Source organism: Chroicocephalus ridibundus, chromosome 14, assembly GCF_963924245.1.
Source record: "Chroicocephalus ridibundus chromosome 14, bChrRid1.1, whole genome shotgun sequence".
Taxonomy (NCBI): Eukaryota; Metazoa; Chordata; class Aves; order Charadriiformes; family Laridae; genus Chroicocephalus; species Chroicocephalus ridibundus.
The window spans coordinates 14,214,423-15,344,851 of NC_086297.1; the positions used below are offsets into that span (position 1 = coordinate 14,214,423).

Consider the following 1,130,429-nt stretch of genomic DNA (forward strand, 5'->3'; position numbering starts at 1 on the left):
GTTGAGATAAAGACAGTTCAATAGGTAGAGCAAAAGCCACGTGCAAAAGAAGGAATTCATTCCCTGCTTCCCATGGGCAGGAGGGTTTCAGCCATCCCCAGGAAAGCTGGGCTCCATCACGCGTGACAGTGACTTGGGAAGACAAATGCCATCACTCCGAACGTCCCCCGCTTCCTTCTTCTTCCTCCAGCTTTTATTGCTGAGCACGACATCATATGGTATGGAATAGCCCTTGGGTCAGTTGGGGTCAGCTGTCCAGGCTGTGTCCCCTCCCAGCTCCCTGAGCACCCCATCGCTGGTGGGACAGTGTGAGAAGCAGAAAAGCCCTTCGCATGATACAGGCACTATTCAGCAGTAACTAAAACATGTTTGTACTATCAACAGTTTCCACCACAAACCCAAAACCATACAAACTACTATGAAGAAAACTAACTCTGTTCCAGCGAGAATCAGTACAGCTCTACACATCTATCTCTTCAAGGCTCTAATCACATTCTTAACTACAGCAAGACCTTCAAGAGTGGCAGGATGCAAGTGAGAAGGGTTAAAGGTGATCAAAACATGGATCCGCTCCTCGGCAACAAGTTGGATCAACCTTTTCTTTGTCTCCAAGCCTCAGGCTCTCCCTAAGTCTCAGTTTAATCTGCATGAGTCTTTGTGACCATCCCCTTTGCCCAGAAGTGAATGGCACCCAGGGCTGTGCAGAGCTGCCCCCAACACAGGAGCATTTCCCGGGGAACGGGTGGTGGTGTATAGTATATGCTGGTATGGTATGGTATGGTATGGTATGGTATGGTATGGTATGGTATATAGAAAAGGAGTGACTGTGGTGCCTGCTGGAAGTTTCTTGGGGCATGGCATGCAACACACCCGTGCTTCCAGGCACTGCAATGCCTGGAGCAGAGTAGATCACAGTGGGGGACATCAGCACTGTTGCTCCCTGGGTTTTGGCCTTCTGTTTGTTAGGGGACTTTATACTTACCTGCCTCTCTCGGATGCTCTGGCTGAGGAGCAAACAGTCCGTTGAAACCTCTGATTTATAGGCCTCTCTGGAAAGCTTTCTCTGTAGAGCTTTCAGGTGATGCCGGTGGGCTCCTGTTCATTGAGACACAGAAATGGGCTTGGCTCAGGTTTTGGAGGAATCTTTCATGGCATTGCCAAAATGCTTTTCCGAGTGCGCTTGGTGACACATGGCAGGTCAGAATGGGCTCAGTACGATACAGCAAGTAATCCCCAGATACCCTCTGTGGTTTGTACACGAGCATCTTACCCACGTTCCTTCCAAGATCTGCTCCACCATCCCGAGCACTGCACAAGCACCACAGCTGCATTTCAGGCCAACAGGCCACCGCTGCTGCTTGTTCCAGGTGCAAATACATTCCTGGGTGACCTAGAAGACATGGCACATGGGATGCACTGCCCTTGCCAACCCACTGCTCTTTCCTGCCTACTGCTGCACAAGGACTCCTGTGATGCTGAGCTCCAAACTCAGCTGGGAAGCATAATTTCTAACCTGGAGGTAGATCCTTCTCCCACGGTTGCAGTGGCCATACCACAGGCTGGTCAAACCCAGCTCACCTCATTTAAGAAGTCTAGAAGTTAAACACCTTGGTCCCGGCCACTCTTTCCATTTCTTAACAGTGAGCACAGAAAAATGAGAGCCAGATGTGATCCCCCCTTTGATAACCAGGGCAGGAAGAGGTGGGAGGACCACGTCCCTCATGGCGTACGAGGGCAGCTCGAGGTGGCTCACTCAGACCTGTGGTCTCACCAGGCTGCAGACTCCCACCCTATGAATCCCACAGCTGCCTGGAAACGTGATCTGGGAACTCTCAGTGCCCCCATGCAGGCACTGGGAACAGAGTTTGCTGCTGATCCTTCTCTTTCCCCAGTTGGTGCTAAACACCTGAGACCATTCAGGGCCAACTCTGGCAAGTGGGGACCTCTCAAGATGAGGCAGTGTTTGTTGAGGTCGTCACTGACTTTGGGGGCTCATCTGAGTTTTACGGGGTTTGTTGTGATCCCAAAGGAGGGTCACAGTCCCGGCTGGAGACCTGAGTCTGGCCGTAAGGTTGTAACCTGGCATTGGGTTTGGGTGCGAAGGTTTGGGGGTGCTCATCAGTGCTAACTCCACTGAGACCCCGCTGAGACACGGGCTGATGCCTGCAGCGAGTTCAGAGATGGCCGTGACACCCCTCAGATGACAACCCCAGGGCTGCCTGCCCCGTGAGCGGCGGGAGGACACTGTGCACCGTATGAGGAAGAGAAACAGCAAATCTTAGACAGAGGCAAGGTCTGGCGCCGTGCATTCGGCCCGGAGAGCGCGGCACAGCTGCATTTCCCCAGGCACCCCAACTTCTCGCACCTCCCCAGGGCCCAGCTTCTGCAGTCCAGAGCAATGCTCGGTGTGCCTGCCTCATCCAGATAACGCACACCCCAGCCCCTCTCTGTGCCTTCTGCTCCAGAAACGCATCGGTTCTCACCCACTGCATCCGTAATTGTAAGCGCAACTCTCCAAACGGCTGCGCCTGTCCCACCTGGCCCTGGCATGCACTCGCCATACAGTGAGGAAACATGTGATACAGGCCTCCGGGCAATTTCTAGAGACTAGTCGAGGAATAATGATTTTTATTAGTAAAATTCTATCGTTACAAAACATTCTTCTTAAATAATCCCTGCGCTGTATTTTTACTGTTGATTACATCAAGCGCATTGGATATTAAAACTATTTTTACTGTTTCTAAAATTTACAGGAATATTAGCAAGCAACAGTTCATATCCACACCACCTGCCGATCCCCCAACATTACACGTATGACAAAGAAACACTCGTGTATAGAAAAGAACCAGTTCTAAAGAGTTTCACAGGTCACTGGACTATCTAAGGACACTGACTTTAAAACTACTTTGAATCACAAAAGAGAAATAAACGTGAAATTCAGATTTGAGCATAGCACTCTCTGGGAGGGGAAGATCTGGCTGTGGGTTGGGATCTTCCAGTGCTGCAGTGTAGGAATTACAGGACATGGATTTGCAGCAGCCAAGAATCTGGTCCATGTGTCCCTCTGCTCCTCTGTCACCTCCCTGCAGGCTCTATCTAGGCTAAGTGCCCGGTGCTCCGGGAGATGGAGCCTGGCTTCAGTCTCAGGATATTATTTTTTTAATCATTAGGGATTTGCACATGAGGTGCTCTGCTGGTCAGCCTAGGTCTGTAGCAGCAATGCCACACCAGCGAGCACCCACTTGGAAGGATTTTCTCTAGTTTTAAGGTTAAAAGTCCACACATAAGTTGGCCCTCTGTGGCGTGTTTTGTAGACAGGACATGGGTACACACTACGGGTATCTTGTTTGTCAGCAGGAATGGCTTTGATGAAAATGACAGGCATGGCGGGGGTTAGTTCCTTGAGCCTGGCATCCGTGATTATCCCGGTCTACAAAGGAAAGAAGACAAAGTCTTCATTAGATTTCCAAGATATCCATCAGCTGTACCCCAATACGCATGATCCTCTGTAACGTTTATACAAACCGGACTCATTGGCAAGTGGAAGCATCTTTCCCGAGATAAAGGGGTGGATGAGGCTACTTGAGGTAAGAAGGGCCTGGATCAAACACCTGCCCTCTCTCATCAGAAGCCTCCCTCAAGCCCACCTTATTCCAAAGGGCGCGTAGAAGACGCCTGCTCTCAGTGGATGCCCAAACCCACACACACCTGAGCTGGGCTTTGCAAGGAAACAACATTTCCTGGCTACGTCCAGCCACACCATCCTCGTGCTGCTCTTACTCACGGTTTTGCCAGAGCAGAACCACCAGTTGCTTGTGTTGCTGGTGCCAGGACCAATCGTGGACACCTGAAGAGGGCTCAGGCTGGAGAACGACGCTCACTTGAGAAGAGCCTAAAAGGCACCAAGTAAGTGTCCCACCACACCCCCACAATTTGAGCACGACCTGGGATACACTTGGCCGTGCAATGTTTTGTGTGGCCCCCAAAGGCACCACAGGCTTGTTTCCACTCTCACAGGTGCTCACACCAACACGGGGGATTCAGAAAGACGATTCCTGAGGGATTATTATTGTTAAATAACAAGTCCACATTATCCTCTTCAAAGCAGTGCTCTGGCTCAGCAGGCTGCCCGACTCAGGAGAAGGATGGTCCGCTGTCGGGGCATCAAACCAGCGGCTTGTTTCTTTAACTTGGGTCTCTCGGGCAACTTCTGTTTCTCTTTCTGACAATAAAATGCCCTACATATCAATCAATTTCCAGGAAAGCCTGCAAAATTGCTTAATGGAAGCTAGAGAGACCAAATGAAAACAAATAGAGAAAGGGAAATAAAACTTCTCAGTGCTAAAGAGAGTGCCTCTCCCTGCAGCTTAGCTTCACATATCATTATTATTTCAAATGCTCTTAGATCAGACTTGCGGGATGAGTTTCAGCCTCTCTAGTAGTTTATTTAGTTCTGCAAATGAGTGAAGAAAAATAATCCCTCTTGTGACAGACCTCGGTTTAATTGCACTAATGCCATCTGTTATACTAAGCTGTGATAAATCCAACTGTGATTTAGAATTTTATAATTCCAACGTCCTGAACAAACATTAAATAATTCTTGTAATACCTTGCAAAGAAGCTATTTATCAAGCATTATTATGCACTTTTTTTAAATCCACATCTTTCATTTCTGAGGCTGGATTTTGATCAGATCTCTTTTTTTCACTGCTGCCAATTCTTCAAATCAAATTTTCAAGATACATTCTACCTATTTCTGGGTTAACAAGAGTTGAAATCTTCCTGAGGTATCATCTCTGTGGAACATATCATTGTGTTATGTCTGGGCTGATTTGCGTTTGTATTTTTTATAGCTCTTATCATCAGAAATTAATTCTCCTCCGAAAGCAATTTTCCCTAACTACTGGCACGGGCCACCTGGTAAAAAGCCACTGTTCCATGCTTGGAGAGCTCAGGCCTCAAATACTTGCAGAAGTCTTCACTTCTGCTTGTCCTGGCTTCTCAACAGGCAATTTGAAGAGTGGACGTGTTTCCCTGCCACGTATCGATGGGTCCGAAGACACGAAGCGGCTGTCACAAGCCAGGGATGGTAATCGATGAGCCCAAACACAAACGCAGTGACCCAGCATCCCCTCCCACCCTTTTGAGGTGTTCTAGCACAGGCACGCCTGCACCGCAGCTAAGTTAGGGGCGGTTGGCTTAAAGACCTTCACCACGGCTTGGTTGTCTTACGATAGAGTTGCCTCTGTCTGCAGGGCAGGGGGGCTGGCGGTCTGACCAGCAGCGTAGCCAGCAGGGAACATGGCTCCATGGTGGTCCAGAGATTGCTGGAGTTGGTGGCTTCAACTGGACACGGGGAACGAGAAAAAGAGCCATCGAGAAAAGAGCACGCAGTGAAGAAGACCTAATGATGTGCTGTCCCGTACAGCCAGATAAGCGAGGAATTTTTATCACTGGGTAGCTTAAGAGTTGAGATACAGATGGAAAAGGGTTTGCCAAGTTATCCATTTTTCAAAACAACCATAACTAAGAGACTGGCTGTTCACAGCACAATTTGCAAGTGTCCCCTCCATGGCTGCACTGTAAGTTTATCGCTGGAGGCCTCAGCTTGAGCCACGTCTGACTGTGGCTCTCATAGCTCATAAATACATGGGCATTACTGACAGTTGACATCTGCAGAAAAAGGCTTCCCATGATGTCCCAGCTCACCCCTCCGGGAAAAATTTCAGTCTCTGATGCGTGCGATTGGATGTACCTGGTGCCTCTGCAGAAGAACGTGGCGAGCTGTGAAGTCTGGGGCTGTAGCAGCAGAACAGTGGGCTGTGCCAGGGCTGGGTTGCACACTGATGTTTTCATCTGCGTCCGCTGCTGGGAGTATCTCAGATAAAAACGGTGCTGTGCAACTGTCCCCAGAGATATCGAGCTACTTGAACCAGCAAATAAACGTGACTGTTCCTTGCCACACAGATCTGCCCTTCTGAGCCTCTCTGCTGCTTTAAGACTGGTTGTTTTACATAGGACTGGCTTTAAAAAATACACATCATGGCTGCTGTGGCTTGAAGGACGCACGATACTCTCGGTGTTAAGCCACTGCTCAGCACGCTGTGCACTGACTGTGCATCTCTTCCAAGGACAAGGTGACGTGCTGTCTCCTCCAGGCAAAGCTTCGTGCGGCACATGGTGCAAACCCACCTCTCCGCTTGCCCAAGCATGCCCCAGTACCCTTGTGAGGAGCAGGGCACACGCTTGGCATCAGACTCGCCATTGCTGGGAGCAAGAAAGCCAGGAATCAGCCAGCAAACTCCCGTGACATGAGATGAAATGTCTCTTGAGACAAAATGTCACCAGCCGAACTATCTCTTGCTGAGTCCCGGTGACTTTAACAGTGCTACAGGAACAGATCATTTGGACCCAAAATAACTTGCTTGGTTTCATTTCATCTAATAGCTGCCTGCTGTTTTGTAATGAATGTTTTATAAATTTAAGACACCCAAGGGCAAACATAAATGTTTAAATAAATAGAAAAATGGGAGCAGCAGAACACAGAGGGACTTTTTCCTTTTTTGGAGGCACAATCTAAATGTGAAATATTCTTTTAAAAGTGTAGGCGTTCCCCAGAGGAGTTCTCCTAAACATGACCTGCCATTCTTATCAGAGGATTAATTTGGAAGGAGCACACAACCCAAAAGAACTGTGCACCTGTTTTAAAAATGCTGCATCCATTAATGTATACCGGTGCTCACTGGATTACAGGTATAATGAATAGTTCCACTAGGTGGAAATGATATTTCAGTGTGAGCAGCAACATATGAAAATATTCTTTCCCTTTCTGAAATAAATTGAAGCATGATACCCAGAGATTATGAATGGTTCTATAAAGGTAATTGCTCAGTATCTTCCAATCACAAGGAAAATGTAACCAGAAAAAACACATTTACTGAAGTCTGGATGGTTTCCGAAGCCAAACCTCATTGCTGAATGCAATCGCCCATACGAGTTATCGGAGGGCGGCAGAGGGGAGAAGCCACGTGCTTCTCAGAAGATTTCTGGCTTTGCACCATCAAAACTTCTCACTCTTCACTTCCATTACTGCGTGGGGATGGGTAAAACTTACACAGAACTCAGCCGGTTTGCCCATTATATTTGGCGGTAACGACGGCAAAGGAAGACATAACAGCAGTCAGTGGAATCTATTTTTAACACAGTATTCGATATTCAAGACCAGGAACTTCTCTAAACTTTCTCTGTACCGTTGTGCCCAGGTGATTTGTATCACCTTAAAAAGTCCGGTTTTGAGGGTAACTGAAATCGAATGCTCCCAGTAGCAGGGGGCTGTGATCTCCGAGCTGTGGGTTTTGTGTGGCAGCCACACCAGAGGCTTAGAGAAGGGAATAGGTGGGACCTGTAGGAGCAGGGCTTGGGACACGGACTGGGCTGGTCTCTGTTCTGCTACTGTGGCTTCTGCTATCAGCAGAGCCAAAACCAGCGAGGCAGGAGATCTGACCTTACACCCACGTGAGATCTTTACTGCAACCTTCTGACAGAGCCTTTGCCAATGTTCCTGACCGCCTGTGGCTCTCCAGACCCAATGTGCACGTCAACCCATTTCCAGAGAGAAAATGGAGCCTTGACCTTCCCAAGGATTTGTGATAAACAGCGCTGGACGCCATCAGTCGGTGAGTTCAAAGCTTTGCCTGATTTCCTATCCTCCATGGAAAACTATCTCAGAGAGGGAGCAGAAAAAAAGGTGAAGAGTGTAAGATCTGTATTGCAAGGTCAGGTTGGGATACGGTATATAACAGCAGTCCTCAGTCTCCTACCACCCAGGCCCACGACAGATCAAGGGGGATCTTCAAGGTCAACACTCTAAAGAGCTGCCTCTGAAATAAAACTCTCTTCCTGCGAGGGGGTAAACTTGACACAGATAAGTAAGTTCTGGGTGACCCACTTTGATCAGCCCTCGCTCTCTCACAGATCACTGGCAGCAGAGCATCGCGCTGGCTGCCCAGAGTAAGAGCCGCATGAATCACTGTCAGTTAATTCTCACACGCAGCACAAATTGGGAGTCACGGTACCACAGGCCAGGCAACGCCGAGCACCGAGCCCCGTGGGGATTTGTCAGCCTAATGGCTCTGGCTCGGCAGACTGCACTCCTAACAGCTGACAACTGTCAGAAGGAATGACAGGGACAATTGTGCTCCTCTGGGACGCTGCTCTGAGAGGGTCGCAGCAAGAGGAGCGCTGACAGCTACAGGGCAGGAAATAGCAAGTGGGCACGTCTCCTTCAGCTGCCCGGCTGGAGGGTATGGCTCCCACCTTGGCTGCCCTCAGGCCGGCTGCGCTACCACTGGAAGGTATTGGGCCACATCCTGAAGGGGAAAGAAGAAGAGCAAGGGCCACCCACACTCTCTGTTTGTCCCCACCATGATGAGTCATCTCCCTGAGTCTGGGTTGACCATGCAGGTTAGACCTTTGTGCAAGCTTCATTTGCCACCATAAAGGGACGGCTACAGGTTGTAATCAATTTTTGGCCACAAGCGCTATCTATGCAGATGACGTGCTGCAGCACCCAACAGTGGAAGGACAGTGGTCTGGGTTTGGTACATCCCACCCATTCAGCTGCGGGTACATGTAGGATCCTCTCCTTTCTCACCGCTGCGGCTAAACAGGTGACAGAGCAATGACAATGCCAGTCTGCCACGTCACTTCTGGAGGCAGCAGAGAAATCAGAACCACGCGGAGGTGCAGGGACAACACAGCCCTGAGGGGACCCCGTGCTTTCTGTCTGTAGAAACAGCATGAGCACCGACCACGGTTTAGCCAACGGACACTGAGGTTGAGAGTCTCCTTGTAAAAAATTGATGTATCAGTGCAAGTTGGCCACCCTGAACGCCCTTGAAACAGAAGCCACAAAACTAACAAGTCCAAGGGGTGATTCAGCCAACCACCTTGGATACCCACTCTAGGCTGCAGAGAAGCCCATCTTTCACATGTTTCCCCCTCCCGAAGACACAGTTCTAATGACTATTTTAGATGAGCACTTGTCTGAGCAGTTCCCCAGAGTTCAGTACCAAGCAATAAGGGCATAACATCCATGGCTTCTCTCTCAACACCAGAGCCTTGGTGAACTCACCTGTGCATCCCAGCGCGCACCCTCCATGAACAAACCGTGGACATACGCCCCTTCCCGAGGAGGACTGGCAAAATCTTCTCTGCTCTTTTTTGTCACATCGCACTGCAAGGTCATCTTGTCCAAAGGCCACTCGTTCTTTCGGGCTGTGGACTGCATGATGGCTGTCAGGAAAGACTGGGGATTGAAGAACCCAGCAAGCCACACCACAGAGGGCAAGGAAAAGTCTCCTGTCCAGGCTTCCAGTTCCTTGATGCGAGCGAGGAGGTCAGCAAACCATGTGCCCAGGCTGGCTGTGGAAGGGTAAGCCCTCTTTATCCAGGACTCAGGCACCATGTCCAAGAAAAGGGCATTCTGCAAGTTCTCCATGTCGCTTGTCATGGTCAGTTCTCCCTGAGTGAGAAAAGGTATAATTAGGACTGACGGCTGTTTAACCTGAACAAAGCCCGCTCCAAAGCAGAGGCTGAGCTAGGAAGCGTGTAAGAGCACGGCACCCTACACAAGCATTCACACACTGTGAATTTCTTCATGAGTTTTGGATTTTCATAAACGCTTTCTGTTGCATATTCCTGCATCCTCATCTTCCCTACTGTAAAAACGCTACTTGGAGGAAAAGGTGTGTAACAGAGTGACGGCGAGCATGTGTCCCTCAGTTGTCCCAGTGTTGTTTGTTTTCTCTCATTGACTGAAGATCTTTACAGCGTAGATTTTTAGAGGTGTAAAGCTGTTCACACTCACACTGCCAGGGCAGGATACTGGAGTCCTTGATGGTCTACTCCAAAACTGTCCAAATATTTGTCACGTCAAGTCCTATCCCCCTCCTCTCCTCCCCCTCCTCACTCCCCTCCTCCTTTATTACTTTTCAGTGCAAGTTTTTCTTTTTTACTTCACGTGGTGTCTGCAAATGTAATCACAGTTACTTTCACAGCAGGGAAACACACAACGAATTAAGATATGATTCAGCCAAGTGAGATATATAGAGAGATTTGGCTTTTGTTTACCCAGGAATTAATTATTTTTAAAGCTTTTGGAAACCTGTATCAATTTCACCCAGGCAGGAGAAGAGCTGGGGCATCGCTGCCTGGCCAAAAAGGGCTTCTGCACAGCAACAGCATCCCTCTCGAACTTCTGCAGAGATTCCCTGGTGTCTGACAGTCTAAAATTAAGAAAAATCCCACTGTATCCATATGAAATTACATTAAATCTAAGCAAAAGATGCCTGGATGGTATCTTAACAGACAAGAGAAGCCATTGAGAGATGCAGCAGTTTGTGCAGCAGGTTGTGCAGGGGGCGCACAGCCGGGGCTCACAAACCCTGCCCAGGGCAGCGTACACTTGCTTAGCAATGGTGGTGACATGCCATGGGGCATTGGTGGTGACATGCCACGGGGCATTGGTGGTGACATCGTCTGAAGAAACTGTCCCTGGCACAGCAGAAGCCCCAGCTCGGACCACGTTCCTGATGCAGGAGCTGCTCCTGCAGCTCACATCTGGGACGGCAGGCAGCGCCTGGGGCCTCTCGCCGGGGCTGGAGACTGTCTCTGCCACCATTTAAAGGATCTGCAAGAGGAGGCCAGCAAACTGTTTAGCATCAGAGATGATGAGAAAGAGACCAACTGGATCTTCTCTGAGACCCTGCATACACAAGAGGAGCCTCAGCTCCCAACAGCACCGAAGGCAGGCAGAGTCTGTGCCTGTCTCCTTGGGAAAGGGGAGACTCCCATGATGGCGAAGGCTGGAAGCTTGTGACTGCCAGCAACAGGACCAAGGCTTCAGTTCCCCCTACAGATCTGCAGCTACAGAATAGGTTCAGTGCCCACGTAGGGACGAGGGGTTGGGACCTCTGTCCATCAAAGCATCCAGGCCAACGGAGCCTGAGCCATGCGGCAGCACAGGAGAGATCAGTGATGGTAGTAGGTGACTTCCTGCTGCAGGAAGATGCCTCATCTGCCAGCTTGTCTTGCTGTCTGGGGACATTTACTGCATGCTGGGAGCTGGGATCCAGGACACTGCGTAAAGACTGCTGAGGTCTGTCCAGCCTTCAGACTATTACCCCCTTACACTCTTCCACAGGACCACCAATGATACCCAAAGATAGGGGTGCTGCTATTCAGAGCGACCCGGAGAACTGAGCTGAGAGGAACCTCACAAAGTTCAACAGAGAGAAACGCTGAGTCTTACACCTGAGGAGGAATAACCCCATGCACCAGTACATGCTGGGGACCAACTGCCTAGAAAGCAGTTGCAGGGAAGGACCTAGGAGTCCTGGTGGACAACAAGCTGACCGTGAGTCAGGAATGTGCCCCTGCAGCAATGGTGGCCACCAGCATCCTGGGCTGCATTAGGAGGCGCATTGCCAGCAGGTTAATGGCAGCGCTCTGCTCAGCACTGCTGAGGCCACATCTGGTGGTGCTGGGATTGTTCAGCCTCAAGAAGAGATGACTCAGGGAGGATCATTTCAATACCTATAAATATCTGATGGTAGAAAGTAAAGAAGATGGAGCCAGACTCTTCTCAGTGGTGTCCAGTGACTGGACAAGAGGCAATGGGAACAACTTAAAATACAGGACACTCCACTGACACACAAGTACAAACTTTTTTACTGTGAGGGTGGTTGAGCACTGGAACAGGTTACCCAGGGAGGCTGCGGAGTCTCCATCCTTGGACATTTTCAAAACCAGGCAGGTCGTGGTCCTGGGCAACCTGCTCTGCCTGACCCTGCTTTGAGCACGGGGTTGGACTAGTCGATCTCCAGAACAACGGATCTGTGGTTCTGCGAGACTCAAGCCAAGCCGTATGGAAAAGCAAAAACTTGCAAGCGCAGGCTCAGCTTCTGCAGGCAGTAACGCCCTTTGCAACCCAAACCTTTGCATGCCCCATGCTGAGCTGGAGGGGTACAACACACCACAGCAGTTTGGAGACTTACAGTTAATGTTGATCACTGGTTTTCATTATAAATACTTACATTTGTCGCCTTATCATTTTGACAAAATTTATCTGACTTACAATTTCTCTTTGCCTCAGGCTGAGTGTTTTTGGAAAGATTAACTGAAATCAGTGGAGCCGTTGCTGAGAACGAGGGCGAGGGAATTGGGTCAGTCTATTCACATTAAAAAATTCCAACTGTTCTTTCGACAGACTTCAGTGCCTCCAGCCATGAGGTCAGCAGAGGTGCCCTTTACTGGGGCCACAAAAATCTATGAAGTTTTAGCAAAAGTTGAAACCTGCTTAAAGCAACCCCAAGACACGTTTAGAAATGCTTGTCAGAGCCCAGCATTTGAAAGTCTTTGGCGTTTATTCCTGTGCTGACCATGCCCCGCAGAGCTCTAATCCGCAGACCACAGTGACGGCTACAGGAGGACAAGATCACAGCTGGACACCCAACCAGACCGTGGGAGAGCAGCGACGAGTGCCCTGGGGATGGCCCGTGCTGCCTCTGGCACTAACGAGTGGACGCAGGCTCAACGCTGAGCGATCATGGCTTAGGGCAAACAGGCATCCCGGCACCCTTGGGTCAGCAAGCACTTTCTCAAAGAAGTACACCACAAAGCGACCAGAGACTCCCGAGCTCGGAAGACAACTTGTCATTGGAACAGGAATCCTCTGAGCTACCGACACCATTGCAAATTCAACACTCAGAGCTGCTGGACGACAGCTAGAACAACGGGCTTGAGCACACATCTACCCGACACACGGTGTCCTGTCAAAGGCAGAAAGGGTGTCAGCAGAACCCAGGCACTGGAAATGTCTGCTCAAGCTCTTCTGGCTTTTTAGCAACACTTACCTTTTTTTTTTTCCCCCTTTTTTTTTCTTCCCCTCAAGCGAAAGTTTCTGAACATCCACAATAAAATTCATTTTGTCTGGCAATAAGCAAGGGCAGTACTTCAAGGGGACGTGTCTCCCCGGCACCCACCAATTCAAATCAGAGCCGAGGGCACATTTGTACTGGCCCCATGCCTGGAAGCCACTGCAGCCCTGGGATCCCCATTCAGCGTTGCCCCCCAGAGATCTCTGGTTTACCCTCCGAAATGTTCATCTCTCCACAGGACAGACTGGCACAAGGCATTATTAAACCTCACCTCCAAAGATGACTCATTAAAAGTAGTAAACTTTTAAAGGCAGCAAGGATCTGAACCTGCTGGGTTTCTCCATGGAGAACAGATTTCTGGCGGACAGAGAAAATCACATGTACAAAGGTTTTTAGATGGTTTTTGGTTTAACACTCTTGAAGCTAAAAGCGACAAATAGGGTTGAATGAAAAGGTGGAAGCAGGACTATTTGTAATTAGACCTACAACACAAGGAACAACTGTAACCACCTTTCAAAATACACATCACCTTCTGTCACTTCATGTGAGCAGGGACCAAGTCAGTCTGTGCCAGTAAATCATCTCATTATTTCTATTTAATGATTTTACATTTGTGGGGAATCTCAAAATGATGGGCTACCTGGTAAAAGGTCTTTGAAGTCCCACGTAATTCCAAGCAGAAGGGTCATACACAAATCAAAGATTTATCATTTTGGTATTTGCCATGAAGTGACAAAGAAATACACGGCAGTGCTTGCCCCGTGCACTTCCTCTGAGGCACCTGAGCTGTTTCACTTTATCTATAACACCCTTTATGACAATTTATTGACCCACAATTAAAGCTCACACAGCAGAAAAGCATGGCCGTGTCTAATCAGAGGGTCTGGTAATGAGCTTCACAAGGCTGTCAAAATTATTTGACCTCCTTGGGGGCACCTGCCGTGGCTTTTATTTAAGTATCATCGTGGTTCCTTCTTCATTCGTATCACACGGGTTATCATCTCCCATCCCAGGAGAACGTAGACCCTGAGAGGACCTATTCAATAGGCTGGTCTCTGGCTAAAGCCATGGCAAGTCCATGCAGGAAGCAAAAAAAGTCAGATGGGGCAAAATACTGCCCTGGTCACAGCAGGACACTGAGAACCACGAGGCTCTCTCATAGCCACAGGCAGTATTTTGCACTCTGGGAAAGCTTTTAAAGCAGGTTAAAAAAAAAAATAAATTGCAAAACGTGTGCAAGCAGTCAAACTGATTTAAAAACAAAACCCTCACGATCATATATCCTATCTAGTTTTATTTTCAGGAAACAAATGAATTAGCAAATGTGATTCTCAGGAAGGCTTATGAAAAGCAATTTTTAAAGCCAGCGCACTCGAGCGTACTTGTTGGAATCTCCTGTGAGGGTTCAAAGCATCTATAGCAGCTATCTCATATAGCTGCCCAAACGCAATTATGCATGAATTTGCATTTCAGATGCTGAATACTGAAGTGCATCCAGAATGATTCCGGTTACTTTTTATTTTCCAAAATGTTGGGAGTAGTTTTCATTAAAGACACCCTTGAAGGAAATCCTAATCAGCCTGCAGACATTCCCTCAAGATGAGCAGACTATTGTCACAAATTGTTTTCTCAGTTAAGGTTATTTTCACTTGATGCAGTGCAATACCTAGCTAACCTTACAAAATTTGGTCTTACTTTATCCTTTTATAATATTTATTATACTCATTTTGGAGGCTTATCCTTCACTGAAGTTGCGAAATAGAAAACCTGCTTGCAAAAACGACACTGGGTACAACATTAACATGCAAGTGTTTCAGCCGAGCCCCTGGTCTCACCGAAGTCATCCAGAACAAGGGGCTTTGAAATGCGACATCATGCCAGTTATTTTTGATGGCTACCAGTCTATTGCAATTTCTCTTCCTCTTAATGGGATGTCTCCTATTTTTGGACCAAACAATCACTTTCCGCTACACAGACACAATGAATTATTCAAAAATTCAAATTAGGCATGACATTTCCAAATCGCCTTCTTTTAGCAGATAGTCAGTTAAAAACAATAAGACTTGCTTCATCTGTGTTTGAGTTATTCTCCTCGGAGATCTGTGGTTCCTGTTACGTAAACTCTCCTCCTCCGAGTGCTGTCAGTAAAGATCCCCAATCCCAGAGATTAACGAGCGTTAACAGCTCTCACAGGAGCCGCTCTCAGAAGGAACACTTAAAGAATGATTTCTCCTCCGAACTGAGTGTGAGACCCGACTGTCAAGTTAGGACAGCAGCACTGCCCACAGAACGAGACAACAGCAGGGCCAACCATCGCCAACAGCGGGGCCAACCATTGCCAGGCCATTACCTGGTCCCCAAGGCCTGGGAAGGGCCCCATGGGGGGATGCTGGGCAGCGGCATGGGTCAGGCACGACGTCCAACTCAGCTCCGCAGGGACCCACATGCAAGCCTTGCTTGCAGGCAAAGAGGAACTGCCCACTGGCGGTATCTCAGACCCTTCAAATTTGTCTCTTCAGCATACACAAGATGAAGAAACGCCAACACAAATAGATACTGCTGCTCATCTGCTCCTCAGTCATCATAGAATCATAGAATCGTAGGGTTGGAAGGGACCTCTGGAGATCACCCAGTCCAACCCCCTGCCAGAGCAGGGTCACCCAGAGCAGGTTGCACAGGAACGCGTCCAGGCGGGTTTGGGATGTCTCCAGAGACGGAGACTTAAGTCCTTAAGTCCTGGCCCTGTGGTGTCCCTGAGCCACGCCGTAGGCTCTGAGGCTGTTGGGACCAACCCGTGTAGTCATCAGAGGTGCTTTTTCTGCAGGTACCATCTCACTTCCCTGCCATGATTTGTGGCAGGGTTTTGGGGAGAAATTTGCACCCTCTATTATTGCTTGATTTCTGTTGTTTATTTTGTCTGTGGTTTATTTAAGCCCATGCATCCACTCATTCCCTCTACCAGTATTAAATAGCTTATTCTTCTCCACATTAAATCTAATTGCTACACATTGTCCCAGTTACAATTATATTTTGTTTGGTGCTCCAGGACTGAAACATTAAATCACTTCTGTTTACCTGTCTCGGGAAAGAGAATTTTCAATTCCACTGCCTTATGCTAAAAAATAAAGGAAATCTGTTTATAATAATTGACTACATAAATATCGGCCTATTTTAAAATGGATTGCACATATTGGGGCATGACAAAGTATGTATGGTATATCTCTCTCTTTAATCAAGACAATAAGCATCACCAGCAGATGCAGTGCAGAAATGTCTGAGCCAGCACGGACCCAAGCTGCTGGGTTCCCGGTGTGCAGCGCAACACAGCCGGGATTTAGAAGCAGCCTGGTCCCATCCCTGCAGAGACACAAGTACCTAAAATCCCAGGGCCAACCCTAGCACCGCTGCATGCATGCTGCCGGTATGTCCATTGAAGATCTCTCTTCAACGCTGCCCTCAGGAGAGGGCTGGGGTTGTCATTCAGCCTCGAGACAGGTCCTCCTTGCTCACCTGTCAGCTCTTTCTGCTAATGGGGTCATAAAAAGTAGTTGCCGCTCCTTCAAGTGTAACGGTTCCCATGCTATGTAAAGTATTTTTGCGTTTTGGCGAAATGGGATGACAGCCTGTCGTTCAGGAAAGGATGGAGCAGGGAATGCCTAGCGGCTGATGTCCTTAATTGCTGCCTCACACCATAGAATAGAATCATAGGATCGTTAGGGTTGGAAGAGACCTTTCAGATCATCAAGTGAAATCATCCAGGGAGCAACTTTGGGTCGACGATGCAGGGAAGGCATCGGGGTAGTGTTGAAGCCACCAGCTTTGTGCTGCAAGCTCCAGGCAGCATTCCTCTGCTAAGCTTAGGCTGGTGTCCAAGGGGTGCAGAGCACTTGGCTGGGGTGAGGAGTCTTTTGGGATAACAAGGTGAAGGGGACTGGGGCTGGCCAGGCAGGTCCTCGCTCACTTGCCTTGCAGCCTGATCTCTGCTGGTTTATGCCCTAGTGGGCAGTCAGTAGCCCATTATATTTTGTCCCACCAGCTGCCTGGGTGGGGATTCAGCAGATGACTTCCCCCACCAGTGGATGCAGCCTCAAAGCACAGCCCTCTTGCATATCCTGCCGAAGCCAGGCATTTGCATCCTACCAGGGGTGTCCTGCCAGCCCCAGAGCTCCTCACTGCTCTCCATAAGCCAAAGCCACCACCCAGAGGGACACAGATATCACCTTCCCGGAGCAGAGTCTAATTTCTTACCAGGGTGGAGAAGGAACTGTGGGTGGAGCAATCATGGACAGTATCTCCATAGGGAAGGTCGGCTCCTGAGCCTCCTCCATTAGCAAATGACTCACACCCAGCAAGGGGAGTTGTATCTCTTCCAAAACTGTTGAGTTTTCAGGCTTTTTCTCTTATAGCTCTGGACATTAGACGTTACACATGAGTAATCTTTCACTTGATTTCAGCTCAGCTTGTGCCCTTGGTGACACACACTTACCAGTTCCCCCCGGTACCTGGGCATTTTGTGAAAAGGTGTGATTCTTTGCCTCACCTTTAAATAGGTCATGTGTCAATTGTCGAGTGACCTATTGTTGCTGCACTACAATATCGGGTGGACAGAGGTGCCTGGTCTCTGTTCCCAGAAAGCAGTCATTGCTGTGTGTGTCTTTAACCCCTCCCACTGCCCGAGCTCACGGCCTGCGGACACTGTGCCGTTTGAAATCCGTCTGCAAACCCTTCCCCATGGAGTCAAGTTGGTTTTGCAGGCAGCGGTGCTGAATACAGCGTGACCCCTTTTATTCCCCCAGCCCCTCTTCCATTCATCGAGATTTTACGACGCTGCAGTCGCAAGCACGCAGAGGTCCTACCTTCAGCCCCAGATCCAGTTCCTTGAGGGAGCGCTTTATTTCACCGGTGAGGACGTTCATGCGCTCGCATTCCTGGAAGGCAACCACAACGTACGGCGTCCTCTCCTCCACCTTTGCCATCAGTTCCGCAATGTTAAACTCATCCGTCAGTTTCTCTAACATCTCTTCCAGCAGAGCTTTCACCTGTGAGCCGAAGGGAAAAAAGCGGGATGTTAGTGAGTGACCCACTGGGCTTCCTCAGCTGCCGGCTGCCGGAGCGCCGGATGAAAACTCCATCTGCCAGTTAGTGTCTCTGAAAACAATCAGTGTCAACCGTGCTGGGCATGGCACCTTTCAAAGAGCTTGCCCCATCCCATTAAAATTCAAACGCTTACAAAAGTTCATGTCAGCTGAGAAGCTTTCAAAATGATGGTTTGAAAATGTCACCGTGACAAGTAGCAGTCTGCTCGCTTCTTGGGTCTTAAGCCTGTCTTCTTACTTCTCCTAAGGTCAGATTCAACGCAGGAAGACGGATGGGGCTACAGCCTCAGCTCAGCCTCAGGACAACTGAGCTTATGAGCTGTTTCTCTGTGGTATATTGATAGAGAGAGGTGATTATATAAAATTGAATTTTAAGCTGAATTTGGCATTCTGAACTAATAGCGCCGTGGAAGAAAAGCGTAACGAAACAAAATTATCTCCTGGTCAACATTACAGCTTGATTTGGAAACAGTGCTTTATATTTCTACATAGTAAACAGGAAAAGATCCAATGCAACAGGATGTTTCTAGTGCCCAAAAAATAAATGGACAACAACTTTTCTGATTGACAATGAGTTTGAAGACCCTAATCTTCGAGGGATCAGCTGTATCTCTGAGGTTTACGTGGACCGTTAGGCAACTTGGTATGGGAATCTCTCACACAAGGCTTTGCTTCACTTCTGCGCTGGAACCTGCGCAAGACTTCTCTTGCTGGGGAGTTTTCAGGAATGCACAGCTACAATTCTGCGATCTGATGTGCAAATCCTGGTGCACGGGTGCCAGTGACAGCTGCCAGCCAGTGACAGAGGCAGCCCCAGGTCATTTTATTGCCATGGCCACTGACATTCATGTTTGGAACTCTGTACTCCAATTTCCTCCCATCGCTGCTCTTCCAAACCCTCCTGACTCGTGTCAGACGTTGCGAAGAGGCGATGATGTGGCGGCTGTTATTGCAACCCGCGAGGGGGATAAAGCTAAAGCTCGGCTGGAAAAGCCCTTCAGCTTCTGTACTGCACCTCAAGCGCAGCGCAGAAATATCCTCTAATTTGAAATTCCCCCGCGAATCCCCTTGGCTCTGATTTTTTCACAACAATTACAGCTCATTTTCTGTAATGTGGCCTCAGAAACCTGTGGGAGTAACTGGACTTGTCAGAGCCTCAGGAAAAGGACAGGCTCGCAGTTTCCCTGCAAACTCCCAAAAACCACCTCAGCCAAACCAGGGGCTGGAAATCCTCAAATGGAGGAGCTAGGAGGCAACTCCCTCTGATTTGAGGACCAAGTAAAAGGGATACAAGCGGTGCCAGTTATAGCTCAGATAATGAGCGAGACCATCTCCGGGAGAAAATGAGCTGTGGGAGCATCCCCCCAGGCACCACACAGTGCCACATCCAGATGGCTTTCAGGCAGCTTTTCTTCTCAGAGAGATCACGAAAGCCACAAGGACTTCTGTGCTCCCCTGACAGTCTTCTGGACTTTCACCAGGAGTTTGCAGGGTGGCCATGCCCTGTGATACCACTGCTGGATCACTCCCTGATAGTTTTGCTTCTCTGGCCAAAGAGTTGAACTGTATTTCAATAGCAAAAGGACTGGGAAGGAAGAGGTAGTCACGTTTGCTATCTTTGAGCATCTCCTTTGGCTTTGCTACCTCTGGATTATTCCCCTCACCTCAAATTCCCGCATAAACTGAAAACTGAACAAGCCTAGCACTTCTAAGACCCCCATAGGCAAAGGCAGTAAGTTCCCCAGCTCCAAGCCAAAGGAAGCATGTGTGAAACCACAGACTTGATATGAACTTTCTATGAGCCATTCATTAATTTTCAAAGCTTGAAACACCAAGCTGGGATCTTAAGACTGCAGAAATAAAAACCTGAGCAAGTGCTGGCTGGTTTCAGATGCCGTTATGAAGGCTTGGGCCAGATTCTAATCATAAAATCACAGAATCAGAGAATGTGTTGGGTTGGAAGGGACCTCTCAAGGACATCTAGTCCAACCCCCTGCAGTCAGCAGGGACATCTTCAACTGGATCAGGTTGCTCAGAGCCTCATCCAGCCTGGCCTTGAATGTCTTCAGGGATGGGGCCTCCCCCACCTCTCTGGGCAACCTGGGCCAGTGTCTCACCACCCTCAGTGGAAAGAACTTCTTCCTAATGTCTCATCTAAACCTGCCCTGCTCTAGTTTAAACCATTGCCCCTCGTCCTGTCACTACATGCCCTTGCAAACATCCATCCCCAGCTCTCCTTCAGGGACTGGAAGGGTCTTGAAGGTCTCCCTGGAGCCTCTTCTTCTCCAAGCTGAATCCCCCCAGCTCTCCCAGCCTGTCTAAGGGGCCTAATGAGCTGTGAGTTTTGAGAGGAAGGGCTGACAGCAGCCCGGAACATGGGCAAAGTGAAGGAGTTCAGCTGGAAATAAGGAATGACAAGGCCCCTGGGAGCCGGGTGGGACCTGGTGGCAGCAGTAAGAGGAGGGCTGAGCTCGGGGTGGCACATCGTACCTGGGAGCCCGTCGGTGTGACGGTCACAGCAAGGTGCACAGGGACCGGTGTCTCTGAGACAGGGGAGGCCACAGAAGGTTTATTCGCAACACCTTCACAGGATGATAATGAAGGCTCTGCAGTCCAGGGGGTAATTAAAAACCACTGGCCTAGTACTGACAGGGCTCCTGTCACATCCCACCATGGTGATGTTCTGCATAATATGAGGCTGGTGTTTTTAGACACTCGGTTTGTATCCAGCAAAGGCAGTTGACATTATAATAAGCGGTGGTGAGACGAACCTGAGCTAGACAGACCTACTTATGAACGAGATAGGTATCAAAATTCAACACCTCCTTCCTCTACCACTCTCACCGTTTCTTCCCTGGTCACCACTCCTCCTTCGCCCATGCTGGTGTCCCGGGGCTGCATCTCCAACATGATGCGGAAGAGCTTCTCCGATGTCTGGGTAAGGAAGCCAATCTCAGCATTGGGATGGAGGCCATACAGGTAAGGAGACTCCGGAGGCAAGGCATCGTCTATGTACTGCTCAGAGAAATTCAGGGTCAGGTTAGACACGGAGTCCAGGGCACTCTGCCTGCAGAGTTCACGGTGCTGATTATCCCCCATCCGAGTAACTAAGCCCAGGCTGATATAACTCTGCCTGTGGCTGAAACACTGGCGAACTGATGGGAGAAAGGGGCGTACGATTGTTTACAGAACTGCTTCTGCTCCTGCTGTGAAAATGTAGTAATTGCTGAAGTTTGGCTTGGCTACATATCTCAGGCCTGGACCTTCTCTAGCAATTATCTGCTGTGCATTTCGGCATCAATAGCCTGAAATCTCTAGTGGGAATTTAGCTTCCAGTAGTTAAGTTTTATGAACAAAACCAGCCTAATATGCCTAGCTCTGCTACCGCATTTGTGTACGGAGAACAGATGAGATCAGTAAGTAGATCAACAAGACCCTTCAGTGTTTCTCATCAAAACTGATGATAAAAGGAGCTTGAAAGGGCCATTTTAGCAAACAGTATGTGGATGTAATTTTGCAGGAGCCGCGCTCAAGTCTCAAGCACCAATACAGTTGTTCTATTCATGCATGAACAGAATGAGCTCATGATGAAGTAGCAAATTACCATTAGACTTGGTTCATCCAAGGGAATGCTGAAACGTCTACAGAAACAGAACGTAATGGGAAATAACAGGAGGTGTGTTGAAACACTGCAGTCCTATTCACTGCCTCCTAAGACAGATTACAGGGCAGTTATGGAAGACATTAGATTTATGTGTATGAAGAATGCCAGAAAACAAAGAGTTTACCTGATGATAGCCATTATAGTCCATGTTCCCCGGGAGGGGGAATCCTGGAGCAAGGAGGAGTTCTCCCTCCAGCATTTCTGGCTTAATAAATTCTTCCAAATAGGTTTTGCAAAGCCGCCTGTCCCAGTCATCCGTGATGTGACCTCCGTACATAATCTCACCAAAGAGGTAGCGTAAATCATCGTATGGGACCTGAAGAAGGAAGCAGGAGGGCATGAAGGAGCCAGAGCTCCGCCAGGCGCGTGGTTGAGCCGCAGGCTACAGCACTACAACTGATCTGCACAGCGAGAGCTTCCACTTCACTATTGCAGTTTTCCAAGTAAACAAACATTAGGTAGTGGTTAAATCCTGCCCAAGGAAAACCGGATCACAGCACAGATTTCCTGCAGTTTCCCACTGAAATGAAAAATTATTCTAAGCTCTGTTAAACCAAGGATCGCTCTGTAGTTTCAATGAATAAAAGCCATAGGCACTATGTGCTATGATTTGTACGCTGCTACAGATGCGAGTGGCACTGAAGCTTCCCATCTCACCGCACAGGTATACCAAACTGTGAAGTTATAAAACCAAAGATAGCAAGGAAATGGCGTTTAAGGCGACTTCCCAGGAGTTTCAACACAAGCCAGTCCTGTGGTTAACAGCCACCAAACAGCCCACCTTTGGGTCACCCACCTTTGAGCTGGCCTCCAGGTAATTATACAGCACATTCACAGAGATAGTGAGGTCTCCAGTGTTAAAGGGGTAGGGACGGTTCCAGCCTTGGGGGCCAAACTTGCGCCTTTCTGCCACCACGGCATGGAAATAGCAGAGGGCGAAGAGGATGCTCTTGAACTCGTTCTCGCGGGTGCACATCTCCAGGGTATCCTGCGGTACAGGAGAGACGCAGGGCTGCGTAAGTCCCCACTGCCCTCAGTCTCAGCGACCCCCAGGGCTTCCCAAACACAACAAACTTTGGACAGGGGTGAACTGATTTGCCCGGTCAGTTCATTTCTGCATAACATACCCGTTCACTGATTTTTCTGCGTTAGTGGCTTTGCATTGCAAATTTATAGGCAAATTCCAATGCATGTTCTCCGAATTAATATTTTCTTTTCCAACTCAAAGGGGCTTTGCACAGGAATACATACTGACAGCCAAGAAGGGCAGGACATGTGCAAGCACCCAGTGCCCCATCGCTGGCACGTGGCCCCCATCCCACACCGGAGAGATGGAGAGAGGCACCGCACGTGGTGAGGGCCAGCGTGCCAGCAGCGGCCCTAAGTCCTGCTGAGGAAGACCAGACCTAGAAGAACTGAAGTCCCTCCTGCCCTGTGGGTACAAAAGGTTTCCTTGGGGCAGCGTTTCCTTGAGCTGCAGGGCTGAAGCAGCAGGGATTTAGCCCAGAAAGGCTGCTCCCACTGCCGTCACCCTCGGCACAAAGCCAGCCCGGCCGCCTGCTGCAGCAGTGCGTTCGCCGACATCACGACCTTGCACAGCACACCAAAGCAGGGATGCGCGACGCTGCTAAAAATCCAAGCAGGGGAGATCAAACACTTGTGAAAAAAATCTAATGCAGCCCTTTAAAGCCAGCATGGCAATGGGCGCTTCCTTTCCCAACTTCCAGGTGAGGCTTGAAGTTTGAATATCTCCAAAGGCATGGGCAGAACTGTGATGTCGGAGGTGGAGGGGTGGGTGCCTGAGTCATTTAATCAATGAAAATGAAGAAAGGGAACCGGTCTCCAAAGAACCCTGATCGGTGCTGGGAGTGAGGTCTCAGTGGGCGGGCGCCACGGGGAAGTCGGGGTAGCCCTGCCGGCTCCCGGCAGCGTAAGCATCAGTGTTAGGGATGCAGCGCAGCAGAAGGTAGGATGGGCTGGAGCTCTGTGCACGGCGCAAGGCTGAAGCGCAGCCCTCACGGGGGAAGCTGAACCCCCTTTTCCGTGGCTGAAGCCAGGGGGGCTTGCACAGCTCTGGCAAGAGCAGCGTGGCTGGGCAGCGGATGACCTGCCCCACGGCAGGAACCTGATGGGATCTCCCACGGCCAACCGCACCCGTCTCCCCAGGCCTGGGAGATGAATATGGTGGGAAGGGCTTGTCTGCACCTTCACCCACGTCTCTGCAAACCCTCCTCCGGGAATATCCTGCACATCCAGGGTACGCTGGCTCTGACCAGCACAGCTGAGTAAGGAGTAGCTACAGCAGCCCCTCCATCCTCCCTCCCCAGGGACAGCCCCTTTAAGTCCACTCTGCTACGTGACAACGACTACAAAGGGCACCCCTGTGACTTCCTTTCATTATCTTTTTTTTTTTTAAAATACAATGTTAGACCTCTAATCAGCGGGTGAGCATAACAGAGCCCCGGGTCTGTGCTGAAAAGGAGCAATCCATTACTCTGAAGTGTGGAAGATGTTGAGTAACTGCATAAGATGATCAAAAACATCCCAACCCCTGTTTTCCCCACGATTAGACAGCACTGTAAGCTCCCTTCATTATCAGGAACCTGATGGAGAGCTGGTTCAAATATGTGCTGAGCACCTTTCCCATTTCAGAAAACGCCCCTGGACTCCGAGGGCAGCTTGTCTGCATGAACACTGAGTAAGAATCCAGCTCAGTCTCATTTGGCCTCTCTAGTTGTGCATTTTTCTTCAGCTACAAAGCAGAACAATATTCCCCGCACAGAATAATGGGCCTTCTTTGTAGCTTTCAGCTGAAAGCTAAATTTGAACATCCATTCTGTATAAAGCAGGGAAATGAGGTGTAAAGGGGCCCCACCCACTCGCTCCAGGATTTCTGATAAGAGACGTTTTATAAAACTCCAGCAATTTAGAAAATGCTAATTACTATCTGATTGAAATGAGCAGAGGCAGGATGAAAATGTTACTTGGGGTGAAGGTTCTCCCCTCCCTTGCTCTCCAGGACGTTTTCGTGGAGTTCAAGATGATGAACGACAGTAGATAAAAATGGAATAATCTCCCCTGACCACTGGCATTAATCCTGGCGTGGTGCCTCCCCGCCTCACCTGCTCAGCACCGCGAGCTCCTGCGCTGGAGACTGCCCCCGTCCCCGTGTCTAACTGCGAAACTTCTTGTGAGCTGCCCCCATTTCTCTGCCCCGCGGACCGGCGCTTGGGGTCCACAATGGGCTGGGGTTGCTCCTGCCTGGTCCCAAGTGACAAGAGGCTGTACGGAGAGAAACGGAAGCAATCCTGCAAGGTTTGCACTGTGTCTTCCCGGCACAGCCATCGGCAGAATGGAGAGGCCGTAGGGCTAGTGACCCAAAAAGGGCGGTCCGAGGGGTGAAAGTACCTTCAGGCCCTTCTGGTTGATCGAGGTTTAAACGCCAGGTCTTGCTGTGAGAGCTCGGCATGCCAAGGTAATGGCGACGTGTGGATGTGATGAGGGTAATGAGCGTTCAGGGCCGCAGAAGGCAACGATCTGTGTCTCTAGGACAGCTATCATCATAAACGCGAGCGGTTAGCCCTTAGCCTTTTGTGTCATGCGGAAAAGGGGGTCAGCAGGAGTATGGCTGCCTACAGCAGTGAGACAGACCAGGCTCCGGCACATCCCGACATGGGGCTGCTCCCTGGGAGCCGCCGGCACTCCACCCCTGCCCCAAGCCGCCGGCACCTGCCTGCCCTGCTGTGCCCAGGGCTGCGGAGGGAGGCCACGAAGCAGGCTCGTCTAATCACCGCGTCACAATGGCTCTAATGTTGAGCCATACCCTCTGCCGCACTAAGAAAAGAATATTCCCTGTCATTTCCACGCGCTTTGCTTTTGTGTCCCCCGCAGAAGAGCCTCGGCTGCGGTTCCAAGGGCAAGAGCGGGCACAGCGGCTGCTGTAATGGGACCGTGTGTGTGTGTGTGTGGTCACTGTGCAATAAAAGCAAGGAGCAACATGCCATCGGCTATTCTTCTTGTGGGCCAGCAATTCTCAAGATGGCCTACTTTACCCTCGTCTGGCAAAGCAAGTCCTCCCTGCAGGGAGACTTCAGCTCTAATTTACAGCACTTCTGATGCCAGCAAGGTTTTGAGCTGAACGGCTTTTGGGCACAAAACACCGAGTCCCCCTGCGCTGCTCTGAGGAGTGACATGGGATGTGACCGTATCAGCAGTTCTGAACCTCTAACCCTGGTTAAACAGCAGGGCAACAAGACGAGGTTTATAACCTGCTCGCTTCTCCGTGTCTTTGGGTGTTTGATGGAATATGTCACTCACCCGCCCAAAAAGGAGGGACACAGACACAGAAATCAAGTTGAAACATGACAAAAGTCTCCCAAATGCTGCGTCCACACGTTGGATTCTGTAACAAAATAGCCTTTCTAAGGATCATACGTTGGTGAGAAAATGATTAAACTGGGCAGAAGTCTGTTATCCTGCGACCTTCTGCAAGAAAGAGGCCATTCAGGATTACCTGAGTCCTCTCTTGGGAAAGGATCATAGAATTGCCTGCGTTGGAAGGGACCTTTCAGATCATTGAGTCCAACCATCAATCTAACTCTGACAAAAACCACCACTAAACCATGTCCCTCAGCGCTACGTCTACCTGGCTTTTCAATACCTCCAGGGATGGTGACCCCACCACCTCCCTGCACAGCCTGTTCCAATGCTTGACAACCCTTTCGGTGAAGAAAACAGAATCATAGACTCGAGAGATCTGTGCCCAGCTCTTGGAGAAGATCCGGGGGGGCGGGTTGCTGGAGCCAGAGCCTACCCGGTGCCAAGGGACTCGCGCATCCAGGAGCAGCAATGCCCACACACATCACACCTACGTGGGGATCCAGCAGCCCCAAGCCGACCTGTTGGCCAGTCACTGGCGCAAGCCCCACTGCCCTCCTACCTGGCTGAAGTTGTCGAGGGCTTTGTGCAGGCTGGCATGCATCCCAGTCGGGGCCTCGTTGGTGATTTTGATGGAGTTCTCCAGGATGCCCTGGGGAATGATGTGGCTGTCAGGGGAGGGTGCTGGCTCCGCGCTAATGAAGACACGGAAATCCTGGTGGCTGCCCTCACCGTGCTGCTCCAGCTTCTTCTCCAGAGAACTCAGCCACTTGGCCACCAGGTGGATGTTCTGGCAGGGACAAAAGGGACAAAGCTTTATCAGTCTCCCCCCATTTAAACCCGCGCTGAGCAGGCACCGAATCCATCACACCAACGAATGGCACCCACCAAGGCTACGCTCTACGAGCTGGTACTTGCCCCTGTAGTCCTCGCGTGTAATTCACAGCCCCAAATACTCTATCACATCAAGTACACTTTTAAACTCAAAATAATCAATATAAATCACCAGCAATGAAGCCACTATTGGGTTGTTTGGGTTCTCGGTGACGATAACTCTCCTTCGTGTTACAGTAATGCCTGGCTGATGATGGAGAGTTATTTCCCCAGATCTACCAAGCTCAAATGAAAATGTTTGTTCATTTTTAAACAGAATAACAGTGAGAACCATCAATATCAGTTACCGGGGAAAAAAATGAAGCAGGTGGTTTTATAAAGACCTTTAACATAAAATATTTATTTATTCATGCAACTAATTCAAAATATCTTTCAGAAAATTAAGCAGTATTATGCAGATATGGTGAAATGGATGAAGACATGCCTCAAGTTTTTCAGTTAGAGTCCTATACAATGTTGGAGTTTCCAGGAAAGAAAACAGCTTTTTTTTAAATGTTAGGAACTGGGCAGGTCACACACAGCAGGGATTCGTGGGCTAAAACTACTCTCATTTTAAAGCTAGGGGTGCAGTCCAAGCTGACTGTGTGAGCAGGCACTCTGCGCAGTGATTTATTCCATCCAAAGACAGGACAAGGAACTCGCTAAACTTAAATTAAATGCAGCCGCCAAAAAGATAAACTGCTTGGAGGTGGCAAGGAAATTGCATAAAGGAACCATATTAGAGGCTTAGAATAAATATATATCACCTATAAAAAGGACCAGAAAGGAGCTCTCGTGGTTAAATAGCAGAGTAATGGAGACTATTAGGAGTAAAATGACGTTCTTCACAAAGTGGAAATTGTGTCCAAATGAGAAAAACAGAAAACAGCACAAAATCCAGTCATGGTAAGGCCAAAAAAGGTTTTAAGAACCAATATTCTGAAAACCATAAAAACTATTAATAAAGCCTTTTCCAGGAGCCAGAAACCTACCAGAGAGCCTATAAAACTACAGGATGATCAAGGTGTACAGGGAGTGCCACGAAAGGCAAGGCCACCACAAACCGGCTTGTATTTGCAGGAATATTCACTGCAGAGCTTTGGGAGGGTCTCACTGTCACAGCCTGGGTTACGTGGCAGCATCACTCGTGTGCTGAGGCTGGAGACACCTCTGGAGATCATCCATCCAACCCTCCTTCCATCCAACCCTCCTGCTCAAAGCAGGGCCCGCTAGAGCAGGCTGCTAATTGCATCCCGTTGGGCTTTTTGGTATCTCCAAGGATGAAGCCTCCACAACCTGTCGGGGCAACCTGTGCCAGGGCTTAACCACTCTCACAGTGAAGAATGGAATGGAATGGAAATAGAAATAGAAATAGAAATGGAATAGAATAGAATAGAATAGAATAGAATAGAATAGAATAGAATAGAATAGAATAGAATAGAATAGAATAGATAAAATAACTACGTTTAAGGGAAACCTGGATTTCAGTTTGTGCCCATTACCTCTTGCTCTTTCACTGGGCACCAGCATGAAGAGTCCGGCTCCATATTCTGTACTCCCCCTGCCATGAGTGATTTAAACCCACTGATAACCCGCCCTAAGCCATTGCTTTTTGAAGTTAAATAATGCCGACTCTCTCAGCCTCTCCTCAAAGGACAGATGCTCCAGTCCCTTAATCACCAGAAAGACTCTTAAACTGAAGAAGCAGATGAAGAGTTTTTCTGAAAAATTGATAAACTAATAATAACAATTTACTAGGACCAGATGGCATCCACCCTAAAGAAACTCAGATATGGAAGTGCTGCGTTACTCCTCGGCATGCACCAGGCAAACTGGCAGGGCTCTAGCAGACCATGAATTAACACACAAACAGCGTGAGTTAGAGAAAACCAGGAATCTGAAATTTCTAACCCATTTTAGATTGCTAACAGGGGGATACCCAAATCTGAGCTTGTCACCATAAACTCCTTTTCCAGTTGCTAGAAAGGTGAGCTCCAGCAGGCATCGCCCCGGAGTTGCCTCCACAGCACCAATGTATCCCTGGTGCCCGGATTTTCATCGGTATCAGCTATTTATCTTTCACTTCTCAGTGTTATTGCGGGCTACAAACCAGTTAAGACACAGGGAACAGGGGGTGGGAAGCTACTGATGGAGTTTGAGCTGCTCACCATATTCAAAAACCACCTGAAGGAGCAAATGATTAGTGAGATGACAAAATTAGTCATAAGACAAAGTAATTTCAAGTACTGAAAATAAAACCTGGTGGAAAAGAACTGCAAAAGTCTGCCATCATTCTAAGTGACTGGCAATGAGATGGCAGAAGAAATTCGGTGTTGATGGATGCAAAGTAATGCACACGGAAAAACAACCCTAGCTATAGATATAAACAATGATGGGTTCAGAATTGGCTATTACCACTCAGGGAAGAGATCTTGGAGTCCACGCGGTTATTTCCTGCAAATAACAGTTCAATGCTTAACAATGTGAAAGCAATCAAATGTCAGCAAAGGAACAGAGAATAAAACTGCAAACATTATTATGCCACTCCATAAATCCATGGTGGGCCTTCCCCTGGAAAACTATATCCAGTTCTCACTTCTCTACCCCCAAAAGGATACAGCTGGGAGACACTGAATTGCTATGGACTCCCCAGTCTGGAGACAGGAGATCGGGGTGGAGGGGGTGAGTGAAGAACAAGAATGGAGGCATGAACAGAGCAGGCTGCAAAAAGTGCAAATACATTTTCATATGGCACGTAACTAAACTGTGAGTTTGTTGGCTCAGGGGTTTGTGGCAGATGAGAGAATCACGGAATGAAACTGAGCTTAGCTCCATGGAGAGAAACATCCCTGCACACGTGCACTATCGATAGCAGCCGGGAGCCGGGCTGGCAGCGCTTGGGGCTGCCCCGGTTCTGCGCCCTCACAGACTGGTGCCACACGGGAACACCGAGGGAGCTCCCTCACGAGACCACGGAAACCCTCTGCTGGCTTTTCAGTGGGAGGTTTCAGGTGCCTCTCGTGAGCTACTTATGGAGACATCCCGGCCAGGGCTGGAGAAGAGGGTAAACAACTGCAGAAAAGGAAAAGCCGAGGTCCCATCCTGGTTTCAGCTGGGAAAGAGTTAATTTCTCTTTCTAGTGATTGCTGTAAAGAAACGTCCATAATGCCTATTGGGTTTAGTTCTTGCCAAGTGATGTTTACATTATTCAAGGCCTTTTTTTTCCAGCTTCCCACAGAAGAATAGACAGAAGGATGGAATCGCCAATGAAATATTCATAGGGTCACAGAATTGCCTGGGTTGGAAGGGACCTTTCAGATCGTTAAGTCCAACCATCAACCTAACCTAAGAGACTACAACCACCAACCTAACCTAACCCATCACTAAACCATGTTGTCAAGCACCACATCTACCCGTCTTTTAAATACCTCCAGGGATGATGACTCCACCACTCCCCTGGGCAGCCTGTTCCAGCATAGACCTCAGGCTCAGGATATAACTGGGGGTAAACCAGGGGGAGGGAACCCGCTGTCACTGCTTGGGATGGTGCCACTTCACTGGGTGATGAGTGTGACCTGTGTCATTACTGCTGTTCTTATCGTTGTTATTATTAGTGTTATTTTCCCTTTTCTGATACTGTTCCATTAAAGTGTCTTTATCTCAGCCCTCGAGTTTTTTTCCTTTCCCCTCTTTTTCTCCCTCTTCTCCCTGGTGGGGGAAGGGGGGAGAGCGAGCAGCTGCGTGGTGGGGGTTAAACCCCGACAGATCTTTCAGGGGTGGGGTGGGACAGCACGGGGGCTGCTGGAGGGACAGGTTGGCACGCAGAGATGGACCAAGAGCAGGAAGGACGGGATGGTGACACGTCTCTCCAGAGGAGCTGGGGTGCCTCAGGAGAGAAGAGACGACAAACTCAGTCACATCCAGGAACAGCCCCCTTTGCACATCAGTGACCGACCGTGCACATTGCTGTGTCCTTGCAAGTCCTGGGTGGAAAAATCAGTGTCACTTCTGTAGAGGGATCCTGTTAAGAATTGGTATGTTTACCTTTGGTATCTCAACTATACCTTTTTTTTTCCCCTGTTTATCTATGCAGTTATCATGGTGAAGGCTGACTTCTAGATTCCTAACAGTGACAGCAACGTATGTAGATCTGAGTCTTGGCTCTGCAAGCAATGCCATCCAGGTCTACAGGCAGCTGGACTAGCAGGCACGCTTACCTCCGTCAGAGAAACTCCCCTCTCAAGTGTCACAAAGCAAGAGCTCTAGTCCCTTCTGGGTTGCACAAGCACGGCTTCAGTACAAGTTGCCTTCACAAGGGCTTCATGCCTCTGGACCTGTATCAGTTTTCAAGGATACGGGATGCGGGCACGACCCAGCAGAGATGTCTGCGGCTGAACTAGTCATCCCACCGGAGAGTCATGGAGAAGGTAGGTGATCTTATCCTAAAAGAGACGTGTGCAGTACAACTGATAGATCGCTCTGGTGACAGTGCCCAGCTCTCCCCTGGACTGGAAAAGGGGCAGCGGTGACTGGGCCAGATGGAGCTGTTTCTATTGCAGGCACCAGAAGTCCAAGGGGACTAGTAATGCAGGAGATGCATTACGCTCACGGGCTTCAGGGGTATCAGAAACTAACACAGCAAGTGCAACTGTGTTTTTAAGACTGTAACGTCTTTTAAAAATGTGCACTTAACTACTTCCATTTTCTTACCCTCCATGGGGCTGGGTACAAAGTGTAGCAAGAACTCAGGAAAAGCTCCTGCGCTTCTGTCTCCTTGCCCAAGACCTCTGTATTTTAGATGGAAATACCATCTTTTCTGCTGCTTGGTAACTTCAATATTGCCCTCTTCTACACAATATTTTATGGGGCTGCCTTCAAGCTCAAAGTCAAACAAATTGCTAGACGACTCCTGCCAGAGGTTGAGCCTCCATCTCTGAGACGGCAGCTGCTTCAGAAACATGACTTATGAGAATTATTCTTTGGGGAAGCCACGGACACCTTGCACCCTCCAGTCCCATTGCCCCAAATCTGATTCACGTGGCTGGGAACAACATTTCTTATTTAGAACTGCATAAATTCAGTCTCCTTCCCTGAAAGGATTTAGGGTTGTGCCCACATTACATGGGCGAAATGCAGTTCAGGGGGTGGGGGAGGCAAGGAGGAGACTCCTGAGCAAAGGACTCATGTTCTGGAGAAGAGTTGCTGTCATAAACAATGACCGTGTGAAGAGCAGCAGGCAAAATGCAATTATAGCCGACTGCTAATGCACCGGTGCTTGCCTGATGCATTTTGGGTTTCAAGAGACGAGGTAATCCCCAGGGTCCAGGCAACCAGCTCTCTCTAAAAACACAAGTCTGATAATAAAGTAGGAGTGGACTGAAACCTGTAACCCAAGTGTTTCATACAGCCCCAGAGATTTAGCAACAGCAGGGGAAGAGCTCAACAGAACAGCAAAAGAAAAATGGTGCATTAAGTACCAGTTTCATCGTAGACTACACACCTGACCTTAAGTATTTTCGTCTGTAATTGGTAGTTTCTTCCTACATCTGCTTTTGTGGTGTTAGAGGGCTGAAAAATAATTGCTTTCACTTGTGTTGACGTGACACCTATGATCATCATTTGTCAGTATCACTGCCCCCTAACAGCCGACTTAGGGAATATTTCTAATCTAATGTTAATTGAGTGCATTTATATACTATCCTTTTCTGATAGAAGGGATGGAAAAGAGGAACACATGCAGCAAAACATGGGTTGGTACTAAGAATTCATGGCTTGATCAAATGAATACATCTGCAACAACCAGAGGGAGGCGGTGTGGAGGGGACTCACCGGTTTGAAGGAAACTTTGCAAATTAATTCTCAGCAGTCAAATAACACAACTTGACAGAACACGACTAATGGCTACATAGGCGGCCATAATAATTGAATGTTATGTCAATTATCACTAATGACATAACACAGACAATGCTGCTTTAACACCAACGACAGCTGAGCTACACGTTCGTCGAAGAACCGCCTCCTCTTGCTTGTTTTGAAACCAATTTTACGGGCTACCTCTAGACCTTATTCAGGAGAAAGAGTGGATAATCCAGCCTGCCCACCTTCCTTTGGCTCAGGGCTTCATGCGCTCCCAGTACTATCTCCCTGCGCCACACCAGACAGTTCCACTGCACCAGTTTTATGTCCTCCTCATTCTGTAAGACCCCCTGAAGACACAGCAAGGCAATTCATTGCTTTATTACATTTTTTCTTAGCCAGATTCTGAAGTCGGTGAAAGAGCTGCCGTGCAAGGGTAAAAGACAACCCCCGGCATCTCTGCTGTTTTCACAGCTCACGCCTAGGTCTGTGCTGCAGGCAGAAACAGGCAACGGTCTCAGATTCATTACTTTGCTTTATGAATGGAGGGTGGGAGGCCAAATCCTGCTGAAAAGCAAACTGCTGAAAAGGAGGCAAAAAAGAAACCTGAAACATCTTCCCATGCACACTGCCCCTTACCACAGCACCTTGCCCTGTGCTATTTCCCCACTTTGCGGAACGGAGTAGGAGTGACAGAGGATGAGGGTCTGCGGCAAGCGCTGGGCTGGGGCCTACGGGCCGGAACGTGGGAGCACCAGAGGCTTTTCTTTGGGAATTCACTTCCAAGCACCTCTGTGTGTTTGTACTTCGCAAGGCAGAACATATATCACAGGACGCAAGTGTTGCTATGGTAACCATCAGAAATAGCACCACATATATATAAACCAGCACACACTCCACAACGCACTCCCTTTGCTGATAGCAACTGGAGACCCTTCACATTTCTGAAAGTGGCTCTCTCCTTCACGCCTTATCACAAATCACCTCTCGGAGCAATGAGAATTAGTTGTTTTTACAAAGTCTCATTCTCTTGTGAGACACTCTCAGAAAACAGTCTCGGCTTTTACAGTAAATCTGAAAGCTAGGCTTCACGGTCCAGAGACAGCCCGACGCTTTAATACTGCGTCGTGTTGGGGTATAAAAAGGGAGAGGGAGGGGGCACTGCAGAGAGTCTCTTCCCTTGGCCAGGCTTACTGTCGATGGGAGTGTGAGGTTTCATCACAGGAGAAGATGCCACAAACACACTCAGGAACAGCTCCACAGAATCACAGTCTGGCAGGGGTTGGAAGGGACCTCTGGAGATCACCCAGTCCAACCCCCTGCCAGAGCAGGGTCACCCAGAGCAGGTGGCACAGGAACGCCTCCAGGCGGGTTTGGGATGTCTCCAGAGACGGAGACTCCACCACCTCTCGGGGCAGCCTGTGCCAGGGCTCTGCCACCCTCACAGCAAAGAAGTTCCTCCTCATGTTGATATGGAACTTCCTATGGTCAAGTTTGTGCCCGTTACCCCTTGTCCTGTTGCTGGGCACCACTGAAAAGAGCCTGGCCCCATCCTCCTGACACCCACCCTTCAGCTATTGCTGAGCATTGATGAGGTCCCCTCTCAGCCTGCTCTTCCCCAGGCTGAACAGCCCCAGGGCTCTCAGCCTTTCCTCAGCAGAGAGGTGCTCCAGCCCCTTGACCACCCTTCCACAGCCAGCCCTGTGACCGCGTGAACACTACAGGACTCAGAGACCAAAAGGGATAAGCACAGACCCTGCCACCAATGCCTGCTCGTACATCTAAGAGACCGAGCTACTTCTGAGCGACAAGCTTGCTGTTGCTCAATGTGCAGAGAGGCAATCGCAGCGCTCTGGAAGCACCAGGGAGGTTTTACCCCGTCTCTGGCCTGTGCTTTTCCCCTGGAGGAGAAATTACAGCAGCCAGCCTACCAAGGGTGCCCCACTTGGCAGGCCGTGAGGGCTGCATCCCATTCCCACCTGTGTGAAGTGCTTGGATTTCAGCAGTAGCACCCTGAGGCTTTTTCAGACCTCACTCCATGGTCACACCTGACAAGGAAGAACAGTTTGATCCTTGCGGAGTCAGCACTATCTGACCCCTCCCTGAAGCCCTTAACCCCCACTGAGCCTCTCCACACACAGTCGGGGGAAAGACCACAGCACGTAAGAGCGAGTGTGATTCGTTTGCTGTCCTTCGGCCTCACCTCTGAACATGCTGCCTGTTCCTCTTGTGTTGCTGGGACCTGTGAACTTCCCCATCACGTCACTCGAGCAGGGCCAAACTAAGTAGCTCTGTCATCTACAAGCAGTGTCACTTCTCTGCTCGCCACCTTAGCCACTAAGAACATGATGGCACCACTGCCTTTTGCTGCATTAAAAGCTACGCATCTGCTCCTATCCTCTGTAGATGTGTCTCCTCCACAATTTGCCGTGTGATTTCACCAATACAGACACAGAAGCAGCGCTGGTCTAGTCATATAGGGACTGGCAGCGCTGGTCTAGTCATATAGGGACTGGCAGTGCTGAGTCAAGTCACTACAAGCACCAGAGGGGGCTTTACACCTCTACGAGCACTCAGGATCTTGGCTGGCCACAACTGGCCCCATACTAAAGCTGTGCTGTACCAACTTCACTGCTCTCAGGAGTTGTATATACCCACATTTGCTGCAGTCCCTTCTCCACTGAGAACCTAGCCCTCTTCTACTTGGCACAGAAAGACAACCGCATCCTGGACTGCATCAGAAGAAGCGTGGCCAGCAGGTCAAGGGAGGTGATTCTCCCCCTCTACTCTGCTCTGGTGAGACCCCACCTGGAACACTGCCTCCAGCTCTGGAGCCCTCAGCACAAGAAGGACATGGACCTGCTGGAGCAGGGCCAGAGAAGGCCACAAAGATGGTCCGAGGGCTGGAGCACCTCTGCTGTGAGAACAAGCTGAGAGAGTTGGCGGTGTTCAACCTGGAGAAGAGAAGGCTCTGGGGAGACCTTAGAGCACTTTCCAGTATCTGAAGTTAATGGCTTCAAACTGGAAGAAGGCATATTTAGATATCAGGAAGAAATTTTTCACTGTGAGGGTGGTGAGCCCCTGGCCCAGGTTGCCCAGAGAAGCTGTGGCTGCCCCATCCCTGGAGGGGTTCAAGGCCAGGCTGGACGGGGCTTCCTCAAGGTTATTTGTCTCGGATCTGCAAGGCCAGCTGTTCCCTACCTCCTCAGAGTTATTTGTCTCAGATCTGCAAGGTCGGCATGCCCTTGAGTTTCTTGCATACTTGTACTTTTCCGCTGGCAGACCCGACATTGGAGCAACCTGTTCTGGTGGGAGGTGTCCCTGCCCAGGGCAGGGGGTGGCACTGGGTGGGCTTTAAGGTCCCTTCCAACCCGAACCATTCTATGATTCTAAGTTGAGCAAAAATAGGTTGTTCTACGACCCTTTCACTGGTCAAGGCACACACAGAAGGCAGATGAAAGTGGAGAAAGAGCACAGAAGACAAAACCCAAAGAGGGCTGGTCTGAAATCTTCACAGCACTTCCAGGATATCAGCAAGCATCTGGTTGTTTGTAAGACATTTTTTGGAATTAAGTACAATGTATTTCGCGTGTTCTTTTAGCACAGACATGCCTTAATGTTGACGACAGTAAATGAAACATGCTTAGGACTATTCCTGGGCTAATTTGTTCACAATTTCCCCTTCCTACACTAGTGACCTGTTTTACGCTCCAAAATATGATGGGTAATATATGAGATATCTATTGGAATGATCCTTGGCCTATCCTCACTCCTGAACTGTCAAGGAGAGAGCCAGACCTCTTCATCCAACACCAGGGGCAGAATCTGTGCTGACAATGAGACAGGACCAACAGCTGAGGTCCAGCCCCCCAGATGTCTCCTGGCACTGTTTAACTGACAAGTACGGACATTGCCTCGGGATGATGGCAGAGAGGAAGGAAAAAATCAGGTACAAAGACAAACACAAGAAAAAAGTAAATGGGGATGAATGAGCGAACAGAGAATGATGAGGGTCTAATGAGAGGCTGGTAGGACCCAGGAGAAACAGAAGGTCAGCTGGACTCAGCAGTTCCTGGTCAGACAGGAGAGGGCATTCAGGGGAAAGATGATGGCATGATATTGCCTCTTCTGAAGAGACGCATTGAAACCTTTTCTGCAACGGCAACTGCTAGCTTAGGTCTCTCTCTGGCCTCTTTCTTTTGACCCAATATGGCAACAGAAATACCAGCATCACACGCATCCACTTGTATTTGTACAGAATCTGACACAATTTAAGGCTTAGGAAGGCATTTGAGTTTGTCCTCATTTCTTCTCCAACTAATCCAGCACTTCATCCTTTGCTCGAACCCCACAGTCCAGAGTTGAGATCTGGACCTCAGCCCAAATGCAGCCACCAGTGGTATGGGAAACCGCTGGGATTTGCCAGGCCAGAGAGCAAATGAGCATGGACTACAGAAAATCTGGACTGACCTGAACTCCCCAAAGTTTTAAAGACAATGATGGAGCTTACCTTATCAAGTTTCACTACATAAGATATAAAGATACAAAGGTAGGTAGTGATGAGCAGGCGAAATGCACAGCAAAGGACAATTGCTTGATTAATCTCAAGAAACAGAGGAAAATAATCTCTATTTTCAGGAGGATTCTATTACGTTTGTGTTTTAACCCAAAATATATTCTGAGACAGAGGTTTCCAGGACAGTTGTATAACAAAACTGGGATTGCAGTAGTTACAAAGGTACTGAAAGCCCAACAGAAACTCAATTCCATCCCAGATCAATATTTGGATTACTTGCTGGTTTGTAAGTGGATTTGCAATTGGAAAAACTTGGGAATGGCTGTTGTGACATGAGGCAGGAAGGAAAACACCTGTCTGAAATCCAATACCTTTCTCCATCAGAGAATTTGTCTAAATATCATGAAAGAGAACTGGAGGTGGAGTGGGTATTTCTCCTTTTATATATATCTAGGAACGAAAAGATACTGTGGCTGGAAGGAAAATTAGTCTCTTCTTTACTGAAGCAGAGGCTTAGTGCCAAATGCTTATGTGTGCCTTGAACGGACAATATATCTCATACAGGACAATAGATCTCTTTTGCTTGCAGCTAGGACCAGTTGTGGAGTGTACAGAAAAAGGCTCCCTTGTATTTATGACACAGTACGAAGGGCTCTGCCAATGCCCAAATCTCATACAATTTTGCTCTAGGAGCTCACTCTTATTCAATTTAGTACCTGAACCTGACTCAGTGAAGCAACAACCTATGAAAATGGAAAGACGCTCAAGAATTAAATTAACTTGATCGCAAAGAGAGGGAAGTGACATTTTGGCTAATGGATGAAGACTACAATTAAATCGGGAATATCTAATGTCTGAACTTTTCCCTGCATCAGTTCGCTCAGACGTGCATCTGTAAACATGTAAACAAATTTCCCTGTTGCTTTGCTATTAGGCTGATAAACATCATTTGGTGATTGTGATGGTCACTGTTTTAGCAAAAAGCTTTCAAGTAGGCCCAGAGAGGGAAACCGAGCAGACACAGGTTATGCTAGCTCATAGCTTAGTGCTCCCTGACGTGCAAAGCTCTTTCCTCCCTACACGAGGGAGACTACAGGCACCAGAGAAACCATATTCACGGCTAACTCGGTAGTGGGAAAGCGGAGACCACAGAATCACTGAGGGTGGAGACACCTCTGGGGATTTTCTAAGCTCAAAGCAGGGTCAGGTAGAGCAGGTTGCTCAGGACAGTGCTCAGCTGGGTTTGGGATATCTCCAAAGATCAATGGAGACTCCATAAACTCTCTGGGAAACTTCTTCCAGTGTTTGACCACCCACACAGTAGAACTCATTGTACTTATATTTAAATGCAGTTTCCTGAATTTCAAGTTGTCCCCATCTCCCTTTCTCCTGTCACTAGACACCACTGAAAAAAGTCTAGTCTTACTCCCTACCATCAAGTGTTGATGATTGATAAACCCCCCAAGTCATCTCTTCTTGAGGCTGAACAATCCCCGGCACTGGACCCAGCACGCCAGATGTGTCTCAGCAGAGCTGAGCAGAGTGAAGGTCCACCTCCCTGACCTGCCAGCAATGCTCTCCCTAATGCAACCCAGGACACCGGTGACCTCCCTTGCTGCGAGGGCACACTGCTGGCTCATGTTCAGCTTGCTGTGCACTGGGAGTCCCGAGTCTTTTTCCTGCAAATCTGCTTTCCAAGCAGTTGGTTCCTGGCATGTACTCATGCATGGGGTTATTCCTCCTCGTGTGCAGGACTTGACTTTTCTTTTTATTGGATATCATGAAGTTCCTGCCAGACAAATTCTCCAGCTTGTCCATGTCCCTCTCAATGGCAGGACACCCATCTAGCCTATCAATCACTTCTCAGCACTTTTACGCTACCTGCAAACTTGCTGAGGGTGCGCTCTGTCCCGTCATCCAGGTCATTAACGAAGGTGTTTAACAGTATAGGACCCAGTACCAGCTCCTGGGGTATACCACCAGTGAATGGCCTGCAGCTGGTCTTCATGCTGATGATGAACCATTCTTGATCTTAGAGGAAGTGATCCCTGAATATCAACGAGCTCTCCTGGACCCCTCTTATTTCCAGGACAATGTCCCACAGGATTCTTCCAAGCAGATCCCTGAAATGTTCGAAGTCTGCTCTCCCGAAATCCAGGCTTGTGATCCTCCTTTTTGCTTTGTTTCCTCCTCTCAGGATCCTAAACTCCTTCATCTCATGGTCACTGCAGCCAAGCTGCTCCTGACCTACATATCACCAACCGGTTTTCCTTGTTTGTGCACATCGGGTCCAGCAAAGAACCTCCCCTCACCAGCTCCTCAATCACCTGTGCCAGGACTTTATCATCAATGTGCTCCAGCAACCTTCTGGATTGCCTGTGCCCTGCTGTGTTATCCCACCAGCAGATATTAGGGTGGTTGAAGCCCCACCATGGCCTGTGAAAGTGAGACTTCCTTCAGTTTTCTGAATGCAGACTCATCTGCTTCCTCTTCCCGATCAGTGGTGTGTAGCAGAAACCCTCTACAACATCAGCCAGACTGATGTGCCAACTAATCCTGACCCACAAGCTCTCAGCTGGCTCCTCACCCATGCCCAAGCAGAGTCCCAGGCATTTCTGCTGCTCTACGTGCATGGAACACTCAGTCAGGTGAGCTACCCCAGCACATCTCTGGGATCGCAATGAGACTGCAGTCCTACAACACACGCGGATCTGTAATTCCTCCTGTCTGCTCCCCATGCTGCGTGTGAAATGCTGAAGCTGCCCTCGGTGCAGTTGGATGTGACCCCTACTAAGGCAAACGGGAATGTGTGAGAAGACAGGCTGTCCACATGGATGGCAGGAGGTTTTTTCCCCCAGGCTTCATCTGTCAGAACATTTATAGACTCAGTTGGTCACCTCTGCTTCCTATAGCGTGCCTGGAGAGAAGAACAGAAGATCCTTCAGCAGAGACCCTTCCTCCCTAGGACTAGAGGTGAGATTAATCATTCTTTCAGTGCCCACAATTATTCACAGGAACCCAGTTTACAACAGGCACACCTTATCAACTGGGTTTATTCTGTTCTCACCTCACTTAACGTTTGCATGATCTCCCATGAATTCCCACGCTGGTATTACCTGTTTTCATTCAGTTAAAGCAGCAGACACTATGATGTGAAGTGCCTACAAAATCAGGACAGGAGGAAAGACGGGAAATAATAAATAGCATCCAAGCCCTCACCCATAAATTTGCTAAACACCCTCTTGATAACATTTAGGGCTTTGCCACCACACCTTGGGGAGGCTGTGCTGGACCTACACTGCTCAGACAGCCGAAGTTCAGACCTGCTGTTTTCATTGCAGGAATGTCTCCTACCTGAAACAGCTCTTTTTCTCTTCGCTGTTCGTCCTGAGCACATGTGCTTGCACTGTTCTATTAAATTGCATCCCATTTCAACCACTCCAGACCTACAGGCTGTTCAGTCTTCCCGTATCACATTTTGATCTTCTTCCCTATCAATGACACCTCTCAGTAATGTGTCTGTGCAAACCCATTAACACATACTCGTTTTTTTAAGCCTAAGCCATGTCTAAAGGAAGACCGGCCCCATGACTGTTCCTCAGGAGTTCCACGAGCAACATTCAACTTTCCAGCTTCCCTAATACATTCCTGTGTGGCACCATCTCTGCAGCTCTACTGCAGTCCACATCAACTAGAGCTGCTGCATTTCCTCTAAAACTTCAGTTACCTTCACAGTGCAAATTATCCAATAGACTTGATCCAGCTTTAGTAAATTCTTATTACATTTGATGTGTTTACCTACAATTCTTTACTTGTCCTTCAAAGTTTGTTCTGAAACTTTGCATGCTGTTGAGTTTGCTCCAATAATTTTCCACTGTTTTAAATACAGACGCTAAGGAATCTGTTAATTGCTAGTCAGATGGCACCCTCTGATTTGACAGATTCATTACAAAGACTTGCAATGGACTTGAAGATTCTTCTACCAGAATTTTAATATTCTGGGATACAGATTATCCGGCCCTCTGAGCTGAGCACATCATGCTCTTTGATCTGATTTTCCTCCTATTTTTAATAAATCTTGTTCTCAAGAAAAGTTGTTTTGTGTGGGTGTTTCAAACAGCCAGCCCTCAAGGACAACATGTCTTTCAACCTTGGAACAGAGCTGGCACCAAGACTCTCATAGCCAAAATATTCCAGGAAGGGACCAGGAAATCACAATGAGCAATTTGGGAAGATGCTGTTCCTGGAATGGTGCAGCCCTGTCTGCTGGGCCTGCTGGCAGAAGGGTTCATCTCCCAACACAGCTGTGCAATGGAAGGTGAGAGATTATTCAACTATATTTGGGGGTTTTACACAAGGTGGAAAGATCTTCATCACGGGAAGCTTCTGTCCAATGTCAGCTGCAGAGGGCAGAGCCCTGCTGCACCCTCAGACCATCTCCTAGCTGTGGGACCTGCCTGTTTCCTACCTCCGAGGCTACAGAACTTGCCATGACTGGCAAAGTGGCAATTAGCTCTATCTCCACTTTAAAATTGAGTGCTACCCCTTCAAATGGATGCAAGGCTATGGAGAGGAAGGTGGTGCCTTGGGTCTGTGTGAAACCTTGTGGGTGTGCAACACCGAGCTGCTACAGCCCTGTGATCCCCTGCCATCCTGTCCTAAGATAACGTCCAAAGGTAACTGGATTGAGACCAGCCCTGAGGAGAAGGACTTGGGTGGATGAGAAGCTGGACATGAGCCAGCAATGTGCACTTGGTCCAGAAAGCCTCCCACATCCTGAGCTGCATGGCAGCAGTGTGGCCAGCAGGGCGAGAGGGGGGATTCTGCCCCTCTGCTCCGCCCTGGTGAGACCCCACCTACAGTACTGCATCCAGCTCTGGAGTCCTCTGCACAAGAAGGACATGGACCTGTTGGAGCAGGGCCAGAGGAGGCCACAAAGATGGTCCGAGGGCTGGAGCCCCTCTGCTGTGAGGACAGGCTGAGAGAGCTGGGGGGCTTCAGCCTGGAGAAGAGAAGGCTCCAGGGAGACCTTCGAGCTCCTTCCAGTCCCTGAAGGGGGCCTACAGGAAAGCTGGAGAGAGGCTTTTTACAAGGGCATGTACTGGTGAGACGAGGGGTAATGGCTTCAAACTGGAAGAAGGGAGATTTAGATGAGATCTCAGGAAGAAATTTTTCACTCTGAGGGCGGTGAGCCCCTGGCCCAGGTTGCCCAGAGAAGCTGTGGCTGCCCCATCCCTGGGGGGGTTCAAGGCCAGGTTGGACGGGGCTTGGAGCAACCTGGGCTGGTGGGAGGTGTCCCTGCCCAGGGCAGGGGGTTGGAACTAGATGATCTTTAAGGTCCCTTCCAACCCAAAGCATTCTATGGTTCTACGATTCTATAAACGTCTCCATCAATACAGCCCCAAGGAGACAGCTGGGGAGGTGGGCAACCCAGAGGAATGAACAGAAGTCCCAAGAGGTGACGGCCCTCCACCCTGGGGAGCCCCAGGAGGTGCTGCTGCAGCACTGAGGTGTTGGCATCACACGACAGCATGATTTAGTTGGGATCTGCACAGAGCTTCTATCAGGGCGTCACACTGCTGCAGCTGCTGGGCACCCCTCACCTATTTCTGAGAAACCCAAGAGAGAGAACAGGCTTTAAATAAACGTTCAGCCCAGCTGCCACATCTCCTTCTGCTGGAACGTGCCTTTTGTGCAGTGCCCAGGATCCCCAGGTTTCTGCACCTGAACTGCTGGAGATGCTGGTGTAAGGATGGCACCTTACACCACGCTCTGCCCACCCACCTCCAAGAAAATTGCCCCCATGAACCTACAGCCCAGGAGGTGCTTTTCATCCCCCGCCAGAGCTGGTTCTTCCCTTCCAAAGGAGATACAACAAGCCTTTGTGAAACAATCTACTTTCCATCAGCCAAATGTAACTCCGTCTCACATCTTGGGGGAGGAAGGGAAAGAAGAAAGTTTTGTTTGCTCAGGGCAAAAGGAACATGCAGCATTTGAAACCTCCTGAAAAGGAAATCTGTATTCTGAGTTAAAGACCCACAGAGTATCCCATGGCCTGATCTTGACAGAACCTGCATTTCTCCCAACTGTATCAATGAGAATACAAAAACTAATAAAATTTTTCTTTTAACACAAGAAAAACACCAAGGTGTGTGGGGGGATGAGCTACTAATAGGTGCCTTTGTTCCCATTTGCATTTTTTCTCATGTTTTTTTGTGGATTTTCAGAGCGCCGAAGCAGCGGGAGTGCGTATTTGATAAAACCTGCCTACGAAAGAAACTTCTGGTTTTTCTCTTTGTCTCAATTTCTTTCTCACAGAAATGAAGCCCCTTTGAACTGTTGTTACCAGCCCCTGGGCAGCCTTTGCAGGGTCCTGCCTGCTGGGGACCAGAGCAAGCTATGGCCCGTGCAGAGCACACCGAAGCTGGCCAAGAGGTTTCTGGCACATCTCTTTTTTAGGCAGAAGATGTCATTTTGTCAAAGCTGAAACCTACATGCCAAGGGCTGTCTCCTGAAACTTCCTTTTTTTCTGTTTCCATTTTCCTTTCCTTAAGACAGCCTGGGATAGTCAAACACTCTGCACTGATATTAGCAGCATTAAAAAAAAAAAAAACTAAAAAAAATTTGCTGTTTTCTCCCCCAAAAAACCTATTTGCTAAGAAGTCAAATTCAACGAGGGCAAAAATATAGGTTCAAAAAATAAAAATGAAAAAGCACCAAAATACAAGAAACACTGGCTGGTGCAGAAGATGGCAACTGGTCACGTAGGAGCTGCGAGTCCTGGAGATGTTCCGTGCACCCAACTCTACCCATGGGACCTGAACACTTCCAGGACTGGGGACTGTCAACAGCCACGCACCTTCCTCAGGTTCCCTCGCATCTCTCAGCCCTCCCAGCCCGTTGGTACAGACACGACTGCTGTCACCCAGGCTCAATAGACTTAAAAACTGCCCTCACAGCTTCAGTATCCACTTTTTCTGCTGCTTCCGTCTTGTAATGATCAGTCAATGTGTTAACCAGGTACGGGGCAGCAGCTTCACAGCCCCCATGATCGGTTCTATAGGGAAACGTGCTGCTGAGGGTCACCAAAAGAATGAGCCTTGGTTTGACCAGCTCTGTAAGCTGCATGACAGCTACCGCCAAGCATTTGCACAGCCTTTTCCTTAAATCTTCTCCTAGAGGCTGTGGACGACACAGTTACAAAAAGGACTTACCTAAAAGGCAGGTCCAAATCCACCTGGCAACAAAAAGGGTCTTGAGAAAAGTGTGATTTTGTGATAATACAAAAATCTAAATCTATGCAAAACTTTCTTCAGTCTTTAAAGATGTTGTTTCTTTGTTGCCCCACCTCCACAGCAGACCCCCTTCCACCAGTCGTTACTAATACTTCAAACTACGTGTGACAGATGACGTTGGAAGCTCAATGCCAAGTGGTTAGATGGTGCACCCACCTAACGAGAAAGTATCAGATCCAAATTCTGTGCCCTTATTACAGCCAGAAAAACCTGGTTTAAAACCCTCCAAACTTATGAACTGTCTCTAAGGAGACCCAGAGGCTGAACCTGCTATCAAATGTATTTTTGTGGAGCTCAAAGGTCGGCCTCAGTTCTTCAATGCCAACAATTTAGAAAAGAGCAGCTGCTGGGCTCGTGCTGAGGTTTGTCTCTGCAGCCCTCAACTAAGAAGTTCTCCTTCAGACAACTGCGCTTTTGCCATAAGGGGGCTCCCATTTTGCAGTTGGACCACCTGTATTTGTAGAGAATAATTTTATCTGTGGACTTCATTCTCTCATGACCTGTGTCACCAAACAGTACCGGTGTGGGTGCCGTGACGGCAAGGGGCAGGAGCTCAGCCAAGCTGAAGCTACAAGACAGGTACAAGCTGATGCTGGAGGAACAGGAGGCTGCACTGGTCAGGTTCTGCCACTGTGGGAGTGATTTGCTTTCACGGGAATGAATGATTGGGTGGCTTTCTGTTCTTGTCTCTTATAAAATTAGTCATTCCTGAAATTCTCAGTTTTCAGAGTGAGTTGAAAAACTTTCAAGTTGCCAGGGGAGCCATGGATGCTGTTCTCTGTGGTTTGCCTTAGGAGGCAACGTCAGAAGGCCACACTGGCTGGCCCGCACAATTGAATCATAGAATCATAGAATGTGTTGGGTTGGAAGGGACCTCTCAAGGACATCTAGTCCAACTCCCCTGCAGTCAGCAGGGACATCTTCAACTAGATCACGTTGCTCAGAGCCTCATCCAGCCTGGCCTTGAATGTCTCCAGGGATGGGGCCTCCACCACCTCTCCGGGCAACCTGGGCCACTGTCTCACCACCCTCGGTGGAAAGAACTTCTTCCTAATGTCTCATCTAAACCTGCCCTGCTCTAGTTTAAACCATTGCCCCTCGTCCTGTCGCTACATGCCCTTGCAAACAGCCCCTCCCCAGCTTTCCTGTAGGCCCCCTTCAGGGACTGGAAGGGGCTCGAAGGTCTCCCTGGAGCCTTCTCTTCTCCACGCTGAACTCCCCCAACTCTCTCAGCCTGTCCTCACAGCAGAGGGGCTCCAGCCCTTGGATCATCTCTATGGCCTCCTCTGGCCCCGCTCCAACAGGTCCATGTCCTTCTTGTGCTGAGGGCTCCAGAGCTGGACACAGTGCTCCAGCTGGGGTCTCACCAGAGCAGAGCAGAGGGGCAGAATCCCCTCTCTGGATCTGCTGGCCACGCTTCTTCTGATGCAGCCCAGGATGCGATTGGCCTTCTGGGCTGCAAGTGCACATTGTTGGCTCATGTCCAGCTTTTCATCCACCAGGACCCCCAAGTCCTTTTCCGCGGGGCTGCTCTCTATCACCTCATCCCCCAGCCTGTATTGATAATGATTGGATTGGATTGTCCCGACCCAAGTGTAGGACCTTGCATTTGGTCTCGTTGAACTTCATGAGGTTTGCTCGGGCCCATCTCTGCAGCTCGTCCAGGTGCCTCTGAGAAGGAATTGGTCCCAGGACAGCAGCCCTTCCCAACACAACAGTGATCCTGCTTCTGCAATCCAGTAAGGACTTCCCAACTGTTTCAGTAGCCCTTAACAACCAATTCCCACAAATCTAATTCCCCAACTCATTATTGCTTAAAGTACTTGACTATCATTATTTCTGCTTCCCATCAAGGACCAGTAATGAACTACATGCATAAAAGCCACCTACGTGGTCATATCAAGTGTTTGCCTTGGAGAATGCGTGTATGAGTTGATATCAGGCAGCAAATTCAGTGGCTGGGAGGGGAGCTCTGCTCCACGTGAGCTGAGGCGTTGTTCAGTAAATAGCAAAATACAGAAACGAACCTTACAGTTGCTTTTTGTTTGCTCAAAAGCAAACGGGAAGTCTGAGTATAACTGTCCTCTGGGTGAGATACAGCCTCCAAACAACGAGTTTGATTACCCTGGGTAAAATTACCCTGACTGCCCCTTGGGATCTGCTCTCTCCTCTCCTTTATTATTAATGCAACGATCCACAAATCCTGGGACGCTTTCATAAATTGTCTGTGTCCTTCCAGATCCTGTGCAACTGATCTACAAACACCCCAGAAACCAATTGCAAGGTATTTGTCATCAAAAGCCTTGCAGGAAAGATCTTACCAAATAAACTACCATATGGCAAATATCTGCTATGATCCACCTACGACTGAAACGACAGCAGAACCCTCTGTGGGACTCTTACCCACTGAGGACTGCTGTGATGAGTTTGGATACCGATTTCACCAGTATCTGGAGAGGTCAGAGTTTCAGCCTTGTGAAAAATAGTTTGTCCAGGGGGTGATTTCATTTCACGTGAACGTTGGCTGTCCACGAAAGGGTTTTGTTTGATTCGGGGAGTCCTGTCTGCCAATGCAGGGGACAGATGTCTAGCCCCTCAGGCTGCTCTCCCTCTTTCTCATTTTACATGAAGTTGCAGCTCTTGGAAGGAGATGGAAACACAACGTGAGATACAGAGACAGGTTCTGGAGCCGAGCAGCTTGGCCAATCTGGGTGACAATTGCTTTGTTGTCACTCCACCTGCGTAACCAAGACACCAAATGCAAAAACTGGAGAGAAATGGCACTGCCTCAAACACCCGCTGGATGTTTCCAAGTCTGTCCCAAGAGTGAAGTGCCACCAAGGCACGATTCCAGCTCCTAGTGGGGCCTTCACTGCCTGGATTGCTCAGAAGGTCCACAACTACGAAAACCAAGGAAGAAGGAGCTCTGATCTCTGTGCTGGATCAGTCTTGCCTATGTTGCTTTATTCCAAACCAAGCACAACGCAGAACTAGAATATTTACACGTTCAGAGTTTTATCAGTTTCGTGACCACACCAGGGAAAATCCCAGATGACTGACGCTAAGGAGACCCAACACTGGCACCGGGCAGCCTGTCCTCGTGGCCACTACTGTGACTCCTGAGTTTGCCCCACACAGTTTGCATCAAAACCTGTTAGTGGCCAGCTGGATTAAGCTGCTCTCCAAGCTCACATGGGAGCCCGTCTGCTCTGTGCCACCAGAGATAGTCACACTTGGCAGGTGTTGCTGGAAAACCGATTAGCCCAACGATCAAAATCATTCTTTCATAGAAACCTAATTTCTGCAGCTCTTCTGATTCAACCTTCAGTGTCTGCTGAGACCTCTTACTGATTGCTCTGACCACCAGAGAAGATGTGAATCGATCAAATAAAAATATTTCAGGCCCACGGTACTCGTCTGCTAGCACCGCAGCAACAGAGATGGAAGCTGACATTGCCAACAGGTCCTTTACAGGATGTTCCAAAGAGCTGCATATTTTCTTCTTCGCCATCTCAAAGGCAGATGCCGGTATTGCAGCCACCTGTATTAAAAGCTCTTGAAAAGCTCGGCATTGTCTACTTTAGAGGGAGCTTGCAAAAAATGCAAAAATTAAGATCAAAATATCAATGGCATTTAATTTAAATCCAAAATCAGGCCTGTCAGCTCAGATTGGGACTCAAAGCTTTGTCTTAATCTAATTCTTATCCAAACAATTCAGTGATAATAAACGTTTATAAAATCCACATCAAGGAAATCCAAGGGGTTCCCAAGACCTGCAAGGAGAGCTGGCACCACCGACTCTTGTGTATTCGCAAACCCAAGCACTCACTCGGTAAGTGGCTCCAGGGAGCACTTGACAAAGACAGAGCTCCCTTCGCACCCTAAAAGGCTCTGAAACGTTTCGCTGAGTTGTGATAAGAGCTTCAAACATTTCCCTCTTTGCGGATGCATAAAGGAATCGGCACGGCTGCAGCCAGCCGCTGCCTTTCCTACAGCAGCGTGCACCTTCTCATTGCTCATTTAAATACACGGTAAGGATTGAGCGGTAGTAAGAGGACTGGTCTAACAGCTCTTAAGAACAAAGCTCTTTATTTATTCATGAAGCAAATAAAAGCACGGCAAAGTGTAGCACAACCTTCCCTCAGAGGACTCCCTACAACTACACACCCTATCAAAGGCTCAAAGAGCAAGAAAACCAAAATGACGACGCCCAACAAATGCAATAGATAAGTTAGAAGGTGGCTGCTTTGGACACACAGGTGACACCTTGTCCCGTCTCCCAGCAGATAAGGATGACAGATGGCCCTCACTACGGTGACCAGCAGCGGGTGACCTGGAGGAGAGCAGGAGTGTTCCCAAAGACACCGTACCTGAAGGATGACCCAGTGACCCTCCTTGGCAGCCAGGTCGAGAGCTTGTTCAGCAACTACCTCTTGACCTTGTCCAAGGGAAACATTGTGGAGATTCCTGTTGTTAAATGTATAACCAAGTTTCTTCCCTAAAAGAACAAAAAAAAGAGCGATGTTCAGCACTTTTCCCGGGAGCGGCGCGCAGCACAGCGGAGCTCACACAGCAGCAGTGAGGCAGAGTTCAGTCTTATCAAAAAGCCCTCACAGAAGAGCTATCGCACTTCTTATAATCGTTATCTTGTCTCTCATGCACTCCTTGCCAAAGCACTGAAAACAGCAGTGGCTTCCTCCAAACTACTTTTAATTACAGAGCGGCATCAACACAAAGGTACATTATTACAAAGTGCCTCTTGTTTAAAGAACATTATTCCCCTGCAACCTTCTGTAAAAACATATTTTACAGGGATAGGAAATTAAAATCATTTCCTGCTGATTAAATAGGTTTTGAACAAGACATCGTTCAGTGGGGAAACGCACCCTGTGGTGCACGCTAGCACCAGCGGTAAGGTTGGGAACCCATTCCATTTTGAGAAGGTGTGACGGGGTGCTCCCCCGCAGCCCACCCTGAGCTTTATCTCCTGATACAGCCCTGCCCAAGCGGTAACCACCTGTAGGGATCTTAATGGGTGCGTCTGGTCATGATGGTGGCATCCAGCTCAAAAGTGGTTTTGGGGAGACTGATAACACTGTTATCTGTTAGCCAAAGGCTAACTGGACCGATGATCCCGCCTCACCACAATACTGGTACTGAGGTCCATATGCAAATATGACCATAGGTCAATTATCTCACCCCCATAAATAGTGAACATCCCAAGAGCCCGTTGAGCCCTCCTGCACAGCAGGGGCTGCACACTGGGATCTCCCCTCGAATAGGGACACCTCTCCAGGTTACTCCTCAAGCTTAAGAGATTCTTTGCCGCAACAGATCCTTGGTACGTGACTAATAGAATGCTAAACTTTGAAATCTTAGCTAAGTGACATGAAGGATTGATTGCGCATATATAATCCTTTAGACGTACACTCTTGACCAAGTCTGGGACCAGGATTGGATCCAGTTGCACCCAGATTCCTCTCTGAGAAGGAGTTTAGAACGCAAGGGGGTCCTTTATGAGCCTCATGGCTCAACTCAGGGTCTCCCTGACAGTTCTGTCTGACCCTGTCCTCTACGCAGTAAATAACCCAGTGTGCCTTGCCATCTCCAATCTTGTTAAAACACTATCACGTTTACTGTCAAACTTTGTTAAATCTCTGTTTTATATCAGTAAATGTATCGCTGCTGCTCTCCACGAGTGAAGTGCGTCTCTCCACCTGCGACAGAAGGCAGCTGCAGTGAAATCTGTGTGAGCTCTCTGTGTCCTCAGCGAAGGCCTCCCAGGTTTCTTGGATGGAGATATCACTCAGCCATCCAGATTTCTCATCACGGGCTTTGGCGGGTGTGCAGTTGCCTCTGGGAGCACCACAACGCGTGTGGGAAGGCCCACGGCCGGTGGGCTGCAGCAGAGCCCATGGGAAGGGGTGCTCCAGGAGCCACCACAGCCACCTCCTGCGGTCCCTTCTACGTCCCCCTCTGCACGGTGCAGGGTGGGAACCCCAAACCCCATGTCATTTACTGTCCTGACAGCTCTGGAGGAAGGATGGCAGCCACTCAGTGTTTCTTCGTTTAATCTGTGATACTGCTTCGGGCTTCCCTGACTTCTCTTTAGCATCCCAGTGCCTCAGATCCCTTAAGTGATCATGGCTGAAGATCTCCTGTTCTGTTTTCTGAATGTCTGTCACCCAAAGACGGAGGATACCAGTTTCTCCTCATTTCAGAGAAGTAACGGCTCGCAGCAAGTTCGCTCTGCTGTGTGCTCCTCAGAAGATGAGCGCCAATTTGTGCTGCTGAAGGGCAGGAGCCCCACAAACATCCGCACTGGCTCCATGCATCATAGAAGGCTGCATTCGGCTCAGCTGGGGAGTCAGGACACGTGTCCCCATGTGCTGATCCCTTGGGATTGCCTACACATATCTCTGCAGGCACAGCTGCCTTCATGCAGATGGCACACCCTTAATTCCTGATTTCTGCTAAAAGCAGGCAAGTTTTATGGTAAAACAAGGATGAGATCTGTCTTGCAAGACTTAGGATTCAGCTCTTAGTACAAGATTGGAAACAGATGGCCATAAGTAAAACAAGCATCCAAAACTTCTCCAGCTGCTCCAGCCCTCTGCTTAGCCTTCCTACAGCAACCCCCTGGGATACAGCTCTCCCCATACTGGGATGTTTCCAGTTTCCTTTCTCCTCACCTCTGCTGGCTGCCAGCGTTGGCAGCTGCAAAACTCCTCCTTGGCCTTCATGAGCCACCCTCTCAAGAAGGGATGGGGGCACATTTACCGAAGGCAGGGCGCCACCCCAAACCAGGTGATTAATAGTAAAATTAATATCAGTTGTTATTTCCGCTTCACAGATGGGACCAGGACGCAGAGGATACACAGCGAGTCTGCGCCGGCCGCCTCACCAGAGATGATGCCAGTCCTCCTCCTTCCTTGGAGAGGAGAAGGGACCCCAGGGACGGGGGGGAAGCTTTCCCAGCCCAACAGTGTTTGCTGCAGGGTCCCCTCCGTGCTGCCAAGGAAAGGTCCCACAAGTGGGCAGCATCTGGAAGAAGCTGTCTTCGATTCACAGAAATTATCTATTGCACTTTAATAAAATCTAATGAAGGGCAGAGAAAATATCGAGTAACGAATCCAATCCAAACCCCAGCGAGACAGGCTTTAAGGCCAGCGCAGTTGCACTGAAGCAATGGGTTTATTTCATTAGATTTTTTTCACTTTTACTTGCTGTAACTTTTCTGGCTGACTAACCCCAGGTGCTCAACTACACTCATCTTTACAGTTCCAATTAAACCATTCATGGTTGGATTTTAGTGCTTCATTTTCCATACAAGAAAAAAACCCAGTGAGAGACAGGCTCCAAAGGGAAGCCAGGCACAGGATGGGACCTTCCTCAGAGGGGTCACCTTCAATTCACAATAACGAGACCTGGTATCAGGGCAGAAAGAGCATGAAACACAACTCCCCATGACTGAGAACTGGATCTGGCCTGTGGCTCAGGCTGCGCACTGGGCTTTAACATCCCTGAAACCTGCTCGTGGGTAAAGACTGACTCAAACATTACTTTGGGATGACCCAGAGGGCACATCATAGAAAGGAAAAGAGATCCACAGGTCTGCGTTCTTCCAGCACTTGCCTGGACGATAGCTTAGCTCAGTGCTACTGGTTTCTCTGCTGGGGCTGCCAGCCTTGCTGATGTTCAGTCTGGAGCCCTGCCTGCTAAAAACCAGCCAGCAGTAGTCTGACACGGAAGTCATACAGTTTAAATATACCACACTGCCCACTGTCGGGAGCACTGGGGCTTGGTCACAAGCCATGGCCTTGGAGATATGTGGAGTGTGTTGCTGGAGATGGAGAAAAGACATCTGATGAGCAGAACGGCAACCTGGAGCAGCCCTAAGGCCATACCCGAAGGCATCCGACCCCTCTGCTGTACCGGGCTCGAAAGAAGTGACAGCAGTTACCGCGGTTCAACAGTCACACGTGACCCCATTTCCAGACCTACTGTAATTGCCACGTTCAGGCTGAAAATGGAAATTCTTCCACAGTGGAGCTGAGACCCAGAGCAAACTCTGCAGCTTCAGAGCACAGGCACCGACTACAGCTGCCAGTGACAACAGAAATCACTGCCTGCTCAAACATGGTGCCTTAGAGAAGACCCTTTGGCTTTGAAGCCAGCCAACAGCACTACATCCGACCATCCACACCAAAATCAACTCAGGAAGGGTGGGATTAAAAACTGCAAACTCTGCCACTAACCAGCAGACTGGTATAGGGAGCTATTGCTTATTTTTAGTTATCTGACAGAATATTAGATATCTCTGACGTAAATTATAGGTTGCGTACAAGACCAACTCAGAAATTGTTGCAACGTGAACCACACTGGGAATCCAGGCAGTGCAGAAAGAGACAAGTTTAATTTAAACTTTAGATGAAAATTCAAAAACCTTTAAGAAAAGAAGAAAAAAAAAAACAACGAGAAAACAATCAGATCGTCTCACAATTATCTATTTTTAACAGATTACTCCATTATCTACAAAGAGATGAGGGGGAAAAAAAAAAAAAACCAGAACAAGAATGTCATGCCAAGATAATTATGCAGAAGATAAAAAGCAATGCTGTGGTATGCCTAGAGACATGACTTATTTACCTTGTTTCTCCACATCCTTCAGTGGGTCGACTCCCGGGGACAGGATAAAAAACATTGGGGTCGCAGGTCCCGATTCCTCAAAGGTTGTTGCAAAATCCAGGGATCTCCCCACCACGTACTTACTGCCAAGCTTTTCTTCTACAAAATCTCTGCCAGAAAGAAAAGAAAGTTTTGCCAGTCTACTATTGTTCAGCAAAGACAGATCCCCCTGCAAATAATCAATGAATTAGTTTTGATTTTGCCGATTCGAACAAATTAGAAACGGAAAGAATGGGCATGAAATAATTTTAGAGAGGATCTGCAGGCTGGGCTTCTGGAGTTATCACTCAGTAGCAATTTTTGGCACTTTTTACAGGGACAAAACGCTATATTCAGAAGTTCAATACAAGTATTGGCTTGATTCTGACAAAGGCATCTCAGGAGAGAAGAAACAGTTAAGTTAATGTATAGAAAACTGCCGTGTACTTTGTAATCCATACAGAGGAAACAGCATTCCTTTAGATTTATCACCAAGAGTCACAAAAAGTCCAGATGATTTACAAAATGACTTTGTTCTGGAAAGATAAAAGGGAAGAGCTCTAAGAATATCCAGCGCGTGTAGCTTAGCCTCTGCCTGAGAGTCACAAGGAAAAATACAACTGAGGGAACAGGAAAAAGCTCCCCAGCAGCTGCCCGGACAGAATACAGCACGTGGAGAACGTCCAGCCTGAACTTCCCCAGGGTGAACTTCCAAAAACACTGCTTTAGGAAAAGAGGATACAGTGAACATTGATTCAAAGGTAACATTCCTACGTCACATTCAACCCCCAGGAACGCGCAGTTACTCTTCCAGCGCAGATGCATGACTCGGGCCTTTTGAAAACCTCAGTACCACGGGGAAGAAAACCACGGGCCAGTTTTCACCTGGTAGGTGATACCAGAATAAGGCAGCCAAATTCTTTCTAAGAGAGCTGAGAGTCTCCTTTAAGGACTAGGGAAAGGCAGTTGGAATAGAAATGCCTAAGGGATTGCTAAAGAAAAAGCTTCCACTTTGGTATCTCTTTCAAGTAGATTTTTCTGGTTTGGGTCAAGATTTTCTAAAGAGCTGCTGGAAAGCTTCAGTCCACAAAATTTAACAAAGTCCATCGATACAAGGTCACAACATTCTTGTTTAACACCAAGTCTTGTCTCTATGAAATGATGCCTTGGAGACTCAGAAACATGATGACTGCAACTTGGAGACTTTGGAATGGACCACAGGGGCAGGAAAGGAAGGCCTGTCCTCAGAGGCAGACTGGAAGAGTGCCTGCACTTGGTGTCTTTCAAACAAGGCATTCATAGGGGTGGCCCACAGTAAAAGCAGCAGGATTTGAGAAATGGTGCCAGAATAAAAAGCAAAAATACCCTGCAAGACAAATGACTGGCTTACAGCTTTTCTAGGTTATATGAAGCCACAGCTGACTAAGATCCTTTATCTGAAGAGTCCATATAAGTGTCATAACCATGGCTGGAGTGCCAGCTACCAGAGCCCTTAGTCCTTCTGCATCGTTTCAGAGGTCTATATCTCAAGGCAGAAGTACCGCTGCTTTTGGAAGGACTTCATCATGAGCAAGTTCTACCTTGCCAGCGGCTGCTGGACCGATCTGACCTCACCGTGGCTGTGGAAGCATGGGAGCACGAGGTGTTGCAAGAAGCTCCCTGCTGAAGTTCCTCAATAAGACTGAAGAATGAAATAGGTGGAATGAATAGAGTGCAAAATCCCTCTTGAAGAAATTATGGTTCTTGGTGATGGACAACAGAGCACTGCCCGCAGCTAAGCTCTAAGGAGTGAGTCAGGGTAAGAGTGGTTTCTCCTGATGGCCCCTTAGGCCTAGGGAATAAAACAGCCTGTACAAATATCCCCGGGGATCTGCTATGAAGAGTGGCTGAAAAACCTAACTTCCAGGACAGGAAAATGCAAGAAGCCTGTACAGGGGTGGATCATTTTGGATACCAAAGAGGTTCCTAGACCATCTTCATGGAGCTGGCACATATGACATGGGACATAAAGGGTCTTGCACCTTTATGAACAGCAGCTGGAAATGAGGTAGGGAGATTCTAGGGCATGTAAAATACCCCCAGTCACCTGTGTTTAGGCTACCAAGTTACTCCTTGACTCCTAAAATGCAGTCCAGTATTTGTCACGACTCTCAGAGAGACAGGAAGGGCAGGACTGGTAGTGATGTCCATGGATCAGCAGTAAGATATTTAATGTTAGATTTATCTGCTATACAGAAGGAAGAGGTCTGCAAGTTGAGAACTGCAAAACAACCTGTAGGGTCCAACGCCATTACAGGTATCTGAAACTGGATGCATTGATTAACACACACACATGATCTGGAAACCCCGCTGGCTACAGGAGGGATCCTGAGGCTGAACTCCTCATGGTCGGAGCATGCAGCTCCCCAGTGCTCTACAAGATCCCCCACTTTTTGAAGGGTCACAGACACAACACAACTTTGACAGTACTTAGGAAAACAAGACGCCAGATGACCATTAGCCTTCTGTGTGGCGGCGATCAGGAATGCTAACTGCATTAAGCTCAGTCCAAAGACAGCTCTTCCTTCCTACGTCAGAGCACTAGACTTCACTGACTGACATGAGAAGGACAGCTGAAGAGTCTCGTGTCTTTTCCAGAGAGGTGGATCTCTTAGGAACGGCAAATTTGTCTCTAAGGGAACGACATCTGCCTCAGCCAGACTGCTGGCTGAAGAAAGGTTTGAGGACTATGATACTCTGAGGAGGAACCAGGAAGTCAAACACATTATGACTGTCATTACTACCACTAATAATTTCACATTTGCTTTTGGGGTATGAGATTTCCCTAAATAAAAGCTCTTCTTAAGCCTTCTGGGCATAGTCTCTGACTATGCTGCATTTCCAGAAGAATTTTAGTCACAAACATCTACAACCAAAGTCTTGGGGGAGGCGCTGTGAACTGTTCGCTGTGAACATGTTGCTGTTTGCACACGTTTACGTTCTAACCTACTTCTAGATAAGAAACAAAACAAAAGGACATTTCAATACTCTTGTGCAAATGGAAATGCTTGACTTGCCCAGATCCTAAAAATATCCAGCCAAGCTTTTGAACTTGGATTCCCTTACCTTTGCATAAAAGAGAAATACGAAAGGTGTTGAAACTTTATGTTCTACTTATTTTTGAGCTATATGAGTACTGTCATTGTGATTGAAAGAAACAGATTAAACCAGCTTAAATGAAACATGCACTTAAAAGTTCCAAAAGACAAGAGCTTATCTTACTCAAACTAAGCAACAACAGGAAAACCAATCTTTTCAGCTGACAGAACACGTGGAGAATCCAGCCCTTAAAAGAGTAAGAAATGAAAAAGAAGATGGTTTAGAATGGTATGATTATGATAAATTATAGTATTTGTTTTAATAAAACATAGTAACATTGACCATAGGGAGACTTCACTCAGTCTTGTCTGCATTTTTCTGTGAATTTTAAAGCGCAAACAGAAATCTAGTTCATACACTGCGTAATACAATCTGCTACATGCACCCATATACACGCACATGCCAGATGGTGGAGCAATATAAACTATTTGAGAGGCAGTAGCACGAGAGACACTGCAGAAATGTCAAATTAAAGACTACTAGGACAGAGAAGGAAAAAAACAAGTCCTAATGGAGTGAAAGACCTTTAGTTTCTCCTGGAACAAGCATATTGCTTTTGCATACCTTCATAAAGTTTAGACTTGCCTAGTTACCTTCACTACATAATTTACAACTACAACTTTCAGAACTAGCATCACATAAATTTTGCATTTTACAGGAAAAAAAAAAAAAAAGCGAAGACCGCTGTAAGACTTTCCTACTTCTACACTTTATTCTTGTGCCTAAGGAACAACCATAAAGGACCTAGTAACTAAAATTGACCTCGCTGAACTCCAGAAGTTGTATTGATCATTGAAGGAGCCTCGCAGATGTGTAACACTGTGTGATGCTGCTCATTTCTGACGTGGTGCGTCTGCTCCTCACCCAGTGCTAGTTCTCCTGCTCCAGCACTACTGCCGATACGGGGCTTACATCTCCCTTAGCAAGAAATTCCAGTTAAATGGAATGTGTCAACTGTCTTGCAGAGTTCACAGATGATTCCCTCAACAGACTCCTTATAGGAAACCATTTTGCAGAAATCACATTCCATAACAAATAAATTGAAACATGGTCCTGAATTCCTCCTCTTCCCTAGAAAACACAGACCCCAAGCTGCCTGCGAAGCAAGAGCATCCCAGAGACGGCAAAGAAGTGCCCCTACCTGAGAGCGTAGGTCATGCGGTCGGGTCGGATGGCTCTCATTATGCACAGGCGCTGCAGAGCTGACTTGTTCTTCCACTCCTGGGGGAACTTCTCCTTTTCAGGACACTCAGATTCAACAAATTTCTTCCACCGTTTTGCAGACCCCTCAATATCCCGATCCAGGTTTCTGAACTCCTCCATGGATGAGAGAGCCTGGAAAAATTCAAGGAAGGTCTTCAGAAGAACAATCCCACATGCCTCTGAACTGGTTTGCAAACATTACTGACTGCTCATGCTTTGCTCCACCAGAAAGGTCATAGCTGGAGCCTGGGAACCACCGCCAGAAACCCGCCAGGATCAGACTTTGTCCATTCTCCTTTTCCCCAGCCCATTGTCAGCACGTTGTCACAGGAACAGGAATCAACACGGCCCATTTACAAGGCCACAGGAAAGTACGATTGAGGGCAGTTTCTCACTTGTGGAAGGTCTTCTGAACTGAAACATGTCTCGAGGCCACGCACAGAACATCAGCTCTAAAATCACGCTGCACTTACTTAACGCAGCCTTCCCTGATGCTCTCAGCCACATCCCTTCCCCAGACAGTGCAGCCGCACAGGGCACCCAGGCCTCTCCTCAGCAGCTGCTGAGACATGGGAGTTTGGAAGTGAACAAGAGGAAAGGATGCAAGAATTTGATGTGATAGAGAGCAGCCCTGCGGAAAAGGACTTGGGGGTCCTGGTGGGTGAAAAGCTGGACATGAGCCAACAATGCGCACTTGCAGCCCAGAAGGCCAATCGCATCCTGGGCTGCATCAGAAGAAGCGTGGCCAGCAGATCCAGAGAGGGGATTCTGCCCCTCTGCTCTGCTCTGGTGAGACCCCACCTGGAGCACTGTGTCCAGCTCTGGAACCCTCAGCACAAGAAGGACATGGACCTGTTGAAGCGGGGCCAGAGGAGGCCACGAAGATGATCCAAGGGCTGGAGCCCCTCTGCTGTGAGGACAGGCTGAGAGAGTTGGGGGAGTTCAGCCTGGAGAAGGGAAGGCTCCAGGGAGACCTTCGAGCCCCTTCCAGTCCCTGAAGGGGGCCTACAGGAAAGCTGGGGAGGGGCTGTTTGCAAGGGCATGTAGCGACAGGACGAGGGGCAATGGCTTAAACTAGAGCAGGGCGGGTTTAGATGAGACATTAGGCAGAAGTTCTTTCCACCGAGGGTGGTGAGACACTGGCCCAGGTTGCCCAGAGAGGTGGGGGAGGCCCCATCCCTGGAGACCTTCAAGGCCAGGCTGGATGAGGCTCTGAGCAACCTGATCCAGTTGAAGATGTCCCTGCTGACTGCAGGGGGTTGGACTAGATGGCCTTGAGAGGTCCCTTCCAACCCAACACGTTCTACGATTCTATGAATTTGGCATCATCCACGGTGCAGTTCTCCATAAGCCAAAGTAAGAAGAAATCTGCTCTCCTGTTTTGAAATCAGAACTAAAAACTCTCAGGTGACAAGCACTTGCTACTGTCAGTTATCCCAGAAATGCCTGATTTGGATGGGAGCTGGAAATTTTGAGCCCATGTCTGACGGGAGCGCACACTGCTAGCATTCCCGTGGGGTGCAAGTCTGCAAACAGTCTCCTTTCTGCTTCAACAGACACAAAGAGAACTGTGCTGCAAAAATCACAACAACCGATGGAAAAATGTGCTTTTCTATCCAGGGTGCTCCATATCCAAAGCTAAACAGAGACTCAGGCATGCCATGCTCACCAAAACTCGTTTTTTTTAAGGGATTTCACAGTTGGAATATTTATTACCTTCATCTTTATACACATGCAGTTATTTTTCTCTCCCTGTTCCCACGCGCACACACCTCTCTGCCTGCACAGTCTGGTGCACACACTCCGTGAAACCACAACGCTGAGACTCCAGTTGCAGTGACCACAGAGCCAGAAATCCCAATAAAACCCAGTGCAGACTGTAAACGGGTGGGTGCTTTCTTTGCACAAGCACGCACAGCATACTGCGCCGTTGTAAAAATCAAATCACTGAGATTTATACTCGCCAAACGCACACAAAGATTAACGTCTCGGTGCTACAAGTCTGTAGCAGAAACAGGTAGCTGAAGAATGTCCCAGAGAACAGCTGAGCAAAGCAGTAAATAAATAATCGCAATCAAAATGTAGCTAGATTTTGTAGCTAGAAAGTGGCAAGTATAACTGTTATGCAGAGAAGTAAAGACTCCAAATTATCTTTCCTACAAGTGGTGCCAAAATGCATGGCACAGCTTGTAAGGTTCTTCTGGATTTCAAGCAAAATTCTCGCTGAAACAAACAACTTCGGAGCGTTTTGCATAATCTGAAGCTCTAAGCAGTTGAACATGAAGTGGAAAACACAAGTGAAGTATAAAAGACAGTGAATGAGCTATTTTCTCTAGAAAGAGAAGGACACACTCGGAGGGAAGCAGAAGCTGCTTGACGGGCAGAGGTGTTCCGCACCATTAAAGCTCCAGCTCACATCCCACTGTGGAAAGCACCGGAGAAAGCTCCTTGAAAAGTGCTGGTGTCACACCTTGCGCAGATCAACTGAAAAAATACGCGCTCGCCAAAGGGCTTTGAAAGTCATGCAAACACCCCGAGAGAAGTGCTGAGAGATTGCCCGGGACATGGTGCTGTTGCAAATGAGGCAGAAGACACCGAGGGCCACTCCGCTCTGAGAACTGCAGGAGATGCACTTTCCCTAGGGAAAGGTTTCCCAAGGAGGGGACCAGAGCAGTGTAAAACTTTGGTCTTTCTAATTGAATTTAGGTAGAAGCTGTACCTCAACATAGAGAGTGAACAAAGGGAAGGAAGGAGTCAGAAAAAGGGGCTTCTTATAAAAAACGAGTTCACTTTTTTAGCAGCGGGAACGCCTGTAGAGGACAGAGAGAACGAGGTTATAAAGCTCTTCCTAGTGGGTGCCACTGATTCGGGACATTTGTTGAATAGAGACTCACAGCATCACAGACGCAATGGTTGGAAGAAACCTCTGGAGGTGTCTAGTCCAACCTGGTGCTCTGGCTGGGACTATGGCCTGCACCGGACCAGGTCAGCCATGGCTTTGTCTACCAAAACCCTGAGCTCTAGAATGAAGCGCTCTCAGCCTCTCTTGTGGAGCTGCACTATCCGTCTGGCAAAGGAAATGATAATTTTTTTTTTAAGAAGATGCTCAAGCTGAAGCTCCCTACCTGCAGTTTGTCGTGGTTGATCCTTATTACACTTACTGCCAATAACAAGGAGAGTTTGGCTCTGTCATCTCGTAACTGGACACATCCCTCCACCCTTCCTCCCAGGTCGTGTGCTCCATGGCCAGAAGTAGAGCTACAGGCAGAGAAGTCCTTGTCGATGTTACTGTAAATGCTACTGCAACACATCAAGCCGTGCCCGGAGTCACAATTTCCTCACTACCTCCCCAAAAGGCACGGGTAAGAGCAGAGTGTTTGCAATAGCACTGGAGAGCTGCAGCATGGACTGACTCGATTCAGCGCTGACCGTCTCCAGGCCAACCTCCCGGGGAGCCTGAGTACACCGTGAAGAAGAGCGTGAGCAAAGCGGTGATTCAACAGACGTTGTTCCCACGTGTGGATTAGCACTGACACGGAGAAATGTCAGCGACAGAGGAACTTCCTCCAAATTCAGTGCCGTATCCCGCTTTCTGTGGCAAACTCGAAACCAGAGCACAGAACACGCGAAACTGAAATTCTCAGGACCAACGTCACGTATCTCAGGACCGGTGCCATATATTCTGATCGGCCAAAACCTCCTTCCTTGCAGCAATGACATGTATTTGATGCACCTCTCACAGCTGAACACAATACAATGGCAAATGTTGAATGCAGCGGATTCATCAGTGCAAGTGCTTATATAAAACACCTTAACACTGCTGTCTTTTGAAGCGGCTTCCTTAAAATACCACTTTTTGGCTGCTGCTGCTTCGAGAAGTCTCTTGGTTGCTGTTAACAAGGGAGACTGAAAAATTGCTTTCTTCTTACTAAATGACAGACACGTAACCAGAGATGATAGTCTCTCTCTCCCTGAACAACATGTTGCAGAATCAAGAAAGCTCTAATTGCACGTATAAAGTCTGTATTATATAAATCAACACTAAAATTTTCATTAGTCAACAATTTTAATTGCATTTATTAGGAGTGATGGTATTAATAAGAGAAGCTGCTATTTAAAAGCCAGTGCAGTGAAAGCTATCTCAATCAGTAATCTTTCTGTGAATATTAATTGCTTTTCAATACCTCTGCTGTGAAATTTTCCAAGAAACTTAGACCAACGATAATACATCACTGTTTCCAAGCAGCAGGAGTAAAAGCAGGAATGGTACGTAGGGACAGCAGATGGGTGCCACACATCAACCTGGGTAGCGTGGCTATTTTTGTCAACGTAATGAAGAATACATTTGTCAATTAGAGTTGTCATGGAAATTGAGAGAGACAAAAAACATTGATCAAAATAAAATATGATCAAAAGGGCTGGAGGACTCCAGTTCCTGCCTCTGCAACCCACACGACAATCGTCTCTGAGGGCTGGAAACAGGAGGGTCTTGAGTTTGTATCTCAAAATGAGACTTTGCCAGCAAAACAGGTCTCTTCACACCATGTCAAGGCGAGGATCATTGTTTTCTCAGAGAAAATGATTTTCCTTTCACTGAATCACAGACAACTTGCTTTATCACTTTGGTTTTCTTTGACAGCTTCTCGTCCAAGTCAGAACCAGCTCGAAACTGGAAGCCGGTATGTCAGCAGATCTGCGAATTTCACACATTCGCAAAGGCAAAGCATTCGCTCTCCCCCCACAGCTGCAGGAAACATGCCGTGTATCAGCCACTGCCTCGGAGAAAGAAATCCTCATCGCCGCTGCCGAGCACCCGCTGGTGGGCTCACAGGGTGTCCCCGACACGCGGCCCTCCGGAGCCAACGAAGGCCAGGCGGGGAAGGGGGCGCGTGTCTGGGGGACAGGGACAAGCCCCAGCAGATGGGCACAACCAGGAGAGGACACACTCAGCCTCTCCCCGCTGCCGGCTGCCTCTGGAGGACGGGCTGAGCCTTTAGTGAGAAGAGCAACTTCAAAGGTCTGGTGTCATGGCTACTGCGTGCAATTTACCTCCCAGTGCCAGATACGCTACGAGAGGCTTTTGTAAATTTATTAGAGAAAACTTGTGCTTTTATCACTAAAGGCGGTTATTCGAAGGATACCATCCAGGCAAAACTGGCCCCAAGTTTTGGCATTGCTTCATAAGTTTTTATAAAATCTAAAAAAAATTAAAAAAAATAATTATAAATAATATTATCTCCATGTTTTCTTCCCCTCAGCTATAAACGAAATTATTGTTTAAAAAACAGATTTTTTTTTTTTTTTGTATTTTAAACTATTTCCATAATTTCAAATACCCCGCCCCAGAGCAAGCTGACTCGAGAACAGCTCTGGGGCAAGGGAAGTCAAAACAGCTCCTCATTACCCTGCTCCGCTGACAAAAATAGTGTGGAAAATAATACAGTGCCAGTAAAACCAGTGTTGCCAGACTGAGCTTCTAAAAACCTATTTACCAAGTTCCCCAGCAGCCATGGGACTGGTTTCTAAAAAGACATAATAAAGTCATAATAAAAAAAAAAGTGAGTTTTTTTTTAAGCTACCCTTACTTTTTGAGTCTTCAGGTTATACCTGATTCATACTTTCAGTCTTAGCTCCTTGTATAGCTTGCTTTTTAAAAAAAAACGTCTATAAGGAACATACTGAACATCAAATGTCTCTATAAAAATTATACAACTTGACAACAGTGGAAAGAAATGATATTTAATATTCTCACAGTTTAAATAATCTGTGAGATGATTAAATCCTAACAATTAGTCATGATTTCACTCACAAAATTAAGGAGATGTGCTTTTATGAATTGCGTTATACAGTTTTTAAGACTCCAGCAAAAAGGCTGACGGTGCTCGGCAGTCGTGTGATCCACCCTGGGACTCTGCTTTTGGAGAGGCACCACCTGACAACGTCGTTAGCAGAAGCTGTCAGGGTTTCAGTGGGCAGGGGTGTCCCCAGCAGCGATGGGCACGTTTTTAGCAAGCTAAGCCCGCAGGCTAATCATAGAATCACAGAATGGTTCAGGTTAGAAGGGACCTTAAAGCTCATCCAGTGCCACCCCCTGCCCTGGGCAGGGACACCTCCCACCAGCCCAGGTTGCTCCAAGCCCCGTCCAACCTGGCCTTGAACCCCTCCAGGGATGGGGCAGCCAAAACGCTAATGACAGTTGAAGGGGAATGGTTTTCAGACGTCCGGTGAGGCATGCAGCAAAGCTATCCATGTTCAACTGAACGTTTGCAACAGTGGCACTGGGATTAGATCCAAGGTCTGGAAACATTCCAGTAATTCAAAGCATTTGAGCTGTGCTGCTGTCGCCATGGCTTGGCTGCGCGTTTTGGAGCTGGGTTTCACCAACCTGAGGGACGCGGGTTCCCAGGGAGGTGTGGGAAAGTCCCACCACCACTCAGCGTCCCAGTTGTCTCTCTGTAGAGCGTGAATCAGCTCCTGCGTGAACTCTTGCGATGGAGTTAAAGCAGCGCAGCTGTACGAACACCTGGTCCTCGGGAACAACCTCACACGTTTTCAAAACACCTTCTACAGGCCTCACAGTGTCTATGTGCACTGCAAGTTCTGCCTATATAGGTTTCTGCAAATATTCATAATTTCTTTCCTTCACTTTCTGCAGGTGGCCCAAATCTCGTTAGGAAAACCAGCGTCCCCACAGTTGGAGAAAGACAGCTCCTCGAAGAATGGCAAAACCTGCATCTGGCTTGAATTGACAGATTGGATCATTCAGGAAACAGACGTATAAGCAGATGAATTACTCCATTTGAATACTACTGTTAACTGGAGGGATTAATGTAGAAAATGATGGATTATTTGCCGTCTTTCCCATACTAGGTTTTGGGTTGTATTATTCATTCACTGAAGGTGTTATTTTCTGTTTAGCTGCACTACCTGAATTATTCAGCTCATAAGAAAAATCTCTACCGAAGGTAAAAATAAAGACATGATGGGTTTGCCAAACTTCAATCACCTCTCAACACGAAAATGTTATTTTAATCCTCATTTCTTTCATAAAAGCTGACTGACAAGCTCACTGCACTGTATGCCCCTGTCTTCATTCAAATCCCTCCTCGCGTTTTGCCCACATCTAAATTATACTGGGGTTAAAGAGTATGTAGTGCCATGACATGACAGTACACAAAAACATCCTTCTGTTTATCTGCAGCATCCTTCCTAGAGCATCACAAAATGCAGACACCTTGCGGCTGTATGACAGAAGTGGTCTGAGGGGTGATGGGTTGGGTCTCGCTACGTTTTCTTGGAAAATTCCCAGTGAAACTGTACCACGAATCAGGAAGCAATGGTTCAGCACTCAAGTCCTACCTACTAGTACATTCTTATAGACATCTCCACTGGATCAGTCCAGTCCTGTTCAATATACTCATCAGTGACCTGGACGAGGGGACAGAGTGCACCCTCAGCAAGTTTTCTGATGACACAAAGCTGGGGGGGGTGGCAGACACACCAGAAGGCTGTGCCACCATCCAGAGAGACCTGGACAGGCTGGAGAGTTGGGCGGAGAGAAACCTTATGAAGTTTAACAAGGGCAAGTGTAGGGTGCTGCACCTGGGGAGGAATAACCCCCTGCACCAGCACAGGTTGGGGGTGACCTGCTGGAGAGCAGCTCGGTGGAAAGAGACCTGGGAGTCCTGGTGGACAACAGGATGACCACGAGCCAGCAATGTGCCCTTGTGGCCAAGAAGGCCAATGGCATCCTGGGGGGCATCAAGAAGAGTGTGGCCAGCAGGTGGAGGGAGGTCATCCTCCCCCTCTGCTCTGCCCTGGGGATGCCACATCTGGAGTGCTGTGTCCAGTTCTGGGCTCCCCGGTTCCAGAAGGACAGGGAACTGCTGGAGAGGGGACAGCAAAGGGCTACCAAGAGGATGAGGGGACTGGAACACCTCTCTTGTGAAGAAAGGCTGAGGGATTTGGGTCTCTTCAGGCTGGAAAAAAGATGCCTGAGGGGGGATCTTATCAACACCTATAAATACTGAAAGGGGGGGTGTCAGGAGGATGGGGCCAGGCTCTTTTCAGGCACTTTTCCCCACCAGTCTGTGATTCTTTGAAAGGTCAGCAACAGAAATGAGATTTAGTTATAATCTTTGTATTCTAATTGCTCATAACCACTCACCAAATTTTCACAATTTTGCTTGCGATGTTTCACAGATAGGTTCACATTGGCATTTTTCCTGCATTTTCTGCAAAGGTTGTTGAGGTTGTTTTGAGAATGGGCCTTACAGAGTCAGGCTGTTCTGCCAAGTCACAGTCTCCACCTTTCCTCTTCACTCTTTGATGCTCTCCAGAAAATCAGAGATGCACAGCCAGAACCAGAAGCTGCCCCTGGGTCTCTGGTGACAGCTGTGGCATCTTGTGCATTTCTGAGAAGTTCCCTCGATTCAGCTGTTATAAACCACAGATGGACCATCACCATGCGCGAATGCACAGCAAAACCTAAAGAAAAAATGTGTCTCATGGGCTGGAAGCGCTCAGCTAAAGCATCTGTCACCTGCTGGAAGGCTCTCGAAGTCCATGGTTCTGTGTCCTGATATACATATAGATAGACATATGTATGGACCCATCCCTTGCTGAGGATTCTCACAGCTCTTTTCACAGCAATAGTCTTATCCAAGGTTTTCTGGTGGCACCACAGCAGAGCTGGCCTTGAGAACAGGCAACCAAAGTAAAGAAGCTGCAGAGTCCCTTGGTGCCCTCAGGCCCCTGACATAATCCTCATACATGTGTCACATGACCTGCTCGAGCAACCTCAGTAACGGGAACTGCAAGCAATCTATGCCAGTCTCTGTCACAAAGATTTTCCCAATGTCTGGTGCTGTTCCTCATCTTCATCAATGACATAGACAGTGGGATTGAGTACACCCTCAGCAAGTTTGCTGATGACACCAAGCTGGGTGGTGCGGTCGATGTGCCAGAGGGACGGGATGTCATCCAGAGGAACCTGAACGAGCTGGAGAGGTGGGCCCGAGCAAACCTGATGAAGTTCAACAAGGCCAACTGCAAGGTCCTACACTTGGGTCGGGACAACCCTCGTTATCAATACAGGCTGGGGGATGAGGTGATAGAGAGCAGCCCTGCGGAAAAGGACTTGGGGGTTCTGGTGGGTGAAAAGCTGGACATGAGCCAACAATGTGCACTTGCAGCCCAGGCGGCCAATCGCATCCTGGGCTGCATCAGAAGAAGCGTGGCCAGCAGATCCAGAGAGGGGATTCTGCCCCTCTGCTCTGCTCTGGTGAGACCCCACCTGGAGCACTGTGTCCAGCTCTGGAGCCCTCAGCACAAGAAGGACATGGACCTGTTGGAGCGGGGCCAGAGGAGGCCATAGAGATGATCCAAGGGCTGGAGCCCCTCTGCTGTGAGGACAGGCTGAGAGAGTTGGGGGAGTTCAGCCTGGAGAAGAGAAGGCTCCAGGGAGACCTTCGAGCCCCTTCCAGTCCCTGAAGGGGGCCTACAGGAAAGCTGGGGAGGGGCTGTTTGCAAGGGCATGTAGCAACAGGACGAGGGGCAATGGTTTAAAGTAGAGCAGGGCAGGTTTAGATGAGACATTAGGAAGAAGTTCTTTCCACTGAGGATGGTGAGACACTGGCCCAGGTTGCCCAGAGAGGTGGTGGAGGCCTCATCCCTGGAGACATTCAAGGCCAGGCTGGATGAGGCTCTGAGCAACCTGATCCAGTTGAAGATGTCCCTGCTGACTGCAGGGGGGTTGGACCAGATGGCCTTGAGAGGTCCCTTCCAACCCAACACATTCTGTGATTCTATGATTCTAATCTCTCTGTCAGTACTTTGAGATGCACCTTGCTTTACCCTTTACTGATACAGAAAAACAATTGCTCTTTCCCTGATGGAGGACGCTTTTTGCGGACCGTACCCTCCTGTTCCCTCAATCTTGAGGCCCTAATCCTTCCCCTTCTCCCTTATGAGGCTCTAATCCTTCCCCCTCTCCCTCTCCTCAATCTCTTCCCACAGTCATGTTTTCAGGTGTCTGACGCTTCTCACTGTTCTCCTCTACCCTGTCTGCAGAAGGTCCACATCTTTCTTAAAATGCAACGCTCAAAGATTAAACCAGACTCCAGCAGAGGCTTGGCCAACTCCGAGTGAAGTGAAAAGTTTGTCCCCATGGCTCTGTCAGATTCTGTTCATTGCACAAGGATGCTCCTGTTCAGGTACTGGCGATATTGTGGTCCCTTGATGCCCTGTGGTCACACGGTGGGGATGATACACAGGCCACAAGTGCCTCCACTGAGGCCATCTCATGTGCCTCAACATAGGTAAAGCCTTGGTGTTACCATCAGGGCTCCAGAGATTGTACCCAGTCAAAATTTAGCCAAGCACTTAATCTGCAGTCTTCACAGCTGCTCACGTGAGCCAACCCTGCCATGCAAAAGAAACACCGATGGGCTCTACTGTGTTACACAAACAAGGAGCTCCAACAGGTCCTTTATGGCAGATCTGGGCTTAAAAGGAAGAACTAATAAAGAGGAGCCAAATCCAAGCCATCTGCCTTCATTGCCTTTCCAAAAGCATTTGAGACGTCTAGGTACAGTACCTCATGCACTCAATGGGATGAGTGCTTGCACGCCCTTGGTTGCTAGCAGAGCTCAGCCACCAGACCTCTCTGCGGTCACTCCTGGGACCACAGGCCACTCACATATTTTCAGGAGCCCACTGCAATTGGGTTTTTTTCTTTTTTCTGTTTTTTAAGCAAAGCAATAGGACTTCAAAAGATATACAATGCCTAAAAAAGATACATTTGATATCCAAAAGGTATCTCCGATGAAGCAATTACTCCCTTTCCTTCCATTCAGAGGCTGAAAGAACTTTTACCATCAAACTGACCAGCTGACAACAGGCTTTGTGTCACGGGTGGATTGAGAGTGAAAGACGCAGGCTGATGCTGCTGTAGAGGCATCCAGAAAAATTCAATTTCCACTCTGCAATCAAACCAACAAAGTATGTCTTTAAATATTTGATGTGATCAAAATCTCTGCTGTATTTCAGATAAACATCAGATCGTTAGCCAGCAGGTTGAAAAAGAAAAGGGGGAAAAAAACCCAGTAAAACGTCCTCAAGCAGTATTTCTGTGAGACCTTGGGAACATTTCTCTGACACTTGATAGTTGGTGAGGGCAGATGAATGTCCTTAGGAAACTTCTAGATGAGAGCAGATAAACGCACATCGAAGTGTCATAATCAATGTTTTCTATCAAAGATGCGCTAAAAGGCTCTACATCTGAAGAACGGAGTTAATGGAAGAGATTTAATTAAGACTATGATTTTCTGGCATAATAATAATTCTGAATGTGCATGGAAAGCTGTGAGCTGCAAGCCTTTCATATCTGACCAGCCTGATCAAAGGACCTCGCTTATGCACAAAGAACACAATATAGGCAGCAGATTGTGTCACAATGAATCTTTGACAAGAATGAAAAATTTCAGTGTCTAAAGAGTACAAAAAAGTGAAAGTTGGAAGAGAGATTTTGTTCTTTTGTCAAAAAAAATCCAGTTTTTTTTAAATGTAAAATATATGATTTGGTATTTTATCTCATAAGCCACACATGCCATCTTATCATCTGCATTCTGCAAAATTATAAATATGGAGTTAATATACTACTTTGTCTACTGCTGTTCTCCTCCTCGAAAGCTGAATTCGGTATTTAGAGCTCATTATTCAACATCACATTTATTAAACAATGCCCTTTCAGTAGCGTTTTCATATCTACATAATGAAAATTCTTCCTCTTCAGAAAAAGATGAGGGAAATGATTGGGATGAAGAAGTAATCCAAGCTGTCCAGGTGTATTCGTGCTGTATATTAACTAGCTTCACTTATCCTACGGGACACATCTGCATTCAGCAGTGAAGAGGCACTGCAGAAAATATCACAAAGAAAATCAGGCTCAGAAAACGCGTATCTGCGCAAAGCAGACCCAGAGCTGCCTGTGGGAACAGGCTGCCGCGGTGAGAGCTGGATCCACGCAGGGTTGATCGGGGACCGCAGCTCCGCGGGAGGCACAGGGCCACGAGGCACCACGGACACGGCTCCCCCAGGAAGGGCACTGCATGGAGGGAGTCAGAGCACGGGAGAATTTCATGGCAGAGATCACCAGGGTCACAGGGAAATCCATTCGCCCAACCTTCAGCTAGTTTCAGTGGCCCGAGAACCACCTCGCCTTCTAAAAAGGGCTGGTTTTGACACAGGCAACTGTGAAAACGAATCCCATAAGGGCATGACCTTCATTAGCAGTGGTGAAGCTCCGGAAGAGCCCAGCTTGACTGTTGCTACGTTCATACGATCTTTTCTAGGCAAATACAAACTGCTCTGCTGAGCCCCTAAGAAACAGGAGCACGGTCTTTTGGCACCAGGCACTGCCCAGAAGATACGTAACTATGCCTCCTGTGAGGCTCTGCCCAAGCTAATAAGCTACTGATGGGCAGATTGCATCAGCTCAGGACTAAAACCTCACTCACGCATCTGTAAGGCTGTTCTGGAGCAAGACTGTCTCAGACTATGGGGAGAAGGAGTTTCTATCTGCCTGCCTCAGACCCCAGCAGACCTGTGCAGTGAGGAGAAGACACACACTTTTTTCTGGCCTGCTGATCTGCTCCTGAACCTGTGGCTACAGAAGAGGTCCCGGCACAAGCTCACCATGAGGCACACAGCTTGCTAGTATGTTGCTGGCTCATGTTTGATTTTGGCCAACTTGTTTGCTCTCAGAAAACGGCCAGCCGTAGCCCGGGGGATAGGACACTCCAGGGACTGTCCATAGTCAACAATATACAAGGTCTCTCTGGTCTGGGAGGCGAGGAGAGTTTCGCTGTATGGTTTCACACTGTGCTGTGTGGCCCATTTCAGTTGTTGATCTAGACATAATCTGGAAGACCCAGAAACCATAAAACCCAACTCAATTCAGACATTACTCATCTCCCATCCAGGTATCAACACCTTCATCTTATGGCACTGGAGACCTTCCAGTGAAGGAAAGAAAAAAATGGTGGGAAAACCCTACAGAGGAAAACCTCTACACTGATTCCATGCTAAATTCAATCCTGCAACAAGAATACCAAAGTGGTCACTTGCACATGGCAGCGCCCTGACGTCCTGTGCAGTTCAAGCAGTAGCATCGTTGTACCTTTGTGGTGTAAGGTGTCTCCACACATTTGTTGGTAAGGTAACCAACAGCCAAGCCAGGAGAAATGGACAATCTTGCATGCATGCAAAGAACTTTTTCAGAAGTACCAAGCGAAATAAAAACTTAGAAGCTAAGTACTGGCAACACAGCGGTGAGGAAGGTATAACATACTGTAATAAAGGAAATTGAAAAAAAGACAGAAAACGTCATCAAGAGTAAAATAATACTCTTGGCTTCTCAAGAGATCACTATTAAGTACCTGCAAAAGACGGGCCTTAGAACCCAAACGACCAACTCTATTGAACACCAGAGCCAGGGACTCAGCAAAGGCACCACTTTCATTAAATGACACAATTTTCTCCCTTTCCTGCTCTTAACTAACCCTTCAATGAGCCGGAGGCAGCATTTGCACTGGGGCTAATGACCGTGTCCTTTGCTAATGTCTCCCCTTGCTCCACCAACGTGCCTCCACTGGTGCTGCTTTCCCCCCATATAGGCTGAAAGATGAACAGAATCAAATTAAGCTCAGAGCAGTTTTTCTTTACCCGTACTTAGTTTGAATCCAGTTCCTGTTTCAAACTTGAAGAAGCACTAAAAAGCCCGAAACTTAGCTATTTTTTCCAAGTCTATCAGCAGATCTCATAAAAGATATTACCCCTTCCCCACAAACGGTGCTCTTCTGGGCAGGTACGGGGTTTTCTTCGTTCACTGGTAAATATTGAGTTTCCCTGACACACACATTGCAGCAAAAACCTCTGGGAAACTTTGTACCGAACTTTTTACTGAAAGAAGCTGGAAAACTAAATCATAAACATGCGTCAGACACCCCAGCATCATGAGCTGCACCACGGCAATGGACTGTTAGCCTATATATATTATTAATCAAACAACAACAATAAATAACAAGCCGAGGCACGCAAGGCTATTTACATGCCCAGAGTCCTCAACATTTAATGAGATTTCCCTTGAAGTTAATGTGCCCAAAATGGGAGGCACAGAATGGGCCACAAATATCAATATTGATTTCTTTTGGCATTACTGTCTTGGCCTGAAACCCCTGGCAGGAGGAGGACTTTGTACAGGAGCATTTTCCACGTTTCTGTGAAAAATTAGCAGAATGCTAAATTCCACTTCCAATTTGAAATATGAATCTGAAACGTACTTTGCTCAAGCTTTGTTGAAGAAACAATTTATTACAGTACTTAATCTTCCTGATGAAAGAAAAGGAGATTTTAGCCTGCTAATAAGCTGTATAGAAGCCATGACTAATTAACCTAATTATAGCAGTCTGTGACAAAATGTGATTGTACTAAAACCATGCCTCAAGTAACTGGAGTTGCCAAAAACGCAAAGGCTAATAAACCAACACACATTAATAGAATGTAAACACTAATAAAGTTGACACCAGCCATATTATTTATAGTAAAATCAATACTACAATCACCACAAAAGACAATCTGAAGAACATTCAGTATCTGATAATATAGAATTCACTATCTGAAAATCCTGAAATACATCAAATCAGGGCAGATCAGTGCAGACCAGTGACTGCAGCTCTTTGAGACGTGCAGTTCATGGGGACAGTGGATGCACGCTGAGGCTGAAGACACCTGACACGCGCAGCGCACTCAGACACACTCACGTCCTGCCATCTCACAGCTCAGCAGAAGGGTAGACGCTGAGCAGCGTCTTCTTGGCATCACGTAGTTTCCATCTCAACCACAAACCCTAAGGGACTCAGTGGGAGAGAGGAAGCTGGGTGGGAAGGGCGCATCTCAAAGAGAATCAGTGATTGCAAAGCACCGCAGGAGACAGTCTGCTCTCAATTCCTGCCTACCTCCGGACAAGTCTCCAGCTACTCCACGCACACAATGGCTACACGATAAATACCCAGCCCTGCATCAGTTTGGGATGGCGGAGGGATGACGGAGCACAGGCTGCTGGTGGGGACAAAGCCAGGGCACATAGTTAGCAGTGAAGGTGAAGATCTTGTTCAATGATGCCGCTGACAGTGTTTGAGCTCTGATGAGTGGAAGTTCTTTACTGCTGGTCTCATAGCAGGCTCTGACACAGTACTTTGACACGGAAATGTCTGTTCTCCTGCACAGGTCAAATAGTGATGCAAGAATAAAGTCTGAAGAATCAATAACTGGGAGGTGATGCACCTTCTGGTGTTTATGACCCTGAGCTGGCAACCGTACCAACTTCATCCCAGTAGCGAGGCAGTTGCAACAATCACGATGAAGCACATGGGGACCATGAAAGGCCATTTCCCCCACACTGAATGGAACTGGCCAGGACAGGGGGGATTATCTCGCAAAGAAAACTCACTGCAAACTCAGGCGTCTGCTTGGAGAACGTGCCACCTGCAGGCAGGACCACTGAAAGCATCCTTGGGCACTACAAGAGTCATATGTTTCCTAAGATGCACAAAAGCATCTCCAAAATTAGAATCAGAGCCCAAAACCTCTGAAAGGTTTTCGGAGGAAACTTAGAGGACTGAAGCAGAAAGAAGCTTTGGGGTGCAGAACTCTCCCAAGCAGTGGGACGCCAACCCAGAAGGACTCCAGAGGAACTGAAATGCACCTTTCACCCTGTATATCCCCACGCTGAACAAAGGCAGGGACCCAGCAGGGTTGAGAAATCCTGAGATTTCAAGCAATAATATGTACATACATCTCCAATCTATACAGACTGCAGAGCTCAAAGACAAAATCTGCTGTTGCAAAGCATGTATTTCATGGGCTTGATGGATGAGTTCCCCTGATTATGTGCGTTGACCTGAAATGTCCCTTTAATTTGTCTTCAAAGGAGAAACAAAAATAAAACTGCTGCTGTCTGAACAGCAAAACGCCACCACTGAACAAAACATGATTAAATAAAGGGTGTAGATTTTTTTTTTTAATTCCTCCATTATTATGGAAATATGCCTTTTAGAGGATGAACAGGGCTGGTCTTAGCGAGAAGTTCCAAGCTTATTTTATGGCTGAAAATGTGATTGTGACATTTTCAACATGAGCTAGGTCGTGTGCGTGCACAGAATGAGGCAGAGGCCCCGTCCTCACTGCTCCCTCCTCCCTCCCCTCCTCCCAAACACAGGGAAGATCTCCATGTCCCTTAGAACCCATAACCACAAAAACCAGAGGAAATTCTCATTTCTGTCTTACAGGGAGAGACGCCTCAATCTCAGAGGGAAAATGTCACCTTCTCCGGAACACACAGATCATCAGAGGTACAGTCACAAGGAGCCCACAAGGTTGGTCTTTTACTTAAAGAACTCCATTTCTCTGACATTTTCGTGCCATTTCTCATGTATGGACAGTACTTTGTGCATCAAAGGCCATAAGGACCAACCTGAAGGCTGCTGAAAGGCCTTTAGAGGAGATAAGGGATGCTGATTTCACACCGCTCAGGTGAAACAAGTACCTTGATTCCTCCCCAGGAGTGATCAGACAGGAAGTCCACAGGGCTCGTGACTCTGGTCTGTGCTGGGTATCTCAGTAGGAAATCCAGTTCTACTGCGTTGATTTCTTTACTCATCAGAAGTATCTGTAATTTCAACCAAACAAGATATCCTTGAGCAACCAGGACACAGAGCGGCAACATACTCTAGCAGATTAATTATTCAACTCACGTAGCTCACAAAAGTGTGGCTAAAAAGTACAGAGTGTGCCATGTTGGAGGGGTGTGATGAAACATACCATGGAGGTGCTCTGCGTCTCCCCAGAAAAGGACCAGGAACAAGTATGGAGATTGCCAACATAAGAGGACCAAAGTTGGGATAAAGCATGTAGCAAGGGCTGTGATCCAGGTTCACAGATAGCACCCTGAGGAGAAGTCCCTGCCAGCAGAGCCCCAGGCTGAGGGATGTGCCGCAGGTCCCCGAGCTTCACATCTGCAGCTAAAAGAGGTAACTTTCTGGAAAGGAGCCAGAGCATGCATCCCCAGGGCATGCTACCAGGGTCCTGTCCATCTCTCACTGTCTTGCTCCATTTTGAAGGTCAGCGGAGAATGTTTAAAACAAACAAACCAAAACAAAACAAAATGAAAAAAAAAAAAAACAAACCACAAAAAACTCGCGGTAAGTACACCAAGAGAATAAGCAGGTCCCTGAGGCCTCAAACACTGGAGAGCACCTGGGCCATTCAGCTGCTACTGATGTTTTTGCCACCTATGCTGGCTTTCAGGAACACATGGAGCAAGACTGCCAGAGCAACGTTCCAGGTAATTCTGGAAAGCCGTAGGCGCTCAGGAGCCCAGCTGGAGCCACTGCTCCAAGTGCCCAGCCAGACTTCTGAAATCTCAGAGACAAACTCCAAAAACCTGAACTTCAATTCCAGGTGGAAAAAGAGCAGTGCTGGAGTGGCGGGTTTGTTAATTCCTTGTCACAGATCCTAGACTGCATCTCATTATGGCCTGCTGGGCAATGGCAGCTGAAGTGTGCCTGGCATCTCTTCCCCCGGGGACGGGAATGAGGTGCTCAGTTCCAGAGCCAACTGCTTTTTCCTGTAGGAGAATCCTGTGCCTCATCACCCAACCACCTCCACACACTGAAATTGGGGGTGCTGGTTTTCCTTAAAGTGACCCATTTTTAATGCTTAATGTCATTACAAGCACAATGTGTGCTACTTAAACACGTTATTTAGAGACATATACTAGAAAATTTAGGTACCCTTTAGGTCAGAATTCAGGCTGCAAAATACCAGCTGACTTTTTACACACAGACAATTTATTAACTAAATGTATTGTTTAAGTCCATTTTTTAATATATGTATATATATCATAGAATCATAGAATGTGTTGGGTTGGAAGGGACCTCTCAAGGCCATCTAGTCCAACCCCCTGCAGTCAGCAGGGACATCTTCAACTGGATCAGGTTGCTCAGAGCCTCATCCAGCCTGGCCTTGAATGTCTCCAGGGGTGGGGCCTCCACCACCTCTCTGGGCAACCTGGGCCACTGTCTCACCACCCTCAGTGGAAACAACTTCTTCCTGATGTCTAATCTAAACCTGCCCTGCTCTAGGGTAGCTGTGTGTGTATATATGTGTGTGTACACATATATATAGTAACTTGCCTTTTTACATATAGTATTTTCTTGTGTAGAATTAATAAAAAATTGTGGCAATCACTGGATCAAGGCTGACTAGACCTGCACACTTTGAGCAGTTCAAACTTGGTTCATGTCTGCATTCTACATGGCAGGGCATTTACACAGTCATTCACTGCACAAGCTTAATAACAACTTCGCAACATCATGCCAAGCACTGTTTATTGATTGACTGTGATTTCAGCATAGGGATATACAAAGGTCTCCTTGCTCAGACTGTAGATCAAAATTTACACTAACATACTAGACAAAGACAGCAGCGATATAGCACGCGGTTCTTTTGGACAAAACCAATAACCCTTCAGGACCAGCTTGCTTTGCCCTTTTTTTTTTCAGGTCCTGCAAGCAGGTATTACTCTCTCAAACAACCATTTGTCAGCATAATGCAAATCAAACACAGCATCTGTGACTGTTATCAGCAAGAGGGGAAGAGAAGAAAATCAGTTCCCCAGCCCTTGTATTTGCTGCTCTGATGCTGAAGGCCACAGCTGTGCCAGTTTGAGCTTTCTCTGCATGCCAATATCTTTGCCTGTAAAATAAATCATCGCATACAAATTGCACGAAATGGTGACGTTTACCTGGAAGGTAACCTGAGCAGTGTAGGTCAATTTATCACACTCGAACAGCCCCCGGCTTGTGTACTGGAAGACAGAGAAGGTGATGCTGTCGATGAGGTTCAGCACCCGTGCTGCCAGGCTCTCCTCTGGAGCTGCCCTCTCGATGGCTTTCTGAAACACGATGCTGAACGCCTGGGTGGGGAGACACAGAAGGACACCAGTGGTTTCTAGATGCTCTTTGCATGCTCCTGGCTATCACCTGAAGTATTGCAGTAAGTGAAGCCAACTCAGACACTTTATCTCTAGAGCTACAACCAAAGCATCCTCACCTGCCCAGCAGTGTGGCCCACCAGCTCCAGGAGGCAGGGGAACATGAGAGAGAGACCAGACCCTCTGTCTGTCTTTAGCTGCTTTTTCAGGAACAGACAGCCAGGGAATAATCATAGAATCATTTAGGTTGGAAAAAACCCTTGGGATCATCGAGTCCAACCCTCAACCCCACTCTACAAAGTTCTCCCCTACATCATATCCCCCAACACCACATCTAAACGACTCCTGAACACATTCAGGGATGGAGACTCCACCACCTCCCTGGGCAGCTTATTCCAGTGTCTGACCACTCTTTCTGGGAAGAATTTTTTCCTAATGTTCAGTCTAAACCTACCCTGCTGCAGCTTAAAGCCATTCCCTCTTGTTCTATCGCCAATTACCGGTGAGAAGAGACCAGCCCCAACCTCTCTACAATGTCCTTTCAAGATGAGGTCTCCCCTCAGCCTCCTCTTCCTCAAACTAAACAGTCCCAGCTCCTTCAATCGCTCCTCATAAGATTTATTCTCCAGGCCCTTCACCAGCTTTGTTGCCCTCCTCTGCCCTCGCTCCAGCACCTCAATATCTGTCTCGTATTGAGATGCCCAAAACTGGACACAATACTCAAGGTGTTGAGTACAGGGGGACCATCACCTCCCTACTTCTGCTGCTCACACTATTTCTAATATCAGCCAGGATGCCATTGGCCTTCTTGGCCACCTGGGCACACTGCTGCCTCATATTCAGCTGCTTGTCAATTAGAACCCCCAGGTCCTTAATGACATTCCCTGTGACATCGCGCTCTTGGGCTTGAGAAAGTAGCGTAGAGACAGGCTGACTGAATTAAGACACAGCGGATACAGGAAACCTTTCTCTGACCAAATGTGTTCTCCCATAGGGATTACAGAGTCTGCTTCCTCTGCCAATGCTGAGGCACAAGATAGTGGTGTTCCCCGAGGAAAGCAGAGCTCCCATTTCACAAGTATTTCAACAATTCCCCTAAATACAAAAAAAAAGTCATAGAATCATAGAACGGTTTGGGTTGGAAGGGACCTTAAAGATCACCTAGTTCCAACCCCCTGCCCTGGGCAGGGACACCTCCCACCAGCCCAGGTTGCTCCAAGCCCCGTCCAACCTGGCCTTGAACCCCTCCAGGGATGGGGCAGACACAGCTTCTCTGGGCAACCTGGGCCAGGGGCTCACCACCCTCACAGCCAACAATTTCTTCCTCAGATCTCATCTAAATCTCCCCTCTTCCAGTCTGAAGCCATAACCCCTCGTCCTATCACTACACGTCTTTGTAAAAACTCCCTCCCCAGCTTTCCTGTAGGCCCCCTTCAGGTACTGGAAGGCTGCAATAAGGTCTCCCCGGAGCCTTCTCTTCTCCAGGCTGAACCCCCCCAGCTCTCTCAGCCTGTCCTCACAGCAGAGGGGCTCCAGCCCTCCCAGCATCTCCGTGGCCTCCTCTGACCCCGCTCCAACAGCTCCGTGTCCTTCTGCTGTTGGGGACCCCAGAGCTGGAGGCAGCACTGCAGGGGGCTCTCCCCAGAGCGGAGTCCCATGAGTACTTTACTGTCTGGATTCAGCAAAGGACTACACGAGAAGGGCAGGTAGGACTTCATCTTGTGGAAGTGGGATTAACCAGTCCGTAAAGTCCCCTCGGGGATGGGTGCCTGCATCGACAATGGCACTCTTACATAAGACAGTAAGGAGTCTTGTAACAACATTTCTGATCTAAATGAGAAAAGACAAAAAACTTTCAGAGCCACCCAAAGAAAACTCATTAGCAAATTATCAAATGCAAGTGGAAAAAGAAAAAGAAAAAAAAAAGCCTAAGTTCTGATTAGCAATGCAAAGGCTTCATGCACCGTGCCCAGCTAATAGGAAATAACCAGGCCAATACAAATTGATAGCACCAACTGGATGAGGCACCACTGTGTTGGCAGCATTATCTTTAGGGTTCTACAAAAGAAAAAAAACGATGCCTCAACAAATTAAAGTGCCATTGATACCTACTGCATTATTAAATAATTGCAGAATGCATTTTCCTGCTTAACATTACTTTAAATTGTGTTAAAACATGCTGCGGAGTAGCATACAAATCTTGTGTGCTCTAATATATACTGGAGCTTCTAGCTGTGTGTATTTTAAAAACATCTCTGTGCATCTTTACACAATGTTTTATGATCTGTCATCAAAATTTATTAGATAAAAACATTTCATCCAATAATTTTCTATGTATTTATACACATTGCTAATGTTAACTGGAAAACATAAAACAAACAAAATACAGAAGATGAAGATTAAAGGTGAAACCTCAGAAACTCCTGTGTCTATTATGTATGTAAGGAACGAATCTTTCAAAGGGCACCCTTGCAACAAAAGACATTCTCTACATTTTCCTGGTAAACTTATTTCAACACATGAGTTGTAGATATCAAAAAATAAAAGCTTTTTTGTGGATGAGGCTCAAAATATTATATTCTCAATTACTTTTTCCAGGTCACTTGTCAAGGTAAGAAGTCATTTGGAAGAAGTCCTAGACCAGGATGCCATCTCATTTAACCCTCTATCCCCTGAAATACCTTTCTCCTGTGACAAAAAAAGGTCTTCCATTTATTAAAACATTAAGTCCGGAACTCTTCAATAAATACCCTAAAAGGCCCTTGGGTTTCTACTGGTCAGACCTATTGAGACCACTCTGCCAAGGCAAGGGACTCATTTTACTGCAGCAGGTTCTCAGAAGCTGCTTGGGCACCAAGACTTCCCCAGTGTCTTGGGCAGCACGTGTAGAGCAGAGAAAGAGGGGACCCTGCTTCCAAGTGGCTTCAAAGATAGAGGGGATGGCTTGAACGAAACCCCACTTCCTACCAGTGAAGGAATAGAAAGCAACTGATTAAGTGATGCCCAAACGTCAAGCAAAGACATGAACTATGAAGTCACCACTGGTCGTATATTTAATTCTAAAGATCTAGCTCCTCCGTCGTCTCAGTCTGTTGACACCTGCCATAAAGAGAAGCAGTGGTATATCAAAGACAGTCAAGAAACTTGGAAAACCTGGCCATGCTCTCATTCCCACAAAAGCTACTGGCTTCCCACTGGGCTCTGCTGCCACATGGTAAGTGGGACGGTGCAGCCCCATCACTATGAGCAGTAATAATTACATTGAAATCAACCTGCCATGTTGGAAATGTTCTACAGGTGTTCTGGGGAGAACAGCTCCAGGTGGGAATGCTCCCCAAAGGAGGGACATCATTCCTAGTTCTCTATGTACCATGTCCGTGTACTACAGAGCCACACTTGCTACGCAGGGAAGGGTAGTCTATTTAGACAAGACAGAAAAGTAGCAAGGCCTTTGGAGCACAGACCCTTTGGCTGTGTCTCTTACACATTTATTTTAGGAGCACAGGGCAAGAAGTGGTCTCTCTCCCAGCATGGGCCCCATTGGGGTGTTCATACCGCCCTCATGAGCATGCCTGCAGCTGAGACTGCCAGCTACAGGACATTTTAGGCTGTAATCTTGCTTGTCCGTCTGATGGCAAAAGACAGCGTGAGAAGCGCAAAGACACAGCCCTTCAGATGATTCCTCCGGCCTGCAGATAAGTGTGGGTGCGGGTCCATACCAAAAGGTGGTGAACATTCAAGTCACGCACGTGCTACTTATTCCTGCACACCCACCATGCACAGACACCAACCCGAAGTTAGACTTCACACCACACAGCTGACTACCTGAAAGGCTTTTGGAACTGTAACGTCAGAAGCATCCAAGCTCCTGAAAGCCCAGCTCTTGGGACCCGTCCTGCACTGCAGAGATGGAAGAAGGAATGACTCACCTTTTGTTCAGAAGGTGGCAATAAATCCCTGGTGATGTGGTCTCAGTGGGACAGGGCTGTGTTTAGAGACTGATGGGATGTTTTAATCCTGTGCTGTTTGGGGAGTCAGGACTGCTTCAGCGTCAAGGTCTGGGATAATTGTTAAGGGCTGCGGCAGTTCCTGTTAGCTTACAAAATATCTGCACAGGCATCATGACTCGGATGACATCTCAGATACAGAACCGATGTAAATATAAAGAAAAGATTAACTGACCAAGCAAGTGACTCCAAATGCTGTGCCAAATCTCTGCATGTCTCTGTATTTCATATATGAAATACACAGAAAAAAGTACTTTGTTGGCTTTTCCCCCATATGAGATTTTTTAAATGCATTGCTCATCTTGTTCTGCCAGGCCATTTGTGAAGACGGAAGAAAGAAATGGCTTGTAAGGTTCTGCTTTGCAAAGAAACTTCCTGGATTTTTAGTGATAAAGGATGTTAATGCATCGCTAAGTCAGACCATGGCTTTCCACCAGACTTCATCTGCTTAGAAAGAAAGCAAGAAAACGAAGGAAAAGCTAATTAAGGCTCATCTAACCTGATCCCAATCTGGCCACCTGTGGTGGGCTGGACTGGCAAATTCAGAGCCGAGCAGGGCCCCTGGCCCACACTCAGTACTTGACATGGAGGGACCTTTTCTTCCGGCATCCCGACCTCCCCTCCCTGGGTCTCTGCAGGTGCCGCTGAAGCTCTGCTCCTTCCACCGAGGGCAGCGATGAGCAGCGATGACCCGTGCTCTGCAGCGGGTTTGGGACAAATCTTTCCCAATGTGCACTAAACACTATCGCAACATTACTTAAGAGTAATATATATTAAGTAGCCATATAAAGCACTAAATAACCGGAAACTTGTCCATAAAAACAGATCAGCAGAATGGTTTAGGTCAGATCATCTTTTTGTCTGGGAGTTCAAATATCCCCAAGAGGCCCAAGAGGATGACTTTGAACCTCGGTAAGAGAGACGCAGCGGCACTGTCTCCCACAGCTCACAGGGACAATACCTTCAGAGAGAACTGGTACATGGGATGGATGGCATGGAGGTCGTTCATGGTGAAGTACAGCAGAGAGGCCCGCGTGGCAGCGGGCCTGTAGTGCTCTCTGGCCTCGTTAATTTTGGTTTCTGTCACTTTAGACTCCTGCACCTGGGAGGAAAACAGAGAACAAAGTTATGGTGAAAACATCTTTGTGAATCGAGCCCAGGGGAGGGCTGACGTAGAATCACAGAATGGTTCGGGTTGGAAGGGACCTTAAAGATCACCTAGTTCCACCCCCCTGCCCTGGGCAGGGACACCTCCCACCAGACCAGGTTGCTCCAAGCCCCATCCAGCCTGGCCTTGAACCCCTCCAGGGACGGGGCAGCCACAGCTTCTCTGGGCAACCTGGGCCAGGGGCTCACCCCCCTCACAGTGAAAAACTTCTTCCGCGTATCTAATCTAAATCTTCCCACTTCCAGTTTAAAACCGTTCCCCCTCATCCTATCACTACCTGCCCTTGTAAAAACTTGCTCCCCAGCTTCCTGGAGCCCCTTTAGGGACTGGAAGGGGCTCGAAGGTCTCCCCGGAGCCTTCTCTTCTCCAGGCTGAACCCCCCCAGCTCTCTCAGCCTGTCCTCACAGCAGAGGGGCTCCAGCCCTCCCAGCATCTCCGTGGCCTCCTCTGGCCCCTCTCCAACAGCTCCGTGTCCTTCTGCTGTTGGGGACCCCAGAGCTGGAGGCAGCGCTGCAGGAGGGGTCTCCCCAGAGCGGAGCAGAGGGGCAGAATCACCTGCATCTGCCACAAAGACGTCAGGCCAAGCACTGGGCAACCCACATGCGACCACTGCGGGGACCAGCCTCTGCCCTCTGCCCACGGTGCCAGACTCGGGCCGCCCGCTCCCAGCATCCCCCTTCCTCTGGCATATTCTCCATTTAGCTGCATTTACCACCCTGTCGCCCAATCCTCTGTTTTGCTGAGCCCCCTCCAGGCTTCTCACCGGGATCCCTGCTCTTCACTAACTAGAATTGTTTTTTCTCATCAATGAGTTTCTCCTGCTAATTGCCCCCCTCCCGTGCAGGTCATTAATAACACAGGGCCGAACAGACTTAGCACTGCTCTCGAGGCAGCTTCCCCTAAGGCTGAAAACTGCTCATTTATAACGGCTATTGCTGCCTTTCCTCACCAACGTTTAACACACCCCTACCTTGCTGGCCAGGTGCCTGCATAGCTGCTGTGATGGACATGGTGAAAATCCTTTTGGCAGATTCATTACCCCGTTATCGTCTCAGTCCTGTTCATTCTTTCATTCAGCTTCAGCAGCATGAAGCGACATCCTCGAGCCTCTCGGGGATTATTTGAGGCTCTGGCTACGATCAGTGTTTTGCAACGCAGCCACATGCTGCCAAGCTGGTGTGAGCACGTCTGGCTGGGGCACATCAAACCTTTCCAACGAAGCACAGACTGAGCCTTAACCTGCTGCGTGCAACCAACACGTGTTGGGATGTGTGGGATTCACCTGTTTGCACACCCCTGGGAGCAACGATGAACTCTGAGTCCCCCAAAGAGCAGCTTCAACATCTACTGCAGAAACAAGCATCTGCAGGGGCCGTGAATCCCCCATCTACATCAGATGGGTCCTGCTTCTGGCAGTACCCATGTCTCTCCACTGACTGTAAAGGGAGCCCACAGTCTACCTTAGACTTAGGCAACCAGCTTTTAGATATCCCATCCCCAACAATTAATAAATCTAGTAAGATAAAAGCCAGAGGCGGGGAAGACAGTTGTTTTCCATAAAGAGAGCAGGCAGGAATTCCATAGGAAGGAAAATATTGGCTGAACATTCTTCTTTGGGTAGACAGACCAAGAACAGAGTAAGGGTTGACTTGAGAAGAGGACCTCTAACGGGGCCCTGAGACAGCTTGTGGGTACCAAACGCATAAAAACCAGGTGCAAACCCCAAAATTCATCCCTGTTGCCACAGAGCTGGCAGTCACCAGCTTTAGAACCACAACCTGTTTAGAAATCGAAGCACTTCAGGAACACCTACTTCAAGAGGGAGGTGCCAAGTTTGCCAGGTCAAAACAGGCCTTCAACATCCCCTCTGGGGGTTCAAACGAACCCTCCTTAGGGAGCTGAACGCATCTGATGCACCATGAACAGCTAGCAGAAATAATCCCAATTTTTAACGAGGAGGATCTCTTAGTTCCCTGGTCGCTGGGGTTACAGTGCTGGGAGGCGAGAGGCAGCTCCAGCCCCAGCCCAGCACGTGGGTACCTGATCCAGGCAGCGCGGGCCAGTGGGCCGGAGGAGGACAAGCGTGGGCTGTGAAGGTGGGAAGGCTGCAGATCAAAGCAGCTGAGAATGGCCCTACGGGAGCCCTGTTGCAACCCTGGCATGACAACCACACGTCTCAAGTTCCCTCCGTGGCAGGGGAAGCCACTGTGCATTTAAGCAAGCCCACGTAGCCAGCGAGGTGAACTCCGCAGGTGGCAATGCTGACACTGCACAGCTTATACAAACACCGATTTATACTCTAAGGAATGAAATACCCAAGTTCTTGCAGATTTACTCGAGATCGCAAACTCAACAACTTCCAGTCCCCGGCCAGTACTAAAATCCAGCTTAATTGAGGAAGTGTGATATATTCAGGATTACGTTGGAACAGTTTAAAGGCGCCTTGATACAGTGTGTAAATTTTATTGTTCTTACATCAGGCACTGATGTTTTCTCTTGGTCTTAAATAGACAATTTAACATACAAACGCTCCAAAGAACTAAATAGCCCGAAGCTGTCCAGAATGGAGAGCACTTCGATTTATACCACTTTCTATTCTCTACTCAGCAGAAGGGGCAGAGATGGGCAGAGTAAAGAAGTTACATTCCACCCAGAAATCCTTAAAGATAACATCAACGCACATGCTGTTCTCTAGGCTACCACTCTTTTGGTACCTTCTCTTCGATTTCTGCAGCCGTCTGTTTGGTGATCTCCAAGTTCTCCACCAACACCGTGTCTCCCAGGAAGTTCCCAGATGCTGACGACAGCCGAGAGAGCAAGTTGTCCTCTAACGTTTTCAAGGTGATTTTGAATCCATTTTGTTGCTTTGTGAGACTTGACTGAAAATAATAAATTCAGAAAGTTTTAGTCACAAAACACGGGGTAAAGTAAGGATTAACCACCTTCGCATGGGAACAGGCTTCTAAGCAACAATTGCCATAGTCCAATGTTGCTTAGTCCTGCTCTCTGAGACTCCAGGGGGTGGGCAGAGCTTTGGGGATCAGTCCGTATCCAACAAACCACCAACTCACAGAAACCTTGAACAGCACAGAAAGCACCAGGAGAACTGAGCCCTTTCACTAGGACTGTATTAAAATACTGGAAGTGAATCAGAGGGAAAAGACTTTCATCCCCCACCTGAAGCATCCTGCATCTCCGGCTTACAAGTATCGATTTTTTGGGCTCAAGTCAGCCTGGATTGTCCCGGCTCTTGGTGAACCTCTGCACTTGCCACTACACACCACCACCAGTCACACCAGCAATAAGGACCACGGGGATGAAACCTGATGGCAAACACAACAGCAAGGTCCCTTGGCTCCAGAGATGAGCACAACGTATCTCGGGATCAGAACGGAGGGCAAAGTCACAGCCTGGAGGGCAAAGTCACAGCCTCGCTTGACTGCTGCTGCCGCTTGGCCTCGAGGCGTCACTGGGACCAGTGGCTTACTGTGCTGGGAGCTGCACCTGCAAAGACAAAGTCCTCCTGGCAAAGGATTTGCAAACTCAGCACAAAGACGGCCAAGCAGATACAGGCCAGTAACAGCCACCTTGCCTCAAGGGTAGATCTCCTGAATTACAGTGCAAATTCTCCCAGTTTCTGTGAAATGCCCCCTCCTTCTCCCCAGACACTTGTTCCATTTCCCTCTCTTCTGCAGAAATACCAGTCATTGACGCTGTTCATGGTGGAAACAAAGAGGCTCATCTGCCTCCTTTTTGAACTGATCCTCCAGAATAGGCTTTCTCCCGTGAAATGTGATTGCCCTATTCTGTGTGTTTGCTCGGGGAAATGGCATCTTTCCTGGATTTCAGGTATATTGTGTTATTCCGCTACACGGTCCTACTGTGAAGGCCTATTTTTAGCGTCATCACAGAAAACATCCTGTGGGAAAGCTGAGCATCTGATTTGGATGCTGCTAAGATAAAAGCCTGGTGACTATTCTCTACATAAATGAAGTCAATCGCTAATGCCCTGGTACGTAAAACACTACTGTGTGACACACAGTTTTAAATCTTCAGACTGTATTTAAGTGACACAACCAAGAAATTCAAGTAACTTGCAGAAGAGTGTTTTATAGCCCTGCAAAAAATAGCCAGCTCCATGACGTAGCAGACGTGGTGCACGTGGAATTGAGACACGTTCTGGGCCACGATGACCGGCACGTAACAGATTCAGTGCCATAAGCCAAGTGATTTAATGCTCCAAAGGCAGTTTTTGGAAAACATACCCACTGACAGGGTCTGGAAGAGCCCCAGAAACAGGAAATGTGACCCCATGCCTCTTCCAACCCCACAGTACATAAGGGAGCTGACCGTGTTTGCTCTGTTTTCAGAGGTTCTCAAGCAGATTAACTAACTCTTCCATTAATAAGTCATCTTTCAATATTTGGGCTGAAATTTCATACACTTGCTGCACACACACTCGTTCCATGTTAATGTCAACCCAAGTATTCAGCAGTGTGCACCGACGCATGCTTTTTATTGCTATTTCAGCTAGAAATGGCTGTTTTTAAAGGCCTGTTCTGTAGGCATTACACACAGGAGCTTGCCCACGGTGCTAAATATTTTACAAGTCTTGAAACAGAACACTAACATGGCTAATTTTGTGCACTGCTGTCACTCAAGCACAGCCATGCCTTCAAAACTGACATTTTGCAAGCTATTATTCCAGACTGTAAGCCCTGCAGTTACTAATGAGGATGAGTGTGGTTTTTGCTCCAACAGCTTGTAATCACTGTGCACTTTCTGAAACGCACCCTTAGAAGGGCATGCCATGCTGTACTCCCCGCAACAGCCGGCATCTGTTGCAGCTTTATCGTGCTACCGTTTCCAGCAGTAGCAAGGTCATCATTTCTTATTTCTGCAGTGGAGCTCATTATCTGTTATTTCACAGTTGATATATAACAGCGCGACTTCTGGGAAACAGGTTACTCTCAGAGCCTTCAAAATTTTGTTCCACGAAAAAATAAAAGTTCACCAAAGCTACAGGACGGTTTTGCAGGATTCGTTGCCAGCCCCTTCCTTGCCCGGCCACAGCAGCCACCTTCCTCTCCTCGTCCCTGCTGCTGGTTTTATTGGATTATTTTAACATCACAAACCAGAGAAAAAAAAAAAATCTCTGCATTTTCAATCTGCTCCTGCACAGCACCTTCTTTCCTGAAGAACCTCAACACTGTTCGTCGCAGCCCAGATGTGCAGGGACTTTCACACAGACTTCTCCTACTGAATCAGCAAGGCAGGACCCTAACTCACGGCTTATCCACCTACAGCTTGGGACGCAGCTGCCAAAATATTCTTCCTAAGGTGCTTCTCAGCACTAACCAGACCATCAATTTGAGGCAAATGCCATTTGAGACATTTCAGCCCAAACAGTGAAGCCTGGTGAAGGTGGGAGATACCTGAAACCAGCCCTGGTAAGGCTGCATGGACCACGGGCAGCGCCACCAGCACGAGGACCCCAGCCATCCTTGCAAAAGGAAATTGCAAATGAGACTAATAAAAGGCCAGAGGGTTTGTGCTGACCTGAGAGGGAAGGGCTCAGGACTTGGCTTTGCTTGCCTTGACCTAAAGCGGTTTCAGCTTCTCTGTGCTGGCATCGTCTCACAGCCAGGCCGCTGCTGCCTCAGCCTGTTTAGCCTGGCTTTAATGTAGAGTCAGAGCAAGGAGCTGTTCTGGGCAGACTGGTCTGTCTCTGGAACCAAGATACGGCAGAGTGCAAAGGTGGTCGCAGACCCTGAACACGCGTTGTAACAGCAGCGCCGTCCTGCCAACCAGGGAGAGCTTCAAAGGTAAGAAGGAACCGAAACAATGAATAACTGGGAATCGATGAAGAAAAAGATTACAGAAACGGACTGTGTTGAGAAAACATTTAAAAATGATAGTGTTATCTTAATTGGATTAATAATAGCTCTTTGATGAATTTTAATTAGGTTATTAACAGCAAATTCTAGGCTCCACATATAAGGTGTGCCCCATCTTTGCCCGTAACAAGATTTTGAGCTCAATAACAGTTGTGTGGAGAGGACGGATTAAAACACACCTAGAGAAGCGGCCTCTCCTTTGGGGAACCCAAAGATTCAAATCTGTGTCTTCAAGGAGCTCCCCCCAGCTATCAGACAACTGCCCTCGTGGCTTTTTCCACATCAGTAACTAGACGAGGGGCAGAAGGTTGTAGGGAGCCCGGGGGCTGCAGCAGTCACTGCACCTGCGGCCATCCCAGCGCCCCTCGCCATGGCTAAGGAGACCAGTCTTTGATTTCACCCCAGCAGGGAAGTGATTTTTTTGACTGACTGTTCCCCATCCAGCAGAACACCACCGTGAGCACCCGGCCGGTCTTGTCTTGCTATCTGATATCGGGATGGAGATGAGGAGGGAGGCAGTGAGTGGGCTCTGGTATTATCTTGCTGTGGTGATATAGAGAAAAAAGGTCTTTAATTTTCTTAATGGAAAAGAAAATTACATCCCACACCGACCTGTACCTGCTGAGAGCTTTCTGAAGCCAGCCAACAGCCCCGCATCCCCCCGGCACCCAGGGACACGTGTCCCTGGTCCTGTGCCGAACCTCCTCCTCCCACGGCCCACCCGCCCTGAAGGAGCGGGGGCTTCCAAAGACGCCGTCCCTAATTCACACCATTTTCACTGGTTTCAAACACACAGCTGTGTTACAGCATGGGAGGGAAGCGCTGCTGACCACGAGCTACTAATTTTCAGAGCCTAATTGGGGATTTGGTGACTGCGCATGACATTGAATTTGTCTTTCTTATTGTGACAGCACCCATTAACAGCGATGCTGCCCAGGTGAAGAGTCCTTCACCTAACGGCAGCTACCGACACCGCTCTGCTAATGCTGCTCCCCCCAGAGCCCCCCTTGAGTGAAATTCCCCGCAGATAAGGGGCTGTTTGAGGTGTTTGTGACCCGGAGCTGAGGCTGTGCCGGGGCTGGGGGGGGGCTGATCCAAGGTCTCTCCCAGTCCCAGCCAGAACGCCATGGCTTACACCTTAAATCAGTTCATTATGTATTTTAGATGCCATATTTTGGCTCGTTAGCACATGAGCCTGGTTAAAACTAAACGCATCATTAACGCTGCACAGCTAACGTACTTGAGAACCTCATTAAATGAGAAGATTATTACAAAACTGGCCTGGCCTGACTGAACGTGTGCAGTAAATTTGTTCCCACTCTCAGTAAATATTTAGTATTATACATATTCATCACATTGTGAAATGTGCCATTAGAACAAAGTATTTTCTTTTAAAAATTATCTTGAAACTGAAGCCATGCTTATTAAAAAAGAGAGAGACAGAGAACATTTTGGCCTGTTACAAACAAGTGGGAGGAAAAACCAGAACAGAAACATTTCATTACCAGCCTCACGATATTTACAGTGGGAATCTTATACCATAAATGCCTAAAATCAAGTGAGATTAATCCTACCTCCAAAATTAAATCTGTGAAGTCCAGAAACACCCGATATAATGAGAATCTCAGTTTCCATTTCCAAGAAGAGTAGAAAGAGATTCTTACCCAAATTTTTGGAGAAGAAAACTGACTTAAAATAGCAGTTTAAGTGTTCCCAAAATACCAAGAAAACAGAAGACTGAAGAAAAGGATTCCTCAGTGTTTGTCATTCAAGGGAAATCTCCCGAATTTAGGATGAGCTCAGCAATCTCTGCAACCTTGCACATGAAATGCTAGTTGTTTTAAACTACAATGATGATGACGATGATAATGATGACGATGATAATAATAATAATAACAATAATTATTATTATTGTTATTGTTGTTGTTGTTATTATCATTTATTAACGTTATTATTATTATTTATACTTGCTCCCAGTGTAAACTGCCAGCTACTGACCTTGAGCTCTTCCAAGTCAGGCCTCTCCATGTTGACCACTGCGGCGAGCAGCTGCTCCTCCAAGCCGTCTCGCGTGACGGTGAAGTTGATGAGGGTGCACTGCGCCTGCAGCTCGGGCTGGAAATGGGGGTTTGCCAGCTTCGTGTGGAGGATGAGACGGAAAGCAGGGTTGAAGTCACACTCCTTGTCCCCGATCTTAATGCACCTGAAATTACAGCAAAAGGACCGTGAGCGCACAGCTCTCCCAGGACACTTCGCCCAAAGACACACGGTGGTATCAGTCAATGGCATCTACCAGCACAGGACTTTGCACTCTTCACTCAGAAATCACTACTAAACCAAAAAGGATTTAAAATTGGACACACTTGAATCACTTCTGATTTAGGACAAAAACCCCAGACACTTGTCCCCAAATTCTGGACGCTATTTGAGAAGGCTCACCGTTTCCAGCAGCAGGATGGCCAGTTCAACCATGATCCCTCCTTTGCTTTTTACAGAGGCTGGATTCTTCCTAAAGTTGGTGTTACGTGGAGGAAAAGCCTCTCAGCGTTGAGATTTTAATCAGCCACAGCTAACGTTGCCTGGTCTGTTGGCTCAGATGAGGCCAGCTCTGTGGTCGCACTGGGCTGGAGCAGTGGGCCAGGTCTGGAGAGCGGCTGGCTGCCACTCCGGGGGGGTAACATCGCTCGGGAAAAGCCCGTTTTCCCCTGGTCTGCATTTCTGACATCAAGTCTAGAAACTTACAGGGACCCCAGGAATCAACACACTCTGAACCCAAGTTTAGCAAAGCCCATAGGAACCAGAGGAAAAGAGAAACTGGAAACGCTTTCAGGGATGCAGATGGACTGTTATGGGAACAGTGGTGTTATCCTGGGAACCGGGATACACTTTCCAGTCAAACAGCAGCTCTCCAGGTGTCCTCTTGGCCACCCCGATTGCTTTTACCGCTGTGAGGCCGAGGCAGAGCACGCTCAGGCAGCACCCAGAGCTCACGGCAGCACCCAGGAATACTGCCGAGAGCCCCGGCTTCAAACAAACCTCCTGGCTCGGGGACTACCAGCACCTGGGGGGGCTGGGCTTGTGTCCTGGAAAACACAAAACCCACGGACTTTTTATTTGATTTATGACTTATTTTCCCTTCCTTAGGAAACGCGTGATCTTACAGGGAGTTCTGAGAGCAGAGACGAACAGTCCCAAAAGGGGATGACTGAGTTTTCCACCGCAGGGGGCTCAGGAGTCACCCCACCTCTGCTCTACCCCCATTCCACTTTCAAACATTCCTGTCCCCTTCAGCCGGGAACGTCGTTCCCTCCGAAATGATCCTTCCCCTCCATCCTGCAGCGGGACCCACAGCCAGGCACCCTTCCTCAGGATGTTTGCCCCTGCAAACCTTCCAGGCAGCCTGCTTTTCCCAGCCGTTTACATCATCTTAGCATATTTTAGGCAAGTAAGGAAAGGATCCTCAAGGAACTCGGGGAGGGTGAAAGGCAGAGCTTAACGGGCTTTTTGTTACCTACTGCACAAAGCCGAAAGCAGGACGGCGCGGCGAGGCACGGAGGTCAGCCCACGCCAGGCTCCTGCGAGCGGCCAAGCTGCCGGGGGCAGAGACTTTTAAAAGCCCGAACAGCGCGCATCCTTCTAAAGGCCGAGGACCCCACTCTGCGAAAGCCAGCGAAACAACATCAAAAGAGGCCCTGGATCAAGTTCAGCGCTGAGCAGAAGGTCTTACTGGTTGCCATTATTTGAGCACACACTAAAAATGTGCTTGTTTTGCTTTACAGACGGAAAGAAGGAAAAAGCGAAGTCCCTTGCTGCCGCTCTCACTGACCTCCTCTCGGCCGGAGGGTGACCAGCAGCTGCCATGAAGAACCTGACCTCATTAAAAACACTTATATATTCTTAATGCTTAAACCTGCAGCTGCATCCCTAAGCCGTGCGCAGTGTTTGCTAAAACCCAAGGTTACTTTTTCATCACAACAGCAATAGCTATTTTGGTAATAACTCTGTGTCAGGATAGCCAATTACAGACACCCAGGTCACTCTACAAATGGAGAATTACAGGCCTCTCTTTTATATGAGGTTTGAATGACACTGTCCAACAAAATGAAAAATCTAGGTTTATTTCAAAGCCATCCCGTGACTGAATTACCTGTGATTGCCTGATTTAAAACGTCCTCGTTTCCGAAGGCGGCATGTTAGTGCTGCTCTATACGAACGCCCGCAATTTGAGGCCAGGAACAGAAAGAACAACAGCGCTGAGAACCCTTTCCCACACACCACTACAACTCCCCGAAGCTCACCTTCCTTTCTTGATCGTTTCTCGTCCCAGTAACGGCCCCAAAACTGGATCCACGGATTCCTCCAGGTTTTCAATCAAAACCAGTTCTCCGGCAGCCAGGGCCCGTTCCATCGTGTCCAAATACCTGTGGGAAACGGAGGGAACGGCATTGGTACCCACCGCAGTGAGGCGGGGTGCGATGCTTTGCAGCGAGGGGGACATGAGGGGGGCAGAGGGGAGCCCCACACTGTGATGGCAGCGACACACACGTGCCAGCAGTTGTGAGAGAGAAAGAGGGGTGAGATGGTGTCAACACACGGTGCAGAAAGCGGCACTGGCAGAGTCTTGGCTGTTCAACAAAGAAAATCAGGTCTCAGATCTCCCAAGGGCAAGCAATAACTGTGTCTTCTTTCCCCAGAAAAGACCATGAGCATCAGGGAACAAACATGGGACAGCTTGGGGTTATTTTTAGCAAATACTTCATTTGCCCCAGAACCCACTGGTGCAGTTAATCTTGCATAAAAGCAAGGGAGAAGAGCAGGTTTCATCTCCGTTCTGCCCAGGGTTCAGGGTCACGTTTAGGACAGCTTCCTTCCTCACGAGGGAATTGGGCCCCTTTGCCCAGCGCCTAACTGTGGAGCGGGGATGCTCTGCACTGGGATGCTTCGTACCGGGAAGGGCAGGGTCAGGCGCTTCTGCTCTCTCCTTCAGGGCTGCTCTGCCCTTCACACAACTCCTTTGCGGAGAGGACAGAAGGGCCCTGGGCAGGCAGTGAGGATAATCTCCAGGTGCCATCACACCATCACTGTTGCATGAATCACTTCAACTCATCCCACTGGCTAAAATTTAGGTTCCTCGTCTAAGCTAGAGAGTTTGGGACCTCAAGAGGTGATAGAAAGATCTAAGACAAGAAGTTCAGAGTGACCTCTAGGCCTGAACTTTAAAGGAATATGCTGGCACACTGCAAACCCCAACCTTGACCAGCAGCCCCCATATTTCTGAATCCAGGAATATCTAATACAAAGAAACAGCCAGAAAGAATGACAGCAGCTGGACCCAAAGCTGCTCAAATGTCCCTTACTCGGAAGAAAGAAAGGTGTGGGTTTAAACCTCCTAAAGCAGTTTGAAAGGAAAGAAGCACCGTTTCCCAGATGATGAAACGCTCCCTCGTTTGCTGTAATGGGGCAGTGAACGATGCTTTTAGCCAGCAGCCCTGAGACATCACACCAACACACTGAACTCCCCTCCTAGAGCCCCTGCCAGGCCAGGCAGGGGAAAGAGAGATGCTGTGTCTGCACGGAGAGCTGTAATGGCAGCATACGAACGTCACAGGGTCTGTTCCTCTTGTGTCAGCCTGGAGGTCTGGATTTAGGTGCCTGCTCTAGGATCCTTACTTTTCCACAGACTGCTTTGAATATCGGCAAGGCACGGTGACCAGGTTGGCCAGGAAACAGAAATCTGCTCTAATGAAAAACGAGCTCCATTCTCATCCCACACGAGATCAAGTCTAATAAATTCTTGTTATTTTGTATGAGGAAAGCAGAGGAGGCACCAGCAAAACAACCTGGGCAAGCCCAAGACATCTCCAAAACTACACGAATTTGCAAGCACCAAGCCTGGGTCACTCTTGCCTGTTGCCAACGCTTTACTCTGTATTAATAATCTCAGGGCTCGCACCCAAGCAGGGATTTGACTCTGGGTCTGCTCCATCCCAGCTGGACTCCTCACTAATGGGTCAAAATAGGTGCAAACTGAGATAGGAGAATACTAGTCTGTCGGCTGCCCAGAGATAAGGGCCAGGAGCGAAGAAGCCTTCCCATAACAGATTTAGGCGGTTCAATGCAGGGGCGCTGCAATGAGAACCTCCGAGCTGTGGCCAGCGTGGGAGCAGAGTTAGCCCGGATGGTTTTCAGGGCATTGGTGACCCTCATGGCAGCTTCACCCTCTGTGCCCAGGCCCTCCCTTCCAACCCAGGCAATTCGGCGATTTTATGATTCTAAGCCCTGCTCCCTCTCCTGGGTGAAACTGAGTCAGGACACGACACACAAGACGAGCCCGATGGATGATGCCGTAGTCCTACACGTAGCTTAGCCTCCAGCACGCAGCGCTCTCCATCCTCAGTTTCAGAAGAGTTTCTATGGTAACCCAGCCAAGCACTAAACAGACCCTCTATTTAATGAGAAATCTCTATCATTTTGGTAATGAATAAGCAGCTAATGCCCAAATACATCTGAGGGTTTTCCTCAGCATAATTGGCTCAGATGGTTGCAGTTAAATATACGCTGTTCATCAAATACGACAGGCACATAACCATTAAAAGGTATTATTATGTGATAAGGGTGATGTTTACCCCTTCTGCCCGATTCGGATCACTCGGAGGTCCTCGCCGTACTTTGTTTTGATCCATTTGATACCCTGCAGCTGGGGGTCCACCATGAGGGGCCAGCGCTCGCAGTTGGTGAGGATGGTGGCATTTTCGGTAGACATGCGGTCAGCTGGTAGGCCCTCGTTCTGCCAAGCCGCCACATCAGCATCATCCGTCAGCATGGTCAGAGGATCCAGGGATGGAGTTACAGGGATTGGCACCTGGGAGGGAAGGAGAAACGCTTCCTATAGTGTGTCGGCAAAAAGCAGCAAGTGTGACTTGTGACATAGACCAGAGATGAGCAAGGAAAACATTTCAAGAAAAGTTAGCTTAATTAAAAACTGATACGTTACATTTATCATTGTTTTCCCATTCGGCAGGACAGTTTGGATCCCCTGTTAAGTGTTTCCCAATCCTCTTGTGAATGAACACAAATTATGCGAGCATCCCAAGGATTTTTGCCTGCAGAGCACTAAGCACCAGCAACGGCCGCAGCCCAACCGAGCGGGTTCAGCTCTCGCTCTGCCGTGTACGCGCTCTCAGAGACGACAGCTTGGCAGAATATAATTAACACCCTCGTAAGCCTGCTGTTGTGTTGCAAAACAGCATTAGCAGTTCCAGAAACATTTCTCTGACATGGGAGGCCATTTCTGGGTGTGACAACCTGAAAGCAGTCTGTGCCAGTTATCTGAACAAAACGGGTCTTTAATCTTCCATTAGAAACCCAGGTACTTCCTTGAAATTTCTACACGCAGAGACAGGCCATTTTTGGAACAACATTGCCTTTCTTAACTAAATTTTTGGCTTAGTATTAAGAAATATGGAATGATATTTTTTTTTTTCCTCTCTCATCCTAAGGAACTCGCTGATTTTCTCAGCATTTCGATTTGGGCACCACTGCCCAGTTGTGACCTTATTTAAAAGCTTCTTGGCATTTCACCGGGATTTATAATGTCCAGTGACTGTACTGAGGTGTAAAAGCTGAGTCCTGCAGGAGATCAAGCACTTGCATTTACTGATGCATGAGAGGACCTGGTAAAAATTAGTGAAATATTAAACAAGTTTGAAGTACGACAGTCTCCATCTGGTCCAAACAGCAAGACACGGTTGAAACCAGCTGAGAGGCACGGCCAGCATGAGCAGACCTTGTGTCCAGCATGAAGAACCATCTGGAGTTTTTCCAAGCCTACTAGCGAGCTGGCAGGGAGCTCTGCCTCCTCCGAGCAACCTCTTCTCTGTAATACCCACCTCCTTCTAGGCCATCCCTGACTCCTGGTTAAAGCTCCACAGCATTGGCACTGGGCTCCATGCTTGGGTTGCTGCATTGGGGATTTTCCTCTGTACGTGGAAGAATCGGGTCACTTGCACAGAGCAAGGACACCACAACATCTTCCCCAGAGAGGGGTCAATCAAGGGTGGCTACGTCCTGCTCCTCAATCCAACTCGATGGGGACACCCTTCATTTGGGGGATCCCCTTACTTGGGGACATGCCCTCTGGATATCAGAATTTACGGCCATCTTAATTCCAGTAACAACGGCTTTTCAGAGAAATCAGGGCTTACTTTTAGCTGGTGCAAATATGGCTTCCAGATTCCATCCAGGAGGTCTTGACGGTATTTCTTGGTGAAGTAGCCCAGGTAGGAGACGAAGGCTGTAATCAGCAAGACATCGCCACACAAGGTGCTCTGTTGCTGTTTGAAGTCCTTCACAGCTTCCACCCATCTCACATTCTCAGAGGCGAGTCCCCCAACCTGAAATTCCCAAATCACATCGATCATTACAGCGGTTCTTGAAGCAGTATCTCAGGATCTGGCCACGTCCATACCTTGTCCCTGAACTCAATTGCCATTTTCTAAAGTTTAAAACCTGTGGAGGGGAAACAGTCGATGGTTACTTTGAGAACTCTCTCATCCCGTTCAGTGAAAGACTGGTCCTGCAGCCGAATCCCAGCTGCCTGCTCCACAACTCCTCCAAAATCATCAAGGGCAGATCCATCACTTCCCCCGCAAGAATTCACATAAAGATATCTGCATAAGGGTTTCCGAGGCAGCCCATCAGACCTTAATTGCCTTAACGCCACAGATTGACACCTCGTTACACCCTCTCTCACACAGAGCACTCCTCTCCAACAGCCACAACAGACAGCTAATTCGCAGGATTTATTATTACCCCCGGTGGGTAGATGGGATTTTGATCCCAATCCCCTTGCGTCCACATTTTTCTTTCCCTTCAGGCTCTGTCCAGAAAACACTTCCTTGTGGACATTTTTCATGAGCATCCAACGCCCCAACAATCAGACTGGGGAGTTACCAGCTTTGAAGAGGGAACAGCATCTCCTTATAAAATACCTCGACGTGCACAGACAACTTCTTTGACCACTGGTGGTTTTTAGGGTAGCACTGGTCCCTCATTCCTGAAGTCTTGTGATTACAAGAGATATCCTGACCTCGCCCACCCCCCCCTTTTTTTTTAAAAGGAGAAAACTTTAGCTCTATTAACCACGAAACACCGCTTGGGAGTATGAATGGAATGCATCCTTCAGGTTCACAAGCCAGAAAAACCCAAACCAGTTTTAAGTTGGCTCCATGGATTTGACACCGAGAATGCCAAAGTTTATGTCAAATTCACAATCACTCTCCTGTTGTTAAGGTGCTCCGGAAACACCCACGTAACGTACAGATCCCTCTACTCACGGGCTTCTCTTACAAGGGCCAACAAGCACTTTCTATTTTTCTTCTTCAGTCGTCCACATGAGCTTAGGGTTATTTCTCATTTTCTAATTTTATTAAAAATTCCTCTATATCCTTCTCTTTTGCAAACCTCCCCAAATAAGGGGTGCTGCAAATGTGACTAATACGACACGGACTCCTTCTTCCAGGTCACTGTTAAATAGGACCAGCTCTAACACAAGTCCCTGTGATAACCCTCATGAACCCCTTGAATAACTCCTTCCTCTAAACTGGGTTATTTTGCCATCTTAAACTGATAGGCAGAACGCAGGTCCTCAGGATGGGAAGGCACCACCTGCAGATCCTCACCGAATTCCCCTGTCACACATTCCAACTTGACCAAGTCTTATTTCTAAGCAGAATCTTGCCACCTTCTGAGGGTTAGGAGCCACCTTCTGGTTTCCAACACAAATTTACTCCTGCCCAGTTTATGCCTTCGGTTCTCACGCAGACACTGTCCTCCAGCTCAAACAGCTCTCCTTCCACCCACATAGGTACCTCCAGATGCTTTGATAAACAGCCAGTGGTTTCTAGGGAATGCGCTCTGCTTGGCCGAGCAAAAGAAGTCACTGCAGTTCCCCTCTGAAATACACAACCCCAGGAACGGCTCTGCTGGGCCAGACCCAAGGCCCACCTCCTTCCGCATCTTGTCTGCTGACGGCAGCCCTTAGCGGTTGACTTGGGAAGACTACACAAAAAAGCACCTGGTGATACTTCCTCACATTACCCCCCAGCCTCCCACCACTGGGGGTTTAAGGACCTTCTCAAACAGAGCTTATATCTTTATGCTTAATAGCCACTGATGTTTTTTTCCTTCATGACCGCGTCTAAGCTGCCATGGATATCAACCAACTTTTTGGCATCTACAGCATCCTGTGGCCAGGAGATACATAGTTTAGCTATGCTTTCAGTAAAAAGTAAATCCTTTTATGTGCTGCCTGACCTTTTCAATTGCTAAAACCTGTTGGCACAGTGGAAAAAGAGCAAACAATCACACTCACGTCACCTTCCCCATCCCACCCGTGATTTCAAGCCCTTGATACCCCCTCTGCTGTCTCCTTTTGAGGCTGAAGAGCTTTAGACTATTCAACAGTGCCTCACACAGAAGCAGCCTTTTGATTGTCCTTGCAATCTTTATCTTTTCTGAATGATGTAATCTTTATTATCCGGTTTCTTTTTATTGTTACCTTCTCTGCACCATTTCCCATTCTACCACGTCCTTTGAGGTGCAGCAGAGGGGGCGGAGGTACAGCTGCACATTCAAGATTTATTTAGAATGTATTTATATAGTGAGATTGTGATTTTTCTCTGGTTTGCTCTTTCTTCTTTTCCTAATAAACCCTAACACTCAATTTCGGCTTGGGTTTTTGGTTTGTTGAGGGGGTTTTTTGGCCTCTGGGAGCACAGAGCTCACATACTCACAGAACTCTTAACTCCATCATTTCATTCCTGAATGATAATAACTGGCTCAGCATCGCTTACAGGGCATGTAAAATAAAACCTATTTTTTCCAGTATGCATTACTTTGCATTTATCTACCTGGCATTTCATACCTCCATTACTTGGCACCATTTTTACAGTTCTTTACAGACAACCTCCATCATTATTGCCTTCATATTATCGAGAAACTGTGACCTGCTTACACACCATCTCAGGTCCTTTATGATTATTCTGATGAACAAAAGAACTAATGGCCACCTGCAATAATACCTCTGACTGCCTTTCTGCCTCGAGAAATCAGTGAAAACCGCATTCTGGGCAGTCTGACTCCCTCCAGGAGCAGAAAGAGAGGCCGCTGGTTTTCTTTGCCCCATTCAGTCTCAGAGCCGTCCCTAAACCTGTTCCAGCTGAGTTACTTGTTCCTGAACATGAACCGCCATCGGAAGGTTTCCCCAGGGCCTTTTGCTGATCTCGGCGCGTGCCGATATCCCGTAGCCTCACTAGCCAGCCTGCTCTTGACACGCTTAGGACCACATCTGCCTTTCTTAGGGCTACACCACGTGCAGGGCAAAGCCTGAACAAATAGATTCCACTGCTCCTCACCGGCTGCTGGCAACGTGCTCCTGGTTTAGAGACAAACCATCTGCTATCAATCCGCAGTTACACATCTGCGTCCTGTATCACTGAATTTCAACTCATCCTTATAGTGCCCATATCCAGACCATCCACTTATTTCAACCACAGTCACACTTCCTCTTCAGTTGTGGGAATTCCCGTTTTTATGTCTTACAAGTCTGTCTTATCACGTATACCCAGATCCATTAAAGAGGAGGGGTCAGGCAGCGTGAGATCATAGAATCATAGAATCATGTACCTGCCCTCTCCCTCCTCTGTTCTGGACATCTGCTGGAGTCCAGCTGAAGCTGGACAGAACCTGCTCTCAGCCCACGTATCGGCTCTTCCGTAATCCTACTTGTTGAAAAAGAAGCAAGGCACTACTTTGAAGTTATCGGTTATTTTTAAGGATCATACCTAAATTATCCTTAATGTCAACTGCAGTAACAGTGCATAGAAGTCCAATTCTCCATCTTTCCCTTGTACCTTTTATAGATGAACTACCTACAGGTCTTTCTTCCTTAAGGTCAATTCTCATACTGCTCCCATAGCCTCTAAGACCAAGAAGTCTTTATTCATCTGATTTTCCTAATACTTGTAGAATCTCTACATACTCCTAATTAATTTCTTGGGGCGATTTTTTTTTTATCCATTAGGTCCTGGGGGTCTTTCCTTCTCCTTTGCTTGGGTCACACACTACTGCCAGTTTTAGTATCTTAAAGAAATCCCAGGTGTCTTCCACCTCGGATCCTGGAAGTCATTGGAATTCTTTTTATTTAGCAAGTAGCAAATTAAAAGCCATCTCAGTTGATTACCTTTAGCTCTTTAATAATGAGAGACAGTGACCAATCATTCCCTATTCACCTTCTGCGTATTATTAATGATTTTATAGGCTTCTGTCACATCTATCCCTACACCACCGCTTTTCAAAAATGAAGAGTCTTCATCTATTTTCTCTCTTCCCATATGGAAGCTGTTGCATACGTCTCTGTACCTCTTCTAGGTTGTGTAGGGCCTTCTCAGACGGAGTAACCCGACGATGTTCAGCATGCAAGATGTAGGCACCCCATAGATCTGGACTGATACAATGATTGTTTAACTTCTGCTTCCTGACTTTTTTTCCTACCCATTCTCAATATTCAATTTGCCTTTCTTCCTCCAGCCGAGTACCACGCTGCTCGTTCTGAGAACTCTCTGCAACGACTCCAAGAGCTCTTCTGTGAGTGATAATAGTGCAATTAAGACCTATCAATGTAAATGCATGATTACAGTTCGTTTTCCCTGCATGCATTATTTTGCATTTGTCATCACTAAATTTCATCTGCTACATTACATTAGCACATATCCACTGAGAAACACCACTCATCAGCCATCCTCCCTTCTCTGGTGCACAGATCCCTAGATGTTCCCCGGTCCCTGTCCCTTGGATCCTGAAGCATCTTCCCCAGGTCGTCTAAAGCTCATGAGATGCCAAAATAAAATTAAGGCTGCCCTGGTTCATTTGTCAACCCAAATGTAAGGGACGGACTGTAAATTCCCTGCTGAGGGGCAGGAGGCCCTCCAAGCCTTCAATGGAACGCCTCAAACACTCGCAAGGAAATAAATAATGCAGGCCTGGCCTTCAAAGAACTGATAAGGCTCACACTTCTGGTGCCTGAAAGTGTGGGAGAACTGTCTCGTGAAGACAGGATAGTTCTGCCACTCGTGTGGCGAGCTTGCTAGTTCTCAGTTCTCAAGGCCATTGTGTCCGATGAGTGACCTTTGCTTCATTATCTGTGACATGCATATGAAAGCACACATCCTGCATATGCTAATGAAGATTATAGAGATCAGGCTAAACATGTATGACTATGGCACTCGTCTCTCCACCCCAATCATGGTACACGTCACCTGGGAGAAGGGAGAAACCTGAGACGAGGCTGTCCTGGGCAAGGGGGGTGGACCCTGCTGATTCAGCAAACATAAAAGGGGAAAATAAGTGCCCCTGGGGGGGAACAAAGAAGAAACAATAGAAGAAGATAGTGCCTGGGAAAATTCTTCCCAAGAAAGAAGATTATGCCTGGGAAGATTCCCTGAAAAAGATGCTGGAACTAGGACCGGTGATCCCTTTATCTCTGTCTTTTTCTCCGTCTTCTCCTTTCTCTATCCCTCAGTTTCTCTTTTCTCTCAGAATTGTTAAGTAACAGAGTTGTTAAGTAACAACCTTAAGTACGACCTTAAGCACCGCTTGCCATAAGTTGTCCTATCCCTGTTGTTCAGTGACACAATGCACACCTCACCGTTTGCCATCATTTGCTATACACCTAACCAGTTATCGTGGACTTGTTAAGACCTATACTAACCATTTTGGGAAGCTAATAAATGTTTGTATATGGACCTTGAGACTTATCTCACCTTAGTCTGCGCTGTTGAGAATTTATGAATCTGAAGTCACTTACCCCCACGCTTTCCTGGGAGTGGGACGTGACAGCAAAGCAACACGATCTGTGTTCAGTTAGGTGTATTCTTCGTACAACCTCAAACGTGTTTATTTCAAAGTCTGGGAACTTATTTCTGCCCACGGCCACACACAGGTGACACATCTTGGACATCAAATAAATTGCACATCAGGAAGGACCGTCGGGATCTATTCCTAGATCAAAGCCAGAGATGACACAGAAGACGGTGTGCATTGCACAGCAGTATGTTGGGATGCGGGTTGCTCCTTGCATACACTACAAAAGTGATCCGTTTTTGACAGCAGTAGGAGCCAGCCGGGTACTTTCTAACCAGGCCTTTAAGAACAGCCAGTGGCACTGGCACTGACGGAACCTGTTCTTGTCTGCATTTACAGCTGAGGGTGTTGGGTGCTCCCTTGGGCTAGGAGGGGGAGCAGCTCCTCTGCTCTGCAGCCATCCAGAACACGGAGTGCATCAAGGAACCCAAGGGAATCTCAACTCAAGTTTTTCCCAGGCCATGGGGTGGGGAGGAGATGTGACCGACACAGCCTGTGACGCAGTGTCCCTGCTCCTCCAGCATTTCTCTCCATGGTAAGATTTCACCTCTAAATCAAAACTCCTCGAAGTGAATAGATTCTCTGTTAAACCACAAAACAAATGCTGCAGCTTGTGTCCCAGCTGCAGGCACGGGCAGCTGATTTCTTCTCTCAACTGAGTACTTCTCTCCTCCTCTCCCAACAAGTCGCATTGAACTCTGATAATTTCCACCAGCAGAAACAACCCTGGCCTTGCCCAGTCTTTTAAATCATCCCTGATCCTAATCATACAATTCTTCCACTGTTTTCCATACGATCCACAGGAAGCTGTGTCCCCTGGTAACCGTGGATGGCCGGGTGCTACAGCACCCTGGCGGCATGAGAAGCCATAATTACCTTTCTCCCTCTGCAACTGGGCTGGCAGGAGCCACGTTCTCCCCCATTAAAGCTCCAAACAGGATCCCCAGGGGCGTTCATTCAGGGATTTTGGTTCCTTGAGCCGACAGCCTGTGCTCATCTCCATGTGAAATGAGAGAGAGAGTTGCTGGATTTAGTGTGGACGACTTTGCCCATCAGTGGCTAACGGTGCCTGCAGGCCCCGAGGCTGACTCAACCCCAGGACGGCACACGCCTGCAGTTGTCTGTGCAACACGTTTTTGCCTGCGTTGCAAAAAGTTCCATCCGAGTGGGAAGTGGGACCCCTCTGTGGCAGCAAGAGCTGAAACACTACCAGCCAACTGACCACCGCCCCGAGGCTCAGGCTGGAAAGCTGAAGGGGACAGTCCCTCCATCGACACTCCGGTCCCATGACAACAGCCATGAAGGGTCTCTGCGGGCAGCGCTGCCCAGGTGGCTCAGGCACTGCTAAGGGGGCTCCTATGACTTTCCATCTTTTCCAGTGTTTTTCTGGCACAGTTGGGTAGGGTTAAGAGGGCTGGGAGGCAGGGAGCAGCAGCAAGATAATTTATGAGCCTATTTACAGCATCAGGAGAGCTCCACGCGTCACTCAAATCTCTTTCCCAATCTTTGCATTTGGAGACGTGGCAGCAGCAGACACTGAACGGGACAGATATCTGGTTTGCTTCCCTTGTTTGCTGGTTTGCTGTTGCACTCTTTTTTAGACTGTACGGTGTTTGGAGCCACAGGAGACTCTCAACAGAGTTTTGCGTTTTTGTGTGTATGTGTATATCCATCTCTCAACAAGCCATAGACAAAACTGGAATGCAAACGCTCCCACTCCATCCTTCTTTGCTTTAGAGAAGCCCAGGGTTGACACTGGCTTCCCCAAGCTCTCAGCATCTTATCTGTTATGAACACTTGTGACTGACAGACTGAAAAATTTTCCCAGTGCAAGGGAGGCAGATGATCTTTCCCAGCTAGAGATCAATAAAAAACAAGCCTCTTTTTTCTAGCGGCATCCAGGGCACTGCCCAGCACCCATCTTCCTCACCACTGCAAAGACTGTGCCAGTCACACGATGCTGCAGTTTTGTGTGCTCCCAGAAGCTGGAAGAGAGATTTGCTTCCACCTGGCTCTGCTTTTTCTGTAATGACGAAAGGAAAGGGTGTTTCAGGGCGTCCTGGCAGCCGCCAGTGGGTAGAAGATGACAACATTGGCAGAGTATGGAGAAAACAATGTTTAACCTGTCTCATCTCTGCACATCGACAGGAGCAGCTTGGGGAAGCTCTCCATGCCTTCAAACACAGAGCAAAACCGCTTCCAGCCTCCCTGGGTATTGCCTCATGAGCACAGAAGGACGTGACTACCGTGGTCCCTGCTATGGCAATGCACTGTACTTGAGCAGGCATCCGAACTCAACCTAAGTGAATCATAGAATCATAGGGTTGGCAGGGACCTCTGGAGATCACCCAGTCCAACCCCCTGCCAGAGCAGGGTCACCCAGAGCAGGTGGCACAGGAACGCCTCCAGGCGGGTTTGGAATGTCTCCAGAGACGGAGACTCCACCACCTCTCGGGGCAGCCTGTGCCAGGGCTCTGCCACCCTCACAGCAAAGAAGTTCCTCCTCATGTTGAGGTGGAACTTCCTATGGTCAAGTTTGTGCCCGTCACCTCTTGTCCTGTCCCTGGGCACCACTGAAAAGTGAAAATGGCTTATAAACCTCAGCTAGGACTGGCAGGGCTGAATCCTATTCCAAGTAGAAAGACTAAACCCTAGTAATGTCCTTTATCTGCCCCCAAAAATCCAAGCACCCTCCTCCACCAAGTTCTCTGGATGCCCAGGTCAGGCTGCTCACTAACCCACTCGCCTTTTCCCTTTCACCAGCTTCAGTGAGAGACCTGAAACCCATTCACTGAAACATTCCCATTTTAAGTTTATATAAGAGACTGAAATAACTTCAGGAGTGGCCAGTGTTACCCACTGGTGACGTGGCAGAGCTGCGCGTGGTTTCTCCCATTCACACCTCACCAAATAAGAGTGGGGTGGGAAAAGCAGTTTATGCATAACCACTTCCTAATTGCTTTAATGGTTTCAAGATTTCACAGCTTGCTGCTGTGGTTCTTCTCAAGCCTGGACAGGGAAAGGCTTCTTTCCAGAACTGGTCTCCGGTGCCTCCAAAGCATTTCATAGAATCACAGAATTGCCTAGGTTGGAAGGGACCTTTCAGATCATCGAGTCCAATCATCAACGTAACTCTGACAAAACCATCACTAAACCACATCTCTAAGCACTATGTCTACCCGGCTTTTAAATCCCTCCAGGGATGGTGATTCCACCACTGCCCTGGGCAGCCTGTTCCAACGCTTGACAACCCTTTCAGTGAAGAAATCTTTCCTAATATCCATCTAAACCTCCCCTGGTGCAACTTGAGGTCGTTTCCTCTTGTCCCATGGCCTGTTCCTTGGGAGAAGAGACCGACCCCCCCCGGCTACCCCCTCATTTCAGGGAGCTGCAGAGAGCGAGAAGGTCTCCCCTCAGCCTCCTCTTCTCCAGGCTGAACATAACCAGCTCCCTCAGCCGCTCCTCACAGGACTTGTGCTCCAGAGCCCTCACCAGCTCCGTCGCCCTTCTCTGGACACGCTCCAGCCCCTCAGTGTCTTTTTTGTGGTGAGAGGCCCAAAACTGGGCACAGCCCTTGAGGTGGGGCCTCACCAGTGCCCAGTACAGGGGGATGATCACTGCCCCAGTCCTGCTGGCCACACTATTGCTGCTACAGGCCAGGATGCTGTTGGCCTTCTTGGCCACCTGGGCACACTGCTGGCACATATTCAGCTGCTGCCAACCAACACCCCCAGGTCCTTTTCTGCCGGGCAGCTTTCAAGCCACTCCACCCCAATCCTGTAGCGCTGCATGGGGTTGTTGTGACCCAAGTGCAGGACGCGGCACTTGGCCTTGTTGAACCTCATACCACTGACCTCAGCCCATCAGGTCCAGCCTGTCCAGATGCCTCTGCAGAGCCACCCTACCCTCCAGCAGATCGACACTCCTGCCCAGCTTGGTGTCACCTGCAAACTGACCGAGGGTGCGCTCGACCCCCTCTTCCAGATCATTGATAAGATGTTAAACAGGACCGTCCCCGATACTGAGCCCTGGGGAACACCACCCGTGACCGGCCGCCAACTGGATTTACCTCCACTCCCCACCACTCCCTGGGCCCGGCCTCCAGCCAGGCCTCTCCAGAGGAAAGAAACAGGGAGGCCTTGGAGCCAAGGCAGCTGAACTGCTATGCCAAGTAAATTATCAAGACCGTGCCTGAACAATGACAAAGACGATGAGGTATTTAACAGTTAGGGATATCGTCCAGCACCAGCAAAGGACACGACCAAGCACTGCTCTCAATAGGTGCTGACCCTGCGAGCAGTCCCAGCTCACGAGAAAGGAAAAGAACACACCTACGAGCAAATGGATTCCTGTTGCTTCACTGAGATTACACCGTCCGTGACACAGACTCGGCACTCTGGGCGCAGGGACGATGCGCGCATCGCTGCAAAAAACACAACTGCAACCAAAGAAACTGTTCCTAAAACTTGACTCCTATGTCTTACCTTGATTTCAGAATCAAAATACTTTCTTTTAAAGGAAATTATTAAACTTAAAAAATCATCTAGGAACATACATCACAAAGGACAATCTATCTTGTTAAAATATTTGCTCGCTTTGTTTTACAAGGACAATTTTGTTAATACAGCTAACCCCCCAAAAAAAAAAACCCCAAACAAAAATTCTGTAATTTTTCCTTATCAGAATATCACAGTTGTACCTGAATGAAGACTCACGTTTTAAGCCAAGAATTCACATGCTAAGCACGCACCTTTAAGAAATCATGTTCCGTTTGTTGTAGTGGTACTAATCGAGGTGAGATTAAGCTGTATTTGGTGTAACGTATACACTTACACACGCATGTATTTGTATGAAAAGACCTGAAACCATCATTTCTGTGTTTTACTTTCATGAAACGTATTCTTCTTGCATTTTGGGGTTACTGACCACTATGTGAGCCACAATCTCCCTCCACATCACATCTGAAACAGGATTTTGTCAGGCTGGGGAAAGACACAGGCAAAGACACAGGCAAATACTCATCCTGCAAAATCTCCGCAGACACGTCAACCAGCTCTTTCAAATGAAAGTGTGACTTCCCTGTCTTAATTAAAGGTTTTGGAAGCATTCAGTGAGATTTGACCTGAAGAACTTGAAAGCATAAAACTCCTTCAGCGGTCGCATAGAAGAGAATTAAATCGGTATAGCACGGGACTTATCTGCTGTTTGTCTCTGACCCCTGATATCTGAGCGTATCGCGCTCCTGACTGCATTTGCCTGCAAAGCAGCCGCCTGCGCTGCACTCCCGCTTCCAAAGGAGACACGCAGAGATTAAAGAGCAAAGATTTTTTTTCGAAGTTTCCCAGTACCAAAGCACACGGCACGTGAACTGCGCAGCTCTCGGGAGCACTTCAATGCCCCACTAAACGCCACCTTTTTGGTGTCCCCATGAAAACTCACCGCAATCTAACCAGCTCTGAAAATCCAGGCTAAAGCAATTTGCTGAAGGTCACCTAAGAAGGCTTGAGAGTACGAAATGCAGAATTGAGCACAACTCCCCATGTCCAAAGGAAAAAGCTTAACCATTGGGCTATCTTTTGATCTTTATCAAAAGGATAGATACAAATAGAGACTTTACACACAAATCACAGCCCAACACAGCCAGGAGCTGGTAAAACAAGCAGAGAAACCTGCACCCAGCACCACTTCTAGAAACACCTTTGTGTTCTGCCCTAGCTGCCGCCAGCCTCACCAGCAGAAGCAGAGACAGACTGAGACCAACTTCCACCCCGGAATACGTGCAGCCGGGTGGGACACTCTTGGAGACACAGGGACAGCCTCTTGGAAAATCGAGAGAGGTTTGAACACCATGTCCCCGCTGCTCCTGGGAGGAAGGGCAGCACAGCAGCCTTTCTCTCAGTGCTGCTGCAGAATTTGGCTGTGTGACCGTAGAGAAGGGGCCATGCCTTCCAGGGAGTTTTGCCAGGTCTCAGGCAGGAGCCGTGGGCCGAGCTGCAACACGCCCCCCGCCAAACCAGGGCATGGTGGGCACTTTACAGGCCAAGAGCTGCGGCAGAGGCCGTGCGGGAGTGCATGGCCGACGTCTGCGCCCAGGGAGAAGAGGAGGCTGAGGGGAGACCTTCTCGCTCTCTACAACTCCCTGAAAGGAGGGGGTAGGGAGATCAGTCTTTTCTCCCACGTAACAAGCAATAGGACAAGAGGAAATGGCCCTGGTTGCACCAGGGGAGGTTTAGATGGATATTAGGAGAAATTTCTTCATGGAAAGGGTTGTCAAACATTGGAACAGGCTGCCCAGGGAAATGGTGGAGTCACCATCCCTGGAGGGATTTAGATGTGGTGCTGAGGGACATGGATTAGTGGTAACTTGGCAGTGTTAGGTTGATGGTTGGACTCAGTGACCTGAAAGGTCCCTTTCAACCTAGGCGATTCTATGATTCTAAGTCTGTGCCTCTACTTGCACCTTCCTTGCAGCTCTAGCGAGTCAGATGTCTCAAAAGAATAAAAAAATTGGAGCTCTCAACCAAGACGACATCAGTGCTGCCTTTGCGTGCTTAGCGGGTGAGCTTGACTCAGCAGAGCTGCTGCTAGAACCAGCTCCAACCCCAGCACCTGCCAGGGCAGGGCTCCAGCCCGGGATGGTCCCCTGCAGCCCTGCTTCCTCACCGGGAGGAGGAAACAACTCCCTCCAAGCCACCAGCCGGTGCAGAAGCCAAAATACAAAGTGTTAAGGGCAATGGCAGCCCTGGATGCGAGCTGGGGCTCCAGCTGACAGGACAGTGTGAACAGAAACCATTATCTCCCCGTCTCTTATATGTGAAGCTGTGACAAGCGCATTGCCCCCACAGAGGAGCAGGAGGCTGCATATTTTGAAGATACAGCAGACTGCGATGCATACCGATGGACTGATAATGGGGACACGCGCTGCTTTTTTAGAGCTTTTCACTCTTTACTTTTTGTCATTTCAAAACCTGCAAAGCTACTGGCATATTCCCACCGTTGTTTTTATGATACGATTTTTGAGTCACATAGTTTTAGCCCATCAGTATTTGATCACGCATTTAAATAACAAAAAGGAGACGAGAGCTGTGAAGAGAGTATAGCCAGTCTCCTTAAATACGAGCAGCACCTACCCTGGTGTATGAAAACAGCCAGTGCAAAATCATTTTCATTGCGGAAACTTGCTGCAGTGCAGGAAATGTATTCCAAAAAAAATGAGCGGATGTAACGTACTGTGCGCACATGGTTCGCATCTCAGCAGCACCTGGTACCTCCCATTCATGCCATCAGAGCTGCATCTGCTGACACTCACCAGCCGATTTGCAAGAGCGATGGTACACGCTGTAGCTTCAGCTTCTTGCTGACATTTGAGTTTGTCTGAAGTGGCCTTCTCAAACTTGGCAGTGAGCTTTGCCAGGTTCTCGTTGAGGCGCTGCACGTGAAAAAAAAAGGAGAAAATAACAGCATAGTTTTAAGGAAAACCCTTCTCCAGAGACGGTTCTCCCCAGGCCCCACGGCCACGTGCGCTGCCCAGGGCTGGCACCAGGGCACAGCCCCTACGCAGTGTCGCGGCAGCAGGAACCAGCGTGGAGCTGCGCTATTTGATGGGCCGGTAACTCGTCCTCGGCACAGGGCAGAGGCAAAGGACGCACAGAATTAATTTATCATCTGGGGCTCTGCCCTGGTGTGAATTTAAACAGGGAAAGGGGGTCCTTATGGCCAAGCACCGACGACCGGTGCTATGGCTGAGCAACGAGCAGGGCAGCTAAGGAAACAGGATTTTCTTTTTCCTGATGCTGCAGCCCCCTCGGTCTCAGCCCTTGAGGCTCTGCGGATCCACCGAATCGTGCTCAAATCCCCAAAGGGGCTCCTTGAGCAGCTGGAGGTAATCTCCCATCTCCCAGCCGCACTTCCTGAACCCAACTTCTAGAAGGGAATATGACAAATAAACCAATAAATTGATAAAGCTCCGGAAGCCGCCTGGGTGTGTGCCATGGGCCACTCCTGCAGAGGAACCCGACCAGCGCTGGGTGGGACCATCCCAGCTGCAGGTGGGCTGCAAAGTGCTCCAGGGCTGAGAAGGGGCAGGAAGGGCCCGAACCACCTGGAGAAAAAGCAAAAGAGCCCTTTGCTTGGGCAGAGCTGCTCTGGCCCAAACCAAACCAACGGCTCCCACGAGCACTGGGAGCGTTTCAGTTCTGATAAGAGAAGTAGAAGGAATAATTGATTTTATCTGCACCCCATGCAAACTGCTTAAGGCTAAACTGCATGTAAATCACTTTAACACTGTTTGAGCTACGCACTAGAAACAAACCTGAAAATGAAAAAGGATTATATTAGGGCTATCTGCGGCTCTCTGGGATACCAGAAAACACAAAGCAGGCTCTCCTCGACCTGACTTGGAATTAATAACACAAAAAAGTTCCTGTCTCTGCGTGCGTATGGATGTAAGTGCATACATATGCTCATATGGAGCTCTGCTCTGCCATGAGGACAGGCTGAGAGAGTTGGGGGGATTCAGCCTGGAGAAGAGAAGGCTCCGGGGAGACCTCGGAGCCCCTTCCAGTCCCTGAAGGGGCTCCAGGAAAGCTGGGGAGGGACTCTGGAGCAGGGAGCGTAATGATAGGACGAGGGGTAACGGTTTCAAACTGAAAGAGGGGAGATTTAGATTGGATATCAGGAAGAACTTGTTTGCTGTGAGGGTGGTGAGCCCCTGGCCCAGGTTGCCCAGAGAAGCTGTGGCTGCCCCATCCCTGGAGGGGTTCAAGGCCAGGTTGGACGGGGCTTGGAGCAACCTGGGCTGGTGGGAGGTGTCCCTGCCCAGGGCAGGGGGGTGGAACGAGATGATCTTTAAGGTTCCTTCCAACCGGAACCATTCTGTGATTCTATGATATACATATAAAACCCTACGACACAAGCGCGATCTGATCAGTGAGTACCTGCGGTACGAGGAACCGCTCACGCCTGCAGTGTCTCACCAGACACGCTCTGCAGTAACACCCAACTGCATCTGCCTGCGACCGGCAGAATATATCTCCGTCTACGTCTGCACACCCCAGATCCATAGCAACCTTATTTCCCAGGCAGACAAAGGAGAGGGAAAGGTACTTAGGATTTCTGACAATCAGAACAGTCTCGTTTATTACTAAAAATGGGTGTGGGACAGCTCGGGGCCCCGCTGTGAGCAGGTATGAATCAGCCACACGTCAGTGAAGCTATCCAAGACAGCCCAGCTGGGTAAGCGAGGACATACCACCACTTCCACCCCCACGCTGAGCAGTGCATCCTTAGCCGTCTGCAGAGGGCAAAACTCACCTACACCAGCCAGTTTTGCAAGTGCACGCCAGTGGAGTACCAGTAATCCCCCCACAGATTGCCATTTTCTTTAACAAAATCCCACTTTAAAAAAAGAAGGAAGAAAAAAAAAATAAAAAAAGAAAAAAAGAAAAGCTCAGGCATTAAAAGCTTTGGAAACGAGCAACATAAAGGGATGAAAAAAGTTCCCCAGCACTGAATTTCACAGCTGAGAAAGGAGAACTAGAGGCTAAAGACTTCGAAATCCATCCCTGTTTCAGGTGCTGTGCCTGCCCCCCCTTCATCCTCAGCAGGAAGGGGCTACCAGAGGGCTCTGGAGACTTTTTTATATTTTTAGTTAGAAAGGGTAGTAAGCATTTTAAGAATAATAAGCCCTAGGAGGCACCAAAAGAGTTATGTATTTTTTCTAACACGAAGACGGAAAGTGGAAGAGATGAGCACTTGGAGGAGCTCAGGTGGAGGGACCGTGCTCCCCCTCTCCGGGGGCACATCTCAAAGCCACCTATTTAAAGGCAAATCTGCCAGCCCAGCTGATGGCACCCCTTGGTTTTGAAAGGGGATTTTGCATGAACTGTGGCGCCAGCACGAAGGTACACCCACAGAGCGTCCTTCGCTCATGAAGAGGGACACCAGATCCACAGAACCTTAAAAAAAGGCAGGTTTTGGAGTGCAAGGTCCAAAATAAATCAATATTTTGACCCATTTGACAATAATATTTTACTTATTTTGACTTTATTGACTTATTTGTCTTTTTTTTTTTTTCCGCCTGCAGTGCTGCCTCCAGCTTAGACCTCCAGCATCATAAGGACATGGACCTGTTGGAGCGGGGCCAGAGGAGGCCATGGAGATGCTGGGAGGGCTGGAGCCGCTCTGCTGTGAGGACAGGCTGAGAGAGTTGGGGCGGTTCAGCCTGGAGAAAAGAAGGCTCCAGGGAGACCTTCCAGCCCCTTCCAGCCCCTAAAGGAGCTCCAGGAAAACTGGTGAGGGACTCTTTGTTGGTGGTGGAGAGATAGGACATAGGGTAATGGCTTCACACTAACAGAGGGGAGATTTAGACTAGATATAAAGAAGAACTTTTTTTACGCTGAGGGTGGTGAGACACTGGCCCAGGTTGCCCAGAGAGGTGGGAGATGCCCCATCCCTGGAAACATTCTAGGCCGGGTTGGATGGGGCTCTGAGCTACCTGCTCCAGTTGTAGATGTCCCTGCTCGTGGCAGGGGATTGCACTAGATGGCCTTTAAAGGTCCTTTCCCACCCAAACCAGTCCATGATTCTAAGTGGTGGCTGGGTGACCGCCTGCAGCAGGCGGGACCTGGAGAACGGCGGGTGATGGGATGCTGCGCTGCCGTCTGAGGGTCGGGCTGGTGGGATCCCCGGCTGGTTTCTACACCTTGGATTAGCGGGTATTGGCTGGGGCGAGCCGGGGGGAGAAAAGGAGTATGTCTTTTAGCAGAGAGATAATTTTCCAAAGGAAAAAGAGAAAGCTAGAAACTACTCTCTATAGAAAGGCACTTTTAATCACACAGTAATTTCTTCTATTCAGTGATTTTTTTCTTTTTTTTTTTTTTTTTTTCTGTTAAAGTAGGAAAAATCTAAAAAAGGATACCGCAGAAGATATGCCGACAGGGAGCCACGCAACGTCAAATTATTAGACTCCTACTAGAGCAGTCTTCATCCTGGAAAACACGCCCATCGCCAGGGATCGAGCGCGGGGAGCCAGCCCAGCCCAGCTCTGCGCTACCAGAGCTCTGAATCAGCCTCCGGTTCCTCCTCCCTGCCCCTGGGCAGCACAGCGGAAACATACCGGTTTGAGATAACGAGTTTTCTGAGGACCCACGAGTAGAGCTAAATCACATTTTAAAAATTAGGTAGGAATAATAAGAATTAACAATTATCTTCCCAATTAAAGTGTAAGCAAGGCTGGAGAAGAACAGGTGAAACGTAGCAAGCAGCAATAAAAGGGATAGTAAAGACTATAATCTACTGAATATTTGAATTCTCCACCCCATCCTTAAAAATACGTGAGTGCAGAGAAGCAGCTTTCTCCAAAGAAAAGGATTTCTCCCCAGGCAGTGACTTGTGTCACTGGGTCCCACCAAAGGGCAAGCACTTACAGCAATTTTGGCCTTGATGCTGGCCAGCTTCTCCTGGGCGGCCGCCAGCTCCGCGTTGGCTTTGCTCAGAGCCTGCCGCTTGGGCTCCACGTCGCAGTACACCTCGTGGAAGCGCACGATGTTCACCACCCAGGAGCAGAGGCCGGCCGCGGCGTAGGATTTGGTGGTCACAAACTCAGGTTTAAACTTGGGATCTTCTAAATAGGGCTGAAGAGCTTTGAGGCAGTTCTCATGGATGTTCTCCTTGTTGAACTTGATCAAGGAGTCCAGGAAACCATCCACCCTGGCCATGGCGGCTTTCGCTGCTTTCCAGCTCCTGTCCTTGGGAATTTTTCCTCCAGGGGCCATCAGCACCATCACGGCTGCGGTGACATTGCTGACAGCTGAAGGCGGTGACCCAAAGGACCTCAGCTCCGTCAGATTCTTCTGAAATGGGAAAAACAAGGTTGTTAGACAAAAATGAATGGCCTTTCTTTTTACTCTGCCACTAATAGAGTCAGGCTCCCGAGCTATCAGTCTGATAAATTGGGTTTCTCTCGGCCCGAACGTTGCTGCCTTTAAATCACCGCTCTGTGTGCTTACGGCACACGTGTCCGATTCCCTGCATCCAGCCCCTTATACCCCACCTGGGACCGGCACAGCACCGTGTTCCTCCCCAGGCTATCACCCTGCCAGTCCTGCTGCCCGGTGGGGCAGGGGGTTTTCTTCCCTCTCAGAAGATTGGGATAAGGAAAAAGGAAACATTTCCAAATAATAACCTCTATAATCCTCCCCCAGCCCCTCTGAACCTGCCTTGCAGAGCTTTCCTTCATGCTCAGCTACTCCCTCTGCCAGACACCCAGGTGTTAAGGTCTTGTTGAATTATTTGCGTGCACCCATGTTTCATCGTCCAGCCCAAATTCAGGCCCCAACACCAAGCGCCCTCAGCAGGAGGAGCAGTCACTGGGGTGCACGGGCAGCCCCCCGCGAGCATCACCTAATCTCTAGGGAAACCCTTGTCGGAGGGGGAGTTCCCGTCTCCTCCGCTGCCAACGCAGGCGGGTTTAGCAAGTCCCTAATATTAAGTGGGATGAACCTTAACCCAAGGAAAAGAAGCCCAGTTGAGAAGAAAGCAGGCGTTTCCTAACACACTGGCAACTGCGACACGGCGTTGCCGAGGGTTTGATCTGCTGACACCCAAACTCCTCTCTCCACACACATGCGAGTTCGCCTCTGCACAAGAAAAACCAATGCAGGTACCTCAGCTCTTCTCAGATGACACGCTGTTGTCAAAACAAGGATAAGGGCTGTTTCAACGCCAGCTTAATAAAAATATCAATGAACTTCTGTCAGTTCCTGTTTCTATTAATTTTGAATAGTTTTTAACCTATATTCTCTGATATTTTTCGTCTATCAGTCTCTGTCAATGGCAGCAAGGTGGAATAGTCTGGTACCTTTGAGCATCCATTTTTGGGATAAAGGTATCTGCTATGAATCTGTTCCTAAATGTGCCTTTTTGCTTGCTTTTAGCTTTTGTTAATAATCAAGCTGACAGAGACAGGCTCCTGGGAGCTGGGTGCATTTCCAGTGTAAAACGTCCCTAATTAACATGCTCAATGGATGTTGATCCACACGCTCGGTGGATGTTGTCTACCTTGACTTCAGCAAGGCGTTCGACACTGTCTCCCACAGCATCCTCATAGGGAAGCTTAGGAAGTGTGGGTTGGATGAATGGACAGTGGGGTGGAGAGATAACTGGTTGAAAAGACAGAGCTCAGAGGGTCGTGATTAGGGGCACAGAGTCTAGTTGGAGGTCAGTGACGAGTGGTGTTCCCCAGGGGTCAGTACTGGGTCCAGTCCTCTTCAATATATTCATCAATGACCTGGATGAGGGGACAGAGTGCACCCTCAGCAAGTTTGCTGATGACACAAAGCTGGGGGGGTGGCTGACACACCACAAGGCTGTGCCACCATCCAGAGAGACCTGGACAGGTTGGAGAGTTGGGCGGAGAGAAACCTTATGAAGTTTAACAAGGGCAAGTGTAGGGTGCTGCACCTGGGGAGGAATAACCCCCTGCACCAGGACAGGATGGGGGTGACCTGCTGGAGAGCAGCTCGGTGGAAAGAGACCTCAGAGTCCTGGTGGACAACAGGATGACCATGAGCCAGCCGTGTGCCCTCATGGCCAAGAAGGCCAATGGCATCCTGGGGGGCATCAAGAAGAGCGTGGTCAGCAGGTGGAGGGAGGTCATCCTCCCCCTCTGCTCTGCCCTGGGGAGGGCACATCTGAAGCACTGGGTCCAGGTCTGGGCTCTGTGGTTCAAGGACAGGGAACTGCTGGAGAGGGGACAGCAAAGGGCTACCAAGATGCTGAGGGGACTGGAACACCTCTCTGATGAAGAAAGGCTGAGGGATTTGGGTCTCTTCAGGCTGGAAAAAAGATGCCTGAGGGGGGACCTTATCAACACCTATAAATACTGAAAGGGGGGGTGTCAGGAGGATGGGGCCAGGCTCTTTTCAGTGGTGCCCAGGAACAGGACAAGGGGTAACGGGCACAAACTTGACCATAGGAAGTTCCACCTCAACATGAGGAGGAACTTCTTTGCTGTGAGGGTGGCAGAGCCCTGGCACAGGCTGCCCCGAGAGGTGGTGGAGTCTCCGTCTCTGGAGACATTCCAAACCCGCCTGGAGGCGTTCCTGTGCCACCTGCTGTGGGTGACCCTGCTCTGGCAGGGGGTTGGACTGGGTGATCTCCAGAGGTCCCTTCCAACTCTACCATTCTGTGATTCTGTGATTCTGTGAATAACATGGAGCCAAGTGTGAGCCAAAGATCCTGAGGTGCCCTCCTCTCTCCCCTGGCTCAGGGGGCTGGGAGCAGCGTGGCCTCTCCCCAGCCCCAAACCGGCCAGGGGATTCTGTGCTGGGTCTACCATAACCCACGTCATTCATCACAGTCCATGTAATAGTTACCTTAATTATTTTATATACGTATTATCATATTGCATCCTATATGCATGCTATCATACGGCATCTCCTGACAGGGGCACCGTGACAGGCTGGAGAGGTGGGTTTGTGTGAACCTCATAAAGTTCAACAAGGCCAAGTGCAAGGTCCTGCACTTGGGTTGGCACAACACTAAGCACAAACACAGGCTGAGCAGAGAATGGCTGGAGAGCAGCCCTGAGGAGAGGGGCTTGGGGGTGTTGGTTGATATGAAGCTCAGCACGAGCCAGCAATGTGCGCTGGCAGCCCAGAACCCCCCTGCAGCCTGGGCTGCATCCCCAGCAGCGTGGGCAGCAGGGCGAGGTGGGGGATTCTGCCCCTCTGCTCCGCTCTGGGGAGACACCACCTGGAGTACTGCATCCAGCTTTGGAGTCCTCAGAAAAGGAAAGACATGGACCTTTTGGAGCAGGTCCAGAGGAGGGGCATGAAGATGCTGTGAGGGCTGGAGCACCTCTCCTATGAGGACAGGCTGAGAGAGCTGGGGGTGTTCAGCCTGGAGAAGAGAAGGCTCCGGGGAGACCTTATTGCAGCCTTCCAGTCCCTAAAGGGGCTCCAGGAAAGCTGAGGAGGGAGTTTTTACAAGGACATGTAGTGATAGGATGAGGGGAAGCAATTTTAAACTGAAAGAAAATGGATTTAGGTTAGATATCAGGAAGAAATTTTTCACTCTGAGGGTGGTGAGCCCCTGGCCCAGGTTGCCCAGGGAAGCTGTGGCTGCCCCATCCCTGGAGGGGTTCAAGGCCAGGTTGGACGGGGCTTGCAGCAACCTGGGCTGGTGGGAGGTGTCCCTGCCCAGGGCAGGGGGTGGCACTGGGTGGGCTTTAAGGTCCCTTCCAGCCCAAACCATTCTGTGATTCTATGATCTCCTCTCACTTCCATCTCTACATGTCCGAACGGACATGGCTGCTCTTCTTCTAAACTAGAAGCTGACGCTGGCACGGAAATGTCCATGTATCAACATAGTTACTGAGCTCCTTGGTACCTGATTATATATATTTATTACTGCGTTCTACTCACCAGATTTTCTCTGTTTTCCCTATTAATGTTGCATATAACAGTGCTGTCCAAATAAGATGACTTAGATAATTGGGGAGAAACTATATATACACACATAAATATTGCTAATTATTCATGTCAGCAAGCAGGTCAAGCTCTCTGGTGCGTTTCCAATCAGCAGGTAAAGGAGACCATGCCTTCAGTGCTCTGCTATTGCTGCTTTACAGGTCCCTAGAGAAAATCCCAGCATCTCCCTAATCTTTGCCTAATGAGATACTCTACAGCTCCAGCACAAAACCAAAACTAATGAAGAGACAAACATTTTCCCTCGGTACGGTCCTTTCCCTTCCATGAACAAAAGCCAAAGCAACACACCTCTGCAGCAAAGTCACATCTTTCCTAGCTAATCCAGCAGACAGCCCATTCCTGATGACTGGGAGTTGCTTTCCTCTCCCCTAGGTGGGCTACGACTGGGGTTTGAGGCATTGTTGAGCCCTGCCTTGCTGTGATCATGGGAATAACTCTGATTTTCCAGCTGTGCCTGGTGTACAGCCACTGCTCTGCCCTGGGTGCAGCGGGAATTTGCTGCTCCAGGATGCTGCATGAACTGCAGACCAAACTAAATTGCAGGTACATGTCTCTCGGGCACATCTCAAAGTGTTGGGCCCCAAACGGGAACCCCTGGAGTGCCCCTGAAGGAAAAACCTTCCAAGATACCAAAAGCCTTCCCTAAACCAATCAGTCAGTCTCCTGCAGTCAGAGCCGTCCTTATCTCCTGGTTATACATTTCCCCAGTGGCATCTTCCTTTGGAGTGGCTTTGCCTGCAGCAATGTACGGCTCTACCGAGAGGTCACCCCCACTCAGTACCTGCAGCCGTGTCCTGCCCAGCCCCAAGACACTGCTGAAGAACAAGTCCTCTCCACACCTGAGAAAACCCTGGTACTGGATAAACCCAAACATGGAATGAGACTCCTGTCTCTTACTGTGTCGCTTCTTATTGTGTCAAACCAAAAGCCACCCCATGCATGCACCTGTGGAGCCAAGCTGTATGTATCGGACATTGAGCATCACACTCAACAAGGCTTGAGGAATGTCTTGGACAAAGAGAGGACAAGGCAAATCCCACCCCAATACAGCTGGAGAAGGTCAATCCAAACCCTCAGGCCACCGTGGTTTGTCCCTACAACAGCAGGGAACTCCTGAGGGAAAGATGCCCCGAGGAGCCCAAGACATCACCAGCTCTCCCAACTCCCCCTCTGGATCTCTGATCCTCCTTCCCCAACCTTGTTTTCCACCTTGCCCAAGCAAGGCATTTGCCGTGGGTTGCAGGAAGACACTGCCACACTGTGCTGCAGACTCAGAGCGCGGCATGAGCCTTCCCATCACAGACCCCTTTCCAAAACAGGAGATGGGTCAAGTGGGGACTCAGAGGATGCCCACACTCGCTGCCAGCTGTGACCCACCAACATTGGCCTGCAGGGCTCACACGAGATCTGTCTGTGCAAGGATCTCAGCACCAGCTGTCCCGCTGGGGAGAAAGGCTCACGGAGTAACTGGGGGTAAAATCTGCCTTGCTGCTATTTTGGAGCGTTCTCAGCCCCCCTGTGCTGGTTGTGCGCTTGCCCAGCAATTCCCCAAGCAAACAGCATCGACAGCGTCTCTCACCGAAACGAAGGGTGCTCGGGCTTCACCCCGCCTGTCCCGCAACCCCCCCTGCACCTCTGCTGGGACCAGAGCGATGCTGTTTGCCACAGGACCCTCAGGACAGCTGACAAATAGCCATCCTGAGCGCACTGGCAGCCTCGCCTCTCTGCCCTCCTACAGCTTCATTCCCTGCAGCTGAGCCGCAGAAAAGTCTGGAGCAAGATCTGGCCTGTGCCCTTGCCCTGGAGCCCAGCCCTCCATCCTGCACATCCTCCACACCAGCACACAGGTCTGAACCAGAGGCCGTGCCCGGACAGCAAGGCAGAGGTACAGAACTGGTGATCCCTCTGAGACACTCTTCCTTGGGTCCTGAAGGAGGGTGACAGTAAGGTGACCTCCCCTTCCCTGTGGGGCAGGATGAGAAGCAGTAGAGCCAGCCAACAGTGGAGAAGAGGTGCATATGAAGCACCCACTTCCAGTTCCTCCTACTCTCCATGGCCATGAGCAAAGTGTAACTTGGTGCAGCCTTGTGGATGCTCCGAGTTACACCAGGGACCAAGTATGCACCAGCTGGGACGAAGCTGGAGGAGGGTCAATACAATGCCCAAAAACTTGGCCCATCAGATGACCCACCCACAATGCGGAGGGGAGATACTGGATTCCCAGGGGAATCTTCACCCTACCTTGTTGAGGGTGTTCAGAGCAGCCTGGGCAGCTTCCAGGGCAGGCTCAGCTTTGGCCAGGTCCTCCTCACAGTCCTTCTGTTTCCGCTCAACCTCCTGGGTGATAAGTGCCACTTTCTGCTCCTCCTCATCGGCGATTGCCTTTTCCCTGCTCACTTTCTCGGTCTCCAACCCCACCACCTGGATCAGCTTGTCAGCGTCCTCATTCTTCTGCTTCAGGTCCACTTCTTGGGCTGCCAGCTTGGCCTTCAGCTCATCCACCTAGGGGGAAGAAACAACGTGAAGGGGGGAAGAATGCGTGAGCACGCTCACCATCCTGCTCCCCACCCTGCCCAGCAGCAGGGGCTCACACTTCGGTGGGGCTGAGCAGTACCCAAATGCACGGAGGGCCTGTGGGTAAAAGCAAGCAATGCCCTGGCAGCACAGAAAAGCAGAATTTCTGGTTGTTAGCAGGATACTGCCACTCTCCTTTGCCCATGGTTGCTTGGGTCACAGCTGGAGAGCCCGTGTGCGTGGTCCATACACCGGAGCAGACTGATAGCAGCGCCGAACCCAGCAGGGGAGAGACAGCACCAGCAGGGTGAGCTGCTAAGGAGGTTGTCCCACCCCTGGTCACCGCCTCTGCGTGAAAACTGGACAGAGGTGCCAAGGCAACATGAACATGGCTTTGAGCAATGGGAAGGCGATGGAAGCTTTCATTTCAGGTATTCTTGGGATTATTTTTGTACAGCCCAGGAGCCTCCTCATGGACCAGGCATTTGCGGGAAGCTTAAAATCATAGAACGTGTTGGGTTGGAAGGGACCTCTCAAGGACATCTAGTCCAACCCCCCTGCAGTCAGCAGGGACATCTTCAACTGGATCAGGTTGCTCAGAGCCTCATCCAGCCTGGCCTTGAATGTCTCCAGGGATGGGGCCTCCCCCACCTCTCTGGGCAACCTGGGCCAGTGTCTCACCACCCTCAGTGTAAAAGATTTCTTTCTTGTATCTAGTCTAAATTTCTCCCCTGTTAGTTTTAGCCATTACCCCTTGACCTATTGCAACAGGCCCTGCTAAAAAGTCCCTCCCCATCTTTCCTGCAGGCCCCCTTTAAGTACTGAAAGGTACTGAAGGTCTCCCCGGAGCCTTCCCTTCTCCAGGCTGAACAGCCCCAACTCCCTCAGCTTCTCTCATTATAAAGCCAAATGCATCCAGCTTTGAACACGGGATCTGCTGACAGGTACAGCCCTTCTCAGAGGTCCAAGGCTCAAGGGGCATTAAAATGCGATGTGAAATGAGCTTGAGAAGGGGTCTCCCGTTCAGCCGGTAGCCAAGAGGCCGGGCAGCGGTGGCAGCTCCTCACACCCTCCTCCACCGAGCAGCTCCTCACCCCCAGCAGGGCAGGAGCCTCTCCAGCCGCAGGCTGAAGCATTCACATGGTGGGGGAGCTCGCAGTGGCTCTTGTTTGAAGACAGAAAATCTCCTTCCAAAAGCACCCGTTTCATTCAGTGTGCACAGGCTCTGTGCAGACCAGAGAGTTTTTCACTCATAAAGAACTGCTTAGAGCTCCTGGGGTACGTCTTTACCTATATAAAAAAAATTACTAGAAGGGAAGTCAGACACTTGCTTTTGTTAATAATTCCATTTTCATACCAGAAGAGAGAGAGCACAATTTGCAATCTTATAAACTGAAGCTATTGCTGTTCGCCATCAGCTTCAATTGGAGAATGGTTCCTTTGGAGTCCCTTTGTGCACTTCACCCATTGTCATCTCCTGCTGCCCGGCACCACAATGCTGTTTTCACCAGGACAAAGACGCGACTGTAAATCCCGACGACTCTGGGCTCGCAAGAGCACATAATCCCTTCAGGCGGCAGCTTCTTGCTCAGCTCCTTCAGGGATTGCAGGAAATTGAAGTGGGAGGCTTCGCCGATGGCAGATACGGCTTGTGACCGACCTTCTGTCCCAAAATCTGCAATCACGCGCTGGATACACGTACGCATGGGAGCTTTAGGGGTTTACACAACCACGACAAAACAAGCAAGGGATTAAAACCCACCGGCACTCAACAGCGCTACGGAGCGAGCAGATGTAAACACAGCCCCTGAGAACAGAAAATGCCCTGACAAAACCTGCGTTCGGCCAAGCACACGCAATAATGGCGGGGTCAATGACTTGCTATAACGTTGTCAGGATTTTGCAAGAAATTCTGTTAGGGCTTTGCCAGAAAGAACTATTGGGAAGCCCAGAAGTGTATGCTCTTGTGAAGGTCCCTGCCCAGCCGGGCTTGCGTTACATATTAAATTCCCAATGGAAATGCTGCAAGTTGGAGCTGTGACGTGTATCCTGAGGCTCTGCTGGACCCTCTGCCAACAGACCACACCACATCTAGGGGACAGACGGTGACCCCCAGCCTCCTTACCTACAGCAGGGGTTTGGAACATGAAAGGAAACAATCGTGTTTCCCCAGTGAGGTAAAGCTCCGGCACAGGTGAGCAGGGACAATTTAATAGTATTTGTGCAGTGGAAAGAGAGAAACGGGAACTACGTCTCACTAACGAAACTCACTGTCCTTAGTGATGTCCCGGGGGTGGCACAGGGAACGTACATTTATGACCTTTCCTCCTCCAGTTTCACCCCCTCAGCACAGCAAACAAGTTTCCCTTAATGAATCCACTTGCATCCACAGCAAAAACAGTCTGTCACATCCATTTCTCCTCCCTTCCCACACAGCCTAATGCCCAGGCATCAAAATGCCTGATGAGACACCAGTGAGCAGGGAGGCGTCACGCCACCGCTGTCGGGAAGGCACAGGCACAGCAGAAACCTTAAATGTGCTCCCATCGGTGGCCTGCGGAGCCGTCCCCGGCAGAGCAAGGTTAGGAATAACGGCATGAAAAGTTCTCCTCTTTCTACAAATGTCACAGCAACAGAAGGTACTCAAACTTCCCCTCTCTCACCCCAAAAAGGACCTTCCATCCAAAAAGGATGGCAGCTTGTAGACAGAGCTGTTTTCTGTTTCTTTGGAAATCCAGCCATTAAACTACACGTCCAAAACCCAGAGGTGGCCAAGCCCCACCACCGCTAACGTATTATCTCAGGGTGTGCAGCAAACCTGCCCACCACAGCTCCCATCTTCTGTTCTCTCACAGCCCAGAACTTCTCCCACAGTCACACAGTCTCCCCTCTTGCACTGACACCCCCCACACTCCTAGTCCACCCACGAATAGCAGCAGTGGTATAAACCATTTGGACCAGGAGCAGGGCCAGCCACCATCCGTTGAGTGTATTTCCAGGTTGCTCTTCCCTGGTCATTCTTGGGTCAGCTCCATGGCACTCCTGGTCAGGGCTACCAACAATATCCCAGGTAACACCATGATGCAACAACATCACATGCAGAACACCAGGACGCAAAAGGAGAACAGCATGGAAAACGTTATCGTGTGGTATAATGCCTGTTCTTGGAGCTGGTGCTCAGACAGAAAGGATGAAGACAGATGGAGACAAATAAGAAGTGATGACATTCTGGAGACTGAAGCTAGGAAGCCCTGTTGACCTGGCCTCATGTCTTGGGTTTGCATAGCAAGGTTTTGGTAGCAGGAGGCTGCAGGGTGGCTTCTCTGAGAAGATGCCAGAAGTCTCCCATGTGTTTGATAGACCCCATGTCAGCCAGCTCCAAGACAGACCCTGGCCAAGGCCGAGCCAGTCAGTGATGGTGGTAGCACCTCTGTGATAACATATTTAAGAAGGGGACAAAACTGCTGCACAACCGCAGCCAGAAGAGAAGAGTGAGAACATGCGAGAATAGGAACTCTGCAGACACCAAGGGCAGGGAAGAAGGAGGGGATGGAGGTGCTCCACGCACTGGAGCACAGATTCCCCTGCAGCCCATGGTGAAGACCATGGTGAGGCAGGCTGTGCCCCTGCAGCCCATGGAGGTCCACAGTGGAGCAGATATCCACCTGCAACCCATGGAGGACCCCACACTTGGGCAGGGGGATGCCCAAGGGAGGGTGTGACCCCAAGGAGAGCCCATGCCGGAGCAGGCTCCTGGCAGGACCCCATGGGGGACCCACACTGGAGCAGTCTGCTCCTGAAGGACTGCACCCCATGGGAGGTCCCAACGCTGGAGCAGGGGAAGAGTGTGAGGAGCCTTCCCCCTGAGGAGGAAGGAGTGGCAGAGACAACATGCGATGAACTGACCACAACCCCCATTCCCCGTCCCCCTGTGCTGCTCAGGTGGGAAGTGGAGAAAATCGGGAGTGAAGTTGAGCCCGGGAAGAAGGGAGGGGTGGGGGGAAGGTGTTTTAAGATTTGGTTTTATTTCTCATTACCCTAACTCTGACCTGATTGGCAATAAATTAAATCAATTTCCCCAAGCCTGTTTTGCCCGTGACAGTAATTGCTGAGTGTTCTCCCTGTCCTTACCTCGACCTCTGAGCTCTTTTCTACCTTATTTTCTCCCTGCCATGTCCTGCTGAGGAGGGGGATTGACAGAACAGCTTGGTGGGCACCTGCCGTCCAGCCCAGGTCAACCCACCACACCTTGGTGTGAGGGAAACCTGGAACACTCAATGTGAGGGGAGGGCTGAACCCCAGAAACCATCATTCTGCAAGGCAGAGCTCAGGATGACACAAAGTTGGGGGGGGTGGCTGACACACCACAAGGCTGTGCCGCCATCCAGAGAGACCTGGACAGGCTGGAGAGTTGGGTGGAGAGAAACCTTATGAAATTCAATAAGGGCAAGTGCAGGGTGCTGCACCTGGGGAGGAATAACCACCTGCACCAGCACAGGTTGGGGGTGACCTGCTGGAGAGCAGCTCAGTGGAAAGAGACCTGGGAGTCCTGGTGGACAACAGGGTGACCATGAGCCAGCAATGTGCCCTTGTGGCCAAAAACGCCAATGGCATCCTGAGGGGTATCAAGAAGAGTGTGGCCAGCAGGTGGAGGGAGGTCATCCTCCCCCTCTGCTCTGCCCTGGGGAGGCCGCACCTGGAGCACTGTGTCCAGTTCTGGGCTCCCCAGTTCAAGGACAGGGAACTGCTGGAGAGGGGACAGCAAAGGGCTACCAAGATGATGAGGGGACTGGAACACCTCTCTGATGAAGAAAGGCTGAGGGATTTGGGTCTCTTCAGGTTGGAAAAAAGACGGCTGAGGGGGCACCTTCTCAACGCTTATCAATACTGAAAGGGGGGGTGTCAGGAGGATGGGGCCAGGCTCTTTTCAGTGGTGCCCAGGGACAGGACAAGGGGTAATGGGCACAAACTTGACCATAGGGAGTTCCACCTAAACATGAGGAGGAAATTCTTTGCTGTGAGGGTGGCAGAGCCCTGGCACAGGCTGCCCCGAGAGGTGGTGGAGTCTCCGTCTCTGGAGACATTCCAAACCCGCCTGGAGGCGTTCCTGTGCCACCTGCTCTGGGTGACCCTGCTCTGGCAGGGGGTTGGACTGGGTGATCTCCAGAGGCCCCTTCCAACCCTATGATTCTATGATTCTAAAAGGCCCGGGGCATGTGTGCGTGCAGCAGGGGCTCCTGACAGGCGACACAGGCAGGGCCAACAGGGCCACAGGGAGCTGCTAAAAAAGGATAAAGAGGAGCAGCTGATGTGGAGGGGCAGGAAAAGACTGGTTTCTGTCTGAAAGAAGAGCACGGGACTGGGGATTCACCACTCCTCAAAGAGAGGAGCTCTCTCAGCTGACAGCGGTACCAGGGTACGCAGTGACCTGTCCTGCTCAGTTCTTGCCAGCACATTGCACCCTGCTGCCGAGCAGCCACAGACACCCGCTTTATGAACCGCCATCCCGACACACTACAGAAGAGTCATTACCACGTCCAGGGCAGGCGAGAAAAACACCACCAACTTTTCCAGGGTCTGACAACACTGGTGAAAGGAGAAGGTGCCTTTTGGGTAACACGCAGCTGGTAAGCAGAAGAAAGCAAGAGCTACAAGAGAATAGCAGTAGAAAGAGAGACTGAGGTGGCATGGAAAATCCCAGTCATAGAATCATAGAATCATAGAATCATAGGGTTGGAAGGGACCTCTGGAGATCATCTAGTCCAACCCCCCTGCCAGAGCAGGGTCACCTAGAGCAGGTTACACAGGAACATGTCCAGGCGGGTTTTGAATGTCTCCAGAGTTGGAGACTCCACCACCTCTCTGGGCAGCCTGTTCCAGTGCTCTGACACCCTCAGGGTAAAGAAGTTCCTCCTCATGTTGAGGTGGAACTTCCTATGTTCAAGTTTGTGCCCATTGCCTCTTGTCCTGAAGTTTGTGCCCATTGCCTCTTGTCTCATCCCAAAGATAAGACAGAACGCTCTTAACCTCCTTCCCATAGGCAACACCAGGTGAGAACCAGATGAAGGTGTGAGCAGATAGATCCATCAGATGCCTTAGCATATGGAATATCATTAACTGTCCACCAAAAGGGTCAGTACTTGGCCCTTAACAGTGCTAAGAATTGTGAAACACCTGTGAGCAGCTTCCTGAGCCCAGGAGGGTCTGGTAACCAATTCATAATGTGAGGTAGAAAGGGAAAGAGGAAAGGAAATGGGAGATTCAAGGATAACGTACTGTGACTCCAGGAGGGAAGGCAGAAGTGCTCGCCTACCACCAGGACAGAATAAGAAAAATTATTAAAGAATAGAAAACCTGGAGGGCAGGCTCCCAGAAGACTCATTTTATCTGATTGTCCCTGCTTTGTTTCAAGAACACAAAATACATCACAAAGGTCAGCGATTAATTGATAGAGCAAGCGAGACTTGAATCTGGAATCCAGTGATGCAATATTAACAAAAGGCAACCTAAAAATTACTCAGCAACAGGCCCTGAACAGAGCACTGACCTCTTCATAGCGAACATCACTCTGAAAAACAAATGACTCATCCCACGCACCTTCCCGAGTCCATGCTGTCCTAACAACTGGAAGCCGGCTGCTGCTTTTCTGAGTAACGAGGACAGCCACTGTCTTCAGGGAAAGACGGTTAGGCATGTAAGCTAAGGGGAAACATTTCTTTAAGAGAAAAATTGGTCAACAGAATCAAGATGTCCAAATCTCAATGGAAAAACAAAGAGCCAGTGGCGGGGGAGAAGAGTAAAAGGAGGGGGAGAGGCTACTTTGAAACTGGAATGGGTAACTCAAAAAGTCCCCTACAACTACTTGCACAACAGCCCCCTCATGCTGAGGCCACGCTAAACACTCCATAGAAATATATAAAAATCATGATTAACTTCTCGCAGCATCCACGCGGCAGGAAGCTGGAGAACCCTGATGATGGGAGCACTATTCCTCAGACCTCAGGCACGACCAGGTCACGCCCAGGTATCAAAACCCTCCTCCTTTGCTTTTAAAATAAAAAAACGCCAGTGTATCGCTTCCAAGCACCATGAACACAACCTGGCGGTGACACATCGGAGAGAGAAGACTTGTGACTTCCTCAGCACCAAACCAACCACTTCCATGGGTGAATGTAAAGTTCAGACTTTAAAATCCATATTCAAGATCGAACGTTCTGCTTTGATTTCCAATACTGCTAAATATCCACACTGTGGTTTCAAATCAACAGCAGTTTTGACTATTGCGCACATCTGATAATTTAGGTGTTTAATTTTAGGCCCCCAGTGCTAATTTTAGATTCAAATCTGACATATTTGTCCTCACCGCTCTGCATCTTAATCAACTTCACAAACAGGCACTTCTCGCCCCAGCCTCACCCCAACCTGTAATGAACTTTGCGTTCCGTTACCCTTCTCGCAATAGCAAACCCTACGTGACCCACAGCGGCTGTGGCTTCCCATCTTCTGCCCAGTCCTCCACCACTGCTCAGCACCTCTTCTGTGGCTCCTCAGAGAACCCTTGCCAACGTAACACCTGAATGAAGACACGCCTGAAGAATAAAGCAGTGAAGCGTCCCCACATTTGACCAACACTACAGGGACTTGTCTCCTCTCAAAAGATTAGTTTCCTATTAGTTGCTCCCCATAAAAAATAGACCCAACCCATCTCGTCCACCACAGGGGCATCATCGAAACCAGCAGCACCCCCCAGGTTAGCAAAATTATGTACCTCCGTAGGTAAGGTAAGCGTAAGGTCTGCTTTGCAGTGAGGGCACATCCGTATTGCTCTGGTTGGCTTCACTGGTTGTGATGGGAGCTCTCTGCTCCTGGCTCTTCAACCTCAGCTGCAGCCTCACAAAGGAGATGCGAAAACCTGCAACGGGGACGTGAAACACCCACTCCCCTCCTCCGTCCTCAAAGACCTGCCCTGCACCATGAAGAAAGCAACTGTTCGAAGTGAGATGTAGACATTCAGAGCTGAGAGGCACTAATAAAGCCCATACATCACCCTCCAGCGAGGCACGTATCCCAGTGAGCCTGACAGACATGATTTATGCCACAGGCATTATCCAGAGCGTATGTATGGAAGGGGCTGAACCTGCTGGGCCTTCATTCGCCTCAACCCCCTGCATTTCTTTGGAGCACCTTCAGGAAAGGGCCATTTGCCACAGCAGAAGCTTGTAAGTGAACATTTGTAAGAGTTAATAGAATATGAAATGGAGAGAAAAACGGGAGTTTAGCAACAGATGTAGAGAGCAAAGCTCTGCAAGGCAGTTTAAGTCGCTACAGAGAGGTTTTTGAAATACTCAGAACAACATCTAGTCACTACCACAGAAGAATGCCCGGTGCTGCTCTGTAGCAGGTGATTTTGGGACGGCTAATCTACAATTCAGACCCGCATTAGTTTTCCTTAAAGAGGGATAGCAGAATGAAAGGAAAATGAACATCAGCCTTATTTTAAAAGGATGCTCTATGTAGTTTGAAAGAGAGGATTCTTGTTGATGTTATTGTAGATTTCCTGGATGCAATTCCAAAAATCACTGATCTTCCTGTATTTTATAAGCTACTTTGTCACTAGAGATGAAATATTAATTAGAAGAAGATGTACACAACCAGGTGCCTCCCTATCTCATTTTACGTACGGTGATTTTTCATTTGGGATTAGCACCACCTAAACAGACAGACATCTCTTCCCTTCTCCTTTCCAGTATGGAATATAACTCGTGCTCCTCCAGGAACCCAGCTCAAGCCAGACTAGAAGAGTCAGGACCTAGCCCAAATTTTACACCCTGCAGAGTTTCCGTCTGTAAAGTTCTCCTTCAAACCAGGATGCAGAGATGCCCCTAACAGAGAACCATGGGAAACGGAAACTTTTAACCCCAAAGGGTTTGCTTACCTGTGCTGACGTGCTGTTGAGCTTCTCCAGGCCGTTCTCCAGTCGCTCCATTTTTGCTTTTAAATCCTTGCCCTTTTTCAACAGCAAATTCTGATAGAGTTTGATTTGCTCAAGGAACGACTTCGGAGTGGTGTAGTTATACCGTCGCTCGTTGCTCAGATACAATCGGGATATCTCGTTGACACTTGTGTGGACGTAGGCCATGAATTTGCTTATTGAATCTTTCACTGAATCCTAAAAGGAAGATGAGAAGACAAGGAGAAAATATTTTAAGCAGAGCAACTATATACGGCGCAGGCCTGTGCTGTGTATAAAGGAATTTATTAACTTTTTTTTCTGGTGCAGCAAAATCGAGGATGTAACATCTAAGTTGATCCCTTTTCATTTGTTATCTCTAAAATAACTTTGTCTGTTCGTGTACTTTATACCTCTTTTTATATCTTTTTATCTCATACTTTATGTTATTCCAAGCAATTTTTCTAGCATTCAGCTTTTTAAAATAACAGTCTTTTAAGTATGAATTTGGGCTTTTCTTCTGTACAAATGGGGAAAGCGCACACTCGTAAAAAGAAACATGGTAGACTTTATTCTTCCAAAATCCTGCCCAGAAAAGCTAAATAAACAGAACTGAATCTCTGTTAGTCCAGGAGCAGGTTGTCGTCAATGATAACTTGACATATTTTTGCCCTTGAGAATTACAGATGCTCAGACGCGCATGTGAGAAAAGCGTATGTTCTCTGCAATAATCATGAGCACTGGCTTATTTTCTGCTCTAGCTGCCTTTCTTGCTCGCAGAGCCGTCATCTCACTGGCAACACCACCTGAGCGTGGCGCCCATGGACCTTCTGCTAAGGTCTACGCTCCTCTCTGAAAAACCCGGACCGTATTTCAAGCCTGGTCCAATGCAGCTTAACGCACTACGGTGTGACCAGCAATTCCTCGCCGAGCCGTCACCCAGGCATCCTGGCTAAGTGTTGGGGAGCCATAAAGGTGAGCAAAGTCCTCTGCAATGCCGTCCTCGTCGCCTGAGGCATTGCTGGCACTGAACGGAGGGACGAGGTCACATCTGGTTGCCACCAGCATTGTGTGGCCAGTGCCTACACCCCGCGGAAGAGCTCAAACCCCGGCAGGGCTGGGGCACCCCCAGATGCCGGCGGGTGAGCCGCTCACCTCCACGGTCTCTGTTTCTCGCAGAAAGCGGAGGCTGACCGACTCGAGGGCCTCCCGTGGCCACTCCTGGAACCAGTCTATGGCCGTGCAGCTGACAATGGCGGGGAACCTCCTGCTGCGGACACGCAGCTTGTTACCGACGGGTGAAAAACACAGTGCGACCTGTGGAGTCCAAGGAAAGAGAAGGTGAGCAGGCATGGCGGGGAGCAGGCGCCGGGCTCCAGCCATGCCGCCCAGCCTGGACTCAGCCAGCCACTTCCAATGGAAGATCTCGCACCATCAGCTCAGGGTACAGCAACCACTATCCTTGAGCCCTCGCACTTCAGGCCAGCAAGCCTGGCCTGGAAAAGGCATAATCTAGCAGTAAACACTTTTTTTCCTCCGCAATGAAAACAAGCAGCGGTGTTAAGCATTGCTATGGTCAAAAGCAGAAGCCTGGCACGCTTCCAAGGCTGCAGCCGGAGTTTAATATAACCATTCTTCCCCGCTTTCGCAGTGACACAAAGCTTCGCCCAGCAGGGAACTGGCATCCAGATTCAAGTGATACAACCAGGAATTAAAGCCAATGGATCTAAATTCTCCTGGCAGGACCATGGGCCTGGATCGTTTCCCCAAGAGCCAGCACTGGAAAGGGTTGAGGTGGCTCAAACTCAAAATCTGCTTTTATCAGAATGAGAAATTTTTTAAAATAGAGAAATCTCAAAACAAAGCAGAATGGAAATAAAAGCGCTCGTGAACGTGTTTTCCCTGCTTGTTGCATGTTCACACAGCAGGCCTTTTGCTTTTCAGGCTTTTATTTCAATCTAACAGCTGCTAAAAGTTTCTGAGCAGCAGGAAATCGTGCAGAGTTCATGGGTCTCTGGGAAATGGCTCTTCACATTATCCTGGGGCCTGGTCAAGGGGCTGTTACTGCCCTGCTCAGCTTCCTCAGCCCTGCACCGATTCTCCTTCCTCCCCATCTTCAGCGCCTGTCACCCCTCCACCCGCTGTTTCCTGCGGGCTGGGACCCTCGTCCCCCTCAGCCGTCCTGCTCCGCTCCTCGCCACAAGGCACAAGCTCTCCCTTTTCCAGAAGGAAACTCCTCGCCTGTAACGTCAATACCTTTCCTCTTGGCTGCCCCACCACCAGCTTTAGCAGCAACATAACACCCAAAGACCAAAGCCTGCCACCACCATTCATCACAGCCCTTCTCCTGCAAGCCCGCTGCACCTGGATTTACGAGCTCTGCTGATCAGGCATGACGAAGGACACAGAGAAGTTGACACCATGCAATGAAGTAGCAACACCTGAGGGAGGGCCGGTTTGGGAAGCAGCGTTATCTCACCCAACGCATCACCCCTCTCCCGCTTGTCAGCCTTGGCTGGAACCTGCACAGCCTTGCCATCGGCTCGGACATCTCCACAAGGTGTCACCACCCCCACCGTGAGCTAAGATCTGTTTTTCGAAGCTGTGGAAGCCAACCTGTAACAAAACCGCTTTTGTTTCAGTTCCAGAAGAGGCAACTGGACTCAGAGCTTCTGCTCCTCTGACATGGCCGCTGTGCGCTCACGCACGCAGGGGACAGAGATGTAGAAATCCTTTCTACACCTTCAAGCATAAGCCTTGGGCACCCCTATGTTGCTCTCTCAGGGCCAGGCAAGCTTCAGGAAGCTCTCCAGGACAAAAGCCCTCTCCTGCACCTACACCACTCTCTCTCAAGACCCTGAGGCAGAAGGGGTGCTGGTGCTGGTGCTCTCTTGGGCCCAGCCCCGCTCCTGTGCTGCTCCCAGAGGTCCAGCATGCGCTGGACCAGCAATGGCTCCATCAGCTTTCTGCACAGCGCACGATGCCGTCACGAAATGCTGGAGAGCGTAAACAGCCCTTCCCGGCTGACTCCATCCATCTGCTCTAACACGCCGTTAAGGAGAGCGGCAGGCAAGGAAAAGGGAGCAGCCTCAAGTAAATCACTGCCCTTCCAGTGTACCGCAATAGCCAACAGGAATATATTTAGGGAGGGACACGAGGCAGAAGACAACCAAGGTGCTAGAATTGCTACAAAACCACCTCAGCGCCCATCAGAAATTCCCCTCCAGAGGACTGGACTCCCTCTCTTTGGGCATCTATACCATGGCATGGTACTCACATTGTCTCTCAAAACTCAGCTCGCCGGCTGTTCCCCATCCTAAACACGTACCTGCTTACATCACAAAGTGAATGGGCCACCCTACCACAGTGAACGTGTCCCACCAACACAAACCAGGCAGTGTTTTAGAAGGAGGATCTGCCTTCATTAAGGAGAGGTCAAGTCTTCCCTCACCGCCCACGCTGCCTCGCTGCTCTGGGACTGCAGCGCTATTTACCCGCAGATGGGTAAATACCTTCTGGAAGAGTCTAATCCTCCTTGCGCTGTACTTTGTCCATGTGCTGGGCATACCGGGAAAGTCCTGAAACGGTTTTGATGTCTTAGGACATATTCATAAGGCCTTTCTGTGCTAGAATATGGGCTGCAATGTTGCGTCCCACTCAGTTCCCAACACTCTGGTTTTAAGATAAAGTTGGGGTTTTTTTCCCATTCTTCTGACTATGGATTGTCAACAACGTGAAGACTGATCCCCTGTGCAGCTTTTCCAAGCAGCAAGACCTAGTGCATGGCTTTGAAAATGGAAAGGCTGAACTTGCTCAGCTCTTGAAAGAGAAAATTTTCAACCCTGATAGTTCTGTCTAAAGCACTATGAGTACGTGATGACAACAGACAGCATTTCTTAATGCGTTAGTACCGCTTGCTGAGAGAATCACAGTTTGTACCACCAACAGGAGGAAAAACCTTTCAGGCTGCAGTCTGACCTTCCTACAGCATAGCCCAAAGCACCTCCACCCTCTGCCCCTGCACCGAGGCGGATGGTGCGGACCTGAACTCCCCCAGCCCCCGCCTCACCTTCAGCTGCCGTCGAACACGCTCGATAAAAAACTTCCAGCAAGTCTCCCTGGAGTCCACCAGCCCCCGGCCTTTGACTTCATTCCTCACGCTGTTGATGATGTTTTCAACTTCGTCATCAGGGAAGAGATCAGGGATCTCACCTAAAAGAAAGGGGAGCGTTTGATTTTGTTACAGTCTTAGAGCGAAGTGAAGTGGCTGCCTTCCTCTTCAGGAGCTCGAGGAAGCCCTTTCCTCAAGAAAAATCATTGTGCCAAGTGCCCATGGGCCCCGGCAGCAGAAAGGTGGCACAGAAGGTCATTACGCTAAAAAATAAAAACTTATAAGAGCAAACTTTGTTATAAAAGCAGAAGGTAAACATAGAATAGAGACAAAGTACAGAATGTCTTTTTTTTTTCTGTTCTACAGTGCTAATTAGATTACCAAAAAAATTACATACCTAATATGCTACACACAATAACAAAATCATTTTAGTTTCACAAATGAATTAGCGACGTGTACAATTTGTACAGCTGTTCACCACCACTTCCAGCGGTGGGCAAATAACTCCCAGACCACCAAAACATTTTAGAAGTTAATAATCTTTTAAAAACTTTTAAAAGTTAATAGTTACGCAACTGATTGATTGCCAAAAATGTACCCAAGCAAATATATTTTCAGTGATTCCTTAATTTATCACCTATTCACTTCCTTACTGGCTTCTGATTTGATTGAAATCATCGTTATTGAGTGAGATACTGCCAATATGAGCACTAATCACTTCGGAAAAGACACTAATCAGGAATCTGCTGATTTATAAGAAAGACTAAAATATATATTTTGTTCTAGTTTCTTAGGTGATGATAAGATGTGAAACAAGTAAGAAAAACAAGCATGCGGGCAGCAGAGAGCAGCCAGACCCACCAGTCAGCACCAGTTGGGCAGCACTAGCTCATGTCACGGGACGTCACGGTCCCTCCACGGTCCTGTCCTCAGCCCAGATGCAAGTTCTGAGCTGCTTCCCTGCACCATGAGTGAGGAGATCTGATTTGTCCCCACTTCCCCACACAGCAACCACATGAAAAACACCTTTCAAAACCACCGTAAGGCGACCCGGACGCCCCGACGCCAGCCTGCCTGGCCTGCCCCTCGCCGCAGGACACCGCAGAGCTTCACCCTCACTCATGAGACATTTACGTCGTCTGCACCCCGTGTAAGAGGTGGCAGGAGCTACACACCGTCCTCCACAATAACCCCTGTCCTTACTCCTGGTTACAAATTCATCACAGGCAGGGCTTGTTTGCTGCTGAAACCATCTGGCCAATTTATAGCCACATATGTCAAGCCTGGAGTTAACTCACAAACTATCGCTCCCCTGTGCTGTCAACTCTCCACCCCTCACCATCCACAGAGGTCACCTGAACCAGCTGGTATCTTCCCACTCCTCACTCCTAAATAAGGGAAAAAGTGGCAGTTAGTGGCAGTGATTCTGCAGGGAGGCTGGGGCATACACCCCCTCTGGGTTACCTATGGCCGTCGCAGTGACACAGCTGCAGAGCACCCGGCACGGGGAGTGCTCCTTCACACACACTCGTGCCGTGTTCTGCAGGGAAACAGCATCTGCACGTAGACCGACTCTTCTGCAATTGTTTGGGCAAGAAACAGCTCAAAAACTTAAATGCATCTGGAAAAGCAGCGAGGAAAAGGAATGGAATGGGATCAGCAGCTAGTTGATGCGCGCAGACATGGTCAGCTGGTGGCTTTACATCATCCACCAACTCGCAGACACTCCAGTCAAATATTCCAGCCAGGAGCAACGGTACTTTATTACACAACTAGAGTGTGGATGCACGGGATCCACAGGTCAAACTCCTCCTGTCGGTACTTTCCTTTGGCTCTGTCCTCAGCTGCAGTATCACAACAGACACGTCACTGAAGGAGCATACGCAGTACACCACGAAGCATGGAAAACTGGGTATGAGACATCACAGAAAGAAAAAAATCTACCAGACGATGGAGCACATCCTCACCAAGGAGACCTTAGCACTGCTTTTACTCTGGAGCTTAACCCGTGCATCTTCTAGCAAACTTCATATACTGTCCTTCTGTATCTTCTAGAACTAGAGATGCTACTATGAGCAAAACTACGTTGAAAAGGGAGAGGAGAAATCAAAGCAACAAGAGAAGTACCTGATGCTAAGAAGTCATTCACCAGCACCAAGAACTGCTCATCTGCCACTTGCGCATCGGTCATCAGGAACACGGTGCCGATGTTCTTCACGCCAGCTTTCAGGTACTGGTTTGCCAGGTCTGCCTGGAGGTTGAGAAGCGGATGGACTTAGGGGTTGCACCTACGCTCTGCAAAGCACCACACCGACAACTGGGGTATTTCAGAATCATCTCGTTAACCAAAACCAAAGCAATTGCAATTACTTAGCATAAAACTGCACTTTGGACACTCTCCTTCTTCATGGCTGAGCCTTCCCGGTTATATGGGGAAGTCTACTGCTGTCATCATTGTAAGACATTACGAAGTAAGACGTGGCATTACGCCCAGGTCTGTATAACCCAGAAATGAGAAGCACGCCCTGCCCAGCGCTGTGAGACAGAGGGACGTGCCTGGGGCTGGAATTCTTAGAGGTCCGTGGACATGGCTGAAGACATCACGGCAATCGCTGGTTGTGGAGACTGCTGGGGGAGTCCAGAAAGTCTCGCTCTGCCCTGGGCTGTGGGTACCGTAACTCACACAGGGAGGCTAAAGCACCGCAGGGACTGGGAGAGACAGCAAGGACTGGGAATGTTGGTCCTTGGGATCCCCATGCTGTTGATTTCTCTGGTTTCACAAGTATACATGAATGATTTATTTAATTATTTTTTTCCCTGAGCTGCCGCAACACATTTGTTTTGTTGTTCGCAAGGAAGGGAGAAGGACGCTTTGTGCAAACATGGATTGTTCCAGTTGTGTATTTCTTCCTTCTTTTCCAGCGTCCAAGCAGGGACTCACCCTTCAGCGGGTGCAGCGATGCTGAGAGCTCACACGGAAAAGCTGTTTCATTTCAAAGGGGACAGTGTCCTCCGAATGAGGGACACCATCTTTTTGGAACTCAAGTTCTTCATGAGATGGGAAAAACACCATCACCCAGCACAAATTCCGCCCTTTCCTCCCTGCCCCTCCAAGCAGGATACAAGACACACAGGAGACCCTGAAGGAACGCACTGGCCAACATTACAGAAACTCTCTTTGCGATTCAGCAAACGCGCATGCTTTTTCCAAAAGAATCATTTGTTACTTTCATCACTGGAAATTTGGACTAGAGCAATTCTAACAGCGGGAGGGGCCAATGGCAGACGGGGCAATCTGTCACCATCTTGCTCTTCCATCTCTGAGAAAAAAACTGTCTCCGTATTGCATAAATTCTTTGAAAATGAATACAGAGCGAAGGGAACATCACATTATTTTCCACCTCCACAGACAGTGAAGCAAAGAGACGCCTTGAAAACAAGTTTATTAATGCTGGTATCGAGCTATACTCCTAGCTGGGAGCGCAGGCTTCCTCAATAAATAGACAGGTAGATGCTAGAAAATCCCATGAGTGGGGCTGAAAAACGCAGAGGAGAGCTGAAACCACCCAGCGGCTGGGGACCAGGCTTGTGCCACATGATGAAAACAACTTGTACACAACCAGAGGTCATCAGGTCCTGCCACTGATGGGGAGGGAACCCGGCGTTCATCGGCCGTCACGTCTCCCAGGCGGAACCGAGTGAAGCTACCGTGATTGTGATTTTTACAACGTTTTTAATAGCAATCATTTTGCCAGTGTCCTGATTAGCGGCCAGCCCAGCCCAAACCACAACAGCCAGCAGCTAAAATACTTGTAAAAAGTGATATTTTAAAATGCGGATTTATAACTCCTAAGCTCACTAACCTGTGCATAAATATAAGCACAGGCACACGTTGTGTACAGTGAATCATCCACACTGTCCCTTCCTTATACAAAACACCAAAGGAAGAATGGGATGTGATTTGGGAACTCTCCTCTCTCTCCTGCTTCTTTTCCACTTCCAAATCACTCCACAAGAGACACCTCACAGCTGAGTTAATTACCACATCTTGGTTTAATTAGAAATAGTAATCAAATAGAACTTTCCTGGTCCTTCACGGTTTCGTGAACAAGCGTGAAATGTCTGCCCGCACCGCTGGGTTCACCAGCCCAGCCCAGCGCTGGCACTTGGGCTGGGACGTTCTTGGGCCTGGCCAGCAAGAGGAGGGGCAGAGGACACCAGGTCTGTCTGCAGCCCTGTGCAGACACGCGTCAGCGAGGTATTTTGAGAGGTGTGGCTCCTCTCTGCGCTCCACCACCTCTTCTGGGGCTTTTTAATATCTTCACAACAGTGTCACTCAATATACAGCAAGTTTTCAGGGCAAGTTCTGCTTTTTATTTCCTTCCCCCCCGCAACCTGAGCCTTAAAAATCACCCACCTTCAGGTCAGGGACGCCGTACCCTTTCCTCAAAGTGACCTGGAAGACCTCCAGAGAGCTGATGAAGGCTGCCAGCCTGGTCAGGCTCTGCTTGCCGCTGCCGCCCACGCCGACCAGGAGCGCGTTTCCTCTGGGGGACTCCAGGATACGGTTGATGCGGCAGCTAAATCGAAGCACACAAAACCTCTCATTAATAAGAGTATTTTTCTATTTCTCTGCCCGGTGCTTTTCAATACATATTTTATTCACTATGAAATTGTATTCTGAATGGGATGAAAAACGTCAATCTACGAGACACGACAGCAATCAATCCCCATCTCTGCTGAGACCTATACAAAGGACGTAGCTGACGAAAAAAATAGTTTGGTGGCAAATCAGGCCGTGCCCAATCTTTTTCCCACCTGCCAAGTCTGGCTGGACAAAATTATTTTAAGGTGAAGGCCTGGACATCTTTGCAGAGAGGACAAGGGAAAAGCACGTTACACAGACATGCAAAAACTGAATACAAAATTGAAGGCTCTGATACACCTCCCCAGTAAAGGTTTGTCATCACAAAGCATTTGGGATTCGTGTTCAGTGAAGAGTCCTGCTATGCATCAAAGCATATTCGTATATGTCTAGAACGGCATAAAAACGTGTCTGGAAAACACTGTCCATGATTCTTATTTATCCAAACCACCACTACTTAAGAGTGAGATTTTCTCACTCTTGAAAATGAACTTGGAGTTATTGCCCAGGTCTGTTCACTTCTCCTGTCTGAGAGTCGATGGGGAGCTCTGCCTGCCTCCAATTTATTCTCTTTAACTGATTGCTGACATCCCCAGGTGTTAAAACCCCAAGTTGGGGGGGGGGGTTAGGGGGTTTTACATGTAAAAACCTCACTGCAAGCACCATTTGTCCCCTTTACATCATTGCCTTTATTCGTCTCACTTAACTGAGTATTTTGCTAGACTAAATAATTTTTCAAATAAGACTGCGAGAAACGCTGTACTGCTTTATTACAACTCGAGGGTCGTACCATCTACTGCATTCTCACGATCACGCTGCACACCCAAAACCTCACTTTCCTGATTATTCGCAATATTAACTGGAGGGATAGCGCCGGGTTTTGTAGCAAATCCCGACTTATGTGAAGTTCAAAAGCAGCACAAGACTGACATCGCCGTCACCTTTCTGCCAGCAACGGAAGCACAAACACCCGTGGACATCAGGCTGCGTATGGCCCAGAATACAAAGGAGTAAATGCCCGTAGTCTAAGGGAACACGCGCCCCAGCGAAGCCGGCACACCGCACTGCAGAAGTCACAGGTTGTTGAGCTCTCGGAAGAGAAACGGTTAAACTGCTAGTCGAAAGGAGCAGTACATGTATTTTTTTTAGTTTGCATGAGAGTAACGGCATTAAGCTGCCAGGTCCATCGAGAACTGAAATCACGCACACTGGTGTGCAGCAAGACAGCGGCTTCCTCCTGGCTCAGAGTCACAAATTTGCACCTCTTGCACAGTGTTTTCATAGAAAATCAGCTAAAACTACGATTTACAGGGCAGGTCCATCTTCTGACGTGACCTAAGGCCACATCTGCATTTCAGCACCTGGGATCCTGCTGGGATTCCCAACAAGCGTTTAAATCGTATTCGAAAGCCAGAGATACACCTCACTATCTGTACCACAGACGCGTACGCAGGTTCACAATTACAAACTGAAGGCTTGCTATTTTCATGTAGTCCCGCATGTCCAGTTTCCAAAGGGAATCCATCCGGACCTCCAGGCATCTAAATGCAAGCGGGATTTTCAAAGGATCAAAGCAGTTAAAATGCCTCAATCCATTTAAACTCATGCATGAATGCACATAATGTTGCTTTATATACATTCGAAACTCCCACTAAGAACCTGTGTAAACATGGCTCTAAACCAGAGCGGTTTAAGCACCAGTATATATATATATACACTATACTATACTGGCTATATATACTATACTATACTGGCTTAAGCACCAGTATAGGTTAGGGGCGGACATGCTGGGAAGCAGCTCTGAGGAGAAGGACCTGGGGGTCCTGGTAGACAGCAAATTATCCATGAGCCAGCAGTGTGCCCTTGTCGCCAAGAAGGCCAATGGCATCCTGGGCTGCATAGGGAAGACTGTGGCCAGTAGGTCGAAGGAGGTCATTCTCCCCCTCTACTCTGCACTGGTGAGGCCACAACTGGAGTACTGTGTCCAGTTTTGGGCTCCCCAGTTCAAGAGGGACAGGGAACTACTGGAGCGAGTCCAGCGAAGGGCAACCAAGATGATTATGGGACTGGAGCACCTCCCTTATGAGGAAAGGCTGAAAGAGCTGGGACTCTTTAGCCTGGAGAAGAGAAGGTTGAGGGGGGACCTGATTAATGTTTACAAGTACCTAAAGGGTGGGTTTAAGGAGGACGGAGCCAGGCTCTTTTCAATGGTACCCAGTGACAGGACAAGGGGCAATGGGCACAAGCTAGAACATAGGAAGTTCCGTTCAAATACACGGAAAAACTTCTTTACGGTGAGGGTGACAGAGCACTGGAACAGGCTGCCCAGGGAGGGTGTGGAGTCCCCTTCTCTGGAGATTTTCAAGACCCGCCTGGATGCAGCCCTGAGGGATGTGCTTTAGGCAATCCTGCTCTAGCAGGGGAGTTGGACTAGATGATCTCTAGAGGTCCCTTCCAACTCTGAAGATTCCGTGATTCCGTGAAACCAGTTGTGAAAGCAGCTGGGGAAATCCCGGTATAACTAGTTCTGGAGCTGGCCTTCAAGTGAAGACACTAAGGTGCCTGAACATTGTCACGCACAATAAACGTTCATGCCACATGCAGAGCATCAAGGGCCAAAGCTAAAACAGCACCCAGGCTTTGAAATAATCACCAGCGTGCAGCCCCTCCATCTGACGGCCCCAGGCATCCGCGCGGTTTCAGAAGCACGCTGCAAACACCAGCTAGAGAAGCAGCACGGCGTTTGTGCTGGACACGCGATGTGGGCAGGTGACGCTTCCGCACACCTCCAGCTCCGGCAGCCAAAATTACGGATAACTACATCTACCAGGAAACCCCATGGAAGCAATTTGCAAAGATAAACGCGATGATGAGACCCATAAAGCCAGAAAATCCCCTTACATGTGGCACATGGCGTCCTCAAACAGCACCAGGTTCATGGCAGCATTGACTTCATTGTAGTTGTCCAAGGCTTCCCCAAGGATCTGGTTCAGCTGCTCCCAGGTTGGGACAGGCCTATAGCTGGGTTCACCGATGCCTTTAGCAAAATGGCAATAAACATTCATTCGCTTGGTCTGCTCTAAAGTTTCCTCAATGTCCTGTCCAAGAAAAAAAAAAAATGTGTATATATATGTATGTAACAAGTACAGGAAAAACACTGCAGGAACAGTGTTTTATATATATATATTTATACACACACACATTAATATATATAAAAATATAAATACATACGCAAATATATATATATGTGTATATAACAAGTATAGGAAAAAACATCTTTCCAAGTAAAGTATGGTGTTCCGGCAAATGCCTTTTTCTGCCCATATAGTTGCCCCCGCATGTAGGAAAAGGGGGAAGAGGGACACGAGGGAAAGGAAGAAGCCACAGCACCGACTTCTTTTGCTCTGACACCTTTTTGCAAATCCCAACAGCTCAACTCATCACAGTACGAGAATGTGGCCACAAGGAAAGCCCTGCAGCAATAGCCGCGGCGTTAGGCTGTTGCAAGGACGACGATAAAATGGGGAGGAAAAAGCGTCGTCTGCACTACTTGTCACATCAGTGACACCTGCGTGACACACAGCAGCACCGCTGGGTGACGCCAGGCCAGAAGGAAAGCAGGTCCAGAGCTTTCCTTTGAAAGATATTTTGGAAAAGAGGAAAGCACTAAGGATTTGTGCCTGCATTTCACTTTGCTCCCATCTGACCCCTCTCCTGCTTTTGCCACGTGAGACTCAAAGCACTTATAAAAAGGAATTCAGTGAATTCATAGAGCCCAAATCTCCTCTCCCCAGTGCCCTTATGGAGCGCATCATTTACCCGTACCACAGCATCGGTGGCCCAGAATATGGATGACAGAGATTTTGCTCCTGGGCTCCCATCATAGAATCACAGGGTTGGAAGAGACATCTGGAGATCATCTCCTCCAACCCCCTGCTTCAAGTTTGTGCCCGTTACCCCTTGTCCTGTCCCTGGGCACCACTGAAAAGAGCCTGGCCCCATCCTCCTGACACCCCCCTTTCAGTTTATAAGTGTTGATAAGATTCCCCCTCAGTCGTCTTTTTTCCAGCCTGAAGAGACCCAAATCCCTCAGCCTTTCTTCACAAGAGAGGTGTTCCAGTCCCCTCATCCTCTTGGTAGCCCTTTGCTGTCCCCTCTCCAGCAGTTCCCTGTCCTTGAACCGGGGAGCCCAGAACTGGACCCAGTGCTCCAGGTGTGGCCTCCCCAGGGCAGAGCAGAGGGGGAGGATGACCTCCCTCCACCTGCTGGCCACACTCTTCTTGATGCATCCAGGAGCATTGCCTTCCATGCAAGTGAGAGATGGGCAGACCTTGGGTCAAACTTTGCATTCCCAAGGAACCTTTTTTCCTGTGAGCATGTCTGTTATTACCAGAGTTATGAACCTCAACACTTACCTCATAGAATTTCTTCACCATCTCCAGCTGGATTTTATCAAAGGTGCCATAATCCCTTTCTTCAACCATCTTATCCCGGTACACCCGGTTTGACTCGTGCAGGTAGAGCTTCACTAGGTCTTGGGGTTGCTTCAGACATTCAGGGGTAGAGAAGAGAAGGCCCTGTGGAGAGCAGAGACAGTCAGAAAACCCCTTCTTCACCCTAAGGGACTAACCTCACCCTGGCATCCAGGCGGTCACGCTAGAATATGGCTGAATCGCTCTAAATGCAGAGTTATTATGGCAACCTGCAATGGAACATCTGAATAGGGCCCTACTCAACAGAATCAGAGAATGTGTTGGGTTGGAAGGGACCTCTCAAGGACATCTAGTCCAACCCCCCTGCAGTCAGCAGGGACATCTTCAACTGGATCACGTTGCTCAGAGCCTCATCCAGCCTGGCCTTGAAGGTCTCCAGGGATGGGGCCTCCACCACCTCTCTGGGCAACCTGGGCCAGTGTCTCACCACCCTCGGTGGAAAGAACTTCTGCCTAATGTCTCATCTAAACCTGCCCTGCTCTACTTTAAACCATTGCCCCTCGTCCTGTCGCTACATGCCCTTGCAAACAGCCCCTCCCCAGCTTTCCTGTAGGCCTCCTTCAGGGACTGGAAGGGGCTCTACGGTCTCCCCAGAGCCTTCTCTTCTCCACGCTGAACCCCCCCAGCCCTCTCAGCCTGTCCCCACAGCAGAGGGGCTCAAGCCCTCCCAGAGTCTCCGTGGCCTCCTCTGGCCCCGCTCCAACAGGTCCATGTCCTTCTTGTGCTGAGGGCTCCAGAGCTGGACACAGTGCTCCAGGTGGGGTCTCACCAGAGCAGAGCAGAGGGGCAGAATCCCCTCTCTGGATCTGCTGGCCACGCTTCTTCTGATGCAGCCCAGGATGCGACTGGCCTTCTGGGCTGCAAGTGCACATTGTTGGCTCATGTCCAGCTTTTCACCCACCAGGACCCCCAAGTCCTTTTCCGCAGGGCTGCTCTCTATCACATCATCCCCCAGCCTGTATTGATAACGAGGGTTGTCCTGACCCAAGTGTAGGACCTGGAGAATGTGCCCTTTTTTATCTCTATATCCCCAAACACTTTATATTTGTTTTACTCATTGTGACACCCCAAAGAGCATCCCCGACGCTGGGGCTGGTGTCCTGAGCTCAGCCGCAGAGAGCACGGAGAGTCAGGCACCAGCCCAAACGTGCGGCTTTTTGCATCCCAACACCATGCCACGGGTGCTCTGTCAAAAAGAAAAAATAGTTTAGAAATTTTAGTGGCCATGCTTTTTTTTTTTTTAATTTTTTAATCAATTCATTTTAATTAGGTGCATTCTGCCTGCAGGAAATATTAGTTGCTGTCTGCTTATCACAGTATGTTTACCATGAACTCTATTAAAATGCATAAAAGAATTATATTTCAAAGAGGTGTCGCCTATAACTAAGCCTATTAACAGCACACAGGGTTTTCAATGGCATGAATTAAACAGACAGCTTTTATTCCTAACATCTAATTATTTATACATAAAATACAAAACGTATTAAAAGCAATGTAAAGCAGTCCCTCTCAGCTCACTGGCCCACGGCTCAAATCATTTGGGTTTCACATTTGTCATTACAGCTGCCAAACTGTTATTTTATTTATTTCAGAAAAAAAAAATAATAGTGAGAAGAGCTGACAACTCAAAGAAAGATGAAACCCATCAGGTCCCAAACTGATTTGTAAAAAAAACCACCATCAACCGCAAACGCCTCAGTCACTCTAAAGACTTCCCTAGCCACAAAAGCTGTTGTGCTCCTGATGGACGCACAAGTAAGGCGACCTCAGAGGGAAGAAAACCCACACTCCGCAAATCTGTAATCAGTTTATTAACCTAACATCTCCCCTTCTCTCCCTTTGCAAACCCGACCCTTGCTCCTCGCAGCAGAGCTACCGGCCTCTCCCACGAACGCAACTGGCTGCATCCCCAAAGAGCACTGGGGACACACCGTGTGCGAGGTTGAGCTTCCAGGAGATGCCATAATGCTAAGGCTGGGACGCATGAAAGATGCGTGATCGCGGGTCACTGCATCAGTGATGGATGTGGTGCCAGCATGAAAAAAAACCCTCTGAAAAATGGATTATCCCTTGCCCTTTGCCACGTCAATGCGACTTTTATCCATCTGGCTGTTGAGTCCTCAAGGTTGTATTTCAGCCAAATCCGCCAGCTTCTCCCCCTTGCCAGGAAGGCCAGAAGCTGGTTAGGAAGCCCTCTCTGCCGCAATGAGGCACCGATATCAAATATCACGACACTGGTGATAAAACAGTGAAACTCCTGGAGGGGTGTTTGCTGGGAGAAGCGGCTGTGCCCATCAGGCTGCGAGGGAAGTGGGGAGCCGGGCTGCCGGGGAACCACCGCCCTCCAGCCGACAATCATCAGATCAGGATTTACTAGCGGAAAATGCTGAGTGACAGGTTCCTCAGCAGCTTAATAATCGCCCCAGGAGATGATGCGTATTTGGCATGGAAACGGGGAATATGCTAATCATCCCAGCAAGACTTGTCTCCCGTGTTGTCGTCACGCATCGACATGCCAGCGGAGACGGGCTGTCGTGGCTCTGACAAGGCAGGACCTGACCCAGCCCATCGCTTGGGTTTTTTCCCCATGATCTCCATGAAAAGCAGGAGAGTGAAGAGCACCCACGACCCCATCCTTCTGCCAGGGAGCATGTCCCCTCCCAGTAGGACCTCACTGCTCTGCACCCACCACAGCTGTGCTGAGGGAAGTCCAGGAGATATTTGTGCTGCCCGTCAGCGCTCTGCACACAGCGACAAGTATGGGTCAGCTTGCGCCTCACAACGTCAGCTCTGAGCAGCAAGCAGCCCTGGCCTGGGGCAGGGCAATTCCCACCACGGCTCCATTAGTGAGCCCCAGCCCACAGCATTACCTCAAACACTGCGTTAGCACTGTCCTCTGACCAGGAAGGGTCTCCCAAACCCATCCAGCACAGCTACACACTCCAGCCAACTCTCTTGACTTGCATCCCCACGCACAATCATTGGTTCCCCCCGGAACCTCAGAAGCCTTCCATGCAAGACCAGCTTCCAGGCAATACCATTTGCTTCACCTAGAAGTTGAGGTGCTCTAGACTCAATTTTAATCCACTGACAAATACAAGGATCGCTCATTTTTCTGTAGTGAGGTGCAGAGCTCTGGTACCGCCCACAGTACCGAGAAGTCTACACCACACAGCTAAATGACTTTTGGTAACAGAGCAGCTCTTCCAAGAAGATCTTCCAAGTCAAATGGTCCAGTGGAGAGAGACATCTGAATTTTTCTTTCTCGTTGCACCTTAACATGCTCTCGGGGGCATACATGGAAGAGATGCAGACTTAGAATCATAGAATTGTTATGGTTGGAAGAGACCTTTAGGATCACCAAGTCCAACCATTAACCCAGCACTGCCAAGTTACCACTAACCCATGTCCCTCAGCACCATGTCTGCCCGTCTGTTCAACACCTCCAGAGATGGTGACTCCACCACTTCATCTCTAATGGAACTACATTGCACGTGGATAGCCAAAACGGAAACAGAAGAGGTCTCTGCACATACAGAACAATCTTGGAAAGTCAGAGACTTTGTTTGCATACTGCTATCTAAAACACAATAAAACCTACCTATATAGGGAAGCGAAATGATTAGGCTAAAAAAAAAAGGCAAAAAAACCCCAAACCAACCCAAGCAACCAACCAACCAACCAATAAAAAAACCCCAAACCAAACCAACAGAAACCTTCAAGCCATTCTTGCAAAACCTGGAAAACTCTAATGTGTGTCCAGAAATTAGGGTCCGAAGCAACGTAACGTGAATTCTGGGCACTAGGCTTCTAAGGTGATAATTATTTCCACACCCTGCAGGGCTCCCGCTGGCATCCTGCTCCTGCTGCGATGGGCAGCCCAGCGAGCGGCGAGAAGCAGCGGGACGCAGAGCAGAGCCTCCCCTGCCGCCGTCTGGGCAGGAAGAGACCCAGCGTGCTCCCGCGGACGGGGGATCAGAGGGTGACAGAACAGAAAGTCTCCCAGGCATAAAACAGGAAGAAAAATATATTGCTTTTTCTCTTTGCAGCCTAAACAACATTTAAAATAATAATAACTTGTGCAGCGTAGCGAGCCCTTTCCAGCTGCCCTGCACGGTTGGATGAAGCACCCTGCTCTTCTCCCTCCTGATGTCACTCCTAGGGCAGCCTCAGCACTTTGAGGCCGGTGGTGACATGAGAACAGTGACAAACACAGCATTACTATCAACAGCGTCTGGGCCATGACCCCAGAGTCCTATTTAAAAGACCAACTTCAAAATATGCTCATCAGGGAGGACTGATGAGGGGCTCCAGCCACTCCACTGGCACCGCGTCCTGCGGTGGCTGCGGCACGTGACGGAGCAGCCCAGAACCAGCCACTGCTGGGAAGAGAAATAGCAGAGAGGGTGAGAGAGAAGGAGGGGGAGACTAAAACCCGACCGGCTCTAGCAACCAGATCCCAAGGCTAAGTCCTGCCAGAGAACTGCGCCAGGCTGGAGAAGAAGCCAGGGGTGCTGCCGACCCCGCACCAGTCCCGCAGCTGCTGCTGTCCCCCTCTGTCACGCACCGGCAGGTAACGCACACTTTGGCGTTTGCAAGGCTGAGGTTCGCGGGGCTCTTTAGCAAGTCCAACCAGGGGTAACTATGGAACTCCCTCCCCCTGCCAAGGAGTGCAAAGTCTGCCGGCCGCCCAGGCCCGCGTGGAGGCGAAGCTCAGCCGGAGCCTGGAGCGGTGGAGCCTCTGCCACCGTCTTGCTGTCAGGAAGAGAGAGAGGCCCTTCTTCCTCAACTGCCACGGATCTTAATGTGACATGCTGCTCGAAAATCTTGTTAGAAATGGGAATAAAAAGCAATATACAACCCTGCTGAGTCTATGATTATTATTTTACAGAGACGACAGATATAATTTAGAGCATAATACCATGGTAACCCTTTCAAATGGAAAGAAAGACAGCAACAGGGCTTCCTCTGGTGTGAGCCAGCAGGGAATATATTTTTAAAAAGCATAATCCACCACTCTGTCACTGCAGAGACCTGTCTTCTTTAATCAAGGGGAAATTGCCTGGAGCGTACCAATCAATTTAACTCTGCAGTGCGTGGTGGGACCCAGAGGCATGCAAAGGTGCCGTAGGAATGTAAGGCAAGTAGCGTCGGACTTTAACCACGGATGGGACCTGCTGCAGGGGAAAAGTCACAGATAACACCTTCTGAAGAGCCCGAAGGATTATAAAGGACTGAAGGGTGACCGTGCCCCTTCCACATCAGCACCAGTAAGTGATGTGGACCAAGGACAAGGAGCCAGGGCTGCCATTCCCGCAGATCTGGCCTAATCCTACTCCAGCCCTTTCTTGCCCGTCATTCTGGGCTATGGTTTCCAGTCTCTCCTCGCTCTGAACATTTCCCAGCGAGACGTGACAGCAAACTTAAGCTCGTTTGTTACAGGATAGGGTTTACAGTACTCGCTGAGCCTTCTGCAACCATTCAAACCAGCCCATGAGCCCAGGGGGTGGAAGATGATCACAGATTTTGAGGCATCCTTCCATCCAGACCCAAGTGGGTTTCCAGGTCAGCAGTGACCTGAAAGTGTCTGTGTGTTCGTTGGAGAAACCCTGCCTGCTGCTGGCTTCCTTCTCCCTTTGGTTCCCCTTCTCTACCCACGGCCCTTCTGCCTGTCCCTACCTCCCAGAGACTCATGTTCCCCTTCGGGGAGCCAGCCCCCCCCCCCCATGGTGGGCATGCACACATGACCCCGGTGCCACACAGGAGAGACCAGCTTCTCCCTGTGTGAGAGCCGGAACCAAAGCTTCACCCTATGGCTCCTGGCCAGCTGATGCCAGCGGAGCGGTGGCACCACTGAGTACAGTGCTGAGGCCATGAGGGTCATCCTGCTGAAGGTGAAGTCCAGAGACAAAAATCAAGTCAGAACAGCGGATAAAATCATTGTTGCGTAGGAATACATGGGATTTCCCAGGACCTTCCCATGTCATGGTTCATCTCAGGGAACACCTACTCGACTGCCAAGGGAGCCTTGCAAGCATCGCAGCTCAAGCAGCTGAGACAAGACACCGTGGTGGGGCAGGCAGGTACAGCACAGGAAGCACTGCGCCCTTGTACAGCCGCTGGAGCCCAGCTGGGATGGCCTGCCGTGTTTCCAAAAGCACTAGACCTGTTGCCACACTTGGACAACAGAGTGAAACACCACACCTGTGTCCCTGGCAGGGGGACAGGACAGCTGTCTGCGCCCCCCAGCCTTGGATGAACCTAGACATCCTCACACGCCTGAAGCTGAGCACCTTAATCTGGGGTCACCTAATCACTTTAGACCTGCAAAGTGCCAGTGTCTGACAACAGGACAGTCACCTCGGACTCCTTTCACCTCCATTGAATGAAGTCCTTCAGAAACACAGTTCCTCTGAGCTCTTCTCCATGTTCCCATGGGGATGAGCTGAACTTGAAGCATACACAGAAATACCCATTTCTCTCTGCTGAGGAAGAGGACACGACTGGCCAGGCAAAAGGCAATCCCACTGAAGATGCTCAGATCCCCTGAGATGATCATTCCAATTAGTCAGGACAAACATGAACAGTGCTTGACAGTCAACCCACTGCTGCCAGACGAGCCTTCAACCCCTGGTTGCTCTTCTTCCCTCTGGTTTCACCGATACCTTTATTTGCCTAGACAAATCTCTGGCGTTTTGCCGTCCTTTGGAGTGAACACCTTCTGGAGTCGCCGTCAGCTGAACCTGAGCAACACAGCCATCAGCCCGAGCGGCTCAGGCGAGGCACGATGAGCATTGGGGGCAGAAGGACAAACACTAAGCTGTAAGTTGCCCTATCTGTCTGCTGGAAGGAATTACTGCTGGCTTGCTCCGGGGCAGTCTTGTTCTGTGCAACACTCGCATGCATATCGGGTCTAAACTCATTCATTCTTCATTAGCTGCAGCAATTAAGATACAGGTTCTTGGAGTATTTTGTAATGAGCCAATTAGCACAGGACGCCTCGTCATAAGAGCTGTCAGGCAGTTTTGGCAAAGGGAATCAAGCTGGGCAAAATTAGGTACAATATTAATATCTAATAGGGTAGGATAATGCCAGAGCCACTGGCCGCTCCATCGCAAATGGAGCCATTGCCAACGACCTGCGCAGAGCCGCGGTATCACCTACAGAGGCAGCAAGTCCAGGGGCTGACTCCTCCACGGCTCCAATTTGCGTATGGTTTGTGCCGTTAACAGTTATCTTTGGCTGCTTGTGTAACTACAGAATAGCTGGTAAAACAGCAATCCCCAAACACCTTTTATATATGCAGCTATTATGCGCTCGGTGTTTGACTGTTTGTCTGGAATTAAAAGGAATTTGAAAAAGACATTACGCACTGACCCACAAGCTTTACATCCACCACTTCTCTGTCTTCCCCCCTAAGGAGACTCAGATGGCCCTGCTTTTTCGGGACTTTTTGTTTTGTTTTGTTTCCCTCTTTTTTCCTTTTGTTCCTTCTTTCTTTTTCCCAGATGCCATCACATCGAGCTTCAGAAAGAACACGGACCAGAGGGGTGGACTGCATGGTGGTTAGAGAACTGGCCTGACCACCAGACTCAAAGCTCTAACTGGAGGCCAACTACCTCCCAGCGGTGTCCCTCAGGGGCTGGTGCCAGGGCAGCATTGCTTAATGCCTTCCTCCATCACCCTCGGCAGGTCTGCAGGTGACACTGACCGAGCAGAGACGTTATCACACCAAAGGGAGCGACCTTGGCAGGCTGGGGAAAAGCTGTGTGAGGCTCAATCCACTTTTGGGTCCCCCGGTACAAGAAAGACATCGACATACTGGAGCAAGTTCAGTGGAGGCCATCAAGACTGTAAAGCGGTGGAGCCCAGGACGTGCAAGGAAAGGCTGAGAGAAACAGGTTTGTTCAGCCCAGGGAAAAGGTGAAGGGGAACCTTACCACTGTCTACAACTACCTGATGGGGAGCTAGAGAGAAGATCAAGCCAAATTTTTGGTTTTAGAGGTGCCTGGCAAAAGGACAATATGCAACCAACACAAATTGCAGCAAGGGAAATTCTGATTGAAACACAGATACATAAACTTCACCATAGAGTGGATTTAGCGCTGCAACGCGGGCCAGGGAGGTGATCGGAACTCCAGCCTTGGGAACATGCAAAACATTCAAAAGCCTGACCTAGCTTTGAAGTTGGTCCTGCTTGAGCAGGGGGATGGACAAGAGAGCTTGAGCTAAATTATGAATTTATGGAGATGTAACAAATGCAACACATGGAACTGCATTCCAGGAGTCCAGAGCTTCTTTCACACCCAATTTCAGGAAAATACCTGTGTTCCAGCAGAGCTAAACAGGAAAGCAGGAAATCTCAAAAACCCAGAAGCATTTAAGGTAAGGAAATAATCAAGAATGAAGAGCAAAAAGTACAGAAGGATTTCGAGAAAAATTGAACCACAATTTAAATAAATATTTTGAGACCAAGTAGCCAGACCCCCCCCTCCACCTCGCTTCTCGTACAGCCATTTGATAAACTAAAAGCCGTCTGAGCTCCTGTCACTGCTCCTACGCCCTGGCCCAGCATCTAGATCTAGCAGGACATTTCCTAATATCCCACAACCTTAGCACCTTTCGAGCAGACTACAGTTAAAATAAAAGCTTCCCACTGAAATGCTTCTTTCCTCTCTCTCTGCCTTTCAAAGCACAGATTAACTAGAAGCCAGGATTTAACATGACCCACGTCTAACGTCAAAGGCTGCTGATGTTTAGCTGAGCACAAGTGACAGGTCTGATTCCTTTGTGACACAATGCAGTTATTAACTTTTTCAAGGTCTTGTTCTTGGATTTCCCGTGGTCTGTCATTACTTCAACTCTTGTCTGATGGATGGGACCACAGGGCACCGGACTTTGTAAAACAGACATTAATAAGGACAGCAACAAATTACAAATGGGTTTTACAACAGGTTATGGTTTTTCAAACCTCGATTTGGCTGCTGAGAACTTTCTCAAACTTTACTAATCAGCCTTAAAAACTCTGAAAGGCTCTTTGAGCAGTAATACCCGCTGCTTCACGGCATGACATTTCTGGGGAAAAAAAGAAAAAAAAAAAATCTCTCCAGCGCTGGAAGAAAACATTTCTAAAGCTGAACAACTTCCCCTTGGCACAGAACTGGCTCCAGTGGTAATTCAGTTTCAGCAATTCAGTCAAAGCTGGTTTTGATTTATTTATCAACTCTTTAAAACGCCATCCTTCATGCACATGCTGAGTACCTGACCATCGAGAAGCTAAGAGGACGCGCCAGTATAGGCCAACAAACTGTACTGGCTCTCAGCAGAGCAGCTGAACTGGTTCCTGCTCTCCTACCTTCAGGGCCAGTAGCCCCCGGGGTATCTGCCACCTGCTTCAGTGCAATAAAATCCTCTCCCCGTGCGGTGGAACGGTGCCGTTAATCCCCACATTTACACACGTGGAACTGAGGTTCACGAAGACGAACACAGCTCCCTCACACCAACAACCACTTAAATAAGTGCTGAAGTCAGGAGCCCAAAGGTCCCTTCATTTGGTCCCTTCTGCAGCCAGAGGGCATTTCAACCCACCCAAAACCTGCACCTCCTTCTGGAGAGATTCATCCCTCCCCGTTGGCCACAGGAGGCTGGAAAGTAAATAAGCTTCTAACTGATGTTCCTCAAAGCCATGGGCGATGGCTCTGAAATCCATTCAAAACCCACCAGGAAGCAGGGAATGGCCTGAGGTCACCCCCTTTACTCAGGGGACACACACGCTGTGTCACTGCTAGGTGGGAGACTGAGTTGTGCTCACCAAGGCTAGCTGGCCCAGGGGAACACATGCCCACAGCCTCCCGTGGCCTTGGAACAAACTCCAAGTGCCGCAGGACAGCAGCTGCACTTACTTGGAAGATATTGGAGAAGTCTCTCAGGTTGAAAACGTAGTGGAACTTGATAGCCGTTGGCAGGAAAGTAGCAGCTACTTTCTGATGCAGTGCCAGGGCCAGGGCAATCAGCTGCTGAGCTGATTTTTGCACAGCCCCTGAGAAATTCCCACTCGTCAGGTGCTGCATTAAAATGGTGCTGTAGATCCTGGACAAAGCATCCTGACCAGGGATGGAGAGAGCGAAGACGCAGAAGTGACGCTGAGGAAGAGAAAAGGACAAGGTCAGAGAGATGGGCAACTGCCTCTCAAGCAAAATGTCCTTGGGGACTTGAATGTGATCGGACACAGTGCTAGATAATGTCATCTGGGCTCCCTTTTCCACAAAAGGTCCCTTCCAACCCGGGATACTCGATGATTCTATGACTTGCAGTCCAGCTGAACAAGGCTATTCCCTCTTCCAATTTCCCATCAGAGGACGGCTGACAAATGACATCATTCTGCTCTCTGAACAAGGGATTTTCAACTGCCTTTCACAGCTGCTAAGTTGGAAGTTCAGTCCATTGAAGAGCTGAAGGGCTCTGAAGGCCCACCAACCTCTGATGAAGCCCCGTCACCTTCTCCGCTGGGAACAGCCCCTGGAAGGTGCTGCCTCCCAGAGAAAACCCCTTATTGATTTGGAACTTGCACAGGCAGGGGAGATGCCCGCATGTGGCCACGGGACGCTTCAGTTTAACACCCCAGCTTGCTAAAGAGGAGCCTGGGCCTGGGCTGACTCTGGTCATGACGTTTATGCATGAGGGAATGAATTTTTCTGTCCACTGTCCAGGCCCCCCAGCGCCCAGCAGGTCCCTGCCTGCAGTGCTGGGAGCAGGATCTGTCCCCACCGAGTTACGGCTGCTCTTGCATGGGCACCCGTTTCTCAGGGTATTTCTCCACCGCTGCACACCCACCAAGCTCCCTCCCACGGCATGGCAAATACCTGCCACGCAGCTGGGACAGACACCATCCCTCTGGCTGCCATTTGTCCCCCTGGGATGCTCAGGGCTCTGATCTGCAGGCAGAGGGAGCAGCCTCTGACCAGGCTCCGCCGTTCCTCATGGCTTGGAGACAAGGGTCAGAGCAGATAATAACCAGCTCTATGACCCAGGCTGAGCCTCACAGCCACCAAAAATCAAGCCCTGAGGATTAAGAACTCTTCCCAAATCGATACTTCTCTTACTATCAGCACTTGCAGAATTTTTTTTGGCTTGCTTTGTTTGGGTTCCCCACCCCCACCCCTCTTTTTAATGAGAATGTACTGCCAGCTCCATCAGGAAATTTTAGAAACCAAAAGGCTTTAATGAACTATGTTCCAGAGGTAAATATTAGCTAAATGAAGGCAAAATCCGTCTGTATGAACCAGAAGGCTGTCCCAAAAGTAGGTGTTAAGCTGGCTGGCAACTTGTGACTTCTTCTTCGACTGAGCAGCAGAACGCGAGGAAAAACAAATGAGGGAATAAGGGAGTATGTCTGCTGCTTCAGCATTAGGAATTACAGCCACTCGACAGATTCATGCCATTTCTACTGATACAATGACAGCGGGATCTGCCAGTTGTTCTCCTCTGGCCTCGTGCTTAAAAAATCCACTGAAAAAATAAAACCGGCACTGTGCTGCCATCGTGCAGGGCGTTACCTGCAGGCGAGGGTTGATGGTGAAACTCCCCGCGGTGGGGTTCATGCACGACACGTACTGCACATTGGTGATCTCCTTCAGCGACAGCCTGGTCCTGTCGTACCTTTGGGCAAAAGAAAAGCAGTGTCAGGGTGACGGCAGCTGCTGCGTCTCCCCCCAGCGCGTGCACCCAGGGGCTGCCAACGGCCCCATGTCTTCAGTGGGGTTGAGTTCTGCATCTCGCCAAGGCAGGGCCCAGCCTTGCCTGCACCCCTTTATGCAGCCCGGCACACACGAGTCCTGCTCTGGGTGGAAATTTTTCAGCTTCAACAACATGTAGCTCATATTTCCGCAAACTAGGAACAAGCACTGAGCAAACACCGTCGAGCAGCTACAGGTCGTAGCAGCCTCGTGCCTGGAAATTGTAGAAAATCGCAGGAATGTGTGTGGTTCAAGGCAGCCTGGGAGAGGACCGGCAGGCGCCTGCTGCCGACGCAGCTGCCCACGCGCTGCCTGCAGGGGAGGGACAAGGACTGCACCGACCAGCTGCCCCGGGAGCTGCGTCACCACCAGGGCCAGGGCAGCCCAAGGGCTGTGTCCTGGTTTGAGCCACACTGGACTAACTTCTCTTCTAATGCTTGGGAAAACTGCACTTTTAGAGGACTCCAGTGCCTGAATTAGTGAAAATATTTACTGTCTAGCCAGCTCTGGGGTGCGGGTTTCAAGGTCTCAGTGTTTTGAGCTCGCCAGGTGCGGGGATGAGGAGCGAGACCTGGGCACTTGACCCAAGCTGCCATCAGGATTATTTCATACCATGAACATCCCATTCAATATAAATTAGAAACTTTGCTGCGAAGTTCTCTCTCTCCCTTGATGGCTGCCATCCTGAGAACTCCTCGCCCCGGTGCCGGAGCCCTGAGCCCTTCCCTCCTCCCGCAGCCGCAGCGCTCGCAGCATCCCACGTTTGCTGTCCCGCCTGGGAGCGCACGGCTTCTGCTGATGGAATGGGCTGTTATCCCTGGATATTTGATATTGGTATTGCGATTAATACTTGTCCTTTAGTATTACTAATGTTAATTGTTTAGTCTTATTCTATTAAATCTATTTATATTTCAACCCTCAGGTTTCCTTGTTTTTCCCCGACTCCCCTTCCCAGGTGGGGAGGGGCCAGCGGGTGTGACAGTAATTGTCTGAACGGCAATAAATTGTTGTGGGTTTCCCAAACCACACCAGCTTGCAGCGATCCTTGCCCCGCTCACTGCTCGCCGTCCCTGCAGCCCCACTGGGCTGCCAGAGGGGACCCGAATCTGCAACACCCTGGCGGGCGCTGCCAGGAGCGCAGGCAGAAAGCCTGGATGTCCTGGGAGGGGACACATGGCGTGCTGTGTTCCCGTGTCCCTAATGCTCCCATGCAACCAGCAGAGCCCTCTTTCTGACCGACTTCCCCGACGTCCGCAGCCTCAGATCTCTTCCTGCCCTCCAGTGCCTCCGGTCTTGGGGAGCTTTTGGCCAAGCTCAGGCACTGAGGAGGCTGGAGATCGCTGCGGTCCCTGTCCTGTAATGCCCAGGGGAGAGCTGCAAATATTGCTGTCCCTCGCAGCGCTGCTGGCGACAGTGTAAAATGCACCAGTTCCCTTCCAAAACACTGTCACTGTTTTTCCTTCAAATTACCTCTGCCTAGAAAACGCTTGTTTGCAGCTGCCTGACTGAACACAATATCGGGTGCTCTTGGCAGGGGCGGCTCCTCTCAGCTGAGGCCGAATCCCTGGCCTTCCCCTGCGGCGCAGGGCAGCCAGGCCGAGCATCCCGCTGCCCGCGCCGGCCTTGCACGGGGGGACCACAGTCACAACCCGCAGCGAGAGCGGAGCTTTGCTCCTCTCAACCAGGCTGTGAGGAAGGGAGTTTGCGTGCGGGGGACAGAGAGAGCCCCGAGGGCACACAGCGCAGGCTTCACCCAAAGCCAGCTCCAGCCCGGCGCCGGAGGACACGGTGGCAGAGGGGGGATGGAGAGGGGGAACCACGCCTTCACCTACTCTACTCTGCTCTGGTGAGACCCCACCTGGAGCACTGTGTCCAGCTCTGGAGCCCTCAGCACAAGAAGGACATGGACCTGTTGGAATGGCCACGAAGATGATCAAAGAGATGGAGCCCCTCTGCTGTGAGGACAGGCTGAGAGAGCTGGGGGAGTTCAGCCTGGAGAAGAGAAGGCTCCAGGGAGACCTTAGAGCCCCTTCCAGTCCCTGAAGGGGGCCTACAGGAAAGCTGGGCAGGGGCTGTTTGCAAGGGCATGTAGCGACAGGACGAGGGGCAATGGTTTAAAGTAGAGCAGGGCGGGTTTAGGTCAGACATTAGGCAGAAGTTCTTTCCACTGAGGGTGCTGAGACACTGGCCCAGGTTGCCCAGAGAGGTGGTGGAGGCCCCATCCCTGGAGACATTCAAGGCCAGGCTGGATGAGGCTCTGAGCAACCTGATCCAGCTGAAGATGTCCCTGCTGACTGCAGGGGGTTGGACTAGATGGCCTTTAGAGGTCCCTTCCAACCCAACACATTCTATGACTCTATGATTCACCTCCTCTCAAACCCCGTCCCCAGCCCTGCAGCTGAGCAAAAAGGTCTGGGATGACCAAGCCCGAGCAGCCTCCTACCAGTGGCCATAGTCCAGGTGCTGCCTGATCAGCGTGTGGGGCTGCACCGTGCCGTAGGCGTCCACCTCAGGCATGTTCAGGTCGTCGATGAAGTAGATCAGCTTCTTAGTACCCGGAGGGCCATAATTTCTCCCGGCCTTTTTATCCAGAGGCTTCTCAAGCACACCTGTATGGAGGCAGAGATGCAACGCTAAGCTACTGGGGGGGTCATTGCTGCAAAACAAAAATGATTTCTCAACCCAGCTGGATGCCGTGCTGTGTGTAGCTACTGGGAGGAGCTGAGCTGTGCGCAGGACAGGCCCCTCCTGCAGCCCCCGTCCCCCTCCAGCTGCATCTGGGCTCTTTATTGCATTTTGGGGAGGAAGAGTTGGCCTCGGCACAGGATGCTGCTCCGGCAGGACAGTGGCCATCCCTGAGCTGTGGCCACAGGGCAAACAAGAGCCCTGCAGGGGGCTGGCAGGGACCCTTGGGAAGCTTTTCATTTGGACTCAACCCGAATCGGAGAGCTCTCAACACCTCATTTCAAACAAAATAAGGCAAACTAACACTCTGCTACAAAACAGGTCTACTTCAGAGGAAACGAAAGCTTTTCATACAAGATGAAGTGTTTTGAATCCCTTCTGCATAACTTTTTTAAACTAAATCTTGCTTGCTGAGGTTATTCTGATCCGCACAAGAGAGTGGTGACCGTCCCCCGCGACACGCGGGCAGGAGCGGCTGGGCACCGGGAAGGAAGGAGGGAGACGCTGTGGGCACAGAAGCCCGTGAGCAAAGCTGATTTTGTAAATTTAAGTGCCTTTTTTTACCTCTGTTAGACAAAAGATATAGGTGATTTCAGGGCCAAATTCCTGCACGCTTTCCGAACAATCAAAATGATGTTTTTTATTTAAATGCACCAAAGTTCCCTGATCCCCTCCCCAGCGTTACCCAAACCTCCGGATAATGCGACAAGACTCATTTCCAACACCAGCCGCCAAATTACCGCCTCGTTTTACGTAGCGTCACGCACGAGCAAGGCAAAGCATGGAGAGAAAAGTTTCCCATTTCAAACCTTTGCAAGATTTTCATTTGTTTCAGCAGAAGGCTGAGGTTATGTGTCGCTCTAGGTGATAAAACGCGGGGAATATTTAGAACGCTGGACTGATATTTCATAAAAATCACCCCACGTTGCTGCACACCATGTTTTATAGGTTATTGATTCCTTTGATCGCAGCCCAAGCAACCTTTAGGGACCCGGCGAGAGGCAAAGCGAACAGCAGCAGCTCTTCTCTGCCCAGGCCTGCGGTGGGTTTCTGCCCTGGGCTTACTGGGAGAGCGTCCTCAGGCTCATGCTTCCCCGGAGGCAGAATTTGTTTAATTTACGCAGTTTTTGGGTTGTCACCAGAGCTATAATATGCTGTAGAGCAGCACGGGAAATAACGATTCTTTGTAATTAGGGAAGAGCGGCAAATGTAAATGGGGCTGGGAACTTTTATAAAAATCTCCTTGTGGAAACGTACACTTAAGCCATTCATTATCATGTGCGAAAGTTATTAAGGAAGGATTTATATCCTGGGTTTTTTTTCAGACCACAAATCTTTTACAACACCGTTTCGGTTTTTTTTTACTGCTTCGGTGCACCGCAGACAGCTTGTCTTTCCCACTACTCCAAATTCAGCTGAGTTCTTGTCAGAGACAGTCGCTGCACAACGGAATGAATTGTGCTACGAAAAATGATGAATCTTTCCTCAGTGGGAGTCTCTCTCCCCCTTCAATGAAACCACAATATTTGAAATTTCTGGTAGCAAGTTAAATTAAGTGTTTCAAATAAGCATTTAATTTAAATTTAATTAGTCCTTAATTAACATATAAAATCAGCCCTTTTTGAGGTTAAACAAGTATGCAGGAGATTCATCACACTGAAACGCAATTACTGGGGATCAAGCGACGTGTTCGTGAAAGTTGCATTTTAATTCAAAGCTGCATCTCATAATAACAATAAAGGGTCGGAGTCTCTGCGATCCTCCCGTACGCAAATTAGCACCTGAAAGAAAGAGTCACCGATAACGAGACTCTGCGATAACGAGACTCTGCAAGTACGGCTCCTCTCGCCTGCTGGCTGGTGATCAAGGCGGGGGAAAAAAAACCCAAAACCAAAAAAAAACCCCAATATTTATTGCAATTCTCTCAAGGGAGATCAGGAGTGGGAAGGTGCTGAGTGACAGAAGGCAGGGCTGCAGCTGACGGAGGGGCAGGGGGCCCAGAGGGCCCGAAGCAGAGAGAGCAGCGGACCAGAGGCCCAGGGCATTGGGCTCGCAGCACAACCAATGCCACAGAAAGCGGCGTTCGGTCACAATACAGCAAAGAAAATCCGCAAACTGGCCCAGGCTTGTGCAACGTGGGTGTCTAACTCCTTTCAGCCCCTATGTACATGGCATTTCTGTAATGCCATGTTTATAAGAATATATATATATATATAAAAAATATATATATAACCACGTTTATAAGCAATATTTATAAGCATTGATAAGATCCCCCCCACAGTCGTCTTTTTTCCAGACTAAAAAGACGCAAGTCCCTCAGCCTTTCCTCGTAAGAGAGAAGGGCTGAGAGATTTGGGACTTTTTAGTCTGGAAAAAAGACGCCTGAGGGGGGATCTTATCAACGCTTATCAATACTGAAAGGGGGGGTGTCAGGAGGATGGGGCCAGGCTCTTTTCAGTGGTGCCCAGGGACAGGACAAGGGGTAACGGGCACAAACTTGACCATAGGAAGTTCCACCTAAACAGGAGGAGGAACTTCTTTGCTGTGAGGGTGGCAGAGCCCTGGCACAGGCTGCCCCGAGAGGTGGGGGAGTCTCCGACTCTGGAGACATTCCAAACCCGCCTGGAGGCGTTCCTGTGCCACCTGCTGTGGGTGACCCTGCTCTGGCAGGGGGTTGGACTGGGTGATCTCCAGAGGCCCCTTCCAGCCCACACCATTCTGTGATTCTGTAAGCCACGGGGGCTGCGAGGGTGGTTTGAACCCCATACCTGTGCTTCCCCTCAAGGGTGCACACTCTGTACCTCATAAATCTCTGCCACCAACAGGCACCTTGGCTAAGAAATTGCTGGCTTTCAAGTTAGACTCTTTTTTTAAGTAAAAAAAAAATAATAAAAAAAATAAATTCCCAAGCTGCTCTGTAGCCATGTTTTACAAATTTAAAGAGGTGCCTGCTGGGGAAAAAAAAGCAGCCAGCTGACAAACTACACAAAAAGGGACAAATTAACTCTAAAAAATGAGCAGTAGGGAACTAGGCCAAGACGTATAAATCACGCTTCCCAATGCAAATCTCACAGCCACATCTTCATCCACGCGCAAGATGACTTGCTCCTCTCTGCAGGGGAAGAAAGTCGCCGTCTCAGCCCGTAGCTCACAGCCAGAGTAAGGAGGGATGCGCTGCCAGGTCTGCCTGCGTAAATCTCAACGCCCGCACCCGCCCGCCCCATCGGCTGGAGATAAATGAGCACATTTTCCCCCAGCTGGGTGCACAGCCAGACTGACCAGCCCATTTACCAGCTCAAGAGCGTTTCACAGAGACCCCGCACGAGCGGAAAAGGAGAAGAGGCACCAGGAAGGGGAAAAGGGGGGTTATAGCCATCACACTGCTCAGGGCTGCAAGCCTGGCCAAAAGGCGAGATATTACCCGTTTTTTTGCTTGAAGGCCATGTAACCCAAATAATTTGCATTCGCGCTGTGGGGAGAGGCACAGGGCGGCGCAGGCAGCAAACCCTGGGAGGGACGGCACCTGCAGGCACAGAAACTCCTCAAACCTGCTGCAGAAAGCTCCGACATTGGCCCCGCAACACGGCCCCGGGTTACAGGGCGTGGGCTGAGCCTCTGCTGTCACCTCCCTGCCGGCAGATCAGTCCCAGAGTGCAATTTTAAGCTCCGACACCTCTCTTAAAATGTTTGCCACACTGGGAGCCTGGCAGAGCACGGAGGAAGCCATGGACTGCCTTCGGCATCGATCTGGGCTGCGAGCGCGTCCTCACCCGGCACTGTGTGTCCAGGAGCAAGCCAGGGGGTGAAGGTTAAATCCTTGGTCTCACCAGTGCTTCACAGAGAGTAGTCCCATGTCGCGGGGGGGGAGGAAGAGGATTTCAGCACATTTGGGCCAAACCAAGGAAGCATTTTGTTTTACAGTGACCCGCAGCTGTTACTCAATTCAAAACCAACCAGGTTGTTTCATTCCTGGTTAATAAATAAATGCAAAAAAGTATTTTATCTCTCTTTAGGTCAACTCACAGTGAAAATACCATTCCAAAATCAGCCACTTTTCCATAATTCCCTCCTTTCTCTTTGTCTCTGAAGAGACCACACAGCAAAACTGACCTCATCTTGGTCTCAAACTTCATTTTTCACTGATATTCTTCTGGACTTCCCCAGGGCCAGCAGTTCCCTGGGTCTCTGAGCCCTGCAGGGTCAGCAAGCCCCGTGGCCCCTGGGGAGGCTCCATGGGAGCACATGGGGCTGCGGCAGGACACGGAGGACAGCGCCAGGAACCAGCCGCCCCAGCTTACAGCCTGCACACATCCATTAGCATCAGCCTCACTGCTAATTGGGATGCAATTCCTGTCATTGCACCCCGAGGACAGTTTGGCTCCTAGCCAAGAAAGCCATCCTATTCAGCGTGGGCTTAAATTCGAGCGTACTAAAGGCGCACCTCAAGTCACGTAGGAGCTGCGTGCTGTACAGAACAGCAGCAGATTGAAGCATGTGCTTTGGCACAGCCCTGAGCCAGAGTCACGGCCTTCAGAATTCAAATCCTCATGTTGCAAAATATTATCTTCCCCAAAACCTGGGGTCTACTGACCTGAGAGCTTCACAGTGGGATCTAAGAGTCTGCGGGTGTCGGTGCAGGCCCACATGGGTCTTCCCCCAAGCGCCACAGTGCACGCCCCACTCCAAATCCCAATGGACGCCCCAGGAATTCAGAAACCCACCAGACAGAAGTCCTGTGGCTCAGCCACCACCTTACAGAACCACAGAATGGTGGGGGTTGGAAGGGACCTCTGGAGATCACCCAGTCCAGCCCCCTGCCAGAGCAGGGTCACCCACAGCAGGTGGCACAGGAACGCCTCCAGGCGGGTTTGGAATGTCTCCAGAGACGGAGACTCCACCACCTCTCGGGGCAGCCTGTGCCAGGGCTCTGCCACCCTCACAGCAAAGAAGTTCCTCCTCATGTTGAGACGGAATTTCCCGTGTTCCAGTTTGTGCCTGTTGCCCCTCGTCCTGTCACTGGGCACCACTGAAAAGAGCCTGGCCCCATCCTCCTGACACCCACCCTTCAGCTATTGCTGAGCATTGATGAGGTCTCCTCTCAGCCTGCTCTTCCCCAGGCTGAACAGCCCCAGGGCTCTCAGCCTTTCCTCAGCAGAGGGGTGCTCCAGTCCCCTGAGCATCTTTGTAGCCTCCTCTGGACTTACCTTGCAGCATGGCAGAGGTGGTGTAGTAGTTGAATGGGACCTTCTTCACCACATAAGTGTCCGTGTCCAGCGAGGAGAGCTTGTCCCCCACCAGCACAGACTTCCCTGTGCCGGCATTGCCCACCAGCATCACCGGCCGCTGGCGCTCCAGGAGCCTGTCCATGAAGTACCGCACACGGACTGTCTCAGCGGTGGGCACGAGGCAAGCCTGAGAGGGGCATAAGGAGGAGGTAACTGTCCCCATCCCTGCCACAGCCCCGCAGCCATGTGCTGGGGAGAAGCAGAATTGGGAGAGCCAGGAATGATAAGGTGATCCCAGTTTCTAGATTGCACTAGGAAGGGAACGACACGCTGCTGCCAACCATTAAAATCAAACTGTCTGCACAGATGAAACCTTGACAGCTGGATGCTGGGAGCAGCATCTGGAGCTCCCCACAAACACATTTTGCTAAAACAGTAGCAATTTTTACAAGTCATCTGCTCACTGTGGCACTCCTAAAAGGAAAGACAAGCGTAGCTGGCAAACACAATTCACTACCTGAAGAAAATCTCATTTTTTGCCCAAATCATAAAAACATCTCTATTTTCAGCCATGCAGAATGACGACATGCTGCCTCGGGGGCTTTGTCACTACATCGTCTCATATCCCGCTTCTCTCTGCAGGCCAAATCCTGCAGCCAGGGCACACCAGCTCCTGGGACACTGGGGCGGTTCTGAGCCTGTCCCTCGTGTACATCGCTCCTATTTGGGAGCCGGATGGAGGATGTGTCTCCACAGCCAAAGCACAGTAAAGAAAGATGGGTAATTAAGTTGTGCCTCATGAAAAACGCCATCCTTATTAAGTGCTTGACCTTTAACGAGACTTCACTGAAATGCCCGCGTACAGTCACTAAAATGCACGTATTCCTCCTGGACAAAAAGCACGCAAGGTTCACGTACCTGTAATGGCATTTCTGGATCAAATTCAAACTGAGGAATAAGTTTAGACCAAGGCTCAAACTTCTTCGTTTCTGGATCGATGTAAAAGTCAAAGACTGTGCCCTGAGAGGGAAACTTGATAGTCTTGAATTCTGCCACCCACCACTTGCTGAACTCCACTCTGTAGTCCACAAGCTGCAAAACAAAAAGTGGAGAAAATACGCTCATCTGGACAAATTCATTAGTGATGGAGAGTGTTATCCATCCCAGTCCACTGGTGCAGGACTGGTCCTTAAAATATATTCCACAGCATAACGATGTTACCCTTTTTCCTATTATTAAGCCTAATTTTTCATTTTCTTCATTTTCTTCATTTCTTCTCATCACTCCTATTTATTCATCTAAATAATTCATCCTCTGTGTTGATCACTCTTGCTGTGTCTGAGATGAGATAGATGGATCAATTTGAAAAAGAGAAATACGTGCCCATGACTAAACAGGCTGCTTGATTGATTCTTGGTGCCTACTTCTTCCAACAGACAAGGACACAACATCCGTCTACATCTGCGGTCATGGTTAGTCAAAGGATGCATACTAAAGCCTTTCCTTATAAATCACACCTCTCTATTAATACTTAGTTGTTGTCTTCTGGCCTCTTTTCAAGCCACAATGTTTTGGAGAAGCAGCATTGCAGACACCAGTGTATCAAAGCACCAGTGAGGGACCTGGCAGGACTGAGGCAGTGATGGTCCCCCTGTGCTGGGCACTGGTGAGGCCCCACCTCAAGGGCTGTGTCCACTTTTGGGCCCCTCACTGCAAGACACTGAGGGGCTGGAGCGTGTCCAGAGAAGGGCGACGGAGATGGTGAGGGGTCTGGAGCACAAGTCCTGTGAGGAGCGGCTGAGGGAGCTGGGGGTGTTCAGCCTGGAGAAGAGGAGGCTGAGGGGAGACCTTCTCGCTCTCTACAACCACCTGAAAGGAGGGGGTAGCCAGGGGGGGTTGGTCTCTTCTCCCAAGGAACAGGCGATGGGACAAGAGGAAACGACCTCAAGTTGTGCCAGGGGAGGTTTAGGACGGATATTAGGAAAAATTTTTACACTGAAAGGGTTATTAAGCACTGGAACAGGCTGCCCAGGGAAGCGCTTGAGTCACCATCCCTGGAGGTGTTTAAAAGCCGGGTAGACATTGTGCTTGGAGATATGGTTTAGTGGTGGACTTGGCAGTGCTAGGTTTACGGTCGGACTCGATGATCTTAAAGGTCTTTTCCAACCTAAATGATTCTATGATCCTGTGACCGTGCCCGTTTTGCTCTACTGTGTTTCTGCACTGCCGTATCGCCCTGGAAGCACCCCCTTTCTTGACGTTCCCCATTATATCTTTCTACGCACAAAGATTTTGGAGCATCTGAATTTTTTCAGGAGCTGGGGTGACAGTTTTGCTTTGGGTGCTGGGTCAGGACTTGCAAAATGTGCTTAGTCCCCTCCCCTGCCCCAGTTCTCCTGTATGACATTGGACCAGTCCCTCTGCCTGAACGCTTCCCACGCAGCCAACAGGGACTACAGGCTTCTGCCATGGGGGAGAAGTGGGCAGGGGAAGGAGGAGAAAAGTCCTGTTAAAAACACATCTGTGAAATACCAGATACATAATTTAGCCAGTCTTAACAGCATGGTTTCTTCCTTGGGCTTCTGCTGGTCTCCTCCCCTCAGCCATTCGATGTGCTTTCCCAGGCCAGAAGGGACAAACACGTTGCCCATCGGCTGCTAAGCCTCCATCAGGAACCCGGGGTTTCAAGCTGAACCGAACCGAGTGTCCTCTGTAAAGTCTCCTGAGTCACCATCCATCAAAAGACCAGAGGATTTGAAAAAAACACATCATTAGAATCCCCGATTTTGCAGTCTCGTGCTATTCAGAGAGGCAGAATAACTGTAATTCTCCGTTCTCCTGTCGGTATAACTCCTCGGTGCCGGCAGCAGAGTCGCCTGCGGTGGCGAGGGATGTGCATCGCTGCTAAAAGCTTTCTCACAAGGGTGCCCTCACCCCTGCGATGCAAACTGCCTGCAGCTGCACTGCGATGGGCTGCCAGCCCGCCCGAACCCAGCAGTTCCATGGAGCCGCTCCAGCCCTGGCTCTATTGCCAGAGCGGCGTCGAATTCAGACTGCTGCCTTAATAAAAACCCCAGATGGATTTCCGCTAATTTCAGAGCCTGGAAATGGCAAATCTATCATCTGTTTTTATACAGGGGCCCCGCTACCCACCAACAATCGCAGAGTAGCGGGAAGCCTTCCAGACTGTTTCTCCTGACATTTTGGCAGCAAAAGGTCAGCACGAAGGGCACCTTCAATGAAGAGCAATAAACAGATTTTATATTGGATCATTTTTCATCAGGCTTCCCCTCGCTCGGACTGCCGGATCCTCGCACTCCCAGCTCTGACATTTACAGAGCATCATGAGAGGCAACGCAGTCCGGCCTCAGAGTCGGCCCTCCCAGCGGGATGCTGTGGCCGGGCAGCTCCTCCTGCAGCCTGCACAGCCTGTGCCCGCTGCCCCCGGCCACCACAGCCCGCACAGCCAGCGCTCCTCGGGCAGCCAAGCCCACTACGCTGGGGACGGACTCTGCTACGGCACGGGGGATGCGGGGCCCATCTGCCACGTGACTTGCTCGAGGAGCTGTAGGCTCCTGTAATCAGACAGCGGCTTGTACTGCTGAAGCAAGGACAGGCACTGCTCCCCAGCATTTGCTGGGTTGGGTTTTTTTTAAGTCATCCTGCACTGACAACACTACGGCTGAGTATTTCCCAGCCGGCACATAGAAAATGGAAGTTAAGTTCTTCACAGAGATCAAGAGAACTAGCCTCGCGCAGGTCATGCAATGGCCACGAGGTATGACGGCACCAGATCAGCACCAAGCTGTGTTGTTTATCGCTTTCCAAAGCATCTGCTCCTTGGCGTGAAGCAAACCTGAAGAGCCCAGCGGACGTTGCTGGTCTAGCATTGAGGCACAACACGAAGAGACCTCAGAGAGCACTTGAGCAGCCTCTGAGAACAGCAGTGCCTCCACCCCGGCTGGGGAAGGACCTCTAGTGCCAGGTCCATGGAGAGACCTCTCACATACTCCAGATCACACAGAGCTTGAAACAAGCCCAATAGGGACCAGAAAAAGCCCTCGACAGCGCTGCGCTGTCTCTGGGCAGACCCACAGATCAGGACGACATGCTTTAGACCTGAGGATGAGGTACGCTCGCAGTGCTCCCTGTGCCACCTGCTGAAAACCTGGTACGCAAAATCTAGGCCTTCAGGTGCCACGCGTGCTCTTAGATCCCTCGACAAGCGCCTCAGGTTTCTCCTGCCTGCCTTCGAACCAGTCACATTAAAAATCTCCAGCTTGCACAGCCATCAATCTGGAAACGGCAATGCTGACAGAGAGTGGAACGCCGTCCTGCAAGCATGGGCATGGAACCATGGAAGGGAGCCAAGGGTGGCCCCAATGTCGGCAGCGTTGGCAGCAGGGCTGACACGCAGCCCGCTGTCTTCTTGACCATTATTACTGACAACAGTTGGAAGTTGCAAAACACCAGCAGCTTTTCCAATTACTTGGAAATCAAGAGACAGCCCTGCTGTGCCGAGCTGAGCCATGCAGACAGGAGATGGGGCAGAACTGGGGCAAAAGGGAACGTCCATTTCTTCTCTCCCGTGTCTAAGAAGTCGGGGAGAGAGACGGAGGTTGGAGGCAGCACAACCATGCTTCCCCCAGGCAAGTGTGGAGAAGATCCTTCCTAAAATCCCTGTTCATGTGCTCCAGCTCCCACCAAAGCAGCTGTTTCAGCCCAGCTGGAAATGTCTGTGCTTCTCCCGTGTTTTAAGGGCCTGGACCTTTCAGGGGGCTGAAAACGTGCAGTATCAAACGCTGACCTTGAGAAAACTGTCTGATAATAATATCACCACTCAAGAGATTACACCCACCTTGTCTATTGCGAGCTGATGGTTCAGAGGCTGACAGCTGCAATTAATCCATAGGATAGATGTATTGCGGGAAGCAGCATGGAGAGCAGTGCCCTGTCTTCCTCTGCCTCTCGGACATGAGCAAACTTTGAATGCCAGAGACACCACTAGCGAACCATGGTCTGATTAGTCCTCCTGGGCCAAGAAGACCTTCATCTCCAGATCGTGCCCTCCAGCACTACAGTCTCGGGTGTGGACATCCACCCACCGGCAGCTTGACTGGGCCCAGCAGCTCAAGCCAGAGACCTGGCTGGCTGCCCGCAGGGGAGGTGGAGCTGAGCGCCTACAACCATCAACCTCAACCTCGCCAGCAAAGAGTATTTCAAGAGCAGAACCACTGTCTTCTCCCGCTTAAGCGGAAGCGCATAGTCCCCAAAGCCCACCCTGCCCTGCTGACCACCCCTCTTTCTTCTGTACTTCTATCAGAACTGAGGACAGTCAGTTCTTGACATCCACCTATGTTTAATAAAAGCCAGGTGGGGACAAAGCACCGGCCGCTTTGTGTCTACCTGTGCAGTCAGATGGCTGAAAGGCGGCTCCACTGATGTATTTATCTGGTAAGTCAGTCTTAATTTGATCACATTATGCACATCCACAGTCCTCTATAAATTAACCTCATGTTTCTCCCCAGTGAGATGTGTCTGCATAAGCAAACATCCCTTCGCCTTTGTCACTCGACTCCTCAGCCGTTCTCCTCTGGTGTTACACCCTGGATAACGAGGTCTTTCGCAAAAGGAATTGTGGGGTTCAGGTTTGTAGTTTATTATCACCTATACGAGAGCCCCAGGAAAACAGCATTACTGATATAGCACTATGTTTTGGAAAGTATTAAAAAAAAACCCAACCCCCCCCCCAAAAAAAGCCTGTATAAAAGATGCTGAAGCAGCATCTTCCTTCTTACCTGGTCTTGAAACATCGATCCACCAAAGGCCCAGATGGCAGCAAAGACAAAGTAAAGTTCATAAAGCTCCTTGGGGCAGTCGGGAGGCGTGTTCTCCTCCGTCAGGAGGCATTCGAGGAGGTAGCACAGCATCTGAACCATACTCTGCTCAGGAATGGGAATAATCTTCTTAAACCTAAGGGATGGAAATTGAAAGCACAGGAAATATAATTGGGTCCAGCAACACAGCCACTCACAGCCCAGGAAGACAAGCCTAGAAATGCTTTTTCGGAGTATTAGCATTTTACTCGTCAGCACTGCGTGTCTTATTCCTGGGGACAGCAATAAAGAGAACACCCGTTCTCTCCCCCGGACCTGCTGGCACCGGCACATATACAAGTAATAACAGTAATCAGAAGTTTCAAGCATTTTAAAACTTTGATCCTCTTGAAAGAAGTAAAATGGAAGACTTGCTAAAGGCAATGATTTCCTGTGAACACGATGAGTTCAAAAGCGGTCAAATAGAGGAGTAATAAAATAAGCCCTTTCATCTTGCCATTTTACATTCATTTAAGCTACACTTACAGAATTCCAAACTAATATTGTAGCAGCACTGAAGTCCTCCATAAAGTAATTATAGCTATTTGAAAGGTTGGTTCTACAATTTTTGAATTAAGTAAGCTACCAAAATACTCAGCTCAGGGCTGCCTGTAGCTAATCCTGTGGATTTCACGGTCTGACACAATGTTCAGCAAACGGAGTGGGAAATGTCCAATGGACTTTGCTGCCAACAGCTGTAACCAGCTTGGTTCCCCAGGGAGCAGCTCCCTAGGAAGACGCCTAACTCCTATTTCCAAAGACCACTGCTTTCACTAATTCCACCCCTTCCGACACATCCCCATTGTCGCTGACAACTCTCATGCTTAATTGCACGCTGATTTATTTATTTATTTATTTATTTAAATGAAGGTGCAACTATAGGAAACAAGCCAAGGATGGGAGCAGCTCCCTTACTCATGTTTGTTGGGACTCTACTTTGGCCAGTCCTCACCACAGTATGAGTAAGGGATCCATCTCCCATGATGATAAGCAAGAAACATGTGGCTTCTCTGGAGGCTTTGAAGATAACTCAAGCTAAGAAGCACCATGGCTCTTCCAAATATCCAAGTTCTTCATGTTCATTGGACTGGTGTCCAACCATGAAACACGCCCAGGCTGGATGTCCGCACAGACTGACTTCATTTTGTTCAAATGCAACAGGAAAGAAATTCAAGAGAGAACTGCCTGTGAAGCAATCCCACACTCTCCCACAAACACCAACTTCCTTCTCATCACTGAGGGGTGGGAAAAGCAGTGGGGAGAAGAAAAAAGAGGATCTGCTCTCTCCACCTTCCATGCTGCATACTGAAAACTTTCCTTCAGCAGTGGTCTGAAATCTGCTCTACTGAAAGATAACTTGTGGACTGGACTCGGGTCCAGCCTGACACATCAGGACACTGAAAAGCTTCCTCTTTAGGACCTCTTGGATTTACCTTCCAAGAGATACAGAACTGGTAGAAGTAGTACAGGAACAATCAAATCAAAATCAGATGAAAACCAGATCTGACCGACGAAGGACGGGCAGGAACGTCAGCTGCCCCACCTTGCCCCATTGTTTCTCTGAGCTTAAGCCAGTGATGTTCAGGGCTCTCAGGGGCAAGGAGGAAACCAGCCACCCAAGCCACGTGCAGCACAACCCCAGCACAGCACAGCTGGTCTGGAAAGCGGCGAGTGTCCCCCTGCCCCTGCCAGCGGAGATACAAACACTCTTGAGACAGGTACCTTGTTCTGAGGGTGTCCAGGCAAATTGGCAGGTACTTATCAAACAAAATGGTCAGGTTGGCTCTTTCGGACTGGATCTCTCGCCTGTCAATCCAGCTGCTCACTGGGGGATTCCAGCCCAGATCCGACGGGTTGATGTACAGGATCCCTTTAGGCCCAGGATAAGAGAGAACATACAGTAAGGACACAGCAGAGACTATTCCTTTCCTCCAGCAGAATTTCTCATCTATTTTCACATAACTAAAACTCTGTCAAATACGCCTGGGTGCCCCACTACCTACCCCCTCCTCCTGCCCCTCTGCGGCATAGAAACATTAACAGTCAAGAGACTTAGGAAACCAGAACACCTTTCCTGACGCTGCCCCAAATTCAGAATATGGTCTGGCCTGAGTCACGTTATTGCTCTGGGCTCCATTTCCCCACGTGTAAAACTAGGGGACACCTTCATTCCTTTCTCCCATGCTTCATGCACTTCTCCAGAAGATCAGAAGCTCTGTGGGACAGGGACTATCCCTCTCCTCATCAGGTCCATACAGGGCTTTGCACAGCAGCAGCACTCTCTCAGCAATGCCAAAGCCATGAACATCCATCAACAGAGAGCTCTGGGTAAATCTCCAAGATGATGATGGCTCCATAGATGGATTTGGGGTCAGGATCCTCAGTTTGTCTATGTGTTTCGGGAACCTACCCTGTCCACCAAAGGCAGCTGTGATCCCAGGTTGGGTACCTTCAACAGGAACCAAGTTGGCCAACAGAGGACTGGTTAATGGCACTAGATCCTACTTGGTCCATGCAAAATCCCAGTATGAAGCTCAGGCCAGGACTCACCCGCTCTGGACACGGTGGCGGGGGTGGCTGTGCGCAGGTGGCTGATCTCAAAGACCAGCCGCATCGTTGGGTTCAGTGGGATTCTCTCGTTGCTTGCCAGGGTCAGCACCTGCACGCGGCAGACAGACACACAGACAGATTAACGTCTTCCCCTGGAACAGGAATGAAAAGCGTTCAGCATTTTGCACTAAAAACCTCGGTTGCTGTCAGCCCAGTGCCTCAAGGCGAAGCAGCTCATTTCTAGCAGGTAGCAGAACGATCCCTCTCTCTTCCATGACCCAGAATAAACAGCACCCGCTTACGGTGGGGAAAAGGTGTAGGACTCTGACCCCACTCTGTTTTTAACGGGCATGAAGTTATGATCAGGACATCTGAGGTTACTCATGAGCCCAACTCTCCAGAAAAGGGAATTTCCGATGAAAACATGCTTTGAGCAATTTCCCTCATGCACCATTTTCTTTATGCAATATTGTTTGGTATAGCTGAAGAAACACAACTGCATTATTCTAGGAGGTGTGATTTCAGCATCTGCATTTCTCCTAGGCGGTCAAATGCCATGCAGTCACAGAACACTTGCCCCTGTAACTTACATTCATTACCTTATTATCATCCATCACAGTATTAAGAGACTCAATCCACATCGGATCAATATCTCCATCTAGTACCATCCACTTGGGACCATCATGTGTGATGTTGGCCAGCTCTCGCATGATTGATGAAAACAGTCCTGGGAGGGTGACAGGAATATGTTGATGAACACTGAAGTTGCCACCTGCTCTACCAGTTTTCTCCAGCAACTTACTAAAAGTTACCCGAATTAAGGCTTTCTTCTTAAGCATTCAAATCCCTATGCACATGTACATAAATACTATTATATCACGATATGGGTCAAGTCTGCTTTGAAGAAAAAAAAAACATTACCAGTTAGCACCACTTAAAATGACTGCAGACCTCTACACACGCTTCAGTCCCACCGAGAATCATAAGGGATAAGAAAAGTGAAGAGCAGATACTGAGAGGCAGAAGAAGGCATGAATGACACAATGCAGAGAAAACCATCTGAATATGCTTTGGAAATTCTTATAAAGGTTTTTTTGTGGCTCGAAGTATATCAGGGAAATCAAGATGCATTAAACGCTGGGTCATGGCTTTAGTGAGATTGAGGGGAGAACAAGCACAGAATGACACTGAATGACAGAACAAAATGTCAGTAAAATCAAGGAGACAGAGAGGATACAGCGTCTCGAGGGGAGTAAATAATGAATGTTAAGAAGAGCAGGACGGCTGGGAACAGAGCAGCAGTACTGCAGAGCAAATGAAAACGCCACAAAACTATTGCTCTCCTCTACACATGAAAATACCCAGGGAGACGCTAGGCTTCATGAAAAAACATCAGGCAAACATTAAAAAAAAAGCCTCTCTTCTGGTGAATTGTGACAAGCACACTATTTTCTTGGGGTTTTTTGTTTGTTTGTTTGTTTTTGTCCAGGACAAGCTAATGCTTTGTGCTCCGGGTCAGGAAGAGCCAGCGGGATTATAAGTCTGAAGACAAAGCTTGTGCACAAAAAATGCAGAACAGCTCACCTGAAACAGGTATCCGATTCTGAGATCGGGTGAAAAAAAGTAACACCGCACTGGCTCTGCCTCACCTCGGTTCCTCACACGTTGGACACACACCTTGGAAACGGCTCCAACATCATTAGGATCAGAAACAGCTCCTGTCTCAGAGCATCAATGCTTTCCTCTACCCACCATGACAGCAGCGGAGGGAAAAGTGCCTCTCTCCTGCCCTTGTGCATCCACACCACCGAGCAGCCTTGGGATTTAAAAGAAGGGTTTGGTTCTACAACCAACACTTTTAGGACTCCCTTATGGGACCTTTTACCACCTAACACATCTAACCTTTTCAACTCCTGATAATGAAAGGAGTAAGGGATCATCTCGTTAGGCTTTGGTGAAGACTGCCTTCCCAGTCTTCGGCAACACGAAACAAAATTTTCAGGAATGGTTAATGCAGAAAATATCTGCCTTGAAACCGCTGGAAGGAGTCCTGCAAGTTCCCTTAAAACATTACAGGCCAGAAGCCACTGGACAGCCACCCGTAAGATGTCCCTCCTGCTGGTCAGTGCCACCCGCAGTCCTCGGTCTGCAGTCACTGCTGCAGCCAGGCTGCAGAGTTCAGGCTGTATCCTGCAATTCCCTCTGTCACTTTGATTTAGGGTCCCTAATTACAATTAAAAAGAAGTTAGCCCTGGCACTGGAGCAGGGCAGGGGGTCAAGGAGGGGTCTGTGGGGGGAGGCAGGGGAGGTGGAGGGCAGCTCATCTCCCAGCAGATGTCTGGCCAAGGGTGATTTATGGCAACATCTTCCCTTCCCTCCCCCACACCTCCCAAACCAGCCGCTCACGTAAATCAAAGCTGCCTTTATGTATTAGTCACAACCAAACATTTTCACTCCAGATTTCTGTAATCTTTCAGCAAGTTTTAAATGCTCGTCTTATTTTCCTCAGGAGCAATCAGGATCAACAGACTGGCAAATGCTGGTGTATTACAGAGACTGGGCAGCAATATTAAGTGGAAAAACACCACTGTAAGGCTCCCGCGTGTGTGCCACCAGCTATGGAAACCTGGGGATGGGACATTTTCGGGGGCCCCAGTGCACACCATAGGGCGGGAGGGAACTCTCTTCCATCACCCGTCCAGCCAACTCCGAAAAACTGCCTGCCCCATTTAGGAACTGGTAAAGGTTGGTATTAATGGATATGATAATTATTCTTATGGCAATAGGATAAAGCAGGTTTATGCTATACTTCTCAGCTGAGGACCTAAGAGTTAAAACATCCTATGCGTCCTTTGAACAACAAACTCTGCCACGGCTGAGCAGCAGACAAGCACCTGGGCTTTCAGACCTGCATACAAAGAACCAGTCATCCTGCTGCTGCTCAGGAAGTTCATTAACAATATCCTTCTTTACCTGCAGATTCAGTCATGAAAAGACATTTACCATCTTTCCACTCTCTTGTTGCTGGATTAATGATGCCAAAAAGCTCATCGTTGGTGACTGCCTTGGGGTTGAGGTCTGTCCAGACAGGACGCCGCTTCATTATCTGGTACGTCTTGTTCAGGGATCTCATCACCTGAGACTTGCCCGTGCCTGCGTTACCCACCACGAAAACAGAGTGCCGGACTGTCAGCAGCTCCTCCAGCTGCACCACCTGAGGAAAAACACTCCCAAATTTTAGACAAAAATGACAAACTGAAGTTCAGATCTACATTAGGCCTCTTCTTTAGAAAGATGACACCGAGTTTGGTCTAGCCACTCTAACCATGATGGGTGAAATCCTCAGCCTGCAGACAAACCTCCAGCACCATTTACATCCGGCAGCCATGAGCCGATGAGGCTCTGCTCTCCAAGGGACACACTTTCATGAGCCTACAAGAGTTGGCTCCTCTGTAAACTCAGGGGCCAAACCAGTGAAGGCTGCAGGGGCAGGTGCAACTGCATCAGAGCCAGCGTAGCTGATTCTGTCCTCCATCAAGGCCTGCCTGCAAGGGGAATATTGTGCAGAGCCCTCTTTGTAGAAGCAAAGATGGTTGAGAAAACCCAAATGATTTGACGGTGGAGTAGGTACCCAAGAAGATCGTTCGGTCTTACCTTGAGCACAAAGTTGTCCTCAGCCTGCAGACGGAGGTCCAGCACAGCCTGCCTCACAAATGACTCAAAATTCAGGTCACGCTTCCGAGGCACATCCAGTGCAGGGAAAAGATCCCCAATCAGCCCCATAAACACCGGCACATCATCGGTCACAATCTTGGGGATGTTAAAGTCACGAAGCGAGCGCATTAGAACCTGGTCTTCAGGTCGCTCTGGGTCATCTCGTTTGAGGGAGCCAGCAACAACTAGCACAGACTTGATTGCACGCAAGCCCCAGTCGTAGTGATCCTACACAGGGAAAAATAAAAAAAAAAAGGAGGGATCAGTTCATGCTTAGCTTAGACAGTACATCACCATGCAGGGGTAAGAACCAGCAGCTCCAAACTGCCAGAAAAGTCAGCAATGGAAATATATCCAAATCTATCATTTGCAGTTTGGCCAGAGACCTCCAGCAGCCTGAGTTACCCGATTTCCATTTCAGTAGGTGAGATTCCCGTCAGGGACAGGATTAAAGAGTCAAATAATTCAGCTGTTCATACCACCACGTGGGCTCAGAGCTGGCAGTAAGACAGCAGGAGGACTTGCACTCCGGGGACCTAAGCAATTTGTTTCATCTGAATCATAAAGCAGCTAAAGCAAGGCCAGCCGGACCCCGGGATCTGCAGGAGCGACCAAGGTGAAAGGTTTGTCAGTCCATTATGAGGCCCCAGATGATACCTACGTCTCTCCATCCTGCCCACCACAAAGTTACCAGGCACGTTTGGTCTCAGAGGCAGCCCACCAAGCAAGGGCCAGTAAACACATTGCTGAAAAAGAATCACAAAAAGGCATGAGAGGAACTCTCAAGCCAACAAACAAGTCTCTATATTTCTACTCTGTTAACACCCTCCAGAGCACAGCTCGACAGATGACTGCTTTGTGTGGGAGGCCACGGCTTCCAACAAGGCCTCCAAGACACACAGCACAAAGTTTCTGTGACAAGGCATCTCCCACCCAGGCTCATGCTGGCACAGCCAAGATCAGGTTTTCCATCTGGAGTCCTGATTCAGCTCTTCTCTGGGCCCAGCTTTGATCTATGCAAACGATGACAAGGAAAAATCTGACTAATTAGAGTTTTGCACTGGAAGCGACCCTACCTGGTCAACACCTGACATGACAGGGAACTGTTAGCCTGAATTTAGAGAGGGGCAGACATCATAAAGCCCCTGTAGGCAGGAGAAACAATAGGAACTCAGAGACTGAAAAGCAAAGAGTCACTGAATACTACCCCAGACGCGGTGTCATTTGAGACCATTGAAAAATCTCTCCCATTAATGTAGCTGGTCAAGTGTTTTTGTCCCTGCAGATCCTGGGGAGGGGCTGTTTGCAAGGGCATGTAGCGACAGGACGAGGGGCAATGGTTTAAAGTAGAGCAGGGCAGGTTTAGGTCAGACATTAGGAAGAAGTTCTTTCCACTGAGGGTGGTGAGACACTGGCGCAGGTTGCCCAGAGAAGGGGTGGAGGCCCCATCCCTGGAGACATTCAAGGCCAGGCTGGATGAGGCTCTGAGCAACCTGATCCAGTTGAAGATGTCCCTGCTGACTGCAGGGGGTTGGACTAGATGGCCTTTAGAGGTCCCTTCCAACCCAACACATTCTAAGATTCTATGATCCTCCAATAAAGCAGTTTGAAAATTTTATTCCTCTGATGATCATGAATCTTCTCTTCTGCTGGCAGCTAGCGCAAATGCAGTCATTAAATAAAAGCTGTGAAGCTTTAGCCATGGAGGTGAGCAGTAGAGTGCCGTGTTCCTGCTGCTTTTGGAGATAAACAGGTTTCACTGAACCCCCCAGCCAGAGAAGTGGGCTCACCTGCTTGGACAGGAGCTCTTTGCAGAGTTGGTACAGAGTGATGAACTTCCTGGCTAATGCCCGGGCCTCAATGAACCCCTCGGCCACCAACATGATTTCGCAGATCAGCTCAAAGTCTGGCACAACCATCGCACATGGCCTAAAAAGACAGGCAAGGAAAGATTGCAGAACGAGCATTTCTTTACTACAGGTCTTAGGGGCAGCGGATTTGCAGCTTTATCTCCCAAGTCTTCTGCGCCAGGTCACGCGCCGCCTTTCCCATGGCACGGGACACAGCTCCTGTGTCCTGCCTGGGCATTCCCAGGCTCCTTGCACAAGGCAGAAACTATCTGTGACTCCCCAGTGCAAGCGAATTCCCCAAGGAAAGGAAGTCAAGCCTGGACGTTCCAAAAGACGCTTTCTGCCAGTCTTACAATACAGGTCACAAACCTGGGACTCACCTGAAGAGAGCTTTTAAATTCTCAGGTAGCTCGGTTCGCCCTGCATAGCCAGGGTTCATGGTGATGAAAATGCCTACTGAGGGAACTAACTTAATGTCTTCTCCAAGGAAATTGAAGGATTTCTTCTTCTCCCGTATTGCATCCTGCACGCTCTTCACCTAGGAATCGTTATCGTATTGGTGTTCAGTTATGAAAAACACACCAGACAACAGTGCTGCCTTCCTTACACTGGGCCCCATGACAACTGGCGCTTATCACCGTTTTGTTGTGGTTTTTTACTGACCATATAAAGCTTTATACACTGTTTGGAGTAAATCCGCCTGGCAATATCAATCTCCCATCGCAATCAAACTCTGACAAAGCAGAAAAGAGATGCTGGGCAGTCAAACTGCAAAGGAGTTGCAAGAATTTGCACTGTTGCTCCCTAAGACAATGATGGAGCCAGGTGAGGAAGAGCAGCTCAGGAGAAGGAAATGCCTCCAAAACTGCCTGCGTCTTGCCTTGAGTTTTGACATCACCCGTGGGACGCTTCTCAGCACACCTCACAGCAAAAACACCACCAAAGGCTCAATCATCTCTCTCAACTTCCCAGCCCAGCAGGAGGCCAGAGGCCCGAGATGAGGTGCAGGGCTGTTTGGGCACCCACAACACACAAGACAGCACCCAAACGCAGTGCCCAGAGCGCGACACATCGGCCCCCAACGCCCTCCACCGATGGCCACCTCTCCCCACACACCACCGCTCTCCATGGCGGCCCACAACCCTCCCAGGCCTGTTCCGCTCCGTGACTAGGCCCGGACAAGAAGCAGCATTTCCCAATAAACTTGGCCTCAGCTCAATTGCAAACTGATCACTTGATACCGCTTTTAAAGATTTTGGGACATCAGATGCTTAATTCAAAACCACAACGACAAGGCAGCAGCTGTAAGGCCTCCCCCGACACCTTCACTCACTAATATTGTATTGTGTTTTATATCCGCCCGATTGCAGCTTTGTTCTTCTCGCTCCTCACCTTCCAAGTTTATTAAAGCTCGATCACCCTCTTGCAAACAGCTCCCTGAAAAATCTCTCTGTATTCACTACTCTAACCTCACTGTTGTTTGCCATCTTAAAGTTAAGCAATTAATCGAATTTTTCTCTGTAAGGAACCATATCGACATTAGCTGCATGACTAAGACAGCCAATTAAACATCGCCATGGTTACACTCCTAATAGCAGCCAGGAGACACGATGATGGAATGACAGCCGTGCTGCTTTCTCCAGCCAGGAGCGAGGGAATCATTAGCAGTTGAGTCATATCTGGGCTTCTTTTGTTCAGCTTCCCTTTTTATTTTAAGATCCTCAAAGACTTTTTTTCAATGACAACTTTAAACTAGAACCTGATGGAAGAGAAATTGAGAGGGAACGGTACATAAGCTCCTGTACCCACCTGGGGCTTCTTTGGGATGTCACATAAGGTACCAATTATGAGTGAAAGAGAGATGAGAAGAACGTGGAGTTCACGGAGGGGTTCAGAACAACGTCTTTGACCAAAACATTTAAAAAAGTGAGAGAACTTCTGGGCTCTAGACTTTTCTTTCTGCAATACCAAGCCCCAAAGGGGGTGTGGGAAGAATTCAGCACCTCAGTCAGACACTGGGATCCTAAAACCTGCACTCAGCTGACACTTGGGTCCAGAAGAACTTGGATACTTCGGCACCTCCATTTTCAGGCTGAAGTCCCCCAAGGCTCAAAACTTTCAGTTCTGCCCATGTCAGAGCTGTCTTGGTCGGGACGGTGCAGTTGAGCCCCCACCCTCCGCTCAAATCCCCCTGGTAGCTGGATTTGCCTGGCATTTTCAGAGGATACCAGTGAGATTTAGGATCTGAACAACATCCAGACACAGCTCTCCTTCAAAGCAAGGGCCAGAAGCGGTAGCAGGGCCCGCACTCATCCCGCTGTCCCGTGGCTATACCTGGGCTGCCCCAGATTCCAGCCCCTGCTGGAGGGGACCCACACCTGCAACCCTCCCCGCCTTCTCCCACCAGGCAGGGCACGGAGCACCTCTCCTCCTGCAGTCCCTTCCCCTGCGAAAAATATTTCCAGGTTTCCTCGTGGGCCAGTAAGAGGAAGGGAAGGAGGAGGCAAAGTGCCAGATTATATGTAAGCACAAGAACAGGCCTCTCTAGCACGATGGGGAGGGCAGGCTCCTTTCCAGCCCTTCTCCAAGGACGGGACTCACCAATAAAATGCACTGAACGGTGAAACTACGGAGGAGACGAGAAATCATTCCACAGGGAGAACACCATAGCTGGGCACAGCTCAAACAGCCCTCTCCTAGCTTTAACCCCGCGCTGTCAGGGTGTCCTCAGCCAGCAGATAAGCAAGGGCTGCAGATCGGTTCCAGTTACCAAGTGTCACCCAGCACCGCGCTGCACCCACAGGGCTGCACATGTTCCTCCTGGGAATTACGCCCCTCGGCCGGGAAAACCTTCCAAAGCCATTTCACAGACGCGGGAATTAAATCTACAGCCATATGAAAAGAGAAGGAAGGAGAAAAGACTGCACGGTCTCGGTGACAGGTAAGCGTTAAGAAAATTAATCTTGAATGTATTGCTATTTGTTGACTATGACACACCTCCTGTGCCTGACAGCGGGCAATAAGTAACCCCCAGAAGTCCTGCAGGCCACGGATCTGCCCCAAACACCACCCTTCCCCTCCATGAAAATCATTCCCTACATGGCAGGCTGAGTAGCCGTAAGTCAAGGCAGCTCTCCTCCATAAACGACAGCCTGCAATTATCTCACAGCACATTAATGACACGAGTGTGTTCCTCCAGAGGAATAGGTACAGAGCCGCGGCGTATACTGATCGGGGAAAAGATGCTATAATAAAGAATTGCCTCAACACAAATGCTGTAACTGGGGGAAGAAAAGAAGTGACAAAAATGTTTGCAGCACATCACTGCTACAATTTGTCAGTGCTGTGATATTCATGTGATTAATCTTGGGATATAATCCCTCACCTGCCTACACACAGAACTGAAACCAGCAACACGCGCTTTCCGTATTTACCCTCGCTCCTGAAGCTGCAGCATGGCCCTGCCTTGTTTGTATTTATTTACGAGCGTTTCTCCACTTACCTGTACAGCAACCACAGAAAGGACCTCAACTGAGATCCTGTTAAATTCATCAAAACAGCCCCAGGCTCCTGTCTGGGAAAGGCCTTTGTAAATATTCCCACAAGACTGGAAAAAAAAAAAAATTACAAGAGTAAAATCACAAATGGAATCAACACCCGCAAAAAATGGATTTTATTTCCCAGCCTGTTTATTTATAGCAATTTACAGTCTATTGTGGGTATTTAGAAAAGTGCATGGAAACAGCAGGCACAACTCAATTATAATATTTATAGCTCTGCACAGTTTGCCACTTGATTTGCTAATTGCACTTTCTCGATATATCTGTGCACTAGTTTCATTTAAAGGTCACCTGTGCTGAATTACTGACAGCCCCGCTTCCTGGGAGAGCCCATAATCTGAATAAAATATGATCCGAGGCTACCAAAATCACTGTACTGTGCCAGACCGGCAGAGAGCAAGACTCAGCCTAACGATTCAGCGTTCTGCAGCGGCTGAGGGTTCAGCACTTTTTGGCCTTATTCTGGGAGAGGATCCCGAGAAAACCAGGACAGGTCCCTTCCCATGCCACGTCCTGTCAGCCTGCGAGCACGCCAAGAAGAAACCACCAGGGTTGAAGCATCAGCACAGCCTCAGTCTCAACTGAATGGGCCAAAATTTTGGAAGCGTTTCACGTGGAATCTAACTCCAGAAGGGAAGGGAAAGGCGTAACAAGGCAGAGAGAGACAGTTCGGGCCTCTGCCTCCTGAAGCATCTTGTGCAAGTCTTAGAGGAGAAAAGGGGGGAGGAAAAAAAGGCGTTCAGCAGAAAGGAACGTAGCAGGGATTTGAGGAGAGATGGTGGATCAAAGTGATCTCAGCTGGATTACTCTCATCCTTCAGGTTTCATGGGGTCCCGAGTATCCCTAGCCCCATGTGATGGCACCGCGGCCAAGGTGGGACCAGTAGTACCTTGTAGTCCATTTGCTCGGAGCAGTTAAACACGTACACCATGATGCCCAGGGCTCGCCCCAGATCTTTCGTAGTCTCTGTCTTGCCAGTGCCTGCAGGGCCTGCAGGTGCTCCACTCATGGTCAGATGCAGCGACTGGGTCAGGGTGATGTAACACCTTTCACAGCGAAGGATGAAGGAAAAAAGGAGAGAGAAACTGAGACTTGGTCCAACAGGTCACAGAGAAATGTCACATGGGCAATGGACTCAGGAGAGCCTTTCTTCTGAAAAGCTGTACATGAGCAGGGTGCATGTCTAAGCTGAAACTCCTCTTGGGCATTAATCACCACCTCTGCCCAGCTGTGTCTTCTCCAAGAGACACTTGTGTTTCACCGGGGTCTGCCCAACCTCTTCACGTCCAGGTTGTGCTTCCTCTGAATCCCCATAACACTCATTGATATTGGGCCGCCTTCTTCCTTCCTAGTGCTCTTCCTAGTGCTTGCCTTCCTAGTGCCTAAAGGGTGCCATGCCCACGACTGACAGAAACCTGCTCAGATGGTCTATGAATGATCCCCACTCAACGCTGCAGCAAGCCCCAAAGCTTCTCTGTCACGCTGATGATGGACACCAGGGAGGTGCCCCCATGCGGGTGTCTATACTCCCTGTAGAAGCCACAGAGCTGTAGTCAATATGGTCAACAAAACCTGATAATGCATGGGGGCTTGGCTCAGCTGACTAACATGGGTGACTAGAGCCATCTGAAATGCTCCTGGCTACTCAAATGTCACAATAGGGTGGAAAGACATGACAAGGGGTCCACAGAAGACTTGCACTGGATTGTCTTCTGGATTGTCAGCTGGAAGTCAGCTGGGACAATGCAGAGCATCTCAAGTCACCCTAGTGTCCCCATTGAGACAACTGAGCCAAGTGGTAAATGTCTACTTCAAGATGGGATGAAAGCTTTCTAGCCTCACCAAATCTATGGGCTGTGGACATCTTGTGCACAGGCAGAGACCCACAAGTGAGTGTCTTCATCTGTGAGCTGAATCCCACCCTGGGATCTGAGGCACAGGTACCCCGGAAGGTACCACCACCAAATCACAAAGCAGGTGAGAGAGCTCTGCCACCAGGTTGCTGGGACACACAGAAAGAACAAGAGGGATGTGGGCATCCAAAGTGAATCCATCTTTGGTTGCCAGCTCTTTAACTGCGTGGCAAAGCCCAGCTATGGTGGTGTTTTCCAGGGACTTACCTGTCGGTCAGTGGAGTGATCACAAGCCGAGGGGTATTGCCAAGGTATTCGTAGGAGTACAGGAACTGGGCATCACAGATGTTGGCAAAGCAGTGCCGTTCCTCATCCGACCATCTGTGCCGGAGCTGTGACAGCCAAATGAATGCCTGTGCGTTGTCCACCTGCAACACACCCACAAGCACCATCACGGGGAGGCCAGGGACGCCAGGCACACACAGCTCAGCTGCCGAAACCGTGACTGCAATGAAGCTTTCATCGGGGATGGACTGGTCCTCACGGCGAAGGCAAGTGTGGTGAGGAAGGTCACCTCCCTGCAGTGTGGTGAGAAATGCCACCTCCCCATCGCCCATCAGTAGAGGGTAGGAACCAAATTAGTGGGAGAGGATAAAAGTGAATACCTGAGATAAAAAGAAGCACAAAAAGACTCCAGAAGAAGAGATTTAAGAAGCAGGAAGCAGCAAGAGGCTCTTATAATGCAAACAGACGAGAGAAGGAGCAGGGGCTGTTTAGAGAGGGAATGGGCTACAGACAGCATGAGGGAAACAGGCTGGGGACAGGGGGACAAGGACAGCCATGGCCAGCGCTCTCTGCACGACCAGCAGGCAGGCCCAGCTTCCCCACAAACTGGGCCGAGGCACCACCGAGCCCAGCTGAGCCTTGAAGACAGAGACCCCCGGAGCAGCCTGGCTGCCTCTGAGAGGGCACAGATGAGGATAAAGCTACAGCCCAGCACACTCAGGGCACCTTCCCCCCCACCTGCAAGGCTGGACACTTGGCACAGTGTCCAGGACAGGGGAGTAGCATGGGGGAGGTGTGCAGGACAAGAAGTCTCAGAGGAGCCCCCGTGGCCCCACACCAGATCAAGGAGGCTACAAAAAAAAAAGCCTCAATTCTTTTTCTTACTTTCTAAAGTCGTAACTGAGACTGCATCCAGCAGCCTCCCAACGCAACACCATCATCCACCAACACGTGCCTTGGCAACAGGACACAGGGCCACACTCTCACTCCTGGTGTGAACCTGTGGCAAGCACATCAAGCCCCTCGGGCCATGACACAGACCAGCACTGCAGGCTTACGGGGGCTTTCTGCCTCCCTGCTGCAAACACTGTAGAAGTAAATTTAGTCATGTACCTCCCACTGAGACAGGCAGCGACCGCAATGGCCTGTGGTTGGCCTGTCACTCCTGAAACCCCACTCCAACGCCCAACACAGGACCACGCTGAGCTGCGAACACAAACCTTCTGCGCTATCATCTTTGCCACCACGTCCCGAGCGTGCACGTCAATGGTGCAAATGGTCATGATTTTCTGCCGGTCACCCTTGGAGAGCTGCCCGATCAGCATGGTAACAAGGGTGTTCAGCTGCGTCACTTGCTTCTTGTGATACTCCTTCATCGCATTCTCGTAGCCTTCCTCTACCCTGGCAAAGGCAATCCCAACCTCGGTTGTCCACCAGATCTGGGTGCAGGAAAGAGCCACCTAGGGAAATAGGCTGGCTCAGTATCACGGAAAACATCAGGGCTTCCTTACGTTCAAGAGTGTCTGATCCACAGGGAGATCAAGGATGAAGTATCCGTGACATGAAATTAAGTATTTATTCATACAGTACTCACAGCAGACAGGACAACAGGGATCTGCCCCGTGACATTCATTTAAAACATCATATCAGAGGCTGACACATTTAGCAGCTACTTATTAGTAAATCAGCACCTTTCACACGCCTGACACAGCAGAGGAGGAAGAGTTGGAGACCTCGTTGGAGGTGCATCTGAGGGGCTCTTTTCTCTTGTTAGGCCTCGCCACTTTGTTTTCCTGCTGTACCTCTCGCTCCTCTGGGTGTACAGACTTCCCGGGACACGGGGTGCAGCAGGCACTGCCCAAGCCCCCGAGCTCTGCAACCCAGAGTGCATCCTCCCTGGAGCCCCAGTAAGACCATGGAGCTCAGCCTGGAAGAGACTGTCATGATAAAGGACAACTCATCCTTCCTCTCTCCTGGACAGCACAGTGGAGCCCAGAAGTGTCCCCATCCACAGCTAGAGGCTGTTATTGAAAAAAGGGAAGGGCAGGACTGAAGGGGAAGCCAAGAGCTGCCTTTCCCACGTGTCAGCCTGAGCAAAGATGAGGAGCAGTGGCAGATACCTGGGCAGGGTAGTCAAATAGCCACTGTTCCCTCGGCTTCTCTTCATAAGCCATGACGGCTTCCGTCATCTCGTCTCTCACAGTAGCCCTCATGCTGTCTAGTACGTGATTCAGCCAGATCTCAACCTGCAGAAGAGATTAAACCACAGTAACGCATGTGCTCTTCTTAAGTGCCTTTGGTAATTAGTGAAGATGGGTAATGGGACAAGCATCTCAACTCTCAGGTGAAACAAGCCTCATGGTCTCCTTCAGACTGGGTGGACTGAGCCAGTTCTGGTACTGCAGGATTAGCATCTATTGACAGATCCCAAGAATACAAGGCAGATTTTTCTTGAACTCCAGCTACAGGAGAAACCAAAACGAACTCCACCGATGAGTAATCTGGTTCGGCTCGTGGCCTCCAGGCCACGACAGAATCGCTCATAGGGCACAGTTTGTCAGCAGCAGGAGAAAGCTGCCGCCAAGCTGGGAACACAACTCCTGCTGAATTTGGTATTTCACAGGCAAAGCCCTCACTGAGAAGGTAGTTTAAACGCAGCAAGCTCCACCACTGGGGAGCTCAGCAGCTGGTACCACGTACTTTAGCTTCCTATAATAGCCCATGGAGAAAGGTGCAACTACGGGGACAGATAAGCTGAGCAGTAGTTTGATTCTTAGGTTTCATACTTTAACTGATCCTATGAAAGAACGAAGATTTGGAAAACAGGAAAAAAAGCCTTCTCTTTCAAAAGATACCCACGCAGAGGTATTATGGATTATCTTAGTCTGTTTTCAACCCGCATCCCCTCCCTGACTGAGGATATTTATAACAAGCTCTAAGACTAACCTTCAAAACATCTTAGAAAAATTCAAATAAAAAAAACCTGGTTAGAAAAAGGCCCCAGCCCTTTCTCCCGTTGTGGACTGTGACACCTATGCCCCACCTCAGTGAAGATTTATCCGGAGTGGGACCAAGGGCTGTGGTGTAAGCAGGAATTAAATTACACACCACCTCTTCCAGCCTTTCTCATGCATAAAGGAAGAGTAGCGAAGCTCTACGATGTCTTGGCAACAGAAGCCCACACAAGGGGAAGGAGAGCACACTCCACCGGACAGTTTTTCCCTCTCACCTGCCCGCTGCAGTCACAGGGTTCACTGAAGCTGACGTATTCCTCCTCTCTACTGTACATTCCCAGGGCAACCTTGGTTGGCTTTTGCTCAGAGTCCAGCTGGAATTTCATCTTGGCCAAGTTGTCGAAGAGTTTGGAAAGATGACGTTGTACCTGCCAAAGGAATTGTACTAAATAAAGCAACTGAGACAGGACAAGCGGAATGGAGATCACCATACATGTCACAGGCACAATCGTGTTTACAAAGCATGATCTTGGACATCTTGGAAGCACCACATCTTCTCATACACGGCCAGGATACTGCCAGTGCAAGCCTCTTGCTGTCTCTCTCAATACTTCCACCTATTTCTACATCATTTAAAAACCACAAATGCCTTAATAAATCATATTTCCCCACCAGGAAACCTCCCATACAGGGCAAAAGCACAGGAAACACTCAAACATCGGATGACCTCCTAGCCCAAATTTCCCTACACGTGAGGTCTGCAGCCATTGCTCCACCTCATCCTATTCTCAGCACGCTGTGGGGTTCTCTTCACTGCGAACCTTCCTGCTTTTTCACTACTACAAATCAATTTTGTGCCAATGAAAAGTCCTCAGTTCTCCTCCATGGAGAAGAAAGACCTTTATTTCTGCCGAAGACCCATGATAAACAGCTCAACAGCCCAGACCTCCTATGAAACATCTTGACCAAAAACACTCTTCCAGAAGGGAAAGAATAATTCAGTCCTTTCCTGCTCACACCCAGCTCAGTTTGAAAAGCCAACAGGGAGACGCTAGCATCGCTGCGGCAGGCTCTCAGCTTCGGCACCGGCCTGCTGCGAGCTGAGCAGGTTCCAGATCACTACGTAACACACAGCTACGTCACTGCGTGTGTCACACGCCGCCACCACCAAGGACAGACTACTCCCCGGACTGACGTCCCCATCGCGAGGGTGAGCTCCCAGAGCAGTCCCAGACAGGAGCTGCCTCTCTCAGTGACAGCCAGGGGCAGGGAGTGGACAGGCTCCCGTGGGTGAGACACGAGAACAGCCCCTGATGCCCGGTGCTCTAAGGCTTTCAGAGAAAGACGGGTGGCCTTGTCCATTTAATTCTGACTCCCTGACTCCCAAAGGGTTACGGCACTCCACCTCTCCAGCTGTCCTGCAGGTGGACATAGCTTGGTACTCTTATGCACGCTCAAGCAGGGCCAAATCCTGGAAAGTGCCAAGTACCTCCGAGAAGCAAAGGGCATTTGTCACCCCCTGCCCGGATAAGCATATCTCCTCTCAAATCTTAAGTAAACCATTGAAACCTTTTCTTATATCTAGAAGTTTCTGCTCACAAGTCCCCACTGTCCGTTCCCAGACCCTGGCCAGTCTGCAGGGCTTCAGACATACTCCAGCACTTGCTGCAATCCTGCCACCGGAGCCCTGAATACACCGGAGCCTGCACAAGCTCAATACCCAGTTCAAGAGGATAATATCATTGTGTACATAATCCTCCTTTAGGAATTATCAGACTTTGAAACTACAGTGGAAAGGCTGAGAGCGTATCCATGTATGATCCTACTTGACATTTACTTTGATTTTACTGCAAACAGTTTTGAATAACAGAAAACACCAGGAATTTCTTCTTACTCTACGGAGCGTTTCAACACAGCATCTTTTCTTTGCTTCCTGTGGGTTTTTTCTCTCCATTTTAAGTATCAATCAATGATGTATTTATGATCCTCTGCGGGCTGAAATCCCCCAGCAGCAGAAACAGATACAAGCAGTGTGAAAGGTCAGAGGCAAACAGCAGCATTTCCAAACGCACACGCAAAGCTCCTCCATTCATGTGCTCACATGAACGTTGAAAATGATAAAAAGCTTAAAAAAAGTAAGATTACTCGCTACCAAAAGAGGGAATAAGGAATTCATTCCCTATCCAACACTCTCCATTTGCTGTGAACGTTTTAATTGGTTTTACATACCACCCTCAGGATAAATGATGCATCCCAAACGCCAGCCAGAGCACTCCACTGCCAAGCAAAGCGGCCAAGGTTTCCTGACAGCAGCCCCTGCAGCAGCAATAACAGACCCTAACGCTGCCATGCTGTATGGAAAAACATCTGCAGGACCGAATCCTCCGAACTCTGCCCACCGGGGGACAGGAGGTGTCTGTGCTCCACTGGGGATTGCGGGGAAGAGCACGCTGAAGACATTTCCTAAAACAGGAAAATTACTAGTTCCTCCACAGGATGATCCAGTGATCCACCAAAGCCAGGAGGAGAAATGGAATACTTGGAGCGATTTCCCCACACCTGGCATTCCGGCCCCTTCCCCAGAAACCCAGCCTGAAGGGAAGAAGCCTCGGTCAGATGGCGCAGAAGCCCAGTGCAGGAGGTCAGATAGCCAGCGCCCCTGAGCCGCACAGGGATGGATGGCAACCCAAGAGATCTACTTGCTTGCCTTGGCCATAGCCACTGTCTGACCACCAGCCGTCTTCCCTCTTTCAGGCTGTGTTCTTCTCTCCCCCTATAATCAGGATATCCCAAACGCCTTTGCATGGGGGAAGGAAGAAGTGCCTCTCCCGCCTAAAAAAAGGGAACTCTCCAAGCCATCAGTTGTCAACAACTCCACATTTGAATGACCAGTCTGTGGCTCTTTCAATAGCAGATACTGTTTGGTGGCATCTCAGGCTGGGAATCCAAGGTCAGCAACAAGTTTTGGCAGAGATCCCAAGAAAGATGGGTTCCTCCAACCTCACTGTCTCCCAGCAGAAAAAAAAAATCACTGCTTTTATGGCATCAAAAACACAGCTCTGGTCTGTGCAGTGCTTTCAGAACCATCTGCAAGCATCACCAGGGTTAGATCAGACAACATACAGTCCACACGTTGCCTTTCAAAGATGACAGATGAAGGCCCGGTGAGGGTGGGAGAAAAAGCACTGCAGAAAGGATAAGCTACAGGAGAGTCCCAAGACAGCATCTTCCACTGTGACAGTACTGACAGCTGGGAAATGCAAAGGGGATGCAGTACGAGGCTTACCAGCTGTGGGTTGGTGCCATTGGAAAGAATATCCAATAAATCTGCAGAAGAAATGAAGTAGAATCTGGGAAAGGCCAACCTCTTCGTGTCCAAATATTCAGCCAAAGCCTTCTCACACAGAGACAACCTGGGGAGACAAAGCAGATAAACAGCGCCCAGGACAGGTGGGTAAATATCCTTTCGTGCTTCATGCTACAGTTCAGGTTATCAAAGAGATTCTCCCCTGCTACGGGGAAACGCCAGACATGAGCTGAGCCTGAAGGCTGGTCCTCCACAGCATTTTCTGAATAGATCAACAAAGCACATATTAACTCATCGATCTCTCTCTACCCCGAAGGGTCAAACAGCCTAAGAGTCAGAGAAGTAGAGGGCACAGAGTCTAGTTGGAGGTCAGTGACGAGTGGTGTTCCCCAGGGGTCAGTACTGGGTCCAGGCCTCTTCAATATATTCATCAATGACCTGGATGAAGGGACAGAGTGCACCCTCAGCAACTTCGCCGATGACACAAAGCTGGGGGGGGTGGCTGACACACCGGCAGGCTGTGCCACCATCCAGAGAGACCCGGACAGGTTGGAGAGCTGGGCAAAGAGGAACCTTATGAAATTCAACAAGGGCAAGCGTAGGGCGCTGCACCTGGGGAGGAATAACCCCCTGCACCAGGACAGGTTGGGGGTGACCTGCTCGAGAGCAGCTCGGTGGAAAGAGACCTGGGAGTCCTGGTGGACAACAGGATGACCGTGAGCCAGCCATGTGCCCTCGTGGCCAAGAAGGCCAATGGCATCCTGGGGGGTATCAAGAAGAGTGTGGCCAGCAGGTGGAGGGAGGTCATCCTCCCCCTCTGCTCTGCCCTGGGGAGGCCGCACCTGGAGCACTGGGTCCAGTTCTGGGCTCCCCGGTTCAAGAAGGACAAGGAACTCCTGGAGACGGGACAGCAAAGGGCTACCAAGATGCTGAGGGGACTGGAACACCTCTCTTGTGAAGAAAGGCTGAGGGATTTGGGTCTCTTCAGTCTGGAAAAAAGATGCCTGAGGGGGGATCTTATCAACACCTATAAATACTGAAAGGGGGGTGTCAGGAGGATGGGGCCAGGCTCTTTTCAGTGGTGCCCAGCAACAGGACAAGGGGTAACGGGCACAAACTTGACCATAGGAAGTTCCACCTCAACATGAGGAGGAACTTCTTTGCTGTGAGGGTGGCAGAGCCCTGGCACAGGCTGCCCCGAGAGGTGGTGGAGTCTCCGTCTCTGGAGACATCCCAAACCCGCCTGGAGGCGTTCCTGTGCCACCTGCTGTGGGTGACCCTGCTCTGGCAGGGGGTTGGACTGGGTGATCTCCAGAGGTCCCTTCCAACCCTATGATTCTGTGAAGCCTCATTAAAAAGGAGAAACACACGTGGAAGAAGAGGTTAGAAAGGGTTTGCAGTCTGACCTGCTGTTTTAGACAAGCTCTCAACTGCCACGGGTGATCTCACACTGGGATGAAAGTTTCCATAACTGCTTTTATTCTAATGAGCCACATTTTAAAGTCTGATTCAAACCTACTCAGCTTTTTGTGTTTGCAAAGCCTAAAAGGAAACTTGTTTGCTCCGATCTAAAATGAATCTTTCAGTGTTTACATGCTGAACCGCTGCTGAGCTTACAAAGTTCATAAATAACATGCAGCTAGTCCTCTGTGAGGAACACCGGCCTTATCAGATTAAAAAAGAAAAAAAAAAATCTTTATTTTAAATGGATAGCTATTACTGATACAACAGCTATCACATCAACTTTTAAGTGCGTTCCAGGTAGAGTAGCTCACGTGTTACGTGACAAGCGTATCCATTGCAGGACACTGAGGTCTTTCTCAGGGAAAGACCATGTGTCAAGGGTATACACGCAGAGATAATTTCGTAAATTAAAGAACATGGGCTCAGCTCTGCTGCAGATATCCCTGCTTGGACTGCTAAATAGATATTTAAGACGTTGTATTTGGAGTGGCAGTGAGGCCATTTGTTATTAAAACCAGCTCTATGCCCAGCTTTGTATGTGTGCACATCACTATTCAGGAGGAGAGTCTGCACGTACACAAAGCCAGACTCCACCTTGGGGGCTTCAGGGTGACGGATCACAAATAAAAAGATGTGAGAAAGGTCAGAAACTCTGCGACCTGTGAATGCAAAGGATGCACAGAGTAGGAAGAAAGCCTTGGAGCACAGCCTAAACAAACTTATTAGAGTTGATCCCAGTCTCTGACAAAATCCTGGGACTGAAGTTCTACCTACCTACTCTGAATGTCCTCCAGTTGATGGGACAGACCTGGTTTATTGGTGGCCTCAACTACGTTGGGAGTTTTGTGAGCTTCATAGGCCAGTTCTTTAAAATCCACATCAATCCCTTCAAAGCGTTTGGAGTCCTAAAAAGCAAAACAAAGAACATGTTCATGGTAAAACACTAATTTTGTGCTAAAAGATCCCATCTTCTGGGTGCTGTCTTTGGGTTGAGAGGAAAGACTCTCTTGCAGAGAGCCTTCTCCTCAGTGCAGAGAGGGCCAGTGTGGCACTTGCCTTCTTGTCACTGTGCCCCAAAGGGGTTGTGGATGAAATGATCCATGCAGAAACCAACGCCGAGGACCAACCGTTTTTGTGGGGACTGAATTCCCCTTTGAATATCCTCATAACGCTTCCCCTCCTGCGTCCAGATGAAATATCAGTTTCCCTGGCCACAGCAGCAGGAGATGCTCCCACATGGGGAAAGGCTACCGACTCCACCTGAGTTCACACTTCCCTGCATTCTACACCGCAGGAGTCCCAGTGCCTGTTTCTGAAATAGGGCTGATGACACTGGCAGAGGACAGCCCTTCCTTGCCTTGAGTAAGGCCACGGAAACCCCACGTTGGCAGCAGAGGAACACGTTGACAATTATGCTCTGCACCTAACGGGGACCCTGAATTTCTGAAGTTAACAGTGAAGAATAAATAAAGCTATGTACAAAATGTCTCTGCTCTTCCCTTCTTCTCAAGCCAGGCCTCCCAAGTGAGCCAGGACACGGAATAAAACCGCTCCAAGCCTTCCTGGTAACACTGACGTGTTAACCCGTGTTCAGCCCCAGCAGCAAGGCTCTGGCTGGAGGGCTGAGCCCTGCCTGCACACAACCTCCCAATGTCCATCCCACACCCTGCCCGCACATCCACCCCCAGTCCTGGATGCATTCTGAGGAGGTTCAGCCTCCAGAGGCTTTCATAGAGTCATAGAATGTGTTGGGTTGGAAGGGACCTCTCAAGGCCATCTAGTCCAACCCCCCTGCAGTCAGCAGGGACATCTTCAACTGGATCAGGTTGCTCAGAGCCTCATCCAGCCTGGCCTTGAAGGTCTCCAGGGATGGGGCCTCCACCACCTCTCTGGGCAACCTGGGCCAGTGTCTCACCATCCTCAGTGGAAAGAACTTCTGCCTAATGTCTGACCTAAACCTGCCCTGCTCTAGTTTAAACCATTGCCCCTCGTCCTGTCGCTACATGCCCTTGCAAACAGCCCCTCCCCACCTTTCCTGTAGGCCCCCTTCAGGGACTGGAAGGGGCTATAAGGTCTCCCCGGGGACCTTTGAGCCTTCTTGGGAAGGGAAGAGGCTGCTGATCCGTGCACCACCTGTCAGATGCGTGTTGAGATGCAGCCAGCTGCCCAGTAGGACGCAGGTTTAAATTATGATGGGATTCCACACATGCCATTAGACAGCTGTTGGCTATTAACAGCTTGCTGGCACCGGGTGCAGCCTTCAGGGCACTGGGTATCAGCACCTCTATATATTGCCCAGTAAGCAAGCTGTGCCCAGCGCTCTCCAGAGCAGAGGAACAGTCCAAGCAGACCAGAGTGAAGGGATGGAGACAGGTGGTGTATTGTCCAGGTGTCACCGGGCTGTGCACACCCTTCTCTTGGGTGCCAGTCCCCCAGCAGTGCTGTCAGTGACGCTGCACGCGGATGGGCATGGCAGCGCAGTCAACTGCAATTCACTCATGAGCTACTCAGTATGGCTGTGAGGGGTCCAGCAGGGCCAGGAACCAATTTGGAAGATTTTCTTAATAATAAAGGGAATCGGGAATAAGACTGGAAGCTGGAGTCGAAGACACCCCCGAGGAGGTCACCAATGACAACTCTGTTCCATTTTCTGAAGCAGGAGGGACAACAGCTGCTCTCCCCCTGCTCCAGCGCTGAAGGCAGGGAAGGGGATGCTGCCAAAACTGCCTGCTTCAGCTCTGGTTTGATGATTTGCAATGTCTGAGTAATTATCCTGGTCCTCTCCCCTCCGAAGAAAGAGGGAACAAGCCTGCAGCACTGAAGGAAGCCAGCAGCCTCGCGCTCAGCCTCCAGGAACTCTGTATTTGCTATGCAGCGCTGGAGGGGAGAAAATCAGCTTCTCAGCACGGCTCAAGCACAACCTACAGTTCGAAAACATCCTGGGGCAGCACTAGGGAAACTACTATAGCACTAAGGGAGCCTCTGAAAAAGCAATGTAGCGGGAGAAAAGCCCTGCTTTGGGGAACTTGCCATTATAGATAACCCCATTTTGTATTATGGAGGCTCTTCTTCAACGCTTTCCAAACAGGAAGAAAAGGATTTGGGGTTTCATACCTTGGGAAGCTGTGCCCGTATATCTTCTGAGCCTATGAATATGCTCTCCAAGTGAGACCATGTACGCTGCACTTCGAACCAGAGAGAAATGACGGAGTCTGCAGTGGAGAGCTTCTTCTGCCATGCAGACACTTCCTCCAAGAAGAAAGCAATATATTTGGATGTCATTAAATTCTGCAGCTGCACCTGGTTGTCTTCTAAAGTTTCAATGAGTTCCTCATCTGACTTCAGCAAAGGGACATTTGTCCGGGGGTGAGGCTCATACTGAAACTCCATGCTGCTCCAAGTCATTTTTAGCTCCTTCAGGACTTTCTCCATGCTCATTTCTCGCACTGCTTTGTCCACAATGCCACGAACCTCGTCCTCAAAGTTATGCAGGTTGAGCTTTAGGAGATCAGCCAGCATGGTGTCCGCGTCCATCACAAACCTCACACCCGTCATCTGCATCAGTTGATTCCAATGTCTCTCCCTAATGGCAGGATTTTGAAGTTCTGCCACAGCTTTCAGGGCCGTCAGCATATTCTTCACCTTGCTGTCCAGCCCGGTGAAAGCATCCCATGCCCTCGTTTCCTTATCCAAATTCCGAATCTCTCTTGCAAACTTTTTACACTCCAGATCCATGTTTTCCACATTAATACCCACCCATTTGGTGGTCTGCCAGTCGTCGAGGCTAGTGTTCACAAGGGAGATCGTATCCCAGAGCTCTTTGAGAAGACACAGCTCCTTTCTGCACTGCTTCAGTTGTTTATAATCTGGCACCATGACTTCAAACAGACCAGCTGATTCGTAAATCGAGGTCATGGCTGACTCCATTTGTTTAATCTCAATGTGCTTTGCATCCAGCAGTTGATAAGGCTTTTCGGTGTCAAACCTAGAAAGAAATGTTTACTCTTCATAAGTGATATTGTAACAACTTCTAAAGAGAACATAAAACAAACAGTGCCTCTCAGAGACAAAGCAGAGATGAAACGTCTATAGTACACATTGATGGTACAGCCACATGGCACTACTGACGCCACCTTAAAGCAATACTTTGCACTCAGCATTCAACCTCTTGCTAACACCGGACAGTGTTCCCAGAGACAAAACGCCCGAGGCATAACAGATACAACACTGCGAGAAGGTAGGAAATGTATGCAAGGGCTCGAGCATACGTCCTCAGGACACTCGGACATGATTCCATAAAGCTTTTTTTCCCCGAGGCTTCTCTGATGCTATAATTTTCCCGTACCTGAATGGTGCTTCCTTCCGAAATCGCTCTCTGAATCTGTGCTGCTCAACATCAAACGCCGCGAGGCTCTTGCGCAGAACTGTCATTTCGTTGGCTTGCAGAGGAGCCACATGCTGCTTCACAGCTATTGCCAGCTTCTTTATATTGTTCCATTTTTCTGGCAGCTCCTGCAAGCACAGTGGAAATGCTGGTAGGCACTATTTGCTATTGGATGTAAGATGCATCCGATCTGTTTATGGATAATCGCAGAACAGGAAAAGCAACAGAGCCCATCTCTAAAACTGTAAGGAAGTTTTGTTGTGATGCAAAGGCTAAACACAATTCGGGATAAAACTTATCAGTTACTCAAAATTTTGAAGACTAATGAAGACTGAGACCTTATACCTGACTATTCTGATTGTAAAAACACGTACAATAACTCCAGAAGAAGGGTCCCAGACTAGATTCTGGGCTCCCAGGATGGTTCAACGCTCGAGAGAGAACAGTGATCCAAACCCCAAGCCCAGCGGGACCCAGAGCCTGCTGGGAGCAGCTGAAGGCAGGAGGACAGGCTGCCGATGCAAGCTCATCAGATTGTCCAGCTTCCCAGAGCTAATTAAGAAACAGAGCCTGGGAAATTTCCTGCCAGATCTAGGAGCAGAAGAAGATGTTATAGCAGAAGGACTTCTAGAGTGCTCTCTGGGACAAATCCCTCCGGTCTGCGTACACAACATTAGTACTAAATAAGACTGGTTTTTTTTCTCAGCTCTGCATCCAAGCCGCAAGTGCACAGCACTGCTGACGATCCACCATCTGTACCTGGGATTTGCTTCAGAAAGGGATTTCACGTCTTCTCACTGGGCTTCTTGGGCCATATCCTCAACCCAGACACTGACATCAGCCAAGGGCTCTGCTGTCCTCAAATCCCAGTGCTCAGCTCTCAGAGGGCACACTTCCCCACGTACTGTGCAAACCTACAGGAAAGACTTTGGGTTTCTTTTCCCCCCAGTTCACATAGTTGAGGAGATTAATGGAGACCCACCAACACTACGGAAAGAAGGGAAACAACCTGGAGGCAGCAGAGATGGCCAGAGCGGGGCCAGTCCCTCCCCAGGGGTCTCTTTCTGGCACTTTATATTCCAGTCTCAATAGAAATCACTATCCATGACCACAGCAGGGCACACATGAGGCTGCTTCCTTGTCTTTCTCACGCAAACTACCAGCTCCAGCCCACCCATCTCCATGGCCATGGAGGGAGCGGTACCTAGAGGAACTTATTTCTGGTTTTTCTGCCGTGTAACAGGAGTGAATTAATCATTCAACTGCGTGTTGCTGTCACTTGCCAGAAATCACAAACCTGTTTTGTTGTCTATCTCCTGCATCTGAATGGCCGCCCTGCATCTCTCATTTCTTCTATCAGAAAAATAAATCAGTTGTTAGAACGTACCGGCACAAACAGGCACCAAACAGGCAGCCCTCGAGCAGAGGGATTAGCTGAGCCGGGTTCTCCGCAGGACTGAAGCTGCTGCAGCAGCCAAAGCGTCCATGTACTGCAGCTCTCCTGGTTTTCAGGGAGCCTGTAGGAACCTAGGCATCCTAAGGACCCTTAACTATTCCAGATTTGGTGACCTGACCGCCCATGGATCACGGCTGCACAAGCAGAAAACCAGGGGATCGCTAAACCCCACTCAGCTCCCATCCAAGCCTGCAGCAGAGGACTGGAGCAGTTGCTGCACAGGTGCATAAGGCAGGAACATCTCCCCAAAAAGTCTTCCTGTAGGCCTTGTGTCCCCCACAGAGCCCTCTGCCCGCAACACCCCCCGGCTACAGGGTACCCAGCAGCATGTAGCCTCACGCGTCTCCACTGTAAGATCTTGGCTGTTGCCAGTGTTTGTCTCCTGTTCCCCAAGGCCGGCTGGGCACCACACAGTCTTTTCTAACCTCCATCTCATGGTCCCCTTCCCAGAAACAAAAAGAATTCCCAAAATAAATCTGATTCGTAAGAGCCAGATGTGGAAAGTGGCCAAAATACTTTCATAACCTGCTCACAGGGATGTCCTCTGGGTCAAGCAGATTTGGTGTTACAGAGCCAGTGGAGGACTGAAGTCCTATGAGAAGGCAACTCCTCTGCCAACATTATCCTTCCCATCTCCACAGTTGCCAAGAACTGTCTTATTTAAAAATAATTATAATTCAACCTAATTAACAGATGTATTTGAAAATGCATTAATTTTTTTCAAGAGTAATCGCTGGGAGTTGGAGCAGGCAATTCTATGTTTTTCATACATAACAAAAGGCTTAATCTCTGCTTTAAAAGAAAAATCTCAATAAAACTCCAAAATTTAGAGCTATTAAGGCACATCCCACAATAGCAAAATACTATCCACTGAGGCCCTCTAATGACAGGGAACGGGGTATTAAATATTCCTGCAACGTTCGTAAGCTCTCACTCTCTTTGGCGTCTGCTCGGCAAATTGGTGTGTCCACCACGAGTTTTCACCCACCTCCAGTTGCCTGTAGACTTCCTCCGGCAGCTGTTGCTCGTACGTCTTCAGCAGCTCGATGGTTTGCCTCAGGGGCTCAAACATGGCATCGGTGACACTGTGCCTTTCTTTAACGGCCAGGAGATGGCCCATAATCTCCACCAAACCATCATAATCACCTTTTTCAACTTTTTTGCTCAAACCTTTATCGGCAGTTTTTATGAACTCGTCAAGGTCAGCCAAGCTACAAAACACAAAGCAGGAAAGCACAAAATGAGGGCAGTTCTTATCGAAATAACGATCAGCCTCAGGCCAGGCAGCTGGACTGGCGCGGACGGGGGAAGCCTGGCTAACCCTGCCCTTCACACGGCACCATGCCGAGGGCATCAGAACCACAACTCGAAGGCATCCATAGATGTGGTACAGCTTCCTGCAAGGAACAGATAAATAGGTTGGGATTTCTCAGGTTGGAGAAAAGGTAGCTGAGAAGGAGTACAATGGAGACCTGGGAGCTCGAGGGTGGTCTGGGGAGGGGCAGTTTGAAAGGGCGGCTTTCACCTCGTCTCTTCCAATGCAAGAATCAAGATCCTCAAAGGAACCTGGTGCGTTGCAAAGCTACAACAAACAGGGATTCTTCTTCCCCCACTGCCTCAGTTCACAGGGTAACTCCCTGCTGCAGGAGGATGCAGAAGATAAAAATTCACAGCAGTTCAGAAAAGGAACCAAATACTTGTGGAAGGAAAAAAAATCCATCCACGTCTTTAAATACAAAGGCCCTGTCTCTCAAAGTCCTTGAGCTATAAATCGTTACAGACAAGGAGAGAATCTGGGGGAAGTTTCCCTACCTGCTTACCCTGTTCTGAATCTCACCAGCTACTGGGTGCTGTTGGCAGAGGCACGATGGGCTCCCGGATCTCTGGTCCTTTCCAGCACAGCCATTCTCCACTTCTCAAAGCACTTACTTTTTAAGTGCCCACTTAAATTCTGTGGATGCTGCTAGGCCAAAAGGTATCCTAAAATACTTCACCTAATAAAGACTAACCTGCTGAGTCAGGGACTCTTAATAAGAATCCCTAAATGCCTGTTCTAAGCTACATAAAAACCTCTTTGCGCAGAAATTATCTAACAGAATTACGGTGCTGAAAAGAACACAAAAGATCATATCATCCGCCACACGCAGCAGCCTTCACTACTACGTATCTGTAAATACTTCTTTGCAAGGATCCAAGACCTATGACATCCTTCAGTTGCAGGTACTTAGATAAATCACCCGACGCATCATCCTGCACAGACCTGGCGACTGAGCAGCTATTCAGAGCAGGGAACACAGGTTAATTCAAAACTTACGTCCAAAACTCCTTCTTTTTCTAACCTTGAAACTCCCTCCCCACGACTGCTCGTGCCAGGCAACCTGAATTACCTTTTTCCTTTTTTCTTTTTTTTAAACGCAGAGTGCACTCGAAAGACCAATGCATTTAGAAAGAGAGCAAGTATCTCATGGCATTAATGCAGCTTTACTGATGGCTAATATCAAATTCAACAAAGTAAGCACAGAGCCTTCGCCGAGATTAGATCAGTTGGATCAGGATGAACAGACAAACAGACGGCCTATCTAACACCGCACAGCGGGTCCCCGGAGCGGCTCATGGGTTGTCAACGGTATCAAGTCCATATAACTGTTTCCACTTCACACACTCAGCCGTACCAGTTCCCAGCAGGGACCAAGGGATGGAAGATACAGGGTCTGTGATGGGGTTGGCGTGCAGCACGGGCCCCCTTCTCTTGCTCCTGTATTTGCCCACGGGTTATCAGTGTGAAACGATAAAGCCCAGCCAAGACAAGAGAACCCCGCTTTGGTTAGCACAGGTCCTGGGAAGAGGAGGCAGGAACAGCCTTTACCTGTGCGTGACGTGGTCCATGAGATGCTGCTTGAACACCAAGCTCCACCTTTTAATCACGTTCAGCAAGGACGCCTTGAAAGGCCGAGCATCGACTTTCATCCAGCTCTGGAAGATGCTGATGGGCTCAATGCGATTCACCTCCTCGTAGATCTTCTCATAGGAGTCGATCTGCTCTTTGAACTGCTGCAGCGTGGGAGGCGTCTCAGGGACCCCGTCCTCTGCATGGGCCTCAATTTCTGCAGCGGTGAGGATGTGCCCATAGAGGAGGAACTGGCGGCAGAACTCCTTTCTGTCGTCCCCATAGAGGTAGGAGTAATGGTCGAAGGCACTGCGGTAATCGCAGCAGGCCGTCATCACAGCCTGCACTCGTCCCATCAGGTCATGGCGCATGTCGGCCAGATCAGCCATGTCCTCCATGTCAGCCTAGGAGAGGAGAGGAGAGCACAGTGATGCAGGAGCAGCGTGGTACCTCCTCACTGCCCCGCGGCATGAGGGAGCTCCACAGCCACCGACCTGGTAGTGGGGGAAGCCACTGTGCTCAGCCAGCCTGGGCACCAACGATGAGATCCGGTAGATGTCATTGAGAAGACTTTCCATCATGTCATAGAAGCCATCATTTGTGCCGGGGTCCAAGGAGGGACGAAATATTAAATCTGGGATCACCAAGTCCAGCTGCACCTCAAACAGCGGAGGGAGCCCTGCCGTGGGATCTGGTAGGGAGGAACAGAGATGCCAGGATCTTTTTCAAAGGGAGAAAAGTGATCTTGAGCCACCAACTTCCCACCACAAGATGCACACATGCCCCACAGTGACACCAGACAGGTTTGATCACACACCCCCACTCGCTGGGTCCAGTGACATTGTGTCTGCACACAACACGGAGGAGATGCTGGCCAACTAGCTGATGTTCTGGTACCTGCAGGAGATACTGGAGAACAGATGAGACGCAAGTGATTTAAGAACCAGAAAAAATGCTGTGGAGGAAAGACTTAAAGAGACGAGGCTGTTTAGCTAATCAAAAGGGAGTCTGAGAGCTCAACAATTACAGTGCATAAGTACTTGCAGAGGAGAAAAACAACAGGAACCAAGAGGCTCTTTAATTTACTGGAGAAAGGCATGAAAAAAACCCAGCAACTGGAAACCAAAGCCAAATACAAATGTGAAATTATGTGCATGTTTTTAACAAGATGGTGACGAACTGGATGCAATTCTCCAACTCAGTGTGCCTCCACATCCAGGAGGGAAGTGCTCCTGGAGACGTGCTTTAGCTGGACACAAGCTGCTCTCAGCAGAGTGAGTGAACCCCCACAGTAGCCTTAGGCAGGAGGTCTGATTCAGTGACTCCTGAACTCATCTCCTCACTGGAGTAATGCTCAGGGACTGAGGTTTTTCTTTCACGCCTCTCATCAGCAGAATCGGCTCTCGAGACTCTCCGCAAACAAATATTGTGTCACCTCGATGCCTTGTGCATGGGAGGGTGGGAGATGGCTGATGCCCAAGCACAGACTTGGGATGACGCCTCAATTTTGTCTGTCCATTAATCCCTGCAAACAGTGTACAACTGTCTCTATCCCCGCCCCGCGCAACGCTTTGCTCCAGTGAGTGGGGGATGGAGGCACCCGCCCTGTCTGGAGGCTCCCCCAGCACCTGCTGTAGACCGTGCAAAGGGACAGCAGAAAGCCAGGAAGGAGAAAGCAACTCTTGGGCATGAGGGAGAGCACAAAACAGAAACCTCCCTTTGGTGAGACTGAAGCAGCCATCACAACCAGGGGAGAGGAACCGGCAGTCACCTGTGTTTTCCAGGAGGTACTTGAGCGAGCCCTCGATGGCAGTGAAGAATCCATCGAGGACTATCTCATCCACATAATCCACATACGCCTTCCAGACATCAGATGCTGGGTCTGCAAGTAAGAGGTTCTGGTTTTCCTGGAAGAAAAAGAAGACGCCTTCAAAAACAGCAGGGCTGAGTCTGTCCTACAAGAGAGCTGCCCACAGATAAGGACTGATGCCAGTGAGCATATGGGTACCAGCCTTGTGGAGGGGTGGGAAACCAGACAGACGGATGTTGCTGCTGGTGGCATGGCCACAATTTGCTCCTTCTGTCAAGGAGCTGCTTTGTCATCTGAAACAGCTCAAAATAATTGCAAGGTAAAAATGGAGTGCAGAAGAGGCTCAGCAGCTCTGCTAAGGGAGGACATGTTCTCCTCCCTCTTCTCCGAGGTCAGAGGGTTCCAGGCTGCTTTGCACACCCGGGGCAGGGAGCACTCAGGGGTCTCCAGGGCTCATCCCAGTGCACGAAGACCCAGCCCTGGTGGCCTGTATAATGTCACCTTGAGCGGATGGGACCTTCAAGGTGGACTGCTTACACCTCTGCCCTACAAATGGCCATCTCAAGACCAGAGAACTTTTAAATTCAATAGAGGGTTTTTAAATAAACCATGTGAAAACAAAGACTAGGATCTGAAGACAAAGGGTTAGCTAACAAGCTCCCTCCTCAACTTACTGCGTTCCCTTCCTCCAGGCAAGCTCCCAGCCAGGAAATCCGGAGTTTTCCGAGTCACAGCAGGGACCCATCCTTCCTGGGTTTCCTCTTTCCATCCCCACAAGGCCAGGCTCTGTACCCACTCCCTGCACCTCCCAGCAGCTTCCCAGGTTCTGCCGGGATCCTGTCCCCTGCCTTGCTATGCCTCTGAGGGCTCCTTCTGCTAAGCCTGCCAGCGGCTCTCAACACAGGCATGGTCTCAACAAAAAAAAAGGTCCAGCCTGCAGCGAGCACAAATCAACACCCAGCACCTCCTGCTGGGGGGTTGTCGCTGGCGGTGTTCCATGTATGGGGGCACAGGAGAGGGTGCCATTCCCAGTCCTGCCATGGGACACATGCCAGAGCGGCATTGCCATCTGGGCTTGAGCCACTCTCAAGCTGCTGCTCCCCAACGTGACACGTCAGAGCTGGGTGCTTCAACTCTCAACAGAGCAAGCCAGGGCTCTGGCCCCTTGCAGACTCACCCCGGACATGTTTTGCTGACACGAGAGAAAGGGGAACTTCATAAGGAACGAACTCTGTGGGAACATCCATCTGAAAGCACAAGCTTCTCTTCACCATTCTCTGTCCTTGTTTCTGATAATGTCCACTTGTTATTGGTGTTTCACTGAGCCTTTACTCCAGAGGCCTCAGGTTGGTGAAAGAAGGGCAATGAAAGCCAGCATCTTGCTGTCCTGCCTTTGCCTGTTGGTGCACGTACCCAGCCCTTGCTGTGCTGCTCTCAGCAGCCCCAAGACTCACCTGCCCTCAGGAAGATTTGAACAACTGAGGGAAGCCCAGCAGACCAGCTCTTGCTCCTCTGCTGCTGCTCCTCCAGGCTTGACCAGCACAGCAGGACAGAGGCATGGGGACACCCTATTTTGGGCCACGGTCTCTTTCCCTCCCCAGGACCTACGTTCTGCTCTGCAGTCCTGCCCCTGTGAGCAGCACTGGTGGTGCCACCACACCAGTGGTGCCAGCCCTCCTGCCACGACCACAGCCCACACTCTCCTTGGCCAACCTGGGAAGCGCCATGGTCTTTTGGGTGGTAGCTGGAAGTGGCTGAGCCTGTTACAGCTGTGGCAGCAGAACAACGTGGGCACGGTAAAATCCGCACCATGAGTTCAGTGTAGAGAAGGGGGTTAGATGTCCAGGGCTGGCTGCAGACAGTAGGGTAAGGTGAGCAGCAAGAGCTCAGTGTCCAGAGTCCAAGACCAGACAGTGACCCTCAGGAGAGGGCTGGATCTAAAACCCATCTCCCTTCAGGCCAAGGTGCTGTCCCCGACTTGCCTAACACCTCGCTCCAGGCAGCTTTGGGCTGTCTCCTGGCCTGCAAAGACTCCCAGCTCTGGCAAAGCCGCTGGAAAGCACCAAGGTTTCAGACAGTAGCTTTTCTCCTGTCGCTCAGCCTCTCCCTGGACCGTCAGCGTCACCTCCTGCTCCCACGGAGGGACAACAAGTCTGAAACAGAAAGGTCAGCCACAGCCAGATGCCTCTCTGTTTTCAGGTAAATATTTCGGAGGTTTTTTTTCTCTGAGCAGGATCCCAAAGTCTGATGCACGACTCCCCTCTAGTGGCTCCACAAGAGCCAGAACTGGGAGCCAGACTCCTTCACTGGGCTGCAGCGGCTCCTGTTCCTGCCCCGAACTGGGTGCCCAGCGGTGCCCAGCCAGCAGCCCGGCACCACACAGCCATGCCAGCGTGCTCATCAAAGCCATCATTAATTCACACTGGGTAAGATTTTCAAATGAATTAAAGGAGTTAATCTTAAGGTGAAACAGTTGTGGATATTTTCACCAGAGCGGAGACACACAGAGCCTGTGAAGAGCCAACAAACCCCTGGGGAAGGTCCCCCCTCACCTCCACCAGTGAATGGATCCTCTGCCCAGACTCTCTGATCAGGCTGTAACGCCTTTCCAGACGGTCCTGACAGTCCTCTAGGCTTAGCAGTGATTCCCTTTTACAATCCTTCCTCTCGAATATGGGCGGCGCCCACGATCGCACGATGGTTTGGATCTCTTCAACATTATTTTTGGCTTTCTGTATCCTCCGCTCGAGGTCATGAACACCAGCCATCACCACGGAGATGTGATCCCAGACACCTGGTAAAAAATGAGACGATTGACTACTTGTTTTGAGAGCTGATGGGCCAAGGTCTTCTGCACCCTCCTTAAAACCAGGCTTTGACTTCTTCCCCGTGGTCTCATGTATTTCTCACCCACCATTAACGCAACAGACTTACCATCTCAACCAAGAGAGCCACTTCTAGCTCCCTCCTACCCCACCATGTCCCAGTACAGAGAGCTACAGCCTCTGCTTTCTGCCAGGAGTACCACCACCGCAGGGAGGTCTGGCAGTTCCCTCTTCCCTCTACCCAGGTTTGATCTCCCACTGACTGCTACCGGAGAGAGCAGCATGGGGAGGAGGAGTACAACAGGCTGCGTGTCCCTGCCACCACCACTAGAGCAGGGACCCTACCCCTAACGCGGGCTGTGCCAGCCCCAGGCCCCAGCAAGGGCTGCATTTAGATTCAGGGAACGTAAGGTTCACCTGCAGCAAAATCCCTTCATCTTTACTGTGCAATGGAGAAAGAGTTTTTCAGCGTGAGGTGAGGACTTCTGCTTTGCATCTTCCCAAGGGAGGACACTTGTTCCTGTTCATACCACAAGCCTGATGACAGAAATATATATTCCACCTGTGAGCAGTTTGCTTTCACCAAGAGGAAAGAAACTGCCTTCCTCCTCTCCGCTTCGCAGTTAAAACTGATCAAGCAAGAACAGTGGCTGAATCATCCCAAAGTCACAGTGCACAAAGCCCACCTCTGGCTGCAGTACTTCATCCTTCTGCAAAAGATAACGAGGTGGCCCTGCTCTCACTGGGACAAGTCCATCCCAGTGCCAGATGGCTGGGCCGAGGGTTCCCACCCCCTGCACAAGTGGGTGAGAAAGGAGTGCCTCGGGGACACGGGCACGCAGCGGGTCACTTGGGCTGGCACAGGGGGGTCAGCACAGTCAGCGAGCAGATGCTTCAACCCCAGCATTGCCAGCTCTTGCCAACCCAGATCTTGCCACCTCCTTGGCAGCACTGCTTACAGGGCAGTCCCTTCTCCCAAAAAGCCCAGTATGAACCTGGCGGGAGCAGGATCCTGTCCACAGCCCCAGCAGATCAAGGGAACGTGGAAAGGAGCAGGCAAGCTGGGGGCTGCCCTTCACCTCCCCAGAGCTGGCTCTGCCAGAGGGTCCCCTGCCCTGCTGGGAACTGCAGCCGGGAACCAGGTGACGGAGGTTGGGCACACGGGGGAATCTGATGAGACCCAAGTGCACGCGCTCTTTCCCCCTAACACAGAGCCAGCTCACCCTCCATCTTCCAGTTCAGTGTTTCCTCTGCCTCTTTCAGCTTCAAGTCAATATCCCACAGCTGCCCCCGTATTAGAGGGTATTCGACCTCCAGGACTGTCTTCAGGACCTTGTTGTATCTGTTCACCATCAGCTCCAAGTTGGCCACCATCTGCCGGTATGATTCCTTGGAGGAATAGATTTCTGCTGCCGTTGGCGGGATAGAGCCCATCTGGCTGCCAGAGAGGTAGCTCACCTCCCTCAGCACTGAAACCAGCTGGAGAAACAAAGCAGAGAGCTGAACATGGGACAATCCTCCCCATTTCTCTGGCCAACACTCTCCAATCAATTCTGAGCATCTTAGGGGTTTCCTGCTGTTTCATTCACAAAGCAGAACACTCCGAAAAGGGCCTGAACACCTCCTAGTCCATATCATCTGTCTCCCATTGATCTCTGCCTCTGGTTTTCTTCCCAACCAAAGACAGACAGCTCTGTTAACTACCCAGCCAGGAAACTCTATGCAGCTTCTAAAAGCCATGATGGTGTCCGGTCCTCTCAGCTATCCACATCAATGGAGTCTTTCAGCAATACTGTGCCCGCAAGCGGAGCTTAGCAGTTACCTAAGTGAAAGATAAAATGGCTCCCGTTCTGTTGGTTTGCTGAGCTGACTGGCATTAAAAAAAATTAAAGAAATAATAATAAAAAAATAATACCATGGCCCCAAACCCAGTGAATCAAATCCTCCTATGGCCACCTTCCACCAAAGACTTCTGCTGGAGACTTCTCCCAGCCCAACCAAGAGCACTCAGTGCCAGTGCACGTTTGAGTTGCGATGGGACTGGATTGAGGGGGATTATTAAATTATAAACCCAAGTACAAATAAGTCCTTGCAACAAAGGGAGCAGCGACGTCTTCCAGTGCGATATGCCACTTCTAAGACTAAAAATCGTCACTCGGTTTAGTGGCTAGCGAGAGGTAAAATGCTCCTGGGACGGCAGGTGTTGAGGGGGTTACAGAAATTCGGCACGTTGTATGGGCAGTGGCAGGGTGAGGACCACTCCTGGCTGCGGCTGAGCTTGGGGGGCAGCTCCCTAAAAATCACCTTTCCCTTACCTTGACAGATTGTCATCCCTTCCTGTGACGACACGGGGAAGAAATCTCTCTCTGGTCCCTCTAGTCCCAGTTCCCTGCCCCTATTTTCGATAGGAAAACTGGAGAGCTGCAGGTATGAACAGAAGCAGGTGAAGCCACAAGGGCGGGGACTGCATGGCCAGGAGCCTTTGTCACTGCCCTGGGTGACAGGCAGGGGTTACCGAAACCCCTCCACCATTGCCTGACGTTAGCCAAAACCCTGTCCAGAGCCCTGGAAAGCTGGATGTTATCCAGCAGAACTGGCCAAGGCACCTGGAAAGCACACCCCCTCTGAAGGGACAGCAAAGGGGAGGAACACACACTGCAAGTCAGGAAGATAACTCGTAACACACTCAGAGATTTACAATACTAAAGTGACAATGAACACGATGACAAGAAGAGGAAAGAAGGAAGGGCTGAAGGGTGCAGAGGGCACTCTGGAAAGGTGGATGAAGAAGGATGGGGTGGGAGGAAAGGGAAAACCAGGGGACTGAGGGAGCAAGAAGGCAAGTGAGAGAGAACCAAGCTCCCCTCCCTTCTTTGCATCTGGGACATCCCCACCATGGGGTCAAGGGTGTCTTCCCCTCTTTCCCTGTCCTCCATGGAAGGTGAGCTCTGGAAGACTGTTCCATGCTGATGGGTTGCAAACAGATTGTTCCTCTAGGCCAAATGATGAGCTCCTGTGATTCTGGAGGGTGTGAAGAGGCTGCTAAAGCAGGCACCCGAGGACATCGGGCAGTCCTCAGAATGGAAAGCTGAGAAGAGCAGCACAGAAGCACTCAAAGTCTGGAGCTGAGAAGAGGCATGGTCAGCACACAACAGGCTCCAAACACTGTCACCAGGGTGAAGGGTGGAGAACATCCCTCCCCACATTAGCAAGGGAGCTTCCAAGGAGATGGACAAATCCTTTGACTGAGGGCTAAGCTTGGATGAGCTCTAAAACCTAAACTCTTTCCTTTAACAGCAGCATGCCAAGGGAACAGGGGAAGGTTTTGATGCCAACCTTTCCCAGGCCCCCGAGATTCAGCGCCTCCCCAGCAAATGGCGTTTTTACAGTTGACAGACCCTGACTCCCACCAGGCCCCAGAAGCTTTCGATCCATTTGGGCATGCTGCTGGCTTGGACCCCTGCTTCTGTTTTGGGCAAGGCGGACAGTCAGTCCTCCCTGTGCTGGAGACAGGATTTAGGGGAGCTCTAGGGGACAGAGAAAAGATCTTAAATCTATCACAAGCCTCATGCACCACAATAAAGGAAATCCAACAGCCACGATATTGGGGTAACAAAACAAACCATTCCTGGGTTTTTTGTAGCCTTTCAGGAAAGTCAGGTTTCAGATACACATAACAAACACATCTCTGTAGATGATGCCCCAACACTCCCCACACCAGTATCAAATCTGGTCTGGAGACAGCGACACCAGTTAAACATCTGGCTATTTGAGGACTTTCTGCAACTGGCTTTAACTAGAACGTGCTCTGCTTAAACTGTAATCCTGATATTTTACCAGGAGATAGAGCCCACAAAGAGGATGGTAAATTGATGTTACGGACGTCAGCAGAACAGATCTAGTACCAATCCCACCAGACCTCCCGTGCACAGTGGGACACAGCCTGGAGACATGCCCGCAGGCAGGCAGGAAAGCTAACTGGCAGCGTTTTTTACCTGGGGATCAAAATTGACCGTGATCAGTTTGGTTTCTGGATCTCGCCGGATGAGCGGTTGAGTGAGGTTGTACTGCGATTTTTCAGAGACTGTCTGGGACCAGTCTACATAGAGCTTTTCCTCATACCTGCCAGAAAAAAAGAAACATCTACCACGAAGCTACCAAGCCAGCAGACCAAGGCATGAAAGCCAAGTCCACTTCTGAGGACTGAAGAACATGAAGGAATATTAAAAACCCATCCACATCATATCCATAAACAACGTGGCTTCAAAGACAAACACCCAAAAACCAGTGACAGCATCACGTCAGGAGGGCAAAGATCTCTCTCAAGTACCATTTTTAGCAGAGGATTCAGGTTTGGAGACACCCTTGCAAAAGCATTTAGCCTAAAGTAACAGATAACCAGCTACTGGACATTTCCAAAAGTGTCTAAGCAGGATGGGTGCCTAAACCCAGACAAATGCCAGGGTGGATGTAGTTGCCCTCACTTCTCTCAGAGTCACTGCAGAGAGACCGTCAGCCTCAGGGAAATTCAGCTCTTTGAGAGCTCGGTGCCACCACTGGGGATGGAAACACAGGGGGCTGAACAGGGGTCCTGCTACCCTGCATGGCACGGACAGTCCCAACCACCCACGCAACAAAGTCCCTTCTGAATCATGTTGTCACCTTTGGGAAATGTCGCCCAGAAAACACCATCCCTGTTGAAGTCACCCGGGATCCTCTGTTGGTCTGGTCCCTTCCGAAAGGCTGTACCACAATTATTCAGAGACCAGGGCTCCCTCCAACTGCCCTGCAGCACCCAGCAGCTCAATATCTCAGCTCTCTTCGTTGCTGACGGAGAGCAGGCCCTGCAGAGACATCTCCTTCCTGGGGAGGTGGCTCTTCTCAAGGGGAAGCCCAGAATGAACAGTTCAGATTTAACATCAAATGGTAAGAAATTAAGTAAAGGGCAGTGAATCCTGCTCCGAGTTGTGGAATATGCACATTACAGCCACTGTAAATACACCCTGCGAATGGGCGTGAGTGGACTGAGACTTGTAGTCAGCCCAGGTTTTCCACCACAGCAGCTTCTGCACCCAGCAGAAGCTTGTTTCAACATTTCGGCTAGGCTGCACGGCTCCCATTCGTCCCACGCAAACTTCCCATTTCAAGACATCAGAGAAAGGCCGTGGTGTATAGCAACTGGATTCCTCCTCCTCCCTCATCAGAAAATTCAGAGGGAATTAGAAAGGGGCATTGGCAGGCCCTGGGCTGGCAAACGTGCTGGAAGGTGGCTTAGAGGAGGAGAACGGTTTTTCATACAGCTACAGCCTTGCCTGAGCCACCACTTACCTGTTGAGCAACTGGATCATTTCTTCATACTTCTGTATCACCCTTCTTCCTTCAGGAGCGTCCAGGCAGCTGGTAACACAACAGACAAGCTCAGCGTTACATTTTGCTCTGGGAGGCTGTAGTCTGTGTTTACTCCTCCCCAAGATCACCCACCAGTTTGCAGGCGGCCAATAACTGACCGGGGACCTTGGATTTCATCCCCGCTACGTCACCAAAAATCATTTCACCGCACAAAGGCTACCCAAGACCCAGGGCGCTCTTTCCCAGGTGTTTGCATGGCAACCTGCGATATGGGAACCACGTGCTGGAGGAATTTTCTCGCTCCGTATCTGCACGGAGCACAGCGACCTCTGCTTACCAGCCAGCACCTCCTAAGGTCAAGGAGGCTCAGGAGGAAGCAGCACGTGGCTCCTGCTTGATGCAGCTCCTTGCCGTGCCAAATTTGTGCCCCTCAAACCATAGGGGTTAGGGAAGAGCAAAGGCATTTCTTTACCGAGGGGGTGGTCAAACCCTGGAAGAGGCTTCCAGAGAAGCGGCCGATGCCCCAAGCCTGTCAGCGTTTAAGACGTGTGTAGACAATGCCCTTAATAAGATGATTTAACTTTTGGTCAGCCCTGAAGTGGCCAGGCAGTTGGACTAGATGATCGTTGTAGGTCTCTTACAACTGAAATATTCTATTCTAGTCTACTCTACTCTCCAAGCTTTCCTGAAAATGGTTGCTGATTTTGGAGGACATTTTGACAAAATCTGAATTAACTTAAACAAAATCTAGCAAGGGAAGCACCTGAGCAGTCAGCACTGGGCAACTGCTGATCAAACCCTATAGAAGTAAAGAAACCCCCAAGCAAATCACAGCAAAACCATCTTCGTTTTTCCTTTTTAATCCTTTTTCCCTTTCAAGTTGCACGTAGGGAACAGCATCCTGTCACCCCTGCTGCAGGGCATGTTACTAACTGTTCTAAACAGAGGAAAGAAAATCAATGCAAAATGCAGATCTGGGTCCTTCTTCATGGTTTACAAAATTGGCCATTCAGATTCCAACCAGACGTGGTAACCCGGGCTCTGTGCTGGGAGCGTTCCAAGAGCCTGTTTCATTGCGCTGATGTCTTTATTGCTGCAGAAAAACTGTGCACTTAAAGACAGTTACTTGATGGCAGTACAGCGCAAGAGAAGGCTACAAGCACTGCACAGCGATGGAGATGGCTTATTTTGGTCAAGCACATCAAAAAAGTGGATCCATTTACTCAGAATCCCGTCCAGCACAAGCAAAGCTATTCCTGCGAGACACAAGGTGCGGTCCCTGGAGCACCTTCAATTGTCCAAAGTCCAACACTGCTTTGCTCACAGGGCTCTTAAACACTGCCTCATACGGTGCCATGAGATGTGGCCGTTGCAAGCGTGGGGTCACGTTTCTCCAAGACCACCCACAATAACAAGTATTCGGGCAATAGGTATTCCAGCACCAGCTTCTTCCCTTGATCTTGGGAGACTATTCCTTTGTTTAACGCTGAGCAAGTTGTCTTCTGCCAGTGCCCAGCCAAGTCCTCATCAGTTCAGCTCCATCAATTCATCTTAGATGAGTTCAGTCCAGCCCCTTTCTGCCGTTCACAGCTGGGATGATGCCAGAACAGCTGGGATGATGCCGAGGGCTGGACTGCTCCCAGGGAGGTCCTGCAGCACAGGCTGAGTGGGATCACAGTGGGAAAAGTTTCGATACCTCTTTCAATTGCAACCTAGGGCTACGTCTGAAAGCTGAATAGCCCACGTACTATCCCGCTGTGCCTCTTAACCACCTCAAAACAAATCCAACTAATGAGTTTCTTAAAAAAAATGATCGCAGGGAAGCTGAAAAGCACTGGTGCAATCACTTCACGCCTCTTTGACTCAGGATTATTTCAGCTATAACCATGGGATAACGTTCAACACAGAAAGAAAATCAGATTGATTAGAGAAAAGATATCAAGATGGTCATAAAGCAACTTAGCTGGAACAGACACTCACAGATGTGGGATGTTCCTGAAGTGACCAAATGGCACCTGGATTCGTGCTCGCAGCTCTCGAGCCCAGCCCAGCGCTCCAGCTACTGGTGGCATGTTCTTGTGCACAGGGGGGGATCCTGCGAAGGGCACATTGAAACAGCATTTGACTGAACACTGCACTTGTAACCCCAAAGGTACACCAAAAGCAACTCAACTGCTCTGATTTCTCAGTTTCCTTCCTTCAATCCAAGCATCTGCTACGCTGACGTAGGTCTGTGACCAGGGCATGTCTCCCAGTGACTCTGGACCTTGAACAAGGACTGAGATCAAAGGAGAAGCCCAGCATGTGCTAGAACCAGAGCTGCCACAGAGGCATCCTTTGCCTGGGACGCACTCCCGGCTCCCCACAAACACTGAAGTAGGGATTTCTGACCAGGAGCTAGTTCTGACCATCTTGTCTTAACACCCACAGAACACCACCCCTCAAATTCACAGCAAGTGATGAACTTGCTCTCCATGAATCTCTCCATTCCCTTTGATAACCCGCACTGGTTCCAGCAGCACTGCCTCTTCTGGAGTTGCCTGGCTCCAGTACAGTCTTTCTGAGGCAAGTAAAAGGGTTATTGTTCAAAAAGGCACACTCTAATCCTCATAATCTGATAGGGGCCTGCCCGTTCCCTCCTGTGCCGATGTTCACGGGAAATAAAAAAACTGGAAAAGGCTTATTAACTCTTGGTTACTAAGTCCCACTCGTATATTTTGCCTTTAATGCATTAAAAGGGAAACGCAATAAATTCATATCGGGGAGCACATGAGCGGGTTTGCAAGTCCCGTGGGCTGCTTGAGGCAGCACCCAAGTGTGGAGAGAAACCCCCTGTCGCAGCCTTGCGGGGGAAAAGGCTCAGCATGTCTCTTTATTCCCAGTCACATACCACATATACATATTTTTAAAAGGCTATTTTCTCACCAACAGATTATTTGCTTAAATACCAACAGAGCTTTCCCAGGCACTTCTGTTTCCACTAGGAGCTACAGCGGCCGAAAACGTTTGCAATTCGGGAAGTTTTGGTTTCCCTAGAAGAAGCAAATTATTTTCCCCCAAAAATTAATCTAAATCCAATTTCCTGTAAAATGAGTTTTATTCAGCACGTGCCACTCACCGAGCTCCCGCTCTGCCTGGATGTGCCTGGAGTAGATCAGCCGAGCGTGGTCCAAGGCACTGTTGAACATTCTGATGAGGACAGGGTATTTGTCAGCAGCGTCTGCAGCGATTAATGGTCGCTCCAAAAGGCTCCCGAACATGTCCAGCAACTGCGGAGGCGAAAAAGGAGGGAAAGAAAGGGGAAAAAATTCACAACCCCGACTCCTGCAGAGAGACCCACTGGGATTTTCCTTAAGAGCCCAGATGTCTTCACCGATTGGCACGTTGGAATAAGGGAATTTCTCTTCTTTACCCTGCTCTTCCACATAGTCCCTCCCCTCATTACAGAGATGCTCAGACTTTCTCTGTGGTTGAACCATATTCCAACTGTCATTCTTCCAATGCTTCAGAATTTGCTATTTTCTCAAAAACCTTAGAAATATAAATACTATCACTTTCTACAGTCTTTCCTACAAACACTTACATTGAAATTTTTCAGAAAATACCATTTCCTTTTTCTGAAAGATGGATTAGTTGGTAAATAAAACAGCTTTGCTTCCTTCAGTTTCCAAAACTGAAATACATCCATGTATTAACAATATTAACAAATTGATATTAACAATAATCGCCTCGTTTTTAGCAGGGTTTTCATGAAGAAATCCTAGAAAAACCAAAATTTGCTCCAACTCCCAGAGACAAGTGAAACTCCTGCCATCCAAAAGCCTGATTTGAATAATTTCTTTGATTACTCTTTCTAAAATGGAACCAATGCCTATTCTGTTTGTGTCTTAATGGGAAGAGCGGCAATTTTCCCAGAGCTTTCAGCAAACACCCCGCTGCCAGCTCCACGGCTTGACAGTTTGTGAGGGACCCACACGCCAGAGCATCACTAACCAAGAGCAGCCCAAAAGCCACGAGTCTCAGTGTCCCGCCTCCGTTCCCATGGGCAAACACCGATGTGCCTGTACCGACGTGATTGCCTGGGCTCCTCCGGGTGATTCTCACCGAGGCAAACCGTAGGTGCCCTGATTTCCCTTCTACAGAAGAGAAGGGATGTGACAGACAAACCTTGAAGGCGTGCTCTAAGTCCGAGGCATCACTGAAAGCCTGGATGAAAACAGTGCCCAGCCGACGGTCGATGTCTTCTACTTTCTGGTGGAAATCAAAGGCGTCTTGCTCAAACTCCTACAGAAGGCAAAAGAGCGAGTCGTGAGGCTGCAAGATGGCACTGGGAAGGTACCTCAACCTCGTGATCCAGAGATCTCTCCTCTTGTTATTCACCATGAAGTGAGCCACTCCTCTGGCCAACCTTCAGCCACTGCAGCATGGCAAAGCCCCACAGAGCCTGAGGACACTTCTATACTGTCCCACAGCCAAGATCATGGCCCTCCAGGAGGGATCCTTTGGCCCCGAGGGCTTTCCACAGTAAAACAAGCACAAATTTCAGCCTAGATGAAGATGGACTGTTTCCACACCCTCTCCACCCCAACTCGGCCTGAGAACTACACCATTGTTCCGAAAACCCACAGATGGACCTGCTGAGTTCCAAATCCAACCTACTGTCAAGCCAAAACAGGCCTGTGGTTTTGATTGTGAGTTTGCTGTAAGTGGGCAACAATAAAGGCAGCTCCAAAATACTGGCACAGGCTGCCCAGAGGTTGTGGAGTCTCCACCCTTTGGACATATTCAACCTTGGAGATATTTAACCTGACTGATCACAGCCTAGGCGATCTCCAGAGGTCCTTTCCAACCTCAACAGTTTTGTCTAATTTCTGTCATCTTCTGGCACTCCTTTTTTTGCTCCAATTGTAATAAATCCTTTGAAGTTCAAGCATAAAATCTAGGTTTGTTTTCCTACAGGTAAGAGAGCCCAAATCAAAGACTGAACTTGACAAACTGGGGGCCTTCAGTGCTTCTGTCCTACCTTGGACAAAGCCACTAAAAATTAGGCCATGTTTCTCTTTTCTGAAAGGACAGAGCATAAGGCAACAGCTTTTGCTATTATCACTGCTGAGCTCCAGCAGGACCAGATGCCATGTTTTAGCTAAAAACAAGAGGCTCTAGAAAGTCACAGAGGGCACAAAACTCAAGCACCAAAGAACGAGCGTGACTCAGAGTCACACAAAAGGCCACGGGGTCACTGAAACTAAGCCAGCTCCTGCAGAGCCACCGTCACCGCTCTTTCTGTGCCCTCCCTCCTGAAGGAGGGAACAAGCACATGGAACAAGCAGCTTTCCAGCAAGATCCTCCCAGGCAGCACCGGGGACATGCCACTCACTGCAGAGATGTTCCAGGAACTACAGGAAGCAAAGCACAAGCTGCCTATCGCCACAGGTCCCAAGATCAGACAGGTCCCAAGACCAGAAGGAAGGGCACAGAAGCCCCGTCTCCCACCACCAGTCCATCCACCCTCCACCCCAGCACAGCCCTTTCTATAGGGAGCAAGGCAGGAGCCTGCTGGAGGGAGGGCTTTGTCCCAGGATTACCTTCCACTTGGGTGTCTGCCATGAACCGCTGTTCCACGAGCGGTGTGAGACAGGAGCTCCTCACCACGGAGTCTCTCCGTGGCCACTCCGGTTTCAGCGCTCCCTCACTAGATCACGGACAGGCCTAACTATGTCCTGCTAACTAGATGCAGCAAACTGACCCCAAGGCAAATAGGACAAGCAGCAGAAGAAATCAAAGATCTTGAGATCAGACACAACCATCAGAAATGCCATTCTCACCCTTCCTTCATAGCCCACCCAGGCTACGCTGCTCGGTGTCAAAGCCAAGAGCGGGAGTTTCTGAATAGACCATAAGGAGGACCATGACACCTTTGCTTTGCCCTGCTTGTACGACACTTACTGGTGTGAGCATCTGGGATCCAGACGGCCATTGAGCCATGACCCAAAGGGCTGGGAATACTCCTTTAATTAAAGCACTACTGATAATAAAATACAGCATCCTTGAATTCTGAGAGCAACACACGTCACGTGTGCAACTAGACAAAAGCAAACACATCCCCGGAGGTTACCTGAGCTGGCCCTCATCAGGCAAGCTAGGTACCAAGAGCAGGAAAGCAAAGAGACGTGGATGTTGGTACAGCTCGTACACCCCAGCAAGCACTGTGTACAGAGGAAGTTTGTGTAAAAGGCATGGAAATTCAGATTTTCCAGCTGCACCGCTCTAAGGGCCTGAACTAGCAAGACGTGCAAGAACTCCCAAATCTCTGCAGGAAAGGCCAGCAGGTCCCTCTTCCTTACAGTGACAGATCAGAAGGAGGAAGGAGCTGGGAAGAAGTCGGCAGGACTGCACACGAGCCAGGGCTCCATCACAGAGGAAACTGCTGGTTTGGAAACACGCACATGCTGCTGGCGTTTCCACAAGCTTGTTCCACTTACCATGTTGGTCAGGTCAAGACAGTCATAGGTTCGCTCTGCAAACACCTTGTACGCCTCCTGGAATTCCTCATACATGTCCAGCACCTGCTGACCCAGGGCCTTCCCTTTAATCCCACTGAACTCAATCTTTTCCAGCTTCATCAGGTCCAAGGCTGTCATCAGGAGATCCTTCAAAGTCAATGGAGGCACACGCAGGTTAAGATGTTGACAAAAGAAAATGACAACAGTTGTCACAACACGGAGCTGTGCTTCTTGCCGTGACAGAGGACCTCAAGCACACCGCTGGTGCTCACAAATGGGAAGCAGGGAGCCAGATCCTGCCTGCCATGGGCATCAATGGCTGCTTATAACACTTATAAGTGCTTGTAAGTGGGACCTGCTGCTGCCACTGGAAATACTATGCCAACTGTCAAACTGCTTTTAAGGGTATTTAGAGGACAGACCCAAAGCAACATACGAGACCCTGATATGGTTACCCACCATAGCTAAGAATCGCAGTTAATTAAAGAATGCATAAAAATATACAGTGTGTTTAAACTGGTAAAACCTTCTGCCCCACTGCAGAGAACAAGAGGAGGAGTAAAACAACCCAGACCTTCCTTTGGATAGGCAAACATCGGCAGCGTGTACACTGCACATCCGACCCTACACGCTGGGAACGTGGCAACAATAAACAAAGAGATTCACTTCGGAAGTGTGTGGATAGTAGATGAACGTGTGCCGTTCGCTGCCTGAGAGAGAACAGGTACACACAGCGCCTGTGGAACAGGTTTCCACAGTGGCTGTCAGCCTGTGGTCTCTGGGCTCTCCATGGAATAATGTCGCCTCCAGCTTGAGGAGCCCTCGGCCATGCTGGCCTGAGGGATGACACCAGATGTCCCTGCCTCAGGTGACCACCTCACAGTGACAAGCCTCGGCAAACAGGGACACCCCTGAGCCACAGCACCCCAGCTGCACAGACCATTAGGATGTGAAGGGATGACCTGATGAGGAACGTGTCCCCGCTCCTCCCCAGGCCCATGTGGCACAGCCAAGTGGTGCCCAGCCTCAAGGGAAGCATGTAGCCCCTCCAAGTCAGGCAGGACCCAGCTTGAGGGTGTCTCTGATGGCAACAGGAGTAGTATGAGATTCCATTGCTTTACTTACAGCCATGGAAACCACAGCCCCCAGTAATCCCCATTCTCTTGCCCCAGCAGGGCTCTGGGGAGCAAAAGACACACCTACAACCTGACCAGAAGGACACAACTGCGTAGCTTATACATACACTGTGCAGGACACCGTAAAACAAGGTCCTAGTCTTGCTGTAACGGGAGACCTAACAGCAAAGAGAGAGGCCCCATTCCCTGGCATCAGGTGAAGCTACAGGAAGGGAAGATGCCAGCAAGTGAGTTCATGGCTACAGAGCTCTCCTGAACATTTGCGATGTTTTTCAAGACCAGAGGCTCACCTCCACCATCTCCAGTCTCTTCAGGAAGCTGTCCAGTCTCACAAACACCATTGTGGCGTGGAAGCCCCACTCCCTCACTTCTTGGCCTGGTTCATAATACGTGTGCAGTTTTTCCCTTCTCTCTTCAAATGTCTCTTTGAACGCATTCAGGATGCCGAGCACCAGTTGCACCTTGCCCAGGCTCTCTTCCATCTCCCCTTTCAGAAGGTCTTCTGGAGACAGGTACACCAGGGCCTAGAAGAGAAAAAAAATCACACCTGAGAGATCACTTCTGCCATCACAGAAAATGGTGACTTCTTGCACTGAACATGTTTGAACCTACCTCTCAAGTTAAGAATCGCTTTGCCAGGGAAGGATGGGGGAAAGGAGGCCAGAGGAGACTTTCATTAAAAAACTTCCTTTGGCAAATGTAGGCATCATGGCCACCCACCTGCTGAATGAGAAGGTTGCAGATTTCCTGGAGCAGCACTACTATCCGCACAGGCACGTTGTAGTGCTTGGAGGTGACCCAGATCAAACACACCACGTGGAGCAGAGGGGCCAGGAAAGGCTTCACCTCGCTGAACTCAACCCTCTCTATGTCCTCCAAGTGACGCTTGAGGGGTGTCAGGTGCAGGTGAATGTCCTGAGCTTCGGTCAAAGCTGTGTTGAGAGATGGGAGAAGAGGTAAGACCCACCAAGCTTTGGTGCGCTGGGTGATGAGCTGGATGCTGGCCTCACCTTGCCGGATGGAAACGTGCCTGGGAAAACACAGTCCTGACAAGCACAAAGCTCACTCACCTGCGTGCTGAAGATTGCTCACCCTTGAACATTGCTTACCTACGGCAGTAACGAGAGCTGAAAGTAAACCGATGCAATGGCAAGGGACACGGTGCTAGGACAGGGCTTTGGGCAGAGGCTGAGTTGACAATTGCCAAACGAGCTGCGGGGATCATGCCCGGCAGCACCGAAAATACAGTGCTGCCATCGCTATAAGCAGGCTACAGGCCTGGCTATAGAGTGTGGCAGGCGATGGAGCATCGCGGGGCTTTGCCTGAGCTCATTTAACTCAGGTTTGGCTATAGCAGCCCCTTGCCCAGTGGGCAGGTGACTATGGTCCACTTGTCCTGGCCGTAACAGCAAAGTAATGAATGTCTGACCAGGTGAAAACTTTAGCTTAGCTTTGTACAGCTGTGTGGTTTTATGCTGAAAAATTATCCCAGAGCGCAAGCGTTAACAAAACCAGGTGATCGTTGTGCAACTAAACCTGTGGACCAACGAGAACAGAAGTGATGGAAGTGCTTGAATGCAAGTAAAAGTAACCCCCAAAACCCAAGACCAAAGAAGAAGAAACCCCTGTTGCGTGAAAGGGGCAAAGCGGTTTTGGCAGAAGATAAACCCCCTTGCGTTCTAACACTCCTCACCGAGGCGGGAGGCCAGGTGCGGCTGGGTTTCAATTCTGAGTGATGCCCAATCCAGCACTATCAGTCCAATCGCCTTTAATATGCATTAAACTATTACGATTTGGATACACTAATAGTGGGCTGCACCTTCAGTCTAGTCGTGCTCCTGAACTAGCACGGCCTCTCTCGAGTCTTTGGTCGCGTTCAGTGAGAAACCGAAACGACCGGCTACTTAAACAGTGCAGTTTATTTAAACAACAGATATACAGGTTCTTAGGATTGCTCGTTATAAATACACTGTCTGCAAAGCACGTGCAAATGAAAGTATACACAACGTGCGACAAAGTTATAAACGATACAGCCTGGCTATAAATGTAGGAAAGACATTCTCTAGAGAGATTTCTAAATTTCCCGAGAAGGCACTCGGTATAATCTAAGTCTTACATGGGGGGGAAGAAAGGCTCAGCCTGTCGACGGATCCCAGAAATCAGCGATGGAATCCTTCGCGATGGTGTCTTCCCTGGGTATCCCCCCTCCCTCAGGCTATTTTTATACTATTTGTTATCTTCAAGGTGGAGTTTGAGTGACTTTAGTCCTACATACTTTTATTATGCTTGGTGTAAAATTCTCTCGCTTCACAATTAAAGGTATAGTTTACAAGAAATTCAGGGCGCAGACTCAAGAAGGAGTGGTCGCACCTTGGAGGTGGGCAGGCTTTGGGATGGAGGTGTGTTTTGGTATTATAATGACATTATAATGAGCAAAGTTCGCACGAAGGACAGCATTTCATCAAAATCTGACAAAATGTTGGCTGCGAGTATCGAGCGGGCAGCTAATTGGCAGCTTATCTGTTTCATGGTATCATCCCATTCCCGTATCTGCTATACATCATAAGGTAAAGCCGCGGAACAATTGCATCCCGCCCCGTACCTCATGTAGCTTCACAAGCATCCTTATCAGGGAACCACAGGTGTTGTGTTCTTCATGCCAGCTGCGGCTGTTTTCTACCTCAGAAGCCTCTTGATTTTATACTTTTCCTTCATGTGTGAACAATGCGGTACTTTTGTATTTTTAGCCAATTTAGTAATTATCCCACAACCCCCACTATCAACATCACCCTCCCAGCAAAGACGACACGCAACAGCCACAGCAGCACGTCGGCAGGGAGGGCACAACACCAGGGAAAGGGGCAGAGACTTAAAAGCAGGCGCATACAACTCTGCACTGTGTTGTAATGGAAATTAACAATTGTAGTCCAAATTATCCAATTAGGGTTAGTATTGCTGTAATTGGATTAAAATCAAATATTTCTTGCGTTTTGATTAGACTCTTAAAGCATTAATTCGCCTGACAATGAACTCTTGGCTCCTTATGTAAGGGGTGCTTCTCTAGCCCGTATCAATTGCACAGTGTGACACAGATCCTTAACAGATGAAATGCTTCCTCACGAAGGACAGCGCTATCTGTCAGCGTGGACATAGCTAAGCAAAGCCTGAATGGCTTTGTCTTGCCAGAGAGCAGCTGGGTTGAAGATGGACACGGAGGGTTGGTCACAGGGGACGGAGCAGCAGGACTATACTGTTTTTCACTACAGAGGGGAATTTACAGTGTTTCCTTTGGCTGGACCAAACTCCCCTCAGCAAAGTTCACCAGAAGAGATGATGATGCTTGATTCAAAAGTGCCACATTTTTTAAGGTGGATTTTTGCTTCACCTACAGGCAGAAAATAATCCTTCCTCATTATTCTTCTTACGAATGAAAAAAAAAAAATCTTTAATTCCTTAAAGTGGGAAATGCAATCTCGGCATTTTTTTGCTCAAAGCTCTCTTGCCTTACTGCATTGTGCCAGACTGGCAAAATTAGGGAGAGGAGAAGGTGGATCTGCTGGCGCACGCCACCACCTGCAGGTCACCCACCCTGCCGGCTGTCAGCCTAAGGTCTCCAGCCACAGCCACCTGACCAGGAGAGCACGGAGAGCGTTGGTACGCACGGGGACATTCAGACCTGCTCTCTGCAGGTCAGGAGGGCTGGCCAGACCTTGTCACCCTGGGAGGACGTTACTGGACGAGGACAGATGTGAGACAGGAGGCCGTGCTCCTGTGCTCACGCCTCCACTGCAGCCCCTCCACAGGTAACAGAGGTCACCAGCGACTGCTGCGACACAGGGTGCCCAGCTCCGCCTCTGCCCAGCTCTGCCGGGATTTGTGCACAACTGCAGGAACCCTGCTTTCCTCTCGTGTGACACAGGTGACAATACCTGCCTGCTTTCATCAGAGGCCTTGAAATCCTCATGCTCAAAGGTCTCCATCCTAAAGTGCAACCTGCTGTTCCTTCAGCAAGGAGGTTCAGCTTGCATGGCCAAGGCCTGAGAAATAGCAGTCTAACAAAGTAGTTTCAGCTAGCTGCAAGATCTGTCCCATTATCCCGAACCCCCATTCCTGCAGACTGATACCAGAGGAGCTGGTGAAACTTGGGGTGAGTCCTGCTGGATTAATGTGAATGGCTTTATTACAGCGGAGTGAATTCCCACATCCACTCATCCTGACCTGCGGGAAGGGTCCGGCTCAACAGACCAGTGAGCAAACTTGTCCCAGCCTGGAAACAAAAGCATCACATCAAGCACAAGCAGCCCAGTTTCACTCCATGAACCAGAGAGACGGCCAGAAACAAGGCTGCAGTATTCATGGTCACAGCAAACTCCAAATGACCAGTGCCATTACAGCCACATTGGGCTTGAAACCAGCAACACCAGGCTATGAGCAAAGGCCAGAAGTCAGCACTATGGTGAAGTTGCCCCAGCATCTCACCTGCCTCAACATCCAGGAGCATAGTTTTGAAGGCTGGGACGTAGCTGCTCTCGACTCTCTCCAGCACCTCCATCATGTTCCTGACCTTCCTTGTTCTCAGCTGACTGTAAATGCATTCCAGGTCATCACACCTACAGCAACCAAGACACGTTACAAGCCCATGTTGGGGCAGCATCAGCTGTCCCCCCACACCATCCACTTCCCCTGGGCCTGATTCAGGATTCCCTCCAGCTACACACGGACTGAATCCCAACAGCGAAAGGAAACAGGAGGCATGGACAAATCCTACAGGACAGATAGTCGGTGCTAAGGTTCAGCATGACAGCAGCTCTATTACTGGCAGGACACTGCTGAAAGAAGCCATCAGGTGTTTCTGCAGGCATTAGCGACAGCTCTCCAGCAGGCAGGGCTTTGCCCCGAGTCAGCCCAAACCAACGCGGCACAAAGGTTTTCAAAGGGCAGGATGAAATTCCACTCCCTGGCTCTCGAGCATCTAAACCCCCTCTGGCATTGACAGATGAACAGCAGCCGGCTGAGGCGCACCGTTTCCAGAAGGCCCTAGAGAAGGTGTCCATCAGCTCTTACTGCTGTAGCTGGTTCCTAGTGAACAGTGACAGAAAGAACATTTCCAAAAAATTTCCTTGAGGTGTGTGGCCCCTGTGCTGGGGCTAAGTTAAAACACAGCCAGCTGCCCAGTGACATCCCAGACACTTTGCAGATCATGATTATTTCACGTGTGGGAGCAATTTTCCTTAGCTCAAGTCTTTGCATGAACCCGAGGCAGCCTGCTCTTCTCAACTCACAGAAGTAGCAGCTCTGTCTGTCACCAGCACCCTCCCTCCACCCCAAACCAGCACCAGTGACCACCATGCCCTGGCCAGGCTGCCCAGGGTACCTGTTCTTCCAGAACTCCAGTTCCACCCTCGGGTTAGGGTTGCTGCCCTGCAGGAGAGGCTCTGAAGACTCTTTCTTCAGCGCTTCCTGGATCTGGTAGCTCCAGTCTATGATGGCCGACTCAGTGGTGTGTACAAGGGATTTATCTATCAGCTGCAGGCTGCAGAAAACAGACCACACAGTTAACTTTGCTTTCCACTTGTTGATGTGCATCGCTCGGTTGGATCTACTTCAAATGACCCTGTGGGCAGCTGGATTTTACAGATTACAGAGTAGCTTCACGTTTCAAAACCACAAAACAATCAAAACCCGTAATATTTTGCCATTGTTTAAACCCATGGCAATAGTTTTAAACTAGAGCAGGGCAGGTTTAGGTCAGACATTAGGAAGAAATTCTTTATACTGGGGGTGGTGAGACACTGGCCCAGGTTGCCCAGAGAGGTGGGGGAGGCCCCATCCCTGGAGACATTCAAGGCCAGGCTGGATGAGGCTCTGAGCAACCTGATCTAGTTGAAGATGTCCCTGCTGACTGCAGGGGGTTGGACTAGATGGCCTTGAGAGGTCCCTTCCAACCCAACACATTCTATGATTCTGGGAAAATGGATGAAGCTCTGCAGGAGTGTAGGCAACAACACATTGTTCATAAAACGAATGATGGAAATGAAGAGCCAGTCGGCACCTCTCTGCACAGCCAGTCACTGTCACATCAGATCCACTAGGGTTCAGGGTCTGGCCTGGAGAGCCATATCTCCACCAAGATTATCTCTCCCCGTGCTGTTCTCCCTGAACCTATTCTATCTCCCCACAGTCATTAACTCACTTAATTCAGAGAGAAGCTACGCAAAGTAGTGGTGGACAGGTCACTCCACTGCCTTGGAAGCAGTAACTTCTCACACAATTCCACCTGCACTGTGTCCTCTCTGAGCAGTGATGAATCCCACTGCGCTCCCTAACACATCTCCTGAGGTCTCAAAGGTGCAAGCATGCAGACATGACGATGTGCAAACCCATCTGTCTCTATGGACAGTTATTTTGGACTGGGCCAGGCTCACAGCACTATGACAGTCAAACTCCTTCCACCCCTAGCCTCTGGCACCTTCTTGGGAGGACCAGGGTGGAAGTTCCCCCCAGCTGCAATGGGAGCACCCTGCCAGACGTATTGGCTAGGAAAGGATGGTGATTCCTCAGCTGCTGGAGAACTTGCAGGATAAAGACTGGCTGCACATAGGGCTCAGCCTCCCCTGGCTGCCCAGCGATTAGGATGAGGGAATCAAGGGCACCCTCAGTCAGTTTGCAGATGACACCAAGCTGGGCAGGAGTGTCGATCTGCTGGAGGGTAGGGTGGCTCTGCAGAGGCATCTGGACAGGCTGGACCCGACGGGCCGAGGCCAATGGTGTGAGGTTCAACAAGGCCAAGCGCCGGGTCCTGCCCCATGAACGCCACAGGCTTGAGGAACAGTGGCTGGAGAGCTGCCCAGTGGAAAAGGACCTGGGGGTGTTCATCACCAGCCAGCTGAGTATGAGCCAGCAGTGTGCCCAGGTGGCCAAGAAGGCCAGCAGCATCCTGTCATAGCAGTAGCAGCTCTGTCACCAGTACTCTCCCTCCACCCAAAACCAGCGCCAGGACACGACAGAAGGGTGCAGTGAGGTGGGGGTTGACCTCTTCTCCCAAGTAACAAGCAACAGGACAAAACGGAATGGCCTCAAGTTGCACAAGGGGAGGTTTAGATGAGATGTCAGGAAAAATTTCTTCACCGAAAGGGTTGTCAAGCATTGGAACAGGCTGCCCAGGCAAGCAGCTGAGTCGCCATCCCTGAAGGGATTTAAAAGACACGTAGACATGGTGCTGAGGGACGTGGTTTAGTGGTGGACTTGACAGTGTTAGGTTTACGGTTGGACTTGATGATCTTAAGGGTCTTTTCCAACCTAAATGATTCCCTGATTCAATTCTATGATTCTAACTAGCCAGAAAACCTGGGGTGGCTTTCCTGGGGACTGTCCCTCAAGGACTGTAAGTGAACTTCAGAATAACGACAGCTCCCAGGGAGGTCTAACTATGAACGGAGAGAACTGAAATTATCAAAAAGTCGTTCATTTACTTCTTGAACAGAAAGCACAAGGACACACAGTGGGTGTCTGGGAAGCCACCATAGGTCTCCAGGAGGACAGATACAACAGGTTCCAAATCTCTCTATGCGACCATGAACAGTTCAGAAACTTCAGGAAGTTGTAGCTGTTTTTTCCTGTACCTTTGCACGATAAATCTGGTTTTAAAGGGAGGCAGAATAGTCCTGACCAAGCAGTACAAATCACTAACAAGTGAGAAGAGTCGTTTAACGTTCAAACAGTGCATTTTGGGAGTAAGCTTTGGCAAACAGAAGCCAGAAAAAGACAGAATCCTGCCCTCCCATTCAGTGGCATCAGGAAAACAGGAGAGGTTTTGCCCTCAGGATTTGTGCTTTTCCCCAATGATCCAAGGGGTCCATTCCTCCTCTGTGCACCCACACCACTTTCTGAGTTTTTCCTGCCTGTACTGTCACACGGTCCCCAAAGACAGAGCTCATAAACTAGAGAGCAGGTAAAGCAAAACACATCTGGGCAGTGTGGATGAGCAGCAGATGACAGGGAGCAAGAAGAGTCACCGTGACTGGGGGGAAGGACCCCCAGAAGACACAGACCATGTGTCAACAGGAGAAAACCCGGTGGAGAGCAAGGGCTAGTACTCACAATTTCTCATCCTCCAGATCAATGTCCTCAATTCCCTCGGAGCCAGCTGGAAGAGGAAGCAAGGTCTTGCCCTGCACTTGGCCAACAACCGTGAAAACAGTACTTTTTAGGCTGTGGACGTGACGCATAAGGTCTTGTGAAACCACTTGTGGCCAGCCCTGATGGTTCTTCTGGTTCGTCAGGATGGGCACAATCACCTATAGCAGGAGCCATGAAAGAGCAATGGAAAAAAAAAGTGCTGCAGGAGATGGACAGGCCACAAGGCTCCAAGGTCCTTGCTCAGCTGAGCCTGGAGACCCATATTCATTGCTGTCCCAAGCAGTTCCCTGCCTGTGTGAAACAAGGGCAGATGACAATGAACTTTGTATACCAGTACACCTTCATCCCCGAATCCAAGCAGGTGAGAAGGGTGGAAACCAGCAAAGTGAGCAGCTCCATCCTCGTGCTCTCCCAGCCTCTCAAACCTGCCATTGGAGACAGCTCCACAGGCTTGCCCTTGCCCTCAGGACACCTCCTGGTGCTTGCTCCCCATTCCACTGCCAGCAGGCAGGGGAGGCAGGCAGGGGCATGGGCTTCAGGCAGCCTTCCAAGACCAGCAGGGCTGGGCTGAACCCACAGGCCGTCGCTTGATGGCAACTCCCTGTGTCCCGAAAGGGAAGGTCTTCTGGTACCTCCTGGGGACTACTCTTGGTGAGGGTCACCAAGGTCCCCATCCCAACTGTACTGCAGGTCTTGAGCACAGACACTTTTTAGGTTATTTCTCAAATTTGCAGCCCACTAAATACGATTTTTGTCATTATCAGTGAAAGCCTCCCAGGGTTCGTACTGACCTGATGGCATGCGGTCTTGAGGCTGATCTGGGCTTGCCTGGACCTGAGCTGCTTTTGCTTTCTTTGAGCTGCGTCTGTCACCTATCCCGGGCTGGGTCTGCTCTGGGACCAGGCTGTGGCAACAGCCTGACGAAGCCAGGTTGTCCTTGGTGACAAACAACAGCCTTTTGTGTCACCAGGCCAAGTTCACCTCCAACAGTCTTAGCTATGGTATTAGCAAGGTTTGTCTCTATTACTTAAATCACGTGGACTGCTAATGCTGGTAACGGGGTAACCAGTCAAACGATAGCCGTTCCTTTTCTTTTTGATTGTGAAAATGATAATTGGACTCAGAAGGAACCCCCAGCTCCACGGAGCGGAGGTGAGCCCCCCTCAGCCATCACAAGAGTTGGGTGCGACAAGTGGACACGGTGGCCCCAGCTGTGCCCCACAGCTCAGCCGCACGTTCTCGCTGAACACAGGCACAGTTCCATGTGCCTGTTCCTGATGTCCTAAATGACCCACAGAAAGTTTGACACAAAACTATTTCTTTCACTGGACAAATTGTTCTAAGACTGTGCTAAAAACCCCCGACAAAAGACTTTGTGAGAAGTGCTCGTGCAGCAGGCAGAGCAACGCGTGTCCCCAACCTCAGGAAATTCAAGACTTTTTCACCTTCATGCAGACCCACCCCGTCCTCCCTGACCCAGCACCACCACAATTCCTTGAACTGAAGTTTGGGAGGAAAGTGGGACGATCTGCACCCTACAGACATACTGCATCTGTCTGCGGAGGGGGAGAAAGAGCCTGCAAACCCGCAGTCGGGATGCACAACCCAACTGCCGACGGCAGGCAGAAAACAGGATCTGCTGAAGCATTCCTGCCCCAAAACCTCCCTGCGGCAGACGGTGTTTACAATGCCTGTCCTGTGCTACCTGCCATCGTTTACAAACAAAGCCGTGATGCAAAAACTGCTGTTTGTGCATTCACAAGGACCACGGGGCTCATCAAATACCTCAAAAGAAAAGTTCACCATGTACCTAACATGTTATCCCATAAAACCAAGATAACCAGTCTGGCAGCCTGCTCTTGGGAATCCAATCTATTGGTCACCATCTCAATACACCAACAGCATCACCAGAGCTTCTCAAGCAGCTCCTCTGCTTTCCCGTTACAGCCTCACTGCTGAGACTTCTGCAGGTCAGGGGCCATCAGAAATAAACCGAGACAACACCGTCTGGTTCGGGCTGCTAGCACAGGCAAGAGAAAGCACTTGAACACCTTGAAGGTCCCTTTGGGAAAACATCAGCTCACCAGAGGTAACCGGGCACTGAACTACAGGAGGTTCCTTCCAAACACCAGGAAACACTTTTTCCCTGCGAGGGTGACTGAGAACTGGTACGGCTTGCTCAGGGAGACTGTGGAGTCTCCATCCTTGGAGATACTTAAAAGCTATCTGGACACAGACCTGGGCAACCAGCTCTAGGTGGCCCTGCTTGATCTGGTCGGAGCAGATGACCTCGAGATGTCCCTTCCATCACCTACCACTCTGTGCTTCCGTAACACAATCAGCCCCACAAGGGCCCCACTACGGGACAGGCCCAGAACTGGTGCCAAACCAGGATTTAGGAGGTTTCAACGAATTCTGAAGACCCCCGGGGCCAGGAGGTGCTGCGAAGGGCAGAGTTAAGGGTAGGAGCGCACCAGCAGAGACAGGACAGAGACCAAGGAGACTGTGTGTAGGGGTGGACATCTTCCCCGCTGCCGTGGGCGAGGGGCAGGGCCTGGTCCCGTCGGTGCCAGGGGGAGCCAGGGCTCCCCCGGTGCTGAGCGCCCAGGGCCACCAGCTCCGGGACTGCCCGAGCCACCGCCTCCCAGGGCCACCGCCTCGGGGGCCGCCCGGGCCTTACCTCCTCCACGAGGGCGGCGAAGTGCCGCAGGGCGTCGGCGGGCAGGTCCCCGCAGAGCAGGTCGGCGGGACCGGCGCCGGGGGACCGGAGGAAGAAGAGGGCCTTGGGGCGGGCGGCGGCGGGCGGCGGGGGCGGCCCCAGCGCCATCTCCCCGGCCGAGCCGCGCCAGGCCAGCAGCGCCGGCCCCGCCGCGCCCCTCAGGAACTGCTGCAGCAGCGGCGGCGGCGGCCCCGCCGCCGGCCCGCGCCCCGCCGGCAGCCCCAGGCCCCGCGCCGCGCACCGCCACAGCCGCCCCGCCGCCGCCTCCTCCTCCTCCTCCATCCCGCCGCTGTTTGCGGGGAGGAGCCGCCGTTGCCCGGGGGACCCCGAGCAGCCGCCGCAGTGCCCTGCCGGGAAGGCGAGGGCGGGCCCCAGCTTGGCCGGGCCCGGAGGTCAGGACGGGCGCCCCCCCGCAGCCCGGGCTGCCTCCGGGGAGCGCAGGAGCACGGGCCTGGGCCCGGCCGGTTGTGCCACCACGCCACTCACATCGGGCACCTGGAGCTGGGGCTTGTGTGCCAGGGGCTCTTAACGCTCCTGTATTTGCATTTTATTAATACCAGGGCATTAATGGAAAAAAAAGCCCTGATTCATTGTTTTATAAAACAAAGACCCTTCTCCAGTTTTGTGAAAAGCAGCAGGGGACACTGTGCAGGCCCGGGGCTGCTTGTCTTGCCCCATCTCTAACCCTGCCCCAGCACCCCAACAAGGGCCTGTTTACAGCTGCACAAGTACTGCCATAGTCATTCCCCAGGCCCCTGCTATTCTTAAAAGCCCAGACAACCTTTTCTTTAGTACCCAGCCGCATCAATGACCCAGTTCCCTCTTTAGGCAAACAATACTAAAGCACAGCTAATAAAAAAAAAAGATGCCTTGGTACCAGTTTGTGTCTTCCTTTTCCCTTGCCTTAAAACAAAGTCTTAAATCTTTAATAGGTGCGCTGGTATGCTGCTGGGCAACATCTGAGGGCCCAGTGCCTTCCAGTTCCTTCCAACTCCCGAACTGGAACAGGCCACAGCTCCTCCTGCTTCCAAACCCACAGTCAACTGCATGGGTAAGGGAAGAAGCAAAACTGACCCACAGAAAGCCTTGAAAACACTCCTCTTAACCACAGACCTGCCCCACATCAGCTGCCATAGTCAGCTTTCCTGGCCCCATGCATCCAGGACTGGGATCTGTTTGAGGAAACTCTCAGGTGTGTCTGCTCTGGAGTCATTCAAAAGCCATCACGGTTGTTATCAGCTTGAACAGACAAAAGCGAAGCTCCTGGCTGCAGGGTAGCAGAGACAGGTATGATTTTGCTGGCATGAAACACAAGCAGAACAGACATGAGGCTCCAGCATAGGGGCAAGATCTTAGTTTTTACGCCAATGCTGTAAGGCAGAAACACGCAGCCGAGGCCATTCTATGGAACAATTCAGGTGTTTGTGCTCCCTCACTAAGTCCTCATTAGCCATCTAGCCAAAACACAGCACCCTGTAAGATGGTGAGTGGTTTATTTAGATTCTCAAGGTTTTGGAAAACTGATCTTATTAAAAATAATCAGATGAGAAAACCAAAATAAAATGGGAACACAGCAGCATTCACATCCCTACGTTAATCTAAAAATTACTTGTGTCCCATTTTATTGTGAGGTGGGTTCTCAAACCTGGTTACGTTCCTCATAACCCAGAGACCTACCCACCTTATTCTGCCGAATCCCCAGCCCCGCAAGGGCTTCTCAAACCTGATCTTTTGCAAAGGTCACAGTTGCTGCTGTTACACTATCCATAGCTTCTAGCATAAAACCAAAACCTAAAACCAGAGAGAAGAACTTTTGGCTAAAAGAAAAATGACACATGGACTGGTGAGACCCAGGAGCAGGAACTGTATGGGCAGATACTGTCACCGTAAGGACTTGCGCTGCTGACAGCGTGCGTGGTGGCTTCAGCCCATGGGGATCCGCGATGGCCAAGCAGCCCCAGACGCCGAGGCCAGCCCCTTTTTCCATGGTGCCCACGGGCAGCCCCCAGCACTACGTGCTCTCAGGGCCTGCGGAGAGCAAGGCACCTCTTACAGAGCAGAGCTTTCTCAGCCTTGCTTCTTTCAGTTCACTGTTTTAAGCTTCTTGTTTGATAGTTCCTGATGGTTCTTGGCTTGTTTCCGTTTCTGGCATGGCGCTTCCTTGTTCTCACCAGCAGCCACTTTTTCCAAGACGATAGCAGTCTCCTTCAGAAGGCGCATCTCCCGTTTTTCCTTCCGTTCCTCCATTTCTACTATATCATCTGCAAACAAAGCCTTCAGAGGTGGGATCAGCTTCGGGATGGTCGGGAAGTCACCAAAACGTACCTGAAATACATCAAACACAGGAACGCCTGCGTGAGAACTGCTTTTTGTTTTCCTTCTTCGCCCTCTGTTTGTTCCTGTTCAGGTGGCAGGACACTGCGTGGGCCTCTGCACAGCACCCAGCATAGAGCTGCCCTAACCTCGCTGACCGTCTTCAGCTGAAAACTAACAGGCAGGTCTTCATTTCCAACCCTACACAGATCCCGTATGCCAAGTTATTTACATTTTCTTTACAAGAAATGATGTGGACGCTGCACAAGTTGTGATTGATTAGCGAGCTATTCTCACTGCTACGACCGTGTTCAATCCAATGGCGGCAGCTTTTGGCTCCTGGATGTCTTTTGCATCACACCAATTGAGAAGGGAGTGAGAATGGAAGCAAAATTACGTTTTCAGCTGCGAGTAGCCTGCACAAAGTAGAGGTGACATGAGGCAAGTACCCAATGCGTTAGAAGGGCACTTCTGTTCCCAAGAGCCATCGGCCCCTGTCTCACTCTGTACCACCCATTGCCCATGCTGGCCATGTCTGCTGCCAGCAGTACAAAGAGCTGTTTCAGAGGAGGTTACTCATCAGAAGGACATGGTGTATTGATACAACATTACAAGTGGAGAATTTAATTCCTGAGCAGCCATCCCAAAGTAACACTGAAATCTGTCCCACTGTCTGGATCAAAGCTCCCAACTTACCCTCATATGATCGAATGCAATTCCAACCCTCTCGCTGAAGTCTTCACTGAACAGCGGGATCTTGGCGTATCTCTGACTGAAGTGATTGAGCATGATGAACTCTGCATTCATCTTCATCCCAGTCTGAATAGCCTGGGAGGTGGTGCTGCAAAAGGAACAGCAACATGGCACTGGTCACACGCAGGCTGGCTAGCGCTGCCTCTCCGATGGGGCCGGCCAGGCTGCTTTGCATTTGGCCACATCGCACCAAGAGCAATACTACGTACTGTCTAACACTCGCTGGGCACAAGGTGTCCCTGCTCTTTGCAGGCACCCCTTCGTCTGACACCCTGCACTGGTGGCAAATCTCTTGACTTCCAAAGAAATCCGAGTGCAGGAAAGCAGCTGTAACTACTTGGAGCTCTACAATTAAGAGCTCCACAAACTGGGGACACGGGCTTATTCAAATACTTGTCCCAGGAGCACCAGCAAGTCCAGCTCTCTCGCCCTGTAATTCACATGTAATTCCAAGAAGCTGCTCTCAGGTCTCCCTACTTTTACTGGGGGCAGTACTCAGTATCACCGGCTGCAGCGCTCAGTTTGAATTGGTGGTTAGCTGGGGGTGGGTATGACGACTCTTCTACCTCCTGAGCTTAGTCCTGAAATGTAATCAAGCAGAGGTTTCATTGCCTTTGGGCTAGTCGATTTGTAGAGTTACTCCTGACCACTTTAAAAAGCTTTCCCCATCTCTCTCTGGGGACGTTCAGAGGAGCTCTGAGTTACAGGGCTGGTGCAAAGAGCTCCACATAACACCAGAACCATCTCCAGGATTTGAGTCCCTCACCACCACCTCCAAGGACAAAGCCCAGCTCTGCATTTTCACCTTCCTAATAGTGATAAACAGCAGAACACACCCCACCTGTGTGTCTTCTCTATTGCTTCTTTTTCCATGCCATCTTCCAGCGTCGCTTCATGGATCAGCAGAGTAGCATTCTTCCCTGTGTAAATAATCATATATTCAGCCTTCGGTTGAATACAGACTACAGAATACAGGCTACAGACTAGGCAGGGAACTCTCATCTCCCTCCTTAGCCCCTCATTGTGTCACAGGCATAACACCAAGGGTTTGGGGGTACCCACTTCGGATACTGACAGTTCAAGACCTTTCTCCAAGAGATTTTTCAAGCAGAGGGTTTTCGTCACCTACCCATTTGTACTAAGGCCATGCAGGGCATCGTGTCACCAGAATAGACTACTTTCCAGCCAGATTTGTGGACCACTGAGCACGCAAAAGCATTTTTACAGTGTTGGACTTCACAAGTCTGAAACTGAACAAGGATATAAAGCATTAGACCTCGGGTCCCCTCTTGCTCCTCGTAGCAACTGACCCTGCCAGCCCCTGAGCTTACCTCAGCTAAGTCGTAGCTCTCTAACAGAGAGCCCACAAACCATTTGGCTTTAGGTTTGATGTTCTCGCAGCCTTTCACAAGGGACTGGGAAGGAATCATTCTGTAAGGGAGAAGAGAGAACTAAGGACAGGTACAAAGTAAAACCTTATCTTATCTTTAAGCAGCCTATTTCTCCTTCTCAGCTCAGCACCTCACAAACAAGACATTTTTGTGCACCCATCTGTTTTCCCCTGCTTTCACTAGCCAGTGTCCCAGTAACTCCTCCAACCACTTCTTCCCCACTGTCAAATACTCTCTCTTCCTAGAATCTTTTTTCACTTGCCCAACTCCCCTTTCCTAAGGAAAAGGAAAGCCTGCATGTAAGCCTCTACTAAGTAGCACAACCGAGTAACAAACCCTGTCCTCCCCTTTGCAAACAGCACTTCCTAATTCTACACACGGTGGAAGGAGTCGGGAGGAGCTGGCTTCAACAAAGGGGTGAGGGGAATGGATGACAGTAGTTTGCCTCAAGTAAGGACCCAGCAAGGACGTTTCTCCACATACCACACAGAACACTCACTTGATGTCGCCAAGAATCGCTTCACAGTGGTTGTGGTACTCCTGTAGCCAAGGCATGATCTGTTCAGGTGCTACCAGAAACAGAGGGCTGAAAGCCTGACCAAGGGCTGCCTGGAAAAGCAAAGGGGGGAGCGGGGAGAAAAAAAACTCAGTACTAGGTACGCACCAAACCAGAGAGAAGAAATACTTAGGGGAAATAATGGTGCTTTTCCACTACTCAGAAGTTCCCCTCACCCCAAGGCAAGTTCAGGAGCAGTGAAACAACAGTACTACTTACAAGAGCTCTCCGCCTCTCCATCAGGATGTTCACCAACCCCTGCAAAGGGAATAAACAAGACAGCAAGCTGTAGTCAGATACCTGGGGTGTGAGTGGCAACAGTGCTACCGCAGCCCAGCAAGCTGCAGTTTTTGGAAAATCTATAGTCAAAAATAGATGATTACTGCTTTTCCAGTAACTGCAGCTGGCTGGGCTGCTGTAACACTGTCACTGTTTATGCCCCCAAGCTGCTGGCCAGCAGCCCACAACACAAGCCCCTCAACCCTTCCCAGTGCTGCTGTGTCTGCTCCCAAAAGATGGGCAGAGAGCAGAAAGTCTCCACCCAACATCTCAGGTTCGGTGCAGTTTCCAGACACAAGACACCAGACCAGCAAACAGCCTGCCCTGATCAGGCCCCATCTGAAATAGACCAACTGGTCCTTCTGTCACTATTTATTGCAAAACACTGAAGGAAGCTGGGTTGGACACTGCGAAAAAATTACAATTCTGGACGGTCCCAGCAAGTCTGCAGGGACCCATAACAGGAAAGAAGAGGAGATCAGAAACACCGATTCAGTAGTGCCTGGGGAAAGCAGAGGGGAAGCGCAGCCCTAACAGCAGGGCAGCCCGCATTCAGCAGCTGCAGCTGAATCCCAAGAGCAGAGCATGCCTGCACAGAACCCCTTCTCCTTCCCACACGCTCAACCTACCGAATGATGATCAGTATGCATGTGAGACACAAACACGGCTACTATGTTACACAGCACTTGGTCAACTTGCTCTCCGTAGTGGCGACAGAGCTGCCCAAATGTTCCTTCTCCACAGTCCAAGAGCAGGGACCGGGTAGAGCTGGCAAGACAAGTGACAAAGACATTTAGCAGTCACTGTATGAGCTCTGAGCAGGGCCCGTTCAGGGAGAGGGATCCTCCGGGTTGGAAGGCAGAGAGCTCTCAGCGCTCTACTGTCCTCATAGCTCATTCTGGGCTTTTGTTGATGCCGAACACACCCTTGGGGCAGATGGCAAAATGAAGACATTAAATATTTGGCTTTACAGGTGGCTCTCAAGTCTTCCCCATCTACAGAGAGACAGGCGCCCAAAAGTGAAATCCTACAGACTCCACAACAGGGGCACTCTCCCTGCATCATCAACACAGTGGTCAAAACAGGCCTTGGGAAATATCCTCCTGAGACACTGAGCCTCTCCAAGCAGAATGTGTGACATTGGGATTTACCTGGTATTTACCAGTGTGGAACTGACGTTTCGGATTTTCATTGGAATTGCAGATCCTGTTCCCAAGAACACAATTTCAGGATAAGCACCCACATTTCCTGGAGAAAACAGAAAACAAGTATTTGTAGGTGAATGTTATCTCCATACTGCCCAGTTAGACACCATTTAGTCCGACAGCCTAGTAACTACAGAGTCTACAAGTCCAGCACATTCAGTTTTGTCTCCCTCAGCCTCTGCCTTTCCTACAGCAGCAAGGTTTACAAGGGAAGACAGAAAAAGCACCACCAGGAAAATATCACAACACATAACTGCATACCCAAAGGCAGGCAAACACGGACTCTGCTCATTGCTCATGACGGAGCTGGCAGTTCAAGAGGGACCTGACTCCTGTTCTACAGTGCCCCGACTCTCCCTGGAATCAGGATGCAGACGGTGAGCAGTGCTGTGTTGTACCATGAAAGCCTCACTGCCAACGAGACACCTGAAGTTCAGAGGAGAGCGCCCCGCAGGGAACTGGTTCTAGAGCAAGCCTTCTCCCAGACACAGGGACTCGCACTGTGGCTGCTATGACAGCACATTCAGCAGGAGCAGAGCTCTGGTCAAGTCAGAGAAATAACACGCGGGTGCTTTGTCTCTTAATTGCCCCCAACAGCACGCAATCCCCAAACCGAGCAGCTCTAGAAAACCAGAAGCACAAGACTGCGTAAATCCATCTGAAACGAGCTAACTCAGTTTGCGCGAAGCCCGTCCTCTGCACAGCTCCAGGAAGACTAAAAGCACCTCTCAGGCAGCAGGAAAACTGCATGTTCACAGCTTTGTTTGGGCTCCAAAGCAATAAGTAACCAAGACCTTCTGCTTCCCATTACACTGATGCAAGACAAGTTGTTGATCCTTACCTGGTACGGCAGCCAAGCTCTCTTTGCACTCCTTCACACGAGTCTGGAAGTCAGGGAGATCCAAGGCTTCACTTACAAATGCATCGTGATCACAGACAGTCACAGCATCTCTGAAAGAACAGGACACGTATCAGGATGGGGCAGGGTGGGAACTGAAAAGACACCACTTTTCAGAGCAAAGTGCCAAATTACTGTGCCAAAACAGCCTTACAACAAAGGGTCAAATGCTCATTCCAAGTTCCATTTTGCAGGATGGGGGAAAATACATCCATGAATGTGATGTGTGCCAAAAAAGCCCGGTTGGGCTGAGCTATGCCAGAGAAATAATCATTCCAAACCAAACTGGAGAAGCTCCTGGAAAAGCACCATGCTCCCCTGCGCTGCCCAGATCCAGAGAGCTGCCAGGCACTAGAGGGCACTGCAAGGCAGCACGGAGACTCCTGGAAGAAGCACAACCACCCAAACGGGCTCCAGGCAACCGTCAAAAGCACCAGGGACCTGTATCCTGGCCCTGCATCAGAAGCATGTGCAGTACCACAGGCCTTCAGACACCTTAAAGCAGAGAAACTTAAACCCTTCTTGGCATCTGGGTCTTCCTATTCTGCCCAACGGAGCCAGAAATTTGAGCCATGGCAGCTGGTATCCCCTCCCTTGTAGTCCCCTGTAGTCCCCCTTGTAGTCCCCTGCCCTTAAGATCCTAATTAAGCAGCTTCACTTGCTTGCACACAAAGCAAGCACCAACGGAAAAGTCTGCAACTGTTTAATCACCTGGGGCTTTCTACTCTGATACCATTTGAAGACTGAGAAAGCCTGATAGGACTTTAACCAGACTCCCCAAAAAGCCTCTCCTTGCCACAGCCATGGTTGGGTGCACAGCATATGAGGTCAAAGCAAAGGACAGAGGAGCACATGAGGCTACAAGAGTGAGGGACAGAAACAACACTCCGAACCGTTGTGCAGGTGGTGTTTTCAGTGGTTCACTCATCCATGTCCTACACCTTGTCTGAGACTTTCAGGGACAGGGACGCACAGCCCAAGACACAGCTGACAGCTTGGCAGCTACCCCACCAGTAAGAATCTACAAAAGATGCCTACACACTGTCCTCCCTCACCACAGACTCATACCGAAAAGCTGTTTCAAGACAACAGCCAAAAACCGGGAAGCCAAAGATTCCCACCAACCTCTGCCACTCCTGTTGGGGTCTGAAGTGGTATTTCAAGAGGCACTCTCCTCGCACAATGGGCACGCTACACACAGCCTCTTCTTCCTACAGAGAAGAGAGACATTGAACACATTCTTTGCTCAGGGGTGTGAGGTACGCAGGCAAGAAGGCCTTGCCTACCTTGCTCTGGTAGGTGGTGAGCAGAGGGAAGATCTCGGGGTGGATGAGGTTCAGCTGGGTTTGGATCTTGTAGCTGCGTGGGTTGTGCACCGCAGAGGAGTTCTCATTGAGCACCAAGTGCTGAGTTCCAGGTCCAAATCTGTAAGAGGGCAATAAAACACACAACAGCTTCAGCCTCATGTTAGAGTTGGGCAGATGAGCACACCTGAGCCACAGGATAATATCTCATCGGAGCCAGTACAGTGCTGCTGCCACCCAACAGCTATTTCTACTCTGGGAAAAGCATTTGCGCCATAAGAACACACTGCTGCCCAACAGTGACATGAAACCAAATAATGAGAAGATCATGTACCTTTCCAGCCATTGCTGGTAGCGGCTGTCTCGAAGCACTGACTCTGGAGTCATATGAATAACCAAGGCCACCTGGTTCTCGGGAAGTCCTTCCTGGTACCTGGGGCACATTCACATACAGAAAGAATACCTGAGCTTCAGTCCTCCGACACTTTGGCATCCCCTCCCCACTCCCGTCTTGGTACCTCCAGAAATGCCCTGCCTCAAAGCAGGCAGAACACAGATCTTAAGAGCACGGCTCAGGAGCTCTACGCTCCACATCATGCTTGGCTCCGCAAAGCTCAAGCCCACCATTTGCTTAAACGTCCACTCTTCCACCCAGGGAACTTCCTCTCCTCCAAGAGCAACATCTGCAGAGCTTTTCAGAAGCTTAGCATGCTTCTGCGCAAGCCCTACAGAGGCAGTACGTGCAGTCCAGGCTTCCACCGCACATGGAAGTGGCAGTCTCTACATTGCTCCCCAGCAAGACACCAGTGTAGGTTTCCTTCTCTGGAGGCCCCTGAGGGAAGACAGACCTGTCACTGCTACAGAACTCCACAGGTCCTGCACAGGCCTGCCTTTCCAAGAAGGCTCAAAATGCACCACCAGTCCTTTCTTGCATCTCTAGCCCCTTAATAGTGCCAAATAGCTCAGACATCAGCCACAGGAACAGACACATCCTGAACAGAACTTCTCTTTGGCAAAGCTCAGCAAAGACGTTCTTCCCCCAAACACTCCTGGTCACGCAACCCCCGCTACCTTCGGAAGGTCTCGTTTTCACAGATGGCATCCACAAAGCCCTCATGAGGACACTCCAGCACAATGAACACCGGGCCAGGATCAGCAGGGGTGCACAGTTCTTCAGGCAAGAGCTGCAGGTACACACAGATCACACCCCAGTCAAGCTACAAACACAGCCTTTCTTGCACCGTATCCAACTCTGGGCAGCTGTTCCGTCACCCAGCCCGCAGCAGGCAGCTCCGCACATGCTCTCTCAGTGCTCAGCAAACCCAGTCAGCACAGGCCTCACTCCCTTTCTGCTCACGTTACACAAGTAAACACTGCTGTGTAATAACAAATCCCAACGCTGCTCTCAGAGCAAACCACAATCCAATGTAAGGAAGGGAATTTTAGCAGCTTCTAGGCTCCCACAGCAGATTCAGACAGTAGTAAAAGTGCGTTTAAGAAAAAAACGCTTTGTGAAATTCTTATGACACAAAGGTGTGCCAATCCTATCCCCCAGGTTAGGATCCTCACTTACAGATCACCTGGGACACGGCCAGAGCTGGCTCTGCCTCTCCCCTCAGACTAGTGCGTGAGAGATTAAGACCCTGCGCACAGGAACCATCGAGCTTCTTTCGGTCTAAGAGGTGCAGAGAGAGTAAGGGGGGGGAGTGACAGCTACACAGGCATTCAAACGCCAGATTTAAAGCATGCAGGGATCAACTCCACTAGTTCACTCCTAGACCTGAATCAGCTTTGGGAAGGGGGCATGAAAAAACTCTGACAAATAGCAAACATACAGCCATATTCACAAATGAATTCATTTCAGAGCATACTTCCCTAATCACACCCAGACAGCAACAGCCCCAGACACGCTCCCCCTGAGAGCCACATTCAGCAACAATTTGGGGCTGGAACAAGGACTAGTCACTAACCAAAAGCGTAGCCACACAAAACTCAAAACCAGCAAAACCCATGCCAAGCTCTTACAAGGGATGAGAGGGAATGGGCAGACAACCATCACCCACCCTTGCCTCAAGAATGGCTGTTAGAAAAAGCCACAAGCGTCCCAACACCTATTCACAGGCAAAACATTCTGCGTAAGAAGACTGTCATCCTGGGAGCCCCGTGAAGACAGGAAGATGGCAAAGCCACAGCAGAAAGCACAGATACACCTTACCTCTCTGCCTTCAAAAGTGATGCTCTCCCCGTTTTTGAGAGCTGTAATTATGGGAAGAATGGCTGGAGTTCCCCTGAAAACAAGGCCATAGAAATATTTAGTTTGGCAACATCAACATGCCTGGTGTTGCCCCATCCCCAGGCTGGGATTCTGTACTCACACTGGCAGGCCCATCTCCTGTGCTTTAGCTGCTAGGAATTTTCCCTTCTTTGGGTGAATCTGAAAACAGTTAAATAGAACACAATTATGGGCCAAACAAAAAGGGCCAGGAAACAAGATCCACATACTTCCCCATAAGCCAAGAGATTTTTTTTTTTTCTGTTCAGTTCCACAGCCACTAGTTTAATTTACCTTCCAAAAGCTTTTACTACACTTTCTGGTTTCCAAGACCACACAGCTACTTCTTGCTTCCTTCTTTAGCCAAGTAAGCAGGATAGATTTCTCTACTGTAAGCATTAAGCAAGAATGGAACCTGTATACTCTATTGGCTGCTCTATAGAGAGCACTTCTATAAAAACGTCTTGTTTTTACACATTCCTACTCACTGTACAGTTACTCTGACCTTTGGAGAGTAGAATCACAAAATAACTTCCAAGTGCTGCTTGAAAATGCTACCTGAAGTTAAACCTATTTAGCAAGATGAAACGTCCCAATGACATCAGGAAGCATTTCTTTACAGAGCGGGTGGCCAAACCCTGGAACAGGCTTCTTCAAGAGGTGGCCGATGCCCCAAGCCCATCAGCGTTTAAGAGGTGTTTGGACAATGTCCTTAATGCTTGAACTTTTGGTCAGCCCTGCAGTGGTCAAGCAGTTGGACTAGATGATTGTTGTAGGTCCCTTCTGACTGAAATATTCTATTCTATAATGATTTAGAGATCTTTGGGACCAAACTTACTTTACAAAGGAAAGCCATCACCAGATCGGGATGCCTGCTGGCACACTTCTGTTTGTCACCTAGAACAGAAAGCAAAACCACTCAGAATCATCACTGACTATCAGTTTCCTTCAAGACAAAACTTGCCAGTGTTTGCTAAAGCATGAACAGGAAGAACAGCATCCAGCCAACCGGGAGCCCAGCAGCCAAATGTTACAAGCACCTAAGGCCAGAGAGCCCACGGTTTCAGCGACAAGAAACCAAAATACAGCCCAGGACGGGAAAATAATCAACCTCAGCATTCACTCGTAATTAAATTACAAAGGCTGGAGCACCCACTCCAGCCAGGGGCAAACTGCTACAGGGACTACTCACACCCCAAGTAGGAATCACATCAAATTTCTAGGTCTTACTAGTTCTGTATCAACTTTTGAAGTACCAGAATTCATTCTGCTCCATGTAATCCTTTAGCTAAGCTTCTCAACAGACCTCACTTCCAGACAGCAAACAGTTGGAGGACAAATGCATGCCTTTAATCTGATTTTACTTTATTAGTTAAAAAAAGATCATTCCATTTTTATCACCTGTTTTCTTTGGGCTTTCTTTTCCCTTGCCCTCCTCCAAGCTTTGTTGTGCAGTTCTTGGGGATCCAGGCCCTGTGTCCCTTTCAGGGCTGTTTCCACCTTGGCTTGATGTTCTAGGACTCTGAGGCAATGGACTTTCAGCAGCTAGTGGTTTTCCTGTCCCAAATCCAATAAAACCAGACAAAGATCACTCAGTCAAAAAGAACAGATAAGAAAAGCACGAGTAGCATTCCCTCTTCCACAACAGTCATGTTTAAACCACACCAGAACATAGAGCTCTTCTCCCCAGTCTCACTTGCACCTGCATACTCTAGCCACTTATTTCAGGAGCCATCTGTCATCCAAGTCCTTCAGATTCTCTAAAAACTGCTAAAGTCTGCCAATGCTAGGCCTGTAATTTAAGTAGCACAGTTTCCAGCAATAAGAAAACTCAGTTGGCTAAGACAGCTGAATCCAGTGATGCTTCACATGTCATTCTATACACCCACCCCTAAAGGAAGAAACCAAGGCCCTGACTCAGCATGCCTTGTTTCTTTGAAAGAGATCCTTCTCCTGAGAAAAATATGCAAATTCATAAACCTCTCCTTACTCAGCTTGCAAACAGAAGCTGCTCCTTTAACCACGATTACCGAACAAGTGCTCCTGCCCTCTGACTACAGCCTCACATGCTCACCTGTAAGAGGTATTTGGTAGACTGTCATCGTCTCGTCCTTATACTCAGGCTCTGTGTGCAATTGCACAGCTGAAAAGAGATCAGAAACCAGCATTAACAAGTTCATAAGAAGAGACTCATACTCTACAAGAATTTAAATCTTGAAAATATCTACTGAATGTTCCCCTTCCCTTTCTCTGCCCAACTGCAAAGATCAATGAATAATTAGAGCTCTTAAAAGCCCACTGTTCACAAAATTAGTCCGTGACACCACAGTAAGCAAGTTCACTGGTTGTCTCTGGATGCAAACTGCCCTTACGGTGCGCCAAAATGGAATGATGTCTACTAGTCAGACAAACCGGCAGCTGCCCACCAGAAACAGAGCTAGAAATAAAGTTTTTCTTCCTGTGATGGCTTTGAACAGTGTATCGGATCAAAACAAATGTTTAAAACTTCCTTTGCATGGCTCTGAACTAGAGGCATTTATTCTGAAGTTGTTACTGTTCAATGCAACTTTTGTCTACAGCTGAAACAAAACGAAGTTACAAGTTCACATTAGCTACACGTCACTAACCTACATACCTAAATCCATCCTTTTTAGGGGTCCAGGAAAGAGTCGAATTGCTTTCAAGTAGTTTTGCTGGAAAAAAGACAGTATATCAGGAGGTCACATCCAAGCAGTGCAGTCACAAGCACCCCTCTGAGGAGCTGCAGTTATTTTCAGTGAAGTCAAAGGCTCAACGCCCAGTCAGACAAAAACCGGGCAGCAGCCAGCCAGAAAGCACTGGGCGGATGTCCCACCTCCAGTAGGCATTGCTCATTTGGAAAGAGAAAGAAAAATAAAGAACCACTCTCCCCATCCCTTCCATGAATACTGCAGATATTGCAAGGAAATAAAACAATGCTGAGGATTGGAAATGTTCAGCCTAGACATGGCATTAGGCTGGCAAGGATCACATTAAGCAGGAGATCAGAGACCAACTTTCTATTAAAAGAAAACAGGGAGGGAGCAGACAGGAGAACAAAGGTCACCCTTTTCCCAAAACATAATTTACCAGAATATTAGCTGACAAGACAGTTTTAAGAAGTCTGATGCTGTCTTGTGTGTAACTGAAGAGATTTTCTCTTTAAAGCCAGCCCTTCCGGCACAACCTTCGGGTTGGCACTGACTCAGACCAGCATTTTAAACCCGTATGATGATTCACTCCTTTGATACCAGCTCCCCCAGCTCCAAGGTAAGCTTTAACATTTGAAGGGTTTGCTCTCCCTTCTGCAAGCTTCCCCTACTTACCAGCTTTGGTGGCCCTAGGAAAACACATCTTTGAAGCCCCATAGCCTTTAATGTGAGAATCATACCTAAAAGAAAGCAGAAAAACAGCTTTATCATGGTCCCACTAGCATCTGGTGGATCACACAAGAAAGATCCCTCTCGGTGCCCACAAATGCCATGAAAGCCAGGACTGAACTCAGATCCAAATTCAGTTTTGCCTCAGCTTTCTGGAAGTTTTAATAAATCACTTATCTCCTCCAGTAAAGAAAACATCCCAAATTTGTAGTAGGTTACCTGAACAGATTGTTAATCTCTTCTTTTCTTGAAGATTTCCAGAATTTTAACAGACAAGATCCTAAGCGATCTGTTCTAATCTCACCCTGCTTTGAGGACCAGGGTGGGCCAGAAACCTTTGTAGGTTCCTTTGACCTCAACTTAGTCTGACTCGAGAACAGCTCCCTGCTGGCAATACAACACCGGTAAAGCCACCTACTCTGGAAGACTTTGGATAGATAAAGCCATGCATGCTGGGGAGGCAGCGCCTCTCCCACCACGTGTCCGCAAGCACCGTCGCAGAGCCTACACCGCAGCTGGAAGCACCGCAGAGTCCCACGTGCAATCCAGCCGTACTGACAGTGCTCTTCCTCCTTCACCGCTACATAAAACACCACGCGTCGGGCAGCTCCCAAAGCGACACCCGTGGCCTAGACACCTGCTGCCTATGGCCAGACCCAATGCCAGGCTGCCACCGGGGCAACCAGCCGCCCTCCTCACTCACCTGGCAGCCCCCCGACGTTGGCCCAGGCCACCCGGCTGAGGAAGATGCTGTCCAGGTGTGAGATCTTCAGCCTGAAAGGCGAGACGTGGGGGCGGGGGTCAGCAGGGACCGATGCAGCCCCGGGGAGGAGAACCAGGCCGGCCCCCCAGGTCGCCCCCACTTACTTGTGTTCCTGCATGGCCCGCTGCGTGCCCTCGCCGCAGTTGAAGAGATACCTGAGGGGAAGGGGGGGGCGGGGTCAGGGCACGGGGCGCCCCGGGCCCGGCCCAGGCGGGGTGTCCCCGCGGCCTCTCACTCACCGGTTGAACTCGGAGAAGACGTAGACGGCGGCGCCCGCGTCGCGGCCCCCGGCCGCCACCACCTGCAGGTAGACGGTGTTGGGCCCCACCAGGCCCGTGCCCGCGCTCCGCCGCCTCTCGCGGGCCCACACGTGTCGCGGCATATCCTTGGGCCGCCGCGCCGGCCGCGCCGCCGAGGAGCCCTCGGCCATGGCCCAGCCCGCCGCCCGCCGCCGCGCCAGGCCGAGCACCGGCCACAGCGCCCGCGCCACGGCCCACATCCGCGCCCGACCCCGCGCGGCGGCTTCGGCGGCCCCCTCGCCATGTGATGCGGGCGAACCAATGAGGAGCCAGAAAGCGCTCCACCCGCCCCGCCCCCGAAGCGCCGCTCTCCGGCTCGGCCCGGCCACCGTCCCTTTTCACGTGACTGGGTTTACCCAATCGGAACGTCTCTGCTTGCCCTTACGCTAGGGGTGGGGCTCAGCGGCGCCTCGCGGGTGCCTAGCAACCACCGTGCCTAGCAACGCCCCCGGCCCCCGCCCGGGCCCTCCCGCCGTGCCGCCGCAGCCCCAGCGCCGTGGGGCCGGGGGGCAGCGCCGGGGCCCGGCCTCAACCCGCTGCAGCTCCCACCGCGGCGACCTGCCGTGCCGGGGGCCCGCCAGCGCCTGCGGGGCTGGGCCAGGTGGGCAGGCCGCGGGCGAGAGGGCTCGGTAGGACCTGGTGGGGGTTAGTGGGGCCCGGCGGCTCCGCAGTAACTGCAAGAAGGCGGCCATCGAAGAGCCGGAGCCGGGCTCATCACAGCGTGTCAGGAGCAGGAGAAGCAGCAAGTAAAAATGTGGGAGGTGCCAGCCGGGTGGAGGGAAAGCCTCTTCCCCATGAGGACGGTGAGGCGCTGGGTCGGGAACCCGGCAGGGCTGCGCAGCCCCTCTCCTTGGAGGTTGGCAGGACCAGGCTGGATAAAGCCCTGAGGACCCTGGTTTGACCTCAGAGCTGACCCAGCTTTGAGCAGGAGGTTGGACCTCCCAAGGTCCCTCCAAACCCTGTGATTCTCCAGTCTCCTCTTCACCATTTCCCCATTCCTCACAAGTGCCTCTTCCATATGAGCCTTGTTCAGGGCCTGTTTACAAATACTAGACAATCCAGGCCACAGCTCTGTTTATTTTTGAGCTCTCTAAACCCACTCCGAGTTCTCTGGGGCTTTCTGTTTGCTTCAAAAAGAACCACTGAATTTTACTGTAACCAGAGTACCCCAACATAAACAACCCTAATCATCACTATCCCTTTTCTTCCTTACTTCCAAAGGCAAACCTTATCTTTCTCAGTGCTTTGCTTTCCAAACACTGTCTCCCTTTATTCTCAGTGCCAATGCTCTTTCCTTTCTTTTCCAGTGATCCAAGCAAGCACTTTGAGTGGGGACCTGTCCAAACCTCCAGATCTTGCCATGGCTGTTTACATCTGTTCTGTCAGTCTTTCTTCAAACCTGTAATTCACTTACCCTTTCTCTTCCTTCTGACTCCCATCTCTCCACACAATAGCTCAAATTAGCGTGGTATTTTTTCCTGGTTTTCCCCACTTCTGGATGAAATAAAAGGGTTGTTCCTTTGAATGGCAAACTCTTTGTTCACGCACGTTTTACACATGACAGTCCTGCTGCCTAAAGCTCACTCACAGCACTTGGCTCTGCTCCCTGTAGTCACACAGGAAGGGAAACATCAGTTTAGATCTTAAATTGCTTCCCAATAAAAATTGAAGTTTCCTAAAGGTGAGTGCTCTATCTGTGCACTCCTGCCCCACTGCTGCATTGTCTCCTCCCTCTGTCAATGATTCTCTGCTCAGGTGAATAATTAGGAAGTATAAAAATACCCTTTTTAGTGTTTAATGCATGTTTTTTACACTTCTGGGAGCACAAAAGTTTTTTTACCAGCTGGCATGGGGTTTCCAGCCAGTGTTTCCTTAGTCGATGAAATAACGGTGTGTATTTTTCATCAAACGAATCCTGGAAATTTTTGTGCAACCTTGCTCGCTTGGTTTTTTGTGCACAGGCCAGTATTTAGAGCTGTGACTTCACTAAAATTTTGTGAAGTCACAAAACTGCCTGTAATATCTCAACAGTCTTAGGAAGATTTCACGGGAAGTAAATAAAGAGCTCTGAATCTGATATGAAGTTAATGCTAACAAAAGTACATGACTGTCCTTTGCCGTTTCAGCTGTAGTGTTGTCTGGGCAGCTCACATATTGGGGACAAATTTCAAAGAATGGTTCATGATTCAGGAGGAAATATCTTTTCTTTTACAGCTCTGGTCCTTGTTTTGGGTAAGAGCGGTCCTAGCCTAAGAGATTTGTTGACGGAGACATAGGGAAATCCCAGAGTTTAGTCCCTATAGTACTTACCAAGTGAATGACTCACACATTTTGCCAACTTAGTTCTTGCTGTGATTCAGATTTCCTTGGAAAAATATCTTTTGTCTTATAGATAGGGTCCTTGATTAAGCCGGGAAAGATCTTGGTTTCAAATTTTCAGCATGACCTTGTAAAAGTTTGGAATAGTTCTCTCCCTCAGAAATTCTGTGTATTAAAGCCATCCTTTGCTTCTCAAAGTCATCTGGAGTAACAGTTGTGGTCCGTCAGTGCACGTTTTGGGTGCCCAGAGGCAGTGAGCTTTGCCTGGGTCGTGATGAGGACCAGGAATCGCTCGGAGACATGAGTGCTGCAGACAACAGCTGTGTATTTCTCAAAGTCCCTTTTGTAGCGCTACAGGGACCGACTTAAAATGGCTCATGCCCTTTGAGGGCCCGCTCTGAAATGGAGCTCAGGCCCGTGCAAGGCAGGCTCTCCGACAGTGCCCGTGTGTGGCGGCTGTGGGGGTGTCAGGGGCACATCCAAGAGCACGCTGCTGTTTGACATCCATCAGAGGTGCCCAGTAACAGGCTGAGGGCTTGCTCTCTGGTCTAACTGAGGCTCCAAAGATCAAAACCTGCCTCCTCATCAGGGAAAGCCAAGTTGGTTTGCAGCCTCCTATCTATGTGTTCTTTCATCGCTCTTCGTGCCCTTGGGCTCCATATGAGGCACGTGGCCTGTCCCGGTGTCGTCCTCAGCCCCCTCCTTCTGCGTGCGGTGCCGGCGCTGATACAGGCTGCCCGCGAGCGATGGTCAGTGGTCTGGGAAGCCATGGTGAGTCTGAACTCCTGCCGGGCCAGGCCGGGTGTGAAGCCCAGCACTGCTCCTGGAGGAGGTGGCTCTCTGGAACAGGCCTCCCGACCCATCGATAATAAATGCTAAATTACAGTCTAATTTCCCCCGAATGCCTCATCTCTCCAGCTTGCGAAGATCACATGCAGTAATCAGCCCCAGCTCGGAGAGTCATTATAATCAGTGCTGCCTCCGGGTTGCGAGGAAATGCACCCCATCTGGCCCATTAATACTTTAATAACACACAGTAATGCAGAGTTTGGTTAACTAACTCAGCTGAAGCAATAACATCAGCCATGCCACAAGAGAGATTTAAAAGTAATATCCCAGCAGATATCATGAACAGACAAGGGAGGATGTTTATCTCTGAGACTTTCCCAAGATGATACTGATGCTTTGATTTGTTTGCTAAGGGAGACTCCATCTTATACTGATTATCTGTTATCCCCTATAGTCTGGAGTTTTATTAAAAGAGCAGGTTTACATGTAGATTAAAGATGGCACAGGACAATATGAAGAGTTTAGGTGGGTCAGTGGCTCACTCAGGCTTCTTGTGAAATTTGTTGCTTGTAAAGATAACCAGTCTGGCCAAGATAAGAAGCAAGATTAGTGGAAAACAGAAGACCTTGAGGGCAAAGCAATAACCACAATATACTGGTCTCAGGCAGAGGGATTCTCCCAGAGACACCAGGGAGCAGGAGAGGGCACTCTGAGGGACAGGTCTGTCCTGCATCATGAAGCTGTGACACACCAAGAGAGTGCTCATGGCTGCCCGGAGATGGAGATGTCACCCTGTGGCAGGAGGCAGTAGGAGGTGAGGGGTGCTGTTGGGCTCGCAGCTGGAAGAGTCTGTAGCCGGGGCTCAGTGCACATGGCCTCTGTACCGAGCTGGTACAGCGCTGCAGAGCATGGTCAGTCCCAGCCTGTGCCTTCAAGGTGCTTCGAGGCCTGTCCCAGCACAGGAGAGGACTCTGCCACTCAGGAGTGAAAACGGTGGTCAGGAGCATCACATCAGCAGCCTGATAGGCTTCCCTGCAGGGCCCAGCATGACCCTGGGGCATTGGTACTCCAGGACGAGGGTGTCCCAGACCTTCTTTCCTGCTGCCCTTTGGGCCAGGCACACTCCTGCCCACCCTGCCAGCACCTCAGAGGCAAGTCCAGCTCATGTAAACCGCACAAACTCGAATCCCAAACAAACTAGTGTCTGGAACATCCTGCCCAAGCTGAAGGCACAGCAGAGGTGATCTGCTCCACCGCTGAGGGGGGTCTGACACAGCGAAAAGCTGGTATAGACTGGGGTAGAGTCTCCTTGGCAGCATGTAGGGTCGGGGCCAAGAGCTGAGGCCATTCTGGGTTGCAGATGGAGCCTTTTTCACCAGTGATGCTCCGGTGAGTTTAGCTTGTGTGCTTTGTGCCATGGTCAGTGCAGAAGTCAGAGTGGGTCTGACGCTTCTGAGGTGGGTGTGGGCCAAGCAGGAAGTTTGCTCTAAACATTGCGTTTCTTCTTCCACACTGGATGTCGGAGTAATGTTAATGAGGGTTTGGGGATGGGCTGGCATTTCACAGCACCGGATTACAAACTACCGTTTTCTTCTTTCTCTGTGGAGTCAGGTTCAGATGAGCAGGAGCCTCAGCAAAAGGCATCCAGAGCTTGTTCTGCTCCTGCTGTTCCTTAGAATCATAGAATGCTTTGGGTTAGAAGGGGCCTTAAAGATCATCTAGTTACAACCCCCTGCCCTGGGCAGGGACACCTCCCACCAGCCCAGGTTGCTCCAAGCCCCGTCCAACCTGGCCTTGAACCCCTCCAGGGATGGGGCAGCCACAGCTTCTCTGGGCAACCTGGGCCAGGGGCTCGCCACCCTCACACCAAAGAATTTCTTCCTCAGATCTCATCTAAATCTCCCCTCTTTCAGTTTAAAATCATTACCCCTCATCCTATGGCTCCCCTCCCTAATCCAGAGTCCCTCCCCAGCTTTCCTGGAGCCCCTTTAGGGACTGGAAGGGGCTCGAAGGTCTACCTGGAGCCTTCTCTTCTCCAGGCTGAACCCCCCCAGCTCTCTCAGCCTGTCCTCACAGCAGAGCAGCTCCAGCTCTTTGATCATCTTCGTGGCCTCCTCCAGCCCCACTCCAACAAGTCCATGTCCTTCTTGTGCTGAGGGCTCCAGACCTGGACACAGTACTCCAAGAAGCACCACACTGCAGGGAATTCGTTTTCTGATGTTATGGTGATGCTCAGCGGGCTCTTCAGCCAACAGCAAAATCTGCCTGGGCTATAACCAGGGGCCTACAGAAGTATTTGCAAAAAAGGAAACAAATACACAGAGAAAAGGCAGCTTACAGCCATGGAGTTAATCGGAGTGGCAGCAGCAGCCTGCCATGTGTTTGCTTTCCAGAGGGAAGCCCACCCTCGTTATCCCTGGTACCATGCGATACGGGCAAGGCTGGAGCCTCCCCACAGACATGCTCTTCTCTGCCTACGTCCTGAGAAAGAGCCAATGCACCGTGAAGAGAAGAGACTTTCCATGTGACGGCGAGCAAAAGAATGATGACGCTAGAGCCAGTGTCACAAACACCACCCTCGGAGCGAGCTATCTGCCCACACAATTTTATATAGCTCCCAGAAGGGGCCAATACTATTCAGTTATCCCTAAATCTTCTCTAACATCCCTTGCCAGGCAGTTACATGTGGCAAAGGGTCCTGAGTGAACCTTGCTCCCCGTAAGACTTCTCAGACTCCCAAGTCAAAAGTGTAATAGTCCCCAAACCCCCAGGTGCACTGTGGTGACCCTGCAAAAGGGGCTGCACAGGGCAATGGGACAGCAGGGTCGCGCAGAAGGTCCCCTCATTGCAACGTGCAGGATCAAAAGGTCAAAGGATTTCTCTTAAATCCTGCTGCGTTTGGCTCTGCAGAACCACGGTGCTGGATTTTACCAACAAACCTGTTGTTTCTGAGTGATACAGTAACGGCGGTTATCAGTGACAACAAGTAATTAAGAACAGACATCCAAGGAGTCCAGGAGAAGTCAATTTGACAATGCTGATTTCATCTGATAGCTATGGTATTTGAATGGAGGTAATTGACAGGATTACCCCAGGAGGTGAACTTTCAGGTTGTTTATCCCTCAGATTAGAGGCATTTTGCTGAAAAAGCCTTGTTTCTCACCAACAAATAATGAATACTTGACAGAGAAATGGGGACATTCCCACAAAGTGGCACAGGACACCACAGGGATTACCTTAGCCAGTAAAGCCTTCAAAGAAACAGAAAATAAATAGGTAAAAATACAGGCAGTTAACGAGGAAAGAGAAACTAATTCCTTGGGCCACGAAAATACTTGAATTTAGGATGATTTCAGGGAGCGAACAGCAAGGTGTAACCCAGGGAGCTTCATTAAAAGCGAGTTTACATTTCTTATCTGCAATCTCACCCCCTGGTCCTTTATCTGCAGATGTCTGGATAGGGCTGACTCCCTGTGGAGGCAAATCTCGCTCTCCCAGCCGCCCCTGTCAGGGGGATATTACTTTCTGCTCTTTCAATAAAAGGAAGGCAAAACACCCCACGCCCAGCTGCAGGGGCTCTCGATCATTTTCGGTTCTGGCTGTCAAAGTATAAATTAAATCAATTCCTGTTGTTTTGACAAGGAATAAGGTCCCTTCTCCCTGTAATTTACTCTTTGTCCACGGCATGCGAAAGCCCAGACAGCACCATATAGCTGAATTTGTCACTGGTTTTAAGTGAGTGAAGTGAGCAGGAACACAAACAGCTTCCCCTTCTGCAGCCAGAGACAGAGCAGTTGAAACGTGTAAATTCAGGCTGCCGTGAACCACAGGGCTCAGACCTGGGAAAGGGGGACGGCATGTGGCGTTGGAAAAAACAACTCTGTCAAGGTGTCTTGTGGATCGCAGTCGTGTCCGTTAACCAGAGGTTGTGCCCCGGAAAATGCCCTCTGCTCTCTGCTTTTCCGGGTCAAAATTTCATTAAACTGGGACTGAAGTGAACACTGTAGAGCACAGTGTTGAGGGAAAGCCTTTAGAGAGGCAGATAGTAGAAATCGGGTTGAGACCAGGAAGTTTGCTGTAGAATCAAGGCTAAGGAAATCCAAACACTTGGAAATACAACAAGAATTAGGCAGGGCACGCAGGCAGCCTCAGCTTCGGCCTCAGGACCCTCCTCCTCCTCCAGCCGCTTGCTGCCCAGTCTATCACTCTTTGGCTGCCCTTGGGCTCCATGTGCCCAGGTCCAGCCTTTTCTTCGTTAGCTTTTCCCTTGACAGCTGCAGGATGTGGCAAATTGCAAGCATGCAGGAAACAGCCCTCGTCTCTGATTCAGGAAGATTTATTGCTGTGCTCTGCTTTTCTCTTCTCAAGACATGTCTGGTCTTACTACTGTACAGCCCAGGAGGTTGGTACTGTCCCGCTGGAGGTTGATCTGGTTCTGATCACACAGTGCAGAGCCAGCACTGCTGACGTGCCGATGGGCCGACGTGCCGAGCTTCCAGCCCCGTGCTCAAGCCTCACCAAACTGAAGCCAATCTGAGGGGCACTTCGGGGCTGAGTTTCCAATAGCGGGTAAGGCTCTGTCTGCTGCTGAGACCGAAGCAGAGCCAGAGGCAGCATGGAGAAACCTCCCACGCACGTGGGCTGGGAGACTGCCTGATGCGCCCAAGGATGTGCAGAAGGCTTCACAGCACAGCAAGGCGTCATAGAGCAGACTGATGTCCAATCACGGCACTGTCACCATCACCAGTGTGCTTCTGGGAAGCAGGCTACCTGCAGTTTTGGGAGACTGACTTAAGACCTGATATATGTGCCCTTAACTTAATGCCGAGAGCGAAGAAAGCCCCAGTGTGCTCCCAGGGCTTTCTGCAAGATCCACATTCCACGAGCCAGGACAAACTCTGAGCACTGGGACCTCTGCACCTGCTGCCCCATCACCCACCCAGGACTACCCCTGTGGGGACGGGACGCACCCTGAGGAGGTGGCCTCCGTCTCCTCCTGCAGACCGTACCCCCACCTCGGCCTTCCCTCCCCGGCTGTGCGTGGCTGGGGGACACTGACAGGACCAGCCCAGCGCCCCCAGCGCTGCAGTGGGCATGCACAACCAGGGTGTCCTGGCCTGTCACTGGTCACAGAGCTCAGGAACAGACCCGGAGCTGCTGCGCCCGGCGGATGTCCCCCTGCCCCTGCGGCCCCCCTCCTACTGCGGCACGGCAGCCCCCGGAGCGGGAGCACGGCCCGCGGCGGGACACGGGGCTCGGAGCCCGTCCCCTCCCGCAGCCCCCGCGGGGGAAGACCCCGGCCGGGGAGAGCCGCCTGCGGCTCCGCTGGCTGCTCCCCCCACCCCGGGGAGCGACGGGCTCCCGCTCCTCGCCGCGCTCCCGCCTTCAGCGCGAAGGGAGAAGGGCGACGCGGGGGTCGGAGCGGTGCCAAGGCACGGTCCTGCCCGGCCCCGCCGCCCCGGGACCGGCCCCGCCGCCCCGGCCCGTACCCGCTGCCCGCTGCCGAGCCCGCCCCGGCCGGCCCCTGCACAGCCCGGCCTCGGCCCTAGATGGCACCGCGCTCCCGCAGGCACCGCCGCCGCCGTCGGGGAGAAGGTGCCCGGGGCGAGGACACGCAGAATCCCAGACTGGCAGGGGTTGGAAGGGACCTCTGGAGACCATCTCCTCCAACCCCCTGCCAGAGCAGGGTCACCCAGAGCAGGTGGCACAGGAACGCCTCCAGGCGGGTTTGGGATGTCTCCAGAGACGGAGACTCCCCCACCTCTCGGGGCAGCCTGTGCCAGGGCTCTGCCACCCTCACAGCAAAGAAGTTCCTCCTCATGTTGAGGTGGAACTCCCTATGCTCAAGTTTGTGCCCGTTACCCCTTGTCCTGTTGCTGGGCACCACTGAAAAGAGCCTGGCCCCATCCTCCTGACACCCCCCCTTTCAGTATTGATAAGCGTTGGTAAGGTGCCCCCTCAGTCATGTTTTTTCCAGACTGAAGAGACCCAAATCCTTCACCCTTTCTTCAGAAGAGGCGTTTTCTTCATAAGAGGCATAAGGATGGGGCAGCCCCTACGGGTCCCGGCCGCTGCCCATGCCCCAACGCGTGCCCCACACGCCTTCCGTGCTGCCCCACTCCCCCGTCCACTGCTGCTGCCCCCTGCACTGCCCCCTCCCTGCTATCCCCCCACCCCCGGCGCTGCCCCGTGGCTCTGCCCCGCACCTGCAGCCGCTCCAGGCTCCCAGGGAACCCTGCCCCGGGCAGCAGAGCTGGCTCCAGCAGCCACAGACAGGACCTCTGCCCCGAGGGGGTGTCCTGTCCCCTTCCCCAGAGCAGACCCCCTTCATGCGGTCGTTATGCTGCAGTCCAGAGGTCCAGGAGACGGGACCCTGCCTCGCCAAGGATGGCAAGGCACCCAAGACCAGCTCCACCTCCCACCCTCACTCCTGGGCCAGCTCAGCTCCAGCCACAGCTTGGATAGCCCAGGACCCCAAGGTGCTGCTGGGTTTTTGCCACCCCAGGACCCTCTGTGGGACCTTAAGCTGGTCCTTGATGTGGGCAATCCCTGAACAAGTACATAGAACAATGGAGCATCTGTGGAAAGCATCCCTGGGGGACCAATCCCCCAGTCCCCCCAGGAGGAGCCGTGGGCCTTCCTCCACTCAGAGCCTGCCTCGCTCCAGCCCCCACTCCCCATCCTGCCTGCTTGCCCGGCTTGTGTGCTGCAGGAGCACATCCCCACAGCAGCAAATGCTCAGGACCTCTCTGGCTGTTGTAGGGACAACCCACCCATCACCCCATCACCTCCTCCAACGATCAGGCCTCGGCATTTATGCTGGGATTTCACTGGCAGCTGAAATGTGCCCGGAGAGCGGGGCAGAGCGGGTGGGACAGCCCGGAGCAGGTGCGTCCTGACCCCTCTTTTGTCCAGCCAGTGGGGCAGAACCAGCCCCTCTTCGGTCCCAGGTGGGCTCGGTGGTCCTGGACTTGTGTGTGGAGGGGACGCTGGGATCCCACCGCTCCTCAGAGCGGTCCCTACATATGAAGCTGCTTCCCCTTACTCCCTGTCGCCCCGTGAAACGCGCTGGGGAGAAGACACACTCCAGCGGGCGGTTGATGGCTCACCCCTCGGCACGGAGCTCGTTTAACTCCATCCCCCTCCTCGTTTATTTATGGGCCTTCATCAAGGCACGTCTTCGCCCTGATGGACGGCGTTTGCACATGTCCTTCTGATCCAGAACATGGGGCTTTGCAGCCACTTCTCTATTTACTGTAATTTTTAGCTCAGACACAACCAGAACTCCCACCCTGTCTGGGCGTCTCAGTGCAGAAAACAAGACTAAACTATTTTGGGATGTTTTTCCCTTTTCCTCATACTTGGGTGCTTTCCCATGTGGCTAAGTGGAGCCTTGGGGAGGGTGAACCTGTTTCGCACACCCCTGAGAGCTGCCTCTGGACCTCTCCGCATGCTTTAACCCTCCTCTGACCACGGGCACCTCCCACGCAAGGCAGCTTCGTGCTCTGCTTGGTTTTCTGAGCTAGAAAAAGTATCCAGTGTCAGGGGATGAGCTAAGAGCACAGCCGATGGGAACGAGCCTCCCAGGCTCCCTCCGCACCATCCTCCTTGACACCGTGTCCCGTCACACCTTCCTGCGGTGCCCAGAAAGCTGCATGCTGCTCCCCACGGTGGGGTGTGCACGTGGGTTTGGCCCCGTTTGTCTGGCACACGTGAAAAAGAGCCTGGAAAACGCCCCTTTGTCTCCAGCGCTCTCATTTTAGTCCTTATTGCGTGGCACCGGCTGGGGAAAGGCCGGCACAGAGCCGGCGCGACGTGCAAACCTTCCCCCCTCCTGCCTCTGTCACAGCCAAGGGTCTCTCCATTGAAGTTTACTTCAAGGTCTAATAAAATTTCCAAACTGGAAAAATCTTTCTGCGGAGGGTTCGCTTTGTTTAAAGGAAGAGGACTATAAAGATAAAGCCTCGCCTGCCCGCTGCTCCCCTCCCGCTACCAGGGCGCGGGGCCGCGGCACAGCCCTTCCCACCCAGCCCGGCTGCGGCCGGAGGAAGAGCTTGTTTTCCTAACGAGAAGTTTGAAGATTAAAAGGGGAAAAAATCAGCCATTTGGAATCCTCTACTGACGCTGCAAATACCCTCGTTAATAGATATGTCTCGTTTTGTTACCTCATTTTAATTAATCATTAAACAAAGACAGCTGCCAAATTTTGGCTCTGGCTCTGAGCCTACAACTGACTTGGAGCCCTTGAAAAATAGACTATTTATGGTGCCTGGGTTTAAAGCTTAAATTTCTTGTATAAACTTTACCCTTCCTAAGAATAGCGTGGGGAGCGCATTGCCGGCTGTGCCCGCGGTGCCCCACGCCTCGTCCCCAGCCCCGCAAGGTCTGCAGCGGCCGGGAGGGAGCACGGTCCCGCCACTGCCCCCAGCCCCATCTCCCTGCAGAGGAGCGGCTGCCCTGGGTCCAGGGGGTCACAGAACCACAGAATGGCCTGGGTTGGACGGGACCTCTGAAGATCACCCAGTCCAACCCCCTGCCAGAGCAGGGTCACCCACAGCAGGTGGCACAGGAACGCCTCCAGGCGGGTTTGGGATGTCTCCAGAGACGGAGACTCCCCCACCTCTCGGGGCAGCCTGTGCCAGGGCTCTGCCACCCTCACAGCAAAGAAGTTCCTCCTCGTGTTTAGGTGGAACTCCCTGTGGTCAAGTTTGTGCCCGTTACCCCTTGTCCTGTTCCTGGGCACCACTGAAAAGAGCCTGGCCCCATCCTCCTGACACCCCCCCTTTCAGTATTGATAAGCGTTGAGAAGGTGCCCCCTCAGGCGTCTTTTTTCCAACCTGAAGAGACCCAAATCCCTCAGCCTTTCTTCACAAGAGAGGTGTTCCAGTGCCCTCATCCTCTTGGTAGCCCTTTGGTGTCCCCTCTCCAGCAGTTCCCTGTCCTTCTGGAACCAGGGAGCCCAGACCTGGACACCCGCTGGTGCGTCCCTCGGACACGCGCCGCCCCAGCTTGCTGCCCACGCAGGGGCAGGGTCCGTGAGCGCGAGAGGTGCCCAATTCCTGTCACCAAGCCAGAGTTAGGCTTTGGGCAGAGCATCCTGATGCGGGAGAGCATCCCTGCGTCCCCTGAGCTGGCCGGGTGTCTAAGGGAAGCGTTTGTACCCCCCAGAAAAGGCAGGGTGTGGGGTGAAGAAACTACTGCATGTGTCAGGGCGTGACTGCTGCATCCCTGCCACTGCCCCCCCAGGGCTGGGGGTCCCGTCTCTGCTTCATATATATACCCGACACCCGACGGTTCCGCATCGCGGCGGCCGGAGCTGCTAAAGCTGCCCACGGCAGGGACCCAGAGCTCCCCTTGGATGGTGGCTTGGCCTCCCAGACACTGAAAGGTCACTTTTATTCCTTCATACATTTTTTTTTGGTTTTTGGTTTTTTTTTTTCCTTGTTTAGAGCATTTTGGGGACAGGCTCCGGGCTGTCCTCCCCCATCCCCTCGGATCGCAGGCAGGGAAGGAGATTTCTTGGGGGGGCCGGGGCTTGGTGTGGCTCAGCAGGAGGGCATGGCAGCACAGGAGGGGCAGCCCCAGTGCAGACTTTTGGCTGGCTGCCTCCTCCAGCCCCCCGGGGGTGGGGGTGGGTGGTATCGGTTGAAGCGGAGAGTGCGTGTGCCCTGCTGTGCTGCTGGCAGAGCATCCCGCTGCAGAGCTCCCACTGCCCTGCGCCCACGGAGTGCCCACTCCCCCACCCATGCCCACCCCCCCAGGATTCCATGCAAATCGCTCCACCTTCCATGCAAATCGCTCCACCACCTTGTGTGGTGTCATACAGGCAGCGTTGCCCCGAGACCTCCCTCTTTGCACGCGCATGTGATGTGGTTGAAATAAATGTCTAGGAACCCAGAGCTGCCTGCTCCGAAGCCGAGCCATTGCTGTCCCACACTTGGAGCATCCCGGCGGCTCTCTCTCCGCCTTGCCCTAGCACCCGTGTCCTGGTTTGGTGTAATTCCCCCTCAGCAGTGCTGGCGATCCCTGCGCTTTGTCGGGGGGGCCGCACCATGGCCCACGAGCCCTTTGTGGATCGTGACTGCCGCGAGCGCCCTGGCTGCCGGGCTGGGCTGCGGATGCGCCTGAGATTTTAGGACAAGAGAATGCGGCCTCAAGTTGCACCAGGGGAGGTTTAGATTGGATATTAGAAAAAATTTTTACACTGAAAGAAGGGTTATTAAGCATTGGAACAGGCTGCCCAGGGAAGCGGTTGAGGCAGCATCCCTGGAGGTATTAAAAAGCTGGGTAGACACAGTGCTTAGAGATATGGTTTAGTGATGGCTTTTCTCAGAGTTAGGTTGACGGTTGGACTCAATAATCTGAAACGGCCCTTCCAACCCCGGTGATTCTGTGATTCTATGATATGATGTACTGAAATGATCAATAAATGCCGGCGCACAAGGCACAGAATCAGGCTGGATTCTGGCAAGGGACATCTAACCCTCCCAGCAGCTCAGGAGCAACTGAGACGTAAGGGCTGGGAGGAAAACCACCCGGCAGGGCTGCTGGCTGCATCCCGGAGCCAGGCTGAGGGCACACGAGGGTGGTGTTTCTCACGCAGCCGGCCCAAGGCTGAGCCTGGCTGGGGCTGAGCCCCCCGGCCACGGGGCCATCCCGTCCGGCCGAGGTCCGTCTGGCTGTCCTCGGGGCGGCGTGGCTGCCCGCAGCCGGCACTGGGGTCCGCACCGGCTCCTGCTGACCTGCCCCGGAGAGGGAACGGGGCCAGGCTGCAGGACAGACTCCTCCAGCTGTGGCCAGGAACACGCAGCAGCTCATATTTCACCCCGCTCGCAGCACTCCCACTCGGGTGACACCAAACGCGTGTCACACACACTGGAGGCACGGGCTGACGGCCCCCTCCCGCCCACGCAGCCTCGGCCCTGATGCTCCAGCCGCTGTGGCTAAAGTAAACTGTCTGAGAGGCAGCCGGCATGGCGCTGGGAGGCTGGAGCGGGATGGAAACCCAGCGAGGTGCGCACAGGGCCAGACATCCCAGGTCACATCCCCAGCACCTGCCTGGATCCGGGGTGCTGCCAGATCCACCCTCTGCATCCCGTTTCCCGCCCAGCACCCCCCCAGAACACCTCTGGTCTCGTGGTCCCGAGCAAAGCCTGAGCACCCAAGAGTGAGCACGGCAGCACAGCCACACCACCGCCATGCCACCGCCATGCCACTGCCACGCCACCGCCACGCCACCGCCACGCCACCGTCATGCCACTGCCACACCACTGCCACGCCACCGCCACGCCACCATCACACCACCGCCATGCCACCATCACACCACTGCCACACCACTGCCATGCCACCATCACACCACCACCATGCCACCGTCACACCACTGCCATGCCACTGCCACGCCACCATCACGCCACTGCCACGCCACTGTCATGCCACTGCCACACCACCGCCACGCCACCGTCACACCACCGCCACGCTGCCGCACCCCGTGGAGGATTGCGGCGTCTGTGAGCAGACGGGAATGGCGGCGCGTGGCACAGGCAGCGAGTGACCCTGAGCCCCCACGCCGGCTGCTCACACGCTCCCGTGGGATTGCCAGCGGAGGTGACCCAAGCTGTCTGTGGGGAGCACGGCCACAACACCTCCACGCCACCCATCGATTGCTCCATGCCATCAGCCCGCCTGTCGCCCCGGATTGCATGGCCTGGATGCTGGAGCTGAGCTGCTGTGGGTGCTGTCAGCTCCCACAGCCCATGAGATAAACTCACCCTGTGGGGACCTGGCAGGGAAGACATTCACCCTCTGGTCCGCGGTGTCACCAGCCGCCTGCCAGGCAGCGGGCCCTGCCGCACAGCTGGCGTGCAGGTTGTCCTCCAAAAGCCCCCACCATCACCGCCCAGAGCTCCCTCTCCTCCCCTGGCCCTGGCCTGGCTGCCAGCACCGGACCACAGCTCTGGTGTCACTGCAGAAGGGTCCTGCCCCACCTGAGCTCTTGTGGCAAAACTGTCATGAGGACCTTCCAGCGTGAAGACCTTTCAGTGAAAACTGAAATGTCCCCTGTCAAGCGGTGGCAGCATGGACAGCAGATGGCTTGGAAGGAAGCTTTGAGAAGGATGTTGTAGTTGTTCCACTACCCACTGCAGACTGTTAACTCTGAACCCTAATGATGGCTGCCTAAATAACAATACTGGTGCTACACAGCCCATTAGTACAGAAACAGCACCCCACCTGAGAAATGTTGCTGTTTCCCTTTGTGTCCCTGTCCTAAAAACCTCCTGCTCCTAAAGGAAATTTTCTGGACCATTGCTCTGTCTTGTCCAAACACACTGTGAGCAGATCTCTCCTGGGCAGGGTGTCTAGATGTGATTGGAAATTACCTTCCACAGGGACCATGGTGCCTGTCGGACTATCGGTGCAGGCCCTTTTGGGTCTCTGGCTTAGGTCTCTCCTAGACCAGGAGCTGCTTCGCCAAAAGCGCTCCGTGTACAAGCTGCCATGTAAACAAACCTGCTGGGAGCCGAGGATTTATGGAGGAGCTGGGGAAGGGCTGGGGGAGATCCCCCCGCTCCATACGTCTGCCCGGGCAGCGGCTTCTGCGCAGACCAAAGAGGTGTTTGTTAGTACGAGCAGCAGGTTCGCCGGCGGGTGAGTTTACAGCAAGACGGATATAAATAAATAGAAGAAAAAAGGACTTTCCCTGCACAGGGAGCAGTGTCCTGCCCGCCCGGGGAAGGCTGCCCTTGGGCTAGACGCCGCTCAGAAGAAGGGTTTTCTTCAAGGGAGCTCCTGCTGCTCTCCAAAAAAAAAACCACAGCAATTTTTTTTTTTTTGTGGAAGGGTGAAAATTTGGGGTGGGGGGAAGGGAAACTTCCACCAGTGCCGTTCCCAGCGCACAGCACAGCGGTGGCACCCGTGGGGCACGGGCGGGTGGACGGCATTCCCCTCTTTATCAGTTAGGAGAAAGCACCAGGATGTGTAGGGCAGAAGAGGTGGGAAGAGCCCGGGCAGGGAGCCTCTGGGGTGTTAACGGGGAAAGGAGGCGCAGCCTGAGCAGAGCCATAGCCTCTCGGCCTGCTCCTGTGTTCAGAAAACACTATATTAGCCCAAGTGATGAGGTCTGCACACGGGGAAGACCCTCTCTCCATGCAGGTTCCCTTTCCAACGGCAAGAGCCCGCAAACATCCAGGCCTCAGCCAGGCGCTGAGATCCAAAGGGAAGGAGTTGGTGTGGGGGCTGGTAACAGGCTGCAGTGGCACAGCATACCCCGGCTCCGCTGGCCGGGGTGGCGCAGGCCGGCCTAAACCCCAAAAAGGGGGTTTGTAGGTGAGGAGGTGATGTTTTTAGGGCTTTGACGCATAGGGGAAGTCAGAGGGCATTTGGCAGCTGGTCATTCTTCAGTCCCGAGGACCAAGTCTGGAGAAATCAAGTCCTTTGGGACCTGCTGATGCAGTGAATGTGGTAAAGACCGGCTCCATTCCTGCGGTGAGGCTGCGTCCCTAGGACACAGGGGAACAGGGTCTGAAAGCATCCCTTCCCCTTCCCCTTCCCCTTCCCCTTCCAGTGGTGCTTCCCAAAACTGCCACTGGTACCCTTTGGCCATACCCTGGTGCTTCCATGGGTATGAGGGTCCGTGGAAGGGGGCTGTTGAGGCTGTGTGGACACGTGTCTCATACCCCGAAGGGAAGCACAGAGGGACTATCCTGGGATGTTCGGCGCAGAGGACCTGCCGACAGATCTCTGGGTGCACGGCCGTGCCGTTCTGCCGTTCCTGCCCTGGGTTTCACAGCAGGTACGTGTCACACCGGCTCCGTCACCAGCCTGTGGCCAGAGATGGCTCTGCCGGAGGTGACAGACCGCTGGAAACCCCGGTGCTGGACTCAATAAACCCCTCTAGGGCTCGGTTACCTGGGGAGCAGACCTGTGGGAGCCCCGGCCAGCCCAGGCGCTGGGACGTGAGCTGCAGCCAGCCCCAGTTCACCCAGAGCCGGCCAGTTCGGAGCGCCCGGGGGACCCGTTTCTCCGCTCCTCCAGACTGGCCTCCCTGGGCAAACGGGGACGCCCAGGGGACGTGGATGTGCGGCACCGGCTCTGGCAGGGACCGACACGGAACTCGCCCGGCTCCTGGCTGGGATCGCTGCCGGGGCAGGGCTTTTCCAGCTGCCCACGCCGGGGATACGGGAAGGGGACAAGGACGGGGGCTGGGGGTCGCGCAGGAGGCGGCAGGACCCCGGCCCGACACGGGGCAGCGCTCGGCTCGGCGCTCCGGGCTGCGGCTCCTGGCGGCCGGCGGGGTCCCCTCCCGCTGTTCCCCTCCGGGAAGGCCGCCCGGCGCCCCCGGGCCCCCCCTCCCCGGCCGGGGCAGCGCGGGCAGGTGGAGCGGGCGGCGGGGGCGGCACAGCGCTCCCGGGGCAGCCGGGCCGGGCAGGCTCCGCCTCTTCCTTAACCCTTGCGGGGCCCGGAGCCGAACCCGCCGTGCGGGGCTGCAGCCGGGGGAGCCCAGCGAGCCCCTGGCCGGGCCGGAGAAGCGCGGGGGGCGGGGGGGCACTTGGCTCCGGGCAGCCCCCGGGCTGTTCCGCCGCCGCCGGGGGGAAGCGGGGTCCGCCCGCGCCCCGGCCCCGCTCGCCGCCCGCCGGGATGCTCTGCCCACCCCTCACCTGCGGCCGGGGCCCGGCGAGGTGAGACCCCCTCTTCCTCCCCCGGCAGCCCCCCGGCCGCAGCCCCCCGGCAGCCCCCCGGCCGCCCGCCCGGCCAGCCCCCGGCCTCCCCTCCTCCCCGCCGCGGGCTGCAAGAAGTTAATTTATTTTTGGAAAAGCAGCTCTCAGAGTTTGTCTAATTCCACCCGCACCAGCTCCTTTCACTCTATTTTAAACCAGTTCTTACTGTGCTTCAAGTTTATAAAAACAATCACTGCTCCCTGATAAAAGCAGCCCTAATCCGCGGAGAAAGCAAGGAATCACAAAAGCAGCATCTCCTCCAGGACACTCTAGCTCAGCCGAAAAGTTTGCAGGTAATTTACGTTTCCTACTTCATGTCTTTCTGTCCTTCTAGCTGCTTTCTCACAAGCGTGTCTGGTTGTGTCGACACCCGGCACCTACGTGCTGCGGCACCTCTAGGGAGACGGAGCACAGTCAGGCGTTGCTGCTCCCAGCTACCTCTTCGGGCTTGTTGGTGGGGCCTTGGTGGCCGCTGGCACCCGGCAGGTCCTGGACTATGTGCAGACCTACAGGGAGTGTGGCACTTGTTGGGGAACAGGCACAAGGTGCATTGAGCAAATCTGGAGCCGGCCTTCCTGGAGGGGCCGGCAGGGAGCTGTGGAGGGGACACAGCGGCTGGCTTTGCGCAGGGAGGGTGATGATGAAGGGCCATGTGAGGTTCCCGAAGGCTCTTGCTTTGCTGCAGCCCTGTGGAGGCTGCTCCGATGGCTGCTGTAATCCCCCCACCCCAGCCGTGCAGAGGGCACCCCTCCCGGAGGGTCAGGTGTGCGGTGGCACCCTGCTTGTGTCCCTCTCGCTCCTGCTTCGCCAGGAGGACAGCGTCAAGGCTTGTTAACTGTGGAGGGTCTTTCTGGTTGCACCGAATGCTCGGCCGTTAAATGCAACTTCTCCGTGACTCACCAATGCAACCCACAAAAAATGTTTAGAAAAAGCTCCCAGCGTCGCTCATGCTCAGAAATCCAGGGCATTTATGGACCGCTTTGTTTCTTTTAAATGAATGCGTTGCAAAATGTTGCCAGTCATAAACTACTGATGTCATTTGTTGAGCACTGAAGCGCTCAGGGGAGGTTTTGTCAGGCTTTCTGGTGTTCCAGGGTTAATGCTTTCGAAAGCACCGCCTTGGCAGCCGCCAACGGGGAGGTTTCCAGCAGTTTGCCAGTGCGGGAGTGGGGCAGGCGGCAGCACCGCCAGGACGGGGCTGTGCCCGTTCCCTTTCTTCGCAGGCTGCATAACCCAGCGCTGCCCATGGGCGACCTCTCTCCTCGCTGGAGCAGCACTCAGGGCGCACAGGTGTGGTTTTGGAAAAGGGATGAGGGTTCAGGTTTTAGCACTGCGTGTAACAATCGCTGCTTTGCTACGATCCATCTTGGTCCTGGTTAACTTTTCCCTGTTGCCTGTTGGTGAAACATGCATCATCTCTGCTCTGAATGGAAAAAAAAACAACACCCCGAAAGGCAGAACAATTAAAGGTTTTTCTATTTCATTTCGTGACCTGATCTCTCCTGTAAATGTCATTTGTCCGATGGCCCAAGGGACAGCAGAAGTGAGTGACCCCACGTCCCGCTCTCCGGGGCGGCTCTCTGCGGTGCTGTCCCTGTGTTTTGGTGGCCCAGCGTGCAGGGGAAGGGAAATGCGGTTGTTGTGTGGAGCTTACAGGCTAAAAATAGTTTCCCTCTCGTGCTCCATCTGAATGGGCAGCCACATATGACTGTACATGGATTTGTCTGATAGTCCCGTTTCAGTGTAAGAGACAAAATATCTTAGTTATGGCTTTGTTCTTCAGCTAACAATGGGTAGCTAAAAATATCCAACTTTGTTCCACTCAATAAAGTTTTCTCAAGGGGAGACACTAACGTTACATTTTTGCCAGATCCGTGCAAAACGCAGCCAAAGAAAATGCACATTTTTGCCAACAGCTTTTCATAAAACATGTAACCAGCAGAAAACTCCATACTGTTCTGCGAGCAGGGCTGCGCTGTCTGCTGTGCGCGGCATCCCGGGACTCCTGGCTGCCCAGCTCCCCGGCAGCATCTGCGGAGGGCAAAGGGACGTGGCCTCCTCCCCATCCTCATCCCCATCCTCATCCTCCTCCGTGCAGCTCTGGCAGCACCGCCGGCTGCCGGTGCGTTCGGGCTGGGCAGGCGCAGGGTGATGCGCTGCCGCCCGCTCCTGCCTGGCCGGGGGATGCGGGGGGTGCCCCAGCGCTGCCAGTGGCAGCTGGTTGGTGGTCGCTGTGGTCTCGTTCCAATTCCCTTATTTCCCGTTTTATGGCAGCCGGGGCTGGAGGCCGGCCAAGCCAGCCCCGGTCCCGCTGTGCAAGCGCCGTGCTGGTGTTAAAAGCCTGGCACGGCTGCCGCAGCACGCGCAGCCCGACAGCCAAGAGGAAGCCAGCAGAGACCTCACTGGGCTGGCACGGTCCCCGCGGAGAGGAAAGAGATGGGCTCTCCTGAGCCCACCCCTATCTCCAAATAAAATCGCCGCCTCCCCACCGCTGCCACCCGTGTCCTCTCTCTGGCTGCAGCACGGCCATGGTGGTTACTGCACTCAGGAAGGGCCAGGGAGGCAGAAGACCTGTCCCATCCTTTGTGTCGATGGAGGCCAGCCTGCTCTTTGGGTGACACAGGGGTGTTACCTTTGTGCTCCCTTGCCTCGCAGCTGTGGGCAGAGCAGATCCTCTTTCCATGTCATGTTTCCATGTCAAAGCTGGTTTGGATGAGTAAGCAACCACACGGTTTGCAACAGGCGCTTTGCTTTCTCATGCAGAAGTGCCCAGGCTCAGCTGGAGCTCATTTTGATCTGGGCTAGAGAGCTTCCTTCCCACCAGGTGCTTGCTGAGTGGGACCAAGTCTTCTTTTAGCTTTGGCCAAGATCAGGAAGAGGTTGGGCTGCTTCTACCTTCTGTGGTACTGCAGTTTTCCAGGCTGCAAATCATTCTTGTCTTGTAGCTCTTCTCTGAACCTGTTCCCATTTTCCAGCATCCCTCCACTTGTGTAGGCACAACGACCAGTAATGATCTCCCTAATTCTGCATGTCCTTCTCTGTGTCATATTTTCTCTCCAAGCCACAGTTCCACCTCTGGAGCTCCTTCTCAATCAGTTTTCACTGTGCCCCTTCCTGCAACCTTGTCACATGGCTGCTTTTCTCCAGGGTCCCTCCGTTTGGCATGTGGCCACATTGGCATTCAAGTAGGGACATTTGAGAAGAAGGGAGAAGGTTTGTGGGCTGTGGTGGGAGCAGTCCCCTGTGCCAAGAGCAAAGGAGCTCTCAAGGCCCTGGTGGGATAAAGGCAGGATTGGTTTTGGAAAGGAGCACTGTGGCGGTCACTTGACAGGGGTGGGCTCACATGGCCAAAGAAGAGCTGGTGGAGCTGCTTTGACGCCAGTGAGAAGCTGAGGTGGGATGCAGCCAGAGAAACGTGCCAGGGAGCACTGTGAGGCTCTTCCATGCCAAAGCGTTCCTCTGCCTGGCAGGTTATCCTGCTCCTTCCCACCCCTGGTGTGTGGGACCTGTCTCCTGCTTGGAAGGCTGAGCTCCAAAGGTGGGCTGCCCGCCCCGGGTGGACAAGTGCGTCTTTTGGGAAGAAGACGCTGCCTGACATGATTCATGCAGTGTTTGCTGCCGCAGCATTCCCGGAATGTACCTGCTTTATTTCTTGGCCTTCTCGCCTGTTATTGGAGAGGAGCCACAATAATGGACTGGGTATTAGATGGCGAAGAGATCCAGCCCCTGCACTTGGGTTAGGGGTACCTTGGACCAGGGGTGCAAACACAGGACAGGGCTCCTTGTGCTAAAGGACAGGGACCTGCTGGGATCTTGTTCTGCCAGACGTGACATGTTTGTGACAGGGTTATTGGTCACCTTTCCGCCTGCCTTTGAGCTCCTGGCAGGATGGTTGTGTGTGTCCTCCAGCACAGGCTGGCTGTTGAGTGCAGACGGTTTGCAGATGGTCCCTTGCTCCTGGAGAAGCTCAATGATGTCCCATAGCTCATGGCTGGGGACGTCGCTCATGGCGACAGCTCAAGGCTTCCCTTGCCTGTGGACCCATCTGCACGGCTCTGCTGGAGAGTGGTTCAGGGATGCAGCACAGACCCTCGCACCCAGCGGGGCAGAAGTAAGTGGTACCGGCGCTGAGCAATCGGCTCTTCTGGCTGCCTCTTTCCACTGCTCCTCCACGAAGTGCCCCACAAAAGCACTCAGCCCTTGGGTTTCCCTGCACTTGCCTGGCTCCCGGAGGCCAGACATGGCATAGACAACAGTGTTTTTCAGAAAGTCCCCTAAAGTCCACCTCTCCTGCCAGTCTCCTTCCCAGGAGATCCTCAAGGACTTGTGCCCACACTTGTGACTCGGAGCCAGCGGATACCTTGGATTCAGGTGTCAGATATGGAGGCTGTGTCCAACCTTGAGCCCCTCCCTGTGTGGGAAATCAGGAGAGAAGCAGTGAGCTGGTAGCCGGGAAAGGGAGAAGTGCACATCAGGGGTGCCCCACATCAGGGCACATTATAGGATGAGGGGTTACGGTTTTCAACTGAAAGAGGGGGGATTTAGATGAGATCTCAGGCAAAAATCCTTGGCTGTGAGGGTGGTGAGCCCCTGGCCCAGGTTGCCCAGAGAAGCTGTGGCTGCCCCATCCCTGGAGGGGTTCAAGGCCAGGTTGGACGGGGCTTGGAGCAACCTGGGCTGGTGGGAGGTGTCCCTGCCCAGGGCAGGGGGTGGCACTGGGTGGGCTTTAAGGTCCCTTCCCACCCAAACCATTCTGTGATTCTGTGATTCTATGATCAGGTTGTGGTGTCCAGCTCCTTGCTGTTTGGGAGACTAGCGGTAGCACTGTTGTGGTGAGTTACAGGCAGGACCTTTCTGGAAGCGGACAGAAGGCAAGTTTATAATTTCTTTGGCTGAGGTGATCCAAGGACCGCAGATTTCCCTGCTGAGTCTGCAGAGCCTGAGCCTTCATCCGTACTCTGTGTCTCTTGTAGAAGCACCTCCATTTTGTTATTGCTCAAACGGTGCACGACCACCAAAGGTGGTATTAGGCACTGATGTTCAGGGGTGTGATCCTAAACACTCCTCCCAGGTCACGGTGGCTCCAGGTGCCTGCTGCCAGCCTTGCAGTCTAGAGGTAGAGCTGTTGCCATCTCTGTGATCACCCGTCATTTGTTCATTTTATAGTTCATTCATGGAACTAGATGATCTTTAAGGTCCCTTTTAACTCAAACTATTCTACGACTCTATGAGTCTATGATTCACCTGACCGTAGATGGTAGTGGGTCTCCATCTGTACCCCCTGCTTCCCAGGCCAGTTGTTTCATCTGCTGCTTGCCTCGAAGCAGGGCCATTCTGCAACCAGGAGCACTAATTTCATGAGAGAGGAAGGGAGGGGGACCCTCCGTACTTGTCCTTCCTTCTGAGCCAGCCCCTAGCTGGTTTTCAGTCCCAGAGACAACAGTGCAAGGAATGCAGTCAGAGAGGTTGTGGTCGTGTCCAAGCACTGATACGTGGTGGGGGAACAGTCTGGCAGACCCTGCCTGCTCTGCACCTCCAACCAGCTCCCAGGAGATGGGGGCTTCTGGCTTGCAGGGGTAGCTGGGGACATGGGCACCATGCATGGGAGTGGTTCGTCCAGCCATCAGAGGGTACTCCTTTGGAACCTTCTACCTACGTGTTGGTGTCAAGATGGGATCTCATGACTAAGGGTTTCTACATGTGGCCTCACCATAACCTGCTGTGTCTATCTCCTGTTCTGCCAGCTGGTGCTGCGCATCAGGTGCTAATGATTTAGTTTAAGCTACAAGGTAATTTCTGAGAAACTCGACTGGGGCCTGGAAGATCTGTGTGGCAATTCCAGGTGGTGCTGTGTGTATGATACATGTGGCTTCCTGGTCAGCATACTCTTCTCCTTGCTGTCATGGAGCACACGGGGAATGCTGCTCTCAGGATTGTCCCCTTCCACACACTGGTCCTTGGTACGTGATAAACCAGAATACCCAGTGCAGTGACCTTCACGATCCTTTGGCGACTGCACCTGGGACCTGCCTATGTCCATCCCGCTGTGTCCCAGACACACAGCAGCCACCAGTTCAGTGCCGGCAGCATTGTCGTGGAGAAGGTACCGGGGCAGGGGACATACATCTGCCTTTAGCTCCATTTTGTGACTCATGTTGATTTATGTCCCAACCTCAAGCCAAAAATACACCCTGCTAGCATGGGCACTGTTGGAACACACGCAGAGGGCTTATCAGCTGTCCCCAGGGACTTCCTGGCTCCAGACCTCATCCTGAGGGTGTGATAGCCACGAGCACCCTGGTGTGATAGCCACGAGCACCCTCAGGAATGGGGCCATGCCTTCTCTTTGAGCTTCGGGGTGTGGGGCCTGCTGCCTCTCTGGCAGGGCTGGCGGTGGGACTCTGCACCTGGAGAAAAGTTTCTCCCCTACAGACAGACCTCTGCCTAACGGAGAGCGGACAACCTCCCAGGTGGCTTGTTTTTGCTGGGGTGTCACCCATCTACCCGCACACTGTGCAGTGTGGTTCCTGGTGTCAACCGGTGGAGCGTCTCCAGTGGGCCTGCAGATGTGTGGGGAAGGACCAATAGATACCTTTGCAGAGCTGGGAAGGAATTACATGAACTTAATAACATCCAGGCTAAAATGAGCAGGCTTTGGCACCCATCCCTCATGCTGGCCAGGGACCAGCCCAGCCTGCAGCACCCCAACCCCCACGGGCTCCCCTGGGTCTGTCCCAACGTTGCCCAGTGCAGGCAGCAGTAGACCTTGGGGTGCCGAAAGCCGCTCTTCGGGAGCCACAAGGCAGATGTGGGACCTGTGACAGCTCTGCGCTGACGCCATTCGGACTGTCACTAGTGTCACCAGTGTCACCAGTGCTGAGCATGTGCCCAGGGATGTTCCTCACCGTCTGTCCCCCGAGGGCTCTGCTCGGGAGGGAGAGAGGACCTCCTGTTAGCACTGTGTATCGCAGTGAGCACCATCCAGCCCACAGGCAGGCTCTGACCTCTAATGGAGAAGCCTGCCTGTGTCTTTTTGCATGTTCGCAGCAGGAATGGTGTCCAGTCTGCCTGATAGTCTCCATTCCCAGTAAATACCTGGGACACACCTGCGAGCTCACTGTACCCCTGTACCCCTGCCTGAGTCAGGCTTCTGGCACCCTGCAACGTTCCCTTTGTGACATCCCTCTTGCCCTGTTAGAGCTTGTGCAAAGCCATTTCTGCTCTCTCTGTCGGCATCAGTGTGAGCTCAGGAATCCCTGTCTCCTCCGTGCCGCTGCCCAGCCCTGTCCCAGCCCTGCATGCAGTGGGTGCTGAGGGTCACCTGGAAGAGAGCTGGGGTGTCTCTGCCGTGGGAGAGTCGGGGAAGGGCAGGACCTGCAGAAGTCTGCAGCGTTTCACTCTGGCTCGCTCTGGTTTGGTCCTGCCAGCTTCCCCAGTGGTGTGGTGTGCCTGCAGAGCCAGCCATGCTGCCCAGGGGTCGTCCTGCAGCAACGTTGTCCCTGAGCCCTGAGCTGTCACCCAAGCGCAGCGGCTCAGACCTAGCTTCCGTGTGTCCCTGGACCGGTCCCCAAGGCTTTCTTCTCTCCATGTAGTCCCCCAATCCCATTAAATGAAGAACTGCTTTTACCCTTTACATTATTTTTCAGGCCTCCCAAGGCCAATCCATCCCCACGTGGTGCTGTAGCCAGCGGAGGGGAAGAAAACAACGTGGCTATGGCCTATTGAGGATGACAGTCTGGAGCTTCTCGGTTCTTAGGATGAGTTTGTGAGCAACAGGGTGATGCGGTTTGTGCAGCGCATTACAGTGTGTGACTCCCAAACTGAGTTTTGCAACTTCCCAGCATTTCTAGAAGCTGAAGTGCTGCTGAGGTAGGGCAAATGATCAGGAAATTGGTTTGTGCATCTCACCGTAGGAGCTGGTTTCAAGACATTCCTACAAGCACTTGCTGAAATGCAGAGGGACCCGGGGATGAAAGAGCTGAAGAGAGCACATGGACCCAGTTGGGTGCGGATCCAGATCCAGCACATGTCTGTGCGTGATGTTCCCTATCTGCACTGCAGGCTAATGCAATAAATCAAAGTGGATCACTAGGAGAAGGCCTGTCAGAGCAGGTCATTTCGCAGGGCTCTGACATCGGCCAGCCAGCTGCTGGACGGGGCATATGGAGTTTGTTTAACTACCAACAGCAGCACGTATTGCCTTGGGTCCAACAGCTTGTTTTGCAGTGCAAGTAACAATAACACGCATTTGCAGTTGACGGAGGGTTGCAATGCCATGTGGGATTTGCTCTCAGCTCAGGAAATGTTCCTGGGAAAGTCTTTTCCCTCCCAGTGTTAGAAGAAGGGGCTTGACTCCTTTCTGAAGTGGGACAATGAATAATAACTCCCCAGAGACGTGGCAAATGCTGCGAAACAGCCTCGCATAGCTGCAAGCTCCAGCTCAAAGGACCCTGCTGCGTTCTGTCCCTGGAAAACTCGCGGGGTCTTATTTCTGCTCAACAAACAGCACGTAGGCATCTCCACCAGCGGCTGTCATCACCACCCCGAGGAGCCGTCCCGGCATGCCGTACGGAGTCCCCGGGCTCCAGGCTGTCAAACTGCTCCCTCCCCGGAGATGGCCTCTCTCTGCTGCATGAGCGCGTGTCCCCGTGCCACATGGATTTCCCTCGCCCGGTGTTTCTGCGGTGGCCCGGCAAAGGGCAGAAGTGACTGCAGATAGCTGGTGGAGTACCGAGCTGCTGCCAGCACAGCCGGGCCTGCTGCTCCTCCAGCCTCACTGCTGAGTGGAGTTCGAATGACCCAAGTGATCCTTTAGGTGCTGTTTGAGCTTGAGAAATCCTTTGTGCCGTTGCTTACGCATCCCTGTGTTCTCTCTGTTTCTCTGGGGCTTTTCTGTAAGGTGGCTCCGGGCCTGTGTCCCACCAGGCTCCAACGTCAAGTCTGGCAGAGCATCCCATGGCTGCCTGCATCTCCATCCCACTGTGGGGCTTTCTTCTGGTGGTGCCCACCACCTCTTTCTAGCAGCTCACTCAAACCAGAGATGAAGAAGGTGCATAGCTCTTTTACCCCGTCAGCGCAGCAGTTTCAGGGCCCTCCTGGAAGGCCCTGTCTCATGTCCCTGTGGCATGCAGTGCTGTGGGGCCATCAGAGTCCTGCCAGGCTCCTAGAGGTTGGATAATGTTGCTGCACGGGACTCTCCACATCATCCCAGAGCTCTGTCCTGCTGTCACGCCTCATCTTCGGGGACGTGCGATAGGGAAAGGTGGACACATGGCCTTTCAGAAGGGTTTCTAAACACACTCCTTAGTTCAGTTTGAACAAGGATACTAAAAATATACATGTGTCAAGCAGCAGTGCCACCTCTGGTTTCCTCCTGAGGAAATTCTGCTACTCCAGACCTCGCTCCAGGTCTGCAGAGCAGGTCTCCAGGTCTGTCCAGGAGAACAGCAGCAGCAGAGGGCTGAGGGGCAGCAATGGCCCAGGACTGCTGCCTGAAGGGGTATCTAGTAACAGCTGTGTCCCACCTGAGACACCTCCCACCTCTTGACTTGGATGAGGCACTGGTGGGCTCCTGAGTCCAAGCCTGGCTCATGTGGGCTGAGCACAGGGAGCAGACAGGGATGAAGAGTGGAGAGACCCTGGGCACAGCATGATCAGGGCACCTGGGAAGAGGGACGGGGTTGTCATTTGGGACAGTGGCAGATGGTTTCCTCAGAGGGGAGGTGCATTCGGCTCAGCCCCAGGTGCAGGAGGTTCCTGGAACACAAGGGACTGTTCCTGGAGCCGGGAGGTGAGGAGTGCGCTGAGGAGCGGTGCTCAGAGTGGTTAACCCACAACGCACAGCCAGGCCTAGGGAAAGAGATAAGGGATGTCTAAGCCGGGAGTGGGAGGCAGCAGCTCTCTGGAGAAGAGCAGGATGTGCCAAGAGCCCTGGTTGTGTACTCTGTAGCTGTACAGCAGCCTTGACAATAAGCCGGCGCAGGCTCTTCCGTTGGGGATTTTCACCCGAGCGGTGTGTTTGGTGGTATCTGCTCCCCTGCGCTGCCTTCGCCGGGGCCATCCGACCGCAGCGCGCACGCTCTGGCTGCCCAGCTCCCCAGCCATTTGTCACTGAGAAATTTAACTTTCTGAAGTCTGCAAGCTTGCTAAGAATAAACTTAATAAATTAGTGAGCATATTTAAAGTGCACCACTGCTCGCTGATCTGGCATTTTAATCTGCTTGTGAAGCTATCCAGAGTGTTTGCTCAGCGTGTGGCCAAGTTCTGAAATATTTGCATGCTGCTATTGTCAGTACATCTTCTGACCCTTTGCAAAAGGATGGCAGGAGGAGTGAATTTATAAGAATCTTCCACTGGCGAAGGTAGCGGAGTCGTTCCTGCTAACACACTCGGTAGAATTATCTCCCTGAGATCATCTTCTCCTGTTATTCCGATCTGGTGGATGAGATACTATTAAACAACGCAGCTGTGTTTTATGTTCTCCAGGGCTACGTATCCTCTTCAGTGACACACATTCTTTGCAGGTCAGTTGTAAAATATGTTTGATGTTGGCACACAGGCAGCCGGAGCAAACCGAAGCCACTCTTTCCACTTGGGAATGACGGCAATGGTACTGCAGGTTAGACTGGCCTCTGCCCTGTTAAGGCAAGAAGTGCCCTGCCCATCCCCGTCCTGCCTTTCCCTGTGGCTGCAGGCGGGTGGCCAGGAGAAGAGGGGACTCCTGGAAGCCAGACGAGGTCCCAGCAGCTGTGTGCAGGGCTCCAGGAGCTGGTTCTCCTGCCCTCATCCTCCACCTTCTTGCAACGGTGTGGATAATAGCTCCTCCATGGGCTGACTTCTCTGCAAGACGCCTTCTTCCAGCAGTTCATGAAGGTTCACAAAGCCCTGATGAAATGGAGCAAGAAGCCCTCGGCTCTCTGTAGCCATGGTTGTGCTTCTTTCTTTGGTCTGCACAACGTGTAGGCTCTGGCTCTGCAGTCCTTACGCACCCCCTGGAGCTGCCTTCACTCGGAGCAGCACACAGATTTCCACTTGCTGGGCAGAGCCACAGTCCTCCTGGCTCCAAGGCACTGAAAAGACTTCAGAGTTTATCAGGCGGAGACATGCGGGGGACCCAGGAGTCCATGGCCACCTTTTCACTGCACAGAAGTTGTCATTTCTAGGTAGTGGATCATCCACTCTATTTTAGACACCTACTTAGTGCAAGATCGATTGCTTCCTAAGCACCGCTGACCAGAAAAGCTAAACCTGCTCATCCAGGTGTGAAGAGTGACAAAGCAGCCTGACCCCAGAAGAGGATGACTCCCATCCTTGTCAGTTTTGACAGGTCAGAGTTTCTGGAAGAGTGTTTTGCTGAACGATTCCCGACGTGTCATGAAATATGGATGACAGCAGCTCTTCCCATGCTTGGGTTCCATGAGAAGCCTTCACAGCCTGGTCAGTCTTCAGTAGATGATGTAGGTAGGAGCAGCTAGGTTGGGTACAGCTGAGAAACCAAAAATGCGATGTGAGCATCTGGGAAGGTGGCAGTGCTAAAGGGAGGGAGGGAGAAAGGAAGCGGATGGGAGAGGACGTCAAATGGCAAGTTAATATCTGGGTTTTGGCCACTGTGAGTCAGGTGTGTTCCTGCTTGGACATCTAAAGAGAATAAGGCAAACTGCTTGAGATGCAGGATTAGGGGAAGCTAGAGCTCAGGTAGCAGTACACAGAGCCAACCTTTGTTTAGGAAGCCCAGTTTTCAGTTAATTTGGGATTAAAAAACCCTAAGAATTTGAAAAGAAATCTTGTCAAGAATAAAAGCCTTATTTTGGGAGAAAATAATTAGCAAAAAGTTAATTTGGAGGAGGATGGAAAGGGGGAGTCATGAAGGAAAAATCAGAAGGATGAGAGCTGCAAAGGGCAAGGTGAGGTGGAGGCCACAAATGCCTGGTGTGACATACCAGGAGGGGCTGCCCAATGCTCAGTAACAGGTGCACCTGGCCAGCTGCCCGCCCCTTCCCAAATTCACGGCATGTCACCTTTCAGGCTCTTTGTCCCTTCTAAAATTGACCACAATGGACCTTTCATGTCGGAGGCCTGCTCAGCAACCCTGGGTCCAGCGAGTGACACAGTCCCACCATGGCGGACCATGTGTCTCACGGGGTTCAAAACACCCGTGGGTCACAGGCTGCCAGGGCAAGGAGGTCCTAAAGGGCAGGTCTTGGAAGGAGGAGAGGTTGCTTCTGCTTTTGCTCTATAAGATCCCTGCAGGTCTAAGAAATGGACATTTTTTTTGTAGAAAACTTATCACCAAGAAAAATGCCCGTGTTGAAGCTCTTGGTCTCAGTGAGGCACGGCTGAAAGGGAACAGCGGGACTCAGTCCCTGCCTGTGAGTACGAGCAGAGTCAGCAAGAATAGTGACGGCTTCGTTTTCAGAGTTCCTTTCCATCGTTGTTTGGACTAAGAGGCCTTCAGATACCTTTGTGATTATCTTGTCTGGCTACCAGGTATAATCTGAGCCCAGATTTATTCCTGCTTGAGTCGGAGCAAGCAACCAAGCATGATGTAACCTTTGCTAATGACGGAGATTCCCATACTGCCTTAGCAAATTGTTCCAGTGGTTAATTACCCTTGCTGGTATGCCAGTAAGCGTTATGCCATATTACTGGTTTCAGTTTGCCTACCTTCAACTTCTGGACATTGGATCGTAGTAAGGCTCTGTCTGCGGGGCTGGAGAGTCTTCTCTGGGGAAACAGATGTGATCTACGTACCTCAGCACCTGTTCTTTGGCAAGCAGAGTAGATTGCTCTCTGGACGTCTCTCACTGCAAGCTTAGTCCTCTTTGATCATCTTCACAGCTTTTCCCCCAGTCTCTCAACATCCCGGTGAATGAAGAGCACCAGAACCAGGTGCTGAGTGGACACGGGCACCCAGGTGCAGCGCAGTATAATTTCTCTACTGCTCCTGGAGGCTGTTGTCCCGGGAACGCGGTGGCTTTGTGGCCACCTTCACATGCGAGGAGGGTACAGCCAACTCAAGCTCTCCCAGACTCCCCAGGGTCTCAGAGTCACTGCTTCCCAGGACAGAGCACCCTGCCTTGTGTATGTGGCTGGTAGTCGGTGTTCCTGTTCCCTAGATGTATGACTATATTTGGCTATATTAACTATCTCCTTGTGCCCAGTTTAACCAGCAACACGGGCCATTCTGCAGCAGTGATCTGGCTTCTTCTCTATTTGCCGCTCTCACAATCTCAGTGTCATCAGCAAACTTTACCACAGATGATTTAATATTTTTTCAGATCATTGATAAAAACGTTGAATAGCGTAGGGCCAAGAACCGACCCCTGGGGAACTCCACTAAATCCACCCCTGCTGGGTGAGGAGTTCCCATTTACAACTGCATCTGAGACACGTCACCCAGCCAGCTTTTAATCTATTTAATATGTGCCATGTTGATTGTGTATTGTTCTAGTTTCTTAATCAAAATGTCATACAGTACCAAGTCAATTGCCTTGCAGAAGTCTAAGTATATTACACCACCAATATTATTTTTATCAATCAAACTTGTAATTTCAGGAAAAAGATGAATCCTAGTTTGACATGTTCTATTTTCCGTAAGTCTATGTGAATTAGCATTAATCATATTTCTTTTACTTAAATCTCTATCTGTGGCGTGCCGTAGCAGCCGTTGGAGGTGAGTGCCCGGAGCTGATGCCGGGCTGACAGCCCTACCGGTGTCTGGTCCGGCCAAAAACTTCTATAAACATTGGCAAACATCGGCTTTGTTCTGTTGCTGTTGATTGCTCTAGCAATCTCTAGCGCATCCATCCAGAGACAGACTAATACAACCAACAACTTCAGAAGAGCTATATTTATTCCTTTTATATCGAGAGAAATTGCTTCTCGTTAGCTTCAGGTTCGCAGCCCATACATTGTCCTCAGCGCTTGGCTTCCCTTATCAGTTTTTTACAGTTTCTCACTTCTCATTCATTATTATCAGTTTCCACTTTCTTAAGTTATATATGGTTTTCTTATTTTTCACAGTTGTCTTCACTTCCCTCTCAAGCCAGAGTCGTCTTTCTTTTTAACCAATGTTGCCTTCTTTCTCAATTGTGGGATTGTGGTTTTGGGGCAACGCGTAAAATGTTTTTCAACAATTCCCACTTAGCGTTCACATTTTTCTGATTAAATTCCTTCTCCCAATTGATTCGGTTCATAATTGTTTTCAGCTCTGTGAAACTGAGTCTTTTTAGCATTGAGTGGATATATTTTCAGAACAGAGCTTCACTTTAAATATTCACTTTATTGTCATTTTGCTTTTCAGTTAAATAAAATAAAACACTGACTCTTAGAGACATTTGGCATGCATTTTAGGGTCACAGAACTGGGAAATGGAAATTGTTCCTGAGAAAAGTTGTTTTCATGAGTCGTTTTTCGTCAAAATAGATATTAATTTGAATAAAATGAGGCTTGTCTAAAATCCAGCAGCATGAAGATGGCATTTTCCCTCTTTTGGCAACTAAAGACTGAGACATTTAGTCCAAAACTTTTTTTTGATTTTCCAAATTTCCCCAACATTTTGAGTTTGGCAGCTAAAATGAGAAGCTCTGTAATCGCTTTGGGGTTGTTCAGATTTCACTGGAAACCCAGTTTCCTTTTTTTTTTATTCTTTTATTTTTTTATTTTTTTTTTAGGAAATGTACATTTCCTTTTAAAATTGTGAATTTGATGGCCAAAATACCACATTTCATTGACAAAACATTCGAGCAAGCAGTTGTGACTCATTCCGCGGAGGATGCCTACAGCTGGAAGGCCTCTCGTTAGCTGCCCAGCTCATGGCAGGACTCTGCCCCAGAGACGGGTCCCACTATTCCCTCTCAGTCCTGGGTGATGGTGCAGCGGGTGTCTGGCTTTTTCATCGGCAGAAGAGACGGGGAAAAGCGGTTGGGCAGCGTGTACTGGTCCAGCAGCTGAACCACCCCGTGTGTGGTGGGGAGCTCAGGCATTCCTGTGGGAAGTGAGTGGGGACCAGGTGGGGAGAAGACACCAGACCTCCCTCCGCACCTTCCCTGGGTCGCTGCCAGCTGTGCGCGGCAGGCAGGCAGTGCTCACAGAGGACAGGGCAAGTCCTAAGTGGTTTCACCCCACAGCTGGTTGCTGTGCGACCAGACCACTCTATGAGGTGAAGGCGGGAGAAGGTGGGTGGCCGTGGGTACAGCTGGACAGGCCACCGCAGGCACTTCCCTGCCCGAAGCCCATGGAAAACCATGGGGAGCAGGAGAGTGGACTGGCCGCTCAAGCCATGGGGCTGGGTCTCTACTGACCCACCGGAGATTTCCAGATGACCAGGTGAGGAGGTCTCAGCACAGTCCCTGTCTGTGCACCCTCCTGATGAGGACGCCTTGGTTGTACGGAGCCTTTCCCTCACCCCTCCTCTGGCTGAGACCCCAGGGTAAGCTCAGCGCTGTCTCACAGCCTTGGCTCTGCCCGGACGTGGCACGCTGCCTCTGGAGGTAAGATTACAGGAGTTAACGTGTCTTATTCTCATGAGTCACTTTTTCATTCACACGTTAAGTATCTGCAGAACCATTTACTGGCTTTCAAGGACAGAAGGAATCATCTGCTCTGACCTCTGCATAGCAGGCCAAGGACTTTCATCTGCTGATTCTTGCATCCTGTCTGCAATGTCTGGTCAAGAAAAAGCATTTCTTTTGCAATGAGGTACCCAGTCTTGAAATAAAGCCTTCTTGCTGAAAGCAAATCCGCTGCATTCCCAGCCAAGTTGGTCCAATGGGCCAATAGTGCTCAGTGTTAAAAGTGCATTGCATATTTCTGCATAGATCCTGGGTTTTGCCTGCCAGATTAAAGAGCACTCTGCCAGAGAGGTCTCCCTCCCACGCTGGTGTTGCTGGATAACTGGAGACGCTCCTGCTTGCCTGCAGAAAAGAAAGCCCATTATTCCTATGAGAGCTCCTGGTTTTCTCCAGACCTTTCAAGCTGTATTAACACTCCCAGAGCCCAAGGCAGCCCAGGCAGGCTTCTCTCCCAGCTCCCATCCTCCCCTTCTTCTGCTTCCTACCCTGAGGAGGCCTACAAGACTGACACATGCTTCTAAGGGCAGTATTTCTTTGATGGGATGCTTGCTCATGGCTTCCCTTCCCCATGTCCCTACCTGGGAGATTTATTGTTTTTTATATTTAATGGCCATTCCTTTCTCAGCTGCTTTACCGAGCGTTTTTGCAGCTCACCGTTGTCCCTGGTCTCAGCAGCAATGGTGCTCTCAGTCCTGGTGGTGGACAGACTGGAGGGACCCTGTCATGTTGGCCAGTTCCTCCATGCCACCGGGACTCCCCACATCCTGAACGCCAGCTGTGCCGAGACACCCTGGTCACGCTGTGGGATGGCAGCAGCCTTGGGGCAGCATAAAAGCAAAGGCAGAGCTGGGGTGACATGGTCACTCTTGACTCCCTCTTGCCCCAAACTCGGGAACCTCTTGGCGGACCCTAAGAAAGGGCCAGTGCACGTGAGACACGCTCCCGGGAGATCCCCCATCCCAACATCCAGGTCTGCTCATTCTCCCCCTCTTCCCCGCAGCCCGGGGTCACGTAGCTCGTGCTCAGCGCAGGCCAGACAGACTCTCTGGCAGACTCTCTGGCATCATTTTTTCAAGCCTGATTAATGGGGCCAACTCTCCTCCAGATTGAACTCAAGAAAATACCATTATCTCCGGCGCAATGACTCAGATATTGTATTGCAACATCTTGTTGGTAATGTCAGATCGCAGGCAACGATATTAAAAATGAGCATTTTACTCTGGACAGGTTATTAACTATGAAATTAAATCTGTATTTATTGCCTTTAGCCGCGAGAATCTAGACTCTTCCAGAATAAATGTTTTTAGTTCCGTGCAGGAAGATTCTGGCATTTATGGGCCAGACGGTTCTAAGGGGAATATATACCCCATGTGCACACCCCGCCTGATACCCTGGGCTGTGGGTTACCATGCCGTGTGATGTCATGGCAGATACGATGAGCTCATGCCTCGTTAAGCTGAGCTGAAATGAAATACGCCCCGCGCCCCACAGCCGCTCCGTTCTGACTGAGCAGACGTTGTAAATACCAGCCACGTGCATTTGCTTTGGTGTCTCTGGGCTGTGCCTGGGAGATCAGGTCCCTGCAGTGAGGATGGAGGGGGCTGTCTGTGGGACGGGCTCCGTCCCCAGCAACAGGGCACCAGCCCTGGTCCCGCCATGGTGTGGGGCAGAGCTGGGACTGCTGTGACAGCACATGTCAGCAGTGGGAAAGCCACCGAGTTTCCCACATGAGGGTGTCCCGGTGTCCCTGGCGCGGGAGCGTGTGGCATCCTCTGGGGCAGGAGTGCGCATGGTTTTCCCAGCAGAGGAGAAGCCCCGCTGCAGAGCTCCAGCCTTCCCCCCGCTTCCCTGCAGGGAGGCACAGCAGCGAAGTGGTCCACAGATTTCATTTGCCCTGGGGGAGGGAGACGACCATGAGCTCGGCATTTGCCCAGGGAGAGGTGCCCGCCAGCCCCCACAACCTCATGCCGGCAGCACGCCCGGTGCCGGGACTCAGCCCTCCCCTGGGGTGGCAGCAGCCCCGCGTCCACCCACCCCACCACCCTGGGAGGGCACAGCGTGGTGGAGCCGGGGGGCCGCAGCCCAGCGCTGAGCCACGGGCAGGACGATGGAGGTCCTGCAAAGGCAGGAGCCACGGACACCTCTGGGGTGGCTGGGGCACCAGCCGTGGGATCCTCTCTGGCTGGGCTGCAGCGTTTGGTCCTCAGCCTCCTCCTCCTCCTCCTCTGCTTCTCAGGCCAGGAGCTTTCCTGCTCAACGAGAGGGTTTCCCTGAAATGGACGTTTTATACAGAAAAAGGTCTGTTCTCGGAAAAAAGAAAAAAAATAATTGGTTTTGTGAATGCAAGTATCGGAATCAAAACCAGGTGGCTTTGCTTGAATGCAAGTGGTTTATCAGTGGCATTTTTCAGCTGAAAACCAACAGAGAGGGACCTTTAAAAGGATGATAAGAAATAAGGATGTTCAGTTTGATTCAGCTTGAATCTCCCTCTGTGTAATTTCTCTTTTCTTTTTCCTTTTCCTTTTTTTTTCCTTTTTTTTCCCTTTTTTTTCCCTTTTTTTTCGAACAAATGTCTGGAATGGCTCTTAGATTGGGTTCAGCTTTTGTTCTGGATGAGTTTCTGGTGGTGCCTGGCTCTCTTGCCGGAGTTCCCCAAGGTGTGCTTCCTGGGAGGCAGGAACCAGGCACAGCCCTGCAAAAGTCTTGCCAACTACACCTGCGATTCCCAGACTGGCAGTTTCTGATGAAGTCCTGCCAAGACAGCTTTCCAGTGACGTTTCCACTGCCATGGAGTGGCTTGAAGTACAGCAAAGATGGCCAACTCCTCGCTCAGAGGACCTTAACTCGGTGGTCATAGTGAAAGGGGAAAGAAAATGAAATCCTCCAAACTGTCTTTGCAAGTCAGCGTGTGATGTAGTTTGCACTCCCTAAGCATGGCAGCACGGCTTGGGATAGCAGCACCCCAGGAATGGGTTGTGGCTGGGCCCACGCCGCTGCTCCAGGCCAAGGTGGCTGCAGCGAGGGACCCCCGTCCAGGTGCCCGCCGCGGGGTTTCGCTGCTCCCCAGGAGCCCTCTCGTGACACACGGCTCCTGCCTGTTCCCATGGTGTGGGAGGTGCCGGGCTGCCCACGGTCCCGCGGCGACAGCCCTGAGCCCCTTCACTGCCCTTGACCTGCTGGGGGTCCCTGAGGTCTGCCTCGGCTGAGGCAGCACCAGCATCCACCTCGGCCACCTCTCCTTCCCTCAGCCCTCTCCGCCTTCCTTCCCATCAATAAGCTGAAGCCACAGCTCTTGGCTTGTGTTCCCATCCTCCTTCCTCCCCTGCGGTCTGGGGTGTCTGCTGTCCCGCGGGACGTGAGCAGCTTGCCCCAGAACATCCCCCCCAGGCAGAAGCAGAGCGCAGGCAGATTGTCATTTGCACCCCTTGGGAGGGCGGGATGGGCCTGATGGATTTAAGGGCTTTTCCAAAAGGCATGGAGTCTAGAGAGCGCATACTTGTTGTTAAACGCAAGAATACTTCATTGTTGTCAAGTGTAAAAATCACTTTCTGTTGTCTTGTTCAAGCGAACTGCGCTGGCCTCACACAGAGACTGCTGGCAAGGAGCGAGCCTGAAAGACCGTCCGCATTTAACAGCCCTGCAGGGGCTGCCTGACCCCTCGGGAGATGAAAAACAAGCAAGATGCACATGCAGGCCAGCCCTTCCGACGGGGGCCAGCACGCCTTGCTCAACGCGCGGAGCTGGAACGCGTGCTTCCCAGGCCACCCTTGCTTCCTGGGGACAGCTCAAATTAGGCACAGGCCCCTCGCCGGAGGCTGCGACGGCCACCCTTGCTTCCTGGGGCCATCTGGAAACCCTCACACCCGCTGCTGCACCAGGGGCTGCCGGAGGCTGGGGCCGATCGCCCCGGGGGCAGCCAGGGACGTGGCCCATGGGTCACTCTCTAGCCATTACAAGCACCTGGGAAGAGGAGGCTGGCACCGTGGTGTCACCAGACACATACAGGTCCACCAGCCTCCTCTGAGCGGAAGTCCTGGGCTGTCTCTTGTCTGAGTCTACCCTGGCGCTTGCCAAAATGTGGCTGTTGTCCAAGTCTGCGGAGGCATGGGGACAGGGCATCCCACCCCGAGGAGACAAACTCAAAGGGGAAAATAGCCTGTAAAGGGTCCCCTACAACCCTGCTGCTGGGCTCCTTCACCTCTCATCTGCCACTGCAGGTGTGGGCACCGCAGGCTGGGCTGACCTGAGGGTCTTTTTGGACACCCAGATCCATCACCTACAAGCTGCTGTGGCCTCCAGTTTTGTGACTGGTGGCCACTGTGGAACCATTGAACGGATTGTCCTGTGGCTGCCTCTCACCTGTTCAGAAGAGACCCGTGGTTGTACACAGCCACGACCCCAGGAGATGTGCTCAAGGTGGGGCTGCTCATCCTCCTCCAGCACGAACAAGAGGTGCCCTGGTTCTCTCCCTCTTTAAGCTTCTGGGGGTGCTTGAAGACAGGGATCCCTTGGGCAAAGCCTCTGGCTTTTGTCCTCTGAGGTATCCCTGGGGCCCAGGGGATGTCACCCTCTCCCCCGTTTCATCTTCCCTGCAGGTGGGAGGCTGGAGCAGGTCTGGCCAGAGGTCCCTTTCCACCAACACTCTGATGCTACAGCCACGTGAAAACAAAATCTGAATTCTAAAGAATAAGGGGCAGAAAGATGCTATTTAGTCCTTTGAATGCTTCCTCTGCAAGGTGTCCATGGATGCTGACCCCCCTCTGGAATTTTTAGGAGTGTTTTAAGGTAGCATCAGGCTCATCTGAGTCTGTTAACTGTGCGCCTCCTTAGCGTTGGCCGGGTCTCCAAGGAGTTTAACCAGGAATTTCCTTTGCTCAACTAGCTGGCTGTGGACTTAGTACTTCTGTCTTGTAAGGTAGTTTACTCTGAGTTATTGGGATGTACTTTCAGTACGGCAGCCCAGGGTGGCTTTTGTCTGATTTTTTTACTAATTACAAAAAAATCTCATTGGAACATTAAACAAGAAATGTGAAGGGAACATTCCTCCAGCGAGGACATCTCTATGAGCTGTTCTGACTTTCTGGAGCTATGAGTACCAAGCTTACACTTAGAAAAAAAGAGTGAATGTGCAAATTTCTTTGATCTCCTTTCTTAGGGTCAGAACAGAGCAGCTTTTGCATCGCTGACCAGGTCAGGCTTGTGGTATTTTAATGTGCTCTGCCACATCCAGAAGAGATGCATCTCCTGAACCCGTGGTGTGTTCTTATGAATGTCTCCAGCACACAATTGTCTGTCCCGTCTGCTGCTGCTCTGTCCCTTCTGTAATATAACTTTTCTTCAATAGGTAGTATTTTTTAAAGACTTCTAGGGTTAATGGTCATTTTTGGTGTTACTGTTCATAATGACATGAACGAAGAGCACTGAAGTGTCAGTGGCATGAAGAGGCAACTGTGTGCTCTGGCACTTGTTGGGCAGGAGAGAATGTCAGCTCCTAAGAGAGGACTTTTTGGGAAGAGCAGTGACTCAGGGAAGGCTGAAGGTTGTGAGCATGGTGAGTTTCCCCTGTGATTTGATGCCCCGCATCTACGGAAGAACAGGATTTTGTAGACAATTGATGGTAAGCAGGCAAGAGTGTATAAAAGAAACATCTGAGTCAATTGTTAATGTTTCTGTCTAATAGTGCAAACCTATAGGACCCCAGGTCTTGACTAAGTGTGTGCGTAACACACACTGTGCGTTGATATTCTTGGTGAACTACAGTGAGATGGATGATGGGGATATTTGCAAAAAATACCCCAGGAGTGGAGAGGAGCCGTAGGAGAAGTGGACATGAGCGTTAAAGATCACTTTGGAAGTTTTCACAGAAGGCCTGTGGAAAAGATTCTGGGGCAGAAAGTCCATTTGCATGAGTGCCAGCAAGGACGACTCTGAGGAGGTGGAGATGGGCAGGACCTGGCATTTGCGGTAGACTGTCTCCTGCTGGTACAGGACATGGAGGGCTGTTCTTCTCACATGGGGTCAAAGACCATTGCCTGGAGTGAAATCTCCCCAGGAGGTGCCTCTGGCTTGGGGTAGTTACTGGTGCAATGAATGGCTGGGAAAAGCAGCTGAGAGGAGAGCTTTTAGCAATCATCTCGAGTGGACCAATCGCTGCCAAACTTATCCCCATAAAAAAGAGACTCAGTGATCCAGATCTGATACCAGCTCTTGATGTGTGGCTTAGAGCCAGGCATCTCTCTGAGCTGGCCCGAGCAGAGCTAGGAGCTGGGGGGAAAGGGAGAAGTAAGAAACCCCACCTGAACTGGCAGAGGGTCTGCAGAGACTCAAGTGACGAATGTGGCTGAGTATCGATGAAGGCTTCCAGGATAAACTTGCACTGAGCAAGCAAATAGTCACTCTGTTGGGGCTGGAGATCAGCGGAGGAGGCCAAAGGCACTCAGAGAGCCTTGGAGTTTGCCACAGATCCCAAATCTTTTCTGGCAGAGACACACCTGAAAGGGAGGGAACTGTGAGCAAGGGAGATGGACACTGGTTGAGATATGGCTCCATCTCTGTTATTAATGGCGGAAACCCGTACACGGGCCCTGGCCAGAGAGTCCTTGAGCAATTAGAAAAAGTGATATGCCCTGTCTGTAAAACAAGAGCACTGGCAAGAAGGCAAAAATTAAGAGAAGTAGTTGAGTTAGATGCTGGCACCTTCAAAACTCACTATTTAAAGACCCTTTCTGGTTTGCAGGGCTGGTCTGGAGGACTGGCTGAGCTGTCTGAGAAAGGGCCAGCCCCACCAAGGCTGGAAAAATGACTGCCGCTTGCTTCCTGGCTCCTGCTGCAGGCCCGGGACCATCAGAGCTGTCTCCAGCCTGAGCACTGCTGATGACAGGGCTGCTTTTAGTGATGTGAAGAAAACATAAACCTGATATAGTATCCGTACCCCACGAGCAAAGCCTGCAGGTCACAGCATGGGCACTCCCGAAGAGCAGCCTTGAGGACTTCTAACACTTTTCTGCCTCCACAGCCCAGGGGACATCATGCTGGGGCTTATGGTGGTTATAGGCCCCATGGTGGGGGACAATTGCTGCCTGGGCACATCTGGGCTCCCCACACAAGGTGCATCCTTGATTCCTGAGGGAGGGGATGAGGGTCTCGCTGCAGAGTTGCAGTGGTTCCCTGAGGATACCACCTTTCCAGGTGCTTCCCAACCCCACATTGCTCATCCTGGGCAGTTTTGCACCAGCATGCTGCATCTGCTCTGCATTCTTCCCAGTGTTTTTCTTGCCCTCTCCCCTCTGCAGAGGTGGAAAGGGAAGGAAGGTGTGGCGGCTGAGCCGGGGAGCAGGAGGGAAGGCAGGGAAGACATGCTGTGAGGTGTAGGAGTTTCTCTGCTTTCTCCTCTTCTCTTTGCCACTCAGGTGCTGAAGAGCAGAGGCAGAGCTCCTCCTGTGTCACCAGCACCATTTTGCTTTTGCCCAAGGCACAGGGCTATGGGAAAGCCGCCTGTTACAAAGGGTCAGGCTGGAACAGGGATCGGGGTCAGGGACTTGCTGGCTGCCACTCAGCTGCTGTACGTCTGCCACCTTTGGGTCATGCAGACCATCAGGAAGGTTTGGAGTGTTGTTTACCCTGGGATTCCCTTTGCTGCCTACAAGTTGGGAATAATCTGCGCTCTGCCTGGAGCTCTTCTGCGTTGTTTCTTGGAGGTGGAATTGTTACTTCTCGCTCTAGGATGCATTGACTTTGGCCCCAGAAGCCTCCTTGATTCTGGCATCGTGGCTCTTGTCCATCAGCCCAGCAGCCCTTAACTCCAGTGGGAATTGTGAGGTGTCGCAGGATGTGGTAGCAAGTCTGAGTCCACCGATTCGTCCATTAATCCAGGTCTTTGTCGTAGTGCAGCCTTTTCCGCTGATTCATGTGGCTGCAATAATGAGGCCTTGAATTGCCATCTCAAAGACATTTGTCAAAGTGAGTCACACCTATATTATGGTCTCTTATCTCCTCTTCACTTATTTGGTATCCCGTGTCCACCAAGTGGTGATTTACGGTGTCTCCGCTAGCTACGTAGTGCGTTGTGCACGAGCTACATTTAAGAATAGCTTTCAAGCTGTCAAGATAATCCTGCGTTCAGCTGAAATGGATCTGCATCAGCTTGAGCCAGGAACCACAAGGGACCTCCTGCGATTTCAGGGGGGTTTCAGCTTTCTCTGTTCCTCCCTCATGCTGTCCCAGAGCCGGATGTGTTGGATAGAGGAGACGGCTTTTCATGGTCTTGTCTAGGAGGTGATGCAGAAGCTACCTGAGCCTCTCTGAAATGCTTTTTTTCATCCTGCCTTCCTCGAAGCTCATGGCCAGTACTGCCTGGCATCTGGCAGAGCATCAGTGCTCTGCCTGCGGTGTGTTCTGGGACTTTGCACAGCACCTGCTTGCTGAGCCGCCATCCAGATCGCTGTGCTGCATCTCCTTCCTCGACCATCCCAGGTCTTTTTCTCAGCTAATTTTCTCAGGGCAACTTTTGCCTCTGCTCTCTGGACAGGCTGCAGCACGCGTCTGCCTGGAGGTGGCAGAGTGAAGTTGGCTCCGGCTGCAGCCTGGACTCCCCACTCCACCTCTCCCGTCTCATCCCATGCCGAAAGCCCCACTGGACCTCAGCAGTTAGTCCTCTTTGCACTTGTTTGACACATAGAGCCGTGATCCCACTGGAGATCCCTGATCTTTCCGTACTGCCTGCCTGGTGCTGTGCTTTCCTCAGCTATGTGGGAATACAGTTTCTCTTCATTAATTATCAGGGTGCTGTGGAGATAACTTTGCTCATGGCGGGGGGTATGCTGTGGTCTGGATGACTCCTTTTCTTGGGAAAGCTTTTGCTATGTCATTTTTAGCTCAAACCGTGCCGTCCAGGGGATGTGCATCACAGCCCGGGGGGCCCTGCCACATGGCCAAAGGCGGTTCATCCCTCTCCGTGTTTTCTCCCCAGCTTGTGCTAGACTCCTGCCTCCAAGGATTCAGCTGAGGCGGGTGGTCCGGAGCCAGCACTGAATAAGGGCCACAGCAGTCACAGTTTGGCAAAAAAGCCTGGCAGCTCTCCCCACAGTAAAACCGGGGCACAGTCCCCCGGGTGGGCGTGCAGAGCATCCTAAATCCCAGAGCAGCAGCCAGGGAACATCAGGGAACTTTTCCTTTGCTAGAGATGAGCACAGGTACATGGATGCTTTTCAAGCCTCTCCCCCAGCACTTGCAAACTGAACCCCGTGTTTTCCTGGGAGGATGTGCTGCACGTAGCCGGGATGAGGACCCGCAGGATAGCCCTCCTGCCTTGCTCAGGGGTGCCTCTCTCCACTCTGCTCCGGAGCGGAGGGCAGCGAGGCGCATGCTTGCCTGGCTCACCAGCCGCTGGCCCTGCTGCCAGCACAGCCGCTGCCAGAGCTGATTATTTCTCCTGTGCTGCACTGAAGGGAGCAGCTGGCAGCCGCCTCCGTAGCGATAAGGAGGAACTAAAAATAAAAGCCAAGCCAGCGTGGTACGGTCCCCAGGAGGCTGGGCTGGCTGGGAGCACCAGGCTTGGTTCTGCCACCCAGTCTGGCGCTGAGCTCTGCAGACATCCACCAAGTCGCTTCCTTCAGGGCAGCCGTATCTGGACGCAGGGGGCTGGAAATGCAGCATGCTGCGTGTTTTTGCTGTACTGTGTGTGCTTGCACCAAGCCACTCAGTTGCACTCAGCTGCACAGGCATCCCGTTAGCTGCAGGATGCCGGGCAAAGGCTGGAAGTGACTGACCAAAGCAGCAGCAGACGGATGCTGTGCTGCCCAGCTCTCCTCCCTCGCTTGGGTGGTGTCATCCTAAGGCCAGGAGAGCACCGACGCTCAGCACGGCTGAGTCTGCGCTCAGGGCACAGCTTGTGCAGGAACGTCGGCAGAGCTCTTCCTCCGGGTCAGCGTGAAAGCAGCAGCCTAGCAGGAGCAAAGCTGATGTAACCTGCAGAAGCTGCTCGCACTAATCCTCCCTCCTCGGGAACCACAGGGAGCCATGGTCCCACTCCTGCCTGGAGCTTCAGCGCGGAGGGAAGCCAAACGTGTGAGAGCTGCAGTGCGCATGGGCAGCAGAGCTCCCACGTTCCCTCTAGAGGTTTGCAAGTATGATGACTCCAAGCTGCTAGTGATGATTTCCAGGATGAGAGATGTGAGTGCTACTGAACAGCATGAGGAGTGCCGCAGGCACGGTCCTTCCACCAAACACCCATGTTGGGCTGCACTTTCTGCAGACAGTCTCTGAGTCTTCAGAGAGGAGGTGTTTGGTTCCCTCAATAGCATCCCTCCGCTCCTGACTGAAAGGGTGGCATCCAGCTGAGATCATCACTGAGAACGGGGCTCTCATACATCTTTGGCAGATCCCCGACACCAGATCTAGGTGTCCCCTGCCCTGCTGCAGCCCAACCCCAGGGAGATCATGAGGCCAGACAGCAAAGCTGAGATCTTCAAAGCTGAAGGACACACTTTTGTCTGGTCCTGAAGCTCCTGAACATCAGGTATATGGGAAGAAGCTGTGAGGGGGTGCCTTTCTTCCCATGCCCTTTTGTTCCAGCCTCAGGCTGAGGTCTCCTGCCATTTGCGTGGCACCATGACTGTCCTGCAGCTGTTGAGGTGGCCCAGTAAGGTGGAGCAACTGGTAGCAGTGGGGTGTTCCTGGGGCACAGGGGTGGAATGAGACCATCTGTGGGAAGGTTAAAGGGAGTTGCCTCCCCAGAGTAAGTGAATCCAAATCGCTAAGGCTACTGAAGGGTGCATTTATCTGAGTGGCTTTTCAGGCCCTGCCATGTGGTCAGGCTCTGCTGTCAGCCAAGCAGGCCACATCCACAGGGACTTCGCCACCAGCCCTCAAGACATATACATCGGGCTGCACATTACTAGACTGCCGTGGGCTTTCGGAGTTTCCCTTGTTCTTGAAAGGATGTACAAATTAGAGGGAACACTTGGAATTGGCACACTTTGCAAATCCTGCCACTCGTGCCAGTGCACATTTCTCAGCTTGATTTAAGGAGAGGGGTATTCTAAATAACGCCCGCTTCTCCCCTGCCTGGAGCAGCTAAAAGGCACCGATGCAAAGTTGCATAACCCAGTGCTGCTTGTGTACATGCTTGAGAAGAAACAGCCACGGAAAAATCCTGTAACATTCCTCGGCTGGTCCGTCTCCTGGTATCAAAGCATTTCCTGCTGTGCTTTCACCTTTGAATTTTAATCCAGCGGCTTTGTAGGAGTTGAGAGAGGGGGTGGGTGAGGGCTCGGGGGAGTAAAAGACCCCTTGGAGGAGAGGGTAGGTAAGAGCTGTTGTCTTCCCTGGAGGAGCGAGAGGTCGCTGGATGTGTCCCTGCCTGGAGGAAAACTGTCACCTGGGGAACGCGGAGCTGTGTCCCCGGTCCTGGTTTGCAGAGTCAGAGCTGAGGTTGCCAATGTGGCTGCTAATGTGGCCTTGGCCCCTGGGAAGGACCCACGGCTCTGACTCCCCGTGTTCCCCGTAATCCTCCTCTCATTTAGCAGCCAAAGGCAGTTTACTGGCATCTCTAGAAAGGCCGCCCTCAACAGCTGCTTTTAGATCAGAAGCACTCATTTCAGCCCTCACTTATTCATTAATAAACTACTCCCGCCTCTGTGAGCCCCCAAGCCCATGTATAGGTGGCTGGATCAGTCTGTAGTTAGAAGCAAGTCGTTTATTTTCTCATGTCCTACTCTTGTTTGACTACCGGCAAGGTTCTACAGGGAAATAACAATGCACAGAGACAAAGAGCAGGTCTTTTTCCTTTCTGGCCTGGGCTCATGGGATCCAAACTGGCAGATCTTGGGGTAGGTTGGTGTGGTGCCCTCTCCCCATGATGAGCACCTTTTGTGCACCAGTGCCTCCGGGGACAGCCTGTTTCCTGGGACGAGCTGGGCAGGGAAGCTTGAGCAGACCGGGGCTGAAAATTCCCATCCCAGGAAGAATGACTGTCCCTTGCAGAGGTGCCAATGCCGCCTTCTGATAGTGTCCAGGAGGGGAAGGAGAGCAGCATGGGTCTTCACATGGTGAGTAAGACAGTGGAGGACACCTAGTGTCAGCTCTGCATCACCCTCAGGGCAGCAGTCAACCCCCAGCAGTAAAGTCCTTCTGCCATCTCCAGGGCAGTTCAGTGCCCACCTCACAGCTTGCTCCCCACTGAGGTGCACCAGGAGGTCTGGCTGGCCAGGTTGAAGGGAGGATGGTTCCCACCGCTGTCTCCTGGCATGGTGGTCTGAGGTTTTTGGAGGGGCGGCTGGTGTCCAGCGCAGAGTGTCCTCTGCTCTGGGAAGCTGTGCTGCTTCTCTTGGTCCTGAGCCTTGCAAAGACAACCATGGGCTTGTCTGAAGGCTTGCCCATGACATGGGCTGGATGTGTCTGCCTGCCCTTGGGGAGCACAACCTGGTTAGATTAGTGCTTTGCTCTTACTCCTTTGCATGGTATGAGAGTTTTGGGGACTCACCTAAAGGAAGGCCATGTGCTGTGGTGACACTTCCCCTTGACACAGCAGGCGTGCTGTGCAGCCCTGCCCTGCTTGTGCGCTGGCATGGACCCTGCACAGTGGCAAAAGGTGGGTGCAGGGAGCCCCAGGGACAGAAAGCATTGTAATGCTTTGTGACCCTCTTCCTCCTCACCCTCAGCTGGCTCAGCAGGCTCTCCAGGACAAGGAAAAGATGGGGTGTGGCTGCTGTCCACAGGCAGGTTAGATCATGGTAGACACGGGCTATCCATGACAACACCCCGGAGCCAATGTGATGCATAGATGTCCCCGTTCCTGCCAAAAAAGGTGCACAAATATTGGACACACCGGCCACCAAGGGTGGCTCTGGACCATGAGTCTGAAGCAATCCAGGATGGAATGAGGCTTTATTTCCTACTGCTTTCTTACATTTAAGGGACATCTCTGCAGTTTATGCAGGGGTTGCCTTCCCATACGAGCAGTGCAGACCTGTGTCCTACTGTCTTCCAGACCCTGAGCTAATCTCCTGAATGTTTGACACTAAACATGGGGAGCCCAAGCATGCTTCAGATGGAAACTCTGCTTGGTCCTTGCTGATAGAGCATCATCCATAAACCCACGGCAGCTCCCACACCTGCCTACATGTCAGTGTGTGTAACGAAATCTGCGGCAGATCAATAAACTCCGCATCTCTCCTGAATTAAGTAGGTGTGAGAAAGGTTCACTCATGCGATCTGGTCCATGCCCAGCTCTCCAACAGCCTCACATGAGTGTCTCTGAAGTGACACACAACGGTTTCTTCTGCCACTTCAACCAAAGCAGACTCTGCTTGCACGGAGAGCAGAGATGCCTGTATATCGCCTTGTACCTTGAGCGTGACATTTAGACTTTGCCAGTCCCCACCAAGGCACAGCACGTTGGCTCAATTGTATAGATTCACTTTATGACTCACTCTGCAACTTGATGCATTATGTCCAGATAAAAGACACTTTACCCCTATGATAAAAACGGACAAAGATGATGTCAAAATAAAAGAATGTTTTCTCATCTGAATAAAAGTTGACGCTGCCGTTCTTGGGGTTATTTTGCTTGAAAACCTCCAGAGAAAGCAATACTTTGAGTTTTTACCATTTATAGTTAGTTTTAGAAAATTCAGTGTACGAAGTTTGCTATCTGCCTTCCTCCCCTCGTTTGGGTAGGAGTGTCTCTGTGCTGGTTGCCTGGGACCATGCTCTTACTGTTGGGGATGCAGGGGGGTTCATGACCACCCAGGATGGACCCAAACCCGTGGGACACTCCCTCTTGGGTAGAGAGGGAGTAAACTCCATGCTGGGTACTCATGACCTACTGCCAAGGCAGCTATCCCACATGTTGTGGAAGAGCTGGCACCTGGAGGACATGCGGTCACAGTCTTCAAGAGTTCACCCAGCTAATGAAGAACTGTACTTGCCCATGCCACCACCAGCAGCTTGGGCACTCCGGCAGCAGGATCACAGCCATGCATGCAGGCAGCTGGTCCGACGGAGAGCCCAAGCCCTGGGGGAGCTGTGTCTTCCTGGCTGTGTTTCATTGAGCAGGAGGAGTTTATTTTTAGTAAACAATGCCAATTAGAGAGGGATTGTTCAATGGCTGCATCTCAATGGAGAGCAACAGCTGCTGGCACAGCTCTGAAGGACCCCATCTGTGGAGGGATGCTATTGGGGCAGGGGAGGGAGCAGCTGAGCTCTGCTTTGCTGCTGGTTCAGCTTCTGGTTCTTCTGCTGCTCTGAAGTTTCCAGGTCACGATTCCTGTTCCTTGAGTAGTAGAGACAGGGTTCACCGAGTGTGACCAGGGTCCGTGGTCTGTTGGAGGATCTTGGAAGTGTCACCTTGAGGCACTGAGTCTGAACGCCCTGGTTGCCTTCACTTATTGGTCTCAAAAGAGTCTGTGCCTCTGGCCACCCGTGCTAGCTGTATCTTGGGAGGGTGCTTCTGGTGGTGGCTTTGCAGAGGTGCTGAAGGAGCAGAGAAGGATAAGCAGATCTGTGTGCGCTGAGTTGGACTGCAGCAGAAGGTCTGGGAAAGTGCAGAAGAATTAAGCACAAGTAGGAATCAGGTACATGACCAGCCTGCGTTGAATCTCAGTTCAGAGGTAAAATGATCACATCACTTCAGCTAAATCCTTCTTATTAAAATAAGGATCACCTACATCCTGAGTGTACGCATCCGTTAGTCTGCATCAAGGGAAACTGCTGCATGAGGGTGACTCAGGGTGAAAGTACCAATCTTGGGGTACACAAAACTTGTTGCTTTTGGTGTTTCTCTGGCTGTGGAGAGAGAAGTTCAAGACTGTGACCAGAATGAGGAAGCTTTTGACCTTCAGTCTCAGTCTGTCCCTCAGAGAGCACCCTGGAGACAGTGGGGAGATAAAGCTGTAGGACTGATGTTACTGATGAGCTTGCGGAGAAGATGAAGTTTTCTGAACACATCAAAACACTAAGCCCATACAGATTGCAAATGCGATGTCCTCCTTAGGAAAACAAGAAAGACACTATTGGTGGCCAGAGGAATTTATATCCCCAATGCCAGGCTGTGTGCACGGTGAAGAGAGTGCCCGGCCCTCAGTTAATTTGCCAGCAAAAAAACTTGTAAAAAAGGTGAAGAGAGACCACAAGAGGGAAAGGAACAGAATCGCAGAGATTTCGATCATCTGCCTCATTTTGGAAATGAAAGAGCCTGCTGGCAAAGGCAGATCTTCACATGCTGAGCTGGAATCGCAACCCGGGGAAAAAGGGAATGAATTAAACAGAACAAGAACTGAGGGACTCTAAATGCTGTCTTCAACATTTCAGTAGAGGCCTCATAAATCTAGACAATTAGGAGATGCGCTTAAAGAAGCCCAACACTATTATGTTGGGGCAGGAGGCTGATTTTTGGAAACGAAGCTCTCTGCAGCTCTAGCATGAGGACTTACTGGAGCAAAGTGACCTGTGTGACACTTTAGTACCTGGAAGGGAAAGGCCGGATGAATGGAGTGGGCTGGAAACACCAAGTCCGTTAAGTCATGCCACACAGGGCAAGACAAATAAACCTTGGCTTCAGCGTCTTTCCTTTTCTGTACGCTTGTCTGAATGGTGAGTAGCCAGTCCTAGAGTCACCTCGGGGTGTCGAGGTGACTTGTGTGAGGAGTCTTTCAGTCGAGCTCCTCCAGCTGAGCTCATGCAATTGGTGCTGGCTGATTCTCCACCAGGTGATACTCTGAGAGGAGACTCAGCCTGTATGGGCCCTACAGGAGAGAGAGCGACTGTCTGCCCGCCTTTACTGAGTTGTGCAGAAGACTTTAAAGAAAAAACTAGAAAAAATACATATTAACACCATCTTTGTGTGTTTTTCCACCCAGACTGTCGTAAAAAGAGCGCTGTTAGTTTATCAGAGCACTGGTGTGCTGCATGCATCTGTGGAGAGGAGTCAGTCGGGAAGAGCTAGGTGAAATGAAGGAGTGTAGATTTTCCTGTGCACGGTGGCTCCGGGCGTGTGTTGTGGGTGAGGGACAGTCTGCTGCACGTGGGGCCTCAGCAGCTGTGCTGGTGGCAGTGCTCATCATACCTGATCCTACGTCTGGGTACCAGGGAGGGGAGCGCAGTCACAGTGCGGGTGCAGGGCTTGCCCCGCTCCGTCCCGGGGGTAGCGGGGTGTGCGCCTACAGCCCCGCAGAGCCTTCTGCAGCGGACAGGCAGCACTGCCCGTGGTGTCTCCTCACTTGCGAGGCGGGAGTTTGGCATCTTCCTTTGTGTTGTCTCCCGCAGTTCCGTCTTTTCGCAGCTCAACAGCATCACTGTCCCCGAAACATGGGGAGGGGAGGGAAGGCTGTGCTGAGGAGGGAGGCACTGGACACTGGGGTACTCAGGGCCGATGTTATGGAAAGCTCTGTTTTGGGGGACTATGGTGGGATGGGCAGTAACTGGAGAGCCACCACTGCTCCCAGTGACCAGAGGTGGGGTGTGTTGCATCCTTTGCCAGCTCCTGCAGCAGCAATGTGCAGGTGATTCGAGATGCCTTTGATGTGCATGGCTGCCCAGGGGCCCAGTCATAGCCTGGCCACACGGCCAGAGGGGACGGAGCAGGAGTTCACTGGGTACTTGCTGGGAAGGGAGTATTTCCCTGTTTGCCTTACGCAGGAAGGTGAATGAGCCAGCCACAACGGAGGTCATTCATAAAGTGGATGGGGGCCAGGGGGACCTCGGCAGAGGTCGCGGTGCCCTGCCTCGCTCCGTCAGCCGTGCTGGGCATGGTGGCAGGCACAGCCTCTTGGCAAGGACCTGCTGGGGAAGGATGGGCCGTGTCTTTGCACGCGTCTTGCTCACACCCCTGCTCAAAGAGCAAATCCAGAGGTATTTTATCCTCTGTACGTTTGTTTAAGGAAGTTTAAAAGCAAATTTGGCCCCTGACTTTGAATCCTTGCTCCTATAAATTCAAACACCTTGGACAGAGCATGTCTGTGCAGTCTTACATGTGACATTTAGCTAAAACCACTTACAAACAACTTGCATTACAAGTTTATTCATTCCCTGCAGAATGTTGGCTCCGCTGAGCGTCTCGCGAGCCATCTGCTGCGGGCGAGCTGCTTATCTTTGCTATCAGAGCCCTCTTCTAAATATTATGACCAAACAGAATTCCAAGAACAACATCCATCCCGCTGCACTGCAAATGCGCAAAGCTGATAAACTGTTTATATATTATCAGCTAAATAAGTTGGGTTTATCTGGAAGGGTTTGCAAAAGAAAGCCTCTTGGGGTGCTCGGAAAGAATGCTTTTTGCCGGGGGTGCTGGGTGGGATGGGGAGCTCATGGGGTTACACCCGGCGTGCCAGCTTTGGCTGAGCCAGCCCCAGGATGCCCATCGTTCCGGTGGGATGGGGGTCCCACGAAGGTCCACAGTTCCTCCCCAGGAGTGGGCCCAGGAGCCTGATGAGTTGTGGTGCAGCAGTGGTTGAGTGTCAGCTTCTTGCGTTGTGTTCATCTGGCACCTGGGGCTGGGCTGAACCCTTTGCCCCGTCCCCATCAACGGGGTACCTTCTGCTGCTCTGGGTATCCGCGTCCGCCTGCTGCTTCTTGCTTCTCCCCTGCCCCACCCCTGACTTTTTGCAGCTTCAGCCTACCTTTGGTCTGTCGTGCTGGCTCACCCTTCAGGGCAGACTTGGCATCTGAACTGGCAAACCAAGGCGCTGTGTAACCTCCATGCCTGGGACAGCGGTGGGAGCCGGCTAACCCTGGCGCCTGGGACAGCGCCCAGAGCCACTAACCCCAGTGTCCCAGTATAAATTATCTAAAGGCTTGTGAAATCCACCCAAAGTGTCTCTGCCCTTTCTAGTGTCCAACAGCCCAAATTGGGTATCATGGACTGTGTTTATTCTCCCACACTGGGTTTTCTTGATTGCCTTTTGGTGTCAAGAAGCCTTGGGACAAGGCGGAGGTCAGTGTGGGTCGGTACAGCAGACCCCAGCCGTCCAAGCGAATCGAGAGCATTTATTCTCCCCAGGGGACTTCAGATTTAAGGACATTTTGTCTTCTGGCTGCCAGCAAGCACATGTCACAACTCGAGTGGGTTTCTGCTGGCCCCGGCCGCCCTCTCCAGGAGCACTTCAGCAGAGCCCGCGCCTGGCAGTTCAGGCAGCCATGGGGCTCTGAGTGCCTGGCTGGTGGCAGCTCCTATGATGGCCCTGTGTGGCCGAGAGTAGCCAAGGGGTGAAAGGAGAGACTGTGACATTGACCACCAGCAGGCCTAGCCAGTCCTGGCTACCGGGTGCCATTTTAGGACTTTTCCTCCCTGTCCGGGGGAGGGGATGGAGTGACTGACTGTGCCTGGGGTGGGGAGATGTTGGGCTCAATAAACGCTGGGGCAGAGGCATATCGGCTTGGGCAGGATGAAGACGAAGAGCAGGGTATTGTTGTTTGAACAGTGATCCTGAAGCAGAGCAGGTCACTGGTGCGGAGCAGTGCTGTGGATGTGTCTGCGTGGGTCACTACTCAGCCAGGGGTGCCAAGGCTTCTTCATTGACCCAGTAGTGCAGATGACCATAGCTCCTGGAGAGGTATGGAGAGGGCTGGAGGTATGGAGGTAGGAAGCTGAGCAAGGTCTTGTGGCAGATAGAGCCCATCCAGAGAAGAGTCATCATCCAGATGCTGGAAACTGTCCTCCAGGTGGGTTCAGGGACGCGTGTTGTGCCAGCCAGAGGGGAGCAGGGACTTTGGTGAGGAGGTGAAGTCAACGCAAGTGGGCTAGCTGCAGAGAAAGGGATGATGCCTAGATGGGGGTCAGTGCTCTGAGAAGGAGCCATGCTTTCTGCACAGTGCTGTGGGAATGTCCCTGTAGAGGGAATGTCATTTGCTGACCTGAGCCGGTGCTTCGCAGAGCGTCTGCAGTCGGGGGAAAAGTCTCATACTGACTTCAAGGCTGAAGAAACTGCCCCAGGATGTTGCGTGGAGTTGGTTGATCCAAGGGAGCCTTGAGATATGTCTGTGTTATGGGTTAACGACTTCTAAACAGGTGAGTGTGCAACTCGCCCTGGTGACCGGACACTGCAGGTGGAGAAGTGGAGATGTGAAGTCAGGCGCACACATTTCCCGGGTGAGGATGAGAAGTGTGTGGCAGCAAGAGACCACTGCAGCAGTGACAGGTTCTTCTCTGCCTTGGTGTTGTCCAATGGAGACTCAGTGCCTCTTTAGAAAGCAGGTACTTTGTATAAAACTCCAGTTTCATGGATCTGTGTGGCAGTAAGCAGTAAGATGTGGTGCAGCAACGATGATGGAGGGAACCCTTTGGTCACCTAACTCACCCTATTTCTGTTTTACAAAACTCCCCACAGTTTTTTCAGTGCATTCAAACCATATTTAAAGCCAGCAAGGGATCCAGCAATGGCTGCATGGCCCTTCCATCAGTCACTGTTTGCAGGCTGTTCAAATGACAGGACCGTGGCTGGGAGCTGTTTCCAGCCGAGTTCCTCAGTCATGGCAGGGCTGATCCCCCACTGGGTTGTCAGATGGTGGGGAATATGTGGTTCCTGGCACATCAGCCATATGGGGGGTACTGCCACCTCTGTGCCTTGTGGTTGCCCTCCTCAGGGTATGGCTTCTCTTCTGGCAAGCTCATAATATTGACCTTGAATGACTATGTGCAGTGGCACATATTATTCCCATGTCATTCTCATCTGAGGAACAACTCGTTACACCAATCACTACAGACTGACGGAGGGAGACACCCTGCCTCTTGATGCCTGGTAGCACTTGTGACACTTTTGGTCTCTGTGCAAAAGCTTGTGATCCCAAGGTCTTGTTCTTGTATGTCTCCAGGATGGAGACAGATGGGGCAAGCACAAACACAGCTTCCCTCCTGAGGTGCCACCAGCCTACATCTCTCCACTGCTCAGCTCTGCCCTTGGCAGTAAACATCAAAAGCATGTCACGGCCCCCTCTTATAACTGTGAAAACAGAGACAAAAAAGGGTCACAGTCATAGGAAGCCTGTCTGGAAGTGAACCCAGGTGTCCAGAATTCATCCTTCCTTTTTCTTTATACTTTCGCATGCTTCTTTTCATTCTGGAAACAAAGCCTGAAGGAGGGGGAGACAGTGCCTATTTTTTTTGTGCCAGTACCGAGCCATCATGAGAAGTGCTGTCTCTGTGGCACAGAGGAGAGGGGACTCACTAGGGAAAAAAACAGGAGGGACAATTGAGAGGAAAGCTGCACAAAGGCAGAGTGTGACAGGCCTGGGGAAAGGAAAGCTGCGGAGGAGAGCAGTTGTCTGAGCATTGCTCTTGGCCCTTCAGAAGGAGGGACTGAGCATTGCAGTAGCTGTTCTGGGATGCCCAGGCCTCTTTGCCAGCTCAGTCATTGTAGGTGACGCTTTGGGGTCACTGCTGTTTTCTACCACCATCCACCTCTGAGGGCATCTCCCCTTGAATCACTTCTCAGGATTGCAGCTCTCCAGGGACCCTCTTCACTCAGCGTCCACCCGGAGCTTCACTGAAGGCAATAAGCTATTTCCACCCCGCCTGCTGCTGAGGTGGGCTTTCCCCCTGCTGTGCCCAGACCCCTGATCACTAGTGGTCCCACGAAAAGGCTGTCCTTTTCCAGACTCCTGCCATCAGAGTGAAGAAGTTTCCCGAAGCAGACCTCCAGCATACAAAGACACTCCTTGTCCTGGAAGTTCAGGCTGGCTCTGAGCCTCATCGTTCTGCCTATCTTGTATACATGAAGCAACTCCTTTGCATAAAGATAGGGAGTTTATTAGGAGACATTAGAGTTTAGGAGCTGTCAGGAGTGGAAGTCAATTCTGTTTCTGACACGCAAAGAGCCTTTTATAGGCTGGAATGGGCATAGGACCCCAGCTGAGTCCCTCCCCCTCGGCGCTCGGCTAGCCCCTTCCCAGGCACCACCGCTCACTGGAGCCTGATACTTGGACTTCCTCCGGTTTGAGATGGGTTCCCATCCCTTGCCGTGAGAGATAACGCCACAATCTAAGGAATCTCTTGAGCTGGCCTCATTTAAACACACCCACACAGACAGACTATGCTCCCCCAGGCTCTTCTTCTCCCCAACATGCTCATTAACCCTTGTCTCCTTTCCTGGAAGCTCAATGAGGCCACAGGAACCTCGTGAGCCTGGCTGGCTGTGAAGGGCCGTGGGATGCTGACCCTGTGCCCTCTCTCACCTGTAACATGAGGGCTGCAGAAGCAGCAGCTCCTCTCCTGGGGCTCCTGTCAGCCCAGGACCCCGGGTCTTTCCCATTCCCTTCACTGTTCGATGTTCTCACAGAGCACAATAATCTTTCTTTTGCTTGGAGCCATATACCTGCGCTTTTCCAACATATCCTCTCCTCAGCCACTCAGTCACTTTCACCATAAGCAATATTTGTTTTAATGTGGCTTCTCTCCATCAGTGAGGGGTTTTCCATCTTTTAGGTCTTTTGCCCTGGCTCCTCCGTCCCTTCAGTTACAGAATGTCCTTATACAATACAGATGTCCATCCCTTTCTGTTCTCTTCCTGCTCTGGCCTTGCTACCTTGGCTCAGAAAAATTAGCAAGTGATTTTTTATTAATTTTGTGGTCACAAGATCCCTTGGACCCCTTGCAGGACTGCTATATCCAGGCATCTTCCCAGGGGATACCTGAGATTGCTCTGTTTCTCCAGAAATATCAGCCATGTCTTTCAGCGGGCAATCTCATTCAGGGACAGTTCAGGGATGGAGCTCATTCAGGCCCAGTGTCCCCAGCTCAGCTCTTCCTCCTGATCCAGCTGACCAGGCCTAAGTCACCTTCTGACTGCTGCAGATGGTGCTTCACCTCTTCCTGGCTGGTGCAGGTGGGAACAGGATTCAGGCATGTTCTCCAAGCCCTATGAAAGACTTGGAACTTTTGAAACCTGAAAGGCCAAAGGATACACCCAAAAGGAAAGTCTTGACTTGTTTTCTGAACTGTTCTGAAGGAAGTTGCCTTCTACCAGTGTTCAAAGCTTCAGCTGGAATTGCAGGTCTCTCTGCCCCAGGCTGTCTGATTGTCCCCAGTGGGCTGTAGTTTATGTTTCAGGCACATGCCATCTTCTACCCTGACTTGCTGGAAGAACACTTCCCTCTGGGATGGTTCATCCATCTGGATGGGTTTGCAGCATCCCCCGGGAGCCTGGAGGCAGAGGTCGGCAGTTGCGTATCATTCAAACCTGTACCCTGGGCAGACTTTTCTGAACAGAGGAGAGACTGTGAACCAAAACCCTCTGCCAAAACTCCAACCAGATTTCTGCTTCACGCCCGCTCCTCGGGGACAGAGCCCTCCAAGCACTGCGCCGCGGGCGGTGGGAGACTCCAGCAGAGCCGGAGGCACGTCACTGGGAATCTCACTCGTTTGTAGCTCATTCCAGTTGCACAGCTGTCTCCTTTAAACAAAGTTTACTCAACGTTACTTAATGCTTCAATCATGTCTCTGCCAGGAAGATGTTCAGCTGCAATGTGTGTGACCTTTACCCACCAAGCTAGTTTGGTCTGGGTCCTCAAGGGGGATGCCAAACCCACAAGTGTTGGGCATGGTGGTGGTTTGGAGCTGGAGCAGACTGCTGGGACTTTGGCCCAGCTCTCCCACCACTCACGCACACCAGGGACAGGGTTCACCGGACGAAGTTGTCCTGGGCTTTCCACAGAGATTCATGCTCACTCCACCTGAGCCCTTCTTTTTTTTTGGTCCTGCATGCATCCCTTTGCTCTTGCTTGCTAGCCAAGCCTGGCAAGGCTGGGTGCTGCCAGGTCAGGGGAGAGAGGGGACGGTGCTATCCTGAACCCCACAGCTGTGGCTGCAGGTGAGCCTTGCTCCAGAGTTCCCCATGTCAGCTCCCAGTGGCGGGGCACTGAGGTCTGCCCTGGCCCCCCTCTGGTCCATGGCACAAGGGGGAAGGCAAGAACAGGCTGAGACTCAAAGTCTTGCATCATCCAGAGGAAGAAATCACCCTGGGCTGTGCCTCAGTTTCCCCACTTGCAAAGGAAGAGAAGTGCTCTGAAAACTTTCAGAAAACCATGCTGGGTCCTCACATCATCTCGGGTGCACGTAGGCCCTTCTTCTGAGGTTCTAAGGTGCTCCATCGTACTCATGAAGCTTCCCAGGTGCCCAGGAGGGGAGGCTGTAGGGCATATTCCTGTAGGATCCTTCCAACTCCCTCAGTCTGTTCCTATGCCTTTTTTGACACAGCTCCCTGTCAGACTGCGCTGGCGTTGTCTGCCCCCGTCCCAGCGATGGTGGGAGTGCCGCAGAGAGCGGCAGCCAGCAGATTTACGGCCCTGGTGTCTAGACCAGCTCCGACCTGCCTGGGAGGACAGGTACATCCTGGTGAAAGGCAGGAGGCCCATCTCGGGCCGTCTGGCCCTTCATCTTACAGCCAAGCAGGGGGAATTTTGCCAAAAAGCAGGCTGCAGCACTGTCCAGGGGCATGGGAGGGTGCTGGCTGTCAGCATGGGATGTATCCTCATTAATGGCACCGGCTCCCTCTCTGCTGTGAAACCAAAGGGATGAGATCAGAACAGGATCCTGGCAATGGCTCTGCAGGGAGCCTCTGAACGGCCCCAGGGGGCTGCCCCATCCTGGCTGGGGTCTCAGCCCCATGGGAGCGGGGCTGAGCGTGGGGCTGGGGGGAGGCGCGGAAGGGCCGGGGCAGCAAAAACCCCGGCTGCTCCGGCACAGGGCGGGTGCGAGAGACCACCAAAGGAGTGATCCTCTCTGCAAATGTGTGCAAGGGAGCTTAATTGGAAAGGGCAGGGATGCGTGGCTGTGATGCTCAGTGGTGCTGGGAGCAGTGGCAGAAGCAGGGGGACATCTCTCGCCCACAGGGGAGGCGGGAGCCGAAAGTCCTGGTACCAGCAGATCTCCTCACCCCGGTGGCAGGCGGGGGCTTGTGGCACATCAGTGCTACGCTGAGGGTGTCTGTGGGGCTGGGTAAGCGGGGCAGCTGCAGGGCTGCAGGACCACACTGGTGGCAGGCCCCGAGGGGACAGGGGATTGTCCCTTGCCCCTCGGGCTGGTCGGCAGATGCAGGAGTGCCAGGGTGCGTGTCTGGGGCTGGGGGTTGTGATGGTTTTTCAGCTCGCTTCCTTGCGTTTGGCATTTTATGGGGGATTTAGTGTGGGTGGCGGCACCGGCTGCTGAGCGGAGAGGTCCAGGCACGTGTGTCACCGTGCAGATGTGTACGCGCACGTGCCTGGTGATAAGCATACAGATGTGAATGTGAGGAAAAACGTAAATATATACAATAATTTTCCACAATTAAGAGATGTTTTAGAGCAGAAAATTTCCATTTTAGGCGTAGAAACATCAATTTTATAAATAAAAGATTTAAATAAACATTAGCATGGACACATCAACACGCACACACACACACACGCTCACACACGCACTTAAAATAGGCTCCCACACTATAATTTTAAATAGTACAAAACAAATGAATTCTCCAAATATTGTTTAAACTGGCACAGGGGGTTATGATGTCATCTCTGTAGTAATCACAAACTTGTTTTCCTGTAATAAATATGATCGCTTTTCCCATTAACAGTTTATTAGGACTTTTGGTCTATGCGAGACCAATACCAAACTGTGGCTGGTTTTGATTGCTGAAGACTGCATTAGGTCTCCATCCTCTCCGCTGGCTCACTAATGCTGCTGTCAATAGTCGCTCTTTTATTTTCTCCTCCTGTTCCTCTGGGGAAATAAAGAGTGGCGCCTCGCTCAGGAGCGGGATCTCCGTTTCTGCAGCGTGTGGTGGGACCCTGCCCACGGGCCGGAGCGCTGGCTCCAGCATGGCAGGGTTGGGGCTGGTGGCAGGGAGCTCACCCGGGGCAGGGCTGCAGGGGCTGCAGGGGGCACGGTGGTACCGGGGGGTGCAGAGGGACCTGGGCTCGTGGTCCCCGTGCCCCCAGCCAGCGCCCTCCCAGCGGCTGATACTAACGAGCCCGACTGATGAGGAGGTGCCCAATCCGCAGCCCCACGGTAGTGAAGCTGCCAGGGCTGTCACCTTGTTGCATGGAGTCGGGACTGTCGTTGCCGGACTCGTCCCCGGGCGGGATGTGCACACATGCCGGGTGAGCATCCTCACCATCCTGATCCTGACACTTTGACATCTCTGCTCGGTGGACGGCCTGGCTCGTCTTCTGTTCCTGTGCGCAGCCCTGTAGGAATTGCTGCTGGAACACGGCGGCTCTGCTCCTAGAGCTCTGTTCATTCACACTTATCAGCACCAGGACACGGCGTCTCTGAATGACTTAGAATAATATTTGGAAATATCCATCTTAAGTATATTAGCCCTCTAAGCCTTTAAGTCTTCACAAGGGCCTTAATTCCAAGGACGTTGATGCGTGCCTGTGCCAAGGATTTTGCAACGCAGTGACACACAGGCGGCCGGGCTGGTTCCGCGCCCCGTCCTCCTGCCTTGAAAATGGTTAACAAATGTCTTACTGCTGGAAATCTGTTTCTGCTTAGCTGGGAAGCGGTGGGGTTCTGAACCCTGCTTTGTAGCACCCTGCTGGCAGCTTTTGTCATTCTCAGGCTTGGCATATTATTGGAACTATTAAATGATGTTGCATTGCCTCATTGTATTTAGATTTTAAACATATTTGTAAGGCTTTGAAAAAAAAAATTGTTCTCATTATTAAAGCAATGTACCAAATACCTTCTAGTAAATAATCTGTCCCAGAAGTGCTCTGCTCACCCAGAGTGGGCTGGGGAGCAATAAACCAGCAAAAGGGAAGGAAAAAAAATAGCATGGATGTTACAGGGGTATAGAGCCAGGAGAAACGAGAAGTGGGAAAGCATGGGATGATGTAGCTAAACTCCCTGCAAGCTTCTGTTCACGTGCACCGCCACCACCCGGGAGGGCGTTCGACTCCCACCCAGGAGCCGAGGGCAGATTGCCGAGAGCAGGGCAGGGGCAGGAGCCAGCTCCAGAGAGAGGGGATCGGGCCAATGGGTTTTGCCTTGTGCCACTGGCTCTGAGGTTGCTGGAAGTAGCCGGGGCCTTTGGCACACAGAGTTTGGCAGCGAGGGATGTCAGAAGGAGCTCAGAGTCTCCCTCAGGGATGCTAGGGAGCGCGGGAGCAGTTTGAGGAAAGACAGTGCTCTGCTGCCTTTGCTTCTTAGTCTCCCATGTCCGAACAGCTTCATGGCCAGAAAACAGGGTGAGAAGCCTTTGATTCTCCAGGCTCTCCCACTGCAGCTGCCAGGCTGGCTACAATCAAGAGACAGAGCCAACCTGCCTGCCCACCTGCACATCTCTCCATGGAGAGGGAGGGGGAGGCGGAGATGGAGATGGAGCTGAAGGTGGAAGTGAAGATGTCTGTGTTTGGGAAACTGTCTTGGCCAAGGCACTTTAGAAACCTTTCCCTACCACTATCACCGTCTACTTTATCCAGCCTGGCAAATGACTGGAATGCAAAGCTCTCTTGTAGATGTTTTTCCAGAGTTTGGCTGATTCCTTGGCATACCTGAACTTACATCTGCCGGCAAGTGTTTCTCCTCATCCATCTATTCAGAGCAGCTCCCTGAGGACAGAGTTTATCTTCTTCCCGTCTCTCATTCTGGTGCCAGTGGTGGTAAGGGGCTCCGGCAGTGATTCTGGGACACAGCCGAAGAGCCACAGCGTGTCCCAGCCCCAGACTCCCTCTCCAGGGAGGGATGAACTGTGCTGGAGGAGGAACAACACGGGTCGCTGCTCGCTATTTACTTGCAGCGCCATAAAGCCTCCGTGCCAGCGTCCCCAGGCTGCAGTGCTATGAAGGCACCGACGATCTCTGCCCGAGCTACCAGCCTCCCAGCACTCTAGCAGCAGAGCTAATTACTAGTGATTTGACTAACAGTACTATCCTGGGCCAAGTATACATTAGGTCAATCTTCTAGAAGCTGGGAAAGTACCAAAAAAGCAAACAAAACCAAAACAACAACAGCACAACAAAAAGCCAAGGAGAAAGGAAAATAGCTGTGATACTGTTGTGATGTCTGTACATGAGTATTTTTGCACCAAAGGAATGCAGATGCATTTTTGCTGTGTTACAGCACAGCTCTAGACAGACCAGCAATGATGCACTGTAAACAGACCATGTTAAAACACATAGTTCTCTCTAGATCTTTCTGCAGTATTTTCTCTAAATAGTTATTTTGTAATAGGCATTTTATTTGCTTTGCAGAGTCCCTAAATAGTATGATCCCGCGCTCAGGAACATGCATGTTCTGGCTTTTATTTTAAAGGCTCTTTATTTAGTAAGCGCTGCGGCAAGCAACGTCCCCGCCACGGCTGCCCCCGCCTGCAGTGCCGCGCTCGTGCGGCAAAGCCGGGGGTCACGGCTCCCCGGCCTCGGCTTTGGGGGAGGCTGGTGCCGGGGACAGCAAAGGAGCGATGGAGAGCCGAGAGCAGCTGTCCCCGCGCCCAGGCACCGGCTAATGTGGAAGTGAGCCTGGCTGAGTGCTGCGAGGGTTGGAGACCCGGTGGATCTGTGAGAATCCGATTGCTCGTTCAGTCTGCTCAGCCAGTGAGCTCTGCCTGGGTATCTGAATCCTCGCTGCGTGCTCTCCTGGTGTGCCCCAAAGAGTGAGCAAAGCCCCAGAGCAACCACCCCCCTCCCCACCAGACCATCTCTCCTCACCCACAGGAGAAGGCAGGAGCTGAGTCTGTCTCTCTGCATCCTTCATCCAGCAAAGGTTCTTCAGGTAGATTTTTCCTCCTCCAGTGAATAGAAAAGGGACAGAGGATGGCACAGACAGACACATATGAGCTCAAAACCCTTCTGATTTTTTTCATAGGCTGTTAGCCTATGTTAGGAGGTAAAGCCAAATTCTGTGCTCTGCTGACCAAAGAAGGTTGCCAAGGGAATCTCCCTCTAGACCCTGCTAGAAGAAATGGGGCTTTTCTTGGTATCTGATTTGCATCCAAATCAAGGTGATTTGGTTCCTGAGAGACTGGAGCATCCCTTGAAGTGATGGACTGATCAAATGTGATGTTCCAGAGATAGCAGTTACAGATGAAGGTGGACAGGGCACCCAGTGCCGTTGGAGAAGCTCTGTCATTTCCCTCTGAGCTCTCAGCCCCTGAGGGAGTGATGTGGGGGATATAGCCGTAGGAAGGGGGAAACAGCTCTGAAGTTTGGAGACTTAGAGTCAGCTACCCATCTGCTTCTCCATGCTGGTTGCGTGATCGTACGCCAGAGAAACTTTTTGAGGAGGGACTGGACCTTGACAGCACCATCTGTCACTTGGCTGCAAGTGGGATCGAGCCAGAAGGAGTCCCGGTGTCAGCGCCGACGCTTCCAGCGAGTTGGAGGATGCACAGAGGTTTGGACATCGCCCAAGCTCTTCTGCCTGCCTTGGGGCACAGAAAAGGTAGCCCTCTGCTGAGCATCGCCGGGTTGTTTCATCACAAAAATCAGTAGGAATTTCCCATGTCTCCCCAATATTATTTTTTTTGGTGAGGGATACAATTTAAAAACTACCTTCTTTGAGACCATTTTTTTTTTTAATCCTGTTTCTCAGTGATTGTTCTTTGATTTTCCACCCTCCAAATCTCTCTGTGTCACCAGGAGGAATTCCTTTATGTTTTGTAGAAAACAAATTGGAAACAAACTACAAAATATTTTGCTTTTGCAAAAAGGGGGAAGGGGAAACAAAAGTTAAATGCAATTTTCTATACAGGCCTCATTTATGATGCCAAGTTTTACCCATTGTGTAAAACGCAGCTCATTTACCCAAGCAACGTAGATGGAAATCCAGCACTTTGGGATGGGTGAAGCTGTTTGGGTTTGGAGATCACGCTATGTAATTGTACGCAAAAGGAGAGCTTGCCATTGTGGTTACCAGCTCCAAAGGGGAATGGTATGAATAGCCAAACTTTTCATAGGCGTTGTAAATTGTGTTTCCACAAACCAACTTCCAGGAATAACAGCATGCTTTTCTAAACGATGTTTGTTTGCTCTCTGCACCCCTTCCAGCCCTCCCCCTTCTCTGTTCTGCTTTTTATTCTTTTATTCATTCAAGTGATGAAAACTTAGGGAATATTTTGGTGACTTTCACAGACATTTGTGATTTTTCCTCCTGAACTGCCAAAGTAAAAGTTGGCCCAGACCAGCGAAGGCACTTCCATTGGGATTTGAGGATGGTAAATCAGGAAGAAGCAATAGTATAGTGAAATCTTGGTTAGAAATTACAATGCCATTTCCCCCCTTGCAATGAACGGAAAGACAGAAATAACTTCAGGAAAGACTTTCCTGCCTCCGCAAAGCCGTCTGGAATTTGCAGCAAACCCAAAGCCTTTCTCCTCTTTCCCGCTCGCACATGCTCCACATTGTGCTTGTTAGTGAGTCCTGGACACAAGTCCTTGGTACTTTATCTGATAGGAGAAGTGGAGCAGCTGCTGGACGTGAGTTACAGTAATGGCCCACCTAAGTCGTGTGAAAACTGGTTCTCTATGGGAGCGGGGGCATGACATGCAAACTGATTCTGAATCATTCTTGGAGCTGTTCCTGTGTAGGCCACACTTGCAATGGGTCTGTTTGCAGACCTGACTCCGAACGGTCTGTAGCTGAAGCCTATTGTTAGCGACAGTTCAGTTCCATGATGCTGACAAGACCCCACTATCCATCTCAGCACAAGGACAGGATCTGTCCCAGGGGCTCCTCCACCTGCTCCCAACACTAGGTGGCTGGAGATGGGTCTCCCGGTGGTGTGTGCATCCTTGTGTTTGATTTGCCTGGGAACAAATGCGGTGGTTTTCTGGCTCGTTAGTCACTGCAGTCGTAGGAGATGCTCTAGAGCAACACTGAACTCTAACATCACTGACCAGCGTGGGGCAGTTTGCGGCTGTGTCTTAATCTGTGGCAGAAGTGCTGGAGTCTGCTTCTGCTCCTGACTCCACCGGGGACTGACGGGAGCCTAGACAGGAGAGGGGTTAGTGAGTCTGGGTAGAAGAGATGGGATGGTCATGGCGTTGAAAAGAGGAGTATCATTTTGGAGAGAAGTAATTGGTAGGATTCTTCAAAGAAGCATTGAGATCTTATACTTTTAAATTACTTTAAATAATGGTTTTGCCATAAAAAGGGGGAGCATGCTGGAGAATTCCATGCTAAAAGTGCAGTTGAATAACATGAGGAATGTCACCTCCCAAGAGCTGAGGGATGGAGAGTCTGTCACCCCAGGTGGGACTTGAGGTCTTGGCTTGTTCAGGCAATCCAGAGCAAAGGCTGTGTGGGGCTGTGACTCCAGAACATGAACAGAAGGGGACAAACTCTAGGTGGAGAGAGGGCTATTGAAACTGTAGGACATCACTGTCACAAGAAAATCTAGTCATGAACGTTAAAGAGGAGAAAGTGTTTTCTAGTCATCAAAGTAGGGAGATACCAGAAAAGCTTCCAAAGGTGAGAAATGAGGAAGAAACAGAAAACTAATGCCATAGAGCTCATCACAGCAAGGACTGGGCTTGGGTGGATATCTGCCATCTCCCATGAATCCTAGGTCTGTGTTTCAGAGGAAAAGGAGCACAGGGCTGTGGCTGGGCCGTCACAGACAGAGCAGGTCACACCAGTTGTGCTGACCTTGGACAGTCCCCACTGGCAGACTACAGTGAACCAGCAGTCGCTTTGCCGTGACATGGTACCAAACACCGTTGGGTGCTTGGTACTGTGCGTCCAAGGAGACTGGGCCAGATTCTCCCTTAAAGTCAGACCCTGACAAGCTGGACTGCCCTCCTTGTTTAGTCCTATTTCAGGGACTTTATGGGTAGGATAATACCACCAGGAGCAAGGGTTTTCTGGAACCAGCCCCAATCTGGTGGCACGAAAGGTCAGGGACAGATCTCACAGAGGAGCCATGGTCCCTTTCCCAGAATTTCTTCCATGTAAGCTTGGAAACAGTGATTTGATTTTGCATCAGGCCTTGGCTTTTAAAAGAGGATCAAAAGAATGCATTCTGGGGTTCTGCTTTGGTTTGTTGTGCCCAAGCCTTTCAAAGGTGTGATTTTGAGTCATTCTTTGAAATTCAGAAAGCAAGCAACTTAGTTTTAGAGAAACTTCTATTCTCACGAATCTTTCAGGACACAGGGCTTTAAATAAAATCACCTAACACCAAACTGGGTGGTCAGAGCCTTCTCGTGAGGTGGTGAACGTGCCCGTGGCACCTGGCGCTGCCTGGGGCGGGGGGCAGAGTCCAGGAGGAGAAGCCCAGCCCCAACGGTGGCAGCAGCAGTGCGCGGCGATGGGTGAGGAGCGTGTGTGTGCTCCCTCCTGCACAATTGCCCCCCAGCAGGCCGAGCCGCGTGCAGACATGTTGCTTTCCCCTTTGCTGAACAAGTCAATACATTGTCTGGGGACTGTGGACTGGCAACTTCATATTCTCTGGTGAATTGCCCTGCTAGAAAATCCAGTCCTATGCATGTTTCCATTTCTATACCCATTGGTATAACATCAGGTCCTGGGAATGCTCCCCCCTCCTGCACTCTTTCAGGGGGTATCGATGTTTCCATTTAATGTGGGGTTTTTTGCCCTCACTGAGGAATTTTACAAATAGTTTGTTTATTGTGTCAATCTCTGCCTTTGTGAGCAGAAGCGGGAGCATCTGGAGAGCATCATGAACTCTTGGCATGGATGCTCCAGGGAGGCTGTGCTCTCCCCAGCGTGAGAGAAGCAGCCCTTCCCCACTCCCCAAAGCCCCCATCGCATCCTCACATGGGGTCCTGCCTGAGCACATCGTTCTGCTCCCAGCTGTGCGGGAGGCTATGGCAGGGTGCGGGGACAACCACGTTGGCTCCGCTGATGGAGAGTTGCTTGCCCTGCTGTGGGCCACATCTTCCTTGTGGATTCACCTGCCTGCTTCACAGAGGAAGAGGAGGGTCTCCTAACATGTCCATTCTCCTGGGAACCAGCTCCCTTGATGCAGGAGATAAAGGCCTGTCTCTCCACGTGTGCCAAAGCAGTGCAAGGCTGTTGTGCCCACCTGCCCTAGGGACTCAGCAGAACAACAGCCTACAGCTGTGGCATTGAGCCTGCTTTCGAGCAGCAGCTTCACCTCTGTGTAAGCCGGGAGTTTTCCATCACAATAGAGTTTTGTTGGGGGAAAAAATGAAAGAGTTGATTAATCAAAAGGAAAAAGTTGCATAGGAATGCACCAGTTCGAGTTAAAGTCTTATCTGAAAAGGTCACCGGAGTTTGGGAAGGAATGTCTCATTAAGACAGAGGCAGACCACCCCGCAATCGCCACTCACCTACCGGTCAGGACACAGCTGGGAGGGGGGAAGACAGCAAAGTAGATGTTTGACCCCAGTTCCTCGTGTCCCAGGAGAGTACAGCGCTCGTTACACTCCAGGACAAGCGCATGCCTTTCCTGTCTTGTTGGAGCTGCTCAATTGTGTACAGTTAATTAATATTCATTAAGTCGAAGGGAAAGTTGGATTGCAGTCTGCTCGTTAAGGTACCGACTTGGGCGCAAGTTCAAGTGATTATTCCTTTATTTATAGTGTGGAAAGTTGCAGCGGGACAGGCCGTACAAACCCCCTAGCCTGGTGATTTGAGTGCTCCGCCTGGGATCTGGGGGACTTCAGCCAAGTTCCCCCTCAGCCAGCGCTGGAGGAGACTGTGGCCCTCCTTCCCACACCCCAACTGGTTTCATGCCATGGCAATCCATTTGGGAGTGTCTTTGGTTTTTCATGGAAATCACTCGAGGTTTTGGTTTGCTCCTGGTGTGGGATGAGAACATTTTCTGATGCTTTTAGAGGTTTTGTTGGAATGGTGATGCTCTTCCTGCCCAGCTCCTGCTGTGAGTCCCGGCTTTGCAGCCAAGGTGAGGGAGCAGCTTGGTGGTGCTCGGAGACCTCAGCACATTGTGTGCCCTGTGATGTTTGCAACAAGCAATGCCACAGCCATGCAGCAATCCCCCACCCTCAGTAGGAAGGCGCGTCCCTGCCCGGGGAGCCCTGGTTACAGCTGGAGAGCTCAGCTCTGGTCAGGGTGGCAGGAGCTGCAGTCAATCAGGGTGGATGGGGACGCCCGAGTTGGCAGGTAGATGCCCATGAAGGATCACCAGGGCTCGAGGAGCAAGCACAGCCTTCCTCTGCCCTGGTGTGCCTCATGGGCAGGGATGGTCACAGCTTTGGCAGTCCTGCCCAGCAGGCTGTTGCTTCACTTGACTGGAGAGCCTGCAGAACAAAGCCACACAACTGTGCCAGATGGGGCACTGCTGCCTCCTCCGTGGTGGGTTGGAAACGGAAGCTATGGCCTTCTCCAATGCTTTGTGTGGGTGAAATCTGGGGACCCTTTGCCCCTGTCCGTGGGTGCCAGATGGTTGTCATTCAGGTAGAGCAGAGGCTGCCATCAAATGGGGGGGGGGGTGGGCATTGAAACCCACAAATACACCCATCAGTGCCCCATGTTGACTGACTCCACAGCCATGCTGGATGGAGTGTCATATCCTGGGAGGCCATCTGACCTTCTGCTCAGCTCAGACTGGAAGCACTGGTTTGGCAGGGAGTGAGCCACAAAGCCCACATGATCATTTCTGCGCCAGAAAGTGACAGCAGGGATGTCTTCCCATGGGCAGGGCCTGGTAGACATCAACAGCAGATGAACAACCTCCCCTGACATCCTGCTCCAGTTTGAAGGGATCCAGTTGAAGGTGGTTTGTGGCCCAGTGGCTCTGTATCCACCAGATTATAACAAGTACCAGGCAGATAGCTGGATGTAGAGCTCAAGTTCAGCTCCACAACAGGCATGCAGGGATTTCTAGGTGATGAATTTGAGGAACATACTGGAGAAGGCATGCGGGTGCCTGTTTGTGCTCAGAGGTGGGTTGTGTACCATTCCTCTGTGCACAAGGATGTGCATAACCCCAGAGACAGCCTGTGCCCTGCCAGGAGAGCTGGTCACACTTTTCTGCCAATTCATCTCAATGGAAACTTTCCATAGGAACTAAATTTGTTTAGAAAAACCATTGAAATGAAACATTCTGCTGATGTCAAGATGTTTGGCTTTTACATTAGCTGGTGAAACGCTCTGATTTTTTGTTTTGACTTTTTGTTTCTATATCCTACTGACTTTATTATTCTAGTATACCTCATAAAAATAAGAAGTAAAAGAAAAAAAAAATCAAAAGAAATTACTTCAATTGGCCCTAGTGCCATTCTTCTAATTACGCATGACTGGCCAGTTGAAAATGTGTTGTTTTCATCCTGATTAGAGACAAAATCAAATCTCCCAATGGCAGAATTTTCTTTGAATTGAGATTATGACCCTGCCAGCTCGAGTTGCAAACGTGCACACCTCACTTGCTGTGCCCCTGGAGCAGGGCCAGGAGGGGGCCAATGTGGGGAGCCTCCCCCTCCATGGGTCAGCGCGGATGCACTCAACAAGTCCTCCCTGCCTCCTCCTGAAACAACAGCCGGGAGGCTCAATAAGTTGCCAGCACCCTGGTGTGCCAGTGAGTAGCCTCCATCCTTGAAAGCATAGATCCCACCCAGGGTCCCCTCGCACCACCCTGTGACCCCACCTGGTCCCCATGTCCCCTGAGCTCAGAGGTGACAACTCACCGCCACCTTTTTCACCTTCAGCCCATCTTGTCTCCCTCTCCTGGGTGTCAGTCAGTGGCATGCACTGTGTCCCCAAGGGAACACCTCGCTGCGTCCTTACCCCTGCTTTGGCTCCCCTTGGGGGGGCTCCTGTGGCAAACACTCGCCTTTTGTCTGGGAGACACAGGAGTGGGGGGACAGACTGCGTCTGGCCATGCTGGAGCAGCTGTTAACATCCAGATAATGACATCTCCCTCTGCGCTGCCCCATTCCCCAGCATTTTCCAGCTCCCGTCTCCCTGATTCCCTTCGCTTCTCCTGCACTTTGCTGCCAGCTGGTGCCTGAATCCGGTGCAAGGGGTATGGGAAGCAAAACTGCTCCTACCTCTGAATCCTCCCTGCATCTGTACCTCAGGGTGCTGTGGCCACCATCACCCCTGCTCCAACCTTTCTCCTCTCCCTTTGCGCCCCCTCCCCTCCCTGCTCGGCAGTCCTGCGCACCAGGGCCAGGGGCTGGGCACCATTCCTGTGTCTCAGCTCTGCTCTGCTGCTCTGGATGGCCATGGGCATGTTCTTCTGCCACACACCAAGGAGGGTTCTTCTAAGAGGTTGGTCTGAAGGCTTTCCAGCCAGAAAACACTAGTACAGCATAATCTAAACATCCCATGGGACCATTTCCATTTAGTTGAAGAGACTGACATAATACTGCTGACGCACTTTGTTTGAGGCAGTGAGGAGCTCTTTGCTTTGGCTGCTTGCTGTGAAGCTGTGCCCGCCCTGCACCTTGCAGGCAGAGGCTCTGGCTGCCGTGGGGTGTGGGTGACTCTGCACGGCAGCATCGCGCCGCACCGGGGTGCGGAGATGTGGGAGGGCAGCAGCGTGTGCCCGCAGCTGGGCTGAGCGCAGGGCACCGCACTGAGCGGCTGTGTGCTCTGTTGGCATCCTCCGTTACCTCTGCACTGATCACTCCTGAGCAAACCCCACCGGGAAACAGCAGCAGGGACAGTCTGGGGTGGTTTATGGGAGTCCTTCCCAGGTGCTTTTTAGCTCATGGTCTGCTGCATTTGGTCAAAGCCTTTCCTTTGCTGTGAGCTGGCCTCTCTGGCACCCTGAGAAGGAGCCGCTTCTCTTGGGATGCTGGAGAACAGCTACAGCTACTGCCTCAAAAAACCTGGAGGTATTTTTAGTTGGTTGCCACACAGAGGAGCTGCCACTTAATTTACTGTTGATATTCCCTGTTCATCTTCCCCTTGCAGATCGAGGGAACAGCCCCTGCCCTGAAGGCGTTGTGACTGTTGAAGCAGGCATTTGCAGACAGCTTATTAACAGCTCTGCTGGGGAAGCTTTAGGTAGGACTGCCAGTCCCTTCCACCCAGCGAGGCTGGGTCAGCACCATCCAGAGGCAGCCCCGTGCCCTGAAAGCCTGTCGTGGGGGCAGGTCCGGCTCCTTTCAGAGCTGGTTTCTGTCCTCTGAGCAGAAATTATGTGTGGTTTCTTCCCAGGAAGGTGCAGCACCCACTGCCTGCCCTGGCCTGCATCATGCCGCTGTGGTGGGGAACCCTTCCTGCTTGTAAGAGCTGGATTTTGGACTTGCACCCTTCAGCAAAACACAGCGTCTGTTTATCCACTGGCTGTCTGGGTCTCTTGACGACCCTTGGAGACAGCTGCCTTCAAAGGGCTTGGATAAACGATTTGACAAGTCCTATACGTAAAAGCTGAAGGCTGATGACCCCTAGAGTCAGCCTAGGAAATGCATCCCTCCCTGAGCAGCTCCCGCATGCGGCCGTGCGTGTCCAGCAGGTCCCATCCTGGGTGCTCTCTGGTCACCCCTGCACTCTCGGTCCTCCCCTGCCTGCAGAGAGCACCCCGGCCCAGCCCGGCTCTCGCAACAGCGATGACTCTTCAAGCGCTGGTGCAACTCATCCATTGCTAAGAGACTGAGAAGAGCCCATGGGGACAACCCTTCCGCTGCCCGACTTTCCCTGGAAAACGGGGTGGACCCGACACAGTGCCGACTGACCAGCCCCTGGCTGCTGCAAGGAAGGAGAGGTCCAGAATGGGCTACCTCAGACAGGGCAATCTCTGTTCCCCCGACTCAGCACAGACCAGCCAGGAGGGGCCCGATCCTGCACCCACTGATTGCAGGGCACCCAGGGATTGCAGAGAGGAGCGGAGGAACTCTGCACTTGTGGCATTGCTGCAGGAGGTGCTCAGCCCCAGGCAGAAACAAATCCAGGTGCTGTAGCCTTTCCGTATTCACGGAGGGACACCTCGAGTGCCCTGGCAGCACAGGGACCTCTCAGCAGCCAAAGACCCCGGGGACACCACCTTGGTTTTACCTGGAAGGGATTTACCTGGGAGCCCCTGGGATTACCGGTGCAGAGGCAGCCCACCGAGCATTTAGGTCTCAGCAAAAAAAATCCCTTTGCTCAGAGTGCATGGAGAGTTGTCTGCTTGTTGGAAGCAGCAGACCAGATCTAGGGCTAATTTTCTCATTAGCATAATGGCACCCCCATGTCCTGCCCTCTCTCATCACCAGCTCAGAGAAAGGCCTGGAAATCCCTGTAACACACAGTGATACCGTGATGCTCTGCCAGGGAGTTACTCAGTCTCTGTGCAGCATAGGTACTGGTTTATTGTGCTACCACCTTTTATTTTCAGTAGTATTGCTCAAATGGGGTCAGAAGCAGCGTAACGTCCTATCTACAAAGTGCCTACGGTATCGTGCAGCAAGGGGTTCCCCAGCCTGATTGCCTCATGCATGTGTGTGTGTCCATGTGTGCAAGCAGACGCGTGTGTATTTTTGTGAAAATGTATTTTATCAGTACTGAAGGCACCTGTAGAGCTTATTCCGGCATGACTCACATTAAATCAAGAATCCACGGGTGTGGCGCTGCCTTGGGAAGGGCTCAGCCCGAGGCCGGTCGCTGTTTCTGGTGCAGGAGGTGTGAGCATGGCCTCTGGAGTGTGTCCCACACAAACAGGCTGGAGGGACAGGAGCGTGGTATTAGGAGGGAACTAACGGAGATCAGGACAGAAACCTTGCATGTAAAGAAAGCATGTTTTGCAGAAATAATTAGTTTTCCATTAAATCTTCCTAATTTTTGATCAAGAAGTGAATGGTCTGGAACTGGAGTTTGGCCTCTCATTGCACATCTCCTGGCAGCTGAACTGCTTGGACTTCCCCTGTCGCCATCCCCATCCTCCTCCAAAGGCTATCCCTGCCAGCCAGCCTCACCTGCGAGACTCGATGGCCAAGGACAGGCTCAGCACGGGAGCCGGAGGTTTTGGTCTTCAGTCATTTCCCAGGAATCAAAACTTTCTGGGAGAAATAAGAAAAGGGTTTTAAGCAACTTCAGTTTATTCCTGAGGGCTGGGCAGGACTCACGGAGCGTTGCAGGAGGAACCGGCCGGGCTGGGAGCTGGCTCACCACGAGGGACAAAATGGGAGGGTTTGGAAAAGGTTGAGCTTGGGACCAGGGCTCAGATGGAGCAAGATAAACCTGGAAAAGAGGTTGTTTGATGTGTGCTGCAGCTGTGGGCACTGAACTTCATGTACTCTGAGGCCTCCACCAACCTGTGATCCCAAAACTCAGGTCAGGGTTATGAGCAGATGATCCTTCCTCCCCCAGCTGGTCCTACGGGGCAGGAAGCTCTGCCTGGTGGTGGTAGACCTGAGAGGGAGCCTGGTCCCTTTTCTCTGTGAACTGCCCAAGTCACGAGTGTGCTAGAGGGCCGTGGAAGCAGTGCTTGGCTGGCTGGGCAGTGACCATGTCCCCAGGGAACATCCCTCTCTGTGGGGAGGGATGACACCACCTGCATGGGGAAGGGGCACTGCTGGCTGCTCTGGGGTCCCCCATCAGCCTCCCATGGCTGAGGCACAGGGACATCTCAGCACGAGCACTGCAGGAACAGTTTGTTGTCTCCAGTGTCATTGTTGCACGTAGGGCAGATGGAAAGCAGATTTGTCAGGGTGATGGCATCGGTGTCATTCGCTGTAGGGAAATTGTCAAATGGGGGACATGATCCCAGACATGAACTGTGTTGCGTGACACAGTTCACCTGGGGTGACCTCCCACCCAGCGCTGACAGCCACCACCACACATGTGGGCACATCCCTGGCCTGGGGGACCATGGGATCAGACCTGCCACCACTGTCCCAAACCCACCCTTGTGGGCACAGCACCCCAGGCCAGCCAATGATGGGGTGGACGGGCTCGTCCCCTTCATGCTGGGATGGCCACGGGTGGGCCAGGGTCTCGCCAAATCCGGCAGGAATTTTGCCCATGACTTCAGCGCAGTGGAGACTTTGCGTCGTTCTATTTAAAGAGATTATCTAGAGCGGCCCTTGGCAGCCCTGCAAGGGTGGGATGCCAGATTTTTTCCCAAATTAGAGGTGAAATGTGCCAGTAGAAACGAAGTGAGAGCTGGGCTTTCTGCTTCCCAACAGGCAGGGTGCTGGCAAGCTGCTTATCAATAGCCATCGCTCAGGGGAAGCAGGGAGATGCTGACACCTCGCCCACCGCCCCGCTCCTGGCCTTGCACCTACCCTGGCACCTGAGGTGTCCTCGACACCTGTGATGCCCTTGATACTGGTAACAACGTCAGCACATCAGGGCACAATGATGCTGTGCCAGTGGGGGAGCGCTTGGCTTTGTCACCTTGCCCAAGGCCTGGCTGTGTGCTCACACGGAAAACGAAGGAAAAAAAAATAATCTGAGAAACAAAGTGAAACAATAAATTTTCCCATTAAATATACCAGGAACTGGGGCTGAGATTTCCTGTGTCACTGTATTCTGCCCCTGCTTCAAGATGTGCTTGTTTCCCCCAGAAAATTTCTAGGAAAATTGGGCAAGAAAGGGTTTGTGCTGTGGGACCAGGTGCCCAGGGAGAACTGCTGAGTGCTCGGCTGCAGGGGGTCCTTGGTCCCAGGGCTCCTCACGGGGCTCCTCATGTAGGAGTTTTGGGTTGAGTGTTTTCCCTTGGGTGCTGCTGTGGAGAGCACATAGAAATGGTTTGGTTTCCACGGTCGTTATTGTCAGAAAAATGTCTAAATCCATCACTGAAGTTTTCATGCTTTATATGCACAACTAAAATTTTAGAAGCACTTGAATGTAAAAATGCTGTTTCATTAAGTAAATTTGTTTTATTATGTTTTCTTTTTTTTTTGATCTTATAGTATGCCATTGGATGCTATTATATACTAGACATCATATTACCTTTGGTATAATAATTAGACAATATGAAACTTCCTTTTTTAAGTTTTGACCCAGTCAATGTGCAGACTTTTACACATTAATTTAATGAGAATCAGAAGAAAGTTCTCAGGGTTGACATTTCTGATGGGTGGAAATTGGGTGTTCCTGTGCTTGTCTTCTTGCACTCTGATGTGCTGGTGCTCTGATTTGTCAGGATAGAAGTCATTAGTCCCCACTGTAAATTAGCGTAGGGGAAGTTTTGAATCGAGCTGTGTACTGTAACATGTAAAACCAGTGACTCTTTCAAGTGCCTGTTGTGCTAAACCCCATATTAACACTGACTTTCTCTCTGTATCAACAATAAAGCAAGGTTTATTTTGCAAGGAAAATGATAAACACTCAGCCTGGAAGAGGGACGATGCCGGTTTGTGTGACTGAGGGGAGCAAACCTCCTCCCTTACAGACGTGAGAGCATCGTCGTCCGAGTCCCGCTGAGGGTCAGCCCTTCCTAATCAAACAGCACTTTGCGCCATAAAGCTGGGGAAGGGAGACATTGCCATGGGGTTGGAAAGCGTTTGTAGGAATCCTCTGCACAGCCCTGCTGAAATCCCGTCTCTTGTGCAAAGCTAAACAAAATGATGAGATGCTGACAAGCCTAAAGGGCAGAAGAGCTAAAAGTGGGAAAAACAGCTGACCAGAAAGGTCACCACAAATAGGCAAATGCTCGAAGAACCATGGAAGTAGAGGAGATGTAACTGCCTGTGGCAGCACAGCGGAGAGCCCCACAGTGAATACAACTGGAGGAAAATGTGGGCTGGATATCAGCAAAATCCTGTCTTCCAGGCAGCAAGATCTATGGGAGCAGATTGGTTTCCCAGGGGACAGAGCAAGAGCTCTATTGCTGGAGTAATTTAAAATTGGATGGGACAGAGTGCTTGGGAACATGCTGCAGAGGCTAATTGTGGGGTTGGGACTGTGTGAAAATTTAGCGTGCATGGAAAATAAAAGTTTGCTGCGGAGGGATATATCCGTGATCAGTCGGTGGTTTGAGGATTTGAATAAATGGAGAAGGAGAGAGGCTTCGGGTCCAGGGAGATGAGCTGCACAGGGTGCTGGTCCCTGCTGAGCCCGGGGCCACCAGGAACATGGCAGTGCCCTGGGGCAGCGGCCAAGGGGCTCCACTGCTCCTCGTGGCGCCCCAGGGAGAGGGTCTCTGCTGTCCCCCCGTCCACCTCCTGGTGGGATCCTGGCCTTTCTGTGCCAGGGAGGAATTTGGAGGGGTTTTACTACCCGGGGAGATGGTGTGACCTCTACCCGCAGCTCAACACCCACCGGCACCCCCCGCCGGTGGCCACTGCAGGGCCTCTTGCTGGTCCCACGCCGTCCTACCAGGCAGTGCTGGCCCGGTGGCTGCTTGGGTCCTGAGGGACACGAGGCACTCCCGTGGGTCCTGAGGGACACAAGGCACTCCTGTGGGTCCTGAGGGACATGAGGCACTCCCGTGGGTCCTGAGGGACGTGTGGCACTCCTGTGGTCCCTGAGGGACATGTGGCACTCCCAAGGGCCCTGAGGGACACGAGGCACTCCCGAGGGTGCTGCCACAGCGGAGATGGCCGCTCCGCTTCCCCAGCTGGTGTGTGGGCTGCTCTCCTCTGGAAGAGCCTCGGCAGCGTGCCGTTCCTCTGCCGTGATTTACGGCACTCTGCCCAGCTCCACTAACCTCTGCGCTTCTCTTTCAAAACATCATAATAAACAAGCGGAGCTGGGAAGCGCCGGTGGAGCTGCAACGCTGGGCGATGGCAGCGGCTGAGCCCAGGCCCTGCGTGCTGGGAGGAGACGTGGGGGCCGCGGGCTGTGCTGGGGGGTGAGCTGGTGGACGCAGAGACCTTCCCCCTGCCCCCCGCTGGCGGCAGAGCTGTGTCCTTGCAGCTGAAGTCAGGCTCAGTAATGGGGGAACACCTCTGTACCCCACACAATGGGCTGCTGGCACCCACTGGGTCATCAGTGACGGCTTCACGCCATCATATCCCAAGTGCTGGAAGGGCCCATTACCCTCACCCACATGGGGCACCCTGCGGCACGGGGGTGAGACCCCTCATGGTCCTGCCCTGCTAGCGCTGGGCTGCACCCAAAGCTCCTGCCATGGGGTCTCCCCTCCATGGAGGCCAACGGGAGAGCACCCCACTGCCTGCCCCTGCGTCTACCCCACCGTGGAAAAGCAAAGGGTCTTCTAGTGTCAGCCAGGCACCTGCAGCCCTGGGCCAACCTCCTTCAGTGGCACGTTGCAGCATGTGGCGCTAGGGCTTGCCATTGGCAGCAATGCCCTCATGCCCCGCAGATTTGGAGATCTGGCTGGGTCAGAGCCTGCTCGTGCACGTGTGTCTGGGGGCAGGTGTTGCTAGTGAGTGTGTGCAACGGCAATCGAGTCTGCCGGTGCTGTGGGTTGTTCCTTCGAGCTGTCCTCCACATTACCGGCGTGCTGTTGCCAGCTCTCCCCCCAGTCTCTGGGGCTCCCATCCTCCCTGCGCTCTTCTCCTGGAGATGCTTCACCACCCCTCTGAGGGACTGCTTGTCTCTGCAGGCTACCTTGTCCCAGGGACAGCCCTGCTTCACGCTGTGCTGAGGCTGCTAGGCATGGGATTTACGCTGTGCTTCTCCTGCTTTCACCCCAGTTCATTCCTCCACCAGAACAGTCTCTTCTAGAGCCCTCTCCTGCACTGACCCCTCCGTGTTAGCAGGAGGCTGCCAAGCTGCAGCCCACGGGCCACCTTACCATTGCTTTCCCACTGTGCTGGCCCTTGGGGTGGCACAGCAGTGCCCAGGACAGACTGCTGGTACCAGTCCCCTGACAAGCTCAAAGCTCACTGTGCAGAGTGACTTCCTCGCGCCCCCGCAAGACAACCACTCTCCTAGGCCTTGCAGAGTTAAAAATAGAGCGTTGCTTATGGAAAGTTCATGTTGGATAAGAGACTTAGCAGGATGCTGCTGAGATCCTCATCTGAACGTAAATCAATCGCTGCACTCCCGGCGGAGCGGGCAGGCAGGAGCAGGACAAACCCCCGGAACACGACGTGTCTTCTCTAATTAAAAAGAGACTGTTTGGTGAATGGGCTCCACTTTCTCCTCATCAATGGGAGAGCAGGGCAGCTGCCAGGTTATTGCAGCCAGGCTCCAGCTGGGTCCGGCCACCAGCTTCGGTGGACACAGCTGCGAGGCCAGTGTCCTCCCCCTGGCTGCGGGCACTGCCAGGGTGAAGGGTCCTGCCCAGAGGGGGCAAGACCCCTGCTGCTGCTGGGGCCCGTGGGTGCAGTGCCAGCAGCCACATGTTTGCAAGGCAGCATCTTCGCTCCCTGCCCCTGGCCGAGCTCCGCGCTGGGTCACTGCTCCCACTGCAAGCACAGGTTAGGATTCATGCCCGTGGGTTTCATCAGGGTCCGGGGGGAGCAAAGCTTGGTGGTGCTCTCTGCCAAATGCTCCCTCCTCCCCACATGACACCGTGGGTGGCTGGGGTGCAGTGGGAGAGGGGTTAAAGCAGCCTCCGGTGTGCTGTGGGCGGGTGCTTGAGCCACTAACAAAGAATAGTAATGAATGGAAAAAGTGAAGTGTTTTTTCCCTAAAGCAAACAGCTCGGTCAGATTAGAAGCTCGGAGTGCGCTTTACCCAACTATTAATACATTCCTCGCTCATCTCAAACTAAACAGCCGCACTGAGCTCCAAGTTCATAAAAACAGCATCAAATCCATGAGAGCACAGTACATTTATAGTGTCAGCCAGTAAAACTGCCTGCTGGAGGTGATGGTACTCTGGCTCTCTGCCTGCTGGGGAGGGACAAGCTGGGCCAAGCGAGAGGAAGCCGGGCGGCCCCAGGCGAGCGGACCCCTGCCCTCCTCAGCAGACCCTGCTGGCTGGCGTGGGGGGAGCCGGGAGAAGCCCCTGCCACTGCTGTGCTGGAGTTGCCCTGCTTAGAAATACAGAAACACAGCACACTGGGGCTGTCAGGACCTGGGGCTTGTGTCTGTGTCCACCAGCATGTGCTCTGGGATTGGCAGGGATGTCGGACGGGCTCAGTCTTCCCAATAAAAATCCTGCACACGTGTACCCCCCAATGGCCATGTTCATCTCCGCTTCTACCCAAGGCAGGTCTGGAGGGGACTGTCAGCCTGGGCGAAATCCTAGTGCAGCGCTGCCAATGCAGAAATGTGGGCAGGTTCACGCGTCCCGGTCTTCCCATGCGTCCCCAGCGACTGTCCCTGTGGAGGACCCATGTCTGGGCAGCCGTGGCACGCAGCGTGCTGGGACAGGTGGCTGCTCAGAGACCCTTGGGGTGGAGGCGATCCCCGCTCGTCTCTCCTTGCTAACAAGTGCGGAAGCAGCCAGCTGCCCGCCAGAGCCCCACAGCTGTGCGATCCAGCTGCAGCACGCGCCGCCGGCCAGCTGCGGCCCCACGCCTGCACAGGAGCAGAGGGAGGCTCAAGGTAAAGCCGCGAGCGGCAGCATCCCCTTTGCCTCCTGCAGCCTGGTGGGGCCGGGTGGGTGGTAAAAGCCCTGCAGCTGCAAAGAGAAGGGGCACGATGGTCCATGGGGGCTTTGCCCCTTCCTTGGGCTAGGCAGGGTGTGTGACCTGCTGCACGAGCACCAGCACCCCTGGCCTCCCTGCCACCTGATGAAATGCAGATGCAGATGTTTTGTCTCCGAGGCATGGAGTACCAGGGGTTTGCAGGGACAAGGTGCAAAGCCTTCCCACATCTGGCAACAGGACAAGTCCCCAGAAATGGGATCTAGTGGTGCTTTGCTTCTCATGGTACCTTTCCATGGGGCTGGTCTATGCTCAGGGCTTTATCTGTTAAGCTCTGTCGGTCTGTGTTGTTAAAAGTGACAAAGCCTGGGGCAGATGCCTGGACTGGACATCACCTGGGGGCTGTGGCTAAAGAGAGACAAACAGAAGGTGTGCAAGAGCACAGGAAATCTCAGGAGGTTGTTTGTCCCATGGCTTTGCTAACTCCTTTAAAGCTGGCAGAGGCTGTGCTGGGGACCCACCATGCTTTGCCCACGAGGGACAGAGCTCTCCTGTGACAAGAGCAGCATTTTTCGCTGGGACTCCAGGTGTGATTCCTACTGGCTGCCCCTTCAGCACAAGAGTTCTGCTGGGCACTGCCCCAGATGGCAGAGCTGCCTGGCAAATTCGGGTGCAGGCTGGCATGCAGGTCTGTTGGGGTGGCACTAAAATTGCCAGGATTATCCGTAAACTCCCCTGAGCAGCACTGGGCTGTTGCTCTGGGGCGGTGGCATTGAGACATCCTCCTGTCACAGCTGGAACTGAGCAGAAGGTCGCTGTTTCGCAGGAAGCTCTTACTCTTCTTCTTTGTCCTGACTCAGTCTGAGAAAACGGAATCATATCTCAAAGAGCAAAATATTCAGAAAATAAAAAAAGAAAGCCATCCCAGAAGTGGCAAAATACTTTTTTCGTCTGGGCTGCGCATTACACAGCATCTGCCCTGGCACAGCTCTGCCCCTCGGAGCTCAGTGCCCATGCCCGGCCCGCCCTCACTGGTGAGACGCTCTCGGGTGCTCAGTGGCCATGTGGCTCCCATGAGGCTCATCCGATCTGGTCGGCGGCTTGAGCCCATCACAGGGGATAGATCTGGGCAAGGAGCCCAGCTGACTGGGTAGACTGGGAATGCCAAGGACGCAGTGCAGCGGCTGAGGCAGACGCAGGGTTAATGCCAAATGGAATTGCTGGGAAATAAAAAAAAAAAAATCCCTCAGAAAACTGTGATTTTGGTTTTGTAGACGTGCATTTTCCTGCAGGAAAAAGATGGCTGTGGCAGAAAGCAGAGCTCACTTGTCCTGCAGAGGAGCTGAGTTTAGTCTGGTTTATTTGGCATCCAGGTTCTAAGCGGGGTCCACTTCTACATGCACCTCTGCAAAACCCAGCTGACGGCCACCAAGCATTTGAGGTGGGTTTGAGCACAGTGTCCTCACCCATGTCCCATGGCTGCAGAGCTCTGCACAAACCTTTTCTGGTGGGTGAATATCCACTTGCTGTTTGAAGAACCAGCCTTTTGCTCACTAAGTGCCTGTGTTAGGGAGGCTTCTTCGATGACAATTTTATATAACTTTTCTGAGCAATAACAGTGCAGCCACTTCACCCTGCCTGGGACTAGACCCACACTCAGAAGGTTTCTTGGTAAAGCTCTTTATACCTAAGACAAGACGCTGCGCTGAAAAGATCCTATAAAATGTGCCAGGACGCAGGACTCATTCCAGAAACCGTTGCTTATTAAATCATCTGGGTGGCAGAGGAAGAAGCTGGTCAGAGATGAACTGATAAAGCATGGCTCTGGGAGCTGACTGACCTCCGTCTCATGTTCTGCCCCTTTTTTTATCTTTCCCACACATTGCAAAAAGACCGAGTCTAAAGTGGTACTATATATACGGCTTGCTGTACCATTCATCTGGGCAGCACGAAGCCCGGATTTATACGGATCTGTCTGGCATTAGAGGATCGAAAGGTTATGTTATTGGTACATTTCTGCACATCCAAACCATGAGTCATCATTTCCAGGAAGCCAAATACTTACTTAAAGAGCTGTGATGCAAATTGTGTTTCCCAAATATTTCATTCCTAGTGCAACCCTGGACATCAAATCTGGGCACACAGTTTATGCACAGCTGATCTACAGCAAAAGGTTGAGGTAATGGGTCAAAGCTGCCTCTGAGTTTAGCCTGATTTATGGACAAAGTAATTTTGTTATGAAAAATAAGCATATAAAGTACTTGGATGCTACAGTAAAACCATAAACAGTGTGCTTTGCCTTCTGCATAAAAGAACTAATGGCAAGTATGCATCAGAGCAGAAAACAGCCCGAGATGTGCTTGCTAGTATTTCGTATTGAGATATAATTGCTTGGCTTTCATATTGCTGGTTGTTGCTGTTATTATTATTATTATTATTATTATTATTATTATTATTCATGAGGGTGAAATGGTTTTTAACCAGATGTGTTTTGAAATTCCCACGGCACCGTGTTCTCCGACACCAAACCATCAACATCATCCCCCTAAAAGTCATGAGGAAAAGCTACAAACAAAACCCAAACACAACTACCCAACCACAAAAAAAAGGGCAAAAATTCTTCCAAAAACATGAAATGTCAAGAAAATATTTCCATGTTCAGGGTGGCTGTTTGCACACACTACCCATACCCGATGGCACGGCCGCTCAGCTCCGTGCTTTGCTCTCAGAGATTCACAGAATTGCTTGGGTTGGAAGGGACCTTTCAGATCATCGAGTCCAACCATCAACCTAACACTGACAAAAGCCATCACTAAACCATGTCCCTCAGTACCACGTCTACCCAGCTTTTAAACACCTCCGGGCATGGTGCCTCAACCGCTTCCCTGGGCAGCCTGTTCCAATGCTTAATAACCCTTTCAGTGTAAAAATTGTTCCTAATATCCATCTAAACCTCCCCTGGTGCAACTTGAGGCCATTTCCTCTTGTCCCATCGCCTGTTCCTTGGGAGAAGAGACCGGCCCCCCTGGCTACCCCCTCCTTTCAGGGGGCTGCAGAGAGCGAGAAGGTCTCCCCTCAGCCTCCTCTTCTCCAGGCTGAACACCCCCAGCGCCCTCAGCCGCTCCTCACAAGGCTTGTGCCCCAGACCCCTCCTGGCTGTGGCTGTCACGCTGCCCCAGGGGCTGTACCAGCAGGGAGAGGATGGAAGCCGTGGTGTCCCCTCCCATGGAGGGCACAGACTCTGCCCTGTACAGAGCAGCAGAACCGTGTCCCAGGCCAGTCAAGGGGCAGCAGCCTGGTCTCGGCGCTGGCAGGAGAAGGTGCATGGCACAGCAGAGGAGACTCATGTGCAATAGTGATACCTGAGGAGGAAATGCACCTCTGCAGGTGGAACACACCAGGGAAATCAAGCACGTGTAGCTGAGACTTTCCAGTCTATATGCCAAGGGGTCTAGGTCTAGGCCCTCTTTCAAAAACTTGTGTCCGTAATTCAGAGCTGGAAAGCCCTGAAGTTTTCTCTTCTTCTGGTTAAAGCTCATTGGAGCTGCCAGCTTGGCAATATTGCTTCTAGCAAAGATAAGAGCAGGACATCCTGGCTTTGACCAGTCTGTGCACAGCATGGTGAGTGGCAACCCACCTCCTCTGGGTCAGCACATGCGCGGGTTGAGCCTTGCTGCCTGGGTCCCGCTGTGTGCGAGGTCTGGCTGGGCTTGAGGAGCAGGCTGCCTGTCCCTGCGAGGGTTGCCTGGCTCTGCTCATCAGATACTGGCCCAGGTGCTGAGCTGCATCCATCCATCGTGTGTCCGTGCCTCTCCCCCAGCATGGATCTGGCACCGTCAGTCAGGGGTCTCCTGGGCAGCTTAGGGGCAAGCGTGGGCGAGGGACGCTTCCCAACGGGCAGGACAGAAGGGTCCCTGTATTTTGTGGAAAAGAATGTTTAGGTGTGTAGACACAAATCGTGCCACTGTAGTTGTTCTTAGGGACAGAGAGTCGCCCATGAACTTTTATTTACTATTTATCTTACTCAGCAAAAGCAGCCACCTCTCCAGGAGTCTCTCCAGCCATACCCAGCCTTGTCCTCATCAGGCCTGTGCACAGGTGGGCACCTGGACCAAGACCTGGCAATGGCTGGGCTTATCTACAATCATTGCAAGTGATAAATAATAACTGCCCTATGCCTGGCTTACCCGATGCTAGGCTGCTGCTCCATATTCCCACGGAGCCAGCCCTGTGATTCGGCAGTCCCATGTTTCTCAGAGCTGAACTGAGCAGAGAGGACTGAGGGGGTGGATAAGCCTGTTTCGTCTCTCTGGGATCCTCCATGGTATCTATTCTAAGGTTTGCTGTATCAGACTCTGGGAATGAGCTGGGAGGCTTCCTCTCGGGCTGCCAGCGGTCCTTGGGGACGTTGTGGCTACACATGAGCTCTTCCCAGGTCGCACGGCCATGGTCCCTGATGGGCCAGATGCTGCGTACTGGGCACCTCTCAGCTCTCCTGAGACTCTAGAAACCAGGCTTCGGACGCTGAAACTCTTAGGTATGGCTCCGTTATCTGGTGTCCTGCCTGCCTGAGCATCACCTCGCAGCTTTGTAAGCCGGGTCCTGGGGTAGGTGTCTGCCTGGTAGGCTTCCCCAGTAAGCGTACACAGCATTTCCCTGGATGCTGGCAATGGGGTTAGCAATTTTAGCCTGACGCATAGGTACACGGATGCAGGTGCTTAAAAGTCTGGAGCACATTACTCTTACTTAGCATACAACGTAGAGAGTTTCTGAGATGGATAAGTTTCCTTTTCTCTCCCACATGTTCTTTGAGGTCTTGTCAGGGAATTTCAGGCTCCACCGCTTTCGGTGGTGGGTCTGCTGGACCACAGTGTCTCTCTATGACTTCTACAGTCACCAGCTGTTGGACCTTGCTGGGCCCATGGCAACTTCTCCCAAAGAGACAAATCCTTCTAGGAGTGAAAGAGAAAAGAAAAGGAAAAGAAACAAAGAAGTCTGTCCTAAAGTTTAATTTTAAGAATGGGAACAAGATAAAAATACAAAAAAGTAGTTAAAAAGGAATTCAAAAGAAAAGCTAAATGGGTAAAATATTTACAGAAGGCATAAAAACTGTTTAAAGACAAAGTATTAGAGGCTCGGAATAAATATATACAACCAATCTAGAATGTGCTAAAATATCCAGAAAAAAAAAACCCTGCCATGCTTTAGTAGTGAAAGAAGTTATAAGAAGAAAGAGAGATTCATCAAAATTGAAATAATTTCCAAAGAAGGAAGATAGAATGGAGCACAAAATATGTCTGTTAGAAGTAATATCCATAATAAGGTCAGGCCAAAAATATTTTTAGGAAAAACTTGCTAAAAGCATAAAAGCCAATAATAAAACATTTCTCAAAGCATAAATAGTAGGAAGTTCATCAGAAAGTGGCCCTGACTCAGATCTATATAGGAAAAGACAGAAGAAAGTTAATGTTGCAGTTCAAGAGCTAAATGGCTAAACTGGCGCTCAGTGGGAGGGGGAAGGAAGAGTCCTACGTTGTGCCCACCCTTTGCAAAAAAACCCATCCCATAACCAAGGAAACAGCAAGAATCAATGATTGTTTCTCAGATTATTTCTCAGTACTGGAAGTACTCTTGAGTGCAAACCTGAGCTGAACCTGATGAAGCACTTGGAAAGATGGCTGGCCTGCGATGTCCTGCAGCGAGGTCCCATTCAGCACAGGCACCTGCATCCCCAGGGAGTGTGAGCTCCCACCCTTCCCCTGCTCTGCGCATCTCCCCACCTTGATGCCACCACTGCAGCTCAAGCTGTGGCACCACCATTGGCTCCACCTCTCATGGGACATTTCTGCACTTGCTTTGGTGACCTCTTACTCTGTTGCTTGGCCAGTGTGGGACAGACAGGCACCGTGCGATTCCCCTTTTCCCATAGTGGAGGACGTGGATACTGTTGCTAGCAAATCCTGTGGGTGTCCATCACCCCCCATTCCCCACCGCGGTCCTCTGGTGTATCTCACTGCGTGTCCTTTACACCCTTAGCTCCTCTCCCCTGTCCCACTGTCACAGCACAGCATCTTCTCGTCAGCGCACAGACCAGGGACACAAGAAAAGCTGGGCTGAGATGGAAGAGGTGCCAAGGAGAGTGGGACAAGTGGCAGGGGCTCGTGCCCATCCTTGGCTGAAGCCCTGTGCTGTGGGTACCTCGTGTGACCCCGGGCCATTTTTGCACTGGAATAATCACATCCGAGCCCAAACTGGAACAGAATGAAAAAAATGTAGTGGTTGGACTCCCTGCTAACTGAGCACTGGGCTCTGATTTAGCAATTACCACTGGGGAAAGAAATCTGGGGTTCTTGGGCTAGGTCATGGAAAACATGGGCTCAGTAGGGGGCAAGAAAGGGACTCAGTTTTTGGGAATGTCTAGGGGAGGAACTGGGAACAAAACAGAAAATGCAGTTCTGCCGTGGTAAGTCCACAGCATCCCCACGCCCCAAGCTGGCTGGTGTATCCCTCCTTGTCTCCTCCTCCTTCCTTCTCAGGAGAGTTTAGAAAACCAGAAAAGGGCAACCACCATGACCACAGGCATTTAATTGTGTCCATAGGAACCATTAAATAGACAAGGATTTTTTTGCTTCAGCAGGAGACATCTGAGCAGGGTGATAGGGCTGGTGTACAGCAGCCCAGAGCAGCCTGGTGAGAGTGGCTAGGGGACGATCAGTCACTGCTTCTTTCTGTTCAGGAAGTAGGAGGCACTCCATGAAATTGTCAGGTAGCAGATTTAAAACAAGCAAAAGGAAGTACTTTTTCACACAACTCATAATTCATCATGAAACTCATTACCATGGGACAGCGTAAGGCCAAAAGTATAACCGGCTTCAAAAAGCAATTACATTCAGGAAGAAAAATCACCGAGACTATTAAACATGAGGGTCCAGTGATAACCTCTCGCTCAGCAGATCCAAAGGCTGGGAATTCCACAGAGAAGTATCACATCAGAGATCCTTGCTGTCTTATGTACTCCTTCAGCATACATAACTGGCCACCGGTGGAGAGGGCACACTGGCACAGGGGGATGTTGGGCTGACACTGGGGGATGTTGGGCTGACACAGTATGGCCATTGTATGTTTTCTCCTATTCAAAGCTGTCCTTGCCTTCCTGACTCTCAGCCTGAGGGGAATTAATTTCTGTCTTCTCCTTCAGCTTTGGTCTTTAAACATCCCAAAGATAGCCATCCCCATCAGAGAGAAATGAGCCTCTCCAGCGGGCGATTCATTTGACTGGGTGTAGATATGCCCATGCCCCAGCCCTCTGCAGAGGAGCTGGAAAACCTCATCTTGCCAAGGTTTTGCCTGACCTTTTGTTCTGGGCGAACAGGATCTACTCAGGGCTTTAATTACCAGCCTGTTCTCCGTTAGGTGTACAGGAGCCATCCCCTCTCCCTAGCAACAGATATGTGAGGCCAAAACACAGAACCAGTAATTTGCTGGGTAGCCCGTAAGCAGAAGTTAGGAGCTGGTCTCAGGAGCTTCCCTCCGAGGTTGATGTAGAAAGAGGAATTAAACCCCAGACTGATCCATTTTACCTGCCATAGCCTTCAGATGAGATGAATCACTCTGCAGAAGTGCACCTTGACCGACCACTCCCTTGCCATCAGGTTGCTCAGGCTGCCACTGACCAGATCAGAGCCCAGGCTTTGCAGAGAGGAATCATAGAATCATTTAGGTTGGAAAAGGCCTTTAAGATCATTGAGTTCAACCATAAACCTAACACTGCCAAGTCCACCACGGAGGAGAAGGTACACAAAATGACACCAGCTCCCTGGGGTGTGTGTGTGTGGCAGAGTCTGCTGCCTTCTGCTGGGGCAAATGCCGCCTCCTGGTGCCGTGCCAAATGTCAGAGCTCCTACAAATGGCACTAGTGCTGGCATTGCTTGGACACGGGTATGTGTGTTGGTGGTTACAAGAGACCAGGGAAACCAGAGACCCTCACACGCACGCACAAGCACAGACGAACCCGCGCACCACCATGTCCATGCTCTCCTGACCACCTGGAAGGCAATGGGAGGCAATGGGGGGCTCTGCGAGCAGCAGGTGGCGGGCGTCAGGGCAGAACCGGCCCCTGAGGCTGTCATTAATGCCGTAATCACATGTGATTATTGCAAACGGAGACACAGCCAGCCACACAGCTCTATAGTAACGAACACAGACATCTTCCAAGTACATTCAGTTCACTGCCCTGCTTCCCATCCGCCCCCACATTGGTGAATATGTAAATAGAGGATATTCTTAGCAGAGAGGATTCCCAAGAAAATGCCATGTCTCTTTGATGCAAGCAAGGATTTAGTACACTGGCAGGGGGAAACACTGAGGTCTTCCTAGTGACAGGAGAGTCAGAGCCTCCCACATCCCCCGGCAGGCCCAGGAATGGGATGGCAGTTTGGGAACTCTTGCTTTACTCTCCTCTGCACCGGCAAAATTAAAAGGAGTACGGATGTTAAACAAGTAGGTGAGCTAACCAGCGCTCAATTCAGGAGACAAAAGACTGGCCAGAGCTGGAAAGAATTATCTATCTGGCCTGGGGATCTGCTCCTAGTGCTCCTTACTCCTACCTGGTACCATGATATCTTGGAGACCATTGGTACTTCCCACACAGAGTGGATGCACGGTACCAAGCACAGTCGAGATCCCTATTTACCTGGGCAGCAGCTGGTGTCCTTGGTGTGACAGTACACTGCCAGCCCATGACGCACCGCTGGGGCCACCCTGGGTGTGACGGAGAATGGACCGAGGCGAGGTGGAAGGGCATGGGAGAGCTGTCTGCTTACCTGGGGTGCTCGCAGAGCCCGACCCGGGGCAGCCAGCAGCGCACAGAGCTGCCTTGGCCTGCACATCCACCGGGTCAGTGCAGGGCAGGCTGAGACGGAGCTAGGCTGACTTTCAAGCCCCAAAATAGGGACCTTTCTTTCCCTTGTGGCTGCCATGCAGGGAGCATAGCAGTAAATTCCCCGGGCAACAGGCATATCGTAGAAGCTGTGAAATCTGGGCACAGCTTCTCCTCAACATGCCTGACAAAGATAGACACAAAACTCATAGTTTTCTCTGATGTAACGGGGGGAGAGCTGGGATGCACAAGGACAACAACCTGCGGGACATGGGGCCTCACTCCTCGGGGACATGTCACTTGTTCCTGGCAGTGACATGGTGGGCGTGCAGTGAAGCCCGGCTGGAGCGTGGACTGGGGGCTCAGGGTGAGAGGATGCATGCGTGTCTGGGGGCAGAGAGGTGCCACAGGATTTTGGAGCAGTACATTTCAGCCTCCGTTTCCTCCCATGCCTGGGACTTGCTGCAAAATCTGTGCTGAGGTTGAGCTTGGTTTGGAAATAAGGACATGGACCTGTTGGAGCTGGGCCAGAGGAGGCCACGAAGATGATCCGAGGGCTGGAGCCCCTCTGCTGTGAGGACAGGCTGAGAGAGCTGGGGGGGTTCAGCCTGGAGAAGAGAAGGCTCTGGGGAGACCTTAGAGCCCCTTCCAGTCCCTAAAGGGGGCCTACAGGGGAGGGGCTGTGGATTAGGAAGTGCAGCGATAGGACAAGGGGGAATGTTTTTAAACTGAAAGAGAGGAGATCTAGATGAGATTTCAGGAAGAAATTCTTTGCTGTGAGGGTGGCGAGCCCCTGGCCCAGGTTGCCCAGAGAAGCTGTGGCTGCCCCATCCCTGGAGGGGTTCAAGGCCAGGTTGGACGGGGCTTGGAGCAACCTGGTCTGGTGGGAGGTGTCCCTGCCCAGGGCAGGGGGTGGCACTGGGTGGTCTTTAAGAGCCCTTCCAAGTTAAGACATTCTATCATTCTGTGAAGTGCACTCAGCACCTGAACTTCCTTCAGGAAGCGCAAGGTTCAGACGGGTGTTTAGCACAAAGCGCCAGGCTGGCACCTAATATCACACGGAAGTACCAATCACTGCACTTTTGTACTCGTTTCTGCCCTGGCAGTGCCGTCCACTGTAGGTTATTTCAAGCTCTGCCGTACTGGGCAGTGCTGCCTCTTCCTGCCCTCCAAAACCTGTCTGTGAACACGTTCACACACCTTTTCCCTCTTTGCTGCCTCTCCGTGCGGACGCATGCTGGGAGGAAGGCAAACAGCAGACCCCGGGCCTGCGGGCACCCGCTCAGTCCTGCACCTGGCTTGCAGAGGGCATGGGTGGCCACGGCGGCAGGCAAGGCTCCGTCTGCCGGCACGTAGAGCACGGATGGGCAGCCATGGGCTGCCTGCCCTGCTCTAGGCTTGGCCAGAGGCTGCTCTGACACCATCACCCCCGTGTCCCACCATCACCCCGCCGAGCTGCACCAGCCTTCACCTCGCGGCTGCTCCACGCTGAAGGTCCTGCAGGACTGTTTGCAATATATGGTTTCATACAGTTCCATGTGTGCCGCTTTTCAACATCCTACGTAATGTTTAGTCACATTTAATAACAATAAAAGTCTCCTTCACAGCCGCATTCTGGAAAATGGGGCCGATTTTACTAAAAACAATGAATGTGAATAGTTCATGGTCTTCTCGCATTACCCAGAGATTTATCACATCTCTTGCATAATTTAATCTCTACATCTGTGGGACACAAATGTTTTACATTTCTTACATTTATGGGCAGACATCGAAAACATCTGTGCAGACCCAACACACAAAAACATCTGGAAGACATCTCTGCCTTTTTATGACATACGTCTCCTGATCTTTTGTCTGGAACAAGTGTGCTGCTATCAGTAGTAGCTTTATATGTCGGTTACTGGGCTTCCCGTTTGGGCTTTGACAGGCGCAGGGGAAAATGTGATCGGCTCTGAATTTCAGCCCATTTCAGCAAGTGGGGAAGCAATTCAGGGAGCTTCCCACCCACCCACGCTGTGAGAATTTGGACTGGGATGGGAACAAGGCAGCCAGGGCTTGCTGCTAAGCTCGTGGACAGGACACAGCTCGGAGCTGTGCTGAGCTGCCGCTGTCATCTCTCTGGAGTATCCCGGACTGGTGCACAACGTGGCTGAGGAGAGGGTTTTCTCTGCAGCCCCCGAAATAGGAGCTGGCTTGACGGGGGTGATGAGGGGGAGGCCAGCTTGCCTGTAGGGACCTGGGGGGACTCTGTGCCCCCCCCAATATTGGCCATAGTGTTGCTGCTGCTGTTAATATCCCAGCCCTTCGGGAGTGAGATAAGCAGTTCCTATGGGTGGGATGAAAGGCGATAACAGCACATGGAGATCTGTTTTTCACTATGCAGATTCTGTAGGTCCATGGCAGTGTGTCGGAGACCTGCTGGCTGCATCCAGCTGAGCGAAGGGACCAGGGCATGTCCTAGGGCTGGCAGCACCCCCGGGTTCTGCCCGGGCTCACCAGCCATTGCCTGTACCCGGGTGCGGTGCCTGGCGCAGCCCAGACACCCTTCTCCCTTTGAAGGCAGTCAGCCTCCTCTGGGGTGAAGAGAGTTTAGTCATCATTCCTAGAGATTTTAGGCCCTGCCATTTAATCACGGGGCTGGGAAATAGGCCCTGGCTTTTTTTGCTTTAGTAGTATGGATGGAGCCATTGTGACCCACAGACGTGCTGTGGCTACTGCTGTTTGCTTTGGAAGTTCGGTTGGGAACTTGCTGTGGTGGATGTGGTGCAGAAGATGAATCAAAAAGTTGTTCTTGCCACCAGAGGCATGATGTGGAGTAGTGGCTGATGGAAAGGTCCAGACAACATAACGAAGTGGCTTTGGGGCACTGAGTGGAGTGATCACAAGGGTGTGTGGGATGGAGCAGGAAGGTATGTCCCCAAAAGTGTAGGAGAGAGCCAGTGTGATCAGCTGAAGAGAGTGGATAAAACATGTCACTGCTGACTGATAAGGGGGAGGCAGAGCTCAGAAGAACTTTGGGAGAGAAGGAACCCCAGCAGGGACGCAACAAGAGAGGTGAACAGCACACTGTGGAATTACCGTGGCAAGTACGAACAGCTGCTGGCAGTTATCACCTCACGTGTGATGTAAAAGCTGTCCTAAGCAGAACGGAAAGCTTGGTGGAAACCAAATGATGAAACTTTCCTCTGCTCTAGGTCATGCATGCCATATACGCACCCTGCGTGATACCTGCGTTAGTCCTTCAGTACTGGTCCAGTGTGGTCCAGGCAGCGGGGCTGCGCTGGGCTGAGCAAAGGCAGCTGCCTTCTGCCTGGATGGAGACCTACAAAACGCCACTGGGCTAAACAAGCCCAGCTTTTTGCAGCCAGTCATGAAATACCCTCATTCCTGCTTCTCCTGCCTGGCCCAGGAAGAAGTCCCAGTCACTTGCCCTGGGCCACCAGTGGCATTTGCTGCAGGGTGTGTGCCCCACATTGGTGCATGGAGACTGTGGCAAGGGGGAGCAGTGTCCTGTCGTCTGTGACCCTCAGGAGGACAGGTGTACCATGGTGTCCTTGCAGCCAGCCATTGCTTTCCTTGGGGCTGGTCGTGTAAAGAGCTTTCCAGCACAGCAGAGGCTGCCTGGAGAGGTAGGGTGAGGTTAATGTGAATAGTCATGGGGAATAGGCATGTATCTCTCTCTTGGGCATTCATGGGAACCTGCGGAGCGCTGTGCACGCCCAGCCAGGTGCTGAGCACAGGCAGGTCCCTGGCTGTTGCACCTGCACCTGCAGCTCCTGGCACCAAGCCCTAAGGCCATCCTGTGCTCCCCTTCCTCGCATGCCCCTACCCTCTGCAGACATGTTCCTCAGGCCTGCTGCCGGAGCAGGCAGGGGCATGGTGATGTCCACATGATGTCCTGGGCTGCTGGCCCACCCTGAGCCACCCGGAGAGGAGGAGAAGACTGAAAAGAGCACTGCATCACTGGGGATTTGAAATAAGAGAAATGCCAAATGTTCCTCTTGCCTCTGTGCAACATGAGAGTTTGCAGGGCAGCAGTGACACTCTGTGAGCAGTCCAGGGGATGCTCACGGCCTCTGGGTTTGTTGGGGAGATGTGGGTTTGTTTGGAAATTCCTGAACTAGCATTACAGGTGGCACAGGGTGGAGGAAGGCAGCCAGCTCTTCCCGCCTGCCAGTCAATATATCTTTTTCTTTTTTTTTTTCCCTCACAACTGGACACTTTAAAAAAATGCTCAGGTCAGAACAGAACAAAACTTTCTATTTCAGAAAATTTGAAATGTTTCATTTGAGTTTTGGTCTTTTTTTTTTCATTTAAAAAAAAAACCAAAATGCATCAATCTGAAACTTTAAACAATGTGTCGTTGTGAGAGGAAAACCTGGAAAAGTTCACACAGATGTATATATGGGAGTTCTTTCAACATCTTCAAATGTATACCTTTCTCATTTTTTAACAAGCAAAATAAAAAAAAGGCAGTATGTTCTTGCAGGTTTAATTTTTGACAGATCTGCATTTTCCAATGCCAAAATATTTTGCTCAAATTTTGTGAATAAATTCCCAAACTTTTTCTGATTGCCTGGGAAATTTCATTTGCCTGCATTCTGATATAATGTGGGATTACATGAACAGATGTTATTTATCCATGGGACATGATGTGTAAACTCAGACTTTTGGAGACATATAATTTGATCAAATATAGCTGAATTTTCCCAAAGATAACTGGTTGTGAGCCCTTGCTCCAAAATGAAGTGGTTCGAACTTCTGAATGGTGGCTTTGAGGTGCTTTTCATCATGGATAAAGCAAAATATTTTCCCCAAAGCCTGTTCTGAGGATTTGCTGACCTGTTTGAGCTGACTGCTTGCAAAACCTTCGAGTGGAAGCAGATGTCCTGGCAGTCAAACCTGGGGTTTGGCAAACTCTGAGGCATGAAGGGTTTACAGCAGAGAATTGATCGTCATTACCTGTCTGTGTTAATCACAGAGCTTGTGTTTTCCATGTTTTTTTTGTAATACTTCTGATTTCCAGAGTGGAAATAAGAAATCAGCACAGTAGCTTTTTCCATCGTCCTCCACAAGTAGTGGGAGACGCATCGAGAACATCATGGTTCTGATAGTAAGGAGGTAGTGGCAGGGGAAGAGAGAAGTGCCCATATCATGCCTAATTTCAAGACATATTGAAGGAGCCAAGGCCAGGGTTGAGTATCACAGGGTGGTGAATGTGGTGGTGGAGGTCCAGAGCAGCAGTGTGCGCCTGCTGCTGCTCGTGGCGGGGCTATTGCTGTTGAATCTGCTCCTTACCATGGAATAATTCAACCCCACAAGCACCACATTTGGTTATATCAGCAGGTCCAGACCCTTGGTTGTACCAGGAGAGGCTGACTTGTATGTCCTCCTCAACCTGGGCCAGTGCCTGCAGGCTGGAGCAGAGCCCAGAGCTTTGGCAAGCATCGATGGCTATCTGGCTTCTGAATCACAGCTTTAAGATGACAAAAATTTGCAGCCAAAATGCAGCCAACTCCCAAATAACACCCTCCGAATCCCCAAGCTGACGGGTCAAGGTGACAGAGCCAGCCTTGCCGTGCCCCTGCAGCAGGAACTGTGGGAGTGGGATGGTCCCCTGGTCCGAAGCGCTGTGAGGACCAGGAGGTTGGGGCCATGCCCATCTCAGCCTCCTGCAGAGATGGGGCCTCCAGGGCTTTGGGAGCTGGCAGGAAAGATAAAGTCAGAACTGAGACTTGGCAGGAAAGGTCTGCAGGAGGAGAGCTCCCCGGGGGCAGCCACTGCTCCCCCCAGACACAATACTCCACTGCTTCCAAGCACATTTTTCTCAGGCAGTGCTGGATAATCCACGGGAATGTTAAACACCAAAATGAGCAACAAGCCTGGCTGGAATTTCTCTGCAGGACAAGCAGCGGTCTCGTGTTCCTCTCCAGGGGCAAGCAAAGGGTGGTGGAAGAGGTCAGCGTTCTCAGGTCACCCAAGTGGCTCAACCCATGTTGAAAGTGCCTTGGACACTTTAGGGGTTGAATAGTCTGGGTGAGAGGAAACTGTGCACCTCTCTGCATGTTGCTACCTTGCTTCACTGTTGGGGACTGCAGTTCTTCTGCAAGGTATGAAGACTGACGATTCCTCCTTGCGTAGCAGCCCTGCAGCTCACAGCTCTGGAAAAGGCTTTTGTGCACCCAGTACCACCAGTCTGCGCTGTCCCCCTCCACAGCCAGGCCCTGTGCTCAGATGGAGGAGGGGAGGATGGAGGCCGTCCTCCCTGGGATGCTTCCTCCCTGGGACACTTCCTCCCAGGGAAGGAGCAGATGTTAGGTCCCTGAGAGCAGAGGTTAGGTCTCCCGCCACAATGGTTCCTCTCATGATGGAGGGCACTCTACATTCTGGATCTCAAAAAGCTTGGGGCACAAGAAGAGCACATCCAGTTACCCAGAAGTGACCAGGCTCTGCTGCCAAAGCCATAGCCACTTGTCTCCCTTTTTCATGCTGGGGACAAGCAGTGCCTGATCCAGAGGGATGTGCCATGTCACGGCTGGGGGACGTGTCCCCTGTGAGGGTATTTCTCCTTCTGAAGCACAGCCAATGCTCAGGGTGCAGTGGGCAGGAGGTAGGGATGCAGATGACCATGCGCCCGTGGCACACCAGGCAGGTGACACACTGCTTGTGCAGAGTCCCTGGTCTCCACAAAACCTGTGCCCAGGTAGATTGCTGCTGGCCACCCCTGACCCCTGCACGTGTCTGGAGGACGTGGTGGCATATAGTTTCCAGCCCTGTAGCATGCAGGCACGTCCAGTCAAGGCCAAAAGCCTCCGGGACTATGTGGAGGTAGTGTGGAATTAATTTTTTCTTTCACAAAAACATTGCATTTTCATCTTTTTAATAAAGTGTTCCTGTTTACATGGGAATACGACAGGGGTTGTTTATTTATTTGCTTTTAATAACTGAGAAATGTTTACTTCTGAAGTGTTCGCCTGGTTTTCTTCCATGAAAATCCTCCCTAAAGTTCAAGGGGAGAAAGATGAGGTGTTTGTTTTGGTTTTTTTCATTAAAATTTCTGCTTTGGCAGAAATACCACTCTCCAGTAAGGGATGAAAAGTCTGCCCAGCCCATGGGATCAGTGCTGCGTGACCGTTCTCTCCGGTGCCCATCGGAGCTGCAGGCATTTGCAAACGAGCAGCAGCTCCCTGGTTTGGGACTCATTCGGGGCGCTGGGACCAGCGTGTCGAGGTTGTTCGTGCCCCGAGCCGCTCCAGGAAACCTCCCTCGGATTCTTGGCGCAGGCCTGGGCTCTGTGATCTGGCATTGACCCCCTGAAAGGCATATGGAGGCTCATTATCATTTACTGACCCAACTCCTGTTTTCATTCCTCGTGACAGGAATCTGCACAGTGTTTAATGCAAACAGAGGAAACACATTTATTGCCCATTTTAAAAAATTCTGATGTTTCAAAGCCATGTTCAGAGAGCCGGAGCGACTAAATTCTTCTGTCTCTGCAACCCTGGCTCTGAATACTTTGTGCTCTCTGGTTGGGAAAACATCTTAAAAAAATCTGCCTAGGAGATATTTCTTTTACACATGCTGGACCTTCACTGAGGGGCTACTGAGCTCGACGTAAGGTCAGTCATACTGTCTGCTCACAGGAACAGTCAGTTCTGTGCAGGAAACTCTGCTTCTGCTGTAATTCTCCCCTGCAGAACCAGATTTGACAGTGTCTTGATCTTCTCATGGGCTTAGCCAGATGTGTGGGTCTCAAATGGCCTGCATGGCCATAGGGCTGGTCATCCTCAGCCAGCACCCCAGCAAATATGGGTTTTCCCATCTTTTAAAGGAGTAAATAGTCATTACAGCACTGCTAAATACAAAGCACACCTGACTCCAGGGACAGGCTGCTGATGAGTCAGCGGAGCTGCTCGTGGAGTGCAATGAGGGTGGGCTCAGGCAGCCTTCAGGAAGAAGTCTCAGATTGAGTGGGATTGAGCGCGCTCTCAACAGATTTGTGGATGACACCAAGCTGAGTGGTGTGGTTGATGCTCTAGAGGGAAGGGATGCCATCCAGAGGGACTGGCACAGGTCCTTGACAGAGACGTGAGCTCATGTGAACCTGGTGAAGTTCCACAAGGCCAAGTGAAAGGTGCTGCATGTGGGTTGGGGCAATTCCAAACATGGATATGGGCTGGGTGATGAGTGGATTGAGAGCAGCCCTGTGGAGAAGGACTTCAGGATATTGGTGAATGAAAACCTGAATATGAGCCGGCAATGTGCGCTTGCAGCCCAAAAGCCAACCACATCCTGGGCTGCATCAAAAGAAGCGTGGCCAGCAGGGTGAGGGAGGGGATTCTACCCCTGTATTCTGCATTTGTGAGGCTCCACCTGGAGTGCTGTGTTCAGCTTTGGGGCCCTCAGCATAAGAAAGACATGGACCTGCTCGAGCAGGTTAGAGGAGGGCCATGAAGATGATCAGAGGACTGGAGCCCCTCTGCTGTGAGGACAGGCTGAGAGAGCTGGGGGAGTTCAGCCTGGAGAAGAGAAGGCTCCAGGGAGATCTTACAGCACCTTACTGTACCTAAAGGGGCTCCAGGAAAGCTGGGGAGGGACTCTGGATCAGGGATTGGAGTGATAGGATGAGGGGTGACAGTTTTAAACTGGAATAAAGTAGATTTAGATTAGATATAAGGAAGAGATTCTTTGCTGTGAGGGGGGTGAGCCCCTGGCCCAGGTTGCCCAGAGAAACTGTGGCTCCCCCATCCCTGGAGGGGTTCAAGGCCAGGTTGGACGGGGCTTGGAGCAGCCTGGTCTGGTGGGAGGTGTCCCTGCCCAGGGCAGGGGGCTGGAACAATGATCTTTAAGGTCCCTTCCAACCCGAACCATTCTGTGATTCTAAGAAGCAGCTCAGCACAGCAGCACTGGAGAAATATTCCTCTCTTGAGAGCCTTTCTCTACTTCAGCCTCCATCTCCAATCCCCAGTTTACTCCCTCTTCTGAGGGCTTTGACTAGAGCCTGGTCATAAGATCACAGCTTAAAAGAGTTCCAGTATTCACTAAATCTCCATCAGGACACTGTTGCATGAATGACAGCCAGGTCACTTCTCTAAGACACTGTCATCCTGGGGTCTCCCACCTGATAATGGTGGGTGCTCATAGCCAACAGTAATTAGGAGGGCTACAGCATGTATGTTTTATTGATGCACTCAAGGAGCCAGGGCTGAATTACTTTGTGTGTAGCTCCCAGATGATGTTCAATGAGTGCTTTCAGCAGGAAATGGATGAAACTCTGCATCAAAGAGGCTTTGGAGGCTTTACAGAGGCCAAAAGACTTCCAAAATAAGACTTCTCTGGTTTGCAAACACTCTAACAAAGTGGATTCAGCTCTAATCTTATACCCATTTTACTCTGGTTTAAAGCCCTGACTGATGTGGAGTCGGACGTCCTAGGCTCAGATGAGACCTGGTCAGCACAGACCGCGGGGCATCCCCTGCCCTGGCCGAAGGGGAGCCTGGCCACAGTCATTTCCCCTGGCATGCGCCGGCACAGACCTTGGGACCTGCCCCAATGATTTGCGATCTGAGGCAGATGTGAAAGGAAAACAGTTTTATTTTAATCAAATTAGAGCTCTGTGCATTGCTGCTCAGAGCAGCCTGAAGGGCAACACATTGTTTTGAGGGTGCTTCACTGCCGTAAATGCTGTGACCCATTAAATCACGTCAGAAAGCCCATTTTGAGCAGCTTCAAACAGGTCTGCCATCTTTAACGGTTTCGCAATTTCCAGTTTATCACAGCAGAGCGATTTACACTTGCATCCTTGCAGAAACTGAGAAATACCGTTTAAATAGCATATTGGTCCACCTAACATTTGCTGCGCCTGCCAGAAAGAGTCAGTCGCTTCCTTGAATGCCGCCGCATCACAGATCTTTGGCAGTAAGCTGATGCCTCTGATAAGTCTGGGCTGACACAGCTCTGCTTTTTGCTGTACAAATGAAATCTTAGTCCAGAAGATAGAAACAAGTCTTAAATCAGGTGAAGAGTGGTTTGCTGTAGCTCCAAGATGCCCGTTTGTGGGACAGGGTGGAAACAAGTTTCCTCTGGATACAGGCGCGTTGCAGAAGACCTCACAGATGTGTTGCTCACCTCGTGCCCACCCACAGGGACATGGACTGCTCAGAGCTTTGCCTTTTCTCTGGGTCACCCCATTGCTCCTGTGTCTGCAGGACCGCTAGATGCGTTGGTGCTTATGGGAGATTTTCAAAGACTTCTGTCTCGGTCAGCCCATGACTATTTGCTATTACCAGTTGACTTTCTACGGGGGGCTCTGACAGTGATGGGCAGCGCTGCTCGTCTGTGTTGCTTACAAAAGGAGTTAGGAGCACACAGCCCAAAATCCCCACTCTTCAGTTAAGTGAATTGTGTATCTTACCAGGACTGCAGATGAAACAAAGTGCTGTCATGCCGAGAGTGGCTTTGCAGTCTTACCCTGTCCTCAACATAAAGATTAAGGGAAGCAGTTCTGGTTCAAGTGTTTAAGTGTGTGCCTGTATAATTGAATTTCATGCTTGTTCATTCCCTCTGAAGTGGTGTACGCAGGCAGTCACTTGAAAGGGGGAAAATCTTGCTCAAACCCTCTATGAACTTTCCTACATTCAGCGAGATTTTTAATAATGGATAAATCCCCCTTTGACCATGGGATGCTAATGAGAAAGGGCTTCTTTTTGTAAATGTTTCTCAGGACAAGGGGTCACTACGATCTCCTTACATCCAAATGACATGAAATTTTTTGCGCCTATCAGAAGTAATGCATGCATATAAATTAATTGTGACCAGTTTCTGTCATTGAGTAAGTAACAGAGTGAGACCCATGCACAGGTCTCCTCTCCCACCTGGCCCTTGCTAGAAGCTTCGATGTCTTCATATGAAACCTCCTGAATAAGCACCAATATTCCTGTTATTTGCAACCATTGCACATCAAAGCCTTTGTAACCATGCACCTGAACTGCCCGTTGAGGTGGCACGAAAGGTCTCCTCATGGTTTTTTATGCTGTGATGGCATCCGTGGGCCACATGTGAGCTCGGTGTCACAGCACTTCTCTGGGGCCATCATGAGCTCTATGGCTGTATGGGCCAAGCAGTGTCACACTGCTGCGGTCCAGTGTTTGGTCCATGTTGGCCACTAGTGAGTCTCACCAGGGTGCAGGGGTTTCATACATCAGCGTCTCCAGTATATGGCACCAATGGGTAAGTGGTGACTGGGGAGATTACTCGCACACTATTTAATCATTTTCTTTCGTGGTTGGCAGGACGGCTGGTGCACTTGGCCATGGTGGCCAGCGGGATGAGGTTCATCTCACCTCCTCTGTGTGAGTGCCTGACTGCAGCCACAGAGTGGGTGACTTGAGCCCCACTGGCTGCACATGCCGTGGAGAAAGCTGGAAAGCAAAAAGACAGCGAGAGCAGAGGGAATGCCTTGCTTTGTCATGCCCGCTTGTGCATGCTCAGAGGGACAGTCAGGATGGCCGGGGATCCTGCTCAGAGGGCACGGCATTGCCTGGTGTTGCAGTAAGCGGGTTTGCAGGCGGCGGGAGCATGGGTTGTTTCCAGTCTGCCACAATGACATGTTGAGCGTGGAGAGCTGGGGGCCTTGGGCTGCCCTTGGGTTTGTTCTTACTGTTTCCATAAGCTGTCTGGAACCAGCAGTGATTAGAAACCACTAATGTCCACCACAAGTGCATTTGCAGTCAATATAAAGGCAGTAGTTCTTGTGCCACCCTTGTCCAGCAAGTGGAATATCTCCTTCCCCTGCAGAGGTTAGTGCAGATGTGCTGGCGGGGGGATTCTTTGCCCTCCCAGATTCCTTTTGGGACTCAGAAATTGGTCTTTCTGCTTCTGATTTAAGGAAATCTCCCCTTCTCTCCATGGGTGCAGTGTGCACTACATAATCCTGCAGTGTCAGCTTGGCTGAGACAAGAGTTTTTCCAAAATAGGAGCATGTAGCAAAGACCAGGATCCTCACCGCAACCTGGAGGCTGTAAATCCTTCTTCAAATCTTTCCTCTCAAATCAGAATCTTTCACCCCAGTTGTCTCACTTTTCTCCATCTCTTTCTGGTGTTGCTTAAACAGCAATTTTGGGTGTTGTCACACCTAAAGGATGGAGTCAGCCCAGCGTGGCTTTCCTCCATGCTGGGCTGGAGGACATGATGGGCTGCCTGCATCCCTTGGGCTCAGAACTGTGTGCTTACCTGAGGAAAACCCTTTTATCTCCAGCTGAAAGGTGGCTCTGGGACTTGGTGCCTTGTGCTATGCCCAAAATGAGGTGGTGATATAGCAAGGGGTAACTGGTGAGGTCTAGGGCCTCCGGATTGAATACATCCCGTATACGCACACCACACATACATATGTATATGTGTATATGTACATATATTCACTGCAGTTGTGATTTCAGATCTTGCGTCCTTTCTGGGTCACCTCCATGCTTCCAAGATGAAGCAGAGTTTGAGGTCCCTGTGTGCACATGTTAGTTTGCCACGTGGAGAGCTGCCCGGGCCTCCTCCTGCCCTTCCATTTTAAGGCAAGAAGAAGGCAGTGCTGGCTGTAATGAGGATGAGTGTGATTACGGTGCATGGCTGCAGGGCTGCAGCAGGGCAGATCCCGCTGCAAATCCCAGCTGCGCTTGTTCTGCCGGGCCTGAGGAAGACACAGGTACCCAAAGGAGCTTCCCTGGCACATCTGGAACATCTTTGGGAGCTCAGTAAGATTTCAACATACCCCCAGAAGATCATCTGGCTCACAGTGTCCTGCTGGGTTATGGCTTCAGCATGTCTGGAGTGCAGAGAACATGGCACTCAAGGCGTCTTTCTTGTCCTTGGTGAGCCTGTAGGATCCTCCCTCGGCCCATGCCTGTATTTTATCCTGGTGTCCCATTAGCACTTCTTTTCCAGCTTGTTGAAGAGCAAACCGTTTCGTTCAATGTGACAGCTCTGCCTTTCTGTTTCTGTGTACGTTTGTCTCTCGGCTTCGAGGCAAGGAGTGAGCAGGTCGGGATCTGGGCGTCTGTGTAGGTGTGGGCAGACCCCATGAGCATGCACAGGGGAGGGGATGTGGGAGTGTGGAGGGGTGTGCATTCAGGCAGGTGCTAAGGATGGTACAGGCCATGATGGACTTTGGGGCATGTGTTTGTGAAAGAATTATGTAGGGAAGTCTTTGCTCAGGGGAGTGAATCAGCATCTCCTGCAAGAGCCAGCTCCGCATCAGAGGTGTTCATCTGCCCTCACCCTCTGACCACTGCTTTTCCCACCTGCCTGGCACTTACCTCTTGCAGCAAAACTCGGCTGCATAGGCAGGCTGTGGGGAGATGAATCCATGGGACACGTGGGGCTTGTCCCAAAGAGAGCCCTGAGTAATAGATGTGCCCTACACCCAGGTGCTGGAGTTAGTCAGAAGCAAGTGCAGACACAGACTCAGGGTCTCAGCCAGAAAGGTCAAAAGCTGGGCCAGTTCCCAGTAAAATGAGACAAAAATTATCTGACCATTGGCGGAAGGAAAAGGTAATTGTTTGCCCATTGTGGCATTTGGGCAGCCGGCAGCAGCGAGGAATCCAGAGGGACGACAGGGCTGCAGATACCTTGGCAGGGAGGAGCAGATGCTGTTGACGGAGCAAGATGCTGGAGAGGAGCTGATCTCTCCAGTGCTTCCTTCTGCTGGGGGAACTGGGAGACAGAGGTGTGCTGTGTTGATATTGGCCAGACACCAAGAGATTTCCTGTTCTTCGGAGAGCCCTTGTCAGCAAACCCCAGCCCTGCAGGCAGCGGCACGGTGAGTCCAGTCCATCCTGTGGAGCAGGGGCTGAGGGCCAGGCTGCCATGGCAGCGCAGGAGCGGATGGCCGCGCCGGGGGTCCTGCAGGAGGTGGGCGCTGCTGCAGCAGCCTGTCATGAGGAGGTCAGGGGAGGGAGGCAGCGCAGGCGGGTTTCACATTTCTCCTAGTGGTTTTTCTTACCTCCAATGTTGTTCTCCCCCAGTCTGCCCCCATCATCATGGAAACAGGCTGTTCCATCAGGGGATGGCACCAGTAAAAGCAGAGGGTGGGGGTCACAGGAATGCCCTTCTCCATCGACAAGCTGCGGCTGCAGCCCCAGGGCATCTCTGTTCTGCCACCAACCCTCCTCACTCAAGGACATCCCGGTGGCCACCCCAGGCAGTGGTACCAGCAGTGCCTTGTGGAGAGGCTGGGGCTGATGCTCGCCCACTAGGGCGAAACCCCACCGCTGCACCTCCTTGCTCCCGTGCACACAATAACAGCGTATTTCTGTCCCATGGCCTGCACCAAGGGCACTCGCTGGGCAGCCGGGCCAGTGGTGGAGCTGGCATTTCCCTTGAGAAAGGCAGAGCATCTCTGTGCTGAAAGCAGGGTGATACTGAAGGCAAGATTTACAGCTGCATTGTCCTTTTGCCAGTAGACATTTGACCAGCACCCCTACACATGACATTTGTTTGTTCAAATGTAACACAATTCATAGACTCTTTAGGAGAGTGTTGATGCTGTGACATTAAGCAGCCGATTACTCCTGTGCTTGGCAGGCTCTCAGTCCCGCTGCGATATGGCTCCTGCCCAGCACCTTCCCCAGCAAAGTGCATTGGCATAAATATGTGAGTAATGCAGGTGACAGGCACTGTGGCTCTGGCTGATTATCCATTGCTTTTATGTAATTTATGCTCCAAAAGTAACTGTGCTCAATCCTGTCCATGAGCTTGATTCCTTTCATGTGGTTTTCTGTGCTAACGAGATTAAATCAGTTCCAATAGGCACCATTTTAATGGAGATGATAAACTTTTATTGAACTCAAGCACATTAAAATGAAATGTAAGCAATAGGTGACTTTAGCATTAGTCTAGAGTCTTTTCCAATCTGGATCAAGCCAGCATACCTTCCCTGTTAAGCAAGAGCCAGCACCCCAGCACGTTTTATGAGCTTCTAAAAGGGCCGAAAAATCCTTCCCCTCCCCTGCTCCCGCGTGGCGATGCCGCTGGGGCCGGGGCTGGGCGTTACGAGGAGCCGCTCCGTGACCCAGTAGAGCGGCCACGGAACCAGGCGTAAACATGGCTAAGTACGGGACTTCACATCTCACAAAAACAGGAAAGCAGGGGATGGGTAATTTGGTGTTTTACAGCAGCTTTGTCTGCTAATCTGTGATCTGTTTGGTCTGCCAGTAGGATTATTATGGTGGGTTTACTGAAGAAGTGCCAAAAATGATGTTAAATAAACTGTTTACACAATGTAACTGCAGGCTGAAAAGCTAAACAGCGAGTCCCAAACTCAGCCCCATAGCAGGTTTGAAGAAAAATAAACTTCTCGACACTTTCAACTGGACACTACCACTCTGCAGAGTCTGCTCTGTTTGTTGAATATTAAAACGTAAAATTAATGTGTTTCCCCCTCTTTCTGGGGCTCTTTCCAAAGGTCTCATGGTTGGAAACATGATCGGATCATTTTGAGCTCCTTGGCTGTCCTTGGAATTTTCTGTGATCATTTTATCCGTTATAAAATATTCAAGTTTCAGAATGACTATAAGAAAGACTATCATTCTTTAGAAGTGGGTTGTGAAATATTATTTTTAAGAGGACAGGAAGAGCTAGTGCTGGCTTCTTTGCTCTCCAAGGAATTATAAGGGAGACCTGGGGGACAGAAGGCACAGGGTAGGTTGGTCATACAAAGCGTCACCTTCACCAGCGGGTGGGTGGTGCGTCAGAGTCATCCACCAACTCAAAGGACAATTTGGAGGCACACAGGAGCTTTCATGCCTTTCCTCCACTTTTGCTTGTCTTTGACACGGGTGTTTTCATTGCTGAGGAAAAAGCTTGACTGGAGTTTGGAAAAATTAGTCGTGTCAGCTTTTTGTCTACGGAATTGCGTGCAAACCACTCTTGAATTGTGACTATTTCTGTTAGCCGTAGCCTCGCCCCAGCAACCCGGAGAGTTTCTATAGCACGTGGGATAAGCATGCAGTTTGTGCAGGACCCATCAGTTAGAGCCCATGTTCATTCCAAGCCCTTGTTTTAGTGTCTGAGGGTGTGGATTTGACTTTTTAACTCTGGTGAGATGAACAGGGAATAACTGGCCTTGGCAGCGACCTCAGGGCCCCATCCAGGATGGGGCTTTGGTGCTTGTGCAGGGTTTGAGAGTAACAAACTCCACAGAGATCAAGGAATCACACGTGTGCCGGCCATCGACGGCAGCGTGGTAGGACAGAACATGCCTGGCACCGTTTGCACGGAGGTTGTATTAATGTTCTCCGAGCCTGTCAAAACAGCGGGCAAAGAAGGATCACTGACAAAATAATTTACATGGACTTTCAAAAGCCCCTCATAAGAGGTGGCTGAAGGAGCTGGATCATCTGGGGCACGGCCAGGGATCAAAACCTGGAGGCGGGAAGGGAAGTTAGACCTCCTCGCCCTGGTGCAGACCTACGACAGGGCTTCTGGGTGTCCTGCTGGGTTCTGTGTTGTAGGGTATCAGTATGGATTTTGTACAAAAACTAAGGGAGTTGATACGAAGCTGCAGTGTAGAAAATGCCATTTGAAGCTGCCTGTGCAGTTTAACTTAGTCCCCTGTGTGTATGCTTCGTGAGATAGCTTTAGTCATATGAAGACTCAATTTTTTTTTTTTTTATAGGAACCAGCTTTATTAATTGCACATTCTTTGTTCCCTGAGATCTTGAGATTAGATAAAGCAAAGCCGTGGTGACATTACATATGCAATCACATACACACTGCAGCATACAACATATTTAAAAGTGGGGAAAAATTTAGTCATTAAATGCAATTTCATTTTTTAAAAAGACAGCAAAACCAGCAGATCTGTCCTCATAGCGATGCACAAAAGGCCACTGCAGAGTTAGTGTCCCTCCAGCACCCAAACTGACAGAGCCAGAGCACCAGGCAGAGCGTCACCCACAGTATGGGCCGACCAGCAAACCCTTCTCCTGCTGGCTTCTCAGCAGCCTGCTGACAGCAGAGGAATTCGGAGACGTGCGAGTCCGGCGGTGCAGTGTCCCAGCCCCAGAAGCCCAGGAGAGGCCGGGTCCTTGATGTCCGCCCTGGGGCCAGGGGCAGGACAGGGTGCCGGGGGCTGGGGCCGCAGTGTGCTGCCATTGCAGGGTGGGTCGGGGCTGACGGAGGGCGCAGGCTCCGTGTGCCGCCGTCGCAGCAGTTGCAGGGACAGCCTGGCACAGCGCTGCTTTGGAGGCGACTGAGAAAACGTGATTTTCAGGCCCTCACATAACTGGATGGATTTGTCACAAGAGACGCAGCGTGGAGACGGACCTGAGCCCAAAGCACCCTCCCCACGTAATCTGGCAAGTCTCTGATTTTGCTTCACAGAAAAAGCCTTGATAAGAACTGGAGCAAACCAAGTGCTTCCCCCTAATTTTGCTTTTCAAAAGGGCTGAACTTGTTCTTGCTGAAGCTATCCCAAATTATTCAGCCCAAAAGGGTTAAAGTTTGGCAGTGTTGTAAGCAACCGAACAATGGGTCATATCATGGAAACTGTCAGGCAACCTTAAATATAGCTGTTATGATCTGCATAGTCTGCAATGTTCTGGAAACCAGGATGAGCAGTAAGGGGAAAAAATTCATAGAGCCCATAGAGTTGTTTAGGTTAGTGAAGAACAGCGGACTGCAGGGAGCTGAGGAAAGCCAAAGGGCTCCCGGGGAAAGGGGCAGGGGGTGGGAGGGCAGGAGCAGGGCAAGGAGCCCACCAGGAGGAAGACCAGGATGAGGCAGAGCAGAGGGCAGTCAGGGAGGGGGTGATGCCTGGTGCCTGGCTGCTTTGGGAAGTTCAGTGGGCCTATCTGACAGCAGCTGGTGACCCCATCTTTCCCCCAGCCCTTCTTCTTCTCATCTGGCCTCTCCGATATGCCCAGGCACTAGAGAATTGATTTAGTGGTCGCACAAACTGATCTAACACTGAGCCAGGAGGGGGGGCTGGGCTCAGCATCGATGTGGGGGTCCCGGGTCCTCGCAGGGGAGCTGAGATCCGCCCCTGACCACTCACCGAGGGCTGCAGCATGTGGACGTCTGCTCTGTCCTGAGACAGCATCCCAAGTATCCCAACTGAGGCAGCCAGCAAACATGGACTGAACTTGGAGCCCGAAAGCTTCAAAGTGAGTCGGAAACTATTTTATCACAGCAAGATCAGTGAAAGCCACAGTGCTGGATGTGATCGGGACCGGGGCTCTTACGGGAAATGGCTCGTGATGTGCTGTCTGAGCGCGAGCCCGGCGCAAGGAGGGAGTCGCTGAGGAGCACTGTGCTATGTAGGAGGTCAGACCCAACATCCCTTTGGCCTCCAGCTCTACAGGCAGATGCTCAGCTGGAATAGTGTTATAGCCATAGACCCTGCGTGATTTATACCACTAGAAGAGTTTTTTCTTTCCCTTCTTCCTCCCCGCTGCCCTGCTCTCCCTCCTTCTCCATAAGCACTGACGGGCAGCTGAAGGATCTGGGGAGCATCCAAGTGCCCACCTGCATCGATGCCTCCAGCTCAGACATGTCGCAGGGAATGGAGCCCCATGGGACACTGCTGCCCTGCTGTCCCCACGCAAGCACCAAGGCGGTGGTTTCTCTGCTGGTTCATGGCCTGTCATTTGCTGGCCGTGTCTTCAGAGCCCCTTGGGGACTAAACGCGGCTCTGGCTGGGTATAGAGGCAGCACAGCAACCTTGTGAGGAGGCTTTGGCTCCTCTCAGTGCCCTGTGTAGCTGCCTGTCCATTCCTCCCAGCATCCCCGTGTCTCTCCCCTATGAGTTGTGCTCATTGTCCCTATGCGCTCCCATGACATCCCTGCCACACCACGACCCAAAAACCTCGCCTCGTACCCGTCTGCTCCCCTCATCTCTAACTGCCATCATGGCTAAGTCCTGTGTCCTGCATGCCAGGCAGGGACAGGAGCTGCTCTCGGACAGACCCTTGCTCCCAAAGTCCCTGGGAGATTTGCCAGGGTGGGTCTGGGGCAGGTCCATGCCAGGGGAGAGCTCCAAGGCGCAGAGGGACACCCCCCGTGCTACGTGGCACAGCGCTGACCTGAGTATTTCCACTGGCCTTTTCTTGACCATTTTTGGTCCCTTTCATTTGTTTTTGAATCTGTTCCTCCTCTTTGCCCAAGTTCTTTGCGCTAATTGGGAACTGGCTCCTCTCGGGGTGGGAGGTCTGTCAGGACTGCCTTATGACAGATTTACTTTGTCTCTCTGTCTCTGCATTTTGGCAGTTTGGTTCTTCTGCAATGTTCTGGATTTGGATTTTGCTTCTCAGCGCTGATATCCTCACAATAGGCAGCCTATGGATTGACTAAATTAAAACGTAACGAGCTGGAATGCAACTGGCAGCTCTGCAAGATCCCCATCAGCACGGCGGTGGCTTGCAAACGCACAGCTGAGCTGCGTCTCCGGGCGGGCGCAAGCCGATGGCCGCAGCCCTGCTGTGGGTGGGTGACACCAAGGCGGGATGCAGGTGGCCTGCTCAGTGTGCCACGAGCGATGGCACTAACGCCTTGGCACAGACACCCCGCTGCGCGCAGGGGCAGCTGGCGCTCGGCCGAACTCCAGCAGGGGTTGGCAGGTGGGAAGTGTTGCTCAGCAGAGATCTGGGGGTGCGGGTTCAGAAGGGGGTCAAGTCGGTGAGCTGAAGTGCCGTTGATGGAAGGCAGGGGACGTAGCTGCTTCACCTCACCAGTGTTGGTCCTTGCACCCTACGGGCTCTGGGTGCATCAAGCCTTTTCGCTCCATGACTGGAGCTTCTTCTCCAACCTATTGCCATGTTCTGAGTGCCACCAAAACCTTCTGCAGCTGAGTCCCTTCGGCTGCACAGTGGCACTGTGTTCGTGCCAGCCTTGCACCTTGGAGAAGAGTGTCTTTGTCATCTTCCCCGCTGCCTCGCTTCCCCTCACTTCAGCTGTAGGGCATCCATGTAGGGGGTGTATCTCTACCAGCACACTCTTTCCTCCTTGTGCTTCCCTTCCAAAATTTCCCCTTTTGTCAGTGGCCAGCTCACCCAGGCTCGTTTTCAAGCCAAAAGAAGTTTTCTACCCTGTTACTAACTTGGCTCAGCCTGGCATGTCAGCAAATGTGATGGCCTCAGAGGAGGACCCCATTTCTTGTCCTGTGCGTGGAGGTGACACACGGAACGACTTGGTTTGTGAAGAGCAGCCAGCGAAGAGAAGAAAAGGAAATCCCAGGTGGCACTGAGTGTGGGAGCCTGTGGCCAGCGTGGGATTGCGAGAATGTTCATCCCAGCTTGCAAGACTTCAGAAGGAGATCCAAACCCAGGGAAGGCCCTTGAGAAATGGGTATAACACACAGGCTGGGGCCAGCGCTGAGAGTGGCTGTGATGGGAACCCAGGCAGGGAGCAAACGGGAAATAGGGAAGAAGGGTGACAAAGCGCTTTGCTCTCCCTCCTGAGGATAGTGCTGCTCACTGCAAGCTGCCTTAGCAGGCTGGGACCTGCCTGCGGCTCTGGTGAGGCTCTGCAACCTTCCTGCCTCTTGTGCTTGCCAGCACCTGGCAGTCGCAAGTGGGAAAGCGCTGTGGAGTGCATGGCGTAGGTATTGTTTAGTTTGGGTCAAACACGCCAATCAGCAGCACAACAGGAAAACTAATGTGACACACACACGCGTCAGAGCTCGCTTACATTTCCTGAGAGAGCTCTGACCATCAGGCTGTGAGCAGGGCTGGCCAGCATGTGCTTGCAATTAGGCCACAAGTCTTCCCCAACGCCTGTCTGCAGACAGTTACAGGAGGAGAAAGACAAGCAAGATAGCAAAATCCACAGAAGGGGACTGCCTAGGGTCTGCCTGGACATGGGTGAGATAACCGCTCTCTCCTGGACGGGGAACAAGCAGGCTGACGATGGAAAGGCACTGCTGGGGGAAGGGCAGGAGGAGGTTGGCTTCAGAGCAGTGGGATGAAGAAACTCCCCCAGAGCAGTTTCTCTGGGTACCCTGAGGTGTGTATCAGGGCGTTTTCCTTCTTGTTTCTCATGAGTTTCTCACAGTGAAGCTCTGTGGTTCGCAGCGATCTGGACAAACTCTGTGTCCCCTCTCCCTGAGATCTGGGTACCACCTTGCTCATGGGAAGAGAATTTCTGCACGGAAACCAGCTCACCTCCAAGCCCAACCACACTCCTCTTCCAAGGTAGTAGGACAATAGTAGGACTACAGGTAAAGTTTCCGAGATTGCTCTCATTTATCGACTGTGAGATATCTCTAAATCCCAGCAGCAAGGCAGGGAACCATTAAACCTCACCGGTGCCCAAATAATGTTTATTAATAACTGAAATAGGTAACTAAGTAAAGCCAGAGGGATGGTCGGAGAAGGGACTCAGAGATTCGCTGCTGGTTAGTCCAAGAAGGGACGTCATCTGGCTTGTCTTCCTGCACAGAGTAGGCCAGAGTGTTTCCCCAAGTGAGTACTTGTAGAGCACGTATTTTCAGCAATTGCTTTGTATTGATTCTTGAGTTGGAACTCCTCCCACAGCCCTGGTTGACTTGTTCCAGTGCATCTTATTCTACATCAGATCGTCAAATTAACCTAATGATCAGCTTGATTAAATTATAGTAAATCAAGTAACAGATCCGTGTCAGCTTTCTGGAACGACATCAGTCTTGTTTAGCTCTGAACTTCCCAAATCAGCTGTCATTTGACTAGCTATGTCTCTTCCAACCCAATGGGGATTTTGGACTAGACGCCCTCCTGAAGTCCCTCCAACCAATGTTTCTTTGCTTCTATTAATAACTTGTCCTAGGAGAGTCAACCCTTTACAGGGGCTTCAGCTTCTCTAGAGGCCCACTGAGCTCTGCTGCCAGTTGATGCAGTTTGACAGACCTGGATGAAAAGACTGTGGTTTCTTACATACATTAAACATATAATTTGTTACCTACCAACTACATATGTGGGAGAGAGAGGAAAACGGAGAGGGAGGGAGGCATTTCAGAGAGCAAAGCTGTGGTAGGTGGTAGGTGTCACCGCACTCACATGTGCCAGCTTACTCCTAGCCAGCTGGGCAGGCTAAGGCAGAGACCAGGACCCAGTGCTAAGGTTGAGGCAATGCTGTTTGGTGCTAGGGATTAGGAAAAGAAATATGACCCTGAAGGTTCAAACCTGCGGGTACTGTGATTTTGTCCAGCCTCTGGAGCCTGGCTTTCTGTTGAGAAGATTAGCAGGTGATCTTGAGGGCCCCGCTGCTTTGTGTCAGCATGATCACTGACCGCCTGGAGATTACTTGCCCAGGGACGGTGAATCGTATTTTGTAAGCTGAGGGTTGCCTTCAGGCTGGTGGATATGAGTGGATAGTGGATATGAGAATATAAGCACAGGTTTCTTTCTCAACTATGTTGGCATCAGGAAGCTGCGAGACTGCAACCAACATCCATTGGAGGCCATGAGCTGCCTGCTGGCTGCAAGGACTCTTCCTTTGCCCAGGTTTGAGCTGTTGTCCTGAGAAGTCCCTTTGTCAGATGTCCCTCAGTGGCCGCAATGGGATACCACTGCACTGAGGCCATGGGCACAACCCAGTGGATCTAATTAAGTTTCATTTCTGCAGTTAGGGAGAGTATCTTTCTAGGATTTTAAGGTCCTTGAATCCAAAAATATTCCCAGTGCACAGGACTGTAGGTCATCTGAGACCCTTCAGGAGGTGGGACTCTCAGCCACCTTTAAGGGTCCGTTTTGAAAAAATAATTAAGAAATGCAAAGTTTGCATGATTTTCTATGATTTCATCTCAGCTTTTCACAGCTACAGTTGGCCAACCTTTTCAAAGCAACACGCCTACTGTAGCCCAGGTGAAGCCCTGGGAGTTCCCTATTTATTTTACACTCTGACAGCTTAGCACATCAACAAGCACCACGTGAACCTGTAACTGGCGTACACTGAATTCTAATTGCTTGAGTATCCACCCAACAGCTCTTCAGGCAGCCTGTTCAGCTGGAGTAGCCATCCATGCTGCAGTCTTTACAGGTTGTCCTACCCGTTGGCAGATACGTCTTCCCTGAGACCCCTCACTTGTGTGGCTATCTGCACAGCCAGGAGTTGTGCTGGCTCCTGTACTCCTCATCACATAGCCAAGTGCCCACTGAGACTTTTGCCAGAGAAGGAGTGGCAAATGCTGATGCTTTGCAGGGTCTAAACTCAGGGGAACAGCTGGCTGGGTGGACAGACGAGAGGAGAAGGGGCACCAGACACAAGCCATCATTGTGGAAAATTGCCAGGGTATGAAGCCACTAGAAGTGTCTCAGTTTCCCGTGGCGATGTTTGTGTGGCACCTCCTGCCCCTGCTCACCCGGAGTGGACAGGCAGGGCAGGCAGAAGGGTATCTCCTCCCGCTGGTTTGAGAGTCCAGCTTTCAGGAGCATTACTCATCCGAGCCTTCAGGCTCCCAGCTGATGAGCCCGCGGGGCATCCGGAGGAACGGAGGTGGGGCCATGACCCGGTGCTTATAGAGAAACTCAGCAGGAATTAGATCTGTTCCATAAAATAAACAGTGCAAGTCTCTAATTTCCAAACAAGCCCCAATGGCCCCTTTCCCTGAGCAGTTCTGCTGTGACTAATCATGCTGGTAGGTGTTGGGTCAAAATCAACAATGGTTCTCCACTAAGGTCACTCACTTTCTCTGTTTACACTGCTAATTTTATCACTGCTCAGAGTGTCTAATGGTATTATTTATACATTTAGCAATGATAAATGCTGATGCTAAATAAAGGCTTCCTGGCGTAGGCAGGTTGAGGGCTGATATGGCACATCCAGAACTTTATCATCAAAGGAATTAGCACTGTGGGTAAGAGCTTTCCTGGTTTTCTGCAAAGCTGAACACTTATGAATGGGAAATGGTGTCAGCAATTAGCCATGCCTGATAACAAAGCACATCACTAATGAGCAGCACCTTTAAGAGGCTGAATTTCACGCAGCTCCCTGGGAGGCCAAAGGGAAGCCCCCCAGCCTCCTTGCCGCGATGAAAAGCTGCGTCTGAAAGTGCTGGTACCTTCAGTTTTGTAAAACAGGGTGTGTGGGAGCGCAGAGACGGGGCTGCATCCCAGCAAACACACAGCCCTCCCTCCAGAAGCCGCTGGGAGCAGGGATGCACAGCCCAGGCTACCCAGGGTCATCCCCCGAGGGTGGGCAGCCCGAAGGGGATGACCAAAGTTATTGCAATGCTCAGATGAGGCTTCTCATAAGTAAGACTTTTTCTCTGGAAAAAATGTTTACTTTCTAGTGAAAAATCACAGCCCACATTATTTCAGTGGAGAGCTGGCTAAAAGCCAGGCAGTTTGACTCAGGGATGCCACGAGGTGAGTCACTGGACTTGTAGTTTTGGAAACTCCTGTCACTGTCATCCTGGCTGGGACAGCCTTCCGAATTTGGACTACATCACCCATGGTGCTCCATGAGGTCTTCCCTATGAGTTGGGCTGATGCATGATGAAAGCCCTTGGCTATAGTCCAACCTGACACAAACGCCATGAGGCCCTGACATGTCTTTTCTAATTAGAAAACTCACCCTTTTCCAGTGAGAGATGATATTTTAAGAAACCTTTTGTGATACTTGATTCTGTTTTGAGAGAACATTTGGACTTTTTTCATCTTGGAAAAGGGACATGGGAACACGAAAGGGGTCTCAAGGCCAGGGAGGCAGGAAGATCTGGTTTGGAGGCATCATGGCCATGGGCAGCAGAGAAGGGACAGCATTAAAAGTGGATTTTGGAGAGAGGAACAGTGAACTGCTAGCCCAGAGCTGTGGAAAGGCAACAAAGCAAGCAAAGGAAGAGAGCACGAAGGGCCGATGGTCAGGAATTGTTCTGTACGCCAAGACAGAGTCCATAGCTGTAGTGGGAAGGCTGGTGGATGCGTTCTCAGTTCCTCATTCCTCTTAGTGTCTGTAACTAATGTATTGTGATGCCCACGGCATCCCAAATCCAAAACATAAGCATTCTAAGCAGTCCTGGATCCTGACCTTCATTCAAACTAAAGCCGCCTTATACAGACTCTCTTCTTCCAGGTTAAATAAGAGTGAGCACAATTCAGTTTCAACCCTTATTGAAACACCTGTGCTCTCTACATATCTGCTTTCATTTCTGCCCTTCAGGTCCTTTTTCCAGTTCCTCCTGTATGGTGAGACAGTGAAGGTGACTCTGCAGGCCCGTGGGCTGGAAAGGAGGCAGGGAGCAAAGACCCTGTTTATGAGGAGGCAGGGAGCAGAGACCCCATTTGTGGCAGTGTATTTTGTCTAGGAACATCTGCCTGGATGTAGCATGTGGTTCTGGGACGTGTTATAGGGCCAAGGTTTGGGGTGATTGCACAGATTAAGGATGTCTCATGAAGGATCTTGCCTCAGTGGAAGTTGGACAATGTGCAGTGCCGGCAGCAACTTGCTGGTTACTGTGGTGGGTGCAAATAGATACAGTTCACAGCCTACTTTTGGACAAATTCACTTTAGGGCAGATTTGGGTCAAGGGAGTTGAAGTGGTGTCAAGGTTACACGTTGTCCTTATCCCTGCATGAACTCATCAAACCGCAACCCATAGCACCATGCAGAGATGGGTCTAAGATTCTGCTGCTGTAGCTGATGTGTGGCCTCTCCATGGATCCGTCTGAATATGTCTTCATCCCTGTGGACTTACTCATGCTTTACACCAGTTTCACTGAGATCAGGATTAGGCTAACAAGGGTCTGGATTTTGTTCAGGGTCTCCCCTGGGCATGGATTTCCTCTACACAGGTTGCACCCTGCTCCCAGCAGGGTCTAGTGGCTGAACCACACAGTTCACTTTGATGCCACAGCCAGGCTATGTGGGGAAATTTGTCATCTATATTCACTGAGGCCTTCCGAGGCAGCGCTCCTGCCTGGCATCACAGATTTTGTATTTGTTGAGAACCAGCCAATGGCCTTGGCGTGGCACAGGAGGGTACCTACCTATCAGCCTTTGAGAAAACAGCACTTTCATATTCTCGGGACGTCCTCCCATAATATCTCACAGGAACTCCAGAGCTCTCACAGATGTTCCCATCTATTGCCCTGCCGATGTGATAGCAGAAAGCAAAAACCCAGGAACACGGTCACCCGTGCATTTCATATGCCATGCCACTTGTGCTTAGGGGCCATTCTCAAATGTCTGTAATTTCAAAATAAATGATTTCCAGTTGTGAGCGAGGCACCAGGCTTGCATGTGTCAAGCTTGTGGGTTTCAAACAGGCAACTAACACCAGCCTTCTGAGTAGCCTCTTATCACAATGAAGGCACTAGGACATCCTCCAGGGGAACGTTGTTTGATATCAAAACACTGGACATCTAGTGAAATTGAACCCAGATGACAGTTTTTGGAGGGAATTGGGGTACTTGTGAGTAGGGAAGTTACAGTTGTAAATCCATGTGAAGATGCATCTGTTTTGGATGGTGATGCTTGCTGGTCCTTCTCCTCGTGTGGCGCCTGACCGACCAGGGTGCTGTTGGGTCAGGCAGCCTTGGGCAGCCTTGGTGTTTACTGCCATGGGGTGCAGCTCTGGTGGTCCATCAGAAAGCAGAGGGTGTTTCATAGTAGCTGGGAGGTAGAAATTCTTCGTTTTGTAGACCGTAATAACTGTTAGATGCTTTGAGTCATGTGAAGATGCTTTCACCATGATAATAATGGCGCTTTCAGAGATGATTGCTTGATGCTGCACTTCGATCCCCTTCCCCATGGAAATGGTGGCTGTGTCCTTGGCGACGTCCTTGCCCTCAATGTGATGCATCTTGGCAGTGGTGGAATGTGTGGCAGTCTGGCATGACGCTGGCTCAGGCCTTGTCTGGGGCTTCATCACAGTTAGGAGGTGGAGGTGAAGAGCTTGAGGAACGCCAGTGTCACAGAATGGGAAGTCCTGCTCTGCCCAGCCCTCCCTGGACAGCCGACGCCTGCAGACAGGGACAGTCTGGGCAAGTCCTCTGTCTTACCAAACACCTGAGAGGATGTGCTCTGCGAGGTGGAGCTGCAGTTGCAGGGCAGCCCAAGGACCACTTCTTGTTGAACGCTTCCTCTGTGTAATACGGGACGGCTGTACTCGGTTCCTGTCCTTAGGACTGGAGTCAAGAGCTATACATTCTGTTATGTGAGCTAGCACATTAATGTAAACAGCAGTCTCCAAAACAGTGGCAGGAGAATTAACTGATGCTATATGCTGCTGCTTCATGTTTTCTTTGGAGTTGAGGAATAGGTTTTGGAGAGATTTTCCTCCCCGTTTTCTACTCATGCCCTTGGACACAGCTCTGTTATCCCCAGCTGACTTGCCTAAGCCTGTAATCCCTGGTGCTCAAGAGAGTGAGAAGAAAATAGGATTCAGAGTCCAAATGCCTCATGTGTCGGACTCTAGAAGATTCCTACCATATGCTCTGGCCACCAAGCAAAGGGACTGAGCTCATTTTGTATCCTGTCATGTATTGCTGTTGTGCATAAGATGCTGGAAACGGCACGTGAGGTCTGTCTGTCACGAGTTTGGCATGCGGACCTGCTGAAGCATGGGGAATGCAGCACACCCCCAGAATGAGCTGCCCCTCGTGCAGTATGGTGTCTGATAAGCTCCTGTCCATCACCCCATAGAAACGTGACAGGCAGAAAGGTAGGCAGATTCTGTGTGCCCACCTCCAGTAGAGATCTTCCAGTTCGAAAGCATTTATCTTGCACGCTTGAAACTGAAAACATACCAGCAATCATTCTGCTGTTTGAGGACAAGATAACTAATGAGCCAACCCATTTACTCAGAGCAACCACTGACACATGAAGGGGCCTCCAAGATGATGTCCATTCCTCTGCTTCTGGCCAGCCAGAGATCAGAAGCATCCTGGTCTGCCAGGGGCTCCGTGCCGTCTCTTCCGTGCAATGCCAGCTGCTGTCATTCCCAAGGAATGCCCAGTTGGGGAGATCCAGCTGCATTTCTACCCTGTGCGTTGCCACAGCACTTGAAAGGTGTCACTTTGCAGCAGAAAGGATGGACCGCTATTATTTTTGACAATCTGTGTTGGTTTGGTTTACATGCTTGGGTACAACCTGTAAGCAGCTGCTGGCACGGAAGAAATGTTTATTGTTAGTTGAGATTCTCGTTTACATGTCTCTCTTGCCAATGAAGTCCGTTGCTGCCTTATATTGCAGCATAAGATGAATTCAAAGTCTTAATTTAATATGCTGTCACATACCTGGACTCAGTGCAGCCAGTACTTACAATAGCCAGCAAATTTAGTCCTCTCCAAGCCCTATTTTGTAATGGCAAAAGCCATCACTGCTGGGGTCTAACGCATCAGAGTTATGAATCCTGCAGATGCTTTCCAGAGTCACAGCACAATTCTGGGGAACAGGCAGCACAAGAAGCCTTCGCTTTTCCGAACAGATTCACAGATCCCTGGCTGCAAGTCAGGGGCAACCGCAGGGCGGGGATCATGCCCAGGAATGTCCACGTGCAGCTCTCTGGCACTGGTTCGGTGGAAAGTGGGGTCCAGCCACACACTCCAGGGAACAGAAGCAACCAACATATCCCTGAGCTGAGATGCTGATTTTATTGAACTGGCCACCTCCAGTACAGCTGGCATTGTCTCACTTCCACCACCAGCTAGTAAGCCCTGCTCTTTATTTTTCCACTAAATCAAAGATTCTTCTTGTAGAAATGTAGACTTATAAACACTGTTCAGTCACTTCATCATCTTTTCTTGGATAAGTTAAATTAATTGACCTACTTTAATCTCTCACTAAAACATGCCCTTTAGACACTATGTCTTTTCTGCAGCTCTTTTCTGAACCGTTTCTTTTTTTTTCATTTTTTGGTATCTTAAAAGAAACTCATAAGGCTAAAAATGGGAAGACTCTTCCAGTATGGTCTTATCAATGTCATAAACAGATAACTTTGACACATTTCTCAGAGTCAGTGTTACCCAGTTTCTGCAGGCAAGATTGCATTCCCACATATAGACAAAGCATCACTTTGGCAATTTGTGCTAATATTATCAACACTGACCCTTAGGTCATTTTCAAGGTCATGGCTTTCCAGGGTACAGTCCGCTGTCCTGTCAATGACATCTTCATTTTCCTTCTTGAAAGTATAAGATTTATCTGGCTTGAGTGATATTAAAATGCATGGTCAGTAACACCTAGTTAACCAAACCCTCAATTACTACGCTGTTCAAATGCTGCATACACTAAATACTTATGTTTTTGACTACAACACGTTTCTTGAACTTGGAAAACCACAATGACAAATATTTTTCCTCAACAGGAAGTATTTTTCCCTGAGCACTGATAAAGAGCTTGAGTTGTGCAGGGTTTAGAGCAGGACACTAATGCAGCCCCCCCCAAGCCGAAACTCCTGCGGTACCATCAGATGATGACACCCTATTAGCAGTTCAGGATCTCTCTGTTGGGCAGGCGCAAATCTACTTAGCAGAGCAAATGTCATTTTTGGTCAATGAGAATCTCAAGCACAAAATATCACTGAGTTTCAGTCCTCAGGGAAGGCCAGCATGTCAGTTGTTACCTTTACAGACCAAACTCCACAGAATTCTATCTAGAATTCATGCTTTAAGAGCAGAAACAGCTTTTAATTCTGAGTAGTCTTGTATCAGCTTGCCACAATTTCATCTGGGACTGATGTCAAGTTAAGAGGCTGACAGTTTATTCTATGCTCTGTAAATATTTGTACACTGTTGGCCTTTTCCAGTCCTTTGGAACAATATTCCAACATTTGTTAAAAATAAACATTAATGGGGCGGAGCTCAGGGCCCAATTCTTTATAAACTCTTATGTGCAGATTTTTAGGTTCATGCCATTTGTAAGGGAGACTCTGCTTTCCACGTCTCAGCTTTCCAACCTGCGACCAGTCTGACAGTAGTTGCATCAATATTTGCTGCTTTCAGCATGAAGATGTCACCTCAGGGTGCGGTGAATAGGAAGCATCCAGCAGATAAAAACCCTGCTGCGTCTGGGTGTGCTCACCCAGGAGACCTCTTCACACTCGCAGGTTGCTTTTAAGTCTCAGCTTCCACGAAGGGACTGCCAAGAGATGAGAGCTGCAGACTGGGTCAGCATCAGACAAGGGAGAGGATGGATGGGGACCCCCAGCGGGTTGGCCAGAACATAGGCAGGGCTGGCGGAACATCATCTAGCAGGAGTCGGGGATGGGGGTCAAGGATGCGTGAGGCCTGGGGGTGTCAAATATGTGGGTTGGAAGAAAGCTTGGCCTCCAAACCCATCAACGTTCAGGGATGAGTTTTTCCCAACTTTAGTTAGGAACTCCAGTTACCCACAAAGGCTGAGCAAGCCTGAGAAGCTAAGGAGGCATTCCCTTCACCTGACATGAGGCATCTTGCTGGAGACCAGGCACTGAGTTTGCCAGAGTAGCCAGAAGAAGGTGGGCATTCAGAGTCTTTTCCTCCCCATTGCTTTTGTAATGAAGCTGTGATCCCCCCAAACAGCCAAGCTTGTTGCAAATCTGTTGGAGCAGCCCAGGGAAGCAAAAGGGAAAGTGGAACGCTCTAAGGTGTAAGAGGAATCCTCCCCTGCCATGGACACCAGGATAGTGGCTGAGGAGGGTGAGAGCTGGTCCAAATCTTCCGTGCTTCCATAGAGATGGCCTGGTGCAGCTGTTGGCTTGTGGTCTCGAGGTGCTCACCTACCACGAACCCCAGCCACAAGAGAATAGGAACGTGGGGGAGCATGGGCACCTTGTAGACCCACCTCCCTGCGGCAGGGACATGGCTTGGATATGGAAAACTCCTCTTGTTTCTTCTTGGCTTTTGCTACAGATCAAACCAGAGAAGATGCCACCATTGTCTCTTCTGTCCTCACCCGTGTGACTAGCACTTCTGACCTTGGTAAGGCCGTGCAGTGTGAACGTGAATCGCTGTGCTGCAGCTGGAGAATGTCCTTCCTCCGGGTGGCACAGAGGTGCCAACAGCATCCCCAGCGCAGAGCGGAGAGAATGCAGGCTCTCTGCCTTGCTGGAAAAGACTGACAGAGAGAACAAGGATAGGAAAGCATGCCTACGTCAAACCCCAGGGAAACACTGAGCAAATAGTCTAAGAGCCTGGTACTATTATTCATTATGTTTCTAGTATTATATAATGGCATGAGGTTAAAATAACACACTCAAGTAAAGAAAAAAATGACCTACAAGATACCAAAACAAAACACATAGGGAGGACAAGCGTCTTTGGCTCTAAATCCTCCAGAGGAGGAGGTTTGATGGGGGAACCCTCCCCAGCTGCATCTCCCCAGAGGTTTGCGTGAAACTCTGCTGTGGCTTTAACACCTGCAAAGCCAGACGCAGGTGTAAAACCATACAAGTTTTCTGGGGGCCGGCAGGGAGGCAGGCAGCTGGGCTTGGAGGAGAGGAGGAAACTGAGTACAGACCCAGACACTGAGGAAGGAGACGTTTCAGTGAGAGCTGATTTTTGGTGCCAGCTGGAGCTGGCACGGTCTGTCATCCAGCTTGTTGGGTTTTGTCAGGGCTCTGAGAAGTGGACCATCAAGCAGATCTCCCAAGGCAAGTCTTGTTACAAAGGCTGCTCTTTTCTCCTGGAGTACTTGAATGCTGTGAGCCGAAGACCCACTGCCATGGGGGAGGCAGTACTGCTGGAAGAGCCATAGTCTGCTGGTGAGAATTTCTGAGATGTCTGGGGGGTCAATGGGCCCCCACCCTTGGCACTGCAAGGCGTGGACCATGTAGTTTGTGCTGTCTCCCCAACTCCAGTACAGCTGGATCCAGTCCCTGGTACGTGTGATCCACATCCAGGGCCAGTACATGTGATTTGCAGCAAGAGGCAGATGGGAGAACAGGGGGAACAGATGCGCCGCGCATTTGCAATTGGTGTGGACGGCTTGTTTGGGGGCTGTGGTCCTGTGGGGCAGGAGAGAGTGGCAGGTTCGGTCGTGCAGTGCCTGGTGCCGTGGCAGTGCCGGGGAGGCTTTCCCAGGGACACATTCCAGTCCCCCCGAGTCATGGCAGCTCGCTAGGACGTTGTTTTGATAAAGCTCCCAAGTGGATCTCTGACCAAGTGCAGCCTGAAAAACAGCAAGTAAAACCCTCGCTCCTGTGAAGCCAATGGGGTTTCAGCCTCAGAGTGCAGAGGGGCAAGGATTCCTCCCGGCCTCCCCTCGCTCCGCTGAGGCTGTGGTGTCTGTAGGCACAGAGCGGTGCCAGCACTTCGGGGCCAGAGTAAGGCAGGGGGCATGCTGTCCGTAGAGACAAGACTGAATGAGACAACGAGCATGCAGCCACCCCCAAATGCTCCCTTCTGACACCAAGAAGGTCACAATGGCACAAGCTGTAGAGGTAGGAAATGCCGGGGTGCCTCTGCTAAGGCAGGATGGCTACGGAATGGGAAAGTCCCCACATCCATTGGAGAAGCCAGCACAGAAGGGCACATCAGGTGCAGCCCAGCTGGGTGGGAAGTCACTGCCTCACAGGTTGGCAGGTGGCTTCAATTCCCTTTGGTGCTTGTTCCTTCCAGACATCTCCACTGGTTCCTGGGATTTTGTGTGGGGGGAGCGGTGTTTAGTGGCTGTGCCCTTGGGTGGTTCCCCCTTGGCTTCCCCCCGCAGCCGACCCCAGCACAGCGCTGTCTCCTGCCCCACCACGATGTGCAGCTCAGCTCAGAGAAGGGGGTGGGCAGCAGCATCCCCCCACTGACCTCAGCTCGCTCCAGAGAAAAATAACTCTCTGCCACAGGACCCGAGCGCTACCTGCCAGCTCTGTCACGGGTCAGCTCTCCCTATCACAGCTCTCCATATCACATGCAGTATGGTGTTGTCTGCAGAACTGAAATGTTCTCCCTGTCCTCTTTCTCCTTTTCCCCAAGGTAGGCAATAATATTTTTGCCTCATTCTTGGATGGAAAGTCTTCTCCTGACGTACAGGATGAGGTGTCACTTCCACAAACCCTCCTTTCTTTAGCAGGAAATATCTCCCTGTCTCAAACTCTCCTTAGCTGGACGATCATTTATCTTTGGGTTTCCACTGGTTTCATGTTTCCTGTTTTCTTCTTCCAGATTGTGATCCCTAACTGTAGATATTTTACAGCTCTGCTTTGCTTTCCACATATCACTGCAAAGATAATCTCTGAGCAGACAGTTTCTTTTTCCTTGGTAGTTATTGGAAAAAAGTAACTGAGCTATCAAAACATGAGTGCGTCTTTGAAACTAAAAAAGCTGCTCTCCGACCGTGCATCCTCCTGGCCCCAGCAAGTAATTGGGATCTCTGTATTTCCCAAGTATTTGCTTTCTGTCTGCTTCTCCTTTAAATCCCCAGGAGCCTGCTGGCAGGGCTGGCAGGGCTGATGCTGCCGTACCAGCAGAGAATGCCTTGCACTCGGTTTTGTTGATTCTTTTAATCTAAACTAAGTCATTCACTCAGAAAGTTCAAGGCTCTGAAAAGGTGACGCTTTGGGCCCCATCCCAGGTGAACGTTCCGGTGCCCTGCCAGCTCCCAGAAGGGTAACGGCTTTCTATCTCTCTGCAAGTCCAGCACGACTGGAGTCAGCTGTTATAAACCTGCCATGAGGGATGAGAGCTCATGAAAGAAAAAAGAGCCTCTTTATTGTCTGTCTAGTTGCCTGCCTTTGGTGCTGCTTCCCATCACCGCACTTATCTCAGTACTTCCACAGAAGATGTACAGCAGCAGCAGCAAAACCATGCGCACACAGAAATATTCTTAAAGCGACTGAATCCGACCCTGGTCATTAAGCCTTGTCACTGGTCCCATCTCGGACATTTCCAGGAACCTAATTCCCCTCCCGTTACGTTCTCAGAAATAAAGCGGTGACAAGTTTTCTGGACTATCTTTTCAGAAGGAAAGGCATGAGACATGGAAAGCTATAGTCCATGCACTGGAGGAAAGCAGTACAGATGGTAACATTTTTCTAGAAGCTGAACTCAATTGCTGTGATACTGAGGTCTTTCTGCTGTTTTTTCCATGTACTGCTGCAGAGATCATTTCTGAGTGGGAGGTTTCTTTGGATTTTCATATTTTTCCCCAGAAAGTCCTAGGGTGGGTAGCAGGGGAGGCAGGGAAGGAGGGGGAGAAACCTGGTGTCAGATTATCTTTCAAAAAAAAAGAAAAAAAAAATTTGCTTGAGATAGTCCTGCTTAAGACCTGACTCCTGGTCATGTTTGCATCTCTGCTGTCTCATATGGAGCACCAGAATCCTGGTGCTGAGGCCCAGCTCAGGTGACACTACAGGCATAGGCAGAAGATGCTGGATTCCCATTTTCAGTGAGCTGGGGACCTTCATTTGGGGATGCAAGGAGAACAGCCTGAGATGTTTTGCAGACCAGACCAGACAGACCACCCTTTGGACTGGCTTTCATGGATGCCTGGGCTGGAGTCTCATCCCTGCTCCCACTGACTCAAGATCCACCACCTTCTTCAGAAGGCGTGAAGCCCCAGGACACGCTGACAGCCAGGGACCATCCTCTCATTACAGCCCAAGTGACTTCACAGCTTGTTTACAGCCACGCTCTTGTGCCAGCCCCGTCCCTTGTGTTATGTATCTCCCCCCTTTGCCGAGTCTGGAATTGATACTTCTCCTGTCGGACTGAAAGCTTTGATTTGGAAAGACCTCTCCAGTAGTTTGGAACATAAGGGCTGGTACTTACTGGGGTTTGGGAAGAGAGGCAGTTCCCATACGCGTGTGGGATGTGTGTGTGTAGGATCACCGGTACACTCGTCCGGACTTTTATTGTGAACAATTTTCATGCCTGTCAGTCATTTCACGCCATGCATCTCTCCTTGCTGTAAACAGATTTATTTTTCCAGCTGATTAAAAGGGCTCTGCCTTCACAGACCGGGTTTGCCTGCAAGCCCCCACACCTCCGCTGCCCCCAGCCCTGGGTCACCTCCCTGCCCCGCTCACCCGCTGCTGAGCCCCCCAGAGATCGCCTCAGTGTGTTCTGATGGGGTGTAGGTGAGGAGGAGCTGCGAGCCTGGCCTTCCTCCTGTGTTAGACACCGTCCCTCCTGCAGGCTGGCCTCAGGGCTCTGACACCACCACCACATGCTGCCTGAAATCCCTCTGTTGCTATACTGACAGTTTAACAGGGGTCTAAGTAATTAATTTGTCTAGTTAATCAATGGATTTGTCTAAATTCTTTCTGAACTGCTGATAGCACCTACCTTTACAACCGCTCATGGCAGCCCAGTACTTAGATATTCACTAGTGGTTGTATAAAGAAGTGCTTTCATATCGTACAAATTGGTCTCCTAACAGTTTCATCATCCTACACCCTGATTCTAGCTCAGCAGGGGTGGGGGAACACCAGTCCTGCACTCAGTTTACCCATTACCTCCATGAGTTTGTAAACCCTGCCTCAGCCTTCTCCTCTCCGGAGTCTCCTTGCAGGTGTCTGCTCATACAGCAGCACCTTCATCCCCTCTGCATTTCCATCACTGCTCTCCAGACTTTCTCTGACTTCACTATGTCCTTCTTGACACTCAGAGACTGGGTTCTGGTCTCCTCCTGTCTTGTTCTCTCCTCTGTCAGAGCTGTCCCAGGCTGGGACATGTGCTGTGGAGGTCCCTGCAGCATGCCAGCCCACAACACTCGGCAACACATGCAGGACTGGGGATGGGACACCTCCAAGCTCTAAACACTTCCCATGCCAGCCCCAATGCTAATTAGCTGGCTGCCCTGACATGCCGCCAGGCTGTTCCCATGCAGCATGGCCCAAGGGGCTCTTGCAGGCTGTGGCTGGCACCAGTGTATCCCAGTGATCCCCTCCCACCTCCCAGACTTGTGCTAGACCCTACAATAACCTGTGTTCATCAGCTGTCCCACTGCACGGCAGCAGCAGGAGGGACAGGGACGCTGGGTGGCTGTGTTCCTGTGTTACGGGCTCTTCCATTCCAGCAGACCGAGGGATGCAGCCCCAGCGGTCAGACCCGCGTCCCCCTCCACCAGCCTCTGCCTGGTGCGCTGGGCAGGGCCGGGAGGTGCAGTGAGCGTGTCAGTGCTCTGCAGCAGAGCCAGGAGCACCCGCTGGCTCCAGGCACCCTTGGGGTGCACTCCGGGGCCATGGCGCACGCGTTGCAGGTCTGGCAGGGGACACACTGCGTGCGGACACAGCGCATGCGTCTCTGCCGAGCAGAGCCCCGAATTCTTGGCAGGGCTGGCTTACACCTCCTACATGATTATAGCCTGCGCTGCAGGACTGGAGCTGAAATTTCCACACATGGTACTTGTCGACTCGTTCTCCAGCAGCTTTGGGGAGCCGTTTCTGCCGCCTGTCACGTAACTGTTTGCCTGGAGGAATGTGCTGGTGTTTCTTTCGAGGGATTACTAGGTCTTTCCTGTCCTGTTTTTCCTTGGAAAAGCCCTTTCTGTCTGCAGGGCCCAGGCAGGATCTCTGGGCTGTGTAAAGCTTTGCACCACACGGCACATGCAGGGCTCTTGCCTTCTGCCTGTATATCTGTGTCAGCAGAGACCAGTGCGCGGCGATGAACCGCTCTGCTCTGGAGAGGAGCAACCGGCAGGCTGCTGTCACTGTCACAGCCGCCTGCTCATTACGCTGAAGCTGCCAGCTTTGTGCGACCCGTTCCGGGAAGGCAGCTCGTCCAGCACAGCCACCCTCTTCCCAGGCTGTTGTAGAGCAGTGGGTGGGATGAAGGAGTAGGACAAACACATGAGGAAGCCCAGGGAGGTTGTTACCCATGCTCTGAGCTCCTCTGCGGGCCCAGGAGATGGGCCACTGTGCCCACCGCAGGCAGCTGCCTGGACTCTGGCTGTGCCCTCCCAGGGAACAACGCTTGAGCCACAATCCTCTGCTCCCACTCAGAGTGGGGAGGAGCCCTCCTTCCTCCAGGAGCCCAGTGTCAAGAGCTGTTTGACTTGGTGGTTGAGCTGGACACCGCCCATCATTGGATGTCACCACATCCAATGTATAGAATCATAGAATCTTCATGGTTGGTATAGTAAGATGCTGATGGTTGGGAACATGTACCTGGCACGCAGCAGAGGGATAATATGGAAATTCAGAGCTTGGCCATCATACAGTAGCTTTAGGCCTAATGTTAAAATTCATCTTACAGAGAGTTTATTTTCTGATATAAATAACAGGAAGCACATGACCCACCTTCTTATCTGGAACTATGAGATGTTTTCCATGGTCCACCTAACCTGACTGTCATTTCTGCGGGGGTCCACCGGGCTCAGCTGTGCTGCGTCGCTGTGTCAATCCCAGAGTCAGTGGGCTCAGCCTCAATGGGAAGGAGCAGGAGGGTCAGTAATTCAAAGGTCCCATCAGCTCCAGGCTAGAGAAGGAGCTACCCTGTTCATTGTTATTCACATAGCCCTGGGGGAGCTGCTGTGGGCGCAGGTGGTGGTGCCACCAGGAGAGGTCATGAGGCCACCCTCAGAGGAAGGCAGAGCATGGGGACGAGCATCGATACTGGGGCTGCTCCCTGTTCCTTAGGACGGGGTAGGCTGAGCACCTGCTAGTGCTTTCCACAAGCCTTGGTGGCTCTCAAGATTGGTGGCGTTTCAGCAAGGAGCAGTCATGGGCTGTAAAGACTGTCCATCCCGCCAGAGAGGCCCGTGTGCTGAGGTGTACAGGCCCCATCGCAAGACCTGCAGGGCGGTGAGAAGTGGCGATGCTGCCCAGCAAGTCCGGGCTCTGCACCAGGCTGCCCTGCACAGTGCAGCCCGGCTGGGGGTGTCCTGGGCCCGCTCCCACCCCCCAGAATGATGCAACTCCTCGGAGACAGTTGTACACTTCAGTCTTTTGGGTTAACCCAAAATAAGCTCCTAGTTTATCATGGACTTTTATATTGTACTCATCTTCCTATATGCTGACTGCTGAAGGACCCTTCAGTGGCTCTTTCAAAGGATCCCTAGAAAACCTAGAATCCCTTGTTTACAAGACAGATTTAAGTCAGGATCAAAAAAAGTCTGTTTGCCTTGTGAGTACAGAGATGAAGTCAGCACTAGCTTAGCTCATACCTCTTCTGGGTCACAGCAGGTTTCAGTGGGGCAAAGACTTTGTAATTGCAGCCCCAGAGATGGAGAGAAAATGCCTTAGTCATTGCACCATTTTGAGGAAGACTGAATCATAGCTTTCCTACGGGAAACTGCCACCCTTCGAGTCCATTTTGGGCTGTCCGTTGCCTGTTTAGGAGCCTGTGCTCTCCCTGCTCCTCCAGTCAGTACATGAAATGCTTCTGGAGTGATGTGAAGGTGTTGCTCAGACTTGCCTGTGGGCAGGACAAAGCTGAGTCCTCGCTGCTTTGCTTTGCTTTCTTCGGGCACGGACCCTCTACAGCCGACGTGCCCTCGTGCTGTGTGCGTGGGGGTGAGCAGGAGACACGGGAGCATGCAGGTCTGCTGGCCACAGGCATATTTTGGAGTGAAGGAGAGCATGCCCAGGGAGCAGGCCCTGCCTGGGACATGTCAGGGTGCTGCTGCAGACCAGAAGGACTGAGAGACACAGGCGTTTTCTGAAACAGCATTTCCTCTCATTCATTCCCTGGAGTCTCAAAGGATGGCTCTTCCCAGCAGCGCATCCATTCATCTAAGCTTTCACTGCATAAAGGACTCTCAAGGGACAGCCACTATCACTCCATCTACCCGGGCTTGTAAGCGATCTGCTTTCCGATGGCAGCGCGGAGCTCCTCTCCCTGCAGAGCCCCCACACGCGGCCGCGCTCAGACGGGCTGCGGGACAGGACGGCCCTGGCAGGAGTGACGACTTTCACTGAAGAGGTTAAAGAGTTACCTTGAGCTGGGATCTGTATTTTGTTAAATTATTTGAAAGAATAGCATTTCTGCTGTTTCCTTCTCCAACATGTAGAAGAAAAATGACTGTATTATGGTTGTGTCTAGAGTAGTCTTTGGCACAAAGCCAGCGGGATTTACAATGGCAGGGTGAAAAGTCTAGAGGGAAGGCAGTTCGTTTTGCTGTGGACAGTACTTACAGGGTCTGCAAGGACCAATCTTATGGCAGGGAAGGGGCCCATTGAAGCTCCAGAAGGGAAACCTGCCAGCAGAAAGCTGCTGGAGAAGCCATTTGTTCTGTCCATGAAACATGAGGTCAGCAGGACCCACCACCTCCTGCCAGGAGTGATAAGAGAGTAAGGCGGGCTTTGTCTATTCTGGATAAATGATCAATTTTATTGCAGCTTTTTAGCATACAGACTTTTCATGCTCTGCTTTTCTGTCGGGAAAAATATATCTCTGATTTAGAACCATTTTCAGAAAGAAGCACCTCGCCTCACTCCCCGGAGGGGAGGAAGCAGCTGAGTATTAATTCCAATACTAAATTCACATGCATTTTTGAATGAGATTTTACTCTAGAGGCAAATACAGCTGCCAGGATGGGCAAGTCTATTCTGCTCTGTTTCCCATCACAGCAGGTACAGAGTATTTTCCTGCTCTGCTTGAATGCTCTGTCCTGCCTCTTGTTTGTTTTCCTTTCCTCACCAAAGAGAGAAGCTCAGGCAATGAAGACTCTTGTCCTGAGCTCTCACTTTGGAGTGTGGACATGGGCTGTGGCACTGTGTGGACTTGTGCCTCGGCTGGGCACAAGACATGTACGGGATGGAGTGGGCGGACGCTGCGCTCTGCGGGGATGAGACCTATTGCTGCCACAGAGAGGGGATGCACAAAGCTGCGGGGTGCACCGTCCTGTGCCATGCAGAGCTGCCAGCCATGCTGTGGGCATGGGGGACGAGGGCTGAAGCCTTGGTCTTCATTGGCACCGTTACAAGGATAATGAGTGGCAGATGGGACTGATGTCTCCCTGCAGGACCTCGTGTTAGAAGGGCTATGCAGCCTTATTTGATATAGACCAGTGATTCCCACATGCTGAAGGGTCTGTGCCTAGGGACATGACATGGCAGAAGTCCAGCAAGGGTAGCCAGTTGTGGATGCTGCTGTGAAAGTTCAGGAACCCAACAGTGCTTCTAAACGACCACAGGGTGCGTGAACCTTTACCAAAGGAGCCCTAGCCCTGTCTGTAAACCTCCCTGCCTCCGTCTTGCTCAGGATGAGTTAAGGCAGCTCTTCATCCCAGCACCGTGGTGGGGATGTGTATGTGGTACACATCCGTCGCTGGCACTGAAGGCCACTCCTTAGCAGTTCACTTGGTGATTGCAGGTATTACTGCATGGGACTGGGGAGATGGACCTTTTGCGGAGATAATATGGCGTAGTCTGGAAGAGATTATTCATTTGGTTTATTGGTTTGGTCTGATCAGATCTGACAGTTGGTGGGGCTGGAAGAAACCAGTGTGCCCAGATAGGTTTCAGACCTTCAGGGACAGGCCAAGGAAAGCGATTCTCCAAAGAAGGCATTGGCTTTTGGATCAGGACTGGCTCTGAGGGTTCATAACCTCAGCTGGTGACCACAGGCCAAGACTGCAGGCATGGGTATGGTTGTTGTTCTCACAGTAAGGAAGTGGTAGGTCAGGCTTCACAGACACCACCCAATGTGACAAGGTGCCCTATACTCTGAGCAGTAGTGCTGGACCTCTGGGCATGGGTAGGATCCTGCCTTGGGCTGAGCACATCATCTCTTGGAGGGAGTGAGATATGGCTGCCCACACCTCCAGCTGAACTGGCCAATCCATCCCTGAGCTCCATTAAACTTCTGGCCAAAATTTTTCCCTCTGGTGTCGTTAGACCTCCAGCTGGGCATGTGGGTTACTGGGACACACTGGGCCTGTGTCCTGGCCACCAGGTTTCACATCTTGGAGGATCATTACAGCCTGGGTTAGGCGTCCCTTCAGGAGGTACTTTGTGTTTTCTTTCTCGGGATGGGCTGTAGCAGATCAATACCTGCCAGTGGCAGGAGACCCTTGGTTTCCTGTTATAAGAGCGGCTTCGCAGGCTGTGATGAGCATGGACAAACTGTTTTACATGGCCATGTCCTCAGAAAGGTTTTTCGTAGTAGACAGGTGCATTTTAAGCAACTTTATTGGTTAGCAATAAGATATATTTTAAAGACTGAAAGAGAGAATTATTCTGGGAAATGTGTAGTAAAGTACCCATGGACGGAGTAACACTGGCTACAGAATGTTGCTGCTCCTCTTTGTAGGCTGATCTCAGAAGCGTTGTCCTAAACCCACGGGGCAGTGACTGGCTTGCAGTCAGGACCTTTGTCCCTGACCAGTCTGGACAACTCAGGCTTTGTGTCAAGTCTTGGGAAATGAACTAAAGCCATCTCATTTTCCTTCCATCATCTTGGATTCTGGTAACGACCTGGCTCGTGTGTGTGAACCTCACACCTCTTGTATAAATTGGACATGTCTGGCACCAGCTCTCTGGGATAACTTGCCATTGAACTTGCTATTGACAACCTGAAAGCCAACTGAGCCTCTGTGCCCCAGCCAGCTGGAAAGGACAGTTGTCTCCGAGTCACCATGGGCTTTTGGGCCAGGCTGGTGAACGTTGCTGGTCCATGGAGTCAGAGGGGCACAGGTCCTGGTTCTGTGAATGGAGAAGTCCCAGGGCCTGGCAGAACCATGCAGTTGTGTGTGTGAACTGCAGTCCTGTCACAGGCTGGTGAGCTCTCCTTGCACCCAGGGTCTTAACTTCGTTGACGCTCCCCATCCCCGAGTGCAGGTGGAAGGAATGGGTCAAAGCCAGCTCTGCTGGGGCTTAGCAGAGGGAAAGGGGAGCAGGCGTCAGGGCTCAGCAGCGTTGGTGAGTGTCTGCCTGAGCATGCAGCTGCCTAAATCCCAGAGATTACTCACAGCAACCTCAGCACAAGAGTTACTGCTCAAGGAAAAACTTCAATGTCAAGAGCATGAGTAATAACCAAGCTGGCACTTAACGGTTCAAACAGAAGATAAGAGCTAAGGCTGGATTCTCAGAGGGCTCATTTTATCTCTTTTATATATGTCACAACTGAAGAAATGAAGAATATAAAAGTTATTTATTAGCGCTTCGTTCCTGCAGTACTTTAATCATGTCGAGTGTGCACTGACCCCACCGTACCACGGAACTGGAGAAGGGATTAATGGATTAAGGGAATCCTCTATCTCAGTAGGACCAGATTTGGGGGTGATCTTCACCCTCTGACCCCTTCACAGCTCTTTCCCGTTTGCTTGCGAAGCTGCGGTGCTACTCCTGCTCAGCTCGGAGCCTTCCCCTCAGGGTGAAGAAGACATTTTGACCCTCCGAGGAGGAGGGTGGAGGTGGTCTGGCTGTGGGAACTTGCACTGGCCCACGAGTCAGCTCTTCTGGTTGTCGGAGAGGAGACCATCGCCAGGCTGCACCTTCCCTGCTCCCGCAGCACCTACAGGAGTGCGCCGCGGTCCTACCGAGTGGGCATGCTGCAAGCACCAGCTGCAACAGTCAGGTACTAACAGTGGAGGCACAGAAAGGTGAGAGAACTGGTCAAGGGCTGGATAAATGAAATTCAGACAGGAAAATGTGAGATACCATCTCTGTGAAAGTAGGAAACAAAGGTAGGAAACAAAATGAGAGAAAGGAGGGGGGAGGTGACAAACCTAAATTCATTAAGTAAAAAATATATCTTAAGTTTCCTTGATTCTGTGATACCAATCTTGTCAATGCTGTGTATAGTATCCTCGGCTGAAAAATTATCTTCCCTACAGTAACTTTGTCCTAGCTGTGAACCAGGCAGTTCTGAAGTGGCTATCCATGTCGCCGCGGAAAATGACTGAGCAGGGTAACAGAGGGGCTGGAGGGAGCAGCTGCTGGTCCAGGTGCTCGGCAGTGCCCTGGGTCCGCAGGACAGAGGGCACCGTGACATCCTGAGCGCAGCATGAAGCGCTGAATTGTATTCAAACAAGTTTATATTGGTGCAGAAATGCAAACCATTTAGCGGCGGTTTGAAACACTGCATGTCTTCCTGAGCTAAACAGCAATGAAAGGTGCGGCGGTCTCAGTCTACACAGACCATCAGGGTGTTTACGTGGTGCAGGCAGAGGGATTGCTCCAAGGGTTCAGGCGTAGAAAAGGTCAATAATGAATTATTGAACAGATGTGACAGTTTTGCCTGCATCTTCCTATAATTTGACTGCGAGCAGGTGGTGACTGTCTTGAATCTGTCTGTGATCTGCAATTAATCTCTGTCACTGAATAATTCTTGACCCTCAAAACATTTGCATGCTGTAAATGTACCAGAAATTCAAGCCAGTGCCCTTTGATGGTACTGCAGGTAGGTCCGTGCACTCAGGTCTGGTCTCGCGGACTGGGAGGGAAGCAGAGGATTTCTGGTCTCAGACAGGATTTATGGAATATACCCTCACAGGGTGAATTCCAAATGTTATAGTTCAGACCAGCAGCTGCAGTGTGGGCTATTCAAAGGTTTAAGCTTGGAGATCACCTTTCTTAATTATTCTTGCTAGTGGTGTTCATGTGCTGGCTCATTTATGGAAACCAAGTAAGAAACAGGTAGGAGTGGGGTACTGGGGCAGGAGTGGATCTGTCTGAACATCTCAGTGGGCATCAGGGGAGTGTTTAGGAGAATCCTCATGTGCTAAGAACAACCCGAGTACTGTGATGCTCCTGGTCAAAGTCACATGTGTTTGTTATTCTGACTATCAGGACAAACTCCAGATGGAAGATAGAAGAGTCTCCCAGAAAGAAGCATCATCACAGGATGGGCAAAGGGCTGGCACATACAATTCTGTGTGCAGGTCTGTCTTGACTGGTCTAGGGAGACCGAATGTGCTCTCAAATGGCACTTTAAAGAACTGTGTTTTGACAGCTTTAATTCCTCTGATCTCATCTTACACAAGATGTCCTGGATTTTGGCATCAGCATCACCCTTTACAAAGTGACTGCTACCTCTGAAGTAAACCAAACCTGAGTTCAGGGCAATTAAAGCTTAAATTTAATATTCAAGATTGAAGTGTGGCTTGTTGTTAATGAGGAGGGAGTGAGTAATAATTGCAGTTCAGGTCACTCAACACTTCTCAACTCAAGGGTCTATCTTCATTTGTCAATAACTTCGATGAACACTCAGGACCAGGATTCCTCATGCCATGTATCTGCCTTGCGCTGGATTTTTTTGAAACATTGCACTGAAATTAGTTAAGTTACATCAGAGAATGTCGTTAGAGAAAAACAGTTGATTTTTACCATTTTCCAAAACTCTTAGGACTTTTATTTTGAGAAGCTCCAGCACATACAGGCTATGGAGCAGGACATGACATTTGGCAGAGATGGCGGTGCATATGTCAAGAAGTGTCTCTTGCTATCCTAAAGAAAAGATGCCCAAATTTGGGAACGTTAAAAGTGTTTGAAAAGTATCAGTTCACATAACCTCAATGGAAACTATCTAGAGTTTAGCACCTAAAATCTTGCAAGAGTTTGTCTACACTGGTCATGCTGCAGTCCTGTTCAGTGGGTTGTTCTCCATGACTCCTGCTTGTGACAGGCTTGTGAGAGAAGCACAAGCTTGTCTCTTGATGTGACCATATTGAAAAGCAATACAGATCCTGGAGGGCAGAGGGAGAAAACGTGAGAAGAATCCTGAGATGGAGATGGACTCAGAAGCCCAGGTGGGAGCAACAGAGAAACACTATGGGGAGCTAGGTGGGGAATGGGTAGGATGGGTGATCTGGGATACATGAGTCTGAGGACAAGTGATGCTGGTGGAGGGGTGGAGAGGGGAGCAAGGTGACATGGGACGTCAGAGCTGGAGGGCCTGGAGGATGTGTGAAGAGTGCACAGCAAAAGGTCTGGCCTGGTATCTCAGTGCAAGGAGTTGGGCCAGAGGAAAGGCAGTGAGCTGGAAAACAGAGCAGGGTGGAGACCAAGCAAGAGATGGGGAAGAGAGACTGAGGCACACAGAGATTTGAGGGAGGAGGTGCTTTGTACTTACATCACTTTGAAGTTTCAGTCATGACCAGATTTCGGTTTAATTGGTGGTGTATGAAAGTAAAAGGCAGAGACCTTTTTTTCAATGGTGGGCAATCTAAATAGGCGCATGAGGAGCTGGAGGAACATACCCAAGCACAGTTGGAAGGCCAACTGGCCTAAGGCTTCTCGTCTTCCATGTTCACAACCACCACTGTCCTACAGCAGGTCCCCCTCCACTTAGTAGCCCAAAGAGACCCAGGGCCCCTGCACTGATGGGTGCTGAGCGATGGAGGCTGTGAAGAAGCAGGGGGAGCGCATCGGAACCTGGACCACATGGAGAGTCTGCTGGCGTCACCCAGAGCGCGTGGGCAGGACAAAGAGGAACCCAGGGCCAGATCCCATGTAAGGGAGCAGCTTGGATGGGGGCACTGGGTCTGCCCTGTCTGGTTCTACACATTCACCTCTCACCGACCCCCAAGAGCTGGGGCATGGCCGGGGTTCGTGGCAGTGCAGGAGGTTAAGGCTTGGATGCAGAAGGCCTCAGGAGGTGTTCCGAGTGCCTAATGTGAGGCACGCAACAGGCAGGCGCCTGGGCAGGCGGTGCAGGCTGGAGAGCACTGCTTAGTTTGGGCTTAGTTGTGGGTCTACAGCAAGGCCCCCACAGGACCCCAGCAGCTCACCCGGAGCTGGTACAGGTGCAGGAGCCATGTTTGTCAGCTAATGTCTCCATGTTGACTTGTTCCGCTGCTGGCTCCTTTGGAGAAGGCTCAGTCCCACTGCACAGCGCTGCTTTGCATCACTCCTCTCAAGCACGTCCCTGTGCAGAGCCTGCTCAGAGCAGGTCAATCCTGGGATGAAGACCCCACCTGACAGAGAGGCCCCACTCCATCCCACCTGATTTCAGCTGATGACTTGGACAACTCAGAAAGATGTTTGCTCTCAGGGCCAGAGTAAATCTGGGAGGATCTGTCTCTCGCCATTGACCAGGAAGAGGGCTCAAGGCAGCAGCATTCCTAACTTCAGACACAAGTTGACGTGCCCGGTTTCAGCAGGGTGAATCTGGATCTGTGCAGGAAGAAACTGCCATACCCAAAAGTGCAACACTGGCTTTCCAGAGCTTTACCCTTGGCAGCTTCACTCCAACGGGCATCCAGTCCCACGTTTAAGCATTTAAGCTGACTAGAGAGTAGAGGTGTTGAAGGAGTTTTTGTCCCATCCTGTCCTCCAAGGAACACTGTTCCCTGAATGTTCCTACCAGTGACCGTGGACTTCCATCACTGTTAACTGGAGAAAAATATTTGAGGATGCTTTGTACCTTCCTTTGTAAACCAGAGCCCTGGTGTGGTCCAGAGCAGCTGTCCAAGCCAAAGGCGTGACCTCTCCTTTGTGAGCAGAGGAAAGACCACAGCTTGGTAAATAACACAGGTTTTATCTATAGTTTTGTCAAACAGACACTTACCAGGTCAATAACTAACAGAATACTGGGGATGAATGTGGATGGGCTGCAACCAGTCTAGGGGATGATATCTGGTGTTTCATATGCTCTGGCTGCAGTCATGCCCAATGCTCTGGTTGTGTGTTCAAGGCACCACTGCTCAGTTATCTGTCATGGGAGAAGTTTCCTTGGATATAGCCCGTGCATAGGGTAAAGCCAGAACTTTGACTATTGCTTGGATAACTGCAGACTTGTCCCTAGCATTAAGGGAGGGGAGTGAGCAAACTTAAGGTCAGTTAGCTCTTTCCATTGACTGGTGAGGTACCCTCTGTACCCCATGGGGCATAAGTGGCCCCAAAAGCTGGAAATTCACAGTAAAACTGACAGCTTCCCAGCAGTGACTGGGGCACTGGGATCTTGTGTTTCACCAGCCGTGCAGAATATAGCAGGAAGAAAAAAGCCAAAATGCCACAGATAAGTACTGGAGCTCACTTTTTATGGGCTATTACCCACAAGCTACCTCGCACTTCTGTGTTCCCAGTGCCACATGGAAAGAGGTTGCTTTTGAAACCTGTGGCTCCTTCCCCACCTCTCCACCGAGGCCTCAGCTGTCTCCCAGAGCAGCCCAGGCAGCAGCCAGGGAGACCTCCAAGCTGGGGCTTTGTGCTCCCTGCCATGGCAGCTTCACAGTGTTGGGTACTCCACCTGAGAAGACAGGTTTGTCTTCTGGACTTGGAGTGATATGAAGGAAGGACTGCCATCTGTGTACGCACAGGGAAGAGAAAGCACTCCTGTCTGCAGGTTTCCAGTAGTGAAACTGCACTGTCTCATCAGGATTGCTTTTTCTGTCTCTGAGAAACAGAAGACCTACTTGTCCGTACTGTCATCCCTAAAAAGCCACCAGTACTTTGGCAGCGGCACGCTCCGTCTCACTCCCACCATCACCATCAGGAGGAAGGCTTTGTGCAGTGGCTTTCATGATGAGAATCTCATTGAAGTCAAAGCGCTATTACTTCTGAGCCACTGCATCACTTGTGAAAGAGTCAGGAGCTCTGCCAGGATGATGCTCTCGAAAACACAAGCAGGCAGCAACTGCTCTGTGCTTGCAGCTCTGGATCGCCTCTCCACAGGCAGAGCAGGGAGTGCAAAAATCCAGCAGCCCCTTGGCTACTGCGTTGCGTTGTCATTCCTAGGGAAGCCAGTACCAAATCAGTGCTGATCAGCAGATTGCATTCGGAACATACCTGGCCATGCTGAGCTGTAGCCGCGCACATGCCACAGGGTCTGGAAGAGTTCAGCCAGGAGGACGGCGTTTGGCACAGCCAGACTCCCCCCAGCAGTGGGGGGGCTGCCTCTGCGGCTGCCGTGACTCAGCCAAAAGCCTGTGTGCGAGGCAGAGGGACTCGCCGCAGGCACGGGGGCCTCTGCAGGAGTGATGCAGGCAGGAGGGCACGACACTCGTCACCCTCAGGACTGATCAGAGGAAGAAGGGGAGCATTAGGTCTGGAAAGCAGAAACATGCTGGATGCACTTGGAGACTGGAAGAGTCTGTTACACCTGGTCCCACTCACGGCCTGAGCACAGCATGATACTCGGTGACAGCGTTGTGTGAGCAGATGGGATAAGGGATGGGAGAGGATCGTGTGTCCCTTCCTTTCCATGTGGCTGAGCCATTTGCAAAGGTCTGCCATCGAAAGATTTCAGCTTGCCTGCCCACACACCTGGAAAAGGGCTGCGATGTCAGCCAGCTTATGGCCACATGGTGCCTAAGGGCTTCCCCGGATCAGTCGGGGCTCTGACTCTACACACCACCCTGAGAGGAGAGGTGGCGGGGCAGGAGACCTCCCGGATATCAGTCAGGTCAAACAGATGTAGCACAGAGGCATGAGGAGCTGGGGTTTGGCTGCAGGAATCTGGTTGTCCCCTTGGGTAAGGATTGGAAGAGGAGACGCTGCCCCTGGGCATCTCCTGAGCTCCCTGAGGCAGACAGGGCTCTTGTGGCATCAGCTGCCAACAAGGTAAGCTCTGAGGGCACAGGGACCAGTTGTGGCAGAGCGAGAGGGACCTCGCTGTAGCACCCGCTCCGTCAAAATGCCTTGTGTCGGGGACAGTCCCGGGGGGGCTGATGGGCAGGGGCAGCACAGGCTGCGCTCTGCTCAGACAAGCAGCATGTTCCCAACTCCTACCAGCAGAGATTCAGCACAAAGATCTTTAGCTCTTTGGCAGTTTTCAGCTTGTAGCTCACCCAGATGTGAGTGGCATTTGGGTGACTTGCAAGAGTTTATTCTCTGCTCCCCAGACTCACTTAACAGCCAAATACCGGTTTCCCATTTCAACTTCTAGAGGTGATAGAAACTGTCAGCTGTTCTCCTCCTTCCATTGAGAAGTGTCTAAGCTGATTTTGCTGAGATTTTAGCAATTCTAGGAAAACCTACCCTTGACATTTGGTTTCCAGCTAAGTTGATAGCAGAGGCTGAAAAAAAAAATAACAGATCTTATCTTCTTTTAAAGACTGAAATTGCATTATTAGCGCATGTTTGTTTTCTGCTTCTGTTTTTTATTTTCCTAAAAATATTCTGCAGAAAATCTCGTTAGGATATGTTTTTAACATTTTAGCCAGTGATACCATTATTCTGGTGCTCAGTGCTTACAAGTGAGGACTCTCACGCAAGGCATAGGGCAACACTAATTAGGGCCTCAGTATGTTTCTCTGCTTAGAGCAGTCATGTTTAATCTTTCCTTATATGTCAGTTTTCCCATTCTTAACTGTTCCCCCCAGTTCCATGCTCTCTAGTCTTTCCCTCAATGCCACCGCACATCGCAGAGAATGTGGTCCTTCTCTGTGATGCCTCCTGTGACGGGAATGCTGTAGTTCTGTTCCAAGTCATTACCCAATTTCTCTGTTTCCCACCCACCTGACACTCACCTAATCTGTGTTATTGGAGTCTATAGTCCCCAGCTTCAGGGTCCATCTTTAGTTGGTGACTTTAGGTCCGTGCAGGCAGCAGTTGCTCTTGGTTTCTGTTATCCCCAAAGGATGGAAGAGCCCACTACACATGAGGCAACCACAGGCTTCCTGGAGTGAGAGCATAGCTGTACTAGTCCACGCATGGTGGGAGACGATAAGAAAGTCTTGCCTTCGTAAAAACTTCACCAGCTGCAGGACCCAAGAGCTTTTCACGGTGCCTCACGGCAGGCGGGGACCACTCCTGCCCTGATGCTTTGGGCAGGAGGTGGTACTGGGAGAAGGCGGGATGGTCAGAAGTCCTGAGGAGCTGCCTGAGAAGCAGGTGCACACCTGCCTCAGACATAGGGGAGCTCCCTGGAAAAGATGGTCATCTGCACCACTCCTGACACAGCATTTCATCCTGGCTCAGTGCAGGACACCTCTGTCCCCTTCTGCAGTGTCCCACTGCACTCTGCTGGGGTTGCATGGTGAGAAAACCACCTCCCTCTGCTGGGGTTCCAGGTGAGAAAACCCTCCACAACCTCCTGTTAACAGCTGTAGCAGCCACAGGAAGCGTGTTCTTGTGAGCAACAGAATTTGTGCCTAAGGATTTATGTCTGCTGTGCTGCAGCATGCAGGGGGCTGACATACACCATCCTTCCTGCACAAAAGTTCAGCTGCTATCTCATCAATTCACAACCCCGGTACAAGGTAAGGCTGCTGTCATCTCTGCGTCCTGACCCCCTGTGTGATGGTGTTATTCAACAGAAGGGGTACTAGACTAAACTATCCTACTCGTAAAGATAGTGCAACGCACGGCGTGCGTGTGCAGCCACCGTGCCAGTACTCTGCAGGCAGGTTTGCTCTGCTAAGTGTTGTCTGACAGGATGTGAGAGTGATTGTATTTACACTACCCGGGTTGTTGTATAATTACAGGCTGGAAGACAGGGAAAAGGGATAGTGGGGCAGGGGGAGGGAGGGCAGGGAAGGTAAAAAAACAAACCTGGAAGAGCTGCAGACTCAGATTCTGGGAGTCCTTTACAACTTCCAGCCCTCTGCAATCCAGTGAGGGTGAGCTGAGCTGCGGGAGCAGCACCCGGACCTTGGGGCAGAGGTACAGTGGTGTGGGACCACCACGGGGAGAGGCGGGTGGAGGGGACCCTGCCCGTCACTGCGGTCCATCCCTCCCCTCCGGCACCCACTGCACCCTGCGGGGGCTTTCCCCAGGGGAAGATCTCTGCTTTCTCCAGGCAGTGTGCAAGGTTGCCCAGTTGCAGTTTCCTCCTGGTTAAAAATGGTGCTGGGCCGACGCAGTCCAAGGAAGGTCAAAGAAAGCAAGGCCTCTACTCAGTGCAGAGGGAAAGTTAGCAACAGATGAAATGGTGGGGCTGAAGAATTCGGTGCTCTCTCTGCTTCAGTTGTTGCTAGAGTGATTAACTTCAATGAAGTGATTAATGCAATTAACTAACTACAAAGGGGGAGAAATGTGGATCGAATAAGAAAAGAAGCGGTTTGAGAGTGCTTAAATAAGTGAAATCCACTTATTTTTATCTCAGCTGGGCCTGCTGAAATTCTGCTGAATTTCTCTTGATCATTTATGGAACTGAAGCCGTCTCACAACTCCTGGTGGCTGTCGCTGAGAACAAGGGCAGGGGCAAGATCGTGTCTGTCCTCAGGCAGAAAAAAGGGTCCAGGTATAAGGGACAATCCACATAATGCCAATCACATGCAAAACACGAACAAATAATCAAACGTGCCATTTGCAGACATCTAGACTGGGACATGATGAGGTGTAGTAGCCAGCAGACGTCGATTTGTCAAGAAAAATATATTGTTGAAATTCCTCCTTTCCTTTGTGCCAACGTATGTATTATGGGCAGGGAGAAGCAAGAGCTGTCAACTAACTTAATTCTGCAGAGATTTTTCACGCTGTCAGATGACATCCTTGTGTACGTGCAGGCAGGAGATGGTCTGTGTGGAATTGCTAAAGGCTGGGTACAAAATGAGGTAGCACGTGTGCTCAGTGGTTGTTATCATCCGGTGTCTGCCTGAAAGGCTGTGGTGAATGAGACAGCTGGGGTCTGCCCCGGTGGGGTACCCCTGAAGACCATGAGTTACCAGGGCAATGGAGTATTTACTGCTTCCATGACTGATCGCAGGCTGGGAAGAAGTTCACAGCTGGGCAGGACTAGGATTCAGACTGGTTTAGAGCAACTGCAGAAGCAGTCTGAAAGCAATGAGGTCTCATTCCTTAGGGTACAGAAGGAGCGGGGCACGAAGCATGCATCCAGCCCTGGGCTGGTGGTGGGCTCACCCAGGAGGTAGCAAGATCATACCTGTTGTCCAGGGCTTGTGGTAGATCTTTACTGGAGGGTACCAGCAGGATGGGGATTTCTTGCAGCCACTAGCAGCATGCAAACCCATCCACCAGGGAGTAGGTTGGTTTCTTCAGCCAGCTGCTGCCTCCTGCAGGACTGGCCAAGGGGAGGAGAGCTCTGGTGGACTGTCCCTGCAGAGAACTTCCAGATCGCTGCCTACAGTCAGATCGAGCCTCCAGGGCACACAGAGCTCTGCTGACAGCCATAAATTCTCCTTCAGAATCACTTTCCAATGGAAAAGTATCATTCTTTTACTAGCTTAGTAGATTTTATTTGGCAATCTGAAATGCCAGCTGTCTGGCAGCTTCACATCTGCCTGCAGGAAAAAAGCCCAGCTGGCAAGAGAGTCTCAGACAAGAGCTGGGGAGCACCAAGCACCTGAGCCATCCGTGTGTCCCACCTGGGAGTGCTCAGGGAAGGACTTGTGGAGAGATGGAGGCTGAGGTCTTTGGAGCCAGCAGCCTTCTGGAGGAAACTCAAGTGGCGAGGGCCTTCCCAGAGGGTAGGAATCAGGGCCCAAAAAGCCTCCTCATTTCTCCTCCTCCTGCCTGCCCTTCAAGACTCAGCTATACAACGCTGTGACCTGGTTTGATGTCCTGAGTCGTACTTTGAGCAGAAGTTTAGCCTGGAAATCTCCAGAGGTCCCTTCCACAAACACACCTGTGACTGCACAAGAGCGAGAGGAAGCCTTCGTAGGGATAGTGCCTACCGTGTGTAATCCGTGAGTGCCCACTGCCTGGAAGAACTCCCCTGTGCTGTGCCTGACAAGTGCATCTGCGCTCTTTCCCTTCTCTTCTGTCTCTCACCAGTGTTTAAAACACCTGGAGCCAAAGCAGACACAGTGGTTTCAGCACTAACATAGACACTGAAGTCAAGATCATCAGCAGTTAAGGTGTTTTCTTCTGCCTTGGCCCATGATGTGATGGGAAGGTCAGATACTTTCATAGTCCCTCATTTAAGTGGGGTGACCCAGGACAGGGTGTTGCCTTCCTTCTCCCTGCATGGCCCTACATCTCCCACTTTTTTTGAAAATAAGTAGGAGAAAGATGTCAATCTGTTATTTGTTTGTACATTGGCTGGGAAAAAAAAAAAAAAAAAGATGTATCTGAAAAACAAAGATGCAGTTCTTGGCTTTGTCACAGATGATATTTTCTGTGAGAGAGGAACACTGGTGATGTTGTGGCAGGTCCCAAAGAGGTCTTGCCTGGAAGGCAAAAGTAATTCATGTCACTCACTTCAAAAAAGCTGAACTCGGATTGAATTAGGTGAAGAAACTGGTTCATAGGATGAGTCGGCATCTGGATATGGCGGTGTGCACATGTAGCGTAGTGTGGGAGGAACAGCAACTCATCCGTGGAGGAGAGCACTGCTTGCCTGGGTCAGGGCCTAGTATGGGGAGAGGAGCTGGGAGAGACAGGAGCTGGGAGTAGGTACCTCTTCCTTCCAGCCCATGAGAGGGTTTCCACGTCTCTCCTCCATTGCCTGCCAGCAAGGACCTAAGAAAATTTTTGGCAGAGAGTGCCAGGTTCCCTTCTCCCGCTGCCAGCCCAGGAGGTGGCAAGGTGCTGCAGGCATACTGCTGCTCCAGCATGTGCTTTACTTGGACCCAGGTACTTCTTCCATTGGGTTGGACAACAGAGATGGGCAGAAGCTGCTTAACATTTCAATGCAGCCAGACAGATGGAGAAGGGGACCTGACCTCCTGTCTTCTCACAGAGTGGCACAGCCCACCACTGTGTTTCAGCAGGATTTGGGGGGTGTCTGAGCCTTTTTGCATGTGCCCAGGCATCCTGATGACTCCTGTCAGCCAAGGGCTACAAGCAGGGAGGCAGAGGCTTTTGCTTCTGGTCCACAGGATGCTGTAAATCTTGGGGAGCTGCTGCTGTGAAGCCCTTCACAGCACCAAGCCTGCTGTCTATTGAGAAAAGCCAATACCCTTCTGTCTGTCAGATGGCACTTAACCGCTGCTGTTATTCTAGATGAGTGAACACTTGTGTTATATTTTCCAATAGCAAAAACTGGGGTCAGCAGGGTGTCTGCTGTTTTAGCCAAATCCAGATGGGGTTTTCCTATAAACAAGTGCACACAGAATATTTATACAGGCGATGGCACCTGACGCCTTAACACTTAGGCCATCCTATTGAGTAGCCACTCATACTATAAGTCACTTCAGTGCATTAAGTAAATATTTTAATATAGCCATGTCACTGTTTATTATATAATGGCGGGGGCCCAAATCTTGCCTAATGCTTGGTTAAAAAGTCAGTTTACACCATCCTTTACAGTGAATCAAAGAATGCATAAACGGGGCTCTTTTGTTACTCAGAGCTCTGTTTACTTTACTTTTCTGTAAACCTTTCGAAACACTTGCTTATAAGAGCTGATAGAACCCAGATTTTCCCCCGGGGCTGAGGTGTTCATGATGTCGGGAAGGTACCGCACCGAGTAATCAATGGAGTTTCCACTGAGCAGCCCCAGGCTCGTCCCTCAATATCTGTCCCTGGCTCTGGTTTGAAAGCAGCTCAAGGTGGCATAACGGCTGCCTGCGCCGAGGGGGAAGCCCGGTGGCTGCTGCTGCAGCACAGGCAGCTCTGCCTTGCGGACACTGACCTGGCGCTGGGGGCAGATGGCAGCAGTACAGGGGAGCATCTTTGGAAGCAGTCTGCATCAGGAAAGGGTGTCTTCACCTTCTTCTCCAGCCGAAGGACTGCATGATCTGGTGACCAGAGGGATGCGTTCATCTCTCTTCTTCATTGCCTTCTTTCTTCACTTGACTCTTCACTCTCCTAATGCAGCACTAGCATCACTGCCTCTGCTTCACTCTCAGCATGCTGCTGCGATCCTTGCGGTCAGGAGGCACATGCAAATCTTACCAAAGATCAGTGATCAGATTAGAGAAATCCATGATAACACAGACCAGAGACTGGGGACTTCAAAGGTCCATCACAGGTTCTGGCTTGGAAGAAGGACTTGGGATGTTGCAGAGCAGCACGTGGTGCTCTTAGCCCTGCACATGGGCCTCGCAGTCACCCCTGTGTACCCCATGCTTCAGTTCTCTCTGTTCGACCCTAGTTCCTCTTCTGGCAGGGGAAAAACTTGTCCTGAGCAGGAGATGCATGACTCTTGGGAGGTACTAACAGGACTGGTACTAAATACTGCAAGAGAGTCCCCCAGGGCAGTGCCCCCCAGTCCCAGCTTGCCCTCAGCTCTCCCCTGTACTTTTCCCAGGGACATGGGTCTCAGTGCAGCAGCCAAAGCCTCTGCAGACAGGAGATGGAGCTGTAACCAGTTTGGCTTTGTCATGCGGTGACATGCAGATTGTCCCAGGAAAAGAAAAGGTTAGACAGGAAGATGCCAGGAACGTTTAGGAAGAGGTCGTGTCTCCTTGTGCCTGGTTCACCAGCTGCCGGTATGCTGGGAAGGGCTCATGGGAGCTCTGAGCTCACGCACAGCTGGCACGGAGTGGTCTGGGATGGTGGATTTTGCTGTAGAGGTTCTCAGGTGGTCAAGGGAGTTCAGCTGCAGGGAGTGAGGTGAGCCACGTGCATTCACTTGGAGCTGGTGGCAGCAAAAGAAGTACATGGGGCTGCTTTTGCAGGGCTTCCCCTTGCAAACAGACGGAGCATGGTTTGCAAAATGATCGTGCACCCACCCTGCATGTGGTACAGTGCTGGCGCCTGGCTTACCTGTGAAAAGCAGCTGACTGCACCCAGGGAGGAGCTGAAATGGCCGGGGGGGGGCAGAAAACAGGTGGCCTGGCAGCTAATAAGTACTGGGCATACCCTGATGGCCTCTATGTCCCCCTCAGCACTTGTCCCTGGGAGCCCATGGCTGGAGAGCATCGCTTTTCCCCACAAAGCTTCATCTGCCCAGTTCATAGGAGCACCAGACCCACCCAGCCAGGGGAGGAAAGGCCTGCGGAGCATCAGGGAGGGCGCAAGATGAGCTCTGTCACTGGGACAGTCCGAAGGGACAAAGGGATCCTGAAGGTGGGATTGGTCTGCAGGAGGCAGCGGGGCTTGCAGTCACCCGGGCTGGCTTGCTCTGAACATGGCAGGGTGCTTTAGGTAGCAAGAAAATCCTTCCTCAGGCCGGTTGTTTCTGTGTGCTGGGCTGTGCGTGCCCACGGGGAGTCCTTACACTTCTCCCTGGCTGCTCCATCCAGCATCTGCTTTTGGTTACTCTACCAAAACAACAAGCCTGCATGTAATTTTAAAGCATTGGTTCTGGATCTGATATGAATCAGAAAATTACCCCTCTGGGGGTTTCTAAGGTAACCGATGTCCATAGCCTCCCTTGCGCTGTAGTATTAATGGTTATAGCACTTAGCACCTCGGCTCCCTGCAAAGTGAGGTAGGAAGGCTGGGACACAGGGCTTGAGGCCACAGGTGGGTCCTCGAGCATTTTGAATGAGCAAAAGGATGACGGGAGGAAGGTTCCCAGCACCCCGGCACAGCACGCGGCAGTGAGCGGCCCCCTCAGCTCAGTGCGTGGGCTTTGCTCCTCGCCCCAGGCTCAGCCTGCCCTGTGCTGCTACGCACAGCACGGACACACCTTGACATACCCAGGTCCTTCAGCCAGCCCCAGAGCAAGCCCTGGGCTCTCAGCTCCCCCAGTGAGAGAAACATCTTTCTCCAATGCAAAATTTCTAAAACTTGTTCCTTGTGGTAGAGAAATGAAACATTTCTGAGATTGTGAGGACCTTTGTGGGTGGGAATAAAGCTCCTGCTCAATGCCTGGGATGAGCAGAGCTCTGTAGATGATACCCAGCATGCAGACCACCTACCCTACACCCCATGGGGGAACCACCTGTCTGTCCGCTGAGGTGGGAATGCTGAGGAAGAGGAGGGCCCCTGCACACACGGCAAAGTGTGAGGGGAAGTTATGGCTCCCCTGGCCAAGCCATGCAGGGCTGAGCAGACCACATGACAGGGCACACACCCAGAGCCATGCTTGATGCAGCCATGCTGCTGACAGGCCGACCTGAGCACCAGGGACCTCTGCCCAGCCATGAACTGGTCCATGGGTCCACACCAGCTGGTGTTGGACGGTGCATTGGTGGGACCTCACGACCTCTGCCAGAGCAGTGCAGGCGATGGATGGCTGTGGCCCTGGGTGCTGTGCCAAGGCTCTGTGCAGGGACCTGGTGGCTGTGGTGCTCCAAAAACTCAGTGTGATGGGCAGTTGCTGTCCTGAGGGCTTTTTAACACCATCACAACTCCAGTGCGCTCACCAAGACTGATAAAACAGTAGTCTGTCTTCATCTGAAAAGTAGCTCCTATCCTGAGACTTCTGAGGATTTTGTGCAGCTCAGGAGCAGCCTTCAACCTCTTTCTGAAAGTCATCAACTGTTTTCCAGCGAAAGCTGTGCCACTGGCAGGCTGGTCAGGCTCTGGGATGTCCATGACATGTTCCTTTGCCTGAAGCACACTGGCCATGGCATTCCTGTTCCTCTCCTGCCCCAGCCAGGTCTGTTTCCCAGCTGCTGTGCAGCTCCTGACAGGAGATAAGGAAGCAGTGTTTGACACCAGGCACTGCGTGCCAGGGAAGGGCTGCAGGATGTGGTCACTGGTACAGTTTCCCCAGCCACACAATCAGGGGCAGCAGATGTTGCCACAGCCGCTATCCTGCTTCCTCATAGTCCGTGTGTTGTCCAGCACTGTCTCCAGACCTTGGATCCTAGGCCTGAGGGACAACAGCACAGTCATTTGGAGACAAATGTCTGTAGCTCTTCTGGGTGCAGGGAAAACCTAGAACATGCTGGTCTGAGGGAACCCTTGAGTCTGGACATCACCTGGGCCAACAAGGGGAGCAGTGCTTATTTTTCACCGAAGTCATGTGTTTGTAAGGCTAGTTTATGATTTCTGTGAGGCCTAGCAAGGTGCCTCATGCATGGGTTTGTAAAACCAGCATTCCCAGACATTCCTGCCTTTGAGAGGTGGGTCTTGGTCTCAGGGCTCCTCATCTATAACAGAAAATGCTTTCCTGCCTGGGTTGTGCATGCACAAGGGTTCTCTGGCAGAAACAAATCCAGGTTACACACATGAGGGTGGTCTTTAGGAGCACTGTGAGAGCAGAGGACACTTACAAGTCCAGCGAGTACCAATGAGGCAAAGAAGTTAGAAAACAGAGTCTCCAAAAATATATATATTGAATGATAGAAATCCTGCAGAGCTACTGTAATGTGCACACTGTTTCCTGGGGAGAAGCTCGCCTCCGTGCTCCCAGGGGACAGATCATCCTGGGTGTGGAGAGCATAAAAACCCATACTTCTCTTGCAGAGTTCTTCAGATTTTGTAGTTAAATTAGCCTTGGGTAATGGAAGACTGAGCTACCATCTTTAAAAGGAAAATACTGCAAGTGCCGCTGCATTAGTGAGGGCTAAAACGCAGGCAAACACACGTTGCCGAGAGCCATCCTAGGGCACTGCTCAACACACGAAGCAGTCTGGGCAGGAGTACCACCCGTCCTCCCCTCCTGCTGTACAGGTACCTGAATTCAAACCCATGCTTTCCCACGGTATCTCATCGCAAGATGAGTGTGAGAGCCAGGAGCAGCCCAGAGCACGTTTGTGTTGTGCGTGCGACGCCACCAGCACTTGCCACAGTCCCAGGCCGCCTGCTCCACTCTCTGTGCAGCAGGACAGAGAGCAATGCTGCACTCGCAGCCGTGCTGGAGAGGACAGCGGTGTCAGTCCTAGCCCCTGGCAGCGAGCCCTTCGTCCACCCCCAGCTTTCTTGTCGGCAGAAGCTGCAAAATCCTTGATAGAAGCCCCCCTCGCTGGCCCATTCCTTGGTACTGCTGGGAGAACAGTCCCACCTGCAGCACCAGGGGTGGGTGAGGATGGGCCCTTGCCCTGCCGTCCCCCCCGCCATGTGTGGATTGTGGCAGGAGTAGTGGAGTGTAAATCCTTAATCTCCTGGGCCTCTGGCCCCTGTAATATATTGTTCTCCATATCCCCCAGGGCAGCCTTGTTCCATTGGTTAATTGGAAAGTATTTATCTGTGTCATATTAAGAACCATTTGGGATAATTGTGAAGCTGGCAGCCCCAGCCCTCTTTTGTTTAGACCAGGGTATAATTTGGTTAATTTTAATGTTTTTCTTAACTTTGCCACAAGAAGGCGGAAATTTAGATTCCATTATTTAGCAAGTAGCTCTGAGGAATGTCCTTTGGCAGCAGGGGCATGCGGTGGGGCCATAGAGCTCCTCACAGCCTTGGAGTATTCGCTGTGCTGGGCGCATGGTGTCTCAGCGAGGCCTCGAGAGCCCTTGCCACAAATCTCCATCCTTTCCTGATGTGTTTCTCCTCCCTGCCTGCACTGCACAGTGCCACAAACCATATTTGATAGGTAGTCTCTGCAGCACGTTCATCTGTGAAGGACAGAGTAGAAGAATGGCCTTATTGAGGGTCAAACGACAGGTCAGTCTAGTTGAGAGTCTGGTCTCCAACGACGAGAACATGGCTACAGAGACCACTGAATGCTCAGGGAACCTTCTCACTGTTTTCAAACCATCTGTGCCTCAGAGGCTCCTTGAACCAGGTCTGGCATCTCTGTGTTTAATATTTCCTGATGGATTTCTCTTTCCCAAATGTATCTGAGTGCCTTTTGAACCCATCCAACCCTTTGGCATGTGCAGCACCCCGCAGCAAAGAGTTCCACAGTTCAGCTCTAAAGTAGGTGAGAAAATGCCTCCTGTTGTCTTTTTTAAACCTGATGCATGAGCATTTTATTGATTCTCCCTAGTTCCTGCAGTGAACAACCATTTCCTATCGATGCTATTTGGGCCACTCCTGACTGAGTTGTCCTCCAGACTGTGGTCTCCTGTCTCAGCCTTCTCCTTCCAAGCTAAGAGTCCCAGCCCATTTCACCTCTCTTTTGGTCATCCTTGTTGCTCTTCTCTGTGGATTGTTTTTCCCTGTGGACATTACTTTACCTTTTTATCACTCAGACACTCAATATCAGGATATCCTTCTGTAGCTCTTCATGTTAGGTTTCTTTTTCAGAGCACTGAGTAATTGGGCATTATAAGGAAAATTTCTTTATCTAGACCATTATTGTGATCAGCACAAGCTCTAGCACAATTTCCTGCCTTTTGCCTTTGTTAAAATAAACCTACCCTTTGCTCATTATTTCACACTCATATTCTATAACAGCTGTGTCTTTAACAGCTTTTGTTGAGGAAAGTCATTAGAAATGTTCTTAAAATCCAAGATCACTCTAGTCACCTTTATCCAGGTGCCTTCAAATAGCTCTAGTAGACTTGAGGCATGAGGCACTGTGAAAGCCATTTGGAAGTGTCTCTCATGTACCATACACCTTCTAACCCTTCATTACTATTCCGTCGGCATGTCCAGTGATGATGCCAGGGTTTGAGCTTTGAGAGACACCCAACCTGGAACTCCTCTACCTTGGCGAACCTGGCTGCACCGAGAGCCCGTTTGTTTGTGGTTAGGGAAGGCTTAAATCTGTTGAAGTGAGCTGTGGCTTGGGGATGGGGATCCATTGATATAATCCTGTCGCTTCAGGGGGAGCCATAGTTGGTGAACTTTCTGGGGTATTTGACGAGACGGGGGAGATTTCCTCTCTCACCCCCAGACACTGCTTTCCAAAGGCTATTACTCGCCAAGATAAGACAAAACCATCAATGGAGACACTTCCCTGCATGTAGTCCTGTAGCTACGTGTGTGTCCTTTCCACACCCAGCTCAGCCCCTCCAGAAAGGATATTCCAATAGGAATCTGGATTCTGCATGGAAACACTGGGTATCTGTTCTTGTACAACTGTGGGACAACAATTATTTTCTTTTTCTGTCATGAATGTTAGCCATGATGAAAGAGGTCTGTAATTCCTGTGCAGCTTTGCTGTGTCTCCTGATCCCTTTCCACATAGCCAGGGAACTGATTTCTCAGGTGTTTCACAGAGTTGTGGGTCATGGGCACTGAAATAAGAGGGACCAGTGATGAGACTAGCAACTGGACCTGGAGTTCCAGTTAATGTCAAGCTTTGCCTCCTGCAATAACGCCACCTGTGCTTACCTAAACATGGCCCGTTTTGGTCACAGGCCTGGTGCTTTGAGTCTGGGTGATTTTGCAGATATATTTAGACTGAAGGATAGATTAAAATTTCTAGCCAGTAGAAGAATGATGTTCTTGAACAGACTTACAAACTGGAAAGTAGGGGCAAGGAGCCTATGTTGTTTCTAGATGAAGCTTGATAAGTTAATGGAAGGGATTTTATGACATGACAGGAATGATCCTCGAGTGAAAAATTAAATCATGGGATAATGGGCCTTGAATGTTTCATTTGCTAGTATCTCTGGAAGACTGCTAAGAAGAGAGGCGTTCTTCAGTTATTGATATTCTTTATTGCACTATGTTTTCTCATCCCCATGCTACAAACCTTTAGTTAGTTGTCTGAAGAAACCACAAGTTTTCTATCCCCCTGATGCAGCCGTGGCTTTTGGTGGAGAAAGGATCTTGCTTTATTTCATATAATTTTGGCTAGAGATGAGATCTGGATCTGATGCATTGCTTCTCTAGTGTCAGCCCATTCCTGCGTGCCTGGGTGAGGCATCTTGCTCGCAGTAATACGTTTATCGAACTTGGAGCCACAAAACATTTTGCCTTCAGCTGGACAGTCAGGTCCCTCTGCATTTTTTTCCTTACTTTATGGAATGAAGTGTGTGTTCACCTGGGTTCACCTTGGAGGTTCATTTTTAAAAGTCCTGTGGGTGCAGGAAAAGCAGGTAGATGTTTAGCTACTTTGGTCACTGAGATCATTGCAAGGCATCAGACCCAAAGACTGATGCTGATCCCCTTGTCCTGCTTTCCTCTGTAGAGAAATGAGCATGAATCATGAATATCCTGCGATCTCTCTCCTGTAGATACGGAGGCCTCCTGCAGGTCTTGGTGTGTGTCCTTTCTTCAGCCCGTGAACAGTTCAGTTGCTCACTGTAATGGGCACAACTGCCATGGGACAGTGAGTCAGTGACGCACCTCAGGGTGCTCTCAAGGTTAGGACCATTATGCAGTCATCTTTCATTCAAAGTGTCTCCTGCAGAATGCTGCAAAACCATGGGGTTTGTCTTTTGACTGAAGATGGTTCCCATTTGTAAAAGCTGTTTACCAAGCTGGAGAGGGGCTGAGACGGGCTCCCTCCTTGTTAATCATGGGCTGGTTACGACCACATAGCCTGGTCCTTTGGTCCATACAGCACTGAGCAAGTGCAGCGGGAGATTGAGGAACATCCCGGGTTGGCTACACTTAGATCAAGGAGGTGAAGGGTGCTTGAAACCTATAGAGGGAAGAGTTGAAGCAGAACCTTTCACGCAAGCCCTGTAGCCACTTCCAGCTTGTGGCGGCCCCACCCGTGTCCCGCTCATGGTTTCCAGTCGCAATGTCTGTGATGTGACAGTTGCAGCAATGCATTTTTCAGAAAATCAGACTGCCCTGGAGACCTCTGCAGGGTTCAGCACTGATACACAGTGTTATCTGGGGAGCATAACACACTGGAGCAGAACCCGCTCACAGCACAGTCCTGGAGCCACTGGCCACCAGTCCACTGTCCATCCTCTGCCCTGCAGTCCAACTCCTGCTCCCAGCACTGCCGAGCGTTGGGAGTACCCGCTGTCAGGGACACTGACCCACCCATTAGCACAAGGGATGTCTGTTTGCTGCACAGGGCCAGATATGCTGTTTCTGATGGATGTGGTGGAGAGTGTGATGGCTCTGCAGCGAAGCGCTGTGGAACAGGTCCAAAGGTTGAGCAGCACTTCATCCCTGCACACAGGACCTCCGTTCTGTTCCTTCTCATTCTCTTTGGACCTGCCGTGCAGCTGTAGGCACTTTCTGTTGACTCTTCTCCAAACTAAAGTGTATTTTGACATCATCAATGAACACAAGACAGGCTATACGCTGGATCCCCTATGGGGGTTTATTATGAAAAGCTTTTACTGGGCAGCTCTGTTAATTTATGCAGTACAGTGGCTCGTACAGGATGCACACCAAAGCCCATCTGCCCCAGCTCCTGCCCGTGCTGACAGTTGAGGGCCAGAGAGAGAGAGGTCTGCACAAAAACACCCCATAGTTTTGCTAGACTTTGAGCAAGGAGATGCCAGGGTCTACAGAGATCGGCAGAAGCCCTGCCTTTCCTGGCTTCTTGCTTTCTGGGATAGCCGAAGGCAGAGAGGCTCCAGGTCGCCAAGCTGAAACACAAAGTTGGACGTGACCCCTGTCATCAAACATGTTCTTATTCAGTGTTTGGACCCACAGCCACGGGACTAGAGAGACAACACACAGGGCCTGACCTACCCAACGCGTAGGTCCACTTCGCAGTCTGGCTCAGGTTAGTCCCCGCTGCAGCGGGAACACACCCCCTGGGCACAAGTCCTCTGCCAGCAGTCTGGGACCTTTCCCAAAGCCCTGCAGGGTCAATCTGTGGCCTTTCCCACCCACTGAACGCTCACTGTGCCAACTCAAGCTGGCGAGGCCCCCACGCCGGGCAGAGGGACCGTCCAAGGCCAGCGAGCTGGCTCTGCCTCCAGCTGCACTCCTGTTTGAGAACCGCCTTCATCACTTTATTAATAGTGTTTGTCATTGTGGGTTTTGTTTCTTCCCCTCCTTCTGGCATCTAATAAAGAGGCATGGGTCCAGTTTGCACTCATTTTCCATTTCAAATCTCTGCCATGTTTTCTTTCTTTTAGAAAGATTTTGTTTATTACATTTCTAAAATGTAACAAAATAAGAGACAAAGATCATACATAACCGCAAATGCCACAAAATTAGGACACGGTTAAACGATGCAGCAATAACCAAAGACATTCAAATGACCTTCTACAAGAGAAGCCAATGCTTGCTTGCAGAAGTGTGGGGAGGCAGCTGGTGGTAGGGGTGCAAGAGTCACTGGGAGAGTCTTTCATGGGTGGCCAACCACAGCTAGACATGCCTGGTGGCCACACTGCCTCAATCCACACGCAGGAACCTGAATTTGGAGGTGGGCTCCAGTGGCTGGTAGCAGTCGTGCTGGGCAGGGAGTGGCGCTGGGATGTGGGCATGTTGCACGAACCCAGCGTGGTGTAATGCCGAGTGATCAGGGCAGGCAGAGCTGGGTCTGGGACAGGAGCTGCCCTGCCCAGCACTGAGATATGGAACCGCGTGGGGTTCCTCTGCCAGCATCTTGCTTTTGTGCTGCAGGGCCCCTCACAGGCAACCAGCCTTTCTGGTGGAGGACTCCGGGCTGCTGAGTCCGGCACAGATCTCCATGTCAGTAAGTTTTTTTCCTGAACCCAATGCAATGCTATGAGAAAACTCAGCCTAGATGTTTTGGACACTTGTGCGTGGGAGCTCAGGAGTCTCAGAGCAGGATGGGTAAGCCTGCTGTAGGGCCTGGCTCAGGAACCCTCCACACTCCATTGAAATGAGAAACCTGCTCCTTCCGTCGCTGTCAGAGCCATGCGGAGTAGAATCAGTGTCAGTGTTAATGGCAACAGTGATGCTGGTAATGTTAAGTACCAGGGAACAATTCCAGAGACCAGGGATTCCCATCTCACCAAAAAAGCTGAAAAACACAAGTTTTGGCCTGGGCTGGGTTCAAATTGAATTCTGAAAACAATGCAGTTTCCTCAGAATTAGGAGCATGGTTTGTCCTTTGTAAGGAGTCCAGGTTGCATTGCCACTAGCAGAAGCAGCAATTGCTAAACATTTATAAATAAACCAAAATCAAATCAAATAACAGTTTAGAAATAAGCGCTACTTCTACCAAAAGCCTCATCCTGCCTGTGTCCTTATCCCACCATGGCTGCTGGGGACAGGGCTCTCCCCAGGTGTGCAGGGCTCTGCATCCAGTGTCTCAGCAGTAACCACAGTGACGCCAGCGCCGCCAGCGCCGGCACACAGGGCTCATGAGTCAGACCCGGACAATTCACAAGATTAGCCTAAAAGCAGTTTTGCAAACAGAACAAGCATCACGAACAAATCTGAGGCTGATAGCCACTTTTTGAGCCTTTTCGGCATACTTAGAACATTATTGCTTATTTTAAGATTTTTAAGTTTATTTTAAGATTACTTTAAAACCTACAAGCATGGCCCAGATTCATAAGGAGGTGTTTTATCTAACTCAGAACTGTTTGCATGTGTTGTCCAGTAAAGTTATACTAGTATTTTTAACAGACTGTTTTGCCAGAAAACAGCCCTGGATACACGAGCAGGGCCAAGAACTGGTGGCAAATGCCAGGCAACATGGGAACTGCAGTCCTTAAGTACTTCCAATCTCAAGCCAAATGCAGAAACCACAACCACAGGTGACAAAACTTGAAGTGCTGGTGGCAGAGGGCAGTAGCAGGGCAGCCCACATAACGAGGGCTTGTAGCCCCTGTGCCTTGGCCAGGGCTAGCCCACCGTCAGGGCAGAGGCTGTGGGTGACTGTGCTGCGGCTCAGCTCCCAACCCAACTTCTCCATCCATTTCTGGGGACTGCAGGGGGCAGAGTTACAGCTTTGGCCTTTGGGGTGTTTGCATCTCTTTCTCAGCGTGGACTGAGGTTGTGAACAGGAGAGCAGGCTGGCTTTGGTGGGAAGGGGCCTGCTCACAGGGGTCAGGGATGAGCCCAGGGCACTAGGGAACAGTGCTGGAGTCCCCACAGGGCTTGTGTCGTGTGGCATTAGGCAACACGGAGTCTGCAGGGAGGCCGAAGTACCAGGCCTGGCTCTGCCATCCGTACTTTCAATGCTGTTGCCACAACTAGGCCTGAATAAGCTCCATACAAGAACAGGAGTTGAGGCAGCTGGAGTGCTCAGACTCGCAGCACATCCACACGAAGACGTGTCCTCTGTCCATCCAGAAGTTAAATTTTACTCCTGTGCCTCCTGCGGTCAAGATGCCCAGGCAGGCTCTGCTCCTTTTTTAAAAGCTTTCATTCTTTCTCCCTATGTGGATGTCTCTGTTTTTCCCCCTTTCCCTCTGGAGCTTTTGCCGTGTGTGTCTGGAGCACAGCACAATGTCCCAGCATTATCACCGCCATCCATCCCTTACACCACCATCCATCACTCACACCCCTCCTGTGGATGGCTCCTGTTTGCAGCCCGCTGGCTGCAGGGACATCTTTCCCCGGACGGTGCCAGGAGCTGGGGCTGCCTCTGTGCCAACGCAGAGCCTGTGCGGAGGAGCAGTGGGGCTGTAAGAGAAGGTGTCAAAACTTGAGGACCATGAGCATAAAAGGGGTATCGTCTCCATCCTGTCTCAGCACTGAGCTTATCCATACTGGCTGGCTCTCTGGCGGGCCTATCTCTCCCGACTGCCGACACAGGGAGCACTGGCTGGATGAGACATGTAAGTATGGTGCTGATCAGTCACAGGGCTAATAATCCACTTACACAGAGATTTTCCAAAATTCCCAGCTCTCTTGGGCAATGTGATATACAAGTTGGCAAGGGGTTGGACTAGATGATCTCCGAAGGTCCCTTCCAACCCCTACGATTCTGTGATTCCGTGATTTTGGGAAGTGCTCAGAGTTTCGCTCCTGACCATGCCAGTGACGATGATGTGCCCCCTCTATTGCGGCACGTGATGTGGGGAGGGCTTGCTTGCTTGCTTCTGGCTGTAGAGCGACCAGGGCTGTAATAAATGAATGCCATTTGGAGCAGTGAGATAAGGTATTTTTTCAAGCTGCTGTGAATGAAGAGACTCCAAGCAAAGCTGGGACTGTGGGTTGAACACCCTGGAATAATCACTGGAAGTGGCACAGAGTGGCCATCGTCTCAGCAAATGTTAGACCTCTCCATTTGCATCCATCACACAGGGTCTTTTTATAGCCAGTGGTGAGAAATGGGGGGTTTAGGGAGCAGATCATCTCACCTGCTCTTTAGCTCACAGACAGGATGACCGTGCCCTAGAAATTCCTGTTTCACCCTGGTGAATGCAAAGGCTGCCGAGAGTGCCTGGCTCCAGTGCCTGCACTTGCACCGCAACATTTGGTCAGAGGGATGAGAGATCCCTGAGAGCTGCACCAGGTCACCGACCTGAGACATGCTGTTCTCAAGGCCCTGGATGTTTATGGAGACTGTTGGTGCTCTGGGTCCGATCAGACAGCTGGCAGTGGGCACAACTCTGGACTTTGCACAGATGTCAGCTAAGGGATTTTGTATAGCACAGGCCTCCTCCCAGTTCCCCTGAGAACGCTCATTGTTTAGCAAAGGTTTCAAGCTGGTACCTTTTGGAAGGTTAATACTGACCCGGTATTTCTCTAAAAACCACTCTAAAAAAGGTCTTACAGAAGCAGCAGGCAGACATGGAACAGGAGGAGTGCTTTGCATTGGCTTTTCTATACAGTTCGTTGCTCAGAAATGTCCCTGTGGGCTCACCCCAGATCCCATCTATGCTACAGGCTCTGCCAGGTGTCCCCACACGTCCCGCGGTCACGGGCACTTTACAAGCAAGGAAAGGAGGTAGCAGTAGCCTCAGTTCTGCAGCACTGCAAGCAGCAGGACAAAGAGGGCTGTCAGCTCTTTGGGATGCCCAGCTCTTTGAAGCTCTCTCCAGGGAGACACCTCCTGCCAAAATGTTGACTCCAGCTACACCACTGTGCCAACCCATTGCCCCGGCAGCCTCACGTTCTTGTGATGTTCACCACATGTCATACATGTGTATAGTCAGTCAGCCTGATTTTTAACATACTCCTCAATTCTGACATTTTCTGTGTTTGTCTTCCCTTGCTACCACTTCATGACAACACCTGCAATGCTCTACACGGTATGTCCTCTCCAGACTAATAAATTAGCTTCTAGGTGCTACTACAGTGCGATAAATTACATTACAGGGGTCACACCAACCTGCCTGTGCTCACAGGGCAGCACGAGGGAGTCCCGGTCCTGGGAAGGGCCCTTGGGTGCCAGCAGATGTGCCATGGACATGGATGCACAAGCAGGGAATTAGTTCTCCAGGAATTTGCCCTGGTGAATCTGATCACTACGAGTCCACATTAACTGTAAGATCAATTATTTCAGAAGCATACAATTTGTCAGTCTGGTTTTCCCCCAGATATTCTTAGCCTATTTAGAGGACTGACAGAGAAGTGGATCTTGGCAGCATCTGGGGTAATAACCCATTTCCTGATCGCCACTTTCTCTTCTGTTTTTCACCACTTAAAGCTTCATTGTATGAAAAATGAAGGAGAAATCACTACTTTTCAAAATAGCTTGAGGGGATGGGGCTAAGGCCAGAGCTGAGATGCTCTCCTGAGGACAGACCCTATCTCTCATCATCTTCCCCAGGCTGAAGGCCAGGAGTTGTCCTGGATGAAGACAGCTGCCACTTTCCATCACTGGGGTCTTTACTGCCGTCTCAGGCCACATGGCCTTTGGGCAGCTTGGAGCTGATATCAACGCTGGGAATTTGGAGGCTGGGAAGAAGATACTATCCTAAAACCCCTGGGGGTCTGAAGAGTTGGCAAACCTTGCTGAGCATGGGGATCACAATGTGACCAAATACTAAGCCAGTTTGCCTCCAGTGAAGATTTCACGGCATCATGTTTGCACAGCTCTGGTCACTGGGTCTTGGCACTGGCCCCACAGAGGGGTTTCACAAGAAGGTGCATGGAATAATGCGTTGGCAGAGGGGGGGTATCCAGGCTTGTGGCAGGGTTCCTTGGTTTGTTTTCCATTCACTGGGGAAGTCCCCTGGCTGCCTTTCCAGGTGCTCCTCCTGAGCTGCAGCTCCTTGTGTGGACGTTGAAGTGGTGAGCAGGTCACCTCTCCAGGCCATGGGAGGAATGTGACAGTCTGTGGGAAACAGCCTGTGGGCTCCAGGCCATGTCACCAGCCTCAGCGCCATCACGGGATGGGGCTTTCTGCGTCCCTGAGGAGGCATGAGGGAGTTCAGTGAGGGGAATCACCCAACGGGGACATCGTCCGCAAGGAAAACAATGAGATAATAGCAGTGGTGCGTTCCCTGGCAGCCGCAGGATGGTCTCAGAGAAGCAAAGGTCTCTTCTTTTTCTGGGTGCAGGGGCAAGAGGTCAGAGTTGACTTCTGCCTTTCCAAACATGATGTGGCTCTAAGGAGGACCAGGCAGGTTCCTGCTGGAGCTCGTATGTAGCAGAGTTTGATCAGCATCTGCAACAAGACAGCGCAGGACATTTGCCCATGGGAATCCAGAGCTACTCCTACTGTCTGAGCACTGTAAACATCAGCTAAAACACACAAAGTCCATGTTTAGTGAGATGGTTTTATCAGCAACATTCCTGCAAGCAGAAGCCCAGGAATACAAACACACCACAACAAACACGTGAAGAATTTGATAAGGCTGAACTGCATCTCTGAACATCTCTCTCCTGGTTTTTCTCTGGGTATTTAAAGTTTTATGGTAGGTCACGATTGCTTAAGAGGCACTGCACATGCATTAGAGCTAAACGTATTTACTTCCACTTCAGCCCCCAACATGGCAAACAGGAAAGCAGGGGAGGATTTAGATGAATCCAGTATCTGAGGAAGTGCAAGCTATGCTCATTCCCATCTTGGTGCAGGCAGGAGGTGGCACAGGGGAAAAGGTGAGAAGGTGGAAAGTGAAGATTAGAAGTCTGGGTCCATGCTGGGCTGGGGGTAGCTGTGCAGACCATCAATGTTGCATCATGGTAACTTAAGCAGGAGGATGGAACTCCTCGTGGAAGTGTCATTCATCAAGCCATTTCTAAAGGCTAGAAGCAAAATGCCTCTTGGAGTGCTGCGGCTGAGCCTACGCAGGCTACAGGCAGGAGCCAGGTGCTTACAGACGGGTGTCTCAAGCCTGCAGAGATGCCTCAGGTCCAGCTGCCGTAGGCTCTGGATCCTATCTGCCAGTCGAGCACGGGTATCTCAGGCAGTGCTGGAGGCTTATGCCCAGACGCTAGGATTAAGCCAGGAGCCCTGTGTGCTTAATGTGACAGGGAGACCATCCATCTCCTTTTTTTCCTTTTTTTTGGATTGCTAAGGTGTATTGCAGGACTACAGTGGTACTAAGCAAAGGAAGAAGTGGCTGTCCCTATGTTAGAACCCAGCGCGGGACACAAGAAGGGTCTTGTGTTGCTCTAATGAGTGGCAGATCCTATTTCTGGTGTGCACCTTGGCACAAAGCTCACTCCTGGGAAGCCAGAAAGAAGCTTAATCCAGCTTTTGCTTGATGTGTGAGACCTGAGATGAGGAAGGGGATGTCTGAGACATGGACAGTGAATTTTTCAGTTAGGAATTGTCCAGCCCAACAATGTTTTTGTTGGAAGATGAGCTGCTGAAGCCAAAACTGTTTCTCAGGGAGATAGGTCTAAAGTTTTTCCCCACTTCTTAAAATAATTTGTTTAAAAATGTTAAAAAAATAAAATATTTTAGAATTATACAGTGAAAAATTATGAGTGACCTGCTACCCCTTTTTCTCTTGTTTATTTTGCAATATCTCCCCACCGCAATTTGGGATAAGGGAAACCTGTAAAAATCACAGAAAGTTTTTCTGTGTGGGAAAACGGCTTCCTCCCAGCTGTGACAAGCTCAGAGCAGCCTGCAGAGCCCCCGGTGACGCGCGTGTGGGTGGACGGTGTGCTGGAGCTCTTCCTCCAGTTAATGCCGGGTGATTTCACAACAGCACCTCTGCAAAGCCCGGGTAGCACCAAGCACCCAGGCTGGGTAAGGGCAGTGACAGCTCAGGGTTTAGCCCTGATGCTCAGCAGTTTTCGGCTGTGAGCCTGCCTGCAGGTTGCTGGTGGTGGGCTGGGGGCAGAGGGACAGAGCCAGGGAGGGGAACAGCAGACACACAGCCCCTTGCTGTGATGGATGGCGGGAACTGGGATGGTGTCGTTCTCCTGACAGCCGGCTTTTAGGCAGATCTGGTCTTGCCAAGCTGCCCCCAGGCATGGGCCACCTCTTCGGTGAGTTGCCCTGGCTGCATGATGGGGCATGCTGAAGCCCGAAGGGAGGTTGGGGAACCTGCAGCCATGCTCCCAGTCCGTGCCACTCGCCAGGGATGTGACAGTGCTGCACTTGCCTCAGATTACGGTTTCCAAACCTGCTCCCCCCGTGCAGAAACATTCACTCCCAAAGAGCAGGACTGCAGGTCTCTGGGTGTCTGGGCAGCACAGAGGACCTCCCAGGGCTGCTGGCACAATCCTCAGCCGACATCTCCCCCAGCAGGACAAACCCAAAAGTGTGTGTGGTGTCTGTGGCCCTGTGCTGGCTGCCAGGCAGGTGGGGGAGCAGGGTGAGGGGAGAGGGGCGACCTGTCTGGGCACACTGCTCCGTTACCTCCTCCCATAACGGCGTGAGTGGGAGGAGGGCAGCACCCAAGGGTGTTTGCCCAGAGCAGTCAGTCTGCCGGGCAGCGCCAATGCAAGCTGTCCATGTCGTAGCCCCAAGCTCGGCAGCAGGAGGCGTAAGGGACACAATGGGTGACAGTCACTGGGGAGCACGTGAGCACCCTACGCTGCCGTGACGCAAAGTCAAGGAAGGGAATATGGGAGATGGTGCCGTGGGTGGCATGGCCTGGCCATACCCAAAAGTCCTCAGGTACCTCTCCTGGCCAGTTGCTGCCCCAGCGGCAGTCAGGAGAAGAGTCCATCCAGCCTGGCCCGTGTCCCAGGGACGCAGGGCTGACACAGGGCTCAGGCTCCCTTAGTGCCAAGCTCAGCATCCAGCTCCAGGCTCCATCGACCATGGGGCTTTGTGCCCCTTGTGCTTTCTCCCTCTTCTCCGCTGCACTGGAGCCAAAGAGTTCGTTGCCATGCCCTCATTTTGGCCTGAAGAGCACTGGGAAGCAGCAGTGGGATGCGGGCATTGCATCTGCCAGGAAACCTGTGCCTTTTCCTGAGAAGTAATACATGAGATGAAGTGTGTGGCCCTTGAGGATCTGTGCTGACTTAGCCCAGGAAGAGATCTGGCTGGGTAGACTGCAGCTGTGGTGCCCCATCCCTGACCAGATTGGCAGAGGCTGCTCTCAGAAGGCCCTGGATTGATATGTGAACCAAAGTCCTTGGGAAAGAGACACAGCCAAGCCCTACTTGGGCCTTTATGGGTGGGCAGGCACATCTGGGGGGAAGTGAAGCTGATCCTCATCCATGCTACATTGCTCTCTCGACAGAAGGCGGGGAGGCTTGTAAACCAAGCATCTGCTCCGGAGGATCTCCAGTGTCTTACAAGGAAGTACCCATGAGCTGCCATGGTAGTCCAGCTTTATGAATTTAATATTTATAGGCAGACGGAGATGGGCCATGGCCTGTACTGTGTACAGCCTTGCAATTTATGTGTTGGCAGCAGTGGTTGATGGGAGATGTGTTCTGCGGCTCAAAAGTGTGCTTAAGCTTTGTAAATACAATCAGTTCAGGCTGAAGCGAGTGAACAATGTGGAATGTTTTGAGGCCAAATTTGACTTCAGAAAAAAAAACACCATTGGGCCAGTGGTACTTGAGTGTGTTGTGAAGCATGCGTCTCCGGGGCTGCAGCGTGACCTCCTGGCTCAGACAGTAAGGACCCCAGTACTCTCACTGCAAATTAAAATGTTGCATATGCTCCGAGTGCAAAAAGATTGTACACAGTGCCTGTAAGAAGCCTTCCTGAAAGACTCTTGCCTCTGCTGGTGGTCTTGCAGCTTCAGCACTGGATGTCTGGCTCACGCTCTCTATTTTTCAAAAACATTAATAATCATAATCCATATAAAACTGTCATATTGGTTCAACATGTACGTCACCAAAGCCCTCACTAATTTATCAAAGATTTAGTGTTCAGTTGAACAAAGTCTGATTTTTGTAAGCAGATGCAGTTTGCTGGATTGTCCTATCATCACCCACTGTTTCCACTTGAAAGATGCATCGTATCAGCAACTTCTAAAAGTTAAAAAAATGTACATTTTAAAATAGTAATGTAAACACTTATTGCATGTTCCATGATAGCCATGAATTAAATAGAGAGCTTCAGGGCTAACGCTGCTCGTGCCAAAGTGGGTCTGCAGCCCTGCAGGCCCCAGAGGGTGGACGTGCAGCAGACTGGTGGCCCATCACCACGCTGATGGTGCGTTGCATAGCAGTTGCACCACTAGAAATAAGACGGTAAGCTACTCGAGGGAGCTAAAAATGCTCAAGCAGAGGTGGAAACTGTGACTGTCAGTCCAAATATGTGGCACACAGCACTGCCCTGGCCTGTCTGGATGCCTGCAGGGCTGTTTCCATCTGTAGTGGCAGCACATCAGACTTTGGTAGGAATAGTTGAGCACAGGAGATGGGCAAAGAGCTGCAAAGGCGAGTGGAGAAGGCAGTGGTGGGAAGCAGACAGCAGAAAGGAGGGTCTGGTGTGGGGCTTTGTGCAGGTAAGGACTGAGTTTGGCTCAAGTGTGGTTCTGCATTTTGTTTCAGAGCCCAGACAGCAGGGTTGGGTATGGACACAGTCTGTCCCAGGCAATGCACATAAGGTCAGTTCTATGTCCCACCTGCAAAGGAATAAAGCGACCCAGGCACCTTTGGGACCTCCTCCCCGGCCAGTGCATCCACCCCATGGGCACCCTACGTGGGATCTCCCAACAACGAAACAGTGTAAAGCAAGACAGAAGGACGCAGTGTCTGACCTGCGGCCAGTGGGACACAGCCGTGGGGGGACAGTTAGGGCAGGTGGGGCTGGGCAATGAGATGGACGGGGAGGAGAAAGCAGATGGCAAAGTCCCTGCTGGTGCAGTGTAGGAAGAGGGGTGCGCGACAGTCCTGGCACACGTAGCACGCAGGAGATGGTATCGTATACAATGCACTATTCTTACTTCCTTATACAGTAAATTGGTAACTTTTTTGTATTAAATCAGATTTTATCACTGAGTCAATCTTGCACTTTTCTATTCTTGTTCTCTACAAATGACCTTTTTTAGCTCTCCTCAGCTCTTTCCTGATGGGACTCATTAGGAGCTGGTGCTGATTCTTACAGGCATTCACTTTCACTTAGCATCTGGAGATTTTTTTTGGACAATGCTTTGTTGAAAAGGTCCTTGCAGCTTTCTTCTGTGCTTAGTATCAGCAGCTCCTCCTGGGTCATGTGCCTGCATCCGACAAAGACATTTGGTGTGAGTTGAGTCCTTTCTCTCCCTGTTTCGGGCAAGATACAGGTGTCATCAAGGAGAGCACCTCCTTTCCCAGATGTTTTGTACAAGCACAATCTGAATTTGCAGATTTTCCTGATGTATTTTGACAGTAAACCCCACATAAGCCTCAGAGTAGAACAATGTGGTAAATAAACAAACAACTCCTCTCATCCTTCAAAAACTCTCAAAAAAATTTACCTAACCTGATTGGATTCTTCATAAATGCTTTAACCCTACCATGTGTGCTAATGAAAACTTGGATGTCAAAGAATAATTTTTCCATGCGTATTTTGCTTTGCAGGGTGTTTGTACGCTTCCTGGTGTAAAAGCTGGCTGTTATTTGCTATCTGCATCATGTAATTAGCGGCCTGTTCTGTGGTGTGCAGAATCACTTCTGTCACCCAGTTTTCTCAGCAAACCAAACCCTTGCATAAAGGAAGACTGTTCTCATTTGTAGATCTGTTCTGTATTTCTAATGGTTCAAGAGCTCTCTCATGTGGGTTCCCCATGACTGTGCTTTTTTCATAACACCCCTGGCTTTCTGCAAATATTCCGTGCTTACAGGTGGAAATTCTTCCAGCAAAGCAGCCACGGATGCAGACCCAGCAGATAAGGTGAATAGAATCAAGCAGGCAACAGGGAACCCTGAAATCTTCCCCTGCAACGTTTCCAACACAGAAGAACAGATGGAATAATTAATTGTCTGTGGTCTGATTGTTTCACAAATGCCCGTCTTTGTTCACTGTTCCAAGGGTTGACTGGGGGCTCCCTCCTTACCTGCTCCTCCTCTCTTCCAGAGGCTGCTTTGGTGTCTGCTTCTCTACCTGATCATCCAAAGTGGAGCAGCCAGAATCTGGACCAGTCCCTTCAGGCACGGGGATGAATGGTGTGATCAAACAGGATCGCTCGGACCACAAAAGTGCACCCAGTGGAAATGAAGAAGAAAAGGCACCCAGAGAAAAGGCTGCCAGCGAAGTGAGAGATGGCACCAAGCTCCAGCCACCACCCTTTGCGGAACGGAAGAACGGTAAGTTCCTTGCCCAGTGGGGTCAAGAGAGGGGAAGTGAGACTGGGTAGATGCTAGTTTAGCATCTCTCACAAATGCTGGGTAGATGCTAGTTTAGCATCTCTCACACATGCTGGGTTTGCGGTTCATCATTATTTTTATGTGTGGTGCTTTGGAGGGTGTTTCTGATGGCAGCACTTTAAGATTTAATGGAAGTGCCTCCTCAGCTCAATATTTCTGGGTCAGCCTTAAGTGCTGTTGTCAGACTTGAGGCAGTTACCATGTTCTTTGCGATCCGAGTGTTTGGTATAACATTGGCTGAAATGCAGCATTTTAAGGTCTTAGGAAGAGACTGATGTTCTGACCGTAGTAATGGGGTTTGCTGGTGATTTAGGGTGATGTAAAGTTGATCAGTGGAGAAGAAACGGAGGGGGTATTCTGTTTGCAAAGGTGCTGATAGACCTGTTCTGCTCTCACAGAGCACTGGGTGCTTCGGATAACCTTGTCTTCAGCAAAATTGCTTCAGATCAGTGTAACCGAGAGCAGAATTTGGCCTGGGCCTCTGCAGGGGTCATTTGTGTTTCCTTGGCCATGGGTCCAGAAACTAGTCTTGCTGGCAGATGTTGATCTGAGTTTCAGTAGGGATCTGTTGGTAGAAAGCTTATGGACAAAAAAACCCACAATTCAGCCTGCACAAAGCATGCTCAGGCTGAGGAGTTGTTTGCCATTTCTTTCAGGCAACTGTATAATATATGAAATGAAGAAAATTCCTTTTGTGCACTCTAAGGCTTTCAACATTAAGTCCTCAAAATATCATGTAATGTGAAAGTGCAGCTCAAAGGCACTATTTTTGCTTTGTGTCTTTGATTGTTTGCATTATTGTACAGGACCCAATTTTTCTCGATCACTATAAATCAGAAATAATCCAAATGATGTCATCATGGCAGTGTACTGGTGTCAGACTGGAGTAACACAGCAGAGAACCAGGCCCAGAGGCTGCCCAGACTAAGTCACACCCGCGAGGGCACTTCTTTTCTGCAGTCTCAGGTGTCAAAGTATACCTAAGATACTATGATAACAATGGGAAAGGTGACGTTGACTTGTAAAAGGGGCAGTGTTAAGGCTATTTGGTGATGCATAAAATTCACGTTTCCTCTGTGGCTTTCACATCCTTATATTTTGCATCCATTTTCCCACATGATTTTTGTTATGGGAAGGCAAAGAGAGAGACATCTTCAGGTGCTCATAGGCAAAAGCTGCCTCTGAGCATGACCAGCAGACACCAACTGCACTGAGCCCCACGGCACCACGAGCATCTACCTTGCCACTGACCTTGTGCCGGGGGCTCATGCCCCCCAGGGTGCTGGCTTGGTGGCCCACTGGGGCATGGCTTCACCAAACATGGGGTGTTTGCAGTCTCTAAGTGGAAAGAGCCCCCCACAGTCTGGGCATCTCTCCAGCCCTTTGCTCTTCTCTTTTTGCTGCTTCTCCCTTTCTTTCACACATTTAGACAGAGTAGGGGCTGGGCTCTTCCTGCCGTCCCCGTTTGGGAACAGCCGTCTCCCTTCATCTCACATCATCTCAGGAGCTGGCGGGCCCACCAAGTGTCACGCATCTTGTGTGGCAGCCAGGCCTGCCTTTGATGTCACATTCTCTGGTGTGACAGCTCCTGCAGGGCTGGTGGAGCAGCCTGATGAGCACCCGGGGGGCAGACAGGGAGGGAGGCATCCCACGGCCCCACAGGCTGCTCCCCGTAGTGGTACACAGTGGTCATCTCCCTTTACCCTGCAGGATACTGCAGAGCCCTGAAGCAGATTTGTCCCCAACGAGGGCAGAGCCTCCCTGGCCTGCTCAGTGCCATTTGTTGGGCTGGCACAGCAGGGACCTTCTACCCCATCCCTCCACCACAGGGTGCAGGGTCAGTAGTTGGGATTGCCGTAAGGAAAAAGCAATATGTCAGTGTCTCCTCATATCCCACCTCCAAGAAGGGCACCTGTACAGCTGTATTCACCACTCCCACCCTCACCCCATGGATACATGGGGATAAGCAGCAGGAGGAAGCAGAGACCCAGCATCCAAGATTATAGAATTACAGAATCATAGAATGGTTTGGTTTGGAAGGGACTTTAAAGATCACCTTGTCCCAACCCCCCTGCCATGGACAGGGACTTCTTCCTCTAGATCCGGTTGCTCCAAGCCCCGTCCAACCTGGCCTTGAACCCCTCCAGGGATGGGGCAGCCACAGCTTCTCTGGGCAACCTGGGCCAGGGGCTCACCACCCTCACAGCAAAGAATTTCTTCCTCAGATCCCATCTAAATCTCCCCTCTTTCAGTTTAAAATTATTACCCCTCGTCCTGTTGCTACAGTCCCTGACAAAGAGCCCCTCTACAGCTTTCCTGGAGCCCCTTTAGGGACTGGAAGGGGCTGGAAGGTCTCCCCGGAGCCTTCTCTTCTCCAGGCTGAACCCCCCCAGCTCTTTCAGCCTGTCCTCACGGCAAAAGGGCTCCAGCCCTTTGATCATCTTCGTGGCCTCCCCTGGCCCCGCTCCAACAGCTCCGTGTCCTTCTGCTGTTGGTGCCCCAGCACTGGAGGCAGCACTGCAGGGGGGTCTCCCCAGAGCGGAGCAGAGGGACAGAGTCCACCCCCTCGCCTTGCTGCCCACGCTGCTGGGGATGCAACCCAGGAATTATGGCACTGAAGAAGGGAATGCCTGGGAATGAGTCAGGTGAAAGGGACGTAACTGCCACCTGTTGTATTTAGGGATCTTCCAAGGCATGTAATGCCTCTTGAACCCAACTAGTGGCATGCTAGGACTGCTGCTAATGTTATATTTCAAGGAGAGGCAAGTGCAAGATGTGTGACCCCCACCTCCACCTGCCCTGTAGCATCCCATCTCCTGAGGGTACAGGGTGTGAACACCTCAGCCAGGCACGATCTGGCCCCTGCCCCTGATCTTTCCAGCAGAGCCCTCCATCTGCGGGCTGGGGATCTGTGGTGGTTCGGTGGGCATTGGACAGACACATGTCTGTCAAAGGCACAGCTCCTCAGAGAGGACTAGCTCCTGCCCAAGTCTGAACTTTCAAACTGCAGTCTTTATTTGACTTAACTTTGATTTAATAAAAACAGTCTAGCTAGAATATTTTTAAATAGGAAAATAGTCTTTTTAACTCTAGTATTACTCAAAAATGGCTCAGGGGATTTAATTTAAATTTGTAAAAATAAATCACCTTTGAGCAAGCAGAAAGCCCATTCAGCAGGACCTACAAAAACTCAGGACTGGATGCACAGGCCCAGGAAAATGGAAACTGCTGTCCCTACCACAAGCAGGAATCCTGACATCTGCCTGCCCAGCTGTACCCCCAGCCCCTGGCCTTTTTCTCCCCTGGGATGGTACCATGGCAGGCTGCACTTTTACCGTGACACTGCCAAATCCCACAGACCATAGTATTTATGTGCTCAATGACAACTTCTCCTCCTAATTTCTGGTCCACACTGTCCTGAACTGGGCAGAGCTGTGAACTGTTCTCTTGGAAGAGCCTAAGGCAAACGTGGCTGTGGGTCTTCCTAAATTCACTAGTAACCCTGGGTTTAGAGATGAGATCTTCCTAGACCTCCTGCCCTACCCATTGCGCATGCATCTTAGCTGAGTACTGGACCCGTGGGCTCTTGCACTTTTGTCTTGCCGGAGAGAGGCACTTTGAGCTCAACGTGGTGACTTTACCCTCTCAACCAACGCTTTACCCAGCCCATTTTGCCTGTCCACATAGTGAGACTGTTGAGTCGCAAGGTCAATGCGTGACATCTCTCGGATTGAGGACACACAGTGTTTTGCCCACACGTCTGTTCCTCACAGAGCTGGTTTGGTCACACACAAAGGCAGGTACAAAAAGCAATAACTCATGATGCAGTGAGCACATGGGCCCCTGCATGGCACTGGGGTTCCCAGCAGCCAGCTCTCTCGGGTGCTGGAGCCTTCAGCCTGGGAACAATGAGGGAGAGAGCCCCATTGTGGAGGTACCAGAGGTCATCACACCCTGATCCAGAGGTGGCTGTCACACTGCACACTTGTACTTTATCTGTGGCAGCTGTGCCTTGGGAACAGCTGTACAACATTTTGCCCTCCAAAACTGTCTTAGTGTGTGTGCTCGACATGCGGGGAGTTAGGTATCCTCTGGTACAGCCCAGAGATACCAAAGTCCTTGGCTCAGAGCTCCTGCCCCTTGCTTCCTGCTCTAGGACTCTGACAGTGAGATGTATTTCACTTACGGAGTTATCTAAATGTGAAACATCCTGTCTGATCTGACGAGGTTTCTTTGCCTCAGAAACTGCCCAGGATGGGCTCAGTCCCCTCTGGAGGGTCCCATTTCTTTCCAATTACTATCAGAATTAGGTGACCAGTTCTGACCAAGACAGTCTTTAGAGAAGAGATTAATTTTACCCATTTGTCTCTAGTTACGTGTCTCCAAGTTTGGGTGTCAGAGCTCCCACTGCAGGTGATGGATCTAGTCCAGACACAGGTGGCCAGAGGCCACTGACTGGCTACTGCAGTCAGGAGAGCTGAAGAGTTCCCCTTGTGCCTACTCCAGTTCAGCAGCACGTTTGCTAACTGCTCATAGTGTTTCCACACAGGTTTCCCATTGCTGATTTTGGAAAATAAAGTAGTTAAATTCTGTTTATTTGTGTAGTGAAACAGACCTTCTGACCACCAGCTCCTTTAGCCCCCTGCAACAAAGGGGAGGATTTTCAAGTGCCCATCTGGTTTGCGTTTAATGTAATGTGCAGAAAGGTTGCACATTTTCAGGGCCTGTGTTCATAAGTAGTAGATTGTACAACAGTTTATTACACAAATGGAGCTTTTTATTGCTGGGCTTTGTTGAGCTGCCAGTTGGGATAAAAAAAAAGTAAAGTGCTTCGTAGTCCCTATCAAGGAAAATTAGAAAGCATTAAATTCTGCTCAAACTATCAGCCATCGGTGAGCTGGTAATCAAATCCAGAAAGGCTGGTGGGAGGTCAAGACTTTCTTGCTGTTGGTGTTTCTGAATCAATAACTACTATGAAAGACATGTAAGTGAAAGAAAAAAAAAAAAAAGGAGCAAGAGATGTCTGACCTAGAAGTCATCACAACATCACAGTGCATAGGCCAGTGGAGGCAAGATACCTACAGGTTTTGGGGAGAAAACCTCACATAGTCTCTGCTTAGTCCTTGTGGCGAGCATGTGTTTTAGTTTAAATCTATATTGGAATGGTTATTAAATTACTATCTAGTCCCAAACAAAATCTAGCCCTTGTTCCACATAGCCAGGTAAGAGGTGTATCTACAGGAAGATTTTCCAAATTACCTTTGGATCCAAATCAAATAAATATTGCAAACACTGTATTGAACCCAGGTGATACCTAATCCGCAATGAAATATCAGCCTGCAGCCTTGAACTGCACAGCCCAGCCTTAATGCCAGTTAAATCAGAATGTAAGAACTAAAAGAATTTCAGGAATCCAATGATACAAACTGTATTTTTAGAGCTGTGAGTGACTTGTGAGAGTGAAACATTGCAGTGACTAAAGATAGCACAAGCAAGGTTTTCCATGATTTATCGCAAGAACGCTCACAGTAAGTTAAAGTCATCGAATGTTGTGATAGCAGCACCTACACATTGGCGTGTTTTCAAGACAAGTCATTCATAACATATTTGTCACAGAGCAAAATTTCCATAACAGAGCTCTGAGCTGCATCTCACTTGCACAAGCACCACACACATCACTTTTCTGTTAAGGCACTGAGATGTTCGTTTGTTTCCTAGGATCTCTTTCTTTCTTTAAGACAGCCAAGGGACAACCACTTGCCTGCGTGTCTCAGACCTCTCACAAGCTCTGAGTCTGTCTGAGTGCTCAAAGCGGTGGTGGCAGAGGCTGAAGACCCTGCCTTGGACCCTGGTCCCACTCTGTTCCCTGCTGGCCCTCTGGAGTCTAGTTATCATTTTAATAGGAGTTCATTGAGTGACCCGTCATTCTTCCTTGGGGGTCTGTGTTGCTTTGTGCACCAAGAGGTTGGGTAGGACCTTTCTTTGCTGAGCGAAATGTCTATGAAGGTTATTTTAAGGATAAAGTCATGGCAAACATTTCCTGACACCTCATGATCAGCGCTGCTCTTGGCTGCTGGCCCTTGCTAGCTGCAGTTTGCAGGGTAAAAGAACTGGCTTGTCGAGAGAGGGCTGCACTGCAGAACTGTTTTCTCCCAGCTTCTAGGACACTGGGATGCATTCAGATAGAAAAGGCCCACCCTGCAGAGAACTCCTCTCACAGGCAGGTTGGCCTTCGCCTCCTCCAGCCGCCTGCCTGATAGCCTGAGAGTCACCTTGAGTCTCATTCTCTCACGTGTCGAGCCCCAAGTTCACCTTCCAGCACAGAAGCCACTGGATGTGTGGGGACCCTGGCCATGCTCCCCAGGTGGGGTTCCCTTCTCTGCTGGATGGGGACATCACGTGCAGGGTGAGGATGGTGGCCAGCAGGCTGGAGTCAGTTCGCCTCTCCCCCGTCCCTTGACTAAACCTGCTCTGCGTCCCGTGGTGTCCCTGCCCGGCTAACTGGTCTCTACCCATGCCCAACTCAGTGTAATCACCTTCACACCCTCTCGCAGTAGGGCTATGTGTGTCACCCCCATTTTTTTTTCAGGTGTTTTTTGAGATGTTTCTAAGAACAATTTTAATCTCATTATGACTCAGAGCTGCTGCTTTGTTTCCTCATTCAGGAATCAAACTCAAACGGGGTAGCCATGTGTCATGATCCCTATTGTTGTTCCATCTCCGTGTGCTTTCAACCAGGTCCTGCCATGCTTCCAGGAGTGACCCCATCCCGCTGCTTATCACAGCCCTGGCGCTGTGAAGTGCTGAGGGGTGAAGTGCTGAGGGGTGCTGAGCTGCTCTTGTCTTCTTTGGGTCCATTCTTGGGGTGGGGCTGAGTGCCCCACTGGTCAGGACCATTGCTCAGCACCCAGCAGGACTGAGCCTGCAGGAGACCGGGTCTCCTCACGCCGCTGTCAGACCAGCCTCAGCACTCGGTATCCAGGCTCTGCCTGTTGTCCTTCCCTTGTAACCATGCCTGTGGTTAAATAAACAAAGTGTGTCAGTGACTATAAGCTTTCCTCTCCCTGCTGCACCAGGGAAAGAGCACTGATGTCTCCCTGCACAGTTTGTGTTCGTGTCTCATTTGTGGCTATTTCTGTGTTCCTTTCACGATTTGCACATTCTTGAGGCCATTGCTCAGAGCACCTGCGGTCAGGTTGCACTTAGCATTTCCCTCTTCTTTGGAGCGATTTTGAGACCTAGCTAGTCAAGGGTAAAGTTCAACCCAGGACACATTTTTTAATTCATGATCAAGCCTGATGGATGGCATATGAATGACATCTGAACACTTGTTTTTGAAACCATGATCTGTGGTATAAAATCTGATAGCCCTGAAATCATAAAAAGAAAACATCCTCTTGCAAGAATAACACCGTGTTTACTCCATGTGTATTTAACCTACGGGACTCAGTAGCATGTTGAGCTCACTGACACCAAAAAATCAGGAGGATTCTGGAAAGGACTACGAATTTCTGGATGCAATGGGAATATCTACAACATCATAACAAGCAAGCAGGCACATACCCAAGCGAAGAATCTAACAGGGAATTGTAGGGAAGGACACCTATTGCAGTAAGTCCTTAGGTAAGATGGCCTAATAGAAAAATTAACTGAGAAATGAGGCTTATATAGCTCTTTGTGGTAATTTGTCTGTTAAACCAGTTTACCTAGGGATTTACTGCAATTTCCAGCACTTCGAGTCTTTCAGTTGTGTTCCTTCCAAAAGATCCATTCTTATGTAAAAGGAAATGCCATATTTATGCAGAAACAGCTGGGAAAGTTTCTCTGGCCCTTGCTTCATATTCGGTTGCCTCAGCGCTCTCAGCTGGCGAGCAGCAGGCCCAAAGGAGGCACAGAAGGCTGTCACAGCACACACAAAGTACTATAAACTTCGTTACAGTCAAATGCAAAGACAGCGTTGCTCCCCATCAGCAAGTTATAACTGATACCTCGCTGCTGACACTGGTGGTCTTTAAACCTGTGCTTTTGTAGCATTGGTAAGAGAGGAAAAGGTGATGATTTGTTATAGCTTTTAGTAGGAGATCACCAAGTCGTAAAGATCGGGAACACTGAGGAGATGCTCATAAATGGCGCCTTCCATCCTTGAAGAGAATGAATATATGAACATACTGGAACAAAAGATGTTTCCAGTTAATGCACCATCTGTGTTAGATTTGTCCATTCACAAAGAGGAAACATATTTTCACTCTGAATGACTTTTTAAATTAAGAGACAACAAGGAAAGCAAGTACGTAAGTTGTATCTGGGTGTCTGTGTGCGCAAGTGTTTGTGAGTGTGGACGTGCACGTGTGCATGTGTGAACCCCGCCGGCACTTCCCTCTGAGCTGCCTGACCTCTGCACAATTTACAGAGGAACGGCACAGAAACCGCACGGCACCACATAATCCTCATGACATTCTCCACGGTGCAGCGCAAGCTCTTTTTTTAACTAACTTCGTGGAAATGGTCGGCAGTAGAGGCAGCCCAGGGTGAAATGCCTGGGAACAAGCCCCAGCTGTGGAAAGGGCAGGTAGACTCAGACCAGGGGCTCTCCACGTCGACCAGGGGCTCCCCATGTGGACCAGGGTCAGGTCCCGGGTGTGGGGCTTCCTCAGGCAGCTGGGAGGGCACTGTGACAGGGTGCCGGGCTCCTGGAGGAGCCAGGTCCACCCCCGGTGGCAAGGCAGTATGTGGGGTGAACTGGGGCCAGCCTCCAGCTTCCCGCAGAGGGGATGGAGCGGCGTTTTGTGTTCACTTCCACCACAATGTTTCTCTCGCTTGCAAAGCCCAGAGGAGAGGTCTGAGCAGTCGTGGTGGGGATGCTGGCTGTGCCGGAGCTGGAGGAGACAGTCCATGGCTGGAAAGCATGACCTGCGCTGCTGCTTGGGCTTGCGTGCTGACAGTGCAGCCGGAGCCACGGACCTCATGGAGGGCTGGGGAGACCGGGGAGACCGGCATGCCAAAAAGCCTGCTCCCATGGCCAGGGAGATCTCTGCGGGAGACCTGCTCGGAGCTGGTTATGTGGGCTGGCCAGGGCGAGTTCCTTCCTTCCTTTGACATTCCGGTCACAATAGCTCCGTCTGCCCCCGTGCTCCCTTGTGTGCCCAGTTGCTCTGTTTGTGCGACAAGCAAAATCTCCCAGGGGGACAGACAGGCTGCGATCGTAGCCCTTGCGCTCCGTTCCCATGTTTGTTGTAGATCCTGCTTTCTCAGGGCGGGTTCTGGGAGGGCTTGAAGGGGTGGCACTTCCAGGAATGTGTATCCAGACCCAGCGCTGCATCGTCTTCTGGTAACATCTGGCACAATACATTTGTGCAGATGTTTAGTGCTGTGGCTGCTTCCCAGTAGTTCACTGGGGTGGTGTTCGGAGAACAGCTCCATGGATGGGAAAAGCTGCCTCATACTGGGGTTGTACAAACCAGCTCATATATTTTAAAATGAGAAGAGAGGAAATTCACAGCTGTGTCTTTGTTGTACATGCATTTAGGGCCAAATCAGGCCTGTTTCTGTCTTGGACGTAGAGAACGCCGCAGGGAGAGGGCTGTTCCTTCTGAGGCTGCTGAGCAGCAGCAAAATCCTTCCAAAGCTACTGCTGCAGCTCCGGGTCTGCACACCCGTTGTTTTTCCTGCACTACATCTCCCAGAAGACACAGGAAATCTCTGCTGCCTTGTCCTTGTTCCCCAATCCCTCTAAACCCTGCTGCACGGAGACTGGAGGCTGTGAAGTGGGGACACGAGAGATCAATGTGGGTACTTTTTGGGACACCCGGGACTGGGGTAGGACCTGCACTTTCCTTCTTGTATTGCTGAGGTTTCTGCTTTAAAAACCTTCCCGACACAGCCTCCCACACTGTCTCACTGAGTTCTTCCACAGGAGGGGAACATTTTGATAGTTGGGGTCTGGGAAACCTCTTGGCTCTACTATGGACTACCTCGTGCCCTGTTGTGTTGTGTTGTGTTGCTGGTACTTTGTTTCCCAGCATGATGTTTTTGATTTTCGCAGCAAGAGATGTCAATCACTGCAGTGAGTTCTCTTTTAAGGCTTGGTAACCAGAGCACTGCCACACCTGTCGCAGATGAAGGGTCAGAAATAAATGAAGAAGCTGCAGATTTTGCAAATAGATCAGCATCAGCACCTGAGCAGCTGTTTAGCACTCAGTGCCCTGTTTCCACAGTGTCAGCCCTTGCAAGGCTCCAGAGAGGGATGTGTTTTATGATCATCAACCTTGGAGCGCTGCTGGCTTTCACATCGCCTGGACTAGGGCTCATGAACCTCTCCCCAGGTGGGTAGGGCACAACTGGTTTTCTTGCCCCGGTGCTGTTTTGCACTTGTTTTGTCTGGGTGAAGGATAACGCGCTTCCCCTGCAACGGGGAACAGCCTGGCCAGGCTGTTAGCTCCCAGGGAGGTGCTCAGCTCTGTGTGCCTCTCGCCCATCATGCTGCCTGGACGGCTTCTGGGCTTTCCAAGTGGGGACAGGCTTGGGAGGATGTACTACAGGATCAGGGAAGGAGGGAGGCCGATAAAACTCACTGAGACCAAAACTGTTTCTCCCAAATGGGCTCACTGAACAGCGATGGACGGGGCAGGGCACAGGAGTCAGGCTGAGCCTTTCACAGTCTCATGTTAAAACTAGCAAAAAAAAAAAAAATTTCGTGGCTAACTACCGTCGTGATCATGGCTGCAATTCCACACTGCCCAGGTGCCGTGGGCACCCATGAACACAAAGCCTGGCTCTCCCATCATCGCTGTGTTCACTGTCCCCCCATTCCTGATGCTGCAGAGCAGATTATGGCACTTCCAAGCACTTGTTAAACCTTCTGGACGTCAGCAGAACCTGCAGAGCTGCAGGGGATGGAGTTGCAATTGCAGATGGATTTTAGGGGTATGGCACACAATGCTGTTAGCGGTGGATGTTAAACACTAATCAGTTCATGGGTAATGAACTTCAGTTTGTTCCTTTTATGGGTGGTTCTCCCAAAACCACAGTCCTACAGTGCTCATACCAGATGTGAAGCGCTCCTCTGGCCAGCCAGTAGCATGCAGGACAATAGACATTGTCCTCAGCAGTACGCAGTTTAGCCAAGGATGGCTGAACTGGTCAGGATGCAAAAGACTGTTTGGCAATGTGAAAGTAAACACTGAGCAGCACTGCTCATATTGAAGCGTAGCTTCCAGCTACCCAGGGAAGTTAAAGAGGAGAAGAAAAAGAAGGACCAGGCCATATAGGCACTGTTAATTATGCAATGGCATTGGGAGGCTGGCCAAAGTTTTAGCATGCCCATAAAAACCAAGTGTCGAGCCCCTATGTTTGCAAGGGGACTAGGAGCAAGAAGTCCTGGAGGACCGCAAAGCAAGCCTGGAAGAGGCTCCAGGTGGTTCACAACCAGAGGAGCACTGCCCGAGCAGCAGGAGCAATGGACTGCCAGCGCTGCTGTCACCCGCAGCTATGAGCAGCCATGGTTTGCTGCATCGTGACAGGCATGGAGACCAAGGTGGCTGTGGATTTGTTACAGTATTATTGTCCAAATCGGTTACAGGAGAGACTAATATGAGGCCAGCAGAAGCACTGCACGTCCTGTACTCAAGACCGCATTTGCAAACCGCTGGAGCAGTGCTCAGAAGGAACGTGGTTACTAGCAAAGATGTTAGTAAGGCAAGAGGAATCGTAACATTAACGTAAACACGACAGATCCCTTCCTGATGGATGCATGTAGTCCATAAACAACATTGTCACATTGGAGATCTTGCCAGAGATTCCTGAAGGTGCTTTCAAGCATGCTGCAGTCTCGTCCTGTGGTTCTTGAGGTTTCAAAATTATGACCATCTGTTTGCAATTGAAGCCCATTTGGAAGCAGAGGAGAGCACTGCCAAGATACTCCTTTCGGACTAAGTGTGCCTTCAGTCCTGCTGAGAAGTTCCTACAGGCAGGTACAGCCCACAACAGTTCTGCATCATCCCAAGACGTGGTGGTCAAGCTCAGCTAAAATGCCTGTGAAGGGTATGATGCCACGCCAGCACAAGGGTACGTGAATGTAGTGATGACAGGAGGTTTCTCAGATTCAAGGCCCACCCCTGCAAAACATCTCCTGTCTGCTGTACTGGCACAGGCACTGCTCAAAGTAAGAACTTCTAAGAACGAGCATTAAGTTGGCTTCCAGAATTTGCAAATGCAGCCTGGCTACTTGAACCCCTGGCAGCATATTTTAATTCTTGCTTTGCAAGATCTGTTGGGCATAAAGGTCTATGGGCATGATCTGAGAGATCCGTGCAGGTCACCTCAGTTTCCTACAGACTCTGATGTGTGTTGTGTAGGGATAATGGTTTGGCATCACTTTGAAAGTGCTCTGCCACCCTGGTGAGCTCTGCACAGAGGCCAAGGAAGGGAGGAAGACAGACCTTTCCAGCAGAGAAAGGGACCAAAAGGGAGCAGTGATCCTGAGAAGCTGGAGATTTTGCCAGCACTTGGATGTTTGTGTTGAAACCGTGGAGGGGATGACACAGAATCTGTACACCTGCATTGTGCGGTTTGTCCAAGCATGGGCTGCTGTCATCCAAATACGCACCTGGTAGTTCTAAAACATCCCACTGATGGGCGCCTGCTCCCCTTAGCTCTGTGCAGCCTCAGATCCTCAAAGGCAATGATCAGCAGCTTTGCTGTACGCCCAAAGGTCGCCTGAAGGAGGCTGCCTTCATAAACACCGAACCCGGGTTTGAAACGTGGGTTTAGATGTCGATCTGCCTTAGAAGCCTCAGGCAGACCCTGACGTGTGTGTGTGCTGTGATCCTGCTCACTCAGTAGAGACTTGCTCCACTGAAAATGAGCCTGAAAGTTGATAAGAGCCCCTCATTAGGCCTGAAATAGCCCTTTGCAGCATGGGACTGTCTGGAATAGGTATCATATGAAAAGGAACACTCACAGCACAGCAGAAAAGAAACTGCTGTTTGCCTGCACTTTGGTCCAGCCACAGGTGCACAGGCTGCTTGGGGATGTTGCTTTGCTCCTGACGTACATCACTCAGGACAGCAATGTTTTGGTGCTCCCTCTTCCTGAGATGCAATACCAAAGAGATACACAGAAGAGTGGAGACACATTGGAGAGAGAAGAAACGAGAGTGAGAATTGGACTGGAAAACATGCAGTGAGTGTAATCTGGAAACCGGGTAAGGAGACAGGATTCTGGCAGCTGCAGAAAAAGGGCAGAGGTTTTTCCTCAGTTACCTATGAAATGCAGCGTTCCTGATGTGAAAGTGCATCAGCAGTGATTCATTCCACTGCCTTCAAAGAGGGAGCAGTGACTGTGTTTTATATCCAGCCTCCCCTCGTACCGTGTGTGGGAAACACTGTTGACGCTGTGGCAACTGCGATTTCATTCTGTTAAGGTTTTGCTCTGTGCTAATGATAAAACTCCTCTCTTCTTGGTCACTTTGTAGGGACGGAAAACATGCCTGGGCATTCAAGCACACTTTAAAGTCAGTCAAAACTGTCTGAAAGTATATTTTTTCGGCTATAGAACATAAAAATATTATCCTTCTGGCATGCTTCCATGAGAATATTAAAAATAGCTTACTGAGTTAGTCTGTGAAAATCACTAATATAATGACTTGTGTGTCTTATTTCATTAATGAAGAAACTCTAATGCTTTGCTTTAATGTGATACTGCTGTGAATCAATAAAGAATATTTTTGGAAAAACGCAATCCTATTATTCAAAGATATTTTTGTACGGTGAAGTTAGAAAGGGACATTTATTGCCATGACTTTTATCCAACTCAATAAGCTATTTGCATCTGAAAACTTTAGTGCTAGTTAAATACAAGCATGCTTCTGCAAATGGGATGGCATTTGCTTTGCCAGTTTGTTTTACTGCTGTTTGTCCAGCGCAGGGGAGAATCTGTTTGGCAGAGAAAGGCTTGGAGCTAAATCCTCACAGCCAAAACCCGTGGCTTACCTAGGGAAAAGTCAGAGCAGGACAGGGCTCCTGGCTTTTCCTGAACAGCGTCCAGAACACAGCAAGTCTGGGATGTGGCCTGACTCTGAGACACAGGGTTCTGTCCCGTTTCCAGCCTCCAATTGTTTGTTAATAAACCCCTGGGTCTGTGGCCATCGCAGATGAATGCACTGAGAATGCAGACGAAGCACACAGGAATGGCCCTGGCTGGGTCAGGGCAGGGGTTCCTGCAGCTCACCCTCCTGTCTGCAGCACCAGTAGCCAAAAGAAATGTGGAAAAACACAGTAGCAATTCTCCCACCCAGCAATTAGCGATGCGGGGCTTTCCGTAACCAGGAGAAAGACTTTAGATTTAATGGCCTCAGTGGATATTTCTTCCACGGATTTGTCTAATTGCCTTTTGAACCCTTGTAAAAGAGGTGATTTGCCGCTTCCGCTGTAGCCTACCGAGGGATGTAAATCACGGCTCTGCTGCAATAACCAGAGAAGCAGGCAGCATTCCTCCTGCGGCTGCTTCCCGGCTGCTGCCCCACCGCTGCCCCTGCCTCTGCGCTCTGCAGAGGAACAGAGACAGCTCTCGTTTCTGTTGTTGCTTACAAAGGCTCCCATGACAGTCTTTGAGGTTAGAAATAGGGTTCTTATAGCGCCTGAGCCCCCGAGGTGCCTCTTGGTTGACTCTGCCCGGGATTCACAGTTTCTTGCCTTTAAGCATCTCTGCAGGGTGAGGAATGGCTTATGCAGCAGGAGCACAGATGAGCTGAAGGAAAAGGGTCCTCTTAGACAAGAAACAGTGTTCAGCTGTTAAAGCTGAGAGCATACGTCTGGGAGCAAATGATATAAAACACCACAGTGTTGTCAGGAGCCTGGAACTAAGCATTCCACAGCCCCTCGAAATCCACACAACCATATGGGCATGCTAGGTACATCTGGAGGAAGCCTCTCCTGCCCAAAGCCAAGATCAGCTTTCCCTCAGTCATTCCTGACAAAAGTTTGTCCACCCTGTTCTTAAAAACCTTCTTTGATGGAGATTCCAACTCTTGCCCAAGCCATCTTCACTCCAGCTCCTTCCTGAAGTGCAAGCCCGTAACTCCTAGCCCTACCCAAAAGGGACACAGAGAATCAAATGCTCTGTTTATTTCCATGGTAGCCTTCTCCACACTTAAAAGCTTATTAGGGTTCCCCTCAGCCCAGTTTTCTCCAGACTCTCAGTCTTTGGGTCTTCCCTTGAAGGTCTTATTTTCTAGACTTCTGGTCTTCTTTTCTGTTCTTTAGGCTCTCTTCCATCATCTCTCATCTTTCTGAATGGGATGCACAGCAGAACACAGTGCGCAGGCTGAGGGCATGCCCATGCTGAGCCAAGCAGGAGGTTTAAGGGGTTTGTTTTGTAGCCTGCACTGCACCAGCCCAGTGCTCAGCCTTCTCACGCTTGTAGCATCACCGATGGTCCTGACCTGGATCATGACGCAGGTCCGTTTCCACAGAAGAGCTACAGAGCACTTTGCTCTGTGCATTGCGTATGTGCAGTAGGCCATTCCTGCCTAATTTTCACTGGATTTGTTTCAGTAAATGTCCCCACAGTTCTTTTTAAAAATCATTTCTAGCTGTAATCCTGCTCTGCTGCATGCATGTGCCCCCTTCCAACTTCGTCTCTTGTTAAATAAAATAATTTTCTACTCCACGTTGTAGAAGGACACATAGAAGACAAGGGGACTCTGTGGCATTTAGTGACCCACTAAGAGCTTCTTTCTGAGTGTGCCTTTCTAAGTATTTTGCACCACCTTGAGCAGTTTCATATAGACCATGTTTTCCCAATAAGCTTTTGAGAATGTCATGTCAGACAGTGTCAACAGCCTTGTTAAACGGAAGATGGATGACATGTACTGCTTCTTCCCTATCCACAAGTGTCACAGAAGGATTAGATTTGACACATTCACACTGGCTGTTTTTTATTTCTTTTCCCTGATTTGTTTCAGTATTTGTTTGTTGGCTCAATTAGTTGCCCCAGTACTTTTCTGGAAATGGAAGTTAAACTAGCTGATCTAGGATTTCCCTTTTTCAAAAACAGATGATCTTTTTTACCATTTTTGATGCCATAAAGTCTTATATCTCTATTCCAGCCTTGTGTCTTCAAAAAAATATTTAAGTTGCCAGTACCTCCTAGAACATTACAACAGATGTGTATCTCCCAGTTATCGCATAGAAGGCAGAATTATGTTCATTTGTACCTTGACTGATTATTTCCAAGACTTACTCTTCCTAGGTGGTTGCCACAGTGGGCATGTGACAGCTGCTTGGAGATGCATTTTGCACGAAGGGGTATTATCCTGTAATGAAATACACTGATGAGAGACAGAGGACAGCCCTTGGAAGAGCTGCATGGAGGCTCAAAATTTTGTAATTCCCTTTTAATAAAAAAATAAAGTATTTCCACAGTGGAGGTACCATTGGAAGGGTAGCATCAGAGTGTAACTCAGTGTAGGGGAGTTTATAGAGCTATGCCTCTCCATTGCAAATCCTGCCGTTGCCGTGCACGGTGCGTGTGCTGCTCTCAAAGAAATACAACAGTGATTTGTGATAGAGTCATTTAGGTTGGACCCTTAAGATCATCGAGTTGAACCATCAACCTAACACTGCCAACTCCACCACTAAACCACGTCCCTCAGCACCACATCTACATGTCTTTTAAATACCTCCAGGGATAGTCCCTCAACCACTTCCCTGGGCAGCCTGTTCCAGTGTTTGACAACCGTTTCAGTGAAGAAGTTTTCCTAATGTCCATCCTAAACCTCCCCTGGCGCAACTTGAGGTCGTTTCCTCTTGTCCCATGGCCTGTTCCTTGGGAGAAGAGATCGACCCCCCCTGGCTGCCCCCTCCTTTCAGGGGGCTGCAGAGAGCGAGAAGGTCTCCCCTCAGCCTCCTTTTGTCCAGGCTGAACACCCCCAGCTCCCTCAGCCGCTCCTCACAGGACTTGTGCTCCAGACCCCTCACCAGCTCCATTGCACTTCTCTGGACACGCTCCAGCCCCTCAGTGTCTTTTTTGTGGTGAGAGGCCCAAAACTGGGCACAGCCCTCGAGGTGGGGCCTCACCAGTGCCCAGTACAGGGGGATGATCACTGCCCCACTCCTGCTGGCCACACTATTGCTGCTACAGGCCAGGACGCTGTTGGCCTTCTTGGCCACCTGGGCACACTGCTGGCTCATATCCAGCCGACAGTGTGAAGTCTGTCGTAAATGGAGTGTAAGCAAATGCACCTCACTAGATGCGTAAAACCACAAACATACTAATTAAATACAACAGTAGGAATGTTAATAGAGGCATCTTAAGCAGAAGGAAGGAAGAATATGGTTTCACATCCCCATGCTCTGCAAGGTCCCACTGTGCCCTCACAGGAGATAAGGAGGTGAGATGCTCGGGGGCAAAAAACAAGGCTGGGTGACAGTACCAGGAGAAGAGAAGGAGCAGGTACCCAAAGCATCTCTAAGAAGAGCATATCACTGACTACCCAAGGAAATGAGGGAGTCCAGGAATGACATCTCTTTCTCCATCTGACCCAGGAACATGGTCCTGGTTTCTTCTTCTTCACAGCTCAATATAATTTTCTACTCTCGCTCATGCTGAGTTACAGCTTGGGAAGCATCAAAATGCCTCTGTCCTGGATATACTACAGTCTTTGGGAAAGATGGAGGCCGAGGAAAACAGAGGCTAACACTGCTCCTTCCTGTCTGCCAAGACCCTCCAGCAATGCCAGACCCAGCCTGGACTCCCTTTTAAGCCATGAGCAGAAACACTGCAGGCACTGGGCGCCCTTCCACTGCACATGGTCTCCTTCACTCTCAGCCTTGGGCAGCTGCTCGCTCACCAGTGTCCAACCTGCTGGAGGGAACAGGGAGAAGCCCGAAGATGGCTCATGTAGTCTCAGATGGAAAGCTTACACCTGTGCAGACTTCAACTCCCAGCACAAGGTGTAATCCCATATTGATTGCATCAACAAGCCACCCCTGATAAAATAATAGAGCATTATGGAAGTTGTGGATGCAGGTCAGTTTGTTAACCATATATAGCATAACCCACTACAGCTGACTGAGAGTATTTTAATAACTTTGAGTTTATTTCCATAAAAATAGAAGAAATCTAAAGTTTAATCTTCTTTATGCCTTTCCAGCACTTCACAGTTCATCATGTGCAATGCACGCAAAAAGAATGGGAAAGTTACCTTGCTCAGATCAAATCTTGTTTTCAGGTCTTGATTTCTTTCTTTGTTTTGATTTAAGCTTCCCTCTCCCATAAATTCAGGAATGCTGTCTTGGCAATAATCTTTCCTCATCTCCTCACCGATGCTGTGTAGCCACTTAGCTCCTTTTGGTCCCCACATTTCCTCCCCTCCACACCTGTGAGGAGCTCGCAGCTTCACAAGCTTTTCCCCTTTGTCCACAAGGAAACCCAGACTCCGGCTCTGGCAAACCTGTGAGCAGCTTCACTCTTCCTGTGATGCCAGCTACAACCGTTTCAACTTCCCACATCTGTGCAACAGTCTATTTTCTGTGCTTTGGAGAAGAAATCTATCCCACCCATCCACTCTGGGTAGAAGTGCCCAAAGCATGGAGGTAGGGAGCTGCCAGCAAGGGAAGAGAGATTCGGAGTGTGTCAGTGAGAAGATATCTGAACTCAGTGTGGGAGCTACGCCCCTCCAGCCCAGCAAAGGGATTAGTCTATAGTATAAGATGGACTCGCAGGGTAAATTTGGCTCTGTGTTCAGCCCACCCTATTGCATTTCAGCGTAGGTGACCGCTGTGTTTTGGTGCAGGTCTGGCCGACTTGAGCTCGGTCTCCTCGCAGGCAGAAAAGGAGGACAGAATGAGCAAAACTTCTAGAACTCTGAAATCTGGCAGTGAGGCAAACAACCTTTATCTTAATTATCTTGGAGATCTATTCATCTTTGCTTTTCATAAGATAACCCCTTTCCTGCACTTTTCACCTCCCTCAGACACTTTGACTTTCACTTTTTCTGGGCTGCTGTGACTTTCTGTGCTGTATTTTATTTCCTGAATAAAAGTCTCTGTTTCTGCTCTGCAAGAAAGCAGCAACATTAGAGAGAAGTGCAGCTGTAGTTGTGATGACTCGTACTGGAGCTTCTCCCCCTCCAGGTCCTTCAGCAGGAGAGGGAAGAGACCAGGGATCGTTCATCTCATCCTCAGGTGTCAGCATAGTGTTGGCTGGAAGGACAGGGCTGAAAATTTGATTTTCTTTTTTCATTTTTCCTCTTTGGTACAAGGAATATCACAGGCATCCAATTGCTCAGGCAGCTGCAGCCGATGTTGTCCACCTGTGACTGCAGGAAGATGCAGGAACAAGAAAGCCCATAACTAGGGACCCAGCTGAGTTCCTGAGCATCCACTCAGCCCCATGGGAGCACGTGCTGGCCTTGGGTGCACCACTTCTGCGCTGACAGGTTTTTTTCACATTTTGCTTATGGTTCACCCTGTCAGCCCATGGGATTGCTGTCTCTCTCTGTCTCTCAGGACTGCCCATCGCATAACCACGCCCGTGACATCCCAGCACCCACCTATGGGGTAAAGCAGCAGCGCCTACACCAGCTGCTCTGTGCCCTGTCACTCCTTCTCCCACAGAAAGGTCTCCCTGCACCTTTTGTGAGTTGTGTGGGAAATGTTCTCATGAAGGAAGTGCTCTCATCAGCCCTCCAGAATGACAGTGGTGTCTCCTCGTGCATCTCCTCGGCACAGCAGTGCTTATATTGACTGACTAATGGCACCTAATGGCAAAGGTTCTCACTGTGCTTTGGGGAGCAGGGTCTCCCCATACTTAGAGCGGGCATGAGAAAGGGATTTCTTGGGGCAAAAGAGGAATGCCTCCATGGCACCTCTCTGGGAGAGCAGAGGGAAGGCCTCAACCAGCCCCACCAGAGACCAAAGTGTCCTGCTCCATAGCAGGGCTTCGTACTGCAAGCCAGCAAAGATTTTACTAAATTCATGAAACTTTCTGCTCATTCACCATCCCCAGTTGCTTGGACGTGGCATCATCAGTTCCCTTTCTTCCCACAGACTTATCACCTGCCCCTTGTCACAGAGAAGCCCCAGATGCCAGGGGGATTTCAGTCTTCCAGGGTAGTCTAGCTGCAGAGAGGGGCAGGGAAGGAGAACAGGGGCATCTGATTTCTGCACAGTGTCCTGTTGTACGTTCTGCTTTGGTAAAATAACCCAGTCTGGGCTGTACATCCTGGGCCCTGCCCTTGGGGCTGGTGAAGGCCTGGAGGGGATGAGGAGAGGAGGGGTGTCCATGGGGGAGAGATAGGACACAGCCAGGTGGTGGAGCAGAGGTGGGAAAATACTGAGGAGCAGGGAGTAGACACGAGGGCAGCTGTAGGGTGACAGAAAGAAAGGGATTTTTCTCTAGATGCAGAGAAAACCATGCAGAGCTTGCTACCACCAAGAGAAGCACCAAGAGAGGCACTGAAGGTTGCTGGACTGAGGGTAAGAGGACACCATGTCTATAAAAACACTGTGAACAGTGCACTGGGTTTTTTTTCCAAACTTCTACAGCCTGTTTTCTTTGGAGACCTAAGCTTTTCTTCATCTCAGCTTAAGCTCCCTTATAGGGAGGGGGTAAGATTTGGGTCTTGTTGTCCTTAAAGATAACAGACCAAACTGGACAGCAGCCATGGTGGGGTCTAAAGGAAAGGGATGAGGCCATGAGGATGGTGAGCACATTATTGCCATGTCATGTGGAGCAGGGCCCTGGTAGGCTGTCCTGCATGGATACAGCCACCTGGAAAGGCCAAGCAACACATCCTCAAAGGTGTCAGCAGAAGCAAGGATCCAGCAAGTAGAGTGAATGGAAGCAGCCTAAAAATTGCACCCAATGCAAACTCTTACCAGAGTGGGTGCAAAGCCTCAGTGTAGGACTCTGTTTTTCATGGCAGTGCAACACCACGGAGATGTTGTTCTGCAGCAAAGGGCTCCTCTGCCCACGTGAGGAAGGGCTGAAAAGGACCAGGAGCTTGAGAAGTTGGTGACAGAGTCATGCTGGATAACCTTTGCTCATGGATGGGCCATTCGCAGCTGGCCTCGACGTGGGGCACCTCACCAGATGGCTGTTGTGTCTGTGACTCACTGCTCTCACGAATTCATGGAGTATGGGAACAAAGCAGAAGGTTGGAGGCAGGCTGCAGGCAGGGCTATTGCACCAGGCAGAGGGGTGCAACAGGGCTCCTGCTCCAGGAAAGCTCTGAGATGTTGAATGTCATTTGCCCAGAGTGGGAAGGCTGTGCCAGGATACTTGGATAATTGTCATCCATACTTCTGGAAAGAGACCACACGGTTCGCCCTGCTTTCCAAGGGGGAAAGGTGGCAGCCCATGGGCCCCGAGCACCTGGTGGCCCCCCAGGGGTTTAGTGCATGGAGCCCAAAGCCCCCACAGCCCGTCCCATGATGAGGTGTAAGGGCTGCCAAGGACTAGATCAGAGCAAGGCCATCAGAGGCCTTTTGCAGTGCTGAGGCTCTCATGTTTGAAGCTGTCCAGAGGACACAGCTGTCCTGCAAGCAGACACACTGGAAGCCATGGGATACCCTGGCAGACGACCAGTCACTAGTACATCCAAATAGCGTCTGGGTTTCCTTGTAAATTAATAAAAACTGGTGCATTTCCATGAAACATTTTGATGTCTATGAATCAGCATTTTCCAATAAAATTGTCTCATCAGAAAATTCCCAGTGAGATCCAGCTCTGATAAGGCCGGGAGCGTTGGCTGCAGTCCAGAAAGCAAGCCTCAGCCGCGGGGCGATCACAGAGGGTGATCTCTTCGGGCGATGACGATTATGCCTGACCTTTCCTGCAGTGTGACTGTGTGGCCTGGGCATCTAAAAATGTTATTTATAGACAGGAGCAGCAAGTGCTGTGGAGACAGTCTCCAGCAGGCCCTCTAGGCAGCAAGCTGCAGCTGGATGTGCAAGAGCTGCTGGCAAGGAGTTTGTCCAGTGGAAAAGCCACTTTACAGAAACACGAATAGAAACAAACTCCCTTTCAGAGATAAATCATTCCCGCTGGGGGCTTTGTTCTGTGCATATACTTCTATACGGCACAGGGACGCTGCTAGCTGTGTGAAATTACGAATAGCAGTGGTTTGATCTCCTTCTCTCATTCCTCTCCCCGGTTTGTTGCCAGAGGAAGATCCGTTACAGCACAGACAGGCTCTGCTCTCATCGGGTGCCTGCGGCTCTGTGTATATGTATTTTCATGCACCTCAAACTATAAGAATTGCTGGGGAAAGATTGCTGGTATGCAACTAAGGCTCATATCACAAAGAAATATGTTACTTTGGCTTCACCTGGAGCATGAAACAATGAAATAAAATGACTCCCTCTCAGAGCCGTCTGCACAGGTTTCCTCTGAGTGTTCCAGACCTTCTGAGCTCTCTCAGGGCAATTGCCTGTATTGGCCCAACAAGCAGGAGCTGCTGGAAGGGTCCTGCAGGGCTGAAGACAAAATGGGCAGTGTAAGGACATTCAGTTGCTCCGGTTTGCTTCAGGAAAAAAAAGAACCCAAACCAGTTTTTCCTAAAAAAAAAAAAATATTCAGATTTTCTTCCCGTTGGGAAGTTAGGGCTGGCGTTCCCAGATCTCCTGGATGCTGGGAGAAGTCATTTTCTGCTTCTTACCCTGCTGCTTTTCTGTATAAAGAGGTCATTCCAATGCTCCTGCCACTCCAAGTTCTTGACCCTTTCTGAGGGATTTCTCCCCTTGTGTGCAATATAACAAAGAAATGAACCAAGGTGTAGTTTGTGCTCAAGTCCCCTTCAGGCACCCGAGGTGTAGATGCTGTAGGATCTGGTACATCCTGAGAAGCCAAAGACATAAGATTTGCAGGGCCTCTTTTTTATTAAGTTATCATCTGAGACCAAAAGAGAAGGGAGCAGAGGAGAGAGTCAGAGGCTGCTGTGGGATCTTCTCCAGCAGGCAGTGTAACAAAGGCTTGTTGTTTACAGCAACACTTAGGAAATGCCAGATTACAGTTTTAGGCTGAGGAAAGGACAGAACAGTATGAAAATCTGCTACTTTTGACTGAATTACCTGTTTAGCACTATGACTTTTGATAGCTATCCCACGCACACAGAACACAGCCTTGTAGCAAGGGTTGTCCTAAAGATTTCAGTTCAATAGTGAGAAACACTACTAGTCAGCTATTACCTAAAACCAGTTCAGAAATATCCCTGGGAAGTGGGCTTCAGCCTGTCAGCTCACTGATGATTTTTGAAATAAGAACTTCCTGGTGCTTTTAACAGTCAAAGAGTCTGAATATCTTCACTTTCTTTTGGCTTCTCCTGGCACACTGAAAAGCAGCTCTGGGCAACTCGTAGGTGCAGGTAAGCAACATATGAACTTGGGGGAACTTTGGGATCCATAAATTGTCATATTCTTATGCAAAATTGCATTTTAGCTTTCATCAGAACACAGAAGTCAAACACCGCTACTTTAAGACTGTGGATAATTGCGTCTCAGAAAATAATATGATGGGATTATATGTCCTTGAAAAAAATTCTGCTTATTAATAAACAGAGAACAAATCCTTTATTCCATTTTTTAATGTCAGAGACAGATTTATATCTGTGGTTTGATGTAATGCTATGACAATATGTATATTAATGGATTTACTTCGGAGAGACATTTGTTTGCGTACGTGCACTCTGAGTCCCCTTTGGTAAAGAGAAATATTTATTCTGACAGCATATATTGCGTTTCCAAGCTGGTCTGATTCAGGTTTTCATTCAGCGATGGAGAGTTGTGGTAAATTATTAGTTTAAACAGTGCAAATAGACTTCCATTCTTTAATTTCTACTTCTGCTCACGTAAATCAGCAGTAAGATGTGTAAACCAAACCAAAGTTACAATTCTTTCAATTTAACAATATTTTTGTTTGGTATCTGGAAACTTTCTTGAAACACACTGCCATTGCAGCCATGCCTTCTGATAGCCATCTTCAAAAAACTCAAGAATAAAATGGTGGAAGTAGGTTGAAATCCACGTCATATTCCTCAGGTATATACTCGAAGCACTGAGCAAAATCTTCCACGTGAGCAAGTGTACACCGAGGAGAAATGGCTGCTTCTTTGACCTGCCTGCACCTTTCTATTCATACCGTCAAACATCCACAGCCATTGGGAACCTGCCAGGTCTCACCTAGAAGAGGTCTTCCACTCGCAAAGAACATATACGGGCCTCCGTGAAGCAGTTCTGCCTCGCTGCTGTTGGGTGTAGCAGTGCATGCGTGATGTGGATCTCAGTCACCAGAGAAGGTCTAGGACCTCCAGTTGATATTAATTGCAAGACCTTTGCTTCCCAACCGCCCTGCTCTTGCACCCCTTCAGAAACACAGTACAGAGCATAGAATCACAGAATGTGTTGGGTTGGAAGGGACCTTTAAAGGCCATCTAGTCCAACCCCCCCGCAGTCAGCAGGGACAACTGGATCAGGTTGCTCAGAGCCTCATCCAGCCTGGACTTGAAGGTCTCCAGGGATGGGGCCTCCCCCACCTCTCTGGGCAACCTGGGCCAAGGTCTCACCACCCTCAGTGGAAAGAACTTCTGCCTAATGTCTCATCTAAACCTGCCCTGCTCTCATTTAAACCATTGCCCCTCATCCTGTCGCTACATGCCCTTGCAAACAGCCCCTCCCCAGCTGTCCTGTAGGCCCCCTTCAGACACTGGAAGGGGCTCGAAGGTCTCCCCGGAGCCTTCTCTTCTCCAGGCTGAACCCCCCCAGCTCTCTCAGCTTGTCTTCATAGGAGAGGTTCTCCAGCCCTTTGATCATCTTCGTGGCCAGACTCTCCCATTTTTTCCCTCCCTTGTTGCATCTGAAAGGGAGACTCTGCTTTTAAGTGTCCCCAGGGTGCCCTTGAAAGGTGCTGCTGGTTGGTTGGTGCAACCAACTGCAGGTTGGTTGAGATCAGCCTGTAGGGTGACAGAAGATCCAAACCCTCCTGTATGCACAGGGGAGTGGAGAGACCAGGGGCAGGTCTCTCCACCCACCTGAAGTGAAGGGCTTGGAAGAGGCCTTTGGGCAGAGCTGGGGCATGAACAGGAAAACAAGGGGCTGGCTGATACGGGTGGAGAGAGATGGCCACACACCCATCATGATTCAAGCACTTTTGTGATTTCTTTTCTCTGCATGAAAAAACCAGCTCCTTCAGTCTCACCTTAATGACAATGATGCAGCAGAACTGCAAATAGCTCTTGGCACTTGTGAAATAAAGGATTGGTTATAGCTAAGCTGAGGTGGCCAATGTATATTTTCTCCCTGTGTGCATCCTCCCTTAACTGAGAGCCAAAAACTCCTGTATCCAATGATACAGAGAGAGGAGACTGTGGGAAATATCTTCCTACCAATACTGGAATAGGCAACTTCTGCTAACTCTTGCTCGTCTTTGAAAGTTGCGCAATGACTCTTCAGCTTTTTTATTATCCCTGACATTTCTGCTGCTGTTTCTCACTCCCCTCCTTCTTCCCAGCATTTGTTCTTTAAGAAGGAGAAATAACTTCCTCATATTCAAGTTCATAGGCTCCATAATTTCAGAAATGTCACCCTTCAGCAGTGTTCCCTGTTCACCCCACTGGAGTCAGCGATGGGCCCTGGCTATCTGATTCTAGCAAAACAAAACAAATATGCTGGCCCAATGATCTCCTGACCATATATAGGCCTAAATAGCCTTTTGGAAGATACGGTTGATATCTGTGATCAGCACGGGGCAATTAGAAACCATTATGAAACAACTCTGTTACCAGTAATTTATCGGTCAGTCTTGAACTGTTCCCTCTGGGGGGTGTCAGCTTCAAGAGGGGCATCGAGCAGACCTGGTGTATTCCAGCAGCGGCACGGCAACATGTCCCACCGCACATCACCTTTTGAATCCACAAGTCTCGTTCTGCTGGATTTGTCGGGATCTTGCTGAGACACATGATTTCGTTTGCCATGGGCGTAGTGGAAAGAGACAGAAAGGGAATTTCCAGGCCCAAACCAGCTGGGTTTGAAGGTCTCACTGTCATTTTGTAATAACTTCCAAAAGCAAAGAGCAAGGTGGGCAGATTGCAGTGGCTGCTGGGGTGGGCTGGAGGAAAGGCTGGAGGTCGGGCGTGATGGGAGCGGGGCAGGCAATAAAAACAAAGGCCGAGCTGCAGACCTGCCTTTTCTTTGTAAATTCATTTGTTGCTAAGAATAACCTGCCTGGACAGTGTCCTACAGCATGCTCCAACCTAAAGGGCATTTTGGTCTGACAAATGAAAACTAATAGAGTGAAGTTATTACCATATGAACATGCGGATTGAAAACATGTGTTCAGTGATTAAAGGCGAAGGCTTGATGACAGGCCCGTACCGGAGATGGTGCATCTCGGGGAGGAGACTTGCTGTTTGGGAAATGCCATATTTTACCATTGAGTTCATTAGTATTTGCCATAAGGAAAACAACAAAGGTTGACTCCAGCAAAAAAGCCTCCAGCTCAGATCCTATCACTACGTACAAGATGTTTGCTTTGGAAACACCTCGCCGGGGTTTCTGTCAGTCTGCTGCTCGGCGTATGCTGTCTCACGGACAGTTTAGGATTTCACTCCGCCTGTGCTTGGACTGCATCCCAGGAGTGTGCTCGGTGTCAGGAATCCAAGCTGGAAAAAGTGTGCATTCTGGAAGACGAGCCACTGGACGATGTCCCCACAGTGCCCGCACGCTGGGCAGGTCCGCGCAGCCCAACACTGTGAGCCGAGCACCAGGCAGTGAGCAAAGGCAGCAAGTACCGTTAAATCTGTCAGTAACTATGCAGATAGAGACAGCAGAGCGAGCTGTGCGGAAGTTTTGGTTCGATACATGTTTATTATAAATCACTTTCTGCTTGTCTGTTTACAATACTCTGTCTTTCCTTAATGTTTTTAAGGTAGTAACAGACCCTATATTTTACCTTGACAACAATATTTTTATGTGAAAAAATAATTACACATCCTTGTTATTCATATTTTCAGATGAGATGTTAACCAGAACTATGGGTCCAAACACCTCATCCCAAACATTGCAAATTGAGGAAGACGAAAAAATCAGTCACAGCGCAGAAACTTTGCTAATTTTTGTGACAATAACCAGCGTATCTGTGACTTGGTGTGATGTACCCGCATCAAATTAACATCTGACACTCCTTAACAGTCGCAGTCCTTGTTGGTTTTGCCTCAAGATATTGCATCGAGAGCTGGTACTTGAAACCCAACAGTATTAAATATTTAGGTCCCCGAAAACACACCGGTTTCCAGGCAGCGCCACTCTGGCCGTGGGCAGGGACCGGCAGCAGAGGGGCCCCCGGTGCTCCCGCTGCGACAGCACGGCCCTCAGCAAGAGGAGTCAAACCAGAGAGCCTGCAGAAGCACCCGTGCCAGTCAGCTCTCAGAAAGTTTTCCTGAGATGAAGCAGTCTGCAGGAAAACTTTTAGCCAGTATAAATTCTGGATCCGTCACAGATTTTGGCAGATGCTCCATTGGTGCCATCATTGTGCCCCTGCTGCATGTGGCCTGGGTTTCAATTCCGTGTACTCTCCTCACGCTCACCTCGCAAGAAACTGTAAATGACAGTTAAGGAAGGCTCGTTCAGATGTGTGCCTGGGTCTATTCATTGCATGTTGTGCAATGTATTAATTGTTATTAATTGCTATGGAGCGGGATATCCTGTCTCTCTAGCCTATTAAACGTTGTCCTGGTCCACCCAGAAATGTTTCTCTAAAGAGAAAAGAGAAACAAGTGAAATTTAATTGTTCGGAGTTTCATAAGTCAAAAGACTTGTGAATTATGATGGGGGAAATTAATTTTGAGGCTTGAAGGAAATCACGTTACAATATCTATCTGACATATTGTTACCAGATTTAGAGTTTGGAATAAAAAAAATTATTTTTTTTTTTTTTAGCTGTACCATTTCCCTGACCTTTGTTTTGCCACCTAAGTGGTTGTGCTGGCCAAAGGGGAAGGCAGGCACAAAGACTGAAAATGACTACTGACCATGCCTGTGATGGAAGAATACGACCAAGTTTTGTTTTACTTATTTCTGGCAAAGTCAGGTTACAGTGGTTAGAAATCCAGAGAATCGAGAAACCTTTTTAACTTCTTGCATTCACCGCTTGGTTTTATAAGCCTGTTTCTGGTAAAACAGCCTATCTAGTTCAATTTGTTCATGAAGCCCTTCTAGTTTCCTTTCCCTTCCTTGAGAGCATGGAGGATGTAGCATAGTGTGGACATTTTGGGTGGCTTTTGATGGCTATCAGTTTTATCACAGTCCCATTGATCTTTTGAGATCTCAAGTGTGCTTCTAGCCGTTCCTCACTGGGATGCTCCAGAGCCGGGAGGATGCACCGCAACTGGCAGAGTTGTGGGAGGAGGAGACGTGTGACACGAGGTGCCCCAGGTGCCCGGGGCAGGGACAGGGACAGGGATAGGTCCAGCAGCATCCATTGGAGAGTGACTCTCTCTGTTGGAAGCAGGACTTCCATGTGCCAGCACGTTTCATTCAGCACATTGCAAATATACGTTCCAGTTTGGTATTGCCCATGATGTGTAGGAATGTGGTATTAGAAATACAGAAAGCTGAGACATTTCTGGGGCTTCTTGGTTTGATAAGGCCTCTGTGCGCTCTGTACAGCACTCTGCAACAGGGAAAATAAAAAGGTGCAGTTGTTTGTTGGGGCTCATGCACCTTCTCTGTTCTTCTCTCTCCCAAGGCACGGATAAAAAACAGTCTGCAAAGAAAAACTGCATGTAAATGGCAGCTGGATGCTTTGAGGCTCCAGGGAATGATGGGAATGGGGTCGGAGACAGTAAAAGGGACAGCCAAAAAAATAAGAGAGGTCTCTCTATTGCTAAACTTCCCCTGCCCTTTGAGAAAGGGCACAGGGCAGAGGGTGGCTGCAGAGAAGAGGACTCTCCCAGCGGATGCGGGCATGCCTGCTGGAGGCGGGGGAGCCACGGGGTCCGTCCCCAGTGAGCAGCCATGCCTGGGCACGGAGCGGGCGGCTGCTCCGAGGAGGCAGGTAGGGAAGGAGAGAGCATTTGCCAGGCAGGCAGAGCTGCCCCTCGGAGAGGAGGGGACGCTGCTTACCCAGGCAGGGGACATTCCCTGCAAGAGGGATCTCGAAAGCAGACCTCGAGTCCCTGTTTGCTTGATGTGGCCGCATCCAAAAGAGCAGCCTGTCACCTGGGCTGAGGGGACGAACCCAGCTGCTGCCCCTGCTGCAGTTTGCAGGGTCTGCATGGACCAATACTGGGTTTTGCAGCGTGGCAACAGCATCTGCCCTGCCGCACTCATCCTGCTCTCCCAGAGCAGAATCACTTTGAGGGGCTGTGGGGAAGCAGCCACGTGCCTGCTGCGGCAGCGAGTCCCCATCCTCCTCTGCTGGGCTGCAGGGAGGTTGGCAGACCCCACGGGGCAGCCAGTCCTGCCAGGCTCCGTCCCCCAGCACAGGCAGAGCCGGCGTCCAGGGCGAGCAGAGCTGCCCTCGCACCCACCCCTCCGTGGCTTACACATGTACAGCTGCCTTTCTGCCCGTCTGTGTTGGAATACACAAAACTGGTTTCTATCTCATGGGATTAATAATCCCTTGGATGTCTTTGTTTAAAGTATTGCAGTGGGAAGTGCTATTTTAAGTCTCCATTGAGTCAGGCGGAATGTGAAACCTCTTCCCGCCGGACACTTCACACTTGGTGCTTATCTGCGTGCACACTGGTATTTTGTCTAATACAATGTGGAGATTAGCTCTCCTTGCGATTTCACTTTCACAATTTACATTTCATGTGTTTGTGGCAGCCACAACAGTCTGCATGAGATCGTGTCCATATGTTCCTGGTGCGTCGTATACGCGGCATCACGGTTGTTTAGTGGTAGGGCTGCGCTAGGGGAGACGCTGGGGTCCTGCAAGGTGCTTGCTGGTCGCACCCTGGAGCTGGCAAGCTGGTCCTGGAGTCATCGGGAAAGTTCAGCTTGCTAACAATTCATCAAGTAGCTACGAACAGCGCTTGGCCCTTTAGCTTGAGATAACACTCAGCTGACTTGCTGCATATTCAGAAAGTATTTTTGTTTTTGAAGTGCCTCTATGTTAAATTCCCTCCCCCTGTTGGCCAAATCACTGCGGGAGAGGTGCTGGTGGAAGCACTCCTGGATGGGATGCGCTGTGTGGCAGCCAGCACATCAGATCTGGACACTCAGCCTGGACCAGCACAAAAAGTGCTTTTCTTTACTTTTCTAAACCTGTGCTGTTTTATTGTGATTGTGGACTGAAACTCACTTCTGAAACCCAGGGAAGGGAATCCCTTTGGCTAAAAAAAGGTGTAAAAGCCATTGCTGAAAAGGAAATATTTCTATTAAGTTTGCAACAGAAGCCCAGAATAAAAAAATCTGTCCAAAGAATGGTCCAGGGTGTAGTTTTTGTTGACTAAATCTTCATGAAATGTAACAAGGAGAGGTGCACTATCAGAGTAAGTGCTGTTGTAACTGTAAAATTGTTTGCATGATATAAATGTAAAGAAAAAAAACTGCGTTATTAATAAGAAGGAAGGAGAAAAAATGGAAGTGCTGCACAAAAAACACAGAAAATCATTATTATAGAAATATCACAACTGTTTTAATTCCTTGTTCTGCCTTCGCAGGAAGTGTAGCAATAGTGCAGCGTGGCCAGTTCAGGCTTTTCATGGTTGCAGCCATGGCCAAGACTGATGATGACATGGGAAGCTGCAGCACTGGTGAATCTTGGGGGAAGCTTATCTCAGCCCAGCTCTCTGGACTGGCCTCCTGCCCCATCTGTCCACCTCCTGGGGTGGAATAGGTCAGTAACTAGAGCTGAGGACATAATCAAAGCAACACAGGGACAGGCAGGTTCCTCTTCCTTTCTGTTTGTCTGTCTTCTGTCTCAGCCACCTGACACTTTTCTTGTAGGGGAGGATGGAGAGGAATTGTCCCCAGCTCCCACTCCTTCAGTCAATACCTGGGACAAGCCCTTTTCTCTTCTTGAAATACCAGGCCTGCTGAGGGAATAACCATGTGAATGATTTCTCCAGCTGTCCTCTTCTCTTCTCCAACCCTGGAGAAGAAGATGGAAACTCTGGGGAGGTGAACTCCTTTGGAGAAGATATGATCGCTCTGGTTCTTGAGATGGTGGGATCTAGGCTTGGGGGTGTCCCAGTTGGCGGGTTCACAGGAGCAATTCCAAATAGTTGAGACCCAGAGAAGAGGCCTGAAGAGTCCCACTGATGTGGTGGAAGAACCAGAATAAATGGCATGGGACTGGGCCAAACTAGATGTGTAACACTGACTTGTTCCTCTCCGAGGTTCATGCATGGCCCAGGCCCCTGATTCCTCACTTTGGTCTCAGCAGGCTGGGATCACTGTGGCTGGGTGATCCTTTTTGTATATGACCATGCCAGGTGATTGCCCCACTAGTTCCAGCTCTCCAGAAGGTTTGGAGAAAGGGATGTTGGTCCAGGCCAACCCAGGTATTCTGTATTAGACTTCTCTGGACTGCACTCAAAAACCCTTATGTATTTTTTTAACTTACACAAATGATATCCATCCGGTGGTGGGGCATGTCCACAGATGCTCTCTCCCACAGCATATTTGGTTGAAGAGAAGTAGAAAGCATGCCCAAGGCAGAAATAAGGGTTCACACCTACAGCCTATGGCTTCAGTTTTGAGAGGAGGACCTGGAAGACACCCTGGTCCTGGTGAAGACAGGCTGCCCAGTCCTTTCTCTGGGGTCCATTTCTCCATCGCAGCAGCGCAGTGATGCTCTGGGTGAGGGGCTGGGGTGACGGAGCCGGTGCTGGTGAGGAGGGCGCCCAGCCGGGGGGCACCCAGCAGAGTGGTGACTCCCTGTGTAACTGCGCAAAGTGGGGACAGCCTAGATGGACTCCCCTCCGCGAAGGAAAACGAGCCAGTTTTGGAGAGGCAAGGTTTGCTGAACGTAAGCTTCCAGGGCTCAGAAGTGCATGTTACTGCTGGATACCAGCAAAACATGTTACTGCTTTAACCTTTGCAACCTTGCTTATAAATATCGTGATCTCTGTTTTACCCGTAACTCCGAAAGAACGAAGTTGATTTATTATTGTTCTTTCAACTGTGGCTAATAATAAAGTATGAAGTCCATGCAAAGCTCATCTCTGTACCAGGGGCTCTGTTGTTATGAAATCGGTGATTCCAAATACAGGGGAGGTGGGAATATGTTGAAGGTGTTGTTGAAGCATTTTTTACACCCGTTGTGAGGGCCAGCGTGGGTCCAGGAACAGCTTTGTTTAAAGACTCTGGTCCCCTTTGGCAGGTAGCAGCTGGTACCTCTTTTTTTTTTTTTTTTTTTTCGAAGTGGCACAGAGAGCTTAAAATGATTTACAAGTCATAAACAACAACATGCCAGTGACACTTTTGAAGCACATTTTTTTCCTCTAAATCATTTTCAAGTATTTTTCTGTAGAAGCTGGAGCCCTGCTGAGGCACACTGGCTCAGGCTTGGGTTTCTCCCGTTTATGGTACCCCACACACAGGCAGTAAATGCCTCCGCTCATTGGCCCTGTAGTTCCCTTGCCATCACAGGGCTGCCTTTGGAGAGGCCAGATCCTTGCTTCTGGCCTGGCAGGGTTTCCTAAATCGCAGGGCTTCACATCCTGCCCCTCAGCCATCGCGTACTCACTGCAAACAAGCACTTTCAGTTCTTGCCTGGAAGCTCCTTAACTCTGACCCTGCTGGAAAATTCATCAAGATGGGGAGGACTGTGTTAAAAAAAAAGCAAAAACCAACCAAATCCTCCTAGGCATGACGTGGAAGAAAAATTAATATTTAAAATGCATGTATGATGTAATGGGACTTAAAATAGTATGTATCCTGGAAAAAAGAGATTAACTGCTTAAGGCAAACTAATGAAAAGGTCACTTGGACAATACTTGCAAAGCACTCCCTGTACTGCATCATGGACTTATCGGTTCTGTTTGACAGGGACTCACACATGATCCCAGGCACTTATCTCTGTTTTATACTTTATGAAAAATTGATTGACTCCTTTTGACCAAGAATTTGCGTTAAATAAGAAATAAAATGTTGTTTATGGGCAACTTTCTCTTCCCATAACCAGCAGGGGCCAGTTTTATAAGAACAGGGCATCAAATCTTAATACCGCAAAGTACCTGCATATTTGACATGGCAAAGTGAACTCTTCTGTTATTATCTCAGCTGGATCAGTTCCTAAAGTTAAACAGAAACAGCAGCGAACATTTTCCATCCTTTCTGCCTTTAACCAGCTTCTCCCTCTGGCACGGACTGTATCCTGCCTCGGGAGCGCCAGTGCTCCCAGCAGTGGAGACTGAGAAGGGTGGAGTGGAGACCTCCATCCCTTGCCACTCCGGCGTGGTGCTGGCAGCACTGAGACGTCCGAGCTCCTGCGTGCCAGGCTGCGGGTGCAGCTGGCTTCCCATGTGTATTTTGCTGCCTGTGGATTCCCTGGGGCAGCAATCCTTTTCCCCCGGTTAAGGAACATTAGCGATGCCCATTGTGCTGATATAACGATTTCCCTGCAGTAGGTGTACAGCGTTACCGCTGAATTTGAAAGCTGGGTGTGGATCACAGAGCTGAGCCCAACGTAGGTTTGTTCATCTGCTTAAAATTTCAACCAGCATCAATTAAAGCATTCTTTATGAAGAAAGGCTGAAGGATTTGGGTCTCTTCAGTCTGGAAAAAAGACGACTGAGGGGGGACCTTATCAAAGCTGATAAATACTGAAAGGGGGGGTGTCAGGAGGATGGGGCCAGGCTCTTTTCAGTGGTGCCCAGGGACAGGACAAGGGGTAACGGGCACAAACTTGACCATAGGGAGTTCCACCTAAACACGAGGAGGAACTTCTTTGCTGTGAGGGTAGCAGAGTCCTGGCACAGGCTGCCCCGAGAGGTGGTGGAGTCTCCATCTCTGGAGACATTCCAAACCCGCCTGGAGGCGTTCCTGTGCCACCTGCTGTGGGTGACCCTGCTCTGGAAGGGGGTTGTACTAGGTGATCTCCAGAGGTTCCTTCCAATCCCCACCATTCTGTGATTCTTACCTAGTATATCAGACACTGTTATCAAAGTGTAGTACAATAGCATACAAGAGAGACTTAGAGCTCTCGTGACCCTGAGCTGCCTTGCTGGAGGTGGGGACCATGATCTAGGAAGATGTCCTTGCATGCTAGCTCTGTTCTCCTCTTCTCCCATAGGTGTCTGCTATTGACCACTCCCAGAGACTGGATTGTTGGCTAGATGGGCTGTAGTCACCCAGAATGGCTGCCTTTGTGTTCCCTTTCAGCTGGTCATAGCTGGAGTCAAAGGCTCTGCCATCTTCCAGAACAGGCAGGGTGCAGAGACGCTTCCTAGAGTGACTGCCTCTTACCTGTGGGAAGGCTGCGGAAAGGGAGCTCCATCCTGAACACTGCACTGCTTGCTCTGTGCTGCTGCCCTTTACCTTGGCTCTGCAGAGCCAAAAATAGGCTACAGGGAGAGCTTTGCTGACTTCCTTCCTGTTCTGTCCTGGGTCCCCTGGCTGATGGTGGATGGGAGAAACGGGATAGCACAGAGGAAAGCTTGAGCAGATGGCCTATGAAGTGAGGAGGAAGGAGCTGGGCAAATGAAACAACATCTGTCAAGAAGGAGACTCAGAGGGAATCTAACAGCAGATGGCAACTATTTGAAAAGCAGCTACAAAGGCAACTGCGTCAAACTCTTCTCAGTAATGGGAGACAACATAGCAAGTGCCGAAAGCCACTCATGTAGGAAGTGCAGACTGGACTTCAGGAAAAACTCCAGTAAGAGGGTAGCGCAGCACTAGAACAGACCACTCAGAGAGGCTATGGGCTTTCTATGCCTGGGTGTCTTGGGGACTTAGGTAGACAAGCCATGGCTGACCTGACCTGCTTTTGCTGATAATCCCTCTTTGTGGAAAAGCGTGGACGATAGGCTCTGAAGGTCCCTTCCTGTCAACAGACCTATGGTTCTGTGGTTTTTTCTCCACTCTATTTCAGGGAGACATAAACGGCCATATGGAGAGGACATCATAGAATCATAGAATTGTTAGGGTTGGAAGGGACCTTAAAGATCATCTAGTTCCAACCCCCCTGCCATGCGCAGGGACACCTCCCACTAGACTGGGTTGCGCAGAGCCCCATCCAGCCTGGCCTTGAACACCTCCAGGGATGGGGCTTCCACCACGTCTCTGGGCAACCTGTTACAGTGTCTCACCACCCTCATGGTGAAGAACTTCTTCCTAACGTTCTGTCTGAATCGTCCCATCTCTAGTTTTAGTCCATTCCCTCTAGTCCTACCATTACCTGATATCCTAAAAAGTCCCTCCCCAGCTTTCTTGTAGGACCCCTTATGTCATCTAAGAGCTGCTCCTTTTTAAAACATTCCTATTTTCATAAAGGAAGGGCTTTGCAGTTAGCAAGCCTTCCCACCAGGCTGTACCTGCTTTTCTCCATTGGAGTTGTATTCTCACAAGATTTCCTTGAGGACTTCTTTGCTTTTCAGCAATGCCACACAGCTGCAGGGTGGAAATGCTTCTTGACCTCCTTTGGTGCAAACCGCGCACTCTGCCTCAGGGAAATGGATTCTGTTTGACTTATCTCAAAATAGGACACACACATATTCCCCTGGGTGCTGGGAATACAGCCTCTGAAAGGGATGTTACACAGTCACTCTTCCTAAAGATGGTTTTATTTTCCCAAATAAAGTGTCATAAAGCCTTCAAAAATTTTGCAATATAACTCAAATGCTGTGTGGTGCTGCAGCCAGTGCCAGGCAGAAAGTGTTAGATCTCACAATCCCAGAAGCTGCAGCTTATAAATTCAGTCAGACTTTTCAAAGATTTATGCTTTAAGCTGGGAGGTATGAGAAATGAAGTTCCTCCTTCAGGGGCTTAGATGGGAGCAACACCAAGACTCATCCAAAGCTTGGGGCTCTTCAGACTTAGTCTCTGTCCCATCTTTGAAGTTAAAATTGCTGCTAAAACTTGGTCTGAAGTGTGTTGGGAGCTTAGAGCCATGTCTCCTCCCTTAGCCAGGTGCTTTTGTAGTCACAAGATGTGGGAGAGCCCACACAGCTGCAGAGTCTCTCTCTCCTCCCTCCAATGGCTCTGCTCCTGTCACTGAGCCACCAGTGGAAAACCCATGTCCGGAAGTGTGGATTTGCACCCACTTCCACCAGCATCACTGTGATCTGCACGGACAAGTGGCCACAGCAGGTGACCTCTCCCAAGCTGTGCCCACACTAAGCAGAGCAGGAGGAAACACCAAAAGCGTTGGGAAAACACGTTCTGGGGACAAGGTCAGACAGAGGGATCTGGGCACAAAGACCCAGTAGGACATGTCACAGGTGGGCTTTGAGTCACAACACGTGAACAGGCAAAGGGAGTGTGGCAGCACCCTGCCCTATCATGAGCACTGTGGGTGAGAGATTTAATGCTGCTAGAGCAGAAGACGGCGCTGCGTGCAGTTGTGCAGCCTTGATAGGGTAGGACTTCGTTAGAAATGGTAACTCAGACAGAAAAACACGCTCCCCTCCAGGCTGTGATGAACTCATATTTCATTTGCTGGGCTGCCCCAGGCTCTGCTGGATGGGAACAACTCTGGAGTAAGAAGAGTTGTTCTGGTTTCACCTGCTACCATAGCTTCTGCCTCCTGCACCCTGGGACATCCCATGTTGGGCTGTGGTTGTCCTCTCTGCCCAGGGCTGAGGCAGCCGCTCACAGCAGCGTGGAGGAGCTGAGCTGCTCCTTGCAATAGCTGCCTTGTGGCTGCCCAGAGGATTTCATGTTATGGTGTCACTTCTGCAGCACCTTTCACCAATGATAAATTCCTCCAGAAACAGAGAAAAAATGACCCAGAAACATTGTTACACATAAACTCCTCAGTTATACAAAGTCCTGCAAACATCAGATAAGACCGTAACAGAGAAAAGGTCACAGCAACACCAGCTATGTCATGAATAGCAGCAACAAGTAGCAGCCAGTGCCTGATTCAGTCTAAGGCTAGAAAGATGAAAAGATAGAAATGTTGTTGGCTTTAATCCTTTTGTAGTACGTTCCAGGCAGCTGTCAACCGCTGAACATTCGAACAACCAGGGCCTCCCAAAGGGAAATAACATCTTCGGAATGGCCAGGCTCAAGAAAACACCACATCTTAGATGATGCATTGATGGGGAAAAATAAATTCAGAAGAGAATTTGGTGCTTTGCCGAGCAATGTCCTGCAGATAAGCTTGTACCAGTTCTTCAGTCACGCACTAATGATCTTTGGTTCATTACATGTTATAAATCACTCTGATGGATACAGAAAAGGGTAATAAATGAATAAATAAATAACAAACACTCTGTGGATAGTGCTGGTCATAGAAAGATGAATTAATCATAAACACTGTTTCCAAAGGCTATGACACGAATGAGCATTCCTTTGATATCAGCCGTGCTCTTCTTCCCACCAACTTGTTCTCAAATAAACATCCCAGTAAATATTTGTCTCCTTGCTCTGGACTTGCAAATAAAATGAGAAAGGCCACATCCCCTCCTGGCCTGCAGGCAGCCATTCCCTTAGGCCGCCGCTGGGTTTCAGGTTGGGATTCACCTCAGCTCACTTCAGTTAGCTTCTGGCTTGCCATCTCAGTCTAGACTGGTCTCTCTGGGCTCCCTTTGGGGTTACTTTTTGATTTGCCACCCCCCAGTACTTGCCATCTCTTTTACCATTGCTCACTCTCTGTCACCCCCAGGTGCTCTCTTCCCTGGAAGGTGCCCCGGGCAGTTTTGCCGCCGCACTGCAGCACAGCCCGCGCTGGGGTCCTTTCTGATGAAGTGCTTTCCGCCTCCATGCCCCCGTCTTGTGGCATGCAGCCCACCCGCAGCCTGAGCCTTCGCCCTGCTCGGTGCACCCCAGCGCGGCTGGGCCATCGCAGCACACCAGAGCTCACGTTGTGGAAGTGGCAGCTCAGAGCCACATCCCCTGCTCCTCTGGGGGTGATTCGTCCAGTTTCGAAGGGGGCCATTGGCAGGGGAAAGGGGCTGCTTTGCTGTGCCCTGCCATGCCACGGCTCCACCGGTGCCCTGCCCACCCCACGCGCTGTCACACAGGGCTGAGCGAGGCTGGGACGAGCCGTCTGGGATGCAGCGATGGCTCTGTTGGACTCAGGATGAGCCTTTCCAACAGATTCAGGGCTGGTTCCAAAACCGCGTTTCCTCTTTCTGGTGCCACATGATTGCAAATGCTTATTTCATTCTCTGCCTGCTCTTCTTCATAGGTGAAGCCCATTCATTATTTTTAACTGTACACATAACTCTTCTTTATCTCTAAACCCTACTGTTCCCCTTGCGCAGCCTGATTACATGACTGCATGCACTCCGTCTCCTGGTAGCTTGCCTGAGCACAAACCATCTTGCTGCTCCCTTTCTATGTTTCCATATGCAGCAGCCAGATGCTCTGAGGAGGCATCTCTGGTGCGCGGCTCTGCAGCTGCTGTCTCATTCCTCAGGCTGTGGAGAGGCCACCACTGGGGCAGCAGCCTGCCCCACTGACATCTGTATCAAAACATCCTGCTTCCTGCAGCATAGCGTGTCACCTTGGGCACCTCTCACCTGCGTTTGTCCTGTTTGCTCTGGGGAATGCCTTGGCAACTCCAGCCCACAAGTGGCCTGGGGTGGGCACCACACCTCAGCCTCACCTTCAAGCTGTTGCTCCCAGTATCAGCTTCATCTTTACCAGATTTGAAGCCTAAATTCTCATATGCCAAAGCCAAATGCTGTCTCCAAATGGTTCGAGCTCCTAGTCAGTTCTTTTCTTGAAAGCAGTAGGCTTCAGGCAATGGGAATGCTGCTGCAGATAAATGGTGCTCGAAGGGCTTGGGATCCTCTACTTGACCTGGAGTGTAAAAACCTGCAGGAGCAATGCCTTTTAGCAGAAAACCTGTGATGCTCTACCAGATAAATAGATCTGGTTACCTCCATATGTGCAGCATTCCCTCTTCTTGTCCTCCATGTTAAGCACTGCCTTGAGGTCACAGAGATGGAGGGTAGCTAATAAGAGACTTTATTGACTAATCTGAGGCAATCAGCAAGTTCTTAGCTTCCACTGCTGCTCATTTTCCCCAGATTGAAAACGAAATGGGTGGCAAAAGAACTGGAAGATCTTTTTAAGTGTGGTTCTGGCCTGCACAAATGTCTGTATAATGTGGATATTGCTGCGTATTGTTTCTTAATAGGCCTCTCAATTAGTTCTGCTGAGTACAGCACAGTGGGAGAACTGGTTTTATCTCCCTGCCTCCAGCCTTGATTTTAGCTCAGCCAAAGAGGGCTGTCCACTGCTGTTTCCCAGCACAGGGCTTGAGGAAGCATTGGTAAAGAGAAAGCACAGCTGCAGGAAGAGAGGATGGAGGAGCAGATACCATACTCCATGGTCTCAGCTGACAAACACAGCCACGTCTTCTGTAGCTGGCACCACAGCACTCCAGGCTGTAAGAAACATGCTGGGCTCCTTCCAGATGAGATGCCACCATCAGTAACAACAGACGTGCAGGACTTTGTGATGCTTGGTTTAAATCCCAGCCTCAGAGACGCCTGTACAATCCCCTTGCTTTTGCTGTGACTTATGAGATGCCTGGGGAGAGGAACTCGGTGTAACAGAGCAGCGCACTCATGGGTGGATGTGGAAGAAGCCGTTTTCTGCCAGGCGATGAAGTTCTGTTTGGTGAATGCAGAAAAACCTCTAGATTGCAGGCACGACTCTGAAACTTGCACCTTCAGGCCTGGAGCATAACTGGGTGATGTGAACGCACTCGTTATTGCAGGTGACAAAACTGTGCTCTAAGAATCACTGCAACTGGGATTGCCCTTGTCTGTCCACCTTGAAACGGTGCAGCCCAGAACACCTCTCACTCTGCCCGTCCAGAAAAGTTTTTCTACAGATCTGTGTGTTATGGTCTGGATTCCAGACTAGACTTGTATTTTCAGGTCCTGGAGGCCTGGTTGTCTTTCCTCAGCCCACATCCTCTGCATGACCCGCAGTGGTTCAAGAGGGCAAGCACCCTGTTCATGCATCTTAACAGGCGCCTCTTTGCTTTGTTGTTCTCTGAATGTATACCCACGAACTAATAGTAAAGTAGGAGAATAAATGGACATTTATGAGAGAGAACCGGCTTTACTGAGATTAATAGTAAATAATACGCAAATGGCTTCACACAGTGAAGTGGAAAGTATTGCAGGTGTTGGAAAATTATATGACTTCAGTCAAGACTGGAAGGAACCCAGCTAATCTTAGGTCAGTCTGACAAGTGAATTTTTGAGCTGGTAGTGCAAAGTTTTGCATTCAAAGAAATAACATGTGATGAGTCCAAACAGGAGATCAGTGCAAAAGCATAGTCTAAGCCAACCAAAAAAGGCTTACTTTGAGTGCTACCGAGGGCAGAACCTTACCCTCCTATAGACCTGTGTAAAAGCCTGGCATGCATTCACCTGGGATGGATCAGTCACCTCATCTCAGAGGAGGATGCCGTGAAGATAGAAAAGGTGGAAACGAGCAGAAAAGATGGGGAGGCAGAAAGCATCCTACCTGAGGACAAGGTACATGGTTGCCATGACTTAATATATACACAAAAAAACCTGAGGGACAGCAGAGAAACATCAGAGCATGCCAAGGTTCCCCCTTCAGTTTTTGTTGCCAGTCCTAAGAAATGTTCAATGAGTTTAGAAAATAACACATTAAAGGAGAATCTGGATGCTGTAAATGCAGAAACCACATGGATTCTGAGCACATTGTACATTTACGTGGATAAGAAATCTCCTGTGACAAAGCTTCAGAGGATAAATTTAAGACTTCGAGGCATTATCCAATACTACTTCTCAAGTGCATAGTAGGCACTTGAACTATTTGACTGGTTTTTCTCTGGAAGTTTTATGTTCTCTGCAAAGCACCTGGTACAGCCTGTGTGCGGGACAGGCAGAGACTGCGCTTTCTGCTGTGGGCAGGTTCGAGGGGCTGAGCTTCCAGGGAGCTCTCTGTAGATCATAAGCTAACAAGTTTATGAAGAGCTGATGTAACAATATGTCTGTAATTTGGGGTTGAGGGACAGTGACATCAGGAGATTGAGATTTGTGAGTTTAAACCAGCAGGGCTGAGGGGAGCAATCCCTGTATGGGTGTATGTGCACAGCTGGGCACAAAGGGACACTGGGTGGAATTTGTCTACCATTACTCGTGGCACTCAGTGGCTGTGCTTCCCGTCGTCTGGAGAGGCAGGAAACCTGTCTGCTGGGCCTGTGGTACACGTGATCATCCCTCTGTCCTCGGCACTGGTGAGGCCCCACCTCAAGGGCTGTGTCCAGTTTTGGGCCCCTCGCCAGAAAAAAGACATTGAGGTGCTGGAGCATGTCCAGAGAAGGGCAAAGTGTCTGGAGCACAAGTCTTGTGAGGAGTGGCTGAGGGCGCTGGGGGTGTTCAGCCTGGAGAAAAGGGGGCTGAGGGGAGACCTTCTCGCTCTCTGCAGCTCCCTGAAAGGAGGGGGTAGCCGGGGGGGTCGGTCTCTTCTCCCAAGGAACAGGTGATGGGACAAGAGGAAACGGCCTCAAGTTGCGCCACGGGAAGTTTAGGTTGGAAATTAGGAGAAATTCCTTCACCAAAAGGGTTGTCAAGCATTGGAACAGGCTGCCCAGGGAAGTGGAATCCCCATCCCTGGGGGTATTTAAAAGATGTATAGACATAGTGCTGAGAGACGTGGTTTAGTGATGGTTTTGTCAGAGTTACGTTGATGGTTGGACTCGATGATCTGAAAGGTTCCTTCCAACCCAGGCAATTCTATGATTCCATGATTGTTTGTTCATGTATGTTGGTAGAAGTTGGATTATCCCTGGCATGTTGCTGTTCTCAGGTGGGGAGGAGAATCTCTTGTCTTAACAGCTCTGTGATTTTGCCCCCTAGTAGTCCTTCACGTACTAAGTTTCCCTTAGGAAACTTCTACTTGCAAAGAGCCGCGGGGTCTCTGACTGAGCCCAGAATCACAATGTTGGAGCCCATAATTCAGACTAGTCAGAGTCAGCAGTGGGTTTCTGAGATCCTTCATCCAGAACTAGGAAGGAGCAAACAGAGAGTGTTTTCCTTTTCATCTTTGCAGTCACCTCAGGTGACGGTGGCTTGTCCAGTTTCCATTGCCCCACCCACGTGCCCTCAAGTTTCTTCTACCAGGTAGTTGTGGACTCCTTGGCCCCATTCTCTGAGACTGAGCATTGGAGCCTGACCAAGACGCAGGAAAATATCTGTGCTGGGTACAGCTCCAGCCCTGTCCCTCTGCAGGACTCTTGACAGTTTCGGTCCATGGCCAGAGCACAGCAGAGCATGAAGGTAAACATCGTATCATACCAGTAAGTGTGAATCCAATTCCAAATCAGCAGTTAAGGAGGGCATCCGTTCTGCCACACGAGAGGTGGCTCCACAGAGTACAGGAGGTCCTGCCAAGATCTTTTTTTGGCTGTTCAGTCAAAACTTCCCTTTGCCTAATTTTCCATTGCTCCTGGGCACAGTATGTGCCTTCTTGGAGCACCCCAAATAACCCTCGCTCGCTACCATTGAGTTATTGTTTCATTTAAATGATATTGGAAGCTCCTTCAGCCCCAGCCAGGGAGAAAGGCTTTCCCTCCTTGCCAGGGGACTATGTAATACAACAGTTTTCTGCCAGTACTGCTCCGCGGGGGCCAGGAGAGAAGCAGGAGGGACATAATGTGCTTTCCACGAGGGAAGCCCGTCCTGTCAAGGTCTGCTGGGGCTTGCTCTGCCGTTGGCATGGTTGCCTCTCCCAAGTTGTACAGGACTTGATAAAGTCAGACAGCTGGATGAAAGAGCACAAATACCCTAAACTTAAACATGCTATTGAAAAGCTGAAGGCAGGACATAAATAACTGCACTCTCGCTTTCATGTTTATCATACAATTGCAACAGGACCATATTTGGAATAAATATTCCAATATTTGAATGCAACATGTGATTGGAGTTTATCTGTTGTTATGTTTTGAATAAATACTCAGAAAACTCATTATTTCGGATATCCCCCTCTTCTCACTTTTCCCAAAATGAGGTGGAGCTAGGCGGTTTGGACACTGCTCAAGCTGTTTTTCATGTTTTCTAAAGCCCTAAGTCTTTCCCTGAAACTGAGCTCAGCACAGTTGGTTCCTGAAGCATCCAGGAGGCAGGATCCATGCAGGACTGGGGCTGGTCCTGCCGGAGGGGGGATGGACCCCTCCGTCCCCAAAGGGATGGCCACCCTGATCAGCCACCGCTCCTCCTTTCCGGAGGCCCTCACTAGGTAGGTGACTGCGGCTGCTTATGCTGCCGGAGGGGACTGTGCAGCTTTCCTGAGACAACAACAAGGGACAAAAGCAAGACCATGGCAGGACAGGAACATGGCAGCTGCTCCATCCCAAGGGGGAGGGAGGCAGAGCACCCTGACTCGCTCTCTTCTTCATGGACAGGCTCCCACCTGTGCCTGCCTGTGGTTCCTGGACTGACTCTCACCATTACAGGGTCAATTCCAGGGCCATCACCTCTCCACGACAAAAGGAAACATTGGTGCCATCCCCCTGGGCTCCCTGAAGTGCTGTTTCCTGTCCGCCTTGCAGTGGCACACCAGTGTTCAGGTCATGGATGAGACCCTTTGAGAGGCTCTTGCACCCCTGAGTGTCTGGAAGGTGTAAGTTGCCGTTACTGGCCTCTGTTCTAGGGACTCTAATCTGTAAAGGGGGACAGGATCTCACTGCCCCTCTGGGCTTTCCATGAGGGCAGCAGCTGATTCCTGCAGCCCAGGCTGCAGCCACCTCCAGCTCAGCTGGTGCTGTGCTCTCAGGGCTGATGTCAGGAGCAGCAGTTCCACTGCTTGAGATGCATGGCAGGGTAAAATGATCAGTATAGTTCACACTAGTGTCCTTCAGCCTGTTTTGGATCCTCCGGATGTCCTCATGGTCCCAGTCCTCACCTGCAAAGCATCCTGTAGGTTTGGGTAGAGCTCCCTTGTAACTGCTTGCTGCTACCCATGGGGTCCTGCTACCCCCAAGAGATTGCTGTGCTGGAGCCATGACTATGCAGGAGCTTTGAAGCGAAAGAGGCTGACCTTCCTCACAGAGACCCTGAACCTAAACAAAGGCACAGTTACTTCAGGCCCCTGGAGCAGACTGGCAGAACCTCGCTAAGGGGACACACCTTCACTTAGCCTGAGTTATGGAACAGGCAGGAATTTCCAGGGTCCTTAAGCTGTCTTCTGTCAAATTATTCCATTAGTCAGACCCACATGAGAGCACCCATGGTGCAAAGTAACCCAGGGTGTTGGCAGCAGGCTGCTGATGACCTGCAGAAGCCCAGGCAGGCGTCAGCATCTTCGGCAGGATGAGAGCTCAATGTCAGAGCACTGTGGTGTTCATGCTAAGGGTTTGCGTGTTGGGGATGGCTCAGTGGGGACGGCAGTGCTCTGCTTCTGCCAGAGCACAGAATTTGTCAGCAGATACTTTTCAAACCATGAGCAGCCCATTGAGCACATAGTTTCCAGAGCTTGGTGGCACTGGGGGCTACAAGGACCCAAGACAAGGCAAACCTTGTTCCCATGAGATCCTGGTGCAGAAATTGTTTTTTCCCTTTGAGTTTTAATAACGTCAAGTGCAAGAGGTCCCCAGCCATGATCGGGTGAAGTATAAAAACTTGCCCAAAAGCTTTGAGAAGGATGTAACGAAAACAGAGGGTCAAGTCGTCTACAAGGTTATCTTTACCCCCAAATCAGTGTTGTTGACTGAAGTTGTGATTATACACATTTGTAAGAAATTAAAATCAGTTAATGTGTGGCGACTGGTCTGCACCAACACTATGCATATATATATAGGTGGAGGACTGGTGTTGCTGTCACAGAGTTTGTTTAAAGAAAGAGAATGTCCGATTAATACAGCTTACACGGATTGTGGTGGGCATCACCAACAGCCAGCCAAAGTGCTGATGCAAAGCTTGACCAATGCTGTTGGCCAGTGAAATCGCTGGGGGCTCTGCAGACTCACGTGGGCTGTCTACAAAGTCCTGCGTGACAATGCTGCCCCTGGGGTGCTTTTACTCGGTTCTGCTGGCTGAGTTTTGTTCCAGCCTTTACAAACGCAGTTGATTAATGCAGTGGTACCTTGTTAGGACAATGTGGATTTGATCAGAGGTTGTATCCAAGGTTATCTTTCCTGGGGAAATGCAGTGTTATAAAGTAGCGTTTCCCATGACATTCCCTTTATTTTCCCTTTCACTCTTACTCTTACTAGATCAGATTTTGGCAGAGAACATTTTGCTTAATTCCATTTACTTTTAAAAACATGAGTTCTGCAATTAATTTTCGTCTTTCTATTGTCTCAGAAATGTTGGTCAACAGGGAGAATAATTAGCCTTCTGGACTAGATTTCTAGTGTACATCAGGGTACTGCACCACACCGTGTTGCCAACTGACTCCCAGGCATGGGTTGCATTAGAGAGGAAATCAAATCTAAGGGTGGAAACTCATGATGTCTCCCTCGCACGTTTGCACAATCACCAGCACACATGTGTACGTACCACTGCCAAGGCATTCACGCAAACATTCACACTCTTACAGGGACTCTGTCACTCGCAATAAGGCACACGCTTGTGCTCAGGCAAACACCGCGGGGGTCCCAGCGCTGCTGACACGGCGTGCTCCTGCCCTCAGCACCCGCACAACGACACGGGCCTGCTGTCACGTGCCATCACAGTGTTCCTTCTCTAACGTTTTGGGCTTCATACAGATGGGCCACAGGGTGCTCTGCATTCTTGGGATTGATGGAAATTCCATCTCTCCAGAGCTTGAAGCATAAATCTTCATCAGCCCCAATGCTTGCCAAGCTGTGCATGCTGCAGGGAGCACGACCTATGGATCAGCAAACGGTGCACAACCTTTTATCTTGTCTTCCTTTCTGCTGGCTCCGTGGCTACCCCCCCATTCACTTTATGATTGGGAACGCTGGGGCACAGAAATCTGTCGTTTCCTTCTCCCAAGTGCCACTGTCCCTTTGCCAGATGCCCACCTTCTTCCACGTGGGAGACACTGCAGGTGTGACACCAGCCCCCTCTTGCAAGAGGATGCTCTTGGGTCTGGGCACAGTCCCCACTCATCTCTTCATTGCTCTGCGTGCAGGCTGGGGGCATTTGGAGCAGTCCTCCTCCCTGGGTTCATATCAACAGTCAAATGCTCCATTTATCCAAGTTCTTAATAGTTAGCTGCCCTTTTTTGAAACTCCATTTTCACCTCTCAAGAGAAGCAATATGAAGAGGGAGGGGAGCAGCCAGGGTGGACAGAAAGGATTGTCCCCCCGGTCTGTTGCTTTGTGATCTCCACTGCCCTAGGAAAAGGTGCTCCGGTACATCTTCTTCCTTCGTGAGGTCCTGCACTGAGTGTGACTCAGCCCCTGCAGGTTCGAACTGCTCCTAAACACGGTGCTCCTTCACTCGGAGCAACTAACTCAGAACAGCGGGTTGAATTTGTTGACACATCTCAGAGAGATCTCACTGATTAATGTGCTGAATCTCAAACACAGGCTAAGAGCATGAAATCCCTAACAGGGGTTTAGATGAGAGATAACATAATAATACACAGAACTCTTGGAAACATTTTCAAACCATGTAATGTCTATATTCTTAGTGTTCCTGACAGTGCTAATGGAACCAGCTAGTTGACAAGATCTCCTCTGTATTAAATTCCCTGATTGCTTTTAAATCCCTTTTCATATAGATGTGGTTCTTCCAGCACCGTTTAAATCTTCCAAGCCTATAGGAACTGGGATCTCAAGCTTGGCAATTCACTGTCCCTGCTCCCCACTCTGTGATCAGGGACAAAAGGCTCAAGAGGCTGCCCTGAAAGAGATGCCCTTTGCAAGAGGCAGGGAGGGCTCAGTTTTACTGGTGGAAGGGAAGACGACACAGGCCAAGAGGAGGACGTGAGCTTTGCGTCTCTGTTCTGCTTCTCAGCAGTGTGGGGAGGGGAGTGATGAAACGCTGTTCGAGTGGTTGAGGCAGGTTAGGGAATGCTTATCACTTTGCCTCATCCTGCAGGGCAAGGCATAAGAGAGAGCAGACTGTGCAGTGATTCATTAAAAAGCTCTGCTTCCCCCTGTCAGAGCCTTACATGGTGTATAGCTTACGCCTGTTGCCTTAATCCTTTGAAGATGCTGGGTCAGTTTTTCCTGTTCATCTGGCTTTAGCTGCACGTGCTTGCGGTGCATTGAGCTGCTGAAGTTTCCCGAGCTCCCTGAAGGGGCAAAGGCGAGGTTTCAACTTCTGCTACTTATCTAGTCTGTGTTTCGTGCTTCATTTGTAAAGGGAACAACAACAGCGTAGATGGTGCCCCTGCCTTTTCCCACCAAGCCCCACATGTGCCCATGCCATCGTATTTACTCTCTAAAGGATCATGGGAGGCAGCTCTGGGATTTCATGCTGAAGCAGTCAGGAATATTTTCTCCGGGTTGTGAGGCAGTGAGGGGGAAGGTTCCCGAACCCCCCTCCGAGTTCTGGCACTGGTGCTATTAAATGAGCTGGAAAAGGGCCCTTCCCAGCAAGGGCTGTGCATGTACTCACAATGGCGTGTGCTCCCAGGAGGGGAGAGGTCCCCATTCAAACCCCACACGCAGCTGGCTCCAGAGCCCACCGCACACCTGACTCGTGTGCAGGTCTCCATTCCCACTCTGATTTTGTCTGCTTTATTTCGCTTTCTTCCTGCCTTTGGCCTTCCTGTCCCTGTCTGTGGGCAGGTCCCACCACAGGGCAGGCTCAGCCCCAGCACACCCCACCCTGTGAGCCTGGCAGGTCTCAGCACCTCAGTCTCTACCCCAGGAGCACCCAGGGGAAAGGGGAAGGGAAAAAACAGGGTGGGGTTTTGAGGATTTTGGACTACGGGTGCCTTTGCTGGCACAGGACAGAGACCTACTGGCAGTGAACCCCATGAAAGCAGAGCAAGATTGCTCTGGGGGCGCAGACCCTCAGGAGCAGCCTCCAGAGGGGGACGCCAGCCTGGCTCTGGCTTCCCTAACTCGATCTGTGTTCTAGGCTGTGCCCTCTCTTGCTGGTAAAAACATGGGGCACAGGTCTTCAGGTCAAGGCATGGATCACCAGCAGATTTTGGGAATGTGAGGCAACTGTGACAAAGTCCATGAAGGAGGGAGCGCCAGGGCCGGAGCCAGCTTCTTCTCCAGCCAGGCCAACATCTCAGATGTGAGGGGAGGGTACCCTAAAGCAAGGGCAGCCATCACCTCCTTGCACAGCACAGAGGCTGCTGCCCCATCACAGGCTGTCCACCACGGTCTGTCACACACTTCACATCTGGCAGAGCCTGGAGGGTCCTTGGAGGCTCGCTGGGTGCCAGGGCAGAGCTCTGCCGCTGGGGTCAGGGAGCTGCTGGCACCGACTCCGGCCCAGGCTTGCCCTCCTCCCCTTCCCAACCCCAGCCCTTCCTCCCCCCAGCCCCGCAGCAGCTCTCAGGGAGGCATTTGTGAGCCCGTTGCCAGTTCCAGAGAACAGTTCACCCTGCCAGCAGCATCCTCTGTGCTATGTCCCGTCACACGGCCGTCTGCGGGCAGGTCCCACCACAGGGCAGGCTCAGCCCCAGCACCCCTCTGCGAGCCTGGCAGGTCTCAGCACCTCAGTCTCCACCCCAGGAACACCCAGGGGAAAGGGGAAGGGAAAAAACAGAGTGGGGTTTTGAGGATTTTCAGGGATACTTTGGGAATAGTTTGGACGCAGCCAAAGCAGGTATATAACAACACAGTTCTTCTGGGGCCAAAGGCAGAAAAACAGTTTACAAACTCTGAGGTCGCACTACCTGCACGTGAACCTCCGAGAGCAGCAATGAGCCTTTTGTGGCCTCTCAGCTCCCTTTCCCTGACTGGCTTCCCCACAGGCTCTCTGCCACTTGCCACGGTACAACCTCTGGTTTACGCTAAACTTCAAGGTGTGCTGCAGTTTATTTAACAGCCAGTGACAGGAGGTTTGACTTCTCAGGTGGTGAGTTTTCTGTGTTATTGACAGATAATATCATGGTTTAATTTTTTTTTTGGAAATTTTGTGAACTGCGGAGAATGGAACCTAAATTTTCTAGGCCAAATAATCCCTGTTTTTCCTAGCAGAATAAGCACCATATAAAATATACTAGTGACAGTCTTCCAGGCCCCCTCTGCACAGGTCCAGTGGCACATCACACCACCAGGTAACTGCCTCACAGCAGGGTTTGGCCCTCTTAGCTTCTCCCTGGAGCTCTGGACGCCCTGTGAGACATTGCCCCACGCAGTCAAAGTCAAAGGTACCCTGTGCTTCACCGGCCCTCTTGATGGTTCCTTGTCAGCTATGCATGATTAAAAAAGCATGTGATTTCTGAAACATTATCGTAGGGAGAGTGACAATGTCTCCGCAGTCGCTGTACTGCAATACTGCAGCTCTTGTCCTGAGTTCAGGCAATGCTGAGAGCTGATCCTCCGGCGAGCAGGCACAGGTTGGCCAATGTAAGAATTGCTCCCCCATGGTGTTTACCTGCAATCCTTCCAGGGCACAAGGAGACTTTCTGCATTTCTGGATAAACCCTAGGCTGCTCTTTTCAGTTAAACTTAACGGTGCCACCAACCAGTTCCAGCCAAAAGCAGAGTTCCATTGTGCATTGGTTGGTCAGCATGGTGTGGTGGAAACGCGAGGCTGTTTTTCCTCTTCATAGACACATGGTAGAAGTTTGTTACTTGCAATTCTCCTGAATAAAGGGACAGGAAATTAAGTAACAATAATTAATACAATTTACCAAACATCGAGTACTTGAAGCACTACTGTTGCTGCTGTGGTGATGGTCTGAGCCATAACAGGAGGGAGCTTTGTAGAAATCACACTTTTGATTAGATGAACGGTATTTGATCTTGGTTTTAGTTGATGTTGGAGTATTGGCAATTGGCTGCCACATATCAGCATGGAGCATGCCCTCGGGAAGTGTGTTTCTGCTCCAGACTGGGAGTTCGGCAGCTGGGAGTCATGGGGAAGATTGGAATGCACAAGTCCATCATAGGACAAGCATAACCCACCAATGTAACGTCACCATGAAAGAGGAAAATGGAATGCCTGGATGGCTCCTCCCAGCAGTGACAGGGAGAAACGGGTGCCAGGGAGCCCTGGAGAGACCATGTCTGGAAAGGTGCACGCAGTTCTGGTTGCCTGCTTCAGGAGAGCCACATTCATTGCTCTCTCCACTAAGTCTGGGGTAAATACCAGGGATTAAGAAAAGCTGTTCTTGGCTCTTTAAGCTAAAGATCTTTGCTGGCAAAAGAACAAATGGGTATAAACTGGTCGTTGTGAATTTAATCTGAAAATGAGGAAATACAGTCTGACGGTCAGGAGCGAGATACAGGAAGAGCCTTCCCTATGAGCAGCAGAGACTAACCACATCGCTGTAAACTGGAGGTGGTTCACTGGAGGATAGAGGCACGCTGCTGTCTGTGGGGTCGGGTCCAGCGAACTGCAGCTTGGTGGTTCCTTGTTCGCACAAGCTCCCGGTGCCAGGTGCGACCTGCCTTGTGCACAGGGACTGCTGGGGCAGAGAAGCCGAGCAGAGCTGAAGCAGAGGCGGTGGTTATCAGCCCTTCCTCTGAAATTTTCTCTTCTCTCCAGAATGGTTTGTTTGTTTTGTTCAGCTTTTATCTCCCAGGACACACTGAAGTCCCATTTTTTTGCAGACTGGGATTTTCTGGGTGACGAGAAGAGGCGCTGCTGCAACATGTGTGTGCAGATGGAGAGGGTTTGCTAGATGCTCATGTTGTAGCTCCCTGTGCCACAAAAATAGCAAACGTTCTCTCAGAAGTTACCCCCAACCCAATCCCTGTACCACACAGTTCCGCAATGATCTTTCTTAGGGCAGACAGCATATGTCTGCCACGTACAGCTCCTGCAGCTGGTCTTCCCGGTTCCTCCCCAGGTAGCCCAGCTGTGCTCAGCCCCAGGGAATCCCAGCTCCTCTTCCAGGCAGAGAGAAAGGGATGTGCAGAGGGCTCAGTAACTTGGGGGTGGGTAGGCGAGAGACAAGCACAAACCCACACAGGAACTCAGTAAATCCTTCCTATCACGCACCCAAAGCAGAGGCAGGAGCATGCTGAGATGTGAGTTGGGGGAAAGAAGGTTGTGTTTGTTGCACATTAGCGCAGGATAGTGACAGCTTCTCTCATACTGAGCAGCTTTTAACCCCCCTTTCCTGGTGAGACCCAGCAAGTCTCCTCACACAAGCACTTGGCAAGGGGGAGCATGGAGACCCCATAGCCAGAAATCAGGCTGGTCCCCCAGGGCTCTGCCAATGTGCCCTTATTCATGAGCAAAGAGTTTAAACAGCTATCGTTTGACTTGGCTATTTGTTAGCATTCACATTGTGTGACTGATTGATAGTTTAAATCATCTGCCATTGTTTCTGTTCCCTAACTGGATGGCTTTTAAACAGGGGACCCAAAAATACAATCTGGTAAGAAGTATCAGATGAATATTCACATGGGATTGACTTTGCATGCTTCTGCCTTGCAAACACTTGCCCCAGCGTGGAGCTGTCATGCACGTGCTCACCAGGAACCCCAGCACTCCCAGAAATCCCAGCAAGCTGGACGTCAAGCCATGCTCAGCACACATCTTGGCAAAGCTCCTGTTCTTTACTGTGCAACTGGCTCTGGGGGGTACTGAGAGACTGCTCCGAGCACCGGGGGGTGAGGTCCTCTCCAAAGTTTGACCTGTTTTATTTGTGAGCTTTGTGCTCTCTTCTGCACATGTTCTGTTGGAGGAAGAGTGCCTTCAGGTCCTTGCTGTGAGCTCTGTACTGGACAACTGCTGCCGTCATGACTCAAGTCGCTGTACAGGTTACAGACCATCCGGCCCCTCAGACCCTGCCTCTCCACCTCCTTCCTCCAGGCTGCCAAGCAGAGGTGGAGATCGTGGATCTAGCAAAGCATTCATGGTCATGGCTTCTGTCTGGGCACGGAAGAACCATGGCTAGCAGCCCTGCGCGGTCTGGTGAATGCCACAGCCCCTTCTCTCACAGCACGTTCAGCCCTTCTGCAAACCACGTCTTGGCTGGGCACAGGTGTGCGCAGCAGAGGGGAGGAACGCAGTGCCTCCATGACCATGGGCTATAATGGCATCTGCAGTGGAGAACAGACTCAGTACCTTACCTCTTGCTACTCTGCCCATTGCCTGGAGACCACAAAAAGGATGTGTAAGGAAGGTGCAGCCATGGGGCAGTGACTTGCACCCCAAAGTGTGTGCCAGGCACCCTGCTCTTCTCACCACCTATTGTCTCCATTTGAGAATGTCCCAGTCTCTCTCTTCAGAGGCATTCTGGAAACAGGAGCTGGTACCTGCTGCAGCTCTCCGAGTCCTTGCAGGGGAAACAAGGAGCCAGACATTGCTCGGCAGTCTCAATCAGGTGATGAGTGCTGCGGTGGGTGCGGGACGAGGAGGCTGCCTGGCAGGTAGGCAGAGCTGGTGCAGAGCTCCTCTCCGCGTGTAGCGAGGAAGCAGTGCAGTTCTGGGCTTAGGCACACCGGCTTTCCAAGGAAGTGCTTTGCGAGTTCCTGGGAACTGCTGCATAACCTCTTCGGGACGGGCTCTGCTCGCGATGGGGCTGTCAGGCTGCCAGGGAGCACAGCAACGGGGACTGACACCAGCCGGCAAGGAAACCTCAAGCATCTCCGCCGGCGTATCTAGCAACAGGAAAGCCATTTCAGGAACTTCCTAGAGCAGGACGGGGGTCCTGACCACACACGGCTGTCACCAGTGGGACTATCTCCTAATTCAGAAGTGCTTTGACTTCCACATGGGTTTGGGCCAACCAGGCAGGCTTTGGGTGAGAAGCTGCGGGTGAGGAGGGCAGGTAAGCGCAGAGCCCACGGCTGAATGGCTCGGTGCTTCACATGTCTCACCGGCTGCCTGGGAATTTGGAATAATAATTTTACAAGAAAGATTTCAGATCCCTTTGCCTCCCACTAAGGAGCCCAGGCACATCTCTGTCAAGCGCTGACTACCCAGGGGCTTATTAGCTCAGGGAAAATCAGCTTGGCCTCAGCCCCACTGTCACAGGAGCCTCCCTGTGGGTGCAGCGCTGCAGGGTCACTGCTCCCCCAGCCTGACAATCGTCCCCCAGCACCTGTACATCGCAAAAGAAGCCCAGCAACCTCTAAAACAAATGCTTGGCAGCTGTTAATCCCTTCATCTCTCCACTGGCCATGCCGACTCCAGCTCCCTCCTGGTGGCCTGGCACCAGCAGGCACTCGACATCTGGCAGTCGTGACTTTTGACTGAAAGAGGCCCCTGCCACGGTTTGTCCCCTAGTCCTGCTGCAGGGTTCTGCTGGGCTCATTCACAGCCCAAGGCAGCCACCTCCTCTGCTTGTCCACAAGGCTGTCTGCATTGCAAATCACTGCAAATCACTGCACATGCAAATCACTGCCAGCTGCACCTCCCAGTGCTGTCGGGATGCTGCCGAGGAAATTCCCCCAGTAGCAGGAGTGGCAGGAGCAGGAGGGTCTGGGCTGCTCTGTCAGCATGGGATGTCCCCGGCAGCTGCTGCGCAGAGGGTGCAACTGAGACACAAACCAGCAAGGAAGGCTGGAGGAGCGGCCGTGTCCCACTCCAGAGGCACCGCGCCGCTTTCGCTTTGCACTCCAGGATGACAGGGTTCCCACCGCCGGTTCCCACAGCCCAAACCCTGCTCGAGGGATCTGCGCCTGTGGTGTATGCCAAGGCACGTTTCACTTGCCACAAGGACTCAGGGCAGGTTTTATATCCTGAGTAGTGCTGGGGGGACACTGAGGCAGGCGATTCCCAACCCCTGATGGGTTCATGCTGATGGCGTGGACCTCTTGACAGGGCTGGCTGAGCATCCCATCTTGGAAACTCAAGGGAAGAATTTGGGGCAGAACACTGCCAGGTTCTGGTGTCAAATCACCCCTAAAGGGGATTCAATCTCCTCATTCCTGCAAGTGTCTCACTGGCCTGGTAAGAGGGAGGGTCCCATGGACCTTTGATTCTCTGCAAGAGGAGGCTGGCCCATCTCAGTGCAGGAGAAGGCTCACAGCCAAGAACCTGGAGGCCAGCTACATTTGAAGGACAGGGTCAGCATTGGCCCCTTGCCCCAGTCTTTCCTGCTGCCAGTGTACCTCTGTAAAGAGGATAATGTCCAGATGGGCCTCTGCAGGAGGGGCTGAAGATGGGTCTTACTTCACAGGACTCCCCACCGCGTGTCTGGCGCAGGTCCTCCGAGGGGTTGCAGGATGGATCCGTGTAGTTCCCCACTCAGCTGAGTGGGCTTTGTGAGCAGATGGCAGCTGAGAATGTGACGCAGATCTAAGAAAATCAGGGAAATGCAAATATTTGTGATATTAGAAATAGCTACAAAAATATAGACCAATAAAAGCCATGATTAGGATTATAATAAGAAATGCATTCCAGAGCTGCCACTGTGTCTTAGCTTGCTTGGGAAGCTGGCATCTTGGCCTGCCTCTTCCAGGACTGGTTTTCCCTGGAGGATTGCTTCAACTACGTCTTTCCTGTGTCTATTGTCTGAGATGTCCAACCCTTTCCCCAGAGACGAAAGAGGAGGGACATGAAGTGGAGACTTCAGAGGAACAGTGTCCATGCTCATCTGAACTTGAACATCCCTTCCTGTTTTCTTCTCCCATGTAAAGGCTTTCCTTTTGGAGAGCAGATCTGAAAAAGAGAGCTCCTAGCCAGGGCACAATGAATCAGGAGTATCTTTTTTGCAAAGCCTGCTGCTTTTCACTCTGTCTCACATTGAACTTCCTGGCTATATTGAAATAATTTAAAGGCCCTTTGTATTTATGGGGTACTAATGAAGAAAAGGGCAGCTTGGTAGCTCTGTTTCAAAGCTCTGAAGGAATCCCAACCCCATCACATTGGCTGTAGACTTAAACTAGCTTTGCTTGTTGCAGTCACTGGAAATACAGTGGGATATGTAGACCAAGCATGACATAACTAGTGGTGAAACTGGGAAAAAGGATTCTAAATTCACCAGTTCAGGCTGTAATCATATGCCTATTTATGTGGCCTGGGGAACTGTGGCCTTCAGAGGTCTGAATGAATTGCCATTGCATCCCCATTGCTGACCTCAGAAGTTGTTAACAGCACTGCTGGAGAGCTGGTCCGCAGGGATTCAGGTTCGCAAAAGACAAATTAGCAGCATTTTCATAGCAGCACACACAGCTAGCATAGCAGGCTGCAGTTAGGGTGATAAGAATGCACCAGGAGATGTCCTTTGATGGGCCAGCCCAGATTCCAGTGCACAGCACCAGGACTGGTGAGCTGGGAGCAATATGCTGCCACATCCCCACCTCCGATGGACACAGTGCTCCTGATCCTCATTTTCTGTAGTAGGTGACAAGTGCGGTCACATGCAAGGTGCTGCAATTGCAGGTTTATTGTAGGGATGCATTGTATGGACCAGGGGTGCTTATCTCTTTCCTGGGCACCAGGTAGTGCAGTACATGCCAGATGCTGGGAAATGGCTGTGTGACTGCTCCGTCGGGCTGTGTCCGCCTTTGTGTCATGTTCCTGGTGGAAAGCACTGGGCTCCACAGCACTACAGTGGGAACATTGTTGAACTGTGTTTATTAAGGGCCTTTCTACAGCAGTCTGGAGCAAAGATGCAAAAGGTAAGAGATACACAAATATACAATTGAGCATAGCCCCAGCCACTGGCCTGGAGCTGATGGCCCCAGTCCAGCAGCCTTGTCAGTCATCACCACCGTCATCCAGTGCCTAGAGATTTGGGACATTCACTGATGCTCAACTCGGGTCAACGGTACCCGTGGTGCAGGCAGGTATTGTAAAACGCAGGTAGGCACCCATGATGACTGCCATTTGCTGTCCTGCCAGAGTAGGCGTTGGAAAGCCCAGTCTACTCCTTCTCTCAGGGAGATTTTCCAAAGATACCGGTATCTGCAAGAGCAGGTGGTTCTTGTTTCATATTTTCGTGCTTACTGCTGGGGCAAAAGCGAATAGTGCGATGGCTGCACAGAGTAGTCGCCCTGCATGGGAAGCAACAGCAGCAGTGTAGGAGATGACAACTGTGTGTGACTACAGGGCAAGGTCATGCAGGGCCAAATTTGACATTGTCTCTAAGGAGCAGCATCATTCTTAGCGAGGCTGTCGTCTCCAAGCAGGAGACTGCTGCCAGGAGCTGGCTGTTCTCAGACTCTCAGCAGTATCTCAAGGGCCTTGGAGATACTGCTACTGCCCATCTAAATAATGTGTGGTGTCACCTGCTGTGGACCATGGTCCTCCTGTGCTAAAAGCTATAAGATGCTGAGCAAAATCATAAACATGCAATTTTAGCTGAAACCAAGTAGGAAGGTCAACAGGAATAATCTTAACAGTTTTCATAGATCTTTCCACGATCCTTGAGGTATTTAACGATGTCACGAAGTTTTATGTTAGGCCAGAGAAAAATGTAAAAGGGAGAAGAATGAATGGAAATGGTTGAAGGTGAGAAGCTGTATTATCTTCTCTGGGCAAATACTCAGAAGTAACCACAGGCATGAAGCAGCTGGTTCAGCTCACCAGGCAGTAGCAAAACTACAGCAAAGTTGGCTCTGGTCTACCTGGAAGGAAGGTGAGAAAACATTGCTTGCCATGCTTGTACTACAGCAGCTTCTCATTAATTCCTGAGGGGTATGAGAAGTGCCCTGCTCTGGGCAAGATTCCCCAAAAACAGTCTCTTATCCATGCTGAAGCTCTGCTTTGTGGGTGCAGCCCTGCATTGCACCTCATGAGAAGTTTTTGACACCTTGGGGCTGCCAGTGCGTGCTTGATATCTGAGAGGTAAAACATGGGTGGTTGAAGCCTCCTTTCCTTCTGTTGGGCTTCTAAACATTGTTCTACACTTCTCACTCTTTTCTGCACTATTTGTGTTGCATTATTCTTTATTTACTTGTTCCATATACAACCTACAGTCAAAATACGTTGAAGCAATTGGTTTTCTTTTATTTTTTTCCTGGGGAGGGGCAAGTTCCTTGAATTCCTCTCAATTGCAGCTCATGTCAAGATGCGGGCAGTTTCATAAGCAGACAAAACCAAGTTTCTTTCTTTTCTTCCAGGCTGTAGTAACAGATTTTTTTCTTGGTCATTTGGTGCGCAGCCAAGAAGGGCTGGGAACTGTGCACCACAGCAGCCCAGCAGCAGCGATGCCTCCTCTGCGTGCTGAGGGCAGTGATTGTGTTCAACAACAGGCAGAGAATCAAGCAGAGCTTTGGGTACCGCTCAGTTCATTTCAACAGTTCTGCACTGCTTTTCCTCAGATCTTACTGCTGCTTTTCATAATGCCATGGAACTGCCCTCCGGAGGACAACCTCTGTCTGCAGAGACTTAAGAGTATATTCCGACTCCAGCATGCAGGAGGGGAGGCTGTAGGCACCGGGAGGCAGAAGTGCATGGATGTATTCAGGATCTGGAGAAAGGAAAGTCAAAGGGGTTGGCCCTTTGACTGGACATGGAGGTGGGACTGAGGCAGGCAGCCGGCAAGGGGAGGGGTTGTGGGACATGCCTGCCATCTTGTGTTCCCAGAATTAGCTACTGTCAGGAATGCACCTACGGTCATTCCCATCATGTCTACTGGCTGTCCCTTTCGTCACTATGGTAATGGTGAAAACCCTCAGTAAATCTGTTGAGAGATACTGCTTTTTCCAAGCTGGAATGGCTTGTCCCCCCTGTCAACCCGTCCTCCCACAACAGCTCAGATGTGTTTGCCTTTCAGAGACATTAGTGAGTCTAATTGAGGACAACTTTATATAATCTTCTTAGCCAATAGTTTTCCTCTGGAAAAAAAAACAACTCCTTTCTGGAAAACACTGGAAATAAGCACATACTGCTCCAGTGAGGTATGAGCAGTCTGCAGCGTGGAAGTAAGGTTTCCCTTGTGAGCGCAGCTCTGTTTGCTCGCAGCACACACCAGCGCAACACAGCTGGCAGCGCCTGCCCTTTTTCCTTGGCCCCACACACCATCCAGAACAGTTTGCTTGTGTCAAGTTTTTTTAGTAAAGACTGTCCCATTTTTCATCATCATTACCCCCAGGGATTCACTTATCACATCCTTTAGGTGACGTTTTTGTCACTTGCTTGCACCTTTGAGCACACATGCTCAAATCGGCGTTAGTAATAAGCAAAACTATTCCTTCCAAAACAGAAACTCATTCTTGTCAAGATTCCCATCTATAAATATCTCTGAAAAGGACAAGAAAGTTTAGCTTGGCATGAAAATGTGGGTACCACGAGGAATGCCAGTTTTCAGTGCTACCAGAATGGGCCCCACAATAGATGCATAGCATGGATACATATGTCCTGCCCAGAATACGTGCCTCTCCTGTGCCTGGCTGTGCACTACGACCTATAGATTGGGCATAGCTGGCAAGAAAAAGCCTGTGGAAAGCTGCAGAGTGCTCCAGGCAATCTGACTGGCAGGGCAACAGCGCACAAATTCCAGAAAAAAAATGCCATCTACAATGAGGTAACAAGAATACGAGGCATTTGGATGTGAGCTGTACAGACCATGACAAGGGACACCCCCTATCCAGAGGAATTTAGCATCTCAGTAAACCCCATGTGGGAAGGGAAGCAGGCCAAGAAGTGACTTGCTGGAGAGGGACTTCCCTGAGCTGGTGGGTGACAAAGGCAGGTTCCCCGAGCATCGGTGCCAACCAGTGCTCTGTTTCCTAAATTAGTTTCTCCACCTTGACATGCACCCACCTCCCTCAGAAACTGGTGGTTCTACACATCTGCACTCAGCATGTTGCATTCTTGGCTACTTCTTGGTCTCCCCTTAAGTAGTCCTTGCTTTCTCCACGGGACCCTTCCCCATCGTTGGGAGAACCTGCTCTCCACACACTGATTTCTCTCTTCCCTTCTGCCCACGGCCATATCCCACATCCTTTGATCTCCGCTGCTCACAGGCCGTGCTCCCACACATGTAGGAGCAGGTAGGAGGCCTCAGGGCAGGGATAACTTTCATGGCTGTGTTGGTGCAATGGAAGTGCCTGTTGCTCTGGCTGATATAAGTTCCAGAGGCCTGTGGATATTCCCCAAATCAGGTGTCTTTTCAGTAACATACATGCAAGAGTTCACCCAACTTTATTTCTCCAAAGGGATTGCGACTTTCCCAAGCAGCTGCTCTGATGCGGCTGTGTCTCTGGCATGCCTTGGGGATCAGAAAGCAGAATGCAAAGGACATTCTCATACTCTGCACACCAGACACACCGGAGTGTGGCCAGCAGGTCAAGGGAAGTCATTCTCCCCCTCTACTCTGCACTGGTGAGGCCACAACTGGAATATGGTGTCCAGCTCTGGGCTGCCCAGTTCAAGAGAGACAGGGAACTACTGGAGAGTCCAGTGCAGGGCAACAAAGATGATTGAAGGATTGGAGCATCTCCCTTATGAGGAAAGGCTGAGAGAGCTGAGACTCTTTAGCCTGGAGAAGAGAAGGCCGAGGGGAGACCTTATTAATGTTGACAAGTATCTAAAGGGTGGGTTTAAGGAGGATGGAGCCAGACTCTTTTCAGTGGTTCCCAGTAACAGGACGAGGGGTAACAGGCACAAGCTGGAACATAGGAAGTTCCAACCAAATATGAGAAAAAACTTCTTTATGGTGAGGGTGACAGAGCACTGGAACAGGCTGCCCAGGGAGGGTGTGGAGTCCCCTTCTCTGGAGACTTTCAAGACCCACCTGGATGCAGTCCTGAGTGATGTGCTCTGGGCAATCCTGCTTTAGCAGGGGAGCAGGACTGGATGATCTCTAGAGGTCCCTTCCAACTCTGAAATTCCATGATTCCATGACACTAAACTGGGGTCTGTGATGGGAGAACAGCCCCTCCTCCTTGTTATCAACTAGACCCCTCTCGGAAAAGACCCCATCTGTGATGGCTGTTGGGACTGCTGATAGCGGGGTCCTTAGGTCAGACTATTTTTGAATAAAGCCCGCTATCTCAGCTCAAAATCCTTTCCCATTCCGTGTTTTAAAACAACGCCTGCAGAGCCCAAGCACTCTGGGCAGGAGACGCATTTGGCTAATCTCCGTCTGCGGCTGGCTGCTCGAAGCGCAGCTGACACCTGTCAAAGCGATAGCGGAGGTGGCTTCCCAAAGAGGCCTCTCCTCAAAATCCTCTGAGGTTCACGGCAAGTAGGAGCCAGTGTCCCTCAGCCCTTATCTCCCAGCTGCGCTGAGAGGAACCTGAGGTGTGTGAAGGCGGCTTTATCTCCCCAGATGACAAAATGCCTCGAGTAAATAAGCTACTGGGTTGGGGAAGGTCCCAGATGTGTTTCTGGGCCATGTTTTGAGCCATCACAGCTCACTGCTGAGGAGTGCGTGGAGGAGTGGTGTGTACTGCCAGCACAAGCCTTCCTCACGTCCCGTGGAGAACAAGAGGACCAGGGCACAGAGCAGAGGCCTGAACTGCCCGTAATAATCAGCACTTCTGACACCCATGGTGAAGAGAGCGCTCAAAGGAAGTGTCTCCCTCCATTGGACCTAGGGGAGGGCAGGGTGACACAGTCTTGTCCAGAAGCAGGTCCCTTGGGACCATGATGTGAGCTGTCGCGAAGATGTTCATCACCTGCAAAGATATGACCACCTGGAAAATGAGCCAGGTCCCCCTGGGCTGGAAACCTCCATGCAGAATCACTCTGGATGTCACCAGGAGAACTCTCCCATATTTCCTTTAAGGACAAAACCTGCCTGTCTCTCCTTTCCTAAGCATGAAAACCAGCCAGGTGTGCCATCGGAGAGCAACAGCTCTACCACACACCCCTAGGCAGAGACGTGGATGTTTGCTGGCATACCCACCAGGTTACACGCTCCAAGGTTGATGAACGTCAGCCCACAGAGGAATACAACTGAGTAGGATGGGCAGTGCCGTACCAGAGCAGTCATCTCCCTCTTTTAGCTCTCTCCCAGCTGCTTCTCTCCTTCTCCCGTACGAGGGAAACTGGTGACCAGGGCCCCAGGGTCAGGGCCGTGCTCGGAGGAGCAGGCAGTCCTGCCGTGTCCTGATTATGTCATTGGAAGGCAGAAAGAAAACCAGGTTTTTTACATTTTTTCCCCAAATGTCATTTCCATTAGGTCGTCTGTTTCGGCCAATTTAAGCTCTCAGCAGAATTCCCACCAAATTTTATATCAACTATTTTAGGGAAGAGTTTAAAAAAGTGAGAGAGTTTGACTAATTTTAAACCCAGCGTTCCCAAGGGACACTTAATAAAACATACAGTGTCTAAAAACCTTTGCCGTTTTGAAGAGTTCAAAATAACATTCCAGAAAGGATCTTTAGAAAAATGTTCCTGCACCGGTCCTGTTCCCGCCGCTGGGCTGGGCAGCCTCCCTTTAATGCACCACATTTGTTTTCCATTTAGTTATCAAGCCTACATTAAAATAAAATCTCAGAGTAAATGAAATCAAACTAACCTGCCTCCTTTCATTTTCAGAATATTTAAGGCATATTAAAGGAGCAGAGCCTGTCTGTTTTCGTTTCCAGTGCGGCCAGGTACCGGAGCTCGCGACCTCATCTCTCCAAGCCCGTGTGACGGGGTTGGGGCTGAGCACACCTTTGTGTGCCGAGTCGAGCTCTGCACCACTACCCGCCCCGGGAGACAGGTTTTTGGGCTGTCCCTGCCACCCCCGCTTCGCCATGAAGCACCCCAGCTGCCACTTGCAGGGAATACAGTAAATCTCATTTTACACTAATCCAAGGACTCTGCGAAGCCCCCTCCGTAGCTTTTGTCTGGAGAAACTGGATGCATTCAGAGACGTTTTTATTAAAAGAGGCTAGGAAGGAGGTATTGAAATCACCCTGCTTGGCAGCCTGGTGAAATTACCTGTGCTCGGCTGAAAGAAAAATCGCTTGCAGAATCCCTTTCCTTACATAAAAATTAAAAACCTTTCCTCACAAAAGATGGGATTTCTTCTTCCTGCTGTAATTTTTTGTTTTTACCATGCTCCCCTGGCTCACCACCGCCCCTCTGTCCCTGCTGTGCTGAGTTACCTGTTGTCGGGTCTGGGGCTGCTGGTCTCCAGCTCGGGGGGCAAGTTGCTTGCTCGGGGTTTAACGCCGGAGGCTGCGGGTGGCCTGATCCGCCGGACAGCCCGTTCTTGTACCCCACCACCTCTCTGCTCCATCACAAGCAGTCCTGTTGATGGCAGGTGTTTGGAAGTCATTTTACGTCTGTATTGATCTGTGTGGTGGGGAGCGTTAGTGACAATAGTAGATCTTTTGAAAGGAAGATCTATTTTGTCTGGTTTATTCCTAGTTTTCATAGTATGGATACCCTTCGCACTAAAACACCTAATTCATAAATTTTAATTTTTTTTTAAAGAAATAAAAAATAAGAATTAATGCGTATGAGTCAAAGTCTGCTCAGAGAGCATTCACTAAAGTATTAACTATACAAGTAATCCAATGCCATGATTACCTTCTTTTCATTAACAGCAGACGACATTTCTTTTTGTCAACAAATATACTTCAGATTTATTGAAGCAGAGTGGGATACGTCCAGGTCCCAAACATACAAACAAAACTATAAATAGTTAGAGAAGATAAGAAAAGTATCTTACATAAATACTCAGCCTGAATTGAACACAGAACCCAGGAATCCTTCCTTGCTCCCCAGTATATTTAACATTTCCAGATGTGCCTGGATGACCAGTTTGGGATCAGAGGTCTGAAGCCACGTGACGTGAGGTCCACTCTTCAGACAGAATAAGTCAGAATAAATGTCCTACGGCACATCCACTTCTCTACAGTTCTCCCTGGCCTGAACAAGTACTTTGATATTTCATGCAAAACACATTTTCACTTGATTTTGTCTGTCCTGCAGATCATTGTCAGGCAGTTTCTTTTTCTTACGGTGGCTTCAAACTCTTTTGTCCCTTTGGACCATCTGGTCCTGTGGTCATCATCACTGCAGAAACTTAGACGTTGCAGTGGACCAAGAACCTCACTGTCCTCAGTGATCTTCACATTATTTTGCTTGTGAGCTTCGTCAAGAAAAAAGTGTCACATTTTGCAGCCTGTGACATTTCCCCATAGGAGCCCTCTGACTGTACCTGGATGCATTGTAGAAAGGCTTGTCATACCTTGGATGTGAACAGCCCCAACATGTGTTATTAGTATTATCCCATGCGAAGAACACCTGGGATCACTTTCCGAGGCCTTTTGCCAGAAGACCCAGATTCATTAGACAGACTGACGGCATCTCGCATGGTACAGGACACTCCAGATTTGCTGTACAGCTGGCACAGACTCCAGCAGAGCCTCGCCATCCCACTGACATCTGGCACACAGGCCAGACTGACGGAGATGTGCTGGGCCCACAGCACCACATAGGACAAGAGTGACATTTCAGGGAAGCCGCTTTGGTCTGTTTTCAACATCCTGCTATCTATTCACCAAGCTCACATCCCCTTCCACCATCACATTGCCACACAAAGACCCCCAATATTGTCCTCTCTGTGCCATGCCCACAAAAAGAACTGACATTAGACGGCACAATTTAGGTTGTAATTGTACAGTAAACAGTAAATGCTTCTGCCAGTGATAAGATCAGGCTGAACCACTACCAGGAATCCATCCCTCACACAGACATAAAAAGATGATATTTGCCATCTTGTCCCAACTAATGGGGTACGAGTTGGCAAGAGCTCCACATCTGAAGGGTTTTGGAAGAGGACTGGAGAGAGGAATGTAAGGGCAGGGCTCCAGTGTTCAACCCCGGCGCTTAAGTTGCTTTGTCCTACCAGGTTTTCCTGGCCCGTCCTACCAGGTTTTCCTGGCCCATCGTGCATGCTTTCTAGTGTCACTATTCAGTACTGCTTGCGTCTCTGTCTCCCAGGAATTCAGATCTGCTCTTTTCCTACCCTGCCGCCGCACTGCTCTCATTTCACCACACATCTCACTTCACATCTCTCTGGCCCCCACAAGTCCATTCCCTCCACACTCGTCTTTCCGTGCTGCCCAGTGATCAGCCGTCCTCTCTGCCCTTTGCCCTCGGCCACGTCTGGTGGGATTCATCTCCTCTCACGTCAGTTATCTGGAAGTTAGAATCTAGTCTTGGCTGTCATCTAAGCTTCCCCTCTGCTTGATGGAAAGAGAGCATTTCCTCCAAGGACCAGTTCCTCCCAGTCTGAGCTCAGGGTGGAAGATAAGCAGAGCAGATGGCCCTCTGCCAGCACCTGCTTCTGTCCTTTGCCTGGGCAGGACACCTAAAAGCTGAACTCTGCATCTAATTTTTAGAGAGTCAGGTTGGGAAGGATGAATGAGGCGCTCTCAGAACAGCAGCCTTGCTGCTTGCAACGGAGCGGGGGGTTAAAGGCAGCCCCGGCTTGCCCCAGTTCTGCCACATCCCACCAGCACAGGGAGGAATCGCACCAGCGGGGGTCAGGTGTGGGGTTCTCACAGCCTCTCCTCCTTCTCATCCAGACATGAAGCTCGGAAAAATCCCTCAATACTTTCAAGGAGCAGGGGGGAAGTTAATTTCTAAAACCAGATTTGTAAGAAATAGGATATTGTAAAGAACAAGGAGAGATACCTCCTTTTTGGTTCATTTTCCCTCAGAATGGACAGGAAAAGGCTTTTTAGAGCAGTGTGTGAAATGATTTTATTTCCAAGAGTTTCCTCTTCATTGCATCACAGCGTTAGGTCTGTGTTTACACAGCATTTCAAACCCCTCTCCAAATAACTTCCCTGTTTGTTTACAAGTCAACAGCAGGAAGCTCCCAATTACCATTGCTTCAATGTTTTCTCACTGTAGAGGTAGGACTCCAGGGACACACAGCTACGAGCTCTGAAGCACAGTGCTGCTCGGGCTCTAGCAGCGGCTCTATTTCTCATCATTCAGAAAAAAACAAACCTATACTTAAATGTTAAGAGGTTATAGCTAGCATTGATTTCTATTTTCATAATCTTTAACATAGTAGGTTAAGTCCCACGGTTACATCAAACTTGTCCTGTTTTCTCTTTGTGTTTATTTGGGTTTTATTATCTCGGAATAAATTTTCTGGAAGTTTTGTGTCTCTGCCGCAGGGCTGTAACGGGGTCTGTGCTCAGGTTATTCATCTCCAGATCTGTGTTTTGCCAACCTTGGCACCTCCGTATCCCTCCCCATCTGGGAGAATTTCAAAGCTTCTACTTTCTCTCCTGCTTGAGCAGCCTCAACTGATTGAAGCGGGGGGCTTGCGGAGGCTGCTGTAACCAGGATTAACCACCACCCCCGGCTTCACAGCAACACGGCTCCCCTTTCTGATTAAACGGCCGCCGGTGAAAGGCGGCGGGGGGGGATTTCTGCAGCAGGACGAAAGCTGCCCCGGGGAGGGCTGCGGGGAATTGGTGCTCTCGGGAAGCCGGCAGCTCGCACGCCGCCGACGGTGAACGTGCGCAAACCGAGAACTCCCCGCAGCCCCGGCGCTTACACCAGGCGCTGCCGAGCAGCCGGCCAAGGTGCAAGACAGTAGCAGCCTGAAATCGTATAAATAAACAACGCGGGCAGATCGCAAGGAGCAGATTCCTGCTCTTGCCTCGGGTCTCCGCGGCGGTGCAGGACCAGCTGCTCCCCGAAGGTGGGCCAGCCAGAGGCCACAGTGGCCGGCTCCAGGGACCCCGGCAGCGTCCATCTCCCCAGCAGCTCTGCAGGGTGCAGACCGTGCCCTCGCCACATCTCCCAGTGCTTTGGAGGAGACAAAGCTCTGCAGAAGTTGCATATTCTGTGTTTTTAAGCATTATCTAAGCTCAGGAGCGGAGGTGGGAGAATTGGGCTGGAGAAGGTCCATGTGGGAGGGAGCTAGGGTAAATGGTGCCTGGGAGCTGGGGGCCTTCCAGGATGCTCCTGAGGAGATGAGGGAGCTCAGAGGGCTGGGCGCAGGGTGCTGGACACCAGAGACAGACACTTTCATCTATGGGCTCCTGTTCTTCCCCAAACCACCATGGCCACACGCACCTATTCCTGCCAGATACTCTGGGCTGAGGGGACACTGAGTAGCCTCCCTTACAGCGGTGCGAGGTCCAGGCTCAGGCATGAGGGGTAAGCAGTGGCAGGGCAGGGCACCTGAAGCACCTGTGACAGGGCCAGCATCTCCATGAGAGCAAGGAGCATTAGCCAAGGGAGACCAGAAGAAAGTCCTGTTCCGAGGGGCTCGGGTGGGATCAGGGTCTGTGTGTCCCTGTGCCTGATGAACTCCTCTGAGCCCAGAGGTCACCTGGGTGGGGAGGGCTGGCAATGCCGCAGGCATGGTCCTCCAGGAATCTGACAGTTTGAGACAAATTTGGGATGCATCTGCACCCTCTTCCATGGCCAAGGCAGGCAAGCAATGGCACAGGCTTCAGTGAAATAATGCATCTAATCCGCCTGAGTAATGCTAATGCAAGCCTCTTGATTAGTGTTTAGAAACCAGGCAAACAATTGATTTAAAATAATTGGTAAATTATGATTAAATAAAAACATTTATACAAAAGAGTTTGTCATTGATATGGTTAAATAAATATTTGTAGAAGTAACTTATACTTGGCCCCGTGCCTGGGCGATGAGCTCTCTTGGGCTGGCTGTGGTTTCATTTTAATAAAGACCAGAAGGCATTCCAGAAATACATAATGCTCCCAGCCCATCCGATGTATATCTGGGGCTTTAGCTCTGCTCACCACTAACCTGGGCCCAGCTCTGCTTCGTATCGCTCAGCAGTGCCTCTCACACCCCATCCCCAAAAACATGCTCCATATTTAGGGCTGAACCACAAAACAAGTGGCTGTGTCGAGACAGTTTAGTGGGCAGGAGGGAGGGATGTGGATGGAAATGTTCAATTCGTTACCTCTCTCCTGCATCGTTGGAGCAGAGGTAGGGCTTGATAGGCTGCTTTGTAGTGAAACCTCAAGCTTTGGAGCTGCTGCAGGGCTTACAACAATACAGCTCTTATCTGGCCCTGCTCGGTGGGAGATTTCCAAGAGCTTTAGGAAGGGGTTAGCCTCATTACCACCATTTAGAGATAAGGAAACTGAAAGGAGACGTGACTTGCCCAAAGTCCCACTGCAGAGGGAACAGAAGCCAGGACACTCTGCGGCCAGGGCCCGGGGTGCACTGCCCTGCTCAGGCACGTCCTCCTTGGGTCTGTCAGCCCGATGGCTTCTGCACTGCTTGGTTACCGAGTCTCTCACATGGACTAGCAGGATTTGTGCAGCCCCTCTGGCCACCTGCGTGTTGCTGACTACCTCTCTGAAAACAGTGAGCGGAGCGTGAGGGTGGGACACAGGTCAACAAAGCGTGTCATCTGGTCAGCAAGGCTCTGCAGGTGACGCCGACACTGCCATTGCTTTGCTCCCTCATTTGCAGACAGCCACCAAGCCAACAGAGCTTGGAGCAGCCAGGCCAGGTGCAAGAAACCCTTCCTGCCTGCACTGGCCATCCAGCAAACAGCCAAAGGCTACAAAGCGTAGCCAACCAGCTCCGGTTGGAGGCTCACGTGCTCCTTGTTGCTCTCAATATTGGTCCCACAGCTGCTTGCACAAGACTGGCTGGCTAGGAAGTCCTGCTTGTAGAGACCTCACAGCCTTCCCCTTCCCATGCTTTGGTAGAGGCTCCTGAGCACCGATGCTGCTGGGACGGGTACTGCCCAGGCTGGGGCAGGGTGAGGCTTGACCAAAGTGGGTGCACATTTGGCTGGCATTAAAGGCAGGAGAGCCGAGCAGCTGCTGCGTGCAGCAACCGTCTTGTTCACCATGAGATCCATTCAGGAACATGCAGTCAACCTGCGGCCCAGGCAGCACGTAGGGCGTATCTACAGCATGGTCTGGGGATGTGAAGGTGTGAGCGGAGTCTTTCCTGGGGTGACCTCTGTGGCTGTCTGCTAAAGGGTGGGGGAGAAGGAGGAAAAGCTTGAGGGATGCAGGAGGAAGGACACAAGCAGCCAACCGCAGGCTTGGTTTGCACCGTGCACGAGGCACCTGTGGGACGGAGGGAGTAAGTCACTGCTTTCCTGAGGTGCAGCATTTGAGGCTTTCCCCAGGCACTGCTGCAAGGGGAGCTCAGCACCTGCGAGCACCCTGCTTGTGGCCGAGACATCAGAGCAGCCGTGGGTGCTAGAGAAGTCCCCTGAGGGCAGCAAGTCACCAGATTCTGCTGTCCCTGCCCGGCTCCATTGGTAAACCATCCCCAAAACGTCATCTCCAGTGGATTAAAATAGTAATTCGCCTGCCCCGGCTGTGAAACACAGAAATGCACTGTCCCTCTCAGCATCCTCCTCCCTCAGTTATGCCCGCGGGGAATCAGCAAAGCCCGTCCCCAGTCCTCTTCCCCACAGGGACACGGGGGCAAGACCCTCCACCGCCTGTGGGTCCATACCAGGGGCGTGCTCAGGACACACGGTGCTGCTGGGCCTGACCCCCCGCCGAGGGCAGCCCCTGACCTTGGTGTCCCTCCAAGATCATGAGTCAGGAGGCAGCTCTTGGCATCCTCCGTCCACAGACCAGATCACTGCTGCCTCTGGAAAACACGGGCCATGTCTAGCCTGGCCCTTCCCCCTGCTCTGCGTGGACAGAGAAGGTCCCCGAGTGCTTTGAACTCCTGCCAGAGCAGCCCGCTTGACCTGAGAGCTGTGCTCAAGCCAGCGTCCCCATCGAGAGTGTCACCCCTCCCGCTGACCTCCCCGGCCTCAAACCAGGCTGAGACTGTGAGCCTTTAACCCTTCCTTCACCCCCTCTGATCTGCCCTGCCCTCGACTCCGGGAGATGATGGGGCGGCTGCAGCCACCGCTGCCCAAGGACCAGTCGGTGTGTCAGGAGTGAGTTCCCAGCTCTGCCCCCTGCCCGAAGCCAGCGCGACGGGGACGGCTGTCAGTGCACCCACCGTCCCCGTGGCCTGGACCATGAGTGGGAAGAGCCGGGCAGGGACACGGGGCAGCCTCCACCACCGTGCCCGGCTGCGGCAGTTCCCTGCGCCCACTGCGCATCGCCGCTCAGTAAACACAACAGGCAGAGTTTTACAATCAAATATTTATGCTAGTAAAAAACATTTTACATAATCTTTAAACAGCTATGTCATCTCCCTATTTGCATTCTCTGATCTCTCTGTTTTGAATTGGGATTGGAGAATTTAGCGTATTTACAAAGAAGTAAATATTATGATGAAAACATCAGGCAGCTTAATAGTAGCTTTAGTAAAGTGCAGAAGTATTTTTGTGTTCGTGTTGTCAATTGCATAATATCTTCTGGACCTTCATAAATTAAGGGACCTTGCTTGGACGCTTGCAGCACTGTCATAAATAGTTCACAGCTTGAATTCAATAAGGCCTGTCTGCTGTCTGAACGGGAAGAGCTCGTGACATCTCCACCATAAATTCTTGCCCTCGAGCTCTATGAGGAGATAGGGAGGTGGCAGATCAGTCAAGCACCTGGCAGGCAGTGGCAAGTTCAAGTAGGCAAATGCCACTGTGATGGTGCTTACCAGGGCCTGATGCAACCAGACGGTAAGAATCATAGAATCATAGAATCATAGAATCATAGAATCATAGAATCATAGGGTTGGCAGGGACCTCTGGAGATCACCCACTCCAACCCCCTGCCAGAGCAGGGTCACCCAGAGCAGGTGGCACAGGAACGCCTCCAGGCGGGGTTGGGATGTCTCCAGAGACGGAGACTCCACCACCTCTCGGGGCAGCCTGTGCCAGGGCTCTGCCACCGTCACAGCAAAGAAGTTCCTCCTCATGTTGAGGTGGAACTTCCTATGGTCAAGTTTGTGCCTGTTACCTCTTGTCCTGTCCCCGGGACTGGGTTGTGTTCAATCATCGATGCTCACAGCTTCCTGACCAAAGAAATACCACACTTTGGGCTAAGTCCTGAGCTAAGACCAAGCTAGGATCATTCCGAGTTGTTCCCCAGAGACCACCTCTGCTTCACAGTGATGGAGACACTGCTGCTGAGCAGTGTCTGAGCATCTGAGGAGATTCGTATTTGCCCTAACTTCAGATGACTGCAGTGATCCATGTCTCCATCATTGGGACCCATTAATGGGCAGTTCAGCTGGCCCATTGTAAAAGTCTCCCTCGGGGAAAGATTTCTTCTTCCACTTTCTATCAGGGTGATGACATCCTGGTAGTAGGTATCTTCAAAGGATGTCCAGAGCTCCTTGTGAGCCTCAGCTACTGGCTTTCCTGTAACGCTTGCCCTGTACCCAGTTTATTGCAGCTGTACTTGTTATTAATGAAAGATTGCGCTCCTCCTGAGAGACATAATTGTAAAGGCAAATCTCTCTCCAGCCTTCCTCCTCCTTCAGGATTCAGAGTTATACCAGCTTGGGGATGTTCAGCACAGAGCTCTGTGCCAGTACAGCTGTATGTCCCCATGGGACCTTTGCCAGCACAGCTACACAAGCACGCAGCAAATTATCACTAGCCTACACGCGGGGTGGGGAGAGTCAGGGTCATGACTTCAGCCCGTCAGATTTGTCTTCCCAGAGCATGCTGTGGAGATGCAAGAAATAAGGCCATGGCAGGAGGGCTTTTCTCCAAATGGCACTGCCAGGTGCTAGAGAAAAGAATCCAAAGGCAAATTGGGCTTATTCCTACAGGAGAGGACAGTCTGAGCAGATGTGTCTGGTAGGATACTAGGTTTGAGTAAAAACTGTTTTCTTGGACAATTGCAAACTCTTTATGAGACCTTTTACTTGGCATTACATCCAACGCTAAGTCTTGCAGTGAATTCAGGTTGCTGAACTCAGGGGTTTGGTGTTGACAATGCTGATAAATACAGTGTGCTGGCATCAACACCAGCAGCAGCTGGAGTACACGGGCAAAAGGGCAGGTCTTCCCTGGTGCAGACCTGGATCTCCTGTGCAACGAGAAAGCAAATGGCAGAGCAGTGGGCCAGGCACAAGGCTGAGAGGGCAGGAGACAGACCCCAGCCTCACCTGGCAGTGCAGTCCTCGGGGCCTGGGAGACATCCCTCCCTCAGGCGCTGGCTCTACCAGCCCTGAGACCTGCTGGAGTCTGGCCTTCTGTGGCACAGACACTGTGTCACACGCTGACCCCTCCAAGTCCCCAGAGGGATCTCACAGAAACTTCAGCTCATTTGGGTCTTTTTTCCCACAGATGCAAATCTACATAGAAACAAACAATCTGCTTTAAAATAAATCAGTATCATAAACAATAGAGTGTGCTGGAAGATTAGAAGGGGCTGCTTCCTGGTATCTGGTGAGCAACACAGAGCTGATATCCTTATGGCTCTGGGGTGTGACTTCTCAGTTCAAAGGAATTCCCTACCATGACTAATTTATTCTGGTATTTAAGGCTCACTCCTTCACTCGCTGCCATCGATATGACCCTATTTAACAGCAGAGATGCCTATAGCAGCGCTGGAAACAGGAGAACGGGGAGCAATGCTGGTCTTCGCAGTCTTTGGTACCTACCTGCCTGTTTCATCTTCCAACAAAAGGTGTCAACTGGTCATGATGCCTGCCCTTTTCAGAGCTGAACAGTGACTGTGGTGCAGCACAGCAGCTTGGTGGCAGACATCCAAGACACGTGAGGGCTGGGCAGTGTGAACTCTGGAAACACATGAGGAACTTGTGGAGGGTTTTACTATTTCTGGGCTTTCTAAGGCAGATAGCCTCCTGGCAAATGGATCAGTATCTGTGGTGTGATCTCAGCGCCTGTCCTCCTTGCCTCTAGTCTGAGGGTTATGGGAGACAGCTTACCTCTGTTTCCTGAGGACATCAAGAATACATGTGGGCAGGGCTGACTCTCATCTAATGACCAGCACAGGGAAACACCAGCTCTGAATTGTGAATTCAGCAGTTGAGTCATTTGTGGAGACAAGTCTTGTCTTAGAGGTTGCATCACCTCCTGAAAAACAAGCATGGCCATTGAACCTAGAGCTTGCAAGCTTTGGACACTGGTATTTCCTGGAGGAGGAAAGGGAGAAGGAGGGAGGGAGAGGAGGAGAAGAAAATGTCATTCAACTGTTCTGAACTCTCAGCCTTTGTCAGTGGCGTGGTTTTACAGGGCATAGTTTGTGGCCATTCAGTTTTGGAAAGGAGACATGAGAGCCTGTCCCGGTATCAGCATCATGGGACTTTGAATCTTCACCACCTCAGAAGCCTGGGGAAGCCTCCCACCAGAGCCCATGTCTGCCTGATCCCTTCCCACACCTGCCCTAGCAGGGAGAGGCAGCAGTTTGCAAGACCCAAGCCAGACCTGTGGCATTGCTCCCCATGGAGGTACCTCAGTGGGTACAGCATGTGTACAGTGTTCACAAGGCGGCAGGAGAAGTTTCTCCTGGCCCAACCAGACTCAGGCATTGTTTAACAATCTGACTAAATGGTTTTCTTCATTATCACTTAATTCCATCACAGGCTTATCTCTGCATTAAACAGAGTGGTACATAGCACACTGTGTTTCAGTTAATGTAGGTTGCCTGGTGGAGCTCAGGAACTGGCCTGCTTCTCCCCTAAGCACCCGTATAACTTACCTAACCCTACTTACCTGGCTTGATAAGGGCAGCGCATTGCCCTCATTTGGGATGAACAACTGGCACACTATCTAAGGCATCACGAGGAGAAAGGAACAGCCATTGCAAGCACTAACAGAAGAGGAAGAGGTGGAAAGGATGGTGGCCAGGTGATAACATCTCCAGGGCCAGTAGTGTGCTGGGGTCTGTCTTTCCTGCGACTGTGATTAAGGAGCTGTTGAAGTACCATCAGAAGTGATTTTAGAAGAAATTTGTCAAATGAGTAGTAACAAATCTCTGGGACCTGGTCATCCCGGAGGACTGCAGAACTCTGAAATATTCAAAGGAACACGTCTCTGCTGCTAAGCAGTGTGCGACCCAACATCCTTATCTGTCATGGGTGGAGAAGAGTGCTAAATCTGATGCTCATTTTTACAATAGACTCCAGTGAGGATCCAAGGAACTGAAAACGAATAGATGTTCATTCCAGATTGGAAATTTGTTGAATAGATGTAGCAGAAATATGGAGGAATTCTATGTATGAGGTTTATCAAGCCCACCAATTGCTCAAGGCTCCTTGAAAGTTCACTGACAGTACAGATAAGAGTAGGTGAAAGAATACAGTGGCTGTGGATTTCCACCAAACTTTTAATGAGATTTCTCCTCAAACATCTCTAGCTCAAATCTTGTAGGTGGGAAGAGGAAGAGCCTTCCAGGGACTAATAACTTGTTAAATATAAGAATAAACGGCCATTTTTCCCATCTGAGTGAGGTAGTTTGTGGAGTGCCAAAGGAACATGTGCTGGCAGAGGGCTCCTCAGCAGAAACATTAGGGAAAACGGCTGATGATTCAAAATGACTAAAACAGTTAGAAGTAAAACTTCCTGCAAAGAGTTGCAGAATGCTCTCTCCATGCTGAATGCCTGAAAGATGAAACATCCACAGAATCACAGAACGGTAGGGTTGGCAGGGACCTCTGGAGATCACCCAGTCCAACCCCCAGCCAGAGCAGGGTCACCCAGAGCAGGTGGCACAGGAACACGTCCAGGTGGGTTTGGAATGTCTCCAGAGACGGAGACTCCACCACCTCTCGGGGCAGCCTGTGCCAGGGCTCTGCCACGCCCACAGGAAAGAAGTTCCTCCTCAATCCGATGAGATTCACCATCAATAAAAGTAAATAATGCAGAGAATGGGGAAGAGAAACAGCCAGTCTGTGCAGCTCCACAGTCAAGAGACCAACATCAGCACTCAAGGAAGAGAGACTGGGGTCTCTTCAGACTTGAGAAATGACAGACCCATGTCTAGGGGCTGCCAAAGTGACCAGTACAGTTTCTATAGCCTTCTCAGAAGAGCACCTCAGTGGTCTCAGAGTGCTGGCTCCAACACCACCTGGACAGGGAACTACATGGAGAGAAGTGCCAGATAAGCAAGATCATATTGAGATGTTGTTTGTACTGATATAGAGTTCTCCTCAGCCTCCCTAAGAAAATTCCGGTTTAACCAGGAGGTGAGTTTTTAGATGAGATCGTATGCAGCAGTTTGAGCCCCTTGTTCGACACTTCAGTCTTCCTGCTCTTCCCTTTCATTTTTGGTGTCATTCAGCAGAGTGCCAATGCTGATTTTTGGGATCTGGGCATTCAAGGGAAGGAATATCAGTGGCCAACAGTCTGTGGCTGACAAGAAAAAGGAATTAAGGAAAGCTGCAACAGTCTCATCCATTCCCTCACAGCCTTGTACTGGTAGGGAAGAGGGAGCAAAGCCATAACGGCAGCAGTCCTGCACAGGCACTGGCGTTCAGGACAAGCCCTGACAACTCTTGGGAGCAAACCCTGGCACTGAGAAACTCACGCTGTGTGAGGGGATGCTTAGGTGCCTCACACAGCTAAACATCTGGTGTAAATGTGCTCAGACAGAAGCAGGCTCACTCCTTCAGCTAATGAAGAGCTACCTACACACCCCGAGATACATGGCCAGCACAGCCTCCCATATGCAGTGCTGGTATGATACGTGCCCTCCAGAGGAACTAACTGCTCAGGAATCGCCTGCAGGTTAATAAAAAGTCCTGAGAAAAGAGTAGGGAGGAAGGAATAAAGGCATCCCATCAAAACGGAGGTCACATCACCCAGGTGGGACACCGTGTACATCCCTAGCAAATTACCGACAAGGATGTGCCCGCTAAATCACACCACACTTTAATCTGAGTGAACAGTCACCAAACAAGAAAGTAGAAAGCTTTCTTCTGAAGCATAGATACCATCTTGTCCACTTAGCCTCTGTACACTCACAGTGACTCAAGCTCAAGGAACCTGCGATCTTTGCATGACTCCTTCTCCCAGGCTTCTGCGCTTGGGGAGTTTGCAGGGTTCATCCTCCATTCTGTCATGAAACTAAGGAATTTATCCACATCAAATAGACTCCATCTGCCGCTGTCTGGCCATCCTCCCCAGTTGAGACAGACCACACACCAATTTCTTGTTCACTCTGAGATTTTACTAACCTGTTTACTTTTTCAGCTGCACATTTTGCAGCCCCTACCCCATCTAAAGGAATAATAAATGTAGTGCTTGCCCTTTTTCCCTGTTGATCATTGCCCAACATTTCTACTTTTTCTTGTGTATTCCTGATTTTGACTCATCACAGTACCTGCTTTGGAACAATTCTGAGGTTTCACTGCACTTGTGTGGGACCATGTGAAAAATTTTCTGAAAGTCAAAACCTGATTTTTTTGATTGGTTCTGTTTTATTCACTGCTTTAGAGGCACTTCTAGACTGCCCAGATACACTATGAGACCTCAGCCTGTATCCATCTCACCCACTAATCATTTTAGTACTCCATGCTAGGAAAAAAAGGAAGGCCTTTGTCTTCATTTGTCATTTAGGTGTGCAATGCATCACCATGAAAGAAGGAAGACTATGATACTCAAGGGCTTTAGGGGACCAGAAGGCTCCTACGCTGTCCTCATCCTTGATGTGGGGTCTTTCAACAAGTCCTCTTCTGTGCACAAGTCTCAGCAGAGACAAGGTGCCGGTGGTGGAGGAGATGGGAGAAGCCCACCAAGCAGAGTGCCTTGCAGCAGGGTCTAGGCCTTCCTGCCAGTATCCTCCAAGCATTTGGTATCAGACCTGGAGCTCATGTGCCCATCCATCACATCTGCAGATAATCCTGAAGGGGCAGATGGTCAGATCCAGGATGAGATCAGCACATGAGGTGCTGTGCGCTTTGGGCAGCTCACCTCACCTTGCTGGTCCTAAGCCATCCCCACTGATGGCCTTCTGCTGCCACAGGGACATTTACCCCAAGTAGGATCACACCGTGCAGTGTCTCCCTTGCACTCCACCCCTCTTCCACTGAACTAAAAGACTGGAGATGGTAACTTGCAGGCAGAAAAGGACACAAACACGAACCGCTGAAAGTAGCAGCAAGAGGGGACTGAGGAAGCACCACTCATTCTCACAGGAAGATGTAGCCTTGGAGTGAAAAAGTCCTGGAGACACTTCCTCTGGGCTGCTGGGTGACGTGTATACTGTCATGGCTGATGTGGAACCAGGGACCTCTCCATCACATCTGCAGATAGTCCTGAAGGGGTGAAGGGACAGGTCGAGAACATGAAGCGCCGTAGGGCCAGAGCCTCTGCAGGTGGGTCCCCCTAATGCATGATGGAGAAGACATTAGGAACCAGCAGGCTCCAAAGGGAGGAGGGACACCTGAGTGGGGCTTTGGCCGGCAGAGGCAGTAAATCACACAGGAGTTTGCAAAGGACAAGAAACTGCAGTTGGAGACTGTGGGGATTGATGAGTCCTTTCTTGTCCTTGAGCTGCTCATGGTGTGGTTCTGCTAAATGGTGGCATTTGTTTCAGGACAGGGTTACTTATAAGAAGTCCATTAGACATTTCAAACATAGCTGACTAAACATTAGGAAAAATTACTAAGGAACAAGCCTCCTGACCACCTTGCTGGGCACTGCAGTAAACTGTGTTTACTGACTCAGATCAATGCTTGGAGATTAATTTATTTCAATAACCTCTTCCTCATCAGACCTTAAGGAATATCCACTTCATCAGTGGATATCAGGAAATCCCATGTCCAGCCCATGATGGGGAGAGTGCTCATCTCAGGACAGCCTCCTTGCATGGGCTACATGGGGGTGAGGGACCCCAGCACTTCTCAGCTGTAACTGCGGCACTGCTGGAATCAGACCTTCTGGGGATACCAGGTTTCTAAGGTCTCTGGCACCATGGGCCTACAAGTCTGGAAGCCCTGAAATTCCTATCAAGAAGCCAAAATGTTTAAGAGGATTTCCCAGAAACCACAGGATTAAAAAAAAAAAAAAAAAAAAAAGGAAAAAAAAAACAACAAAAGAAAACAAAAAAAACCCTAACCAACCAAAAAACCCAACAAAACCTCAAACCAGGTCTGAGGGAGTTTTCAGGTGGGTGTTTATTATCTAGCGGGAATTTAGGCAGCTTCCTAGGTGAGACGCATGTGTTGGGGAAGCTGAGACCTGTCCTTGACTTAGCTTGACTTGTTACAAGGTAAAAGGTGCCATCAGTTCATTTCTTTCCACTCACCTCAAGTGAACCCGACGTGGGCTTGCGGGGGCAGACACCCTCAAAGGATCTATATCTCTTTACTTTGCGTGTTTGCAAAAAGTTTTTCTTCTCTGAGAGGATGTTTGGTCGGTGGAGAAGCGTCCTCCGCTGCAGCACCATCCTACGCTCCTCCATGTGCCCAGCCTCCTCACGCTCATCTGCAGCGCAGGAAACCTTAAGGCAAGATTTAGCCCTGCCTTGTATATTTGGCGTTATTCTGAGTGTCTGTGTATAGCAGAACAAGAAGGCGTGTTCCAAGTGCCTGCACCATATCCTACCTGAGCCACGGCGAACGTGAGCATCTCAAGTGGATAATACTGTGGATGCAGTCACGTACTGACAAAGGTGTGCACAGAGCAGCACAGTTTTGGGCACGCCTACGCTGCAGGAGGGTCGCGGAGACGAGACACCTGAGCGCCCCTGTGCTCGCTGCCATCTTCCCGGCGCGGTCGGGGCTCTGTGCAGCCCAGGCACTGCCTGCTCTGTGCGCCAGCACCCAAATTCCCTGGGCGAGGGGCAGCAGCAGCCGCAGCCACAGCCCCGTTTGCTGAGTAGCTGCGTCCTCTGGCTCCCTGATGGGAAGGGCATCCAACACGGCACTCAGGACCTGCACCCAGCCGTCCCCTTGGCCCGGGACACTTGCCCTGACCGCAGCCCTTCCTTCGTCTTAGGGTCACACAGACCCTAGACCCACACTGGCCGCCCCGGCGCAGGAGCCGGGGTCCGGGGGGCCAGCCTTGCACCACGCTGCAAAGAGTTAAGCCTTCGCTCTGTTGATATTTCCAAGCAGCTCCCAAAGTCAGCCCAGACGGGGAGCGCCCTGATTGGCTGCGTACCGGCCGGTAGTAATTAGTATCAGATATCAAACTTCTGTCTTTGCTAAGACCCTTTCCGATAGTCGCTGCTCCCCGCTAGACGATGACATCAGCCAGGACACCCAGCTGCTGGTAGTAAACTCCGGGCGGGAGGAGGCTCTCGCCAGCTCCACGTTAATTAGTTCAACACAGCCCAGGGGCAGCAGTCGGTGTCTGTGGAGGGTCAGTGCTGGATGGGACCAAATCTCTCAAAGCCACTTGCTGCTTCTTGCTGGCCAGCTGTAAAAGCACCCAGAGAGTCCAGGAGAGCTGGATGAATGCTGAGCACTAGCCGTGGTCTGGTCGGCTTTTCCCTGTGGAGGAAGTTAATGGTTTAAGTGAGGGGCGTCTGGATCCGGTCCCCGAGTCACCATGACACTCCTGGGGTCTGAGCACTCCTTGCTGATTCGGAGCAAGTTCAGATCAGGTAGGGGAAACCTCGAGATTTCTCTTAAAACTTCTCTCTCCGGCAAGCCGTAGCCACAGACTGTTTTGCATTAAATGTGTGGAAGAAGCATGTGAGCAAAATATTCAGGGGGTCGTAGAGCTGTCACAGCTTTGCTCTTACAGAGGCTGTTCCGCAAGTGGAGAAACGCATCTTCTTTCCTCTCGGTTGCTTTTTTTTTTTTTCCTCCTGGTTTTTCATTGTCTTCGATTTATGTCTGTGGTTTATTTTGGTAAAACTGCAGTTCCCAGGTCTCCTGCCCTGGCCCTGATGCAGAGGATAAAGGCAGGAAGCCAAAAGGGCATCTGGGATAAACAAGGTACCTAACGCCATCCGAATATTCCAGGTGCTCGTGTGGGTCCGTTCTGTAATAATCGCAGTGAGGATGGGCCTGACGCTCTCTGCCATGCAGGCAGCTGACTTTGTTCCATTAAGTTGTGACTAATTGGAGAAAAATGAATTTGAAGAAATGCGTCATTTTTAGAAGTAAAAATAACAAATGGAACATGAAAAGTATTTAAAGTGACATCATCAGAGAAATAAAACCAGAGCCACACAATTGATTGCCACTCTCGGAGGGTTTGCAAGTCAAACATGCCTCCGTCTTGTAAGTTAGGGGAAGCACCGGTAAGGGGCTTCTCAGAGGACGCTCAGCGCGAGTGAAGGTGAGTGAAGGTGAACTATGGGACAGTCACTTCTAAAGCAGACCCTCTGCTGGATATTCATGCCTTTATTCACTGGCTTTATTTATAGTAAGTATGCCGCGTTTGTGAGTGGGTATCTTTACTTGTAATTTTTTAAATGAACATAACATACTGTAATATTAATGGTAATGGTAATGTCAAAAAATGTTGTCGAGGAGCTTTCTCTGACCTTCCCGGCGGTGAGGTTCTTCCCGGGAATGTTATCTGTGAGGATGTTCAGGCAAACCAGCTGTGTGTGCCGTATGGGACGCTGTAAAACCGGACGGGGCAGTCACGTTGGAACATGCAGCAGGTCTGGCATGTCACCCACGCCGTGTGTGTTTTTGCCTCCTTGTGCATTGCAGATAATGAAATTAGAGATTTATGATACAGATGGTAGACATGAGTGGTGTTATCAGGATCTCTTAGATAGCTGGGTGGTCAACTTAAACTTTGTTTTCTCAGCAAATACAAAGTTGGCAGTTGGTTGAAAACCCAAGAGTGTGTGTGCAAACACAAGTGTCCTAGTCTGGCTGAATTATACACAACTGGGGTCCAGGGCTTTGGTGTGGTTTCCATATCGCTCTGATCTTACATTTCATTAGATTAAGTCATTCCTTAGATTTTGTTGGTATATTATGGTACATTGCTGTTCATTTGAAAAAAAACCTCGGTCTGTAACAATTCCTCCAGCAACTACAAAGCAACACTGCCACCTTTCTGACAGAGGAGGATGGGCTCTGCTACATGTCCCTGCATTCTTTTCAAATGAACCAGTATTGTTTTTAAGCCTCATTTCTGGTTTATTTGTAAGCTGGCTTTATTATAGAACCAACAATGGGATCTCTAAACATATTTTTCAAATGATTCTCCAGTAAAAGTAAACTTGGTGGGTCTTTGCATCCATAAATTCTTGTGCCTTTCAGCATTTCTAGGGCAGTCAATTTGCAGGGCATTCTTTGGTTCATGACTTATTCCCACAGCTGCCATCCCTCACTGTTGCCTGGTGAAAGATAGGTTTCCCGTTTGACAAGATTTCTCTGCCTATTTCTTCTGTTTGAGGCGGGCTTGCCAAAATCCCAAATGTGTGTCTGCATCTCGCTGTCCCCACTGCTGGGACCGCTGCAGGTAACGTGGGACATGGCCACAGCGCAACCCTGGTCATCGCTATCTGTGGGACAGGGGAGGAAGGAGGGATGCTGAGGAACACAAACAAATCACAGTGCTGCTTTCAATTTGTGCTGGATTTTTAGTAACGTAGAGAAGAAAAGCTAACATGCGATGGTTGAAGTGCTCAAATCTCCTTTATGTGCAAAGTCTCTATGGGGCAGCATTTCCTGTGGTGTCTCTGCTCCCTGTGCAGACTTCGGGAGATGTAAACCCCACAAGGACGGCAGGAGGTGCAGAGCTCTGATTTACTGTCCCCCATTCGCTCGGCGGAGGGATGAACATCTCAAACAACCCATCGTCCTGCACGACCCCCTTCTGCATGGCTCAGGGCTGTGGTGCGCTGACAGACAGCAGCAGTGTCCGCGGACAGCCGCACCGCTTGCACGCAGCAAGTGACGGATGCACCAGGAGGGATCAGGCCCTGTAACGCCAAGCCCTGAGGAGCTGCGCTCCACGATGCGCCGTTGCTTTGGAAATGGTCTTGCGCTGGCAGGTGTGAGGCTCTGCTTGCTCCCCAGGTTTGGGAAGGATTAGCTGTGCTCCGTGAATCATGATGAGTCTGAATCCCTGTTGAAGGATTCCAGGCCAGCATTAATGAGGGCTGAGGTAAATCTTAATAACTAAATTTTTGCTGTCTCTCCATGGCTTGCACACACTGGGCAGCTGGAAGAGCTATGTGTGTGTTAAAGGGTGCTAGAGATATATTACTTGCTTGTTATTTCCTCATCCCAGAATCCCTTTAATCTCTGTGGCACACAGCAGGCAGAAAGTGGGGCAAGGAGGTGACAACTAGAAGATGATGGCACGTAGGTGTCCCTCCTAGAGTGGCTCAAGCGTCAGCTTTCCAGTTTCTTACTTCCATCTGGCAGCGTCAGTAACAATAAAAAGAAAGAGTTTGTCCGGGAAAGGCTGATCTGGTGGAGGCAGCGGCTTTGTCACACAGTCCCCAGCAACCCTCCCTTGACTCCCACAGGGTTTTCTCCTGCTCTTCTCTCTCCAGTGGTCCACAGTGAAGGACCAGCATAGCCGTGAACTGCGGAGAGATGGTAGCCACCCCAGCGCAGGGCACCAGGAACCACCCCATAGGAGACAGACCAAATCACCAACATGCTGCAGGCCTTCAGGTTCCCCCTCCCCTTCCTCGAGGATTTGTGAGCATGTTTATTTTGTCTGTTTTGCCAAAGATAAATATACTGATCTGAGGTCATCCTGACAAATTTTGCAGGAATTCAAGCCTGCCATGCTATCCCATGTGCTCCAATTATCAATGGGATTGCACTAAATCAACTAGGACATCTAAGGGCTGTTCCAGAAACATATTTAACTCTTCCCAGAGACGATCATTTCTGTGAAGTGATCTCCCGCTTTGAATACAAACCAATTGTACTCCAGCAGCAGAGAAGCGTTGTCATCGGACAGAGCAAAGAAAGCTGGCAAACGCAGACTTAGCCTTAACACTGACCTTTTCTGTCCGACGACATGGAAAGAGAGTTTCCAAGGCCAACACCTGCATAACATCAGTGGTAGTTCAGATAATCAGTGAGAAGTGAAAGTTTAACACTCTAAATATGGCCCTGCGTGGCTTGGCATGGGGTAATATCCAGGCCTAATTGTGGACACATGGGTGTGAATTTGCAGAGAAAACTTGCCTGGCTACACGGAGCAAAGGATTCCTGCTTGCACATAGGGCTTGAATGAAGCTGGCTGAGGTGGGGGAGGAATTTAGTCTGTCTGCCTGTGACAGAGAGAGGGATTTGGACCAAAATCAGCAGGTTAATAAAGGCAGAAGAGAGTAGGTCTTTCTTGGTAGGGTGTTAGGCCAGGCATTTTGGCAGAACCTTTATTTTCATTTTCCCAGTGTCCAAAGATAAAGCGTGCGCATGTGTTTCTTCTCAGATCATGAACTCATACAGTTCACAACTGGTGTGTGCGTTCAAACCATGGCCTCTGTAACTGGTGACACTGTTTTGTGATTTCATGGTGTTTTTGTAAAACGCTGCCTTGATATAGATCGGTTTGTGCTTGGTTTTGTGTTTCCAGCATCTTATACCTTGGTGTTTTACCTGACAGGCGTGTTTCTCTGTCAGTCAGGCATGTGTTATAGCACAGATTGAAATGTGCCTCACTGCTTGAGGACAAGGATGGATGAGGTGCTCACAGGGATGCTGAAGGGATGCTGAAGGGATGACTCTAAGGAGGGCTGGTGACAGCCTGCTCTCCAGACCGCGGCGAGGCTGGGGTTGCACATTATGATGTGCTCCACAGCTCTTGGAAGGATTTCACAGCTGGTTGTTTTTCAGTGGTGACCTGTGGTGGTCTGGGATCCTTACTGGTGGTTCTATGTCTCTTCCAAGGCACCTGCAGGCCCGGATGTCGGTTTAGCGATGTCATTCTCACCAATGTAGATGAGATTTTTGGTGCAGAGCAGCCTCCTGGGTAACACACAAATTCGTAGCACATCTGCCTTGGAGAAGGTAAAACGTTCCCACCTCTGAAGTGGGCAGAGGTAAAGCTGGTGTGGCTGGGACCCCTCCGAGGCAGTGCCCAGCCAGGAGAGGACTGACCAGGGCTTTCCACGGCTCTCCTGGCTGAGTGGTGCCATTTTCAGCTGGGCTATGGCTGGCTGAGCTTCATCTCTGCTCACACGGGTCTCACAAGGGCCATGTTGTCAGAGGATAACTTGGGCCTGGAGATGTGATGCTACAGAGAAATCCCTTTGTGGCACCTGGCCATCAGCAGAGTAGGTGGGCCGAGAGCCATGGAGGGGCTCGGGACAGAGCCCGGCCAAGGTGTTTTTGCAAAACAGCAGCTCCAGAAAAGCATCCTACGATGCTCTGCTGGACCAGTGCTTCACCCTGCCGGTGGTGGCACCCAGGACTTTGGCTGGCTTGTCACCCACCTCAGGGTGACTCCGCATTAATTCACACAAGTACAGACCCCACACCAGGAGCTTGGTGTCAGCCTGTTGCTCAGCCAGGACAGAGCACCACTGCTCCTGGCTGCCCTGCCCTGTGGACGTCCTGCTTTGACAATGCTGCGAGAAACAGCCACAGCCCCGAGAAGGCCACAAGCAACACAAAGGCACCCTGCCACGGAGCCAGCCCTGCTCCTGCCCTGCTGGGACCTTGGGATTGTCGAAGGATCCCACATGTGTCTCCCCCTGGGCAGCTTCTCTCCCCCTGGCATGCTGGCGTGGGAAAGCCTCAGACACCACCTGTAAAGACAGTCCCAAAGCAGGCAGCAGTTCTGCCCTTCAAGGGAGGCTGAGTCCCAAACAGGGCCGTCCTCTGCCAGCCAGTGTGTGAGCAGGGGCGAGTCACAGGGTTCCTCTGGTACACACCATGGCCATGGACAAACACGTGTTTCACATTTGCTCAGCTGCCGTTTGACATGCAACAAAGCTGCTGCTGTTGAAAACAGGAGTCCCTCCTCCCCATCACCTCGTTCCTCATTTGCAGCCAGCTCCCCGCTGGCCCAGCAGAGCAGCCCCCATCCTGTGCACCATTCAGCTGCACTCATGCTCCTAAAACCCCAACTTTGGGCCACAAAGGGCAAGAATGAGCTGCTGGGGTGGCTGGCAGAGGGGACAGTGACTTGCTGCTGCTCTTCTTAGTGGCAGTGACAGCTTCAGCTGTTTGTCAAACTGCTGACTCCCATCATGGTCATGCACTTCGGCAAAACTTGTATAAGGTGGTGCTTCTGCTGGTCCCCTTCACTGCACAGCCCAGGAGCACCGGGAAGCAGCACGAGGTGCAGGGATCAGCAGGCAACTGCCCAACCATCAGTTCTGGTAACAGTGGTGACTTATTTCAGAGGAAGATGAGAGCACAGCAATTGCACTGGTTGTGAATGTGGCTCCCAACCAGAGCAAAGGTGCTGGCACGGACCAGGCAGGGAGAAAACCAGCAATTATTGGAATTTCACCTGAAACCACACAAGAGAGCTGGGAAGAGCTGAAGCAGTAGAGCCTCTGCCTCAGTGACTCCCACTCCCAGAGGGTCTGTCAGAGATAGATGGTGGGTCTGAAGTCAAGAAGCAGCAACGGATCTGCAGCTCCACCTGGGCAGCTTGTCTCAGCTGTGAGCCTGACCTGAATGCTGAGAAAGCCTCATGCAGCCTCAGAGTTTCCAGGGAACCTGCTCTGGCTGCTACATAAGTGTTGGTGGGAAGGGGCGAGCTCTGATCCAGCCAGCTTCTTGGATACAGACCATCACCAACAGTAGGTCAGGTCAGCCATGGCTTTGCCTGCCTGCCCTGGTCCTGAACCCTGCGAGAAGAGCAGTTTCCCCACCTCCCTGGGCAATGTGCCTCTGTGCTGCTCAGCCCCCTCTGCTGTTAAAGCCAGTTCCCCAAAGAGAGGAGGGTGCTATGAGTGCTTTGGCAATACCCCCAGAATGGGGGATGCTCTGATGCAGGTGATAAAAAAGTCCCATCCCGTCCAGCTGCAGAGCACTGGACCCAAAGTGCCCCCACAGATTGAAGCAGAAGGCCAGGTCTGCCTGCTGCTGGGGTGGAGGGAGGATTTGCTCATGTCTTTCCCAGTGCATCACCAGGCCAGGCAAGGCCCAAGCTATCCTCTTAGCTTCCTAAAGCTCTGAGGTCAACTCCTTGGGACGAGGATGAGTCATGACTGTGAGTCATGGACAGTGCTCAGAGCTTGGGCCACCAGAGCAAGCCATGACTGACACCAGGAGGTCTTCACTGCACCGATGACACAGCCCCACTGCAGAGGATGCTTCTGGAAGCTGTATCACTAAATGAGACGGCGTTAGCATAGAAGAGAGGATTATTTCTAGCAGAAAAAAGTTCACGGGCAAAATTGCTGGAATAGCTGTGACAGGCCCTGCATCATCTAGGGAGGGATTTCTCATCATGGGGTGCCATAGGAGAGAGCAGGTTTGCTGAAAGCAAGGCTGTCTCTCAACTGATGGCAGCTGATGGTGCCAGCACAGCTTGGCACCACAGGGTGACCAGTGTGCCTGACTGCTCCCTTGGGAGTACTTAGAATAGTTTGGGTTGGAAGGGACCTTTAAAGGTTGTCTAGGTCTTCTCTCCATCCAAGCTGGTGCAGACAGGGAACAAGGATGCTGGGAGTGTGGGACCAAGACTGTCCCACCAGCAGTACTCTAGCCATCAATCTTTTTAACAAAAGAGTTCCTCTGAAGTGTTAGCAAAGCAGTTTCCTTGAAAAATAAGAATATTCGGGAAAAAAATGATTCCCGTACGTGGTGGGTGACAGCATCCTCAAAGTGAGTCACCGGTAGCACTCAGAGCTCAGGCTTCCAGACAGGTTGCGAAGGAAGAGAACAGGAATGCAGCTGGGGTCAGATACAACTTCAACAGATTTCAAGTCCCCTTCAAGAAACACCTAAGTGGCGGTCGTTGGGATGGTGCCAGGGGCTCCTCCAGCCCTGCTTTTAGGCATTTTTGGTTGTAAGGGAAAGGTGCAAGCCTGGAGCTGAGCTGCAGGCTGCAGCACTGACTTGGAGACTGACGAAAGTGGTGGCTGCTTTACTTCTTCCTGCAGGGATGTTCAGTCTTATTGTCTGATGCTGTCCACAGCTGCGCTTCTTCAGATGGTTTGCAACAGGATTTGGAAGTTCATAGAGATGATATTTGGAAGTTAAGGCATGCATCCTGCTGCATGAGGGGGTCCAGAGATGGATGAATATTCAGTGGCTGAAATCACTGTTTCCACCATTGAGCCTGGGCTGCTCCTGGAAATGGCCGGCGTCTGCACACGCCTGTCCTCACATTTTCTGTCAGTTTGCCCTGAACAGGCAAGGCTGGATAAACTTTTCCTCTTTGCCCTGTGGTTTAAGAATAGGCCAGGAAGTTTGTAAGCTCAGCATGGCCCAAGAAGAACCACGTGTCTGGGGGAGGTTGCATGGCCTGCCCATAGCCGCTCACCCACGGTAGAGCTTAGCTCTCGCGCTCAGAACAGCTTCTGTCACTGCTGGGTCACAGTCTTTATACCTGTCAGCATGAAAAGCAATTTGGAGACTTTTCCTTCCTGCACAAAGTTACCATTACGTAATATCAGGCCCCCTCTGTGATGGTCTATCAGCAGAGCTTAGCGCAGGAGGCAAAGGAGAGGCTGCTGCTGGAGCATGGACCAGCTGTGGTAGGGTTGGCTCCCCTGGGTTGTGCACTGTTTGCTGGCAGGCAGTAGGACCTGGGAAATCTGGGGTCCTGAGTGCACGCAGCATCCAAGCAAAGGCAGAGCTATGGCAGTGAAACCTCCATACGTTTTCAGCACTTCTTGCATCAAGGCAGATGCTATATCTTATAGCCACCACACTGGAAATCATCATCAACTTCCAAGCTATGCTTCAAGGGAATTTGTAACATCTTTTCCTCTAAACAGGCCTGGCTGACAGCTGATTGCACCCTGAGGCCGCTAAATTATTTGTCTTCTAGGAAGGGCTATGAAATAAGCAGAAGAAGCAGAGAACGTGGGCTTTGAATGCACAGTCATCTGACCAATAGCATCCCCCTTGCTCATTTGGATGAGGTGTATCACTTGGCCTGGTTGTGTCGGAAGTTGGAACAAAACAGTGCAAATAATTTGGCACGTGTGGGAGCTGTGAAGGGAAGTGATGGAGCATCCTCACATGGGATATTTTACAGCTACACAGGGCAGACCGTTGTGTCCTTGGCAGTGTTGTATCTGTTTCTAGACGTCTGCTGTCTCTGATTCCTGTTTGATGATGAGCTGTTGTGTGCAAATTGCCTCAGTTTAAGGGAAGATGCTCTAATGCCTGGGACACTGGACCAGGACCCAGGAGAGCAGAGTATTCTTGGATGAGCTACAAAGCTTCTTCATTCTTGGACAGTCTCCGACCACCCTTAGCTCACTTGTTCCATAAAGATACATCTCTTCCTCAGGGAAAGATGGTTCTTCAATATTGTGACCAGTCACAGAGAAGGTTCTACACAGAGAAACTGGGGTCCACCTCACTCTGTGTAAGACACCTGCCATGAGCTGGCTACCATTAAACTGCCTCTATAGTCAAGGAGGAAAGACAGGCATTCCTTAAGCATGGACTACCAATTTGGTTTTGAGGTCCCCTGAGGGTGATGATCTGCAAGGGGGTGTAGATAACTGGGTCCGATGTAGATAAATCCATGTCCATGGGCAGAACCAGCAGTTACTGGGGGTGGTGCTGTGGGGCAACGGAGGGCTACAGACTTCCCTGACAGCCAGCGACTTCCAGTCACCAGCTTCACTCTGGCAAAAAGGGAACCCCATGCATGCAGACTTCCCCAGGTACTGAAGGCTACATTTTTCCCTCACAGCAAGAATCTATCTTTGGAGTCCTAAGAAGAGCTGGAATTTGGCAGGAGATCATTGTCCCACGTGAGGCCTTCACTAAACATTTGCTCTGAATGTGAGACATGGTTTGTCCAGAGGACATGGAAAAGTCACGAGCAATGGCATCTCAGGGAGCCTTGTGATTTGGGGCCTCCTCTGGAAGGGATTATTATCCAACTCCATCCCACATGCCAGAGAAGGCGCATTGTGGATGTGAGCTGGTGGCAGAGCTCCTGAGGACAAAAAAGCCGTTCTTCCCCCTCTTCCCCTTCCACCACCAGCTCTCTCAGGGCAGACAAGGGGATGCAGTGGGGGGCTGTGCTGGTAGGCCAGGGATATGCGTGCAGTTATATAGTGAGGGCTGAAAGATATATGTCCTTGTGGCAAGCTGTACTGAGTGTCCAGCAGGAAAATTTGGAAAGGATTTTTATGTTTCACCTTGTGATACAAATGTTGATCTTCTTGAAGATAAATTTGCAAAAACAAAGGTGTAGAATATGTTACTAACTCAAAGTACAGGCAGGGTTACCTGAGTGATGGGATGGACTAACATGTGCAGTCCTGGGCCATGCAGATGGCTGCAGCACCTGGCACCTGGCACCTGGCTGCAGGTGTATGGTGGGTTGCCATTGTATGCTGTAAATATTGAGAGGTGCTTCTTCGTTAAACATGTAATCATAGAATCATAGAATCATAGAATTGTTGAGGTTGGAAGGGACCTTTAAGATCATCGAGTCCAACCTTTAGCCTACCCTGACAAGAGCCACTTCTAAACCATGTCCCTCAGTGCCCCATCTACCCTTTTTTTAAACACCTCCAGGGATGGTGAATCCACCACCTCCCTGGGCAGCCTATTCCAATGTTTAATAACCCTTTCAGTGAAAAAATGTCTCCTAATATCTAATCTAAACCTCCCCTGACGTAACTTGAACCCGTTTCCCCTCGTCCTATCACTTGTCACCAGGGAGAAGAGGTCAGCCCCCATCTCTCTACAACCTCCTTTCAGGTAGTTGTAGAGGGTGATAAGGTCTCCCCTCAGCCTCCTCTTTTCCAGGCTAAACAACCCCAGCTCCCTCAGTCGTTCTTCATAAGGTTTGTCCTCCAGGCCCCTCACCAGCTTTGTAGCCCTTCTCTGGACACGCTCCAACACCTCAATGTCCCTCTTGTAGCGAGGGGCCCAAAACTGAACGCAAAATCGATGCTCTGTAGCTGAGGCCATGCCACTAAGACGCTTAGTGACCCTGATCAGTGGTTCACTGCCACCTGTCAGGGCATTGTTTCCAGAAGGAAGGTATGCTGGAGATTGCAGGCCCTTGGAGCAGAGGGTTCATACAGTGATGGCACTAACCTCTCCACACCACATTATCTGCATTCCCCCTCAGTAGAGGAAGCATATGTGCATCCAGTCCCGAGCCTTGCAGGATGGGAAACGTGCTGCCAGACCCTCAGGAGGTTGATGGTGTTGGAAAGCCCTACTCAACCCACAGTGCTGGGGTGAGGGAGGACCTCCCAACTTCAGACCTCAGAGCTGAGCAACTATTTGAGCTGAAGGTCACCTGAGGCTGCTATTACAGGTGCCAGGCAGGGATCAGTCTGTCCCAGGCACTAGGGTACTGTCTGCACCAGAAGCAGCCCTGCCCTGATCATCTGTCCGCAAAGCTGAGGACTGGGTCAGTGCAGGCTCCTCCCTGGCAGCCCTCCTTGGCTTGGGGCACTCTGCTGCACCAAGAATGGTCCAGCACCCGCAGAGATCCATGCCAGTCCTCTGTGCCACACACAGACCCCCGGAAACATTGTCCCTGATAGATGTATTAGTACCTCAGTAAAATCCTGCAGCTTTTCCTGATGCTTTCTCTCTCACAGTTTTGCAGTTACGGCTTCAGCAGAGGAGGACCCGTGAGCAGCTGGCAGACCAAGGCATCATGCCACGTGAGTATCTTTTTCTGCCTTTTTCACCCACTCCTGGCTCAGAGGGGCTGTGTTCCTCCTGGGCACTCACGGGGCACTGCGTGGCACCAGCTGCCTGCTCAGACCCACTCAGCTCTGAGCAGATTGCTACTAGGGGGGATTTTACTTCCTGCCCTGTAGAAATATGGTGGTCCCTGGTGCTGTACAATGGTGCCCAGCATTTGCCACACAGACTATAATGCCACTGCTCAAACTGAAGTCAGAAGAGATGCTTATCTTACACCATCCAAAACACCAGCTGCATAGCCCCCTTTCCCAGAGGTCGCTGTAGCAGGACAAGCATATCCAACTCCAAGCAGAAGACTCACGAAGCTCTTCACGTAGGCAAGGGCAGAGAATCTCATGTCCTCCTGTAAAAGCCAGGAACCTCTATGTCAGGATCAGACCCACAGAACGAGGAAGAGGTACAGAGGGCCCATTCCAGGAGGCTGTGGGAGAAGGGAGCGGTGGGTGACAGCGTTGGCCCCAGTGTGGAGGGCAGCCACTCACTCTGGATGAGTGAGACACATCCAGATCTGTGCTTGTGCCCAGCCAGGACCCCACAGGACAGAACTGTGTGTGTACACTTGAGGTCAGTGAAACCCCACCTGGGCCTGCAGACTGATGAATGATGTCCTGTCTCCGACCACATTCATTCTTGCTAACCTGGCATTCAAGCCTGAAGGACAAGCTCCAGGCCAGCATTGTCACGTAATCATTCAGCATCAGAAAGCCAGTTGCTAGAGCCCAAAGAGTAAGTGAATGAAAATTATCCCCTTCTGCACCTGCAGGTGCATCATGAAACCTGTAGCACTACTGGAGAACTGATGTTGGGAGCTCAGCCCTGCTCGATGGATAACTCCATCCTGACCTAGCTCAGGCTCCGTGTGCATGAATCTGTGATTATCTGGGACCCAGGTAGAGAATTATCCTTTCTGTCTCATCAAGGGCCCCTTGGGTTCACTGCTAAGATCACAACTTTCCAAAGGCTGCGTCATTTTTATGAAGACTGTGACGCAGCTGTTGTCTAAACCGCAGAACAACTCACTAAGAGCACGGCTATAGCACTGCTTGCTGCACCCTGCCCATCCTCCTGCCCTTCTCACGCAGCTGCCTTCCTAAAGGATTGTGTCAAGGTAGCCAGCAACAGACGCCTTCTCAGTATAGTACTGCCGGCATCAAGCATTAAGAAAATGTGAGCAGGATGACAAAAGTCATCACCGTCAAAATGATCCCATGGTTTTACGACTGATACATGAAGGTTCTTTTCATTTTTCTTCTGTTTATTTCTTTAAAAGTTCAGATTTTATGCTGCCTGCCACCAAAGGGCAAGCATTTTCATCACAGGACTGCAGGAGTTGGAGCTGGACATTGTGACATTTGTTATAGTATTGCAAGCCCTGGCAATACGGTCAGTGGCCAAAAATATGTCTAACAATTCCTGAACTGCTAAGTCCACTCTGTGAAAGTGGGAACACTCGGACGGGTGCAGGACACCCCATTGCACGTACACAGAGCAGCAGTGCCAAGTGAGAGTTGTGTACTGACGCTGCCCCGCGGGGCCTGGTGCACAGCACCACGCTTTTACAAATGGCACCTAACTTTTAAAACCTTACACATTGCAGACCACATATTAGGTCCAATTTACTTGGTGGCAGCTGAAGTGTATTTTCCTGTTACTTACGGATTCTTTGCACTCCCAGCTTCTAGGTTGACATACTGCAGTCTGGTTTCTGTCCAAGAAGGCCATTTTGGGAAGCTTGAGTGCAGTTCACTCACTGAAAGTAATACAAGAAAAGGCACTTTTGCCATTAGAAAAAACAAACGTGCAAAATTTAACTGCTGAATTTGACCTCAGGAGGAAGTGTCAAACGTTAGCATTTAATACATGGGAGCCCCAGCCAGCTTCCCCATGGCTTGGGTGTGTGCAGTCGTTCCTTATGAAGAATAAGTCTATGTTTAATCTTGTCTTCCCATGCTCTGTTGGCTCTGAGGACCAGCAGGTGAGGTGGACTTGAGGAGGTGCACCTGGACAGGATCTCAGTTCACATGCATTGCAGTAGGGCAGGAAATGAACCCCTATGGCTGTAACACACAGTGGTTGAGAATAGCCCTTCTGGAAAGAGAAAAGATGGGCATTTCTGGTCTCCATGGTGAGAGCCAGGTTTGGTACCAGGCTTGGAGCATGCACTTGATCCCACATTCCACATCAGATTTTGCACAAGGATTGTTTTCAACCCATTGCATACATTTTCTGCTGATATAATCCCAGGCCAGAGAAACTTTGTTTTTCTAACTGATCCATTTTATACAGAGACCAGAGAGAGAGATGGAAGGTCAGAGTAACATGATAGCTTTGGATAGAAACTTTGAGGGCTTGTAGAAACCCTTGGAGGAAGGGGAGTTGATGACTATACGGAGAGCTTGCTGAGCTGTTCAGCAGTGCAGCTGTAGCATGGGAGACTTGCTATAGTGTGAGCGTGAAACATTGGAGTAAATCCTAGGAAACTGTGTTTTGGTATCCAAGAGAATAGTGCAAGGAGAAATGTCAGTCTTACTTGAGCATGGTGCAGTGAAATGAATATCCTGCCCAACCTGTGTTTGGTTAGACTAGAAAAGATCAATGCCATTGCACACCTGAGCTCTGCTCGCACTCCCTTGGATGTTCCTCTCAGAAATGTGAAACCTTCAGATGGCCCCATCACTGTGGAAGGCAGGACACTGCCTAAAGGAGGATGCTCAGGAGCAAAAGATAGTAGCATTGCACAAGACTTCATGTTCAAAGCTGGACTGATTGTCAGATGTTTTCAGGTTGTAAATTGAACAACTGGCTGGCAAAACAATCAACGCTACTGAAAAAGGCTCTACAAATGAGGACAGGCGCAGACTAGTAGGCAAGGGCAGCCTGTGAGTCCCTTCAGCCCCATGACTCTGTGTATGGGGGGGTCCTCTGAAAGCAAGGTGAGATCCGGGTTCTTTAAGACACAGCCATGCTCCTGACACACAGGAGTGCAGGTGAGGGCAGAGCCTGCCCCATTCTTCATGCTCACTGAGTCAGAAGTTTCCAATTCATGCAACAACACATGCAGTTTTATTTTCCCAGTTAAACTGGTATAGACCCAGCAAAAGCATTTTAAACAAGAGCATGTGGGGTCACTTACAGAAAGGCAGGCCGTAGGGCTGAGCATGGATGAATCTTTCCTCTAGACCTGCACAGGCACCTCTACCGAACCCCAGCCAGACCCTGCTCACCCACCCAAAAGGAGAGGGAGACAGCTTTCAGAACCAAGGGTTCCTCCAGACAAGGTTCCCCCCACTGTGATGAGCTTCAGAAATAGCTGCACTTGAAGGAAAGACCTTCTTGCTGTATGCAGCCACCACCTCATCCTCTAACTTAACTTAAATCTTAGAGGCAACAGTCCCAAGATTATCAACACCAAGCACAGTGTTGCCCTGTTGCCTCCAGACCCTCAGCCATCTCAAGCTGACATGTCATCCCCTGACAAGTTGTCTGAATAACAAGTGCTAGCGATGTCTTTATTTGTTTTGCAGACTAATACAAGCTGCAGCATCCACATAATTCCTCCAAAAATCTTGGTAAATGACTAAATTCTGCAACATGTTCCTCTTGAATAGCACGTTTGGTCAATGCCCATGGCACACTCCCAGTGTCAGTACTTCACAGTGAGCAGGGCTGTAAAAGTCATCTCTCTTGCTAACTTCGTTTTCTTGTGTGCACCATTTTATTTCGCTTCTGATTAAGCCAGCTGTCACAAGCCCTCATGGCTGCTCACCGGAGCATGGCACAGTAACGCTAGCTTGTCTGTATGTCCGCTTTCCAAAAGTTAGGAGCAGGAATGTGCCTTGTGTTTTACTGTGATTCACTGGAGGTTAGGCAGGTTACCCTGGGTGTTGCATACCAAAAGCCAATTCAGAGGGCCATTTCCCGGCTGCCCTTAGTCTTCTCTTCATCCTCCTCTAGACTTATGGAGGATAACACGTCCTGCGTGAAAATAATTTCTGTCCTTATTGGATCCCATTCAGAAGATGGAAAGGGAATTCCTGTTGCCAAACAAAAAGTTGTAGCAGACTGGTTTTGTGGGTCAGGACACCTTCCCCTTCCCAATGGGAACAATTAATTTTGCTTGCTTACACAGCCAGAAAAGAATTTTTGCAGGATCTGAGAAATATTAACCCCTTCCCCGTGCAAATTCTGCTCCAATTTCTACTGAACCAGAGTAAACAAGGAAATGTGCAAGGTCCTCCATGACCCCGGTACAGACTGCTCCATGGGACTGGTGTTCACCGGTCCAGAGTCAGGGATTATTGGCTTTCCTTCAGGATCCCCTCTGGGATAATCCTTCTTGGTGTCAGGAGATGCCGAAAGCATGATCTGCTTCCTGGTAACTGGCCGGGCAGCTGCTCAGGGAAGCTCCACGTCACACAGATGCTTCTGGGCAGGGGACAGAACAAATGTCCAGTGAGAGGGAAGCTAAAGGAGATGGAAGGCTAGTCAGCGATGGAAGAGGGACAAGGGACCCCAGCTCCAGGGCCTTGCTTGAAATACCATCGCTGGAGGCTGCGCCCACGTGGCCCCAAAAGGCGAGGCAGGTCTTTTCGGTTTTCCTGCTGGCCTCAAGCCCCAGTCACCTGCAGGTTTTATTTGCAGGTGAGGTCCTCTCTCAGGCTGTTGCTCTTCCCAGACCTGTCTCGTGGGGCTGCGGTGCTTTCCACGACCTGCAGGAAGCACTCCAGGGAAAAGCCTCACCTGCTCTCTGATGTGTCCCACAGAGCACTACGTTTCAAAGCCTGCACCCCCTCCCTGCCCATGTGTCTCCTGCGCTCCCCGTGCTCTTCGTCCCCCCTGCTCTCTTGCCACGGACTGGCTGAGAGCACGGGATTTCCCAGAGCTTTCCTGAGTTATTTTTAGTCAGCGCAATAAAGAGAACGGCTAGTTTGTGTTGCTATTTTTATAGCACTCATTAAAATGCTGTTGCTGAATATCCTGGTGGCTGCTTGCTTCTGCTCCTGTGCTGACTGCTCCTCTTTCTTTCCTGTTGCAGCACTGAAAAGCCCATCTGCATTCCATGAACAGCGAAAAAGTCTGGAGCGAGCCAAGGTAACTCCTGCAGCCATCCCAATGAGGGCACACGTGGGCTCGCTTTGCATGCATTGTGGGGTTTGAAAGCACTTTCCACCACTGTCCCCTCCTCCAGCATCCTCCACCCAGGCCCTGTGGCCAAGGATGAGGGTCAGGACCTCTCCCTTGCTTCCAGACATGGTGGGGCCAAGCCAGGGTTCACAAATGCTCTGGAGCACCCTTCTCCAAGCAGGGGAGGTTTAAAAGGGCGGAGGGGCCATCTGTGCCCTGAGCTATGGGGTTTCACAACAGCCCCTGGGTTTCACAAGAGGTTGTGGCCAGGGCATACGTAGTTCAGCATGGCATTGGCTATCCTTTCAGTAAATGTCCAACCAGCTGAAGTGCCGTTTTCCTCTCTGGGCCAGGTCCACAGCCCGCTCCTCGCTGTGCTGGCTGCTCCCTGCTCCTGCTCGAGTCAGCGGGGTTAGAGCAGGGCCAGCAGCAAAGAGGACCTACGGAGCCTAGCTATTTGGCAAGTGTGCAGGAGGAATGCAGATGCCCTTTGTCACCTGGAGCAAGTCCCCAAGGAGCTCATGCTTGTCATCAGACGAGAGCCTGGCTTTTAGCTCGGTGGTGCAGCTTGGCTGTTACGACACACAACGTCCAAGGGGCTAAGTGGGCCAGGCTCCCACTGGCCCCATTATCTAACTGCACTCAGGCTTCCCTAAATATTGCTGGAGGCAGAGATAAGATAAGTAGCCATTTCCAGAACACATCAAAATTCTGTGATGCGATCGCTTTTTGGGAAATCACACTGGTTTCCGAGCACCCACCATCCAGCCTTGACCGAGCTAGAGAGATGTCCACAGCAAAGGGAAAAATCAGTCACGCGGGTTTTGCTTGAACACAAGAGTTTGTTCCATTAATCTGCAAAACGTGCTTGCAGTCATGTGGAAAAGGAGCCTTGCAAGGAAGAATGATTGTGAAATATGGAGAAGTGCTCTTCTGAACTTAAACACACTCCAAATCACTTGCCCTGAGTCTCCTGTGGTAATAAACGACTAGCATAAGAAACATAATATGACTCTGAAAAATTAGTATGCTTACAAAATTTCAAGCAATCCAAAGTATCCTTGAAGTGTCATATATTTTACAGTTTAAGTATACATTTGTGTCTCTTTGTCTTTCTCTTCAAAGGCTTTCACTGGCTAGTTGCCTGGGGAAAAGGTCTAGTCTATCCCAAACTGCATGCATTTCTTTCTTGCAGAGCATGCTAACGAAGACACTAATGAGCACAGCCCATAACAAACATATACTCCTTTGCAAGGATGCCCTGCTTAGAGCTGTGACAGGGAAGGAGCAGCAGCTGTTTCTGGATAATTACTCAATGGCATTTGTTGTTTAGCTGATATTCCTTCAAACCAATGTTCTGCAAGCAGAAAGCAGATAACAATAACTGCTTTCATGTGTTTTGAAAGCTCTTCTACTTCATCTGACGCTAAAAAAAACCACATCGGAGTTCTTTCTCCACCATTTGCACCCCAGTGACACAAATGCAGCTTATAAACAGGAAAGGTCAAAAGGAACAGAAATCACAGCAGAAAGTCAGGCTAACGCAGTGTGAATGCTGGGTTCAACATAAACGATGCCACATCTGTACGATGGCAATTGGAGCTTAGTCCAAGTCAGGATCTGATCTGAGGGTGAGCTGGAAATGCATCAGGTGAATTTAACGGCACTCAGGTGCAGACACCAGCTTTCTCTGACCTGGCACAGGAACCAGGCAAACCTCCACATGTTCCAAACAAGGGATTGTGTTGGTGAAAATAAGCTGGGGAAAAAAACAGGGGGGAAGGGTAAGAAATTGTTAAGACTTCAGTAAATAAAATGTCTATTTGTTTAAACATGTCACTCGCTATGTTAGAGGCTGGCAAGGGGCCAGCGCAGCAGACTTTGAAGTCAATGTCCTATAACAGATTGCTGGATTGGAGGACAGAGAGCAGGCTGACTTTCCCAAGGTAGTCTGGCTCAGCAGGGCTTTAGCACTTACTGCCAGCAGCCCAGCAATCATGGCAGGGAGGCACTGCGGGGGACAGGTAGCGTGCTTCTGCCCCCGAGGGGAGCAGCCCCACCTGGGTCATTCCTGACAGGTGTGTGACCGCTGGCAGACATCCCACCCCCAGCAACCTGCTCCAATGCTCCCCAACCTGTGCTGTTAGCAAGTGTCCCCGATTCCCAGACCAAGCTTGTCTGTTGCAGTTTAAGCCTATCGCTCTTTCTCCAACATGCATGCACATGTAGAACTGTTTATCTTTTTTCTTGTAGCACTTTTTAAAAGTATTTTGCATTCTGTTTCCCTATAGCCATCTCACATCTGGATTGACCAGCCTCCTCTCCCTTCAGCCTGTCCTCACCGATCCCCTCTCTGGCTCAGTAGCGATTTCGGTAGCAGTCCTCCAGACCCTTCCCACGGCCCTTTCAGATGCAGGGCACAGAACAGCGCCTGGCTATAGAACAGGGTCCGTCTGACACTCTTCGCTCTGTCCCCTAGAAAGCTGCCTGCTGCTCTGGGGACGCGGTTCAGTTGCTGATCACTAGATTCTCCAGCGCCTTTTATATTTTTTCCTCTGTTTATGCAGTAACTAATTTCTGCCTAAAGCCACAGTCCAGTGACCACTACAGAAGCATCTCTGGTGGATTAAGTCTTCATCTATCCCAGTGCCTAATCAGCTGGCTTAGCTGTGGCTAACTGTGACCTGAGTGCAGTCCTTTCCAAATGTCCTTTAAATTGTATCAAAAGCATTTCAGATCATTTCTTCAATTACTGCAAATCACATTGCTTTGTAATCTGTTAGCCTTGAATGATGCAGAGTTAAGGAGTGTCTTCTATCATCCAAGGCATTAATGAATATATTGACTGGTAGGAAAAATCGCTGTGTAACATGATTTGACATACTCTTCTGTTTAGACTGTGAGCCATTCCTAATTCCTCTGGTGACCCACAACTATGCTCCTTTTTTATGTTAGTCTTATCCAGACCAAATTTCTCTGGCTTGCATATGAGAAAGCCATGTGAGATAATGTCAAAACATGCTTAAATTCAAGGTACATGACATTCATTGTTTATTCCTGTAACAGAAATCTGTCATCTCTCCATAGAAGGAAATTAGGTTGGTGTGATGTGGTTTGTTCTCGATGAATCCATCCCGGCTCTTAGTCAATTCCTTGCTATCTTCAAAATCCATTTATATAGATTGTTTGATTATTTGGTCCAATATCTTCCTGACTGGTTTATAATTTCCTGGTTTCTTCTCTCTATCTCTTTTAAAGCAAGAAATAATGCTCTCCCTTGCCCAGTTTCCTGGAGACCCACAGATACTTGCTATTACTCTAGTCTTGTGTATCTCAAACTGTTTGGGAACATTTAACTCATCTGAGTACTCTCCAACCTGTTCTCCAACCTGATGACTGGAGCTTCTTCTCTTTTGTTGCTGAAGGTTCTTGGCTTAGTCGGCTGATTGATAATAGCCATTTATCCTTTTAGTGAAGATGGTTTAAAAAGGCATTAAATCCTGTAGCCATCTCAGCAGCATCCACAATTATTTCTCCTGTTTATGGAACACAGACAGCACTTTCCATTGCCTTCTCCTGGCTACAGAAGTGCTTACAAAAATCTTTTTCTCATGATCCTGTACATTTTGTACTGTGGGTTTTATGGTTTTGCTACATCTGCTTGTGTTATTCTTTTATATTTATCCTTAAGAGTTTAACCTCTTTGAACTATGTACATTTTTTGTACTATTCTTTCTTGCATCTCAGATTAGCAAACAGCTAATAATTTGTCCAAGCCATGCTCTAGCTTTTCTTCACCAGGGGATAAGCTTATATTTGTATTCTTGAGGTCAGCTGCCCTCAACACTGACTTTCTTTGCCCTAATGGAAGGCATTATTGTACCTCTGCATACCTTTCTGTCCTAAAGCCACGAGGAAGCTGACACAAGGCTCCAGGACCATGTTCATCACAAGCTCAGCTGCAGTGATCTATCAAGTGGATTTTCCCAACCCCACATCATAACTGGGGTGAGGAACCACAGAGCGAAGGAGCTGGGTAGAGAGTATGGGTGTCTTCATGACATGCTCAGCCTTATAACTCACCCCAGAGTGCCAGGATTCCCACAGAAGCCATTGCTAGCTGTACGTGGTGACATGGTATCCTAAGCTAGGAGCAGATCCAAAACTCCCGGTGAATACGTCTCATCCTTCCCTTAAGCTATCATAATGCTTCAGGCATCAGAATCCCAAGGGAAATTGGAAATAACACAGCTTAGGAGCAGGGATAGTGAACCGTCAGCAGCTCCATGCACATTGTTCCCTTTTTGAAGAATTTCTGCCCAAGAACAAGTAAGTGTCTGAGTGGAAAAAAAAAAGAAAAAAGCCATTTAGGAGCTCACTCAACCTAGCTTGTAAAAAATCCAAAAGAACCATGGGATGGCACAGGGGCAGACACTCTCTGTACCTTATTGCTGCTCTAGCTAGGTAACACTCTGCATTTGTGTTCTGCAGACTGAAGATTATCTCAAGCACAAGATCAGAAGCAGGCCTGAGCGATCAGACCTGGTCAATATGCACATTTTACAAGGTAAGGCTGCCGGAGCTTTTCCCACATACTCCTTGTGTCTCCTACCTTGTGACTCACGTCTCTCCTGCCCCACTTGGGTACCCTTCAGGAGTCTCATCACGATTAACTTTTCCCCAGCTGCTCATGAGAGGCAGATTCGAATGGGACACATGTTGTACAGAATTCAGGAGGTTTTCAGGAGGCAGGACACACATTTATTCACAGAATCAGAGAGTCACAGAATGATAGGGGTTGGAAGGGACTTCTGAAGATCATCTAGTCCAACCCCATGACAGAAGTAGATCCAAGACTATCTAATTTTTATCCCATCTCTGGCAGGGACCAGTATAAGATGGTCTAGAGGACAGTGGGGCAGAGAACAGCTGCGAGAAAGGACTCTGTTAGACAGAATTGCCACGGGCTGATCCTAATGAAAAGCATATATGGGGCATTTGTTGTCCAGGGCACTGAAATCCCTGTAGCAGGTGGTTGCAATACCCTCCTAAAGCTGGACATCTTTTGTTTTGCCTTAATTCTGGATATTTTATGTGACAATTCATAGTGATGCCGTCAGTGACCCAAGCACAGCCATATGAAAAGGGTGAGCCCTTGCCCACAGCAGCTCTCACGTCTCCCATCCTGGTGTCCCCTCCCAGACAGAGAGCTCGCACGGCTCTGTTGCATCCCATCACAGACAGCAGAACACTGTGGTGTCCCTCGTTATCTCCAGAGATAACAACCTCCTTAGAGACAGGGAGGATGTGCAGCCTGTCTCCTTGAGTCCTGTCAGTCCCCTGGAAGAAGCAGACCACTCTCTGGCAACTGTAAATGCTGGCCTCTGCTCTCAGCATGGATGAAGTCCATATTTCTTTTTCCTCTGGCACGCGGGAGGGCTGAGCCAGGGGCCCATGCCGGACCAGTGCTGCTGCTTTGCTTTTCCCTTGGGTCTCCATCCCTAAGATAGGCCAGCACCATTGCCTGTTCAACAGGTGGAAAGTGTCTTTTCCTTAGGTTAAATAATAGACACAATACGGACTGGAGTTGGGGACCAGGGCCTGCAAACCAGATGTGGAGGCAGCTGCAGTCACCAGGCATGGACAGGGACGGTGAGACACAGCTGGAGGAGAGGTGGAGCAGAGACTGCCTGGCCACGCACTGAGCAAGCTGGCTGTGCTGCCCTACACACAGCTCTCAGCCAGAGCCCTGCTCACACCTCTGCCCGTCGTGCTCTGCATTTCATGGAGGTGCTCCCTGGCATATCACGGACATACACATGTCCATTTGGTTCATAACAAGCACTAGAGATGATTGAAATTGGGCAGCTGAGACACCTTCTATCATCAAAATACCTTCTAGGCACACTTTCTGTTACTGTTCACCTCAAAGAATTCATGTGTGTTCACTGTCTTATATAGCCCGAGGTCAGCATTGACGCTAGACCAGTTCTCCTGGCCTCCTGCAGAGCATTTTTCCCCTCGTGTCAAGCCCTGTAGCTTGTATTGCCTACAGTTGCTCTTCTAAAAGAGTGTCCAGTCTTTGAAGATAGCACAACCCAGATGCAACCCTTCTTACTTTAGCCCTCCGAGAGCATAGGCATGGTTTAGTTTAGAATCCCACTCCTTCACTACTCATGTCTGTGCCACCAGAGGAGCCAGATCACCTTTGTTTAGGAAATCACCACTTTCTCTTGTAATTGGCCACTCTTCTGTCACCACTCAATAATTGGGAACTTCTCATCTGAGTTCGGTAGGGCTGTAGCTTCCAGATCTAGCTGCCTTCGTTGTGCTCCTCTCCACCAGCTTGGTTTTTACCCTGAAGGCCTGCAGCACTGCAGTCATGCCACTTCCAAATGTCCACTCTCAAAGACAGCTTTTGGTCTTCCAGTGTAAGGCATTTACTCCAGTTGTCTAACACTGTTAATGGTTCTTTTCTCCAGATGTTCTCCAGAAGTAGGGAACACAAGGTCCAATGGGCTCCTGGCAGGCCGGAGCTGGAATCCACTTTGGCCCTCATGCTAGTCGCAGTTTGTTAATGAAGTTTCCATTGCAGATCATTCCTGGGCCTTGGAGAGGATTCTCCAGCTGCAGGCTGTTTTTGCAAGCCTAGGCTAGTAAACAGAGGCTCCTATTTGGGGATGGAGAAGCTGGACCTAAGGCCCAGAGGAGGACCCATGTCCCAAACCCCACCAGCCCCATCTAATCCAGCATCCTGCCTCCCAGCCTCAGAGCAGCTCCTGCTGTGCACTAAGCCAAGCTTAGGTTTTGGCGGCAGCCCAGAAAGGCTGAGGTGAAGGGGGAGCACATTGTCAACGAACACTGTGCTTACAGATGCCCTGGGTCATGAACTGATGCCTTCCATTTGGCCTTTTAGACTCAGCTGCAGAGGGGTCCATTCAGTCTACTCAAATGAAGCTGAAAAGAGCCCGACTGGCAGATGATCTCAATGAAAAGATTGCTCTCAGGCCGGGTCCTTTGGAGTTGGTGGAGAAGAATATTATTCCTGTCGACTCAGCTGTGAAAGAGGCCATAAAAGGTAGTGGAAGTGAACGTGCATGTTGTGTTATGTGCATGGCACAGGGCAGGGGCTTGCAAGGTTATGAGGACGTACCACAGCAACTGCAGGAAGTGACCGAACTGGAGTTAAAGCTGCATTTATTGCTTAAATTTTATTATTTTCACAGTAAGCAGCCCCGTCCAGCACAGCCTATGCTTTCTTATCCAGGCCTATGAAAAGGGAGCCCTTAGAGCAATGACCACAGAAACATGCACGATTGCTCAGCCATGTCTCCTCAGAAAGAACCTCCCCTCTTAAACCCCTGCCTTCCCCGAGGCTTTGAGCACACAAATGATACTGCTGGAGACAGGACGTTCGTTCCTGCCTCTGTGTGGGAGAGGACCTGGGTGTGCACATGTGGTCGTGAGGCCAGCCTGGATTCTCCCACTTGTGCCCTGGCAAGCTTTTACATCCCAGTAGATGGAGGCAAAGTGGCCCCGGTTCAGACAGGCTCCTTTTTCCCCACTGACGCTAGTGGCATGCAAGGCCCAACAGAGTGGGGTGCTGCATGGCTGGGAAAAGGAAATCATCGCTGGGGTGTTAAACCGCTGGGGAGTACAAGGAGCAGCCTGCACCCCAAAGCAGGGTACACTCCTGCCAACTAGTGCCCAGCGCTTGGCTTATGCCTCAGCTTGGTTTTCCTCCATCCCCTACCCCCAGCTGGAGGAGGGAGGCAGAATCCTCTGCAACCCTTTCCCCCGTGCTGCTGCAGGGAGGCTGGTGCAGGAGCCGACACAAAGCAAAAAGGTGACTCAGGTTTTGACTCAGGCCCCAGTGCCAGGACAGGGAGGTCAAAAAGGAGAGAAAGGAGCAGGAAAGCCAGCAGGCTCCTGCAGTGCCAGGACAGCAGCAGAATTTTTGAAGCCTGGGGCCATCTCTGCATGTCCAACTTGGCCCTTGGGTTTCAAGTGAGGCACGGAGAGATGCTCTTCCCCCTGGGAATTCCTTCTTCTGTTGCTCCTGGTTCCTGAATGCATGGGATTATTTCCAGTGGCACAATCCCGTGTTAAGTGCCTGTTCTGGGGCTCAGAGCAAGCTGGGGACAGTGGCAGGGCTCTGGGACGGGAGGGGATCTTTGAATGACAGGAGTGATGCCGAAAATGGGAATTGAAACTGGAAGTACTTTGACTTTCGTTTCATCTCAGAAACAAATGTAAATGACATGAAATGTTCCAGGCCCAGATACTGCTCTGTCTTGCCCCGCAATTGTTCCTGCTCTTGGTTTTCCCGCTGTGAAGTGCACGCAGGGCTCATACAGGGGCTTCTCCCGGCTGGTCCTTGAGCTGCTCTATTTCCAGCGTTTTACAGCTCTTGCCTTTGAAGGTGAAATGTTCCAGGACTCTGCCTGAAGAGGAATTTTTAAGGAGAGTTCAAGTAAAATCTCCCCAGACACTTATCGAAGGAGAGAAGAGCAGAAAAAAAAAAAAGTTTTTAAAAAATCCCCCCTTTATAAACATTCAAGGCAGTTTGAGCATGACTTTATCCACTGGAGCTGAGGCTTGGAGGCTGGGCAAGTGTGCTTGAAGTTTGCAGAGTTCCTCTCCAGCTGCCTCGTCAGGAGCTTGTGGTAAACAGAGATTTATGGGACAAAATTGTTAAAAACAAAAAGTCTGGCTTAAAACGATATGCTCAATTTTAAATTTCTCCCTTTCGCAATGCCCTTCTATCACATTGCTGGGGAAAAAAAATGTGTCCTGTAAGCCAGTTTTATGCCAACTAGGGTGAAACACACAGCACATTAGGGTCACGCATGAACTTCCTTGGTACTGTGTGGTGCCGTGAGAAGGAGGTGGTGCACCTGCACCAGAAACACAATCCCAGCCCTCGTGTTTCTGCAGAAGAAAGCCTCAGGGTGAATGATCCCCCAGCTGATTTTTGGAGTCAGAGGTGCCTTGTGGTGCTCAGGGTTTGGGGCGAAGGGCTGAACACAGAGCAGAGATGAGCACTGGCACTTCTGAATGTTAAGCCTTTTGTTTTTGCAATACCAGAAAGATGACAGGGTTTAAAATCATTTTACTTTAACCTTGGAATCTCAACTGTTTATACAGTGGAAAATTCAGCTGACGTGTTCCTCTAATCACCTCCGGCAGGGTGAGCAGAAAGTGCCAGACCCCAACTGAAAGCCCTAACGTCCCAGTGACAGGAGGCCGCCAGTGCCCTACATAGCTGAGCAGTGATATAAGAACCCTTTTTTACCAGGTCCTTGTCATCACTTTGTCCAATACGCTTGAGAGGACAATACCCAGTGCATTAGAAACAGCCCCGAGCAAACACCATTCTGCCTGAGATTACAGCAGAGACATGGGATCGCAAAAAAATACGGTCAGCCCTGGGCTGGGTGAGAGCAGGACAGATAAGGGCAGCATTCCCTACCCAGCACAGGCCCCCGGTATCAAGCAGCAGGATGCAGCACATTCCTGTCATGCTCTGGGCTGACGCTGTGTCCTGAAGGTCCCTTGGTCTCCCGGCTTTGGCACTGTTTCTCAACACATGCTTACTAAATGCCAGCCCAGCAGGAGTCTTGCAGATCCACAAGTCGCCCTTGCTTGGTGTCATTTTTCCAGAGAGGATGCCCACGCTGGTCTGCAGGCGTGGGGAGCAGTTCCCACCCAGCCCAGGTGGTTGATCATGCAGCATTGCAGTTCCTCAGGGAAGACCCAGTTTGGGTGCTGCCTCTGACGGAGCGGGGACAAGGCCCTGTTTCCAGGGACATGAGAGGAGCCCCGTGCCCTGGAGAGTGGGGAGGAGAGGCTCTCCACGGCACATGGTTGCTCTCTTATCCCCACCCCGTACGGCGGCTGGGCAGCAGCTCGGGGCGCGGAGCCAGGGCTCCCTGCTTCCTCACCCACCCTGGCACCATGAGCCGGAGCAAGCGGAGATAACCCTTATCTCTCAGATAGGGACAGGGGTCAGCGCAGGAGGGTGTGTGTCAGTGAGAAGGTGCACATTGCTAGACCGGCAGCAGGGACAGGTGGAAGCTTGTCCCCGGGCCCTTCCTATTTCCCCATTTGTCACCTCGCTATCGGCGTGCCAAGCTGCCTGACAAATGCCAGACGTGAGCAGGAGCAGATTACGAGTGTGGCCACACTGCTCCTTCCTCTACCCCCACCTGCAGCCCTCTCCAGGCTCACATGAGACCTTTTCTTTTTCAGCACTTTATTTATCAGCAAAAGCCGGGGGTCAAGAGCTCTTGCCCATCTGACTAGGAGATAGCACGCGGGGCGCTTTGCAGGGGGAGAAGCAATGTCTGGGGCAGTCAGGAGACAACGGCAGTGGTTTGAAGCATGTCGTGCGGGTGAAGCTTGTGGACAGAGACAGGATCCAAAATCCTCCGTTCAGCTGCAGCCGGGTCCACGCGTGTTGGCTCTTGTGCCACGAACAGACAGGTCACCCGCCGGGTGGATTTCATCCTCAGTTCTTCTGCTGAGGACAGGGTCCTGCGCGCGCTGCGGGCTTGGGGTGGGGATGCCCAGCTGATGGGAGGGTGGCTCTGACGCCCCCTCCCCACCTCAGGTGGGGTAGGACAGCACAGCCGCTCCTGCCCCAGCCCCGCCTGCGGGCAAAAAGCCTCCTGCCCCGAGGCTCCTCGGAGGGCCCTTCCTGAGTGACGTGGTCCACGGCACAGGCCAGGAGCCGATGGCTGATGCCACCTGCTCTCCACCAGCCTCGGCTGCAGGGGCACACCCAGGAGCTGCCCCTGCGTGGCTGGGGATGGGAGGAGGTGTCTGAGCTCTCACCGCGTCCTTCGCCCGCGGCAGGGTCGGGAGGAGGTGGGCGCAGGCACTGAGGCGTCCCATAAGGTTCACCCCGCCGCCGCGCTCGTCCCCGTCCTCCAGGACCAGACCCTGACCGTCGCCCCCTTCTCCCCTGCCAGGCACCCAGGTCAGCTTCCCCAAGCCAGCCGACGCCTTCGCCTTCGAAGAGGACAGCAGCAATGACGGGCTGTCCCCTGAGCAGGCCAGGAGCGAGGACTCCCCGGGCTCCACCGAGTCGGCAGCCGGCACCAAGGCCCCGGAGCCCGCCCCCGCCGCTCCCGCCGGGCCGCCGCAGGTAGGGCCGCGACACGCCCCCTCCCTGGGCCGCCGGGGACCCGCCTCAGGGCCGCGGGGGACCCGCCCCACGGCCACGGCCTCGCCCCGAGGGCCGCGGGGCTGCACGGTGCCGGAGCGGCCCCTGCTGACGGGCCTGGGCACTGCAGCGCCGGCATGGCGGGAGGGACTGGGACGACTGGGGAATGGGGAGGAGTGGAGCAGGGAGGGGGAGAGAGTGGAGAAACTAGTCTAGTGTTGGGGAGACTGGGAGGGACTGGGGATACTAGCCCGGGGGAGGGGTGGGCAGACTGGGGTGAACTCAAGCGGAGCGGGGTGGGAGTAGCTGGCGGGACCAGGACAGGCCGGAGGTGGACTTTGGGTACTGGGCTAGTCTGGGGAACACTGAGGGGCCAACGGTGTGCTGGGGGAACGAGGGTACAGGGCTGAGGTGGAATAGAGAGGGCTTGGAGACTCGGGTGGACTGGGGAGACTGAGGAGCTGGGGTGGACTCATATAGCCTGGGAGAAGCAGGGATAGTGGGCTGGGATAGACATGGGGGACTGGGTTGGGGTGAGGCATCTGGGATGGACTGAGGACAACATGGGGCAGGGGGAATGGGGCAGCAGGTGCCCCTTGCAGGCAGAGGCCGTCCCGAGGTGACCGTCGGGAAGGCCCCGCAGCCCCTCTCCCATCACACGGATCACCTCTCCCCTGCAGGATCATCCCCACGGCACCGAGAGCCATACACCGGACCCGGCCGCGGGGCAGGGCAGCCAGTGCGACAGCCCCAAGCAAGCAGCGGGGCAGGAGAGCCCATCCCTCCCGGTGACCTCCGCTGTGAAGGTAATGCCTGTGCCACCAGGCTCTCCGGGAGAGGGAACAAGCCCAGGGCACCTGGCTGTGTCCAAGCCTGAAGTGCCCACATGATGCACCCCACATGTGTGGGAGCTCTGGGGTTTGGCCTTAAGACTTGGAATAACGCAAGGAGACAAATCTTGTTGGCAAAAACAGCAATATTTGACTCATTTTGTAGTGGTATAAGGTATAATATTGCACCCTCCAAGAGATGATTGCTCAGGCCCTGCACTGGAAACAATCCTTGGGGCTAGGAGCAGGAGATAACAAGGCAATGCTGAAATACCTTCCAGGCAAGAAGGGTCATTCTCCATCTCATGTGCTCTCCTGGACAACTGAGATGAGATGTGGCCCTGAGGGAGTCCCTGATTTCCAGGCCTAGCAGCTCCTGGAGCTGGAGTGTCAGGGTGCCAGCAGGAGCTGCCCTTTCTCTGTCCCAGGCCTTTGACTTCTCATGAGGGTGGCAGAAGTTCTTCTCTTAGCTAATTCCTTTCCTTCTTGCACCAACAGTCCAAATCATCCAGTGATAGCAAGAACCGTCACAAAAAGCCCAAGGACACCAAGCCCAAGGTGAAGAAGCTGAAGTATCACCAGTACATCCCTCCGGACCAGAAGGCAGAGAAGTCCCCTCCACCCATGGACTCTGCATATGCCAGACTCCTCCAGCAGCAGCAGCTCTTTCTGCAGCTCCAGATCCTCAGCCAGCAGCAGCAGCAGCAACAGCAGCAGCAGCAGCAGCACTTCAGCTACCCAGGGATGCACCAAGGCCAGCTAAAGTGAGTGGTAATGTGCCAATAGCAGGGCTTAGCCCTGTCTCTCTCCAAACTTTCCCCTCCCATACCCATTTGTGCCAGTGCAAGGGGGATAGATGCACGCAAGTGAAACACAAAAGCTTGGGAACATAGCAGAGTCTTCTGCAAAGCTGTTCTGGCTTTGTGCACTGGCTGGGGCACCTGTGTCCTGCTGATGGGTCACCAGCAATCTTCTTACAGCCCAGTCTGATTTTCCTTGGGGTTGCTGGTCCTTCAGGCCTCATACAGGAGATGGTATCCCCAAGGGAGCAGAGATGGTACATTGGGCACAGAGACCCTGGGGCGGGCAGACAAGTTACCCCAAATCTCCTTTGTTATTTCAGGCAATCAAATGAGCAAATGGTCAAAAGTTCAAATTCTTCATCAACTTCTGTCAACAACACCCCTCTTTCTCCTGTGAAAACCACCTTTTCAGGCCAGACTTGTGTCTCATCTATCAAGCCAGGCCCTCTGCCTTCTAACCTGGATGATCTGAAAGTGAGTGCAAACTTTGTCACCACAGGAGCAGAATCTTATAGCCTGAATGTGCTTTGCTACCCCTGAAGCGTGCAGTGTAGTGCCACAGGCTGAGCTGGGGGAATGACCGCGTGTTACAGATCAGCAAACCAGAACCACCATGTTGTGAGCAAACCCAGGAGTACATTGCGCTGGGTCAGGAATTCGTCACCATGACGGTAGCATGGGGTTTGCTGCTCTGCAGGTGGCATGTGCCCCATGGCATGTATCAGCAAACTATAGGTATAACTTGAGATGGCGGGAGGCCAGGCCATCAGGTCGAGGACTGCAGGATGATCTGTGCTGCTGCTCCTGCAGCTCATGGCTCCATACCTTCTGTGGTTTTATTATGGACTTCATGGATGCTGCTAGCAGACCAACCAGAAGCTAGGAGGTCAGCATGGCCTCCACTTAGTGGCTCAGCTTCTCAGTGGCCATTGCAGCCACTCCAGCACAGCTCTCTGCACAAGCAGGTGTCTCCTGGAGTCTGCAGCTATGAGCGCTGCTTTGAACAGTACCTAAATCTCTCATGTAAGCAAGATAGGCAGGGTATAAGGGAGAATCACTCACATCAGTGGTTCTTTTGTACTTTGCTAATAGAGCCTCAGCCATAGGGAAGGACAAGTCCTTTTGGGAGCAGAGACCTGGAGGCAATACTCATTATTAGAGAAAGAAATAAGATAAGGTAGAAATTAGTTTGGCGATAGCATTGCCCCAGCTCAGATGCCTGAACCATGTGCAGATGCTTGAACGTGGCGTCTCTGTCTCCAAGGTATGTTGTCATGTTCTCTGAGCTAAAGGATGCCATCAGCTAGTTCTGTCTGAAAGTCCTCTACTCATGCAGAAATCTATCACTAGGAAGTGAATCTTGAGTTACCTCCGTGGCCCAGGGACCACTGCTGGTTCACAGAGTGCAGTCACAGTTCCTGGAGGAGGAAGGAAGGTTTTCGTGTTAGGAAAGGTTGCGGTCCTGCATGCAGTGGTTAGGGCTGCACATGGTGACTCTGGTCACTGTAGGTGAGACAGTGAGCACCTGGGGGGTGAGAGCTTCCAAGCAGGGAGCTGGGAGCCTGTGATCTGAGACTCCTTGGTAGAAATGTTGCATTTCTAAGGGGCTCATCTGCATTTGGGACTGATCATTGGTGACTTTTCTTCTAGGTATCAGAACTGAGACAGCAGCTCCGAATACGAGGTCTGCCAGTGTCAGGTACCAAAACAGCACTGATGGAACGGCTGCGGCCCTTCCAGGAGTGCGGCAGCAACACAGTGCCAAACTTCAGTGAGATCACCACCGTCACCTTCCCAGTCACTCCAACAAGCACCCTGTCAAGTTACCAGTCGCAGTCCTCCACCAGTATGTTATCAAATGGCTTCTACCACTTTGGCAGCACCAGCTCCACCCCACCCATCTCTCCCGCCTCCTCTGACCTCTCTGTGAGTGGCTCCTTGCCAGACACGTTCAACGATGGGCCCATGTCTTCTCCACAGTTCGGCCTCCAGCCATCTCCGGTTCATGGCAGTGCTGAAGAAAGCCTCATGGGCAGCATGAATGGAGGGAGCATCCAGCTGGAGCTGGAAGGGATTGACACAGAGAAAGACAAGATGCTAGTGGAGAAACAGAAGGTCATCAATGAACTGACGTGGAAGCTGCAGCAAGAGCAGAGGCAGGTGGAAGAGCTGCGGATGCAGCTCCAGAAGCGAAAGAGAAGCAACGGCCTTGAGGAGAAGCAGCAACCTGCTCAGCATTTCTTTGGTGTCCCCATCAAGCAAGAAAACGCAGTGTCCAGCTGTCCATTTGCATCCAAACAAACTGCCTTGAAAGGCCAAGCCAGCAGCTCGGATAAGTTAAGTAACTGTGGGGTGCCGCAGCTGCCTCACATTGTAAATAGCCACTGCCTGGAGACTGCAGGGCAAAGCACCATCACCTCCTCGACATTCCTGAGCCCACAGTGCTCCCCCCAGCACTCTCCACTCGGGGCTGCAAAGAGCCCCCAGCACATCAGCCTGCCACCGTCCCCCAACAGCCACTATCTCCTCTCAGTGTCCCCTGGCTCACAGGCAGAAGGGCGCAGCGGGTCCCCACAGACCAACAGTTGCCTTCGCACAGCATCGGTAAGTGGAGAGCACCCCAGATGGCATAGCAGTGGTGAACACACTGGTGAACGTGCAAATCCCAGTTTGAGTCCTTTCCTTTCAGACTGAGACTGATACAGGGCCACAACAGCATGTGGGGCTGCCTGAAAAGGCAGAGAGTAGCCCAGGTGGACAACGGGTTAGAAGCTGATGGCACCTCAGGGTCTTTTGCAGGGCATCTCCTGGGGATCCCTGCTGCCACATCCAGTCTCCTTGGGGGGTTACAGCCCGGCTCCCATGCCCTGTGGAGCCCTAGCACAGCTCCTTCTGCCCTGGGGGAGCCCTGGCACAGCTCCCGTCTTCCCCAGAGGACCCCAGCACAGCTCTCTCTGTCCCTGGGTGAGCACTGGCAAAGCTTCCCGTGTCCTGGGAGAGTCCTGGCACAGCATCCTCTGCCCCATGGAGCCCTGGCACAGCTCCCTCTGCCCTGGGGAGACCTGGCACAGCTTCCTCTGCCCCTGGTTAAGCACTGGCACAGCTCCCTCCACCCCTGGAGGAGTCCTGGCACAGCTCCCTCTGCCCTGGGGGAGCATTGGCACAGCTTCTGCTGCCCTAAAAGAGCCCTAACTCAGCTGCCTCTCCCCTCAGGGGGAGGACCTGGCACAGCTTTCTGTGCCCCTGGGGGAGTCCTGGCATCACTCCCCCTGCCCCATGGAGCCCTGGCCTGGCTCCCGCCACCCTGGGGAAGCCCTGGCACAGGTTTCTCTGCCCCATGGAGCCCTGGCAAAGCTCTATCCAGAGAGGGGAAGCACCAGCACAGAACCCTCAGTCCCTGGGAGAGCCCTGGCACAGCTTCCTACATCCCTGGGCGAGCCCCACTGCAGTGTTACAGGGCTTTTCAGCATCTTTCAGCATCAAGTATCTAAAGGCCACCTACAGGAAAGGCAGGGAGGCACCCTTGATCAGGGAGTGTAGCGATAGGACAAGGAGTAACTGTTTTAAAGAGGGGAGATTTAGATTGGATATTAGGAAGAAATTTTTCACTGTGAGGGTGGTGAGCCCCTTGCCCAGAGAAGCTGTGTTTGCCCCATCCCTGGAGTTGTTCAAGGCCAGGTTGGACGGGGCTTGGAGCAACCTGGTCTGGTGGGATGTGTCCCTGCCCAGGGCAGGGGGTTTGGATCTGGGTGATCTTTAAGGTTCCTTCCAAGTTAAGCCATTCTGTGATTCTATGATCTGCTGCGCCATTGCAGCTCCGGGAACTGTTTGAGGGATTTTGACCACTGGGTTGAAGGAGGGCAGTTACCTATCATATGGCAAGCCTTTTCTTGGAAAGACAGAGCAGGGCTTGCAACTGGGATCTGCAGTCAGATAGAGCTTGTGCATCCCCACCAGGAAACCAGCAGAGCAAAGCATTGTCCCTCCAACATCCACCACTCCTCACTCAGCCCTCTGGACAGATACAAAAGCTTGGGGAGGACAGATGCTGCCAGCACACATAAACAGCACAAGGTGCTGCTGATCGCAGCCCCAGTTCATCCCCACGCCCTACCAGGGTTTCCCAGGCAGCAGCAACAACTATCATACAGTCGGTGAAGCACACAGAGGGGTGCAAGGCATGCATACTGCATTCAGGGAAGATGTACAGCAAGTGCCTGCTGGGTGCGCAACAGCTGCACAGCAGAGTGACAGCCATGGCGAAACACCCAGCGCTCGAGCAGGGCAGCTCATGAATCGCATTCCTGCAGTTAGCACACTGCGGGCAGGGGGGTGCAGCACTGCAAGGTGGCAGAAAATGGGAAGCAGCGGTGTCTCTAAGCCATTCAGAGAGTGGTGAGACAGGTGACACGCGCAGTTGGCACACAGCACTGCCAGGGAGGTGGGCAACGGGGAGCAGCTTAGGGTGAGGGGGCAGAGAGATAGCGTGCTGCCAGTGGGATGGCAGCGCTGTTGGGGTGAGGTAGGCAGTGGGGGCTTACTGCTGGAGTGAAATGGGCAACGGGGAGCCGTGCTTTGGGTGAGCTGGGCAATGGGTGCTGTGTGTAAGCTGGGCAGTGGGGCAGAGAGCTGGGGGTGCAGTGGGGCAGTAGGATGCAGTGGGTGACCTCAGCAGAGGGGCACGGAGCTGTAGGGGTGAGCAGGCCAATGGGACAGAGCTGTGGGTACAATAGGCAGCGGGACACAGTACTGTGAGGTGATACTCCCAAGAGAGGTGGTGGGGCTGCTCTGGACAACCGGGCAGCCGTCAGCAAGCATCAACAGTGAGCAGCAACACTCTGGGGGCATCTCCAGCTCCTTCCTTGCTGTCTGAGAGCAAGGGGCATACAAAGGAGACGGCACCATGGTGTCCTGCAGCTCATCCAGGCTGCGACACCACCCATCCTAGGCATTCTGCTGCTGCCTGCAAGGGGCTCCCAGGGGCGAGGGTCCTTCTTCAGCAACAGCTCCTTCTCTGTGCCCAGCATTCGAGTGCCCCACCCCCCCCCACCCCAAGCCAGAGATACTGTTCCTCCCGCCCGCCCTCCACAGAAAGGTGGCCAGGATGTGCATGGCCAGATCAAGTGGCCTCACCACCGCCCTGAATCCACTTCTGGATCCAATCCACCTGCTGGGGTTGCATCCATGCTGCATCCCCTGGCACTGGCTCTCATGGGACAAGGCAGCTGTGGCCAGGTGGTGGGGAAGTGCACACAAGGGCCTAGAGGTGGTGGGGACAGCAGCTGGCAGGCACTGGACCTTCAGATAAGGTCCCTCCTGGAAGGGAGGACTGGCAAAAAGCTGGCACTGATATGCAGGTGTTTGGCACAGGCACAGGGAAAGCCTAGGTGCTGACATGGCAGTGGCTCTTCTCAGTGGTCTTCCCTGGCCTGGGCTCTGTGAGATGCCCCCAGAGAGGTGGCGATGGAGAGGGTCCCCAGCAGAGGGGCTGGCAGGCAGCTGGCAGCCAGGGAAGCACTGCGTCACTATCTGGGTGCAGCTGACCACCAGTAAACCATTTCTCTCTCCCGCTTGCTCTGCACGTTCACGGCTGGACTGAGCATCAGGGTGCTCTGTGGCATCATGCCCATCTCCGGCAGCAGCCAGAGGCCAGCCTGGCCCTGGGTCTCAGAGCTAGGCTGACAGCTAGTTTACCTCCCTCTCTCCTGCTCAGAGGCCAGGCACTTTGAGCTGATTTGACGCAGAAAATTGTTAGTTTCCCTGGCACCACTCTGTCTTCAACACGGGTGAGAGAGCAGAGCCTCCTGCTGTGCCTCTCTGTGCATTGACTCCATTTCCCTGTATTTCCCCCATGCAGATGGCTACGCAGGCAGGTCAAAAGTTTTCTATTCCATCCCCAAGTTTTTCTAAGTCAAGCCCAGCCCTTTCAGAGGTAAAGCAGCCTCCACCCTATGAGGATGCAGTAAAGCAGGTAACTGCATGATTTTTATTTTCTATAGGGCTAGTGCTGTGCAGGGTGTTCTTCTGCAGTTAACGTAACTCATCTGCAGGAGTTACAACCCGTTATGGGGATCTCTGGGTAGAACAGACCTGTTTCGATAAGGAATGGGCTTTTCTTGAAGAGTTATTTGCTGAATGACTGCCACAAAGTAGTCAGACACCACGCTGGATGGGATAGTGTCTTCTGTGCTGATAAAAGGTGCCAGTCCACCCTGGGGTCCTGACATCCCACATAAATACCCCAGGACTTGGGTGTACTCTTACTTGGGGTGCTCAGTGCTATGTGAGAAACAGGCTCTTGAGCATTCCCAAGTCAAGAGGAAACCATGAGCAAAGTGCCCTGCTCCATGCCATCTGCCTCCCTTAGCCTTATCCTGGAGTGCTCTTCCCAGTGGGAGGACTGTCTCCATCACCTATGAACCCCTTACTGCTTGTGAGAGTATGTCAGCAGCCTCAGTGCCGGTCATGATGGTGCCTTTAGGAAAACGGAGTGATGCTGTTGGCAGTGATAAAAATGGGCTTGTGTTGGCTGGCAGGAAGGTGTGCGGAAAGACCATCCAGTCTCCAGTCAGGGAGAGGAGGATGACAATGTGTTGCCCCAGGGAGTGCAAGGAGGCACATGCCAGGGCAAGGTCCTTGGGCCAAAAAGTTGGTGTGTCCTGATGGCCCTGGGAAGATGCATTCTGTGGTGGCCACTGAGCAGAGGGTTGGTGGCAGGGCGGGGGGAACCTGGCACCATGCTCCCTGGATCCGCTGTGCTTGTCCCAGGGCTCTGCAGTGCTCACCTGAAAGCCGCTGCCAGCCCCATGTCGGAGTGGCATCTCTCCTGCATGAGAGAAAGCCATTTGTGGGATCTAGAGTCACCTACCTGGCTTGTGGCCGGAGGGACTCTCCTCCTAATGCCCTCTACTCTCCTCTTTGTCGTTTGCCGCAGCAGATGACACGAAGTCAGCAGATGGATGAGCTCCTGGACGTGCTGATTGAGAGTGGAGGTATGCACTGCTTCCCTGTTCCCCCCCAGGGCTTCCCCTCCAGGCCAGCATTGGTCCGTGGGGCTCAGTGCACTCTGTGCAGCCCAGCAGAGCTGCCTGAGTTGAGTACAGCTTTCATTTGCCCTCCCTGTGCCAGCAGCCACTGAGATTGAATCCAAAAGGGTGTTGGCCCTCCCGGAGCCTGCTCCTGCATGTGCAGACCTGGTGCGGTGGTCCAGGCTTGGTTATCGCCTATGCAGATCGCGCAGAGAGAAGGGACAGCGGGGTGGCAGCCCTGTGCACAGCACTGCCAGCACCCTCCCCATGCAGACCCACCTGTGTCCCCCACCATTCCCAGTGCTGCCAGTGCCATCTCCTGCGTAGAGCACTGCTGGTGCCCTCCCCTGTGCAAACTGCTGCCTGTGCCCTTGCCCATGCACAACCCATGCCCAGCCCCATGGGGACAGCTGCCAGTGCTTGTGCCCTGGGGACTGTGTCCAAAGCCAGGGAATTCGAGGTCAGAAAGCAGGAACGTGTGAGGCTTCCCACAGGGAGGGTGGGAAGCAATGCCAAGGGGATTGAGTGGGGAGCGGGTCTCTGTAGGCATGCCCCAGAGCCCAGCTGGGGGGCTGTGTTGGTGCCCCTACGCCCAGCAGTGGTGGGCGCTGCCAGAGCACCTCAAACCCCTCTCATTTGTTGACAGAAATGCCAGCCAACGCCAAGGAAGATCGGTCCTGCCTCCAGAAAGTACCTCAGATAACAGTGTCTACAGGGAACTCCAGTGCTCCTCTCCCAAAGTCATCTGCCCCGTTTGAGCAGGTCTCCTCAGCCCAGCTCTCCTTCGAGCACTGTCCGGGCAGCAGCGATGCTCACCTCGAGGTCCTGCTGAACGCCCACAGCCCCCTGGGGAGGGTCAGTGAAATCGCCCTGCTGAAGATGGGGGGAGAAGAGTCCCACTTCGAAGGGATGATGGAGGGGTTCTCCGGCAAAGCCGCAGATGAACTGCTCACCTCCCAGGAGATTTTACAGACTCCCCTCTCACCCATGGAAACCCAGCTCTCCCCTTCCCCTGCCGACGGATCCGGTTTACAAATGAGTTTCACTGAATCTCCGTGGGAAACGATGGAGTGGCTGGACCTCACCCCCCCCAGCTCCGCCACTGGCTTTGGCTCGCTCACCCCCGCGGGTCCCAGCATCTTCAACATTGATTTCCTAGATGTTACTGATCTCAATCTAAACACCAGCATGGACCTGCACCTTCAGCAGTGGTGAAAGGGAGGGTGGTGGAGGCAGGATACTGTAAGCCCACAGCAGCCAGCACAGTGTTTCTGTCATGCCAGAGGACACACAGGGCTAACGTGCCACGTCCAGGGGAAAGTGGAGTCGTTTTCCCAGCATATAAACTTCTTTGAATTTCCAGTTACTGCGAATTGATAGCACAACAGCTCTGGGACTTTGGTTTTCCTCCATTGACACATCCCCACAGATGACACCAGTGCCTTTAACAACACTTCTTTAGATTGACAAGAACTTCAGTTTTGTTTCTTTTATCTTTCCCCCTGCCCCTGGTTTTAGCAGTCACTCTCGTGAGAACTGGAGCAGCTCATGATAAAACTGCATGGTGAGGAGACCTCACCTGCGTGGCAATGGGAAATCATGGAGAGGAGAGCCCGTTGCTGCCCTCCTGCCCGTCCAGCCCTGGGCACATTCTGCTGGGCACATCCTGGTCCTGCAGAGGCCAGGGCTGGTGGAAGCAGGGAGGCTGTGCCCAGCCAGGGCAACAAGTACACTTGGTACATCCAGGCTCGCCTTGCTTCCTTCCTCCTGCCCCCGACACTGCATTGCCCAATCCCTGCACAGCTCTGCTCCAGGTAGATGAGCGATGGAGACCACCATGTTCGTGGTGGCACCTTGTTGTGTCCTCACAGTGCCTGGAGGCCTGAAAGCCATCCTGGCTGCAGTCTGAACTGAATCAGGCTGAAGCCTGTGACCTTGGAGCAGAGAGCTCTGGACGTTGGAGGCAGATGCTCAGGCTGTAGGTTCAGGTATCGAAGGGACGTGGCATCTCGGTGGAGCTTCCTTGTCCCAGCTAGTGTGATATGGATGAAGAGATGTGTAATGTGTTTTGGTCCAAGGTAGGAGCAAGTCATATGGAAAATACAGCCAGGCTTTGGGAGGGGCTGTCCTTTGCACAGCCAGAAGTCAGGATGGATGTCCCCCACCTTCCATGACCTGGGAGCAGGGGGAGCCAGAAACGGGCACTCAGTGACCTGCATGTGGGGCAGGGCTGAGCGGGCCCTTGCGTGGCTGCGGTTTTGTGCGAGCATCTGCCTTTGTTGCCTCCACTTCACTGCCATCCTTCCCTCCATCCTCCTTCCCATTCCTCCTTGATCCCCAGCAGTCATCCCCTTCTTCCCAAGTTTACTGCAGTGTCACTGCTCACTCAGCCCAGAGCAAGGCCCCGGAGAACAGCTGTGAATCACTGAGCCTGGAGGAGCTAGTTCTCCTGAAGCCGGCAGAGATGGATGCTCTCCTGCAGTGATGCCTCCTGTTTGAAGTCACCAGCATTTCTCCTGTGAGTCTCTGTGCAATATACTTCCTCAGGCTCTAGCGAGAAGGAGCCTTCGCTTCACTTCTTGGCTTCCACCGAAGAACTTGCTGCAGACTGTTTGACGGACACGTCTACTTCTTTGCAATTCTGGTTTTGCCAAAGTAAATATTGTTGCTGACTAAGATTGTTAAACTATTTACAGACTGAGCGTATTTAATATTTGTGTTACTGGAAGCACAGCACATCGGAGATGCAGCAGCCGGGGAGGAGGCGCGGCGCGAGGGGCCTGCGGGCGGCCTGGCCGTGGCTCCCGTGGGACGCTCCCCCCCGGGGTGCTGGAGCTGTCGGAGGAGGCTCTGCAGCCCCTGCTGGGTCTCCTGGTCCTGGCGTTGTTGCATGCTGTATAAAGCACGTGGCAGTAGCTTTCAACTCACTATTTAAAGCACCACTTTTCTATTGTACAAACGGTCACAGTGCACTGCTAGGGTAGATGATCACAGGTTGCATTTTTTTTAAAGAATTTCTTTTTCTAAGTGAGAGATTTTTTGAAGCTGGTCCGTGGAGAACATTAATAGCACTTGAAACAGAGTAGTGTTAGCTGCTACACTGCGTCGTTGTACAGGGCTTTCCAGGTAACTTTCTCCTCTCAGCAAATGTATTTCCTTATTTAAAGGGATGCTGTCAGCTTCAAACTTGTAAGCAAGCACATTTCCTTAACTATGTTACCAGCAACACCTTGATTATTAAAACCCCCTTTGTCTTGCCGCTCGTCTGTTTGCAGTTTGCTGTTTGATTTTTCGGGCTGGGGTACCCACCATTTGGTACCACCTCCATGCTCTGGGGCAGCTACAGTCCTTGCAAGAGCAGCACTGTTTCTTTCACAGTTACAGTTTCTCCTGGAAGATTCCTAAACAAGCTAGCTGGAGTCTCCTCTTTCTGAAGGCTTTTTCTTCTGTTGGCATTGGTTTCGTTTTGTTCTCCTTAAACCCTGCTCCTCTGGTCAGTGTCCCCTCCAAAGGCAGTGGTTGACACCTTGCCCAAACCCTTTGCATTTTCCAGTGGCCGCATTCCCGCCGGCATCTGGCTGACGGACACAGGACACGCACATGGTGGGCGCGGGCAGAGCTTCCCACGCAGCCAAACCTCCCGCTGCCCAGCGGCGAGCGGCAGAGGCAGGCGGGAGGGCTCTCCCGGGAACCCTGGCTCCTTCTCCCTGCTGCCCATCAGTGTCGGTTCCCGGATTCATCGCGTCTTTCCTTTGACAGGACATCCACCCACCTGCTTGCAGGGAGGGACTGCCTGTGTGTCCACAGATGGACTTAAAAGGTAGAAGAACCCTGAGACATTGCAGAAGTTAATCTGAAAAGATGTAGATGAAAAAACAACTAGTTCCTACAAGTATCCTTTCAACTTCTAAACCACACTGCAACCAAATGTGTTGTGATAAAATGCCTGGACTGAGCCACATTATGGTTACTCAGAAAAATGAGAAGAAAAGCCACAGTCTAGGATTGTTTCAGGAATACTGGTGGAGCACTCACCTGTCCTGCTGCGCGCTGAGGAAAGCCTGCTGGTGGTGTTCCACCTGCAGAAGAGGAGCTGGGAGGACGTGCTGCCCGTCTCCCGCTGTAAAAGGCAAAGAGGAGGGTGAGGGCTACAGGGACTCACTGCTTTAAAGTGCAGGAAAGACGCTTGTCAGGTGCCGAGGTTTGGACCAGAGCCTTTGGGGAAACTGAGTCCAGACCAAGGTCCTGCTGTGGGGCGGAGGGAGGGATTGGAGGGTCTCCTGAGATCTCCTTCCGGGCCCCAAAAGGTGCCTGCAGCCGAGCTCCTCCGCTGCCTGGAGCTCAGCTCTGCCCCGGCCGTCGATTTTCCGTCACCCAGGGTGGGCAGCAGGACAGGACCTGCTCTCCCCTCCCACTGCCTCGGCCAGAGCAGCGCCCGCAAAGCCCCATCTGCACTCAGCCCCCATCACGAAGCTCCCCAACAGCTTGCTGGCTGGGCACAGCCCCGGGGCATGGCTGGGAGGTGTTTCAGTTTCCTGGTGTTTTCAGGGATCCTGACCCCGCTGGTCGCTGAAAACCCTCACATTTACAGCTTCGGGGTTGTTCCCTCCTGCTCTGTAACCCTGCTCCCGTGCCGTGGTGTCCTGCAGCTCGGGTAAATCTCGCTCTTCCTGGTACACCTTGCGTCAGAGCAAGGCCATGGGCGCTCTGCCTTCCTTTGCTCCTGTGCCATGAACCTTTGTGCCTGCTGATGAACCACGCTCTCCATGCCCCAAAGGAGTCAGTGCCTCTGACATGTGGGGGATTTTCCCGGACGGGCTGTCCCAAGGGATTTAGGTTCTTGCGGCTTTTCTTCCTGTCAAGGCCTGGATTCGACAAAGGAAAAACCTCCATCACTGGAGGATCTCAGTGATGTCCCACTCTCCCTGGGCCTTCCTGCCTGAAAAATACAGGAAATATAAAGAAAAATAAAATGTTCCCAGAGTCAAATAACATTTTTTATGCCTTTGGCAAAGTTTTTTAATGTGAGATGCCTGTCTCAGTGCACCATCCAGTGTTTCCTCCATAGGAAGCACTGAGACGTCAACAGCATCTTTCCAGCACTCCCAGGTCAAAACAGACCGTGTTCTAGGCAGAGTTTCCCCTCCCAGGTGACAGGGGGAAACACCTGCTCCTTCTGGGCTCAGAGGGGGATGCTGTGCCCTCTGGGGGGGGCGATGAGGAGGGGGCAGAGGTAGGGACGCGCACGTGCCCATTGCAGACGCTGGCAGTGTGGGGCAGCCCCTGAGCCCAGCAGCATGGCTGCCAGCGCCTTCCACCGCGCCGCCACCGACACACCGTCAACCTGCGTCACCCACACCAGCACCATCGGCGTCCCTCTCTGCACCCCAGTGCCACCCCCGCACCCACAGCAGCCCCCAGCCCTCCCCACCGCCCGCCGGCCAGGGGCCCTGTGGTCCTCCGTGCACGGGCAGCCCTGGCACCTCGTCACCAGCGCGCACAGCCCCCTCCCACCTGCTCACCAGCGCAGGACACTCTCTATGAGCACACCGCCACCCTCCACCCATCCAGACCCCTCAGCTCATCCCTGGCCAGTTCCCCCAAAGCCTCTACCCACCCCCTGCCCCCAAACTCACTGGGGGGGAACCAGGGCCACTCCACACCCCTGCATGGAGCCTCTGCACCCCCTTGACCTGCTGTCACCCCCATACTGTAACACCTAAAGGGAAGCCACCAAGGAGGAAAAACTTCTCCTGGGTGTGCAGGATGCACTGAAGTTCTCGGGGGCCTTCAGCATAGTCGACGTCTGGTTTTAAAGCCCAAACTCTTGCTCACTCTGGAGCACTGGTAGTGATACAGCTGCATGGCCAGGTTCATTTGAGATCACCAAAGCTCTCTGCACGTCTTGGCTTACACACAGGAGGTCAAGGACAAGATGGTCTTCAGAGAGATGCTCCCCACCCTCAAACTTCTACCAACTCTCCGCATGCAAGTGAGGGACTACATTCCTTGTATTCCTACCAAGTTCTTACACTCAAAATTTTGTAGCATGCAAAAGGAAACAGGCTTTTATACAACGTAATTAATTTATTGTTAGTTTCATTGATGTTGTAATAGTCAATTCAAAAAAATAGTTCAGTTACAATGACCCTAATCGTTTGGGTTACTGACAGTTCTAATCAATGCCCACAGACCCCCTTGGCCCGACCCCCTTCCCTGGGGGCTCCGCTCACCTTTCACCACCTCTCTGGGGCTTCCAGGCTGGAGGAGGAGGGTGCAGGGTGCCATAGAATCATAGAATCATAGAATTGTTGAGGTTGGAAGGGACCTTTAAGATCATCGAGTCCAACCTTTAGTCTACCCTGACAAGAGCCACTTCTAAACCATGTCCCTCAGTGCCCCATCTACCCTTTTTTTAAACACCTCCAGGGATGGTGAATCCACCACCTCCCTGGGCAGCCTATTCCAATGTTTAATAACCCTTTCAGTGAAAAAATGTCTCCTAATATCTAATCTAAACCTCCCCTGACGTAACTTGAACCCGTTTCCCCTCGTCCTATCACTTGTCACCAGGGAGAAGAGGTCAGCCCCCATCTCTCTACAACCTCCTTTCAGGTAGTTGTAGAGGGTGATGAGGTCTCCCCTCAGCCTCCTCTTCTCCAGGCTAAACAACCCCAGCTCCCTCAGTCGTTCTTCATAAGGTTTGTCCTCCAGACCCCTCACCAGCTTTGTAGCCCTTCTCTGGACACGCTCCAACACCTCAATGTCCCTCTTGTAGCAAGGGGCCCAAAACTGAACGCAGTACTCGAGGTGGGGCCTTACCAGTGCCCAGTACAGGGGGATGATCACTTCCCTAGTCCGGCTCACCACACTATTCCTGATACAGGCTAGGATGCTGTTGGCCTTCTTGGCCACCTGGGCACACTGCTGGCTCATATTCAGCCGGCTGTCAACCAACACTCCCAAGTCCTTTTCTGTTGAGCTGCTTTCAAGCCACTCTGCCCCAATCCTGTAGCGGCTGCATGGGGTTGTTGTGTCCCAAGTGCAGGACCCGGCACTTGTCCTTGTTGAACCTCATACCATTGGTCTCAGCCCATCGTCCAGCCTGTCCAGATCCCTCTGCAGAGCCAACGTACCCTCAAGCAGATCAACACGTCCGCCCAGTTTAGTGTCATCTGCGAACTTACTGAGGGTGCATTCGATCCCTTCATCCAGATCATTGATAAAGATATTAAAGAGAACCGGCCCCAGCACCAAACTCTGGGGGACACCACTTGTGACTGGACACCAACTGGATTTAACTCCATTTACCACCACTCTCTGGGCACGGCCATCCAGCCAGTTTTTTACCCAGCGAAGAGTACACCTGTCCAGGCCATGAGCAGCCAGTTTCTCCAGGAGAATGCTGTGGGAAACAGTGTCAAAAGCTTTGCAAAAATCCAAGTAGATAACATCCACAGCTTTTCCCTCATCCACTAAGTGGGTCACCTTATCGTAGAAGGATATTAGGTTTGATAGGCATGACCTGCCCTTCACAAACCCATGCTGACTGGGCCTGATCACCCTGTTCTCCTGCATGTGCCGTGTAATGGCACTGAGGAGGATCTGTTCCATGACCTTCCCAGGCACCGAGGTCAGACTGACTGGCCTGTAGTTCCCCGGATCCTCCTTCCGGCCCTTCTTGTGGATGGGTGTCACATTTGCTAACCTCCAGTCAGCTGGGACCTCCCCGGTTGTCCAGGACCGCTCATAAATGATACCAAGTGGCCTGGCGAGCACCTCCGCCAGCTCTTTCAATACCCTTGGGTGGATCCCATCCGGCCCCATAGATTTGTGCACCTCCAGGTGCTGAAGCAGGTCCCTCACCATTTCCCTTTGGATTAGAGGGGCTTCATTCTGCTCCCCATCCCTGTCTTCTAGTTCAGGGGTCTGGGTGCTCAGGGAACAACTGGTCCTACTGCTGAAGACTCAGGCAAAGACGGCATTAAGTACCTCAGCCTTTTCCTCATCCTTGGTCACTATGTTGCCGGCCCCATCTACTAGAGGACAGAGATAATCCTTAGTCCTCTTCCTATTGCTAATATATTTATAGAAGCTTTTTTTGTTGTCCTTGACAACAGAAGCCAGGTTTAGCTCCAGCTGGGCTTTGGCCCTCCTGATTTTTTCCCTACATAGCTTAACTACCTCTTTGTAGTCGTCTTGAGTGGCCTGCCCTTCCTTCCAGAGGCCATAGATCCTCTTTTTTTCCCTAAGTTGCAACACTAGCTCCCTGTTTAGCCAGGCCGGCCTTTTTCCCCGACGGCTTGTCTTCTGGCACATGGGGACAGCCTGCTCCTGCGCCTTTAAGACTTCCTTCTTGAAAATCACCCAGGCTTCCTGGGCTCCTTTGCCCTGGAGGACTGCCTCCCAGGGCACTTTGTCAACCAGGCTCCTGAAAAGCCCAAAGTCCGCCCTCCGGAAGTCCAAGGTAGCAGTTCTGCTGACCCCTCTCCTTGCTTCTCGCAGAATTGAAAACTCTATCATTTCATGGTCACTTCATAGCATGTGTCATTTCATAGCATGTGTCAGCGTCCTCAGTCCTGCCCAGGAGAAGCAAAGATGATGGTGATAGGTTTTTCTTCCTCACTTTACAATCGGCTGTAGGGAACTGGGGCAATTTTTACACCTTTGCTCATTCTCGCATGCTCTTTCTTCCTTGGTGTGTAACTCCACGTTACATCTGGATTTACTGTACTTGGAGTGATTTACATATGCAGGAGGCCTGTTCTTTGTTCTCTTTCTTTAAGGCTGGTTTGACCCTCCCCTCCCCCCCCCCAAGTCCATTCCTTTGGTGACCAGTGACTGACCACTGATGAGATACTCACGGCCCTGGGGCCTCTGGCATTATCCCGTGCCTCTTCCACCTGGCCCCTGCTGCCACCCCGCGCCCGCAGTCCTCTGCAGGCGCTTTGCTAGAGAAGCACAGATGGTTATTTCTGCACAGAACTTCTCATTATAACTAGCCATTAGTTACAAAATATGTACTCCATTACATCACACAACTGAGGAGAGCTAAAACAAAGCAAGTAATGATCGTCTCGTCATTAGAGAATTGCTGTTACAGCTAAATAAGCTACAGCAAAGCTCCAGGCAGGCTAAGGCCAGTTCAGACAAGGTCTGGCAGGTCCTGAGACCCTTTTGCTGGCCCAGCACAAGGCTGCAGTCTCATAGCAGCAGCAGCAGCACCATATTTACTGGCCTTCAACACTACAAAAGCATGGGACCTCAGGAGAGGACATGGAGCATCTCCTGCATTGCCCATCTGGTAAGAAAACATGTTCCCCAGGGACACAAACCTCTCCCGTCCAAGTAACCCCCCTTCCTGGTGCCAACCTCAGCCAGCACCATGCGGAGAAGTGGCTCTGCCACCCCTCACTGGAAACGCCCCCGCATTCAAGTCACATGCTGGTGGTGGGGATCCCACCAGCGTGGCTTCAGCTGCACTGACTTTTCTGCAGGAAGCAGGAATTGGCTGGATTTCAAGCTGGTTTCCACTGACCTCTTGAAATTGGGATCATATTCCAATGTCGTTAGGAAAGCACTGTGATACGTAATCCCAGGATCTGAATCTTTCCATCCTCCTTCCTCATTTGCTTCCTTCCTGCTTTTCCAGCTCACACCCAATTGCAGAAGAAGAAAGAAGTGCAGGATCCTGGCGCAGGGACAAGGAGAGCGGCTGCCTTCTGCACTACACAGAAGGTTGAGATACACCTTCCGACCACGCACCCATCACAGTTTTCTCCACGTATTTTTTCTCTTAAAGCATCTTCAGTTGGCCAGGGTGTGCTTGCATGGAGCAGCACTGCTGGGTTGGGCTTCTGTGGAGCACCGACATTTCAGTGTGCCTCCTGGGTCAGCCACAAACTGTGGCTGTAGAGGTGGCCACAAACTGAATGGCTCATGAACCACTTCTGCAAATGTCTGGTGGGCCTCGTGTCAAAGTTCTTTCTTCTCATCTTCTCAGAAACACCCAACAGCTTCTCAAGACAAGCCCCTTGTAATTGGTCCATGGAGCTACTGACGTGCAGCAGACGGGTTCTCAGTCCATCTTGAATTTGGTGAGAAACCTGTTTTCCTCAGGTGGTGGTGCAGGATCTCCTCCTCTTCTCAAAATAATCTGACTGAACACAATCCAGATCGCTGCAGCAGTGGCTGGCTCCATCTCTGTCCAACAAGCTGCACTCCTGTCTGGCCAGCGGAGAGAACCACCTCCATGGTCGGCCACTAAAGTCAAGTTTCTCCCCAGAGGCATAAAAAGAATTCAGCCATCCAAATTTTGCTTCTTGTCTTTCTATCTGAGGTGCTGACTTCTGTCGAGCAGGGACCATATTTGGGAGAAGAAAGGGCAGAGCAGCAGTGCTCTGGGCAGGACGGTGGGGGATGGTTGCCAATAAGGAGGTGTCTGGTGTCTAATGAGGTGTTCGGCTCACACAAAGCACGTCATCCAATGGTTCTCAGCATCGCTCTGATGTCTGCACTCACACAAGCACAACTACGGACACACGCAGGTACCGTACAACCTTGCAACACGCACGTCTTCCCCAGCGTGAGCCCATGCACACACCAGTCCCCGTCGTCCTCCCCACTCCCCGAGCCTTTCCGCGCTTTTGGGGGCACAGCTGCTCCTGCGGAGTGACGTCCCTGCACCCAGCCCTTCTGCTGCAGCTGAGCAGAGATCTGCCATTTGAAGTAGCAAGCGCTTGGAGACACCGACTTTCCCCTGGCAGAAGGGCCTGCCCAGCCCTTCCATCTGGGATTTATCCAACAATAACGGCTTCTAGTCACACACGGCCTGGCAGAGCCCCCCAGCCTGCCCTGCTGTTACTGCCACTGTGGCGGTGCACTGTCTGTCTCCAGAAGAGGGGGTTTGTGCTTCATCCCTCCGTCCGTTCTCCGAGCGTTTGCACAGCTTGAAACATAATGGAAAAATTCAAGAGCCGCTTTCTTTTCTTATTCGTCAGAGCAGCCACTCCTCCTTTCCCTGGACCCTTAACATGTTCGAAGCAATGCCCACGCTTGTGATTTGTATCAGGAGTCAAAGTGAAAATGAAGATATTTATTTCTAAGCAGCACCTGCGCTATTAACCCAGGCCTGAGCACTTCAGTTATACTTACATGGACACCAAAGGGGACAAGAGGCTGCAATGAAGGTGAGGGGAAGCCAGGCAGAAGATCAGTGGAAACACGGAGCACACAACTCAAAGAGCTCCTGACAGGAAGAGGTGGTGGTGCACGTCTGCATTCACAGTGCTCGGGTCCGGGCAAGGATGTGCTTGAACTCATCCCAACCTCAAAGCTGGTCTTGGAGTTCCACAGACTCATGATAATAATAATAGATCACAGTATGCTATATAATGCTTCGTGAAGGTCTGAGAAGCTTCTCAGTCATGCAAGAGGGTGCATAAAGATGTGAGGAAATGGTATGAGATGCCAGCCTGGACCACTGGGCACAAAGAGGGTGGTCAGTGGCTCAAGGTCTACCTGGAGCCTGGCTCAAACATCTGCTCCTCAGCCTCAGCGCTGAGTGCAGACCCCACGGCAGTCTCAGAGCCCACGGAGTGCTTCAGAGGGAGAAGCCAGAGTCAAGCCATATGGACCTGGTCAGGATGTCCATAGGAGGACTTCCAGCACCAGGGCTGGAGAAAGCCATCGTACATCACTCAAGCAAGGAATGTTGGAATTGTCCAAGGGCTCAATGGAGCAGCAACGGTGGCACTGCACAGGCGCGGGTCCTGTCTGAGACACTAGCGGCATCTGGGATGTGGGTCAGGGTTTTTCTGTTCCACCCTTGGCAGTGACACAATGACAACGAAGGTCCTCGGCGAAGGCAGTGAAGTCCATATGGGCATGGAAAAGAGTCCACAGGAGGAAAACTGAGCATGAGTTCAACAAAGGGCAACTGAGAGGAGCTGAAATGGCTGCGAACACAGTCCCTTCTGCATGCCACTGTCACAGGAGAAAAGAGATGAGAGGGATCCTCTGCCCGCTGCAGAGCATGGGAACAGCCAGTGCAGGGTATGTGCAGGTGGACTCGCCTCCAGCCACCAGCTTCTCTCGCTCCTCCAGCTGGGACATCTTCCTTGAGAACAATCTCAGGATGCAAAGGCAGGTTGCAGTGCAAACAGAACAGAAACCCAGAGCAGCCCCAATTATGGAAAAAGGAGCTGTAAGGTGAAGAACCAGGTCCTCCAGCTTCTGCCCAGCTGCCCTGGTGCGTGGTTGGATTTTGTCTTCTACCTGGAGATCACCACATCAGGGATCCTGGGCTCTGGCTGAAGAGCGGGGACAGCAGGTGGTCCAAAATATGGCGAGTATTGTGCTGGCAACAGGAACCTTCCAGAAAAAAAGCTTCATGTGGTGGAAACACTGAATTTATGCAAACTGATAAGACTTCAACCACCACTAACCTTTCACACGGTGTTTCTCTACGCAGCAAGACTTCTTCAGCTCTGCTATCTGCCTTCCCTTAATAAAATTCTCACCCTTCACATGAAGGGACACTGCGAGAGCCAATCCCAGGTTACTCGACCCGTTCGGAAGTACTCCTGGTCCTGAGCTGAGCCGTGACCAGTGATCCCTGCCAGTACGCTCTGCCTCTCCCTGTCCCTGGATTGGGCGCTCCTGGAGCAGTCCCATCAAACCAGTTTGAGCGCTACAGCACTCACGGCCAGCCCCTCTCCCCCAACACTGTGTCCCCTGTCCAGTGGGGCCACTGGGGTCCGGTTCTGCCCACCTGACTGCGCACTCTCCGAGCCCTCTGTGGCTTCCAGGCAGGAGACACTTGTCCCAGCACCAGGAGGTCTGGCAGTAGGAATTAGATTCCTCGGTACGCTCAGATCAGACTTTGCAGACATGGGCTGTCCTCGCCAAAGTAAAGCTGTGCCCACCAGCCGCCCTGTCCACAGAGCGCGGGCATGGCCGCCCGCCCTCCTCACAGGGACACGGTGTCCTCGGCCACCAGCACAGCGCGCAGCACTCACCTGAGGCAGCCCCCGAGCGCAGAGAGCTCGGCAGCCTTCCAGGGAAAGAAAATATATCCAGGTCTCCCTACACTTTATTATTTTTTTTTAAATTTAGCATAAGCGGTTTCGAAGGCTGCTCGTCTCCTGCACAGCTGCGTCCGCCTGGAGGAATCTCCTGGAAGCCAGGTATTTCCAACAGCTTTTTTAATGAATCTTCCCATTCATGTCTGACCTTACAAAATGAAAATACCAAGGTCACAGTCGCATCCTAGTTTTATTACAACTGACCTGCAGGCAAATGATAGAACTATTACATAAACACTCTGATCCATGGATAATATCTTAAATAGAAGACGAAGTCAAACCAGGATACTGGATAAAATATTCTGAAGCTCTTTGAAGCAGTTATGTTCCTGATCTCCATTTTACAGACAATAAGGTGACATCCCTGCACATCAGCTTTTTGATAATTTTTATACATTTCTCGATGGTACAAGAAAAAAAATAATAACCAGAGTTCACAATGTACAGTTCTTACACTATTTTCACAGCTTTGGAACACTATACACCTTTTTTTTTTAATTTTTTTTTTTTAAATAAAGATACATTGCAACAAATGGTGCACCCTTTATAATAAGCCGTGTTCCATACGCTACACGTGTCCTGCCGTACAGCCGCCCGCGCCACGGCACCTCACCCCTGACCCGGCCACCCGCGGCTCAAAGCTTCGCGTTTCCATTTCCCATCCGTCCAGAGCAAACCGGAGGCGCTGCCAGGGCCCCGCTCCGGAGGGTGGGCAGCAGGGAGCGCACCCCGGCGCTTGCCTGGGAGGCTCCATCTCGGCGTCAGCCCTGTGGCAGGCGCTTGGGCTCCCTGTCACCAGGATGGGAAATAGACCGTGATGACTGAAAGGTGGGGGCAGAGCCACAGCACCTCTGCCTGCGTCTGTCTTTACCGGACCTGGGTCCCTGCGGTGCCCCCAGCCCACACCCCCAGAGGCTCGGGGTGCCCGAGGTCCCCCTACGGGGGATGAAGGCTGCCGAGACGAATCGCAGCCGCGGGGATTTGCCAAGCCTGAGAAAAGCTGCGTTTTCTGAGGCTATGGGCCGGGGGGGAGAATTACCTCTTTGGATACGCTGAGTATCTTGTTCAACTGATCCTTCCACGTGATTCACCAGAGCTGCTGGGAATGACCAGTTACTTCAGAAAGCTCTGCCTCCTCCATCTCGGGAAGACTTTAGCGCCTGCCCCGCCTGAGGAGCAGCCCCGCTGGGAGACCGTCCGGGGAGGGCAGGGGGACGGCACCGCCCTGCACCCCAAGGGACCACGTCAGCCGCAGCCGGGGACCCGCTGCCACCGCCAAGCGGGAGATGCCAGCGCTGTACGCCTTGGGTGAGGGCGTCACCTCCACGGCCAGAGAAACGCCCAGTGTCCGTCCACACGAGCGCAGCCTTGGCCCTCTGCTTGCCCAGCCCAGCAGCCGGGGCAGGGATGTGCTGGTCTCCAGTGCTCCCACAGCAGCCCAGTCTGTTCTCGGCAGCACTGGTTTGACGTGGGAAGCCCCTTCCTTGGGCATCCTGCCAGTACCGCCGCTTCCCGTCCCACTGCGTCTCGAGCCCTCTGTGTCCTGGGTCCCGTTTCGCCGCAGAGCTCTGACAGTAGGTCGCTGTAACAGTGACAAAGTCCTAACAAGTGCCTAAACTGGACAATTTGAAACAGAAATCAGAGACCCTGCAGCCTCCGTTGTACCCCTGGTATGCTCCCAAAGAGCCGAAAGCTGCAATGCTTTGGGGAAAAAAAATTAATTCAGGAACAATTAATCTTTGAAAAATATGTCAATTTAAAAAAAAAAAAAAGACTGGTGCACTTTTTTACTGAGCAGAGGGCGAGGAGACGACAGCTTGCCTGGACTTGCTGGGTCAGCCCAAAGCCCACAAGGCATTAGAGGTGCCCTCATCTCCATCTGCACCAGTTTCAGTGAGGTTCGCTCTGGGGTGCAGTGACAAGCACTAGAGAGGGTCACAAAAGCGGTTAAACATGCCCAGAAGGTGGTGAACGAGGTCTCCAGCAAGCTAAGCAGAGCGTGACATTGGCAGGCGCGGGCGGCACGGAGCCCGGTGCGGCGGGGGACACCCGGCAGGGGACATCCCCACCATCCCGCTGGCGGCGAGAAGGAAGCGCCGAGGTTTGCTCTTGAGAGGGACACTGGGCTGGGAGGTGGCAGCGCTGCCGGGCTGGTCTCGGGTCAGCAAAAAGGCGCATCAGGGCTGGGGAGAGGGGAGAACAGGAGAAACGCGGGCCAGAAGTCACAGACATCCATTGGCGGCTCGTTAAAACAGCTGCAGACTTTGTGAACGGCACTCATCGAAGGCAAGGCAAAGCCAGCTGGCGGTGAGCACTGTGCAGCTATAAATCAGGTCACAAGCAGGTTAAATTCAATTGAGTAGTTTAATAATTCTTCAGGTCAAAGGTCTTATCTTACCAGGTAACAATTTACAGGACACCTAGTTAAGAGTGAAGAGTGGCTGGCTTGGTAAAAGGAGAAAGAATACATTATGTCCCATCTCTGAATAGTTTAATGTTAGCCTCTTTCAACGCAACATATTTTTGGTAAAGACATATTCACTATATTTAACATGATCTCTCTTTAACAGGAAGTTCAGCTGAGCACACTGTCCCCAGAAAGTACACTGCGACTGTAAAGCAACAGAATTTCATAGCAGTAAAATCTATTGCACTTTGTGAAGAATAAAATTCTCCTTTGCCTTTCTAGCTCCAGAAGGCAAAGCATCTCGTTGGTTAAGCACGTTCTTCTCCCTCCAGGCAAAGTCTCTTAATGTTCAGACAGACAACGCCTAACTTTTGTTTGTTTGCTTTTTATTATTACTTGAAACAACAATTGGAAGAGTTTGAGAGAAAAATCTTTCCAGTAGCTGCTGAGAAGTCTCCAAGTTTTGAGTCTAGAAATGAATTTTAGGTGCTATCCAATCACGGTCAACAAATAAATGTACTTATTTCCACATTTCATGAATATGTCCACAAAAGAGCAAGATGAGGTCTCTCTTTGACCAACACTAACACTGTGTGATCAGGTATTACAGGGATGCACTTTATATGTGACAACAGTATACAGACAGGATGGAAATAACACCAATATTATTGCACATGGTGTTTGGGCGAGCATTAAAAACACTGCAATATGTGATGAAAATTCTTTACAGCTTGTTTTCTCTCAGCCCTTTTTCTAGAGTTTGATGTAGCAGCAATATCAATCGACGTACATTGGAGAGCTGGGAGTTGCTGGCATTTGATCCAGGATTTTACAAACATAGCATGCAACATCCACTGTGCGTTCCTCATACATCAGGATGAAGGGATGTTTCTGGAATCAGATAAAGAGACAACACGGTTACGTTCACCCTTCTGACGCATGCTGGCTACCCCAGATAGAAGCTTAATGTATGGATTTGCCTGACGCAAGAACACGGGGCTTGGTGGTGGCTGTAGGACAACAGGACACAGCCTGGTCCACGGGTTTTACACATGGGGAATCCCTAACGTGCAGGACGGAGGCGGGATGGGACTCCAGGGGTGCCAGAACTGCTGGGCAGGAGGCAGTGAGGGCGCAGTGTCAGCAGCGCCTGGCAGCTTTGTAGCATGGGCACGCACTGAAATACTTTCAAGAGAGGTTTCGTTGTCAGCCGTGTCAGCAATGGGGAGACAGGTGCGATGGGGAGATACGGCTTACGGAGGTCAAACAGACGATCAGGTCCCAAGCCCAGTTGTGAACCCTGACCCTCTGCTCTGCCCCAGAGGCCGCACTGGCCGGACCCAACTCAGAGCCGCTGGGATGTAACGACACAGTGACCCTCCGGGCCAGGACACCAGGGAAAGTCCTTCCGTATCACACCACCACCACCAGGGACTCAGGCCGTGATTTCACACATCCCCTGAAGAGGTGGCTTCCAGATGCCCAGCGCTCCATGAAGGTGCATGGCTGCCAAGTGTGACTTATCCAGCCCAAAAGCCTCACTGCGTTCCCTCCTTTAGGACGCCCCCACCACAGACAGGCTCTGCTGGTGTCTCACTCCAGAGCCATGCTTTCAGGTCTCACTTTTGCCTGAGCACTCCCAACCTCGTTGTGTGGCCTGTGCCTTGGAGGCCTTCACCCGTGACAGTGCTGGCCAGCAGTTCAACAAGGCTCCTGCACGGTACCAGGACCTCAAGCAAAGGCAGCATTTACATGGCGCACCCAGCGTGCTTCTGCCTGAGCCTGCCCACGTCAGGGATCACCAACCCACGGCAGCGGGGCATATCCCTCCACGCTCATCTCCTGTGGTTATGTACAGGCACTAACGATCCCGGCCATTGCCATGACCACAGGCCAGAGACGGTGGCACGGAGGTGGTGCTCTTCCTCAGGCTGTGGAGCTGCACACCCTGCCCTGATGGCCCGAGAAGACAAGGAGCGACCTCGGACACGCGCCCCAGCTCCGCTCTGCGACCGGCACCGCCGCGACGGCCAGCACGGGCAGCCACGCTTCACACTCACCAGAAGCTCTTTATACTTTGGCCTTTTGGACTCGTCCTTTGTAAGGCTAAAGAAAGCAGAAAGAGAATTAGGAGAAGGTGGGATTAGGGAAATTGTTACAGACATCAAATGCAAATTTTGACACGACACGTTGAATCCACTGCTGTTGTGGTGGGATTCACCGCCTCCCAAACCAGTCAAGACCAGGAATGTGTTTTCTGGAAAACACATCCTTGTCATGCTGTGAGTGGCCACAGGGACTCCCTCCCTCCCCGCATGGGTGAACAGCAAGTGTGGCCACCAACAAATCCTGGGGAGGGAGCCCAAAGGAGCTGCAAGCGCAACGCCATCCCACCTGCCACTGCCTCCATACGGCAATGGGTCTGACAGCAGCGTCACCACGCCTTGTGTTCAGCAGCCACTGGCCTGTCCTCCATCCATCGGAGGCAGGGGAGAGCCCGCGCTGCCTGTCAGGGCACAGACGGGTGACACAGGCACCTCGCCATTGTCTCTGCCTGCGTGGGCAGGCGCCGGGGCTGCAGCAGTCAGCGGACGCCCAAACCGCTCTGCAGGGCCAGGTCCGGGCTCCCGGCACTGGTGGCATATCCAGCACTGAGCAGGCCACGGCCACCGGGAAGGGACAGGAGAGGTGACGTGGCTGCCCACAGGCTGCCGGGGGACAGGGGAGCCCGGCTGGAAAGCGTCCCCTCCTGCGGGGCTCCGCCAGCACCTCGACCATCTGCCGGCTGCCCAGCCCCAGGCGGCAGCAAAGGCCACCTGAGCCCCCGCAGCAGGGGCCATGGTAGGGGACAGGAGAGGTGACAGGGACCAGAGGCAGAGGGGCTGCAGGACGGGGCTCGGCGATTTGCAGCACCAGCAGACCCAGCCCCCGGAGCCAGAGCTGCTCCGCCGGGAAGAGAGAGCAGGGCTGGAGCGTCTTGTCCAAACGAGGGGAGTCAAGGTCAATTCCCAACAGCTGCTTTTCCATCCCTGGCAGCTTCGGCTGGACCTTTCTCAAGCACCAGCACTACCACTGCGTGGACTGAAATTATTTGGAGAAGCAGAGGGTAATTAACGCCGGCGCTGGTTGGTCCTGTGACCTGCCTGCAGAGCTGTGCAGGGGCAGGGAAAGCCGCTGCAAACACATCCTCGCTTCAGGCTACCCAACAGCAATTCATTTTCTAACCTCAGAGAGTTTTGGGGTTTGAATAAGCTCCTCACAACACCTTTAAGGCAACTAGTCAGACCTTCAGCTCACAGACCAAGTTTTGCTCCGAAATTTCCATGCACGCTTCCACATAACCACAGACTGGTTTGGGTTGGAAGGGACTCAGGATCAGGGAGTGTAGCGACAGGATGAGGGGGAACAGTTTTTAACTGAAAGAGGGGAGATTTAGATGGGATCTGAGGAAGAAATTCTTTGCTGTGAGGGTGGTGAGCCCCTGGCCCAGGTTGCCCAGAGAAGCTGTGGCTGCCCCATCCCTGGAGGGGTTCAAGGCCAGGTTGGACGGGGCTTGGAGCAACCTGGGCTGGTGGGAGGTGTCCCTGCCCAGGGCAGGGGGGTGGGACTGGATGAGCTTTAAGGTCCTTCCAACCCAAACCATTCTGTGATTCTATGAAAGTTACAATTGTCTAAAGCTGAGTCTCTCTGTCACAGAGCTTTGAGCTGGACACCCCTGTCCTGGGAATGTCCAGCATCAGAAGGTCCCAGAAGAGGAACACAGGTCGTCACACTGGTGGATCTCCTGTGTGCTTTGGCATTGGGTTAACAAAACTATGTTGACCACCTTCCACATTTTGATATGAATGATATTGAACCTTCACCAGAAAATTCCCAATTGGCCCTTAACCTACAGACCATGCACACTCCCCATCCAAGGATGGGCTGATGGACGGCCACAAGCCCCACCTCCACAAACCCTGCACACTCCCCATCCAAGGCTGACCATGCTGCAGAAGCCCTGCCCTCTCAGAAAAGCACCTCTAGTCTTGATCTTGACATGATTGACACAAAACATGAAGCCAACACCAAGCAAGCCACCCGCTGCAGGTCCTGACCGTCACTGTGCTGAGCAGAACTGGGTGGGAAGGCTCCTGGCTTTGCCAGGCAAAAGGCAGGACCAGTACAGATCCTCAGCCCCACCACGAGACAAGACTGCCAAGTGTCTTGGGCTTCTGCCTGCAGAAGAAAGGGCAAATAGCAGGTCTGGCCCCCGGCTGTGTCATACCAAGGAACAGAATGCAGAGGCCAGGCCCTTACCTGGGCACACAAACCTCCTGCCGTGGGTCTTCTCATGCCTCTCCTGAGCACAGACTCTCAGCAAATCTCTGCCCTTCAGCCCCCACCCAGACAAGTCTCCCATCACTCCCAAACAGTGAAACGTGAAAGGTCCTCACCCTCACATTGGCACAGGAGAAAGAAACTAAGTGCTTGGCACGTGACCCTTGCTGAATACCTAGCAATGACAAAACAAGCCAACTCCAAGTGCTTTCAGTAGGAAACACTTACCACAAGTTGACGAAGTTGATGAAACTTGGGGAGAACTCCCTTTCCTCTGAGTTACTCAGTTGCGGTGGGTCTCCTTTTACTACTTGTGTCAACTGGTCAAACACACTGTTCCACTTGGGGTAGGGGAATCGCCCCGTGGCCAGCTCATACTGCAGAGAGACAGCAACAGCACCAGGCAAGTTATACAAGGTAAGTTCCACCGGGGTAAGAAAATGTCTGCGAGGACCCTGAAGCTCCAAAAAGGAAGACTAAGATGAGATTCTTCATCCCGTTCCCTAGACGAAGCTCAGCTGAGAGAAGAGATGGGGAAATTTTACCCAACAGCAAGTTCTGCTGCCTACATTAGGAGAACCTCCAGATTTAACCTGGCTTAATGTGAACATACTTCCATGCTGACAATGTCTTCTCCTCCACTGACTATAAAATGAACCAAGACTCTTACTAGGGTGCTCAAAAGTAGGAGAGTGAAATCCTCCAGTCCCTTCCCAAGCATCCTACCGACCACTACAGAAAATGGATAATGAGAATCATACAATCATAGATCATCTCAAGTTGGAAGGGACCTGTAAGGATCATCAAGTCAAACTCCTTGCAGGACAATGAAAATGAGCATTTTAAAACGCCAGTGGGGAAGAGAGAAGCACTGATTCATACTTATTGCTTCTGCTTTTTCTACTTCACTACCTCAAGATGGGAAGATCTTTTCAATTTATCAACGTGTGCACCCAGCAGTCTGTGGTTAAGGCACAGAGGAATCAGCAATCGGGATCCAGGATTAACTGAAGTCCTACACAGTCGAAGTACATCAGATGCCAGGCTGAGAGAGGCTTATTTACACCAGCCGGGTGCTCTGTTCTGCACCACCACACTCCCCATCCCTTCTCATCTGAGATTTTGAGGACAAAATTCATTTATGATCTGACACCTCTTCCCTGCTCACATCTCTTTTCTCTGCAAAACATCGCTGCAGCTAAATGTATCCTCAGGGGCTCAGGAGAGCCATCTGTCTTGAAGGGATTTACACTCTCTCTGAGCCAGGAGGTGCCCACTTCAATCACAACATGCAAATGCTTCATGGCAGCGGAGCTGCGCTTTGCTTCGAGCACGTCTTTGACACCAACCAACTCCATCACGCTGCAAAGCGCACCAAGCCTACCCACCAGGAACGTACCGCGCAGCAGAGGGTTTAACCCCCGCTCACTCACCAATGTAATTCCCAAGCTCCAGACGTCTGAGCGGACATCATAGCCTTGCCTGGATGCGCTGGGATCTATCCTTTCAGGCTGAAACAGGAAGAAGGACCAGTCAAACACTGAGCCATGCAGGAAGGAATGAGAAGCATCTGCAAACCTAGAAAAAACTCTAAGTTCATCCCGCTGGGCAGAGCCTGGCACATCCCTAGAGGCAAACTTGTTGCCAGGGCAGATGTTCAGCCCCTGCAGAGAAACATCTTAACATCAAACATTGATTTTATGGGGGCACAGTGTAAAAGGTGATCTGAAACGGCAATTCAGCACAGTCCAACCGCTGTTGGTTTTTCTTCTTTTCTACACGCAGCGTGAACAGTTGTAATTGTCTATTTGTTTAGTTCTGTTTTAAGTTCGGCTCCCTTTAACACAAAGTCTTACTTTCTTTGTTTTTACAGCAAAGTTGGCCCGAGGGAATCATAACAACAGGAATAAACATCTCATTCACCAGGCCAAGGAGCTGAGGTTTAGCAGAGTCTACCAGAACTCTTCTGAGGTTGCTTAACCTCAGAAGGTATTAAAAACAATGCATTTTAAGAACAGCTCTTCTTTACAAGGTTTTGGGAATCCCTTGAAGGCAACTATTATGTTACAAGTTCTTCAGACATCAAAAAAGTTTTCTGTAGAAAAAAGTATCGAGCCAGGCATGGGTGATTTGCACCTAAAAGCGAGTTATCCAGAGAGGTGAACCAGCACAAAACATCCTTATGCTTTGCATGTCATCTTTATGAGAAACCTCAATTCTGCCTTCTTTTGTTAAAAATGCAATAATTAAAATGTCAAAAGAAACAGAGTCTCATTCAATTTTGACTACAACAACAATAAAGGCACCTGAATTGCAATAAAATACTAAATTATCGGGTACAGGAAACACTACGAAAGCCCTGGTTGCTTTGTAAGCTACATTTTTATAGAATTTCGTGGCAGATACCAGCTGAAGAGTGCCACGCAATGAATGAAGCCCCTTAGTGCAACCTCAGCCCTCCAGTGGACCACCACATGAGAAAACTACCACGTTCCCACAGTACCTCCCAGCCCCCAAACCCTCATGGCGTTTCCGGCTGCTCTGCCTTGCTGCCAGCTCTCCTCTTTGCAGCCCACCACTCCCACGCGGCTGTCCCAGCTGTGACTGCTTCCACACCTCTCCCATTCTCTCCGTCACCAGGATCTTCTCCGAGAAGGAAACTTGCCCAGGCCACCACCCATGCATACCCACATAGAGAAGGGAGAAGTTTCCACCAAGGTTCAGTGGTTCCACATGTGGCTTCTCCTACAACCAACCCTCGTCTCCACTGCTCCTCAGGAGAGGGTACGTTGACTTCCCAGCGCAACTGATGAGTTTTATCATCCTTACTCCCAGTTACAGCTTTGGAACAGGCTGCCTTTCCCACCCTCCCAGGTCTGCCCTTCACTTTGCTTTCATATGCTTTGGTTGTGCTTTCCATTCATCTGAAGCTCATGTATTAGTTATTCCTCTCAGGACTCGGATGGAATTTTCAATAATTCTGAAGGGAGGGCGTGCAAAATAACAAAATTACTAAAATTCACCTCTCTTAAACCTACCATCAGCCCTTCCCATGCTCATCTTGTAGCTCAGTCAAAACCAACCACATCTATATTGCAGGTATACTCATGCTTTTAACTGCTCACAACCCAGCATCCTGCCTTTGCTGGATGAGTTCAGTCTTTCCATACCGGGTATATCATACCAACAGGCTGCCAATGAGCTGATAAAGAATTAAGAGCTAATACAATAACCCATTTCTTTAGATACAGAGAACAGAAACGCAATGACAACTTCTCCACAATTTCATAGCTAAAAGAGTGGGAAAAGTACGTGAAATCAGCAAGAGGGGTGAGAACCTGAATGGAAAAATGTGTATTCCCAGCCCCTGCTACTTGCTCATTTGAGGGGAGGAAGGATTGACAAGCGGCAGACATTGAGCATCTGGATGCTCTTGGGTGTATCAGGCAGTTACTGGACATTGCAGTGAGAAGCAAAACATCTCAAGGAGGAGCCCGTGGGTGAGCACTGGCTCACACTCAAGCTCAGGAAGGATAAGAGAAGCTCAGACTTATAAATCAAAGCTGTCCCCTGCTCGGAAGTAACATGTGGAATAACATCACCTAGTGGGCACAGAAAAAGTCAAAATGGTCTCAGTGATGTATTTCTGTGAACAAAATATTCCTGAGAAAGCAAACAGAAAATGCCAGCAGTGGGAAGGTGGACAGAAGAACATGGCATCAACAACAGACCAGCATTAGATGTGGCTGAGTAGGCATCTCCTCTGTCCCCTTGTACAGAAGGTGACAGACTGAAAAGGAATTTCCAGGGACTCTCATCAATCATGCTCACGAGTGATGCTGTGTCTACCCTGCCCTGCCCCAATGCCATGGGCAGCACGATGGACCTGCCCCTCCCCACCAACCTTGTTTGCCTACGGCCCCCACACAGCCCCCCCCAGCATCCCCGGGCCTCAGGCCCCAGAAGAGCCAGACCCCATTGGCCCAGCAGCGTGCCTGGTACTGCGCTGCCTTGATTGCAGCCCTGCAACACCAGTCCCTCTGTGCAAAGCTCTCCTTGCATCTTCTTGCCTCCAACCCCTCCTGCCAGACGCTGGTGGCTCCTCCTGCCTTCTTGGTTCCCAGCAGCAAGAGTGGGTGTCAAGCAGACCAAGCTGTCCCTTCCCTGTCCCTCAGGCGGAGGGAGGTGACTCTCCCTCTCTCTACTCCGCTCTCATGAGACCCCACCTGGAGCACTGCATCCAGCTCTGGGCTTCCCAGCACAAGGCAGACATGGACCTGGTAGAGTGGGTCCAGAGGAGGCCACAAAAATGGTCAGAGGGCTGGAACACCTCTGCTGTGAAGACAGGCTGAGAGAGTTGGGGTTGTTCAGCCTGGAGAAAAGAAGGTTCCAGAAGACTTCATTGCAGCTTTTCAATATATAAAGAAGGCTTATAAGAAAGACAGAGAAAGACTTTACCAGGGTCTGTAGTGACAGGACAAGGAGCAATAGCTTCAAACTGGAAGAGGGCAGGTTTAGATTGGACATAAGGAAGAAATATTTTATGATGAGGACAGTGAGACACTGGAACAGGTTGCCCAGAGAAGCTGTGGATGCCCCATCGTTGGAAGTGATCAAGGTCAGGTTATACAGCACTTTGAGCAACCTGATCTAGTGAATAGCAAGGGGGTTGGACTATATGATCTTTGAAGGTCCCTTTCGACCCAAACCATTCTAAGATTCAATGATTTGATGATTGTATTGATGCTACCTGTGCTGCAGGCCACTATGGACCACTGCCCCACAGCAAGGCAGCTCTCCGGGGGCATGGTCGCTATCCATGCCAGGCCACATGAATTTTGGCAACAGAAGATGGATTCCCTGGCTGGCGCGTACCTTCCCACCATGAAATTACTTCACAGGAACAAGGACCACCTCGTGACAAGAGACTGTCTCTTTAGTCCCACACACATCACCATGGGGCCCATGAGATGGACGCTGGTGCGCGGGAACACCAGTGAGTGGCTTGACCCTGCGTGCTGCTGGGGACACATCATCACGTCTGGAGGCTGCTACCAGGGACCAGCCAGTACAGGGCCACACAAAATTATGGGAATGCCAGCCTTGCCAGTGCCGGGGCTCCCACACCGCGGATCCACAGGGAAGTGCCGCAGCAGAGTACAGCAATTCACAGCCTGCAGAAGAAGGATTCATTTTCCATGCAGCACGGTGAATTATGGGACTGCCTGGAGAGCAGGTAGTTTGGGCAGGGAGTGAAGTACTAAAAGGTTGTGTGTTACAGGGACTGGTGAGGTAGGTGGCACTGATGAGACAGAGCTGCTCCGAAGCACCCACGCAGGGGTAGCCTTCTACCACGACCCAGCAGATGGAGCAACAGGGACCTGGCCCTAGACCCTGGTGGCACAGTTAAAGGGAAAGCAGAATGGACCAAAATAAATCCTGTCTAAATAGAGAGCAAAAGAATCCTGGGAATTTTCCATGGAGATGACATGGAAGCAATTAACACCAACGAAGGAAGAGTCAGCACGTCACACTCCAGGCACCTGGAACGAGGGCTGCAGACAAAGCCTGGCTCCTGCCAGGTGACCTAACGCCAAGCGCAAGCCAGGAAAGGAACCGGCTGAGATGGAGACCCTCTGCTGGATGTGCTGACAGCGAAGAGGCAGGGTATGAATGCATCAAAGAAGGGTGCAGGCTGTCATGGGGCTTCTCTGCATTTCAGCGTCCACCTCGGCACCAGCATCTTGACTGAAAAAACGAGCAGAATCGGGCAGCACTGATCCTCTCTCGCCTCCAAGACACCAGCCAGGCAAACACAGGCAATTTGGGGTGTGACACAAGGACAGATGCACACACGTATCCCCGCAGCCTTCAGCTGTTTCATGTTGCTGAAGAGCAAAGCAGCATTTCTGGGAAAACCCAGTTCTTGAAGCCCTGATCTGGATTGTCACTGGTTATACAATCAGGGAATTTTATCCTGCATGCACTGCGAACTCAAAACTGCCTCCATGGCATTGAAATGTACATAACAAATTCTTATTTGCCACTTAGGCCAATGTGTCCCTAAACTAGAAGAAAATGAAAGGTTACCAGGAGATAAGAATAACCAGAAAGAGCTAAATTTTTGCAATACAAAAAGCAGAACAAAATCTACATGACACAAGCTCTCCCTCTGCTCCAACCACGGGGAACAGACGGATGCAAGACGGAAGCTGCCAGCCTCTGTTGGAGACTATCTTCTCACACTGAAAAACACGTGAAATGAAGTCCAGTGACCTCGCTGGCGCTGGCCTATGGCAGGAGCAAGGTGAAGCACCGCAGACCTGGAAGCGGGGCTGGGGGGTGCAGCTGCAGCATCAGCTGTGCCAAATTCAGCTGCAAAGCACACAGGGAGCCAGGAACTGGGCCTGTCAGAGCTGACAGACCTTCACTGCCCTGACGCAAACTGGATACGAGTCTCGCACCAACAGTCAAGGCTCCCTAGCATGTTGTTCTGCTGCTGTGTTAACCGAAATACCACATGGGTATTTGTTTAGGGATGCTCAAGACAAAAATGCCGACTCCCCCGCGGTGGTGACCCCGTTACTGTGGCTTTCTCGTTTGGTGCCCCACAAGGGTTCGCAGAGAGAAGCACCTGTCGCTGCCCAAGCGATTTGGCTCTTGGGGCCAACTCCAACCCGAAGCCACAGCAAGGAGGGGAGCGATGTCTCTGAACAGCTGCCTGCACGCGTGTACAACAGCAATGCCAACCATCTTTAGGACCATAAACAACTGGTTTGGGAAATTCTTCTGCTGTTCAGTACAGGAAAATGTTGTCACTCTCCCCTGCACACCCCAGCGGAGCACAGGGCAGCAGCCAGCGTCAGTGCCACAGCGTGGCCCAGGCTGCAATGCAAGCGATGGGCACAAAGTGGGGCAGGCGAGGAGGCACCGACTCACTGGGCTCTCGGACCTGCTTCTCCTGTCTCCTCCTCCTCCTCCTCCTCCAGAGTGCGAGGATGCTGCACACAGCTCCCTCTCGTCTGCTCGCTGAGACCTCCAAACGTTTCATTCCTGCAAGCCCCTTCCCTGACTTCTCCACAGGGCTGGGCTGGCAGTTCAGACCCGGTAAGGCTGAGGACGAGCCTGACTGCTCACCTCCCTGCGAGACGCTCACCACCAGCCCCGCGGACACAACCACCATCTCCAGAAAGGAGAGGACAGGCAGTCCTGCTCTGTGAGGGGACTGTTCTCAAGGGGACTCACTGTGCTGGTTCTTGTGCACACCTCGGTGGCCAAGGTGAAGCCCTACGGTAGGTGCTGGAGCTCCAAACTGATGTGAACTCCCATCCACTCCTCCTGGCTGGTGTTACTGCTCTGCTCTATGGGGAGTTTTGAGGTTCTCACTTAGGTGACACCGATCTCCCTTTGGTGACACCAAATTCTTCTTCTGGCTGTTAAAGAGGTGAGGTGTCTCATTTCACGTGGATCTCAATTTTTATGTGCAGTGAAGCTTAACACGCTTTCTGGATCTCCTCCTGGGCACGTAGGAGCTCACAGAAGGTGACCTCAGTGCTGCAAAAGCCTCAGCCTAAGAGCACAGATGTGAGTCATTCACAGGAGCAAGCGAGGCATCGCAGTCGCACTGGGACGGATAAAGTCTTGTCTACAGTTATAGCCCTGCTCTCCAGTACTAGGTGACTGACAAAGCTATTAACTCTTTGTTTTCTCTGGACCTGTATCACAGCACCAATTGCCACCGAGGGCGTGCAGCGTCCTACGCGGCAGCCCAGCCTGGATGCAGGGGGAGACATGGCTCCTCATCCAGCGTGTGACGCAGCAGAGCAAAGGACATACAGCATGATGGGTGGAAGAGCTGACAGGGAAGGGGAGAACATGAGCTCTTCTGTCTTTGCTGGCTAGGTGGATCTGCCGCTTCCCCCGGCTCCTCGGTCTACCACCTCTCGGAGAGCAGCAGTAACAGTGTCTGTGCGCACCGCTTCTACACCTTCTGAAGAAAAACACTACCTAAGAGGTAAGAGTATTATTATTGACAAAAAACACTTCAGCCAAAATATTCATCCCCGCTTGGACTTTTGCATTCAGGCTTTCCTTCCAAAATCCCCTCTGTTCTTTGATTTCCTGTCCCTCCCCCTGGTCAGCCATGGAGCCTGTGGCTGCACGGAGATTATCAGCAGAGATCATGTTTCTAGAGAATGGCCTTTCCTCCCCTCCTATTTCCTCTACATATTTACTCTGAGAGAATGTTTCATTTAAAAACTTCTCCGGCAGCTTTTTCCAGGTGGAGACGCTGGTTTCCGTTCACATGGGATTACCGTCCCCTCCCAGCTGGCTTTCCTAGCTGCGTTTGAATTCCTCCATCTCAATAGCAGGAAGATCCCAGGAAAGAGATGGACTGGCGGACGGCAGACACTTGCGAGGCACAGAAAGATTGGCAGGAACATTAATGAAGGCAATGAGGTCCCGTTGGGCTTGGCACAGCTTATTCTCGATGACCTTCTTCGTCTTGTTAAAGAAAGTAAATGCGTGGCTGTAATAAACTCGAACTAGTGCGATGCATTGTCTGGGCTGCCACTAAATCAAGCATCAGTAATTTGCGTTAGGAAATGGCTTCACTGATAGAGTTCAGAGTGTAACTGTTGTTAAAAGGACTCTATTGCGTGGGAAAAGGATCTATAATGGGACCTCAGTGTTGTCTTCCCTTGGCCTACGGCTAATAATATCCATGAAAATATAAAATTAGCATTGCTAAGTTCTCCGTATTATAAAAATATTGCTAGTGTGACAAATAAGGCTTCCTGAAGAATTAAGTGTGATGTGAATGTTTGGTAAGCTGGGGTCAGGCCGGACGCTGACCCACTCGACCAGACACAGGACAAGCAGCACCCCGGGGTGACAGACAGGCTCCTAGAGAGGGACAGGAGGGCTCCCAGGGGACCCTCACGATTAAAGCTGTGTAGCTGGGGCAACGTGCTAGGAACTGCGGCTCTTATTATATGCTCCGCAGATGAAAGAAATGCTGGAAGTTTGCTGAATTCCAGGGTCTACATTTGTAAAAACCTGGGGGGCGTGTTATAGCATAGCCATAAAATACAATCCAATCCGCCTTAAGATGATAAGCCGCTCAGTCGCTAATCTCCCCTAAGAAAAGCTTAAGAGGTGACTACATCAGAGTCAGAAAGTTCCTACTGGGGAAAGAAGCTGTGGCAAGTACTGAGTAGTCAATCCTGCAAACAAAGCAGGAACAAGAGCCCATGGCCATCCATTAAAACAAGACATTAAAAAAGATGGTATCAGGAGCATAATTAATGACCAGGACAACTTCATGGGCACTGTGGTAGATTCTCCAACGCTTGAAGAGGCATCTTTAATGCAGGACAGAATCTTTGGAGGGCTTCTGCCTCTGGCGTTGCTTTGGAAGGCCACACTTGAGTACCCAGAGCTCGACGCAACCCCTCAATGCCATCCCCATCGCTGCTTCCAACAACTTTATTAAATAGATTAACAGGGCCAAGCTCCGGCGAGGCAGCAGTTTTGGAGGGCTGTAAGGGATTGTTTCAGCGCTGCTAAGTAACTTTGTCACAGAACCTCACTGAGGGCCTGACATTTTGGTGGGGATGCTCTAGAAGTCCTTGAAGTAATTACAAAAGACTGAATTGCAGGAAACCCAGTTATTTTTTCACAGCCTTAAAGCCTAACCAATGCACAAGCCTCCAAACACATGTTGAAAAGGAAAGGAGTCCAGCAGGAAGCAGTGCAATGGGATCTGCTTTGGCAGGGGGTTGGACTAGATGATCTCCAGAGGTTCCTTCCAACGCCCACCATTCTGTGATTCTGTGTGATTCTGATCCTAGAGGACTCTCTGATGCAGCAGAGAGAGGGAACCAAGAGAGGGTCCCAGAGATGAAGTTACACACATCCTAACCAAAAATAAAACATAACGAGATGCAGATAGTCATCAGCAAAGGTGAATCATCGTGTGGCAAATGGAGTCACTAGAAGTATGAGCCTTAAAATTTGGTTTCTCTTTCTAAAAGATGTCTTCCATTCAACCAGAAGCTGTTGGTCCGGGCACAGGATCAGGAGGCTTCCCTGGCTGCGTTCAGTAAGCTGTCCTTCTGGCCTCCTCACCCCAGAAAGTTTCTACCTGCAAAGCACAGCCCTCACCCCCAGCTCTAATCTTGGCCCCAATCCACATTATGGGAAATCAGGAGCTTTTGCACTCCACGAATGTTCGAGTACCTGGTCCTGAACCAGGCGGGGTGCCCTGTGTGCCCCACCACCAAGGGTCACGCCGCAGCAGGGAACAGAAGGAGGAGGTGGAGGCCAGACTCAGTTGCATCCAGACCGTGATGCCCGGGGTAGGCTCTGTTGGGGATTAAAGCAGTTTACTTACAGAATATTATATAATTGTGTCATCCTTAAAATTAGGTTGAATTGAAACTTGAGTGGCTTTGCTTGGCACGAATTATTTTGCTTGGCATGAGTGATGAGTGTGGATGCCTTGGGCCACAAACCGTAACTTCAGCTGAACCTTTGCTTGGTTGAAAAGGAGAAGTACTGGGAGTCTTGCACAACGAGATGAACTGGACCAAGCCTATAATTCAAGGAAAGGACCTTCAAAGAAAGAGAGAAACCATTCCATCTGAAGTCAACAGAAAATAGATGAGACCCAAGTGTGGATAAGATGGGAGTATGATGAAACTGCATGAGTAGATAAAATTCGAAAGATGGCTATTAAATCTATTTAAAGATTATTAAACAAACTGATTGGACAAAAAGTCCGCGCATGTTGCGTGAACAGACATATGAACACCTTAAAAGGCACAGGGAAACAATCAAGGGGGGGTGTCTTCGGAGTTACCCAGCTCGAGCTGCAATAAACCAACTCTGTGGCAGAACCGAGGGTCCGAACCCTTCTTTACAGTCAGAGGCTAAGACTGGACACAGCAGCACCTGGACTCCTCTCGGAGAAGAAGTTTAGAAAGCAAGGGGGTCCAGTCTGAATCTCGCCACTCAGCAGGAGGGTCTTCTCAGACTCTTCTAGAACAGGCTGGTGCTCCAGCAGCTCCAGCAGCCCGCGCCATAGCAAAAGGATTGGACAGTCCCCCTGCAAAACACTCACGTGTCCTCCTGAAGAGAATCCCACCAGCCTCACCCGCATGAGCAGCGAGAGCCAAACAGGCTTCGGGGGGATGGGAGACCTGCAGACCTGGGACCTGCACAAGCCTTCGCTTCCTCCCTGCCCTAAGGAGCCTTGCCCATCCCCTTCTTCATCTTCACTGCCCTGACGATCACGTCCTGCTGTTTGTGGCTTCCAATTAGCCCTTCTTGCAGCTAATCACGGCGGCGGCGGGGGCTCCCCTGGGCTGCCCCAGCACAGCCAGCTGTGCCCTGCACAGGGCAAACCCAGGGCAAGCAGGAACTGCTGCTGTTTCCAGCTGAACCTCCAATGCCTCCCGAGGGCAACCATCTCCCAAACCTGACTTTTAGGCACTCCCCATGTAAATTCTAGTGGCCAAAACAACAATTTTTCCCCGCTTTGAATATACTCCTCCACAAAACTCCCGTCCTGCCTGCAATACTTCTGGCCAAACAGTCTGCTTACACAGGCGGCTGCTGACACGTTTCCCCTGGTTTATAGAAACCGCCTGTGCAGGGCGGCACCCGCACGGGTGAGGAGGAAAATCCCGTCCTGCCGGGGTGGAGGTGCCGACGCAGAGACAGGAGCTCAGCCCTGCAGCCGCTGGGCACGGGCTCTGCGCCACCTGATGCCAGGAGCAAAGTTTGGACAGGAGAGGTCCCACGCTGGGCAGACCTCGTGGACAGTTTTAGCCGGTGAATGAGTAAGCGGAGGTGACGTTCTCAGCTGAAGCCCCGGAAGCAGGAGTGTGGCAGCAGAAGCACGCAAGCGGGGAGGGCTGTGCTTAGAGCTCAGGCATCTGCCCCAGCATTCGCCACGCCGTGGCTGGCAGCGCCTGGGTCCAGTCCCCGCCGCTCGCAGAGGGATGGTGCCACATGTCTCCCAGTCTCCTCCCAAATGTCTTTTCAGTCATAAACATTATGGCTGGGTGACAAGTTTCAGAGGGGAGGAAAAAGAAGGGGGGAAAAAAAAAGTCCAGACATCAATACTCAGGAGCATCCAAGAGGATTTTAGCTGCGTGAATTCAAACGAAGAGCCTGCCTGTTCAGATCAATGAATGGCTCAACCTGATGAAAACGTGGGCGCTGGGTCAGGACTGCGAAGCTGAAGTACAGGCTCTCGCTGCGGCTCTGCTTGGGTAAAGGATCCTGAGAGCTCTTGCATCCCCACAGCCTCTATGTGTGCAGGAAGCAGGGCTCAGAGCCGTCACTGTCATCTGCCTTGGGAATTTTTCCTTTTCCGCACATGAGCCATCCAAGCGCGGGGACACAGCCTCTCCCCAGCCCCAAATGCTGATGCCAGTGAGCGCCCATCTTTGCCAGGGAGAAATGAGAAGCAGGAGACACCCCGAGCTGCAGCACTGCAGTGACGGGGCTCTGCGCTGGCCCTCTGTTTCTGCACAGGCAGGGACAAGCAGAAGTGCGTCTGCTGGGACACGGGTCATGCGTTCGCACCAAGAAGGCTGCTTGTACCCCCCAGCACCGTGCATTCCCTTGACCACCCCATCCTGGTTTGAGCAACACCCACTCTGCCCTGGTGGGGCCACAGCTGGGGTTCAGTGTCCAATTCTGCGCTCCCCAGTTCAAGAAGGACAGGGAACTACTGGAGAGAGTCCAGCAGAAGGCTAACGAAGATGATCAAGGGACTGGAGCACCTCTCTGCTGAGGAAAGGCTGAGAGCCCTGGGGGTGTTCAGCCTGGAGAAGAGCAGGCTGAGAGGGGACCTCATCAATGCTCATCAATAGCTGAAGGGTGGGTGTCAGGAGGATGGGGCCAGGCTCTTTTCAGTGGTGCCCAGGGACAGGACAAGGGGTAATGGGCACAAACTTGGCCATAGGAAGTTCCACCTCAACATGAGGAGGAACTTCTTTGCTGTGAGGGTGGCAGAGTCCCGGCCCAGGCTGCCCAGGGAGGTGGTGGAGTCTCCATCTCTGGAGACATTCCAAACCCGCCTGGAGGCGTTCCTGTGCCACCTGCTGTGGGTGACCCTGCTCTGGCAGGGGGTTGGACTGGGTGATCTCCAGACGTCCCTGCCAACTCCTGCCATTCTGTGGTTCTGTGACCCAGGACTAATTCCTCTTTCAGTATTTTTATTTTTCAGTAAAGTGCCTTCTAATGCTTGGGAAAACTGCACTTTTAGAAGACTCCAGTGCCTGAATTAGTGAAAATATTTACCTTATAGCCAGCTCTGGGGTGCGGGTTTCAAGGTCTCAGTGTTCTCGAGCTCACCACGTGCGGGGATGAGGAGGAGCGAGACCCGGGCACTTGACCCAAGCTGACAACAAGATTATTTCATACCATGAACATCCCATTCAATATAAATTAGAAACTTTGCTGTGAAGTTCTCTCTCTCCCTTGATGGCTGCCATCCTGAGAACTCCTCGCCCCGGTGCCGGAGCCCTGAGCCCTTCCCTCCTCCCACAGCCGCAGCGCTCGCAGTGTCCCATGTTTGCTGTCCCGGCTGGGAGTGCACGGCTTCTGCTGATGGAATGGGCTGGCTATTATCCCTGGATATTTGATATTCGTATCGGGATCAATATTGTTTTTTTAGTATTATTAATGTTAATTATTTAGTCATATTCCATTAAATCTGTTTATATTTCAGCCCTTGGTTTCCTTATTTTTTCCCCAGTTCCCCTTCCCAGGTGGGGAGGGGCCGTCAGGTGAGAAAGTAATGGTCTAAATGACAATAAATTGTTGTGGGTTCCTGACACCATAACAGCTCCTCATCTCGACAGCTCTGCAGCAGCATCTGCTCAGCAGGCAGCCCCGGGGAGGCTGGGCAAAGCAGCGCGGGGCGCTGGCACCCGGGCACAGCCGCAGCAGGCAGCTCCCGGATGACCTGGGAAAAGTATCTGAGGGACCGAGGACGTGTGTGACACCATCAAACTGCCCCTGGAGCGGTCCCAAAGGAGCAGGGGCAGGGCAGGACATCCATCCTCACACTGGCCAGGTCTTCCCCTACCTAAACCAGGTACTTCCAGTCTCATCCCTCCTCCCTGACACAGAAACCGGGTTCACTTGAGTGTTAAGAAGGCGAAAGCAGTAATGCCACAAACACAGCCAGCTTCAGCATGGCACCCAGGGCCTCCCCTCCCACCCAAACCAGCAGCACTCGCTGCCCCGGGAATCGGTGCAGGGATCTCCAGGGAGGACCCGGGGCTGGCCGGGAGCGATCTCAGCCCCACTGCAGGTCTAAGGCTGCCGCCAGCACATTGTGAAACCTCACCCGGAGCAAAGCCCCGCTGCTGGCCCGGGCACGCGTCCGGGAGCCCTCAGCAAACAGCCCAGACCCCTGTGGGCGCAGGCCACTGCCTCGGGCAGGCCGGGGCCCGGGCCTTCCTTCCTTTCTCTCAGAGAACACAAGGCACCAACATGTACTTCAATATAATGATCACAGGGGAATTCAAAGCCAAAAGCAAAACAACTTCTCCAGCACTGGCAGCTCCACGGCTGACATGCTGCTTTCTGTGACAGCTCTTACAATTTCGGTTAAACCACGGAGCACTGGCTTAGCAGCTGGACGTGGCTCCTGACGCCTAACCAGGCTGCTCGCGGTCACACTGTCCCACATCTAGGGTTATTGTTATCAGCGGCTATCTGGAGACGCAGCTCCAGTGAACACGGTGTTATCAGGTTCCTTCGGTGGGCGAGGGCTCACGCTACAAGAATTACTGCAAGTGCCACAGGCCAAGTGTGCCTTGCAGAGCAAGACGCTCTCATCGTCAGAGAGCATCGTCCAGCAGTCCTTATCAGTCCCTCCCTGGCTGAACATAGTCATGTTATTTTGTACCAAAAATAGTCACCTATTTTGCACTAAAAAAAAAAAAAATCCTTTCAAAAGGAGCGTGACCGGCCTAACTCCGTCCCAGGTACATTCAGGTTTGATCATAGCATCACTCGGCCATCAGCCTCCGCTGGCTTGGAGAAAGAGCTGGCAGATGTGCCTGCATGCTGGGGACATCTCCCCATTTCCCAGGCTTCCCAGTACGTGGAAATGCTCATGTACTTGGAGAGGAGTCACCGAATCCGGAGAGCAGGAGGGAAGAGGCCAGCCATCTCCCACACTGCTTGCCAGCTGCTGGCTCGTCCCACAAACCCTATACCGTGCCAAGGCTCTTAGAATCACAAACTGAATTGAAACACTTCTGCTCACTTAAAAATCCAACAGAGTCTGGAGCTGGTGACGGAGATGCACAAAGAGCAGGGTGGATACGCACAGACAGGGAGGAAAGACAAGGGGCTACCAGCAGCACCCACCCACCCAAGTCCCGGGGAAATGAAGCAGCGCAGCTATTTACAGACACGCTGCGGTGACTAAACCAACAGCCTGTGCAAAGCTAACCATCTACCCACGGTTTTAAGAAAAAGTAGGGACATTAATTCCCATAATTATAGCCCATTGAACTTGGGAGGGGGACAGGAGCGAGCAATTTTTCAAGAGCCCTATTTACAGACCTGATAAACACCTCAGAGGACAGGGAAAAGTCAACAACGGTCATAACTCCGCTGAGGGATGCGATCAGAAGCGCCTGCGGTCTGAGATGCAAACACCCAGGGCTGGGGTGAGACGAGCTCAGCCTGCAGCGGCCCCCGCCCGTCCGGGGCACCCCTCTGTGCTGCTGCCCTCAGCGCCCCACCAGCCCCACAGACCGGGCAGCTCTGACCATCCCCTTCCCTGCAGGGACCTCCACGCACCTGCCAGAAGTGCTCAGAGCAGAGACCGGCCTCTGCCCACTCTCCAGCCTCATGAGGTCTTTATTTAAACAAACTGCCCCTTTCTGCCCCATTTCACTACATTACGTAGCTCGGGGGCTCGCACACACTTCATTGTATCACAGCACTGGTCTCCAATAACAGATCTCATCTGTATTCTTCTTTACAGCTCGTTTTGTAAGTACCTCTGCCACGAGGACAGCGAATGGAAAAGGTCAAATGCTCTAAAACCCAGAAGCTGTGCTTGCCCAGGTCAGGATGGGGCATACAGGTTTTGCCTTGGACACCACAGTCGGATAAAAGCCACATGAGAGCCATTCCCTGGACCAGATGTGCACTGTATCTTACAGGAGATTTTCCTTTTTTGTTTCCTTGGTGGCAGATAGGAGTGTTCAAAAACCAGTATTTTTCAGCATATAGAGCCATAACACAAGTAATGAGAGTTAAACACAGTCCACTGAAATGAAAGTTGCATTAACAGCAGCAGAAACACAGCGCCCTGTGCAAGGCACCCTCAGCTCACGTGAAACCAAGAGATGCCTTTTCAAAGGAGCCTGATGCACAGAAGTGTTTAAAACCCTCAGACAGCTTTGAAAATCCCCACCGCAGCTTTTCTCCCTGGGAGGGGGCAGGACGCAATGTGCAGGACAGACTCCCAGGAGCCACGGCTCAGCCCGAGCGATTTCCAAACAGCTGCTCCGCTACCGCTGCCCTCCAGAATCACATTCTTCTGGATTTAAGTTATGGCACACTTTGGAATTAAAGTGGTTTGCAAAAATCACTGTAATTGTGCTCTGCAGTAACTCCTGTGACATAATCTTACCGTGGCAAATGGATTCTTGCAGACCAAGAAAACCCCGCACACAGACGGCACTGCCTCCTCCGTGCGCTGTTTTGGAGCATGAGCGGGCGCTGCTGGAAGGCACAGAGAACTCTCTGGTCCAGTGCCACTGGCAGCAGCAGAGGAACCCAGCAAAAAAAGGGGAATTTGGTCACTTTGCCACAGCCTGGATGCCTCTGCTGACACTGCCAGCAGCAGTGCTCAATCCAGAGCTTGGTTTCATCTGGGAAGGGGGTGCTCATCCCACGGGAAACAGGCTGACACTTGAGTCAGGCGACAGGCAAGGCCGCGCCGAGCCAGGCCTGCAGAAGGAGGGTACGGTCCTGCCCAGCCCACGGGCACGCCAGCTCAGCCCCACTCACCGCCATGTACGGCCGGCACCCCGCATCGCGCGTTTTGGCAATGGAGTCCACAAGCTGTCCGCTAATGCCAAAGTCACAGAGCTTAATATTTCCATTTCTGTCCAGAAGAATATTGGAAGGTTTGATGTCTGCAAGGGAAAGAAATTGAAACTGGTAAGCCACTGCTGTGGGTTTCCATTTCAAGCACAGCAGCTGCAGAGAATGGACACCGGCAGTGCCGCGCGTGGACATGCTCGCCATCGCTGGGCATCCCGACCGGCAGCAAGAGGAGATGGAGCCAGCCCCGAAGACACCATGTGCCCAGAGGCAGAGCCGGACACCCAACAACCTTGAAACCACGCTTTTATGGAAAAGCACAGACCAAAGGGGCAATGGAACAGCCACTGGGGACACACTTGTGCAAAACCTGTATTCACATTCGCAGTAGTACGCGTGCTAATTACACTTTGGCTTGAAGCAAAGGCCGCTTGAAAATCCTTGCAAGTATTTCTGTAGGCAAGAAGAAAAGACATGAACTCACCTCTGTGAATGATTTTCAAGTTTTCTTTTAAGTGGTTTAGTGCTTTCACAGTCTAGGAAAGAAAAACAGATGAAAAATAAGCAAATGTCGTAAGATTCCTGTGGTCATTAAACTTTCGGAGCTCCAAGAACAGGGGGGAAAAACATTTAACGTGTTGAGGTATCAATCTGTAATATGCCATGTAATTAAAGCGTTTTTCTCACAATCTTTCCTGCTAACAGAAGGTGGTATCGGAGAGGGCATGTGCTTGAGCAAACACATACCACTTGCTCTAACCTGGGAAGATCACACTCTGGGAGAGGGGAGCGAGAGGTGAAGTCAAGCAATTTCTGATGTTAATTGTCTTGAGTAAGAACTTATTTCAAGCCCTATGCCGTACTTTTTCAGTAGGTAACAACTGTTCCCATTCCACTGCCGGAGCAGCAGCAGCGTGAGGAGCAGCAGAGGAGGCTGCTCTGATTTAGCCATTCACCCTCAAATGGAAGAGACGCTAAGGGAGCCTGATCTCACAGGATCATTTTAAAAAACCCTGAAAGTTCACTACTTTAATTCATTTCGCTTCTGCTGAAAAGATCAGTGAAACCTACGGCCAAAAGACTGCCTTGAAGACAATGGCAAGAGGGTGTTTGTGTTGTGCTGCAAAGCTCTCTGAAGCTGTGCCACAGCAAGGATAAGTCTAGCACTGAGGAACAACTCCCAAAAGACTGGTCCTTCGGGCTCGCCCAACCCCAAATTCAAGTGTTTAGGTCACGAAAAGCTCTGGCAGGCCCTGGGGCAGGCGCAGTGCCGTCTCCTCCTCGCCGCCCACCTTGCTCCTCCAGTGCAGGTTTCTGCTCTGGCAGCAGAACCCACTACGTCTCTGAACAACAAAGCAGCAACTGACTTTCAGGCAGGTCCGCAGTGGAATGGGACTGGACGGCCTCCTTGGATCTAAGCTTCAGCAAGAGAAAGCCTGTTGGACATAGTGACTGAATGTTGGTTTAAATCCCAGCTGACCCTGCCAGAAGTTTCTGCCCCAACCCTCAAGTGGGTGAAGCAGAAGCTCACAGCTCTTCACCCTGGGGTAAAGCCAAGGACAATTCCACAGAGCTCCGTAAAGGGAAACACGGGGCTCTGTGTAGCAGGGCCGCACTCAGACACCCTGGGTGAGCTTCATCTCACTTCACTTCACCACCAAAGGCACCACGAGATGGGAACTCAGCTTCTGTACAGAGCCACCAACCTCTCCACACTGACTCGAGAGAGAGGGCAGGCAACGTACTGAGACCAGACCCTTCCTCTTTAATGGTCTGCTGGAGTTCACATGTCCTGGCTATAAATGCCCAATCCCTTCTCCACTTTACAAACAAGGGAAGGGGAGACAACTGATCTATTTTAGGCGCCTTCCTTGGGATAAGACAACCTGTGCTCAGCTTCCACTGACGCCACCGCTAGCCCACATTGCAGCGATGCCTGAGGACGGGGCTGATGTCTATGCTGCAGCACCGATGTTCAAGCAGATAGAGAAGGAAGCCAGTCCTGGGGTGTCTTTACGAACTGATTACAAACCCCCGGACCTGCTTTTCCACCATGCAATACCGGAAAGTTAGAATATACTCAAGGATCATTAAAACCGTGGTGCAGCAGCAGAACAGCAGCTCTGCTGCATGCAGATCAACCTCACGTGTAAGTGAGAGAGATCTGAATTTTTCACATTAGCTTCAAAAACATATAAAAAGAAAAGGTTTAACAAAATACTCACAGCTAAAGTGATTTTGCCTAAGATTTCTTCTGGAATAACATCATCTAATACACTATATACATATTTGTAAAACTTGTCAAACGAGGTAGACATGAGCTCCATACAGATCCAACAGTCACCCTGGAAAGAGAAAAGACTTTGCGTTACTGCCAGGCTAAAACAAGAAACAAAAAACCATGAGAGCATAAAAAGATCCTCTGAATCCAGTAACACACATGAATGGCAACAAGCATTTGACAGGAAGGATGGACTTGATCTTGATTTATTTTAGCAATGGAAGAGTCACCCCTCTACATACCTCTCCCCAACTGCACTCCCCAGCAGCGGAATCTGGCTGACCAGTTCAGACCTGACGTTACATTTTAGATGCCTGAACCTAGATGAATCCAAGTCTCAAAAACTACCTGGCTCTCCAGAAGGCACAGTGAGACATGAGCATGCACAGTAAGACTAAAAAAATCCCTTGCAGTTTATGACAACCCTGCAGAGGACAGAGGACGTTTCACACCACATTCAAATATGTCATCTAAGCAAGAGAAAATGAAAAAAAAATTCAAGTACGTGGGAGGTTTTGTTGATTTGCATCTTGTAGTTAAACTATTTAAAGGCAGAAAAATGTAAAACATATTAGTATCTGCGTTAAATCAAGCTAAGCCTAGCTGTCATAGAAGAATAACAAATCTTTTTAATAAATTCTCTCCCAAGATCTGTAAATCTACCCACTCACAACGGAATTGCTGCGGATGAGGAATGGATCCCCACAAAGAGGACCTACAAAAGGACTTAATCTTTTGCTTTAGTCTGTGTCTAGCATACGGTGATGAACAGCTTAGCCATGCATCGATCTTGGTTATTTCAATTTTCTTGAACATTCCACCTCCAGAAGGCTTTGTGTGAGCTCTATCTGTAGACTCTCACGCACTTCAGGCAACTCTTCATTGCTAGATATACTAAAATACAAGAACTAGACACGTCCTCACCAGAAACGACGTACTCCCACCTATCATTGACAGGCCACATTACATTGAGTTTTAAAACTGCGTTAGGTGGCAAAAGCTATGTGCCGGAATGGAGGTGATTAGTCTGGTTGTCTCCTCCTGGCTACACACCACCCAAAACCCTCGCGTGGGGAGCAGCAGCTGGTGCAGGCAGCACGGCCCTGGCTGCCTGGGGGGTCAGAGCACGGGATGCCTCTCTGGTTACAAATACGCTGCACACTCTTGTGATATAGAAGCAACAAATAGAGGAGAAACTTCCCCAATTAATTATCCTACAGAACGCAGATTTTTCCCAACCAGACAAAACGCAAACCAACTAAATTCTATGTTAACACATGGAAATGAAATTCGGAAAAAAACCTAGGTATGGACATGCTGGAGGCGTGGCAAAGCCCCGTGCTCCCACGCTGCACACCCAAGTCACTTCTGTTCGAAGCAAGCTCCCAGTGCTCGTGAGAGCCAGTGGCCATTCTCAGGTTATATTCCGATGATTAAAAAACTTGAAGAGCCCCAGCTTTTAAGGCTAAAAAGGGCTTTTCCGATGACTCAGAATGACCTCCTGTGACACACAAGCCAAGGTACTGCATCTGCTAAGATGCCTCCAGCCCGAGTGCTTGGTTTAGCGGGAAGAGGAAAGGTGCTGTCAGACGCTGCACGCCAGCATCAGCAGAGGCTGCGGTGCCACCCAGCTTGGTCTGGGGCTGCTCAGGCACCTGCGAGGCTGTTTCCAGCTGTAGAGACAGCAAGCGGCCAGAAAGCGTCCCACGTGCCACCAGCGTTACCAGCACCGCTGCTTCAGTGACAGCGAATCCACCACCGCTTGCTGCCGAAGGAGGGATGCCGCCTCCGAGAGGAGAGACTCTCCCTTGCGAGAATAACGGATCAGCTTTCCTGGGAAAGGCTGAGCTGCCAGCGCGGTGGCTGTGGAAGGCAACTGTGGGTTCAGAGCCACGGGCAGCCCCATTTTACACTGCTCATTTGGCACCAGGCTTCTTACATCAGCACAGAGGTAGAGCGGGAGCTAATGTCATCCAGCCAAGCAAAATGGCTGCTACAAGCCTGAGCCCAGAAAACACGCATTTCACCCAAAACAAAGCAGAAGGATGAGGATAGTCACAAAGGATGAGGAAAAGGCTGAGGTGCTCAACGCCTACTTTGCCTCAGTCTTTAGCAGTGAACTGGCTGTTCCCTGGGCACCCAGCCTCGTGAGCTAGGAGACAGGGAGGGGAAGCTCAACGAGGTCATCACAATTAAAGAGGAAGTGATCAGTGACCTGATACACCGCTTGGATGCGCACAAGTCTATGGGATCGGATGGGTTACATCCAAGAGTGCTGAAAGAGTCGGCAGACAGGCTCGCCAAGCCGCTTTCCATGATCTACCTGAAGTCATGGCTAACTGGGGAGGTCCCAATGGACTGGAGGGTAGCAAATGTAGCACCCATCTACAAGAAAGGAGAATCCAGGAAACTATAGACCTGTCAGTCTGACCTCGGTGCCAGGGAAGGTCATGGAGCAGATCATCTTGAGTGCCATTACAAGTCATATAATGGACAACCAGGGGATGAGGCCTAGTCAGCATGGGTTTAGGAAAGGCAGGTCCTGCCTGATGAACCTGATCTCCTTCTACGACAAGATGACCCGATTATTGGATGAGGGAAAGGCTGTGGATATTGTCTACCTAGACTTTTGAAAAGCATTTGACACTGTTCCCCATAGAATTCTCATGGAAAAACTGGCGTCTCATGGCCTGGATGAGCATACGATCTGCTGGATCAAGCACTGGCTGGATGGCCGGTCCCAAAGAGTGGTGGTCAATGGAGTTAAATCCAGCTGGCGGGCGGTCACAAGTGGTGTCCCTCAGGGCTCAGTGTAGGGACCATTTCTGTTCAACATCTTTATTGATGACCTTGATAAGGACATAGAGTGTATTATCAGCAAGTTTGCAGATGACACCAAGTTAAGCGGGAGTGTTGATCTGCATGAGGATAGGGAGGCTCTACAGAGAGACTTGGATGGATTGGACCGATGGGCCAACGGTAATGGTTTGAGGTTCAACAAGGCCAAGTGCCAGGTCCTGCACTTGGGCCACAACAACCCCATGCATTGCTACAGGCTTGGGGAAGCGTGGCTGGAGAGCTGCCTGGCAGAAAAGGACCTGGGGGTTCTAATTGACAAGCGTCTGAATATGAGCCAGCAGTGTGCCCAGGTGGCCAAGAGGGCCAATGGCATCCTGGCTTGTATTAGAAACAGTGTGACCAGCAGAAGCAGGGAGGTGATTGTCCCCCTGTACTCAACACTGGTGAGGCCGCACCTTGAGTATTGTGTCCAGTTCTGGGCACCTCAACACAAGACAGATCTCGAGGTGCTGGAGCGAGTGCAGAGGAGGGCAACGAAGCTGGTGAAGGGCCTGGAGAATAAATCTTACGAGGAGCGACTGAAGGAGCTGGGACAATTCAGTTTGAGGAAGAGGAGGCTGAGGGGAGACCTCATCACTCTCTACAACTACTTGAAAGGACATTGTAGAGAGGTTGGTGCTGGTCTCTTCTCACAGGTAATTAGCGATAGAACACAAGGGAATGGCTTCAAGCTGCAGCAGGGTAGGTTTAGACTGGACATTAGGAAAAAATTCTTCCCAGAAAGAGTGGTCAGACACTGGAATAGGCTGCCCAGGGAGGTGATGGAGTCTCCATCCCTAAATGTGTTCAAGAGTCGTTTAGATGTGGTGTTGGGGGATATGGTGTAGGGAAGAACTTTGTAGAGTGGGGTTGATGGTTGGACTCGACGATCCCAAGGGTCTTTTCCAACCTAAATGATTCTGTGATTCTGTAAGGGACTGATCAAAAAGGTGCTGTGCTGGATACGGAAGCAGAGACACCACCATGAAAGAGGCAAGTGCAGTGCAACAGGCAGAGGACAGGACCGGCATTTGAGAAGACGTGGAGAAAGGTGAGTTCAGGCTGCCGGAGAATGACAGACTGGCTATGGATGAATTAGGCTTAGGACCCGCTCAGATTTAAACTGCAGAAATGGAATTAGGCAACACATGCAGCAATCTTCCTTCTTCCACAAATGCAAAGTTCAGTTGAGGCACTTCCATGTTACTGAGAGCAGCTCATGGAAAATAACGTGGATCCAGTACTAGGGATGTGCATAAATCAAGTGAACTGGAACCACGCCAGACCCTCGCAAGCTACCCGCAAAGATGGACTTGTTCTACTGGCTGCAGGACCATTCAAAAAACTGTTTCTGTTTTGACCTGCTTTACATAAAAAGCAAAAGCAAACTGAAGCGAAACAACAGGCAACCTTATTAGAACCATCATCACCCCAAAAGCTTCACAACGTACCCTGTGCATCTGCAGGGCTGGGATACATGTGTTACTGAACGCTCAAACATGTACAATAAATTGTTATCCAATGTTAATTTAAGCATTAAAAAAAACTGTACATGATTCAGAAGCACCAGGAAAGACTTGGGTTACTTGGTCTCCTCCAGCATATGCCTTGTAGAAATCCTGGATGTGGGTGGGCATTTATTGATCTGGTAACATAAAAATCTACCTGATCAGCTTGAATTCATGTCAGCAAGATCAACGAAAAGAGATGACAGACTTTTTCAATCATGCAGCTTCATTAAGGCTGGGGGCAAGATTCAAAACTTTACAAGTTCTTATCTCCGCCTGGGACTCGAAAGGACTTATCTACTGGCAAAGTTGATGAATTTTACTGAGAACAAAAAGGAAGACTGACAGGGACGTCTGGGTCACCCACCCCCTTTCTGATCAAATACAAAAAAGTGCTGATGCGCATGGGAAAGTTCTGCTTCATCGTGAATTGTGAGGACAGAACGGTCTTAATGGAAGTTTCTCTTTAATTTATGCTCTTAGCTCAGGTTGATTTCCAATTATAAAATGACGGAAGAGACATTTTAATTTTCTCTTCCCGTTAGAGCTATTCTTCCAAAGAATATATTTTAGTCCTTATTGTGTATTAAATTACCAGATGCTAATGCACATCTTGTAGGCATTCCAAAAAACGTCCAGGAACAGCCTGCACATTTCATTCAAAATACCGCTGCCCGTCCCCAGGATATACACAAAAACTGCTTAACCAGCAACTAGGCTGCTTCAAGTTCTCAATGTAGAGTCCTCAGTTCCCAGTGGACAATCAAACACGTCACGAAGATGTCACCCAGCTGGAACACAGCTTGGCAGAAAAGGACCTGGTGGTCCTGGTGGACACCAAGTTGACCACGAGCCAGCAATGTGCCCTTGCTGCAAAGAAGGCTAACGGTCCCCTGGGCTGCCTTAGGCAAAGCATTGCCAGCAGGTCAAGGGAGGTGATCCCTCCCCTTGACTCAGCACTGGTGAGGCCACACCTGGAGTGCTGTGTCCAATTCTGGGCTCCCCAGTACAAGAGAGACATGGTCATACTGGAGAGAGTCCGGCAAAGAGCCACAAAGATGACTGAGCGACTAGAGCATCTCTGCTGAGAAGAAAGGCTGCGGGAGCCAGGACTATTCAGGCTGGAGAAGAGAAGGCTCAGGGGGATCTCACAGAATGGTTCAGGTTGGAAGGGACCGTAAAGATCATCTAGTTCCAACCCCCTGCCCTGGGCGGGGACACCTCCCACCAGACCAGGCTGCTCAAAGCCTCATCCAGCCTGGCCTTGAACTCCTCCAGGGATGGGGCAGCCACAGCTTCTCTGGGCAACCTGGGCCAGGGGCTCACCGCCCTCACAGCAAAGAATTTCTTCCTAGTGTCTAATCTAGATCTTTCCTCTTTCAGTTTGAAACCATTACCCCTCGTCCTATCATTACACTCCCTGATCCAGAGTCCCTCCCCATCCTTCCTGTAGACCCCCTTTAGGGACTGGAAGGCCACTCTAAGGTCTCCCTGGAGCCTTCTCTTCTCCAGGCTGAACCCCCCCAGCTCTCTCAGCCTGTCCTCACAGCAGAGGGGCTCCAGCCCTCGGACCATCTTCGTGGCCTCCTCTGGCCCCGCTCCAGCAGGTCCATGTCCTTCTTGTGCTGAGGGCTCCAGAGCTGGAGGCAGTACTGTAGGTGGGGTCTCACCAGAGCAGAGCAGAGGGGGAGAATCGCCTCCCTCGACCTGCTGGCCACGGTTCTTCTGATGCAGCCCAGGATGCGGTTGGCTTTCATCAATGTATATAAATACCTGAGGGGAGGGTGCACAGAGGATGGAGCCAGGTTCTTTCCAGTGGCGCCCAGTGACAGGACCGGAGGCAATGTGCGCAAACTGAAGCACAGGGGTTCCTTCTGAGTGTCAGGAAACACTTTTTCACTGCGAAGGTGTGCTAGTTTTGGCTGGGACAGAGTTAATTTTCTTCGTAGTCGCTAGTATGGGGCTACGTTTTGGATTTGTGCTGAAAACAGTGCTGGTAACACTGGGATGTTTCAGTTACCGCTCAGCAGCGCTTATACAGCGTCACGGTCTTTTCTGCTTCTCGCACCACCCCACCAGCGATGGGCTGGGGGTCACAAGAAGCTGGGAGGGGACACAGCCGGGACAGCTGACCCCAGGGATATTCCATACCATGCGGTGTCGCGCTCAGCACATAAAGCTGGGGGCAGTTGGCCGGGGGGGGTGGCAGCTGCTGCTCAGGGACTGGCTGGGCATCAGTCAGCAGGTGGTGAGCAACCGCACTGTGCATCACTTGTTTTGTATATTCTTTTATTATTATTATTCTTTTCCCTTCCTTTTTTGTCCTACTAAACTGTCTTGATCTCAACCCACGAGTTTTACCTTTTTTCCGAATCTCTCCCCCACCCCCCAGGGGAACGAGTGACCGGCTGGGCAGTGTTTAGTTGCCTGACGGGTTAAACCGTAACAAAAGGCGACTGAGCACTGGCACAGATTGCCCAGGGAGGCTGTGGAGTCTCCATCCCTGGAGCTACTCAAAAGCTATTTGGACATGGCCCCGGGCAAGTGGCCCTAGGTGGCCCTCTTTGAGCATGGGAGTTGGACAAGGTGAACTCCCGAAGCCCCTTCCAACCCCAGCCATTCTGTGATACCAACCCTGAAGGCTCAGCAGATTAGCGCACTGCAGGGAGCGGCCAACTTTTTATGCAAGTTGCATCTACGTTAGTGAGAGAGAATGAACAATGTCATCACCCTTGTATATCCTTATATACACTTTTCCTATGGACCGAGGACTGCTCATGGGGACAGATACCTTGAGTAATGCCAACACAGGCGAAAGACTTCCACAGAAAGGGAGTGTTGTGCATCAATAGCAAAGAGAACAAACACCTTCTATCAACCAACCCAGGATTTGTCCACAATTCACACCAACGTCAGCACTGTGCTACTGACCCATCCACACTAGCTCTTCTCTCCTACCAGCAGAAGCTCCCCACAGACTAATTCCCCTGCCTTCCCAGGCATAGTTTGCAACTTGCTACGAATTTTTCATTGAATAATTTTATCAGCTATTGAGCTTGTTTGTTTAAACTTGGCTTGGCTACATTCACACTGTGTAAAACTCACTGCTGAGATCCCGAGTCAAAAGAGGCTTTTTTCCTCTTCTCTTGAGAAGAAAAGTAACAGGAAAAGTTACTTTTGAAGAGCAATTAGTGTGGTCATGATAAATAACCAAATATTCCCAGCCTTACAGGTACTGTCTCAAACTAGATTAGCTGTAAAACTTTCAGCACACATGCCGGAAAAGAAGGTTGCTTTTTTTTTCTTAGACCTAAAAACCCTCCAAACAGCAACACTCGGGGCAAAAGCCTTAGTGTTGCCCAATGCAGCCCTACGGCTTAGCACCCCTCACCAGAATGAAGTGACTCAAGTGAAATCTTTGCAGAAATCCTAGCAATCAGCTGTTTTCCTCCCGCACCTAGCAAGTACTACTTTAAGAGGTAAGAAATGGACACGAGTAACCAGACCCTCTTCAATACAGCATCTCGGACGACTGATGCGGAAAGCTCTGGGCGCGTTTGCGGGAGTCGGGGCTCTCAATGCTGCATACAGAGAAATCCTCTGGCTTCATGGGGCCGGGGGAAACCTCAGGAAGTTCAACAAGTGCGAGATCCGGCACCTGGGTTGGGGCACTCACCGGTATAAATAAGAACTGGGGGATGAATGGATTGACAACAGCCCTGCAGAGAAGGACTTCGGGATACTGGTGGATGAAAAATTGGGTATGAGCCAGTAATATGTGCCTGCAGCCCAGAAAGCCAACTGTATTTTGGGCTGCATAACAAGAAGTGTGGCTAGCAGGTCAAAAGAGGTAAATCTCCCCCTCTAACTCCACTCATGTGAGACCCCACCTGGAGCACGGCATCCAGCTCTGGGCTCCCCCGCACAAGGCAGACGTGGACCTGGTACAGTGGGTCCAGGGGAGGCCATAAAACGATCCAAGGGTTGGAACACCTCTGCTGTGAAGACAGGCTGAGGGAGCTGGGGTTGTTCAGTCTGGGGAAGGTTCCAAGAGACTTTATTGCAGCCTTTCAATATATAAATGGTGCTTGTGAGAAAGACGAAGCAAGACTTTTTACCAGGGCCTATAGCGACAGGTCAAGGGGCAACGGCTTTAAACTGAAATAGAGTGGATTTACCTTGGACATAAAAAAAAGACATCTTTTACAATGAGGGTGGTGAGCCCCTGGCCCAGGACACCCAGAGAAGCTGTGGCTGCCCCATCCCTGGAGGGGTTCAAGGCCAGGTTGGATGGGGCTTGGAGCAACCTGGGCTGGTGAGAGGTGTCCCTGCCCAGGGCAGGGGGGTTGGAACTGGGTGATCTTTAAGGTTCCTTCCAAGTTAAGCCATTCTACGATTCAATGATTATATGATTCATCAGCCACTGAATCCCTTCTACAGCCAGTGTAACCAGGAACAGAGCTAGTGGTATCACTACCCCTGGTGCACTTTCCTCCAGGCCTTTCTCTTTCTGAGTCTCTTCATTCTCCCGCCTTTACTAGATGCATGTCAGTCTGCGGGCAGGAAAACCATTTCCACTGCCACACAACACGACATCAGTGCCCAGGGACTCTTTCTGTTACTGAAAACAGGTTTATTTTTTCTACCTAGGATTGTTAGAGAACCAAGTAACAGAGCAGTTCGCTCAACAGCTGCACTAGCAGAACGAAGGATGCTGCAACATCACGGGAGGTGTAACATGGTGATGTGAAGGTCAGGGCTTCATCCACGGGAGCAGGAGTGAGCAGAGCACTGTCCCACGGAAGACCTGACCCCAGGTGTGCTGTCTGGCACCACTGCAGTGAAGCCCCTTACTCCATGCAAAGGCTGAAATGTCATCTTCTGCTTTTTCAGCTTGGTTACTGTTTCATTAAACAGGCAATTTAATCTCATCTAATGGGCGCCGATAAACTCAAAGTCCCGTACCCAGCTATCAACTGGTAGTTTTTGCATTGTTACACATTACGTTATATACAAAGACATACACAGTAACAGAAGGACGTCCCCTGTGATTAAAGAACAAGAAGCAAATAACATATGTTAAGATGCCGGCTGCTGAGGGACATGCAGGACCAGTTCCCTGAGGAGACCTTTCCTATCAGAACATGCTTGCTGAACAAGGGAGGCAGCTACCGCTACAAGCTCTAGCTAGGGAAAAATATCGGTGTAGTATTTTTTTGCCTTTCCAAATCCAACCTGTCACAGTCATGGAGGCTGGAACTGTAACTTGTCTGTTTACGGTTACTTTCCTAACTGCAAGCTGGGATACTCGTCTGTCTTCAAAATAACTCCTTGAGCAGTTTTGTCCCATTTGGGTATACTCTTCCCACTCCCCAAACTGTCAGGATTCGAGAGCTTAGCCCCGGTTCCCCGCACCAACAGCTCACTTGGCCAGAGGGGCTCCCTGCCTTTCAAAACCGCCCGGCTGCCCGGCTGCTGCTCCTGAAGCTGCTACAACCTTCTTGCCAGTCATCTGATGTTTAAGTTCCTCTACAGAGGCTCAAATTGAAGTCTTTCACCTTTTAGGAGCAGGCAGAAGACTTCCTATCTCTAGCTCCATCCATCCCTGGAAAAATCCGAATGCTGGCTCAGAGCAGACGGTCCCGAGAGGATCTACCTTTGGGAACTTATTTCCTTACTTTTCACGTTGAAACCTTGGAACAAAGAGCTTTGTTTATACATGTTTTGCTGTAGGACTTCCTGAGAGAAATTCAGTCTGCAGTACTGTCCCACGTGCTCTGACACTCCAGGGGATGGTGCAGCAGCGACCTGGATCAGTCACTGTTCTTTGGGAACAGATCTGCTAAGCAGAGTGGGGGCAGTGAGACGGGCTCAAACACACCGGTGAAATTCTTTTTTTCCTTTCTGTGCTTCTCCGCTGTCAGTTTGCTAGCTTTAAAAGATGTAATTAATGTGACAAGAGAGAAAACCTTACCCAAGCATCCCAGCTCACCCTGTGTCCCTTTGAGGTACGTGACTTGGAACATCCCCTTGGCAGTACGGGACCGAGGAGAGGGGAAGGTTGCTTTCATCTTAGAGACCAACACCACTGATGCTGAGGGTGGGTGGGAAAGGGAATTCCAGGGACCAACACGACACAACCCTGAGTGACCTTACTGAAACCTTTCCCAGAAGGAGGACCCAAGGAGCTCTGCCTGGCTGCAGAAGGGCGGGATTTTTGGACAAGAAAAAGGGGACAGCTGAAGCCAGGCTGATGTCTGGATGCTGATCCAAGGTAGGGTTTTGTGCTATTTACGTACTTCCACTTACATCCTGGGATATGCCTAGAGCTGCAGAGAGGTGACAGGCTCGCACAGCTCTGAACATGTTGCTCATCAGCATCTGACAAGATACTCTCTTGCCCAGAGACTCTTCTTCACAGCAGCTGACAGCCTTATCATTTGTACGTCAAAGCTGGGAATTTTCAGCCAAGGCTGAGGCTCAACACTTGGTAGAAGCTGGTACTGTGTGCACATGGACAACGTCTCCTCACCCAAAATGGTTTCATGTTTAAACAGATAATAAAAAGCAGAGCATGGGAAAAGAAAGGACTACTACCCTTATTTTAGAGATTGAGATTTAAAGCCAGAGGACCTGCCAAAATTACAAAGGCAGACACTCTAGAAGCAGGAATTGAATATTCAGTCCCAGTTTTGGGTTTTAACTATAGCATTGACCTTCTTCCTCTATTGGTTCCCCAGTAAAGCCCCAACAGACTCTGCGCAGGCTGTTATACCCAATAATATGCAAAGACAACAAGCGGCCAGTGGGTCTCTATTTGCCTTTTCCCCTTGAGCAGGTGTACTGGATTTGTGCTGAGGTAGTGTGTAACAGGCAAGGCTACACCTCTGGCCCCCTACACTGTGCCAGCTTCAACACCAGGTCAGCTACAGGAGAGGAATAATCCACACCTGCAGCAGAGCTGCTGGAGCTGCTGCTCTCCGGCGGAAGGAGATGCAATAGCCAGGATTTCTCATTCATCTCCAAAACTCTTGTTCTTGCAAATGGACCAAACACTTGCAGTGCTGCTCACCAGGGCTATATTCCTCTTGTTGTGCCTGTACTAAACAGGCTCTACTCGGCCTGATGACTGGCCTCCAACCACGGCATAAGGCTGTCTGGGCTGCATGGAGAAGGCCAGCTTCCCAACTGTTTTTACTGGTCATTTGAAGCTGGACAGGAGTAGGAGTACTTGGGCAAAGGTACAAGGAGACAGACGGGTACCTTCTGTAGCCCTGCAGCATAGTATCTACCTTAAATTACAACAAGTAGATGCTAAAACAGTCACAAACATGCAGTGATTAACATCGCATTCCTGTCCACGAGCAGCTAAAATACGTCAGGATTAACTGTGGTCAGCTGACACAGCTCTCAGCGCTCTAATTCTGTTCTTCACTTGGAAGACTTCATGGAAGCATCACATTGAATAACCCACTCCACGGCACATGCTATCTATGTACACCAAAGGGCCCAGCAAAATTACAGCCTTTAGGCTAGCTATTGCAGATATTGCTCTTTACAAGAACAGTCATGCAATCTTGGTCTCTGTCCCAAAAGGACAGAGTAGAACTGGAAAAGACGCAGAGAACAGCAAGAAAGATGATCAAAGGTCTGGCAGGGTTCTGTGTATGACACAGGCTGGCACTTACCAGGCTGGGTAAGACATGACAGAGGGGGAACGTGGCAACTGTCCATAAAATCCTCAGTGGCCCAGAAAGGATGGATAAAGATCAACTATTTACCGCCTCTTCAAATACAAAAACTAGGGGAACTATTACGGGCACCACTCAGAACAGCAGGATGAAAATTCAAAATGAATCAAGGTGATGGCCTTCAAACGATGGGCGGACAGCCCAGGGAAGTGTCCCTCAGGGAGTAAAATGGATGCAAAAAAACGTGCACGTAATTCAAGGGCAAACTGAACACTTTCATGGAAAAGAAATCCAGTTAAAAAAAAATAAAAAAAAAAAATCACTCAGCACAAAGACAGCATATTAGCTCAGAAAACACTCAGCTGCAGACTGACGGCTATGGCAAAGTATCACACGCGCTTCTGCAACCGGCTCCTGTGGGCCACTGCCAGGACAGAGCATTCTGCTAGGAGTTTTGGTCCGACCCAGCAGGATTGCCCTTGTTTCTTAGGTATCTGCAGGTACAAAGCACTTCGAGGCAGATGAGTGTCAATCGGGAGTCCTGACCCAGGCTGGCTACGTACACACCCTCCCCGGATACGCTTCTGGGGAGCTGCCGCTACTTCCACAGCTGCCACCGCCGTGACAGCGACACTGCTCCTCCCCAGCGTCGCATCTCGCAGCCACTGACCGAAACCACCCTCGGCTCCCGGCGCTGCGCCCGGCCCGGCAGCACACTCAGACCCAGAACGCACCGAGAGAGAAGAAAAGAGGGAAAGAAGGAGAGACTGAAATACGCAGAGAGATGTGACAACCGATGGGAATAGCATTTACGTGCCCAGCAGCACCCAGACGTCTGGGTCTCCTGGTTAAATACCCTTGATTCAAAGTGGAGAGCTAAGAAACCTAACACAAATTAACTTTCTCCTCCTTATTGCAAGTTGGAAACTGCAAAGTAAAAAAAAAAAAAAAAAAAAGGTAAAAACCAAACTCTGCTATGAATGAAGCAAGTTTGGAGTGCCCACCTCTCTGAAGAGTGCGCCATAAAACTGAACAATATACGGGCAGTCACTGCTTCGCATTACTACATCAAGGTCCATCAGAAGCTGCTTCTGTTCTTTTTCATCCACTGTCGACCGAATTCTCTGAAAGAGGAAGAGTGGCAGAGACTTTATCACTTACATGCCATTACTGTATCCTCAGACCCGCCCCTGGAGAAACGCGCCAGGGACCCCAAACCCCAGGCTGAGCAGGCAACCCCCAAGGCATGCTCAAACACACTCTAGAGAATTAAGCTGTGCTCTCAAGTAAGAAACATAACTGAAAACCCCTAAAGCCATTTCATTCAGGCTATAAAATCCCCAGTCCTCTCAGGAGCATCAACAGTTTCAGATGAAATGTCAGAATGAAATGAAAGAGCAGAGATTTCGTTGAAAGCTACTCCAGCAAAACAACATACTCAGGCTTTCATTGCAAAACAGATTCCCACACAGTTCTCAGCCACGTTGGATGGGGCTCAAAGGCTGTTTTGAAATTTAACCAGGAATGTTACGTTTAAAATTTCTAAGATGAGCACAGAAGACAAAAAGGCTCCTTCCACCACGCCTCCAGCACGGTGGGCGCAGTGAAAAGGGACCATCACGGAACCGAGGGCACACATCGCTCTGGTAACACTGATGGTGGGCAACGGTCCCCTGAGCTCTTCTCGTAACACGAACAATTCTTTACCTAACACTGGCCTAGGGAATATTAACGCTATATAAAGGTACTTTGCATATATAAAATATATGCTATGTGTATACACACACTATATATACACATCATATATAAAGAAAAGTCTCATTTGGGCTTGAAAGAAGAACACCAGTTTGAAAATAGAAAACTCTACATGTTCAAACGTGAAGTTTGTTAAACGAAGGATGGAAAAGACCATCCCCAGTTTTTCATGTGATTTTACAGATGTATTTAACATCTTGCACTAATTAATGCCTTCCTAGAATCACAAGTGAGGAAAACTGTGATCCTGAAGGTGTGACTCATGTTGAAAAACCATTAAAAAAATATAAGAAAAAAATATTTTGCAAGAAGTCCAAAGCAACGGAGGTAGCCTGGACCCTTCTTGAGGAGAAAAACTACTTGGCTATCCCAGAAAGAAAAATTATTGAAGATTGTGGGAAAAATCTGCAAGACACCAGCACCTTCTCCCACCGACACTACTGCCCTGGGAGCAACTGCTGGTGGCATCAAGACCACACACATCAGCAAGCACAAGGCTACGCAAATGAAGGTACTTTCAAGGTTGACCATTCATATACTGCCATTTGAGAAATGGTGCATGACTGTTTTGTCATGACCCACACAAAATGAGGACAGTATCAACACTATAATTTTCCTTACCTTTGGTGTATCCTGATATTTTGGTATTTCACCACTCGTTCTTTATGTTCTAGTAGCTCTAGTTTGGCCTAGACTAGTAATTGTCACGTTCATATTGCCCTTTTCCCTCCCGGCAAATTCTAGAGTGCTTGGGCAAACTGGCAAGAGCTTTGCCCAGCACACCCACACGCTGCGATGCCACCGAGTGGGTGGGATTCTGTAGTCACAAACAGAGCAAGGGACTAGTAATGAAACTCCAAAGCTTCACCTCTAGGTCACTGGTTCAAGTCTTTTTCACAGAAGTTCAGACATGCCACTGAAAAAAGCCTGATGAGCTTGATTATTTCTCTGTCTTGCGTCTACACCACACGAAGCTCGACAGCCCCCTGCTCAGGTATCAAAGGCTGAGCAGACCGAATGTCTCCTTCTAGGTCATCACTATCAGCACTGTGGGAAATGATAACACCATTGCTCTGACCTCCAGAGAAGACAACAGATGCCAAAGCCACCGTGCTGAGACCTATATGAAGAATAGTTTAGTCTACCCGCTCCTCTGAAAAGTTCGCCTCTTTGTTGAGGAGCAATACCAAAAGGAGCTTTTCTCCATATTGTAACTCACGTCTCCCGTCTGTGTCAACTCTGCATCTGTCTCCAAAAAACCTCTTTCCTGGTCACCCAGTAGTCTCCCCGGCCCCCCTCTGCATTCCCTTTGCATCTGCACAATCCTGTCCCAGCCATCCCTGCAGCACGCTCCTCAGACTCCACAACTTCCCCTGACAGCATCTCCTCCCACTCTGATATTTCCTTTTCTTCTGTACTTCTCCAGCTCTGCAAAATACGTGAAATATATGTTGTATGGCAGAGGCGGCTTTAAGGGCACACCACAAAAACACTGAACCCAAAGATTCCTCCTTTTCCCAAATAAAAACTCCCCAGGGAGAAAAAGAAAGGGCAGGCAGAGAACCCAGAGGATGGACAGTGGGTTGACTACAGGGCAGAGTCTGCCTGGATAGGCAGACAGGGGAGCCAAAGGACACCTTGAGAAGCCAGCAGGGACTCCCCCACAAACCCTGCTTCAGGGAGCGAAGGTAAGGACATGATGCAAGATTGGGAGGTCTCATACAAGAGTGCTGGAGACTGGAGACTGGCAAATTCAAGAGGAGGGGGAAAATACCAGGAGCAGCGTGCAGCACAGCGCTGAGCTGGGGTCAGCCCAGGCTGGAAAAGATGGCTTTGTTTAGCTGGAGTGCACCAGGGAGGCTGCTGCAGGCCAGTGGTCCCAATTCACCAGCTAAGGAACCAGCATTCACCAGCGAAACAAGGAAGAAACAGCAAAAGGTGACTGAAGGCACAAGCAGCCACCGCCCAAATAGCACGGGAGCCACAATGACGATCTGCCACCTAACTCCAAGGCAGAGAGCAAGACACCACAGAGCTACCACAGACAGAGTCCTCCAGGAATGTGGGAGATGGCAAGGAAGGAGGACACCAGGTGAGGCAACAGCCTGAAGACACCATTTAAGAGAGGGATGGACAGGTCTGACTTAGCTTCAGGTCTTACACCTCTCAGCCTGGTCACTCTACTGCCTGTAGTCACTGACACGGCCAAACAAGCCACATATGGAAAAAGTAGGTTTTGCAGTAGAGGCTTATGGAAAGTCTCTTTTTCAATAGTTCATTGTTGGTCTCAAATTTGAACTGCATCAAATCCTCCAGGAGAAAATTCTCCAGCCCTTCTAATACAAACACAGGTTAGGACAAAGCCTTGTGACATCGGGAACAAGAGCTCTGAGAGCAACATCCCAGGCAGCGTCAACAGCAAAAGGACAAGTTATCCCGCGGACTGGACCACCCTCAAACCTAAAACCAGACAGATCCCAGAAACCGGACCCAAAACAGAAATCACCCAGCCCCAAGACGCACATGAAAAGATTCAGGTGCAGTGGGCAGAGACCAGTTAAAAAAAAAAAAAAAAAAAAAAAAAGAGAACAAAAGAAAACAAAAAGAAAAGAAAAAAAAAAAAAGCTATGAACACCAAACTGAAAACCAGCTCCTCGAGCTGGGAGACCACACAGTGCTGCCCTGCGTGCAGGGCTCCCGTGTGTCCCCAGCAGGGCCTGACAGTGTCACCGGAGGGCTGGTGCTGCCGGGGGATGGCAGGACTGAGGACACCAAACCAAGAGGAAGGAGGGGGTTTGCCCACTCGCTGCTGAGGACGAGACTATTTATCTACCCATCTGAAACACAGCTCCCCCTGACAGAAGGATGTCAGGTCTTCCACTGATCACGACTAGCTTCCCACCTCCTGCAGTAAGGGTCCCGCTCTCCCTCACCGTTTCCTTTCAGCCCCTCCTCATTCGCTCCTTTCCCAGTGCACCACCACCAGCAGGGCTTGGAGCACTGGTTTCCCCAGCTCTCAGCCAGCCACCCGAATGGATGAGTGAAAAGAAAATGCTGCTCACTAAATCACAACGAGTCAACTTGGGAGAGGGTACCTAGTTGTGCAAAGAATGGAAATGATGATTTGCAATAATGCCAGCTTGCAGAAAGTCCAAAGACTCTCTTCAGAAGCCATATGGGAAATCGTAAGGAGAGAGAAATTTGTCCCTTGACTGAGTTTAATACGCTAATGGGTCATTTTGGTGGGCTCTGTGGGCTATCAGGCATCCAGGTAAGGATGGAGAGATTACAGAGGTGTAAATAAATGTTAAATTTCTGCTCTCAGGGATATCTGATCCTTAGCAGGCTATTTCAGCTGCAAGGCTGCCATCAGAGAAAATCTGTGAAAGCCAAAGACACGAACATCTGTTTCAAAGCTACGGATGAGAGAGTAAGCACTGACTCCAAGGCAAAATGATGTGAGCCTTACTGCGCTCTGAACAAAAAATGGCTCCACAGCTTACTGGGCTTCTCCAGGAAGAACAGGGATCTTCTATGGACACCTCACAGGCTTAACGTCCTGCTGAATTTTATTTACCTCTAAACAGCGCCCCGGCCAGCTTCTCCAATTAGCCAACTGATCTTGAAACTGCTTCAGATGTTCTTAGGGCAAGTTTAGAGTAGAAGAAGCAGAAGACCACCTGTAGTGCGGTCAAAAATACCACTAGATAAAGAGACAACAAGAAACCAGCGATCACATCTGATGACACTAGCTGGAACTGGAGACTAGGCTTGGCAATATTGCAGAGCAGAACTAAATCAGCTGGGCTGATTTACATCGTAGATACTGGAAGATACAGAAAATTCTGGTATGTGGCTGAAAATCACTACGTCTTTTGGGGTGGGGGAAAACCAAACACAAGGACGGTGGACAAAAATGCCCTCTCCTCAGTTGGCTTACGCTCCTAGGTATAACCATTTCTGACAGAAAAACAGTTTCATTAAAAAGAGGTGCAAGATGTTTCCATGGGGCCACGGCAAGAAGCTTGAAGGTCAACCAAAGCACAAACCACTCTACTCGTCTCTGGAAGAGAAACTGTCAGAAGCTGCCGATACTGAACCCCAAACAGGGAGGCGCTCCCTGCTGTGGGGCAGGGGGCTGAAGGGGGGCCTCGGGACACCGTGGCCACGCTCGGGCTGCTGACCCGCACAGGTGCCATCTAACAGAATACTGATCTTGTGAACTCTTCAAAGAAACTTTCCCAGCCTTCGAGGGGCCGTTTTAAGTCCCCTGGCCAATAAACCCCACACTAGGTATTACATACGCTACGTAAGTAAAAAGCAGAGCATCCTGCTCCAACAGGGAGAACACTCCCCCCAGCTTTCGTTCCAGTTTGGACTTTTTTTCATTTATGTATTTTTATACCAGTTTGGAAAAATGAAGTATGCCAAGGATCTTGTAAAGCACTTTTTTTGGCGTGAACTATCACCAGTGCCAGAGGGAAACCTCAGGACAGAAAGAAACCCCCCAGCTGCTGGGTAAGCTTCCCAAGAAAACCATTTCACCCAAATAAAATGGGGCTTCCCTATGGTTCCTCTGATGTGCCAGAGACAGTCCTGTTCCTTGACTTTGTGGTACTCTCATGAAACAAGATGCAGAACCCCCCAGGGCAGCTGGGACAAGGACACATGGTGATGCTGCAGGGTAAAGACAAAAGGGGGCTGGAGAACTGCACATACTGTGACGTCGCTGCGATAAAACCCGGGGCCACGGCAGCAGAGCAGATGGCGAGAAGGGAGCGGGGCTCTCCGCAGGGCGAAGAAACTGGGGAGATTGTGAACCTCCACAGGCCGGGCTATAACGGACTGAAGGGAAAACAAGAAACCAGAAGCAAAATTCAAAGGACTCTGGGTGGAACTGGAAGCCAGACCAGGCAACGCCATAGAGAGCTGGTGCTGGTGCTGCTGGCCAGGGCAGGGACTTCTTCAAGGAAAACAAGAAGCCCAGAAGAGAAACCTGCCAAGGAGGTGAGGAGTTAAGGAGTAGGTAAGGAGTTAAGGAGGAGTTAAGGTAAGGAGTACACACTGGCCTTGCAAATTGCGAATTTGCACAGAGCTGGCACTGGACAAAACTGGGCACTGGAACAGGCTGCCCAGGGAGGGTGTGGAGTCCCCTTCTCTGGAGATTTTCAAGACCCGCCTGGATGCAGCCCTGAGGGATGTGCTCTGGGCAATCCTGCTCTAGCAGGGGAGTTGGACTAGATGATCTCTAGAGGTCCCTTCCAACTCTGAAGATTCTGTGATTCTTTCCCACCTGGAAGAGTCTTGAACTCATATACCAATAAACTCTCAAGACAACAAACAGGGTTTTTTTCAGTGAGAGGAAGACCACGATGCCAACTGACCCACAGCAAACAGGGACTTTGCATCTCTAGGAAGATCTGGGAGAGGAAGAGACCTAATGAACAAGAGGAATGTCTTTTACTAAGATTTGTAAAACAAAATACAACATTTTCCAGGGGCAAAAATGAGAAAAATTTGCATACAAATCCTCTGAGTTGGATTCCTCTTTCCTTTATCCTCTCCCTCACGGCTCTAGGAAGAGCTGTCTACGGCAGAAAGGGTGAGGGATGCAAAAGCATCACGGCAAAGTCTACAACTGTCTGCCTCCGAAGCCAACCTGCTGCAGCCACCAGCAGCTGCTCCAGCCTGTTCCAGAAGAGGCACTAATGCCTTTTCGTTATTTAAATTCATAAAGGCACAGAATGACACAGGCTGAAGGAGGGGGAGGAGCAGGACTGGGGATACGAGCCCATCATCCGAGCCTCTCCCCAGCAATGCTCGGCCAGCCGAAGCTGTGCTGCAGTGGTTTCACGCCAGCGATGTGACGAGGCTCATTTTCCTCCTTTTGCCGCTGACGCTGGAGCACAGATGAGAGCTTCCTGAGTCACCCAGGGGCCTGGCAGCCCTGCCTGGGAGCAGCTCGACACCTCCATTAAAGGTGCCAGGATTACTTCTGCCGGGATGATGGCTGATGAGGCCAAAATGCGTAAAACGGAAAAATGAAAGAAAAAGGTGCCCCCGCTTGCAGATCTCAAGTTATTTCAGTGATATTTCAGCACTCGGGGATTGTTTTCCTGCAGAGGTAAGGAACGCAGACGGGAAGTGCAGCAGAAGGGCTGTGCTCGGGGAGCTCCCGCGGCAGCAGGAGCCGGCTGCTCTGCGGCGCTGGTGCCACGCGCACCCAGTGGGGAGAAAGTAGCCGGGTGAGCTAAACCACACTGCAAGGAACCTTGCGCCAAGGCATGACAGGCTTGAAAGAAAAAACAGAGGAAGAAGCTGGAAACAGGATTTGAGGGTGCACTCCGGCAGCCGCGTAGGCTGAGGGGAGCAGGATGAGTGCCCAGAGGCCCCGGGCTGCCCTGGCGCAGCAGGAGCCGGGATCAGCCAGAGGAAGCCTCCAGCTCGGGGGAAAGAGTAACGTTTCCCCTGCTCTTTACAACATCACTGCAGCACGCTGGCAGAACAAGGATTTGAATCTGCCCAGGACAGAAGGGGCTGATAAGCCATGAGGGGCGCAGCCCCGTCACGGTAGCTGCAAACAGGACTCGGCCCTTCCAGAAGCGGGGTAGGAAGATACCTGACTGCACTGGAAATTTGCAGCCGTGGTAGTGGAAATTCAGGTATTGGTGAAGGGCAGAGGAGCAGCTGTGGGAGGCCCCCATACCAATTTTATCTGCATCTAATTAGCAGCCTCTGTAGCCATCTCTGTGTTTCACTCATCAACACAGAACAGCCAACAACTTCTGGCTTGTGACCTCCACAAAGCTATTTCCTACCGCTGAATGTCCTTCCAAGGATGATGTGCCTGCCGCACTGATGTTGCTCTTGGGGAAGGCACAGGAGCAGGACAGCAGCACCACCAAATAACCAGGGACACTGCCTTCACAATCCCGCTAGCGGCAGGGCAGTGCTCCTGGTGCCCTGCATGCAGCACGGTGTCACACCATGGAGTTGCAAGCAGGCGTCGTTAAGATCACAGCCAAGACCTCAGATCACCAGACTGACATGTTCTCTTCCCAAACCACCACCCCTCTTTTAAACCTTCCTGATGTTCTCTTACAGAAGGGCCTTATGCTGAAGGAGAAGAGAACAAGTGAAGTTCCTGCCTGTAGAGCAGAGAGAGACCGCAGAGAGCAGCTGGTTTCCCTGAATGCAGGTGGGGAGCTGGGGCTTCAGAAGGCTTCGAGCCACCACAGGCTCAAAGGAGACAGAGAGAGCAGGAGGTGGACAGCCTCAGACGTGGATGGCCCACGGGGCAGATTTAGACAGAGCAGGAACAGGGAGATTAATGCACAATCTCGGCTGCCCCAAAAGCAACAGCAATCAAAGAAAGAAAAGGCTGAGTAGTTTGGGATGAAGCAGTCACTAGTCCAAGCTCAGCCCTGTCCTGCAACCTCATCTCAAATAACTGCACCATCCATAGCTGCTGCTGCCTTGGAGACCTCAGTTACGTTCCACTCACAGGTCTCCCTTCATTCAATTTCATGTTTTATCCCCACTGGGACAAACAGCCCCTTGCCACTAATGTTTTAGAAACTATGTGGTTGCCCAGACCCTCCAACCTTCCTTCTCCTGCAGGCCTAGCCATGCCTGCCCAAGTGGAGCAGGTTCAGAGAAAAGAAGGTGGCACCATCCCAGCCCACAGCTTTGGCATTTCAAAGTTTAGCCACTGTAAACCTACCAGGTTTTGCTCGTTTAAAAGTAAGCCCCCAAGGCCAGCACCCCCGTAGGGCTCAGACCGCCTCTCTTCCCTTGGGAAAGCCAGCTCAACATGCTGTGCAACGTCGTCTCCAACGGTGTGCTTCAAGAGCACGGCATTGGTGCCTTCTGCCTCCCAGGTGGAAGCTGTACCTGCATCACAGACCCTTGACGCTGATAAGATTATCCTACGATGCTGAGCACCCCTTGTGCAACAAAGTCTGGGACAATGGAATTTCTGTGCCAGCAGACGTATCTCCTTCTGGGCGACGTTAGCTACTCCAACAGAGCTCTTGTCCCGGCACAGCTGTACCCGCTGCAGAGCTTTGGATAACAAAGCAAGCAGCTGTAGGTATGCCTTTTTCTTACCCACGGCTATCGTGATTATTGTAGCACAACTATAGTTACCCGGGTCACACACCCTGGGTTTGGGAAGCTGGGGGTGCCCAGGCACCATTTCACTACATCAGCGGTTTTCAACCTGCCATCTGCAAACTCCATCTACGAGTTCCACCAAAGGCAACTAAGAGAAACAAGCCTTTAGCTACAGGCAGCCTCTACTGGAGACTTTTAGGGATTCAATAACGGGTTGAAACACCACTGCATGGTGGTCCAAAACACTCAGAGCCCTGGCCAGTGATCCCACTGCTGTGAAGAAGTCAATATTTACTGGAGAAAAATCAAAGGATGGTGGTTACTCCAGTAACCTGCCACACTAGAGACAAGTACGAATTGCATTCACAGCAGGTAGAGCTAGGGCTGAGACATGTCTACCTGGCACGTGAGACCAGCAGGAGTGAGGGTTTCCAGATCAGATCAGGGAATATTCCAAAGAAGACAGAGAGAGCTGGAAATGAGAGCAACAGACTCCTATGTAGCTCACGTCTACTCTTTCATGGGAGTCGTGGGAGCACTTACAGTTGATACCATCAAGAGTTAAAAGATTGATGCCATTAGCTACCAGCCAGCAGCAAGCAAAGAAAAGGACAAGAGAGAGAGAGAGCGGCTGCTGCTCACCTCGCCCAGCTCCATGGGCAAGCAGCTCCTCAAAGATGCCCAGGGTGCAGCACCACTGCGGCGAGACAAAGATTACTCCACGTCGCCCAGCTGGGAAATGAGGCTGCATATTGTTTCTGGTTTTAAGGTGATTTTTGGGATAGCATAAGGTAGAAAGTGGACAGTCCAGAAAACTGCTAAGCTTTCCATCTCCAGAGCAGGTCCGGCATGGTAAGCACAAAGCGAAGACCCTCCATCATACTTCGGCAAGAGCAAAACACTTTCTAGGTGTCCACTCCATTCCCGCTTCTTCCGGTGAGGCTACACCACGGCACATACTTACACAAAAAGCAAATTTTAAGTCACTAGCTTATTTCACTAAAGACACCGAGAAGCTATTAGATGTCAACTTGTGCCTACCACCAACCTAGGCTGTACCTGAACCAGTGACCCAGAGGTGAAAGGCCCATGCCCTATTATCAGTCTCCAGAGACACGTGATCCCCTCAAAACAGGAGGTTCCTGATAGGCATTTTCAAAGGGCACAAGCAATTATGAGAGCTTCACAAATCACTGACAATATGGCCATTATACAACGCATTTTCAGCAAATAGCAGCCTTTACACTGGAAATAAACAGAAAAGAGCAGTAGATGGGTGCTAGATGGAAGAACATTAATTCTCCATCACATTTCATCCCTAATGGACTGAAGTACAAATGTAAGTACGGGCATCACCTACTTTAACTGCCATAATTTGCCCACTTGGTTTGTGGACCATTTTGTTGACAGAACCATAAGCGCCTCGTCCAATTTCTCCAAGGTCTTTCAAGTCCTCTGCTGTAAAATCCCAATGTTGTTCAGGGGAAATCTTCAATTTTCCTGATGATTCAATGCTGTGTGTTCTCAGTCTCTCTCTGTCAAAAATATTGGGAAGCAATTTTTCCACATTTTAAATAGTCTGTAAATTTCTCTTTTCAGCACTTGATTAAACATTAGAAGAGAGGGGTTCACAAAGGCTACAGCAACAATCTAACTCCACGAAGGATTTTGGTTGGGGTAGGGGGTGCAGGGGTGAGGGGAAAATGTTAAACCAAAAATGACATACACTTGCCCACAGCTCCAATTAAGGATAAGTTTCTCCAGCTGCGGTGTAAAATTCAATGTGTCTCATACAGTAGAGTCATTCTAGTCACTTATTTACACAGTTTTCTTTCTACTTTGCATAAAATACATCAGGCTTCAAGCAGGATCTGGTAACATGCAGAACCAAGAGTCCAAAGTGCTCTCCCCAGCCCCATCTCCCAAAAGCTTCTGCTGCTCTACACCACCACGGTCCCAGCATCTGCCTCCCTTCTAGTTGGGTGTCTGTGCGACCCAGGCAAGATCTTCTGTGGGAATCAAGGGGACTTTAGAAAGAGTTTGCTCTTAATGGAAAACTGCAATTAATTTAAAAAAAACAAACAAACAACATTTTAGGTAATCATTTAATTTATTCAAAAACAAATAAAGAGCCAATAATTCATATAAAAACCAAGACAAATGGCTTGTGATATATGAAAACACAAACTGACTGTTCAAGTGTGTCTTTACCAAACACCTAAATTAATGTTCTCGGGCAAACACTGCTCCTACTGAAGCCACCAGGACGTGCCCAGGTAAGGAGCAGACCAAGAAGAGTTCAACGGCTATTTTAAGGTGCCCACAATTACTCACTCAAACACAGCAACGCTATCACTGAATTAGTAGGAAAAGCACAAGTATTTTCAACACTGGTCATCCTAAAATGCCATGCAAATTTTCAGTTTTTGATTAATTAATTAGCCGATTCACACTTCTTGGATTGTAAAGTAAGTCAAAAGCCTGAGTTTCCCACTTTCAAGTAGCATTAACGGCATTAAAGACAGTTCCCATGACAGAGCACACCAAGCTCATGCAGATATTAAAGCCCACAGGTATTTCTGGCCACCTTGTGTACAAGGGAAATTCTGTCAAACTCATCCCTTGGAGCCCGATCACTTCTCTTGGGCACTTGATCTAGGTTCCTGCCAAACGAGCAGAACACACATGAAGTATCCAACCAAACAGGTAAAGCTTATTGAGTTCATCAGCCAGAGGAATACACACGTTACAGCCAATTCCACGCTGATAAACCGACTGTTTGTCAACCAGCAGCTGCAAACACTACCCTGTTGGATGCGATGGTACACCCAACCATGACCTCCACTGGTTTTATTTGGAACCCGGGTTTTGCAAGGGCGACGAGGTCAGATCCAAAGGTCAACTGACTGGCGCAGCTACGGTTCAGATGGCTTCATCTGCTGCACTCCAGCTTCTCTGCAAAGCTTTGGTTTAGCACCTTCCGGGCTTTGAGCAGCTGCATGTCCTGAACCCTCGGCCCGTTCCATGAAGAGCCTTGCTCAACAGCTCCTCTCCCCTTCTGTGCTCGGCCTGCCCTGGTCCTTCCTGCTCTCTAACCTGCCTACCTTCAGATTTTTCATCTGTTGCTCCCTCCATTGCGCCTCCACTGCCCTTAGGAAGAATTCGGAAAACCTGCTGGTAGTGCTACAACACGGCACAGATGTGACGGACACAGCAGCCCACGGAGGCAGAGGTGGCACCCCTTTGTTAGCACTATTTACGTATCTCTGAGTTCCTGTGCATAATAAAACACTGCATTGAGTGGCGTTCTCCATGGAATTCGCTTACTAAAAAGCAAGGAATGAAAATAAGGCAGTAAAATGAAAAAAAAAAAAAAAGAAAAGAAGAGAAGAAAAAAAAGGAAAAGAAACACGACCTCCAGACTTGCCAGCTGTCTTTGCAGGCAGCTTACGTTGGAAACTGCATGAATCACTATCTAACTGCTCGACCATCCTATTTTGTCAGCACCATAAAACCAGTTCTTCTTTTGATGGGAGAAGGTAGGTGACACGCGTCACGCTGAGGCACTGGCAAACGGGCATTTCCTGCCTACCCCCTGCCAGCTGGCGAAGAGCCACGACCATCCAGAGCTAAATCTTGTTCCAAAAGGCAGAGAGGTGTCACCAGGAGGGTGAAATGTGAGATTTGATTTTTCTGAGTAAACCCTTTCCATCTCTTGTTTAAAAAAAAAAAAAAAGTCATATTGAAGTTCTCAGAGAGTTAAAAAATACAAATGGTGACATGGTTTATTCAAATAAAGCAATTAAACCCATCTCCAATCTTCCCTCTGTCTGTTTTTCTGCCCAGGAAACTTTGCTTTTCTTACCCTATATCAGAAGAGAAAACGAATTTGAATTCATTATTTCCTTGTTACACAAGAAGCCTGTTTCTCCCCAGCTGTAGCATGAAAGCAGATCTGTGCCATTGTTCCCGCAGCTGCGGGATGGGTGGTTGGAGCCGACGGGAAGAAGATGGGAGCTGGGAGCAACACGGGTCTGCCCCAAGCGCCCGCCGCAGCTGGGTTCTGGTGGGGAGCAGCGGAGCTCCAGGGGTTTGGATCGAGATGTGCCATCACCATCCACAAAACCTCACGCGTTGGAGCTGGGCTTAATTTCCATTACATATTTATTATGCCATCTGCCTTGTTTTGCAATCACAGTTCCTGCTTGTCTTTTTTCAAATACCCAGGGAAATGGTCAAGTAACCAAATGACAGGTTTGACAGAGTGACAGACACTTTAATATAGATTTTGCTCATTTAGCTAATTTGTCTCATGCAAACAATGCAGTTTTCCTTTAAGCAGCATGGTCTTTCCTAAGGGCCAGTAACTGGAACGCAATGATTACTTTTCATATCAAAAAACCCCTACGCTTTATGTCAGGAATTTTTCAGTGTAAATCAAAATCCCAAGGGATTCCCATGTCAAGAAAGCAGCTCAAAAAACGCAAATGTAGGACACAGACTCTCTGCATTGATATCAAATGGCAATTTTCTGATGTAAAACCAAGTGAGGCAATAAGAACCAGTAAATTATCAATGCAGTACGTCTATTACTAGATTTGCACTGCTGCAGACACGCGAGGACTTAAATCCACGGGGCGGACATGCCCCCAAAATACCCAAAACCCTGCCTAAACCCTGCCCTGCATCCCACTGCGCTGGACACTACAACAGCTCGCTTCAGAAACAGAAGGGTAACCACACAGAACAGTGTCTAACAAAGGTGAAAAGTAATTAATGCCCAGTCCCTGCTTCTGCAGCCGATCAGATTTCAGTCCCTGCGGTCAGTGCTCGTTCGTTTGCACAGATGTGGTCAGACACGTGCCTCCTCTCACCATTTCATTTTTAAACTGGGCAATCCAAATCTCTCCAAGGCTGGGAATGTTGGGCAAAAATGGCCAGATATTCTCTCCAAATGATCGAGATGTCTAAAATGGACTTGTGGGGCTTCATGTAGGATTTAAAAAGTAAAATAAATAGCTAAAGAGGGTGAGAGACTCCTCAAACAGTTAAAAGTAGGATTTTCAAACGCGCCTTAGGGACTATAGCTCCTGACGACTTGTCCAGGATTACTTGAGCTTCCAACCCCTCATCTTGCTTTTGAAAAGTTTTAAAAGAAAAAAAAAAAAAATATAGGCTCAGAATGTCGTTGCGATTACTGCACTTGAAAGGCCCCAATGTATCGGTCTTAGCGCAGATGGTTACTATGCTTGTCACAGCAGTTATTCCAGGGATTAGGAGCACCAAGCAAGACAACAACTCCTCCAAACAGTTGCCCTTTGTCAGAAATGAAAACGTTTGTGGGTCCAGCTTGGCAGGAGGCAGGCGGCCGGCTGGCGCCAGGCACCGCGGCCGGGCCAAGGACGGGGTCACACGCCTGCTGCTCACTGCAAGCCTGGCCAGGCAGAGCCCACGGGAAGGTCTGCCACCGCTGGAGGCCCAGGAAACCTCCCAGGAAGAACCACGGAGACCTTGGAAAGCTCTCGGACAGGCTGTGTTAGTTCCCCGAGCCCTGCTGCTAGCCCCAAACCGCAGGGATGCCAAACCCTTTTAAAACAAGCATTTCCTTGGCATGAAAAAGGAGGACCGAGGGGAGAAGCAGAGAAAAGTTGGTGGATTTTTTAAGCAAAATTTAAAGTTATCAGACATAAAGCAAGGCCAGAAAGATGCTGTAGGTAGCTACCTATCTCCTCTTTGTTTTACTTTGCGAAGTGTTACGCAGGACTCAAAGAAGCCCAAGAGTTGAGGTATTGGACATTACAGTTGGCATGAATAAAAAAAATCTGCTGAGTCAAAAAGATCCAAGCAAACTTGGATCCAGCTGTGCTTCACAAGCCTGCCTAGCGCTGGACTCGTCTAGGAAGTCTCTCATTAAGGGTCCTATTTACACTATAGTTAATGAGAACACATTCTACTTCTCCACAAGTTTGGTAAAAGCTGCTCAACACAAGGGGACTTTACATCTGATCTGTGGTCAGTCAGCCAAAGGAATGCTAAAAAGTAAATCCTAACAGAAAAGCTTCCGTGCAAAATGCAGGGTTTTAATAACACTGTGCACTGGTGGTAACTTCGGAGTACAAACATGGCTTATGACTTTGGCTAACGTGTTTCCACCGAGCCTTTCAAATAGCCTGGAGAGGCTGCAATGTCTCAATGTCTGTGGTACTTATAAAACAGTTTTCAGATCCTGCCGCCTAACACTAATAAAAAAGCAACCCTAGTTTAAATTTCACTGGGGAAAGTCTCCAAAAGAAGTGGCTTTTGTGTTGGCTTTTTTTTTTTTTTCTCTAGAGGGCTGAAAACGTTGATGCTCTCACAAATCTTTCAGATTTTCACGAGAAGACATTTCTGCACCCAATAAGCTGATGAGCAGCAGCATCCTTTCAGGAGGGGCAGAACTAAATTGGTTTTGCTCTGACCCAGGTAAGCTGTCCTGAGGCTTAGTTACATTGAATAACAGATTCCTAGACATGAAGAGGAGATAGAGAAAACGTGTCAAAGGAAGGAAAGGGTTCAGTTTTGCATCTCTTGGCTACTGAGACTAAAAGCAAGAGCCCGCTTGCTCCCTTTCACCATGACCAAGTGGCAGGCGTTATCCCTCGCATTGCTCTGCCTTTCCACGTCCCTCCAGGATTTTAAAATAAAGAGACTAACAAGGAGATGGCACAGCCCCTTCCACAGCCCTCCCCTCAAGACTCGGTCCAGCACACGCTCACGGCTGCAAAGTGTCTCCCTGACTTCGGTGGGGTTTGGCTGAGGCTTTTAAAACGTCAATATTTGGTACGAAGCTCCCCTGGTAAACTACTGAGTTATAACGGATTTTGATTAAACCTGCCCTTGACACTGAGGAAACCTCTCAATTCATCGTGGTGAAGCCTGTACTGAATTTAACTGAGCACATTAATCCCAAACTCATTTTGATTTGGACGCGAGCCAGACTGCAGCACGTTCGCTGAACCCACTACGGCTGGGTATTCAAAACTTACACCGGGTTCGAGCATTTCAGAATAACACCAGAGAAAACTGAGCTAATGTAATTTAAACAGCCCTTCTGAGAACACCGACTCTTTTTCTGAAACGTTACGTCTCCTGAGCCGTGGGCACCTACGCGAGAAAGAACAGGCAACAGAGACACGAGCACATCCATAAGAATCAACAGAAGAACCTGAACGTACACTCTAAATAGTTTGCAAAATGATACTGCGATGCAATATCATTATCATCACACAAAAATCACCCCATGGAATGACACTATTTCTGACACAAATTCCATTACTTTAATAGATGCCATTTTTGCGGGTATGGAAAATATTTGACAATGGCTAACAGACAGTTAAGCTTACTGTAGCCTGCTGGAAAGTTTCTGGATGAGGTCCGCTTCTCTCCTTTTGAAACTGAACGGGACAATGTGATTACTACCCAGGGTTGCTTGTGTATCACTTCAGCCAGGAAAAGTTGTGAAAATGACAGGAAAAGATGGTGCTGTTATCACATGACACAATAACATATAACACAATACTCAGCTAGTCACCTACCCACAGAGTGCTTAGCATAAGAAATGGGTAAGCTACAGATTTTGCTTCCAAATTTTGCCTAGACAACCTCCCCTCGTTGGGAGCAATGCAGCGTCTGATGATTTGAACTGTGTTTTAACATACAAAATTGTAAGCAATTTGTTTTCTTACAGCAATGGCAATTACTATTTCCAATTGTATTATTGCTGCGATTAGAACCATGAATAATTGCTTTCAACTTGCTAACCAAATGTCTCTGTGTTAGTGACATGCTGGTTCCTCACTGCACAGGGACCATCACTGCTGGTTTTCTTGCAGTCTCTAAAGCAGAAATTACTAAAGAAAAATTTTTTTTTTAAAAAAATCTAGCTTCCATCCTGAATCCACCAATCTAGGACTGGTGGTCTCTCCCAGGTGGGCTTGATTCATCTTATCCTCTCTCCTCACGAGTAAGTTTGCATGACCTGAACAAATATGCCCTTTCTTATTACCTTCAGAGACACGCGACTAACAGATAAACAGAAGGTTAATTAGAATTATTACTATTATGAAACTTCTCCAAGAACAGAAATCAGGTTCTGGATGTCCAAGTCCCTCAGACTGTCCAGCTTTGGAAATCTCCTTTCCCAACACAAGGACCTGTTATCTCAGAACGGTTCAAGTAGCTCAGGCGAGATGGGCTCCTGCTAAGCACAGGGAAACACGCTCTCAAGTACTTGTAGAAATGGCCAATGCAGCTACCTACAAACGGTCAGCAATGTAAACTTACGGTTTTGCTCAGCTCCGTACTGGAAACACTTGAGAGGTAGATAACGACCACTGTTATTTCAACTACATGAAACACTTCTGTTACAACTACTCTAACAAGCCATTTTTCTAGTTTAAATGTCTGTATGTCATAAAATTCCAACCCTAGTCTGGGAAAGCGAAAAGCTCTCCAACTTCTCCTGCAGGATTTATTTTCTATTTGGGATTAAAGAAAAAACCCTTGGGGCTGCATCACAGGGCTTAATCTGAAATTCAGCGCCAAAGACGTACCTGACAGGAGACAAAGAAATCGCCTAACTGCAAGACAAAGATTGCTTTTTCAGAGAGATGCAGCTATCATAAATGTGGTGACCAAAAGAGAGTTTCTACCAAGACTAAATAGACCAAATGTGACATATTTTAGAGACATCTAAGACATCAGACTCCTACAGGTCACTGAAAGCAACCGCCTGTTGAATGTCCCCGTGCTCCACAGTCCAGTAGTGTGGTGAGACTTTAAGCATTGGCCTCCTCCAAGACGGCTGCGTGGGGCTCAGTCTTCTCCACTGACTTCCAGGGGCCAAGAGGTAATTTTCTGTAAGCTCTGTAAAGATGCTTCCAGAAAATTAAGGTTGCTGTAAGGAGTTAGGCCAACGGTTCCAGAGAATCACCTTTCCCATCTTTCACCAGTACGAAATACCCACCTAGAACATCAGAGAGACAAAAAAAACACCCCAGCTGGATTATAGAGAAGCCCCCATGCTCCTCAGAGAGGACAACAGCCTTCACGCTGCTGTAGCAAGAGATATTTGAAACAATCAACTTTCAACTGATTCTCACTTGTCTCTGCAAAGGTATCAGTGTCATTGGGCGTGAAGGACCAATTGCTCATCCAGATTTACTCCAAGCATATTTTACAAAGGAGGGAATCAAGACAGGCTCAAAGAGAAGACTATTTAGGGTCGCCATAATCCACTGTAGACTAGGGCTTGGCCATTTGCTCTCTCTTTTCTGAGGTTTCTCAAAATGTAGGGACCTTCATGATAGGAGGCAAGAATATCCACCTGAATCTCACAGGTGTCTGTAGTTTTCACTGACAAATATACCATGAAGCAAATTAATCTTTCGAGAAGTCAGTTCCTCAAACAACCAGAATGGCAAAACCAATTCAGCCCCACAGGCCAACCCCCACCTCCATCACGCCCATCCAATCCACCACGGTGGCCTTTCCATGAACTCTTTGCACAGCAGCCGTTTGTCCTGGGTGCACCCTGTTCATTCAGTCCAGCTGTCCTCCATGGTACATGCTGGAAGTCACTCATTTATGCAAAGGATGGAAACAAAAGTTGTTGACGATGACCTGTGGGGTCGAAGCAGTCTCCAAATCCGCACTCTCCTCTCTTTATTCTCCATTTCTTGATGTGTACAGAAGACAAAAGGGAAGATTGATCCCTTCAGTTTGAACCCACAAAGCAGAAGAGTCATCTCACTTCTCTGTAGCCAGGGAAAAATGCACGACATTTTACTACAAAGTGGTGATTAATGTCTGAAGAGATAAAGGATGTACTCTTGCTCTGAAGAAATGCGGTGTGATCCCGAGTATGCAGAATAGCAATGAGCAAATTTATTCCCGCAGCTAGCAATGGCAGTTGTTTATTAGGGTTTCCTGCAGGAATGTGGTTTGCAAGGTCCACATGGGGAAATGTAGGGTTCGAGTCCAACTTAAATCACAGATATGAATAGTGGTGGTCCACGTATAAAATCCTTTCTGACATTTCTGTATGTCACACAACTGGCAAAAAAAAAAAAAAAAAAATCTGTGACTGACCATCTCAGATTAACTGGAGTCCAACAGCGACAGCCACGAAACCAGCTACATCATCGGTGCCATCCAGCACGGACCACTCCTACGCGCAGGCACTGACTCAGATCAACGTGTAAGCAATGTCCTGCTTTCTTACTTGTAAATAATCATTGAACAATATATTTATCCAAAAAAAGGGTAGAGACAAAACCTCTGTGTGTGCACTATATACATATGTGCATATCCAAAGACATTACATCATAATAATCTGCTTCATCCCATTTTCCTCTCCAAACACCAGCAAGTTTTGCACGTTAAGCTAGCGGGTACTGTATTTGCCCAGGAAGGTGGGGATACAGGCTCTCTGCAGCCTCAGCACTTCATCCGTGTTCCAGGAGAGCAGACCCTGAGACATACAGGATGGGACACCTACTGCCCCTGTCGACCTTGGATCGATCCCTAGCTCAGAAAGCCAGATTCATGGGTCTAGAAGGAAAGAAGCTAAAGGAGAAAGGCCATGAGGGCAGTCCAGCCTCTGAGATAAAGATGCAACAGCATCCCCCACTCCCTGAATAAATTTTAACCGAAATCTGTACCATCTGATAGGTTTTCAGAGGATGCCTTACAAACCGGTGAGTTCGGATACGGGGATGCTTGATTTCCCCTCTGATGTTAGGCAGGACAGCCCAACAGATCCCAGGGGCACTTTGGGACACAGATAACACACAGGTGCCATAGGACATTTTTGATCAAAAAGCTCAAGTCCCAAAGATCATCGCTGGAGGAAGGAAGGGAAAAAATGTTGGCAACTACCAGCTCCCATTCTGGATCTCCCCTCTACTTCTCAACCACAAAAAGTTACTGTTGAACATAGATAATCAGACCGTTTGAAGGCTCAGAGATGGCAACGCATTAGACTTTCTCTATAAAGCATGAAGTGTAAGTTTTAGAAGGACTTAAGAAAATTTACCAGACAAAATGGTAAAGCACAGACACATGGGTCTTAAAATACTCTGAAAAATACACCAACAGATTCAAACGTTATTGAAAAGTCCAGCATGAATGGAGCTGTGGTCTCCCATTTTCTCTCTAACCCTCCAGAGAAGATATGGGTATTTTGGTGTCCTGAATGCTTTTAAAGTCTCCACACACCAAGATTTACAACCAGATGCATACAAGCATGCACACTGCTGTCCTTGCTAGGGAATGCAGCACCTAGAAATAATGGAAAGGGAAAAAGGAGAGAAAAATCATGCTTCTGCTATTACAACGGTGTGGGGGAAAAATAGAGGAGCTGATACCGACTCTGAAACTACTTGACCTACTTTCACTTCTCTTAAATAAGCATCGCAGTAGTTACATTTTCGTGTGAATTACGCAGCTATGCCAGGACCGAATGAGCCTGTCCTGATGCGCGGTGAGGGCTGTAACTCAGGAATCCCCAGGGTCTACTGAACACTAACGCGACAGCTCTGCTCCTGCCAGACTCAGCGCCGCCTCGGGACCACCAGGACACAAGCAGCAGAATTAAATAAACCCAAAATTCTTAAATGACATCAAGCCGTCCCTACCATCTGAAACCTTGAAGCGCTTTCAAACAGCGGCAGCACCGGCCCCCACCTCAAACGCAGCCAGCACACTCCCTTCCCAAGCTCACAAACGCTGGGGGGAGATTCCAACTCTCCAGTGGTCAGGACAACAGACATTTCCCAAACCATCTTCCTCATTAGACTGCACAAATTATTACCGAAGTGTTGACCTCTAGTCAGGTTTATAAACCCGGGCTTTTTAAATCAAGCTGACTAAGCAAGAAACACAGTCACCACCTGGCTCTTCTCCAGGTCGTGGCGCGTGACAGGTACCTCCAAAGCAGGAGCTTGGTCCTCAGCAGGCTGCAGGCACCTGGCTTTTGCCATGAGCATGGATGGAATCAAGGATGATGACTCCCAACTTGTGTGTCTCAGGGAAGGATCTGGCCAGTCACAGGTCACCCATGGACCCATGTTACTAGACAAAGGGTAGGCAGCATATCTCACTAAAAGGCAGGCACTAGAAGGAAAGTCTACAGGACACTTCCATCCAAGGGAGACATCACCCAGATTTGCTCTTCTGTACCGCCTCTCTGTGGGCCGACATGCAGCCACACTGAAGCAGGTTTGACGGCAAATGAAGTCGGGTTCAGTTTGAAAATGAACATTTCCATCTTTTTGCTCTGCCTGTTAGTTTTCCAATTTCCACCAAACCAGAATGCTTCACCTCCCTCCACGCACCATTCAGCTCAGCAGAAAAAGATATGGTAGTCAACCCAAAACTGCTGCTCTTCAGAGATCCTCCTCAGACACCATCTCGGTGTACCTGCTGAAGGAAACCCATGGACAGCATCGCTAAAAACACCTTCACAGGCAACACGGGACGGAAGCTCTGCCTCTGCCCCTTTGTGCTGGTGAGAGCAGGCCTGAGGAGGCGCCATGGCCACCAGACATCATGCCTGGAATTAGGAAATGTTGCAAATTCCCACCTCGGTGTGTCTCAGACATCTATGTGCTAACTGAATGGGAGCAACTGGCTAAAATGGTTTCAGAACACAAAAGGTGTGATGCAGGGAGCTGTCATTCGACTCAGCTCCATCTCGCCTTGGCAGACGCTTATGGATCCCTATCTATGCAGGGATAACCTGGGGGGAGCTGTGGAAATGTCTCAGCCCGGGGTGGTCACAACACTGCGTTATAATAAGAACTGAAACCAGAACTGAAACCCAAACGGTGCCTTTAACAAACAAAACGCCCCGAGTCAAGTCCCACCACTATTCAGTGAGTGTGAGTCCAGACATCACAAAATAAACATTGCTGTCTGAGGGGCCATCAAACCATCCCAGATAGTGTAATCCATTCAAACACAGTCCCGAAAAAGGATATTTAAGTCCAAAGTTTTGGGGAGAAAAAGGGGGAATTTTCCAAAGATACAGATGGCCTGTAGGAGATTTGGCCCCCCCTTGCCGTGCAAGGAAACTTCCCGGGATTGAGGGGCCTTACCTGAGAGAGAGAGGGTAAGTGATTTAATAACGTACGTATGATGTCTAGCATTCTCTAGATCGTGATTTGTGCATTCGTTAAGGTATTCATATCTAGCGCTGGCGGTTTGTGTTGTTACTTTTCGGGATCACTTGTCAGGTGATAACAGCGTATTCTGTGAATTGTTTTGTTCTTTTCCCCTTAAATTGCAATAGTGCATTCTTCCATTGTATCCATAAGAACTTGCAATAGTGGCGCATGGGACCTGTGAGTGAAGTCCAAATAAATTGTTATTTTGAACCCCTCCGTGAAGTCTTTTTTCTCTCTGTCACACCAACTGTCAGGGTGCAGGCGTGACCGAGGACGGGCCCGCAAAGGCAGGGCTGCCCCGGGGCGGATCCGAGCAGGTGCGGCAGCCTCCAGATATCCCCCCACTGCCCCCCGGGCCCTTCCTCCGCTCCCACCACCCCGGCTGCTGCCCCTGCTGGGCAGGACGCACCAGGTCGTGGTGCTTTGGAAGGCCACTGCCGCCATCTTCTCGCAGCCTCTTACCCATGGGCTGCTCTTCCCCACCACGGAAGGCACGGGCCTCCCCTCGTGCAGCAGAAAGGGGACGTGTTTCACATGGCAGAGCGCACCGAGGGGATCGTGGCTGCACAGTCACAACGCTGCTCCCAGAAAAGCAGCTCCGACCACGGCTGTGTGCGTCCGAGAGCCAGGCCAACAGCCCCCAACTGCGCTGTCAACGGGACACGTAACAGAGCCAACCTGCAGAGCACTGGTTGTCAGGAGATCCCCGCTGAACTCCCTGCCCCATCACAAGTTCCTGGCCTAACCTTTGCCTCTTCCAAATCACAGCACGCCCCAGCTTCCCATCTGCAAAACAGGGAACTCAGTTTTGTGCAACCCTTTAGGTTTGCAAAGCTCAATCACTCAGCATGTGTGAAGCACTTGGAACCCACAGGGGCCAGATTAGTATGTAACGTTGGGCTGTAGTTGATTTAGACACCCAAATGTAGGTGATTAGGTTTCCAGAAGTTCTGAGGAGACCAAGTGCCAACAGCGTGGCAAGAAGCTAGGTGTTAAGCACCTCTGAAAAATCAACGTCAATTAGCTTAATGGAGATACGCAAGCTCCAAATTTTGGTTCCAGGCCTAAATTCAGAAGCAGAGTGCTGAGATATCAAAACTCTTGCAGAAAGAACAGAACAGTCCTACTAAGGCAGTGATGCTCCAAGGGACATGGAATTTGCTAAAGAAATTTATTTGGGAAGCAGCAGACACCAAAAAGCTCCTCTGCAGAGAAGGATTAGCATCTTAGAGAAATACTGAAACTTAGAAGTGGAAAAAAAAGAGAACAAAAAAAAGAAAAAAAGACCTTAATGCAGCACGTTCAGGCAAAATCTCACACTAACTTTGGCAGCACCCTCTCTGAAGGGGCGAGCTACTTGAAGTCTGAGATACCGAGCATGGGTGTTTTACGCGCCGTATCACCTCGTTGTCATCTAGGCCACAGAAATCACTGGCCAAACGAACTTGTAAACTTCTGGAAGAAACAGGAAGGTTAAAAGGCAAGACAACGCTCCTCAATTTCTCAAGAAAATGCCTGAAAAAAACCCAGTGTTTAAGAAACACTGCTCTAGCACTTAAACTACAGCGATATTTGTATTAAAAGTGAAAACCTGTTTTCCATAGACTCACTCAAACGTTTAAATGTATTTGCTGAGTCCTTGGAGGTATCCATTTCACTTGCGCTTTCTTGACAATACAAGCAATTTCCCAGTGATTACATTCAGGTACCGCAACTTTCAGGAAACGCTGAAGACCAGTCACAGGAAAAAAATTCAAATTCTTAACTGGTACCTTTTACACCGCAACCTATCTCTCAGGCATCTGGGCATCCCACCCTGCGACGGGAAGCTATAGTGCAGAGAAAGGTAGCAGAAATCAGTAACAATAAAGATGTAAAAATGACTGTGGTAGAAATGGGGAACAGAGAGAGAAGTATTTACAGGGCAATTCACACAAGTTATTGTGAACATGCCAATTTAGAATATTCCACTTTCATTTTTAATATTTGTTAGACAAATGGTAGTAACTCTCACAGGTTATTTCCCGATGAACTCAGCCAGCTGCAGGCTATGCAGCCAGAGAGCCTGACACCACGTGCCAGAAAGGTTTGGAAAAGTGTAAGAGGCGATTAAAACAGAAGTAGACGCTTGAGAGAGACTTTGGGACAGCCCGAAAAATACTTTTCAGGAATAAAGACAGTCCCTGAACAATACAGAAAAAAAGGAAGGAACGGAGTCTGACGTGCAACTGGGGCTCCATTTGAGGAATCCAACCCCAAAGGTCTATTGAACAAACATTTGCCAACACACTCTTGAGGCGTCTCTCTGGAAAGCGTGTGACTCTCCCAAGTGTCACGAGGAGAAGGTGGTCCACACGGGGCACCTCTGGAAGCTTAATTCACAATGAATCCACGAATACGCTCACATGCTACAAGGACTCCACAGAGTCCAACAGCCCACGAAACAGTTCAGAAGCTGGGCTTGTCAACATTAGAAGGCGTCATTTCATTTTGTCACCTTTCCAGATGAGACCGCAATGCTCTGGTGTTCAAGTTCTAGAGAGGTGGTACCTCTGACAGGATACTCAAGCAGCACCGTGCTGCGAACCTGACGCCAAACAGAATTCACCTACGGCAAACTGAACAACTTGGTTCAATGGACGCCAGCGACGGCCAGCACACCACAGGCAGCTGCCAGGCAAACCTGCCGCGCTACACCAGCGCATCTCACCGTGTCGTTCCCGCGTTGGTGTTATTTGGCCTTTCAGCAAAGGCCACCAGCTGCAAGTAGCTCCGCAGAGCTTACACATAGATAATTGAGTAATCTAATTTTGTTTGTGACCTAAATCCTACTTGGACACGGAATAGATGAGGTAAAAGGTGGGATGCTTTTCAGTCGGTTGGAAACAGCAATTGAAAAACAGCGGCTTGGAAGTTTAAGAGCTCACCCTAACCGTGGCTTGTGTCCTCCACCCTCTGCAATGTCTGCTGCAGGGACAACAAAGTCAGCATTCGTTAATCTGGTCTAAGTCAGAAATAGAGTCTGAACTAATGAGAACCGTGGTCTCAACTGACAGCTCTCCTCAGCCTGCCCTGTCAGCCAGCCCACAGAGCTCAGCGATCGCACACAGCCTTGCTGACCATGAGCAGGCGCGAGCTTCCCTGGAGTGGGGCATCAGCTGCCAGGAAGACACAACTTCTCCAGACTGCATCCTTTGAAGTAAGAATTTTACCCTACAACTACTCTCTGTAATTCAGGCTCTATTCTGCCTTTACCCTGTACAGGTCACGTGCAAATAACGTGCATCGCTGTCTACAGGCAGGCTGCGTTGTACGCCATAACTAGACATCATCTCTCTCTGCACTTATAAAGTAGATTTGGCGGCAGCAGGCTCAGCAGAACTGAACGAGATGCACGTCCTCCATAGCTCCATCAGTCGCAGAACCAGAACGGACCTTCCTTCCAAGCCCCTGCCTCGCTCCCTGCTACTCAACATGTCATGCCGGGGCTCTGCCCACCTGCCCCACAGGATCCGTGCAGGAAAGCCACCCACGGTGCCTTTCAGTTGCCATAAGGGACGTCTCAGGCCTCAGCATCACCAGGAGGGCAGCCTTCAGGGAGCCAGAGCCCAAATACCAGCAACGAGAAAAGTACCTCTAGATTCTGATCTCATTCAAAGCTATCCTGAGTCAGTCTCCTATCTAAAGGTCACTTCAAAGCCCCCTGGTTTTAACACATGTTCTAATTCAAAAAATATTTAAGGCAAAACCCTAGCAGCACTGGAGACATAAGACGTTTTGCCACTGGCTCCAGTCTGAGCAGCTGTAGCCTCTGCTCTGCTAGTCTCCTCACTTGGTTTTCTGGTCATCCATGACAAAGATGACCTCCTCCTTCAAGACATCCCAACGCAGCTGGTAGTGGACATACTGGCAAGGGGGAAGAGGCGTCCTGGGCAGGGAGTGCTATGGGCTGGGCAGGAACGGGGCAGGAGCAGCAGGGCCATGCCACCCCACTGCCACTCAGCCACCGCAGTCCTCACCAGCTCTCAGCTCCATGGCCATCGCAGAGATGGCACAGCAAAGCTCAAAGGTCCCAACCAGTCAATGGCTCCTCCTGCTCCTGCACGTGGTCTCATGTTCTTGCGTGTTGCTCTGTATCTTGCCCTGGCACCCACCTCCTGCCGTCCCTGCGCAGCCCCGGCAGCACACTCATACATCCTGGAGGGACACAGCCCCAGCCTGAGATCCAAACCATAAGACATGGCTCAGAACCTCTGCAGATGGGAAAGAAAACACAAGGGGGAACAGGAAAAAGATCTGGGAACCCACGTCCCAACTTCCTATATTCTGTAGTGTTAATCTGTGCTTTCTCTCCCTGGAAATAGTATTCCAGGGCACAGCCTATGTATTATAAAAAGCCTCTACTCACGAGAGCAGCGAAGCTCTGGAAACAGGCTCCGGGCAGGAGCACAGTGAGCGTGATGCCTGCCGGGCTACAGAGGGCATTCTGTGCCGTGGGATGTAAGGCAACTGGGAAGCACTGGTCAGAGTCTTAGTAATGTCATGTTTTGCAATTGGGATTCCATGGTCCTTGAAATGATACCTCCAGGTAACACGCCATTAAAACCAGGGAAACAGCATGAATGACTGGAGTCAGAAATTGCGCACAGATCATCTGGGAAACCTCCTTGTGGAAACCACGCTGCGTCCCCTCTAGCCCGCATGTGCGTCACCCCTGCCCACAGGAGCTAAACTCCACCCCTGGCTTACAGGGATTCCCAAAATGGTTTCCCCCAACTTCTTTTCGAACACTACTGAGACCACTCAGACTGAGAAACAAACCCTAAAAAGAAAGCTGAATCGCACCTTGATGGTTCGTGCGGGGTCCACACCCATTTTACCAGGGTACGGAGCCTCAGCACTGAGGAGTAACAGGGCTAAACACAATAGCCTGAAATTTCCAAGGCCGCCTCTGGCACGATGTGCTGTTCCTCCTCAGCGACGGTGCCTCTGCTCCGGTGGTGCAGGTTACATGGAGGTTTCTTCCCTCCCAACACACGCACGGGCACAGGGAGCCCCATTTGCTCCTTTGCTTTCTGTCTACACAGCAAGAAACTACACTCTTACCTGAACATCCACCAATCCAGACTGATCAGTTCCCCGACCAAAACCTGTTAATCAAGCAAAATACAGCTAATAGGCAAATTACACCTCGTAGCAGCTGCAGGACACTGCTGGCTGCCTCCTCTTGAGCCCCAGCCATTGCTCGGCACAGGCAATGGGCACTTGACAGGACCTTCTGTCCTCCTGGAGGGAGGAGCAACAGGACACCTCCAGATCGGTGGATCCAAGTCACAGAAATCCAAATTTCGTATGAGAAATTGACCTCTCTGTATCTTCAGATCCACCCATCTGGACCAACAGGGTCTGCACAGGGAAATCCCCAGCGCCGAGCCAGCACTCATCTCGGGAGGGCGCCGAGGCCACTCCGCTCCATCAGGCTGGGGAAGAAAAGCAATTCAGTGAACAGAAACATGCCTTGCATCGGGAACGCACATGGGCCAGGAGGTCTGGAATATCCAATTCAAATCAGAAATCTAGAAACGTTTCTAGACAACAGAGGAAAAAACATTCCAGCCTCTCTGGGAAGCAGGCAGGAGATGCAGAGACATCCCTGCGATGCACCAGCCGCAAGACAAACACTCGAGAGAAGCGTGCAACCAGGAGATGTGAACGTTGCTTTTGAGGAACAGCATCGCATCCACTACGGACAAGACAAAGGACGTGAGGACGTATCCAAGCTTAGTGAGCCTCAACACAGAGAACGCAATCGAACCAACAGCATCCACCTCTGTCAAACAGAAACGGCTATTACAGCTTGTAGCCTCCTAAGGAAGCTCTAGCACAGACACATTACCATCATTTTTGACACCTGAACAGCTATCTCATCCAACCCAAACCACTTCAAAGCCTTCAGAACCAGTTACACCATTAACCAGCCCACCCCTGCCAACAACTGCAACTCCCACAGAGACAGAGAAGCACTGTCTTAATGGACAATGCTGACAGTCACCTGCACAAACATGAACCTTACGATGTCACTGACTAGCAACGAAAGCTCTTCTGTGCTATACAGGAGCCGCTGTGACTTCCAGTGAACCTGAGAGAGAAATCCATGTGCTAAACACAGAAAAGTCAAATCCCTACAGATGGCTGACGGTGGGAACTCGCTATCTGAGGCTTAGGTCCTTTACTTAATGGACATGGGGAGGTTTGAGAGAGGAAAGAGTCCCAGATGGGGTTCTCCAGAAAATTGTTATAAGGGTTTGATGATGTTGAGGGAGAGATACAAAAAGTGAATATATAAACACTAGCTCTACAACCAGTGAGAATACTCTATTTCAGATAGGAAAAGAGAGAGAAGGAGAGAGAAGGACTCACTGGAAAGGTCACTTGGGGTGGTAAGAAGAATCGTCTGAAGTACTCTCTAAAATTTCTAGATGCTGTAATTACTGTTGATAACTCATCAGAAACATATTTCTAATTCCATAAAAGCTTGCTTGAAAATCCCCAGCATAAAGAAGCTCCCAGAAACAGGAATGAACCCCGGAGGGTGCATCCTGGTGAAGCAGAAGGCACTGAGCTCAAGGAGAGAGGCAGCGACATGCAGAGCCGAGCAGAAGCAGCCAAAAACCAGGGACGCCCCGCAGAGTCCCAGCCACGGGGGGAGCTGCGGGTGCAGTTTCTGAGACTTGCCACTGACAAAATCTTGAGACCTGCTGGAGAACTTAGAGAGGAAAAATCTGGGACATGTCGGCATGCTACCTGCGTTCTGCCACACGTACAGGCTGTGGGTGCGTCACCCATCCATCTAGATTGGTGGATCTGAGGATACAAAGCTAATATTCTCTGTGACGATGTACTACTGTTGTTCACTAGCATCAGGAACAGCTCTGTGCCACACCTGCATTCAGACTTTGGATAAGGATATCCTGTAGCTGTCTGGGAAACTCAGTGAGAGCTAACCACTGCGTAACTCCCTGACATCTCTATGGTGGTAGAACGACAACCCTCAAACCTTTGTTTATTTTAGTGCTGGAAAAAAAAAATAATAATCTAGCACAGTTATATCCTTCACAGGTAACACAGAAACAAGAACTTCTCTCTAACAAAAAGTAATAAGCACTGAATAAAAAGACAGGGAAATGACAGTGAATAGGTCTGGAACTTCACTATAGGCGTATTTTGAATTAGCAGCTACAATTCATCTCAATTTAATCAATTCTGGAAGGCAATTGCTCCAGTGAAAAACAGAAAGATCCCAAATTTAACCTTTTTTTTTTTTTTAAATTCTGGGGAAAAAAAAAAAAATAAGCACAAACAAAACCAAACCAAAAAATTCTTTTACAGTGACAGATTTGACTGACCTACAAATAACTTGATTATTTTAAATTGCATTTAAAATAACACTGCACGTTGGCTAAATAATTTCAAAGTTGTTCCACTAGTTGTGCCTTCGGCTTTATACTCACATGTGTGGATTTTGGAAAGGAACTCCAGAAGTGTTTAGAGTAAATCTTGCTGTGGACTTGAAAGGTGGATTTGCAAAATTTAACTTCAGCGCTTTGCGTTTACCTGGGAGACAATGAACATAAAGTAAACTTTTTGTCAGCAACAAAATACTAAGAGCATCTGGAAATAAATAGGAAAAAAGTTAAACATATCGTAAGGAAAGGAAAAAAACATTTCACAACAACATTAGCAGATCATAGCTTGCGTTAGGGACACAGGGATGGAGAAACGGCGTCAGCTCTCACCCCAAGGTCTTCCCCCATCTCATTCCAAGTCAGTCGCCAAAGCAAGGTGTCCCAAGCACCTCCTGTGACAGCTGGAGTACCAGGACCAGCTGCCAGGGGTACAGGACACCTCCACACCAGGGCCCTGAGCATCTTCCATGCATGCCACCGCCCCTTTCAACAGACCCGTGCCGGCAGGCTCAGCTGCAGCCGTGGTGGCAAAGGGGCCCGACCTGCTCGGCGCAGCCTGGGCACGCCACCAGCCGCAGCGTGGGCGGCGCTGGGGAGGGGAAGGGCACCTTGAGATGTCTTTTATGTAACAGCTCAACTCTGGGAGGGCTGACGGGGTTCCTGACCCTCCTCAGCAATTGGAGATAATCAGGCTTGAGCGAGGATGGAGGAGATGTGCTGTGCGCTCCCTTCTGCCAAGTGGGACACCAAACAGAGAGCAAAATTCAGCTGGTCGGAGGGGCAACCAGGTGAGAGAAAGCTTTGCTTTGCAGCCAGCTGAGAAAACATGGGGAAAAAGAAAATAAACAGAAGGGTGGAAGTGGTCCTGGTCACTGCTCCAGCCACTGGCGGTGTATTTTTCATCGAAGTTGAGATGACCTGCTCAAGCAGCAGCAGGATCAGGGACTACGAAGGGAGATGGCCCTTCCCAGCCCTTCCACTGGGCTGCAGAAGACCCCATCTTGTTTCTGTTCAGCCACAGGAAACCTGTGCTCCTCTCCACCAAAACACAGCAAGACAGGGGCCCTCTTCCAGCCCACCTTCCCAGGAGCCTGCGACTGAACCCCCCTGGGCTTCCCCCTGCCTGAGCGATGTCTTAACGACTCACTGCTGCTCATCCCAGGAGGCACCGGCCACCCAACCCTGGCCCAATACCTGGATTTCTCCAACACCCTTCCTTTGCCTGCACCCTAGAGCAGGTGTCGTGTTCCCAGACACCTCACAGCCCTCCTGGGAAAAGTCAGGAGGGACCATCCTGCTCTGCAGCATTCCTCTACCTTACACAAAGAGGCGTTTTGGATAACTCCAATATAAAAACAAAAAAGAGAAAAAAAATAGTTACTGGTCAAAGCACTTTACAGCAATTTCAGGGCATGAAGTATTAGAAGGATCACAGAATCATAGAAAGGGACCTTTAAGTTCATCGAGTCCAACCATCAACCTATCATGGCCAAGTCCAGCACCAAACCATGTCCCTCAGCACCACATCTACACATCTCTTAAATGCCTCCAGGGATGGAGACTCAATCGCTTCCCTGGGCAGCCTGTTCCAATGCTTGACAGACCTTTTGGTGAAGAAATTTCTCCTAACATCCAACCTAAACTTGCTCTGGCGCAACTTGAGGCCATTTCCTCTTGTCCCATCACCTGTTCCTTGAGAGAAGAGACCGACCCCCCCTCAGCTACCCCCTCCTTTCAGGGAGCTGTAGAGAACGAGAAGGTCTCCCCTCAGCCCCCTTTTCTCCAGGCTGAATACCCCCAGCTCCCTCAGCAGCTCCTCACAGGACTTGTGCTCCAGACCCCTCACCAGCTCCGTTGCCCTTCTCTGGACACGCTCCAGACCCTCAGTGTCTTTCTTGTCGTGAGAGTTTCCAAGCTCAGGCTCTTACAGCACGTGGGCCCAACACAATGCAGAAGAATCACTTAAAAGAAGTCAAAGAGATCAATTCACCCTTATAAATGATCCAGAAACAAAGGAAGAGCTAACAAAACCAAAAAGGTGGTAAAACCAATTCTATTATTTTCTGCAGAACTTATCACCCCTCCACATCTTTGATGTCAGTCATCCGCAGTGTTCTGAAAGATAAGATGTTTGCATGACTAACGGGAATATTCATAGAATACAGAATGGTTTTGGTTGGAAGGGACCTTCAAAGATCTTCTAGTCCAACAGCCCTGCCATGGAGAGGGACATCTTTCACTAGATCAGGTTGCTCAAAGCCCCGTCCAACCTGACTTTGAACACTGCCAATGACGGGGCATCCACAGCTTCTCTGGGCAACCTGTTCCAGTGTTTCACCATCCCCACTGTAAAAATCTACTTAAAGACAACACAAACGATACCAGGGTGGAGAGCAATCTGTATCTCATGTCTGTCTCTTAAGAAGTTCTGCAGGGCTCGTCCGAAGCGCATGGCTGCAGGCAGGTCTGCCACTACCAAGGAGCCAAACGTTTCCTGGCAGGACCCTCTGCAAGCGCACAACCTGTCACACGGCCACAACACCACGCCATCGCCTGACTGACCTCCGAGACCTCTTCTGACCACATCCCTGAGGGCATCTCCCTTCTTACGCAGAGCAGAACCAGACTGAGTTCACGACTGCCAAGGATCCAGGGGATGCAGACACTTACCAGCCATGTGCATACGCCTGAAACCTCCCCGGGCCCGTCTGCTCTCCCCAGGTCCTCCCCGCCGCTGTGCGGACAGGCGTGGGTGGTGGGGCCTGGCAGGTACCTGCAGATAAGGGTCATAGAGCCCCTCACTCACGTGCCCTGTTACCGCAGCATAAACGCTGCTCTCGGACTGGGTCCAGGGATTTACAGCAGCCCTCACTCTTCTGGCTTTGTTGTATTCACTTACCTGAAACACTCTCCCTCTTTCAAGGGCAATGATACAGTGACATAAGATTTTCCCTTTCTAACAGCAACATTTATACAACTTAGAAGAGCGTTTGTCTTTGAAGTATCCCAACACTGAAAATGACACAGTTAACTACAAACTCCTACCAAAAAAATCTCTTCTCAAAACCTACTCCTATTCTTACTACTTGCAAACTTTATACAGCAGGTTTCCTCCTGTTTTCACAGTGTGACAGAATATTTTTTATCCCTGTTAAACGTCAGCCTATTGATCTCTACCTCAGTAGGTTTCTAAGAATAGTTCCAATGACATTGATCCACTATTGGATTTTCTACAAATCCAACAAATACAGAAGCATAAGCTGCCCCTGGAAGGCAAACAGGACGGTTTGCTTTCGCTCAGCCTATGAAGAAGGAACAAGACAGGGGAGAAACATCCTGAGGAATACCGGGAGTTGCTGTTCAGTGCAAGCCACCCGTACTGTAAATGAAACAACACACTAAAATGAACTAGAAGCCTGACGAGAGTCAGAGCAAGCTGTCTTCTCCAGTTCAGTAGCCTTTCAAAAAAATTGAGTACTTCAAATATGGAGTCTATGAGTCTTGAGTTTCACTCCAAAAAAGACTTCTGACAGCTCCAAGCACCTATTCCTTACAGAAACTTCACTCAAAACTGACTGGAGACAATAGGGCCTCTTTACACCCAAGAGTTTTGCTGGTGATTTTGCTATGCAAAGATTTAATTCAGAGCACTCCATTCTGCTATAATTAAGAGGTCCAGGGTTAACGTTGCTTCTGAAATTTGTGAATGCCCCTATTGCCGTCAAGGTTGTGTGTTCAAAACTGTCCTAAACTGTGCTGCAGAAATATCCATCGTATGTAAAATAAACATCCTTTAAAGGTTTTGCTAACTTAATACATAATTCTAATCATCGACCACCATAACATCTACTGCTCTGAGAACCGTAAAAGTAAACGCTACTGGAGAAGTAATGATTCGGAAGAAACCAAAACTAACTTTGGAACATATCACTTTTCCATAAGTTAGGTTAATCCTCAAAACCAAGCCTGAAACTATGAAGTTTCTTGACTTTGGGTCTTCCCAATTTTGACAAGAGGGTTTGTTCAGCTGTATATTAATGGTTATACTAAGTCCAGACTATATTTGAATGCAGGATGGCCTTGGCTTTGGCTGAGGTGAAGCACTAAGGGAAGTATTTGCTTGTGTTTTGAGGGAAATCTAAACAGTATTATGAAATAAATTATGTTGCTGTCAGAGAGGAAAAAGACAGCCGAAATAGCTTTCTGATTGTAAATAAGTTAATCTTGTAACCATGAGGATAGCAAACCTTATTTTAAATCACTGCAGCCATAAACAATGGTATTCTTGTTCTCAAATCCCTTTTTAAAAGGATGTTGTTGTTTTAGCAACAGATCACTGCGTGGAACTAATGTAAGGGACAGGTGATCCCTTGTGTCCTGCTACTCCACAAATGCACATCCTTTGGCCCTTCACAGACCACCACCAAAACAGGCACAGTGAAGAGTGGCCGGGAAGCCCTGCCAAGCCCGCTGGAGCCCCACCTACACAATGGCCACAGAAGAAGAATTCAGGCTCACAGCACACGTTTGTTTCTTGCCGTGCTGGTAAATGGAGGTCGGGTTAAGTATGTAATTACTTATGTACTGTTACCCATCACTAGGATTAATCCAAGCACTTGGCTCGCCATAAGGCTCTCATCCCTCTTTTTGAGGCCCCTTTACCACAAACCCAGCCAACCAGTCTTCACACAAGAAGAAACAGCTATCTGGTGGATAATGTGCAGTCCAGAAGTATTCCTCCAAAGTTATATTTGTTATTTCTACCTTTACTTCACCCAGGACATCTTCAAGCCTCTGAGTCACCTCCTGTTGGAGAAAGCAATCCTAATTTCTTCCGAGAATTTCCTCACCCCCATCCCACACCTCAACACCACTGCCAGCAACGTTCACATTACACGTAAGAAAGTGCTCACCTCCCAAGCAGTAAGATTTTCAAAATGGCAGTCATTTAATGTTTTGGGTTTTTTTTCCAAGGTTTCTGTCTTGCAGGAATACAAATTGATCCCTGCTCTCCACTTCCTTCAAATCTGCAATATCAACCTTTTGCTGTCACAGTGCGAGTGCGACGCTGTCCTAGCGCAAAGGTGACTGCTCTCTCTGGTCAGATGCTGAAGCCTCTCTGCTGTTTGGGGAGTAGCAACACACCAGGAACCAAGTCTACACCATTTCCTTACTCTACTATAAAGAGAAAAAAAGAAATACAACCACAGGAAAATGAGTGGTGGCAGCAAACAGCAGGAAGATGACCAACGGATTTGCAATAAGCCACGTAACCTTTTTACCTCTCCCTGGTAAAATTAAAACATGTCAACAGGGACATGAAAACAGGGAGGAAGGGATGTCAGGAGGCCAGATGGGTTGGGTCCCTTTGGGAAGAGTTGAATGTTTGAGGTTATCTTCTTAGAAGAAAACTGCAAAACATGGGGTCTGATCTCTACCAGGGCATCTCAAAGCAGAGCTGGTGCCAGCTCTCACCTGAGATGGAAAAAACACCCGACACCACAAATCCCTCTGCTCTTCTAACAGCTCTCACTTTCCAAATTGTTAGATCTTGTCAGCTAACAAAATGCTCGCTTTGATGTAGAGACAGCAAAGGAACATTCACCCGTGTTCCGAGCTGCAGCCCCGCAGCTGCCGCCGTCCTGAAGGCGCCCGGGATCCACGGCTCCCTCTCTCCATCGCTGGCAGCGCAGCGCTGCCTGCCGCAGGCCCCCCCAGCCACTCCCTCCCAGTCCCACTGCCGTCCTTCCCAGCCTCCCTCGCGGATGTACTCCAAATTAGCACGATTGCTTTGGGAGTAAAGTAGCTTTCCAGCCTTGCCTTGCAGACAACCATTTTTCAAGAAAAAACTCATCAAATTTTGAAACAAAACACAAAGAACTTCAGCCTATAGCTCAGTTTATTTGGGGAGCCTGAATGAAAGAAGAAGCCTGGGCTTTGAGTTACTAGTTTTAAGAACTGTAACTACAGAAACTCTCTTTCAAGGTTACGGGTATTTTCAGTACGTCTGTCTGTTACTGACATTTACTGCCTTTTAACGAAACCTTCAATTCAGTATAATACAAGAGTCCGCATTCAAATTTTGTGTGAGGATTTTGCACTGCTGGAATGTGCTAAATATGCCCGTTTTTAGAAGTCATGTCATTAGAAAGATTATTTATCCCTAATTCACCTACAGCCCCACATGTGCTTCCACTCAGGGAGCACAAAACCACACAAGCCCAGAACAGCCAGGACTCTGGAAGGGCCACCAGCCATCACCATCACGAAACCCCTAGAGAGCAAAACATTTGTACTAAACACAACGTCAGCAAGACACCTCGGTGATTTAAGGCCGGGAGGTGGCTCACGGTCGCGCAGACACTCCCGCACCTCTGCAGCTTGCAGTCCATGATTTATGCTGCATCCAACAGCACTTGCAACAGCTTCTATAAATACCTCCACCGTGAAGCCTGGCTACAGTAGGTTAGGCTTTGAGTGCAAGAAATTGCAATCAGATTAAGATTAGTTCCCTCAGACTGGAAATGCCCAGCAGTAAAGACCCAAGAACGAAGTCTCTGAAAGCTCCAAAATCCACCGTTAACCTTTAGTATTTCTTACACTGATACTGCCCTGGCGTGGAAATACCATTTGCATGAATAGCCATAAACAGAGCTCAAACCACCCGACTCCTGGGAGCAGACCAGCTGTGGCAGAAGAGATTAAATGTGTGCCCGGGCGCGCGCTGGGTGTGAATGCAGGAGGCCGGGGCTGCAGCGTGCAGGGAGGCGCCAGGCCATGGCCGGCAGCTCTGCCCGGGGAGGAGAGCGGAACGCCGGCGTTAGACGGCAGCTTCCCTCCCAAACCCCAGCTCGGGCAATGTCTCGCTGGAGAGCGTTATTTAACACGGCGCTCATAGTCGTAGTCCAACGCCAAACCCATGAAACACCAATGGAGAGAAGCTGGAGGGTCTGGGTGTCCCCGGCACCTCCAACCGGCCAGCAGCTGGGCCGGCGGGCCGTGGGACAGGGGTGCTCTCAAACAGCACTGCGTTTCCATCACAAATACTGCCAAATGTTCACGCTACCTCTGTCTGAGGCAGCCGCAGTATAATCCCGTAGGAGACCGCACCGGAGCAGCTGTCAGAAGGAAATGGTGACGCTGCCCTGGGAAATTTATTGCAAGGCACCTGAAGCCCTTCCTGATGTAAAACAAGGATAAATTATGCAAAGGGCCGTGCCAGGTACTTTTCCATTATGAAACGGCACGGCAAAAATTATAAAATATACTGTAGGGAGGAGGACTGGGGAAGGGGTCAGTTAATTTTTTATTTTTTTTTCCTTTTTAATTTTGGGAGACTGTACTTAGACTAAAAGCAAGGAAAAAAAATCTGCCCTTGAGGCCTTTGCTTAAGGTCAATGGAAAGGATTTAGTTTCTTTGGATAAAGCAACAAGTATGTTTCCATCATCCCTCTAGCTACCTTATGCCAGAAAAGTGGCAATGTCAATCACAGCCTGCATCCCACCGGCTCTGATAAACACCTCGGACCCAGTCGCTGAGAGCCCTGCAGCCACGGATCGGGAAGAAAAGCTGGAACCAGAGGACTGGGGGGGCTTTTTCCATCTTAAGGCACAATTATTCTTGGGGGAGCAACCGATTCTGTCCACCTTGGCATTAGTATATCAGGTTTTTTAAATTCTGAAGACAAAAGAGACCACAAGTGGATCCTGCTGAAAGCAAGAAACAGCACAGGGATTCAGGAATTGCTGCCCTGACATCCGTAGGGAAGGACAAGGAAAACCCTCGGCCACCAAGCCAGGAGGCATCTCCTGACACAGCAGGTCTGGATTTCCTAAGTGTAATTGCTGATAACTCTCTAACAGAGGAGAGGTCCACGGGGCGGTGACTCAGTGATGTCTCAGGTGGGATTAGCAGAGCAAGTCTGGACTCACTTAAGCAAAATGTTCCCCAAGATGCCAACAGAAATGAGGGAAGCATCTGACTCCTCCTCCTGCACACGTCTTCCTCTCTTGCTTCTCCCAAGGGCTGTCACACAGGTTTCCAGCCTTCTGCTCACCACGTTGTCACTTGCTACCTCTCAGGAAGAAGCTGTGAAAGGGACTTCAGCGTCCCTGTCCCTGCCTTCCCCCTGCCCAGCTCCCTCCCTGTCCCGGCACTGCTCTCCCCCACCGCCAAACATTTTGCTCCACGCCCTCACGGCACAGGAGGCTTCATTTTTGTCTCTTCCCGTTAAGCCTCCTAAACCAAGGGGGTATTCGTTGAGGTTCGTATCACCTCCGGGGAAGTCGCTGCCTGACAAAGCACTGCTTTTCTACAAGAGGTTTTGGCCCAGGGTCAGTCAGGCAACACCGAACCCAAAAGATATGGATCCCGGTGCAACTCTACATTCACGTTGCCCCCTAAAACGAGCCCTTGGCAGCCTCTGTGCAATGTGTGTAGGCACCAAAGCGCTACTACGGGCCACAGCCAGGCCATCTGCTCGGGTGGGAGCTGGGATGGCGCTGCAGGACAGGACACAACCTTCTCCCTCAGCAGAGGGCCAGGCAACCTGAGATGCAGCTCAGCAGCACAGGGCGAGCCAGAAAGGCAGGCACCAAAGAAGCGGGCAAGGCCGGCACCGCGCGCCCAGCCAGACCTCAGCCAAAAGCCCACCTAAGGATGCCACCACTGCAACGCTGTCTCCTTGCTTCACCTTTAAGCCACGAGAGTGGCGCATGGTGCACACACACATGGATGCCATCACTGCAACGCTGTCACCTCGTTTTACTGTTGAGCCACATGTAGCACACGCATATAGGGCATATTTAAGAAAATGGATTGAGTTGTTTTGAAACAACAACCAGTCAAACTGGGCAAGAGAAGGCCGAGAGGAACATCTCAGGAACCCTTCAAAGTCGGGGGAAAAAGAATAGTCACCAGCATGTGTTACCTGTCACCGACTGGTTGAATAACAGAGAGAGTGCGTATGTGTGTGAAAATGTTAAAGCTGCACTAACATGCACAAATAAAACACTGCAAACAACCCGTGATAGGGTGAAGAGACTCCTCCCAGAGCAAGCTTTTAGCACGCTCCAAACTCCACCCGGCAGGGGCACTGCTTTGATCCCAGCATCAGGCTGCCTCTCCTCTTGGCCACTATTTCCACAAGAAATAATCCTTTGCAATGCAAGGGAGCAGATCTCCGTGGCTGAATCCAAAACTTTGCAATATATGCTGATTTTTCCACATACTATCACCTCATATCTATGCATAGCTAAAAATATGCCAAGCCAAATTTTCAAGTTTGGATCTGCTTCATTTAAGCTGGTTTCTTGCTTGTGAGCTCCCAGGTGTCCTAGGAACATCTAGTCATTGCTTTTACAGACTTAGAGAGGAGCTGAGCCTTTCTGGAAACCTGGTCTCAGCTGCAGGGTTCTTTAAAAAATATTTATCTATCTGCATCGTGTTGCACTGGGAAAGATTTCAGTCTGGATCGTAAAAACATGTAGGAACACGTGGTCCCAAAAAAGTTTTTAGTTGTCTTTGAAAGTACTTTCTTTTTTTCTTACTACTTTTAACTTCTTCAGAGAACTTTTACAAACTAAATCCAAGGCAATTTTATGATAAGCTTCCAAAACAGTACCTGTACATTGGCAATGATCTATTTTTATACTTCTTCAATTCGTAATTTCAGAAAAAAGGTGTTTTAATACAAAAGGTAAGAGCTAGACCCAAAGACACAGAGCGTAAGAACAGCTGCAGCAGCCCATCTAGCACAGTGTCCTGTGCCCACCATGCCCCCGAGAAGATGCCAGCAAAGAGGGCAATAACCAACTCCATGACATCCTTCTTTCAGGTATTCTCTCAGCCTCCAACCCCTTTCAGCTCAAGGACCTCCTCAGCCAGCCAGGGTATCCCTGCATTTAATAACCATTAACAACACATTATCACAGAATCATAGAACGTGTTGGGTTGGAAGGGACCTCTCAAGGCCATCTAGTCCAACCCCCCTGCAGTCAGCAGGGACATCTTCAACTGGATCAGGTTGCTCAGAGCCTCATCCAGCCTGGCCTTGAATGTCTCCAGGGATGGGGCCTCCACCACCTCTCTGGGCAACCTGGGCCACTGTCTCACCACCCTCAGTGGAAAGAACTTCTTCCTAATGTCTGATCTAAACCTGCCCTGCTCTAGTTTAAACCATTGCCCCTCGTCCTGTCGCTACATGCCCTTGCAAACAGCCCCTCCCCAGCTTTCCTGTAGGCCCCCTTCAGGGACTGGAAGGAACCATTGCTGGGTTTTACTTCCTTGTTTGTATTCCATCCTCTTGTCTTCCTGGGAGCTTTTGGTTCCCGTCATGTCAAGCTGGCAGGAGTTCGCACAACACAACCCTCGGCTCTCCAGCCCTCAGACACGAAGGGACTTTGTGCAACACAAGCCCAACCCAGCAGCTCATCTACATGCAGCAGGCTGTCAGAAGACACAGGAGCTGCCACCTGTGCCCACCACCCTGTCACCATCCGCCCTCTCCCCTCATTGCGTGGGTCCTTCCCTGGCACTTGCATTTCAGACACAACATGAGGCTGTTGAATTTCCACAGTCCAGTTCGGCGCAGCAGCAGCATGGACCTCACCATGGCCACACAACAGGTCTGGTCGCCTCTGCTGGGTCCACACATGCTCCTGCCCTGTCTCGCAGGACAGCAGACCCTCCATGCCGCAACGGACACACGCAATCCAGCACCGGGGTCTGCCCAGCATGCTTTCACATGGCCACAAGTCCCCTGCTACCATGTCGTAGCTCTTCTCTGAGCACCATAATTACTTTGCTTTTCAAGGAATTGGAGAGGGGGAAAAATGAGGGAAAATTCACACTGTGAGGCATAAAAATAAGCAGCAAAAAATCTAAAATCTTAAGCAAACTTTGGTTTATTTTCCATTATTTTGTTCAAACCTTTCTTCTTGCTGAAATCCAGCAGAAACAGCCAAACACGTCTCTAAGTCCAGTTATTTCTCAGCACCAAAATAATGCACTTCTAATGAGCACCTCAGAGGCCCGACTAAACATCACACCACTATATACTGCGAACACCAGCTGTTGGGTTCTTACAGGAAAAAAAAAGTTACCATCTTGTGCACTCATAAAAATTCAAGCTTTATTCTGTCTTCTGAAGCCTTCAATACGAATTAGTAATATGCTGTGAAGCAGAGCCTAGCAAGGAGCCCTCGTTCCACACTGCTGAGACATGCACGGCAATGCCCGACGATCAGTGTTTCATAGAATCATAGAATCTTCATGGTTTGAAAGGACCTTTGAGATCATCGAGTCCAACCAAACAACCTACAATCTCTGCCGCTAGAGCATGCCCTGAAGTGCCAAATCTAGATGTTTCATAAACACCTCTGGGGATAGTGACTCAATCCCCTCCCTGGGCAGGCTGTTCCAGTGCCTGACCACTCTTTCAGTAAAGTAATTCTTCCTAATATCTAATCTAAACCTCCCCTGCCGCAGCTTCAGCCCATTTCCTCTGGTCCTGTCATTATTCACCTGGCAGAAGAGGCCAACACCCACCTCTCTCCACCCTCCTTTCAGGGAGTTGTAGAGGGCAATGAGGTCTCCCCTCAGCCTCCTCTTCTCCAAGTTAAACATGCCCAGCTCCCTCAGCCTCTCCTCAGATGCCCTGGTCTCCAGACCCCTCACCAGCCTGGTCGCTCTCCTCTGGACACGCTCCAGCACCTCAATGTCCCTCTTGTACAGAGGGGCCCAGAACTGAACACAGCACTCGAGGTGAGGCCTCACCAGTGCTGAGTACAGAGGCACGATCGCTTCCCTACTCCTGCTGGCCATGCCATTCCTGATACAAGCCAGAATACTGTTGGCCTTCTTGGCCACCTGGGCACACTGCTGGCTCATGTTAAGCTGGCTCCACCAGCACCCCCAGGTCCTTTTCTGCTGGGCAGCTTTCCAGCCACTCTGCCCCAATCCTGTAGTGTTGCTTGGGGTTGTTGTGACCGAATGCAGGACCTGGCACTTGGCCTTATTAAACCTCATACAGTTGGCCTTGGCCCATGGATCCAGCCTGTCCAGGTCCCTCTGTAGAGCCTTCCTACCCTCAAGCAGATCAGCACTCCCACCTAGCTTGGTGTCATCTGCAAACTTACTCTGGGTGCACTCAATCCCCTCATCCAGATCGTTGATAAAGATATTAAACAAAACTGGCCCCAAAACCGAGCCCTGTTCCAACCGAATCTGCAGCTTTAACAGCCTGGCAGCATCAAAGCCTCTTCAGAAAGATGCACAGTGATGGCACACTTGCTCGATGTTTCCATTCAATGGCCAAAAGACCTGAAATGCCAGGAGCGAACCTCGCTGCTGTGCTGGAAGGACAGAAGGCAGCAGGTACCAAACCTCTTCCATGCCTCAACCGAAGGCTGGACCAGCGAGGGACTCGGTCACAGTGCTGCCGCTGTCAAGGGCTTGGCAGATGCCAAAACTGCCTCTAACAGGCCAACAGCGGTCTGCTCTCATACTTTTTGTGGATACTTACCTATGTGGCAGAAGTCTTCATTTTCGTTAACCAAGATAATACAGATGGAAGCGTTACAACGTTTACATTTCTTCCCAAAGGAAGACCTGGATAGTTGCGCACAACCAACTCTGCCCGTGAACTAACAGCCAAGGGATCTGCAGCAACAAACTCCACAGACTTTGGTGTATCAGTTGATGCAACTCTAAACACAGAACTCGCACCTGCTTAGGGCAGAGGGGATGGATCTAAGAGGATACAAAAAAAGAAAATATAACTACTGATCTTAATATAGCCATTCCTAATGAGAGCACAGACTGCGCAGAAAGTTAAGAGTATAAAGAAATGAAGAGCTGCACCACATTAACCTGCAAAGCAGGAAGCTGATGGTTTTGTGGTTTTCCTTTTCTGGGTGGTTCCAGACGAGTAAAATCCCAGTGTTTCTAGCTAGGATGAAACCAAGCCCCTGAAGAGCTTGGCTCCAGCACATGAATCACAGTCAGAAGGTAACTCCGCTCGAGAGCTCTGGTCTCCTTCTACCACCCAGCCCAAAGCGCTCTGCTCCTTGGCACGCAGTCACCTGAAGCAGGACCCACAAGCAGCCAGTGTCGGCCAGAAGTAACGTTTACTTGTGCAAGTCCACGGCCACTGCTGGCCATCCTTCTGTCTAACCAAACTTTCTTCTTCCAGAGCTTGAGGACAAGGAAACAGAGACTAAACAAGCAGGGCTATAAACTACAGCAAATAATTCCAATTCCTGATTTACGGACAAAAGCTGGTAAGAATCACCTCAGCTTTATTCTGCTGATACTTGAGAAACAACAAGACAGTTCTACAGCGAACTGTCTCTAACTGTGAAGTGGTCCTCTCACCATGAGACATCCAGCAGACACTTTTCATGCTCCGCCTCTAGCTAACTGCCAGCGTTAGCCCCTGGCACATCTATAAACAAGACATGTTACATATCGCGAAATGCTGTTTTCCCTCCAAAATGTATATTCCTAACCAGGCATATACATCCTCTGTTTTGGTCTTATTCCTGCGCTACAGCAGACAGCACTGTAATCCAAATTGCTTACTTTAAAAAAAAAAAGTAAAAAAGAAAAACACTTTTTTTTTTTTAAACAAATTAAGTTTCAAAAAATGTGTTATTCTGGTTTTAAACACAGTCTCAAAAATTAATACGGTCAGTTTAGCAAATTTAGCAAAACCAGCCTTGTTAAAGCAAGCAACTTTCCCCTAACGCAGAAAATCCATGTTTGAAATGGAAAGGTTATTGGATTCAAATAAGCCAGTTTTCACACTGTTTAAGAAGCTCATTAGATAAGACTCTCCTTTGAGTTGTTCTTGATTTCTTTTTTTTTTTTTTAAGTTTTGTTTTTATTTCCTCATATCTGATGATTGGACTGCTTCCATTTCTTGTATTCAATGTATTCAACCAGAAAGATAAAATAGTCATTTCACCAGTAATTAAATGCATAAAGCAGACGTTTTTTGGAACATCACCGCTTTAGCTCTACATATTGGTTACAAAAGAAGAAAACTACTGTGGAATAATTACTAAATTGGCCAAGAATACAAAAATACAGCATTGTTCACACATTAAGGAAAGTCATAAAATCGAGAGGCTTCTGAGGTAGAATACAGCCGCAGCTAGCACATGAAGAATGCAACATCTGTGATTCCCTGTACAAGGTTGTTTGCGAAACTACACGAGGGATGGAACGGAACACGCTTGTTCCGTGGCCTTCCCTTGTGACGAATAGCAGATATGGGGACGAGATGGTACTACGGAACTGATAAGTGGCCTACACGCTACCCGAGCCAACATTTCGTCAAATGTTGATGAAATGCTGTCCTTTTGTGCGAACTTTGCTCACCACAATGTACCAAAACACACCTCCATCCCGGAGGCTATCCGCCCCCGAGGCGTGAACACTCCTCCTTGAATACATTAATCATAATAAAAGTACGTATGACTAAAGTCACTCAAACTCCACTTTGAAGATAAAAAAATAATATAAAAATAGCCCAAGAGAGAGGGGATGTCAGGGAAGACACCATCGCGAAGAATTCCACCGCTGATTTCCGGGATCAGTCGACGGGCTGAGCCTCTCTTCCCCCCCATAGGGACGCCTTTGGGTAAGACTTCGATTACACCGAGCGCTTTCTCGGGGACTTAGAAATTTCTCTAGAGAATCTCTACCCTACATTTATAGCCAGGCTGTATCGTTTATAATTTTGTCGCGCGTTTGTATACTTAGCAATATCTTTATTTGCACGTGCTTTGCAGACAGTGTATTTATCACCGGCAATCCAAAAGAACCTGTATATCTGTTGTTTAAATAAACTGCACTGTTTAAGTAGCTAGTCGTTTAGCTTTCTCACTGAACGCGACCAAAACTTGAGAGAGGCCGTGCTAGTTCAGGAGTACGACTAGACTGAAGGTGCAGTCCACTATTAGTGTATCCAAATCGTAATAGTTTAATACACATTAAACGCGATTGGACTGATAGTGCTGAATTGGGCATCACTCAGAATTTAAACCTAGCCGCACCTAGCCTCCCACCTCGGTGAGGAGTGTTAGAACGCAAGGGGGTTTATCTTCTGCCAAAACCGCTTGGCCCCGTTTCACGCAACAACTACGCACACTGATTTCTCCTGTCCTGTATGTTAAGATTTATAGTACAAGAGAAGATTCTTGATATAAAAAACCCAAAGTCAGTATCCTGAAAAATCTGTTCTGGTACATACTAGGAAAGAAAATATGAATCAGAAATATCTTCTGACAAAAAGCCCTGTTAAAGCTGTATCTTTCTTCACTTATAGGTTGTATGAAAATTGCCCCCGAGATGATTAAATCAGGTTTCTGGCAGCAGTGGGGCCAGCGATGCTGATATAATTCAGAATATTCTTGAATAACACATATACCACCCATTAAACCCCCTAAATACGACCCATGAAGTACAGGATAGGCAGAAAACTGTATAATGTGACACGTTTAAGTCTCACGTGTCCCTTGAAGGGCACTTTGTACCCAACACTGGAAAATAACAGTCCCGAAAGGTTAGCAAAGCGGTGCTCCAGAGCACAAAAAGCTACATGAAGTTGATTCATTCTCAAAACAAAACCCGAGAAAGTCGCTGAAGTGAAGCCCAATAAAAGCGCAACCCTTGCTGCCATGGAAATACAACAGCTGCCACCCCAAAAAGTGTCACTGCACACACACAGAGCATTTTAAAAAAACCCAACAACAACAAATTGCCACAGTAGCCAAAGCACTGAAACAGCTAGCCTACAAAAATAGACTTGTTCATGGCGTTCCTTTAGTGCTACGGGGCTTCTTCTTTGGAGAAATAAAATTACACTGGGAAATGATCTTGATATCAAAGTCTGGGAAATGCCCTTCTAACTGTTTTGATATTTGCGATCCCAAAAGAAACAGCAAAAAAAATACGAAGAAAGAAAGAACGAACAGCCCCCGACCCTTTCCTTTTTGCTATACGGACTTGTTAGCAAACAACACATGGGGAAGCAGCCCCCCGGGAGCCGGGCTGCTCCGGAGAGGGCCGGTGGGCGCAGGCAGAGCCCAGCGCGAGGAATTCCCTGGGGACAGGAAGGGGATTTAAGCCCGGGAGGGTCCGCGTGGCATCCAGCAGCAGCACCCCAGCACCCAGAGCAGAACCACCAGCAAAAAGCTGCTCCCTTGAGGTCAGTGGTGAGCGGGTCACGTTGGAACCTTCCCCCTCGTTCAGAGTTTATTACTAAACCGGCTGCTGCCTGCTCTCACATACAGCTCAACAGAACGTCGCCAGGGCTCGCGCCTCGGTGACAGCGCACAGCTTTCCCTGACGACTCAGTAAGGCAAAGCTGCTGTCCTGAACCCAGACACCTGCTGCTGGTTTTCCATGAAAGAGATGCAGAGAGCTGGGGATCAAATCCTGCTGCTTCTCGACAGCTTACAAGAGAAACTCAGACACCTGTGTGACATTCCTCTCATTTACAACAAACAGAGGACCCTCCTCTGCACACCCTTCACCCTCCCGCACGGGGAACAGCAACCACCTTTTCCCTTCTCGGCGCAAAAAAGCCACCTTCAGCTTAAAGGCTAGATGGTGTTCCTCTGGCAAAGAAATGGATCCACAGCAGAAACCGTCACTTACTGGGAGGGGGCAACAGGCACGTGCCACCCAGTGCCAGACCCAGAGAGACCCCTCCTGCCCTCTGCCAGCACCACCTTCGCTCCAACATCTACTGAGCACCGGAAAAATCAGGTATTTGCTCTGTCAAGAGAGTCTTGAGTACCTTCCTAACGGCTCGCTTCTTGATTCAACCAGTTACAATCTAGAGGGGAAAAAGCCACCCTGTCCTCTTGACGGCACTCAGGGTGACATCCATCCTCGTCTCTGCTGGCAGGAGGGTGCTGGAATCCGGCCCCGCCACACCACAGGCTCCCCCCATCCTGCCCAGCCCCCCTCCCGGAGCCACGCGCGCTCTCCCAGGACCTTAATGCGTTAGGGTGATGCTTCTTGTTGACCCAATTCAGATCCTTCATCTATACTTTCAATGGTGGAAAGAGAGGAGATATAGATTGGATATCGGGAAGAAATTCTTGGCTGTGAGGGTGGTGAGCCCCTGGACCAGGTTGCCCAGAGAAGCTGTGGCTGCCCCATCCCTGGAGGGGTTCAAGGCCAGGTTGGACAGGGCTTGGAGCAACCTGGTCTGGAGGGAGGTGTCCCTGCCCAGGGCAGGGGGTGGCACTGGATGGTCTTTAAGGTCCCTTGCAACCCAAACCATTCTGTGATTCAATGACTAACTCCAGGGAACAGCCGATTGAACATACTTTACACAGGTTTCCAAAGCAGCGAGGAAACCAGGCCAACTGCAGCGTGCAAGGAGACACTCGCTCTTCTCCCTTAGCAGCACATGAAACCTTCCCTGGAATAAAACTCAGGTCACATATGACTTCAGGCATTCAAACCAAGACAATCTACCCTTGGATGCACAATGGCAGCTGCTCTTACAGAAACACACGTCATGTCTGTCACAACACCTCTTGGGGATGAAAATCTGCACTATGCAGGAGCTCCCCGGCAGCAAAAGGAAGCCATGTACAGCACCATTTTTAAAACCGCTCTTAGGTATTCTCCCCATTTTTAAGGTAAAGCACAGTGCTCTGGCAGGCAGGTGCGAAAGGCAGGTTGCTCTTTTTTACCAATATGATGAGGGGACTGGAACACCTCTCTTGTGAAGAAAGGCTGAGGGATTTGGGTCTCTTCTGTCTGCAAAAAAGACAACTGAGGGGGGACCTTATCAACACTTATAAATACTGAAAAGGGGGTGTCAGGAGGATGGGGCCAGGCTCTTTTCAGTGGTGCCCAGGGACAGGACAAGAGGTAACGGGCACAAACTTGACATAGGAAGTTCCACCTCAACATGAGGAGGAACTTCTTTGCTGTGAGGGTGGCAGAGCCCTGGCACAGGCTGCCCCGAGAGGTGGTGGAGTCTCCGTCTCTGGAGACATCCCAAACCCGCCTGGAGGCGTTCCTGTGCCACCTGCTCTGGGTGACCCTGCTCTGGCAGGGGGTTGGACTGGGTGATCTCCAGAGGACCCTGCCAACCCTTGCCATTCTGTGATTCTGTAAAGTATTGGTTTAGGGCTGGTTTTAACGCCTTTCAGCCTCCTAGGTCTGCCACACCCGAATTGCAACCTCCTTGGAGTCAGACAAGCTATTTTATTGGAAATATTTTACAGCCTTGCCTGCCGCGAGGGTCCGTGATGGAGCCCCCCACGCGGGGAACGCGCAGGGGGTTCCTCCACCAGCAGCCCCACAGGCTGCGGCACACCACCGCTCCAGGACAGACCGCACTGCAGTCAGAAGCTGGAAACTCTAACGCATTTTCCCTTCAAAACTACCAGCGTCATAAATCCACGGTGATGCTGGAGGGTTTTTTGTCGCCTGCTCTCTTGAAGTCCTTACGGCAGCAGCAGCCCCAGCACTGTGCTGTGCAGTCTTCTCCTGCCACCAGCAAAACCGTTCACATGTTTTTCCTACCTTTCAGATAACCACCACAGCCAACCGAGCTGTTCAGAAAGGAGTCACTGCTTATTTGGTGCTCAGCTTACGGCAGCCTCAGAGCCCGTCCACCCCTGCAATGGGAAACAACAAATTCCCTTCCGTAAGGCCCCATTTGTTACCAGTTTGCTTCTGGGGCTACCTAACATCAGAGTCAGCTGCTGAGCTCTGGACAACATTATTTCGCAGAACCCTCTGATGACAAACCTCTTTTTTTTTTTCCTGAAATATCATTTATTGAGGATTTTTTGCTTTGTAGCAGATGTCAACCCCTCCAACGCACCTGGACTGTCTATGCCTGACAGAAGATCCCAGCGCCAGATGAAAAGCACTTGCTGGGGAAGTAACTAAAAACCCTGCCAAAGCTTTTACAGTCTTCTTAACGTGCCAGGCAACCGGGAATTGGCAAAAAGACTGATGCAAAAGTAAGCCATCATCCTCAATAAATATTAGTCAACCTCCTTAAGCAGCCAAGGTTCGTATAAGACATCGCATGCCAGCTGTTCCCAGCAGCAAGTCCTGTCTGCAGCTCGGTCTCACCTGCGGAGCCGTTACCGCAGCTCCGCCGGCCAGGTCCCAGCGGAGCCCGCACGCCCCAGCACACGCTGCTCTTCCACCTCTTTTCACATCTCCATCACGGTCGTCTCAGGGATTTACCAGAAAGGTCTGCAAGTCTAACTCCAGTCCTGCCACACAGCTCTAGCTTGCAAAAGAGATTTGCGATTCCCGCTTCAAACATCAAGTTCCCTAAAGATTTGTATATCCTGTGCCAATAGAAAATTGTATTAATAAAAAAAAAAAAAAAGCACACATTTCCCAGCCCTGTCGTAGGGGAGCAATTCTGACAGACAGGCTCACTCTGGGCTGTAACACCGGGGCACACGTCCCTCTCAGCTCTTCCAGGACAGAAAAGCATCAGTCTGTGAAAAACTATGGACAACAACGGGTTTTCTATACGCAGTATCTCAGAAGAAACGTGTGAACAGGGGTCCCCAAGTATACCCAGATAATACCCGAAGACACCGACTGTATAAGAAACATTAACAACTGAATCTCCAGGATATTAGAATAGCTGTAACAAATATGTACATTGAGTGTAAATAGGAAAAAAATCTAAAGGCAAATTGAAAGAAATGCAGAGTCAGACGATTTCTACAATTCAGATTAAAAAGAACAAGGGACGGGGGCGGTGGGGGGAGCAGAGACTTGGTTTCTAATAAATCTCTCGCCTTCCGCAGAGGGTACTCCGGGCGGGCGCCTGAGCCGTGCACAGCCTCAGTCAGTGACAGAAAACAGAGATGAATCCTACCGAGCTCCCCGAGTCCCCGGGACAACGTCTCGGACCTCCCTGCCTGCTCTCACCTCCCAGGAAGAAGCAGGACCGGAGGCGGCCCCTGCGAGGAGCCAGTGCCCGTGCTGCCTGCTCTTCCGACAGAAATCGGGTGTTCCCCCTGTAAGGTGATGATCTCCCTCGCTGCCACATAAAAGGACGCAAGCGGGCAGGCCTTCGCTCAGCAGACGTTTTAACAAGTGCAAATCAAACTGCCAAATCCCACCTGGCTGGTGGGTTTTTTAGCAATTTAGGAGGCAGTGAGTCGCCAGTGCTCCATACACTGCATCGACACTTAGTGTGCCGGGATGGTCACGGAGCGCTGCTCTTCTCTTACAGGTAACACTGAAGGCATAAAGCCACCTCAGCAATTAGTGACCTTTTAAAAGCCTTAATTGAGCTTTTCCTTCACTAGCACTGGGAAAAATGGAGGCTCTCTTAGGAGCAGGACTGCCGCAACTGGTTAGTTGGAAGAAAAAGCAAAATTCCCAGTACCAAGACTGATGAAAAAAAGCACAGTAATACTAAAAAAAAAAATGCATAGCTTGCTTTGCGCCTTTTCACAGAAGTTCATCTGAAAGCCTAAAGCAAGACAGACATTCACAGAAAGTCAAAGCAGCGCATCACTTAAGAATCATCTTTTATGTTTCAATATTAACTCTAAAATGACAAATAAAATGACTTTTTTAGGTCAAACTTTAGACTGCGTTGCTTTGGATATAGAGCAATCCCATCATGTCAGGATCCATCACTTCATAAACCAATCCCGAGAGACTGCACATCCCAACAGAGCAGCAAGGGAGCAGCACCGGGACCCACAGGCACTGAGGAGATGAGGGTACTGGCAGGAGGGCTTGTCTTCTCCAGCTGTTTGGGCACTTCTTGCCGCTCGTTATAAAAAGCCTACTTGAACAGAACAGCTCTGCCAGGAGAGTTTGGTGGTAACATAGTTGTTTTGTCCCCAGAAAGTTGAAGGTTTGCATTAAGCCTGCTCATATGAAGTAGTGTTTTAAACTATTCAGTCCAGCCGCACGTGCCCAGGCCATTTCCAGCTCCCCAGCACGGCCACCGCAGCCAGACATCAGAGCTGGCACAGCAAGCGGCAGCACCCACCCCCAGCCACCACGCCTGGCCAGCGTGGGGGCACATAGAATCATAGGGTTGGAAGGGACCTCTGGAGATCATCCAGTCCAACCCCCTGCCAGAGCAGGGTCACCCACAGCAGGTGGCACAGGAACGTCTCCAGGCGGGTTTGGGATGTCTCCAGAGACGGAGACTCTACCACCTCTCGGGGCAGCTTGTGCCAGGGCTCTGCCACCCTCACAGCAAAGAAGTTCCTCCTCGTGTTTAGGTGGAACTCCCTATGGTCAAGTTTGTGCCCGTTACCCCTTGTCCTGTCCCCGGGCACCACTGAAAAGAGCCTGGCCCCATCCTCCTGACACCCACCCTTTCAGTATTTACAAGCGTTGATAAGGTCCCCCCTCAGGCGTCTTTTTTCCAGCCTGAAGAGACCCAAATCCCTCAGCCTTTCTTCATCAGAGAGATGTTCCAGTCCCCTCATCCTCTTGGTAGCCCTTTGGTGTCCCCTCTCCAGCAGTTCCCTGTCCTTCTGGAACCGGGGAGCCCAGAACTACAACTTACTGTAATACCCCAAGGCAGGTGCTGCCAAGGACAGTCCACATGGGGTGAGCGGCACAGCCCGCAGCCCCCTGCCTCTCTGCCCAGAGCTGCGTCCCCTCCACAGCGAGCCCAAGGTGACACCAGGAGTAACGTCACTTCAGACCTGGGTACGGATCCATTGCTTGATATGAGGGACAGACCATGGCAAAGCTCCAGCTGCCTCAGCAGGGAAGACAACTGTCCTGGTTTGAGCCACACTGGACTAACTTCTCTTCTAATGCTTGGGAAAACTGCACTTTTAGAAGACTCCAGTGCCTGAATTAGTGAAAATATCTACCTTATAGCCAGCTCTGGGGTGCGGGTTTCAAGGTCTCAGTGTTGAGGATGAGGAGGAGTGAGACCCGGGCACTTGACCCAAGCTGACAACAGGATTATTTCATACCATGAACATCCCATTCAATACAAATTAGAAACACTGCTGCGAAGTTCTCTCTCTCCCTTGATGGCTGCCATCCTGAGAACTCCTCGCCCCGGTGCCGGAGCCCTGAGCCCTTCCCTCCTCCTGCAGCCGCAGCGCTAGCAGTGTCCCACGTTTGCTGTCCCGCCTGGGAGCGCACGGCTTCTGCTGATGGAATGGGCTGGGTATAATCCTCGTATACCTTATATTAGTATTGGGATTGATACTGGTTCTTTATTCTTGTTGTTAATTATTTAGTCTTACCCTATTTAATCTATTTACATGTCAACCATTGTGTTTCCTTGTTTTCCCTGGTTCCCCTTCCTGGGTGGGGAGGGGTCATCGGGTGACAGAATAATTGTCTAAACGACAACAAATTATTACAGGTTTTCTGCATAACAACGACCCACCAACACTCCCAAGAGCCACATGCGATCTATCAGGCTGCGGTGGTGCAGGCACTAAAGCGCGTGCACGGGGAATTAGCACCCTGGCGCTCTCGGGAAGGCACAGGCTGCTGTTTCTGACCAGTTTACCTTTGAAGCTGACAAATTAAGGGCAGGCGAAAGGCAGCATTGCTCAAGGGATCTGACATCACTCCAGCCATGGGAAGCACAGGGCTCCCTGCAACCACGTGCCGAGCACCTGGAGCAGGGCCTGCAAGTGGTATCTCCCTCAGGCACAGTGGCCACCCAAGGATGCCCCATCCCTGGAGGTGTTCAAGGCCAGGCTGGATGGAGCTTGGAGCAACCTGGTCTAGTGGGAGGTGTCCCTGCCCAGAGCAGGGGGTGGCACTGGATGGGCTTTAAGGTCCCATCCCACCCAAACCATTCTATGATTCTGTGACGGGCAGCAGGTGTCCAGCCAGCAGCAGAGCCAAGACCAGCCCTGGCCCACTGCTGACCAAGACAATGGAGATGGGTATTCCCTCTGACTGCTTCTAGGATGTTTATATCGGAACCATCCGTCACCCCAGAACCAGTATGAGCCACGTTAAGTCTGCACAACACATTATCATAGAATCATAGAATGTGTTGGGTTGGAAGGGACCACTAAAGGCCACCTAGTCCAACCCCCTGCAGTCAGCAGGGACATCTTCAACTAGATCAGGTTGCTCAGAGCCTCATCCAGCCTGGCCTTGAATGTCTCCAGGGATGGGGCCTCCACCACCCCTCTGGGCAACCTGGGCCACTGTCTCACCACCCTCGGTGGAAAGAACTTCTTCCTGATGTCTAATCTAAACCTGCCCTGCTCTAGTTTAAACCATTGCCCCTCATCCTATCGCTACATGCCCTTGCAAACAGCCCCTCCCCAGCTTTCCTGTAGGCCCCCTTCAGGGACTGGAAGGCCGCCATAAGGTCTCCCTGGAGCCTTCTCTTCTCCAGGCTCAACAACCCAAACTCTCTCAGCCTGTCCTCACAGCAGAGGGGTTCCAGCCCTCGGATCATCTTCATGGCATCCTCTGGTCCCGCTCTAACAGGTCCATGTCCTTCTTATGCTGAGGGCTCCAGAGGTGGACACAATACTCCAGGTGGGGTCTCACCAGAGCAAAGTAGAGGGGGAGAATCACCTCTCTCATCGTGGCCGTACGGGATGTCAGCTATACGCACTACCACAGCAAACATGATCTCTGCTGTCTCCACACCCTCACCTCATAATGTGGCAAGTAAAGCTACGAAGACACCCAGAGAGGGGGGACCTGGCTGGAGCTTCCCCAGCGCTGCTCAGAAGCACCTAGAGACAGATTCTGAACTTCAGCGCCTCAACAGCATGGCACACGCGCATGTGCCAAGCACGCAGCAAAAAGAGCACGAGCACATCACCGTCTGCTGGCCACCAGAATAAGAAACATCATCCACCAGGGAGGAAGGTCTGCGCTCATCACCCAGCCTAAGGGCTTGACCCAGGCGACCATTCTAGCTCGCAAAACACACCCTCTGTGCTGCAGGCATGTTTGAATTTAATGTAACCTCCGATACAAAAAATACGGGACATTTTTGATTCTGAGTAAGGAGAAGTGCACAAAAACTATGTAATCCAACACCATGGAGACACCAAAAAAAAAAAAAAAAATCCAGCCTTGCTGTCTCCCCCCACGGGTCCCAGCCAGCAGCACGACTGCCAGCTCTGGACTTCACCATGAGTCTCACAAGACCTGGTGTCCCCTCACACCAGCAGCTACAACTTACACAACCTCCTGAAACAGACTTAATTTGTGTTTTTTTTCAATTGGTTCTCTCTACAAGAATGTATAAAAACTGAAAAATAACAAGCAAGCTGCCGCAGCAGGCTGGCAATATGTTCAGAGGGCAATAATCAAGCAAGAACCGTAACTGCAATTAGCCGTAGAAGTCTACTAATGCCAATTTAAAGGCTCTGAAATCTTATTAGAAATACTGATATAAATCAATTAGTGAAAATAAGAAATGCATCAGCTAATCACGTGATGGGTAGGAAAGCCCCTCCTTTCTGATCATCTCCTTACTTTCCTTTTAGATCATGTTATTATAAGCTATTATGCCAGACACGATTTTTTTGGGGGGGTAATATGAGTCTTTTCATTCTTTCGAAGTCCCAGAACTAGGGGCAAAGAGAAAGTTTCTCTAAAGAAATAAGCACCATAGAGTCTCTCAACAAAAGTCCCCAACTCCGCTGGATTTTGAAAGTCCTCGGAAAAAAGCTCTACCGCTGTGCGGAGGGCAGGCGGGTCTTCAGTACGGAAGGAGCCTGGGAGTCTGCCCAGCTAATCCCCACGGTCTCACGCTGGGTAACAGAAGACTGTTGCAAAAATATCAGCCAGTAGCCCCAACACAGATCCAGCTATCTTCTTCCCTTGCCCTTGTCCCCATTAACTCCTTCTCCCTCAGAGCTCCCCAAAAAAGGAACTCATGCACCAATTTTGCATACAAAAATCTGACTGTCCCATACAAAAACACCAAAAGGTCCTCCTGGCTCTCGCGAGGTGTCAGAGCGCCACAAATGAAAGTCTTCCACCTTCACAGCCATCTGCGCACAGCTTATGGCCAGAGCCAATGCTGCTCGCCATCACCCCAGAGAAAACTGAACGTGCAATGCCTTGGATTAAGATGTTGCGATTTCTCCACTACAGCAGAACTCACGATTTTTTGCTGAGAAGGTGGGAGCTGCTCGGTGCCCCCCTTGTATCAGCCGTGCAATGCTCATCTCTGCCCGCGGCCAATCCCCAGCTGGGGGCTGCTTCTGGTGCTGCTGCCCAGGGGAACGGGGAAGCTGGAGGCATCAGCCTGGTCCTGCTGCCCACATCTTCCACCCTGTGTGAGGCCGTAGGTAAACTCAAGATTCAAAGCGAACTCCAAAGTCACCACAAATAACCTCCCACCAGCGGGAACAGAGCATCCGTTTCCTGGAAAGGGCAGCAGAGGCTGGTTCCTTGCCTAGCCCAAGGCATGCCAGGGCAGGAATGCCATCCCGCCCTGAAACACCTCCAAGAAACAGGCCTTACGGAGGGGGCGGCAGCATGCATGTTGTAGGTGACAGATCAACAGCTACACAGTGTCACGAAACCACCGCAGCCTGGCAATTGAAAGAACATCTCCAGCTAATGACTGAAATTGTCTTCTGGAAAGCAGAGTCCAAACTGTTTTTAAAAAGGAGCTCGAAATGCTTACTTATGAGGTAGAAAGTGATAACTACTGGAGATAAAATATTAAACTTGTGCTAGGATTTCTTGGGCTTGCCAGTAGCGCTAAGGGGGGAGTGAAGGGCTTACGGTAGGAGCTGGGCTCCAGCCGATCACGCAGAGCGAGCGTGGTGTCTGCGCACACAGCGGGGAGCACCAGACAGAATTCTCTCATTGCGTCTTCATTCCATGATTATTTTTATTTTATTTTTAAAGGAGATTTCCAAGGGATTTTGTCTTTGAGTCGTAGCACGGACCAGAGCATATCAAACTCATAGCCTCCCAAAACAACTGCCAGGCTTGGGATGGAGGGAACTTTTCCTCTAGCACATACCAGTACCTTGCTCCTCTGAAGCACTGGGCAAAATTACTTCACAGGATCACGTGCAAGATCTGTTCACAATTACCACTTCTGCAACATCCAAAGTACCTGGAACAGCCTCTTCCTCCAGCACGTCACAGCGGCAGCTTACAGACTTTAACTATGGGTAAAAATTTGGAAGAAACTATTGCTGTGAGACCGCTGTGATAACCCGCAGTGAACGGGGACACTCGGCTTAGTCATCCGTGGACCTCTCCGGAGGTAACACTGACTGAGAGTCGCTTGTTCTCCTGGCACATGAGTCAATGACTGTTCCTGCTGGGCAGCAAAGCGGCAGAAGCTCCCGCCAGGTTGGGCAAAGACGACCCAACCTTCACCTCCACCAGTTCAGCTGCCACGGAGCAACCAATACTGGTTGCTAAACACACACCTCTTGAACGCGATGCCCGAAGGGACAGCAAGATTTTGACCCCAGTATTATTACATCCACAGTTTGGCACATTGCTCCACAGTGTGGACAACCAACCGGTTGAAGAACATCGCCACAGAGCATTCATTGTGTTTGGTTTGGGTCTCAAAGACCCAAGACGTGCCAGCACAGGATTACTCCGAGGACACGAACGCTGGGCAGTCAGAGCTTCGCTGCCAAAGAAGTCAGAGTATTAATCAGGTTTGAGAGGGAAACCCAACACAAACCTTCCCAGAAAGCTTCTATTTACTAAATGGAAATAGCACCATGGACAAGCGGCTCCTGGACTCCGTCCCAGGTGCTGTGAGCAGCACAGGGCCCTGGCACGAGGCAGGGCGCAGCTCAGACCTTTGGCAGCTCAGCGATGAAGCAGGTTCCCTCCTGCCAGTTCAGTTACGGGCTCCCGTTCAAGTCAGTCGTGACTAAGACCCATCTATATTAAAGCAAATGACCAGCCCCAGAAACATTTAACGTCTTCACTGAAATAAACCCTGCATTCACACATTCTTCATTTACAGTTTATTTTTGTAGGGCAGGAAAAAAAGCAGCCATACTGACAAATCAGACTCGGAATTTGCAGTTCGAGTCACAGAGGATCCCAAATCATGCCCCTGATGGGGAAACCAGCTGAGCCCTGTACACTTGCGCTGGAGACACTCGTGGGCCACAGACACCAGCTCCCACCACTCCTCTCTGAATCTTTGCCACTTCAGTGCTTGCCGAAAGGATGCTTCTCCCATTTGTTACACTGTGTTCCTCGTCGGCAGGATCTGCAGGGATGAAGCCACTGGAACAGGCCAGAGAGTAAATTCTTGTTCTCAGCCCCGAGGATGTCTAGCATTGATGCACAGTGGCAAAGCTTAACCTCCAGGAAACGTATTTGGCCACAACTCTGGTATAACCAGCTGGGCAGATAAATTCCAGGATGTTACTCCAACACTTCTCAAAAATAAATAAATTAATTAGAAACATATTTTTAAAATGGATTTTGCATTTCCAGGAGAAGGCTGGCAAGCTCGTTCAGATATTCAACAGCGTGTGCCGCCAGTGCAGCAAGAACTCAACTGCCAAGCTGCTGCCTACAGCAGCGCGTCTCCGGACCTTGTCACCCAACCCCTTCTTCTTCCAATAGACATCCCAGCTCTTTCACAACTCCTTTGCATAAACTTGCATATGCACTTATACCATACAGTCACCCTTTCCAGTCACGACAGTTGGGCTACATCAGACCAGAAAGGAGAGACCTGGCCTCTACTTTTCCACAAATCAGTGAGGAAACCAGCTTTAAAAGCAGACATCCAAACACCCCAGTTTACACACGCTGACTGTTCCCGCCACCCCAAGGCAAGAAGTACCTCAAAGAAAGGACAAAACTCCCACGTCTATCCTCGGCTCTGGGCCACCAGTCTTGGCCAGCCCTACACAAAGTGGTTCTGATCATCCTCCCCGTTCCTGCCCTCCGCCATCCAGGTTTTCTGAGCGGGGCTGGAGGAAAGAAGAGGACATCAAAGGTAGGGCGAGGTTTCCAGTGTTTGACATGAGACCAGGTCCTGAACTGACACCGTTCAGGAGGGGAACTGGGCTTTACAGGAAAACTTAGACACGGTCCCATCGCTCCCCAGAAGGGATTTCCAAAGGCAATGCTTTTATCTTAGTCCATAACCCCTCCCGGGTCAAAGCAACACAGCCGTGTGTTTTTTTAAAAGGAAACTGTTTTATCTCTGTCCACAAACCTCTTCAAAGTACAAACACTTTGCTCTCTGGTCCAAAAGCAAAGTGATGGCTAATTCAGTTCAGAGAACCGCTTCCAGAGAATTAGGTCCAAAGCAAACCATAAAACCCTTTTTGGACCACAGAAAAAAATAAACCTAGACAAAAGCTGATAAAAGGACTGACTCCCTTTCGGCTCAGCTCTGTCTGCTCCCAACAGCTGTCCTCCTTACGCCACAGGGCATCTCCTGAAGCACCTCAGAAAGATCAGATAAATTATTCAAAACGCAGGCTAATTCCTGGCGCTGGGACTCTTTGTTCGCTCCAGGACCAGCGCGAGCCGTCTGCTTCCTGGAGGGCTCGCTCTGCCTCCAGTAAAGGGCAAACACAAAGGCTTCGATTTGCAGAAGAGGAAATCAATTTAGCAGCTAATAAATACGCAATTTGTGCAATATACATACTCTCCATCTCCCTTGATGCTCATACAAAAGTTAATGGGCCATACTCTGCTAAGCACAGTTATTGCACGCATTCACGTGAACGGCTCGCTGGAGAGCGGAGCTGGGAGGGAGCCGGGGAGCGGATGCCTGGCAACCCCATGTTGTATTTCCTCACAAACAGCACTAGCAGAGATCCCTCCACGGAGGGCTACAGCCTGAGGAGTCAAGGTCACACATTTTGGAAGATGCTCTGCAGCACCACATGACGGTCCTGACGCAGATCCTGGCCAAGGATCTCTCAGATGCCCTGCGCAGGGTCTGCGCAGGCATCTCCACAAGGAGCTTTGCTTACTGATAGCCTGGTCTCCTCTCAAAAATTCACAGACTCTGCGCACAGGAACTTAAATAAACCTATGACATCTGATAAAAGTCATGCTCGCACCTTTCCACCTAACCACAGGGAGGCACAAACACGCTGCAGCCGTGCAAACCGCAGAACTTATCTTGAAGCAACAGCAGCCTAAGTAGACCAAGAAACACACTTCATGGGTATCTTCAAAATCTAAAGCCTCTCCTCGAATGAAAAAAATCTCAGTGAGATTGCAGATGCCCATAAGAGACAGCTTAACATAATTTCAAATGAAGTGAAAAGTTTAAAGCCAAAGTCAGCAATGCAGCCTGTCCAGAATACCGACTCCTGAACGCAGACGCTCGGCCGACACAAAGCTCTGCCGAGGCACACTCAAATGCTGCAGCAGAGCAAGTTTTCGATTCTCCCTTCCCTCCTTATTGCCATTTCCAAATGCATCTGGCTGACAAAGTTTATGGGTCTTCTTTTACATCCTTTTGTTTAAAATGAGTCCCTCCTGTCCTCTGGGTGCTCCGAGTTTACCGTATTAAATCACATGAATTAGCCCAAGTCTGCCCCACTGCACATCTCCCTGCAGTCTATCCTTTCCTTCATCTTCAAGAAGTGCCTCAGAAAAAAAAGAGGTACAAACACCATGATTAAAGGCAGGCAGGAAGCTAACTAGCTCCAATATTGTGCTTTTGTAAGTCATAAGTTATCGTACACCAGAGCACTGATTTCTTATACTTGCAGCTGGCCAGAGCAATACAACTGTGGAAGTTTGCTTGATCCCTGACAAGGAAAAACATACACAAAAAAAAAAAAAAAAAAAAAAGGAAAATAGGAGCCAGATGAACTCCTCGAGCCCCTCACTCACTCCAGCTACGCGCCCCGGAGAGATGGCGGCTGGGGAGGCTGCACGAATTCTTTGGCAGCGGGACAGCCTGGGCGCAGAGGCTGCTCAGAGGCGGTGGGGCGGACGGCGCACACCTCTGCCCTGCCAGCAACGCCAGCTATGGGGCTGTCTGGCCGCTGACACGGCGTCAGCGCCTGGCGGGAGCTTGCGAGGAGACCTGCTTCCCGATGCGAGCAAAGAACTTAGGCTTAGGCCAATCCCCCCAGGCAGAGGATTTTGGGTGAACATACCCCAGCGTGCCATACAGGCACGGTCTGACGAGTGATGGTGCCAACCCACCATGCTCTCCACCTGTGCCTGGGAAAATGGGGTTCCCCCCTTCTGCCAGCCCCAACAGCACCATCCTACCCCTCAGGGAGCTCTGTCCCCTCCTCAGCCGGGACCGGTCATGATCTGAGGGCACTGACACGGCCTCAACAAAGGAGAGGCCTACAAGGTGAACAGATAGAGGGGCTGTCTATGTTACAGGTACGGCACTAACAACAGTCAATACAAAGCTGGTAACAAAGGAATACCCCTCGGAGTGTCTGCCACATGTCGTGACACCTGCAGTGGCACTTTTCCAAGCATCTCACATACAGTTTACACAAGTCCACCCAGCAAGCCTCAGCAAGAGGTCTGTAACAGAGGTAACTTGTCTAACAACTCAGCAGCGGTACAAGGAGGTGGAGTAAGGAGAGGAAACAGGGTGCAGGCTCACAGCAAAAATTACTCTGTCTCGTTCGGACAACCAGAATCATAGAATTGTTAGGGTTGGAAGGGACCCTAAAGACCATCTAGTTCCAAACCCCCTGCCATGGGCAGGGACACCTCCCACTAGATGAGGTTGCTCAGAGGCCCGTCCAGCCTGGCCTTAAAAACTTCCAGGGATGGGGCTTCCACCACCTCTCTGGTGACCGAGGGAAAACCAAAGGGGGCTTCAAGGCTGCTCAAATCCTTCCTGCAACCCCAGCCCAGGAGAAGGAGTTGAAATGCACTCTCCCTGCTATTTATGCTTTACGGACAATAACTTCACCACTAAACAACTTCAGAATAACTTAGAGCCCTTTCTCATTGATTTTGACAGTTAAATATTTTGGTATTTTAACAGTCACCCTAAACATCCAAGTCAGTTGCTTACTGAGAGGGTCAAGCCTCATGGCTCTTGTTTCAGACGCCTCCAACAGAAGCGTCATTGCCACCAAAGAGCAGCACGTGCACAGGGAGGGATAACTACCATCCCTCAGCTATTCCACCGTCAAAGCCTAGCAGAGACACAGTACTCAAGTTACGTATGAGTGGAACTGAAGAAACACAGGTGAAGTGTCTCTCACCAGGGAATTACCACGAGTAACTACCGCACGTTAATTAATCCAGCTATAGCAACACATCTTTTAAAAAGGAAGACATTTTTCAGCACTCAACAGGCATTGCACTGTCATTTACCCACCACTCACACATTTCTTCTGCACTCAAACAAGCCTGCCATGTAAAAAAAAACCTGAGGATCCGGGAGAAAAAGAAAAGCCCTTTGCAGGGAACGCCAGCAGGCTCCAGTAACACAGGGCAGGACTCGCATTACTGAAGACACTGGCCAAGTGAGCAGCACGGGGAGATTGCTAGAGGAAGGCTCCTCTGCCAGCAATCAACCCCCAGAAACAAATCAAAAAAAAAAAAAGGAGAAAAAACCAGCTTAAACAACTTAAAAATGAAATAACTACTGGACCAATTGACTTAAAGACACAGATTCTCCTGTTACAGGAACAGGGTTTCTCATTGTAGAAGAGATGTTAGAGCCCAACCACAAATGACCAGGATCAACACAGGAATCTCCAAAACATCTGTTCATCCCTCCAAAGCAGGAGGCCAGACCGTACCACAATAATCATCCATCCTGACCAGAATATCCATGGAAGAGCTCACGCCCCAAGGTGACAACTCCTGAACCACAGTGAAAAGGTTCAACTGCCAAAAATCAGCCTGCTTTTCTGCAGCAAGCCTGCTGCTGCCATTCCCACCTGCCTGAGTGGGACGCTGTTGTCTCAGCACGCAGCAGAAGGGCAACAAAACCCACACACATCTAAGGAGGCATTTGTATCCTTGGTGAATACAATGCAATCCATTTTAAATAAGGTACGTGAGATCGGGGAACACAACCAGCGCCTTTGAAAGTTGGTCCAGATCAGTCCACTCCAGCCTGTGAGAAGATGCCAGAAGCATCACATACATTCAGAGATTTTTGTACTTTCTTTATAAAACCGCTTCAGTGACACCTGGGTGGACATTATGCCGCCGGTTCCTGCCCTGCATGGCAGAGCACTACACAAACACCCCACGCAGCTTCTTCCTCTCATTAATCTTTCCTTTCCGGCCCCCACAGGAGACAGCAGCCATTCCTCCCATCGGGAAGCAGACCTCCATTTTTCTTTCAACTCGCATAAAATCGTATCAAACCTAAATCCAACAGAAGACGTCTGACTTCAAAGGCAACAATCGCATCCCAGCTGTATGATGCTAACAAGGTGTTTATGTTTGTTTGATACACGCAGAGCTTAACGCTTAACGTGGTTACACAAGACTCCTGTAAGTAATGCTTCACTGCAAGCACACTGGGACTATGAATAAATTTAATTCAGGAGACTCCGCAACAAAAGCAAGTTTGTAAAGTACACATTTTTTTTTCCTTTTTTTTTTTTTTGTTTTTTTTTTTTTTGTTTTGCTTCCTCACAAAACTCATCTTTCTCTGGCAGAACAGCCCTCGTTTTGACAGGCAACGGTGCTATTTCCACTCCTGTCAGTTCCCTGAAATCAGCATCAAATAACTGAAAAAGCATCCCAGCATCTGATGAGACTAACCAGTAATTTTGGGCTGCCCCTTTACCAGGAAAACATACACATTAGGACTGTCAGTTGATTACAAGTAAACCATAATGGAAAGCTGAAATGGAAAAACATATGCTTACGTATAAATACAGTCCTGCCCCCACAGGTGTGCACAAAGGCTCCAACACAAAGCTGATACGGTCAGCCATATCCTGGCAGAGAGGCTGCACAGGAATAAACTGCTAGGCACAAATGAACTGAAATACACCGGTTTGCTCACCGCACAACTATCTCTACCTTCCAGAATACATGCAGACGTGTCCAAGTAGACATACACCCATCGAGCTGACAAATCTGCCAGTGTCAACTTGCACCAGCAGCGTACGTTGACACACACCAGTCTTATAATTCCACTGTGGGCAAGAGTAAGTGCAGTCATCTTCTGATTTTATTCAATCAGCCCCCACCCGCTAGAGATACAACTAACTTTGCCTACATTAGAACAAGAACAGGTAATTAATACGTAGATAACACGTAGTTTACCTACTGAGGACAAGGATTAATCCTCCCCTCCAGCCCCCGCCTCTTTTCTTATCTTGTTCTTGTCTATCTTCCTTGTTTTCTTATCTACATCACGTTTCATTTTACCAGACCATTCATACATTGCTTCATACCTAACCTGCTGCAGGCTTGCTGCTCCCTTTGCTTCACAACCCTCCACCTCCCCACTGTCCTCTTGTTCCCCGAATTCCCCTCTTTGAGGTTCCCTAAGCAAATCACCAGGTTTGCTGGGGCTCCTCCTACTTTCCCCATCCATTATGGCCTTCTGCTCAGAGAGAACAGTCCACAGTGCCCACACTGCGCCCCGGCAGATCCACCATCTCAATATTGAGGCATCAACATCTCATCCCTCTCCTCCTGCCAGGCCTGCGTCCAGGAGCACCTCCAGCAGCGGGGAGAGGAGCTGCTCTGGTCACTCCTTGCACTCACAAAGGCAGTGACACTAACAGGATGAGGAGGATACAGGAGTCATGGCATCTCTTACCGAATTCCTGTGCCAAGGATTGTACCAGTCACAGTGATGCCCACAAACTGTTTCAAGTAATATTCTGCTTTTGATAGTGCTGTCTGAAGTAACTATGACTACCCCAGAGACACAGCGTAGGTTACACACTGACACCAAATTCATCTGACCACAGTGACCAACAAAGTCCACCACAGCACTCACTAGTTCTTTCATCTGCCAAACACAACGATTCTTGACCTCTCAAAAAGCCTCCCAGAAACTCTTTTCCACCGGGCAGAGAAAGGTACAGAGCCCATACCTTCCTTGTATGTAGGCAGAAACCCATCTCCCAGCTCCAGAACATCACTGACGTGCTGACCAGCATCCAAGGGCGAGAGCGACACTCTAGTTAGTCTCTTGATGCGCTCAGACATACACCCCTGGACAACCTCCCAGCCCAGGCTCCTTCCTTGTATCCACAGAGGTCTTTCTGACCAGGTACGGACCTTCTCTGATTTTTGCCAAAAACAAAACAAAACGGTTACGGCTGGAGTAGGGTAGAGAGGGCAAAGGCCTCAATGGGGGAGTAGACAGGACCGCACATGTGAAGGGAACCGTAAATCCCAAATTCCAGCTGAACAGGTCGGGAATTCCCACCCAGTACATCTGAACCATCACATACAGTACATATGCTTTGCTTCTGAAAGACCCCAGAGCACACCAAGCAGCAAGTACTTTGAGAAGTCCCAGTTCCTCCAGTCTTCCCGAATGCCGTACGCAAGAGCTGAACCCATAACATCCAGTTATAAGCGGTTCCAGCTCTTGCTTGGCACTGGAAGCAAGACAAGTGACTCCACAGGTTGCAAATAGAATCAAAATTCTTCCTATGCCTTGGAATGAATTACTTTTCTAGAATTCACATCACCATTCTTCAAATGGTAATTTTCTACATAATGTCAGCAGTAAAGACTATTACTAATTTTGGCATTGAGAAAAATGCAAAATTGCTCCAATTACAACTTGGGTGTTGTTTTTTCTTAAATCACTGTCAAAGTGGGATCCTACTTCCCAAACATCCAGGACACTAAACATACAGGACTGCTCCCAGACTTTTAAAACAACACATAACTAAGGAGGACAACAATTCTTCACAGCAGCAGTCACCAGCATCCAGAGAGAACTGAGTTTTCACTTAACAAATAAGAATTTCAAAAATTATGAAACAGATTCTATTTTCAATACTTATAATTCCAGCTCTTCTTGGTCTCTGAGCCGCCAGCTGTGCCTTGAACACAGCACCGTCAACACACTGGCCAGGGGGACCCTTTGGGAAGAAACGAACCTCCCGGATTCATGGGCATGAACAGCTGATGCCATTAGCCAGGAGAAGACGCGAGCATGAAGGTGGGGCACGCAGAACACTAAGGGTGAGAAGACATGAAGCAACCCCTTGCTTGATCATGAGGCTTGAGGAGCATGGCTGCACGCTAAGCCCAGCATGAGGACAGGTAGGTGTCCCTTTGTCTCAGTACTGTCACCTGGAAGGGCTTTAGCCTGTGCATATCAAAAACACTGTAGGATATTGAATTAAAAACAGAACAGGGTGGCCTGTAGAGACCTTCTGGATCTGCTACCCTAGCTCCAAACGCTCAACTTCCATGAAGACTTCTCTCCTGTAGCCCCACTCCAGCCCCTGCCAAACTCCCCGGCAGCAGACTCCCTGTACAAAACAGGAACCCCCTGCAAGAGGCTCTCCCCTCCGGCCAGCCCGCCCCAGCACGCGTCCTCCGCGCACAGCCTCCAAATCTCACGGTCTCTGATGGCTGTCCAGAGGAGCAACCGCCACGGCCCCCAGGACGGTGAGAGCTGTCCCACCCTCTCCTGCTCCCACCACCTCCCTCACAGCAGCAGTTGCACAAGCCAGGTCAGAGAACATTTCTGGCTGAAAGTTAACTGAGCAAAGCTTTTTTTTTTTTTTTTTTAAATATAATTACCTGTTTCCAGATTAATGACTTCCCCGCTCCACCTCGCCGTACTGTTTAAGCCAATTAAATCAACACTGACGCAGTCCTACCTACTTTTCTCCCCACCCAGCAATACATTCCCGCACCTCCCTTGCACCAGCGCCTGCCCAACCCCACCACGAGCAAACGCTGGGCATCCAAACTGCGGACAACTCACCACTTTTTGGTGGGTTCACTTTGCGACAGCTCGGCTTGCCTTGGCATCAATGGGACAGGTGCTGGGGACAAGGCCACCTCTGAGAGCAGCCAGGCCTGCGCTGGCAAACTGCGGACGCATCCAGCCCCTTCCCATCCCACCCCCAGGCTCCCGCGGCTCTGCACAGGCGGTCGTGCGGCAGCAGAGGGTTGTCCTCCTGGGGTGGAGTTTCTTCGCTGGTTCCAGGAACTCGCCTTCACCACCAATATCACAGCTACCTGCTCCTCCAGATCCCACCCTCAGCTCCTCCCAAAACACCCAAATACTTAGCGGTTACCTTAAAATTAAACAAACCCTAACACCAGCTTTCACCACAAGCATTTGCATATCATCAAACCATCCCTGTCCTGAATTCACATTTAAACAGCCACTTAAAACCAATTACAGCAGAAACAACAGCCCTTCCTCCACCTGGAGAAAGGATGGAGATGCTCCATCTTACAGGGCATCAGGGGTTCTGGAGTCAGGGTGCGAAACCAGCTCTCAGCCCTGAAGATACCCAGGATTCAGGGTAACGGTCATTAACATGAAAACCAGGGGTCAGGGGGAAATACAAGGGGCAACACAGAGTGATGTAACTGCACTGCAACGAGGCTATTTCTTGTTTTATTGCAACTGTTTTGGCATATCATGGTCAAGTTTTTAATCCATGTGTTTAATTTAGATGGTTTGGGATTCTGGTTTTTCAAAGGTGTTGTAAATATGGATACCACCACCTTCCCAAGGCCCAACAGGTCCCCACTCCATCCAGCACACACGAGAGCTTCACATGGCGGAAGCTGCAAACAGCAAAATTTCACCTTTTTATTCCAAGTATACCAAACTCTTTAGTTTATATGATCAGTTCTCAGCCCGAACAGGTCCCCACTGGTCTTGGTGCAGTCTGTCCTAGCAGGACAGAACACACAGTACAGCAAACAGCTGTGACAAACATTATTTGCTGAGAGCACCTGCACTTCTTACAGAGGGAGCACACCTTCCTTCTTCTATAAAAAAATAAAGAGTTCCCAAAACAGGGGAAACAGCTTCTTCAGTATTACCATCCCTGTATTAAATTAAAAAAAAAAAAAAACCAGCTGTGCATCACCCCTGCCTAATGAAGCCTTAACTGTTGCTCAAGCAGAGAGCATTTTTCAGTGGTCTAACTTTAAAGGAAGAACTTGAAAGCTGCAGCTTTTCTGAAAAATAAATATCCACCGTTTTCACAAGACTGCTCAACCATCACCAGGCGCAGGCGGGAACCCTGGCAACGTGACCCTGCCATAGCACTGTAAATTTCCATCAGAATAAAACAAAACTGAACCACAAGTCCCCCGCTGCACTGCTGGGACTGAAACATCTGCCTCCACACAAACACACCAACGGACACCGAGGGACCGGGCGCTCCGCGCTGGCCGCCCAGTGGGGCCGAGGCCCAGGCGTCCGCAGACACCGGCCGGGCCACCCGCCCGCTCCCCGCCGGGGCCGCCTCCCGGGGCGAGGGGACGGGCCGCCCCTGGCGCCCCTCGCTCCGGCCGGGTCCCCCCCGAGACGCCTCGGGATGCTGCCGGCCGCGGCCTGCACGGGGCACCCCGGCGAGGCCGCGGAGCCCTCCCCGGCCGGGAGCAGCGGCGGCCGCGTCCAGCCGGCCATTGTCCCGCCCCGCGGCTTCCCCCCGCCGCCCGGGGCAGGGCTCCGCGCCCGGCTCCGCGCCCCTCGGCGGCCCCGGCCAGGGCCGCCCTTCCTTCCGGGGAGCCCGCCGGGCACGGCGGGAGGCGGCAGCCGCGGGGAGCGGCGGGGCAGGCCCAGAGCGCGGCCGGCCGGGGCCGGCCCGAGCCCATCCCGCTGCCCGGCACCCCGGGGCGGGATCCCCACGGGCAGCGCCGCTCCGGACGGCGGACACGGCCGCGCCCCGGGGTCCCCCAGCGCCGCGGCCCGCCCGGGCCGGAGCCCAGCGCGGGGACACAGGGCGGCCGGCGCCGCGCTCCCCTGCTCGGGGGGGGGGGGGGGGGGGGGGGGCGGTTCTCCGGGCGAGAGCGGCGGCGGGGACCGCGCTGCCGGGGCCCGGCCCGGCCCGCCGAGGCCTAGAGCAGGGCGCGCCGCCCGGCCCGGAAGCGCCGGCCGGGCCGCGGCCTAGCGCGGGGCTGCTTACCCTGCATGCTGCTGGCGGCGGCGTGCGCCTGCGGGCCGCCCGCGCCCGGCCCGCTCCCGCCGCCGGCGCCGGAGCCGCTGCTGGGGCTGGGAGTCGCCATTGTGTGCGCGGAGAGGGAGCAGCGCGGCGGCTGCAATGCAGCAGGGACCCTCCCAGGCAGGACACCTAGAGCCCCGCCGCCGTATAGCAGCCGCCGCCGCCGCAGCCGCCCCGTCCGCCCCCGGGCTGGGGCCGCCGCTTAACCCCTCCCAGGCGGGGCGCCCGCAGCCCCGGCGCCCTGCGGCAGCCGCTGCGGCGGGGGCGGGAGCGGGCGCTGCCTCCGCCGGGAGCGGGGAGCCCCCGCCGCCCCCGGGGCCGCGCTCGCCCCCCAGACCCCTGCCCGGTGCCGGCCCCGCTCCGCCCCGGCCTCCCCCGGCAGGGGGGCATCGCCCGCGCCCTGCGCCCGCAGCGCTCAGCGTTCCGCCCGGCAGCCCCGGGCCGCTCTCCCGCGTCTCCCACCTGCGAGCTCCGGGAGGGCCCTTGGGGACCGGTGGCTGGTCCAGGCAGTTTTATCGGATTCCTCATCTTCACCCATGACTTCTCCTCCCACTCAAGCAGCTACTTGCAAACTTCTCATGTCTTCCCCGAGACCTCTTCCCTGCCCACCGCAGGGCATGGCTTCCCTCCTGTGGTTTCCATGATGCCCAGAGCATCGTCCCCTTTCTGCCACCATCAATCTCCTCCGCTTTTTCTTTCCTCCCTTAGCCACTGCTGTTCATTCCAGCGCGTTGTTTCTGATCCAACCTCTAACTCCAGCGAACTTACAGCCTTAGTCGTAGGCACAGCACATGCCAGGAATTAGAGCAGCGAAAAGGGTCCCCCAGAGATCTCTCGGGGGCGGGCGGGGGGATCTCTTTCCAGCCGCTGCATGATTTGGGCAAGTCACTTCACCTATGAGAGTCCTTGCTTCCTCATCTGTGTAACAGAAATAATAATGACCTCCTCTATGAGTTGAGATCCGCTGATGAAAGAGCTGGACACCCGAGTGCTAGACAGCAGCATGCAGACTCTTTCCCTGCTTCTCCTTTGCCCAGCCTTCTCCGTGCTTCTCATGAAGGTGGTGATGGAGCAAATACCTCAAGTCCTGAACATACACTGGATGTGCCTCCAGAAGCTCAAAACCATTACCTTATGTGCAAGTGCAGATGCAATGGGGGGAATAGGGTTGGGGCAGGAGCTGCCTCCCCTTCCGGCCCTCATTTTTTTCTTCTTTCTCCTCCAGCTCAGCTCATATTTATTTATCTCACCTCATGTTAAGGCCAAGATTTTTCTTTCCTCTTGTGCTTTGAGCTTGGGAAAACATCTCCCGTCCTAGAGTCTTCTGGTTTCCCTGCTCACCTGCACGTGGGCTCAGGGAAATGGGTTGAGACCCAAGAAGTAGTCCCTGGGGCACAGAAGGAGCCCACCCTTCTGCCTAAACCCTGCTCTCCAGTGAATATCTCATGCTCCGCAGAGCTCGCCTTTGTCAGGAGACGGGAGAACGGGGCGAAGGGGGCAGAGCTGGTCTTGACAACCTCCCTCTTTCTGCTCTATCCTCCTAACTCCTGCTAGTCCAGCAAAGCCATCTTCCTCCCTGTCAGGGATGCAGCTTTTCTTGGCCTCGGGGAACACCATCACCTCCTCACCACTCGGCCCAAAATCCCAGTAGCCTATTTGCTAGGTTTGAACTTAGGCTGCTACCCTACACTGTCCCACCCTGGCCTCTGCTCTTTCTGGGCACACTGCTGACTCTTTCAAAGCTGTCCCCTCCACTGCTTTGGTTGGAGAGGAGCAGGAAGCACTTGCACCCAGAGCTTCCCACAAGAACAGCCCTTCCTGAATGTGGTTTGTGTGGGCAGCACGGGTGGTAACAATCAGTGCCAGTGCCTGGCAGAGCCTGTAACAAAGACCACAGGCCCCACGGCATGCAGCAGCATGAGCACGCATGTCCGGTGGAGGTGTGCCCTTATCCTCTCCTCCCGTATTCCCATATGGGACACCTCAACACCTAGCACAAAGTGGGATCCCAACCCTACGTGCCACCTACGAAATGCCAGGGAGCACCAAGGACGGCTGACTCTGCACGGAGTGGGTCAACAGTGGATGGGCAGCAGCCTCGGCGGCAGGAGCCCAGACCTGAGCAGGGCAGGTCCCATGGCAGGAACCAGGTTCAGCCCGGACTCCAGACAAGTCTATTGCAATGAGGCAGGTCTGAGGTTAAGTCAAGTCCCCAGGTCAGGGTCTGGGTCATGGCTCCAGGACGTGGTCAGGCACAGCAGCAGCACAGCCGTAAGGTAGCTTAGGTGGGGACCAAAGTAAAATCTTTGGCTAAAACAGCCCCCAGGGGAAAGAGTGAAGACTTATTTCTTCACCCAACCCGCCCAGGCTTCTCCCAGCTTTTTTTTCCAAAGTGCTCCAAAGCCACCTGATGCTTATTAAACTGCTTACTCTTACCAGAAAAACTAGCCTTAAATGCTGAGAGTTAAACTCCTGGGGAGGGGTTGCAGTCCAGGTCTTGATGCAAAAGACATTCCCCCCACCCATAGTTCCACAACTTTCCTTTCTTTTCCCTTTCCTTAAGCCTTCTCTTCTGCCTTCACCGACAGTGCAGCTCCAAAGTTGGCATCTTGCAGGCCATGGTGCAGAAACCCACCGCCGGCTGGCAAACACTGGCAGAAGCTGACAGCTGACCTCTGCTTGGTGCCACCTGTATGTGGTTTGCTCACAATTAGGTAAAATCGTACTGCTTATCCTGCTCCCCCTGCAAATCTGGGAGGATCAACACTACCTGTCCTGACAGATGTTTGTGAAACCTGTTCTTAAAGACCTCCAGTGATGGAGATTGCGCCATCCCTCAGCAATCTGTTCTGGCACACTTCTATGCTGACATTATCTGAAAGGCTAACTTAAGCTTTTTTGTCTGAGCTGAAATCCTTTATATCCTGTCCTGCTTGCTGTGGCCTTCTTTGAAATGACCTTTTAGGCCCTCCATGACTGCAATGTTTCCCTTCCTCTCCTTGTTCCCGCTTTCTCTTCTACAGACTACATCAGCTCAATTCTTTCAGCCTTTCTTCATGGTTTCTGTGCCTCCCAGCCTCCTCACTGACCCTCTTTGACTTTTTTTTTCCTGTTGGTTTGTATTTTTTGAAGCACAGTCTCCCTAGCTAGGCATATTACTCCAGCCTGTCTTGGAGGGCACGCTCCTGGCTCGTAGGCTCCGGTGTGGTGCTTTTCCCATTCCCGGTGTTCAGCTTGCCCTCCGTTATACCTTGGACCCCTTTTTGAAAAACTGCATCCACCCAAGTTGTTCCCTCTGTTGTATTTTTGTTGCTCACTGGTCATAAAGGTTACTCTTGAAGTTATACCTGTTGAATTTTGCCTCATCAGTTTCAGCCCATTGGTCACTTTAGTGCTGAATTCTGTCGTTTTTGCTGTCCTTCACAGCTTGCAGTAATTTCCAGGTTTAATAAGGCAATCATGGGTGTTAATCATCCAGGCTGTTAACTAAAGTAATTAAAAAGATGTGGCATCAAAACGTGTCCTTCCATTTTGACAACCACTGGTAATTAGCACTTGAGGTACAATTATCTCACCAGTCTTGCACTCACCATGTGGTCCTATCTTCTTAGGAGAGGGTCAGGACAGCCAGTGTTAAAAACCTTCCCAAAGTCAACATGTATGACATCTGCTACCTTTCACTTTATGCCTAAAATATCGTGCTGTAGCAGGACATCAGGCTGGTTTGTCAGCACTTGCTCCTGCTGAGCTCACGGCGGCTGTTGTCCGTCCCCTTGTTGTAGTCCAGCTGCATACAGGTGCCTTGTTTAACGAGTTGTTCCAGAACCTTTTTCGGGAATTGAGAAGGACTTTAAATTAGGATTAAAGAAAGCAGCTGACAAAGCATAAACAAGATCAATTTAGGTGAGCTCTATAAAACTAATGAGGTAGGAAGAAGGTGGTTAATATAGGATTATAACAAGGATGAGAAGGAGGTCAATCTGTCAGACACTTTAGACATATGTCCCCCAAAGTCAGTAAATCAGGTGAGATGGAGCTCCTCCCCGTCTCAGTAAGGGGGGCTCTGTCCTTCCCTTGCTCATGGCACCCGACCCACTCCGTAAGGCAATTAAAACCAAAGCTTTTTTGGCGTTATCAGCTGTGTAACCATACATTTATTTCCACATGTCCCTCTTTGACTTGCAGTCAGGGTCCTGGGGCCAGGACACACAGCAAAGCCCCCGAGCTCTCCCCTGTCCACCTGGAGCCTCTTCACCAGTTTTGATCTGGTCAAAACCAATCTGCTGTCATTCCCGGCAGTGCCATCAGTGTCCACAAGGATGAGTGCTGTTATGGAGTGGGTCACTGGGGTGCGTGGCTTTGGCAATGCTTCAGTAACATCTCTGGTACAGGCTCTTGGGAAGCAGCCTGGCTCTCCTAACATCACAGCTTGGCTGCTGGGTCCGTCCCTGCAATACTCTCATTTAGAATCATAGAATCATATGGTTGGAAGAGACCTTTAAGATGATCAAATCCAACCATTAACCCAGCACTGCCAGCTTACCACTAAACCATGTCCCTCAGCGCCACGTCTACACATCTCTTAAATCCCTCTAGGGATGGTGACTCCACCACTTCCCTGGGGCAGCCTGTTCCAACGCTTGACAAGCTTTTCAGTGAAGAATTTTTTCCTAATATCCATCCTAAACCTCCCCTGGAGCAACTTGAGGCCATTTCCTGGGAGAAGAGACAGACCCCCCTGGCTACCCCCTCCTTTCAGGGAGCTGCAGGGAGCGAGAAGGTCTCCCCTCAGCCCCCTTTTCTCCAGGCTGAACACCCCCAGCTCCCTCAGCTGCTCCTCACCAGACTTGTGTTCCAGATGCCTTTATCACCTCTGGCCTTTACAGGCGAAGTTCCTGAACTGCTGATAAGCTTGGGCTTCTATGAGCGGAGCAGCAGACCCCAGAGAGGCGTAAGGAGGGAAAATGTTTTACCTAATATTGAGGAACTAATTTTCAGGTAGCTCTAATTATACTCAGGGGTACTAAATGTTCTTGGCCTCCCTCTTGTGGGAGAAAGCAGTATTGCTGGAGACTCTCTTCAGACAGAGAAGTCTCCTCTGTCCATGGCGGGGGTGGTGATAGGAAGTCCTCGTGGTAGTTGGTAAAGCTTTAAAGTGAACAGCCTCGACCTTTTCTTTAGAGTAAGAACACCAACCACTGAAAAACCTTTCTATTTCTTAAATATATACTATGGCCAGATTGCTTTTGAATTAAAGCAGCAGAGAATGAGACAGCATCTGATGCCCTGGTTGGTGAAGCAATCCCTTCCCTCCCACCCTGCCCTCACAGGAGACGAACCGGCCTTTTGCCCTCTCTTGCTCTTGTGCCACTGAACTTTGGTCACTTACAGACTTGCCAAACCCTCCGTGCTGTCCCTCCCAAGTGCCCAGGAGGAGCTGCTTTCTGCCAGCCCCTTCCCCTTGGTTGAAGTCCTGTCCCACCCCACGCAGGGCCCTGGACGTGCCTGTCCGGCTGTTTCTCTGCCTCTCTCCCAGTCTCCACCAGTTTCTCCCAGCTGCTCTCCAGAAGTCGCGGTCTCCCCTGCGGACCTGCAGCCCAGCACCGGTGCTGCGGCAAAGAGCAGCACAGAAACCAGGGGGGTGTATGGGTTTGCTCAGTGGCTTGTGACCAGATGAATGAAAGAGCCATAGAGTCCATTGCAGCTGACTTTTCACAAGATCAGTTGGAAAAAACGGAAGGTAATTCAGGGTTTTGTTTCCCACACAAAGAAGAACTGGTGTGCCTGAAAAGCTTCTCTGCTTTTACTTTCCTATTGTATAAATGACTCTAATGAAAAACACACTGTTCTCTTACATTCTTCTCTCTTATTAACACCGCTGTTACTTTTTAGTCCTTGACATGTCAATTTTCTACCCTGAGATACCTCCCCTGCCTTAGAAATGCATTCAAAAGCTTATCCTGGGCCTGGAAACAAAGCACGAAAGTGATTCGTCACAAGAGCACATTACCAGGCTCATTACTAGAGCTCTGCGCCTTCCGAGGTGCGGGGAAGGGACTGAAGATCTGGGGACAGAGGTTAAAGCACAGAGACAAATGTCGCTGAGTGCTCTCCAGTGAGGTCCTGCCTGCTTAAGAAACCCCAACCAGGAGCGTGGTGTAGTTCGCGGTGCCCCAGTGAGGGAGTGCGGCTCCACGGGGACCCACTGAGAAATTGCAGGCACGTTTGGACTGTTGCTCTTGCTAATCCATGCGTCAGGCTGAGTTTGATAAGAGAACAAAATGTGTTGTTCCCCACCTTTCCTTTAAGCATCTGTAGTCCCTTCCCAGAGTGCTTGTGAACAGGAAAGTTGTACTCTTAAGGGCGCCTGTAGAGAGTGGTTTAATTTTCCTGGGCTTCAGGATGGGAATGTGAATCAATTTAAATGTCATGAGGGATTTAGTTATAGTGAACATAGCCTGCTTTTCTGCCTGCAGCTGCCAGCAGTTGTTTAATGTACAGAATAACACGATTATTATGAACCATAAAGCCTACTCAGCGGAGCTCTAACAATAGCAGCCATTTACAAAGACGGCTCTTACTTCTCTGTGACTTTCTCTGCAGTAATTTCATCTCTCATAACCTGCTCAAGGAAAGACTCAGCTGAACATAAGAGGAGAAGACGAGCATTAATCCTCTCCACAAATGTGGACACATTCACATGTCCTCTGCATAACAGTTCAGCAAGATTTAATTCTGTTGGGGGCTGAGGGGACTGTATTACGCTGTCACTGAAATCAGTGGGAGAAATGATCTGACAGAGACTCAGGGGTGGATGTGGTAGATAAAACATTCCTAAAGGGCCCACTTTCAGTTCATCACTAATTATCACTTTTGGTCATAAATGATCAGCGAAAGATGAAGCAGCACTATTCTTCTGAGTAATATGCTTTTGGTTCTCCAGACAACACAAAAAGACTGAATCTCTTCATAAATGCAAGACTAATTCTAGACCATTGAGTCATTACATAAATTTCCATTTAAATCCCAATCTCTTGGCAAGGAAAAGAAAGAAGTCTCCTCTTATCCCTGACTCACTGTCCCTCCCCTACACCTGTGGTTCTTCAACACCACCAAATTTCCAAGCCATGGCATAGCCATGACACCCAGCGCCACATCTGTTCATGGCCCTTGTGAGACAGGAGACACTTGTGACGAGCTCCCTGGGGATCCCTGGAGTTGGTGTTCACTCTTGCTGTGTAACAGGAGGCCTTTCTGGAGACAGTTACTTCTCTTCAGCCATGCCAGCTCTCAGTCAGCTTAGTTACTTCTACGGTAGAGAAAAAAACCTTTCAGACACCTGGTGCCAAAGTTAACTATAACAAACACAAACCTCTCACATGTAGGTGGATGTAGGTGGGCTCGCAATGTCCTTTGCAACCAAACAGGCTGGTTCTTGACTATGAGGACAGACTGGACAGAAACTCAGCGGAAACCTCACTGTTCATAATTAGTTTTGGTACAAACTTCAGGATTTGCAGTAGTTCCTTATTTTGCCTTCCCTATCCTGAATAAAAGAATATCTGGTCTTGAGTAGTCCTGCCTGACCTCGGAGGTATCCCTCAAAACAGCAGTAGTAGTTGGTGCCTGCCCAGCAGTGTCAGCACGAGCGGTCTGATCTGCAGCTGCCCTGCCAGCCACGGCTGTTCCCAGCCCCTGCAGAGGAACTCCCCACGCTCAGGCATGTTCCAGCCCCCGTCAGCCGCTGTGGTGACTAGCGGTGCAGCTCCACAGCCATCTCAGCCTCAGCCAGTCTGCACCAGGACTCAGCTCTCCAGCCTTCCCCTGCTGCCCTGACATCACCTTCCCACCCTCCCTGGCCACCAGCACACACCTACTGAACTGGGGGAAGGAGCTCATCAGGGAGCAGCGAGGGCCGGCTGCTCACTAAGGGAGGGACACCATGGCCAAGGAGACATGGGCAATGCCCATCCCACTGGCACAGGGAAAGCAGGGCAGACCCAGGGACTGCAACCAGATCCAACAGAGAATCCAGATCACCAGCCACATTCATGGAGACAAGGCAAGCCTGAGGTCAAGCTGGGAAGTCAACCTATGGGCTAGGGCCAGGGTCAGGGTCAGGTTCAGGCACAGCGGGTCTGATGCTGGTTAACCCCACCAGGTACATATCCTTCAGTGGGGTCCCTGGCAGGACAGAAAGTTGCAGATACACCAGCACTGGGTCAAAGAAGGAATAATAAATCCCTGCAATGTGCTGGTCACGCTTTTCTTCATGGAGTCCAGGAGGTACTTGGACTTATTTGCCTGAGGAGCTCCCTGATGGACAACCTGTTATGTGCAGACTGGTTTGTGTAATACAATAGGTGATACAACCTGTGATACAACAGGTGAAAGACAGAACAACACTTGCTTTCCTGTAATTCCTGGAATACATGTATTGTAAGTAGTGACGCATAATTTCATAGAATCATAGAATTGTCTAGGTTGGAAGGGACATTTCAGATCATTGAGTCCAACAAGCTAACACTGCCAAATCCACCACTAAACCATGTCCCTCAGCGCCACATCTGCCTGTCTTTTAAATACCCCCAGGGATGGTGCCTCAACTGCTTCCCTGGGCAGCCTGTTCCAACGCTTGACAACCCTTTCAGTGAAGAAATTTTCCTAATATCCGTCCTAAACCTCCCCTGGTGCAACTTGAGGCCGTTTCCTGGGAGAAGAGACAGACCCCCCCCCCCCAGCTACCCCCTCCTTTCAGGGGGCTGCAGAGAGCGAGAAGGTCTCCCCTCAGCCCCCTTTTCTCCAGGCTGAACACCCCCAGCTCCCTCAGCCGCTCCTCACCAGACTTGTGCTCCAGATCCCTCACCAGCTCCGTCGCCCTTCTCTGGACACGCTCCAGCCCCTCAGTGTCTTTCCATGAAGACATTTTGTCTCGATTTTGAAAACAGTCATTTTTCAACCTCTAAAAATCTCTCTAAAATGTCAGTAGCTACGACCAAGCCAGGCTGACCGTCCCCCGCACCGCGGCACTCCCGGCTGCACCGACCCCGTTCCCCGGCAGGGGCGGCCGGGCGCGGGCCCGGCGGGCGGGGCCCCGGGAGCTCCCTCCCCCGCGGCCCTGACCCGCCCCGGCGGCGGTGCCGGCCATGGCGGGGCTGCTGTGGCGGATCTGCAACCTGTTGATGGCCGCCTTCTTCGGGCTGGCGGCCGCCGTGCAGGTGAGTGCGGGGCCGCTCCCCTCCCGGTGCCCGCCGGTGCCCTCCCGCGGGGCGCGGCCCGGCCCGGGCGGGGGCGGCCGCGGGCTCAGAGCGCGTCTCCCGCTGCAGGTGAATGACCCCGACGCCGCGCTGTGGACGGTGAGTACGGGTCGCCCTTCCCGCCGGGGCCGGCTCTTTTCCCCGCTCCGAGGGGTCCCCGCTGGCCCCGGCCCCGGCCCCGCTCCGTGGAGCCCGTCCGCAGGGGCCTGGTCGCAGCCGGGGCCGCCGGAGGAAACCCGCTCCCTGCCTTCGGCTGAAGACCGAGCAGGCGCCGGGAAAACCATCTGTACTGCGGCGGCGGCTGGAATCCCACCGTGCTTCCAGGATTTTCCTTGTTTCGCCTCAGAGTGGCATCTACCCCCCGCAGAGCGCTGGTTCCCTGTGCAGAACACCCCAAACTCCTCTCGATCCCCCCAGGGCGCTCCAGCCCCCCTCTCCGGGCCACCTCTGCTTGCCTTGAGTCACCAGCTTGGCTGCCTTCTGCTCCCACTCAGCTCAGCAGGGCTTCCTTGCTCCCGAGAGGACATGTAGAGACAAACCTCAGCTTTGCCAGCCCTCTCTGGGGCACACGAACGGCCCAGCGGCCCTGGCCCCCTGTGCACAGGGACTGGAGCTGAGGGGCAAGGGGGAAAGTCTCTGCATGTGGCAGGAGCTGCTGGGTGGGCAGGGGCTGTCCCCTGCATGTCCCTTGTGCAGGGGGCCATCCCTTGCACAGGTGAGCCCAGATGAAAGCGCCTGGGCTGTGATGGCAGAGGGTGCTCCTGCTCAGGTGGAGGGTTTGGGGGACCCGGGGGTATCCTGTAGGGACAATCCTGAGGGATCAATGTGCAGCTCAGGGGCTCTGCAGCGGCTGGTTGGGCAGCGAGGATGAGGTAACCCAGAAGCTGAGGAACAAGGACTGGCACTCAGCTGATGGCCCAGGATTTTGGGTGGTGATGGTGAAGGTGCTCAAAGGGCTGGAGCACCTCTGCTGTGAGAGAGTGGGGTTGTCCAGCCTGGAGAAGAGAAGGCTCCGGGGAGACATTATTGCAGCCTTCTAGTATCTGAAGGGGCTACAGGACAAGCGTAGAGGGACTTAAAATAAGGGCATGTAGTGATAGGACGAGGGGTAATGGCTTCAAACTGAAAAAGGGGAGATTTAGATGAGATCTGAAGAAGAAATTCTTGGCTGTGAGGGTGGTGAGCCTCTGGCCCAGGTTGACCCGGGAAGCTGTGGCTGCCCCATCCCTGGAGGGGTTCAAGGCCAGGTTGGACGGGGCTTGGAGCAACCTGGTCTGGAGGGAGGTGTCCCTGCCCAGGGCAGGGGGTGGCACTGGATGAGCTTTAAGATCCCTTCCAACCTAAAGCGTTCTATGATAAGATGGGCGCTAGAGGGGCCAGGCAATGCCAGAGGGAGTGGGACTGGCAGCTTTTCTGCGCGTCTGACAAACTGCTGTGAAGGGGAAGAGCGTTGATGTGGATGGGGCTTCTGCTTCCTTATCTTGCTAAGTTTTGCTACAGAGTAGATTTATGTTTCCTTAACAGGTTGCCTACTTAGTGCCATCTGCCCTGACGCTGCTTGTCAGCATTAAGCCCTCAGTAACAGGTATGATATTGGGTGTGCAAAACAGAGTCTCTGCTCAAATTTTGCCTCTGAAAGGTTTTTTTCATTGAATCACAGATTAAGATCAGGCCACAAGGAAACATGTCTTGCTACCTTTTGAGGGCAAAAAGCTGGTCGTTAGGTTAGTGCTTGTGGTGGGCCGTGCTGCAGGTGAACAAAGGAGCCCTGCGTGAAGGCCTGCTGCGGGGAGGGTCTTACCTTTGCACCCTGATTCCAGCGCTCAGAGCCGAGTGGAGCACAAGCCTGTGAGGACGCTCTTGAACCTGGCTCAGCTGTCGATGTTAGCACATTAATTCACTTTGTTTCCTTGTTGCAAACCTGCATTTTTGCTTATCTACGTCATGAAGAGCAGTTGAGCTCTGCGCAGTCCTTTGAAAGAGCTAAAGGTCCTGTTCAGTGTCGGATATAACAGCGCGGGCAGCGATGGGGGTGTTTATAGAGGCTTCAGTGCAATGGATGAGTTTTCAAGTGCGTATGCCAAGGGGGTTAATGCCACATCACACGTTGAGAATCTGTCAGATCAGATTTGGTCCAGGACTCCAGAAAATTGTTCATTTTTTGTATTTTCATCCAGACGAAATAATTTTAAAATAATGACATTTTATATACACAAAGTGACTGTATCTTTTCTGGATGAATACTTACTCTGAAAAAACTAAAACCACACTTAGCCAAAAAAGAAAATCTTGAGGCATGCATGCTGTTGTCACTCAAATCACACCATTGCAGTCTCTCAGCATTCTGGCTGTCTTGAATGTAGAAAACGTCAGCGTTGATAAAGCCAAAACCCATGAGGGTTGGTTGCCTGCGGTTTTGAACATTTCAGGGGAGGTTTATTTGCGTAATAGGTGTAGCTTCAACATAACGGCATTTGGCTGGTCAAGAGAATCTGCATGTTGAACTCACAAGTAGGTTTTTGTTACTTGTGCCAAGATCTGTGGAAAATAAAGATTAAAATAGCACACCTGTTGTAGAACTGGACATTTCTGTAAATGCACCGAGGGATACTTGCCATTCAAGTCTGTGGAAAACACAGATTCTGCCTCTGCTGAGCTGCAGCAAGTTCAGCCAAATGGGGAATCGATTGCAACGTTGGGTCACACAGAGCTCCTGAATTTTGGCAGCTCATCATCTTTAATGCTTGCCTGGAGGGGTCAGTGCTCAGAAAAGACTACTTTGAACTTTACTGTTTTTGCTGTTGACATTGCTGAGATCAGCGAGAAGTGCCCGTGTCTGTGCCTGTCTCGTTTGCTCACCTCTCCCCCATGAACCCCTGGGAATGGACATGGAAAACCACAAGCATCTGTGGGCTCGTTCAGATCTTTCACATCATCTGTATTTCTCTGTTTAAAAACATCGGTGCCCAGGCAGAGATGTCATCAGCGTTGCTCATCATCACGGGCAAAGCCCAGGCAGAGGCTTGTTGGGGAGTGCGAGGGAAGATGCTCCCTACAGTGCGGTGGTAGCCTGATGTCTGGCTGGGACCTGGGGCTCCCTCCCCGGGCCCCGGTGGTCCCTTGGGGTCACGCTGAGCATCTGGTTATGGCTGTGAGCTCCGGAAAGGCCGTTCCTCCTGCTTAAGAGAACTTTCATTTGTAATGTGCTTTGTGATTATTTTTTTCCATGCATGTTGAATGCTGGAGCCTGTTTTGTTTGCTGGAGAGAATAGGAAACTATTTTCCTTGAGGTGCTGCTGCCAAGAAGTTGCATTCCTAGCAAAGCAAGCCCCAAGCCCGCTAGTTTTTATTTTCAACAGCACATTTTAGCAGCTTTCACTGGTCTAAAAGATGCTGGTATTAATTCCATCTTCCTGCCCAAGATGTTGTGTTTGCTGGAGGCATCTTTTTTAGCAACTCAGTTGCTTTTCGATTCGTAGCCTGTATTTCATACTACATTGCAGTTGCTGGCAGTCTGGTTTTTTTCCTCAGATAATGGCGTTTGGAGGAGCCTCTGTGACCTTCATTCTGCTGGTTGTATTGTTGGGACCATTGCCTTGGCTTGCTCTTTGTTTGCCTACACTCAAGGAAACATTTTGCACGAAGAGGAAGGCAGGTAAGCAGTGATTTTTATTTTCCCCGCACGAATTCAGCACAACAGGCCATATCCAGGTGGTCGCCTTGCTAAACTTTATTAGCCGGGCTGTTGCAGTGAGTGCTGTTGGTCCAAGGGGATCAAACCAAGGAGGAGGGACCATAGTGCTCCAAACCAGCGATTTGACAGACAAAAGAGCTAAATGGCGAGTGAACAGTCGTGATTGATTGTGGCAGTTGGATTTGATTGGGGGCAGTTCGGGCTTTCAAAGACCAGGGCACAATCACAGTGAAACAGCTTTGTGTTCTCTTGCAGCAACTGTAGGAATGGGAATTAATGTTTAAAAACTCTTGAGGTAATACCATCCGCATGTTTATCTGGCAGGGGCCGCTGAGTCCTGTGAATTGCCGGGGAGGATTTCTCACCTGGACATTTGGTTGTTGCCCTAAGCAGGTGCTTGCTCAGTATTTGAGGGGAAGCACCGGCAGCTACTGCAGCTGTTTACTGTCTGGAATACCGCTTTGCTCTCTGCTAATGAGGGAAATGTGCTGTGGAATGTAAGTTTAGCAGCAGAACAAAAAGCGAAAGCAGGAATTTCTGCAGCTGTATAGCTGGGTCACGTTGTTTGTAGATTTGTGGTGGGAGGCCAAGTTCATCCATGTAAATACCTTTATAATTATAATTCTAGTGAAATATGTTAAACTTCTCCAAAAGGAGGTAATGAATACTTACACTATTGTTGTGGAGACAAAATTTGTATTTTTTAGAAGTAAACATCTCCTTGTATTATTTTCTGATCTGTTTTTTACTTTGGCTTTTCAGAGAGTTGTTTGGTCTGGTGATTATTACAATATGGATGAGTCTTTGTCGCAGTTCAGCAAAGTAAGTTTTGTTTCCTTTTTTTTTCCCAATCCATTCGTATATTCACGTTTAGTGACTAGCTTCTTGAAAACACATAGTTGATTTTGGCTGCTTGTTTTTCTGCTTCATGTCACTGTCTGCTTAGGTATCTGAGACTGTTCAGTAGCAGCTGGTGCTACAGGCTGTAGGATCTTGCACAGATAAAAGTCTGTGAGGGGAAAGTAAAGCTACATGAAATATTTTTTTCTGCTCTCCCTGCCATAATCAGAGAATCACAGAATGGTTTGGGTTGGAAGGGACCTTAAAGATCATCTCATTCCAACCCAACACCTCCCACCAGACCAGGCTGCTCCAAGCCCTGTCCAGCCTGGCCTTGAACCCCTCCAGGGATGGGGCAGCCACAGCTTCTCTGGGCAACCTGGGCCAGGGGCTCGCCACCCTCACAGCAAACAATTTCTTCCTCAGATCTCATCTAAATCCCCCCTTTCGGTTTAAAACGTATCGCTACACTCCCTAATAAAGTGTCCCTCCCCATCTCTCCTGTAGGCCCCCTTCAGGGACTGGAAGGCCGCTCTAAGGTCTCCCTGGAGCCTTCTCTTCTCCAGGCTGAACCCCCCCAACTCTCAGACTGTCCTCACAGCAGAGGGGCTCCAGCCCTCCGCTCATCTGATATAAGATGATCATAACGCGCAGGAGATATTCTCCCTCTGAATAAGGACAGTGCGCCCCTTCTGTGGAACAGGGTAGCAAGTGTTGGCCACAACTGCTAATGAACTGCAAAGCCATTTCTGCCATTGCTCCCAATTTACAGAACTTTCTGGTGAGGGTCTCTGTACTCGTGTCTGCTGCGCCCACCGGAGCAGGCGGGTGATGCAGGCAGAACTGGCAGAAGGTTCTGGGTGGCTGCCTGGCTGCAGTGGCTCCACACTTTTCCTCTCCAGCCTCTTCAGAGGACTGTGCTACAGCAGTTTTGCCAAGCTCCTGCTAGCTAGGAGCATGAGAAATCCCAACCTGCCAAACAGTACGTTTGTGCTGGGAAAACATGTCACGGGTGCTCTGGGCAAGCAGGGTGCTTTTCCTTTTTTTCACCTGGTTTATGTAGCCTGAGGCGGTAGAAAAACTTTTTTTCTGCTGGCATGTGGTGCCTCTCCAGTGAAGGACTCTGCTCATGCATCCACAGGAGCTACATTAAAGTGGCCAAAGGCACTCTGCTGTCTTTAGTGAATATAGAGTGTCATTGCAAGTGCAGCCAGGTGTGAATGTTTCATAGCAGTCTGATTTGAAGTAGCTCTGATGCGTTTGCTTCTTTGTAGGAGGCCACTGGGTGGAGTTCGCTTGATTGCTGCCATTGTGGTCGCCCTCTTCCCCTTTGCTTCCTGGCTGTACATTTACCTGAACAAAGAGATGCGAGCATCTTGGCCAACGCACTGCAAAACAGTGATTTAACTGGGTGGAAGAAAGTGTAGAATAAATATTCTGACCTTACTTGCCTTTGCTTTTGGTTCTTAATGAAAAGTTAGTATCAGTTTGAGATGACCCAAGAACGCCTGGCTGCCTCCAGCAATGCCGTTTGAGATTTGTTAAAAAAACTGAGGAACACTGTCAAATCTGAGTGGAGAATTTTTCTATGGGAACTGTTGTTCAGCTGCCTTCTTCATACATTTTCAGAGCACTGTGGATCTAATGTGTGTTCTAATGGTATATTCAAGATAGATATCCTGGCATCCCTGGATCACTCTCCAACCACCTTGTACTTTGGGAAATCTACTGTTCCTGTTACATAAGGGAAAAGTAAAGTAAACACTTTGTTTCAATAAATGACTATTTACAACCATCAAAGTTGCAGGTATCTGCCTGGATAGTCCATTGAGACTAACTGAGAAATTCAGCAGTCTGTATTTCTGTTCCTACACTAAAATCATGTGGTAGAATATATCTGAAGGAATATTTTTGCTATTATCTTTAACTGAAAATCACTGGTTTTCCACAGTAATAAATACTATTTTTCTAAAGAAAATTCAATGAAAGCTTCCATATCTTTATTTTCTGTGAGATGCGTGCTAAAGGCTGCCACCAGCAGACACGGTCACTATCACAACTCTGCTTCTCACAGAATTTCTGTTCCTGGCGAGCAGAACCCACATAGCAGCACAGCAACAGTAAGCACGTTCCACTGCTGCTAATCCTGGAGAAGAAAGCACAGGTGAATGTGCTGGACACACAAGCTGGCTGTGTGTGAGAGCCAGAACAGGTCCAGATGCAGCACAGCAGCATGTTTTAGATCCTCCCACATCAGGGCTTTTTCGCTCAGTACTGCTGCAGGCTAATACAGCTGTGCACACGTAGATCCCAGCAGGTGCATCTGCAGCATTGCGCGATGCCGTAGCCTTACTGTCTTGAATGTTTTGGTTTTTTTTTTTAGTTTGGGCCCCTCTGCGCTGTGCTCTGATGTAGCATAGATGGTCTCCAGTTTCCTTGGGCTTAGATTTTTTTGAAAATTACTTTAGTCATTGTGTGAGCCGATGCAGGCAGGACGCAGGAACAACCACCAAACCACGGATGAAAGGCAAAGAACAAGTTTAATCCTGATACCTCACAGACCGGGGAATCTCTGAAGCAACACCCAGGCAGAGGCACGCAAGCAGGGACTGCGGGCACCACGGAGTGAGAGAGTCCTTGTTAGCAAGAGTCCTTGGCAGCGAGAGAGTCCTTGTTAGCAAGAGCGTGCACGGACTCCAAGAGCGCGTGCAGACTCCCTGTTCTTGCTGGTATTTAAAGGGTTCAAACAGGCATAGTTTTCCCACTGTGCTTTGGTCTTCTTCAACAACAGGCTAGGATTTCCAAGCGGCTAGATAAGGTGTCCCTGAGTCCATCACAGACTTATGTTATCTAAGTGCAAGTGCTTTTCTTGCAAGCACCTGAGACTGAATAACAATTAGTGTGATATATGTGTTTTCCAGTACCCTAGGTTCGAGTCACTTGAGCATGTTTACAGTCCTCCTCGCTGATCTTCTGTTGCTTTCCCACAGTCTTTTAAAGCAGTGTTAAGAAGACTGCATTAGGCTACATGATGGACGAATTCTGCCAGGTGAGAGACATTATTGACTACAGTGTTCAAAAAAAATACTGAAAGGCAGCTGGGCAGGTGCAACTCTGCACACTTTAATTCTGACTGATATAAAAAAATAGGCTTTTTTTGGACAATATTAAGAATATAGTTTGCATTTTTTCACAATAAATAGCAATCCGGTCAGGATTGGGTGTTTGAAGTCAACATTCTGCATTCAAGTATATTTATTTTAAACATGGTTACTGGCCTTTTCTCTTCTCCATGAAGAAACTAGGTCTGTTTTCTTACAGAAACGTAATTTCTAAAATTCTGTATCCGAGAGAAAAGTGTTTGAGTTAAAGCTATAAGGATCAGCCACGCACATCTTTCTACAAGCACATAATAAGCTGAATCCCCTGCTTTTGTCAGAGTACTTCCTGAAGAAGAGCTATTTGTATTTGCTTACCATTTTCAGAAATGCATAACTCTATCTGAAATTCTGCCCCTTCCCTTTAATACCATTTTATCTTCATAGACATAAATAGTTCCAAAGGCATTGCTTTCTGGTGGAGTTTCAATAACCCCCTCCAAAGTCAAATGATGAACTCCATGAGAGTCTAAACAATAGCCACCGTCGTGCAGGTGCCCTGCGAGAAAGCAGACCACGCACTGATGGGAGTGTATGACTGAAAGGGCATCTTCGTAATTCCAGGCTAGGCAAACTCCGTTTGAAGCATCAGGATGAATGGGCAGGTGACCTGCAGTTCACAGGGAAAGATGCAGGAGAGTTACTTGAAGCGTTAACTCTGCCTTCATTGCTGGGAAGTTCAGACAGCTAACTGTACAGAGAAAGCTCACCCAAGTGTGAGACACTGTTGCTATTCTCCTGCTTCACAGGTCACATACACAGTGGAGCTACAGAGCTGCTACATGTTTTCCTCATCTAACATACACTGGCTACATAACTTTTTTTTTTGCTTATATCCACCTACCCATAACTACAACTTTTTCTTGGTTTTCATCAGAGAACTTGAGGACTTCATTGAACCAGTCCAACTGGGCTTGGCTAAATCCTCCGTTAAACTCTACAAACCGAGGTTCTTCGAGTCCTGCAATGAAGAAAAAGGTTAGGCATAGTTGCATGCACCTCTTGTGGCTTCCCTAATTGCTTGCCTTATGTAAGTCTGTTTATGATAGGTGGTTTACTTTTACAACCTTTTTTTTTTTTTTTTTTTTTGCATCTCTTGAATCAAAACTCCATCCTTCCTGGACAAACAAGATAAAATGACTTGTTAGTGTTTCTGGGGGTTTTGGTTACACTGCACGGGCAGGGTTTCCACTCTTGCGTGTCCCCGCTCACCACCATGGGACGGTGTGGACATCACTCGACACTCTGCAGTAGCAGCTGCACCAACAGCTGTGGTTCTGGTACCACAGGGCACAGAGCACAACATAAGCCCATCCCAAAAGCACCAGAGCAGCATGATGGGGATGGGGGAGCATCTCCTGTGCCCACCTAGAGACCCACTGACGGTGGTCAGGTGACAGCAGGCTGGTGAAGGAGGAGGGCAGAAACAGGGCATATGCCTCAGCCCCCAGGGAACCACATGTCAGCCCCGGGAGCCACCTTATCGCTCTGGGAAGCGGAGGCTCAGCCGCCTGCACTCCCTGCCAAAGGGTCGAGCTGGGTACCTGCGGGGCTGTTGAGGTTGTCGTTGTGGTTCTTCTCCCGTAGAAGCTGCAGGGACTCCCAGTAGCGGGGGCTGTCCGGCTCCCTGCCCACGGTGCTCAGGTCGTAGGCGTCGAGCACAACGACGCGGAACCGCGTGGTCGGGCTGAAGTGATAGGCCTGGCAGTCCTTGGCTGGTGGGCCAGCCACGGCCCCGGCAGGCCGGCTGTTGAGGCTGGTGTGCACCAGGCGGGCCCGGCTGAAGTTATAGAACTCGTGGTTGCCCCATGTGTGATGCACCGGCACCTGCAGCTGCCCCAGCGCTGCCAGCACCTGTGCCAAGGCACGCTCGGACTCTCCGCTGCGGGCGTTGAGGCCATCGATGATGTCGCCCAGCTGCAGTACGAAGGCGAGCGGCGGCTTCTCTGCCGCCCACGCTTCCACAGCGTCCCACAGCAGGTGAAGGCTCTGCCGATAATACCGCCGCTGGTACCCACCGAAGTTGTAGCCGTCCTCCGCGTCCGCGTACTGGATATCCGCGATAACACCGAAGGCGAAGAGAGGCGGCGGCGCCCCCTCCATGGCGGCAGCTCCCGGCTGAGGGGGGCGGAAGAGGCGGGCGCGGAAGAGCGGGCCACAAGATGGCGGCGCTGCGCTGTGGGCGGGTGGTGCTGCTATGGCGGCTGCCGGGCGCGTGTCGGGCGGCTCTGCCGGCGCCCGGCAGCCGCCCGCTGTCCCGCCTGCCGCCGCCCGGCAGCGGCCCGCGGCCGGGCGCGGAGAGGAGGGTGAGTCAAGGAGGGAGGGCGGGCGGGAGCCGCGTCCCTCCTCAGTGGAGGAGTCCGGGGCGGCGGGACGGCCTGCGTCACCCCTACTCCCCCGCCTTTTCAGTCACTAACCAGCTTCTCCTCAGCAGCTGGTGTCGTGGCGGTCGCTGGCGGCCACCTTCGTGCTGTGCGGGGGGCTGCTGGCCGTCATGAAGAAGGTGAAGAGGCAGAAGGAGGAGGGTGAGTGCAGGCGGGGGGGACCGGAGCCTTCCCGCCTCGGAGGGACCCGGCCTGGGCTGCCAGCCTGCGGCCGGGCGGGAGAAGCAGCAGGAGTGTCTTATTTTGTATTCGGTGATGTATTTTTTTTTTGTGGTTAGATGATGGATTTCTTGTATTTGACTGTATTTTACCCCCTTCGGCATTCCACTGAATCGCACTATGCTTCTCGCGGTGACACTTTGTGCCTCTGTGTATATAAGTGCTGCAGAAAATTTTTAAAAATGCCTTCAAGGTTAAGCGTTGTGAAATTCTTAAATCTGCTTTTGCTGTGGAATAGCTGCGCTCGGCTGTGCACGCCGGTCGGTGCGGCGCAGGTATGCGGTGGGGATTTCCATGCAGGTTGGTTTCCCTCTCTCTAGTGTAGGCCTGTGTTTCCCTGTCCTGCTGTAACTGCCCACGGGTTTCATTTTCGTGTTTTTAAAGATGAAAATCAGTGATATTACAGCTTTTAGGATATGTTCAGTTTGCAAAGGATGCTGGTTTTTCTGTTTCACAGCAAGCCAGGTACCTGTTTTTATCTTTTGCTTTCTTTTTTTCTTTTTTCTTAAATAGAAATACAATCAGATAACAATGAAAGAGATTGTTATGTTTCAAAGGAGTTTATTGATGTATTTGATTTTACCGAAAATGGAATGCATCTTGGAAGTCTGGTCTGCATTAGGCTTCAGCGCAGTGGGGGTTGGTAGATCTGGACGTCTCGATGCCCTGGGCTGTGGCTCTGCGACAGCTCCTGAGGCTCGCCTGGAGGCAGCGTGGATTTCGCGGCATGGATGTGTTCGATCCCAACTTGTTTTTTGTAGAGCTGGAGAAGGAACGAAACCGAGGCATTGGGAAACCACTTCTAGGAGGGCCCTTCTCACTCGTCAACCATGAGGGACAGCCCAGGACCAGCAAGGACTACATCGGCCAGTGGGTGCTGATCTACTTCGGCTTCACACACTGCCCTGACATCTGTCCTGATGAACTGGAGAAAATGATTGAAGTGGTAGATGAAATTGGTATGGGAATTCAGTTGGCGTAATGGCCCTTTTTATGGGAGGTCCAGGTTTACTGTGGTAAAATATCACAAATCATAATAAGTGATGGTCTTTTTTAAAAAATGTGGTTGGCTACTATTTGGTTGTTGAATTAATTGCTAATGATACATACGTCAATTTGACTGTCACTGGGATCTGATATTTAGAGCATGACAGCACTGATCTTTCTGCAACAGGGGACTTTTTCATAATAGAATGTGACGGTGGCAGGTTACAGGGAGCGGGGCCATTGCGTTGTATTTTTGCCAAGAAGTGGTTGTGGGGTGTGTTAGGGTTTTTCCTCTCTATTTTATTCATTGAGAGAACAAATCTCTGTGAGAGTCCTTTCTGAGAGTGACTGTGCTGTAGAATGGAGGTTGGGGGAAGGATGTGTGACAGAGGTGGGTTTCTCAGCCTGCAGGCCCTGAAGAGTTATGGAGCAGGGGTGATAGTAACCAAGCAGGTGGGAGCAGGGACTAAAGTGAAGAAAATATAGTGAAGGCTATGGCTGGAACATGAGGGAAAGAGCCTGAATTGTGTCTTCACCTATCCTGCTCCACCATCACAGGCGTCCTCTCTTTTTATTGACCATTGTGCTTTGATACACACATCATGCCGTGGCATTTTCTGCATCAGAGCCCTATCCTAAGCAGGGCAGGGTCTCCAGCTGGAAATCCTGGTCTCCAGGGCTGGAAATGTACCTGCACCCAGCACAAAGCACCGAGCATTTGATTTCATGGTATTTGCTTCATTCACAAATTGCATAAATTAAGCTGCACCAAATGGCTTTTTTTGTCACTTAGAGTCGGCTTGGATTGATGTTACGGTAGCTTGGCTGTGAGCTTGTTTGAAGGGAGGTGAGAAATGACTTTTATTTTTCTAAGAAAAATAATAATTGCTTATGTCACAGATAGAATTCCATCTTTGCCTAATCTGACCCCACTGTTCATCACCATTGATCCTGAGAGGGACAACGAAGAAGCCATTGCCAGATATGTTAAAGGTATTACTGATTTCTTCCTCGATGTCTTGCAGCATGTAAAGCACTGAAAAGGAGGCTCTTGGTGGGATTCTTTTAACTAAAACGTCTAAATATCTTCTCTCTGTCTAGAATTTTCTCCGAAGCTGATCGGATTGACTGGTACCAAGGCACAGATTGACCAAGTGGCCAAAGCTTACCGTGTGTATTACAGTGAAGGTCCCAAAGATGAAGACAGTGATTACATAGTAAGTGAATGCAGGGCCTTTGCCTAATGAAAACCTTTGGATAAGAGCAGAATATAGATTTTATAGTCAGAAGGCAGCTGTTGCAAACTGTGCTGAAGATCTACATGGTGGAGCCCTGTTGCACCAACGTATTAAGCTGTATTTTAGAGATCTCACTCAGAATCAAGGTGCCCTCTTACAAGCTCAGAACCTCATTGAAACACGTTCTAAAAAATGTACAATCCCAGGCCTGCATACAGAACACCATATGAACTAGCAAGCCTGGCACTAATTTGAACTTTTTTCTGTAGTGTAATGTTTTTTTGTTTGGCTGTTTTCCTGTGTGCTCCAAAGTCAAAATGGAACTGTGAAATTAAGGCAATAGGAAGAGGGATAAATGAGAGGGGAAAGTGAGTAACAAGTCATTGCCTGCCAAACTGACACTGAGGAGTGAGGTTTTCCTGGCAAGAGACTTGGATGATGCAAAGTCTCTATGCAGATACTGTGGGGATCTTCCTCCTGTGACAAATGACCTGGAAGAGAGAACATGTTAATACTAAATTAAGTGGTAATAAAATATGTAGAGTAATAGTGTGAAGGGGGAAAACGAGGTTTAAGTGAGGCTAAACTTACTGCCTGGAAGTGAATAGGACTGGTTATAGGACTCAGCTGCTGCCAAGGCCTTCCTGACTTGCCCCATCCTGAGCAAACTGGAGGAGGTACAAATGAGGATACACGTTATATGGTCTTCACTTTTTTCTCTTCATTACAAGAAGTAAAGGCATTAAAGGAAACTAAAATTCAAAAGAAAGGTGGTGGTTCTTGTTGGCTGTGGATGTTATCTACCTGGATTTTTACAAAGCTTTTGACACGATTTCCCACAGCATTCTTCTGGAGAAACTGGCTGCTCATGGCCTGGACAGGTGTACTCTTCGCTGGGTAAAAAACTGGCTGGATGGCCATGCCCAGAGAGTGGTGGTAAATGGAGTTAAATCCAGTTGGTGTCTGGTCATAAGTGGTGTCCCCCAGGGCTCGGTGCTGGGACTCTTTAATATCTTTAATCTTTAATATCTTTATCAATGATCTGGATGAGGGGATCGAATGCACCCTCAGTAAGTTCGCAGATGACACTAAACTGGGCGGGCGTGTTGAACTGCTTGAGGGTAGGTTGGCTCTGCAGAGGGATCTGGACAGGCTGGACCGATGGGCTGAGACCAATGGTATGAGGTTCAACAAGGCCAAGTGCCGGGTCCTGCACTTGGGACACAACAACCCCATGCAGCGCTACAGGATTGGGGCAGAGTGGCTCGAAAGCTGCCCGGCAGAAAAGGACCTGGGGATGTTGGTGGACAGCCGGCTGAATATGAGCCAGCAGTGTGCCCAGGTGGCCAAGAAGGCCAACAGCATCCTGGCCTGTGTCAGGAATAGTGTGGTGAGCCGGACTAGGGAAGTGATCATCCCCCTGTACTGGGCACTGGTGAGGCCCCACCTGAGTACTGCGTTCAGTTTTGGGCCCCTCACGACAAGAAGGACATTGAGGTGTTGGAGCGTGTCCAGAGAGGGGCTACAAAGCTGGTGAGGGGTCTGGAGGACAAACCTTATGAGGAATGACTGAGGGAGCTGGGGTTGTTTAGCCTGGAGGAGAGGAGGCTGAGGGGAGACCTTATCACCCTCTACGACTACCTGAAAGGAGGTTGTAGAGAGATGGGGGCTGACCTCTTCTCCCTGGTGACAAGTGATAGGACAAGAGGAAACGGGTTCAAGTTATGTCAGGGGAGGTTTAGATTGGATATTAGGAAACATTTTTTCACTGAAAGGGTTATTAAACATTGGAATAGGCTGCCCAGGGAGGTGGTGGATTCACCATCCCTGGAGGTGTTTAAAAAAAGGGTAGATGTGGTACTTAGGGACATGGTTTAGAAGTGGTTTTTGTTGGGGTAGGTTAATGGTTGGACTTGATGATCTTAAAGGTCCCTTCCAACCTCAGCGATTCTATGATTCTATGAAATGGGCGTGTGACAAGTGGAATCCCTCGCTACAGATGCAAATGGTAGAAGTTTATGGGAGTCCACAGGAAGAATTGTTGTTAGTCTTTGGAAAAAGCAGTCTCTTGATGATTATGAAATGCACAGAAGTCTTGCCTAGCTCAGGAAGTCTGTGGGACAAAATTTTTTGGAAACTGGGAGATAATAGAGGAAGAGAACACATTTTTGGTGCTGGTTTTATATTTTTCTTTAAAGTAACCACTGTTGGCCACTATTTGAGGTAGGATGCTGAGGCAGATTGGTTTTGGTCTAATCCAGTATTGTCTATTCTCAATCTATTTTTTAAAACCACCTGACTGCAGCAAATAAATTATCCACATGGACAGAAAGATTGGTGGAGCAAAGAAATGGTGCATAGAAAGAGACAGCAAGAGCAGCACATGATCTCAGTAAAGAGAAGGTGGAATTGTAGTGGTGATGTGCACTGCTCTACGTTACTAAAGTGTGAAGTGGGAGATCAAGACTTTGTCTTCATTTAAAGTGGCAACTCAATAGCTGCAGCCATCGGTGTCTAAGATACTGTATTTGCATGGAGGAGAGAAGCTTGCTAGAGAAGTTCAACACCAATTTAAATCAATCTAGCATCAATGTGAAATCAATCTAAAGGTAGTGCTTAAAATCAGATTTATAAAAGGGGGCTGGTGGAAATGCAAGAATAGGTTATAGGAACAGGATTGGCAAAGGATCCCTGCTCAGGAGAGGGGAAAAAATCGGTAGAATCTGACACTAAATGAGTGAACTGAAGTTGAGGCAGCCTGGAGGCCCCAGACGTGGTGCCGAGGAGGAGTATACCCGCATCCCTTCAGGGTTTGTTATAGGCTCTTGGTTTTGGGAGTCAGTGAGCTCTGTGTGTTCAGGGCAGGAAGGCCAGAGGACACAGGTTTCTGTAACAACAGGCCTCGGAGGGAGAGCTCAAGGCTGGTTTTGTGCTTACCTGAGACTTATTCATGTAATTACTACTCTGACATTTCTTCCAGTAAGGTTTTTTTTTCACTCATTATGTCTTGCATGGGCCTGTTCTGCCAGTTGGTGATTAAGGCTGATGTTTGTGCAGGAGCGGGTTCTGTTTTCTCCGCACGCTGCTGGGAGGTGGGGAAGAGGAAGAGGGGCACTACAGGCAATTAAACTTTGCTGCTTGTTTCGACTTGAAAAGAGCACTGAGATGAGCATTTGGAAATTATAATTTCTAAACTTCTGTTTGGAATTTTAAAGTATTACTTGAATATTACCAGCTCTTCTTTAATAATCCCAATTTTATAATTCTCAATACCAGAACATACAATTTACTTGTTTTATTCCGTGGCTTGGAAGGTTCATTGAAACTTGAATGATGATCTTATGTGCATACAGTGGGAACAGTGCAGGCTTCAGGCACAGCTTGAAGAGCAGTGGTATTTTTTCCATTCTGACTGTATTTAATCTTCCATAGGCTGGGGAGTTAAGATTCTGAGCAGGCTATCTGATTTTTTTTTTTTTTTTTGGCTAGTTTCCAGTTGAAGGATCTAAATTGTTTGATTTCTAAATTGAACATTTGAAACTAGATTAAAATATTTGAATTAAACATTTGTAAATAAAATTTTGAGAAACACGCTTTCAGTGACCGAAGTCCCGTTAAGTTTAATGCATCCTTTTACCTTGTGGTACTGGAAATGTTTGTGTGATTTCTTAATTTCAAACACAGTTGTAAGTCTCACTGCGTAAGTCCCTTTCAGTTCTTTTTCTTCGGTGGCAGTGAGATGATGTAGTCACTTGAGTAGTTGCAGCTTCATGGCCTCCATTTTCAGTATTTTGTGTCTTTGCTCATGTTGTCACAGTTAGATGCAGACAGTACTTGCAGTGGCATTTTAAATAAATTTACAGAGAAGTTAATTTTTATATAAATCAAAATTGGAATATCTTGAACGTGCAAGAAATTGTTACTTTGAACATTTTTTTAAGGTTATTTCAATTCGGACAGTAGAGGGAGCCCCCTCCCAGCACATATATTTCTCTCTGCCAGCTCCTGTATCCCAGTGGTGCCCTTGGTCCCATTGTTTGCACTGACAGTGAACTTGGTTTAATGAAATACCTCTGTTTATATTGGATCTACATCACATTAGCAGCAGGAGCTTGAATACCTTGTAGGGGTCATGAAGCATCATGAGAAGTAGAAGGAAACTGGGAAAAGTGAGGAGAAAAGACCATTAGCCCGCAGGTTTGCCCCCAGCCTTGTCTGTGCTGCAGCAAGGGTGCCAGCAGATTACGGAAGACTTGTTGTCTTATGCATTCTTCATACGTTCTGAGTATGCAACTGGTTTTCTCTGTTTCTTTTCTTGGGTAAAACAAGAAGAGGTCGCCAAGGTGGTGATGAGGTTTTCCTTATCTTGCTTTAGCTTCTTGGTGAGAAGTCTTGTCAGACAGCTGAACCAAAGGCTGAATGGGATGCTGTTACTGCTGACTTTGAGAGATGTGCGGGATGTTGCAGTATTTAAAGGGTGGCTGCAAGGGAGACGGAGACTCCCTTTTTACAAGCAGTCACATGGAAAAGATGAGGGGTAATGGGTACAGGTTACTCCTGGGGAGGTTCCAATTGGGCAGAAGAAGAAAATTTTTCATAATGAGAACAGTCAGCCATGGGAATGATCTCCCCAGGGAAGTATCCTCAATATTGGACACTTCAAAGAATCAGCTAGACAGGGTACTGGGCCATCTTGTCTATGCTGCACTTTTGCCAAGAAAGGTTGGACGAGATGGTCCTTGAGGTCCCTTCCAACCTGGTATTCTGTGATTCTATGATCTTTTTCACCAAGCCATGATGTGCTCTCTTGCAGGTGGATCACACAATAATAATGTACCTCCTCGGGCCAGATGGTGACTTTGTGGACTATTATGGCCAGAATAAGAGGAGCACTGAGATTTCTTCTTCTATTGCTGCACACATGAGAAAATACAGATCCTAAAACAAAAGTTCTTCAAAGATTGATGTGAACGTCACCTGTAGGTTTGGCTGTAATTGGGCATTGGAGTTAAAGCAGAAGCTACAAGCGTAACTTCCTGTCGCCACATGCCTCCTTTCTTCCAAACAAGAAAGGCCAACCATACTTCTGCAAAATACCATTATCAAAAACCTCTATAAAGCCTTCCCCGTGGATATTATTTGTGGCAAGATCTAGGCTACAGAATGAAATTTGGGACTTCTCTGAAACGTTGTTGGGAGCAAAAAATGGAAAACACTTTTCATTTGGGAGAAGCGCGTGTATTACTGGTAAAATTAATTGGTATATGTTGGCAAGACATCAGTGAAGGATGGTTACTGCAGAAGGTTGATTACTTGATGAAAAGCCATGTGGGCCATGGCATTCTTGGAGGACCCCTGCCCTTTTCTTTCTGCACTGTTTTGCCTTCTGGGAGAGGCAGTTACAACATGAGCAGCAGAGCTTTAAGAGTACTTCTTTATCAAGGTTAAGGAGGTGAAGAGCACTGAAAGCATCAGCAGCTTCCACGCGTGGGACCAGCCCTGTGGTGTGCCTGATCTCTTCTTCATTTGAATGCAGAAATGAAATGTTTTTTCTTGGTGATTTTTTCCAAGTGAATTCTGTTAACTTATAAGCAAATGATTAATGGGTTGCAAATAGATTTTTCTTCTGGTCTAAATGGTTTTATGCATAGTTGGCCCGATTGTGCTATGCTGAACAGTGAAGTGGGAAGGATGACTGGGGTCTGTGTCTGTGCATAGGGATGTCAGTCAGATAAATTCTATCAATGCAGCATTTGAAAATAAAGATTGCTTTGTATAAGCAATATATAGCAATATATTTTTTTTTTCCTTTTAGGTTTGACTAGAGTATCATTGGAACTTTGTATACTGGTCAAGCTTCATATTCTTGCTGTGTTTTATCTCTTTTTAGAAAATAGTGTTTCTCTGTAGGACTGCAAACAGTAAGCTGAATATGCTTTTTTAAGGTAGCTGAACCCCAGAGAATGGCCCACAGGAGACAAAACAGAAAAGTTCTTGGTGCAAGTCCCAGAGTGTTTCAAGCTGAACACAAGTGTTCCTGCTGGTAGCGCTGGCGTTCTTCTGAGTGTGGGGGTTGGAAGAGAGCATTCCTGTCCGAGGGAAGGTGCAGTGTCTATGGTAAACTTCCATCTTTTCAAAATCCTGAAAAACAATAAACTTAACCTGTCCCAGAGCAGTTATAAAGCATGATGAAGTAGTGTAGGTCCACATCACCTGCCCTATACTATGGCGACCTCCTGAGAGTATAGGGAAGGTTACTCTGATAGAATATGTCTAAAACTGCACTCTTCTGATAAAGCTCTGTCAAGACAGGAAGATTCCTGAAATTCCAAGATAGAATTTCCCCGTCAAATAGTAGATAGTTTAAAGAAGTTTTTTTTTTTTCTGTTTCTGTTTTTCTGTTTTGCTGAAGGATCAGCAAGAGTTTTTCTTTATCAGTTTACAGTGGGAGTTTTAAAAAGTGTCTAAGTGTCTTAGAATTAAACTCAAGGTCTGAAAAGGAAGCTAGGTTTTTTTTCCTCCTTGTGGTGTCTGGCTTGATTGCAATAGGCAATAAGAATGGCTACCAAAGGAAATTTCACACTTCAAGTCTTCTGTCAATTAGAGGCTATGTCAGATCCAAGGTGTTATCAATAATATTAGTGTTGGTGGTAGGTGGCACCCTGGCAATGATGATTTTATTTTCATGGAGTGGTTGCAGGTGACTAACGAGCCTTTCCTCACCTTTTATTTTTCCCCCGCTATCCTGGAGGTAATTTATTTTCAAAACTTTCCTTCAGAGCTGACTTTTGGCACCTACTAGTTCTGCATTTCTTTGTCCAGGTGGCTGTGCACCAGTTCATTTTGGAACAAGACAGGCCATGGCTTGACCTGGTCCTGTGGGAAGCTGGACCGGAGAGCTCTGGAGCTCCCTTCCAACAAACACTTCTGTGTTTCTGTGAAATTTGTCATGTTGAGGCTGCGCTCACTCAGTGCTCTGAGCCTCCCTGCTCCAGGGAGCGTGTGTGTCTCTCCTTTTTTCATCGTGACCTTTACCAGGGAAAATCACCTCCTTTTTGAACTTCTGTTGCAGTTGTTTTGAGGATGACTTGTGCAACGCAGTGCACTAGGATATAGAAGGTGGGGTAAATGATATTTATCTGCTCTTGTGATAAAAGCAACATTGAAATACCACCTCCTTAGGAGTATCAGTGGCCCAACACTCTGGCCATTCAGTAGGGTCAGTCTATAGTGGACAAGCTGTGCGTATTAATTGGTAACGAACACAAACTATCAGTGAGTACTGCTGGCGGAGACAGTGCAGACCTGTGCAGCTTTTTTTAATGCCCTCTCACATGCTGTATGTCCCCAAGTTCTTATTTACCTCATTTTCATTGGGGAAATAATTTTTTCCTTTTTGATCAAGTCAGAAACAATCTGAATATTTTCCTTGGGGGTGGGAGGGGAATTTGTCCTGCCTGTCTTGCTGCTGCTTCTGTATTAGAGTCCATTCCTCTCTCTTCTGTGTTTCTTGAAAATACTGACATAGAAGACCTGGTGGGAATGTGACTAAGAGATAGAGCAGCTGATCTGGGAGGCTGTTTTGTTTGCCTCTTTAAAGTCTGTTTGTACTTCTCTTGATTACAGCCAAGTGCTTAAAATATCCTGTGGAGAAAAGTCAAATTTTAATACTGTAATTTGAATTTTTAGGGCCTGAAAAGATTCATAATACATGTTTTTCAGCCATATCTGTCTCCAGAAGGAATGGGAAAGAGACAATATTTCAAAGCTAAAAATGCAGCAGGTTGATCGTGGGGCGAAGGGTGAGAGAGGGTGTGTTTATTGAAAACCCATTTTACTTAACTGGCCACTAAGTAGAGGAGTGGTTTGAATTTGCTGTATGTGGTAGCCTCTGCCAGCAACAGGGCTTGGCCTGGGGACCCGTCTCTTCTGGTGGTGTCGGGGGTCTCTGCCAGCAGCAGTCACTGAAATGCCAGCATGGCGTATCGTGCCACAAGGGGTTTCTCCCTGCCATGCCAGCACGCAGCCTCCTGGGACTGAGACCTCTCTTTGTGTTTGGGGACTCTTATTGCCCCTCTGTTTTTCACAGGGGGCCATGTGTGAAAAGTGTGGCAGTTTCCCTGAGTCTTCCCCTAAATGGAAGCACAGAAGGGGCATGTGCGTGCTCTGCAGCAGGAGGCGGGTTTAAGGGAGCAGGTTTAACTGATGTAAAGGAAATGCTTGTGAAAAATGTCATGAGAGGGGCTAGGCTGGTGGTGCAGTGATCTTCAGCACATTCTGGTCACTTGTTACTGGCAGCAGGAAAGAGAAAAATTGACTCCTGTTCCTGCTGGATAATGGCAGGTTGCTATTAAACAGCTACTGTTCACCTCTCTTATCTGTGCAACTGTAGTGAGGTCAGTCATACCACAGGATGCTCCCTTTTTTCCATTATGTGACTCCATATTACATCTCTCATGCATTTTTGCATACATTGGACACTTGTCTCTGGATAAAACTGGTTTTCATGGGTAACTCCTGCAGGTCTGTATTTCTTTATTTGGCAACTCTCGAGTTGTTTATGGCTGTGGAGTCTCCAGGGCTAAGTCTCTGACCCATCTCTCTATCATCCCGTGGCTGCACTTCTCTACACAGCATCCTTTGCACTTCTCGAGGTCTCTGCTGCCCCATCAGGCTTGTATTTCTTCATATGGCATCAGTATGTTAGTGACAAATACCTTATTCTACACAGAGTAGAATCTGTATAAAACTAGGGTTGTATGAAGCAGCAATAAATAAAAATAAAATGAATCAGCCAGAACCACCTCCTCAGAAGAAAAGAAATTGGTATCGCAGCTAGGCCAAGTTAAAACAAAGTACAAGCCAGTAGAAACTTGGATGAGGCAAGGCTCAAAGCCTCTGTCCCGAGGTTTTGCAAACTTGGTACAAAGTCTGTGGGCTGCAGGTGTCAGTGATCACTCTATCTGCATTTATTTTCCTGAAGCGAATTTGCAGCTGACTTCCCCCTACAGAGACAAATGTAAAATTTCTGTCTTCTCCCAGATGTTTTGGCATAAATGTCATGTCCTTTAACTTGTTTTTATGTGCCCTGAAAGGCAGAGCCAGCTGACACGGGAAGCTTGTGGCAGGCTGGGGCGGCCTGTGGGAAGGGCACAGACAGATTTCGGATGGAGGGACCGGCCCGTGGGTCGTGTCACAGCCCTCAAGCACGTGCCTGCCCTCCTGGCAGTGGGAGCAGCTGATGTGCTGCTGCTTTCTGCCTCTCACATTGACCCTGCCCATCTCTTTTCCATTGGCTTTTCCCAGGAGGTAAACTTTCTTTGGAAATGGGGTGTGGGTTTTTTTTGTTGTTGCTGTGGTTTGTTTTTTTTTTGGGGGGGTTTATTTATTTATGTATTTAAATAAAAATCTGTTGTTTAGGCAGGTGTTATGATTTCACTGCCCAACCTTGGTGACAGCAGAGAACGCAGCTCTGTTCCCTGGGTGTTTAGGAGGACCAAGGGCTGTGCTGAATGCTCACCAGGAGGAGGCAGAGCTGTTTCAGGGGTGGATATGGAGTGGCGGAAAGGGAATATGCTGAGGGGGCTTGGAGACCCTTTGTCAGCAAATGTCCAGTGTTTCTTCGGTATTAGAAATAAAGCAAATTCCCCCTGTGCTCATCGTGCCAGGCCCACAAAGAGGGAGCTCAGGTCTGGCCGGGGGGAGTGTACGAGGGGACTCCCTGCGGTGGCTGTGCTGGGAGCTGGGCTGCGGTGGGGGCGGCCTGGCTCCCGAAGTGGCTCTCCCCTATGGAAACATTACCAGACTACAGGTTTCGCTTGGGAACCAAATTTGTTGGATACCGGTGCCGTGAAGGTGAACTGCTGTTACCTCGGGCAAACGAGGACCCAGGGAGACCCGGCGGACAGAGGGACAGTAGATACAAGCCTGGGAGAGGCCAGTTTGATGAGTATGGCTGTGTGTGCCCACACCACGCCCACCCCCAGCCTACCTGTCCCATAAAATACCAGTGGAAAATGGCATCTTTCCAGAGCTGCTGGCATCTGTAATACCAACTGCAGAGCTGATGCCATCCCAGGCTGGGGACTAGCGACAAGATGTCTGAGCAATGTGGGACGGCTCCATTTGTCTACCCAGGGAAGGCGACGCATTCCTTATGTGCTGTGCATGTAGCCCATGGAGGAGCTGAGCTGAGCGATACCGAAGACACATGGGTGAAGCTGGCTGTTTTAGGAGTGTTCTCGCTACCAGCACAGGCAGAGCCAGGGACTGAAGAGGTACAGAGACCATGGCTTCAAATGTCTGCAGAGCCTGATGTTGCGTTTGCAGTCCAGATCATGGAATAACTCAGATGGGAAGGAACCTCGAGAAGTCTGTAGTTCAACCTGCTCAAAGCAGGGACAGCTATGGGGTCACACTGGGTTGCTCAAGGGCAAGCTAGGGTTTAAAAACCTCCAAGGATGGAAGCTGCACAACCTCTCTAGGTGGGTACAAAAATGTTTCCACTAGAGCAAACCTTTTTCTTTGTATCCAGTCTGAGCTTTTGGCATTTAAACTCATGTTCCCTCACCGTGCACCAGGGTGAAGAGCCTGACTCCACCTTCTTGATAACCTCCTCGTAGGTAATGGAAGGCTGCTGTTAGGTCCTCCTGAAGCCTCTCCTTCCTAGGCTGAGCAAGCCCTGCTCCCTCAGCCTCTCCTCCTGTTGTATGTGATGGCTGGCTCCAGGCCTCTGACCGTCTTGACCTCACATTCTTTTCCCCAAGCTGCCCCCTGGCCTGTCACTTCCCAGCGTTTGTTTTTGCATGGATGTTTTCCTTACGGGGTGCAGGACTTTGCATTAGTCCTTGTTGAACTTCATACGGTTCCTGTCAGCCCATCCCTCTGGGTGGCAGCTCTGACCTAGAGGGTATCAGCTGCTCCCCCCACTATGCCGCCATCTGCAAACTTTATAAACAAATGTGGGGTTGCCTCTGCCAGGTCATCGCTAAACAGGGAAACTGCCAGGACTGACCTATGCGTGTGACCAATTTACAACTGTCTTCTGAGTCTTGCTGCCCATCCAGGTTCTTTACCCATCTAGTTGCCCTCCCATCCAGACTGTAAACTCAGCTTGGACACAGGAATATCGTGGCTGAGGTTGGGCAGCACCCACTGCTCTCCCCACGTTCACAGATCTGGCCGTTTTGTCATAAAAGGCAATCGGGATGGTCAGATGTGAGTTACCTCTTAGTAAATCCACACTGACTGTTTCCAGTCACCACCTCTTTTACATGCCCAGAAAAGTGCTCCAAACACATTCCTGTGGGGTATTTTTCCCTCTTCATTGATTTATTTTTTATTTCCCCCCCTGCCCCTGCACTTAAAAAAGAAACCTATCAGGAAAGTTAGGCCTTATCTTGGCTGTAGTCTCTTGAGAGGATGCAGGAGCCAGACTGGGCATCAGTCCACAGTCATCAGGGCAAAATCCAAATCAGGTTTTATTTTTCCATGCTCTGTCACATGTGTACTGCCAGCGTGAAAAAGCTCCATATGCCTACCATGATAGTCAAAAGGGCTCAGTCCAAATCCAGGTTTGAGCTTAAGGAGAATTGCCCTGGATCAAATGGCCTGCGACATGGGAATTCATCTGCTCTCCAGCTCTGAAACCGCGTGCGCGGCAGCTGACGAGCTCACTTGTGCCCTGAGCAGGCGAGCGCAGCAGAGAGGACGTGGCTCCCTGGCCTGATCCAGTTAGTGCCTGGTCCTCAGCGTTCATTTCAGAGCAGCTTGTTCTGACCAGGAGCTGCTGAGCAGCCCCGCTCTCTACTTGGATTGAGCTTGAGCTGTGCCCCAGCGTGGGACCAGGTGCTTTTGGAGAGATCTCTTGCTTCAGCCTGAGCCTTGCGCTTGGGCCATGAGGACTACCTGGGTCGTACGCGTTGACACAGTTCTTTGGCTGCAGTCCCCTCGTGTACCTGAACCATGGTAGTGTCTTTAACCACTCGTGACTGTCCCCAGCCAGAGCAACCCGCTGTGCCCTGGAGGGACTGTTCAGGACAATTCCAGGGCAGGTATTTCCCACAGCACTGAATTTACCTGCTGCCTCCAAGCAAACTCCCCGTCTGATGGAGTGACTCACACGAGGGAGGAAAAATAGACGTTTCTGCTGTCTGGCAACAAGGTAGAGTGTCCTGATAGTCTCCAGGTCCACAGACATCAGTCATCTTCCTTGACCACTTATCATAGAGTCATAGAATGTGTTGGGTTGGAAGGGACCTCTCAAGGCCATCTAGTCCAACCCCCTGCAGTCAGCAGGGACATCTTCAACTGGATCAGGTTGCTCAGAGCCTCATCCAGCCTGGCCTTGAATGTCTTCAGGGGTGGGGCCTCCACCACCTCTCTGGGCAACCTGGGCCAGTGTCTCAGCACCCTCAGTGGAAAGAACTTCTTCCTGATGTCTGACCTAAACCTGCCCTGCTCTGGTTTAAAACTTATATTCAGCCAGTGCTTCCTGATGGTGCCAGCTGGCCCGTGTGCTTCCAGGGGTTGATGAGTCTCTGGACTAGGAGCATGTGAGCCTGGGGCCTGCAGGGTGCTGGGGGCTGAGCAGTCACTGGCAATGCTCTGCTCAGCACAGGTTTGTACCAACACACAGAGCAAGGAACTGTCTCATCTGGTCAAAACACAGCACTGGAAAGAGCTGTATCTGAAACGATATCCTTCTCGAGGGCTCGGGTACCTCAGCCCTGCCTGCAAGGAGTGCACTGGAGGAGAGTGGGGGCCCACATACAGCAAGTCTCTCTTGGATGCTGGCACTGCAATTGCTCTTTTCAGAAAGGGGACAAAGCTGGCGGAGTCAGTGAAAGTCTAGAGGATTTTCGTCTTGGTTTCAGGTGCCTGGATGCCTTTAGGCCTCTCTAGGTTTGCAGATTATATTAAGGATTTGGCTCTAAATTACTGGGAACATATCTGAAGTATAAAGTAGCATGAATTATAGTAAGAGTTTATATTAAGTTAAACTTCTAGTGTGTGAGCTAGAACGTTTTAAACCAGTTTGTGCCCCTTCAAATGCAATGCAGGGTGCCCTAGTTTTAGCTATTGTTTGAGAACAGGCTGCCCAGGGAAGTGGAATCACCATCCCCAGAGGTATTTAAAAGCCGGGTAGACATAGTGCTTAGAGATATGGTTTAGTGATGGTTTTGTCAGTTAGGTTGATGGTTGGACTCGATGATCTGAAAGGTCCTTCCAACCTGGGCAATTCTGTGATTCTTTGAGACAAAGCCAACCCCAGGAGTACTCCAAAGCACGAACCAGCCAACTTGACTCAGGGGCCAGCTGCAGTGACAGCGGGAGAGGGCAGGGAAGAGGGGTGCAGAGCTCAGGACAGCTCTTCTGTGCTGGTTGCGGTGGCTCCTTGATTGGAAACTGCCTTTGTGTATTGGGTCCCTCTTCCTGGGTGTTGGGGGTACGGGAGGGAGCAGGGAGGTTGCTGCGGGCACAGCAGGCTTAAGTACAGGCTCGAGCAGGTTGTGCAGAGGGCACCAAAAAACACTAACATGAGGCCAAGGGATGGGACAGACCTGGGGGCAACAGTGGGCTGCATGGAGACTGAGGTGTGCACTTGAGATGACACATGGCCATGTGGCTGTCGCTGTGCTCGTGTCTCCTCCACGGTGGCCTCCACACGCCCTGCATCCCTCCAGGCTCTTCCCAGCCCTATTGCTTTTCCCTGACCCGCTGCTCACACAGGGGTTCACCTGATGAAGACTCAGGGCCCTGAAGCACTCAGGGTTCAAGCTCCTTAGTGCTGATAGAAATGTTACAGCCAGCCCTGCTTGGCAGCATTTTGGCAATGATGGACTGAAGAGCACCACAGAGTGCTGCAAGGCATGGTACAATGAGGCTGTTGTCTTGGCAGTCCTTCAGAAATGGCAGCTGGTGGCACTGAGTTTCAGTGGCAAAGATGCCTGGCCATTGAAGAAAGCTGGCTGAAACTTAATATCCTCCTGCAGCCACCCGGAACCGTCTAATCCTTGCTGTTTGCTAGCTAGTAGCAACTTGAGGGAAAAACAGGCTCTTTCTGATCTCTATCTCGGGTCAAGGCTACGTGTGGTTTGAGGTGCTGTAGCTCATCCTCCCTTTCTCCAGTAACTTTGCAAATACATACATTTTGTGAGCCTTTTCTCACTTCATCGTTATGAAGGTGCGCTCCCATCAGCTCGTAGCCAGCACTGTGGGATGACAGAGGGCTCTCGCGTGCTCTTTGGTGAACTACAGGTTGGAGCTGAAGGCTGTGCTCTTCGCCACATAGCTGCAAATCAGTATTGATCTTCTGTCAGGTAAAACAAGCGATGCGTGGACTGCTGAGCAGTCAAACAGGGCTATGAACAGCCTGCCACGATGCACTGAGGTTGCTGGTTGCAGCCGAGGCTTTCCAGTCCCTGCTGCTGGGGTAGGGTGCTCACCTGGAAGACCCAGGAGCTGTGGCTCCAGGACAGCGTGAGCTGGGGCTGCTCGAGAGCTCCCCAGCCATGGGGCAGTGAGGGGATACTTAGTGAAGCAGATATTCTGGGCTGTGCTACAGGGGCAATGGCCACAGTCCTTGCTTTTAGATGTGAACTGATAAGCAGGTCAGTTTTTCTGGATTGCTCTTAGGTTTGGTCTCCTAAAAAGAAAAGCAAAAAGCTCACTCTTTCCCCCTTAGAAGAGAATTTCAAAGGTTTGGTTTGGTTCAAACGGAAACTGATTTTTTTTTTTGAAGTGAGAGTATCTAGCCCCTGACTTCTGACAGCTCTGCATCAGTTGTGCGTGTTCCTGGGGGTATGAGGATCTGTGCTGGTGAGACCTGGGCAGGAACGATTGCATCTGTCTCTGTGCAAGCGCCAGCTCATTCCGTGTTTTAAGCTGTGTATTACTAGTTTAATAAAGTAGGTTCCTTCAGCGTGCCAGGGAACTTACTCAGCTACAGCTTACAAAACCTCCTCGTTCTCCCAAAGTTCTTTGTGCAAAAATAGATGGACACCAACCAGTAAATCCACCTTTAATTTGTGGGGGTATATTGAGCCATGAGTGCCCTTATCTGAAGGCAGTAATAAAAGCTCCCTGGCAAAACCAGGAGCAGAGAGCCTTGCAAGGCAATGCAGCTGGCTGTGATAGCACCCTTGTGACCTTCACCTCAGGACAGCTCTGTGCCTGCAAATGATGTTGGCAGCATAGAGCAACAGATAGAAGTGCAGCTGCTGTTCCCCAGGGCTCTTTGCAAGTAGATGTGCACCTACATGTGCGCTCTGGGGAAGGTTTTGGTGGTAAAGGAAGGTGTTTCACTGTCCTCTGCCTGTGAGAAGCTGAAGCAGGGTGTTGTTGCCCTTAGTCTCACCCAAAATCTCATCTTTTCCTAGGACATGATTTCATGCCTGCCCAAACACCAAGCAGCAGAGCTTATGGCAGTCCTTGTGGTGGGATGGTGTCAGTGCTTCTTCACAAGGGGCGGTCTTGTACCCTGTTGAGGCAGCAGCCCACTTGTCCCAACCCCACGTGCAGTTGGCCCGTTCGCAGGAGCAATTGACTGGCACCGCCTCTGACTGCCTGGTGGGGGGGAGAGGCAGGGTGGCCCCAGGCACAAGTAGCACTGAGTCCAGAGGAGCAAGGAGCTCAGAGCTCTGAGCTAAGAAGGGAAGTCCAGGCACTCAACAAGGAGAACAAAAAGGCTGCTTTTCCCTATCCAGCTCTTGCAAGGCCAAGAAATAAGCATCCTTTGCTTTTATAAGAAAATACTGGGAATGAATGTTGCCCGTTCTGTGTAACACCCTTGGCTCCCACACCCTCTGAAATGGCTGCTTACGCTTAGGCATTTCTTCATCATGGTTAGGGTTATGTGAGGGTGGAGCTTGAGGTATGATTTGCTGGGATTTGATCCTCTTGTTTTCCATACCTACTGGTGGCCTGTTGCAGTAACCAGTATCCTGTGTGGGCACTGTTGAAGGTCCTCCAGCAAGCTGTGGTCCCTGCAGCCCTTTCTGGGTCTCTCCGCCAGCTGTGACTCTTGGTTCAGCCCCAGCCAGCTGATGGGCCTCCCCCCTGGCCAGGTCCTGAGACCCAGCACCGTTCCCTTGCCCACCCCATGCATGGGAGCTGTGTCCCCCTGACTCAGGGGTATGAGACCTAACCCCCCGCGCCCAAGCCTGGGGCCGTGAAGTGAGGCACAGAGGCACTCATCAGCCTGGGAGATGTCCCTGGAAAGAGAGGGACAGCCCCAGAGCATGGTGGAGACACTGTGAGGTCTCTGGAGGAGGGCTGGGTGATTAGCCGGTGATTTGTTCCCCATGCTGGGTCCCAGGTTGGTGCTCTGGGTTGGGTGATCTTAGGGACCAAATCAGAGAGAAGGGCTTTGCGAGGAGATCAGCGTGGCACAGTCTGGTATTGACTCTGACTCTGTGGTCTTCATTTTGCTTTTGGGTCTATTTTCCCCTGTTGAAAAGATCCTGCACATCTCGGCTGTGCACGTGCGCAGTGTACCCACTGCAGGTCCCTGCAGGACACACGCTCCAAGCCTCGGTCCTTGGATGTATTTTGCTGAACTCTTCATGGAAACTTTCCCCGTAGGCAGCCGGCAGGGAAAAGGCCAGCCCAGTCCTTTTATTCTCAAGAAAGCTGAAAGTAATGGAAACCAGAAGCTGGTGAAGATTAGGAGGAATGCAGCAATGAGCACCATTCTGTGTGTCAGAAAACATTTGGCTGCAGCAATAATTTAGCTTAGATGCAGTTTGATGCACATGTAATCTGTATACTTTATTCCAGGTGGTTTTAGTACTTGGGACTTTGGAAACAGCGGCTGTAATGCAAAGCTGCAGTGCAGAAGAGGGTGTGATGCTAGCCTCTGGCTTTTTTAGAGTGCTCATTTCTATATAATTTATATTTCTCAGAAAAAAAAAAAAGCAGATTTACTTATAAGCCCTTTAATTAGACCTTTGCCTTCACTGGAGTAATTTCCAGTGCCCCACGAGACCAGACTGTTTTTAGAAAGGCCCAGTAGCCCCATCCCTGCTGGTGCTGTGTGCACGGACCTGCTCACGTTGGGCTGCGCCTGGGCTGTTGAAGGTGCCCTGTGGCACTGGTGGGATGGTGCCGGGTTGAGGTTTGTCCGACAGCTGCCCTCCAGGCTCTTGGGAGCACGAGCTCTTGGGAGCGCCAGCTCACAGCAGCAACGATGGCTCCTGAGAGTCCGTGTGTGAGGTACAGGCTGGTGAGAAGGTGAGATATCCCTCCTCATCCGCCGACCTCTCCCTTTGTACCTGTCCTGTGGAGCGACACAGAACTATTTCTCCTCTAATGCTTGGGAAAACTGCACTTTTAGAAGACTCCAGTGCCTGAATTAGTGAAAATATTTACCTTATAGCCAGCTCTGGGGTGCGGGTTTCAAGGTCTCAGTGTTGAGGATGAGGAGGAGCAAGACCCGGGCACTTGACCCAAGCTGACAACAGGATTATTTCATACCATGAACATCCCATTCAATACAAATTAGAAACTTTGCTGCGAAGTTCTCTCTCTCCCTTGATGGCTGCCATCCTGAGAACTCCTCGCCCCGGTGCCGGAGCCCTGAGCCCTTCCCTCCTCCCGCAGCCGCAGCGCTCGCAGTGTCCCACGTTTGCTGTCCCAGCTGGGAGTGCATGGCTTCTGCTGATGGAATGGGCTGTTATCCCTTGATATTTGATATTGGTATCGGGATCAATAGTGGCTCTTTAGTATTGTTAATATTAAGTATTTATCCTTATTCTATTAAGACTCTTAATAGAGTCTTATTAAGGGTTTCCTTGTTTTTTCCCCAGTTCCCCTTCCCAGGTCGGGAGGGGTATTGGGTGAGGGAGTAATTGTCTAAACAGCAGTAAATTGTTGTCAGTTCCTCAAACCGTAAGAGCACCACACCATTTCTTAACTTAGTTTATATTTTTAGTGCATTTTGTTAACATTTGAAAAGATGCCCATTAAAGGGGGCCATTGCTCTGAGCACGGGCGTGCAGCTGAACCCTTGCTCTGGGTCACAGGCACCTTGAACTGATATGTGGTGGACCTCAATGTGGGTTCACAGCAGCAAGCCCAAGGTCTGCGCTCATCTTGCTCAGTCCGCTCAGCCACAGCACAGGCAGCTTTGGGGTTTCCTGAGGGCTGGCAGGATCCTCCGCAAGTGCAGAGGTGGCTCAGCACAAGAAGTTCATGGACCTATTGGAACAGGGTCCAGCGGAGGGAGGCCATGAAGATGATCTGAGGGCTGGAACCCCTCTGCTGTGAAGGCAGGCTGAGAGAGCTGGGATTGTTCAGCATGGAGAAGAGAAGGCTCCAGAGAGACCTTATAGCGGCCTTCCAGTCCCTGAAGGGGGCCTACAGGAAGGATGGGGAGGGATTCTGGATCAGAGAGTGTAATGATAGGATTGAGGGGTAATGGTTTCAAACTGAAAAAGGGGAGATTTAGATGAGATCTGAGGAAGAAATTCTTTGCTGTGAGGGTGGTGAGCCCCTGGCCCAGGTTGCCCAGAGAAGCTGTGGCTGCCCCATCCCTGGAGGGGTTCAAGGCCAGGTTGGACGGGGCTTGGAGCAACCTGGGCTGGTGGGAGGTGTTGGGTTGGAATGAGATGATCTTTAAGGTCCCTTCTAACCTGAACCATTCTGTGATTCTATGATCTCTCTACAGGAATAGGACCAAAACCCAGACATTGTACTGGGAGCAAAAAGTCCACCATCTGAGCCCTGGACCCGCCAGGCTGCAGCCAGGTTTCCTTCTACTCTGCAGAGTGGAAGAACAGCCACCTTGGCAGAGTGAAATGCAGAGTATTTCTAAAGCAGTTGCTTTCTGGAAAACTCCAGGTACATAGAATAAAAGCAGTCATCGTTCTTTAGCTTGCTGAAATTTTGGAATCTCCTTGGTTGGGTTGAAAGACCTGCAGTGTCCCACTCATTCAACTCCCATTGTAATTTATAAAAAGAGACTTAAGTTTTAGATCTATCATTCATACAGCTTGGCAAACATTTAAAGGCTCCAAAACTCAGACAAATCTGAACATACAAAGGTTTGTACAGTTATACATAGAAAGGTTTGTACAGTTGTTTCTTGAGCCAGAAAAATCTAATGCATGTCCTTAAGACCAAAGAAAAAAAACCCAAAAATCTAGTGTGCAAATTCATCTGCACTGCCCGAGTCTCTCGGCATTCCTGCTTTGCAGTGTAACAGGCCCATTTTTTTCTCAGCCCTTGCCCCAGGCTACCTTCTGGTAAGGCTTTACAGCAACTGTTATCTTGAGAAATGTTTTCATACAATGATGAAGAACTGCTAGAAATGAGAGTGTGACTGCTATGAGGAAAAGTGGGGCCTTTTCAAATAGCGAGCATGGGGTAGCAATGGCTGTTGTTGTTGGTTGCATAGTTCACAGATCAGAATTACTTAGAGAGCTGAAAGTAATTAATGTGTATTTTTTTAGCTACTAACCCTTGCTGAGCTGGGGAGAACATGAAATGATACTACCACTTGTGGATGTACTGGATGGCCCTGATTTACAGCATTTGAGACAATGGCTGCATGCAAATGGTTTTAAACACTCCAGTATGTTGCCGGTGCAGAGCTCAGCAGATGCCTGTGACCAGTTGGCAGCTGGGGCTGGCTACCTTGGGGTCACTGGTCATTGCTAATTGTTCTCCTGCACTTTGCTCCCAGCTGGGCACCCAAACCAGTGAGAGAAAACAGGGAGAGTGGCTCTCGCTGCCTGCGGGTGCTCTTTGCTCGGATCCCACAGCTGGGTGTGGGGAGCAGGGTCTGGTCCCCCTGCTTGTGAGCATGGCTGGATCCCATTGACAGTTTAGTATTAGGACAAAGTCCCTAACTGATAGTTGGTCTGGTGCATCTCGGCTTTTTGCAGTCACTCAGTACATCCACTGTGCTGAGTTCAAAGGGCTGATCGCAGGGGATGCTTGCTAAAAAAAGCTTTCCCTCATCCTCCAGGCTTAGGGGGATTCTAGGAATTCATGATTCATGAGGTATGTGGCTGTGGTGTCCATTTTTAGTGACCTTAAATGAAATTAAGGGCAACGCGGAACATGCTTGTCAGAACACTAGTGACAATGACGCTCCTGCAAGACCACAGGGTCAGCTGTCCTCAGGCAAACGCAAGTGGGGCCAGCCACCGTGTCTGAGAGACAAGGTAATGTCCCCCATGCCGCAGAAGCAGCTGCAGGTGCCCCAGGGTGCTCCAGCTGGTGCTTTGGGTGGTGGCAGGAGCTGTATGGGGTAGGCTTCTGGCTTTCACACAAGTCCTGTAGGCTTTGTTCTGGTGAGGGAAGGCTGGTGCTGCAGCCTTGGGTGAGCGTGCATTCAGTGCTGGGGGCCAATGGGTGATACTGAATTGAAAATGCCCAAATCAGGCAGGATGACTCAGGGCAGAGGCGACCCTCATGCACCAGAAGCCACCTCTATCCACTCAGGCATGAAGGCTCCCATGGCTCCTGCCGACTGCTGTCCTCACCTGCTCTGCCAGGTGAGCTCCACTTGCAGCCGTTGCCTGTCTGCTCTGCACCAACCAAATAGAGCATTTGGGACTGCAAGACCGCCATTCAAAGCCCACCCTGGTCCAAAGGCGGTTCATACCCCCTTGGCAAGTGTTTATGAGTTGTGCAAGAGTTGGTGAGGGGTTTATCTCGTTGAAAACGTGCAATCAAGAACACAGGTTGTTGGGCCAGAAGGAGAGTAACCCAGCAGGGGCCTGGCTGTGCTGCTGCTGGTTGTGGTGCTTCGCCCCGAGATGGGAGAGCTCAGTTCCGGGTCCTGCCTGGCCCCCCGCCTCTCCTGCAGAGCTGGAGAATCTCACTACAATTTTGTTTTTCTCCGTGCTAATTCCCACTGGTTTCCTGCACTTCTCAGGGCACACGTGTAGGCTAAAGTGGATCAGGTGGTGGTTTGGCAGCGTGGTGCTGGAAGCCTGTGGCACAGCCCTGCTCTGGTGTCTGAGCCCGCGCTGGCCGTGCCTGGCTGCCAGTCCTCGGCCTCTGCTGCCCAAGCAGGAGTTGCGTAGGTGCAGCGTATGCTTGCACAGCCTGCTTCTCCTCCGACACAGCTCTGCCTGTCCCCAGGCATGGCCAAACCTACCGCCCCAGGGGTTCTCATGACAGTGGTGCTCTGGGTCACTAGTGCTCAGTGTTTTGGTGGCTGCTACGGCCCCTTACCAATATCCTTCTCACCTGGGAATTGCAATCAGCTGTGGCTAAGAACCTGATAGCTCTGTGTGACATGGCTTCTGCTGCTCCTTTTGGCAGCAGCGGTAGCGAACGTCCTCGCCAGCCAAAGCACTGTTTGAAGCTAAATTTCTGTAGCATATTCAGGGTTTGGCATTCATGAGATGTCCATCCCTAGCTAGATTTGGGTGCTGTTCTCTCTGATTAGCCGCTATTTCGCCACGGTTTGTCACATCATACTTTAGTCACAGCCTCCCCTCCCACCCTCCCTGACCCATGCAGCGATGCGAAACCACAAGGATTGCCATAACCAATCCTACGTGAATCCTCCTCACCTTTTTCCCTTCCCACAGCCTTGCCCTCCAACCCATGGGTAGCTACTTTGTGTTTCCTTGCCACTGGGCAACTCTGCCCAGTCATCCCATGAGCAGGAGCAGTGGGGCAGGTCCCTCCTGGACTATTATTTCTTTGACATAGGTGAGAGCAAGTACGAGTGACGTGCCGGCCGTGGCTGGCAGGAGACCATGTTCCCAGTAGAGCAGATTCTCACAACAAAGAGTCTACAAGCCAGTTAGGTCCTGAAGTTACTAAAATTGGAAAAAAGAGCGTCTCCTTTCTTTACATACTGTATATGGCAGAAAATGAACATGAATTGGTGAGCAGGTGGGACTGTCAGTCCCTTCCTTCCAAATATAGGGAAGGGGCCGAGCTAAGGGAAGGGGCTGAGCCTATAAAAGCTGTCAAGGAGAAAGCTCTTGTTGGTGGCTTCCAATCCCCTGTTCCATGCTCATGGCCATGTAGAGGGGTGGAGGGCTCCTGCCACAGGTGCTGTTCCCTGTGCTTGGAGCTTCACGAGGCTGTAGTACTGCGGTGGAAAATCTGCTCTAGAATCCCGGCTGGACCATTCCCTGGGTAAGGAAGGACCGGTATCTGCAGTTCGCTTTGCTGGTCCTCAACTGGAGTGGTTGCTCTCAGTAAGTGAGAGGTATTGGGCCTTTGGAGAAGCTATAGCTCAGCTGGAGTCTGACCTTTTGCTCTCTCTCTTTCAGAGATCAGATATGTCAGCTCGTTCCTTCCTTCTTTCTGTTGACTGATTGTTAAGGTGAGAATTCAAGGCATGAAAACTAATAGCTTGCCCAGGCTGGTGTGAGCTGGCTCTTCCCTTGCACTCACCGTGGGCAGGTCCCCATTCTCCTCCCTGCATGAGCTGCTTTAATGGGCCATGGCATGTGTCCGTTCCTGCCCGCTACGGCTGCCCACCAGAGGACTAGGACAGGCTCCCTGTTAAAAGGGAGTGGGGGAAATCATAAGTGGAGAACTCAAAGAAAAACAGGCTTTAGGGATTCAGTCTTACTAAGGACAACACGAGTCTTTCAGAGATCCCTCCCCTTTGCCACACTTCCCCAGGGAGCCCTCCTGCTCCTTCAGGCATGGATCCCCTTTCCTTGGGGCCATGAAGGGTGGCAGCTCTTCTTCGTTCCTTTTGTACGTTCTGGCTTTGAAAGGCAAATATCTCCCTCAAGACCTTGCAGCACGCATCTGAGAGATGGGAAGGGTGCTCTTAGAGCAGCCAACCTGGGAGGCTGGTGGACATTCAGCTCCACTCTGCCCAACTCTGAGGACCTCAGAGGGGACCAGCACAGCAGGGTCTGTCTTTCAGCTTCAGCCGTGAGCAGAGACGCTGGCATGGAGGTTTTTGGTGAGGCTGCACCGTACCTTCGCAAATCAGAGAAGGAGAGAATAGAAGCCCAGAACCAGCCGTTTGACGCCAAGACCTACTGCTTTGTGGCTGACCCCGAGGTGGAGTACACCAAAGGGAAGATCAAGGCTGCACAGGATGGGAAGATAACTGTTGAGACAGAGGATGGCAGAGTAAGTGCGTTCCTCCTAGCCTGCTCCTCCCTGCCCTGCTGAGGGCCCAGGACCTCTGCTAAGGGCGGGCAAGGAACACAGAAAGCGCGAGACTGGCTCAGGTGAGAAACCTGCACTGCCCAGCATCTGCACTGCCCTACCCTCTGATGGGACCAGCCCAGCCTCCAGAGGAAGGTATTGGTCTGGATGCTTGCATGAAGGTATCCACTGGATAATAATTCCTGGTTTAGGCTTTAAAGATCAGGCAATGCTCTGAAACAGGTTGGGTTGTAGCCTTGCCAGTCTTAGCACTCCTCAACCTTTGCTTTTAACCCTTTCTCACCTAATACTGTCATATCCACCGATAAATTCCTTCCTTTACTGGTGGCAGAGCGGGCAGCTACTTGAAAGTCCCCTTTGCATGTGAATTTTTTAGCAGTGTCGCTGGCTGTGAACAGTTTCCTAAAGGAGCCTCCAAGGTGTTAATCTTGCAAAAACGCTGCAATGTCTTAGCAGCTTGTCCTGATAACTTTTGTACGAAAAGCTGCAGCGGCCCAAAGAACCACCTCAACCAACGTCTTGACTGCAGGCGCTACCGAATTTTTAAGAGTAAAGAGAATAAAGCAAATAAAGAATAAATCAGACATCCATTGGTTCACCCCCGCCTCCAGCAGTCGCAGATGTGTGACTGAGCAGAGGCTGCAGCAGACTGCTGTGCACAAGGACCTGCTGTCCCGGGGCTGGCTTTTTTACATCCATTGGAGCTTTTTGCCTCTGTAGTGTCCTGTGGGAAAGATTTCCACAGTTTAAGATCGGAGTCTGTGTAAAGTGCTTCCTTTTTCTGCAATGTACAGCCTGGTAATCTCTGCTTATTTTGTCACAAGGAGAAAAAGTGAGTAACGCTCCCTTGCGATGGCCATGGTTGTCTCTGCCATTCCTGACTGTGCAAACTGCAAAAGTTTCACAATCAAGTTATGCTCTCCACATAGAAAAGCTGTTTCATACCTGCAACTATCCTTGTTTCCCTTCTCTGGATGGTTTCTAGTACAACTATATCCTGTGATCAGTAATGAAGGTGTGATTGAACTGTCAGACACATCCTAAGTAAAACTCTCTTCTTTTCTCCCTTTCTTTTCTAATAATTCCTAATATTCTAGAGCTTCCTGCCCTCTTCTGAGCATTGAACTGGCATTATGTTAGAAAACTATAGTGACTCCCAGATATGTCCTGTGAGTAGCAGTTAATGCACGATCTCTTACTCTATACAGAGACTTTCTGTGAATCCTAATTGCTCAAGTGTTTGAACGCTTTAGAAAGGTATTTAGGGGCACATATCACAGAGCTGCTTTTGAAAACTGTGCCTGTAGTTCTTGCTTTGTCAAAAGAAGCCCAAGATTATTCCACTAGTCGGGACCTGAGCTTGGAAATGGTGTTCAATCTTTCCAAATCAAATCTGATTGCAGTAACACCATTTCCTCCTTGGATTGCACCAGTCAGCTTCGGCCAGTCCATGGGAGCAGCAGTTACAGCATAAAAGCAATGGATAAAAACAGCGGGAAAAACCGCCTGGAGAAATGGCAACAGGATTTTCAAGTTCCTTCATGGTTCAGTGTGGCCAAGATAAGCTGCTGCCATCTGTGTACATCTGCCTTCCTGCGCATCTGGCCACCCCAGCGTATCCACGGGCTCTGGCTGTGCGACAGGGTGCTTGTCCGCGGTGTGAGCCCAGTAGACGGTGCTGTTTGGTAGGGCTAGAGCCTTTGTTTAATTAGGAATGGCAACCGGCAGGAGTGGAACAAATCTGTTCCAAGGAAGGATTTGCTGTTGACAAATCTTGTGCTGTTAGTGTCCTGTCTCTCTGGCAACGCGCAGTGCATCTCTTGGAGAATGAAAGGTAGACCGGCCAGCGGTTGTGTGCCAGGCGGTTACAGCCGTGAGCAGCAGCGAGCTGAAGTTCACAAGCAGCAATAATGTGGAGAAAGATCTGCCCAGCACAAACTCTGCCTGTGTGGTTGTAGCAATTCCAGAAGAGTAAATTTATATCCTGTAAGTTTGTCAGTGTTGTAGAGTTCCTGGCTGGAAGCAGTATCTGCCCTGTAACAGCCATACCTTGTTTTGCACAGTTTAATGAAAGAAAAATCAGAATTAGAGCACACTTAGCAAATGTTATTACTTCTCTGTGTTTGTGTCTCTGTGTGTACACATGGAAGGAGCATTGAAAGTTGCTGAATCAAGGTTAACTCTTTGTTTCTGAATGATAGATGGTTGCTGTCAAACCTGATGATGTATATGCCATGAACCCACCTAAGTTTGACAGAATTGAGGATGTGGCCATGTTGACCCACCTGCATGAACCTGCTGTCCTCTACAACCTCAAGGACCGCTACAGCTCCTGGATGATCTATGTAAGTGCCCTCTCATGGCAAAGGAGAAAATCCAGCTGCCAGGAGATGGATTTCAGTGACTCTTCTGGGTTTTTTTCCTGCAGACCTACTCGGGTCTCTTCTGCGTCACTGTCAACCCCTACAAGTGGCTGCCGGTGTACAACCCGGAGGTGGTGTTGGCCTACCGAGGCAAGAAGCGCCAGGAGGCCCCTCCACACATCTTCTCCATCTCTGACAACGCCTATCAGTCCATGCTGACCGGTGAGCTTTTCGATTTTGACCAGACCCATAGGAAAAAACTGTGTCAGAAACACTACTTCTGCCAAATGCCGTTCCTTATCTGCCTGGACTCTGTTGCCTTTGCCATCTCACAGTGTGCTACCCTAATTCCTTGTTCCTTGGCACGTTGCAGATTATCTGCTTGGGCTCCCAACTATTGTGCTATGGAATTAGATGTTTTATTGCTAGGTGATGCAAAACCAGCTCCAGACAGTTTTCCCTGTCTCCTGAAGTAGGCTTTTTATTTTTGAAGTGCTGTGCTGCACATGATCTGTATTTCTGGTCTAAGTACTAAGCGAAGCACCATAACAGGAACCACTGCGAAGGGCAGTTGCGGTCGGGTAGGACACGCCAGCCGGGAGGTCCCCAGTCAGCACACAAGCACATGGCTCTGTTCAGAACAGAGCCGGAAGAAATATTTTCACCAAAATACATGTTTTTAGTTTGAATCGAGTCCTGTCCCATATTAAATAGTAATAAAGGTAAAGAATGGTGAAGATAGAAGCAAAGAGGAGAGTACAGGATGGAGAAAAAGTGAAGAAGAGAAGACAAAAAGCAGAGTACGGGGAGGGGCAGAGAGAAGAGAAAGACCGTGCGTCTTTTCAATTTTGCTTGCAGAGATTTTGTTTCTTTGCCTTTGATGGATACTAGGTCATGGGCTACCTGAGAACCAGCACTTTTCCCTACAGCTTCTCTGACTGCAGTTATTTTTCTCTTTGACAGATCGGGAAAATCAGTCTATCCTAATCACGTAAGTACATCTGTCACTTTGAACTTTGTCTCCAACAAAAAGTGGGCAGATAATTCTTCGCTCTGTGCTTTCTTTCAGCAGCGGAGAATCCGGTGCAGGGAAGACCGTGAACACGAAGCGTGTCATCCAGTACTTCGCAACTATTGCAGCGAGCGGGGAAGTAGCCAGGAAGGAGTCCTGGATGAAGGTGTGAGGGAGAAAGGCTTGGCAGGGGGGCAGTGCGGGATGTTACCCACTCGTGGCTGCAGAGAGCGTGGGTGACCTTTACCTCAAAACATGAAATACCTTTTATTAGCTTCAGCCACTCTCTCAAGGGCCAGTAAGGCCAGGGGCTGATAGGCAGTTAGGACCACAGCAAATACCAGAGCTGCCACTGTCACTGCCCAGGTGAAACACAGTTTGGGGCTTTGGTGTCCGGGAAGAATCAGAGGCTCCAGTTTCTTCACGTGGACCAGTCTGTCCCTGTGGCGGAGAGATGAGAGCTCTGACCATAGGAGAAATTCTGAATATGAGAAAAATGAATTATTTACCATTTACACACGGTGCTGGTTCTTGACGCTGCAGTGGAGAAGATGCTGTAGTAACATGGTACAGCTGAAATGAAGGGCACGTGGTTGCACGTGTGGTCAGGCAAGCTGCAATAGAGTAACTTTTTCCTACCACATAGCCCCTGGTGTTTTTCAGTAATTATTCAAATGTTCTTTCAGGGTACGCTCGAGGATCAAATCATCAGCGCTAACCCACTGCTGGAGGCCTTCGGGAATGCCAAGACTGTGAGAAATGACAACTCCTCGCGCTTTGTGAGTTGTTGTGTTTCTTTCTGGCCTCCTGCATTTCTAATCCTGTTTGCCTGCTTCTTACTTGCAACTGGGAGTCACTGGGAGCAATGTTCTTGCTGACAAATTTCTTGGTTGTTTGTCAGATACTAATGTATTTACAGCTGTTTCATGCTCATAGCTGCGTGGGCGGCAGCAAACTGTTTCCTTTTATCCATCTTTGAATATCTAAGATAATCCAGACTGATTTGGAGATGTTCTCACTGGGATTCAAGAGAGAAAATTGCTCTGGCATCGTACCCTGAGAATACTGCACTGACCAGTACCTTTTGTCTGCTTGCCAGGGTAAATTCATTCGTATTCATTTTGGTACCTCTGGAAAACTGGCCTCTGGTGACATTGAGACCTGTGAGTAAATGGTGGGGAATGGGGTTACTGCTTTCCTGTGAAGCAAAGAAGAGCTTGAAAAATTTATATGTGCATGCATATTACAGACTTGCTGGAAAAGTCAAGAGTCACCTTCCAGCTGAAAGCTGAGAGAAGCTACCACATCTTCTACCAGATCCTCTCCAATAAGAAGCCTGAACTGCTTGGTAAGGACAGCCATCACCTGCTGGTGTTTTACAGTAAAATCAACATGGGAAACTTTTCCCTAAATAAGCCAGCTCAGTGACAGAGGGTCCAGTGGCACCTGCTGGCCTAGCACCATGTGTCACAGGCACCCAGCTTCCCCTTCCAGCAGGTGCCTCAGGCCGCGCGCAGCACTGAAGCTTTGATCACGTGCTTATTTGTGTCCTCTGTATTCCAACGCCAGTGACGACTGGGCTACCAAAGCTGTACACAGCACTTTTATCTCTGCTTAACAGTGTCGCCCTAGGGGTTACTCCGCCTCCAGTTTATCTTCCCTGAGTAAGTTCTAATGCAAACTGTGTGCAGGTGAGGTGGGGGGGGTGGCTAATTTACTGTTCCTGCTTGTGTGGAAAGTCCAACTTATATGGGCCAGGTCCTGTGAATAATCTTCGATAGAAAGGTGAGAAATTCCCTGGGTGCAGGATGGCCAGATGCCTCGATCTACAAAATCTGAACCCTTCATCATATGGGCAAAAGTTCTTCCCCCTTTCCAGTATAGCCCCTCCAGCCTTCTCCCCTTCCCACTCCCATGGCATACCCCACCCATGCCCTGCCAGCGGTCCCAAACCCTTTTGCCACACATTCAACCACTGCACTCGTCCTCACCTCACTCTGCCCATCCCTCCCAACTGTCCACAGAACATCTCCCAAGGTGGAGCTCTGATCCCCACCCTCCCTCTATGTGCCCTCCCGACATTTACCGCCTCTCTCTCCCCTTCCCAGAGAGATTGCCGTGTGCCAGGGGACTGCATGTCTGTACAAGGACACAGATGGATTCATTTTCACTGTATGGAGGGCTTCCTCTCCTGCACGCTGCACAACCCCACTGCACATCTGCACACCTTTGCTTCTCCTCTTGCTCTGCAATAGGATTCAGGACTGAAAATGAGATAAACATGCATGTTTGTATTCCTTATTGCACTAGCACACAACCCCAGTGGGTGCAAAGGGCATTCAGGATGGGTTAGTATATGTCACGTATGAGGATAAGCACATATGAGTCTTACCTAGAGGTGTCCTTCTTAAAAGCTGTTTCTTTGGATTGCCCTTGTTCCTTGTCTGCCAGCGTTGAATGTTCAGCTCCCAGCTCCACGCATATTAAACTGATGGGACTGAGAACTTCTCTGAGACTTTCTGCTCATCCAGTGGAAGGCAGATGAATGGCTTCACTCTGTCTTTCTTGCCTCTTAATAGAAAATCAAGAGCTGGGGGTACAAAAGGAAAAAGATCCTGTGAAACCTTGCTGAGCCATTGTTCCATTTTCACTGCCAGGATCTGGCTCTCACTCCTTTGTTTGCCTTTCAGAGATGCTCCTCATCACAACCAACCCATACAACTACCCCTTCATCAGTCAAGGGGAGATTTCTGTAGCCAGCATTGATGACCAGGAGGAGCTTGTTGCCACAGATGTGAGTACACTTAGGAAGGGGAGACAGTATCACTTTTACCATCACCACCATTATAACCAGCTGATCTATCTGGTCTGCAGGCAGCCATTGACGTTTTGGGCTTCAGCCCTGATGAGAGAATGGGGATTTACAAACTGACAGGGGCTATCCTGCACTATGGGAACATGAAGTTCAAGCAGAAACCACGTGAAGAGCAGGCAGAGCCAGATGGCACGGAAGGTAATGCATTCATGGCTTGGAGAGATTAATTTCCAACTGGTTTTGTACCAGGAAAGCAGTTGTTCCTTGATAAGAGTAAAAAGGAGGTTCAACCTTCAATTTATTACCTCCTGTAGAGTCACTTTCTGCATCCACTTTACCACTTTATTCCTGATGGTTCTGCTGAAGGACCTTGTGCCTGGGACATATTACTGTAGAATTCACCGGTTTCTGGTAAAACATCCAGACTTGTTCTGTTTGGGTGACATTGTGGAGAAGCGGCCTGAAGGGAAAAGCATTCTGTTGTTCCATCACCAGTGCACTCACTGGTTTTACCACACTGTTGGGGCTGCCATAGCCACTCAATCATGAGGACCAGCCCTGCAAGGCTATTTGGAAAAGTAAATGAGAATATTGGTGAAGCTTTGTGGATAGGGTAAAGCCAACTAGTTTGAGGTCTGGCTGGCTCCCACGCATTCTGTCTGTCCCAGTTAAGAAGAAAGTCTTTCAGGGTTTTTTGTGTGTGTGTTTTTTTTTTTTGTTTGTTTGTTTTACAGAGGCGGACAAAGCAGCATATTTGATGGGCCTGAACTCAGCGGACTTGCTGAAAGCTTTGTGCTATCCCCGGGTGAAAGTGGGAAATGAATATGTCGTGAAGGGCCAAACAGTGGATCAGGTGAGTGTCAGGGAGCAGCAGGGGCCATCCTCTCCTTAAGGGACAGGAGTGGGTGCAGGTCACGGCTGAGGATGGTCAAGACCATTAAGGCCTGTTAACGCACTCTGTGGGCTGGCAGTATCTGTGCGTGGTGGAGGGTGATTTATTCTGGTGATGCAGTAGCAGTGCCCTGACACAACTGTGTGAACCATCTCCCTGCAGGTGCACCAGGCAGTCAATGCCATCTCCAAGTCAGTCTACGAAAAGCTCTTCTTGTGGATGGTAATGCGCATCAACCAACAACTGGATACAAAGCTGCCAAGACAGCACTTTATTGGGGTCTTAGACATTGCTGGCTTTGAGATTTTTGAGGTTTGTTTTCACATAGCACTCTCAGACTTCTGTCTGTCTTTAAACGCGTTTTCCTTTTGTTTCACTTTTTGGACCTTTCCTCCTCACCCCAAGGCAGCCCTCAAGAAGAGGGCCAATCTCTCTGAACCTGCTTCTGCCTTTGTAGATCCATCACCCGCTTTGTAAGAGAAAAGAAACAGCAGAAGCATAGCCATGAAGCTGCTGTCACCCTCCCCATAGAATGTGTATTTAGTGACATTAGGGTCACCCAAAAACACACCAACGCAGGCTGCATCAGCCATGTGCTGCACAGCACAACTCTTCTGTAACCCTCAACCACCCATGATATATCCTCTGCGCTATTATCAAAATGCTTCAGGGATAGTCTGGCTGACCTTGGCTTGACATCTGTATGAAATAAATTGATGAGAGTTGATTTAACAATATTTACACATTTACTCAAATATTAGTTCAACAGCCTGGAGCAGCTGTGCATCAACTTCACCAACGAGAAACTGCAACAGTTCTTCAACCACCACATGTTCGTGCTGGAGCAGGAGGAGTACAAGAAGGAAGGAATTGAATGGACATTCATTGACTTTGGGATGGACTTGGCTGCCTGCATTGAGCTCATTGAGAAGGTGAGTTTCTTACACGACTTATGCAATCACACAAATCAGACCTGGAAGCGTTTCTTAAGAGTGTTTGCACTGAGCGCCTTCAGTACGCTCTCTCTGTGAAGCTTCCAGGACTCCTTACCTCCTGCCTTCCTTTAAACATAACCCTTGTGATTAGTTATCCAGTGACTGGAAGTGTATTCTGCCGTCTAAAAAGACATTGCTTTTTTTTAATCTGTTCTGTTTTTCTTTCTTCCACATCATTCTATTAGGAGACATTTTGTCACTGAAAGGGTTATTAAACATTGGAATAGGCTGCCCAGGGAGGTGGTGGATTCACCATCCCTGGAGGTGTTTAAAAAAAGGGTAGATGGGGCACTGAGGGACATGGTTTAGAAGTGGCTCTTGTCAGGGTAGGCTAAAGGTTGGACTCGATGATCTTAAAGGTCCCTTCCAACCTCAACAATTCTATGATTCTATGATTCTGAATTGTCGTTTCATTATCATATTTGCCCCAGTTGTATTCTGTCTTTGCTTATTGGTTCCTCCTTGGGTTTTCCTCTCAATTAAATTCAAATGCCTCATGTCTGCTTGCTTTTACCTCCTGCGTGAGGACAAGTCACTACTATATTCCAAGAAGTTACCGCACAGTTTTTGCTTGGCTTTCTTTGTTTTCCAGACAATGTCTAGGTAGTGCAAAAGCCTATTTATGAAAATCTGGTGCTTTTGAGTATCTTGCTGTTATAGAGTCACGGCACCAAATTTGTTATAGATTGTGGCCCAATAATTGACAGGAACCAGTCCAATTAATCAAATTAGTTTATTAAGCAAGCGGCAGCAAGCAAAACAGCGCTGGGCGGCCGGGGAGTCTTTGGTCCGCCAACGGCGCACACCCACTTCCCGAAAGTAGCTGATTATATACTCTTCTGGTTCCCGTATATGTGTCAATCCTGGTATATTCTGTGTCTGAGCGACGTGTTGCTAGGGGGTCAGTCTTGTCCCGCCTCCTGGTGGTCGTGAGGCTGAAGGCTCCTCATCTTTATCAGTGTCCTTGGGGAGACTCTTTTCAGCTTATCGCACAACTTAGCTCTTCCCTTTGAAGTGTTAAAGCACACCAGATGCCTGTGATTTAGGCCTTGAGGTGTCAAAGCGCCCCAGACAGCACACCGGATGCCTGTGATTTAGGCCTTGAGGTGTCAAAGTGCACCAGATAGCACACTGGATGTCTGCGATTTAAGTATGTGAACAGTCGAAACATTGTAATTTTTCACCAGCCTTTAAGAAAGCCTGATTTGATTAACAAACATGATTCTATTTATTACATTGCCAGGTGTTCACAAAAAATCTTGTTTATCTGCTCCTTCCAAGATAATTCTCTGTAAAATACCTCCAGTACTCTAAATACGGCATTTCTTTCACTCCATGTTATTATAACTTGAATTAGTCTTATTTGAAAACACCTTTTTTCTATTCAGCCCATGGGCATCTTCTCCATCCTGGAAGAGGAGTGCATGTTCCCCAAGGCAACTGACACCTCTTTCAAGAACAAGCTCTACGACCAGCACCTGGGCAAGTCCAGCAACTTCCAGAAGCCCAAGCCTACCAAAGGCAAGGTTGAGGCCCACTTCTCCCTAGTGCACTACGCTGGCACAGTGGACTACAACATCACTGGCTGGCTTGAGAAGAACAAGGACCCCCTGAATGAAACTGTTGTGGGGCTGTACCAGAAATCATCTATGAAAATTTTGTGCAATCTTTATGCCACTTTTGCTTCCATAGATGAAGGTAAGGTCAGAGGATTATGTCTCCTGTCCTGTGTTTCCTACTGTACCTATCACCTGACTTGAATCAGTGTTGAGTCAGCATTCGTGCTCTATGTATTAGATGCACAATTATAATGCTGTCAAAGGGATCTACAGCAGTACCTCAGTTGGACTGTCATCTCATTTTCCAGCTGAAGGTGGTGGTATTAAGAAGAAAGGAACCAAGAAAAAGGGCTCTTCCTTCCAAACTGTCTCTGTACTCTTTCGGGTAGGTGTGTTCTCTGGCACAGCATGGTTCAGATGCAGAAAATGGAGAGAAGGCAGTCACACACACACAGAATCACAGAATGGTTTAGGTTGGAAGGGACCTTAAAGATAATCTCATTCCCCCCACCCTGCCCTGGGTAGGGACACCTCCCACCAGACCAGGCTGGTCAAAGCCTTATCCAGCCTGGCCTTGAACACCTCCAGGGATGGGGCATCCACAACCTCCCTGGGCAACCTGGGCCAGTCCTGTCAGACCTGGCTGCACTAGTTCACCATTCCCACTTTCTGTGTTGCCATACCATACTGTGGAAAGTTACCTCTGGGATCCGGTAGAGGTCAATTTGAATTGTACTTTGCTGATGCAGTCCAACGAGATGGTGGTGGAGAAGGGAATCCATGTGCTTTGATCAGGTTGCACAGTTTCAAGAGAGACCAAAGGCTGTCTTGGCTTTGACCTTTGGTGCTCACAGCATCCTTCCCTTAGTTGGTTGTAACTGGCTTCTTCCAGGAAGTGTCTCTCTGAGTACAGGGCATTGTGTGGCAACCAGTGCCTTGCAGTCAGTGTGGACAACACAAATTACACGTTGCAGCCCCTTGATGCTGCTGTGACATATCTATATCCTTGGGCCAGGTGCAGGCTCAGCCCTTCCTGGCAGGATGAGGAGTGCAGCATCCACCCGGCTGTGGCGTGGGCCTTATTCATTATGTATGTCATTATTGCATGGGATGATTCAAGAAATGCAAAGTTAACAAAACCTATACTGCAGAGCGGGTGACTTCTGATGTCATAGAATCATAGAACTGCCCAGGTTGGAAGGGACCTTTCAGATCATCTACTCCAACCATCAACCTAACTCTGACAAAACCATCACTAAACCATATCTCTGAGCACAATGTCTACCCGGCTTTTAAATACCTCCAGGGATGGAGCCTCAACCACTTCCCTGGGCAGCCTGTTCTAATCCTTAATAACCCTTTCAGTGTAAAAATTTTTCCTAATATTCGTCCTAAACCTCCCCTGGTGCAATTTGAGGCCGTTTCCTCTTGTCCCATGGCCTGTTCCTTGGGAGAAGAGACCGACCCCCCCTGGCTACCCCCTCCTTTCAGGGGGCTGCAGAGAGCGAGAAGGTCTCCCCTCAGCCTCCTCTTCTCCAGGCTGAACACCCCCAGCTCCCTCAGCCGCTCCTCACAGGACTTGTGCTCCAGACCCCTCGCCAGCTCCGTTGCCCTTCTCTGGACACGGTCCAGCACTGCAATGTCTTTTTTTGTGGTGAGGGGCCCAAAAGTGGACACAGCACTTGAGGTGGGGTTTGTGGCTCAATTCTCTTTTAAATATACATAGCTAATATATCTAAATAATAAAAACAACAGTTCAAGCCATTCATTCATTTGATCAAGAAAGACAAGATATTGGTATCCCAGGATATTGTTCGTTTCTTCCCATCCTCATCCTGTTTAATAGCTCTTATGATTAGTTTCTAACCACTAAGGTCATTTTAAAACTGGAGGAAAGTTGTATCCACTGTTAGTAGCTATTTACTTTGCTGATGCCTACATAGGATTGTAGAATATTCACTAGAGGAAAAAACTTCTGAATTTTTTTTTAATCAGAGTCAAATCATACTGAGAATATTTGCATTATGTCTTGAAGTAATATAGAGATTGCAGATGATTTCTTTTTTACAGGAAAATCTAAATAAGCTCATGTCCAACTTGCGAACAACTCATCCTCATTTTGTGCGTTGTATCATTCCCAATGAAACAAAGACCCCAGGTAATTTATAGAACACGGAGTAGAAATTGGCAGAATGACCAATTGACCAATGCTAGAAAAATCAATATATCCCCATGTTGCACTGTCATAGGCCTGATGGATCACAAGCTTGTTCTGCACCAGCTGAGATGTAACGGTGTCCTGGAAGGCATTCGAATCTGCAGGAAAGGATTTCCTAACAAGATATTATATGGGGATTTTAAGCAAAGGTCTGTAATAACATTCTTGCGTTTGCATCGAGCCCAGTTCATTTGAGAGAAAAGTCTTGCTAAACAAGTCAATGATATAGTTCTTAGGAAAAGACTATTTTAATATTTAACAACTATGGAAAGTATGAAGACATCTCTAATAGCAGGGACTGTGTGGGCAGTGCCCACACAAATAACTTCCTGAATATCATATGCCAAAACGTATTTTCACTTCATTCACGCTCATGTGATTGTTTGGATATTCTTTGTTTAAATTCTCAAATTTGACACAAGCATGTTTCAGCAAAAATACGGAGGGTGGTCTGCACCGCATCTTATATTTAACCATTATCTAGTAGAAGTTTGAAGAATGCTGTTTGAATAATTCTAACTAGGATAGTTTTACTGAAAGGAAATTGTGTTAAACCTGATACCACTTTTCTGATGAAATTACAAGCTTGACTGGCAAATGTAGCTACATTAACAAAAGAGACTTCACCGGGACATCTAAATTAGTTCCACATGGCACTCTGATTTTGTACAGGGCTAACATTTCTGCAGCGCCTTAGCTACATTATTTTATAGATTAAAAAAACCCACAAACGACTTTAACTCCGGAACTGCCATGCAAATAGGACATTTGCAAAGGGTTGCTAAATTTAGCTGGGGTCATCTGCTTGTTGTATTTGAAAAAGCAAATGTACAGTCAGATCTCTAAGAACAAAGAGAGTACAGCACACTTACAGCACTGAACGGGGTATCCTGGGGAGCAGGGGCATTGAAAATGGGAGCAGTGGCATTTTGGGCGCTCACTGAAGACGACTTCCCAAGGCAGTGATGTGTGTGGGCAGATTTGTATATGGGTGAAGAGAGGCATGCTGAAAAGCATAGGGGGTGGAATAATCTCTCAATGGAGGATTAGGAAGAATACATTGCTAGATACTATGTCTAATTCTGGTTTACGTACTTCAGGAGGAATGCGAGAAGCTGGATATGGTTCAGAGAAGAGCTACAGGACAAATGTGAACTCAAGTGCAGTGAGAGAGTTAAATCAAACTATTTAACTCATGAAACTGTACGTTAACAGATGATTTATTTGTGGTGTAGAGAGCCTACGGGTGTAAAGATTTCTGAATATACAGGAAACTGTCATCAAAAAGACAGACTCAAAGCAGAATTCCAAGGGTGGGACCTAAAAAAGGATGTTGTCAAGGTAGAAGTGAAGTATACCTGTCCTACAGTGAGAGTGAATAGCTTACCTGGGACACTAAAGGTTTGAAGGCATCAAATAAGATTGAAATTTCTTTTTTAAAAACACGTGTACTAGATTAATGACAAAATGGGGGCTGGATGAACAAGGGACTGGGAGGACCGTGTACCTGTGTTGTACAGGAGGTCAGATTAGATACTTGCAGCAGTCCCCCCATTCTTAAAATCCATTAATTTTTTGAATTTACAGCTAACCCAGTGAGCTGCCCCACTAGATTAATGTAAATGACTGTGACATAGATGAGCAGAGTCTCTCAGGTCCGGAGAACAGACCATCCATGCCCTCAGTCTCAGCGAGGGCTGTAACGTGCTGGGAACCTCCTGAACTGCTCTGCTGACTGTTTGCTACTTAAGGCTGGAGGTGTGAGTCAGACTCAGCCTAACTCCAAGTCTTCAAAGTGACAGCTGCTCTTGTAGCATCCTGTGCACTGAAATGATACCGACAGTTGAGCTTTTTTGCCTTTATTTTGTCAGATACCGCCTTCTGAACACCAGTGTCATTCCAGAAGGACAGTTTATTGATAGCAAGAAGGCATGTGAAAGGCTGCTGTCTTCCATTGAGATAGATCATACTCAGTACAAACTTGGACACACTAAGGTAAACATTACATTTTTCCACACAATGAATAATCATTCATTGCATTAAAATATAAGCCTGGCAATGACTGATCTCTGCTCTTTGATTGCAGGTGTTCTTCAAGGCAGGTTTGCTAGGTGTCCTGGAAGAGATGCGAGATGATTGCTTAGGACAACTGATCACGCAGACACAGGCTTTTTGCAGGGGATACCTCAGGAGACTTGAATTGAAAAGAATGTTAGACCGAAGGTGGGTATCTTCTGCAAGGTCTGGTTCCCCAAAGCTGTGCTTTTCACACAGTACTGATGGATCACTCTGATTTCAGGGAGTCCATCTTCTGCATCCAGTACAACATTCGTGCATTCATGAATGTCAAGCACTGGCCCTGGATGAAGTTGTACTTCAAGATAAAACCCCTCTTAAAAAGTGTGGAAACTGAGAAAGAAATGGCCATGATGAAGGAAGAGTTTCAGAGGACGAAAGAAGAACTGGCTAAGTCAGAAATCAAGAGGAAAGAACTGGAAGAAAAAATGGTGACTCTGGTGCAAGAGAAGAAGGACCTGCAGCTGCAAGTACAGACTGTACGTAATTTAAAACCATCCTTGGCTTGTCAGATCGCATCAGTTTTGTCTGAGTGTTCTGTTATTTCATGTTCCGATTGCATAATGAGCAGGTGATTTCTGCAAGTGTCAGTTCCAATGTGTGACAATGAAACGCATTTCTGTGTTCTGTAAAAAGGAAAATGAAAATTTGGCTGATGCTGAAGAAAGATGTGACCAGCTGATCAAAGCAAAATTCCATCTGGAAGCAAGAATAAAGGAGGTAGTAGAAAAACTAGAGGATGAAGAGGAGATAAATGCTGATCTGGCAGCCAGAAAGAGGAAACTGGAGGATGAGTGCTCTGACCTGAAGAAAGATATTGATGACCTTGAGTTAACATTGGCCAAGTCTGAAAAGGAAAAGCACGCCACGGAAAACAAGGTAGTTTTATTTCTGCTATTTGCATGTTTAATAATAGTTACTCTGTCTATATATAGGATGTAAGGGTGCAGTCAACTTGAACAATAACACGATGTTGTATAAGGAAATCTATGGGCCTGGTGTTAAATTTGGTCACCTCTATTGTGCAGGAAAACCAGCCCATAAGCATACAAAATGCTTTAAAATGAAAGTTCAGAATTGCCTTGTGGCTTCAGAAGGGTGGATACGTAAGCAGAGATATTGTATAGTCTGACCATATAATGGAACTAATTAAGACTCTTTGGTAGTCTAGCAATGTGTTTATTACCTTTGTGTGATCACTAACCTATACAAAAGCCAAAATTATTAGAGACCTTCAAGTATTTTACCTTAAAATAGGTTAAAAATCTAACTGAAGAAATGACAGGTTTGGATGAGACTGTTGTGAAGTTAGTCAAGGAGAAGAAGGCCCTGCAAGAAGCCCACCAGCAGGCACTGGATGACCTACAAATTGAGGAGGACAAAGTTAATACCCTCACCAAAGCCAGGATCAAGCTGGAGCAACAAGTGAACCATGTGAGCACAGTCAACACGAGGAAAAGGGGCAGATTCTTCAGTTGTTCCATTGGTCATCTTTATATATTTCTGTGTTACAGGTTGAAGGATCTTCAGAACAGGAAAGAAAAGTTTGTATGGATCTTGAACAAGCAAAGAGAAAGCTTGAGGGAGACTTGAAACTTGCGCAGGAAACCATAGTGGATCTGGAGAATGATAAACAACATTTAGATGAAAAATTAAAGAAGTATGAGAAAAAAAATGGTGACAAATTTACTATTTGTTTTTAACTGGACATATTTTCTTTTTATTAAAAGAACATTTCCTTTACAGGAAAGACTTTGAATTTAACCAGATGCAAAATAAAATTGAAGAACAGCAGAGTTCACGTATTCAATTGCAGAAGAAGATCAGAGAATTGCAGGCAAGAGACTTTATGTAACTGTAACATTTTTACTGTTTGTTTGGTGAAAATGTAGAAGCATGAATAATGCTTGTCCACAATTGGTCACTGATAAAATCTCTGACTCAGTCACAGCAATAACCTCGATAGGTTGTAATAATTTTCTTCCCACAACCGAAAGCCACGATCTAAAGTTAGTGTGAGTTGATCGGTAGGTCTTTTCTTGTTGGTAAGCCTTCACCTCCAATGGCAAAGCATTAAAATTCAAAGGAACTTTGTTTTGCTTATAGTCCCCAAAACAGTGGGATTGGTATTCTACTATGGCAATTAGGCATTAACCTGAGCATTGAATTATCTCTCCCCTTAATGATTCCTGATATGCCATTTCCTCATGATTCAGGCCCGTGTTGCAGAGCTGGAAGAGGAAACCATGAGTGAGAAAGCGACACGGGTAAAAGCAGAGAAACATTGTGATGAGCTGGCTAATGAACTTGAGAAAATCAGTGAAAGACTTGAGGAGGCTGGAGGAGCCACCAGCGCTCAAACTGAACTTAACAAGAAGCGTGAGGCAGAGTTTCAGAAGATGCGTCGTGACCTCGAAGAGGCCACGCTGCAGCATGAAGCCACGGCTGCCGCCCTGCGGAAGAAGCATGCGGACAGCACAGCTGAGCTTGGGGAGCAGATCAACAACCTGCAGCGAGTGAAGCAGAAGCTGGAGAAGGAGAAGAGTGAGCTGAAGATGGAGATTGATGACTTGGCCAGTAGTACAACGACCATTACTAAGTCCAAGGTGTTTCTTTATAAGTGAAATACTTGAATTGGGAATATTTCTGTCTGGTGGGAATTTAATGCAATTCAAGCACGCATACACAGATTCCACTTTCTTACTCTCTTTCAGGCTAATCTGGAAAAAATATACCACACACTGGAAGACCAGATGAGAGATATGAAAAGCAAATTTGAGGAAAACCAGAGAAATATGAACGAGATGTTGATACAAAAAGCCCAGCTCCAGACAGAGTCCGGTAAGGAAGGCACAAGGATCTGCTGAGGGGCTACTTTTTCCCTTCAGTAGCAGAAAGACCCTCTAGCGAGTACCATGAGTGAGACCTAATTGTTCCCAAGTGCATATTCTGCTTTCAGAGTCATTGGTACAGGCACAGACAACATTAGAAATAAATGAAAGGAGATGAGTTCATGAGTGACACTTTAGAGTTCATATGCCAATTGCAAGCATTATTTGCTTAGGTAAATAATTCCCAGAATGATGTGACATAGCTCGCTGATTCCATGCAGGGGGACTAGGAATTTGGGACAGTCCCAAATGATTTGAGCAACCTGTTAGAACTGCACTTTATCCTCCAAGAGTGCACGTGTCCACTGTGTGTACAGCATCTGTGTATGTGCTACCCTCATGAAGCTTGGTGCGGCTCCCACGCAGGCTTCTGGGAATGGTGTGAGTGACAAGCATGAAAGGTCCTTGCTCTGATTGACTGCAAGGTCGGACATCTCAAATTAAAATGCCACTGAACTGGCTTCGACTAACCTTCTGAATTCTAGGGATTTTACACAATAGTAGATCAGGGAGTTCTGACATACGCTATTCTAGCAGCTGATCCATAGGGCTCTGCCTGCCATGAAAATCCTTTTTAAGTGAATTTATATGAATTTATGTGAACGAACTCTGTAGGCACATCTGTATGTGGACGGAGATGTAGGTACAAGGAAACAGCAGACCAAAGAGGGCATAGCATGTGAAAGTCTCCCAAAATCTGGAAGTCTCTGGAAGCTAGTGGTCCTGATGAATCCACAAGAACCGCCAAGGTCTGCCAAATCAGCCCAAGGCCACGGGCAAACACCAGCATCAACAAGGGGGCTGTATGACTGGGGCCACATCCAAGAGGGTGGTGGCTGCAATATGCAAAGACTATGGGATTATACATACGCCCTGGTGAAAACGGGAGCTCCTGAGGCTGGGGTTGGCCCAACAGGTATCGCTCCTACTAGGGAGATACGGCTGAACGTGTGTGCGAGTGAGCTGTGAAGGAATGTGTGAATGTGCTGAGTTCAGAGTTGCCTGGCATTAAGAGTAACAGCCTGAGGCTAATAACTGCAGCAACTTAATTAGTTAAAGGTGTCCAAATAAATACTGGTTGTGATCTGTGACTCCCCCATGTCCATCCCTGGTCAGGGAAAAGGGAATTTACAACACCTTTTGATGGAGGAACACACAGATGTGGGAACACACAGACCATAACCAAATTCTTTCTTCTTTTCTTCTGAGTGATCTCTTTGAAGTGATCATGCTTGCAAGATGATTCTGTAAATCTGACCAGCTTGTTGTAACGTCGTTGTGCATAGTGCTCAAGGGGAATCTTAGAATGAAATTGAAAGCTTGAGAAAAAAATCTAAAATGGCTCAGGAAAAGGCTGAAAAAGATGATACTGAGGGGCTGCAAGAAGTCCCAAGAATTCTAGAGATGACAGCGTGGACTATAGGCACCTCTCCAAGAAAGTAGAGAGGTGTTACTTCAGCCCAAAGGACAGAGAGTGATGTAGAATAAATGTTTTCCGGTTATCGTAAAGCTTATGAAGTGAAATTTTAGGATATACCTAAAATGAATAGTATGGATAGAGAAAGGAGAGGTCAAGTAAACACTGGTAGCAGAGGTAGGAAAGCAGAAGAAATTACTAATCCTGTGCAAAGAGTTGGAGACTATTAAAGTGTTTAGTGGAAGGTATGGTAAAACGGAATGGGAAGAAAACATAGAATAAGCTAGAAAGGGTGATACAACTTGAAGAAAAACATCTTGAACTGGAGACAGGATTTCCAGTTTCCCTAATCTTCTTTTAAAAAAGGTTGTCAGTGTAGAAGAAATTTAGAAGGTATAACAAACAAGAAAGGAAAGAGAAAGGAAGGTTTGAAACTAAGAAAATAAGTGCTATGCCCTTAAGTAGTTAAAGCTGAGAAAATTGGGGGTTAAGCACATGTATATGGAGGTCTGAATGAACAGTAAAACTCAGGATTAAAGCGGAATAGGAGTAATGTTTAAGGAGATAGAATAGATAAATGTGGGGGAAGACATATCTGTCTCATAATTTCATTACCAAACCTTGCATTATGCTAAGAGTAAAGATGACATGGTAAAAAATATATATGCAAAGAGAATGGTAAAATAAGAATGGTAAAAGTACGTACGTAAAGGTAACAACTGATGAGGTAAACAACGTTGTGTGATTCCACTTGTCTGTTACTGATTATTATTTATATCTGCATGTTTTCAGGATGCTTAATCTGGGCAGTGCTGGAAACTTGTCTTCTCTTGTCACAGGTGATCTAAGCCGTCAACTCCAAGAGAAAGAAACCATGACGTTGCAACTGTCCAGAAGCAAGCAGGCAGTCACGCAGCAAATAGAAGAGCTTAAAAGGCAGCTAGAGGAAGAGATCAAGGTAGTGCTAACTGCTGAGCACATGCTAAGGCTTCAAAATGTATCAGGGCCTCAGTTCATTTAAGAAACACTTTTGCAGCTTTGTAAGTATTGTTGCCTACAGTCTAACACAATGAAATTACTGCTGGGCAGAATGCGTACAGTGAGCACTGTGTTTAACTGCTTTGCTAAGGAGGTCTCTGACACATTGTAAGTGGTTTCACTTTTTGGTTAATTCTTTTCACGTGCTTTTTAACTTTGAAACCTTGGTCTATTGATTTTTTTTTTTTTGCTTCTGTAGTCCCAGGGAAGAAAAGCTACAGCATATGCCAAGGTGAGAGCATCACTCTTGGTCTTTTCTGGTGGTAGAGCTGAGAAAAGTTGGCTGCAGCTGAAGATAGCTGCCTGAACTCTTGTAAACCTCTGGCCCTTTGTCTTCTGCCCAAGCCTCAGTGACCATATTTTTAGTGTGTAAGGTCATGGGGTCATCTGCTGGCCATAGCTAACATAAATACGTGCTATTGTGGGTAATTTTTAGGCCAAGAACGCCCTGGCCCGCGCCTTGCAGTCTGCTCGCCACGACTGTGACTTGCTGCGGGAACAATATGAGGAGGAGCAGGAGGCCAAGGGGGAGCTGCAGCGTGCCCTGTCCAAGGCCAACAGCGAAGTGGCCCAGTGGAGAACCAAATACGAGACGGACGCCATTCAGCGCACGGAGGAGCTGGAGGAGGCCAAGTATGGGATAGATGGGATGAACTGGCCAGATGTTACGTGCATTGTACAGAACATAGATATACTTTTAGTAGCTAAATGTAAATTATTTTATTGGGGTTTGCATATGCATTTAATTAAAAAAAAAACAACTTCCGATATTGTACTCATTACATTATGTACAAAATACACTGATTTTTTGAATTATATGCTTGTTTTGTTCATATTTCTTAAGGAAAAAGCTCTCTCAGCGTCTCCAGGAAACAGGGAAGCAGGCAGAGAGTGTGAATTCAAAGTGTGTCTCCTTGGAGAAGATGAAATTGAAGTTGCAGGGGGAGGTGGAGGATCTGACAGTGGATAAAGAGAGAGCAAGCACATTGGCAGCTGCCCTTGAGAAGAAACAGCAGAACTTTGATAAGGTGATAAGTGAGCACAGTATCTTTTATGTCTAGCCTTCCTCGAAGGCCAAACTAATACTCCTTACTTAAATCAATACTGAAATCAAGTTGAGTCTAACAGTTATAACTCCTCTAGAGCATGGCAATAGGAATTTGTCCTGTTTTCAGAGACTGCAGTATTTATTTAGTACAGAAAATAGCCACAAATAAAATCACATTTTCAGTACTAGCAGGGAATAAAAGATGGTGCCTTTCAGGTGGTGGCAGAATGGAAGGGAAAGTATGAGGAGAGCCAGCTGGAGCGGGAAGCTCTCTCTAAAGAATCACGCTTGCTGAACACAGAGCTTTTCAAAGCGAAAAATACCTATGAGGAAACCTTAGATCAGCTCGAAACAATCAAACGGGAAAACAAGACTCTCCAGCGTAAGTGTTTGGCTCTGGCTTCCCATTAGCTGCTCACAGTCCTACCACAACAAGGCATTGCTCAGGTCTGCACGAGGTACACTAAAGTACAGGGCTCTGTCATTACTATTCTCTCCATTTTAATTGAGAATATAAAAGTCTCAGCAAAAGTTGTCGAGCACGTTTGTAAAGTGACTGATGTAATAAAGCAAATGAAATGTCCCGGCTCACCATGATCTGCTGCAGAGATGTAAGATCGAGGGCATTTAGGTGCCACTCCCAGGTAAGGGTGGTGCCCTGAGGAGGCTGTAGAGCTTGGGAAAGTGAGTTTTACAGATGCGCTGTGAACGTATCATGACAAGACCTGTAGCGTTACCGTGATGGCCTGTCCAGAGACATAAACACATGCAGGTGTCTTCCAGGCTCTCTGTAAGCAGGGCTGTGAAAGCGCACTGATGGCCCTGTGGTTTTGTCATCCTGCATGAATTGATTGTATCTGTTTTTATCTGTATGTACATATACATACACATATACAACTGTCTACACGTGTACGTATGCGTATGCATATGTATGTATGCAGATATACAAAAGAGGTGTTGAACACAGTCACAGAGCATAGAGTTCAGCTTCTCTGGCTGCCGCAGGCTGATGTCTGTCTTATCTCACAGAGGAAATAGCTGATCTGACTGAACAAATTACTGAAAATGGCAAAATGATCAGAGACCTTGAGAAAGCCAAAAAGCAGGCCGAAGTAGAAAAATCTGAGCTGCAGGTAGCTCTGGAGGAGGCAGAGGTGAGTTAATTTAAATATCGCTGGAAAAAGTAGAGAGCAGTCCAAATGCTTTCTGTTCTCTCTCCTGGGCACTGGCTGCGTGCAAGGCTGATTGCCACAAACCTAAGGAGTTTGTGCAAAGTCACTGAGTAACATCACAATGATTGTGTTCTCTGAAATGTTACTTTTGTGTTTGTTTTTTCTCTTTTTCTTTTAAAGGCAGCTCTTGAGCATGAAGAGGTCAAAATCCTTGGTGTCAACCAAGAACTGACTCAGATTAAATCAGAAATTGACAGAAAGATTGCTGAGAAAGATGAGGAGATCAGCCAGTTAAAGAAGAACCATCAAAGGACTGTGGAGACAATGCAGGGTGTTTTGGATGCTGAGATAAGGAGCAAAAGTGAATCCTTAAAGCTGAAGAAGAAGATGGAGGGAGACCTGAATGAAATGGAGATCCAGCTGAGCCATGCCAACAGCCAGGCTGCCGAGGCACAGAAACACCTGCATAGCATCCAGGGAGTTCTCAAGGTCTTGGTTTACCTTTCTGGTTGATTTATTTTTAAGCAAAGTATCCAAGAAATTCATTAGGATATAATTGGCTCTTCATATTTAGGACACGGAGCTGCACTTGGACAACACTCTCAGGACACAGGGGGACCTGAAGGAGCAGGTGGCCATGGTGGAGCGCAGAGCAAACCTGCTGCAGGCTGAAATTGAGGAGCTACGGGCAGCCCTGGAGCAGACGGAGCGCTCCAGGAAAGTGGCTGAGCAGGAGCTTCTGGATGCCACTGAACGCGTGCAGCTCCTCCATACCCAGGTAGTTTGCTTTGCTAAGGCAGACATATATTTGCATCTAGAGATTCGGAGAGTAAGAATGATTTTGTGGTCTCTGTGTGTGAGAGCCCAAAGAGAGACACTCAAAGCCTCTCTTTCTCCTTCGTAGAACACCAGCCTTTTTAATACAAAGAAGAAGCTTGAAACTGATATGACACAAATCCAAACTGAGATGGAAGATATTACGAATGAAGCAAAAAATGCTGAAGAAAGAGCAAAGAAGGCAATCACAGATGTGAGGATGTTACTGTGTTTTTCTCTTCGAATTTTCAGGGCTTCCCAATGGCATTGCTGCTGGGAGTTAGTGTAAATACTCTTGTCACAAGTTGGACAAAGAACCAGTCTGTGGGCCCGGATGAAGAGGCTATGTGTCAGAGGAGGGTTAGAACAACAGGGAAATTGGCCTGCTGACAGATGAATTATTGGGGCTGTTGTCATCATAATGAACTAAACACACATTTAGTCAGTCTAAAACAAATAACTTTCTCCAGTGCTGCACGAAAATGTAAGCCACAAAAAATTCCGCAGTATGGAAACCAGTACAGTGCCTAATTTGTTTAAATATTTATCTTTTCAAAATCCTATTTAAGAACTTTGCAAATGAGAATTGTGAATTGCCATTCAATATTGGTGCTATATCCTCCTGTGCACGTCCAGTGAAGCTCAGGCAGGCAGTAGGGCTGGTGTATTAGGAAACCCAACCTGCTAATGATTTTTGATACATAGGATCAAAACAAAATCTTAAAACTTAAAAACATTCTTTGAGGTTAAAATTGAAGGAAAACATCTCCACTTGCTCATGAAAGTGATTTTTTTTTATAATAATTTCTATTCTGTTTGAATAAAACAGAAATGGAGTATTACAATGAATTATGCACACCCACATATATATTTATATATTTATAAAACTTCTAATGCCATTATTTTATTCTCACATGTTTCAATTTAGACTTTTTCAGGTATTTTACTGCCAAAGCAATTTGTTGAATTTTACACTATTTGTGAGCAAAAATACTTAATTTGATCGTGTGGGAATCAAATGCTTGAAAGCAAAATATGTCCTAGTTTAGTCTTAAATAATATAGATTGTTTTAAACTATCTTCTGCCTCGTAACACTGGCCATCCAGGCTATTGGGGCAGTTACAGGGCACGCACTAAGTCACAGCGCACAGACTCCGTCATGCCCCACGTGTGTTGTGCAGAGAAGCGGTGGCTGTGCTGTGCGCTTCTCCCCAGCTTTGCTGTGGCTCCTGCTCTACGCCGTGGCACCTGGGTGCCAGCGAGTCAGAGTCATGAGCGTACAGTGGAACAGAGCATCTACCCTTTCTGTTGTTCCAAGCTCCATGTGTGCAGCAAGGCAGATTTTTTTCCCATCCTTTTTCCTACTATTTCCTATCATGTTTCTTCCACTATCGCGTGTCACAGAAAAAAAAAGAAAAAACGAAGCAGAAAGTGCAGTAGCAGGAAAAGCCAGCAGGAACCAGGAGTAAAACTTCAGATGGTGCACAGCATGCACTGTTCTTTCACATACTTCCAGTTTCTTGTGTCATCTCCCTTCCAAGGCGGCCATGATGTCAGAAGAGCTGAAGAAGGAGCAGGACACCAGCACCCACCTGGAGAGGATGAAGAAGAACCTGGACCAGATGGTGAAGGACCTGCAGCTTCGTCTAGATGAGGCTGAGCAGTTGGCACTGAAGGGAGGCAAGAAGCAAATCCAGAAGCTGGAGGCCAGGGTGGGTACCAGCACTGAACGTGAATGTCAAAGATACCTTTCCTCTCTGAGTCCTGTGTGAGGGCTCAAGCTAATTGATGATTGATTCACCAGATCCGAGAGTTAGAAGCTGAGCTGGAAGAAGAACATAAACAATCTGCAGAAGCTATGAAAAACATCCGCAAATATGAGCGGCATGTCAAAGAGCTTACTTTTCAGGTACATATAACTAGAAAGCGATTCTCCTGATGTTTTGTCTCACAGGGACGTATAATTTCACATTCCGTTTCCACAGAATGAAGAACACAGGAAGAACATGATGAGGTTACAAGATCTGGTAGATAAACTGCAGATGAAAATCAAATCCTACAAAAGACAAGCTGAGGAAGCTGTGAGTCACTCAACTGAAGCAAATACTTATTTACCATAAACAGACTGTCAGTTTAAAAGTTGGCTCTGTGCACCAGCATGTTGCCAGATGGTTGTCAGTTCCTTTTGTTTTGCCATTTCAGGGTGAACAAGCCAATACTAATCTCTCCAGATTCCGAAAAGCACAGCATAAGCTAGAAGAGGCTGAGGAGAGGGCAGATATTGCTGAGAGTCAAGTAAACAAGCTCAGAGCTAAAACCCGAGAAGTGCCTTCTACAAAGGTAAGCCTTTATTGCAGGAGGCAGGTGTGCAAGTTTGTACTGTTTGCTTAAGCAAGTCAAGCAGTAGATTTGTGCCTTGCAGATGGGTGTAGCCAGAAAGAACGGTTCTGGAAGGAAGGGATTTTGAAGAAAGACTTGAGAGGATTTGGGTTCTTCAGCCTGGAGGAGTAGGCTTCGAAGAGACCTTATTCTGGCCTTTCAATATATAAAGGGCAGAAGACAGATAAAGACAGACAGAGAAAGACTTTTTACCAGGGCCTGTAGTGACAGGACAAAGGGCACTGGTTTTAAACCGAAAGAGGGTGGGTTTAAGTTAGACATAAGGAAGAAGTATTTTATGATGATGGTGGTGAGACATTGGAACAGGTTGCCCAGAGAAGTTGTGGACACCCCATCACCAAAAGTGTTCAAGCTCAGGTTGGACAGGACTTTGGGCAACCTGATCAAGTGAAAGATGTCCCTGTCCATGACAGGGGTTTTGGACTAGATGATCTTTGAAGGTCCCTTCCAGCTCAAACCATTCTGTGATACTATGATTCTGTGACTCTGGCATTTTAGGCTCTGGTGCCAAGCATGAGCCTTCTGTCTAGTTTATCACATTAGTTTCAGATTTAAGGAACTGCCTCATAAAGTGGAAGAATGAGAGCCAGCCTAACTCCGAACATTCCTAAAACAACCTTCCTGTGAGCCTTAGGCAGAATTAATGTTCTGATTGAGAAATATGCAGCAGCACTGTGTCCTTAGCTGAACTTCCCTGGCAGTTGTACCAAACAAGACTGTTTGGTACAAGATCTGGAGCCTAATTTTCCTAATCTGATATTTACAGGTGTAACACCTTTTGACTGCACTAGTCTAGCTCAGTTTTTGGTTAGAGGTAAAATACCCTCAGTTCATATTTTGAAAAAATTACTAGTGCCTAGAGCATGTATGCAGGAAACGGAGAGCCTTGGCTCCAGGCTGCCTTCTGCTTACCCACAGCATCCTCTTAGTCATACAGCATTTTAATTCTAGAAGAGACACTATGGAGAACATGCTTTCTTCTGAAGGCTCAGGCCTCAGACTCAATAGACAATGTTGGTTTTGCCAGAGCCTGGTGTGCAACTTTCAATGAGTCACTTAATGCCATTGTGCTATTAATGCCACAAAGCCAGTAAAAGGATTTGACTCCTCAGTGCTTATCAGGGTATCCTGCCCAGACCCCAGGGGAAGCACTTGGAAGGCTGTGTCCAGGTTCCTGAGCAAAGTCTCTAGACATGAGATTACCTTATAGAGGGAATCATAGAATCATAGGGTTGGAAGGGACCTCTGGAGATCACCCAGTCCAACTCCCTGCAAGAGCAGGGTCACCCACAGCAGGTGGCACAGGAACGCCCCCAGGCGGGTTTGGAATTTCTCCAGAGATGGAGACTCCACCACCTCTCGGGACAGCTTGTGTCAGGGCTTTGCCACCCTCACAGCAACGAAGTTCCTCCTCCTGTTGAGGTGGAACTCCCTATGGCCAAGTTTGTGCCTATTACCTCTTGTTCTGTCCCTGGGCACCACTGAAAAGAGCCTGGCCCCATCCTCCTGACACCCCCCCTTTCAGTATTTACAAGCGTTGTTAAGATGCCCCCTCAGGCGTCTTTTTTCCAGCCTGAAGAGATCCAAATCCCTCAGCCTTTCTTCATCAGAGAGGTGTTCCAGTCCCCTCATCATCTTGGTAGCCCTTTGCTGTCCCCTCTCCAGCAGTTCCCTGTCCCTCTTGAACTGGGGAGCCCAGCACTGGACACAGCACTCCAGGTGCGGCCTCCCCAGGGCAGAGCAGAGGGGGAGGATGACCTCCCTCCACCTGCTGGCCACACTCTTCTTGATGCCCCCCAGGATGCCATTGGCCTTCTTGGCCACGAGGGCACATTGCTGGCTCATGGTCACCCTGTTGTCCGCCAGGACTCCCAGGTCTCTTTCCACTGAGCTGAATCTGTAATTGAGTTGAAAGCCCAGACAGGGGCAAGATTTCAGATAGCTTCTATCGGGTATCCCCAGGTAAAGGCATGTTGAACATACTGACTATGGGCAACTCTTTCTGCAATATGTTGTCGTTTCAGATCCTGCTTTGAAGTGCCTGATACTGTGCAGTATCTATGGACCCTGGGCACCTGGCACGAGTTCTGGATTCTGCTCTGAGAGGCCTAAAAATTCAGAATTGTAATGCCTGAATATTTTAATAGATACAATGGATCAATACATCCTTTTACTTCCTTCCATGCTTTACATTCGCTTTTGGAATTGCTGGGATCCTACTTGCCCCAGAGGATGGGGGTGTGGGTTGCTTAAGCACTGCAACAGCAAAGTAGCACTTCAGAAAAGCCAACAGATATGTTTCTCCATTTCAACCTATCAGTCTGACAGCATAACGTTTGATGATGTGTAGTCTTAAGGGTTACAGACACTGCTACGTTGACCTGGGCTCCACTTGCACATCCTAGCTGGTTGTTGCATTGAGGCAGATGATTTTAGGGACTAAAGACTCGTCTTGACGTGGGTGGATTAAACAAAGCCTCTCCTTTCCAGGTGGTGTTAGGAAGTAAAAAATGAGCTTCCTCTGGGATAACCAGAACTTACACCCCAGCTATCTGTCCAGCTGTGGATTTGCAGTAGCTAGAGCTACACTGGTAGGAAGTAATCTTTCATTTGCTTATGGACATAAACATTTTCTGTCACTCTGCTGCTGTACCAGTGTCAATAAAGTAGATATCTGCAACTTCAGATGCTCCAAATGTTGATGTTCAGATGAGAGTCATTTTTTTTTCTAAGTTAAGTTAAGCATAGTCAAAACTGCGTGTTCAAGTCTTACTGCTATGATCTTGTTTTAGTAATTTTGTCCTGACCTTAAAATCTAGGTGTTCGATAGCCTTCACCCATACCTTCTGCTTGAAAGCAGATATCCCGACCCTGTTAAATGAAGCTGAGAATAAACTACTGTATGAGTGGATGTGGTATGTCAAACAAGCAACATGAACAAAATTACAGCATTCCTGCTTAGTTTCACTGCTGTATCTCTGCATGGAAGAACAAGACTGATCCAGCCCATGAGCCCGCAGCCATCTGTGTGCGTTACAGATCAAGTATTTCTAATCTCCTTGTATTCAAACGTCAGCTCAGAATGTTGGCCTGCTTCTGAGCTCCAGTGTTGCAGCTCCGAGCAGATGAAGGCTTGAACTTAGGTGTCTCACATACTTGTTACATTGGAAATAGTTAACAAATAGTCTGTAATGTTAGCAGGAAAATCTGAATAGCTGCTTGAAGCTTATCTCCCCAGGGGCACTGGGCACCATAGCTCTGCTTGGTGTTTCCCAAAGAGAAATACATGTTCAGCTACTTTGTGGCGTATGTGTGGTATAGTTGAAACTGCAGGCTTGCAGGTAGTGAGAAAACCCAGATACTTTGGCACTGGGCAAGACTACTGAGGAGACATACCTGGCAGCACAGTAAGGGGTAGAGAGTGAATGGGATACCTTTGTGCAGACATCCCAGTGCACTGAGAAGATGAATTAGTTTGTGCATAGCACTGGATACTGGGTCAAATGGGATGCTGACACTGTTGTGAAGTGCCAGCTGACTGCTTCGTGTCTATGTGCCGCGGAAAGGTATATCCAAATCCATCTCACCTTACCTGACTCCAGGACACAGCCACACCAGCACTCAGGAAGCAGTCTGGCCTGCTTCTGCTGTCAGTTACAAGGACGGGAGAGGAGAAAACTACGATGTTCTGTCACTCCTGTCTGAAAAAGGATGGGCCTCACCTCTTAGTTTTCAACTACGAAGAGTTAATAAAAACAGAAGATACCTGTCCCTCCCATGACACCTTTGAAGGTTTCACCATGGCTCCCTGTTAGACCCCCACTTTCTCCCATTCGTCCTCATCCAGTGCACTCATGCTCCTTGGCAAAGAGTCAGGATGGCCTTACCATCATGGTCAATGTCTCTGCCTAATCCTTACTGGTCCAACATTACCTATGTAAGGGATGCTCCTGTTGGATGGCAGACCTTTTTCTTCCATTACCACAAAATTATCAGGTGCCTTAATCACTTGGCTGCCACCACACGAGGTCAACAGTTCACTCATTTGTAGCACTGCACTGTACCCTTCGCACTGAGATCCTATGTGCCAGACACATCTGGCCCACCTGACGTGGGATTTGTACTTCAGTGTGCAGAAAGCGAGGTAGAGCTGTGTAACAGATGGGACCCGCTGCTGAACACCACCTTGTCCAAATGAACGGTGCCCTGTGGCAGCCGGTTAGTACATCACTTCCTTGCATCAGATAACCTGGAGATCCACATCCCTGGTTCAGTCTGCGTGAACTGTAAGTGGTTTCTCAGTTTGAGAACAAAAACCTTCAGAGTTCCGTGCCAGAGGTACCACCTAGGAACCACTGCAGAAACTAAGGTGGTGTGTCATGGCTTCCCAGGTTGGCAAAGACATTGTCACGCCTGCAGAGCACAGCAAAGCCAACTTACAGAGCAGTCCATCAATCCACCATTGCTCTGACATTTCACTGTTTCTCTGTTTTCCACATATCACAGAATGGTTGAAGTTGGAAGGGAACTCCGGAGGTCATCAGGTCCCTCCACCTCCCGCATCACTCCCCTCTGGCCCCCATGGAAAACACAATGTACACGCTCCTTAGAAAGTGTCAGATTTTTCATTTGTTCTAGTAAAAACTGATAGCAATGTATTTTATTTTCTAGCGTAGTTGTTTCTCTTGTCACTGACAGTTTTCCCTGACACGTGGGCACTTCTGTTATTCACAAACACAAGCTCAGTTTGAGCTCTTTAGCTGCTCTTCTAGGATGGGGCTCGCAAGACCCTGCCCATTATTTCTTTCTTTATGAGGCTACCAATGAACTTGTGCTCACTGATTGGATTTACTAGTGCTGCCAGGTGGGCTCCCAAAGTGTGGGACCAGGTCTCAGAATCATTGGGATGGTGTCTGCAGTGCTTCCATGTGTTTTCTAGGCTCTGACCTCATAACTCTCCGGTGGGATGTGCAGTTTCTTGTAGCTTCACACAGTAGTTTAGTAGTGCCACAAAGAGGAGTTTCTCGGGGTTTCCTTGCTAAATCTAGATCTGGTTATTCCTGCTGGAGTTGTCAGTATGTACCACACAGCATGCCTTTCTAGGCAGTTTAGTCCACTGGTGATTTTTTTTTTTCAGTTGCAAGATTTAGAGCACCTGATATTGCGTAGGAGGTCTCTCAGTTACTCACCATTTCCTTGGCATCCTTTAATACTTGGGGCATTACGAAATTGAGGTTGAGAACATGAAAATTGGGTGTCTCACTTTTATCTCCTGCATTCAGCCACATTCTTGTGTCCTTTCTCAAAAAAAATAATTCTCAATTCTTGTGTCCTTTCTCAAATCCACACTCCAGGACACTCTGATGAGTTGCCATGTTTCTGAGTTAGCAAGTCTGTGCAAGCACCACGCTTGGAAAAGGGAATGAGGCTGTGAGTCCATCCATTCCCACCTCTTGTTACTGAATACAGAAGACTATACATGCATGTGGAGATATGGAGGGGCCTTACTGCCATATACTGGTATCCAAAAATGTGAGTGTACTGTCCTTTATATATGAAATGCAGTTTAAAATAGATGGGGCTTTTTGGAACAATGAACACATTAAGCATTTTCTTCTTCTGTGTGGGTTTAATCTACAAGTCTAGTTTGGAAGTGAGATCTCATTTTGATGGTCCAAACTATGAATCCACCCTCATACCCAGATATTTCTCTAAACCCACTGGGACCACCATGTTTAGTACTTTGGTTACTATTAAACCTTCACAACTGTTCATCATGAATAAGTCGAATGCCAAGGTGCTGTAAAGCCTATGGCACTTCCATACTTCCATACTTGTGTCCTCAGAGCTTGCAACCAACTTTGCTGTTATCAGTCAAGTTGTTCATTCTGTCCCAAGACCTGGAAGAAGATCATCTGCAAACACCAGTACAGGGACTCTGTTTTGCTCAGATAATTAACTGTTGCCCACAGATTCCTGGTCTAAGATAAACAGAACTGTTGCCGGGTTGAGCAGGGTTTGCAGTTACTGATTTCTCCTCTCACCTTGTTCTCCAGAGGTCTGTGAACTACTGCCCTAGAGACAGATGGGTTTAGAAGCCTTTGATAATGATTGTTATGCAATGGCCCAAGTCCTTCTATCGCTCTGCCCAAAAAATAACCTCATGAGATACTGAATTGATGAGATGCAAGATCTTCAGCTTGTCTGAGAAACCTGAAACTTTGATAAACCTTCTCAGTCAGTCTAGCCCTTAGTTTCCTCAAAAACTGTCCCCACACCATGATCCTTTCAAGAGGGGCCTCCATCTGCTGTTATGGCCCTGTTAGCTGGGGGAACCAGAATCAAATGCTAGTTTTTCACACCAGTTGGGACAGATCTGGATGTGTTGGTCTTTTGCTTTCCCAAGGGAAGACTTCTGTTTCAGCTCATGCTGCCTGGAAATGGCGCTTTTCCAGGGGACTGCCTGCATCTTGTTCTCAGTAGTTCACTGCACGCTGCTCTGTCTCAAGATGCGACCCAAAGTCCTGCTTTGCTCTTAGGTCACGTTCTTGAGCCTAGCCCACAGTGTAAAACAGCTAGTCGCACAGTACAATAATCTACTTCATAGACCTGTAGGAAAGCAGCTGTGATTTGCTTAGGAGTAGTTGTGCAAAACCAATGGGAAATTACTAACTGCTAGGAAAGTCCAGCAACCCGAATCAGGGGACTGTCATTAATCATTCCAAAATATCCAGGCATCAGCTTGGATATGTCATGTAAGCCTCCCAGCTCTCTTTCCTGCTTCTGGTACTAAGTTGCTGATTGCTCTTGCCCAACTACACAGTCCCTGGACTTCTGAGACTTTCCCACCTGCTCAAGCACAGTCGGCAGAGCACAGCAGCCCCAGCAGTGCCTGAGGAGTGGGGATCTGCAGGGATGAGACTTTAGCAGGATAATCACTACCCTCACCCCAGCAGGTCCTTTCTGCTGGCAACAGGGCTCTCTCCCATTCCAAGAGGGGGAATTCACTTTCTTTTGCATTAATGCTTTGGCTTTGACTCATGACAGGGTTGGCTGAATGGCAAGTGGGGGGAGCCTGGCTTTCCCACCTGGTAGCCTTGAGTCCTCAGGTTGACTGTATCTGGAGACCATTGTGCCTGCATTGGCGTAAAATGCCATGTGTGTAGGTCGGTCTGGCTAGTTTGGAGTTGAGGATCCTGAGAGCACGACTACAGAACTGGGCTCAGAGCCTGCTGGTAGCAATGCAGCTCTGAGGAAAGCCTGTGGTCTACTTTGTGTACTGCCAATTTCATGCAAGAAGAATAAAACAAATTGAAAGAAATGCATGGCCATGGTCACAAAGCTTCACAGCTCGAGTTACTGCAAGGAAGCTTGGCCCATGCTGAGCCATGATGGTTCAGGGCAGCACAAACAGGAGCACTCCACTGCTGGGGAGCCTCAGAGGAGGACACAGTCCTGTCCGACATCTCCATCACGCAGCCTGCCACACCAGGGAGAAGGTTTTAAGATCCTGGTTGAATCTCCACCTGGCAAGGGTGCTCTGTAGGAACCCGAGCCTCATCACATGGCACCAAGATAGGGGGATAAAGCCTTTCTTTTTATCACTAGCCTGATCTTTAGGTGAGCAGCTGAGGAGGGGCTGTTCGCACTGCCCATACCCAGTTGTGCTGTCTTGTGATAGACACAGGGGATGCCCAATTAGCGTTGAGGTGCTTGGCAAAGCCATACTACTGAGGGTTGTAGGAGGAGTCAGTTTAACTTATTAGATGGCTGGGCAAATAACATGCCCATGAATGAATATTTGTTCCTCTGGTCTGCCAGCTGAACCAACTGAGTCTTCATCTGCAGGAGTCCTGGACATGCCTGGGAACAGCTCAGGAGGCTGGGACTGTGCCAAGGGGCCTTCTTCCAAGCGCTTGAATCAGATCCATCCCCTAAGGCTGCAGGATTTCATTTAGTGGCAGTACTTTTTAACAATCCCCTGACCACTTGTTCCTGCCTGCTAACACTGCTGTGTGCACCAGTCCAGACGAATGTGGAGTCCCAAGGGAGACTGACTAGGCCAGCTGATCCAGCTGGAAAACTTTTCTAGGAGAGTGTTTTTTTTTTTTCCCCAGAGAGCTTAATGTGCAGATCCTGTTTTCACAAAGCAATGGAAATGAAACAAACAAAACAAGAAAGAGACGTAAAAAATAATTGAATGAAAGAAATCCATACCAGAACAAGAAAGAGCATGTTAAAAGGATGGGAATTAGTTGGGGAGGAGATTTGAAATGGCTGGGAAGAAGAGGAAAAGAGGCATTTCAGACATCCATGATACCAAAGAACCCCTCAGAGACAGAGAGCTTCAGGTGGCAAGAGAATACCCTCCTGGATGAAAAGGATTTGTGTTTCCCTTGCACGCAGTTACACACCTCTGGTATCTCTCTAGCTCTCACGGATGCAGTCAAAAATAAAGCAGGCAGCTGTGTGCCCTAAGCTTGGGGACAGGTGCACAGCCTCAGGCAGGACTTGCCATCAGCACGGTGGGCCGTGTGGTGGGACTGAGGCCTAGCCTTGCGTCCCCCCACATTCACAGCTCCTTCCTGGCCCCTGCCTCCTGGGCTCTGAGGTCCCACCAAATCGCCCATCAGCCTTCACACAAGTGATTCCCAGAGGAGGAGACAAGGCCGCAGAGAGTTTTGGAGGTTGCCCATGCCGGGAGGATCAGCCCCTCATTTGTCTGCCTTCATCCTCACTGTCAGAAGCTCAAAATAGCCCCGCTCTTGCAAGACTCCTGTGCGGGGTCATGCCTGTTTGTGTAGCTGATACGCTTCCACTAATAGCGCTCGAAGACATTCCTGGGCGGGTAGGTTGCCTTCTATATCTCAGCGCAATGTGCTGCCACGTAGGAGCGGGACAACTGTGTTGCGTCCTAAGATGGCAGATGCTATTCTTACCCGAGAGAGACTTGCTCCGGCACAGCCCCTTTCTCAGCTGAAATGTTAAAGATCAGAAGCAGGCCCGAGTGTGCTCTCCCTGGTAAGACCATAAATCAGGAGCGGCCCCTCTGACGTCTGTGGAATGATGCTGTGCCAACCCAGCGTCTGGGTGCTCGCTGTGGCCTCCTGGGACGTGCTGTCCCACAGGGAGCACAGCAGCTGCCCAGGTACTTCCAGCGCTCAGCTGGGGCTCAGTTTGTGGTGCAGGGGAACGTCACTTCTCTTGGGCACCAACAAATTAAAGCAATGCCTGTGGACCTGAAAGCCTATTTTTTGCTTATCAGCAAGAGGCCTCCATCCACCAATCCCTTCCCTGGTGAGGAAGACAGAGGCAAGGCTTGCTCCAAGCTTGCTCCAGAACCAGCAGCATTGCAGAAAGCCATGTACCCTTTGTCAGCCAAGTGGAGCAGGAGCAGCCAATGGACACGTTCAGGTCAAATGCAGAACTGGGGCCCCAGTGCTTTAACTGTGATGCAGGCAGCTGAACTCGCCTTCATGTGACTCTTGTTGCAGAAAAAAATTAATAATCTGATAAGTGAGAGAGGGTGGGAATAAGAGCAATCCCAGTGCTGAGGTAGGGCTGAAATAGTGCTGGGGAGTGCAGGGAGGCGTCTGGGAGGAGGAAAGTGAGATGGATGTGTGTGAGGGAAAGGGATAAGTGATAAGATCGTAAAGGATGTCGAGGTGGACGAAATGACACCTCAGCATCAGGTTTGGGGAAGAAAAGTCAGGAGAAACCTGAGGAGAAACTCCTGGGAAACACTGCAATGATAATCTGCAAATGACAATCTATCTAATTTGTAGCTCACCTCGAGGGAGATTTGTAAAGGTAATTTTAGATTAGAGGAAATATTTTACTGTATTTAATCTGTACAGTAAGGCGGTATGTTGTTTCGTTACCACTGCACATGGCACTCGGCTCATCGCTCATGCCCGCGCGCTGTGCTGTGGGGAGCTGGCATCCTCAGGCAGCATTTCCCAAACCCAGGACCACAAGATGTATTGGGAGGAGGCAGTGAAAAGATGTGCCTTCCCAGAGGGCTGAAGACTTCAGGGACTTCTGGCAGTCCCCAGCTTGAGTCTGGAAGCCCCCAGACATGGCCAGACCCCAGCTGCACCGTCCTGCTCCCCAGGCAGGGTAGGCCACAGGAGCTGCTGCTCTTTCTGGCAGGAGGTAAGTGGATGGGGATGGTGCAGAGTGGCCCAAGTTTTGAGCTGCTGCTGTGGCCCACCCCACAGGGACCTACCTTGACACTCTGTGAGCCCAGCCTGTGGCCACCACCCATGTGTATGTTTTTTGAAGACTCTTCCAAGAAAAAGAAAAAACAACCCAGATGTGAATGAGAAGATGGGAGCAGAAGCTAAGCATCTGAGTGATGCTAGCTTCTCCTGCCTGTCCTGGGAGGAGGCGGGAGATACGTAATGGGGAAAGGAACAAATTAGCAGTTTTGAGCCAGGGGAGGATGCATGCAGGAGGAGCAGAGGGAAAAAATCTCCACTGACAGCCACTGCTATAAAGCCTGCTGGATTATCAGGATCAAAGTGGGACACTGATGTAAGGAAGATGAATTCCTCACTGCTTTATGGAGAATGAGGGTCATTTTGCATTGACACTCTATCTGTGGAGTGAGGCTGCCAGTCACCTGATAAGGGCTTGTGCAAAGGTCTTGAGAAAAACATCAGTCCATCGTGGCCATAAACGAACATCTCTGAGAGAAAGTTTAAAATAGATGCAGCTGATGGACTCATATAGAACTGCTGTCCCATATGGAAGGCCAGGGATCTCCTAAGTTCAAATGCAGCATTCCAGTAAAAGTAGAGCAAATGTTTGAAAACATTCCCCTTAAGAAACGCTTTGTCAGTAAAGTAAAATTCAACAGTTCACACTTCAATGTCCTGTCAGGAGCCCCAGGAGAGGAAGAATCATCTGAGCCTTGCTGTTAAGCTCTCATGACTGAGGCCTTACAGGCCCTGCCTCCTCCCAGCCCCTTGCCGGCAGCACAGCCCCCATGTCAGCACAGCACTGCTGGAGAAATGTGGTCCTGCTTTGGGATCAGAGCCTGGAGAGGTAAAGTCCAGGCTTAGCTAAGGTAAGGGGCAGGCAGAAATGTGGGATCATGGGATGAGTCTCTGTGAGACCCTAGAAGACACCCTGTGAGATACGGGCTACCTGGAGGCACTTCTCAGAGGAGCAGCAGACACTCTGAGGGACCTGAGGGACTGATTTGGAAGGAAGGCAACATACGCCTGTGTTGCTCAGCAAAGCAGTGATGGGGTGAAGTTGGCACTGCATCTTGAGCTGAGGCAGACTTAGCATGTATTTTTTCAGGCCGCGGTCCTGATTGAGAGGTAAAACACCCTGGTTGCTGGCTCTCTGGTGACATGTCGCTGTCATTGTGTCCTGCTGGAGCTGTTCTGCTTTACACAACTGATTTGTCTTTCAGGACGAGCAGCGATTTGTATCCTTCCCTCGGCATCTCAGATGGATGCAGAGAGCAATTGAGGAACTGTTTAGGCTGACCACCAAGGAAATTTATCTGCCAACGTGAAATAATGAGGCTGTTAACAAATTTTCTGAGGGTGCAAAAGGAACTTGTCTGCAACATAAAAAGTTAGTTCAGAAAATGTCACTAGAAAATTCTTTGACACATCCTGTTGGTAACTTTACTGCAGTGACTCTGGCACTCGGACAATCCTGTGGTAATCCAGTGGGCTGTCTTCACCTGGAAAAGTCTAATGCTTAAAGTGAAGAGGTTTATACAAAGTCCATACCAGTATATTTCCATTTACAACAGTGAAATCTGCCCAAAAGTGGTATTTGGTCATCTGTCGCAGATGAGCGTCAGCCTGGGAAGGCAGCACCTCTCTTTTTAGCTCTCTTTTTTTGCATACAGTTGTTGCTAGTGTTAATATTATGCACCTAATCCTGATTTTTCTTCCCTTCCCTCCCCCTCTTGCCACTTGCTCTCTTTTTTTTTTGTCTTACCCAGAGGTGTCTTACCCTGCCCACCCCACTCCCCTGCTCTGTAACAGGAGCTCCTCAGCTGCTTTGGTGGGTGATAGAAAGGGCATCCTGAATGTCGCCTCCTCGTCCAGCTCTTCCGCTGATATCTGCTGGGAACACGAGGGCTCTCAATAACGGCACAACTCTGGTACTCAGTGAAGAGCTGCTCACCCCCAAATAAAAGTTTGCTGCTTGACCTGTCTCCCCACTGCTCTGTTAGCTGGGCTGTGCCTCTCTCGAGTCTCACTCAATGTCATTTCGCTGAAAGCCACTAAGAAAGATGTTGTCCTTGTAAGGCAAACTGTATGGGCATCAGTCATAGAAACCCTTTATGCAGATGAAACAGAACATCAACTTCTCTGTCCATACAATGACTCTGAGCCATACTTAGACCAAACCCTATAGAAATTTAGTCTCTAAAAGGAGGACCAGGATTAGGAGATAGGAAGGTTACCAGAATAGTGAATAGTTGCCTCCAAACGTCAAGTCAGTGCTCACTGGTGGCGACAAAAGGCAAACAGAGTATCAGGAATCATCAGGATCAAGTAAGAACAAAACAGAAATCATTGCACCAGGCCCACAAACCACTTGCTATCTGCAGTTTTGGCCTGGGCAATTAGGAAGGGTACAGAGCACTGGGGAGACAAACTGTCCGGACTATGATCTTTCACTTTGGGAAAGGAACAACCAGGTGGGAAGATTATATGCTTACATAATATTATAAGTAGCATGGAAAAAGTGAAATTGGATTTTCACCAAGTATCCAATGTACACTCATGCACAAAATACCAGCTGGACCTTTGCTCTAGGCTGATATGGCTGTCTGCTTACTCTCAGATTTATGGGGCTATCGCTGCATGATGCCTTTTTTCTGCTTTGGCTTTCTCACAGCTGAGCAAGCCTTACACATCCTCGTTGTTTTCAGCTGGGAGATGGATGCACAGCTGCTGTTTCATATCCTCTCAAATAAGCTGAGGTTGAGTTTTGTATAGCAGCTGGAAAAGCAAATTATTTGGGCTTAAAATTCTCTGAAGACCTGGGGAAAGGGAAGGAAGGGAGTGAAACAAGAAAAGCCACTGTAGTCAAAAGTATTCAGGAACAGGGGATACTAATTGCAATAATGATCACAGCAAAATGGCTTTGCCTACGTCAGAGATCTGCGAGGTGAGATTACCATGGTGGGTAGGCATGTTAGAGCAGTGGGTAGTGCTAAATAGCTGCTCCCAGAAACCACAGCCACCGCTTTTCCCCATCTATCCCGCCAGCAAGCCTGGAAAGTCAGTGATCTTCCTACACTTACCTGTACAAGCTCAGCCACTTCCACCTCCCTCTGCAGCAACACACTTGTCCCAATGCCTGGCATCGAAATTATTAAAAAAACCCTTTCCTCAGGTGCTGTTTATCAGCTAACGGGTAGCAATGCAAGGGCAAGATAGCCAGAAACAGCATCAGACTGTCTTCAGTTAGGAAGCATCCTAGTACTGTAACGCCTGTCTGAGAGGGTTTTATCAAATAAAAGAAAGCGAATGGCTTTGCTGTGCAATCAGTTTCTTTCGTACCAGTGACCAGGCAGGATGTTCTTCCTCTGGAGATTTTGGGGGAATAGATGCTCATACATGCAGCAGATAGATAGACAAAGATCTTCGAACTTTTTTGATACCAGGTCATATTTGGTCATTATAAATGGGAGGAACCTAACTTCAGAAGCATGTCCAAGCAAAAGCTGCTTGTCAGCAAGTCTGTCACCTATGTGACAGTGTTTAGAGACAGTTGGTAACACATCAAATGTTCATGTATATAAAACCAGAACAGATGTATATAAATTCTATGTTATGGAATATTTACAGTGTTTTATGAGGGTCTGGAGACCAGTCACCCAACAAGCTGGTTAGGCTGAAGCGGGGCAGAATAATCACTAGTAATTGCCTACCACATGTAGGGCTGACTTCATTTCACCTTAGCTCTGATGTGTGCTCAGAGGAGCAGCACATCCTTGCAGATACTCATGGTCCCATGGCCCTCAGCACCTCCCAGTTCTCCACTGGGGCATCAGGGACCCTGATCACCTGAGGAGGAGCAGCAGAAGAGACCTGTCCCAGGTACAGGAGACATTGCTATCTGAGTAGGCACCTGAGCCTGCTCCCCAGGCCAGCAGCCCACAGGAGGAGGTTTTCTACTGGAGCAGAAGGTCCGCAGCTTTGAGCTCTCTCCAGCCTCCCACGGCTCACTAGCAGAGTGTGCAAGGGGATCCTTGTTAAAGGAGATGTCTGCCGTATCCCGTGAGCATTACTGGCTCCGTGCTGGGCGACAGGTAGGTCACAGACCTGAGAAGGCCAAAGGCTGCTTAGGCTTCACATAGAGATGATAGGAACTTGTTTTTCTCTCTCCCATTGGCAGTGACATAGAAAAATAGGTTGCTGTTTTCAGTACAGTTTCCCAGGTGTGCCTTATTCGGTTTTGCTCCAGTCACAGACATTTTCACCAACTTGAGGTGATTTGTGCTCTAGGCTTCACCACATGGGTGGGACATCCTGTGGAGGGTGGGTATCTGGGGAGACTGGGATGACAACAAATGTCTCAGGTGTGAGAGTCTACATGTTCCTTTGATCTCCCTCAGTACAGCCATTCACAGAATCACACAGAATCACAGAATGGTTTGGGATGGAAGGGACCTTTAACGATCATCAAGTCCAACCCCCCCTGCCATTGTCAGGGACATCGTGTAATCTTATTTCCTTCAATGTTATGTTACGGTCAGAAAGAACACGGTGGTGATGTTAGTTGCTGTTCATCTATTATCCACACATTCTCCGACAAACACTATCTAGTGACTCAGAATGAAAAAGGTTTGTAGCAGATCCCTAAATCCCTGTAACGGGGCTGCGGAAATGCTCACCAGCATACAATTCCCACCATGAATGTGTCCAGCCTGTGATAACAAGAGGACCCTCCTGTACCCTCCTGCCCCTCACCTGGTGGAACTTCTTTCTGACATGATATGATGCACTTTGCTGCCCCAGTGAGCTCCACAATTTTCTGTCTGCCTGCGTACCACTCTGCTCTTCAAGGACTGAAAGCTACTGAAGCTTACTGCTGCTAAGGACGTTTCCAGATGATGTACTTGAGAAGTGCTATTCTGGAATTGGCGTCCTGGAGGAATATGTTTTGACAAGCTGCATGAAATTAACTGTCTCCAACAATTCAGTGAGATCACAGACGGTTCACTTGAGAAAAGCTGCTTTTCACGATTCCAGGAAAATTTCTGTTTCTTAGCACAAGACATGAAGCTGCAGATACCTTCTCTGCTTATCTTTGAGCATTTGTCTACTTTGGATGGATAGAGGGAACCTACATTAAAGCCACAGAAATGCCATTGCGAATGAACATCTGGAGGTCTTCAGTTCAGTCTCCCACTTCAAGCAGATCTGTTGCCAGCACTGGTGAGATCAGTCATGGCTTTGACTAGCCAAGTTTTTTGGTCAGAGTCTCCACAGCCTCTCCAGGTAGCCTGTGCCATTTCTCCATTAACCAATAGGAAAGAATTTTCTTAATGTCTAACTGGAGACTTTCAAGCAATAATTTGTGGTCATTGCCCCTTGTTACATTGTCAGCTACTCTTGAAAAAAGCTTGGCACGTTGTCTTTGTAACAGCCACTCATGTAAATTAGCCCTTTTTTCCTCAAACTAAACATGCCCTCAAACTCTCTTCATAGCACAAGTTTTCTAGACCCTTGCCTATCTTGCTAGCCTTCTGCTGGACCTTCTCCCATTAGTTCACATCTCTTTTGAACTGGGGAGCCTAAAACTGGACAAACTGTTTCAGGTGAGGACTCACCAGTGTCAAGCAAAAGGGATAACAGCTTCCTATAATCCGCTGACCATGCTTCTAACACCACTTAGTTTGTCCTGTTTGCAGTGAGAGCACTCATATTCATATCCACCATAACCCCAAAGTCCTTCTTCTTGGAGGGCAGTCTGTTCTAGGAGCAGAGGGTCTGAGCGTAGCTCCCAGTGTGAAAGACTGGGGATCACCGGACTACAGTAAGAGATTCCTTTTCCTGCTGCAAACCCTCCTGCCATACAGGTATGTTCTCATGTTTCCATGAGCTGAACAAGTATGAGAGGGAGGTTCCCACCAGCCAACACGCAGCAGTCTGCAGGCACCTCCCCTCTCCAGTCTGGCTGTGCTGCCCAGCTAAAAAATGCCTTCTCACTCCTTGTCTCTCAGCTAACCGCAAGGATCAGGAAAAGAAAATACACATCTTAAGGGCTGGCAGAAAGGGAGGCAGCTGCCTGATCTCTGTCTCAAGAAGGATCTATTTTCAGCATGACTGAATCCTTTCTCCTCCATGGGGAATGTGCACCTTGCCGACACCGCATTGCTGTGCAGGACAGTCTGTATCCAGAGATGGGTTTCAGTCCACCTCTTCTCTTCTAACTATGCTGTGGTTTGCTTCTGGTCCTACTGCAGTCCAGCCCTGAAGAGATGAAAATAGGATTGACAGAAAATTAATGGCTGGCAGGAAACTTTGCATTCTTATTTTAGCATTGAGGCACTTGCACTTCTTTCAAAAGATCCCTTCCCGGACAGATTTATCCTTGGCTGGGGCTGAATATGGGAAACAGGGCAGAGCTCTCCCTGATGTAACTTACTGGGATCTACAGAGTTAAACTACAGTGAACTCTCTATCACCTACTTCAGTTTAGAGTATGCTATGCCAGTGTCATATAAGTGATAGCTGGGTAGGATAGCTAGTAGATGGTAGGACAGATTTTTATAAATTAAAACAAAGCCAAAGCCGATGCTCAGTAGCTTAGAATCCTTTTCAAGAATGCTTATAACACTTCATTTTTCTTTTTGTGAGCTTTATGTCATACACTAAAACACTGAATGCTGGGGTATCTCCCAACCCTTTTTGCACTTTCTCCTGCCTCCTCTTCCAGCCTCCGCAGACTCAGTCCAATCGTCAGGTGTCTTTCCCCTGCAGACATTCACTGAGAGTTCATATGCAACCTGTGGTCACAACACATGCAGTTACAGCTGCTGTTGTTTTAGCTCGTAATTTCCTTCAAAAAGATATTTTAAAAGCATCTACTAAAAACACTGAATGAGAAGTTTTTGTTTTCCATGTGTTATTCAGTTAATGCAAAGGGGGAAAAAAGGAAGTTGATGTGAATTTAGAGTTTTTAAGTGAAAGTAGTCAATGTTTTAACATTTTATCTTCTTGTTCTGACTGTATGAAAGAGTTTTTCTAATGCTGGTTCTTCCAGAGGTGTTGCTGGAACAGCCCTGATGTTCAGTTTGAATAGCAGTGGACTGTTTAATGCTGAATTCAGTCAAGTCCCTTCACCGGATTATTTCTGTATGACAGTGCAGCTGACAGAAAAGTAAGCAGACGCACTTGGTGTCATCTATAAATGCTGCTTCATGGTGGAGGTAGTGTTATTTAATGTGAAGTATATAAGTTTTAGCTGAACTCAATATGCGAATTGTTCTTAGCATGAAGAACACATCTCTCTATACAAAATTCTGGGGAATTTTACTAGATTTCAGTAATTCTTCAGACTCTTGAATGATTAATACCAAGCACCCTTCCAGGATTTCACTCCAAGACACAAAGCAAAGCCTACATACTCATAGTCACAATAGTTTCTCCTTCTCTGAACTTAACCCAACATATATATTCACACTGTGGATTTGCATATGCCCACAGAAACCTTCAGTCAAACTAGGACCTCCTCCAACACTTGATGCAGGGTTAGGTGGGACAGTACGTCCTGCCTCTCCTCTACACCCTGGGCAGACAGCATTCCCAGTCTTCCTTGTAGGATGTGACTGTCTGCAGTTTTCTGAGTTCTCTTGTGTAAATCCTGTGTCATTCCTCTGCACACAAGATTGCTTTACCTCCTAAGGTGGTGACCACAGACATAGAATGTCTGGACAGTCAAAGTCCAAGGTCTGGAGTCTCATACCAAGGAGAACAGACTGGCAGAAAGTTTCTTCCCTGTTGACTCTGGGGACAGGGGACCTGCTCCTCCCTGTTTCAGTGGAATAGCTCTATAGCTACCATTTCTTTGTGTCAAGGAATGTGGTGATTCTTTCTGGTGACAGGAAAGCTGCCAAATTCACGTCTTCAAGATAACGATGCTAGTTCTTCTACTGAACAGGCTCACAAGCTCCTACCCCTCAGTCTTCAAGATGCCTATTTCCACATGGCTGTTAAGGCCCCGTATTGAAAAGAGCTTCAGTCAGAGTGGGCCAGAACCTCTATTAGAACTGGATCCTGCTGGCTGGAAGTCCTACCATCCAGATTCTCCTACAAGGATCAAGCATAGGCTAGCTTCACTGAACTGGATAGTCCAATATATGAGATGGTGAAGGCCAAGTCCCTGAAGTAGATGGCAAATGGTTTGGTCTCTAAGCCAGGATATGTACTCTTGCCTCTGTGGACATCATATTGAACCTACAGGCATCTCACTCTGTTTGTATGCAAAGCATGGAGTTTACTGGGGGAATGTAGAGGTGCCTGTGCACTTTAGTTGCTTTGCTTTAATGTCACAAAGGGTCTTTAGCTGGAAGTCCTCACATTATTTAGTTAACTTAGCAATACTGGTAAACATGGCAGTAAGACTTGAAGTCTTTGTGATTCTGCAATTGCTAGGGCCCATTTAACATAAAGTGTTTTCTATGTTAAGGATAGTGTGCAACTGGTTACCAGTTAGGCAAAACCCCAAAGTCAGGTGGTCTAGCCTAACAGGCTCAGCTAGACTCTCCATGTAGCCCCTGGCACATCCTAAGGGCACTTTTTCCCTGCCTGAGAGCACTGGATAAGACAGGCTTGCTATGTACTGCTGAGAGCAGGGCCCCACAGAAAAGCAGCAGCAATTTAATAGTTAACCTGCTGCCGCCAGAGGATGCTGCCTTTACAGCGCAGATGTTACAGCTTCCTGGGGAATGGGAGATCAGACCTCGCTCCCCAGCCTGAGGGGAGAGACCCCCCAGGTCCCACATCCTGGGAGAGGCCTCAGCCATCCCTTGCTCTTCTTGCATGGTGTTCTAAACCCCTTAGTCTGAGCTGCCAAGGCCCTCCTGTCCCCTCCATGGCCAGGACTGGTACCCACTGGGCTGCTGGACACCACGTGGCACCCCAGAACCCTGAGGACACAGCTGCAAGAGCCCCTCAGAGCAGCACCTGCTGTCCCCACGCTGGGGAGCACAGCCGTGCTCTGGGTCCCGCTGGAGGGAGGTGCCCCCACCAGCACCCCTTGGTGCCTGCTACCCAGGGAGGCCAGACTTCAGGTGCACCCCTGCTGTCCCCACGCTGGGGAGCACAGCCGTGCTCTGGGTCCCGCTGGAGGGAGGTGCCCCCACCAGCACCCCTTGGTGCCTGCTACCCAGGGAGGCCAGACTTCAGGTGCACCCCTGCACTCACCATTTCCCACTGGCTGGCTCTGGGCTCCTCCTGGGCAGTGTGCAGGGTGTTTCCACCAGCCTCCCCATGCCCTGAACAAGGAGCTCAGCTCTGGGTTTGGGCTCCAACAAAGTGAGTAGTGCAGTGCTGCAGCCCTCCTTGCAATAGGCTTTACAAGCACAGGACATTGCCTGATACTGGATATTACATCAGATCTATGCACGGTTTTCTAGCTTTGCCCACGTGTTATCCACTGAGCTCTTTTAATAACCAAAATGCCAATGACCAGGGGAAGAATGTGTTTAAATCTGACAGGATTTAAAGCAGCTCACATGACAGTGCCCTCTCCCTAAATCTAGACCAGTCTCTCAGCAATATACAGGCATGCCTGCTACCCCCAGTGCTCTGGTAAAGGGTTCACTGTGGTTTTCTGACCTGTGCAAATGTGTAAATGTGCAAGATATTTGTGATGAAATAGAAGTGTTGGACTGAGGATGTATTGGGTGCAGAGTATCTGGGACTGCATGCTGAGGTGACGTGTTTGTGCATATGTCAAATCATTTGTATAGCTCTGGTTGACTAGAGGATTTTTCTACCAATTGTAGGTAGGAAAAAACACCTGTGGGGGCCATTCCTAGATCAGAGTTATCTTTCCTAAGGTTATAGGCATGGAAACACCTGGATAAGCTAAGAAGTTGGCAGCAAAACACAGGAGCATCTCTTTCTCACTGGCACTGACCTGCGGTTCAGAAGTCTCAGCAGGTATAACCCCTCCCATAGAACAAGGTGGTGCACAGGGTCACAACAATGTTTCTTGGAGCATCTCCCACTTATTTGCAATTTGAAGTGTGTACAGAGAGGCACACATGCACATGCCTCTGTGTGTGTGTGTTTGCACACGCACACGCTCTTTCTGATATCCCTGAAGCTGCCTCACATCTCTGTCAGACGCACCAGGTAGAGCCCAGCCTCTCGCTGCTGCAGTGCTGCTGACCATCCTGCTGTGCCTGTAACCCTCACGAACTGCTATACATCTGCACTTCTGCTATCAGGATCTTACCATCACAACTACCCATAGCTTTTAATAATGCTAATTTATCTCTTAACTTCCTGTTTTATCTATTGTACAGCTGGGATAGCTGCAGCGCAGACATACCAAGCAATCCAAGCCTGGGTCATACAGTGGGTCGGTGGGAAAGCCAGCAATAGAATCCATAAGTCCTGCATCCAAGTTCTCTAAGTGCCTTGACTAGTCCAGATTCCCTCCTTAACACCCTTGTCAGATTGTTTATAGGAGATGTATTCATATAGTCAGTAAGACATCAAAATTTTCTAATTATATCTAGTAATGTCAAATGACAATTATGCCCTTAGTTCAGTTTGCCAGACAATGCTTTACCAAAGAAGGTTTGCCAAAAATTTTTTGACCGAAGAAAGAGTAGGCATCTGTAGCATCTGCAGACTAGATCATATAAAATGTCCCTGCGACAAGTCTGCCCTGTCTCCACGGGAAGCTTCAAGGTAAGTGTGTGGGGTCCGCAGGCTCACAGGAAGGGGATGGTGCCCTTATGTGCCACAACATTCCTGCTGCCTCCAGCGCTCTTTTCCAGGAGGGCAATTTCTCAGCTCAGGTTTTAAATCTGCTTTCAAGGCACCTGCACATTCTCACTCTGGATTTCTGTGCAGCAGCAAGTAGGGAGTTGCCATTTCTGTTTTACCAGCTGCCAGCCTGCAAGCCACCCATCTGGTGTCAATAGAGGTAAGAACCTCATTTATTAATTCTTAGAGGGCAGAGAAAGATCCTTTTGGGTGGGATTTCTGGAAGGGTCTCTGTTTCACCCTATATTCAAACCCAGTGTGATTACAGTAGGAGTTGGTGGGGTGCCCAAGGTTTTCAAGTGGCTGTGTTTGAAGTCTCTGACCACCGATGACAGAGCAGAAAATCCCCATGGGGAAGTTCTTCACTTCTGCTAAATCGACCTAACAGAGATCAAGGTGTGCTCCTTCCCATCTTTGCTGTCGCAGCAGTAGAACTGGACCAAGATGATTACGGGAGGAAAAAATGCAAAATTCTGCATTCTACATGTGAATGCATGAATTAATAAATCATGTGAGCATACAGACCATCTAACCACCTCTGTAAAATACCAGAGCTCTCTTAGAAATCCATTTTCTTACTCCAGACAAAAAAAATATTTACTACCTAATGATCAAAGAGGAAATAAATTTTACTAATGTAGCTAGAGTAGTTTTAAGTGCAATTGACTAAATTTAGCTACCTAGATGTTTAATAAAGCATCTGAGGAAATACTCTTATTTTTTTCAAGCTTTGAGAACTCGCCTTCCTAGATTTTTTTTCAGTAAGTATGTATGTGGGATCTTAATACAGGCTTGGCAATTCCAATTTCAGTGTTCACCCAAGCCAGAACTTTGGGACTGAAACTGTTTAGATGTTGTACTGAAGAATGACAAATGCATGCGACAAAATAAATTATGGCATAATATTAAAAGGTCACAAAGCATGCCCTTTTCTTTCAGTTGAGAACTTCATTAGTAAAATTCATTAATTTCCCACTGCCTTTCTGTTACCATTATATTTAGAAGGTAAATGTCCCACAGGTTCAATGTTTTCCAAGACTGTAAGTCACCTAAACTGTACTTTTTTAGAAACGTTCACTTCACTGTTCGTCCTTTTAACAAAATGTCCTAACTGTATTTTCCATTCCTAATAGTGATGTCTTAATGAAACTTGCTCAGCAAATTCACATTTATCTTATAGACACAGTATTCTTAAAGCACTAAATCCACACTTATGGAAGGTCATTAAAATTTGCTCTCCTAAATGATTGAAGACCTACAGTACATCAATGAAAACCTCTTATTTTCTAAGTTGACCTAAAAATTAAGTCTCTAGTTAGCTCATGTTAGGTGTTCCACATACTCAGATTATGAAAAGAAACCAAGGCACAGGATATAAATTTTTTCCTACTCTTACAGAATACGTGTAAACAATCAGTGCCATATTGTTCCTCCCCATTAGAGTCCTCTGCTGACGTGTCTTGAGTAAACGGCAGCCATGGCCTCTGCAGACTCTGAGATGGCCGTCTTTGGAGAGGCAGCTCCTTACCTCCGAAAGTCAGAAAAGGAAAGAATTGCAGCCCAGAACAAGCCGTTTGATGCCAAGACATCCGTCTTTGTGGCCCATCCTAAAGAATCTTTTGTGAAAGGGACAATCCAGAGCAGAGAAACAGGGAAGGTCACCGTCAAGACTGAAGCAGGAGAGGTGAGTGAAAAACAAGGCTGAAGGACACCATTTGATTCCAAATATCAGCTCTTAGCTGACATACATGGACCTTCTGTTTCCTTGGCAGACCCTGACCGTGAAGGAAGATCAGGTCTTCTCCATGAACCCTCCCAAGTACGACAAAATTGAGGACATGGCCATGATGACCCACCTCCACGAACCCGCTGTGCTGTACAACCTCAAAGAGCGTTATGCAGCCTGGATGATCTACGTAAGTACCAGCAGCACTCTGCCTTTGGGTAGCTAGGAGGAACCGCTCTGCCAGGCTAAGTGGAAGCCAACGTGCTGTCTCCCTTCCTCGCAGACCTACTCGGGTCTCTTCTGCGTCACTGTCAACCCCTACAAGTGGCTGCCGGTGTACAACCCGGAGGTGGTGTTGGCCTACCGAGGCAAGAAGCGCCAGGAGGCCCCTCCACACATCTTCTCCATCTCTGACAACGCCTATCAGTTCATGCTGACTGGTGAGTGCTTGCCCTCCCTCACAGCAATCTAAGCCAAAAAGCCCCACTGATCTTGCTGGACCATGTGACAAACCATCTAAAAACACCACAGAGATGTTTGACTGAGGATTTAATCAAGTTATGCAGGTATTAATTTCAAGTGAAACTGACCCAGAAGCATGCATGGACTTAGCACTGTGTATTATTTGCACTTTATTGTACAAAATTCTACAATCTCCCCCTGCAGAAATACCTCATAGCTGAGTTTGCTTCTATTTTTCACTGATAGGAAAGAAAAAAAATATAGCATATAATCCACTCATTTGAACACAGGTAGGCAGTTTGATTAGATTTCTTGATGAGAACTGTGTGGAAGGCAAGTAGATGCACAGCTTGTCTGAGGATCACATGCCTCTGACAGCTCTGTGCAGCCATTTGGTCTTATACTTACTACTGTTAGGACCTGGAAGGGAACTGGTTAGTCTTGGACTTTCTGAAGAAGCCCCAACTTCTATTTGCAGCTTTACTTCTCATTCAGCTTAGTGTTACTTGGGACAACTGCTAACGCTATCTTTGTTTCTGCCTCTTTCACAGATCGCGAGAACCAGTCGATCCTGATCACGTATGTACATCCCTGCTCGGGTCCCTGCGGGGCTGCCTGGTGCCAGGGGACCTCCTGCCTGACCACACGCTCTCTGCTTCTCTCTTTGGTTTGACAGTGGAGAATCCGGTGCAGGGAAGACTGTGAACACAAAGCGTGTCATCCAGTACTTTGCAACAATTGCAGCGAGCGGGGAGAAGAAGAAGGAAGAGCAGTCGTCAGGCAAAATGCAGGTGAGTCAGGAAGTACAGACTGAATGTTTGACATGTAATTTCCATGTAAACCAAACACTGTAATTGAATAATTATCCTCCTGCAGGGAACGCTTGAGGATCAAATCATCAGCGCTAACCCACTGCTGGAGGCTTTTGGAAACGCCAAGACCGTGAGGAACGACAACTCCTCACGCTTTGTAAGTTGTTGCTTTAGACAAAATCCCTCCTCACTATAACAGTGGTGATGTGCTAGTGGTACTCCCACATAAGGAGATGGCAATGAAATGCACCTAGGCCAAAATTCTTCTTCTTCTCCTTAACAGGGCAAATTCATCAGAATCCACTTTGGAGCCACGGGCAAACTGGCTTCTGCTGACATTGAAACTTGTAAGAGACTCTCCTGGCCTGATCCCATTCCTTCTACTTCTCCCCAGTTCTTCTGCTAACTCTGTCCTACTGTTCTTGCCAGATCTGCTGGAGAAGTCCAGAGTCACTTTCCAGCTGAAGGCAGAAAGAAGCTACCACATATTTTATCAGGTCACATCCAACAAGAAGCCAGAGCTGATTGGTAGGAGGCATCACTGAGCTTTTTGGAAGAAGATCAACTGAGCAATATCTAACTACATTTTAAATAATGAAATTTAACCCATGAACCCATTTGTTTTCAGAAATGCTCCTTATCACCACCAACCCATATGACTACCCATTTGTGAGTCAAGGTGAGATCACTGTTCCCAGCATTGATGACAAGGAGGAGCTGATGGCTACAGATGTAAGTAACTTAGAAAACAGGTGCCAATAGGCACATCACAAAGCATGCAAATGTTTCACTTTGCTATTTTTATTACCAGAGTGCCATTGATATCCTGGGCTTCACTGCTGATGAAAAGACCGCCATCTACAAGCTGACAGGGGCTGTCATGCACTACGGGAACCTGAAGTTCAAGCAGAAACCAAGAGAGGAGCAGGCAGAGCCGGAAGGCACAGAAGGTATTATCAAACTCAATAATTAACCCTTCTGTTAGCCACTACGGATATGGAAATCAGCAAAAGTTGTTCCTTGTTGACTTTCGGATCCCAAGGAAAACAGTATGCTAGAAAAAAACTGTCCCTTGTTCTCTTCTTGTGAGAAGTTCCCTGATCTCCTGGTTTTTTTTTGTTTTTTAATGCTATGAAAAATTAATTGTTTAAACTGTCCTTTATATGCTTCCAGGAAGTCAGAGCGATGGATGTCCTTCCTGTAAAGTTATTAGTCATACCTTTGTTGGAATATGGCTTGCAATTGTGAAACAGCCAAGTGGTTCAGCTCTAACAGGATGGGAGATAATATTCCCATTCACCCTCACCTGTCAGATTCTCAGGGAACTGTGGTTTGAGAGGTTTATTTGATTCCTCTCCTTTGTTGGGGCAGGACCTACAACCCATGCCTTCATCTCTCGGAGCAACGGCTTCTGTTGATACAGGACTAGGCAGAAGGTGGGAAGTACCATAGGCAAAAGCATAAAAGCCAGTGAGGTTTACTGAACATCAGAAACCAAAGCTCAGAAAAGGCTGTAAACTCCGGATTTGAAAGAGAACAGATATCCTCGCTGTGTTCCACTCTAAATATTGAGTGGTTTTGATCACCTGAATGTAGATCAGTACCTGACTGTTGTCACTGCAGCTCCTGAGCTGTACATGTACTACAAATATTCAGACTGGCAAGCTGCAGCTTTCAGTTTTGTGCCAGGAGATTTTTGAAAACATCATTACTTTCTACATGCTTCAGTGAAGATTTTCAAACATAAATTCTTTTAGAAAAGCTCAATATGAATAACAATGACTTTGGTCTTACTAAGATACCCTCTATGAGAGCCTACTGAAAGATTTCAAAGAAAAAAGATCTGAACCCTGCAGCCTTTAGAGAACTCTCCAGGATTCAAAGCATATACGACACTAAATTCTTCCTTTTTCCTCTGTCTTTTTAGTGGCTGACAAGGCTGCCTACCTTATGGGTCTGAATTCAGCTGACATGCTCAAGGCCCTCTGCTACCCACGAGTCAAGGTGGGGAATGAATATGTGACCAAGGGTCAAACTGCACAGCAGGTAAGAAACGTGTGGTAACCTGGAACATTGTTTTGAATTAAGATCCTGTTGATTCTCCTCTGCTCTGTGTGGTAACTCCAGGCATTTATCTTTCTTACAGGTGCACAATGCTGTAGGTGCTCTAGCAAAGGCTGTCTATGAGAGGATGTTCCTGTGGATGGTTGTTCGTATCAACCAACAGCTGGATACTAAGCAGCCCAGACAGTACTTCATTGGTGTCCTGGACATTGCCGGCTTCGAGATCTTTGATGTAAGTAACAAAGATCTGGTAAGAGCTATTTGGAAGTGACAACTGGATGTTATGATCGCTCTGAGATATATTTTTAAAGAAGATACAGTATCATCACATAATTATTAGCAGCTACTTGCCTTTTTTTTGTCATGAAGTAAAAAATGACCTTTCAAAGGACTTGTCTTATTTCAAGACGTGCAAACTCAAAAGTACAGAATGGTCCAATAAGAAAAAAATTCCTTGGTTTAAATGATCAAGGGCAAGAGAGTATAAAAACATGTATATCATGATAGGTGTAAGCCTGGGGTTTTTTCTTCCTGTAATTTGGCCTTGGATTATACAGGAAACATACTGTATACACACATTTATAGCAATTAAAAAAAATGCCTTGTGGAATTAATTTACTGCATTTCTCTGTTTTGTTTTGTACACATACAGCAGACTGAAGAAATGCACAGACTTGACAATCAAGCCAAGATAACTACATTACTTATTTTTAAAGGATGAGGTTTTGCAAATATTGCTGCATCTTGCAAATATGGGTCTTTCTTATTTTATTTCCAGTTCAACAGCTTTGAGCAGCTGTGCATCAATTTCACCAATGAGAAACTGCAACAGTTCTTCAACCACCACATGTTCGTGCTGGAGCAGGAGGAGTACAAGAAGGAAGGAATTGAATGGACATTCATTGACTTTGGGATGGACCTGGCTGCCTGCATTGAGCTCATTGAGAAGGTGTCCTTCCTGTTCAAATGCATTAGATGCGTGGAAACTCTTAATTACTTGGCCTCATTTTTCAAAGGGATCTTCCGTATTCATGTCCAAATATTCACCTTTTGCTATTCAAAATACCTTGCCCTGTAGGGTATTGAGTCAAGTGAGACACGAAGGAGATTTCACACAGTTTTGTGTCAGCAAATCTGTACTAATCTCTTTCCCAGTGCCAAAAGTTTGTTAAACTCCCAATAAGAGTGTTTTTCTAAAACAGCTAGAGTCAATTTCTAGGACAGCATGTCCTCCTCAGCTTTCGTCTCTAACTGACTTGTGCTTGTACAGCAGAATAGCTATATCTTTGTAAAATTTACATAGAAGTTGGATAGACATAACTGTCAGCACAGTCACACTTACATGTGCATCCTTTGACTGACAATGAAAAGGCAATTGCACTGCACATGAGATGAAAAGTTCAGTGGCTACAGGATGGTAAGTAGTTAGAATCACAGAACTGCTGAAGTATGAAGGCAGCTCTGGACATCATTTATTCCAGCCTCCTTGGTTAAGGCAGGGTCAGCTAGAGGAGGTTGCTCAGGACCATATCCAGTTGGATTTTTAATATCTCCAAGGCTGGAGACTTCACAGGTACCCTGGGGAAACTCTTCCAACTTTTGCCCACCCTCACAGTAAAGAACCTTTTTTCTTCTGTTTAAATGGGATTTCTTGCATTTCAATTCATGCCTGTTCCATATTGTCCTGTCACTGGACATCACTGAGAAGCTTCTAGCTCTGTCTTCTTTATCCTCTCCCGTTAAGTATTTATACACATTGATAAGATGCCCCAGAGCCTTCTCTTGTCCAGGCTGAACAGTCACATCTCTCTCAGCTTCTCCTTGTATGTCAGATGTTCAGTCATTTAAATATCTGTCCTGTCACTGGGCTCACTCTACTATGTCCATGTTTCTCTTGTACTGGGGAGCCGGGAACTGGACACAGCACTCCAGATATTTCTCAGCAGAGCTGAGTAGAGGGGAAGGATCACCGTCCTTGAGCTGCTGGCAACACTCTTAATGCAGCCCAGTTGGATGAGTTGTCTGCCTTTGCCACAAGGGTGTATTGTTGGCTTATGTTCAATTTGTCTAAGACATCTGTGTGTGCTTTGAGTACCTCTTCATAAGAAGGTAGTGCTTTGATTTTATAAAGCATGTTCTCAACACAAACTAAAGAATTTCCATTAATCTTTATGATTTATTTGGTGTTAAATAATGTAAGTATCAATATGTTTGATCTCACTTTCTAGCACAAAATGTAATTGCATAATAACCATTTCTGATGTGTCTGTGTTCCACTACTCTGCCCAGGTGAAGGTCATTATTGCCCTGAAAACTAAATTGCAATCTGTCTCCCTTGTGCATTTCTTCCAGCCCATGGGCATCTTCTCCATCCTGGAAGAGGAGTGCATGTTCCCCAAGGCAACTGACACCTCTTTCAAGAACAAGCTCTACGACCAGCACCTGGGCAAGTCCAGCAACTTCCAGAAGCCCAAGCCTACCAAAGGCAAGGTTGAGGCCCACTTCTCCCTGATACACTATGCTGGCACAGTGGACTACAACATCACTGGATGGCTTGAGAAGAACAAGGACCCCCTGAATGAAACTGTCATTGGGTTGTACCAGAAATCATCACTGAAAACACTGGCCTTACTCTTTGCCAACTACGGTGGAGCAGAAGCAGGTTGGTTCTATGAATCCCCTATTTTCACTGATGTACAGCTCACAAAAAGAATTATAAAAGGCAAAAGCAAAAACCTAAATCCTGTTTTATTTACTTTCAATTTTGCAGAGGCTAGCGCTGGTAAGAAAGGTGCCAAGAAGAAGGGTTCTTCTTTCCAGACTGTCTCAGCTCTTTTCCGGGTACAGTAGAGAGTTCACTATTTCTCCTAAGATGAGGAGTAAACCCACCGTTTAAAACAGCTAATCTTTTTTTTGGATTATTTGTGTTAAAATACCCTGAAGTTCTTGGGCAATATTTTTCCAGGAATAAATCCACTACAGTCTATTTATGCTCCATTCCACTGAATGCACAACTTTTCTTTTTGTCCACTTGTCCCAGGATGATGTTTCCAGATGGAAGAATGTTATACAGAAAACTTCTGAAATAAACCTAGAATAGACCAGATTTCTTTCAGATGCCCACCTCTGGCTTTAGAATCTTTTTTTTGCCCTTTAACAACATTCTGCCTACTGGTCTGGAGGATAACCTCTTTTTCTCCATGATTCAGGGATCAATCTCTTACAGTTGAAATACCACCACTGCTTGGGTTATGGATTTTCAAGATGTCAGATACTTGACAGTTCTTTGTCATAACCAAGTCTTGCTGCCTGGCTGCTCCATACATTTCTGCCAGGTCTCTCATGAGGTTATTTATTATTGTATTCATCCTTCAATTAGGACTCCCTTCTTGATATAGCCTAATTTCTTCTACAGATCTGCTGTCATATGATTCTTGATCACCTGACAGCCTCTACCCAGTGCGCTGAAACAGGACATGGGCACATCTGTATATGCCCCAAGAAAAATAGTCATAGCTGTAATGCTTTCGCCTTGCAAGTGGGAAATTATTGTCAGCATGTATCATTAAAAAATAATGCAATAAGCTTATATTTAAAGGTCATAAGGCTTTAAGAGCTAATGTTATAGGAGAAATATTATTTGCTGTGCTTGTGTTGCATTTCTGTTATGTTTTCAAACTTTCTTCCACTATTCCTTTTGGTTAGACATGTTAGTGTTTAGACACCTTAATATTTTGGCTGCTTAATTTACATACTCTGAGGTGTCCCCTGAAGGCACCTGCTTCCCTCCACTAATTATAGGCAATAATTATTTATAAGCACATATAGAGATATAAATTACAAAACAATGCTGGGATTCATCTCACCTTATTCTCATTTTACCTTAGGAGATAAACATGTAATCTAGGCATGTAAAACTCAGCTTGTCATTTTTATTCCTTTCAGTGAGGAAAACGAGAAGGTTCTCTATAGTGTGATCCATATGACCCATCTTAAATGCCTACCGTAGTACGCTTCAAACTGCCTCATAGAGGTACCAGTTTACCTCTCTGGGTACATCCAAAGGAAGATGGATATACTTGCTAGTGAGGGCATTCCACTAGAGTCAGTGAAATGTATTAAAATCATATGTTTAAGAGTACAATATTTCCTACAGATTAATCAGAAGAACTTTCTATATTTAGTTAATAACAGCAATGGTCTGTAGCAAGTCAAAAAATCTGGTGCAAGGAGCTTCAGTTAAAGATTCTGAAAGCTAATTTTTGTCTGATATCTCATTATCTCATTTCAGATTGCTTGATGCTTATAGTGTAAATTACATTTGCTAATACAAACTTTTGTTAATGCCTCTCCCAGGAGAATTTGAACAAGCTGATGACCAATCTGCGAAGCACCCATCCCCATTTTGTACGCTGCATCATCCCAAATGAAACAAAAACACCTGGTAAGAGGCACACATGTAGAAGGTTTTAATTATGGTGCAGGTCTTCCCCTCTGCTTTACATAATATAGCATATACTTGTGCTCTGAATTGCTAGGTGCCATGGAGCATGAACTGGTGCTTCACCAGCTGCGGTGTAATGGAGTGCTGGAAGGGATCAGAATTTGCAGGAAAGGATTCCCCAACAGAGTCCTGTATGCAGATTTTAAACAGAGGTCAGACTTCCCCTTACTCAATGATTTTGTCCATCTTGAGTAGCTTGTGAAATTTAAGTGTCATTTCTGGTGATAAAAGCCCTCTCTAAAGTTTATGTTTAGCAGGGCTGTTATGTTCTCAACAGTTCTTAGGCTCTTTCTTGCAGTTTATCAGCCAATTCGTCTCAACAGCAGACCTCTTTATATTCAGAGAATCATAGAATCATTTGGGCTGGAAAAGACTCTTAAGATCATCAAGTCCAATACAAGTCCTTCCATTTTCTCCCCCAGATACAAAGTATTAAATGCAAGTGCTATCCCAGAGGGACAGTTCATTGACAGCAAGAAGGCTTGTGAGAAACTTCTTGGATCAATTGATATAGACCACACTCAGTACAAATTCGGTCACACCAAGGTAAAAGAACTGTTTGTTTCAAGTACTATGTGGTTTTGGTTTGCATGGCTTGAGAATGATATTCAGATTCTCCAGATAGTATGTGAAATGATTAAATAGTGTATTTAAAAGATGTCAACTAAGTACTTATTGACTCAAAACCTGAATAAATCTGAAATTCATTGCCATAGGATCACAGAATCACAGAATGGTGGGGGCTGGAAGGGCCCTCTGGAGATCATCTAGTCCAACCCGCTGCCAGAGCAGGGTCACCCAGAGCAGGTGGCACAGGAACGCCTCCAGAGACGGAGACTCCACCACCTCTCGGGGCAGCCTATGCCAGGGCTCTGACACCCTCACAACAAAGAAGTTCCTCCTCCTGTTGAGGTGGAACTTCCTATGGTCAAGTTTGTGCCCGTTACCCCTTGTCCTGTTGCTGGGTACCATGGAAAAGAGCCTGGCCCCATCCTCCTGACACCCACCCTTTCAGTATTTACAAGCATTGACAAGGTCCCCCCTCAGCCGTCTTTTTTCCAGACTAAAAAGACCCAAATCCCTCAGCCTTTCTTCACAAGAGAGGTGTTCCAGTCCCCTCATCATCTTTGTATCCCTTTGCTGTCCCCTCTCCAGCAGTTCCCTGTCCTTCTTGAACTGGGGAGCCCAGCACTGGACACAGCGCTCCAGATGTGGCCTCCCCAGGGCAGAGCAGAGGGGGAGGATGACCTCCCTCCACCTGCTGGTCACACTCTTCTTGATGCCCCCCAGGATGCCATCGGCCTTCTTGGCCAGAAGGGCACATGGCTGGCTCACGGTCATCCCATTGTCCACCAGGACTCCCAGGTCTCTTTCCACAGAACTACTCTCCAGCAGGTCACCCCCAACCTGTCCTGGTGCAGGGGTTATTCCTTCCCAGATGCAGCACCCTACACTTGCCCTTATTGAATTTCATAAGGCTTCTCTCCGCCCAACTCTCCAGCCTGTCCAGGTCTCACTATATGGCCATACAGCCTTCTGGTGTGTCAGGATGATTTAAATAAGTGTTAATTAATGGTTCCTAATTTACAACTAAGCAGTAGAATAAAAGAATCAAGTGTTAATAAAGAGAAAGACAAAATGTCTGGCTATTTTAGTTCCTCAACTGCAGGTAACTGGAAGCTTGGAGATATAAAAAAAGGTCTACCACTACATGCATTCTTTGTGCTTTTGCTCTTTCTCTTAACTTCCTGTATTTTCTGCTACGGGGGACATGGTACTGGGCTACACTGAACAACAAGCACATCAACTACACCTATTTTCATGTTCTTACCTAAGGTGTTCTTCAAAGCGGGGCTGATAGGCCTCTTGGAAGAGATGAGAGATGAGAAGCTGGCACAGATCATCACCCGCACACAGGCCAGGTGCAGGGGCTTCCTGATGAGAGTGGAGTACCAGAGAATGGTGGAGAGGAGGTAGACATTTCTTCAAATTAGGTTCACTGTATTTGGCTTATTATGTCATCATGGTCTAAATACTTAATATTAATTTGACTTACCTTTCAGAGAGTCCATTTTCTGTATCCAGTACAACATTCGTGCATTCATGAATGTCAAGCACTGGCCCTGGATGAAGCTCTTCTTCAAGATCAAGCCCTTGCTGAAAAGCGCAGAATCTGAGAAGGAGATGGCCAACATGAAACAAGAGTTTGAGAAAGTCAAGGAAGAGCTTGCAAAGTCTGAGGCCAAGAGGAAGGAGCTGGAGGAGAAAATGGTGAAGCTGGTGCAGGAAAAAAATGACCTGCAGCTCCAAGTGCAGGCTGTGAGTACCATCAGTGTGCCTCATTCTAAGTGAACTGTGATAATTAGGATGATATTTACAACTATATTTTCAAAAGACACATAGAAACTACAATTTAATTCATTTCAATTGTGTTTCATTAAGAGGTGCTCTTAAAAGTATAACTAGCATCCATAAGGACTGTTGGGAGGCTGCAGTCAAGATATTACATGGGTAAAACATTTATGTTGTATGCCGCGGTCTCTATTATTTCTATTCACTTAAACTGCATCAGAGCAATCAAGAAACTTTACTTTTATTAGTATAATGTTTGTTCTAGTAATTTTTTCCTACCTCTCCAAAACTGAGTGTCTCTATCTCTATAATCACATGATCAGGAATTCTTAGGACAAGTTAAGATGACATTTCTTTCCTCTCTTTATTCTCCAATTCAACAAGATGTTTCTTTCTGGTGTAGGTGGTGGCTTAGCTGTTACAAATATCACTGTGTCATAATACTGAACTAACTGAAAAGAAACATAATATTCTCACTCACCTCCTGAATCACTCAGCATCATTACATAAAATTATGTTGTATATCTGTGATGTTCTAATGCTGTGGTTTCTAAATTAAATCATTCACAGAATAGAAAAGACTGCATCCTCAAAGCAATACTATGCAGCGCATGTGATGTACAGGAAACTTTACATGCCCCTGTTTTTAAAGAATCTTGAACTGTGAAAAGATGAAAAATCCACTCACTGATAAAATTATAATTTTCCCTTCTTATTATTTCTGATAGACTAAAACTTGACACAAAATACAAGTACCACAGGACATCTGTTGCAAAAAAAAAGCCTAGAGACAAATTTTCCAGCTCAGAGAAAAGCCAGAGCTGCTAGATACTGAGTATTTTTTGGCCGTGGTGATGAAAATCTAAATCAGAAACAGTTGCTCCAAAAAGACAGTAGGGTGAAAAAAGAGAAATACAGGACTGATGCAAGCATAACTGTGATGTTGGTATTTATATGCATCTTGGCATAGATTTATCATCCAGCACTTCATAATTGTGAGAAATATTCCTATGATTAAACCCAAATTTATGTACTTTGTGCTAATGTTTTATATTATGGGATAATACTGGATTCTATACCTTGCACTAATAAGTAAATATTCAGGCCCTTACGTAGATTGAAAAGAATTTTATTTGGTTTTAGCCTTCAAAAATTGCTGTTTCAAACCCAATAACATGAAATCAATTCTATATTATATTTCATTCTGTCCAAACATAAACCTAATTTTTAACTAAAAAATTGCTATCCAGGACTCTAAACTATGCAGTTAAGCATCTTGATATTCCCTGAAAAAGTATATCCATAAAAATGGTATTTTCCCCACCAGGAAGCTGATGCTTTGGCTGATGCTGAGGAAAGGTGTGACCAGCTCATCAAAACCAAAATCCAGCTGGAAGCCAAAGTTAAAGAAGTGACTGAAAGGGCCGAGGATGAGGAGGAAATTAATGCTGAGCTGACAGCCAAGAAGAGGAAACTGGAGGATGAATGCTCAGAGCTGAAGAAAGATATTGACGATCTTGAGTTAACACTGGCCAAGGTTGAGAAGGAGAAACATGCGACTGAAAACAAGGTATAAAGCAGAAGATGTCACTCTTACAGAAAAGACCTCTGTTTTGTTACACAGTGTAAAGTTTTAAACAACATTTCTTATCTGCATTTCCTCCCTTTTCTCAAAGGTGAAAAACCTCACAGAGGAGATGGCAGCCCTGGACGAGACCATTGTGAAGCTGACAAAAGAGAAGAAAGCCCTCCAAGAGGCCCATCAGCAGACACTGGATGACCTGCAGGCAGAAGAGGACAAAGTCAATACGCTGACCAAAGCCAAGACCAAGCTGGAGCAGCAAGTGGACGATGTAAGTATAGAGGCATACGAGAAGATTAAAGATGTTGCACAGTCAGACACTGCGAAGAGAGCACTGATGGTGGTGTTGTGTTTAGCTGGAAGGGTCCCTGGAGCAAGAGAAGAAACTGCGCATGGACCTTGAGAGAGCCAAGAGGAAACTTGAAGGAGACCTGAAGCTGGCCCATGACAGCATAATGGATTTGGAAAATGATAAGCAGCAGCTGGATGAGAAACTGAAGAAGTAAGTGTGGCTGTGGGGCACCTGAGCGCTGGGCTGGTGCACTTGTCTTCTTCCTTTGAGCTCTAACATGGTTTGCTTTGCCCAAAGGAAAGACTTTGAAATCAGCCAGATCCAGAGCAAAATCGAGGATGAGCAACTTCTGGGCATGCAATTGCAGAAGAAGATCAAGGAGCTGCAGGCAAGTGTCTGTTCCTTCCCCTCTTTCACTGGGTCCCAGGTGAGGAAGGAGGAGGGCATGGGTGTGAAGCCTGCCCAATGTTCCCCAGGCACGTATTGAGGAACTGGAGGAGGAAATTGAGGCAGAGCGAACCTCTCGGGCAAAAGCAGAGAAGCATCGGGCTGACCTCTCGAGGGAGCTCGAGGAGATCAGTGAGCGCCTGGAAGAAGCAGGAGGAGCTACCGCAGCTCAGATTGAGATGAACAAGAAGCGTGAGGCAGAGTTTCAGAAGATGCGTCGTGACCTCGAAGAGGCCACGCTGCAGCACGAGGCCACGGCTGCCACGCTGCGGAAGAAACACGCAGACAGCACAGCTGAGCTTGGGGAGCAGATCGACAACCTGCAGCGAGTGAAGCAGAAGCTGGAGAAGGAGAAGAGTGAGCTGAAGATGGAGATTGATGACTTGGCCAGTAACATGGAGTCTGTCTCCAAAGCCAAGGTACATACGCAAATACTTTTATTAGAAATATTTAGTAGTATTTCTATTTAATCTTGTCTTATTTAAATATTATGAGGTTATAATGTAACTGTTTTCTCCAAATCTTACGTATAGAACAGTGAGTGTATGTACATGGTTCCCAAGATGTAAACTACATCTTCTGGACACCTTTTCCTGCTGTACCTAAGGCATGAGAGGTATTATCTCTATTTTCTTATGTGTGACTGACACCTAGGCAAACCTGGAGAAGATGTGCCGCACTCTGGAAGATCAACTAAATGAATTTAAAACAAAGGAGGAGCAGAATCAGCGCATGATCAGCGATCTCAGTGCTCAAAGAGCTCGTCTGCAGACAGAATCTGGTATGGCACTTCCATCTCTAGTTTGGAAATGGGAGCATGACTCTCTTGACTGTTAAAATATTTTTTTAATTACAAACTTTTCCAGGTGAATATGCACGCCAAGTTGAGGAAAAAGATGGTTTAATTTCTCAGCTGTCTAGAGGGAAACAGGCTTTCACCCAGCAGATTGAAGAATTGAAGCGGCAGCTAGAGGAAGAGATAAAGGTAAAAATAGTTCATGTTACATATGAAAGGAATATTTTACATCTCATTGGTTTTGGTGCAATGTTCGAGAGTTGAAAAGATGATCTAATGAAAGTTCAAAACATCCCACCAGGTCATGCAATCTAGGCTCTGTCAGTGCAGGACTCCCATCTTTCTGCAGTATCTCAGAACTTGGCTTTTATTTTTTTCACGCAGTTAATCGCTATTTCTCTGGGATATATGTCTATGTGGCAGTAAAGGAAAATTTCCCAGGATGCACCTACTCCTTATTGCAATCTTTTTTTCCCCCAGGCCAAGAACGCCCTAGCCCATAGCTTGCAGTCTGCTCGCCACGACTGTGACTTGCTGCGGGAACAATATGAGGAGGAGCAGGAGGCCAAGGGGGAGCTGCAGCGTGCCCTGTCCAAGGCCAACAGCGAAGTGGCCCAGTGGAGAACAAAATACGAGACGGACGCTATTCAGCGCACGGAGGAGCTGGAGGAGGCCAAGTACGTGAGGAACGTGGGGAAGGCTGGCAGAAGCCAATAACAAAAATTAAAGGGACCAATAAAATAAAGAAATGCAAAAGTCTAGTAGTAGGTTGGGGAGGAATTATATGAAACAGAAATAAGCACTAGAAAGCCTCAAGTTGCACCAAGGAAGGTTTAAACAGGATATTAGGAAAAAATTTTACACTGGAAGGGTTATTAAGCATTGGAAAAGGCTGCCCAGGGAAGTGGTTGAGGCACCATCCCTGGAGGTATTTAAAAGACGGGTAGACGTGGTACTGAGGGACATGGTTTAGTGGTGGCTTTTGACAGAGTTATGTTGATGGTTGGACTAGATGATCTGAAAGATCCCTTCCAACCTGGGCAATTCTATCATTCTATGACTCTGTGAAAGGGTATGGTTTTGAAAAACACAAGGAAAATAGGCTACATGACAAAGAATGCAAGAAAAAGGCACTGTGTAGCGTGTACAGAGAGCAGAGTGATAGCTAGACCCTAGGAAATGAAAAAGGGAAGAAAAAGAACTGTTTATGACAGGTTCTGAGCTGCGTTCATTGGGAACAAATACCGCAAAGTGCCTCAGCACTGTGGTGAATATGAAAAAACAGCGTCCATCATAGTCCCCAATTATGATCTGTGCTTACCACCTCCCAGGAAGAAGCTGGCACAGCGCCTGCAGGATGCTGAGGAACACGTTGAAGCCGTCAATGCCAAATGTGCCTCCCTGGAGAAGACGAAGCAGAGGCTGCAGAATGAGGTGGAGGACCTGATGATTGACGTGGAGCGATCGAATGCTGCCTGCGCAGCACTGGATAAGAAGCAGAAGAACTTTGACAAGGTGTTTTGGGCTCCAGGCCTGGGGCTTCTGGGCAGAGCATCCCCTCCTGATTGCCACAGCCATACTCACGCCCCGTTTCTTTTCAGATCCTGGCAGAGTGGAAGCAGAAGTATGAGGAAACGCAGGCTGAGCTGGAAGCCTCCCAGAAGGAGTCTCGCTCTCTCAGCACAGAGCTGTTTAAGATGAAGAATGCCTATGAGGAGTCCTTGGACCACCTGGAAACGCTGAAGCGTGAGAACAAGAACTTGCAGCGTAAGTCCCCGTTCCTCGGCTCCTGGCAGAGCTCTTTCCCTAGCCACCGCTACTGCCATTCCGTATGGGTCTGTGCCTGCAGGTCGGCAAAGATGCCTGTCACCTTGGTGTGAAAGGGCCCTTCCCATTCTGCTCTGTGCCTGACCATGTCATTGGTCTTTGCTCCCACAGAGGAGATTTCCGACCTCACGGAGCAGATTGCCGAGGGTGGAAAGGCGATTCATGAGCTGGAGAAAGTCAAGAAGCAGATTGAGCAGGAGAAATCTGAAATCCAGGCTGCTCTGGAGGAAGCTGAGGTACATGCCCATAAGCTCTGCACTAAAAAATTGAGCAATGGGGAAACATGGCTAAAAACTGCTTGTTCCTACCCTCTTCTGGCTGGGGAGTGCAGCCAGCTGAGGTTTTCTGAAGTATTCTCTAATTAACTAGAAAGCAGTAGCTCCATCGATGTTACAATGTTTGTGTCCCTTTGTCCAGGCCTCCCTAGAACATGAAGAGGGGAAGATCCTGCGCCTCCAGCTTGAGCTCAACCAGGTGAAGTCTGAGATTGACAGGAAGATAGCAGAGAAAGATGAGGAGATTGACCAGCTGAAGAGAAACCACCTCAGAATTGTAGAGTCCTTGCAGAGCACCCTGGACGCTGAGATCAGGAGCAGGAATGAAGCCCTGCGGCTGAAGAAGAAGATGGAGGGAGACCTGAACGAAATGGAGATCCAGCTGAGCCATGCCAACCGCGTGGCTGCAGAGGCACAAAAGAACCTGAGAAACACACAGGGAGTGCTCAAGGTCTGTTCAGCAAAGCTACAGTAAGACAAATAACAAAGCTACAGTAAGACAAAAAACCTGACATTTTTGACACCCAAGCACACACTGACACCTTGCAATTTTTGTTGCCTCTTTTACAGGATACCCAGATACACTTGGACGACGCTCTCAGGACACAGGAGGACCTGAAGGAGCAGGTGGCCATGGTGGAGCGCAGAGCAAACCTGCTGCAGGCTGAAATTGAGGAGCTACGGGCAGCCCTGGAGCAGACGGAGCGCTCCAGGAAAGTGGCTGAGCAGGAGCTTCTGGATGCCACTGAACGCGTGCAGCTCCTCCATACCCAGGTAAGTGTGTGGTACCAAAAGCAGTTGTGTTGACACTTAACAGACACAGAGGGCCGCTCTACACCAGAGGATAGGGCAGGACAGTGGTCTGCAATGGCCTCTCTCCTGCTAGCCACAGCAGAAGGTATGCTCAGCGCCCATCACCTGAGCCAACGCCTCACATTTTGTAAACAACCGTTTTAAAAAGAATTCCAGATTTTTGATTGCAAGCTTGAAGAGTAAAGACTTGGCTCACGCTGCAGGTTTGGTATTGCAGGCCTCAGAATACAAGTCTTGCACTCTCTCTTGGCACAGAACACCAGCTTGATCAACACCAAGAAGAAGCTGGAAACAGACATTGCCCAAATTCAGGGTGAAATGGAGGATACGATCCAGGAGGCTCGCAACGCTGAGGAGAAAGCCAAGAAGGCCATCACAGATGTGAGTCGGGAGATCCTTTCACAGCTTAATATAAGTTCCTTCTCCCCAGATTGTCTCCAGCCCCAAAAATGGCTTTGCCTCTTTGCTCTCATCAGGCAGCCATGATGGCAGAAGAGCTGAAGAAGGAGCAGGACACCAGTGCTCACCTGGAGAGGATGAAGAAGAACCTGGACCAGACGGTGAAGGACCTGCAGCTTCGTCTAGATGAGGCTGAGCAGTTGGCACTGAAGGGAGGCAAGAAGCAAATCCAGAAGCTGGAGGCCAGAGTGCGTAGGGCTGGTATTTCTGCAGGAGTGAACACGTCACGTAAGCAGCCATCAGGGAAGCTCCAAAGATGGGCTTCTCATTGCAGGTGCGGGAGCTGGAAGGGGAGGTTGATGCTGAGCAGAAGCGCAGCGCCGAAGCCGTGAAGGGGGTGCGCAAGTACGAGAGGAGGGTGAAGGAGCTGACCTACCAGGTACGGCAGGAGGCCTCCTTGGGCTGACACACCCTCTCGCGGGAAGTAGAATTTTTTGCACTTGATTGCCAAAGGGAATTGCTAACTCACATGGTGGGGAACCAATTCACTCTCTTTCCTGTTTGCCAATGTCTTTAGTCTGAGGAAGACCGGAAGAATATTCTGAGGCTCCAGGATCTGGTGGACAAGCTGCAAATGAAGGTGAAATCCTACAAGAGACAATCTGAGGAGGCTGTAAGTATCACTCTGAGTGCTTGGCATGAAAAGCTTCTCTACTGCATAGCATGGTCATTGAAGAGATGAATATGAGAAACTTGGAAAGTGACACTAGTCAATAACAGATGGCTTCAAGGTCTTTGAAGTGTATATAAATTAGCGTAGCCTTGAGAATGAGATCAATGAGTGAATAAGAAGGCTAATGAGCAGGGTAAGTGCATGTACATTTTTTTTTTGCATTAGAAAAACAACATAGTCTGTAAGAAGTAGCTCTTATTAATAACACTGATAGTACAATATACTAATCAGTTTTTAAAAGAACATATTTTCAGAATTTTTAAATTCAAATGGCTATCTTTATGAAAGTTGCCTATGACCCTTGCAATTCGGAGAACCTTGGTAGTTATGTGGAAGCAAATGACCTGCCAAAAGTCCAGAATTCTGTGCCTAGAAACACAGAAAATGTTCCATAAGAAATCCTTCTGATTCATCATATGCTCATCTAGACAGGGAATTCCCCATTTTGGATACGGCCAGGGAAATTTCAACAGATAGAGAACGTGTTGGAAGTACACCCCCAAGCCACCTTGTGCACTGCACAATGTATTGTTCAAGGAACCTTTGCTTTTTTCTGTGTATGCTGAATCAGGAATCAACTGTAGCCACCGAATTTACGAATGTCTGAGCATGACTTCTTTGCTGCTGCAAACATTTCCGTACAGATAAGGGCTTCTAGACTCAGATAAGATTTGTGAGATGGACACTTAGGAGATCTCATGGACTCACTGTCTCTTACAAATTCCTAACCTCATCTAATGGCCTGCAGAGGTAGTTTAATATTTAATTCCAGAGCTGATAAAATCTGATTTACAGCTGCCCAGTTTGTTTCCTTCCCACATTCCATAGGAGAATTATATTCAAAGCCTGTTGTGCTCTGCCTATAATGGATTTTCTAAAAAGGGGAGGATGCGGAGGTCTGTACGAAGCTTATGTGTAAGCAGTGGGGGGTTCGGGGTGGAGGTCCGGGCATCCCCCCAGGGAGGAGGCGCAGGAGGAGTGAAACCCCTGCCCTGGGCTCCTCACCACCGACTCCCTCTCCCCGCACAGGAGGAGCTCTCCAATGTCAACCTCTCCAAGTTCCGCAAGATCCAGCACGAGCTGGAGGAAGCCGAGGAGCGGGCTGACATTGCAGAGTCGCAGGTCAACAAGCTCCGAGCGAAGAGTCGGGAGTTTCATAGGAAGATAGAAGAGGAAGAATGAGGATGTCCTGAGGCAGCAAAGTGACCTGGGGGCTGCACAAAATGTGAACCTCTCAGTCACTTTCTTCTGTAATTAGTCTTTGTAACCATGTCAATGTCTAGAGAATAAAGATGGTAGATTCCTCTGCATACGCAATATGAACAGTGCCTTCTTTGGTTTTTTTTCTGATCAAGCTTGGGCTATTGCATTGATTTTCTTGCTTTCCCCGGCTGGGGGAAGGGAGAAGCTAATGCAAACTCTGGACGGAGGACCCGCAAACTTAGAGGCTGATAGTCCAGCTTGTGCTCTCTTCAACTACAGCTGCTCTTTCCCTCATGTACCTTTAATGCTTCTCCCATTGTCCTTTCAGCACAGTTACATTCCCATATGAGAGGCAAAAGAGGATCCATATCCATAGTGCCTCTAAATCACGCCATCTCTCCTACCCTAGATTCCCCCAGCTGCTGTCACCACCTGCTCCTTGTTTCTCTGCAGTGGACAAAATGCTGAGCCCTGCCCCCTGGGGCCACTTGCTGGAAGGACTGCCCCTTAGGGCCCATTTCTCGCACACTGCGTGGCACCAGCACCCCTCCTCAACACATCGCCTCAAGGATCAGCCTTGTCACTCTCGCACAACAGGCTGCATGTGGCATTGCCTCAGGCAAGAGAAAGAAGAAAACTGGTGGGTGTATCCCTCCATTCCTTCCTCACATACCTCTAGCTCGCTTTTGCTAAGCAGGCAGTGTATTTTGGGGAATAAGGAAAGGGGTAAGTCGTCAAACACTTCTTCCTTCATTCAGACCCTGATCTGAACAGTAAAGGCACAGTGGGCACGTACAACTGTGAAGTCTCATGTGCTCTATCACCTCTCTCAGCTGGATTATTCCGACGCATGACATCTTGCCTCTAGTTTGGGTGAAAGACACACGGAGAGTGCCAAGGTATGTTAAAGACAAGCCCACAGATGCCTGCCTAAGCTGGTGTTTTCATAGAACTGACAGCTCTTGGCTTCCAAGTAACTTCTGCCCCTTATTTTCAGGGAGACCACACAGCCTTGCGGGATTTTCTCAGAAACCTGTGTATACAGTGAATCAAACACAGCTTAGCGGTAACTGAGGGCTATTAAGCCAATTTGGAAAACCTTTCAGCAATATCAACTTACACAATTGCGCCCACTGTTGCAGCACTGACTGTCTGAAGCGTTCGCTGCGTCACCCCAGCTGACTCCAGGCTGCGGGATCCCTTGGTGCAGACCAGCATGGAGTGAATGAGAAACACATTAGCAGCAACTGAGGAGTGAGGTGCAGCTGGGACTAGAAGGAAACAAGCAGCAGACTCAGGAGCAGAGGCCAGGGTATGTATTGATGTTGAAAGCTTGTGGGAGTCCACAGCTTTCCACCTCTGTCTACTGTACAAGCGCTAGTATTCAAAAGCAGAGGTGGGTCCTCCGTGGAGCATTGAGCCTAGCAGGACCACAGGGATGGGAGTGGGGCTGCTGTTGTGGGCTGAAGGGACGCAGGCTGTGCAGGAAATGATTGTGCCCAAGCCTGAGGCAGGTAGCCCCTGAATGCTTTCCACCTTGACTGGCTTGCAGTGTTTTCAAGGCAGAGCTTACCAGTGGAGCTCCTGGGGGCAATGGGAAGTGGTAAGGACTGACACCGCTGGCTTGATCTAAGCTTGTAGAAGTCAAGGCCAACGGCGTTGTTTCCAAATAGATTCACACAGCGCTAGGAAGTTGCAACCGACAGCTCCATGGCTGTACGCCTATGACAGCAATATCCAAAGGGCTCTCACCTTACCTGTCTCCCAAGTGCAGCCTCACCAGCACAGCAGCTCTCATGAGGAAGTGCAGCCTGCTTCCAGTGTCACTAGCAAGCATTGGCGAGCAGAACCTTTGTCAGTGCTGTCTGAAGGGAGCGATGGGAGATGGCTCTTTAGGAGCAGACCACAGTTTTCAATCACAAGGACCTTAAGAAAGCCACCCAACACCTTGCAGAGATGCCAGACTAGTCCCCCCTTCTCGTGACACTGCACAGCTTTTCCCCATGGTTCTCTAGCAGTCTCCCAAGCTTGTTCATCCCTCCTCATGCCCTGCAGTCTTTCTCCTTGCCTGACAGCGTGCACTGGTCTGCCACCGCAGCCAGGGTCTCTTGCGGTGAGCCTTGACTGCCTAAACCCGCCTATGAGCTGACTGCTCCTCTTGGGTGGCGTGAGAATGTCTAGCCACACCTGCAGGCATCTCCAAAGCTTCAGGTGGGGCTGGCTAGAGCCTAGATGACACACAACATCCATGTATACCCATGTCAGCTGTAATGGCTTGCACAAGCTTGAACTTCTGAGACTCTCTGAAATCCTGCTTTACAGACCCTGCACCATCCTTTGCTTCACATTGCCTCCCCCGTGGAAGCATGAGAATGTGTCCTCAGAAGGAAGGAATGCAGCCAGCAAAGCCAGGCATAGGGAAGAGAGAAGGCGGCAGGCGTGAAGAGGAGGGAGCGGGCTGATGGTGCCTGGCCACACTGGTGAGTGTGACACCTGGAGACAGTTTCTGTGAGGATTTGTGCAAAAGAACTGTCACAAAGGGCATTTTAGGGAAAGGACAGGCGAGTCACTGAAGAATCAGCTCTCGCATCATGGGTATAAGTGTCGCTGGTTTGAACTACTGTAGCTTTCTTTAGACTCCCTTTTGCAAAGTCAACTGTTTCTTCCTCTAGCCTCCTGCGTGTTTCCCTTGCACGCAGTTACACACCTCTGGTATCTCTCTAGCTCTCACGGATGCAGTCAAAAATAAAGTAGGCAGCTGTGTGCCCTAAGCTTGGGGACAGGTGCACAGCCTCAGGCAGGACTTGCCATCAGCACGGTGGGCCGTGTGGTGGGACTGAGGCCTAGCCTTGCGTCCCCCCACATTCACAGCTCCCTCCTGGCCCCTGCCTCCTGGGCTCTGAGGTCCCACCAAATCGCCCGTCAGCCTTCACACAAGTCATTCCCAGAGGAGGAGACAAGGCCGCAGAGAGTTTTGGAGGTTGCCCATGCCGGGAGGATCAGCCCCTCATTTGTCTGCCTTCATCCTCACTGTCAGAAGCTCAAAATAGCCCCGCTCTTGCAAGACTCCTGTGCGGGGTCATGCCTGTTTGTGTAGCTGATACGCTTCCACTAATAGCGCTCGAAGACATTCCTGGGCGGGTAGGTTGCCTTCTATATCTCAGCGCAATGTGCTGCCACGTAGGAGCGGGACAACTGTGTTGCGTCCTAAGATGGCAGATGCTATTCTTACCCGAGAGAGACTTGCTCCGGCACAGCCCCTTTCTCAGCTGAAATGTTAAAGATCAGAAGCAGGCCCGAGTGTGCTCTCCCTGGTAAGACCATAAATCAGGAGCGGCCCCTCTGACGTCTGTGGAATGATGCTGTGCCAACCCAGCGTCTGGGTGCTCGCTGTGGCCTCCTGGGACGTGCTGGGGCTCAGTTTGTGGTGCAGGGGAACGTTATTTCTCTTGGGCACCAGCACTGAAAAAGGCAGGCTGGACTGCAGCTCTGAAAGTGCCCAATTTTACTACCGCCTCCCCTTGAGTCCCTGCCTGGGTGAGGACGAAGACGGGCAGGGCTTGCTCCGAGGTTCAGCAGCAGCATTGCAGAGAGCCATGTCCCTTTGCTCAGGCTGTGCTTCCACAGTGCTCACCAAGGGAAGGCAGTAGAGCTCTGCACCAGCAATCCCTCAAGAGCCACTGGAGTATCAGGGCTGCAGGAGAAGCCCTGGCCAGGCCCGTGGCTATCACTTGATGGTTGTGAAGACTCATCTCAGCCTGCAGCCTGACTCCCCTGGCCCTTTGGAGAGCTCAGTAAAGTCAGTGTCACTGCCTGGAACGGTCACCACAGGCAATCAGGCAGAGGAAACCAAGGTCCAGAGACATCAGTTAGCTCGGTCGCCATGCCTTTTGCCTTACCGTTTTGGCTGTTGCTATGAGGGCACAGGGCCCATCATCTTTCCTCTCAGCCTGGGGCTCCAGCAGGCTCCTGTCAGTCACAGGGAGCTCAGCCAGGCAGCAGCCGACCAGGCCCATTGCTCGAGGCACCCATTGCCATGGGGTGGCAGCATGGAGCCATCAAGGTGGACCCTCCTCCGGGTGGCTGGCCTGCTGCTGACCAGCAACTAGGTCTCACTTAAAAATGGGTGCTTTTAAAGCTGCTGAAACTTCCTGGCACACGTGTTATCACTGAATCACACCAGATGGGTTAAAATCCAACCAGGTGGGTCAGCCAGTCTCACGTGTTCACCACTGGGATACAACAAAGACAGGTGGAATGGGCCAAAGAAGGTCTGGAAAAGTCAAGGCCATGAATACTGAAAGAAAAGACCCTGAGCTGACAGAAGCAGACACTGATGTTATGTCTTTTTGGAATGGGGGCATCCAAGCGCTTTGGCAGTGTGGAATGAGATCAGGCTTAGAAGTAGTTCTGGAAAATTGGAAAAACTTTAGACGGAAATTTAATGAAGGAAACAAAGTACTCTAGAAGATGAAATCAGGCAGAGAATGGATGGCGTTTGTTATCTGAGCCAGGGAGAAAAGGAATAGGGGGCACAAATTTTTAGACACTCAGCAATGTGAAACAGTTGCAAAATGGTATATCGAATTATTGCAAAAAATAGTTTAAGTACTCTTTCTATGGTGCAGTATATGTATCTTTGCTTTCATCAGCAATGGGTTATCTTAGTGACAGTCTACAACACTTTGATTAGAGCACATTTTGTAGTCCTCTTCTGAAAAAAGAAAATTCTTTCTGTAGAGTAAGGAGAAGAGGAGCCAGAATGACAAGTATAAAGAATATGACTTAGAAAAAGCTATGTATAGAAAGTGATTTTTTAAGTCAAGAGATGAGAAAAGTACAGACTGGGTATGGGAATAGGAAAATAATTTTGTCAAAAGAAAAAGATTTTCATTAAGAGACATAGAGGGTTCTATCGCCAGGACTATAACTGTTTAATTTGAAGTAAAAAGGATTTGGAGTAAATATTAAGAAAATATTTGAATGAGAAAAACTGTATGGTAGAAGAGAGTGTCTATAATGTTGCATGATCTTCTTTATCCTATGCTTTTAAGCATCTGTTTTAGACAAGCATCTCCCAAGGACTGTCTAGATATGTATGGCATCATATGGACTTTTATAGAAAAATAGCCAGTAAATCAATAGCTTTCTTGCAACTGAAACCATGATGATCATCCTGTCTATTTTTGTCTTTGTATTTCATAGTCAGCTACTGATCCTGCCTGAAAAAGGTACTATAATTTCTGAGAAGGTGTATATATCCCACTTTGTCTCATAATACCCAGCAAAATTGTGTAGATGAGTTACTATTTGAAATACAATTTTTATCTATTAAAAGCTTTTTTTTTCTGATTGGACAGAGTTCCCATTTTAGGGTTCTGTTTACTTCCTTCCCTGAGCAACAAAGTTAGTTTGGGGAATGTGTTTTAAGGTATATAAAAACATTGACTTTTCAAAATTGATAAATAAATAATTTGCCTTTAATTTAAGAAACACTGTAAACACCCTTTAAAAATGAGAAGTCTTGTTATGTTTATGGACCTATTGTGAGACTGTTTTTTTCAGAATTCTTTAACTTGTAAAAAAATACCTAATGGTGGAATATGAACCATAGCAATATGCTAGTCTAAACAAGACACATCACATATAGCTAGAACACACAGAAAAAAATTCGCATTCTCAGGCTTTCTTTCGTGCTGAACTAACAGTACTATTCCTTCGAGGAGGCCATAGCTCATGATAAATTACCAGGATCCAAATATCATACCAAGGGGAGGGAAACCAAAGATTGCTTCCTCTTACATATTTATTGCCATAACTGCCGAATGATAGCATTTTGCGTTGGCACACTGTTTGTGGAGTTGGGCTGCCTATCAGCTGACAAGTGCTAACTGATCATGGGGAAAACACTGCTCCAAACAGCCATAAAGGACCATCTTGGAGAGAAGGTTTAAAATAGATACAGTGCATATGTTCCAATAGAGCCCCACTGCAGAGGATCTCAAATTTGTGAACTCCTGGACTAGAGGGACATCTATATCTCCTGAGCTAAGTGTTCCAGTTATAAAATTTTTGGAAAGTATTCTATATTAAAGGAAGAAACTTCTTGACAGTTTGAGGAAATAAAATTAAATTCAACACCTGAATTCTCCATGAATTTGCCATACATAGAATTACAGAATCACAGAATAGTGTGGGCTGGAAGGGACCTCTGGAGATCACCCAGTCCAATCCCCTGCCAGAGCAGGGTCACCCAGAGCAGGTGGCACAGGAACGCCTCCGTCCGGGTTTGGAATGTCTCCAGAGATGGAGACTCCACCACCTCTCGGGGCAGCCTGGGCCAGGGCTCTGCCACCCTCACAGCAAAGAAGTTCCTCCTCATGTTGAGGTGGAACTTCCTATGGTCAAGTTTGTGCCCGTTACCCCTTGTCCTGTCCCTGGGCACCACAGAAAAGAGCCTGGCCCCATCCTCCTGACACCCACCCTTTCAGTATTTACAAGCATTGACAAGGTCCCCCCTCAGTCTTTTTTGCAGACTGAAGAGACCCAAATCCCTCAGCCTTTCTTCACAAGAGAGGTGTTCCAGTCCCCTCATCCTCTTGGTAGCATTTTGGTGTCCCCTCTCCAGCAGTTCCCTGTCCTTCTGGAACCGGGGAGCCCAGAACTGGACACAGTGCTCCAGGTGCGGCCTCACCAAGGCAGAGCAGAGGGGGAGGACAACCTCCCTGAGATGCAGGAAAAGGGCCTACAAAGCGGTCTTTTCTTTCTCCTGTGTCTACGTGCATTAGTTCTCTTGAATTCAGAGTTTCAACACAGAGAGGACTGTGGACAACATACATATATCAGGGCACTAAGGCGTGAATTGAGGATTAGCAAATATATGAGGCAGGCAGCAGTGCAGTCGAGAGACAGATCTGCTCTGACACCTTGCACCCTGTGAGATACGGGCTACCTGGAGGCACTTCTCAGAGGAGCAGCAGACACTCTGAGGGACCTGAGGGACTGATTTGGAAGGAAGGCAACATACGCCTGTGTTGCTCAGCAAAGCAGTGATGGGGTGAAGTTGGCACTGCATCTTGAGCTGAGGCAGACTTAGCATGTATTTTCTCAGGCCGCGGTCCTGATTGAGAGGTAAAACACCCTGGTTGCTGGCTCTCTGGTGACATGTCCTGCTGGAGCTGTTCTGCTTTACACAACTGATTTGTCCTCCAGGACGAGCAGCGATTTGTATCCTTCCCTCGGCATCTCAGATGGATGCAGAGAGCAATTGAGGAACCGTTTAGGCTGACCACCAAGGAAATCTATTTGCTAATTTTGCATAGGAGGCTTGGTGGAGTCTCTGAAGTGACAGGGGCCTTAGTGTTTGGAAAAAAAATTCCCTTGAAAATGCTATAAGGAAAATATCCTGTTGTACTATAAGTATGTACTGCAGATTAACTACAGCATAATCTACCTTGGCACCTGGCAGACGTTCCCTGCATTTTAATCGTTAATTCTCCAAATCTGTGACTTGATATGAAAATTTGGATGAAATACAAAGAAGATACATATTTGTAACACTCAATCAAAGATAATAAGAAAGTGAATTGAATTGCGTATGTGGATGTTTGCTTCCTATGAGTTAGCCTCAGTAGAGTATAACAGTAACAAGTAACAAGCCATACATAACAGTATAACACTATAACAACGGTATAACAGTATAACAACAGTATAACGGTATAACAGTAACAGTAACAAGCCATACATTCAGAGAACAGTTCATGGGTTCAAAAAGTGTTTGGACAAATTCATCAGTTAAAAATCCACCATGAGCTATTAAATACCCAGACATCACGTTGTCCTGTTCAGGGCTTTCATAAATAGAAACTACTGGGAGTCAGGAGAGTTTTAGAGAAGTGCCACTCTATGTTGCCTTAGGCAAGGCGCTGCTTTTTCCTGGGCATCGCTTTCAAAGACAGAAAGTTAAGCTACATGGACCTTTGATCTCACAAGTACAGCTTATTTTATGCTACCGTGTCCTGCAGGGTTTAATACCAGGCTCCTTCCTTACTTTCTTTTCCTTCCCCCTCCCTCCTCCTCTTCCAGCTACTTGCTGTTTCATTTACCTTTTTCTACCCAATGGTCTCCCAGCTTGCCCGCCCCACTCACCTGCTCTGTAACAGGAGCCCCCCAGCTGCTTTGGTGGGTGATAGAAAGGGCATCCTGAATGTCATCTCCTTGGACAGAATCTATTGCCCAGATCTCTTCCGCTGATGTTAGCTGTGGAGACAGGACCGTGAGTAATGGTGCACCTGTGGTGCACATTTGAAAGCTGCCCATCCTGTAATTCCAGATTGTGGGTTTTATTTGCCTCTCATGTTCAGTTAACTCATTCTGAGGACTTCCAAGAATGCCACTCTTTTGGAAGCTACTTAGCAACAAATTTATCATCAAAGTTCCCCCTAGGACAGACTCATCCACTTTCCTTAACTTGTAGTGAAGGTAAATCAGAACTGCATTAAGATCTGCGGAAGTTACTTTCTGAATAGAGCAGAAGGGACAGGGGATAGCAAGGCCATTGTACCCCCTTCACGGCCAGCCTGTGACACCCACTTGTTTTCACAAGTGCTCACGTGTAGGCGCAGAAATTTTTGCTTACATTTGCCATGGTAAAGCAATGGCCCACACTGCTTTAGAGCCTGCAGGTTTTAAGTCTCATTAGTTATGATCCTGAGTGGTTCTTCCTGAGAAATCATATATCACTTCCAGCAATTCGCTTAGCCCATTCCTTCAGTCACTTTTATCAGAAATGTTAGTTTAATGGCACATTTCCTAACCAGATGACACATCAAAAATATGCACTGAGCACATTCTGCACATAGGATTGAAAGCATGCACCTTAGCAGATCTACACTGAATTGATAAATAACCTTGTAAAATGGAAAATGTTCTCTTACCATCTCCAGGGTTCAGTGCCCAGCCACATCCTAGCAGAAGTGTAGGGATGAGTAGTTTTGCTAAAGACCAGTGTTCTGACATTTCTGCTTGTCCTATGGTAACATTCCTGTGAGCTCTCATTTTACACAGAGGGCAGCAGAAATGCTGCTACAGCGAAGGCTGGGCATTCTCTGTCAGACTGTCCCTCCCAGGCTGCAGAGCAAACTGCTCTGTCTAGGCAGGCCTACCATGACAGCATGGCCAACAACAGAACTTTTAAGCTAAAAGTCCTGCAAAGAGCAATTTGAGAGTTTTTTGGGGGGAAAATCACGAGCAAGTCAGAGAACTGCAGACTCCACCCTATACCATTGTTCTTTCTAGAAGAGTCATAAGTGTAGCTCTATGCCACATGATTTTCATATCTCCCAGGAAAGGATCTGTCACTATCCTAGCCTCTGCTGTTTTGGGGTGATGGTGTTTGGTTTTTTTTTTTTTAACCTGGAAAGTGCTATATGTTAATACCTTGATTCCAGAACAGAATCAATGCCATTTATTCTGGGGGTGATGCTATTCCACTCTCTTTGAGTTACAGAACCTGGCAACAAAAAACATTAGACTAGAAAGTGGTCTTTTAGTAGCTAGGTCTCACATTGCCATACATGTTTTTAAGGCAGAATCAAGGCATTGAACAAAATATTCTTTTCTAGAATATGAGGACACTCATTTCCTGGTGGAAGTGAATTTAGGCAATCCATGCTGAAACAACTTCCTTTTTGAAAGATTCCTGCAAATAACAACTGATACCTAAGAGAAGGGCTTAGGCAATGGCTGCCATTCACTCTTCTGGGCATAATGCCAAACAGTTTAGCAGACACAGGGGAAATGAAAGAGAAAAAGGCATCTCAGCATCCTGAAAAAAAAAAGACCCTGCAGAAATTAAAGGCAGGAAAAGAAATCAGAACAGTTGCTCTTCCAGGTGAATAATTTCTTCCCTGCTGCCTGTTGCTCTCAGAAACAAGAAGCTGTTGGGAGGTCTGTGCAGAAATACCTAGTGGCCTCATCAGCAATCCACTAGGGCAAGTAACTGTGCTTCAAAATCAGCTTTCTGTCTGTAATACCTTACAAGAATCTGCATCATGCTCTAGTCTCCATCCTCAGTTTCAGTTTGCTTTATTTGCTCAGGATCTGATGTATGCAGATGTATTAATATGGACTCAATTAGACCTTTTCCTCCTGGACAACAGCACACCTAACAACCTTGAACACTGTCAAATGCATTCAGTTATTTGTTGGTAATCTCTGTAGAATGGACACTTTGTTCACGTAACTCAGATTGCACAGTGCTCCCTGTGGCTTCTGTAGAACACAAGTAATCTTATCTATCTTACTACCTGGGTCTCTCATCCTGTCTGATAAGTGAGAGTTGATTGCTCATCTTACCATAAGCTACAATGTAGACAATATGGAAAAACTCACAAATTTTGAATATTTAGCTTCTCAGCTAAAATTCTCAGGATGATGAAAGGAATCTTCAATATGCTTCTGGAGGTGTGATTTAGCAGAAAAGGCTGTTAAAGCTGATCAAAGATCTCATAGCCTAGTAAAGAACTATAAATGGCCTAACCCAAACATAACAAAGCAGCCTAAGGAAAAAAAGTGCACTCTCACAAATGTATCCCAGCAAAGCACCTTTTCAACTCAGTTAGTAATGTGTACCACTCATGTTTGTAGACAACCAGTGACACACTAAGGGGACTTAACTCAAAAGAAGGTCAGCGTGCCTGCCTGCACAGTGGCCAAGCTTCAAGGCAGGGCTGTGGACAGTGCGTCCACCCAGAACACATCCTTACCTACTCGTAAAAGAACAAGATCTCAGAGACAAGGAAAGGATGCTGAGTACGCACCTCTTTCCCATGCTGAGGAGAGTGAAGAACACAGACTTCACTTCATAGTCAGATGCTCTATCCATGGGGCTGCTCAGCAGAAGGTAGTTAATGGTGGGACTAGCTTAGTTTTGGAGATAAGGTAACTAGAGCTTCTGTGCTTTACTCTGAAGTCATTGCTCTTCATATTGAGTCTCACCCTTCCCACTTTGCAGGCATCTTCAGAAACTGCAGAATCATGATGCCAAAAAGCTAACCCCAAATTTCAGAGCACCATACATCCTGCGAAGCAGACAATTTACTCTTTAGTTGGTATACTGGGGCATTCAAAATCTTCTCTGACAACCCAACTTGTCAGTCCATATGTGGACTCCATAATCCTTGGGTTTCCTTACAGCTCACATGCTGCAAAAGAGGGAACTGCAAGTCTTACAAAAAATAGTTGACAAGTGCTCAATCCTCGCAGGTTAATAGAGTGAGAATGTATTGTCAGCTGCCCAGTTGCTCCACTCCTTGTTTCACGGTGCAAAGATCCTAATAACACAATCAATTTGCTGGAACAGTTCACCTTGAAATTTCCTTGGCTAAGGTAGCACAGGGGCTGCAAGATACTGAGGGCAATGACAACCTAAAGGATGTAGGAACATCTGGGCAACCTGTGAGATACTGGAGGACAGATGGGTGGTTTCTTGCCTGTGGCACAGTCACTTTGATTCCATGTATCTCTTCAATCTTCCTTCCTGGATCTGATCCTAACAATGAGACATAGTGGAAGCTGCTAAGGGATTTGGTGGACTCCTACCCCTTGGAAGTGCAGATACTTGGCTGAGAAAAACACTCATCCAGCTGTGTGGGACTGCGACAAGCTGTGTGTGGCACTGCAAAAGGTGGCAGGTCATTGGACTGTGGCTATATAGACCTCGCGACCTCGCACATCTTTACCGTCATAAAGGCAGTACTTGGCCAAGCTGGAGCCGTACCTGGACAGTCTCCCATAGCGTAGAAGGCAGCCACCTCCACTTCCAGAATGGACTTGTGCCTGATGGCAGTTGCATTTCTTTTGCAATAGGTGTGGCCTTTCTTGTGGAGAATCATAGGGAAAACACTGATCCACAAAAGCAGATTTCCCACCTAAGCAGAAGCTGAGCAGCTCAGCTCTCTCCAGCCTCCTAGGGCTGATAATGGAGGGAGACAACAAAGGGATCTCTTTTTAAATGGGCATTATGGACCTCACATAAGAGGCTCACAGATCACTTGCAGGTGACAAGACCATGAATTTCATGCTGTGCATCAGAAACAGTACAGGTGGGTTTACCTGGTCACAGCTGTGGGCTGCTGCCATAGGCAGTCTTTGTCTCCCCTGCTTCTTCTGCATCAAGCTCCTTTAGGAGAAGAGGAACACTTGCCAAGCCTCCTTCCAGGATAACTGCTGATGACACGACGTTGAAGGGACAGCGTGAGATCAGTGCCATCTTGAGATCTGCTAATTGCTTGTGTGAAAGAATTCTCTCCACTTCTGCAGGAGATGAACGTTTAACACCATTGGTGTCAACCTTCATGAAAAGTCCCATGAAAAAGTGGGTGAGCTCAGTGCAAAGGAGGCAACTACTTATCTTTCAGAAACCACCCTCCATTTGCTGGGGAGATTCCATGGGTCAGGACATTCTGTTTTGGTATCTACCAACTGGATGCCCAGTTGAACACAACACCTCAAAACGCCCATGAAATCCCTGGTGTGGCTACTCTAGGATAGCTGCATGGTTAAAGGAATCTAATGAGGTTATTGTGAAAGCATGAACTGTGTGACGATGACTTTAATGTTGTGTTCCTTCAAAGACTTAGATGGGAGCTCACCAACTCAGCTACATTTCTGCACTGGAATTCACTGCTGCCAAGGTTAAATTTTACACCATATATATTGACCCCCAAGAAGATGCCTTCTTGAACTTTTCTGGTTGTTTCCCACATGGTCCAACTGGGTTTGCTTTAGTTGTTTCTCTCAGGGCAGAAAAGAAGACCAATGGACCTGAAACGGAAGCTGAAGTCTTGCAACCATGCGTATTGTCCTGTTATTGCAACTGGCCAGGAGGTCCTGGTCAGCTTGGTCCAGGGTGAAGGGAGTGGAGGACCTAAGCAGGAGGCCTGAAGGTGGATGTATGACAATGACATGGAGATACTGGGACTGGAATTTCCTTCTAACTAGGCAGGTTACAAGGCTGATGCTGCTGCTCTAAGAAGCAGAGCAGAGAGTGAGGTTTGCATCGGGCCACAAGCTCAAGAGCCCTTGACAAGCGCTCCACTTTCACACTTCACCTGTGTCATGGTTTGTGCTCATGAGTGCCCCTTTTTCTCTCCAGGTCATGCTCACTGAACGCAAGGGAGGGGAAATCACATTGTGGGGACTTACAGAAAGTGGGATGGGATCTGTTTTCAAGCATGCCTGGGTGTCATCACGCCAGCACTTCGCCCACACTGTATGTCTGTGAAGGACCATCTGTATATAGAGATTTCTCTCGCTCTGCTGCTTCTGACTGTGCTGTGGTTTGCTTCTAGTCCCAGTGGAATCCAGGCCCTGTAGGGATGGAAACAGAAGTGGCAGAAAGTCAATGCTGACAGGATTCATTTCCCTCTTTGTGTTGGAGCAGGACATTGCTGCTTATTTCAGCAGAACCCTCTTCCCAAAGACAGGTATCATCTTGGCTGCCCCATGCTTGAAGAGGAAATTGGCCAGTTTTCTGTGGCCTAACTCACGGAGAACTGTGGAGCTAAATCTGTATGGAGTCTGGATCCAGTAATGCGTATTACAGAGTACTCCCTTGCAAGAAACTGGAATGCCCAATAGGCCATATCACAGAAATTTATCACTTGTGTGGGATGGATAATCTCTGTGAATTAAAACAAATCCAAAGCATGGTTTATATCCTAGAGCTTTTTAAAAAATACCTATCTGTCTGTCCATGTGATCATGATTTTAAAATTTTCGGAAGAAAATTCTTCAAGTTTATTTGCCTGCAAATATGAAATAATACAATCTTTATCTTCCTGAAAAAAAATCTGGAGGAAAGGGTAAAAGTTTAGGTCTTCTTTTCTCCTGAAAGTTCCCCTGAACTTCCCATGTTGGCCTCCCAGCCTTTTTCTATGTACTTTCTCACTGTTTCCTTCTCAGTTTCTAATTCCTCCAAATCTAGTCCAAAGGGTAAGGGGTTTTCCCTCTGAAAACTGCTCACAGATAATTTTTGTGAGCAACATGCACACAGATGCCAGTGTTGCAGTTTACAGTTTTCCCTCCATACCATCGTTTAATGTCACCTATTAAAAACTTCAAGGGAGAAGCTACAGCTTTATACTTTATTTCCGTGGTGCGAAAAGGAAAGTGGGCATTTGCTAAACAGCAGAGATCCAAGCCGAGAGTTATGCAGTGCTGATGCAGCCAGACAATTCTGGTGATCGCAAGCACTGAGGGCTGGCTGCAAGGCATCCTGCACCATTCTGTCTAATATCAGAGATTGCACTCAGGAGAAGATTTATTTAGCATTACAGCTGCAGTCTTGATAGTTAAATCTACACGCTTTATCTGGCCTTCAAAGAAGCAAAAGGTTTGTGAAGTAAGACTTCCCTTTAGAAAGACAGGTGAAAGACTGTCACTTTTTCCTGTGTCCATTAATTTTGTTTTATAATATAATTTCTAATGATTTGTCCAGTATAGGCATCAGCCTTACTGCACTTTATTTCCCGTGATTTCCCCATGAACCTTTTTAATATCATGGGATTACTTTACTCAACTGTTAGTCCTGTGATATCCAAACAAATTTTAAAGTAGGAGCTTCCACACCATGTTTGGAAATTTATCAACTTCACCTTTGAGTTCCTCTAGATTTTTGGATATCTGTATTTGAGGACTGAAAAGGAAATGAGACTACTAACCTGATAACAAGGGTGTGAAATCAGCTTAATCATCGGAAGCCCAGAATTGACAGAAGAATAGCTGCAAGTGTAGGAATTTTGCAAGGGAGAAGGGGAACATGGTCAGAATCATGGACATATGGTGGGATAGTGTGCACTACTGAAACATGGTCATGGGAGGGTATGGACTGTTTAGGAAGAATAGACAGGGAAGATGAGGAGGATATATGCTTTGTGTTAAAGTGCTCCTTAATTGTGCAAAGCTCCAGCGTGAAACTGTAGATATCCCACCAGAGACAGGAGGAAAATGAAGGATGTTGTGATGAGGTCTGTTATAGACAACCTGACCAAGACAAAGTAGTGAAGGAGGATTTCTACAGCTAGTAGAAAGGCAGAAGTCTCCTCTACATTAGGGAGGATTTCAGCCATGTGGATGTCTGCTAGGAGGGCAACAGCACTGGGTACGCAATGCCAGAAGTTCTTAGAGTGTGCTAATGACAATATCCTTAAGTAAATACTGGACAGGCAATGTTGAGTACTGGAAGAAGGGATGAACTTGTGGTAAACATGATCCCAGATGGCATCTCAGGCTGCAGCAACCACATGATGACTGAGTGAAGGATCTAGTGGAAAACTGGAGAGGTAAGCAACAGAATTAGCACTCAAACTTCGTAAGACTGGAATTCATTGTATTCAGGGAACTGCTAGTTAGAACACCCTTGGCAGCAGCTGTGAAAGAGAATACTACTGAGGAGAGATGGTTGGGGTTTAAAGGAAAATTATTGAGACCTCAGAAACAAACTACCTTGTTCTGCAGGAAGACTGGGAATTTCATCTTAGTGAAGCGGCAAACTTCTTGATAACCTAAACCACAAAAGTCTATAAGAGGTGGAGGCAAGAACTGGCAACAAAATAGGAATATAAAGCATTGCTTGGGCACTTAGGGACATTAAGCATAACAGTTCTGCACGGATGACGCAGAAGGGAGTTCAGAGAAATGTGTGTCTACCACTGAATGCAGGAGTCCACCTGGTGAGAGATGATGCAGAAAGCACTTAAGTATGCAGCACCTTTTCTGCATCAGTCTTCATAGACGAAGCTTGTCCCCAGGTATCTGCATCTTCCAACGGAGTTTGAGAAGGAAAAGTACAACCAACAGTGGGGAAGTCCTAACTTACGACTTAGAGAAGCTGGAATTACTGAGAGAGGCTGGATGTTCTTACCTTTGGGGCTGGGTATGATTATCATCATTATGAATATCATTAAAGGATGCTGAGGGAGTTTGCCCATGTAATTGCAAGGCCTATGTTTATCATTGGTGAAAAATGATGACACACAGAGAAGGTCCCATATGACTGGAAAAAGGCTAATGTTATGTCCATCTTTTAAAAAGGCAGGAAGAAGGATCAGTGAAACTGTAAGCTGCTCAGTTTCACTTTTATTATTTGGAAGATTTGTCCTCTTGGTACTTGTTCCTATGGATGTGAAGGACAAGAAGATAACCGAGAGCAGCCAACATGTATTTACCAAGGAAAGTAATCATGCTTGACCAATCTGATTGGTTTCTACGATGAAGTGACTGTTGTCTTTTATCAGGTCTTTTCTGATAATTAGCATCCCTTTGCCCTGGACCTCTACTATGATATCGTTAAGTGGTCTTCAGTCTACTGAAACTGAACTGCTTCCGTTTGAGTTGTTTTCTCTATGTGCTTTATAAACACAATCATCTTGGATTTTGGGGGCTATTTTAACTCCTCCAAGGATGTTACATTACATGTATTGCCATAGGTCAATTCTTAAACAGCTTTATTTTCAACTATGTCCACAGCTGTATAGGTAAGGTAAGTCAAAACTGCCTTTCCTTCACTCTCTAACTAGTGGTTTCATGAAGCACTCGCTGACAGTGTCCACAAATACAGTTTTTGATACTACAATCCAAAATAAAATTTGCCCATTCTCTGTGGAGTAGTTGTGATCTCCTATTGATCTTACTTTCATTGCTCTAGCAGTCCGGTAGTCCTCTCCTAATTGCAGTTGGTGTTACCGTCCTGAGACAACAGCTGTTAAGAAATGAGCAAAGACTTGGTGAAGGGCCTGAAGCAGGAAATTTGAGGGACCTGAATTCCCTGATCAGCATGAGCATGGAGAAATACTAACACAGGACTTCAGTGCTGAACATGGCAAGGGTTGGAAGGAATTCAGCTTCACAATTTCCACTACTCCTGAGTGCAATCTTTTTGGTATGAGTCTACTGTTCAACCAAAAAGGAAGACGAGGCCATTGTCAGTATATGTTCCCAGTAACTGAATGCCTCATCTTTCTCCAAGGATTTGTGCGTGGCAGCTGATCATACAGGGAAATTTGACAGGCATCTATTCCTATATGAAGAATTATTTTGTGAAGAATGTGTGATCAAATCAGATGTTAATTGCTCTCCACATTACTGTATTGCACTAGACAAGAATTCAAAATTACACCAGTCCTGAGCAGCTCTTCTTCCTAATCCATGTGAAAAGATTAGCCTTCTGAGATATTCAGCTGCCACCATAAAATGTGTAGTGAGCTCAGGGGTGAGCTCTGGGTTTGAATTCCAGTCTGGGGCCCAAAACGTGGGTGCTGCAAGTGCCAGAGGACTCTTGGAAGGGGCTCCTACAGCACAGGGTGTAGTCTGATGCTGCATATTGCACTGGACCCCAGACATTGTTTATCTAACCTCGTCCTTGTGTTATTCACAGGAGAAAAATGTGTTTAGACCTGGAGGATCTGAAGAAATTAAAGTGATTAGTGATTACACCCTTTCCTAAAACTAGATTAGTTAGTCTCTTGGACCACCAGCAAATCTCCTTTTCACATACCATCAACATTACAGAAAACTTCCTGCTGCCTCTAAAGCTCTGATACAGGCACTATTGTGTTGTTAGATTTTTCTGGGACTGTGAATGCATAAATATGCATATTTTGATGTCACAGCAGTGCTAGACTGAGGATTTATCAGAATGCATAGTATGTGGAACTATATTTTGAGGTGATATGTGTGATTGTGTGTACAGGCATGGTAGGGTAAGGGATGTTGTTTTGAGGAGTTGTAGCTAGGGAGAGGCTATGGGAGCCTCTGGAACTTCAGATTTGACAGAGGGAACTGGTTATTTATGCAGACAACAATAGGAGCAAGCATATGTCAAATGCAAGTAAAAAGTGTAAGAGAGTGAACAATAAGAAAGCAGAGTTTCTTGGGGAACCACTTTTTAAATGAGATATGCACAAAACCATATATAACCTATGCATGCACATGTATATATTTTAATATGATACCTCAAAAGTCAGACCAGGAATCTATTCAAGAGTTCCATTTCAAAGTAGAGTCTCCCATTACTTGGGTCAAGCTTCCAACTCACTGTATTTCAAACCCTCTCAGCTATTGAGGGTGTCCTATACAGAGACCTCAGCTGTAATACATTTTGACTTTCTGCTTTTTAGAAACCACCACTGAAAAGTGGCTCTTAACAACAATTATTTGCTGGATTTTTACACACTTTTCTGTTCCTCTGAATGCATGTGTTCCTAAAGCATCATAGACCTTATCATCCCCATTGCATGACTGAAAAATTGTGTTGTCAACATACCAAGGAAACTAGCATGGGTCAAGCAGCAAATCACTGAGAAAGTCAGCAAGAGGAACGATAAGTCCCTGCATCCAAGTTCTCTAAGTGCCTTGAGTACTCTAGATTCTCTCCTTAACACTCTTGACAAATTATTTATAGATGTATTCACATAGTCAGTAAGATATAAAAATGTTCTAATTATATCATTCAAATCAAATGAAAATTATGCCCTTAGTTTGCCAGACAATGCTTTGCCAAAGAAGGTTTGCCAGAAATGTTTTGACCGAAGAAAGGGGGAGCATCTGCAGCATCTGCAGAGGAGAAGCTATAAAATCTCCCAGGGACAAGTCTGGCCTGTCTCCACGGAAGGCTTCAAGGTAAGTGCATGCATTTTGTGAGCCTGAAGAAAGAGGACAATGTCCTTGCAATATCCCATTCCATTTTTCCTGCCTCTGGCAGCCATTTCCACGAGGCAGTGCCCATGTGTACAAAAAATTTCAATATAATTTCAATGCATGTCTGTATCTTCAGTCTATAATTTATCTCTGGAATTCCGTGCAGCAATAAGAAACAACTGCCATTCCTATTTTACAGAGCTGGCCACTTTCCAGGACACAAGCCTTTCTCCAAAGGTAACGATCTGATTTATGCACTCCTAGTGTACAGCCTGAGACAGGACTTTTATACAGCTGCATGAGCTCTCTTCATAAATCCTCTTATATTTCTGCTGACTTTTCCTTAGGCTAGGTTGCTGAAAATAGGGAAGATCTAAGAAGTAAAGTAATTTTTCATTTTTAGCACACAAGGTAATGCTTTAACAAGACGTACTCTATTGAAAATTCATCAGTCATAAGTAAGGACCATAACAGAGAGTGATTTTCTCTGGCTGTAGATTCCTTTATGTGAAGACCTCAAATCTGGTCAGAATTTATCAAGTTAACACATAGCAGTCAATATTCAGAAGATGTTCTATTTACTGTTATAAGTATTTTGGAAGACTAAGTCTCACTCTTAACTTAACTTAAAAGTACCTAAGTGGTTGCTTCTAAGAGATTTTCTGGGACAATACCTAGCAATTTATTAGATAAAAAGCAAGTAGTTTTCTCACTGCTATGGATTTTGTTATTATTCTCAGTGATCCACAACCATTTTTTCCCCACCAGACACCTCTGCTGACGTGCTTTCAATAAAGCGCAGCCATGGCCTCTGCAGACTCTGAGATGGCCGTCTTTGGAGAGGCAGCTCCTTACCTCCGAAAGTCAGAAAAGGAGAGAATTGCGGCCCAGAACAAGCCGTTTGACGCCAAGACATCCGTCTTTGTGGTGCATGCAAAGGAATCCTTTGTGAAAGGGACAATCCAGAGCAGAGAAACAGGGAAGGTCACTGTAAAGTCTGAAGCAGGAGAGGTGAGTGAAAAACAAGGCTGAAGGACACCATTTGATTCCAAATATCAGCTCTTAGCTGACATACATGGACCTTCTGCTTCCTTGGCAGACCCTGACCGTGAAGGAAGATCAGGTCTTCTCCATGAACCCTCCCAAGTACGACAAAATTGAGGACATGGCCATGATGACCCACCTCCACGAACCCGCTGTGCTGTACAACCTCAAAGAGCGTTATGCAGCCTGGATGATCTACGTAAGTACCAGCAGCACTCTGCCTTTGGGTAGCTAGGAGGAACTGCTCTGCCAGGCTAAGTGGAAGCCAATGTGCCGTCTCCCTTCCTCGCAGACCTACTCGGGTCTCTTCTGCGTCACTGTCAACCCCTACAAGTGGCTGCCGGTGTACAACCCGGAGGTGGTGTTGGCCTACCGAGGCAAGAAGCGCCAGGAGGCCCCTCCACACATCTTCTCCATCTCTGACAACGCCTATCAGTTCATGCTGACTGGTGAGTTGATCATTTTCTTTAAAATTATTTGACTGTGAACACTCACTGAGGCTAAAAAATTTTTTTTCTCTGCAAAATAGTTCAGTCTAATATTTTTGGGAGGAGGGTGGATGACCTCTCATCATTGGAAATGTTTTCGTAACTGGACACCATTATTGAGATCATGTTTCTAACAATCAACATTAGAATTTGCTGTCCAAGATATTCAGGAGGATATTGTTTAACGCTGAATACAGTGTCAGCTTTTACTTCAAAGAAATTTGGAGGAACTTTTAAAGTTCTGATTTTTTGATGTAAAGGGAAAGGAGATTCAACTTTGAAGCCAATGCTTCCTGTGGTGTTTTTACGAAAACTCAGGAAGCAGTCCTAGTCAGACATTACAGTGAAACCTGCTCAGAAAAGCGATACTTCCTCCCTCCATCTCAGAAACAATTTCTTCTTTTCCATTCATTATTATAAACGCAAGCAATAAGCAAGAAGGGTCCTGACATCTTTTCTAGTTTTCCAGAATTTCACAGAAGAGCAGATTAGTCAGAAGAATATCAAACAAAGCAAGGTATATTTTAATTTGTTAGAATAAATCTTTCCCCCTCCTCCCTCTCCAATTACTGTATTTAATTCTGGAGCATTTGTAGCAGTAAGAAGGTTGATTTGAATAGAAGACGACGAAAATGGAACAATAGTAAATTGATATGTGGTTAGCGTGCTGTATCATGGCAACGTTTATGTAGGTCATCATACGCTTACTCTCGCTGGCACCTTCATGACGTATGCAGGAACGTGGTGATTGCAAATTCAGACTTTTCCACTGGGAGTTAGTTACCTAATGGCTCAGTCTCTTCAGACTGCATGCAGATTATTGGAAAACAGCATCCTCGAGGCTTAGACCAAATTTAAATAATCTGGCAAAAATCACTTTGAAACCTAGTCCACTTACTTACACAGCCTATTAAGGCAGGTTATTAAACATACATAGACTTTCTTCCAAACATAACTCTGGCTAGTGAAGTGTGAAAACACAAGACATGCAAAATTAAAGATTTGAGAACAACTTGCAGCAGGTGTAAAAACTTATGCTTATTTCTTTTCCAAATACATAAGGAGCAGAAGGGTTTAAAACGAGCCTGTAGAGTCTGTACTGACACAGTCAAAATTTAAAAAGACAACTTGGAAAATATAAGGTCCTATCAATAACCATACGAGATTTTTAATTTGTTTACCTTAAAGCAGTGTGGGAAGCATTCATTTCTGGACCTCCTCCTTATAGTGGGATTCATCAGAGGAACTTCTGATTGAAGTGTCCTTAAAAAAACCCAAAACAACAATAAAATAAACACTAGCAAATTGCCAGGATAGAGTTCAACAAGGCATTCCAATGGAACTCTACCGACCAAAAATTCTCACTGAAAAATGCCTGGAAAACGGCGAGGGCTACACTAACTTTTGAAAAGAGTTGTGAGGGAGTTTTAAGGAACAGCCTACCCATAAGCTTGATTTTTGTAAAAGACAAAGTGTCAGCAATTTCTAAGCAAGGTAATTACTGGGCATGGGAATATATGTGACTTACCAAGAAGAAAAAGATGCATTTTTTTTAAAGGGAAGTCTTGCCTTACAAAACTACTGATTGTTTTTAACAAAGGAGAGCTGGTCAAGGTAACCTATCTGAATTCAACAAACATCTTCAGTACAGTTGATAAAGCAGCTCTTCTTAGCATAATCCTTTATGCTTACATTCACTACCAGCTATAGAATTGAGAAGGTTCAAAAAGAATTGGTTAAGAAAAAGGAAGACATGGCAAAAATAGGGGTTTTTTTCCGCTTCTCACAGCACAAAGATTTTCTCAATGAAGTTGCACTGGGATCTTTTCTGGGACTTCTGCTGTTCAGCATTTTTTAAATGATCTAGAAATGCTGACAAGCTTTCTGATTCTGCTGCTTTTGTTATCGATATCCTTTAATAGAGCTTGAAAAACTTTTGCTCAGTGATCAGAAATCTACAAAATAACAAGTTGAAAGGTGGAGATCACTGAGTCAGAAATAGAGACCGGAACAGAAACCATCATTATGTCATGGTGGTACCCAAGGAATGTCTGTACTTTGTGTACTGTGTGCATTTCTGCCCTTCCTTTTTCAAAAAAGAATATAGTAGAAATGGAACCGGTCAAGACAAAGGTGACAAAAGTTGAAGCGACACAAAAAGAACGGAGCATGGGTTAAAAATACAACCAGAGAAAATTCTGGAAGGCAAACTCAGCCCAAGCTTTTACACACAAGACCATCAAATCTAGCTCTGGAAGTCCCAAAATTTCGATATGCTGCTGTATGGGAGAGTATTCTGGTCAAAGGTTACTATATGCTTATGCGTTTTTTGTGATTTTCTTTAGGCAATAAAGGAATTGGCCACTCACCAAAAAAATATCTAGGGGGGCCTATGGTCCGATCAGTAGTGCCTCTTCTTACGTTATAAAGTTTATGAGAAGCACGTGTTCCAGTTCACTTTAGCTTACAGATTACAAAAATACTCCTTAGTTGCAGTCCTTTTCATAAAGAAGATTGACATGAAGAGAATATCCAGAAAAAGAAGCGCGGATGCTACAACAGCCATCTACCTCAGTCTTGACGTGAGCTTCCCATCTATAGCTGGGAGCTTTAAAATGTGGAAAAGGAATTAGAGGTGAAGGTACACAGGTTTATAAAAGGAATTGAATGCCTACTGCTAGTGCACCTTCTAAAAGTCCCAGGAATATTTTTATCGGGAACATTCGTGATACATATTACTAATCGCTTTGCTTCTGCCTCTTTCACAGATCGCGAGAACCAGTCGATCCTGATCACGTATGTACATCCCTGCTTGGGTCCCTGCGGGGCTGCACGGTGCTAGGGGACCTCCTGCCTGACCACACGCTCTCTGCTTCTCTCTTTGGTTTGACAGTGGAGAATCCGGTGCAGGGAAGACTGTGAACACAAAGCGTGTCATCCAGTACTTTGCAACAATTGCAGCGAGCGGGGAGAAGAAGAAGGAAGAGCAGTCGTCAGGCAAAATGCAGGTGAGTCAGGAAGAACAGACTGAATGTTTGACGTGTAATTTCCATGTAAACCAAACACTGTAATTGAATAATTATCCTCCTGCAGGGAACGCTTGAGGATCAAATCATCAGCGCTAACCCACTGCTGGAGGCTTTTGGAAACGCCAAGACCGTGAGGAACGACAACTCCTCACGCTTTGTAAGTTATTGCTTTAGACAAAATCCCTCCTCACTATAACAGTGGTGATGTGCTAGTGGTACTCCCACATAAGGAGATGGCAATGAAATGCACCTAGGCCAAAATTCTTCTTCTTCTCCTTAACAGGGCAAATTCATCAGAATCCACTTTGGAGCCACGGGCAAACTGGCTTCTGCTGACATTGAAACTTGTAAGAGACTCTCCTGGCCTGATCCCATTCCTTCTACTTCTCCCCAGTTCTTCTGCTAACTCTGTCCTACTGTTCTTGCCAGATCTGCTGGAGAAGTCCAGAGTCACTTTCCAGCTGAAGGCAGAAAGAAGCTACCACATATTTTATCAGATCACCTCCAACAAGAAGCCAGAGCTGATTGGTAGGAATATCAGTAACTTTTTTTGAGAATACCTCATTGTGTTGTCTGGAAAGCTAAATTAAGTTTGTTTTTGTTCTTTTATTGCTTTCAGACATGCTCCTCATTACCACCAACCCTTATGATTTCCACTTCGTAAGTCAAGGTGAAATCACTGTTCCCAGCATTGATGACCAGGAGGAGCTCATGGCTACAGATGTAAGTAACTTACAGATGCAGGTAAAACAGGTCATCTGGTGGATAAGAGCCCTGGTACATATTTACTTTACTGTTTCTCTTGCCAGAGTGCCATTGACATCCTGGGCTTCACTGCTGATGAAAAGACCGCCATCTACAAGCTGACAGGGGCTGTCATGCACTATGGGAACCTGAAGTTCAAGCAGAAACAACGAGAGGAGCAGGCAGAGCCCGATGGCACAGAAGGTACCAGCAGATTCAGCAAACTTTCCAAAAGATATTGTCTTTGTCACTAAAAGAGGGACTTACACAGATTTCAGGCTTCAAGTATGCAAAAGTGTAACTAAAACAATATTTGTTTGATGGCTAGATGAGAGTTGAGACGTATCTCATGTAATCATACCTGTATTTTTATTCTGTAACTACTTAATAAGAGATCTGGTGTACACTGCCAGGAAGCCAGGAGGCATGGTTGTTAATGTCTGTAACATTATTAGTCATGTTTAGCAATCTCTATCTATTGTGGAGTAGTGAAGTAGGTCAGTTCTAACAAGGTGGGAGACTGTGCTCCTATTTACTCTCACCTATTGGGGGGAACTCTGATGTGAGCTGTGTATTTGATCAGTCTCTGTCACAGCGTGAAGTATAATCCATGCCTCCAGCTCTCTGAGTGATGAATCCTCTTGCAATATGACTAGAAAGAAAGTGTGAAGTCCCGCAGTCATGCCTGGAAAAGGATGAAAGCGATGAGTTCTCTTGAAGAACTTTTGTAGAAAGCGAAGCTCAGAAAGTGTTGTAAGCTGAATCCTGAAGACAACAGAGAAATTAGCTTTGTAGCTTTGATTCAGACATTTTTTGTGTAACAGTGAACATTGCTGTTCCTTTTGAGACAGTCCCTCAAGGACCATATTTTAGGAATTGATCAATATTTATTTCTCTCTTGCTCTTTTCTGGAGTTTAGTGGCTGACAAGGCTGCGTACCTGATGGGTCTGAACTCAGCAGACCTGCTCAAGGCACTGTGCTACCCTCGAGTCAAGGTGGGGAATGAATATGTGACCAAGGGTCAAACCGTGCAGCAGGTAGGAAATAAAGGTTAAACCTGGAACATGCTTTGATAGTTCTGTTGATTCTCCTCTGCTGTGTATAGTAACCTCCAAACCTTTCTCCTTTCTTTAGGTGAACAATTCAGTGGGTGCCCTGGCAAAGGCTGTCTATGAGAAGATGTTCTTGTGGATGGTTGTTCGCATCAACCAACAGCTGGATACCAAGCAGCCCAGACAGTACTTCATTGGTGTCCTGGACATTGCTGGCTTCGAGATCTTTGATGTAAGGAACACAGTTTTCCTAGCATTTTCATAGAAGGACAATTGAGAGTAATGGGAATTTTGAGATACATTTTTAATAGAAGTTAGGATCTTCCTACACTTATTTGCAGGGGTTTTGGAATCACCTTTTTAATTCTGAAAAAAAAATAAATAGAAAACTAATCTCTGAATTACACTGATTTTGAAATCTTCTTTCTTTTCTACATGCAAAGCCTATGCTAGAGTGATAGCATAGGAAAACTACACAGGAAGAGGTCTTGTATTTCATAGAATCATAGAATGGTTTAGGTTGGAAGGGACCTTAAAGATCATCCAGTTCCACCCTCCCTGACTAGGTTGCTCAAAGCCCCGTCCAGCCTGGCCTTGAACACTTCCAGGGATGGGGCAGCCACAGCTTCTCTGGGCAACCTGGGCCCACCACACGCATAGTGAAAAATGTTTACCTGGTATCTAATCTAAATCTACCCTCTTCCAGTTTGAAGCCATTACCCCTCATCCTATCACTACATGCCCTTATAAAAAGTCCTTCTCCAGCTTTCTAGTAAGCCCCCTTCAGATACTGGAAGGCTGCTAAAAGGTATCCCCAAAGCCTTCTCTTCTCCAGGCTGAACAGCCCCAACTCTCTCAGCCTGTCTCAGAGATGTGCTCCAGCCCTCTTATCATCTTCGTGGCCTTCCTCTGGACCTGCTCCAACCGGTCCATGTCCTTTTTGTGCTGAGGACTCCAAAGCCGGATGCAGCACTACAAGTGGAGTCTCATGAGAGAGGAGCAGAGGGGCAGAATTACCTCCCTTGACCTGCTGACCACACTTCATTTGACACAGCCCAGGATATGGTTGGCTTTCTGGGTTGCAAGCGTGCATTGCCAGCTCATGTTGAACTTCTCATCAACCAACACCTCCAAGTCCTTCTCCTCATCACCCTCCGGATTTAAAGTATCAGCCATGATGAATTAGGATTGCACAATAAAACACCTTGCTATTATTGCTGAACCTTGAAAATGTTGCGTATCTTTTTATGTCTGGCAGTTCAACAGCTTTGAGCAGCTGTGCATCAATTTCACCAATGAGAAACTGCAACAGTTCTTCAACCACCATATGTTCGTGCTGGAGCAGGAGGAGTACAAGAAGGAAGGGATTGAATGGACATTCATTGACTTTGGGATGGACCTCGCTGCCTGCATTGAGCTCATTGAGAAGGTATCCTTCCTGTTCCAGTGTATTATATGGTGGATCTTCCATTCTTGCCAAGAAACTTACTTAAGAAGCATGTGAGAATATTCTGGCTTTTTCAAATATTTACTGTGTGAAAGTGGCAAGAGGGTGGAAATGTTTTTGTATATCATAGTCAGATATCAGGACTTTTGGTGAGAGTATTCACTTTCAGATTACAAAATAAAGTTATATAAAAGATTGTCATGTTCTTTAAGTAAATCAGCTTTATGGAGAGGATAGTATTTAGCTATGTTGTAATATTTTCAGCAGCAAAGGCATTTACATAAGTTCAAATGAAACAGCAACACTGAAAAAAGTTGAGCGTTAGTTGATTTTCTCTGACCTATTTTCATGAAATGCACAGATACAGCATTCTCTTTTGATTCCAGGAACTTTCCAACCAAGGCATGTCTGCTTTCTAATCTGTTTCTCCCTCTTGTCTGTTGCAATGTCTTCCAGCCCATGGGCATCTTCTCCATCCTGGAAGAGGAGTGCATGTTCCCCAAGGCAACTGACACCTCTTTCAAGAACAAGCTCTATGACCAGCATCTGGGCAAGTCCAGCAACTTCCAGAAGCCCAAGCCTGCCAAAGGCAAGGCTGAGGCCCACTTCTCCCTGGTGCACTATGCTGGCACAGTGGACTACAACATCACTGGCTGGCTTGAGAAGAACAAGGATCCCCTGAATGAAACTGTCATTGGGTTGTACCAAAAATCATCAGTGAAGACACTGGCCTTACTCTTTGCCAACTATGGTGGAGCAGATGCAGGTCAGCTCTGTAAAAATTGTATTTTCAGTGTGGTACAATGTTGACATATAATTAAAGCAGTAAACACTAAACATTTAAAGTTGTTTTGTATTCTGTAGTCTCCAATTTGCAACATCCATATTTTAATATTTTTTTTCTTTTCTTCCATTTGCAGAGGCTGGTGGTGGTGGTGGCAAAAAGGGTGGGAAGAAGAAGGGTTCTTCTTTCCAGACTGTCTCAGCTCTTTTCCGGGTACAGTACTGCATTTATTTTCTCTTTATAATATGATGAAGGGCAGCAAGCTAATATTAAATTTGAAAGGGATATTTTGCATTGCTGTAACAGTGGTAAAATTCTTTGGAAATTCCACATCAGATTTTCAAGGATAATTTTCACTATTGACAAAATAAGCATTCAGTCTTCAAAGATCATGAAAATCTAATCCTAGATCCTGGTTGGTGGTTTTTTGTTTGTTTGTTTGTTTGTTTTTTTAAGATATCATTTTTTGTATTTTTGTGTCTTTGGGTCAGACCAGAAATATAACTTTAGCATTCCTGCATTTCTGTGAGTTTGATATGTTGGGGAATTGAGAGTCTCTTTATAAATATTCTTCAAGAAGATATTTACCTTATTTGAAAATAAACCCACCTGTTTAAACTTAAGGAGATTGACTTTAGAAGGCAGAAAATGAGAAATCTAAAAGTTAATTACTTTCTGCGAAAGTGTGAAATTGTATAGCTTACACTGGATCAATAGCAACATAGTAGTATTTCAGTCTTTAAAAACGGTGTTCAATATCTTCAAATAGAAGAAATATTCAGTTTCTGTGGCTTTACCTAAATGTTCTGAAACCCAGCTAATTTTGAGAAGTCATAAAGTCATTACCATGGGTTTGACGCATCAAACACTGGACATAGGAAACTCACATTACTAACTGGTCACTCTAGGAGAACTTAAACAAGCTGATGACCAATCTACGGAGCACTCACCCCCATTTTGTCCGTTGCATCATCCCAAATGAAACAAAAACACCTGGTAAGACGCTCAAGCAAAAAGAGAACTTGTATACATCCATTCCTCTCTGCATTGGAAACCGTGGTATTCATTTACGCTCTGATTTTCTAGGTGCCATGGAGCATGAACTGGTACTTCACCAGCTGCGGTGTAACGGCGTGCTAGAAGGCATCAGAATTTGCAGGAAAGGTTTCCCCAGCAGAGTTCTCTATGCTGACTTCAAACAGAGGTAAGAGCACTGCACTTCTCAGCATCATTAAAAGCAATGTTGGTTCATTCATATAGGTTCATTCAGGCTGGAATCTGTTGTCAAAAATAGCTATATATGAGCTGGTGGGGTTCAGTAGCTGGTGTGTGTTGATTGGGAAAAAACAGCCTTGTCTTCCTCCTTCTCTTTTCACAGATACAAGGTGCTTAATGCCAGTGCTATCCCAGAGGGACAGTTCATCGATAGCAAGAAGGCTTCAGAGAAGCTTCTTGCTTCAATCGATGTGGACCACACCCAGTACAAATTTGGTCACACCAAGGTACAAACCCTCCTTGACTCACTCACTCTGTGCTTGTGCTTTGCTCTACCTGACAGTGATCGTTCCCTGCGATATTCCCTTTCTCAAGGTGTTCTTCAAAGCTGGGCTGCTGGGACTCCTGGAGGAGATGAGGGATGAGAAGCTGGCACAGATTATCACCCGCACACAGGCCAGGTGCAGGGGCTTCCTGATGAGAGTGGAGTACCAGAGAATGGTGGAGAGGAGGTAGACATTCCTCATCTTCAGTTAACGTCACTGTACTTGGGGGAAAGCGTTGACACTTGTCATATTGAAAATATTCAATGTACATTTGAATTATGCTTCAGGGAGTCCATCTTCTGCATCCAGTACAACATTCGTGCATTCATGAATGTCAAGCACTGGCCCTGGATGAAGCTCTTCTTCAAGATCAAGCCCTTGCTGAAAAGCGCAGAATCTGAGAAGGAGATGGCCAACATGAAACAAGAGTTTGAGAAAACCAAGGAAGAGCTTGCAAAGTCTGAAGCAAAGAGGAAGGAGCTGGAGGAGAAAATGGTGGCCCTGCTGCAGGAAAAAAATGACCTGCAGCTCCAAGTGCAGGCTGTGAGTTTATCACCTTTAATTTATCACTCAGAAAAGGAGTCTATACATTCAGACTGTTCTTTATGAGGCAGAAGGTCAGACTGTAGAAGACCAAAAGTCAGATATGTGGTGAATTATCCATCATATGTATGTGAAGTTGAGGAAATCAGCATCTGGCAGTGGCGTGATGACCACTCTGATGGCCATTGCAAAGAAGCAGGGAGCTCCAAGTGGGAGTCAGTGCTCTTGCACTATGAGAGGAAGGAAGCAGATATAGCTAGCCAACAGTAAATACTCAGAGCAGAGTTTTGGCTGAATCCCCAACTCCGAGTAGGTGAGTCCTGCAGGGGTTATCTCCATCTCACCAAGATATAGAACAATGAGTTTATTTTGTAGCATAAATGAAAACCAGAGTTGAAAGTGATACTTGTGAATTCAGGTGCAGGAAAATAATAGATAACTAGAAGTTAATCATTCACTCAGTAACTGTGAAATACAGCTTCAATTTTCTCCTTAGTCTAACAATATATAGACACAGAATTCCTGTTTCCGAGAAAAAGTGACAGCATCCAGGGGGTTCTTCTTCACTGAGTTGTTAGTTACACAAAAGAGCTCTGTATGCTTTAGGCTTAATGGGTATGAATCAATATTATAAATGAAATTTATAATGAAGCAGAAGTTTCTGAGCTTTTTGTACATTGTAGTTTTTTGCACCTCTTATCTGGATTTTCTCTGGTAATTCCACTACAAACAACATCCTGTGGTGGTAAAATTATTAATATTTAAGATTGAGACATCTGGCTAAGAAGTTATCTTTATTAAAATAACACTCCTTTCCACTAAAAGCCATCTTTCCATAACGCACCTGTGTTTGGGTCCCCAGTGTGGGGGTCCCAACTTAGAACAGGTCACACAGAAGCTTTATTAACTATAAACACAGTGAGAGAACATTTGGACAGCATCTCCCCCTCTGCTCCCCTTTTTTCTGCCCATTGATTGCAGAGACCCAACCTATACACTCTATCAGAAAAAAAAGAAAGTGGTGAAAAAACCCAATCATTTCAATGTTAACAATACCTGGTATCCATCCTTGGGAGGGATGTTCAACTTAAGTAGCTGCAGCATTTGAAGGAATCAAACAGTAAATGGGACCTGATCTAGTGGGAGGTGTCCCTGCCCATTGCAGGGAGGTTGGACTAGATGACCTTTAAAGGTCCCTTCCAACCCAAACTGTTCTATGATTCTACAAAATAACATGGCAATATGGATAGACCGGCTCTTGGTGGAGCTTATAGGAGTGGCACACCCAGTGCTATATTAGTTCAGAAGTGGGGAGTTGGAAGCAATCATGGACTCTTAGCTTTTAGTTGAAAGGAATATTCTTTTAGTAAAGATAACTTCATAGCCAGAACTCTCAATCTTAAACACCAGTAATTTTACCACCAGAAGCCTATGAACCTTGTAGACACACAGCACTTCACAAACTAAAATATTGCTTACAAAGATACACAAAAGTATTTGATATTCAAATGTTATCTTCCAAAGTCATTTTAATCTACTGATTAAATGACTTAAATTACCAAATAAAATTGGAACACTGTATTAATTACCAATTATTTGAACATTCCCATAGAAAATGGGAATCCTGAGTTACCTATTTTTCCCCTACTATATGGAGAACAATAAATATCTTGTTGGAATTTCTTATAAGATGTTTGCCTTTCAAATTCATTTGTGACAAAACAAATTCATTATACCAAAAGCCCACCAAAGAATAAGATGATGTGGTGATCATCTGAAACCAGCATATGCCAGTCTAGATACAGTATGGAAGGGTGACACACAGGTATCTGATTTACGACAGTAAGACTCCACTTGCACAAGCAGCAGTCTTAATACATTTAGTCAGAGAGTAATCTTTTTTTCTATTGAATTATTGCTGAGATTACCAGAGCTTTTAGTCCCAAAATCATAATGGGTTTAGAAGGATTCAGTTACAAAGTAAGTGAGAAATTCTCACGCCTACCACATCTGTGAGACATTTTTAAGAGAGAGAAAAAAGTTTAGGAACCAATATTGTTTCCAACTGAGAAGCTGTATAATTCACCTAAGAACAAAAAAGAAAAAAAAGCAAGATTAAAGTTGTTCTGGAGAGGCCAACTTTAGGCTACACTTCAACACATGTTTACATAGAAAAGTTAAGAAAACAAACCAAGAAAATTTGTGTCTCCCCACCAGGAAGCAGACAGCTTGGCTGATGCTGAGGAAAGGTGTGACCAGCTCATCAAAACCAAAATCCAGCTGGAAGCCAAAGTTAAAGAAGTGACTGAAAGGGCCGAGGATGAGGAGGAAATTAATGCTGAGCTGACAGCCAAGAAGAGGAAACTGGAGGATGAATGCTCAGAGCTGAAGAAAGATATTGACGATCTTGAGTTAACACTGGCCAAGGTTGAGAAGGAGAAACATGCGACTGAAAATAAGGTATAAAGCAGAAGATGTCACTCTTACAGAAAAGACCTCTGTTTTGTTACACAGTGTAAAGTTTTAAACAACATTTCTTATCTGCATTTCCTCCCTTTTCTCAAAGGTGAAAAACCTCACAGAGGAGATGGCAGCCCTGGATGAGACCATTGTGAAGCTGACAAAAGAGAAGAAAGCCCTCCAAGAGGCCCATCAGCAGACACTGGATGACCTGCAGGCAGAAGAGGACAAAGTCAATACGCTGACCAAAGCCAAGACCAAGCTGGAGCAGCAAGTGGACGATGTAAGTATAGAGGCATACGAGAAGATTAAAGATGTTGCACAGTCAGACACTGCGAAGAGAGCACTGATGGTGGTGTTGTGTTTAGCTGGAAGGGTCCCTGGAGCAAGAGAAGAAACTGCGCATGGACCTTGAGAGAGCCAAGAGGAAACTTGAAGGAGACCTGAAGCTGGCCCATGACAGCATAATGGATTTGGAAAATGATAAGCAGCAGCTGGATGAGAAACTGAAGAAGTAAGTGTGGCTGTGGGGCACCTGAGCGCTGTGCTGGTGCACTTGTCTTCTTCCTTTGAGCTCTAACATGGTTTGCTTTGCCCAAAGGAAAGACTTTGAAATCAGCCAGATCCAGAGCAAAATCGAGGATGAGCAAGCCCTGGGCATGCAATTGCAGAAGAAGATCAAGGAGCTGCAGGCAAGTCTCTGTTCCTTCCCCTCTTTCACCACTGGGTCCCCGGTGAGGAAGGAGGAGGGCATGGGTGTGAAGGCTGCCCAATGTTCCCCAGGCGCGTATTGAGGAACTGGAGGAGGAAATTGAGGCAGAGCGAACCTCTCGGGCAAAAGCAGAGAAGCATCGGGCTGACCTCTCGAGGGAGCTCGAGGAGATCAGTGAGCGCCTGGAAGAAGCAGGAGGGGCTACCGCAGCTCAGATTGAGATGAACAAGAAGCGTGAGGCAGAGTTTCAGAAGATGCGTCGTGACCTCGAAGAGGCCACGCTGCAGCATGAGGCCACGGCTGCCACGCTGCGGAAGAAACACGCAGACAGCACAGCTGAGCTTGGGGAGCAGATTGACAACCTGCAGCGAGTGAAGCAGAAGCTGGAGAAGGAGAAGAGTGAGATGAAGATGGAGATTGATGACTTGGCCAGTAACATGGAGTCTGTCTCCAAAGCCAAGGTACAGAGTTTCTGTCAGATTACTGGCCTATGATACATGACCTGACACTTGATTTTGAACTTTCTGATTACATTTTGCTATCACATACAGTTGTGTTGTTTTTCATCATGGGAACAACCTGCTAGAATTTAGTGATAATCCTCTTTCCTTACATGCATTTGACATATAGGCAAACCTGGAGAAAATGTGTCGAACTCTGGAAGACCAGCTGAGTGAAATTAAGACAAAAGATGAAGAGCATCAGCGCATGATCAATGACCTCAATACTCAAAGAGCCCGTCTGCAGACAGAAGCAGGTAACGCACCCCTACACCTCTCTGGAATCGGAGAACCTGTAACTGATGATTACAAGTAAAAGAGCGGTGTTTTACTCAAATTGGTCTATACTCTGTAAGTGATATACAGTGCTGTAAACACACACTGGTTGAGTATTGCTTTTTACATTTTTCAGGTGAATATTCACGCCAGGTGGAAGAAAAAGATGCTCTGATATCTCAGCTATCCAGAGGCAAACAGGCATTTACTCAACAGATCGAGGAACTAAAGAGACATTTAGAGGAAGAAATAAAGGTAAAGGTACTTCTTGTAGGGTGATTGACTTGGGATTCAGATTCCACCTTCTTTCAGGATATTTACTAGTCTCACATCAGAAATATGTTTACTACTCTCAAATCAGAATATATTAGCCATGTCATTTTAATTTGGGTGCTCTCAAACTAGATGGACAATTTTTTCACCTCTTCAGTGTGGGAAGAGAAGCTGAACAGGGCGTTGCCTCCAACCTGCATACTGAGACAGAGAAAGAAAATTTAAGTCTTTATTTGGATAAATGATGACATATGAAAAAAGTTGAGATATATCTAAAAAACTGCATTTCTAATTGTACTTTTCCCTAATGGAAGCTGAAACTTTAGAACATAAGATTTTAAGATTTAACAATTCCCAGATTTATAGTTTCTGTTTAGAGTTTACCCATCATCTCTCCTGAGGTAACATTCTTGATTCTGATGAATGGAAGCATAAGAAGATTCTCAGAACATGGAATCAATGTACCTTTTTTTCTTGGGCTGACTTTAAATATCAGATTCAAAGAGTTTTCAACAACTTTCCCTATATTGACATTCTAATGTCTCACAGGAAATTCATTGTCCCAAATGCACTGTCTCCCCAGGCCAAGAATGCCCTGGCCCATGCCTTGCAGTCTGCTCGCCACGACTGTGACTTGCTGCGGGAGCAATATGAGGAGGAGCAGGAGGCCAAGGGGGAGCTGCAGCGTGCCCTGTCCAAGGCCAACAGCGAAGTGGCCCAGTGGAGAACCAAATACGAGACAGATGCTATTCAGCGCACGGAGGAGCTGGAGGAGGCCAAGTATGTGGAGATAGGATGTGAAGAAGCCAGGGGGGACTGAAAATTCAAAGGCAACATTGGAAGAGATACACAAATATACTGTGAGGAATAAGACATGGATTTGTTTTGGGGAAGGGTAATGGATAGTGCAAGTTTTTATCCTATAGAAGATTTAGTTTTTAGTAAAGGCAAAGGCTAAGAACAGCATAAATGAAGCTTTTAACTCTGTGTGACTGCAGTCTACAAAATGATTAAGCATGCTCTTGTTACTGGAACATTGGTTCCTCTATGCTGACTGTGAGCTGTGCCTATCTCCTCCCAGGAAGAAGCTGGCACAGCGCCTGCAGGATGCTGAGGAACACGTTGAAGCCGTCAATGCCAAATGTGCCTCCCTGGAGAAGACGAAGCAGAGGCTGCAGAATGAGGTGGAGGACCTGATGATTGACGTGGAGCGATCGAATGCTGCCTGCGCAGCACTGGATAAGAAGCAGAAGAATTTTGACAAGGTGTTTTGGGCTCCAGGCCTGGGGCTTCTGGGCAGAGCATCCCCTCCTGATTGCCACAGCCATACTCACGCCCCGTTTCTCTTCAGATCCTGGCAGAGTGGAAGCAGAAGTATGAGGAAACGCAGGCTGAGCTGGAAGCCTCCCAGAAGGAGTCTCGCTCTCTCAGCACAGAGCTGTTTAAGATGAAGAATGCCTATGAGGAGTCCTTGGACCACCTGGAAACGCTGAAGCGTGAGAACAAGAACTTGCAGCGTAAGTCCCCGTTCCTCGGCTCCTGGCAGAGCTCTTTCCCTAGCCACCGCTACTGCCATTCCGTATGGGTCTGTGCCTGCAGGTCGGCAAAGATGCCTGTCACCTTGGTGTGAAAGGGCCCTTCCCATTCTGCTCTGTGCCTGACCATGTCATTGGTCTTTGCTCCCACAGAGGAGATTTCCGACCTCACGGAGCAGATTGCCGAGGGTGGAAAGGCGATTCATGAGCTGGAGAAAGTCAAGAAGCAGATTGAGCAGGAGAAATCTGAAATCCAGGCTGCTCTGGAGGAAGCTGAGGTACATGCCCATAAGCTCTGCACTAAAAAATTGAGCAATGGGGAAACATGGCTAAAAACTGCTTGTTCCTACCCTCTTCTGGCTGGGGAGTGCAGCCAGCTGAGGTTTTCTGAAGTATTCTCTAATTAACTAGAAAGCAGTAGCTCCATTGATGTTACAAATATTTGTGTCCCTTTGTCCAGGCCTCCCTAGAACATGAAGAGGGGAAGATCCTGCGCCTCCAGCTTGAGCTCAACCAGGTGAAGTCTGAGATTGACAGGAAGATAGCAGAGAAAGATGAGGAGATTGACCAGCTGAAGAGAAACCACCTCAGAATTGTGGAGTCCATGCAGAGCACCCTGGACGCTGAGATCAGGAGCAGGAATGAAGCCCTGCGGCTGAAGAAGAAGATGGAGGGAGACCTGAACGAAATGGAGATCCAGCTGAGCCATGCCAACCGCGTGGCTGCAGAGGCACAAAAGAACCTGAGAAACACACAGGGAGTGCTCAAGGTCTGTTCAGCAAAGCTACAGTAAGACAAATAACAAAGCTACAGTAAGACAAAAAACCTGACATTTTTGACACCCAAGCACACACTGACACCTTGCAATTTTTGTTGCCTCTTTTACAGGATACCCAGATACACTTGGACGACGCTCTCAGGACACAGGAGGACCTGAAGGAGCAGGTGGCCATGGTGGAGCGCAGAGCAAACCTGCTGCAGGCTGAAATTGAGGAGCTACGGGCAGCCCTGGAGCAGACGGAGCGCTCCAGGAAAGTGGCTGAGCAGGAGCTTCTGGATGCCACTGAACGCGTGCAGCTCCTCCATACCCAGGTAAGTGTGTGGTACCAAAAGCAGTTGTGTTGACACTTAACAGACACAGAGGGCCGCTCTACACCAGAGGATAGGGCAGGACAGTGGTCTGCAATGGCCTCTCTCCTGCTAGCCACAGCAGAAGGTATGCTCAGCGCCCATCACCTGAGCCAACGCCTCACATTTTGTAAACAACCGTTTTAAAAAGAATTCCAGATTTTTGATTGCAAGCTTGAAGAGTAAAGACTTGGCTCACGCTGCAGGTTTGGTATTGCAGGCCTCAGAATACAAGTCTTGCACTCTCTCTTGGCACAGAACACCAGCTTGATCAACACCAAGAAGAAGCTGGAAACAGACATTGCCCAAATTCAGGGTGAAATGGAGGATACGATCCAGGAGGCTCGCAACGCTGAGGAGAAAGCCAAGAAGGCCATCACAGATGTGAGTCGGGAGATCCTTTCACAGCTTAATATAAGTTCCTTCTCCCCAGATTGTCTCCAGCCCCAAAAATGGCTTTGCCTCTTTGCTCTCATCAGGCAGCCATGATGGCAGAAGAGCTGAAGAAGGAGCAGGACACCAGTGCTCACCTGGAGAGGATGAAGAAGAACCTGGACCAGACGGTGAAGGACCTGCAGCTTCGTCTAGATGAGGCTGAGCAGTTGGCACTGAAGGGAGGCAAGAAGCAAATCCAGAAGCTGGAGGCCAGAGTGCGTAGGGCTGGTATTTCTGCAGGAGTGAACACGTCACGTAAGCAGCCATCAGGGAAGCTCCAAAGATGGGCTTCTCATTGCAGGTGCGGGAGCTGGAAGGGGAGGTTGATGCTGAGCAGAAGCGCAGCGCCGAAGCCGTGAAGGGGGTGCGCAAGTACGAGAGGAGGGTGAAGGAGCTGACCTACCAGGTACGGCAGGAGGCCTCCTTGGGCTGACACACCCTCTCGCGGGAAGTAGAATTTTTTGCACTTGATTGCCAAAGGGAATTGCTAACTCACATGGTGGGGAACCAATTCACTCTCTTTCCTGTTTGCCAATGTCTTTAGTCTGAGGAAGACCGGAAGAATATTCTGAGGCTCCAGGATCTGGTGGACAAGCTGCAAATGAAGGTGAAATCCTACAAGAGACAAGCTGAGGAAGCTGTAAGTATTGCTTGTAGTGGTAAGAAGCATCTCTTTCTGAGGATGAATATCAATCATATGGGAAATGAATAAGAGTTTTGTGGAAGTATAGAAAGTGGTGAACAATGATGGACTTCAAGTGCAGAGAAAGAAAGGTCAGTCATCTGGGAATTCTTTATTGTATGCCTAGAAGAAACTCCTCCTTGTAAAACCTGTAAGGAGTGGCCACTCATGAGACACTTAAGTACTCTAGGAACATAATCTTGAGAGTACCGTTGACATTGTTTTCTTTCAGCCATTCTCCTGTCAGGGATAATCTATGGTATTCTGCAATATTTTACGTACAGGAGAACAGATTGACAGACAGAACTCACAACCAATATCTCAGCTGATAAATTTCTGAGTCAGGTTCCTTCCTGCTTAGGCCAATATAGAGAGGTTTCAATGTCCTGTGATGAGTGAATGATTTGTGAGAAGGACATGGATGGGTTCTAACTGACTCATCTACTTTAAGTTTGGCACCTTCTATCAGAGAGTGCAGACCTAAGACACGGAGACAGAATAGGAGACAGAGATGCTTAGCTCATCCGCTGAACTTGAAAAAAGTTTGAATTTCTTCTACAAAGCAACATTCTTCCTAAGACAAAGTGATGAGATATGTGACTGCAGACAGTAGCTGGAAGAGGAGGGTGGATTGTGGGGGGTGTTTTATGGCTAGGGAAGAAGGAGATGGGCATCTAACAGTGCTGTCAAAGTAGACATTGAGAAAGGAGGAGAAGCTATATTCATCTAGTGGGGATTGGAAGGAGGGAGCAGGTACCTCCCAGAGGATACCATATAATGTCACCTTTGGGTTGTATACATGTTCTTGGTGCCGCTGTTTTTTCTTAGCCCTAACCTTTGAGTGTAAGGAATAAAAAACTGAGCCTCAGATTTTTTTTGACAGCTAAAAATGGAGACTGCTGTGCTGTCCATTCCCCTTTGCGTATTCCAGGGGGCAGAACAGCAATAACAATTCAAAAGCTGTTTAAGTTGGTTTGGAGGGGATACTTTAAACAAGGGAGGATGAGGAGGTCTGTACGAGGCTTATGTGTAAGAAGTGGTGGGGGGGGATAGAGGTCTGGGCATCCCCCCAGGGAGGAGGCGCAGGAGGAGCGAAACCCCTGCCCTGGGCTCCTCACCACCGACTCCCTCTCCCCGCACAGGAGGAGCTCTCCAATGTCAACCTCTCCAAGTTCCGCAAGATCCAGCACGAGCTGGAGGAAGCCGAGGAGCGGGCTGACATTGCAGAGTCGCAGGTCAACAAGCTCCGAGTGAAGAGTCGGGAGTTTCACAGCAAGAAGATAGGAGAGGAAGAGTGAGGATGTCCTGAGGCAGCAAAGTGACCTGGGGGCTGCACAAAATGTGAACCTCTCAGTCACTTTCTTCTGTAATTAGTCTTTGTAACCATGTCAATGTCTAGAGAATAAAGATGGTAGATTCCTCTGCATACGCAATATGAACAGTGCCTTCTTTGGTTTTTTTTCTGATCAAGCTTGGGCTGTTGCGTTGATTTTCTTGCTTTCCCCGGCTGGGGGAAGGGAGAAGCTAATGCAAACTCTGGACGGAGGACCCGCAAACTTAGAGGCTGATAGTCCAGCTTGTGCTCTCTTCAACTACAGCTGCTCTTTCCCTCATGTACCTTTAATGCTTCTCCCATTGTCCTTTCAGCACAGTTACATTCCCATATGAGAGGCAAAAGAGGATCCATATCCATAGTGCCTCTAAATCACGCCATCTCTCCTACCCTAGATTCCCCCAGCTGCTGTCACCACCTGCTCCTTGTTTCTCTGCAGTGGACAAAATGCTGAGCCCTGCCCCCTGGGGCCACTTGCTGGAAGGACTGCCCCTTAGGGCCCATTTCTCGCACACTGCGTGGCACCAGCACCCCTCCTCAACACATCGCCTCAAGGATCAGCCTTGTCACTCTCGCACAACAGGCTGCATGTGGCATTGCCTCAGGCAAGAGAAAGAAGAAAACTGGTGGGTGTATCCCTCCATTCCTTCCTCACATACCTCTAGCTCGCTTTTGCTAAGCAGGCAGTGTATTTTGGGGAATAAGGAAAGGGGTAAGTCGTCAAACACTTCTTCCTTCATTCAGACCCTGATCTGAACAGTAAAGGCACAGTGGGCACGTACAACTGTGAAGTCTCATGTGCTCTATCACCTCTCTCAGCTGGATTATTCCGACGCATGACATCTTGCCTCTAGTTTGGGTGAAAGACACACGGAGAGTGCCAAGGTATGTTAAAGACAAGCCCACAGATGCCTGCCTAAGCTGGTGTTTTCATAGAACTGACAGCTCTTGGCTTCCAAGTAACTTCTGCCCCTTATTTTCAGGGAGACCACACAGCCTTGCGGGATTTTCTCAGAAACCTGTGTATACAGTGAATCAAACACAGCTTAGCGGTAACTGAGGGCTATTAAGCCAATTTGGAAAACCTTTCAGCAATATCAACTTACACAATTGCGCCCACTGTTGCAGCACTGACTGTCTGAAGCGTTCGCTGCGTCACCCCAGCTGACTCCAGGCTGCGGGATCCCTTGGTGCAGACCAGCATGGAGTGAATGAGAAACACATTAGCAGCAACTGAGGAGTGAGGTGCAGCTGGGACTAGAAGGAAACAAGCAGCAGACTCAGGAGCAGAGGCCAGGGTATGTATTGATGTTGAAAGCTTGTGGGAGTCCACAGCTTTCCACCTCTGTCTACTGTACAAGCGCTAGTATTCAAAAGCAGAGGTGGGTCCTCCGTGGAGCATTGAGCCTAGCAGGACCACAGGGATGGGAGTGGGGCTGCTGTTGTGGGCTGAAGGGACGCAGGCTGTGCAGGAAATGATTGTGCCCAAGCCTGAGGCAGGTAGCCCCTGAATGCTTTCCACCTTGACTGGCTTGCAGTGTTTTCAAGGCAGAGCTTACCAGTGGAGCTCCCGGGGGCAATGGGAAGTGGTAAGGACTGACACCGCTGGCTTGATCTAAGCTTGTAGAAGTCAAGGCCAACGGCGTTGTTTCCAAATAGATTCACACAGCGCTAGGAAGTTGCAACCGACAGCTCCATGGCTGTACGCCTATGACAGCAATATCCAAAGGGCTCTCACCTTACCTGTCTCCCAAGTGCAGCCTCACCAGCACAGCAGCTCTCATGAGGAAGTGCAGCCTGCTTCCAGTGTCACTAGCAAGCATTGGCGAGCAGAACCTTTGTCAGTGCTGTCTGAAGGGAGCGATGGGAGATGGCTCTTTAGGAGCAGACCACAGTTTTCAATCACAAGGACCTTAAGAAAGCCACCCAACACCTTGCAGAGATGCCAGACTAGTCCCCCCTTCTCGTGACACTGCACAGCTTTTCCCCATGGTTCTCTAGCAGTCTCCCAAGCTTGTTCATCCCTCCTCATGCCCTGCAGTCTTTCTCCTTGCCTGACAGCGTGCACTGGTCTGCCACCGCAGCCAGGGTCTCTTGCGGTGAGCCTTGACTGCCTAAACCCGCCTATGAGCTGACTGCTCCTCTTGGGTGGCGTGAGAATGTCTAGCCACACCTGCAGGCATCTCCAAAGCTTCAGGTGGGGCTGGCTAGAGCCTAGATGACACACAACATCCATGTATACCCATGTCAGCTGTAATGGCTTGCACAAGCTTGAACTTCTGAGACTCTCTGAAATCCTGCTTTACAGACCCTGCACCATCCTTTGCTTCACATTGCCTCCCCCGTGGAAGCATGAGAATGTGTCCTCAGAAGGAAGGAATGCAGCCAGCAAAGCCAGGCATAGGGAAGAGAGAAGGCGGCAGGCGTGAAGAGGAGGGAGCGGGCTGATGGTGCCTGGCCACACTGGTGAGTGTGACACCTGGAGACAGTTTCTGTGAGGATTTGTGCAAAAGAACTGTCACAAAGGGCATTTTAGGGAAAGGACAGGCGAGTCACTGAAGAATCAGCTCTCGCATCATGGGTATAAGTGTCGCTGGTTTGAACTACTGTAGCTTTCTTTAGACTCCCTTTTGCAAAGTCAACTGTTTCTTCCTCTAGCCTCCTGCGTGTTTCCCTTGCACGCAGTTACACACCTCTGGTATCTCTCTAGCTCTCACGGATGCAGTCAAAAATAAAGTAGGCAGCTGTGTGCCCTAAGCTTGGGGACAGGTGCACAGCCTCAGGCAGGACTTGCCATCAGCACGGTGGGCCGTGTGGTGGGACTGAGGCCTAGCCTTGCGTCCCCCCACATTCACAGCTCCCTCCTGGCCCCTGCCTCCTGGGCTCTGAGGTCCCACCAAATCGCCCGTCAGCCTTCACACAAGTCATTCCCAGAGGAGGAGACAAGGCCGCAGAGAGTTTTGGAGGTTGCCCATGCCGGGAGGATCAGCCCCTCATTTGTCTGCCTTCATCCTCACTGTCAGAAGCTCAAAATAGCCCCGCTCTTGCAAGACTCCTGTGCGGGGTCATGCCTGTTTGTGTAGCTGATACGCTTCCACTAATAGCGCTCGAAGACATTCCTGGGCGGGTAGGTTGCCTTCTATATCTCAGCGCAATGTGCTGCCACGTAGGAGCGGGACAACTGTGTTGCGTCCTAAGATGGCAGATGCTATTCTTACCCGAGAGAGACTTGCTCCGGCACAGCCCCTTTCTCAGCTGAAATGTTAAAGATCAGAAGCAGGCCCGAGTGTGCTCTCCCTGGTAAGACCATAAATCAGGAGCGGCCCCTCTGACGTCTGTGGAATGATGCTGTGCCAACCCAGCGTCTGGGTGCTCGCTGTGGCCTCCTGGGACGTGCTGGGGCTCAGTTTGTGGTGCAGGGGAACGTTATTTCTCTTGGGCACCAGCACTGAAAAAGGCAGGCTGGACTGCAGCTCTGAAAGTGCCCAATTTTACTACCGCCTCCCCTTGAGTCCCTGCCTGGGTGAGGACGAAGACGGGCAGGGCTTGCTCCGAGGTTCAGCAGCAGCATTGCAGAGAGCCATGTCCCTTTGCTCAGGCTGTGCTTCCACAGTGCTCACCAAGGGAAGGCAGTAGAGCTCTGCACCAGCAATCCCTCAAGAGCCACTGGAGTATCAGGGCTGCAGGAGAAGCCCTGGCCAGGCCCGTGGCTATCACTTGATGGTTGTGAAGACTCATCTCAGCCTGCAGCCTGACTCCCCTGGCCCTTTGGAGAGCTCAGTAAAGTCAGTGTCACTGCCTGGAACGGTCACCACAGGCAATCAGGCAGAGGAAACCAAGGTCCAGAGACATCAGTTAGCTCGGTCACCATGCCTTTCACCTTGGCACTTAGAATCTTGTTCAGAGGACACAGGCCCTGTTACCTTTCTTCTTGCTTGGGTCTTGTCATCTGACACTAAAATGAGGGACAAGTTCTTTTAGGGATCCTTGGCAGAAAGGTGATGGCATTATTACCAGGGGTCGAGAGCAAGGAGTACTGGTCAGATGGCTCCAGCAGGCTCCTGTCAGTCACAGGGAGCTCAGCCAGGCAGCAGCCGACCGGGCCCATTGCTCGAGGCACCCATTGCCAGGGGGTGGCAGCATGGAGCCATCAAGGTGGACCCTCCTCCGGGTGGCTGGCCTGCTGCTGACCAGCAACTAGGTCTCACTTAAAAATGGGTGCTTTTAAAGCTGCTGAAACTTCCTGGCACACGTGTTATCACTGAATCACACCAGATGGGTTAAAATCCAACCAGGTGGGTCAGCCAGTCTCATGTGTTCACCACTGGGATACAACAAAGACAGGTGGAATGGGCCAAAGAAGGTCTGGAAAAGACAGGGTCATCAATGCTGAAAGAAAAGACCCTGAGCTAAAAGAAGCTGCCACTGGTCAGTGTGCAGGGCTTCATCTGCACTGGACCCTGCCCGGAAAGGACACCACTCAGGTCCTTGGAAGCGTGTGACTACCAAAATGCTAACACGAAGAATCAATGGCCCTGCCAACTCCACCGCACACCTGGTAGAGCAGCCTAAGGAGAGCGACTGCAGCACCTCTTTTGACAGCTGTGATCTGGATGGACCTTCACAGTGCAGGTACCAGGAGAGGCCCAGGGCCCTGGATCACCCTCACTCATCTTAGGATGACTGTGAGATCCAGCCTCCATAGATGAGGACCTCCTAAGCTCTTAGGCCAGCAAGGGCAAGAAAGCAAGGTCCTTGCGGCCTAAAATGTAGACGAGTCATTGCCATGGTCTACCTTTGTGCTGGCTCAAAACACACAAGCAATCACAATATTCTTCCCCATGAAGTGGATGTGAAAATGGCACTGTGAACCCAAGCAAAGCCCACCTTCATTGTTCACACACAAAAGCAGAGCAGGGCTACAGTGAGAAGAAGAAATCCTGCCCCTCATCTCCCTCGGCTGCCTCTCATGTCCTGAGGTTTCCTCTTGCAGAGGAAGCCTGGGACTGGGGCGAAAGCAAACCCCTTTCCCTCTGGGACCTGCCAGCAGGATCAGCTCCCTGGGAGACAGGGCTGCTGTGGGAGACAGTCGGTCACTAACACACACTTGAAACACAGGCTGGCTCTCATTTAGCAGGTAGAACAGCATGACAGGAGAAGATCAGTGGGGCAGAATAGCAAGTGCTGAGGACCTGGCCCTTAGACTAAATGGCTTTCAGGGGGAAAGGGTGGGAGTCCCAAGACCTGAGTGCCTGTTCGAGGCGGGAGCGTGCTAGATGTGACCCTGGAGCACACCTGTCCTGCAAACCACAGGGATTAGGGAGATCTGCTTCCATAGCATTTTCCTGTTTGACACTAAGCATTAATGAAGATGTGCTCAAAGACTCCCTGTGCAATTAATGCTGCTTGCACCACGGCAGCACGTGCGGACCCCAGGTGAGGAAGGGGCTGGGTGACACCCAGTGCCAAAGATGCTGCCCCTGTCCCAAAGGGGACAGTCCAGTCTGTGAGTGCCTGTGCAGCTGAGGCTGCAGGCATGGAAGTGCCCCCTGGCTGCAGTGCCCTAAAGTCCTCTCCTTCCTCTTGCTGACAGGGGTGAAGTCTTTCCTCTACTTCTGCCCTGGCATGTGGCAATGAGCTAGCCACGTCTGCAGGAGGAGATGGATTTGGAAAGCCAAGAACAGATACTTGCCATGAAGCGCGCCGCACTTCATGCCCTTGGTTTTGCAGATACACTCTCCAAGGAGGAGTCTGTGGCCAGAATGTGACATTTCCTTCATGTTAGAGCTATTGAGATGGTAACAGGCTGTTCCAGCATGAGCCTGCCACAGACCTGCATCTCCAGGGCCAAGAGTCTCTGGGATAAAATCCACAATGCCCAGTAAAGAACACTTGGACATCCTGTCCTGGGATATCTGTTGGCTTTTAAAGTATTAATGTGGCCACTCTTGGGAGCTGCCCCATATAGCTGCCACATGAGCTGCCATTTTAACCACACCATGGTTATCATGACTACCTGCTGTGATTACCTCCTATGGCTGTTACATCGCAGACTTTGTGAAGGGCCTGAGAGCTTGTGGGAGAGTGGCATACAAGCACTTTGGCAGAGCAAAATGGGATCAGAAGTAAAAGTAGCTCTGGGAAATCAGAGGAATTGTCTCAAATTTTCAGAAGGAAATTTATTCAAGAGAATAAAAGTACTTTTTCGGAAAATTAGATGAGATAGATACACAAATACATGGTTTATGGCCGTTGAACTAAGAAAGAAAGGTGGGGATTGTAACATTTCACAAGTTAACATAAAAAAAGGACATTTTTATACTTTTTAAGTTTTCTAGGCAATTTTTTTGTCTGTATTGGTGTTTGGATATTATTGCTGCAGACTTAGAAAGTTTGTGTAGTAGAAAATAATTCACATTTTAGTGGGTTGGATTGGTAATTACATGAATAAGAAAAACAGTACCTTTACTTTAGAAAATAAGTTGAACAAAATAGAATCATAAAAATATTTACTGTAAATTAGAAATACTTTAAATATATGATCTGCCTTACTTGAAATTTATCATATTCTTTACCATTTTAAACTCACATCACTCTTACAGGATGTTTTATAATGCAGGATTTTTTTTAGGATCTTGCAACTTGCTGTAATTTTCAATCTGAACTAATCATCTCAGTCAAGTTGTGCTCTTCCTAAAGCCATGTTTAGATAGATTATTCTTGCTCTACATATTATCCTGTGCTTGAATTAGCGTGCAGCTTTATTGAGGATCCAATATATTACATTATTAGGACACATGTAGAAAAATGGTGAGAAACTAAAGTTTTGTTTGTCTTGACCTGTAATTATCTGCTATGTGTGGAGTTTAGGAGTTGCTTTGCACTGATGCACTATTTTTAGAGTTAAGCTGTCTGTCATCTGATCAGCAGTAGTGCAAAGGTCCTGAAAAATGTTGGTCCATAATGGACATAAAGAAAGACCTCTCAGAGAAAAGCTTAAAATAGATGCAGTTAATTCGTTCAAATAAAGCTTCTGTCCCAAATGGGTGGCAGGGGATTGGCAGGGGACCTCTGGAACACACAAGCAGTATTCCAGTAATAGCAGCACAAATGATTGAAAACATTTCCCGTCAGATACCCCTTGTCAATAAAGCAAAATTCAACAGTTCACACCATGAGCTTTCCATTACACCCCAGGCAAGGAAGAAATAACCTAGCACCTGAGCTTTGCTGTTCAGGACTCATGACAGTGCTCTTACACCTCACACAGAATAGGCAACTCCCCAGCCCCACCATACCAGCAACACAGCCCCAACACCAGTACGGTACTGGTGGGAGAAATACGGTTCAGCACACGTCAACTTTGGGATCAGAGCCCAAAGAGGTAAAGTCCAAGCTTAGCTAACATGTGAGTCAGACAGAAGTGTGTGCTCATGGGAAGGCCCTGAGAGTCTTTGAGGCATGCTTCTTCAGGAATATATGACCAACTGGAGGGATTTGTCAGGGAGCTGAAGAGACTGATCTCTGCCACCTGGCATGGCATTGACCAAACAAAGAGGTAATTGCACACTAGCTGGTTAGGCTAATACTAAAATAGGCTAATTTTGCATGAACACCAATATATCCTGTCCTCCTGTGAGAGGTGTTATCCTGTTATTCTCCAAACTGAAAGCAAGTTTTGACAATCCCTTTTTCAATGTGAATAATTAATATGGTAATTACCAATAGAAAACATCTCACATATTATCAATACTGCACGTGAGAATGCCTTGTGTAATTTAAATAGTTTGAATGTTCAGAATTCTTTCCTGTTTTATGAAGAAAGCGGGTAAAAAAATTGTATATAATCATAACATCCACTTATAGCAACAAAAAGCTAGTTGTGAAAAATCTAAACAAATCTATCTCTGAAGTGTAGCCTCTCCCAGCTTCTCTCATAGGTGTACTGTCAAAAGAGAAACAAGCCAATTAATCAAGTGTCTGGTAATTTTAGTTTATATTACTGTCCTCATTTCTTCTCCTGTCATGCCATTCTCCAACTCCTTTTGCCTTTTTCATCTTGTTCTATTGCCGTCAGAGCCTGTCCACCCCACTCACCTGTTCTGTAACTGAAGCTGTTTGGCTGCTTTGGCATGTGATCGAAAGGGCATCATGAATGTCACCTCCTCATCCAGGACCTACAGCTCATGTATCTTTCTCTGACATTTGCTGTGGAGGTAGGAGGAATTTGAGTAACCATAGAAATCTCATGCACACTCAAGAGCTGTTCCTCTTCAAATCTAAAAGTGCTGTGTGCTAACTGTCTTTAATCTCTAGCTGATTTTGCCCTCCCTCTTCACTTTTCTTTGCAAGACTGCTACTTTTACTGAATGGGCAGATATTTAGGTGGCATCAGAGCAAAATAAAGACATCCCTGGATTTAAAATCTATTGTTGAAACTTCCCAGGTAGAACTAACTTCTTTTTTCCCTGCTGTGAGGTCAAATAATAACTTTACCAAGCATTGCAGAAATTAATCTCCAAACAAAGGAACAGGACCAGAAGACAGCAAGGCCATCTCAGTCCATTCATAGTTAGCCTGGGATACAAGGACGTTCTGAACAGCAACAGACACAAAGGCTAGCTCAATTCTGTTTCGTCTTTGCAATAGCTAAAACAGTAACTGGCCCAACGTACCTTGCATATTATCAAATTAGTTGGTCTTTTATTTGTTAGGCTCATCACTGTCTTTTCGCTGGAAATAATCCCCAACTCCTTTCCTACTCCATCCTTTTTAGCACTGCTCATCTGTAATGACAGCTCAAATCCCCGAAGGTCAAGTTTTACCCAGCTAAACCACAAACAATTACCCAGATTAGACACGCTATGGCAGGAACAGAGAAAGCACTCATCGTATTCCATTTAATTCAACACAACGCCCACCTTTCAGTAGAATAAAATGAACTTTTTATGTGAAAAGTGTCCTTACCATCTCCAGGATCCAGTGACCAGCCACATCTTAGCAGAAGTGTCAGAATGAGAAGCTTTGCACCAGAGAATTAGTGTTCCGGCATTTCTTCTTGTCTCATGCCAGCATTCCTGAGAGGTCTTATTTTACCCAGGGATCTTCAGTATGAGGCTACACATTCCTTATCAGTCTCTTCATTATGGATCCACAGGCACAACGATCCCCTTGCCATGTTTTATAAATATTAACAGCATAGCTGAGAACAGCATTTGCAAGCTGCAAATCCCATCAGGAATTTTCTTCAATATTAGTGTAAAAACTAGCACTAAGCAGTAAAAAATATTGAACACCTTTCATTTTTAACAAAAAAAAAATTGTGTGCTTATCTTTGCATTTTCTGAGCAATTCAGCATTATGAAACAACCTATTTTGTTGCATGTTAATAATTTGATTTCTTTCACTAAAGACTTGTTATATCCTAGCACTCCATTCCCAGGATAAATTATTCTAGTAACTCTGTGGGTGTTAAGTGCATTTCCTAAATCCATGTGGTAATTAACCTGTTTTAGCAACAAGAAAAAATGTGTATGTATTCCAGCTGTAGCATTTGGATTAGTTTTTATCTGGGTTCAGTCTATTGAAACCAAGCTATTTCTATAACCAGAATGGAGAGAATGATTTAAAAAGTTCAAATATTGAGAGTTTTTGCTTTACTTACATTGAGAGGCTGAAAGTGCTTGACACAAAAAGGAATTGTATACAAAGTTTGGAGAAAGAGTATTTTGTGCTATGGAGTACGGATTTCTCAAGGAAACATCTAATACACCTCATCTCAGTCTATTCACGCATAATCTGGAAATCACTTGATTTTCTGAACAGGTCACCAACACTGTCAAGAGCCAGTGACTGAATCCTCTGTTTTACCCATTTCACAGAAGAGAATGAAACATTAGTTGATCTGTGGAGAACTCCTTGACTACCCACCTTTAGAGGAAGTGTGATCCAGAGTCCCCAACAGGGACATGTAAAATCTAACTCCAGGATCTCTGGTCATAATGGAAGCTGATCATCCCTCTGTGTAGAACAGAACAGTACTGTATGCTTTTGTCTTGCTATTTGTTCAAAGCATTCTGTGGTTAATGTCTTATACTGAATCCTAGGCCTCTTGTTTCCTTCAATGGAAATCAAATAACCTTCTGAAGTGGTAAGTTCCTGCCTAACAAGACTGCAGTGTGGGATGGACACTTTAGGATCTAAAAATAATCATAGGATATGATGAAGAAAGAACAACAGATGATGTTTCAGTTAGATGTCTTTGAAAGATCTCACAGAGACTGAATAGCCTAAAGTTTTTACTTATAAAGTCTTATTGTAATGCCCACTTTTGTGTTTGATTTCTGGAGGCTACAGGCTCTATGTGACTGTAATGTATTGCCAAAAACTTGTAACCAATGAAAAATATTGGGATGCCCATTGAAAAGCAGATGTAATGCTATCTGCAGCTTAACAACAGGTTTTGATTAGTTCTCTTCAACCCTCAATGGAGTGGTATTTTGTTAAAAGGCTGTGACTGGGGACGAGTTGGGAAAGCCTCATCCTGCCTGCTTCACTGGGGGTCTGGTGAAGTCTTATGTAGGGAAGACTGGATCTTAGCTCATAGCAGTTAAACAGGACAGGAAAGACAAGAGGCAACTTCAGGAGTGAAGGGGAGAACAGAGGTGCAAGAAAGACATCTGAATACAGGGGCCTGCAACAGACTGCTCAGAATTGCAGGGAGCAGGCACACAGTCAGGTCTCAAAGTAACAGCCAGAAGGATGTCCAAGAGACTGGAAAGGTTTGCAGAGCTTGCTGAACCCAGACAACTAAAAATTCCACAGCTGAACCCAATACTGGAGAAAAGGACCTGCTCCAGAAGGACACAAAGGGCAGGGAGAATTTTTTATTATATGCTTTCTTACTCTGACTTTTTTTCTAACTGGTTTTTTTTTTGCCTTTTTTTGGTTTGTTTGTTGTTTTTTTTTTTTTAATGAAAGACCTAGGCCTCTCATCGTTGACTGTTTGCCTAACCATGTTCTTCTTCCAGATCCCCAGGCCCTTTCTCCTCTGAGGTTAGCAGCAGTTCTGTTCGAGGTACTCTGACACCTCAGCAAAATTTTAAAGTTATTATTTGATTATACTGCTTTAGTAAAAGGGACAAGATACGAAGTTAGTGGCATATATTTATGCTGCTACGTCTAGGTAAGAACTGCAGTTAGCCTCTGAAGAAAAGCTACAACCTAAGATGAAAGGCATCATTAAAGATCATCTGTTACAATTTTTCAGTGATAAACCTTCTAGTGCTGTTTTCCATAAGCATATATTAGAACACTAATATAATTAGAGCACTCATAGCAAAGGAATTTAACAGTATTATACACAGACCTTATACTTACCGTGTACTTCTGCTATGGAAACCTAGCTATTTCCTGCAATGGGCACATGTGAATAGTATGAGCATGAGATATGGGTGTCCAGTGACACCACAGGCAGTCCAGACACAGCTCTCCAGAGGAGAAGTGGGGAAGGAATGAATTGTGAGCTGCAAATGAATGGTGCCCTGTGCTGTTCGGAAGCCAGGGCTGTTCTGGTGTTTCTTTCCCCAGGTCTGCCATCCAAGCCCACTGTGGGAAGATGAAGGGATGCAGGATTTCCATTGTGTGTCAGCAGGAACCAGGCCTAAATCAAACTGTTTGGAGTGGGAGGAAAGGGGGTTACTCCTTGGGAGCAAAAGGCTAGGCAAGCAAAATGCCTTTTTTTCTTCCTTATGCTCTACCTCAGCTTTTCTATTCCTTCCTTTTGCTGGATCTGATGCCTTACAACCCAGCCAGGTGGGTCTGTTGTCCCTAGGGACAGCTATCATCTGCAATGAACATCTGCAGGAGAGATATTCTTTGATATAGATGTCCCCACTTGAAGCCAGCTTGGAGCCCTAGAGCTGTGCCTGAGTAGCTCAGTACAGAAGGCAACCACTTACACTTTCAGCAAGATTTTCTGGAAGTTATGTTATTCTGATAGTGGTAGTTCCTTTTGTTGAAAATGGTACAGTGAGATGTTTCTTACCAACTTGTGCTTGACATTTCCAACCACACAAAGTGGACAACAGCCTTCCCCAAACACAGTCCGAATACGATTCTGTTTGTATACATATAGGACAATGAATGTAGTTATGGTCTGGTAGGAAAGCACTGTTGGCTGCATTTGATCTGCAGAAAACTCTTGGGGCCTAGCCTTTCAGTGAAGAGTCACAAAGGAACATTGAAATGAGAAAATGTTATACAGGAAAAGCCAGTGGAAAAATGACATTTCACAGAAAGAGAGACTGAGTTTCAGCAAGGATTTATCATTTTCCTGAGCTGCTTTTAACTTCGTTGCAATGAAGTTAGGTGCCAGGACAAGTTCTCACTGCACAGACTGCGCTGCAGTCATTATGTCATTAATACAGAACACACTGCACTCCGAAGCAGTGTGTGTGCAAGAAGTGCGGGACTGCAGCAGTCTTGCAAATCCACATGAAAGGGGATAGGATTTCATCACAGTTCTCAACTTTCATCTCCAAAGGACAAAACTCCTCTTAGGATTTTTGCTCTTTGATGCTGAAAAAGAAATGTTAAAGAGAAGAGTGTTAATCAGCAATTGAAGAACACCCCACTCCACTCTGAAATGAATGATGCTGTAATGAGTTTACCTCTTGGGTTCCTGTATGTGTGACAGCTGCAATTAACTCAAGCCCTTTCCATTCCAGCAAAACTTTTGCTACATCACCTTCTCATACACAATGCACCCACATTACTACATCTTCTCTCTCCACTGCCTGTCCCTCCACAGAGGTTACTCACTCATTTTTTCTTCCTCTTTTTACATCCCCTATCCTGCACTACCCTATCTTAGTTTCCCTCAGTGTCTCTCATTCTTCTCGCCCTCACTCACCCAATCACTACCTGTCCTCGGAGGGATGTCCATTGCAGTGCATGCCAGCCCTTTCCCTGTTCACGCACAGGGTGGGACAGGCACACATGCACTGCACCCCTGCTCTCCCAGCTGCACCTGTGCCTGGTTCATGCAGGTCCATGGTCTGTCAGAGAGCAGAACATCCATGCAGACATTTCTGGTCCCTCCTGGGCCCTGAGCACCTCCTAGTTCCTGGTTGGGGGCATCAGGACCCCGATCACCTGAGGAGGAGCAGCTGAAGAGATCTGTCCCAGGTACAGGAGACATTGCTATCTGAGTAGGCACCTGAGCCTGCTCCCCAGGCCAGCAGCCCACAGGAGGAGGTTTTCTGCTGGAGCAGAAGCTCAGTAGCTCTGAGCTTTCTCCAGCTTCCCAGGGCTCGCTAGCAGGGGTTGTTTCCTTTATCTTGCGAGCTCCATGCTGAGAGGGACATAAGTAGATCACTTAGAGTCATGCTTTTAATCTTCATCTACTGGCAATAGTAATGTACTTATCTATACTCAATTTCACTCTGCAGTGCATCTTGATATGCCCCTGAATCTCTTTCTACCTGTATCTTTCCCACACCATGCCACTGTGTAAGAAGTAAAATCTTGCAAGGCATAGAACAGAGGACACGACCATCATATAAGCACAATCAGTGTTATGTTGGAATCTACAAATGCTTATCGACTTGAATGAATTCTCTCCAAAGATACAGTCAGTAAGAAATAAATGCCATAGCAGCCAATCTTCAGGGAAAGTTGCATGACAGAACTCAGGAGGCACAATTTCTCTGTACAAGGCACTAAGTTTGAGAGGTTCCTGTATGACTGGAATGAATCTGTAAACTAGGACTTCATAATCTACTTTCCACTGAGCCGATGCCCTAGTGGATAAACAAATCTCCCCAAGACGTGTCTGAAATTATTGGGACTGTACTGGGAAACCTATTGAAAAAGTGGAAGATAACGAGGTTGCCAAACGTATTTGATGAGCATATGAAAGTTATAAATTGCACAGAATTTCACAGCTGCACCATAATGAAAGAAGAAATGGGACCTCACAATTTATTCTCTACTGTACTGGAATTCACTGTCTGCCACAGGACAACCTGTTTATAGTAAGGTTTAACCTAGAGAAGATGCAAAGACCTTCCAAGCTGAATGTAAGAAATCCTCTCAATCACTTCTTTCAAGTTGTAAAACAGACTGGATGAGTAATACATAAAGATCTGAGGCCTGCGATCACTCTTTTCCATTTTTTATTTCCTCTTTTTTATTTTTGGCAGGAGGTTCTGACACCTGAACAAATGCCATGAGGTTTCTTCCACTAATGATAACATTGAAACTCATGGATGAAAGTAATGAAGAAGGTATCACACTTCCAGGCTGTCAAATTTCCTTCCGCACTCGAATGTCACCAGAATTCGAGTCTCTAGCTCACAATGCAAATCTAAAAGTAAAACTTGTTGTGAGATTCTCCCTGGTCATACACTGGAAATCTTTGTCTATGTACATATTTTCACTTTGACTGGGATGTGTTGCTGAGTATTCTCTCTCTCTCTGTCTGCTAACACAGAGCCTGATGGAGGAGAAGTCATATCGTAAGGGCTGGCAGAAACTGAGGCGCCTGCCCGAACTCTTTCTCAAGATGGTTCTATTTTCAGCATGCCTGAGTCTCCTCTTCTCCATGGGAAATGTCAGTACTGCAGCATCTTAACCATGCTGCATTGCTAAGCAGGACATTCCGTATCCAGGGACTGCTCTCACTCTGCCTCTTCTCTTTTTGATTGTGCTGTGCTTTGCTTTCAGCTGCTGTAGAGTCCAGCCCTGCAGAGACAGTAACAGGACGGGGAGAATGTAATGGGCAGGATCTATGTAATTTTTCTTTTTGTATTAAGGCATTGTTGCTCTTTTCAGCAGATCCCTTACCAAGAGCTAGCATACAAAAAGCTGCTCTTCATGATATACCGTAAGTATTTCAGAAAGACAGCAAAGGAAATTCTATGTAGCCCAGAAGTTTTTCATAAACACTCATATGAGTGGCTAGATGATTAAACACTACGATTTTCATTGCAGGAGTTTCCTGTGCTATGGAACATGGGTTTTCAAGGATACGCTACCTGCAAGCTTTAATTAATATCATTATTAGTCTCTAGAAAAAATCTTTAGAGGATGTGATTACAAATGGTAATCAAACACAGCTATTCTCACTGGCAAAGAAGGAATGAACTTTTGCCCTCTTAGTCTCTTTCACATGATTTGTCTTCTGATCTCTTTTCCTTTTGCAACATCTTTAAATCTAATTCAAGTGACAAACGTCTTTCCTTTCCAAACCTGTACTGGGAATTCATGTCTATCTTGTGATCAACATCACACGCTCTGTCACAGCTGCCATTGCTATCAATCATTTTTTCTTGCTTAAAATATATGCATTTTAATAGCATCTGTGGAAAAGCAGGGAATTTTTGTTTGACGAAAACTGGAAAAAGAAAACTGTATGATACTACAGTTTTCAAATGAAATGTTAAATACATCTTATTTTTCTTCACACTTAGCAAATAGTTATAATTAAAGTTTGCTCCAGCAGGCCTTACTCAATTTACACTGTCATTCATTTTATTGGCACTGAATTGTTTAATGCCAAGCACTGAGTAGTTTGCTGTTCAACCCTCTGGAAAACCTATATCCTTGATGGGCCTGATAAACTAGCAATCACCTTAACTGTACAACCCAACTAACAAAAAAATAGACAAGTGCATTAGGTGTAGTCTGTAAGGAGAGCTCAAAAGTGGGTACACTTTTGAAGAACCTTTGTAATTAGAATTTTAAGGAAAAAGACAAACCCCTACGAAAAAAACATATGACAAATTTTGCTAAATTTTAGGAATCCCTCTAAATGTGATTTAATACCAATTTCTTGCCATGATATTTTAAACTCTCAGTTATAAAGCAAAGCTTGAGAACAAACAGTAAAAAAAGCTCAGTTGAAAGTTGAGCTTGTTCCATTTTGAGCAGTAATCTTCACCTATATGTACACTGCACACTACTAGCAATTGGTTCCAGAGACTTCTGCCTACGTAGGTCCTATGAAGGGTCCTTTTAATAGAGGTTCATTTTAATAGCTTTCTAGATGCGCTGGTGAGAATAGTCCATTTACTGCATGGACACATCTAAGACAGCCCAGGTCTTGTGGAAATCTCCCAGTGCTCCCATTTAAGCAAGGTTCCTTGGTCTCCTAATCAGATGATTACAGGCCTTGTTTGCCTGTGAGGGTGGAGTTCACAATCTGTAATCCCAGAGTGAGGAGAACTGACAGGAAATATCTACTTTTTGGAGTGTTTGTCAGAAACACAATATCTAAGTGAATTCTTGAAAATTTCTGTCAAGATACAGATGAAAGGTTTGAAGAATTTGCTGATATGTGTTCATATCAAATCATTCAAGCAGATATCAAAAGTCCTTACACCACTCTATGTCTGGTTAGTTCCTTAGTCTTACGCTGGAGCTACAGCCATCTCACCCAATGCATGTTCAACTTCTAGTGCTCATTCTAAGTTTAAACCACAAATCAAATGGATTTTTTTTTTTCCAGCGCCTAGTTGCCAGTCAATCTAGATGTACACAATGTGAAGTTCCTACACAAAGCAAAATAGCATCTGTGATCCATGAATCTTTTGCTCACAACCAACTACAGTCCCTGGAAATATGCTTTTACATACTGGTCATTGCTCCAACACTGCTGAGGTCCTTCCTGCAGGAGAACACCTTCCTTGCTTGTAAAGGGTCTGAGAAGGATCTTTCTACGTTCCTCCTTTCTTCCCCATTAATACTTCTTAGATATTTTTAAAGCAAGAACTCAGATATTAAAAAATCCCAAACTCATGTCAATTGAGTTTTCCTCCTCTGGTAGACAGATATCCATTTTCAACTATACATCTTTTACTGATTATCTCCTATCTAGTCAAAACATCAACAGTCTTGATCTCTTCATTTTATTTAAGTGAAAAATGCACAGTGAAGTCCTCATAGCTATACTTCATAGAGAACAAGACTAAGCTTGCTCTTGAAGAAGAAACACTACTTCTTTTCAGGAAAATTTGTAACCAAGCTGTACATCTGCAAATTCCTAATTGTCTATTTGGGAACTCTGATATATTACCTTATTTTAGGACAAGCCTTTCTGAAGGTCTTCTGCAAGGTAAGGCAGGATGTAAAAGTAGCAACATTAATTCATTCTAGTACTGTCAGTAGCAGAGTTGATGCCTCCAAGAGGCTAGTGAAGGTTTTGGATCTACTTATGCACATCTCCAGGAGAGTGAACCATGCAGTCTCACCACTCCTTATCTGACAGCCTGTATTTTAAAACATGTCTGTTCATTCTCTATGGGCTACTCTGTTAACCAAGTATACCATGTTACTTGCATGGTCCTTCCTTTTAGTCCTGTAGACATCTTAGTTTCTAGTTCTCTTACACTGTCTTTGGTACTTCACAGCCCTATTGACCAGCTGATCTAGAAACTCTGTTTGCTGACCTATTGTATTGTTCAGGCAGTGGGGAAGGAGTTATGGAGATGAGCAAGTGAGGAACAATTCCTCCTCTTCCATTTTATGGGCTGTCTCACATAGTAAAAGTTACCATTGTCTGAGTCAAAGAGTACTTCCAAAAAATGTTTTAGTTTCTAACACTGGCTTGTGTGTGGGCAGAGCAGATACTACACCCACGGCCTCCATCCTAAGAGCACTGGTGAGTGCCTGTCAACACCTGGAGACACCTCAGCTCACTGTCCTGCATCCAAGTTTTCTAAGTGCCTTAACTGATCGAGATTCCCTCCTTAATTCTCTTGTCAAATTATTTATAGTAGATATAGCCACATAGTTGGTAAGATATAAAAAATTTCTAATTATATCTAGTCAAATCAAATGACAATTATGCCTTTAGATAAGTCTGCCAAACAATGCTTTGCCAAAGAAGGTTGGCCAAAAATGCTTTGACCGAAGAAAGAGGAAGAATCCAGAGCATCTGCATACCAGACTCTATAAAATCTCCTTGGGACTATATTGCCCTGCTCTCACTGAAAGTTTCAAGGTAAGTGTATGGGTTCTGTAGAACTGCTGAGATTGAGCAATTTCTCTTTATATTGAATGTCTCACTGCATTCTCATTGCTTCTGATAACCAGAAGGGAGGGCTTGCTTCTAATAGCTGAAATTTTCTATCTGCTTTTCGTGGCATCTTCTAACTTCCAACTTCAAATTTGTTTCTGGAATACTATGGAACAAAAAAGAAGAAAGTTACCAGCTTGTCAATACACTAGCAACTGACTTAGAGCCTCTGATGTCATGAAAGGCAGTATCCTTATTAGTTGTGAGTCCAATTACCTTGCAGAAAAGATTGGGCTGAGTTTGATAAGACATATACAGTGTGAAAGTAAGTAAATTCACTGTCCACAGACTGTGGGCAATGAAAGGACTATTTGGAGACTTATCACTGACAATTAAGGGCAACAGAAGAGAGGGATTTTCTTTAGGTTTAGTTCTTTAGTATGCCAATAGTAAAATGGCAAAACACCCACCAGTATGATAATACTGCAAAATTATAATCAGTATTAAAAATTCTGTTCATAGTTAGAAGACTAAAATTATTTACAATGCTGTCTCATTCTCAAGTGGAATGTAAGTACTTAGGTGTTCAAATCAAAACTAGCTTTCAAAAGGTGCTATTGAAAATGACATACTACTTTAAATATTGGAAAGATAGAAACCGTAGAAGATTTCATCAGCAGCACAGAAAACTATTGTCTAATTGATGGAAAGTGTCTTCTTTCCCCCTCAGTCTTCTTCTGACGTGCCTTCAATAAAGTGCAGCCATGGCCTCTGCAGACTCTGAGATGGCTGTCTTTGGGGAGGCAGCTCCTTACCTCCGAAAGTCAGAAAAGGAGAGAATCGAGGCCCAGAACAGGCCTTTCGATGCCAAGACATCCGTCTTTGTGGCGCATCCTAAGGAATCGTTTGTGAAAGGGACAATCCAGAGCAGGGAATCAGGGAAGGTCACTGTCCAGTCCGAAGCAGGAGAGGTGAGGAAAATGCAAGGCTTGAGAACATAATTTAGTTCCCACTCCAGGCTCTTAGCTGACATAGATCAGTCTCTCTTCCTTGGCAGACCCTCACTGTGAAGGAAGATCAAATCTTTGCCATGAACCCTCCCAAGTACGACAAAATTGAGGATATGGCCATGATGACCCACCTCCACGAACCCGCTGTGCTGTACAACCTCAAAGAGCGTTATGCAGCCTGGATGATCTACGTAAGTACCAGCAGCACTCTGCCTTTGGGTAGCTAGGAGGAACTGCTCTGCCAGGCTAAGTGGAAGCCAACGTGCCGTCTCCCTTCCTCGCAGACCTACTCGGGTCTCTTCTGCGTCACTGTCAACCCCTACAAGTGGCTGCCGGTGTACAACCCGGAGGTGGTGTTGGCCTACCGAGGCAAGAAGCGCCAGGAGGCCCCTCCACACATCTTCTCCATCTCTGACAACGCCTATCAGTTCATGTTAAATGGTGAGTTGCTCCATATCACTTCAAATGATACTGGATTATGCACCTTAGGAAAAATCTTCCTTTTCTCTGCATATAATATTTGAACATATGGAGTCATGCTTGCATCATATATGTCAGCTGACCAAACTAGAATGCCCATCTTTAAATAAGATGAATGGTATGGAAAGCTCACTCAGAATGTTGTAGCGGGAAGTCTAGAAATTAAATTTTGTAACTCTGAAGTATAAAGTCTGATGGAAGGCAGAATTAACAATGCTGCAGAAGTGTTGGTGCTCTAGCTTAACAAAAGACATAGAATCAAACATTACTAACATAATATTCATATCAGAAAGCAAGAAAGAATCACTTGAAGCGAATTGAAGTTCCAAATCCAAATAAGTGCACTGTCAGACCTTTTTAACTTCCTTAGTACCCCAATTGAGAAAGGATTGTCAGATGAAGGAGACAGAGCCTAAAAGGCAGGAGATACAACGGAAAATGAAAGGCTAGCAGAATAGTTAGCTACAAAATGGCTATTACCTCTCAAGAATAAGATCTCAGAATTACAATGAATAATGTTACAGAAATTTTGGCTGAGTGCTCATTAGGGCAGAAGAAAACAAAATGAACTTCAGGAATTACTTGGGAAAAAAATCAAGAGAACAAAAAGAGCAAAAAGAGCAATAGTTCTATGATTATATATTCCGTTAAAAAATGGAACACTGACATGAATATTGCAGACAGTCCTAGTTCTCTCACATTAGAAAAGGCAATAACGTACCTGGAAAAGTTCACCAAGGGACAAAACAATATTTGTAGACATGAAATAAATTCAATATGAAGAGCAATTAACTAAGTAAGGACACTTTGATAATGCAGAAAACAGGGCATATATGACAGAAATTTGTAAAATCAAGAGTTGTATAGAAATCAAGGGTTGCATAGAAAGAAGAATCAGAATTCATTCTTTCTTTCTGTATAACATCTGAATAGTTAGGAAGCACCAAAACAACTATCAGTTGAAATGTTTTTTAAAAAGCAAAGGGAATCACAAATCACACCCAACATACTTAAGTCCTGGATATTCTTTATCAAAGAAAATTCTATGCCCTAAAGATCTATTTCAATGACCAAAGTAAGGAGAGGAATTCATGCAAACTGTAGGAGATTTCATTATCAGCACAGAAAAATACTGCCTACCCAAACCATTACATACAATTATAATATGCCTGGCTCAAAAAATCCTTGACCTCAGGAGGGCCTATGGTATGATCTCATAAGGCTCTTGAGTCCCCAGAAAGTGTGAATTCACTTCATGTTACATATTCTAGTAACTTTAATTATACTGACATTACAAAACAAGAATTGGTTTTGGTTCTTTCTTATATACAGAAATATAGATCTTGATTTAAAGATAATTATCTTAAAAAGAAGCTAGTATATCTTATCTGACAACCATATCGAAATAATTGGGGGAACTTCAAAAAATCGTGAAAGGGATTAAATGATACACTTGCAGGCATTTTAATTGGGAATTAACATTGCGATCTTGCCAGGAACACCAGGAAATTTGTGTTCCTGCACTCTTAATGAACTTTCAGTTCATGGTTAGTTTCTCTCATAGATTTTGATTTCTCTGAAAAAAACTCTTTCTGCCTCTTTCACAGATCGCGAGAACCAGTCGATCCTGATCACGTATGTACATCCCTGCTTGGGTCCCTGCGGGGCTGTCCGGTGCCAGGGCACCTCCTGCCTGACCGCACACTCTCTGCTTCTCTCTTTGGTTTGACAGTGGAGAATCCGGTGCAGGGAAGACTGTGAACACAAAGCGTGTCATCCAGTACTTTGCAACAATTGCAGCGAGCGGGGAGAAGAAGAAGGAGGAGCAGTCGGGCAAAATGCAGGTAAATTAATAGAGCTGGCTTGAATCGATGCTTTCCTCTGTTCTTGACATGATTTTTGGAAAGGATAATCAGCAAATGTTATCGTCCTGCAGGGAACGCTTGAGGATCAAATCATCAGCGCTAACCCACTGCTGGAGGCTTTTGGAAACGCCAAGACCGTGAGGAATGACAACTCCTCACGCTTTGTAAGTTGTTGCTTTAGACAAAATGTCTCCCTTTCATTTCAAGATAAGTGATGGCCCAAGTAGTATTCCACATAAAGGAGATGCCAAAAGAACGTATCCAGGCTGAAATGCTGCTTCTTCTCCTTAACAGGGCAAATTCATCAGAATCCACTTTGGAGCCACGGGCAAACTGGCTTCTGCTGACATTGAAACTTGTAAGAGACTCTCCTGGCCTGATCCCATTCCTTCCCAAATTCCCAACTCCATGTGTGTTCCTCTGCCTAACTCTGTCCTACTGTTCTTGCCAGATCTGCTGGAGAAGTCCAGAGTCACTTTCCAGCTGAAAGCAGAAAGAAGCTACCACATATTTTATCAGGTCACATCCAACAAGAAGCCAGAGTTAATCGGTAGGAACTATCATTATGTCTTTTTGAGGATGATCGCTGAGCAACAGTTCCCTCTGTTAGCTGATTGGCACAACTAAGCCTATGTCTTGCCTCTTCCTGCTTTCAGACATGCTCCTCATTACCACCAACCCTTATGATTTCCACTTTTGTAGTCAAGGCGAGGTCACTGTTCCCAGCATTGATGACCAGGAGGAGCTCATGGCTACGGACGTAAGTATTATAAAGAAAATATTTTTTAATGATATTGTTAAGGTTCTTAGGCAATGTTTTGACTTCATTGTTTTGACTGCAGAGTGCCATTGACATCCTGGGCTTCACTCCTGATGAGAAAGCAGCCATCTACAAGCTGACGGGGGCTGTCATGCACTATGGGAACCTGAAGTTCAAGCAGAAACAACGAGAGGAGCAGGCAGAGCCTGATGGCACAGAAGGTCCTTTAGCAACTGATCTTTTAACATAGAAATAAGTTTTCAGAAGATATTTTTTTTAGACAGGACATAAGCTACAGCTTAATCAAGTAAAAATTATGTAATGTTTCTTTTAGTATCCATGAAGCTGTGAACCTGATTCTCTCATCCGGGCCTATCTTAATGAATGATACTCCTTCAGTTACCTTTTTTATGGGCTAGTTTCATGCATTTTTCCATTTAGCATACAGAGGGTTTTGACAAGCTTTTTTTTTTTGGAAGAGGTAGCTTCCCTAGTTTCATGCATAGGCTCTAGAATCAGCTCTGCCATGTACACACTTCTCCTATTGGCAATGCAGACCATGGCCAATTGAAATACAAGAGCTTTCTTAGGTATTCATTCAGATGCCAAGTTGTAATCTTCATGCATTTTAAAAGTAAAAGTTATTAGAAGCAATTTTTCAGTTTACAAATTTAGTTAAAATGTTCAAGGAAAGATTTCTAACTGATAACTATTTTCAAAAAATACCAATACTGGCTTTCACAGCTTTCCTGTATTCAATATGCTTGCTGTGATACTAGATTAAAAGATTTGCAGTCAAGAATTTTGAAAATCAGTGTCATTTCTGAGACACCATCCATTGATCAACTTCCAGTCCTTGTCCAGTGATAATTTTTCTCTTTTTCTCTCTTGTTTTTCAGTTGCTGACAAGGCTGCCTACCTGATGGGCCTGAACTCAGCTGAATTGCTCAAAGCCCTGTGTTATCCCCGAGTCAAGGTTGGGAATGAGTACGTGACCAAAGGTCAAACTGTGGAGCAGGTAAAATAATTGTCTACTAGGAATACATGGTTAAACCTCAGAATTTCACTTAAGACAGTTAAAATTCCTTAAAATTTCTGTGTTCCATCAGTTTTGCACATTTCTTCTCTGCTTTAGGTGAACAATGCTGTTGGCGCTCTGGCAAAGGCTGTCTATGAGAGGATGTTCCTGTGGATGGTTGTTCGCATCAACCAACAGCTGGATACCAAGCAACCCAGACAGTACTTCATTGGTGTCCTGGACATTGCTGGCTTTGAGATCTTTGACGTAAGGAAAAAGGATTTGGCACCGTAGTCAAGGGAGGGCCAGGGAGGGGTCATGCAGACTCAGAAACACACTGTTTTTTAAGAAGATTCAGAAGCTTATCCTCCTCGTCTGCAGTTTTCTAGAAACCCCTCTCTCCATCACAGCAGCACTCGCAAATGGCTTTGCTAACAAACACTTTGATTCTAACGTTGTCAACAGGTAGAAGAAAGCTCTGCTTTCTGACAAATGGTCTCAGAGGCCCTTGAGCTCTAGGAGACAGGTCTAGGACTAAGGCTCACACAGATGTAGGCCAAAGGTGTGGATGCTCTTGAAAGAGCCAGGGAAAGGGCAGTGCTATGGAAAAGTTCACAACGTGTTTCCCGTGTTGTGAATAGAGTGGCGATGCTAGGACTTCTGTGTCCCCAGAAGAAACCCCCAGATTGCTGATCTGAGTGCAGAGAAGTTCTTGGGTGGGACACTGAGGAGGCTTCCTCTCTCTGGGAGGTCAGCGAGCTGAGACACCTATACGATGCTACAGCTAAGGTTACTGAAGGATTTGCTTTCAGTAGCACAGTAAAAAAGACATGTTACCTTTAGTTTGATTTCAAAAGTGGTAAGAATAAAATCCTTTGAGGACAGTACATTTTACAGGAGAAGTCCTGCTTAGGGAAACACAGGCTGTTACGGTACGGTTAGGAGTGGTGTTTCAGCTGGGGAACTTCAAATAACATTAGGAGAATGCCAGCAAAACGCTGCGGTATTTGCCACACCTTGAGAACCTGTGCACCTCTCCTTGCTTTGGGCAGTTCAACAGCTTTGAGCAGCTGTGCATCAACTTCACCAATGAGAAACTTCAACAGTTCTTCAACCACCACATGTTCGTGCTGGAGCAGGAGGAGTACAAGAAGGAAGGGATTGAATGGACATTCATTGACTTTGGGATGGACTTGGCTGCCTGCATTGAGCTCATTGAGAAGGTATCCTTCCTGTCTAACTGCATTAATGTTGAAATTGTCTAGTTATTGAGGGATACATAAAGAATTTGTTTATGTCGATTAAAATTATAAATTTCAGTTATTAAATTGCTGTGTATTTCTGTAATTTGTAATGTTTCAGCAATGTTTAAAGGTGGTTCTGAAGGTAAAGATGAAACACTCAGGGTGAAAAATGATGAGCATCAGAAACCTTATCTTCTAATTTGTTTCACAGCTTTCTGTCCTAACACTAGTATCTTTCCACCAAAGAATCTGTTTCTCCCTCTTGTCTGTTGCAATGTCTTCCAGCCCTTGGGCATCTTCTCCATCCTGGAAGAGGAGTGCATGTTCCCCAAGGCAACTGACACCTCTTTCAAGAACAAGCTCTACGACCAGCATCTGGGCAAGTCCAGCAACTTCCAGAAGCCCAAGCCTACCAAAGGCAAGGTTGAGGCCCACTTCTCCCTGATACACTACGCTGGCACAGTAGACTACAACATCAACGGCTGGCTTGAGAAGAACAAGGACCCCCTGAATGAAACTGTCATTGGGTTGTACCAGAAATCATCCCTGAAGACACTGGTCTTACTCTTTGCCAACTATGGTGGACCAGATGCAGGTCAGCTCTCTTAAAACTCTATTTTCAGTGTGGGAAAATGTTGACAGGAAATCAAACAGGAAAACCTACGTGTTTAAAAAATGCTTTCTGTTCTGTAGTTCAATGTTTATCATCAATATTTTAATATTGTTTTCCCCTTTAATTTGCAGACACTGGTGGAAAAAAGGGTGGCAAGAAGAAGGGTTCTTCTTTCCAGACTGTCTCAGCTCTTTTCCGTGTATGTACCAATTTCCTCACTTTGTCATTTTTTACTTGAAGAAAGGGAATTTAAAACGTGAAAAGTGATGTTATAACTCTTGAAGTCTTATAGCAAGAGGATGAAGAAGATTATGTACTGTAGGTAAATTTTCTTTCCATTTAAATGGTGGACTAGTTTCTTCTCTTTTTCAACATGGAATTATATTCTCTCAATATGTAGAAATGAAACCCCTTTTCAAATGTTGTGATTCAGATCTTTTTCATCTACCTTGATTTTTAAAGTTAAATATGACATTGAAATAGGTAAATTTCTTTCAGCTATTGCACAGAGTTCAGAATTATTTACCAAATAGAGTTTTTGAACTTCTGAATATTTTCAATTCTGTTACCATGCAAGATTCATAAGCAATGGAGCAGTCCTGAAAAACAGGGAGGCTGGCTTTAAGAGTATCAGAAAAAAAAGCCCAACTACTATATTGATTCAAGAGGGCAAGCATAGGGAATTGTTCATGACTTTCAAAGCCCTGTGTATCAGGGTATCAAATGAGTTATATCCCTCTTTTTGTAAATGATAAATTATAATGACACAGTAAAGAAATTATATTTCCCTTAAATATTACTGTTCAACAGTGAAAGTTGGATGAAGGCGTAAGCTTTTGTACATTACTAGGGAAAAGTTGCAATGTTGTAAAAATCTGACAAATTATTATCTCCTTTTCATGGACTACATACACACAGCTGCAGGGATACTTATCTTTCGTTTCTTGATCTGAACTTTACCTTGTAATCTCACAGGAGAATTTAAACAAGCTGATGACAAATCTACGCAGTACTCATCCCCATTTTGTACGATGCATCATCCCAAATGAAACAAAAACACCCGGTAAGGGAACCCAATAGGAGGAAAACTCAAGCCACAGAAGCCCTTCTCCTGAGTGAGTATCAAACAATGGGGTAGTCACTAATGGCTGTATTTGTTAGGTGCCATGGAGCATGAGCTGGTGCTGCATCAGCTGCGGTGCAATGGTGTGCTGGAAGGGATCAGAATTTGCAGGAAAGGGTTCCCCAGCAGAGTCTTGTACGCTGACTTCAAACAAAGGTATGAGCGCTACACTTTCCTGTCCATTCAAACCAAGAAGAATAGCCTGATTCTCTTAAAAAACTTGAAACGTTATACTTCAGGAAGGACCTAAGTAGTAACATAGACAAGTTCTTTTGTGGGTTTATGACTGATTTTATACTGATGGTGAGGATTCTCTTTGACTCTGAATAATCAATATGAAAACTTCACTTACACTGTCTTCAAAGAGTGGACTGTCCCTATTACACGATATTACTCAGTCAGTCAGTCAGCTGTTGCTGAGAAGGCTGTGGAGTTCGATCTCAGTGGTGGTTTCAGTAATGTGGATTTCTTCGTGTTCTGCTTTCTCCTACAGATACAGAGTGCTTAATATAAGTGCTATTCCAGACGGTCAGTTCATGGATAGCAAGAAGGCTTCAGAGAAGCTTCTTAGTTCCATTGATGTGGACCACACTCAGTACAGATTTGGTCACACCAAGGTAGAAACAAGTCTACTGTTTAAATACTATGTCCCTCTGTTATGCACTGTCTGAGAATCACGTGCTACAATGTTCCTTTTCTCAAGGTGTTCTTCAAAGCTGGGCTGATAGGTCTACTGGAGGAGATGAGAGATGAGAAATTGGCTGAGATTATGACCAGGACACAAGCCAGGTGCAGGGGCTTCCTGATGAGAGTGGAGTATAGGAAAATGGTGGAGAGGAGGTAGATATTTCTCAACAAAGTAACATGTTCTCATGGGGTTTGGCTAATTAAGTCTAAATTCATCGAAACCAAGGTATGTAATTTTATTATTCATTCACATAAAGCCATGTGAATTTTATTTCAGGGATGCCATTTTCTGTATCCAGTACAATGTTCGTGCATTCATGAATGTCAAGCACTGGCCCTGGATGAAGCTCTTCTTCAAGATCAAGCCCTTGCTGAGGACTGCAGAATCTGAGAAGGAGATGGCCAACATGAAACAAGAGTTTGAGAAAACCAAGGAAGAGCTTGCAAAGTCTGAGGCAAAGAGGAAGGAGCTGGAGGAGAAAATGGTGACCTTACTACAGGAGAAAAATGACCTGCAGCTCCAAGTGCAGGCTGTGAGTATCACTGTTCATTTGTCCCTGGGAAAAGAATGATACACAGCCAGAATGCTTCTTACCTTAAGTGGGGACTTGCAGGAAGCAGACTGACATGCAGTAGAAAACAGTCTATAAACACATGCTCTACCGTTGAGTAAACAGGCACTGGCAGGGGCATGGTGAGGCTCATGGCAGCCCCACCCAAGACTCAACATTCTTGCTGTCTGAGGAAAGAGGCATGCAGCAGTAGCCAACATGTAATCCCCAGCAGAGCGCTCTGAACTGGAAGGGAAGCATCTCCCTCTACTCAGCTTTCAAAGCAGTGTATCTGTCTAACAGAGTAAAGGCAAACCTGAGAAGGACACGCGTTTCCTACTTGCAGCTACACAAGGCGGCCTTGATTACTTTCGGAAACATGGATACTTCCCGTTCTCGGTACATTAGGAAAAGGCAGTTTCTTCCCACCAAAAAAACCCCATGCCTTGCCCCACTAAATTATTCTCACAAAGACAATTAGAAAGAAAAAGCTATTGAAGCCTTTTTCTGTCAGCAACCCAATCTGTGAGGCATTTTGAAGACACACAAAAACTTTGGAGTCCATGTTGATTCCAGATGAACGGGTTTCCCAGTAGACAGTTGGCATGATCTTCCCATTGCTGGAGAGGAAGGCCAGGTTCAGCCCCCGTTTTAACACATGCCCACTGGGTGATCCAAAAGGCAGGACAGAGAATCTTCAAAACCTTTCAACCCACTAAAAATCCGTGTCTCCCCACCAGGAAGCAGACAGCTTGGCTGATGCTGAGGAAAGATGCGACCAGCTCATCAAAACCAAAATCCAGCTGGAAGCCAAAATTAAGGAGGTGACTGAAAGGGCTGAGGATGAGGAGGAAATTAATGCTGAGCTGACAGCCAAGAAGAGGAAACTGGAGGATGAATGCTCAGAGCTGAAGAAAGATATTGATGACCTCGAGTTAACGTTGGCCAAAGTGGAGAAGGAAAAGCATGCCACTGAAAACAAGGTACACACACACAGGGAATCACATAAAGGGTGAAGAGACAGATGCCTCCCACAGCGGCCCCATACCCTCAGAACGAAGCTTGGTTTGGAACATACCAGGAGTATCACAGCGGGGCAGCTACGCCCCAACAGCCCAAATAAAAAACAAGCTCCTGCAAAAACATTGCAAGGTGAAAAGGTCACTGCGCTAGCAGTTAAGTCTCCTAAAACGAGTTTCTGCACTTTCTTATAATCAACAGGTGAAAAACCTCACAGAGGAGATGGCAACCCTGGACGAGACCATCGCCAAGCTGACAAAAGAGAAGAAAGCCCTCCAAGAGGCCCATCAGCAGACACTGGATGACCTGCAGGCAGAAGAAGACAAAGTCAATACGCTGACCAAAGCCAAGACCAAGCTGGAGCAGCAAGTGGATGATGTAAGCACACGTGTAACTGGATGAAAAAGAAACCTTTGCAGAGGAAAGCATAGCCAGCAGAGCACTGATGGTATTGTTCATTGTAGCTGGAAGCGTCCCTGGAGCAAGAGAAGAAACTGCGCATGGACCTTGAGAGAGCTAAGAGGAAACTCGAAGGAGACCTGAAGCTGGCCAATGACAGCATAATGGATTTGGAAAATGATAAACAGCAGCTGGATGAGAAACTGAAGAAGTAAGTGTGGCTGTGGGGCACCTGAGCGCTGTGCTGGTGCACTTGTCTTCTTCCTTTGAGCTCTAACATGGTTTGCTTTGCCCAAAGGAAAGACTTTGAAATCAGCCAGATCCAGAGCAAAATCGAGGATGAGCAAGCCCTGGGCATGCAATTGCAGAAGAAGATCAAGGAGCTGCAGGCAAGTCTCTGTTCCTTCCCCTCTTTCACCGGGTCCCAGGTGAGGAAGGAGGAGGGCATGGGTGTGAAGCCTGCCCAATGTTCCCCAGGCGCGTATTGAAGAACTGGAGGAGGAAATTGAGGCAGAGCGAACCTCTCGGGCAAAAGCAGAGAAGCATCGGGCTGACCTCTCAAGGGAGCTAGAGGAGATCAGTGAGCGCCTGGAAGAAGCAGGAGGGGCTACCGCAGCTCAGATTGAGATGAACAAGAAGCGTGAGGCAGAGTTTCAGAAGATGCGTCGTGACCTCGAAGAGGCCACGCTGCAGCACGAGGCCACGGCTGCCGCCCTGCGGAAGAAGCACGCGGACAGCACAGCTGAGCTTGGGGAGCAGATCGACAACCTGCAGCGAGTGAAGCAGAAGCTGGAGAAGGAGAAGAGTGAGCTGAAGATGGAGATTGATGACTTGGCCAGTAACATGGAGTCTGTCTCCAAAGCCAAGGTATGCAATTGCAGTAGAACATGCTCACAGGGCCAAGGTATGGCACGTAGGCTCCATCTACCAGCCACATTCTCCTTAAAAATATCCCTGCTGTGAAGACAAGGCAGAGTCCAGGTGTTCATCTCCTTTCCTTGCTTGGGACTGCTTGCTATCTAGGCCAATCTGGAGAAGATGTGCCGCACTCTGGAAGACCAGCTGAGTGAGATTAAAACTAAGGAGGAGCAGAATCAGCGCATGATCAATGACCTCAATACTCAAAGAGCTCGTCTGCAGACTGAATCAGGTGAGACACCCCCATTCCTGAGATGCAATGGGAGGATCTGCATGCCATGGAGCATACCACAGGGTGCAAAGTGACAGCTGGTATAACCTCTCCAGGCTGCTGGTCATTGCTTGGGTTTGCAGGCAGAAACTGTCATATTATCGATCGCCTAGTTAGTTTTTTCTCACTTTGCCTTTCCCAGGGGAATATTCACGCCAGGTGGAGGAAAAGGATGCTCTCATTTCTCAGCTGTCTAGGGGCAAGCAAGGATTTACGCAACAGATTGAGGAACTCAAGAGACATTTAGAGGAAGAAACAAAGGTGAGAATGTTTATTGTATATCTTTTCTGGGGTTAAATTGTTCTTTCAATAAACAACATCTCATGTAATGAATCTGGAATATATTCTGTCCAGTATTTTATATTTTTGAAACTTTTTCTTTACCTAAACAAATGTTCTACTGGAGGGAACACCAGTAATACACATCTCCCAAGTTATAAGATGGAGGAGGAATGAAGCATAATGATTTTGCTGGTGGAGGAAATAATCCACAAAGCTTTCAGGAGATTCTGATGATACTCTCTAAGACAGGCTGTAGAAATATATGTTGTGACATTTCCAGAAACAGCAGATTACTGTCCCCAAAGAACCTGTCACTAACACATCCTTATCGTACAGAACACATTGATGAAGGCTTCATCAGCTACCAGCTTTGCATTTGTTTAATTAGAGTTTCATTCTAATTTTACTGTCAATTTCACTGTCAAGAGGCATCTCAAGACAAAGATTCAGGTTAGCAATCCCAATATCTCCCCAGGCCAAGAACGCCCTGGCCCACGCCTTGCAGTCTGCTCGCCATGACTGTGACTTGCTGCGGGAACAATATGAGGAGGAGCAGGAGGCCAAGGGGGAGCTGCAGCGTGCCCTGTCCAAGGCCAACAGCGAAGTGGCCCAGTGGAGAACCAAATACGAGACGGACGCCATTCAGCGCACGGAGGAGCTGGAGGAGGCCAAGTACGTGGGAAGTGGGATGTCAAATGGCTGGGGAAGACTGAGTCTGTCAAGGGAAAACGGTGCCTTTGAGAGTGGGTTAGGAGAGGGGTGGGATGAAGGCAGGGAAGTATTGTCTTTGTGGTAAAGTGGAGAGAGGGAGGGAGAGGAAGAGAATGCTGTGGAAGAAGTATCGCTTGGAAGGACAAACGTAGCCTTTATATGGCTAGAAAGCCTAAGACAGGCCAAATACTCAGTAGGTGCTAGGACCCAGAAGCGATAGACTCTTTACGTTCCATGCCGTCATGGAACAGAAGAAATGCTGTGAGAAGCACTAGCATCAAAACCCCCAAAGTGGTCAACATCCCTTTCGTGAACAGTAAAAAATGGGCTCATCTTTAAGCTCTAACCTGGAGCTGTGCTTATCTCCTCTCAGGAAGAAGCTGGCACAGCGCCTGCAGGATGCCGAGGAACACGTTGAAGCTGTCAATGCCAAATGTGCCTCCCTGGAAAAGACAAAGCAGAGGCTGCAGAATGAGGTGGAGGACCTGATGATTGACGTGGAGCGATCGAATGCTGCCTGCGCAGCGCTGGATAAGAAGCAGAAGAACTTTGACAAGGTGTTTTGGGCTCCAGGCCTGGGGCTTCTGGGCAGAGCATCCCCTCCTGATTGCCACAGCCATACTCACGCCCCGTTTCTCTTCAGATCCTGGCAGAGTGGAAGCAGAAGTATGAGGAAACGCAGGCTGAGCTGGAAGCCTCCCAGAAGGAGTCTCGCTCTCTCAGCACAGAGCTGTTTAAGATGAAGAATGCCTATGAGGAGTCCTTGGACCACCTGGAAACGCTGAAGCGTGAGAACAAGAACTTGCAGCGTAAGTCCCCGTTCCTCGGCTCCTGGCAGAGCTCTTTCCCTAGCCACCGCTACTGCCATTCCGTATGGGTCTGTGCCTGCAGGTCGGCAAAGATGCCTGTCACCTTGGTGTGAAAGGGCCCTTCCCATTCTGCTCTGTGCCTGACCATGTCATTGGTCTTTGCTCCCACAGAGGAGATTTCCGACCTCACGGAGCAGATTGCCGAGGGCGGAAAGGCGATTCATGAGCTGGAGAAAATCAAGAAGCAGATTGAGCAGGAGAAATCTGAACTCCAAGCCTCCCTGGAGGAAGCTGAGGTAGACACAGTGTTAATAAATGGTGTCCAGAGTGAAAGTATGGAAGCAATTTTCTGCGGAGATGGCAGGAAATGAGGCTTACGTTTCATGAAACACTGCATAAGAGATTAGCTAGAAAGGAACTGGTCGTTTAAGTCACTGTTCCTGCTGACTTGCGCAGGCCTCCCTAGAGCACGAAGAGGGGAAGATCCTGCGCCTCCAGCTTGAGCTCAACCAGGTGAAGTCTGAGATTGACAGGAAGATAGCAGAGAAAGATGAGGAGATCGACCAGCTGAAGAGAAACCACCTCAGAATTGTGGAGTCCATGCAGAGCACCCTGGACGCTGAGATCAGGAGCAGGAATGAAGCCCTGCGGCTGAAGAAGAAGATGGAGGGAGACCTGAACGAAATGGAGATCCAGCTGAGCCATGCCAACCGCGTGGCTGCAGAGGCACAAAAGAACCTGAGAAACACACAGGGAGTGCTCAAGGTATGAAGGCCAAGATGAACATGCAGGTGGCTAGCTTGCCTAGTAGTATACCGACATCAGAATCACACAGACACATTAGTAAACGAGTCATGCGTGTCACTGTCTCCAACACTGCTCCAGTGCTGTGCCATCTTATCGTTTCCCTTTCTTCTCTTAAAGGATACCCAGCTACACTTGGATGATGCTCTCAGGACACAGGAGGACCTGAAGGAGCAGGTGGCCATGGTGGAGCGCAGAGCAAACCTGCTGCAGGCTGAAGTGGAGGAGCTACGGGCAGCCCTGGAGCAGACGGAGCGCTCCAGGAAAGTGGCTGAGCAGGAGCTTCTGGATGCCACTGAACGCGTGCAGCTCCTCCATACCCAGGTCAGGCACTCTGCTGGAAATCAGTCCCATCAACAAGGGATAAGACAGAATGCAATTGCTATGCATCTTGTAAGTGATTACTGTGTAAACACTTGAAGAGCTATGCCGTAATCTGACCAGTTCCAGCCAGCCACCTGCGTCTGGTTTGCTGCCATAGCTCTAAAGAGGGCTCTTGCATTAGAGACTTTCATAAACAACGCTCACGCTTTCAACTCTTGAAGTGGAGGCATTAGGTCTAAAAGTACAAATCATGTCTTTCCTGTTACACAGAACACCAGCTTGATCAACACCAAGAAGAAGCTGGAAACAGACATCATGCAAATCCAGGGTGAAATGGAGGATACGATCCAGGAAGCCCGCAATGCTGAAGAGAAGGCCAAGAAGGCCATCACAGATGTGAGTCGGGAGATCCTTTCCCTGCTGCTGGTGGTGGATGTATTCTCCCCGAGAATGTCTCCAGCCCCAAAAACGGCTTTGCCTCTTTGCTCTCATCAGGCAGCCATGATGGCAGAAGAGCTGAAGAAGGAGCAGGACACCAGCGCCCACCTGGAGAGGATGAAGAAGAACCTGGACCAGACGGTGAAGGACCTGCAGCACCGTCTGGATGAGGCCGAGCAGTTGGCACTGAAGGGAGGCAAGAAGCAAATCCAGAAGCTGGAGGCCAGAGTGCGTAGGGCTGGTATTTGTGCAGGAGTGAGCACGTGCCTTGGAGAGATACCAGGGAAGCTCCAAAGATGGGCTTCTCATTGCAGGTGCGGGAGCTGGAAGGGGAGGTTGATGCTGAGCAGAAGCGCAGCGCTGAAGCCGTGAAGGGGGTGCGCAAGTACGAGAGGAGGGTGAAGGAGCTGACCTACCAGGTACGGCAGGAGGCCTCCTTGGGCTGAAAGAGTTTTCTCACAGCGCGTCAGATTTTGCGCACACCACTCCCAAGGGGAAGCGTAACCTCACATGGCGGGGAACCAATAATTCATTCCCTTTCCTGCTTACCAACCCCTCTAGTCTGAGGAAGACCGGAAGAATATTCTGAGGCTCCAGGATCTGGTGGACAAGCTGCAAACGAAGGTGAAATCCTACAAGAGACAAGCTGAGGAGGCTGTAAGTATATTTCAGAGAATGGGCAAGAGCCACCTTCCATCAGGGCAGCACGCTCGTCGAGATGAGTATGGATACCAACACAAGGCGCACGGAAGAAACTCCCAAGACACAACAGTCTTGGCCACACTATTTTACTGTTGTGTCACAAGGCCTTGATGAGTTCTGGGCACCCTGCAGTCAGGGATGAAGTGAGGGAAGTCCTGCAGCCTGTTTTATACAGGAGGTCAGACTAAACAAACCCAGGGGCCACGTCCACTCACTGAGAAGTTCATGAATCTCTGCTGCTGATTGACAGCAGAAGGCTTCCGGGTTTGTCTCGACCTAATAAGCCACACTTGTAGCTGGGCAGCGAGCAGTGGGAGACTAAGTACACAAATGACAACCGCGATTGACAAAATAGCTCCTCAAGAGAGACACAGTACTGGTGAAGCTTGTCCCGGTGGGGTCCTGAAGAAGGGAGGATGAGGAGGTCTGTGCAAGGCTTATGTGTAAGCAGTGGGGGGTGGGGGGTGGAGGTCCGGGCATCCCCCCAGGGAGGAGGCGCAGGAGGAGCGAAACCCCTGCCCTGGGCTCCTCACCACCGACTCCCTCTCCCCGCACAGGAGGAGCTCTCCAATGTCAACCTCTCCAAGTTCCGCAAGATCCAGCACGAGCTGGAGGAAGCCGAGGAGCGGGCTGACATTGCAGAGTCGCAGGTCAACAAGCTCCGAGTGAAGAGTCGGGAGTTTCACAGCAAGAAGATAGAAGAGGAAGAGTGAGGATGTCCTGAGGCAGCAAAGTGACCTGGGGGCTGCACAAAATGTGAACCTCTCAGTCACTTTCTTCTGTAATTAGTCTTTGTAACCATGTCAATGTCTAGAGAATAAAGAACGTAGTTTCCTGTGCATACAGAATATGAGCAGCCTCTTCTCCCTCTCTCTGTTTTGCTACTTTTGTCTCCCAATTAGCTGTGGGAGCCCATTAAACTTTGGCTATTGCTGAATGTTTAGCTTGTGCCCATTAGCTGTCTGATGTGTAACACATGCTTTTATTTCGCAAGCACTGAAAAGTATACGTCATAATGTATTTTTCTTGCTAGGGGAAAGGCTGGAGAAGACACAAAAGGCACAGCGCTGTTTAGGTGCTTCAGTGGTACCTGAGAATTACGCAATTTCTGTCTCCCCACGGTGGCTACTACTCCCTTCACCTACACCTCCGGACTCCAGAATTTCATAGAGCTTCTGGGCACTTCCACTTTGGAGGGGGACGGGGAGGGAGGGGATGGGGGGAAGAGAATGGAGGGCACTGGCAAATACTTCTTCCTTTATTCAGACCCTGATCTGAACAGCAGAGGCACTCTATCAGCCATCTTAGATGGATTATTCTTACGCATTTCATGTTGCTTCTGGGTGAAAGACAGTGTCACGGTATGTTAAAAGCAAAACATACAGAGAGATGTCTGCCTAAGCTGGTATTTTCATAGCACCAACAGCTCGGTACTTTGAGGTAACTTCTGCCCCTTGCTTTCAGGAAGACCAGACAACTTTGGAGGATTTTGTCAGAAACCAGAAAGACTGAAGGAGCTCTGGGTAAGAGACGAATGCCAACTGAATCAGACACAAGTCAGAAAAAAATGAGGAGTGAAGAGCAGCTGGTAATGAAGGGAAAACATGAATGAAGTGGAGGCCAGAGTATGTGTTGATGATGAATACTTTTGACAGCGTACCTCTCTCCAGCTCTGCCATGCATGTTCTGATGTTTGAAGCAGGAGCTAGTTCCTGCACTGAGCACTGAGCCTAGATGGCCACAACAGGTAGGAGTGGAGATGGCACGGCAGGCCGAGGAGACGGTGACCCTGATCTGCTGAACTGAGTTGCCTTAAACAGCCCTTCCTTTACAGCCAGAGAATCCTTTAAAAAATGCAAACTTGCACAACAGCATCCAGTGTAGTAACCCTGATTCTCACCAGGAAGAAAGGTGCGCTTCCATCCAGCATCTACTTACATCAGTTTTAGGTGCTGTGCTTGACTTTTGCTCATTTGACAGAAAAGGGGCACTCATGCGAAAAAAAAGATACTAGGTCTCACAAGATCTTGCAATGCCCAAGAAAGCCAACAGAAAATGAAAATGTGAAGGCAAGCATCTGCTGGAGGTCCAGACTTTGTGGTGTCTTGTGTTTGGACAGAGAACACATTTCCCTATTGGCAAGTATCAGGGTAAAAAGGAGAAAACCGAGGCAGCTGGGAGTAAAGAATCAGGTCTCTTCCATGCTGAACGCATGCCTAAACTGTTGCGGGACCATTCCTGACGCCTAGCTCCATTCTCGTCCCTACATAGAAGCAAACTCTTTCCTAGGACTGGGAGCAGGCACAGAGTCCTGGACATCCACTTCCTGAGAACTGAACCAAACAGCAGGCCGTTGATTCAATGATTTCTGTGTATGGGACGGGGGGAGGAAGGACAGCCTCCACCTCAAGTGGATTTTGAGGGTAGAAAATGGCGCCGGCACTCAGAACACACACACCAAATCAGGCACCCCAAGGGAACACAGGGACTAACACAGAGTTGTTGAATCCCACTGTTCTTACGCGGGAGATGTTTGGCTTGCCCTTCTGGACTCTCCCAGGTTAAGACACTTATGGGTCTGTTTACCAGAGAAGCAGAGAAGAGGGAGGTAGTTTTTTGGCGAACTCTACTGAGTTTACATGCCTGTGCTCTGCACATTTGTCTCTATGGGTGCCCACCCACTACTTTAGAGATCCTTAAGGACAACATTTTGTAAATTTGGGCTACAGCTATGGTTGCAACTTCCACGGGGCTGTGTGCCCAGCAGAGTGTGTTGACTTGGGATTTGCTGCCGTACATGCAGAAGAGGAGCCGTTTTCCCCTGGCACGCTATTTTTGGAGTGAGGCTGCTGTCACCTGCTGAGCGCTGATGCAAAGTGGGGAAATCATCGCTCCATGAGGGCCCACAGAGGATGATCTCCCAGAGAAAGTCTTAAATAGACGCAGTTGGTGTGCTCCCCATATGGACTGCAGAGGATCGTGGACAACCTGAACAAGAAATAGCGTGCTGCCTCTCCCAAGCAAAAAAGCAGCATTCCAGTAACAGCACCAGCAAGAGAACCAGCAACCAAATCTGGAAATCCATTTCACCAACAATTTTGGCAGGGAAGCTCAACTGAGCTGCTCTGTTTTCCAGGCGCCAGTGAATCCCTCTGATGGAATTCCAGGAATGTTGCCAGATCCACAAGCAGATTTGAGCTCTCTCTTAAACCCTGCCATGGAGCAGAGAAATCACCTAGCACCTGAGCCTTGCTCTTAGTGTCTCATGACAGGGCTCTTACACCTCCCGCAGAATAGGCATGCTGAACCCTCCTTGCCACGCAAACAGCACAGCCCCAACATCAACACCGTACTGCTGGGAGAAAAACAGTCCAGCACAGAGGAAGGCTTTGGAATCAGAGCTCAAAGAGGTGAAGTCTAAGGAGTCCAAGATTAGCTAACGTGTGAGGCCGAGAGCCCCCCACCCATGTAGGGTCATGGGATGGCTCTGCTCTGAGAACCCTAAGAGTCACCTGCAAGATACTGGCTAACAGGAGACACTTCTCAGGGAGCTGAAGGCACTGGTCTGGAAGGAAGGCAGTACACCCCTGTGCTGCCTGGCAAAGCAGTGACCAAGTGAAGTGGCCATTGCAAGCTGAGCTGGAGAGGACATCAGATATGTATTCCCAAATCTACTTGCGTAGAGCTCAAACAATGTCCCCATCTCTCGGGTTAAATTCAGACCTTGCCAAGTACAAGCCTCGTGGAGAGAAATTGTGTCCCCTGCAGCCTTTAATGGGGTGAGCAGGGAATCTCCTCAGGACAGGGGATGCAAGTGGTGTTTGAGCACCCTGACACGATGGCTGCTGGCGATCTGGTGGCACGTCGCCATCATTGCTTTATTTCTGACCCATTTCCTTCCCTGTCCTTCCCCAGGAGGCCTGTTCCCCTCCTCACTTGCTCAGTAGCAGGAGCCCCCCGGTTGCTTTGGCAGGCGGTGGAAATGGCAATCAGACAGTCACCTTCTCAGCCAGGACTCACTGCCCAGCAGCGATTGCTTCCGGAGACCTTAGCTGAGAACATAAGAGGCGTCTGAGTAACTGTGCAACTCAGGCACTCATTCAAGTGCAGCCCAGCTTCAAATGACAGGTCTGTCCTACCAGCTGCTCTGCTTACCTTTCCACTTAGACAGTCTGGTCCTTCTCCACTGGGATGCTCGGTCTCTTCTAGCCTGCAGCAAGCCCCATAAGAACGTCATCACTGTAAAGAGAAAACACGACCAATAGAAAAAGCTGTGAATAAAACTTCCTGAAGGAAAGATCCATTCAATTCCCTTTTCCTGGCTGTGGCGTCAGGGAAGACCTGCAGAAATTGGTCCCTCAGTGGAGAAGCAGCATGAGGAGATGACAAAAGGCCATCCCAGTCTCTTCATGGCTATCCTGAGATAGGCTATATCTGAACCACGTAAGCCACAAACACCTATGTGGAGTAGACATGGCGTGCTACGTGCAGAGAAAGCTCTCCTCATGTTTAATTCTACATGACCCAGTGCCCATCAGGAGAATAACCTGGCTTCTTAATGAGGAAAGTGTGTCTGTACCATACGCAGGCTCTAGCGCTCAGCCACATCTGAGCAGAAGGGCAGGGAAGAGGAGTTTTCCTCCAGAGGATTAGGGTGCCAGCATTTCTGTTCAGCTTGGGCTAGCATTCCCGGGAGTTCTCCTTTTACACAGAGGACTGCTGTCTGAAGGAATGCTGCTGAAATGGAGGCTGGGCATTCCCTGTCAGACTGCCCATCGGGTCCGGCGACATCTCTCTCAGCACGCCTAACAAATGATTGCAGCATAACTGACACCACCATTTGAAGGCTGTGCTTCTTACAGTGGATATTTTCAAACACCCTTGGTCTCTGCTCACACGGGAAATGCTTTTGCTTCACCTCCGAGCACCTTGGCTTCAGTGCTGAACAGATGCAATCCCTATCCGTTACCGAATGGAGGTTTACGGTATCTTTATTTTTTCACCTAAGAAGTGCCATACAACATCACCCACGACAGACGCGATCCCATTAACCCTGTGAGTAGGAAATCTGCTCTGTGAAACAAACTAAAAAATCAGGAAGGAAAGAAGGAAGGAAGGAATTGTGGATGCTTTGATGACCGCTGACATTTCACCTCTGCTGTAGCTCCCACTTCAGCAACCAGTGTTCTCTGTCAAGTCCGCCTTGCTACACACTAGCCTGAAGCTAGATCTTCCATGTCACACGATCCACTGGTGATTCACAGGCACGCTCCGCTAATCCAGACAGCACGGCTGATAACAACAGCAGCATGCTGCAAATCCCACGGGGACTGCTTGTTCCAAGTCGTCTTTGTGTGCTTTCAATAATCTCCCTATTACTTGATTAATACCAGTCACCTTTCAAGGTATGCTTTGCTCCCTCACACCAAACACAGCCCACACATCTGTAAGTGCTTTATGCTAACTTCCTCTGCATCCACCTGGGGACTAAGGTATCAATGCAGGTTATCAATTAATAGGCAGGGTATCAATTAATAGGCAGGGGTTAGCTTCCATGCTGAGTACGGAAATTCCCAACAGAGCTCCTTTGCAAGTGCAGTTTCTTCTTCAAGTGTAGCCAGTGCATACATTCATGCTGTGGATTTGTGTCTGCTGCTGGCATTTGACGAGAGAAACGTTCTGTCAAAGGATGACCTCCTCCAACACCTTCCAGCTACATGCAGGGTTAGATGGGACAGTGTGTTGTGTGCTACAGTTCTTCTGCACCCTGAGCAGTCAGGCAGCCTTCTGCATCTTCCTTTCTGGAAGCTGCTGTCTGCAGCTTTCTGAGTCTTCCTTACAGATCTCCTAGTCGTCTTCTCACCTACAAATGGTCTTCTCCTGGAACACTTTTCCTTCTGAATCTGAATGGAACTCGACTCACGACCTGTGCTGGACTCTGCCCACAGTCAGTTTGGCTCACATTACTTATACAGGAATTCTCCTGGAATTATTTTCATCTTGGAATTATTCTCATTAGTTAAATAGAGTATATAAGGAGGACCCTGGGATCTACCAACCAGTCAGCCCCACGTCAGTGACTGGTAAGATCCTGAAAGTTATGTCAAAGTCTATGGAAGACAAGGAGGTGATTAGAGACAGCCAACACGGCTTCATGAAGAGCAAACTGTGCCTGACTAACTAATCTAGTGGCCTTCTACGATGGAGTGACTGCATCAGTGTACAAGGGAAGAGCAAGAGATGGCATCTACCCGGACTTCCGTAAGGCCTTTGATATGGTCCCCCACAGCATTTCCTCAATGTTCCTCATGTTCCACATGTTCCTCAAGGGTTTGCAGTGGAATAAATATGATCCAATATCTTCATTAATGACATACATGGCAGGATTGAGTGCAGCCTCGGCAAGTTTGCAGACAACACCAAGTTGAGTGGTGCAGCTGATACACCAGTGGGAAGAGACACCCTCCAGAGAGGGACCTTGGCAGGCTTGAAGAGGGGGTTCATGGAAACCCGATGAAGTTCAACAAGGTCAAGGGCAAGGTTCTGCACCTGCGTCAGGGCAGTCCTCACTCTCAGTATACACCAGGGGATGACTGGATGGAGAGCAGCCCTGCGGAGAGAGGTGATTCTCTCCTTCTACTCTGCACTCATGAGACCCCACCTGGAGCACTGTATCCAGCTCTGGGGCCCCCAGTACAAGCAAGACATGGACCTGCTTGAGCAGGTGCACAGAAGGGCCACAAAAATGATCCAAGGACTGGAACCCCTCACCTATAAGGGAAGACTGAAAGAGTTGGGCATGTTCAGCCTGGAGACGAGAAGGCTCTGAGGAGACCACATATTACGGCCTTTCAATATGCAAAGGGGACTTCTAAGAAAGATGGAGAAAGACTTTTTGACCAAGTCCTGTAGCGACAGAATGAGGGGCAAAGGTTTTAAGATGAAGAGGATCGAGTCTGGTTGGACATAAGAGAGAAATTTGTTAAGATGAGGCTGGTGAGACACTGGAAGAGATTGGCCCCAGAATCTGGGAATGTTCCATCACTGGAAGTGTTCAAGCTCAGGTTGGACTGGGGCTCTGAGCAACCTGGTAGAGTCAAAGATATTCCTGTCCACAGCAGGGGGTGTTGCAGTAGATGATCTTTTTAAGGTCCCTTCCAACCCACGCCATTCTAAGATTCTGTGATTCTGTCCTATAACTTCTGCATGTCCATGGGGCTTGGAGATTGCCCAGAGAGGCAGGACTTCAGATGCACCCTGCGCTCACCATTTCCCACATGACCTGTGCAGGGAGCTCAGGGGTGAGCTCTGGGTTTCAACTCCAAAAAAGTGGGTGCTGCAGTGCCAGAGCCCTCCTTGGCAGAAGCTCTTCATGGCAGGCTGATGCTCGACTCTGGGCATTACCTTGGATCGCAGGCATGATTTTTCTGACCTTGCCCTTGTGTTATTCACTGAACTTTGTTCACTGAGCTCTTCCAATAACCAAAATGCCAACGCCCAGAAGAGAGCTGACAGTGTTTAAAGCAGCTCAAGTGACAGTGCCCTTTTCCTAGAACTAGATCAGCCACTCTCCAGGTCCACCAGCAAATTCCCCTTTTCTCAGAGTATCAGCATTGTACAGGACTGCCTGCCACCTCTAACGCTCTGATATATATGCAGCACTATATCGATAGATTTTGTTGCATAAGCTGTATGAATGTGTAAGCGTGCAAGGTGTTTGTGATGGGATGGGAGTGCTGGACCGAGGATGTATCAGAGTGCAGGGGGTCTCAGAGTGTATGCTGTGTGTGTGATCGTGTGCAGAGTTGTGCTTGGGTGGAGGGGTGGGGGTTTTTGGAGTTGAGGTATTGAAGGGCTGCAGGGACCTTTCCTGCTTCCTCATTGGGTTGAGGACATTGCTCCATATGTGTTTTCCAAGGGTACCTATGTGAGGAACAGGCTTAAGCTGTTTAGAAGTTTACTTCACATTTTTGGCTCTATCATGTCCTTGAAAATCTTCAGCAAAGGTGGAGATACAGTAAAAACTTTGCTAGCTACTTTAGTGCTAGTCACTAAATATTACAGGTTCATACTTACTCAGCTCTGTACCTAATATATTTTTGTGTATAACCATCTTTCAACGGCAATGTTTAGAAAAAGAATGTAATTTTTTCTTTGTCTTGGGTTGCGTCTCAGTTGCCAGGATTGTGGTATGTAGGAATTTCAACTGTAACACATTTTGTTTCTCTCATTTCAACAATTAGATGAACATAAGATTTAAAGTCATTTAAAAAGAACATTTTAGCCTTTTTTGCCACAGTTTATCTACTGCCCTTAATGCACTTCTTCATTAGCATGTGAAAAACTTTAATGTTATCTGCACAGTGCAACTGGAAGAGTTGCAGCACAGACATTCGATATAAATCTGTCTGGGGTCCAGGAGGAAATGCAGCAATAGAATCCATAAGTCCTACATCCAAGTTCTCCAAGTGCCTTGACTAACTGAGATTCCCTCATTAGGTCTCTTGTCAAATTATTTATAGTCAATACATTCACATCATTGGTAAGATACAAAACATTTCTAAATATATCTGGTCAAATGAAATGACGATTATGCCCTTAGTTAAGTTTGCCAGACAATGCTTTGCCAAAGACTGTTTGCCAAAAAATGTTTTGACCGAAGAAAGAGGAAGAATCCAGAGCATCTGCCAACGAGACTCTATAAAAGTGTCTTTGCACTGCTCTGTCCTGTCTCCAAGAACAGTTTCAAGGTAAGTGTGCTGGGTCTAGTGATTTGTTGAAATTAGGCATCCCCCCTTATTGCATGTTAGGCAGCGTATAAAACCTCTGACACTGGTTTCCAAATAAGTTTTACCATCTACTTTCAAGGTATCTGTATATTTTCTACCAATACCTTTTTTTTCTTTTTTTTTCTTTTTTTTTTTTTTAATTTTACAGAAGAACAGGAAAGTTCCTTCAACAGAACTCATATTCTCAAATATGACACTGTACAATCTGTGCAATCTGTAAAGCCAATGTACAACCTGTACATTGTCACAAGACACAAACAGCAATTTCTAAAAGGTTATTTCTGTATTATATGATGAAAATAAGAATTTTCTCTTAAGGATTTAAATCATTATACAGGTGGAAGGCTAGTTTTGCTAGTTCTAACAATTCTAGTATGTACTGAATTTTAAAATGTTGGAAAACGTCACCTTGCAAGCAAGGTATATTAATGACCTATTGATGCCACAGTTTATTTCTCCCACAGGGTTCTCTGCTGACGTGCCTTCAATAAAGTGCAGCCATGGCCTCTCCAGACTCTGAGATGGCTGTCTTTGGGGAGGCAGCTCCTTACCTCCGAAAGTCAGAAAAGGAGAGAATCGAGGCCCAGAACAGGCCTTTCGATGCCAAGACATCCGTCTTTGTGGCGCATCCTAAGGAATCGTTTGTGAAAGGGACAATCCAGAGCAGGGAATCAGGGAAGGTCACTGTAAAGTCTGAAGCAGGAGAGGTGAGTAGAAACAAAGGCTTAAAAACTGTATGTAATTCCCAGTCTCAGCTCTTAGCTGGCAGTCACGCATCTCTTTCTTCCTCTGACAGACCCTGACCGTGAAGGAAGATCAGGTCTTCTCCATGAACCCTCCCAAGTACGATAAAATCGAGGACATGGCCATGATGACCCACCTCCACGAACCCGCTGTGCTGTACAACCTCAAAGAGCGTTATGCAGCCTGGATGATCTACGTAAGTACCAGCAGCACTCTGCCTTTGGGTAGCTAGGAGGAACTGCTCTGCCAGGCTAAGTGGAAGCCAACGTGCCGTCTCCCTTCCTCGCAGACCTACTCGGGTCTCTTCTGCGTCACTGTCAACCCCTACAAGTGGCTGCCGGTGTACAACCCGGAGGTGGTGTTGGCCTACCGAGGCAAGAAGCGCCAGGAGGCCCCTCCACACATCTTCTCCATCTCTGACAACGCCTATCAGTTCATGCTGACTGGTGAGTTGATCATTTTCTTTAAAATTATTTGACTGTGAACACTCACTGAGGCTAAAAAATTTTTTTTCTCTGCAAAATAGTTCAGTCTAATATTTTTGGGAGGAGGGTGGATGACCTCTCATCATTGGAAATGTTTTCGTAACTGGACACCATTATTGAGATCATGTTTCTAACAATCAACATTAGAGTTTGCTGTCCAAGATATTCAGGAGGATATTGTTTAACGCTGAATACAGTGTCAGCTTTTACTTCAAAGAAATTTGGAGGAACTTTTAAAGTTCTGATTTTTTGATGTAAAGGGAAAGGAGATTCAACTTTGAAGCCAATGCTTCCTGTGGTGTTTTTACGAAAACTCAGGAAGCAGTCCTAGTCAGACATTACAGTGAAACCTGCTCAGAAAAGCGATACTTCCTCCCTCCATCTCAGAAACAATTTCTTCTTTTCCATTCATTATTATAAACGCAAGCAATAAGCAAGAAGGGTCCTGACATCTTTTCTAGTTTTCCAGAATTTCACAGAAGAGCAGATTAGTCAGAAGAATATCAAACAAAGCAAGGTATATTTTAATTTGTTAGAATAAATCTTTCCCCCTCCTCCCTCTCCAATTACTGTATTTAATTCTGGAGCATTTGTAGCAGTAAGAAGGTTGATTTGAATAGAAGACGACGAAAATGGAACAATAGTAAATTGATATGTGGTTAGCGTGCTGTATCATGGCAACGTTTATGTAGGTCATCATACGCTTACTCTCGCTGGCACCTTCATGACGTATGCAGGAACGTGGTGATTGCAAATTCAGACTTTTCCACTGGGAGTTAGTTACCTAATGGCTCAGTCTCTTCAGACTGCATGCAGATTATTGGAAAACAGCATCCTCGAGGCTTAGACCAAATTTAAATAATCTGGCAAAAATCACTTTGAAACCTAGTCCACTTACTTACACAGCCTATTAAGGCAGGTTATTAAACATACATAGACTTTCTTCCAAACATAACTCTGGCTAGTGAAGTGTGAAAACACAAGACATGCAAAATTAAAGATTTGAGAACAACTTGCAGCAGGTGTAAAAACTTATGCTTATTTCTTTTCCAAATACATAAGGAGCAGAAGGGTTTAAAACGAGCCTGTAGAGTCTGTACTGACACAGTCAAAATTTAAAAAGACAACTTGGAAAATATAAGGTCCTATCAATAACCATACGAGATTTTTAATTTGTTTACCTTAAAGCAGTGTGGGAAGCATTCATTTCTGGACCTCCTCCTTATAGTGGGATTCATCAGAGGAACTTCTGATTGAAGTGTCCTTAAAAAAACCCAAAACAACAATAAAATAAACACTAGCAAATTGCCAGGATAGAGTTCAACAAGGCATTCCAATGGAACTCTACCGACCAAAAATTCTCACTGAAAAATGCCTGGAAAACGGCGAGGGCTACACTAACTTTTGAAAAGAGTTGTGAGGGAGTTTTAAGGAACAGCCTACCCATAAGCTTGATTTTTGTAAAAGACAAAGTGTCAGCAATTTCTAAGCAAGGTAATTACTGGGCATGGGAATATATGTGACTTACCAAGAAGAAAAAGATGCATTTTTTTTAAAGGGAAGTCTTGCCTTACAAAACTACTGATTGTTTTTAACAAAGGAGAGCTGGTCAAGGTAACCTATCTGAATTCAACAAACATCTTCAGTACGGTTGATAAAGCAGCTCTTCTTAGCATAATCCTTTATGCTTACATTCACTACCAGCTATAGAATTGAGAAGGTTCAAAAAGAATTGGTTAAGAAAAAGGAAGACATGGCAAAAATAGGGGTTTTTTTCCGCTTCTCACAGCACAAAGATTTTCTCAATGAAGTTGCACTGGGATCTTTTCTGGGACTTCTGCTGTTCAGCATTTTTTAAATGATCTAGAAATGCTGACAAGCTTTCTGATTCTGCTGCTTTTGTTATCGATATCCTTTAATAGAGCTTGAAAAACTTTTGCTCAGTGATCAGAAATCTACAAAATAACAAGTTGAAAGGTGGAGATCACTGAGTCAGAAATAGAGACCGGAACAGAAACCATCATTATGTCATGGTGGTACCCAAGGAATGTCTGTACTTTGTGTACTGTGTGCATTTCTGCCCTTCCTTTTTCAAAAAAGAATATAGTAGAAATGGAACCGGTCAAGACAAAGGTGACAAAAGTTGAAGCGACACAAAAAGAACGGAGCATGGGTTAAAAATACAACCAGAGAAAATTCTGGAAGGCAAACTCAGCCCAAGCTTTTACACACAAGACCATCAAATCTAGCTCTGGAAGTCCCAAAATTTCGATATGCTGCTGTATGGGAGAGTATTCTGGTCAAAGGTTACTATATGCTTATGCGTTTTTTGTGATTTTCTTTAGGCAATAAAGGAATTGGCCACTCACCAAAAAAATATCTAGGGGGGCCTATGGTCCGATCAGTAGTGCCTCTTCTTACGTTATAAAGTTTATGAGAAGCACGTGTTCCAGTTCACTTTAGCTTACAGATTACAAAAATACTCCTTAGTTGCAGTCCTTTTCATAAAGAAGATTGACATGAAGAGAATATCCAGAAAAAGAAGCGCGGATGCTACAACAGCCATCTACCTCAGTCTTGACGTGAGCTTCCCATCTATAGCTGGGAGCTTTAAAATGTGGAAAAGGAATTAGAGGTGAAGGTACACAGGTTTATAAAAGGAATTGAATGCCTACTGCTAGTGCACCTTCTAAAAGTCCCAGGAATATTTTTATCGGGAACATTCGTGATACATATTACTAATCGCTTTGCTTCTGCCTCTTTCACAGATCGCGAGAACCAGTCGATCCTGATCACGTATGTACATCCCTGCTTGGGTCCCTGCGGGGCTGCACGGTGCTAGGGGACCTCCTGCCTGACCACACGCTCTCTGCTTCTCTCTTTGGTTTGACAGTGGAGAATCCGGTGCAGGGAAGACTGTGAACACAAAGCGTGTCATCCAGTACTTTGCAACAATTGCAGCGAGCGGGGAGAAGAAGAAGGAAGAGCAGTCGTCAGGCAAAATGCAGGTGAGTCAGGAAGAACAGACTGAATGTTTGACGTGTAATTTCCATGTAAACCAAACACTGTAATTGAATAATTATCCTCCTGCAGGGAACGCTTGAGGATCAAATCATCAGCGCTAACCCACTGCTGGAGGCTTTTGGAAACGCCAAGACCGTGAGGAACGACAACTCCTCACGCTTTGTAAGTTATTGCTTTAGACAAAATCCCTCCTCACTATAACAGTGGTGATGTGCTAGTGGTACTCCCACATAAGGAGATGGCAATGAAATGTACCTAGGCCAAAATTCTTCTTCTTCTCCTTAACAGGGCAAATTCATCAGAATCCACTTTGGAGCCACGGGCAAACTGGCTTCTGCTGACATTGAAACTTGTAAGAGACTCTCCTGGCCTGATCCCATTCCTTACAAAATTCCCAACTCCATGTGTGTTCCTCTGCCTAACTCTGTCCTACTGTTCTTGCCAGATCTGCTGGAGAAGTCCAGAGTCACTTTCCAGCTCCAGGCAGAAAGAAGCTACCATATATTTTATCAGATCATGTCCAACAAGAAGCCAGAGTTAATCGGTAGGAACTATCATTATGTCTTTTTGAGGATGATCGCTGAGCAACAGTTCCCTCTGTTAGCTGATTGGCACAACTAAGCCTATGTCTTGCCTCTTCCTGCTTTCAGACATGCTCCTCGTTACCACCAATCCTTTTGACTTCCACTATGTGAGTCAAGGCGAGGTCACTGTTCCCAGCATTGATGACCAGGAGGAACTCATGGCTACAGATGTAAGTACTATAAAGGAAACATTTTTTAATGATATTGTTAAGGTTCTTAGGCAATGTTTTGACTTCATTGTTTTGACTGCAGAGTGCCATTGACATCCTGGGCTTCACTGCTGATGAAAAGACTGCCATCTACAAGCTGACGGGGGCTGTCATGCACTACGGGAACCTGAAGTTCAAGCAGAAACAACGAGAGGAGCAGGCAGAGCCTGATGGCACAGAAGGTATCAGCAAATTCAGCAACTGGCTTGTTCAAAGAACTTCTCTGTCTGCAGAGATATGTTAGCCTCCAAAGACAGACTTTTGTTGGACCAAGTCACCACATAAAACACTGAGGAAAAACATCTTTGGTCATTGTCTATGTAACTGCAGAGGTGCTTCCCTGATCCTGGGAAATACCACTATTTTATCTAAAGGATACTCCCCAAAGAAACACAGCCTGAAAGGAGGAATTTCCACTTCAACACAGGATCTCTCTCTCTCTCTCCTAGATCTTCAACCAGATAGTCATCATGATGTTCCATCATATTTTTGGTGAAATAAGTCCTTCTTTCTTTGCTATGCACAAATACACATTCCACAGAAAAGGAATGTGCTGCACATATGCCTCATGTGTTACCAGAGGCCTTTGGGGTTCTTCTGGGAACTTCCAGAGTCAAGCTATTCCCATCCAAGCCGTATTGTTGTTGCTTTCATAGAAGGCCGTGATTAGCTTCCAGAATTTGCATTCCTTCCCAGACCTTCTGTATGAGACCAGACCAATGCTTTTCCATTTCTAGAACATGAACAGCAGAGTTGTTCACACTGAGCAAATTCTAGCTGTTGTCCAAAATAAATGCTTCTCTCTCTGTCCCTCTCCAGTGGCTGACAAGGCTGCCTACCTGATGGGCCTGAACTCAGCTGAATTGCTCAAAGCCCTGTGTTATCCCCGAGTCAAGGTTGGGAATGAGTACGTGACCAAAGGTCAAACTGTGGAGCAGGTAAAATAATTGTCTACTAGGAATACATGGTTAAACCTCAGAATTTCACTTAAGACAGTTAAAATTCCTTAAAATTTCTGTGTTCCATCAGTTTTGCACATTTCTTCTCTGCTTTAGGTGAACAATGCTGTTGGTGCTCTGGCAAAGGCTGTCTATGAGAAGATGTTCCTCTGGATGGTTATTCGCATCAACCAACAGCTGGATACCAAGCAACCCAGACAGTACTTCATTGGTGTCCTGGACATTGCTGGCTTTGAGATCTTTGACGTAAGGAAGAAGGATTTGGCACCATAGTCAAGGGAGGGCCAGGGAGGGGTCATGCAGACTCAGAAACACACTTCTTTTTAAGAAGATTCAGAAGCTTATCCTCCTCGTCTGCAGTTTTCTAGAAACCCCTCTCTCTGTCACAGCAGCACTCGCAAATGGCTTTGCTAACAAACACTTTGATTCTAACGTTGTCAACAGGTAGAAGAAAGCTCTGCTTTCTGACAAATGGTCTCAGAGGCCCTTGAGCTCTAGGAGACAGGTCTAGGACTAAGGCTCACACAGATGTAGGCCAAAGGTGTGGATGCTCTTGAAAGAGCCAGGGAAAGGGCAGTGCTATGGAAAAGTTCACAACGTGTTTCCCGTGTTGTGAATAGAGTGGCGATGCTAGGACTTCTGTGTCCCCAGAAGAAACCCCCAGATTGCTGATCTGAGTGCAGAGAAGTTCTTGGGTGGGACACTGAGGAGGCTTCCTCTCTCTGGGAGGTCAGCGAGCTGAGACACCTATACGATGCTACAGCTAAGGTTACTGAAGGATTTGCTTTCAGTAGCACAGTAAAAAAGACATGTTACCTTTAGTTTGTTTTCAAAAGTGGTAAGAATAAAATCCTTTGAGGACAGTACATTTTACAGGAGAAGTCCTGCTTAGGGAAACACAGGCTGTTACGGTACGGTTAGGAGTGGTGTTTCAGCTGGGGAACTTCAAATAACATTAGGAGAATGCCAGCAAAACGCTGCGGTATTTGCCACACCTTGAGAACCTGTGCACCTCTCCTTGCTTTGGGCAGTTCAACAGCTTTGAGCAGCTGTGCATCAACTTCACCAATGAGAAACTTCAACAGTTCTTCAACCACCACATGTTCGTGCTGGAGCAGGAGGAGTACAAGAAGGAAGGGATTGAATGGGAGTTCATTGACTTTGGGATGGACCTGGCTGCCTGCATTGAGCTCATTGAGAAGGTACCTTTTCCATACAAGTGTACAATATGTTTTGGAATTCTGTGGTGTTTCCGAGCCAGATTCAGCTCAGAAAGAACTCAGAGCCAGACATTCAGTGTCAGTTAAAGAAAATATTTTGCACTGAAACTTATTTTAGTGTGGGGAAGAGAAATTGGGAAATGCAAATCTGTGTCATCAATGCTTCATTACCTGGGCTTCAAGCATGGAAAAGGTAGCCTGGACTCCCACCAACAGTATTCTCTTTAAAAAAATGGAGTCAGTCTCCTTTCCTTTTTCCTCTGAAGACTCAAATCAGAGCTCCACACAGAAACTTGGGAAATAAATAGTGTCTCACCTGACTTCCCAAAAGTACTAGGCCTCTTGTAGCTATTTTTCCCAATTGTTTTTCTGTTTACCACTTCTCCCTTCAATTCTACACCCAACTGTAACCTGAAGCGGATAGAGGTTCTTACCAGTTCCATGAAGACAGGCTGCAGGAAGGCCAAGGAAGGCAGAAATAAGCTCCCTGGCTGAGAACAACTCCTGACAAACTTAGGCCTTACCCAGGCAGAGATGCTACCAGCAACACACTGGTATCTTTGATGTTCACAGCACATGCTTCACATCATGATCATCTTTCTCTGTCACTTCTTGTGGTACCTTCCAGCCCATGGGCATCTTCTCCATCCTGGAAGAGGAGTGCATGTTCCCCAAGGCAACTGACACCTCTTTCAAGAACAAGCTCTACGACCAGCACCTGGGCAAGTCCAACAACTTCCAGAAGCCCAAGCCTGCCAAAGGCAAGGCTGAGGCCCACTTCTCCCTGGTGCACTACGCTGGCACAGTGGACTACAATATCTCTGGCTGGCTTGAGAAGAACAAGGACCCCCTGAATGAAACTGTCATTGGGTTGTACCAGAAATCATCTGTGAAGACACTGGCTTTACTCTTTGCCAACTACGGTGGGGAAGCAGGTAAGCTCTGTAAAATCCATTTCCATGCGTTCAAGCTGTACAAAGGGGAATCCCAAAGACAATGTTAAAGGCACCTGCTCAATTTCTTCAATTTTGCAGAGGCTGGTGGTGGTGGTGGCAAGAAAGGTGGGAAGAAGAAGGGTTCTTCTTTCCAGACTGTCTCAGCTCTTTTCCGGGTAAGGGCAGAATTCACTACCTCATTATTAAACATTCGCACTGAAATAAAAGAGGAGTTGAGTAGAATTGCTGTGAGAAAAAGCCGTGCAATGCAATGAGCATACTCTGATTCATATGTCTTGAAGGAAGTTTACACCAACATTGCCATGCATTTCTCATAGGTCAAAACTCTGAAAAATTCAATTTTATATATGAATGTCATTCATTGCTTACAAGCTTTAATCTAAGTTTTACCTTGTAAGATGTTTTAGAGAAGACAGGTCTGCATTCTGAAACGCTCAGTTTGATACATCCACTATTAAACTTCCAGTGCTTATGCTTCATAATACAAACTTCATTTCATGATCTTACAGGAGAATTTAAACAAGCTGATGACAAATCTACGCAGTACTCATCCCCATTTTGTACGATGCATCATCCCAAATGAAACAAAAACACCCGGTAAGGGAACCCAATAGGAGGAAAACTCAAGCCACAGAAGCCCTTCTCCTGAGTGAGTATCAAACAATGGGGTAGTCACTAATGGCTGTATTTGTTAGGTGCCATGGAGCATGAGCTGGTGCTGCATCAGCTGCGGTGCAATGGTGTGCTGGAAGGGATCAGAATTTGCAGGAAAGGGTTCCCCAGCAGAGTCTTGTACGCTGACTTCAAACAAAGGTATGAGCACTACACTTTCCTGTCCATTCAGACCAAGAAGAATAGCCTGATTCTCTTAAAAAACTTGAAACGTTATACTTCAGGAAGGACCTAAGTAGTAACATAGACAAGTTCTTTTGTGGGTTTATGACTGATTTTATACTGATGGTGAGGATTCTCTTTGACTCTGAATAATCAATATGAAAACTTCACTTACACTGTCTTCAAAGAGTGGACTGTCCCTATTACACGATATTACTCAGTCAGTCAGTCAGCTGTTGCTGAGAAGGCTGTGGAGTTCGATCTCAGTGGTGGTTTCAGTAATGTGGATTTCTTCGTGTTCTGCTTTCTCCTACAGATACAGAGTGCTTAATGCAAGTGCTATTCCAGACGGTCAGTTCATGGATAGCAAGAAGGCTTCAGAGAAGCTTCTTGGTTCCATTGATGTGGACCACACTCAGTACAGATTTGGTCACACCAAGGTAGAAACAAGTCTATTGTTTAAATACTATGTCCCTCTGTTATGCACTGTCTGAGAATCACGTGCTACAATGTTCCCTTTCTCAAGGTGTTCTTCAAAGCTGGGCTGATAGGTCTACTGGAGGAGATGAGAGATGAGAAATTGGCTGAGATTATGACCATGACACAAGCCAGGTGCAGGGGCTTCCTGATGAGAGTGGAGTACCGGAGAATGGTGGAGAGGAGGTAGATATTTCTCAACAAAGTAACATGTTCTCATGGGGTTTGGCTAATTAAGTCTAAATTCATCGAAACTAAGGTATGTGATAGCTATGTGAATTATATTTCAGGGATTCAATCTTCTGTATCCAGTACAATGTCCGTGCTTTCATGAATGTCAAGCACTGGCCCTGGATGAAGCTGTTCTTCAAGATCAAGCCCTTGCTGAAAAGCGCAGAATCTGAGAAGGAGATGGCCAACATGAAACAAGAGTTTGAGAAAACCAAGGAAGAGCTTGCAAAGTCTGAGGCAAAGAGGAAGGAGCTGGAGGAGAAAATGGTGACCTTACTACAGGAGAAAAATGACCTGCAGCTCCAAGTGCAGGCTGTGAGTATCACTGTTCATTTGTCCCTGGGAAAAGAATGATACACAGCCAGAATGCTTCTTACCTTAAGTGGGGACTTGCAGGAAGCAGACTGACATGCAGTAGAAAACAGTCTATAAACACATGCTCTACCGTTGAGTAAACAGGCACTGGCAGGGGCATGGTGAGGCTCATGGCAGCCCCACCCAAGACTCAACATTCTTGCTGTCTGAGGAAAGAGGCATGCAGCAGTAGCCAACATGTAATCCCCAGCAGAGCGCTCTGAACTGGAAGGGAAGCATCTCCCTCTACTCAGCTTTCAAAGCAGTGTATCTGTCTAACAGAGTAAAGGCAAACCTGAGAAGGACACGCGTTTCCTACTTGCAGCTACACAAGGCGGCCTTGATTACTTTCGGAAACATGGATACTTCCCGTTCTCGGTACATTAGGAAAAGGCAGTTTCTTCCCACCAAAAAAACCCCATGCCTTGCCCCACTAAATTATTCTCACAAAGACAATTAGAAAGAAAAAGCTATTGAAGCCTTTTTCTGTCAGCAACCCAATCTGTGAGGCATTTTGAAGACACACAAAAACTTTGGAGTCCATGTTGATTCCAGATGAACGGGTTTCCCAGTAGACAGTTGGCATGATCTTCCCATTGCTGGAGAGGAAGGCCAGGTTCAGCCCCCGTTTTAACACATGCCCACTGGGTGATCCAAAAGGCAGGACAGAGAATCTTCAAAACCTTTCAACCCACTAAAAATCCGTGTCTCCCCACCAGGAAGCAGACAGCTTGGCTGATGCTGAGGAAAGATGCGACCAGCTCATCAAAACCAAAATCCAGCTGGAAGCCAAAATTAAGGAGGTGACTGAAAGGGCTGAGGATGAGGAGGAAATTAATGCTGAGCTGACAGCCAAGAAGAGGAAACTGGAGGATGAATGCTCAGAGCTGAAGAAAGATATTGATGACCTCGAGTTAACGTTGGCCAAAGTGGAGAAGGAAAAGCATGCCACTGAAAACAAGGTACACACACACAGGGAATCACATAAAGGGTGAAGAGACAGATGCCTCCCACAGCGGCCCCATACCCTCAGAACGAAGCTTGGTTTGGAACATACCAGGAGCATCACAGCAGGGCAGCTACGCCCCAACAGCCCAAATAAAAAACAAGCTCCTGCAAAAACATTGCAAGGTGAAAAGGTCACTGCGCTAGCAGTTAAGTCTCCTAAAACGAGTTTCTGCACTTTCTTATAATCAACAGGTGAAAAACCTCACAGAGGAGATGGCAACCCTGGACGAGACCATTGCCAAGCTGACAAAAGAGAAGAAAGCCCTCCAAGAGGCCCATCAGCAGACACTGGATGACCTGCAGGTAGAAGAAGACAAAGTCAATACGCTGACCAAAGCCAAGACCAAGCTGGAGCAGCAAGTGGATGATGTAAGCACACGTGTAACTGCATGAAAAAGAAACCTTTGCAGAGGAAAGCATAGCCAGCAGAGCACTGATGGTATTGTTCGTTGTAGCTGGAAGCGTCCCTGGAGCAAGAGAAGAAACTGCGCATGGACCTTGAGAGAGCTAAGAGGAAACTCGAAGGAGACCTGAAGCTGGCCAATGACAGCATAATGGATTTGGAAAATGATAAGCAGCAGCTGGATGAGAAACTGAAGAAGTAAGTGTGGCTGTGGGGCACCTGAGCGCTGGGCTGGTGAACTTGTCTTCTTCCTTTGAGCTCTAACATGCTTTGCTTTGCCCAAAGGAAAGACTTTGAAATCAGCCAGATCCAGAGCAAAATCGAGGACGAGCAAGCCTTGGGCATGCAATTGCAGAAGAAGATCAAGGAGCTGCAGGCAAGTCTCTGTTCCTTCCCCTCTTTCACCGGGTCCCCGGTGAGGAAGGAGGAGGGCATGGGTGTGAAGCCTGCCCAATGTTCCCCAGGCGCGTATTGAGGAACTGGAGGAGGAAATTGAGGCAGAGCGAACCTCTCGGGCAAAAGCAGAGAAGCATCGGGCTGACCTCTCGAGGGAGCTAGAGGAGATCAGTGAGCGCCTGGAAGAAGCAGGAGGGGCTACCGCAGCTCAGATCGATATGAACAAGAAGCGTGAGGCAGAGTTTCAGAAGATGCGTCGTGACCTCGAAGAGGCCACGCTGCAGCACGAGGCCACGGCTGCCGCCCTGCGGAAGAAGCACGCGGACAGCACAGCTGAGCTTGGGGAGCAGATCGACAACCTGCAGCGAGTGAAGCAGAAGCTAGAGAAGGAGAAGAGTGAGCTGAAGATGGAGATTGATGACTTGGCCAGTAACATGGAGTCTGTCTCCAAAGCCAAGGTATGCAATTGCAGTAGAACATGCTCACAGGGCCAAGGTATGGCACGTAGGCTCCATCTACCAGCCACATTCTCCTTAAAAATATCCCTGCTGTGAAGACAAGGCAGAGTCCAGGTGTTCATCTCCTTTCCTTGCTTGGGACTGCTTGCTATCTAGGCCAATCTGGAGAAGATGTGCCGCACTCTGGAAGACCAGCTGAGTGAGATTAAAACTAAGGAGGAGCAGAATCAGCGCATGATCAATGACCTCAATACTCAAAGAGCTCGTCTGCAGACTGAATCAGGTGAGACACCCCCATTCCTGAGATGCAATGGGAGGATCTGCATGCCATGGAGCATACCACAGGGTGCAAAGTGACAGCTGGTATAACCTCTCCAGGCTGCTGGTCATTGCTTGGGTTTGCAAGCAGAAACTGTCATATTATCGATCGCCTAGTTAGTTTTTTCTCACTTTGCCTTTCCCAGGGGAATATTCACGCCAGGTGGAGGAAAAGGATGCTCTCATTTCTCAGCTGTCTAGGGGCAAGCAAGGATTTACGCAACAGATTGAGGAACTCAAGAGACATCTAGAGGAAGAAATAAAGGTGTGGAATTACCCTACTGCCCACAACCTAGATCACCCCTAAAAGCATCCTGAGAATTTTGTCTGATCTAAGATTGTTTCAAGATTCTTTCCCAGACACGTGTAGTACTGGAGGGAACACCAGTAATGCACATCCGCCAACTCATAAGCTAGAGAGGGAAGGAAGCGTAATGGTTTTGCATGGTTTAGACAAGATGGCCCTGCACCCAGTCTAGCTGCATCTGAAAGCTGTCCAATGTTGGGGAATCCACTACTTCCCTGGGGAGATTATCCGAATGGCTGATTATTCTCATTGTGGAAAATTTTCCTCCATTATCCAATTGGAATCTCCCCAGGAGTAACCTGTACCCATTACCCCTCGTCTTTTCCATGGGAGTCCTTGTAAGAAGGGAGTCTCCATCTTCATCCATCTCCAGCCACCCTTTAAATACCACAACATCATGATAATGTCTCTATTCAGCCTTGTCTTCTCAAGACTGAACAAACGCAAATCTGTCAGCCTTTCCTGATGTGGTAGGCTTCCGAGTCCTTTGATCATCATAGCGGTTCTCCTCTGGACCATCTCCAGACTGTCCACATCTCTTTTTGCATAGCGGTGACCAAAACTGAACACAGTATTCCAGGTGTGGCCTGAAAGGGCTGAGCAGAGTGGGATAATGCCTTCTTTATCTTCTTTAATTTTACTGTCAATTTCACCGTCAAGAGGCATCTCACGACAAAGATTCAGGTTAGCAATCCCAATATCTCCCCAGGCCAAGAGTGCCCTGGCCCACGCCTTGCAGTCTGCTCGCCACGACTGTGACTTGCTGCGGGAACAATATGAGGAGGAGCAGGAGGCCAAGGGGGAGCTGCAGCGTGCCCTGTCCAAGGCCAACAGCGAAGTGGCCCAGTGGAGAACCAAATACGAGACGGACGCCATTCAGCGCACGGAGGAGCTGGAGGAGGCCAAGTACGTGGGAAGTGGGATGTCAAATGGCTGGGGAAGACTGAGTCTGTCAAGGGAAAACGGTGCCTTTGAGAGTGGGTTAGGAGAGGGGTGGGATGAAGGCAGGGAAGTATTGTCTTTGTGGTAAAGTGGAGAGAGGGAGGGAGAGGAAGAGAATGCTGTGGAAGAAGTATCGCTTGGAAGGACAAACGTAGCCTTTATATGGCTAGAAAGCCTAAGACAGGCCAAATACTCAGTAGGTGCTAGGACCCAGAAGCGATAGACTCTTTACGTTCCATGCCGTCATGGAACAGAAGAAATGCTGTGAGAAGCACTAGCATCAAAACCCCCAAAGTGGTCAACATCCCTTTCGTGAACAGTAAAAAATGGGCTCATCTTTAAGCTCTAACCTGGAGCTGTGCTTATCTCCTCTCAGGAAGAAGCTGGCACAGCGCCTGCAGGATGCCGAGGAACACGTTGAAGCTGTCAATGCCAAATGTGCCTCCCTGGAAAAGACAAAGCAGAGGCTGCAGAATGAGGTGGAGGACCTGATGATTGACGTGGAGCGATCGAATGCTGCCTGCGCAGCGCTGGATAAGAAGCAGAAGAACTTTGACAAGGTGTTTTGGGCTCCAGGCCTGGGGCTTCTGGGCAGAGCATCCCCTCCTGATTGCCACAGCCATACTCACGCCCCGTTTCTCTTCAGATCCTGGCAGAGTGGAAGCAGAAGTATGAGGAAACGCAGGCTGAGCTGGAAGCCTCCCAGAAGGAGTCTCGCTCTCTCAGCACAGAGCTGTTTAAGATGAAGAATGCCTATGAGGAGTCCTTGGACCACCTGGAAACGCTGAAGCGTGAGAACAAGAACTTGCAGCGTAAGTCCCCGTTCCTCGGCTCCTGGCAGAGCTCTTTCCCTAGCCACCGCTACTGCCATTCCGTATGGGTCTGTGCCTGCAGGTCGGCAAAGATGCCTGTCACCTTGGTGTGAAAGGGCCCTTCCCATTCTGCTCTGTGCCTGACCATGTCATTGGTCTTTGCTCCCACAGAGGAGATTTCCGACCTCACGGAGCAGATTGCCGAGGGCGGAAAGGCGATTCATGAGCTGGAGAAAATCAAGAAGCAGATTGAGCAGGAGAAATCTGAACTCCAAGCCTCCCTGGAGGAAGCTGAGGTAGACACAGTGTTAATAAATGGTGTCCAGAGTGAAAGTATGGAAGCAATTTTCTGCGGAGATGGCAGGAAATGAGGCTTACGTTTCATGAAACACTGCATAAGAGATTAGCTAGAAAGGAACTGGTCGTTTAAGTCACTGTTCCTGCTGACTTGCGCAGGCCTCCCTAGAGCACGAAGAGGGGAAGATCCTGCGCCTCCAGCTTGAGCTCAACCAGGTGAAGTCTGAGATTGACAGGAAGATAGCAGAGAAAGATGAGGAGATCGACCAGCTGAAGAGAAACCACCTCAGAATTGTGGAGTCCATGCAGAGCACCCTGGACGCTGAGATCAGGAGCAGGAATGAAGCCCTGCGGCTGAAGAAGAAGATGGAGGGAGACCTGAACGAAATGGAGATCCAGCTGAGCCATGCCAACCGCGTGGCTGCAGAGGCACAAAAGAACCTGAGAAACACACAGGGAGTGCTCAAGGTATGAAGGCCAAGATGAACATGCAGGTGGCTAGCTTGCCTAGTAGTATACCGACATCAGAATCACACAGACACATTAGTAAACGAGTCATGCGTGTCACTGTCTCCAACACTGCTCCAGTGCTGTGCCATCTTATCGTTTCCCTTTCTTCTCTTAAAGGATACCCAGCTACACTTGGATGATGCTCTCAGGACACAGGAGGACCTGAAGGAGCAGGTGGCCATGGTGGAGCGCAGAGCAAACCTGCTGCAGGCTGAAGTGGAGGAGCTACGGGCAGCCCTGGAGCAGACGGAGCGCTCCAGGAAAGTGGCTGAGCAGGAGCTTCTGGATGCCACTGAACGCGTGCAGCTCCTCCATACCCAGGTCAGGCACTCTGCTGGAAATCAGTCCCATCAACAAGGGATAAGACAGAATGCAATTGCTATGCATCTTGTAAGTGATTACTGTGTAAACACTTGAAGAGCTATGCCGTAATCTGACCAGTTCCAGCCAGCCACCTGCGTCTGGTTTGCTGCCATAGCTCTAAAGAGGGCTCTTGCATTAGAGACTTTCATAAACAACGCTCACGCTTTCAACTCTTGAAGTGGAGGCATTAGGTCTAAAAGTACAAATCATGTCTTTCCTGTTACACAGAACACCAGCTTGATCAACACCAAGAAGAAGCTGGAAACAGACATCATGCAAATCCAGGGTGAAATGGAGGATACGATCCAGGAAGCCCGCAATGCTGAAGAGAAGGCCAAGAAGGCCATCACAGATGTGAGTCGGGAGATCCTTTCCCTGCTGCTGATGGTGGATGTATTCTCCCCGAGAATGTCTCCAGCCCCAAAAACGGCTTTGCCTCTTTGCTCTCATCAGGCAGCCATGATGGCAGAAGAGCTGAAGAAGGAGCAGGACACCAGCGCCCACCTGGAGAGGATGAAGAAGAACCTGGACCAGACGGTGAAGGACCTGCAGCACCGTCTGGATGAGGCCGAGCAGTTGGCACTGAAGGGAGGCAAGAAGCAAATCCAGAAGCTGGAGGCCAGAGTGCGTAGGGCTGGTATTTGTGCAGGAGTGAGCACGTGCCTTGGAGAGATACCAGGGAAGCTCCAAAGATGGGCTTCTCATTGCAGGTGCGGGAGCTGGAAGGGGAGGTTGATGCTGAGCAGAAGCGCAGCGCTGAAGCCGTGAAGGGGGTGCGCAAGTACGAGAGGAGGGTGAAGGAGCTGACCTACCAGGTACGGCAGGAGGCCTCCTTGGGCTGAAAGAGTTTTCTCACAGCGCGTCAGATTTTGCGCACACCACTCCCAAGGGGAAGCGTAACCTCACATGGCGGGGAACCAATAATTCATTCCCTTTCCTGCTTGCCAATGCCTCTAGTCTGAGGAAGACCGGAAGAATATTCTGAGGCTCCAGGATCTGGTGGACAAGCTGCAAACGAAGGTGAAATCCTACAAGAGACAAGCTGAGGAGGCTGTAAGTATATTTCAGAGAATGGGCAAGAGCCACCTTCCATCAGGGCAGCACGCTCGTCGAGATGAGTATGGATACCAACACAAGGCGCACGGAAGAAACTCCCAAGACACAACAGTCTTGGCCACACTATTTTACTGTTGTGTCACAAGGCCTTGATGAGTTCTGGGCACCCTGCAGTCAGGGATGAAGTGAGGGAAGTCCTGCAGCCTGTTTTATACAGGAGGTCAGACTAAACAAACCCAGGGGCCACGTCCACTCACTGAGAAGTTCATGAATCTCTGCTGCTGATTGACAGCAGAAGGCTTCCGGGTTTGTCTCGACCTAATAAGCCACACTTGTAGCTGGGCAGCGAGCAGTGGGAGACTAAGTACACAAATGACAACCGCGATTGACAAAATAGCTCCTCAAGAGAGACACAGTACTGGTGAAGCTTGTCCCGGTGGGGTCCTGAAGAAGGGAGGATGAGGAGGTCTGTGCAAGGCTTATGTGTAAGCAGTGGGGGGTGGGGGGTGGAGGTCCGGGCATCACCCCAGGGAGGAGGCGCAGGAGGAGCGAAACCCCTGCCCTGGGCTCCTCACCACCGACTCCCTCTCCCCGCACAGGAGGAGCTCTCCAATGTCAACCTCTCCAAGTTCCGCAAGATCCAGCACGAGCTGGAGGAAGCCGAGGAGCGGGCTGACATTGCAGAGTCGCAGGTCAACAAGCTCCGAGTGAAGAGTCGGGAGTTTCACAGCAAGAAGATAGAAGAGGAAGAGTGAGGATGTCCTGAGGCAGCAAAGTGACCTGGGGGCTGCACAAAATGTGAACCTCTCAGTCACTTTCTTCTGTAATTAGTCTTTGTAACCATGTCAATGTCTAGAGAATAAAGAACGTAGTTTCCTGTGCATACAGAATATGAGCAGCCTCTTCTCCCTCTCTCTGTTTTGCTACTTTTGTCTCCCAATTAGCTGTGGGAGCCCATTAAACTTTGGCTATTGCTGAATGTTTAGCTTGTGCCCATTAGCTGTCTGATGTGTAACACATGCTTTTATTTCGCAAGCACTGAAAAGTATACGTCATAATGTATTTTTCTTGCTAGGGGAAAGGCTGGAGAAGACACAAAAGGCACAGCGCTGTTTAGGTGCTTCAGTGGTACCTGAGAATTACGCAATTTCTGTCTCCCCACGGTGGCTACTACTCCCTTCACCTACACCTCCGGACTCCAGAATTTCATAGAGCTTCTGGGCACTTCCACTTTGGAGGGGGACGGGGAGGGAGGGGATGGGGGGAAGAGAATGGAGGGCACTGGCAAATACTTCTTCCTTTATTCAGACCCTGATCTGAACAGCAGAGGCACTCTATCAGCCATCTTAGATGGATTATTCTTACGCATTTCATGTTGCTTCTGGGTGAAAGACAGTGTCACGGTATGTTAAAAGCAAAACATACAGAGAGATGTCTGCCTAAGCTGGTATTTTCATAGCACCAACAGCTCAGTACTTTGAGGTAACTTCTGCCCCTTGCTTTCAGGAAGACCAGACAACTTTGGAGGATTTTGTCAGAAACCAGAAAGACTGAAGGAGCTCTGGGTAAGAGACGAATGCCAACTGAATCAGACACAAGCCAGAAAAAAATGAGGAGTGAAGAGCAGCTGGTAATGAAGGGAAAACATGAATGAAGTGGAGGCCAGAGTATGTGTTGATGATGAATACTTTTGACAGCGTACCTCTCTCCAGCTCTGCCATGCATGTTCTGATGTTTGAAGCAGGAGCTAGTTCCTGCACTGAGCACTGAGCCTAGATGGCCACAACAGGTAGGAGTGGAGATGGCACGGCAGGCCGAGGAGACGGTGACCCTGATCTGCTGAACTGAGTTGCCTTAAACAGCCCTTCCTTTACAGCCAGAGAATCCTTTAAAAAATGCAAACTTGCACAACAGCATCCAGTGTAGTAACCCTGATTCTCACCAGGAAGAAAGGTGCGCTTCCATCCAGCATCTACTTACATCAGTTTTAGGTGCTGTGCTTGACTTTTGCTCATTTGACAGAGAAAAGGGGCACTCATGCGAAAAAAAAGATACTAGGTCTCACAAGATCTTGCAATGCCCAAGAAAGCCAACAGAAAATGAAAATGTGAAGGCAAGCATCTGCTGGAGGTCCAGACTTTGTGGTGTCTTGTGTTTGGACAGAGAACACATTTCCCTATTGGCAAGTATCAGGGTAAAAAGGAGAAAACCGAGGCAGCTGGGAGTAAAGAATCAGGTCTCTTCCATGCTGAACGCATGCCTAAACTGTTGCGGGACCATTCCTGACGCCTAGCTCCATTCTCGTCCCTACATAGAAGCAAACTCTTTCCTAGGACTGGGAGCAGGCACAGAGTCCTGGACATCCACTTCCTGAGAACTGAACCAAACAGCAGGCCGTTGATTCAATGATTTCTGTGTATGGGACGGGGGGAGGAAGGACAGCCTCCACCTCAAGTGGATTTTGAGGGTAGAAAATGGCGCCGGCACTCAGAACACACACACCAAATCAGGCACCCCAAGGGAACACAGGGACTAACACAGAGTTGTTGAATCCCACTGTTCTTACGCGGGAGATGTTTGGCTTGCCCTTCTGGACTCTCCCAGGTTAAGACACTTATGGGTCTGTTTACCAGAGAAGCAGAGAAGAGGGAGGTAGTTTTTTGGCGAACTCTACTGAGTTTACATGCCTGTGCTCTGCACATTTGTCTCTATGGGTGCCCACCCACTACTTTAGAGATCCTTAAGGACAACATTTTGTAAATTTGGGCTACAGCTATGGTTGCAACTTCCACGGGGCTGTGTGCCCAGCAGAGTGTGTTGACTTGGGATTTGCTGCCGTACATGCAGAAGAGGAGCCGTTTTCCCCTGGCACGCTATTTTTGGAGTGAGGCTGCTGTCACCTGCTGAGCGCTGATGCAAAGTGGGGAAATCATCGCTCCATGAGGGCCCACAGAGGATGATCTCCCAGAGAAAGTCTTAAATAGACGCAGTTGGTGTGCTCCCCATATGGACTGCAGAGGATCGTGGACAACCTGAACAAGAAATAGCGTGCTGCCTCTCCCAAGCAAAAAAGCAGCATTCCAGTAACAGCACCAGCAAGAGAACCAGCAACCAAATCTGGAAATCCATTTCACCAACAATTTTGGCAGGGAAGCTCAACTGAGCTGCTCTGTTTTCCAGGCGCCAGTGAATCCCTCTGATGGAATTCCAGGAATGTTGCCAGATCCACAAGCAGATTTGAGCTCTCTCTTAAACCCTGCCATGGAGCAGAGAAATCACCTAGCACCTGAGCCTTGCTCTTAGTGTCTCATGACAGGGCTCTTACACCTCCCGCAGAATAGGCATGCTGAACCCTCCTTGCCACGCAAACAGCACAGCCCCAACATCAACACCGTACTGCTGGGAGAAAAACAGTCCAGCACAGAGGAAGGCTTTGGAATCAGAGCTCAAAGAGGTGAAGTCTAAGGAGTCCAAGATTAGCTAACGTGTGAGGCCGAGAGCCCCCCACCCATGTAGGGTCATGGGATGGCTCTGCTCTGAGAACCCTAAGAGTCACCTGCAAGATACTGGCTAACAGGAGACACTTCTCAGGGAGCTGAAGGCACTGGTCTGGAAGGAAGGCAGTACACCCCTGTGCTGCCTGGCAAAGCAGTGACCAAGTGAAGTGGCCATTGCAAGCTGAGCTGGAGAGGACATCAGATATGTATTCCCAAATCTACTTGCGTAGAGCTCAAACAATGTCCCCATCTCTCGGGTTAAATTCAGACCTTGCCAAGTACAAGCCTCGTGGAGAGAAATTGTGTCCCCTGCAGCCTTTAATGGGGTGAGCAGGGAATCTCCTCAGGACAGGGGATGCAAGTGGTGTTTGAGCACCCTGACACGATGGCTGCTGGCGATCTGGTGGCACGTCGCCATCATTGCTTTATTTCTGACCCATTTCCTTCCCTGTCCTTCCCCAGGAGGCCTGTTCCCCTCCTCACTTGCTCAGTAGCAGGAGCCCCCCGGTTGCTTTGGCAGGCGGTGGAAATGGCAATCAGACAGTCACCTTCTCAGCCAGGACTCACTGCCCAGCAGCGATTGCTTCCGGAGACCTTAGCTGAGAACATAAGAGGCGTCTGAGTAACTGTGCAACTCAGGCACTCATTCAAGTGCAGCCCAGCTTCAAATGACAGGTCTGTCCTACCAGCTGCTCTGCTTACCTTTCCACTTAGACAGTCTGGTCCTTCTCCACTGGGATGCTCGGTCTCTTCTAGCCTGCAGCAAGCCCCATAAGAACGTCATCACTGTAAAGAGAAAACACGACCAATAGAAAAAGCTGTGAATAAAACTTCCTGAAGGAAAGATCCATTCAATTCCCTTTTCCTGGCTGTGGCGTCAGGGAAGACCTGCAGAAATTGGTCCCTCAGTGGAGAAGCAGCATGAGGAGATGACAAAAGGCCATCCCAGTCTCTTCATGGCTATCCTGAGATAGGCTATATCTGAACCACGTAAGCCACAAACACCTATGTGGAGTAGACATGGCGTGCTACGTGCAGAGAAAGCTCTCCTCATGTTTAATTCTACATGACCCAGTGCCCATCAGGAGAATAACCTGGCTTCTTAATGAGGAAAGTGTGTCTGTACCATACGCAGGCACTAGCGCTCAGCCACATCTGAGCAGAAGGGCAGGGAAGAGGAGTTTTCCTCCAGAGGATTAGGGTGCCAGCATTTCTGTTCAGCTTGGGCTAGCATTCCCGGGAGTTCTCCTTTTACACAGAGGACTGCTGTCTGAAGGAATGCTGCTGAAATGGAGGCTGGGCATTCCCTGTCAGACTGCCCATCGGGTCCGGCGACATCTCTCTCAGCACGCCTAACAAATGATTGCAGCATAACTGACACCACCATTTGAAGGCTGTGCTTCTTACAGTGGATATTTTCAAACACCCTTGGTCTCTGCTCACACGGGAAATGCTTTTGCTTCACCTCCGAGCACCTTGGCTTCAGTGCTGAACAGATGCAATCCCTATCCGTTACCGAATGGAGGTTTACGGTATCTTTATTTTTTCACCTAAGAAGTGCCATACAACATCACCCACGACAGACGCGATCCCATTAACCCTGTGAGTAGGAAATCTGCTCTGTGAAACAAACTAAAAAATCAGGAAGGAAAGAAGGAAGGAAGGAATTGTGGATGCTTTGATGACCGCTGACATTTCACCTCTGCTGTAGCTCCCACTTCAGCAACCAGTGTTCTCTGTCAAGTCCGCCTTGCTACACACTAGCCTGAAGCTAGATCTTCCATGTCACACGATCCACTGGTGATTCACAGGCACGCTCCGCTAATCCAGACAGCACGGCTGATAACAACAGCAGCATGCTGCAAATCCCACGGGGACTGCTTGTTCCAAGTCGTCTTTGTGTGCTTTCAATAATCTCCCTATTACTTGATTAATACCAGTCACCTTTCAAGGTATGCTTTGCTCCCTCACACCAAACACAGCCCACACATCTGTAAGTGCTTTATGCTAACTTCCTCTGCATCCACCTGGGGACTAAGGTATCAATGCAGGTTATCAATTAATAGGCAGGGTATCAATTAATAGGCAGGGGTTAGCTTCCATGCTGAGTACGGAAATTCCCAACAGAGCTCCTTTGCAAGTGCAGTTTCTTCTTCAAGTGTAGCCAGTGCATACATTCATGCTGTGGATTTGTGTCTGCTGCTGGCATTTGACGAGAGAAACGTTCTGTCAAAGGATGACCTCCTCCAACACCTTCCAGCTACATGCAGGGTTAGATGGGACAGTGTGTTGTGTGCTACAGTTCTTCTGCACCCTGAGCAGTCAGGCAGCCTTCTGCATCTTCCTTTCTGGAAGCTGCTGTCTGCAGCTTTCTGAGTCTTCCTTACAGATCTCCTAGTCGTCTTCTCACCTACAAATGGTCTTCTCCTGGAACACTTTTCCTTCTGAATCTGAATGGAACTCGACTCACGACCTGTGCTGGACTCTGCCCACAGTCAGTTTGGCTCACATTACTTATACAGGAATTCTCCTGGAATTATTTTCATCTTGGAATTATTCTCATTAGTTAAATAGAGTATATAAGGAGGACCCTGGGATCTACCAACCAGTCAGCCCCACGTCAGTGACTGGTAAGATCCTGAAAGTTATGTCAAAGTCTATGGAAGACAAGGAGGTGATTAGAGACAGCCAACACGGCTTCATGAAGAGCAAACTGTGCCTGACTAACTAATCTAGTGGCCTTCTACGATGGAGTGACTGCATCAGTGTACAAGGGAAGAGCAAGAGATGGCATCTACCCGGACTTCCGTAAGGCCTTTGATATGGTCCCCCACAGCATTTCCTCAATGTTCCTCATGTTCCACATGTTCCTCAAGGGTTTGCAGTGGAATAAATATGATCCAATATCTTCATTAATGACATACATGGCAGGATTGAGTGCAGCCTCGGCAAGTTTGCAGACAACACCAAGTTGAGTGGTGCAGCTGATACACCAGTGGGAAGAGACACCCTCCAGAGAGGGACCTTGGCAGGCTTGAAGAGGGGGTTCATGGAAACCCGATGAAGTTCAACAAGGTCAAGGGCAAGGTTCTGCACCTGCGTCAGGGCAGTCCTCACTCTCAGTATACACCAGGGGATGACTGGATGGAGAGCAGCCCTGCGGAGAGAGGTGATTCTCTCCTTCTACTCTGCACTCATGAGACCCCACCTGGAGCACTGTATCCAGCTCTGGGGCCCCCAGTACAAGCAAGACATGGACCTGCTTGAGCAGGTGCACAGAAGGGCCACAAAAATGATCCAAGGACTGGAACCCCTCACCTATAAGGGAAGACTGAAAGAGTTGGGCATGTTCAGCCTGGAGACGAGAAGGCTCTGAGGAGACCACATATTACGGCCTTTCAATATGCAAAGGGGACTTCTAAGAAAGATGGAGAAAGACTTTTTGACCAAGTCCTGTAGCGACAGAATGAGGGGCAAAGGTTTTAAGATGAAGAGGATCGAGTCTGGTTGGACATAAGAGAGAAATTTGTTAAGATGAGGCTGGTGAGACACTGGAAGAGATTGGCCCCAGAATCTGGGAATGTTCCATCACTGGAAGTGTTCAAGCTCAGGTTGGACTGGGGCTCTGAGCAACCTGGTAGAGTCAAAGATATTCCTGTCCACAGCAGGGGGTGTTGCAGTAGATGATCTTTTTAAGGTCCCTTCCAACCCACGCCATTCTAAGATTCTGTGATTCTGTCCTATAACTTCTGCATGTCCATGGGGCTTGGAGATTGCCCAGAGAGGCAGGACTTCAGATGCACCCTGCGCTCACCATTTCCCACATGACCTGTGCAGGGAGCTCAGGGGTGAGCTCTGGGTTTCAACTCCAAAAAAGTGGGTGCTGCAGTGCCAGAGCCCTCCTTGGCAGAAGCTCTTCATGGCAGGCTGATGCTCGACTCTGGGCATTACCTTGGATCGCAGGCATGATTTTTCTGACCTTGCCCTTGTGTTATTCACTGAACTTTGTTCACTGAGCTCTTCCAATAACCAAAATGCCAACGCCCAGAAGAGAGCTGACAGTGTTTAAAGCAGCTCAAGTGACAGTGCCCTTTTCCTAGAACTAGATCAGCCACTCTCCAGGTCCACCAGCAAATTCCCCTTTTCTCAGAGTATCAGCATTGTACAGGACTGCCTGCCACCTCTAACGCTCTGATATATATGCAGCACTATATCGATAGATTTTGTTGCATAAGCTGTATGAATGTGTAAGCGTGCAAGGTGTTTGTGATGGGATGGGAGTGCTGGACCGAGGATGTATCAGAGTGCAGGGGGTCTCAGAGTGTATGCTGTGTGTGTGATCGTGTGCAGAGTTGTGCTTGGGTGGAGGGGTGGGGGTTTTTGGAGTTGAGGTATTGAAGGGCTGCAGGGACCTTTCCTGCTTCCTCATTGGGTTGAGGACATTGCTCCATATGTGTTTTCCAAGGGTACCTATGTGAGGAACAGGCTTAAGCTGTTTAGAAGTTTACTTCACATTTTTGGCTCTATCATGTCCTTGAAAATCTTCAGCAAAGGTGGAGATACAGTAAAAACTTTGCTAGCTACTTTAGTGCTAGTCACTAAATATTACAGGTTCATACTTACTCAGCTCTGTACCTAATATATTTTTGTGTATAACCATCTTTCAACGGCAATGTTTAGAAAAAGAATGTAATTTTTTCTTTGTCTTGGGTTGCGTCTCAGTTGCCAGGATTGTGGTATGTAGGAATTTCAACTGTAACACATTTTGTTTCTCTCATTTCAACAATTAGATGAACATAAGATTTAAAGTCATTTAAAAAGAACATTTTAGCCTTTTTTGCCACAGTTTATCTACTGCCCTTAATGCATTTCTTCATTAGCATGTGAAAAACTTTAATGTTAGTTCCTGTAGATCAGCTAGAAAAAAAGCAGTATAGTTTTCTTTTTCAGGTATGAGGTACCATGAGTAATTTTCTTGTTTACAACTAGGTAAGACTTTTCTCTAATATCATTTATGACTGACTACAGCAACAGCAAACATGTCTCCAGTATGCACAGTTTGGATTTTTCAATTTCTGAAAATACCAAGTGAAGATTTGCTCACGTAGATATTTATTTCTTTTTATAGGTAAGGAGTCACCTTTCACACTCTAGGCAGAAGTTGCATGTCCAAACTTGAACTTGTATTCTGACTTGCTGTCTCTCAGATTCCCGCTGTATCTAGCGCTATTGCAGTCAAAGTCCTAGTCTGCAATGTGTCTCTGGTTTTTTCTTTTCAATATAACATATAATGAATTATTGAATAACATTTAGTTATGATTTTTTTTTGCAGAATTGTATTTTCTAACTCTGTAAAGGCAATCCCTGCATTCACAGAACCATGTGCACAACATACATTGTACTATTCCCATTTTACATCTGGAATAATTGCAGTACATAAATGCCAAAGAATCTCAGCTGGGTCAAAGATCAACTTATCCCAGTAGAGTAACCTATAACTTTTACAACCAAGTTCTTTAAGTGCCTTGACTACTCAAGATTCCCTCATTAATAGCCCTGTCAGACTATTTATAGGAAATGTATCCACAGGAATGGTAAGATGTAAAACATATCTAAATATATCCAGTCAAATCAAATGACAATTATGTCGTTAGTTAAGTTTGCCAGACAAAGTTTTGCCAAAGATGGCTTGCCAAAGATGGTTTGCCAAAATATATTTTGACAGAAGGAAAAGGAAACATCCAGAGCATCTGCATACCAGACTCTATAAAAGCCTCTTTGGAGTGCTGTGCCCAGTCTTGACAGGAAATTTCAAGGTAAGTGTAATGCTTCTGTGAACTTCTGAACATATACCTCTTTATTCTATTTAAATCCCTGTAAGCCTTGGATAACCATTTCTGTCAGGGACTGTCTGTATCACCAGTGATTTTATTCTAGGATTGAAAGTAGCATTTTTTCCTTCAGCTTATATATTAGCTCTGGATATCTGTGCAACACAAAATAAGCTGCTATGTTTTCAAACAGCAGTGACTGACTTTTAGCCTCTGCCACCGCAATTAATACCAAGATTTACCAACTTTTAAGGAACAGGAAGTAATCCAACCATTTAAGATTTCTAAAAAGCAGAACAGGCAATAGTGACATTTATATCCGTCATAATGCAAGAATAATTGTCCCTAGCAAGTAAATTTTCTAGTGACAAGCCACTATTTGCAATTTTCAGAGACTCTTGGGTAGAATTAAAAAAAAAGAAAAAAATCAGAGACATTTAATAGGAAGTATCTGCTATGGCAACGTCAAAATTCACTAGTGTCCACAAAGTTGAGGTATTACTGCTAAACTGTACTACAATACTGCAACACTAAAGAACTGTTCTATACTTTGTTACACAGCTAGATGTCTAAGGACTCATTTCAGGAAAGTATACAAGTATTTTGAGCCAAGACTGTGAAGTTTAAATGCAACTTTTGACTTGCTCATACCTACTTAAATATTTGAAGAGATCCAAGTGCAAGAAATTTCCTCTCTTCCACGTAAAGCTCTTCACTCACTTACTCAATATATCTTCTTTCCTACAGAGTACTCTGCTGACTGTGTCTCCTGTATAAGTGCAGAAATGACCTCTCCGGACTCTGAGATGGCTGCCTTTGGGGAGGCAGCTCCTTACCTCCGAAAGTCAGAAAAGGAAAGAATTGAGGCCCAGAACAAGCCTTTTGATGCTAAGACTTCAGTCTTTGTGGTGCATCCTAAGGAATCCTTTGTGAAAGGGACAATCCAGAGCAAAGAATCAGGGAAGGTCACCGTCAAGACTGAAGCAGGAGAGGTGAGGAAAATTCAAGGCTTAAAAACTGTGTGTAATTCCTAGTCTCAGCTCTTAGCTGACAGTCACGCATCTCTTTCTTCATCTGACAGACCCTGACCGTGAAGGAAGATCAAATCTTCTCCATGAACCCTCCCAAGTACGACAAAATTGAGGACATGGCCATGATGACCCACCTCCACGAACCCGCTGTGCTGTACAACCTCAAAGAGCGTTATGCAGCCTGGATGATCTACGTAAGTACCAGCAGCACTCTGCCTTTGGGTAGCTAGGAGGAACTGCTCTGCCAGGCTAAGTGGAAGCCAACGTGCCGTCTCCCTTCCTCGCAGACCTACTCGGGTCTCTTCTGCGTCACTGTCAACCCCTACAAGTGGCTGCCGGTGTACAACCCGGAGGTGGTGTTGGCCTACCGAGGCAAGAAGCGCCAGGAGGCCCCTCCACACATCTTCTCCATCTCTGACAACGCCTATCAGTTCATGCTGACTGGTGAGACAATGGCAGCATCTTCATGGCCAGATAATTTTTTTTTTTTAAATATTTGTGTGTGTAGAGACATAAGCCTCAGCATGAGCCTTTAATTAACTTATTTTACAGCTGTTGATATTGTGCATGAGACACAGTTCTGTCCTAATGATTTTTAAAACTGTGATTGATAGCATGCAGACAACAGCGTTGAAAAAGCTACACTGAAGAATAATTAATAGGATGAAGTGAGTCAGCTGAAACAAAAATTCTCCCCTACATATTTTTGAGATTTAATTTGCTTAAAATGTGACAGAAAATATTAACAGAGCTCTGAACAACTGAATTAATCTCTCCCAAAACTGCATTGTAGGTTAATTTCTATCTGTTTTGGCTTCATGAAGACATTGTTTGAAAAAGCAAATGATTTGATTTCATGTTTTATTCTGACATTTACAGCAAGAAAGAAGAAGAGACACAATCCCAGCAAATTTGCACCCTCTGAGAAAAATGATAAATGCCTTCATTTCAAATTAGCTCTTAGTTAATACTCCTGTATGATGGATTTGCTTCTTAGGCATGAAAGTTGCACTAGACCAGAAAGGACTAGAATTCTCTGCACCAAAACTGTAATATGTAGAATGGAACAAATGATTTGATGATCATACATCTACAGTTGTTTCATGATTCCGCAATGAACATCATGGACTAATAATGTTGACTGTTAAAAAAAGTCATAGAATCATAGAATCATAGGGTTGGAAGGGACCTCTGGAGATCATCTAGTCCAACCCCCCTGCCAGAGCAGGGTCACCCAGAGCAGGTGGCACAGGAACACGTCCAGCCGGGTTTGGAATGTCTCCAGAGACGGAGACTCCACCACCTCTCTGGGAAGCCTGGGCCAGGGCTCTGCCACCCTCAAATTAAAGAAGTTCCTCCTCATGTTTAGGTGGAACTTCCTATGCTCAGGTTTGTGCCCATTACCTCTTGTCCTGTCACTGGGCACCACTGAAAAGAGCCTGGCCCCATCCTCCTGACACCCACCCTTTCAGTATTTATAAGCGTTGATAAGATCCCCCCTCAGGCGTCTTTTTTCCAGACTGAAGAGACCCAAATCTCTCAGCCTTTCTTCACAAGAGAGGTGTTCCAGTCCCCTCATCATTTTGGTAGCTCTCTGCTGTCCCCTCTCCAGCAGTTCCCTGTCCTCCTTGAATCGGGGAGCCCAGAACTGGACCCTGTGCTCCAGATGTGGCCTCCCCAGGGCAGAGCAGAGGGGGAGGATGACCTCCCTCCACCTGCTGGCCACACTCTTCTTGATGCCCCCCAGGATGCCATTGGCCTTCTTGGCCACAAGGGCACATTGCTGGCTCATGGTCACCCTGTTGTCCACCAGGACTCCCAGGTCTCTTTCCACTGAGCTGCTCTGCAGCAGGTCACCCCCAACCTGTCCTGGTGCAGGGGGTTATTCCTCCCCAGGTGCAGCACCCTACACTTGCCCTTATTGAATTTCATTAGGTTCCTCTTTGCCCAACTCTCCAGCCTGTCCAGGTCTCTCTGTATGATGGCACAGCCTTCCGGTGTGTCAGCTACCCCCCCCCAGCTTTGTGTCATCAGCAAACTTGCTGAGGGTGCACTCTATCCCCTCGTCCAGGTCACTGCTGAATATATTGAAGAGGAATGGACCCAGTACTGAACCCTGGGGAACACCAAGTCCCCAACTATTGAACAAAAGTAGAATGATAATTTGAATATTTTTTTTCTTCTTTTCCACTTCCACATTTAAAACTGAAGAAGGTTCATGAACAAGTAGTTTAGCATTTTTTTTAACATTTGCTATTTTCTTTCTTCCTTCTCTTAGTTAGTTCATTTAAGAACAGACTTGTAAAGACAGATATAAACAAAAAATGAGCAGAAACAATCTGAAAGAAAACCAAAGCAATAAACCCCCCACATTTTTTTCCACCTTACAAGAATTCCTTTGAATTCACTGGTGAATTGGAAAAGTAAGAAAAGGAGAAAAAAAAAAAAGCTCTTGTTTAAATATTTAATCAATGCTGGAAAGCACTGATTAAAATTCTACACTTGTAGAAATGAGTTAGGTAAGGAGGAGATCAGAATTCCTTTGACCCATACAGTTGGTGGCTACAACCCCTTGCTACTTAGAAATGAGATCTAATTAATCAGACTTCTCAAAGAATATTTTGTTAAAGGGAAACAGGTATAAACTGATCTGAGGGTCTTAAAATATTTGTTTGACGATTCACTGATGTATAAGGAGTTAGTTATACTTGCTGGGAACATAAAAGGGCACACAAAATATTTTATATTCTTCTCTGTGGATTCTACAGGGAGTTCTTTTCATACCAAAACCTTCCAATGTATATAACAGACTTCTCTGGGGAAGATAATCCTCCAGACTTCTTCACGTCAGTGGAAAGTAACAGGTGTACTTGCATCACTATTCATTTCATACAGAGACTGATATGAAAAATAGGTTAAATTAAAAAGAAATGTCCTATTTCAATGACCAAAAAAAAGAGTGTAAATGAATACCTCGGAGGTGAAAAAAACACTGAAAAACTCCAAACTTTGATAACTCCAGCCCTCTCCGTATAATCCATAGGCTCTCTAAAAGCACTGCTTTTATTTATCACACATATTGTGTTCTGTATTACTCAAGAATGCCATTAGCAGCATCTTTGTTTCTGCCTCTTTTCACAGATCGCGAGAACCAGTCGATCCTGATCACGTATGTACATCCCTGCTTGGGTCCCTGCGGGGCTGCACGGTGCCAGGGGATCTCCTGCCTGACCACACGCTCTCTGCTTCTCTCTTTGGTTTGACAGTGGAGAATCCGGTGCAGGGAAGACTGTGAACACAAAGCGTGTCATCCAGTACTTTGCAACAATTGCAGCAAGCGGGGAGAAGAAGAAGGAAGAGCAGTCGTCAGGCAAAATGCAGGTGAGTCAGGAAGAACTTGGCATGTAATTGCCAAGTTAGCAATAACTGGACTAATAACTAACTGAATAATTATATACCTGCAGGGAATGCTTGAGGATGAAATCACTAATTCATGGCTTGAATCAATGCTTTCCTCTCTTCCTGAAATGATTTTTGGAAAGGATAACTAGTGACAATTATCATCCTGCAGGGAACGCTTGAGGATCAAATCATCAGCGCTAACCCACTGCTGGAGGCTTTTGGAAATGCCAAGACCGTGAGGAACGACAACTCCTCACGCTTTGTAAGTTATTGCTTTAGACAAAATGTCTCCCTTTCATTTAAAAACAGGTGAATGTCTCCCTTTCATTTAAAGATAGGTTATGGCCCGAGCAGTACTCCCCATAAAGGAGATGCCAAAAGAACGTATCCAGGCTGAAATGCTGCTTCTTCTCCTTAACAGGGCAAATTCATCAGAATCCACTTTGGAGCCACGGGCAAACTGGCTTCTGCTGACATTGAAACTTGTAAGAGACTCTCCTGGCCTGATCCCATTCCTTACAAAATTCCCAACTCCATGTGTGTTCCTCTGCCTAACTCTGTCCTACTGTTCTTGCCAGATCTGCTGGAGAAGTCCAGAGTCACTTTCCAGCTCCAGGCAGAAAGAAGCTACCATATATTTTATCAGATCATGTCCAACAAGAAGCCAGAGTTAATCGGTAGGAACTATTATTATGTCTTTTTGAGGATGATCGCTGAGCAACAGTTCCCTCTGTTAGCTGATTGGCACAACTAAGCCTGTGCCTTGCCTCTTCCTGCTTTCAGACATGCTCCTCATTACCACCAATCCTTTTGACTTCCACTATGTGAGTCAAGGTGAGGTCACTGTTCCCAGCATTGATGACCAGGAGGAGCTCATGGCTACAGATGTAAGTACTATAAAGGAAACATTTTTTAATGATATTGTTAAGGATCTTAGGCAATGTTTTGACTTCATTGTTTTGACTGCAGAGTGCCATTGACATCCTGGGCTTCACTGCTGATGAAAAGACCGCCATCTACAAGCTGACGGGGGCTGTCATGCACTACGGGAACCTGAAGTTCAAGCAGAAACAACGAGAGGAGCAGGCAGAGCCTGATGGCACAGAAGGTATCAGCAAATTCAGCAACTGGCTTGTTCAAAGAACTTCTCTGTCTGCAGAGATATGTTAGCCTCCAAAGACAGACTTTTGTTGGACCAAGTCACCACATAAAACACTGAGGAAAAACATCTTTGGTCATTGTCTATGTAACTGCAGAGGTGCTTCCCTGATCCTGGGAAATACCACTATTTTATCTAAAGGATACTCCCCAAAGAAACACAGCCTGAAAGGAGGAATTTCCACTTCAACACAGGATCTCTCTCTCTCTCTCCTAGATCTTCAACCAGATAGTCATCATGATGTTCCATCATATTTTTGGTGAAATAAGTCCTTCTTTCTTTGCTATGCACAAATACACATTCCACAGAAAAGGAATGTGCTGCACGTATGCCTCATGTGTTACCAGAGGCCTTTGGGGTTCTTCTGGGAACTTCCAGAGTCAAGCTATTCCCATCCAAGCCGTATTGTTGTTGCTTTCATAGAAGGCCGTGATTAGCTTCCAGAATTTGCATTCCTTCCCAGACCTTCTGTATGAGACCAGACCAATGCTTTTCCATTTCTAGAACATGAACAGCAGAGTTGTTCACACTGAGCAAATTCTAGCTGTTGTCCAAAATAAATGCTTCTCTCTCTGTCCCTCTCCAGTGGCTGACAAGGCTGCCTACCTGATGGGCCTGAACTCAGCTGAATTGCTCAAAGCCCTGTGTTATCCCCGAGTCAAGGTTGGGAATGAATACGTGACCAAAGGTCAAAATGTGTCACAGGTAAAATGTGGAGGTAGGAAATAAATGGTTTGAAAGAATACCTGTGGATTCTTCTTTCACCCTAGGAGGTAACTCTGGTGCTTGCTTCTCTGCTTTAGGTGAACAATGCTGTTGGCGCCCTGGCAAAGGCTGTCTATGAGAAGATGTTCCTCTGGATGGTTGTTCGCATCAACCAACAGCTGGATACCAAGCAACCCAGACAGTACTTCATTGGTGTCCTGGACATTGCTGGCTTTGAGATCTTTGACGTAAGGAAGAAGGATTTGGCACCATAGTCAAGGGAGGGCCAGGGAGGGGTCATGCAGACTCAGAAACACACTTCTTTTTAAGAAGATTCAGAAGCTTATCCTCCTCGTCTGCAGTTTTCTAGAAACCCCTCTCTCTGTCACAGCAGCACTCGCAAATGGCTTTGCTAACAAACACTTTGATTCTAACGTTGTCAACAGGTAGAAGAAAGCTCTGCTTTCTGACAAATGGTCTCAGAGGCCCTTGAGCTCTAGGAGACAGGTCTAGGACTAAGGCTCACACAGATGTAGGCCAAAGGTGTGGATGCTCTTGAAAGAGCCAGGGAAAGGGCAGTGCTATGGAAAAGTTCACAACGTGTTTCCCGTGTTGTGAATAGAGTGGCGATGCTAGGACTTCTGTGTCCCCAGAAGAAACCCCCAGATTGCTGATCTGAGTGCAGAGAAGTTCTTGGGTGGGACACTGAGGAGGCTTCCTCTCTCTGGGAGGTCAGCGAGCTGAGACACCTATACGATGCTACAGCTAAGGTTACTGAAGGATTTGCTTTCAGTAGCACAGTAAAAAAGACATGTTACCTTTAGTTTGTTTTCAAAAGTGGTAAGAATAAAATCCTTTGAGGACAGTACATTTTACAGGAGAAGTCCTGCTTAGGGAAACACAGGCTGTTACGGTACGGTTAGGAGTGGTGTTTCAGCTGGGGAACTTCAAATAACATTAGGAGAATGCCAGCAAAACGCTGCGGTATTTGCCACACCTTGAGAACCTGTGCACCTCTCCTTGCTTTGGGCAGTTCAACAGCTTTGAGCAGCTGTGCATCAACTTCACCAATGAGAAACTGCAACAGTTCTTCAACCACCACATGTTCGTGCTGGAGCAGGAGGAGTACAAGAAGGAAGGGATTGAATGGGAGTTCATTGACTTTGGGATGGACCTGGCTGCCTGCATTGAGCTCATTGAGAAGGTACCTTTTCCATACAAGTGTACAATATGTTTTGGAATTCTGTGGTGTTTCCGAGCCAGATTCAGCTCAGAAAGAACTCAGAGCCAGACATTCAGTGTCAGTTAAAGAAAATATTTTGCACTGAAACTTATTTTAGTGTGGGGAAGAGAAATTGGGAAATGCAAATCTGTGTCATCAATGCTTCATTACCTGGGCTTCAAGCATGGAAAAGGTAGCCTGGACTCCCACCAACAGTATTCTCTTTAAAAAAATGGAGTCAGTCTCCTTTCCTTTTTCCTCTGAAGACTCAAATCAGAGCTCCACACAGAAACTTGGGAAATAAATAGTGTCTCACCTGACTTCCCAAAAGTACTAGGCCTCTTGTAGCTATTTTTCCCAATTGTTTTTCTGTTTACCACTTCTCCCTTCAATTCTACACCCAACTGTAACCTGAAGCGGATAGAGGTTCTTACCAGTTCCATGAAGACAGGCTGCAGGAAGGCCAAGGAAGGCAGAAATAAGCTCCCTGGCTGAGAACAACTCCTGACAAACTTAGGCCTTACCCAGGCAGAGTTGCTACCAGCAACACACTGGTATCTTTGATGTTCACAGCACATGCTTCACATCATGATCATCTTTCTCTGTCACTTCTTGTGGTACCTTCCAGCCCATGGGCATCTTCTCCATCCTGGAAGAGGAGTGCATGTTCCCCAAGGCAACTGACACCTCTTTCAAGAACAAGCTCTACGACCAGCACCTGGGCAAGTCCAACAACTTCCAGAAGCCCAAGCCTGCCAAAGGCAAGGCTGAGGCCCACTTCTCCCTGGTGCACTACGCTGGCACAGTGGACTACAATATCTCTGGCTGGCTTGAGAAGAACAAGGACCCCCTGAATGAAACTGTCATTGGGTTGTACCAGAAATCATCTGTGAAGACACTGGCTTTACTCTTTGCCAACTACGGTGGGGAAGCAGGTAAGCTCTGTAAAATCCATTTCCATGCGTTCAAGCTGTACAAAGGGGAATCCCAAAGACAATGTTAAAGGCACCTGCTCAATTTCTTCAATTTTGCAGAGGCTGGTGGTGGTGGTGGCAAGAAAGGTGGGAAGAAGAAGGGTTCTTCTTTCCAGACTGTCTCAGCTCTTTTCCGGGTAAGGGTAGAATTTATTATCTCTTTGAAGATGGAAAGCAATTTTATTCTGATTCTGAAAAGTCTGTTTCATTTTTGGTCATAGCTTTTGTCATCCTTGAAAATCCTTCCCTTGCCATCCTTGGAAAACACAGAACTACCCCCTTAGAACACCAGAAAGTCTCAACCTCAACGCATGCATGGTCTTCCTTTTATTTCTGGAGACAGAATGATATTGCCCACCTCCTAGAACTCCTGCAATTGTCTTAGACTTTTTTCGAATTAACTTTTGATACTGCATCTTTATATTTTGGCTGGTTTATTCCACATGCCTTAGTTTGCTATTACCTTCCCTGAATATTCTACAAGAATCCCCCAAAGGTGAATGAAGTTCAGCTACTTTTATTGTGAGTGAATAACAAATCATCTAAACTTTAAAATAACCTCTGGAGACTTCAAGGATATTTCCCATACTTGTTTTATGTATCTATGAAGATTTTCAGTATTGAGACATTGTAGAATTCAAAAATAATAGATTAAACATCAAAAACAAAAAAATGCCTTGAGATTCTAAGATTGTAAGATTCTATGACAATGTTTTCATTTCAATAGGGAAAGAGAGTGAATGTTAAATTACATCAATTTAATGAATTTTGAGGTCAGTTTTCAGTTATGTTTTCAAGGCTTCCATGTGACTGAGGTGGAGATACTTAGGGAGACAGAATTACTACTAAACCAGTCAATTTATATGGGCTGTACAAATATTCCATCCATTTAAAAAGAACTTCTTTAGCTGCCAAATCAGATGCTAATCACGCTTAGCCAAGAGTACACGTCATCCACCTAAAATGCCCAACTAAATACCACAAGAAATACCAGCTGGAAGGAAAACTGGGAGGTGGCAGCTATGTATTTGTATAAGGACATCAAGGAAAAGTAGTACTAACTATTTTTCTACGAAAGAATTTCACAACCAAAAATTTGGGGGCCTTCAGTTTCCTAGTTTCCTTTGGGAACTCTGTAAGATGTTTTGGAGAAGACAGGTCTGCATTCTGAAACACTCAGTTTGATACATCCACTATTAAACTTCCAGTGCTTATGCTTAATAATACAAACTTCATTTCATGATCTCACAGGAGAATTTAAACAAGCTGATGGCTAACCTGAGAAGCACTCACCCCCATTTTGTACGATGCATCATCCCAAATGAAACAAAAACACCCGGTAAGGGAACCCAATAGGAGGAAAACTCAAGCCACAGAAGCCCTTCTCCTGAGTGAGTATCAAACAATGGGGTAGTCACTAATGGCTGTATTTGTTAGGTGCCATGGAGCATGAGCTGGTGCTGCATCAGCTGCGGTGCAATGGTGTGCTGGAAGGGATCAGAATTTGCAGGAAAGGGTTCCCCAGCAGAGTCTTGTACGCTGACTTCAAACAAAGGTATGAGCGCACACCTTCCTGTCCATTCAGACCAAGATGAATAGCCTGAGTATCACAGTATACTTGAAACATTATACTTTAAGTTGGTACTGAGCAGTAATACAGAAATGTTTTATGTTCATGATGATATGACATTGCTGAAATCATGATTCTCTTGCACTTAATAGTTAATAGAGTTAATAGTAAATACACTCTCTATATCCTGTTCTGAAAGGATGACTGTTTCCAGGCATGAGACTGGTTCAATGACAGAGTCTGAAAAGGCTGTGGGCTTCAGTTATAGTGGTGGTTTTGCTGATGGGGATTTCTTCATGTTCTGTTTTCTTCTGCAGATACAGAGTGCTTAATGCAAGTGCTATTCCAGAGGGACAGTTCATGGACAGCAAGAAGGCTTCAGAAAAGCTCCTTGGGTCCATTGATGTGGACCACACTCAGTACAGATTTGGTCACACCAAGGTAGAAACAAGTCCTGCATTAGGAGTTTGTCAGGGAGCGGTAAGGGTGGGCTGCTTTGTCAGTGGCAGGGAGCACAGTACAATGACAGAGCTGGCAGGTTAGGAGCATCAATCAGCAAGTGTCCAGCCCCAGAGTACCCAAGCAAGGCAAGTGGGGAAGGCCCTGGAATTGTAGTCAGGTTCAACAAAGGCGCAAGATCATCAGGTGGGTTTATGACATTAATGAAGGTCTGAGGTGAAGCCATAAAGCTTTGTTTTTTGAGATTGTTCAGGGTCACGTACATGTAGGCTAGCAAGGCCCAGGCACTATTCATTAATTCCTGGACTGATCCACAGCAATGAGATTGGTCTAACATCAAGCCAGGTAAGATCACACGCCACGGTAGAGCTCACTGGGGTCCATGACCAGGCATAGGTGTGGTTGAGGCTGTGGCTGAACAGGAAGCCATCATTCTTACCACATAACTTAGACAGGGCCATGAGTACTTAGGGCTGAGCTTATAGGAAGTTCACAGACCTTTGGGTAGAGGGTTTGGGAAGAGGCCCAAGGTGAGGCTGGTCACGGCCATTAAGATCTGCCTCAGGATGCTGAAAGACTATGTGCCTCTATTTTGTACTACATGTACAATGAAATGTTGCAACATTTCCTTCTCAAGGTGTTCTTCAAAGCTGGGCTGCTGGGACTCCTGGAGGAAATGAGAGATGACAAGCTGGCAGAAATTATCACTCGCACACAAGCCAGATGCAGGGGCTTCCTGATGAGAGTAGAGTACCGGAGAATGGTGGAGAGGAGGTAGACATTTGTCATATATAGTTTGCTCTCATGGTACTTTACTAATTATATTTAAATTCATCCCACGGAAGCTATGCAATAGCCACGTCAATTTCTTTTCAGGGAATCAATCTTCTGTATTCAGTACAATGTCCGTGCATTCATGAACGTCAAGCACTGGCCCTGGATGAAGCTGTTCTTCAAGATCAAGCCCTTGCTGAAAAGCGCAGAATCTGAGAAGGAGATGGCCAACATGAAGGAAGAATTTGAGAAAACCAAGGAAGAGCTTGCAAAGTCTGAGGCAAAGAGGAAGGAGCTGGAGGAGAAAATGGTGGTCCTCCTGCAGGAGAAAAATGACCTGCAGCTCCAAGTGCAGGCTGTGAGTATCACTGTTCATTTGTCCTTGGGAAAAGAATGATACACAGCCAGAATGCTTCTTACCCTAAGTGGGGACTTGCAGGAAGCAGACTGACATGCAGTAGAAAACAGTCTATAAACACATGCTCTACCGTTGAGTAAACAGGCACTGGCAGGGGCATGGTGAGGCTCATGGCAGCCCCACCCAAGACTCAACATTCCTGCTGTCTGAGGAAAGAGGCATGCAGCAGTAGCCAACATGTAATCCCCAGCAGAGCGCTCTGAACTGGAAGGGAAGCATCTCCCTCTACTCAGCTTTCAAAGCAGTGTATCTGTCTAACAGAGTAAAGGCAAACCTGAGAAGGACGCGCGTTTCCTACTTGCAGCTACACAAGGCGGCCTTGATTACTTTTGGAAACATGGATACTTCCCATTCTCGGTACATTAGGAAAAGGCAGTTTCTTCCCACCAAAAAAACCCCATGCCTTGCCCCACTAAATTATTCTCACAAAGACAATTAGAAAGAAAAAGCTATTGAAGCCTTTTTCTGTCAGCAACCCAATCTGTGAGGCATTTTGAAGACACACAAAAACTTTGGAGTCCATGTTGATTCCAGATGAACGGGTTTCCCAGTAGACAGTTGGCACGATCTTCCCATTGCTGGAGAGGAAGGCCAGGTTCAGCCCCCGTTTTTAACACATGCCCACTGGGTGATCCAAAAGGCAGGACAGAGAATCTTCAAAACCTTTCAGCCCACTAAAAATCCGTGTCTCCCCACCAGGAAGCAGACAGCTTGGCTGATGCTGAGGAAAGATGCGACCAGCTCATCAAAACCAAAATCCAGCTGGAAGCCAAAATTAAGGAGGTGACTGAAAGGGCTGAGGATGAGGAGGAAATTAATGCTGAGCTGACAGCCAAGAAGAGGAAACTGGAGGATGAATGCTCAGAGCTGAAGAAAGATATTGATGACCTCGAGTTAACGTTGGCCAAAGTGGAGAAGGAAAAGCATGCCACTGAAAACAAGGTACACACACACAGGGAATCACATAAAGGGTGAAGAGACAGATGCCTCCCACAGCGGCCCCCTACCCTCAGAACGAAGCTTGGTTTGGAACATACCAGGAGCATCACAGCGGGGCAGCTACGCCCCAACAGCCCAAATAAAAAACAAGCTCCTGCAAAAACATTGCAAGGTGAAAAGGTCACTGCGCTAGCAGTTAAGTCTCCTAAAATGAGTTTCTGCACTTTCTTACAATCAACAGGTGAAAAACCTCACAGAGGAGATGGCAGCCCTGGACGAGACCATTGCCAAGCTGACAAAAGAGAAGAAAGCCCTCCAAGAGGCCCATCAGCAGACACTGGATGACCTGCAGGCAGAAGAGGACAAAGTAAATACGCTGACCAAAGCCAAGACCAAGCTGGAGCAGCAAGTGGACGATGTAAGCATAGAGGCATATGAGAAGATTAAAGATGTTGCACAGTCAGACACTGCGAAGAGAGCACTGATGGTGTTGTTGTGTTTAGCTGGAAGGGTCCCTGGAGCAAGAGAAGAAACTACGCATGGACCTTGAGAGAGCCAAGAGGAAACTCGAAGGAGACCTGAAGCTGGCCCATGACAGCATAATGGATTTGGAAAATGATAAGCAGCAGCTGGATGAGAAACTGAAGAAGTAAGTGTGGCTGTGGGGCACCTGAGCGCTGGGCTGGTGCACTTGTCTTCTTCCTTTGAGCTCTAACATGGTTTGCTTTGCCCAAAGGAAAGACTTTGAAATCAGCCAGATCCAGAGCAAAATCGAGGATGAGCAAGCCCTGGGCATGCAATTGCAGAAGAAGATCAAGGAGCTGCAGGCAAGTCTCTGTTCCTTCCCCTCTTTCACTGGGTCCAGGTGAGGAAGGAGGAGGGCATGGGTGTGAAGGCTGCCCAATGTTCCCCAGGCGCGTATTGAGGAACTGGAGGAGGAAATTGAGGCAGAGCGAACCTCTCGGGCAAAAGCAGAGAAGCATCGGGCTGACCTCTCGAGGGAGCTAGAGGAGATCAGTGAGCGCCTGGAAGAAGCAGGAGGAGCTACTGCAGCTCAGATCGATATGAACAAGAAGCGTGAGGCAGAGTTTCAGAAGATGCGTCGTGACCTCGAAGAGGCCACGCTGCAGCACGAGGCCACGGCTGCCGCCCTGCGGAAGAAGCACGCGGACAGCACAGCTGAGCTTGGGGAGCAGATCGACAACCTGCAGCGAGTGAAGCAGAAGCTAGAGAAGGAGAAGAGTGAGCTGAAGATGGAGATTGATGACTTGGCCAGTAACATGGAGTCTGTCTCCAAAGCCAAGGTATGCAATTGCAGTAGAACATGCTCACAGGGCCAAGGTATGGCACGTAGGCTCCATCTACCAGCCACATTCTCCTTAAAAATATCCCTGCTGTGAAGACAAGGCAGAGTCCAGGTGTTCATCTCCTTTCCTTGCTTGGGACTGCTTGCTATCTAGGCCAATCTGGAGAAGATGTGCCGCACTCTGGAAGACCAGCTGAGTGAGATTAAAACTAAGGAGGAGCAGAATCAGCGCATGATCAATGACCTCAATACTCAAAGAGCTCGTCTGCAGACTGAATCAGGTGAGACACCCCCATTCCTGAGATGCAATGGGAGGATCTGCATGCCATGGAGCATACCACAGGGTGCAAAGTGACAGCTGGTATAACCTCTCCAGGCTGCTGGTCATTGCTTGGGTTTGCAGGCAGAAACTGTCATATTATCGATCGCCTAGTTAGTTTTTTCTCACTTTGCCTTTCCCAGGGGAATATTCACGCCAGGTGGAGGAAAAGGATGCTCTCATTTCTCAGCTGTCTAGGGGCAAGCAAGGATTTACGCAACAGATTGAGGAACTCAAGAGACATCTAGAGGAAGAAATAAAGGTGTGGAATTACCCTACTGCCCACAACCTAGATCACCCCTAAAAGCATCCTGAGAATTTTGTCTGATCTAAGATTGTTTCAAGATTCTTTCCCAGACACGTGTAGTACTGGAGGGAACACCAGTAATGCACATCCGCCAACTCATAAGCTAGAGAGGGAAGGAAGCGTAATGGTTTTGCATGGTTTAGACAAGATGGCCCTGCACCCAGTCTAGCTGCATCTGAAAGCTGTCCAATGTTGGGGAATCCACTACTTCCCTGGGGAGATTATCCGAATGGCTGATTATTCTCATTGTGGAAAATTTTCCTCCATTATCCAATTGGAATCTCCCCAGGAGTAACCTGTACCCATTACCCCTCGTCTTTTCCATGGGAGTCCTTGTAAGAAGGGAGTCTCCATCTTCATCCATCTCCAGCCACCCTTTAAATACCACAACATCATGATAATGTCTCTATTCAGCCTTGTCTTCTCAAGACTGAACAAACGCAAATCTGTCAGCCTTTCCTGATGTGGTAAGCTTCCGAGTCCTTTGATCATCATAGCGGTTCTCCTCTGGACCATCTCCAGACTGTCCACATCTCTTTTTGCATAGCGGTGACCAAAACTGAACACAGTATTCCAGGTGTGGCCTGAAAGGGCTGAGCAGAGTGGGATAATGCCTTCTTTATCTTCTTTAATTTTACTGTCAATTTCACCGTCAAGAGGCATCTCACGACAAAGATTCAGGTTAGCAATCCCAATATCTCCCCAGGCCAAGAGTGCCCTGGCCCACGCCTTGCAGTCTGCTCGCCACGACTGTGACTTGCTGCGGGAACAATATGAGGAGGAGCAGGAGGCCAAGGGGGAGCTGCAGCGTGCCCTGTCCAAGGCCAACAGCGAAGTGGCCCAGTGGAGAACCAAATACGAGACGGACGCCATTCAGCGCACGGAGGAGCTGGAGGAGGCCAAGTACGTGGGAAGTGGGATGTCAAATGGCTGGGGAAGACTGAGTCTGTCAAGGGAAAACGGTGCCTTTGAGAGTGGGTTAGGAGAGGGGTGGGATAAAGGCAGGGAAGTATTGTCTTTGTGGTAAAGTGGAGAGAGGGAGGGAGAGGAAGAGAATGCTGTGGAAGAAGTATCGCTTGGAAGGACAAACGTAGCCTTTATATGGCTAGAAAGCCTAAGACAGGCCAAATACTCAGTAGGTGCTAGGACCCAGAAGCGATAGACTCTTTACGTTCCATGCCGTCATGGAACAGAAGAAATGCTGTGAGAAGCACTAGCATCAAAACCCCCAAAGTGGTCAACATCCCTTTCGTGAACAGTAAAAAATGGGCTCATCTTTAAGCTCTAACCTGGAGCTGTGCTTATCTCCTCTCAGGAAGAAGCTGGCACAGCGCCTGCAGGATGCCGAAGAACACGTTGAAGCTGTCAATGCCAAATGTGCCTCCCTGGAAAAGACAAAGCAGAGGCTGCAGAATGAAGTGGAGGACCTGATGATTGACGTGGAGCGATCGAATGCTGCCTGCGCAGCACTGGATAAGAAGCAGAAGAACTTTGACAAGGTGTTTTGGGCTCCAGGCCTGGGGCTCCTGGGCAGAGCGTCCCCTCCTGATTGCCACAGCCATACTCACGCCCCGTTTCTCTTCAGATCCTGGCAGAGTGGAAGCAGAAGTATGAGGAAACGCAGGCTGAGCTGGAAGCCTCCCAGAAGGAGTCTCGCTCTCTCAGCACAGAGCTGTTTAAGATGAAGAATGCCTATGAGGAGTCCTTGGACCACCTGGAAACGCTGAAGCGTGAGAACAAGAACTTGCAGCGTAAGTCCCCGTTCCTCGGCTCCTGGCAGAGCTCTTTCCCTAGCCACCGCTACTGCCATTCCGTATGGGTCTGTGCCTGCAGGTCGGCAAAGATGCCTGTCACCTTGGTGTGAAAGGGCCCTTCCCATTCTGCTCTGTGCCTGACCATGTCATTGGTCTTTGCTCCCACAGAGGAGATTTCCGACCTCACGGAGCAGATTGCCGAGGGTGGAAAGGCGATTCATGAGCTGGAGAAAGTCAAGAAGCAGATTGAGCAGGAGAAATCTGAACTCCAAGCCTCCCTGGAGGAAGCTGAGGTAGACACAGTGTTAATAAATGGTGTCCAGAGTGAAAGTATGGAAGCAATTTTCTGCGGAGATGGCAGGAAATGAGGCTTACGTTTCATGAAACACTGCATAAGAGATTAGCTAGAAAGGAACTGGTCGTTTAAGTCACTGTTCCTGCTGACTTGCGCAGGCCTCCCTAGAGCACGAAGAGGGGAAGATCCTGCGCCTCCAGCTTGAGCTCAACCAGGTGAAGTCTGAGATTGACAGGAAGATAGCAGAGAAAGATGAGGAGATCGACCAGCTGAAGAGAAACCACCTCAGAATTGTGGAGTCCATGCAGAGCACCCTGGACGCTGAGATCAGGAGCAGGAATGAAGCCCTGCGGCTGAAGAAGAAGATGGAGGGAGACCTGAACGAAATGGAGATCCAGCTGAGCCATGCCAACCGCGTGGCTGCAGAGGCACAAAAGAACCTGAGAAACACACAGGGAGTGCTCAAGGTATGAAGGCCAAGATGAACATGCAGGTGGCTAGCTTGCCTAGTAGTATACCGACATCAGAATCACACAGACACATTAGTAAACGAGTCATGCGTGTCACTGTCTCCAACACTGCTCCAGTGCTTTGCCATCTTATCGTTTCCCTTTCTTCTCTTAAAGGATACCCAGCTACACTTGGATGATGCTCTCAGGACACAGGAGGACCTGAAGGAGCAGGTGGCCATGGTGGAGCGCAGAGCAAACCTGCTGCAGGCTGAAGTGGAGGAGCTACGGGCAGCCCTGGAGCAGACGGAGCGCTCCAGGAAAGTGGCTGAGCAGGAGCTTCTGGATGCCACTGAACGCGTGCAGCTCCTCCATACCCAGGTCAGGCACTCTGCTGGAAATCAGTCCCATCAACAAGGGATAAGACAGAATGCAATTGCTATGCATCTTGTAAGTGATTACTGTGTAAACACTTGAAGAGCTATGCCGTAATCTGACCAGTTCCAGCCAGCCACCTGCGTCTGGTTTGCTGCCATAGCTCTAAAGAGGGCTCTTGCATTAGAGACTTTCATAAACAACGCTCACGCTTTCAACTCTTGAAGTGGAGGCATTAGGTCTAAAAATACAAATCATGTCTTTCCTGTTACACAGAACACCAGCTTGATCAACACCAAGAAGAAGCTGGAAACAGACATCATGCAAATCCAGGGTGAAATGGAGGATACGATCCAGGAAGCCCGCAATGCTGAAGAGAAGGCCAAGAAGGCCATCACAGATGTGAGTCGGGAGATCCTTTCCCTGCTGCTGATGGTGGATGTATTCTCCCCGAGAATGTCTCCAGCCCCAAAAACGGCTTTGCCTCTTTGCTCTCATCAGGCAGCCATGATGGCAGAAGAGCTGAAGAAGGAGCAGGACACCAGCGCCCACCTGGAGAGGATGAAGAAGAACCTGGACCAGACGGTGAAGGACCTGCAGCACCGTCTGGATGAGGCCGAGCAGTTGGCACTGAAGGGAGGCAAGAAGCAAATCCAGAAGCTGGAGGCCAGAGTGCGTAGGGCTGGTATTTGTGCAGGAGTGAGCACGTGCCTTGGAGAGATACCAGGGAAGCTCCAAAGATGGGCTTCTCATTGCAGGTGCGGGAGCTGGAAGGGGAGGTTGATGCTGAGCAGAAGCGCAGCGCTGAAGCCGTGAAGGGGGTGCGCAAGTACGAGAGGAGGGTGAAGGAGCTGACCTACCAGGTACGGCAGGAGGCCTCCTTGGGCTGAAAGAGTTTTCTCACAGCGCGTCAGATTTTGCGCACACCACTCCCAAGGGGAAGCGTAACCTCACATGGCGGGGAACCAATAATTCATTCCCTTTCCTGCTTGCCAACCCCTCTAGTCTGAGGAAGACCGGAAGAATATTCTGAGGCTCCAGGATCTGGTGGACAAGCTGCAAACGAAGGTGAAATCCTACAAGAGACAAGCTGAGGAGGCTGTAAGTATATTTCAGAGAATGGGCAAGAGCCACCTTCCATCAGGGCAGCACGCTCGTCGAGATGAGTATGGATACCAACACAAGGCGCACGGAAGAAACTCCCAAGACACAACAGTCTTGGCCACACTATTTTACTGTTGTGTCACAAGGCCTTGATGAGTTCTGGGCACCCTGCAGTCAGGGATGAAGTGAGGGAAGTCCTGCAGCCTGTTTTATACAGGAGGTCAGACTAAACAAACCCAGGGGCCACGTCCACTCACTGAGAAGTTCATGAATCTCTGCTGCTGATTGACAGCAGAAGGCTTCCGGGTTTGTCTCGACCTAATAAGCCACACTTGTAGCTGGGCAGCGAGCAGTGGGAGACTAAGTACACAAATGACAACCGCGATTGACAAAATAGCTCCTCAAGAGAGACACAGTACTGGTGAAGCTTGTCCCGGTGGGGTCCTGAAGAAGGGAGGATGAGGAGGTCTGTGCAAGGCTTATGTGTAAGCAGTGGGGGGTGGGGGGTGGAGGTCCGGGCATCCCCCCAGGGAGGAGGCGCAGGAGGAGCGAAACCCCTGCCCTGGGCTCCTCACCACCGACTCCCTCTCCCCGCACAGGAGGAGCTCTCCAATGTCAACCTCTCCAAGTTCCGCAAGATCCAGCACGAGCTGGAGGAAGCCGAGGAGCGGGCTGACATTGCAGAGTCGCAGGTCAACAAGCTCCGAGTGAAGAGTCGGGAGTTTCACAGCAAGAAGATAGAAGAGGAAGAGTGAGGATGTCCTGAGGCAGCAAAGTGACCTGGGGGCTGCACAAAATGTGAACCTCTCAGTCACTTTCTTCTGTAATTAGTCTTTGTAACCATGTCAATGTCTAGAGAATAAAGAACATATTTTCCTCTGCATACCCACCATGAGAACCAATTTTAATTTGTGTCTCTTTTGACTTGTTAGGCCTGTACCAACTTTAGCTTTTAGTTACGGATTTGTCTTGCAACTTTTTTGTACCTATGTCACGGTAATGCCTTTTGTCTTCTAGTTCTTAATTACTTTTCTATACTATTTATTGGCTGCGGTACAAATAGAAATTTAACTTCACATGAAGAGAAATCAAGGACAGTAATTCAACAAAAGCTGAATCTCTGGCACACTACCCTCTAAAACATTACCCTGTCTGGGGGAATCTTTATCCTGGTATGGGAAACTGGTATGTGTAACTGAGGACAGGTAGTCTGTGTCCTTTCAAAGGGAGCATTCCATTAAATCCAAGTCGGCCTTATATGTGGATTAACACAGAATCCTTTGAAAACGTAGATAAACATGTGGACAGGGAGATACAGTTGATATAGTCAACTCTGGTTTCCAAAACCTTTCAGCAAAGTATCTCAACAAAGGTTTTCTTAGAAGTGATGAAGCTATGGGGTAAGAAAGAAGCTTCTCGCTCAGATAAATAATTCTCAAAGGTACAGGTTGAAGGAAAAAAGTAATTTATACTTGATAAAGCAAGCTGAAGAGCAGTTGAACAGGAAGGAGCACAGTGTTTCCCAATGAAATAACGCTATTCCAGGCAGTAAGGACAGTGACCAATGCATGAGAACTATAGAACACTTTTACGACACTGAGCAAACAGTGCCATTAAATAGCATACAAAATTCAATACAGTTAAAGCCACAAAACTAGACACGTGGGGAAACAGAATGCAGTTCTCTTCACATATAAAAAGATGGACTCTGAGCTGGCAATTAGCCATCAGGAGCAAGGTGTTCCCCATGTGCTGCATAATTGTTTGAAAATAGGAAAATTGGGAAGGATGTGGAGGCTTCTGAGTCGCTTTCATGAGTTTACAGACTATGCTGTCCATAGCTTGCTCTTTAGTTTCCTAATGCCTGTTTTTTAGGTCTTGCCTAAAAGTCAAATTCAAAAAAAATGTGACTGTGATTGCCTGTGGTTGCCTTGGAGCTTCATTGTAAAGCGGAGAGCAATGCAGGGGAAGCTGACTATCACCTACTTGGTCAGGCATGAAATGCAGACCATGGTTATGCTCAGGCCTGAGGTCAGTGGTCTCCAAAAACTCTAGCTCTATTTATCTACAAAGCTTTCAAAGGAAAGCCTGCCACTGAGCTCCTGAAATTTCCTGGGGAGTGCTGAATGTTCACAGTGGCCCCTCAGTCAGTGTGTGTAGAAGCCACTATCATAGCATGGGTTTTTCTTTCAAAGAGCAAAGTGAGCTTCCAGTAAGCTTTGCTCACTCTGCTGTAAACTTCCATCTGACAGCTCCATGTCTGTATGGCTAAGACAGAATTATCAAACCGAGTCTTTAATTTTCTATCTCCAAGATGCAAATACCACACACCAGTAACTTTGAAGTTGTCCTTCTGTCCGTAGTGAGGATGAGAAAGCAGAAACACCAGATGTCTGTCTTTGCTATCTGTAAGAGTGATGAGAGTGAGCTTTTCCTGAGCTGATCACTTTTCAGCCACAAAGAGCTTAATAAATCCATCTAACACCTATCAGTGATGCTAGCCTAGCTCTTCCTTCTCATGACATGTTAGAAAGCTTCCAACAGTTCCCTAGTAGACTTCAGATTTCTTTCACTCCATTTTATTCTCTGCACTCATGCTCCATGACAGAGACCAGCCCGACTGTTTTATGATAGTCTTTGCCGTCAATTTGTCTTCTTTTCACTTCTCCTTCTGAATACCTGACCATTCTCTGTCTATACTAAGATGCTTCAGTTGCTTAAAATCTCCATTATTGTAGGACAGTAAATATGATTTTTTGCTATTAATAGCAAAAGCCTTGAGGGTGTGTATTGACCTGACAGTGCGTGGTCTTAGGGCTTGTCTGGACCTGAAGTGTTTTTAGGTTGTTTTAATAAATGTGTAGTAGTCGAACAACTATTACGTAACCTGGTTTAGGTTAATCTTTGTGAATACCATATATGGTAAAGGTCTAACAAGCCTTGGGGGTCACTGCATAATAAAGAATTATCTGTCTTGATAACTGAGGCAGGGGAAGCTACTCTGCACCTTTTAAACTTCAGTTGGGAACCAGTGAAAGGGAAGAAAACTGAGATAAGGAAATAGGTAAAAATAAACCCAAGCAAATGCAAGACCAAGTAGGAAGAAATCCCTACTATACCATACTCCTGCCAAAGACTTGAGGATGCTGATAACTTATAGTAGGCTCCCTCTTTGCCACACCACCATTCTTAAGAAAGACTGAAGAGTCAACCTTAGGACATAAAATAACACTGGGGGTGTAAGTATTATACCACACAAAAGAGGCTGTTATGAAAAGTATTTTGTATAAAAATCTTAACTGTTTTATTAATAAGGCTTTTCAATATCCATACAATGATTTTTATTATTAGACTTATAATGGGAGCTTAGATCCACATATATGTATGTACCAAACTGCCCATAGCAAGGAAATACCTCCTTCCATGTTCCCACTAGTCAAGATGTGTGAATTTCCATGTAGAATAGATTTTAGAGACACTTTAAAATCTTACTCAACAGACACTGCAAAAGCTACCGTGAAATCTTTAGCAAGTATCAGCACCAGCTGAGTATGAGGGACCTTCCCTATTACAAAGGAGTGCAGGACAGAATGCTTTGGGCCTCTGTCAAAAGCAGTTTTCCTTTTTTTTGGAAACTTTCTAAGATAACCTTGTATAGAAGGAAAAGGGCAAACTGCACTTCCACAAGAAGATGCACTATTTGTTGGAAATATGTAAAATGACTTAGCCAATCCTTTCCTATCCCAGGAACTAGCCATACAGATTTGAACCCTGCAGGTGAACCTAAAATCTTGGTATGTATACATGGCGGTTCTACCTCGGAAGCACATCTCCAGCCTATAAATGGAGGCCAGAAGAAATCAAGAATTCCTGCTTGACAAACTTGATCTCCTTCTATGACAAAGTGACCCACTTGGTGGATGAGGGAAAGGCTGCGGATTTTGTTTACCCGGACATTAGTAAGGCCTTTGATATGGTTTCCCACAGCATTCTCCTTGAGAAACTGGCTGCCTATGGCTTGGACAGGAGTGCCATTCGCTGGGTAAAAATCTGGCTGGAGGGCTGGGCCCAGAGAGTGGTGGTGAATGGAGTTGAATCCAGTTGGTGGCCAGTCACGGGTGGTGTTCCCCAGGGTTTAGTATTGGGTCCAGTTCTGTTTAATATCTTTATCAATGGTCTGGACGAGGGGACTGAGTGCACCCACAGTAAGTTTGCAGATGGCACCAAGTGGGAGTGTTGACCTGCTTGAGTGTAGAAAGGCTTTGCAGAGGGATCTGGACAGGTTGGATTGATGGGCCAAGGCCAATGGTATGAGGTTCAACAATGGCAAGTGCCGCGTCCTGCACTTGGATCACAACAACCTCATGCAGCGTTATGAGCCTGGGGAAGAGTGGCTGGAGAGAAAAGGACCCGCGGGTGTTGGTCGACAGCCCTCTGAATGTGAGCCAGCAGTGTGCCCAGGTGGCGAAGAAGGCCAACAGCATGCTGGCCTGTATCAGGAATAGCGTGGCCAGAAGGACTCGGGGAGTGATCATACCCCTGTACTAGGCACTGGTGAGGCTCCACCTCGAGTGCTGTGTCCAGTTTTGAGCCCCTCACTACAAAAAAGACACTGAGCTGCAGGAGCAGGTCCAGAGAAAGGCAGCAAAGATGGTGAGAGGTCTGGAGAACAAATCTTATGCTCAGGGAGCAGGGGTTGTTCAACCTAGAGAAAAGGAGGCTGAGGGGAGACCTTATTGCTCTCTACAGCTCCCTGAAAGGAGGGTGTAGAGAGGTGGAGGTTGGTCTCTTTTCAGAGAATCACAGAATCATAGAATCGCAGAATGGTTCGGGTTGGAAGGGACCTTAAAGATCATCTAGTTCCAACCCCCCTGCCATGGGCAGGGACACCTCCCACTGGACCAGGCTGCTCGAAGCCTCATCCAGCCTGGCCTTGAACACTTCCAGGGATGGGGCATCAACAACTTCCCTGGGCAACCTGTTCCAGTGCCTCACCACCCTTACTGTAAAGAATTTCTTCCTGATATCCAGTATAAATCTACCTTCTTTCAGTTTGAGGCCATTACCCCATGCCCTATCATAACACTCCCTGATAAAGAGTCCCTCCCCAGCTTTCCTGTAGGCCCCCCTTTAGGTACTGGAAAGCCGCTATAAGGTCTCCTCGGAGACTTCTCTTCTCCAGGCTGAACAACCCCAACTCTTTCAGCCTGTCTTCATAGCAGAGGTGTGCCAGCCCTCTGATCATCTTCATGGCCCTCTGCTGTATTCGTTCCAACAGATCTATGTCCTTCTTGTGTTGAGGACACCAGAGCTGGATGCAGCTCAAGTAATAGGTGATAGGACAAGAGGAAATGTCCTCAAGTTATTCCAGGGGATGTTTGGATTGGATATTAGGAAAAATTTTTACACTGAAAGGGTTATTAAGGATTGGAACAGGCTGCCCAGAGAAGTGGTTGAGGCATCATCCCTGGAGGTGTTTAAAAGATGGGTAGACATAGTGCTTAGTAATATGTCTTAGTGATGGTTTTTGTCAGAGGTAGGCTGACAGTTAAACTAGATGATCTGAAAGGTCCCTTCCAACCTAGGCAATTCTATGATTCCATGGTGTGCTCCTTTTAGTTGCATGCTTAAATCAGGTGTTAAAAATTTTTCACTGAGCCATCACTAATAATATTTTTGCTTGTGCTCAGTGGAAAAATCGAATCCATTCTGAGTTATGAAGCACATCCTTCATCACAGTTGTCAGATAAGAGTGAGCAGAGGCTGTACTACCAGGAGGCACTTGCTTGGCTCTCTTCTCAGTACTTGCAAAGAAGCTTTTGGAGACACAGGTTGCTAACAACCTGCTTTGACAGGTCCTGCTTGCCTTAGCTATTCTCTTCCCTTAGAAACCTGGGCTGGAGGTAGACCATCTTCTGTGTCTTAAACTGTGATGCCAAGGTACTGTGTCATGTGCCCACACAATCAATATTCTCATCCCAGTGAGATTCTCACAGCTTGCCTCATTCTCCCAGGCTGAGATGGTACAAAGGAGGCAAGACATATGAGAGAGGGCAGCTCCAGGTTGCAGGCCCAAGCCAATGCATTGAGGAGTGGGTAGGAAGGTAAACGCTGCTCCAGCTTTGTGGAGGCCAAACCCATGGTGTGAGCGCTGGCAGAGATTGCAAGAGAACTGTCTGACTGCTCACCCCAGGTGGAGAGGCCCTGAGAAGACCATGGGTGCAATGAGGCACTGGCCCACTGACCCACGATGACACCTGTACCAGGCACTGGCAGCACACGAAGGAAGCAAAGCCAGCTGTGGTGAGACCCCAGGGTGGGTGCTGGTGTAGAGACATCAGTTGAGATGGTGGTGTGCCTTTTGCCACGGCATTTTGGCTGTTGCTATGAAAGCACAGGGCCCATCAGCTCTCCTCTCAGCCTGGGGCTCCAGCAGGCTCCTGTCAGTCACAGGGAGCTCAGCCAGGCAGCAGCCGACCAGGCCCATTGCTCGAGGCACCCATTGCCAGGGGGTGGCAGCATGGAGCCATCAAGGTGGACCCTCCTCCGGGTGGCTGGCCTGCTGCTGACCAGCAACTAGGTCTCACTTAAAAATGGGTGCTTTTAAAGCTGCTGAAACTTCCTGGCACACGTGTTATCACTGAATCACACCAGATGGGTTAAAATCCAACCAGGTGGGTCAGCCAGTCTCATGTGTTCACCACTGGGATACAACAAAGACAGGTGGAATGGGCCAAAGAAGGTCTGGAAAAGACAGGGTCATCAATGCTGAAAGAAAAGACCCTGAGCTAAAAGAAGCTGCCACTGGTCAGTGTGCAGGGCTTCATCTGCACTGGACCCTGCCCGGAAAGGACACCACTCAGGTCCTTGGAAGCGTGTGACTACCAAAATGCTAACACGAAGAATCAATGGCCCTGCCAACTCCACCGCACACCTGGTAGAGCAGCCTAAGGAGAGCGACTGCAGCACCTCTTTTGACAGCTGTGATCTGGATGGACCTTCACAGTGCAGGTACCAGGAGAGGCCCAGGGCCCTGGATCACCCTCACTCATCTTAGGATGACTGTGAGATCCAGCCTCCATAGATGAGGACCTCCTAAGCTCTTAGGCCAGCAAGGGCAAGAAAGCAAGGTCCTTGCGGCCTAAAATGTAGACGAGTCATTGCCATGGTCTACCTTTGTGCTGGCTCAAAACACACAAGCAATCACAATATTCTTCCCCATGAAGTGGATGTGAAAATGGCACTGTGAACCCAAGCAAAGCCCACCTTCATTGTTCACACACAAAAGCAGAGCAGGGCTACAGTGAGAAGAAGAAATCCTGCCCCTCATCTCCCTCGGCTGCCTCTCATGTCCTGAGGTTTCCTCTTGCAGAGGAAGCCTGGGACTGGGGCGAAAGCAAACCCCTTTCCCTCTGGGACCTGCCAGCAGGATCAGCTCCCTGGGAGACAGGGCTGCTGTGGGAGACAGTCGGTCACTAACACACACTTGAAACACAGGCTGGCTCTCATTTAGCAGGTAGAACAGCATGACAGGAGAAGATCAGTGGGGCAGAATAGCAAGTGCTGAGGACCTGGCCCTTAGACTAAATGGCTTTCAGGGGGAAAGGGTGGGAGTCCCAAGACCTGAGTGCCTGTTCGAGGCGGGAGCGTGCTAGATGTGACCCTGGAGCACACCTGTCCTGCAAACCACAGGGATTAGGGAGATCTGCTTCCATAGCATTTTCCTGTTTGACACTAAGCATTAATGAAGATGTGCTCAAAGACTCCCTGTGCAATTAATGCTGCTTGCACCACGGCAGCACGTGCGGACCCCAGGTGAGGAAGGGGCTGGGTGACACCCAGTGCCAAAGATGCTGCCCCTGTCCCAAAGGGGACAGTCCAGTCATAGAATCATAGAGTCATAGAATCATAGAATCATAGGGTTGGAAGGGACCCCTGGAGATCACCCAGTCCAACCCCCTGCCAGAGCAGGGTCACCCAGAGCAGGTGGCACAGGAACGCCTCCAGGCGGGTTTGGAATGTCTCCAGAGTTGGAGACTCTACCAGCTCTCTGGGAAGCCTGTTCCAGTGCTCTGCCACCCTCACAGCAAAGTTCCTCCTCATGTTGAGGTGGAACTCCCTATGGTCAAGTTTGTGCCCGTTACCTCCTGTCCTGTCACTGGGCACCACTGAGAAGAGCCTGGCCCCATCCTCCTGACACTCACCCTTTCAGTATTTATAAGCACTGATAAGATCCCCCCTCAGGCATCTTTTTTCCAGACTGAAGAGACCCAAATCCCTCAGCATTTCTTCCTAAGAGAGGTGTTCCAGTCCCTTAATCGTCTTGGTAGCTCTCTGCTGTCCCCTCTCCAGCAGTTCCCTGTCCTTCTTGAAGCAGGGAGCCCAGAACTGGACACAGTACTCCAGGTGCGGCCTCCCCAAGGCAGAATAGAGGGGGAGGATGACCTCCCTCAGCCTGCTGGCCACACTCTTTTTGGTGCACCATGTGTCTGTGTGTCTGTGCAGCTGAGGCTGCAGGCACAGAAGTGCCCCCTGGCTGCAGTGCCCTAAAGACCTTTCCTTCCTCTTGCTGACAGGAGTGAAGTCCTTCCTCTACTTCTACGGAAGTAGGAGGAATTCCATGTGGAATTGGACATTCACATATGAGGTCTGAGATAAGGAGAGGATTGAAAAGGTGTGATTATAAGTGAAACAAAAGGATATGAAAAAGGTATGAGGACATTTGGGGATAAGAAGCAAATTGATGTTAGCTTTGGGGAAGAAAAATAAAATCTCATAGATGTTGGATTTGGAAGAGTACTTCAGGTAAAGGTGACACTGAAGAGGAAGGAACAGGAGTTATAGGTGGGAAAAAGTGATGAGAACCTTTGCTGTCTTTTTATTGTAAGAATTGATAGGCTTGATCTTTTAAATGTATAAAATAGTTACAATTATCATTATATGAGCAACTATAACCATAGTTATTACATTATTATAATTAGATGTTTTATTTGGTTTACTAGTAAAAGACAATTTTAGCAAATAGCATCACATAAGGAAGATCATATCTTTGGGTTTTTTAAACAACATTTAAGGTCACACTAAGCATCTTGGATAAAGGAAAATGTCTATGAAGAAAAATACTGGTGGTTTAATTTTCTTTTGTTGTAAAAACTTTCCTGGTCAACATTTTCTATGCTGGCATTTCTGAAGACATAAAGAAAAATCTGTATACAGTTGGTAGAACTTGGGGGAAAACTATATGCCTATGTCAGTCCAAAAATATGTTTTTAGTAACTAAACTAAAGCATTTTCACTGACCAGAAAAGTTATCTTGGTAGAATCCAATATGCAAACCTCATAGCATTCATATACAGAACCATGATATTATTTTGCGATGAAATTTTACAAAAATTCTAGGTGTTTGTTATGATTCTTTCTTTGAATAGGAGATGAGTACTCCATAACTGAAGTAGAAGTTTTATTCTTATTTTTCAAAAAAGTAAAATATTAAACTACATTAGTGATTAACATGCTGAACATTTACAGTAGTGATGGTGTTTAATAGCAACATTTGCTTAGTTCTTATGAATCTTGAAATGCTCCTTATTTATATTGGGGAAATACCTCTCATTCATTCATGTAAATTAAAGTATGTTTCATTTCTCCTGTATTTGTGGTTTGATGCCATACCTTGAAGGCTAGAATCAGCTTGTATATACACCTTGTGCAGTCAGACTGCCTACTAGCTGGTAAGCAATGCAAAGGTCACTGACCTTGAAAAAAGCATTGGTCTGTAATTACCGTAAAGGAACATCTCTGAGAGAAAGTTTAAAATAGATGCAGCTGGTGTACTCCAGTGGAGCTGCATAGATTGCAAAGGCTCTTAAAGCTGTAATAATCTGGACATCAGTGATGTGCCTCCTAAGTAAATAAGCACTGTTTCTTTGGCAACATAACATTAACTGAAAATCACAGAATCATAGAATCATTCAGGTTGGAAAAGACCCTTGGGATCATCGAGTCCAACCATCAACCCCACTCTGCAAAATTCTCCCCTACACCATACCCCCCAACACCACATCTGAACATCAATTAAACACATTCAGGGATGGTGACTCCACCACCTCCCTGGGCAGCCTATTCCAGTGTCTGACCACTCTTTCTGTGAAGAATTTTTTCCTAATGTCCAGCCTAAACCTACCCTGTTGCAGCTTGAAGCCGTTCCCACTTGTTCTATCGCCAATTACCTGTGAGAAGAGACCAGCACCAACCTCTCTACAATGTCCTTTCAAGTAGTTGTAGAGAGTGATGAGGTCTCCCCTCAGCCTTCTCTTCCTCAAACTGAACTGTCCCAGCTCCTTCAATCGCTCCTCGTAAGATTTATTCTCCAGGCCCTTCACCAGCTTCGTCTGCACTCGCTCCAGCACCTCTATATCTCTCTTGTATTGAGGTGCCCAAAATTGGACACAATACTCAAGGTGTGGCCTCACCAGTGCTGAGTACAGGGGGACAACCACCTCCCTGCTTCTGCTGGTCACACTATTTCTAATACAAGCCAGGATGCCATTGGCCCTCTTGGCCACCTGGGCACACTGCTGGCTCATATTCAGACGCTTGTCAATTAGAACCCCCAGGTCCTTTTCTGCCAGGCAGCTCTCCAGCCACACTTCCCCAAGCCTGTAGCAATGCATGGGGTTGTTGTTGCCCAAGTGCAGGACCTGGCACTTGGCCTTGTTGAAGCTCATTCCATTAGTGTTGGCCCATTGATCCAATCTATCCAAGTCTCTCTGTAGACCCTCATTCCTGTTCTGCAGAAAGAAACTTTTACTCAGTGAATTCTAACACACAAAATTTATCAATTCGGTTCTTCATGACTTAAAAGTCTATTCAAACCCTAGAAGAAACTGCTAGCTGAAAAAGATCCTGTGTTTCTCATGAAAGAGAGAAAGGAAGAAGTCTGTTGAAGCATCTTATTCTACCTACCCAGGTAGCGCTTTGGAAGACAATACTGCTGGGAACGTATGATTCAACATACATAAAGACTTCAGACTGGAAGCAATAATAGGGAAAATCCAAGGTTTGCAAATGTGCAAGGCAGAGTGTGAGGCAGAGCACGGACATGCTCCTTCCATGCTGTCTCTGCCCAGAGGCCCCTAGAGGTCACCCTGCTCCAGGAGGACACAGGCTAGCTGGAGTAATCCCTGAGGGAGCATCAGGGAATTGACAACGTGGATGCAGAAGGCATAGTTTACAACTGCATGCTTGGTAAAGTGATGATTGAGTGAAACGGCCTGTACAGCTTAAGATGGATAGGAAATATTCACACAAAGTTCAGGCAAAGCATCATTTAGTTGTACTTTCCATTTATAGCGTCTGAGAGTCACACATCAGAGTTATGATAATCTGCCTGCATCATGACACCTCTCCAGTTCTGTGACAGATGGAGGGTCAGCTAAGGAACATGCCACCTAACCTCTTTTTCTGAGTCATTTACATCCCAATATCGATATGATGCAACCCTAATTTCCCTTCCATCCACCTCCCTGTCCTTCTCTGACTCTTTTTGCCACCTGTTGTCCCTCTGCTCTTTGCACTTTACTCAGAGACTTCTAAGTCTTTTTACTTCACTCACCTGTTCTGTAACCAGAGTCACTCAGCTGCTTCAATGTGTGAAGGAAATGGCATTCTGAATGTCACCTAAGAGTTACTTAATATTTGTTGCAAAAATAGGATGTGTATGCATTGTTCACCTTGGTTGCACATTCAGTACTGTCCATTTTCAATCAATCACAGGTTGAACATTTACCCACCTCTCTACTCTCAGTTGGCTGTTTCCAGGACCTTTCCAAGCAACTAAGTTGCTTTAGTCTATGTGTGGAACTGAGAGTTATGGCTGGAAAGAGAAGACTTCATGTGTATGAAAGTCCATTTTCCAAATTCCCTATGTGGAGACTTGGAATGTTTGCTTCTCCTCTTTTTATGTAGTAAGGCTAAATTAGAAATGTACAACGCATTGCAGATATTAGTTCTTGAAGGCAAGAGTAGGATTAGGAAACAGGATCGACATGTCTGCCACTGTCTTGTATGAACTGTGGCACAAGCTAGTCTTAATCAATAATGTTCTCAGTAGATTTACATTCAGTCCTAAACATTTTCATTTACATATGGATGTAAATTATTGGTCCCAACTGCCTTTCTTCTAGAGATTTTCCCCACAACTCACACTAGTAATGGTAATTACTGGATTATCTCAAGAAATCAGTTCAAAATTCCATCTTCCCTGCCCCCTCACCGCCCCAGCCCCAGTACATGAAGTCTTTATCAGGAGCATTCAAACAATTCTTAGAGGACATGTTTAGAAGGTAACACAGCATATTGAGCTCCATATTTAACAGAAAAGTTCTATGGGGGATATAGAAGGTATTCCCTGTAATTAATTTAATCTGATCCAATACTTATCAAATCTAATAAAGAAAGCGTGTCCTTACCATCTCCAGGTCCTGTTCACAGCAACATGTTAGTTGAAGTGTAGCAATGAGAAGATTCACTCTGAAGGATTAGTGTTCTGGCATTTCTGCTTATCATCAGCCAACATTCCTGGGACCTCTCCTTTTACCCAGGGAACAGCAGAATGAGGCAACACTTGCTACATCATACCGTATACACTGATGGTTTACAGGCCATATTGATCTTTACAAGCATGCTCTTCTAATTCTGATAGCATGGCTGACAACAGCATTTGCAAGTTGCAGCTCACACAAAGATTGGGGTTTTTTTAAATGAATCTGCCAATCAGCTCAAGAAAATGCAGACTTTGTTACAGATCTCTAAGGAAAAAATGGTAGGCTGCATTTTGTGGATGAACTATTAGGAGTAGCAGGAACATGTACTCTACAAATACTCATCTGACTGATCATAGAATCATAGAGCCTTCTCTTCTCCGGGCTGAACAACCCCAGCTCTCAGCCTGTCCTCACAGCAGAGATGCTCCAGCTCTTTGATCATCTTTGTGCCTCTCTGCTGGACCCGTTCCAACAGGTCCATGTCCTTCTTGTGTTGAGGACTCCAGAGCTGGGCACAGTACTGCAGGTGGGGTCTCACAGAGCAGAGTAGAGGCATAGAATCACCTCCCTCAACACTTCTTTTGATGCAGCCCAGGATGTGGTTGGCTTTCTGGGCTACAAGCGTGCATTGCCAGCTCACGTTGAGCTTCTCTTCCACCAGCATCCCCAAGTCCTTCTCCTCAGGGCTGCTCTCAAGCTGTTCTCCGCCCAGCCTGTATTTGTGCCTGGGATTGCCACGACCCAGGTGCAGGCCTTTGCACTTGGCCTGGTTGAACTTTATGAGGTTCGCAGGGGCCCACGTCTCAAGCCTGTCCAGGTCCCTCTGGATAGCATCCCTTCCCTCCAGTGCGTCGACTGCACCACGCATCTTGGTGTTGTTGGCAAACTTGCTGAGGGTGCACTCAATCGCACCGTCCATGTCACTGACAAAGGTGTTAAACAGCACTGGTCCCAGTACTGACCCCTGAGGAATGCTACTCGTCACTGGTTTCCACTTGGACATTGAGCTGTTGACCGCAACCCTTTGAGTGTGGCCATCTAGCCAGTTCCTTTTCCACTGAGTCGTCCATTCATCAAACCCATGCCTTTCCAATCTCAGATCTCAGAACAGTAATTCTCTTTTTTATCTAGAAAGAATTGTGTTAAATTATTTCTCAACTCTCAACTCATTGTCCCAGGTCAGTCATAAATTCAGACTAATTTCCAGAAAATTCTTTTTCCAATGTGATTTTTCAATAGTCTTAAACCGGGCATAGCGAAGAGTTCCATCCTGCATAGAGTGATAAATGAATCTATTTTATATATGGTATACTGATTAGACAGAGCCACTTTGTTAAGTTTTCTGCAGTCTGCTCAAAATCTTAGCATCCCATTTTTCTCAGATGCCAAAATTAGTGGGGAAGCATGAGGTAAGTAGACATAATCTTTAGTTCCAATATTTTTACAGGGTTACTCTCAAAATCACCTCAACTGGATACACTTAAATGTCTATTGGCTGCCTTTGATGAGAATAACATGAAGTCTTATGAGTTAAACCTAGATTGAGAAAAAAACTGTCCTCCGATCCTTCTGCAAAAACTTATGGTTTCTCTTCCTCAAATTAGAAATTTTTGATGATTTCTTCTGCACCGTCAATACACAGATCTAGCAGTGTCTATAGCCTGTAATATCTCCTTACTGCCTACTCTATTTACCCTTGACACAATAAGGTGTTAACCTTCTCATCCATAAAAGCTGAATGATGTATCTCTGAGGATTTTTAATATCATAGGCAACATTATTATTTATTTCAACCTCTCCTTTCCTGTCTCAAACCTTCAAATTTTCCATTGAAATCAATGTATTCACATTTTTATAATATTTATGTATTTTTATCATATAACACTTTTTTTGAAACTTACTGGTTCTTGGGCACATATTGCTATACCAGATCCATTGTGAATTTTAAGTAATTACGTAATGTTTGAACATATGTAATGACTTGATCCACATGAGATTTAGGACTGCCTTCCCATAAATTGCCAACGAGATCTGTGGATCCCTCTGACCTTGTACCTTTTTGAGCATTTAGCTAATAAAATATCAGAAACTTGCTGGTGAATGAACAGAGACCGAGCTCTTACCAGTTGGCTGTCTTCTTAACTACAATGGGGCTTATTGGAATGACTATTTGGGAAGAATAATATAGTTCCCCATCAGTAACAGAATACTCTCTTCTTCCAAAAAGAGTGCTCCAACTTTAGTGCTTGCTGGAGCCACGGTGAATGGGATTTTCAGCCTTTCTTTATTGCAATGCCTATTACACAAGTTTCTTTGAGAATATATCCTGCGTTCAGGTCTGCCCTTCTCTTTGTGCAAAGACTTGGGCTCATGAACCCTTTGCTAACAAAGCATCCTGACATTTACCTGCCTTTCATTTAGATTTTAGGTCACTCTGCTGGAGGATGGATTGGATATTTTAGGAACGCCTCTTTACCAGTAGACTAGCTAACCTCATAAGACAATCAAAGGCTTAGATTTATGGCCCATGAGCTTGCTTCAAAAACTGGCATAGAGCTATTCTTCCTGTATTTTGAAGAAATCTCTGGGCATAATGGTCTGTAATTCTTACTTCAAAGATTCAGATCTCCTGGGACGATCTTTAAGTGGCTTCCTTATGTCTTCAGTTACTTCTGGTTCCGTCCTGTACCTTTCTGTCTTTATCTAGTTTTTTTCAAACTATAACTTTTGCTATTCTGGCTTCATTCTAGAAATTTTGTTTGCAGTGTGAGCTGGGCTGAGTGCTTTCAGCTACATGGACTGCCAGTGACTGGCACTCACAATATCTTGCTAAGAAGTTACATTTTACCAGGAAACAGACCCATGTCTGCTAACTGTATTCTCTTGTCTGCGATTCTTCTGGTCTGCAAATCTTGAAAGCTGAATAGTGTTCTACATTAAGGGGTCTGTATCTTAATGACTACAGCATTGTCATAGTATGTTATTTGATGGTCATTCAGGCTAATGAGAGCCCACAGCACAGCTGTTTCACTATCTCACCATGTGCTGTAGTCACCAGGCATTCCTGCACCACACATTTGGTTACACGTCCTGGAAACTGAAAGATATTTGTAGATAACACTCTGTCTAGCCTAGATCCCAAAAGATTTGGGGAGCAAAAAGACACCTGTCTGCCCAGGTTAAGGCTGCTTCTGACTTAAAGTAACACCCAACACTGAACCTCTTACAACAGTTCCAGATGGCAATTATTTAGGCATCAAGAAGTTTAATTAGTGCTACAGAGAAAGCAGCCAGGATTGTTGCATTAATAGAATTTGGGCAGTTGCTATTTTCCTGTATTGGTAATTTTGAGGCTTCTAATAGCACAGGGTGAGACTCATTGCTTGTTCAGTGTTCCTATGCCACTCTTCGTCTAGGCTTGTTTTCTTATGATAAAGCTAACCTTTAAGCTTTATCACAAGAAATCCAGCCTTAGCTGGACTGGGAGAAGTGCAATAACAACTAAAGATATTTTGGCAGTGTCTTACATAACTACTGAATGACATGCATGTTTGGAAAGCTCCACAGTCTGACTGGCATGTAAGATACAAATCTTAGCATTTCTCATCTATTTTAAACACACTACTTAACCAGTCAGCGTTGACAGGTAGGAAGCTTGTTGGAAAGTAAATCAGTCAAAGAAGCAGGGAGAGGAACCCTTCAAAACAGATAGCATACAGGAAGGCAAATTGTCCTACTTCTGAGTCTTATATCTTCTTGTTGAATAGAGTCTGAGTTGTTAAGCCAAATTCAGACATATTTAGAAAACATTCCCTCAGGTATCAGTGCAGATGGAGAAGACATCTAAAGAGCATTTGGCTTAGAAGAAATACATCTGTAGTCAAGAATAGCTCTTTTCTATTCAAGAGTTATTTTGAGTTACAGAAATAATTCAAGCAAAAAACTTAATAAAGCATTTTGCCTTCTAAGTAACAGAAATTCCTAGGTGCCAGTGTGAGGCCATGTCTGACTGATCATAAATGAACTCCATTTCTTTGCACAAATTAAGTACAATAGTCCCCTTTGGACAATTATTATGATGTAATTTTAAAAATATTCTATTCCATTCCATTCAATTCCATTCTGTTCTAACAACACAGCAGCAGAGAACTTGGCCATTTTTTCCCATGTTCTTTATTGCTTTGAAGAGGAAATGGGTTATCAGAGTTTCTCATCTTAATCATAGAATCATAAAATGGTTCGAGTTGGAAGGGACCTTAAAGATCATCTAGTTCCAACCCCCCTGCCATGGGCAGGGACACCTCCCACTGGACCAGGCTGCTCGAAGCCTCATCCAGCCTGGCCTTGAACACCTCCAGGGACGGGGCATCAACAACTTCTCCGGGTGACCTGTTCCACTGCCTCACCACCCTTACTGTAAAGAATTTCTTCCTGACATCCAGTATAAATCTACCTTCTTTCAGTTTGAGGCCATTACCCCATGCCCTATCATAACACTCCCTGATAAAGAGTCCCTCCCTCCTTCTTCCTAATTTCTAATCTAAATACCCCCTCTTTCAGTTTAAAACTGTTACCCCACATCCTATCACTACACTCCCTGATAAAGAGTCCCTCCCCATCTTTCCTGTAAGCCCCCTTCAGGTACTGGAAGGCCGCTATCAGCGTGGCCTGTCTTCATGGCAGAGGTGCTCCAGCTCTTTGATCATCTTTGTGGCCCTCTACCCATTCCAACAGGTTCATGTCTGTCTTGTGTTGAGGACTCCAGAGCTGGGCACAGTACTTCAGGTGGAGTCTCACAGAGCAGAGTAGAGGCATAGAATCACCTCCCTCAACCTGCTGGCCACACTTCTTTTGATGCAGCCCAGGATGTGGTTGGCTTTCTGGGCTACAAGCGTGCATTGCCAGCTCACGTTGAGCTTCTCTTCCACCAGCATCCCCAAGTCCTTCTCCTCAGGGCTGCTCTCAAGCTGTTCTCCGCCCAGCCTGTATTTGTGCCTGGGATTGCCACGACCCAGGTGCAGGCCTTTGCACTTGCCCTGGTTGAACTTTATGAGGTTCGCAGGGGCCCACGTCTCAAGCCTGTCCAGGTCCTTCTGGATGGCATCCCTTCCCTCCAACGTGTTGAGGTAGTGTGAGAGCTACCAGGCTGGTGAGGGGTCTGGAGACCAGGGCATATGAGGAGAGGCTGAGGGAGCTGGGCATGTTTAGCTTGGAGAAGAGGAGGCTGAGGGGAGACCTCGTTGCCCTCTACAACTCCCTGAAAGGAGGTTGGAGAGAGGTGGGTGTTGGCCTCTTCTGCCAGGTGAATAATGACAGGACCAGAGGAAATGGTCTGAAGTTGTGGCAGGGGAGGTTTAGATTAGATATTAGGAAGAATTACTTTACTGAAAGAGTAGTCAGGCACTGGAACAGCCTGCCCAGGGAGGGGGTTGAGTCACCATCCCTAGAGGTGTTTATGAAACGTCTAGATGTGGCACTTCAGGGCATGCTCTAGTGGCAGAGATTGTAGGTTGTTTTTTTGTTTTGTTTTGTTGGGGTTTTTTGGTGTGTGTATGGTTGGACTCGATGATCTCAAAGGTCCTTTTCAACCATGAAGATTCTATGATTCTATGACCACGCCACACAGCTTGGTGTTGGCGGCAAACTTGCTGAGGGTGCTCTCAGTCCCACTGTTCATGTTGCTGACAAAGGTGTTAAACAACACCAGCCCCAGTACTGACCCTTGAGGAATGCTACTTGTCACTGGTTTCCACTTGGACATTGAGCCGTTGACCACAAACCTTTGAGTGTGGCCATCTAGCCAGTTCCTTATCCACCGAGTGGTCCTACTTAACTTTTGACTTTCATAGCAGTTCTTGATCTTTAGTTCTTTTATGTATTAATTTTGTTTGTCTAGTTTTGTGTCCCATTTTTACATTCCATGTAGAATTCTACATTCCGTTCTACATGCTATTCTGTACTCCATTCTCTGGATACTTGAGATTCGAAAACGCCTCTGAAAATCCTATAGTCCAACCTCCTTGCTCAAATAGGGTGAACTAAAGCAGGTTGCTCAAGACCTTGCCCAGTTGGAGTTGAATATTTCCAAGGATGGAGACTAAATAACCTCTCTGGGCACCCGTCTCCAATATTTGAGCACTCTCACAACAAAAAGTCTTTTCTTATGTTTAAAGGAATTCCTGTATTTCAGTTTTTTCTCACTGCCTCTTATCCCTGGGCACCACTGAGTAAAAGTGTGTCATTTTGCGGGTTATAGTTGAGGAGATAAAAAGCCATTTTTACACAGGACTTGGAGCAGTCCTGTGATTCACCAACAATTTCTCATAACTGCTATAAAGAGGTCTCATTTTAGCCCAATGATACCCAGTGTAGCCACAGTGCTGTGCAATTCTGCCTCAATATAAAAAGTGAGAAAGCACAGTACAATCATCAGCATTATAGAATCATAGAATCATAGAATAATTTGGGTAAGAGGGGACTTTTAAAGGTCATCTAGTCCAACCCCCCTGCAATGAGCAGGGACATCTTCAACTAGATCAGGTTGCTCAGAGCCCAGTCCAACCTGACCTTGAATGTTTCCAGGGATGGGGCATCTACCATCTCTCTGGGCAACCTGGGACAGTGTTTTACCATCCTCATTGTAAAAAATATTTTCCTTACATCTAGTCTAAATCTACCTTCTTTTAGTTTAAAACTGTTAACCCTTGTACTACTGCTACAGGCCATGTGGTGGTGATTATTTTCACCTGAACCAGCTGTATAGTTCAAGGCAGTGGTTCCTAACAAGCATGCTGATGGAGAGGAAGTACTTTAGGAAGCACTTGGGCTGGTGGGATAAGCAGTTCTAGAGTGGGCTCTGCACAGCATTTGGGAAGCAAGAAATAACAGGTTAGCAGCAGGATTGACTGTTCAGGATCTGTTTGAATGCATACAAGTGTACCGAAGTCTCCTGTCTGAACAGCCCCTGCTTATCTTTCTTCAGGGGTAAGTCACCCTTATGGGTGTCCCCCTTCCACTCAGATGACCTGCATGTAATTTGTTGTCTCTGAATGTTATATATATATTTTGTAATACTTTTTTATCTCTCTGCTGTATCCTCTGAAGAATTATATACCTCTTTAGTATTCTTTCCTTACTACTGTATGGACAAGGGGATGGCACAAAACTGTGTTCTGTCCCAGGGATCAGGTCTCGAATGGAGGTGGTGTGAGAACGGTACAGAGATACCAGCCTCAGGATGTTTGCTATTCTGCTTTTCATACCTTGTCTGCGAAGAAAAAACTTGAGATGGGAAGAAAAATGGTTCTTTTTTTGTACCATGTTGGGGAGACATCTATCTCACTCTCACTGGGCACTTCTGGGTAAATAAGTTTGTACATCTTTCTACTACAATGCAGACTAAGCATTCTTTATTGGCCTGTGAAGGAGTTATCCGTGATTTCGTGCGTAGATAGATTTGTCAGACATCCCAGAATCAGTGTGTAGTTCTTGGCATTTGATTATGATCACATAACTCAGGGTAAAAAAAGATACGCAGTGTTCTCCACAATGCTATCTGTCATGACTTTGAAGAGTTTCGTGCCTCATGAGGGAAAGAGAGTACCAGCTTCTCCTGATCAGAACACAGTATTGGTATTAAAGACTGAAGGGACAAATTAACTGCTGCAGACATTTATCAGTAGTATCTGTGCTTTGCCTACCATATGATGCTGCTGCTCCTCTAAGTAACACTGATGCCACATATGAGACCTGCCTCCAGTAGTACTCAAGAGAGGACAAAGTGTGTTTGTGGAGAGCATATCTACCAATCCTGCTGCTGAGGAAGAAAATACACATCTCAGGGCAAAGTGGTGGAGAAATCTCCCTCCTAGGCACTCTTTTATCTAAGCAGTTGAGAGAAGTTTTCAGTCTCCTGTACCAAAGAACTTCTTTTCTTAGCAAAGTGATCTGGGGATGTCATGAAACAGGGAAGAAGAGGGTGATCATGATGGGCATGTTCAGAAAAGTTTGTGGAAAAAGTAGACACTCTGGACATCATGTAGAGATTTCTTCTGAGGAAGACTTCAGGCTCTGCATAGCAACAGTAAGACCACCCTGAAGGAAAATGTTAGAGCATGGTAAATGGTGTGTGGGTACATGCAAGCGTAAGTCAGTACGTGTGTGTGCGTGTGTGCTGGGAGAATCATTTCTTAAAATGAATTTACGATGTCTGAAACAAATGTATAAATCCCTCAGTTCTTATATTTGGCTCAGATCATATTCCCTGTGCAGCTGGTAGAGCCAAATGTTTCACTCACTCCTCAGAGAGCTCAAGGCTCTCCTTCATGTCTTAAGATGTCAGCGAAACACTAGCTTCTTTCTGCTGAAACTCAACTCCAAGGAGCAATGATACTAGCATCCATAAAAATAACTGTCTGGGCTGGGGTCCTTAGAGAAGTGTTTGCTATCAGATTCTCAAGCCCAGTATAGTACAGGCATTTTCGTAACAAGTCAGACCCTGTGGAGCCCTCATTTCAGCTTGGTCCATTTTAAGAAGTCATTGCACACTTCACGTGTGGCAGGGAAAGTAGCAACTTTATATTGTGTCCCTGTATGCTCCCAACTCAAAATTACTTATATTTCATGCATTTCCAGGGGATGACCTTCCCACCTTCTGCCTACGGTAAACATGCAACAGGAGCCTCTGAGAAACCGTATTTCCTTTGGAAATTACTGTTGTCATTATTATGCTACGGGTCCCACTCGGGATCAGGTGAGAAGAGGCTGTGCCAGAGAGCTTGGAGCCTGTGTGCTGCTGCTTTGATGCCAGGGCAGGCTCTGATCCATACTAGGGAGGACATCCCTCTGCATGGGCAGACAGGCTGAGCACAGGCAGCTTCAGACACAGCCACTGTACATGGTACTCAATTCATCCACCCCACAGCTGCCAAGCCATGGCCATGAATGCTCACTGGATTCAGGTGCTGAGGTGTGACCTGCACAGCTGGGCCTGCTCCCAGCTGAGCAAATCCTGCTCATGGGGTGCTACGGGCAGTGGGGACACACCATCAGGGCTTACAGCAAAGCTGCTGGAGCCCATCAGAGACTACAACTCATGTGTAAAATACTTTGTCTTCTGCCTTTCTGGTAATGGTATTCTCACCCAGAACCCTTTTGTTCGGTTTCTCTCATTTAGCTCAGAGAGTTATTTTCTCTTAAATTTGTCCCATTTTTTAAACAGAATCTCTGTTCAGAGTTAATTTTGGCTAGATGATTAAGACAAGATCAAACTCTCTGTCACTGATAGCCTAAGGGGAAGATAAGTTCTGCATCTGTTTTCTTTTGTCATAGAATCCTTGATCCTTTGCGCTACCATGAGTAGTAGCTCTTCTAATAGTGTCATGCCAGTGCATTTATTTTTTTCTAAACATGACTTAGAAAATTATCTTCTAAAATGAGCTGGGTTTTATGTATTTTTACTACACATTTGCTTCACTTTAGTTCAGTATGAGGTGGCTGCTGAAGATTTTGTACTAATTTCTCTGATTATGTTCCATACTGATATCTTTGAAGCTTTGTTATCCCTGCTAAGAGGCACACCTTTCTGCGGAGGGGAGGAGTCAGTTGAACATTACTCTGAGTGCAGAAGCAGAGAACAACCGCAAATGTCAAAACAAGATCCGACTAAAAAGCAAATTTTTCTACCATCTAGTCACTGGATTTCTATGAAGTCTTGACGGCAGGTGGATTTCACTACTTCTTTTTCGTTGTTGTTCTTGCAGTAACCCAGAAAGATCCTTTAGCTCTTTTGAGCCGTTAATTCAAGGTCGTGGACCAAAGGTGGAACAGTTCTGCTACAGACCACTTGGCTTCTAGAAAAAGCAAAGTTAAATAGCTTCTTTTATGAGGAGCCTTTATATTTTTAGCTGAGCTTAGTGTCATTAAATGTTGAACAAGCAGTGCAGGGACAGCAACTATGTTTATCCTTGCATTTGGATTAACAAGCAGTTAAATTTGACACTGTGCCTTTGTGCAAATTCAGATTATCATGTTTAAATATTATTTTCTTCAAATCCTTTTGATTCAAAATGTAGCAAATTTTGGAGGATTGTGAAGTATTCGCAACTTCCTTGATACTTTCTAATTTAACACTCTTGAATCATTTTTGTGTATCATAGGTAATGAAATTTCTTTCACAATGAGGAAAATTGTGTTTAGCTTTGAACTGTTGTGAGTGAATGGATAAAAGGATATAAACCACGGGATCCTTCATAAAAGCAAAGGCTGGAAAATTTGAGAGAGTTGTAAACTGAAGACATGGAAATTAACAATGCTTGTAGTGGTTGTGACTAGCCCTTATGTCACAATTGTCAGATTGAGATGTACAGAGACAGCATGTTGATCATGTATAGAAAAGAGCAAGATTATAATACTATAGGTATTGCTCACTCATGAAGCTAAGCCTGTGAAAAATGTTTCTTTATGTAGAGCATTTAAAATATCAATTTGATAAACTGGGAAAATATATTGAAAGAACCAGGGCTCCAGTTCAAGGCAGTGCTCTCACCACCTTGGCTCTGGCTGCAGCCCTGCTTCTTCCTGCCCATTCATAACCCCCTACTCTGAGCTGCCAAGGCCCTCCTGTCCCCTCCATGGCCAGGACTGGTACCCACTGGGCTGCTGGACACCACATGGCACCCCAGAACCCTGAGGACACAGCTGCAAGAGCCCCTCAGAGCAGCACCTGCTGTCCCCATGCTGGGGAGCACAGCCGTGCTCTGGGTCCCGCTGGAGGGAGGTGCCCCCACCAGCACCCCTTGGTGCCCGCTACCCAGGGAGGCCAGACTTCAGGTGCACCCCTGCACTCATCATTTCCCACTGGCTGGCTCTGGGCTCCTCCTGGGCAGTGTGCAGGGTGTTTCCACCAGCCTCCCCATGCCCTGAACAAGGAGCTCAGCTCTGGGTTTGGGCTCCAGGCTGGGGCCAGAGCCCTTCTTGGAATACACTCTTCATGCTCAGGTCATTGCCTAATGTTGGATATTACCTATATTGCCTTGGATCACAGGCATCATTTTTCTAATCTTACTGTCATGTTATTGACTGAGCTTTATCCACTGAGCTCTTTTAATAACCAAAATGCCAATGACCAGGAGAAGAGTGTGTTTAGACCTGGCAGGATTTAAAGCTGCTGATGTGCAAGGTCCAACAGATGAGCTCTGTTGGATTTAGGTGCAGCAATTTAGGAATGTTGTTCTCATGTGTCTTACAGGTCCTTGCAGTAGAGAAGAGCTGACAGATGGAAACTGTGCCCACACCTCTCCACTGCTCATAGCATTTTGTATCTTAGTCTCAATTTCTGATGAAGACGGGTTCAGGGCTGGCACAGTAGCTCATGTCTGGGCACCTTTCTAGAGTTTCTCAGACATTAAGCTGCATAACAAGGCAGTAGCAAGGAAGTAAGAAGTGACCATTCAGAAGGCCTTCCCATGCTAATGCAGTGCAATGTGTGCTAGGTGAGGATGAATATCAGTCATTAAAAAAACACAATATCAACCACTTAATCTTAATCTGCAAATTAGTTCTTTTTCACAACACTGAAATTCAAGACATCATAAATTGAAATCTTCTAGTTAGAAAACACACAAATCTAAATAGCGTAATTTTCTTATATTTTCTTATATTTATACATCATTTTTGGAGGGATCATGCAAATGTGTGAACAAACCTGGACTTCATATATGTGGCTTCTGGAGGTGTTAAGCATTCAGGATACCAGAAGCCTGGGACTCTGTCCTGAGGTAAAGTTTGGAACAAGCGTGTGTTGGCATGGACAGACAGACATGGTGTTTGAGTCTTGTATGCAGATAAGAATTGCTCGTTCAGTGAGCAGAATTGTGGATGTGTGATGCTTCAATGTAGGTGAGTTACAGCTGTCAGAAGGAACATCTGGCTTTGTGTATGTGGAGCAGACCCTGTGTCAGAGATTGTGAATGTCATTGACCACCTGCTCTGCCTTCTGACATGGCACAAGTCTAAGCATGCTCCTTGAGAAAGAACTGATCAGTCAGGACAGAGCAACATTTCTACGGCATCTCCCATTTTTATGAGGAATATGAAGGCTGAGTTGAATGTGTGTGCACAAGTGCAAATGGATGTGTACACTCATGTATGTATTTAACTGTGTACCTCAGAATTCACCTGATGTATGCTGTGTGAGGCTCTAGCTCAGAAACTCAGTGTGGTCATGGACTCAGAGAGGGACCCCCACCACCAGCAGAGTCAGAGGAAGGAGCATGGACTGTAACATCTCATTTCTTCTAGTTTACGTGTTTTCTATTGCAGCTGGTAAGCAGTTCTAATAAAAAATTACTTGCTACTTTATGACATATTTTATTTAAAACATCTAGCACATTTCTTCATAAACCTTAGACTGCTATGAGAAGGAGAAGTACAAACAAACTTTTAAACACTGGAAAATGTATCCAGAGAATGTAACGATAAGACAAGGGGTAACGGTTTTAAAATGAAAGGGGGGAGATTTAGATTAGATTTTAGGAAGAAATTCTTTCCTGTGAGGGTGGTGAGGCACTGGAATGGGTTGCCCAGAGAAGCTGTGGATGCCCCATCCCTGAAGGGGTTCAAGACCAGGCTGGATGAGGCTTTGAGAAGCCTGGTCTGGTGGGAGGTGTCCCTGCCCATGGCAAGGGAGTTGGAATTGGATGATCTTTAAAGTCCCTTCCAACCCAAACCATTCTATCATTCTGTGATTCTATGAAAAGACCCTGATTGTGGCAACTTCCATCTTTGAGGTTTCCAAAATTCACCTATACATGGTTCTGAGCAGCCTGATCTTGCTGTGCTTTGAGAAATTTATGAGACACTTCCAGAGAGCATGCTGACCTAAGTCTTTTCAGGATGCCGTGATTCAGTGATTTTTCTCCATCAAGAGCAAGGCCTCAAACATGCACCATGTATTATTTTCAGTGTTGAACTGAACAAACCCAATGGCCCCTTTCAAACTGTCTCTGATGGACTTTTCCAACCCTTCTTTTAGATCCTTCTCATATTATTTATAGGGGATTTATTCAGTCGGTGAGATATCAATAATTTCTAATTATATCTGGTCACATCACCTGACAGTTTTCCCTTTAGTTGACTGTGCCAAACAATGCTTTGCCAGGAACAAAGTTTGCCAAAAATATTATGACTGAAGAAAGGAGGTCTGTACCATGTGAAGACAGGAGTATAAAATGCCTTGAGACAAGACAGCTCTGCCTTTAAAGAAAATTTCAAGGTAAGTGTGAAGCGTCTTGGCTAGCAAAGAGGGTATAGAGCCTTGCATTCTCTGTTACGCTGCAGTCCTACTCCTCGTGGTCCTCACTTTCAGAAGGCGACCTGTTTCTCACCTCATATTTTAAATATGCTTTCAAGACATTTGTAAATTTTCGTTTTGCAACTTCAATCTGAATTTCTGCACAGTAGTAAGAAGGGAAATTCTTTTTCCACTTTACAGTACTACCAGCCTGCAAGTCACGCAGCCTGCAAGTAACTTGTCATATCCCACGAGAGGTAAGACACTGTTTTATTCCTTCCTTGTGTATAATAAGGGCATATAAGGGATTTGGATTTGTCTAGAAGTTCTACTTTGAAATACATATTTACTGGAGGGAGGCAGGGGGAGAGAGGGAAATTATATTGTGAGTTCATCTGCCTTCCAAAGAGTGTCTAAAAAGTATAATGTAGTGACATGTAAGAAAAGTAACATGTATCTTAGAAGTAGTATGACTATATCACTGTCACGCTGCACTTTTGAAAATAAACCCTGCTCTTTGGTAGGATGAAGTAACTTGGGTGGAGAGGAGCACAATGATGTAGTTATGCTGCTTCCAGTACTAGATCTTGCAGAGCTGGTGACGGTCATTCTGTGCACAGAACACTATGAAAGTCCATAGTGCTTTGTAACCTGCTGAACACTTACAATAGGAGACCATTTAAGATAGAATTTCTTTCCTGCTGACAAGCTGTTTACTGTCTCTGTTATGTAAAATTCAATTATAATTCCACTGACCTGTACTTAAACCCACTTCCAGCTGATGTCTCATATTTAAGATGGACTAAAGTAGAGTGTGGGTTTTTTGTCCCTAAGTCTTTGACTTGGCAGTATCCAAAGTGATGAAGTTACACCCGAACAAAATATTTGTCTATTTTATTCATTAGTTAAAAACATATGAGTCAGTTTATCACTTTATCTCATGTTTTCTTTTAAAATATATTGTGTTGCAAAACACACAATTCCTGATGATTAGCTTTGAAATGTGATTCAGTGTCCTCTTAGTGCACTGCAAATTCCCTGGTTGCTGGTAAGGGATTTGAGTCAAGTGAAGACACAGATCACAACCAACATTTATTTGAACACCTATCAGTAATTAATTTGCTACAATTATTAGACTCAAGCTGTTAGTATTCATGCCAGGCAACCTTGGACACTGTACAATGATGTACTTCCTCACAGCTAAGTAACGCACACACAGACCCATAACTCCCCAGTAGAAGCAACTATATTTTTCCTTTATTTTTAAGGGTGGATTCAGTTAATCTTTATCAAAAAGGTATTTGTGCTAATGCAGATGAGGAATAGCATACTATGGCATGACAGGGTAGTCATAATAAAAATTGCTGTTGCCACCAGACTGATCATAAAGCAAGCCTCTGATGGGACAAATTTAATCCTCTTGAAGACAATATTGTCATGAAATAACATTTTGCTCATCAGAGTTCTCTACAGGTGTAGCCCAAATAAACTGCAGCCATGTCTTCGGACACTGAGATGGCCGTCTTTGGGGAGGCAGCTGTATATCTCCGAAAGCCAGAAAAGGAGAGAATTGAGGCCCAGAACAAGCCTTTTGATGCCAAGACATCCGTCTTTGTGGTGCATCCTAAGGAATCCTTTGTGAAAGGGACAATCCAGAGCAGAGAAACAGGGAAGGTCACCGTCAAGACTGAAGGTGGAGAGGTGAGGAAAATGCAAGATTTACAAACAATGTTTAATACCCATTCTGGGCTCTTAGTTGACATGCATGGATCTCTCCTTCCTCTGACAGACCCTGACCGTGAAGGATGATCAAATCTTCTCCATGAACCCTCCTAAGTATGATAAAATCGAGGACATGGCCATGATGACCCACCTCCACGAGCCCGCTGTGCTGTACAACCTCAAAGAGCGTTACGCAGCCTGGATGATCTACGTAAGTACCAGCAGCACTCTGCCTTTGGGTAGCTAGGAGGAACCGCTCTGCCAGGCTAAGTGGAAGCCAACGTGCCGTCTCCCTTCCTCGCAGACCTACTCGGGTCTCTTCTGCGTCACTGTCAACCCCTACAAGTGGCTGCCGGTGTACAACCCGGAGGTGGTGTTGGCCTACCGAGGCAAGAAGCGCCAGGAGGCCCCTCCACACATCTTCTCCATCTCTGACAAAGCCTATCAGTCCATGCTGACTGGTGAGTGGGTGTAACTCCCTTAAGTTAATTCTACTGTGAATACCTTTCAAGGGCGTAACAAGTTGTGTCTAAACGCTCAGTTTGAATTGTTTCTTTCCAGGGTGATTTCCCAGATCACCTATATTTTGTTACTCCAAAGATTCCACGAGCCCCTTTAAACCAAACCTGATTTAGCTCTAAGGACTGTTACAAGAAGTAACATAGACTGAATTACTCCCGCTCTTTTTCCGTTCTCTTGTTTAAGTAAGTCCCTCAGTGCTAAACCCCCTCACAGCAGGTTTAGCAACTTAACATACCATTTCAGGATTTCAGCAGTGCAAATCTAAATCTGAGCAAATATTGCAAAAGCATTATTTCAGTGGGCAACAAAGCCATTTCCTCCTTTTGGGGGGGCACAGTATAAAAAGATATTAATTCTTAAAGAACTATAAGAAAATAATTAGAATGTTCCAAGACAAAAAAGTGTCCTCCTCTTGTAGCAGTTGTGCTGTAGCTACCCTGGTCTACCAAACATTTAGGGAGTTCCTTAGTGTAGAAGTCTCTGTGGCTGCCTGTGGGACATTGTGGGGTGGATTGCATGAGCACAGCTCTGAGCGGTTCCACTTGAAAGAATGAAAACTAAAAATGATGAAAGTTTTGACTTGCATATATCTGCCTGGTCATGTGGTAAAATTGGAGCACACAAGGCTGTGCGATGCGCATAATATACTGGAAAAAAGAAGTTGGGCATGTGTAAGGAATAGTGATTTCGACTTGAGGAAATAAAGAATTAAGATCAGGTGTAGCAACCTGGTATAGGTGTTAAGTGTTGAGTCAGGGATTATTCCAAATGCTAGTCAATTGCAAGCAGACAACAGAGTATTCTAGAGGGAAGAGGCCATGAATCATATGGATTTGTGTCTCTCTTTTATCACGTAACCTAACATTGACCTGCAATTTTAATTTCATTGGAATTTTTTTCTCTTTTATTTTACTGTTTTCACTCTAACTTTTAAAGTATACTCAATTCTGAAGATCTGCAAGAAACTTAGCAAAAAATAAAAAGAGAAAATTAAGATTGTGAAAAAACGTACATTAGAAAACATTCACTCTTCTGTATTAGTGATGAATGATGAATGAACAAAGGAAAGAAAAAGAAAGGGAGGAAAAAAGCTTTACGGAAAGGTTTCATTTTCAATAGAATCCAAAATCTTTCCTAAGGTAGTGTATTACTGAGGGGAGTTACTTGAGTGCCAAACAAATGTTTTTGTCACACAACTATCATGGTATCTTATTTTTAGACCACTTTTAGTGTTTTTTCTGTTGTTCATTGGCATTAAAGTTTCTTTGTTTCTGCCTCTTTTCACAGATCGCGAGAACCAGTCGATCCTGATCACGTATGTACATCCCTGCTCGGGTCCCTGCGGGGCTGCCCGGTGCCAGGGGACCTCCTGCCTGACCACAGGCTCTCTGCTTCTCTCTTTGGTTTGACAGCGGAGAATCCGGTGCAGGGAAGACTGTGAACACAAAGCGTGTCATCCAGTACTTTGCAACAATTGCAGCGAGTGGGGAGAAGAAGAAGGACGAGAAGCAGCCAACAGGCAAAATACGTGTGAGCTACCAGTTACTAACATTTTGTCTAGTTCTGCAGTTGTTATGTGGATTGAACTATGTGGTTTAACAGTAATAATCCTGTAGGGAACACTTGAAGATCAAATCATCAGCGCCAACCCACTGCTGGAGGCCTTTGGAAATGCCAAGACCGTGAGGAACGACAACTCCTCACGCTTTGTGAGTCAAAACCAGCTTCATTTTACAAGTAGGAAGAAGTGTATTGATATTGGTTGCTTCCTGAAGTTCAACATAAGAAATTTGTATTTGTGTTTCCTCAAATATTTCCTCATTTTATAGCTATGTATTGAAACAGAAGATAGCATACACATATAAAAGACAGAAATAAAACTAAGTTTACACTCAATACAAACATATCCTGAAACAGTAAACTGATAGAGTGATATATATATATTTTTTACACTGTCTAAAATGTTTATTCTCTAATTCAGCCCTCAGCAAGACTTACTTAAAATCTAGATCAGATTGTTCAAGACCTGATCCAGTCAAGTTTTAAAAATCTCCAAGACTAGAGATTCCACAGCCTCTGGCTACCTTTCCTAAAACCACAATGCACTCACAGTAAAAATGCTGGTCTTCATGTCTAGTCAGAATTTATCTTGCTGCAATGTGTGATGTTGCCATTTGTGCCTTCATAGTAAACCTCTGAAATCTATAACATCTTTTAGGAAGTAGAGTTTTCCTCCTGTTCTCCAAAATCAGTCATCCAGAGGGACCTGGACAAGCTAGAGAGGTGGGCCCGAGCAAACCTCATGAAGTACAACAAGGCCAAGTGCAAGGTCCTACACTTGGGTCGGGACAATCCTCATTATCAATGCAGGCTGGGGGATGATGTAATAGAGCAGCCCTGTGGAAAAGGACTTGGGGGTACTGGTGGATGAAAAGCTGGACACGAGCCAACAATGTGCACTCGCAGCCCAGAAGGCCAATCCTGGGCTGCATCAAAAGAAGTGTGGCCAGCAGATCCAGAGAGGGGATTCTCCCCCTCTGCTCTCGTGAGACCTCACCTGGAGTACTGCGTGCAGCTCTGGAGCCCTCAGCACAAGAAGGACATAGACCTGTTGGAGCAGGGCCAGAGGAGGCCACGAAGATGATCAAAGGGCTGGAGCCCCTCTGCTGTGAGGACAGGCTGCGAGAGTTGGGGTTGTTGAGCCTGGAGAAGAGAGGGCTCCAGGGAGACCTTAGAGCCCCTTCCAGTCCCTGAAGGGGGCCTACAGGAAAGCTGGGGAGGGGCTGTTTGCGAGGGCATGTAGCGACAGGACAAGGGGCAATGGTTTAAACTAGAGCAGGGCAGGTTTAGATGAGGCATTAGGAAGAAGTTCTTTCCACTGAGGGTGGTGAGACACTGGCCCAGGTTGCCCAGAGAAGTGGTGGAGGCCCCATCCCTGGAGACATTCAAGGCCCGGCTGGATGAGGCTCTGAGCAACCTGATCCAGTTGAAGATGTCCCTGCTGACTGCAGGGGGGGTTGGACTAGATGGCCTTTAAAGTTCCCTTCCAACCCAACACATTCTGTGATTCTATGACTCTATGATTCTGTCATTCTACTCATCCTCTCTTTGTAAGTGTCATCTCTTTTTTTGTTCTCCCTTATCTTAAGGGCAAATTCATTCGAATCCACTTTGGAGCTACAGGCAAACTGGCCTCTGCTGACATTGAAACATGTAAGAGACCTCCTCACCTGATCACATTCCTTCCTCCCTTTCCACCTCAATGTACTTTCTCAGGCCTAACTCTGTCCTGCCGTCTTTGCCAGATCTGCTGGAGAAGTCCAGAGTCACTTTCCAGCTGAAGGCAGAAAGAAGCTACCACATATTCTATCAGATCATGTCCAACAAGAAGCCAGAGCTGATTGGTAGGAAGTATTATAATTTGTTTGATGGAATCTGAATGTGTTTGACGTTTATCTTCATTCCTACAGCCAGATATGTCCTATTCGTCTTTACAGACATGCTCCTCATTACCACCAACCCCTATGACTACCAATTTGTGAGTCAAGGTGAGATCACTGTTGCCAGCATTAATGACCAGGAGGAGCTGATGGCTACAGATGTAAGTGACACAGAGCACACTGGTATGGTGAAGGTTCCACTTAATGGCCCAGAGGTTTATTTGACTGATTCTGTTGCCAGAGTGCCATTGACATCCTGGGCTTCACTCCTGATGAGAAAACAGCCATCTACAAGCTGACAGGGGCTGTCATGCACTACGGGAACTTGAAGTTCAAGCAGAAGCAGCGTGAGGAGCAGGCAGAGCCGGATGGCACAGAAGGTATTAGGATAATTTGCTACTGATCTCTCTGTACTACCAGCAAAATTTTCTATTGTAATACTAACGGTCTGTAGAAAAGGTGTTTTTTGAAAATGACAAGCTTTTTTCTTCTAAGAAAAGACTTTTTTTTGTTTTTTAAGAAGCTGAGTTCAGCATTCCAAGGACAAAAACATTGCTTAGATATCTTCTCATCGTCTTTAAGACTGAATTCTAAATTTTTAGCTTTCTTGGCTCTGAAATCTCCTCCATTGTCTCACATCACATTCTCTGTCTTCTGTCCTCCCAGTTCTAGGGAACAACCTTGGAAGAAACAGGCAGACACAGTTTATCAATATCTGACTCTGAAGCTGGTGTCACCAGCAGAATTTTGGGTTTTTTAGTCATGGAATAATCTAGGTGACACCAGGCCTGCTGGGGCCTGATGGGATTCACCTTTCTCAGTGGGGAAAAACATATTTTTGTTCATGAATTAGTGGGACTGATTGAAAGAGTTTTAAACTAGATTCAAAGGGGAAATGGAATAAAATGGGGCTTACTAGACATAAGTTATGTAGCAGCATGACAATATCTGAGGGATGGCGTGCTAGTGAGTGTTACGCTCTTCTCCACAATGTACTGAGTGCTCTGGAACACACTTGAAAAGTGCGTACAATAATGCATGCAGTATGAGGAATAAACAAGGGGAACCAGAATCTTTGGCTCAGTCCCAGAGCTACAACATCACTGGCATAAGTGAGACTTGGTAGGAAGAGTCCTGTGACTGGCGTGCTGTGATGGATTGTTACAGGCTCTTCAGGAGTGAGATGCAGGACAGACAAGGTGAAGGGATAGCACTGTATGTAAAAGAGGAGTTGGACTGTACAGACATGGTTGAAAGCCTCTGTGTAAGGATTAGGGGAAAAGCTAATAAAGCAGATGTTCTTGTGGGAGTCTACTACAGATCGCTTGGCCAGGATGGCGACACCGATGTACTATTCTATATGGAATTAAGGGAAATCTCTAGATCAGTTGCCCTTGTCCTTATGGCTTACCTCAACTTCCCAGATGTTAACTGGGACTATCATACAGTAGACATAACCAGGTCCTGGAAATTCCTGAAATATGTTGAAGATAACTTCTTGATACAGGTACTAAGGGAGACAAGTAGGAAAGGTACCCTCCTAGATCTGTTGTTTGTAGAGATCTTCTTGTAGGTAATGTAAAGGTTCGTGGCTGTCTTGGCCACAGTGATGATGAAATGGGTGCATTTAAAATCTTCGGTGATATGAGAAAAACTGTCAGCAGAGCTACTACCCTGGATTTTGGGAGAGCGGACTTCAGGATGCTCAAGGAACTAGTTAGTAAAGTCCCCGGGAATCTACTTTCAAGGGTACTGAGGTCCATAAATACTGATCACTTTTTGAGAGACATCTTTTAAGAGCACAGGAGTGGGCAATTCCTATGTGTTGGAAGTCAAGCAAGCAGGGCAGAAGGTGGCTTGACTGAACAGGGATCTTCTTCTGCAACTTAGGAGGAAAAAGATAGTATATGGACTTTGGAAACAAGGTCAGGCTATATAAGAGGACTGCAGAGATGCTGTTTGCTGCTGTAGGGAGAAAATTCATACAGCAAAAGTTCAGTTAGAGTTGAAACTGGCCGGTACTGTGCTGGATAACAGAAAACACTTTTTAAAGTATGTTAACAGCAAAAGGAGGACTAAAGAAAACAGTGGTCTGTTACTTAATGAGGCTGGTCAGGTCACAAACAGGGATAAAGCGGAGACGTTTAATGCCTTCTTTGGCTCTGTCTTTGACACCAGTGATGGGCCCTGGGACCTCTGGAACCCAAGGTTGGAGGCTGATATCCTCAGGTTTGTTTAGTTTAGAGAAGAGGAGACTGAGGGGTGACCTCATTGATGAGGGGGCGTGGAGAGTGAGGTGCTGATCTCTTCTCTCTGTTGTATGGTGATAGAATGCAAGGGAATGGCATCAAGTTGTGTCGGGGGAAGTTCAGATTGGATATTAAGAAAAAGTTCTTCACTGAGAGAACGGCCAAGCATCAAAACAAGCTCCCCAGGAAAGTGATCACGGCCCCAAACCTGTCGGTGTTCAAGAAGCATTTGAACAATGCTCTTAGGTATATGGTTTAACTTCGAGGTTGCCTTGTATGGAGACAGGAGTTGGACGCGATGGTCCTTGTGGGTGCATTTCAAATCAGGATATTCCATGACTTTTATAACCTAGCCTTCAGAGAATATTTGTTTTTAAATAATTTTATCAAAACCTGTGCATCATCCAATAATTGATTACTCTCTCTGTTATCAGTTGCTGACAAGGCTGCCTACCTGATGGGTCTGAACTCAGCAGACCTGCTCAAGGCGCTGTGCTACCCTCGAGTCAAGGTCGGGAATGAATATGTGACCAAGGGTCAAACTGTGCAGCAGGTAACAACCAGTTCATGTTTGGGAACCTCTGGATTGAATTAACATCATGAGCATTCTTTTCCGATCCACGTGGTAACTTTCTTTCTTTCCTCCTGGTATAGGTGCACAATTCAGTGGGTGCTTTAGCAAAGGCTGTCTATGAGAGGATGTTCTTGTGGATGGTTGTTCTTATCAATCAACAGCTGGATACCAAGCAGCCCAGACAGTACTTCATTGGTGTCCTGGACATTGCTGGCTTCGAGATCTTTGATGTAAGGAAAAGAGTTTGTTAAATGCTTCTTAGAAGAGACATCCAACTATTAAGGAAATTCAGATAAATATGTTGTTTTATTTTACCTGATAGTGGAAAAATGATTATGCACTTGTAGGAGCTCAGAAGCACCTGGCCATACAAAGGTCATGGATTTACATGAAGAACAACTCAGTAATAACACTCTCCAGAAGTATAAAAATTCTTATAAGGCACAGAAAGCGGGTAGTGTCGCAGAAAGTGTCAGATAGGCCATTATAGGCTGAAAACGGTGGCAAAGGAACACAGGCTTTTTGCAGCATCAATTTTGATGTACTGTGGCACCAAAAATTATGTGTTTCAGTATGCAGTGAAAAGCAAGGATTTGATCTCAAAGAAGAGAAAATCTTCAATGGAATAATTGAAAGATGAAAAATTGAATCAGAAAAAGAGCGTTATAACATGCCTAGGGACTTAGTCTAATGTTTTTCCCTGAGTATGCTATACAGCTGTGTACAAATTAGGAATATTTATTGTGAAGAATACCAAAAATACTTTGAGAGCACTGAATTTGAAGTCTGACTTTCTTCAATAAGAAGGGAAAGGTGATATTGAAAATGCTGCACATAACACTTAGTGTAGTGTAATTTTCACTGTGGAAGTCTATTAATTTAAATTTCTCAAGTTTCTCCTCTTTCAACATATGATACCATTGTTGCATGACAAGAGCAGAGTGCAGACATGAGAGAATGGAGCTGCAGTGCTAGTGTTCAGATGCATGACATGCAATTACATAGAGTTCCTCTGACCACAGGCACTTAGTATGTCAAATAACCCTAGTCAGTGTTAGGAAGAAGGCACTTGCCCTGCCATTGGCTCTTTCTGATAGATATAGCTGTTAAGTAAATCACAGATCAGGCTCCTCATCTCTGTCTGGCACATGCTTGTTACAGGAAAGTTACTATAGAAGCGTGCTACACATGAATTATAATCTGATCTAAGTATGGATCTAGTCTGAGCTGGAAAGCAATGGAGTAAACCTCCTGTTTTATAGGAGTAGGAGCATGGTTCAAAATAGCTGCATGTCTGTGTTTTGCAGTTCAACAGCTTTGAGCAGCTGTGCATCAACTTCACTAATGAGAAACTGCAACAGTTCTTCAACCACCACATGTTCGTGCTGGAGCAGGAGGAGTACAAGAAGGAAGGGATTGAATGGACGTTCATTGACTTTGGGATGGACCTGGCTGCCTGCATTGAGCTCATTGAGAAGGTATCCTTCCTGTTCAGGTGCATTATGCATCTGGGAATTCTATAGTTGGCATCAGTTTTCAGAGGACTCTCCCACATTCACATCCAAACATTCAGTTTTAGTTATTCGAAATACCTGAATACATAGCTTATTTCATCTGTGAGGTTTCAACACCTTCATGGCAGCAGCTCTGTACAGAACTCTTTTCAAGTGCCAAAACACTGCAAAGCTCCCAATAAGAGTATTCTTTCATAACAGCTAGAGTTCGCTTCCACTATAAAGCCTGCACATTTCCCTTAAGCTCTGATAGATTCATTTCTGCCTAGCAGTACAACTACAACAGGAATTTTTTAAAAAAAATATTTGCAATATGAAAAATGGAACCTTCATGCACATCAATCGGAGTACTAAGAGAGCAGTCAAGTTCATTTTGGGACATGGCATTCAGTGACTAGAAGGATCTTGAGCAAAGAGAACTTTTGTTAAGACATATACATACAGTGAGCTGTTTAGACCAAGAGTTTTTGGGAATATGACATTTATAACTTTATTTTTCAAATTTTCTGGCACAAATACAATGTAAATTTTCATCAGTCACTGAGCCTCTGAATGTAAACCAGGTAAGTATCCACATTTAACCCTGCTATTTGGATTTGAAAAGAATTAGAAGTATTGCCTTACTGACACTACAGTTTTTATTTGATTTCATACTCTATTGAGATAAGACCAGACACCTTTGTGTATAAAGGCCAATTTGACGTCAGTGTTTCTTTTGCCTTCTCCCAGCCCATGGGCATCTTCTCCATCCTGGAAGAGGAGTGCATGTTCCCCAAGGCAACTGACACCTCTTTCAAGAACAAGCTCTACGACCAGCATCTGGGCAAGTCCAGCAACTTCCAGAAGTCCAAGCCTACCAAAGGGAAGGTTGAGGCCCACTTCTCCCTGGTGCACTACGCTGGTACAGTAGACTACAACATCACTGGCTGGCTTGAGAAGAACAAGGATCCCCTGAATGAAACTGTCATTGGGTTGTATCAGAAATCATCAGTGAAGACACTGGCTTTACTCTTTGCCAGCTATGGCGGGGAAGCAGGTCAGTTCTATAAAATCTTTAGATTCATCCATGCACAATGTACAGGGAAAATTACAAATTAAAAATTTTAAAATACTTTTTTTTTTTTTTTTTTAATTGTGTAGAAGGCGGTGGCAGCAAGAAGGGTGGGAAGAAGAAGGGTTCTTCGTTCCAGACTGTCTCAGCACTTTTCCGGGTAAGTACATAATTTGTTATCTCTGCTGATCTGGACATAGAAAATAAACTCCCTTGAAATCTGAATGGTTCTTGGTTCTAGTTTGGTAAGCTGTAGTCACAGTTTTTTAGAGTTCTTGACCCACGTTCTTATAGCAAGGAAATCCATTATGTCACTTAACCTCTGTTGCAGTGGATACAGAACTTATACTTTTATTCCCCAATTTACAATGGTGTTATCAGCTATCATAATAAAATTGTCTTATATAGCCTGGAAGCCTTCTTTCCCTCTCCTCCAGATTTCATGGTGAAATATAGTGTTGTAATGAAATTGTTTGGGCTTTCTGGTTAAATGACTTCTTTGCCCTTACCATGTCAGCTGCATGCTCCAGGAGTTATTCTGGTATGTGTGAAATATCCTCGTATCTTGAGCACTAGACTGCTAACAAGTCAGAGGCTTAACAGTTCTTTCTCAAGCCTGGGCCTTCCTGCCTGGCTTTTTCACATGCTTCTGCCAGGTGAAGTTGCTGTTCAACACAGTCTGTGGTCCTGAATACCTGGAGGGAAGAACAGCAGCTTCACCTGGCAGAAGCAAACTGAGTTGACCTCTCATGGGTGAAGAACATTTGTAAATGTCTCCTTAGTTGTCCTTCTGTTCTTATTTCTCCTCCTGTGCTTCCCGAAAAATGATGTTTTATGTCACATACTTGAAAAACTATTTTTCCAAGATAAACTTGGAAGCCTCTGCCACACTCATTTTTATTCCCTTTTGGTGTCCACCATAATTGCAAAAACTGGCTTTTCAAAAAACATGACTTATATATCAAAAATACCATTTTTATACAGGTTAAAAAAAATGGGAATCTGCCCCCTCAGATGTGATTTGAGGCAGGGGGAATGCTGATAGCTGTTCAGTTTATAAGGCTTTGGACCACAGCTGGAATTTGATGCCTCATTCTCCTCTACTGTCATCTTTGTGCCTACCTCTGAATCACACGTAGAAAAAGCATCTTTCCTTCTTGGCTCCACATGGAACACAGGCAATAGGCTTTTTGAATAAAGACCAATATTCACTCAAATTAACTCATTTTTTGGAATAGAATTTGTGAAAGATATCAAATATAGTGATATTTCAGATAAAATTATGTCATTAGCACTGTATGAGCTTTCCAGAGCAAAATGGCAAATTGTTTTATATTTCATCATAGTATTCATAAAATGGACAATTCGTACTGTTCCAGCAAATTTGATGTTACTGTTAGTAGTTTTAGTAGTAGTTTTACTGTAAAGGTGAATGCACAGAATAAACATTTACTAATATAAAGTTTTGTTCATAATTTTTCAGGAGAACTTAAACAAGCTGATGACCAATCTGCGCAGCACTCACCCACATTTTGTGAGATGCATCATCCCCAATGAAACAAAAACACCTGGTAAAAACCTCAAGTATATAGAGGTTTTCCTGTGATACTGAAGATCTCTATGTTGCGATACACAATCTTCACTTGTGCTCTGAATTGTTAGGTGTCATGGAACATGAACTGGTGCTACACCAGCTTCGGTGCAACGGCGTGTTGGAAGGGATCAGAATTTGCAGAAAAGGATTCCCCAGCAGAGTTGTCTATGCTGACTTTAAACAGAGGTCAGGTTTCTACAGCATACTGTCTTATTATAGCTAAGTCCATGCTGGGGGACTATTAACCCAGTCTATTAACCTGGTGGGACGATTTAGGGCCATGTTATGACATTGGTGTATCTTTTGTAGAGATGGGATAAATAATCTTTATTATCTTTACTCAGCACCTTATGTCTCATCTGTTCTTTTGATAGCATTACATGACTCGTTGAAAGCAAACAGAACGTACTAGTATCCTCCCTAGAAAGCTCCTGACATAGTCTGTTGCAAGAACAGTTGGAATTTGTATAAGCAATTATCAGGGAGCACCAATGGCCAAACTGCTCCCTAAGAGAAGGAGAACTGGGAACTGAAAGTGACCTCAGGGCATGCCCTCACCAACAGCACCCAACAGCATGCAATCCAAGAGGGTCTGAACACAGTGGCCAAAGCTGGGAGCTGGCAAGGGGTACACTGGCATTCCTAGCCAAGGCAAGCATTGAATCACATCCAGGGTCCACGTGGGTAGCCCTGTCAGGAGCAGCAGGAGATGGGGCCAGAGACAGCACTGGAAACAAAGCTACAATATCCATAGAAGAGCTCCATGGAAGACACAACCATGTACAGTACGGGTCCAAGGTCCAATGAGAAAGCAAGGCCAGAGGCTGAGCTGGAGAACAGCTGTGATGTAACTCAGGCAAGAAGTGAGATCCCAGGCCGAGGCTGAAATGGAGCCTGTGGGCCCACAGTGGAGGTCCTAGGTGAGGCTAGTCATGGCCATTAAGTGCTTTCAGGACCCTGAGAGCTATATGATTACTTAGACACAGATTATTTGGTGTGCCAGGTTTCCTTCCAGTCCCAGCTAGCTCAAATTCCTAACTAATGCGCTGTTTTTAAACTCTGTATTTTAGTTATTTAAATAATGCATTCATTATAATATGTTCCCATTTTTTTAACAATTATTTTACTGCCAATGATACTGTAGTATCATCTGCTCCATGAAGAATTATAATGGGTAAGTTTCTCACATTGCTCAGAAAATGTATCCCTATCTAACAAAGGAATGTCTCAAACAACCAGTCAACGTTCAGCCAAGACATTGCCATATTGGGAAGCCAGCAAGCTTCTCTTAAAAAGAATGTTGGCTTGGGTAATAAGAATATTCTTACATTCTGTGTTTTTTTCCTACAGATACAGAGTATTGAATGCACGTGCTGTCCCAGAGGGACAGTTCATGGATAGCAAGAAAGCTTCTGAGAAGCTCCTTGGATCCATTGCCATTGATCACACCCAATATAAATTTGGTCACACCAAGGTACAAGTACAACTTGGTTAAAATATAGAGATTTTTTACAGAAATATTAAGATAGGTATGAATGAAATATAAATAGAGATGTACATACATAAAAGCACTAGAAACAAAATCAGTGCAAGGACTAAAGCAACAGCATCGTACATAGATAGCCAAGGATATGTTTGCCATCAGTAAAACTGGTAGCATTTGTAACTGGTAGCAGGAAGATGTAGTTTGTACCAAGACCACAGGGTAGTCCCATCAGTAGACAGTTTGTGCTCTGTTAACTCAGACAATGACAACAGAATGACTGCATCCAAAAGATACAGAAAATGAGGAAACAAAAGAAAATGGACAGCAGCCCTCACCAAGTTTTGTGAAGTATGAAGCAATATTCTGAAGTGAAAGAACATTCTGCAAAGTCATTGATTCCTAAAAGGGATTAAAAAGCCTGTCCAGTTACCAGTTTCTGACTGCCAATCAAGATAAACCTAGAGGGTGTAGTGAGGATTTGGTAGCTAAAATTCCTTGTCTTCTGTGTGTCAGGTAATTCATATCAATCAGACTGCCTGGACGCATAAACACTGATGTCTGTGAGTATATCGGTGTGACAGTGTGAGTGGTTACAGTCAGTTCTGAGAACTAACTAAAATAAAAATACCACCTTCCCATTTTATAAAGTAGCCGTGACTTTGGTAACAGTAATCCCTATGGAAATGGAATCTCGTGTTGGTGGAAAACAGAATGTTGGTGTTTTGATGACCTAAGAGTGATGCCTTATGTCACCTTCTTTCTCAAGGTGTTCTTCAAAGCTGGGCTGCTGGGACTCCTGGAGGAGATGAGGGATGAGAAACTGGCACAGCTCATGACTCGCACGCAAGCCAGGTGCAGGGGCTTCCTGATGAGAGTGGAGTACCAGAGAATGGTGGAGAGAAGGTAGACATTCTTCTTAAAGTTCATCTCACTGTCCGTTGTTTCTGCAGGCATGACACTGACAATTCTTCCTATGTGTCTTGAGCAACTTGGTCTAGGTGACTGTGCTTGAGCAAGAGGGGTTGGACAAGATGTCCTACAGCGACTTCCTCCAGTCTCAACCACTTTGTGATTCTGTGATTTAGTCACTCTGATTTGCATTTCAGGGAGTCCATCTTCTGCATCCAGTACAACATTCGTGCATTCATGAATGTCAAGCACTGGCCCTGGATGAAGCTCTTCTTCAAGATCAAGCCCTTGCTGAAAAGCGCAGAATCTGAGAAGGAGATGGCCAACATGAAACAAGAGTTTGAGAAAGTCAAGGAAGAGCTTGCAAAGTCTGAAGCAAAGAGGAAGGAGCTGGAGGAGAAAATGGTGAAACTGGTGCAGGAGAAAAACGATCTGCAGCTCCAAGTGCAGGCTGTGAGTACCATCAGTGCACTTCATAATTCTTGGTTCATAGAAAATGAAGATCAAACATGCCTTCCAAAGAACAGAATCAAGTAGGACAGGTTAATCTGCACAGCAACCATGATGAACCTCAAATTTTTAAGTAAAAGGCATACATAAGACTGTCCTATATGTGGCCCAGGCAGGTGATTTGGATTGGAGAGACTTCAATCTTACATCCTCATAGGCTCAATGTATAGAATCATAGAATCTTCATGGTTGGAAAGGACCTTTGAGATCATCGAGTCCAACCATACACACACAAAAAACCAACCTACAATCTCTGCCACTAGAGCATGCCCTGAAAGGCCAAATCCAGATGTTTCTTAAATACCTCTAGGGATGGTGACTCAACCACCTCCCTGGGCAGGCTGCTCCAGGGCCTGCCTACTCTTTCAGTAAAGTAATTCTTCCTAATATCTAATCTAAACCTCCCCTGCCACAACTTCAGACCATTTCCTCTGGTCCTGTCATTATTCACCTGGCAGAAGAGGCCAACACCCACCTCTCTACACCCTCCTTTCAGGGAGTTGTAGAGGGCAACGAGGTCTCCCCTCAGCCTCCTCTTCTCCAAGTTAAACATGCCCAGCTCCCTCAGCCTCTCCTCAGATGCCCTGGTCTCCAGACCCCTCACCAGCCTGGTGGCTCTCTTCTGGACACGCTCCAGCACCTCAATGTCCCTCTTGTACAGAGGGGCCCAGAACTGAACACAGCACTCGAGGTGAGGCCTCACCAGGTCCAAGTACAGAGGCACGATCGCTTCCCTACTCCTGATAGCCACAGCATGTAAAGAAGAAATTATCTTCAATGCAAGTGTATGTGTGTATATAGAATATGTAAAAAATGGATTCATATGTATGACATGGATATATCTATGTATAAACACATATGTGTTAATATATATTTATATCATATATCTACACAGAAATTATATATTTATAAAATGCATACATATATAAAGTTTACAAAAAATATGTGTACATACATACACAGTGTAAAGTATATAAATATATATGAAGTACATGTGACCATATGGTCACACTATAAATAAAATGTTGTCTGAAGTATTCTAATAGGAACATGAGTAAACAAAGATGTGAAAGAATTCTCATGATTTCATAGGCTTCAATGTATGACAAAAAGCATGACAGACATCTTTATCCCAGGAATAAACTTGTATTTGAGTGGGTTCAATTTTTCTGAAAGGGCATTTCCTTCAGGAGTCAGGACGCTGGGTTCCAAATCCTCACCAGAATTATTATAGGCTTCTTAGCAATGAACACTGAGGCAAAAGTCAGAAGAAAAACCTACAGAATACATGTGAGTCTGTATAGAGCTGAAGCGTGATATATCACTTCAGTGAAAAATATGAAGCTGATTATATCATATGTAAAATTATAAGTAAAAAAATTGAAGGAGTGAAAAAAAATCACAAGATATAACAAGTAATAGGAAAAACTTCAAGAATTCTTTTGATTGTAGGAAGCAGACAGCTTGACTGATGCTGAGGAAAGGTGTGACCAGCTGATAAAAACCAAAATACAGCTGGAAGCCAAAGTAAAGGAGGTGACAGAAAGGGCTGAGGATGAAGAGGAGATGAATGCTGAGCTGACAGCCAAGAAAAGAAAACTAGAGGATGAATGCTCAGAGCTGAAGAAAGATATTGACGACCTTGAGTTAACACTGGCCAAGGTTGAGAAGGAAAAACATGCCACCGAAAACAAGGTATACAATAGGTTTTCTGACACTCGCTCAAGGAAAAGGGATCCATTTCTGATTCTTGTAACAACATTATTTTCTCCTTCAAGGTTAAAAACCTCACAGAGGAGATGGCAACCCTAGACGAGACCATTGTGAAGCTGACAAAAGAGAAGAAAGCCCTCCAAGAGGCCCATCAGCAGACACTGGATGACCTGCAGGCAGAAGAGGACAAAGTCAATACGCTGACCAAAGCCAAGACCAAGCTGGAGCAGCAAGTGGACGATGTAAGCACACAGGCAGACAGCAAGAACAGAACAGGTATGAAGTTAGACCTGGCTGGTGGAACACTGATGGTGGTGTTGTGTTTAGCTGGAAGGGTCCCTGGAGCAAGAGAAGAAACTGCGCATGGACCTTGAGAGAGCTAAGAGGAAACTCGAAGGAGACCTGAAGCTGGCCCATGACAGCATAATGGATTTGGAAAATGATAAGCAGCAGCTGGATGAGAAACTGAAGAAGTAAGTGTGGCTGTGGGGCACCTGAGTGCTGGGCTGGTGCACTTGTCTTCTTCCTTTGAGCTCTAACATGGTTTGCTTTGCCCAAAGGAAAGACTTTGAAATCAGCCAGATCCAGAGCAAAATCGAGGATGAGCAAGCCCTGGGCATGCAATTGCAGAAGAAGATCAAGGAGCTGCAGGCAAGTCTCTGTTCCTTCCCCTCTTTCACCACTGGGTCCCAGGTGAGGAAGGAGGAGGGCATGGGTGTGAAGCCTGCCCAATGTTCCCCAGGCGCGTATTGAGGAACTGGAGGAGGAAATTGAGGCAGAGCGAACCTCTCGGGCAAAAGCAGAGAAGCATCGGGCTGACCTCTCAAGGGAGCTCGAGGAGATCAGTGAGCGCCTGGAAGAAGCAGGAGGGGCTACCACAGCTCAGATTGAGATGAACAAGAAGCGTGAGGCAGAGTTTCAGAAGATGCGTCGTGACCTCGAAGAGGCCACGCTGCAGCACGAGGCCACGGCTGCCGCCCTGCGGAAGAAGCACGCGGACAGCACAGCTGAGCTTGGGGAGCAGATCGACAACCTGCAGCGAGTGAAGCAGAAGCTGGAGAAGGAGAAGAGTGAGCTGAAGATGGAGATTGATGACTTGGCCAGTAACATGGAGTCTGTCTCCAAAGCCAAGGTACTGAAAAATATACTGAAATCAACTTGAAAATAAATAGTGTTGCAGCATATCTTTTTAAAATATAGTCAGGTGCCAGTATAACTCTCTGCCTCTCTTTGGAACTGTGTTTCTAACCCTCTAACGCCAATGAGCTGAAGAGAGCGTGTATGTCTGTTCACACTATTCTGGTGAGATTTGTGCTGCTGGAGAGAAGGAGGAGTCCAGAAACTAATCTTCTTTTGTTCTCTGTGATCTCCGCAGGCAAATCTGGAGAAGATGTGTCGCACACTGGAAGACCAGCTAAGTGAGATTAAGACAAAAGAAGAAGAGCATCAGCGCATGATCAATGACCTCAGTGCTCAAAGAGCTCGTCTGCAGACAGAATCAGGTGCGAGAGCCTCCTTTGTGCTGAGGAATGGGAGAGCATCCTAAAAGAGTTGGTTTGGGTCAAGAATGACAATGAAAATACTTCCTTTCTGTGTGCTTTCCCAGGTGAATATTCGCGGCAGGTGGAGGAGAAAGATGCTCTGATTTCTCAGCTGTCAAGAGGCAAGCAGGCTTTCACCCAACAGATTGAGGAACTCAAAAGGCACTTAGAGGAAGAGATAAAGGTGATGACTTTTCCTACAGCTGGCCACTGAAAGCACTTTTAACTCCACACTGCCTACTGGGGACAGGGTCTGCTTAGCACAAGCCATACTGGGAGAAGATTTTAATTTCTCGGGGAGTGTTATTAGTGGATTGTTTCCTCCAGGCTTACCTCTCTCCTCCATTGCAAACACCTACACCCTCCCAGCAGCTCTGTGCTCTGTGTTAAATTAATTCATCGGAAGATATTTCCCAGGATCTTTACCATTCTTGCCCCAATCCTACTCTCTACCCAGGCCAAGAGTGCCCTGGCCCACGCCTTGCAGTCTGCTCGCCACGACTGTGACTTGCTGCGGGAACAATATGAGGAGGAGCAGGAGGCCAAGGGGGAGCTGCAGCGTGCCCTGTCCAAGGCCAACAGCGAAGTGGCCCAGTGGAGAACCAAATACGAGACGGACGCCATTCAGCGCACGGAGGAGCTGGAGGAGGCCAAGTACGTGGGGAAGGTGGGGAAGGCTTGCAGAGACTAATAATTGAACTTTGAAGAGACCATTGAGATTCTGAAATATAAAAGCATAGTAGTAGGTTGGAAAGGAGTTATATGAAATGGAAAAGCCCCAGAAGGCCATATGACAGGGAATGCAAGACAAAGGCTGTCATAGAATCATAGAATCATAGAATGGCTTAGATTGGAAGGGACCTTAAAGGTCATCTAGTTCCAATCACCCTGCCATGGGCAGGGTCACCTCCCGCTAGACCAGGTCACTCAAAGCCCCATCCAGCTTGGTTTTGAATACCTCCCAGGATGGGGCATACCCAGCTTTTCTGGACTCCCTGTTCCAGTGCCTCACCACACTCATAGTGAAAAATTTCTTCTTTATATCTCAGATAAATCTACCCTCTTCCAGTCTGAAGCTATTACCCCTCATCCTACCAGAACATTCCCTTGTAAAAAGTCCCTCTCCATCTTTCTCGTAGGCCCCCTTCAGATATTGGTAGGCTGGTGTAAGGTCTCCCCGGAGTCTTCTCTTCTCCAGGCTAAACAACCCCAATTCTCTCAGCCTGTCTTCAAATGAGAGGTGCTCCAGCCCTCTTATCATCTTCATGGCCTTCCTCTGAACCATCTCCAACAGGTCCATGTCCTTCTTATTCTGAGGACTCCAAAGTTGGATGCAGTATTCCACGTGCGGTCTCACAGGAGCAGAGTAGAGGGGCAGGAACACCACCCTTGCCTTGCTGGCCACACTTCTTTTTATGCAGACCAGGATTCAGTTGGTTTTCTGGGCTGCGAGCACACATTGCCAGCTCATATTGAGCTTCTCATACACCAACATTCCCAAGGCCTTCTCCTCAGGAATGCTCTCAATCCAATTTATAGTCCAGAGACCAATGGGAAATCTAGACCCTGGGGAAAGGAAAATTAATCAAACTGACTGTCCGGGACAGGATCTGACTCTGTGTGTGGGGAATAAATACTGCAAAGTGCCTCAGCACTACAGTGAAAGAAAAACACAGTCTCCATTTTGATACTCAGTTATGACCTGTGCTTATCTCCTCCCAGGAAGAAGCTGGCACAGCGCCTGCAGGATGCTGAGGAACACGTTGAAGCTGTCAATGCCAAATGTGCCTCCCTCGAAAGGACAAAGCAGAGGCTGCAGAATGAAATGGAGGACCTGATGATTGACGTGGAGCGATCGAATGCTGCCTGCGCAGCACTGGATAAGAAGCAGAAGAACTTTGACAAGGTGTTTTGGGCTCCAGGCCTGGGGCTCCTGGGCAGAGCGTCCCCTCCTGATTGCCACAGCCATACTCACGCCCCGTTTCTCTTCAGATCCTGGCAGAGTGGAAGCAGAAGTATGAGGAAACGCAGGCTGAGCTGGAAGCCTCCCAGAAGGAGTCTCGCTCTCTCAGCACAGAGCTGTTTAAGATGAAGAATGCCTATGAGGAGTCCTTGGACCACCTGGAAACGCTGAAGCGTGAGAACAAGAACTTGCAGCGTAAGTCCCCGTTCCTCGGCTCCTGGCAGAGCTCTTTCCCTAGCCACCGCTACTGCCATTCCGTATGGGTCTGTGCCTGCAGGTCGGCAAAGATGCCTGTCACCTTGGTGTGAAAGGGCCCTTCCCATTCTGCTCTGTGCCTGACCATGTCATTGGTCTTTGCTCCCACAGAGGAGATTTCCGACCTCACGGAGCAGATTGCCGAGGGCGGAAAGGCGATTCATGAGCTGGAGAAAGTCAAGAAGCAGATTGAGCAGGAGAAATCTGAAATCCAGGCTGCTCTGGAGGAAGCTGAGGTAAAGCCCATAATCATTGTTTTCCATAGAGGCTTAATGAGGAGAAGTGTGATAGATAAAATCTTGGGACAGTCAAGGAAATGTCATTGCTCTCTTCCTGTTCGGTGTGAAGGTCGTGCCTTAGTTTCCACATCACCCAGAGAAAAAGTACTCATTTTTCTCTGTAAGAGGGGGTTTGGTACAGAAGTGCTGTAGGTAAAATCCTTTTAGGGACACAATGTTTCTTTCATATTCAGGCGTCTCTAGAACACGAAGAGGGGAAGATCCTGCGCCTCCAGCTTGAGCTCAACCAGGTGAGGTCTGAGATTGACAGGAAGATAGCAGAGAAAGATGAGGAGATCGACCAGCTGAAGAGAAACCACCTCAGAATTGTGGAGTCCATGCAGAGCACCCTGGACGCTGAGATCAGGAGCAGGAATGAAGCCCTGCGGCTGAAGAAGAAGATGGAGGGAGACCTGAACGAAATGGAGATCCAGCTGAGCCACGCCAACCGTGTGGCTGCAGAGGCACAAAAGAACCTGAGAAACACACAGGGAGTGCTCAAGGTCTGTTCAGCAAAGCTACAGTAAGACAAATGACATCCCTGATGTTTTTGACACCCAAGCACACACTGACACCTTGCAATTTTTGTTACATCTTTTACAGAATACCCAGCTACACTTGGACGACGCTCTCAGGACACAGGAGGACCTGAAAGAGCAGGTGGCCATGGTGGAGCGCAGAGCAAACCTGCTGCAGGCTGAAATTGAGGAGCTACGGGCAGCCCTGGAGCAGACGGAGCGCTCCAGGAAAGTGGCTGAGCAGGAGCTTCTGGATGCCACTGAACGTGTGCAGCTCCTCCATACCCAGGTAAGGCCATTGTGTGGAAATCAGTCACGTAGATCCGGTGTGGAGGACTGGTATGTTTCAGTGATCAGGTTGTGAGAATGATCTGGAAGAGCTTCCCTACTCTTGTCTACAAGGGAAGGAATTTTCACAACCCATCACCTGATCCCACCACTGACATTTTGTAAACAACTTTTTTAAAAATAATTCCAGATTTTTAATTGCAATTTGAAGCATAAAGATTTGGCTCAGACTGTAGGTTTGGTATTGTAGGCTTTATAATAAAAGTCTTGTAATCTTTCTTTGCACAGAACACCAGCTTGATCAACACCAAGAAGAAGCTGGAAACAGACATCATGCAAATTCAGGGTGAAATGGAGGATATGATCCAGGAAGCCCGCAATGCTGAAGAGAAGGCCAAGAAGGCCATCACAGATGTGAGTCGGGAGATCCTTTCCCTGCTGCTGGTGGTGGATGTATTCTCCCCGAGAATGTCTCCAGCCCCAAAAACGGCTTTGCCTCTTTGCTCTCATCAGGCAGCCATGATGGCAGAAGAGCTGAAGAAGGAGCAGGACACCAGCGCTCACCTGGAGAGGATGAAGAAGAACCTGGACCAGACGGTGAAGGACCTGCAGCTTCGTCTGGATGAGGCCGAGCAGTTGGCACTGAAGGGAGGCAAGAAGCAAATCCAGAAGCTGGAGGCCAGAGTGCGTAGGGCTTTTATTTGTGCAGGAGTGAGCACGTGCCTTGGAGAGATACCAGGGAAGCTCCAAAGATGGGCTTCTCATTGCAGGTGCGGGAGCTGGAAGGGGAGGTTGATGCTGAGCAGAAGCGCAGCGCCGAAGCCGTGAAGGGGGTGCGCAAGTACGAGAGGAGGGTGAAGGAGCTGACCTACCAGGTACGGCAGGAGGCCTCCTTGGGCTGAAAGAGTTTTCTCACAGCACGTCAGATTTTGCGCACACCACTCCCAAGGGGAAGCGTAACCTCACATGGCGGGGAACCAATAATTCATTCCCTTTCCTGCTTACCAACCCCTCTAGTCTGAGGAAGACCGGAAGAATATTCTGAGGCTCCAGGATCTGGTGGACAAGCTGCAAACGAAGGTGAAATCCTACAAGAGACAAGCTGAGGAGGCTGTAAGTATCACTCTGAATGGCGGCAAAGTCAGTTTCAAAGAGGGAAACTTGGGTATTGAGGAAGTGATTTTGTGCATTTATATGTTGTTTTTTTCTTTTATCATGATATGTTTCAGGCTTGATAATGTATCCTTGGGACTGATTAGGAATTTCACAGAATAATAAGCAAATATTTGAAAATGTGAGGATTTTATTTTTATTGAATGTAAATAATCCTCAACTCTCCTTCACAAGAACACAGTAATTAAGTAATTTCTTATTAAGTCTCTGACTAATATAATATCTTTAAATTGTTTTTGTTCTTTTTTTTAATACCATCTTTTTATTTGATATTTCTGTCCCCTGATAATAAAAATGTGTTTTTGAGAAGTGTGCTAGACTTATGGAAGTTACACATAATATGGAAATGTATTTCTGAGAAAAGGTTGACTTAGAAGGCTACTGTGCTTCTATTTATTCCATTTCTAGGGAATATGAGTTACTAGGGTGTGCAAACAGTGATTTAGCATTTCATGCTGCATTAAATGCAGATGGGGGCCCCAGAATTGCTGCTCAGGATTGTTGGTGCCTCCTAGAAGTGCTCCAGAAATGGTGGTAACATGGTATAGATCAGTTTCCAGCACCACGTCGAGTGATCATCTCAGCTCTTCAGAGTTCTCAGTCAAAACAGAGCTTCTGGGAAAAAATGGATTTGTCTTACTGGAGTGCCTCAGGTTTTCTTCCTGAGGCTTGGGTGATTCATTCTGATTGGGTGATGAATTGCCAAGGGAAGTATCTTCAGGAGGAGGTGAGCAGGCTGTGTTGTTTCTGGAATGACAAACAGGCATGAATGATCAACAGGTCCTCAGAGAGACCCTGGAGGTGCAAGAGCTCAAATCCTGCATTACATGGAAGGACAAATTTCCTTAGGCTACGCTTGATGGACACTTACAAGAAACTGGAAGTTTTTGACATCTGTCATTAGGAGAAGGCACATTGACTACCCACAGATGTAGACTAATAGACTAGATACAGGGTCTGGTGACAAGTGAGATACACTTCCTCAGAGGAGACCTCTGGGCCAGGTGAGCCTGACCCGTGCTTCCATGAAGTTGTGGTGAAAGTTGTTGGAAGTTCCTTTCTAAATAGGTGGAAGAATCTGCTAACCAGATCTGCTTTCTCAGGAAGTTTGCTACTTGCCAAAGGCTCTAATTCAGAATGTTGTGGAGGGACTAACAAAGTTCGGCTAGCCATCAGATTATCAGACATTGTTTCTCCTAGGCAGGTAGGTCCTGCTTTGAGAAGGAAGCAGGACTAGGTAAGCTGCTGAGATCCCTTTCATCATGAGTTAATCACTGTTTCTGATACTTAGTGATACTGCCCAGAGATTACAGAGCTCTGGGGACTACAGTGAAGGGCATGGAAGCTCAAGTGTTGTCCTCCCTGATTCTGCTGGTCAAGAGGACTGCTCAGGTATGAAAAGATGCATTCTTCAGGTAAACAGCTGGTTATGTGGCTGGTGTCACTGGCAGGGCTTTGCCTTTTATGACTACATGGGGGTTTTTTGTGAGGAACAAGAACTTCTAGGGAGTGATGAACTTATTTGAACAAATAAGGTAAGAGCATATTTGCCAGCATGCTTGCTGATTCAGTGAGGAGGCCTTTAAACTAGGTTTATTGGGGGATGGTAATAAAATTCCCTAAAGTAAAAAAACAAATGGATGCAGGGAGGAAGTATCTACGGAACAGCATGTTGGGGAAAGTTCTCACACCTCCCCTGAGAAAGCAGCATGACAGGAAAACCATCTCGTTTGTCTGTAGGCAAACTCATACAGCATGGGGAACATTCAGGAGGAATTAGAAGTCTATACAGCCACTGCAGAGCTAAGACCTCCCTGAGATCATACATACAGTGTGCTAGCTCTTATGACTGATGAGCTGTGTTTTTAAGGACCACCTCTACAAAGCACAGGAATGTGGAAGAGGTCAAGCAGTTTTGGCATGAGGCTATATATTATGAATAGAGAATTCCTGACTAAGCTCAAATTCAGAAAGGAAGCATATGGAAAGTAGAAGCAGGGATGAGGACTATAAGGACATTGCCTGAACATACAAGGACGGAGCCAAGAAAGCCAACCTATAAAGGAAGACTGAGCTAGGAACCACCTAAGCAAACTGGACATACACAAGTCCGATAGACTAGACAGATGCATCTGACTGTGCTAGGGAAGCTGCCAATGCCATTGCAATTGCTTTATTCACTTTGAAGGTTATTGCAAGTGGTGAAATTCTCTGATGACCGGAAAAACACTTATCTTAAGGAAGGGCAAGAGGGAGGATTTAGGAAGCCACAGTAAGTCAGCCTTACTTCACACACCGGGAAGATCGTGTTCCAGATCCTCCTGGAAGTAATTTCAAGGCAAATGAAAGAGAAGAAGATGAATGGAAACTGCCAGAATGAATTTATCAAGAAGAATTCTTTGTGGTGTTTTCAATGGTCAAATGTGGTGGTGTTGAACAGGAGACAAGGTTGTCTCGAAGGTGCACATTGAAAGGATGAGTGCCCAAAGGGCACGAGTTGCTTCACCAAAATTCTGAATGACAGTAAGATAAATATTTTCACGATGAAAATGCTTAAGTGCTGAAACATGAGCCCAGAGAGGCTGTGGAATCTTCATTCTTGTGGATGCTCAAAACTCAACAAGTCCCTAAGCAACCAGATCTAACATTGGTCCTAGACCTGTGTGAGTGGGAGACTGAACTGAATGGTGGCCTAAGATTCCTGCCAACCTCGAAGTTCAAAGTTCCGGTTCTTGTATTTAATAAAAGTCGTTCATGGCTGTTTGAGTCTTTCGTTCTAGAAATACATGCCGATCAACAAGAGGTAGACAGATTGTCATTGAAGGCAGGAAGGTAGAAAGAGGGAAAAGGGGTTTAATAACTGTTTGGATTAGGGAGTGAAGGGTGTTTACTTTTGTGTCTTTTCTTTGACACAGACAATTTCTGTCTGTATACATTCACAGGTATTTTTTTTCTGTGAACGTCTTGCCAGAATTCAACTGGCCTAGAGCATGAAACAGAACGTTGCTTCTACTGGTCTTCAAGTCTGGGTGTAAAAAGCAGGATTCCAAATTCAACACAGTCATATTCAAAGATATGTAGGTGACGAGCAATGGTTTCTTTTTAGTTCGGCTCTGAAACCCAGATGTACATGGATGAAGTGAACTCCTGATCTGTCAAGTTGTTCTAAGATACAACATAGCATGTTGTCAGTCTCCCTACTGCTATAAGCATTTGGTTATAAAATACAATTTTAGTATTATTCTGTAGATAAAAAGGAGTTCCATCAAACTTTTAGTGAATTTTCTAGATAACAAACCAGAAAGTTGGAGAAGATCTGTATCAAGAGCCTAGATAAAGGCTGGAAAATGGGAACAAAGGCTATGGACCTTTCCCTTCCTTCAGGAATTCCAAGGCTACAGGTAGAGGAAAATGGAGATGTCAGCCTTTACGTTTTCACAGCCCCCTCTCCCCTCACAGGAGGAGCTCTCCAATGTCAATCTCATCAAGTTCCGCAAGATACATCATGACCTGGAGGAAGCTGAGGAGCGGGCTGGTATTGCAGAGTCGCAGGTTGACAAGCTCCGAATGAAGAGTCGTGAAATTTATAGGAAAAATAAAGGAGAAGAATGAGGATCTAAAAAGTTGTAAAGTGACTAGGGAGTGCACAGAATGTGAAGCTCCCTCACTTTTCTCTGAAATTGTAGTTTGTTCCTTTAGACATTTGTAGAAAAGAAAGAATGTAGAGATCTTGGCATATTAAGTGCTTCAGACAACTTATCTTTTTTCTTTTGCAATCTCATTAATCTTTGCTGAATCCTCAGCTTTCTCTGTTGTCTATTGTATACCTGCATTATGATGTATCCTTATATATAATAATGAAAAATTATTAAATATATAAGTACATAAACATACGTTTATATATATTCCTTTATATACACATTTACATATATATATACTCCATATGCTGCAATACATGACTGACAATGCAAAGTGGTGTTGATGAAGTGGGGAAGTGGGGAAACTATTGTTTGACACGGAGTGATTGTGGAAGTGCCTTACCCTAAGCAGGTCTTCTGCAGCATGGTTTTTATGCTGTCCTCAATATCTCCTTTTCTTTCAGGGCCATATCAAGTAATGGTGTACTCAGATCTTTCACTGTTAGTAGTTTTAACATTTTGGGGGGAGAACTGTTCGTGGGATGAAGGTTTCAGATTTGTTGTAGATTTCCTCAGTGGGAGAAAGGTGGGGTTTTTTTAGACTGCTTTTATTTCATTATATTTATATCAAGCTAAGCAGTGCAGATTAAAGAAGTTTCCTGTGCTGATACTTAGCATATTACACTGTGACATATCAGTTGATCCTTTTCAGCCATTCCTGGTGCTTCTCCTACTCTGTCACATCCTTTCTTACAAAAAATCACCAAATCTGCCTTTAGTAGTCATGATGTGAACAGGTCATGGATGCCCTGCAGACACTAATGGCCTGTGCTATGTGCCATATGAAGGCATGAGTAAGATGGACTCCTGCCAGGCATAGCTTGCGGCACAAATACGTAAAACCTTTTCATAATGAGCTGCCACAAAACCCCGAAAGGCTTATAAAGTCAGACTTAGCAACGTATCGTGTGGTTGCACTTACTTTATTAAACAGAAAAACAGACTAGAGAAAACAGAAACAAACAAAAGCTTATCAAGAACTGGTCAGCTGCCCAAAGAGGAGCAGGTCCTTGCATCCAAATTGGCTTTAGTTAATTCTTACGTCTCTCTACGGAACAGCAAGGTCCACCCAGTCCCACAAGGGCCCAGCTGCCAGCTGCTCTTTCTGGCTGTTGCAGTATCCAGTGAACTACAGGCTTCTGGCACCATGCTGTGCCTTCATTACCTACTACACTCTGACCAGGCATGAGCTGCTTGAGAACAGCATCTCACCCCTCTAAGCCTGTTGCTGTGCTTAAAGAAACATAACATATATACTAAGAGCAATGAAATTAAACATAATCCAGCAAAGGATGTTTTATAGAGATAGTAATAGCCTTTTATGATATCAGTTGACATATCTGGGAAATATGAATAACATATACTGAACAGCCTTACTTCAGTCTTCAGGATCCTGAAGAAAGCATTGTGTAATCTACATTGGACCTCAGCTTTAAACCCAGTTTAATGCATGTAGATAGTGCAAGGAAAGTTCATCAGCCCAAATTAAGGGTAAAGAGCTTTGCATTGGGGATCTTTAGACTAAAGGTTAGTGCACACCTGTTTGCTACTGAGAAAATTATCCTTTATCAGAAAGCCATTCACACACAGTTGGCATCAGTTAAGGAAGGGTAAGTGGGGAAAAGGCATGCTTAAAATATCTGAGACAAAGTAGGCAGCTATATTGATTTTGTCAGGAAAACTTCTTCAACCTGCAACAATGGTTTGTCTATCTTTATAATAAGTGTTTTTCTGCAAGTGTATTATATATTAATCAACAGTATTTTAGATCTACTGAAATCAGTTTACAATATGACCAGATATAGGATGATAATAATAAATGTGACCAAAAGCAAGTGCATACTTGAATTACAATGTGTGTGCTTATATGTGGTTAAAGGAGGTATGTAAATTACAAGGTATAATTTATTTAGCTATGATTTGGACTTCCATTGAGATGATCTTCCCATATATTTCTTTGAGTACATAAGATTTATCAGGTGTGCTTCTATATCAGGAGAAAAAAGTAATGTTACTGCCTTAGTTATTTACAGTTGTAGGTTAAACTGGAGCTGAGAACTGGGACTTGTAGGATTGTGAGCAGGATCTAGTAGTAGATGTGCTGTTTGCTTTTTGTACGTTTCCCCTCTGGAACTCTGTAGATTGCTTTAGAGCATGCCTGTGCCAGCTTTCTCAAGCAGAACAGCTCTATCATGTTTGGCAACGCTGACACTGCGGAGGAGTATGAGAATGGATGTTTCTGCATCCATCTACTGGCAGCAAGGCACCATGCATCAGTGCCACTAAAGAGCTGTTTTCATTCCACCAGCCAGACCATGCTGGTTTTAGAATAACGATCGTGGTTGAAATAGCTTTTGGCTGGCCTTTTCTGCCTTCTCAAGAGTTAGGAGTGGGAAGTTTGATACTAAATAGCAGTTGGCAGGAGCAGTATTTCCTGTGTGGACCTGAAGTTGCCTCCTATGGAAATACTGGAGTATTCTCTTTTCATATCATTAGGGTTTTTTGCTAATTCCTAAGAAAAAAAAAGTAAAATATTGTCAGATTATGGGAGGCCAGGGGTGAAGGACTTTCATTTTCAGATGTCAAATGAGACAGTCAAACTAATAGAGCACAATAAAATAACAATTCCTTCATCATTTCTTCTTAGATCCGTTACTTTATTAGATAGCTCCTGTTAGCCCTTTGAGGTGAAACTAAATATGAGATGTCAAATTCGAGTGATAATATATTGTAATCTTTGAACCAATGTGCTGGAATCTGAGCTTTCTCCCTCATTTCCCTTGTGAGTTGATTTGAACAGCCCATGAAGAAGGTTTAATTGTAAAGAATCATTTCCACTAATACCTTATCTGTAATGACTCTCTAATTTGATGTTGTCAATTTATTAAAAGAATGGACTATAAAATGAGGCAGTTCATCTGGTCTTAGATACCTGTCTCAGGTTTTCTCTTCTTTGACCGCAAAAGGAGGCTGTGTTAATGACAGACTCAGAAATCTGAATTTTTGATAGTGAAAGCTTAAAGAGATTCCAATCACAAACTCCTTCCAGTGCATCCAAAAAGGAGGTCTTGAAACCTGATAACTTGCCAAGATCAGAGTGCATTAACCTTGGAGGGTGATTTCCCGGGAGAGCTAACAGCTTGAAAACTACTCATTCTGTTGTATAACTTAACTTTTCCTTCCCTCTCAGTACATAAAGTATGGAAAACCAGACATCAGTGTTTCAAAAAGGTTTCAAGAATGATTTTAAGGAAACCAAATTTGAACAAACTATAGACAAGAATATAATTACTGAACACATAGTAAAATACACATCAGAGGTCCTGGAAGCTGCAGGAAGGGCGGCGTACAGTTATTCTCACTATAGTATTGCTATTCACTCTCAGATGATTTGTCTTATTAAAAAATGCATACTCAAAGAATACTTTGTCTTCCCTCCTGTGGGTCACTGGTGGATCTGACTTCCTGTCTGAGGGAATGTCTAGCATGAGAGATTCTGCCCATGGAGTTAAATCAACAGGGAAAGGCAAATTACCTCCCCACCAATAGACAGAACTCAAGGTAGGTGCAAAGACTCCTATCTGAGGTCCTGTGGCATCTAACTGCTCCCTGGCATCCTCATCAATCTGTCATGCTGTGTGGAAAGCATACGTTTCTGAATGGCTTAGCCACTCACTGCTCCAAATCAAGGCTAAACTGAAAGCAGTTAGGTCCAACCTAGCAGAAGCAACAGCTAAAATCAGAACTACTACTTCCAGAAATAGCTGTTAGAGAACAGTTCTTGCAAGCTGTCCTCTGTTCATGCCTGTTGTCTGAGTGCTATGACCCCCATTGTCACCCGTCAGCGGGATCTTTGGCTTTTCTCCACACTCAGATTCCTTGCTGCTCTTTCACAGGACACTTTTAAAGGACCACATGTTTTTTTTCTCTGCTCAAATCTACATTCAGACTCCTCATGATCATTACGAGTCCTTTTTTCGTTTGTTTTCCCTCTGGTTTTGTTTGTATGCCTTTCCTAAATCAAGCTGTTAAGAATCTGGTGATGGCAGAGAATCATCTTGCCTTGATAATTATGTCACCTCCTGCCCAAAATCTTCTGGCGCCTGGTGGTGTCTTGACTGGATGTGTCCCTCTGTCTCATGAGAACATATTACAAAAGTTTATGCCTTACTTTTGTGCTCAAGACTGAAATGAAGAAGAAATATCAGATTAGGATAGCTTTGGTGTTTTGCCGGCTGCTTTGACTCAGTTGGTTCTCTTCATGGTCCCACTCTGAAACTACTAGCATGCCTAATTGTGTAACTATAGAGGTAAAATTTGTTAAAGGAAACCTATTAAAGGAGAACTAAGTTACTGGCCAATCTGAAAAATTATCAGCTTTGTTTTGCTTGTTATGAAATGCAAATTAATACTCCTGAAGATTTGCCAAGGTTCAGAGACATTAGTGTGATGCACCTGTTCTTTTACTGTCAAATAAGGTGTTGAATTTCTGCTGTGATTTACTAACCTGTCATGTCTAATGGACTACTGCTGATCCAGCACGAACTGTTGCTATGGAGCATGAACAGTGCTATTAAGAACCAGTGTTTGTAGGAAGTCCTTCTTCAGCAGACTCTTTTACACACGCTTAAAACGTGTCCGATTGTCTGACTCCTTCTCGTGTCTTTTTTTGTCCTGGCATTTTTTAACTGTTTGATCTTGATGGATCATTTTTACTCTCATAATATCTTGTGATTATACAAAGGATTGATAAAATGTTTAGTTTAATATAGCTAACATCCCATCAGCATTGTGTGTGCAAAGGAAATGGCTGGGACACTCAACTGTTGCAGAAAGTCTCATAGCCAGAGGAAGATCTATGTACAGGGTTTTCCCTGTACATGGCAGGGACTTAATGTTTTCCTGTGGACTGTTGCTGAGACTTACAGCAATGTCCATTGTCACAGAACAGAAAAAGGTTTGTTCTGAGAATACACATCTATGTGGACTGCTGAGCCAGGAAAACAGCGTGTCTACAGTTACTCTTTTGGTGTATTGACCATTACAGAATTATAACAGCATAATTTTTATAGCATAATTTTCTCCATGTTAACATCAACACAATTGAAAAAATATTTTTATTACAACATTGAAATGATCTGACTTCACGGAACTTTGAAGATCGGTTTAAGTCATTAATGAAGCAGGCAGAGAGTGACAGGCTGTGATTTGTACACTGGTCTGTTGGATGCTGCCAGGGCAGAGGTCACCTAATTGCAGTACTATTCTTGAATGTCTTGGCAGTTATGATAACCAGCAGATTATAACTGCAGCTAAAAGACATTGGATCCAGCTTGTGCGATTTTGGGAGCTGGTTATTGAGCATCCTCTCTTCAGGAAAATGTTCTATAAGGATATCAGTGGATGTCAAATAAGGAAAAAGGAGTCTGTCCTTCCACCCTCCCAAGATGTCAGATTGATCTGAGTATTAAACTCTTCAGATAAAAGTCCAGTTTTAAAATTTAGTATCAGTCATTCTGCAGGAAAACTATGAATTGTGCAAAAGCAGACATACCATTTTGCCTTCCTGTACTCAGTGTCTGACAGTTTAAAATGTCTGAAACAACAGTGTGTCACACTTCTGTGGTCCCTCACAAGTGATTTGTATTAATATTATTTGTGAATTGACTTTCTTGGCTGTAAAAAAAAAAAAAAAAAAAAAAAAAGTTTATCAGAAAAATAGCCGGGTACTCCAGGGGTCAAAACAAATGCCAACATTCTTTAACATCTTCACTAACAACATAGATGCCTGAACAGAGTGATCTCTCAGCAAATTTACAAGACTCGGAGGAGTGGTTGATATACCACATGGTTGTACTGCTATTCAGAGGGAGCTTGACAAGCTGGTGAAACAGGATGACATAAGTTCAGCAAATGGAAATGGAAGTTCCTGTACCTGAGGAGAAAAATACCCATGTACCAGCATGAGTTTGAGGATGACTGGCTGGATAGCAGAAAAGGACCTGGTAGACACCAAGTTGAATGTCAATTTCTAGTGTGCTTTTGTGGCAAAGCAAGCCAACAGCGTCCTGGGTTTCATTGTGAAAAGCGTTTCCAGCAGATTGAGAGTGGTGATCCTCCCCCACTACTCAGCTCTGGTGAGACATCTGGAGTGCTGTGTCCAGGTCTAGGCTCCCCAGTACAAGAAAAAGAGGGACATGAGCAATTCCAGTGAAAGATCACAAGGATGTTTAAGGAATTGTAGCATATGTCTATGGAAAGAGGCTTAGTGAGCAGGGATTGTTTAGCCTCAAAAAAAGAAGCCTCAAAGGGATGATGTCAATGTGTATAAATATCTGACTAGGGGGGAGAGTAATGAAGTCAAAGCCAGGCTCTTCTCAATGCTATCCAGTGACGGAACAAGAGACAATGGGAACAAACTGAAATGTAGGAAATTCCACTTAAACACAAGAAAAAAGGTTTTACACTGTGAGAGTGTTCGAACACTGGAACAGGTTATCCAGAGTGATTGAGTGGTGTCTGTCCTTGGAGATACTCAAAACCCAGTGGAGCGTCTTGTTCTGTTTGATCCTGTTTTGAGCAGGAGGGGTGGACTAGGTAATCTGCTGAGACCCCTTACAATCTTATAATTCTGTGACTCCATGGTTTTATACAATTGTATTTCACCTAAGGTCATAGAGGCCAAGTTCAACTCTGTAAAGGGTTATAAGGCACAAATATTGATATTTGGTATCTGGATACCAGCAGCATCAGAGAGACTTAAAGTGGTTGGAGCCATCCCACAGTCTACCAAAACACAAAATAAAAGAAAGGAGAGAATGTGAAGCCTTTAGTTTACATTTTGCTCTTCTGAATCCATAAAAAAGTTTGTATTTGAAGTGTAGAAAAGGTTGAGATCTATGTCTGCTTGCTGAAGGGAAAAGATTTTAATCATACTTTTGGGAATTTATAATTAGCCATTATCCATGCTGTTTACTTCGGATGACATCACAAAGAATGTGGAACGGATAATACATATTTATTTTAAAGTAATCACATCATATTTTCAAGCAAATATTTTTATTTATTTATTAATAAGTTATTGTTTTACAGTGTTTTGCACTAATTTTTGATATTGTGGAATTTTTTGTATAGGAAAACTCTGCAAATTTTTAAAAATAAAAAGACAAATTGGATTTTCTGTTATAAATGGTACATTCAGAAAACACAAAATTCCCACACATTGCACTGTGCAGAACTCCACTAGACACCCTACAAAGTACAGAGGATTATCAGGATCAAAATGGTATATTAATAGAGGTGGAATGGAAAATTAATTTCTCCCTGCTTTGTGATTTGCTGCCATACATGGAGGAGAGGAGTCATTTTGCATTGACACACTATTTCTGGAGTCAGGCTGCCTGTCAGCTGGGAAGTGCTGATTCAAAGGTAACTGATCTTGGGAAAAACATGGGTCCATAACAGGCATAAAGGAACATCTCTGAGAGAAAGTTTAAAATAGATGCATCTGATACCTTGTTTGTATTGCATAGACTTTCAAGTTCATAGTAATCTTGATGTAAAAGAGTGATATATTTCTTAGCATATATGAACTCCATTCCCTTTTCTGTTATCAGATTTAGATGAACACATCTCGGTTCCACAGAAAGTATTTTTTTTTTGAGGGACTTTAGTTCTGGAATACTAACTAGTGGAGCTGCTTTAACCCTAGTAATCCGATGCTCAGGAATAAACTGTATCTGACTCCTGAGATGTAATTTAAGGCTTGATAATGGCAGGTTTTTTTCACAGTGGAGAATGTTCACCATTTGCATGTTGCTAAGCTCTTTGAAAATAAAGAGGGTACTAGTATGAATAAATATTATTTAAGCAGTGATGGGTGGAGATTTGCAATCTTTAAAGGCAAATGTATAATTCCAGAAGAAAGAATGGAGGTGAATCTCTGGGATATGTCTGAAAAAAAGATCTACCAGTCTTGGGCAGATTCCGTGTTCTTCATTTCATGCCCATTGCCTGCGTACTTCAATGCCCGTCTCACTGGGTACTGAAAGAGTGCCTTGGGAAAGGATCCATTTGACAAATCTCTGCTTTGCCCTGGCACTGCAGGAGGGGCAGGCAGGCAGGCTGTGCCTGGTGCCTCCTCACACCCCAAGTCCTTGTGAGCCGTGGCACTAAAAGTAATGCCTGAAAACAACAAAGGAAGGGCACTGTGTGAGAAACTATTTTACAAGCATGTAACTCCTTGAGATACAGATAACCTGAGCGTGACCTTCATGCAAACAACCACGAAGCATAGAGCAGCGAGATCATGGTCCTTCTCACAGTGCCAGCCTGACCACTGAGTGTATCCTGTCCAGAAACAGTTTTGGGAGTCTTAGGCAGGCTGGAAAACACTGTCAGTCAGAATTGTTGGGTCACTAAAAGGATTGATTTGGGAAGAAATATATACTTCTCTATGAACAAGGTGGGCATTAGTTACTGTGGAGCAGTAAAGGCTTTCCCACAATGCTTGAATGCAGCTTTCTTTTTACTCACCTCCCTATTGCTTTTTGGCTTCTCCTGCCTCTTGGTCCCTGCTGCATATCTCTCTGTCTCTCCTGTTCCACCCCGTTCATCCCCTCTCTTACTGAAGCCTGAAAATCACTCCAGTTTGCAATGGAGAGCACTGTCAGTGTAACACTTCAGTCACAACATGCACTGCTAAGATTTCTTTCTCTCTTTGCTGTGAAGCTAGAATTACTCTGACTGAACAGGAAGCTCTAACACAGTGTTTTGTGGCACTAAAATTGCCCATTTTGAGACATAATGTGTATAGTGCACCCCGTGGCACCCCTGATGAGCCATCTGACAGGGAATGCCCAGACCCTGCTGTAGAAGCATTTCTGCTTCTTTCCATGCAAAATGAGACCTAACCAGTTGCTCTTCATCTTCTGCAATTTGTTGTTTATTTGTAGTTTGAATAGCTTGTACTTGTCCTTATAGAGTTACATCTCTTGTCTGAAACAACTATTTCAGTTTATTTTTCCAGCTTCACTTTTTCAGCACTGCCTCTGGTTATGTTCGCAGTCTCTTAACTTCTAGGACCACCTGAAAATTCACTATGAAAACTCTGTAATCTACCACCGGTATATTAATGGCTATGCTCATCTCGATTCATTGCTGGACTATGCTGTGTATTCTTTCATTTTGACACCAACCATGTGATTACCACTCTTTCAGCAGAGAAGGTTTCTTTAGTATTTTGATCTCAATTTTTGTGTCCCAGTATGTCTGTGTGTTTTAAGGGAATATCAAGACTTCTGAGATGTTTTACTAAAGTTACTTACTATATTTCTTCTATCCTGAGGGCCTCTCAAAATGTCACAGAACATTTCTGCATGGTTAGGTTTTGATAGATCAGTGCAGGCTACTATTCAGTAAGCAAATGAACAAATATTGTCACCAGGCTTATGAATCACTAGAGAATAATATTAGACCTGGAGCCCACAACTAACCAGTTCCTGTAATTTCACAAATGTAGAAAGGCCCAGGATTAAAGCTTTCAGTATCAACAAAAAGCTGATGAAAACCTGAGAAGGAGAAGACAGTCATATATATTAAAATGTTACATCATGTTATGAAAGCAACTCTTTTAGGTTCTTGCAAACATGAGCCAGGCATAACAACTGATTTGGACTTACACCTGTGCTAACAAGGATGCAAGGAATCCTTCCCAGGAGGCAGTGGGGAGATGGGGGCCTTAAGGAGATATGCCTTTATCCCTGTGGCAGGAACTGTGGCTTTAACAGATGTAGAAAAATGTTGTCACTGCTGTCATAATCCTGTTACAAGCTTTCCTGAAAAAAAGGCATGAGATGTCTGGTAAAGCTGCTTTGGACAGTAAAAAGCCAAAAGACAGAACAAAAATACAAAAGAAACCCCACCTAGTCTTTCCTCCTCTCCAAAGAAGCACATGGAAAAACAGATGCAAGGAGATCTGTAGAAAAAAGTTGAAATAGGGATTGCAAATCAGAACTTTAACTTCTGAAACAGTGTTAAGGGTTAAGAAATAGCTGAGGATACGTGGCTGAGATGACCTTCAGAATGCCTTTAAATGTTAAAACCTGTGTTGCTATTTGTTTCATGTTTTTCCGTAATTGTAACCATGAAATGTATGCATATTTAAAAGAACAGGAACTAAAACCCAAGTCCCTCTTCTCTACTGTGAGTGCCTCTGGCTCCTTATCATCTGGCCTATGACTTCTGCTCCAGCTGGGAGACAGCAACTCCTATCAGTATATCAGTTCTGCTGCCTGTGCAGAACACACAGACACCTTCCTGTGAAGTATGAAATGTGGTGTGATCCTTTGCAGCCTGAGAGAATATTTATGCCATTTTGTGCTCATGTGAATCTATCAAACAATAGCTGTACTGAAGAATGGGGAAATGCATTCATCATAAAGACTCGTCTCAATAAAACAAGTACTGATGAAACGGTTGAGAAAGATTGATTTATCTGAAACAAGTGCAGCTCAGAATTGTTAAAATGGCCATGAGAACGGATGAACTAGCTTATGATGATTGACTTGAAAAGACGGGCTTCTTTAGTCTGGTGAGATGAAGCTGATACAAGACAGATTTATTCATGTAACACTACTGAGGAAAAAAAAACAAGGAGGAAAAAAATCTCTTTAGGCTGAAGGAAAATATTAGGAGTAAAATGAATGAATGTAAAGAGACCATATGCTAGTTCATTTTGAGAATTAGAGGTACATTTCTGCTCCCCAAACACCTATATGCTAGATCCATGTTTTGAGAATTTTAGAGGTAAAAATTTTAGAGGTGAACAAATACATTTTATAGAAATTGAGAACTGAAAAATGCAATCAAATTCTGGTCATTGCAGTGTTGAACACCGTATCATGAAATTTTCTCCATCCCTGTATTGTTTTTCATTATAACTGTAGTAATTTGGGACCCGATGAGATTACTGAACTGATTGTAAAACATGTTGATTTATACAGACAGACTGGGAAGGTGTCTAGTTCTGTGTTCCTGCCCTTCTCATTTCCAAGTGACAGCACTCTTGCTTCTAATTTAAAGCTCAACTTTCTTTTTGGTCCCAGCAGGACTGTCAGGCTCAAGCCTTCTGCTCAAGAAGTTTTGGTAGTGTCATGGATAACAAATGAATGACAGTGATATTTGTCAAGTTTCTCTGTCTGGCCAGATCTGTAGAGCACAAACTGTATTATTATTTATTATTATTATTATTATTATTATGAGGATGAGGATGAGGATGAGGATGTAGACAAATTAATATACTAAAATGCCCACCCAGCAATAGCAATCTATAAATCACAAAAATTATTTAACAAAAACTTTCATTGCATGCCAAACATTTCTCACCCTTAGGGAAAGAATTGCTAAGGGAAAAGCCATATACCTTCTAAATATTGAATTTATAACAAGGGTGGGAATATTGCATTGACTGTCAGTGTCTTTTCTTCTATTCTTCTGAAATGACTGATGCAATGGCCTCTTTCCAGAATTACCATGGCACATCATTCCTTTTTTCTTTTTTCCTTTTTTTTTTTTACTTTGCATCTCTTTGTTTATGTTATTAGCAGGAGATTACTGCTCCCTGTACTCTCTGGCACCCACCTGCATTCTCTTCTGGATGAGCTGCTTGCTGGAGGTTATACAATACCATGCTACAGAAAGGGTCTATTCATGCCACATTATACTCGCGGATTGTGATGCTAAAAGTGGAATCACATTCTGCCTGCATATGCCTAACATTTTGTTGGACTACATCAGAAAAGCCCTGAATGCTCTGCATAAAGCAGAAGCCAAACTTCCTTGTTATGCAGATAATCCACTGTTTAGTAGATGCCATGCCACTCAGGCTCTTCCCAAACAATCCAAGTAGCCAATGCATGTGTGGATTGTTTCCTGGGCATGTTAACAAGCCCTTTGGGACAGGACTGTCTCTGGTAGGCCTGCCACATGGGCACCTCAGCTGAAGACATGAGGGTACTGCTGTTCTGGCAAGAGTGAACTGATGGAAGCACAGCACCTTCCCCCGAGCTAAATGCAAGGCACCATCAACAGCTCTGTTTTCCTACAGCTATAGAGAGACCCAAAACAGGGTTGTCCTGTGTGGTCAGGGGACCAGAATTTTTCTCTGGGAGGGAAAAGACTGTCAGATTGACACAGGGTAAGTGATGCTTTCATACTCTGGAGAGGGTGGGTTACATCAGCTGCACTGGACCAGGGCAGCAAAGCAGCTGTAAGACTTCTCTCTGGCCCAGTTTTCCCTTCCTACCATTCCTTGCACACTTAGGAGAAGCATGTCAGTGCTCTTCTGCCCCAGGTCTGACTGTCCCATGCTGACTGTGGCTGGCTGTGGCAGTGGGGTCCAAGGCTTTTCTACTCCTTCCTGTTCAGTGGGTCTGAGGTGACAGCAGAAGAGGGCACATTCATTCAAAAAGCTGCCACTCAAATCCATGGGAGGAGAACCAGGTGCAGACTCCTGATCCCACACACAACAAACACATCAGGACTGGGATGTGCCTGAGCCAGAAACACCTGGGGAATAGGCCAGTGTTCAGGGAAAGCATCAGTGCATCTGGCTGTTCTCATAATTCCCATACATTGTCAGCCTCAAACACCAGTGAGGCTCAGACACTACCAGGGAGACACTGCTCTGGGCTGGCCTTTGGGCTGACCCAGAGCAACTGCCATGTCCTGACATGCCTGTCACCACCAGCCACCATGCAGAAGCAAGGCAGGTAGGTCCCCCGCAGGGTCAGCACCTGGCACAGAGTCCGTGGAGAGCCTGGAGTCCAGGTGCTGCTGCTGTTGCGGAGCCAGGGCAGGCTCTGGTCCCTGGGAGGGGGGACAACCCCCTGTTTGTACAGGCAGACAGGCTGAGCACAGGCAGCGTCAAATGCAGGCACTGCTCATGGCTCTGGGCAGAGCATGGACATGGGAGGCAAAGCACTCCATGCACCCACCCCACGGCTGCTGAGCCACAGCCTCGCGCCCAGAAGCAAAGAAGCAGCTCCAGAGGAGGGTCGCTATGCTGGTGAGAGGAAGACCTGAATGACTGGGACTGATGGCAGGCCTGAGATATGTTCAACTACATTTGGGGATGGTGAGGGGCCAGACAGAGGCAGGAGCGAGTATGGTGGCATGAACGTGTGGCAGCTGTGCAGACATGGTGACCCTGCAGCACGTTGCCCCAGGTCGGGAGCTGAGCAGGGCTTTGGTGAGCAGCTTCTGTATTGGGCTTGAAGCTCAAGGATGTCTTGTCTTCTGTCAGGACAGGTCACAGATCGCTGAGCCCTGGCAATCACATATTACAGAGGAGGTATTTTAGGCATAGGGTAGTCACCACAGCCCTCTCCCAGTTGTCTGAATAAGGTTATGCCTGTCCTTTCAGATATGAAGAGTTAGGTGGTTTATGTTCTCCTAGTTTCCTCTCCGTGGCATACAGCTGTTGTTTGCTCGGACATTGGCATCATTATTTACAAGTGTGAGAGCTCACTTACAGCTTTGGTTTTCCTGAGCAGGAAAACAGGAACGTAGCAGTAATCTCCAGGAGTGGACCCAAGCTTCACTGCCCCAGACAAGATGTGTTGGGAGAGTTATGCAGATCTCTTCACAGTGATTGTTCCCACCTCAGCTTTCGCCCTGCAATAGTAATCCTTTGCTAAATTGGACTATTCCAGTGTCCTCCCTCAAGGGAGCCCCTCTGTTCCCCTGTGGTCTCACAAATTCTCTTTGCATCCCGTATGGCTTGAGTCAGTATATTCTGAATGTGTATGGCTGTGACGCTACAGAGTATTTCAGAGCAGGTGTCGTGAGAGCTTTATACAGAGCCATCGGTACCCCCCTAGCTGTTTCCACATTATCACAACATCACTGTGTGTGTTTGGGAATCCCATGGCACATGTGATTTCTGCTGACGGTCTGACTTATTTTCAGTCACTCTTTGCTGTTGTGATCTCGTCTTACCTCTGAACTGATGAGGGAGTGTTGTATTTACCACAGTGTCACATAGCACTTGTGGCTCAAATATTGTTACCATCTCAGTTGTCAATGCAGCAACAAACTCAATCCAAATGTTCATGTTATGGTGCAAATTACCCATCAATCACAGCTATTTTGATACATCTGTGACTGTCTTTATATGCAAGGGGTTTAATGAGTAGTAGAGGCTTCTGCCACACTGCTGGAAGGCATTCCCCATGTCCTGGTAGTGTTATTGCAAGAACTCTGCCAATTTGAAAGGTGACATCATACCTCTTGTTGCTTCCTCATGAAGCAGCACACAAACCCCAGTCATTTTCCAAAAAAGACTTGTTGCCTGTCCCAAGGCAACAGGGAAACTGGTGATATTTTGTTCTGGTGTACTGGTACTGATCAAGATGGAGGAGATACAAAGCCAAGCTCTTTCATGCTGTCATTTCCTACTAGATTATTTAATTAAAACATTCGTATTTGCTGACTTTCACCAACACCTATTGAATGCTGGTGCCCAAGATATGTTTTAAGGCTGAAGGACTGACCCGTTGTTCTGCCAGTCCAGTAAAAGTACAGGAATTATTCTCCATTCGCCTTCATTACCTTTTCATCCTCCTGTACTGCAGATCAGGAAATATATCTTGCCCTGAAATTTTCTCAGCATATACCTACTAAAAGCCTTCACCACCTATAGCCCAGGCAAAAACAGCGTAACGCAGACAGCAATGGGCAGCAATAGGGCTTCCCACACAAGCATCCCTGGCACACCAAGGCAGGACTCAGACCTGTGTATCGGGGGGTTCCTCAGGGGCCTTTCTATCCACCAGCAGCCAGTCTGCAAACATGGAGCCCAGAAGACTCTTGCACACTCTGACTGCCTCTTCTCCAACATCCCATCATTTGTGAGAGCAGCTGGTTAAAGCCAGGACCCTAATAACTCTAGCAGTTATGGAAGACTGTGCACGCGTGAAGGGAGGGCCTACTCATGACATGGGGAAAAAGCTACTCCTTCTTGGATCCCAGCATCCCTGCTGACTTTTCCCTGCCACCCCCACGATATGAAATAAGTTTGTGGGCTGTAGATCTGCTCTGGTCTCAACCTGCCCTGCTGATGGCTTCAGGAAAATCTGTATCTCTTTGTGTGTGATCTTCTTTTTCTTAAGGTAACTAGCAGCCAGCAGCTGACAGGAAAGTCTCTAGCAGGTAGCCCAGTGCCCTAGTTTTCCCACCAAAATGTAGGTATTTACTTAGTTTTCTAATATGCTTGGGATGATGGGGCGTCATGACTCATCTATGCTGAGACCACCTCCCCTACACATTCCCATAATATCTGCTATCTCAATATCTTGTAGGGAGACAGGAGCCCAGCTGAGCGATTTCTTGCCTGTAGCACAGCTGCTTTGATCTTGTGGCTCTCTTTGAAGGCTTCATTTTATTGCTGCAGATAGGAATTAATGGAAGACGTAAAGGCAGGTTGTTGCCGTCTACTTGTTGGGAGCTTTAATTCCCAGGTGAGAAAGGAAAATAAAGGCTTTGGATCAGGATCCAAAGGATTATGGATGAGTTCTACCTTATCCAGCTGGGACTACAGTAGCTCAAGCAGAGTTCTGGGCATAGTGGTAGCCCTGGCTATCACTGGAGTCCGTTTTCTCATCACCCGGCTACCGTTTACATTAGATAGCAATATCCCTGGCATGTTTTGCACCATGACTCTTTGTGTTCGCTGTTGTACAGGGTTGCTAGTACAGCTATGAGCGGAAGAAATCTGTATTCAAAGGACAACAAAAAGCAAATCTGATGGAGCTGGGAATTATATGTCCCTGGATGTGCACAAAAGACCTATATGTATTTGCAAGGGTCGGAGAGCAGTCTGAATGCATTTTGAATCTCCAATATTTGCTTTAGGAAGGAGAATAACTCAGTCAATTGCAGTAGTTTTTATCTGACAAGCCTCATACCTTGGAAATCGCAGCTAATGTTTTACAATTTCATTAATGAGTGCATAACTGTGGTGCAGGAGTAAAGACCTCCAAGCCTTTCATCTGTACATTATGTAATTTTCAGAGAATGTCGATATAGTCCCATAGGAAAGATGTGTATGATGTATTTGCTGTGCAAGAAGCTCTTGGGGTCCAGCTTCTTAGAAACAGAACCACAGATGAACATTTAGGTAAGAAAACATTATGCAGAAAGTCAATGGAGAAAAGACATTTTACAAAGAGACAGTCTGAGTTTTGAGGCCAGATCATCATTTCTATGAACTATTTTTTTTATTATTATTTTTGTGCCACTAAGTCAGGTGCCAGCACAAGTCCTTGACAGTTGGGATTACACAGACTGCAAGGATCTCCCAAGGATAATTTTTGTGTGACTGCAGCATTCTGGCAACTCTCACATGAAAGGGGATAAGGACTTATTACTGGTCCCAACTTTCAACTCCAAAGGACACACTCGAAGGTTTAAATTACTGCTGCACCCTCACACACAGGCAGAACAGGACAGTGAGCTCAGGCTTGTCTCCTTGTGCTACTGGAACAGATCGGCAACAACCTGATTCTCCTAGCTCAACACCAGCTGCCATTCTTGTGTTCTTGTAATAAAAATTAATTCTTGTAATAAAAAAGTGTCTTGGTCTGAAGCCAGGAATGTCTGCCTGCTATGTTAGTAAGTTTTAGATTTTTGCGCTCTTTTTTTCATATTTTTGCACTTTTACACTTACAATTCTGTCCCCCCTCCCAGGGGAGGGAGTGAGTGAGCATCTGTGTGGAGCTTAGCTGCCTACCAGGGTTAAACCACAACACTGCCATACAGTAAAGCCCATAACAGTGTGTTTTGGCTGAAAGAAGGTGTAGAGACTTCAGTCAATACAATGAAAATTCAATACAATGAAAATTTTCTTCAGCCACTTTCAGAAAGAAGAAAACGTGGAGTTGCAGACTCACCTCTGATATCACGCTTCTTTTCCACTGCTTTATGGGGGGACACATTTTAACCAAAGGAGCAGAGAGCTTGTGGAAAGTGCAGGTAGGAAATAGTGGGAGATGTAAAGGCAGGTCGTTGTCCTCTACTTGTTGGGAACTTCTAGGCCAGGTAATGTGCTCTAGGTTACTCACCATTTTGGTAGCCCTTCACTGGACTGTCTCCATTTTTTCACATCCCCCTTGAACTGCAGAGCCCAAAATGCAAAACTGTGTTCCAGGTGTGACTGCACCAGCCCCAAGTACAGGAGGGAAAGTAACTTCATTCAGTCTGTTGGACAGACTATTCCTAATCCATCCCACTATGGGATTTGCTTTCTTCACAGTGAGTAAGCACTGCTGGTTTACATTCAAACTAGCATCTTCCAAAACTCCCACATCCTTTCCAGCAGGGCTAATGCTAAGACACCTCTCTGTCCATATGGAATTATTCTGCCCCACGTGGAAAACTCTACACTTCTCATTACTGAGCTTCACTAAGTTTCTGTTGCCTTCACCCTCAGTTTTATCAAGGTCCCACTGGATTGAATCTCTGCCATTCATGATCTTCAGCCACTATGCCTAGATTAGTGTTATCTGCAAATTTGCCAAGGGTGCGTTCTATGTCATACTCAGGGTATTGATGAAGATTTTGAAAGATGAGGACCTCATTGTTAACTACAGGGGTACTGTTCTCATTAACAACTCCCAGCCAACTACTAATTAGCTGCCAATTGCTACCCCATAAACAGTACAAGCAATTTTCAAAAGTCACAACAATCCATTTTTCCAGCCCATACATCCTCAACTTCCAGATAAGACACCTGCAAGATATACTGTGAAAATCCTTACACCTTTACACAGAGCCTAAAGTTGTTTAGCATAGTATTTCACAAGGTGTATTACTTCCACCACTAGCTCCTCATCCATGCATTAATTTAATCTAAAGTTTCCAGTTCATGAGATAAACAGCGCCAAGAAAAAAACATGGGTGGGGGATGCAGGGTAGGGTGTCCTAATGGGACACAGACTGGCAATCCTGAGATGCTTCCACTGTCCCACTCAATCTCTGCTGCCTTGCCAAGATGTGACTTCTTGTTCCTGGTCTTACGGAGAGTCACAGAACATGGTGGAGGGGAAGCCGCATCTTAAGGGGTGACAGAGAGTGCAACAGCTGTCTGATCTACAAGTCAAGAAGGATCCATTTTCAGCACGCCCAAATCCTCCCTCTTCCATGGGAATGTCAGAACTGCAGAGCCTTGCCCACGCCACATTGCTATGCAGGACAGCCTGTATCCAGGGTCTACTCTCATTCTGCCTCTTTTCTATTAACTCTTTGGTAAGGCCTTTGACACCATCCCCCACAGCATTCTCCTGGAGAATCATGGCATAGACAAGTGTACTCTTCGATGGGTTAAAAACTGGCTGGATGGCCGTGCCCAGAGAGTTGTGATTAATAGGGTGAAATCCTCTTGGCGGCCTGTTACCAGTGGTGACCCTCAGGTCTCAGTTTTGGGGCCAGTTTTGTTTAATATCTTTATCAATCATCTAGACGAGGGGATTGAGTGCACCCTCAGTAAGTTTGCAGATGACACCAGACTAGGTGGGACAGTTGATCTGCTTGAGGGTAGGAAGGCTCTACAGAGGGACCTGGACAGGCTGGATCCATGGGCCAAGGCCAAGTGTATGAGGTTTAACAAGGCCAAGTGCCAGGTCCTGCATTTCGGTCACAACAATCCCAAGCAACGCTGCAGGCTTGGGGAAGAGTGGCTGGAAAGCTGCCCAGCAGAGAAGGACCTGGGAGTGCTGGTGGAACCAGCTGAACATGAGCCAGCAGTGTGCCCAGGTGGCCAAGAAGGCCAACAGCATCCTGGCTTGTATCAGGAATGGCATGGCCAGCAGGAGTAGGGAAGCGATTGTGCCTCTGTACTCGGCACTGGTGAGGCCTCACCTCGAGTGCTGTGTTCAGTTCTGGGCCCCTCTGTACAAGAGGGACATTGAGGTGCTGGAGCGTGTCCAGAGGAGAGATACCAGGCTGGTGAGGGGTCTGGAGACCAGGGCATATGAGGAGAGGCTGAGGGAGCTGGGCATGTTTAGCTTGGAGAAGAGGAGGCTGAGGGGAGACCTCGTTGCCCTCTACAACTCCCTGAAAGGAGGTTGGAGAGAGGTGGGTGTTGGCCTCTTCTGCCAGGTGAATAATGACAGGACCAGAGGAAATGGTCTGAAGTTGTGGCAGGGGAGGTTTAGATTAGATATTAGGAAGAATGACTTTACTGAAAGAGTGGTCAGGCCCTGGAACAGCCTGCCCAGGGAGGTAGTTGAGTCACCATCCCTAGAGGTATTTAAGAAACATCTAGATTTAGCACTTCAGGGCATGCTCTAGTGGCAGAGATTGTAGGTTGCTGGCGTTTTTTTGTGGGTTCTTTATTTGGTGTTTTTTTGTTTGTTTGTTTCTTTGTTGTTTTTTTTTTTGTTTTTTGGGTTTTTGTGTGTGTGTGTATGGTTGGACTCGATGATCTCAAAGGTCCTTTCCAGCCATGAAGATTCTATGATTCTATGATGATTCTATGACTCTGTTGTGGTTTGCATTCAGCTACAGTGGAGTCCAGCCCTGCAGAGATGGAAACATTGGCAGAAAGTTAATGGAGGCAAGATCCTTTTCCTTTCCCTTTTTCCACCAAGTTACTGTTGCTTCTTCCAGCAGATCCTTCTTTTCTCAAGGACAGAGATCTTTGTGGCTGTTCCAAACCTTTCTACAGGAGCACTATAGCTACACTCGGAAATTAAACATGTCCAGGAACTTAGGCCAACTGGCACAAGACAGCTTATGCTTATGAGAGTAAACTATTTCTGTAACAAGAATGGTGAGGCTGGATGCAGACTGTATTGGGAATGGTCCCAGGAAATGCCAGCTGTCCAGTTATGCCTTTGAATCTGCTTAGGAGATTGGTAGCTGGCACAGATCAAAAGCTTGACAGGGAATCCGCTAATATTTTATCAGTATAAGTGATTAGCTTCCCCTATCTGGAAATGTTCCCTGGTATAGTGCGCTATACTAGCAAAGACATAGCATGCGACATAGTTTTCTCCAGTGTAATTCACTAATGTATGTGAACTTACAGCAGACAAGAAATAGAATTGAGGACTTTGGATTATAGAGTTCTTTGCAAGATGTTTACAGGCCAACATGTTAGGAAATACAAATTAATCATTAGTGGGAGAAAGATCAGCTTTGTGAAAGAAAATAAAGCTGCCACAAAGGATGAGTAGCTCAAATCCCTTCAGGGCATGCTCATCTGAGTGGCCAAGTGACTGAACATGAATCTTTGCAAATTTTGCTTCTTACAGAAGAGGAACACTCCAGAATAGTCTGCCTACAAACTTTCTTTGATGTCACTGTGACTTTTCAGCTGCAGGAAATTAAAGAAGTGTTATCTGTATTGATAGTTTCAGTGACACAGAAGCCCTGGATACCCAGCATTTTTCCATGATGTTCATATGATGCTCAACTCCATTGTTGACCTCTATAAGCATACCAATTGCTTTTCCCTGCCCACTTAGCCTTGAAAACTTTAATCTACTGTTAAGTCTGTTTTCCTTGGTAGGAATCATTGAGATTATTTCCCGAAATCTTTAGCAGAGATACACCAAAAAAAAAAAGTCAGTGAAATATTTTGCCTTTTGGTCAAAATCTGCAGAAAGCAAAAAAAAAAAATCACTGTTATTTTGGCAAAGACTACCTAAGAACATTTCAGGCTATTGTTTCCATATTTTTTAGTTCAATTTTTACAGCTAAATTTGCCTGTGTTTTCGTTGTCTTTGTGTGTTCTCCCAGTTCAAAACACTAATGACTATACTGATTAAGTCCCTGCTAAGTAAGTTGTTGTTGTGGACGCTAAGTGCATTTACCCAGGACTATAAATAGCCAGCCAGTCTCTGCGGAGAGGTTGCTAATATATAAATCTACTCTGGGAAGACTTATGCAGCACAGTGCTGATGGGTTGTAAGTTCTGGCAAACTTCTGACATACACCCAAGTTATTCATGAAACCATGCTGTTCTGGGATGATTTTACCAATACACTTTCAAGTAAGATATGTAATTAAGCTACATTTTTCATCTTGATTCCCTTCCTTTATAATTTTTGTTTTGTTTAGTCAAAATGTCAAATGTTGGCAACATTTTTCAATGGTCTATAGTTCTTCCTTTTAATGAACAAGGTGTTTTACAGCTGACTACTAGAATACCAAATAAGGAATTATCCCTTTTCATACACTCTTATTCAGGTGAATGTAGAAGGCAACTGGCAAATTAAAAAATATAAATGTCAATACATTTCTTTTTATTTTCTCAGTATGTCAAACTTAATGTTAACAAGCGGATTCCTCTAGAATGGTAAATTAACTGTGAGATGTCACTGAGATGGGACTGTCAGCTGTGGTCTGTGAGACCAAGATGACCAGATTTGCAAGGACTAATGAAGGTCCTCCTAAACAACTAAGACATTCAAAAGTCTTTTTCTAGTAGCTTGGGATGTAATTATATGGTAGTCAAAAGCATTCACAACAATGAGATTTTCCTCTAGTATGCTTAAAGTGAATTGTTATATATGCTGCTTGCCCATCCTTTTCAGTCTTCCTGGTAATTTGGAGCTTATAGGGAACCGGTGATGGCTGAGCTTCTGAGTTTGGCATCTGTGCCAACCACACAATGTTGAGTAACATAAATCTGTGACAGTGAATTTACCTTTGCATTCCAGCTATTATGCCGTTTCTTTGTTCTGACATTGAAACCATCATTACTTAAATCTCATTCCATAAGGAGGTACTTGTAGCTTAAGATGGAGTCAGAATTTAATCGGTCCTTGAGTTCATCAGATATTTGGAGGTTTACTCCAAGACATGAGGCTGATTTCCTCTCAAGCTCTTAGCTAAGCTGTCTCTAAATTATCACCTGCTTTTGGAAGAAATAGAGCTTCCCATTCCTAGCAAGATGCTGGATACATTGCAGGAGCATATTTACAGCATTGCCTACTAAGATGGTTCAGTTTCCTTCATATGATACACCTTTCCGAACTATGTTTTTTCTTGCTACTTAGGTGGACAGAGGGTGTTGTTACCAGAAAATCGTAACGATATTTTTAATTGCACTTAATTTTCTCTTTGAATTATAGAATAGAAATAATTCACTCAAACATAAGACCACGTTCTTCAATACACATAGTACTGTCCCAACCGCATGTATTTGAGAGAACAAAAATTAGATGCTGTTAAGTAGGACTAGAGTTAGGCCAAGAATAAACATACCGGAGAATTTCAGTTTTATTAGCGTACCCTGCTGTGGCCATCTCCATTACCTTGTATCCTGGATCTTGTGAAGCAAAGACTGCTGCACTACAAACTTTTGCAATGCTAGTTCAACATCGTGTTATTTCCCTGAGAATCTATGCCTGTACACAGAAGGAGACTTGAGAGGGACATGGAAAGGGTTGAGTTATATGTCAGCCTGGGAATGGGGGCAAAGAGCAGGGGACATTCATATCAGAAAAAGGATATAAGAAGGAATCAATTTCTCCAGCCATCCCCTGCTGAGTTTCCATTAAGTCCTGGCAGCAGTGGGAATCAGCTACTTCTTTTCTCAGCTGTTGCTGTAACCTGAAAAGAGCCCTGAAAAGCTATCTTCAAGGTCATATTGAGAAGATAGGTCGGTGCTGCACTAGACCATGTGGCTTATGGAAAAGGCAGCAGGAGAGTTTCTTTTATGAGAAGCCTTCATACTTTAGATAAGCTCAGTACATAGGCGTTTTCCTCAACTTTCCTGGTAGAGCACAGATTCTTCTCTCTTTCTGATAGAAAATCAACTGAAATTGACATTGTGCCTGAGTGCACATACCCATCTTCAAGTTTAAATTGTTATTACTCCCTCCAAATCCATTCCACTTCATATGTAGAAATTGTGTGAGGCTCCGTAAGCCAACCAAAAGCTTTTCATCATTTTGTACTTTGTATTTTTTGCATTGTCTTTGGACAATAGAGACAATCACATTGGGAAAAGTGTCTACAGTTTGAATTTGATAATACAATTCAGTAAAAATATAGTTCTGTAAAGTAGACTTTTAAGTAAATACGAAGACTGAAAAAAACCATCCAAAGAATTTGAAGTATTTGAAAAGACAGAAAAAGCACTGTAACTCTGTTTATAACAATACAGGTGTCACCTGGATTTAGGACTGTGAAATATATTGGCAAACAGCATGTTGCTCATGTGCAGAAAACTTGTAAAGCAATTTAACAGTTAAGGTCTGAATATCCATAGGTACTTACATATGGATATTATAGGACTGTGACCTACAACACTTAAGGATATATTTTCACTATTTTTTCATTATTTTTATGAATATTGTTTCAATTATCTTCCCTGTTTATAACACACTACACAGAAATATACACAACACTATAATTTTTCCTGAAATAAAATTGGGAATTGGTCATATCTTTCATGTACCTTTAATGCAATACGTTTATAAAAGTACATGTAGATATTTTCTGTTATAGCTGTTGAATAGCACACAGGGTACCCATATATCCTCCCAGAACACCGACCAAATCCACTTGAAATTTAAATAAAAAAAAATTGAATGATTTGCAGCTAAAGGAAATATCATCTGACTACTAGGAGGATATTAGGGAGCAAGGAAGGAATACTTCTTTCCCACGGCCTGGCTCACATGTGAGAAGCTATCCTGGGGTTGGGACTAATTCCATAGAAGGCTTTTGGTTTTCAAAGTTTTGCAATCAGACCTGATGCTACTTTAAAGCCCGCCATCCTAAAAGTACCACTGAGTGACTGTCAACACCTGGAGACACCTCGTCTCACTGACTGTTTCTTTTTTAAAGCAGACCTTCCCTCCACTGACTGCATGCCCCTGCCTCACCATGCACCTAACTGATGCCTGTTACACAGCTGGGTCCACATGCTGCGCAACACAACAGCAAAGCCCCAGCAGAGCTCTACTGAGAAGACTGGCTCTGTCATTGGCCACTGGAAACTCAAAGATTTTCAGTCCCTAAAGTCACACTCAGCTAGACACTCCGTATAGCCCCTGGACATCCAGGCACATCCTGAGGGCACTTTGTCCCAACTTGACAACACTGCATAAGACAGGCTTGCTACATACCATTGAGAGCAGTAGCCCACAGAAAAGCAACTGCAGTTACTCAGAGAAGAACTCAGGGATAACGGTGGATTAAAAATTGGACCTGTACCGGCAATGTGCGCTTGCAGCCCAGAAAGCCAGTCAGATCCCGGGCTGCATCAAGAGTGGCCAGCAGATCAAGGTAAGTGATTCTGCCCCTCTACTCGGCTCTTGTAGGACCCTGCATGGAGTACTGCATCCAGTTCTGGGATCCCCAGCACAAGAAAAACATGGACGTGCTAAATCGGGTCCAGAGGAGGGGCCTGAAAATGATCCAAGGTCTGGAGCACCTCTCCTATGAAGAAAGGCTGAGAGAGTTGCGTTGTTCAGCCTGAAGTTGAGAAAGGTTAAAGACCTTTTTGTGGCCTTTAAATATTTAAAGATGGCTTATAAGAAAGACATTTTACAGTGCCTGTAGTGACAGGACAAGAAGCAATGGTTTTAAACTGAAAGAGGGTAGTTTTCAAATAGATATAAGGAAGAAATATTTTATGATGAGGGTTGAGACACTGGAACAGGTTTCCCAGAGAAGTTACAGATTAGACCACCAGACACCATTAGAAGTCAGATTGGATGGGGCTTTGAGCAACCTAATCTCATGAAAGATGTCCTTGCCTATAGCAGGGATGCTGGACTAGATGATCTTTGAAGATCCCTTCCAATGCAAGCCATTCTATGATTCTACTTAATACTTATACTGTTGTTGCCAGAGGATGCTGCCTTTACGGTTCAGATATTACAGCTTCCCTGGGAATGGGAGGCCAGAGCTCCCTCCCCAGTCTGATGGGAGAAAACCCTCTGCTCTCATGTCCTGGGAGAGGTCTCAGACATCCCTAGTCCTCCTATGGTCTTCTTAACACCATGTTCTGATCTGCCAAGGCTCTCCTGTCCCTTCCTCGGCCAGAACTAATAACCCACTGAGCTGCTGGACAGCACATGGAACTCCAGTGCCTCAGTTTTAAACAGTTTTGGGTTCCAAGCTGGGGCCCAGCCACACAAAGTGTGGGTGCTACAATGTTAGAGCCCTTCTTGGAGCAAGCTCTTCATGCACAGGGTAGTGCCTGATGCTGGATATTACCTTGGATCCCATGAATAATTTTTATAACCTTGTCCCTGTGTTCCTGACCTCTTTCAATAACCAAAATGCCAATAATCAGGAGAAGAGTGTGTTTAGATCTGACAGCATTTAAAGAGCCTCAAGTGACAGTGCCCGTTCCCTAAAACTAGATGAGTCATTCTCCAGGACTGTCAGCAAATTCCCCTTTCTCAGAGTATCAGGACTGCCTAAACCCTCTAATGCTTTGATATAGGCAGCACCATATTGACAGCTTTTGCTGTATGAACTGTATGAATGTGTAAGTATGAGAGGTATTACTTTCTGGGAGTTGTGGGTAGGGAAAGGCTGAAGGGGTCTTTGCTTTTTTCTCAGTTTGTGAATTTGACAATGGGAGCATGCATACGGGAGACAGGATTTAGCCGAGACTGTGGTTTGTTTATGTTAGAGGCATTGGAAAGAAGTGCTGTGTATTGATGGATAAACTGAGGACTGAAAGTCCCTTTACCTAAGTTGCATTCTGGATACACAAGCTGAGCTCTGGGATGGTGGAAGGTCTCTGGAATTCTGCAGGAGCAGAAATTTGTTCACGGATAGAAAAAAGCTTGGATGATGTATAGACTCTGTAATGACCTGTAACCACCCCTTGTTGACAAGGGGTATGAACATTCAAATGGCATAGATTTCTACAGGCCCAGATCTTTACCTTAGCGTTTTGCTTTATTTACGGTACAGGTCAACAGGTCAGACTTGGAAAAAAGACATAAGAAAGAACTGAGGTCCTTTCCTGAGGTGCCAATATGGGTACTTTCTGATTAATTAAATCAGAAAAGAAAGAAGGATCTGTTATTCAGCTGCACTGACCTTATATAGCAGAAATCACAACATGCCTTTATGACATCTCCCTTAGAATGATATCATGCACAGGTTTATAACAACACTTCTTGGAGAATCTCATGCCTTTTTGCAATTTCAAGTGTACAGATGGGTACATGTGCATGAGCTTATGTATGCTCTTCTTCATACATCAAAAGTGGCCTCACATGTCTCCCTGAGACTCCAACCCAGTAGTTCAGCTAGACCACAGCCTCCTGACCACAGCTGTGACAGAATCTTTGTCTCCTGACCAGTTATCTCACCACATCTCTGACACTCAGGTATCAGCACTATCACACTGAAGGACTCAGATTACTCCCCTACTTTCAGAATTTTACCATCAAAACCGCAAAATGCTTTTAGTAATACTCATTTCCCTCTTAGTGACCTGCTTAATGTATTGCTCTTGGGATTTCTTACAAGCTTCACACCATCACATGGGGAAGACAAATGTTGTCATCCCCATTGTACAGCTGGGATAGCCGCAGCGCAGACATACCAAGCAATCCAAGCCTGGGTCATACAGTGAGTCGGTGGGAAAGCCAGCAATAGAATCCATAAGTCCTGCATCCAAGTTCTCTAAGTGCCTTGACTAGTCCAGATTCCCTCCTTAACACCCTTGTCACATTATTTATAGGAGATGTATTCATATAGTCAGTAAGACATCAAAATTTTCTAATTATATCTAGTCATGTCAAATGACAATTATGCCCTTAGTTCAGTTTGCCAGACAATGCTTTGCCAAAGAAGGTTTGCCAAAAATTTTTTGACCGAAGAAAGAGTAGGCATCTGTAGCATCTGCAGACTAGATCATATAAAATGTCCCTGCGACAAGTCTGCCCTGTCTCCACGGGAAGCTTCAAGGTAAGTGTGTGGGGTCCGCAGGCTCACAGGAAGGGGATGGTGCCCTTATGTGCCACAACATTCCTGCTGCCTCCAGCGCTCTTTTCCAGGAGGGCAATTTCTCAGCTCAGGTTTTAAATCTGCTTTCAAGGCACCTGCACATTCTCACTCTGGATTTCTGTGCAGCAGCAAGTAGGGAGTTGCCATTTCTGTTTTACAGTACTTACCAGCTGCCAGCCTGCAAGCCACCCATCTGGTGTCAATAGAGGTAAGAACCTCATTTATTAATTCTTAGAGGGCAGAGAAAGATCCTTTGGTGTGGGATCTCTGTATATCTGAGTGAATGGTCTCTGTTTCACCCTATATTTTCAAACCCAGTGTGATTGCAGCAGAGAATGGTGGGGTGCCAAGGCTGTTAAGGTTTTCAAGTAAATCACAGAATCATAGAACAGCCCAGATTGTAAGGGACCTCAAAAGATTATGTGGTCCAATCTTTAAGTGGCTGTGTTTGAAGTCTCTGACCACTGATGACAGAGCAGAAAATCCTGATGGGGAAATTCTTCATTTCTGTTCAACTGACCTAACAGGGATCAAGGTGTGCTCCTTCCCATTTCTGCTGTCGCAGCAGTAGAACTGGACCGAGATGAGCACAGTAGGAAAAAGTGTGAAATTCAACACTTTGTCTCAGAGCATGTGAATTAATGTATTATTTTATCCAAAATTTGCCACGAAATCACTAAAGAAGTGTAGAGAGAGCTGTAATATGAACTACTCTCTGCTTGTCATCTCTGTAAAACCCAACTTTGCCGTTTGTTCCCTTTACTGCTCTGCCTGTTCTCTCGAAGCTGCAGCCCTCCTCCTCTGTAAGCCACCACCTGTTCCTACAGGGACAAATAAAGAATTATCATGTTACTGTCTCATTTTAGTACAAATAAAACACAATACTAAAGGCTGTGTAAATTTTAGGTACCTGTGTCTATACAGGATAGAAATAACTAAATGTCTTCCTAAGCTACCCACTGTTTTTTTTCTGGGGAAAAAAATATTAAAATAGTAGTTTTTCAGAGAAATTAATACTGGCTGTAAAATTTCTTATTTTTTAAATTCCTGACTTGAGCTTTGAATCTTTGTGTTTAACTTTTCTTTCCCCTAAAAAGTATGTTAATTTTAAAAAAGCAAAAGAAAGTAATAGAAATGGAGCTATGTTAGTGTGCTCTGGAACAGTATTACTTCTCTCTTGACAAGCATTGTAGCCATTTGTGCCTGGATTCAAGAACTCACTAAAATTAGCAAATAATTCTATAAAATTAATACAATGATACAAGTGTTTTATGGATTGAAACTGAGCCATTAAGATGCTCGAGTCTTCTGTATGCCACTCAACGGTCGTCTACAAGCCTTCTGATCTTTCTGAATTAGTATCACTTGGGAAGAAACTGCATTATAATAATGTCAAGTGAATTTTAAGAGTACCTAAGCAGCTGTATGGAATTTTGAGGTTCTTAACTCCATAGTACAGTGTCAAAATATTTGACTATTAAGTGACTATGGATAATTTCAAATGCAGTTTCAGTGCAGTGGAACTTAAGTTAAACTATCTCCCAAAATATAATTTTCACATTTTCTATAAGTGTTGAATCCCACTGATATAAAAATACACAATTACTTCCAAAAAATCTATGAATAGTATTAACATAGTATCTATATTTTCACATATTTTCTTATGTGAAAATAAGAAAAAAATGAAAGTGCTTACTTTTGGACACATATGAGCAACATATCTGCTCTTCCACAGTGTTCTCTGCTGAAGAGCCCCTCCATAAACTGCAGCCATGTCATCAGACTCTGAGATGGCCGTCTTTGGAGAGGCGGCTCCTTACCTCCGAAAGTCAGAAAAGGAGAGAATTGAGGCCCAGAACAAGCCATTTGATGCCAAGACATCTGTCTTTGTGGTGCATCCTAAGGAATCCTTTGTGAAAGGGACAATCCAGAGCAGAGAAACAGGGAAGGTCACCGTCAAGACTGAAGGTGGAGAGGTGGGTAAAGCCAAGGCCGAAGGTCACCATTTGATTCCCATTCTGGGCTCTTAGCTGACAGTCACGCATCTCCTTCTTCCTCTGACAGACCCTGACCGTGAAGGATGATCAAATCTTCTCCATGAACCCTCCCAAGTACGATAAAATTGAGGACATGGCCATGATGACCCACCTCCATGAACCCGCTGTGCTGTACAACCTCAAAGAGCGTTATGCAGCCTGGATGATCTATGTAAGTACCAGCAGCACTCTGCCTTTGGGTAGCTAGGAGGAACCGCTCTGCCAGGCTAAGTGGAAGCCAACGTGCCGTCTCCCTTCCTCGCAGACCTACTCGGGTCTCTTCTGCGTCACTGTCAACCCCTACAAGTGGCTGCCGGTGTACAACCCGGAGGTGGTGTTGGCCTACCGAGGCAAGAAGCGCCAGGAGGCCCCTCCACACATCTTCTCCATCTCTGACAACGCCTATCAGTTCATGCTGACAGGTGAGTGGCTCTATCTGCCTCAGAGGGATTGTACCATGAAATTCTCTGAAGCGATACTCTGTTTTAGTAATATGAGGAGACTTTTTCAAAGCTTTCATTGTTATGATGCATACGTGCTATCGTAGTTTTACAATCTTCTCACCATTGTTTCTACTATTTTAAATAAAAGACATCCCTTCACTCTCTCAGGTGCTGTGAAGGTTTGTTTGTTTGTTTGTTTGTTAGTTTAAGTCAAGCTGACAACATGGAATTTATAACTTTAAACTTACCTGACTATGTTTCATTCTTTCCGTGTTGTTTATTAAGTACTGTATTTCTGCCTCTTTCACAGATCGCGAGAACCAGTCGATCCTGATCACGTATGTACATCCCTGCTCGGGTCCCTGCGGGGCTGCCCGGTGCCAGGGGACCTCCTGCCTGACCGCACACTCTCTGCTTCTCTCTTTGGTTTGGCAGCGGAGAATCTGGTGCAGGGAAGACTGTGAACACAAAGCGTGTCATCCAGTACTTTGCAACAATTGCAGCGAGTGGGGATAAGAAGAAGGAGGAGCAGCAGTCAGGCAAAATGCAGGTGAATTAATAGTCACTGGCTTGAATCAATGCTTTCCTCTGTTTCTGACATGATTTTTGGAAAGGATAACCATCAATAATTATTGTCCTGCAGGGAACGCTTGAGGATCAAATCATCAGCGCCAACCCACTGCTGGAGGCCTTTGGAAATGCCAAGACCGTGAGGAACGACAACTCCTCACGCTTTGTAAGTTGTTTAACCAAACGATTCCTAAAAAATAGTAAACAGGAGTGTGTGGCCGTCAATCTTTTCTGTTATAGAAACATCATTTTTTCAAGAGTAAGACTAAACTGTTTTATCATGACTTTGCCACTTACCCTAAAGGTAGTTCTCCAGATTTCAAAAATAGGTATTCTATGAAAAAAATTAATTCTGCTTTGGATTGAGATGTGAATTAAAATAACAGATCACATGGTCTTTCTTCTATAATGTGTTGCAGCGTTAAACAATAGTTTAATTTATTTTTACTTATATTTCTGTTGATTTCCAAAAAGACAGAGAGACAGAATGCCAGGAAGAAAGGGAGGGAGGTTTGGAAAGATGGGAAAGAGAGAGAGAAAAGGAAAGATAAAGAAAGAAAAAGAAGGATGAAAGAAGGAGAGAGGAAGAAAGAAAGTGAGGAAGAAAGAGCACAAAAAACAGGGAGGGTTGAGGGGAGAGAAAGTTTCTACTGGAATAATATGTTTACTTTATGCCAACTTTAAATAATCAGAAGTGAAATGGCTTTTTTGACAGCAAGACAGATTTAAGCAGCTGAACTAGTTAAATGGGTATTTCTCAATCATTTCTCTCTGTATGCAAAATACAGTTGGAAGAGTCCCTCCCACTTGTGCATTCAGTATACATAAACTATACAGCTGTGCCACTGTTGATTATTTTCATGGTCAAAAATGTAAAAGACAACTTTACATTAATGTTGGAATTATGGCTGATTCTTAAGAAAATGTGTCCAAATAGAAATCTTGTGCCCAGTGGTTGAGATGGCAAAACTCTTCATTTCAGGTTTATTTTTATAATGCTAATCTTATGACATATAATATAATGCTAATCTTATGTCATATAATATAATGCTAATCTTTTATTCCATTAAAGGGCAAATTCATCAGAATTCACTTTGGAGCCACAGGAAAACTAGCTTCTGCTGATATTGAAACATGTAAGACACCGTCCTGAACTGTTCACAATCCATCCATTCACCTATGTATCTATACAACACCTTTTCACTCAGCCATCTATCCTGCCTTCCCTCGTTCTCTTCCCATCATCTCCCTACTTTCTTTTTTGCTGTTTCTTCTTGCTCTAATTAAATTTTCCCTCCAGATCTGCTGGAGAAGTCCAGAGTCACTTTCCAGCTCAAAGCAGAAAGAAGCTACCACATATTTTATCAGATCATGTCCAACAAGAAGCCAGAGCTAATAGGTAGGAGGAATGACTAACTTGGAGGAAGATTGCTGAATATCAGCTCACATTATTACTTGCTTGACTAAACTAAGACTGCATGTCCCCTCTTCTTACTTTCAGACATGCTCCTCATTACCACCAACCCCTATGACTACCAATTTGTGAGTCAAGGTGAGATCACTGTTGCCAGCATTAACGACCAGGAGGAGTTGATGGCTACAGATGTAAGTAACAATTAAAAATGTTGTAATGTTGTACCTATTGTCATCTCTCCAAGACAAAGCTTCTATTGGTCCTATTTTTTGCAGAGTGCCATTGATATCCTGGGCTTCACTGCTGATGAAAAGACCGCCATCTACAAGCTGACAGGGGCTGTCATGCACTACGGGAACCTGAAGTTCAAGCAGAAGCAACGAGAGGAGCAGGCAGAGCCCGATGGCACAGAAGGTATTAGCAAAGTCTGTGGTTGACCTATTAAACACAGAAGTGGCAATAATAATTAAGCATTTAGAAGGTGGACAAAGAAAACAATGGAAATGTGTAAAAAGTATTTACGTGGAACTAGTATATAGGTATGAAACCACCATCCAAGATACACCCTTTTTTCAATTACTACCTAATCTTTTTTTGTAGTATATATTGCCCATGTGTCCATAATTATCCCCTGGGCTACCACAGTTCTGGATAGCACAGCCTACTCAGTGTGCTTATATTAAAGACCAACTGAGAGGAGAAATATTTTTCAGAAAATATATTTCTGGTTGCTTCTTTTAAAGGAAATAGAGACATTAAATTCAGTGTTAAAAACCTCCTTCATAAATCATATGGTTTTTTAGAAATTTTGCCCAGCTAAAAGGGAATTTTTCTTCGATTTCTTTCTTCTCCTTTGGAGATTCAAACCCATTACTGCCAATACATAGTAGTATTATTTGAACACCTGTCTAAGTGAGGCATAGGTACACTATGATTTGGAAGAACTGACTTACAGATCACTACTTAATCACTTAAATGTTATATAATACATCAATGGTTTAAAATTACTAAGCCCTATCTACTTCTTCCGAAGAACATTCTCAGATGGCCAGCTTCAGGACAGAATTTTTAGGTTTTGATCCTGAATGAATGAATATGTCTGCCTTTCTGCTATGACTATAAGAAGTCTTCAAAAAGAGGCACTACTTAATTGTTACCTCTAATTTTGGAATGCGCTCCCTTTTATGTTTATAGCTGCTGCCAAAGAATACAGGTAGCCCAAGTGCACATTTTGAATTACACTCAGGTGGCCAACCTGCTAACACTTTGGTGCTTTGTGATCTGGCTTATAGATACCAATTAGCTTTGGACTAAAGTGATGAATTTCAGATTCAGGATGAATTTTTAATAAATATGTTGTTTCTAGAGGATTCTGTGAAGACCTTTGAAGATCTTCACAGAATGAATAAATACCATTTAGATGTACTGCTCTGAAAAGTTTTCAAAACAAAGATGATTTTTTTTTTTTTTCAGTGACTGTAATGCTTCCTCTCGGATCCAGGAAGCAGAATTTGATCTCAAGGACATTCAATACTGCAGTTGCTTTGGAAAGGGTTCATCGCTCGAAATGCTGCATGTCTTGTTAGTCTTAATTTTTCTCTCTCCTTGTTCTTCTACTTAGTTGCTGACAAAGCCGCCTACCTGATGGGTCTGAACTCAGCAGACCTGCTCAAGGCCCTCTGCTACCCACGAGTCAAGGTTGGAAATGAATATGTGACCAAGGGTCAAACCGTGCAGCAGGTAACAACCAGTGGTGACTGGGAATCTCTGTCTTGCATCACTTATGTTTTGCTCCAGTTATTGCTTTCCTTCTACTGCATTCTTCTTTATGTTAGGTGAACAATTCAGTGGGTGCCCTGGCAAAGGCTGTCTATGAGAAGATGTTCCTGTGGATGGTTGTTCGCATCAACCAACAGCTGGATACGAAGCAGCCCAGACAGTACTTCATTGGTGTCCTGGACATTGCTGGCTTTGAGATCTTTGATGTAAGGATTCTAGGTTAGAGAACAGCTCTTGTAGGTGGAGATTGCTGCATCAGAGGACTTCCAAATAATATTCTTCTGAAGGTTTAACATGCTACTCATTTGCAATTTTCTGGAAAAAAAAAAGTATCCTTCATTTTCTTTTGTAGCACAGAGCAAAATCCTCAAAAGCTTCATCAGGACAAGAACAGAATTACATTGTTTGTGTAGAAGTAGCAAATAGAATTTTATATGTTGCAATATTTTAACAGTTTGAATTTAATATTAATGCTTTTTTAAAAACTGACATAATTACATTAATTTTATATAAGAGGTTGTAGAGTAGAACTAGGATTTGGAGATACATTGACAAATATATAACAGTTTAAAGATGTGTAAATTGTTTAAAAGGCCAAGGAATGAATAGGTAAATGTTTAGTCAGAGATATCAAGTGGTTAAAAATTGGAGACCACAACATACACTCATCTTTTTGGCTGAATAAAAACATGCCAAATTACCTTATGAATTTTAGGAGATTCACTGGAAATATCTGCTCTGGAAAAAATTTCCATTTTCATTATGTTGGTATTTCTTTGGGGAGATGCATATAGGTCCTGCTATGCTATGGTCCTGATAATACAGTTGTGTTTTAACTGGGGAGACTTTTAAATGATTAAAAACTGTGCATGTTGACAATGGGTGGTTGTTGTTGTTTTTTCCACTGGGCAGTTCAACAGCCTGGAGCAGCTGTGCATCAACTTCACCAATGAGAAACTGCAACAGTTCTTCAATCACCACATGTTCGTGCTGGAGCAGGAGGAGTACAAGAAGGAAGGGATTGAATGGACATTCATTGACTTTGGGATGGACCTGGCTGCCTGCATTGAACTCATTGAGAAGGTAAATTTTTGTCTTGTATTTTCAGGAACTCGTTATGTTAAATTGAAATGGTTGAATGCTATTCAAAAAAAGTGTTGCTTCCATCGTTACTTTCATGCATTCAGTTTTAGTAGTTTAAAATATAGTCTTTCTCCTCCTGATTTTTTAACATGTGTTTTGGCATAAAAAACATTCCTGAATCTCTGTGCCAAAGTGTGGGTCAAGCAAGTGAATCTTTTAAACTCACTTTCTAGAAAGAAATTTTCTTCATGGCAAGGGTATTGTTTTATTCCTCAGCTTCCTGTCTTTTACTATAGTCCTTTTAAGATCAAGTTGTTATCATATTATTCTATAGATATTCTCTCTTCTTTATTGTACTGTCTTCCAGCCCATGGGCATCTTCTCCATCCTGGAAGAGGAGTGCATGTTCCCCAAGGCAACTGACACCTCTTTCAAGAACAAGCTCTACGACCAGCACCTGGGCAAGTCCAGCAACTTCCAGAAGCCCAAGCCTGCCAAAGGCAAGGCTGAGGCCCACTTCTCCCTGGTGCACTATGCTGGCACAGTAGACTACAACATCACTGGCTGGCTTGAGAAGAACAAGGACCCCCTGAATGAAACTGTCATTGGGTTGTACCAGAAATCATCCGTGAAGACACTGGCCTTACTCTTTGCCAGCTATGGTGGAGCAGAAACAGGTTAGTTTTCCAAAATTCTTTTTTTCCAACGTTTATGATATGTTAAGAAGCAACAAAAAAATAATATTAAAAATCTCTTTTTGTTCTTGAAGAGGCTAGTGGTGGTGGCGCTGGTGGTGGCAAGAAGGGTGGGAAGAAGAAGGGTTCTTCTTTCCAGACAGTCTCAGCTCTTTTCCGGGTAAAGTATGAATTTCATTATCTGTAAAGTGACATGAACATGGTTTCATACCTGAGCTATCTAAACTCCTGTTCTTCTCCAGACATTGGTTTTATGATGAAACAATAATAAGTATGAAGAGAGCAGAAGTTACTCACTGCCTTTTCCTATTAATTATCTGTTCACATTTGTGATTTCTTTCAAGCGGTCTTCAGCTGACTTCCTGATTTTCTTTTAAAAGCTCACCTACACTCATCGTGAAAAGTATTCTTCTGAATCCAGGATGTAACATAAATATTAATCTTATAAAAACTTGCGTAAAAATTTTTATACAGTGGTGCTTTATTTCCTCTACACTAAAGTGCGTTATCTGAAACTTTCTTTTTATGAGAATGGTTAAGTATATAGAAGGTTTGATTAAAATTAAATTTTGAATTTGAAAGCTTCTTCATCATAATAGTCATTGTCTTAGTTCCCTGGCATCTAGTTACAGAGTACAAAGAGGTACATTTCTTTAATCTATGCTGCTATACATGATCCCATAGGAGAACTTAAACAAGCTGATGACCAATCTACGGAGCACTCACCCCCATTTTGTCCGTTGCATCATCCCAAATGAAACAAAAACACCTGGTAAGATGCTCAAGCAAAAAGAGAACTTGTATACATCCATTCCTCTCTGCATTGGAAACCGTGGTATTCATTTACGCTCTGATTTTCTAGGTGCCATGGAGCATGAACTGGTACTTCACCAGCTGCGGTGTAATGGCGTGCTAGAAGGCATCAGAATTTGCAGGAAAGGTTTCCCCAGCAGAGTTCTCTATGCTGACTTCAAACAGAGGTAAGAGCACTGCACTTCTCAGCATCATTAAAAGCAATGTTGGTTCATTCATATAGGTTCATTCAGGCTGGAATCTGTTGTCAAAAATAGCTATATATGAGCTGGTGGGGTTCAGTAGCTGGTGTGTGTTGATTGGGAAAAAACAGCCTTGTCTTCCTCCTTCTCTTTTCACAGATACAAGGTGCTTAATGCCAGTGCTATCCCAGAGGGACAGTTCATTGATAGCAAGAAGGCTTCTGAGAAGCTTCTTGGGTCCATCGATGTGGACCACACCCAGTACAAATTTGGTCACACCAAGGTACAAACCCTCCTTGATCCACTGTCAGGCCCTGTGTGCCTGTGCTTTGCTCTACCTGAGTGTGATGTGCTGCAACATTCCCTTTCTCAAGGTGTTCTTCAAAGCTGGGCTGCTGGGACTCCTGGAGGAGATGAGGGATGAGAAGCTGGCACAGCTCATCACCCGCACACAGGCCAGGTGCAGGGGCTTCCTGATGAGAGTGGAGTACCAGAGAATGGTGGAGAGGAGGTAGACATTCCTCATCTTCAGTTAACGTCACTGTACTTGGGGGAAAGTGTTGACACTTGTCATATTGAAAATATTCAATGTATACTTGAATTATGCTTCAGGGAGTCCATCTTCTGCATCCAGTACAACATTCGTGCATTCATGAACGTCAAGCACTGGCCCTGGATGAAGCTCTTCTTCAAGATCAAGCCCTTGCTGAAAAGCGCAGAATCGGAGAAGGAGATGGCCAACATGAAGGAAGAATTTGAGAAAACCAAGGAAGAGCTTGCAAAGTCTGAGGCAAAGAGGAAGGAGCTGGAGGAGAAAATGGTGAAACTGGTGCAGGAGAAAAACGATCTGCAGCTCCAAGTGCAGGCCGTGAGCAACATTATTTTATTTTTTATAGAGGGAAAATTAGTAATTAAGATTGAACTCTTCTTTCATACTATGGAACGCTCAAATTGCAAGCTAAACTGCCTTACAAAATATTTTAAGCTGAATACGATGTAACTAAAGGTAAAATTCAGGTCTCATTCTTTCCCCTCTCAATCTCACTATTACAAAATAGAGTTTAAGCTAAGGAATGACTATGTAGTCTTAATGCCCACAGGTAGATATCTCCATTTGCGTTCACGACAAAGCCTCATTGTAGTTACTGTAGTGTATTTAGTAGAGTTGAGACAGTGATTCAGTTGGCCAACTACTCTGCCTTAATTCTGTAGACAAAATAAAGAGCCTAGTGACATTTCTTATGGCATATCTCGTCTGAGTTCCTGTAGCTACTGCTCCTAGAAGATGCAGATGCCCATTACATCCTAGAACACGAAGTCCTAGCTTTGTATGTTTGTCTCCAATGCCATTTGACCTCTCGGAAACTTGGGCAACATTTTGGCAATACTCTGTAGTTGAAGTGCCCATTTCAGGGAAAGAAGAATTTTGTTCTAGTGTCCACTGACTGTATTGGCTAGGTATAAAACTACTAATGAGTGTTTCAAATATTTTCTTAATGGTGGAATTATTTAAAATTCTCACTACTTCCACATAAATTACTTTCCACATTATAAAATACAATCACCTTCTAAGGGAGAAAAAAGTAACATTAATTAAATCCAAGTAACCCTGTGACATACCTGAAATAAACAATGTGAAATGTAATGGAGCTAGCTACAGTATCTGATGTTGAGGACAGAAAAATATAAAAATTATTAAAAACTTACTCTAAATTTGTGATTTGTAATATAATTGCACACTAATCTTTTCCCAAAAAGTAATCCCAAATGTTGATCTGATGCACATCTGGTCCTTCATCATTAAATAACCCGTCCTGTATTTTCCCACCAGGAAGCTGATGCTTTGGCTGATGCTGAGGAGAGGTGTGATCAGCTCATCAAAACCAAAATCCAGCTGGAAGCCAAAGTAAAGGAGGTGACAGAAAGGGCTGAGGATGAAGAAGAAATTAATGCTGAGCTGACTGCCAAGAAGAGAAAACTGGAGGATGAATGTTCAGAGCTGAAAAAAGATATTGATGACCTTGAATTAACACTAGCCAAGGTTGAGAAGGAAAAACATGCCACAGAAAACAAGGTACATGCATAGGGAGTCACAGAAAGGGCCGAGACATCACTAGTCTAAGAGTAAGAGCTTACTACCATAAAAAATATTGGCTTTGAAAAATTTTGAGCTGGGTATTGTTTGAGCATCCAAAGAATAAATGAAATACGTGGCAAAATACTGCAAAATAAAAATGTCACTGCACCAGCAGACACGTTTTCTACCAAATTTTGACAGTTCCTCATATTTGTAGGTGAAAAACCTCACAGAGGAGATGGCAGCCCTAGACGAGACCATTGTGAAGCTGACAAAAGAGAAGAAAGCCCTCCAAGAGGCCCATCAGCAGACACTGGATGACCTGCAGGCAGAAGAGGACAAAGTTAATACGCTGACCAAAGCCAAGACCAAGCTGGAGCAGCAAGTGGACGATGTAAGCACACAGGCAGACAGCAAGAACAGAACAGGTATGGAGTTAGACCTGGCTGGTGGAACACTGATGGTGGTGTTGTGTTTAGCTGGAAGGGTCCCTGGAGCAAGAGAAGAAACTGCGCATGGACCTTGAGAGAGCTAAGAGGAAACTCGAAGGAGACCTGAAGCTGGCCCATGACAGCATAATGGATTTGGAAAATGATAAGCAGCAGCTGGATGAGAAACTGAAGAAGTAAGTGTGGCTGTGGGGCACCTGAGTGCTGGGCTGGTGCACTTGTCTTCTTCCTTTGAGCTCTAACATGGTTTGCTTTGCCCAAAGGAAAGACTTTGAAATCAGCCAGATCCAGAGCAAAATCGAGGATGAGCAAGCCCTGGGCATGCAATTGCAGAAGAAGATCAAGGAGCTGCAGGCAAGTCTCTGTTCCTTCCCCTCTTTCACCACTGGGTCCCCGGTGAGGAAGGAGGAGGGCATGGGTGTGAAGGCTGCCCAATGTTCCCCAGGCGCGTATTGAAGAACTGGAGGAGGAAATTGAGGCAGAGCGAACCTCTCGGGCAAAAGCAGAGAAGCATCGGGCTGACCTCTCAAGGGAGCTCGAGGAGATCAGTGAGCGCCTGGAAGAAGCAGGAGGGGCTACCACAGCTCAGATTGAGATGAACAAGAAGCGTGAGGCAGAGTTTCAGAAGATGCGTCGTGACCTCGAAGAGGCCACGCTGCAGCACGAGGCCACGGCTGCCGCCCTGCGGAAGAAGCACGCGGACAGCACAGCTGAGCTTGGGGAGCAGATCGACAACCTGCAGCGAGTGAAGCAGAAGCTGGAGAAGGAGAAGAGTGAGCTGAAGATGGAGATTGATGACTTGGCCAGTAACATGGAGTCTGTCTCCAAAGCCAAGGTACTGAAAAATATACTGAAATCAACTTGAAAATAAATAGTGTTGCAGCATATCTTTTTAAAATATAGTCAGGTGCCAGTATAACTCTCTGCCTCTCTTTGGAACTGTGTTTCTAACCCTCTAACGCCAATGAGCTGAAGAGAGCGTGTATGTCTGTTCACACTATTCTGGTGAGATTTGTGCTGCTGGAGAGAAGGAGGAGTCCAGAAACTAATCTTCTTTTGTTCTCTGTGATCTCCGCAGGCAAATCTGGAGAAGATGTGTCGCACACTGGAAGACCAGCTAAGTGAGATTAAGACAAAAGAAGAAGAGCATCAGCGCATGATCAATGACCTCAGTGCTCAAAGAGCTCGTCTGCAGACAGAATCAGGTGCGAGAGCCTCCTTTGTGCTGAGGAATGGGAGAGCATCCTAAAAGAGTTGGTTTGGGTCAAGAATGACAATGAAAATACTTCCTTTCTGTGTGCTTTCCCAGGTGAATATTCGCGGCAGGTGGAGGAGAAAGATGCTCTGATTTCTCAGCTGTCAAGAGGCAAGCAGGCTTTCACCCAACAGATTGAGGAACTCAAAAGGCACTTAGAGGAAGAGATAAAGGTGATGACTTTTCCTACAGCTGGCCACTGAAAGCACTTTTAACTCCACACTGGCTACTGGGGACAGGGTCTGCTTAGCACAAGCCATACTGGGAGAAGATTTTAATTTCTCGGGGAGTGTTATTAGTGGATTGTTTCCTCCAGGCTTACCTCTCTCCTCCATTGCAAACACCTACACCCTCCCAGCAGCTCTGTGCTCTGTGTTAAATTAATTCATCGGAAGATATTTCCCAGGATCTTTACCATTCTTGCCCCAATCCTACTCTCTACCCAGGCCAAGAGTGCCCTGGCCCACGCCTTGCAGTCTGCTCGCCACGACTGTGACTTGCTGCGGGAACAATATGAGGAGGAGCAGGAGGCCAAGGGGGAGCTGCAGCGTGCCCTGTCCAAGGCCAACAGCGAAGTGGCCCAGTGGAGAACCAAATACGAGACGGATGCCATTCAGCGCACGGAGGAGCTGGAGGAGGCCAAGTACGTGGGGAAAGGTGGGAAGCAAAAAAGGGGTAGATTAAGAAGGGAAATTTGAAGACACAACTGCAATATTGTCATAAAAAGTTAAATCTGTGCTTTGGGGCCCGGTAAAGCCTGAGGTAAAGTATATCCTTTAAAGGCTGTTGTTTAGGAAATGGAGATGAAAATATTCCCTGACCCAGAGAATGATACAGATAACCTGTAGATAGTAGATACAGAAGCTACACTGGTTCTTTAAACCTGGGAAGCAGAGCTGGGAAAACAATTACTGGCTGGGAGAGGACTGTCTGTGCATAGGACACGTACTCAATGAAGTGGCAAAATGCCCTGTTATGAAAAGCTCATCAGTCATACATCACAGCCTACCGTTTGCACTCAAACCATGAGCTATGCTTACCACCCCTCAGGAAGAAGCTGGCACAGCGCCTGCAGGATGCTGAGGAACACGTTGAAGCCGTCAATGCCAAATGTGCCTCCCTGGAAAAGACAAAGCAGAGGCTGCAGAATGAGGTGGAGGACCTGATGATTGACGTGGAGCGATCGAATGCTGCCTGCGCAGCACTGGATAAGAAGCAGAAGAACTTTGACAAGGTGTTTTGGGCTCCAGGCCTGGGGCTCCTGGGCAGAGCGTCCCCTCCTGATTGCCACAGCCATACTCACGCCCCGTTTCTCTTCAGATCCTGGCAGAGTGGAAGCAGAAGTATGAGGAAACGCAGGCTGAGCTGGAAGCCTCCCAGAAGGAGTCTCGCTCTCTCAGCACAGAGCTGTTTAAGATGAAGAATGCCTATGAGGAGTCCTTGGACCACCTGGAAACGCTGAAGCGTGAGAACAAGAACTTGCAGCGTAAGTCCCCGTTCCTCGGCTCCTGGCAGGACTTTCTCACAAGCTTGTCTTTCAGCCACACTGAACGGGTCTGGCCCTGCAGTGACAAGAAGATGCTTATCACCAGGGCCCTTCCCATTCAGCGCTGTGCCTGACCATTGCACGTTTCACCCTTCCTTGCAGAGGAGATTTCCGACCTCACGGAGCAGATTGCTGAGGGTGGAAAGGCAATTCATGAGCTGGAGAAAGTCAAGAAGCAGATTGAGCAGGAGAAATCTGAAATCCAGGCTGCTCTGGAGGAAGCTGAGGTACATGCCCGTAATCACTGGTCTCTGCACTAAAAATAGGGGCAATGGGGAAACATTGGCTAAAAACTGCTTGGTCCTACCCTCTTCTGGCTGGGGAGTGCAGCCAGCTGAGGTTTTCTGAAGCATGCTCTAATTAACTAGAAAGCAAGCAATAGCTCCATCAATGTTACAAATGTTTGTGTGCACTTGTGCAGGCCTCCCTAGAACACGAAGAGGGGAAGATCCTGCGCCTCCAGCTTGAGCTCAACCAGGTGAAGTCTGAGATTGACAGGAAGATAGCAGAGAAAGATGAGGAGATCGACCAGATGAAGAGAAACCACCTCAGAATTGTGGAGTCCATGCAGAGCACCCTGGACGCTGAGATCAGGAGCAGGAATGAAGCCCTGCGGCTGAAGAAGAAGATGGAGGGAGACCTGAACGAAATGGAGATCCAGCTGAGCCATGCCAACCGCGTGGCAGCAGAGGCACAAAAGAACCTGAGAAACACACAGGCGGTACTAAAGGTATAGCACAGCGGAACAGGTGCTGACTGCTTTCTGATGCAGCTAAAAAATTTCCTGTTCTACAGTTCTATCAGCACTATATTGGTGAGAAAATAGGAAATTAGGAAAAATACACGTCACAATCTGTCTTGTCTCTCTTACCAGGATACCCAGATACACTTGGATGACGCTCTCAGGACACAGGAGGACCTGAAGGAGCAGGTGGCCATGGTGGAGCGCAGAGCAAACCTGCTGCAGGCTGAAATTGAGGAGCTACGGGCAGCCCTGGAGCAGACGGAGCGCTCCAGGAAAGTGGCTGAGCAGGAACTGATGGATGCAAGTGAGAGAGTTCAGCTCCTCCACACTCAGGTTAGATTCACGAGATTCAAAATCTCAAGGGCCTTTTTTTTCCCTTTCCAAATTTTTCATCTGTGTAAATTCTTAAATCATCTCTTGCAATGAAAAGGTTATCCAGGAGCCAGAATCATTACACTTGTACAAAGAAGTGGTTTGTAGCTAAACGACTAGGATTGCATTCACAGGAGTCAGAAGTGCTTCTTAAAATGCTAAGTCTCTGCTATCCACCTCTGTATGACCTGACAAGATGCATCATTGCAAGAAGGATGCTATTATTGGATATCTAGATGATCACTTTAAATTTAAACAGTAAATTTCTGAAATAAGTGTTCTGTTTGGGAGCCAACTGGACGATATTTGTTGTTGTTCAACAGAACACCAGCTTGATCAACACCAAGAAGAAGCTGGAAACAGACATTGCCCAAATCCAGGGTGAAATGGAGGATACGATCCAGGAAGCCCGCAATGCTGAAGAGAAGGCCAAGAAGGCCATCACAGATGTGAGTCGGGAGATCCTTTCCCTGCTGCTGGTGGTGGATGTATTCTCCCCGAGAATGTCTCCAGCCCCAAAAACGGCTTTGCCTCTTTGCTCTCATCAGGCAGCCATGATGGCAGAAGAGCTGAAGAAGGAGCAGGACACCAGCGCCCACCTGGAGAGGATGAAGAAGAACCTGGACCAGACGGTGAAGGACCTGCAGCTTCGTCTGGATGAGGCCGAGCAGTTGGCACTGAAGGGAGGCAAGAAGCAAATCCAGAAGCTGGAGGCCAGAGTGCGTAGGGCTTTTATTTGTGCAGGAGTGAGCACGTGCCTTGGAGAGATACCAGGGAAGCTCCAAAGATGGGCTTCTCATTGCAGGTGCGGGAGCTGGAAGGGGAGGTTGATGCTGAGCAGAAGCGCAGCGCTGAAGCCGTGAAGGGGGTGCGCAAGTATGAGAGGAGGGTGAAGGAGCTGACCTACCAGGTACGGCAGGAGGCCTCCTTGGGCTGACACAGACTCATCCCAGGAAGCTATAGCTTTTCACATGAACTCCAAGGGGAAATGTTATTTTGTGGTGTGCAGAAAGCAATTATTCACTCTCTTTCCTGCTTGCCAATGCCTCTAGTCTGAGGAAGACCGTAAGAATATTCTGAGGCTCCAGGATCTGGTGGACAAGCTGCAAATGAAGGTGAAATCCTACAAGAGACAAGCTGAGGAGGCTGTAAGTATTGCTTGAAGAATAGGCAAGTATTGCTTTCTGTGAGTGTCACACAGGGGCTAAGGAGATGATTATCAGAAACCTGGAAAATGCCAGTGATCAACATTTAAGGGTTTTAGGGTCTTGTTCATCCAGATAAACCCCCCTCATTTCTGAGCACCAAACAAATGGGAGACTAAGTACACAAATGACAACTGTGATTGACAAAATAGCTCCTCAAGAGAGACACAGTACTGGTGAAGCTTGTCCCAGTGGGGTCCTGAAGAAGGGAGGGTGAGGAGGTCTGTGCGAGGCTTATGTGTAAGTAGTGGGGGGTGGGGGATGGAGGCCCAGGCATCCCCCCAGGGAGGAGGCGCAGGAGGAGCGAAACCCCTGCCCTGGGCTCCTCACCACCGACTCCCTCTCCCCGCACAGGAGGAGCTCTCCAATGTCAACCTCTCCAAGTTCCGCAAGATCCAGCACGAGCTGGAGGAAGCCGAGGAGCGGGCTGACATTGCAGAGTCGCAGGTCAACAAGCTCCGAGTGAAGAGTCGGGAGTTTCACAGCAAGAAGATAGGAGAGGAAGAGTGAGGATGTCCTGAGGCAACAAAGTGACCTGGGGGCTGCACAAAATGTGAACCTCTCAGTCACTTTCTTCTGCAATGAATCTTTGTAACCATGTCAATGTCTAGAGAATAAAGACCTTAGATTCCTTTGCTAACACAACAGAAACAGTGGTTTTGGTTGTAATAATTCAATTCTGCAGCTACTTAAGTTTTGGCATTTTCAAATGAAACATTTTATTTCACTTTAACCCTTGCATAGCAGTTGAGCTTTTATTATCCCATGTCCAGTATTTTCCCACTGTCTCCTATTACAACACTTAATAGGGAATACCACTAATTTAATTCCCATACTGGCAAGAGGAGAGGGTCAAGACAAAGGCAGGATAATTACCTTGTCTGTCCTGGCACAGCAAAAATGTTTCTGCCTTGGGGATTCCTCTTCGTAAATGTGTGCAAATGAGGTTCTTTTTGCTGGTCTCATTCTCACTTTGGCAAGTTGGATTTAGAAGCTAGTTACCCAATAAAAAAAATCTTGAGCCCAAAAGGCATCCAGATGTCCTCATGCAGGCACTTATGCTTCCTTTGAACAAGGCACGTGAAAGCCATGAACTCTAGAGGGCGGGCAAAATTAACAATCAGGCAGACCTTTTTTATATAAAAAATGATTAAAAATAACTTCTAAAACAAAACAAATAAGGTATTTGGAGATAGATAGTTAGGTAGAATTAGTTACAGATAGAATAGTCAATATTAAGACAGAATGCTCCTGTCGTAAACGAAATGGAGATGGGTGAGCAGATTGGTAGAAGTAAGAGTGAACAAGAGAACTCCCTATCAGATAAAACCCAAAGAACGTAACATGAAGAACCACCAGAACAAGCTTGGAACTGCTGTAGTACTGTATAGTGTTTTTCAGTACAGAAATATTTAAATAGGACTATAGTAAGTATTTGTGACAACGAATAATGTGGAGTTATGTATAAATACAAAAAGCTAAAGGAACTAGTTTTCATCATGTAAGATAAGACCTCAAGTGGGAAGAACTCTGGGGACAACATACCTTTAACGAAATCACAAACTCTAGCAATTTATGGAAGAAAAAAGCATAGGTGATAATGCCAAACAGTGTCCTACCACTTGCAGAAATGGAAGAGTTGGAATGGAGATACTAACGGCATCCGGGATGGATAGAGAAGAAACAAGTCACCTACACAATGTCTGCTGGTCTAAAGTTTTAAATAAGTGACAGCCTGTCTCCTGCAAGGCAAGAAACAGTACTTAAAATACAGAACAGCCACGGCGGCAGCACTGGACACTGGTGCATCGTGTGCTGCTAAAGGGCAGATTCTACAAGCAGATGTCAAGTGTGGTGAAGGAGGCTTGGCTCTCTCTCACTACAGGGACACATGGCTCCCTCCAGGTTCCTGGCGAGTTCTACACCGCTACGTTTCCAGGGAGTACTTCAGGAAGCTGTGAGGTTGCTGGGGAAAAGAGCTGGAGGTGTTGGAGGGGAGGTAGGGAGGAGACAGCAGGCAGGAAGCCGTTTGCACTGTGTGTTTGCAGCAACAGCATTCAGGATTAGGAGGTCTTCATTCTCCCAAGCATGCTGAGGAATGCACCCAAGAAATCCTGCCGTGTTATAACTAAACATGGAAGTACTTTGCTAGGCAACAGCTAAATGTATTTAAGGAAAAGGTGACACCCTGTGTTGACTCCTGTATCACTGTAAGTGATGCTCTTGAGGGACAGCATCTTTATGTGTGAAGCTGTGAAAGCTGCATCGGCGCCAGCGATATCTGGGCACCGAAGAAGGGAAACCACCTCTCTCCCTTCCCACATTATGCTCCCAAGAAATAGGTGGGATTCTTTCTTTTCCAGACAAAACCTTTGAACACCTTGAGAGGAAGCAAAAGCATTTTGTTGTTACTAAAGCACACATTTCCTTAAACAAATAAACAGACAACCAACCCCCAAAAGCTTAATTCCAAGGTCAGTGTAGTGCAACTGTGGCTCAGTAAAAGCGTGGAGAAGTATTTCTAGCTCCATGGGTACGTTTTTCAACCTGCTGACTGACTAGCAAATACGACAACAACTTTGGGGACCATATTTGGATGCCTAAATTCCCTGTTACCCTTGGACAATATGACAATGACCATCCATAAGGCACAACCTGGCCTGACTGTGTAAGAATCATGATGCACTTGAAGCACTTGAAAATGTTGGGGCTCATCTCTTACCTGTAAGAAGTTATGGCTTGAGAATTTGTTCCTAAACGATCAGCTGGTGAAGACAACTTTGCGGGTTCCTTAAATGACAACAACTTGGTACGATTATCTGCTTCACGCTGCAATGGGGGAAATGGAGAGAAGTCCCACAGGTTGCACCGGGCTGACCTGGGCTCGCCACCAGCCATCCCGGAAAGCAGGATTGGAGACTTCTTAGAATCAGGGTGGAATATTAATGGGAGGGGTAAGGAAAACTAATTTCTCCTCACTTTGTGATTTGCTGCCTTAACTGGAGGGCAGGAGTCATTTTGCATTGACACGCTATTTCTGGAGTCAGGCTGCTTGTGACCTGAGAAGTGCTGATGCAAAGGTAACTGATCTTGGGAAAAGCATGGGTCCATAACAGGCATAAAGGAACATCTCTAAGAGGAGGTTTAAAATAGATGCAACTCCACTAGAGCTGCTGCCACATGTGGACAACAGAGTTAGAATCATAGAAAGTGTTGGTTTGGAAGGGACCTTTAAAGGTCATCTAGTCCAAGCCCCCTGCAGTCAGCAGGGACATCTTTAACTAGATCAGGTTGCTCAGAGCCTCATCAAGCCTGGCCTTGAATGTCTCCAGGGGTGGGGCCTCCACCACCTCCCTGGTCAGCCTGGGCCCGTGTCTCCCCACCCTCAGTGGAAAGAACTTCTCCCTGATGTCTGACCTAAACCTGCCCTGCTCTCATTTAAAACCATTGCCCGTCGTCCTATCGCTACATGCCCTTGCAAACAGCCCCTCCCCAGCTTTCCTGTAGGCCCCCTTCAGGTGCCAGAAGGCCACTATAAGGTCTCCCTGGAGCCTTCTCCAGGCTCAACAACCCCAACTCTCGCAGCCTGTCCTCACAGCAGAGGGGCTCCAGCCCTTTGATCATCTTCATGGCCTCCTCTGGACCCACTCCAACAGGTCCATGTCCTTCTTGTGCTGAGGGCTCCAGAGCTGCACGCAGTACTCCAGGTGAGGTCTCACGAGAGCAGAGTAGAGGGGGAGAATCACCCCTCTGGATCTGCTGGTCATGGTTCTTCTGATGCAGCCCAGGATGCGATTGGCCTTCTGGGCTGCGAGTGCACAATGTTGGCTCATGTCCAGTTTTTCACCCACCAGTACACCCAAGTCTTTTTCTGCAGGGCTGCTTCACATCTTCCCCCGCCTGCACTGATAATGAATTCTCTGACCTTAAACAGCTTGGGCAAGAAAGAGTGTGGTGTGTCTCCTGAGCACAAAAACATCAGCCCTGTGAGAGGCGCAAAGACACGGAGAAAGTATCTCTGACCTGCAGAAAGAAGTTCCTTACAGAGACTTCTTGCCAACAGCGTTAGATTCAGCTTTCCCATTTTCTACTTACTGGTCATGCCTCAGGCCATAGAAGCATTGTCTTGGCCCAAAATTACATTCCTTCCCGATGACAGAAAAGGAGAAGAACAGGGAAAGAGGAAGCAAAAAAGAGGGAGAGAAGAGGGAGATGTAGAAAAGGTGGGTGAAAGAATGAGAGACAGAGAAAGAAAGAAAGAAAGAAAGAAAGAAAGAAAGAAAGAAAGAAAGAAAGAAAGAAAGAAAGAAAGAAAGAAAGAAAGAAAGAAAGAAAGAAAGAAAGAAAGAAAGAAAGAAAGAAAGAAAGAAAGAAAGAAAGAAAGAAAGAAAGAAAGAAAGAAAGAAAGGAAAGAGGAAGGAAGGAAGGAAGGAAGGAAGGAAGGAAGGAAGGAAGGAAGGAAGGAAGGAAGGAAAAGAAAGCAAGAAAGAGTCAGATGTAGAAAAAGACAGAGAAAAGAGAGGAAGGGGGAAAAATAAGAAAGATTAAGAAAGCAAGATTGAGAGGGAAAGATTGAGGGGTGAGACAGAAAGACTGAGGAAAGGGAGGGGAGAAAGAGACAGAAATGAGAGATGGATGAATGGACGGATGAATGGATGGATGGATGGATGGATGGATGGATGGATGGATGGATGGATGAAAGGAAGGAAGGAAAAGAGAGAGGAAGAAAGGAAGAGAACAATGAAATGAACATCATCTAGCTGTTGGTACCTGACCCTGTACTTCAACTCTGCTGCTTTTGATCATCTGTGAGAGCATTTGTGGGTTACAACATCAGCCCTCTTCAAGTAGCTGGGTCACGGTGCAGGTAGCTGCTGTTCCTAGGTGCAGAATCGCAGCTTCAGTGGCCAGAGGTGTGATAAGAACACAGGGATGCAGGGAGCTCACTTGGGAGCAACTACCACAGCTGCACCTAAACTCTGGAAGGGGAATCTACACTGTTTTTGTGAACCCACTGTCCCTCCACCCATTTCGCGCCCATTGCTTTAGTGCCTCAATGCCCGTCTCGCTGGGTGCAAGGGTGCCTTGGGAAACAGATCTGTTTTCTGAATGTCTGTTTTGTCCTGGCACTGCAGGAGGGGCAGGCAGGCAGGTTGTGTCTGATGCGTCCTCACACGCCAAGTCCTTGTGAGCCATGGTGCCAAAAGAAATGGCTGAAAACATTGAAGGGAGGTGCACCTTGGGAAAGCAGAGGTACTGGTGGGGAGTGGGAGAGTGGATAGGTTGTAGGACGCTCCAGAGACAGTGGAGAGAGCAAGTGCACACTGAATCCTACATGAGATGTTATTTTATACATGGATAACTCTTTGAGATGTAGTTAGTGTTAATGTGACCTTCATGCAAACTATGAAGTATAGGGCAGTGAGGTCATTGTCCTTTTCCTCACAGCTCCAATCTGCTCACAGCATTGGAATAAGTATATTCTGCAGGGCAATGACACTATATCCCAGCCAATAGATCAGAAGCCCTGTGTGAGCTAGAAAGAATTGAAATTCTCATTTTAATGAAGGGAAATCAGATCCTGGGCTGCATCCATACGGGTATTACTAGGAGAGTTAGACATGTGATCATCCCATTCTATTCCATGCTTGTCAGGCCACATGTGGAGTTGTGTGTCCAGTTCTGATCTCCACAATTCGAGAAAGACATGGACAGACACGAGAGGGTCCAAAGGAGGACCGCAAAGTTGATCAAAGGACTGGAGAACCTGGCCTAAGGAAAGAGTGAAGGAGCGTTAGGTCTTTTCTCCCTGGAGAAGAGATGGCTTAGGGGGAGACCCCATCACACCTTTCTGGTTCTTAACGCACGCTACAAAGAGGACAGAAGCTCTCTTCTCCCAAGGAGCAACATGGAACAGATGAGGGGTAACAGGTGCAAGTTGCACCGGGAGAGGTTCAGTTGTGATGTAAGAAATACATTCTTACAGTGAGAACCATCATTCACTGGAACAATCTCCCTAGGGAAACCATGAAGTCCCCATCACTGGTGATTTCCACGATGCACTTGGACAGGGTGCTAGATAATCTCATCTAGGTTCCCTTTCCCATGAAAGCCTGGACCATTTGATCTGTTGTGGTCCCTTCCAACTGAGTTGGTCTACAATTCTATGATTTTTGAGATTTTTCATAAATAAGATTATGGCAAAAGAGATACTTTCATTTACATCCTCAAAACAGTCAGGCTTGAAAATGAAGCTGATATACTTCCATAAAAAGATATTTAAGTTTCTACTGTAGATGAATCATACCTCATCATCTTTTTTTTCTTCTCTCAATACAAGCTGGTTATTTACTGTTTCTAGTATTGAACTTTGAACACTGATTTAGGATTTCTGTCATTTTTCTTCACTCTCCAACATCTCAGACATTTCCAGACAACCTTTTCTACCCACTGACTTCTCTGTCTTCCACCCTACTCATTTTCGGTGTAACTGAAACTGCAGTGTGTGATGGGAAAATGTATCCTCTAAATCACCCTCATCTTATTTAAAATATTGCTCAGATGTCATCCTCTCAGGTTTGTTGTGATGGTAGGAAGAGTATAATTAGCTAACTCAGATGCATGTTCAGGAACTGCTTATCCTAACAGCCCAGCTCATAGTTTTTACCTTCCTGTCCACGGCTCGGTGAAATGGTACCTTCCCCTTAACTGTAGATTGCCTGTCGCCATAGCTCTTTAGAAAGCCGCTTGGAATCCATGCAGAAAAAGGATAGCATCACCTTTACAAAAAATGCAACTCCCAACATTCCATAGCAGGAAAAGTAATGACTTTTATTTCCATAAATTGAAGCTAGATCCCAAGTATACCAAACACTAATAATAGAAGGACCCAACTTAGAGAGAGAAAAGCCAGCCATTCATACGAAAAACAAAAACAAACAAAACAGCCAACCAACCCCAAAGAAAACCCAGCAACTCCACCTAACCTTTACCAGCAGCACTATCCTGTGACTTATGCTCTAGGTCCATGGATTTTAGCTTGCATCTCTCATAGCCTATGCAACGAACATCCTGAACTGCTTTTCGTCCCAGAGGATGCATTCAAGTCCTCCATTAGTTATGATCATTAGTGACTTTCTTCGACAGGTCAGTTCATGTTTCCTACCTTTTTTTTTTTTTCTGCACCAGCATGGAATTCTCTATTACGGATGCCAGAGCAGATCTCTGAAACAAGTTTTCTTACCAGGCAGCACAACATGCCAGCCACAGTATGGCACACAAACAGCCTGCAAGAAATATAAAAGATTGCCTCACTTTAATTTAGTCTGACCTAATTTTTATTGGTATTTATATGCAAAGTATGTCCTTACCATTGCCACGATCCAGTACTCAGCTGCATCTTAGCAGAAGGGTAGGGATGAGAAGTTTTGCTCTAGTAGATTAGAGCATTGGCATTTCTTTTCAGCGTGTGTTAACATTCCTGGGAGTTCTCATTTTACAGTGAGGGCAGCAGAAATGCTGCTATGGCAGAAGCTGGGTATTCCCTGACAGAGAGTTAATTGGGGTCCAAAGGGTGCACTGATGCCTCCAGCATGTCCTGCTCATAATGAGAACGTGTCTGACAACAGCACTTGCAAGTTGCAAATCCCACGAGGAATATTTTTTGAATAAAATAATGTAGTGTGTCAGATAATCCTAAGAAGTACAAAACTCAGTTTAACTGGAACTGTTGGTATGGTTGTCTGTGTTATCTGTGAGCTTTTTAATGTAGCTTATTACATAGCAGATATATCTCTACACATCTAAGTGTTTCAGTATTTGCTATGTTTCTGACAGCTTCAATATTAACCTTGAATATGACAAAACCTGTCATTGAAGAGTAATCACACTAACTACATCATTGGGCCTAATCTGTTCAATGTGAGAAAAGGTTATAAAAGATAATCCAAATGGTGTCATCTCAAGCATCAATATATGCCTATATATTTATATGTCTATTATAAGCATTTTATGAGCAGAGGGCCTGCATGAGGGACTGCATAAGAAACAGTAACAATTGAAGCATTAAAAGAGTATTAATGGAAAACAATCAGAAAACTAAACAATTTGCGCTGGTTTTTACTTCAGAACTGAGGAGGTTTCCAGCAAGAACATCTATTAACAGAGAAAAATGTGAGGAACCCTGTTAACTTAAGGTCTCCATTAGATACTTCAGATTGTAGGAGAAAATAATACATTGAACAGTAACACATCTGTTGCAGCAAGTTTTATATACCCAGGAATATTAAAAAAAACCAAACCAAACCAAACCAACAATTGTTGTAGAAGTGACCTGTTGTTTAAATCATGCTTAGTACCAAGGGAATAAAATGTTGCACCTGTAATATTAGACTTTTAAAACTTTACTCATTGTGGGGGAGTAGATTTCTCAGTCTGACATCTGCATAAGGCAAATTGGTAGAAACCACAATGAGAACAGAATTTGAAAGTGAAAGCTGTGTCTCACAATACGTTTGACTTCAAGAGAATCAACAGGGACATGGATAAGAATGATCTAGTCAATACTGTGTGATGAGATTCTGAAATGTACATGCTCCCACGTGACATGGAAAAAAATTGCTTTGAATGGGAAGAAATATTTACCTTGTGAATTAAAAGACAGGAAATAAGTGCTTGGCTGAGGCAGGAAGTCACGAGCAGAGTCCCACAGAGATATGTGAACCTGTGCAGTTCAACATATACATAAATGGCCTGGAAAAAAAGGACTTTAAAAAAAATGACAAAATTATGGCAAGATCTGCTTGTGACACTAAAATTGCATGGGATGTCATGACTCAGAGTAATTGGATGATTGTATGACAGGTCAGCTGAATATCACAGGTTAGTGATATTTAACATTTATAAATTAATAATTTCTCTACATCCCCAAAAAATTGTTTATTCATTAAAAAGATCTTGGTATCTTGATGATGGTTCTCTGAATTGTCAGCCCCAAAGCAGATTGACCATACAGATGGAAAAATAGCAGGGAGGAGTATGGAAGACACTGATGATAGATCAGAATAAATCATTATGTCATGGTATAAAACCCTCATGTGTTCAAAGCTTGAATATTGAATTTGGTTTTGGTAACCAGATCCCAAAAAGGTGCAGAGAAGGGTCTCAAATAATATCAGAGACAGAGAACTGCTCCCATACAAGGACATCTTCAGACCCAAGAAAAGATGACTGAGGCAGGTTATGATAGAGTCTATAAAATCAACAGTTGTGTGGAGAAGGGGGAGATAAATAGATCATGTCATATGTAGATACAGAGCAACAAGCAGCAAGTAAACTTACTTTTAATGTTAGTAGCACAAACATGCCTTTCTGCATTTCTTTGTCAGCTGCTGCATGAGGGAACAGCACATAAATTTTCCTGTGCCATCTGGCACACATAAAACAGCACCTCATGTGGTAGTTCACAGTGTTAAACTGCTGTGTCTCTGAGACACACAAGAGGATGTATCCTGACAGTCCAAGGCCCAGCTATGCACCTAGGAGACCATCCTTCAAGCACACTGCCTCAGCAGGGTTACTCAACAGCAGCATCTAAGTTGTCTTTGTACCCAATAGAGCACGTTTTGGGCACAGGAGAATGTGGTGCACCCTTGATAACACCACTACTGTGGCCTCTGAGTAAGGTATACTGTCTTCCTTCTGTGAGTAGGCTGCAGGACACTGTGGTGTGACAACTGTTCCACACCTCTCTGGATTTCCACAGCCTTGACCTTTATTGCACACAGTGCGCACAGGACTTTTCTGCCACTTAACTCACGAGCACACCAGCATTCACTGTAAAAGGGGCTATTTCCCAAACAAATCCTAGCTTCTGATTAGCACTTCTTCTATCATCTTGCTGCCTGCTTACCTACTGGTTTCCATGGAAAGCCAATGACACTGAGGATTTGATTAGAGGCCACCTTCATACAGTGGCCTAAGGCCAGGTCAGCAGTGGCCTTAATGGCCTGGTTGCCAGCAGCAACACAGCTCAGACCTCTTTTATTAAAGAAAAGTACCAAGCAGTGAGACTGCAGACCTGCAATGAGCAACACAAGGTACTCTCCATGGAAATGTGAGTTCTCATCTGGAGCCTAGGAATATCTCACTTAGAACAGCCTGTGTTGAGCTAACTGGATGAGCAAGTTCACCATAAGCCTGCTCGTGGCTGACTTCTTGCAGACCACACTTTCCTGTGATCTGTATGAGTTTGTCAGGAGCTTCACTTAGACAGGATTCCCCCACTGTAGGATATACTCCTACATTTGCAGCTCTGCCACTTTGTTCTTGTAAATAAATGAAAGACCTTTTGATATTTTATTTTATATGGCCCTCATTCATTACAGAAAATTCATGGATGATGCAACTACTTAGAATAGCTAAGTTTATCATAACGGTACTTTGTGATGATAACTTCTTCCAGAGATAGGTCAACATTACCTTCTTCCCAGAATGTATGCAGCCCCTGCAACTGCAGAGTGCCACAGTGTGTGGTGGTGATAGCACACAAACCCTCCTTCTCTGAGTCATACGGAGTGAACAAAACAGGCTTCATCCCTTCAAAAAGGCATGACAGGCCAAGGTTGCACATAGCTTTCATTCTCTAGCCACAAGGTCCTAGTGAGTCCTTGCCACCAGTAGTGGCTTGTGGCCCTTACATCATCAGGTGAGGTATTGCAGAAAAAGGTGTAAACAGTGGAATAAGACCCTCCAGAATACCTGTTTGCCACTTCCTAACCCTTCTATAAATGGCCTTCGTTCCAAGGATGTGAGATGAATGATAATGTAGTGTATGCGAATACATGGCTCAGGCAAGAACAAACCTTACACTACAAAGAACTGTGCACTGGAGATACGCTACTGAAAAGTGCTTACCCTGCCCAGGGTATCCTTAAACACTCTTCTTCCTTCGGAACACAGTCTCTTTTGCATCCACACAAAATACAAGCTCCTTAATCCCTCCCCGCCACAAGACATCAGCCCCTAACTGATACATACAAGGTTCCTCCCCTGGCAGGACATAACATCTGCTTTCCATCAAAACAATACATTACTGTTCACCAATCCCTGACAGGCTTTAAGATTAATCACTTTCTACCCCTTGGAGTTTTGTCAGGGCCAGGAGTTATATTTAGGAAGTCCAGGACTCTGGCATATATAGAAAAAAACTCTATCAAAAATATCGTAAACTAACATGATAACAAAGGCAGTTCCTTTCTGCTGCCAATTCTCTCTGCCTGCCTATAGCCAAAAAGAAAAAAAGTTTCCCTACATCCCCTGTTCTAGTTGAACCCCGTTCTGGTTCAACTTTACAACAGACTGCCTAAATGATACAGAATGGCAAGGAATTCTCAGAGACGTTGGAAAAGACTGTCCCACCAGCCATGCCAGTCTTCATTGCCTCTGTAAATTATGAGGGGTTCTAAGCGCTCCTCATGGAAAAATATTTTTGCTGGAGTGTCTGAAGTGCGATGCTCCTGTTGGGACCTATTGCGGTCATTACAGTGGCCAGGCAAGAGTTCAACATTCTGTGGGGCCAGATTAAAAGGTGGGGAGAACTTTTATTCTAGTGAAACCATACCTTGAGGTGACAACTTCCCAGTTCCCCTACAGGAAGGATTTCCAGAGCTGCCTTCTTACACCATGCACACACTATGTATGGGCTGGAGCGAGGCCTAGGAATGACAATGTCTGGAGAAGGAATGACTTATCCAGAGGGCTAGGGGACGTGCTCTGGCAAGAGGTAACATTCTGCAAAAGAGTCTGCACTACAAGGAAAAGTGGATGAAAGGCAGTTTGTCAAAGGCAGTCCAAGACAGGCTGACCTGTCATCTTCCTCAGCTGACGCCCGACTGTCCAGGCAAAGGAGCTGTGACATTTCTGATCTAGCTGCACTAGAACAGCTAGGCTCTGGAACAAAGCCCATGGAGAAACTGCTGTTAAGGTGGAAAACCTTAACAGGTTTTCTGTTAACTGCTGTTAAGGTGGAAAACCAAGTGAGGTATTGATAATTGTGACATGGGGAAAGGAGTGTTTCCCTACCAGGCAGCCAGTCTGCCAGCTTACCCGCTTCAGCTGGCAGGGCTGCAGGGGCCTTTGCTGCTCAAAATATTCTGGCACAGTCTGAGATAACAAGTGAATGATGAGCATATTTGGAAAGTTCCTCGGGCTGACCTGGCTGGGAAGGCACAAACTTCACTATTCCTTTTCTGTATTAGCCACATGTATTATTTGCTCAGCGCTGACAAGGAGGAAGCTTGATGGAAAGCAAATTAATCAACATAAAATGGAGAGGAACCGCACAAAATGGCATATTTGTGACCAGTGTCCAGTCCAATATGCCCTGAGAGAAATATTGGTAAAAGCCTTTGGCATACAGTAGCCAGACTTGTCCATTTGGGATGTTTCCCAGGTCCACATGAAGAGAACAAGCACTCAAACAGAAAAACACAGTAAAATGTAATTTCCTGAGTTAAATTCAGATGCCTTTGCAAACAGAGCTCATCCGCAAGTGTGGGTAGTCGGAGAGATGAGATGGCATTTGGTTCAAGGCTATAGAAGATGTAGAAGGTGTGTGCAGGCTCTGGCATACATTGCCACACAGCCTCAGACACCAGTGAGGCTCAGACACTACCAGGGAGACACTGCTCTGGGCTGGCCTTTGGGCTGACCCAGAGCAACTGCCGTGTCCTGACATGCCTGTCACCACCAGCCACCATGCAGAAGCAAGGCAGGTAGGTCCCCCGCAGGGTCAGCACCTGGCACAGAGTCCGTGGAGAGCCTGGAGTCCAGGTGCTGCTGCTGTTGCGGAGCCAGGGCAGGCTCTGGTCCCTGGGAGGGGGGACAACCCCCTGTTTGTACAGGCAGACAGGCTGAGCACAGGCAGCGTCAAATGCAGGCACTGCTCATGGCTCTGGGCAGAGCGTGCACGTGGGAGACAAAGTACTCCATGCACCCACCCACTGCTGAGCCACAGCCTCGCGTGCTCGCTGGGTTCAGATGCCGACGTGTGACCACAGCACAGCTGGGCCTGCTCACAGCTGAGCAAATCCCACTCACAGGCTGCTATGGACACTGGGGACACCCAGCAGAGCTTTCAGCAAAGCTGCTGGACCCAGGACTGGGAGCCTCCTGCCTGGGCGAGGCAGCTCATGCTGTGCCTGGTGATACTGGCTCCAAGCTGCTCTTGGTTTTGAATTTGGGAAGTCATCGATGTGAGTAGCGTGAGACAGAGAGCCCAGGGCGGTAACACAGCGTAGGGTTGATTCATAAGGATCTGTCCCATCTGAAGGCAAGTGCGTGGCTTCTCAGTGCCTCCTGGGCATTGGAAAAGGCCCAGAAGCAAAGAAGCAGCTCCAGAGGAGGGTCACTATGCTGGTGAGAGGAGGAGCTGAATGACCGGGACTGATGGCAGGCCTGAGGCATCTTCAGCTACGTTTGGGGATGTTGAGGGGCCAGAAAAGTGCCATATCAGACAGGCAGGAGCAAGTATGGTGGCATGAATGTGGCACGATTATACAGAGTATTTCTGAACAGGTGTCATCAGGGTTTTATACAGTGCCACTACTGCTACCCCAGCAGTTTCAAAACATCAGCTGATGCACTCAGCGTCATCTTGCCTCTACCCTACTGCACTCCTGTGCCTTCCATTGATGCTCTGAAGTCTCTCTCTCAGGCATTCTTGCTGACAAGCTCTCATCCTATCTCAGAATTGATATAGAGGGGCAGTATTTACCTCAGTGTCACACAGCTCACATGGATCAAATATCAAGTCATCATTTCATCTCTCATTTTAGCCTTCATTACACACACATTCCATGAAAAACAGAATTTTGCTTCTAGGAAGCTATTTGTGCCTTATTTATGCCAGCGTACTCTTCAGACACAGTGATAGTCTATATCCCAGTTCCCAGGAAACAGGAAAAATTACCTACTTTCTTATCGCAGAGATTGCAGTGAGATTAATACAGTTAACAAGAATCACACAATTTTTACGTGTCCTCATTTCAAGCTAGAGGTAATATGCCCATGCCTGGGATTCTGAATTTCTTGACATTAACTTGTTCCAGTTTCTTGCAAATATAATATCACTGTTGGCCTCTCTGAATCTGTAATGGTTGTATTTATGAACAATTCCATGCATTTTTGCCCTAAAATAATTATTATTTTTCATTGCATCTGAAAACTTATTCTTTATGTTTTCTTTTTGTCACTTAGAGCAGGAAGCTCAGTTACAGCTCTCCAAAAGCAATACCTGCTCTACTTTTTTCTTCTTTTTTGTTTAAGACACATCTGTAGGCCTCAGAGCTGCAGAAATAACTTTGTGAATTGGGTATAAGCAGGTGTAGTGACAATTCCATGACATGACTTCTGGGGCAAGAATTTTGCAAAATTACTTCACCTATACATCCAATCCACTTCCAGGTATGGGTGAAGACATTCCCATGTGTACTGGTCCATGACTGTAGTAGTAAAGGCAGAGCCTCTTTTAGTGTCGGCAACCACCAGGTCTTCTGGGAGCTTTAAAGCAACAAAGCTGCTAGATATAACCCTATCTCTTCATCTCAGTCAAATATCCATGTTCTGTACCATGCTGAAATTGTAGAACTGTAATTTTCTGGTTTGGTTTTTTTTTACCAGATCACAAAATACAGAACTTTTGCTGTGGAATACATTAGATTTTACACCAGAGTGACATACAATATGTATACAATGGTATACAACTACCCAACTCCAGGAAATGTACAAATTCATAGAATAAAAATTAGGTTTAGATGTAAAATATAAAGACACTTTAGCTTGGTCAGAAAGTCTCCAAGCAAAAAATCAGAGGGGCTGTGGGATTGTTCTCAGCAAGATCACTACACTCGCTATGTTCACATATTCTAACTGGGACTCTCCTGTTGGCAAGTGTCAGACTCAAGATCCTGGGCTAGGAAAATCTTGATACAGATAGTCTTATGCTCATTCCCATAATATAAACAATCACTGGGATTCAAATGTGACAAGGAGAGTTTCATGGGGTCAGAGACAGGCATTCTTGAGACATTTCCACTTACTTCCATGATTCAAACTGCACTAAAACGTGGCCTCTCGTTCTCAGACTCTTTTCAATAATCACAGAACATGGGGGAGAAGCAGTTGTATCATAAGGTGTTGCAGAAAGCGAGGCAGCTGCCTGATCTGGCTCTAGGTGGCATCTGGCTCTATGTGGCCCTGCTTTCACAAGCAGGTTGAACCAAATGACCTCCAGAGGTCCCTTACAACCTCAGCCACTCTGTCATTCGGTAATTCTGTGAACTTCTTCTCAAGAAGGGTCTATTTTCGGCATGCCTGAATCCCTCTCCTCCATGGGGAGCTCCAGCACTCCAGTGCTTTGCCCAAGACATATGTTGTGCAGGAGAGTCTGTATTCAGAGAAGTCTTTCAGTCTGCCTCTTTTCTTTCAGCTGTGCTGTGTTTTGCATCCAGCCTTGGTGGAGTTCAGCCCTGCAGACATGGATGGAAACAAGAATGGCAGAAAAATAATGGTTGGCAGGAACCAGTTCATTTTTCTTTTTGCTTCAAAGTTTGTTTCATTCATTAGGTATTTTCCACAACAGAGGACTGATGCACTGTTTGGGCACCCTTTACCTAGATGCATTTTATAAACATGGTAAGTCAGTGCTTCCCCAGTACTATCCCACTGTACCCAATCAAATCATAGAAGTGTGGAAATAGGAACAAGCAGTGGTAGTTACATTTCAGTATAGCAACAGTGCAGACTCCTCTTTAACATTTAACAGAATTTGACTCCTCCATTTAACAGAACTAAAAGATGAAAGGAAACATTGCTCAAATTAATGTATCAATTTTAAGTGATAAAAGTTAGACTTTTTTTTCTTTTTCAGTAGGTTTAGGTAAAAATGCTTTTTGTTTCAGTGGGAGCTCTCACAAATGAACCTGACTTGGCATTTCAACCTCACTTAGCTGCCTAAAGCTGCCAATAACAGAGATTTGTAAACACTGAAATTTTAGCTGAACCTAAAGAAGTTCTTCAAGATTAGGTGAGTTGAAATGAGAAATTGGGTCTGCATACTGTGGGAGATCCCACTTCTCCCCTTCAACTCCTCCCCTTCGAGGATTGAACAAAAATGAACAGCAGGGGAAGGAACAAGGAGAAAAAAAACCCCAACACCTAAGCTTATCTTATTGGGAGGTAAGCAGATATTGACAGATAGTGGTTATGGTAGCTCTGTGTTGAGTAATCTGACTGAATCTCCCCAGGTTGAAAAAAGAAACCTATAATCACTTTTTCAAGCTGCTATTTACATAACAGAAGGGAGTAGTCCTTCACATGAGAGGACTTAGGGATTCTTGGACTTTTGCAAAAGACAAGAAAAAGAAAGGATCCTGCACTGGCATAGCATGTTATACCAGGGAAGTATGAAACAAAAGACTAGAGTCACACTCTATGAAGAAAAGACACATGTTAACAAGTAGCAGATATCCCTGGAATTGAAATTGCGAGCCAAAGCAGAAAAATGTGATAAAGAGTTCGTCTAACCAAAATGGTGACAACTATAGCATCCTGAGGGGGAACAAGAGGTTGCAAAGCAGGAAACACCATAGCGATGGTAAACTTGACTATTCCCATGTCAACTGGATAAATTATATATCAGGGTGTGATACAAGAAGTGAATGCTGGTGGCAGCATGTAGTATTGATAGCTGAAAGGGTGCATTTGCCATGCAGCAGGAGAGTCTCTAATGAGGTGTGTTACTCTGCTGGAAATGATTGAGGGCACAACTGAGGAATTTTCCTTTGCTTGGGAAGAAGCAGTTCCAGGTAAGTTGAACCTCAGAACACCAGTAACAGTAACCCACCTAATCCATATTTTTTATTTCAGTTTGCACGACATCATCTATCAAAACTGTTCAAGCACCAGTTTGCTCTGTCACTCAGCCTTTCCAAAGCCTCAAGGCCTTCTGTGCAAAACATGAGGAGAATGAAGCTATTGCTCTCTACATCCCTCACTAACAAGAGCTAGCTTCTTGTTCCCTACTTTCTGTCCCTGAAATGATGCGTGGATGTGGTGCCTAGATGCTAGGCGAGGTATGTTTATGTTGCTTTCTAATCATATAGTTCCTACTGACTCCCTCAGGTTATGGAAGATTGTCACAGGCAACAAAGCAAGGCTGTTGCAAGAAGTTAAAAACATTGAAATCCCCATGCATTTAGATCAAATTGTGGGACAAAGGGATCTGAAAAATTGCACTTATTATTTGTAGCTGATAGTTGAGCAATGTCTGGAGCAATGTGGGTGAACACCCAACAGAGAATGTCCAAGTATACAAAATGAGAAAATACTCCAGCTTGTTCTTGCCACCCCTGGTGGAGTGGACAAGCGCCATTCAAATGTCAGTAAGGCCAGTCATGACTGGCTGATTTGCGCAGCAGTCAAGACAACCACCATCAAGTATCGTTGCATGGAAAGGGACCCTGTCTAATGTCAGAGGAATAAACAAATGAAATAGTAGTGCATGAAACTTAAGTAGACCAGCTGCAGTGGTATGACCACTTTTCCTCCATCAGGACACAGCTAAAGACAACAGTATTGGATACACTGGAAAATGCATCAGAATCTGATGAGTACAGCAGGATCTACCAGTACCTAAAGGGGGCTTACAAGAAGGATGGAGAGGGACTCTTTATCAGGGAGTGTAATGATAGGGTCCCTTCCAATTTAAGGTCCCTTCCAACCTAAACCATTCTATGATTCTATGATTCTATGATCTACAGTCTCCTTGAGGACAGTTATGTCTGACACCTCTGCTCTTGGCCTGGCACCTCCTTTCCCCAAACTCTGTAGTCGTGGAAGGCCAATGAAGGCCACTCTACTCAGCTATATATCAAACAAATCAACCATAATTTTTATTTATGGGTATCTTCAATGCTTCTGACATGAGCAAAATTTGTAATGTCACTATTTATTACCTATCACTTATAAATAAGTACATAACAACACACATTCCAACACAGCTCACTATGCCATTCTACTGAAAATGTTCCTCCAGTGTGAAAAACAATTTTATTAGATTTTATAATTTGATTTACATCCATTGTTTCATACATTTTATGTGTCATAAATCCTGAGAATAACTTTTTCTCTTTTTCCATGATGGCTTCTTCCTTTAACTGATTATCATGAGGGACTTCATTGAAAATGTTTTGATCCAGGCTTACAATTTCAACTAGATTTTCTTCTTTATCTGCTTGTGTATTCCTTTAAAAAATACACTTCTGTGAGGCATAGCTTTCCTCTGTAAGGAAAATGTACTTCTTTTTTATATCTATCCTTATTTCCATAAAATGATCTTTTACAGATTTAATCAGCTTGTCAGGTATGAAAACTCACTTTCCTAGAATTGTTCACAGAATCACAGAATTACAGAATGACTGAGTTTGGAAGGGACCTCTGAAAGTCATCTGGGCCAACACCCCCGCCCAAGCAGGGAAACCTAGAAGCTGTCCAGGACAATGTCCAGCTGACTTTTGAAAATCTTTAAGGATGCAGACCCCACAACTTCTCTGGGCAATCTGTTCCAGTGCTTGGTCATCCTCACAGTGAAAAAGTGTTTCCTAATGTTCAGGTAGAGCCTCCTGTGTTTCAGCTTGTAACCATTGCCTCTTGTCGCTGCCACCAGGCATCACTGAAAAGAGCCTGTGTCCATCTTCTTTTACACCCTACTTCACCCAGTGAATAAATACACAAGATATTTATATACTCTGATGAGATCCTCCTGAGCCTTCTCTCTTCCAGGGTCCCTCAGTTCCAGCTCTCTCAGTCTTTCCTCACTGGAGAGATGTTCCAGTCCCTTAATCATATTCACAGTCCTTTGTTGGACTCTCTCCAGTATGTCCTCTCTCCAGTATGTCCATGTCTGTTCATCCAGCCCACATTTAAACAGCTTCTTAATGAAGATCTTATGGGATTCAGTGTCAAAGGCCTTCCTGAAGTCAAGGTCAATGATATCGCCTGCTTTGCAATCATCTACCAAGCTAGTCATTTCATCATAAAAGGTAATAAGGTTGATCAAGCATGACTTCCCCTTGGTGAAGAAATGTTGACTACTCCTGATGATTTTCCTGTCCTTTGGGTGCCTGGAAATGATTTCCAGGATTAGTTGCTCCAACACCTTCCCAAGGATAAAGCGAAGACTGTAGTTCCCCTCCTTCTTTGCCCTTCTTGAAGATAGGAGTGATATTTGCTTACCTCCAGCCTTCAGGCACTTCTGCTCATCTCCACGATTGATCAAAGATTATCAAGAGTGACCTCACAATGACACCAACCATCTTCCTCAGAACTTGTAGGTGAATCCCTTCAGGGCTTTTGTATGTCCAGTTTGCCTAAGTATTCCCTGACCTGATCCTCTTCCACCAAGGGTATGTCTGCCTTGCTCCAGACTTTCTCCCTGCTCTCTGGCACCTAGCATTTCTGAAGATCTTGCTAGCACCATTCAGTACCTCAACGTTTTCCATGTCCAGTGTTATCAGGGCCCCCAAACCCTTCAGCAATGGGCTCACATTTTCACTAGTCTTTCTTTTGTCACCTACGTACTTACAGAAGCCTTTCTTGCTGTCTCCGATATCTTTGGCCAGATTCAATCTCATTTGGGCTTTGACTTTCCTAACCATCCCTGCATGCTCAAGGCAATGTCTCTGTATTCTTCACAGGTCACCTGTCCTTCCTTCCACCCTCTGTATGCTGCCTTTTTGCCTCTTGAGTTTTGCCATGAGCTCCTTATTCATCCCTGCAGTCCTCCTGGCATTTTCTTTACCTGAATTGTTACTCCATCTTGACTGTGAGCCTCAATAAAGACAAATGGTAAAATTACGTGTTGTTACGTATCAAGTTTCACATATTTGAGTCTTATGTGTCAGAGCTCTGTCAGCTAAGGATGAAATACTTCTAGCCTTGAAAAAGCATGTCTAGATGTCTCAAGAATGTCATTGTGGAAACAAAATTATTTTCAGTGGGAAAAAGTAAACTGATAAGATCTGTGAAAGAATTTTGTGTTGCTTATACTGAGCAAAAAAAGTTGATAAGTGCGAAGTAATGTTCACAGGAAAAGCAACCCGAACTAATAAATATAGTGATGAACGGTGTTCAGATCTATGGAGGTGCAGTATTAACACTGCATGTCATCAGATCTTGAGAGAGAGAAGGTAGAGCTAGAAAATTAGAGGGGAGAATGTCAAAGCTAATGAGAACTAAAGAATGATTTCCATACAAGGAGAAATAAGATAGATAGATTAGTAAGTACTATTTGCCTTGTTATGTGGAGAAGGCTTATTGATTTTTTTTTCTGTTATGGGAAGAACTAGGTATTGACAAGGCAATAAACACCACTAAAGCAAAGAAAGTATTTTTCAATAAATTAATTTAAACTATAAATCTCATTGCAAAAGAGCTTTTTGGATGCCAAAAAGTAAAATTGGTCGTAAAGTGATTAAATCAAAGGAACAACAATCTAGCAAAGGCAGTTGTGTGTCCTCCTATGAATCTCTGAACTCAAGATTTCCAGAATGTTAGAAGATCCACAAAAGAATGCTATTTTATATTTATATCCAGAGACGGAATACCAGGAATTCTGCCTGATACATTGTGCAATATTATGTTACAACTGAAAGAAGTGGAGTACTATTTAATAATCTTATTAAGATAATCAGTGCAAACAACAGTAAAATCCACATCTCATATCCAAGGTCTGTAAATAGAGAGCTCTGTAAAAGGACAGCTGTCATCAGACTTATGGTGGCCTCAGAAAAGTTATGCACCCAAATGTCACCAGGCTTGCTCAGTGAATGATTGTCCCTGCTCCCTTAGCTCAGATTCATGGAGCATCTATGGCCTTAGTAGTTACCCTCATCCCTCTAGTCAGCATTAGTTGAAATTCTCTCCTTAGGAATCGTCTCATATTATTTATAGGAGATTTATTCACATAGCTAGTGAGGGACCAAAAATTTCTAATTATATCTAGTAACATCACTTTCCAGTTTTCAGTTCGTTCGGTTTGCCAGACAATGCTTTGCCAAAAACAAGGTTTGCCAAAAATGCTTTGCCCAAAGAGAGAGGAGGCATCTGCAGCATGCGCTGACCAGACTCTATAAAAGAGTCCTTGAATCTGGGCTGTCCCGTCTCCAGAGAAAACTTCGTGGTAAGTGCATGCCTGTGGCTGACAGAAAGGGACAGCGTTCCTGCAGTCCACATGTCCCACGTCAGCCCTGCTGTCCCAGTGTATGTATCTGTGTCTGCAAGGATTTAATAACTGTAAGATAAAGCATGTTGGTGTTTTCACTTTGTGACCTGCCTGGGGAATTCTGTGCAGCAGTAATGAGGGATATGCCATTTCTGCTTTACAGCACTGATTTTTCTCCAGCCTGCAAGGCATCTTCTCATATCATAAAAGGTAAGAACCTAATTTACTCACACTTAAAGGACAGATAAAAGGGTGGCAGATTTCCACAGAACAGATTTCCTCATGGAAACAAATTTCTGTAAAATTGTGTGGGCAATTGCTGTATGTGCATACATTCCTGGCCACTGCTCGGTTGTGGTAAATACAGCATGCGGATGGTTGGGTAGGCTGTTCATGGCAAGCAAGCTTTCCAAAGTGGCTGTGCTTGAAGCCACTAGCCACTGATGTCATGCCGGGAAATGCTTCTTGGGGATTCCTCATGTTTAATTATGGATCAGTGAAGTTAGATGATCTGTTCTGGCACAAAGTCCAGATAGATAGACCCAGCCAACCAAACAGACTATTGCAAAATCTTAAAATTTTTAAACAAATTATATATATTACTGTATATCATACTGGCCAAAAATTGATATGAATATACTTTTCAGATGATACTGCAGGGCTGTAATCTGCATTTGGGCCTTTTACTAGGAAACCTGGTAAAAATGCAAAAATCAACTCACCAACTAAGCAAACAAACAAAAAAAGGAGACGTGATGCTCCTATTCTTCTGAAACAGAGCAGAGTAAAGTGAAGGATCTGCATGCTACTAGGAGTTGTTGCAAATGTTATCATTTTGTTGGGTCACTTAGGTAACTAAAAGTCATGACATGACATCTAAGCTGCTTGTTTGTCTAACTTTGCAGGAACTCAGGTACTTTCTATTACTGGACACAGGATATTTCCTTGGAAATCCAATAATGCATTTAGATATCCAGCTTTGATTTGTAAATTCTCGCAACAAGGTTTCTTACTTTGCATATAATTATTTTCACAAACAATTAGCATACAAAGAAATAATTAGTGATGCAGTATTTTAACTTACCGTATTATAAGTCCTTAGATAGCATTTGCTCACATACTACTTCCCAGAGATAAGTCACTTGCAACAGATTTCTGCCATTGTCAAGGAAATATCAGTGCAGTTGATTTAAGGTGACAGCCACACTAAAATGTAAACATGAGATCAAATAAAAAGTTAGCTGTAACTTATACACTTAAGTTCTTGGACAACGGAATGGGGCGGGGGGGTGGAGGGGGTGAGGAGGGAGTCCTATTTTGTTCAGACAGAACAGGACTCTAAAATTTCAAGTACGACGTTCTTAAATCATCAAAACTGCTCTATTGTCCAAACCCATGATTATTTCTAATTTATGCCTGGGTATATCTCGTTGTTTAAGCCGAGAAACAAATTTGTATCTCTAAGGCACCAAAAGGACACAATTTGATAAGCAAAGGGGACCCAGCTAGCAGTGACTAGTACAGCTGATAGGACAGCTAACATTCACAGATAATTTCAACAGCAGGAAAGCAGTCGTACATATCTAATCCCCGCTTTATAATCAGAATCTATGCCAAAAAGTGAGGAGGCTAGAATCTGAGCTTTCTTTAGTATGAGGGGGTTTGATTTGCCCCACTCATGCTTTAGATGATTTCCCTTGTCATAAGTCTGGAAAGCACTCTTCATCACAAGATCTTTCTTTCTTCTGGAAGAGGTGTACGTTTGTGCAACCAAGAAGGCAACATTCATCAATATGGCAGGAGGACAAGCAGGATGGCAGTTGCTGGAAGGGTGTCATTGTGTATAGCCTGCGCTTGGTGTTCTGGCCCTAAAACTCCGATTTGAGTGACACAGAGATAGAAGGTTCACTGCTTATTTCAAAGACTGATGTTATGAGGCTGGACTGCTTAAACAGTTTGTGATGAGAAGCAAACAACTCCAACGAATGAGTCAAAGCACCAGCAAAAGATATGCACTAGTTAGTCCTCAGAACACCTTCTGATCTCACCTACCTCTATTTTGTGTATAGGCAATCTAGGCTTTTAATATGGGCTTTTTGGTTTGGTAACTCCAGGTAGATTGTGTGAATATCCTCTGGCATGGTGCCTCACGGTGATGTTTACGTTCTCCTTTGGAACCCATTCCTTAATATTTACTTGAAGAAGGACACAAAGCATTTACAGCATGCTTTTTAAGCTTTGAGCTTACAAAATTACAAGTGCTTTATTGAAGGTGTATTCAATCACAGTAGCCTTGCAGCATTCCTCCACAAATGCTTTAATTTAAAATTTTCCTTGTGAAATCTGCAATCTCCTGGGGCCTATCCAACTAACTGAAAAGAGCAACTTTTTGAGGAGGGAACCCCTTTAGGGGTGCTCTAGACACAGAATATGAAAAGAATGTAGAAGTTTCCCTGCTCAGCTTGACAAGGCATAAGAAACTTAGCCATTTTCCAAAGTTATGTAGATGTCTACAGATGTAAAAAGAAACACAAATCTTTCAGTTTTCACTTTTCAAATTTTGAGTCACATTATAGAACACATCAGTGCTAGAAATATGTCAGTGCTAGGAGCATGATATTTATTATCACTATTAGCAATGCATCCTCAGGAACTGGGCAGATGAGATCAAACTGGAGGACTCATGAATATGCTACAGAGCAATGTTACCCGTAAGAAAGCTCCACAAAGACTTCAGCCTGGAGTGGACAAGAAATTCAAGAACTTTAGCAATGACAGCATGAATTTCTGCATGTAGTAAAGAATAGCCCCACAAAACAGGATATGTTGGCTGTTATTTGGCTCAAAAACACCTTTGCAGAAAAGGGTCATGAGTCCTGGTGCGCATGTCAGCAGTGTGACTTTGGGGGAATGAAGGCCCACAGGACATTGTCAGGCACTCATAACAGTGTAGACAGAGTGTAAAGGGAAGCGATTTTTCCCCTACATTCAGCTCCAACATCTGGAACACTGTGTCCAGTTTGGTGTTGCCTAGTGATAAGAAAGACATTGACATTCTGGAGTCCAGTGGAGAGCTTCCAACACACGTAGAAGCAAATGACATACAAGGAGACGCTGAAGGGGTGCGGTTTGTCCACTCTGGAGACAAAACTAAAATGTGGTTGTCTTATTGTTATCTTCAACAAAATGTGTGAGGTTATACAGTAGGAAGAGACAGACTATTCTCGGATATGCAGAGTGAAAGGATGAGGGACAATGGATACGTGTTGCAGCAATAGAAATTTTTGTCAGGTATTAGGAAAAAAAAAATCACCATCAGGGTGGTCAGACATTAAACAGGGATGCAGAGGGACTGAGGAATCTCTGTTCTTGGAGATAATCAAAACTTCACTAGGAAAGGCTCTGGGTAACTTGACCAAAGAACTTCAATAAACCGTGCAGCAACAAAAAATGTTGACTCATTTGGGCAATGTATCTGCTCTTCCACAGTGTTCTCTGCTGAAGAACCCCTCCATAAACTGCAGCCATGTCATCAGACTCTGAGATGGCCATCTTTGGGGAGGCAGCTCCTTACCTCCGAAAGTCAGAAAAGGAGCGAATTGAGGCCCAGAACAAGCCGTTTGACGCCAAGACATCCGTCTTTGTGGTGCATCCTAAGGAATCCTTTGTGAAAGGGACAATCCAGAGCAAAGAATCAGGGAAGGTCACCGTCAAGACTGAAGGTGGAGAGGTGGGTAAAATGCAAGATTTACAAACAATGTTTAATACCCATTCTGGGCTCTTAGCTGACAGTCACGCATCTCCTTCTTCCTCTGACAGACCCTGACTGTGAAGGATGATCAAATCTTCTCCATGAACCCTCCCAAGTATGATAAAATCGAGGACATGGCCATGATGACCCACCTCCATGAACCCGCTGTGCTGTACAACCTCAAAGAGCGTTATGCAGCCTGGATGATCTATGTAAGTACCAGCAGCACTCTGCCTTTGGGTAGCTAGGAGGAACCGCTCTGCCAGGCTAAGTGGAAGCCAACGTGCCGTCTCCCTTCCTCGCAGACCTACTCGGGTCTCTTCTGCGTCACTGTCAACCCCTACAAGTGGCTGCCGGTGTACAACCCGGAGGTGGTGTTGGCCTACCGAGGCAAGAAGCGCCAGGAGGCCCCTCCACACATCTTCTCCATCTCTGACAACGCCTATCAGTTCATGCTGACTGGTGAGTGCTTGCCCGCCCTCACAGCAATCTAAGCCAAAAAGCCCCACTGATCTTGCTGGACCATGTGACAAACCATCTAAAAACACCACAGAGATGTTTGACTGAGGATTTAATCAAGCTATGCAGGTATTAATTTCAAGTGAAACTGACCCAGAAGCGTTCATGGACTTAGCACTGTGTATTATTTGCACTTTATTGTACAAAATTCTACAATCTCCCCCTGCAGAAATACCTCATAGCTGAGTTTGCTTCTATTTTTCACTGATAGGAAAGAAAAAAATATTATAGCATATAATCCACTCATTTGAACACAGGTAGGCAGTTTGATTAGATTTCTTGATGAGAACTGTGTGGAAGGCAAGTAGATGCACAGCTTGTCTGAGGATCACATGCCTCTGACAGCTCTGTGCAGCCATTTGGTCTTATACTTACTACTGTTAGGACCTGGAAGGGAACTGGTTAGTCTTGGACTTTCTGAAGAAGCCCCAACTTCTATTTGCAGCTTTACTTCTCATTCAGCTTAGTGTTACTCGGGACAACTGCTAACGCTATCTTTGTTTCTGCCTCTTTCACAGATCGCGAGAACCAGTCGATCCTGATCACGTATGTACATCCCTGCTCGGGTCCCTGCGGGCCTGCACGGTGCCAGAGGACCTCCTGCCTGACCGCACGCTCTCTGCTTCTCTCTTTGGTTTGACAGTGGAGAATCCGGTGCAGGGAAGACTGTGAACACAAAGCGTGTCATCCAGTACTTTGCAACAATTGCAGCGAGTGGGGAGAAGAAGAAGGAAGAGCAGTCGGGCAAAATGCAGGTAAATTAATAGAGTTGGCTTGAATCAATGCTCTCCTCTGTTTCTGATATGAGTTTTGGGAAGGATAACCAGCAAAAACTACCGTCCTGCAGGGAACGCTTGAGGATCAAATCATCAGCGCCAACCCACTGCTGGAGGCCTTTGGAAATGCCAAGACTGTGAGGAATGACAACTCCTCACGCTTTGTAAGTTTTTGATCAGAGAAGTTGACATTTACAGGTGAACGAGGTTGTCAGAATAGAAGCTGTCACTTCTGAAGTATCACGGTTAGATGGTTGTATTCATTAAACTAATATTTTCCTCATGTATTTGTCAAATAAAAACTATGTAACTAGGCTATCTAATTAACAATATAATTTTAAGAGTAGTACAGCAAACAAATATTTACAACGGGATCATTTAAATATGTATAAATATCTATATTATTTAATATTTATAAATAGATACATATACACATAGTGCTGGTATCTGTCACACAGACTGTAGATACAAATTTGTGTAAATTGATATAATGGAGGAGGAAGGGAGGAAAAGACAGATAGATGGGATGGAAATTGCATGCATCAGATGAGAAAAAAAAATGAATATCTGATTTTTAAGACACAGAACTGGGCGGGTCTATTAATTTGACTGTTCAGACCTTGATACAAGTTGTCTGGGAAGAGATAGGGACAAAGATGTCTTCAAGACTTCCCATCAGAAGCCAAACTGCTCTATGACATGTCCTTTTGATAATTTTAATGTGAAAGCCATTCACAAATTTTATTAGATAAGCTCTGAATGTCCTTGAGAAATCACAATACCAATCCACAGCCTCAGCGAAGTTCTATGTTCTGAGTGCATTGCACCTATCTCTACAACTCAGAAAATAACAGCTGCCTTCTATTTTTCCCAAGATCCCAAGATCCAAAAAACTCAATTAACATTTATAACACCAAAATCCACCTTCACAGCATCCTATCTGATTAAAAAATGAAGTGACTGCGTCTTGGCTTTGTCTATATTCATCTGTTAGAACTGAGGCATAAATGACCTAATAAAATACTTGCTTAATGGTTTTCTTGTTCCTGTGCATTTAGGGTTATCCGTTAAATAATACTAACTTGGCTCAGATACTTACCTTAGTGTTGCCAGTATAGGACAGTTTCTGCAACTTTTTCTGGTTTTGCTTTCTTTAAGAAAAATAAGAAAAAAAATAATAACTTCTAAGTTTAAATCCTGTCCTCTGTGGAGCATGTAAGGTTACATACTTAGTGAAATTTCAAAATGTCTTTTTTCTTTCCTTTCTAAAGGGCAAATTCATTCGAATCCACTTTGGAGCTACAGGCAAACTGGCCTCTGCTGACATTGAAACATGTAAGAGACCTCCTCACCTGATCACATTCCTTCCTCCCTTTCCACCTCAATGTACTTTCTCAGGCCTAACTCTGTCCTGCCGTCTTTGCCAGATCTGCTGGAGAAGTCCAGAGTCACTTTCCAGCTGAAGGCAGAAAGAAGCTACCACATATTCTATCAGATCATGTCCAACAAGAAGCCAGAGCTGATTGGTAGGAAGTATTATAATTTGTTTGATGGAATCTGAATGTGTTTGACGTTTATCTTCATTCCTACAGCCAGATATGTCCTATTCGTCTTTACAGACATGCTCCTCATTACCACCAACCCCTATGACTACCAATTTGTGAGTCAAGGTGAGATCACTGTTGCCAGCATTAATGACCAGGAGGAGCTGATGGCTACAGATGTAAGTGACACAGAGCACACTGGTATGGTGAAGGTTCCACTTAATGGCCCAGAGGTTTATTTGACTGATTCTGTTGCCAGAGTGCCATTGACATCCTGGGCTTCACTCCTGATGAGAAAACAGCCATCTACAAGCTGACAGGGGCTGTCATGCACTACGGGAACTTGAAGTTCAAGCAGAAGCAGCGTGAGGAGCAGGCAGAGCCGGATGGCACAGAAGGTATTAACAAAATCTAGAACTCCTAATAACAGAAACAGTTTCATAGCTGGCAGTTGTCATTCAGATATCACACTCCAATTTACTTTCATAAAGACATAAATCTTAGCTTCGATAATATTCATGCTTCTAAATTTCCCTTCAAGCTATCACAAGATTGCAGTGCTGAAACCTACAGCTACATTTTAGAAGACGTCCACTTTCAATGACCACTTTTCCTCTGTCACTGTATCCCTCTGTCTTTGTGTATAGTTGCTGACAAGGCTGCCTACCTGATGGGTCTGAACTCAGCAGACCTGCTCAAGGCCCTCTGCTACCCACGAGTCAAGGTTGGCAATGAATATGTGACCAAGGGTCAAACTGTACAGCAGGTAACAATTGGCTGGTGACTGGGAATCTCTGTCTTGATTTACTCTCTTGCTTTAGGTACTATTTTCCTTCTGCTGCATTCTTTTTTATTTAGGTGAACAATTCAGTGGGTGCTCTAGCAAAGGCTGTCTATGAGAAGATGTTCCTGTGGATGGTTGTTCGTATCAACCAACAGCTGGATACGAAGCAGCCCAGACAGTACTTCATTGGCGTCCTGGACATTGCTGGCTTTGAGATCTTTGATGCAAGTACCACAGAAATCATAGTAAAATCTTGAAAAGACAATTAGGGCTCAAGAGAAACTGTAGAATTGTGGTGGGTTCTTTTGAAAACATTCCATTAACTCGTAATTTCAAATGAAGTTTTGAATTTTTTTTGAAAAAGATTATTTTTTCTCTTCTGGAAATGCTTTACTTCCTTGCATATGTCACTGCTGTTTTTCCAGCGCAATCCATGAGCTTTAATGACTCTGCATGTAATAGCTTTATGTGATAGATAAGGAAGAAACAACTGCCTTTTACGGGCTTAGCACAAATGTTTTTGCTTTTCAATATTTTGAGCTTTACAAAAAATCCACTGACAAATAGCTCACAAATCCTGAAGACGAAATATAATGGAGTGTAGGAAGATAAGGTAGACTTAAGTCCCACACAAAATTGTGCAAGGCTTTGGTAAAACAGAGCAATATATATCCTTTGCTTCTGAAGATCAAAAGGGCGATTCCAACAGGAAGAATGCATTGATTGCCTTTAGTGCAGACAGAGGAGTTTTATAGACATTTGGGGAAGGTATCTGAGTCCAAGTCAGGACCAGCAAATACTGACACTGTCTATTTATTTTGTAAGTGCAATGGGAAAATATAGATAACATGAGAGAAAACAGTGATATAAATTGCACCTTGATGGGGATAAGACTACCGAATCTTTTTGGAATTTGATTTAAAAATAAATTATATATGTAAACATAATTAAAAATACCCCAACCTCATTAAAATTAGTTAATGGGATGTTTTTAACGTTAAAAAATTCTTTGTTTTAGCTGGGCATCCCTGCATGGGAATCTGAGTGTGCAGGAGAATACTATACAGGCAGTTCTTCATCATGAGAATGAGTAAATCTTGTCTTTCCACTGGGCAGTTCAATAGCCTGGAGCAGCTGTGCATCAACTTCACCAACGAGAAACTGCAACAGTTCTTCAACCACCACATGTTCGTGCTGGAGCAGGAGGAGTACAAGAAGGAAGGGATTGAATGGACATTCATTGACTTTGGGATGGACTTGGCTGCTTGCATTGAACTCATTGAAAAAGTATGTTGAGTACATTTAAGATTTTGTTATTTCTTCTTTGTGACAGAATTTTAGGATTTTTCTTCAACCTTATTTTTTCTTGCCCTAATGCTTCACAAACCTACCTATTATTATTGATTTATGTTCCTGGCTATTTGGATTCAAAAAGTAGGTTTTAATTTCAAATATTGTACTTATTCAGAAAGAAATTTCTAAGGACCTCTGTGATTAGACTACAAATGAATTATCTTTAGGTTATCCATTAACTATACTATTATGCATTTTTTAAAAAATTAACTGTAATTTTGCTTGTTTGGCAATAAAGTAACTAATGTGATCACACATAATTTGATGGTAACATTTATCTGTAGGTGTGTTTTCTAGTCTACGAAGATGAAAGCTCTTCATAAATTCAAAGATTTTAGAAATCCAGAGACAGTTTTTGGTATTATGATTATGATTTCAATATTAATGCTGTGATATCTGAAACACAGTTTCTAAGTAAAATCATAGGTGTATATTGGAAAAGATGAACAGGGATGAATAAAATCATTACTTTGAGCTGACACTGTTTTGTGTAACATCCTCTTGTATAGGAATGAAAAGACAAAGATAATTCATAAAAATAAGATTTCAAGAAGTAGCTGAAAGATCTGTTGATTTGTTGAACAAAGCTCAGTTTTAGTAAGACACCTTCATCTACACAAATTTACCTCGGGAAAACATTAATGAAAAAAAAAATATCCTTTCCGTTCATCAGAGTTTCCAAATTATTTAGAAAACTTTGTGTGATTATTGTGACACTATCAGTTCTGAAAAGCATTAATTTCAGACACAAATTCACATTTCATCTAGAACCACATGCACAAAACTTAACGACTTGATCCATATTTGGTCCAAAAATTTAATCCATTTCTCCCTTTCCGATGTCTTACTACAGTCTCCTTCTGAAGGCAAATCGATATTTTATCACTGTTATTTTTTACTGCTTCTCCCAGCCCATGGGCATCTTCTCCATCCTGGAAGAGGAGTGCATGTTCCCCAAGGCAACTGACACCTCTTTCAAGAACAAGCTCTACGACCAGCACCTGGGCAAGTCCAACAACTTCCAGAAGCCTAAACCTGGCAAAGGCAAGGCTGAGGCCCACTTCTCCCTGGTGCACTACGCTGGCACAGTGGACTACAATATCTCTGGCTGGCTTGAGAAGAACAAGGATCCCCTGAATGAAACTGTCATTGGGCTGTATCAGAAATCATCTGTGAAGACACTGGCATTACTTTTTGCCTCTGCTGGTGGAGAGGCAGGTCAGTTCTCTGAAATGGCAAATCTTTAATGCACAGTGGTTCTGTAAAATTGGGGAATCATGAATAGGCCCCAAAGTTATAAATGTTTCATTATCTTCACTTTATCAGAGGCTAGTGGTGGTGGTGGAAGCAAGAAAGGTGGGAAGAAGAAGGGTTCATCTTTCCAGACTGTCTCAGCTCTTTTCCGGGTAAGCAAAAACTTTATCTTTTCATCTATGCAAATTAGAATTAAACTGCACTTTCAACTCGCTCAGCCACAGTAAAAAATTAAAACACATAACTTTCTTTCAGATCTTCATTAAAAAAAAATAAATCTTATGGAATGAAAAATGATACTATAAAGTCCTAAACTTAGACTGAAATTAAACATGAATTTTCTCATGAAACTATGAAATACCCACCCTCTATCTCTCATTGGTTGATGGCAACTATTTTTTCATATCCTAGAAGGTGATGTTCAATGTTCAGAATCTGAGGGTATTGAGATATTGAGGTATTTTCAGTAGATGAGTTTCACCCCAGTGCATCTCCATTGATAAGTCTTTTATGTTACGTTCAAAGAACCTAAGAGTTAGTTTATCCATATTTCATATAAGCACACACTAAATCATGTCCCCACAGGAGAACTTAAACAAGCTGATGACCAATCTACGGAGCACTCACCCCCATTTTGTCCGTTGCATCATCCCAAATGAAACAAAAACACCTGGTAAGATGCTCAAGCAAAAAGACAACTTGTATACATCCATTCCTCTCTGCATTGGAAACTGTAGTATTCATTTACGCTCTGATTTTCTAGGTGCCATGGAGCATGAACTGGTACTTCACCAGCTGCGGTGTAACGGCGTGCTAGAAGGCATCAGAATTTGCAGGAAAGGTTTCCCCAGCAGAGTTCTCTATGCTGACTTCAAACAGAGGTAAGAGCTATGAAATTAACAGATAAGTCAGATGTCCTCACTGACTGCTAATCTTCAAAAAGCTGAACTTAGCCAGTGTCTCTGAATACGGAAGCACAATAGAGCTACACAAGCCTATGCTTACAAGATTAAAAAATGCAGATTGGGTTGTGGCTACAACATGCTCTCAGGCAAAAATTACAAACTCAGATACAGTGCTTTGGCCATTGTGTCAGCTGCAAGTTTCAGGGGAAGGTGTTTTCTTCCTAGACACATAGTGGCAATGTTCCTCTTTAGCAATTTTCTACAGCATAGTTTAAGTGAAAGAGGTATTGGGCTGAAATGGCTGGAGATCAGTATCCCATCTTCATCTATAACTGATCACCTAAAGAGAGTAAGAGTTTCCTTAATTTTGTTATCAGATTAGGACTTCATTGTAGCGATATCTCTAAACAGGGGGTGGAATTCCAACTCCCTCAGCCTGATTCTGCGGCAAAGACTGCTGTTAATTTCAATAAAGAGTATAGCCTTCTGACTTGAAGTCATATGTCACCTTATGTCTTGAGATTGCCTTCATTCATATTTCCTCTCATTCCACAGATACAAGGTGCTTAATGCCAGTGCTATCCCAGAGGGACAGTTCATTGATAGCAAGAAGGCTTCTGAGAAGCTTCTTGGGTCCATCGATGTGGACCACACCCAGTACAAATTTGGTCACACCAAGGTACAAACCCTCCTTGACCCACTGTCAGGCCCTGTGTGCCTGTGCTTTGCTCTACCTGAGTGTGATGTGCTGCAACGTTCCCTTTCTCAAGGTGTTCTTCAAAGCTGGGCTGCTGGGACTCCTGGAGGAGATGAGGGATGAGAAGCTGGCACAGCTCATCACCCGCACACAGGCCAGGTGCAGGGGCTTCCTGATGAGAGTGGAGTACCAGAGAATGGTGGAGAGGAGGTAGACATTCCTCATCTTCAGTTAACGTCACTGTACTTGGGGGAAAGTGTTGACACTTGTCATGTTAAAAATATTCCATGTACATTTGAATTATGCTTCAGGGAGTCCATCTTCTGCATCCAGTACAATGTTCGGTCCTTCATGAACGTCAAGCACTGGCCCTGGATGAAGCTCTTCTTCAAGATCAAGCCCTTGCTGAAGAGCGCAGAATCGGAGAAGGAGATGGCCAACATGAAGGGGGAGTTTGAGAAAACCAAGGAAGAGCTTGCAAAGTCTGAGGCAAAGAGGAAGGAGCTGGAGGAGAAAATGGTTTCTTTGCTGCAGGAGAAAAATGACCTGCAGCTCCAAGTGCAGGCGGTGAGTATTATCAGTATATTTCTTCTAGGGGAAAATAAGTAAGGTCTAAATCCTTCCTCGTACTATGGAACTCACACACTGCACACTAAATTGCCTTTAGAAGGTGTTTTAATCTGAATCGCTAAAGGTAGAATGCAGGCCACTCAGCATCAACATTATAGTACAAGGTTCTAACTTGGGAATGCTTTTTAATCCTCTGTGCCTAAAGGTATGTTTCTCCATGCAAGCTCACAATAGAAGGCGCAACTACAGTCACAAAAGACTTAGTATAAACATTTAACAGCCTGGAGAGGAATTCAGTTGACTACTTACTCTGGTTTTAATCGGTTGACTGAATAAAAGAGCCTTATGTCGTTTCTTACGATCCGTGGTGTCTCACCTGTCCTCCTGCAGCTGTGCTTCCACAAAAACCTAAATACACTCCACGTCCAAACTCAGACCTATCTGTGTCTCCAATTTCCTTTGGAAGATCAAAAGGTTTGGCAACACTTACACAATGCTCTTGTGTCTTTAAGCATGCACAGCTTCAAAGAAAGTCAGGTTCAAAGGAAACTACCAATCGCTTCTGAAATATGTACCAATTTATGTGGAACAAAGAAGAATTCTAAGTCAGTCTTGCCAAGAAAAGCTTTTACAGAAATAAAACAAAAAGGCATTTGCACAATTAGATTGAATTGTTAACTTTCAGGGAATATAATCAAAATCCTTATTAAAAACAGTAATTTTAGACATTTCATCTACAAACACAGCAAGAGAGAACAATTGATGAGAGTTAAAAAATTATATACAATAAAAACCTACTCTGATTTAAAACAGGCTGTGCAAAAATTCTTTCCAACGAGATAATAAAAAATAATAATTCCACTTCTCTCTTTTTCAGCAGGAAATACCCTTCTTGTACTCAGCTTTTGCTAAAACTTGAGATTAGCAAACAAAACTGTTTCTCTAACAGGAAGCTGATGCTCTTGCTGATGCTGAGGAAAGATGTGACCAGCTCATCAAAACCAAAATCCAGCTGGAAGCCAAAATTAAGGAAGTGACTGAAAGGGCTGAGGATGAGGAGGAAATTAATGCTGAGCTGACAGCCAAGAAGAGGAAACTGGAGGATGAATGCTCAGAGCTGAAGAAAGATATTGACGATCTTGAGTTAACACTGGCCAAGGTTGAGAAGGAAAAACATGCCACCGAAAACAAGGTATGACGCAGAACCTGTCACTCGTGCTCCAGAAAAGGGACTGTGCTGCTACAGGACTTCTGTATCTACTTCCTTTACTTATACTTGCTCCCTCCTTCTCAAAGGTGAAAAACCTCACAGAGGAGATGGCAACCCTGGACGAGACCATCGCCAAGCTGACAAAAGAGAAGAAAGCCCTCCAAGAGGCCCATCAGCAGACACTGGATGACCTGCAGGCAGAAGAGGACAAAGTCAATACGCTGACCAAAGCCAAGACCAAGCTGGAGCAGCAAGTGGACGATGTAAGTATAGAGGCATATGAGAAGGAAAAGCTGTTGCACAGTCAGACACTGCGAAGAGAGCACTGATGGTGGTGTTGTGTTTAGCTGGAAGGGTCCCTGGAGCAAGAGAAGAAACTGCGCATGGACCTTGAGAGAGCCAAGAGGAAACTCGAAGGAGACCTGAAGCTGGCCCATGACAGCATAATGGATTTGGAAAATGATAAGCAGCAGCTGGATGAGAAACTGAAGAAGTAAGTGTGGCGGTGGGGCACCTGAGCGCTGGGCTGGTGCACTTGTCTTCTTCCTTTGAGCTCTAACATGGTTTGCTTTGCCCAAAGGAAAGACTTTGAAATCAGCCAGATCCAGAGCAAAATCGAGGATGAGCAAGCCCTGGGCATGCAATTGCAGAAGAAGATCAAGGAGCTGCAGGCAAGTCTCTGTTCCTTCCCCTCTTTCACTGAGTCCCAGGTGAGGAAGGAGGAGGGCATGGGTGTGAAGGCTGCCTAATGTTCCCCAGGCGCGTATTGAGGAACTGGAGGAGGAAATTGAGGCAGAACGAACCTCTCGGGCAAAAGCAGAGAAGCATCGGGCTGACCTCTCGAGGGAGCTCGAGGAGATCAGTGAGCGCCTGGAAGAAGCAGGAGGAGCTACCGCAGCTCAGATCGATATGAACAAGAAGCGTGAGGCAGAGTTTCAGAAGATGCGTCGTGACCTCGAAGAGGCCACGCTGCAGCACGAGGCCACGGCTGCCGCCCTGCGGAAGAAGCACGCGGACAGCACAGCTGAGCTTGGGGAGCAGATTGACAACCTGCAGCGAGTGAAGCAGAAGCTGGAGAAGGAGAAGAGTGAGCTGAAGATGGAGATTGATGACTTGGCCAGTAACATGGACTCTGTCTCCAAAGCCAAGGTACACAAATACCTTATAGGTATTTCTGCCCCAGTGGAATTCTATACAATGCATCTTTTGCTCCTGCTGTTATTAAGAGTGTGAAGAGTTGATCCCTCCCTTTCCATATGTTGGCACACAGGCAAGTCTGGAAAAGATGTGTCGCACACTGGAAGATCAGCTAAGTGAGATTAAGACAAAAGAAGAAGAGCATCAGCGAATGATCAATGACCTCAGTGCTCAAAGAGCTCGCCTGCAGACAGAATCAGGTAACACATCCACGTGTCTGATGTGTAAATGAATAATGTCAGAGTGTTACTGCAGAAATTACCCTTACGGTCTTGTGGTCTTTCCAACATATTTTATCCTCCTCTGTAATGAGAAATGCATGAAATGGGATCATAAGGTTCTGCAAGGTCTTCCATCTGCTTTACGACCCCAAATGTCTACAAAACTGTCATGAAAGGCAGTAAAAGGCTTGTCTATCTGTAAACTCTTCCAGGTGAATATTCACGCCAGGTGGAGGAGAAAGATGCTCTAATTTCTCAGCTGTCAAGAGGCAAGCAGGCATTCACTCAACAGATTGAGGAACTCAAGAGGCACTTAGAGGAAGAGATAAAGGTGAGAAGACTTTCTAAATTCCATCTTATTCATTAGATTCCTGATCTCTAAGAGGTGCTTGAGACGCTTATGCACCTTCAGAAATATCATGATGAGACAGGGAAAAAAAACATTTAGGTAGTTCAGTTCAAGTCTTCTCATGTTGAATATTCCAGAGTATATCCATTATTTATTTTGTCAGTCCCAGATTCTTTCCACATTCAAGGCGGTGTTAGCATTTTGCATACCGTGTACAATAATGTTTCACTCAGGACCTTTCCCAAGACATTTCCACTCATTTTCACACTACTATTTTTCCCTCAGGCCAAGAGTGCCCTGGCCCACGCCTTGCAGTCTGCTCGCCACGACTGTGACTTGCTGCGGGAACAATATGAGGAGGAGCAGGAGGCCAAGGGGGAGCTGCAGCGTGCCCTGTCCAAGGCCAACAGCGAAGTGGCCCAGTGGAGAACCAAATACGAGACGGATGCCATTCAGCGCACGGAGGAGCTGGAGGAGGCCAAGTACGTGGGGAAAGGTGGGAAGCAAAAAAGGGGTAGATTAAGAAGGGAAATTTGAAGACACAACTGCAATATTGTCATAAAAAGTTAAATCTGTGCTTTGGGGCCCGGTAAAGCCTGAGGTAAAGTATATCCTTTAAAGGCTGTTGTTTAGGAAATGGAGATGAAAATATTCCCTGACCCAGAGAATGATACAGATAACCTGTAGATAGTAGATACAGAAGCTACACTGGTTCTTTAAACCTGGGAAGCAGAGCTGGGAAAACAATTACTGGCTGGGAGAGGACTGTCTGTGCATAGGACACGTACTCAATGAAGTGGCAAAATGCCCTGTTATGAAAAGCTCATCAGTCATACATCACAGCCTACCGTTTGCACTCAAACCATGAGCTATGCTTACCACCCCTCAGGAAGAAGCTGGCACAGCGCCTGCAGGATGCTGAGGAACACGTTGAAGCCGTCAATGCCAAATGTGCCTCCCTGGAAAAGACAAAGCAGAGGCTGCAGAATGAGGTGGAGGACCTGATGATTGACGTGGAGCGATCGAATGCTGCCTGCGCAGCACTGGATAAGAAGCAGAAGAACTTTGACAAGGTGTTTTGGGCTCCAGGCCTGGGGCTCCTGGGCAGAGCGTCCCCTCCTGATTGCCACAGCCATACTCACGCCCCGTTTCTCTTCAGATCCTGGCAGAGTGGAAGCAGAAGTATGAGGAAACGCAGGCTGAGCTGGAAGCCTCCCAGAAGGAGTCTCGCTCTCTCAGCACAGAGCTGTTTAAGATGAAGAATGCCTATGAGGAGTCCTTGGACCACCTGGAAACGCTGAAGCGTGAGAACAAGAACTTGCAGCGTAAGTCCCCGTTCCTCGGCTCCTGGCAGGACTTTCTCACAAGCTTGTCTTTCAGCCACACTGAACGGGTCTGGCCCTGCAGTGACAAGAAGATGCTTATCACCAGGGCCCTTCCCATTCAGCGCTGTGCCTGACCATTGCACGTTTCACCCTTCCTTGCAGAGGAGATTTCCGACCTCACGGAGCAGATTGCTGAGGGTGGAAAGGCAATTCATGAGCTGGAGAAAGTCAAGAAGCAGATTGAGCAGGAGAAATCTGAAATCCAGGCTGCTCTGGAGGAAGCTGAGGTACATGCCCGTAATCACTGGTCTCTGCACTAAAAATAGGGGCAATGGGGAAACATTGGCTAAAAACTGCTTGGTCCTACCCTCTTCTGGCTGGGGAGTGCAGCCAGCTGAGGTTTTCTGAAGCATGCTCTAATTAACTAGAAAGCAAGCAATAGCTCCATCAATGTTACAAATGTTTGTGTGCACTTGTGCAGGCCTCCCTAGAACACGAAGAGGGGAAGATCCTGCGCCTCCAGCTTGAGCTCAACCAGGTGAAGTCTGAGATTGACAGGAAGATAGCAGAGAAAGATGAGGAGATCGACCAGATGAAGAGAAACCACCTCAGAATTGTGGAGTCCATGCAGAGCACCCTGGACGCTGAGATCAGGAGCAGGAATGAAGCCCTGCGGCTGAAGAAGAAGATGGAGGGAGACCTGAACGAAATGGAGATCCAGCTGAGCCATGCCAACCGCGTGGCAGCAGAGGCACAAAAGAACCTGAGAAACACACAGGCGGTACTAAAGGTATAGCACAGCGGAACAGGTGCTGACTGCTTTCTGATGCAGCTAAAAAATTTCCTGTTCTACAGTTCTATCAGCACTATATTGGTGAGAAAATAGGAAATTAGGAAAAATACACGTCACAATCTGTCTTGTCTCTCTTACCAGGATACCCAGATACACTTGGATGACGCTCTCAGGACACAGGAGGACCTGAAGGAGCAGGTGGCCATGGTGGAGCGCAGAGCAAACCTGCTGCAGGCTGAAATTGAGGAGCTACGGGCAGCCCTGGAGCAGACGGAGCGCTCCAGGAAAGTGGCTGAGCAGGAACTGATGGATGCAAGTGAGAGAGTTCAGCTCCTCCACACTCAGGTTAGATTCACGAGATTCAAAATCTCAAGGGCCTTTTTTTTCCCTTTCCAAATTTTTCATCTGTGTAAATTCTTAAATCATCTCTTGCAATGAAAAGGTTATCCAGGAGCCAGAATCATTACACTTGTACAAAGAAGTGGTTTGTAGCTAAACGACTAGGATTGCATTCACAGGAGTCAGAAGTGCTTCTTAAAATGCTAAGTCTCTGCTATCCACCTCTGTATGACCTGACAAGATGCATCATTGCAAGAAGGATGCTATTATTGGATATCTAGATGATCACTTTAAATTTAAACAGTAAATTTCTGAAATAAGTGTTCTGTTTGGGAGCCAACTGGACGATATTTGTTGTTGTTCAACAGAACACCAGCTTGATCAACACCAAGAAGAAGCTGGAAACAGACATTGCCCAAATCCAGGGTGAAATGGAGGATACGATCCAGGAAGCCCGCAATGCTGAAGAGAAGGCCAAGAAGGCCATCACAGATGTGAGTCGGGAGATCCTTTCCCTGCTGCTGGTGGTGGATGTATTCTCCCCGAGAATGTCTCCAGCCCCAAAAACGGCTTTGCCTCTTTGCTCTCATCAGGCAGCCATGATGGCAGAAGAGCTGAAGAAGGAGCAGGACACCAGCGCCCACCTGGAGAGGATGAAGAAGAACCTGGACCAGACGGTGAAGGACCTGCAGCTTCGTCTGGATGAGGCCGAGCAGTTGGCACTGAAGGGAGGCAAGAAGCAAATCCAGAAGCTGGAGGCCAGAGTGCGTAGGGCTTTTATTTGTGCAGGAGTGAGCACGTGCCTTGGAGAGATACCAGGGAAGCTCCAAAGATGGGCTTCTCATTGCAGGTGCGGGAGCTGGAAGGGGAGGTTGATGCTGAGCAGAAGCGCAGCGCTGAAGCCGTGAAGGGGGTGCGCAAGTATGAGAGGAGGGTGAAGGAGCTGACCTACCAGGTACGGCAGGAGGCCTCCTTGGGCTGACACAGACTCATCCCAGGAAGCTATAGCTTTTCACATGAACTCCAAGGGGAAATGTTATTTTGTGGTGTGCAGAAAGCAATTATTCACTCTCTTTCCTGCTTGCCAACCCCTCTAGTCTGAGGAAGACCGTAAGAATATTCTGAGGCTCCAGGATCTGGTGGACAAGCTGCAAATGAAGGTGAAATCCTACAAGAGACAAGCTGAGGAGGCTGTAAGTATTGCTTGAAGAATAGGCAAGTATTGCTTTCTGTGAGTGTCACACAGGGGCTAAGGAGATGATTATCAGAAACCTGGAAAATGCCAGTGATCAACATTTAAGGGTTTTAGGGTCTTGTTCATCCAGATAAACCCCCCTCATTTCTGAGCACCAAACAAATGGGAGACTAAGTACACAAATGACAACTGTGATTGACAAAATAGCTCCTCAAGAGAGACACAGTACTGGTGAAGCTTGTCCCAGTGGGGTCCTGAAGAAGGGAGGGTGAGGAGGTCTGTGCGAGGCTTATGTGTAAGTAGTGGGGGGTGGGGGATGGAGGCCCAGGCATCCCCCCAGGGAGGAGGCGCAGGAGGAGCGAAACCCCTGCCCTGGGCTCCTCACCACCGACTCCCTCTCCCCGCACAGGAGGAGCTCTCCAATGTCAACCTCTCCAAGTTCCGCAAGATCCAGCACGAGCTGGAGGAAGCCGAGGAGCGGGCTGACATTGCAGAGTCGCAGGTCAACAAGCTCCGAGTGAAGAGTCGGGAGTTTCACAGCAAGAAGATAGGAGAGGAAGAGTGAGGATGTCCTGAGGCAACAAAGTGACCTGGGGGCTGCACAAAATGTGAACCTCTCAGTCACTTTCTTCTGCAATGAATCTTTGTAACCATGTCAATGTCTAGAGAATAAAGACCTTAGATTCCTTTGCTAACACAACAGAAACAGTGGTTTTGGTTGTAATAATTCAATTCTGCAGCTACTTAAGTTTTGGCATTTTCAAATGAAACATTTTATTTCACTTTAACCCTTGCATAGCAGTTGAGCTTTTATTATCCCATGTCCAGTATTTTCCCACTGTCTCCTATTACAACACTTAATAGGGAATACCACTAATTTAATTCCCATACTGGCAAGAGGAGAGGGTCAAGACAAAGGCAGGATAATTACCTTGTCTGTCCTGGCACAGCAAAAATGTTTCTGCCTTGGGGATTCCTCTTCGTAAATGTGTGCAAATGAGGTTCTTTTTGCTGGTCTCATTCTCACTTTGGCAAGTTGGATTTAGAAGCTAGTTACCCAATAAAAAAAATCTTGAGCCCAAAAGGCATCCAGATGTCCTCATGCAGGCACTTATGCTTCCTTTGAACAAGGCACGTGAAAGCCATGAACTCTAGAGGGCGGGCAAAATTAACAATCAGGCAGACCTTTTTTATATAAAAAATGATTAAAAATAACTTCTAAAACAAAACAAATAAGGTATTTGGAGATAGATAGTTAGGTAGAATTAGTTACAGATAGAATAGTCAATATTAAGACAGAATGCTCCTGTCGTAAACGAAATGGAGATGGGTGAGCAGATTGGTAGAAGTAAGAGTGAACAAGAGAACTCCCTATCAGATAAAACCCAAAGAACGTAACATGAAGAACCACCAGAACAAGCTTGGAACTGCTGTAGTACTGTATAGTGTTTTTCAGTACAGAAATATTTAAATAGGACTACAGTAAGTATTTGTGACAACGAATAATGTGGAGTTATGTATAAATACAAAAAGCTAAAGGAACTAGTTTTCATCATGTAAGATAAGACCTCAAGTGGGAAGAACTCTGGGGACAACATACCTTTAACGAAATCACAAACTCTAGCAATTTATGGAAGAAAAAAGCATAGGTGATAATGCCAAACAGTGTCCTACCACTTGCAGAAATGGAAGAGTTGGAATGGAGATACTAACGGCATCCGGGATGGATAGAGAAGAAACAAGTCACCTACACAATGTCTGCTGGTCTAAAGTTTTAAATAAGTGACAGCCTGTCTCCTGCAAGGCAAGAAACAGTACTTAAAATACAGAACAGCCACGGCGGCAGCACTGGACACTGGTGCATCGTGTGCTGCTAAAGGGCAGATTCTACAAGCAGATGTCAAGTGTGGTGAAGGAGGCTTGGCTCTCTCTCACTACAGGGACACATGGCTCCCTCCAGGTTCCTGGCGAGTTCTACACCGCTACGTTTCCAGGGAGTACTTCAGGAAGCTGTGAGGTTGCTGGGGAAAAGAGCTGGAGGTGTTGGAGGGGAGGTAGGGAGGAGACAGCAGGCAGGAAGCCGTTTGCACTGTGTGTTTGCAGCAACAGCATTCAGGATTAGGAGGTCTTCATTCTCCCAAGCATGCTGAGGAATGCACCCAAGAAATCCTGCCGTGTTATAACTAAACATGGAAGTACTTTGCTAGGCAACAGCTAAATGTATTTAAGGAAAAGGTGACACCCTGTGTTGACTCCTGTATCACTGTAAGTGATGCTCTTGAGGGACAGCATCTTTATGTGTGAAGCTGTGAAAGCTGCATCGGCGCCAGCGATATCTGGGCACCGAAGAAGGGAAACCACCTCTCTCCCTTCCCACATTATGCTCCCAAGAAATAGGTGGGATTCTTTCTTTTCCAGACAAAACCTTTGAACACCTTGAGAGGAAGCAAAAGCATTTTGTTGTTACTAAAGCACACATTTCCTTAAACAAATAAACAGACAACCAACCCCCAAAAGCTTAATTCCAAGGTCAGTGTAGTGCAACTGTGGCTCAGTAAAAGCGTGGAGAAGTATTTCTAGCTCCATGGGTACGTTTTTCAACCTGCTGACTGACTAGCAAATACGACAACAACTTTGGGGACCATATTTGGATGCCTAAATTCCCTGTTACCCTTGGACAATATGACAATGACCATCCATAAGGCACAACCTGGCCTGACTGTGTAAGAATCATGATGCACTTGAAGCACTTGAAAATGTTGGGGCTCATCTCTTACCTGTAAGAAGTTATGGCTTGAGAATTTGTTCCTAAACGATCAGCTGGTGAAGACAACTTTGCGGGTTCCTTAAATGACAACAACTTGGTACGATTATCTGCTTCACGCTGCAATGGGGGAAATGGAGAGAAGTCCCACAGGTTGCACCGGGCTGACCTGGGCTCGCCACCAGCCATCCCGGAAAGCAGGATTGGAGACTTCTTAGAATCAGGGTGGAATATTAATGGGAGGGGTAAGGAAAACTAATTTCTCCTCACTTTGTGATTTGCTGCCTTAACTGGAGGGCAGGAGTCATTTTGCATTGACACGCTATTTCTGGAGTCAGGCTGCTTGTGACCTGAGAAGTGCTGATGCAAAGGTAACTGATCTTGGGAAAAGCATGGGTCCATAACAGGCATAAAGGAACATCTCTAAGAGGAGGTTTAAAATAGATGCAACTCCACTAGAGCTGCTGCCACATGTGGACAACAGAGTTAGAATCATAGAAAGTGTTGGTTTGGAAGGGACCTTTAAAGGTCATCTAGTCCAAGCCCCCTGCAGTCAGCAGGGACATCTTTAACTAGATCAGGTTGCTCAGAGCCTCATCAAGCCTGGCCTTGAATGTCTCCAGGGGTGGGGCCTCCACCACCTCCCTGGTCAGCCTGGGCCCGTGTCTCCCCACCCTCAGTGGAAAGAACTTCTCCCTGATGTCTGACCTAAACCTGCCCTGCTCTCATTTAAAACCATTGCCCGTCGTCCTATCGCTACATGCCCTTGCAAACAGCCCCTCCCCAGCTTTCCTGTAGGCCCCCTTCAGGTGCCAGAAGGCCACTATAAGGTCTCCCTGGAGTCTTCTCCAGGCTCAACAACCCCAACTCTCGCAGCCTGTCCTCACAGCAGAGGGGCTCCAGCCCTTTGATCATCTTCATGGCCTCCTCTGGACCCACTCCAACAGGTCCATGTCCTTCTTGTGCTGAGGGCTCCAGAGCTGCACGCAGTACTCCAGGTGAGGTCTCACGAGAGCAGAGTAGAGGGGGAGAATCACCCCTCTGGATCTGCTGGTCATGGTTCTTCTGATGCAGCCCAGGATGCGATTGGCCTTCTGGGCTGCGAGTGCACAATGTTGGCTCATGTCCAGTTTTTCACCCACCAGTACACCCAAGTCTTTTTCTGCAGGGCTGCTTCACATCTTCCCCCGCCTGCACTGATAATGAATTCTCTGACCTTAAACAGCTTGGGCAAGAAAGAGTGTGGTGTGTCTCCTGAGCACAAAAACATCAGCCCTGTGAGAGGCGCAAAGACACGGAGAAAGTATCTCTGACCTGCAGAAAGAAGTTCCTTACAGAGACTTCTTGCCAACAGCGTTAGATTCAGCTTTCCCATTTTCTACTTACTGGTCATGCCTCAGGCCATAGAAGCATTGTCTTGGCCCAAAATTACATTCCTTCCCGATGACAGAAAAGGAGAAGAACAGGGAAAGAGGAAGCAAAAAAGAGGGAGAGAAGAGGGAGATGTAGAAAAGGTGGGTGAAAGAATGAGAGACAGAGAAAGAAAGAAAGAAAGAAAGAAAGAAAGAAAGAAAGAAAGAAAGAAAGAAAGAAAGAAAGAAAGAAAGAAAGAAAGAAAGAAAGAAAGAAAGAAAGAAAGAAAGAAAGAAAGAAAGAAAGAAAGAAAGAAAGAAAGAAAGAAAGAAAGAAAGAAAGAAAGAAGGGAAAGAAAGGAAAGAGGAAGGAAGGAAGGAAGGAAGGAAGGAAGGAAGGAAGGAAGGAAGGAAGGAAGGAAGGAAGGAAGGAAGGAAGGAAGGAAGGAAGGAAGGAAGGAAGGAAGGAAGGAAGGAAGGAAGGAAGGAAGGAAAAGAAAGCAAGAAAGAGTCAGATGTAGAAAAAGACAGAAAAGAGAGGAAGGGGGAAAAATAAGAAAGATTAAGAAAGCAAGATTGAGAGGGAAAGATTGAGGGGTGAGACAGAAAGACTGAGGAAAGGGAGGGGAGAAAGAGACAGAAATGAGAGATGGATGAATGGACGGATGAATGGATGGATGGATGGATGGATGGATGGATGGATGAAAGGAAGGAAGGAAAAGAGAGAGGAAGAAAGGAAGAGAACAATGAAATGAACATCATCTAGCTGTTGGTACCTGACCCTGTACTTCAACTCTGCTGCTTTTGATCATCTGTGAGAGCATTTGTGAGTTACAACATCAGCCCTCTTCAAGTAGCTGGGTCACGGTGCAGGTAGCTGCTGTTCCTAGGTGCAGAATCGCAGCTTCAGTGGCCAGAGGTGTGATAAGAACACAGGGATGCAGGGAGCTCACTTGGGAGCAACTACCACAGCTGCACCTGAACTCTGGAAGGGGAATCTACACTGTTTTTGTGAACCCACTGTCCATCCACCCATTTCGCGCCCATTGCTTTAGTGCCTCAATGCCCGTCTCGCTGGGTGCAAGGGTGCCTTGGGAAACAGATCTGTTTTCTGAATGTCTGTTTTGTCCTGGCACTGCAGGAGGGGCAGGCAGGCAGGTTGTGTCTGATGCGTCCTCACACGCCAAGTCCTTGTGAGCCATGGTGCCAAAAGAAATGGCTGAAAACATTGAAGGGAGGTGCACCTTGGGAAAGCAGAGGTACTGGTGGGGAATGGGAGAGTGGATAAGTTGTGGGACGCTCCAGAGACAGTGGAGAGCGCAGGTTTACACTTTGAGTGTTGCATGACATACTACTGCTTTGCAAGGTGGTATTGTTTTTAGGTATAGAGAGCTTAAATGTCATCTTCATGGCTGACAGACTAGTGAGTGAAAAGAGTATTAGAACTTAAGCTAGGCAGGGTGTTCTTCTATCCTTAAGTGCTCTTATAAACGTTCTGAATTTCCTCCTCTTTTGGTATGTGAAATCACAGTATTCCAAACACTTTTTAATGTTTGTCCCATCCTGAAAGACACCTACCTTGGGTAGTAAAAAATCTAGCCTTAATGAAGGATGGACTATGTCTGTGCCTCCACATTGCAATATAGAACCACTGAAATCAAACAAGGAAACACGATTAATACAGAGAAAATCTTTTTTTCCTAGGGGTGATTTGAAATTGTGCATGAACCCTCGTGGAATTGAGCGGAAAATGGGCATGAAAAAGATAATACATGATAACCTACAATAGTTCTGTATGTAACTCCGTACATCTTACTCTGTTGTCAGGGGATGTTCTGGGTGTTCAACCCAGTGTTTGGATCATAAGTAATTTGTCAGAGTACCTAAGAAGAGTACAGACACAGCTCAGACAACGTATGATATGCATGTTCCTTCCAGTCATAATCATATTAATCATTCATAATCATATTAATCAGCTGACATTACAGCACCTCTGTTATCTGTCAGTGATTGCAACTAATCAACATATTCTCAGACCTTTTCTGGGGAAGTAGTCACTTTCTCAAGCTTTCACTATACTAGAAAACCTCATTTCCCTTCACTCCAAATCATGTTTCTTCAACTTGTCCTACCACCTGTTGTCTCTCTTTTTGCCTGTTCTACCCAGAGACCATCCGGACTTCTCACCCCACTCACCTGCTCAGTAACAGGAGCTCCTCAGCTGCTTTGGTGAGTGATGGAAAGGACATTCTTAATGTCACATCCTCATCCAGGACCTACTCTCCAGTTCTCAGAATCACAGAATAGCAGGGGTTGGAAGGGACCTCTGGAGATCACCCAGTCCAAACCCCTGCCAGAGCAGGGTCACCCAAAGCAGGTTGCACAGGAACGTGTACAGGAGGGTTTTGAATGAACGTCTCCAGAGACGGAGACTCCATCACCACTCTGGGAAGCCTGTGCCAGGGCTCTGCCACCCTCACAGCAAAGAAGCTCCTCCTCATGTTTAGGTGGAACTTCCTATGGTCAAGCTTGTGCCCGTTACCTCCTGTCCTGTCACTGGGCACCACTGAAAAGAGCCTGGCCCCATCCTCCTGACACCCACCCTTTAAGTATTTATAAGCATTGATAAGATGCCCCCTTAGTCCTCTTTTTTCCAGACTAAAGAGACCCAAATTCTTCAGCCTTTCTTCACAAGTGAGGTGTTCCAGTCCCCTAGTCATCTTCGTAGCTCTCTGCTGCACCCTCTCCAGCAGTTCCCTGTCCTTCTTGAACTGGGGAGGCCAGAGCTTGACCCCGTGCACCAGATGTGGAGTCCCCAGGGCAGAGCAGAGGGGGAGGATGACCTCCCTCCACCTGCTGGCCACACTCTTCTTGATGCACCCCAGGATGCCATTGGTCTTCTTGGCCACAAGGGCACATTGCTGGCTCATGGTCATCCTGTTGTCCACCAGGACTCCCACGTCTCAACCTGTACTGGTGCATGGGGTTATTCCTCCCCAGGTGCAGCACCCTACACTTGCCCTTGTTGAATTTCATAAGGTTTTTCTCCACCGAACTCTCCAACCTGTCCAGGTCTTCTGGTGTGTCAGCCAACCCTCCCAGTTCTCTTCCATTGAAGCTTGCTGGAAAAGATAAGAGGAGCCTAAGTAACTGTGCACCTTTGGCATTCAAAGCACCTACCCAGGTATTATTTTTTACCTTCTTCTCCACTTCACAGTTAAGTGGTGCTGAGCTATCTTTGGGGTCCAGTTGCTCTCTTCCAATAGACATTGTAAGTGTGACTGTACATACTTATGCGTCAGACTTCTCTATACCATTAAGCTATACCAGAAATGAATTGCAAAAATTAACCTTGGAGCAGGGTCAAGAGAGTACTATTAGGAGACAGAAAGATCTTCACAGTCCCTCCATGCTTTGAAGCAGTCTTAACAAGTAATTTCTAGCCACAGAAAGCCCACAGCTTACCTATGTCATAGCCAATGTCATGAAGGACCCTAATTGCACTGTACCCACTCTGTTTGTCTCCCCCTGAATATTTTTAAGTTTTTGGTAGTTCTGTTCATCGATCTGTTTTCCTCAAAAATCAATTAATCTTATCAAAGTCTCATTATGAATTTCTTTTTAAAAAGTAGCACACCACCACCACTTGGGACAAGACACTTCCTGCAGGGAATATTGAAGGCATGCAAGTCAACAGGAGAAAGAGTTTTTAATAAGGAAAGTGTGTCCTACCATCTCCAGAGTCCAGTGCCCAGTGGCATCTTAGTGTTGGGAAGTGCTGGAATGAGAAATCTTGCTCTGAACAATCAGTTCTTCATCAATTCTGTTTCTTTGGCACTAATATTCCTGGGAGTTCTCATTTTACACAGAGGGCAGCAGAAATGCTGACGCAGCAGAGGCTGGGCATTCCCTGTCAGACAGTTCATCAGGAGTCCACAGGGTGCACTGATCCCTCCAGCATCCACTGCTCATACTAAGAGTGCACCTGACAACAGCACTTGCAAGCTGCAAATCCTGTAGGGAATGTTTCTCTAATACAGTTTGCATTGAATAATCCACAGATTTGTAAGATCTGGCTATTTTATTTCTTTTTTTCCGGAGATCTTGATAGTCTTATTTGGTTTTGAATCACTGTTTAGTCTTTTATCTGACAAGATTCATGTCTGGTACAGACAAGTGCAAAGAAGAAAAAATGTTGTTCACAGTAGGGAAGTAAAATTGCTTCTGTGAGTAAGGTTGGCAATGGCTGTCTGAAGTCATATTGGTTCTCACATTGATCATTCAAAGATACCTACTCTCCTGTGATAGAAAAGGTGCTTCATCAAGAATAATTTTTATCAATGTGATTAAAAGAAAAATTATTTTTTAAGGAAAGCAGCTTGTGGAGCTAGCTCTAGACTATCAGAAACCCTATGGGAGTTGCTTGTGAGTTTTTTGGTTTCAGTGAAGATTTCAGGAGATCTAAAAAGCGAAAAGATGATCAGGCTGTAAAAAGAGCACAGAAGAAAGTAAGACATCTGCAGAAAACTTGATTTTTCACTACAGAGCAATTAGGGATATTCCTTTTTATTTTCTACAAGAGGTTTTGAAATAAATAGAAGAGTAACAACACACCAGGAACAGACGGGATTCACCTGATATTGCTAAATGAATTAAAATCTAAAGAAACGGAATTATTTTCTGGGGCATATAACCAGTGCTTAAATCAATGCCAGAGAAATGGAAATGGCAAATGTAACATCAGGCTTTAACGGGGACTCAGGAGTGAACCTGAGAATACATCTCAGCATGTATGATTTCTGTATCAACAGATACTGATAAAAAAAGAAGAAAATACACTGCATAAGTACCAGCACAGCTTTTGTAGAGTAAATCCATGCCTTACAAACCAGCAAGAGCATGCAAAAAAAGTGTATGAAAAAAGGTGTCTGCATGAATGCTGGGTGCCTCAACGCTCACACTGAACCAGTGTTAAGAATGCTTTGCTCCTCTATCACCGCATGTATTGATAGGCACCTGCATTTGCGTGGTGCGTTGTCAATGTGATCTCACCACAGGAACCTTAAATGTAGAACAGCAAATGCAACAGTTCACAGTGCAGTGTAATATTGGCTGGATGATCATTGTGAAGGTGCCTTTAGATGTGGTAAAGACAAAATTGCACTTCTCTGACTCACTCATAAGCCTCTAAATCAATACAAGCTGGCCTTGGGGCTTGCATACTCTTCAGTACTGGCAAACTGGCTTTCAAGATGCCCTTACTTCTCTCATTTTTCTGCCACTAAGGCAGGCATAAAAATCAGAAAAGTGCAAGGCATGGAAGAAGGTTATTATTAGTTAGTGCTTTCTGGAAGTATGCCTTTGCTGGAAAAAATCTAATGGCAGCAACATAAGGTTACTGCCATCTCTCTGGTTGAGGCCAGATCCACTCCAGTGCAGAGCTATGCCTGTTTAGATCTAAAAAAATTTCAAAAAACTTATCAAGGAAAACATAATTGTCCATTAATGGTAGCTCATCATCCCTCTACTTAGAGGAGAAAGATTTTTCCACACCACTGTCACTTGCATCCCAGGCCAAAGACCCTTCTATTTGCCTGGGACAATAGGGTTCGAAGTACACAGTTCAGTTGTGAAGAAAGTTCAAAGTAGAAGAGGCTATGTGAGATAAGCACCCTCATTTTGGTAAAGGTATTTTTAATTTTGTCAGTTCCTTTAATCAGGTCATGTGCAGTATCAGAAATAGCTGTGCTTCTCTGCACAGAAGGGCAGAAGCTTGACATAAGAATTTGCTTAACTAATATTGCTACCAAAAAACTTCACTACCATTATCAGAATTAGTCAAAATCTTGAGTGTGATCAGCCTCAAATACCTTAAAACCAATGTTATTAATGTTATCAGGGATTTCTATCCTGATAAGAACATGGAAAAGATTGGTAGGAATGGGGTCCCAGCAGAACAACTGCAGAAAGGATGTAGGTATAAGTAACCCAGAAAGAAAGAAAAGAAAAAAGAAAAAAAAAGAAAATAGGACAAAGTCCACACTGAGAAGTGTAGAGTACAGTAGAGAAATCAAAATGAACTACAGTTTCTGGGTTGAAGAGCAGCACAGGCTTGCAGTGCCAAATGGCCTTCTGACACCAAGGAGAATTTTGTTGGGCACAGTGCAGCCACAGCACAAATTTGCTACAGAATTCCTGCAACCAGATAACATTATCACAAAAGACCTGGGAAGGTAAATCCCGTGGGATACCCGTACAGGCACGGCCAAAGGCTATGATTTCTAACTCACAGTTGAGTGAATGGAGGAGGGTCCAGGTCGTCCAATTCTTTTTCTGAACTAAGGAAATGAGTAATGTCATAGTATTTTGGGGATCAGGCACAAGACAGATGCCAGTACACATCAGACACCAACCCTGTCTCCGAATGGCAGGAATGGGACTGACCTCCATCAGGAATGTACACACTGAAGCCAAGTCCAATACAAGGGAAGGAATAATCAACGTCAGTTCATTTGCTCTTTTGCATGATCTGGTCATCTAGCCCTTGCTAAACAATGTGGAATAGTTTTGTCCACATGAGTGACAGCAACTGACCCATCATGCGATACAGTTAATCATAGAATCATAGAATGGTTTGGGTTGGAAGGGATCTTAAAAATCATCTAGCAACAGCTGGCAGCATGCCTATCTTCACTCCAGAAAGACATGAAAGATGACAAATCTGGTCACAATTGAAAAAAAAAACCCCAAAAAAATACAGTCATCAGACAACTGGAGCTGCTGGGGCCCAGACATACAAAACACTTCTGGAAAAATTAGAGGCTACAGGTTTCAACAAGATGTAACTCAAAGAAGCTGGGGAAGTCAGTATTTTGCACTAGGAAAAAAAGAGAACAATGGTTGTTAACAGAACTGTAAGAAACAACATTGAACCACACCCTAAAAATTATATCAGTAAACAAAGCAGCAAAACATTGTTTTGCACAACGGCAGTAGGTAGTCAACACAGGTTGCCTGAAGGAAAGAGGGAAAGTCCTCCCATTGCTTCAGACATCCAACACCTGTCCAGTCCGTCTTCAGAAGGGATTTCCAGAGCTGCTAGACTTGTAAGTTAGAAGCAATGAGGAACACCTCACATATCCTGGTGAGACTAGGATCCAGGGGCAGCTACTGGGCACTCTGAGTGTCTATGCCCGGGTTCACTTTGAATGTATGTGTATCTATATTGCCGCTACCAGACCTTCATCCTGAACTGTCAGAGGGGAACAGGATAAGGTCATTTGTGCTGTTTGTATTTTTGCAAGTGCTGAATGTGTTCACCTGTGCTAATCTGTGTGGCCAGCTGTGTATATATGTACAGACGTGTTGTTGCATGTGTGTGCTCTGTGTGCATGGTAGCACATGCTCAGCCTCACTACTTGGTTGGACTTGGGCTTGGAACTGTGGCAGTCTTGCCTTTGTCACACTACCAGATTTGTCCCTGTTCCCTGACAAGAAACACCTCTGGAACAAAGCCAGCAGGGAAACCCCTGTTAAGGTGGAAAACAGTGTGGTATTGAGCATTGTGACATGGGGAAAGGAGTGTTTCCCTACCAGGCAGCCAGTCTGCCAGCTTACCCGCTTCAGCTGGCAGGGCTGCAGGGGCCTTTGCTGCTCAAAATATTCTGGCACAGTCTGAGATAACAAGTGAATGATGAGCATATTTGGAAAGTTCCTCGGGCTGACCTGGCTGGGAAGGCACAAACTTCACTATTCCTTTTCTGTATTAGCCACATGTATTATTTGCTCAGCGCTGACAAGGAGGAAGCTTGATGGAAAGCAAATTAATCAACATAAAATGGAGAGGAACCGCACAAAATGGCATATTTGTGACCAGTGTCCAGTCCAATATGCCCTGAGAGAAATATTGGTAAAAGCCTTTGGCATACAGTAGCCAGACTTGTCCATTTGGGATGTTTCCCAGGTCCACATGAAGAGAACAAGCACTCAAACAGAAAAACACAGTAAAATGTAATTTCCTGAGTTAAATTCAGATGCCTTTGCAAACAGAGCTCATCCGCACAGAATGGCATATTTGTGATCAATGTCCAGCCCAACATGCTCTCAGAGGATTATTGGCAAAAACTTTTGCCATAGGCCAAACAGCCTTATTCATGTGGGGTATTTTCCAGCAGGAGAGATGGCACAGCATTTGGCTCAAGGCAATAGAAAATGTAGGTGTGTATGGGAACCCCTGTACAGTGCTACAGAGATGCACACACTCTCACACATTCTCTCTAACACACTTGTATACAGCCTAAAAAGGGCTCTTTTTTGTCATGTGCAGTTTGACAGTCACAATTCAAGAAACACCTTTCCAGCATTTTCTCCTCTGAACCCTAAGGTCAAACACCTCTCTTTCGCTGCTACTTTATGAGAAGACAAAGCTGTGCTGGTATCAGCATGCAGTCTGTACTTGTCCTGGCTCTGAACTATTCGCTCCGTGCATGCCTTCCTCCCACTGCGCTGCATGGTTGGCCTGTGCTGGAAGCAGCCGTTATGCAAAGCCAAATGCTCCACATAATGTGGAAGCCAAACTCTTAGGTGCCAAACTTCCTTGTTATGCAGATAATCCACTGTTTAGTAGATGCCATGCCACAGGTTGTTCCCAAACAATCCAAGTAGCTATTGCATGTGTGGATTGTTTCCTGGGCATGTTAACAAGCCCTTTGCTGCTGGCAGGACTGCATATGGACATCTCAGCTGAAGACATAGGGGAACTGCTGCTTTGGCAAGAGTGAACTGATGGAAGCCTAGCACCTTCCCCTGGTCCAAATGCAAGGCACTGTCAACAACAGCCCTGTTTTCTCCAGTCCCTGTCATACATTGTCAAGTTCCTGATAACACAACTCACTTTCTGCAATACTTCTGCGTCCACTGAGCACATGCTGTTTTCTCTGGCACTGATGTAGCATTCCTGATGAATAGATGGAGGAAAGAACTCACTTGAGCATGATGCAGGTTGCTAAGTGAAATCTTCCATGATAACATTCAGATACAGGGGATAAAACTTTCCCCCATAATTTTTCTGTGTTAGTGCCTCTTAAGATCCCTGATATTGAAGATTCGGAGGACAGATATGCTGCTCCAGCCATTTCTCATGAGCCCAACACATGATGATCCTGGCTCCCTGTGGAAATCTGATGCCACATAGGAGACCTCCCTCCTGTTGTGTTACACAGAGAACAGGCAAGTGTTAATCCAACTGGATATAAGGACTCTTTTTCTGTGGTTCCACAGCCACACTTATGCTTCCAAAGAAGGAAATAAGTCCACCTCCTAGTGCAAAAGCAGCAGTGGAGAAATCTCTCTGTGTGGACAAATTTTATCACAAAAGGAGAGGAAAATGTTTGCTCTCTGTCACATGGGAGCCACTTTTCTTACCAGAGAAAGCTGGGAATGTTGTTTCATACAATTCTGTGAGAACTGGGATGATGAAACAGAAAAAAGGGTGACCACTGTCATGGTCAACAATGTCCATAGTTATCTGAAGAAAAACTAGTCCATCTACACAATCACACAGAGATTCCCTTCCAGGAAGGCTTCAGACTCTGCACAGCAACGGCAAAGCCAATCCAGAAGAGAAACATTAGAACACCATAAATGGTGTGGGGTAGGCATATGTGAGTATGGCTGTAAGGAGAACCATCACTTTAAACGATCTCATAACATCTAAACAAATGTATAAATCCCTCAGTTCTTATACTTGGCCCAGATCATATTCCCTGTGCAGTTGGAGCCAAATGCTTCACTTACAGCCTGGAGACCTCTAACCTCCCCCTCAAATTTTACAATGTCAGCGAAAAATTAGATTCTTTCTTCTGAAACCTGACTCCTGAGAGCAATGATATCAATAACCATAAAAATAGGCACTTCAGCTGGGGTTCTCAGAGATGTGTTTGTATTGGAATTTCTGAGCCAAGAGATTCTCATACCAAATCAGGCTCCACTGATTTTTCCTCAAATTCATTTTGAGGAAAACATCATACACTTTATGTACACTGGGGAGACAGACACTTTTTTCATCACTTCAACAGAAACATGAATTAGAATGACAGATATTTTCAAACACCCTGCAGGGGTCCCTCCCACTGGAAAGAGCATACAGTGTCATCTGGCACAGTCATCTGAAATGTCCTTCATCACTTGAAAATGCTCAGTCAGCCTTGGGCCCTTCAAGCTGGAGAGTAGACAGCCAGCAGATTTAAGATAAGGTGTATAAGATCAAGAGAGGACGATCCGAAGGAGTGGGTGGATGAATGAATTTCCCTGCACAAGAAGTAGGAGCATCAAGTAAAATTTATACGTAACCAAAGACAGAGGGATGGGATTCTTCAAACCACTCGTAATTAATCTTCACAGCTCCTCAGCACCAATGGAGTTGCTATTGAATGTTTCCACTCATTCAAAAAGCTGCCACACAAATCCATGGAAGGAGAACCAGGTACAGACTCGTGAACCCACACACAACAAACACATCAGGACTGGGATGTGCCTGAGCCAGGAGCACCTAGGGAATGGGCCAGTGTTCAGGGAAAGCCGCAGCACAACTGGCTCTTCTCATAATCCCTGTACATTGTCAGCCTCAAGTACCAGCAATGCTCAGCCACTGCCAAGGAGACACTGCTCTGAGCTGGCCCCATGCACCGGTACAGGTTGGGGGCTGACCTTCTGGAGAGCAGCTCTGTGGAAAGAGACGTGGGAGTCCTGGTGGACAACAGGGTGACCATGAGCCAGCAATGTGCCCTTGTGGCCAAGAAGACCAATGGCATCCTGGGGTGCATCAAGAAGAATGTGGCCAGCAGGTGGAGGGAGGTCATCCTCCCCCTCTGCTCTGCCCTGGTGAGGCCACATCTGGAGCACGGGGTCCAGCTCTGGCCTCCCCAGTTCAAGAAGGACAGGGAACTGCTGGAGAGGGTGCAGCAGAGAGCTACCAAAATGACGAGGGGACTTGAACACCTCACTTATGAAGAAAGGCTGAGAGATTTGGGTCTCTTCAGTCTGGAAAAAAGATGACAGAGGGGGGGTTTCATCAATGCTTATAAATACTGAAAGGGTGGGTGTCAGGAGGATGGGGCCAGGCTCTTTTCAGTGGTGCCTGGGGACAGGAGAAGGGGTAATGGGCATAAACTTGACCATAGGAAGTTCCACCTAAACATGAGGAGGAGCTTCTTTGCTGTGAGGGTGGCAGAGCCCTGGCACAGGCTTCCCAGAGTGGTGGTGGATTCTCCATCTCTGGAGACGTTCATTCAAACCCCTCCTGTACACGTTCCTGTGTAACCTGCTTTGGGTGACCCTGCTCTGGCGGGGGGTTGGACTAGATGATCTCCAGAGGTCCCTTCCAGCCCTATGATTCTGTGATTCTGTGACCCAGAACAACTGCTGTGTCCTGACATGCCTGTCACCACCAGCCACCATGCAGAAGCAAGGCAGGTAGGTCCCCCGCAGGGTCAGCACCTGGAACAGAGTCCGTGGAGAGCCTGGAGTCCAGGTGCTGCCGCTGTTGCTGAGCCAGGGCAGGCTCTGGTCCCTGGGAGGGGGGACAACCCCCTGTTTGTACAGGCAGACAGGCTGAGCACAGGCAGCGTCAAATGCAGGCACTGCTCATGGCTCTGGGCAGAGCGTGCACGTGGGAGGCAAAGAACTCCACGCACCCATCCCACGGCTGCTGAGCCACAACCTCGCGTGCTCACTGGGTTCATAGAATCATAGAATGTGTTAGGTTGGAAGGGACCACTAAAGGCCATCTAGTCCAACCCCCCTGCAGTCAGCAGGGACACCTTCAACTAGATCAGGTTGCTCAGAGCCTCATCCAGCCGGGCCTTGAATGTCTCCAGGGATGGGGCCTCCACCACTTCTCCGGGCAACCTGGGCCAGTGTCTCCCCACCCTCAGTGGAAATAACTTCTTCCTGATGTCTAATCTAAACCTGCCCTGCTCTCATTTAAAACCATTATCCCTTGTCCTATCGCTACATGCCCTTGCAAACAGCCCCTCCCCAACTTTCTTGTAGGCTTCCTTCAGGTACTGGAAGGCCACTATAAGGTGTCCCTGGAGCCTTCTCTTCTCCAGGCTGAACAAGCCCAACTCTCGCAGCCTGTCCTCACAGCAGAGGGGCTCCAGCCCTTTGATCATCTTCGTGGTTCTCCTCTGGACCCACTCCAACAGGTCCATGTCCTTCTTGTGCTGAGGGCTCCAGAGCTGTATGCAGTGCTCCAGGTGGGGTCTCATGAGAGCAGAGTAGAGGGGGAGAATCACCTCTCTGGATCTGCTGGTCATGGTTCTTCTGATGCAGCCCAGGATGCGATTGGCCTTCTGGGCTGCGAGTGCACATTGTTGGCTCGTGTGCAGCTTTTCACCCACCAGGACCCCCAAGTCCTTTTCCACAGGGCTGTTCTTATCACATCATCCCCCAGCCTGTATTGATAATGAGGATTGTCCTGAACCAAGAGCAGGATCTTGCACTTGGCCTTGTTGAACTTCATGAGATTTGCATGGGCCCACCTCTCTAGCTCGTTCAGGTCCTTCTGGATGACATCCCGTCCCTCTGACACATCAACCACACCACTCAGCTTGGTGTCATCTGCAAACTTGCTGAGGGTGCACTTAATCCCACTGTCTATGTCATTGATGAAGATGTTGAACAGCACCGGTGCCAGTACGGATCCCTGAGGGACACCACTTGTCACCCCTCTTCATCTGGACATGGAGCCATTGACCACCACCTTCTGGATGTGACCATCCAGCCAGTTCCTTATCCACCGAACAGTCCACCCATCCAATCAGTATCTCTCCAACTTAGAGAGAAGGATGTTGTGGGAGACTGTGTCGAAGGCCTTGCAGAAGTCCAGATAGATGATATCCATTGCTCTCCCCTTGTACACTGATATGGTCACTCTGTTGTAGAAAGCCACTAGGTTGGTCAGGTAGGACTTGCCCTTAGTGAAGCCATGCTGGCTGTCTCGAATCACCTCCCTGTCCTCCATGTGCCTTAGCATAGCTTCTAGGAGGATCTGCTCCATGATCTTCCCAGGCACAGAGGTGAGGCTGACAGGGCGGTAGTTCCCAGGGTCCTCCTTTCTACCCTTTTTAAAAATGGCTGTGATGTGTCCCTTTTTCCAGTCACCGGGGACTTCACCTGACTGCTGTGACTGTTCAAATATCATGGAGAGTGGCTTGGCAACTACATCAGCCAATTCCCTCGGGACTTTGGGATGCATCTCATCAGGTCCCATAGGCTTCTGTATATTGAGATTCCTCAGGTGGTCACGAACCTTGTCTTCTCTTACAGTGGGAGGCACTTTGTCCCCAGGTCCCCGTCTTGCAGTCCTTCAAACTGGGAGGTGTGAGGACAGAGGCTGGCAGTGAAGACTGAGGCAAAAATGCTGTTGAGAACCTCAGCCTTCTCCTCGTCTGTTGTTACCAGTTTGCCATTCTTGGTCATCAGGGAGGGTATGCTTTCTTTAACCTTCCTTTTCTGGTTGACATTCCTGTAGAAGCCCTTCCCGTTATTCTTAGGATCCCTTGCCAAGTTCAGCTCCAGCCACGCATTGGCCTTCCTGACCTCATCCCTACATACCTGGGCAGCATCCCTGTACTCTTCCCAGGACATCTGATGCTGCTTGAACTGCCTGTGCAGTTCCTTCTTGCCTTTTAGTTTGACCAGCAGGTCCCAGCTCTGCCATGCCACGTTCAGATGCTGACATGTGATCACAGCACAGCTGAGCAAATGCCACTTGCAGGCTGCTCCAGGACACTGGAGACACACCAGCAGGGCTTTCAGCAAAGCTGCTGGAGGTTATAATAGATCCTGGGTTACTTCTTCAGAGCCTGGCCAGTAACCTCAGAGTTAATGCTATCTGACCAGTAAGATACAAGCTAACTCGGATATGCCATGCTGTTATTGCATGTCTGTACTGCAGTCTGCAATGTCATACAGGGATTCCTGCATGCTGCTCCTTGCCTAAGTAAAAGAGTCTTGCTGTGCTGCTTAGCCTGCTCTGTAGCTGGGATCACGAAATCATACAGAATAGCAGAGATTGGAAGGACCTGCAGAGATCACCTAGTCCAACTCCCTGCTCAAAACAGGTCTAATTAAATCAGGTTGCTCAGGATTTGTCCAGTCAAGTCCTGACACCTCCACAGCTAGAGCCTCTCTGGACAATTTGTTCCTCCCTTGGATCACTCTCATGCTAAAAATAATTTTCCTTATATCTAATCTGAATTTTCTACTTTCCAGCTTGTTTTCACTCTTTCTCGTCATATCAGATAGCTCTAGATATCAGTAAGACCTCCTTTTATCTTCCTCTTTATTAGATCGAACAAACTCATTTCTTCTAGCTTCTCCTTGTACATCATGTCCTCCAGTCCACTGACTCTTCAGTGTCCCTAAGACTACAAAACAGTCCTTAGAAACCAAATTCTTATCTAGAGTCACATATGATCATCTTATGTTCTTGGCAGTTTTACAGTCCTTTTGTAAAAGCAGTTCTTTAGATGTACATTCTTTCTTTCCACTGGGATAAGCCCTCTGCATGTATCCTTTTTCACTGAAAGTTTTGGCTTTGACTAAACAAACCAAGCCGTTTTATTTGCGACTTCTTAAGTCAGTTCTTAGTATTCTAGATCACATTGTTTTCCTGCATCAGTTACAGCCTGAATTAAGTCTTCTTTTTTTTGTGCAGAGATGGCAAGTACTGCATCCAGTATTCCAAAGGGGTTTATACAGAAGCCTTAGCATTTCCACAGCTGTACCAGAATTATTTCAAACTATTGATTATATTAGGGATCATACTGGTGACTTACAATTCTACTTTGACTTCCTAAGGCAACGGGGGCTGGTACATCCTCTTTATACGATGTCTAGAGAGGTGACAACATTATCTTCCAAGGCCAGGGCTTGCAGTGCTTGAAAGACTAAAAAAGACATTTCGTATTGAGATTTGTTATTGTCTCCATAACTTTTCATGTCTCTCTGTATCACAGAGAAATGAAAATACTGGCCACAACTCTTACGCGTTCATCTTCTTGCTGTGAGCCTTCTGCTACTTGCAGTTCAGACAACAACAGTATAGCTGAGCCAGTTGCAATCAGTGGGTAGGGCTGCCCAGACAAGTATTTCTGTCACACCAAGGCATGACCTACAGAGTATCTGTGGTTCCTTTAATGTCAGAGACAAAGCAAACCTAAGCTTGTTGCCCTCTGGGTCAAAGAACAGCTTGTGCTACATTTTTAGTTTAATTTATTTTAGTTTAGCTGGGTTACAGCTCATAATACAGCATCTTACTAAGCACTCTTTCAGAACGCGTGGGAGGAAAGATCAGAGTTGAGTCGACTGCTCACTATTTACCACTGTCAGAAATTTGTTCAAAGTTGTGTTCTACTACAACTACAACTTCTGTTCTAATGCCAAACTTGTTTCTTCATTAAAGACCCAGTAAGATTTGGGAAAATATGCAAATGTGCAAGCCTAAAATCTAGCAAAGTCTCATGGAAAAGCCGTGTAAGGGTGATGCTGAAGAGCGCCTGTGGCAGAACAGCGTTTCAGGAAAGGGCAGAGGAAACCTACAAACTCTCACAGCATCCCTGCCTGGGCCACCTCCACCAGCCCATCAATGCAGCTGCTCAGCCAGGCTCTTATCCATTTGTATCATACCCTGATGGCCATTATAGAGTGGGGAAACAATGGTCTCAGCAGCATAGGGAGGATATTCCTTCCCAGCGACTGGGGACGCCCACCAATGGTGAGTACATATACACAGGTAACAGGAATCACATTTGGTTTGTTGTTCAACTCTATCTTGCAATTGTGCTTTTGCGTTTTGTATTGTGATTTCATCACACTGCTGTATCACTCTGCTAAGTCAAAACCTCATGTAACATCAAATATCTTCAAATACGTAAATTTGGTATTAGACATTAAACATTCCTCATACGAAATATCTAAAAGGACCAAAGAGTACTGGTGTCTGACATAATCTAATACAAGCTGCTTACACATAGATCTATTGTATGTAGGCATGGTGAGAGTATGCTGCTTGTCGCAACGGATAGAAAGGAAGTAGGCTCTGGCATGACTTGTTTTTACTGAGCAGGTGGTGACGTTGCTGAATCTATATGTGATGTGAGTCCCCTGGGGAGCCTAGGTCAACAGGAAAGAACATGAAAGAATTAATAAGCATTTGATGAAAGCCAAGTTGGAAATTCTCTTGCTTTTAGAATTCCAGCTGCTGTATTTTGAAGTCTGTCATGACTCAAATGCTGGTCACGCTGTTTATTTTGTCTGAGTTTATCTTTCACAGACAACAAAGCAGCTGGAGGAGGGCACAGCCCTTTTTTCTTCTGCACTTAGACTGGTAAATCTAGACCATTTCACCCTGCTCCCACTTCCTGATATAATAACGTGCTTCCACCAGAGGTAGGAAAGGCAGTTAAGTAAATTGTCCTAGCATACCTTTGTTTTTAAGAGTAGTCCAACCATTCTTAGAAAGAAAAAAGTTTTTCACATGGTTATTTTCAGATTGGTTGTTCTGAGAAAAGAATATTCTCTTCCTATTTAGCCCCCAAAAGAAGGACTTCCACAGTAACTCAAGATGGAAACGTGGCCTGAGGTGAGAATGTGTGAACAAGCTGCAAAATCTCAATAACCAGTGGTGTACTGCAAGGGTTGGGGCAGGAGGGGATAGAGAATGCAGGTTTTTTTCTGGATCTCAATAAGAAAGGTGCAATAAAAAATGGCTTAATAAAATAGCCAGTTGGATAGTATAGAATAAAAAGAGGAACATAGATGCTGAGTAAATGTTCAGATGCTGGGCACCTCATGTTCGTGCAGCATTGGATGGACCCTGGATGGATTTTCCCATTGTTCACTGCACAGATACCATCTGTGGAGAGGCCCCCTGTTTTCAGGTCATTCGTGCTACTACAATTTTCTTACCAACAAACCAGTTCTATTCATAAAGGATGTCCACTGGAGAACTTCTTTTTGCACTTTTAGATATGGGCAAGGCTGTGCAGATGGTGTAATCATTGATACCAAGAGGGAGCTGGCTGCAGGGTCCTCCCTTACAATGATCTGGCTGAATGTGCCCTCCAGCCAAGGGATTTGTGCAGCACAGCACAGCCCAAAGGCCGTGTGAGATGGGCAGCACAGCACAGCGCAGCACCGGCCTGGGCACGTTAACGTTAACTGATGTGGAGCACTGACTCCTCCGTGTACAATGGTCTCCTGGTCAGAACCGAGACACTCCACCCCCTGACAAAATTTACCTTTCTCATCGATACTGTAAGTTAAAGCTTATGTTAATAACTTATGGAATTCTCAAACACTAAGTACAAGGACCAACAGAGTAGACATGGCTTGTTCAAGATCACTGACTCCTCAAGTACAGTGTCTTACACCAGGCTCCCAATACAAATGGCCAATACAAGATTCATATTTGAACTTATCACCACAAATCAAATCTCTCGCACAGCTTTAAGGTGAATTTTCTCTGGATATGAAATGTAAATGAAGAGTATGAAAATAAATGAATTCATGTGTTAGTGACTGTGACTTAAACGATGGATAATAGCCTGTTGTTTATTTCTATGAGGTCAATTAAAGCCCATCTAGATTCAGAGATAGATTCAGTCTTAATCATAGTTGCCATGAAAATGCGTAAACTCCAAACCCTGGTACATACACAGTCACTTTCACACTTTTCAGTGACAAAACACTATATGAAATGCAACTCCTGCATGATTGTAAAATAGTCATGTAAATAAATCCATGTCATGTAATCACTCTACCAGTGGCCATGAATTTGCAGCTGCATTCATCTCTGGTGTGTTTTTAGTGGATATTATTTATCTCCCCCTAATTGAGGACTAAATTCACAATTGCACTTGAGTGTTACAGAGCCTGAAGGGACTGGTAAAGGATAAGAAGAATGGGGACACAAAGAGACAGCCCTCCAGTGCTGTAAGAGGAAAAAGGGAAAAAGCTATTACCTCAACACATTCGAGATTTCCTTTTTCATTTAACTGCAAAACCATAATCTTCTTCCATATGCCTGAATAAACTTTTTCTCTCCAGTAAAACATATTTTTCTTTGGTCTACCTCCCCATAAAGAATTACTTTCAGTCAATGGAAGTGCAAATTTCTCCACTAAAATAAAGGTGCTGTTGCTATCACATAGGCGTGGTGTCCTCTGCTGCATCCTGGAACAGTAAGATTTTGAAAACTCCGAATTAACCATTTTAAAATTAGAGAATTGTCATTAAGGTCTTTCCACAGAATTACGAAACAGAGCATCACCTCTCCTGATCCCTCCTATAGAAACAGAGAGACAGGCTGAGTAATGGCCTAAGTGGACATTACTGGATCTTGGAAAGGCCAACAGGTAGGGGTGAGTACTGACAGAGCCAATACACAACATTTAGATGCACTCAGCTTCTGCCTAATTATGAAACTGAGGCTTATGGGAACAGACCCAAAGCATACAGGATTCTGCATCCCAAAGATGAGAAAGGTTTAGTAGAAAACCTGCATGTTACACCAGCAACCAGCTATCAAAGTTTAGGGTCTTTAACCTCTGTCCTCTCCACACACTCTTCCCACACCACCAGACACTATTTAACTGCTCTACTTCTGACAATTGTTTAATGCGAGTGAAAATTATGGCCGCCTTTACCTTGATAGGAAATCTGGAGGTAGCAATGGAAGCAATGGCAATGAGAAATGATTTACGAAGAATTACATAGTGATGCCAACATACACATCTTACCGATTCCTCATTTAGATATTGAAGAAAAGTAGTCTGGAAAATGTTTTTGGTTTTTTGTTTTCTCATTTTTCTCAGAAGATCTCTTTGTATACTTGTAATATGAGCTCCATGGTGGTGAAAATTAATATTTTTAGTAATTAATGAGGAGAATATCAGACAGGAACTGTCATTGGATCTACATTGCATGTGAGAGAAAGGCATAAAAGTGAATCTTAGACTTTATGCACTACTAGAACAACATGTGGGAGAGCATTGGACCAGCATATGCATGTGGAAATGACTTCCAGAACATCAGTTTCTGATGTATTTTCAATTACATAGAATCATAGAAAGTGTTGGTTTGGAAGGGACCTTTAAAGGTCATCTAGTCCAACCCCCCTGCAGCAAGCAGGGACATCTTTAACTAGGGCAAATTGGTCAGAGACTCATCAAGCCTGGCCTTGAATGTCCTATGGTGATTCTGCCTTGTGGTGTCAAAGATAGGCAGTCTGATACCTCGCTCTGCAGTGCAAACAAACCTCATCTTGTTTCCATCAAGCCTTGCTCAGTGAGGGCCCAGCTGTCCTGTGAGGATATCTAGAACTGGCTCCCTTTTCAGGTAAACCTTCTGGTCCTCAGATGAACATTAGAAAAAACTTCAGAGAAAATATCACTTCAGTCAGAAAACAGTATGTGCTGTTAAAGACAAAAGAACATTGAAATGCTATGATGCACAGTAGCTTGCATCCAATCCTGTCCACATACTGCATATTTTGCACTCAACTGGAAGCTGGAGATGGAGATTCATGTATATGCTTCATATAACCTGTATCAAAAAGTGGATTCAAGATATGAAAGTCATCATCCTAAAATAACAGGTCTAGTGGCTGACAACAAAAGTGAGCAAAAGGTCTACAGGTGTCTGATGTTTTATTTTGAGGAAGAATAGGTGCCATTGGTGTAGCACTTCTAAGACTGAAGGACTCTTATGGAGATCCTTTTAGATGTTCCTGATACCAGAGGGAACCTGTTGTGATTATGTCACCTGATTATGAAACATGTTTTTGCGCTTGTTTTCAAGGTACTGCATTATGCTATCTATATAATTGAACACTGTCATTTAAAAAAATAGGTACCTAAAGAGGAATACCAGCAGCTTTTCATTTTTTGCCCAAATATCTTCATGTATTTGGCAGTCTGAAACCTGTCTGTTGTTTCCTGGACAGAGCCATGTTTGCCAGTATGTGTTGCACAGTATTTAGTGGAAGAAGGAGAAAACAAGAGACAAAGGCTAAAAATGTGAAGCTAAAGAGGGACCACAACCACCAGAGCCTATTACTGCATTTTCATTATGCCCAAGAAAACCTAGAAGGCTGCATCTCAAAAGATATTTTAGCAAATCATGTTGTGCAAAATGTCTGTCTATTATGCCTTTGAAGTTCTGCAAGGTTTTGTTATTCAAATAACAATTATGCAGGCAGTAGTGGCTCAGATTTCTGCCAGGAAGCCACATTAGAAGATCTGTAGGTACAGATTTTCTAAGTGATATCTGTCCCCTGTCACACTGTCAGAAGTGAGGTTCTCCAGGGTGTGTATCTAATGGGAGTGGGGAGGGGAAGAGGGAGGGTAAGAGAGGACATGAAGAGAAGATACAGAAAATAGTCTGGAGAGATGGAATGTGGAGTTTGAAGGGTCTGCCTAGGAAGAAGAGATGAAGAGGAAGGGTCACCAATCAATGATGCAGCTGCTTTCTCACATACAGTAGCTTTCTCCTGCTTTCCGATCCCAGAGCCTCTGTACAAACTCCTAGGTATTACCAGCTGTTGGCAGGTCTGCTTATTATTGCCTTTCACTCTTGTCACTGCTTCTTTACCCTGATGTGTCTTGGCAAAATCATATAACTTGAAAAAACCTCTCTTTCTGAGGACATGATTTCTTTAACGTGATTGCCAGTCTCTTCACTAAAGTTCTTCAAGTTCTTTTATGTCTCGGGATGCAAAATTTTTGAATAAAAGCATTAAATTCTTTCCCTCGTCCTGTTTATGAAAGGTCATCACCAGTGCATTTCACAGTCCAAGCCAGCACTAGCAATGACACAGTCTGTTTTACAGTCCCCCAGATATAAAACATTCCCACACAAAGAATATATCAGCCAAATCCCACTGTTCAGAGAGACCATGATGGATTGGGGAAGGAAGAAGTAAGAGAGGAAGAAAGAACTGATGCCCAGTACTTAGAAAACTGGATACAACAATGGGTAACTGTCAAGCAAATGAAGAATCCATGTCAGAGTAAATCCTCAACATTATGGTATTGGGCTGATTATGACGGGTCAGCAAAAAAAGCTGTTTGTGCCAACCAGAGAGACATATCTTGCTGCTGCTTTGCAATGCCTACTTGCAGATAGTTAGAGTTGCCACCTGTTCTGGGACACCTGCCACGTGTGTTTCTTGAGCCCATGTTGAGAGAGATGCTGCTGCATTCTTATAGACTCAAGTTCCAACTCCTCTACTCAAGTTTGTCAGACTTGACAAACAATTAACCATGCATAGACAGCACTTGGTATGGATTGCCCAAAGGAATGTAATGGTTGCTGGTCCTGTACAAATATCGTGGCCAACTAAAACAAAGCAAAACAATTTTCTGTTCATCAAAGCTGACAGAGACAGAGGAGGGACAGGACGCAAAGCCAGGTAAGTCAGCAGTATCGGTAAGGCTGGAATTTCTGTTTTGCTGTGGTGGAAGCAGAGGTGCCAGCTAGCCCAGAAAAGATTCAGCCTGGGCAATGACTAACATTACCCTCTCAGTTAGACTGGGCAGAGTAGACAAGCTTCAGACCACACCAGTGAAGGGCAGGATCAGAATTTATAGCCTGAGACAAAGAGACCAAGAGGGAAACTCTAGGAGTCCAGCAACAACAGGAGACATGGGAAAAAAGGAAAAAGCACCTAATGCACTAACCAAAGAGAGCTTAATATAAACTAGAGCCCAAACACCAAAACGCCTCAGTGAGAACTTTACAGTGACAGAAAGTATTACTGTGGGCATACCAGGGCCTGCACAAGTTATTATATTGTATTGTAATGATATGTATTACCTACATATCATTAACCTTCACAGAATTCTTGCAAGTATTGCAGTAATGTTGACCTTTCTGTCTTTGACTGTCTAGTGTGCTATCGTAAAATCAGTGAGCAACATTGAATGAGAATACTAGCATAAAGATTGTATTGCTTATGAGTAAATGCTCCTTTCAGAACAGCGTGCTGTTCATATAAGTTATTCCCACTTGAAATGAAAAGTCACCTCCACAGCATAATGAACAGGAGGAAGATAATTTCCCTCAAGGGTCATCTAAGGGTCGGGCCATAAACTCAGAATTTTGAGATATTTCAACTTTATTTTACCAGAACTGCTGAAATTACGTGTTTCTCCATTCTGGCCCCTCTCAGTATGGGGGAAGGGAAGTCGTATATTCAGAGCTGGCAGAAAGTGAGGCAGCTGCCTGATCTCCATCTCAAGAAGGATCTATTTTCGGCATACTCGAATCCCCCCTCCCCTGTAGGGAATGTCAGCACTTCAGTGCCTTGCTTACATCACATTGCTGTGCAGGATATTCTATATCCAGAGATGGCTTTCAATCAACCACTTCTTTTTGGCTCTTCTGTGTTTTGCTTCTGGTGCCAGTGCAGTTCAACCCTGCGTAGATGGAAACAGAAATGGCAGAAAGTCAATTATTGGCAACACCCTACTTGTTTTTCTTTTTGCATCCAAACATTACTGCCTCTTTCAGGACTGTCCCTCTAGTTGAATCTTGATTAGATATGTCATGTGGATTCACAGACTGAACACAATCCTGTTGTAAATGTCAGAGGCTGTTCTGTATTTCTGCTCAAAATCACCTTCTGTTGCGTGAAAAGGGGCAAAGTGGTTTTGGCAGAAAATAAATGCCCTGGTGTTCTAACACTCTTCACCGAGGCGGGAGGCTAGGTGTGGCTAGGTTTAAATTCTGAATGATGCCCAATTCACCACTATCAGTCCAGTCACGTTTAATATGTATAAAACTGTTACAATTTGGATACACTAATAGTGGACCACACCTTCAGTCTAGTTGTGCTCATGAACTAGCATGGCCACTCTCCAGTCTTTGGTCGCGTTCAGTGAGAAACCGAAACAACTAGCTACTTAAACAGTGCAGTTTATTTAAACAACAGATATATAGATTCTTAGCATTGCTAGTGATAAATACACTGTCTGCAAAGCACGTGCAAATAAAGATACTGTTACATATACAAAACGTGCGACAAAGTTATAAATGATACAGCCTGGCTATAAATGTAGGAGAGAGATTCTCGAGAGAGATTCTCTAGAGAGATTTCTAAGTTCCCCAAGGAAACACTCGGTATAATCTAAGTCTTACCCAAAGGCGTCCCTATGGGGCGGGAAGAAGGCTCAGCCCATCGGCTGGTCACAGAAGTCAGTGATGGAGTTCCCCTTGACTTGTTCGCAATAGTGTCTTCCCTGATATCCCCTCTCTCTTGGGCTATTTTTGAACTATTTTTTTATCTTCAAGTGGAGTTTGAGTGGCTTTAGTCATAAATACTTTTATTATGAGTGGTCACACCTTCGAGGCAGGTAGCCTCTGGGATGGAGGTGTGTTTTGGTACATTATGATGAGTAAAGTTCACACAAAGGACAGCATTTCATCAAAATTTGACGAAATGTTGGCTCAGGGTAACGAGTAGGCAGCTTATCAGTTCCATAGTACCATCTCGTTCCCATATCTGCTATTCATCACAAGGCAAGGCCACGGAATGATAACATTTCGTTCCATCCCTCGTGTAGCTTCGCAAACAACCTTGTACAGGGAACCGCAGATGTTGCATCCTTCGCATGCCAGCTCTGGCTGTTTTCTACCTCAGAAGGGTCTTGATTTTATACTTTTCCTTAATGTGTGAACAATGCTGTGCTTTTGTATTCTTGGACAATTTAGTAATTATTCCACACCTTCTCTGTTGTAGGACCACTTTTTGTGGTTTTTTTGGGGGTTGTTTTTTGTCTAAAACATGCAAACATGTACACCCCTCCTCTCACGGGATTGTCAGCTTCCCTTGGATTGTACCTACCTGACACTAACCTGTGCATATTATTTGCATTTCCCTTCATTGAATATAATGAGATTCCTGTCTTCCCATTTCTCCAGCCTGTCAAGGTCCTTCTAAATAGAAGCATACAATACAATAAGAGTATTCAATAACACCAATTCCAGCAGCAAACTGTGTGACTGATCCACAAACCCCCACAACAGAAGTCTCATAGACGGTAAGCAAGGATGATTCATTTAAGAAGCTCAGAAAAGAATTCAGGAAGTGACCACATTTATCCTAAAGGGAGCTAAACTTATCTCAACACAAAGGAGTCCTTTGTTTTAGGTAAACAGCTGTATCAGTTGAGTGGCACATCTGTTTATATAAATTATTTTCCCTAAAAAAACCAGTAGAAAGTAGAATCCTTCTGAGCCAGTCAGACCAGCCAGGAGGGGTGAACAGGCCGGGGGGAAGCGTGTGCACCAACACAGAGTGTTAAAATCAAACAACAAACAAAATGAACTTTGAAAGGACCAATGGGCTTGTGCTTGCTTCAATCCATATATTCCCTTCCAGCTACGGGAGATAACCAGCAACATGATAGTGAACATCTAAAGACTAGTAATGGGAATCATGTTTGTATTTTGATTCAACTGTATATTGTAATTGCTGATTATGTTTGTGTTGTGATGTTCATATTTTGCGGTTTCACTCTGCTAAATCAAAATACTGTATAATGGCGAATATCTTCAAATAGCTAAATATGATATTAAGACTTTAAACCCTGTTTGTGTGTAATACCCAAACCAGACTGGTCAGAGAGTATCAGAACCTGACAGTCTGGAAATTTCCCTTTAAAACACTTTATTTAACAAAAAGTAAATGATAATTGTTAAAGTGCTAAGGTTAAAAAATCATCACATTGACCTTCTTTTTAGGTCTGTTTAAAAAAATGCTTCTGAATACTGGTGCTGTGACAACAGAGTTAACACGATCAAGTAGGTATATAACATAGCATTTGGTGTGATGTTCCCCTGGTGATGAAACACCACAATTCTTTTGAAATTTCCAGTTGATGGACCCCAGTACAGCTCACTATATCACCATATGTATAGCATGATGAGGAAGGTATGTGTTGCACTACATTGCCTTAGGATATAGATGGCCTATGGAGTAGCTGTATTGTCTGTCTGGAAGAGATGCTGGCATGAACTCATGTGTCCCATTGTGCTATAGCTGCCAGGTGAACAGAAATAGCCTGCGTGCTCCAGATTAGATTCTGGAAGCAAAGTATCATGTCTGTATGTGGAGTTAAATTGGAGCAAAATAATGAGACATGTTGACAGTAATAACGATTTCAAAGAAATTTTGCCAAATTTCTCCATCAGCTCTGCTTGACGCTGTGAAGAATACTGTTCATCTCCTCTAAGCTATTCCTTTCTACAGCTGTTGTTATGAAAGGTTTAGTATTTCCAGAGAGGAAAGTTGTGATGATGCTCTAGACTGAGATGAGATGATCCTAGGAATCCAAAGAGTCAAAATTGGTATTGTAAAGGTGGGAGTTAACTGCAGGCTGGTTTAGATTGGCAGGCAAGCTGGATTCCTGATGCTCCCACAGAAGAAGCATTAGCACCAGTTCTGGATATTCCCATGTTATGCATGATATCCAATGACATCCCTGAGATAGATGTTTGTTTGGGATCCCCTAGTTTAACAGAAAACATGGGTTCAACTGACAAAACTGCAAGCTATATGCAGCAGAGGAAATACAGGGCCAGAAAATATAGGTTCAATAGTGTTTAACATCATCATTAACAAACTGGGTGACTCTCAGCAAGTTTGCACACAATACAAAATTAGGAGGAGTAGTTGATATGGACCTCAGCAGAAGGCTGGAGAAAAGTGCTGACAAGAAGTTCAACAAAGGGAAGTGTGAAGTCCTGTACCCAAGAAAGAATAGCCACACCCTAGTCCAAGCTGAGAACCAATCGTCTGGAAACCAGTTTTGCAGAGAAGGACAAGGCAGTCCTGGTGGACAACAACGTGCTCTTGCAGCAAAGAAGGCCAAGCATCCTGAGCTGCATTAAGAAGAGCATAGCCAGCAGGTCGAGGGAGGTGATCCCTCCTGAACTTCTTAGACAGCCCTACGAGAGAGGATGTGACATTGGACCTGTTGGTCACCAATGCAAGTGAGCTAATCAGTGACATTGATGTTGGAGGCAGCCTGGGCTGCAGTGATCATGCTCTAGTGGGATTTGCAGTCCTGAGGGATATGGGTCAGGCAAGGAGTAAAGTCAGGACGCTGAATTTCAGGAAAGCAAACTTCCAGCTCTTCAAGGAGTTAGTTAATAGGATCCCCAGGGAAACTGCCCTCAGGGACAAGGGAGCAGAACGGAGCTGGTAGATTTTTAAGGACGCTTTCCATAAAGTGCAAAAGCTCTCAATCCCCAGGTGTAAGAAATCAGGAAAGGAAGGCAAGAGACCTGCATGGCTGAGTTGAGACCTGCTGTCCAAACTAAAAAGCAAGATGGAAATGCACAGGCAGTGGAAGCAGGGACTGGTATCCTGGGAAGGGTATAAGGATGTTGCCTGGTTGTGTAGGGATGGGGTCAGGAAGGCCAAGGCACAGCAGTCAGGTGAAGTCCCCAGTGACTGGGAAAAGGGAATCACACCCATTTTTAAAAAGGGTAGAAAGGAGGACCCTGGGAACTACCGCCCTGTCAGCCTCACCTCTGTGCCTGGGAAGATCATGGAGCAGATCCTCCTAGAAGCTATGCTAAGGCACATGGAGGACAGGGAGGTGATTCAAGACAGCCAGCATGGCTTCACTAAAAGCAAGTCCTGCCTCACCAACCTAGTGGCTTTCTATAATGCAGTGACTATGTCAGTACACAAGGGAAGAGCTATAGATATCATCTGTCTAGACTTCTGTAAAGCCTTTGACAGGGTCCTCCACAACATCCTTCTCTCTAAATTGGGGAGATAGGAATTTGATGAGTGGACTATTCAATGGATGAGGAACTGGCTGTAGTGGTCAACAGCTCAATATCCAGATGGAGATCTTTGACATATGGTGTCCTTCAGGGGTCCGTACTGGGACCAGTACTGTTTAATATCTATGTGAACAACATAGTGCGATCAAGGGCATCTTAAGCAAGTTTGCAGATGACACCAAGCTGAGTGGTGCTGTTGACACACCTGAGGGATGGGATGCCATTCTGAGGGACCTGGACAAACTCAAGAAGTGAGCCCGTGTGAATCTCATGAGGTTCAACAAGGCCAAGTGCGGATTCCTGCACCTGGGTCGGGGAAGCCCTCATTATCAATACAGGCTGGGAAGGAATTGAAAAGCTGTTGGATGAAAAGCTGGACATAAGCCACCAATGTGCACTCACAGCCCATAAAGCCAACCATATCCTGGGCTGCATCAAAAGAAGTGTGGCCAGCAGGGTAAGGGAGGTGATTCTGTCCCTCTACTCTGCTTTGGTGAGACCCCACTTGCAGTACTGCATCCAGCTCTGGAATCCTCAGCACAAGAACATGGACCTGTTGGAGCAGAGGGCTCAAGCATCCTCTCCTACAAAGACAGGCTGAGAAAGTTGGTGCTGTTCATCCTGGAGAAGAGAAGGCTCCGGGGAGACCTTAGAGCCCCTTCCAGTACCTGAAGGGAGCCTATAGAAAATGTGGGGAGGGACTCTTTATGAAGGAGTGTAGTGATAGGAAGAGGGACAATGGTTTTAAACTGAAAGAGGGGAGATTTAGGTTAGATATTTGGAAGAAGTTCTTTACAATTAGGGTGATGAAACACTGGTCCATTTTGGCCAGAGAGGTGGTAGACGCCCCATCCCTGGAAACATTCCAGGCCAAGTTGGACAGGGCTTTGAGCAACCTGATCTAGTAGAAGATGTCCGTACTCATTGCAGCGGTGTTGGACTAGATGGCCTTTAAATGTCCCTTTTGACTAAAACTATTCTATGATCCTATGATCCTTCCCCTTTGCTCAGCACTGTTAAATGGGTTAAATGTACTGCAGAAATTAACAGAAAAGGGAATAGAGAAAAAAAACAAGTCCCCAGATTTTTGATGCATTGCAATATTAGTCTGTAACACCTGAATACAGTGGCTGTTCTTATCCCTCATCTCAAAGAGGAGATAGCAGAACTGCATAGAGTCCAGAGTGAACAATAAAGATAGTGCTTTAGAGATTTGAACAGGACTACCCGGACTAGAATGAATAATTGCTTCTAATGGACCTATTCTCCAAAACTTAGTCTAAATTTTTATTTAAATTTAAAAATTTAATTTATTTTATTCAAATTTATTTTAATTTTTTAACAATTCTTTTTAACTCATTTACGCTTTCTGTGTATGATATCTACTGGAAGGGCAATACAACAGTGCACAAGCAGTCCAGAAGATTTGAAGGCATTTATGATAACTTCCTGATGCAGGTGATAGAGGCACTAACAACAGAAGGTGCTCTGCTATATCTGATATTTAGAAATTAGGAAGAATGGGATGTGAAGGTCGGGAGCAGCTCTGGCTGCATTGGAATGGTGGGTTGACCTTGGCTGGATGCCACGTGCCCACCAAAGCTGCTCTGTCTCTCCCCTCCTCAACTGAACAGGTGAGAAAATATAATGAAAGGCTTGTGGCTCAAGATAATGACATGGAGATTACTCACCAGTTACCATCATGGGAAAACAGACTTGACTTGGGGAAATTAGTTTAAGTTATTACCAACTAAATCAAAGTAGGATAATGAGAAATAAACACAAATCTTAATAACATCTTTCCCCCACCCCTCCTTTCTTCTGGTGCTCAACTTCACTCCCAATTTTCTCTACCTCCCCACCCTCAGCAGCGCAGGGGGATGGCGAATGGGGGTTGCAGTCAGTTCATCACATGTCGTCTCTGCCACTCCTTCCTCCTCAGGGGGAAGACTCCTCACACTCTTCCCCTGCTCCAGCATGGGGCCCTCCCACAGTATGCAGTCCTTCAGGAACAGACTGCTCCAATGTGGGTCCCCCATGGGGTCACAAGTCCTGCCAGCAAATCTGCTCCGGCATGGGCTCCTCCCTCCACGGGTCCACAGGTCCTGCCAGGAGCCTGCTCCAGCGTGGGGTCTCCTCAGGGTCACAGCCTCCTTTGGGCATCCCTCTGCCCTGGCATGGTGTCCTCCATGGGCTGCTGGTGGATATGTGCTCCACCATGGACCTCCACGGGCTGCAGAGGCACAGCCTGCCTCACCATGGTCTTCACCATGGTCTGCAGAGGGATCTGTGCCCTGGTGCCTGGAGCACCGCCTTCCCCTCCTTCTTCACTGACCTTGGTGTCTGCAGAGTTGTTTCTCTCACATATTATCACTCCTCTCCAGCTGCTGCTGGTGTCGTGCAGGTTTTTTTCCCCCTTCCTAAATATGTTATCACAGAGGCGCTATCACCATCACTGATGGGCTCAGCCTTGGCCAATGGTGGGTCCATCTTGGAGCTGGCTGGCATTGGTGCTATTGGGCATGGGGGAAGCTTTGAGCAACTTCTTGCAGAAACCATCCTTGTAGACCCTTCTCCCCCCGCTACCAAAACCTTGCCATGCAAACCAAGTACAAGCGATCATGAGATGCTGGAGTTCAGGAGCCTGGGAAGGGGGTGTCGTGGTTTAGCCTCAGACGGCAACAAAGAACCACATGCCGCTCGCTTGGGCCTTCCTGATACAGGAAGAATCGGAAGGAAAAAAAGGCAAGACTCTTGGGTTGAGACAAAGGCAGTTCAACAGAACAGCAAAGGGAACAGGCAAACAACAACAATAACAGGGATAGAGGAATATACGAACACAATTATGGAACCGCGGCTCCCCGCCGCTCACCGACTGGACCCGGGAGCCCCAGCCCGCTCCAAGCGGCGACTTCCTGCCCCCTCCCCCGGCAGCTCAGGGTGGGCATGGCTCACATGGCATGGAATACCAGGAAAAATTAACCCTATCCCTGCCGGAACCAGGACAGGGGGAAAAAAGCAAATTGTAGGATCACAACCCTGGCCTTAAGAAGGGCAGACTTTCACCTGTTTGGGGATCTACCTGGTAAAATTCAATGAGAGACTGTCCTGGAGAGAAAAAGTGTCCAGAAGAGCTGGATGATTTTCAAGGATCACCTCCTCCAAGGTCAAGACTGGTTCATCCTGACATGGAGTAAGTTAGGGAAAAGTGGTAGTGGCATGGATGACCAAGGAACTCCTGACTAAAATCAAACAGAAAAGAGGAGGTATACAAGAGGTGAAAGTAAGGTCATGTGTCCTAGGAGGAATATAAAGACAGTGTATGCGTGCAGGAACGGGTTTAAGAAAGCCAAAATCACCTCGAGTTGAATCTGGCAAAGGGATGTGAAGAGCAAGAAGGGATTCTACAGGTATATCAGCAGCAAAAAGATGACTAGGAGAATGTGAGCCTGATGATGAATAGAACAGGTTACGTGATGGCAGGGGACATAGACAAGGCCAAGGTGTTGAAAGCCTTCTTTCACTTTCATTTTCACTGGTAAGGTATGTCTTCAGAAATCTCAGAATCCTAAACCCAGTGGGAAAGCATGGAGCAATGAAGACATACCCTCAGTAGAATAGAATCAAATCAGACAACAGTTAAAGAATTTGGACACAGTAAAATTCATGTGACCTGATGGGACACATACACAGTGCTGAGGGAGTTCGCAGATGTCATTACAAAGTCATTATAGATTATCTTTGAAAGGTCATGGGGATTGGGAAGGTTTCTGAGGACTAGAAGATGGTAAATGTCATTCCTATATTCAAGAAAGGCAGGAAGGTGCAAACTACATGCCAGTCAGCCTCTCCTTGATTCCTGGGAAACTGATGCAAAACCTCATAGGAAATATTTTTATATACATGAAGGAAAATAAGATCATTGGAAGTACTCAGCAGGAGAAATAATACCACATCAACCTCAGAGCCTTCTGTGATGAAATTACTAGCTTAGTGAACATGGAAAGAGCAGTGTCTGTTGTTCAGTTTGACCTTAGCAAGGCATTATACCCTTTTGATCCTGTGTTCCATAATGTCAGAGAAGAAGGAAGGGGAGGAGGTACTACAGGCACTGACTGGTTCAGACTCCTCTGAAGTCCACAGAGAGGACCACAGTGGAGCAGATATCCACGCCGCAGCTCACGAAGGACCCCACACTGGAGCAGGTTGGAATTTCCTGAAGGAACGGCAGCCCATGCTGGAGTAAGGCAAAAGTATGAAGAGGAAGGAACAGCAGAGAGGAACAGTTATGGACTGCTACCCCCCATTCCTCATTTACCTGCACTGCTTGGAGGTGGGGGCAAAGAAGTCAGGAATGAAGAAGTGAAGCTGAGTCTGGGAAGTGTTGGGAGAAGGTATTGTTTTAATTTTTGTCCTTGTTTCACACTAACCAAATCTATTTGAATTTGCAAAAATTAAATAAATTTTCCTAAGTTGAGCCTGTTTTGCCTATGACAGTAACTGGTAAGCAGCCTTCCTGTCTTTGTCTTGAACCATGATCTTTTCCATCCTGTTGTTTCCCCTTGTCCTGTTGAGGAGGGGATTCCGAGATCAATACCATACCACACCACATCACAATGACTTTTCTCTGTGCTATGCTGTGACAAGGGGCAATAGGCACAAATCGAAACATTGGAAATCCCATTTAAACATAAGAAAAAGGAATTTAGCAGTGAGGCCATTCAAGTGCTGGAACAGGTTGCTGAGATAAGTAAAACCTGGAAAAAAGTCCAGACTCCTACTTATTCCATACAACACTAAAACTTGGAGTTGCAACTCCAAGAAACTATAAGTTATAAACTTTTTGATTATTTCAGTTATGACTTATCTGTTTAATCATTTTATTTCTGCAAAATAAAAAAAAAATCACTTAAATAACATTTTTAGAAAACAGAACATGATAAAATGAAAATTAACCAGAAAATGTGATGAACCATGTAGATATTCCAGTCTGTATGAATTTCACTCTTCTAGATCCAAGGTGACCTAAACAACATGAAAAACAATACAAAGTGATGATGAGATTAAAAGTAGTTTCATTAATAATTTATAAATTACTTCACTCTGAAATTGAATTGAATTTTCAATTGAAGATACATTTTCCCCTTTCCCACCTGTTTGTTTTTTGTTTTGGTTTTTTTTTTCCTTCTTCTCTGATCCTTGCATCTCAGGGAAAATGAATACAGAGGCAGATTTTTTTATTCTTTTCAAAGTACTTTAACTTCATTTTTCTTTTTCCTCTCTGTAACTTTTAAAAACTTAAGAAGCCCTCAAGAGTTACAGGACACCTAACAAAGTGGAGATAAGAAGGAAGGAAAAATAATTGTGCTGGAAGAGATTGCTTCTAGGGTTAAGTAAATGAGGGAAGAAAGAAGTGAACTTCAGTAAGGTTTTTTGACATTGTATCCTCCAGCAATCTCATTCAGAAAAACGCATTGGACAGATGGATTATTAGGTTTGTTGAAAACTGGTTGGACTCCTGAGTTCAAGGGATGGTGATATTCAGTTAGCTGTCACTAACAAGCACAGTGGTTCAACACCGTGGCCCATATTCAATATTTTCATCAGCACCTTGGACAACGATGATGCGGAGTGTATCCTTGGCCAAGCTTCAGGTAACAAATAAGAGCCAGCAGTGCACGCGTATTGTGAAAGAAACAAACCATATATTAGGCTACATTAGGAAGAGTGTCACTATCAGGTTGAAGGAAGTTATTACTTTCCCTCTGTTCAAGAGGGTGTGGCGGCGTGGTCTCCCCTTTTTCCCTCCCCCGGCTCCTGCTCAAGCCATGGCCATCAGTGGGAGTTGTGTTGAGTTGCACTTGAACTGTGGGAGATGGCTGGCAACATAACCAAAACACTGTCTGGAGTGGGAACCTAGGTATCTTGTTCCCATGAGAACATGGCTATAGGTCAATTATCTTACTCCATAAATAGTGGACAGCCCAAGAGCCCTTTGAGCTCTCCTGCACGGCAGCAGGCTGCACGACAGGGTCTCCTCTTGAGTGGGGACGCTCACTTAAGGTTCTTCTCCTCGAGGCTGAGAGATTCCTTGCCGCAACAGATTCTCAGTAAGTGACTAATAGCATGCTAAACTTTGAAATCTTACCTAAGTGATCTAAGGATTGATTGCACATATATAATCCTTTAGACATAAACCGTTGACCAAGTCTGGGACTAGAATTGGATCCAGCTGCACCTAGACTGCTCTCTGAGAAGGAGTTTAGAAAGCAAGGGGGTCCTTTCCGAACCTCGTGACTCAACGGGAGGGTCTCCCTGAGAGCTTGTCTGACCCTGGCCTCTATGCAGTAAATAATCAGGTGTGCCCTGGCATTGAATCTCGTAAAACACTGTCGCATTCACTACTAACTTTGTTAAATCACTGTTTTATGTTAATAAATGTTTAACTACTCTCTTACAAGTGAAGTTATTCACTTCGCCCGTGACAGAGGGATGTGGAGAAACTGGAGAGTGCAGTGGTAGGCTATCAAGTTGGTCAGCACACACAACATACAAGGGTTTTAGTCTGGCAAAGAAGCTGGGGAGTGGTATAGCAGCCTATAACTACTTGACGTGCCATCAAAAAAGTGATGAATATAAACTGTTCTTGGTAATGTTGTCAGATGATAAAACACAAGTAGTGGCTTGGAAGGTTCAGCCTGGACGTTATTTTTCAGTGAGAGGATAGTGCACCACAGCAACGGATTTTTGAGAGAGGTGGGATGTTTTCATGACTTGAAAACATAACTAGGGACCTACAGAGGTCTTTTATCACCAACACTTCTGTGGTTCTATGAAGTTATTATTCTTTTTCTTCTGCAGATAAATTAATTTGGGGAGCAAAACGCTGCAAAGCAATATGCAGAAACTGGCAAAAGAGAAAGGTGAGTGGAAGATTGAGATCAATGACTTTGCCAGTAGCATTAAGTCCACCTCTACAATCAATCACAGGAGAAGAAGAACCATCACTCCTTTGTATTTATGAATCTTTTTTCCATCCACAAGTGAAAAATGTTAATGCAATCTTTTCCAAAACCTGAAAACAACAGGAAGTGGCTGAAGTGCAAGTTGACACTATACCATCCCAGTTTAACAAATTCTGTAAAAAGTCTTGAGATTAACAGCATCACGAGAACATCACAAACACGAAAAATTATTCTGAAAATTCACAGAACATTAAATTGTCACTTTTTTGTAATAATATCTTGCTGGTTTTTTTTTCTTTTCTAGACATTGAAGATTACTGATTACTGCAAGCAATAAAATCCCAAATTTGAGGTGTATTATGGATCCGGCCAGCTTTGACTTAGATTCTGCAGATACTTCCATTATGATGTTTTCTACTATTGCCATAACATTTGTTCATTTCCTATTGCACCGTTATGTTATTGGATGTGGGAAAAAACTTCAATGCATCACCAGAATAAAGAAGACGCTTGAGCTTGAAAAGCTCCCAAACTGACTTTTGATACTTGTGCCTTTACATTCTACCAACTGTTTTAGACCCAGAAAGTGCTGAGTGTAGGATAGTGACCTTGTTTAGGAAAGCCTTATCTGACCATAGCCTTGCTTCTTTAAGAGTCTCTTCAGGAACAGGAAATTTGATATTGAAGACCAGGTGCCTTCTGTGATTGTTTTCCTTTGCTGTGTTCTGACCTGATGTTAACACCCCAAACAGAATCAGTCTCATTCAGCATATAGAATGGGGACCCTTAGGCCAAATCATCCTGTGCAAAAAAGGAACAGATCACTTATTGTTTTTTATCCCCTCAGCAGGCTGAGGATCAGGATAGGGGTAAGAGGAGCCCCTCATCTCTTATATAGCAAAGTGAGGAGAAATGCTCTTCCTTGACAAGTCCTCTTACCAGACAGGTAATGGATAGAATCTCTTTACAGACTGGTTAGAGTCTCCCCATTCTCACTTTTCTAAGCTAGGTTGAGAGGTAAGGCAATCCACAAAAACTCTGGAGCCACAGTGCCCCAAGATGGATTCGGGACCTGATGGTGTACTCACTGCAGGGAGAATATGTGTGATGTGCGATTTCCTGAATTAAGCAGATGAAAGCCATGCATTGTAGAAGGTGGTCCTTTATTACCAGGTTTCTAGCAAGGGAAGTTAAAAGACACAGGGAACAGAAAAAAAGCCATCTGTCATTCCCTCTTAAATCTATTGCCTTCCCAGATGATTTCCATTACCCTAGAACGTGAAACAAAATACAACATGTCAAACTGACAGAGACGATGATTTACTGCAAGTGTGATCTTTCAATCAGTGTCCTGGAATCCAAGTCACCCTCTTTAATTAACATGTAGAAAACCAAAGAAGGAATAATTTTGCAGCTAATACTAGACATATAAACACAGTAATGACTGTAAAAGTGGATATTGCCAGGGTCACAGAGACCCTTAATCAGAAGTAAAAGTGTGAGAGATTTCTTACAGCTATATGGATTTCAGCTGCTAAGCTTTCAGTTCCTGCACAACTTGGAAGTTACTATGTCAGCAGTCAGAGACAAATTTATCAAAAAAATACAGATATAACTTGGAGTTAATTTCATGTGTCATATAAAGAACAGTCAAGTCTGTTCCTTGTTAAACAGTTACATAATGTATAAGAAAAATAGGGAAAAATCTATCCTTTCTTTCTCTCCCTTTATCCTGTTTTGCATGCTAGAGGGTGAATAAGACTTTCCATTTTCTTCAATGACATTTCTACAAGTTCTCAATATTATTTTTCAAACAGAAGCTATAAAATCTCTGCATTTAATATTCAGAAAGCCATTGGCAGCCTCATAAGAGAGCACTTGATCTCATATGTTTCAGTTGTACATGCAGTGTCAGAAACGTACAAAAGTTCTTTAAAGCAGTGAGTTGAGAAGGTCATCCTCTCTGACCCTTCTTACAGTGATTCACTTCCCAGCAATTTGAGGGAGAGCATGAGCCTTCAGAATATGGTACGGAATCACAGCACCTCATCCCAAATCCATGGAAGAACTTCAAATAGCACACCATTCTTAACTCTTTGCAAAGGAAATGACAGCTCTGAAGGATGCAGAAAGTATTCCTAGACACCTCATGAATCTCAAACTTTTACTATATAGAGCAGCTAGACTATTATACTTGTGTCTTTTCCTCCTACACCATTCCCATAAGATAGGATATAATTTTTTTACTGTCTGATGCACATCTGTAGTACCAGAGGATATGCCCACACCACATTCTCTAAAGTGGCCATGTGCCTAAAAATCCCTGTGAATTGCTAAAAGTCATGTGAGTGGCTTCTTTTTCCAGTTACTTAATGCATGTCTTTCCAGATCTAGCTAACTTTCATTGTCACTGAGAACTATCATGGTTTGTTTAAAAGGTATCTGCACATCTAAACTTATTTGTACATAGATAAACAACGTGCCTGTCTTAAGACACAATGCATTGTCATTGATGTGTAGGAACAAGTCAAGTGTTCTTCTTCATCTATGTAAACAGTATCTGAAACCTTTGTGAATTTTGCATAAACTAATGATTCTTTGTTTGGTTGGTCTTTTTTGGAAATTACAAGCTATTTTAAGATGAAGAAAAAATTTCCTTCTTGATCTAGATTTGTATTCTTAGGATGAGGTTTAGGTTACTTTTTGTTAAAACTTTATGTTGAATGAGGCTTCTGGCAGAATAGATCTATTTAGAGTACCTAGGATTTGCACTGGATTGCTGGGTTTTGGGGTGGGGTGTTGGGGTGGGAAGTTGTGTCTACATCCACAGGTTAGACGTGTCAAGACCTAGAGCCTCCCAAGAGTTCTCTAAATTTCTGTAGAGTTTATGTTCATGCTTGGGAAGGCTGGAAGAGGTGTGTTTGTGATCTAAACCCCATTCTCGGATTTGATAACTATAGCCACTCTCCAAGGTCTCTACAATAAGCAGCAAATCAGCAATTTAAAACTGCCAATAAACCTTAAAACATGAAGGACACAAAATACCAGTAATCACTGCTAATCTGACCCTACTGAAGCTTCTGCTAGACATATGTCTGAGCAAACCAGCACCAGTAGATATGCAGAAAAGCAAAATACCTTTAAAATCCAATTTCAAATTGTATACAACAGGCAATACTTCAGAAGAAGGTAAAAGATGTAAATAAATGTATGAATCAAGGGGGATAAACAGTCTTTTCTTGCCTTTTGAAAGTAGCCAGTAAAGAACTACGGAGTGGTAAGTAGGTGCAGCAACACAACATTATATGGTTGTCCACATTTTTGGAATTAGACCATACTAGATTGTTCTTATTCTTTATTTACATAATATTTCAGAATAGAATCTCCCTAAAGCTTTGTAATAGTAATCCTTCTCACTACTGCTGAGTCCTGAGACAGACAAATCTTATATGTCAAACAGTAATTCAGGAGTCAGGAAAAGAGAGGCCAACAATTCCAAGTCCTGGTGTCCTGCTCTATTTGCTGGACAGCACTTCCTCCTTTCAGATTCCTAGTCAAAATATTTATAGGAGATTTATTCACATAGCTAATAAGACTTCAAATATTTCTAAATATATCCACGAGCACGAATGGGAATCATGCACTCAGTCAAGTTTGCCAAATAATGCTTTGCCAAAAATTTTTTGACCTAAGAGAGAGGAGGAGGGAGTTGTATATGCAGACCAGAATCTATAAAAGTGCTGGTAGGACAAGTCTGTTCTGTCTCCACAGAGAGCTTCAAGGTAAGAGTATGGAGGGCTGCATGCTGGCAGAATCCCACTGCATTCCTGCTGCCTGCAGAACTGCTTTCTTTAAAGGACTGTACCAATAGAGATTTTCTTTCTGCTTTCAAATCACCAACATATTGTTGCTCTGTGGCTTATCCTTGGGATTCCGTGCAAAAATAAGAAGGAAGTTGTCATTTCTGTTTTTCAGTATTGATCAGCTTTCAACGTGAGAGACAGCTGGTATCACAAGAGGTAAGAGCTGCTCCATAGCAATAGACGGTTTTTTTATGCAGCTGTTTGGACGCTTCCCATATCCCTTTACATCTGTGCATACTGATGCAGTGTAATTCTACCTGAGCTGTGCTGTCTAAACCAGCAAATTTCCTGGCATAACTGGATTGGACACATTTGTTTGGTACCTACTGGGAAACAGTTGACCTCTTACCACACAGGAGATTGCCTGTAAATAGAAATCCAGGAAAGGCAAGATGAATGAACAGCACATATGTAGTTAAGATTTTGTCAAATCCTTCTCAGTTTTTTTTATTGAGAAGTTTTTCTCTTTTGGTACAAGTTAATCTTAAAGAGATTATCTTGAAGTAGAAAAGGCAGAACAACTGGAGAAGCTAAAACTCTGATTTCTAACTGAGGAAAAAGCTTTGCATAGACAATTCACACTTGTGCTTCTGCTTATTGCACACCTTTTTTCTTACGCTGTTCCATTTCTATAGTTGATACAAAATACATCATCTAAAACGCGCAAGAGAGAAAGGATATAAGTGGGCTTTCATAATTCCCATTAGATGACTTCCTTTGGTGTCTCTGCTGCTTCATATAGAAAATTTTTATGTTGTGCCAATCAATCCAATTTTTCTGTATAGCTTACCGAAACACTACTAGATCCAAAGAACTGAACATGTAAACATGAATAAGGGAGAGAAAGTTAAAATAATCTAAATCAAAGACACCTGCCTTCTTTAGGATGTAAATAAATTAAAGGATATCTGTAAATTAAAGGATATCTAGGGTGAAAAGCAGGTAAGACCAATAGGAACACCATAGGAATAGTCAGAGCAGAACACTGCAGAGAATCAGGTAAGTGGTACAAAGCCATTAATTCCTTCACTCAACACTGTAGTATGTCTCTCCACTTCAGCCCCGTGCCGTGCTGCACTCAATAAATTGCAGCCATGTCGTCAGACTCTGAGATGGCCATCTTTGGGGAGGCAGCTCCCTACCTCCGAAAGTCAGAAAAGGAAAGAATTGAGGCCCAGAACAAGCCATTTGATGCCAAGACTTCAGTCTTTGTGGTGCATGCAAAGGAATCCTATGTGAAAAGCACAATCCAGAGCAAAGAATCAGGGAAGGTCACCGTCAAGACTGAAGCAGGAGAGGTGAGGAAAATTCAAGGCTTAAAAACTGTATGTAATTCCCAGTCTCAACTCTTAGCTGACAGTCACGCATCTCCTTCTTCCTCTGACAGACTCTGACCGTGAAGGACGATCAAATCTTCTCCATGAACCCTCCCAAGTATGATAAAATCGAGGACATGGCCATGATGACCCACCTCCACGAACCCGCTGTGCTGTACAACCTCAAAGAGCGTTATGCAGCCTGGATGATCTACGTAAGTACCAGCAGCACTCTGCCTTTGGGTAGCTAGGAGGAACCGCTCTGCCAGGCTAAGTGGAGGCCAACGTGCCGTCTCCCTTCCTCGCAGACCTACTCGGGTCTCTTCTGCGTCACTGTCAACCCCTACAAGTGGCTGCCGGTGTACAACCCGGAGGTGGTGTTGGCCTACCGAGGCAAGAAGCGCCAGGAGGCCCCTCCACACATCTTCTCCATCTCTGACAACGCCTATCAGTTCATGCTGACTGGTGAGTGGCCCTCAGAGTGATTCCAGACAGTGTTCTTGGAAAAGCGTTATAGAATCATAGAACAGTTTATGGTGTAAATGATCTTTAAAAATCATCTAGTCCTTCCCTTTGGGAAGGCATTGGGAGGGACATCTTCCACTAGGTTAGGTTGCTAGAAACTCTGTCCAATCTAACCTAAAGCACTTCCAGTGATGGGGCATCCACAGCTTCTCTGGGCAACCTGTTCCTGTGTCTTACTGCCCTCATCGTAAAATATTTCTTCCTTATGTTCATTCTAAACTCTTGCAGTTAGAAGCCATTGCCCCTTGTCCTGTCTCTACAGGCACTGGTAAAAAGTCTTCCTCTGCCTTTCTTATAAGCCGTCTTTATATATTGAAAGGCTGAACAACCCTAACTCTCTCAGCCTTTCTTCACAGGAGACGTGCTCCAGCCCTCTGATCATTTTCAGGGTCCACTCTAACAGGTCCATTTCTTTCTTGCACTGGAGACCCAAGAGTTGGATGGAGTATTACAGCTGGAGTCTCACAAGAGTGGAGTAGGCGGCTTCTCATGTAGCCCAAGATCTGAGTGGCTTTCTGGCCTGCAAATGCTCATGGCCAGTTCGTATCCAATTTTACATCCACCCATACCCCCAAGTCCTTCTCTGCAGAACTGCTCTCAAGCTAGTCATTCCCCAGTATGGACTGATATTGACGATTTCCCTAACCTGAATGCAGAAATTTGCACTTGGATTTGTTGAACTTCATGATGTTCACATAGGCCCACTTCTGAAGCTTGTCAAGGTCCCTCTGGATGGCATTCTTTCCCATTCATATTATCAACTGCACCACCTCAGTCATCTGAAAACTTCCTGAGGGTGCACTGAGTCCCACTGTGTATGTCATTAATGGAAGCATTAAGTAGTATTGGTCACAGAACAAACACTTGAGGGGCACCACTCAGTAACCATTTGAACTTTGAGCCTTTGACTATAACTCTTTAGATGTGCTTATCCAGTCAATTCCCTATCCATTTAACAGTCCACCCATCAAATCTACATCCATAGTAGTGTCTGGAAAGATGCCTGGAGGAAAAGAACCTGGGGATGTTGGGTGACAGTCAGCTGAATATGAGCCAGCACTGTGCCCAGGTGGCCAAGAAAGCCAACAGCATCCTGGCCTGTGTCAGGACCAGTGTGGTGAGTAGGACTAGGAAAGTGATCATCCCCCTGTACTCAGCACTGGTGAGGCCCCACCTCGAAGGCTGTGGGGTCCCTCACCACAAAAAAGACAGTGAGGTGCTGGAGCAGGTCCACAGAAAGGAAATGAAAATGGTGAGGGGTCTGGAGCACAAGTCTTGTGAGGAGTGTCTGAGGGAGCTGGGAGTGTTCAGCCTGGAGAAAAGGGGCCTGAGGGTAGACCTTCTCGGTCTCTACAACTACTTGAAAGGAGGTTATAATGAGGTGGGAGTCAAGTCTCTTCTCCCAAGTAACAAACAATAGGACAAGAGGAAATGGCATCAAGTTGAGCCAGGGGAGATTTAGTGTGGATATTAGGAAAAATTTCTTCACCGAAAGGGTTGTCAAGCTTTACAACAGGCTGCCTGAGGAAGTGATGCAATCGCCATCCCAGGAGGTATTTAAAAGATGAGTAGATTTGTTGCTGAGGGATATAGTTTATTGGTGTTTTTGGCAGTGTTAAATTGATGGTTGGACTCAATGATCTGAAAAGTCCCTTCCAGCCTAGACAGTTCTATGATTCTATGATCTTTCTAGATGCAAGTGTGTTCTGGTTATGTTTAGAGGTAAGAATGTTGTGCAAATTTCTTTGCAAGGAATTAAAACTGAAAAATTTAGTAGGAGTAAACAAAGGGAAAAAAAAGAATTATTTTCTTGTCAAAACTTACATTTACTGTATTAATTTTCAAGTTTTGTGTGTTCTCATTTAAAAGTCTGTTTCATTCTGCCTCTTTCACAGATCGCGAGAACCAGTCGATCCTGATCACGTATGTACATCCCTGCTCGGGTCCCTGCAGGGTTGCCCAGTGCCAGGGGACCTCCTGCTGACCGCACGCTCTCTGCTTCTCTCTCTGGTTTGACAGCGGAGAATCCGGTGCGGGGAAGACTGTGAACACAAAGCGTGTCATCCAGTACTTTGCAACAATTGCAGCGAGCGGGGATAAGAAGAAAGAAGAGCAGCAGCCAACAGGCAAAATGCAGGTGAGGTCCCAAAGGTAGGAACCTGCAACTGTCAGCTTTATTTATGAGCTATATCGTGACAAGAAGTTTCCTGCTTTAGGGGACACTTGAGGATCAAATCATCAGTGCCAACCCATTGCTGGAGGCTTTTGGCAATGCCAAGACAGTGAGGAACGACAACTCCTCACGCTTTGTAAGTTGTTGCCTGGGGAAAAATTACTTCTTTCTTATCAACACACCGACTCAAATATTCTTGCAGTCAGGATTGGTAAACTTAATCTATGTTGACTTGTCTGCTTCTTTCAGGGTAAATTCATCAGAATCCATTTTGGTGCCACGGGAAAACTGGCTTCTGCTGACATTGAAACATGTAAGTGACTCTCCTGGCCTGAGCCTTTTCCTCCCAGCCTGCCTCAATTTTCTTGCACTAACTCTGTCCTACCGTCTTTGCCAGATCTGCTGGAGAAGTCCAGAGTCACTTTCCAACTCAAGGCAGAAAGAAGCTACCACATATTCTACCAGATCATGTCCAACAAGAAGCCAGAGCTGATTGGTAGGAAAGAGCACTAACTTCTCCTGACAAAGGTCACGGAGCAGCATTTAGTGCCTTGACGTGCCATTTACTTTGATCCGACATGTTTTATTCTTCTTTTCAGAGATGTTACTGATCACCACCAACCCGTATGATTACCAGTACGTGAGTCAAGGTGAGATCACGGTTCCCAGCATTAACGACCAGGAAGAGCTGATGGCAACGGACGTAAGTAACGTGCAGAAGTTTTCCTAGGCGGACTCTCACCTTTACCAATCACGATACTTACTCTAATGATGCTTTTGTTAGAGTGCCATTGACATCCTGGGCTTCACTCCCGATGAGAAAACAGCCATTTACAAGCTGACGGGGGCTGTCATGCACTATGGCAACCTGAAGTTTAAGCAGAAGCAGCGTGAGGAGCAGGCAGAGCCAGATGGCACAGAAGGTACCGGCATGATGTATACCGGAGCACAGTACATACCGGAACACTCACTAATACAGGCAGTAGTTTGGGGTCAGAATCATTGACTCCGCCTGCGCGTTTCCCCAGGTGCTAGTGTTGTACAATAGACATGTGTCCTAACCAGAGGACTTTGCTGGAAGAACGCAACTCGGTGGAAGATGCAGATGATTTGGAGCTATGCAAAGTACAAGGGCAGTCAATCCTAAAGCTCGCTTCCAGAAAAGCACACTCTACTGCTGTGCTGAATGGCAGCTTCCCAGACCTGGCACAGAACCGGGAGCCGCTCTGCTCGCTGACCATAGTTTATGTGCCCTGGTAGCCACTATCATTTATCATCAGCTGTAGTCACCTCCTAATAGTATTTCTTCTGGGTGGCAGGAAGCCAGAATCCTGAAGCTGCTCTGCTTCAAAGCTCGTATTCTGGAGACAACTCACAATGCCTGAACTGAGAGCATTGTGCTACTTCATTTTACACTGGCGGGGGGTGTCAAGAGGAGCATTAGTTAATACTGCAGCTGTGCCTCATATGGTCTACATTTTCTGTAGAGCATCAGCATGTCTCCAGGACTTTTGTTTGCAAAATAGACATCCGAGATATGTCTATTGCATTTGCTTTGCCTAGAATTGTTCAAAGGCGCGTTCCTTTCAAAGTTCATGGAAGTATTTCCATGAAACCAGAGTTATCTGCGTATATCATAAACATAAGGGAGTTTTTGCTTTTGCGGTTTGTGATTTTTTTAGGAAAGTTAAGACATAAATCAAAATGGCTACAAGGAATACAACAGCAATGAATCTGATGATGATGAACAGTAACAGTAGAATAGGCCACAAATAATAGCTGTAACTTTCTAAAGTCATAGTATTTTGCTGACGAAATCTTGGAAACTTTTGGAGCAGTGTATGTAACACTGATTCCACTGAAATCAGTTCTGTTTCACAGACACTGTAATCCTCTTCTGAGGATTACTCTGAACTGTGAACAACTATCTGTGTGGTAAAGTCGTCTTTTGTTTTGCAAGTTTTATTTGCTCAGAAAGCTGGCAGAGCACTGTGGCCGTTCATCTTCTCCATCTCCTTGGACTGGATTTATTGTGCAGTCTTCCTTTCTTTATCTGCTTTTGAAAAAATTGAGGAAAATATGCAATCTGTTCTAGTACTTCACTATCCTTACTCATTGGACATTTTCCCCCAATTTCTAGTCTAAATATCTCTCATCACAATTTCAGACTCTTAGATCATGTCCAACATTAATGCTGAAGTCTGCTGTACTTTTTAATCATGATTTCATATGAATTATATAAACATTCTTGGACAAATCATTTTACATACTGTGCCTGCTGGCAGAGTTTGAATTCAATAGTAAAAGCCATAGCAAAAAGTAAAATGCCAAAGTTGTTGCTTGAGGATGCACTTCTAAAAATAACCCTTCGTTGCATATGTTTAGCTGTAGATTTGTAGAGGCATAATTGACACTTATGCATTGTGCTCTCTTGAGTATTACATCTTTAAAGTTACTTTTCCAGTAGTCACTGAAAGAAATTACACTGTATTTGCTTCTGAAATGATCTGTGATTGTCTGCAACCTGATCCTCATCCCAGGCTTTTGCTTTCCTTCTTCTTTTTCAGCATTTAGTATTAAAAAGTCTGCCTACCTAAATGTCTCTAAATTGATTTTTCATTCAAATTTCAAAGTAAACTAGGAATAGGTGAAGAAAAAATAGCTAACATATATGTTCCATAATTACTAGGGTACATTGCTTATGACGAGCTATAAACACATTACTTGTCTATCTTAATTAATCTATTTACCTTTACTAGAATTGTCTTTTAATACTTGTTTTAAAGTAATATTAATGCCTGCTGGTACCTTAACAACTGGTTTTTCTGGTCTTTAGTGGCTGACAAGGCTGCCTACCTGATGGGTCTGAACTCAGCTGACCTGCTCAAGGCCCTCTGCTACCCACGAGTCAAGGTTGGGAATGAATATGTGACCAAGGGTCAAACTGTACAGCAGGTAACAAAAATCCCTATTTTGTTGACAAAGCCTCTGGACTTCCTCTTTTGCCTTGCATGATAACTACAAGCCTTCTGTTTTTTATTTTAGGTGTACAATTCAGTAGGTGCCCTGGCAAAGGCTGTGTTTGAGAAGATGTTCCTGTGGATGGTTATTCGAATCAACCAACAGCTGGATACCAAGCAGCCCAGACAGTACTTCATTGGTGTCCTGGACATTGCTGGCTTTGAGATCTTTGATGTAAGAACAGTGTTTTATTACCAGGCTTTTGGAAGTAAACCTATTGTATGCCAAAGTAATTAAGAAAGAATGATGTCTTTTTCTTTTTTTTTTGTCAGAAATGGTTTGATCTTTCAGATTGCATTTAAAGCATCATGATTCCCACAGGTTTTTAACTGGGAATAGACTTTTGTGTTGCATATATACCAATGGAAATCTATAAATGCCATTTTTTGACTGATTACAAACAGTAGACTAACATGGCATTTGGTACATAATGCAGGGACACCACTTCCATAGACACAATTTGTGATCAGAAGGCTTGTGGCATGCTTTGAAATCAGCAGTTGGAAATGTTGCATAAATTACTGCGCTGTGACCGCTCACATAACTGAATTAGTCGAGCTAGTAGATATCAAAACTGAAAATTATGAAAGATTAAAGTGGCCTAACCTTTGAGGGGTCATAAACATACGGATAAAGTTTGACACAAGATGACACAAGCTAAATTGAGAGAAGTTCTAAACTCTTGGCTGAGCAATGAAGGAACACTCACAGATCCTTCTGTAATGTGGTACAAAAAGCCAGTACTGTTCTTTATCCCTAGATTTCTAAATTTACATTAATAGTAATCTCTATTTGTAATTGTGCAGTTCAACAGCCTGGAGCAGCTGTGCATCAACTTCACCAACGAGAAACTGCAACAGTTCTTCAACCACCACATGTTCGTACTGGAGCAGGAGGAGTACAAGAAGGAAGGAATTGAATGGGAGTTCATTGACTTTGGGATGGACTTGGCTGCCTGCATTGAGCTCATTGAGAAGGTATTTGTGTAACTCACAATGTCTAATATTTTCAGAAATGCATTATTTTTTTATATATATTTATAAATGTAGCTTGAAAGGGTAAACATGATATCATAAATACATAAATTCAGAGCATTTTTTAGTTTGTTCTGCTGAGCGGAAGAACAATCTGTGAGACCTCTAATATTGTCCCACTTAGGGGACAATATTTCTTTATTTCTTTGTGATTCTTTCTACCTTTTCACTCTTCCTCCTTCCTTCTGCTTCTCCCAGCCCATGGGCATCTTCTCCATCCTGGAAGAGGAGTGCATGTTCCCCAAGGCAACTGACACCTCTTTCAAGAACAAGCTCTACGACCAGCACCTGGGCAAGTCCAACAACTTCCAGAAGCCCAAGCCTGCCAAAGGCAAGGCTGAGGCCCACTTCTCCCTGGTGCACTATGCTGGCACAGTGGACTACAATATCTCTGGCTGGCTTGACAAGAACAAGGATCCCTTGAATGAAACTGTTGTGGGGCTGTACCAAAAATCATCCCTGAAGACACTGGCCTTACTCTTTGCTTCTGCTGGAGGAGAGGCAGGTCAGTTCTGTGAAATCCGAACTTTCATTTTTGTTTAATGACTCTACCAGAGCCATGAGTATCAGCTAGAGTGTCCTAAAGTAATCACGTGTTGTGTGGAGTCTCCCATGGCTTGAATTTATTAATAAAGGAAAATATCTAATGTATTTCAAGCATTCCACTCAACCATGATACTCTCTTGGATTATCACGCATCTTTTTTCCTGTGTTCCTTTAGACTGAGTGTTGACTCTGTTTCCCACTGCATCCTAGGTTCCTTTCTTAGCCTGACTGATACATATGAAAAAGCTTCTTGCAGTATCACAGAGAAAAATTTTACAAATCAAAGTTGTAAAACTGTCTTTTTTGGTGTTCTTCAGAGAGTAGTGGTGGTGGCGGCAAGAAGGGAGGCAAGAAGAAGGGCTCTTCTTTCCAGACTGTATCAGCTCTTTTCAGGGTAAGTACAGAAGTTATTCTCTCTATTTTTTTCCTCTTTTTTTTTTTTTTTTTAGTTGTGAAACCTCATACTAAATCCAATAAGACCATTTTACTGCATCTATTAACATTTTTTTGCATCAAGAATATCTCTTCAGTTATTCATAAAAGAGCTAACTCCAAGTCAGCTGAGGCCAGCTAAGGAAGATACATCTTGATCCAGCCTAACTTCAAATATTGGAAAAAGTACTTAGGTCAGGCTACAGTTTCATTTACTTATGAGTACACCAGTTGATAGGATCTGGCTCTTCCCCCTCTCCCTCTGCTTTGGGAGGGCAATGATCGATCTGGCTACCTGCCTCAGGGAATCTCAAGTCTGCATTTGCACATGATAACACAGCTTAAAACAGATGGAAACGCTCTTGTTTCAGCACCTGTGGCATCTGGCTACTGGCATCCTGAACAGCTTTTCACACTGTGAAAGAAATATTTGTCTGACTAAATTTGTCTGTACCAAACCAGGGCTAAATTGAGAACTCTTAGAACATGGCTAGTAAAAGTGATTGCTAAAATCAGAGATAGTTCATGGGTTTGCTATTAAAAACACTTCTAGAAAGGTTTTCTGTAGAACCTGACACTCATGCCTTTTCTCTACAACTTGTAACCCCCATTCTCACTGAACAAGGAGCCTTTCTTGCCTTCCCCTACTCAACCTTTGTCAAATACATCTTCACAAGTAGCACCTAATGCCATTAAGCTCCTCTTTCACAGGCTTTTCTGCAAACTTGGTCCTTCCTCTCTTCCCTTTTGTCCTATTTTGGTTTTGTTTCTATTCACATCAATAGTCAGTGTCTCCATAGAGTGAGAAACTGGTGATTGCAAAAAAATCATTGTTCACTGAAGATTATACCTTTTGCCACAAACTTCTGCGCACCCTTCTTCATAGGTGTCCTGTCTGAGTAGATGTATCCCTCAGTGTCATGAAAACTCATTACACAGTTTTGTGACTTTCCCTCATGCTCAAGACTGAAAGGCAACAGAAAATTCAAATAAGGATGGCTATAGGTGGTAATAAACAATCCATTGTTGCTTTCAAGCAGTTTTCTCACATCTGACAGTATAACTGCAGAGGTACCATTTGCTAATGAAAAACCTTTGCTCATCAACCCACAGGAGAACTTAAACAAGCTGATGACCAATCTACGGAGCACTCACCCCCATTTTGTGCGCTGCATCATCCCCAATGAAACAAAAACACCTGGTAAGAATCTCAAGTAGAGAGAAGCTGCATAGTGTGATGCAGCCATTATTCTCTATGCTTTATCCTGAAGTACCAAACAATTGTCTTATTTGCTTAGGTGCCATGGAGCATGAGCTGGTGTTACACCAGCTGCGTTGTAATGGCGTGCTGGAAGGGATAAGGATTTGCAGGAAGGGATTCCCCAGCAGAATCCTCTATGCAGACTTCAAACAGAGGTCCGTCTCCTCTCTGCTCTCCATTCTGTCTTTGTTGGATAAGTTGTATATCTTAAGTATTTTTACATTTGCAGTTATTTTTTAGTGCCCACAATATATGATTATAACTGATAGAGGGGGAAAATGCTGGAATGTATAACCAAAGGAAACATGTATGGCTAGCAAAAGAGAAATTGTTGAAGAAATTAAGAGATAAGTCAGATGTCCTCACTGACTGCTAATCTTCAAAAAGCTGAACTTAGCCAGTGTCTCTGAATACGGAAGCACAATAGAGCTACACAAGCCTATGCTTACAAGATTAAAAAATGCAGATTGGGTTGTGGCTACAACATGCTCTCAGGCAAAAATTACAAACTCAGATACAGTGCTTTGGCCATTGTGTCAGCTGCAAGTTTCAGGGGAAAGTGTTTTCTTCCTAGACACATAGTGGCAATGTTCCTCTTTAGCAATTTTCTACAGCATAGTTTAAGTGAAAGAGGTATTGGGCTGAAATGGCTGGAGATCAGTATCCCATCTTCATCTATAACTGATCACCTAAAGAGAGTAAGAGTTTCCTTAATTTTGTTATCAGATTAGGACTTCATTGTAGCGATATCTCTAAACAGGGGGTGGAATTCCAACTCCCTCAGCCTGATTCTGCGGCAAAGACTGCTGTTAATTTCAATAAAGAGTATAGCCTTCTGACTTGAAGTCATATGTCACCTTATGTCTTGAGATTGCCTTCATTCATATTTCCTCTCATTCCACAGATACAAGGTGCTTAATGCCAGTGCTATCCCAGAGGGACAGTTCATTGATAGCAAGAAGGCTTCTGAGAAGCTTCTTGGGTCCATCGATGTGGACCACACCCAGTACAAATTTGGTCACACCAAGGTACAAACCCTCCTTGACCCACTGTCAGGCCCTGTGTGCCTGTGCTTTGCTCTACCTGAGTGTGATGTGCTGCAACGTTCCCTTTCTCAAGGTGTTCTTCAAAGCTGGGCTGCTGGGACTCCTGGAGGAGATGAGGGATGAGAAGCTGGCACAGCTCATCACCCGCACACAGGCCAGGTGCAGGGGCTTCCTGATGAGAGTGGAGTACCAGAGAATGGTGGAGAGGAGGTAGACATTCCTCATCTTCAGTTAACGTCACTGTACTTGGGGGAAAGTGTTGACACTTGTCATGTTAAAAATATTCCATGTACATTTGAATTATGCTTCAGGGAGTCCATCTTCTGCATCCAGTACAATGTTCGGTCCTTCATGAACGTCAAGCACTGGCCCTGGATGAAGCTCTTCTTCAAGATCAAGCCCTTGCTGAAGAGCGCAGAATCGGAGAAGGAGATGGCCAACATGAAGGGGGAGTTTGAGAAAACCAAGGAAGAGCTTGCAAAGTCTGAGGCAAAGAGGAAGGAGCTGGAGGAGAAAATGGTTTCTTTGCTGCAGGAGAAAAATGACCTGCAGCTCCAAGTGCAGGCGGTGAGTATTATCAGTATATTTCTTCTAGGGGAAAATAAGTAAGGTCTAAATCCTTCCTCGTACTATGGAACTCACACACTGCACACTAAATTGCCTTTAGAAGGTGTTTTAATCTGAATCGCTAAAGGTAGAATGCAGGCCACTCAGCATCAACATTATAGTACAAGGTTCTAACTTGGGAATGCTTTTTAATCCTCTGTGCCTAAAGGTATGTTTCTCCATGCAAGCTCACAATAGAAGGCGCAACTACAGTCACAAAAGACTTAGTATAAACATTTAACAGCCTGGAGAGGAATTCAGTTGACTACTTACTCTGGTTTTAATCGGTTGACTGAATAAAAGAGCCTTATGTCGTTTCTTACGATCCGTGGTGTCTCACCTGTCCTCCTGCAGCTGTGCTTCCACAAAAACCTAAATACACTCCACGTCCAAACTCAGACCTATCTGTGTCTCCAATTTCCTTTGGAAGATCAAAAGGTTTGGCAACACTTACACAATGCTCTTGTGTCTTTAAGCATGCACAGCTTCAAAGAAAGTCAGGTTCAAAGGAAACTACCAATCGCTTCTGAAATATGTACCAATTTATGTGGAACAAAGAAGAATTCTAAGTCAGTCTTGCCAAGAAAAGCTTTTACAGAAATAAAACAAAAAGGCATTTGCACAATTAGATTGAATTGTTAACTTTCAGGGAATATAATCAAAATCCTTATTAAAAACAGTAATTTTAGACATTTCATCTACAAACACAGCAAGAGAGAACAATTGATGAGAGTTAAAAAATTATATACAATAAAAACCTACTCTGATTTAAAACAGGCTGTGCAAAAATTCTTTCCAACGAGATAATAAAAAATAATAATTCCACTTCTCTCTTTTTCAACAGGAAATACCCTTCTTGTACTCAGCTTTTGCTAAAACTTGAGATTAGCAAACAAAACTGTTTCTCTAACAGGAAGCTGATGCTCTTGCTGATGCTGAGGAAAGATGTGACCAGCTCATCAAAACCAAAATCCAGCTGGAAGCCAAAATTAAGGAAGTGACTGAAAGGGCTGAGGATGAGGAGGAAATTAATGCTGAGCTGACAGCCAAGAAGAGGAAACTGGAGGATGAATGCTCAGAGCTGAAGAAAGATATTGATGATCTTGAGTTAACACTGGCCAAGGTTGAGAAGGAAAAACATGCCACCGAAAACAAGGTATGACGCAGAACCTGTCACTCGTGCTCCAGAAAAGGGACTGTGCTGCTACAGGACTTCTGTATCTACTTCCTTTACTTATACTTGCTCCCTCCTTCTCAAAGGTGAAAAACCTCACAGAGGAGATGGCAACCCTGGACGAGACCATCGCCAAGCTGACAAAAGAGAAGAAAGCCCTCCAAGAGGCCCATCAGCAGACACTGGATGACCTGCAGGCAGAAGAGGACAAAGTCAATACGCTGACCAAAGCCAAGACCAAGCTGGAGCAGCAAGTGGACGATGTAAGTATAGAGGCATATGAGAAGGAAAAGCTGTTGCACAGTCAGACACTGCGAAGAGAGCACTGATGGTGGTGTTGTGTTTAGCTGGAAGGGTCCCTGGAGCAAGAGAAGAAACTGCGCATGGACCTTGAGAGAGCCAAGAGGAAACTCGAAGGAGACCTGAAGCTGAACCAGGAATCCATAATGGATTTGGAAAATGATAAGCAGCAGCTGGATGAGAAACTGAAGAAGTAAGTGTGGCAGTGGGGCACCTGAGCGCTGGGCTGGTGCACTTGTCTTCTTCCTTTGAGCTCTAACATGGTTTGCTTTGCCCAAAGGAAAGACTTTGAAATCAGCCAGATCCAGAGCAAAATCGAGGATGAGCAAGCCCTGGGCATGCAATTGCAGAAGAAGATCAAGGAGCTGCAGGCAAGTCTCTGTTCCTTCCCCTCTTTCACCACTGGGTCCCAGGTGAGGAAGGAGGAGGGCATGGGTGTGAAGGCTGCCTAATGTTCCCCAGGCGCGTATTGAGGAACTGGAGGAGGAAATTGAGGCAGAGCGAACCTCTCGGGCAAAAGCAGAGAAGCATCGGGCTGACCTCTCGAGGGAGCTCGAGGAGATCAGTGAGCGCCTGGAAGAAGCAGGAGGAGCTACCGCAGCTCAGATTGAGATGAACAAGAAGCGTGAGGCAGAGTTTCAGAAGATGCGTCGTGACCTCGAAGAGGCCACGCTGCAGCACGAGGCCACGGCTGCCGCCCTGCGGAAGAAGCACGCGGACAGCACAGCTGAGCTTGGGGAGCAGATTGACAACCTGCAGCGAGTGAAGCAGAAGCTGGAGAAGGAGAAGAGTGAGCTGAAGATGGAGATTGATGACTTGGCCAGTAACATGGACTCTGTCTCCAAAGCCAAGGTACACAAATACCTTATAGGTATTTCTGCCCCAGTGGAATTCTATACAATGCATCTTTTGCTCCTGCTGTTATTAAGAGTGTGAAGAGTTGATCCCTCCCTTTCCATATGTTGGCACACAGGCAAGTCTGGAAAAGATGTGTCGCACACTGGAAGATCAGCTAAGTGAGATTAAGACAAAAGAAGAAGAGCATCAGCGAATGATCAATGACCTCAGTGCTCAAAGAGCTCGCCTGCAGACAGAATCAGGTAACACATCCACGTGTCTGATGTGTAAATGAATAATGTCAGAGTGTTACTGCAGAAATTACCCTTACGGTCTTGTGGTCTTTCCAACATATTTTATCCTCCTCTGTAATGAGAAATGCATGAAATGGGATCATAAGGTTCTGCAAGGTCTTCCATCTGCTTTACGGCCCCAAATGTCTACAAAACTGTCACGAAAGGCAGTAAAAGGCTAGTCTATCTGTAAACTCTTCCAGGTGAATATTCACGCCAGGTGGAGGAGAAAGATACTCTAATTTCTCAGCTGTCAAGAGGCAAGCAGGCTTTCACTCAACAGATTGAGGAACTCAAGAGGCACTTAGAGGAAGAGATAAAGGTGAGAAGGCTTTATCATAAATGTATGAAATCACAGAATTAACAAGATGAGAGGGAGAAAAATAACCACTGAGGTAATGTCTTCCCATATTAGCTTTGGTCCCCCTTCCCTACAGTTTATCCATTATTTTTTTTGAAGATTTCGAGATCTTATGTTCCCATTCAGTAGCTTGCATCACTCAAAGCAGAACAATCCAGTGTCCATCAACATTTCAGTCTTTTCAAAGGACCTCTCCCAGGATATTTCCACTCATTTTCACAGTACTATTTTTCCCCCAGGCCAAGAACGCCCTGGCCCACGCCTTGCAGTCTGCTCGCCACGACTGTGACTTGCTGCGGGAACAATATGAGGAGGAGCAGGAGGCCAAGGGGGAGCTGCAGCGTGCCCTGTCCAAGGCCAACAGCGAAGTGGCCCAGTGGAGAACCAAATACGAGACGGACGCCATTCAGCGCACGGAGGAGCTGGAGGAGGCCAAGTACGTGAGGAATGTGGGGAAGGCTGGCAGAGACTAAGAATGGGAATTTGAGGAGACCACCGTGGTACCGTCAGGAAGAAGCCAATGTTCTGCTTTGGGGTGGGGTGCCAGGAAGAGAGAAAATATAACCAAGAGCAGGTATGCGTTGGGGAAAAGCAGAAGCAGCAAAGCTCTTCAGATGCAGAAGAGCCAAGAGATGCTAATGTGAAGAGCAGAGTGAATAGCAGAGAGTGAACTGCTGTAGCCCAGGATTCAGACATAGAAATACAGTGTCTGGCTGGGAGAGGTCCTACACCTCTCTGTAAATGGGGATCACACACTACCAAGTAGCTAAGTGTGCTCTTGTGAAAAGCATACTGGCTGCACACCACAGGCTCCAATCTGCTTGCTCACCTGGAGCTGCGCTTACCGCCTTCCAGGAAGAAGCTGGCACAGCGCCTGCAGGATGCCGAGGAACACGTTGAAGCCGTCAATGCCAAATGTGCCTCCCTGGAAAAGACAAAGCAGAGGCTGCAGAATGAAGTGGAGGACCTGATGATTGACGTGGAGCGATCGAATGCTGCCTGCGCAGCGCTGGATAAGAAGCAGAAGAACTTTGACAAGGTGTTTTGGGCTCCAGGCCTGGGGCTCCTGGGCAGAGCGTCCCCTCCTGATTGCCACAGCCATACTCACGCCCCGTTTCTCTTCAGATCCTGGCAGAGTGGAAGCAGAAGTATGAGGAAACGCAGGCTGAGCTGGAAGCCTCCCAGAAGGAGTCTCGCTCTCTCAGCACAGAGCTGTTTAAGATGAAGAATGCCTATGAGGAGTCCTTGGACCACCTGGAAACGCTGAAGCGTGAGAACAAGAACTTGCAGCGTAAGTCCCCGTTCCTCGGCTCTGGCAGAGCTCTTTCCCTAGCCACCGCTACTGCCATTCCGTATGGGTCTGTGCCTGCAGGTTGGCAAAGATGCCTGTCACCTTGGTGTGAAAGGGCCCTTCCCATTCTGCTCTGTGCCTGACCATGTCATTGGTCTTTGCTCCCACAGAGGAGATTTCCGACCTCTCGGAGCAGATTGCCGAGGGCGGAAAGGCGATTCATGAGCTGGAGAAAGTCAAGAAGCAGATTGAGCAGGAGAAATCTGAACTCCAAGCCTCCCTGGAGGAAGCTGAGGTGCAGTCTTCAGTTCTTAATTGTTTACTTGCAACACAATTTAGCAACCTCAGAATAACTTATGAAATTTAATAATTTATGAAACTATTTGCATTGAGAACAAACTCCAGGCACAGGAAGCAGGGGATTTTGGACGCAAAAAGTATCTATTCTTCAAGATAATAGTTCAGGTAAAGTTACTGTCATTCTTACTTATATAATAACTGTTCTTTACACGTTTTGCAGGCTTCCCTAGAGCACGAAGAGGGGAAGATCCTGCGCCTCCAGCTTGAGCTCAACCAGGTGAAGTCTGAGATTGACAGGAAGATAGCAGAGAAAGATGAGGAGATCGACCAGATGAAGAGAAACCACCTCAGAATTGTGGAGTCCATGCAGAGCACCCTGGACGCCGAGATCAGGAGCAGGAATGAAGCCCTGCGGCTGAAGAAGAAGATGGAGGGAGACCTGAACGAAATGGAGATCCAGCTGAGCCATGCCAACCGCGTGGCAGCAGAGGCACAAAAGAACCTGAGAAACACACAGGGAGTGCTCAAGGTATAGCACAAGTAAACATATGCTGACTGCTTTCTGATGCAGCTAAAATATTTCCTGTTCTACAGTTCTATCGGTTCTATATTGGTGTGAAAATAGGAAATTACAAAATAGGAAAAACACATGTCACAGAGTGTCTTGTCTCTTTTACAGGATACCCAGCTACACTTGGATGATGCTCTCAGGACACAGGAGGACCTGAAGGAGCAGGTGGCCATGGTGGAGCGCAGAGCAAACCTGCTGCAGGCTGAAGTGGAGGAGCTACGGGCAGCCCTGGAGCAGACGGAGCGCTCCAGGAAAGTGGCTGAGCAGGAGCTTCTGGATGCAATTGAGCGTGTGCAGCTCCTCCATACACAGGTCAGTGTTTAAATATATTTAATATTTATACTTCTTCTGCATACAAATAAAAGAACTGAAGACTGGCTGACCTGTAAGAGTATTTTGTAAAAGGCACTGTAATTTTCATAGTATGGATAACAAATATTAAAAGTGACTTTTCAGCTGCAGATCTGATATAAATGTCACTAGGCTACAGTGCAGATATCTTAAAAGTAATATTTTCAGAGAGATATGTGAGGTTCTAACTCTACAACTTAAGTGAGTTCAACAGCTTTCACATTTACGTTTAAGACTACATGTAAAGTCTAACTTAGGTTGATCATTAACAAAGCAGGAATACACTAATACATTAACATCATTTAATAATTTCATTATAAGTATTCTATAGCAGCATTTAAGACTTTTACAGCCACTAGATTAAAAATGGCAAAAGATTATGTCTTTTTCTCTATAAGTCTAAATTCTTTCTCTGATGACTGAAAAACTGTGAGGAAAGACTTTATGGAGGAGGTTCTTGAAACATTGAAGCACATCACAGCTAAGAATCTAACAGCTACTACAGCAGCTCCTTTAGAGCAGAATCCGATGTGACCTGATGGCATAATTTATGCTGAAAAAACATTTATATGGTATTCTTGATATGATATTGCAAGCTAACAAAACCAAATTTGTGATGTTGTTTCTTTTCAACAGAACACCAGCTTGATCAACACCAAGAAGAAGCTGGAAACAGACATTGCCCAAATTCAGACTGAAATGGAGGATACGATCCAGGAAGCTCGCAATGCTGAAGAGAAGGCCAAGAAGGCCATCACAGATGTGAGTCGGGAGATCCTTTCCCTGCTGCTGATGGTGGATGTATTCTCCCCGAGAATGTCTCCAGCCCCAAAAACGGCTTTGCCTCTTTGCTCTCATCAGGCAGCCATGATGGCAGAAGAGCTGAAGAAGGAGCAGGACACCAGCGCTCACCTGGAGAGGATGAAGAAGAACCTGGACCAGACGGTGAAGGACCTGCAGCACCGTCTGGATGAGGCTGAGCAGTTGGCACTGAAGGGAGGCAAGAAGCAAATCCAGAAGCTGGAGGCCAGAGTGCGTAGGGCTTTTATTTGTGCATGATTGAGCACGTGCCTTGGAGAGATACCAGGGAAGCTCCAAAGATGGGCTTCTCATTGCAGGTGCGGGAGCTGGAAGGGGAGGTTGATGCTGAGCAGAAGCGCAGCGCTGAAGCCGTGAAGGGGGTGCGCAAGTATGAGAGGAGGGTGAAGGAGCTGACCTACCAGGTACGGCAGGAGGGTCCTTTTTCTTGGAACATTCTTTTTCCAGGAAGGTCAAAATATTGGCACTTTGCCTTCCAGAGGGATTTCTTTCCATACCTCAGTCAATGCAGCCAACAGAATTTTGACTTCTGTCCGTCTGGACAGCAATGCTTCATAAGGAATGCTACTCCCTCTATTTCATGTTCATGAAATTTAAAGAAAGAGACAAACAAGGGTTTCTATTACTTGTCATTCTCTGTAGTCTGAGGAAGACCGGAAGAATGTTCTCAGGCTCCAAGATCTAGTGGACAAGCTGCAAATGAAAGTGAAGTCCTACAAGAGGCAAGCTGAGGAGGCTGTAAGTACCACTCTGACCGAAGCAAAACTTCCTTCTGGTGGAGATGGAGTTCTGTGTTGGTGTCTTCCTCTGTCCAGCTTTTGGAAACCTTGACTGTTTTGATGTGTTTACTACAAGGCAATGGAGAACGTAAGAGTAACATTTGCTGGTTTGGAGAGGAACTCCACTTCCCCAGCTCTATTTGTTTGGGTTTTTTTAACCCTCACTTCCCGCCTCAATTTCTTCCTTCCTATCCTACTCTGGGTGTCAGAAGCAGCTGTTACTATGTCTGTTCAGGACTCTGCCATGAACTTTGCCTGGACCATGCTGTGTGTAATGTGGCCATGGCCTTTTAGACACTCCCAGAGAAGTTGTGGATGCCCCATCCCTGGAGGTGTTCAAGGCCAGGTTGGATGGGGCTTTGAGCAACCTGGTCTAGCGGAAGGTGTCCCTGCCCATGGCAGGGGGGTTGGAACTCGATGATCTTTAAGGTCAATTCCAACTCTAACCATTCAATGATTCTATTTTGTTTTCTCTTCTGGCACACTTAACACTCTGAGCAGCTTCTTACCTTGGTTTTACATCTGCCTGCTTGCTCAGATGTGGCATTTAAATTTTGTACACATGCTGCCTGTTGTTTTCACAACTCCCTCTCCCCACACAGGAGGAGCTCTCCAATTTCAACCTCTCCAAGTTCCGCAAGATCCAGCACGAGCTGGAGGAAGCCGAGGAGCGGGCTGACATTGCAGAGTCGCAGGTCAACAAGCTCCGAGCAAAGAGCCGGGAGTTTCATAAGAAGATAGAAGAGGAGGAATGAGTATCTCAAGGCTAAAAAGTGACCGGAGGCATGCATAAAATTTATATCTCTGTGTTGCTTTCTTCTGTAATTTTCATTTATGTCTAGGTAATAAAGGCAGTAGAGACCTTTGCATATGAACAGTGATTAGCATGTTTTATTTTTTTATTCTAGTATTCATTACTTTTGGAGTATTTGTACGCAGTTCATGTTCACATTTAAAAGTATATTAAACAGTAGTACATTTTTACATCTACATTTTTAAACACGCATGAGGAATAACAACAATTATATTGATTTGCTATCCATCTTGCAAAGAGAAGTATGAATTTCTTTCATAGACTAAGACTACATTCTTTCAAGGTATTTCATGAATTTTTAGCCAAAAAAAAGTAAAGGAAAGGAGATTCCTGGAGCTATTTTTTTTTAAATTATTTACTAATTTTGTTAATTGAAAAATGTTGCTTATTTGGTTAGGCTTAAGGGTGTCAGAAACTCCAATTTCTACTTTGATTCAGGAGACTGAAGTTCACTCTAAGCATTGACAAGCAGTTAGACCAATGTGGTGAGATGGTGACATGAACAGTTACCCTCACTCTCTTTCTCTGAAGCTATTTTGTTTCATATGTAGCAAAAAACAATAGCCAGTTCACAGATGGGGCGAGTGACAGGAATCCACAGTTAAAAGACTACTGAAGAAAGGTTGCAAACTCCTGGGCATAGGTAAAACCAAGTATTTTATGGACAACTGAAAGATAATTGATAATTGATAATATTAAGACAGATAAAGGTGATGGAGTGTTTTCTTTTTGTTGTTATAGATACAATATAGTGTAAAGAAGTAATAAATAAAAAAGAATACGTTTAAGTGGGTACAGCAAAGGGCTATGAAGATGATTAGGGGACTGGAACACCTCACTTGTGAAGAAAGGCTGAAGGATTTGGGTCTCTTTAGTCTGGAAAAAAGAGGACTAAGGGGGCATCTTATCAATGCTTATAAATACTGAAAGGGGGGGTGTCAGGAGGATGGGGCCAGGCTCTTTTCAGTGGTGTCCGGCAACAGGACAAGGGGTAACGGGCACAAACTTGACCATAGGAAGTTCCACCTAAACATGAGGAGGAGCTTCTTTGCTGTGAGGGTGGCAGAGCCCTGGCTCAGGCTGCCCAGAGAGGTGGTGGAGTCTCTGTCTCTGGAGACTTTCCGAACCCACATGGGCGCATTCCTGTGCCACCTGCTCTGGGTGACCCTGCTCTGGCCGGGGGTTGGACTAGATGATCTCCAGAGGTCCCTTCCAACCCTACGTTTCAGTGATTCTGTGATTCTGTGTAATTATAACAGTTTCAACTGAGGTATCAGTATGGTATCAGGAAAGTCTGCTACACTTATCAGAGATGGGATTTGAATATTGATAAGTATTTCTATATCAAAAAAAAAGACAAATAATTCTGGAAATTCTGTTGCCATGTTGACTTCCCTCATACAGACTGAAGATCAAACATGATTGTGGGGGTTTGTATTTCTCCAGCAAGCTGTTTGTGACACAAAAGGAGATCAAAATCCAGCATTGATTTTGCCAAGTAGCAGTATTAGAAGCAAATATTTAAGTGCAAGATAATCATTTCATGTTAAGTGATAATGGGTTGTTTCAGTTTAAAAGAAAGGATGCGCAGAGTCTACTTAAATTTTCTTTTTAGACAGTAAGAAAAATTTTTAGCATCAAAACTGATGAAGATAAATCTTTAGAATGTAAGAGGTGTGGCAACTATCAGCATTGGATAGAGATCTTTTACTTCTATTGATGTAGTTATATTTAAAAACTGCTTTCTATAGAAATCAAACATTGTATAATAATGAACTACTTGTTCTGAGATTCACCTGTCATATTCTGACACAGAGTAGACATCTATCAAAGTTTATCCCATCTCACTGCTTCATTTCACACTTCCCAGCATGCATGCTTGCTGTAGGGAGACCTGCAAAAGAGTCTCTGTGAAAAACAAACATAATCTTCAGGGTTTTCTATATTCTCTGCATTCTGACATGCAGAGACCATTTGTCTGCACTTGGACATCAAAAGGGACGAAAGATCTCTGCCTTTCCTGGAGGAGCAGGACCAAGAGAAGTCCTGTATTAGAAGAAGGAGTCCCTGAAGAAAGATGCCCTATGGAACAGGAGGAAGATACAACAGGTATCTTCCCTGACAGGTCAAGCCCAGCCGTCTAGTGTTGCATGCAGTAGCCCTGGGAGAAGATGGACTGTTAGGTACAGATACTGCCTTCCTCATCTGGCAGTAAGGGAGAGAAATCAGCCACATACCCACACTAATCTTTACAAGTCTAAACTTTGGGAAGGGCCCTATGGTCAAGAACACTGCAAGAGATACCCCTCAACAAGATCCCCAAACACACTGACAATCCTCAAATACAGCGACATGAGGATATTGAATGAAGCAGCATCAGGGGTAGTTCAGATTGTATGTAGGAAAAGGGTCTTCACTGAGAGGATGGTTGGTTACTGGAACAGGCTTCCCAGGGAAGCGGTCATGGCACCAAGCCTGTCAGACTACACAGAGTGTCTGGATGACACTCTCAGTCATATGGTTAATTTTAATTAGTCCTGCAAGGTGCAGGGATTTGGACTCAATGAACCCCAGGTGTAAGAAATCAAGCAAGAACGGGAAGAGACCAGCATGGCTGAGCTGCGACTTGCTGGTCAACCTAAAAGGCAAGAAGGAACTGCACAGGCAGTTCGAGCCGGATCGGGTATCCTGGAAAGAGGATGGGGACGCTGCCCGGTTATATAGGAATAAGGTCAAGAAGGCCAATGCGCGGTGGAAGCTGAACTTGGCGAGGGATGCAAAGAATAATAAGAAGGGCTTCTACAGGAACGTCAATCAGAATACAAAGGTTAAAGAAAGCATACCCTCCCTGATGACCAAGAATGGCAAACTGGTAACAACAGACGAGGAGAAGACTGAGGTTCTCAACAGCATTTTTGCCTCAGTCTTCACTGCCAGCCTCTCTCCTTGTGCCTCCCGAGTGGAAGGACACAAGAAGGGGACCTGGGGGACAAAGTACCTCCCACTGTAAGAGAAGACAAGGTTCGTGACCACCTGAGAAACCTGAACATGCACAATTCTATGGGACCTGATGAGATGCATCCCAAAGTCCTGAGAGAATTGGCTGATGTAGCTGCCAAGCCACTCTCCATGATATTTGAACAGTCACAGCAGTCAAGTGAAGACCCCGGTCACTGGAAAAAGGGACACATCACACCTATTTTTAAAAAGGGTAGAAAGGAGGACCCTGGGAACTACCGCCCTGTCAGCCTCACCTCTGTGCCTGGGAAGATCATGGAGCAGAGCCTCCTAGAAGCTATGCTAAGGCACGTGGAGGACAGGGAGGTGATTCGAGACAGCCAGCATGGCTTCACTAAGGGCAAGTCCTGCCTGACCAACCTAGTGGCTTTCTACAACAGAGTGACCATATCAGTGCACAAGGGGAGAGCAATGGATATCATCTATCTGGACTTCTGCAAGGCCTTCGACACAGTCTCCCACAACATCCTTCTCTCTAAGTTGGAGAGATACTGATTGGATGGGTGGACTGTTCGGTGGATAAGGAACTGGCTGGATGGTCACATCCAGAAGGTGGTGGTCAATGGCTCCATGTCCAGATGGAGAGGGGTGACAAGTGGTGTCCCTCAGGGATCCGTACTGGCACCGGTGCTGTTCAACATCTTCATCAATGACATAGACAGTGGGATTAAGTGCACCCTCAGCAAGTTTGCAGATGACACCAAGCTGAGTGGTGTGGTTGATGTGTCAGAGGGACGGGATGTCATCCAGAGGGACCTGAACGAGCTAGAGAGATGAGCCCATGCAAACCTCATGAAGTTCAACAAGGCCAAGTGCAAGATCCTGCTCTTAGTTCAGGACAATCCTCATTATCAATACAGGCTGGGGGATGATGTGATAGGAACAGCCCTGTGGAAAAGGACTTGGGGGTCCTGGTGGGTGAAAAGCTGCACATGAGCCAACAATGTGCACTTGCAGCCCAGGAGGCCATTCGCACCCTGGGCTGCATCAGAAGAACCATGTCCAGCAGATCCAGAGAGGTGATTCTCCCCCTCTACTCTGCTCTCATGAGACCCTACCTGGAGTACTGTGTCCAAATCTGGAGCCCTCAGCACAAGAAGGACATGAACCTCTTGGAGTGGGTCCAGAGGAGGGCCATGAGGATGATCAAAGGGCTGGAGCCCCTCTGCTCTGAGGACAGGCTGCGAGAGTTGGGCTTGTTCAGCCTGGAGAAGAGAAGGCTCTAGGGACACCTTATAGTGGCCTTCCAGTACCTGAAGGAAGCCTACAAGAAAGCTGGGGAGGGGCTGTTTGCAAGGGCATGTAGCGATAGGACGACGGGCAATGGTTTTAAATGAAAGCAGGGCAGGTTTAGATTAGACATTAGGAAGAAGTTATTTCCACTGAGGGTGGGGAGACACTGGCCCAGGTTGCCCAGAGAGGTGGTGGAGGCCCCATCCCTGGAGACATTCAAGGGCAGACTTGATGAGGTTCTGAGCAACCTGATCTAGTTAAAGATGTCCCTGCTGACTGCAGGGGGGTTGGACTAGATGGCCTTTAGAGGTCCTTCCAACCCAACACACTCTATCATTCTATGATCCTAATGAGTTCCTTCCAACTTGAGATATTCTATGATTCTATGATTGACAATGTTGCGCACCTCATGATTGAGGAATTGCACTGATCATCTTCAGGAACCTGACTGACACAAAACCTGATGGTAAAGACAGGGCAAAGACAGCCCAGCTGTGTTACTGAAGGGTATGATAAGGGAGAAGTAAGCTGGAAGATGACCAGAGGCAACACTGGAAGATTTCTGCAGAAAACTTTCTAAGGTATCAAAAAAAAAAATCTCTACTCCTAGCTAAGAACATGCCCTTACCCCTCTTTCCCTATGTGCATGCCCTCCTGTTCCATCACCAATTCTCAACACAGGCCAAGTCATGGCCAAATTCATATATACTCCTAAGGGATTATAGCCAAATTTCAAGAAATCTCAATAAAGGCCTTAGAAAAACAATCCTTTCTTCAAGCTATTACTTCAGAGTAATGTTCTGTAACATTGGACAGTAAAGTCAGACAGAAGCACACCTGGATGGTCAGCTTGCTGTTGCAACTGAGTGAGGACTATCTAGTATATCTCACATAGTAGTGTACATGTATCACCAAAGCAGGGAAAAGGTGCTCAGTGGAGAACTGCTTTGTGCTATTCAATTGTGAAATGCAATCACCATGGCTCGTTATCCAAAAATCATAAATTAAATCAGACAATCATCATGGCAATATGTTCTGGCAGAGATCAATGCTGCCTTAGAAGAAAGTGTCAGAGGAGAAAAGTACCAAGGGGGATTCCTGGGAGCATATCTGCTCTCTGAATTGTCTCTACAAGCCGAATAGTCACTTTAAGAAGATTCCTGCTCAGGCCAGTCTCCTAAAAGTTACCTGCACTCACAAACCAATGTCTTTGCTCTGAAATATCCTGTGTTGTCCAGAATGTAGGGGAGCAACTGAGACTGGATTCTCTGAAGGAGAATATAAGGAACACTGTGACCATGGCTGGAGGCTCTCTCTGCCATGCGCTGTGTGGGAACACAGCAGAGCCAGGCTGGATAAAGGAGTGATAATTGCCACAGCCTTGGGGTTCAGAGCCCTTTCACTACAGGGAAGACTCACTGAGTAAATACAGGGTAGAAACCACAGGATGATTGTCCTTGAGCCCCTCAGACTGCACTCCCATTTATTTCACAAACTCCTAAGAGGATAGAAGGGTGTCCTAGAGTTGGTGGGCATTTACTTTAGCCATCACAGTATATATTTAATCTATTTATAATTTGAGTCAAGCTTTCCCTTACCTTTCTAGGAGTCTCTAGCCTCTCTCTCTCTGTCCAGGGAAAGTCTATTGCAGAGCCATCCAAGAACAGGCCTAGGAAACAGTGGTTGTACCAATATCTAGATCCATAGCAAAGGTACAGCTGCCTCCTCATAGAAGAGGAGTAACATGGCAGTGACTATTGCTGTTGCTCATTCACTTGTAGATGAATATGCCAGCCAAGCAAGTTGGTCCTCCCTGTTGTCTACAGTGCCATTGCTTTATCACACCAGTTCACCACTATCTTCCTGCCTGCACAACAAGCTCCAGGGCAGGGAAGCCTCTAGTCTGGGAAGTTGCTTAAAAAAATGTAATTCTTTTCCCTGAATGATTAAGGCAAAGCTTTGACACCAGATGGAAGGAGTCTACGCTTGTTACAACTTGACAGCTAAGGCCAGCACTGTGGCCACACATGCCATCCTGTAAGAAATGTTAAGTTTCCAGCCATCCACAAGAAATCAGGGGGTGCAAAGGGGTTGGTGCATTCATTACCCTCATAGCAGGTAGAGGAGGCTGCTGCACTATGCCAAGATCCTCTATGAGCAAAATGACCTTTACTCAGACCATGGACCCACTTCAGGCCTTGAGACTAGTGGCTCTGCCTGTTCTACTCAGGTCCACCAACTCTCGCATCTTTTCTCTCCCTTCCTCTCCTCACCCCTTCTGCTTGCCTTCCTCTGTCCACAGGCCTGTTTATTGACATTCTCAAAACACTGCGCCTGTTCATTTTTCTAAGAATAGATTATTAGCCCAAAGCATAATTTTTTGCATCAAGCTGAATTAGAAATTCAACATTTACATGTTGATTGTAAATGTAACTTAATCCCATTTTACAGGCGAATAAGTAAATTGGATGGTTTGGGAATATATTTGATGCATCTAAAGGCTACAGTAAATTAGAAGTGAAGGTGTATAGGAACTCCTGTAACTGCTAAATAAATTTGGTATTGCCAAGCCACAGAGAAAGAGTGTGAGATTGACTTGGTTGGTATTTTTGGCATATGTGACAAGCTTTAGCAGCTACCTCAAACTTGCTGTTTATTTAAAGCAAGTGCTAAACATCTTTGACCATCCTGCCAGAATTCTCAATCCCCAGCTGACCTTCATGTGTCCTTTTTGGATATCTTTTCTAATCCCCCTGTCAGCCTTCAAGGGCTAAGGGTTCTTAATAAAACTTGTAAATAATATTTGGGCAGCAGAAGACAGCTGGAGTTGGAAAGAGACGCTACTCCGGCCATTTTATAAATGGCAGTTCAGGATCCACCATAGCTGAGCATCTCTGGTGCTTTTAGTGCCCCCCTGAACCCTTGGGTTATTTCGGTACCCTTTGTACGAGCAGCACTTGTTTTCAGCATGACACTGGTAATGTTAAACACAACCCTACTGAGTGAGAATCAGCATCGCCCATTGCAGGACTTGTAATATGTCCTGCTATTCTAAGAGTTCATCAGTGACCTCCAATAATACATTGCAGTTTTTGGTATCAGCCACATTTCAGAAAGGGTGGCAGGAGGTGAACAAGCTGTTCTGGTAATGCACTTACTTGTTTGGCTGTGCACCAGGAGAGAGATAGTTTTTATTTCCCTCTGTGGCTGCTAACCTACGTTCAACCCTACCACAAAAGCAGAGCATGGGAGGAGAGCAGTGGGAGGCAGACAGCTGGTGGTTGAGCACAGCAAGGGAGATAGGAAGCCTCCATCAGTCCCTCACATCATCCTCTGCTGTGGAGTAGTGGCCACTGCCCTGGTTGGATTTTGAGGACAGCAGCCCTGCCAGGGGAAGTGTGCAGGGAGGTAGGTCAGTGAATGCCAGCTACAAGCTGCTTTTAAAACCTCCCTCTTTCAGTGGTCTATTCATCTCTCTGGGAATTTCAATAATTCCTTTTCTCTTTTCACTATTTTTTCAGCTTGGGTCACCCCGAGCTCTTCCCCTGATGCCTCACGCCCAGCACCTGACCGAGCTGTGGCCTGGTCTCCTCGCCCATGGCACAGCCTGCCGCAGGCCTGGGCAGGCTGAGGGCCTCACCAGCCAGCTCAGGGCCTTGCCAGTGTCCTTGTGGTAGTGCTGCACGGCAGCATGGATGCTGGTCACACTGCTGGAGCCCCACAGACCTTCCACACTGCAGACCCTGCCTCTGGGATCTTCTGCTTGGACATGATGCCCATCCACGTTGGCTGCAAACTCTGCATCAGGGCAGCAAGATGAGGGACGGGAGCATAGGGTGAGCCTGTCAGAGGTAAGGGATGAGGGAAAAATCTTGTGGTATGATGCTTATTTATTCCTTTCTTCTGCCGTCAGAAATTATATTGCCTATGCAGTACTCCTGATGGTCAATAGGCAAGTATCAGTGACATCAATAGACACCCAGACAATTTCTGGAGTACACTTAAAATGGAAAATTATTTATTTTGTCCTCTGTATGCATTTATCTTTTCTCTGGAATGTATCATATATAAGGTTGTTCTTATGCTCTTACGATTTGCAGTAGTTTCTCTAGTGAATGTTCAACAGTGGTCAGTTGCAATTCTTCTCTGGCTGACATTTTTCAGGGATTACAATTTATCATTGTTGACTTTCTGGAAAACTGCATTATTGGCCTAAACTGAACATGGTATAAAGGTAAAGCATTAACTAGTTGCCAAACAAAGGAGAAATTTTTATTGGCGTAGTTTTTGCCACTATGCTCAATAAGCAAAACTTGTTCTTTATAAATGTCTCAAACATTTTCCCCTTTTGAAGACACTAACACCTTTCAACAGGTCTGAGAGATGTCTGAAGAGACTGCTCAGGGTTCCCATTTCACTGCTGCCTCTCTAGCAGGATTGATAGGTTACTCTGTGCTCAGACAACTGCCGCATCCCCTTTTGCTAGAAGCAGTGCAGCAACTTTAGCTTCAGTAACTGTTGCCAGCGTGGACACCCTCAGAATGAAGAAAGGGGCAAAATACACCGGAATTGGCCACAAGGAGAGAGGAATTTCAGTGATAGATAGGTGTGCAGTACTATGTTTGTGTTTGTGACGTGTATGGGTGAGATTCAATTCAAAACTCAACTATCAACATTTAGTGATCTTCATGCCTAAATGAATATGTAGGTGAGTGAGCTGAACGTCTAAACTCCTGTTGTGGACAATACCGTTAGAGTCAAGCAAATGTTTCAGTTCACTCTAAGGTAGGCAACCACATGAGGACAACTGAATCATTCTCCAGACTCCATTAGCTCAAGCTCCAGCAATGATCATGGGAGCTCAAGTATCTAGTTCACAGGTATGAGAGCATGTATGCGTATAGTTTGTTGTGAAGGGTTGTGTTGATGGAAGACTTGAGCAAACGGGGAGTGCATATATACAGTAGAAGGATTATACTTGGCAGTTAGTAGGGAGAGGGTTGCAATGGATTTGGTAGAGAAAGGGAGGCCTTGAGAGTATATTATAGCTGTCAAGAAATGTTAAAATATCTTACGTGAAAGGCTATGAAAACTTGTGTCTGTTTTCATTCTGCTTGATTGAAACAAAATCATCGTATTAAAGCAAAAGATTTCCTGACATTTTGGAGGATAAAAAACCTGCATTTATTTATTAGCTGACACAATTATTTTTTTAATTTTTACTTTTTTTCTTTAATTACCAAAAATAGCAAAATAAATTATATACATGACTTAATCCCCAAAAAACACATCAACACACACAAACACACACATTTTTTTCTTGAGCTCCAGATTTTACTTGTCTGTATTTTCCCAAGTTTTTTCAATTCAGTAAGTCACAGTTTCAGTTTATTTGGCAGCTACGGACTTTTGCCAAATTAAGAAAACTTTGCTCTTAAAATGACAAAAAAGCAAAAGTAAAAGCAAGAATAAGTACAGTTAGAAAGTCAATAGTCACATTGTATTATGTGATATTGACTAGCAACATAAAGGCAAAAAAGAGCAAGGGAAAATAATAAGTGAAAACAGACCAAGCAAAATGTTACGAGTTGTAGAAATTTTCAATTTCAATATAATTTTGAAAAATACTTTGAAAAATTACTTCTCATAAGTCCTTTTGAGTCTTCAAAAACTTATGGCTAATTCTTTTTGTATTTGAAAACATCTTGCAAATAAAGGCCTTTAGCCAGCTGTCAACTTTATGCCAGTATTACATATGACTGTGTGAAAACCATGAGTTTTCCTTTTCTTTGTAGCCAATTTTAATCCAGGTCAAAACTGCATGCACCAGCAAAACGAGACAACATACAGAGCCATTGAAATACCTGAAATTCACAGCGAATTCCAGTTCTCAGACAAGTAATTGCATTAAAGACATAAAAGAATTGCTGTTTTATACTCAGGTGAGGATCTAGCTGTTAGAGTTAAAGTATAGACCTCAGTCTTATTCTTCAGTGTGAGTTTACTCCAAATGTGAATCTGACTTCTACCGATTTCCTCCCCACCCCCAGGATTACAGGGCCTTCACAGAGACACAGTCAGCTGAGAGAAGAGGAGGAAGGAATTTCCTCACTTTCTTATCCAGACCTCTGAGTAGGTGATGGTAAGAGGGAGCAGAGCACAACAGGTGCTGTAAGTGGGGAGGCAGTATGCTATGGGGTCAGGTGAAGCTGCAGATACGTGATTCGGTTCAGATTGCCTTGTTTGTCACACGAACTGTGATTTGGAAAGTTTAAGACCAACACACAAAACAACCAAAAAACCAAATCATGATCTGTTCCATGGGGATGAAATTGTTTCTCAATAAAGTGAAGGATTTCACTGCTCTCTTCACCAGTCCCCTCCTTATGTTGTTGCAGAATATGTGTAACCTCCTCCTTGGTCTGTGTGGGGAACATCCCAGGGATCAGCACAGTAGAACAGAATATAAATTTATTAATCCTTCCCTCCATCTAGCACTTACCCTGCGAAAGTAGTGCTGAATGACTCCCCTATGTTGAGACAGCACCTATTTCTCCTGTTTCCAGTGGAATACATGTCTTAAGTTCAGTACAACAGTTCCATAGTCCTGTTCATACAATCTTTGAAACCCTTCATCCCCAGAAACAAAAGTTGGATTTCTATACCTTTCCTCTGGGATCTAACTCAGTCACTTCAGTCTTAGAGACCCCTGCCTTCAACTCTAGACTTAACTTTTTTTGCCCTTTTATTTGTTCTTCTGTCAATGATGACATGCTGTTATCCCCTTGGAATCACACCCCTATTTACTTCCTCTTCCTTAATCACGTATCCTTCCTTATCATTAGCTTCAGACTCACCTTTCCCCCCTTCTCTTGCTTTGGCTTTGGTCCACTTTACTACTTGGTCATCCATATCATCCCTTGATTCTCATTCCTGCAATCTCTGTTCCTGTTCAGATGTTTCCTCCTGCAACAGAATTTTCTTCCTCTAACCACAACCCTGAATGTCAGTAGGACCCCTCAGAGCATTTGCAGCATGTAGGAGCCTGTGCCTTCACCCCTCCTTATACGTTTCCTATTACAATACACTGGCTCTTACTCTTCAGTTTCTCTGCTTGAGTCAGCATCCAATGGATTACTGTACCAGTGTAGCCCCTTTCATCTCCTTTAGCACACCCTCCTGCTTTCTCCCCTTCTCAGGCTCTCTTGTCAAATTATTTATAGGAGATTGATTCACAGACCTGTTATGTCTAATTATATCTGTTCACTTCTAATATGAATGGCAATTCTGCTAGGAGTTAAGATTGCCAAAAATGTTTTGACCTAAGAAAGAGGCGGTGGTGCCTACGTATGCAGATCAGACCCTATAAAAGTACCCTGGGATCAGTGTGTCTTGTCTTTCCTCAGAAATCTCTAAGGTAAGAGTGTCAGAGGCTTTAGACTGGGGAGGTGGGGGATGAAGGGAAACTGGCCCTGCATTCCATAAGCACCAGTGCATTCCTACGGACACTTGCATTCATTCAATGGGGGACTGTCAGTGTCAGCTGGGATTTTCAGTCTGCTTTCAAGGCTTCCATATGTTTTCTGTCTATACATTTTCTCTGGAAATCCATGCAGCAGTAAGAAGTTGCTAATTCTGTTTTACAGTACTGACCAGCTTCCCGTCTGCACGCTATTCAACTTGTTTCACAAAAGGTAAGATCTTGATTTATTCACTTTTTAGGGACAGATAGAGATGCTCTAAGGTAGAACTTCTATGCAGGTGTGCTGGTAAGCCTTGCATTCCCTATATTTATGTCCATTTTTATAAATACTGTATGAGAATTGGGCTGGATTGCTGATATCTTTGCCACAAGATTCTTAAAGTCAGTGATCTTAAACGTACTGCATACTGCTGCATTGCCTACATTCTCCCCAGGATTCTTCTATAGATCAGTTTCCTACTTTAACAGACATGAGGTCCTAGGCTCAGGAGAAACTACCCTAAGAAAAAAAAAACATCAGGAAGTAGTTTCCAATTACTTGGAATACTTACATATATGAAATATATTTTTGAAGCAAATAATTTTTTTTTTCATTTGCCTCAACCATTAAGTGTCAGTGGCACTAGCTGGGAAGCAACAGGAAAAGACATACTTATTTAAATACTGTTAATATTTTCTTTTTTCACAGGGAAGTTTGGGGAATGGGGTTAGAATGTTGTGTATCAAAACATTGAAGTTCTAAAAGAAGACCTTTTAGTCTGAGCTTCCTTCTGAGCTTCCTGAGCTTGCTTGTGCCTATGAAAATATTGCACAGTTGTGATATAATTATATAAGCAAATATTAATAATCACAGGGAAATGAAGAAAGAATGATATCCACTTGGATAAATAGAAAAAGAGACATGGAACAGCAACTAAATTCAAAGTTTTAAATATTTGCACCTAGGAAAATTAACTCTTCATATTTACTTTTTACATTAATTTATATTAATTTTGTCAAATATTGTCACTTGAATATATCCCTGAAAATTATAAAATGCCAACAAGCTATCATGTGTGAAGAATATAACTAGCATGTTTTAAATAAGTATATTATATATATAATATATAGCATATAGTATATAGTATACCGTCTACTGTATATAATGTATGGTATATACACAGCAGAGCATCATCTAATCCACTGTGCTGTAGGAGTGTTTCTTCTATCATGTGCTATTGTAATGTATTTTCTACCCTCACAGTATACTATATATACTATATATATACTGTATATATATATAAAAAATATACAGTATATTAGTATATATACTAACATAGTATATACTAATATATATAGTATAGTAGTATGATTCCTGTTAGGAATCTTGTAAGAAAATGTGAGATGTTACAGGCAATAATAAAACTGCTGATGAAAGACTGGGTCCATTTTACAGCCTCAGGTAATTATTTTGTGAAATGGTCTCATTTTATTAATAACACTATAATGAAGTGAAAAATCATGTAGTTAGAGACAAACCCATCAGTCAGGAAATTGTACTCATGCATTTGAGTTGATAATTTGAGTTGTGTCATAAAGTATGTCTTTGCTGGCTAAGAAGGCAAAGAAATTTTTTTCACATGTACCCAGTGGAATACTGAGTGGAACGAGTTTTATAATGTACAAAAATACTGTGATAATTATTAAAATATTATTTTTGTTACACTGGCCATACTGCAATAATGAGGTTGCTAAATGGCAAAGGGTTCAGAAAAGAGTTTAAAAAGTATTCTAAGTTCAGAATATCTTTCCTGTAATCAAACTAAAACTGTTTCTCAAGGAGAAGTTAACCAACTATTTGATTTTCATCTAGAGGTCTGTCATGGGTGAAAGTACTGATAGACAAATGAGCTTCTTAATTTATTCAGAAAAGCTACTCAAAATCTAAATTATAGGTGATGAACCAAGATAAAATTAGGCTAAAAAAAAATAAGGATACATTTGGAACAGTATTGATTTTGGAACAATATACGTAAATTCCAGCTTCACAATTGCATGATACTTTTCAGTTAAGACAATTGTTTCACAATAATAAACAGGGTTGCTGATAATTTTTTTTAAAAACAGTAGCGAATAAATGCAAGATTACTCAGTTTCTGTTATGAAAAATATCAAAGTGGAGAATATTGGCTTTGTTTATTAGCAGATGGCTCTGTGGAATAATAGAAATATTTGACAGCATGGGCTATTTTATCCAAAAGGAATGTCTTTAATGAGAAGTGCTAATAATATTAGCTCTCTGCATATCCAGAGTAACTCTCCAGTCTTTTGTTGTAAACGTATCTCATAGTAAATCTCATAGTCTGAAAGGTGCTAAACAAAAGAGATATGAGAGGGCTTTCACAATTCCAAAACTAGGAATATCTAGTGCATGCAGTGTTTGGAACCTTGGAAAGGATCTGTTTATCCTCTTAATTCAACAAATGGGGGGTGGGGTGGGCCAGGAAAACAAAAACCAGAACACAAAAAGCATTCCTGTGTAACTGCAGTCATCCAGTAGGCCTAGAGATCTGACTACATAAGACAGAAATAAAGGAAAGATAATTATAGAAGAGAGCCCTGAATTAGCAGAAAAATGAAAGAGTCCATTCAACCAGTTGATACATACAGCAGAGCACCATCAAATCCACTATGCTGTGGAGGGTTTCTTCTATCATGCACTGTTGTAATGTATTTTCCACCCTCATAGATACTTGCTGCATTACCCCTAATAAACTGCAGCCATGTCATCAGACTCTGAGATGGCCATCTTTGGGGAGGCAGCTCCCTACCTCCGAAAGTCGGAAAAGGAGCGAATCGAGGCCCAGAACAAGCCTTTTGATGCCAAGACTTCAGTCTTTGTGGTGCATGCAAAGGAATCCTATGTGAAAAGCACAATCCAGAGCAAAGAAGCAGGGAAGGTCACTGTCAAGACCGAAGGCGGAGAAGTGAGTGGAAAAAAAAATTCAAGGCTTGAGAATAAAATTTAATCCTGCGGTGGACATTTAGATAGCAAATATTTGTCTCTCTTTTCTTTGGCAGACTCTTACCGTGAAGGATGATCAAATCTTCTCCATGAATCCTCCAAAGTATGATAAAATTGAGGACATGGCCATGATGACCCATCTCCATGAACCTGCTGTGCTGTACAACCTCAAAGAGCGTTATGCAGCCTGGATGATCTACGTAAGTACCAGCAGGAGGAGATGATTCCTGGTTTTGAGGAGTTGAAGACATCTTTCAGTCTCTCTGAAGAACTTCCTGACTTCTTGCATTCATCTTTCAGCATTTTGCTATGTCTTCTTTCTTTCTTGAATGTGTCTTGCTGTCAAAATCTTCTCCCTCTTCTTCCTTCCTGCTTTTACCTTTCCTGTGGTATGCTATATCTCACCCATTTTCTGCTAGGTCAGTCCTCCACTTTATTTTTTTTCACTACCCTGGACTCCTCAGAACATCATTCACCTCTGCCTTATCTGTAACTCTTCTCAACTATGCAAAATCAGCTTCCTCTCCTCCTTCCTTACAGACCTACTCAGGCCTCTTCTGTGTCACTGTCAACCCCTACAAGTGGCTGCCAGTGTACAACCCGGAGGTGGTGTTGGCCTACCGAGGCAAGAAGCGCCAGGAGGCCCCTCCACACATCTTCTCCATCTCTGACAACGCCTATCAGTTCATGCTGACTGGTGAGTGCTTGCCCTCCCTCACAGCAATCTAAGCCAAAAAGCCTCACTGATCTTGCTGGACCATGTGACAAACCAGATAAAACCACCACGGAGCTGTATGACTGAGAACTTGACAAAGGAATTAATTTCAAGTGAAACTGACCCAGAAGCATGCATGGACTCAGCACTGTGTCTGATTTGCACTTTATTGTATGAAATTCAACACTCTCCCACTAGAGAAATACTACTTGACTTTGCAACTTTTTCCACTGAGGGAACAGAAAGAGTCTTTATTGCATATATTCCTCTATTTTGAATGCAGAGAGGCAGTTTGGTTAAATTTCTTGGTGAGAACTGTGTGAAGCACAAGTGGGTACACAGCTTGCATCAGTACCACATGCCCCTGACAGCCCTGTGCGTCTTTTCAGCTTCTACTTTCTGCTATTGGGACCTGAAAGGGAATTGGGCAGCCTTGGACTATTTGGACTGCTACTCCTGGACTTGGGAGAAGTACCAAATTCCATTTACAGATTTACTTCTCATTCAGCTTAGTGTTACTTGGGACAACTGCTAACGCTATCTTTGCTTCTGCCTCTTTCACAGATCGCGAGAACCAGTCGATCCTGATCACGTATGTACATCCGTGCTCGGGTCCCTGCAGGGTTGCCCGGTGCCAGGGGACCTCCTGCTGACCGCACGCTCTCTGCTTCTCTCTCTGGTTTGACAGCGGAGAATCCGGTGCGGGGAAGACTGTGAACACAAAGCGTGTCATCCAGTACTTTGCAACAATTGCAGCGAGCGGGGATAAGAAGAAAGAAGAGCAGCAGCCAACAGGCAAAATGCAGGTGAGGTCCCAAAGGTAGGAACCTGCAACTGTCAGCTTTATTTATGAGCTATATCGTGACAAGAAGTTTCCTGCTTTAGGGGACACTTGAGGATCAAATCATCAGTGCCAACCCATTGCTGGAGGCTTTTGGCAATGCCAAGACAGTGAGGAACGACAACTCCTCACGCTTTGTAAGTTGTTGCCTGGGGAAAAATTACTTCTTTCTTATCAACACACCGACTCAAATATTCTTGCAGTCAGGATTGGTAAACTTAATCTATGTTGACTTGTCTGCTTCTTTCAGGGTAAATTCATCAGAATCCATTTTGGTGCCACGGGAAAACTGGCTTCTGCTGACATTGAAACATGTAAGTGACTCTCCTGGCCTGAGCCTTTTCCTCCCAGCCTGCCTCAATTTTCTTGCACTAACTCTGTCCTACCGTCTTTGCCAGATCTGCTGGAGAAGTCCAGAGTCACTTTCCAACTCAAGGCAGAAAGAAGCTACCACATATTCTACCAGATCATGTCCAACAAGAAGCCAGAGCTGATTGGTAGGAAAGAGCACTAACTTCTCCTGACAAAGGTCACGGAGCAGCATTTAGTGCCTTGACGTGCCATTTACTTTGATCCGACATGTTTTATTCTTCTTTTCAGAGATGTTACTGATCACCACCAACCCGTATGATTACCAGTACGTGAGTCAAGGTGAGATCACGGTTCCCAGCATTAACGACCAGGAAGAGCTGATGGCAACGGACGTAAGTAACGTGCAGAAGTTTTCCTAGGCGGACTCTCACCTTTACCAATCACGATACTTACTCTAATGATGCTTTTGTTAGAGTGCCATTGACATCCTGGGCTTCACTCCCGATGAGAAAACAGCCATTTACAAGCTGACGGGGGCTGTCATGCACTATGGCAACCTGAAGTTTAAGCAGAAGCAGCGTGAGGAGCAGGCAGAGCCAGATGGCACAGAAGGTACCGGCATGATGTATACCGGAGCACAGTACATACCGGAACACTCACTAATACAGGCAGTAGTTTGGGGTCAGAATCATTGACTCCGCCTGCGCGTTTCCCCAGGTGCTAGTGTTGTACAATAGACATGTGTCCTAACCAGAGGACTTTGCTGGAAGAACGCAACTCGGTGGAAGATGCAGATGATTTGGAGCTATGCAAAGTACAAGGGCAGTCAATCCTAAAGCTCGCTTCCAGAAAAGCACACTCTACTGCTGTGCTGAATGGCAGCTTCCCAGACCTGGCACAGAACCGGGAGCCGCTCTGCTCGCTGACCATAGTTTATGTGCCCTGGTAGCCACTATCATTTATCATCAGCTGTAGTCACCTCCTAATAGTATTTCTTCTGGGTGGCAGGAAGCCAGAATCCTGAAGCTGCTCTGCTTCAAAGCTCGTATTCTGGAGACAACTCACAATGCCTGAACTGAGAGCATTGTGCTACTTCATTTTACACTGGCGGGGGGTGTCAAGAGGAGCATTAGTTAATACTGCAGCTGTGCCTCATATGGTCTACATTTTCTGTAGAGCATCAGCATGTCTCCAGGACTTTTGTTTGCAAAATAGACATCCGAGATATGTCTATTGCATTTGCTTTGCCTAGAATTGTTCAAAGGCGCGTTCCTTTCAAAGTTCATGGAAGTATTTCCATGAAACCAGAGTTATCTGCGTATATCATAAACATAAGGGAGTTTTTGCTTTTGCGGTTTGTGATTTTTTTAGGAAAGTTAAGACATAAATCAAAATGGCTACAAGGAATACAACAGCAATGAATCTGATGATGATGAACAGTAACAGTAGAATAGGCCACAAATAATAGCTGTAATCATTTCATGAATATAACCAAAGGAAAGAGATATATTAGAGTATAATAGAATTAAATGACTAATTATTAAAATCTAACTCTACAAAAGTGAAATAAAACGAGTTCCAAATTTTTTCTTGTTTCATGCCTTAGTCTTTCTAGTGATAAATATAAACTAAATATTTAGTTGTAAATAACAAACAATAGAAGTAGCTCAAAATTAGCATCTGAGTATATGCACATTCTATAATGAGTTTTTGCCTTCTCACACTAAAGGACTCTGTAAATAATACTGGTGTTCTATATTATCTTTGCTGTGAGAAGACACAGGCAGCAAAACGGAAAGTGATGACAGAGTATATCCAGTACACTAATTCTTGTATTATCTATATGTATATGTATATGTATATGTATATGTATATGTATATGTATATGTATATGTACATGTAGCCTTATGTATATGTAGCCTAGATTCAGAGAAGATGAAAGCTGGAGAAGACCTGTGTGTGTGAAAATCATCCTTAGGGAGAATGCGTTCCCACTATGAAAGTTGTATGAGGTAGCCTGTTCATAATTTTGGCACAATACTTCATTAATTTATTTCACTCTCTCTAATGACAGTGGAGTTTCACTGACTAAGATTTTCAGTGCAGTGTATTTCACTACCAACCAGTTTCCTTTTCCAGTTTATTCAGAAATTGTGACTTGTTTGACCTCTCTTTTTTATGGCCTTTTGCCCTTCTATCTGTCCAGTCAACTGTTTCAAAATTTGTATGTTCATTGTAAAGGCATTTGGAAGAATCTTTACATTTACAAATCGTCTACATTAAAGTGTGAAAAACAGAAAATCAAGAAAAATTACAGTATTTTAAAGTATGTGACTTAAAGCATATGTGGCTTCTGCAGAAAAGATTTTGAATTACTACAAGGTACGTCTCCTGGAGAGCTAATATTCGATCCTGCTGCATGCTTGTTTCCTTAGTTGCTGACAAAGCCGCCTACCTGATGGGTCTGAACTCAGCAGACCTGCTCAAGGCCCTCTGCTACCCACGAGTCAAGGTTGGGAATGAATATGTGACCAAGGGTCAAACAGTGCAGCAGGTAAGAAGCAAGCAATGAAAGAAAACAAGTGACATGAATTTAAAATCTTTGAACTTACAACTTTTGCCCTGGATGGTAACTTTTACGTTTCTTTAGGTATACAATTCAGTGGGTGCCCTGGCAAAGGCTGTGTTTGAGAAGATGTTCCTGTGGATGGTTGTTCGCATCAACCAACAGCTGGATACAAAGCAGCCCAGACAGTACTTCATTGGTGTCCTGGACATTGCTGGCTTCGAGATTTTTGATGTAAGACAAGGATTTTCATACAAGTTTCCTGGAAGGAGCATTAAGGAAGTAGAAAAGTTTGGGAGTTTTAATTTGGTTTTGGTTTTTTTTGCTTAAATTATGTATTGCTTTTATTAATTGCATAATCCTGACATTCCTGTAGGAATGGCTCTCTTCTGGTTCTCATAGTATGTATTGTCCCACAAGGGCTGAAGGTTTTTATAGATGTCTGTTGTTGCATGCAGAAGTGAAAATTGCATTGAAAACTGATATGAAAATTTTGAACAACTGATAGGTAATAGCAGAAACAGATTTTGAGTAAGTTAAACTATGCCATCTTGAAAGAAGTTTTTGTTAATGCTGAAGCCAGAGTCCCTCTGAATGCTTGGAAATAGACTGGCAGCGAAGACACATTCAAGCAGATGAAAAGCTGGACTTGGACTAAGCTCTGCAATTCTTTTGAGAGTTCAGAAATATGTTGAGACAGTGCCAGGGCCTGTCCAGTCCTGTGACTAGAAATTCAGGATCCCAGCCATGTGGAACTTAATGGGTTGTAAATAAAACCTTTTGGAAGACGGAAAGTGTTCCTTGAACTGGACTTCACAAGTAAATAAATCTCTTTGCATTCTGCAGTTCAACAGCCTGGAGCAGCTGTGCATCAACTTCACCAACGAGAAACTGCAACAGTTCTTCAACCACCACATGTTCGTGCTGGAGCAGGAGGAGTACAAGAAGGAAGGGATTGAATGGGAGTTCATTGACTTTGGGATGGACCTGGCTGCCTGCATCGAGCTCATTGAGAAGGTTCTTGGGCCCTACACACTTAATAGTTTTCCAGATGTAGAATGTAAAAAGGAATCTTCTATGCTCAAATTAGAACACTCTAGTGTGTGTCACTCACACTTAATGCAGCAAATAACATGATATTTTCTAGTCTCCAAGCTTTTCATATACATTTTCATTTGTCTGTTACTTTGATACCTGTGGGATTCTGCCACGTGGTACATATGATTCACATGGGGCAAAAATTTTAGTCACAGTCACTGTTCTGCAGTTCATACTCAAATGTGTGCATTTTTTAATGCATGCTGAGTAAGCAACACTGAGCAACTTCTAATTTAATATGTTTAATTAAGTTTTCTATCTTGTAGCTAAGAGAAAACATTTAGGAAACTTAAACTCTTCCTTACATCTGAATGATACTAATTTCATTCATTTTGCTTTTCATCTTCAACTAACACCCACATAGTGAATTTCTACGTGCTAGATCTTTATTACATCCCAACTTTGAAACTTAGGGGTGAGCTTGTTTTCATATAACTGATGGCATATCCGCTAACAAAATGCCCTTTTTGGAAAAATATAAGATTACACATTCTGAGGAGGGGTTTTTGTATAATTTTTTTCTTCCATTCCTCTCTCATATACATTGTCTCTGCTTCTTGCTTCCACACTTTCTTTCTTCATATGTTGCTATTTCTCCCAGCCCATGGGCATCTTCTCCATCCTGGAAGAGGAGTGCATGTTCCCCAAGGCAACTGACACCTCTTTCAAGAACAAGCTCTACGACCAGCACCTGGGCAAGTCCAACAACTTCCAGAAGCCTAAACCTGGCAAAGGCAAGGCTGAGGCCCACTTCTCCCTGGTGCACTACGCTGGCACAGTGGACTACAATATCTCTGGCTGGCTTGAGAAGAACAAGGACCCCCTGAATGAAACTGTTGTGGGGCTGTACCAGAAATCATCTCTGAAGACACTGGCCTTACTCTTTGCCTCTGTTGGTGGGGCAGAAGCAGGTGATCTCTTTGAAATCAGTTCTACTATAACTTACAGAAAAAAATCTTACAATAATACTTTTCAATAACATTTACATTTCGAAAATTGAAAACCCAAAACCTCATCTACTTTTTGCAACTCAGTCATTCAGACTAGTAAAGGATATTACATTTCCCTAGAGACCTTAATAGATCTGTAGGTTTTGAGACCGGACAGGTGTATTACAACATTAACACAGGCTAGCTGACAAACCAGATTTCTGCAATATGGAGCATTCCCAAATACTTCATGGAATAGAATCAAATGTATCAACACACTGCTAAATTTATACATACCCTTAGATGTAAAGATACATAAAGACTGCTTTTGCTGTATTCACTAGCAATTTATTTAATTACTTATCTTAGTATGCAAAATGTTACACTTTATTTCCTGTTTGCATTTTCTTAACTTCAGCTTGAAGTCATTGGATTTTATTTAGCTATAATCTGAAAAAAACAAGTCTCCCATTGGAACTTTAAACACCGTATGCATTTACAAATTTTGATCATATTATTACATTTTCTATTTTTTTAAAGATGAATACATCAAGTTCTTCAGATTCTAACTTTGTGCTTTTGTTGTTAATTTCTTTTTAAAAAAATTTTATTATTTAGAGAGTGGTGGCGGTGGCAAGAAGGGCGCCAAGAAGAAGGGTTCTTCTTTCCAGACTGTCTCAGCTCTCTTCCGGGTACTGTAAAATAATCATTATAAATACTACCACATTATAAAAAAATAAAGAAAATTCACTTCAGAAAAGTTTTCAATTGATCTAATATACACAATCCTTATGTTCAGAAAGGATAAAAGCACTTGCTTCCAAATAAAGAAGGATTCTCATTGAATCCTTGGAAGTATCCTTTCATAACTGCCTGAAAGTTCTGGAAAAAAAAAAAATCATTGTTTTATAACAGTGTTTTTACTCCGTCTAGTATTGAGATTGTATAAGTGACATTTTTAAACCCAAATTTTTGCTCTTGCTCTTAAGGAAAATTTAAACAAACTGATGAGCAATCTGCGAAGCACACATCCCCATTTTGTGCGATGCCTTATTCCTAATGAAACAAAAACACCTGGTAAGTTGTTAAAGTTCAAAGATGTGATAAATCTGTTCTACTCTGTGCAGTACAATGAAGTACCAATTTTATGTCATTTATTAGGCGCCATGGAACATGAGTTGGTGCTCCATCAGTTGCGGTGTAACGGCGTGCTGGAAGGGATTAGAATTTGCAGGAAAGGATTCCCCAGCAGAATACTCTATGCAGACTTTAAACAGAGGTCAGATTCCATGTCATCCAGCCTCCACTGTATCCACCAATGTTGAATGATTTGCATTTCCTAATTGCTTTAACTACTGTGGGAGTTATGGGAGTGGTTCATTGTACCTACATTTAGGCGTACAAAGTCAATTGTCCAAGTCAGTCATCCAGTTTCTTTCTCAGCTAACTAGAAGAACGGGCATTTTCAAGGGGTAATTATTTATTCCTGACCTTGATTTATATTCTGGTATGAGATAAAGCATTTTTAAAAATGCTTTTTAACTATCCAGAAATGCTGACTAGCTTAGATTTAGTTAACTTCTGGGTAGCAAAGTAAGATGACTTGAGCCATCTGCACAGAAAGGTGAATAAAGAAACGGCAAGATATTCTAGACTAACTTGTTGGAAAACCAAATAAAATAAAAAGATATTGCTTCTTGTTCTATATTATATGGAAAAATCTCAGGTAGTACGCGCTGCCACTATTTTTGATGAAGAATTGCTTCTCCTCTCCACATCTTTTGTTCTTACACGTAAAAGTTCTCATTTGGAGATAAGGCATAACAGGGCATGTGAAACATGTCAATGGTTACCCATGGAAATCAGTATCTGTTTTGTGTAATGAATTTCTGGACTAAGCAAAGTGCAAGGGTTTTCCTAAAAAAATATTTACCCATAAAAATGGGATATCTAAACAATGGAACAGAGTTCAGACTTACCTCTCTTCTACTCTTGATCCATGTTTAGAGAATTTTAACAATGGTGTCAGTTGCACAGGTTTGATTGGGCTTTCAGGAATTTGACCTTCTTCCTATTCTACTTCCTCCCATAGGTACAAGGTGCTGAACGCCAGTGCTATCCCAGAGGGACAGTTCATTGATAGCAAGAAGGCTTCTGAGAAGCTCCTTGGATCCATCGATGTGGACCACACCCAGTACAAATTTGGTCACACCAAGGTACAAATGCTGCCTCACTGATATACAGTGCTTGCAATATGTGATGATTTTTTTATGTACTGCAACATTCTCTTTCTCAAGGTGTTCTTCAAAGCTGGACTGCTGGGACTCCTGGAGGAGATGAGAGATGACAAGCTGGCACAGCTCATCACCCGCACACAAGCTATGTGCAGGGGCTTCCTGATGAGAGTGGAGTTTAAGAAAATGATGGAGAGGAGGTATATACTTAAACGTGTTTCACCTGATGGACCAGTCCTCATCAGATAACAATGACATGAACAATACTGAAAATAGGCTGCTTCTCGCCAAATCTCATTTATTTCTCTTTAATTTGGTTTACCAATATGGTTGTATTTGGGAGTATGGCAGTACTGGCATTAGATGAAGCAGTATAAAATCCTTATTTAGGAAAAAAATTACTGTTTTTAACTTATATCACCCTTTGTACTAATTTTTGCTAAATTAGGTATACAGCTACATTATATGTATGTCCAGAAACCAGATATGTAGTCTAAGCTAATTATTTTAGGTCAACATTGTAATAACAAGGTGAGAAAAACATACTTCTAGCACAAGAGAAGTATCCTCTTCCCTTGGATAGCTTTCATGAAAGGGACAAGGTCAGCTTCTGGAGGTGTTCCTTTTCTTTGGCCATGAAAGTGAGACAAACATTTGGACTTCAAAACTGTCCTTATAGGTTGAAAATCTACATCAAACTAGTGAATTTTCTCCTTTTATATATATATATATATATATATATATATGTATATATATCAGAGAGATAGATACATATATAAAAATATACTGAAGAGTATTAATAAAAAATTATTATTAAATATATAATTAATATTTTATATACACAAACACATAGAACTATAACTATAAAGTATTATATGTAGAATGTCTTGTTGCATATATCAGTATATACAATTAAATATGTATTATAAATTTAAAAATAAGTAACATAATATATTTATATTACCTTTCAGGGAGTCCATCTTCTGCATCCAGTACAATGTTCGGTCCTTCATGAACGTCAAGCACTGGCCCTGGATGAAGCTCTTCTTCAAGATCAAGCCCTTGCTGAAGAGCGCAGAATCGGAGAAGGAGATGGCCAACATGAAGGGGGAGTTTGAGAAAACCAAGGAAGAGCTTGCAAAGTCTGAGGCAAAGAGGAAGGAGCTGGAGGAGAAAATGGTTTCTTTGCTGCAGGAGAAAAATGACCTGCAGCTCCAAGTGCAGGCGGTGAGTATTGATAATGTTTTCGGATGCAATTGTAATGTCCTGTGTAAAATGAACCCAAATGTCTCAGTAAAAGACACATTACACCAAAAACAGCATTTATTTTTAAAATATACACACAATTTATAAAATAGGAAGGAAAACCACATAGAAAAGCTAAGATAAGATCTACAAATATTAATACATTTGCAGTTAATTGTTGCAGCTGGTTCCTTACACTTTCAAATCAAGAGAGACACAATCAGTTTCCAGTCAGTAAATGCTACAGTTTACAGTATGGTATTTTAAATAATACGTAGCAACTTAGAGCAGCAATTACCATGTCTTTATACAACTTTGTATACTCTACAATTTTGATATAGTTATTATCATGAAACATGTGTAGGAAGCTGATGGTTTGGCTGATGCTGAGGAAAGATGTGACCAGCTCATCAAAACCAAAATCCAGCTGGAAGCCAAAATTAAGGAGCTGACAGAGAGAGCAGAAGACGAGGAAGAGATGAATGCTGAGCTGACAGCCAAGAAGAGGAAACTGGAGGATGAATGCTCAGAGCTGAAGAAAGATATTGACGATCTTGAGTTAACACTGGCCAAGGTTGAGAAGGAAAAACATGCCACCGAAAACAAGGTATGACGCAGAACCTGTCACTCGTGCTCCAGAAAAGGGACTGTGCTGCTACAGGACTTCTGTATCTACTTCCTTTACTTATACTTGCTCCCTCCTTCTCAAAGGTGAAAAACCTCACAGAGGAGATGGCAACCCTGGACGAGACCATCGCCAAGCTGACAAAAGAGAAGAAAGCCCTCCAAGAGGCCCATCAGCAGACACTGGATGACCTGCAGGCAGAAGAGGACAAAGTCAATACGCTGACCAAAGCCAAGACCAAGCTGGAGCAGCAAGTGGACGATGTAAGTATAGAGGCATATGAGAAGGAAAAGCTGTTGCACAGTCAGACACTGCGAAGAGAGCACTGATGGTGGTGTTGTGTTTAGCTGGAAGGGTCCCTGGAGCAAGAGAAGAAACTGCGCATGGACCTTGAGAGAGCCAAGAGGAAACTCGAAGGAGACCTGAAGCTGAACCAGGAATCCATAATGGATTTGGAAAATGATAAGCAGCAGCTGGATGAGAAACTGAAGAAGTAAGTGTGGCAGTGGGGCACCTGAGCGCTGGGCTGGTGCACTTGTCTTCTTCCTTTGAGCTCTAACATGGTTTGCTTTGCCCAAAGGAAAGACTTTGAAATCAGCCAGATCCAGAGCAAAATCGAGGATGAGCAAGCCCTGGGCATGCAATTGCAGAAGAAGATCAAGGAGCTGCAGGCAAGTCTCTGTTCCTTCCCCTCTTTCACCACTGGGTCCCAGGTGAGGAAGGAGGAGGGCATGGGTGTGAAGGCTGCCTAATGTTCCCCAGGCGCGTATTGAGGAACTGGAGGAGGAAATTGAGGCAGAGCGAACCTCTCGGGCAAAAGCAGAGAAGCATCGGGCTGACCTCTCGAGGGAGCTCGAGGAGATCAGTGAGCGCCTGGAAGAAGCAGGAGGAGCTACCGCAGCTCAGATTGAGATGAACAAGAAGCGTGAGGCAGAGTTTCAGAAGATGCGTCGTGACCTCGAAGAGGCCACGCTGCAGCACGAGGCCACGGCTGCCGCCCTGCGGAAGAAGCACGCGGACAGCACAGCTGAGCTTGGGGAGCAGATCGACAACCTGCAGCGAGTGAAGCAGAAGCTGGAGAAGGAGAAGAGTGAGCTGAAGATGGAGATTGATGACTTGGCCAGTAACATGGACTCTGTCTCCAAAGCCAAGGTACTGAAATATTTCTTTGTAGTAATTCAAACATAATCAAGTATTTATATTTTAACATAGAAATTTAAGTCAGTCATTCTTTAAGTAGTTGCACTTTACAACTTGAATTTGAATTCATATATTTCAGTATCAGTATAATAATATAGTGTGTCCTTCGGGGGAGAGCTAAAATACTTCATCTGAAGCATTTAACCTAAGGAACTATAGGAACTTGTTGCTTGGTTCACAATATTATGATAGTGAAATGAAAGATTCTTACCTTACCAGTTTTTTAGTTTCTTCTAAAATAGAAATTACTCCTACCTTACCCTTTCTTTTTTATTCCTATTTTTCTTTACCTTCCTTAAATACTCCAATGACATAATCACTAGGAACCAAACAGACATTTAAAATAATTCCTCATGTAACAGTGTCCCATCATCCTTTCTATCTATTGAAAAAAATGAGTGAACATTAACAAATTACAGTAGTAAATTATTAATACCAACTTTTGAATCAGGGATGCAAATTTCATAGGAAGAGATATCAATTAACTGAGACATTTTGACTTTACTTCTAAATCATTAGCTTCTTTTTTCACCCTTCTTATGAGTTCATATTCTCAGTAATTGTGTGTTGAACCACCAATCACCATTCATGCTATTCTATATAGGCAAATTTGGAGAAGATGTGTCGCTCCTTAGAAGATCAGCTCAGTGAGATTAAGACAAAGGAGGAGGAACAACAGCGCACAATTAATGACATTAGTGCTCAGAGAGCTCGTCTACAAACAGAATCTGGTAAAACATTTATGTTTTTTAAGAGAACACTGTATGTAACCTGGAGCTTTAAAAAAAAAGGCTCAAAAAGACCTGGGGGTCTTGGTGGAAACTAAGTTGAACATGAGACAGAAATACGCTCTTGTGACAAAGGTGGCCAACAGAATCCGGTGCTGCATTAGGAGAAGTGTTGCCAGCAGGTTAACAGAGGGTGATCCTTCCCCCTACTCAGCACAGGTGAGGGCACTCTGGAGTGCTGTGCCCAGTCCAAGGCTCGCCAGTACCAGAGAGATACAGACATCCTGGAGCAGGACCAATCACATCTTTAAGGACTGGAACAACTAGTCACTGGAGCAAACTCCCCAGGGGTGTGATAGAGTCCCCATCACTGGAGGTTTCAAGACACGACTGGACAGGGTACTAGATAATCTCATTTACACTCCCTCTCCCATGAAAGGTTGGAACAGACAACCTTTCAAGGTCCCTTCCAACCTGGACTATTCTATGATTCTATGACTGGTGTTTCAAAGAAGAATTCATCTATCCCATAGCCTAGACTTCATCCTTTTGCTTCCCAGGACACATCGAGGAGAGGAAAGTGATATACCTGAGGACGTACACCATATAGTACCCATTCTGTATGATCAAGGCTTCAAGTGACGACTGGATTTAGTACAAATACACAGTAAGACTAGTCAGACAGGGGACAAGGAGGCATGATGTATCTCATTTCTTCCTCTAAGATAAAAACTTTGGCATATTCATAGATACGGATAGGTGTCAGTGATTAGGATTCCATGAAAGAAATAAAATCTTTTTTAACTCAAAATATTTTATGTGCCTTTAATTATTAAGGTTAACACTTATTAAATAAGTCATAAAAAAGTTCTTTTACTCTTCTGAACTTTCCAGGTGAATATTCACGACAGGTGGAGGAGAAAGATTCTCTAATTTCTCAGCTGTCAAGAGGCAAGCAGGCTTTCACTCAACAGATTGAGGAACTCAAGAGGCACTTAGAGGAAGAGATAAAGGTGAGAAGGCTTTCTAAATTCTGTCTTATGCATTGGGTTCCTCCTTTCTAGGAGAAGTTTGAGATATGTATGAAATAATAGAAAGAACACGATTAGAAGGAGAAAAAATATACTTAGTTAATGCAGTGAATATTTTCCCATATTAGCTTTGGTCCCCCTTCCCTACAGTTTATCCATTAATTTTTTTGAAGATTTCGAGATCTTATGTTCCCATTCAGTAGCTTGCATCACTCAAAGCAGAATAATCCAGTGTCCATCAACATTTCAGTCTTTTCAAAGGACCTCTCCCAGGATATTTCCACTCATTTTCACAGTACTATTTTTCCCCCAGGCCAAGAACGCCCTGGCCCACGCCTTGCAGTCTGCTCGCCACGACTGTGACTTGCTGCGGGAACAATATGAGGAGGAGCAGGAGGCCAAGGGGGAGCTGCAGCGTGCCCTGTCCAAGGCCAACAGCGAAGTGGCCCAGTGGAGAACCAAATACGAGACGGACGCCATTCAGCGCACGGAGGAGCTGGAGGAGGCCAAGTACGTGAGGAATGTGGGGAAGGCTGGCAGAGACTAAGAATGGGAATTTGAGGAGACCACCGTGGTACCGTCAGGAAGAAGCCAATGTTCTGCTTTAGGGTGGGGTGCCAGGAAGAGAGAAAATATAACCAAGAGCAGGTATGAGTTGGGGAAAAGCAGAAGCAGCAAAGCTCTTCAGATGCAGAAGAGCCAAGAGATGCTAATGTGAAGAGCAGAGTGAATAGCAGAGAGTGAACTGCTGTAGCCCAGGATTCAGACATAGAAATACAGTGTCTGGCTGGGAGAGGTCCTACACCTCCCTGTAAATGGGGATCACACACTACCAAGTGGCTAAGTGTGCTCTTGTGAAAAGCATACTGGCTGCACACCACAGGCTCCAATCTGCTTGCTCACCTGGAGCTGCGCTTACCGCCTTCCAGGAAGAAGCTGGCACAGCGCCTGCAGGATGCTGAGGAACACGTTGAAGCCGTCAATGCCAAATGTGCCTCCCTGGAGAAGACGAAGCAGAGGCTGCAGAATGAGGTGGAGGACCTGATGATTGACGTGGAGCGATCGAATGCTGCCTGTGCAGCGCTGGATAAGAAGCAGAAGAACTTTGACAAGGTGTTTTGGGCTCCAGGCCTGCGGCTCCTGGGCAGAGCATCCCCTCCTAATTGCCACAGCCATACTCACGCCCCATTTCTTTTCAGATCCTGGCAGAGTGGAAGCAGAAGTATGAGGAAACGCAGGCTGAGCTGGAAGCCTCCCAGAAGGAGTCTCGCTCTCTCAGCACAGAGCTGTTTAAGATGAAGAATGCCTATGAGGAGTCCTTGGACCACCTGGAAACGCTGAAGCGTGAGAACAAGAACTTGCAGCGTAAGTCCCCGTTCCTCGGCTCTGGCAGAGCTCTTTCCCTAGCCACCGCTACTGCCATTCCGTATGGGTCTGTGCCTGCAGGTTGGCAAAGATGCCTGTCACCTTGGTGTGAAAGGGCCCTTCCCATTCTGCTCTGTGCCTGACCATGTCATTGGTCTTTGCTCCCACAGAGGAGATTTCCGACCTCTCGGAGCAGATTGCCGAGGGCGGAAAGGCGATTCATGAGCTGGAGAAAGTCAAGAAGCAGATTGAGCAGGAGAAATCTGAAATCCAGGCTGCTCTGGAGGAAGCTGAGGTACCCAGCATTATTTATTGCTCTTCTACACATCTTGTTTCTCTATCTCAGTATAAGCGCTGTGAAGTCATTCCCAGACACAAGAGGAAAAGAGTGTTTTGTGTAGAAGTGTAGTGATATTAAAATATGGTACTCCTGTTTACTCAGTTTCTCGTTCAACATTTGTCATATAAAAAGTATTCTGATTTGTTCTTGTCCAGGCCTCCCTAGAACATGAAGAGGGGAAGATCCTGCGCCTCCAGCTTGAGCTCAACCAGGTGAAGTCTGAGATTGACAGGAAGGTAGCAGAGAAAGATGAGGAGATCGACCAGCTGAAGAGAAACCACCTCAGAATTGTGGAGTCCATGCAGAGCACCCTGGACGCTGAGATCAGGAGCAGGAATGAAGCCCTGCGGCTGAAGAAGAAGATGGAGGGAGACCTGAATGAAATAGAGATCCAGCTGAGCCATGCCAACCGCCAGGCTGCAGAGGCACAAAAGAACCTGAGAAACACACAGGGAGTGCTCAAGGTCAGAAGTTGCCTACAAAGAAATGTCTTAGCTGATATTTTCAGTGCCAAACAGCTCAGAATCCGCTTATAATTTCTTTCAATGACTCTACAGGATACCCAGATACACTTGGACGATGCTCTCAGGACACAGGAGGACCTGAAGGAGCAGGTGGCCATGGTGGAGCGCAGAGCAAACCTGCTGCAGGCTGAAATTGAGGAACTACGGGCTGCACTGGAACAAACAGAGAGATGTAGAAAGGTGGCTGAGCAGGAACTGATGGATGCAAGTGAGCGTGTGCAACTCCTCCATACCCAGGTGAGGCCACTTGTTGAGAAATGGCACTCTTGATAAGTAGGAGAACACTGATACGCTTTATTCCAGTCACCACTGGAGGCTCAACTTCAAAGACAAGAGTTATCTTTTCTGAAGTAATCATTATGATACTAAAAGAGATCTTTGCAGAAAGAGTACACTGGCTGTGTTCACAGGTTGCATTCAGTGAAACCCATGCTTCTTCCTTCTTTGCATCCTATCATACTCTCCAGAGGAAAGACACTTATTCATAGGGACCAAATTTTTTAGTCAGACATGCCAAATGGCCTGCCATCTGAGCAGTCAAGGACTGAAACTCTGAGACTACAGCAATATTTACTCCTTGCTCACTTGAAATATAGCACTGGGGAATCCTCATATTCCTTCAAATATGTGCTTGTCCACTCCAGCAAGGAAGCATGGGCCTGTCTCTGACGTGGCCCATGTCAAGCAGACTTTGACATGAGCTACATGTCATAGCAGTCATTCAGCAGTCAGTCAAATGCTGAAATCTATGGGAAGTATCTGGTTTCAAATGCTGAAAAGATTCTGGAAGGAATCCATCCTATCTATTTTCCAAATTTTTCTCTTTTATTTTTATTACTTTCCTGTGCCAGCCTTGGTGGGTGAGATGTGGCACAGATTATATTTCCAAGTACTCTTTTTCAAATTGATAAAATTAAACTTTGGAGGGGAAAAAAAAAAAAAAAAGAAAAAGAAAAAGCATTGTTCCCCGGTGATAAGAAATTTTACAGAAAGATTTGTGATATTGATTTTTCACATGATGCCTGAAATAATTCAAAATCCTGTAATGTTCTTAATTTGAAATAATGAGCTAATAAAAACAAACCTCTGATGCTGCTCAACAGAACACCAGTTTGATCAACACCAAGAAGAAGCTGGAAACAGACATTTCCCAAATTCAGACTGAAATGGAGGATACGATCCAGGAAGCTCGCAATGCTGAAGAGAAGGCCAAGAAGGCCATCACAGATGTGAGTCGGGAGATCCTTTCCCTGCTGCTGATGGTGGATGTATTCTCCCCGAGAATGTCTCCAGCCCCAAAAACGGCTTTGCCTCTTTGCTCTCATCAGGCAGCCATGATGGCAGAAGAGCTGAAGAAGGAGCAGGACACCAGCGCCCACCTGGAGAGGATGAAGAAGAACCTGGACCAGACGGTGAAGGACCTGCAGCACCGTCTGGATGAGGCTGAGCAGTTGGCACTGAAGGGAGGCAAGAAGCAAATCCAGAAGCTGGAGGCCAGAGTGCGTAGGGCTTTTATTTGTGCATGATTGAGCACGTGCCTTGGAGAGATACCAGGGAAGCTCCAAAGATGGGCTTCTCATTGCAGGTGCGGGAGCTGGAAGGGGAGGTTGATGCTGAGCAGAAGCGCAGCGCTGAAGCCGTGAAGGGGGTGCGCAAGTACGAGAGGAGGGTGAAGGAGCTGACCTACCAGGTACGGCAGGAGGCCTACTCAGGCTCACACACCAATTCTTGCAGGAAGCCAAAATATAGCCCTGGGGGATTTCTTTCTTCCCTGAGTTCCACAGTTAAAAAGGAAAAGACTGAGAACATCAGAAGAATTTATCTTTCTGGTCATGTTAAGAAGATCCAGCTTATCACCTCTGTCTTGACACCAATAGTCTATAAGGAATACTAGTCCATGTTTCATGTAGAGGGTATTTAAATAAGAGGGGCAAAGAGGTCATTCTCTTTCTTGTCCTTCTCTTTAGTCTGAAGAAGACAGGAAGAACGTTCTAAGGCTCCAGGATCTGGTGGACAAGCTTCAAATGAAAGTGAAATCCTACAAGAGACAAGCTGAGGAGGCTGTAAGTATTGCTGTGTGAAGAGTCAGTCTCCATCCAGGTGGAGGTGGAAGTCTGTGTTGGTCTTTTCCCCTGCATAGTAGCTCTTTTCAAACCCTTAACTTTTTTGTCTTTTCATCACTGTGCACTCAGGAATGGATACCTGAACAGCTGTTCTGGCTGAACAGCTCAGGGTTCTAGAGGGGTGTAGAATACTTGTTCTGTGAGCATTATTGCGTCACTGGGAAGACCACCAAAGGCTCAGGCCAACATTGTGGGAGTAGGTCTTTGCTTCCTTTTATTTTCTTCATTTCATATTTCTGTCTAGCAGAAAAAAAAAAAGAAAAGAAAGAAAAAACCTCAAACACTTCAAATATAGTAATACGTAATTTTATAGCCATAAATAAATGGAAAAATGATTTCATGAAAACAACCATGATTATATATAATTATTCAAAAAATCCAAAGTGAATTAGCACTTCATATCCAGAGAGAGATTCCTGGTATATCTTATTAACCATCTAAACATTTAACATTGAAGCTATTTCTTTGGATTTCCCCTAGAATTTTTAAAGAGAATTACACACTAACTCACAGTCTTTTCTCTTTTTCTATTTTTTTCATTATGTAAAGGCAAAATACCACAACATGCCCAGTGCAGTGTTACAGCAGGAAAATTATTAAACATTTTAAAACATATTTTATCTCTCTTCCTATCCCCAGGAGGAGCTCTCCAATGTCAATCTCACAAAGTTCCGCAAGATCCAGCACGAGCTGGAGGAAGCTGAGGAGCGGGCTGACATTGCAGAGTCGCAAGTCAACAAGCTCCGAGCAAAGAGCCGTGAAATTGGCAAGAAGGCAGAAAGTGAAGAGTAAATGCTTCCAGTGATGCAAAGCGAAAGAGAATTGCACAAAATGTGAAATTCTGCCACTTTGATTTTGTAATCACTGCTTAGTCCTTCATCGATCTCTAGATAATGAATGCCTAGATAATAAAAACCTTAGAGATTTTCCCATGGAAATAATGAGAAGCTCACTGTTGTATCTGGATTCTTATAAGGTTTACATTTTTTCTTACCTATTTAAATTCATTCAATTAAAAATCTTGCTAAAGGTATTTTCAAAGTATTTTGGCCACTGTTAAAGTGGTCTAATCAGACATCCTCCTTCATTCTCACCATGGAATTTCATTTAAGACTTCCTTAAATGGGAAAAATAATTTATTTGCAACAGAACGTAATTATCCCTTATAACTTCTGCTTTAGGAATATAATAGATTTTAACTCAAAGGTTCAGTCCAAAGAATAAGAATTTATTGCAGCTTCTGGTAATCCAGTCTAATAATTGATTATTCTATTAAATCATGTATTTGCAAGATCTTTTTTCAGGTTAAACCTCTTCAGTCCTTCAAGACACTTTGAAACATAGTATAGAGGACATTTAAACCTGAAATGAGACCTACTTTTAACTTTCATTTATGAGAATGATGTGCAAACCAACATTACAAGGGCAGCACAACCAGCTACCACATATAGTGGTTCATTGTCTATATTCTGTTCACAAAAGTCCCCTGAATCTTCTAAGCTGCCCAGGCACTTATCTCCTGTGTAGTCTTCAGAGTAAGCCAGATAACTTTGCCTAGGTTGGCCTCACTCAAAACATGGGTTTTCATTCTTTGTAGATATCAGCATACATCAGAGAATCCATGGTCACCTCTTTGAAAATAAGGACAAACAGTTTTCGCTTTCTCTGTCATAATCTAACAGAATCATAGAATCATAGAATGGTTTGGGTTGGAAGGGACCCTAAAGATCATATAGTTCCTACCCCCCTGCCCTGGGCAGGGACACCTCCCACTAGATCAGGTTGCTCCAAGCCCCATCCAACCTGGCCTTGAACCCCTCCAGGGATGGGGCAGCCACAGCTTCTCTGGGCAACATGGGCCAGGGGCTCACCAACCCTCATAGTGAAAAATTTCTTCCTAAGATCTAAAGTAAATCTCCCCTTTTTCAGTTTAAAAGCATTACCCCTTCTCCTATCGCTACACTCCCTCATAAAGAGTTCATCCCCAGCTGTCCTGTAGGCCCCCTTCAGATACAGGTAGGGGCTCTAAGGTCTCCCTGGAGCCTTCTCTTCTCCAGGCTGAACAACCCCAACTCTCTCAGCCTATCTTCATAAGAGAGGTGCTCCAGCCCGCGGATCATCATCGTGGCCTCCTCTGGCCCGACTCCAACAGGTCCATGTCCTTGTGCTGAGGACTCCAGAGCTGCACGCAGTACTGCAGCTGGCGTCTCACCAGAGCAGAGTAGAGGGGCAAAATCACCTCCCTTGACCTGCTGGCCGTGATTCCTTTGATGCAGCCCAGGATGTGGTTGGCTTTCTGGGCTGCAAGCGTGCATTGCCGGCTCATGTTGAGCTTCTCATCAACTAACATCAAGTCCTGGGGAAGATTTGGTGTTCAGGCTGCTGTTCAGTCTACCACAGTCACTTCTAATTATGTATTAGGTTATGTAACCTTTAGTTGCTTTCCACAGGTCTGATTCTTAATTTAAGACACATGAAAGACAGCATTCAGTGGCTGAGAGCTTTCAGCATTTTTTCCCCTTTGCTTTCTGTTTAATGAGTATTATTCAAATCAAGCTAAATTCCTTAAAGGCTTTCCAAGGTTATAAGATACATGTGTGAAATATTACATCTGAATGTATTTACTGTATGCAATTTATGCATACATATATATCTATGTGTGTATAAATACATACATACATGTGTATATATATTCACATACACACACACTTATATATATAAAGTTTCCAAAGCAATATTTTTCAGCAGCAATCCAGTAATATGAAGATGTATCTCACTGTTTCATCACTGATATGTAATCAATGTCAAAGGTAGTCACTATTTTTAGCATTCAACTTCAAGGCTTTGATAAGCATCTTACAGCGTTACAGGACAGCCTCCCCTGACTGCAGTCCTGATTGAGTGTCACCAGATCTCCAAACCCATTCCCAGAGTCGCACGTCAGACACCTGAGAAATGAAGTCTGTGGGATTGACTGCCACCTGTGAACAGTGTCACCACCAAGTTCCTTTCAGAGGAAGAAAAAGGATGACAAATCAGCATGTAGTCTTTATACTGCATAGATAGCCCTCTTTTCATGTATGCCATGGAAAAAAAAAAAAAAGCAGTAGAAAGCCTCCTTGCTCAGAAAACCTTCAGAAAGCCAAAGAACTGTTCAGGCTTTGGGGGGCTTCCTACTTTCCATGATATTTTTTTTTTCGAGTCTGTGACTCAGGCAGATCATCTTTTTCTTTCATGGACTGTATGGACTTCTAACTAGATTGTAATCCAAACTGTTACTGTCCACAGATACAAACTTTATAGATAGTAGGTGCCTTCTTTGAAAATAGCTTTGCTTGCATTCCAGTGTAAAGACAGGATTTTGCTTTTACACTGGCTCTTTCCTATCTCCTTTGCAGAGCATGGCACAGGATGAAACCCTGTATTACAAAATGTGGGCTGCAAAATCCCTCCAATGTCTCAGATTTGTATCAGTTCACTACAGAAACCAAGGGTCACAGCTCCATTTTATCAACCTAACAGGGCAGCTCAACCATGAGGAGGAGTTTGGAGGCCCATTGTCAGCATCAGATAACATTATTCCTGTGGGACAGACAACACCTCGTAACCCATGGGCATGACCTGGTGTGCTCACAGGTGCAAAGCTGTGGCAAGTACAGCACTGTGCTGACTGTAGAGTGCCACAGGTCGTATGTACACTTCAGCTGTGTCTAACAGGCTGACTGTGAGCAGTCAAACCCTGAAGAAGAGTCTGGGCAAGAGCTTCTCCCTCTCTTTTTTAGCCTGACACACCTCGCAGACACTGTGCAAAGACACTGGTGAGCTATGCCAACCAGGACAGTTGCAATAGATCTGATCTCTTCAGGTTCTGTACAGTATTGGGCCACTCAAGTAACACCACGGGCACCAGAAAAAATGTGACAGCTGTCACACAGCCTATCTGGCATCACAACATTCACAAATGGCACAACAACATGCTGATGAGGCCTCAGACATTATGTTAACACCAGTAAAAACACCAAGTTTGATTCTTTCTGCTTCCCCTCCAAATGCATCTGTGATTTACCCCATCCCTGTCTGCCCAAATCCATGTGATCACACCATAGTTGTGTGTTACCAGCCGTGACCCCATCCCTTTTTCCATGCTTGCCCACAGTCTGTGTTCACAGAGCAGTGCTACCAAGCCTCTACACCCCTGTCAAGTTGGTTCTGCCTTCTGTGCATCAGAGGTAGTCTGATAGGGGGATACTGGCTAATATCCCCAGAAGAGACTACTGCAATATCATACTATGCCCATTACAAAGCAGTGCCTGTGTCTTAAAATACAACAGCAATAAAGAAAAACATCTCTGGTCTGGGCATTTCCAACATTTCCAACAACAAGCATTAAGTAGCTAAAACCATTCACTCAGAACCATCATGCCTCAGCTAAGTCTGAAGGAAAGCAAAAGCAGTAAGTGGAAAAGGCTCAGTCCTGTGCATGCTTTTACAGAAAGACGAAAATAAGGCTTCAGACTGTTTCAGCCATGACATTGCCTCTGCCTGGCTGACTTTTGCTGAATCTCTTCAGACATGAGGCTGCAGCTAGGGTTCTTCCGCGCTGGTATGATAGGCTGCAGAGACTGGGATTGACCGAGGAGCTGATCCCACCCCTGGAAGAGCTGACACCAGCAACTTCTGGGAGAAGGACATTCACAGGCATGAATCCCAAAACATCGTGAAAGATCTGTGTGTGCTCCTTCAGGTCTCTCTTCCACTTCCTATTGCAGATGCCACGTTGTTCCCACAGAGAAAGCCCAGCTGATATGCAGGCAACATCTGAGTGGCCTGTGTAACGTTATGTTGTAAAAACTTGTCTTCACATCCACAATGGAGCACGGAGAGACAAAGGCAGGAGGGGGATCACAAATAACACCCTGCCCAGCTACTCCCAGGCCCATGACAGGAGCCATCAGCCTGTCAAAAGCGCTCCTCCTCCAGGGTGCAGTGGGGACCCCAGAGGAACAGGCCCCTTTGCTGGGCCCCTCCCAGGGTTGTCGTGATGCAGCTTAAGGCCAAGGATCCAGGTGTGAAACCTGCTGCCACGAGCCACAGGGAGCAGCTCTCCTTTTGAATCGAGGAGGGTTGCTGCTGGGGGTCTTGGGCACATGTGGGATGCAGAGGAAGAGCAGCCAGAATCACACAGGGGTAGTGATGGAATGTTTAAAGAGGAACCAAAGGTGTGGAAGAAGAGAGGGTTAGGTGATCTGGGCAGGAACAATCGTAGGAAAATAGAGGGGTATGGTGATAAAAAGGGCTGATGGGAGTAAATAGCAGCTGGTCAGTATGCTAGTTTGGCCATGCCCTGTGCCTGGTCATTGCAGTCTGTCCTGTCTTGTTATTAAACTCCTTTCTAGCTCTGTCCTGGGGGAGGGCTCCCTACCCAGTGTGTAAGGGGTGTGAGTGCAGCACCTGGCGTCAGACCACAGGCCGGAGGGTCCATGTGTCCATGATGCAACAACTGGACTGAGTACAGGTGTGCAAGCACGTGTTTGCTAGTGGAGATCCAGACAGACGCACTGGTGAGCAGGTGAGGTGGGCTGGGAGCAAGGGGTGAGCGGGGTGGATGTGAGAGTGCTTGTGTCTCAAGGGGCAAGAGTGTGGGGGGTCGGTCATGGGGCCAGCGGGGTCCTGGTCAGCTGTAGGTGGGTGGGGGACAGTCTGTACAAGTGACGGAGTAGGGCTGCGGCCTTGGGGGGCTGTATGTCTAGGTGCCAGCAACTGGGGAGACGGCAATCCAGGGGCAGCTCCTGGCCAGACCGAGTGTCTGAGCCCAGCTGCTGGAGGGTTTCCCCTTGTACAGATGTATTTATATCCTCTCCTGCTCAGCCAGAGAGGGGGCAAGATGATGCTGTTGGTGCTGTCTGTGTTTATGTGAGCACTCCGAGTGCCTATTTGTGATCCGCGGGACCAGTCACGTATATAAGTATGTATGCATACACAGATTTATAGATGTATAGAGGTATTTATGGATGTAAACACATATATGGGGCATATAATTTTGCTCTGTGTGTGTTTGTGCCTCCTGGGAATACATCTTCAACGTTGCTACAGGGGGCGTGGACCAGGGGACATGGATCTGTAGGCACGGAACTGCAGCAGCCTTGCTTCTCTCAGGCTGTCGCACCCAGCATGGTGTATTTTCCTTTAACATCTGGCATAGTTGGCAGGAGCCGGCTGGGCTGTGAGCATTCCCAAAATAGCAGATTCAATATTCCCAAGATGGGGAAGGAACTGATCCTTTTGCGAATGTGTTCAATCTGTTAGAATTTTTTACCAAACCTTTGGAATATTGTGAGGGAAATCCTGGACTAACCAGGGTGATGGACTGAGAAATGCACACACAACATTGCATATGTAGAGACTGGTGTGTTAATTGGCTTTCCGAGTAGACTTGGTTTCTTTTGAAAAACTGTTACCACTGCAAACTGAGTCTTAACTATACTGACCATGAAGCAGGTAGAGACTGGAAAGTGAAGGCCACTTTCTCTGCAAACCGTTTGCTGGAAGTTGAGTTACAAAGAGGTATTGGCAATTGCAAATGAGTGTCCTCAACTTACAGAGCAGTTTGTAATTTTACAAAGTCTGGTAATAGGGCTCCAGTTCATACAGGAATACTATGGGCCTTTGGGAGGGAGGAAAGATGAAAATTTCAGCCTCACCTTCCTATTAAGGGTTTTGTGATTTTTGCCCTTTCCCTACCTCCTTTGTCTCTACACCCTGCCTTTTTCTTTCTTTGAAGTGAAACTTGTAGCTCTAAGTACTGTAAATATGGGGACAGTGCATATGTGAACGCTGTCAATAATGTGCAGAGTGTAGCTGTGTGATCCCCTGTGGGGTGCGTACATATGCTCTGTGTGCGTGGGCCTGATGGGAATACATCTGCAGCCTCGGCACTGGTTGGACCTGAGGGCATGGAGCTGTGGCAGTCTTGCTGCTCTCAGGCTGTCGGATCAAGTATGTTACATTTTCCTCCAAAATCCTGAGCTTGCTGAATTGCTATCACAAGAGTATCCATGAGTTCCTTCAAATGGCTGCAACTGGGAAGAAGGGGAAGGGAGCTAAAAAGAGGTGGTGCAGGGTATTCCCTGTTAAATATGGAAGAAAAGGACAATATGGAGTTTTGTTTGTCTGTTTTAAAAACTATAGGATTGCAGTACATTTCACAAAGGCCACTATTTCTTTCCTACATCCAAGCTCCTGTCTGGAGGAAATAGCAAGGAGAGTGGCAGTGCTTGAGGGAGATGGATTCTGCTTGGATCCACAAAGATGCCTTGGAGAGCAGCTTTGGGCAGCTTCGGGCTACCCAGGCAGTGCTGGGTGGCCACCAGAAGAGCAGAGCCCTGGCGTCAGCCCGGTGACCTGTGCATCTCTGCAGCCGATTGCTGCCCAGGCTACAGGAGAAAGGTGAGGCGGGTGCGGGCAACAGGAGGGAAAAGAGAAAAGCAAACCTGACTGCGTCAGAAGGTCACTTTTCCACTCTGTCTTTGCTGCCTACTTTGAATAGGAAACAGCTCAGGCAAAAAACAGTGTTGATGTCCCAGGTGCAGAAGCTAGTTTACAAAAAGCAGTGGAGTCCTCAGCACTAGGTAAGATCCTTCTGACATCCTGGTAATCATTACTCAGTACATTAATGACTTAAAATGATAGCCGTTTCATAACCTGCTAGCAGGCTCTACAGAGAAGCATAACAAGGGTACACAGGACATTACTTAGGAGGGGTGTGAGGTTACATGAGGAGTGTGAGGACACAAGGCCTGTTGAAGCCATACTGGAGGGCTGTGCTGGGCTCTAATGCAATATGTATATAAATAGACCTGCTGGAGTGAGCTTTCCCCCAAGCTGCTCCTGGTATTTGATTCAGATCAAGCCACTTTGGACACTCAGAGACCATCCCCAGGGACACTCATGTGTCTGCAGCAATGATTACCGGCCTGTCCTTGTCCAGGATCACTTCTCAGAACTATCTCATGTAACAACACAGACACACACTTAGCTCCTTTAAGAAAGGTGATATACCTTCTCACATGGCTTTTAGATTTTCATTAAGGCAATGCCAGCTGGTTCTCCCACCTATCCACCTATTTTTGATTCTCCACTAGGTTTGTGGAATATGACTTCCCTTTACAAATGCTATTTTTCTCAGTATGCTATATTTACCAGTGTGTCCTCAAATTCTACTCATTATTATTACAGTATAAGGAGACAGTATAGGTGTGAGACTAGCTCTAAGTGGGAGCAAACAATCTGTATTCTTTCAATTGCATCTGCCTCTGCTGCTTTGGCTGCCAGAATTGCCTGGGAAAAAAAGTGGTTTGTTGCCTTCACAATGGCAAGGTAGAAATGATGAATTGTTAATGAATTGCTTTCTGGTTTTCTTGCCTCAGGAAGGGTTGAAGGAAGTAGAAGGTCTGTCATTTAAGGTGAAAAAGCCTCACAGTCCACAGGGTAATAAACAGTTCTTGTCAGTAACTTGAACAGAATATGGGTTGCTGACAACTTTACAACTGCTGAAACAACCTGAAGATATGATCATATCACTGCTTTACACTGGGGAAAAAAAAATAGATGGAACAATAAATTTATGATAGGGATCACCTTTCCAAAAAAATACAAAATATGTATCTCATTGACCATTTTGCACTGTTCAGTAGTTAGCTGAAAGACATCTTCAGTATTACAACAGAAGCTCTTCTAGATTGGGGGTAGTTGACAGCTGTGGAAAAAGCTTGCAAATATATTTTTAGAAAGTAATCCCTCAAAGATTATCATTAATTCTATTTGGACTTGGTGCAGTGTCAAACTCATAGTCAGTGATGCAGAAAATCAGCATGCAGTATCATACACTTTTGACAAGTTCAGATTAACTTTCTTTTCTCTTTACATGAATTAATTCTCAACTTTCATTAGAAAAGAGTGTCATTTAAAGTCAGGCTGAGAAGATGAATTTTTAGTACATATTTTCAAAGCTCAATACATTTTTTTCTATTAAATGCAGGAACGCTTGCTGAGTTCAAAAACATATTTGAAGATACATCTTTGCATGACTATCTATTTATTCTGCCATCACTGATCATTTGAGCCTAAAAATCATTCTGTCTAATCTGAGAAGAGCTATGGAAGAAATCTCATTCTTCTGCCCATGGAATAGGAGACTGTATGCAAAAAGCTTTCAATAAAAAGGACATTACCAAATGAAACTGTGGGGTTAGGATCATAGAGTAGTTTGGGTCAAACGGGACCCTTAAAGGCCATCTAGTCTGACTCCCCTGCCATAGGCAGGGGCATCTTCAACTAGACCAGGTTGCTCAGGGCCCCATCCAGCCTGTCCTAGAATGTTTCTGGGGATGGGGCATTGGTTATCCCTCTGGGCAACTTAGGTCAGTGTTTCACCACCCTCATTGTAAAACACTGCCTCCTTATGTCTGGCCTGAAACTATTACCCCTTGCCCTATCGCAAAAGGCCATGCTAAGAAGTGTGTCCCCATCATTGTTATAAGCCCTTTAAGTACTGAAAGGCCGCAATAAGGTCTCCCCGGAGCCTTCTCTTCTCCAGGCTGAACCCCCCCAGCTCTCCCAGCCTGTCCTCACAGCAGAGGGGCTCCAGCCCTCCCAGCATCTCCGGGGCCTCCTCTGACCCTGCTCCAACAGCTCCGTGTCATTCTGCTGTTGCTGCCCCAGCGCTGGAGGCAGCACTGCAGGGGGGTGTCACAGAACAGAGCAGAGGGACAGAATCCCCCCCTCGCCCCCCTGGCCACGCTGCTGGGGATGCAGCCCAGGCTGAGGGGGGTTTCTGGGCTGCCTATGCACATTGTGAGCTCATGGCCAGCTTTTCATCCACCAACACCCCCAAGTCCTTCTTGGCAGGGCTTCTCTCAATCCCTTCATCCCCCAGCCTGTATTGATGCTGGGGGTATGGGTATCAATGGCATTAAATTTACCATGGCATTAAATGGCAGCAAGTGATGTCCCAGTCCTGTGTCTTCTCGATGGTATTTCTTTTTCGCCTTTTCTCCAGAACCAGTCCCACACAACTTTGCAAACAAATAATTTAAAGCACAGGGAACAGGCTTTATCCCATAATGAACACTAATAATGTATACAACAGAGCATCTTTGTGGCTTTCAGAGACCTGCATGACCAGGTAAGGATACAGTCCAAACTTATAGAATTTCTAGTGCAGATTAATGAACTTAAAGGCCAGACAACTTTGCATCACTGAAGATGTAATGGAAGAATCCTACATAAAGGCTAAAGCCACAAAAAATTGCATTTTCAGAAGCTGTTTAAATTGATGGGGGACAACAAGAAGTTAGTTGCCTCTCATCCTGTTTCATTCTTCCAGGTGTATTGCAATAACAGCAACACAAACAAATATAGGAACAAATATATATCTGCTTAAAGGCCTAGGAAAAGGGGGTTCAGTATGAAACATGAGAATAGCTACACCATTACAGACCAAAATGTCCATCTGTCCCAACCGTGTGAGACAGTTGCAGATATAGCAACTTATCAAGCAATGTTTTGGGGACTTAGTATAGGCAGGCTTACTTCACTGGCCACTTGTATGAGGAAACTCATCTCTTCATGAGCATCCAATGGAAAAGATACTGGGTAACTGGAATAGGATCAAAGCTATTTAGTGCTACAAACAGGTGTTGGTGTTACACCCCGCACTAAATGGAAGGACCTGAGGAGTCCTGCCAGAAGCATGGGAACAGAGAAAATAAATACTCTTTTATCCACAAAGAATTTATACGACAATCAAATGCACAAATTTTGCAGGTTGTGCTTCGTATGGTATCTTAACCTTTCAGCTACCAAGACAGGTTTACATTTACATTTTATATACTCATTGACAAAGCCGGAATGATGAGAACTCATCAAGATGTTGCTTGTGTGATGGTGTCTTGATTGATCAACCCATGTAAATAGCAGAATTTACAGAATTCCATGAATAGCAGAATTTACAGAAACCATGCAGATGAATCAGCTGGTATAACACGTGTTTAGAAACTGAAACAATAAATGCATGGCGCTTTTCTTGACAGATAGATTGCTGTAAAAGGCTCCAGTGATGCTTATGCTTTTGATAAATTCACATCTCTGTATATTATGTGAAAATAACAACACATCAGTCAAGGTGGACAACAGACTCATCACATGAATATCATATCTATATCTGCATAGATATATACAGTATTTCTAGAACTTAAAATGTACTTTCAACAAATCTTCCTGGTACATAATGTTTTCTGAGTCTTTACATGCAATCTGTTTGGTTGACTGTTTTTTCAACTCAAAGAAATTTTGAAGGTTCAGTTTATCAAACTAGAATTGGAAATTTTCACTTGGCCACAAGAGAAGTCTTTTATATTTCAGTTGCCCGAAGGAGACATTATTCCCCTACTCATACAATGGGAAGCAAGGTAGATATTGAGACCTCTGAGTCATTTAACTCCTCAGTGTCTTACCAGGATGCCCCAGAAAGTCATTGTGCTCAATGACACACATAACAACCTTTCTTTGTCTTTGTACACTCCTGTTCTTTCAATGTAATGGCCCTGCAGTCACAGGAAAGCACTCCTATTGGATGGTTATCAAGAGGGAACACTCTCCTTTGGGAATAACATTGATGTCCACATATATTCAGGAACTTCAGAGCCCTCCTAAAAGAAAATTACATGCTCTGGAAAACAAAAAGAAGCAGCAATTGTGGATTTGTCTGTCTTATCTAGAAGATAACTTTTCTCGTCAGATTGCTCCTGATTTTATTTATTGCTTCATAATGTCCTGTGTAAGGTGGGTACCCCCAAAGCATACATCCTCTCGGCATCAGCAGATTAGAGTTCCTGCAGGACCTGAACAACTCTAACCTTGGGTCACAAGAGATATTGAGAAATGCTGGGAAACCCTGCTTATGCACTGCAAACCAGTACCATCACACAGTGCCTCACAAGAAGAGTCACAAGAACAATGGGGCTGCCAGCCATTTTCTGGGACCACAACAGAGTGTACACCCCGTGCTATTCCATTGTTGAACTTCACAGTGCCACTCTCCAGCCACTGTAGCCTACAATACCTCCAGATCACAACTTACCCTCCTGTGACCATTTTGGTCAAATGCCTCTGCAGTCTGGCTTCTTCTCTCTCTCCTTGAGGCACGCTTCTGGTTTCTCTGCTCCCCATGTAGGTTTTCACAGAAGATTGTACCTGTGACAAAGACAGAGAAGGTACAATGTGCCTTGAAGATGATATGGACCTGTCTCCACCATTCTAACTTGGTGAAAGCAATGGTGTTTTATTTTCAGTATTCCAGATGCATGATAAATGGTGTATAGAGGTATAGGGCTGTTTTACAGATATTTGGGATTTCCTGAGGGAAGCAGTGTCAGACATCATTACCTGTGAAGAAAGGAGAAAGAATTTTTGACAAAATAAACGTTCTGGTTAAAAGTTCTTTGTATCTGTTGGCAGCAATCTCAAGTCTGGGACTGTTGTCATCTATAAGGGTAGATGGGGGAACTTTTGGCTGGGGGAAATACGCAGTCTGGAGATGGTTTGCTAGTATTCCTGAAACTCGTCATCTGCACCATCTGCAGTCCCCTGTTTCTCATGAGCCCAGGTCCTCCCCTAATAATTTGTGAATTCCCAGCCATGCTGGAAGATTATCCTTATTGCTTCTCCTTCATTCTAGAGGTCTTCCTTTGGGGTAGTCATTCTCATTGACCCTTGCAGTCAGATGCCCTGCATAGGTGCCATCCATTATGCTTTCTGGCAACGAATTACATCTCCTTTCATCTGTTTTGAACCATTATCCTGTTATTTTAAATAGTTTAGATTTTTTAGATACTATAGATATATTAACTTCTCTACTGAATCTTTTTCAAGCTGGAGAATCAAAGTCTACTTACTGTTTCCTCAGGTGGAGCTTGTTCCATACCAGTCATTTTCTTCTTTCCTTCTGCGTGCCTCTTCTGAAGAAATTTGTCCTGACAATCTGGCAAGCAGACACTATATTTCAAAAGCAGCATTAATACTGCTTTTCAGTAATTCTTGAAATATTGAGGAAACCGCCAAGGGCAAGGAGTAATTTAAAGTTCTATAAATATTATAAATGTTTGTAACTCAACAGTGATGTAAATAATAAACTAATCATATTAATATTGATTTGAGGCAAACACTGGAATACTTGATATGCCAAACTAAATACAGTAATTTGCACTGTCTATTTAAGGTAGCTAAACTGTTGATATTTATGAGTTTATATACTTTCTTGTTAAAGTAATAATACTAATAGCACATAAATCTGTTACTGGTTTTCATTTGTATGGATTTTGGTAAGCTAGAACACAAAACCAGGCCACTACACGCTACAGAGATTAAAAATTGCATAACTGACAAGTGTCAAAATGATTCTGTATGTGTAGGGTCCCCAGTGGGTGGGTGTGCCTTTGGAAAGGACTGGTTCTCCACCATATACTGTTTTAATAAAAAAATGACCAAGGAGAAAATGCAAAATCTTTTATTACAAAAGAATTACACTTTCATTACAAAAGAATTAGATGAGTCAGATATAAAAGACAAAATAGTCTCTGACAAAAAGTAATCACATTCCTTCTGGTTATCCCTATGGTTAAGTTAAAGATGCATGTAACTAAAATGCAAATGTGAGTCCATATAGCAAATAAGGAAGACCGAAGCCTGTAATACAGATGAGGAAGGGGGATTGTACCAAAGCCACGTCTTGAGACTGCTGAAATGTAAGTGCATGCAAGTTTGGTGCTGCAACCAGCACAGCTAACGTGAATCTTTGATACATAGCAATCGGTCAAACAAAAATACAGTGATAATACTGTCTCCGCATGTGAGTAGTTATCATTGTCGTTTCGTTCAGTGTCTGTGCTCACAGTCGACTGGCAACAACTCTGACTTTACCAAAAAAAAACCAACCACAAAGAGATGATGTAATAAAAGCATTGAAAAACATGCTAAAAAAAAGACTCAAGAAACAAGAGAAAATACCTAAATAGGACACTTCTCAACGCTGCATGTTGCAATGCCGGACTTGAAGCGTTCCAGTTTTTGTAACAGAATCCAATATACCCTCTTAGATGCCTTTACTTCCTATACCATGTACCTAAATAGTAGGCATCATGAACATAATCCAAAACAAACAGCCAATGAGAACTGTGTAAATGCACCAAGGACATTCCCTGGATTGAGCCAACATGAAGTGATGACAACAATGCATCTGAAAATCCATCTCTTTCCGGATAGGGACACGGGTCAATTCTATAAAGAGGTGATAAGATTTCATGGCCTCTAAAGTTTAAATCGTTTTCTGACCAACGTTTCTTCTGCCTTTAAAATAAAGAAAAGATGAGGTAATGATGACAAATCTACTATGCCACCTCATATCCCGTACAAAATAATCTAATGGTAAGAGTATTTACCCAAATTGTGAGAGACCTCTAATCCACTCTTACTGTCACTTGAGGAATTCAGATCCCAAGCTCACATTCCTGTAGCTATGTGGCTCTCAGCATGTGGATAGGCCCATATGGGGATGGATTAACATTCTCAACATTCCTTCTGACGTTCTACACTCCAGGAGGGAAAAAAAAAAAATAAGTCTACAGGAGTGCTGGGGACACAGGCAGAAAAGCACAGATGACTTCTTAACTTACTGTTTAGGAAATCCATCTGTCTAGTTCTACATGCTAAACCTTATTCAAAGACCTCCATATATTTTATAGCAAGCAACCACTGAATCAATAGCATAAATGGACACCTCCTTGCTGGTGATCATACAGAGATGTGGTTATCTCTGTCTCTCTCATATTTGTTCTAACTCAGAACACTTTGAACTTTTTCTTCATATCACAGCAGCTTCAAGAGAAAGGATGGAGAGTTTTATTCCTTGCTTTCCTCATTGTAACTATCTTGCAATTGAGTGATAAAGCTGCAGACCAAATTAATAATAATAAATGTGAAATGGCACCCATGAGAAATGTGGAACACTCTTACACACAGAAATGGGTTCTAAGATGACCATCACAACTCAGAAGAGATCACACAGGTAGAATAGCTATTCCTCTGAAAACATTAGCTTCTGTGCTTGGTAATGGTTCAACAAGGGAAACCAATTGTTTTACATTATTAGGAAAGGATCATAGCACAAAGAGAAACTATTACATGAGCGTATAAATGCATGATGTACTCACAGCTCGAAAACTGTATGCAGTTCTAGATACACACACCCCAAACGGAAATAAATGAACTGGGGCAGGCTTAGAGAAGGACAACAACAGTGAACAACGCAATGTGATTGCTTCTGAATTAGGAATTATTAAGGAGTTTAACACATGGTTGGAAAAAGAGACTAGAGAGGAAATAGCGTTTCGCTGTAGATGACACCAATTAATTTTTCAGACAGATGGCTCAGAACAAATAAAAGTGGTTGCACTTCATACACGTGATTAACTTACTGACACAGGATGTCGTAAATGCTAAATGCTTACAGGAGTACAAAAATAGTGAATAGTTTCATAGAAGAAATCCATTAAGAGCTACTTAATCTCAAGGCATAACAACAGGACTGGGGATTCCTTGAACCATTAGCTTTTGCAGGCTGGGAGAGCACTTTGGATAAGCAGCACTAAATGTGTACCCTGTTCTTATATTCTTTCCTGTACATTTGTCTTGGCCATGGCTGGGAACAGAATAATAGGTTTGAGAGACAAAATATGGCTGTTCTTATGTTTTTGTCTAAAGGTTTTATGGGTGGAAGTGGCCCACGGCAGAGGAAGGAGATATATCTAAGCCTCTCACTGAAGGAGAGGAAGGTAGGAGGGAGAGAGCAGCTGATTTTAGGAGTTGTCAGTCCCACCTACTTAGGTGTGAAAGGCAATTTTGTGCTTTCTGTAATTAATAGCTCATATACTGAGATAAAGGAATAGAGAACGGAAATATGGGATACAACTCATGTGACTAATAGGCAAGTGACACCATTTTAGACAGCTCTGTATTTGACAATTACTCTCAACTACATTCCATCCCCCAGTCAAAGCTCTTAGAAAATGCTGATCCTCATCCCCATGTGTCAACATTTATGCACCCAACATAACACCACTTAGACATCTACACTTAGAAGACGCTGTTCCTTCTAGCCACCACCACCTTCATAACTAATATCCAGTAGCTACCACCATTGCTAGTCCTGCCAGGTTAAAGATGAGTCCAATGAGCACCACCAGGAAGAGATCTTGAGAGAGTGATTAGGCTGTTGCACAGATGACAAGTGCACACAGACTTGGGAATCGATAGTTTAACCGGACAGAATAGGAGAGAAAAAGCAAGCAAACTTCATGACTGATTCCTAGGCTAATGTAGGGCAATACATAAACTAGATTTAGTAGTGACTCCAGGCTGGAAACTACATACTGCCCAGGAACCTGAGGAACATCAGGGGCAGCACATAGACATGGATAGTTTGGATTAGAAATAAGTCAGGGTCAAGGACCCAAAGACAGTTAGGGACAGACTTAAACTAGGGAACATGGAAGGACAGCAGGTGAAGTTCAGCAGAAGTGCCACCATGGACTTTGGGAGGGCAGACTTTAATCTTTTCAGGAGCCTGCTTGACAGAGTCCCTCGGGAGGCAGTCCTGAAGGTCAAAGGAGTCCAGGAAGGCTGGACAATTTTCAAGAAGGAAGTCTTAAAGGCGCAGGCTGTCCCCATGTGCCAAAAAACGAGCCATCAGGGGAAAAGACCAGCCTGCCTGAACAAAGAGATATGGTTACAACTCGGGGAAAAAAGGAGAGTTTACGGCTTTTGTAAGAAGGGGCAGACCACCCAGGAAGGCTACAAAGATGTTGTGAGGCTATGTAGGGAAAAAATTAGAAGGGCCAAAGCCCAACTAGAACTTAACCTTGCTATGGATGTTAAGAACAATAAAAAGAGTTTCTATAAATATATTAGTAACTGTCCTGGTTCCGGTGGGGATAGGGTTAATTCTCCCCAGACTCCAGCAGGGACTCAGGTATTCCATCCTGTGTGAGCCATGCCCAGGATGTAGCCAGGAGCTGCCGGGGGAGGGGGCAGGAAGTCACCGCTGGGAGCAGGCTGGGGGTCCCGGGTCCCGATGGTGAGCGGTGGTTCCATAACTGTGTTTGTATATTCCTCTATGCTGTTGTTTTCTTGTTCCCTTTGCTCTTCTGTTAAACTTTGTCTCAACCCATGAATTTTGCCTTTTTCTTCTGATTCTTCTGGGGGTTGGGCGGGGGGGGGGAGCTCAAGAGAGCAGCATGTGGTTCTTTGTTGCCGTCTGAGGCCAAACCAGGACAGTAACAAAAGGAGGACTAAGGAAATTTGCATCCTTTATCAGATGAAGGCAGTAAAATGGTGACAAAAGATCAGGAGAAGGCTGAGGTGTTTAATGCCTTCTTTGCCTCAGTCTTTAGTAGTAGTATCGATTGTTCCCCGAGTACTAGACCCCTGAGATAGTAGATAGGGGTGGGGAGCAGAATGAAGCCCCCGTAATCCAAAGGGAGATGGTGAGGGACCTGTTCCATCACCTAGACATACACAAGTCTATGGGCCTGATGGGATCCACGCGAGGGCGCTGAGGGAGCTGGCAGAAGTGCTCAGCAAGACACTTTCCATCATTTACCAGTGGTCCTGGCTAACTGGGGAGGTCCCAGTTGACCGACGTCTAGCAAATGTGATGCTCACCCACAAGAAGGGCCGGAAGGATGATCTGAGGAACTACAGACCTGTCAGTCTGACCTCAGTGCCTGGAAGGGTCATGGAAGAAATCATCCTGAGTGCCGTTATGCGTCACGTGAAGGACAACCGGTGATCAGGCCCAGTCAGCATGAGTTCATGAAAGGCAGGTCCTGCTTGACAAACCTGATCTCCTTCTATGACAAAGTGACCTGCTTGGCAGATGAGGGAAAGGTAAAGCCTTTGATATGGCTTCCCACAGCATTCTCATGGAGAAACTGGCTGCTCATGGCTTGGACAGGAGTACTCTTCACTGGGTTAAAAACTGGCTGGAGGGCTGGGCCCAGAGAGTGGTGGTAAATGGAGTTCAATCCAGTTGGTGGCCGGTCACGAGTGGTGTTCCCCAGGGCTTAAGTACTGGGGCCAGTTCTCTTTAATATCTTTATCAATGATCTGGACAAGGGGACTGAGTGCACCCACAATAAGTTTGCAGATGGCACCAAGTTAAGTGGGAGTGTCGACCTGCTTGAGGGTAGAAAGGCTTTGCAGGGGTTCTGGACAGGCTGCATTGATGGGCCAAGGCCAAGGGTATGAGGTTCAACAAGGACAAGTGCCGCGTCCTGCACTTGGGTCACGACAACCCCATGCAGCATTACAAGCCTGGGGAGGAGTGTCTGGAGAGCTACCCAGCAGAAAAGGACCTGGGGGTGTTGATCAACTGCCAGCTGCATGTGAGCCAGCAGTGTGCCCAGGTGGCCAAGAAGGCCAACAGCATCCTGACCTGTACCAGGAACAGCGTGGTGAGTAGGACTAGGGAAGTGACCATCCCCCGGTACTTGGCACTGGTGAGGCCCCACCTCGCGGGCTGTGTCCAGTTTTGGGCCCTTCACCACAAAAAAGACATTGAGGTGTTGGAGCGTGTCCAGAGAAGGGCAACGGAGCTGCTGAGGGGTCTGGAGCACAAGTCCTGTGAGGAGCGGCTGAGGGAGCTGGGGATGTTCAGCCTGGAGAAAAGGGGGCTGAGGGGAGACCTTCTCGCTCCCTGCAGCTCCCTGAAAGGAGGGGGTAGCCAGGGGGGTCGGTCTCTTCTCCCAAGGAACAGGCGATAGGACAAGAGGAAACGGCCTCAAGTTGCACCAGGGGAGGTTTAGATGGATATTAGGAACAATTTTTACACTGAAAGGGTTATTAAGCATTGGAACAGGCTGCCCAGGGAAGTGGTTGAGGCTCCATACCTGGAGGTATTTAAAAGCTGAGTAGACACAGTGCTTAGAGATATGGTTTAGCGATGGTTTTTGTCAGAGTTAGGTTGGTGGTTGGAGTAGATGATCTGAAAGGTCCCTTCCAACCTGGGCAATTCTATGATTCTATGATTCTATGATTCTATGAACATGGGGAGAGTTGCGAACTGGGACTGAGGCTGGAGAGAGTTATGTGTGTCAAAATCCCAAAGTGATTGGAAAAGTCTACATCCATGACTAGAGAGGATGAAAAGAGGCATGGAGAAGAACAACGTTCTACCATAATGTTCGATCCCACACAATTTCTTCAAGCAAATCCGTATTGCATTTATGATTCGCTACTGCCATGTAATACCTCTGCACCTGTCACAGGCTCATTTCATAGTACACAACGTTGCCATTTCCCTCAAATATGAGTTGGCTCTGCTGCCATCACACTGGTAACCACTTGTTTACTTATTAATGACTGCCATTAAACAGGGAGTTCAATGATGGACTGGCTTTGGAAGATGTCTGTGCAAAAGATGAAAAAGGGCTTTATTCAATATAGGAACCAATTGTCAGAGACAACACATGAAACCAAACATTCACACTTTAGCCTTCTACCTCAGTGAGACACACTCAATGAGGGAGATGGCAGTGGTGATAACTATAAAACTGTTATAGTGGTTCAAGAAATCAAGGATGCAGTGGAAGGATGATGGTGAGCTCCCACTGGTGATACCTTACTGGTACAAGTGGTGAAGTGGGAAGTTCCCCCAGCAGTGACAATGTCAGTTGTGGACAGCCACCTCTGAGGGGCCCATAGTGCTTGTCTGGGGACATCCCTCCTTTCCTGAGAGTGGAATTTCCTCCTCTACACTCATGACTTGGCAGGCAGCACATCCTTAACTCAAAAGCCGTCACCATCTTGAACTAGAGCTTTTTTGTGAATGAGGTCTCCACCTACACGCTCCTAACACAAGGAGCTGGTATCCAGCAAGTCTCCAGTAAATGCTTGTGAAAAACTTAAGTCTTCCACACCTCCTTCCCAAAACTGTTGCACCTCTGTGATGGGGCATGTTAAGTGCTGTTAGAACACATGGCCACCTCCCTCAGCCACTCCAGCCCACTAATCCTGCCTGGCCACAGGAGGCCAGCCTGGTGCCCAGGGACCTGGGGTCTCTGCCCAGGCTGAGGGATGCAGCTGCCATTTTCCCATTTGCGGGTTCAACCAGTAGCAAAGCTGAGCACGTGTCCCAGAGACACACGCACAGACACAGAGACACAAACACAGAGGATACCGACATGGGTGGTCACAGGGACTGCCACAGCCAAGGTGCTGCTGTCAGCAGCACCCACACAGGGTGCCATCAACAAGACCTGCACTACACGAGCAGACAGACACATCCCGCCCTCCTCTGGCAGAGACAGGAGGTCAGTAGTGTGGGCCAGTAGTGCAGGCACACACGTGCACTCACCAGCCCATGCACATTTGCAGCTCCCTCAAGTCCAGCAGAGTCCCTCTGTCCCCCCAGCACCCCTTCTTGGACCCTGGCCCTCTCACCTGTCCCACAGTTACCTTCTTGCCACCTGGTCCAGCTCACAAACCTGCAGCACTCACACACACATCCCATGGGTCCCCCACATTCACAAGTCCCCCTGGACATACCAGCACGGACCCCCCACCTGCCTGTTACCCCAGCCTGGACCCGAGGCCCCGCTACTGACCGGCTGGTCCAGCTTCACGTTTGCTGGTGAACGCATACGCGTGCACCACACACACCAGGGCTGGGGAAGACAGAGATGCTCAACTCCCCCCAGCAGCCAGCACCAGGCACACAGGTTGTTAATTCTGGTCCCACTCCAGCCGCTGGCACTGAGTCCCTCACTCACCTCACTCACCCCGGTGTCCCCCAGTAGCTTGTTTTGGGAACACACACCCAAGTGTCTGGAAGCTAAGGACCTCTCCTCGCTCCAGTAGCTGACGCTGAGACCCACCGGTTCCAGCAGCTGACACCAGAGGCCAGGGGTGCCCCCAGGACTCCAGTAGCCAGCACACAGAAGCTTCACCAGTAGCTGGCACTGTGCGTGCACATGTGTACATGGGACAGCGTGAGATTACACGAACAGATAGTCAAGAAAAGATTTAGTAAGAAGAGAGGAGACACTGCAGTGATTAGGTGCAGGGCTCAGTCAGACAAGCACAAGGACTGTCCCTGTTTTACATGCGACCAGCCCCTTATACCTTTTCTGTTTACCCCACTCTGTTCCTCCTTGCTCCCCCTTCCCCTGCATCTCCCCTCATGGGTTTGTACAGCTCTGTCTGTTTCTGCACCCACCCCAACCCTGTCTGGGATCTCCCCTGCTTCACAATCCTATCAGTCCTGAAGTCCAGGTTGATGTTCCTGGAAACAGCCTCTAGTTTCTTGATAGGCCACCAACTAGTGTGATTCGAGAAGTTTGTTTCTTCTCATTGTCTCCATGTTGGTTTTGTCAGGTCTGTGTCTCTGTATGTATTGTTTCTCGTTCCCCCTTTTTCCTTAATTTCCCAACCAACAAGGTCCCTGATCTGGTAACCTTGCTGGAATAAACATTTTCACACTCTCACAGGCCTTCAATAAGCAATGTGACTGACCGGGTTTGATTCCCATCACCTCCTCCTTTATTTGTCAGTCAGACTTGTGTCCTGGTATGTTCTTGTTTATGGCTTCCTCCCTTTCTTACTGTCCTTTGTGGTGTAAAAAAGGTCCTTAACCAGATACTCTTAAAGGAGCAGACACTCTCCTCCCACATACCCTTACAGAGCAAGTCAAAGTTATTCTGGTTTGTCGCTCAGCCTGCTCCATGACATCCTCTGAAGGACAATGGAGTGGCACAGAAGCCAGGCTCCTTCCTGCAGGCTGAGACCTTGAGTATGCCTGCAGGGCTCAGGTATTGTAAACCTGCAGGCCAGGACTGCAAATCTGCATTGTTGTCCAACTCACAGTTGTCTTACTCTGTCCCAAGCTTGAGGCTGGTTTCAGACTTGCCAGCGCTCCATAAAGTGGTATAAAGAAATTTAATGAGAGAAAAATTCTTTCTCACTAAGTCTTCCTCCTTCTCTATCATCATGTGTAGATAGACAGAGAGGATAGGATGGTATCTGTTAAAATCATAGTCCATAAAGAAATAATTGTGCGCAATTAGAAAAAAACCATGCATCTTGTTGGTTAAAGCAAGCTCTTGAAGTCAGGAGCCAAGTGTTGCCTTATTTGGCATTATCAGAGCTGTCTTTGGGTTCCTCCATCCTCCATCCTGGCACAGAGCAATGTGAAAAGAAGAGGTCAGCGCAGCTGACTCCATACAACCTTAAACCAATCCTGTCTCTGAGTAATTAGCAGAGAGATCAGAGCTTCAACACGTTTACAACTAAAGAGTAAATTATTATTGACCAAAAATAGAGCACTTGAACACTGTGTGGGCAGGAGGTTACATATAAAGAGCCGCAGCTGAAGGCAACCTTATTCTTTGTTACCTCAGCACCTCACGGTAAGTCCCATCTGCTTCCTCCATACTCTCACCATGGCATCTCCACAGCTCTGCAGAGGTGGAATGTGTAGGGGCATTTTCCTCTCATTCCCACTTCTTAACATTCCAGGTCATGCCTTACATGCAATGTCAAGTTTATACAATCCAAACCACATCAGTGTGGTGGCACAAGCAGAAGCAGAAGAGCCATGCCGTGCCCTTCCTTGGAGTGGCCTTCTACAAACTTTGCTACCTGAAAAGCATGGGAAAACTGACTCTGAAGCGAGTTGAAACTGAGTGGGAAAATATATGTAATGTAGATGATCTTTTCCTAGACATTAGATTTATTTTCTGCAGATCATGGTAACGTGTGGAGGAACACAAGATTTTCTGTGGAATTTGGCTCTAGCTCAAGCGTTGTAAGGCTCTCTGTACAGTTCAGCTATTGGACAGACTACACAAGGGGTATAAATGTTTGATAGAGCATATGCTTAAGACAACGGACTGTTTTTGATTTAACTCTCTCTGTCTTTAACCTTTCCACACAGATACCGAAAGCAGTTTTCCTCCTGGGCTCTCTGAAGGTAAGGGTTTAACAAATAACATGTAGTTTTGCTAACTGATCCTGAGCAATGAGTGAAGCTCACCCAGACAATAGCAAGGGCAGGTGGCAAAAGACCATGTCGTAGAACCAGGTTCACTGAAAAGGGTATATGATATTTTAATCAGTACAAGCATATTCACAGCTCTTGGTAGGAAATACTCCAGTTATCAGGAAAGAAAAGTGACAGATACTCAAACTTAGCCAAGAGGACATGAGAGACGGTGGCAGTAATGACTTTTTGTGGTGTAACCTGGAATTCTGGGATTTATAGATTATTAAAATTCACCCCCTGCCATCTACACAACTGATGGAAGCCTGAAACTGAGGTTGTGTTCAGAGAGGAGGCTCAAAGTACAATTTAAGAAGGGTCTAAGCGCTTGCCTTAAATTAGTTTCCTCTAGGGTAAAGTCTACAACATTATATGCTGACTTTAGCTTATCACACAGGTCCTGAAACCAAAACAAAGTTCAGGGTGACCTTGTCTCCTGTCTGATAGACAGATCTGTTTATGTGCAAAGTGTCACCTTCACAGAGAACTTAATATGCACCATTCCCTTCTATGCTTTCTGGGGAAGGTTAGTGATTGAGTGACTGGGAGAGTTCACCAGAGCAACAGAAGGAACCCTCCACACATGTGCCTTCTATCCTAATACCAAAAATGCTCACTGAAATTGGAGCCAAAAGAGATGGAAGTACAGGTTATTCTCCCAGAGAATGCCGCCTTCTCTATTCATGAATGCATAAAGATCTAAATTTTACACTATTTCCTGCCAAAGACAGTCAGTAGTAAAACAGACTTGCCTCTCGAGAAATTTTCTGATAACCTATTGGCATTTTCTGATGCTCTTGTTAACCTTGTCATGGACACTGTGAAATAATTTCTCTCTTTCTTTCCTGTTGCTTCCCTTGAACTGCTTAGAGGCAGGATCACATAGTCAAAAATGCTGGACTCTATATACATAGAATAATACTTTCAAAGTAAGTTAAAGGTTCTGGATTTTGTGCTTTGAAATTCCTGGCTATTAAAGGCTCTTGAGAGACACAGTCCCTCAAAGTCCTGCAAGGTGCATATCCCATAGCAGAAAGGTTTTGCTGAGAGACATCAGCACTTCCACAGCAATGTGTTCAAAATCAGCGCTACAAATGCCTTCAGGCTCCTGTCATCTTTTTCTTGCACATAAAATCACTCCATGTTGATTGTTTCAGTATTGTGATGTCTTGAAAGCAGACATCCAAGTTGTTCAGTTCTGTACCTTTATCTTTTTTAGTACCACAGTGCGTCAGACAGCCCGTGGCGTAGCAGGGGTTTAGAATGGTGGGGTGTTTTTGCTAGCCTGTATATTAGCTTCCCTGGGGGAGAACATTCTCTTTATGCTAGCTCCTGCCTACATTATTTCTGCCTGTGTTATTTCCAGATCCTCTTGAATTATCCACATCAGGCCTTCCGAAGTAACCAATAGCATCTATTTGCATTGAAGAATTTTTACTAGGTATTGCTAAAAACGTAAAATAAAACTGAGCATAGAGCGATTTTCTGAAATATTTCTACTAGACAAATCCCTAACTGAATGACTGGTAGATATTTGTACACATTAATTGTCTTTTAATGATTCATAACCACTTTTTCTCTATATACTATGTTAAACCTAAAAGATACTTTGTAATTGAAATTCTTTGAAATGTTATATCAAGTTCTTATTTACATAGATAATACTATGCTATTAATTATTACCTTCAATATACATTATATACCTTTATTAACTAATTTTGCCATGGATCTAAAAAGATGTTTTATATTTGCTTCATATGACAAACAGGCTTGGCTTTAGATAGGTGATGCCTGACCCTCACAATTTATTCCAGTGCTTGGTACAGACAGAAATTAGTTGAACTTTCCGTGCTTGGTATTAAAACATAGAAAACAGAAGCATGCCAAGAATACCTCCACTTAGAAATTATGTGTGAGAGACAATCTGCTTAACTTATGGATCTTATTTGTGTCTAAATTCTTAGATGTTTAATGGAACAATCTAAGTGGCCAGGTTATGTGGCTTTGAGAAGTATGCGGCTGTGCAGCTGTCTGAACAGCAGGCAAAGAAACCGCAGGAGAGGCTTTAGAAGAC

At 47.9% G+C, this 1,130,429-nt stretch overlaps 18 protein-coding genes and 3 long non-coding RNA genes across 77 annotated transcripts; 16 read left to right on the forward strand and 5 right to left on the reverse strand.

Moving 5' to 3' along the window:
- Positions 1-794: 794 nt before the first annotated feature.
- DNAH9 (dynein axonemal heavy chain 9) lies at positions 795-227,477 on the reverse strand. Of its 5 annotated transcripts, none has more exons than XM_063352546.1 (69): positions 226,101-227,477; positions 223,382-223,578; positions 220,656-220,814; positions 219,761-219,891; positions 216,002-216,213; positions 215,572-215,805; positions 214,125-214,292; positions 211,810-211,926; positions 210,761-210,911; positions 209,623-209,737; positions 207,622-207,690; positions 206,289-206,415; positions 203,517-203,772; positions 202,021-202,262; positions 199,430-199,565; positions 198,153-198,349; positions 197,638-198,062; positions 195,760-195,982; positions 193,277-193,443; positions 192,046-192,916; positions 189,706-189,836; positions 187,447-187,573; positions 184,436-184,588; positions 183,327-183,452; positions 182,427-182,666; positions 181,189-181,349; positions 179,958-180,114; positions 179,011-179,115; positions 175,889-176,046; positions 175,449-175,587; positions 173,599-173,886; positions 172,948-173,158; positions 170,544-170,671; positions 169,945-170,053; positions 169,117-169,264; positions 167,317-167,491; positions 162,437-162,610; positions 161,498-161,705; positions 156,052-156,217; positions 153,429-153,531; positions 151,776-152,015; positions 141,796-141,957; positions 140,282-140,478; positions 137,153-137,315; positions 134,863-134,986; positions 132,694-132,836; positions 129,780-129,941; positions 128,610-128,843; positions 119,402-119,662; positions 113,096-113,521; positions 108,979-109,098; positions 95,954-96,142; positions 94,376-94,611; positions 92,048-92,170; positions 89,748-89,952; positions 84,567-84,731; positions 81,646-81,786; positions 76,489-76,659; positions 74,230-74,352; positions 57,562-57,755; positions 53,265-53,413; positions 48,986-49,113; positions 26,638-26,865; positions 22,495-22,686; positions 21,823-22,014; positions 20,879-21,049; positions 17,795-17,977; positions 9,134-9,523; positions 795-1,095 (listed from the first exon to the last, which is right to left on the reverse strand). In XM_063352546.1, the coding sequence occupies exons 1-69, from the start codon at positions 226,419-226,421 to the stop codon at positions 1,075-1,077; spliced, it is 13,158 nt and encodes a 4,385-aa protein (XP_063208616.1). In that variant the 5' UTR covers positions 226,422-227,477; the 3' UTR covers positions 795-1,074. The 5 variants fall into 5 exon arrangements, with proteins under 5 accessions (XP_063208616.1, XP_063208615.1, XP_063208617.1 ...); XM_063352545.1 differs by lacking the exon at positions 795-1,095 and adding an exon at positions 2,650-3,430; XM_063352547.1 differs by lacking the exons at positions 795-1,095; positions 206,289-206,415; positions 207,622-207,690; ... (8 more) ...; positions 223,382-223,578; positions 226,101-227,477 and adding an exon at positions 2,650-3,430 and having other exon boundaries at positions 203,626-203,741.
- A 138-nt stretch (positions 227,478-227,615) lies between these two features.
- ELAC2 (elaC ribonuclease Z 2) lies at positions 227,616-241,828 on the reverse strand. Its single transcript, XM_063352551.1, has 24 exons — positions 241,511-241,828; positions 241,376-241,426; positions 241,212-241,282; positions 240,455-240,519; positions 239,746-239,803; positions 239,185-239,253; positions 238,512-238,667; positions 237,949-238,007; positions 237,214-237,272; positions 237,054-237,126; positions 235,910-236,022; positions 235,173-235,271; positions 234,821-234,959; positions 234,660-234,745; positions 233,478-233,587; positions 232,583-232,679; positions 232,061-232,199; positions 231,372-231,410; positions 231,096-231,205; positions 230,537-230,636; positions 230,335-230,455; positions 230,047-230,125; positions 229,149-229,293; positions 227,616-228,464 (listed from the first exon to the last, which is right to left on the reverse strand). Exons 1-24 carry the CDS (start codon positions 241,768-241,770, stop codon positions 228,222-228,224), a joined length of 2,541 nt encoding a protein of 846 aa, XP_063208621.1. The 5' UTR covers positions 241,771-241,828; the 3' UTR covers positions 227,616-228,221.
- A 17,833-nt stretch (positions 241,829-259,661) lies between these two features.
- Positions 259,662-520,567, forward strand: MYOCD (myocardin). 10 transcript variants are annotated; one of them, XM_063352322.1, is made up of 14 exons: positions 259,662-259,685; positions 402,496-402,725; positions 492,246-492,311; positions 497,393-497,448; positions 501,973-502,048; positions 504,398-504,559; positions 508,455-508,630; positions 509,329-509,454; positions 509,977-510,242; positions 510,602-510,755; positions 511,932-512,885; positions 516,139-516,252; positions 517,219-517,273; positions 517,956-520,567. In XM_063352322.1, exons 2-14 carry the CDS (start codon positions 402,578-402,580, stop codon positions 518,522-518,524), a joined length of 2,922 nt encoding a protein of 973 aa, XP_063208392.1. In that variant the 5' UTR covers positions 259,662-259,685; positions 402,496-402,577; the 3' UTR covers positions 518,525-520,567. The 10 variants fall into 10 exon arrangements, with proteins under 10 accessions (XP_063208392.1, XP_063208394.1, XP_063208397.1 ...); XM_063352327.1 differs by lacking the exons at positions 259,662-259,685; positions 402,496-402,725 and adding exons at positions 481,135-481,196; positions 493,121-493,247; XM_063352329.1 differs by lacking the exons at positions 259,662-259,685; positions 402,496-402,725 and adding exons at positions 481,141-481,196; positions 495,882-495,926.
- Positions 520,568-530,565: 9,998 nt separating this feature from the next.
- MAP2K4 (mitogen-activated protein kinase kinase 4) lies at positions 530,566-637,827 on the reverse strand. 4 transcript variants are annotated; one of them, XM_063352015.1, is made up of 12 exons: positions 637,586-637,827; positions 599,123-599,225; positions 585,789-585,884; positions 579,767-579,941; positions 569,541-569,660; positions 556,444-556,563; positions 554,703-554,754; positions 554,183-554,310; positions 538,555-538,632; positions 537,350-537,498; positions 534,862-534,907; positions 530,566-533,692 (listed from the first exon to the last, which is right to left on the reverse strand). In XM_063352015.1, the coding sequence occupies exons 1-12, from the start codon at positions 637,659-637,661 to the stop codon at positions 533,579-533,581; spliced, it is 1,257 nt and encodes a 418-aa protein (XP_063208085.1). In that variant the 5' UTR covers positions 637,662-637,827; the 3' UTR covers positions 530,566-533,578. The 4 variants fall into 4 exon arrangements, with proteins under 4 accessions (XP_063208085.1, XP_063208083.1, XP_063208087.1 ...); XM_063352013.1 differs by lacking the exon at positions 637,586-637,827 and adding an exon at positions 637,088-637,332; XM_063352017.1 differs by lacking the exon at positions 585,789-585,884 and having other exon boundaries at positions 637,586-637,820.
- An 8,381-nt stretch (positions 637,828-646,208) lies between these two features.
- On the forward strand, positions 646,209-655,086 carry TMEM220 (transmembrane protein 220). 6 transcript variants are annotated; one of them, XM_063351737.1, is made up of 6 exons: positions 646,217-646,341; positions 646,450-646,479; positions 647,905-647,965; positions 649,912-650,035; positions 650,837-650,896; positions 652,189-653,150. In XM_063351737.1, the coding sequence occupies exons 1-6, from the start codon at positions 646,270-646,272 to the stop codon at positions 652,319-652,321; spliced, it is 480 nt and encodes a 159-aa protein (XP_063207807.1). In that variant the 5' UTR covers positions 646,217-646,269; the 3' UTR covers positions 652,322-653,150. The 6 variants fall into 6 exon arrangements, with proteins under 6 accessions (XP_063207810.1, XP_063207807.1, XP_063207806.1 ...); XM_063351736.1 differs by lacking the exon at positions 652,189-653,150 and adding exons at positions 653,836-653,963; positions 654,950-655,086 and having other exon boundaries at positions 646,220-646,479; XM_063351739.1 differs by lacking the exon at positions 652,189-653,150 and adding exons at positions 653,905-653,963; positions 654,950-655,086 and having other exon boundaries at positions 646,222-646,479.
- On the reverse strand, positions 653,436-656,196 carry ADPRM (ADP-ribose/CDP-alcohol diphosphatase, manganese dependent). Its single transcript, XM_063351730.1, has 3 exons — positions 655,617-656,196; positions 654,917-655,033; positions 653,436-654,682 (listed from the first exon to the last, which is right to left on the reverse strand). The coding sequence occupies exons 1-3, from the start codon at positions 656,173-656,175 to the stop codon at positions 654,396-654,398; spliced, it is 963 nt and encodes a 320-aa protein (XP_063207800.1). The 5' UTR covers positions 656,176-656,196; the 3' UTR covers positions 653,436-654,395.
- Positions 656,090-668,186, forward strand: LOC134523173 (protein SCO1 homolog, mitochondrial). Of its 3 annotated transcripts, none has more exons than XM_063351731.1 (6): positions 656,090-656,378; positions 656,504-656,597; positions 657,437-657,634; positions 658,563-658,655; positions 658,764-658,879; positions 663,714-665,284. In XM_063351731.1, the coding sequence occupies exons 1-6, from the start codon at positions 656,235-656,237 to the stop codon at positions 663,840-663,842; spliced, it is 774 nt and encodes a 257-aa protein (XP_063207801.1). In that variant the 5' UTR covers positions 656,090-656,234; the 3' UTR covers positions 663,843-665,284. The 3 variants fall into 3 exon arrangements, with proteins under 3 accessions (XP_063207801.1, XP_063207802.1, XP_063207803.1); XM_063351732.1 differs by having other exon boundaries at positions 656,100-656,378; positions 656,507-656,597; positions 663,714-665,274; XM_063351733.1 differs by lacking the exon at positions 656,504-656,597 and having other exon boundaries at positions 656,112-656,378; positions 663,714-668,186.
- A 9,294-nt stretch (positions 668,187-677,480) lies between these two features.
- LOC134523348 (myosin-3-like) lies at positions 677,481-709,366 on the forward strand. 4 transcript variants are annotated; one of them, XM_063352195.1, is made up of 41 exons: positions 677,481-677,740; positions 681,145-681,197; positions 681,756-681,967; positions 684,208-684,351; positions 684,435-684,591; positions 685,333-685,360; positions 685,439-685,547; positions 686,068-686,160; positions 686,481-686,544; positions 686,631-686,729; positions 688,072-688,175; positions 688,256-688,394; positions 688,931-689,049; positions 689,251-689,400; positions 689,850-690,020; positions 691,472-691,781; positions 691,951-692,027; positions 693,713-693,800; positions 693,892-694,009; positions 695,732-695,855; positions 695,947-696,083; positions 696,160-696,415; positions 696,573-696,815; positions 697,194-697,370; positions 697,451-697,596; positions 697,683-697,773; positions 698,153-698,542; positions 698,651-698,777; positions 701,084-701,202; positions 701,719-701,915; positions 702,127-702,310; positions 702,547-702,712; positions 703,360-703,484; positions 703,683-703,991; positions 704,077-704,280; positions 704,407-704,532; positions 705,861-706,031; positions 706,124-706,228; positions 706,305-706,400; positions 706,522-706,659; positions 708,744-709,366. In XM_063352195.1, the coding sequence occupies exons 3-41, from the start codon at positions 681,782-681,784 to the stop codon at positions 708,753-708,755; spliced, it is 5,799 nt and encodes a 1,932-aa protein (XP_063208265.1). In that variant the 5' UTR covers positions 677,481-677,740; positions 681,145-681,197; positions 681,756-681,781; the 3' UTR covers positions 708,756-709,366. The 4 variants fall into 4 exon arrangements, with proteins under 4 accessions (XP_063208265.1, XP_063208266.1, XP_063208267.1 ...); XM_063352196.1 differs by having other exon boundaries at positions 685,442-685,547; XM_063352197.1 differs by lacking the exons at positions 702,547-702,712; positions 703,360-703,484.
- A 5,605-nt stretch (positions 709,367-714,971) lies between these two features.
- Positions 714,972-795,749, reverse strand: LOC134523342 (uncharacterized). 5 transcript variants are annotated; one of them, XR_010073299.1, is made up of 11 exons: positions 795,676-795,749; positions 794,806-794,916; positions 788,452-788,559; positions 787,815-787,965; positions 769,415-769,496; positions 767,557-767,698; positions 761,209-761,373; positions 756,151-756,261; positions 739,340-739,456; positions 739,115-739,218; positions 714,972-723,182 (listed from the first exon to the last, which is right to left on the reverse strand). It is a non-coding gene; the product is annotated as an uncharacterized LOC134523342 (long non-coding RNA). The 5 variants fall into 5 exon arrangements; XR_010073303.1 differs by having other exon boundaries at positions 788,447-788,559; XR_010073302.1 differs by lacking the exon at positions 714,972-723,182 and adding an exon at positions 737,274-737,412.
- On the forward strand, positions 729,193-748,112 carry LOC134523334 (myosin heavy chain, skeletal muscle, adult-like). Of its 2 annotated transcripts, none has more exons than XM_063352149.1 (38): positions 729,193-729,399; positions 729,488-729,631; positions 729,725-729,881; positions 730,455-730,482; positions 730,580-730,694; positions 730,780-730,872; positions 730,999-731,062; positions 731,145-731,243; positions 731,344-731,447; positions 731,527-731,665; positions 732,643-732,761; positions 732,862-733,011; positions 733,558-733,728; positions 735,132-735,445; positions 735,557-735,620; positions 737,136-737,223; positions 737,318-737,435; positions 737,706-737,829; positions 739,120-739,256; positions 739,347-739,602; positions 740,963-741,205; positions 741,312-741,488; positions 741,574-741,719; positions 741,807-741,897; positions 741,986-742,375; positions 742,611-742,737; positions 742,823-742,941; positions 743,233-743,429; positions 744,084-744,267; positions 744,354-744,519; positions 744,691-744,815; positions 744,997-745,305; positions 745,425-745,628; positions 745,923-746,048; positions 746,144-746,314; positions 746,401-746,505; positions 746,644-746,739; positions 747,829-748,112. In XM_063352149.1, the coding sequence occupies exons 1-38, from the start codon at positions 729,193-729,195 to the stop codon at positions 747,979-747,981; spliced, it is 5,820 nt and encodes a 1,939-aa protein (XP_063208219.1). In that variant the 3' UTR covers positions 747,982-748,112. The 2 variants fall into 2 exon arrangements, with proteins under 2 accessions (XP_063208219.1, XP_063208218.1); XM_063352148.1 differs by having other exon boundaries at positions 735,132-735,441; positions 735,550-735,620.
- Positions 767,491-786,779, forward strand: LOC134523341 (myosin heavy chain, skeletal muscle, adult-like). The gene is made up of 38 exons (XM_063352185.1): positions 767,491-767,712; positions 767,801-767,944; positions 768,038-768,194; positions 771,002-771,029; positions 771,127-771,241; positions 771,327-771,419; positions 771,546-771,609; positions 771,692-771,790; positions 771,882-771,985; positions 772,072-772,210; positions 772,926-773,044; positions 773,142-773,291; positions 774,318-774,488; positions 774,963-775,272; positions 775,427-775,503; positions 776,199-776,286; positions 776,377-776,494; positions 776,669-776,792; positions 776,881-777,017; positions 777,119-777,374; positions 779,592-779,834; positions 779,941-780,117; positions 780,203-780,348; positions 780,436-780,526; positions 780,618-781,007; positions 781,177-781,303; positions 781,459-781,577; positions 782,179-782,375; positions 782,677-782,860; positions 782,947-783,112; positions 783,284-783,408; positions 783,591-783,899; positions 784,019-784,222; positions 784,517-784,642; positions 784,738-784,908; positions 784,995-785,099; positions 785,238-785,333; positions 786,518-786,779. Exons 1-38 carry the CDS (start codon positions 767,506-767,508, stop codon positions 786,671-786,673), a joined length of 5,832 nt encoding a protein of 1,943 aa, XP_063208255.1. The 5' UTR covers positions 767,491-767,505; the 3' UTR covers positions 786,674-786,779.
- Positions 795,750-805,476: 9,727 nt separating the features above from the next.
- LOC134523333 (myosin heavy chain, skeletal muscle, adult-like) lies at positions 805,477-821,604 on the forward strand. Its single transcript, XM_063352147.1, has 38 exons — positions 805,477-805,698; positions 805,785-805,928; positions 806,022-806,178; positions 807,825-807,852; positions 807,950-808,061; positions 808,154-808,246; positions 808,377-808,440; positions 808,534-808,632; positions 808,739-808,842; positions 808,925-809,063; positions 809,742-809,860; positions 809,978-810,127; positions 810,913-811,083; positions 811,390-811,699; positions 811,849-811,916; positions 812,693-812,780; positions 812,879-812,996; positions 813,334-813,457; positions 813,544-813,680; positions 813,805-814,060; positions 814,819-815,061; positions 815,300-815,476; positions 815,563-815,708; positions 815,796-815,886; positions 815,975-816,364; positions 816,521-816,647; positions 816,829-816,947; positions 817,444-817,640; positions 818,053-818,236; positions 818,323-818,488; positions 818,660-818,784; positions 818,945-819,253; positions 819,413-819,616; positions 819,887-820,012; positions 820,112-820,282; positions 820,369-820,473; positions 820,616-820,711; positions 821,314-821,604. Exons 1-38 carry the CDS (start codon positions 805,492-805,494, stop codon positions 821,467-821,469), a joined length of 5,820 nt encoding a protein of 1,939 aa, XP_063208217.1. The 5' UTR covers positions 805,477-805,491; the 3' UTR covers positions 821,470-821,604.
- Positions 821,605-822,027: 423 nt separating this feature from the next.
- LOC134523344 (uncharacterized) lies at positions 822,028-825,064 on the forward strand. The gene is made up of 2 exons (XR_010073305.1): positions 822,028-822,117; positions 822,221-825,064. It is a non-coding gene; the product is annotated as an uncharacterized LOC134523344 (long non-coding RNA).
- A 4,945-nt stretch (positions 825,065-830,009) lies between these two features.
- On the forward strand, positions 830,010-847,382 carry LOC134523330 (myosin heavy chain, skeletal muscle, adult-like). The gene is made up of 38 exons (XM_063352145.1): positions 830,010-830,252; positions 830,342-830,485; positions 830,579-830,735; positions 833,543-833,570; positions 833,668-833,782; positions 833,868-833,960; positions 834,087-834,150; positions 834,244-834,342; positions 834,449-834,552; positions 834,635-834,773; positions 835,411-835,529; positions 835,647-835,796; positions 836,582-836,752; positions 837,399-837,705; positions 837,805-837,881; positions 838,236-838,323; positions 838,422-838,539; positions 838,877-839,000; positions 839,087-839,223; positions 839,328-839,583; positions 840,342-840,584; positions 840,823-840,999; positions 841,086-841,231; positions 841,319-841,409; positions 841,498-841,887; positions 842,044-842,170; positions 842,352-842,470; positions 843,222-843,418; positions 843,831-844,014; positions 844,101-844,266; positions 844,438-844,562; positions 844,723-845,031; positions 845,191-845,394; positions 845,665-845,790; positions 845,890-846,060; positions 846,147-846,251; positions 846,394-846,489; positions 847,092-847,382. The coding sequence occupies exons 1-38, from the start codon at positions 830,046-830,048 to the stop codon at positions 847,245-847,247; spliced, it is 5,829 nt and encodes a 1,942-aa protein (XP_063208215.1). The 5' UTR covers positions 830,010-830,045; the 3' UTR covers positions 847,248-847,382.
- A 423-nt stretch (positions 847,383-847,805) lies between these two features.
- On the forward strand, positions 847,806-850,844 carry LOC134523343 (uncharacterized). Its single transcript, XR_010073304.1, has 2 exons — positions 847,806-847,895; positions 847,999-850,844. It is a non-coding gene; the product is annotated as an uncharacterized LOC134523343 (long non-coding RNA).
- Positions 850,845-856,590: 5,746 nt separating this feature from the next.
- LOC134523331 (myosin heavy chain, skeletal muscle, adult) lies at positions 856,591-875,265 on the forward strand. Its single transcript, XM_063352146.1, has 38 exons — positions 856,591-856,812; positions 856,902-857,045; positions 857,139-857,295; positions 859,993-860,020; positions 860,118-860,232; positions 860,423-860,515; positions 860,675-860,738; positions 860,832-860,930; positions 861,037-861,140; positions 861,223-861,361; positions 861,999-862,117; positions 862,216-862,365; positions 863,151-863,321; positions 863,968-864,274; positions 864,374-864,450; positions 865,565-865,652; positions 865,751-865,868; positions 866,201-866,324; positions 866,980-867,116; positions 867,219-867,474; positions 868,234-868,476; positions 868,715-868,891; positions 868,977-869,122; positions 869,210-869,300; positions 869,388-869,777; positions 869,934-870,060; positions 870,242-870,360; positions 871,112-871,308; positions 871,721-871,904; positions 871,991-872,156; positions 872,328-872,452; positions 872,613-872,921; positions 873,081-873,284; positions 873,555-873,680; positions 873,780-873,950; positions 874,037-874,141; positions 874,284-874,379; positions 874,982-875,265. Exons 1-38 carry the CDS (start codon positions 856,606-856,608, stop codon positions 875,135-875,137), a joined length of 5,829 nt encoding a protein of 1,942 aa, XP_063208216.1. The 5' UTR covers positions 856,591-856,605; the 3' UTR covers positions 875,138-875,265.
- A 26,450-nt stretch (positions 875,266-901,715) lies between these two features.
- On the forward strand, positions 901,716-927,130 carry LOC134523339 (myosin heavy chain, skeletal muscle, adult-like). Of its 4 annotated transcripts, none has more exons than XM_063352182.1 (38): positions 901,716-901,919; positions 902,008-902,151; positions 902,245-902,401; positions 903,750-903,777; positions 903,875-903,992; positions 904,079-904,171; positions 905,612-905,675; positions 905,768-905,866; positions 905,960-906,063; positions 906,144-906,282; positions 908,586-908,704; positions 908,806-908,955; positions 910,033-910,203; positions 910,969-911,279; positions 911,393-911,450; positions 912,774-912,861; positions 912,953-913,070; positions 914,235-914,358; positions 915,137-915,273; positions 915,477-915,732; positions 917,242-917,484; positions 917,568-917,744; positions 917,830-917,975; positions 918,063-918,153; positions 918,245-918,634; positions 918,878-919,004; positions 919,109-919,227; positions 919,501-919,697; positions 920,766-920,949; positions 921,036-921,201; positions 921,373-921,497; positions 921,734-922,042; positions 922,143-922,346; positions 922,634-922,759; positions 922,859-923,029; positions 923,116-923,220; positions 923,363-923,458; positions 926,978-927,130. In XM_063352182.1, exons 1-38 carry the CDS (start codon positions 901,716-901,718, stop codon positions 927,128-927,130), a joined length of 5,811 nt encoding a protein of 1,936 aa, XP_063208252.1. The 4 variants fall into 4 exon arrangements, with proteins under 4 accessions (XP_063208252.1, XP_063208249.1, XP_063208250.1 ...); XM_063352179.1 differs by having other exon boundaries at positions 910,969-911,275; positions 911,380-911,450; XM_063352180.1 differs by having other exon boundaries at positions 910,969-911,275; positions 911,383-911,450.
- Positions 927,131-955,979: 28,849 nt separating this feature from the next.
- LOC134523336 (myosin heavy chain, skeletal muscle, adult-like) lies at positions 955,980-971,405 on the forward strand. Of its 7 annotated transcripts, none has more exons than XM_063352159.1 (38): positions 955,980-956,183; positions 956,272-956,415; positions 956,509-956,665; positions 956,997-957,024; positions 957,122-957,236; positions 957,330-957,422; positions 958,329-958,392; positions 958,557-958,655; positions 958,758-958,861; positions 958,946-959,084; positions 960,292-960,423; positions 960,519-960,655; positions 961,362-961,532; positions 961,900-962,209; positions 962,302-962,387; positions 962,912-962,999; positions 963,090-963,207; positions 963,382-963,505; positions 963,597-963,733; positions 963,835-964,090; positions 965,054-965,296; positions 965,517-965,693; positions 965,779-965,924; positions 966,012-966,102; positions 966,194-966,583; positions 966,827-966,953; positions 967,058-967,176; positions 967,450-967,646; positions 968,054-968,237; positions 968,324-968,489; positions 968,652-968,776; positions 968,971-969,279; positions 969,424-969,627; positions 969,990-970,115; positions 970,215-970,385; positions 970,472-970,576; positions 970,719-970,814; positions 971,226-971,405. In XM_063352159.1, exons 1-38 carry the CDS (start codon positions 955,980-955,982, stop codon positions 971,379-971,381), a joined length of 5,838 nt encoding a protein of 1,945 aa, XP_063208229.1. In that variant the 3' UTR covers positions 971,382-971,405. The 7 variants fall into 7 exon arrangements, with proteins under 7 accessions (XP_063208229.1, XP_063208233.1, XP_063208235.1 ...); XM_063352163.1 differs by having other exon boundaries at positions 961,900-962,199; positions 962,304-962,387; XM_063352165.1 differs by having other exon boundaries at positions 961,900-962,194.
- A 24,272-nt stretch (positions 971,406-995,677) lies between these two features.
- Positions 995,678-1,011,511, forward strand: LOC134523335 (myosin heavy chain, skeletal muscle, adult-like). Of its 7 annotated transcripts, none has more exons than XM_063352154.1 (38): positions 995,678-995,881; positions 995,971-996,114; positions 996,208-996,364; positions 996,940-996,967; positions 997,065-997,176; positions 997,269-997,361; positions 998,469-998,532; positions 998,625-998,723; positions 998,817-998,920; positions 999,001-999,139; positions 999,389-999,507; positions 999,600-999,749; positions 1,000,642-1,000,812; positions 1,001,790-1,002,113; positions 1,002,231-1,002,284; positions 1,002,718-1,002,805; positions 1,002,896-1,003,013; positions 1,003,593-1,003,716; positions 1,003,808-1,003,944; positions 1,004,046-1,004,301; positions 1,005,254-1,005,496; positions 1,005,601-1,005,777; positions 1,005,862-1,006,007; positions 1,006,095-1,006,185; positions 1,006,274-1,006,663; positions 1,006,785-1,006,911; positions 1,007,145-1,007,263; positions 1,007,567-1,007,763; positions 1,008,171-1,008,354; positions 1,008,441-1,008,606; positions 1,008,769-1,008,893; positions 1,009,088-1,009,396; positions 1,009,541-1,009,744; positions 1,010,107-1,010,232; positions 1,010,332-1,010,502; positions 1,010,589-1,010,693; positions 1,010,836-1,010,931; positions 1,011,343-1,011,511. In XM_063352154.1, the coding sequence occupies exons 1-38, from the start codon at positions 995,678-995,680 to the stop codon at positions 1,011,496-1,011,498; spliced, it is 5,817 nt and encodes a 1,938-aa protein (XP_063208224.1). In that variant the 3' UTR covers positions 1,011,499-1,011,511. The 7 variants fall into 7 exon arrangements, with proteins under 7 accessions (XP_063208224.1, XP_063208222.1, XP_063208227.1 ...); XM_063352152.1 differs by having other exon boundaries at positions 1,001,790-1,002,100; positions 1,002,212-1,002,284; XM_063352157.1 differs by having other exon boundaries at positions 1,001,790-1,002,100; positions 1,002,227-1,002,284.
- Positions 1,011,512-1,049,335: 37,824 nt separating this feature from the next.
- LOC134523337 (myosin-1B-like) lies at positions 1,049,336-1,072,533 on the forward strand. Of its 9 annotated transcripts, none has more exons than XM_063352174.1 (39): positions 1,049,336-1,049,347; positions 1,053,855-1,054,040; positions 1,054,130-1,054,273; positions 1,054,367-1,054,523; positions 1,056,479-1,056,506; positions 1,056,603-1,056,720; positions 1,056,800-1,056,892; positions 1,057,006-1,057,069; positions 1,057,154-1,057,252; positions 1,057,356-1,057,459; positions 1,057,541-1,057,679; positions 1,059,593-1,059,711; positions 1,059,802-1,059,951; positions 1,060,584-1,060,754; positions 1,061,010-1,061,320; positions 1,061,682-1,061,751; positions 1,062,903-1,062,990; positions 1,063,088-1,063,205; positions 1,063,955-1,064,078; positions 1,064,170-1,064,306; positions 1,064,408-1,064,663; positions 1,065,616-1,065,858; positions 1,065,963-1,066,139; positions 1,066,224-1,066,369; positions 1,066,457-1,066,547; positions 1,066,639-1,067,028; positions 1,067,150-1,067,276; positions 1,067,510-1,067,628; positions 1,067,907-1,068,103; positions 1,068,523-1,068,706; positions 1,068,793-1,068,958; positions 1,069,129-1,069,253; positions 1,069,479-1,069,787; positions 1,069,938-1,070,141; positions 1,070,817-1,070,942; positions 1,071,042-1,071,212; positions 1,071,299-1,071,403; positions 1,071,642-1,071,737; positions 1,072,381-1,072,533. In XM_063352174.1, exons 1-39 carry the CDS (start codon positions 1,049,336-1,049,338, stop codon positions 1,072,531-1,072,533), a joined length of 5,817 nt encoding a protein of 1,938 aa, XP_063208244.1. The 9 variants fall into 9 exon arrangements, with proteins under 9 accessions (XP_063208244.1, XP_063208242.1, XP_063208238.1 ...); XM_063352172.1 differs by lacking the exon at positions 1,049,336-1,049,347 and adding an exon at positions 1,061,382-1,061,388 and having other exon boundaries at positions 1,053,837-1,054,040; positions 1,061,010-1,061,316; positions 1,061,679-1,061,751; XM_063352168.1 differs by lacking the exon at positions 1,049,336-1,049,347 and having other exon boundaries at positions 1,053,837-1,054,040; positions 1,061,679-1,061,751.
- Positions 1,072,534-1,087,088: 14,555 nt separating this feature from the next.
- Positions 1,087,089-1,105,998, forward strand: LOC134523338 (myosin-1B). 3 transcript variants are annotated; one of them, XM_063352176.1, is made up of 38 exons: positions 1,087,089-1,087,292; positions 1,087,387-1,087,530; positions 1,087,871-1,088,027; positions 1,088,610-1,088,637; positions 1,088,734-1,088,851; positions 1,088,931-1,089,023; positions 1,089,137-1,089,200; positions 1,089,285-1,089,383; positions 1,089,487-1,089,590; positions 1,089,672-1,089,810; positions 1,091,634-1,091,752; positions 1,091,849-1,091,998; positions 1,092,611-1,092,781; positions 1,093,464-1,093,791; positions 1,094,410-1,094,483; positions 1,094,781-1,094,868; positions 1,094,953-1,095,070; positions 1,095,884-1,096,007; positions 1,096,089-1,096,225; positions 1,096,997-1,097,252; positions 1,097,635-1,097,877; positions 1,097,982-1,098,158; positions 1,098,243-1,098,388; positions 1,098,476-1,098,566; positions 1,098,658-1,099,047; positions 1,099,700-1,099,826; positions 1,100,718-1,100,836; positions 1,101,168-1,101,364; positions 1,101,784-1,101,967; positions 1,102,054-1,102,219; positions 1,102,390-1,102,514; positions 1,102,715-1,103,023; positions 1,103,117-1,103,320; positions 1,104,187-1,104,312; positions 1,104,412-1,104,582; positions 1,104,669-1,104,773; positions 1,105,051-1,105,146; positions 1,105,846-1,105,998. In XM_063352176.1, the coding sequence occupies exons 1-38, from the start codon at positions 1,087,089-1,087,091 to the stop codon at positions 1,105,996-1,105,998; spliced, it is 5,844 nt and encodes a 1,947-aa protein (XP_063208246.1). The 3 variants fall into 3 exon arrangements, with proteins under 3 accessions (XP_063208246.1, XP_063208247.1, XP_063208248.1); XM_063352177.1 differs by having other exon boundaries at positions 1,093,464-1,093,773; XM_063352178.1 differs by having other exon boundaries at positions 1,093,464-1,093,769; positions 1,094,412-1,094,483.
- Positions 1,105,999-1,130,429: the final 24,431 nt, after the last annotated feature.

Excerpts from the sequence above, each read along its gene's own strand:
- LOC134523336 (XM_063352159.1), top strand. The coding sequence starts at position 955,980 with ATGTCATCAGACTCTGAGATGGCCGTCTTTGGAGAGGCGGCTCCTTAC. Across the intron at positions 956,184-956,271 it reads TCAAGACTGAAGGTGGAGAG|ACCCTGACCGTGAAGGATGA; the intron begins GTGGGTAAAGCC and ends TTCCTCTGACAG. Across the intron at positions 965,694-965,778 it reads TGGAGCAGCAAGTGGACGAT|CTGGAAGGGTCCCTGGAGCA; the intron begins GTAAGCACACAG and ends TGTTGTGTTTAG.
- ADPRM (XM_063351730.1), bottom strand. The coding sequence starts at position 656,175 with ATGGAGGGGGCGCCGCCGCCTCTCTTCGCCTTCGGTGTTATCGCGGAT. Across the intron at positions 655,034-655,616 it reads CAACCTCAACAGCCCCGCAG|GACTCGAAGAACCTCGGTTT; the intron begins GTACCCAGCTCG and ends TCTTCATTGCAG. Across the intron at positions 654,683-654,916 it reads AGAAAAAGTTGTAGTTATGG|GTCACCTGCCCATTCATCCT; the intron begins GTAGGTGGATAT and ends TGTGAACTGCAG.
- LOC134523330 (XM_063352145.1), top strand. The coding sequence starts at position 830,046 with ATGGCCTCTCCAGACTCTGAGATGGCTGTCTTTGGGGAGGCAGCTCCT. Across the intron at positions 843,419-843,830 it reads GAGGAGCTGGAGGAGGCCAA|GAAGAAGCTGGCACAGCGCC; the intron begins GTACGTGGGAAG and ends ATCTCCTCTCAG. Across the intron at positions 846,252-846,393 it reads TGAAGGAGCTGACCTACCAG|TCTGAGGAAGACCGGAAGAA; the intron begins GTACGGCAGGAG and ends CAATGCCTCTAG.
- LOC134523348 (XM_063352195.1), top strand. The coding sequence starts at position 681,782 with ATGGAGGTTTTTGGTGAGGCTGCACCGTACCTTCGCAAATCAGAGAAG. Across the intron at positions 685,361-685,438 it reads AATCAGTCTATCCTAATCAC|CAGCGGAGAATCCGGTGCAG; the intron begins GTAAGTACATCT and ends GCTTTCTTTCAG. Across the intron at positions 689,050-689,250 it reads AGGGCCAAACAGTGGATCAG|GTGCACCAGGCAGTCAATGC; the intron begins GTGAGTGTCAGG and ends ATCTCCCTGCAG.
- LOC134523334 (XM_063352148.1), top strand. The coding sequence starts at position 729,193 with ATGGCCTCTGCAGACTCTGAGATGGCCGTCTTTGGAGAGGCAGCTCCT. Across the intron at positions 730,873-730,998 it reads ACGACAACTCCTCACGCTTT|GGCAAATTCATCAGAATCCA; the intron begins GTAAGTTGTTGC and ends TCTCCTTAACAG. Across the intron at positions 743,430-744,083 it reads GAGGAGCTGGAGGAGGCCAA|GAAGAAGCTGGCACAGCGCC; the intron begins GTACGTGAGGAA and ends ACCACCTCCCAG.
- LOC134523339 (XM_063352179.1), top strand. The coding sequence starts at position 901,716 with ATGTCTTCGGACACTGAGATGGCCGTCTTTGGGGAGGCAGCTGTATAT. Across the intron at positions 904,172-905,611 it reads ACGACAACTCCTCACGCTTT|GGCAAATTCATTCGAATCCA; the intron begins GTGAGTCAAAAC and ends CCTTATCTTAAG. Across the intron at positions 906,064-906,143 it reads AGGAGCTGATGGCTACAGAT|AGTGCCATTGACATCCTGGG; the intron begins GTAAGTGACACA and ends TTCTGTTGCCAG.
- LOC134523341 (XM_063352185.1), top strand. The coding sequence starts at position 767,506 with ATGGCCTCTGCAGACTCTGAGATGGCCGTCTTTGGAGAGGCAGCTCCT. Across the intron at positions 780,118-780,202 it reads TGGAGCAGCAAGTGGACGAT|CTGGAAGGGTCCCTGGAGCA; the intron begins GTAAGTATAGAG and ends TGTTGTGTTTAG. Across the intron at positions 783,113-783,283 it reads TGAGAACAAGAACTTGCAGC|AGGAGATTTCCGACCTCACG; the intron begins GTAAGTCCCCGT and ends TTGCTCCCACAG.
- ELAC2 (XM_063352551.1), bottom strand. The coding sequence starts at position 241,770 with ATGTGGGCCGTGGCGCGGGCGCTGTGGCCGGTGCTCGGCCTGGCGCGG. Across the intron at positions 241,283-241,375 it reads CGGGCCATGCAGGAACACAA|GCTGAAGATCTCACACCTGG; the intron begins GTAAGTGGGGGC and ends CTCGCCTTTCAG. Across the intron at positions 237,273-237,948 it reads TGATGGCTTTCCTTTGTAAA|ATTCACCCAAAGAAGGGAAA; the intron begins GTAAGTTTGGTC and ends AACTGTTTTCAG.
- TMEM220 (XM_063351734.1), top strand. The coding sequence starts at position 646,270 with ATGGCGGGGCTGCTGTGGCGGATCTGCAACCTGTTGATGGCCGCCTTC. Across the intron at positions 646,480-647,904 it reads CCGACGCCGCGCTGTGGACG|GTTGCCTACTTAGTGCCATC; the intron begins GTGAGTACGGGT and ends TTTCCTTAACAG. Across the intron at positions 650,036-650,836 it reads TTGCACGAAGAGGAAGGCAG|AGAGTTGTTTGGTCTGGTGA; the intron begins GTAAGCAGTGAT and ends TTGGCTTTTCAG.
- LOC134523333 (XM_063352147.1), top strand. The coding sequence starts at position 805,492 with ATGGCCTCTGCAGACTCTGAGATGGCTGTCTTTGGGGAGGCAGCTCCT. Across the intron at positions 805,699-805,784 it reads TCCAGTCCGAAGCAGGAGAG|ACCCTCACTGTGAAGGAAGA; the intron begins GTGAGGAAAATG and ends CTTCCTTGGCAG. Across the intron at positions 820,474-820,615 it reads TGAAGGAGCTGACCTACCAG|TCTGAGGAAGACCGGAAGAA; the intron begins GTACGGCAGGAG and ends CAACCCCTCTAG.
- LOC134523331 (XM_063352146.1), top strand. The coding sequence starts at position 856,606 with ATGACCTCTCCGGACTCTGAGATGGCTGCCTTTGGGGAGGCAGCTCCT. Across the intron at positions 872,453-872,612 it reads CCTCCCTGGAGGAAGCTGAG|GCCTCCCTAGAGCACGAAGA; the intron begins GTAGACACAGTG and ends TGACTTGCGCAG. Across the intron at positions 873,681-873,779 it reads CCAAGAAGGCCATCACAGAT|GCAGCCATGATGGCAGAAGA; the intron begins GTGAGTCGGGAG and ends TGCTCTCATCAG.
- MAP2K4 (XM_063352013.1), bottom strand. The coding sequence starts at position 637,187 with ATGGCGACTCCCAGCCCCAGCAGCGGCTCCGGCGCCGGCGGCGGGAGC. Across the intron at positions 569,661-579,766 it reads GGCAAATTATGGCAGTTAAA|AGAATTCGGTCGACAGTGGA; the intron begins GTAGGTGATGCC and ends TTCCTCTTTCAG. Across the intron at positions 537,499-538,554 it reads GGAGCTTGGGAATTACATTG|TATGAGCTGGCCACGGGGCG; the intron begins GTGAGTGAGCGG and ends GTCTCTCTGCAG.
- MYOCD (XM_063352322.1), top strand. The coding sequence starts at position 402,578 with ATGAATGGTGTGATCAAACAGGATCGCTCGGACCACAAAAGTGCACCC. Across the intron at positions 509,455-509,976 it reads CGGTGACCTCCGCTGTGAAG|TCCAAATCATCCAGTGATAG; the intron begins GTAATGCCTGTG and ends TTGCACCAACAG. Across the intron at positions 510,756-511,931 it reads CTAACCTGGATGATCTGAAA|GTATCAGAACTGAGACAGCA; the intron begins GTGAGTGCAAAC and ends CTTTTCTTCTAG.
- DNAH9 (XM_063352545.1), bottom strand. The coding sequence starts at position 226,421 with ATGGAGGAGGAGGAGGAGGCGGCGGCGGGGCGGCTGTGGCGGTGCGCG. Across the intron at positions 141,958-151,775 it reads ACTTCTCCAATATCTTCCAA|GGCCTTCTCTTCTCTACCCC; the intron begins GTAAGTGCAGCT and ends TGCTCTCCACAG. Across the intron at positions 76,660-81,645 it reads TGTACCAGTTCTCTCTGAAG|GCGTTCAGCATCGTGTTTCA; the intron begins GTATTGTCCCTG and ends CTCCCCACCCAG.
- LOC134523338 (XM_063352176.1), top strand. The coding sequence starts at position 1,087,089 with ATGTCATCAGACTCTGAGATGGCCATCTTTGGGGAGGCAGCTCCCTAC. Across the intron at positions 1,087,531-1,087,870 it reads ATGCAGCCTGGATGATCTAC|ACCTACTCAGGCCTCTTCTG; the intron begins GTAAGTACCAGC and ends CCTTCCTTACAG. Across the intron at positions 1,099,827-1,100,717 it reads TCGTCTACAAACAGAATCTG|GTGAATATTCACGACAGGTG; the intron begins GTAAAACATTTA and ends TGAACTTTCCAG.
- LOC134523337 (XM_063352166.1), top strand. The coding sequence starts at position 1,053,837 with ATGTCGTCAGACTCTGAGATGGCCATCTTTGGGGAGGCAGCTCCCTAC. Across the intron at positions 1,057,680-1,059,592 it reads AGAGCCAGATGGCACAGAAG|TGGCTGACAAGGCTGCCTAC; the intron begins GTACCGGCATGA and ends TCTGGTCTTTAG. Across the intron at positions 1,064,664-1,065,615 it reads TGCAGCTCCAAGTGCAGGCG|GAAGCTGATGCTCTTGCTGA; the intron begins GTGAGTATTATC and ends TTTCTCTAACAG.
- LOC134523335 (XM_063352151.1), top strand. The coding sequence starts at position 995,678 with ATGTCATCAGACTCTGAGATGGCCATCTTTGGGGAGGCAGCTCCTTAC. Across the intron at positions 1,005,778-1,005,861 it reads TGGAGCAGCAAGTGGACGAT|CTGGAAGGGTCCCTGGAGCA; the intron begins GTAAGTATAGAG and ends TGTTGTGTTTAG. Across the intron at positions 1,009,397-1,009,540 it reads ACACACAGGCGGTACTAAAG|GATACCCAGATACACTTGGA; the intron begins GTATAGCACAGC and ends CTCTCTTACCAG.
- LOC134523173 (XM_063351731.1), top strand. The coding sequence starts at position 656,235 with ATGGCGGCGCTGCGCTGTGGGCGGGTGGTGCTGCTATGGCGGCTGCCG. Across the intron at positions 658,656-658,763 it reads CATTGCCAGATATGTTAAAG|AATTTTCTCCGAAGCTGATC; the intron begins GTATTACTGATT and ends CTCTCTGTCTAG. Across the intron at positions 658,880-663,713 it reads ATGAAGACAGTGATTACATA|GTGGATCACACAATAATAAT; the intron begins GTAAGTGAATGC and ends GCTCTCTTGCAG.